At 45.4% G+C, this 1,099,013-nt stretch overlaps 14 protein-coding genes, 2 long non-coding RNA genes, 4 other non-coding genes and 3 pseudogenes across 71 annotated transcripts; 10 read left to right on the forward strand and 13 right to left on the reverse strand.

Moving 5' to 3' along the window:
- Positions 1-2,033: 2,033 nt before the first annotated feature.
- Positions 2,034-58,589, reverse strand: LOC716041 (stimulated by retinoic acid gene 6 protein-like). 2 transcript variants are annotated; one of them, XM_077965684.1, is made up of 18 exons: positions 56,285-58,589; positions 38,578-38,653; positions 36,307-36,407; positions 32,525-32,655; positions 24,470-24,590; positions 22,508-22,553; positions 20,885-21,013; positions 19,963-20,033; positions 18,127-18,238; positions 15,939-16,092; positions 10,173-10,248; positions 7,364-7,445; positions 7,127-7,175; positions 6,540-6,657; positions 5,356-5,475; positions 3,926-4,089; positions 3,047-3,193; positions 2,034-2,419 (listed from the first exon to the last, which is right to left on the reverse strand). In XM_077965684.1, the coding sequence occupies exons 1-18, from the start codon at positions 56,302-56,304 to the stop codon at positions 2,274-2,276; spliced, it is 1,863 nt and encodes a 620-aa protein (XP_077821810.1). In that variant the 5' UTR covers positions 56,305-58,589; the 3' UTR covers positions 2,034-2,273. The 2 variants fall into 2 exon arrangements, with proteins under 2 accessions (XP_077821810.1, XP_077821811.1); XM_077965685.1 differs by lacking the exon at positions 3,926-4,089.
- LOC106993697 (armadillo repeat-containing protein 8 pseudogene) lies at positions 40,702-41,997 on the forward strand (annotated as a pseudogene).
- An 11,407-nt stretch (positions 58,590-69,996) lies between the features above and the next one.
- IGFBPL1 (insulin like growth factor binding protein like 1) lies at positions 69,997-87,406 on the forward strand. The gene is made up of 5 exons (XM_015117410.3): positions 69,997-70,471; positions 79,485-79,594; positions 80,364-80,480; positions 82,187-82,345; positions 84,617-87,406. Exons 1-4 carry the CDS (start codon positions 70,027-70,029, stop codon positions 82,334-82,336), a joined length of 822 nt encoding a protein of 273 aa, XP_014972896.1. The 5' UTR covers positions 69,997-70,026; the 3' UTR covers positions 82,337-82,345; positions 84,617-87,406.
- Positions 85,756-462,992, reverse strand: LOC144334622 (uncharacterized). The gene is made up of 2 exons (XR_013404674.1): positions 462,855-462,992; positions 85,756-85,945 (listed from the first exon to the last, which is right to left on the reverse strand). It is a non-coding gene; the product is annotated as an uncharacterized LOC144334622 (long non-coding RNA).
- On the reverse strand, positions 95,603-102,834 carry ALDH1B1 (aldehyde dehydrogenase 1 family member B1). Of its 4 annotated transcripts, none has more exons than XM_077965692.1 (3): positions 102,540-102,729; positions 99,317-99,405; positions 95,603-98,140 (listed from the first exon to the last, which is right to left on the reverse strand). In XM_077965692.1, the coding sequence occupies exon 3, from the start codon at positions 98,128-98,130 to the stop codon at positions 96,577-96,579; it is 1,554 nt and encodes a 517-aa protein (XP_077821818.1). In that variant the 5' UTR covers positions 98,131-98,140; positions 99,317-99,405; positions 102,540-102,729; the 3' UTR covers positions 95,603-96,576. The 4 variants fall into 4 exon arrangements, with proteins under 4 accessions (XP_077821818.1, XP_077821816.1, XP_001114412.2 ...); XM_077965690.1 differs by lacking the exon at positions 102,540-102,729 and adding an exon at positions 100,955-101,253; XM_001114412.5 differs by lacking the exon at positions 99,317-99,405 and having other exon boundaries at positions 102,540-102,834.
- On the reverse strand, positions 305,249-305,352 carry LOC114672931 (small nucleolar RNA U13). The gene has a single exon (XR_003723456.2). It is a non-coding gene; the product is annotated as a small nucleolar RNA U13 (small nucleolar RNA).
- On the reverse strand, positions 350,660-350,793 carry LOC114672901 (U8 small nucleolar RNA). Its single transcript, XR_003723430.2, has one exon. It is a non-coding gene; the product is annotated as a U8 small nucleolar RNA (small nucleolar RNA).
- Positions 428,661-577,954, forward strand: SHB (SH2 domain containing adaptor protein B). 4 transcript variants are annotated; one of them, XM_077965686.1, is made up of 8 exons: positions 428,661-429,959; positions 482,125-482,245; positions 522,250-522,465; positions 538,413-538,565; positions 540,885-541,056; positions 542,645-542,723; positions 542,892-543,158; positions 543,590-543,762. In XM_077965686.1, exons 1-8 carry the CDS (start codon positions 429,243-429,245, stop codon positions 543,620-543,622), a joined length of 1,758 nt encoding a protein of 585 aa, XP_077821812.1. In that variant the 5' UTR covers positions 428,661-429,242; the 3' UTR covers positions 543,623-543,762. The 4 variants fall into 4 exon arrangements, with proteins under 4 accessions (XP_077821812.1, XP_077821813.1, XP_077821814.1 ...); XM_077965687.1 differs by lacking the exons at positions 542,645-542,723; positions 542,892-543,158; positions 543,590-543,762 and adding exons at positions 548,224-548,343; positions 577,084-577,954; XM_077965688.1 differs by lacking the exon at positions 538,413-538,565.
- LOC144334620 (uncharacterized) lies at positions 544,206-545,458 on the forward strand. The gene is made up of 2 exons (XR_013404672.1): positions 544,206-544,880; positions 545,039-545,458. It is a non-coding gene; the product is annotated as an uncharacterized LOC144334620 (long non-coding RNA).
- LOC114672895 (U7 small nuclear RNA) lies at positions 560,483-560,546 on the forward strand. Its single transcript, XR_003723426.1, has one exon. It is a non-coding gene; the product is annotated as a U7 small nuclear RNA (small nuclear RNA).
- Positions 577,955-593,398: 15,444 nt separating the features above from the next.
- On the forward strand, positions 593,399-611,687 carry SLC25A51 (solute carrier family 25 member 51). Of its 14 annotated transcripts, XM_077965501.1 has the most exons (5): positions 593,399-593,459; positions 593,970-593,996; positions 597,969-598,093; positions 603,510-603,620; positions 607,987-611,687. In XM_077965501.1, the coding sequence occupies exon 5, from the start codon at positions 608,029-608,031 to the stop codon at positions 608,920-608,922; it is 894 nt and encodes a 297-aa protein (XP_077821627.1). In that variant the 5' UTR covers positions 593,399-593,459; positions 593,970-593,996; positions 597,969-598,093; positions 603,510-603,620; positions 607,987-608,028; the 3' UTR covers positions 608,923-611,687. The 14 variants fall into 14 exon arrangements, 13 of the variants coding, with proteins under 13 accessions (XP_077821627.1, XP_077821622.1, XP_077821623.1 ...); XM_077965496.1 differs by having other exon boundaries at positions 593,399-593,996; XM_077965497.1 differs by having other exon boundaries at positions 593,399-593,996; positions 603,579-603,620.
- A 4,102-nt stretch (positions 611,688-615,789) lies between these two features.
- On the reverse strand, positions 615,790-616,644 carry LOC100424201 (bifunctional phosphoribosylaminoimidazole carboxylase/phosphoribosylaminoimidazole succinocarboxamide synthetase pseudogene; annotated as a pseudogene).
- Positions 616,645-632,485: 15,841 nt separating this feature from the next.
- Positions 632,486-698,307, reverse strand: DCAF10 (DDB1 and CUL4 associated factor 10). Of its 2 annotated transcripts, XM_001114606.5 has the most exons (7): positions 697,675-698,307; positions 679,510-679,623; positions 652,374-652,571; positions 639,677-639,879; positions 637,250-637,360; positions 634,425-634,570; positions 632,486-633,482 (listed from the first exon to the last, which is right to left on the reverse strand). In XM_001114606.5, exons 1-7 carry the CDS (start codon positions 698,211-698,213, stop codon positions 633,114-633,116), a joined length of 1,680 nt encoding a protein of 559 aa, XP_001114606.1. In that variant the 5' UTR covers positions 698,214-698,307; the 3' UTR covers positions 632,486-633,113. The 2 variants fall into 2 exon arrangements, with proteins under 2 accessions (XP_001114606.1, XP_014972904.1); XM_015117418.3 differs by lacking the exon at positions 652,374-652,571.
- Positions 698,212-736,901, forward strand: EXOSC3 (exosome component 3). 8 transcript variants are annotated; one of them, XR_013404631.1, is made up of 6 exons: positions 698,212-698,421; positions 715,573-715,722; positions 717,571-717,722; positions 718,830-719,052; positions 734,868-735,239; positions 736,608-736,901. XR_013404631.1 is itself a non-coding variant. In XM_015117402.3 (5 exons), the coding sequence occupies exons 1-4, from the start codon at positions 714,518-714,520 to the stop codon at positions 719,029-719,031; spliced, it is 828 nt and encodes a 275-aa protein (XP_014972888.1). In that variant the 5' UTR covers positions 714,494-714,517; the 3' UTR covers positions 719,032-719,052; positions 734,868-736,078.
- On the reverse strand, positions 715,406-745,316 carry TRMT10B (tRNA methyltransferase 10B). 8 transcript variants are annotated; one of them, XR_001439999.3, is made up of 12 exons: positions 745,268-745,315; positions 736,684-736,898; positions 736,098-736,206; positions 735,034-735,158; positions 732,041-732,193; positions 730,246-730,324; positions 729,511-729,578; positions 723,789-723,912; positions 722,400-722,523; positions 717,298-717,492; positions 715,797-716,118; positions 715,406-715,696 (listed from the first exon to the last, which is right to left on the reverse strand). XR_001439999.3 is itself a non-coding variant. In XM_015117398.3 (10 exons), the coding sequence occupies exons 2-9, from the start codon at positions 736,867-736,869 to the stop codon at positions 722,417-722,419; spliced, it is 951 nt and encodes a 316-aa protein (XP_014972884.3). In that variant the 5' UTR covers positions 736,870-736,898; positions 745,268-745,315; the 3' UTR covers positions 715,406-715,696; positions 722,400-722,416. The 8 variants fall into 8 exon arrangements, 7 of the variants coding, with proteins under 7 accessions (XP_014972884.3, XP_077821636.1, XP_077821638.1 ...); XM_015117398.3 differs by lacking the exons at positions 715,797-716,118; positions 717,298-717,492; XM_077965510.1 differs by lacking the exons at positions 715,797-716,118; positions 717,298-717,492; positions 745,268-745,315 and adding an exon at positions 743,289-743,432.
- Positions 740,855-740,961, reverse strand: LOC144335171 (U6 spliceosomal RNA). The gene has a single exon (XR_013405668.1). It is a non-coding gene; the product is annotated as a U6 spliceosomal RNA (small nuclear RNA).
- A 5,732-nt stretch (positions 745,317-751,048) lies between the features above and the next one.
- Positions 751,049-903,661, reverse strand: FRMPD1 (FERM and PDZ domain containing 1). 3 transcript variants are annotated; one of them, XM_077965680.1, is made up of 16 exons: positions 903,530-903,661; positions 805,977-806,081; positions 791,080-791,237; positions 790,151-790,253; positions 787,252-787,297; positions 779,278-779,385; positions 774,397-774,492; positions 768,682-768,807; positions 767,434-767,553; positions 766,101-766,237; positions 764,944-765,070; positions 764,708-764,803; positions 762,484-762,666; positions 761,002-761,149; positions 757,048-757,854; positions 751,049-753,571 (listed from the first exon to the last, which is right to left on the reverse strand). In XM_077965680.1, the coding sequence occupies exons 2-16, from the start codon at positions 806,075-806,077 to the stop codon at positions 751,191-751,193; spliced, it is 4,737 nt and encodes a 1,578-aa protein (XP_077821806.1). In that variant the 5' UTR covers positions 806,078-806,081; positions 903,530-903,661; the 3' UTR covers positions 751,049-751,190. The 3 variants fall into 3 exon arrangements, with proteins under 3 accessions (XP_077821806.1, XP_002800083.3, XP_028690882.2); XM_002800037.4 differs by lacking the exon at positions 903,530-903,661 and adding an exon at positions 850,908-851,227; XM_028835049.2 differs by lacking the exon at positions 903,530-903,661 and adding an exon at positions 810,785-810,831.
- Positions 903,662-915,708: 12,047 nt separating this feature from the next.
- On the forward strand, positions 915,709-919,912 carry TOMM5 (translocase of outer mitochondrial membrane 5). Its single transcript, XM_015117420.3, has 2 exons — positions 915,709-915,879; positions 919,397-919,912. Exons 1-2 carry the CDS (start codon positions 915,759-915,761, stop codon positions 919,429-919,431), a joined length of 156 nt encoding a protein of 51 aa, XP_014972906.2. The 5' UTR covers positions 915,709-915,758; the 3' UTR covers positions 919,432-919,912.
- Positions 919,913-933,839: 13,927 nt separating this feature from the next.
- FBXO10 (F-box protein 10) lies at positions 933,840-1,000,991 on the forward strand. Of its 3 annotated transcripts, XM_077965682.1 has the most exons (12): positions 933,840-933,940; positions 934,438-934,572; positions 968,509-969,099; positions 972,663-973,496; positions 979,194-979,343; positions 982,288-982,424; positions 986,347-986,417; positions 988,672-988,824; positions 989,806-990,075; positions 993,304-993,617; positions 995,820-996,001; positions 999,173-1,000,991. In XM_077965682.1, the coding sequence occupies exons 3-12, from the start codon at positions 968,515-968,517 to the stop codon at positions 999,345-999,347; spliced, it is 2,871 nt and encodes a 956-aa protein (XP_077821808.1). In that variant the 5' UTR covers positions 933,840-933,940; positions 934,438-934,572; positions 968,509-968,514; the 3' UTR covers positions 999,348-1,000,991. The 3 variants fall into 3 exon arrangements, with proteins under 3 accessions (XP_077821808.1, XP_014972907.2, XP_014972908.2); XM_015117421.3 differs by lacking the exon at positions 934,438-934,572 and having other exon boundaries at positions 933,840-934,258; XM_015117422.3 differs by lacking the exon at positions 934,438-934,572.
- Positions 1,000,992-1,007,774: 6,783 nt separating this feature from the next.
- POLR1E (RNA polymerase I subunit E) lies at positions 1,007,775-1,026,315 on the reverse strand. Its single transcript, XM_015117423.3, has 12 exons — positions 1,026,140-1,026,315; positions 1,025,466-1,025,569; positions 1,024,322-1,024,398; positions 1,022,553-1,022,638; positions 1,018,993-1,019,051; positions 1,018,006-1,018,150; positions 1,016,430-1,016,537; positions 1,015,372-1,015,468; positions 1,013,153-1,013,286; positions 1,010,519-1,010,600; positions 1,009,622-1,009,753; positions 1,007,775-1,008,424 (listed from the first exon to the last, which is right to left on the reverse strand). The coding sequence occupies exons 1-12, from the start codon at positions 1,026,213-1,026,215 to the stop codon at positions 1,008,265-1,008,267; spliced, it is 1,260 nt and encodes a 419-aa protein (XP_014972909.3). The 5' UTR covers positions 1,026,216-1,026,315; the 3' UTR covers positions 1,007,775-1,008,264.
- Positions 1,026,316-1,035,539: 9,224 nt separating this feature from the next.
- ZBTB5 (zinc finger and BTB domain containing 5) lies at positions 1,035,540-1,079,658 on the forward strand. Of its 4 annotated transcripts, none has more exons than XM_077965558.1 (3): positions 1,035,540-1,035,784; positions 1,075,221-1,077,313; positions 1,078,862-1,079,658. In XM_077965558.1, exon 2 carries the CDS (start codon positions 1,075,225-1,075,227, stop codon positions 1,077,256-1,077,258), a length of 2,034 nt encoding a protein of 677 aa, XP_077821684.1. In that variant the 5' UTR covers positions 1,035,540-1,035,784; positions 1,075,221-1,075,224; the 3' UTR covers positions 1,077,259-1,077,313; positions 1,078,862-1,079,658.
- On the reverse strand, positions 1,048,131-1,094,822 carry GRHPR (glyoxylate and hydroxypyruvate reductase). Of its 10 annotated transcripts, XR_013404676.1 has the most exons (12): positions 1,094,687-1,094,822; positions 1,094,064-1,094,156; positions 1,092,593-1,092,723; positions 1,091,576-1,091,648; positions 1,090,916-1,091,032; positions 1,089,042-1,089,130; positions 1,087,773-1,087,877; positions 1,086,966-1,087,101; positions 1,085,490-1,085,620; positions 1,080,186-1,080,325; positions 1,079,885-1,080,003; positions 1,061,939-1,076,424 (listed from the first exon to the last, which is right to left on the reverse strand). XR_013404676.1 is itself a non-coding variant. In XM_077965695.1 (10 exons), the coding sequence occupies exons 2-10, from the start codon at positions 1,093,093-1,093,095 to the stop codon at positions 1,080,860-1,080,862; spliced, it is 1,002 nt and encodes a 333-aa protein (XP_077821821.1). In that variant the 5' UTR covers positions 1,093,096-1,093,101; positions 1,094,687-1,094,822; the 3' UTR covers positions 1,080,672-1,080,859. The 10 variants fall into 10 exon arrangements, 3 of the variants coding, with proteins under 3 accessions (XP_077821821.1, XP_077821820.1, XP_014972910.1); XR_013404679.1 differs by lacking the exons at positions 1,061,939-1,076,424; positions 1,079,885-1,080,003 and adding an exon at positions 1,048,131-1,050,576; XR_013404680.1 differs by lacking the exons at positions 1,079,885-1,080,003; positions 1,094,064-1,094,156 and adding an exon at positions 1,092,998-1,093,101 and having other exon boundaries at positions 1,061,939-1,076,287.
- On the reverse strand, positions 1,082,695-1,084,161 carry LOC106993699 (mitochondrial intermembrane space import and assembly protein 40 pseudogene; annotated as a pseudogene).
- Positions 1,094,823-1,099,013: the final 4,191 nt, after the last annotated feature.

Consider the following 1,099,013-nt stretch of genomic DNA (forward strand, 5'->3'; position numbering starts at 1 on the left):
TTGGGTGTGTAGATTCATGTCTTTCATTTAATTTGGAAAGTTTTCAGCCATGAATTTTTTCAAATATTTTTCTTCTCATTTTTCTCTTTCTTCCCCTAATGGGACTCTTATAATGTGTATGTTGGTTCTTTTGATATGTCTCACAAGTTCCTCAGGTTGTGTTCATGCCTGTGACCTTGAAGGCTACCCAGGGTCTTCAGACACCCTTGGTGTCTTGTCTGAGCCTGCCTGATGGTGGCATGGGAACAGGTAGTCCTGAAGCTCTACTACCTAAGATTGACACTGGGTTCTTTTAAATATTATGCTTCTGTTAATACATTCTGTGTCTACCTCATCTGATCCCTAGAAAGCAATGAGGCCTAGTGGTCCCAAATAAAGCTTCTTCATGTTGAGTGTCTTCATCTAGCATGATCTCCAAACTCCCAGGAAACTTCAAAGCTGGAAGGTATGCCTTGCCTTTTCCCCAACACAAATAAGAATGCCCTATGTCACATCCAGCTCCCATGTCGCTTCCTCTGGAAATTCTTCACTAACTTTTCACAGGCAGAATTAGCAGTTTTCTTTTCCAAGCCTCCATAGAACTTATACAAGCTGATGTTATTACATGCAGTGGGTTGGATCACAGAGCGCTGTTTACATATTAGCCTCCTCAATTCACTGCAAGGTTTCCAGTGGGTATTCACTCACTATTCATTCACACCATGATGCCAGGATTGATTTTGGTAAGTGAATTCATAGTCAAAAGATTTATTCATCTTGATCTCATTATTTTATTGATTCCAAGATCTGATTATGTTATAGGTATGTGGTTGGTGATAGTGAGCAAAACCTGAGAAGGCCTCTTTCTTTATGGAGCTGATATTTTAGTGAGAGGGTGAGCAGATATTAATCAGATCATCACAGAGTGTTATATGACAAATAACAATAGCTAATATCTATTGAGAGTTTAGGATGTGTGAGACACTATCTTAAGAGTGTTTGCCTCTATTAACTCATTTTTTTCCTCAAAACAATTTTAGGTGTTAGGGGGTATTACTGTCTTTTTATAGATAAGAAAAGTGAATAAAGGCAAAGTAATTGGGCTGCTATCACACACCTACAAAGTGGTGGCATGGGAATCCCAACACTTTGAGTCTTGGTTTTCTCAGTTTCTAAAAAGCAGGATGATGAAGCTCGGTTAGAGATTAAACTAAAAAGAGACAATGCTGGCAAACACCTAGCAACAGGACTAGGTTTACATTAGGTGCTTAACAATAACAACTGAATTACAATTGCTCATGAGGGGAATGGGGATTCCCCTTTGCCCTGTTGGTGGGATCCTCATAATAACTGCAGAAGCTTCATAAGGAATTTTGAATGGACAGATTTTGTACAGGTCCTGGGCCAGGTTTTTGTGCTTCAGCATGAAATGTGGTTAAGTACTGGGCTTTGCACAGGACAAATGTCCTAGCGTCCTGGCACAACGTTTGGCCCTTCTTGGGATGGTCCTGGCCAGCCCCTAGAGCTCTGTACCACGACATGTCACATGACTCACCCTCCTCAAACATGCTTGGGGCTTGCTTGCTCACACTTTACTCTTGTGATCCCCCACCTAGAATACCTGCCTACCCTGTCTTTGTATCTTCAGACAGGTGGCTTTTCCAAGTAATCCCACCCTTATTACAGAGAATCTGTGCCTCTGCTTTATGACTAAGGCCCAAGTTAGCTCTGATCCATTCCTCATTCCAGTGGCAATGGGAGAGAAAGCCTGTGTGTGCCTGCTTGTCCAACAACATTGGGGCCAGGATCATGGATTTCCTTCTCTTGCACCCACCATAAAGCCTGGCAAGAAGGAAGCAATGAGGATACTGAAATCCACATTCTGTTCCAGAGAAAAATGGGATCTGATGGTTAAACTCTCCTGATGTACACATTTTACCACCTTCTCCATTGACATAAAATTCTGCTTTGTAGGTAAACTAAGTGCTTTTTAACAGGTAACTCTCCAAGGATGCCTACCCACAACGGATAGTGGAAGTCATTAATGGGCAAAGTTTGTTCAACAGGTTTTTCTTTAGTTTTTTAATCTTTTTTGCCAAGGGAGTGAAATAGTCCTGAGACTTCATTCCTCAGCCCAGGTGGCCATCCCATGAGTGGCCAATATTGTCTGCCATCTGCATGGATGGTGCTGTGCCATCCCATTTCACTGCAGGGGACAGCTTCTGGTTAGATTGAGCCCTCTCTTGGTGGCAGATGTCCTAGCCTGGCTTTGGAGCAGATGATGGGGGCCAGCGTCAGCTCTCCAAGCATGCCATCAGAATTTGGGATTCCTGGGAACTGTGCCCTGATTTTAATTTTCTGTGTATGATGAGTCTTGGGTTGTTGATTAGGGTCTGCAACAGGAACCACCTTGTTCTGGACCTAGCTGAGACACGGGGACCTAGGATAGAATCACAGCAGACAGACTGAAGGAGTGAGGGGTCTCAGGGAGGGGAACTCCCTCTCCAAAGTGTTTGCAAGGGCTGCCTGGAATGTGTAAGATGTGGCAGAAGGAGCTGGACTGGGACTCCTGGGGACATGAGGGAGGTTGAAGGGATGTAAGTTGTCCTTTAGAATTGAGTATCTGCAGTGTTGGGAATAGCAATTAACACAGTCTGAGCCCTAGCGAGGCAGAGAGCCTCAGAGATCTTGTGGTAAGCAACAGGGCAGAATCATCAAAATGTAGCCTCATCTTAGAAGGCATCTGCCATGTAGCCTGGGATATGGGTTGGAGACACAAACAAATGGGATATGGAGGACTCCACTAGCAGAACTAGAGTTCATTTCCAGGAACAAGGCAGGAGGCCACCTAACAGGACAAGGACACAAGGCCTGAGTGGGTCCCATCGTCAGGTTGACTGGGAGCTAAGCCTCCTGGGCTTCCTAGTTCAAGGGCACCCAGGGCATGGAGTATAGAGAAAAGGAGCAGGAAAAATGGAACCTGGGGCACCTCAGGGATCCCGGGGAGCCTTGGGGTATTTACTTCCTGCTGTCTGAATCCAGCATAGGCTCAAACAGGAGCTGTTACCTGCCGATTGATTTAGGCACCAGTATTTGGTGGTCTGCTGCAGTTTCTTCTCCTTGTGATTTGCGATCAGGATGTGGCAAAAGCTGACGAGCACAGGGTTGGTGTGATAATGGTCCACATAGAGCATCCCGATCCACGCACTGAACCCTGAAATCCAGAGGCAGGTCAGTCCAGGCAGTACCTCCTGACGTGGCCCCATTTGTGCTTTTCATGATATAACTATGAGCCAGTTTGCTCTCCATTGGTGCCTGAGTCTTTTCTGAGAATCTAGAAAATGAGGTATAAAGATCTGCAAGACTCTTAGAGATCATATTCCAATCTGCCCATTTTATGGGGAACTCAAAGCTCAAAGGGTTAGGAGCTGCTGTGGCTAATCCCAAGCAAGCATCAGTACATTTATTGAATAGATGAGTGAATGAATGACTAGGCTCAAAATAAAATAAAAACTACTTTTGCTTCATCAGAAATGGCTTTGAATTTGGAGCATTTCAACTGAACAGAACATCTTCTGCACTGTTTCCAACTAACAACACTAATAATTCTGAGACATGTTCTTCCTAAAAATTTTCAGAGCTGTGCATTCATAAATTAACTTCTGAGTGTTCAGACAGAATTTGACTACATTTGACTCCTCCTCCTCTATACCCCAAAGGTCTGCCAAATGGGCAGGAATGTAATAGCCTTGAATTCTCTTTTGACCAGGGTGCTGAATGTGTCTTTACTACTCAGCTGTATAGCCTCCGCTGGAAGATAAACTCTGAGCATAAATGAAAGGCATGAACTCCGGACCTCTGATACTTGTCTTCCCAGGCAGCTGCCACAGAGGTGCAAGACCAGCCCTCTCCAGAGAATGTGACCAGGTGGGTGCTGGTCACTTACCCATGTCTGCTCCCTCATAGCCATTCTGCATGATAGTCCTGTCGATGCGGGCAATCAGCCACGTGCCAAGGAGGCAACTGATGAGCAGCCTGGAAAGGCAGGCACCCAGGCCCAGTAGCACGTTGTAGAAGAAAAGGAAGTAGTTGAAGTTGTGGAACGCTTTCCTGCAAACAGAAGCCAGCCCAAGGCATCCCCTTTCAGTAGAGCAAGGTGGCTGGGCAGGTGGGCTCTGGAGTCCCCCAGACCCAGGATCAAATCCTACAGGTTCAGGCTCAAAGCTTTGTGACCTCGTGTCTCAAAGGGGAGCTGACTTCCCTCACCTCACAGCACTGGCGTGAGGAATGGCTCAGGTACAGTGTGGGGGCCGCTGAGCACATTGAAGGATGAATGTCAGTGGGGACAGTCATTGTTTCATGTGATCCTTGGGGTTTGAGGCTTCCTGCATGGTAAGAAATTTCACGGGGCTGCAGCTGGGTCATTGATTATGGTAGAGGGTGGGGCTTCCCCACTGTCTGTTGCACCAGGGACTTATTCCCAGCTGCAGCTGTTCCAAAGTCTTCCAAAGGAAATTTCCCAAATGACCACTTGATCATGTGGTTTCCTGTTGTCTCTGGAATAAAGCCCAAACTTTGCATGCTGAGTTTTAGCCCCCTCACTGCCCCCCAGGGGTTTTCTGGTCTTGTCACTTTGTGTCCCCTTCCTGTCACTCACTAAGGCCACTGCATGGCAACCGTTTGTGATTCTCAATCTTCTAACACATCCTGCCCTTTTGTGGCTTCCTGCCTTTGTCCTTGTGGTGTTGGCTGCCAGCCACACCCTCTCCTCTTCTCTGCCTGTAGAAATCCTACCGTTCTGCTGACCTCAGCTCCAGAGACCCATCTGCAGTGGTGTTAACCACCCCTGCCTCTCCTCCTCCAGGTTTCTCTTGTATTCCTTTTGCACTCCCTGGCGTCCTCTGTCCTTGTTTATGTGTCTGTTGTCTGTTACAGTGGACTGAGCTTCTCACAGGCAGATTGTGCTGGGATTATTTCTTTACCCTCATGCCCATGTTGTCCCCCCAATGAATGGATGGCTTTGAATGAATGAATTAGAAAGGATTTCCATGTGCCAAGCACTATTGTTCTAAGTTCATATTTTGACACATTTCATCCTCACAACACCTCTTTGAGGTATGCACAATTATTTGTAAATGGGGAAACTGAGGTTCATAGATGTTGAGTAAGATCCCACATGTCACATGGCTCCTAAGGGGTAGAGCCAGGATCTGGACCCCGCCAGTCCAGCTCCAGAGCCCACCACTAACCCACTGTACCTCACCCTCTCAGAGAATGTGGGGCCCACCCAGGAACCTGGCATGGGGGACAGGGAAGAACCCAGAGATGGCTGAAGCCAAAGGCCTACAATTCTCTCATTCCCTCCTTCACCGTCACCTGTTGTTGAGAGCCAGGGGCTTCTGCTTGTCAGCTGTGCCCAGTTTTGGCTGTAGGAAGAAGCTGGCAGCAATCCACATCTGCAGGATCATGAGACCCACGACGATGGATATGGTGAGGCTGAAACACAAGGTGGGGCCATCCTGAGGCAGCCTTTTCCTTTCTGCTAGATCCTTCTCTGATGCCCAGTGAGAGAGACGAGACAGGTTGACCACCCGGCAGAACAATGATAATGTGAATTCCATGCTTTACGCTTACAAGGCATTCCCATGCTCACTATGCAGAGAAAATCGAGGCTCACAAAGGGGAGGTGACCTTCCCAAGACCACATGGTCAGGTCTTCTAGCTCCAGACCACAGACCATTACTCCAGGATTTCACGGATGTCCCTTTCACCAGGGGTGGCAGCTAGGTGAGCAGTTTAACAGGTTGGGAATTAAAAAATGGAATGGGGTTCTTGGAAGTTCCTGAGAATACCACAAGAGAGTGGACAGGACAGGCTCTGCCTCCAACTCACAGGTGGCAAGTATGGAATCAAGAAGCTCAGAGCAGGGAGGGGCCCCAGAGAGCACTGCATGCTGTGTTGACATCCCCTGAGTGGCAATGAAAGGTAGTGGCTAAAAGGAGGCTTTGGTTTCAGATTGCCCAGCTCCCAATCCTGAGTCCTCCCCCTGCTTGGAGGAAATGCTCAGTCTCTCTGTGCCTCTGTTCCCTGGTCTGCAAAATGGAAGGTAACACAAGCACCAAATTCATAGGCTGTTATGAGAAAAGATGCATACTAAATGCTCAATGAAGCCAACATTCACTTTGTCTTCCAGATGTGTAAGCTGAGAGGCAGAGAAGTGGAGTAACTTACCCCAGGTCACACAGCAGATCCAAAAGCTTTGCCAGGATTTCCTGCCTCCTTCCATCATACTGTCTTGCCTCTCATTTTACCTTCCTAAACCTCAATTTTCCCAGCTGGAAAATGGACGTACATGTATTCCCCCAACACACACACACGGTTGTGATGGTGTTACGGAATGGTGTGAGAGGCAGTCTTTTGTGAATGCTGTTTCCTCTCCCCATAAGTTGCTATGATGGGCCATCTCTGGGTCAGAGCCAAGACCATGGGTCCACATAGCAGCTGGTGGGCACACCAGCTCTCAGAACACGGCAATGACAGGATACCCGCCCAGCACTTACATCCCGATGCCCAGCCCTTGCAGCATCTCCAGGCCCTGGTTGTGAACGATGGGCAGCACCAGGCCGTACATGATTGCCATGCCACATAGGCTCTGCACCACGTGAATGATGAGGTAGCCTAGGAATGAAGGGAGCCGGTGGTAACTCAAGGTCCTTTGTGAGCCACCCCCTATACCCCTCCTTGCAGGCCACCCTCTACCCTTCTCCTGCCAGACACCCTGGCACGCTTGTTTATCTGTTTCTTCTGCCTGGCAAGGCCTCACCTTCCTTCCTGTTCACTTCCTACTCTACCTGCTAGGTGCAGTTCAAGTGTCAACTCCCCTAGAAGGCATCTGAGCCCTGCCCTGGGGCTGGATAGTCATTTTCTCCTCTGGGTCACCACCACCCTTAGCATATGTGCTCCCTGGGTTCAGGACGAGTGGTGAGGAGGACCTCGAGACTATGTTTCTCCTTCTGTCCTGAAGGTCCCTCAAGGGCAGAGGCTAGCGCTGCTTCTGACCACCTCTCTCCTCCCCACTCACGGCCAGGACTCCCTAGGTGATGAAGGCATGTGTGTTGAATTGGATGGGTCACATATCGGCACTTACCCCATAGAACATAGGCTATTTGCCAACCAGAGTACCTTGCAATGGCCACCTGAGGTTTCAAAGGAAAAAAGAGGTCTCAGAGCAGGAAGAAAACTTCATTACCTCTGCCACATGTGCCCAGCATCCCTTTCTCATTGGAAGTTCACCCACCAACCCAGTGAGGTGGGTGTCACGCTCACCCTCAGGTTTTGGCATACGGCTTAGTCTCAGATCAGAGAGAGACCTTGGCAGACTCACCACGCTCGCTGAGGAGGCCGGGTTATGGAACTTCAAAGGAAGAAAATGTTTATCTCCTGCCCATAGCCTCTTTATGTGCTTTCTGGAAAAGATGTAGGACATTAAGTAGTGCCCATAACTGATGGTTCTTTGTGCATAATTAGAGTCCCATAGATAGCACAGGAAGGCCTACAGGGCTGATAGTAGGCACCCTAGCCTCCCTGTACTGACTGCAGCTCACCGGGTAGCCCCAAGTTGCCTTAAAAGTCTTGATCTTTAGTCTAGATTATATTTTATAAAAATAATGTATATTTATTGAGTCATAATGGTGACTGAATCTGATAGATGAGATTATGTGTGGCTTGTTTCTTTTTTCTTTCTTTCTTTCTTCTCTTCTTCTTCTTCTTCTTTTTTTTTTTTTTTTTGACAGGGTTTCACTCTGTCACCTAGGCTGGAGTACAGTGGCACCATTTTGGCTCACTGCAACCTCTGCCTCCTGGGCTCAAGCAATCCTCCCACCTCAGCCTCCCAAGTAGTTGGGACTATAGGAACACGCCACCATGCCCAGCTAATTTTTTTTATTTTAACTTTTTGTAGACACAGGGTCTCACTATACTGCCCAGGCTGGTCTCAAACTCCTGGACTCAAGCCATCCCCCTGCCTAGGCCTCTCAATGTGGTAGGATTACAGGTGTGAGCCACCGCACCTGGCCTATTTTTCTTTCTATATTTTCTTATTTTTCTATGATGAATATATATTACCTATGTAGTAAGATTTAAAAACAGTTGAAAACATAACCAGGTGTGGTGGCATGTGCCTGTAGTCCCAGCTACTCAGGAGGCTGAGGCAGGAGAATTACTTAAACCTGGGGGGCAGAGGTTGCAGTGAGCCAAGATCGCGCCACTGCACTCCAGCCTGGGCGACAGACCAAGACTCTGTCAAATAAATAAAGTTGAAAACAGAAAACCAATTTCATTGATTGCCTAACCTTATAACAATGTAAAGGAAAATGACAAAGGGGAAACAACCCCCCACAAGTCACAGCTTCATCTTTCAGTGTTCTAGTCCAGTCCTTGGCCCCGTGCATAAAGGTGAGGTTGATAGCATTATGTTCATAGTCTACACTCATATTTGTGTCCCGGCTTTTTTACTTCACATTCTATCTCCAGCAGTTTTCAGCCTGTTTTGTACTTTTCATGACCACTAAATTGGAAAGACTTGGAACAAATACAGAATGCAAAATCTCAATAATAATTTTTGTATATATTACATGTTGAAATGATAATATTTGAGATATATTGGGTTAAATAAAACATTATTAAGATGAATGTAACCTGTCTATTTTTACTTTTTAAACAGAGGCTACTAGAACTTTCAAAATTGAACATGTGAATTTCATTTTGTTTCTGTTTGGCAGCATGGAGTTGAGTGTGGTACCACCAATACATACAACACACACAGAGCACACACTCATATTTGCATTGTGCATGGAAAATTTCTGAAAGTGTGCACAGAAAACAGTTAACAGTGGTTAGCTTGGGGCAAACAATTCGGGGTTTGAGTAGGAGGAAGACTTACTTTACACTAAACATTTTTTGTAATTTTTTTAAAGCACCTGTATGTAGGCTGGAATAATAAAAACTAAAATGCTGGCACAATGCTACTGCTCTGCAGTTTGTAGTGTGATTCTCATCCTTGGTGTCCTCTGCCCCATGGTTCAGATAAGGAAGCAGGACAGGGATCATCACTCTTGGGTGACAGGTGGGGGCAGGGGCAGCCTGGACGGGAATGCAGGCCTCCTTTCCCTGTGCCCTCGGCTGTACATCCATGTCCCTGCAGCTCCCTTTGCATCATGCTTGTCCCTGGTTGTGCTCAAATGTCTCAGTGAATATCTCCCAGCCACATGCAGACTAATGAGGGAAGGAGCAGACATGCGCCCACATCAGGCAGGGCAGAGGGAATAGCAGTATCCAGACCATCTGTGGGGTCCATTGAGTAGAAAGTAGAGACAGGGAGCAAGGCACGGCTGGTGGAGAGCTGGGACCCTTCCTGCCAGGAGAGTCTTCTTGTGGGTGTCCTCTGCAAGAGACTCACCCTTTGGGCAGGCAGATGAGGAGGATGTAAAGGCAGGGTGCTCTTCAGAGCTGGAAATTGGCCTGGGCTTCCTGTAAGACTGTGTGTGTGTGTGCGTGCGTGTGTGGTGTGCGTGAGAGAGAGAGAGAGAGAGAGAGAGAGAGAGAGAGAGAGAGAGATGACCAGCAGGTACCTAAAACCCAACTGATATCTGCTTGCAAATGCTCACAACATGTTTAAAGCTATTCCCTCTTCCTATACTGCTCTTCTTGAGATTGATGCCCCTTGTCCCCTTGATTCAATATTCATTGATGTTCCCTTGAGCCAGATTCACCTGCTGGGGACCCAGTGTTACTAGCCCTGTAGAGCAAGGCAGGTCTGATACCCAGTAGAGGTGTCTGAGTGTAAAAGAAATAACAAGGTCTCTGGGGTCAGAAAGACTTGATCGTCTGCTAATTGCTTGGGCAAGTTATTTAATTTTGTTGATTTCCAGCTTTCTCAACTGTAAAAATAGGGATGAAAGGACTATCCCTCAGAGTTGTTGTGAAATTCAAGTAAAGACTCTAAGCATAATGTTAGCTCAATGTAGAAGTTCAAATCAATAATGCTTTTCTTCTTCCTACCAAAAAATGTGGTTAGCCCTGGATCTTGCATTCACTTCCTAGGCCCACTGAAGGCACTATTGGAGATTCTGAGGAAAGCTTGTCATACATATTTCCGGTGAAAGACACACAAATGACTCTGAGAGTGCTTTTACCTGTAACAGACCAAAATGTGGAACAGATAGCTCACACACGTGAGAGAGGCAGGCAAAATGGTCGCCACCCAGACTCCTGAAATATGAAAAGTGATATGAGAATCCTTGAAAAATAAACATGAAATAAAAATGCAGAATCCTGCACCAGAAAATTCTAAGCAAATCAAGTAGACTTTAACACATTTCTTGTGTAAGTAAACTTTTACTCATTTTCTGTTTTATTTTAGTTGCACACACCCTTAGTATACTTCCTACATACTCCTCTCATTTTGTACTAGTATTTTCACTCTACAGTGAATAAAGGAAGAGAAGCTGTGGAGTATTTCCCATATATCATACATAGCCTCTGTCCATGAAAAACATATTTGACCTCTAATTGATTGCCACTTTTTTGGGAGGGGTGTTGGTTATACCTCAACCAGGTACAAAGATAGCTGGGATCAAGATGTCTTGGCTATTCACTCACCCACCCTTCAGCAAGTTTTGATATTGACAATCTAATTTGCTTTTAGAGAGACTGTGTAAGTTCATAAAAGAGGGATGTAGAAACAGGGAAGTAGGATGATTTGTTGGTTTAAAAACTTCTGTAGAAGTTGATTATCAATAGGTGCAAAAAAAGTATTTGACAAAATCCAACATCTCTTTACAATTAAAAACATTCAACATCTGGTGTTCTGTTGCACAGTACAGAAACTACAGTTAACAATAATGTGTTGTATATTTCAAAATACGTAGAAGACAGGATTTTGAATGTTCTCACCATAAATAAATGATAAATGTTTGAGGGGATGGGTTTACTGATTTAATCATCAGTCAATGTATATAGGTATCTAAACATCACATTGTGGCTAATAAATATGTACAATTTTTATGTGTCAATTAAAAACAAAGCAAAACAAAAAAAACACTACTCAACTTATTAGGAATACAAAATAACTTCCTTAGCCGATAAAGAGCACTGCTAAAAACCCACAGCTAACATCACACTTAGTGGTAAAAGACTGAATGCTTTCCCCCTAACCTCAAGAACAACAACAACAAAAATATCTACTCTCACCAATTCTAGCCAAAATTGTACTAGAGGTTCAAGCCAGTGCAATTAGGCAAGAAAAAGAAAATAAAATGCATCCAGATTGGAAAGGAAAAAATAAAACTCTATTCACAAATGCATGATCTCATATATAGAAAAACTAGGAAATACATAAAAAAAGCATTAGAACTAATAAATGAGTACAGTAAGGTTTACAGGGCACAAGAGAAATACATAAAAGTCAATTGTATTTCTATACACAAGCAACAAACAATCTGAAAATGAAATAAGAAAATGATTGCATTTACAATAGTATCAAAAATAATAAAATAATATTAAATTTAGCAAAAGAATGTACAACTTGTACACTGAAAACCACAAAAGATTTTGAAAAAATTTAAAGAAGACATAAAATACTGGGAAGACTTCCCACATTCACATATAGGATATTCATTGTTAACATAGCAATACTACCCAAATGGATCTATAGATTCAACTCAATCCTTATCATAATTCAAATGCCATCTTAGCATTAATTGACAAGCTAATCCTAATATTCATATAAAATTGAAGGAACCAAGAACAGGCAATAAAATTCTGAAAAAGAAAAAGAAAATTATAGGACTTTCTGTTTCTAATTTCAAACTTACTACAAAGTTATAGTAATGAAGGCACAATGATACTGACATAAGGACAGACAAATAGATCAATGGAATAGAATTGAGAATCCAAAATAAACCCTCATACTTATGGTCAATTTATTATCAACACAGATGACAAGACAATTCAATGGGGCAAAAAATGAGTTTTTTGACAAATGGTGCTGGAACAACTTGATATTCACATGCAAAACAATGAAATTAGACTCTTACCTCACACCATACATAAAAATGAGCTCAAAATGGATCAAAGGCCTACATGTAAGAGCTAAAACTAAAAAAGTCTTAGAAGAAAATATGAGAAAAATCCCCGTGACCTTGGGCTAGGCAATGGTTTCTTAGATATGACACCGAAAGCACAAGTGATATAAGAAAAAACAGATATGTTTGGCTTCATCAAAATTGGAAACATTTGTGTTTCAAAAGATATCATCAAAAAAAGTGAAAAAGTAACCTACAAAATGGGAGAAAACATTTTCAAATCACGTATCTCATAAGGGATTTGTATACAAACTATATAAGCACACTTACAGCTCAATAAATAAACAGACAAATAATCCAATGTTTACATGATCAAAGAATCTGAACAGACATTTCTCAAAAGAACATACACAAATGGGCAGTACATGTAAAAGTACATGTAAAGATACCAGACACTATTAGCCGCTAAAGAAATGAAAATAAAAACAATAGTGAGATTCCACTGCATCTCCACTAGATGGCTATAAACAAAAAGATGGATAATAATAAGTGTTGACAAGGATGTGGAGAAATTGGAATTTCCACAATGCTAGTGAGACTAAACAGCCATGCAGCTACTTTTGAAAACAGTCTAACAGTTCTCCAAAAGGTTAAACATAGAGTTGTCATATGTTTAACAGGCTATTCCACTCCTAGACATATACCCAAAATATGTAAAAAATATATATATAATGCTTGTACATGAATGTTCCTAGCAGTATTATTTGTAATAGCCAAAAAGTTACAGCAACCCAAATTTTTCTCAACTGATGAATGCATAAATAAAATGTGGTATATTCATAAAATGGAAGAGTAACTGACAATAAAAAGGAATGAAAAATAATTTAAAAATTTAGACACATGCTATGATATGGATGAACCTTGTAAACACTGTGCTATGTGAAAGAAGCCTGTCACAAAGGGTGATGTATTGTAAATAGGAGGAATAAGTTCAAGAGATCTATTGTACAACATGGTGACTGTAGTTCATAATGATATATTCTACAAAAATGATGAATTAATGTTAAGTATTCCATCACAAAAATGGTAACTATTTGAGTTAATGTATTTGTCAATGAGCTAGATTTAACCATTTCAAAATGATATATACTTCAAAACATTATGTTGTACAGAATAAATACATACAATTTTATGTCAGTTTAAAAAATAAATAAATTTGAAAAAGAGATGACATTATCATATTATTCCATTTCTACGATAGATCTGGAATAGGCAAATCCATAAGGATATAAAATAGATTCGTAGTTGTTTAGGACAGGAAAGGTTAGAGGGAAATGGGTCATGATGCTTTGGGGAGGTGACGAAAAATGTTCTAAATGGTTGCACAATCTTGAGAAAATACTAAAAACCATTGAATGGTACACTTAAGTGGATGAATGTATGGAATGTGGATTATGTCTCCATAAAGGTGTTTCAAGGCCAGGTGCAGTAGCTCACATCTGTAATTCTAGCACTCTGGGAGGCCAAAGTGGGAGGACTGCTGGATTGCAGGAGTTTGAGACCAGCCTGGGCAACATAGCAAGACCCTGTCTCTATAAAAAAAAAATCAGCAAATTAACTGGGTGTGGTGGCATGTGCTTGTGGTCCCAGCCACTTGGCAAGCAGAGTGGGAGGATTGCCCGAGTCTGGGAGGTTGAGGCTGCAGTGAGCCATAATCATGAGTCTAAGCCTGAATGACACAGTGATACCCTCTCTGGGGGAAAAAAAAAAAGTTTCTTAAAAAGAAAGAAAATGAAAGCAGATTTCCTTTCCTTTCAAGTTCCAAATGTGTTCTTGTCCTTGTCCCAGGATCACTAGGACTAGGCAATTGCTATATTCCAAATCTTAACCAATCCCAAAACTGCCATAAATCCCACCCCAGAGGATGCAGAGGAAAACGTGTTTGGAGGGGAAGGATGAGACGAGTCTGGCTACAAGAAGGGTGAGTGTAGAGTTGCTCCAGCTAACAGCACGAACACCTTATGCATTTAATTTAATGCCTTTATCTTCCCAGACAAAGGTGAAGTATGGTCAGCTTGAAAGTTTCTCTTGGCAAGTGGGTAGCTATTTTAAAGCTGGAAGAGACCAGGATAAAGAAAAATTTAATGTTTTGATTGTCAAAATGTCTATATGTGTGATAAATACATCAAAACATGAGTGAACATGGTGATATATTCACCATAAAGCACAGAGACCAAGAAAGTGAGGTTTCCTTTAAATTTTTTTCTGAAAACAGAGACGAAAATGTGTATTTCTAAAAGTAAGATTTAGAATGGGTATCACTGAAATTAAAGATTAGAATATACTCTCTCAGTGTTATACTCAGGGAATCATTATGTTGAACATAAATCTCCACTGAAGATGAATAAAATTGTTGAAGGGCAATAGGAAACTATGGTACTGTGGAAGGGGCAGTATCTGTTCAGTGCTCAAGTAAAAGGTAACTTTCCATGACACAAATATGTGATTTCACAGATGAGGAAACTGGGGCCAAGAGAGGGGTCCTGACTTGTCTTATGACACCGAGTGAATGTATCCAGGCATCTTGTCTAGGGTCCTTTCTCATCTAGGAATAATGAACAATTCTCATCCCTCCACAGGCAATAGACATATCACTGGAATATGTCATTTTCAAAGAAAGTTTCCATTTTAAGACAAAATGCCTTTCTTATTGCCTAGGGCAAAGGACCTGAACAGACACTTCTCAAAAGAAGACATACCAATGGCCAACAGGTATATGAAAAAATGTTCATCATCACTAATTATCAGGGAAATACAAATCAAAACCGCGATGAGGTACCATCTTATACTTGTGAGAATGGATACTATCAAAAAGACAAGAGATAAGTGTTGGCAAGGATGTGGAGAAAAAGGAACTCTAGGATACTGTTAGTGTGAATGTAAATTAGTACAACCTTTTGTAAAATAGTATGGAGGTTCCTCAAAAAATTAAAAATACAATTACCATATGATCCATCAATCTCACTACTGGGTATATATCCAAAGGAAATGAAATCAGTATATTGAAGAGATATCTGCACTACCATTTTCATTGCAGCACTGTTCACAATAGCCAACAGATGGAATCAACCTAAGTGACCAACAACAGATGAATGAATAGAGAAAATGTATTATACATTATATACAATGGAATACCACTGAGCCTTTAAAAACAAGGAAATCCTGCCATTTGTGACAACATGGATGAACCTGGAAAACATCACATTAAGTGAAATAAGTCAGGCACAGAAAGACAAACACTGCATGATCTCACTTATGTGTGAAATGTAAAAGAGGTGAACTCATGAAAGCAGAGTAGAATGGTGGTTATCAGGGGCAAGCAGGGGTGTGTGTAGAGGGGTGGGACTGGGGAGATGTGGATCAAAGGATACAAAATTTCAGTTAGACGAGATTAAGTTAGAGATCTATTTTTAAAGTGACTTCCAAGTAAAATTTGAAAGATATAAATACACATTTCACAAAGAAAAGTCATTGTTTGGTGTTCTATTTTTTTCCAAATGGAAAATACAGAAACATTTTAGTACTTGCCATTGGCATTGAGACAAAATGGGCAATTTAAGATGAGAAATTTTTCAGGGCATGTTCATTTCAGCTCCAGCTTCATTAAAGAAAGGACTGTGTCTTGACCCCTTTGTCTTTCTAGTCAATCCAGGGAGGTAAATCAGCTCTAACACATTTTTCTCCAAGTGTGGTCATCTCAGCCAGGTATATCAATGCTAGCAGCCACAAATACTACATGTGTCCACCTGCCATCAGTTACAAGCCCCTCGCTCAGTTTCCCACACAGGTGTGAGAACAGGTGGCTTATGGTTTTACCTTTGGTGACGCTGATCAGCTCTTTCACCTGCAGGATGACTGGGGTCAGGACCCCTGAATGGTTCGTGAAGGTGATGTAGCTCTCCAGCTTGTTTTCAAACACATCCAACTCATCTCTCACATACACAAACACGCAGAACTCGATGACAATGAACTGGGGACACAGAGCAAAGGTTTTCAGGTCTCACATGAGTCCAACTCAGCATGGGAATAACATATGGTTTTCCCCTTGGGGTCAAGGCCAGTGTCTTCCAGCCATTCAAAACTCTACTGAAAATGATTCTAGACACTGGCTGTTCTAAGATGAATGGCATTTTGAGTTCTTGGGAGACAGGAATCACTTCATGGTCTGTTCTTTACCCTCCAGCAAACAAGACAAAGGGCCCACAAGGGCTCAAGAAACTCTACAAACATTCATGGAACCAGTGAAAAAAGAATGACTAACTTTGAGTAAGGTGTGATCTGGGGGACAATTGCAGCCCTATCTCACACTGATCCCCTTCACTTATCTTTGCAGGAGCTACACTGGAGAAATGTACAAATGTTTCTTGTACAAATGTCATGGTTGCCCAACATCTTATCATCCTGTTGTCATGCCATTGTTTTTGTAGTTCCTGCTGCCAGTTCACTCCACAAACCCAATCGTGTTTATCTCTGAAAGTTGAGTTCATACACTATCATGTTCATGCAACTGCTCGATCTTGAATGGTTTGCTAAACTTCCAGAGCATTTCACTTTATCCTTTCTCTCTCTTAAGATGGCAGGTCCCTCATACCATGTCTTATCTCCTTCTCATAGACCATGAGCTTCTCCCAGCCCAGGACTGAGCTGAATCAGCTCTCTGTCCTCTTCCAACTCTTAGTCCAGTGCTTGGCATACAGTAGATATTCCATAAATACTTAAAAAACAATGCAATTCCAAATTTGTTATTCATTGTCACACACAACTGTAGTTGTCCCTTAAAATCCATTCTCCCTTCTTTGGGCACAGAGCTAGACTACATTTCCCAGCCTCCCTTATATTGGGTATGGCTACATGACTAGGTTCTTGCCAATGGAAGAGGAGTGGAAGGAATATATGATACTTCCACACCTAGTCCATTGAAACCCTCCACAAGCACCTCTCCTTGCTTTGCCCCCTTCTGTTGACTATGTGCAGATTGTGATGAGGTCCTCTAGGATGGTGAAGGCACATGATGGAAGAATTCTGGGTTCCTGAATGACCGCACAGAGGACTACAGCTTCCCCTACCTGAACACACAACTCACCACTGTTGTGGAGGTAAAAAATATATACTGTTAAGTCACAGGAATTTAGGAGGTTATCTGGTACTTCAGCATAACCTACCTAATACACTCACCTAAAAACTTAATCACAGGATTTACTTCAATAGGTATTCTCCTACTACATTTAAAATGAACAGGAGACAATTTAGCCTTGCCATTTTTATGCATCCATTTTGACCCTACTTTTGACTTAGCCAGTTTATCTTAGATAACTTTGACCACATAAAATGTTTTGATTCTATGCTTAATAAAACATTGAAGTCAGAATTATGCCAACACTAAAATGTCTTGTTGAGAAAGCAAACTTAAAAAAGAATGCTTAATCTGCTTAAAAATATAGTATAGTAAACCAATTCTAGTTATCTGCTTTTATTTTTTAAATAAAATGAATTCAATTATTAATAAGTTCAATAATTTTAAATTCAATTATTGAAAAAGAATTGAAATTATTTTGATCAGAATCAATTATTTTACATTTAAATGATTTGATTTTTGCTCACAGAAGAATTTATTGATCACAGATTCTACTATTGTTAAGTTTTCTTTAGGGATCACTATTTCTACCAAGTAAACTTTCCTGGCTCAAATTTTGCATATCAAAATATTCTTAAATATCTTCTTCTTCTATCAGGTTTTAGCTGATAATAAATTTCACCATGTGGCATTTTAACCATTATGAGTCTTTTTTTGTGGATTATTTTTACTAGTCATATTCACCATGTGGGTAAAAGTGTCCTTGGAATCAAAATGGTGAGTTTGAAGCACTGTACTTCTTTGATTTACCAAGATTCAATTTTGACCCAGCTCTTTAGGAACATACTGCTTACCTCAAATACTCCATAACCCTAGCCCCAACCCTGCCCCATTTATAAAATATAAAAAGGTTTTCTTAGAGCTCCTTACAAGATACAGGCAGATGAATGCCAACACAATGGTTCCAATCATTCTGCTTGGAAATTGAAAGCAGGGATCCCATTCATATATCCTGGTTTGGAACCAAGACTTTTTTTTCTCTCTGTGGATGAGAAATAAATATCAAGAGATGAGAGGCTGGTAGGAAAACAAATGCCTGATTCATCTGAAAATAACCCCACCTTCTTTTTATCTTAGATTATATTATAGAAAGAGACCACTGTTAGCTTCCATGGTTTTCATTCTCCCCTTATTCTTAAGGACAAAAACTGGATTTTATTTTGGGCAGAAAATCACCAAACTAAAAGGTTAAAGTTCCCAACCTGTCAGCTAAGAGTGACCAGACTAAATCCAGGCCAATGACACGTGACCACAAGTGTGGTGTGGAACTTTGGAGAGGCTGCTCAGATGGAACTAACACAGCTGGGAAAGCTTCTTTGCCTTGCCTTGCCTTGCCTGCTGTCTGAAATGCAGATGTGGTGGCTGGTCCAAGCTGGAGCTCCAGCAGCCACATTGGACCATGAGACAGCATTGAGGATGGAAAGCACATACATGATGCTAGAACAGAAAGACAGGTGATTGGTGAACTGATCCAGGGTCAGGATGGACTGCTCACCTTCAGAGTTATTTTATAAGAGAAAATAATATATCTTTATCTTGGTTGTGCCACTATTATTTTGGGTTTTCTACTACATGTAGCCAAACTGAATTCTAACCAAATTACTAGCTTTGCTACTGTGTGACCATGGACCAGACACGTCCTTTCACTGGGGCATATGCCCACATGCATAGTGAAAGGAGCAGATGTGGTGGTGGCTTATACGATTCTGAGATCTGGTACTTTTGCCTGGCAACATCTATATCCTCGTCTACTGGTAACAGCACCTCAGTTTTGTTTTGTTTGTTTCTTTTGTTTTTGTTTTGATACATGGTTTCACTCTGTTGCCCAAGCTGGAGTGCAGTAGCATGGTCACTGCTTACTGCAGCCTTGACCTCTCAACTCAAGTGATCCTCCCACCTCAGCCTCTCAGGTAGCTAGGACCACAGATGTGTACCACCACACCCGACTAAATTGTTTATTTTTTGTAGAGACGGGGTCTCACCATGTTGCCCAGGCTGGTCTCGAACTCGTGAGCTCAAGTGATTCTCCTGCCTCAGCCTCCCAAAGTACTGGGATTACAGGCATCAGTCGCCATGCCTGGCCTAACACCTCACTTTTAATTTGGGGAGCCACCACTCTCTGACCCTGGGTCTTAGCGGGTAAGTGATGCTGATCCCACTTCCTGGCTCTGGGGGAAGGGGAGGGACATGTGACTCAGGCTTAGCCAATCAGTGTACTCCAATCTCTGCCACAGTAAGTGGTTCTGGAGTGGCATGTGATCCAATTTGATCCAGTGAAACACATTTGTGGGACTTTTGTTTGAATAACTGGAAAGGAGCATTCATCTTTCTTCTGGGCTTAAACCAGGAGGGTATAAATTTAGAGAGTCTGGGCGCCACCATGTGGAGGAATCCCACCTAACTGTGAGGCCCACACATAAAAGCAGAGCTGAGGGGAGATTGAGGGAGAGAGACCTAGTTCTGACGATATCAATTAAGCCTCTGGATCCAGCTTGCCTGAAACTGACTACCTCTAGACATTTTAGTGATGGGAGCCCATTAATTTCCTTTCTTGCTTTAATTGGGTTTGAATTGGGTTTCTGTTTTTAGCAAATGAGAGTCTTGACCACTATAGTGCCTTTCTGGTCATCCCAGGATCTGCTGCATCATCAGGGCTCATCAGAGTGGGTGCAAACTTGCAGGCGAATGAACAGAACTGTGGCTTACTGAGGGCGGGGTGTCCTCAGGAGCTGCTTGACGTGCTCTGCCTGGTGCGTTTCCAGGACAGACTTTTCTTCCTGTAAGACAGCAGACAGGCTTACATTTTGGCTCACAAATTCTTGTTAGGGTTTTGATCTTGTTAAGGGGGGGCAATGGCCACAGAGGGCAGGATTTGGGGTAGGAGTTGCTCTTTTGGATTTAGCCATGCTGTGGTCAAGATAGGTCTTTTCCTCTCCCCTACACCCCACTGTTGAATTTGCCCCGTGTCAAAGAAGCTATGTTTGACAGTGGTTAAGGAAGAGGCTCCACAACTGAACTGTCTAGATTCCACTTCTGGCTCTGCTACAGGTTAGCCATGTGAAAGGAAAATATCTTGGGTCCCCAAAATTACTAAGCTAAAGGGAAAAGTCAAACTGGGAACTGCTTAGGGCAAATCTGCCTTCCACTCTATTCAAAGCCACCCCTCTGCTCACTGAGACAAATGCATATCTGATCAACTCCTTTGGAAAGGCTAATCAGAAACTCAAAAACTCTCATCTTCCTATGACCCGGAAGCCTCTTCCAGTTGTCCCACCTTTCCAGACTGAACCAACGTTCATCTTACATATGTTGATTGATGTCTCATGTCTCCCTAAAATATATAAAACCAAACTGTGCTCTGACCACACTGGGCACATGTTGTCAGGACCTCATGAGGCTCTGTCATGGGCATGTGTCTTCAACTTTGACAAAATAAACTTTCTAAATTAACTTAGACCTGTCTCAGATTTTCAGGGTTCACAGCTGGGTGACCTCAGGCAACTCAACTCACCTGTCTGCATCCAAGTTTCTGAATTCAGAATGTGAGGTGTAGTAACAGTACCTGCCTCTCTGGCTGTTGTAGGGATTAAACACATCAGTACATGCAGTGCTCATACTTAGTACTCACCACCTGGAACTCCCAGCCGAGGTGCACCCTCAGAGCCTTGACAAACATATGCAGGAAGCGGCCCAGCAGGAAGGCGAGGCACAGCAGCGAGGGCCAGTAAAACATGAGAGTCTCATACTTCCCCACAAACTGCAACAGAAGCAGACCACAATGTGGCTCCAGGCAGATGGGGCCAAGCCACCTGCTGAAGCTGCAGGACTCTGCCTGCCCCAGCTTGCTCCAGCAAGGCCCCCTCTCTCAGGCTTGTGAGTCAGTGGCCAATCCCTGACCCCCAAAACCCCCGTTATCAGAATGGGCAGTGAACTTGGAGCACAGCAACCCTGGATTCAAGTCTCGGCACCCCCATTTTATTTTATAAAGCTAGCTTTCCAGTCTGGGTGACAGAGCAAGACCCTGTCTCAAAACAAAACTAGTTTTCAAGGTATTTTTTCCTTATTAGGAAGCTATTAATGAGTACTCCTTTTGGAAAATATATGAGTGAGAGAACCAGAGGTGGGTAGGTAGATGGGAGGAGGAGGCGGAGAGGGAGAGGGAGAGGGACTGAGAGGGAGAAGGAGAAACAAAGAGAGGAAGAAATGGAACGATGGAGGTAGAGAAGAAGAAATAACCCATAATTGCCATAAGGCTGAGAGCAACACAAGCTGAGGGAAAGAGTAACAGTTCTCTCAAGATGGTACTTATTGGATTTCTGTGTTTTTAGTTTTATTTTGATGAAAAAGATGGTTTTCCACTGTCTCAAAACAAGTAATGTTGTGACTTATCTCTTACACTTTACTGGTTGGTTTCATGTTTTTTACATTTCCAGAGTCATATTTCCTCCCATGGGAAACTGGGGTTTGACGTTGTGATGTTAAAGTGCAGGATGGAGATATGCTGAGATGCAGGGCTCATGTCTTCCCTTGATCCTCCTCTCCAACTTATGCTTATGGCTAGATATGACTACTGTCAACACTTCTATGTCTTGCATTTATATATCTATATGTACTAAAAATTGAGGTCATACCAAACATAAAGGTCTGCATATATGCACTCCCGGCCCAGGTGGCTTTCTTGGGCTCCCCACAACCTGCCTGGTAGCCTTTCTAGGTGCACTGTGACATCCCTCTTTCAACTCGCTCCTTTTCCGGGGTCCAGGGCTAAGGAGATGAACCAGTTCCCACCAACTCTGAGGACAATGCATGGCAAAGTTGGAAGGGGCTCATCTGGTCCAAGTCTTCCACTTTATAGAAAAAGAGACTGGAGCTGTAGAGAGTGAAAAGAAATGGACTTTGGAGTCAGCCAGACCTGGCCTCAATACCCAATTCCACTGCTTCCTATGAGTGACTTAATGTACTTGAGCCTCACTTAATATACTAGTTCCTCACCTGTGAACTAGGTTTGATGAACTTCCCACCCTTGCAGGGCTGCTGTGAGGAGTAAAGGAGAACACACCTCTCTGTGAATGCACACCTTGATGAACATGGGGTGCTCTACAAATGGAAGCATCATGAACAACAACAACTACCTTTTTATGCAAATGAGGAAGTGGAGCCCCAGAAGTGACAGAGGCTTGTTCAAGATCACACAGCAAGTTGACCATGGTGATAGGACTGAAAACCCCAAAAAAGGCCAACGGAGACTCACCTGCCCGTGGGGACACTGTGAAACTTGAAGAACGGTGACAGCAAACCTGCAGGAACAGAAACAGAGTTGGGGGTCCTGGGGTTCCCTCCCAGCACAGCCCCAGGAGCAGCCCCTATGAAAATGGCTCAGATCCCACCTACCCACACCTACCTGTCCCCCTTGGGAGAGCTAATGCCCAGGCTTCCATGGACATCTCTCCTGGATGAGCCACCCTGCTTGTGCTAAAGTAGGCGCACACTAAATTCATTCATTCACCTGCCCTCATGGAGGACATAGTCTTAGAATCCATGATCGCAGAGCAGGAGGCCCTTAGAGAGTTTATCCTCCCTTCCCTCATCATTCAGGTGGGACCTGGAAGTCCAGGGTTGGCAAGGGATTTATCCAAAGTCACACACGGGCATGGGCAGACCCAGGTCTCCTGACTCCATGGCCAAGGCTCTTCCTACCTCTATGTGATCTGTTTGTAGACTGCTCCAAAGTCATAAGCCTTGACGCTTTACCCCACCCCCGCCCCCACATACATTCCTGGTTCTGTTCCAGCTTGGGCCGTACTCCCATGATGCCCAAGCTGCTGAGCGATTCCCACTACCCTGTTCTCTCCTGGGCAAATGTCTGTCAGAGGCTGATGAGATGATATTATGCCACATCTAACCCTGGATACCCTCCATTTAAATTTCTATAAGGCAGATCACTTACAAACTTTATGACTGTAGCCACTGGTATGTCAGTTGCTTGTAAGGCCCCTGCCTGTCATCTCTAAGTGGGAGAATCCCAGCCTCATAGAAAAATGCTGGATGGGGGAAAGAGCCCAGCAAAGGAGTTGGGAACAAGGAAATGAGTCTCCACAGCTGGAGAGTAGAATTGTTGGAGGCGTTTTCAGTCAACAACTGTTCTCTGGTGCCAGCTCTGTGCCAAGTCTGGTGCCCGGCACTGAGGGCACAGAGCTCAACATGAAGGTCAAGAAACTTCCATCTGGTGGGAGTGATTGTCCTCGAAGCAGGAGTGTACACTTATCCCTAGACATGACCCACAGAGGGAATGGGGACATACAGACAAAGAGGCCAGAACACCTGGTTCACACAAGTCTGTCTTGTTCTCCAGTGTATTTCCTGGCTCGTAGCAGGGATGTAATGGTTGTTGAATGAATAAGTGGATGGATGAAAGAATGTAGGAGTCTTGTATGGCTGGAGGTGTGTGCTAGACACTGTTGGGGGATGGAGGGAAAAGGAGAGGCCAGACTGTGATGGCCCTGAATGCCCAGCTAAGGCACAGGAACTTCCTCCAAGGCTCCCGAGAGAAGCCATGGCAGCATTGATGAGAAGCCTTGAAAAGGGCTCCTGAGTCTTCCAGTGGGGCCCCCAGCAGCTAACAGAAATGAGTTTTCCTCAGGAATGGAAAACCAAATACCATCGTCTTACTTCTAAGTAGGAGCTAAGCTGTGGGGGTGCGCAAAGGCATACAGAGTGGTATCATGGACTCTGGAGACTCAGAAGCGGGAAGAGTGGGAGCAGGGAGAAGGATAAAAAGCCACAGATCAGGTATAGTGTCCCCTACTAGGCTGACGGGTGCACTAAAATCTCAGACTTCACCATGATACAATTCATCCTCGTAATCAAAAACCACTTGTACCCCAAAAGCTATTGAAATAGAAATAAATAAAATAAAATTATAATTTATTTGGAAAAAAAAAGAAATGAGTTTTCCTAAATCCCTGACTTCTAGAAACATTCTAATCACAAGTAGCCTTGTGTGAAGCAGATAGAATGCCAGCCTGGCCTTCTGAAGCCTCCAATGCAGTCCCCACAATGGGAACTTGGACAAGTCACTCCTGCCCTCCCTGGGCCTCAGTTATGGGCAAAGGTGTCCCCCAAGAGGAGCTCTCAGATTACCTCCAGCCCTGTGCCCAGAGTTCAGTCACACACAAGAAGTCGGGGGAGTGGGGGCAGGCAGAGACCATCTTACCAGATCAGAGAGTAGCAGAAGCCCAGGATGGAGCTGACCAGCTGGAACTCCGACGAGAGGCAGGCAAAGAAGGGGAAGTGGGACAGGCCGACTTCAATGCCTCCAATCAGAAGCTCAAAGGCTGGGAAGACAGGGCCAGAGATGCTGTGAGCTTCTCTTACCACTGGGTTCAGGGGAGTCCCAGGGAAGCTGTGGTACCTCAAGCTGACCCCCAGTCAGGAACGGCCCCAGCTTAGGGCCAACAGGAATGACTTTCATTCGTTCATACAACAGGCCCTTCCTGGTCCCTATTTGGAGCCAGGCACTGGGCTTACTATTGACATGAAGGAAAATTGGTCCCTGTACTTGGTAAGCTCACAGTGTGATAGATGCAGACAGACTACATAAACAAACAGACAAATGAACAATCAAAAATAGTGACTGCAAGTGCACCAGACTCAGAGAGAGGGGCTATGGTATGTGCAAAGCTGCTTGTTAACTACAGCACACTTTACATATAAGGGAACAGTCACGTTAATCCTGCCACTAACTAGCTCTGAGATGGACTAACAGCATCCAGTATAATCTAATCATGCATGATGATTAGATACTTTCAAAGTGTCTACTCTGAGCTGACTCCTGGGCCAGGAACTCGGGACAGGAGGAATGGACAAGGTTCTTGCTTTGAGATGCTGACAGTCCAACAGGGGAGACAGGTGGGAAAGTCAGTGGCATGAAATGACCTCTAAGGTAGGGACATTCAGCCTACTGCGAGGACACAAAAGATGAAGCCACTGACCTCACTTGGGGTATCAGGGAAGGCTTCCTGGAGGCAATGCAACATAAGCAGGAGACTGTACAATGGAGAGAAGTAGGGAAGGAAGGACATCAAAGGATGGGAGATAATTGGCTGGTCGGTACATACGTGAATGTGAGTGCTGGAGGGCTGGCGGGAAAGATCAATACAAAAACAATAATTGCGGTGAGGATAGCAGTTGCAGCAGCAAAACATTCTAATCTCCCTGAATTCTCCCCATAGAATCAGAGCAGCTAGAAAGACAAAACTAAAGACTCACAGACAACATCTGCAACAAATCTAGGCGACAAGACCCATTTGATGTCAATGTCTGAGTAAGAGGAAGTAGAAGAAAGGCAACAGGGGTTCTGAAGGCCCAAGAGCTGAAGAACTCAAAATTTGCAGCAGATACTAACGAGAAAATGCAGCTGAAGGCCACGATTCATAGGTGAGTGTAAGTAGACCTTAGTAGGATCTGAAGATGCTGGAGTTGTCTGAACCCCAGGAAATTCCTATACTAATAACCTAAGGCCCCTCCCAGGACAAAGCCCTTTACTGAGCATAAATTGATGGCAGTGGAATCCAAAATGAGGAGTAGCTGGGAAATAAGGTGTGTGGACAAGGGTGGAAAAGACAGGCAGACTCAGAAAGTATGAGGAGATGGATGGATAGATAGATAGATAGGTATGTAGTAGATAGATGATAGTAGATGGATGGATGATAGATATTAGGTAGATGATAGATAACTAATAATGATAATGAGATAGATAGATACATAGATAGATAGATAAAGACAGAGATATAGTCACATTGTGAAAACAAAAAAGGAAACTCTAAAGCCATAAAACAAGAAATAATGTCTGACCCAGCCTTCCTTTTTGAATTTATAAGAAAACTTATTTCACTTAAAAATGAGGCACAGATGGGTACCTGTAGTCCCAGTTATCGGGGGACTGAGGCAGGAAAATCGCTTGAACCTGGGAGGCAGAGGTTGCAGTGAGCTGAGATCATGCCACTGCGCTCCAGCCTGGGCAACAGAGTAACATTCCATTTCAAAAAAAAAAAAATTCAAAGTTATTATTTAAAAAAAGGATAAGGAGCAGAAAAATATCACGAGATCACAAAACCACTCCAGAAAGAGGCCTGTAAGACAGATGGAAACTGTAATCTAATATTTCAATATAAGCTAAAAAAATTAAGAAAATGATAGCATCTATGAACAAATAATCTATAAATCAGAATTTGAAAAACTAAAAAAGGAAGTGATTAAAGAAAAGAAAGATTTGATGACAAGTTAGATAACTCAGGAAAAAAATTAGAAATACAAGAAAAAAATCATTTTAGAAATGAAGACCAAAGTAAAACAAACAGAAAATTGGTATCCTGAATATATGAAGAGCACATGAAAATAAAACACACACTATATTTACACTTCCCCCTGAAACAAAAACCAGACAAAATATATAAAACAACTGCTTTCAAGACACTGGACTTCAGGCAGCAGAGGACAATGATCACTGAAGGACAGGAAACAAACAAGGTGAGCCCCACAGTTTCCCTACCTTAATGCAGAATGCAGTACAGGCAGGGGAAACCCAGGCAGAGCCCTGCAGTTTGCCTGAGTTGAGGAGACAGAACTGAGACTCTGGGAAGACAAAGACAGCTAGAATTCGCAGGAGATAGTACTGGAGAGGAGGGAGCTGCACAAAGAGAGAGTTCTGGGAGACAGATATCTGTAGATGGTTCCCCTGAGTCTTCAGCTGAGTGCTGACCAGCAGGGTTGTGTAGGAAAGAACCACTTGAAAAGATTAGAGGTAAACATGTCTGCAAGTCACACAGCGCCAGGATAGTGCCTGTTCTCACCAGCCAGACTGAAAAACTTCATGACACCAAAAGCACAAGCAAAATTTGGACTTCCTCAAAATTTAAAACTTTTATGTATTAAAGGACATTATCAAGAAAGTGAAAAGAAAACCTACAGAATAAGAAAGCATTTGCAAATCATATATCAGATAAGGATTTGATATACAGAATATATAAAGAACTACAATTCAACATCAAAAAGATAAACAACTCAGTAAAAAGATGGCCAGGACTTGAATAGACAAGTCCCCAGACAAGATATACAAATGACCAATAAGCACATAAAAAGATGCTCAGCATCACTAGTCATTAGGGAAATGAATCAAGACAATAATGAGATGCTATGCACACCTATTAGGATGGTTATAATCAACACACACACACACACACACAGAGAGAGAGAGAGAAATAAAACAGTAAGTGTTGGCTAGGATGTGGTGAAATTGGAACACTTGCACATTGCCAGCAAAAATATAAAATGGTGCAGCCATGGTGAAAAGCAGTGTGCCAATTCCTCAAAAAGGTAAGCATAGATTTGACTTAGCAAGTGACCCAGCAATTCCATTCTCAGGTATATAACCAAAAGAATTTAAAATGGGGACACAGATACCTGTGTATCAATGTTCACTACAACATTATTAACAATAGCCAAAAGATGAAAACAACCCAAATGCTCATCAACAGATAAATGGATTATTAGCCATAGTATAATGCAGTATATCAGCCGTAAAAAGGAATGAGGTTCTGATCCATGCTACAACATGAATGATTCTTGAAAATATTATGCTAAGTGAAAGAAAGCCAGGCACAAAGTACGAACATTAAAAGAAATGTCTCAAAGAGGCAAATTCACAGAGATAGAAAGTATATTAGAGCTTATCAGGGTGATATGGTTTGGCTGTGTCCCCACCCAAATCTCATCTTGAATTGTAGTTCCCATAGTTCCCATGTGTGGTGGAGGAATCCAGTGGAAGGTAACTGAATCATGGGAGGGCGATTTTCCCCCATACTATTCTCACTACAGTGAGTAAGTTCTCACGAGATCTGACAGTTTTATAAAGGGCCTCCCCCTTTGCTTGGCTCTCATTCTCTCTCCTGCCACCATGTGAAGAAGGACATGTTTGCGGTTTGCTTCGCCTTCTGCCATGATTGTAAGTGTCCTGAGGCTTCCCCAGCCCTGCAGAACTGTGAGTCAATTAAACCTCTTTCCTTTACAAATTACCCAGTCTCAGGTATTTCTTTATAGCAGCATGAGAATGTACTACTACACCAGGGTCTGAGGAGAAGAGGAAAGAGGAGTTATTGCTTAATAATGTTTGGAGTGAGGAAAGGTTTTGAAAATAGATATTTGGAATGGTTGCACAAAATTGTGATTGTAATTAATGCCACTGGGTTGTATACTTAAAAATGATTGAAATGAAAAATTTATGTTATATATATTTTACTACAATTTTTTTAAAGGAACAGAGCATCAATTATGCAACAACTCCAATGCCCTAAAATTGTAGTCCTCAGGAGGGAAAAAGAGAGAAAAAATATTTAAAGAAGGCCGGGCGTGGTGGCTCAAGCCTGTAATCCCAGCACTTTGGGAGGCCGAGACAGGTGGATCACGAGGTCAGGAGATCGAGACCATCCTGGCTAACACAGTGAAACCCCGTCTCTACTAAAAAATACAAAAAACTAGCCGGGCGTGGTGGCGGGCGCCTGTAGTCCCAGCTACTCGGAGGCTGAGGCAGGAGAATGGCGTGAACCTGGGAGGCGGAGCTTGCAGTGAGCTGAGATCCGGCCACTGCACTCCAGCCTGGGCGACAGAGCGAGACTCCGTCTCAAAAAAAAAAAAAAAAAAAAAAGAAATAATGGCCAAAATTTCTCCTCCCTTCCTTTCTTTTCTTTTCTTTCTCTGTCTCTCTTTTTCTTTCTACTTCCTTCCCTCCTTCCTTCCTTCCTTCCCTCTCTCCCTCCCTCCCTCCCTCCTTCCTTCCTTCCTTCCTTCCTTCCTTTCCTCCTTCCTTTTTTTTTTTTTTTTTAGACACAGACTTGCTCTGTCACCCAGGCTGGAGTGCAGTGGTGCACTCTGGGCTCACTGCAACCTCTGCCTCCTGGGTTCAAGTGATTCTCCTGCCTCAGCCTCCCAAGAAGCTGGAACTACAGGTGCATGCCACCACAGCTGGCTAATTTTTTTGTATTTTTAGTAGAGACAGCATTTCACCATGTTGGCCACGCTGGTCTTGAACTCCTAACCTCAAGTGATCCACCCACCTCAGCCTCCCAAAGTGCTGGGATTACAGAAGGAAGGTCACTCAGACTGGCCTTCCTTCCTTCCTACAGGGTCTTGCTCTGTAGCCCAGGCTGGAATGCAGTGGCACAATCATGGCTCACTGCAGCTTTGACAATCCAGGCTCAGGTGCTCCTCCTGCCTCAGCTTTCCAAGTAGCGGGGAATACAGGCATGTGCCACCATGCCCAGCTAATTTTATTTTTATTATTCTAGAGATGAGATCTCACTATGTTGCCCAGGCTGGTCCCAAAACTCTGGGCTCAAGAATCCTCCTGCCTCAGCCTCCCAAAGTGCTGGGATTATAGCCAGGAGCCGCCTCACCATGCCCAAAATTTTTCTAAATTTGAGGAAAATCAAAATGCATAGATCAACAAACCCCAATCATGAGAAACATCAAGAAAATTAGACACATAGTAATATAATTGTTCAAAATCGGTGTTTTTTAGAAAACAAGCTTTCTCACTAATATGAGGAACAAGAGAAGGATGCTTGGTCGGATCACTTGTACTGAGCATTGTATTGGAAATTTCACCCTCTGCAATTAAGAAAAACAATAACAATAAAATAAAAGACCTCTATATTGGAAAAGAATGAATAAAACTACTGCTTTTACTCACAGATAATATGATGTAGTATGTACAAAATACTATACAATCTACAGAAAAAAAGCTACTGGAACTACTAAGTAGGTTTAGCAAGGTTGTAGAATATAAGATCAACATACAAAAATCAATTTCTATATATTAGCAATGAACAATAAAAAATATAAAACAGATATAAATCTGACAGAAGATGTGAAAGATCTATTCACTGAAAACTACAAAACATTGCTGAGAGAAAGTAATGAACTCTAAATAAAAGGCGATATATATTGTGTTTATGGGTCAGAAGACTCATGATTGTTAAAATAAGTTTTCCCAAAATGGATCTAAAGATGTGCAAATGATGTAATCCCAATTTCAGCATTATTTGTATAAATTGACAAATTTATTCTAAAATTCATGTAGAAATGCAAAGAATCTAGAATAGCAAAAACAACTTTGAAATAAAAATGTATCTGAAGAACTAATACCACCTGATTTCAAGACTTATTATAAATCTATAATAATGAAGACAGTATGGTATTGGTGCAAAGATAGACAAATAGATCAATAGGAGAAAATAGAGAGTCTGAGAATAGACCCATACATATGTGACCAATTGCTTTTCAACAAAGGTGCAAAGGCATATCAGTGGACCAAGGACAGACTTTTGTAGCAAATAGTGCTAGAATACTTTTTATTTGGCAATCCAAATGCAAAAAATAAAAACTTCAATCCACACCTCCTCTTATACACTATATGCAAAAAAAAAAAAAAAAAATTAGCTCAAAATGTATTACAGACCTCAAAGCAAAATTTGAGGCTATAAAACTCTGGAAAAAATATGGGAGAATATCTACATGATCTTATGTTAGGAAAAATATTTCTTATATGACACCATAAGCATGAGCCACAAAAGAAAAAAAAAATGAGTCAATTGGATTTCATCAAAAGTAATGTCAGCTCCTCAAAGGAGTTTGTTAGGAGGAAGAAAATTCGAGCCACAGATTGGGAGAAAATATTTGCAATTCATATATGTGTATGATAATGGTCTCATACCCAAAATATATTTTTAAAACTCTCAAAACTCACTAAAAAGAAAGCAAAAAACCCAATTTTTGAAAATAGGCAAATGATTTGAATAGAAGCTTCATCAAAGGAGGTATAGAAATAGCAAACAAGCACATAAAAATATGCTCAACAGCATTAGTTGCTATAAAAATGCAAATTAAAACCACAATAAGAAACCACTATACACTCCTTAGAAAATTTAAAATTTAAAAAATTAAATTTTTTTAATTTAGAAACTAAAATTTAATTTAGACTGTACCAGTGTTGGAGAAACTGGAACTCTCATACTGATGGGGATAATCTAAAGTGGTACAATCACTTTGGAAAGCAGTTTGACAGTTTCTTTAAAAGTATGATCTACTATATGATCTACGTAATTCAGCCTTTAAAAGTATGATCTACTATATGGCCTGTGTAATCCAAACATTCTACTCATAGATATTTACTCAAGGAAAATTGAAGCATGGGTGCATGAAAAGACTTGTACACAAACGTTCACAGCAGTTTTATTTGCAATGGCCAAAAGTGGAAATAAATCAGATATTACTCAAGAAGTGAATGGATAAACAAACTGTAGTCAATTTATACAGTGGAATACTACTCAGCAAGAAAAAAGGATAAACTACTAACACATGTTACATGTGTATGAATCTCAAAATAGCTATGCTGACTGAAAGAAGCCAGACCAAAGAAAAGTACATTCTGTATGATTCCATTTATACAAAATTCTGGAAAATGCAAACTAAGTAGATTAGTGGTTGCTTGTAAATGAGGGCAGTGACATAAGAGGGGACGAAAGGGGAGATTACAAAGGGGAACGAGAAAATCTCTGGGATTCCTTATCCTGATTGTGGTGATGGTTTCATTGATGTAAACATTTGCCAAAACTTCTCAAACTGTGTACTTCTAAGAGGTGTGTAATGACATATTATTTTGGTTTTCATTTGCATTTTCTTAAAGACTAATGACCTGTTAGTAGGCATTTGATCATATAGGCTTGGAGCCCATGAGAGGAAACTGTACTGGACAGAGAGGTTTGAGAATGATTGTATAAAGGAAAAGTGAACTTGTAGCTTAGAGTTACACTCTTTCAGAGGGAGCATGAGGCATGGGGAAAGATGACACCTCAGACTAATGGCCAAAAACATAAGCATTGTTATTTGAGGAGGAATAGGGCTCATCAATATCAAGAAGGCAGCCATGGTTATGACACAGGAGAGCTTTTGGCAGGTAGGTGAGGAAGAACATACTTCCTAAGACTTGATACATCATATCTAAAGGACCTCTGAATGTAACTGGGGGAAAGCCCCACAAAGAAGCTTCGAAGATTTGTGGGCTAGGTGTTGACCTTGGGCAAGTAACAGGCTGGCAAGAACATGACCATTCACAGAGTTTATCCCCTAATCCCAGAGAGCGTGGGCCATGTGGTCTCTGAGAGCAAGAATTTCCATGATGTAGTTTCCAGCAGGTGTGAGGCAGCCCTAGTACCTTGGGCCCACTGCGGGATCTGCAGGGGCTGGTAGCCTTCTGAGAACAAAAACATGACCTTATTAGCTGTGGCCCCAAAGGCGATTCCATAGGACCATCGGTTACTGAAAGTGCCCACGAAGTCCAGAGGCCTGCAAACAATAGAAACAGTTTGTGAGGTCAGAAGGTGGCTCTGAGACATTCCCACAGATCATTGCCAAAGTAGTGATCCCACCCTGAGGAGGGATTATTGAATAGTCAGCTGCTCAATGCAACTGACATTTCATGGGGCCCACTGTGCCAGGCCTAGGGGTAAGCATGAGTTCAGGGTACTGAAGTAAGGAGGACAAAACTCTTCCTCTGGAGGAGCTCCAAGACAAGCAGGAGATACAAGCAAGGACACCAGAAGCCTTGAAAGCAAAATGGGATGAGTTTCATCTATAAGAGACACAGACAGAATGACTCAAGGACCAAAACAAGATGTATGTCTGAGAGATTTGGGGAAGCCTGCCCTCATACAGCCACATTCTATGAGAATTCTTCCTTCTAATATCCCCGATGAGGGTATAGGTATTGTTTGCTATGTCTGTGCTTGAAGAAGTAAATAATAGGCACCCTAAAATATGTCACTCTGGCATATCAGCTATTTTGAGTTAAAGACGTTTAAAAAACAGCAGGTACAAGAAGATCACTTTGACCCTCATGCTATTTCTTAAGAACAGGAGATGAAATTTCTATGCAAAAAATGCTCTCCCTATACAGAAAGAAAATAACATTCTTATCATCAGGGACAGGAAGTTGAGGCCAAGAGAATTTGGTACAGACTTTATTTAAATAACTCTTGTCTTCTAGTCTCCCCGCACAACTTAGTTACTTTTTCACAACTTAACTATCCTTTGTCTAATTCCATGTGTACGTATTCAACTCTAACTGTATGTTTGGGTCTTCACTTCACCATAAGTGCTCCTGTGTCACATAAAACTTACATTAAATAAATGTGTATACTTTTCTCCTATTGTCTTATGTCAATTTAATTATCAGGCCCAGCTGAAAATATTAAGAGAGATAATTTTGCCTCCCCTACATAATCATGCCTTCCTAGCCACAGTTGACTAGACTGTGGGCCTGTCTTTGGATGGACTGATCAGATGTCTGATCTTATATTTTGAATCTGTGACCCTAAGGACATGAACAAGTTAGCTGTTAAAGTACTTGTCTGGAAAGTCATAAAAAGCTGGGATCACAGCCAATGCCAGGGAATAGCCAAGGTTACAGGGAAGCAGAGATTCTAAGTCAGAGGGGAAAATGGCAGAATGATGCTGAGGAGGCACCAGTGACACAGAGGGGCAGAAAGAGAGAGAGAAAAATCAGTCTCCCACAGATTCCCATCTCAAGAGATCCAGTTCCCATGAGGCCTGTTCTATTGGTTTATGTGAGACCTCTAACTTTGTAAAAAAAAAAAAAAAAGAAAAGAAAAAGAAAAAAAGAAATCCTTTGTCACCAGGTACAGTGGCTCACATCTGCAATCCCAGCACTTTGGGAGGCCAAGATAGGCGAATTGCTTGAACCCAGAAGCTTGAGACCAGACTGGGCAACATGAAACAACAAGAAATCCTGTTTCTACAAAACACAAAAATTAGCCGGGTGTTGTGGTGCCCACCTGTAGTCCCAGGTACTCGGGAGGCTAAGCTGGGAGGATGGCCTGGGCCCAAGAGGTTGAGGCTGCAGTGAGCCAAAATTATGTCATTATACTCCAAGCTGGCTGACAGAGCTAGACCCCGTCTCAAAAAAAAAAAACAAATAAATAAATAAAAAATAAAAAACTCCTTTCTCTTCCTTTAATGTAAACAAGCTTGAGTGAATATCTGTTTCTTCTAACCAAGACAGCTTTGTAAAGGTCAGAGGAAACAGTTGCATTTGGGGGAAGAAAAAGGTCTCTTTGAATGAAAAGGGCCATTTAAATGGGCCTTAATGAAAACTCAGGAGGGAAGGGAGAGCCAGGCACTGCAGGCAGGGAGTCCCATTGGCTCACTCACTCACCCTCACCTTTAAGGCTCAGCAGAAGGAGCACACCTTCCAGGAAACCTCCCTGTTCACCCACCGCCAGTGAGGCTACCCCATCTGTGTCCCCTCAGCATTAAGTTCATGTCCCTGTTCAGCATACCTCTGTTACCCAGGCTGGAGTATAATGGTGTAATTTTGGCTCACTGCAGCCTCAACCTCCTGAGCTCAAGCGATCCTCCCACCTTAGCCTCCCAAGTACCTGGGACTACAGGTAGGCGCCACCACACCAGACCCTTTTGAGACAGGGTCTATGTCTGTCATATTATTTCCTCTCTGACTTAGAATTTCTGCTTCCCTGTAACTGTGGCTCTCCACTTGTTTAGTAAACTATAAACCCCTTTGGGGTGGGGACCTAGCACTGGACCTTGGAAAGAGTAGGCGCTTAGTGCAGGTTTGTGGATGTGCATTTTGTTTAATTGAATCAAATTGTAATCAAGATCCCAGCTATAGTACTTAAGAGCTATGTGAGACTCAGTTTCCTCATCTTTAAAACCGAGATAGAATACCCTACTCTGCCCCTATCACAGTCATTGTGGACAGCAAATGACGAACTGCTTTATCATCTGCAGAGTGTCACACACATGTGAGGGGTTATTGCTCAGAGAAGATAGTGGGCCAAAATTATCAGACAAGCAGGGGTTTAGATGGGAAAGCAGCCAGGGAGCAAGTCAATTGTGTCATTATCAATGTAATTCAAAGCAGTTGAATGTAACTGCTATGGACCTCCTACTTTTTATAAAGTCCTGTGCCAGGCCCTACATGTTAAATGCCTAGGGCAGAACTGAAGGTCTTTATCCACCAATTCAGTCTCTTTCTATGCCTCAACCCACGGGTCTCAGACCTGGCAGCTTGGAAAGTGTGGACTGCCCCAATGGGTGGTATCCAGAATGAATCTTTCACCTGCAGCTCAGGTCACCCCTTGCCTCAGTTCTGACATCTGTGCTTTCTCGCTCTTCTCCAGAGCCCTTGGCTGAGACCTCAGCATGTCCACAGCTTGAGCCTACTCAAGTTATAACACTGGAGGGATTCAAAAGAATATAAGGCTGATCTGGGCTAAAGCTCTTGTCACTTGTTAGCTGCGTGGCCGTGGGTAGGTCACTTAACCTCTCTGAGCTTGAGTTTTCTCATTCCTTGCATGAGGATAACAACTTCTACCATGCTAGATTGGCTAGAAGATTTGTTAGAATAATGTAGGCAAAGCAAATGGTTCAGTGCTTGGGTCACAGACGGTGTGCAATAAATGTTAACTGCATGATGATGAAGATGATGACAAGAAGTGATGAAACAGAGACACGAACAATCAGAACTCAAGGAAGAATGTGATATGAGCTGCAGAGACTCAAAATGGCAGAGCTAGAAAAGCTCTGAAAGCTCTCCTGGTGCATGACCCATGGTGCCATCCTAACAAGAAGCTTTGCTGTCTCCAGTCACAGGGAGCTCTCTCCCTCCTGCCTCCTGAGGTAGCCATAGTCTCAAGTGTGGGAAGGTCTTTTCCATAGTAGGCTGAGTCTCTGTGAGATGATTTAAGCATCTTTGAGCAGCCCTGGGTGCTGATAGCTGCAACGGCTTGGAAACTAATTCTGAACTCCGAGAGCTTTGGTTGGGTTGGGGCATGGAGAGGCAGGGCTGTGCACAGTGGGATAGAGGTGGAGGAGAGGTCCTGGTAGCTATCTGACTTCATAATTGGCATTGGCTCCAACCACAGGGTACCCTAAGCTGTAGGGGTTGACTGAACTCACATGATAATGCCAAAGCGGTTCCCCAGCAGGTAAGAGGTATCATCTCTCTGTCTACGATGCTCTCGTCTTTGGAGGAAGGACAAGATCAAAATGATGAAGAGCTGTAAGAAGAGAAGATGAGAGTTAGTGGGCATGTTCATCCTCAGCACGGCCTCTGAGCCCTCCCTGAAAACAAATGTGTGGGTTAGCAGAGTGCATAGAACATTAGTGACACCTCAAACTCCAGAGCCAGTGGGCTGACTGCATGTATCCTTGAGCTACCAGAATGTTCTGTACTGAGTTTTCCTTTTTGTTGCCCTGAACAGATGTAGGTTCAAATCTGGTCTCTCTCACATCCTAGTTGAGAGGGAGATTTAACTTTCCTGTACCTCAGTTTCCTCATCTGTCAAAAGGCAGTAATAACTACCAGGTTGCAAAGCCTTCTTTGCTCCTTTTCTGTGGATTCAGTCATGTTCTCACAAACGTGATGCTCTTTCTCTCTCCTGCCTTTATCAGAAACTTCTTGAGAATTGTCTACACTTGTGTCTCCATTCCCTTACCTCTCACTGGCTCCTCAACCCCGAACCTGGCTTCTACCCTCATCACTCTGCTGAAACAGCTATGGCCAAAGTCATTGATGATCGTTTTGTGGCTTGGTCCCATGTATACTTGAAGTCCAAATCTAGCTTGAACTCTCAGCAGCATTCTACAGTGTTGATCATTCCCTCCTCTTTGAGTACTCTTTTCCCTAGGCCTTCACCAGCCATGCTTTCTTGATTTTTCCCCACTATTTCTCAGCATCCTCTGCTGGATCACTCTTTACCCCAGCCCTCGCTCCAGAGTTCCTTATAGCTCAGTCCAAGGGCTACTCATCTTACCTGATCTTCTCTGGTGATCTCATTTATGTCGCCCAGGCCGGTCTCAAAGTCCTGACCTCAAGTGATCCTCCCACCGTGGCCTCCCAAAGCACTGGGATTACAGGGTGAGCCATTGTGCCTAGCCTCATGTCCTTGTTTTAATGACAATAAATACCCAGAAGACTTAAATTTGAATCTCCAGCACCGACTTTGTCCATGAGCTCCAAAACTATTTAACCAACTACACAGTTGATATTTCTTTTTAATGTATTGAAAGCTTCTCAAAGCTTTTATCAAGAGCTTCAGTATGCGTCTTTTTTTTTGAGACAGGGTCTCACTTTGTCACCCAGGCTGGAGTGCAGTAGCACAATCACGGCTGACTGCAGCCTCAAACTCCCAGGCTCAGCTGATCCTCCCACCTCAGCCTCCTAAGCAGCTGGGACCACAGGCACGTGCCATCACCCACAGCTAATTTTTGTAGAGATGAGGTTTTGCCATGTTGCCCATCCTGTTCTCAAACTCCTAGACACAAGTGATCTGCCTGCCTCGGCCTCCCAAAGTGCTGGGATTACAGGCATGAGCCGCTGTGCCTGACCAAGTATGTCTTATATCTGCCTCAAACCTGGATCTCTTCTAATGTTCCTTAATGAGTAAATGGCAGCTAACATCATCCTTTCAGTTGCGCAAGTTAGAAACCTAAGTCATCCTCAACCTCCCCCTCTCCCTAACCTTCCTATCAAGCCCATTACAATTCCTATTGTTTTCACCTCCTGAACTTCTGGAGTTGACATCATCATCTAGGATGTGATAAAATCACGTCTCACCTGGATCCCCGCAAGTCTCCCAATTGGTCTTCCTGCCTCATCTCTTCCCCACCTCCAACTCGATCTCCACATTGCAACCAGAGAGATCATTTAAAAACATAAATCTGATCACGCCACCTTCATGCTGGAAACACTTCCATTATTTCCTACTGTACTTAGAATGAAGGCAAAACTTAACACAGAGCCCCATAGTGCTCTGCCTGGCCTGCCCCACCCACCTCCCCAGACCTCTCTGCCTCAATTCTTCACCCCAGCCATGGCTGAACTTCTCAGCTCTTCCCACTCTGCCTTCTCCCTCCATCCCCAGAGCCTCTACATGTGCTCTCCCCTTCTGTCTGCGATATCCTTAACTGTATCTTCCAACTGACCTCAGAGCCATCATTACTTCATTGGAAAAGCCTGTTTGACTCTCCTAAAAGTCCAGAGGCCTGATTCTTGGGCCCGCAAAGCCTTCTTCTGCCATATTTTTGGTACACAGTATAAGAAATTTTAGAAGGAAACTCAGCTGATCTCTCTCCTCTGACCTATTCAGGTCTCTTTGGGAGTCTGTGTTTGGCAGCAGCCTAGCTGCCCTTTCCTGTCCTCCTCATTCTTCCCCTGCCTTTACTTACTGATGGGATGAGGGAGTAATGAAGGAAGAGCTCCATGTCCACCGAGCTGGTACAGGTGCCATTTAACTGCCTGGTCCTGCAAAATGGCCAAAAACATCACATACATATCATCAGTCATTGCTGTTGTCATTCATCCTTTAGCCTTGAACATCACTGTCAAGAAGTTTGGCCTAAGACCATCCGCTAAGACCATCTGATCTTTTTAAACTTCACTTTCTCAGAGCCAAGGCTGCTCACCTGTAGTGTGTCTTCCCTAAGTGGAATAATCTTTCGTATTTTTTTTTCTCCAGCTTGATTATTAACCAACTTCTCTGCTAACTGGAACTAAGTCCTTCATTTAGGGGCAGAATTCAGTTCTGTGGGGCTCAAAGCTTATAAAACTTTGGCATGCTTTTAAAGTAATACTATAAAATGTCTTACTTTTTCATATTTTAAGGGAGACATATGACCATGTAAACACCTAATCAGGGTTCTTCCCACTCTCCCAGAGCCTTGGAAGGGTGCTGTGTGAGTGAGGGGCCCTGAGACTAAAGCATCCTTCACAAGAAATTAGCATTGGTCAAGGTCAAGAAACATCAGCTCACACCTGAGCCACTGCTGGGCTGTTGGGCCAGGAGAGAGACTACTGGACTACAGGCTGCAGACTCTGTTCTCTCCAGCCCCCATTATCTGTGGGACAGGACTGTCATTGTCTCATGTCTAAAACATATGGCAGTAGTGTTATGGCTTCTCTTCAAAGAGATGCCTCTTTCTGGGACTCCCACCACACTTTGTTCTTTCTGCTCTGATCTCCACAAAGCCACCACAGCACACTCTATCATATATGTCCACATTTTTGCTCATGCTTTTCCCAGCTCCTACAGCATCCACCAGCCAACTGCTGACCTTCTTTCCCTAGCCAGCACCTACTGTTCCCTCAGACGTCTCAGAGAAGAGGACTCCTCTGGGGATTCCACAAGCATGGCATATTCCCCAGTAAGTCTTTAAAACGCCAGTGCTCCACAGTTATGTCTAACCATGAATCTGAAATATCTGATAAGTTGTGGGGAGGGGGTGGGTGAGACCCAAACTGTCAGGTATGTGACAGAACTGTAAAAGTCAGATTTCTGCTTTTAGGGAGGTAAACAGAGCATATATTCCAGTCTCCCCACCCCATACAAAACCCTCAAAATGACAGGAAATAAATAGAGAAGGAAAGAAGGGAGAAAGAAAGAAGGAAAGAAAGGAACAAAGAAAGAAAGACAGAAAGAGAGAGAGAGAGAGAAAGAAAGAAAGAAAGAAAGAAAGAAAGAAAGAAAGAAAGAAAGAAAGAAAGAAAGAAAGAAAGAAGGAGAAAGGAGGGAGGGAGGGAGGGAGGGAGGAAGGAGAGAGAGAGAAAGAAAGAGAGAGAAAATGCATAACCATACTAGAAAGCAAGAAGGGGCTCTATCAGGGACATGGAAATTACCAGAAGACCCTGAAAGATAGAGAGCAACTGGGACTAGATCAGAGTAAAGGCATCAACCAACATGGCCGCAGACTGTAGGAGCACTCAGGATGTGCTCAATACCCACAGTACAAGAAGTGGAAGCAGAATGGGGCTGGCAACGGACCACAGGAGAAGGAGGAAGAGGAAAAAAAGGAGGATAACAAGAGAAAGGAGGAAAAAGAATTCTGAAACTTTAAGACAGATCTTTTGAAATAATCTAGTCAGAAAAGAAAATGAGAATAAAAATAAAAGAAAATGAGAATAAAAAAGAATGAGAGCAGCCAAGCGGGAAGGCTCAAGATGGTGTGCCTGTTGGAGACCCCAATCTGCATGAGCTTCCTTTTGGACCATGAATGAAAGTTACTGGAATTCTCCAGTCCTGTCACTCCAAAGGAGCTACTGTTTACAGATGCCACAGTGATACTGCACCTCAAGGCACTGCTTAGCAGGTTCCACTATATTCAGGAGTACCTCTGTCGGATCGTCTCACACTGCTGTAAAGGGCCACATCATCAAACAATTTTATTTAGCCATGGTGCAGTTAAGAATATTGCTCACCTACTAAGCTCACTCTTCTACAAAGTTCAAATGCAAGCACTGAAATGTTTCTCAGTTTTACCCTGGTAAATGTTTTGGTTGATGGAGAATTGTTATCACAGATTTTTGTGAAGATGTTACAGAGGGATAAGCATATTGAGATACAGTTTACTTCAGCAAAATGTTTAACGTGTACAGCTGGAGCAATTCAGACAGATAACAACTGTATTAAGGACATTGCCTTATTTGGTTTAAATGTGCAGTAAGAAGAGACTACTAGAGGAGAGAGTTAAAGGAGCTGAGACACTTGCCTATCTGATTGAACCAGATATTGAGGTACAGAGAATCGCTAGCATAACTGATCACCTCATTGCCATGTTTGCTGACTATTTCAAGTATCCCAACTCGTTGAGTGCCATCACTGATATTAAAAGGCTTGATCATGATTTAAAACATGCTCATGAACTCTGCCAGGCTGCATTCAATCTCTACAACTCTCATGGAGCAAATGATGAAGACATTCAGAAGAAAAGTCTTGAGACTGAAAATATGATGGACTGAACTGTGACTGGCTTGTCGGAGTCTAGTGTCAAGGTGCAGTTACCTGCTGTCAGATGTATGCACCATTTATCGAGATCTATGCAACAGCTTCAAAACAGTTTCTAGGATCACGTTCTGTAAAAACCTTTAATGAAGGTTTTACAAAACGTACCAGATGAAATCCTAGTAGTAGCATCTTCCATGGTATGTAATCTTCTTGAATTATCTCCAAGGAAAGAGTCAATTTTAAAATCAGAAGTTGTAAAGCTACTTTGTGGATTAACCCAGAGTGAAAATCCTGCTTTGTGAGTGAGCAGAATTTGGGCTTTAATGAATATGGCATTTCAGGCTGAACAAAAAATAAAAGCAGACATGTTACAAACCTTGAGTACTGAACAGCTATTCTGGTTATTATCAGATTCAGATTTTAATGTGCTGATGAAGACATTGGGACTTCTTAGAAATCTCCTCTTGACCTGGCCTCATATAATAAAATAATGAGTACTCATGGAAAGCAAATTATGCAAGCTGTCATCCTTATTTTAGAAGGGGAACCTAACTTTAAGATCAAAGAGTAGATCTTGTGCATCTTAGCCAACATAGAACATGAGACAACAGCAAAATAATCTATTATGACCAATGATGATATCCTTCAGAAAATCAAATATTACATGGACCATTCACATGTCAAACTGCAGCTTCCAGTGATGTTTTGTATATCAAACCTCTTATGGAATGAAGAGGAAGGTTCACAAGAATGCCAGGATAAATTATGAGACATGGGCATCATAGATATTCTACACAAACTGAGTCGGCCACCAGATTCAGACCTTTGTGACAAGGCAAAAATGGCCCTGCAGCAGTACCTAGCATGATGAGAGTGCCCCTAGGCACCTGTGAGCATCCTACATCCTTGTTTAAGAAAGTACAGAAACTACTTTCATTTGATTCCTTCTATTTGCACAAGTTGCCTTGGACTACAGGGAGCTGTTGTGCAAAAGTAATTTAGTAGGCTTAGATCTCAAATTCACCTTGAGAACAATTTTTTGAAGTAGTAATTTCCTCAGAAGATTACTGTGTTTTGTTTTAGTTTTTTCTTAGCTACATGGACTCTTTATTAGAACAATCAATCATTTTCCTTTGGACCTACAGTCTTTTGCCTATGCTGCAGACATATTCACTTTGTGAGTGAGAATGAATATGTCTGTGTGAACACACAGGTGTGTGTGTGTGTGTGTGTGCGCATGCACGCACATGTACATGGGCCATGTATATGTGTGTATATATTTTATTTTCTTATTTTGTGTGAAAATCTCTTTTCTACAGATTTTGCAGGTTTTAAGCATTGCTTGCTCTATAAAAACCTTACTGAACTATAAAAAGTTTGAATGAAACGTTATTTTAAATACAAAACAATTGTTAAGTGTTCAATAAAGGTTATACTGAATTTTGGTCAGATGAATATTTGTAAGTAAAAAATATATACATTTCTGAACCTGAATAAAAGGAATGAAGAAAGTCTATGAGACTTAAGGGAAATCATTAAGCAAACAAATATCTGTACTATAGAAATGTCAGAGGGATAAGAGATAAACAAAGGCACAGAAAATCTATTTGACAAAATAATAGCTGAAACGTTTACAAGTTTTGGGAGAGACATGGACATTTAGATCCAGGAAGCACAAAGATCCCCAATTAGATTCAACCCGAAAAGATCTTCTCTGAGGCACATTATAATCAAATGGCCAAAAATCAAAGACAAAGAAATAATTCTAAAAGCTGTAAGACAAAAGCATCACGTCACATATAAGGGAATCTCCATTAGACTGCATATTTCTCAGCAGAAACCCTGCAGGTAAGGAAAGAATGGGATGAAATAGTCAAAGTGCTGAAAAACAAAACAAAACAAAACCCCTGTTAACCAAGAACACTATATTTAGCAAAACTATCATCCTTCAGAAATGAAAGAGAAATAAAGACCTTCCCAGATAAGCAAAAACTGGGGGAATTTATTACCACTAGACCAGCCTTACAAGAAATGCTTAAAGGAGTGCTGCAACTGGAAGCTAAAAATCAATAACCAGTAGAGGTATATTTATAATCAAACTGATACTACCCCAGTTGTTATAATGGTGCTATGTAAATCTTTCATTTCTTTAGTATGAAAAGTAAAAGTCAAATGGTCAATAAGAGCTACAATTAGTGGCTAAGGAACATGCAATAAAGATGCAAATTAAGGCAATGAAAATATAAATTGTGGAAGGAGAAAAATAGTATGGAGTATTTTTATGCAACCAAAGTTAAATTATTATCAGCTTAAAGTTGTCTATTATAACTACAAGACTCTGCGTTAGCCTCACAATAACTACGAAAAAAAAAAAAGAAAATTAAAACAGACACACAAACAAGAAAAAGAAAATAAACAAAGCTTAATACCACAGAAAACCACTGAACCAAAGGTAAACAGTAAGAGAGGAAGAAAGGAAAAAAGCATCTACAAAACAGCCAACAAACAATCAAATGGCAGGAGTACATCCTACTTATCAATAATAACTGTGAATATAAATGGATTAAATTATCCAATTTAAAGTAAGCTCTTGAATGGATTTAAAAACAACACTCAACTATATGCTGCCTATAAGAGATGAGCCTCACTGGTAGACAAGCATAGACTGAAAGTAAAGGAATGGAAAAAGATATTTCATGCAAACAGACACCAAAAGTGAGCAAGAGTACGCATACTCCTGATAAAGGATAAAAGAGATAGACATTTTATCAGATAAAATAGACTTTAAGTTAAAAACTATAAAAAGCAACAAGGGAGGTCATTAATGACAAAGGAATCAATTCAACAAGTGGATTAACAACTGTAAATATATATACACTCAACACTGAAGCACCCTAATATATAATGAATATATAATATTATGAATAATATATCATGAAGCACCCTAATATATAAATGCATATTATTAGATCTAAAAGGAGGGATAGATTGTAATACAATAACAGTAGGGTACTTCACCATCCCCCTTTCAACAATGGACAGATCATCTAGACAGAAAATCAAGAAAGAAACATTGGACTTAGGCCAGGCATGGTGGCTTATGCCTATAATCCCAATGCTTTGGTAGTCCAAGGCAGGAGGATCACTTGAGGCCAGGAGTTCAAGATTAGCCTGGGCAACATAGCAAGACCTCTTCTCTATAAAAAATTTTAAAAATTAGCTGATCTCGGTGGCACATGCCTGTAGTTTCAGCTACTCAGAAGCCTGAGGCAGGAGAATCACCTGTGCCCAGGAGTGACCTATGATCACATCACTGCACTCCAGCCTGGACAAGAGAAAGACCCTGCCTCTATAAAACAAAGAAACAATAAAAAACAACAATCAAACAAAAAACAAGAAACATGAAACATCAGACTTAAACTGCACATAGACTAAATGGACTTAACAGACATGTACAGAACATTCCACCCAGCACTGCAGAATACACATTCTTCTCTGGAACATGGAACATTCTCCAGGATAGATCATGTATGTATTAGGTCACAGAATAGGTCTTAACAAATGCAAGATGATTGAAATTATTTCAAGAATTTTCTTATTGACCACAATGATAAAAAAACTAGAAATCAATAACAGAAGGAACACTGCAACAGAAGTACAAATGTATGGAAATTTTAAAACATGCTTCCAAATAACCACTAGGTCAATGAATAAATTAAAGAGGGAATTTTAAAATTTATTGAGGAAAATTAAGAGTGGAAACACATTGTACCAAAACCAATGGTACACAGCAAAAGCAGTTATAAGGGGGAAGTGTATAGCCATAAACATCTACATTAAAAAAGAAGAAAGATTTCTAATAACCTAATGACACACCTCAAGGAACTAGAAAAACAGGAACAAACCAAACCCCAAATTGGTAGAAATAAGAAAGTAATAAAGTTGAGGGCAGAAATAAATGAAACAAGGCCAAGAAAAGCAATTTTTATTTCATTTATTGTTTATTTCTTTTTGTGATGGAGTTTTGCTCTGTCACCCAGACTGGAGTGCAGTGGTGTGATCTCAGCTCACTGCAACCTCTGCCTCCCAGGTTCAAGCGATCCTCATGCCTCAACCTCCTCAGTAGGTGGAATTACAGGCTTCCACCACCATGCCCAGCTAATTTTTGTATTTTTAGTAGAGATTTTTCACCATGTTGCCCAGGCTGGTCTCCAACTCCTGACCTCAGGTGATCCACCTGCCTCAGCTTCCCAACGTGATGGGATTACAGGCATCAGCCACCACACCAGGCCAAAAAAAAAGCAATTTTTAAAAAATTAGCAAAAAAGAGTTCTTTTTTCTGAAAAGATAAACAAGATCAACAAATCTTTAGCTAGACTAACAATAAAGGGAGAAGATGCAAACAAAGTCAGAGATGAAAAAGGATACATTACAACTAACACCACAGAAATACAAAGGATCATAAGAGACTCATGAATAACAACTATATGTAAACAAATTTGAAAACATAAAAGAAAAGGATAAATGCCTAGACACATACAACACCCCAAGGTTAAATTATGAAGAAATACAAAACCTGAATAGAGGAGAAACAAGTGAGAAAATTGAATCAGTAATAAAAAGTCTTTCATCACAAAAAGCCCTTGACCCAATGGCTCTACTGCTAAATTCTATCAGACATTTAAAGAAAAGCTAATATCAATTCTTCTCAAACTATTCCAGAGAACTGAGGAGAGGGGAATAGTTCCAAATGCATTTTACAAGGCCAGCATTACGCTGATTCCAAAACCAGATGAGGGCACATAATAAAACAAAACTACAGGCCAATATCTCTGATAAACATAGATGTAAAAATTCTCAACAAGGTACTGACAAACCAAATTCAACAGCACATTAAAAATATCATTCACTATGATCAAGTGAGAGTCATCCCAGGGATGCAAAGATGGTTCAACAAATGCATTTCAATACATGTGATATGCCACATTAACAGAAAGAAAGACAAAAACCACATGATCACTTCATTAAATGCTGAAAAAGCATTTGACAAAATTCAATATCCCTTCAAAATAAAAACTCTCAACAAATTAGGCATAGAATATATGTACCTCAATCCAATAAAGGCCATGTATGACAAGCCCACAGCTAACATAATACTGAATGGGGGAAAGTTGAAAGATTTTTCTCTAAGATCAGGAATAAGACAAGGATGCCCACTTTCACCACTTCTATTCAACACAGTACTGGAAGTCCTGACCAGAATAATTAAGCAAGAAAAAAAATAAAAGGCATTCATATTAGAAAGGAGGAAGTCAAATTGTTCCTATCTGCAGATGACATAATCTTATATCTAGAAAATCTTAAAGACTTGACAAAAAACTATATTAGAACTAAGAAATGAATTCAATAAAGTGTCAGGAGGCAAAATCAAAATGTAAAAATAAATATCATTGCTATACAAGAAAGAAAGGAAGGGAGGGAGGGAAGGAGGGAGGGAGGGAGGAAGGGAAGAAAGGAAGGAAGAAGGAAGGAAGGAAAGAAGGAAGAAAGGAAGGAAGGAGGGAAGGAAGGAAGGAAAAAAGAAAGAAAGAGAGAGAAAAAACAAAACAAAAAAAACCCTAGGAATAAACTTCACCAGTGAGGTGAAAGATCTCTACACTGGAAACTAAAATATTGATAAAAGAAATTAAAGAGGACACAAATAAATAGAAAGATGTTCTATGTTCATAAATTGAAATAATTAATGTTGTTAAAGTAGCCATAAAATACCCAAAGCAATCTACAGATTTAATGCAATCCCTATCAAAACACCAATAATATTCTTCACAGAAATGTAAAAAACAATTTTAATATGTATATGGAATCACAAAAATCTCCAAATAGCCAAAGCAATCCTGAATAAATCTGGAGGCATCACACAATTTGACTTTAAAATATACTACTAATACAAGGCTGTAGTAACCAAAACAGCATGGTGTTGGCATAAAAACAGGCACGTAGAACAATGGCACAGAACAGACAGCCCAGAAATTAATTAATGAATCTACAAGTAACTGATTTTTCACAAAAGTGCCATGAACACACATTGGGAAAAGGACACTCTCTTCAATAAACGGGGCTGGAAACATTGGATATCCACATGCAGAAAAATGAGAATAGACACCCCCACTACCTCTCACCACATACAAAAATCAAATCAAAATGGATTAAAGACTTAAATGTAAAACCTCAAACTATGAAACTACTAGAACATCAGGGAAATGCTTGATGAAATCAGGCTGGGCAAGGATTTTTAAAATAAACCCTCAAAAGCACAGGCAACAAAAGCAAAAACGAGAAACGGGATTACACCAAACTAAAAAGGTTTTGTGCAGTGAAGGAAATGACTGACAGAGTGACAAGACAACCTACAGAATGGGATAAAAGATTTGCAAACTATCTAACAAGGAGTTAATATCCAGAATATATAAGCAACTTAAACAACTCAACAGCACAACTAGTTATTTAACCCAACTAAAAAATGGGCTAAAGACCTTAATAGGCATTTCTCAAAAGAAGACATGCAAATGGCCAACATGAAAAATTTCAACATCACTAATCATTAGGGAAACGCAAATCAAAACCACAATGAGATACTACCTCACTACGGTTAGAATGGCTATTCAAAAAGACAAAGCAAAACAAGTGGTGGTGAGGATGTGAAGAAAAGGGAACATTTACTTTTGGTGGGGATGTAAATTAGTACAGCCATTATGGAAAACAGTATAGAAGTTCCTCAAAAAAGTTGAAACTAGAACTACCATATAATCCAGCAATCCCCAGTATGAGTATTTATCCAAAGAAAATGTAAATTAGAACACACTTTTGGTGGGGATGTAAATTAGTACAGCCATTATGGAAAATAGTATAGAAGTTCCTCAAAAAAATTGAAACTAGACCTACCATATAAATCCAGCAATCCCCAGTATGGGTATTTATCCAAAGAAAATGAAATCAGTATATCAAAAAGGTATTTGCACTCCCATGTTTACCACAGCACTATTCACAATAGCCAAGGTACAGAATCAACCCATGTGTTCAACAACAAATGAATGGATAAAGAAATTGTGGTACATACACAGTGGAATACTATTTAGCCATAAAAAAGAATGAAATCCTATCATTTGCAGCAACATGCATGAGCCCAGAGGACATTATGTTAAGTGAAATGAGCCAGACACAGAAAGACAAATACCAAATGATCTTACTCACAAGCAGAATCTTTTAAAAAGGTGATACAGAAGTAGAACAGTAGTTACTAGAAACCAGGAGGGAATGGGAGAAGGAAGAATGGGGAGAAGTTGGTGAATGGTTACAAAGTGATAATTAAATAAGATTAATAAATTCTGGTGTTCTATTGCACAGTAGGGTAACTATAGTTAGCAGTAAGGTATTGTATACTACAAAATAGCTGAAGCAGAGGTTTTTAATGTTCTCGACATAAATAAATCATAAATGTATAAGACAATAGGTATACTAACTATCCAGATTTGATCATTGTACAGCATATGCATAAACCAAAACATCAAATTGTGTTCCATAAATATGTAGAATTACAATGTGTCAATTAAATTTTTATTTTAAATGATAAATAAAATGAGGGCCAATCTGAAGAGTGACATACACCTACGTGCTGCTTCTAGAACACAGTTATCTCTATTCCTCCCTCCATTCTCCAACATGTGCCACTGATCATCTGTTGGGGGGGTCTCCCACATCCTTCTGCTTTTTTTGGTCCTAACATGATCACTCTGTAGTAGGAAGTTAAACCTATGATAGTAGCTTTCATTGATTGATGTCACTTTATTGTGTCCCTATGTCCCAGGCACTCTGCTATTTTATATTACCTAACTCAACCTTTACTAGAATCTTATGAGGTAAGTTGTATCAGCCCTTTTTTAAAATGAGGAACTGAAGCCAGGTGAGGTGTGATGATTTACCCAAGAGGAAGCAAGTGTGGGAGTCAGGCTCCCCTTCACCTCCCCGTCCTCTGCCCCAGTCCTTGGCTCACTCAGGTGGTTTCTTGGAGCTCCAGAGTTTCCTGGTTTTCCAGGCTGTGGCCAACTCACCTCTGTCCTCAGAGACCAGTCAAGTGCCTGGCAAGTGGCTCAGGGAATGGTGATTAATTCCATGGGACTCTCTCCCAGGGAACTGAGGCCCAGAGAGGAGCAGAGATCAGAAGCATCAGTTGCCCAGGACTTTTGAGGTACCCGATTGTGCTCATTGAGCAGAGCGCTGACCACCTTGTGGGCACAGAAGAAATGGTTCCCACTTCTCAGTGCAGAGTGGGTTAGGGAAGGAGGAAGGGGTGTGTGCAGAGTGCATGTGAGTGTGCATCCATGTGATGCCTTCCGCAATGCAGCCATGTGTACTTTGGGATGTCTGATTCTGCACCAGCCCTGCCCTACTTTCGTGAATCCCATGAATCCCCTTGTTCATTCCCCAGAATCCTGCCTTGGAGGTCTGAGGTAGATGTAGAGGTGCTGAGGCTGGCTTGTGCCAAATGTGAAGAACCAATTGTCATACTGTAAGGAATTCTGCAAGCCAGTTGTGAAGCACCACCATTGTTTTTAAAAATTAAGTTATATAAACCTATAAGCAAATAAGTTATATTATAAACAAAGATTAAAAAAACTCAAAACTAATCTCTTCAAGCTGGGCACAGTGGTGGGCACTGATAGTCCCAGATACTCAGGAGGCTGAGGCAGGACGACTTCTTGAGCCCAGGAGTTTGACACCAGCCTGGGCAACACAGTGAGACCCTGTCTCTAAACAACAAAACTCATCACTTTCCAATTGTTTTGCTACCTTTTACTATCATCTATGATCTTGGGATATGCTCTTATTACATCTGTATAATGTAAACACTGTTATGATGTGCTGTTGTGCATCGCTTTCCAACTCCATATTCAGTGACATCACCTCGCTTGACATCAGCCACGATGGGAATGTTTATATCATGGCAATAGGCAAACACTACAAATCGGGGCTTGATTTATTGTTTTGTAGATTGCCTGTAAAGTGACAGAGAAAATGTTAATACTGCAGATTTAAAAACATATGTTTGTAGCTATTACAGAGTGCATAGCAGAAATAATTGAGAAAATATTCTTCCAGAATTCAAAAACGTTTACCCCACTCAGCAAAGTAACTCCTGACAATCAGCAAACAAGTCCTGACTTACATCTAGTGTTTGTTCTTTCCCATTTGTCTTACTCATTAATGTAAATAAAAATATCAACCAATAATCATGTTGAAACTATGTTCACTCATCAACTGCAATCATAGCTTGGCTACAGATGAATTCAGCAGAAATTAAGGAAAGCATTCTATGAGAATTAATTGGCTGAATGGAATTTGCAATAAAGATATTGTATATTTTTTATTTGTCAATTATGTAAAATGTATTATATCAGTATAATTTATAATAAGCTTATATATACATATGCATACTTTTTCAAGATCCAGTTATGATACATTTCCCAGTATACCACTGGGCACAAGTGACCTTGGCTCTGGCATTTCCTAAAATAATGAAGAAGTCAGAGTTTCTAGGACCAAGGTCAATATTAACTATGCTTTAGAGGAAAGACAACAAGGTTAAATAAAAGAACTCAGGAGAGAGCCAGTGCCCCACCCTATGCTCTTCTCCCTACGCTCTGCATTGCACAAATCCTTTTTCTCTACTTTGTAAAATGAGGACATTGGACCAGACAAAATTTTTTAACTACAAGTCACAGTTGTATGTGTTACATATATAACACACTACTCATAGTTACAACTATGACCCAGTTGAGATGTGTGTGTGCACACATGCGTGTTTAACAAACTTCTGCGCATGCATGTTTAACGAATTTTCACAAAACAATACCCTTACTATGCTCAGTGCCCTTTGGTAGTCCTAATTTGGTTCAAGTAATTTGTACTCTGTCCCATTCCATTTTGTACAACGCTGGTCATAAACACTGAATTGATTTTACAGCCCACTAATGGGTTGCAACCAAGTGTTTGGAAAAAGAAAACACAAACTTGACTATCAGATGATTGCTAGGGGGCCATCTGTCCATGAAGGCCTCTGATGCATTCTGCAAATATGTGTCTTCACACTGCAGGATCCTAAACACTGCGACCTGCTCAGATGTGTAAACAGCAAATGAGGTCATGTGGAAACTTTAGCTCAGATCTTATTGCCTCTCTGGGCCCTCCTCCTCGCTCCTCCCTGACCCAAAGTCATTCCCTCCTCCCTCCCACTTCTCCTCCCCCAGCCCCACTGAACTTGGCTGAGGGTCCTCTCTAGCACTCCTCAAATCTTCTTCATGCTATTTTTCACGTCTCATCTCTCACTTTCCAGTTATGAACTTTTCAAAAGCTAGAAACACGTTTTATTCAACTGTGAATTCCAACTGTCCCTTACCCAACCCCTACGCTGAGCTTCTAGACTTCAGGTAAGGTACATAATAAATCCAAGTGCGTGCTTGCTGAATGAATAAGTGAGTGAAGGAAAGAAGGAAAGAATGCAGGAAGGGCGGGTGCCAGGGAGACATACACTCTGCACTGTGTGTACTTGGCCTGCATTGGTCTGAGCTGCCTCCTGGCCCCTCATCCACTCCAAGTAGTGGAATCACAGACTAGCATCCACCCATGGGAAGTGTGAATGCCTCTGTACTCTCTGCCACTCTCCCTCCCCACAGGGCAGCCCTGAAGCTCCATTTGGGCACTTTCAAGGGTAGGAACCCTGTACCTCCCAGGCCAACCCTGCCATCTTGCTGAGTCAGCCAGGCTCAGTGGAAAAGTGTGGGCTTTGGAGCCAGGAAGACCATGAGAGTGAGTCCCAGCTCCACCACACGCCAGCTGTGTGACTGTGGGCGAGCCATGCCCTTCTTTGGGTCTTACTCTTCTCGTCCTGAAAATGGATCCAGTGTCCCCTTCCAGGGCTCTGTGTAGATGAGATACAATGAGAATCAAGTGCCTGGACTCGTGCCCAAAGAGTAGTTTTATTCAACTACTCAGAATCAAGACAAGAGAATGGCAGGGGCTTGTGGAGGTTTGAGAACAAACTTCTGTATCAGATCACTTGTACTTATTCTCAGTCTTTTCCCCACTTTTGGACAACTCTGACAAAAGAAAGGTGTTTTTCCTTTCACAGAACTGAAAGGGGACTGTCACTGGTTGCGTTTCTACCTCCTCGGAGCCTGGACCCTGTCTGCTTCTCTGTCCCCGGAGCATCTGGTAAGCAGTGGCAACCTCTCCCATTCCCCACAGGCTCTGCCTTCCATCCCCCAGCCCTAGTCCAGTGCTATGCATGGTTGTGCTCAGCCAGGCTGGCATCCCTGGCCTTCTGCTAGGGCGGAAAGTGCCAAGGACTCCACTACCTTTGGGCCCCTGACCATGCAGTGCATTGCAGTCCCCACCTGGTTAACCAGTAACCAGAATGGCTGCCCACGCCTGGCCCCATGACCAATCTTACCCTTCCCTACTGCAGGAAGACTGACCCAAAGCCCAGCACCTTTGCCCAGCATGGGCCAGGTGCCCTCCTGGGCCACCGACCTCCTTTGAAGCCTTCATGTGAAGAGGCCCAGTCAGGGAAATCCACTTTGAGCCCATCCCAGCTCTGCTGCTAACCACTGTGGCTCCTTAGGCTCAGGGGACCCCTAGGTCTCTGTTTGCTCACTTCTGAATTGAGGGGATAGGATGGACTGCTTGGGACATGGCCCAGTGTCACAGCCACCAGTCCACTGTTTGGAGCTAACTTTTCATAGGTCTGTGTCCCCCACTGAATGGGGAGCTCTTCGAGGGCAGAGGCCCTTCTCATTCAGCTCCCTGTGCCCAGCTCCTGCCCATACCTCTGGCACCACTTAGCATTCACTCATGTTTCCTAAACGAGTGAATGGAAAGCTAACATCCCTCAAGGGTCTACTATGTGCCAAGCTTTGTTTTAAACATTTAGTATGTTTACCACCTTGTTTCATCCTCACAACAGCCCTATGGGAAAGGTACATTATCACTCCATTTCACAGATGAGGAAACTGAGGCACTGAAAGATCCAGAATATTGTCCAACTTACACAGCTAGCAAGTTGGGGAGCCAGGCATTGAATGCTAACAATCTGGATGATCATAAAAGAACTCTCTGACTGCTAAGTTCTGATTTCAATGTAATTTTCAGCTCCTATGGCCAGGGCAGTCTGGGCTCTCTCAAAATCAAAACAAGAGAATGGCAGGGGCTTGTGGAGGTTTGAGAACAAACTTCTGTACCAGATCACTTGTACACCACTTTAAGAATTCCACGGAGAAAGCAGAATTCTTTTCAAAAATGAAATCCAGGCAGGGCATGGTGGCTCAAGCCTATAATCCCAGCACTTTGGGAGGCTGATGGAGGAGGATCGCTTGAGCCCAGGAGTTTGAGACCAACCAGAGAAACATAGGGAGACCCCCCATCTCTACAAAAAATAAAAAGCTTAGCTGGGCTTAGAGGTGCATGTCTATGGTTCCAGCTACTCAGGAGGCTGAGGTGGAGGGCTCACCTGGACCAGGGAGACCAAGGCTGCAGTGAGCTGTGATTGTACCACTGTACTCCAGCCTGGGTGACAGAGTGAGACTCTGTCTCAAACAAAAACACAAAATGAAATTCATGATGAAATAATAGGCTGCCTAGGAGAGGAGGAGGGGATGGGGGAGTATCAATGCAACAAGATTGGCCATGTGTTGACAATTGTTGAAGCTGGCGGTTCATGATACTATTCTCTTTTCTTTTGTATGGGTTTGTATATTTCCATAATAAAAAGCTTAAATTTTTAAAATAAAATAAGAGGAAGTCCATGACTACCATAAACCCACATAAGCCTGCTGACTGTCTTTCTGGTTGTTTCCCAGTTTCTCCTTTTCCCCTGCAGGCCTGCCTCTGACAGCCCCTCAGAGCATCACATGCAGCTCCCTGCCTTTCTCTCTCTCTGTGTTGGCTTGTCTCTGTGTCTGCCACTTTCTATGACCTTCTGAGAATCAGGGAAAAGTTCTGCAATCAAGCCCACACATAAACACCCTGTTTTTATTTCACTTTATCCCGGAGCCTCTCTCTTTCTTCTCTGTGTGTTCAAATCTCTGTTCTCTTTGTCTTTGCTTTGACTTCTCCATTCATTTTGACCTTGCTGTATGTCTAGGAATGGTCAGCTCTGGCTGGTGCCCTGCTTTAGAAAATGTGCATGGGGGTGTTTTCATGCATGTCTGAAAAGTTCAGAGAATGCTACCACCAAAAAACCACCAAAAAACTTGTTGAAGAAGACAAAAACTTTTCTTCTCTACCTCCTTCCTTTCTTAACTGTCTAATAAAGTCATATTCATTTTCATTTCTTTTCACTTAATAAAAGTAACAATAATAATAGCCATTGTGTGTTGAATGTGAGTTGTGTGCTGGGCATTTGGATAAGGTTCTTATAGTTATTGTCTCACTTAACCCTTCACAACCTGTGTAACACGTACTAGTATTCCCGCTTCATGGATGAGAAAACTGAGGCTTTAGAGGTTAACTAAAAGCCCAAAGTCATTTAGCTAGATGCTGGCAGAGCTGGAGTTTGAACCCTTCTTATATTTTCCAAAGAGGAAACATATTCAGGCACTACAATGACATTAAAATATTGATAAAGGTTTCTAGGGTCCTTAGTGGGGACAGCGACACCCCTTCCCCACCCCTCACTGGTAGACCAATCAGAACTACATGCTCAGGCTGGGTCCTGCCCTGTGAGAAGGGCCCTGACCAGCTGAGCCATACCCAGGAAGAGGACCGTGATGGAGAGGGGGCCCTGAGAGGTATGGGGAGAAGCTCTCAGGGGCATGGTGCTGACTTCAAAGGAACGTCAAGGGCCCAAGAGGCATAGCTGGCACCAAAGGGTAGGCCACATTCTCTGGGTCCATCCTGGACTTTCCCTCTAATGCCAGACCACAGGGCCAATTGTCAGCCTCCTGGTTATCTGTCTCTGGATGTCCCATGGGCACCCCAGTCCAACATGTCCCATCTGAACACCCCAGTCCAACATGTCCCATCTGAACACCCCAACTTCCTGCTCCTCCCCTGGCATCCTCATCTCAGGAATGGCACTACCCCAGACCCATTCATCCAAGTCAGGGACCCAAAGTCATCCTCTACTCCTTCCTCTCCAATCCCTGCCAAATCCAGACACATCTCTCCACCCCGAAAGCCACCACCTTCGTCTCGGCCACTGCCCCCTTTGTCTGGACTATCTCAGTAGCCTCCTGCCCAGGCTCCTATCTCCTACCCATTTTCCATCCTGTGACCAGAGGGATCTTCCTAAAAATTGTCCTCTTAGCCTTTCCCTTCTCCCAGCCCAAGGGGCCAGCTGGAGAGAGGGGGAAAAGGAATAATGCTCTCAGACCTTCCAGTTTCAGTCTTTGCCCACCTCTGGCTGCCTCCTGTGCTCCCTGTCCACCAGTCCTACAAGCCGTCCCTCTGGTCTGTTTCCGGCCTCAGGTCTTTTCCATTCACTGCGCTCAGGCTCCCTCCCTCTTCCCGTGGGTGGGATTCTGGGTATCTCCTTTCCCAAGTGACTCTTATTCTTGTTGGTGTTTTCATGGCTCATTTCCCTCTTTGATCCTCCACAGTTCTAAATAGATACTGTGACGCCAGAAGGTGATGGTTGGATTTTTTGTTATATTTTGGAGTAGGCTTTCAGTTCTTGAATCTAAAACATTTGAAGGTTAGAATAAGAATTCTTAATTCCTGCCACCGGGGCAGGACTTTATGGATCTCGAATCCTTTCACATTCTTGTTCTCATATGATCTTCACAAAGCTGTGGTTTAGGTAAGGCAGGGGGTATCACACCTGATTCAGAGATGAGGAAACTCCAGGATTTGAACCCAGGCCCCCTAACAACACATCTGGGCTCTGTCCATTCCACTCTGTCTCTGAACTGAAGATGAAAGGAAATCTATTCACTGACCAAGTAACCTATCTATGTTATTTCCTCCATGCCAGCTTATCTATGAATTAGCTAAAACATGCCTTTCTCCCGGTTTTCATTAATCACCAGCATCACAGAAGGCAGTTGCTAGGAACATGCAGCTATCCAGCACGACTTGTCTCAGATCTGCCTCTTAAAGCTTACCTGGTGTTTTTGGAAAGCATCTTGGAGTGGGGGTACCACGTGCAGCCCTGGTGGGCAACGCGTTGGCAAAGGAGGCTTCTCTCAATTGTTCTTCGGGTTTCTCAGGGCTCTTGGATGTCACTGCTTCTGATGAGCTGATGTTCTGCCCAGTTCTCGTCACAGCACCGAAAAACTCAGAGAAAAGGCAAACTTCTAGCAAATATTTACCTAAGAAATGAAAGCAAGCAGGCAGCCTGCTTCCTCATTCCAGAACACTGCTGACTATTCAGCTCCCCTTCTCATGCTGCAGACGTAGGACTTACACTCCTATTTCCTCTCTCCTGGGCTCTTGCTGGCCCTTTCAAGCTCCTGCTGTGGGCACCATCCCCCTGAGCTGTCGGAGCTTTGCCGAGCAGCCATGGCCCCTTTGGTCAGGTGTAAAAATTATTACAGGCAATAAACTAGGACTCTGCCTTAAGGCAATACACTAGGAACACTGGCTCCTAGATTCTCCTGGAAACAAGGCAGCCCATTTGTGGGGAGAAGAGGCTGGAGACAAGTTCAGAACTGAATTCCAACCACATGGTGGACCCGCTAGCTGTCCACCAGGTGTTCCTGCTCCCTTTCCATAAAGTAAGGATATTTTCATCCCAGGCCATACTCCCCAGCCACCCTGGCATCTAGGGACAGACATGGACTAGGTCTCACCCGTGGAGTGTGAGCCGAAGTGATGTGTGTCACTTCTATGCCAAGATGGCCAAGGAACAAGCGTGTCTTTCCCACCTTCTCCTTCCCCATCTGTTGGTTGGACTCTAAGGCTCTAAAGGATATAGAATCACAGGATGGAAGGCATCTGGGTACATGAATCACCATGCAGACAAAACTGTCTTCTACACAGGCTGTCCTCTCACAGACTAGTGCATGAGCAAGAAGCAAAGTTCTATTGCAATAAGCTGGTGAAGAGTGGGGCTTATTTGTTCTAGCAGCTGGTGTTACCATAGCAGACACAGCACAGAATGTAGAGGACTTGCAAGCACCACATGGTCCATCCTTTATTTTGAGGATAAAGCTTCATTTTGATGTAATTACCTCTATAAATGTCCTATCTCCAAATACAGTTACATTCTAAGGTACTGGGAGTTAGGGCTTCAACACAGGAATTTGGGAGGCAGACACGGTTTGGTCCATAACACCCCAGATCGAATCAGCCATGGTGGAGTGGGAGAGAGTCATGGAGGCAGTGAACAGACACCATAACTGACAAACTCAGGCCATTTGTGTTTGCCAACGCTGACCTCTTCACTCCTGCCTGGAGCGGCTCCTCCCACCTCTACTGATCGGCATCGCTCTTGTTCATTAAGTCCTGCCTGAAGCAGAATCTGCCATGAAGTATCTTCTCATTGCCATGATGCAATCTTCTGTCTGGGCTTGACCTACATCCTTTTATGTCATATGTTTATTTGTTCATTTAACACACACTTATGGAGAAATAGGTGCAGTGGTTCCAAGTGTGGACTTGAGGGCCAACTCCATCATTTCTCAGCTGTGTAACCTCAGGCAAGTTTCATTGTTCACCTCTCTGAGCCTCAGTTTTATCTAAGACAAGCTATACCAACCTTATGGACAGTGGGGCTGAAATGAGCTAGTAGACATAGAATACTTAGCAGGGTGCCTGACAGACAGTAAGCACTCAGTGAACATTAGCTATCATTGGGAGCCGACTATGTGCCAGGTATTGGGCACACAGTCACAAAGTCACAGCCCCCTTCTAGGCCAGAGTGGCTCGGAAGCCACAGCTAGATCTGATTCAGCATGATGTCTGGGATACAGGGGAGGCTCCATACATACTTATTCTCAAAATGAAAATGATGAAAGAAAAACAAAAGAGAAAGAGAAATACAAAGATTGAGTACAACATACCTCTTTTGCTGGATGTCTAAAAGCAAAGAAACACTGTAAATGTATTTCCTCTGAAACCAGGCTGTCTCCTTCACTGAAAGAAGCAGTTCTTGATACATCCCTGTCAGATGGTTCATAGAAAATAATTGCAAAGCTCTTCTCCTTCTAGGTACGCAGAGATGCTATCACTTCCAGGAGTGCCCATCCGCAATGTGCTTCCTGGCTCCATTTCCCAGACTTCAAATGGATATTTTAAATTCTTGGATGATCATGGCAAGTTTCCTCACAATTTTACAATTCCTCTTTTCATACCATTAAGGAAGAATCATTATTGAATTGTCACCAACCGTTCTGGGGACATTGGAAAGGCAGCCACCTTAAAGTGGGGAAAAAAAAGCTAAGACATTGGTTTTAAAATGCTTAAATTCTGGACATTGGTTTTAAAATGCAAAAGTCTGGAATATTTGGTTTATAGTAGTAAAGACTCACTTCTGAGGGGCTGCCATGCTCCAGACTTGGACCCTTTTGAAACCAGCATGATAGATTTCATTTCGCTTCTCTTGGGCTTTCTTATTTTTGCATTGAACTCAAACAGAGAACTTGACATGTATCTCCAGAACATTTCAACATTTGATTTCTCTTCACCATGCTAAGCTACACAAGCCTTTTTGAATATTGTTTTTCCTATCCAATGTATATTAATTTCTTTGGGGGCATTTGAATACTCTCTCTGAGTTCATCTAGGTTACCAATAAAAACACTGAATAGAACAGAGCCCTATAGCACTCCACTACAGACTTTTTTCCAGGAGTTATGCAATGGTGCTGCAGTTGGCAGAGAGTGAGGACTACACCAGACCCAGGTTAGGAAGAGTTACTGTACTGGGGCCCTATATGTAGTAGGGTTCACAGCCTGGGTGATGTCACAGAAGGAAATTCAACAGTGTATCACAAAGGTTGTGCTTGTTTCCTGAGTGTTGTAAGCTTATTACAGGCCAGCTTCTAGTTATTCTCTAGAGACATGGCTTAATTATTAAATTAAGAACTAGCAATAGAAACTAGAAACTAGAAATAGAAACCAAACCAGAAGTAGAAATTAGAAACAAAAGAACTCAGATATCTAGAAGACCTAGTGCAATTTCTTCATTAAGTTGTGAATGGAAAATCAATCTTGGACCCTCACTAAGCTAAAGGGGAAAGTCAAGCTGGGAACTAAGTCAGGCAAACCTACTTCCCATTTTATTTCTAAATAAGATAGCTACAAAGTTTCAATTAAAAAAAAAAAAAGAGCTACATACCTTTCTCATAATTTACCCACAAGGAAATTCTTCATGGGCCTCAAGGTCTTTACCCTAAACAGTTCTGTGGAATTTCACCTTGGTATGTAAATTGATGGCTTATCTTCACACATGCTATACAAAGGACAGACAGAACTCAAAGTTATCCCTTTGTTCACCCGAGACAAATGCACATCTGATTGCTTCCTCTGCCCTATTGTTTATGTAAAAGTGCAGATTCACTGAGCCAGACTATGGGATAAGTGACTATTCCTCTACCTTCCTCTCACACATAAACTGTGTATTTAGGGAAAGGTTAATCAGAGACTCAAAAGAATGCAATCATTTGTCTCTTATCTACCTACGACCTAGAAGCCCCCACTTCGGGTTGTCCCACCACACCAGACAGAACCAATGTACTTCTTACACGTATTGATTGACGTCTCATCTCTCCCTAAAGTGTATAAAAGCAAGCTGTGCCCCGACCACCTTGGGCACATGTCAGTACCTCCTAAGGCTGTGTCACAGGTGTGTCCTTAATCCTGGCAAAATAAACTTTCTAAATTGATTGAAACCTGTCTCCAATATTTTTGTAATATCAATGGCTTTCTGGGACAGATATGAGTTTTGACTTGGGACTACTTTTCTCTCTTTGACAAGGAATGAAACCAACCTATATTCTGATCCTGCTCCTTCCCTGTTCTCTAACAGGTTTGCTTCCCCTCTGCTAGTAGAAGAAAGCCAATCTTTTTAGCTGGGCATTCAATGACCTTTGTAATCTGTCCCCAACTAATCTTTCCAGACCATTCTAGAGAAGACTCAACTCTGGATAAGCCCACAGGAGAGCTGGGACTAACCTCTCAGGCCTACCCACCTCTCCTGTCTTCACTCATTCATTCATATCACAAATATTTACAAAGTACCTACATATCAAGGACTATGCTAGTCTCTGAGGATAAATGCTGTTGGGACACACCTTGTTTCTTCTTCCCAGGGAGGACAAGATCCTGGCTGCAGCACAGTATTCACCCTAGGGAGAGTTTTAGTGTTTTGCAGTTTCACATAGACAGAATGCAGATCACAAAGGAAGAGATTACTGCATCAGAAAGCTGGCTGTGACCAATTACCATGACAGGGCCTGGGAATAGTCAGGAGCAGAAGATCAGATTCTGCAAAAGCCATTTCTAGAGCACCAGGAGTGGGATCCATTTAAACTGAAGGCCAACCATATATAAGAAAGAGCTCGGGGCTGAGATACCCAGAAACTTGGGTGCTGGCCCCGGCCCTGCCCTGAAGAGCTGTGTGACCTTGTGTGAGTCCTTTCCTATCCCGTGCTGCAGGATGGAAAGTGAATATGGCCCCTAAAGACCACTTTTTACCCAACTCAGTGCAGGTGTCATCTCTGAAGCTTTCAATGTCCTCCCTCACCAACCTATTGCTTCAGGCATACCTCTGAACATTCAGTGACTTCTGTATGCATTTCTGTTCTCTCCACCTGACAGATGGCTCCTTATTCCAGCACTGCAGCTTGTAATTATTAGGAAATACATATTGAATTGAGAAATAAGGAACATTGTCATTTCTAGGTCTGTAATTCCCGCATTACCCACAAGGTGGCAATTTCCTACGGGTGGTCCCAGCACAAACCTTACATTTGGATAGAAGCCCCAGGAAAGGCCAGGTGCAGTGGCTCACACCTGTAATCCCAACACTTTGGGAGGCCAAGGTGGGAGGATTGCTTGAGTCTTGAAGTTCAAGACTCCAGTGAGCTATGATTGCACCACTGCATTCCCACCTGTGAGACAGAGGAAAGGAGAACCAGAAGGACTCTCCAAAAGGCTCATCCTCTGGCCCCTGGTGGGTATGTGCTGTCCCCTTCCCCTCCACCTGTGAAGTGTCCATCTGTCAGAAAGCAATACAGGCCTGCTCTACCGTGGCCAAGCCTAGGTTGCACTATTTCCAAGCTTCTCAGCTGGCTGGGAAAGACTGGTGGTCTGGCTCTTACTGACCTCTCAGGCTTCCCCTCCAATGTCTCCACACCCCACACAGCACTGCAGCTGTGCTGAGCTTGCTCCTGCTCTTTACTGTGCTGTTCTCTCTCTGGTCCTCACGCCTTCCCATACACTGTTCCCTCCATGTGGATTCCGCCTCTCTATCATCCTTCCAGGCCAACACCTATGGGCTCTCTGAGATTTAATTTAGGAAGTGCTTTGTCCAGGAGCTCTCCTTGACTCTCTTTTTCCCTGAATACTCTTCAATAGTAACATTCATTGCACTGCAATTGCTTCCCTAACCACCCTACCTGGGCCACCTTCTTGAGCACACAGAGCATGGCTTCCTCAGCTACTCCCCAGTGTCCAACACAGGCTAGGTGTAGAGTGAGCCTTCTGAGAGCTTGCTGGATGAAGAACAAATGAGTCAATGCATCAGCGAATCTACAGATTAGGGATGTGACATGGAAAGATGAACTGAGACTTGTACCCCTCCCCAATACGGGAGAAATTTGAGAATAAGTGGGGGGGAAAGCTATAGCAGATCCTTGAATAAAGCTGTCACATTCAATGTGATTTTTTTTACAACATTGATGAGAAAAAAGGAAACCACCTCCAGCCAGCACCACTGTCTGTGTGAAGTTTGCACATTATCCTGATGTCTGTGTGGGATGCCTGAAGATGTGCACCGGTGAGGGGAACTGGCGTGTCTGCACGGTCCCAGTGTGAGTGACTGTGGGTGTGCGTGAGTGTGCCCTGCGTTGGTCATGGTCTGTTCCTGCCTTGGGCACTGAGTTGCTCAGATACGGTTCAGCCGTTCTACCCTGAGTAAATAATTACCTTGTTCTTATTAACCTTTCTTAAATGTTCACATTCATTTTAATGTTTATGATTAGAAGTCTTTGGGGTTTTTATTTAGAAGTGTGGTAATGTTTTTATAACCAGAAATATGCCATAGGAACTCAACCTCTTGCCTGTATTAACTAGCCTACATAAAATTGGTTTTGTTATACGTTGTCTCACTTAAAGTCAGTTTCCAACAACCTATCCACGGTGTTAAATAAGGACTTGCTGTGTAATTTTTTTGTTGATCTGGATCAGAAAGCAGTCAAATGCTCTTAGCACAATAATGGCACATTATTATTTTGAAAGGAAAAGGGCCAAAGGCATGTAAAAGGGGGCAAGTGCTTTCCTCCTATGAGACTAGGCTGTGCTGCCTTCTAAGAAAGTGAATTCTCCCGTTGGCAAGATGAACTCTTTGTCAATTATTTGTGAGGAAACTGGCAGCAGATATTTTACCCTCCTGGTCAGAAAGGAAGTTCCAGGGGCTTCCACTTTGTGTCACAGAGCTGATGTTGCCATTTTGCTGGTTGCCAAGTGCAACTATTCTATTTAGGAAGTGGGGAAGTAACCACAGGATGTGTGCTCTGTGATCTGAACTTGGGCCCTGAGCGCTGTATGCCCCGACTTTAACTGTGGGCTATGGCGGGTCACTCTCGTAAATGGTCAGAGGTCCCTCTGGGGAGGGGCTTACAGGATGGTTTATAGGATACATTTGTAAAGAGTCCTTCTTTAAGCGGACCCCGCCATCCTTTCAAAGAAGAGGCTCTGGGTTAATACTAGGTCTAAAAATGGGACAAGAAATTCTGGCTCTCCACTGTGGTGATTCAAAACAGGCTCTGGACACCAGGTGTGGAGTTTTCCCTGTTACATGGAGCACACAGCATTTTAGTAGGATGCCCATCTCTTTCAGTCCTAGGGACACTGTGACAACTAGCCAATGCCAAGATTCCTGTGAGTCAAAACACAGTGATGCTCACCATCTTACTGCCAATTACAATGTATGTGCCCTGCTCTGCCCTTGGCAGTTGGATGCTACCACTTGGCCTCTGCTATTCTGGGATCCCATGATTCCCAGTGGATTAAGGAGCCCAGCTCAGTGGTAGCATCTCTTATCTTCACATGTGGCCAAAAGAGGAGAGCCACCACCAAGTCTTCCAGGACAGTAGTGGTCCCCTCATTAATGAATTTCCCAATGTCATAGTGAAGGGAATGTCCTCTGGGCCCCCCTGGAGAATGTAGTGGTTGGTTGGGTAGGTGAGTGTGAGAGTTGTCTATAACAAATCGATTCCAACATCTCCCTAAGCCTTTTTATCCCATCCCCTACAACACACCAAGGATGTTCTGGCATCTCAGTATCTTTAAATACAGGTCACCTTTGAATCCCCGTTCCACTCAAGCAGCTAAGTAAACTGTAAAGCCTTTTCCCCCTGCACAAATTAACACATTGAATCCAGAATCTCTGATCAGTGCACTTGTATCAATAAATTTGACTTGATGCTAAATTCTATTCTGCCTTCCTTGGTCTAATACCCTAAGAATCTATTCATGCATATATTCTCCAGGTTTCTACAATGTCATGTAGCAAAATCTTGCCTCTTTTTTTTTTTGGTATAGAAGCTAAATCTTCCCAGGGCAAATCTTGTATGTGCCCTACTCAACTGCCTAGACTTCTGATGTCAGTTGAGAGTCTAGTGGCCACAAGCCAGAGGAGAAAAGGTATCCCTTGCAAGGCAACTGCCTTGGGTGATCTTAACACAGAGTCCTTAAGCAAGGGAAAGAGAGTCTTCTCAGACATGACAGGCAAGCTGCTTCCATTGGCAAAGGAAGCTCAGAATGACTCAAGGGTTCAGGATTCTCAGCTTCATCTGAGTCCACCCCGATTTCCCCATTCCAAGTCTCAGGTTCTCATTCCCTAACTTTCACATAAGAGACTGGCAAGCCTGTGAATTCAACTTATAATCATGCAACACACACAATTACATTTTTTGTGTCATTTTCAGCAATATTGACCCTGTAGTTGCAAGAAACGTATTCTCATTTATCATTTAAATAAATAATTTGTATTATTTTTGAAGCATATTTGTAGTTAAGCTTTCTAGTTCTCTGATTATGACCCATCTTTGACAGTTATTTCCTGGGACCACTCCTGGTTCTATTAGCTGGATCACTCAGGCCTAGTCAGATGACAAATAGAATTCATTTCCCTTTTTTATCTTTTTCAGGCAAGCAACAGCTCTGTTTCCCAGGCTGGAGTACAGTGGCCTGATCACAGCTCAGTGCAGTCTTGAACTCCAAGGCTCAAGTGATCCACCCACCTCAGCCTCCTGAGTAGCTGGAGGCATGTACCACCATGCCCAGCAAACTTTATAAGTTTTTGCTAGTAGAAAAGAGGTCTCACTGTGTTGCCCAGTCTGTTGAACTCCTGGCACAATCCTTCCAGCTTGGCCTCCCAAGGTGCAGGGATTACAGGCATGAGCCACTGTGCCAAGCCTACAAATGGTATGTGATATAAAGAATTATTGGGCCAGGCATGGCGGCCCATGCCTGTAATCCCAGCACTTTGGGAGGTCGAGGGTGGTGGATCACCTGAGGTCAGGAGTTCGAGACCAGCCTAGCCAACATGGCAAAACTCTGTCTCTACTAAAAATACAAAAATCAGCAGGGCATGATGGCACACACCTATAGTCCCAGCTACTCGAGAGGCTGAGGCAGGAGAATTGCTTGAATCCAGGAGGCAGAGGTTGCAGTGAGCCAAGATAGCACCACTGTACTCCAGCCCGGGTGACAGAGCAAGACTCTGTCTCAAAAAATAATAATTTTAAAAAAAAGAATTATTGGCTGGGCACAGTGGCTCATGCCTGTAATCTGAGCACTTTGGGAGGCTGAGGTGGGCAGATCACTTGAGTTCAGGAGTTCAAGACCAGGCTCGACAACATGGCAAAATCTTGTCTCTACAAAAAAACCCAAAAATTAGCCAGGCATAGTGGCACATGCCTGTAGTCCCAGCTACTGAGGAGGCTGAGGCAGGAGGATAGTTTGAGCACAGGAGGCAGAAGTTGCAATAGGCGAAGATCATGCTGCTGCATTCCAGCCTGGATGACACAGCCAGACCCTGTCTCAAAAAAAAAAAAAAAAAAAAAAAAGAAGAAAGAAGGAAGAAGGAAGAAGAAGAACTATTATTAATTAGGCAACTTGGAGGTAGCAACTGTGAAGCAGCTACCACCATTAGGGCTAGGAGAACAATGGAAATGGTTGGAATGACTAAAACTTAGGTGCATACAGGAGGGGTCCTTGGAGCTCAAACTCAGACCTCTGCAACCACTTGGCTGATGCTAGTGTCACTGAGCTTGGAGAAAGAACCCCAGGGGGCCTGGGGCGGTTCATTCTGGTTGGGCCTGAACTCTAAAATCTCATCAGGACGGTGTGAGCCCCAAATCTCTGCTCAGCTCTCACCTCCCAGCAACTGCCCTCAAGTCTTGCCCTGTACTTGTGCAGTACAGGGTCAGCCAAAGGTCTAAGACTTGTGGGACTCCCTCTCTGTGGCTCCTCATTTTCTGTCCTAGATCCCCAAATCTCTGCCTAAGTCTTGAATTCTGATGTCTACCTCTTCTGTCCAGTGAGACTGCTTGGCCTCCACCTCCCTGCACGGTGGCCTGGAAAGTGTCCCCAGGAAGAAAGTTTGGGTAGATGTGGGGCTCACATTGTGTGCCCCCTGACACTCCCAAGGATCACAGCCCTGTGTTAGAACACTGTCCAGTACCTGTCCATAGCTATTTTCTTTAATTTGTCAAAGTTATATAGTGGTTTACAGCAGGACAGCAAATCCTCTATCATTCTTTTTTGTCTGCTCAGTATCTGAATTCCCATCTTTGCAGAGTTCTACATCTTGCTACACCCCCTTGCACGCAATATTGAAGTGAAATCTGTCTCCCTAAAAATCCCATCTGTCATTTATGGAACTTCCCTCTAGACACCCACCTTGCCTTCTGCTCTGTAATGGCCCACCAGAGGTCTGGAGAAAGGGCTTTCACCTTCCCTTAGCTTGGAGAAAGACTATCTATGATTGCCCTAACTGTTAAAGCTTGAGGTTCAAATCCATGGCCTATTTATGGAGTGGCCTTTGCTCACCTGAGCTCCTGTCCTCTTCCTCTGTGCTGGAAGCTCTCCAAGGACAGAGAACATCTGCCATTTATCTCTACGTTCAAGGGAGGAATAAATGAATGGGACATTCATACCCACTTCAGCAGCTGCTGGGTGGGCATACATCTGCTCTGAATGGGGGATTGACTAGTCTTCCCTGTGTTGTGTTTGTGTTCAGGCTGGAAGCTGAAGAGGAAGAAAATCACACCCATTCTTGTCATCTAATTACTTACCCGGGTGCATGGGATTTCTCCACCTGGCAGACAACAGAGGCACCTCAACCCCCTTCCCGACTGGGAGAATTTGTCCCTACTTTCTCCCATCATCTCAGGGGGCCAACAGGTGTGGCCCACAGTGTTAACTGGTACCCTGGGAACCAGAGAGATGAAAGAGCACAAAAGCCTCTGCTGGGCTATGGGCTTGCGGGCAATTTTAAAAGGAAATAGGCAAGACTGATCACCTTCAAAGCTTGGGAATGTTTTCTCCACCCAGATACAGGAGCTTTGAAGCCACAGGCTCAGTGTTGGAAAATGAGTCTTCTGATTTAATTCCCAAAGAGTTATTATGCATACCTAATACTCTCCCTACCATTTAAAAGGAATGTAGATCATATGTAAATGTGCCTCTGTGAGATTGTGTATCCTAACCTGCATTAAGCACACATTAACTTCATTATAATGACACCGTTCACTTACCGCTCCTTTAATGTCTGCATAAAAAGGAGGCAAATCATTTTTGTACACATTTATTTCTCAATCATGACCATGTTTTGTCCAGTCCAGGTCTCAGGGTCAGGCACTGTACTATGGGAATGGTGGCTCAGTTCGAGGTAATCAAACATCAACTCCCCTGACCCCTAATTCTGACCCCCTCGATGCTCCTTGCCAAGACTCATTCTTAAACTCCTTCTTTGACAAGGACCTCACTATCTCTGGGGCAGCCTAATCTCTCTTTGAACAACTATGAACCATTAGAAAGTTTGAACTTACCAGCAAAGTTGTCCTGAAAAGCAGCATGGAGTTTGCTCATCTCTTTTGTTTGCAAATCCAGCTTTGTTAAGTGTTTCCTTCTCATAGTGAGACCCCACCTCTGAAAAAAAAAAAAAAAATTGTTTAAATTAGCCAGGCATGGTAGTGCTCATCTGTAGTCTAGCCACTCAGGAAGCTGAGCGAGGGAGAATGGTTTGAGGCTCAGGAGTTCGAGGCTGCAGTGAGCTATGATCATGACATTCCACTCCAACCTGGGGAGCAGAATGAGGTATCATTTCTTTAAAAAAAAAAAAAAAGTGTTCCCTTCACATCATTAAATAATCTTAAATTCTTGCATGTTTACACATTCACATATTTACAAGTATGCCATTACATTAGATGTGTACTTTTTAATTTGCTATTTTACTAAACAATGTATTATAAACATGTTTGCATTTCTATTAACCCATATCTTCTTTCTAATTTTTAATGCCTACATAATCCTCTATTGTTAGACGCACCATAATTTATTTAATGATTGCCTCTCAGTGGGCATTAAGGTCGTTTCCGTTTTGTTTTTTTGGTTTTTTTTTTTTGTTTTTTGTTTTTTGTTTTTTTTTTTTTTGCTGTAGTGACCAACTCCAGGATGAAATCTTCACACATAGTGATCTTTTTATTAGGAGAGATTCCTAGAAGAGCACAGAGAGGTCAAGGGGTGAGAGCACTTTAAAAGGCCACTCCTGGTAAAGACAGCAGCCTTCAGGTTGAAAGTCATCGTTGGCCGGGCGCGGTGGCTCAAGCCTGTAATCCCAGCACTTTGGGAGGCCGAGACGGGCGGATCACAATGAAACCCCGTCTCCACTAAAAATACAAAAAAATTAGCCGGGCGTGGTGGCGGCGCCTGTAGTCCCAGCTACTCGGGAGGCTGAGGCAGGAGAATGGCGGGAACCCGGGAGGCGGAGCTTGCAGTGAGCCGAGATCGCGCCACTGCACTCCAGCCTGGGCGACGGAGCGAGACTCCGCCTCAAAAAAAAAAAAAAAAAAAAAAAAGAAAGTCATCGTTAATACATTCTGAGAGCTGCGCTGAGTGCATTAGCAACATTGTTATATTTATTCCTTACCACCACCCCTTCATGGTGCCTGACCACCCCTGCTCTGTGTGGCTGACTGTAAGGTAAGGCCCAGCGTCGACCAGGCAGATGGCCCTCCTCTGACCACCACATAAAGTGGCCTCAGAAGAGGTTCCTTTTTAGGAATAAGAAGACTGCAAACTGGGAAGGAACTAGGCTTGAAAACAAAATGAACTCCACCCAAGAATGCTGTAGCTGGTCTTCCCAGGCTGCAAGAGGCGTTCTCCATCTCTAGGAGTTCAGCAAAGAAAAAACAATAGAGCACAAGACAAATGAGAGGTGGCCAGTAAAGGCAGGAAAAGTCTCCCATAAAACCTGGTCAGCGAGTCCCTCCCTCCATTCAATGCCTTTACCTGGCAACACATCAAATCCCAGCAGCCAAGACTCTCTTAGGTTTCTCATCTGGGTGTCCTGCCGGGACTCAGGCAGGATGGTGTGCACAGAGCCTGGCCCAGAGAAGGCACAACGGCGGTATGAGTAACTGACTACAAGAACCTGCGTCTTTCCAACATGCATTCCCCACTAATCCACAGGTACACTGACCCTTGTGCACAGAGACTTCATCAAAGCATTATTCGTATTAACCGAAGGATGGAAAACAACTGGTTAAGTAACTGCAACTAAACCCTGTGGAAATGCCACTGTATATGAACTCCAAAACATATCACCATATCTCATCATAACAAAGTCACTGTGGACGGAGATGCACCATGACTTTACGTAGCATTAAGAAACACACTCACAGAACCAATGAACTATGCTCCCGTTGATTGTACAAGAAACTCAGTTTCAGAGATGACAAGAGGTGGGGAAACTGGGAAATACTGTTAAGTGGAAAAACCAAGTGCAGACTAATGTATATGGCACGCTACTCCGTGTGTGTGGGAGAGAAACAGCGTGTGTGTGTTTTAAAGGAAAGGGCTTTTATAGGCACATATGCTTTTATAGGCATAGAGAAAATTTCTGCAAAGATACACAAAAACCCAATAGCAAGAGTGGCCTCTGGGAGTCGAGTTGGAGGATGGTGATACAAGGTGGTAGGGAAACCCCTCTTTTCATCCTTAGATGTATATGTAAAATATACATTTTAAAACATATATTCTCTTTATAAAATAAAACTTCTTAAACTACCGAATGCAAAATAAAATTAAATAAAACAGCGCATCCTTCTGGGAGGATTTACGGGCATACTATCTGGAACCAGCCGTGGATCCGGAGACTGTACCGTTATCCAATCCTGACTCTACCACAGCGACCTCGGGCAAGTTCTCCCCCGACTGGGTCTCGGTTTCCTCAAGAGTCCAGTCGGAGGTCAGGGAGCTGCTCTCGGGGCGCCCCTCCAGCTCGGAGCCCCGGGCCGCGGGCACCGCGCGGGTCCCGGGCTGGAGCAGCGGTTTGCGGGCGCCCCGCGGTGCAGGCCCGGCCAATCAGCGGCCGCGGGGCGGGAGCGGTGGCTGCTTGGCGGGCGCCGAGCGGAGCGCGAAGCAGAGGCGCCGCCGCTGTCCCGGAGCAAGCCATGCCGCGCTTGTCGCTGCTCTTGCAGCTGCTGCTTCTGCTGCCGCCGCTGTCCCCAAGCCTCGGGATCCGCGACGCGGGTGGCCGGCGCCCCGAGTGTGGTCTGTGCCGGCCAGAGCGCTGCCCGGCGCCCGCGCCCTGCCCGGCGCCCGGGATCTCGGCGCGCGATGAGTGCGGCTGCTGCTCTCGCTGCCTGGGAGCCGAGGGCGCGAGCTGCGGGGGCCGAGCCGGCGCGCGCTGTGGCCCCGGCCTGGTGTGCGCGAGCCGGGCCGCGGGGGCGGCGCCCGAGGGCACTGGGCTCTGCGTGTGCGCGCAGCGCGGCACCGTCTGCGGCTCTGACGGTCGCTCCTACCCCAGTGTCTGCGCGCTGCGCCTGCGCGCCCGGCACAAGCCCCGCGCGCACCCCGGTCACCTGCACAAGGCACGCGACGGCCCTTGCGAGTTCGGTGAGTCGGGGTCGGGGATCGGGTGGGTAGAGAAGAGGGGATTCCAACCCTCTGGGGTGTGGAGCGAAGGATCCCCCTGCCCAGTGGTGGACGGCTCTGCCTGGGACTCAGTTTCCCTTTAGAAAGCAGTATTTCGTATCTCTCCTCGTGCTCAGAGAGACTGGGACGAGAATCCTTGGAGACGCCACTCACCGTGCTAGTCGAATTTTTGGTGAGCCTGCTAACCCTTTTGGTACGTAAGTACCTGCTGATGCAGTCACTTATTTGTAGGCATGGTATGTTTGCCGGGCAGGAGACTGGGAGTTGAGGAGGGGGATCAGAGTTCCCAGGTATCCAGCGCTAGGTGGATTGTTTGAATGGGGAGGAAGGGAAGTTGAAGATGCGCGAGGAGGATGAGTTCCAGACTGGGGAATCAGGAGTCACCAGGCCATAGCACCAGAGCACCAGGGCCCCAGGTGTGGGATGGGGCTGAGCTGGGATGCTGAGGGCGCTCCACCCAGGAAAAGTAAGACCTCTGGAGACGTAAGATCTGAAAAGATCTTGTGGTGCTATTAGGGGCAGACCCAGGTTTCGAGGGTCTAAAACATATATAATTTGGAGAATCCTGTCTTAAGTAAAGGAATAGAACTGCTAGGGACTTCGAAACTTATTATGAAATGTTAGGGACTTAGAAACTTAAGCTTCATTAACATCAAAGTAAAATAATCTCTGTGTGCTATAGTTGCCCACTCTCTTTATGTACCTTTTGAAAACCAAACAAAAATAAACCAAAACATTAGTACTGCTTTACCGGCTTCCTAAGCATGAGCGTATCCTGCCCATTAGGTACTGGAGAAGTGCCCCTGTGTACTCTGTCTGGAGTGGGCAGTGAAGAGTTTAGGGTGAGTGAGACGGCGACCAGTGAGTCCCAAGGAGCCTAGGTTTCAGCCTGGGGTTCAGGCTTCTAGGAAATAATTCTGGCCTGAGCCCAGAGACCAAGTCCAGACTTTAGGGCCTAAGACAATGTAATGACTTAGCTTCAAGAAAGAAGCTTGGGGTGGGGTTCTTCCCAAGCCTTAAGAAGGATCTAGTAGTCTTTCCCCTCAAGTAGTTCAGGTAGATGTACCCAAGTCCAGGAGACACAATGGGTTGTTGGAGATGGGGCAGGAAGCCTCCTGTCCTGGGAAATGTAAAACCAGTGTGTGGCCAGTTGAGCACAGGAAAGTCACCATTGACTGTTCCTAGCTGAAGCTCCCCATGGAGGACAGAGCTGGCTGGGGGTGCATCTGTGCTGCCGCTGGCTCCCTGAGTGGCTCTGGACAGGCCCCTTCTCCTCTCTGGCCATATCAGCCCTAGTGGAGTCATTGTTGAGGTCCCTCTCACTTGGAACAGTTTGTCTCCGCCATGTGGCACTTAAGCAGTCCTGTCTCTTTCCTTTTGCTAGTTCCTATCACTCGTCTTTATAATCTGCTTTCCTCAGCAGTTAATTCACAGGCAATTCTCTTTGTCTCCAGACAGGTAACACTTTAACTCCATATGCAGGAGACATAAGAAATGCTGACCAGGTCCCTAGACTATAAGTGGTGCTGATGGTCTTAGATAATTTCTCCCCAGAGTGGCATTCTCTTCCTAAGAGAAAGGCACCTTAAAGACATTCAGACCAAATCTGCTGTTATACAGAGAAAGAGACTGAGACCCAGTAAGGTCAGAGCCCTTGTCCAGGGTGACCAGTAAAGGATGACCAGCTCCCTGGTCCCAACACCCTGTCCAGTGCTCTTTCGGCATAGGACTTGATAGTATTAAGTCAGGCAGATGGTGGTTACCATGGTTACCAGAGTGAGGCCAGATGGCAGATGGAAACTCCATACTCCTAATTCACTGAAAATTACCAAATGACAAGTAAATGTGACAGCCCCTCCACTCTGATCTACGGGCTCTGACGCCCACCCCAGGCACAGACCCAGGGAATAAAGATGTTCGTGGGGCCACACGGAAGCAACTCAGAACTGCTTTTCATGATCTCATTAGCGACAGGCGTCAGGCCTCCCCGGGGTTCAGCCCTTCTTCTGCATCAGCCTTTGTGTCATCCACCACAGAACCGGGCACTGTTTGCCTGTCACTGTCTGTCCTGAAGTGCTTGTGTGGCCTCTGCCCTTGTGTCCAGATAAAGCATGAAGGTTTGGACAGGGGATGTTTCCTAGCCCAGGCAGCAGCTCATTCTGTGCTGCCCTAAAGCCATCTTTTATTCAGAAGACACAGCGGGAGCATTTTTTAACAATGCCCCTGGGGACCCCGGTTGAAGGGAAACAGACTGTGAGTCAGAGCAGGGCTGTTCTGCTTCAATATTGGCAAGAAAATCACCCCTCCTGACTCCTTTTGAACCCAAGCACCTAGATTTCATGGAATGAGGCCTCGGGAAGTATTTATTGTGTTGCTGACAGTGTATGAGGGTCCTTATACGTGCCTCTCAGGAGCCTGGGGAAGCAGTTTTCAGGCTTAAATTCTGCCCTTTCCTCCTATGCCCTGAAGCGCCCCAAACTGCCACATAATGAGAGTAATCCTTTGATCCACACACATGTATGGAAGACTCGCATATGAATAATTCTTACTGTTGGAAATTGCTTTTGCATCCATCTTTTTTTTTTTTTTTTTTTTTTTGAGATAGGGTCTCACTGTGTCTCCCAGGCGGAGTACAATGGCTTGATCACAGCTCACTGTGATCCTGGGCTCAAGGAACCCTCCTGCCTCAGCCTTCCAAGTAGCTGGGACTATAGGCACATGCCATCTTGCCCAGCTAATTTTTAGAATTTTTTGTAGAGACAGGATCTTGTTGTGTTGCCCAGGCTATCCTTGAACTCCTGGCCTCAAGCAATCCTCCCACCTCAGTCTCCCAAAGTGCAGAATGAAACTTCCGCCTTCGGCCTGGCACCCAAGGCTTGCAATGGCCTACCCCAAACTACTCTGGGGTGTCCTCTCCTTTCCCAACCATCCTACCAGGCCTCGGCCCCATGGGCCCACTTGCACACCCACCAAAGGGTTCCCACTTCTGAGCCTCAGTTCATGCTGTGCCTCCCCCTTGCCAGCTTTGGGATGCTCTCCCCATCCTTCAAGGCTTCTCTCAGGAGCTATAGCCCAGTGCTAAATAGAGGGACAAGTGACGAACCTTGGGAAAAACAGGAAGGTGGACCCAGATTGAGAAACCCTCAAGATTCAAGGGTGGCGGGTGCACAGCACCTTACTGATCAGGTTGCTAGCAGACTAGCTGTGCGGCGACCCTCTGAAAATAGCCAGGCAGGCCAGGCACGGTGGCACACGCCTGTAATCCCAGCACTTTGGGAGGCCAAGGCGGGTGGATTACAAGGTAGGAGATCGAGACCATCCTGGCTAACACAGTGAAACCCTGTCTGTACTAAAAATACAAAAACAAAATTAGAAGAAGGATGCAAAAACAATTTCCAACAGTAAGAATTATTCATACTTGGGTCTTCAATACATTCTGAATTATTGGTTGAGCTTCTCACTGGTAAGGTGGTATGGCCTTAGTATTATGATGATGATGATTGCTCTCATTACTTTAAAGGCTGGACTGTTCAGCGTGTGTGCCCTATTTGTTAGCATTGGGAAAGGGTTGGGATCCTACAGACGGCAAGACAGCAGGGCATTGAGCCCTGGCAGCTTCAGTGAGCTCCTGAGACCCTGAATCTTAGAAAATACACCTTGGTTGAAATTCCAGCTCCACTTAGAAACCTAGGTCTGTGCTAATATGTGTTACCAGGTAACCAGGAGAGGCAGCAAATGCCACTTCGTGAGAGGGACAAAGAAGGGGGTTTGTGCTCAAAACCCTTTCATGCCGAGGGAGGAGATCTGAGGCGGAGACTGCAGGGAGCAGGATTAAGCTGTTTCTCGTTCCACATCATAACGTGACTATTAGCATAAATTATCAGGGCTGTTCAGTGCATTGATTATTAAAATCTTTGGTTGTGTGCTTTTTAATACAAGCAGATAGGGTCCTGGGGGATGACTTGATATTCTTTCTTTCCCTAGCACCATTAACTTTAAAGAAATCTCAGAGGCATTTGGGAAGATTTTTTCATTCCAGCCATCAATGACCGATATAATTGACGAGGTAGGGGGACAAAGCACCACACGCTATAATAATAATATTGATCCCTTTCGTTTGTACAGATCCACACAGTTAATAACGCAGTCACATCCATTTTCTCCCTTCACCCCAAGGATGGGAGGCTGTGGTCATTATCTTCATTTGCAGATAAAAAGGAAATGATTAACAACTTGCCCTAGCTCAAGTGGTTGGCAGCCAGATCCCTGGGCATTTGAGTCTCCCTCTGGTACTGTTTTTGCTCACCCCACAGTACTGTCTCCTGTGACCATGTGCATCTGGGTGACTGTCTTACCTGCTGGTTAGCCCTTGGATGGTTGGATTTGTGCAATTCTAGGGCTATTGCTGGCACAAGCAGAAGGAAACAAGTATCAACAAGGAAGAGCTCTAGGGGGATGAAGCTTCCACATTCACAGACTGGGCTAGCTAGAAGCCATCCTCCCTCCTGCAAGCCACATCATTCTTGTGAAAGGCAAGCAGAAAGGAAAGCCCTGGTTCCTCCAGCAGTGTGGTGGCTCTGCAACAGTAAGAGTATGTGCTTGGCTCCCCAGAGTGAGGGCTGTAGTCATGGCTCCTGGTGCCTGTCACCTGAGACCAGAGGAGGGTCTCATGCAGGCAAAGAGCTTTAGAGGAGACTGCCTAGGGACAGCACACCGTGCCGAGTCCTCAAGTCCCTCTGCAGAGGTCTTTTACATTTTGTAAAGGGTCTTGCAATTGTTCCTCACAGCAGCCTTTGGGGAGTGGGCTGGGGAGGGAATAGATTCCTGTGCCCATTTTAAAGAAGAAGAAACTGAGGCCAAGACCTGGCAGAGAAAGGATTTGAACCTGGACTCTTCCACCCCTGCCTGCCACGCTGTCCTTCCTGCCTATGGTGGCAGCCATGACATTGAGCGCTCCAGTGCCATGCTGGAGTGAGCCCTTGGGGATAGTAGGAACTAGAAATGTCCTGCTGGTGTCAAGGACACATTGCTCATGTTAGGGGTTATCTTCACAAGAGCTGTTCCCTGGGTGTGATGTTTGGGATGTTTCATTATTGTATAGAAAAGAGCTAACATGGCAGGCCTGTGACCATATCCTCAGAAAGGCTTGCTGGCAAGGTTGGCCCTGGGCTGGTATCTGGGGACTTAGATTACAGGGGGGTTCCACTCTTCTCAGAATTGATGAGAGTGGCTCACTGTGCCTGAACTGTACAAACAATGTGGTTTGTGCGGAACCCCTGCTTTCCTTCTCAGAGTGTGGACTTTAGGTATTCAGTTAGGCAGAGAGTGCCCCTGTGGCCAGCTCCCAGTAAAAACCCTGGGAACCGGGTCCCTCTTGAGCTTCTGTGGTAGACAGCATTTCACATGCTTGTGACGCCATGGGGAGGGCTCTTGGAAGCTTGTGCCTGCTTCCCCCACCCTGACTTTTTCCCTTGACTGATTTTGCCAGATGGGAAAATCCTTTCACTGTAATAGATCACAGCCTGAGCACCACTGGATGCTGAGTCCTGTGAGTCCTCCTAGTCCTCCTAGGAAATCATTGAACTGGAGAGTTGTCTTGGGGATCCCCCAACACAATGCCTAAGCAACTCATCTCTTACTCTGGAACGGAGACCATACAGATAACAAATGTTCCACTTCAGAAACCAGTGTGGGAGTGAATGGAATCATGGTGCTGGGTTTGAGTCCCTGTTTCTCTGGGCACTTTACCTTTCTCAGTCTTGGTTTTCTCATCTGTAAAATGGGGATGGAAGCTGCTACCTCACAGAGCTGGTGTGAGGATTAAAGGGTAGTGTACATGGAAGGGTCCTCTAAGGAAAAGGGAGGATGGTGTTAGCACAGTGGTTCAGAAGAGCTTGAGATCTGGAGCCAGATCACTGGGCTCATAGCCTCCTCACTCTGCACCCTGGGTAACCCAGGGCAGCGCCACCATCTGGCAGCTGGTGAGATTGCTGGAGAGATAAACAGGTTAATACCTGTAGGCAGAAAAGTGCTTAGTACACAGTGAGCGCTGTGCTAGCTGATAGTATAATTACTGTTATTACTGGTACTGTGATAATTATTTATTAAAAAGAGCTACTATGGATAAAAATATTTTAAATTTAAAATCAGATATGTTAAAATTAAAAACAGGGCTGGGAATACAGTGACTCATGCCTGTATTCCCAGAGCTTTGGAAGGCCAAGATGGGAGGATTGTTAGAGGCCAGGAGTTTAAGACCAGCCTGAGCAACATAGCAAGACCCATCTCTACAAAAAAAAAATATTTGTTTCATTAGCTGGGCATGGTAGTGCATGCCTGTATCCCCAGCTACTCAAGAGGCTGAGGCAGGAGGATTGCTTGAGCCCTGGAGTTTGAGACTACAGTGAGCTATGATTGTGCCACTTCATTCCAGTCTGAGTGACAGAATGAGACCCTGCCTCAAAAAAAAAAAAAATTAGAACCGGATTATTATGGCACAAGCAACATGAAATTTTTTGAGGTCACAGAACAACTGTTCTGTATCTTGGCTATAGTGGTAATTACATGACTGTATCCATTTGTCAAAACCTAGAACTGCACACCAGAAAGAACGAATTGTGCTTTATGTAAATGTAAAAATAAATAAATAAATAAATAAATAAATAAATAAATAAATAAATAAAAATTTAAACGTCCCTTTAATGTGCTTTGACCTCCCTTTAAAAGCAGGGCCTCTTTTGTAAAAGAATTGGTATTTTTTGCCACAAAATCAGTTACAAAGTCAGTATTTCCAAGACAGTCTTTCTTAAGTAGTTGTTGAAAGAGAGAGAGAGACTGAAATATGAGGAGAGAGAGGTGAATTGTGATTTACTGGTTTATTCATTTAGGCCTGGAAGGGATTGATGAAATCACATTTAAAATGTATGACTTTACATGAACAAAAGTAAACCACGCTGACTGAGCGTCCCCTTGGTATCCAGGTTCTTCTGACTGTCACCACAGTGAGCCACTGGAGCACCGGTTTGGGATCCCCTGGAGGCGGCATCCCAGCACTTGTGTGGTTGGGGAGGCGCTGGCGGGACAATGTGAATAAATTAGACTGTCTTTGTCATCGCAGATAGGGCTCCTGCCAGAGAGCTCAGTGTTGTGGCTCTCTGTGGCTGTCAGGCAACGTTAGACATCTAGGATCTTGGTTCCAGGGGCTTTGGCTACACTCAGGCACATGGATTGGGCACCAGCCTTCAGAGGGCCCTCAGATGGGCACAGCTGAAGAGTGGGCGGATCAGATAGAAGAGGAGGAAAGCAGCCTGGGATGGGGAGGGCAGTCTGCATTCAACTCCCTGGTGGGCTGCTGGGACAACCAGGGGCTATGGGGCTCCAGAGGGCCGCCCCAGGGTCAACAGGTGGGAGTCACAGGCTTTAGCTCTAGGTGAGGATGTACTTTCTTACCAGTAGAGCCCTCCAAAGACAGAATGGCCTGGCCTGATAGGTGGTGAGTTCTCCATCCCTGGAGGCATGCAAATGGAGGCTGGGTGAGCATGTCATACATGGTCAGACACAGAATCACAGAGAATTAGGATGCTAACGAGCCCCTCTAGTTTGAGACTATGGCTCTAAGGCGATTTTCCAGAGATTTTTTTTGGCACTGGCTTGACAGGGTCTGCTTCCCAGTCTGTCTGGAGGGGCCAAACTAGTCTCCTTTCTGCACCCTGATCCTCCTGTGCATTTGGGTGTGATGCGACCCTGTCTGTCACCTCCTTCCTCCTGCCTCCTGTCTCCTCCCTTTGCCATCCTTTTGTATTACAGCCTTATGCAGGTGCAGGCTTGTGGAGAACAACAGGGCTGTCCTTGAGTCACCAGGCAAAGCCCTAGGAGTTCTAGACTCTGCAGTTTGATGACCTGGAAATGAACATGTTTGTTCCTTGATTTGTCATGTGTTTGTTCATCCAGTCACCTGTTTGCTCCTGGCCCTCACTTGCATATTACGTTAACTTACACTTTTCACCGTCATTCCATGGTTAGATCAGCTCAACTGCCCTAGGAAGCAGGGGTGTGATCCCCACCTTATTGATGACAGCTGTGTGTGAGCATGCTCTGGCCAGGCCTCCACACTGCACCTTGCCCAACACACTGTGGTGCTGGATGCCGGGGTGGCTGAGTTGCTGTCCAGTGCAGGTGACAGCAGGTAGAAACGCCTAGCCTTGATTATTCCAGCCCAGCGTGAGCAGAGCAGATGCCAGACACAGGGAGGAAGGCAGAGTGTGGAGTAGCAGCTTGAAACATCTAACATCGGGTCCTGTCCAGAGAGTCCACACCTCCCCTCTCCTCTCCATCATGTTCTGGCAGTCTAGAACCACATTTGTCTGATTCCCTGATTTGCCCAGGCTTGGGTAGGCTTCTGGGGATGGGGAGGCAGAGGGAGTGGGGGAGCCTGGGGGAGTCTTTACTCTGTGCATGCAAATGGGCATCTTGAATGGACCACAGGGGGTTGAGCTCCAGGGTGTGTGCAGCTGTTCGCCTGGCATTCTTCTTCCTAACGCCCTCCACGCGGAAGGAGAAAGGCCCATCTGTTAGAAGACTCTGCCGTTGGTGGCGTGACACCAGCCCCTCTAGTTGGCTGCCGTGCTTCCTGGTTGAGCTATAGCAGATGGCAGCCGGAGCCTGGAACGGGCCTTGGGAGGGAGCACTGAGGCCCAAGCTCTGCCACAGATGGCGCTGGGGGACTTTGGGAAGTCGCCCTTCCCCCGCTGGACCCCTGTTTCCCCACTGGTAAAACAAAGATGGATCAGGAGATCGGTAGGCAGCTCTCCAGGTCTGAGGAAATCTCTCTTTTAGGATTCCTGCCCAAGTGTGACGTGCCGCTCCCCTCATTTCAGGACATCCCAGCAGGCTCTCGGTGGGCAGGGAAATTCAGAGGTGGATTGCCTGGAACCTGACAGGGTAAAGGTTGCATCCCCTTGTCTCCTCCTCTTAGCTCCTGTGGTCGTCGTTCCTCCCCGAAGTGTTCACAATGTCACTGGGGCGCAGGTGGGCCTGTCCTGTGAAGTGAGGGCTGTGCCTACCCCAGTCATCACGTGGAGAAAGGTATTTCTGTCCAAGAACTCACGCGTCTCGTGTGTGTGTGTGTGTGTGTGTGTGTGTGTGTGTGTGTGTGTGTGTGTATGTATGTGAAAGAGACAGGGAGAAACAGAAAGAAGTGAGTGGTAAAACGTTTTTCTTTTAAATGTGTTTGTATATATGCTTTTATAGGTGGGCCAGAGGATGAAGAAAGGATATCTTCTGTACCACTCCTCTGCCTCGAAACTTCTACCCCAAAGCTGTCCCCTTAGAAAGGGACATTGCAACCCTTCCTGTGCCATTTACACCCTTGGCCACTTAAGGACCCAGAAAGCTCTGCTTTTACCCAGTCTGCGTCAGCTGCAGTGGCCATGTGTGTGTGTATCCTGCTTCACTTCAGGGCTGTGTTTCAGACAGACCTGGCTGATGGCAGAAGACTCAGTCCTATTCCAAAACCAAATCTTCTAAAGACTAGTTTTTGAGAGACCGGCAAGGATCACAGTGTATGTTGTCCCCTTAATGTCAGCAGGCCTGAGACGGGTGTTGAAATTCTGAATCCTTCTGTGGGCTAGTGGTGATGTTTGTGTCTTTGCTGTCTGGCAGAGCGTGCTGTCTATATGTACAAGTAGGTTTAAAACATGACTGATGTCATTTGCATAGGAATGAGCAGTGCTAGGGTTTCAGTCTTTGAGTCAGTGGGAGGAGGAGGAAGGAGGAGGGTGAGGAAGCCTGTGGGATGGTTTTTATCCAGAAATGCTTTTTCTAAGGCCCCTCCTGGCGTTCCTGTCCCCTGTAGGTCATGCAGTCCCCTGAGGGCACCCAAGCACTGGAGGAGCTGCCTGGGGACCATGTCAATATAGCTGTCCAGGTGCGAGGGGGCCCTTCCGACCATGAGGCCACGGCCTGGATTTTGGTGAGTGTTTAGGATTATTGGATACTATTGACTGACCATTAAAAACCATCCTTTATATTTCTACAACGTATTACATGTTTCAAAGCTGTTCTTACCCATTTCTCACTGGCCCCTCCAGTAACTGTGAGGCAGGCAGGGCAGGTTTCAGATCTGCTGGGAACACATGTGATCTGCTGCCAGGGGCAGAGTGATGGCCCCACAGTGATGTCCACGTCCTCACCCCCAGAACCGTATGACATTACATGGCAAGGTGGTGGGAGGGAGGTTGTTGTTGCTAAACCACTGAGATAAGGAGATTTAAGATAAAGAGATTAGCCTGGATTATCCGGGTGGCCCAATTTAAAGGTGGGTCTTTAAGTGTGGAAGAGGGAAACAGAAGAGTCAGAGGCAGATTGAAGTGATTCGATGTGAGGAGGACTTGACCCACCATTTCTAGCTTTGATGATGTTGGAAAGGGCCACAGCCAAGGAGTGCCAGCATCCACTAGGAGCTGGAGAAGGCAAGAAAATGAGTCTCCTGAGAGCCTTCAGAAAGAACGCAGCCCTGCCGGCACCTTGATTTTAGCCCACTGATTTTAGCCCTTTGGGCTTCCGACCTCTAAAACTGTAGATAATAAATGTGTTTGTTTTAAGGCACTCAGCTTGTGGCGATTTGTTACAGCAGCCCAAGGAAACTAGTACACCTGCCTAAAGTCACCCGCTGGTAAAGGAGGAAGGTGGCACATTCAAGTCTTCCTCCAGAGCTCTTTCCTGCCACTCACAGCACTTTTACTAAGATGAAGAATGCCACATGTTTGAAGGAGTGATGGAATGAGGAGATAGGGGTCCATGTTGGGTCAGTCACTGTACCTTTCTGAGCCTCCATTTCCACTATTGTTAAAAGAGGGCTTCAAACTGAATGACCTCTGAGGGCCTTTGTGGCCCTGACAGTCTGTGATTTACCTGTGAGTCTCCTGTAAAAAGAAGACCATAATGCTCACCCTTCCCCCACGACTGGCTTGAGTTTAAAACGAGCTGATGTGCATACCCCAGTGTGTGGTCCGTAGCATGATTTGTAATTGATGGAAGCGGTTGGTTGTAACAAGAGAAAGCAAAAGAGAAGCGAGCTGGTTATGGACCTGGCTGTGAGTATCCTCGGGGTGCTCCCTAAGGACAACCTCCTCATTCCACCCACAGCTCTGGGAGGCTTGGTGACTCTTCTCCACCCAGCTGAGAGATTGGGAATGCAATTGGTTATGTGGTTTTTTTCAAATCAAGCACATTCCCCCATTTTCTTAGGAGAAAAGACAGGGACAAAGAGCTTATCTCTGGTGATATTTTGTAGAGGCTGCCCCTATAGGGAATACTTTGTGGATAATTCTTTGGTCAGTAGATTTTTGTTCTTTTTTTAACTTGAGGTATTTTCCAAATAATCTATACCTTGCACCTTTAATACAAAATGGTATACCATTTACAGGTAGCTCGCAGTACATGGCAGGCATGTGGAGGAATCATTCAGATGACAGCCACAGTAGGGAGCGTGCCTTTCAAGAGGGTCCCTGGGAAGGAAATTTACCTTCATGCTCCTTGGCAGCCAAGGCAAGGGGAGAAGTAGAGCAAGTTTTACCTTATTCTGAAAAGGAGGAGGTGTGCAGACTTATTAAGAACTAAGGAAGTCATTTTGCTGTACCTTATATAACTGTATAAACTTGCTTGTTGTATTTCTAGATCAACCCCCTACGAAAGGAGGATGAGGGTGTGTACCAGTGCCATGCAGCCAACATGGTGGGAGAGGCTGAGTCCCACAGCACGGTGACGGTTCTAGATCTGAGTAAATACAGGAGCTTCCGCTTCCCAGCTCCCGATGACCGCATGTGATGGAGAAATGTACATGTTCTAAGTCATTTTTATTATTTTACACCCAAGTTATGAGATATTTGAAGTGGCTTATAAGACCTGTAATAAAAAGGAAGAAAAATACATAAATGGAGGAAACCAGGGAGAGAGCAAAAGAAGATTAGGAACATACTAAGATGAGCAGTAGAATCTCTGGTATATTCTGCACACAGCTCCCTCTGAGCTTCTTAGCATGCAAAGGCAAGAGCAGTGAACATGATGTGTGTCCATGAGATGAAAAGACCAGTTGTGTTTTGGGGCTGGAGGGAATATTTCCTCTGTATTCTTCTAGAACGAGCACTGAGAGAGGTAGCAGACAGTGTCATTGTGACCGCGTCCATGTGAAAATATTCCGCAAAGAAGATGCCTGAGCTTCCTTTGTGTGTTCCTGGAGCTCTTCCTTGTTCAGGACGCCTGAGCTTCCTTCCTGGGGCTCAGGCCTTGCCTTCCTGTCCTCAACACTATATGCTGCTTCGCAACACATCCCCTTGTGGGTGGGGGCAGAGAGAATCTCCGCATCCCCTTTGTGTGACCCCTCCTAGTCGGTAGTCACACAGCTGATAGCTGGGGTTGCATCTGTTCCCTGCCTACAGGTGAACTGGGAATTCGGGAAAGGAATCACTTTATAAGCCAGCTTTTGCTCCATAAAAATCCCAAAATCTTGCTGGTTCACACCCATAGACGTTGATCACTTGCTCATGTTCCATGTTATAGCTGTGAGCTGGCTGTGGCCCTGCCCCATGTGCCCCCTCATTCAGGACCCAGGTGGAGGAACAGCTCCAGTATGGAACATGTCCGTTCTGTGGCCAAGCTGCACACACCATTGCATTTAAAGTTTCTGCTGGGATGTGATGTGTGCCCCGCCCACTTACAGACCAATCAATAGGTCTGGGATTCCCAGTGGGGACTGTGTGTGGGAGGATGTGCGCTTCACTCGCCAGAGGCAAAAGGGCAAGGATTGCATGATCCCTTTTTTTTTTTTTCTTTTTAAGATGGAGTCTCACTCTGTCACCCAGGCTGGAGTGCAGTGATGCGATCTCAGCTCACAGCAAACTCTGCCTCCTGGGTTCACACCATTCTCCTGCCTCAGCCTCCCGAGTAGCTGGGATTACAGGGGCCCACCACCACGCCCAGCTATTTTTTTTGTATTTTTAGTAGAGATGGGGTTTCACGGTGTTAGCTAGGATGGTCTCCATCTCCTGACCTCATGGTCCGCCCACCTTGGCCTCCCAAAGTGCTGGGATTACAGGTGTGAGCCACTGTGCCTGGCCTGCATGATCCTCTTACAGGAATGGGGGAGCAGTGGTGAACAGGCACCATTACCAAGACTGATCAACAGGTGCTTAATAGAACAGGAAAAATTAGAAACAAGTCTGATAGCGTTTCTCAAAAGCAAGAGGATTTTGCCATGGTTTTAGTTATATTACTCTTTTAGCCACTACTGTTGCACGCCTTCTGTGTGCCAGGCCTTACTTCTGGTCTGTAGAGGATCACAGAAAAACAAAAAGTGGACATCATTATAATACAAGGAATGCGATGTTAAGGGAATGGGAGGAGATGTTAAAGCACAAAAAGCAGCTTAGAACTGGGGAAAATGAAGGAAGAATCATCAAGGAGGTGGCATTAGGGTTGGAGGATGGGTGTACGTGAGTAGTTAAGAGGCCCTAGAAATGGGGAGAAAAATATGAAAATGTAAAACTGTGAAATAGGAATTCAACAAAGAGTTAGGAGATTGGGTCTTAAAATTGTATTCCTGATGATATGTGACTTGTTTTATATAGATATGTTTCCAGTTTTAAATATATATCTCTATAATTTTCAAATACACATATATTTTGAGGCAGAAATGATTCTGGGGTGTGAATACATCAAAAGGATACCATGAAAAATTGTGGAACTTTAAGACCATCACTGCTGCCTGGGTCTTGGGTTCCTTCTGTGACACACAGTATTGCCAGCTCTGGCTTGCGTACCTCCAGGGATACAGAGCTCACTACCACTGATAGCCATCTGTGGATTTTCCAATGGTTGAAAAGGTCTTCTTCTTATTAAGCTGGAGTCTGCCACTCTGAAATGTCCAGCTTTTGGTCTTGAAAGTATTTCTCGGGGCTCCACAGGGCTCTTCACTCTCCATTGGCACCATTTCCTGCTGGGGAGAGATTTGAAGTGAAGGATCATTTCCCCCACCTTCCATGTAACACGTAGTTGATTGTAACAGAGCAGGCTTACTTTCCCTAATTCTTTTTCTCCTTTTCTTCCTAGGGTCTTAGAAACATTGATCATAGGATGATGGAAAAGTCAAATAATGGATCTTTGTGCTTCGTGAAGAGTTGGAAAACCTGTGTTTGTAGATGACCCCTTTTGTATGTTTTTAAAAATTAGATGCAAACTAGATTTGTATGCAGGTGTAGTTTTTAGCAGGGCAAACAGTGAGAAACGGATTTGCATGTGGCTTTTTTTATACTTTTGAAATGAATTGTTCCATGAGAATTCTTTTTTTAATTACTCTTTTCCAGGCAGATCACAGATTGGCACGTTTGCAATTTCTAAAGGGCTCGTGTCAGCTGTGACTCTTTACCTCATTTGTCTATGACCTATTAGTGGTGCTCTGTGACTTAGTGTGCGTTGTAGAAGGAGGGATGAGGGTCGTGGTTGTCCTCTGCCTGACTGTAACTTGCTGTGTGACCTGGACAGGTCCCTTCCCGCCTCTGGGCGCTGGTCCCTTCATCTGTGAGTATGGTGTTTTAACTGGATGTTATCAATGTCCCTTTTAGCCCTGCCATCCTAGAGTAAGATGGCCCTTTGGAAAAATTACAGGAGATGTGGTCTTAGTGTTCTTCTAAAATGGTATTCCCTCAGAAACAAATTCCATTGCTTTACCCCAGGGTGTGGACAGCTGGCTGTAGCTCTCCTATTCCTACCTTTTTCCCTTTTAAGGAGACTTAGTTTTAGGTGGGATGCTTTACCAGACTCAGGAGCACCTTGGCTGGATCTTTGGAGACCAGAGCATCCATTTGTTAGCCTAGCATTCTCTTTTTAAAAAATTGTTTTGAGACAGGGTCATGCTCTATCACCCAGGCTGGAGTGCAGTGGTGTGATCATGGCTCACTGCAACCTCCACCTTCTGGGCTCAAGTGATCCTCCCACCTCAGCCTCCTGAGTAGCTGGGACCACAGGCATGCCCCACCACACCCAGCTATTTTTCTTTTTTTCTTGTAGGGACAGGGTCTCCCTATGTTGCCCAGGCTGGTCTCAAACTCCTGTGCTCAAGTGATCCTCCTGCCTTGGCCTCCCAAAGTGCTGGGATTATAGGCATCAGCCACTATGCCTGGCTTAGCCTAGCATTCTCTAAACAGGTGGTTAGAAGCAGTGGAGACCAGGCTTCTGATGGTCAAATTGTTAAAAAAAAAAAAAAAAAAAAAAAAAAGGAGGGGTTAGCCATTATCTCCAGACTGTGGAATTAGGTTGTAGTCGAATATATTTTACCCATAAACATTTTGACCTCACCCAAGAATAAAGCTCTCTTTTTTTTTCTTTTTGAATGAAAAGAGAAAGGAGAATATTTGCTATCTTGTCTTAAAAAAATAGATCCTTAGGTTATTACAATTTTTAAAATAAGAATTGAGATCCCTTACTATGTACAGTCCTTGAAGTTCGTAAAGCTTGATCCCAACTCTGGGAGAGGGGGCAGGACAGGCGTTAATGTCGCTGCCTTTCGCAGATGGAGAAACCAGGCTCTGAGAGGAAAAGCTACTTGCCCAAGGTCTGAAGGCCTCTGAAAGAGGAGCAGAACTCAGGGCACCTGGCCCTCCTTGGTCACTTTTCTACTCCACGGTGCTGCTACTCAGGGTCATCTCAAAACTATATAAAGGCAGATGTTGCCAATCCACAGGCTTCAGAGACTCTTATCAAGACTCTTCCCAACTTTTAAGGCACCCCTTCATACCGCTCACATCGTGCATTACATTTTGGAGTCCTCGTTCGAGGTGAACTTTCCGCCTGTAAGCCTGCCATTCCATATCTAAAATATTGGGGTGGCATCACCTTCTGTACTATGCAGCAGAAGGAGACTGGCCTGCGATTCTGGAAACATGAGATCCATTTGCATGTTAATCCCTGGCTTGCTGTGTGACCCTGAGCAAGTCTCCTTCACTTTCTGTGCCTCAGTGTCCTTATTTGAGTAAAAGGGGAATAAAACTAGATGAGTGGTTTTCAGACTTTAAAACATTGGAAGTTCTCTTTGAAAACAGAAGATGAGAATTGAAATGGATGGCACTGGAAGCTGCTCTTGTCCACGGGGGTCTGGAGCTGCCAGGAGACCTGCTTACATCCCCTCCTCACTCAGCACCTCCCACCCCTCCCTTCCCCACGCACTGTGACTTACTTCCATGTGGGAGGGCCTGCAGCTAATTACATCGCCCTGTCACTCAGCACCTCCCACCCCTCCCTTCCCCACGCACTGACTTACTTCCATGTGGGAGGGCCTGAAGTTAATTCTTCTGTGTCTTGAGTGGTTGGGAGATGATTTGGTCGGACCCTTAGTGAAATGATGTGAGAAGGAACAGGGATGCTGTGGTTCTGAAGAAGGTAGTAGAACATCCCACACCTGCTAATAAGCACATTTTGCTAACTCAGTTAACTCCTCTCAAATTTGCCTAGTGAAAATTGAAGGGCTGGATGTGGACCCAGAGAGCAGGGTGGACAGAGCCCATGCTGGAAGTACTGAGCATCAAGACTGTATGGGGCTGGCTTTAGCATCATCATTCTGTGCAAAGACAGATAAATAATTAATGTCACACTGTCTGAAATTCTCACCAAAACCAAAAAGGCATATTAACATGATTGTTCCAACCTCATGGTTTTTCAAGTGTGAGAGCCCAGAGACCTCTTCAGAGGCTAAGAGAGCATCTGCTGCCGCAGCTGTTAGCATTTGCAGACATAATCACAATGCCCTCCCCTCCCCGCACCAAACCTGGATTTTTCTACTGTTTTTGTAGATGTCATGATGTAACGACCTCTGCACCCTGAAAATAAATGTTTTTAAGGATGGTCTTTGTGGTGTCTTTGTTGTAGGAATGCTGTATAGGTGGGTGCAGGTCCCACTGGTATTCCTTTATCATCCCTCATGCGTCCTGTCTGCATGCCCACTTCAGCTACTTAGTCTAGACCCTCCTTATCTCTCACGCCTGGGCTATGATCACAGCCCCACCGTTCACCTTGCCCGCAATTTTTAACCAGCCCTAATCATCTTACACTACTGCCCTTGACTGTGTGTGTCCTGCTGTATAACATTCTAGTACTTCATTCACTTGCTGAGATATGTGCTCTGCCCCCTCCCACACACATTAGGTAGCAATTTCCAGGTGCCAGACGGGTACAAGACACTGAAAATCATGGATGGAATCATCTGGATTCCTCCCATATGAAAGTAGGTAGAATCAGGTCCCGAACTCAGACTCCAGTGGAGGCATGGGTGAGATGAGGTCACTATCCCTGGCAGCGTACTATGTCTGCTTTGTGGTTAGAGCAGAGGGAGATCAAGGAAGACTTCCCAGAAGAGGAAGCAGGCATTTGAACTGGCGGGAGTGGGTGTGGGGGATTCCAGGCTAAGGAAACAGCATGCAAAAAGGAGCCAGGGTAGAGAAATGCAGTGTAGTTTGTGAACAGGGAGGAATGGCCAGTTGCTGCTGCTCAGAGCTGTGGTAGTGGGTGGCGGTCATTTTGGGCCACACCTGTAAATGCTGACAGAGGAGGTTGAACTTGTTGCTGTAAGCAGTGGACAGCCTGAATCTCTGTCTTCTGTTGTCCACTGGGCTTGAGGAAGACAATTCCACAGCCCATGTTCAATCCCAAATGTATCTGCTTTCCCCCTTAAATACAAATAAGGCTAGTTTTTAGTTAAGGTGGATTTGTTTTTCTTTCAGGTTTTATGGTGAAATTAATTCCAACATCTTTAAAAACACTGCCCCGCCCTCTCCTCCAGGGATGGATGGTGCAGGAGAAATGAGTAAGAACGGCAGATCCAGCGACACTAAAAGTCTCTGCTCATGAATTTCCTCCTTCCCAGTCTTTACCAGGGCTTCTTGAACATTAAATCAGACAATGATTATTCCATGATATTTTAATTAATTAAGGGAAAGCCAAGTGCTCTGGTGTCTCAGTTTAATGAATTCAGAACGTGGAAGCCCGGCGCCCAGGGCTGAGTTGTACACCTACACTTGCCCACGCTCTGGCTCCCTGGGGCTGACCTCTCTCCTGGAACGTGAACTCCTTTAGAAGCCGGGGCTCCTTTTGAGTTCAGCCTCATTGCATCCAGCAGTGAGAAGTGTGTGGGTCCAAGGAGGCAGACTTGTCTGTGTTGGCTTTCACTGTGGCTGTCTCTTCCTCATGCCTGCATCTCCCCTCCATATTAGGGAACGGTTGATTCTTGAGGGAAGAGGAAAAATCCTGAGTACTAGGGAGTGGGAAAACAGTCTCCCCTCTTTCCTCCATGCATAAATCCACGCATCACACACATTTGCAGAGCTCATCCAGTGCACCAGGCATCGCCAGGTAGCGAAGGGTCTACAACTGCTCACAGACCTCGGAGTCTCAGCTCCGGCACAGAGGCTGCTTGTGGTGCCAGGGGGTGTGCCCCTGTCTCTCTGCGGTTGAAGGTGTAGGCAGCTCTTGCTTGGGTGGAAAGGGGACTAGCTTTAGAGTTGGAAGACCCAGAACCAAGGTCAAGCCCTGTCACAGACTGCAAGGCTGGGTCACTTCCATCAACTCTTACGGCCTCCATTTCCTCTTCAATCCGGGAAGGGGGGCATCCCTGCCCTGGCCTGTTGCTCTGAGAGCCCCATGTGTGAATGGCCACGCACTGTGTGTTCTGCACAGATCTTGGAGGGCTGTGTGCTGGAGGCAGAGGGCTGGGAGAGAAATCAAACATGCTCAGAGTATGTGAGGCACAGTCTAGCAGGACAGAAACATTAGATCCGTTTCAACCAACGAGAGCTGCCTCAGCAGAAGACCAAATGAAGGGTGCCCAGAGACCTCTTCAGAGGCTAAGAGAGCATGTGCTGCCACAGCTGTTAGCACAAAAGGTTAGCTCAAAGGGTGAGATTGCTTAAATGAGAAGTTCAGAGGAACCGTCCTGGAGGGGGTGACCCTTAAGTAGGGCTCCAAGGAAAAGGAACAGCATGAGCACGGCTGGATGGGAGGCAGCAAATGGCCCACGAGAGCATTAAACTCAAAAAGCGTCCTTGTCAGAAGCAGTCTCCTGTTGGCACATCTCCATGGACGTGCCACAGGCGGCAGAACCGGGGCGAGCTACCAGCAAAATCTAGGGTCTTCCACAGTGTTGAACTGTCCTGTCACAGACTATACTTCCTGCCTCCTCTTGCACCTAGGCTGGGTCATGTAGCTGGTGAAATGTGAGTAGAAGTGATGTGTTCCATGCAGAGCCCAGGGCTTTCAAAAAGTCACTGTGCCATTTCTGCACTATCTTCCCCATTTGCCAGCTGACACGGAGGTCTCTGAGGCCCCGGACAGCGTTTTCACCTGGATCCCTAGACCCCTTGGGGTTCTACGGGTAGATTCACAGATTCTGTGAACTCCTTGAGAGCGTGCAAACTGTGTGCATGTGCACGTGTACATCCTTTTCATGGTGAAAAGGTCTATTGCTTTGATTAGCTCTTCAAAGGAATACAAAACATAAAAGTGGTTAAGAACAGGCCAGGCGCAGTGATTCACGCCTGTAATCCCAGCACTCTGACAGGCCAAGGTGGGGGAATCACCTGAGGTCAGGAGTTCGAGACCAGCCTGGCCCACATAGTGAAATACAAAAATTAGTCAGGCATGGTGGTGGGCGACTGTAATCTCAGCTACTCGGGAGGCTGAGGCAGGGACAATTGCTTGAACCCAGGAGGCAGAGGTTGCAGTGAGTCAAGATCGCACCACTGTACTCCAACCTGGGCAACAGAGCAAGGCTCTGTCTCAAAAATAAAAAAGAAAAAAAAGGTTAGGAACCATTGTAGACGGTGGGACTACAAGATGAAAGGAACCTGTGTCCCTGAATCTCCACGTGGAAGGAAAATGCCAATTTGCCAGGTACCTGCATTAGATTGTTACATAAGCAAAACTAAATCGTCATTGTATTGAACCCTCAAATTTGGGGTTTATTCATTGTGGCAACTAACATTATGCTCATACACATGGGAAAAACCTTGGCTGGGACAAATTGCTCTGTCCACATTTCCAGCTAAGTGAGGTGGGATGCACCAGAGGCTCTCAAAGGGCCTCATACCAGGACTTCTTGTTTTCCCTTGAGGGTCTTCCTAACTCCAGGATTAATGTACAGATCACTGGGGCTTGGGAGGATTAAGTGACACTCTCAACCCAGGCTGATCTGGCTTCTGTGCCCAACTCCACCAACTGCTCTTACCAAGGTCTACAAGGAGTCCTGGTGGCTGCCGCCAGGGACACTGCTCAGTGCTCATCCTACTTGACCTCTTGGGAGCCTCAGGCTTTGCTGGAGTCTCCCTCCCCTGGAAAGTATCCGCCTTCCTTGACTTCCTGCCTCCTCTCTCCTGGGTCTTCCTCCTGCTCCTCCTCATTGGCATTCTTAAGGTCAAGTGATTTTGCTCCCCTTACAATCTGTTCTCAACATAGCAGCCCCAGTGATTAGCCCCAAAACAAGTCATGGCATGTCGCTGCTGTGCTCAAAAACCTCTGGTGGCTCCTTTCTCAGAGTAAAGGCCCTCATCAGTCCATCCACACGGTGACCTCCAAACACTAGCCCTCTGCCCCCACTCAGGCTGTGACTTCTCTGTCCTACTTTCCCACCTGGCTTGCTCCATGCCAGTCACCTGGCCTTCTCCTGTGTTCCAGGAGCCTCCAGGCATGCTCCTGTCTCTTTCAGTTCCTTTGTCATCTCTTCGGTGAGACGACCTCTGAGCACCTTACTGAAAATTACAATGTCTACTCCATCCCACCCACTTCCCGATTCCCTTCCCAGCACTATTATTCTCCATCATACTCTTCACCTCCTGACAGACTAACGATTTCACCTATTTTTCATATGGTCTGTCTCTTCTATCAGAAAGGATGTTCAGGATTTTTTTTTTTTTTTTTTTTTTTTTTAGTTTCCTGCTGTATCCTCTGCCCCTAGAATAGTTCCTAGCACATAGTCGACATTCCATAAAATGTGTTAAACAAAGGAATAAATAAGTAAGAGTCCCACTGTGTCCCTAAACGTGTAACCTCCAGGGTGGTTGCAGTGGCTGGCACCACCCCCCACGTGGTGACTGCAGCCAGAAACATGAGGTTACCCAACTTTCTCTCCTCTCTTGTGCCAAGTTGTCCATCCATCATCATGCTCTGAAGCCTGCCTTCTGGTTGTCCAGGCTCTGCCCCCACCCCACACCCTGGTGCGCCAGCATAACTTTGGGCACAAGCAACAATGTCCTGAGAGGTGCCGACTCCAGGTCAACTCCCTCAATCTATCCTCCACATTGATGCAGAGCCAGCTTCAAAAATCTAATGTGATCCTATCACTTTCCTTTAAAAGCCCTCGGGGGCAGCCAGACATGGTGGCTCACACCTGTAATCTCAGCACTTTGGGTGGCTGAGGCAGGAGGATTGCTTGAGGCCAGGAGTTCAAGACTAGCCTGGGCTACATAGCAAGATGTCCCCTATCTCTACAAAATGTTAAAAAAATTAACCCAGCATGGTGGCACACACCTGTAGTCCCAGTTATTTGGGAGGCTCAGGTGGGAGGATGGCTTGAGCCCAGGAGTTTGAAGCTGTAGTGAGCTATGATCAAGCAACTGCGCTCCAGCCTTTGTGGCAGAGGGAGACCCTGTTTAAAAAAACAAAAGCAAAACCAAAAAGCACGCTCCCATTGCTAGACCAAGTGTGAGCTTCTGGAAGGACACACAAGCCCCTTCACAGTCCAGCCCCTGCCTGCCCCCGCCCCCATGATTTTCCTCCTTGCCTCTTTCCTCCTCGTGGGAAAACTTGCCCTTCCTCCAACCCTCCACATTTCTCAGACTCCAGCAGCATCCTTCCCTTATCCCTCTGGTCCCCTGCTAGTCATTTAGCAGGACCCCATGCCCACTCCCACCGGGCCTGTGAGCTGAGCTGGGAGCCCTGCAAAGCAGTGGTGTGCGGCAGAGTCAGAGGACCTGAGCTTAAGCCTGGCTCCACTCACTGCTGAACACCTCCCGGGCTCGATGTCTATCAAGTGCAGAAGAATACTATTGAGTGCCCTGATGGCAGTTATAAAGTGAAACCCCGTCTCTACTAAAATACAAAAATTAGCCGAGTGTGGTGGTGGTGTGTGCTTGTAATCCCAGCTACTCAGGACGCATCCAGGAGGCAGAGGTTGCAGTGAGCCAAGATTGTGCCACTGCACTCCAGCCTGGTAGACAGAGCGAGACTCCATCTCAAAATTAAAAAAAAAAAAAAAAAGAAGCATGAAGGGAGGTGGCTCACCGTGTGTGCTTGATACAGATGCTTGCTTTCCACTCATGATCTCATGGCCTCTGTACTTCTCACTGCACTTTCCACCTGGCTCTGTAATTGTCTCCCCTGCCCAGCTGTGAGCTCCTGCAGGGAAGGGACTGTCTTCTCAATTCTCTTTCCCCCAACAATAGCTGGACCATCGCCCCCGACCCCTTTGTTTTTTCTTAAACCAAAGAGCTACTTGTGTGAATTAATGAACCAGGTGACCACCAGAGGTCAGCCTCACACCCAGAATGCAGCCAACCCAAATGAAAGTTCCTAAATGGCCCCGGGTCTGAAGACAACCCGTGGGACTGAGCAGCAGCTCTGATGCATCCACTGTGCTAGTGGCTGGCTGGGTGTGTAGGGCTTGCTGGGCTTTGCTGTGGGTTCTCCAGGCTTGGAGGGTTGGTTCCATGTGCTTGCCAGTATGCCCTGCTCTCTGGTCCCTCGTGCATGTTCACGGGGAACTGATTCCAGAAGAGTTACTTATTAAACCTCTCCACTTCCATTTCCTCATCTGAAAAATAAGTGGAGAGGTAACTCCACTATTCCACTACCTGCTTTATAGGATGGTTGTGAGGCATAGCATGGCAAGGTGTCTGGCATAGTGTTCACAGAGTAAGATCTTGGTGAGAGTTTGCTGAGTGGATGGAAGCCCCAGAATTGCAACATCTCCCTCCAAGTGTGGGTCTGGTGGGCAGTGTCTGGCCTGAATGAGGACACGCAGTTAAACCTCCCTGCTCACAAGTCTGTGCATTCAGCACAATGGTAAAATGAGTGGAGGGGACTGTGCTTGGTGGCTCATGCCTGTAATCCCAGCACTTTGGGAGATCAAGGTGGGCAGATCATTTGAACCCAGGACTTCAAGACCAGCTTGGGCTATGAGACAAAACCCTGTCTCTTCAAAAAACACACAAATCGGCCAGGCATCATGACGCATGCCTGTAGGCCCAGCTACTCAGGAGGCTAGGTGCGAGGATTGCTTGAACCCAAGAGGTGGCGGCTGCAGTGCGCCATGATCATGCCACTATACTCCAGCCTGGACGACAGAATGAGACCCTATCTCAATCAGTCAATCAATCAATCATTTTTAAAAGAATTTAAAAATGGGTGGAGGAGCCATAATGGCTGAGCTTATTAACAATCTGACCTATGGCTCCTCACAGAATTTCAGGGCTCAAAACAAGAGACCTTGAAGACTGTCTTTTCCAATCCCACTCCATACTGGAACACTGTCTACAGAGCTCCTCTTTGGTTAAGGAGTACTGAAACTTAAATAAGGAATGGATTTGTTAAAATATTGTGATGTTGCACGTTAATCATTAGAGACACCCACCCACCCACTTCCATGTCCCAGTGCGTTTTTGAGAAACTTTCACTGCTGTGCAACAGAGGTGTCAACAGCCTCCAAGAGAAATCTGTAGAAGGTGCGCTATGGGGGAATGTCAGGGTCACCTCAGCTGTAGACAAATGGTGTAGAAAGGAGGTCCTAGGAAGGGAGGTGAGGGAACCAGACAAACCCTGAACCCTCAAGCAGCAGTTTCCAGCCAAACCCAAATTATGGTAATAAACAAAATCTTCATGTTGCCTAGGTAAGACAATAGGATGTTTAAGAGTTGACTGGAGCCAGGCATGGTGGCTCACGCCTGTAATCCCAACACTTTGGGAGCCTGTGGCAGGAGGGTTGCTTGAGACCAGGAGTTTGAGACCAGCCTGGGAAATATGGTGAAACCCCATCTCTACGAAAAATACAAAAAAAAAAAAAAAAATTAGCCAGGCATGGTGGTGCCTGTAGTCCCAGCTACTTGGGAGACACAGATGGGAGGACTGCTTAAGGCCGGGAGGCAGAGATGACTGGGGTGTGTATTTACAGGAATGGGGGGGATCTGAATGTAAGGTGACTTGTAAGCAGCATGGTCTAGAAAGGTGGACCAACAGAGGGAGACTCGGCATTCTGCTTCTATGTTGTGGCCTGGCTGGTTGGATTTGCCTTCACTCCCATCAGTTGGGGAATGAACATAGCAAGACTAACAATGGACATTATGAACTCTGAGGTTTGAAACTCTGGAAAGCCCCAGCATGTCGAGGTGGCCCCCATGCTGGGCTTGGCTGGAAGGGTGGTGTGGTTTGGAAGGGGTGGGGGGCTGTGGAAACAAGTCCAACAAGATGGGCCCACTCTGAGCAGGAACCAGAGTTTTTCTCTATGGGTCTTACAGTTGCACTTTGTCCCCATCCAAGAGAAAACAAAAACAGAAACATTGGGGAGGGGACTTTCGCACCTGACTGGGGGTTGACTAGACCACCTGGGTCCCTTCAATCCCCCACACTCTACAAAATGTTCAGCAGCAGGACAATATGGAGACAAAATGGATTTGTTCACAGAATGTATACTTTTTTTTTTTTATTAAATGAAGTTAATTCACAGCCGGGTGTTGTGGCTCACACCTGTAATCCCAGCACTTTGGGAGGCCAAGGTGGGTGGACCACCTGAGGTCAGGAGTTCAAGATCAGCCTGCTCAAAATGCCGAAACCTCATCTCTACTAAAAATACAAAAATTAGCCAGGTGTGATGGCGTGCACCTATAATCCCAGCTACTCAGGAGGCTGAGACAGGAGAATCGCTTGAACCTGGGAGGCGGAGGTTGCAGTGAGACGAGATCACACCACTGCACTCCAGCCTGGGTGACAGAGTGAGACTCCGTGTCCAAAAAAAAAAAAAAAAAAAAAAGAAATAAAAGAAAAAAATTAATTCATACACCATAATTAAACAATTCCATAGTTTTATAGTATTTTTACCAAATCGTGCAACCACTACTATTGTTCAATTCCAGAACATTTTCAAAACCTCCCAAAAATAAATCCTATGCTCACTAGCAGTTACTCCTCTATCCCCTGGCAACCACTAATCTATGTTCCATCTCTATGGATTTGCCTAGCTGTATATTTCATATAAATGGAATACAATCTGTAGCCTTGTACACCTCTCTGGTTTGTTTCACTGAGAAGGATGTTTTCAGGGTTCACTGATGTCGCAGGGTGTGTCAGTGCTTCATTCCTTTTTATGGCTGAGTAGTCCAAGGAATATTCTATGCAAACATTTTATTAATCCACTCATCAGATAATGGACATTTGGGGTGTTTGGGTTTACTTTACAATTGTAATTATATAAGCATATTCTTTGTCTACTCCTTCCCACAAATTAAGGAAAATCAGTAGCAAAATGAAGGGCAAGCAACTAAAACAGCCAGCAACTGGCACACAGACAAGGAAAAACACCTTTGGTTTTTAGGTTAAGCCAATGAAGAGTGGGGCCGAGATTTGGTATCCACCTAGTTCAAAAGCCCTAACACTTTCCAAGCCTATGTCTGAGTTGAGTCAATCCACTAAACCATCAAGTCAACCCATGGGAAAGTCCCTGGATCAGCAGGAAGAGCTACAAATTACAGATCATTGGTTTTTAATCTGTCTTCCAGAGACGCCTAAGAGTTCATGCAAGCAACTCATGGGCCCCCAAGGGGGCTGTGGCTGGAGGTTGGATAGGTAGAACTCTGAGCCTGGTCCCCATCACTGCTTTAAATAGAACAGCCTTGACTGAATTGCTTTATTTGTGGGGTTTCTTCTAAGAGTTAATTTGGAACAAATAAAGGGTGTTCTTGGCTTTAAAACAGTTTGGCAAGCATTGGTCAAGGTGGTTGTGGAATTGCTGGACTGGGACTGGGCCTCCCTGACAGTTGCTCTTACGAGTTCTTCTGAAGAACTTTGATGGTGACCGTCTTCACCTCTGTGTAGGCCTTAAGCCCATCCTCACCCAGCTCCCTCCCGTTTCCAGATTCCTTAAACCCTCCAAATGGCGTGTGGCAGGTGACGATGTTGTAGGTGTTTACCCACACGGTCCCGGCCTGGAGTGCCTGGGTGAAGTACATGGCCTTGTCCAGGTCCCGGGTGAACACAGCCGCAGCCAGGCCATACCTAGTGTTGTTGGCCCTCTCAATCACCTCCTCAATCTTCTTGAACTTGAACAGGGGCTGCACAGGCCCAAAGATCTCCTCTTTGGCGATCCTCATGTCATCCTGCACGCCACCAAAGACAGTAGGCTTGATGAAGAAACCACGCTCCCCAAAACGCTCTCCACCACAGAGCAGTTTTGCACCCTCCTTCTGGCCAAGTTGGATGTAGCCTAGGACTCGTTCAAACTGCTCCTTGTCCACCTGAGGCCCCTGCTGGGTGTCCAGCTCAAAGGGGTTCCCCACTTTCCTCTGCTTTGCTTTCTCCACGGTTCTCTCGAGAAACTCATTGTAGATGGATTCTTCCACAAAGGTCCGGGAGCCAGCACAGCAGCACTGGCCCATGTTGAAGAACAGGGCTTCGTGGCACTGCTCTACGGCGTGCTCCATGTCAGCATCGGCCAGCACGATGCTGGGGCTCTTGCCGCCCAGCTCCAGGGTGACTCTCTTGAGGTTGGAATCGCCAGCTGCTTTCTGGATCAGGTGGCCTACCTCGGTGGAACCGGTGAAGGCAACTTTGTCAACATCCATGTGCTGCGCGATGGCCGCACCTGCTGTTGGGCCATAGCCCGTGATGATGTTCACCACCCCAGGGGGAAAGCCCGCCTCCTTGATGAGGGAGGCCACATACAGGGCAGAGAGGGGTGTCTGCTCTGCCACCTTCATAACCACAGTGTTGCCTGTGGCAAGCGCCGGGGCGAGTTTCCAACCCTGCATTACCAAGGGAAAGTTCCATGGGATGATCTGGCCACAGACACCAACGGGCTCATGCCGGGTGAAGCAGAAATGCTCACCATCCATGGGGATCGTCTTGCCATGCCACTTGTCAGCCCAGCCGGCAAAGTACCGATACACCTTGATGACCTCATCCAAGTCCAAGGCGTAAGACTCTTGAAAAGGCTTCCCATTGTCCAAGGTCTCCAGTGAGGCCAAGTAGACTCGATCCCGCTCCACTAGGTCTGCCAGGCGGTTCAGCAGCCGGCCCCGCTCAGAGGCATCCATCCGGCGCCATGGGGACCCCAAGCGGAAGGCCTCCCGGGCTGCTTTCACGGCCAGATCCACATCAGCCCGGTCACCTTCAGCCACGTGCCCGATGACCTCCCCGGTGGTAGGGTTGACCGTCGGGAAAGTCTTCTTGCTGACTGCATCTTGCCATTCGTTGTTGATGAACAGCTGGTTGTAGGAGATGCCTGGGTTCAGAATGGGGCTTGGGAGGGCTGCTGCCGAGGAGTACCGGGCAGTCCTGCCCTGCAGGCAAAGCAGCCGGGGTGCCAGGAAGCGCAGCATGCTGACCACTCTGGAGAGGGACAAAAGAAACCAGGGTGAAAAGGTGGGGATAAGGCAGGTGGCAGCACGCAAGGGCCCACCAGCTCAGACATTCCAAGATTCCAGCATTAAGGATTGTCACCTCTAGAAACATAGACTGTAAGAGCTGTGAGGGCCCTGATGAACTCTCTGGGCCAACTCTATCACGTCCTGCCTATCCTCAGCTCACTCCCTCACCTCTGCTGGGTCTCAAAAGCCACTGTCTCAGCAAGATCTTCCCTGACCACCCTTTATAAAACTGCAACTCTTCCCACCCCAACACTCTCTGTCCCCCCTACCCTGCTTTACTGCTTCTCTATCTCACATCCCAAATACTATCTTTACAGGCTTCTATGTCTGTCTGTCTCCCCCCAATAAAATGCAAGCTCCATGAGCACAGGAAGTTATTTTTCTGTTTCATTCATCGCTATGTCCCCGAGCCTAGAGATATGCCTGCTACAGAGCAGTGGCTCAGCACATAGTACTGAATGATACACTGAGGAAACACTGAAATTGCCACAAAGGCTGTCTAAGAATTGACTAAGACTTGAGTAGAAATCAAAGAGACTTGGACACAGTTGTTCTCTGAGAGGGACCTGCTTCACTTCACCTCTGTGCCTCAGTTCCCCCACATGTGAAATGCCTCATGGGGTTATGTTGAATGATGTCTTGCATATAAAAACCCTGGCAAGTTCCACTCAGGACATCAGGACTGGCCGTGCCTCAGAAAGTGACCTAGCCCAGCACCCCCCAACCACAGGTCTCAGCATAGCCTTTTCAGCTTTCCCAGAAGTACAGCAAGTCAGGAGGCAGCTAAGAAGAAAAGCTACAACTCTGAGAAGTGTAGACTTCGTTAAAACAACTACTGTTATAAAACTTAAAACAGCGGATAATACATATTAAATGAAAATTAAACGGAGTGTAACGTTCCCAGATTAGTTGAAGCAGTTATTCTTCAGTCAGAATTTGAATCTCTCTGCCTTTGATATCTCATGAATCTTGCTCCACCCAGCAGTAAAATGGAATTGCACCTGCCTGTCCCTTCACCCCCAGCCTCTCACCCTCCACCCCCGGGCAGGCAGAGGAACAAAAAACTCAATCAGGAAAGCAAGGCTCCATGTAGGTCCCCAGCCCCATAAAAATCAACGTGATAGGCATGGTGGCTTACGCTGGTAATGCTTTGGGAGGCCGAAATGGGAGGATTGCTTGAGGCCAGGAGTTTGAGACCAGCCTGAGCACACAGCAAGAACTCTGTCTCTACAAAAAAATAAAAATAAATTTGCCGAGCATAGTGGTGCATGCCTGTAGTTCTAGCTGCTTGGGAGGCTGAGGTAGGGGGAAACACTTGAGCCCAGGAGGTTGAGTCTGCAGTGAGCCATGATTGTGCCACTGCACTCCAGCCTGGATAACAGAGCAAGACTGTATCTAAAAAAAATAATAATCATCATCAATGCTGACCAAGGAAGTTTCCCTTCCCCTTGGGGGTGTTACAAATAAAGCTCAAAATCCTAAGGAAATTGAACACTCGAACAAAGGATTCTTAGCAAAGCAATTTCACTTCTGCACAGACGGGTGCCTCCTTGGCCATGAGAGCACACCTGAACAAAGGGGCACAAGAGCCTTTATTCCTGATGCAAGTCCTGCCCCTGTACCCTTTCCCCATTGGCTGGGGTCGGGTCGTACAATCTAAACTAATCCCGGTTGGCTAAACATTTGATTTTTTTAGATAGAGTGGGCATGTAAAAGAAAGTGGAGAGAAAGGGAAAGGGGTGTCTGTCATGAGCTAGAAAGTTAGTCCTCTTTCCAAATAAGCAAAGGAATGTGAGCTGGTGCTGATAACGCTTGGTACTGTGGCGTGCCTGGGCATCTAACAAAGGCAAAAAGGAAAAAAATGAAAAAAAAAAAAAAAGGGTGGGGAGCTACTATGAATTAAAGAATAAAAGATTGATAAGATTATTTGAAGAGAAACCTCATCATATCCCACAGGGGGAAGCTGAGTCAGTAGATCTGCCAGGGGTGCCCCAGGGTTCCATTTAGCTCACGACTTTGCCATATGCTGGGACAGAGCGCCCTTGCCAACAACAGGCCTGGCTCTGAGGGTGAGGAGACCAAAAGGAGGTAGGGGAAAGGGGAGTCACCAATCCATGGGGTAAGGATTGGAGGGGTGAAGCAGTCAGGAGAGGTGGTCATAGGCCAAGGCTGGCAAACCTTTGCAGTCACACAAAGGCTGTTCCAACTCTTGGGGCCTATATGGGGTCCCTGCCGGGGCCTCCACTTGCAGATAGGAAGATCACAGCTCAGAGAGCATCATGCTTTACAGTTTGCAGGCCGTCTTCTCAAGGGAAATTTGCCAAGCCTCTCTCAGCCCCTAACTGATCAGGGTCGATGATGACCCCCATTTTGCAAGAAGGCTGGGCACCAGCGAGGTTCAGGGACTCACCGAGGACGCACAGCAAGAAAGTATAGGAGCCTCACTCCAGATTTCCACAGGCCTAACTTTGCACATCCTCCAGAATATGGGCAATTTTTTACAGTTCATTCACTGCGGGAAGGACCGGACCTTCTCTATCCGCGAGGACTGCGGCAGCGCCCATCTCACCCCGTCTGTGGGGGAAAGGGCGCAGCCTCTGGGTTTGTCCAAGCCTCGGGGCTATGGTCAGGAGCCCTCTGTTGGAGTGGGCCGAGTGGGCAGGAGTGTTGAAGTTGAGCTAACGTGGGAAGGTCTGGGGGCGTCTGTGTCCTCGGAGCCCCTGTACCGTCACCTAGAGGCAGGGGCTGGGATTAGGGGGTGTGGAGAGAGTCCTACCATGCAACTGTGTCCGGAATTGGTGGGTTCTTGGTCTCACTGACTTCAAGAATGAAGCCACGGACCCTCGCGGTGTGAGTGTTACAGTTCTTAAAGATGGTGTGTCTGGAGTCTGCTCCTTCAGACTTTCAGATGTGTCTGGATCGTCTTCCTTCTGGTGGGTGGTCTCGCTGTCAGGAGTAAAGCTGCAGACTGTCGTGGTGAGTGTTACAGCTTTTAAAGGCAGCGCGTCTGGAGTTGTTCATTCTTCCTGGTGGGTTCATGGTCTCGCTAGCTTCAGAAGTGAAACTGCAGACCTTTGTGGTGAGTGTTACACCTCATAAAGGCAGCGTGGACCCAAAGACTGAACAGCACCAAGTTTTGTTGCAAAAAGCGAAAGAAAAACGCTTCCACAGAGTGCAAATAAACCTGAGGGTGTTGCTACTCGCTGGCTCTGGCAGCCTGCTTTTATTCCCTTATCTGGCCCCACCCACATCCTGCTGATTGGCCCATTTTACAGAGAGCTGATTGGTCTGTTTTGACAGTGCTGATTGGTGCGTTTACAATCCTTGAGCTAGACACAGAGTCACAAAGTGCTAGTTAGCTAGATACAGAGTTAGCTAGATACAGAGTACCAACTGGTGTATTTACAAACCTTGAGCTAGACACAAAGTGCTGACTGGTGCGTTTACAATCCTTGAGCTAGATACAGAGTCACAGAGTGCTAGTCCTCCCAAGTCTCCATTACGTTAGCTAGATACAGAGTACCAATTGGTGTATTCACAAGCCCTGAGCTACACACAGAGTGCTGATTGGTGCACATATGAAACTCCAGCTAGATATAAAAGTTCTCCAAGTCCCCATCCAATTCAGGAGCCCAGCTGGCTTCACCCAGTGGATCAGGCTGCACCCGGGCTGCAGGCGGAGCTACCCGCCAGTCCCGAGCCGCGCCTGCACTCCTGAGCCCTTGGGCTGTCGATGGGACCCCGCGCCACCGAGCAGGGGGCGGCGCCCGTCGGGGAGGCTCAGGCAGTGCGGGAGCCCACCGTAGGAGAGGGGCTTGGACATGGCGGGTTGCAGGTCCAGAGTCCCGCCCCGCCGGGAGGCAGCTAAGGCCCAGCGAGAATTTGAGTGCGGCGTCGGCCGGCCAGCACTGCTGGGGGACCCGGTGCAACCTCCGCAGCTGCTGGCCCGGGTGCTAAGCCCCTCACTGCCCTGGACCGGCGATGCCAGCCGGCCGCTCCGTGTGCTGGGCCCGCCGAGCCCGCGCCCGCGCCAGCCGGAAAGCAGGGGTTCCCGCCCGCGCTTCTCACTCCACACCTCCCGGCAAGCAGACGAAGGAGGCTCCGGCCTCAGCCAGCCCAGAGAAGGGCTCCCACGGTGCCGTGGCCGGCTGAAGGGCTCCCCAAGCGCCGCCAAAGTGGACGCCGAGGCCGGAGGCCGAGGAGGCGCAGAGAGTGAGGGCTCCTAGCACATTGTCACCTCTCACAACGGCGGAAAGGCCAGCCCCCAGATGGGGACGCCGGGACCCAGAGAGGAAAGCCCCCACGCGGCGCCGGGAGCTGCGGCTTCCCGGGGGAGCCGAGGGAAGACCCGCGTTAGTTACCTGCAGCAGGCTTGGGCTTAGGTTCAGGATCAAGCTCGGCTTCAGGCCCTGGCCCTCCCAGCTCTGTCCAGCGGGCCGCCTAGGGCTGGCCGCAGGTCCCGCCTCCGCGCAGCCTGGGACCCAGAGGCCAGTGAGGCTCCGCCTGCGCCTGGGGCGCTGCCTACGTCCTGCCACCGGCCAAGGCCGCTCCTCCCTCGCCCAGCCCGGTCTTTTTCTCGGTCCCCGCCCCTCTACCCCCGGCAGCCCGCACCGCTTCAGTTCTCCCTCCCTCGCGTCTCCGCATGCCCAGTGTCCACGTTGCTCAGATCTAGGGTCCTAAGGCACTGGTTTGGGAGCAGAAACAGAGATACGCAGAGAGGGACAGGGGCTTCCCCAGGTCACACAGCAAAGTTTTCGGAGACCGAACCCCAACTACACTTTGCCTTTCTCCCCGCTGCAAGACGCTGCTTGACTGCCATCCTTTAGACTCCCCTTAACCTCCTCTCTGCCTCGCCTGTCCCTCATTTTTTTTGTCCGGGATTCACTAATTTCTGTCCTCCACTTTCACTGCCCCTTTCTTCAGTTCCTTTAAGAAGATTTTGTATTTGGGCATTTTTCAAAGTACATTTTTGTTCTAAGGACAAAAAGAATGTATGCACAGTGTAGAAAGCTTGGAAAACACAGGAAAGGATGAAAAAAGAAGAAAAAGATCACCTGTAATCTCTTCACCCACGGTCACCATTATTATGGTTGGGTGTTCGTCCTGCTGGTATTGTTTCCTCTGCATCTTTCAAGAATTATTTTAATAAAAATAAAATCATGTAGCAACCTCTGTTGTGCTGCTGTAAAAAAATTTAAACACTTAGCGGTGTATTTTGAAGTTCTCTCCTAGCACTAATTACAGATGACATTATCCTCTCCAAGGTGGCATAGAATTCTGTTGTAGGGGTAAACTGTTGGATATTTAATTGTCTCCATTTTGTTGCTATAAAGGTTGCCAAGATGGAGCACTGAACACGCATCTCACTCACTCCACCCTCACTGCACCTTCCTTCTGGCTAGGGTGGTCCAAACGCTAACTGCCATGTTTCCCAGCCTCATTTGCAGTTAGAGTTCTGGATGTGGACTAGATGCTGTTAATCAGTAGTACTCTGCCGGATGTGGAAGGCGGGCACGCGTTGGAGGGTATTGTCCTGCCCCTGTAGGGCGGCACTAGCAGGAGAGCAGAGATACGAGACGTTCTGCGGCAGCATTCCTTGTCCCTTCTCCAGCTTCCTGGCTGTGGACTGGCCGCTGTGGCTGTAGTCGCTCCTTGACCTGGCTTCCTGCTCTTTGAATGGAGGCTGCAGGAGATTGTCTGAAGTGGCCTCAGACAGTCACGAGGCTGGTGGGCCATGTCCATATTGTCCTGAGAGTCAGTCCGGGTCTGGCTAAGGCTTGCTTCTGCCTCCCACACTTGCAGCAGCTCTGTGAGCACCCAATTCCCTTTATTAAATCCCTGCCTCTCCATCTATCTAGGGTGTTCACATGCAACTGCTTGCACCTAATTCACTTAGTTCTTTCTTTAAGCTACATCTCTATGGAATCTTTTGCTTCCATATCATCCTTAGGATGTTCATAGCCCTTGCTGCAAAAGTTAGCCCTCCATGAAGGCATTGTGATTGACATATTATCAGCTTGATGTCCATGCTTTCCTCGGGTTTCTCCAGCAACCGCATCAGCCCCTTGCCAAGGCCCTCCTGCCTTCCCCACAGCACGTGAACAGCCTAGTTCCCCTTGGGCACTTGGCATAGCACTCCAGGATTGATTGACTTAATGATTAACTGACCAGTCCTTAAGAGGCCTCATTGATAGAGGGAGTGAGTTTATGGCAAAGTGAATATCAGTCCTCATGTCAGAGTGCATTGGAAACTGTGGCAGATCTGAGAGGCCAGTTGCAGACAGGAAGTGTCCCCCATGGGGCAAGGTTGGAGGCTGTGCCCTTTGAGGAGCAGCTGAAGGATCTGGGATGTTCACCCTTTAGAACTTGAAAGACAAAGCTGTGCCCTCCGATTCTCTGAAGGGCAAAACCAGACAGGATCTGTGAGGTCCTAGAAGGCAGAGCCAGACCAGTGAAGAATACAGAGGAATAACTCCCAGACAAAGCAGAGCTGGCTAAGGCTGGGAGGCCTCCCTTGAAAGGCAGTGGGCCTCTCATCACTGGAGGAGTACAGGGAAGGACAGATAACCATTTGGCAAAATCCTAGTTCAGATAAGAGCTAGACAAGGGGCTCCCAAACTTAGTTGTACATCAGAATTGAGTGAGAAACTTAGTTTTGTAGGTGTTTTGAGTAGGAAGAGATTAATATTAACACAAGTGGCGGGAGGCTGGGAAGTGAAGGGCACTAAGCCACTGTCAAGAAATCTGGAAATGCTAAGATTATAGGGAGGCTACTACCAGTGTTCTCTGCAGCCCATAGCCCTGAACTGAGTCCTCCTTAGGGGGACCTTCAAAGCCTTGGGTAGAAACCCACCTCTGTAGATGCCCACACACCAGCTGCATGCTCTGCTTCCAGGCCAGTGTTATTTGTGTGATTGTGCAAGAGCTTGGCTTCTAGTCTGCACTTGGATACTAATCCCCTAATCCCTTTCCAAAGGGACCTTGGGCAAATCCCTTTTCCTTTTTGGGTCTCAGTTTCTTCAACTATAAGAGTGAGGTGAAGGGGAAGGAAGACAGAGAGGGAAGAGAACTGAGTTTGAGGCAAATACTCAGGGGTTGGTTTTGTTCAACAACATTCAGACTTGCTCATGTTCACAGAGAGTAAGCTTCACTTAGGGGATCACTTAGGAAAAAAGAAAAAGGTATATATTGGTTTGATTTTTAAATGCATCTTTATTTTTAAATTTCCATTTCCTGCAAATGTCTCAGTGTCTTGACCTAGTCTTCCCTCTTCTGTTCAAATACAGTAAATGATTATGCTCAGTGTAGAAGAAACAGTGCAGCTTGCATGTCCTTTTGTTTGGAATCTAGCTGATCTGTTCGTCATTCTCAGAGCTCAATTCTTCTTCAGTAACTTCCTAGACATATAAGGCTCTGCAATGCTGAAGGATAGAAATTGCTTCTCTTCTCCTATCAGCCCAGTGTAAACACATCCCTGGACGACACTGTTGTTGTTGTTGTTGTTTTGTTTTGAGATGGAGTCTTGCTCTGTCACCCAGGCTGGAGTAAAACGGCACCATCTCGGCTCACTGCAGCCTCCGCCTCCCCAATTCAACTGAGTCTCCTGCCTCAGACTCCTGAGTAGCTGGGACTACAGGCACATGCCACCATGCCCAGCTAATTTTTGTATTTTTAGTAGAGACAGGGTTTCACCATGTTGACCCGGCTGGTCTCAAACTCCTGACCTCAAGTGATTCACCCCCTTAGCCTCCCAAAGTGCAGGGATTACAGGCATGAGCTACTGCGCCTGGCCAAGTTTCTCATATGCTTCTGATATATAACCATATTTGGGAAGCACTGGCCTAAGTGGTTTCTGAGGAGTCTATGACTCTGTCATGGTTATTTCCAGAAAGTGACTTCACCTGCAAATGTGTTGCATCTGCAGAGGTGGGTTTCTACCCAAGGCTTTGAAGGCCCCCCTAAGGAGGACTCAGTTCAGGGCTATGGGCTGCAGAGAACACTGGTAGTAGCCTCCCTATAATCTTAGCATTTCCAGATTTCTTGACAGTGGCTTAGTGCCCTTCACTTCCCAGCCTCCCACCACTTGTGTTAATATTAATCTCTTCCTACTCAAAACACCTACAAAACTAAGTTCCTCACTCAATTCTCAATTCTGAGAGATTCTATCCAGCATGCCCACCCTTGACACTTTCTAAGCTGTGACTGGCATCAGAACTCACCAAAGTGGTCCTGTTGCAAGGTATTTACCCCCTCAAAAAAACAAAAAAAAGAACCTTCCACCGTGCTTGACATTTATAGTTTGGAGAGAAGAACGAATTGCAGTAGTTAAAGGTAAAATGCACAAATTATTTTTGCAGAGGGTTGACTATTTTCTAGGAATGTAATGAATTCAGCTTTTTAATTAGCAAAATAGATCCAGGCCCTTTGTAAGGATATTAGACGTGGAGCCTGTGTGGAGTGAAGGGGAAAGGGTGAGATAACACAAGCCACAGTCAGGTCAGTGTCGTCCAGGGATGTGTTTACACTGGGCTGGTGGGAGAAGAGAAGCGATTTCTATCCTTCAGCATTGCAGAGCCTTATATGTCTAGGAAGTTACTGAAGAAGAATTGAGCTCTGAGAATGACGAACAGATCAGCTAGATTCCAAACAAAAGGACATGCAAGCTGCACTGTTTCTTCTACACTGAGCATAATCATTTACTGTATTTGAACAGAAGAGGGAAGACTAGGTCAAGACACTGAGACATTTGCAGGAAATGGAAATTTAAAAATAAAGATGCATTTAAAAATCAAACCAATATATACCTTTTTCTTTTTTCCTAAGTGATCCCCTAAGTGAAGCTTACTCTCTGTGAACATGAGCAAGTCTGAATGTTGTTGAACAAAACCAACCCCTGAGTATTTGCCTCAAACTCAGTTCTCTTCCCTCTCTGTCTTCCTTCCCCTTCACCTCATTCTTATAGTTGAAGAAACTGAGACCCAAAAAGGAAAAGGGATTTGCCCAAGGTCCCTTTGGAAAGGGATTAGGGGATTAGTATCCAAGTGCAGACTAGAAGCCAAGCTCTTGCACAATCACACAAATAACACTGGCCTGGAAGCAGAGCATGCAGCTGGTGTGTGGGCATCTGCAGAGGTGGGTTTCTACTCAGGGCTTTGAAGGTCCCCCTAAGGAGGACTCAGTTCAGGGCTATGGGCTGCAGAGAACACTGGCAGTAGCCTCCCTATAACCTTAGCATTTCCAGATTTCTTAACAATGGCTTAGTGCCCCTCACTTCCCAGCCTCCCACCACTTGTGTTAATATTAATCTCTTCCTACTCAAAACACCTAGAGTGGTTTCCATTTTCCTGACCACACCTTAACTGGCAGCATCATTGAGACTAAGGAAGACCCAACTGAGAGGAGGAGGAGGTTGGGGGCTGGTGGGGCAGGGAGAGAAGACTGTTGCAGTGCTTATGTGTGGCAATGGCACCTGTAAAGCACAGTTAAGAGTTCACCCCAGCAGAGCAAAAGACTCAGCTTTTACTACACTGCCCTGGCTGTGGCTCCCCTCCTCATGTCCAAGGTCAAGGAGAAAAGCCACATGCAAATGAACTAAACAGTAATTGAAGGCAGAGCCACTTGCAGCCTTGGGAGCTCCATCTTGCTGGAGAGATGAGGAGGAGTTTGGGAGGAGTTTGGACAGAGGTCAAGGGAGGAACGTGGGTGGTAAATGGAAGGGATATACCAACACCACCCTGGGGCCTGAGAGAGAGCCTGGGCTTCACCCCTGCCTGTCTCTTCTCCCACTGACAAGGTGACAAGCAGCACAAAATAAATTAATGCTGCCTTAACTGTCCTAGTGAGGAAGAAGCTCCAGACTAGACACCACAAATGGGTAGCCCAAGTCTCAAGCCAGCATATGTGTTCTATTTGACCCCAGCAGAGTTGTGGGTTTTTTTTTTTTCCGTTTTATGCTTTCTAATGCTTAAACATTGAGATATTTTATATTTAAAATGTACATTTCTAGTTTTTCTTGAAACATTGGAAGACTTAGTACCATTAGGCCTACACACGGATATGGAACAGTGTCTCAACTAGAGATGCTCTTAGTAGATGCCCCCTTTAGGCAGGGCTTTCATTTTCCAGTTTGCCACAGGCCTCACCACTCCCTACTGCTTCACCCTATGTACACTGATTGTGGTAGACAGAATAATGGCCCCTAAAGACGCCCATGTCCTAACACCTGGTACCTATGAAGACATTCACTTACATGGCAAAAGCGGATATTGTAGTTAATGATCTGGAGGTGGGAGATTTTCTAGATTGTATAGCTAGGGCCTAATGTAATCACAAGGGTCCTTATCAAAGGGAAGCAGGAGTCAGAGAAAGAAATGTGGGGATGGAAGCAGAGGTCAGGTGATGCCGTCACAAGACAACAAATGCAAGCAGTTGGAAAAGGCAAGGGACTGGCTTCTCCCCCAGTATCTCTAGAAGAAACTCGTCTCTGCCAAAACCTTGATTTTAGCTCAGGGAGACACTTTGAATTTCTGACCTCCACCACACTCGGCTAATCTTAAAATTTTTCTTAGAGATAGGGTCTCACCATATTACCCAGGCTGGTCTCAAACTGCTGGGCTCAATCAATCCTCCTGACTCAGCCTCCCAAAGTGTTGGGATTACAGGTATCCTTCACCATGCCCAGCCTGATACAATTAATAAAGATTAGCACCAAGCTCTGTGGAAACAGAAGAGGGAGCCCTGAGTTCCTCCCCAGACTTCTTGGGAGAAGATGACCTTTCAGCCGAACCTGTATCAGTTAGAGTTAGATTGGATGCATATAATGAAACAGTGGTTCTCAACTATTCCTGTGCATCAGCACCACCTGGAGAGCCTTTGGAAACACCTGAGCAACACTCCACATTGCTAGGAATCCCTGGGTGTTGTTCTGGGTTATCTGGTTTTGTTGTTGTTTCATTTTGTATTTAAGCCCCTCCATTGATTCCATCGTGTAGCCAGTTTTGAGAACTACTGACATCAGAGAAAACCCAAAATAAAAGTGGCTTAAACAAGAGAAGTGTACTTTTCTCTCACTTAAAAGAAGTCTAGAGACAGCTCTCCAGGTCTGGGGTAGGAACTCTGCTCCATCTTCATCCCAGAAGCAAAGGATTCTATTAAAGAGTCTTGAGGGAGAAGGAGGGCAGTTGACACAATGCAGTTTGCAATTTGAAATGATCATTCTGGTTGTAGTGTGTGTCTCCTCCAGTTTCCTAGGAGGAAATAAGATTCCAAGTTATGTTACCAGGAACAGCAAGTGTTGATAATTACTTAAGCTGGAAGCTGCTGGCACAAAGGGGTTCATTATAATGTCTATTTTTGTGCATATTTAAAATTTCTGGTAATAAAAAGTTAAAAAAAAAGATTATGTCACTAAGTCAATATCAGGTGTCCTCTGGACTCAAATGCTGTGTAATGAATCTGTTCTTCTGTGACCTCATGATTGGGTCCGAGGGGTCCACGTCTTTCTCAAAATCCACGGTTAATTATTGAACAGCAATCACCAAACCGAGTACAGTTGGTGCGAAGAGCACTGGCAGGGTGTCAGAGCCTGGGTTCCAGCCTTTCTGTGTGACTTTGAGCCACCACCTCCCTCTGGGCCTCAGTCATCGCCACTGTAAAAAGAGGGGAATAGGAGGAGGAGGACACAAGGGCCTCTAGAAGACTGAAGCCTCAGAAAGTTTTAGTAAAGCTGTTACATAATGTTCATTTGTTCATTGGCAGCAGAGTCCTTGGGCCACAAATGTTGTAGTCTAAATGCATGCTATTTGTTAAACCCAGTCAATTAACTTTCTGGTCCTGTTATGGCTGGTTATGGGCCACTATAAGGCAATGGTTGAAGTACAAAGTATTGGCAGGGACCCTGTGTATCTTCATACGCTTGCTAATGGAGTCAGCCTGAAATGCTGTCCTACCACCAATGACAGCAGTGCAGATCTGCCGAGGAGGGTGCAAAGGCTTTTTGGATCCACAGGGGTGATGCCTAGGTGACCAGAGTATGGGAGCCGCAATGACCACTGATTATCCTTGCTTTCCACTTTGCCTCTCTGTCTCTAGCTAGTTCCTTCTGGTTCAAAGACAGTTTCCCCAGCACAGTCCCTTGTCAGGCCCAGCAGTGTCCACATCAGCAAGCATCTGCCACTCATCATTCCTTCTTTCACTCAGCTTCTGTTATTGCTGACCCGCCTATGCCAGGCCCTACAGTGTGGAGATAAACAAGACATCCATACCTGTCCTCAGGCAACTCACAGACTGGGGAGGCAGACAGACATGGAGACTGGCATGTTTCCCTCACACAGTGTGAGAAAGAGAACCCAGAGAGTGGTGCCAAGAGAGCAGAGAAGAAGGAAATGGGACAAAACAACTAAACAAAGCCTGGGAAGGTCAGGGGAGGATTCCTGGAGGAGGTGATGCTTGACCTGATTCTTGAAAGCTGAATCAAGAGGAGAAACAGCATTTCTGGAAGACAGAGCTGCATGTGCCAAAGGTCAGAAATGAGAGGGAGCCCTGTGGCTTTGGGTGCAGGAAGAAGCTCCTCCTGGCTGGTGCCTGGGCTGTGATGGGATAAGTGGGAGCCAGTGAGAGCCAAGGCTGGAGCCATAGGAGGTGTGAAGTGCCTGAAGTGCCTTGCTAAGGAGTTTGGATGTATCCTGAGGAGGCATAGAAGTGATACAGGATGTTTCTCCGTCACTTTGCCAGCTGGGACCTCCGGTCAGCAATGTCTCCCTTGCCTGGACCTCTCTGGGTCCCAGGCCTGCCACTGGAGGCACCCTACCCACTCGTCCCACATGTGTTATAGCTTGTACCTGTGTTCAGCAGTTCTTGAACTCTTGTCTCACATCCAAGAAGAATGAGGATATGCTAACAATTAAAGGGTGAGGAAGGGCAGAGAACAATAGAACAGCTGTCAGCAGAGAGGGGATGTGGGGATTGGTCCCCCAGCCCTGCAGCTGGGTGGTTTCTCTCCTCAATGTGGCTGGGTCTGGGGCTTTTTATGGACTCAGAATGGGGAATGCATGCCAGTTGGTTTGTGAACATGCAAAAAAGTTTAAAGTGAAGACACCACCCAAAGGTGGGCATGACAGTGTAGAAAACCAATTAGAAAAGGGTAGGCTTGTGTAAAATAGGTGAAGGGTGCGATCAATCAGAGGAAAGTGTGCCAAACGGGAAGACAGGTTCTCACTCCGGTCCAAGGATCTAACTTGTAGCTTGGCTTTTAGGCTTTGAACTGTCTTTGGCTTGGAGATGGGATTTCACCGGGGACCCACTCCTATCTGCCTAGGCATTTGGCTGCCTCCTGTCGCTATCAGAGGGATTTAAGGCATAAGGGTGACTTGGTTAGATGAGAACCACTTGATTTCCTCAGATCCTATGGCAGTGAGTGAGGAGTAAGTTCAGCTCTGAGTAACAGAGACTCATGTAACAATGGCTTACATAAGATGGGAGTTGATTTCTCTAAAAAAGTAAAAGAAAGCCCAGAGGTAAGCAAGTGAGGGAGGTGACTCAATGATGCTCAAGGAGGTGCACCCCTTCCAATTCCCACTGGTCACCCCTAGCAGGGGAAACTGTCTTCATGGTCCCAAATGGCAACTACCACATCTACATTCCAGGGAGCAGGAGGCAGGTGGGAATGGAGAAGACAAAAGGGCAAAGTGTGCATGCCTCTGGCTTTAGAGAAAGGCTCCCCAAAGCTAATCCCCAAACAATACCATTTATATCCCATTGGCCAGAACTTACTTATGTGGTACAACTAGCTGCAAGACATGCTGGGAAGTAGAATCTTTAGGGTGGTCAAAATATTGGGGCTTTCTTTTCTGTGGCTTGGTGAGAAGACAGACACTGGAGGCTAACTAGGAGGTTCTGTCACAGACCCCTCCAACTCTGCTATGAGGAAAAGATTACTGGCTCTGGTTGACAGATAAGGACACTGAGGTTCAGAAAGAGAAAGTTATTCACTGGCAAGTGGTGCATATGCAATTGCAAAAGCTTGGCTTGGAATCTCACACTCATAAAAGCACTAGGCAAGCTAGTGGAGGTGACTGACTTTGCACTGTCTCCCCTCTCCAAATCTGATTCTAAAGGTCCCACCATAGGTGTGCCTCAGTGAGTCATCAAGGAGGAGCAGCTTCCGCCTCCCCGATTCAAGTTAGTCTCTTGCCTCAGACTCCTGAGTAGCTGGGACTACAGGCACATGCCACCATGCCCAGCTAATTTTTAGTAGAGACAGGGTTTCACCATGTTGACCCAGCTGGTCTCAAACTCCTGACCTCAAGTGATTCACCCCCTTAGCCTCCCAAAGTGCAGGGATTACAGGCATGAGCTACTGCGCCTGGCCAAGTTTCTCATACGCTTCTGATATATAACCATATTTGGGAAGCACTGGCCTAAGTGGTTTCTGAGGAGTCTATGACTCTGTCATGGTTATTTCCAGAAAGTGACTTCGCCTGCAAATGTGTTGTGTCTAGATTCTGTCCAGCATGCCCACCCTTGACACTTTCTAAGCTGTGACTGGCATCAGAACTCACCAAAGTGGTCCTGTTGCAAGGTATTTACCCCCCTCAAAAAAAAAAAAAAAAAAAAAAGAACCTTCCACAGTGCTTGACATTTATGGTTTGGAGAGAAGAACGAATGTGCAGTAGCTGAAGGTAAAATGCTCAAATTATTTTTGCAGAGGGTTGACTATTTTCCAGGAATGTGGTGGATTGGAATGCCACGCTCTTAAAAGTACTAGGCAAGCTAGTGGAGGTGACTGACTTTGCACTGTCTTCCCTCTCCAAAACTGATTCTAAAAGTCCCACCATAGGTGTGCCTCAGTGAGTCATCAAGGAAAAGCAGCCCTTTCTTTTTCATTTTTGAGATACAATGTTGCTCTGTCACCCAGGCTGGAGTGAAGTGGCACCATCTCGCTTCACTGTGACCTCCACCTCCTGGGTTCAAGTGTTCTTGCGCCTCAGCCTCCCAAGTAGCTGGGATTACAGATGCATGCGACCATGCCCGGCTAATTTTTGCATTTTTAGTAGAGATGGGGTTTCGTCATGTTGGCCAGGCTGGTCTCAAACTCCTTACCTCAAGTGATCTGCCCGCCTCAGCCTCCCAAAGTGCTGGGATTATAAGCGTGAGTCCCTGCGCCCTGCCTGGGCAGCTTTTTCCTGAGAGGATTCCAGGATGGTTGTTCCCACCCCTGGCCTTACAGAATCAGGAACAGATCAGGGGAAAGGGGGTCCTTAGAATTTCTGGTCCAACAACACCATTGTACAGATGAGGAGACTAAGGCCCAGAGAAGGGAAAGACTTCTGCAGATACCTCAGGGAGTGAGTGGGAAGGTGTGGGTAGGGTCCATAGTGAGAGTCCACATATAATCCAGTCTTAGTTATGGCTCACCGGGTGCTACATGTGGTGTTTGGGCAACCTTTCCAGCTAGACTGAAGCCTCATTAAGGCCTCTGCTACAGGTTGGTAAAAGAAATTGCCCCAGGGTGGAATAACAAAGATGCTTCCCATCGTCCATCTGTTCACATGGATTAAGGGCCATGGAATACTCCTTCCCTGGAACAGAGTGACAACGTCTGTGAGGATGAGGATAGAACCACAAAGGAGAGATGGCACAAGGTGCTGTGGGCAAAGCCCCCAGCTGGGGACCTGGACCCCAGGCTCTCTGACTCACCAGGTGCTCTCTGGGCCCAATTATCCGCATGGTGAAGGGACTGCACTAGATTACAGACTCAAGCCAGGTGCAAGGGAGCTGCTTACTGGACCCCTACCCTCTGGCGGCCCCTGAGGAAGCTCCAAGGGGCCCCGTGGCTCCAGGCTTTCCGAGATCTGCCCCTGGGCTGATGCCTGCACATGTTCATGAGGAAGGGCAAGTAAAGTGATCAGGAGCAGGAGTCAGGGAGTGTAGCCTCCACCACGTCACGAAGAGTCCTTCACAGGAGGATGGCCGGGTCAGGTCTGTCCTCCCAGGCCCAATTTCTTGGGCCAGAAATACCTGTTAGAAGAAGGTAGAGGCAGACACATCAGGGCTTACTGGCTCAGAAATGGCTCCACTCCCAGCTGCACTCCCGTTGAGTGAATCCTGGCAGGCTGGATCCTGCTCTTAAAGGGTGGGAGAAGCTCCTCAAGAAGCCTCTCTCTAGGCTAAGAAGGGCTGGAGCCTGTGCAGGGGCCCCAGCCCAGGCCCAGGGGTGAGATTTGAAATAGTGAGGAATGGAACATCAGCACAAAGCCTGGCTGTAATTCTTTTGTGCCTGCCCTGACCCTAACCCTTGTGATCTGGTTGGCCACAGTGAGTCATGTGGAAGTTTAGGGGGTCCCAGGCCAAGGGCTGTGAGGCCAGAGTGGAGGTGGCACCTAGGGGCTCGGATAGGGGCTGCTTACAAACTGGTAGCTGAGCATTTCATATTAAAGTACCCATGTGGCTGTACTAGGGCTTTTCCATGGAAAACGAGTCCTGTATTATCATTTATGACTGAGCCAGAGGGGTTCATCCCTGTGATGGGAAGAATATGAATTAACAACATTGTGACTCTGTACAGAAGAAGAGCCTGACTCCCAAGGAGGGTCAGGGCCTATCCCAGGCCAGGCAAGGAGACTGGCAGGGCAGGGCAGGGCGGGGTGGAGTAGAACCCCAGGCTGTGCATCTGTGGCCTTTGAGGTGCAATTACCGCCTGCTGGGGACAGATCAATGCCTTTAATAGACATGCGTATTTAGGGAATGAAAGTCTCTTTCAATCTTACAGAGGAGGAGTCATGAGGGAGCTCAGCAACCATCCAGCTGACCAAGGCTGGCATCTCAGATCGCATTCCACCTGTCCCATGATGGGATGAGGAAACTGGTGCACTGAACGGGGTTGTTTATTCACCAAACAATGTTTGCAACCCTGCTTAATCATTATCTTCTTCTTATCACTGTTCTCTCCTTCACAGAGCATGGGGCTCCCTAGTGTGCAGGCTTCAGGCCTTGCAAAACCTGGATCCTCCCTGCTTGTTTTCCCGATTGCTGCTCTTTGGAGGCCCCTGAGTTCCATTCCCAAAGCTCTCCTGAGCAACAAAGCCGTTTCTCCCACCGGCTAAAGACCGTCGCTGGAGAGCACAGGAGAGGGAAAGCAATTATTTTCGAAAACTCAGGGCCACCTCTTCAGGAAGCCCTGGAGTCCACAGTAAACAAAATTCCCCATCTTATCTGTGAGAAACCTGAAGGAGGATTTTAAAATTCTGGTCTGCCTGTCAGAACAGAATACGTGTAAATAGGTAATTTCCTGCAACCGCAAGGCATGCTGGGAGCCAGACACTTACCAAGGTGACATTGTCCCAGGCGCCTGTTCTGTGCTTTGAATGTGGCACTGAACGAAGCCCAAGGGATGCAGACTTCTGATTAGATCCTGTCTCGTGTCTCCCTAAGGTGTGAAATGCTTGGTTTTAGTGCACCTGAAAATGTCACTGCATAAGTGATCTGCTGAATCTTTCTGTTCATAAGAGGGGATATAGCAGGAGGCACTGAAAGATGGTCCAGGTACAGGTGGGGATACTGAGGCGCAAGAGGGAAAAGGACCACTGCACGTCCCACAGGGAGTCAGTCATGAGTCACAGTATGAATAGTTATTGGTGATTTACTATGTCCTAATCACTTTACAGGGATTACCCTATTTAAGGCTCATCACACCTTGTATTGGGTAACCTAACCCTGATTTCTATCTTAGAGGAGGAAATAGAGAGTTAGAGAGGTAGGGGGTGGTGTTTAGTGCTGGCTACACATTTGAATCATCTGGGGGCTTATATTATTAAGTACTGATTCCGGTCTGATTCTTGCAGGTCCACTAAAAACAAAATTAAAGTGAAAAGTCCTGGGGCCTAAGCCCCTTTCCTGAGTCCACGTTGAACTCTCAGGGTGGGCCCTAGCCATGGGTAGAATGTGAGGTGCTCCAGGTGATTCTAATATGTAGCCAGAGCTGAGACGATGGGGTTGCAGAATTTGCTCAAGGTTACGTGGCCGGTGAGTAGTGGACTCTACCCCGGGAGGTCTGACTCCACTAGGCCTCACCTGGGCATACTGGAAATCAGTGTAATTCATTGCCCTGCAAAAAGTACCTGCTCCCCTTAACAATATCATCTTCTGTGAGCCTGAAACCTCTAGTACATGCAGCTCTGGGACCAGAGGTGTGCTTTCTTTCCCGCTGTAAACTCTCCTGATGGTACCAAATGGATATGATGCAGGGTATTCGTTTGTTATTGTTGCTGTAACAATTGCTACATGGGCACCTGCAATCCCAGCTACTTGGGAGGCTGAGGCAGGAGAATCCCTTGAACCTGGGAGGCGGAGGTTGCAGGGAGCCGAGATTGCGCTACTGCACTTCGGCCTGGGCGACAGTGCGAGACTCGGTCTCCAAAAAAAACCAAACCAAACCAAACAAAATTGCTACAAATTTCCAGTTCAAAACACACACATCCAAGGAAAGGTGCAGTGGCTCACACCTGTAATCCCAGCATTTTGGGAGGTGGAGGCAGGTAGATCACTTGAGGCCAGGAGTTCGAGACTGGCCTGGCCAACAGGGTGAAACCCCATCTCTACTAAAAATACAAAAATTAGCTAGGCATGGTGGTGCATGCCTGTAGTCCCAGCTACTCAGGGGGCTGAGTCAGGAGAATCACCTGAACCTGGGAGGCAGAGGTTGCAGTGAGCCAAGATCGAGCCACTGTACTCCAGTCTAGGCAACAGAGTGAGACTCTTGTCTCAAAACCAAAAACCAAAAACCAAAAATACACACACACACACACACACACACACACACATCCAATCTCTTGCAGTTCTGGAAGTCAGAAGTGTGAAATCAGTTTCACTGGGGCCAAAATCAGTTTCACTGAGCCAAATTCAAGGCATCAGCAGGGCCCTGCTCCTTCCTGAGGCTCCAGGGGAGAAGACATTTCCTTGCCTTTCTGAGTTTCTAAAGCTGTTTTTCTTGCATTCTTTATTTCATAGCTCCTTCCCCTCTCTTGTCTTGCTACAGTGTTACATTGTCACCTCCTTCTGTGTCAAATTTCCCCCTGCCTTTCTTTCATAAGGACACTTGTGATTGCATTTAGGACCCATCTGGATAATCCAGAATCATCTCCCCATTTTTAGATCTTAAACTTAATCACATCTGCAAAACCTGTTCTATGTAAGGTACATTCACAGGCTCCAGGGATCAAGACCTGGGTATCTTTGAGAGTCATTATTCAGTCTACTGCACATAGGAAGCAGGGAGATATACCTTCATTCATGTCTCCATTCAGGTTCCACACAACCATCTGTGATCTAGCTGAAGGCCATTGGGCCAAAAACATGTTGATTGATATTAGTTTGGTCTAAATGAAGATTTTTTTTTTTAAAGAATGTTGTAGCCAGCTTCCAAATGGTCTCCAGTGACCGCTGCCTCCTGGTATTCCCATCTGCCCGCATTGTGGGGTTCCCTCCCACAGTGTATCAGGGATGGTCTGTGTGACCAACAGCATATGGTAGATGTAGTGGTGGGTATGTCATATCCAAGATTAGATGGTGAAAGACCGAGGCCCATCTTGGGCTTCTTTCTCTGATCTCTCACTCTGGGAAGCAAGCTGCAGTGTGAGTCTAGAGAGGCCCATCTGGCCAGGAACCGAGGCCTCCTTCCAGGCTGCCAGCACCCCCTTGCGTGCATTTGGAAGTGGGTCCTCCAGACCAGGCAAAGCTTCGGGTGGCTGCAGCCCTGGCTGACAGCTTGACCCAAACCCCACGAGAGACCCTGAGCCAGAACCAGCCAGCTAAGCCACTCCTGGATCCCGATGCTCAGAAATTGTTGCTTAAAGTTGCTAAATTGGAGACAATCTATTAGGCAGCAATAGGCAGCTATTACAAGAGATATTTTCATCTCTATTTTTTCTAGTATTGGTAATTTTTAGTCCCTCCAATGGGGCACTTTGCCAACTTTTGAGTAACTTGGAGCACTTTTTTCCATTTTCCAGAAGTGTGCAGAGATTCATTTTTCTCTTTTATAAATTTTCAGCTACTGATCTTTGCATTCCCATGTTCTAATATGAACCAAGGCAAAAAGAGGATGACTTAGAATGAACTGATGTCTGAAAATGGAGAATTTGCTGGAACAAGTGATGTGGCTTATCACTGGGCTCCATTGACTTTGAGGGTGAGGTGCAGAAGGGACCATGAGGATCCTCTGGGCCAGCAGTGCTCAGAGGGTGGTCAGAGACTGCCTCTCAAAATCATGGGGACTTGAAGCTCATCCTCAGACACGCCCACTTGGAATCCAGAGGGGTGGCTCTGGGAGTCTGCCTCCTTGACAAGGGGCCCCGGGGATTCTCCCCAGTACCCTGAACCTGACCCTGACCCCGACCCCGACCCCGACCCCTGCTGCAGGCCCACTCTCCTCTGTTGTTGAAAGGAAGTCTTATCTGCTCAGGCTGCCATAACAACACACCACACACTAGAGAGCTTAAATAAGAGTCCACAGCTTAAATTTATTTTCTTGCAATTCTGGAGGCTGCAAGTCCAAGATCAAGGTTCAACAGTGTCTGTTTCTGGTGAGGGCTGTCTTCCTCGTTTCCAGGTGACTGCCTTCTCCTCTTCTTGCTGTGTCCTCACAAGGTAGGAGAAGGGGTGGTAGAGAGCAAGAGTGAGAGCGAGAGCAAGTGAGAGAGAGAGAGAGAGAGAGAGAGAGAGAGAGGGAAAGAGAGAAGGCGGGGGAGAAAAGGGAGATGGAGTCGCGATCTCATGCATATGCATGAGATCCTATGGTCTGGCATAGTTTTCACATGAAAAGCAGGATAGTGAAGTGTATTCAAAAGAATATTGAATTTCAAGCTTAAAGACCTAGGGCCTCATCTCACTTTGCCACTTAATCTTTTGTGATCCTAACATTTAAAAACCTAATTTTTCTGAGGCTCAATTTCCTGGTCTGTAAATTAGTAATAATAATACTCAACTCTCAGAGCCATGATAAGGACTAAAAGAACGCGAGCCACGGATGGTGACCAGCACACTCAAGGGCACAGACAGGCTCCCATCTGTACTGGATGAAGACAGAGGAGGAGGGAGGGAGCATCAGTCCCAGCCTGGGAGCAGTGGGAGCAAAGGCCTGGGGTAGGAAGCACATGGTAGGGGCGGGGGACTGGGCAGAAGAAGGCGGCTAGAGCTTAGAGCATGTGAGGGGTCACCAGCTGTGGGCAGGATCTGTAGGGACTTCGAAGGAATAACGGGCTTTGCTGTTTATTTGCATGCCCACTCGGCTCCCACCCAGATCTGTCCCCCAGACCCCCGACCCTGTGCCCAGAGCACTTGTCCTCCCTGCTCTGAGTGGCGCTTGACTGCCCTGGACCCACTTCCTGTCTCTCCTTTTCTCTCCAAGAAAGTGCACCGCTCCCTTGTCTCTTTACCATCTCTTCTTTGCTATATGCTAAGGTTAAGCTGGACCAGAACAATCCAGAGACCAATGAGGACGTGAATGGCCAGCCAGGGAGCCGATATCTGTTAAGGCTTTGTCACCCTGTGGCCTTAGCCATGTTGCTTCTCCTCTCTTGGTGTCAGCTGTTTATTTGCAAAGCCGGGGCTGGACTCGACAAACAGCGCTCAAAGTCCTTTTGTAGTTGAAATATTCCAGAGGATGCTGTCACTTGGAAATACGTTCTCTCAGGTGAGTGAGTAATAAATGCAACTTGAGAGGCAGACAAAAAAGATGCCAGCAATAAGCCCAAGGGGGCGGGTAATGACAAGGTCTCTGGAGGTGAACAAGATGAGGACTTTTGGGCTGGGAAACCTCCAAGGTCCCATCTCTTTGTGAGAGTCTGTGAGTCTGTTACATTTCAAGTCAGCTTCAGAAAGCACTTTCTAACTAGCAAAGTGGTCCCATGATGGAAAGCACCACCTTGGGAGAGAATGAGCTCCCTGTCACCAGGGTGTGCAAACAGAAGCCAGACAAACCATTGGCAAGGACACTGTAGGATGGAGGTTGTAAACTGAAATGTGTTCAAAGGCCAGGAACATATTTTGAGAGAGAGAGAAGAGAGGCCACATTCACATAACTTTGATTACTGTATATTGTTATAATTGTTCAATTTTATTACTAGCTATTGTTATTAATCTTTTACTGTGCCTAACTTATAAATTAAATTTTATTGTAGGTATTTACATATAGGGAAAAACATAAGCTATGTTGAGTTTGGTACTACTGAGGTTTCAGTCATCCACTAGGGGTCTTGGAATGTACTAACACTTTAATCCTACCTGTTCCTAAATAGGGATTATTTTGTAATCTGATAATTATATGTTTATAGTAATTAGCATGTAATTTTATAGCAAATAACGAGTTTATAGTAATTCTCAGATCATTGGGTCTGACAGGCAAATTTCTTTTTAAAGCTTTGTTGGGAACAGGCCCCCCAAAATCTGGCCATAAACTGGCCCCAAAACTGGCCATAAACAAAATCTCTGCAGCACTGTGACTTGTTCATGATGGCCATAACGCCCACGCTGGAAGGTTGTGGGTTTACCAGAATGAGGGCACCTGGCCCGCCCAGGGTGGAAAACCGCTTAAAGGCGTTCTCAAATCACAAATAATAGCATGAGTGATCTGTGCCTTAAGAGCATGTTCCTGCTGCAGATAACTAGCCAGACCCACCCCTTTATTTTGGCCCATCCCTTCATTTCCCATAAGGGATACTTGTCGTTAATCAAATATCTATAGAAACAATGCTAATAACTGGCTTGCTGTTAATAAATACGTGGGTAAATCTGTGTTCGGGGCTTTCAGCTCTGAAGGCTGTGAGACCCCTGATCTCCCACTTCACACCTCTCTATTTCTGTGTGTATGTCTTTAATTCCTCCAGCGCCGCTGGGTTAGGGTCTCCCCGACCGAGCTGGTGTCAGCAAGCTTGATGTTAAATATATTTCAAGTGATCATAATTTATTGAATTTAAAAAGAAAAGAACAATGGGGAGGATAAGGGGGACTACCATAGCTATAAACAGCAGAATATTATTCAGCCTTAACAAAGAAGGCACTCCTGCCATTTGTGACAGCATGGATGGACCTGGGGTACCTTATGCTAAGTGAAATAAGTCAGGGAGATGATTCTTATTTGTGGATGTAAAGAGTAGCCCTCTGCGTGTTTGATATACAAGCCCACTTCATCTGCTTCGGTGGATTCTGCATCATCACGCCATGAGTATGTCAGTGGTCGGATGTCAAGAGCAGATGATGTTGATGACAACTGGGCAGGTAGTATCTCCAGTGTGGAATGCTGAGCAAAGGGATGACTCATGTCCCACGTGGGACAGAGCAGGACAGTACAAGATTTCATCATGCAGTTTAAAACTCATGAATTGTTTATTTTTGGAAGTTTCTATTTAATACTTTCATACTATGGTTGACTGTAGGGTAACTGAAATTGTGAAAAGTGAAAACGTGGATAAGGGGGCACTGTTGTACCAAAGTTTCTTTATCCATCTAGCCATCACACAGAAAGACAGATAAATACTGCATGGTCTCACCCATATGTGGAATCTTAAAAAGGTGAATTCATAGAAACAGAAACTAGAAGGGTGGTTACCAGGGGTGAGGGGTAGGAGAAATGGGGCAATGTTGGCCAAAAGGTACAAACTTGCACATGAAAAAGTTCTGGAGACCTAATGTACAGCATGGGTATTATTAACTATACAGTTAATAATATAGGACTGATCCCTTTGCTCAGTATTCCACACTGTAGATGCTATCTGCCCACAAGTCATCGATATCATCTGCAACTATAGTTAATAACTATATAGTCAACAACTATAGTTCATAATCAGTAATAACTGCTAATTAATAACTAACTATACAGTTAATAAAATTAGCCATCCCTGGCTAATTTTCATCCTTGTTACTGTACAGAATTCCTTGGTGTGACTATACCACAATTAATTCATCCACTCCTGTTGCTGGGCATTTAGGACATGTCCAGTTTCAGTCTGTTACAAATCATGCTGCCATGAACATTGTTGAATGCCTTTTGATGGCTGTGTGTACGCACTTCTGTTGGGTGCATACCTAGGAGTGGAATTGCTGGGTCACTGGGCACACATGTGTTTCACTTATAGTAGAAAATGTCAGTCAGCTTTTTGAAGGGGATGTATCCATTTACACCCTGATAGCTGTGGATGAGTTGGTTGCTCCAAATCTCCCTGTATTTAAATATTAACCACAAATTTTTAAACACCCTTTACAGGCCAAACAAAATACAGATTTTATCTGTAGCTGCCTGTTTTCAATCTCTCGAGTGGAGAGAATTCAAATGGCAGAGCAGCTGAGGATTAGACAAGAGCGTTTCCAACACCTCTTTTTGCTGGAGAGCTCAAAATTGGCTCCAGCAAATGGTTCAAGTCTTTTCCATTCCTCCATTCCCACCCAATACCCGCCCCCGCCAAAGCTTGTAAAACAGGCTTCCCCCTCCCTACTTACCTCCCTAGACCGCTGTGAAGATTGACTAATAAATGTCTGCAAATCAGCCAGTGAAAAGAAACAGGGCTGTAAGTAGACAATAATCATGATATTAATCAGCATCACATCCAAGGGCGTAGCTCCATTAAGCCAGCCCTTGCCCCACCACTGACCCCCCTCCATTCAGCTGCTCACTCCACTATTCTGTAAGCAATTTTCAGGCATCTGCTCTGGGCTGGGCCCTCAGCTATAGGCTGGAGCTATAGCATGTTCCAGGAGGGCCTGGAAGAGTTCCTGGACTCACCCCCCATGGTACAAAGGAGGAAACTGAGACCCAGGAACAGAAAGGAATCTGTCCAGGTCACAGCACCCTTCAGGCACAGCTAGAGGCTGAAGCCCCTAACTCTAGCTCAGGCTCCTTTCTGTACCTGTGAGGCCCCAGACATTCTCAAACGACCCCCCTTTTCCCCTGGCACTGCCTCCATGCCACTCCCTGTGCGCCCCACTCCCTCTAGTCCCCACTAGTTCCTCTCTTTGCAGCTGCCTTGATGAGAAAGGGATTCTCCCAGCCCCTCCCAATTTCCCAGTCCTTTGCCTTCTCCTCAAATCTGTCAGGCTGGCAACGCTCTCTGGGTCTCACCATGCCCACCCTGCCTCTCTGTTTCTGCACTGAGGTCCTCCTGGGTGGAGACTCTTCTGAGGTTCTGGTGTCAGACAGAGCTGGAACTAAATCCTAACCCTGCCTCTCTAACTAGATGTATAACCTTGAGCATGCCAAGGTTAACTTAACCTCTCTGTGCCTCGTTCTTACGTCTGTGAAATGGGGATATCAATGGTACTTATCTCCTAAGGTAGGTATGAAGAATAAATAACATAAAGTGTTTGGAAACCATTAACCTCAAGGCCTGACAGGAGTTTTGACACCCAGAGAGATGAAGGCACCAGTCTGTGGTCACATAACATGTCTGTGGAAGAGGCAGTAACTGATCCAAGTCTCCTGGGTCCCAGCCTAGGCTCCATGCACCACCTTCCAGGGATTTCTGCTGGTTTGTGCAGACCAGTTGGATAGAAGTTTTAAGTCAGGCGGTAATGAGACTAAGCACCAAGAAAGAAGCCCATTTCCAGCCCTGACAAAAGGCTGTTCTCTTTAGTGGGAGCCAACCATATACTAGGTGTACACATGCTTTATAGTCATGAACTCTCGTCTTTGTTACAAAGGAGGCAACCACTTTACAGAAGAGAATATTGAGGCTCAGAGAAGTCCACAAGCCCAGTAAGTAGTGGAGCAGAGTGAGAACACAGGTAGGGCACGTGACTTTGCAAGACGCTAGGCTGCCACCTGCTGTGAGATTAGGTTGCTCACATCTGCATAAACCAGTCCTCAGATAATCGCATGGGTGCTGGAGACTGAAGTGGGTACTGGGACCTCCTTTATTAGAACAGGCAATTGCATCTTGGATAGCCCCTGGGTCCTTACAGAATGACCTTTTCGGAAAACCTCTAGCTTCCCTTCCACACTCTGGCCCCACTACCTTCACCTTTGCCGTTACCTTCACTGTCAGCAGGGGACTTCAGAAAGATGCACTTGCTGTGGTGTTGGTAATCATATTCTTTTCTTCTTCTTTTTTTTTTTTTTTTTTTTTGCGAGGGAGTGGGGAAAATCTTTCCACGTTGCCCAGGCTGGCCTGAAACTCCTGGGCTCAAGCAGTCCTCCTGCCTCAGCCTCCCAAATAGGTGGGAAAATCACATTTCCTGTTGCTGAATCCAGATCCCACTCTGCCTGTTTCCCTCACCGGCTTCTGGGCATTTCCCTTCTTGCTCTTGACCTCAGTTTCCTCATCTGTACACTGACTCAGTGGATCCTTCAAAGTGACCTTGATTCCCAGGCAGCCACTCTTTCCTCACCAACATTTCCACCTACTCCAGGCAGGTGAGACTCAGCTGGAGGCCAGAAGGAAAGCAATGGATTAGAGTCATTCACACCAGGGAGTGAATGGCTGATGGCTCCCTACCACTCGCCTCCTTCCTTATCTTAGCCTTCAAATCAAAAACAAACACACACAAACAAAAACACCAGGGCAGCATCCTGGTGGCATCTTATGTGGACTGAGGAAGAGACGGGAACTAATGAGAAAGACAGGAGAGTGTGGGAACGGAAACCTCCACAGCTTGACGCCAGACCTCAGGCTCAGGAATCAGACAGAGCTGAGCTCAAATCAGTTCTGCCACTGACCAGAACTGTGGCCTTGGCGAGTTCTTCATCTCTCTGAGCCTCAAGTTCCACATCTGTAAAAGAGAATAATAACCGCTGCCTCTGTGAACGACATAACACTCATGCAGTGCCCAGCGCCGAGCTGCGCTCCTGATGGGTGCAAGGAGGTGTGGGGCCTCCTTCCTTCCTTCTTTCCTTTTATCCCACCATAGAATGTAGGCCTCCTCCCACCTCTACCCCAGGATCTGGGTGTGTAGGCCACGAGTAGGGTGGTCTGCCCCCACCATCCAGGATGGGAGTGTGGCAGGTGACCTCCCTCCCAGAAGCCCCTCACCCTACATTCTCTGGCTGGGCGCGGATTTTGGAAGCTGAGGGTTGGCTGTGGGACAGGCCTGGCTCCAGACTCCGGGGTGCCAGCCGGGGTGGCGGCGGGAAGCAGCTTGCCTCGAGGCAAGTTTGGCTCAGCCCACTGCTTTGTTTAGCTTCATGCACTCAACTCCTCGCTTCTATTTGAAAACCTGAGTCTGATGGGATGGCCTGGCAGCTGGCAAGAAATGTGGGGAGCTGCATCTGGTCAGTGGGAGGCCTGACTGCATATATGTGACAGCCTGGCCCTCTCTCTGCCTGGGATGGCATTCATTCATTTGGTCATTCAGCCATCAAATATCTACTAGGGGCCTGCCATCTCCCAGGCTCTGTTATAAATGCTGGGATCCAGCTGCTGGGCAAGACTGACATGGCCCCCACTCTCCAGGATCTGGGTGTGTTGGCTGGGAAAGGGCCATTAGTCAAAGGAAGCACAAGTTAGTGTAAAGTGCTCAGTGCTCTCAGGGGTGGGCATATACTATCATTAAGGTGCGTAATGGGCATTAACCAGATGGAAGGGACAGTGGCTCTGTTCCGGTCAATCCAATCATCCAACAATGACTTACATCCATTCCATGCTGGACCCTGTACTAAGCCCTTGATCAAATTGTCACTCTACTCACCAGAAGCTCCTTGAGGACTGTGTCGAGGCATAATTATTCTCCCCTGGACCTTCCCTGCAAGACCCCAGCTTGATTATGCAGAAGGGATTCAGATACTGGAACTGGAATTAAAAGTCATGCAGAAAAGCAGATAATCCTTCCTGGCTGAATAGAGATTTCATGAAGGATTCCAGATTACCACTGGCATTACTTTGAATGCTGGGGAAGTGACAGACTCAGGATCGAGTCCTGATTCTGCTACTCACAGGCTGTGTGACCTCAGGCAAGCCCTTTCCCTCTCTTGTCTTTAATTTCCCCTCTTGTACAAGAAAGGGTTTGAAGCAGGTCAACTCCAGAGTCCAGGTCACAGAGCTCAGGACAAGGTCTAGTGCAGAACAGGGGCCAGGGAATGCCTGCGTCATTTGTCACAGGGGGGCAGATGCAGCCAGGTTTGGGGATGGGACAAACAGCACTAATTGGTGTCATTAACAGTTTCATCCTACCTGTTCCTAAATCGGGATTATTTTGTAATCTGATGATTATATGTTTATAATAATTAGCATGTAATTTTATAGTAAATAGCGTGTTTATAGTAATTCTCAGATCATTGGGTCTGACAGGCAAATTTCTTTTTAAAGCTTGATGTTAAATATATTTTAAAGAGATCATAATTTATTGATTTTTTTAAAAAAGAACAATGATAATATGGCGTAAGTTCTGGGACACATGAGATAGGATTCTAGATCAAAAAGGAAGCAGAGATTAGCTTCCAAAGAATAAGATGTAGAAAAGGAAATAGCAGCTTCACCATGGAGAAACCTGGCAGACTCCACTTTATCCAATTGATCCAGGTGAGCCTCCCCAGTGATGTCATGTGGCTATCAGGTATCCATTGGTATGATGTAACTAGAGGCCACTTCATCTCTGTTGAGCGTTTTCCTTAAACCTTAACCTGTCTAAGCATGAGAAGAACATTAGACAAACCCAGATTGGGGACATTCTACAGGATCCCCAGCCAGTCCTCCTTAGAACTGTCAAACAGGGAAAGACTGAGAAACTATCCCAGACCAGAAGGGCCCATGGAGACTCATGACAACTAAATACCATATATGCTGGATGGGATACCAGTGCCAAAAGAGGACATTAATGGGAAGACTTTACTTAGTGAAATCTAAGTAAAGTCTAGAGTTTACTTAATAGTAATGTACCAACGTCAAGTGTCTTTGTTTTGATGTATATAGCATGATAATGTATAATGTTAATAATGGAGGAAACTGGATAAGGGGTACATGGGAATTCTTGGTTATATATGCAAATTTCTTGTAAATCTAAAATTATTGCCAATTAAAATGTTTATTTTTTTCAAAAAAAAGAAACAAAAACATTTGGATACTAAAATTATTAAAGTCTTTTGGCAAAAATGGGGGAAGAATGATTAATAAACAAAGTACCTTACTTCTTAGAAAATGCCATAGAAAAACTCATTTCATCCTAGTTGATGGGGTTAAGATTTTTAGTAGTTATAAAATTACTGAGAAAAATGTTTGAAACTAAACCAAAATATGAGGATTTGTGTAAGATGGTGTCTTATAATCTCCATGCTTTGGCTTGGTGCTAAAATCAGAGCTGCAGAAGGTGCAGGAAAACAAGGGTCACTAACTCTGGAAGGGTTCCTAAAAGCTTTTTAGAAGAGGGGGCATTTTGAATAGGGTATTGAAGGATATATAAGAGTTATCAAGCTAACCAGAAAAGATAAGAATAGGAATCTCTGCAATATCTGCCTTCATGGTGTTTTGTTTTTTTTTTCTTATTACTTTCTACAACAGAAATTACACTGTGGTAATGATGGTGTGTATTTGTATGTTTGGTAGGTATCCTAGAACTATCAATCACTGGACCTGCCCACCCACTCTGCCCGCTCTGACTTCTAACGGATGACACTACTCCACATTCAGCCTCTGCTGCCCAGGCCTCCGTGTTCTTGCTCCAGGCTGGCTTTACAGGTATGAGACCTGTGCAGTTGCACAGGGCACTTGGTTTTTATGCTCTACTGTGGCTGTCTTGAAATTCTTAGTAATTTGGCCGGGCATGGTGGCTCACACCTGTAATCCCAGCACTTTGAGAGGCTGAGGTGGGCAGATCACCTGAAGTCAGGAGTTTGAAACCAGCCTGGACAACATGGTGAAACCCCGTCTCTACTAAAAATACAAAAATTAGCCGGGTGTGGTGGCACACACCTGTAGTCCTGGCTACTTGGGAGGCTGAAGCAGGAGAATCACTTGAACCAAGAAGGCGGAGGTTGCAGTGAGCTGAGATCACGCCACTATACTCCAGCCTGGGCAACAGAGTGAGACTTGGCCTCAAAAGAAAGAAAAAAGAAATTCTTAATAATTTTACTCTTCAACTTGGTTTGTAGTGAAGTCTGATAGTACAATGGAGCCTGCACGTGAGCAGAGGAGAAATGCCGGGTAGTAAGGCATGCATGCGTGGGCTCAGGTCTGCAGGGACAGTGGACACTGTGCAGATCAAGCAGTTGGCGTTGCCACCTGATGTGCATACACACTATACCTGGGGCAGTCCAGGGTGTGGTAGGACCCTGAGGGGTGGCCAGACCCAGGACCTGGGCTCATATTGGTGGCAGTGGTGGCAGGAGTCAGGCTCCAGGAGAGAGGAGATGTGGCTACACTGCTAATAAATCACCCTTGATGGCAAGTGAGCCCTTTGCCCTGCAGCAATATCATCAAGCCAGGTACCTCGGAGAGACTGAGCGAGGAGCTGCTTCCTTTCCAAGGGTGACCACCAGCGGGAGAATGCATCACTGAGTGACTAACGTTATTTTCAATTGTGTCCATTGAAAAATGAGATTAAAAGTATAAATTTTGATGATCTAAAAAATGAATTTGTAGAGAAATGAGCCAAAGAAAACTTATAATCAATCAAGATATTATTAAAGTATTATTAGAGGATATAGAAAAGAAGAAATAAGCGACTCTATAGACTCAAAACCTCAAAAACTAACTACTAATATTTGGGTGTATTTCTCCCTAGATTTTGCTATGCATATTTTTACACAATTTGAATAACATATATTCCATCAAGTGAATATACCATATTCACTTTCCTTGACATTTATGTAGTTTCCAATTTTTTATATTAAGACTTTGCTTTACATCCTTGTGCATAATTGTACTTTTAAATAGACTGTTCCATTTCAAAAAAGCATAAAGTTTTTCATGAATTTCAAGTAATTTTTAGGCGCAGAATTTCTGTTCTTTTTTCTCTATGGTCTCCTTAGGTGAGCCATTCACTCATGTGTTTGGTTATTTCAGTACTGACTTCTCCTTAACTTTATAATAATCAAATTTAATAACTTAGATGAAATTGACAAATCCTTTGGAAGATGCAAACTACCAAAGCTTCACTCAGGAAGAAATAGGTAACAACAATAACCCTATATCTATTAAACAAATTGAATTTAAAATTGAAAAGCTTCCAATAAAGGAAACTCCAGATTCAGATGCCTTTACTGGTGAATTCTTTTTTTTTTTTTTTTTTTTTTTTTTTTTTTTTGAGACGGAGTCTCACGCTGTTGCCCAGGCTGGAGTGCAGTGGCGCGATCTCGGCTCACTGCAAGCTCCGCCTCCTGGGTTCACGCCATTCTCCTGCCTCAGCCTCCTGAGTAGCTAGGACTACAGGCGCCCGCCACCGCGCCCGGCTAATTTTTTGTATTTTTAGTAGAGACGGGGTTTCACTGTGGTCTCGATCTCCTGACCTTGTGATCCGCCCGCCTCGGCCTCCCAAAGTGCTGGGATTACAGGCTTGAGCCACCGCGCCCGGCCTTTACTGGTGAATTCTAATACCAAGTCATTCGAGGAAGAAATAATACCAATTCTACACGAACTCTTACAGAAAATAGAAGAGGAGGAAACACTTCTCATTTTATAAGGCTGACATTTCCCTGATACCAAAAGCAGACAAAGACTCTCCAAAAAAGGAGAAAACTACAGTCTAAAATTCTTCATGAATATAGATGCAAAACTCCTCAACAAAATATTATCAAAGCAAATTCAGCTGTACACACAAAGAATAATTCATAATTGCCACATTGGGAAATAAACTAAATGTCTTTCAACTGGTGAATAAATAAGCAAACTATGGTGCATTTATGTGATGCAATACTGCTCAGCAGTAAAAAGGAAGACTCAAAAGGCTTCATACTGTAGTCAGCTATTTATATAACATTCTGGAAAACGCAAAATGATAGGAACAGAAAATAGATGATTGATTGCCAGGATGGGGAGAAGGATGTTGATGGAGGCACAGCATAAGGGAATTTTTTGAGGTGATAGAAGGCTCTGTATCTTGATTGATGTGGTGGTCACACGACTGTGTATGTGTCAAAACTCACAGAACTGTATACCAAAAAGCATGCATTGTATTATATGTAAATTATATGTAAATACAACATGCACATAATACCTCATTTTAGTATATGTAAAGAATGTCTTAATTTAAAAAAGAATTAAAAGACCATCTATGCTTCCATTTATAACGTCCTGGAAAAGACCAAACTAAAGGGACATAAAATAGACCAGGATTGTAGGAGTGGGGGTGGAAAGAGGGGTCTGATTACAAAGAGGCAGGAAGCAGCACTTGGGGTGATGGGAATATGCTATGTCTTGATTATGGTGGTGGTTACAAGGCTATATGTGTTTCATAGACCTGTATACCTCAAGCTGGTGAATTTTAGTGTATGTGAAACCTGAATACACCTAACTTTAAAAAGTCTTATGCCCTGGATCTCCTATGACTGCTTGGTTTATCTATGGCAGCAGTCCTTAAAAGGACATGTGTATACATTTTTCTCAAGGCATTTATTTATGTCAAATTATCATCAAATGCCCTGCCTCCAGATCTCAAGTTTTTTAATCGGTAAAATGGGGATGTGGCCCTTGTTATTGTGTCTCTTAGTGGAGAAGGGCATGTGTATTAGGCTATTCTCTCACTGCTATAAAAAAATACTTGAGACTGGGTACTTTATAAAGAAAAGAAGTTTAATTGGCTCACAGTTCTGCAGGCTGTATGAGCACGGCACCAGCATCGGCTCGGCTTCTGGTGAGGATCTTAGGAAGCTTACAATCATGGCAGAAGGAGAAGCAGAAGCAGGTGTCTCACATGGTGACAACGGGAGCAAGGCTGGGGTAAGTGCCACACACTTAAAAAAACAGATCTTGGCCAGGCACAGTGGCTCATGCCTGTAATCCTAGCACTTTGGATGCAGAGGTGGGTGGATTACTTGAGGTCGGGAGTTTGAGACCAGCCTGGCCAACATGGTGAAAACCTGTCTCTACTAAAAATACAAAAATTAGCCAGGAGTGGTGGCCCTTGCCTGTAATCCCAGCTACTTTGGAGGCTGAGACAGGAGGATCACTTGAACCTGGGAGGTAAAGGTTGTAGTAAGCCGAGATCAAGCCAACGCACTCCAGCCTGGGCAACAGAGCAAGAGTCCGTCTGAAAAACAAAAACAAAAACCAGATCTTAAGAGAACTCATCGTCTCGAGGACAGCACCAAGCCAGGAGGGATCCATTCTCATGACCCAAACACCTCCTACCAGGCCCCACCTCCGACACCGGGGATTACATTTCAACTCAAGATCTGGATGGGGACAAATATCCAAACCACGCCAGCATGGTTTTGAAGTTTGACAATTCTAAATTTAAAATCTGTCTCCACGACTTCCCAGCTGTGTGCCTTGGCACCTTAGTCACCTTACCAGGCTCCAGTTACAGTTATGATAAGCACTTACCTCATAGGAAAACTGTGAGGACCAAATGGCAGAGTGCATAGTCAGGTGCAATGACAGGCACGGAGTAAACCTGCCATAAGTGGCACCAGTGTCTCAAGTCCTGCTAGCCCCAACCCATACAGAACTGTACAGGGAGACACAGTACTCTGGGATGGGCACCTGTGGTGGGCCAAATAATGCACCCCAGACATCCACATCCTTACCCCCAGGACCTGGGAATGTTGCCTTGTGTGGCAAACGAGACTTTGCAGATGGGATTAAGGACTCGAGATGGGGAGATTATCTGGCTTATCCAGGCGGGCCAAATGGAATTACAAGTATCCTTATAAGGGAAAGAGGGAGTTAGGAGAGACAGAGGCAGAGAAGCGGGCGTGCAAACAGAAGCAGAGTTCAGAGTGATGTGGGTCCACCAGCCAGGGAATGCAGGTAGCCTTGCTGGAGAGGCAAGGAGACGGAGCCTCCCCTGGAGCCTCCAGAGGTAACCAGCCCTGGTAATCCATTGACACTTCTGACCTCCACGAAGCCACCGAGTTTGTGGCACTATGTTACAACATCCACAGGAAATCAACACAGCATTTTGGGTGAATGGATCCTATTTCCCAGACCAGTGGGACTTGGTGTGGTACATGAAGGGCATGGCTCTGAATGTGAATTCCATGTTCTTGGAACTGGGCCTGACTGGGGCAATAGAGAATGCAGGGCCCCAGCACAAATGGAAGCTCTGAGCACAGTTGCTCCTGACATGGTCTAAAGTGTGTCGTCCACCTCCTCCCTCCTGGCTCACAGACCCACCCAGTGATCCTGCCTCTGTCCTCTCACCCCCACACCATGAAGCAGCTGCCAGTAGGCTGGACTGCCGTAGGGAAAACTGTTAAGTGTGTGTCCACTCCAGAAGCATGACCCTCCCCGGTTTTCTCAAGGACCATCCTGAAAACTTCACCCTGCGTGTGATGACAAACCAGTATTGAATTTGGAAGCGATTCAGATCCTGCCTTTTTTTGGCTTTGTTTTCTTTTGAAGGTGCTTTCCACCTTTCCACTGATGTCCACTGGAGGGTGCTGTGCACGTGTTTATAGGAGGCTCTGAACACAACTCAGCATCCGCGTGGCATGCAAACACTGAAGTAGAGAAACACGGACAAAGACATATCTACACACATGTGCCTACATTCAGACATATGGATGCACACAGACCCACAAATCATCACACACATAGCACTCACACATATGAGGATAGGTGTGTATATCTATAGACAGTCATGTGTCACTTAACACGGATGCATTCTGAGAAAGGCATCATTGGGCAATTTCCTCTTTGTGTGAACATCATAGAGTGAACTTACACAAACCTAGATGGCAGAGCCTACTACACACTGAGGCTGTACGGAATAGCCTATTGCTCCCAGGCTACAGACCTGTACAGCAGGTACTGCGCTAAACACTGTAGGCAATTGTAACACAATGATAAGTATTGTGTATCTAAGCATAACTAAACATAAAAAAGGTACAGTAAAAATACCATATTATAATTTGACTGGGCCACTGTCACATATGTGGTCCGTCATTGATGGAAATATCATTATGTGATACATGACTATAGAGGTACATACACACCAGCAAGTATGCACGCAAACATCTACTCATGAACACAGTCACAGGGCCAAAAACACACACAGAGGCACACAAAGCACATATCCACATACATGGTAGATATGTTCAGATACACACATACAGGTTTACATAGGTTCATCTATACACACATACACATATACACACACACATATACACACACACACATATACACACACACATATACACACACATATACACACATACATATACACACATACACATATACACACACATATACACACACACATATACACACATACACATATACACACATACACATATACACACACATATACACACACACATATACACACACACATATACACACATACACATATACACACATACACATATACACACACACACATATGCACACAGACCATTAATCCATACATGCATATGAGCCGATTATCACTGGCAGACAAACAGCCACGTGCAGAACGTCATGAATACACATTCTGACATGCAGACTTAAGCATAAAAACATAGACATGCATCTGTAGTGAAACACCAACACGTGTGCACATACATGTACTCCCTAGCCTGGGCCTTCGTTACTTCACTTGTTCAAAAAACGCAATCCCTTGAGGGATGATTAACACTGTAGTGTTTTCTAAGAAAAACAATGGAAATGTCAACTTCGTAGTCCCGATGGAACTGTTTATTTGTTAAATGTTAGTGAAAGGCATTTCTAATAATGCACTGAGTCTTTTAAGAGAAAAATAGTAGCCCTGCTCTGACAAAGCAGAAAACCGAAACCATAGTTTTGCAAACACCTTATTAACATATGGAAGGCTCAGAGCTACTCTAAAAGAGATTCTGTTTTTAAAAAGTGGAAAAATTTCAGATTCAGGTAAAACCAAACAATTATGTGAAGTTGAAGAATCTTTAAGTCCAAACAAGTCCTTCCTTCTCAGAAAGGGTGATGATAAAGAAACATGAGCCTTTGCAAATGATTATCAGATGGCCAGGCCTGGAAATTTGTCTTTGATAAGACAAAGGCATTAAAATAAAGGAAAACATGAAAGGAGAGAGAGAGAAAAGGGCCTATGAAAATAGTTGATCCTATAATAACATTGCAGAGCTGAGAAGTCAGCTGTCAGAAATGCATCCCGCTTGGCAGCCAAGCCCTGCCGTGAAGCGAGAGTGGAGCGTGCTCCAGCAGAGGGTCCAGTGGGGGTGTGAGCAGCTTTGCATGGACACACGCTGTTTACTGCTCTGCCTCTGTTCACAGGATCCTCAGAAGGCAGGGGAGGATGCTCAGGGTCTGGGCAGGACACCCAGGTCCAAGTCCCATTTCTGCCACAGCAGATCCCTGCTCATCCCTGGGTCTCGATCTCCCCAGGTATAGTGAAGAAGTTGCCGTCTCTAATCCTGAAAGTTCCTTCCTCCTCTGACACTATCATTACCAGCTCCCTGCACCTCTGACGCCCCACTGTATCTGGTGACCAGAATCATTGCAAGTGGCTCTGTTTGTGCATTTAACAAAGTGCCGTTCCAGCCCATCAGCTCAATACCAGGGAACAATAGCTCAGAAACAGATAAAAGGCATTCATCAGGCAGCCAGGCCCAATTATCATGTCACACTGAATGAATGTATTTTAAAATCTTTTCTGACAAGAAAATGTTCCATGTAGGTACCTTCAAATTAGCTGGAAGATCCAGAGAATTTGCTATTAGGCCTTCTTTGAAGAACCTTTATTCCCCCCCACTGTTGCAGAGGAATTCCTTGGATATTATTAATTCCTTCCAAGAGTGTGACCTTGTGCCTCCTGCTGGGACTGAAACACTTTTCCTGTCTGCTCAACTCCACGGGAGCCATTGCGGAGATGACACACACATGGCCCAAATGGGAGATCACCTGTCCATCAGTTTCAAGTGTCGGGAGGGCGCTAGTGGAAATTCTATTCAATTTTGCTCCACCAGCATTTGCTGAGCATCTGTGGTGTGTCTGTGAGCCCTGAGATAAGAGCTGAGTCCACCCAGCTCTTGTCCCTGAAGGGAGACTCCACTAAAGGGGACATGCTTACAAACAGATCAGTGTCAGGGGAAGGTCATGTAGCAGAGTGGAAAGCCAGACAGACTTCATTTTGAAGCCTGATGTGGTCACTGGCTGTGTAACTTTGGGCAGGGACTTCACCGCTCTGAGTCTCACTTTCCTCACCTCCAGAATGGGGGAGAGGCACATAACTCTGGGGGTTGTTGTGAGGAGGGACAGTTTCAGGGGAGGCAAGCCATCCCTCCCTTTGACCCACATTGTGGTCAAGGCCTGGCATCCCCACCTTGTCCCTGGCTCCCTGGGCTGAAGGGTTGTTTCTGACCTCTTCTCCACTCACAACACACAGCAGTCTCTGCGGCTTTGTCTTCAGCTTCATGTTGCAGAGGGCTCCATTTGGCTGTGGTCTGGGAGAAGAGATTTCTTTGGCATGGCGAGAAATTGTGTCAAAGGTAGAGCTACCTGGAACTCACGGCTCTGGTGCGGAGATCTGGAAAGGCAACAGCAAGCACTTGGTGGAAAAGAGGTATTAGTACCCTGATTCAGGGTATTAATTTCCAAGTGAGTACAGAACAATTTGCTTGCATCTTCATGTGACTGTGGGTTTGTGCAGGAGCAGTTGCTGACTAAGGGAGATTTCTCATCGACCCACAGAATTCCAAGGCTGGAGGGGGAACTTAGAGGCCAGCTAAGCTCTTGTTTTACAAATGGGGAAACAAGTCCAGAGAGGGGAAGGGTCCGGCTCAGCAGCACACAGTGAGCCATGAAAAAGTTGGGCCTGGATCCCAGATGTCCTGTGCCCTTGGCCTCTGTTCCTCTTTTGATCCTGCTGTGCCACAGATCACCACCTAGAGGCCTGGGATGGGGCTCCTCTTTCCAGCCTTCTTCCTCTACACTGGAGCCTCTGGCTGCTGCCCCCTTGACTCTGGCCTGCCCGAGCCTACAGACTGTTCTCGTTCTCAGCCATGGGGCATCTCAGGTTCTTTAGTGCCGTAGTGTGGAGATCCTGTCTCCACCAGCCCTGGGGACCCCCAGGCCTCAGGAGAAGTCCACACACTCCCACTGGCACCTCTTCAGTGGGATTACTCCCAACTAGTCCAAATCAGGCTTTGTGGATGACAGAACCACAGAGTGAAGATCTGACTCCAAGTTAGCCCTCCATGAAAGGAGGAGCAATTACACCAAGAACAGATAGTGGCTCACGCCTGCCATGCCAGTGCTTTGGGAAGCCAAGGCAGGAGGATGTGTGAGGCCGGGTGTTTGAGACCAGCCTGGGCAATACAGTGAGACTCCATCTCTACAAACAAATTTTTAAAAATTAGCTACTCAGGAGGCTGAGGCGGGAGACTTACGTGAACCCAGGAGGTTGAGGCTGCAGCAAGCAGTGATTGCACCACTGCACTCTGGCCTGAGTGATAAAGCAAGACCCTGCTTCAGAAAAAAAAGCACATCCTCACTGTGGCTCTCCCTCCATCCTGCCTCCCTCCCATGCCCCTCACATCTCTCTCTGGACTGTACTCCCTCAGCTGTGCTGACTCTGCTTTCTGAAGGACACGGTGGGGACACCTCGTGCTACCCCCATCAGAAAGGTTCTCCTGAATCATTCATCTCACACCATTGTACCCCCAGATCACAGAAGTGTCATGATCCAGAGGAGGGCTCAGGGTCTCAGCTAGGCAGATCTGAATGCTGGCCCCACCCCTGGCTGGCTCTGTAGACTGAGGAGGTTGCAGAGGTGGAGACTGGGGGACAGCTTGCTCAGCACCTTTCTGCACTCCTGGTCAGAGAGGCTGGAGAGCTGACCTTGTGTTTTCTGTGTTCTCCCCACTCTCACACAGCTATTAGGGTCCCGGAGGCGTCAAGTAGACACACTCCTATGAGGTCTGCAAAATGCAAGGGAGTCAGGGGTTACCTTCCTTTCTGTCTCCTTGGCTGTTCCCAGCAGTGGGCAAGGCTGAGGTTTTCCTGTGGCAATGACCCAGTGTCTGTTACCCACATCCCTGGGTGCTGGAGCAGTTGCAGTGGCAGAAGCGTCTGAATGTTTCCTCTGCACATCCCTGGTCAGAGTGAAATGAACAAAGTCTTATCTGGAGAAAGTACCAGGCAACATATGCTCAATTAGTAACTAGGAAGATGCAGATATATGTTTTCCTCTTCCTAAGGAACCACGGCTGAACTGACCCTATGTCTAGGGTGACTGCAAAAGTAAACACAAACCACTTATCTCTCTTTTTTTTTTAAGAGACGGAATCTTGCTCTGTTGCCCAGGCTGGAGTGCAGTGACACAATCATAAGCTCACTGCAGCCTTGACCTCCTGGGCTCATGTAATTCTCCTGCCCAGCCTCCCAAGAATCTGAGACTACCAGGGCGTGCCACCATAATTGGTTAATTTTTAAATTTTTTGTAGAGATGGGATCTCACCATGTTGAACTCCTGAGCTCAAGCCATCCTCCTGCCTTGGCCTCCCAAAGTGCTTGGATTGAAGGCGTGTGCCACTGCGCCCAGCCAATGCTTTAAAAATCTTAACTAAACCTGAACCTGCTTCCTCTGAGCCTCGTGCTTCACCCTTTACAAAGTGCTTTCTCACGCATGACCTCATGTGCTCCTCTGCTCAGCTGGGAGGTAGCAAGGGTGGGGAAGGATCACCATTCCCATTTCCAGAAGAAGCAGCATCAAACAGGACCAGTGGAAGGTGCTGGGGTCAAGGTGTCAGACTGAGCTGAGCATCAGCTGCATGAGGACCTGGGAAGGGGTGGTAGCGCCAACAATCCCAGAGCCCAGGTGTGGACTAAAGAGTCATCCAGACTAAGATATTTCTCATGTGCCTTTTACTACTTCTCTGTTTCCATAGAAACCTGGAGACTTGGGGATTGTCTGTGGGGAGGTTCTACCTTCTCTCCCACTTTCATAACCATACAGGGTCTGGGGACCAGCTTCATCTCAACAAGTAAGACGGTGGAACCTTCACTGCCAGTGCTGTCCAGTGAGGCGGGGTGGGTTCTCTGACTGATGGGGCTGTGCCCCCTGCTGGGGCAGCACCTCCAACCCCACTCTGGCCTGCCATGTGCATGGACTTCTATGCACTGGTCATTGCTGGTGTTACCTGAGAGCCTTTGCAAGCATCGTGGAAAAGAGACATACTCAGGAGCATGAGCTCTTTCCTACCCTGTCTCCATCACTTCCCCAGAGAGAAGAAAGGCTGGTTCAGAGTCTGGGCTCTGGCTTAATTCACTGTCCGAAAACAGCCATGCTTTCTGCCAGGCTTGCTTAGGGGCTGGGACATTCACTTGAAAATGGTAGGAAGGAAGACGCCCACACACACATTCCTACTGCATGGATTCAGAGATCCACCAAACATGTCCCAGCCACCCCTCCCTGTGGGGCTCCAAGCTGGGCTCTGGGAATGCCCGGAGAAACCTGATGTCATCCCCTGCTCTCAGGGCCCTAAAGCCCAATCGGGGAGACAGATGCACAGACATTAATATAGTCCACTATGCTAAGTGCTGGCTTCAAAGCATGCTCAAAGAGAAGGCACCAATTCTATCTTCCTAAGCAGAGAAGAGGGGGATCTTAAAGGACAGGCATCAAAGGTTGTGGGGAACAGCATTCCAGCTAGAGGGAACAGCATGAGTGAAAGCCCAGAGGACAGAAAGCACATGCCTGGGAACAACAAGAACTTTGATCTGGGTTCACATGAGTGCGGGAGGAAGAGAGACAAGGCCGCCAAGGCGGGTTGCAGTGAAAGGCCTTGACGACAAGGTAAAGCAGCTTCCTATGACCTTGTAGGAGGGGGAAAGAGCAGAGTTAAAAACCTTCTGATCTCTAGGCAAGCTGTGTGTTGGGAAGGGCACAGATGAGATGAAATCCATCCATCAAACAACCAGTCAGTGAGCAGCAAGTCCAGATGGGGCCTGTGCCAGGGTGGGCCATAGCACAACAAGCGGGAGACCAGGAGAAGTCTCTACAGCAGAAGGAATAGACCAACACCCAGGCTCTGGGCTAGGTGCAGGCTGTTCACAGCTGGATGTCTCCACCTCAGACTGTATCTTTCGAGGCAACACCTTCAGAGGCAGCCCCAGAGGCCCACAGCTGCCAGCTTCCTCCTATCTCTCTTGTAAACACAGATGTTTTATTACCTTGTCAAAGGAATATTCTTACAGCTTGCCTTGGGGAAAACAGAAATTCAACCCCTTCAGCCTCCTGAAAAACTGCCATTGTGGGTTCTCCGACTTGAACACAAAACTGCAGCCTTCTCTTCTTTGAAAGCAGAGGAGGGCCTCCCCACTTAGGCCTCAGTTCCTTCAGATGGGAAAGGTAGGAGTTGGATAAGAAGGCCTCTTCCTTACAGTTTGCCAGGTTATCTCCCCACTGGACTGGGGCCTGAAGGTGAGGGCTGTGTCTCCCAGAGCACCTGCCAAGGTGCAGGTTCTCCAGACCCGTTTGTGAATGAATGAATGAACACATACCTGAGAGTGCTTTTCTGCTGTGTTGTCTTGGGATTGCACAGCAGCCTGTGAGACACAACTCGAGGGCAGGCAATGCCCTCCACCCACTGGAGGGGAAATTTGGTGGCTGCTTCAGGGTTCCAGGCTTTTCTTGCCACCGGGTTTAGGATTGGCCGTGAACTTCCCGTGAGGTATTTCAGATCAGGGACAGAAAGGGCTGGGGCTACTCCCAAAGGACACACATTTCTCAAGGACAGTTGAATCCCTCAGTTACACACGACAGCTTCTGTCTGGTTTGATACCCACTTCCCATCACATTCTAAATAATGATCCAGAAGCCCCTGTTCCTGGGACCCAGTGAAGAATGACTGCTGAGGGCAAAGGGCAGCCTCAACTTAGCCTCTTGATGGCTGCCTCAGAAAGGCAGCTGGTATGTGGTATAAAGAACTGGACACTGGGCTCGGTGGGTATGGATCTATCTGACCCACCCCTGTAACTTTGGGATGCAGGCAAGTTCCTGGACCTCTCTGTGACTCAGTTTCCTCTTCTGTAGGAGAGGAGGAATAATACGGATCCTGGGAACTGTAGGCTCAGAGTGCAGGAAGTGCTTGGTTAAGCTGGGTTCCTGTCCCTGGGTTCCAGCTCTCCCTCCAGCCTCTGAGGGACCTTGGCAGGGTCACTTTCCACCGGAGCATCTGCAGAGCAGACCTCATAATATCCACCTCTTGGAGCTGCAGTGAGGGTTAAATGAGATGATTTACATAAAAAGATTTGTAAACTGAAAAGTTTGTGCAACGCAATGGGCCTAATACTGTATTTTTAAAATATCTTCAAACGAGATGACTACATGTTCTACTAAATCGAAAGTGTGTTGGCCTAGCTGTGGAGGTGATTTGAGTCCAGACCTGTGAGTTAAGTCACTTTCTCTTAGTAGGTCAATGGCTGGAGCGTAGGGCATGTAGTGATAGTGGGAATTTGGGACAGTGGTGATTAGGGTAGTAGGAGCTGATGCTAGAAAAATGGTGAATTAAGACAAACAGTTTTAGGCTTTATCCAGTAGGCAACGTGAAACATGGAAAGTCTTTGAGTGGCAGCAAGAAATGATCAGAGTTGGCAAGTAGAAAGAACATTCTCGTGGCCTGCATGGAGGATGGATTGGGGAGGGTGAAACTGGGGGCAGGGCAACTGATGCACAGTTATCCTGAGGTCCAGGAGGGGGATGGCAAGGCCAAAACAAGGTCTGTGTAACTCCGAGGTCCAGGCCTCACTCATTAATTAAATATAGGATGGGAGACTTTTTACTAAGTGCAAGGTTGAGGATAAGAGTATTAACCTTTTGTAGGAGGGGTTAAGTGTCATGAGCAGGAGACAAGCCTTGGTTGAGCATCGCTTCACCCCGGCCTCCCAGAAGGCCCCTCTCTGGCTTGGTAATGATTTCTTTGAAGTTATCAAACATGAACAGATTTGTACTTTGCTCTACTTGTTTGAGTGAATGTTTTTATTTAGGCCTTTATTTTTAAGGCCACTTTCTTCCATTTAAGGAGGACAATGGCTTCCATCATGGAAGTAGCACTTTTTCCCCATAAGAAATGAAAACCCTGCAGGCCCTGGGTGGATGACTGGGTCTCTTTGGGGGGTGGTTTGAGCAAGTGAGCAGCAGGATAATGTCCGTGGGACCAAGGCTGACCCCAGCCTCACTTTTGTCAATATATTCCCCCTGGTGTCCTCAATCCTGGCTCTCTTGATGACTGGAGTCAATATCTGCTTTAATGTGTTTTGGTCTCATTAACATGGACTGGATTAACCAGCCCACATGGGCTTTTCAATTAGGAAGATAAATTTCTGACAGTGTTTACAAAGGGATTAGATACCTGCTTAGCATGTGACAGGCCTTGCCTTTTCTTCCTCCTTCCTTCTCCCCCTCCCTCCCTCCCTCCATCTCTTCCTCTCTTTTCTCCCTTGCTCTCTCCCTCATTCCCTCCCTCCCTCCCCTTCTTTCTTCCTCTCCCTCTTTCTTCCCTGTGTTCCATGAATGAATGGGCTTACTCTGTTTCCCTTTTAGGGATTGCTATGGTTTGGATCTGTGTCCCCACCAAACCTCATGCTGAATTTTCATCCCCAGTGTTGTAGGTGAGCCTGGTGGGAGGTGATTGGGTCATTACGGTGGATTTCTTGTGATGGCTTTTCTGTCTCTCAGTTCCAAAGGTCATCTCAGAGAAGCAGCAGCAGCAGACAAGCTACGAGGGGCCCCCAAAAGCAGGTCTAGCACCATGCCCTTGGTGTTGTTCTCGTGACAGTGAGTGAGTTCTCCTGAGATATCTGTTCATTTAAAAATGTGTGGCACCTCTACCCCGTCTCTCACTGGCTCCTACTCCCACCATGTGACATGCCTGCTCCCCCTGTGCCTTCTGCCATGATTGTAAGTTTCCTGAGGCCTTCCCTGAAACCGAGCAGATGCCAGCATCCTGCATCCTGTATAGCCTGCAGAACTGTGAGCCAATGAAACCTCTTTTTTTTAATAAAATACCTGGTCTCATGTATTTCTTCATAGCAATGCAAGAATGGCCTAATATGGGGATATTTGGCTAGATGGGCTGGTATGAGTAGACATGTGATTAATATCATTTAACCATCCTAAGTGACATCAGTCCAGCTGCCCAGCTCTACTCCAGCCTTTGCTTGCACACTTCCAGCCCCTGAGGGCTCACTACCTCAGGGGCCAGCCCATGTCACTGACCATAAGAAGGCTCTTCTCTGAGCTGAGCTGAGCTGCCGCCTGTCCCCCAAAAGAGTTCCACCTCATGTGCTAGGCCTACTTTCTGGGACCTCTCAAAGCTTGTCTGCTGCTGTTGCTGCTGCTGCTCTGAGATGACCTTTGGGACTGAGAGACAGAAATCTCATGCCTCCTGGGGGTCTCCCTCTGTGCTGGACAGGGCACCCCTCTCAATGTCTCATCCTTTGCAAGGAGACACCGCTTGCTTCATATGGTCACATGTGTGTATAGTTTCCATCATGCTATGAATAGCCTTTTGTGCTCTCTTTTTTAAATTAAAGAAACACTGTAAACATTATTCCACATGGTATGCCCACTCTTCAAAACACAGCTACTCTTTTAAGCACTTCAGAGTATTCTGTGTGGAGCCTCATGGCTGGCTTCCCCATCTTCCACTGACGGATGCATACCTCACTTTTCAAATGTTTTCACGGCATCTTTGTTGATTTGGCGTTTTCCTCCTATTGAATAATCTCCTCAGGAGAAATTCACATTAGTGAGATGCCTGGATCATTTATCTTGATTTGACTTTTGGTACATATTGTTAGATCGCCTTGCAAAATGTCTGCTCCAAGATAAGTCATACCTCCCTAGCGGAGTGTATCACTTCAACTAGAAACTCATTTTAATATATATATTTTTTATTTTGTGGGAATAAAGCCATCTCGAGGTTGTTTTAATTTGATATCTTTCACTGAGGATTAAAGAAAAGAAAAGCAAAAGGGGGGAAAAGACATTTTTCTTTGTGTTGGATTGTTATTTGTCTTTCTCCAGTGTGAATTGTCTGTTTGAACCCTTTGCTCATTTACATATTGGGGTATTGATGTTTTTCTCACAAATTCCAGTGAGCTCTTGAATTAAACCTTAGCCTGTCCTTGCTTAGACATTTTCTTCCTAGAACTTTCACTTTTATTTTAATCATGTTGCTCTTCCTGTTTTCTGCTTGGGGGAGCCCACCATTTAGGAGACAAGCTTGGGCACTGACCACCCAGCTCCTACAACTTGCACCACTGAGGTCCAAAAGAAGAATATTAATAAAAGCACTGTACTGGATGCTCTGGGTATCTCTCTTCTACTCCTCAAAGTAACCCTGACAGGACCTCGTGCCTATGTTACAGATGTGGAGACAGGCTCAGAGAAGTGACATGTGTGTTGCAGGTCTCACAGCAGGCACACTAGAGGTGGTGCAGGTAAGCATTGTCTCTGGGTTTGTTACCCTTTTCCACAATACCAGCAGCCTGCAGAGGAGTAAGAAAACATCTGCTGCCAACATCTCCAGGTTTGTGACTTCAAACTCCCCTGGCAGAGGAGGGAATTACCATATTTGGGGACAATTTACATCAAATTACCATGCACCAGCCAACAGCTGCCGCCTGGAGCGGGAGGCTGGCTACACAGAGCCATCACATTTATACACATGATAATGAAAACCTGCACACGGGCCTCCACAGTCTCCCATAAATATGGTCATTATGATCTTGTTGGCATTGCTTGTTGAATTCCATCTTGCAAATTGTTTCCTGGTTGCGTAGGGGAGCTGACTTGGGCTCTTCTCAGTCTCCTTTCCTCTAGACATGACAGTGTTTGGGGTTTGCCCACTGTCCTCAGACTGTCCTCTGGCACAACTCTCAGGACAGCCTCCACCCCATGCTACGAGCAGTCAGCAAGTTCCCACTGTGTGCACCATGTGTGGGACTGATCGCAGAGAGCCGCAGAGCTGAGAGGGCTCTCAGGGCAGCCGACAGGCCCACTCCTGCATTTCACAGACTGACAGGATATAGGACAGGAGTGGGGTCAAAGTCCAAGATTAAAAAGGACCCTTTGCATACCCTCCAGGTACTGAACCCTGGAGGGGTAGCACACAAACCTCCCCAGGGCAACCAGGGCTTAGGCAGGCCATGGCTCAAAGTCCCCATTGTAAATAACAGAAATCTTTCTCAGCTAGCTGGAAGACAGGGAGTGGCAGTGAAGGGATTTGTTATAAGGAATCCCATGAAATCCAGAGGCTAAATTGGGCCACATCTCCGGAAGGACTAGAAACAGGAAGTGGAAAGTCAATAGGAAAGCAGGGCACCCTCTCCAGCTCTTGTCTGCTTTTCTCTGCACAGGGACTCCGATCTCCTCTGTCTTTGAATGAACATCCCCTGTTCCTCCCTCTACATGGTAGAACATGGACACCCCAAATGTCATGTTTCTATGTGATAAGTCCAGCCATCCACAGGGTGACTGTCTCTGGCGTCCCAATTCTAAATTACCAGAGAACTGAAGAATGGGCTCTAAAGGGCTCAGCTTGGGTCAGGTGCTTACTTCTGGTGCCATCACCTGTAGCCAAGAGGGTCAGCTCAGTTTCTAACACATGGCAGCTGACAGCCCATCCTTGTGGGCAGGACTGCAAGATTAAAAGGAAAGGGCACGGAGAAGATAACCAAATTGGCTTCCGCCCTACCTTCAGCCTAGTACTTTTTTTTGAGACGTGGTCTCTCTATGTTGCCCAGGCTGGTCTTGAACTCCTGGGCTCAAGGATCCTCCTTCCTTGGCCTCCCAAAGTGCTGGGACTACAGGCATGTATTAGTTCATTCTCATGCTGCTAACAGAGACATACCCAAAACTGGGTAATTTATAAAGGAAAGAGGTTTAATTGACTCACAGTTCAGCATGGCTGGGGAGGCCTCTGGAAACACGTTCATGGCAGAAGGGGAAGCAAACATGTTCTTCTTCACGTGGCAGCAGGGAGGAGAATGAGTGCTGAGTAAAGGGGGGAAAAATCCCTTATAATACCATCAGATCTCTTGAGAACTCACTCACTATCATGAGAACAGCAGCATGGGGGTAACTGCCCCCATGATTCAATTACCTCCCACCAGGTCCTTGCAACAACATGTGGGGATTATGAGAACTACAATTCAAAATGAGATTTGCATGGGGACACAGTCAAACTATATGAAGGCATGAGCCACCACACGTGGCCTAGCATTTTTTTAATAATTAAAAATTTTACTAAGATAACTGTAGAATCACATGTAGTTGTAAGACATAATGCAGAGAGAACTCTTATGCACTTTGCCAAGTTTCCCCTCAATGGTGACATTTTACAAGACCATAGTATAATATCACAATCAGAATATTGATATTGATATAAACCACACATCTTATCCAGATTTCACTAGTTTTACTTATACTCAATTATGTGTGTGTGTTAGGTTTTACACAATCTTATCCCCTGGGTAGATCTTTGTATGGGATACAATCACACCACAGTCAAGATATTGAACAGTTCCAATACCACCAAGATTCCTTGTAGAGCCTTTTGTGGTAAGCTAAATAATGCGACCACCAGTATCCCCCAAGATATACATGTCCTAATCCCTGGAATCTGTGAATGTTATAGGGACTTCGCAGATGTATTTAAGTTAAGGATCTTCAAAGGGGGAGATGATGCTGTTGGATTATCCAGGTAGGCCCTAAAAGTAATCACAGGGGTTCTTGTGAGAAGGAGGCAAGAAGGTCAAAGCAGGAAGTAGGAAATGTGATGATGGATGCAAGAGGCTAAGGTGATGCAAGGAAGAGGTCATAAGTCAAGGACTGCAGGCGGCCTCTTGAAGCTGAAAAAGGCAAAACACCGATTTCCCCCTGGAGTCTTCAGCGGGACTGTGGCCCTGCCAACACCTTGATTTTAGCCCAGCAAAACTAATTTTGGACTTCTGATCTCCAGAACTGAGAGAGAACACATTTGTGTTGCTTTAAGGCACTAAGTTTGTGGTCATTTATTACAGAAGAAATCAGAAATTAATATACCTTTTCATAAATAATTCAGCAAAGTTTCTGGATACAAAATCAATGTATACAAATCTGTAGCTTTTCTATACACCAACAACGATCAAGCTGAGAATCAAATCAAGAACCCAACTCCTTTTACAATAGCTGCAAAAATAAAATAAAATACTTAGGAACATCCCCAACCAAGGAGGTGAAAGACCTCTACAAGAAAAACTACAAAACACTGCTGAAAGAAATCACAGATGAAACAAATGAAAACACATTCCATGCCCATGGATAGGTAGAATCAATATCGTGAAAATGACCATACTGCCGAAAGCAATCTACAAATTCAACACAATTCCCATCAAAATACCACCATCATTCTTCACAGAATTAGAAAAAAAAAATCCTAAAATTCATATGGAACCAAAAAAGAGCCCACATAGCCAAAGCAAGACTAAGCAAAAAAGAACAAATCTGGAAGCATCACATTACCTGATTTCAAACTATACTATAAGGCCATGTTCACCAAAACAGCATGGTACTGGCATAAAAATAGGCACATAGACCAATGGAACAGAATAGAGAACTCAGAAATAAACCCCAATACTTACAGCCAACTGATCTTTGACAAAGCAAACAAAAACATAAAGTGGAGAAAGGACACCCTATTCAATAAATGGTGCTGGGATAATTGGCAGGCCACGTGTTGGAGAATGAAACTGGATCCTCATCTCTCACCTGATACAAAAATCAACTCAAGATGGATCAAGGACTTAAATCAAAGACCTAAAACTATAAAAATTCTAGAAGACAACATTGGAAAAACCCTTCTACACATTGGCTTAGGCAAGGATTTCATGACCAAGAACTCCAAAGCAAATGCAATTAAAAACAAGGGTGAATAGCTGGGACTTCATTAAACTAAAGCACTTTTGTGTGGCAAAGGGAACAGTCAGCAGAGTAAACAGACAACCCACAGAGTGGGAGAAAATCTTCACAATCTATACATCTGACAAAGGACTAATATCCAGGATCTACAACAAACTCTAACAAATTATTAAGAAAAAAACAAATGATCCCATCAAAAAGTGGGCTAAGGACATGAATAGACAATTCTCAAAAGAAGTTATACAAATGGCTGACAAACATAAGAACAAAATGCTCAACATCACTAATGATCAGGGAAATGCAAATCAAAACCACAATATGATACCACCTTATTCCTGCAAGAATGGCCATAATAAAAAAATAATAGATGTTGGTGTGGATGCGGTGGACAGGGAACACTTCTACACTGCTGGTGGGAATGTAAACTAGTACAACCACTATGGAAAACAGTGTGGAGATCCCTTAAAGAACGAAAAGGGGAACCACCATTTGACTTAACAATCCAACTGCTGGGTATCTACTCAGAGGGAAAGAAGTCATTATATGAAAAAGATACTTGCACATGCATGTTTATAGCAGCACAATTCACAATTGCAAAACATAGAACCCACCTAAATGCCCATCAATGAATGAATGGATAAAGAAACTGTGAGAGAGAGAGAGATATATATATATACACACACACACACACACCCCACATACATACACACACACACACACACACGATGGAATATTACTCAGTTATAAAATGGAATAAATTAACAGCATTCACAGCGACCTGGATGAGATTGGAGACTATTATTCTGAGTGAAGTAGCTCAGGAATAGAAAACCAAACATTGTATGTTCTCACTCATATGTGAGAGTTAATCTATGAGGATGCAAAGGCATAAGAAAGACACAGTGGACTTTGGGGACTCAGGGGGAAAGGGTGGGAAGGTGGTGAGGGATAAAAGACCACAAATTTGATGCAGTGTATACTGCTTGGGCGATGGTCCACCAAAATCTCACAAATCACCACCAAAGAACTTACTCATGTAACCAAACACCACCTGTTTCCCAATAACCTATGGAAATAAAAAATTTAATAAAAAAGAAATTAATATACCCTTTTATGACTGTATCCATCCTCCCCAGCAACCACTAATGTGTCTTCAATATCTGAAATTTTACCATTTCAGAAATGTTATATAAATGGAATCATGCATATGTAACCTTTTGGAATTTGCTAAAGAGGGCCAAGAAGGGCCTCTGGAGCTCTAGAGAGAGAGAGATTGGGTTGAAGATGCAGGTTCAGAGGTAATGGTGTCCCACAGCTACAGAAGCCCAGGGGTGGCTGAGATTACCCAGGCAGAGAAGGAGGAGGGACAGCAGATGGAGCTGGCAACACCTTGGGGATGAGTAGAGAAGGAAGATCCTGGGAAGGACACTGAGAAGGATCAGTTGGGAAGGGATGTCATCGCAGGACTGACCGGTAGGGTTCAACACTTAGTGGCCATGACATTTACTAGGGAGGGCAGGGCATTCCTGACAATGCTGCCTTCTATGGGGTACATTCTGTGTGCCTGGCCCTGCTCTGTGCACTGCTCCGTTCTTACCTTGCCACCTGCGAGATAGGTTTTTTGTTTTGTTTTGTTTTTGAGACAGGGTCTCACTCTCTCAGCCAGAATGGAGTATAGTGGCATAATCAAAGCTCACTGCAGCCTTGACCTCCTGGGCCTAACTGATCCTCTTGCCTCAGCCTCCCATGTAGCTGGGACCACAGGAACATGCCGCCATGCTCGGCTAATTTTTTAAATTTTTTTGTAGAGATGAGGTCTCATTATGTTGCCCAGGATGGCCTTGAACTCCTGGGCTCAAGCAATCCTCTCATCTATCGTGGCCTCTCAGGGTGCTGGGATTACAGGTGTGAGTCACTGCATCTGGCTGAAATAGGTATTATTACATCATTTTGGGTGAGAAGACTGGGGCTCTGAGTGGTGAAGGGACCTGCCAAGGACACCTGGTTGGAGTGGCAGAGATGGGAATGGAACCTGGGCTGTCTCTCTGGGCTCTGGTGATTGTGTATTAAACTCTTCTGAGTCAGAGAGAGTAGGGACAAAAGAATAGGATTTGGAATGAATTGGCTTGGACAAGTGCATGGGCTGGGGTGCTGAGGAAGAGGAGGGCGTGGATCTGAGCCACAGCCTGCTGGCATCCGTGGTGAGGACAGCACCAGGGGTGGGAGGAGGGGGAATGTAGCACATTGTTGAAAGAGAAGGAGCCAGTCCAGAGGAAGAGGTTGCAGACTCAGGACAGACAGACAAGAAGACTGGAGAAGTGGGAACCAGAACCCAAGGGGCTGAAGGGCCAGCCCTGCGCCTGGTGAAGGATGCACTTTAACAAGAGGGCCCCTTCTGGGGCTCCCTCCCTTTTCCTAGGTCTCCCCTTAAAGGAGGGGAACTGGCTCCTCCCAAGCCTCCTTTGCCCCTTCTCTGAGCTATCCACACCCACCTTGTCGCCTGGTGAGGAGCAGCAGGGAATTCTAAACAAAGACATCAGGGAACTGGAACAAGAATGGATCATAACCATCCCAGCGCCTGCCAAGTCCCCCCACCCCTCACACACACACCCCTGGGCTCCTGCAAACACTGCCTGGCTCAAGTCCAGCGCGGGGCCTTCTGGTGAGAACCCCTCCCTGGGAGTGCAGCCTTCTGGGCCGCTTTCCTTTCAGTAGGACTGAGCTGTCAGGCGCCTCCCAGAGATTTCAAGACGGTTCCCCTCCCCCAAGGGATGCCTTTGTCTTTGTCTCCATAGAGGAGACAGCAGCAGCGGTTGGGATTTGGAAGAGGGGAAAGAGACAGGGTCCTTGTACCCAGAAAGTCTAATTGGGGTGAAGGGTGGCCAGACACGGATGCTTTTTGTGTGGGTCATGGGAGCTCAGAGGACTGAGAGTTCCCTGCCTTCTGGAAGGTAGTCAGAGAGGACTTCATGGAGGAGATGGCCTTTGGGCTGTCCTGGAAGGACAGTAGGTTAGATGGGCAGACATGAGGAGGAAGAGTGTTTCCAAGTGAAGGGATCACATGACCCAAGGCTCAGAGGTGGGAGAGAACCAGGGGTACTGGAGAACAGGAGGTGGGCCCATGTGAGTGGCCCTGAAGAGTATGGGTGGAGACGCTGGGGAATGAGGCCAGAGAAGTCCCAGGCCAGCCAGATGGCAAAGGGCTTGACTGTCAGCAGAGGAGCATGAGCCTGGTTTCTCAGCCCATGGGGAGCACTGAAAGTTTTGATGAGGATGACAGCCCTGGTCCCTGGGGTGGAGAATAGAACGAGTAGGGTGAGGTGGAAGCAGGGAGAACAATGTGGAGGGGCTATGGCCTGGACAGGGCAGTGGCTGTTGGGGTGGGCAAAGATGCACATGTGAAAAGCACCTTCAACAGAAGGAAGAACTTAGAGAACATGGACTGGGGGAGGGGCGAGAGAGAATGGACCGTCAGGGATGATCCTCAGGCCACACAAGCAGGCCCTTGAAGGTGCAAGTGGGTCAGGTGGAGAGTGTGGTGGGGGCAGGGGTGGTAGTTTCCTGAGCACAAATGTCTGTGTCCCTTTGGGCATCTGTGGCTGGCAAGGGGGCTTTGCTCTGGGTAAGATGCAGGTGGGAGGCTCCAAGCGTGTTGTATGTGGCAGGGCTAGGTGCTGTACCCAGGCAGACCCAGGACCTGTCACAGGAGAGGTGTCTCAGGGAAGAGAGCAGAAGGCACTAGGGGCAGGAGCAAGGGATGACCAGCCACTTGCCCCCACATGAAATGAGTAAAAGGAGAGTTTGGGGGTTTTTTGCACTTAGAGGGGATTCTGAACTGGACCTTCCTTTCCATTATCCCATTATCAGTGAGCACCTCCCACGTACCAGCTAGTGGCAGAACCATGGTGGTTTCCAGCCCCAGACTTCTGTCTCATCTGATGGGGAGAGAATGGGTTCCAATATTAGGCTCACATGCTCAGTGCCATGAGAGAGGGACAGGGTCCTGGCAAGACAGGCGGCCAGGGCCCGCTGACCTCTCAGGCCCAGCAACCACCCTGACTCTGCCTTTATGAAAAGCTTCCATCATCCTTCCCTTCTGCCCAGCCCACTCTCCCTCCTTGCTGCCTGCGCTACAGCTCCCATCTGCAGCCAGAACCCGGGTCGCCTGTAGCCACCTGAATCTGCCTTTCTAGAGCCGCTTCCTCTGTCTCTCCGTCTCCCGTCTCCCCGCTCCCCTTCCCAAATCCAGAGGGACAGGTCAGGGAAGGAGCCCTCAAGGAGGTTTCCTCACAGGGACTTGGGGAAAGGACAATTCCAGGAGACACAGCCTGAGCAAAGGCCTGGAGATGGAAGTCCATTAGTGTAGACTGAGCCCAGGCGGATTTGGGAAGGGGAGCGGGGAGACGGGAGACGGAGAGACAGAGGAAGCGGCTCTAGAAAGGCAGATTCAGGTGGCTACAAGCGACCGGGTTCTGGGTGCGGATGGGAGCTGTAGCGCAGGCAGCAAGGAGGGAGAGTGGGCTGGGCAGAAGGGAAGGATGATAGAAGCTTTTCATAAAGGCAGAGGCAGGGTGGTTGCTGGGCCTGAGAGGTCAGCGGGCCCTGGCCGCCTGTCTCGCCAGGACCTCTCTGTTTCCATTACTGCCTGGGTCCTGACTCCTTTATATTACATTTCTCCATCACCCACTCATAAATCCTCTTCCTGCCTGGGGCTGGGAGCCCTTGAACAGAGAGCAGCTTTGATTTAAAGGCAGGGCTGGCAGTAAAGGGGGAACAAAACTATCCAGAGAAGAGCACAGGCAGCACAGGCTTCCCCGGAGGCGACAGCGTAATTAAAGTGGGGCTGCCTCTCTCTTCCTGAGAGCTTCCTAGAGGATGGACAAGGGGAAGGTTGCCACCTGCTACATCGGTCCACTGGGCCAGCACATTCCCGGCTCCAGGAGGTGGGGGCCAAACTCAGAGCTGCACACACTAGGCTCCAGCTGAGCTCCCTGCTGTAGTCAGCAGACTTCTAAGATTGTCTCCAGTAATCCCCACCTGCTAGTAAGCATGCCTTTGTTATGTTGGGAGTCTGGGGTGGACCTAGTGACTTGTTTCTAATGGATACAGATACATAGCAAATGAGATGGGTGCCACTTCCATGACTGGGCTATTAATACAAAAGACTGTGAATTCTTTCTTGCTAACAGTCTCTCTCTCTCTCCCCCTCCCCCTCCCCTGCCTTTTGCCTTCTTGGTTTGCACACTTTGATCAAGCAAGCTGCCATGTTGGAGAGGCCCACATGACAAGGAAATGAGGGGGGTCTCTGGCCAACAGTTAGAGAGGAACTTAGGCCCTCAGTCCAAAAACACCCAAAGAATTAAATCTTGTCAACAATCGCATGAATAAGATTGGAAGGAGATCCCTCCCCAAGGCGTCATCAGATGAGACCACAGACCCTGGGCTGACACCTCCATTGCAGCCTCACAGAAGAGGCTGCATCTGTCATCGGATGACACAGAAGATACAGCTAAGTCATGCCTGATCCCAGGCCCACAGAGACTGGGAAATAACACATGTGTACTATTTTAAGTTGCCAAATTTTAGGGTAATTTGTTACGCAGCAATAGATAACTCATACACCTGCTGATCTGAGTCAGTCAATTCCTTGCTCTGAATCCCAATGTTCCCATCTGAATAAATGGGCTAACAATACTCAGCCCAAGGGACTGATCAAAGATGAGAACGAAAAGCAGATGGGAAAGAGCTCTGAATGCTGTAAAATGTTGTGTACATGGGTTGCATTTTTGTGAATATAACTGTCTCAGTGAGGGGCTGGGGAGAACATGGTTCTTATCTTAACTTCTCAGCTTATCGGCTGAGAGGCCTTGTGTAAGTCAGTTAACCTCTCAGTCCGCAGCTTCCTCATCCGTAAAAGGGGTTTGTTGGGAAAACGAAAGGAGAATTCAGGTAAATCATGCAGCATGTGCCTGGCATATAGTAGGCACTCAGAAAAAATCATAGCCCTTCTTGATTCATGTTGTTACTGTTGTGGTGATTCTGAATGAGATGAAGGGATGAGGATGGTGAATGCTGGCTCTGCCCACTGCACTGGGGCAAGAGCCTTGGCATCTGCAAGATCTCTTGGCCACCAACCTGATCTCAGCCGAGTGTGCCTCTCTGGGGAAGCTGACAGCGAAGAGCAGATTGATCCTGCCCAAAAATCATCACCCTATGCATGAGCTTGTTAAGGCTGCCGTACTAAGGAGCCACTGGCAGAGAAGCATCTGACATGGAGGACGCAGAAGCAGAGCTGGCCCCATGGCCTGTTCTGCAATGGACTGGCTGCTGTTTATTCTGTGCTTCTGAGACCAGTTTGAGAGTGCTCTGGGGATGCCCTGGAAGTCTTTGATGGGAAAGTCAGGCCTTCTGAGGAGTGACAATGATGTTTTGGAACCAGGTCAGAGAGCATGTGTTCTGAGTTGAGGATGCAGAGTGATGATGGGAGATGAAGGAGAGGAGGGGTCAGAAAGGATATCCTGGGGACAACATACATCTTGGTTAGCCATCACCATTCCTGGCCTCTGTTGGGTGTTGGATTCTGACTGAATGGCCTCTGGACATCCCGTCACCTACTGGTGAAGGCCTCTCTGCCACCCTCCTGGGCCAAAGTCAGCTGGGTAAAGCAGAGCCATTGGCCCTGAGAGGCACAGTGACTTACTTGCGCAGGGCCACTCAGCCAGTTGGTGGAGTAGGAAGCAGAGAGTGTCTGTCCAACCTCAAAGCCCATGAGAAAAATCAGCCTAGAGGAGCTGTGTTTCGAAGGCTGGACTCATTCCTGGTCCTCGAAAAGAAAGGATGAAATTGCAGAATTCAGCACATTTTAATCCTGAAGTTTTTTATTCAAAGGATGACCATCCTACAAGGTAAGAGCCCAAGTGTGTCCTGTTATGAACAATAGCAGAGACAATGACTATAAATAGCTGCCATGAAGGTAAAGAGTTAGGTTCCGACAGAGAGACAATGACATAGGAGACAGAATTGGGGTGGGGGACAGGTATCAGAAAAGGGTCCTCTGAAAAAGCAACGTTTGGGCTGAGACCTAAAGGCTGAGCAAGGATCAACCAGGGGAAGAATAGAAAGAGAGTCACAGGAAGAAGAAACCGTGTATGCAAAGGCCCCGAGGCAGGAAGCTTCGGGGTGTGTACGTGATGGAAAGGAAGCAAGTTTTCCTGGAGCTCTGTGAACAAGAGGACTATAGCTTGAGGCCAGAGGACCTTGAGGCCAGAGGCCAGAGGACCCCTTGATAAGAAGTTTAGATTCGATTCTAAGTGATCCAATTCCCATTGTAAGTGGATTAGACCTCAAGGAGTCTAGGGGTGGAAATAAGGGAGTGATAGATGGATTTGGTTGGAGACATTGCCATGTCCTGATATTAGTTAGAGGAGTAGTGTATCTGGCAGTTGATGAAGAGATGAGTAAGATAAAGGAAACTCATTGGAAAGCACCTAATGCCTTTGGATGGGGTAGCCTCAGTATCCCTGGGCAGCTGGAGAGCTTGCTCCAGGCTTTGAAGGGCTGGACTGTCAGAAGCCATGGTGCTTGTCCATGTGCTCTCCAGAGTTAGTCCTTGCTCTCCAAGGCCATTTGGACATCTGGTCCAGGCCTGAGTCACCTTCTCTGCCAAGTGATCACATTGACAGGCTCTGCGGGCAGGAATCTGCTCTTTGCCTCTGTGGTAGTCAAAAGAATGCCTCGAGAGATATCTATGACCTCATCTTCAGAACTGGTGAATATGTCAGCTTGCATGGCAAAGGGAAATTAACGTTGCAGATGGAATTAAGGTCGCTAATCAGCTGACCTTTAAACAATGGGGTTATCCTGGATTATCTGAGTGGGACCAGTGGAATCACCAGGATCTTTTAGATGTGGGAAAGGGAGGTGGAAGAGGAGGTTAGAGTGATGTGATCCATGGATCTGAGGAGGACCTGATCCATGATTGCTAGCTTTGAAGTTGAAGGAAGAGGCCATGAGCTAAGGAATATAGGTGGCCTCTGGAAGCTGGAAAAGGCAAGATATGGAGTCTCTTCTAGAGCTTCCAGAATGGAGTCTCTTCTAGAGCTTCCAAAAGGGAATGCTGCCATGCCAGCACTTTGACTTGAGCCCACTGAAACTCGTGTTGGATGTCTATCCTATGGAAGTTTAAGATAATACATTTGTGTTGTTTAAGCCACTAACTTCGTGAAAGTTTGTTCTAGCAGCAATAGGAAACTACAACAGTCGCCCTCCCCTAAAAGGGCACCATCTCAGTGTGGGTGGGTGGTTTGTTCTCGAGCCTATAAAGTCACCTTTCCCCCAAACCCAGGCACAGTGGAAAGAGCACTGGACCTGAAGCCTTTGAAGCTGGGCCTCAGTCTCTCCAGCGTTGTCAACTACCTTTGAGACCTTGGGCAGCTCCCTCCCCTTCTCTGGCCTCAGTCTGCAAAGGGGCTAATACCCACCCTGTATGACACCTTGCAGGGGGACAGCACTCTGCAAGCCATAAGGTGGTGCACATGTGGAAAGGATATTCATGATGCAGGGGGGTGACATGCTTTAAATGTTTGTCCCCTCCAAATATTTCATGTTGAAATGTGACCTCCAATGTTGGAGGTGGGACCTGGTAGGGAAGGTGTTTGGGTCACAGGGGTGGATCCCTCATGAATGACTTGGTGATGAGTGAGTTCTCAGTTCTCACTCAGTTTCCTGAGATCTGGTTGTTTAAAAGAGTGTGGCACCTCCCCAGGCTCTCTCTTGCTCGTGCTCCTACCATGTGATATGCCTGCTCCCTGTTTGCCTTCCGTCATAATTGGAAATTTCCCGAGGCTCTCACTACACTTACTGTATAGCCTGCAAAACCATGAGCCAATTAAACCTTTTTTCTTTATAAATTACCCAGTCTCAGGTGTTCTTTTATAGTGGTGCAAAAACAGACTAACACAGGGAAGAAGTTCATAGTGCTCAAAGACGAGATATTTCAATGTAAGAAAAGACACAGGCATGAGGAAAGATAACATAAAGTGGAAAAGCTACAGGGAGATGTGACTGAGGGGCCCCCATTCAAGACTACAGCCAGGCAGCACTGAATGTGTACAGGGGACAGTGAGCCCCAGGACACACAGCTGGTGAAGCTCTGAGGCTGGAAAAGCAGGCAAGAGTCTGGCCTCTCAGGGCCTCAAGTGCCAATATTTTAGTCTGTTTTCATGGTGCCAATAAGGAAAACCTGAGACTGGGTAATTTATAAAGAAAAAGAGGTTTAATGATCTCACAGTTCTGCATGGCTGGGGAGGCCTCACAATCATGGCGGAAGGTGACGGAGGGGCAAAGGCACATCTTAGATAGCGGTAGGCAAGAGAGCGTGTGCAGGGGGGAACTGCCCTTTATAAAACCATCAGAGCTCCTGAGACTCATTCACTATCATGAGAACAGCACAAGAAAACCGTCCCCCATGATTCGGTTACCTCCCACCAGGTCCCTCCCATGACACGTGGGGATTATGGAGCTATAATTCAAAATGAGATTTGGGTGGGGACACAGCCAAACCATATCAGCCAGGCAGAGCCACCCAGCCTTTATCCTGAAGACAGATTCTGGGGAGCCCTAGTGGGGACCCAGTAACTTATTGGAAGGCCATGCCAGGGGGATGGGGCGCGAGGAGCACCTAGGAGACTAATATAAGAATCGTAGCTCGGGGTGGGAGGGCGGGTCCTCAGACAGGTGTAAATCCTCGGTTCACTCACTCAGGACTCTGCCCTTGCCAGCTGGGAGCCCTTGAGCAAATCACTTACTATCTGTAATCTCAGTCTTTCTCCTGTTTGGTGGGGCTTGTTGGTGGTGCTAACTCCATTATAGAGTTGTGGGGCTCACCCCAGAAAACATACCCACCACCCTTGATATGGACCCCCTTGTGCTGCCCAAACCTCCAGGCTCCGTTCTCACTATCCAACGACGTCCATCCCATCCGGTGGACATTTTGGGTCCCTTCACTGCCCTTCCATCCACATCCCGCCCCCTACCCCGCAAAAGCAACTTCTCTTTCCTGTTGACTCTCTATCCTTTCCCAGCAAGGGCTTCTGATGTGTGCTCCGAGCATCCCCACATTCTTCAAAAGACGTGTTTGGAAACAAGAAATTGCTAGAGAGATGATTCAGTCCTTGGCCTCAGCTTGTGTCTGGACATAAGCAGGCCCATCTGTGGAGGCCGCACTGCCAAATTCTGTCACTCTTGCTCCATATGGTCTGTGCCCCCCTCCATCTCCCTCCAAGAAGCTGCAGTCTGTGCCTGTCTCTCACTCCGCTGTGGCTGCTACATGGAAAATTCAGCGAGGGGTGTCTTGGCTCTAGTGAGCGGGCATCTCTGCTCCTCTCCTGCCTTGCCCGGGACCACTATGGGGGCAAACATTGGGGGTTGGGGGGGTTCTGGGCTCCTTTGGAACCTCTTCCTTCTTGTCCACATAGGGCCACAGTGTGAAGTCCTAGAGCTGAGAGGGACAGAGGGAGGCTGTCAGCTCCTGCCTTCGAAGTAGAGGTCTCTCCGGCAGAAAGTAACTTCCTGAAAAGCTGGCTCTGTTGTTCACGGGTCCAGTTCCCTTGTCCTAAACAGTGATGTCAGATAGCCTCTTCAACCACAGCCTTGCTGGCAGGCAGCTGGACTTGGCACTAAAAGACCTGAATTCATATCAAGCTGTGTGACCTTGTGTTATTGGTTAACCTCTCTGAGTCATCTTGTGACCGTTGCGAGTGGTTCTTCCTGCCTTACTCACCTCTTAGGTTGGTTGTTGGGGTCTAATAAGATGCCAATTGTGAAAGAGCTTGGTAAGCAGCAGGGCAGCAGATCTCAAAGTGTGGTCCCTGGGCCATCAGCCAGAGTATTACCTAGGAATTCGGGAAGAATGTAGACCTACTGGTCCTGAAGCTCTGGGGGTGGAGCCCAGCAATGTGGATTTCCACAAGCTTTCTGGTGACTTCGGTGCCCACTGAAGCTTGAGAAGCTCTGGGAAGAGGAGCGTATGGATGAGATCATCCCCATCTCCTCATTGGCTCAGAGAGTCACCTTAAGTGTGCCGGGGTCTGTGCCACTTTTGGCTGTATAAATATTTCATTGCAAACAGTCTAAGGTTTAAAGAGCCGCGTGATTTCATCTGGGCAAATCCATTTCAAAATAAATTCATGGTGTTTATGGGCAGATAGAAAAAGCAACTTCCCAGGGAGATTTAAACCCAGGTTGGCAAACTCAAAGCCTTCGGGAGCTAAACAGGTGATGTGAATGTGGGAAGAAGTTGGGGAAGGACAGGGAGAGGCAGAGTCTGGCAGCACTGCAGAGCTCAGCCCTTACCTAATGGCATTAACAAACAACAAAAACCCGGAGCTGGCCAAACAAAACACATATGTTAGACAGATCTGGTTCAAGGTCTGCCAGTTTTTAACTGGTACAAATGCTGAGGGATGGGGAGGAGAAAAGAGATTTGGTCTCAACAAAGCTATGCATTGGCCGCAGACTTAGTTGCCCTGGAAAATAGTGTTTGGCATGCAGTTACAATTCCCAGGTTTAGCCTGGGCTAACAATGGCATGATTTCATTAATTTGCTTGTTTATTTGTTCCACACAAACTCTTTTCTAGTGCCCATGCTAGGTTCTGTGGCCCCAAAGCTGAATCAGACACTTTCTCTCGAGGGGCTGGACATGTCTGTGGATGCCTCCTGTGCATCGTTTTACAGCATTCCACGGAGTGCTACTTGAGGGGATAATGGGTATTCCATGGGGAAAGTGGTCCAGGGTTAGCTAAGCATGGAAAGCACCTAGTTAAACAAAGTTACTTCACTGCAGGACTTCTCAGAGCCTTTACTATGCTAATGTGTATTACACATTACATGATCTCAAAGTGTCGGGGCCTCTGGGGTTCCTGATGGGCCTGTATGTCCTGACCTGTATTGGGGCTGGTGAGTAGGTGTGGGATCCCCTTGAGGTGTGGCAGGGTCAGGGACCTGCTGCAGTTAAGCTTGGGGGTGTCTTCTTCCCCTGGGACCTTCAGGATCTGCAGTGAGACACTGAGGGGACAGTCCTCACGGGGTGGATTTCACTTTTCGTGGCAGTACGAGAGCTCGAAGGGTTTAATGCAGAGGTCCCCTGGTTCCATTTGCTTTTGAGAAATATGACTGTGCTGGAGACGGGGAGGAGGGATCCACATTGGAGAATGGAGAACTGTCGGTGTCCCGTGCAACAGGAAGGCTGAAACCTACTCCCATGCCAGTTTCTGTTTCTGGATTTTATTACCAAGAAAGGGTGAGAAAGCAATTTCTGTATTCAAACAGGGTTTGATCTCTTTTCTACAGCACATAAGCCACTGATCCACCAAGGAGCTTGAGGAAGCCTCAGACAGAAGGCCATAGTTTCGTTAACTGCTGCTTTTACAACCGAGACTGGCTCTGACTTCTATGAATAAAATTTAGAGGTTCAGGACAGATCTGAAAACCAATCTCTCCCTTTTTCTCTTCTCAACTCTCCCCACTCATTGTCTGAGGCTGGCACGCGTGCTCTTTTCTCTTTCTCTCTCCCCACCCCCTTTCTTGCTATCCTGCTGGCTCTTTCTCCCTCTGCAATCTATGAAGTCAGTCCAGTTTGGGACTCGATCTCTCTTTGTTCTGGAAATCCCCACAGCAAAAGGAGAATGAATTGCCCTTGGTCCGGGATAATCTTTTGCAGAATTAAGATGGAAACACATTCATGAAAAACCACAACACAAAACAAAACAAAACAAAAAATCCCAACTTCCCTGAAAATATAACTCACAGAGATCATGTCCCAGAATAACTTCTTGAACTAATCAAAACTGATTCCAAAATTGTCTCTGAAGTATGCTGCCTGAAGTTCAGTTTCAGATACAGGGGTCTTATGTCTACAGTGGAAAGGGTGAGAAAGTCTCACTTTCTTGATAAATCAAGTCATATTTAAGAAAGGCCTGGGAATGTGAAAGTTTACGTTGGAAGAATCAGAAAAAGCTGGACGCAAGGCAGGGGCAGCGTTTTAAAATGTCTATGTGAATCCCCCACAGCGTGTGCCGCACTATTGGTGTATCCACGCGGAGCTCTCATTCATTTAATCCTCCTCATTACCTATGGTCTGTGGTCCAGGAAAGTCAAGCGCTTTCCCGAGGCCACACAGGCAAGAAAGGACAGCTCTGGAGTGAAATGCTGGTGTACCAGGTTTAGGCCAGTCTGTGCTGTGTCTGGGATGGACCTCAAAGGGTCTGTGCATCTGGAGGATAGCAGGAGAGAGAGGTTTCGATTTGCTGGAGCAGCAGGAGGCGCCTGCTGGCCTGTCTCTGTGACAGAAGGGAACAGGACTCTCCCCACAGACGGGCCTTGGGGATTTCTCCCCCTCACTCTGTCCTCAGTCCCTCCTTTTGCCAGCCCTGGGTCTGTCAGTTTGCAGGGAATACACCAGCCAGCAATCCCAAGTCATGCTCCCAGGCCAGTGAAAACATCACTGGAAATCTCTGTCTGGTCTACAGGACAGGTTCCCCAGACCAGCGGACCCATGGGAATCTGCTTGCGTGGATCTATAATACGCAGTGACAGCCTGCTCGGCCATAAGAGTCAAGGCTCACGTTTCTCAGGTGGCTGGAGGGGGTTCTAATTCATGGGGGACTCTGGCTTCCATCTGGCCAAGACTACAGAGAGCATCTCTTCCCATGCTGATGTGGCTGCCTCTTGCTTTGAGTCTCATCCTATCTTTGGTCTGTGTGCAAAAGGCAGGTTTGAGCCACGGGAGCAGCAAATAGGAAGCCTTTCTCTTCTTTGGAGTTTAAACAATTACTGATCCCACCCAAAAACAGACTTGGAGCTGTCCCTAACCCTCCTACGACAGAGACAAAGGAAATGGATGGCCTTTGTGTACATTAGAACATGGAGTCTAGAACAATGGAGGTCAAGGCCCCACCTTGGCCACAGCTAGGATGTCCTGATCCAAGTAAAACCAGCACCAAACGTGTCCTCATGGCTGGTGGGTGATTGTTTGTTTAAACAGGAGCCATGCTGCTAAAACACCTGCTCACCCAAGCAGTTTCCAAGGTCACAGCTACTATACTTTTGTGATTATTTATCCAATCCAACCTTTCCCAAAGCATCTTTCCCTACAGGATGTTAGTAGGTGTTGTATGGGGAGAAAGGAGGTTTCTACAGTAAAAAAAAAGGTTGGAAGAATAGCTGTATTCAAGACTATTAATTAGGTTTAACTTAAAGGCTTTTCAGAGCCTTTAATATGCCAATATGCTTTATGCATCTCTAATGGGGGAGTAGGCAGTATCCTCCTCCCGCCTCCCACTTCCCCACCCTGACTGTTGACCATAGATCCTTTTTTTCTCCAGAACACCTCAGGGGACAAGGGTTTCATGAAGTACATTGTCGGAAAGTAGTTCTTTTTTTATATCTTTGCTATACCTTTCTCAGGATTGGTACTAACCACAGAATGGGAAAGCAGGACATCAGAGAATGAAGGTGACGGGAACATGGTGGCTGGACACCTCCAGACAGCTGAGAGGTTCCTAATGGCCAGGGAAGGAAGGGAGACACTGGGCCACCCTAAAAGCTATTGTTTTGTGTTTCTTGAGATGTTTTCACCACAGCTCCTTCTTCTGCCCCTAACCTAAGTTGTATATCACTTAATATTGGATTTGGTTGCAAATAGAGACTCCATAATAGTGGCTAAACCAAGATAAAGGTATATTGTTCTCTCACATAAAAGTGTGCAGAGGAGGCAGTTCAAGACAAGTTGGGAAAAGACAGTATCAGGGACTCAGACTCTTTCTGTTTTGTTCTTCTGCCACATGTAGCTTCCATCCCCAAAGCCACTTCACAGTACAGGATGGCTGCTGGTGTTCTAGCCATTGCATCCACATTTCTAGCAGTAAAAGGAGGAGAAGGAAGATAAAAGAGCAATCTCTCCCTTTTATGGGCTTCCAAAAATACTTCTGAGCTCTTCTACTTACATCTCATTGATCAGAACTTGAACACATGACCACACCTATTTGCCAGGGAGGTTGGGAAATGTATTAACTGGGCAGCAATATGACCAGCCCAAGAATGGAGGTTCCAGCTAGAAGGGGAAAATGGATATTGGGAGACAATTGGCACTCTGCTACACATCAAAATTATTTCCATGGCTAAGGAACTTTGGTTTGGGCCCAGAACCAATCTCAGTTCTTCCCCAGGTTGTTTTAATTTGAAGCTGGAGAAGAAGATTCTTTTTCTTCTATAGTTACTAAGCTGAAGAGGGTTTGAAGGGTTTAGAACCATGCTCCTCAGCATGCAGAGAAAGCTTATGTAGATGGAGAGAACAAAGGCAATATTCAGACAGATACAAAGGTGAGAGACTAGGGGAAAGAGAATGAAAGAGGGATTGATTGATTAATTGATTCCCAGTTCCAGTCATTCCTAAGGCCAGGCTCACCCCTGCCCTCTTCTGGTCACATGAGCCAATAAATCCCCTTTTGACCTAACACTATTTCAACTTGGGTTTCCATCACTTTCCATAAAAGAGCCCTGGCTGCCAATATTATCTTTTACTTCTGAGAGCAGGGACCACATGGATCCCTATTTTAGTAAAGAGAGTGTTTTCCTAGAATTAAATTGCAGAGGGAATTTATTACTTGATCTCGGACATGGAATGACATAATTATACTCTTGCATGTCTGCGTAGGTCTTTACAGTTAAATCCATTAGCTCACCTGAGTGTCACAATCTCTCTGAGATGTAAGTTTCTCCCTCCCATTGTATAGACGTGGAACTGAAGCTCAGTGGGATAATCTGGTCTTTCTACATGGCTGCTCGGCAATGACATCACTCATTGTCCCAGCAGCATTTTGTGTGCAACCTCTATAAAGATGAAGGCAGTGTGACTCCATCATAATTTGGAGGAGAATGCATTTTATATGGTGGATGAGCTTAAGAAAGCTTGGTCCAGGTGATTTAATTCAGGGACAGGCCTCAATGTGGAGGATGACCATTAGACCATTAAATATCAATGGTTTGCATCAAGGCTTGGGCAGGTGTGTTTTGCAATTGATCCACAACTCACACCTGGAAGCCTTTACAACAAGATTCTCTAACAAGGGCCTGTTGTGCAGGCCTTCAGTGCGGCCGGTTAAAGGGACAGTCCTCATTGTCAGCACCTGGTTGCAGGAAACGTGTCTCTGGATTGTGAGAATTCCAGAGTTCAGTCTGCATTCTCATCCAGAGAGAAGGGCACTTTCAGCTGAGGTGCCCATCTCTCTCACGGAAGAACTTGGGTCATTTCGGAGCTTGCAGTTCTGCCTTATGTAGCATAAAACAGACAACTTTAGTTTGGCACAGCTTTATAGGATGAGTCACTGACTTTACCAGGGTTCCCCATTCCAAGGAAAAGAAACTGTGTCTTTAGCAAACATTTTTTTAAAAATAATCTATTGCAAGGATAATTGTATTTACAGAATCAAGAGAAAGTTGGAGGAACAGATTTGGAAATGAACAAGAATCAAAGCAGTTGTAGGTCATGAAGCTGGGGTAGAAAATCACATTTCAGCCTGGCCAGGAATGATGGTCCCAACAACGGACACAATAACCACTTCCATGAATGGTTCTGAATGTGTTCCATGTTTACCTCGCCCACTCCTATGAGTCAGACTCCCAGGCAGGGGCTTTACTGGTTTGAGTGCTGTGGCTGCCAGAGCACAGAAAGCTGGAGATCCTCTCCCTTCACCTCTGTGGCAGAGGGGTAGACTTGGGTACCTCCCAAAGCAGTGGACCACTCTGTTTACCAATTACAGCTTTATTCATTTAAAAAGTGGTCCAGGTGGTTCTTAGAAGATGTTGGTTTTAAGATCTGAAAATAAAATGACAGAAGCCACTGTGTTTCCACTTTTGCCCTCTCCTCCCAGTCCCTTAGAGCCAAATTCAGGGGGTTGGCAGGTGTCATGGGTCACCATGCACATTCCCTTGTCCACACTGCCACCATACTTACTTTTCAGGACTGTGCACATCTGATCCTGCCCCTGGCCTTCACACACAGAACAAATGCTGTACCCGGTATTCAAGGCCTTCATTGTCTGACTGCAAACCAGCTTTCCCCTTCTCCCGCACGTCAGCCCTTACCACCTGTTCTCCTACCATGGAACGATTTACATTCTTCAAACACACTCCTTGGAACGTTTGGTTCTAGTCTTCTGTCTCCTCTTCCATCTAGGGAACGCCTGTACCATCCTCCCCGACCACTCCTGCGAGTTTTATTTTGACTCATTTCTTCATTATCTAGAATACTTACTGAGTGATATGGTTTGGATTTGTGTCCCTGCCCAAATCTCATGTCGAATTGTAATCTCCAGTGTTGCAGGAGGGGGTCTGGTGGGAGGTGGTTGGATCAAGGGGGCGAATTTCCCCCCTTATTGTTCTCGTGATAGTGAGTGAGTTCTCACGAGATCTGGTTGTTTAAAAGCGTGTAGCTCCCCCACCCTTCTCTCTCTCGCTTCTGCCCCAGTCATGTAAGACATGCTTGCTTCCTCTTTGCTTACCACCATGATTGTAAGTTTCCTGAGGCCTCCCCAGCCGTGCTTCCTGTACAGCCTGTGGAACTGTGAGTCAATTTAACCTCTTTTCTTTACAAATTACCCAGTCTCAGGTATTTCTTTATAGCAGTGTGAGAACAGACTAATACAGTGAAGTAGGCAGAATGATGGCCCCCAAAAGATGTCTACATTTGAATCCTTGGAACCTGAGAATATGTTACATGGCAAAAAGGGCTTTGCAGATGTTACTAAGGTTAAGGATGTTAAGATTGTAAGATTATCCTGGATTATCCAGGTGTATTCAATCTAATTGCATAAATCACATCAAAGGAGAGAAGCTCCTGGTTGTGATCACAAAAAGAGACGTGATTATAGAAGCAAGTCAGAGAGGTGGCAGAGAAGGACTTGCCCTGCCATTGCCACCGCTGGCGATGGAGGAAGGGGCCATGAGTGAAGGAACAGACAGCCTTGACAAGCTAGAAAAGGCCAGGAAACAGACTCTCCCCTCGAGCCTCCAGAAAGTAACCTGCTGATACCTTGACTTTAGCCTAGTGAGAGACCCATGTCAGACTTCTGACCTGTAGAACTAGAAGGTGATACATCTGTGTTGTTTTAAGCCACTAAGTTTGTGGCAGTTTGTTACAGCAACAATAGAAAATGAATACTCAAGTAACTTGTTTTTTTCAAGGCTATGAAGAGTTATACTTTCTGAGGCTCTGGATATCTGAGAGTGTCTGCCTATTGCTGTGGCCTATGAACAATGAATAATTCAGCTGACTTTATAAAGGGTTATTGGGTCGTATAGTCTTTTAAACTAAAAATCTGCAAATGTTGTTTCATTGTTGTGCTGGTAAGGGCTAACACAGCAGGCCTGAGGCTGTATCCTCAGAAAAACGTGCTGTCAAAGTTGGCCCTTGGCTGGTGTCTGGGGGAACCTGGATTTCGGGAGGGTTCCATCATTCCCAGAATGGATCAGAGCAGCTCACTGTGCCTAAGCTGTACCAACAATATGCTTTATACCAAACACCTGTTTTTCTTCTGGGAGTCTGCAATTTTGGTGTGTGCCAGCCAGAGGGTGCCTTAGCGACAAGCCCCCGGCAAGTACTTCAGGCACTGAATCTCTAGTGAGCATCCTGGTAGACAGCATTTCACACATGTTGCCATTATTCATTTGCTATTGGAATTAAGGGTGCCCTGTGCAACTTCCCTGGGGGAGAGGTCTCTTGGGAGCTTGTGTCTGGTTTCCCCTGGACTTCACCCCATGCACCTTTTTTCCTTTTGTTGATTTTGATTTGTATCTTTTCACTGTACTAAATGTCCTCACAGCTATGTAATAGATGTGCTACTACATGCTGGGCCCTGAGAGTTCTCCTAGCAAGCCATCAAACCTGGAGGTTGTGTTGGAGACTCCTGACACAGATGTGTCATTGTAGCATTTAGTGCCATGGGGGAAAGCTTTGATGCCCGTAACTCCGCCCACCCCTTCATAGAAATCCTTTCTTTTCCTCCTTATCTGGATATTTATAATAATTTTTCTTTAGCCTTGAAATTAAAAAAAAAAATCACCAAAGTCAGTCTAGATGCGCATCTCTTTTCATTACTTTTCCCTGGTAGTCCGTGATCATTTTTAATCTAAACATGCCAGTCTTTAGCTAGGCGAGGTTTTCATCTAGTGTAGCAGGTATCACTGTCAAAATTAAACTTCTTTTTTCTCCTCTAATTTGAAAGAGAAGTGGCACAGAGTCACCTTCATCACTCTTGGAATGTAGGGAAATTCTTTGTGCAAATAGCCTCCTCCCAAAACCACTGAGACACTTACAATGTATCATTGGGTGGGTGGGGCACCAGGCCTTTTATCTGAGGGCAGGGAGGTCACCAGGAATTGGGTACCCACTGGAGCCCCTCCTGACCCTGGATTACCATCCCTGGTTGTTGGTGCTGGTGAACACAGAAAGGACTGGAGTGGAAGGGCATTTGTGTCCAGTGCCAGGCACTAGCCAGAACAGAGCACCCAGTCCCTTCCACGCCTTGGGGTGCTCACCAAGGCGGTCAGTCCCCAGCCCCAGCTATCGCAGCTTGACTCACTGCCCGCAATATTGCACAGTTATTGCGTGGGTCACGGGCGTGGCCGTTCCTGTATTCCAAAGATGACAATTGATAATGCCCTCTGGCCACTGTGTGAATCAAGTGTCCCCTGTGTTTCTGAGATGACCCACCAAAGCCAGCTGCTACAGGTTAGTGCTGCCCTCACCTCACTGTCATAGCCAGGGATCACAATAACATGGCTGGGCAATATGTGAATTAGGGACTAGGAACTGAGCTCCTCATGCTGGTGATGGACTGGCTCATATTAGAGCAGATTCCACTGGGGAAAAAGAGTGCTCTGGAAATTCTGGCACATGATTATTTATTTAATGATTCTTCTTGCATTTCTGTTATCTATTGTTGTATGACAGACCACTCCCACAATTTAGTGGTTTAAAACAACTGTTGGATTCATTATTGATTACAATTTTGTGTATTGGCAATCTGAAATGTTCTCCTGCTGCACTTTTTATCTCTAAACCTAAGTATCTTAAAACAGTTTCAATCAAACATTTATGAGCTGCAATTGTCTGGTGGCTTGATGAGCCGGAGGGTCCAAGGTGGCCTCACTCACATGTCCAGCAGTTGGTGCTGGCTACTGGCCAGTGTCTTGGTTGCCTTCCACATGGCCTCTCATCATCCAGTAGGCTAAACTGAGCTTCTTCACAACATAGTTCTCAGGCTCCAAGAATTAAAGTGGAAGCACAGAAGTCACAAAAGACCACCACTTCTGCATTCAGTTGGTCAAAGCAAATCACAGGCCAGCCCTAATACAAGGAGATAGACTCTGTCTTTTGCTAGGACTGTCAAAATTACATTGTGTGGACACAAGGGGGCATGACCCACTGGAGGTCATTTTTAATAATCTACCAGTTTCCTTCCAGCATTTCTATGATCTATAGAAATTCTATTGGGGTAAAATAGAGACCTAATCTTTTTTCCACCTGTCTGATCTTTTATCTATCATTTAAATCTCCCTTTATTTGTATGCACTGGGTTCTAGAAGAATATATCAAGCATATGTTTTAATATGCTAATTTGATTTTTTACAGTGTCCAATGTAACTTTCACTAACTCTGTTACCTTTTTATTCATCAGTTATGCTTTTAATTTGGAAAAAGGCTTGTATGATTTCAGACCAATTCTTTTCATAGGTGCAATGTTTTCCTGAATGTAACTGAGAATACAACTTAAAGTATTATCAAAATTTCCCCCTATTTCTTGCCATAAGACTAATTGGAGGCAGCCATTTTGTCTCAGTTCCTCAAAGATAGTCTTTCTTTTGAACCATTAAATCTTTTTATATCTGACAATTTTTCTCTATTTGCTCATCCTAACAAATGAGAAAGCTAGGTTTTGTTCAGAATTGGGAGCTGAAATGGGTTTATTTAGAGAATGTGTGACTGTGTGGTTAAGTCTTTCAGTTCCATGTGAACTAAGAAGGAAAACAATGGGGTTTTATGTGTTTTTACCTTTCCAAGATAGAATTTTTATGGAGTTAGACAGAAACAGTCAAAAGGAGCACATGGCCAGAAATCGTTTCTGATTTGTTGCAGCAACCAGAAGTAAATGCAGGCATCTCTAACCTGCACAGCTGCCCTCATTAGAGGCTAGTTGCAGGGGTGTATGATCTTTGCTTGTGGAGACACCTAGACCCAGTGCAGGCCGAGGGGCTGCCGTGGCCCACCACGCAAAGTCCTAGTGCCAGTCAACCTCCAGAGGCTGGAGGAGGATGGAGATTTTAACTCCTCTCCTTCCCTATACTCTTTCTTTCCTCCAGAACTGATCATTTTAAGTTTGAGGAAAGCACTGAGACACTCTTGGGGCCCTCGCTCCTCAGATGAGATTCTTTTTCATTACAATGATATCCACTGCAGTTAGCCTTCCCTCTTGCACAATGTCTCATATAAATGTCTCAAATTTCTGGCAAGTGCCACTCTTTGTTGGTATTCATCCCTGGTACAGACTGTTCCTACTTTATATTCCTTTGGTCAAATTAGTGGGAATTTGGAAGATGAGGGGAGTTAAGATAGTTTAACCTTGGGCTAATGACCATACTGGTCCACAGGAAATAAGGGCTGGATCCCAGACAATGTGGAGGGTTAGAACCATAACTCCTTGTTTCCCGCCCAATAAGAATGGGACTCAAAGGGCCAAACTGTTAATGAAATGTGGACAACAAAAGATCCATTCACTTGTGTGTCTTGACCTGTGCCCTTAATTCCCACAAGTAAAGCCCACAGATGAGCTTATAGTGCAAATTACAAAAAATAAAGAGTAACAACCTTCAATAAGTGAGAATCAGGCAATATAACAAAAAGCAGAATTAGACAAGTACCTCAGATAGTTGAAAATCTGATAGAGATTATAAAATAAATACTTCATAATAATCAAAAACATTTGTAAAGGCCACACACAGTGGCTCACACCTGTAATCCCAGCATTTTGGGAGGCCAAGGCAGGCAGATCACTTGAGGTCAGGAGTTTGAGACTAGCCTGGCCAATATGGTGAAACACCGACTCTATTAAAAATACAAAAATTAGTTGGGCATGGTGGCACTTGCCTGTAATCCTAGCTACTTGGGAGGCTAAGGCACAAGCATCGTTTGAGCCTGGGAGGCAGTGGAGGTTGCAGTGAGCCGAGATCATGCCACTGCGCTCTAGCCTGGGCGACAGAGACTGTCTCAACAAAACAAAACAAAACAACAAAAGTGTAAAGGATACTGAAGACAAGTAAAACAAAACAATATGGGGGAGAAACAGGCAGATTTAGAAAAGAATCAAGTGGAACTTTTAGATGCTAAAATATAATCATTGAAATTAAAAACTCAATGGACAGAGAATTAGACACAACTAAAGAGAATTAGTGAAGAGGAAGATAGCTTTGAGACTACTACCCAGAATGCAGTACTGTGAACTAAAGAGACTGAAAATGTGAAACTGAAGTTGAGAAGATAGAATGAGTAGCTCATTCTAGGAGGATAGCATAAGGATAGGTTTTTGTATGGTTAGAGCTGAAAGGAATTGGGAGAGGCACTATTAGAAGGGAGAATGGCTGAGAATATTTGATAATTGATGAGAGACATGAAATCTCTAATGACTAAGGATATTCCCAAACTGATGAAAAGTAAGAATTTTCAGATTCTATAAGCACAAGTAACAAACAGGATTTTTGTTTTAATCCTAAACATATCAGAGTGAAACTACAGAGGACCAAGACAAAGAGAAGATCTCAAAAGCAAAGCAATGAGACAGACTTATTAGAAATGACAGTGAGGCTGAGCATGGTGGCTCACGCCTGTAATCTCAGGACTTTGGGAAGCTGAGGTGGGAAAATTGCTTGAGGCTAGAAGTTTGAGACCAGCCTGGCCAACATAGCAAGACCCTCTCTCTACATTAGAAAAAAAAAAGATGACTTCTCAACAATAATAGAAACCATAGACAATGAAAAATAGAATTATTTTTAATTTAGCTGTTGCTAGCTTTATTCCCCAGCCTTATAAAAATATAATTGACAAATACAAATTTTATATATTTACAGCATGCAATGTTATATTTTGATATATTTTTACATTGTGAAATGAATAAATCAAGTGAATTAACATACTTATCACCTCATATACAGATTATTTCGTACTACTGTCTTAGCAATTTTCAAGTATATAATACATTATTAGTAAATATAGTTACACTGCTGTAGAATAGACCTCCTGAACTTATTCATCCTAATGGAAATGTTGTGTTTTCATCACCATCTCCTCATTCCCCCACCCCTATCTCTGGCCACTTGTAACCATTATTCTACTCTCTGCTTCTATGAGTTCAACTTGTTTCAGATGCCACATGTAAGTGAGATCATGTGGTATTTGTCTTTCTGTGCCTGGCTTATTTCACTTAACACAAAGCCCACCATGCCCATCCATGTCATCACAAACACAGGATTTCTTTCTTTTTAAGGGCTAAATAGTATTCCATTATATATACCACTTTTTCTTTATCCATTGATGGACACTTAGGTTGATTCCGTATTTTGGCTATTGTGAATAACGCTGCAATGAACATGAAAGTGCAGATGCCTCTTCAGCATACTGATTTCACTTCCTTTGGCTGTATACCCAGAAGTGGGGTTGCTGGGTCATATGGTGGTTCTATTTTTAATTTTTTTAGGAACTTCCATACCATTTTTCTTTTTCTTTTTTTTTTTTTTTTTTTGAGAAAGAGTCTTGCTCTGTTGCCCAGGCTGGAGTGCAGTGGCACAATCTCAGCTCACTGCAAGCTCTGCCTCCCAGGTTCACGCCATTCTCCTGCCTCAGCCTCCCGAGTAGCTGGGACTACAGGCGCCCGCCACCACGCCCGGCTAATTTTTTGCATTTTTAGTAGAGACAGGGTTTCACCGTGTTAGCCAGGATGCCATTTTTCATAATGGCTGTACTAATTTACAATCCTACCAACAGCATACAGATGTCTCCTTTTCTCCATATCCATGCCAACGCTTTTTATTTTTTGTCTTTTGATAAGGCCTTTCTAACTGGAACAAGGTACTATCTCATTGTGGTTTTAATTTTGTAATTTTCATTTCCCTGATGATTAGCAGTAGTGAGCATTTTTTCACATACCTGTTGGCCATTTGTATGTCTTCTTTTGAGAGATGTTTCAGGTCCTCTGTCCATTTTTTAGTTGCATTGTTTTCTTGCTATTGAGTTGTTTCTCTTTCTCTTTAGCGTGTCTACTAGTTTTTTTTCTCAGTGGTTATTACAAGGCTTACATAAAGCTGCTATAGTTATAACAGTTTATTTTAAGTTTATAACAACTTATCTTTGACTTCTCACAAAATCCTTACACTTTTTCTCCTCCCTCCCAAATTTTATGCCATTGATGTCACAATTTACATCTTTTATGTATTGTATGCCCATTAATAAATTATTATAGCTATAGTTATTTTTAATACTTTTGTCTTTTAAATTTTACACTAGAGTTAAAAATTATTTATGCACCTTTATTACAGTATTAGAGTATTCTGAATTTGAGTATATTCTTACCTTTACACTGAGTTTAATAGTTTTATATATGTTCATGTTGTTAGTTAGCATCCTTTTGTTTGAACTTGAATTCTCTTTAGTGCTTACTATAAGGCAGGTCTAGTGGTAATGAACCCCCATAATTTTTGTTTGTTTGGGATAACTGTAGACTGCTATAACCTATGCATTCATTAAAAACAAAAACAAAACTCTAAAACTAATTGGACTATAAGAAGGGTTGAAAAAGTCATTTTCAGACAAATACCAAGAAAGTTTACTATCAGCCGACCCTTTCTGCAAGAATTATGCTAGGATATGTTTTAGGTACAAGAAATTCAAGACCAGGAAGGAGTAGTAGAATGAAAGAAGCTGTGTCAGGAAAGAGATAGTAAATATGTTGTTAATTCTAAACATGCATTGAATGTGTAAAGTACTAATTATTATCTGAAGGACATAAAAATAAGGTGCCTTTAGCAAAAACTTGGAACCAACCAAAATGCCCATCTATAATGGACTGGATAAAGAAAATGTAGCACATATACAGCATGGAAAACTATGCAGTCATAAAAAAGAATGAGTTCAGGTCCTTTGCAGGGACATAGATGAAACTGGAAACCATCATTCTCAGCAAACTAACGCAGGAACAGAAAATCAAACACCGCATGTTCTTCCTCATAAGTGGAAGCTGAACAATGAGAACACATGGACACATGGAGCGGAACATCACACACCGGGGCCTGTCAGGGATGGGGGGTAAGGGGAGGGAGAGCATTAGGATAAATACTTCATGCATGTGGGGCTTAAAACCTAGATGATGGGTTGATGGGTGCAGCAAACCACCATGGCACATGTATACCTATGTAACAAACCTGTACATTCTGCACATGTATCCCAGAACTTAAAGTAAAATAAATAAATAAAATAAAATAAGGTGCCTTTTACTTAAGGCACCTAAAATACCTGACAACAATGAGACAGGAGGAGTGTATCAAAATCCAAGGTGTTCTGACATCCTTGAATTGTTTGGGAAGAAGGTATAGATAGTGATAAACTTGATACTATCCAATATACACATTACAAAATCAAAGATAACCAATACAAATGGAAGAAGTATGTTTTATCTCTTAATGAGAGGAGATGAAACATGTAATAAAAGAAGATTTGATCACACTGACAGAACGCAAAAATAAGGCATGGTGAAAATATAAAGCATTAAATAAGATGATAGAAATAAATGCAAGTATATTGGTAGTAACAATGTAAGTAAATAAACCAAAATTTCTGACGACAGAATACAGGTTCTCAGATTGTCATTTTAATAAAAAGTCCTATGCTGTGTATTCTAGGAAAATATTGACCAAAAGAAAGATGGTCTATTTTCCTTTGGCCTGGGAAAATAGACCAAAGTCTTTGATGACGGAATAGAGATTCTCAGATAGATGTTTTAATTAAAAGTCCTATGCTATGTATTCTAGGAAAATATTGATCAAAAGAAAGGTGGTATAGATATTTAGACAAAATTGATGTTAGTGTCAAATGCATTATTAGGAATAATGGTGGTCATTACATAATGAAAAAAGAAACAATGGATAAGACATACAGAAAGTCTCAAATTATACAGAAACCTAAGGCAGAGACAAGTTGGGTGAATTGAAGAGACAGAAAGATGGCCAGTATTGCTCTAAACTGCCCCATCTGGGGCATCTTCTCTTCTCACCTATACCTCTCTGAGTGTCATCGCTTCCTGTCTTGATCTCAGTAATCACCTACAAGCAAAGGACTTTTTCTAGACTTCAGATATATATGACCAGTTGTTTGCTGACCATTTCCCTCGAGGCCTCCAGGTGCCCCCCATCCAATGTGTGTAACCTCATCGCCACCTCCTCCGCACATCTACTCTTCTTCCTGTGTTCCCCTAATCTGCATGAAGCTGTCAAAATCCATTCATCACCCGAGCTAGAGAACTGGGAGTCTTCATGTGGACCAGAGTCCGATGTTCACAGGTCTTTGCATGGCAAATTGACATGGCAAGCCACGTGGCACTTGGGAAGGGACTTGGGGGACAGGAATCAGCAAAAGGATTTAGATCATATTCTTTTAAATTTTTATAATTACAAATAATTCAAACAGAAAAAGTGTTTATGATAAATGTTGAAAGCCATTTAAGATCCCAGTTCCTCAAAGACAATCACTGTAATAGGGTACGGACAGTTCCTTTCAGACCTTTTAAATGTATAGGCATTTATAGGTATATGTATACTTATGTTTTGATTCTTTTGCACAATTGTGACTATATTACATAAAAAGCCAGTCCTTGCTTTTTTTACTGAATATATTTTTTATTTTCCATATCAATTTTTGACATGTGCATAATACATTTTATGCCTATATCTTAAATCATTTTGCAAATCTATATAATGTTTCAAGTTTTATATATATAAAATGTCTCAAATTATATATATGTATATAAAATATTCAAATTTCCCATTTGTACAAACAGCCGCAGTGAACAAACTTGGACATGTATCTTTGTGCAGTTGAACGAAGAAATCTGCAGAATACATAACTAGAAGTGAAATGCTTGGGTCAGTGGAGATTCACATTTTAATCTTTGATGGATTATGCCAAATTGCCTTTAAAACTTTCTCCCAATTTACCCACTCCCCGACTGGGTATACATTTCCCTACCATCTTACCAACATTAAGCTTTATCAATTTTTAAGTGTTTTGCCGATCTGATAGGTAAAAATATATTTTTGTCATTTTATTTATTTATTTATTGAGATAGAGTCTTGCTCTGTTGCCCAGGCTGGAGTGTAGTGGTGCAATCTTGGCTCATTGCAACCTCCACCTCCTGGGTTCAAGTGATTCTCCTGCCTCAGCCTCCCAAGTAGCTGGGATTAGATTACAGGTGCCCACCACCACGCCTAGCTATTTTTTTTGTATTTTTAGTACAGATGAGGTTTCACCATGTTTGCCAGGCTGGTCTTAAACTGCTGACCTCAAGTGATCCACCTGCCTCGGCCTCCCAAAGTGTTGGGGTTACAGGTGTGAGCTACTGCGCCCAGCTTACTTTTGTCATCTTAATCTCTACTTCTTTGTTTGAGCACTGTCTTTCTTTTAAGTGAATTTCTAGTCCAAGTCTCCTGCACATTTGCTATTAGGTTGTTGTTCTTTTTTATTGAGTCGTAGAAAGTTCTTTATACGTGAACACCATTAACCTTTTGTGTGTAATAAATGTTGAAAATGTTTTCCCTCCATTTGTCATTTGTACTTTAGTTTTATTTATAATGTCTTTTGCCTCACAGACATTTCAAATATTTATGTAGTTAAACCTTGTCATTTATTATTTCCAGATTTATTTTTATTTTACCACCTTGTTTTTTTAACGACCAGTAATGATTTTACTCTCTAGTTAATCATGAGTTACTTGAGGGCATAGGCTGCCTCTCATTCACATCTGTAGATCCTTCTCAAGAAGTCACTCACCCTAGAGCCCTCGCTATGATAAGTGCTCCGTAAATAAGCACATGTTTAAATTTTATTGAATCGACAGACTTCAGTGTGCTGTAAAATAAGCAAACATAGAAAATGTAATTCCAAGATTGAGGCTGAGGGAAAAGCTCCAAGGTGCTTTGGCATACAAAGCAAAATGTGTGGTGAATTAAAACTGTAATTTTAATTGATATATGGAGTAAGATCAGGGTTAAATTCAGCTGGCAATAGAAAATTATTAAAAAGATCACAAGAAATGTGTTCTATATTGGTTTCACTTTAAAAGCTGTTTTTGTCCCTGAATTATCTGCTTTCGGAATCAGAGTTTAATATGGAAGAGTCATAGTTTAATATAAAAATAGTCACAGTTTAATATAGAAAGTCAGAATTTAATATAAAAATAACAAAGTGGGGAGTTCAGATGGTAATCTGGATCTCATGTAAAGCACATGCCCGGTGACTGGGGCCACTTTACCCTGTGTCTACTCTTTGAGGGTGACAGTCTACACTGATTGCAGAACACACGGGTAAGAGGAAAGACAGGCTTTTAAGTACGAGAACTGCACACCTCAAGGTATAAAATGGCGCTGTTGTTTACATTCTTAATGCTGCTCATCGAAACTTGGAAGGCATGTGATGTTGGGGAAATCCCTGGGCCTCATTTTGGCTGTTTTAAAAACAAAGCAGGGTCACTGCATGATCTCAGCAGTTCCTCCCAAAACTGAGGTCCTCGGAGCGTACAAGACCCTTCCTGTAAAATAATTTCAGGGCCCTGCCTCTGTGGAATTCCCCTGTGATTCCATCTGAGGTGTGAAGGCAAACCCATCACAGTTGTTACCAGCTGTTCTGTGAGGCTGCACCAGGAGCCCCCAAGAGCGTCAACACCAATGTCTGTATAAGTTAAATTAAATTCCAGGGTCTGGTGTGAAGCTGGAACAGGCCTTGATGTTTTTATCTGTCTGCTGCTGAATTCCTTTGGGGCCTATCGCCTCAGCTGACAGTGCATGAGGGAAAGGGAATGGAGTGAAAGGGACAGCCTTCTCTCTTTTATTTATGTACCTTAATAATCATTTTATTATATAAATTATACTCTGGTCACTTCCTAAAAGGACTCTAGATAATTCATGAATTCACTTGAATTATGGTACTCTATCCCTGCCCTGTGCCAGACCCAATGCTGGGGGCTTGGGGAAAGAGAAACACATGAAAAAATCTAATACTGTGTCTTACATGGTATTAGAGAGCCTTGGGGTGTACAGGGTTATGGGGACACATGCAAAGAAAAAGCAATTATGATAGTCCAGAGGTGGGCATGGTGGGGAAGAGAGAGGGAAAGAGGATGTCAATTTCTTGAGTACCTTTTCGGAAGGAATATCTCATAATGACCAAGAGCACAGGATTTGGCAACAGGTAAGACTGGGTTCAACTTATTTAAACCTCAGTTTTCTCATCAGCAAAATGGAGTAATAACAGAATTTCCTTTATTGGGTTGCTAGGGAGATTGAGTGAAAAATGCATATAAAGCACTTAGCAGTGCTAAGTGTCCAGCACATGGCAAGCACACCATATGTGTTCCTGCCTTTATTATTATTCTGCTTATCAGTCAGTAAGATGCATTGTACTTGGTTTACAGATGAGGAAACAAAGGCTCAGAGAGCTTATATAATTTGCCTAAGGCCACACAGCTTGGAAATGGCAGAAGCAAAATTCTAATGAACTTCAAAGCCCATTTTCTTTCCACTGCTGTGCTGTGATGCTCCTGAAGGAAGGTTCCCAAAAGACCTGATATTTGAGTTGGGCGTTAAGGAATGAATAGAGGTTGCTTTGTGGGCCTTAGAGAAAATGAAATGCCCTACAACCTTCCAACCTCAAAGAGGTGAATTTGGCCAACCTGAATGAGCTCAGAAGTGGATTCTTCCCTCAGAGACTGCAGAATGGAGTGCAGCCTGGCTGACACCTTGAGTTCAGCAGACCCGAGCAGAGGATACAGTCATCCCATGCTCAGGCTTCTGACCTACAGAACTGAGAACAAGCAAATGGGTATTGTTTTAGGCCGACAAATGTACGGTCATTGGTTATGCAGCAATAGAAAATGAATACAATGATTCAAATATAAATATAAAATGAACATGGGTCAAACACTTCATTTAACTCAGTAAATGAGGAGATCCATCAGCTGGTACAACTCACTCAAAGGAGAATTCACAGAACTGCACATGTAGGCAATCAAGAATGTTGAAATGGATACAAACGTCATCAATATCCCCAGAGCAATAAGCAATTGCATCTCCAGTGGGTAAAATTCATTCCTGCTTCTTTTTTTGTTTTGTTTTGTTTTTTTTTTTTTTTTTTTTTTTTTTGAGACGGAGTCTCACTCTGTTGCCTAGGCTGGAGTGCAGTGGCGCAATCTTGGCTCACTTCAACCTCCACCTCCTGGGTTCAAGTGATTCTCCTGCCTCAGCCTCTCGAGTAGCTGGGAGTGTAGGCCCCTGCCACCATGCCCGGCTAATTATTTTGTATTTTTAGTAGAGACGGAGTTTCACCATATTGGCCAGGTTGGTCTCAAACTCCTGACCTTGTAATCTGCCCGCCTTAGCCTCCCAAAATGCTGGGATTACAGGTGTGAGCCACCACACATGGCCAATTCATGTGTACTTCTATGGACTGGAATTATTTGCATTGCTATCAGTTGTCTACAATGTATAAAATTGTAAGATAGCTTGAAAACAGTGAAAGGAGCAGATAACCTAAAAGGATGCTTTAGAAGAACATCTAGTAATCATGTTTTGCCCATTTTAAAGTCTTTCCCAATTTTTCCTGATGAGTGGCATGGAAATACAGCTTCAAGATAGGCCACGGCCACACACATTCCTCTACAATGTATTGCCTCCACTCAATCCTGCCACAGATAAATTGTGAAGTGACCACAGGCTGGGATTCCATGCGGCCAAGTTTGGCAGGGGCTTAGCCCAGCCTTGACCATTTACAAGCCCTGAAACACCCATTATCTGGCTCATTATTTTCTCTTTTCACAAGATTCCTGTGGGTAAGGCAGAACCAGTAACAATTATCCCCATTATCTTTCCAAGGAAACTGAGGCTCAGAGAGGAGGAGGACATGCTCAGGGTCACTCTGGGAGTCAATGACAGAACTTGGATATGACCTCCCTTTTCATCAGGGCTTACTTTCTTCACTGCCCCCTGCCTCCTTATCCTCTGACTGGTAAATTTCTGTCCCTCAGCCCCTTTCCTCCTGCCTGGTGGACCATCCTTCCTGCAGCCACATTGCAGGGTGGGGAACCTGGGCACTGGCTATGACCTTGCCTGTCCCTTGTTCAGTATGCAGGCAGCAATCCTGCTGTGCAAAGCCAGCCTGATCCAGCACCCCTGCTCCTACCAGACTCTCTCCCATTGTGCACTGAGCACATTCATGCCTGTGTTCCCTTCCCTTGCTCTAGCAGCCCAACAGTCCCCAGAACGATGCCCAGACATGATTTACCCAGACCTGCTGTGCCAGGGCCACCTGCTCTGCCTCCCAGGCTCTCCACCCTGGCCACTCGCCTCTGTTGGTTTCCCATTGGCACGGGGGTGGGAAGTCATCTGTGAGACCAGGCACGCTGATCTGCTGGAGACTCTTCCCAAACTGTCCTCCTGACCCCATGCCAAGCACTGGTGCAGGGCAAGCCATTGGTGCCAGGCTGAGCAGCTGGGCGGCAAACTGGCCACCTGCTCAGCTCACAAAGTATAAAGTTTTTATTTTGTGTTGACTTGTTTTAATTCGTAAACTTTATTTTAATCTTTAATTTAACAGAGATGAGGTCTTGCCATGTTGCCCAGGCTGGTCTCAACCTCCTTTTCTCAAGTGATCTGCCTACCTCAGCCTCCCAAAGTGCTAGGATTACAGGTGTGAGCCACAGCGCCTGGCCTGGATGGACTTTTGAATCCTGAAGCTGAGACTGTCAGAGCTGACAGGTTTTGAAAAGAGCCTTACACTGTTGCCATGGGGTCACAGAAGTCCAGAGAGGAGTAGGGACGTGCTCATTGGCTGGGAGCCTGGTGGTTGGCACTGCACCTGCCAGGTCAGGCGGGGCTTTAGTACTGACCCATCCTTACCATCTGCTCTTTAGAGGCCCCTGTGGGTGCAGATCACAGGGAAATAGGGTGCAGATTGATCAGGACATTTTGATTTGCTAAAGAAACAGAATGGCCAGGGAATCTGAGTGCTGAAATCAAGTGCCAGCTCAGGTGTGTAATGTCAGGGTCTCAGTCTCCCCACACCTCATCCCTTTCCCTGTCCCTGTATCTTAGGCTCCAGTCCTGCACGGGAGACACATGCTATCTCCTAGACACAGGACGCTCTTCAACACCACTAAGCCTTCCACTGTGTGTCTCCTGCTGCCTGTACTGCGCTTTTCCGATGCCTACTTGTTTTACGGTTCTGGCAAAACTCCCACATGGACCTCTGAGCGTTTCCTCCTGGCCACACTCCTGCTGCCGCCAGTGGAACTGACCTGCCTCAGCGGCCCCTCACCCTTCTCGACAGGTTCACAGCACCTGGAATACCTGCTTCCTCCCTTTATTCACGTGTCCCTAGAGTCTTTAGTTTGCAGGCCTCTGGGAGTGGTGGCCAGGCATACCTCCATACCTGCACACCTGGATGAGGTCTGGCACGCACTTAGTCCTGGAATCCAGTTTCAGCTCAGTTGTGTGACATCAGGGTCTTAGTTTCCTCACTCCTTTTGCCTAAATGTGTGTTTGCTACATGTCTGCTGAATGTGGGCTATACTTAGAACACAAAAAGGGAAAATATTTTCAGGGATATTTATGAAGGCTTTAGAAAACATCAAATGTATGCGATTATGGGGAACCATATGGAAATAATATAACCAAACCCTGAGAAATTTACCTTGGTAAAAAATGTCATAATAGAGAAAGGATCTTAAAGGCAATTTAATGAGTTACTGATCTTAACTAAATGGAATGTCTTTTTCACTTATTTTAAAATACATCCTATTTATTAAAATTGTAACAAATTTTAAAAGGCCCAGATGTCTTGAACAATCCTTGAGCATGAATATTTTTGAAATGCATTAAACTTTTTTTTCATCCAATCTGTGGGATGGAAAAAGGACATCTTTTTTTTCCTTTTTTTTTTTTAATAAAGGGAGAAAGGAAAGAAGGAAGGAGAAGAGAAAGAAAGGAAGAGAGAGAAGGAAGGTTGGAGGGAGGGAAGGAAAATGGAGAAGGAAGGAAGAGATGGGAAGGGAAGGAAAGGAAAGGGAGAGAACAAAAGAAGGAAGGGAAAGAGGGAGGAAAAGTTGTCACAATACCGCTTTGGTTTTCTTCACTGTGCTGGTCATACGATGCCATCAGGGTAAATGACGCCACCTCTCTGGGTCTTGGCTCTTTCATCAAAAGCTAGAGTTGGGTGCTGTCGTGAGGGAATGCTGGAAGGGCAGATGATCATTGTATTATTTGTATTTCAATTACCTTGGGCCCAGTCTTTGGCTACTGACATTTGAAGCCAAATCTCTTTTTCATTCCAAGCCTCAGTTTTCCAAATGAGGGAGTTGGACCAGATGAGATGAAGGTCACTTTCTGCTTCCACAATCTGTGAACCAGTCTCTGGCAGGCTGATTGTGAAAAAACAAAAAGTGCTGCAATAAACATATGTATGCATGTGTCTTTATAGTAGAATGATTTATAATCCTGGATAAAGAATATGTGGCACATATATACCATGGAATAATATGCAGCCATAAAAAATGAGTTTGGGTCCTTTGCAGGGACATGGATGAAGCTGGAAACCATCATCCTCACCAACCAGCACAGGAACAGAAAACCAAACACCACATGTTCTCATAAGTGGGAGTTGAACAATGAGAACACATGGATACAGGGAGGGGAACATCACACATCGGGGCCTGTTGAGGGGTAGAGAGCAAGGAGAGGGAGAGCATTAGGACAAATACCTAATGCATATGGGGCTTTAAACCTAGATGACGGGTTGATAGGTGCAGCAAACCACCATGGCACATGTCTAACTATGTAACAAACCTGCACGTTCAGCACACGTATCCCAGAGCTTAAAGTAAAATAAAATTTAAAAAGAAAAAGAAAAAAGATGATATCAGAGCCAGGAAAGTTCCAGTGCCCAGGCTTGAAAGGAGACATCTCCCTCTTTCTCACGGTTTCCCCACTGTGTATAGCCAGACAATTCAGCCAGCTGCTGGGGACCTCCAATGAGTCCCTCCACATTTCGGATCCTTTTGTCCTTTGTGCCTGGAAGTCGTTCAGCTCACCCTGACCTTCTGCCTGTCCCTCATCTGTCAGAGCAGCTGTTGGAAAGTGAAGCAGTTGGATCTAGGCAACAGGGGAAGAGTTGTTTGCTTTAGTGCTGGGGAACGAAGAAACCCACACAGCTCCTTTTGTGGGTTATATTAAAATGCATCTGCAGGGGTTATTATTCCTAATTATAAGTAGCTTAATAATGTCTCTGAAGCCGAGGGTGTATGGAGATGGCCAGGAGCCTTGAATCTGTGTTGTAGCTCAGCTGGAAAAGAGGGAAGGATGCTCTGGCATAAATACATGGATGTTCAAATTGATGGCTCAGGTGTCCAGGGTTTACAGACCCAAGCTTTGGGAATGGTTGTGGGTGGCACCCACTTTCACTGTGTCCATGGCTGAGTCACACCCTTGGCCTGTCCACAGTCAGCTACACCTTCCCTGTCCTGGGCATTCAGTTTTGTGAGGCAGTTTTTTATTTTTATTAAAACATTTTTTATTTTTTTTTGCAACAGAGTCTGTCTCACTGTTGTAATGCTGTCACTCATGCAGTGGCATAATCTCAGCTCACTGCATCCTCCACCTTCCGGGTTCAAGTGATTCTCCTGCCTCAGCCTCCCAAGTAGCTGGGATTACAGGCATGCACCACCACGCCCAGCTATTTTTTGTATTTTTAATAGAGACGGGGTTTTGCCATGTTGGCCAGGCTGGTCTCAAACTCCTGGCCTTCAGTGATCTGCCTGCCTCAGCCTCTCAGAGTGCTGGGATTACAGGTGTGAGCCAGTGCACCGGCCTTGTGAGGCAGTCTAGACAGAGCATGCTGAGTGGCACTGTGACAAGTAGAGGGACATTGAACAAAGCCATGCTAAGGGGAGACATCACAAGACCAGCTCAGTGTGTAAATGCAAACAGGACTCCTGAGGGCTAGGGTGAGTTTTCTATTTGTGTTCAGGAGGTGAGGGGACCAAATGCCTCAGAGGCTGGCGTTTGAGACCCATAACCTCTCCAGTGGCAGATGGGACACTGAGGCTTGAGCTGTGACCTTCCTGAGGTCCCACAGCTGGGCAGAGCAAAATGAGGTAGAAGCCCAGGGTTCGGCCTGACCCATTCGTCTCCCTTTTCCACCATGGGGCCTCCCAGGGTTTCCTCTTCAAGCCTCAAAGCAGGTCAGGGCTGGAAGTAGCACAGAGCTGATGAAGGGGAGGCAGTGCTGTGCTGTCTGCAGAAGTCTAGAACCTTGGGCCATTAAGGAGGTGCTAAGGAATAAAGAGACTCCTTGAGCCAAGAAATGGACCAAGAAGATACTTGCCCTGGGTAGGGGGATGCCCCATATCTAGGGTCAGATGTACATTTGACGTGATTTCTGCAGTTCACTGTTTGGCAAATGCTGACATTAGTGGGGCACACAGGGCCCAACAGAAAACGGAGCCCTGGCCTGGGAGGCAGGGAGCTGAGTGTGTGATGTGGTTCTCTCTCTGCCTTCCAGGCCCTGCTGGTTCAGTGCTGAGCACCTATGATGATGCCAAGTGCTACACAAGTGGCTTTCATCTGCTTCACTCATTCTGTCCTTGTGCTGTGTGCTTCCTGCTCCCTGGTGACCCCAAGACTGACTCGGGATAGAAGTGATAGGGAGGGGACACCTGGAGAAAGCCCCCAAGGTGCTGTGGGCAGAAGCAGGGTCCTTCTTACTCTCTGAGTGTCGGTGTTGACAGTGCTGAGCAAAGTGCAGTGGGTGGTATGAGGCCAGGCTCCCCTTTGTACACCCACCAATAGCATCAGCCGGGAAGTCAACATGCTACCGTGAGAGCTGTTGAGACCAGGATGCAAAGATGCATGAGGAATAGAGTGAGTGCAGGACTGCAAGACGTCAACAGCAGGCAGGAGAGCAGCCCTCCGCCCAGCCCACTCTAAGGGTCCAGCCCTCTGACGGAGCCGCCGGCTGTGACTCTGGCTCTCTCCCGCTGTGGGCCCTCTCCTGAAGCCCCATCCCACAGACAGCTGGGCCACTCCCTTGCTCCCTTCCCAGGGGTGGTCAGCAGCCCAGAGTCCTGCCCAGCACTGCAAAGGAGGAAGAAACCTCAGCAAATGGAAGCCGAGGGGAGCTGCCAGGAGCTGTCCTGAAGGGAACTGAGCAGAGGCTGCTGGCTGAGCCACCCTGGAGGGGGCCGCTGGAGTCCCCCAGAAGCTCAGACTGCTCACAGGAGCCAGGGACTATCATATGTGCCCTGTTGGTGCCGTTGAGCAGAAGAGGGAGACAGGGATGTATCAGAGGGCTCCAGAACCTGCCGTAGGAGCCCAGGCTGGCCATGTGAGGAAAGCTTCTGCTGGGCATGAGTCTCATTTTGAAGCTGGTCTCTGGAATCCAAGCTTCTGGAGTGTCCCATGTACAGGGTCCCCTGAAAAGCCCCAGGGTCCTGGTGGGAGCCTGGCTGCACCCACCATTCTGCTGTATAATTGGGAGCAATGGAGGCAAAGAGGATGCCGTGACTCACCAGGAATCCACAGGGGCAGAGCCGATCGAGGAAACGCCATGGATCCGGAGACTCGGAGAGACCTGTGTCTCTATGTGGTGAGCCAAGGCATGGAGGCCTCAGCTAGGCAAGGGCAGCGCTCAAGCTGGAGCTGGGAGGGAAGGGACACACTGGAGTGACTCAATTCCTTAAAATAAATCTCTCTCCCTCTACACACACACACACACACACACACACACACACACACACAGACTCTGTTTCTCAGGAGAATCCTGACTAACACACATAGTGAAGAGGCAACCAAACGTGGCAGCGTGAAAGCTACTGTGGAATTTTGGAACGAGAGATAGCAGGCAATGACATGCACATTCCCCACCTCCACCCCAGATGCAAAAATCCTGAGCAGCACAGCTCTCCCTGGCTCTCTGGGGGATTGCTTCCAGGACCTGCTCACAAATACCAAAATTCACACACACTCAAGCCCCTGATATCAAAAGGCATGGTATTTGCATATAACATGTGCACATCCTCCCCTATACTTTAAATCTTCTCTAGATTATTTTGAATACCTAACACAATAGAAATGAGATGTAAATAGTTGTTATATGGTATTGTTTAGGGAATTATGACCGTATTTAAAAAGCCTGTATGTGTTCCGTATAGACACAACCATTCTTTGGATTCAGAGGGATGACTGTATTTAGGAAGAGACTGAATTTCTTATCAAAGGCAGGCTAGGGGTGTATCAAGCAGGTTCAATGCAGGGAACACAAATCCCACTGGCCCCTTAGGCGGGAAAGGATTTAACCAGGGCATGGGTGCTTACCCAGTCATGGGGAGGGTTAGAGGACTCGGCTACAGTAAGAACTCTCAGGACTACACAAAACTGACCCATTGGGGTTGCAAATGCCTCTGAGAACCCACTGGGGCTCTGCTTGAATACAAAAGCGAAAACTGCCACTGTTGCAGCTCCTGCTGCAAAAGGCTCTGGGTACCAGGAAGCTGGAAAATGGACAGGGAACCCTGCTGCAGGGAAACTGTGTTTCTGTGGCCTTGCTTGCTGGAAGAACAGAAAGCAGGGGTCAGGAAAGTGGGGCTTCCTCACTTCTGATTTGCAAAACTCATACAAGTGTACCCAGTGGATGGTACTCACTTCCCATCCAGGATTCTCACCACAGGACATCTGGGAAATGTCATCTTAAGCTGCCCAGCCTCTCCAACCAGAAGAAGGGTGGACTGCAGCAAGCCAGTTCACAGGACTGTCCAGGGAACTGGGTTCTGGAGACTGTGGGGGCCTATAGGAGTGCATGCAAACAGGAAAGCGAGGCTCACACAGACAACAGCAATCAGCCACAGGGTGAGCGGCCAGGCCTCAACCACGCCTGCCTTCCTAGGTGCAGGGGATAAAAGAGCACAGCTGCTAGGAGCAAGAAAGGGTTTGTTGCTCTCCATGTGGAAGGTAAAGAGCATTTAGTAGGAGATGGGAATTTCGGTCCAAATGCAGTTGAGATCATATCTTGGCTTTGTTCCCCACAAACGCACAGTTATTTGTATTTCAGCATAAAATTCAAACTCCCAGAACCTGATTAACAAAGGCAGTGCACCACACATTTCCCCAGAGGCCAGCCAGATGGAAAGCCCAACAGAATTCCACTTTGAAGTGTTCTCTGTTATCTGACTCATTTGCAAAAGAAATGAGCTTTATGGGATGTTCGAATGTTTCCAGACATAACCAGTTGCCCCCAAGCGAGAATAAAGTTATAATCTCTCCTTCACCTCGTGCACATGCAGGCGGGCACGGATGTACACAGCACAGTTAGAATCAAAATATGCCTCCCTCGCCAGTCTCCCCAGGGGGCCGGCAGGAGAGGGAATAAAAATAAAAACGCCGCCGTGGATGAAGTGATGACGGATTTGTTTCTCCCCCACTTTGACGGTGGAATCAGAACAACTGTATGGCTAGTCTAACAAATAGCACACTCCTTTGTCATTAGGAAAATGCAAAATAGGTGTCTAGGTATGGTCAGTCATACAGCCTCCAAGGCTCTGTGGTATCAGGAAAAGCGCAGATAGATTTGGGTTCAAATCTCAGCCCTGCTGATTCCCAGCCATATGACCCTAGAAAAGTAGCTTCTGCTCTCTGAGCCTCAGTTTCCTTTTCTGTAAAATAAGCATAAAATAATTGGTCTCACACTGCAGTTATGAGAAGAGCGTGAAAGGGCCTTGGAAAGCACAAAGGGCTGTGCATACCTCGAAATTCCTCCCTCTACACATCTAGTGATCCTGCCACCCCCAGGACACTCCTTTCCCTGAATCCAAGGAGCAATTTCCCACCCCCCGTGCCTTTGATCATGCTGTTCCATCTGCTTAGAAGCCTTCTTCTGCCTATTTCCCCACATCCTTGCCAACATCTGCTGTTATCTTTTTTTTGGTGGCGGTGCTGGAGTGGACATTCCCCATGCCAATTCAGAAGGTGGAAATGGTGTAGAGGCTTGGCTGTGTTCACTTCTCAGTAACTCAGCATCTCAGGGAACCTGGAACATTAGAATCGAAAGGGCCTACAGGGACCATCCAGTCCAACCACTCATTAATGGGATAGGAAAATGGAAGCAGAGAGGGGCCAAGATGTATGTCCACCTATGCCAGGCACATCAGCCAGGTGTGTTGAGGGGCCCTGCAACACCTAGGTCACCTAGGTACCTTATTGGCCAAATTTCTGGGTCTTTTCTGTTTTTCCCCATTGTATTTGTCAGGGTTCCCCAGAGAAACAGAAACAAGGAGAAATATCTAATCTATATCTATCATCTATCGATCTATCTATCATCTATCTATCAATCAATCAATCAATCATATAACTATGTAATGAGAGAGAGAGAAACAGACTGACTGTTATTGTAAGAAATTGGCTCATGGAATTATGGAGACTAGCAAGTCTAAAATCTGCAAAGACGATGTCCTGTCCTATTTTGAAGGTCCTCAGGCAGGAGACTTTTCTCTTACTTGGATCAGCCTTTGTTTCAGGCCTTTGATTCTAGCCTTCAACTGATGGGATGAAGTCCAACCCATCATGGAGGACAATCTGCTTTACTCATTTTACTAAGTTAAATGTTCATCTCATCCAAACCCCACCCCTGACCTAACAGGAACACCCAGAATACTGTAGAACCAACTATCTGGCCCAGCCAAGCTGACACATAAAATTAACCATCATATGAAGCTTGAAATGAAAGTTGAAAACCCTCAGGACTTAAGTAAGCAGGAGTGTGTCTATGAGATGCATATTTAAAACACAAGGAACAGGTACACAAAGGTGATAGGTGTGGTTTGGACATTTTAAAAAATTCAAATGTTTCTAAATGACATTTCCAGTTTTAAATGGCAATTGATAGTACCCTTCTCCACCCCAACCACAAATGTTCACTAATGGAACCACGAAGCCACAGCATTGCTTGCAGGCACACAGATGACTCAGGTGGACAGACAACTTTCTGCTTAAATCTGAGAGGACACGCCACTAATGATAAGACAGGTGAAGAAGATTGAAATACCTTCTGGCGTTCACCTCCTGAAACACAGAATTACTTAAAGCAGATAGGGGGCTCCTGCATACCTCCTCCACCATCTGACCCTGGACAAACCTAGAGTCAAGACCAGTGACGGCACCTTCAGTGTCCACCCTCGGCCCCTAACCACTATCTTCCTACTTAATCCATGCCCAGGATCTCAAAGAAAAGAGCTGTATAAACCTCAGGGGTGTTTAAAACAAGAATGACAGGCCATTCGCACCTGCCAGGTTGAGGGGGAAGCCTGGCAACACTAAGCACGGGGAAGGAGATGACTGGGAGGCAGATTCACTAACAACTAGCCCCAAGGGAGGCCTCCTACTGCATGGAGGGCAGCAGAGACCATCACTTCACCGATCACCAAGAACAGGAGCCCAAGCACTCCTCCCACCGCATCTTGGACTGCAGTATTACCAACACCGGAGTCCGGTGAAACAGAACACACTCACGTGCAACAAGTTTATTACTTACAGGTAGGCAGCAGGGCACAAGAGAAACCTAGGATTCACTGGAAGCTGGTCCCCCAAGGCTCAAGATAACTGCGTGGGGCAGATGGAGTCTTGCCTGAACGTTTCCCACTTTGCATCAAACCTGAGAGGCCCTGAAAGGCAGCCCACTCTGGGTTTTAGACCTTAGGGGCAACAGGACTCACTGGGCAAACTTTGATGGACATCCTGCTTCCAGGGGAGACAGGAACACAGCCTGGACTGTCCCAGGCAGTTCCTTGCTAACTCAAGATGTTACATTTCCTAGAAGGGACAGGAACAAGGCCTAGGCTGCTCCTGGCCTCCTCTCTCTCAGGATATTGCATTCCCAGCACATTCTACAGTTATGCTTGAGAATTACAAGCAAAAAGAGGAAGGAATTGGGTTGGTCCAAGGCTACCCAGAGAACTGTCCTGCAATGACCTCACTTTAACCTTCACACTTCAAAGGATCATGGTAAATTTTGCATCATCTTCCATGGCTTCGCAACCATATTTGACACAATTGAACATTCCCTTTTTCTAAAGACTTTCTTCCCACGGCCTCCAGGAAGCCATGCTCTCCAGTAGCTCCCCACCTTGCTGGATGTCACTTCTCAGTCTTTTCTGGTCCCTCTTCTGTCCTCCACTTGTGACTACAGACATACGTCATTTCATTATGCTTCACTTTATTGCACTTCACAAATATTGCTTTCTTAAAAAAACAAACTGAAGATTTGTGGCAACCCTGTGTCTCGCGAGTCTATTGGCACTATTTTTCAAGCAACACGTGCTCACTTTGTGTCTCCATGGTGCATGATGGCATTTCTAGTAAAATTTCAAATATTTTCATTATTAATATATCTGTAATTGTGATCTGTGATTAGTGATTTTTGATGTTTTATTGTAATTGTTTTGGGACACTACAAACTGCACCTATGTACAACAGCAAACTTAATTGATGGATGTTATGTGTGTATTGACTGTGTGTGACTGTTTTGACTGCTCCACTCACCCTGTCTCTCTCCCTGTCTTCAGGCCTCCCTATTCCCTGAGACACAACCATATTTAATTTAGGTCAATTAATAACCCTACAATGGCCTCTAAATGTTCAAGTGAAAGGAAGAATTGAATGAACATCTCTCTTTTTAAATCAAAAGCTAGCAAAGTGCTACTCCAGTGAACACATGAATAATAAGGGAGTAAAAGAGCCTTATTGCTGATAAGGGGAACGTTTGAGTGGTCTGGATAGAAGGTCAAACCAGCCACAACATTTCCTTAAGCCAAAGCCTAATCCAGGGCAAGGCCTTAACTCTCTTCAACTCTCTGAAGACTGAGAGAGGGGAGAAAATTACAGAAGAAAAATTGTAAGCTAGCAGAAGTTGGTCATAAGGTTGAAGGAAAGAAGTGATCCCCATAACACAAAATGCAAGTTTAAACAGCAAGTGCTGACATGGAAGCTGCAGACAGTTATCCAGAAGGTCTAACTAAGATCATTGATGAAGGTGGCGATGCTTTTCAACAGATTTTCAGTGTAGATGAAACAGCCTTATACTGGAAGAAGATGCCATCTGACACTTTCATAGCCACAGAGGAGAAGTCAATGCCTGGCTTCGAAGCTTCAGAGGACAAGCTGACTCTCTCATTAGAGGCTAATACAGCTGGTTACTTTAAGCTGAAGGCACTGCTCATTTGCCATTCTGAAAATCCTAGGGCCCTTGAGAATCATGCTGAATCTATTCTGTCTGTGCTCTTTAAATGGAAGAACACAGCCTAGGTAACAACATATCTGTTTACAGCATGGTTTACTATTTTAAGTTCACGGTTGAGACCTACTCCTCAAGAAAAGATTCCTTTCAAAATATTACTGCTCCTTGACTCTGCACCTGGTCACCCAAAAGCTCTGATGGAGATATACAAGAAAACAAATGTTGTTTTCATGCCTAACCCAACATCCATTCTGCAGCTCATGGTTCAAGGAGTAATTTTGAATTTCAATTCTTGTTATTTAAGAAATACCTTTCATAAGGCTATAGATGCCATAGATAGTGATTCTTCTGATGGATCTGGGAAATGTGAATTGAAAACCTTCTGAAAAGGATTCATCATCTGGATGCCAATAAGAACACTCATGATTCATGGAAGGAGGTGAAAATATCAACATTAACAAGAGTTTGGAAGAAGTTTATTCCAACCCTCAGGGATGACTTTGAGGAGTTTAAAAATTCAGTGGAGGAAGTAACTATACATGTGGTGGAAATAGAAAGAAAATTACATTAGAAGTGAAGCCTGGAGATATGACTGAACTGTTGTAACCTCAAGATAAAACTTGAGTAGATGATTTGCTTCTTACAGATGAGCAAAGAAAGTGATTTCTTACGATGAAATCTACTCCTGGTGAATATGCTATGAACATTGTTCAAATGACAACAAAGGATTTAGAATAGTACATAAAATTAGTTGATAAAGCTGCAACACGATTTGACAAGATTGACTGAAATTTGGAATGAAGTTAAACTGTGATTAAATGCTATCAGAGGCTGGACACGGTGGCTCACGCCTATAATTCCAGCACTTTGGGAGGCTGAGGCGGGTGGATCACCTGAGGTCAGGAGTTCAAGACGAGTCTGGCCAACATGGCAAAACCCCATCTCTACTAAAAGTACAAAAATTAGCCTGATGTGGTGGTGTGCACCTGTAATCCCAGCTACTCGGGAGGCTGAGACAGGAGAATCGCTTGAATCCAGGAGGCAGAGGTTGCAGTGAGTCAAGATTGTGCCATTGCACTCCAGCCTGAGCGACAGAGTGAGACTCTATCTAAAAATACAAAACAATACAATACAATACAATACAATACAATACAATACAATACAATACAATACAATACAATACTGTCAGCATTGTATGCTATAGGGAAAACTTTTATGGAGGAAAAATTCATTGATGCAGCAAACTTCTCTTTTTTTTTCTGTTTTTTGAGGCAGAGTCTCACTCCGTCACCCACGCTGAAGTGCAGTGGCATGATCTTGGCTCACTGTAACCTCCACGTCCCGGGTTCAAGCGATTCTTCTGCCTCAGCCTCCTGAGTAACTGGAATTACAGGTGCATGCCACAATGCCCAGTTATGTTTTGTACTTTTAGTAGAGACAAGGTTTCACCATGTTGGCCAGGCTGGTCTCGAACTCCTGACCTCAGGTGATCCGCCTGCCTCGGACTTCCAAAGTGTTGGGATTACAGGTGTGAGCCAGCTCATTGTTGTCCAATTTTAAGAAATTGCCATAGCCACCCCAATCTTCAGCGACCACCACCCTCATGAGTCAGCAGCCATCAGTATCAAGGCAGAAGCCTCCACCAGCAAAAAGATTACAACTCATTGAAGGCTCAGATGATCCTTAACATTTTTTAGCAATAAAGCATATCTTAATTAGGGTAAGAACATTTTTTTAGACATACTCTAGTGCACACTTACTAGGCTACAGTATACTGTAAACATAACTTTTATATGTACTGGGAGACCAGAATATTTGTGTGACTCACTTTATTGCAATATTTGCTTTATTCTGCTGGTCTGGAACCAAACCTGCGATGTCTAAGGTCTGTCTGTTTTGGTATATCCCAGGTCTCAGTCCTCAGATGCTTTCTTTTCACTATACACACTTAGATGACCTCCTTAGTCTCATGGCTTTAATTCTATCTAGCTACTAACAATTACCAACTTTACATGACATCCATACCTAAACTTTTTCCTTAGAACCAGGCTTGGATTTTCAACTGCCAACCCAACATCTCTACTTGGATATCTAAGTGTATCCAACTCAGCCTCAGCTCAGGCTGCTGTAACAAAATACCATGGACTGAGTGGTTTAAGTCACTGAAATTTATTTGTCATAGCTCTGGGGGCTGGAATGGTCAGGCTCTGTTGAGGGCTCTCTTCTTGGCTTACAGACTGCCCCCTTCTCATTGTGTCGAAAAGTGGTGGGGAGAAAGAGAAAAAGCTCTCTAGCAGCTCTTTGGAGATGGGCGCTAAAACCATCATGAGGGTTTCACCCTCATAACTTCATCTGAACCTAATTACCTCCTTAAAACCCCACCTCTAAATATCATCACACTGGCAGTTAGGGCTTCAATATATGAAGGGGCTGGGGAGTAGGACACAATTCAGTCCATAGCACTATGAGTTGTCTCAAACTTCTGAGGTCCAAAGCTGACCTCCTGGTCATCCCCTAAACCATGCTACACAGTCCTCCCTCTCTCAGTAAATGACAGCTGCATCTTGGACTCAACCTTGGACCCAACTTGGACTCCTGACAGCAAATCCTCTTGGCTCTTCATTCAATATATATCCAGTCTCTTCTCACCACCTTCATTACTACCACTCAAGTCCAGGCCACTACTTTCTTTTTCTTGGAATATCATCATAGTCTCTAATCTAGTCTTCCCTCTCCTACCCTAGTCTGCCTACAGTCTGTTATCCATAGACACTGAGAGTGAGTCTCTTAAAACATAAGGCAGAGCATTGCATGTTCTTGCTCAAAATCCTCCATGGCTGTCACTTCACTGAGAGTAAACGTCAAGGACTCTATAATCACCAAGAAGGCCCACCATGACTGGCTCCCTGACACCTCTCTGACCTTATCTCCTCTCTCTCTCCCCATCACTCACTCTATTCTGATCACACTGGTGTCTTGGCTATTCTTTCAGGCCTCTAGGCACCCCATGTCAGGGCCTTTGCTCCTGCAGGCCCCCAGATATCCACATGGCCCTTCCCTCAATTCCTTTGGTTTTTCTCAACGTCACTTCTCCATGAGGCCCAGACCACCCCATCTCAGCCCCTTAGCACTCTTTATTTTCCTTACTTGGGCTTATTTTTCTTCACAGCATTTCTCACTTTTGAATATACTATTAATTTATTTATCATGTTTATTGTCTGTCCCCCTCCAACCCCAACCCCACTGACATTGTCAGGAAGAATTTCAACAAGGATTGGAAAACAGGCAAGGTAAAGAAAGACCAAGCAGCAGCCAGGATTGTAGCCACAGTCCCTACCACTGAACCCTAGATGTGCCACCTGCACAGCTGGCATCCGGCCTTGGCTGCTGCTGTTGGCTCTGCTGGCCCTGAAAATTCAGTGTTGCCACAGTATATGGCCAGAAGCGGAATTTTCAAGACTCCTTACTTCTTTATATCAATAGGCCCTGACCAAGGCAGCTGCACTGACAGCTGAGCCTAGGCTCTAGCAACAAGAGAAGTGAGGAAAGCAGGTATTAGATACAATAAATGACCATCAGAAAGGGAATTCAATAATAAGCAGTCAAAAAAGGATAAATGTCTACTATATCGGGGTATATTGGGCCATTAAGGACCCAAAAAGTCCTAAAAAGTAGGCATTGTCATAAGATTACTTCATCATAATGTAATAAAACATAGCTGTCTTGTTAAACAGACAAAGTTCAATAGGCTATAAGTAGAAAATAGGCTTATTGTTTCCCCTGCTCTTCTGCATAGTTTATTACTTCCTCAATCCCTGGACGAAATTTTAGGTGTGTCCCATAACTTTTCCAGTCATCACTGGATAACACAAATAATTCATCAGTCATTTTCAATGTGTGCTAGGAAAAGACATGAAACTTCTAAATATTCCTCACTTATAATTTTTCATATCAATGGAGCAAAAGCCCTATTTAAGCTCACTTGAAAGAGCAGGTGACAAAGAGAAACATAATTTTGTTTTAGAGGGTCATATAGAGCTTTTTAAAAATCAGCTTCGCTGAGAAATAATAATTTACATACAACAAAATTTAGCAATTTTATTTCTACAATCTAGTTTCATTGAATTTTTTTTGAGATAATTGTAAGTTCACATGCAGTTGTCAGAAATATTACAGAGAGATCCTATGTACCCTTAACCAGTTTTCCCCTAGTTATAGCACTAATGATACACTAGTGTAACACTAATGATTGTGATACTATAACGTCATAACCTGGATATTGACATCGATAACACCCCACTGATCTTGTTTCGTTTTCCCTGATACTCACTTGTATGTGTATAGTTAGTTCTATACAATGTCATCACATGTGTACGTTGGTGTATTTATACCACAGTCAAGATACTGAAGAGTTCTATCACTACAAGGACCGCTCATGCTGTCCTTTTATAACTACACCCATATTCCCCCCAGCGTACACACATTGAGTTTTCACAAATGTACACAGTTATATAATCATCTCCACAACTTTAATAAAAACATTTCTAACCCAGAAAGTTCCCTTATACCCTTTGCAATCAGTTTCCTCTCCCTCATTCTGCACCCTAGGCAACCACCGATCTGCCTTCTATAACTGTAGTTTTACCTTTTCTAGAATTTCATGTAAATTTAGTCAACATAATGCTTTTGAGATTTACCCATGTTGTTGCAAATATCAGTAGTTCATTCCTTTTATTGCTGAATAATAAAAAGAATGAATATATTACATCTTACTTATCTCTTCATCAGTTCATAAATGTTTAGCTTGTTTTTAGTTCTTCCTTATTATGAACAAAGCTATAAACATTCAAGTCCTCTCGTGAACATGATTTCATTTCTCTTGGCCCAGTAGTATGACTGCTCTATGGTAAGCATATATTTCAGTGTGGATAGTTTCTAAGGCTATAGCTTCACGTTCACTGATTTCTCCTTCTTCAGAATCTAATCTCATATTACTACCATCTGTGTATATGTGTTTCATTTCAGATATTATGTTTTTCACTTCCAGAAATTCCATTTGGAGTTTAAATTTTACAAACTTCCATTTCACTCCTCATCCTGGTCACATTTTCCTCCACCTTCTTGAAGCTATGAATCATAACAGCTGTTCTAATGTTCTTGTCTTCTAATTCTATAATTTCTATCATTTATTGGTTTGTTTCTACTAATTAGTTTTCCACCTGGTTGTAACCCACATTTTTCTATTTCTGTGCTTGCTGCCAAAGGGAGAGCTTGGGTGCTGGATATTGCAAATTTTACCTTGTTGGTTGCTGAATTTTATTATTTTCCTTTAAATATCATTGGACTTTGTTCTGGAGCATGAATCAATTGTATTCTTTTGAGGCTGCAAGAGCAGCTTTTAGGGTAGGGTTAATTTGGCCTCACTAGTAAGGCAATACCCTTCTGAGAATCCTACTCAGTATCCCGCGTGTTAGGAGGTCTTTCCACTTTAGTTGGGGAGAACATGAATAATTATCAGCTCTGTGTGAGCTTCAGGAACTATTCTGGAGACTCCTTGGCGGGAAACAGACATATTTGTTTAGGATTTTAAAGCACAACATTAAATGCAGAAACTGTAAAGTAAAAGAGTGATACATTTGACAACATAAAAATCTAAAACCTCTTCCTTGGGTTTCCTCTAGAATTCACTTCAATTCAGCTGCTGTTTCTAATTGATTTGAGGCCAGTTGGTAGAGGGAGAGTACCAGTGGGTCCTGAGGAGGCCCAGGGCCTGGGTCTGGGGCCAGCTCTGCCTCTCACAGTGTGACCAGAGAGTAGTCGTCCCCTCCGAATTTCAGTCTTCTGACCTGGAAAACAGAGGACTGGATAAGCCATTCCCAGAAGTACTCCCAGTCCTGATACAGCCCACCCATCAACCAGGTAGTACCCATTTCTTGCTCACCTCTTTGCCTCTGTGATATCCAACTCTCAGGGACTCCATGCCACCCCAAAGCAACCTTCTTAGTCCTATTTCCCTTTTTAAATATAATTTAGTTTTTATTTGATTTATGGACTCAGTCCCAGTCACTAAACTTCATTCAGCTTGGATGGCTTATTGATTTTCAATAACAGTGGAGCAGAAAAATAAAGAGATGACAGCAGTACTTGGCTGCAGACCCAGGGCCGGCCACGGGAGGCAGGAATTAATCATCTTGGGGGTGATCACTCAGGCTGTCCCTGTCAGGGCAGCAACACAGGGAGCTCAGCCAGCCTGGGACAGCACAGCAAGCCATGCAATGATCGTCTGCTTGTGATAACATGAGCTCACCAGACTGTCCCATCTGGGTTCTAATCCCAGCATTACCGAAGGTAAGTATCTGCTCACCTCTAGAGACAAGGAGCTAGAGGGAAGCTCCACCATTTGGATTAACAGGGAGGAAGAGATAGCCATGTATAAAATTGCCAACATTCAGTAAGTAAATGCAAAGATAAACTGGTGATAAAAGACGAAAGGGATGCTGAGGTCCTGGCTATGTATGTTGATTTCAGCATGACTTCTCCTAGCTGCCTGCAGCAGCTAAAAACAGCAAGACTGGTCTGTGACTTCCCTGAAGAAGTGCACCAAGCTTTCTTTGGTTGCTAGACTTTTGCATGTGCTGTTCTCTGGATGATAATCCAGCCCTCTCTTTGCCTGGCCAACTCTTGTTTCTCCTTCAGGTCTCAGCTTACTTGTTGCCTCCTCTGGGAAGCCTTTCCTGATTCCCCCACCCCACACTACCTCTGGTTAGGTACCGTTACCCCGTGCTCTCGCAGGTTCCTATGTTGACCCTGTTATGACATTCATCACACTGCATTACAACAGTTACATCAACAGTGCAATAGCTCATTGTTACAGCAATAACAATGGTCTGTTTCCTTAACTCTAGCCCCTACTTAACTCCCACTGTGCCAGGACAGGGACTGTGCCTACTTTGTTCACTCAGTGTGTGGTATATAAGATATAGTCAACAAATATTTGCTGAATAGATGATAGTTGAAAAGAATGATTTTCAACATTATTCGGTGATTCAAAAAATACTTATGGAGCACCAGTTCCACACCTCCTGTAAGTAGGTATTGAAGTACATTAATTCCCCTTCAAAATCTGCTTGACATCTCCTTAAGTGCATGTGTAATAAAACACCAGAGCAATAAGGTGACCAGCCTAAAGTCACACAGCTGGGATCTAGCCAGGCCAAATTGGAACCTGAGTCTGCAAATTCCTAATCCCAGTTCTGCCTCTTTCCTACCAGTGGAACTTAGTTGGTCTCTTCTATCCCAAAGACCCCACAGTTTTCTTTTCTGCCTGACGAGAGGTCATGCCAGACCAGTTCTTGACCTTTGAGAACTGATGAAAGCAATGAACTCTAACCCCTTTGCGTGTTCTGGGAATGCACATATGCACGGAAACATTTACATATAATTTCATGGGTTCTCAGACCCCATAAAACCCAGCCACAGGTTAAGAGGCTCTAAACTCACCAAAGGCCTTGCCAGCTCTCATAGTCTCTGGATGGTTTATGTTTCACCCAGTGACACCGGTTTTATGAAGTGGCAAAATTTTTTCCACTCATTTTTCAAAGTCTCAGCCTCACCTCCTCTCCCCAGCCCAGTTGGCAGCAGTTTCTCCCTGCAGTGAGACTCTATTAGCCCCCAGACCCCAGAGCCCTGCCAGAATGTGGCTGTCACACTGAGTCCCAGTCTGATTTATTCTCCATGGTGTTTCTCTGGATGAGAAGTTATGCATAACAGCAGAACTCAGCCCCTGATAGAAGAAATGGCCAAGTTCAATCCTTAACAAATAAAACCACTGCCGTTCAGTAATTCCCATGGTTGATGAAAAATGTGATTTCCTTGCTGCAGCAAATGTGGAAGGCGGGAGATGTAAAGATGCTCCCACTTTGGTCTGTGGAAGAAACCGTAACACATAAATCAGTGAGATAGATAACCTTCTCCTCTATTCATTACCTGGGCAGGCCAGAGCTAATGTGTTTGTTTTTAAATCCTCTGTTGTCAGCCACCCTTCCCCCTCAAGGATGCCTGTACTTTTCTCAAACCCACGAGGAGCATTGCAGCAAAGAAATAGAACTTTCAGTTTCTGGAGATTATACTGATTCTCCAGGGTCTTAAAGGTTAGGCTGAGAATTTTATCCTGTGGGTCAGTGAGTTTTATCTAGGGGCTTCTAGGCACAGACCCCTGATGAAGCAGCTGGTGAGGGTGTTAGAACCAGGGTCTCACGCTAGAAAGATCATTCTGGCTCTGGATGGGGGCCCATCAGAGGGGCTAAGAGGGATAGGGGTGCAGAGAGGTAGGGGCTGTGGGAGAAGCCTGATGCAGTCAGGGAAGAGGGTTGAGAAGTCTAGGGAGATGTCTTCTTTTGTTCCTTATTGTTTCCACAATGGGGATGGCAGTGTGCTCACTAAAACTAGATGCAGATAGGACACTGCCCCTCTGTAGGTAGGAGCATCCAAGGAGATGTAGGGGGAAGCAGTTGGGCGGAGCTTCTTGGAAGACACTTTAGAAGAGGCTTCTAAACCAGTGGTGTCTTTTTGCCCTTCTCCAGGTCTTTTTTCTTCCTGTCTAGAATGCAGATGAGATGGCCAGTGCTGCAGCTGCCTTCTTGCAACCACAAGGGAAAGGCTAAGAGACCCAGACACCTCAACTCTGACATGCTTCAGCTACTGAGTCAATGCAAGACACGGCCTGCTTCTAGATCATTATGTGAGAAAAATCCCTGTAGGGCATCAAGTGGAGAAGTTATGTAGGTAGGTGGATGGATACATCTGGCACTCTGGAGAGTCATCACATGGGGTTAATGGAAGACATGAGGGTGGGCAAGATGGTGCAGGGAGTGGATAGAATAGATAGATAGATAGATAGATAGATAGATAGATAGATAGATAGATGATAAATAAATAGATATTGATTGATCAATGATAGATGAATGGATAGAAAGACAAGTGGTAGAGATGAGTGAATAAATGAATAGATAGATAATAAATGAATGGGTGGGTAGATAATAGATAGATATAGATAATACAGATGGATGATAGCTGATATAGATAGATGCTAGATGATGGATGAATGGATAGATTATATAGACAGACAGATAATAGATGGATAGATGATAGATGATATTGATAGATGATAGAATATATTGATAGAAGATAAATGATAGATAAATGACAGACAGAGAAAGATAGAGGATAGATAGAAAAGATGGTCCTGGAGAACACCAAACTTCAAGCAATAGGCTGAGGGCAAGGTGTCTGTAGAGATAAAACAGCCAGAAAAAGAGAGTACACTTGGGTACCGTGGAGTCCCAGGAGCAAGGGAGGATAGTGGTGAGTGGTCAACAGCACACATAACACAGAGGGCCACAGGCTAACACCAGAGAAAAGGACTTAGCAGTGATCCTGACAAGGACTAAAGGGAGAGCCCTGATCATTCCACCATGAAATGTCAATGCTGGTCTGTCCAAGGGCTCTACTGTACCCTCCAGGCCCTCTCTGTGGGGCTGGGGACACAGGCTGGTGGCCACCAGAAGTCCACATAGAGAACAAGAAAATGAAGACAGAATACTTCCTTACCCCACTGCCTTGACCAGGATCTTTTTGAACATGGTTACTGTGATATGCTTCTCCCTTTTCCCAGCTTACGTTCGGATGTGCTTTGTTGACCTTGCTAGATTTGATTCTTCTTTGCTCAGAGGGTGTGTGGCTTGGGTGTTCAACACCAGCTCTGTCCCAGTGCTCTGTGGGGCGTTAGGCAACTGGCTCAGCAAGTTGAAGGCAGAGCTCAGGCCTTCTAATTCCAAATCCTTGAGACCACCAAACCCACGCGTGGAATATTTCCTAGGTCTGGGTTTTAACAAGCACATCGAAATTGGCATGCCGCCGACAGTTTGCTGGCTTGGAGAGGGAACCAGGATATTTTTTTGCAAATTGGGTACTCTATCATGTAGAAAAACTTCTTTTCAGGAGGTAAAACATCTGGAGTTACATAGCATGAAAGGAGACTAAAAGGCCAGGTTACATACTGAACACACAGCTCTCTGGGTTTTAATGATGCTCAAAGATTTGAAATGTTCAGCAAATCTGTTTGTTGCTGCTCTGACTTTCGATGTTTCCCTAGGGATAGGATGCTGTTTTTTTCTGTCTTGTTTAACCCAGTAGGATTCCTGGGGATGGATGCATCTCCTGAAGCTTGAAAAAAACTCTCCAGGAAAGCTCCAGATCTCAGAATTGAAGTCACAAAAAGATGCTTCTAAAAATAGAGAAAGCCTGGCAAAGACAAGGGCCTTGGCCTACTCAACCCAGCCACACAGGCAGCCTTTTTCTTGATACCAAGCCCGAAGTTGTCTGGAAAGAGCAGCCCAGATTGGAGAGTATTTGGGACTTCTGCTCAAGGGCATAACTGCAGTCAGGAAACCTAACAATGAGCAAAAGACTGAAAAAATAACAGAAATATGGTAAAAGGGAATATTGCAAAGCTCTGAATACTTAGGATTTGACCAGAGACTTACAAAGGACTGGTGCCCACTCAGGGAGTCCAACTCCAGTTCCAACTTGCCACTGACTCTCTGGATGTTTAGCAAGTCTCTTTCCCTCTCTGGGCTTCAGTTTTCCCATCTATAAAATAGGGATGGTAAATCCCAAAGCCCTATCTGCTTCCAGAATTGCTGGATGATAATAGATTTGAAAGCTGTACAGATGTGAGACATTGCACATAAAAAATAACCCAATTCTCCAGGGAAGAGTGCCAGCTAAGCCCATCCAGACAGCCCGAGGGGCTCCATGGGCAGCTGTGGAAGAAGGCTCTTCCATGTAGAAACACGTGTGTTCCTCTGGAAATGACCCTCCTTATTGGGCCCATTTAAGTGAGTGTTCACAGTGATTGTGGTGGGTTATTCCTCAGTGTCTGCAGTTCAGCTGGGAATTGGCCTTGTCCCTCATCTAATCACCAAAGGGTTGAGCCTCAGAAGCCTAAAGTAGATACTACCTTTCTTCAGCTCCAGGGGGTACAGCTGATGCTTGTGTTTGGTGTGATTAAATACAACAAAACGAGAAAAGAGACTTGTTGGCAGGCTTGTGTTCAGAGTTACAGAAATTGACTTTGTCTTCAGAGTTTCTCAGTCAAGTCGTCTCAGGAGTTTCTGTGTGCAGGGGACAAACCCATTTCAGGTGTTTAAGAAACATCTTGCCTGATGGGAACTTCTGAACCTTGTATGTGAGTGTATGCACGTGTGTGCATGTGTGTGCATATGTGGGTGTGCATGCATTGCATATCTATATGTTCATGCAGGATGTATGTATATGTGCACGGGCTATGTAGGGGCATAGTGTGCATGTGTGCATATGTGTGCATTTGTGTGTATGCACATGCATGTTTGTGTGTGCATGTGTGTGTCCACATGTGTGTTCTGTGGGCCTGTGTGCAGGCATGTGTGTTTACGTGTGTGCACGCGTATATACTCTCCCTCTCTCCTGAGCAGGGAGGTTTGCTCAGTTGCACTGTGGCCAGAGGGTGATTTAATAAGCCCTGGGTCTCCTTGTCCAACATGATGAGCTATGGAAATGGCAAAAAGCCTTTCCAAACCTGAAAGACAGATGAGTTCATTTTCAGGTTTTGCCATGAATCGGTGGTCCCTGGAATGGCTAATAGCTCAGAGAGGCAGCATTTGAATCCAGCAGAGCCAGAGCAGCTGTGGGATTACTGGCTGAGGTGTGATTTAGGATAGTTATTTAGGAACATCTACCATTTTCCTATAATGCTTGAGAAATTGCCTCTCCTGAGAAGAGAAATTTCAAGAGGGCCTGGAACAGCAATGGGGGAGGGTAGAGAAAATGCAGACTCCTCTAGTCTGAGCAGCACAGCTGCAGGCGTCCAGAAAGCCTGGTGTTCCAGACCCCTCTAGGCAGATTGGCTCCATCGATCGCCTGGCAGCCCTCCCTCTGCTCCCCGATCTGTGCACAGGCTCATCTCCCAGGACCTCCCCCCGGGGCACCCCCCAACATCTATCTGATGAAATTAGTATTTGAAATACAATAAAGTGATTAGTTCACTTGACTGTGACAAACATATTTAATCTTGGCCGATCAATAGTGTCAGAAAACCAGCACCATTAGTTAAATTATCCTCTGGACTCAGAAAAGCAAACAGCGTAATTGAAGAAGGCAAACTCTCAAGGCCTTCATTTCAGCCCAGACACTTCCTACCTTGTGCTTTTGGCAGGCTCCAATTTGAACATTCACCATACCCACTTTCTGTGCAGCCATCACCCCTGGGACCCTCTCTGGGCCTCAGTTTCCCCTCCTGTCAGTATAGTGCAGAGATTAAGAGGAGAGACTCTGGTGTTCAACCAATTCAAATCAGCTTCACTCAGTGGCTGCCTGTGGGCAAGTGACTCAACTTCTCTATGCCTCAGTTTCTTCATCTATAAAATGGGGATATCGATTCTAGTATCTGGTTCCTTGGGAGGTACAGGGAAAGAGGCCTGGCCTGGGTTCTTGTCTGGCCACAGTTTGACCACTTTGACCCCTTCCCTCTCTCAGGCTCCCCATCTATAAATAAGGAAGTGAGATGGAGCATTGTAAAGACTCTTGCAGCCCTGATGTTCCACGAGCCTCTGAGCCAAATGTCCTTGTTGATGTGCAAGAGAGTTACTACAAGTGAGCTGGGGTAGGAAGGCTAAGTGATCTCAATAATCCAATGGAGGTGTCTTTTTTGTTTTGTTTTAAGATAGAATCTTGCTCTGTCACCCAGACTGGAGTGCAGTGGTGAGATCTTGGCTCACCGCAACCTCTACCTCCCAGGCTCAAGCAATTCCCATGCCTCAGCCTCCTAAGTAGCTGGGATTACAGGCATGCACCACCACACCCAGCTAATTTTTGTATTTTTAGTAGAGACAGGGTTTCTCTATGTTGGCCAGGCTGGTCTTGAACTCCTGACCTCAAGTGATCTGCCCACCTTGCCTCCCAAAGTGCTGGGATTACAGGCGTGAGCCACCACCCCCGGCACAGAGGTTGTCTTTGAGGCAATGTAACTGGTGGTTTTGGACTTAGCAGGGTAAGAAGGTAGTGCTAATAACACAGGGAACCATGCCTTCTGGCTATGAAATAAAATCAATTCCACTTCATCTCAGCCCATGAAGCCCCAAAGGCCTTATGTCCACAATGGGTCTGTTGGTGCCAGGGGAAGGAAGTGCTTCCCTCACTTCTTTGTCCAACATTTGCTAGGTGTCATCTCTGTGTCTGACCTTGTACTGAGAGTAGAGACACAGGGAAGGGCCATCTCCAAACTTTGCCCTCCAGGACCTCACAGACTCATGAAAAACCAACTTTAATATGAGGCTGTGTTAGTTTCCTGTACCTGCTGCAACAAATTATCATAAACTTAGTGACCAGAAACAACACAAATGTATTATCTTACAGTTCTGTGGGTCAGAAGTGCAATATGGGTCTCAGTAGGCTAAAGTCAAGGTGTTAGCAGGGCTGTGACCCTTTCTGGAGGCTGTAGGGAGGAATTCATATACTTGCCTTTCCAGCTTCCAGAGGCTGTCCGCATCCCTTGGCTGGTGGCCCCACATCACTCCACTTATGCTTTTATCATCATATCCCCTTCTCTGTCACACTCCTGCCTCCCTTTTATAAGGACCTTTGTGAGTAATTGGGCCCATCCAGATAATCCAGGATAATCATCCCACAATTTTTTGAACTTAATCACATGTGCAGAATCCCTTCTGCCATGTAAGGCAATATATTCCCAGGTTTCTGGGATTAGGACATAGGCATCTTAGGGGAGTGGCATTATTCTACCTACTACAGATACCACATTCCCAAAGCTGGGGGGAAAAATAACAGGCACTCACTTTCCTCAATAAGGTGCCATTGGAAGTGGTCTCTGAAGCATGAGTAGGATTCAGGCTTTTGGAGAAGACAGAACACTCCAGACAACAGGAACAGTAGGAGCAAAGGCCTGGTGGTTCCAGGGGCATATTATGTTTGGAGAACACCATATCCGGAAATAAGCAGCTGAAACAGCAGAGAGGCAGAGGCCAGGACACTGAAGGCCTTGTATGCTATGCTTTGGGGATGGGAAACCACAGAAGGGTTTTGAACGGAGCAGTCAGATCAGACCTGAATTTCACGAAGGTTATTCTGGCTATAAGATAGGGGATTGGTAGGAGAGGGTAAGGTCAGAAACACCAATAAGAAGGCTGCTATCTAGGTCCCGATGAGATGATGATGCCTGAACTAAGTAATTGGCCGGGACAGAATTATCCGAGGCAGGGAGTGTGGTACTCAGGACCTGGGATGGTTGGATATGGGGTGTGAAAGAGAGAAGGCTTGGACTACTTGCGGATCTCTGGCTTGGGTGTGTGGCTGGAGAGCAGAGCCGGAGCCTATAACTGATAGAAGAGTCTTGTCTCTAAGTCCTTTCTTCAGGATGGCCACAGTCTCTGGCGCTGCGAATGTGCCTGCATGCTTCTGTGCTTGCATGCTTGCGTGTTGCTGTCCCCACTGTGACTGTGAGATCCGGCTATCCTGCTCCGGGAATGGCTGCTGTTCCCCTGCAGAGCAGAACACTGATACCCAGGGGCCTCTGTCTGCTGGCACGCTGCCTGGGCTCCAGAGGTATTTCCACATGCTGCAGGCCAGGGCCCACTCCTTCTCCGAGAGGGGCATAATCCGTACTCTCTCCAGGACTGATTGTTGTTTGAGGAAAATCCACCTGCTTCCAATTACTCTGCAGGTCAGGCTGATAAAATGTTGGACTGAAGGTAATTTCCAATGAAGAAAATGTGTTGGCTTGGAGTGTTACTTAAAGAGAACCATCCACTGCACAAACACCTCCTGAGGGGAACTCTGTGGGGAAAGGGGCTTGAGCCCCTAGTCCTGGCTCCGGTTCCCCAGCCTGGGGGACTTGCCAGGGCTCAATTGGAAAAGACTGCAGGCATCACCTGAGCTCCATCCCTCCCTTCCATCCATTCCATTCAACAAGAAACAGAGCACCATGGTGGTCAAGCCATAAGCGTTGGGATCTCATAGCCACAGTTTCTGAATCCCAGTTCTACCAGTGACTGCCCATAAACATTACCCTCGTTGGAGTATCAGAGGAAAGCACTAAACCTGTGCCCTTTTGTACTTAGGACCTCTCCTGGACGTGTCTTACCCTTCAAGTTTCCTCCTTAATAAGAATATATGTGGGGGATGGGGAAAGAGCAATTAACACCTTTCCAGTCCTTGAGTGACCGGCCTGCCCCCTGCCAATTACTGCATCAGGACCCACCTGCTCTTGAAAGGGCTGACCAATTATCAGAAATAAGTGTGAAAGCTAGTCTGCAGCCTGGAGCCTCATTACCTGCCTCTCCATCAGCCTAGAGGGGAGGGGGAGCCCCAGTCTCCACTCCCTGCAGTGGGGGAGAATCAAGGAAAGATGATGTATTTTCTGAGAGTTCTTCCACCTTCAAGAAGGAAGGGGGCTCACTCTGCACTGCTATTATAACGAAGCAGAGGCTTGTGCATTTTTAAAAAATTATATATGCATGTTTCTGGAAAATAATGCATTTAGGTATTTGCCTATATTTCTTCTAACTGTATTTTCCCTCTCAGTTCCAGGTAAGAACCTAGCCTTTTCTCTCCCTTGACTTGGGAGGAGCTGCTTGCAGGCATCAGTTACTTCTTGGCTTTTGCTTTCCAAAAACCTGAGCTGCTTGAGGGTTCTGCGCAAGGGAGGAAGGGAGACAGAACTGGCCTGTGAGAGGGGAGATTAGCCATGGCTGGGAGCAGGACCCACTCCTCGGCAGTCCTCAGAGGGGAGTGGCTGGGTGTCCCCAAGGAGACTGGGTTCTGCCTCCACAGCATCCAGGCTCAGCAAAAATTCCTGGGCACCACAGATGGCACAGAGGCCTCAGGACTGCTGGCAGTGACTACGTGCAGGCCAGGAGGGGCAGCTGCCAGACAGAGGGCTGGGAGCCATTCTCCCCTTTCCCCTGCACCCTGTGGGCCTGGGGAGGTGAGACGCCTCTTTCAGTTTCTGAAATGACTGAGCTTGGGTGTGTACCCCCATCCTGACAGGGGCGGGGGAGGGGATGGAGGCCGTGAGTTTAATTTAGAGAAAATAAAATAACATGATTTGTCTTGCACATTCACGTTTTTAAAAGAAGATATAGGGTGTGAAGGTTAGCAGAAAAATAGGCCATTCCAGGACTCTGGTTTGGGTCACTGGAAGCCCATATGAAAATGACCAGAAAGAAATTCACTAAATGTTAACAGTAGTTTTCCCTGGGTAGAAGAATTATGGGTGATTGACATTCTGTTCTTTTGTCCTCAATATTCTATAAATTTTTTTCTAATAGGACATTTTACTTCAGTAATAAGAAATAACCAGAATTTATGTACACCTCCATCCCATCACCTTCAGTGGCCACTCATTACCTGCAGGCTAAAATGGAAATCCCTTGGCATAGCTTTCAAGGGTTTTCCTGCTCCCTGAATCTATCCTCTGCTTGTGCCGTTGGTCCCTCCCTGTGCTCCGCCTCCCCTCCCCATGCCTGGCCATTCATCCCTCAAGACTCAACTCTGAAACGCCCTCCACCAAAGAAATGTCTCCTCCTTGCCCACTTCCAGTGTGGCCCTTAGTACCCTGTGTTTTAATGTCTGTATCCAGCCACGTCTGTCTCCCCAGCCGGTCTGAGGAGGACAGGGACCAAGTCCAATTCATTTCTCTTCCCAGTGTAGCTCAGTCCTGCGCACACAGTCAGTGCCTACTGAATGTTTGCTGGATGAATTGTAGAGGACCTGGGTTCTTTCCCTCCTCAAGCAGGGTGAAGTGGGCAGTTTCCCCAATACATGCCTGCAGATGGCAAGATTTGAGTGGGGACAGGCCAGGCCAGTCCAGCTCATCTTTGGATATTGTCTTGCCAGACACTGCCTGTGCTTGCTGATGGGCAGATAGGAAGGGGGAGCCCCATGAGTCAGGCTGCGATGGTCTTCAAGCAAGTTATTCATGTTCTTCAGAGATGGCCACTGCCATGCACCAATCCCTTAGCAAGCCATGAAGTTCCAAGGCAAACTTCCCATCCTCAGCTTTGCCTTCCATTTGAACCTTCCCACACCTGGGGTCTTCCACACCAAGGAAGGTGAGGCCGACAGTGAGGAGGGCCCACAATGCATGCCACACAGGCTCACTCAAAACAGCATGGAAAGGAGAGCCTCCCTTGCAGGGCACGCCTCTTCTTAACAGTTGCCCCACTCCTGATAGACGCCTTCTGGACATGGCCTCACTGGGAGACATTCTCCACCGATTTCTCATGTTTCCACACGTCTTATGAGTGGAGGCACTGATAACTTTCTCTCCAGACTGTCTTTTCATGGGTGTTTTTTGTTTGTTTTTTTTTTTGTTTGTTTGTTTTTTGTTTTTTGTTTTACAGGTATTACCTGCCTTTTGCTTTTTTTATTTGATAATATTTTAATGACTACCTCTCTAGGCAATAAATAGATCTCACTTTTTTAAGTTTATTTTTAATTGTGATAAAATACATATAACATCAAATTTACCGTCAAAGTCATCTTCAAAAATATAGTTCAGTGGCATTAAGTACATTTACATTGTTGTGCAGCTATCAACACCATCCATCTCCAGAACTCTTCATCTTGCAAAACTGAAATGGTACCCATTAAATACACTTCCCATTCTACCCTCCCCCTGACCCTGGGCAATCAGCATTCTACTTTCTGTCTCTATGAACTTAACTACTCTAGATATTTGATAGAAGTGAAATCATACAGTACTTGTCCTTTTGTGACTGCCATATTTCACTTAACAGAATGCCTTCAAGGTTCATCCGTGTTGCAGCATGTGTCAGAATTTCCTTCCTTTTTGAAGCTGCAAATGCATCTGCTTAAGACCCTGCTCTCCATTTTTTTACTTATATACCAAAAATGGTATATATAGAATTGCTGGGTCTTGTGGTAAATTTTTTTCATTTTTTGAGGAACCACCATACTGTCTTCCATAGCAGCTGAACCGTTTTACATTCCCACCAACAGTGCACAAGAGTTCCAGTTTTTCTACATCCTTGCCGACACCTGTTATTTTCTGATATTTTTTATAATAATTTTAATGAGTGTGAAGTGGTATCTCATCGTAATGTTGATTTGCATTTCTCTAATGATTAGTGATGCTGAGCGTCTTTTTCGTGTGCTTATTGGACATTTGTATATCTTTTTTTTTTTTTATACTTTAAGTTCTAGGGTACATGTGCATAACGTGCAGGTTTGTTACATATGTATACTTGTGCCATGTTGGTGTGCTGCACCCATCAACTCATCCTTTACATCAGGTATAACTCCCAATGCAATCTCTGCCCCCTCCCCCCGCCCCATAATAGGCCCCGGTGTGTGATGTTCCCCTTCCCGAGTCCAAGTGATCTCATTGTTCAGTTCCCACCTATGAGTGAGAACATGCGGTGTTTGGTTTTCTGTTCTTGCGATAGTTTGCTGAGAATGATGGTTTCCAGCTGCATCCATGTCCCTACAAAGGACACAAACTCATCCTTTTTTATGGCTGCATAGTATTCCATGGTGTATATGTGCCACATTTTCTTAATCCAGTCTGTCACTGATGGACATTTGGGTTGATTCCAAGTCTTTGCTATTGTGAATAGTGCCACAATGAACATACGTGTGCATGTGTCTTTATAGCAGCATGATTTATAATCCTTTGGGCATATACCCAGTAATGGGATGGCTGGGTCATATGGTACTTCTAGTTCTAGATCCCTGAGGAATCGCCATACTGTTTTCCTCATGGGTGTTTGTATAGTGAACAGCCGCCCTGGAAGATAGAGATCATTTTTCCTTCCAAAGCAGAGGGCAGATTTGTTTGCTGTCCTGTATAATAAAAATAATGTCTCACCTTTGAAGCAAAGATAGCTTTGCTTATAGGTCATAATGAAAGATTTGGGTTATTTAAACTTGGAGTTCCTAATTTTGATACACACCCACTATGCATACCACATCCACCAGGCTGCTCACCATCACCCCCACAGGACTTGGGGAGCAAGGAAAACTGATATAAATATGAAGCTCATGCTGCTTGCAATGCCATGGGTAATAAAGTCTTTTGTCTCTGACCCTGGAGTCTCGTGTCTTCTGCTAGCATCCATGAAACTGTGCAGGGAAGCTTGGTAGCTTTCAAGTAGGGAAAAATTAAAGACCCTCCGCAGCTCTTGATGGGAATAAATTCAAAGTAAAGACTGAATTTTATAAAATTAGGTTCCAAGTTTTTTGAAGTTTTATAAAACCAAGAATAGGTGTGCAATTTGTTGAACAGCTACTGGGAGCCAGCCCTTTACATACACAATTTCACTGAATCCTCCCTATAGCCCTGTGATGCATGTGTGATAACCCCATTTTACAGATGAGGAAACTGATGCTCAGCTAGGTGAGGGGACTTGCCCCCGATGAAGTGCATTAGAAGCCCAAGATATTCTCCCTCGGCTGTGGTGCCTCCCTCTCAGAAAATCCCAGCAATGCAGAGAGCTCTGAGCAGGCATGGGAAGCCCAATCTAGGAGACAATGGGTATTTCTATAGCAACCAGCTCCCCAAAAAACCTTCACCAATACAACAAGCCTTAGCCCTAACTCTGAGGCCTCTAGGCTGCATCCTTAGGGGTCATCCTTACAGAAGGATTCTGCTGGCCTGTAGAATTGATTCAGAGAACGTCAGGGGAGATCTCAATCTTGGCAACCATTGGCATTGAAAAGTACTAGAATGCATGTATCCTTTTGAAATGGTTATCCAACCTGTGGCCCCAGGCCGCATGCAGCCCGGGATGGCTTTGAATGTAGCCCAACCCAAATTCGTAAACTTTTTAAAACATTGTAAGAATTTTTTGCGTTTCGTTTTTTTGTTTTTTTTTCTTTTTAGCTCATCAAAGCTATCGTGTTAGTGTATTTTATGTGTTGCCCAAGACAATTCTTCTTCTTCTTCCAATATGGCTCAGGGAAGTCAAAAGATTGGACACCCCTGGGTTAGACATGACCGTAATGCAGTCGAGCAGCAAATATGAATCAAAGACCTAGTATGTGCCAGACATTGTTCTACGTGCTAGGCATACAGCAGTGAAGAGGACAGAAAATGTTTCTGCTCTTGTATTGCTTCATCTTTAAAAGAGGACACAGACAATAAAACGATAAATGCATAATTTAGTAAATGCTAGTGATAAGTGCTACCAGCAAAAACAAACAAAAATTAGCCTGGCATGGTGGCATGTGCCTGTAGTTCCAGTTACTCCAGAGACTGAAAGGTGGGAAGATTGCTTGAGCCTGGGAGGTCCAGGCTATAGTGAGCCATGATCATGCCTCTGCATTCCAGCCTGGGTGACAGAACGAGACCCTCTCTAAAACAAACAAAATAAAAATCACAAAAAACAAACAAGGTGAGGAGAATGAAGAAGGGTAATAGGGGAGGTCAAGGAAGATTTCTCTGAAGAGAAGAGGTTTGAGCTGACATCTGGTGGGCAGAGAGAGGAAGCCAGATACATATGCAGGGGAAGAGCATTCCAGACACAGAGGACAGCAGGTGCAAAGGCCGTGGGGAAGGATACGCTGGCCTGTTCAAGGAACACTGAGCTGGCTGGGTGGCTGGAGGGGAGTAACCAGGGTGAGCCTGTTAGAAGATGAGGTTGGACTGGGGGAGATAACAAGAAGATTCCTCCCACCGAGGCCAGACTGATCTGCATTTCTATCCTAAGACCTGCTACTTTTCACCTGTAAGTTTGGATGGCCTCACTTGCAATGTGTGGCCAGTGACACCTTCCCCAGTGAGATAATGTGTTTGAAACGTGATGTCCTGGGCTTAGTAGTGGCTACCGTAATTTTTATGTTTATTACTGTTTAATCTCAATGTCTTCTCCTCACTCTCCTCCCATTCCTGCACCACTAAAATTGGATGCTGTTGCTGCAGCAACTTTGGGCCTGTGAGCCAGGGTGCCAGTGGGGTGGAGGGTTGAGCCTTTACCAGTAATTACCGCTCCCGGGAAGCCCTCTTGGCTCAGCTCCACGCTCAGCGTGGCGAGGACGACAGCCACTTGTCAGAAGCCTCCCAGAGAGACCACCTGGAAATGAGAGCAGCCCCAACCGGGGAGCCGTGCTGAAGGGGGAAGGGCAGTGCGGGCCCCTTTGTCATTAGGCAGCCAGCACTGGAGGGATCACTCCGGCTTAAATTAAGGATTTAATGAGATGAGGCCAAATTAGATGCAATTAAAAAGACACTTTAGAGCTGGCAGACAACCAAGAGAGGCAGTAATGACTTTTGTAGAAGGGAATCCCACAGGCTGGGGGTGCGGGGCTGAGGAGGGGTTGGTTTTCTACTCCTGGAAACATGCAGGGCTGGGGGATGGGAGGATGAAATAGACTCCCTCATTGTCAAGGCTGATGCCCATGGAGGCATGCACAGCTGCCCAGGCTTTCTGTTTCCAAACTGGGATGTTTGCAGCCCCCAGGCCTTTAGTAACTTCACCAAGCATTGCCTAAAGAGATATTCTTTAATTATTTTAAATCTTGAAACAAAAATGCTGTGCAGGCTCCCAAACACTAGTTCAGGGGGCCCCTGCCGACCTGTGCCCTCGTGCTGATGTGCTGATGCAGTTCTGTGTGGATCTCAAGACAAAGCTTCTCTGGCCCTGCCTGGGGCCTCCATGAGGAATCTGAGTGGACACGCCATTGCCTGGGAAGGAGGCTCACACTGCTTCCCTTGGGTAATTCAGGCCTGGACATGAATTTGCACATCACACTGTCCATGTGAGCCCACTGTAAGGTGACTTGCATGCTGCACTCGATTAACTTTCCAACACAGCTAGGGACCTGCTCGACACCACAGAAGGGCTGGGCCAAAACCAAGGACTGGGGGCAATGCCCTAAGTCTTGATGTTATCATACTGGAAGAACCCTTTAGTGCTTACTGTAAGTGCTAGGCTCCACTAGTCTGACTTTTGTTCACTTAAATGGGCTCCATTTAGCAATGTAGGGTCACACTGTTACCTTGCTTATAATACTAGATAATGCATTTAGGATAAAACTGAATCCTAAAGCTTGGACTTAACAGGCAAAACAAAATGAATTTGACTGTTCAGAAAGTTTGAGTGAAGAGCTGTCAGACACAGGCACTGAGGCATGAGATTTCCTCAAATGACAACCCGGAACATCCTTCCAGCTACATTTGAAAAGTATTTTTTCTGCCAAACAATGAACATTTAAACTAAGAAACCTACTCATCATCTCCCTCCAAATGTAATACTCACCGTTTAAAAAATGAGAGCAAGACTTAGGTATTGTTAATAATTCAACCTGGAAACAAAATAACTGCCTATTGTTCCTCTTGAAGTTTCTAGATCCATTTAACTGGTGAATATTCTGAGATAGTAAGGTAAAGTGCTTTGAAAAGATGTTACCATTTGCCACTACTTTTCAGGGTGGATCAGGATTTTAATAATATAGAAAAACCAAATCAAAAATACTGAAATCAATTGGATATTGATGCTGATACTGAACTGTAACTATTAGTTATGATGTCCAATTTCAAATTATTTGGGTTATTGAAATAGTCTCATTATTCTCATTGGTTGACTTTATAATAAGTAGTGCTTATATATTTGAACTGAAACATAAATTTATAATAATGTCACTCTTGTCAGTTTTATGTAATGGATTTCCACCTATAAATGTGTTTGAATATTACTTATGAAATGGTTGGAAACCGCTGACCTAGTCCAACCCAGTCATGGTACAATCAGGAAACAGACCCCAGAGAGGGATGGGGCCTTGTTCAAGGCCACAGAGAGAGTCAGCGGCAGGATTGGACTTGGAGGCAGGATCCCTGACCTCCACACCAGGGCTAGGGCTGTAAAGAGGCCTTTGGGACTCTGCTGCAACTCTGGCACCTGCCTCTGCCTGGTGCAGCCCTCTTCTCTCTCAGTATGAACCCTGTGCTCTCCCTCCCTCTTCCATCCATCCCTCTCCACACAGTGACCAAGTTCTTTCCTTCAAAATCCCAGGGAAGATCAGAACGTTGGTCTGAACCCCTTCTCCCTGGAGCCACCAAGTCACAAGGAAGAGCCTGATGACCTCCTGTTGGGGGAAGGGATGTCTGAGCCAGAGAAGTGCCAGCCCCCAGCCCCACTTCTGCTCTCGGGTGATAAGTGCTTGAGCACACAGTGGTGTGACACCACACCACGTGCCTGGCTTCCAAGTCCACCTCCTCTCTTACCAAATGTAAAATGGGTTACTTCTATACTGACTGTGGACTAGGGAGGTTGTGAGAATTTAGGGAATCCATCCATGTAAGGCATAAAGTAGTCAATGGCTGTTAGCCATTATGATCTGTTTTATAATAAGGGATTGATGTAAGCCGTGATTTTTAAAAAGGATTTGGCTGCTAAGGAAGTAGGGCAAAAAAATGGCTTAGAAGTTAAATGTAGGGCACTTGCAGTTCTTTCTCTGTTTTGCCTTCAGCCTTATCCACCCTCCTTCCTATGCCCCGTGTGCCAGTGCAGTGGTCTTCTCACTGCCCACAGATTGTGTGCCACTTTCTCAGGCCCCCATGCCTTTGCTCAAGCTGCTCCTTCTGCCTGGAAGACCCCTGCTCTCCTCCTGAGGCCTTGGTGTTATGCCCCCTCTTCCCAGAAGCTGCACAGGATCCCTCAGTAGTGGCAACTCCAGAATTCCCAGAGGAGGGCTTAAGATCAGGGCCATATTGAAAAGAGCAGTGAGCATGGCCCTGGGAGACTTGTCTGGAAGCTGTGTTTGCACAGCTCATTCACTGTGTTTGCTTAGACTGTGTGTTTATTTGGGTTGGCTTTGTAGGACTGATGGAGATCACAGGGAACTCAGGCACCTCGCCGCCACGTTAGAATGAAGCTCTGCTCCTTCTGTGTGCATTCAACGCATGGCTTGTGCCGGTCTTGTGGTAGAGCTGGTGTTTGGTCCCCAGTGCTTCCTCGCCTGCCCTCTGCCCTCTGCTCAGCCTCTGCACCCCCCTCCCCAGCCACGAGGCATGACTAGTTCATAAACCCCCTCAGAACAGTCACCAGCACCCAGATCCTCTGAGCTCATGCACCCAACCACCCAGCTCATTTCACAAGAGGGAAAACTGAGACCAATTAAGATTAAGGCCCTTGCTTCAGCTATAAAATAGGTGCTTGCAAACACCTTATGTCTGGAGCCAGGAGAAGGGATGTGCCATGGGACCAGAAGTCAATAACAGTTGGATTAATAACTCAAGCAGTAGATAGTGAAATAAAACAAAGTCCAGAACCTATTGAACGAATCAATAACACCTGATTGCCTGCTACAAGCTGAAAATACCAGACGCTGATTACCAAACCCTCAAGCCACTAGACAATTATCATTGTATGCAGTGGCTTTCAAACTCTAACATGTATCCGGCACCTGGGGGCTCCAGAAAACCCAGAGTGCTGGGCTTCACCACCAGAGTTTCTGATCAGCACATCTGGAGAGGGGCTCAAGAATCTTCATTTCTAACAATGTCCCAGGTGATGATGATATTGCTGGCCCCGGGGAACACAGTCTGAGAATCACTGATCCAATGTTTTATCTTCTCCAACCCTGAAGACTACTGGGTGGCCCAGGTGGCTGCCACAGTGGGACTTGGGATTTCATCTGGAAACCAGAAGTGTAATGATCTCCCCCCAGCCTCCCATCCCCACTGCCGATGGTCCACTTAAAATAGATCGAACCAGCCTTCCTTTCACCCCAGATCCTGGCCCTTACTGCATGTTATTGAAATGGACCATTTAGCATCTTTCTCCCCCTTGTTTCTCCCTTGGCCTAGGAGTTCCTTCCAGGTGGGGACTGCCTCATTCATCTCAGGATTCCTGCAGCCTGGAATAGGGCCTGAGACTGAGGTCTCATTGGACCTTCCTTGATTGACGTTTGCGGTCACTGAGGCTGGTAGAGGAAAAGGGATGTGCCCACGCTCATGCCGGCAGTTAGTGATGGAGCTGGGCCAGAACTTGTCCCCTCCTCTGAGCCCAATCACCAGGTGCCCCCCAGGTGTGGCTTGTTCTTGGTTATTTCTTCCTTTTCAGGCACTCTGAAAAGAGGTTTCCTAGCCATGCAGCTTCCTATCCACATCTTTTGCTTTTCACTTTTCTCAGCTAGAATGGTCAAAGTAGGCACCCACCCCCCTCCCAGCCCCTCTTCTATCCGCCCCTGCCTTAGGGAGCACAGCCAGACTTTCCCACTCCCGAGGCTTTGTACCTGCTCATTTTTCCTCCCAGGTTGAGCTCAACCATTCTTGACCGTGCAGTTTATTCCACCTTAAAGCCCAGATCGAGTGTCATCTTCCTGCTACCCCTAGACTATCTGATACAGAAGCAGTTCCGCCTTTTCTGGGCACTGTCAGGCTTTTGTCCAAAATGTGTCCCCAGTCCCTAGGACAGGGCCTGATGGAGATGTGGGCTCAGTGATTGTGGTAAAGCTGTGTAAAGGACCCTGGAGATGAAGCGCAACCCCTCATCCCACAGGTAGATGGGAAGAGATGTGCCCACGCTCGTGCAGGTGGTCATCCAGATGCAGAGGGAGCTGCAGGAGTTCAGGCAGCAGTGACAGACAGACCCAGGGAGAAACCTGGGAAGAAGGGAGTTTCAGGGGGTCGGGCTTCCTATTAACCTTATATGATCCAGTGCCTGCCTGTGGTGACACTGGGAAGGTAGGAGGGAACCCACACCTACAGAGGTCACCTTCCCAGGCTCTGGTACCCAACCCACTGATTAGCCATTGTGATAAAGGAGTCCTCTGAATTGGGATGTCCCATCAGACCTGAGTTGTGAAGACTCTGATTATTTCACTCTTCTCTGCTTCCCTAATATAATCTAGACTCTCCAGATTCTCTACCTCCCCACCTTGGCTGAGACCTCTCTCTTCCGGAAGCCCTCGTGGACCTCTGCCTTCACTTCCTGAGCTCTCAACACTTTCTGCCTCAGTTACTAATATAATGAGACAGAAATAATACAAGGTGGTCACAGGAGAATAGAAAATTCCAGGCAGCAGTTTCACACACACACAGACACACACACACACACACCCCCGTTGAAATAGCTGTATAACAAAAATGAAACTGTTGACATAGCTGCAGAAGCTTGGGCCAATAAGACCCTGAAAATCAGGATGTGGCCAAGCTGGCTAACTCAACCCAACGTGGTACTGGATTTGACCTCAGTTTCACCAATGACCTCATTATATGCTCATTAACATAATCACACACCCACCAGTGCCATAACAGTTCCGGAACACCCATATGTAGTATAATAATGGGTGGCACCACATTTCCAAGAAGTCCTCACCTTTTCCCAGAAATCTTCATGGATATTCCACCCCTTGGTTAAAGAAACCCATGAAGTTAGAAACCACAAACCCGTTGTGTGACTCTCTCTTAACACACCCTCACTCCCCATTCTTGAGTGTGTACTTTTGCTTTGCAATAAATCTCTGTACTTTTACTATTTTTGACTGAGCCTTGAATTCCTTCTCTCGACAGTGTCTGGAGGCCAGGGTTGTGAACTAGGGTTCTAGATCAGGCCACACTTCCTTCATCTTTGGGATGAGGCTTTCGGCTTCACCTCCAGAGTCCTTTCCATAGCTTCACCACAATCACTGAGCCCTAATCAGGTCCTGTCCCAGGTGCTGGGGATAGAGAAGGAGTCCCTGTAACAAGGATTCATGTGCAAGTGACTTATCAAGAAGGTGCCTCCCAGAGAAACCAGTAAGGGAGTAGAAGCAGAAGAGGGAGGGAAGGAGCCAAGCAAGGGGGTCCCACAAAGGGTAGCTTCGTGCCGACCCACACAGCACTCTGCAGTGTAAGTTAAGCCTCAGGGTGTCCTGTGCCAAGATCAGGGAGTGAGGCATCACAGCCCCACACCAGCCAGCCGTTAGCTGAGGGGATTTATTTCCCAGGTACTTCAGTCTGTCTGCATTTACTGGAAAAGTTTCCAGTAGCCTGGGCAGGCGGCTGAAGAAGAGTCACAGGTGTGTAGCCCATTGAGAGCAAAACCACACAGCAGGCAGGGGAGTGCACAGAGCCAGCAAAGACACGTGAGGTGTGCTGGGTGGAGCCCCTACAGTGCCCACCTTTGAGACAAGCGCCGTTCCTGTGTTCAAGGAGCTCACAAAGGAGAAATTGGTATGCAAACAGGCTAATTCAGTTTCATCTTCGATCTTGGGTATTACTTATCCTCACCTTTCTGAAGATCACCTTTGCAAGATCACTTGCAAAACAGGGAGTTATAAACTGGAGATTGAAGCATGTTTTGCACTGGCAGGGAGGGAGGGTGGGGCTGAGCTGGCATTATCAAGCCTGATTTGCATCTCGCACTCCCCAACCCAAGTGCAGGCTGCCATGGCAAAGACGGCCGAGATGGTTAAGACACCTCAGGAATCACAGAGCCCTGGCTCCCCACAGACTAATTGTGAGGCCAGGATATCAAAAGGGACTGATTTACCCAGGGATGCGGGCGTGTTTTCCTAATTCTGACAACCTTTCATCCTCCATCGCTGACAGAGACAGAGGCATTAATCGAGGCATTAATCAAGTCATTTCCAGGACAAATCCACACTCCCATCTTCAGTTATCAGGGCCCAGCAGGTGGGGATGGGGGAGGAACAGGGGCTCAGGCCCTGAGAGGGCTGTCTGTGTGTGACAAAACTGAGACTCTGTGAAGAGGGGGCCCTGTGTCTTCCCAGTTGATGTTGGAACGCAAGCCTAATACTTGTAGGAAGTTCAGGTACTGCCAGAGCCAAAAAAAGGGGGTTGTTTCCAAGCCATGGTTTCCAAACTCTGTTCCTCCAAGCCCTCCATTGCAAGAAGGGACCACCAAGGTCACCAGGAGAGAAGGGACAAGAAACTGTCTCCACACTTCAACATATGGCATCCCATGAGAGGCCACTGGAAAAGGCATTTGCAACTGAAGCACCCCAGGTGCACTGACCTGGTGAAGCCACTCCTCTTAGGCTGCAGAGCCTGGGAGGGGCCTGGGAGAGGAGGGACAGGAGGGCTCCAGCAAGCTGAGATGGAGCCTGGCCTGGACCCACAGCTCCAGGTTCCTGGTTTATCCCCATCCCGTTATCCCTACCTCCAACAAAATCTGAAATTCAGTGCATGAGGCCTGAAAGGGACCCGAGAGGTGATTCCGTGCAAATTTCCTCCTTCCATCAGATGCCTGGATGCTCTCACAGCATCAGTGACAAATCCAGCCCTAGCTTGAACACGCCCAGTGATTGCATGCTCACTGCTTCCTGTGTACCTCCCTTCTGTCTTCGCATAGCTCGGTATGAAAGTCTTCCTCCATTGCTGCTGCCAGAACTGCCCATGGCTCAGTTTTCTCACTGTGCCGCTGGGGCTATGTGGAGACGCTGTGTCTCATAGAATAGAGCCCTTTAGGTAGCAACAGCAGTAACTACAACCGTAATAGTACCTTACTCCTTAAAAAGAACTTCTATTTGCCCTCCCACTCAATTTCTACCTTAGGAACCCTTCACAGTAACAGCAAAGATGTTTCACTGCTTTGCTATTCGGAGTGTTCTCACCTTCACTGTGCCTCGTTTCTCACAAGAACACTGTCCAGCGCGCACAGTAAGGATCCTGTCTGTCCATTTGCCAGCAGTGGTCAACAGAAGGGCTGGGATTTGTCAAGATTCAGCACAGATGGACCCCAAAGTTCCCATTTTCCCGAGATGAAGCGTTGGATGCTGCACCCCCATGGCAACGGGGCCCTCGTTCTCTCATCTAGCAGGTGTCCCCAGTGCTTCCCTCAAGGGCCCATCCAACTTTGCAAGCCCCCTAATTGGGGTGACATTGAAACGTGTGTTTGGCTCCTGTAGTTGTGATATTTGATATTTAAATCATCTCAGTCTCACATGGGAGGGTGGGGAGGTGGCTGCACGGCTCTGAGCCCTGGAAGAAACCCTGAGTCTGTGAGTATCCATCCCCTCTCCTCAGTCTGGCTGCCTGCAGTCATGTGGGCCCAAGTGGTTAAATTCCACATAGGGGTCTGACCTTCAGATACAGGGCAGCTCTGGCCTGGCAGAAAGCAGTTGAGTGCCGCTTACTCATAATGCCCCAGCTGATTCATTTTTCATTCACTTGGCCAGTTAGTGGATGAATTAAGTGATGCAGCCAGAATTAGCAGCTACAGGCTTCACTTTGCCAGCATTAACATCTCCAGTTTTGAGCTCCTTTAGATAGACACAGTGAGGGAGAGGAGGAACACTGGGTTGGGACTTAAGGTGAACTGGGTTCAAATCCCAGTTCTGGTACAACAGTTTGGTTGTATTGCTTTGGACAAATCCATTTCCTGTCCTGGGCTTCATTTTGCTGGTCTTTACCATGAAGGGATTTGCATCTGGAGATTTCAAAGGGAGATTTTTTCAGGATGTCACTCTTCACAGTCTTGTTCATGAACCAGTTAGCTAAATGGCAAGGACAGATAAGAGGTTGCAAACTGATGGCCCAAGGGTTGGATCTGTCCCATGGATGTGCTTTATTTAAGAAGCATACTGTTATACAAGGATATATTTTTATTTTGAAAGTGTTGGCCAGGCATGGTGGCTCACATCAGCAATCCTTGCACTTTGGGAGGCCGAGGAGGGTGAATCACTTGAGGTCAGGAGATCGAGACCAGCCTGGCCAACAGGTGAAGCCCCGTCTCTACTAAAATATAAAAATTAGCTGGGCATGGTGGTGGGCACCTGTAATCCTAACTACTTGGGAGGCTGAGGTAGGAGAATTGCTTGAACCCAGGAGGCAGAGGTTGCAGTGAGCTGAAATTGCACTGCTTCACTCCAGTCTGGGTGACAGAGTGAGACTCTGTCTCAAAAAAAAAAAAAAAAAAAGGATGTTTGGATGGGAAATGCACATTCCAGTTTGGCCCAGACCCCAACATCTCTTATTTTCCTACACCTGGCACGTTTTGGTCACTCATGTTACTCTATCTGGCATCTGAAGACATTTGAGTTTGCAACCCCCAGGTCAGTGGAATCACTTTCTATACACAGAATAAGAGTGAAGACAGCAATTCCCACATATGTTTTATGGTTCCATTTTAACTAAACCAGTTTCTATCCACTGAAGTGTTTGGCTTAATGCTAGGGTCTCTACACAATTTCACAACGTCTCAATTTCCTTATTTCTTTTTTTTTTTTTTTTTTTTTTGAGACGGAGTCTCGCTCTGTCGCCCAGGCTGGAGTGCAGTGGCGCGGTCTCGGCTCACTGCAAGCTCCGCCTCCCGGGTTCACGCCATTCTCCTGCCTCAGCCTCCCGAGTAGCTGGGACTACAGGCGCCCACAACCGCGCCCGGCTACTTTTTTGTATTTTTAGTAGAGACGGGGTTTCACCGTGGTCTCGATCTCCTGACCTTGTGATCCGCCCGCCTCGGCCTCCCAAAGTGCTGGGATTACAGGCGTGAGCCACCGCGCCCGGCCTCAATTTCCTTATTTCTATCCACATAGGATTGTGGTGAGATTCAAGTCAGCCATATACAGTGGGGATTACTTTTATTATTCCAAAATCTGCTTGCCAGAGTCATTGCGTTTTAGAGATGAATGCTAAATTCACCTTAGTGGATGATTGCTTTGTTTGGGAAAACATACTAGTAGACCTTTGTTATTTAAAAGCAAGGTCCAGGACTTGGTTTTAAGGAGTGAGAGGCAGTGGTGGAGGTTGTGATAGATGGATAAGAACAGTACTGCTTCAGATAATAAAGTGAGATTAAGCCTTACTTGGGCAGAGAGTTTATGAAGTTAACTGATTCCAGATTTCTTGAGAGCTCAAAAACAAGATTCGGGGGGGCCTTAAGACACAGGAAAAATGACACACGTAAAGGGTCTTGTCCCCAAGCAGGAGTGAACTTGAGCAGCATGGATGAAGGTGACTCCCCAAGAGGGTACAGCTTCTTTGACCACAATATTCATTTTTTTAAACTATAAATGTTAAGTTGACAAATGTCAACATACTAGAAGAGGAGCTGACAAAATATGGCCTGTGAATTCAGCCCACTGCCCATTTTTGTATGGCCTGAAAGCTAAGAATGATTTTTTTATATTTAAGCATTTAAAAAAACTCAAAAGAAGAATATTTTGTAACATGTGAAAATGATGTAAATTCAAATTTCAGTGTCCATAAATAGAGTCTTATTGGAACACAGCCATACTCATTTGTTTATGTTTTGTCTGCAACTGCTTTTGTACCACAACGACAGAGACTGTGTGACTGTATGTGGGACTCCGCAGTGTACAATCACTGCAGTAAGTGGGCATAGATCCCTTGGAGGAGAAATGGGGCAGTCATCACAGGATATACTTGCTGTGGTGTTTTGGGATCCTTTTCCCTAGGGACTAGCCTCCTCCTGGGTCAACAGACTCTGGATATGAAAACTGGCTCATGCCTATAAACCGAGTGGGTAACCATGCCCTCTTACTAGGGGGCCATCCTTAGCCTCCTGCTCCTTTATTCATGTGTTCTTCCTATTGGAGGTGTTAGGCAGCACCCTCGTGGGCTACCCATGTATTTTACTGCTAAGTATACTGTCTCAGTTGGCTTGGGCTGTGTATTCGTCTTCAGAGGAGACAGAACCTACAGGATATATGAAAAAGGATTTATTAGGGAGAATTGGCTCACATGATTACAGAGGTGGGAAAATCCCATGATGGGCCATCAGCAAGCTGGAGAGCCAGAAATGCTGGTAGCATGGCTCAGGACAAGTCTAGAAGCCTCAGAACCAGGGAAGCCCATAGTGCAGCCCCAGTTCGAGGCCAAAGGCCAGAGAGTCCCCTGGAGGACGCTGATGCAAGTCCTGGAGGCTAAAAGCCAAAGAATCTGGAGTCTGATGTCCAGGGACAGGAAAAGGAAAGGTGTCCCACTCCAGAAGGGGGAGAGAGAGAATCCCTCTTCTTCTGTGTGAATGTCCAAGTCAGGCCCCCAGCTGACTAGAGAGTGCCCACCCATATTAAGGGTGGGTCTTCCTCTATCAGTCCACTGCCTCATAATTCGATCTCCTCTGGAAGCACCCTCACAGACACACCCAGAAACAATGCTTCACCAGCATCTGGGTATCCCTCAATCCAGTCAAGTTGACACCTAAAATTAATCATAGGTTGCAATGACAAAATACCATAGGTTGGGTGGCTTAAACAACAGACACTTATTTCTCACAGTTCTGGATGCTGGGAAGTCCAAGGTCAAGGTGCTGGCTGATTCTATTCCTGGAGAAGGCCCTTTTCCTGGCTTGCAAATGGCTGCATTCTTGATGTATCCTTACATGGCAGAAACAGAGTGAGCTCTGGTCTCTTCCTCTTCTTATAAAGGCACCAATCCCATTATGGGTGCTCCATCCTCATGACTTTAAACCTAATGAGCTCTTAGAGGTCTCAGCTCTCAACACCATCACACTGAGGGTTAGGGTTTCAACATAAGAATATGGTGCAGGTTTTGATTTGCATTTCTCTGATGGCCAGTGATGATGAGCATTTTTTCATGTGTCTGTTGGCTGTATGAATGTCTTCTTTTGAGAAATGTCTGTTCATATCCTTTGCCCACTTTTTGATGGGGTTGTTTTTTTCTTGTAAATTTGTTTGAGTTCTTTGTAGGTTCTGGATATTAGCCCTTTGTCAGATGAGTAGATTGCAAAAATGTTCTCCCATTCTGTAGGTTGCCTGTTCACTCTGATGGTAGTTTCTTTTGCTGTGCAGAAGCTCTTTAGTTTAATTAGATCCCATTTGTCAATTTTGGCTTTTGCTGCCATTGCTTTTGGTGTTTTAGACATGAAGTCTTTGCCCATGCCTATGTCCTGAATGGTACTACCTAGGTTTTCTTCTAGGGTTTTTATGGTATTAGGTCTAACATTTAAGTCTCTAATCCATCTTGAATTAATTTTCATATAAGGAGTAAGGAAAGGATCCAGTTTCAGCTTTCTACTTATGGCTAGCCAATTTTCCCAGCACCATTTATTAAATAGGGAATCCTTTCCCCATTTCTTGTTTCTCTCAGGTTTGTCAAAGATCAGATGGCTGTAGATGTGTGGTATTATATCTGAGGACTCTGTTCTGTCCCATTGGTCTATATCTCTGTTTTGGTACTAGTACCATGCTGTTTTGATTACTGTAGCCTTGTAGCATAGTTTGAAGTCAGGTAGCGTGATGCCTCCAGCTTTGTTCTTTTGACTTAGGATTGTCTTGGAGATGTGGGCTCTTTTTTGGTTCCATATGAACTTTAAAGCAGTTTTTTCCAATTCTGTGAAGAAAGTCATTGGTAGCTTGATGGGGATGGCATTGAATCTATAAATAACCTTGCGCAGTATGGCCATTTTCACGATATTGATTCTTTGAGATACCATCTCACACCAGTTAGAATGGCGATCATTAAAAAGTCAGGAAACAACAGGTGCTGGAGAGGATGTGGAGAAATAGGAACACTTTTACACTGTTGGTGGGATTGTAAACTAGTTCAACCATTACGGAAAACAGTATGGCGATTCCTCAAGGATCTAGAACTAGATGTACCATATGACCCAGCCATCCCATTACTGGGTATATACCCAAAGGATTATAAATCATGCTGCTATAAAGACACGTGCACACGTATGTTTACTGCGGCACTATTCACAATAGCAAAGACTTGGAATCAACCCAAATGTCCATCAGTGACAGACTGGATTAAGAAAATGTGGCACATATACACCATGGAATACTATGCAGCCATAAAAAAGGATGAGTTTGTGTCCTTTGTAGGGACATGGATCCAGCTGGAAACCATCATTCTTAGCAAACTATCACAAGAACAGAAAACCAAACACTGCATGTTCTCACTCATAGGTGGGAACTGAACAATGAGATCACTTGGACTCGGGAAGGGGAACATCACACACAGGGGCCTATCATGGGGAGGGGGGAGGGGGGAGGGATTGCATTGGGAGTTATACCTGATGTAAATGACGAGTTGATGGGTGCAGCACACCAACATGGCACAAGTATACATATGTAACAAACCTTCACGTTATGCACATGTACGCTAGAACTTAAAGTATAATAATAATAATAAAGACAGAAAGAAAGAAAGAAGAAAATAGCTGTATTCACACACACACACACACACACATAAAAGAATATGGTGCAGGGAACAGACATCCAGTCCATAATAGGCCCTATGTTCTCTTTCCACCACTACAACTTCCTGTGGTGGGAAGCTCCAGTCTGGCTGGTTGTTACCATATTGCCTGCATCACCACCCCATAAGTGCTACCACCTGGCCTCTCTATTATTTCAAGACCTGTGATGTTTATGGCTGTCTACAAACCCAGCTCTGTGACTGCCTGTCCTCCTGTCAACCCCAGTTGGCAGAGGACAGTCACCACTTAGGGGTGTGGATGCTCCAGTCACCAGAACAAACTTGACGGTTTGGTGAATGTCAAGTCCTTGGGGCATCCCATAGAACATAATTTTCGGGTGGATCTTCTGGCCTCATATAAGAAATCCACTCCAGCATGTTTACCTACCTGAGCCTGTGAGCCCTCCTTCTACCACCTGCCAAGGTAACTCTGGCATCATCACCTTGCTCAGCTTGTCCATCAGCATTGCCAGTCTTCTTCTAATAGCCACCTTACCTGTGAATTTGCCTCTAACCTTGAAGTCCTTGCTGGGGTAAGTCTCAGAGTCCCAAAAAAGTGCCCCCAAGTCAACAAATTCTCTCTTAGTTAGTCATACGTTCCAGCCTCCTGATCAAGCACCCCCAAAATCCAATCCCAGGGTTATTCTTCTGGCTTCTCATGCTACATGCTAGCTAATTCTCGCACCTCCTTTGAGGTGTAATCTCTTTCCTCCCTTATCAGACTCAGCATGTCCCAAGCCAGGTTCTAGGATTTAATCCTGGTTATCAGCCTGGCAAAGGGGGAGCAGCTCCTGAGGACAGGGCTCCTGCTTCCTTGAGGAGAGAGGGGTTAGTAGGGGCAGTGCAAGGTTTCTGCAGTGCCTTCCTACAAGGAGGAAATGCAAGCTTGTACTACAGAAAGGTGGGCCACCTCTGGAAATGCTGGCCGTTCAGGAGGGGTCTACAGACCCTGCAGATTCTTGTAGACATCCCCCAGAGGTCCCCACTCATGTTTCAAGGTTTCATGTTTCCCTAACCAGAACCTGCCTTAGCTTAATAGACCTGTCTTCCCTGGACATTTGAACATCTATGGCCCTCAGCAACTCTATCAAGTTCTGAGTCTGCTTTCATGGCAAAAGTAATGATTTCTTTGTGCTCTACCGAAGTGGCAGCTCAGGCTCTCACACTTTAACTGTTTGTTAAATGCCCTGAATTTCTCATTATCCCTCTGCAGGGTGTCACACCTTGGTCAAACCCGGCCAAATCCACAGTTCTTATTGGCCTTGTTCCCCCTATTCCTTCAAGTATGTGTATTATTGTACCATCAAGGGTGTTATTCTCCACTGGGACATTTTCCCAAGACATCACTTGTGAAATTTTCAGCAGTTGGGCCACCACCTTGTGCCAAGGACTATCAATGTCCCACATTCCACATGTCCCACTTGGGATGGAAGCCTCCTTAACACAGCCAGTCAGTGAGGAAGTGGGGCCCCAAAGCCCATCGTTCTACTGTCTGCTCTCTGACACTCTACTTCTGCTGGGGTGGGTCCTCCAAGATGCAGGCACCAGGATAGGGTCCAACGTGCAATAGATGTATTAGGAGAAACACCTGTAAAGGAGAAAGGGTGCTGGAGTAGGAGCAGGTGGGGAGGACCTTCAGACAATGATGCAGGTCTGACACCTATGGAAGGAGAATGGGAAGGAAAGATTGTCAGGAAGGAAGAGTATCAGATCCCATGCAACTCTAGAAAGGTCTTGGCCAGGGAAAGTTACCAAATACAGGTAGCCTGTTAGAGGAATTGTGTGGTAGGCAGAAAGGGGCCAGCACCAGTATCCCTCTGTGCTGAGTCTTGAGCTGGGAGCAGTCCTGGAAAGCATGGCCTTGGGGTGAATGCTGTGATGAATTCAACTGTCAGTCAACTCCACCCTGTCACAGGCTCTCTTAAAGAGATCAACACACCCACTATAATATCTCCATTGGTTTGTCCCACCTTTTGTGCAATGTCATTAAAATTAATATAGTTTACTGACGGCTAGGCTTGGTGGCTCACGCCTGTAATTCTAGCACTCTGGGAGGCTGAGGTGGGCAGATCACCTGAGGTCAGGAGTTCAACACCAGCTTGGCTAACATAGTGAAACCCCATCTCTACTAAAAATACAAAAATTAGCTGGGCGTGGTGGTGGACACCTGTAATCCTAGCTACTCAGGAGGCGGAGGCACGAGAATCACTTGAACCCAGGAGGTGGAGGTTACAGTGAGCAGAAATCACGCCACTGCACTCTAGCCTGGGGGATAGAGTGAGACCCTGCCTCAAAAAAAAATCTATATATAGATATAGATTTTAGATATATAGATATATATTGATTTTACATATATATAGGGATATATACACACACACACACACTCTCACATATATATATATATATATATATATATATATATATATATATATATATATATGTGTGTGTGTGTGTGAGAGAGAGAGAGAGAACACCAAGCCAGGCAAAGAAAGGCATGGAGTCAGATAGAATCCAATCAGGTGTTATTTTAAATTTTGTTATAAGTGATATCCCTGTCAAAAAGAAAAAAATAGAAAAAAATAGGGAATTCAAGTTGGTATTACACAAGTGATAAGTTAGATGAAACTAGGTACAACACAATTGTTGAGGGGAGGGGTGTCGCAAACTCAAATTAGCTACGTAATTTAGGTCATGGTGTAACTTGAATCTAAGGGGCCTGAATTGAGAGTCCAGCTGCCCTGGGCTTGGAACCCCTTGAAGTCACATTAAAAAGTGCTTGAGAGGAATCACCCAGGATAATTATGGTTTGAGTCTTCAGTGCCAACCACTACCTCTGGCCACCAGTACCTGCAGCCTGTGAGATGGTAATAATAGCATGACTGTAATGACTGACCCAGAACCTCAGCTCACCTGAAATGAGGGTGCTGTAGCTGGGTTGGCAACCTCAGTTTTCTTGGGATGAGAAAGCAGTTCCCTTAGTAAAAAGGTGTCTTTTTAACCCCTGGAAGGTATAAATTAAATACATAAATAATGAAGTCAATTAATAGTAATACATTTGTGTTAAACTTAGGAATGATCTGTATATACTTTGTATTTGTAGGTTTTGTGATGTGTAAGAGAATTTGGCATATCTGAGATTACACTGTAAATGTGTAATTAAGTAACTGATTTTTGACTTGTGATTTTGCATTAAAAGTTGTAAGATAATTTGATGAGTTTAGTAAATAGTATTGAAATGTTTATGAGAATCTGAGATTCATCATATTTATTACTTTAATTTATTAAATTTACAAGACTAATTTTAAGTGTTTGGAAAGGTTTTACTTGTTAGTCAGGCACTAAAGTGCCCCAAACAAAAACAGATGCATCACATTTATATACAAATGCACTTCAAAAGGCTTAAGGGGATTTAATAAAATGAGTTGTAAATGAGACTGTTTCAGGGAATTTGAATTTACAGTTAGGATAATAAAATTTGAAATTAATCTTAAAGGCTTAGGGAAAAATAGGTTCTTATAGTTTGTTACTTTTTTCTGCACGCAAAAAGTAATAATTCTGAAGTCATCAAGAACTTCCCCTGACACTTGCTATATCTAAAAATGAATTCAGAATTGTTCCCTACCCTAGGAGCTAAACGTTGGCTCCTGAATGGCGAACAGCAGTACCACACACACAGGGGTTCAGATGAGTCCCGGGGCACCCGTGCTCCTTCCTGTCCTCCTCTTCACATCTAAATAGCCCCCTGGCACTTACACGTCCTTCACGCCCTTGGGATCTGCCCTCCTGTCTCCCCTGCCCCTTGGGGTAGCATCACCCCTGCCCCAGGTTTCTCATCTGCCTCACAGGGATCTCCCTGACTCTGGTCTTCTCTCCTCTCACCTTTCTTTTCTTCCATTAGAAGAATTGCAAAGACACTGCTGAGTGGAGAAGGAAGCCCAGCCTAACTGACTCTGGCTGTCTTTGTGTATCTGCTGGCCCTGACAGCCCCAGAAGTCTGTAGGTGGTCCACCCAGGTCTGAGTTGCAGGTTTTTGCCTACAATGTTACTGTCTTCCTCACCAGCCCAGCCTGCTTTGTTGTTGTTCTTTGAATCTTTTTAAAAATTTTATTGATGCATAATAGATGTACATAGTCTGGGGGTATGTGTAATAATTTAACACATTTATATAATTTGTAAAGATCAAATCAGTGTATTTGGGATATCCATCACTTAAATATTTGTCTTTCCTTTATGTTAGAAACATTCAAATTATTCTCTTCTAGCTATTCTGAAGTATACAACAGATTATTGTAAACTATAGACACCTTAATGGTCTAACACTAAGCCTTATTTCTTCTATAAAACTACATTTGTATGCATTAATCAACTTCTCTTCATCTCCTCCTCCCCACTACTCTTCTCAACCTCTGGCAACCACCAATTTATTCTCTATCTTAATGAGATTCACTTTTTTAGCTCCCACTTATGGGTGGGAATAGGCGATATTTGTCTTTCTGTACTTGGCTTATTTCACTTAACATAATGACCTCCTGTCCCATTCATGTTACTGCAAATGACAGGATTGCATTCTTTTTTATGGCTGAATAATATTTCATTCTGTATATAAACCACGTTTTTTAATCCATTTATCCATTGATGGGCCCTTAGGTTGACTTCATATTTTGGCTGTGTGAATGGTGCTGCAATAAACATGGAAGTGCAGGTATCTTTTCAATATATTGATTTCCTTTCTTTTGGATATATAGCTTAGATTTTTTTCTAAGGTCCTTAGGTTTTTCTAAGTATATAAGTATATTACATTCCCAACAGTGGGAATGAAAAAAAAGCCATTTTATCTAGGGTGAGATGATATCTCATTGCGGTTTTGATTTGCATTTCTCTGATGACTAGTGATGTTGAGCATTTTTCATGTATCTGTTGGCCATTTGTATGTCTCTTGAGAAATATCTATTCAGATCTTTTATCCATTTTTATAACAGATTATTTGGGTTTTTGCTAATGAGTTTTGTGAGCTCCTTACATATTCTGGTTATTAATCCTTTGTCAGATGAGTAGTTTGCAAATATTTTATCTCATTCTGTGGGTTGTCTCTTCGCTTTGTTGACTGTTTCCTTTGCTGTGCAGAAGATTTTTAGCTTGAGGAAATCTCATTTGTCTAGTTTTGCTTTGGTTAGCTGTGCTGTTGAGGTCTTACAGGAAAAATTTAGCAGAAATGCAGCATTTCTCCAATATTTTCCTCTAGTAGTTTTATAGTTTTATGCGTTATTTTTAAGTATTTAATCCAATTTTTATTTGATTTTTGCGTATGTGAGAGATAGGAGTCTAGTTTCTTTCTTTCTTTCTTTCTTTCTTTCTTTCTTTCTTTCTTTCTTTCTTTCTTTCTTTCTCTTTCTTTCTTTCTTTTTCTTTTTTTTCTCTTGAGATGGGATCTTGTTCTCTCACCCAGGCTGGAGTGCAGTGGCACGCTCATGGCTCATTGCAGCCTCAAACTTCTGGGATCAATTGATCCTCTGACCTCAGCCTCCCAAATAGCTGGGACTACAGGCATGTGCCATTACACCTGGCCAGTTTTTGTATTTTTTTATAGAGTTGAAGTTTTGCCATGTTGCCCAGGCTGGTCTCAAACTCCTGGGCTCAAGATATCTGTCTGCATTGGTCTCCCAAAGTGCAGGTGTGAGCCACTGCGCCCAGACAAGTTTCATTTTTTTTTTTTTTTTTTTTTTTTGAGATGGAGTCTCGCTCTATTGCCCAGGCTGGAGTACAGTGGCATGATCTTGGCTCACTGCAAACTCCACCTCCCGGGTTCACCCCATTCTCCTGCCTCTGCCTCCCGAGTAGCTGGGACTACAGGTGCCTGCCATCACGCCTGGCTAATTTTTTTGTATTTTTAGTAGAGACGGGGTTTCACCCTGTTAGCCAGGATGGTCTCGATCTCCTGACCTCATGATCTGCCCGCCTCAGCCTCCCAAAGTGCTGGGATGACAAGCTTCACTCTTATGCATATAGTTACCCAGTTTTCCCAGCCTCATATATTGAAAAAATATTTATTGCATGTTCTTGACTGAAAATGCATGGATTTATATCTGGGTGCTCTGATCTGTTCCATATATGTATCTATACCTATCTCTATAGCCAGTACCATTCTAATTTGGTTACTATAGATTTGCAGTAAGTTTTTTGTTTGTTTGTTTGTCTTTGAGACAGTTTTGCTCTGTTGCCCAGGCTGGAGTACAGTGGCATGATCTCGGCTCACTGCAACCTGCGCCTCCAGGGTTCAAGCAATTCTCCTGCCTCAGTCTCCCGAGTAGCTGGGATTACAGGCATGCACCACCATGCCAGGCTAAGTTTCATATTTTTAGTAGAGACAGGGTTTCGCCATGTTGGCCAGACTGGTCTTGAACTCCTGACCTCAGGTGATTGGCCCACCTTGGCTTCCCAAAGTGTGGGGATTACAGGCATGAGCCACCCCACCCAGCCTGCAGTAAGTTTTGAAGTCAGGTAGTGTGAGGCCTCCAGCTTTGTTCTTTTTGCTCAGAATTGTTTAGGCTATTCAGGGTCTTTTAAATTTCCATATAGATTTTAGAATTTTTTTCCCTATCTCTGTGAAGAATGTCATTAGTATTTTGATAAGCATTGTATTGAATCTGTAAATTGCTTTGGGTAGTATTGTCATTTTAACAATACAGATTCTTCCAATCCGTGAGCATGGAATAGTTTTCCATTTTTTGGTGTCCTCTTAAATTTCTTTCATCAATGTTTTATAGTTTTCCTTGTATAAATGTTTCAGTTCTTTGGCTAAATTCAGTTCTTTGGCTAAAATATGATTTCTGCATATTTTATATTCTTTGTAGCTATTGTAAATGGATTTCTTGATTTTTCTTAAATTATTCACTGTTTGCATATATAAATGCTACTGACTTTTGTATGCTGATTCTGTAACCTGCAACATTACTGAATTCATTTATCAGTTCTAACGGTTTTTTTGGTGGAGACCTTAGGTTTTTCTAAATAGTTGTCTGAGAGCAAGGCTAATTTGACTTCTTACTTTCCAATTGGGATGCCCTTTACTTCTTTCTCTTGCCTAATTGCTTTAGCCAGGACTTCCAGTATTACATTGAATAAAAGTGGTAAAAAATATAGGCATTTTTGTCTTGTTCCAGATCTTAGAGGAAAGGCCTTCAATTTTTCCCTGTTCAGAACAATGTTAGCTATTGATTTGTTATATATGACCTTTATTATTTTGAGGTATGTTCCTTCCATTCCCAGTTTGATGAAGGTCTTTATCATAAATGGATGTTGAATTTTATCAAATGCCTTTCTGGCATCTATTGAAATAGTCATATGGTTTTCATTCTTAGTTCTTTGTTCTGTGAATGTGATGTATGTTTATTGATTTGTGTATGTTGAACCATCCTTGCATCCCGGGGATAAATCCCCCTTGATCATCGTGAATGATCTCTTTAATGTGTTGTAGAATTTGGTTTCCTAGTATTTTATTGAGAATTTTTGCATCTTGGTTCATCAGAAATATTGGCCTATAGTTTTCTTTTCTTGTTGTATCCTTGCCTGGTTTTGATTTCAGGGTAATACTGGCCTCATAGATAGAATGAGTTTGGAAATATTCCTCCTCTATTTTTTCTGAAGAGTTTGAGTAGAATTGGTATTAATTCTTCAGCTTTGTTGGTTTGTTTTTTAAGAGACAGAGTCTTACTGTGTCATCCAGGCTGGAGCACAATGGTGTAATCTTACCTCACTGAAGCCTTGAACTCCTGGGCTCAAGTGATCCTCCCATCTCAACCTCCTGAGTACCTAGAACTACAGGCATACACCACCACACCCAGCTAATTTAAAAAATTTATTGTAGAGTGTCTGAATGATCTTTCCATTACTGAGAGTGGGGTGTTAAAGTCCCCTACTATTATTGTATTGCAATCTATCTCTTCCTTTAGATTGCTTTTCATATTTGGGATCTCTGGTGTTGATGCCTATGTATTTTAAATTGTTATATCCTTCTGAGAAATTGATCCCTTTATCATTATATAGTGACTTTCTTTGTCCCTTTTTACAATCTTTGACTGACTTGTAGTGTATTTATCTAACTATAGCTATAGCTACTTCTGCTTTTTTTTTTTTTTTTTTTTTTTTTTTTTTGTCTGTTCCAGTTGTATGAACTCTTTTTCTACCCCTTCATTTTCAGCCTATCTTTACAGGTGGGTTTCCTGTAGGCAGCATATAGTTGGATCTCATTTCTTTATCCATTCAGCCACTCTCTGCCTTTTAATTGGAGAATTGAGTTCCTTTATATTTAGTATTATTATTGACAACTAAGGACTTACTACTGTCATTTTGTTGTTTGTTTTCTGATTGTTTTGTAACTCCTCTCTTCCTTTCTTCATTTCTTACTGTCTTACTTTGTGGTTCAGTGATTTTCTCTGGAAGTATGTTCTGGCAGTATATTTTAATTTGTCTTTGTTGGTTTTTTTGGAGACAGAATCTTGCTCTGTCTCCTAGACTGGAGTGCAGTGGTGCAATCTCAGCTCACTGCAACCCCTGCCTCCCAGGTTCAAGTGATTCTCCTGCCTCAGCCTCCCAAGTAGCTGGGATTACAGGTACCCACCACCATGTCTGGCTAATTTTTGTATTTTTAGTAGAGACAGGGTTTTGCCATGTTGGCCAGGCTGATCTCAAACTCCTGAGCTCAGCTGATCTGCCCACCTCAGCCTCCCAAAGTACTGGGATCACAAGTTTGAGCCACCATGCTTGGCCTAATTTGTTGTTTTTTATTTTTAGTGAACTTACTATAGGGTTTTACATTGTGGTTACCATGTGGTTTACAAAAAAAAAAAATCTTATAGATGTAACATTATTTTAAAGAGATGGTATCTTATTTTAGATCACATACAATAGAAACAAAGAAAAAATGAAAATAAAAGTTTACATTGTAACTCCATCCCCTCCACATTTTGACTCTTAGTTATCTCAATTTACATATTTTTATATTACCTGTCTCTTAACAGGTTGTTGTAGCTATTATTGTTTTTGACAGATTTATATTTGGGGTTTCATACTAGAGTTATAAGTACATTTCATACCACAATTACAGTATTATAGTATTCTGCATTTGTCCATGTACTTAATTTTTTACCAGTGGGTTTTATACCCTCAAATATTTTAAATTTTGCTCTGTTTTTGCATATTAGTGGGTTTTCTTTCAGATTGAAGAACTCCCTTTAGAATTTCTTTCTTTTTTCCTTATAGTGGATATTATCTGACAAGCTTTAGCATTTCTTGTAAGATGAACCTGGTGGTGGTGAATTCTCTCAGCTTTTGTTTGTCTGGAAAAGTCTATCTCTCCTTCATTTTTGAAGAATAACTTTGCTTGATACAGTATTTTTTGATGGCAGTTTTTTCCTTTCAGCACTTTAAAAATGTCATGTCACTCCCTCCTGACCTATATGGTTTCCACTGAGAAGTCTCTTGCCAGAAAGACTTTATGTTTTATTTGTTTCTTTTCTCTTGCTGTTTTTAGGATCTTCTCTTTGTCCTTGACATTGGAGAGTTTGATTATTATATGCCTTGGGGTAACGTTGTTTGAGTCAAATCTGTCTGGTGTTCTCTGGCCTTCCTGTACCTGGATGTTTATATCTTTCTCAAGTTTGGGGAAGTTTTCTGTTATTATTTCTTTAAATAAGCTTTCTACCTCTTGCTCTTTCTCAGCTCCATCTTGAACATCAATAATGCTTAGATTTGGTCTTTTGAGGTAATTTTCTGTATCTTGTAAGTGATCTCTATTGCTTTTCATTATTTTTTTCTTCTTTGACTGTGTATTTTCAAATAGACTGTTTTCAAGCTCACTGATTCTTTCCTCTGCTTGATCTATTTTGCTGTTGGGAGCCTCTAATGAATTTTTCAATTCAGCAAATGTATTTCTCAGTTTTAAGATTTCTGTTTGATTCTTTCGTTATTTCAATCTCTTTGTTGACTCTCTCTAATAAACTTCTAAATTGCTTTCCTGCATTATCTTGAAGATCCCTGAGTTTCCCTAAAACTGCTATTTTGAATTGTTGGTCAGAGGGCTCACACATCATTGTCTTGTTGGGGTCCATTACTGATTCCTTGCTTTGTCCATTTGGAGTGTTCATGGTTCTCTGTCTGCTGTTGGTTCTTGTGGATGTGTGTCTATGTCTTTGCATTGAAAATTTAGTTACTCATTTTAATCTCTATATGACTTGTTTTGCTTTTTATTGGATATATTTGCTTAGAGGTTCTTTATTGCTAAATCACTGTCTTGTTTTCGGCTCTAGATGGCATCTTAAGCCCACATTTACTTTGGCTATAGTAAAAGATTGGAGCACTGCCCTTCCTAAATGGAGTATCTCAGCAGTGTGGGAAGCCTGGATAGGGGTTTGTGCCCAGGGGACCTGTGGAATGGACCTCCTACAGCATAGTGCTAATGAACCACCACTCTGATTTAGTGTCTCCTTTGGCAAAGTTACAAAGCAAAATTTCCAGAGATGGGGATGCTTGTCCCACCTCACCACTTTCTCTCTGCCTGTCCTCAGTGATAGTTCTCTCTTTCGTCACTTGTGATGCTTCCCATGGTTTAGGCAGAGGTCTACAGCCAGGGAACCCAAGATGGTGGGGAAGCTGGTTGTCAACCTCAATCTCATTTTTTCTACTGTAGAAATTGTGTGTTGGGGAAAATATTTTCATGCTCTTGGTGCTGGGAAGAATGGGGGAAGGGGTTCACAATTGTGGAAGTCCAGTTCTTCTTACTGTCTGCTTAGAGATTTTTCAATTCTCTGTGGCCCCAGGAACTGTCTCATCTTCATTCTTGAGTTCTGGGATATTACTGGTGATAATCTCGGCACTGTATATTTGTTTTTGGTTTTCTATGGAGGGGGCAGTGAAACCAACTTGCTTCTATGCTGCCATTTTGGAACCAGAAGCCCAGCCTACTCTATTTTTAGTCATTGGCCAGGCTATGTGCATTAGGAAAGGTAAAGCCTCCTCCCTCTGCTTGTTTGCTCTTTCTTTTTCCTCTTTTTTTTTTGTTTTTGTTGTTGTTGTTGTTGTTGTTTTGACAGAGTCTCACTCTGTCACCCAGGCCGGAATGCAGTGATGCAATCTTGGCTCACTGCAATTTCTGCCTCCTGGGTTCAAGTGATTCTTGTGCCTCAGCCTCCTAAGTAGCTAGGAATTACATGTGTGCCATTATGCCCAGTTAATATTTGTATTTTTAGTAGGGACAGGGTTTCACTATGTTGGCCAGGCTGGTCTTGAACTCCTGACCTCAAGTGATACACCCGCCTTGGCCTCCCAAAGTGCTGGGATTACAGGCATGAGCCACCGCGCCCATCCTGCCATCTGTTTCTTTTGCTGCACTTCTGAGTTAGGAATGGAAGCCGTGATGAGGGTGAAGGTGACAGTGGCCACCTTCTCTGAGACTTCCCTTCTGCTGATCACTTTTCTCTAAAGATCTCATCACCCTGACCTAACTCAGTCTCCACCATTTCTGTATGCCAAGGTAAAGATGGGCATTGGCTGAAAGACAAGGAAGCAAGGAAAAGTTCTACATTTTGCAACCAGAGAGCATGGGAGCAAGTGCCCAATTCCAGCTCCACCATGACTTTCTGTGTGAGCCTGAGTAAATCCTTTCCCTCTCTGGGCCTGGTTTCCCCTGGCCCCTTATTAAGTAAAGAAGACCCTTTCATCCAGCAAAGTCACTTCTAGGTCTTTGCCTGAGAAATATGCTCTTATATGTGCCCAGCAGACAAATAAGGCTTGCAGCCTTGCTAGCAACCATAAATGTCAATCTAAAATGTCAATCTATAGAAGAATACGTGAGTAAATTAGAGTACACACAGACTATGTCAGTCAGGGTCTGAGGGAAGGTTTGACTGTGTCCTCACCCAAATCTCATCTTGAATTCCCATGTGTTGTGGGAGGGACCCAGTGGGAAGTAATTGAATTATGGGTGCAGATTTTCCCATGCTGTTCTCATGATAGTGAGTAAATCTCACGAGATCTGATGGTTATTATAAGGGAGAATTTTCCTGCACAAGCTCTCTTTTTGCCTGCTGCCATCCACGTAAGACGTGACTTGCTCCTCCTTGCCTTCCACCATGATTGTGAGGCTTCCCCAGCCACATGGAACTATAAGTCCAATTAAGCCTCTTTCTTTTGTAAATTGCCCAGATTTGGGTATGTCTTTATCAGCAACATGAAAATGAACTAATACAGGGTCCGGTTAAGAAATACAATTAGGCCAGGCGTGGTGGCTCATGCCTGTAATCCCAGCACTTTGGGAGGCTGAGGCGGGTGGATCGCCTGAGGTCAGGTGTTTGAGACCAGCCTAGACAACATGGTGAAACCCCGTCTCTACTAAAAATACAAAAATTCAGCTAGGCACGATGGCAGGCACCTGTAATCCCAGCTACTCTGGAGGCTAAGACAGGAGAATTGCTTGAACCTGAGAGGCAGAGGTTGCAATGAGCAGAGATTGGACCACTACACTCCAGCCTAGGCAACAAGAGTGAAACTTCATCTCAAAAAGAAAGAAAGAAAGAAATACAATTACCACCAGTTATTTTCCTCACAACAGTCTGTTACAAAAATACTCAAACATAGCGGAAAATTTTTAAAGTTATAAAGCAAACATCCATATACCCACCAAAATTAACATTTGGCCTTATTTGCTTTATCATCTATCAATTGATCCATCTGTCTATCCATCTTATTTTTAAATGCATTTTAAAACAAGAAACTAAAAAATATGTTTTGCCCAGAAACACTTCAACATGTATATCATTAACTAGCATTCCATATGCATTTACAGATTTTTTAAGGTAAATTTTTATATTAATCAAATGCACAAATCTTAAGTCTACTATTCAAAGAGTTTTGCTAAATTCATCCACTGATGTAATTCAAACCTTTCATCAAGAGATAGAACATATTCTTCACACCAGGAAGTCCACTCATGCTCTTTCCCATCCAATTCCCATTGCTCCCACCTCCACCTGCAAACACTTTTCTGGTTTTTTGGTTTTTTTGTTTTTGTTTTTGTTTCCACCAGAGCTTAATTGTATCTATTCTAGGACATCATGTGAATTGAGTCATACCATAAAAGGCCTCTTTTAGTGAGTCCAGTGTTTTTAAGATTCATGCATGTGGATGTGTGTATCACTAATTTGTGTCTTCTTTGCACAGTATCCTGTTGTGTGGATATACCACAGTTTGTCCACTCTTCTGTTGATGGACACCTGGGATATTTCAAGCTTTTATCCATTGTGAACAAAGCTGCTGTGGACTTTTGGTTTTTTAACAATTCTTTTTGTGGTCGTATGTTTTTATTTGTCTTGGGAGAATACCTAAGACTGGATTTGGTTAATGTTTACATTTATAAGAAGGATAAAGCACCGCCTACCTTCATGTTCTCTCCCATCCTTTGCCTCAGTGTAGGTGTAAGCCAGCTGGTGCCATCTCCCTCCCTTCATGGTGAATTCTATGTTAGAGTCCTCTTCCTGCTTCATCCTTGTTATTGAGCCTTGCTCAGGACCACTCCAGGCCACCAGGTATGCTTCAGTACTTGTAACTCTTATAGGGCTGGAAGTCTTTATTGCTTTCATTTCAGGAGTCCTGCTTCCTTGCAAATGCTTCTATCTCTCCCTCAGAAACCTCCAGCCTCCCCACATCAGTTGATGGACATTGACCTCTAGGCTGATTCGAAGCTCTGAGTGCGCTCTAATGTTCTACAAGCAGCTCTGACTACCCGTGGTCACCAGCCTGAGTTCCTTCTGGGTCCATTCAGAGTGGCTGGGGAAGGAGCTGTGAGGCAAGGAGCAGACAGCTGGACTCCTGTGACCTGGTCCAAAGATGCAGACTCAGAGCCAACTCCCTGGACCACCAGACTTCAGCACTTCTTATCTCCCTTGGATGTCTGCACTCAGGCCTCACTGCCCACCTGTGGAGAGGCCACCATCTGCAGACTGGAGATGGGGCCTGAGTGGGAACATGAGTGCTCTCCAGCCTCAGTGAAGCTCAGCCTTCACCCAACTGTGTATCATACATAGCACCCAGGTTAAGAATGAGAACAGTGGACACAGACACCCTGGTTCCAGACCTGACTCTGGCCATCTTCACGTGTCTCCTATTGCTTCTGTTGTGATAAATTTCAAATATATTGCAAACTAGAGAGAGAGGAGCTGCTGCTGGCTCTGGCTGCTTTTGTGCACCTGCTGAGTTCCTTCTCACCTTACACAACCTGAGCTTTATGACCTAGAGCAAGGTACTTCCCTCTGAACCTCAGGTTTCTGTCTGTAAAAAGCCATACGAATGGCAGGTAGTGGGGTGTTACAACTGACCTATGAGCTCAGGCAGGCCAGGTGAGCCCAGGTAAATGGAAGCCCCTTCTACCATTTCATCTGGCCCCTCCCTCTTGAATTCATGCCCAGTCATTACCTCCATCACCCTCTTAATCCTCACCACATCCTTGGGAGGGGGTGTGGCCGTACAGGAATTATTAACCCCTTTTACAGATGAGAAAATTGAGGGGTAAAGCAGAAAACTGACCTGTCACATCCCCATGAGGGAGCCTGGGCTTCTGACTCTCTTTGTGCCTGTCCTTCTGTTTAACATGTTAATTTATGGTGATCTCTCACGTGTGGTGAGGAAGAGGGTAGAGCCTCATGGCTAAAAGCCAGTTAGGAACCAGACCACCTGGGTTCCAATCTAAGCTCTGCAGCTACTAGGGCAAGTCACCTAACCTCTTTGTTCCTTGGTTTCTTTCTAAGTAAAATTAGTATTCTGAGAGTACTTATATTGTTAATAATAGTAACATTAGTCTTATTACAATACATTGTGAGAATTAAATGAGTGAACACAGGTAAAACAGAAGGATCTAGAACATAGTAGGTGCTATGATTTAAGTGTGTCCCCCAAAAGTCGTGTGTTGGAAATTTAATCCCCAACCCAACAGTATTGGCAGGTGGGGCCTAATGGGAGGTGCTTAGGCCATGAGGGCTCTGCCCCCATGAATGGATTTTAAAAATCTGCTATAAAGAGGATTGTGGGAGTGAGTCCTCTTTCTTCTGTTCCTCCTCCATGTAAGGACACAGTGCTCCTCCCCTCCAGAGGATGCAGCGTTCGAGGCACCATCTTGGAAGCAGAGGGCTCTCTTGCTGGGAACGTGAGGCTGAATGAGGGATGCAGAAATGCATGAGGCCACTGGGTACCTTCTCTCCAGTGGATGCAGGACTTGAGAGGAGGTGAGTCTGACTGGTCTGGGTGATGCCTGCTTGGAGCTACTTTTGCCAGCAGCCACAGGAATGTGCATTTCCCAAACCCCTTCCCAGCTGCCCTGACCACTGGCAGTTAGCCCGGGGAGCCACATTTTCCCACAGCTCACAGTGCCTCTCCAGCGGCAGCTGCAGAAAGCCCTCTCTTTGTTTAGACTCTGTTTCCGAGGTCAGATCTCCTTAGCCAGCAAGGCTCTTCAGCTAATGATGTCCATGGAGACAGAGGAGGCTGCTACACACAGCTTTGCCCAGGAGTTGCCCCAGGGTGAGACAATTGCCACGGGCAGTTCAGCCTGCAATGGAGCAAGGTTGGTGAGCACATCCCAAGGGGCAGGAGACCTGAAAGTCAGGGTTGAAGGAGTCTTTTCATGAGTATCCTGCAGCCGCCTCCTCCTTGTACTCAAGGAGGGCAGACAGGCCCAGAGACCTCTGTCACCAGGAGTCAGGGCAAAGCCAGGCTTGCAATCCAGGGCTGCTGCCTGCTCCATCCTCCAGACAGTGGACCCCAAACTTAAGCAGGCATCAGGATTACCTGGAGGGCTTGGTTAATCACTGACCAAGGGGCCCCACCTCCAAGTTTTGATTCAGTAAGTCTGGCATAAGGCCTGAGGATTTGCCTTTTAACAAGTTCCCGGTGATGCCTATGCTGCTGGTCCGGGAACCACACTTTGAAAAATCATTATTTTAGGAAGCTGCCTTGTGCCTAGAAAGGTGGAATGGAGCCCAAGAATGAGGTGCTGAGGAGGTAGGAATAGCAACTGCCTTCTGGAAGGAAATGGAGGACAGAGTAAAAATAAACTGGAAGGTTCTAGGATAGGCAGGCTTCAGGGGGAGGCTGGGTGGAGGAGGAAGAGGCGGAGCCTGGGTCCATTCAGACTAGAGTGAGGCCAGGTGCCTGGAAAGCAAAACTTAAGGAGACACTCACTCTTAGGTTTGTACAAGCACAAGGTCAGCAGCTGCAAGAACCTGAGAGGGACTGTCTCTTTAAACATTGTGGGCCGGGCGCAGTGGCTCACGCCTGTAATCCCAGCAGTTTGGGAGGCCGAGGTGGGCGGATCATGAGGCCAGGAGATCGAGACCATCCTGGCTAACATGGTGAAACCCCATCTCTACTAAAAATACAAAAAAGTAGGCAGGGCATGGTGTCGTGTACCTGTAGTCCCAGCTACTTGGGAGGCTGAGGCAGAAGAATGGCATGAACCTGGGAGGCGGAGCTTGCAGTGAGCCGAGATGGTGCCACTGCACTCCAGCCTGGGCGACAGAGCGAGACTCTGTCTCCAAAAAATAAAAATAAAATAAAAAATAAAATAAAATAATAAATAAATAAAAATAAAATAAAATAAACATTGTGCACTAGCACCTGACTTGCTTCATTCCAGTCCCAGCTCTGCCCTTGAGGTCCCCATGTGTCTGTCAGGCTGTCAAGTCAGCAGTGCAGTCAGTGTTTTCATGAGTAGCGACCTTCTGTGGGGGCTCTGCATTCCTGATGGAAAACTCCTCTTGGTTAGAAGCATGGCATTTAAAAGCCTAGGCCAGGAAGAAGGTAGGTGCACATGTGTGAAAGTGAGAGAAAGAGAAGACCTGTAAAGAAGGCAGCCAAAGGGACGCGTGGCAGTGTGTAGACTCCCTTCTAATTGAAGGAGTCTGGATGCCTGAAACAGTGGCATCAACACCACCTGGGGAGCTTTAAAAAATTCCATTGCCTGGCCGGGCGCGGTGGCTCAAGCCTGTAATCCCAGCACTTTGGGAGGCCGAGACGGGTGGATCACAAGGTCAGGAGCTCGAGACCATCCTGGCTAACCCCATAAAACCCTGTCTCTACTAAAAAATACAAAAAACTAGCCGGGCGAGGTGGCGGGCGCCTGCAGTCCCAGCTACTTGGGAGGCTGAGGCAGGAGAATGGCGTAAACCTGGGAGGCGGAGCTTGCAGTGAGCTGAGATCCGGCCACTGCACTCCAGCCTGGGTGACAGAGCGAGACTCCGTCTCAAAAAAAAAAAAAAAAAAAAAATTCCATTGCCCAGGCCACACCCCAGAATCTACATTTTAGCAGGATTGCCAAGTGATGTAGGCACAGGAACATTGGGATCACCTGGAGAGTTTTGTAAAATACTGATGCCTGGGCCATGACCCAGAGATTCTGATATAACTGCTCTGGGTTTGGTGTGTGCTCTGGGGTTTTAAAACTTCCCACGTGTTCTTAGGTGCCACAGAGTCTGAGTACCATTGGTGTAGACAGCTTCAGAGGTCTTTAGAATTGGTGTTGGAGGCAGTGTGACACAGGAGAACTCACACAGGATTTTAGTATTTGGAGTGCAAATTCCAAACTTGACTCTGCCACTAACTAGCTATGTTGGCCTTGGCCAGATCATTTTTCTCTCTCAATTTCCTCAACAGTCAAATGGGAATATTAACAACCTCCCTGGACCAAAAAGTTAATTATGATTAATTATTAGAGTTCAAGGGAGTCTTGGGTAACATTTAGTCATGGATCCTCAATTTTACCCTTGAGAAAGCTTAAGACCTCTCTGGGTTTCAGTTTCGCCACTTGTAAAATTTAGAGATTGGACCACTAAGGGCTGGTTATAGTTTAAATGTGTCTCCCGAAAGCACATGTTGGAAACTTAATCCCCAGTGCAGGGTTGAGAGGAGAGGCCTAGAGAGAGATGATTAGGGCATGAAGGTAAAGCAAATGCATGAATGCCATTATTGTGGGAGTGTGCTCCTTATAAAAGGACAGGTTCACCCCGTCCTCTCTCTCACCTTCACTTTGCCTTCTGCCATGGGAAGACACAGCAAGAAGGCCGTCTCCAAATGTGGCCCCTTGATCTTGGACTTCCTAGCCTCCAGAACCATGAGCCAAAATATCCATCCATTATAACTTACCCAGTCTGTGGTATTATGTCACAGCAGCATAAAACAGAGTAAAAGAGGCCTTTCTCCAATCCACTGTGCATGTTTCTCCCATTGTGCAATGGTTCCTTCTGGCAGCAATTCCTGCCCTATCTTTCTTAATGCAGTGCTTCCTACCTTTCCACTCAAGAGTGGCTCCAGCACCCCTTCCTTCACGGTTCTCTCTCCCTGCACCCTTCATCCTGGCCTAATTAAACTATAGGTTTACATCTCTTATGGGCTCAGAGTTTACATCTTTTAGGGAGCCTTCCCTGACTCTCTCCTCTCAGGCCCAGGTTAGAGGTGCCCTATTCTCCCCAGCCCCTCTAGCTCTTTCTCTCGTCTGATCACCAAACAGATTATAAGAGCCCTGTGGGCACTCTGCATGTCTACGTTGTATCTCCAGTAGGTTTTCACCAATTAAGTGTCTGAAAGTTAAAGGAATAGCATTGGGAGTCTGTAATCAATCTATTTTACAACAAACTGTTGCTCAAAACTTGTAGCCTTTGCCATCTGCATTCAACTTAATGTGTAGAAGGTAACTGAAGCGTGAGGAAGGTCTCATTAATTTCATTAATCGAGGTTCTTCCCTCCTGACACTACCTCAATTATCTAACTGCTGGAGGAACAGTTTTCTGGATGGTGAAAGAGCAAGTGATTTACAGGCCTCGGTGGATCTCAGCCATAGCCTCTGTTTAGAATGCACTTTTCTATCTGCTGGCTGCAGCTGGAAAGATGGCAGGGCCAGAATGGTTATAATCCCACTACAGTAGGAACTGCTTGAGGGCCGGCATTGTGTCTGTTTGGTTCACTGAAGTATTCTTGGCACATGGTAAGCACTCAGTAAATATTAACATCTGCTCAATAAGAAGCCTTTCATACAGACGACAGAAAGAGAGACTTCGGAGGGCTGGGTGGCTCACCCAAGCCCACAAAGCTGAAGCTTCAGAACTGAGAAGTCCCTACTTCCTGTGCAAGGCCCCTTTCTACTGTCCAGGACATGCAGTATCTGACCTGGTGCAGAATTTATGCTCCAAAACGTACCAACATTTTATGTCCCTTTCACTCACACCACATCACTTCAAGGGCTGGAGTGATGGTACTTAATCCTGGTGCCTTGCAGAAGTCTTAGGAACACATTTTCCCACAGCCCAGCATCTTTGGCTTTGGCCCCTGTGGAGCCAATGCGCTGGTGTGATTGAGTATGCCCAGCGACAGTTTGCTGTCTGGTCAGATTCCTAACTGCCCACTTCACTGTAAGCACAAAGCAAAAGGGTCCCCGCACCCCCTGCTCCAGCCCTCAGCTCAGCACCTGGCAGGGACACTTAGTGCTCAAAGAGAAGAGCAAAGAGAGGCTAAACGAAGCACTTCGCACTTTCTTCTAAGTCAGGCAGGGGCAGATGGTGGCTGTGACATGGCAATGGCAGGGGGCTCAGTCAGCGGGAAAACCATCCCCTTCATTATCCTCCAGCAGTAATTGATGGGAAACCACGACACCTGCCCAGAGAAGTCAACGGCCAGCTCCCGATCACATTTCCTAGTTTCTTTTAACACTTGCTGTTAACAGGACAATTGGTGACCTAGAGAGGATTTGGCTTTTAGTCTTAGCTCCACCACTAACTTACCAAGTCCACCTGAGTCAGTCAGTCTGTACCATCCAGGAAAAGCTGCCTTAAAGGAGTGGAAATGAATGATAGCAGTAGCTATTATTTGTGTAGTACTTGATAATTTTTAAGTACTTTCACATACATCATTTCATTTAGTCTTGAGAGCAAGTCTGTGCACCCATTTTGCAGGGGAACAAGTAGAAAAATGGGTTAAAGACTTGCCCATGGTCAGTCACACAAGCATATGAAGCATGACGGGGACTTGAATCCATGTATTCTGACTAAAACTCTCATATTTTTTTCCTTCTTTCTTTTTTATCTTCTTTTTCCTTTGTTCTTCTTCCGTCACCCAGGCTGGAGTGCAGTGGCACAACCACAGCTCACTGCAGCCTCAACCTCCTGGGCTCAATCGATCCTCTCATCTCAGCCTCCCAAGTAGCTGGGACCTCAGGCATATGCCACCATGCCCAGCTAATTTTTGTAATTTTTGTAGAGACGGGGTTTCGACACATTGCCCGGGCTGGTCTCCACCTCCTGGGCTCGAGTGATCTACCTGCCTCAGAGTCCCAAAGTGCTGGGATTACAGGCGTGAGCCACCGTACCTGGCCTCACTTTTTTCTCTTCATTGCCAGTCAACTGACTTGGACAAACATTTTCTGATCATACACTGCAAGCAAAGCACTGTGGGCAAGACAAACATAAAGAGGCCATAGTTCCTGCCCTCTAGAAGCCCAGAGTCCAGTGGCAGGATCAGGCACATACTTTACCAGCAGCCCTGGGGGGAACAGAGGGTGGCCATGGCAGAAGTGTTACAGGACAGGGGTCCTGATCCAGACCCCAGGAGGGGTTCTTGGATCTCCTAGAAGAAAGAATTCAGGGCGAGTCCACAGTGCAAAGTGAAAGCAAGTTTATTAAGAAAGTAAAGGAATAAAAGAACGGCTACTCCATAGAGCACACCCGAGGGCTGCTGATTGCCCATTTTTATGGATATTTCTTGATGATATGCTAAACAAGGGGTGGATTATTCATGCCTTCCCTTCTTAGACCATATAGGTTAACTTACTGAAGTTGCCATGGCATTTGTAAACTATCACGGCGCTGATGGGAGTGTAACAGTGAGGATGACCAAAGGTCACTCTTATCGCCATTTTGGTTTTGGTGGGCTTTGGGTGGCTCCTTTACTGCAACCTGTTTTATCAGCAAGGTCTTTATGACCTGTATTTTGTGCTGACCTCCTGTTTCATCCTGTGATTTAGAATGCCTTAGCCATCTGGGAATGCAGCCCAGTAGGGTTCAGCTTCATCTTACCCAACTCCTGTTTAAGATGGAGTTGCTCTGGTTCACTTGCCTCTGACAGAAAGGGTGGATGGCCCTATCAGGGTGGAGTGGGTATGGCTGCATGAAGGGGGTGATGTGTAACACTCCCTGGAAGGAGGAGTAGGGGCTCAGGAGGAAAGAGAGAGGGTGGAAGAGTCAGAGACATGTCACTGTCAGACACTAGGAGTGTGCAGAGGGGACAGAGGGTTCCCAGTGTCCAAAGATACAGTAGGAGGGGAAGCTGGAAGTTTCTCTGACCCAGAGCAGAAAGAGACCAAAGAGTTCAAATTTCTTTCTGCCTGTGGCTGGGAAATTGAAAGGCTTTAAACACTGTCACCTAGCTCAGATTTACTTTAAAAATTAATTTTAAAATGATGTTCTTGCTATATGTTGTTTACAAACAGAAGCAAAGGAAAAAGTAAAAGTCACCTTTAATCACCTTGCCTGAAGATAACCAATATTTTCTACGAATATTTTTCTAAAATGTCATACAGTTAATACTCCTTTGTAAACTTTTTTCACTCATTATTTTGTGAACATCTTTCATGACATCAAATATCCTTCTTCAACTATGGTTCTAATTTTTGGAGACTCATAGACTCCGCTAAAGATGTGATGAGCATAGACCCTCTCCCAGAAAATGCACATTCCCAAACACACACCCGTCATGTCTGCCAGACAGAAATGCCGGCCCAGGGTTGCCATTTCTTTGGATTTTTCCAGAGAGCTGGAAATCCATTTCTCATGTTAAGTATTCTGATTTTTAAAGGTTGGCAACTAACTCAAAATATTAAAAAATAAAAGCAAAACTAAAACACTGTGGGGACCAAATAAACTTGTCGAAGGTCTCAGTCTCTTCTGGAGAAGCTGGTTTATAATCTCCGGCCAAGGCCAAGGTTGAAGGGATTTAGGGCTTATATAGTCAGATATGTTTCCAACCTCATCTCCCATGCCACACTTTTTCACAGAGCCAAAACATTCTCTACAATTCCCACTCCCACACCTCTGCTCATGCAGATTTCACACATAAAATGCCCCCACTGTCCATATCCCACCCAGTCTTTGCAGGGCTTTACGACTCTGCTCCTTGGACACTTGCCATGCCTCTCTCTGTTCCTAGGCACTTGTCCCCTGCTAGACTGGGAACTCCTAGAAGCAGCACCATTTGATTCATCTCTTTGGACCCACCCTCCCCCATGCAGGGCCCCCAGAGAGGCTGGAGTGGATGCTCAGGAAGCACTGTCAGGGGTGTCAGAGCCATCAGCATTTATCCTGGTGCAAGTGAATTCTTCCCTAAAGCAGATGGATGGATAATCACAGCCTGGCTTTAGCAATCTGCTCTGCATTCACCCCTCAGGGTGTGTGAATTGCTGTGAAGTTCTTATGGGGGAAGGGGAGGAACAGAAAGCGACTCTGAAAGGAAGGTTTAAAAGGAGGAGCAAAGGTAGAAAAGCTTTTGTAAAAATCTGGAGCCCTGCCTTTGAGCCATGGAGAGAAGAAGACAGAACCAGGCAGGTGCACTCAGGAGGCCCAGCCCTGCTCTGCCATGACTCTGGACAGAAGGCTTCCCCTCTCTGAACAGAAGATGCATAACCAGATCACCTCCTAGGGCCTCTCCTTTCCAAAATAATAAGAGTCTGCATGGCAGTCAAGGGGATTTATGGTATCCCTGGTTAACCCAATCCAGAGGCTATAGGCACTGACTTTGGGTGGTCTCTCTCTCTGATGAGGCCTCTAGAAAGGAAAGTGTTTAGCCAGGAACTGTCCCCCAGAGCCCATTAGCACAGCTGCCCCTGCTAACTCTAGAGGTGATTGCTTGGTGAGGTCCTGCAGGCCCCAAAATGTTTCCAGGCCAAGGGAGATCATGCTGCTGGGTAGACTCCAGGACCAGCTCGAAATTCCTCCCGTGGCATCGAGAAGCAGTGCTAAGACAGTTAGTACCTACAGGACCTTGAAGAGGCCACGAAAACTCCCTGAGCCTCAGTTTCTCCATCCACAAGATGTGAATGATAGATCCAATTCTGCTTGACAGTTGAGATGTTGACATTAAAAAGTCCAGCACAGAGCCTGGCACATGGCAGATGCCTAAGAAATGTTAGGCCTCCTTCTCTATTGGGCCTCAACTTGATAGGAACAAGTCAGACTTTGGACACAGCCCCAGGCAGTTCTGCAGATACCAGGAACCCGGCTTTACCTTCAACAGAAAGACCCCAGCCTCGCCCTGATTCAGTCTTAGCGAAAAGCATCCTAGCAGGACAAGTGGGCATAGGATGCTGACTGCACAGAGCAGCATTGAATGACAAAGGGAGATGAGAAGCTGGATCAGGTGTGGAGGACATGGAACCCCTCTCTGGATGTCAGAGATTGTGAGTCAGGGTGACCCCAGCCAAGGAGCTGTCTTAATTGTCTGGACCGAGCCTCAGACCCTGAGCAGGGCCCAGCTGGCACTTTCCAATGGCAAAGACTGGTGACCCCATGAGAAGGGACATGAGACAGAGTGAAGCTAGAACCCCCAGTTCACAAATGAGGAAACTGAGGCCTACAGTGGAGAAGTGAGCGCTCAGAGGCAGGGCTGGCACTCAAGTTTTCTGAGTCCTTCCTGGGCACCCGCTGCCTACCAGTAGAGGAAACCAGGAGGCAGGATAGGATAATGACTTCGGGCACACAGACCCAAGAATTGAGAAAGAAGAAACCATTGCAAATGTCAAGTCAAACATTGCTCCCCCGCCACCAGGCACTATGCTCACCTGTGTCGTGCAATGTCTGCTTCTAAACCAGCCAGGTTAGCATCACTGGCTTCAGTCTTAAAAGTTAATCATTATGGTCCTGCCTACTTTTTTTAAGTTCTGGTTTATGTGTTCAGCATGCATGCCTCATCTCAACCTCTGCTGCTTTCTCCACACATTGCTTGCTTCACTGCTGTACTCTTGAATCCTGCCTCAGTACATGAGACATAAAAGTCTCCATAAATGCATGTTAGTAGAGGGACAAGTTCATTGATTTATGAGCAGGTTCTGCAGCCAGGCCCTTTGCCGGGTGCTGGGGGCACAGAGATACATCTGAGTGGCTCCCTCATCCTGAAAAGCAACCTCTGTGGCTTAGCTGCTGCCACACATGGCTCCCTTGATTAGAAGCTCTCTGAGAGCCGATAGCCTGCATTACTCAGTTCTGTTCCCCATGGCACAGGTCTAGCTCAGAGCAGGGGCTCAGAGGTCATGGGATTAGGGGAACAGAGAAGCAGACGTTTCGACTCCGCCTTTTGACCCCAAGATATTTTTACCTTGATGAAAAGTCAATAAGCTAGAACTGCTACAACCCTTGGATGTCTGTCTCCATCTCTCTCTGTATCTCTCCTTCTCTGTTTCTGTCACTCTCCCTTCCCCCTTCCCTTCCATCTTTCCTCCCTCTTAATGTCTGCCCTAGTTCATAAATTTGCTCCCATTTTTTTCATGGGTTAACTTACAAATAAAGACAAGCTCTTAGTCATTTACCCAACATGTGATCATAATGACTGGTGGCAGTAGTCAGCATAAAATGTTGACAGGGGCTAGAAGTCCACAGGGTGGAAATTTTTATTGACTAAAAATTGACCAAAGCTTCAAATCTTCTTGACACTATGTTGATTGGCTCAATATGACCCAGGAAACTTGGGCTTGGTGGAAATAATGGCCATAAAAGAAAAAAATATATATGACACTCTCATAAGTCAATTTTTAAAAAACAAACTGGTAAACCAAGTCTTCGTGGTGAAACAGTGATTGAAATAATTTTAGTAAGACTTAAATGGGAATGGGGAAACTTGAGAAGAAAACTAAACTGAAAAGTAATCAAATGAGTCAATTAACTTTACGGTGCTTGCTTTAAAAAATAATTTTTCCATAAGAATTCATCAGTGTTGATATAATTCTTATTAAACTGTTGATAGCAGCAGAGTCCAATCCCCAGGCTTGCGTTGCAGTGAGGGAGACACGGATGAGTGGCCTTGTTTTACCTGCCTACCATCTCTTATTACTCACTGTGCACACCCAGATGCCTGTGATGGGCTCCCTGGTTCCTCCTGATTTGTAATCATCATTGTCTTACCAGTGATTTTTGTACTTCCAAACGAGTTGAGTTTTTACACTAATCGCTGCCTCTTTAATCAATTAATGAGACTTAAAAGGTCATCTATCATTGGAAATTGCAACTGGAATCACCAAAGCACTACATTGGCCCACAGATGCTAAAGAATTGCATCCTACATTAATAATTGTACTTTGGCTTTAATGAGATTCTTATTAACATATACATTATTAATTAGACCATTAATGCAGATGTCATTTTGAGTCACACCAGGATTCCCGATGGCTCACGTGGTTATTAAACCTTGCTAATTTGCACAGTGAATTAATATTATATTAAAGGTTCTCTCCACTGTGTATACTAAATTAAAACGCTTACTTTCAACGTCTCACCCACAGCATCCACGCACACTTGTTAGGGAAAGGAGTAAGAGGGAAGGATTTCCATCCTAAGACCTGAGAGCTTTCTATCTTGCAAATAACTTGGTGTCTGCAAGTAGATAGAGAAGGAGAAGCTTAGGGAGTGGAGAAGAGAGAGGAAATCCCTCCCCCACACCCCACACCACAGAAGGGGCCTACTGTTCTTTAATTAGCAAGGTTTCCTAATGCGTCTAAAATAGAATATTTAAACTTTTTTCTCACTATAAAGTATCGTTTATTTATTGTAAATAATTTAGGAAATACACATAAGCAAAAATGAGAACGTTTTCATTACCCATTCTTTCAGCACTCAGTAATTACCACTCTGAATATTCTCGTGTGATATTTTAGTCTACTTTCTCTATACTTAGACATCCTTTTACACGAACAAACCAATACTCTATGTACTGTTTTAGAACGTGTCTTTTTAACTTAATATTTCTTGGATACCTTTCCATATCATTTAATGTTCTTCTAGAGCATCATTAATTATCACATTACACATATCAATCTATGTGATTCTTTCCCATGGCTGTGGGATGGTCAGCTTTGTATGTCACCTTGGCTAGGCTACAGTCCCCTAGTTATTCAGTCAAACACTAATTTAGATATTGACATGAAAGCATTTTGTAGATGTGATTAAGGTCCATAATCAGTTGTCTGTAAGTAAGGGAGATTATCCTGGACAATCTGGGTGGGCCTGACTCAAATCTATTGGAAAGCCTTAAGAGCAAAGCTGAGGCTCCTCTGAAGAAGAAGAAATCCTACCTGTGGACTGCAGCTTCAGATGATGCCCAAGAGTCCCAGCCTGCCTTTCCTGCTGGCTGCCTTACAGATTTTGAACTCTCCTAACCAAACCCCACAACTATATGAGCCAATTCCTTACAAGCAAGCAACAAGCAATAAATGAATATATAACCTGCTGGTTGTGTTTCTCTGGTTGATCCCTGATGAATGCAGGCTGCGTAGGATTTTACTACATGGCCCTACCATAATTTATTGAACCAATCCCCCACTGTTGGACATTGGGCTGGATTATCTTGCTGTCAGCTTGGCCACCTCCTGTTTCAGGCTGGAACAGCACTTCCCAGTATGTTGTTTCCTGTGTGGTTCCAGGATGGGGATTACTGATGGGAGAAACCCATGCAAAATTTGGAAGGAAGAAGGAAAAGGGAAGCCACTGCTGTTGGGAGAGAATGCCAGTCAGGCACAGTGGCAGTGTCACCAGGCATGGCAGCTTCAACGCATGCCACAGCTTTGCTGACCACCCCGTGAACTCTCACCCCGTGGATGCACTTTGGTGGCCAGATGCATGCAGTTCCTCAGACTTTCCCACAAGCTCATCCCCGCCACCTGCACCTGGCTTCAGACAGAAGTGGTTAGCAATGGTTTCTCCAATGCTTCAACATTCCCTTTCTAGAACCTCACTCTCACTACTACTCCCAGATTTGCATAAGCCCTAACTCCTGTGTTAAACCCTTTATTCCCTTAATACTTATAATAGCTCTGTTTTCCTGAATGAGACCACTAGTGGTTCAGGGGAACTGGTCTTTAAGAATGGGAATGTGAAATTCTTTCACTACTATTATAATTAAGGGCATAAATGTCACCATTGCAAAATCATGGTAGTCCATGGCACAAAGTGGCAAAACATTTCCTTAAGTTATTACCTGTAGTCACCTGAAGTCAGGTATGTGGAAAAAAAGTCAGGTGACCCACTAGCAGAACACTGTTCTGTAGCAGAACAGTGGAAATAGTGTGTAAGGACTGTAGGTTAGTTAGCTACTTCTGACTGTGCTGATGAATTTGAAAAAAGAAAATGATGACCCTGGGCTTAAACTGACCAACTCAAGGCCAGGTAGGAAAAGACAAGGCTTTTCCTTGTCTTTTGATGATGACTGCCCTGAAATAATCCTTTGGTTCAAGGTCACAGAGGTCATTGACCTGACCACATCCTCTAAACAGCAGGCCTGATACAACAATGGACTGGCCTTTTAGAGGCTCATTTATGGCACCTGCCAAGTGACAAACCTTTGCAGGGCTGAGGTAATGTCCTGCAGAATGGGGTATATGCTCTAACTCAGTGACCAATGTCTGCTACTGTTTCTCCCACAGCCAGCATTCATGGGTCCAGGAATCAATGGGAGGAAATAGAAGTAGCTCATACCACAACTACCCTTAATGATTCACAAGCAACATTTTCATTTCTATCATTGTGGCTTTGAGCTCCCTGGTGCAGAAATCTTGATTCCCAAAGGAAAACCACATCCATCAGTGGACCCAACCATAGGTCCACTGAACTAGAAGCTCAGACTGCCACCTGGCCGCTCTGGGGCCCCCGTGCCATTTAACCAAGAGGCAAGGAAGGAGGTACTGTGCTCACTGGAGTGATTAGTCCTGATTACCAAAGGGGCAGTAAGCTGCTACTACACGATGAGGACAAAGAGGAGTCTTTCTGGAACCCAGGAGATTTTTCTGGAATGCCTCTTAATACCCCCATGGCTTATGGTAAACATTCATTAAAAATAACAGCATGGTCTAATGCCATAGGCTCTTCAGGAATGCAGATGTGTTTCCCACCAGGCAAGGAACCCTTACCAGCCAAGGTGCTTGCTGAGGGCAAAAAAGATTAAGAATGGAAGTGGAAGGAAGTATAGAAGGAAATTTAAATGTTCCAAAAGCTAAGTATACAGGTTCCCCTGCTTTAATGGAGCCCTCATATTGTGAGATATTCAAAATAGCAAGTTTTCCTAGCTGAGGTTTCACAAATCTTCAAATGACAAAAAGTCAGTTAGGCCACAACTTTCCCAAGCCTTCTGTACTGAGTGAGGAAGTGTCCATCTTTACCCTGTTCAGGGCACATAGCTCTGTCCTCAGAGGTTCAACTGCCAGTTCACACAGCATCAGAAGGCAAATGAGAAAAAGATGCCCCTTTCCCACATGAAGTTTCAAAGAAGCTACATTATTATTATTAATTTTTTGTTTGTTTGCTTTTGAGATAGAGTCTTGCTCTGTCGCCCAGGCTGGAGTGCAGTGGCGTAATCTCGGCTCACTGTAGCCACCGCCTCCTGGGTTCAAGTGGTTCTCCTGCCTCAGCCTCCCAAGTAACTGGGATTACAGGCATATGCCACCACGCCTGGCTGATTTTTGTATTTTTAGTAGAGACGGGGTTTCACCATGTTGGCGAGGCTGGTCTCAAACTCCTAACCTCAGGTAATGCACCTGCCTCGGCCTCCCAGAGTGCTGGGATCACAGGCATGAGCCACCACACCCAGCCCATTATTTTTTTAATAATCATTATTATAACAATCATTTTGTATATATAACACAAAGAAAATTGTAGAACATCAAAGAATACTCGTATATTGAGTATTCTTTGAATACTCATTGAGTATTGAATTGTATACTTAATTGTATACATTGAACTGTATACTTAAAATTTCTGCACTGTATGTACATTAAACCAAAATAAAGGATGTTAAATGAAATAGAAATTTTAAACTCATACTTTCTGTAATTAGAACTAGAATACGATTGTTTTAAAATTGCTAAATATGTTGTACAGCACCCCTTTTGTGCCCCACCTCACATCCTCTGGGCAGCCTTTTCTACTCCAGCTGTTTTTGAGACAACCAGCTGTGTGCAAGTGTAACCTGAGAGCAACTCACTCAGTCGCCCCTGTTCCCTCCTCAACCCTCTTGTTTTTGGCTTCAGGGGCTTTTCTGCTGTGGCCACATAGGGCATTCTGACAAATGTGCAAACTTTGAAGTACAAAGGAGTTAACCTCTCACAGGGCAGCAACCTTCGATCAGAGGGGGATTGGCACAAGTGCAGAAATATACCCTTCTTCTGCCCCATGGCAGATGGTTCTGGAAGGTATTCAGCATGGTTCCTCACAGGGTCCCACCAGATGGAGCGCAGGTGTTCAGGGCGGTGTCCAGCTGCATAGCTTGGATTGATTTTTTTTTTCTTTTTCACTTTTTACAGTTTGTTGGGTGTCAGTTCCCACAAATAAACCACCTACCCACAAACCTTTGTTTTAGCCTCTGCTTTTTAGGGAAATCTAAGCTAAGATGTACATCTTGCTTTCATGAACACAGATTATAATCATTTTAACACTCACTTGCTCCAATATCTCATTTTCCCTAAAACTGGTTGCTAGATTTGACAGATTACAAACCTTAAGTAATTTAAAATACATTTTAATTTCAGGAAGCTATGTTCTCCATTGGCAACCAATATTGGCAAAGTTAAATATGTTCTGAGAGCCACAAAAGTGTTCGGAAATGCCTTTAGTAAATTATTGATGCAACTGTATTGCTAAACATCAATGGGAGAGTTTAGAAAACAATTTAAGGTTTTAGGTCCTCACAAGTTGATGTCCCATCGACAGCATAGCAGTTAATTTCAATTGTAAATTTTCACATACAGTAGTCCAAGTTCATCAAAATGCTTCAAGTTATATGTCATTTAGAAGAATGAAAGGCCATAATATTTTTCAGCATTACAAACCCTTCTCCTAAAAATAATATTCTATTCAAGTTCTATTTAAAAATAATATATACAACTTGATTTTGAAATGTTATATGGGTCATAATCATTCTGATTACAGAATTCACAATTAAAATTGGTCTTCTTACTTTTTTTCTCATATTCTCTTCCTTAAAGAAGTTGGCATCAATGATCTCCAACTTGTTTAACATTAAGAATATATTTTCTTAAATATCATCATTTAATTTTTCTTTAAATAATTTTTAATTCCTCTCATGCTTCCAAATGCATTTTGGTTCCTGTATCTTCTTACTTCTACTACTAATTTTACAGAAAACATGTCAAATTGGAACTAAGAAATGGAATTTAAATGTGGATATTTTTGAGAGTATGTCTCCGGACTGCATTCTACAATCTATATTTTTGTAAACTAGGTCTCTCAATTACAAAAGTTGCTCCTCCTTCAAAAGTAGAAATGAAACAATATGAATCAACACAGTTAGAACAAGACATTATACTTCCATCTGCCAGAAAATTGTCATAAATGTGAATATAACCCATCCTGAAAGTGAAAAAAAAAACACAATATTTTCTAATTTTCAAAACAATGAAATTGCTTGCAAAGCAAATGGTGCCCTAAGACATGACACCCTTATGCAGTGTACAACCTGAACGGCTGCACACGAAAGCCCTGTGGGCAATGTATCTTCTTAGCATTTTATGCTCCCCCACAACCTGGCCCCAGCCTACCTTTCCACTGTCCCACTTCACATGCCCTCTGCTCCAGCTAAATAACCATTTGCTATGCCAGGCCTTGCTTGTGCTGTGCTGTTTGCTTTGGATGCCATTCCTGCCCTTCTGCTACATAGTAACATCTTACCCAGTAAACAGCTCCCTCTCTCAAGCCTCCAGAACACTGTTTGCAAGTCATCTGGGCCCATGCTCCTGACCAGTCTATGAACTCTCCAATACAGGAAATAGATCTACAGATCTATTCTATCCCAACTTTCTGGGAGTCAAGCCTACTTCACAACAGGCTCAGAAAAGTGGGGTGAATTGAAGAATGACTAGGATCCAGGAAACTCTTTGAGGATCATGGCATTTCTTGGTGGTGGCACTGGCTGCTGTTGGTATGATGACAGGGCTGATTCTCTGAGGACCCTTCACAGGGGGCCCCTGTCCTAGGGAGTAGGGAGGCAGGGAACTATGAGGAATAAACTTTCTTCATCAACTTTCCCTGCAGCTGAGATCTTCTGCAGACCCAGGGCCTTTGGCAACTGCCTCAGCAATTTAGCATTTATTGAGCACCTACAGTGTGCTTGGCTCTGAAATAAACCAGGCAGACTCTGCCCCAAGGAATTCACAATCTGATAAGGAAGACACATGTGAATTTGTGATGACAGCCAAGTGTGTTTGTGTCAAGTGCTTTGCTAAAGGGAAAGTGTGTTAGTCTGGGTTCCCGAGAGAAAGAGAGAGAAAGAGAGTGAGAGATACTATAGAGAACTGGCTTATGCAGTTATGGAGGCTCAGAAGTGCCAAGAATGCTATTGACAAGCTAGAGACTCAGGAGAGCCAATGGTGTAAGTTCCAGTCTGCATTTGAGTCTGAAGGCACATGAGAACCAATGTCCCAGCTCAAAGGCAGAGCAAAATAATCCTTTCTTACTCAGTCTTTTATTCTATTCAAGTTTTCAACAGGTTGGGTGAGGCCCCCTCACACTGGCGAGGGCAACCTTCTTTACTCAGTGTACCAGTTTAAATGTTCATCCATCCAGAAACACCTTCACGGACACACCCAGAAATAATGCTTAACCAAATAACTGGCCACTCCATGGCCCAGTCAAGCTGACACATAAAATGAACCATCACAGAAGGACTATTTGATGCAGGCACACATCAGGCAGCTCCTGGAGAAAGAGAGATGAAAGCTGAGATTAAGATTGAGGAAGAGTTCTTCAGAGGAGAAAGTCTAGGGGAGAAATTCCAGGCAGAGGAGACAGCAGGTACAAATGCAAGATGTGGAAGAGCCTGTCCTTTTGGGAGAACTATGAGTTATTTGGTATGAGTAGGGTGATAGATAGGCCCTTGAGACAGGTACAAGTCAAATCATGCCTGGGAGTTTATACTTTATCTTGAAACCAGTAGGGACCCTTTGGAAGCAGGTAAGCAGCAGAGTGACATGGGCAGATTGGAATTTTAGGAAGATCATCTGGGCATGATCCACATGCCCTGAAGGCTGAGCCAAGCAATATGACCCTGAGGATTCACAAAAAGGAAGAGCAGATGATATGGTTTGGGTATTTGTGCCTTCCAAATCTCATGTTGAAACATAATCCCCAGTGCTGGAGGAAGGTCCGGGTGGGAGGTGATTGGATCATAGGGGTGGATCCCTCATGAATGGTTTAATGCCATCCCTTTGGTGATAAATGAAATTTTGTTCTGTTATTTCACACAAGATCTAGTTGTGTAAAAGTCCGAGACTCTCCTGGCCTTGCTCTCTTGCTCCCACTCTCGCCATGTGATATGTCTGCTCCCACTTCACCTTCCTTCATGACTGTAAGCTTCCTGAGGCCCTCCCCAGAAGCTGAGCAGATGTTGGTGTCATGCCGGTACAGCCTGCAGAACCGTGAGCCAAATTAACTTCTTGTCTTTATAAATTACCTATCTTAGGTATTCTTTTCTGGTAATGCAAAAAAACGGCCTAACACAGAGGGCATATGGGTCGCCCAGAGATCTTGTTAAGTCACAGTTTCTGATTCAGTAGGTGTGGAATGGGGCCTCAGATTCTGCACTTCCAACAAACCCCCAGAAGATGCTGATACTGCTGGTCTATGAACCACACTTGGAGGTGCAAGGGATGGAAAGCTATTTGCCAACCAAGTCACTGGGGGCTGTTAATTTTTAGATCACCTCCTATACGTCCAGGCTTTCACTCACACAGGGTTGAAGCCATTTTCACTGGGCCCTGCCTGTCCCACCCCTCTCCCATATACACAGAGGAATCAGAGGGTGCCTACATCCTGAGGTGGGAGCAGAGGGTCACTGGTAGATGGACATTGGGTCACAAGGTCATGTGACTCAGGCTGGTGTACAAGCAGCTCCTGGTCCTGCAATAAGCATTAAAGAGATGCATTCATCACATAGCCCTGGCTTCTGGAGTGCTGTGCTTCGCTCTGTGAGAGAGACTATGGTAAACCATAACACATCAGGAGTGGGTGAACAGAATGGGAGAGGATCCAATTCTGGAAGGACACAATGGCTGAGGGATCTGAGGCACCAACCTGGGGCTCAGTGGATCTGGGTCACCTCCAAGTCTCTGAGGGGTGTCACAGGACAAGGGAAACAGACATGATTTGTGATACCCAGTGGCTGAGCTAAGACAAATCGATGGAATGGAACTGCAGCAAGAGACTTGATCTCTCTTCATTGTAAAAAGCAAATTCCAAGAGACAGAGCTACCCAAATAAAGGATGAGCTACCTTGAATGGTAATGAGCTGCTTGTCACTAGAGATGTGCAAGACTGTTTTAAATCATAAAAGGTTGAGTGGGATGACCTGTGAGTCCTAACACTCTCTTCTCTATTCATCCATCTCAGGAGACTCTAATCATTCCAGTGAGTCCAAACACTCAGCAACGCTGTTGCCTTCAGAGCCAACCCGCCCTCTGTACCAACAGTCAAGTGTTAATCATATTTTTACATTGTCCACTCATAACCTACTACCTATTCCTGGCTGTACCATGCTTCAGAGAAATCCCCACTCTGGGCTAGGAGTCAGGAATCATGTCACCATTTTGCTCTCTGACCTTGGAAATGTTGTGCTTCCTCTCTGAACTTCAGACCTGACATTGAATATCATACCCTGCCTGATCCATCACCAAATATGTCAAGTGAAAGTCCACTCAGTTCACTTAAGTTCTGCTGGTGACCCCAGGGCCTTAAACATAGTCAGTGCTCAATAAATAGTTGATGAATTGGCTTATGCTCAACATAGTGACTGGAACTGTTGAATTGAACTGGACTGAATTGAATTGACAAACATGTATGGTACAGAGCAGCAGAATGTTGGTGCTAGATGAAACTTACAAATCATTTGGCCTCAGCCTCTCTTACCCCCTTTCCTTCCTTCCCTATCCTATCCTCATTTTCCACTGAAGGACAAAGGGGCTGATGATCACTGTTCTCATTCCTCACAGAAAACACTGTCTGAATCATCTCACCTGTACTAAAGAGTTCTAATTTGTTGTGTTTGTACCAGACCTCTTCCCCAAGCCCCAGACCTGTTTGGCCTCTACCCACCAATACACTTATGATTATTCAACATGTACCACACAATCAATATATCTCACTCCCTTTACACCTGCCCCTGCTGAGCTCCCATAGCAGTGTATGGCACCACCATCCCCCAGTATCTTAGTTGAGAAACCTGGGGTCATCCTGGATTTTCCTGATTCTTTCTTAAAAACTAGGCTGACTCCTGGGAGTGGAGAGCAATGAATGATTCCTGAGTTTATTATTTTCCACCAGTAATAAACTCAATTTTACAAGCTTAGAATAATAATTTGAAGAAGACGCAGTGCAGAATTGATCTGAAAGTGCACCTTTCAGCAAAGCACACAAATATTTGCTGAAATAGCCAGATTATAAATTCCACATTCATCATAGTTTCTTCCGGGAGCAGCACCCCCTCCCCATCAGGTTGGCCTTGCTGGCAGCCACCCTGGATCACGCTTTCTTGCCTAGGAGGGGCAGAGTCTACTTGAAGGGCTGTAGGGGAAGTCGCTGAGTGGACTGGAAGTCAGATCTGGCTGCTTCTTTACCCACCTGTGAAAAGCACTCAGGGAGTTGGATCAGAGCATCAGAATGCAGATCCCTGGGCCTCCCTGAATCTGTAGCTGGGACCGTGGAATGTGCATTTTTAAAACTCTTCCCAAGTGATCCTGATACAGTTGGTTTGCAGGCACCATTGTGAATATTACCTAATTAAACCAGCTCAAGAGGTCTTCCAGTTCCTGTGAGGCTGTGGACAGTCACCCCTGCTCCTATCCAATGCTCAGGATGGGAGTTGGCTCTTAAGTGTGACTGGAGCTGCTGCAAACCACAACTATGTGATGTCCCAGCACAACCTCCTTCTCAGGATGGTGCCAGCCATGCCAAGGACCAGGTTAAGGAGTGAACTGGTAGGACCACTGTTTGGGGTATTAATTTATATAGGGCACTAGAATATTTCTGAAAATATAACAAAATGTATTTCCTAAAATACTGCACCAAGATAGAACCATGCATGGCTAGAAAGAATTCTCTGCTAACCTGCTTGGTCTGGTAACAGAATGCTAAATTGCTTTCCAAGTCAGGGCTCCTACTAGCAAGCAACAGAAACAGTCTTCTAGCTGGTAACAAGCAGAAGGCAAATTTAGTGAAAGAACAGTGAGGACCTCACAGAATACATGGGACAGATGCAGAACCAGGATTAGAAAATGGACAGGGGCCAGGACCATGGCCAGAAGCTGCCACAGAGCAGAGTACCAAGAACTCCGCTACTGGCCCCAAGTCCTGCTAGCCACAGCTCACATAGCAAATCTGCTTGCACTGGGCACTGAATCCGCCAGCTTCCCTGCTGCCACCATGACCCTTGGAGGCTGGTGCTGCTGCTGCACCAACATGGAGCCTCTACTGTCTGTGTCACTGGAGCAGATGGAAGTGACTGCTTGTGGCCTCACTGCAGAGAGGCTGGAAAGTGAGTGTCCAGCCTTTTCTGCTTCTACTGTGAGAGTCAGGCTCTGCCAAAGCATAAGCTGGGCACTCAGATGCCAGGATACCTCCCAAAGGACAAACGTCCACTCCAGGGAGACCTGCTTACCTACAGAGCTCTGGTCTTACAGAATGGAATAGTCAAGAATGGGGCCAGAAGTAAATATTTCAGTAGAGTTAAAAGAGGATTAATGTCACCATTAGCTATCCCTTCTCTTTAGATAAATGTCAAGGCTTTCATTTTGAAGCTGAGTCAAGCTGTTAGCCTGCCTGGAGGGACATCTCCATGTCTCAGTTAGAGCCTGGCCATTTCCCAATCACGAGGTCTATCAGGTCAGGCCAGGAAGGAGAGTTAGACCCTGAGATCAGGGGAGTCAAAGCTGATATCCATGGAATGTGTCTTAGTGACCCTCTATAATTGTGGTAACATAGCTTGGGAGTAGAGTAGCCTGCATTCTGGGCAATGCTCATTGCAATGGTATGATCTGTGGGAAGAAACAGAAATGCTCTGAAGTGGAGAAAGGAGGAGAATATAATCACATATGCTTTCATTTGTGCCACATGCTTGCCCACCCCAGGAGGGTCCCCTGGGACTGGGGATGACCCTGTTGCATGGTCCTCTGCCCTCCCCCACCTTATGGACTTTCATTTATCCATGGCTAATCATTCTACAGACAAAATTACCAAGGCCCAGAGAAGGTCCTCTGTCTGCCTGAACACAGAAATTGCAGGAATGCAGGCAGAATCAGGCTGCACCCTTTTCTTAAGATCAAGATCAGCTTGGATTCCAAGGGGCCTATACAGTCAGCTTCTGCTAAAGAACCTAACATGCCAGTGACTCACAGTGAACATTTATTTCTGGCTCACATCTATATCTGCTGTGGTCAGCTTTGGCTCTGACACACACCACCTTCATTTCAAGGCCTAGACTAGATGAAAACACCTTATTTTTGTCCCATGGTAGAAAGGAAAGAGCAGTCATGGAAATGTGTGACGGCTCTTGGAGCTTCTGCTCAGAACTGGCTGTGTGGCCAAACCTGATGTCAATGGGGTGGAGAAATTATACGATCTCCTCACAAGACGGGCAGGAAATAGTGGGAAGCAATAGCACAATCCACCGCAGAGCCGTCCTTGGGAAGCCGCCACAGTGGCCCCTCCAGCGTCTGCTGCTCCTGAGCCACTTGTCCTCCAGGTTCAGCCCCCAGCTGTCCCATGCCTCCTGCTCCTTCCGCTCTTTTCATAGAGTTTGACCCAACAGTCCTAGTCCCATCTTTGAGATGTGGGGACTGAGGCCCATGGAGGAGACACAGGTCACCAAACTCCTCCCTAATGCCCTTCCCCGGGCAAGTGGCTCCATGTCAACCCCCATCTTCTTCCTTGCATCCCCTGAGTCCCTCAGAAATACCTCTCTGTGGACCATCGGCTGCATGCTGGCTATGAAACTATATGCTTCTCACTGAGTCTTCCAACCACTCTGTGTGGTCAGTAATATCGATTATGCCCATTTCACAGATGAGGAAACTGAAGCTTCCAGTGTAAATGACTTGCCCAGGGCCATACACAGAGATGGTGCGAACCAGGCTTGCCCAACTCCAAAACATCCCACCACTGCCCCTCACACTGACTCGAATCCCTTCCTCCCCAGCCCCTGCCTGCATTCATGGCCACCCAAGGTGTCATCCGCGGTCGAGATATCACAGCCACAGGACTGTCTCCCTCCCCACCTGCTCTAACCTTTAATTCAGACCCACCAAGCCAGCCCTTCAGCTCCCATTGCCAGCCGCAGAAATGAGGATAAATGCGGCTGTCAGTGGCTTCCTGCCTCTTTGTTTTTTAATTTACTTAGAGTTGGGCCACAGAGATGGCAGGAGAGGAAGCAGATGGCTCAGCATGACAGATGGGATCCTATCCAGTGACACAAGGACAAGGTGAGGAGAAAGCGTGATCAAAAGAAAGCTCAGCCCCAGTGTGAGGGTGCACTGCTTGAGCTCCCGTGCCAGGATGGCAGCACTGCAGCCGGCCTGCCAGCCTCCGGGGCACAGACTGGCACCTCTCAGGACTGGGGCTCCAGACCTTCAGCCAACAGTAGGGACCCTGAGGCTGGGAGAGTGACTGCAACCTGCCTGGAGTCACCCAGTCAGCCATTCACAGAGCTGGGACTAGAAGCCAGGACTGGGTTTGAAGAGAGCAGCTCCTGTCCCACCTCTGTCCAACCTCCTGAGGAGGATGGCACGTGAGGGAGTCGATACCTCATGGAATTTTACACTTGGGCCTCACCTGGCGCCCCAACCTGGGTATGTCCTGCAGGGAGAATGTCACTGTACACAGGCATGGCTGCACTCGGATGGGAGAGGAGCCGAGAGATGAAAGGCCCTTTTGTTCTTGCGCACACTCGGTAGACCCAGGCAGGCAAAGGTAGGTCCTGCAGAATTCCAGAGCGGGGGCTGGACCAGGCTGCAGAGCCCCAGTGCAAGAAAGTGATAATTTGGAGTTTCCAGGGAGAATCCTAGGAGGAGGTGAGAGGAGGGGGAAGAAAGGGGCTCTGGAGGCTGAGAGGCTGCAATGGCCAAGTGCAAGTTTTACTCTATTTGGGGGAAAGTCTGCTTGTTTTTGTGAAAAGAATGAAAAGGGCTGTATTTTCCACCTCCACAACAGCGTAGGAAAGAAACAGCACTGGTGAGATAAAGAGATGATTCAGAAAGGGAACTCACTCAGAGCCAAAGGTGACCACGGGAAAGTCCTCTGGGGATTTACAGTGATCTTGGGGAACACTGACTTTTCCTTGGAATGAAAATCGGGGGTTTAAGTCCATCTTATCATAAAAGGCTGCATTGGAGATATAGTATCATGAAAGCCATTTTGTAGGAGAGCGAGGAAGGTGGAGATGGCAAAACTGCTACAAGCATCAAGAGGGGAAGGATCTAAGGAAGCGCACTTGAAGGGCATGAGGACCAGGCCCCCATCCCAGCCCTTCCTGTCCATGACCATGTGTGATCCTCATGGTGGCCTTGGAGTGAGGAGACTATTGTCACTCCCAGTTACATATGAGGAAAGGGACTCAGAGAGAAGTGGCCTGCCCAAGGCCACCCAGTGTATAAGAGGAGGATCCAAGATTTGAACCCAACTCTATCCAACCCTAAAAGTTCACTGTTTCTTCTCATGAAACCTGCTTCCACTTAGACATGCTAAGCTTGAAGGCAGGGTAAGGTCTTTGTCCTCACTGACAGTAGCTTTTCTCACCTGCCCCCATGTGAGCCACATAATATACTTGGCATCTCTAGAAATCACAAGGCTAAGCTCCTGGGGGTGAAACAGGTGCCGTACACCCAAAGCAGCAGCCCTAACCCTAAGAACCCAAGAGATAGGAGCATTTCAAGCCGATTTCTGATGGGCCCTGGCTCCCTGTTACAGAGTAGGAGCCCAGGCTCTGCAGTCTGACCCAGGGGGTGCGGAGATGAACAAGGCTGTTCTCCAGGCACCTACAAGGCAGGATCTTCGCAGGAAACATAAGTCCATTCAAAGAAGACACTTGAAAGAAGGGACCACTACAGAGGTGTAAGCAGGATGTTGCGGCACCCAGACACTAGCAACAGTGGGAGCCACTGACACCCCTAGGCCTGAAGGGGCTAAGAGAAGGAATGCTGATTTTTTTTTTTTTTTTTTTGAGACAGAGTCTCACTCTGTTGCCCAGGCTGGAGTGTAGTGGTGCGATCTCAGCTTATTGCAACCTCCAACTCCCGGGTTCAAGCAATTCTCCTGCCTCAGCCTCCCAAGTAGCTGGGATTATAGGCGCCCCGCCACAACTCCTGGCTAATTTTTGTATTTTTAGTAGAGACAGGTTTCACCATGTTGGTCAGGCTGGTCTCGAACGCCTGACCTCGTGATCTGCCTGCCACGGCCTCCCAAAGTGCTGGGATTACAGGCGTGAGCCACCACGCCTGGCCTGGAATGCTGTTCTTAAGAGCCTAGTGAGGCAGGGCCCAGTGGCTCACGCCTGTAATCCCAGCACTTTGGGAGCTTGATGCAGGTGGATCACTTGAGGCCAGGAGTTTGAGATTAGCCTGGCAAAGATGGCAAAACTCGGTCTCTACTGAAAATAGAAAAGTTAGCCAGGCATGGTGTCACACACCTGTAATTCCAGCTACTTAGGAGGCCGAGGCATGAGAATCACTTGAACCTGGGAGGTGAAGGTTGTGGCTGCCTGGCACACCATGGTCACAGAAGGACCCAGACCCTGCCATGGCATGATCCTAAAGCAAGAAGGGAGCAGGGAGGAGCTACCCTGACTGTTCCTTCTCTCCTTCTCTGATCACCCAAGTGCCTCCCATGGGCTGAACCCAAACTAATGCCTGAAGGCAAAGGAGCCTAGATGATACCATCCATGTGGGTTAGCCCCCCAGAGACAGAACAGGGTGGAGAAAGTCGGAGGATGGCCCTGGAAGGGATTACAAATAGAGAAGAACCAGCCCACCCTGAAATGTGGCTATCAGATTTTTCCAATAAGTACCTCCTGATCAGGGCTTGACAAGTCCACTCTTACTTTTAGGTTAGATGTTAGACATGATAACCCTATAATTAGGGACAGGCAGATTTTGCTTACTGCTTCTTCCCTTTCATAAAGTTGTTGCTTTCATGATTGACCCTGAGCCTGAAGGGCCCTCTTGTCTCATATCACAAAGGTGAATATTATGGTTCAAGCTGGAGACGACACCATGTTCCCCATCCCTTCCAGTTCAGGGAGAGTGGTTGAGGGGGCTCCTCCCAGGTAGTAGTGGAGCGTCTATCCTGACACTAGACCCTTTCTTCCAGGCAGGGATAGGCAGTGTTCCTTGAGGACTCAAAATACACAGTTCACATCAAGAACCACCTTCACCGATTTTGATTGTACACCAAAGACATCATGAGTCTCCAATCAAACACAGATCTTTCCCTCCCTCCTGAGCATCTCTCCTCTCCCCTTAGTCCTGCCCTGATCTGGAGCAAGTCTCTAGAATTCAAAATAATTATTGGAGAAACTAATTTGAAACCTCTAAGTCACTCAAAGAGGCACAGATGGTCTGCAAAGCAATTTTCCCAGTGACTTTGGGAGAAGAGGGAGGAATGTGAAGGACAGCCCTGACTGTCACCATCCATGAGACAATGCAGCAGGGATTAGCAAAACCACATTGTTAACATCAGCCAGAGCTTGTTCATACTCAGCACAGATTCAACAAATCCAGTATTATTGCAATTTTGATATCCTATGATTTACATGCTCTATTTTCCTAGTAATAATTCCCAACTTACTTGCTTTCCTTCAAATTCCCCAAATTCTTTACATCCTTTAAGGTCTACCTTAAGAGGCACCACTATCATTCATTCATTCATTCATTTATTCAACTGATGCTTTTGAAACCTGCTTTGTGCCAAGTACTGGAGCTACAACTGTGATAGAGACAGGCTTGGCCCTGGCCCTTGGGGAGGGTTTCTCCATCACACAGTCTCTTTCATCTTTGACCTCTCCCAAAGCACCCCTCCCCGATGGCCCTATCACATTTGACCTTCGATGACGATTGCATAAGTCAGTGTCTAATCCTCCCCACGAGAATGTGTGCTCCTGAAAGACTGAGAGGGCGCCTTTCTCTAAATGGACCAGCATAGCACCAAACACACATTAGATTGGACTCTAGCAACATCTTTCAAACAGATGAAGTCAGTCGTTTAACTTCCGCCTCTTCATCTGTATAATGGGAAACATTATCTCAGGGTTTTCTGAGTCGAATGTTCTGAGTTGATGAATGTGAAAGCACTTTGCAAATTGTACGCCTCTAAGCCCCAGAGGGGAACAAGCCTGTATTTACCACCATGGCCACGCACAGCAGTTAACCAAAAAGAAACTCCATCCAGCTCTTCTGCAGATCCAGGACTGCAGTGTGAATCTCTCCGGAATCCGAGAGACAAAGCAAGTGCTGAAGAACCCCGCCCCAACCCTGCATCCCTCCTTGCAGTTAAAAGGCGGGTCAATTACTACTGGCTCATTTGTAATCATTACAGTTGTGAGATTTTCCTGCTGATTGCTCCAGTTAAGAAGCCCCTCATCCGTGGAAGGGGCTCAGGGCTTGAGAGCTCCTTTTGTCTTGGAGTTCCATCCAGTCCCACTCGCTCTGAAGCTGGGAGAAAGGGTGTCAGGAATGGGGTGCAGGTGCCAGTCTGCCCTCAATATCTATGGAGCCGCAAATGTTTTTCTGGGCTGACTTCTGATGGAGGAGCTCGGGAGATAATCCCATTATAGAAAGGGACCCCTGGACATTTTCATCAAGTTGATGCATATCGTCCATATTTCATCATCACCCAGGCAGGCTTTCTCACTCTTTTGACACGAAAACAGACAGGTGGGGCTGTTTTGATTTGGGCTGCCTGGTTTTTTCCCCCAGGGAAGCCACTTCCTCTGGCTTGCATGATAATTGAATTTCACGGATGGAATCTTACACATACTTCTCAATTAGGGATGTGTACAGGCAGCAAGATTTTTCAGGTGTTGATCTACGATTGTCACTATTTTTTTTTTTTTACCTTTAATCTTCTTAATTTCTGCCAGCTCTAAATCCAGCTTTGCTAAATAGTATTATTCTGACTTAAATGATCTAATCTGTTTGCCGTAAACCGGGTACAGCTGAAAATCATGTATGCAGGAGACTCCCTCATTAATCACAGCTGACAAGAAATCAGAAATCAAGAAGCAAAATAGTCTCCGAAGGCCAAGTGGGGAAAAAGTGGGAAAAGTAGCCAACTGGGTCTGCTGGCCAAGCTAGGAGGGTGGGGGCTAGTCCCAGTTCTGTTTCCGAGGCTCTGGCTAAGTCTGCTTTCTGTGGGCTTCAGTTTCTACTTCCCTTTCTTAAAAAAAGGAAGGAAGGAAGCAGAGATGGGGGGGTGTCAGATTAATTGAGTCCACAGGGATCTTTTCAGCTGCAACATTCTCTAAGCCTATACATGACCCCCCAAAAATGCCACCCAAATGATATCTTGGTATTTAAATGCACAGCTGGGGCTGGGTGCGGAGGCTAAAGTGGGGAGATCGCGTGAGCCCCAGAAGTTGAGGCTGTATCTCACTGCAAAATCACACCACTGCACCCAAGCCTGGACGACAGAGCAAGACCCAGTCTGAAAAAATAAAATAAAATAATAATTGCACAGCTGTTGTTGACTCTTAAGAACACTAAGAGAACCTATAGTCTGAATCACTTTATCACAGCATTTTCTGAAGTGAGGGAGGCAAGATGACCGCAGGTAGTAAAGGAACACGGAATTCAGTCACACAGCAAAGCTGCCCCTCTTTCAAGCCCCGATCTTCTCAGCAGCTCAAGGAGAAGGGCTCTGTTCGCTGCGAGCACATCGTTGATGCCTCTCTCAAGCCAGCTCATCTCCCAGCGTAACAGAGGCAACAGCCCTGGGCACCGCAGTTCCTCTGTCAAGCAGCCGATCCAGTTAGCCACCAATACCTGCTTGGTGGTGGGGCTCTGTGTGGTTTCTTTTTGTCCATATAGGGTAAAGGGTGTTTCCTTTTAAGACATATTTATTAAGGACCTGATTTTAAAGAATATTAAGTTAATGCAGAAGTTATGTGGCTATGGCAAAAAATAATGGTAGTAAGAATGTCTGGTTTCACAGTCTCTGGAAAAATATTTAGTGCCTGGTGGAAGACCAGGCGCTATTCAGGCACCAGGAAGACAGGTGAGTGACATCCTTAGGTCCTTAACCTCCCTCCCAACCCCCTAGTCCTATTTCCTGAGTGTCCAGGCTACCCTCACACCCCCACACCACCCCCAGCCTGCATCCTAGCACTGATCACAGAGCCAGCACACTCACCCCCGTGGGGGCCAGGGTTTCATCACTCTGCAGTAGGTGACCAACTATACTGGTTTGTTTGGCCTTAGGCATTCCTGGGATGAGGGACTTTCCATTTCCAGGCAATCTGGACCATCTAGTTGGTCATCCTCCCAGTGAGCCCACCCACTCCAAAAGTCATGCCTCCCTCCAGCTTCCTCACCCTCACCTCCTGGCTGTAGCTGCAGCTGCGGTGGAACAGCCCCCTCCCCCACACCCGCAACCTGGCACCCTTCCAGATTCTGGTCTCTGCTTAGCACCGCCTGTCACCGTCTTTTATAACCCTCCCCCACTCCACTCAAGAGCTACTTCACACTTCCCCCGCCCTCCCAGAGCCCCCCCTCCATTCGCCACTCTTCTCTCCCGCCACAGATGAGTTTGCTCCACTGAGGATACAGAGCACCCAGGCAGCAGGGCTGAGCAAGCCTCCTCCCTCCCTGCCGACCCCCTCTCACCTCCCCCTGCACCTGGATGCAGGGAGTTCCACCCCCGCCCCCTTACTCTGTTCTCCTTACTCTGTCCTGTATCTGCAGTCACTCCCATCCTACTGGCACCTTCCTGTCAACAACACCCTCTCTATCAAGCTACCCTCTCTCCTGTTGATCCCAATAGCTCTCGAGGGCTGTCTCCACTTCCCTTTCTCCCCTTCCGGTCACTCACTTCCCCATCCCTGCACTTTGGCTTCTGCCTCCTCCAAAGCAGCTCTCTCCAGATCTCTCTGATGCACACTGCTCATTGCCAAATCCAGTGGATACTCAGTGTCCTTTGTTCTGAATGTTTTACAGATACTACCTCACTGGGCCAGGCATGGTGGCTCACACCTGTAATGCCAGGATTTTGGGAGGCTGAGGTGGGCAGATCACCTGAGGTCAGGAGTTCAGACCAGTCTGGCCAACATGGTGAAACGCCATCTCTACTAAAAATACACAAATTAGCTGGTGTGGTGGCGGGCGCCTGTAATCCCAGCTACTCAGGAGGCTGAGGCAGGAGAATCACTTGAACCCCGGAGGTGGCAGTTGCAGTGAACAGAGATCACACCACTGCACTCCAGCCTCAGCAACAGAATGAGACTGTCTCAAAAGAAAAAAAAAGAAAAAAAGTATTACCTAATTGAGCAAGACTATGTGTTAATATGAAATAAAATGATACAGGCCAGGCACAGGGACTCAAGCCTGTAATCCCAGCACTTTAGGAGGCTGAGGTGGGCGGATCACCTGAGGTCAGGAGTTTGAGACCAGCCTGGGCAACATGATGAAACCCCATCTCTACTGAAAATACAAAAATTAGCTGGGCATGGTGGTGTGCACCTGTAACCCCAACTACTCGGGAGGCTGAGGCAGGAGAATCGCTTGAACCCAGGAGGCAGAAGTTGCAGTGAGCTGAGATCATGCCGCTGCACTCCAGTCTGGGAGACAGAGCAAGACTCTGTCTCAAAAAAAAAGAAAGAAAGAAAAGAAAAGAAAATGATACAACAACTTAGCAAGATAGGCATTATTTACCCCCCACCTTTTACAGATGAGGAAACTGAGGAACAGAGAGGTTAAGTATCTTATCTAAAGTCACACAGCTACATGTGATGGAGCAGATGGCTCAGAAATCTGTGCTCCTAACACTCCCCTCTGGCACCTCTCTGCCATCTTCACTTCTGATGTTCATTGCCTTCCTCCTAATTTTTGTGTCCCCAGCACCTGGGATAGGGTCTGGCCCCCAGAGGCTGCTCAACAAGTGTTGTGGACTGAACTCACCGAATGCTTGTGGTGCACTCCTATCCTCAGGGAAGTCATGGTCTAGGGGAGGAAGCAGACAAGTGACTGAACAGCAGCCACCAGTGTGCTCTGCAGGATATTTTCAGAAGCCTCCAGGGACACAAGGAGGAGAAGATGACGAGAGTGATGAAGAATAATAATAGCGCCAGCCACACCAGAGTGGCCACTGTTTGTTGAATTCTAATATGCACCAACGACTATGCTAAAACATTTATGTTATCTCATTGAGACTTCAAAACAATCCTGTGAGGTAGGCATTATTTTTAAGTTCAGTTTAGAGATCAAGAAACCAAAGTTCAGAGAGGTTCGCAGGGAAAGCTAGTGGAAAAGGTGGAGCCTCCGACCTGGGGCGGGGTGTCTGGAAGGTGTTCCAGAGGTGGTGCCTCCCAAGCAGGGTTTTGAAGGACCAGTGGGAACCAGTCAACTGAAGAAGAGCACAGGGGTGCTCCAAGGGAAGGACACAGCAGCTACAAAGGCCCAGAGGCCAAGAGGCTGGGCCCGTCAGGGAACCTCAGACAGCTGAGCTGGCTGGAACTCGAGGATGAAATGGGGACTGGGAGAGCTGAGGCTTTCATGGGAAGCAGGTAGAGAAAAAGGCAGCCTGGCAAGGCCCCCGGGAGGAATTTCAGCTCCATGGAGCAGAGGCTTTCAAATGGTGGTGTGTGTGTCAGAACTGCAAAACTGCAGCCCTGGGCCTCCCTCCCAGGTAATGTGAATCGGTAGATCAAGGACAAAGGTCAAGAATTTTTGGGTTTTTTGGTATATGTCTCATTAAGACTCAACTATACTTAACAGCTTTATGAAATATAATTCACATGAATACACTGTACATATTTAAAGTATACAACTTGATAAGATTTGACATATGTTTACACCCACGAAACCATCACCAAGACCGTGAGCTTCTCCTTCATCCCCAGAGCTTTCCTCTTGTTCTTCGTAATCCCTTCCCACCCCATCCTCACTGGTCGGCTTTCTGTCACTACAGATTAGTTTGCATTTCCTAGAATTTTATACAAGTGAAATCATACAGCATGTATTCTTTTTTTGTCTGGCTTGTTTCACGCAGCATGATTGTTTTAAGATTCATTTTGAGGTAGGCACCACATTTCTATCAATAGTCTGTTCCTTTCTATTGCAGAATAGCATTCCATTGTATGGATGTACTATAATTTATCCATTTACCTGTTGAGTGACAAATAATGCTGCTATGAATATTTGTGTGCAAATCTTTTAATGCATGTATACTTTCATTTGTCTTGGGTAAACACCTCAGAGTAGGATGGCTGGATCATAAAGTGTAAGTTTAACTTTTTGAGAAATGCCAAGTTATTTTCCAATATAATAGTACCATTTTACGTCAGCATCAGCAGTGGATGAGAGCTCCAACTTCTCCACATTCTCAACAACACTTAGTATGGACAGTCTTTTGACATTTAGCCTTTCTGACAAGTGCATAGTGGTATCTTATTGTGGTTTTAAATTTCATTTCCCTGATAACTAATGATAATAAGCATCTTATGTTCTAATTTGCCTTCTTTGAAGCATCTGTTCAACTCTTTTGTCCACTTTTAAGCGGGATTTTTTGTTTTCTTATTAAATTTTGAGATTTCCATATTCTCGATATACATCCTTTATCAGATATATGAATCCCAAATATCGATCCAGACTGTTGCTCAGCTTTTTGCTCTCATAACAATGTCTTTTGAAGAGAAGTTTTTGACTTGATTAAATCCAATTTATCAAAATTTTAATTTAATTTAATTTAATTTTTTTTTGAGATGATGTCTTGTCACCCAGGCTAGAGTGCAGTGGTGCGATCTCAGTTCACTGCAACCTCTGCCTCCTGGATTCAAGTCACTCTCCTTCCTCAGCCTCCCAAGTAGCTGGGATTACAGGGACGTGCCACCACGCCCAGCTAATTTTTGTGTTTTTAGTAGAGACGAGTTTTGCCATGTTGGGCAGGCTGGTCTCAAACTCCTGACCTTAGGTGATCCGCCGGCCTCGGCCTCTCACCGTGCTGGGATTACAGGCATGAGCCACCATACCGGCCTCAAATTTGTTTTTATGGACTGTGCTTCTGGTGACATCGCTAAGAAATCTGTGCCTAATATGAGTTCACAAAGATTTTCTCTTATGCCGCTTTCTAAAAATCTATAGTTTTAGGGGTTACAATTAGGTCTTTGATCCATTTGAGTTAATTTCTGTATATAGTACAAAGTATGGATGTAAGTTATTGGTTTTGTGGTCTTTTTTGCATGTGAATATCTAGTTGTTTCAGCTTTTGTTAAAAAGTTGTCTTTTCTTAGCACCTTTGTAAAAAATCAGTTGTCCATATATGTGTGAGTTTATTTCTGGACTCGTTATTCAGGCTCTCTATTTTCTTTCATTGTTAGCTATATTTATATCAGACAAAATAGATTTCAAGACAAAAACTGTAAGAGGAGACAAAGGTGGTCACTATATAATGATAAAGGGTTCCATTCAGCAGGAGAATATAACAATTTTAAATGTGTAGCACCCAACATGGGAGCACTCAGATATATAAAGCAAACATTATTAGAGCTAAAGAGAGAGCCCAATACAAAAATATCTTGAGACTTCAAAACCCCCCTTTCAGCATTGGACCAATCTTCCAGACAGAAAATTAACAAAGAAATATCGGACTTCATCTGCACCATAGACCAAATGGACCTAACAGATATTTACAGAACATTTCATTCAGGAGAATATAACAATTTTAAATATGTAGCACCCAACATGGGAGCACTCAGATACATAAAGCAAACATTATTAGAGCTAAAGAGGGAGCCCAATACAAAAATATCTTGAGACTTCAAAACCCCACTTTCAGCATTGGACCAATCTTCCAGACAGAAAATTAACAAAGAAATATCGGACTTCATCTGCACCATAGACCAAATGGACCTAACAGATATTTACAGAACATTTCATTCAGGAGAATATAACAATTTTAAATATGTAGCACCCAACATGGGAGCACTCAGATACATAAAGCAAACATTATTAGAGCTAAAGAGGGAGCCCAATACAAAAATATCTTGAGACTTCAAAACCCCACTTTCAGCATTGGACCAATCTTCCAGACAGAAAATCAACAAAGAAATATCGGACTTCATCTGCACCATAGACCAAATGGACCTAATAGATATTTACAGAACATTTCATCCAGTAGCGACAGAATGTACATTCTTTTCCTTAGCACATGGATCATTCTCAAGGATAGATCATATGTTAGATCACAAAACAAGTCATAAAACATTCCAAAAAATTAAAATAATATCAAGCATTTTCTCTGACCACAGTGGAATAAAACTGGAAATAACAAGATTATTTTTGGAAACTATACAAACAATGGAAATTAAACAATATACTCCTGAATGACCAGTGAATGAATTAAGAATAAAATTGAAATTTTTTGGAAACAAATTATAATAGAAACACAACATATCGAAACCTATGGGATACAGCAAAAGCAGTACAAAGACAGAAGTTTATAGCTATAAGTGCCTCAAAAAAATAAGAAAAACTTCAAATAAATAACTTAATGATTCATCTTAAAGAACTATAAAACAAACAACAAATCACACCCAAAATTAGTAGAAGAAAAATAATAATAAAGATCAGAGCTGAAATAAATGAAATTGAAATGAAGAAAACAATACAAAAGATCGATGCAACAAAAAGCTGTTTTTTTGAAAAAATAATTGAACAAACCTGTAACCAGACAAAGAAAAAGAGAGAGAAGACCTAAATAGATAAGATCAGAGATTAAAAACGAGACATTACAACTGATACCATAGAAATTCAAAGGATCGTTAGTGGTTACTATGAGCAACTATGCCCCAATAAATCAGAAGATCTAGAAGAAACAGATAAATTCCTAGACATGCGAAATCTATCAAGATTGAAACATGAAGAAATCCAAAACCTGAACAGCCCAACAAGTAATGAGATTGAAGCTGTAATAAAACATTCCAGCAAAGAAAATTCCAGTACACAATGGCTTGACTACTGACTTCTACCAAACATTTAAAGAAGAACTAATCCTGACCAGGTGTGGTGGCTCATGACTGTAATCCCAGCACTTTGGGAGGCCAAGGCAGGTGGATCACGAGGTCAGGAGATCGAGACCACCCTGGCTAACAGTGAAACTCTGTCTAGTAAAAATACAAAAAATTAGCCGGGCATGGTGGCGGGCGCCTGTAGTCCCAGCTACTCAGGAGGCTCAGGCAGGAGAATGGTGTGAACCTGGGAGGCGGAGTTTGCAGTGAGCAGAGATCATGCCACTGCACTCCAGCCTGGGTGACAGAGTGAGACTCCGTCTCATAAATAAATAAATAAATAAATAAATAAATAAATAAATAAAAGAAGAAGAAGAACTAATCCCAATCCCACTAAAACTATTCCTAAAAACAGAGGAGGGAATACTTCCAAATTCATTCTATGAGGCCAGTATTACCCTGATACCAAAACCAGAAAAAGATACATCAAAATAAGAAAACTATGGGTCAGTATCACTGGTGAATATTGATTCAAAAACCCTCAACAAAATACTAGCAAACCAAATTCAACAACACTTAAAAAGATTGCTCATCGGCCAGGCATGGTGGCTCACACCTGTAATACAGCCCTTTGGGAGGCCGAGGCGGTTGGATAACCTGAGGTCAGGAGTTCGAGACCAGCCTGCCAACATAGTGAAACCCTATCTCTAAAATACAAAAATTAGTTGGGCGAGGTGGCATGCACCTGTAGTCCCAGCTACTTGGGAAGCTGAGGCGGGAGAATTGCTTAAACTCAGGAGGCAGAGGTTGCAGTGAGCCAAGATAGCGCCACTGCACTCCAGCCTGGGCGACAGAGCAAGACTGTCTCAAAAAAAAAAAAAAAAAAAAAATTTTTTTTCCTCAAGACCAAGTGGGATTTATCCCAAGGATGCAAGAATGGTTCAACATATGCAAATCAATTAATGTGATACATCATAACAAAAGAATGAAGGACAAAAACATATAATCATTTCAATTGATACTGGAAAAGCATGTGATAAAATTCAGCATCCTTTCATGATAAAAACCCTAAAACAAAGCTGAGGATAGGAGGAACATACCTCAACATAATAAAAACTGTATATGGGCCTGGCGTGGTGGCTCATGCCTATAATCCCAGCACTTTGGGAGCCGAGGTGGTTGGATAACCTGAGGTTAGGAGTTCGAGACCAGCCTGGCCCATATGATGAAATCCCATCTCTACTAAAAGCACAAAAATTAGCTGGGCATGGTGGCACATACCTGTAATCCCAGCTACTCAGGAGGCTGAGGCAAGAGAATCACTTGAACCTGGGAGGCGGAAGTTGCAGTGAGCTAAGATCATGCCACTGCACTCTAGCCTGGGCGACAGAGCAAGACTCCATCTCAAAAAACAAAAACCTGTATGACAGACCCACAGCTAGTATCATACTGAATGGGGAAAACTGAAAGTCTTTCCTCTAAGATCAGGAACACAAGTATGCCCACTTTCACCACTTTCATTCAACATAGACTAGAAGTCCTAGCTAGAGCAGACAAGAGAAAGAAATAGAGGGCACCCAAATTGGAAAGGAAGAAGTCAAATTATTCTTATTTGTAGCTGTCATAATCTTATATTTGAAAAAACATAAAGATTCTACCAAAAACTATTAGAACTGATAAACAAACTCAGTAAAGTTGTAGGATACAAAATCAACATATAAAAAATCAGTAGCATTTCTATACACCAACAGCAAACAATCAGAAAAAGAAATCAAGGAAGTAATTTTATTTACAACAGCTACAAGTAAAATTAAATACTTAGGAATTAACTTAACCAAAGAAGTGAAAGAACTCTACAATGAAAATTATAAAACATTGATGCAAGAAATTGAAGAAGACAAAAAAAAAGGTAAAGATGTTCCATGTTCATGGATTGGAAGAATATTGCTAAAATGTTCATAATACTCAAAGCAATCTATAGATTTAATGCAATCCCTATCAAAATACCAATAACATTCTTCACAGAAATAGAAAAAAAATCTAAAAATTTATATAGAACCACAAAAGACCTAGAATAGCCAAAGTTATCCTAAGCAAAAAGAACAAAACTGGAGGAATCATATTATCTGATTTTGAATTATACTATAGAGCTATAGTAACCAAAATGTCATGGTACTGGCATAAAACAGACACATAGATGAGTGGAACAGAATAGAAAACCCAGAGATAAATCCGTACAGCTACAGTGAATTCATTTTTGACAAGGTGCTAAGAGCATACATTGGAAAAAGGACAGTCTCTTCAGTAAATGGTGCTGGGAAAATTGGATATCCACGGGCAAAAGAATGAAACTAGAACCCTGTCACTCACCATATACAAAAATCAAGTCAAAATGGATTAAAGACTTAAATCTAAGATCTCAAACTATGAAATGACTACAAGAAAACATTGGGGAAACTCTCCAGGACATTGGATTGGGCAAATATTTCTTGAGTAAGAACCCATAAGCACAGGCAACCAATGCAAAATGGATAAATGGGATCACATTAAGTTAAAAATCTTCTACACAGTGAAAGAAACAATCAACAAAGTGAACAGACAACCCACAAAATTGGAGAAAATATTTGCAAACTACCAATCTGACAAATGATTAATAACCAGATATAAGCCAGGCGCTGTGGCTCATGCCTGTAATCCTAGCACTTTGGGAGGCCGAGGCAGGTAGATCACCAGAGGTCAGGAGTTCCAGACCAGCCTGGCCAACATAGTGAAACCTCATCTCTACTAAACACACAAAAAATTAGCTGGGCATGGTGGCGGGTACCTGTAATTCCAACTACTTGGGAGGCTGAGGCAGGAGAATTGCTTGAACCCATGAGGCAGAGGTTGCAGTGAGCTGAGATTGTGCCATTGCACTCCAGCCTGGGCGACAAGAGTGAAACTCCATCTCAAAAACAAAACAAAACAAAAAAGCCACACACAGAATACATAAGGAGCTCAAATAACTCTATAGGAAAAAAATCTAATAATCTGATTAAAAATGGGCAAAAAACCTGAATAGACATTTCTCAAAAGAAAACATACAAATGGCAAACAGGCATATGTAAAGGTGCTCAGCAGCATTGACCATCAGAGAAATGCAAATCAAAACTACAATGAGATATCATCTCACCCCAGTTAAAATAGTTTATTCAAAAGTTAGGCAGTAACAAATGCTGGTGAGGATATGGAGAAAAAAGGACCCTCATACACTGCTGGTGAGAATGCAAATTAGTACAGCCACCATAGAGAACAGTTTGGCAGTTTCTCAAAAAACCAAAAGTAGAGCTACTATATGATCTAGCAATTACACTGTTGGGTATATACCCAAAAGAAAGGAAATCAGTATGTCCGAGATAGCTGCCCTCCGATATTTGCTACACCACTATTCACAATAGCCAAGATTTGGAAGCAGCCTAACTGTCCGTCAACAGATGATTGGATAAAGAAAATGTGGTGCATATACACAATGAAGTACTATTCAGCCATAAGAAAGAATGAGATCCTCTCGTTTGCAATGGTGAATGGAACTGGAAGTCATTATGTTCAGTGAAATAAGTCAGACGCAGAAAGACAAACTTCTCATGTTCTCACTTATTTGTGGGAGCTAAAAACTAAAATAACTGAACTCATGGAGAGAGAGAGTAGAAGAACGATTACCAGAGGCTGGAAAGGGTAGCAGAGGCAGGGAGGTAGTGGGGATAGATAATGTGTCCAAAAAAAATGGAAAGAATGAATAAAACCTTGTAGTTGCTATCACAACAGGGTGACTATAGTCAAAAATAATTTACCTGTACATTTTAAAATAACTAAAAAATATTGTTTTGTAACACAAAGGATAAATGCTTGAGGAGATGGATACCCCACTTTCCCTGATGTAATTATTACGTATTGCAGGCCTGTAGCAAAATATCTCTTGTAACCTATAAATATATAGACCTACTATGTACTCACAAAAAATTAAAAATGAAAACATTTTAAAAAGAACCTTACAATAGTAAATACTTCCATTTCCCCACTCTCAAAATTTCTCTTGTTATACATTTACTTTTACATGTTATAAATGCCATGTTGCATTGTAATTATTCTCATGTTAACAGTAAATTATCTTTAATGGAATTTCAAATAATATTTTAAAATCTTGTTTACCATGCAGTTACCATTTCTAGTGTTTTTAATTACTTTCCATGAATTCATGATTCCGTCTGGTGTCATTTTCCTTCTGTCTGACCAAGTTCCTTTAGTGTTTCTTATAGTGTGGTGCGCCAACTAAGAATTCCCTCAGTTTTTTATGTATTTTTTTAAGTATTTATTTTGCTCTTGCTTTTGAATGATCTTTTTGCTGAGATGTAAACTCTAGGTTGACAGGCTTTTCTCTCTTTCAGTCCTTCAGAGGTGTTATTCCTGCTATTGTTTTTTCTTGTTGCTTTTCTTTTTCCTTTTTGTTTCTTCTTGTGGCTCCAGTTCCTGCTGCTTTTTAAAGTTTCTGTTTATTTTATTTTATTTTATTTTATTTGAGACTGAGTCTCACTGTGTTGCCCAGACTCGAGTGCAGTGGCTCCATCCTGGCTTACTGCAACCTCAACCTCAACCTCCCAGGTTCAAGTGATGCTCCTACCTCAGCCTCCCAAGTAGCTGGGATTACAGGCGCCCGCCACCACGCCCAGCTAATTTTTGTGTTTAGTAAAGATGGCCAGGCTGGTCTCGAACTCCTGACCTCAGGTGATCCACCTGCCTTGTCCTCCCAAAGTGCTGGGATTACAGGCGTGAGCCACCACACCTGGCCTAAGTTTTTCTTTATCAAAAGGTTTGAGCTCTTAGATGCCTTAATATCATTTTCTTCATGTTTCTTGTATTTGAGGCCCATTGGGCTTCTTCAATCTGTAGCTTTGTATTCATCATTATTTGTAAAACACATTGTATACATGTTCAATCTTTTAAAATGTATTGACACTTGAAAACCAGCACATGGTCTATCCTAGTGAATGTTCCACAGGTTCTTGAAAAAAAAAAAAATCAGTATTCTACAGTTCTTGGTGTCAAAGTGCCTTATAATGTTGTTCAGATCTTTATCCTTACTACTTTTGTTCTGGTAGTTTTATCAATTACTGAGAGCATAAAAACGATAGTTGTAGGGCCAGGTGGTAGCTCACACCTGTAATCCCAGCAGTTAAGAGGCCAAGGTAGGGGGATCACTTGAGCCCAGGTGTTTGAGACCAACCTGGGCAATATAGCGAGACCCCATCTCTACAAAAAATGACAAAATTAGCTGGGCATGGTAGCGTATGCCTGTAGTCCCAGCTACTCAGAAAGCTGAGGCAAGAGGATGGCTTGAGCCCAGGAGTTCCAGGCTACGATGAGTTGTGATTGTGCCACTGCAGTCCAGGCTGGGCAACAGATTAAGACCCTGTCTCAAAAAACAAAAACAAAACTGAAAACTATGGTTGTGGATTTATCTATTTCTCCATGTATTTCTGTCAGTTTTTGCTTCATGTATTTTGAAGTTCTGTTATTACACACATTCGCATTTATTATTATATGTGTTTAAAAAACAATTTATCATTCTTTTATTGTCCTCATGAATTGGACCCACTTTTTGTAATGAAGTGTGTTTATCTCTGATAATACTTCTTGTCTCAAAGTCTATGTTATCATCAGATAATACGGCCATTCCAACTTTCTCATAATTAGTGCTTTTGCCTAATCTCTATCCTTTTACTTTCAACCTATCTATGTCTTTGTGTTTTTAAGTATTTCTTGTATACAGCAGAAAATTAGCTCTTATTCCTTTAACCAGCCTGAGAATTTCTGCCATTTAATTGAAATGGTTAGTTCATTTACATTTAACATGATTTTAATACATTTAACATGACTTTAATGGCCATTTTGCTATTTGCTGTCTATTTGTCCTGTTCTTTTTTTCTGTTTTTCTCGTCATCTTTGTGGTTAATCAATTTTTTTAGTATTCCATTTTAATTGCTTTATTGGATTTTTCCTATTTCCAACATTTTATTTTGAAAAATTTCAAACATGCTAAAAAGTTGAAAAGTTTCACAACTTTTAAAAGTCGTATACCCCATACTTTCTTAATAAACCTGCTTTCACTTAAAAAACAAGTTGTATTCCCCATATACCCACCATTAACATTTTCTACACCTGTAGAAAAGAAAAGTCCTCAATTGCTCAACTCATCTTCTTTATTGGGTGCCTTATATCTTTATTTAAACAGAGTAGAGGCAACTACATTTGAAGAGTTTCATTATAGAAATGTAATTCCTAGAATATGGGAAGTGAAAGTCTCATCTTTACATATTTATCAGGCCTTACAGTGAGAGGAAATAGAATCATCTGGAGTGTGTCCAGAGGGAGTGACCAGGCACATATAGCAAGCAAACAGGACATAAAGAAAGAAACACTTATAAGTCATAGCCTTACAACCCTGTGGTGATGGGGTAGGAGACAGGGGGCAAGCTGTTTGTGAGAGAATCCAGCCATCAGTGTTAAAAGGATGCTCCAGGGAAAAAATGTTAGTTCTTCAGTAAAAGGAAGATATATGCAAGAATTATCTCACTCAACAGATACTTATTGAGCCTTTTAGGTTCAGACATTGGGCTAGGCACTGCAGATACAGTGGTGAACAAAACAGGCAAGGGTTCTTTGTCTTCATGGAGGAGGTTAATATTAAACAATCCCACAGATAAATACATAACCATCAATGGCGATTTATGAGGGAGATTGGCTATGGCAGGAATTGGAGAGCAGGAGTAAATGCTTTGAGACTCAGCAGTGTAGAATCACGGGAAGCACTACTTAAGTGGTCACTTTTATTATTATATTATCATTAATATTATCATTTGTTTCATTATTCATTCATTTCACATTTTCTAAGCACTCACCTTGGGCTGTGCAAGGAGACGAAGCTGCAAGAGATAGAAGACTTGCCCTCCAAGTGGAAGGGCTGTCCAAGGGCTGTGATTAGAAACCAGGAGTCCTTGGAGGCACTGTCGGCCTAGGAAGCGGTAAAGGAAGTCCAGGGGTGGGAGTGGGGACAGGGAGGCGGGGTGCTTCCTGGGACAATGGGAGTGAGTTGGATCTTGAAGGATGAGTGGAAGGAGACTTGAAGGATCGAAAGCAGGTAAACTGTTGGTATCAATTCCCCTCACACTCCCCTTCAGATCTCCGGGAAACCTGACAAATGCGAGATGTCCCCTCATCTCTCTAACCCCTTTCCCCTTCTCCCTCCTCTACCCCTTCCCGCTTGGTGAGGGTTCAGCTCAGCTGGGCCCCTTAGCCAATTAACACTCTTTGCATCTGAAAAGCTCAAATCAGCTCCTCAGAGGTGTTAGAGATCAGAGTAATTAAGGTCTCTTTCTAATGCAAATCTAAACCAGAAATTGGATGTTTGTCTCCTTGGGAAATTAGGGTCCCCAGTTCTACCGGGAGCTAGTGAAACTCAGCAGGGGGAGGTGATGGCTTCAAGAAGCCAATTTATTTGGATGCTCTCCAGAAATATTTGATTCAATTAAATCAAAACTGACTCCACATGGCAGGGAAAGTGATCTTCTTTAAAGCTAAATCGGATCCCAACTCTCCCCCGGTCTCTGATGCACTCTAAATAAAGTCCAAGCCCCTCACCACAGTCCTGAGACCCAGCCTAACCGGCCCCTGCCTTTCCTCCAGCCTCATCTCAGGCCCGTTTATTAAGTGCTTGTCACACTTTGTGATTATTTTATTTACTGATTGCCCTTCCCCACATCATTAAGTAAATACATCCCTGTTGCTGTTCACCCTGGAGCACAATATATAAAGTTGTCCAAGTGAAAAACAGCTCCATTGCAAATCAGCACTTGCAATTTGGAATGTGCCCTAGAGCCATTCAGAAGAGGGCTTGTATTCAAAACCACCTCAACACCATCTTTCCCTTCTCTGCCCTGTGGCACCAGCTGTCACCGACCTCTAGTTCTATCCTGGGTTCCCTCTTCTGGAGGATAACTGCTCACCTCTTTGCCATCCCCCTCAGCTTCCTGAGTACTCTTCCTCTATGGCTACTAAAAACTAGCCAAACATATCCTCACAAACACACCCTCCCAATGCAAAGGAAATTCCTCCAAACATAGAAACAGACAGAGAAATGGCGTGTAACTAAGTCATTTGTTGTTCTTTATCCTGTCTCCCCAGTGGGAATGCATGCTTCGGGAAGGAAGGGACCTGTGTCTATCTTGGTTACCATCCTATCCACAACGCCCAGAGCAGTGCCTGACACTTGATGGATGTTCTAGAAATCTGTTTTAAATACATGGATTTTTCTGAAACTGCCTATGTATAAGCACGGTATTAGCACTACGGGTGCAGAGGAGGACAAACCCAGATTCAGCCTTCAAGTAGCTCATAACCTATTGGGGAGACCCCCCCAGGGCCAACTACTCCTTTGTTCACTAAGCACTTGTGTCCCCGCTACAGTGGAGTCACACCATAAGTTCAAGACATAAGCAAATGCCATTATATGAGTTGGGGGGAAAGAAAAGAAGCAAGAAATGACCATCTTCCCAAGGTAGGCAATTCCACTCAGCAATTACACCCCAAAATGGGCACAAAGTGGGAGACATGAATTGAGGTCTCTCCATACAGAGGGGAAAGGCTGTGCAGACACAAGGGCATGAGGCCACATGCCAGCGTAGGCATGTGGAGAAAAGGAAGGGGAGAAGAGAGTAAGTCACAGTGGTAGTAATAACTAATACCAGCTGCCATTTATTGAGCGGTTACTATGTGCTGGCTGAGTATCATGCTAAATGCTTTATACACATGTACTGTGTGGTTCTCACAACAACCTGGAGTAGAAATACTCCTATTATCAAGAAGTTGATTGTAGCCAGATTATGGAGGGCCTGCAGCATCAAGTCAGAGAGACTCGAGTGTACTGATGGGGTCAGGAGGAACAGGAAGCGTTTCAGTGATGGGGGAGGACATGTTCAGATTTGGTTCTTAGATTTGGGCTGCAGCAGAGGGATCTTAAAGCCCAACCTTCTGCATTAGGTGAATTCACCCTCAAGTCAGTCTAAATCGGTGTCCTCATGGGAGATTCTGATGTCCAGGAAGGCCCAGAGACCAGGGATGGCTTGAGAGGTTGACTAGGCCAGCACACGGTGCAGAAGAGATCAATCCACAGCCCTCTCTCCTGTCCCAGCCTCGTGCACTCAGGCTCTCAGAGGAAGCTGGTGAGGGATCCCCGTCTGAGCCCTTAATATGCAGAGGGAAGACTGAGGCTTGGGAATGAGAAGGGACCCACCTAGGGTCAGTGGATGCATGAGGGAGCAGCGCGTGGAAGAACTCTTCCAGAGTTCTGGTAGCAACTTTCTCCTTTTCTCCTAGTTCATTTTCTCTGACGACTCAGGAATTGCAGATCTGATGTCAATGTCGTCTTCCCCTACTCCTCCTTCTTCTCCCCACCTACCCCAGCAGGACAATCAATGGTGAGAAGACAATGAATACTGAAATCTTTTGTCTCCCAAAAGGTCACAGTGCTGCAGACAGAAGAGCGGTCACCATTTCTCTGGAAGATGCTGTTTGCCTTAATAATGTTAGTCCCTTGGTTATGCTAGTCCCTTTTAACATAAAATAAAAAGAACAAGAACCAAGTTTCTCAGCTCTCAAAGCCTTTTCCCAAGTATCCCCTCATTGTATTCACACAGTAGCACTAAGAATGAGGCAGTACAATACTGGTCCTTCCAGTGCACAAAAAGGAAACTGAAGCATAGAGAAGGGAGGGGCTGTTCAAAATCCTCCCTCATCTCAGCTTTTCATATGCCCAGGACGGTGACCATTATCCCAGACTGCCTCATTGAGTTTCTCAGCTCACTCTGACATAAAACCTAGCAGGGACACGGGTCCAGTCTTTCTGGGCAGCAGTGCTAACAAGATGTTCCAGGAGTTTTTACAGTGCTCATATATTTTAATCTTCTTCTGGAAGTCTAGCCTAATAAAATCATTTGAAAATAAGCAAAAACCAATGCAAAAGGATGCCTTCCCAACCCAGGTACTTATTCTGGGAGAACTGTGAAAAATTGGATGCAACACAAATAGTCAACAATAGGGTGTCTCCATATGATGGGAAATTGAGCAGCCATTAAAAATGGTATTTGTGAATAATTTTCATGACATGGCAGAAATGCCATTAAGAAGTAGAGCTTCAAGCCAGGCGTGGTGGCTCATGCTTGTAATCCTAGCACTTTGGGAGGCCGAGGCAGGCAGATCACAAGGTCAGGAGATCGAGGCCATCCTGGCTAACATGGTGAAACCCCATCTCTACTAAAAATACAAAAAATTAGCCGAGTGTGGTGGCAGACACCTGTAGTCCCAGCTACTCGGGAGGCTGAGGAAGGAGAATGGCGTGAACCTCAGAGGTGGAGCTTGCAGTGAGCCAAGATCACGCCGCTGCACTCCAGCCTGGGCAACAGAGCGAGACTCCGTCTCAAAAAAAAAAAAAAAAAAAAAAAAGTACAGCTTCATTCAAAAGTATAGAATATATGCATGCATAGAAAAAGACATGGAAGGAAAATTACGAAAATGTTAGCAGTGCTTCCTTTGGTTGTTGGGGTAGTAAGCAAGCACATCTTCTCTTTTCTGAACTCTTCATAAGTTTATTTATTCAACAACGGTCTATTACGTCTATTAAGCATTTTCCAAGGCCAGGCCCAGTGCCTGGCCTTGGGAATCTTATGGTGAACAGTAGAGGCCAATTATCTGCCATCTGGAGCCTGTGGCCCAGTAGGGGTGACAGAAAGTAACTAGGCAATCATAGATCAAAGGGATAAAAGCCATGAAGTGGCCAATACAAGGTGGCATGGGGTGACATAGCAAAGATACATATCTCTGCTTTTATAATTGAGGAACGTTAATGTTTAAAAGGCTAACCCACCATAATGAAGATGTTAAAATATTTTAAAGAGCTCTGCAGCAGCAGAGGCGACTGGTGGGGGAAAGGCCTGTGCAGGGAGAAACCCCTGGCCAGCCCCTTCCCTTCTCTGTGTGGTGGAGACCGAGGATAGAGGACTAAGCATCCCTGCTTTTATATTGCAACATCATTTTTGCAAGTGTTCCTCAAGAGACAAGATTCATCCAGCCAGAAAGCAGTGGGATTTGCCTCCTAGCAGGGGCCAAGCTACACCTGACAGTATCCAGCATCATTTTCTGCCACCCAAGGGTACAGAGACAGGCGTCTAGTTAACCCCTGAGATGCTGGACTTCTCAATGCCTGTAACACTCTGGAAAGAGTTTACAAGTGAAGAAGTGCCTCACAGGAGGCAGATGCACACAGCAGCAGGGCCCTGAGGGTCGTCGAGGTATTCACTCTGCCCTATCATCTCATCAGCTACCCATTCATAGATTATCTTGCTTTGGGGTAAGACATTGCCTTGCATCTCTTCCTAGTGGATGAGTCTTCTGGAAAGATAATATTCATTTTACATATGTTTTTGGAGGTTCTTTTAGTCACACATCACTATAACTCTTGCTACTCTCTTTCAAAAGCTTAGGCCAAAATGAAATCATGTCACTCCTGTTTTCCAGCCCCTGTACGTTTACTTACATTGTACCTTCTCTCTGGAGTTCCTTTGCCCATCTCTTTGTGTCCAAATCCTACCACTTGGTCAAGGCCCATTTCAGATGCTCCCTCTTTTCAGGTCCTCCTTCATTTAATCATCAAGCGTTATTGTTGTCAGGCACTGGGTTAGGCACTAAGAATGCATTTACATTAAAGCTGCCCTTGTCCTAAAGTAAATCAGTCTATAGGTGGGAAATATGGGTGATATAGTCTGGATGTGTCTCCTTACCGAAATCTCATGTTAACTTATAGTCCCCTGTGTTGGAGGTGGGGCCTGGTGGGAGGTGATTGGATCGCGGAAATGTATTTCTTATGAATTGTTTAGCACCATCTCCTATGTGCTGTCCTTGTAGTGAGTTCTTGTGAGATCTGGTCGCTTAAAAGTGTGTGGCGCCTCCTCAACTCTGTTGCTTCTGCTTTTGTCATGTGACGTGCCTGCTCCCCCTTTGCCTTCTGACATGTTTGTAAGTTTCCTGAGGTCTTTCCAGGAGCCAAGCAGATGCCAGCATCATGCTTCCTGTACAGCCTGCAGAACCATGAGCTAATTAAACTTCTTTTTTGTTTGTTTGTTCATTTGTTTTGAGGCTGAAGTGCAGGGTGCAATCTTGGCTCACTGCAACCTCCACCTCCTAGGTTCAAGTGATTCTCCTGCCTCAGCCTCCCAAGTAGCTGGGATTACAGGCACCACCACCATGCCTGACTAATGTTTTGTATTTTTAGTAGAGATGGGGGTTTCACCATGTTGACCAGGCTGGTCTCGATCTCCTGACTTCAAGTGATTCACCTGCCTCAGCTTCCCAAAGTGCTAGGATTACAGGCGTGACCCACCATGCCCAGCCTAAACTTCTTTTCTTTATAAATGACTCTGTCTTAGGTGTTTCTTTATAACAATGTGAGAATGGACTGATACAGTGGGCAAAACTAAAAGGAAATGAACCTACTTCATAATACCATGTCATATATGGTAAAAATAGATTTATAGCTATACATACAGATAGATACGTAGATATAGATATACGGCATCCAGACCTCTCAGAAAAGTGGGAATGAGTTACTTCAGGGGAGAGGAGAGTACATTGAGACAATGCCTGAGCTGGGTTTTGACAGATAAGTAGGAATTTCCTAGGCAGACAAAGGAGAGAAGGATGGCGTTTCAGGCAGAGGGCATACCAGGTGCAAAGGCATAGAAATGTGAACCAGCATGATGCATTTGAAGAGCTACAAGTCATTTGGGGCCATTGCTAAGATATAAAGTAAAAAGGGAGATATGGAGGCACCAAGAGAAAAGTAGGAGGGCCAAGGTGGTGGAAGATTTCACCTGGACTTTATGCCTCAAGCCACAGGGGATCAGTGGACCAGTGCTGGAGTTTAAATAGAAGAATGAGGCATCAACTTCTGCCATGTAATAAGCAACCTCAATGTCAGTGGCTTAAAGCAACAATCAGCTTTTATGGCTTATGCATCTGGGGTTGGCTGGGGCTTGGCTGATTTGGGCTGGGCCTTGCTGAAGTGACTTGGCTCTTCTCCATGTATCTCTTATCTTACTCCTGGAACTGCCAGGCCAGCCTGGGCATGTCTTGCTCATGGCAATGATAGAGGTACAAGAGCACAAAAAGAAACATGCAAGGTGTCTTGAGGCCTGGCCTCAGAACTGGCATGTTGTCACTTCCACCTCATTCTGTCCACCAAACAAAGTCACATGGCCCAGTCTAGATTCAAGAGGAGGGGAACCAGTGAGATCTCCTACCAAGTCATGTGATAAAGGGCATGGCTATATGGAGAACTGGAGAGTCAGGTCCATCCATGCATTCTACCACAAACCATGTGATCAGGTCTCTGCATTAGGTCACTAGGTAGCTATGTGGAGGGTGCATTACAGGAGATAAGGCAGTTTCAGAGATTCAGGCAGGAACTGAACAAATGCCCTAAGATCTCACAACCTGCTCTTTCTATCTATTCTATGTACTGGGATTTAGCCAGATTATACAAAATGAAAGCTTATCTTGGCCTTTTGTTCAATTCTAAGAACTCAGCCCGAGCACTTTGGTGCTTGCAGCAGTGCATAAGAAGCCTTTGAAGTAAACAGATATTCAATAAACTAGTGAACAAGAGTTTTCTTTAACTATCTTGGAAAAGACATCTCTGAGACAAAAACAGACCTGAGCTGCAATATTGGATAAGCCCCACTGATCACAAAAAAATCCTAACATAGGTAATTGACTATTGGCAAATGCAATAGAACCAAATAAAGCAGGTAATTAACAATTATTGTACTCGGAGGTAATGGAACTACAAATCCAGGCTGCCTCGGCATTTGTCCTAGGCATCGATAAGAACAAAGTGTTTGTTAGTGGGTGGGTAACCCAGGTGTGAAATTCATTTTATTAGACTAGATCTAAAAATAGACTTGAACCAGAGAGTGGAAAAGAACAGAATTTATCCCCACTTGCTCACTAGGGTACCCAGGGAATAAATTAAAGGTGCTGGGTTTTTTTGTTTGTTTGTTTACAAAGGGGGAATTGTGGTAGATTGCAAAAATGACCACAGTTATTTCCCTTTCTGTGTCTCTGCTACTTTGCAGATGTGACTTTGTAACTCTTCCTATCAAAAGTGGTGTCCTCAGCTCTTGAGTCTGTGACTAGTTTTGGCCAATAGAATGTGGCACAGGTGACATTGTACTAGTTCCAAGTCCAAGCCTCAAGAGGCCTTGCACACTGCCACCTGCTTTCTTGGGACCCTTATCTTCATGATGTGAACAAGCTCAGGCTAAGCTGCCAGTGGATGAGAGTTCATGAGTCAGGCCAGTTGTCCCAGCCAAGACCTTAAACATACACAAGAGCTCAGCCCAAACTAGCAAAACCAAACTGCAGCTGCCCCACAGCTAGCTACAAAAGCAAGAGTAATTCTAGCTGAGTTCAGAAAACTGCCAGCTGAGCCTAGCCTAAACAGCCAACCTACAGAATCTTGAAGCAAATACATGGTTGTTGTTTTAAGCTACTACGTTTTAGAGTGATTTGTTACACAGCAAAAGGTAACTGATATAGGAGTATACTGGATCAGGCCGGGTGCATTGGCTCACACCTATAATCCCAGCATTTTGGGAGGCCAAGGCAGGCAGATCACTTGAGCTGAGGAGTTCAAGACCAGCCTGGGCAACATGACCAAACCTCATCTCTACAAATAATAATAATAATAATAAATACAAAAATTATCCAGGCTTGGTGATGCAGACCTGTGGTCCCAGCTACTTGGGAGGCTGAGGTGGAAGGATGGGTTGTGCCTGGGAGGCAGAGATTGCAGTGAGCAGAGATTGCAACACTGCACTCCAGCCTACGTGACAGTCAGATCTTGTCTCAAAAAAGAGAAAGAAAGAAAGAAAGAAAGAAAGAAAGAAAGAAAGAAAGAAAGAAAGAAAGAAAGAAAGAAAGAAAGAAAGAAAGAAAGAAAAGGCCAGGTGTGGTGGCTCATGCCTATAATCCCAGCACTTTGGAAGGTCAGAGTGGGCAGATCACCTGAGGTTGGGAGTTTGAGACCAGCCTGACCAACATGGAGAAATCTCATCTCTACTAAAAATACAAAATTAGCCAGGTGTGGTGGTGCATGCCTGTAATCCCAGCTACTCGGGAGGCTGAAGCAGGAGAATTGCTTGAACCTGGGAGGCGGAGGTTGCAGTGAGCCAAGATCGTGCCATTGCACTCCAGCCTGGGCAACAAGAGCGAAACTCCATCTCAAAAAAAATAAATAAATAAAATAATAAATAAATAAATAAATGAAAGTTTTCTGGATCCAAACAGAAAGAAATATACCAGATAAAATAATGACAACTGCTACCAATTACTGGGCACCTACTTACTGTATACTGAGAAGCTTGTGTATCTAAAACTGTTAGGTACTTCATTTATACCACATTAATTCATCTTTGAAAACCTTCTAAATAGAGTTATTTTCACCATTTTGCAAATGAGTACATGAGGAAACTGAGGCTAGGGAGACAGTTTAAGTAACTTGCCCAAGGTCACACAGCTACTGTATAGGTTTACAAACATACTCCTAGACAAGTTGGGCCTCTCAGAGGCTGAGAAGCCTGGGCCACTTCCAATTTTTGGGGTGCCTAACATAATAATAAATGAAGATATGAAGAAACAATTACCAGAATTGTGATATACAGTCATGCATCACTTAACTATGGGGATATGTTCAGAGAAATTCATCCTTAGGTGATTTTGTTGTTGTGTGAACATCATAGAGTGTACTTACACAAACTTAGATGGCAGAACTATGTGCCTAAGCTATATGGTATAGCCTATTGCACCTAGGCTACAAATCTGCACAGCATGTGACTGTACTGAACACTGCAGGGAATTGTAACAGAGTGGTAAGTATTTGCATATCTAAACACAGAAAAGGTACAGTAAAAATATGGTATTATAATCTTGTGGAACCATCATCAAGCATGCAGTCCTTCATTGATCAAATGTTGTTATGTGGTGCATGACTGTATTTTAAATCTTTACATTTATCAAATGAGCACTTTCAATACCAAAAAAAAGGCAATGAGGTATCATTGCTAATCACAAGATAATTCCAGTATGTATTTTAAAAGCATATTAATTGGCCGGGCGCGGTGGCTCAAGCCTGTAATCCCAGCACTTTGGGAGGCCGAGACGGGCAGATCACGAGGTCAGGAGATCGAGACCATCCTAGCTAACATGGTGAAACCCTGTCTCTACTAAAAAAAAATACAAAAAACTAGCCGGGTGAGGTGGTGGGTGCCTATAGTCCCAGCTACTCGGGAGGCTGAGGCAGGAGAATGGCGTAAACCCGGGAGGCGGAGCTTGCAGTGAGCTGAGATCCGGCCACTGCACTCCAGCCTGGGCGACAGAGCAAGACTCCGTCTTAAAAAAAAAAAAAAAAAAAAAAAAAAAAAAGCATATTAATTTATAAGGTACTACGAATGGTGTGGTTCAGTAATGGGATGCAAATGTTACTTTGGTGAACATTTCCTACTTTGATCTGGTGAATGTAACTCTTCGATGGGACATCTAACTTCCTTTGGAAGTGTTACAGTTCGGTCTGTTTGACCCCTCAAAATCTCATGTTATAATTTGATCCCTAGTGTTGGAGGTGGGGCCTGGTGGGAGGTGTTTGAGTTATGAGGGCAGATTCCTCATGAATAACTTGGTGCCATCCTCAAGGTAATGAGTGAGTTCTTGCTCTATTAGTTTCCTGGAGAACTGGTTGTTAAAAAGAGCCTGGCACCTCCTGCCCCACCATGTGATCTCTGCCCACACAGGGCACCAGCATCTGCTTCTGGTGACGGCTTCAGGCTGTCTGATGGCAGAAGGTGGAGGGGAGCCTGAGTGTGCAGAGATCACCCGGCTAGAAAGGAAACCAGAGAGAGGGGAGGGAAGCACGATGCTTCTTGTATATCCTGCAGAACCATGAGCCAAATAAACCTCTTTTTAAAATAAATTATCAAGCCTCAGGTATTCCTTTATAGCAACACAAAAATGAGTGAAGACAGGAGATAACATCAAAAGATTAAATATAAGGTCTTTCATGAGGTCAGGCCCAGCCATGGGGCCCACCTGGCCATCGCCTGCCCTCAGCCCAGCCCCTCTAAAAGGCCTATGCATTAGCCAAAGGAATCCATCCTATAGCCTCCAGCAGCCCTCAGCTGAGAAATGAGCTCCCAGAGAGGGTTCTTATGGAAACTGGAGTTTCTGCTCTCATCAGAGAATTGAACCATCTTTGTTTTATATCACAAAATGATTATATTATGGGATATTTCACTCCATTTTGTCCAGGCTTACCCTGAACCAACCAAAGTAGAGATTTACCGAGATTTACCAAGAAGTCAGACAGGCTGGGTAGGGTGGCTCATACCTGTAATCCCAGCACTTTGGGAGGCCGAGGCGGGTGGATCATGAGGTCAGGAGATCGAGATCATCATGGCTAACACAGTGAAACCCCATTTCTACTAAAAATACAAAAAATTAGCTGGGCGTGGTGGCGGGCGCCTGTAGTCCCAGCTGCTCAGAAGGCTGAGTCAGGAGAATGGCGTGAACCCGGGAGGCGGAGCTTGCAGTGAGCCGAGATTGTGCCACTGCACTCCAGCCTGGGCAACAGAGCAAGACTGCCTCAAAAATAAAAAATAAAAAATAAAAAAGAAGAAGAAGTCAGCCAACACTGCCAGTATAGACGTAGAGAAAAGGATAGGAGATGCAGGGCTCTATGTGGTTCAGAGGGTTGAGACGGCATCTCAGAGATTACTCTGTGGCTCGATCTTGGAACATGAATAGGAGTCTGCTGGGTGGAGAAGATCATTACAGGTGGCTGAAATAGCACTGGCAAAGGCATAGGGTTAAGAAAGCACGTGGAGACATGGGAATGGTGCAGAGGCCAGTGTGACTATAGCCAGGGGTGGGTCGGGGAGAGTGGAGGCAGACAGAGCTGGAGGAGAGATTGGGGAAATACTGGAGAGAGTGTTGTACCCGAGAAGGCCTGGCCAGGTCTCCCTCCCTTGAGGGATGCCGCCTTTTGCTGCCAAAGAGTAATCTCAGCCCTAGAGTGCAGCTGTGTGCCCAGAAGAAATCCCTATGGGATGCATTCCATCCACCCCTTGCAGCGGGTCTTTTCAAAATATTTCAGCAGCCCCTTGTTTGCCTATAGCTCTTATGCAAGCTGCTGCAGGCCAGGTGTTCCTTGGAACCTAAATTCTGCATTTCTCATCTGTATCATTTACAAAGCAACCTGGATATCTCCCTGCTTCTAGACAAATCTGAGGTCTTTTACACAGGTCAACCTGTTGAGAAGAGAAAAATGTAATAAGGTCCCGGCCGGGTGCAGTGGCTCACTCCTGTAATCCCAGTACATTGGGAGGCCAAGGCAGGAGGATCACCTGAGGTCAGGAGTTCAAGACCAGCCTGACCAACATGGCAAAACCCTGTCTATACTAAAAATACAAAAATTAGCTGGGCATAGTGGCCATGCTTATAATCCCAGCTACTTGGGAGGCTGAGGCAGGAGAATCGCTTGAACCCAAGAGGCAGAGGTTGCAGTGAGCTGAGATCACTCCACTGCACTCTAGCCTGGATGACAGAGCAAGACCCATCTCAAAAAAAAAAAAAAAAAAAAGAAGAAAGAGAAAGAAAAAGAAAGAAAGAGAGAAAGAAAAGAAAAGAAAAATGTAATGAGGTTTTGAAATAACAAAGTCATAATTCCCTGATAATTTTACAGTCTTGAGAGTAAAGAAAGGCCAAGAAGGTTGGTTTGAAGGCAGAGAACAACTGAGGCGGTCTAGAATCATCACATCTTGGCATCTAGAGCCATCAGGGTTCTCTGAGACCATCTGATCCAAGGATGGCAAATATATGGCACATGTGCCACCCTCCCCACATCTGGTGTCTAGGGCAGACATGGTTAATCTATTGCTACACACTCTTTAGCCAAGCATCTCTTCATTAAGCACAGTTAGCTCATAAGTGAAAGCCAGTTGATCATTCCTGATGGTTTCCATTACTCCCATTTCACAGATGAGAAAATGGAGGCACAGGGAGGTTAAGGGGTTTGCCCAAGGAAACCTTTCAGATCCTCTCCACCATTTCCTCATGGTTTGTGGAAGACAAACACTTTTATGCCTCAACTGTAATCAGGGAATGATTCCAGCACCTGGGATAGGGTTTTAAAAGCAACATAATTTTTTCCATTTCCAGTTCCAGTTGTTATATGACAATGCTTTGAAAGGTATATTTTTATTATCATAATAAAAGAACACATAACGGTTAGTAAGTTGTGCCCACACACTTAATAAAACCCTAAGGACTTTATTCATTCACCCAAGGGCCAGGCAGTGTACTGGGTATTGAGTTTATGAGGACACCAAAGACATCCCAGGGGCCCAGGGAACTAAAATGTCCAAATCTGATATTCTGCTTAGTTGGGAGAGGTGAGAGCTGGCCTCACAAGCAGGCACAGTGCAAATCCCTTCCCAGGGATGAAAAGGACCCAGAGGTTCCACACATGGCACCCCTCACTTGGTCCTCTATACAATCTTTTCCAGAGCCCCTGACAGGCCACTGTTCACACACCTCCAGGGACCATTACTTCCCAAGACTGCCAAGTGTATCTTCAGCTGCTTCTACCCGCTACAAATTCTGCCTTTCGCTAAAAGGGAATGAGCCTCCCTGTAACTTCCACCAAACAGGCCTTGCCTTTGTCCTGTTAGGAACTAGTTTTCTGAGGACCTAAGAGAGAACGTTGTGGGGGAGGGGTGTCTTGTAAGAGAAAGACAAAGCCAAGAGGAAAGGAAAGGCACTAAAACTGTCCTTCCCAATTTATGGAGTGGCGAGACCATTTCCTATCCCCACTCATAATTCTTAAGCATATCAGTGGAACATCATCTTGCCCATTCTGCCCTGGCACATGCTGAGATCCTCGTAAATCCCAGCTCCTGCCGAAGACCCAAAATGCATTGTCTACGGGATCCTGTACAAGAGAGCTGGTTGCTATGGTAACAACTGGAGGTAAATTTCCTAGCACCCCCAACTAAACTATTAATCAGAAAGATGAGGAAAGAGCCAGGGTGGTCAATAAATGAAGGAAGAAATCGGCTCCTACTGGGAAGCACACAGAGCAGGGCCACCCACCCCACCCCCACCCCCACTGAGGCCTCACTCATCCCTCCCTTTGATCTTCCGATGCAGGAAGAGAAGCAGCCAGAGCCTGAGGGGAAAGCTGCCTCCATTCTCCTCTCCAACTCTTTGTTTCTCATCCTGGTGGAGTCAGAGAGGTTCCCAAGTGGAAGCTGCACCTGGCAGTGAGGGCCCCAGTTAGCAGGAACATCAAAGGTAGAAATGCTGGAACCTGAAAAAAAGAATGCTCTGGCCAGCTTGAAAGAAGCGTTCTACTGAAGTGTGGTGATAAGATCCGGATTAGAATCAGCATTGATGGATCATAGAAGGATTAAAGTGACAGGGTCCCAAATCTTAACAAAAAGTTTGCAGATTTGTTTGCTTGGGTTTTTTCCAAGGACTTTATCTTCCTTGCTTTAATGTTTATCCTTGGCTGTCTTAATAAGGAGTGGTATGGAAAACCCTGGTGATGCCTCCTCCAAGTGAACTAGATCCACCATGCAGCCCTCTGCTGCTGTGGGGGGAGGGGGTGGGCAGCTTGCTCTAATTATAGGAAACACTCCTGGGAGAAAACACACCCTTTGCACACAGAATCCTGCAAAGGGAATGTACATTCCTCTCTATTCTTTTGTACAATCTCTCCCAGGTTGCTTTTTAGGTGGCGTTGTGCCTCCCTTGCTCCCCACTTCTCTTGTCCAAGGATGCCATGCTTGGTTAGGCCCACCTTTCTCACAGAAGGAAAAATGGGGGATTGTCAGGAAAAGGTCCTAGGTTAGGCTTTGTGTGAAAGCCCATCACTCGTAGTAACACTGTGACTTTGACCTCAATTGGCCCAGGCTCTTCCTGTTCCTCGAGGACAGGGAAGAAAGTGCACTGGAGAAGATCAGCCCTGGCTTCACTGCAAACTCATCATAGGACCTTGGGCAAAGCCCTTCCTGTGTCTGGGCCTCAGTTTGCCAAACGGTGCAAGAAAGAGCCTCAAAGACTGTAACAGAGGCCAGCTCCAAAGGCCTCTTTGGTACTCTCTGGCTCTAAAATTAAAGTTTCTCAAGTGAGAAAAGAGGAAAGGAAGGAGATGAGAGGATAGAAGGGAGCTTTCCACCCTGTAGGCATGAGGCAGAGGTGGAGAAGCTGAATTAAAGCCATAAAGAGAAAATAGGGCGGCACCGGCCTGTCTCCCCCACCACACACACAAAGGATCCTGCACGCAGGTCCTTAGGAAAAGCCACTGGCTGCATAAGCCGCTTTGGCTGCTGCCGCTGTTAAGGAAGCATCTCCAGAGAACTGTTTCTAGTCTGCCTGAGCAGGGAGAGCCTTGAAGGGCCCTGGAGAAGGGAACGGACTGAGCTGGGGTTTCACAGTGAGCAGGTGGGAGAGGCAGGACTTGCAAGCACCCTGGCCTCCCGCCTGCAGACTTATGCAGTCTCTACTGCCCCATGGCCAAATATTCTTGCACTGTCTTCCTTGGATCTTTCCTGTGATTTGTGCACATACTGCAGTGAAAATGGCAGAGAGAGATCCTGCAGGGATTGGTAATTTTTCACCACGGGTGGCACTGAGACTTCCCTGCTCCCTGGAGGAGGGAAATGAAGAGTTGATTAAGTACTCGAAACATCCCTGCCTGTGTACTATTTAATAAGCGCCTCGCCTGTCTCTCAGCCATAGAGCAGACATTTGGTTCGCTAATCCAATTTGGCAAGCCTCTCCCAGGCTGCGAACGCTAGCTGCTGGGCGCCATTTTGTTTGATGTGTTAGGAATCAACGCAGGCTCCCAGCACTCGCTCGCACTACTGCTTGACTGATTACTAACGAGACCTCTCCCTTGCACAAGTCACCGACAGAGAACCCCTCCATGTTCCAAGAAGCTCTGAGGACCTGGTGATCATCCAGTCATCCCCCTGATTCTCTTAGCAAGGAATCTGAATAAATCAGCAAAAGCAGGTGTGGGACTGCAAAATATTTGCTTCCCCAACTGTGATCCAAGCTATGTTTTCCACTTAGCGGAGGAAATCTGTAAGAAGGACAATATTTTAGCATCTTCCATAAAAACCACAGCAATGGCATTTTCATTTTGATATGTGATATCTCTTATTCAGATGCAGAATTAGTGCTCGGTGCATCTGTTTCTTTCAACCAACAAGAGCTCTGTGAATTAGTAGGGTTTCTCTTTGCCGTGGCCACCAGGAAGCTCCGATATAAATGCTGGTTGATAGTTTGAGATGCAGGCATATTTCTGCCCACTTAGTGAGCTTTCTCACCTCCTTTTTAATAAACATTTTAAAGTATTATATCATATGTGTTCCTTTAAAAAAATGAATGTGAATTTATCATTTTTCACCACAAACTTGCCTTAAGCTGTTGGAAAGTTCCCTTCTTTCCTTTTTATAGAGAACACTCTTGGAAAAGGGAGATAGAGTGAATGTTTATTTTTTGCCTCCATAATATTAGCTCCTCACAAGCGACAACCAGGATCTTCTTATGGGGTCCAGGTACCTCACTCTTAGTCTAATTGTTCTGGGCACTTTTCTACTCTCTGACCCAGGAGAGGTTTGTACTTCTTGGGCCATGGCGATAGGGTTTGAGTGACACCTTAACTTAAGGTGGTTCAATGAGAGCAAAAGTCAGAATTTCTGCTGGAAAATGCTGGGAAAAGATTTCTATCCTTTTCTACAGGGTCTGAACTTAAAAGGACATAGGCTTAGGGACTGCTAAAAGCCATTTTGTGACCAAAAGGGAAAAGCCTGTCTGAGAATGAGTCAACCTTGAGGAGGAGGAACTGAGAGACAGAAACAGAAGTGCATCCTGACATTACTTGAGCACCTATATCAAGCTATTCCTGAAGTTTGACAGTGCAGGGATGTGAGCCAATACACTGACTTTGGGTCTGGTTTCCAGTGACGTACAGCTAAAAGAGTCCTGATAGTTTCTAGAGGTCAGCAAGGGATTCACTGCACCTCTGCCTCCAAGTCATCCTATCCCAAGCCCCCTCCTCAGGAGCCCCTGTGACCAGTCTGGTATCCTCCCCAGGTAGGCAAAGATAGTCATGGTGGCACTAAAAGCCTCTTTAATGTCCTGATACAAGTGGGATCGGTCCTTTTTTTTTTTTTTTTTTTTTTTTTGAGGTGGGGTATCACTGTCACCCAGACTGGAGTGCAGTGGCGCGATCTCCACTCACTGCAACCTTTGCCTGGGTTCAAGCAATTCTCCAGCCTCAGCCTCCCGAGTAGCTGGGACAGGTGCACGCCACCACGCCTGGCTAATTTTTGTATTTTAGTAGAGATGAGCTTTCACTATGTTGGCCAGGCTGGTCTCAAACTTCTGACTTCAGGTGATCCACACACCTCAGCCTCTCAAAGTGCTGGGATTACAGGAGTTAGCCACCGTGCCCAGCCCAGTCTTTTGTTGATGATCTCTAGGCTTATGTCTGCTGATGACTTCCGAGTCTATCTCCAGGTGGGGTCTCTCTACAGTTCCTCACCTGGTGCCTCTTGGCACCTTAGCCTTAGCATCTTCCACCACTGTGAAGGCACCTCTGTCCATGGCATCTCTTCTAACTCCGTTCTGTCACCAACAAATTGATCACCAAGGCCAAGCAGACATCTACCAGATGTCTCTCGAATCCACTTCTGCTTCTAGTTTTCACTATTTCAGCTTCGACTCAGGTCAAACACTGGTCTCCACACGGAAGCCTCTCCTCCAACTTACTCTCCACGCCTCCATCTGACAACTCCTCAAGTGCTGCCCTTACCTCACAGCTTCCCTGCTCATAACCCTCAAGGGCTCCCTCCCACCAAACCCCCCATCTGGAATTCAAGACCCTCATGATCTGACCCCAAACTGTGGAGACTGTAGCAAAAAGCACATCTTTTCCCACAAATAGTTCACTTCTCTTCTGCCATATTTTTGTTTACATGGTTTTAATTCCCTCTGTTTCTACTACTGAACTCCTACACATCTGTCAAAACCCAGCTCCAATGCCCCTCCTCTAAGAAAACTTTCTAATTATCCCCCTTTCACCTTAACAGTGGAATTGTACATTCCCACAGACCTAGAAAAATTACTTTATAAAATCACAGAGGCCCACTCTGACAATTTCAGGACCCAGGACAACTGAAAGAGCTCTTGCAGCCCACAGTGCCTATTCTCTTCTCTTCCACCCTCCCCACAACTCCATCCTGCAATGTGAGGGGTCTTGTGCACACAAGCAAGGACCTTCAAGCCCTCACGTCCAAGCTTCACCCCACACCCCCAACAGCCCCTTGCCAACTGCCCCAGTCACTCTTTGGCCATCCCTTGAGGTTGGGGCACCATGGCATGGGAGAAGAGGCCAACACAGGTCCTGGAAGCAGGCTTGGTCCCTTTGAGCAGTAAATCCCAGGGTTGAGAGTACAGGAGTGAGGTCCAGAGAGTGTGTGGGTGGGCCCTCTCCCCTGTGGGACGGGCAGAGCTGGGCCCTCTACAGTCAAGCTGTCCCATATCAGTGTGCACGTTCATGGGGAGCTCCTGCAAGTCTAACAAGCCCCCAGGGCACGAGGCGACTGCCAGGCAGCAGCCCACGCCAGGAGTAGCAAGGGTCTGAACATGAGACCCGGGTCCAAGGGTGGATGGCGACATCAACCATGTGGGGTCTTCTTTGTTACATAATGGGTAAAATAAACTTGGAGCTGCAATTCTCCAGAATGAAGCTCAAAAATAGTAAGTTCACAGCAAGGGCGTCTTGGTCTCAAAGCTGTGCTGAGCTTTGCTGTTACAACTCGATCTCGCTTATGGATTCTCCAGCAGCCCAGAGAGGCTGTGACTTGGCAGGTTGGTACATACGGGGCCTCCTGCCTCTACTTCCAGGCCCTTTGTCTGCCTGGTGCTGTGAAGACTGACCAGACCCCATGGAGCAAGTATTAGAAAGAAATCAGGCCATTTCCTGGGTACATGACTCTGCCAGTGAAAACGAGCCTCCGTGTCACCCCCATAGAGCCAGGACCACCCACAGTAGAATCGTAAGGATGTCTCCCCAGGGGTCTTTGCTTACCCTGCACCATCTCTCCTGGATCTCATTGTATGTCTGCTTGAGTTGAGGAGTTCCAGACCAGCTTGGGCAACATAGCAAGACTTTGTCTCTACTTAAAAAAAAAAAACAAAAACTTAGACATGGTGGTGTTCATCTATCATGCCAGCTACCAGGAGGCTGAGGCAGCAAGATTACTTGAGCCCAGGAGTTGAGGTTGCAGCGAGCCATGATCATGCCACCACACTCCAGCCTGGGTGACAGAGAAACACCTTGTCTCAAAAGCAATAAGATAATTTTTAAAAAATGTATGCCCTCCCTAACTACTCAACCTCCTTCTCCCTCAGCAATCTCAGACACAGTTGGGCCTCCTCCCAACTATTTGGCCCCCAGGCAAAAAAAAATCTGGCATGAAGTTTGAGAAGTGGAGGAGGGGTAGGAGAAGGCAGAGTTTCCTTCCTTCTTTGTTGTGCCAGGAGTCTTAATCACCCCCTTAAGTTTAAAAATGTATATATATTTTTTTTTTCTTTTTCTTTTTTGCCTTAGAGTCACTGATCATCAGGACTGAAAGTGCCCTAGTACAATTCTCTCACTTTAATGATGGGGAAACTGAGGCCCAGAGAGGGTAGTAGCTTGCCTGAAGTCCCACAGCAAGTTGGTATGGAGCCATGACTAGGACGCAGGTCTCCTCACTCCAGTCCAGTTCTTGTTCTGCCCCACACTGGCTCTTTGCTAAACTCACCCCTTGCCCCATGTGGCATAGAACAGACCTCACCCTCTTACTACCTGGGTGAGTTTACAAAAGCCACTTACTCTATCTGAGATTCAGTTTCCTTACTGCTCAGAGGGGAAGAGCAATTCTTACCTGCTGGAGTCATGCAGGTAGAGGAGCCAGCACAGGGCCCAGAATGTGGGAGGTGGTTGAGCCCAGTGTGGGTCCTTTTATTTGCCCATTATAAGCATGACAAGGAAAGAAATGGTCCTCAGATTAGCTTCCTATGGCTGCTGCAACAGCTTGTCACAGAGTGTGAACAGCCTGGAGTCTGTATGAGTCTGCAGCAACTACAGATTCTTAGCCTCCTCCGAGGAAAGAATTTGTCCAAGGGGCATAAGGCTGAGTGAGAGATGGAGGCAAGTTTTTGAGCAGGAGTGAGTTTATTAAAAAGTTTTAGAGCAGAAGGCCAGGTGTGGTGGCTCACTCCTCTAATCTCAGCACTTTGGGAGGCTGAGATGGGGGGTTCGCTTGAGGCCAGGAGTACCAGTGTGGTCAACATAGCGAGATCTCTTAAAAAACAAACAAAAATGTTTTAGAGCAGGAACAAAAGGAAGTAAAGTACACTTGGAAGAGAACCAATTTGGTGACTTGAGGAATCCAAGTGGGCTGCCTGACCTTTGATCTCTGACCTTGTTTATACGTTGTCATGCTTCCCGGGGGTTGTATCTCTCCTTCCTTCATTTTCCTTGGTGCAGGCCGTCCGCACGCATAGTGGCCTGCCAGCACTTGGGAGGGGCCGTATGCACAGTGTGGTTACTAAAATTGTACGCATGCTCGCTCGAGGTGTTTTTCCCTTACCAGTTGAGAGTTCTCAGAGGAAGGTCCCATGCCAGTTAAACTCTGCCATTTTACCTCTTAGTGTACATGCTTGAGCCACTTGCCGCATCCTTTTTTTTTTTTTTTTTTTTTGAGACGGAGTCTTGCTCCGTTGCCCAGGCTGAGATGCAGTGGCGCGATCTCGGCTCACTGAAACCTCCGCCTCCTGGGTTCAAGCAATTCTCCTGTCTCAGCCTCCTGACTAGCTGTGACTACAGGCGCCTGCCACTACACCCAGCTAATTTTTGTATTTTTAGTAGAGACGGGGGTTTCTCCTTGTTGGACATGCTGGTCTCAAACTCCTGACCTCAGGTGATCCACCTACCTCAGCCTGCCAAAGTGCTGGGATTACAGGCATGAGCACCGCACCTGGCCACTTGCCCGATCTTATTGGGAAGTGACTGATTACCAGCTTCAGGTGTTTTCTATCTATTGGAAGCTTGCCTTTGCCTGGCACCAGCTACAACCAATTATTATTTGAGAGAGACAGTGAAACAACCAGCTGGCCGTCACCTGATCATCACCTGACATTCCTGGTGGGTGTGTGGAGCCTCTCCCGCCCTGCTCATGTCTGCCTAACTACCTATTCTAGCAAGAGGAACTTAAAACAACACAGATTTCTTATCTTACAGCTCTGGAGTCAGATGTCCAAAATGTGTCTCATGGAGCTAAAATATAGGTGTCAGTGTAATGGCCCAAAGGGTTCACCTTGCCCACTGCCTAGACAGAGCCCATTTCTCAAGACAGGGAAATTGCAATAGAGAACAAGTAATTCACGCAGAGCCAGCTGTGCAGGAGACCAGAGTTTTATTATTACTCAAATCAGTCTCCCGAGCATTTGGGGAGCAGAGTTTTTAAGGACAATTTGGTGGGTTGGGGGAGGCCAGTGAGCCAGGAGTGCTGATTGGTCAGAGATGAAATCATAAGGAGTCAAAACTGGCTTCTTGCACTGAGTCAGTTCCCTGGTGGGAGCCACAAGATCAGGTGAACCAGTTTATTGATCTGGGTGGTGCCCCCCTATCCATCAAGTGCAGCATTTGCAAAGTATCTCAAGCACTGACCTTAGGAGCAGTTTAGGGAGGGTCAGAATCTTGCAGCCTCCAGTTGCGTGACTCCTAAACCATAATTTCTAATCTTGTGGCTAACGTTAGTCCTACAAAGGCAGTCTAGTCCCCAGGCAAGAAGAGATGTGCTTTGGGAAAGGGTTGTTGTGGTCTTTGTTTTAAACTATAAACCATAAACTGAGTTTCTCCCAAGGTTAGTTCAGCCTGCGCCCAGGAAAGAACAAGGACAGCTTGGAGGTTAAAAACAAGATGGAGGTGATTAAGTTAGCTCTCTTTCTCTGTCTCCGTCGTAATTTTGCAAAGGCGGTTTCATTAGTAGGCCTGGGTCCCTTTCTGGAGGCTCTAGGGGTGAATCCATTTTCATGCCCTTTCCAGGTCCTAGAACCACCCACACTCCTTGGCTTGGGGTTCTCTCCCATCTTGAAAGCCAGCGGTGGCGGCAAGTCTCCCACACATCACCTCACTCTGACTCTCCTCTTTTACTTATAAGGACGCTTGTGATTCCACTGGGCCCCCCTAGATACTCCAAAATAATCTCTCCTTCTCAAGACCAGAGGATTAGCAACCTTAATTCCATCTGCAGCCTCCATTCTCCTTTGCCGTGGAATGTAACATATTCACAGGTTCTGAGGTTTAGGATGTGGAGAGCTATTATTCTGCCTATCACAGAATAGGCAGAAAAATTATTTTGGGGCTTGGGGCGTCTGAGGAAAATCAAGGCTTCACTTCCAGAAAAATGTACATGAAAAATTGTGGCATATAATCTCAGGGGATTCACTGGCACCCATTCATGGACCCCAGCTACGAACTCTTGAACTAAAAGGATAATGTGGGTCCTCCACCCTGCATGACATTTGTCATAGATTTATTAGTTGTGCACTCCCATGTGTACATATGCACACATGTGTGCATGAATCTACTTGTCGTGTATGCTGACTTATCCAGATACACGCACCTGCATACACATGTACCTGCCACACCATTTTCCTACAGAAATAGCAAGACTTTCTTTGGCTTCTCTTTGTGTGAGATGCAGCCAGGAAGGCACAGAAAAAAAGTCTTCCCCTGCCTTTGCCTTTCCATCCAGCTCATTTCTCCCCGACCCCAAGGCCCGTGGGTCCACGGGCCCTCTGGGCTTGTCCCTCTGCCTGACTGATCTTCATCAGCGGCCCTGGTAGATCTGACATGGTGAGTGCGGACCGGCCCTGGCTGGCAGGTGCCCTGTTGCTTGTTTTGCTGCAGCATGTTTGGCTTGCAGAGCAGCTTGGGGTGCTACTCTGCACTTGCATTTTCAGAGTGGTGTCCTTTTAGGGTTCCTGGCCCTCACACCTGTGAATTCAGAGCCAGAAATGCAGTCAACAGAGGCCAGTCACAAGGAAGACAAAAGGGTTAACTGCATCATGCACCTGCATGGACAAGAACACTCACTTCTAGGGCCACCATCCACCCCCACTCCCCCAGGGCCGCCTGTGCATCTCCAGGACGGCAGGTCCCAGAAAAGAGGAAGTCACAGGGAAAAGAGTGGCCTAGCTCCTACCTCAGCAGGACAGAGACACACCATTGCCCCCAGCCCACCTCCCACAGATGCCCTCCTCTCACCCCCACCATGCCAGGCTCCTCTGAGAGCCCCGCTTCTTCCCCAGCCTGTGGGATAAGCCGTCAGTCACTATTTACCTTGCTTGAGTCCTGCTGCTTGATCAGGTAGCAGACGCTCCAAGTCCCAGGGGCAGAGAGGAGAGAGGGAGGATCACTGTGGTCTAGCCTCAGGTGAAATATTGAAAAACTCTATCATGCTTCTGAGCCTACAAAAGGCAACTTCTTGCTGAAATATCTCCAGTAACTGATTATGTTAAGACAGTGTATCTCTCCTTTCCAGCCTTGAGCCATTCACTCAAAAATCTGCTTTCCTTGATTATATTACCTTTGAAAGGGACAGGGTCTAAGACAGGAGGGAAACTAACTGAGCCACCCAGAGGGGGATCCCTGTAGCTGGTGAAGGGTCTGGTGGGGCCTGCACCTTCCCGGAGAAAAATGCTGCTCTCTGATCTATGAGGAATGCAGTAAGCCCTTCTGGCAGCTCTTCAGAGGACAGTCTACAACCAGTTGGCGACAATGACCTTCCACGCATGCATGGAGGAGGAGCAGTGAGGCAGGTGGCATCTGGTCTCTCTCCCCTCCCCACCTCACTGCTCATGCCAGTTAGCTGTGACAACCACTGGGCTCAAGGATAATGACATGCTCCTGGAGGTGTGGCTTGGGGAGCACTGAGGAGCCACCTAGGACTTCCTACTCTCACTCTCTTCATCCAGGCTATTGCAGCTCTGGCCGGCAGTGACATAAGGGAAATGGGGGCTCCCAGCTCGACATGGAGGCGTGGCAGGGAGGACCTAGATGTTGGGAGAAGGGAAAGGAGGCTGGGAGAAGGTCACTGCCAGAGAGAGAGAGAATAGGAGGAGAGGGCAGTGTAGCGGAGACTACTCGCAGCCAACCTGATCATGATTCCCCTGCTTCCTGGTTTTCCAGGAGTTGACAGTGTGCCCAGGCTCCACTGCAGCCAGCAGCAGCCACAAGATACAGTTAAGGCCAAGGTGATGTAAGCAGAAGCCATTTGAGGGGAGTTTCCAGAGAGCCTTTTTAGTACTGTCTGTCCTTAGACTCTGCTCTGGGCCTCCTGCTTCAGAGGGCCTCACTCGAATGTCTCTCTCTCTCTCTCTGTCACACACACACACACACACACACACACACACACAGCTATGGTTTGAATGTGTTCCCCAAAGCTCATGTATTGGAAACTTAATCCCCAACGCAGTGGTGTTGAGAGATGGGGCCTTTAAGAGGTGATTAGGTCGGAAGGACACTGCCTTCCAGAATGGGCTAATGTCACGGTCTTGAGTTATCAGGAGTGGGTTCCTGATAAGGAAAGGGGTGAGGCACCCCGTCGCCTTTCTCGCACACTCTCACGTCATCCTTCCATGTTAGGATGCACCAAAAATGCCCTCACCGGAGACAGCCCCTCCATCTCAGACTCACTAAGTCTCCAGAACTGTAAGAAACAAATTCTTTTCTTTATCAATCACCCAGTCTCAGGTATTCTGTTATAGAAACACAAAACAGACTAAGATGGCCACACACACACACACACACACACACATAAATATTTCCTAACAAACGCAAAGGTGGTCTCTATCATCTGGGATCAGGTCCTCAACACAGACACAGTGCAATCCATACCCCAAATATTCATTCTTACCAACACCATGCAAGCCCAGGGATACACACATTCACAACTCTTGCCCCGCCCTTGAAACACTCTGAGCCTGGAAATTTTGCGTCTCTGTGCCTGAGGACATTGGAGGTGGTTGCTGCTCAGAAAGCAGGAAGGATTTGAATGGCAGAAGAGCTTAGATACTGGAAAAACACAAGTTGCTTGTTAATTCTTTCCCAGCAGATATCATGGGTTTAACATTCCTACACAACAAAGTAGCATTTCCCAGTTGTCCCAAACATCTATTTTCTTGCTTCTTCTCAAGTTCTAGCCCACTACTCTGAAGGTCCTCACCAATTACAGGGCATTCATAGCAATTGTATCTGGCAGATGAAGAACATGTTGCCATATTCAACAACTCATACTGCTCTGAAATCCGCAATATGTAGGTCTAAGTAGAATTGCATGAAGAATGGTACGAAGTCTTTACACTGGCAATCACATAGATGTTGAATGGTAGAAGGTCAAGTTTTATTTTCACAGAAATGTTTAATAAGATTTATTTAAATGTGTTAAATAAAATTTAGCTTTATTTAAGTAATGTTAATATGCATGAATTAGAATTAGTATTTTACCTTTTTTAAAAAAATTTTTTATGTGAGATGGGTAACGTGCTGACATCGTACCAAGGTTCATGAGGGTAATATCTCACACATGCATGTGAACATGCAATCATCATGCTTGTGAACTACAAAAGAATCTTACCTTTTAATTTGTTAAATTATGACTTCTTTAGGAAAAGACTTCTCTAGAAGATATATACAAAAAATAATTTTAATTATTGAACTTCTTTAGGAAAAAACTTCTCTAGAAGATGTATACAAAAAATAATTTTAATTATTGAATTTCTATGTTCACTTTTTTTTTTTGAGATGGAGTCTCACTCTGTCACCCAGGCTAAAGTGCAGTGGCACAATCTCAGCTCACTGCAACCTCCGCCTCCCAGGTTCAAGCAATTCTCCTACCTCAGTACTCCCGAGTAGCAGGGATTACAAGTGTATGCCACCACACCTGGCTAATTTTTGTATTTTTGATAGAGATGGGGTTTCACCATGTTGATCAGGCTGGTCTTGAACTCCTGACCTCAAGTGATCCACCTGCCTCAGCCTCCCAACGTGCTGAGATTACAGGTGTGAGCTGCCACGCACAGCCATCCATGTTCACTTTAACTGACACTTCTTAATGAAAATAGATTCAAATTTTGTATATTTTGACTACAATTACATTAAAAAAATACTTTAGATCAGGGGTTGGCAACTTTTTCTTAAAGACGCAGACAGTAAATATTTTAGGTTTGTTGACCATACAGTCCCAGTCACAGCTACTCAGCTCTGCCACTGTAACATGAAGACAGCCACGGACAACATGTAAAAGATGGAGCATGATTGTGTTCCTTTAAAATGTTTTAAACAAAAAACAGTTGACTGGACTGCAGGTTATGGTTGACCAATCCTTGCTTTAGACAAACAGTCCCCAACCTTTTTGGCACCCGGGACAGGTTTCCTGAAAGATAATTTTTCCGTAGACCATGGTTGTGGGGGAATCGTTTCAGGATGAAACTGTTCCACCTCATCAGGCATTAGATTCTCATGCAACCTAGATCCCTCGCATGCCCTGTTCAGGATAAGGTTCCCTTGCCTACGAGACTGTAATGCCTCAGCTGATCTGACGAGAGGTGGGGCTCATGCGGTAATGCTTGCTCACCTGCCGCTCACCTCCTGCTATGCGCCCCAGTTCCTAGCAGAGAGCTGGTCTGCACCTTGGGGCTTGGGGACCCCTGCTTTAGAGCATTACTGTCAACAGAAGACAAGTTTGTGAAAATATTGATATTAACATAATTATTGAATTTTGCTCAGATGATAGAAAAATAATGTATGGAATAAATACATCATGACTTTTGAATTATGTATACCTTGGTTTTATTATAATACCTTGGTCTCATTCAGACTTTGCCAGCTCATCAACAGAATCCCAGATATATTCAGTCATAATTAAATTCAATTGTCTTTGGTGCTTCGTGGCTTCCAATCATAGAAAAACTATAGCTCAATTCCACATTGAATTTGGGCGCAAGAGAAAAAAAGTATAGCTTGACATGTTTTTGCCTTTGTCATTTTGAGGGTAGGAAGATAAACATATATTACTTAGTAGCCTGTTGGCTTGAATTATAACTTTTAAATACATAAACATACAGTAGCTAGACCTCCCTTTGTACTCTTTTTTTTTTTTTTTTTTTTTTTTTTTTTATTGAGAGACAGAGTCTCTTTCTGTAGCCCAGGCTGGAGTGCAGTGGTGTGATCTCAGCTTACTACAACCTCCGCCTCCTGGGTTCAAGCGATTCTCCTGCCTCAGCCTCCCGAGTAGCTGGGACTACAGGCATGTGCCACCATGCCCAGCTAATTTTTATATTTTTAGTAGAGACAGGGTTTCACTACGTTCCAGGTTGGTCTCAATCTCCTGACCTCGTGTTCTGCCCGCCTCAGCCTTCCGAAGTGCTGGGATTACAGGCATGAGCCACCGCACCCAGCCTTGTACTCTTATTGTGGGCCCTGCAAAAGGCAGGAGCAGCCTGAGCCCTTTAAGAGGGGACAGACTTGGCTGACTTCCCCTTTTGCCTTCTTCCTGCTGCCTCCTTCCCCTTCCCTGGGACAGAGATGTAACTGTCGGATTTTGGCTGCCCTCTTGTGACCATGAGGAAGAGGCCAAGTAAATGGCAGAAACTTAGGCTTGACCACCCCCGCAAAGTGCACCAAACCCAATTCAGAAACCACCCACCCCTGGACCCTTACCATTTGAGGAAAATGAATCACTATTTGGTTAAGTCATTAACCAAAATTAGGGTTTTCTGTTACAAGCAGCCAAACACAAATTCCAACAAGGGTATGGGGTATGTGACTCTCATCCCACTGCTTTTCTGATGCATCTCTCCCAGCTCCCAACACACTGATACATTCATTCATTCATTCATCCAATAAGCCTCCCCAAGGGTCTATTCTGGTCCAAGGCCTAGGATAGTGCTGGGCCTACCATGAGGAACTGGAAGAAATGTAGGGAGGGATTGTCATAAGGAGCTCACAGCCTCATAACAGAGACAAGATGGAAACGATCATAGATCCTTGCTTTACCTACAGTGTTAATTAGGACACAGGTCCAGATATGTCATCAGGAACCCAGGCTAACAGAGGCTTAAACAAAAGAGGAGATCATACACAAGAGAATACTCTTAATCCATAAAAAAAATTAAATCCTGTCATTTGCAACAACATGGATGGAACTGGAAGTTATTATGTTAAGTGAAATAAGCCAGGTACACGAAGATAAATATTGCATGTTCTCACTCATTTCTGGGAGCTAAAATGTTGAACTTGTGGAGGTAGAGAGTAGAATGATGGTAACTAGAGGCTGGAAAGAGTGGAGAGGAGGATAAAGTGGGGTTGGTTAATGAGTACAAACATATAGTTATGTAGAAGAAATAAGTTTTCGTTTGATAGCACAATAGAATGACTATGGTGAACAGTAATTTATTGCATATTTCAAATCAGCTAGATTTGAAATGTTTCCAACACAAAGAAATGATAAATGTTTGAAGTGATGAATATCTTAAAGACCCTGATTTGATCACTACACGGTGGATGCATGTTTCAAAATATCACATGTACCCCATAAACATATACAATGACTACATATATATAAATAAAAAAGAGAGTTAATTTATCTCAAGTGTAAAAGTCTGGGCTGGTATAGCAGCTGTAGCTCCGAGGTTGTCAGTGGTCCAATTGTAACTACCCAATTGGGTTCACCTTGCCTGCTGCCTAGAGAGAGCTGATTTATCTTTATCAAGTCGGGAACTGCAACAGAGAAAGAGTAATTCACGCAGAGCCAGCTGTGCGGGAGACCAGAGTTTTATTATTACTCAAATCAGTCTCTCCCGAGCATTTGGGGAGCAGAGTTTTTAAGGACAATTTGGTGGGTTGGGGGAAGCCAGTGAGCCGGGAGTGCTGATTGGTCAGAGGTGGAATCATAGTGAGTCAAAGCTGGCTTCTTGCACTGAGTCAGTTCCTGGGCCGGGGCCACAAGATCAAATGAGGCAGTTTATTGATCTGGGTGGTGCCCCCCTATCCATCAAGTGCAGCATTTGCAAAGTGTCTCAAGTACTGACCTTAGCAGCAGTTTAGGGAGGGTCATAATCTTGTAGCCTCCAGTTGCGTGACTCCTAAACCGTAATTTCTAATCTCGTGGCTAATATTAGTCCTACAAAGGCAGTCTAGTCCCCAGGCAAAAAGGAGGTCTGCTTTGGGAAAGGGCTGTTACTGTCTTTGTTTTAAACTATAAACTATAAACTGAGTTTCCCCCAAAGTTAGTTCAGCCTGCGCCCAGGAAAAAACAAGGACAGCTTGGAGATTAGAAGCAAGATGGCATTGGTTAAGTTAGAGCTCTTTCACGGTCTCAGTCATAATTTTGCAAAGGCCGTTTCACAGTCTTCTTCCTTGTTGCTCTTGGTCACACCGGAGTTCTGTGGCCCACCTGGTCCAGGATGCCTCACCATGTGTCCACATTCCAGCCAGTGGGAAGGGGCAGAGGAGAACACGCCCCCTCCCCAAGTTGGACACAGCTTACTCCCACCTCCCACTGGGCACAAGTTAATTACAGAACCGTAAGTAGCTCCAGGGACACGTGGGAAAAGTGGTCTTTCCTCTGCTCAGTCTCGTGCTCAGAAAAATACTTAGGCTTGTAATACTACAGATGAAAGGAAAACCAGCCATTTTTATTACCCTTCCTAAAACTTTCCTGAACCACCAATGTAACGAACTTAGATGTGTAGGCGCCTCACTTCTGGCATCCCATTCCTAACAAGACACTGGTATTTCCTATATTCACCCCCCATGCCCTATTACCAATTAACTGTCTTTTGAAAATTTCATTAACGTTTTATTTCCATGTATTGCACGCACACACACACACACACACGCGTGCGCGCGCGCGCGCGCGTGAAACAAAATATAAAACACTGTTTTTATCACTTAAGTGGAGTTACCTGCTAAGCGATGGGAATGAAACCGCCTTTGCAAAATGACTGAGACAATGAAAGAGATTTAACTTAATTGACTCCACTTGCTTCTAACCTCCAAGCTGTCCTTGTTCATTCCTGGGCGTAGGCTGAATTAACTTTGGGATAAACTTAGTTTATAGTTTAAACAAAGACAGTAACGGTCCTTCCCAAAGCAGACCTTCTTCTTGCCTGGGGACTAGACTGCGTTTGTAGGACTAGCCACAAGATTAGGAATTATGGTTTAGGAGTCATGCAGCTGGAGGTGACAAGATTCTGACCCTCCCTGAACGGCCCCTAAGATCTGTACTTGAGATATTTTGCAGACCCTGCACTTGATGGATCATCTGGCCCCACCCAAATCAGTAAACTGGCTCATCTGATCGTGTGGCCCCCGACCCGGGAACTGACTCAGCACAAGAAGACAGTTTCAACTCCCTGTGATTTCATCTCTGACCAATCAGCACTCCTGGCTCCACTGACCTCCCCCTGCCCACCAAGTTATCCTTAAAAACTCTGCTCCCCAAATGCTCGGGGAGACTGATTTGAGTAATAATAAAACTCTGGTTTCCCACACAGCCTGCTTTGCGTAAATTGCTCTTTCTCTATTGCAATTCCCCTGTCTTGATGAATCGAGTCTGTGTAGGCAGCAGGCAAGGTGAACCCCTTGGGCAGTTACAGGAATTGAGAACGCCAAACTTCAGTGGGAATTGAACACTGGGCCTTCTGCTAGGTTCACTGGCTAGCTCTGAATCTTGGTTCAGGAAACTGGCCTCACAACTCAGGATTCCAATCCATGGCCTTTCAGGTCTTCAGAAGGAGCTAAAGCTGTGTGTTTATTGTTAAGCCTGTGAATCATAAATTTTTGAACCTGAGTGAGTGTTATGATAGACATCTGAGTGAAGCAGTCCATTTTGATGTGGCTGTTTTCATTCAAAGGACATGTTAACATGGTACTTTTAACCCAGGTCATTTGGGGCTATATCAAAATGTAAAAACTGTTTTCTGGGCAAGCCACCTTTAGTACTGCCCTCTTTCCCAGCTTCAATCCACTGCTTGCTCTACTCCCCCCACGCTATTGTCATTCAGCTGCAAAATTTATGGCCTTAGCAAATCGCCCATAATAAATGGGCTCTAGTAAAAGATCTGTAAATCCGCCATTCCTCTCCCAAGGGAAATTTAATAAAAACGAACTCAGATAAAAACACTCATTAAGAATTGCAACAAAGATTGATACAGTGTTTAACTTATAATTAATACATGTCTTTCTCTAGGATATTTGAAAATATTTTATTCTCATGATTTTTGACCAGTATCGAAGTGGTTCCACCAGTTCTCACATTTTAATAATGCCTGTGGTGTGTCTTTTCTTTGTACAAAAAGATTATATTTGAGGTTTCTTTTGGGTTGGTCCTTGGACTGGCAAATTTCCAAATGGCTTTGACTGAGCCATTTGGAAAGGTAATTCTTAGCCATTACCTTTCATTTTCCTTTCACTAGCTGACCTAACATGGGTAGAAATAATGAGGTTTTGTGAGGTTTATTTTTGACAACTTTGGTGGCTTTAAATACGTATCTTTGACCCAATTTTTAAATGGTTGTAGATTTTAAGGTATATTATCTACTAACACATCAAATGGAACCTCTGGGTCTTTAGTTGTCACAAACAGAATCACTTGAGCTGTAAGGAAGAACTTAAACCACTTCCGTTTGGTGTTTTTAACTCTTCATTGACTAATTTCTTTTTTCTTTTTCTTTTCTTTTTTTTTTTTTTTTTTTGAGACAGAGTCTTGCTCTGTTGCCCAGGCTGGAGTGCAGTGGCACCATCTCGACTCACTGCAGCCTCCACCTCCCAGACTCAAGTGATTCTCCTCCCTGAGTATCAAGTGATACTCAGCCTCCCAAGTAGCTGGGATTACAGGCATGTACTACCATGACCTGCTAATTTTTGTATTTTTTTTTTTTTTAGTAGAAGAGGAGTTTTGCCATGTTGGCCAGACTGGTCTCGAATGCCTAGCCTCAGGTGATCCACCTGCTTTGGCCTCCCACAGCGCTGGGATTACAGGCATGAGCCACCACACCCAGCCTCTTTGGCTAATTTCTTTTACAGTTTCTTTCTTTCTTTTTTTTTTTTTTACTAAATGGGGAAAAAGAAGACTGAATAGGTAGCATATAATCTATCCTGCTTCTAATCCATCGCCACAGTTGGCTCAGTTTCCTCATCTATAACAGGGAATAATAATGGTACATAATTCACAGGGTTTGAGCACTCAACTAAGATGCATAAAGTGCATAGCACAGTGCCTCGCACATAATAAATGGTCATTAAATGATAGCTGTTGTTGTATTATTGTTATTCTTTAGCACAACATTAAATCCTAAATATCTTCCTCCAAAAGGGATTAAATTATGATTTAATTTTACGATTTAGTTTTTGAGGACAGGCTCTGAAACTGGCATAATGAAAATGGTGCCTTCACAATGGAGAAAATTGGAGGAGAAGATTAAAATTAAATCAACAATAGTGTGATGGGTTGACATCAGGAATGTAGATGACATTCCTGATAGAGCACATGGAAAGCACCCAGCATCATTTCTGTGTAATTCCTGCCAAACCTCATGTTGAAATTTTATCCCCAACATTGGAGGTGGGTCCTAATGGGAGGTGGTTAGGTCATAGAGGTGGATCCTTCATGAACGGCTTCATGAGGTTCTTGCAATAGTAAGTTTTCACTCTACAGTCCCTACCAGAACTGGTTGTTAAAGAGAGCCTGGCACCTCTCCCCACACTCTCTTGCTTCCTCTCAGGCCATGTGATCTCTGTACACTCAGGCTCCCCTTCTCCTTCTGCCATGAGGGGAAGCAGCTTGAGGCCCTCACCAGAAGCAGATGAGCTTCTTGTAGAGCCTGCACCATGTTTCCTGTACAGCCTGTAGAACCATAAGCCAAATAAATCTCCTTTCTTTGTAAATTATCCAGCCTTGGGTATTCCTTTTACCAATACAAACAAACTAAGACAGCTTCTCTAAGGATAAGTCTATCAAAGCAGCATAAAGAGCCATCCCAAACAGGTATGGCCTTTGTCCTATTGGTTTCTGTGTGGCACCCGTGCTAAGGAAATAAAAATGTCTTGTGTGAACAGGTTTCCAAACTACTGCCAAAAATTTTCCTTTGACCTGTTGCTGTGACAAATTGCATTAATGCACTTATTCATAAAGAGCCACCTTTACATTCCTGTAGTAAAGCTGACTTGGTCATAATGTAGTATTATTTTAATATACTACTGAATTGAATACTAATACTAAAATTTATATGCGATTTATGCCTCTATGTTCTTAAATGTGTAATCATCGTATTGAACAGTCTGAAGTCAGCAGGGTATAAATATAAAATGGTTTTATGGGTGTTTTTTTTTTTTTTGGTCCAATCGCTTATCTTCAAACAAATTCTTCCAAATCTCTTCTTCCTGTCCCATAATGACATTTGAACAAATCATGGATTTCTGGTCACTTTCAATTAATAAAAAGTCCAGGCCAACCTATCACCAGTTTAAAACTTCAGTTACAGCATCAGCAGTACTGTGTCCAAGTGCAAGGATGTCAAGAATGTTTCCTTATCAAACTTCCAGGAAGAATTTAGAGCTCAGACAGAACCCCACAGAAGCTTTTTCACAAACGTGCAGAGGATGCAAATAAGTGCCTTTGCTTGCTCTCCATGGTCAGCATGAGTTTACAGCAGGAATAAGGGCATTCAGAACACCTGGAAGCAGTAGATGTCCTTTGGAAAGAACAAGATGATGGTGGCCTCAGGCAGAGAAGCCTGTCTGCTAAGTACAAAGACCATGTGCACCAGTCTGATAATAGTTAAGGGAAGACATTGGTCTCTAGTTTACCAACCACCTAAGGAGAAAGTGAGTGAAATTATCTGAAATGAACCATGCCGAGGCTGGATCCAAAGCAAGATTCTTCATGAGTCTGGACTTGGAGGTCTCTGTAGTTATTCCTCCATTCTACTGGGGCTACACTCAGCCTGCTCACCCCCATCAAGAGCAGTGTGAAAGGAATGAACTACTGATACACACTGCAACATAGATAATCCTTGAAAATATTATGTGCTGTAAAAAGAGCCAGTCACAAGTGACATTGTACTACATGATTCCATTCTTATAAAAGTCCAGAATGGGGACTCTAGAGAAACAGGAAGTAAATTTCTGCTTGCTTATGGCTGGGGGGCAGTGGTTGAAGGATAGGGGAGTAATAGCTAAGAGGTACAGGGTTTCTTTTTTCGAGATAATGAAAATATTCTAAAATTGACTATGATGATGGTTGCACACATCTGTGAATGTAGTAAAAAACCACTGAATTGTACCTACTGTTAAATGGGTGGATTACATGGTTTGGATATGGTTTGTTTGGCCTCACTAAATCTCATGTTGAAATGTGATCCCCAGTGTTGGAGGTGGGGCCAGGAGGAAGGTGTTTGGCTTGGTGCCATTCTCACAGGAGTGAGTTCTCACTCTTAGTGCCCAAGAAAACTGGTTGTTGAGAAGAGGCTGGCCCCTCCTCCTCTTTCACCATATGAGTCTGCATGCCGGCTTCCCTTCCTCGCCTTCCGCCATGAGTGGAAGCAGCCCGAGTCCCTTGCCAGAAGTAGATGCTGGCACCATACTTCCTATACAATCTGCAGAACCTATGCCAAATAAACCTCTTGTCTCTTTAAATTATCCAGCCTCAGGTATGTCTTTATAGCAACACAAATGGACTAAGACATATGTTATGCAAATTATATCTTAATAAAGCGATTTTTAAGAAAAGAGAGACAGAGAAAGAGATGCAGAGATTCTGCCAACCAACGGCAAAGTGTGCAAGAAAGACAACATGTTAAGGTATGGCAGGCCCATGTCCTGCAGCTCTTTAGGTCTGAGATGTCTGAATTCAAAAGGGCCATCTGATTCATGTGGCAGGCACAGCTGGGAAGGTTTGAATCAATGGGTAATGAGGCAGGAGGCACATGCACATCCTCAGAAGCAAGAGGAAGGGGATGATGAATACTGGGGTACTCAGGCCTGTGAGCAACCCCCACCCACGTCACAGAACTCCTCTTCCTGCTGTCTCCTCTCTGGGAAATACTCATTTGCTTCTGGCCTGGGGACGAGGAAGGGAGACAGGAAGGACTGACTTTCTAGAAAAATGTTTAAAAACCGTATCTGCAGTTGACTCCCTGTGGGCAGCAAAAGGGACTTTTCTTAGAAAAAGACTCTCTGAAGTTGTGCTTTCCTCCAGATTTCTAACATTCAGAGCTGCTTTCCCGCTCTGGCTACTGTGACAGGCCCCTAGCCACAGCAGTTTCTCTGCACGGGGAGTGGGCACCAGAAACCACCAGCACTGGGATTTCTTTCCTTTCTTTGCCCCTGCTTGGAATGGGGACTTCTGAGGGACATGTGCTCCCTGTCCACCCTCACCTTCACCCACGGGGAGGAGGCCTGAGTCCTACTTATGCACAAGCCCCATGAATGTCACCTGAAAGAGAAGAGCACTTAGCCAAGGGAGGAGGAAAGCCACGGCTGGGGTGCAGTGTAAGCAGGATGGTCTGTGAGGTGTCAATGGCCAACAGTGATCTGGATGCTTTAGTCCTCCCTTGGGAGTGACTCGGATGGTCTTTGCATATATTGTCCCATCTACAGGGTTGAGAAAACAGCTCCTTCTGTGCATGTCCCCCCTTTTCTATCACATTCAGCAGAGAGAGGGCCATTCTGGCCCCTGTTGAGAGGCCAGGCTGGCTTTCAGGATGGGGGAGATCCCCAGGGAAGGGTACAGTTACCCATGAACCTTCCACCAGCCTTTTGTTCTGCTCCCCCTCACCAAGTCCCCAGGAAGGACAGGTCCCCTAGGTCTCTCAGGTGTGAGCTACCAAGTCAAGTGCCTGCTTTATCCAGACAGGCAATGCCAGAGAACAGCTGCTTCACCATCTCTGTGTCAACAGCAGTGATGACAGGGATGGACTCTCTGACTCCAGGGGTGCCATCCCTAAAGAACAGGCAGCTACAGCAGCCACCTGGCCACAACAATGGAAAGGAGAGGTGGCTAAGGGTGGGAGAAAGCCTTTGCCATCTTGAGCCATGAGAGCAAAGGGGAAACAGATGGTTCATCCATGAATAACCAGGTCAAAGACCCCACAGCAGCAGACTCTGTGGTCCCTGCTCAAAAGCTAAGAATTCTGTTCCAGCAGCTTCATGCTAGACTTGCCCAGAGTGAGCACATGCCCTGGAAACCCTGTAAAGAGAAGCACCAGATGTCATTATCTAGAAACCTTCATTACATTGTGACCAGGGAAGTCAGACAGACAGACAGACACACACACACGCACACACACACACACACACACGCTGCTCCCCAAGATTGACATCATTTGGTTAGTTTAGTTAGACTCTACTTGGTCCAAAAATAAGTTAAGGAGCCTCCAAACACTGTAGCTATGTGGCTAAAAGCCTGTGCTCTGTTCTCAGGCCATGTCATCTTGTCATGGCACAGAGCTGAGTTTGGCGCCCAGTCCTGTCACACAGCAGCTGTGTAGACTTGGGTCTGTGCTTCACCACACCCAAGCTCCCGCTCCCCTTTGTAGGATGGTTACAGAGATGGGAAACTATGTAAAGCAATTAGCAATAATGGGAGCTGTTTTTGTTTAACAAAATACTTCAGTCGCATTTCCCAATGGGAGGTTATTTGCTGCTCCCGCAGCCCCCAGCTTGGCCCTGGGAGCAGTGAAGGGAGGGAGGGAATTTTTCTGCTGCTGAGAAAATCTCCTCCTTGTCTCCCTTCATTTTCAAGGCTCAAGCCCCTAGCGCCAGTGTCACTTTATGTAACTGGATAGCTCTTGGGAGTGAGAAGCACCCAGTGAAGTGAGGAGCACTCACTTCGGCTTAGTCCATTCTTTCTGTAGCTAATGGTTCCACCGATTGGCCCCTGTAGTCAGGGCGAGGTACTGGTTTTGTTTGGTTAGTGCTTAGCTCTGCTCTGGGATGACAGTCCCATCTCCCTTCTGGCCCAGCACCCATTCATGCCCCCCGTTCCCTGGTTGTTTGGGGCACCCACTTGTCTGGCCCAGCCATCTGGGCATCCCCAGAGCCTGCATTCCTCCTGCACTTCACCTGTTCCTTCACATAGAGTACAGAGGGCCCCTTCTGCACACCCTGAAGGCCTTAGCCATCTGGGAGGGCAGCCCCCACATCCAAGTCTTCCAGGCACACTACACCAAAGTCCTCAGCCACCCTCTCAGCACAGGCTGCCCAGCAAATCCTCAGGCGAAGCAGGCGCTGTTCTCTATGTTCACAGTTGCTATGCGCTGAATTGTGCTGCCTCAAAATTCATATGCTGAAGTCCTAATCCCCAGAATGTGACCGTATTTGGAGACGTGGTCTTTTAAGAGGTGATTAAGGTTGAGTGAGCTCACTGGGATGGGCTCCAATTCAGCCTGACTGGTGTCCTCATAAGAAGAGAAGATTAGGTCCCAAGAAGCGTAGAGCAAAGATGATGCACACACAGAGGGAGAAGGCGGCCACCTAAAAGCCACAGAGAGAGGCTCAGAAGAACCCAATCCTATTGTGACTTGGACCTTGGAATTATAACCTTCAGAAGTGTAAGAAGATTAACTTCTATCCTTTAAGCCACCCAGTCTATGGTATGTGTCATGGCATCTCTAGGAAACGGATACAGCAACCACCCCACACATGCCCCAAACTCCTGGGGATGCCTGTCAGGCTGCCCTAGGGATCTCCCACCACACTGCCATCATCTCAGCCCCTCTTCTTGGGGTCATGCTCCAGATTTCACAGCTCAACCAATACCCACCCAACAAATGGGATCTAAGACTTCCTGCAGCCTCCACAAGTCTCTAGGAAGGATCCTCTGGGGTCCTCGCTTGCCCAGTGGGGAGCACACCCTCCCCTCAGTCCCTGATCCAGATTTCTGTCAAGTACCTTCTCCCTTCCAGTCCTCCGGCTGGAGCTGGGGAGGTTGCTGGAATGAGGAGAAGGTGGAAGGAGCCTGTGCAGCCAGCTCCTAAGAAATCCAGATGTAGGTGCCTGGGCCTCTGATGCTTTTTGGCTTTCTTTACAATGTGGCTGTGATGGTTAATTTTATGTATCAACTTGGCTGGGCTGTGGTGCCCAGATATTTGGCAGAACATTATTCTGGATGTTTCTGTGAAGGTGTTTTTTGGATGAGATTAACATTTAGATCCATGGACTTTGAGTAAAGCGGATTACCCTCTGTAACAGAGATGGGCTTCTTCCAATCTGTCGAAGGCCTGAATAAAGAGAATATAAAAGATAAAATAATAGACTGACCTCCCCTGAGCAAGAAGGAATCCTGCCAGCAAACTGTGTTCGCACTGGAACCACAACTCTTCCCTGAGTCTCAGCCGGCCAGCACACCTTGCAGATTTTGGACTTCCACGCTTCTACAATCCCATGAGCCAATTCCTTGAAACAACTCTCTCCATATACATATACACATATCCTGTTTGTTCTGTTTCTCTGGATAGCTCAAACAGGTCCAGTGGCTTTCTTTAGATCTACTGCTTTGGGTATCAATTACTCGTTCTGAGGCAACTGGAAAAGTCCCACTCACTTCCTGCCACAAGTGAAATTGGATTATAGTTTTCTGGGATCTCATCCTCAGGTTTTTGGTGTAAAGTTATGCTATTTTCAAAAAATACGATCATATGCATTTCGTACTTTTCCCAGAAAGTTATCTATTTCCTAAAGATTTAAAATAATCCACCCATAAAACCACTTCCTTTTCTGAATGCAACTCTTTAATAACTTTCTTGTTTTCTTCAGATCTATTATGATTTGGCTACATTTTGCCAATTTATGTTTTCTTATATAATTCATTTTGACCATTTTTATACATTCTTTTCTCATTAAAAAATTTTATGTCTGTATGCACATTTCTCCTTTCTTATTCTCTATGTTAAATTTTTGATTTTTCTTTTTTTTTTTTTTTACTAAACTTGTTAGAGCTCTTCCTCTCCCTCTTCCCTTCTATTCCTCCAAAAGCCAGTAGCTATGGCCAAGCAAGGTCAGTGCCTGCAGGGGTGAGGGAGAGCCTTGGTAACCAGAAGCAGGCTGTCAGAGCCCAGGTGGAGCACCAAGCGCATTGTGCAGGGGTGCTGCCAGGCATGGAGTGCAGAGCCTGAGTGTGAGAATATTGGTTTAGAGGCGGAGGCATGCAAACAGTGTGAGGCATCAGAGAATAAGAGAAAAACATTCAAGAGGGGATGCCCAGCGTAGGGTGTCAGAATCTAGCAGGACGAAGAAGGCTTCCAGGTGGGAAGGGCAGACTGGTGCTCAGATGTGGTGGGGAGGGCATCTGCACAGGGTAGAAGGTGCACTTGGAGGTTGATTACATGAAGGAGATTGATCAAATAAGTAAATATGCAGTCAGTCTTCTGTATTTGTGGGTTCTGCATCCATGGGTTCAACCAACGGTGGATCAAAAATATTCAGGGAAAAAACAATAAAAAAATAACAATACAGTAATTAAAAATAACAAATTAAAAGACAATATAGTATAATAGGTATTTACATAGCATTTGCATTGTATTCAATATTATAAGTAATCTAGAGATGATTGAAGGCATATGGGAATATGTGCATAGGTTCAATGTAAATACTATACCATATTAGATAAGGAACTTGAACATCCTTGGGGGGTCCTGGAACCAATACCCTACAGATACTGAGGGATGACTGTATTAAGGATAAGGTGAATAATATTTCTCACTTCCAGGGAAGGGAGCTATAACATGTAGAAAATAAGAGAACTAGAATGAATCCAGCCATATTGGACTAGGACTGGGGCTGTTGGTGTGAGCCCATTGATTTCAAAATATGGAGATAGATAGAAATATAGATGCAAATGTATATATATTAAGGGAGATATGTATACACATATCTTCAGAGGAAGAGCATAAAACTACAATGGCGAATCCTGGCAAACAGGAGGCCTATCAATGTCCACTGAAAGGGCCTGGGGTAGTGATACCCCAAAAGCAATGAGCACACCTAGTGTTCAGGTCTTGGCTTCTAAATGCCATTCTCCATTCAAAGGAACAAGAGTTCCCTGGAGAAATGGCTGACTCCAGAGTTTAGAAGGGGAAAGTGCAAGATATGCTGGAATGTACTATCATTCTAGAAAGCAAGGTAGCTTAAAGAATGATAGAAACATGTCAAAATGAATCAGCTTAAAGGCGCTACCAAACACCAAATCAGAGGCAATTTGGGCACTAAGATAAATAGTGATAGTAATAAACCATCACTTATTAAATAAAACAGAAAATCCTGAGACTATCTGACATAAATTAACAAATGAATACATTAAAAGTTTAATGAAGAATGGGACACACTCTCAAAATATCTCCCCACAAACTACTTATTAATTACGTAGAGGAAAAGAGTAAAACTATAATGAAGAACCCTGGCAGATACAAGGTTTATCAACTTAGGTTATTAGCATGAACATTATGAACAATGGGATGAATCGGCATTCTGAGCCACCTGCAAGGTTGCAATGAGAAGGTCACAGAAGCATCACTTCTGTGTTATTCCTACTTCAGACACGTAACTTGAATCTAACTGTAAGGAAATGTCAGACAGGCCCAAATTAAAGGATATTAAACAAAATAAATGGCTCATAATCTTCAAAAGTGTCAATGTCATGAAAGTCAAAGAAAGACTAAGGAAGTGTTCCAAAGTGAAGGAGTCTGCAGAGACAAGAAACTAATCACTAAAGGCAACACATGACTCTAAATGGATTCTTTTTGATGTAAAGAACATTATTGGGATATTTGGCATAAGGAACATTATTGGGACATTTGGCAAAATGCAAATAGAATCTGAGGATTAGATGGTAATAAAGTATTGATGAAAATTTCCTGATTTCGATGGGTATGGAGGACTAGTAGGGAGGGTCTGTTCCTCACAATCCCCTCTGTTCTACCCTGTGCTTCCTCTCTTTTGTTGGGGCAAAGAGAAGGAAGATGGAAAAGGGAAAATGTCTCTTACTTAATTAGGCAAGCTTGTTATTTTTTTCCTAGATAATGATAACTGAGGTGTGTATATATGTGTATGTATGTGTGTGTTTTATATATTTTGATGCTATGTTACTTATAGCATAAAGATTTATAATTGTTATATATTCAAAACAACTGTACCCTTTGTCGAAATAAAAGCTCTTTAAGGCCAGGGTATGGTGTCTCATACCTGCAGTCCCAGAACTTTGGGAGATCAAGGCAGAAAGATTGCTTGAGGCTAGGAGTTGGAGACCAGCCTGAGCAACACAGCAAGACCCTCATCACTTAAAAAAAAAAGAATAAATTTGTTTGAGTTCTTTGTAGGTTCTGAATATTAGCCCTTTGTCAGATGAGTAGATTGCAAAAATTTTCTCCCATTCTGTAGGTTGCCTGTTCACTCTGATGGTAGTTTCTTTTGCTGTGCAAAAGCTCTTTAGTTTAATGAGATCCCATTTGTCAATTTTGGAACAACCCCATCAAAAAGTGGGCAAAGGATATGAACAGACATTTCTCAAAAGAAGACATTCATACAGCCAACAGACACATGAAAAAATGCTCATCATCACTGGCCATCAGAGAAATGCAAATCAAAACCACAATGAGATACCATCTCACACCAGTTAGAATGGCGATCATTAAAAAGTCAGGAAACAACAGGTGCTGGAGAGGATGTGGAGAAATAGGAACACTTTTACACTATTGGTGGGATTGTAAACTAGTTCAACCATTATGGAAAACAGTATGGCGATTCCTCAAGGATCTAGAACTAGATGTACCATATGACCCAGCCATCCCATTACTGGGTATATACCCAAAGGATTATAAATTATGCTGCTATAAAGACACATGCACACATATGTTTATTGCAGCACTATTCACAATAGCAAAGACTTGGAATCAACCCAAATGTCCATCAGTGACAGATTGGATTAAGAAAATGTGGCACATATATACCATGGAATACTATGCAGCCATCAAAAAGGATGAGTTTGTGTCCTTTGTAGGGACATGGATGCAGCTGGAAACCATCATTCTTAGCAAACTATCACAAGAACAGAAAACCAAACACCGCATGTTCTCACTCATAGGTGGGAACTGAACAATGAGATCACTTGGACTCGGGAAGGGGAACATCACACACCGGGGCCTATCATGGGGAGCAGGGAGGGGGGAGGGATTGCATTTGGAGTTATACCTGATGTAAATGACGAGTTGATAGGTGCAGCACACCAACATGGCACAAGTATACATATGTAACAAACCTGCACGTTATGCACATGTACCCTACAACTTAAAGTATAATAATAATAAATAAATTTTTAAAAAAACAACAATAGAAAGTGAAAAATCTAAATATCACACTTTCAACTGCTTAAATAAAAGAAAATATTAAAAAATTGAAAAAAAGAATAAATATATATATAAATAAAACCTCTTTGCTGCATTGAATCTGTTTGGTTTTGAATCCTGCTTAGCCTGAAATTAATATTAGGGCTCCTGCTGTCTTTATGTTTATATGTGCTTGATATAACCTTGCATGTCATTTACTTTCATATATATATTTTTATTGGGGAAAGTATACCATTTTAACCATTTTTAGGACTACGATTCAGTGGCATTAATTACATTCACAGTGTTCTGCAACTATTACAACTATTTTGAAAACTTTTTATTCTCCCAAACAGAAACTCTAACCATTAAGCAATAGCTCCTCATTTCCCCTTTCTCCAGCCTCTGGTCATCTCTAATCTACTTTCTGTCTGTGAATTTGCCTATTCTAGGTACCTCAGTATTTCTCCTTTTGTGTCTGACTTACTTCATTTCACTTAGCCTGTCTTCAAGATTCATCTGTGTTTTAGCATACATCACAACTTCATTCCTTTTTGCGGCTGAATGATATTCTCTAGTACACATATAACACATTTTGTTTACTCACCGACCTGCTGATGAACACCTGGATCACTTCCACCTTTTTTCTATTGTGAATAATGCAGCAATGAACATTGATGTACAAGTATCTGAGTCCCTGCTTTCAATCACTTTGGGTATACACCTAGGAGAGGAATTGCTGGATCCTATTTGCTTTTTGCATTACTGTTTTACTTTATTTTGAAAGCCTCTCTTGTAGGAAGCATACAATTCGAGATTTGTTGTCATAAAATAAAGGAATATAGCCCATTTACACTCATAGTTGAAATAGATTATTAGTATTATATCTATTACCCAAAAATTATTTTAATGCTTTCTTGCTTCTTCCAGTGTTTGCTGTTTGGTATGGTGACCACGTATTCTTGACTTTCTATATATTCCTCTGGGTGTGTGTGTATATATATTGCATATGTTATATAATTATATATTATTATTATTATTATTATTAAGATGGAGTCTCACTCTGTCACCCAGGCTGGAGTGCAGTGGCACGATATTGGCTCACTGCAAGCTCTGCCTCCCAGGTTCACGCCATTCTCCGGACTCACCCTCCCGAGTAGCTGGGACTACAGGCGTCTGCCACCACGCCCGGCTAATTTTTTCTATTCTTCAGTAGAGATGGGGTTTCACCATGTTAGCCAGGATGGTCTCGATCTCATGACCTCGTGATCTGCCTGCCTCGGCCTCCCAAAGTGCTGGATTACAGGTGTGAGCCACCGTGCCCAGCTATATTATATATTGTAATGCATTTATATTATGTGTATTTATATATGGCACATTTTCTGTCTCAAATTCTACAAATAATTACTTTAACTTTTCAAAAGCATTCTTTAACTCACAATTTTTTCTAACTATTAATCAAGAGTACATCAATACTTCCCAAGTTCTCTTTGCTTCTTCTTGAGAATATTTCTAACTTTTCAAATTTTGAGCCACTTTTTAAATTCTTTAGACTTTTCTCTGTTTAGCAGGCATTTATACCCTGTCATTTCATTTCATGGCTTCCCTATTCTTGATTCTTAAATGTGCTTCATCTCTTGACAATTTTAAATACTTCTCAGAGTTCCTTATTTAAAAAGGGCTCAGGGTGGTATATTTCTTAAACCCTTGCATATTTGAAGGTATCTTTCCTGAGACTGCAAACACTGTAAGTACCTTGGTTGGACATCAAATTACTGAATCACAATCTTTTCCTCTATTCTTCTGAAAACTCTGTAGATGTTCTTTATCCAAATTGAGGGCAATAAGAGCTTGAAGCCAGTCTGATCTTCCTTCCTTAGTAGATTTCCTCTTTACTCTGTGTATATACTTATAGGCTTTTAAGAATCCTGATTCTTCAAACATTTTTGTGGGGTGTCTAGGTAGAGGTCCATTTCCAGCCATTTTGTCCTGGGATATATCAATCTCTAGTGAGCTGCACACTCAGGGTGTGCATAGTGGTCCCTTATCTCTTGGATGATGGCTTCTCTCTGGTCTCACCCCTCAGAATCACCAAATTTCCTCTTGGTGCGTCTGTGCTCCCTGGTCTGCATATATATAGACTTTCCTCCTGCCTTTTAATTTCTGTATCTTTTTCTCTGCATTTTTGATGAGATTTCTCGACCTTGACCTCTACAGCACTGATTTAATATTTTACAGTACCAATTCTGTTCTTTAATCTCACCCAGGGATTAGTGGTGGGTTTTCATTCTGTGATTACATTTTTAGTTTCTCTGACAGTGTTTCCTTTTCTTATCAATTCCCTTTTCATTTAATCTTTTTTAAAAAAAATCTCATTCTGTGGCTTTTTAAAGAATGCCTGTCCTTCTCTTTATGGCTCTCTACATTTATTTCATAAGGGTTATGACTTCTGACATGCAGAGTAGGATGTTGAGTATGATTTTCCCTGTAGACCAAGAACTGTTGTTAGCAAGACCCAAAATGAGGCTGAAGGGCTAGGTGCCCAAGTTCTAGCTAAAGGGATGCAGCCTATGTAGAGCCTCTGACTTGATCCTGTAAAGCCACCTCCTTGGGGGCTTTGGGCCATTCTTGGGGTTCCTGGACAGACATCTGGGCCTGCATTTCTGAGAACGCTCCCACAGAGCCATGACAAAGCACCAATTCCCAGCTGTCTCCCTACCCTTGAAGCTGTCAAAGGCAGAGTTTCCAAAGCCCAGGAGGTTTCTTTGGCAGCAAAAAAGCTCCAGGGCTTGACAGAGTCAACATTGTTTCCTGAGGGGAACTCGGTTTTTCACCAGCTTCTAACCAGAGCCAATCCTCCTTCAGTTTTTCCCCGGTCTTCCTCCTTGCCTCAGCCTGGGAACAAAAGCATTTCAACAAACCCGCAGGATCATGCTAATTGGCAAATAACTCAGGCTCTCGTGCCCTGAGGGGGTCATAGGTCTGTTGGGTACTGCCAGGGGAAGAAGAAAACCGAACACCTTAGCAAATGCAACATCTCCTATATTTAATTGTATTTAAATATGTCCCCTCCAGGAGTCTGCAGGCCCTCAGGGGTACAGGAAGTTATGAGCTAAAACAATTTCTCCTAATTGCTGAACCAGACACCCAAACAGAACCCTGGGTTTGAGATTCTCGTACAGAAATCAGCTCATTCTAATTACTGGATCAGCTAAGACTCTACCCTAGACCAGCGTCTCAAAGTGGCTTCCTCAAAGCACTCTTTCTATAAAATGTTAATAGGTGTTTCTGAAAATAGGGTTCCAATTAAAATAAACTTGAGATACTCACAGTAAACAGAGTGTCAGGTTCTTTCCTACAGGACTTCTTGGCATCTGGCATGCTAATTGCCTATTATTCAGTCAATCACTGGGGATACACTGAGTATCTGTTGTGTGCCAAGCATTGTGGAAACAGAGATTCCCACATGGTCCATGTCTGCACGCTTACAGCGAGTTTTATAATACCTTCGTACTCAGTACCTGCAACATCAGATGAAAACTTGTTAGAAATGCGGCTCTTCAGCCTTGCCTCCACACTTACTGAATCAGAATCTGCATTGTAACGTGCTTCCTGTATGATTAAAGTATGAAAAGCCCTGGAATAATGCATTGCTAGGAGAGAAAAGGAAGGAAAAAAGAATGGCCGAACTGGGAAGCCAGGAACTTTGCTATGGGGCCCAGGTAAAACCATGGGCAACCAAACTGGGGAGGGGCACATTGTCCTCACTTCAGCTTAGACAGTGAGGCTCAAGCCAGGAGGACTGAGAAGAATGCAGTTCCATTTTGGCATCAATATCTGTTGAGATAAGGTTCGACTTTGAGGAAAAGAATGTTAGAAATCAATTTTCGGTGCTGCAAAAGAAATAGCACTTGAACATAAATTTAATTTTATCAGCAAGGCAATTTTACTTCTATAAAAGGGTGTAACTCGTGGATGGAGCAATGGCAAGAGCACACCTGAACAAGGGAGGAGAACGGGTTTTTATTCCTGATGAAGGTAGCCCCTACTGCTATGTCGTTCCCCTATTGGCTAGGGTTGGTCCACACAGTCTAAGCTAATTCCGATTGGTTATTTTAAAGAGAGCAGGGGTACAAGTCAGAATGGCGGGATGAGTAGTTTGGCAGGAGGGACGGTTACAGAACAGGTGACTCAGGATGACTCAGGTCAGAGCAGGTGACCAGGGGTGAATCAGGATGGAGCAGGTGATACAGGCTAGAAGGAGGTCATTTACTGAAACTAGGGGCAAGGAGACGAAGAGAACGAGGAAGTTAACTTTTAAATGAAGAAAAAGAACAGGGAAGCTGTGTTAGATACAGTGAACTCCAAGTTTTTCTTCAAGGAATCAGTATGTCAGTATGCTCAGCTCTCTTATTCTTTGTTCTCCATTTTAAAGTTTAACTTCCTGGTTCTCTTCGCCCTCTTGCCCCTAGTTTCAGTGAACAACTTTCCCGCCAGTTCTAATCAGTAGTTCACATCTGTTCCCCTGGTCACCTGCTTTGACCTGAGTCACCCTGGTCCCCTGCTCCGTCCTGACTCATCCTGAGTGACCTGTTCTGTAACCGTCGTTCCCGCCAAACTAATCACCCCACCACTCCAACTCGTACCCCTGCTCTCTTTACAATAGCCAATCAGAATTAGCTTAGACTGTCTGATCCAACCCTAGCCAATAGGGGAACCATGCAGCAGTAGGGGTTAGCCGCATCAGGAATAAAAACCCCTTCCCCTCCCTTGTTCAGGTGTGCTATCGCCATTGCTCCGTCTGCAAGTTGCACCCTTCTATAGAAGTAAAAATTGCCTTGCTGACAAAATTAAATTTATGCTCCAGTGCTATTTCTTTTGCAGCACCAAAAATTTATTTATAACAGCTAAACGTACTGATATATTGGTTCTTTGGAGGGGATCTCAGAACTCGTTGTACTTAACAATTTACAGGCTAAAACATTTGAAGAGGAATCTATTATATCCTACAAGAAAAACCCCAAATAAGAGTCTCTTAAACAAGATAAAATGTTTACTCTTCTCTTACTTTCAAGAAGTCCAGCCATTAGAAGTACTGGGCTGGTATGACATACTGCAAGATCAAGGACCCATGCTCTTTCTATCTCATTACTATACCACGCATAGCTTCCATTTCCAAAGTCAGCTCATGGTCCGAGATGGCTGCCAGACCTCCAGCCATTACAGCTGCACTCCAGCAAGCAGAAAGGGAGAAGCTTGCTTTTTTTTTTTTTGACAGAGTCTCGCTCTGTCACCAGGTTAGAGTGCAGTGGTGCAATCTTGGCTCACTGCAACCTCCACCTCCCGGGTTCAAGCAATTTTCCTGCCTCAGCCTTCCGAGCAGCTGGAACTATAGGTGAGTGCCACCATGCCCAGCTAATTTTTGTATTTTTAGTACAGACGGGGTTTCTCCATGTTGGCCAGGATGGTCTTGATCTCTTGACCTCAAGATCCTCCCGCCTTGGCCTCCCAAAGTGCTAAGCTCACAGGCATGAGCCACTGCACCCAGCCATCTTCCTGCTTTTAAAGGCACTTCCTTAACAATTATACACAATGTCTACTTATATCTCATGTGCTTAAATTTAATCACATAATCACACCTAGCTGCAAGGGAGGCTAGGGAATGTCCTCTTTATTCCAGGTGGCTATACGCTGAGTTAAAAATCAGAAGTCTGCTTCTATAAGCCATAGCATCTCTCAGGACCATGTTTGGGAACACTGAGATATGTAACTGACAACCGAAATGAGTAACTGAGACAAAAGTCTCAATCACTGAGGTTTGTTAAGCCAACTTTAGGGCACATCTAGGAAAAAAACATGAGCCACAGACACATTTGTGACTGCTTTTCCAAAGAGGTTTTCAGGAGGTTTAGGATTTATACATTCCTTGAAGAGGGGGAAGGCATGTAGGGTAGGCAGTAAGGAAAACAGTTACATTCTTGTGAGACTTCAGTTACTGCCCAGTAAATCTACATTTTACATAAGGCAAGGTAAATGTTTAAAGAAAAAAAGGAAGCAAAGGAAGAATCAATTATCCAGTCTGTGGGTAGGTAGAGGAAATGAGTCTTGACTTTGTTCTACACCTGGGAAGATAACTTTGTAATAGACAGTATCAGTGTGGAGTTTTAGAAGCTAGACTTAGACTGTTGACCCAGAGTTACAATTGGCATGTCCTTGTTTATAGAGGCCAGCAAAAAATTTACTTATGAATGATCTGTAGGGGCAACCCTTTGCAGATGCCTGAGGCCTTTAACCCTACTCTGGGGATGCATAAGTTTAGTAATAGTTACTCATTTGGAAGAGGGGGCTGCAAGGACTCAGCCTTCAGGCTTAAGCTTCCCTTTTGCATAAGAAGTTTGAGGAGTTCAGCCAGGCACAGTGGTTTAAGCCTATAATCCCAGCACTTTGGGAGGCTGTGGTCAGTGGATCACTTGAGGTCAAAAGTTTGAGACCAGCCTGGACAACATGGTGAAACCCCATCTCTACTAAAAATATAAAAATTAGCCAGGCACGGTGGCACACACCTGTAAACCCAGCTACTCTGGAAGCTAAGGCTTGAGAATTGCTTGAACCCAGAAGGTGAAGGTTGCAGTGAGCCAAGATCATGCCACCACACTCCAGCCTGGGCAACAGAGTGAGACTCCATATCAGAAAAAAAAAAAAAAAAAGAAGCAGCAGCAGAGGAGGAGGAGGAGGAGGAGGGGGAGGAGGAGGAGGAGGAGGAAGAAGAAGAAGAAGAAGAAGAAGAAGAAGAAGAAGAAGAAGAAGAAGAAGAAGAAGAAGAAGAAGAAGAAGAAGGAGGAGGAGGAGGAGGAGGAGGAGGAGGAGGAGGAGGAGGAGGAGGAGGAGGAGGAGAAGAAGTTGTTGTTTTGTTTGAAGAGTCCTGAGTATTTTTGTTTGTTTGTTTGTTTGTTTTTGAGACTGAGTCTTGTCCTGTCGCCCAGGCTGGAGTACAATGGCACGATCTCAGCTCACAGGAAACCTCCGCCTCCTGGGTTCAAATGATTCTCCTGCCTCAGTCTCCCGAGTAGCTGCAACTACAGACGCCTGCCACCACACCCGGCTAATTTTTGTATTTTTAGTAGCGACAGGGTTTCACCATATTGGCCAGGCTGGTCTCAAACTCCTGAACTTGTGATCCACCTGCCTCAGCCTCCCAAAGTGTTGGGATTACAGGCAAGCGCCACTGCACCTGGCCTGTCACGAGATTTTTTATTTTCCTATGTATAACTTTAGACAAGGAGTCAACTCTGCCATAGATGATATTAGCAGCAGACACAGGGATGAGGCGCCTATTTCATGGGACCAAAGAGTGCAGAAATCAGTGGGGAGCCAGAGCTGGCAAACACAAGAAGACTGTGAGCATATGTGGGACCCTCTCATGGCACAACCTGGAGAGATTTCAAGATGGCTGAAGATCTAGCAGATTTTAGTTATTATTATTAACACAACCTCCTTTCTACCCACAGTGTGTGAGAACCAGGGAGTTCAAGGTTACACTCGTTTCCAGCATCAAAGGGAAAGAGACATATGGCATAGTTCTGTCAGCTCTATTACTTTGGGAGATGGATGGGGTCATCCCATGCAATGGTTCATCATTTCTCAACTTCCAAATAATGAGAATAACATTAAGTTCATGGGGAGAATTTTGTGAATTTAAATTTTGTATTTATATATTTTTCCTTAAAACACTAGTGCTTGCAACTGCTTGCCTACTTTTCAGCAGAGGTTTTTTTTTTTTTTTTTTTTTTTTTTTTTAAGTGAACGAATGGCAAATGGCAAAATAAATATTAATAGGAACAGAATAAAATTGCAAGTTCAACAAGTTTGCAATGAACACCTGGTTGTTACTACATTTTGCACAGGTAGAAGAGAGCCATGTTTGTAAAACTGTTTTTCACTCACATTTGCAAGATGAACTTAGATGTGTTGAGATTTCCTGGTGGACTACAAAAGGTAAAATGATGTCCAGACACTCTGTCCCTGAAAGGAGTGGACCTCCACTGCTCTAGAAAAAGGCTAAAGGCAGGCTCTGAAACTTGGGAGGCCAAATCAAATGGCCCTACCATCTTCCATAGCCCAAGCCATGATGACTCCCACATGCCAGCAGTCACAAGCCCTGTTCAGGCCTCCCAAATGCCTCACTGTGCACCCCCTGCACCCTGAGAGGCTAGAAAACACAAGGCTAAGGATATGGACCCTGGAGCTGGACTGCCTGGTGCAAATCTCATCTTGACTTAGTAGCTGTGTAACCTTGTGCAAGTCTTCTAACTGCTCCATGTCTCAGTTTCTGCATCACTGAAATGGGAGTAATAATAGCGCTTATTGAAGAGGGCTGTGAGTGAATGGACCTGAAGCATATGAGCCATGTGGGTGTCGGCTCCTGTTACTGTCACCGCGGTTACCACCTTGTAGACCAGGCCTCATGGAGGCCATTAGTGTTCTCGCCAGAGCCTTGGCCCAAACCATTGGACAGTGAGTGCCCAAAGCCCCGAGCCCTTCAGTCACCCATCCAAAAACCTCCAGTGACTCCTTGAGAGCCACGGAATTGAGTAGAAACTTCAAATCATCCCATTCAATGCTCTTCACGATATGGAGACTGATAGGTGTTGAAGGAGGGAAGGAGGAAGGGGATAGAATAAACAAATGCAGGGAAGGAAGGAAAAGAGTGACGGGGCACTGCATCATTGCTTCTGCTCATTGGCTACTGTCCTAAATGCATGGTCAAGTTGGAAATCAATTGTTTGGTTAAGCTGGTCATCTTAAGAGAGTCTGTTCCCTCCGTGTTTCAAAACCTAGACTGTAATTGGGTTAACATCAAAAATAACTTATCACTCTAAGATAGGCATTTGGGGATTTTGTCTGTGACTGGCCAGGAGAACGTAGCTTTGTGGATCCCCTGGGTGTGCACAGCCCTTGACTGGTTGCATTATGAACAAGATCAACCTAACAGGACTTAGAGATGGACATCTGCAGAATTCACCTGCACTTTCTCTTCTGGGCAAATCAGAGACACCCAGCAGTACTGGGCCCATCCACCACCACCCCCTGCCCGCCCCGGCCCAGCCCAGTTTCCTGAAGACTGTCCCAGTTGGAGCAGGGAAAGCCCTGCATTGCAGGAAATCCCTGAGTTCCAAACCAGGATGGTTGGTCCCCGCAAGGACCTGGCATCAGTGAATTTACTCTGGCTCTCAGGGACTCCATGTTTGCTCTGAGAAGATACCAAAAGAATCCAAATTCCTCAGAACTGTAGTTCTAACAGAGGTTCACAGATGATGTGTTATCAGAGCTTCCGGGAAGCTGCTGGCTTCTAACTAGGACCTTCAGTGTTGACTGAAGTTTGGGCACATGTGGTCAGCCTGGAGCCTGGGCAGCTTCAACTTTTGCTTCCCCACATTGTCCCCACCCTCATAGGCCTCACCCCAGACCAGCTACATCTGAATCTCTGAGGAAGGCCCCCAGGCAGCAGCGTTGTAAAATCTCACCAGGTGATTCCAACCCACAGCCAAGTTTGTGAGAGCCAGTGATCTGGAATAGGGGCTGCAAACTTTTTCTGTAAAGGACCAGAGAATGACAACTTTTAGCTTCACGGGCCATGTGGCCTCTGTCCTGACTGCTCAACTCTGCCATCATATGGCAAGGGTAGCCACATATAATACACGAACAAATGGGCATGGCTGTGTTCCAGGCAGAGCCAGCCTCATGGGCGTTCAGCCCGTGCAAGCACAGGGCCCACACTTAAAAGGACCCCTGTGCCTAGCTTAGTGCTCTGCTATTGCTGTCTTGACAGTCTTAATAATTTTTGAACAAAGGGTCTCACGTTTTCACATTGCACTGGGCTCCACAAATTCTGTAACCAGTCCTGGTTCCAATAAAACTCAATAAAACAGACTTTAGGTCACATTTTCCCGTGGGCCACAGTTTGCCAACCAATCACCGATCTAGAGCCTTGTACCCAATGTTCAGTCCACTCGGAGTTGGTATGGAGACCAGCGACAGCAGCAGAAGCAGCTGGTGGCTTGTTAGAAACCCTGAGTCTCTGGGCCAAGCATGGTGGCTCACACCTGTAAACACAGCACTTTGGGAGGCCAAGGCGCAAGGATCACTTGAGCTCAGGAGTTCGAGACCAGCCTGGGCAACATAGCAAGATCTTGCCTCTACTAAAAATAAAAGTTAAAAAATTAGCTGAGCATGGTGGTGTGTGCCTATAGTCCCAGCCTGCTCAGGAGGCTGAGGTGGGAGGATCGCTTAAGCCCAGTAGTTCGAGGCTACAGTGAGTCGTGATCATGCCATTACACTTCAGCCTAGATGACAGAGTGAGGCTATGTCTCAAAATAACAAAAAAAAAAATTAATCCCGAGTCTCAGCCCAGACCTGCTAAACCAGAGCCTGCAGTTTAGCAAGATCCCCAGATGATTCCTATGCACAGTAAAGCTTGAGAAGCACTGCCCAAAGAAAGGGGTTTAAAAATGGGGTTGACCACAGAAATGAAGTGGGGGTGTTTTAGGCAGGCATTTTCTTAAAGCTGGCTCCTTGAAGCTCTGTCTGTGTGCACGTGTGTGCACATACTCATGTGTGTACAGGCATGTGGAAATAAACGAAGGTCTTGGTTTGCTTGAAACAGAGCCAAATTAAACAAAAAGCTTTGTCCTCAATATAACCTGCACACCCATTCATCCATTCCTTCATTTACGCACCACACACATTCTCACACACACGCAGCGGTTTACGTTCACACGCAGGCACACGTTCCCAGGCATACCTGCTCACTCACCTGCACACACACATTCACACCACCATTGCTGCCCCCTGCAGGAAGGGCAGAGGAAATGTGGTGAGGTGCTGGCAGGGCCAGCCCTGTTGAGAGGGAAGAGGCATTCCCTGAGGGGATGCCAGCCCCCAGGCCTGGAGGGGAGGGTGCGGGGATCAGCAGTTTAGCATGAGTGGGGCAGAAATACAAGGAGTGGCGGGGGGGGGGGGAGTCAGAAGCAAAGACCAAAGGGACCATAGAGGCAGGAGCAGGGCAGAGACGAGTGAGGGCAGCCCGGAGCCCCAGGAGCACTCTGAAGATCCTCAGGGCTGAACGTGACCCCAAGCCAACCATATCACAGGCTGCCAGAAACTAACACTCTAAGGAATAGTGAGATATGCCCTCCCTTAGTGTCAAAGGGGAGCCTGAGACCGAGAGAGGAGCAGAGACTTGCCAAGGTTACACTGCTGGCAGACCCCAGGCTGAAGATCTGGTTATCAATCAAATCCTGCCTCCTTGCTTGCAAGTTTTCCCATCCTGGCTGGGGTTTCAAGACATTCCCATGGTGAAGGATTTCACAGTTTTGGGGCAGAGGGTGGCAGTGGCTATTCTTTGCAGGGAACAACCTGCTAAGAGCAGAGCATGGCAGCCCTGGAGGGACCCCCAGCTGAAGCTCAATAGGATGCACCCTCTGACCTGCTTCCCTTTGCACAGTGAGGGGAGGGATAGGGAGCTGACATTGTCCCTCCAGTCCCTGTATCCATGGAAGTCTCCCGAGACGGAACAAGCAGCTTTGGGTCCTGTCTGTTGCTGAGTGTGTGTTTGGTCAGGAGAGAGATCCTGGGAGAAAGGAAGCAATTATATTTAGTATTTACTGCCCCATACATGATTCAGTTGAAAAAGAATGTCACCTTTACTGTAAAAATCAATTTTAATAAGAGAAATGCTTCTACACGTGACAAAATTCTCAGCCTCGGGACATACAAGCATTAATTAATAATGCTGCTGCTCCATCTTTTCTGTCACCCCCAACCCCAATTCAACAGGAGGCCATGGGGCCAAAGAACTGTCATGCTGGAAGGGACAGGAACCAGCCCTGGGGGAGGGAGCCCTGTGCTCTGGGAACCGACCACTTCCTAACCTCCTGCACCAGCCAAGGCGCAAACCTGCCGGGAATAGGTTACTCCAAGAGACAAACAGAGTGGACTGTGCCAGGACCCAGGTAAAGTCCTCAATTTCCTGATTCAGCACAGGTATCAGCAAGGAGACCCAACACACCGCTTCTGCCCTCTGGGATTCAGTTTCCCCACCTGTGCAATAATGAGGGAGTTGGCCCTTCCAGCTCTGATGTTCTATAACCCTAGGGGCTAGACCAGGGCTGGCAAACTACAGCCTACAGATCCAACCAGACCCTCAGCTGTTTCTGTATAGCTCCTTGGCTAGGAATTTCACAGATATTTTTAAAGAACTATTTTTTAAAAAAGGAAAGAAAACCACAAGGAAGGCTATGTGACATAGTCTGTATGTGGCCCGCAAGGCCTAAAATACTTACTATTTAGCCTTTTACAGAAAAGGTTTGCCAATGACTTCCCTAGACAATGCTAGATTGGTGGTCCTCTCCATCAGAAGTCATAGAACTCTCTGGAACTCTTTGGGATAAGGAGGATTTATCTGCAGCTGTGCCATAGTTGCTGAATTCTCCCACCTCCACCGTCCTGTAAGCTCCCAGGAGGCTTGTTCATCAATGCCCTCCTACACCCCAGCACACAATAGATCTTCAGTTACTATTTGCTGAATGACCGAATGAACGAAGTCCAGGCTCTTACATCCTCATAGCCTATATGCAGCCCCCCTCAGGCTGAACACTCACTTCGGTGTCATGCAGACTGAAACCATATGCTTATTTTACCCAATTAACCATCACTGAGCACTTTACTAGAACAAGGTTCCATGCTAGGCTGGAGCCCAGGCCTGGCTCTGCCCACCAGGAGCTCACAGTCCAGTAAGAAAGATCAGACACAGACACAAATAACTACAATACAAGATAGGCCACTATTCATACCCTGAAAGGAAGGTAGAGAAAGTGCAATGCACACACAAAAGGAAGCGGCAATTAAATCTAAACACGATTAACAGTCCACTCGATAAATGGGCAAAGGCAGGAAAAGACAATTCACAAAAGGGAATGTACTCCAATAAAACAAATATATGGGAAAGTCTTCAGCCTTACTAGTAACCAGAAAAATGCTAATAAAAATTACAATATATCTTTTTACGATTATTAACATAATAAAAAAAATCCATTTCAAGCCATAATGCCCCGTGCTCTCAATGGCACAATGAAAGGCTGTCTCGCACAATGCTGTCAGGTGGGAGTGGAGGTGAATGACTACTTGAAATCAATTTGGCAATCATATCAAACATCACAAAAATGTTCAAACTTTATGACCCAGTCATCCCCCTTCCAAGAATTTGTCCAAAGAAAATAATTCAAGTTAAGGAGAGGTTTGTATGCTAATACACGATATGACTACAGTAGCAGTTGTTTGGAAGCAGTCTAAAACCTTCCCGTGAAATTATCTTCCCAGGATCCCTTTCCTACATGAGCTACCTGGTCCTTTAAAGACCACCACGTTAGTGGAATCTGACCCTGCCCCCTTGCTCCACAGGAGGAGCCAGCTCCTGAAAAATAGGGTCAGTCTCTATTTGGGAGGCTGTATTGTCACATGTAAAGCTTGGGTGTGGTCAGTGGGTATTTTCTGCCACATGGATAGGAAAAGCAGAGGAAGCCAGTCTGCTGAGGGAGAGGGGAAAGAATGAAGCCAAGGCAGGCACCAGTGCCTCAGGCGTCTGCACCTAGGTTCCAGGTCCCCACGGCCCAACATTTCTAACCTTGGCTTCTGCAAGATGCCCCAGCAGCCTCTGCACAAAGATCCCTTTTTGCCTAAGCTCTTTTAGGTTGAGTTTCTGTCACTTATAACTATTACTAATACACAATGGAACAGTGGATAACCATTAACAATTGTGATGTTATGAAGCAACATAGGAAAAGAATATTTTGACCTAATAAAGGGTGAAAAAGAAAAGCAGGCTGGGGGGCTGGGCACAGTAGCTCTTACTTGTAATACCAGCATTTTGGGAGGCCAAGGCAGGAGGATTGCTTGAGGCCAGGAGTTCAAGACCAGCCTAAGCAATATAGCAAGAATTCCTCTCTACAAAATAATGGGGGGGTGGGGGGCGGGGAGAAAGCTGGGCATGGTAGTATGTGCCTGTAGTCTCAGCTAATAAGGAGGCTGAGGCAGGAGGATCACTTGAGCCCAGGCAATTGGGCTGCAGGGAGCCATAATCCTGCCACTACACTCCAGCATGGCTGTCACAGAGAGATCCCATCTAAATTAAAAAAAAAAAAAAAATTAGATACAACATTACATGTGCACTACATATACCAATGTATGTGCACAGGGAAACTGGAAAGGGATATATTAAAAGTTGTGTCAATGTCAGTGATGTGATACGAGTGATTATTTCCTCTATGCCCTTACTTGCATTGCTTTTCTTAAAATAAAATTCTGATTGAGATGAGCCATAGAACAAAACAACAGTGATGCTAAGTGAACACTGCTTGTTGCCCAGAGAGAGGGTAGATATGGAGCTGGGGAACTCAAAAGAAGGATGTCTTTATTACCTCCAGCTGGAGAGATCGGAAAAAAATGATGAAGGAAGCAGCATTTGAAATGGGGTTTCAGCAACGGGAAGGACTTGAACACAGAGCAAAGTCTGCCAGGCGGGAAAGAAAATCGAGATTGAGAGAAAAGGATAAAAGGGTGTGGAAGAGCACCGCATTTAGGGAAGGAGGAAACATTCCCTGTGGCAAGAGCAGAAGGTACAAAGTGGAGATCAGTAAGAAATCAGGCCACATTCCAGAGGTTTTAAGCTGGCGACCTTCAGGCCACATTGGCCCAGTTCTTTTTTTGCTCACTGGCGCAGTGATGACATATTTCTAAATTAGGTGCTATGCCTCTCATCTCTAACCCTATCCACTCTAAATTTGCCTTTTATGATGACAGCTGGGACACTAATATTCTGCTTGGCCTGCTGACGCTCTTAGCCTCTGCCAACAGGGGGCGCTAGAGAGATATCGCAAGGGGGAGGAGCCAGGGAACCACACAATGAAGGTGGGAGCCCTTCCTGATCTGGCTTTAACTTGTAGGGTTCGAATCGCATACGTCATATGATCCAGCAACCCCACTCCTAGGTACGTCTTTGAGAACCTCTTCCATGAGCCCTGGGAGGCATGACCAAGAATGTTCATAGTAGCGTTTCATGATAGCAAAATACTGGAAGCAAACCAAATGCCTAATACCAAAAGAGTAGATAATATGTGGTGTTTTACACGGTGAGATATTGCACAGCAGGGAAAATGAATGAACTAAACTACAGGCATCAACATGGATGAATTTTAGAAACAACGTTAGGTGAAAAAAAGTAATTTACAGAAGACTGAATACTGTAATATCAAACGGTATGATTGTTTCATAAAGTTGAAATGCAAATGAAAGTAAATAATGTATGGCTTTGGAATATGAATATATGTGCTAAAACTATTTTTTAAAAAAACAGCCAGGAAATAATAAACACCAAAACCTGGATTGAGGTCATTTCTGGGGGAGGCGAGGGGCTAGAATAAGAAAGAGGTACCCAGACACATGCAAGAGTACCAAGAAAGCTCTAGTTCCAAAAGCGGATGGTGAGCTCATGGGTGCTAATTTTACTATCGTGTTTTGCAATGAATATATGCATTACAAATATTGTTCTGTATATATATAAAACATTTCATAATAAACATCTTGAAAAATTCAATCATAAAATAGCTTGTGACCAAGAAATGGTGTTTTCGGGAAGATCCTGTGGGCTCAGCCCACAAATGTATTGGTGGCTAAGGTCTGGGCAAGGATGGAGATGCTGGTTTGGACTCTGGCCAGCACCATGTCCAGGTATCCCACCTGTTTGCTGCATCCCCAGGCATAGCCAACCCTGAGAGGAGTCAGGAGAGCCTTGACCTGGACATCTGGACCAGCTTCCAGTTCCACGTCTAGCTTACCGAGTTACCTTGATCAAGCTCCCTCACCTCAGTTTTCCCATTTGTACAATGGGAGAGTAGGGAACAGGTGATTTCCCAAAGCCTTCATTCTAGTGTTATCGAGTGGCCCAGGTGCCTTGATGGAAAAGGTGAGTTAGGAGCTGATGGTCCTGCTGTCACCAGCTGGGGGACTTTGGGCTCTTTAAGAAGCAACTTAACTTCTCTCTGCTTAGTTTCCTCATTTGTTAAATGGGGATGGACCGGGTCTCTACCTCCTAGGATTATTGTGAGGATGAAATAAAATAATACTTGTAAAGCATCTAGCATAGAATCTGGAAAAGAAAGCCGCCAATAGACAGCAGTCATTGTGTGGAAGACCAGGCAGCCTGAGTGGCCACACCCATGCTGTGCAAGTGCCCTCCCAAGGGCCATGCTCCAGGAGGTGCACCTGGCCCATGTCATGCCAGGCCTTTTCCTGGTATCACCATCACTGGCTCCCTAGTGCTGTCACGATTAGCTCCTTAGTGTGACATTCAGGGCTCCTGCCACCTCTTGCCAGCCTCCCTCCCAGGCCTCCTATAGTGCATCCTTCCTTCCTTCCTAGTGCATCCATTGGTGTCTGAGTCTAATCTGCTGCCCCAGGGTAGATTCCCACTCCACTTCAAACCAAGAGTGTTCACCCCACTCATCAGTAACAGGCCTGAGGCTTGCTCCACAGCTCCTGGGATGCAAGGACCATTGCATGCTTTCCATAATAAAACCAGTTTGCCCAGCCATGTCCATGGTCGACAAACAGTCTCTCCACCTCGCTTACATGTTACAGGAAGCCCCCAGGCTTACACAGTCCAGTTCTCAGGGCTACTGTCCCTTGTGGTCATGGCTACCCCGCTTCTTGCTCAGACCCCTGGGGGCCATCCAAAGGCAAGTCATTGTGCTGGACATCCTACTCCTCCTTCTTCACCATGCAAGGCCATGTGGGTCCCTGCTGAGGCTCCTGGGGCTCCCAGGCTACCATATAGCCCCCGTACCCACCCAAGGAGCCACACTGCTATGAGGCTCAGGCCCCTCCACCCTCTTAGGAGCTTGCCATGCCACCACCTTTCCGAGGCAGGGGATGGGGGAGCAGGACAGGCACTGTACCCTGAGGTTGGACACATGAAGTTCAATCCAGAGCATGGGTCCTCATGCCCCCACCTCACACAACCCAGTGTGATCACCTAGGCTCAAACCCCCCAACTAGAGATGGTCTCAGTTCACCTCTCCCTGGCAAATTCTTCACTCTGGACTTAAGACTCCAGAAAGCCTGTTTCCTTCCCCCAGTGAAAGGTCAAAAACAAAATGAAAAGCCCAAACTTTAGAAACATAGGCAGGTTCCTCCGTAGGCAGGGAGACCTGCAGGCTACAGTGAAGCCTGGGGGAAAAATGCTTTTGTTCCTCCTGGAGGGCCCAAGAGAGTCAACACAACAAAAAACCAATTAATTTTTCAATACTCCTGTTGGTTACATATTCAGTGTTAGCCAGAATCCAATCTAGCCCACTTTAAAAGAATAGTTCTTATCTTCTCCATCCCACAAAACGCAAACTAAAAGGATAGAAGGCTGTGCATAGCAAGTAAGTAATCATCTTTGGGGTGGCAGGAAAATGTCTGCCTCTTCAGCGGGAAAGCTTTGGAGACACATCATGTTTCCCTTTGACCCTGTGGTCCACTGAAGAATGACCCCCAAAATCTCCAGGTCCTAATCCCTAAAACCTGGGAATGTTACCTTATGTGGCGGAAAGGGTCTTGGAAGGCGTGATTAAATTAGGGATCTTGAGATGGGGAGGTTTTCCTGAATTATCTAGGGGGACCCTAATTGCAATCACAAGTGTCCTTATAAGAGGGAGGCAGAGGGAGATTTGCCACCAGTGGAGAAGGCAATGTGACCACGGCAACAGAGACTGGAGCGCTACAGCGGCAGGCCAAGGAATGGAATGCCAGAACCTGGAAGAGGCAAGGACATGGATTCTCCTCTGCAGCATCCCGAAGGAATGTGATTCAGCCCTGTAAGACTCGGTTTGGATTTCTGGCTTCCAAAACTGTAAGAGAATAAATTTCTGTTGCCTTAAGCTATTAGGTTTAAGTTAACTGGTTACAGCAGCCACAGGAAACAAACATAGCCCTGACTGCCAGGAACCTGTGACCAACTGCAACAATCTTCTTGGTCTAAGAGGTCTGAACAATTAGGTTCCTCCTGCTTTATCTGTAGGGTATAAACAATTTGTGTCTAGAAAGAAAGAGGCAAGTGAATGGATAGGTAAACTGAGGCTAGATCATAATAAGGATGGTCTCGAGCTCTTGACCTCATGATCTGCCCACCTCGGCCTCCCAAAGTGCTGGGATTACAGGCGTGAGCCACCGTGCCTGGCCATAAATGATCTTAAGTGACAATCTAAGGACTTTAGCTTTTACTCTGCAGATTGTGGCAAGCCATAGAAGTGGAGGAGGGAAATGGTGTGAACAGATTTCTTTTTAATACACTGCAGCTCTGTAGAGAAAGAATGGGAGGCGGCCAAACTATATGCCAGGACACGGGGAAGAAACTATTGCAATAATGCGAGAAAGAGATGAGGATGGCAGGAGCCTGAGAGGTCAGGTGGGGAGACACCCACAGAGGCCTTTAGGTTCTGGCACAGAATGAAGAAGAGTAGCTTTTATAAGAAGGGGGCAGAGGAGAGCAGGTGATTTTCAAAAAGGACAAGCCAGGTTCCCTTTTATTTGGATGAAATCTAGCCTAAGAAGAGGAAGGCATTTGATCACATGCCTCTGGATATATTTTTAAATGGCAAAAGCCAATCAAATCATTCACTTAAAAAGGAAACACTTTTGAAAATTCCAAGCAGATCAGCCCATCTCTGACTAGTATAGTGATCAATATAAGTCAGTTCACATACTTGCTTTGCGTCATATTTTGCAAAGCATCCAGCCGCATTTCATGTGGGGCTTTGCGTGATCAATGCAAATGACATGGAGATGTGGGACTTTTACAAGGGAGGTGGCCTGCAGAAAGGTACCTTAGGCTGGGAGGCAGGAGCTCCTGGGTTCAGTCCTGACTTTGCCCCTAGCTGTGTGGCCTCAGACAAGCATTGGCCCCTCTCTGGGCCTCAGTTTGTCTCTAGAGCAGCAGTGTTCAAACAGGCGGCAGAGCTCGGGAATTCCTTTTTGTTTGTTTTTTGAGATGGAGTTTCACTCTTGTTTCCCAGGCTGGAGTGCAATGGCGCGATCTCGGCTCACCTCAATCTCTGCCTCCCGGGTCCAAGAGATTCTCCTGCTTCAGCCTCCCGAGTAGCTGGGATTACAGGCATGCACCACCACACTCAGCTAATTTTGTATTTTTAGTAGAGATGGGGTTTCTCCACGTTAGTCAAGCTGGTCTTGAACTCCCGACCTCAGGTGATCTGCCCGCCTCAGCCTCCCAAAGTGCTGGTATTACAAGCGTGAGTCACTGCGCCTGGCCAGAGCTCTGGAATTCTTTTTTTTTTTTTTTTTTTTGAGACAGAGTCTCGCTCTGTCACCCAGGCTGGAGTGCAGTGGCGGGATCTTGGCTGACTGCAAGCTCCGCCTCCCGGGTTCACGCCATTCTCCTGCCTCAGCCTCCCGAGTAGCTAGGACTACAGGTGCCCGCCACTACGCCTGGCTAATTTTTTTGTATTTTTAGTAGAGACAGGATTTCACGGTGTTAGCCAGGATGGTCTCGATCTCCTGATCTTGTGATCCGCCCATCTCAGGCTCCCAAAGTGTTGGGATTACAGGCGTGAGCCACCGTGCCCAGTCCTGGAATTCTTAAGTGCACTGGGGCCATACAGGCCTCAAAGAGGCCAGGTATCCCTCTCCTGCATCTTGCAGGAGGCCTGTTCAAAGGTAAAGGCCATTTGTTTTCTTCCTTTAGCTGACATTTATTGACTACTCACTATCTGCCAAGCACTGTTATAAGACCCTTGCCTGTGGTACTTGTTTTGCCAATGAGGAAACAGAGGCACTAAGAGATGAAATGACTGGTTCAAGGTTGCACAGCTAATACGTGACACAGCTGGGATTCGAACACACACAGTCTGGCTCCAAGGCCTGCAGTTTCAGAAGCTCGCTTCTTGTCTCTGCTTATTCTGTGTCCCCACAGCCTTCCATTTCATCCTCCATTGCACCTGGAGCATGCTGCTGTGGATGTTTGTGTCCCCCACCCCACAGCTTGATATGTTGAAATCCTAACCCCTAAGGTGATGTTACTAGGAGATGGGGACTTTAAGAATTGATTAGAAGGCTGGGCGCTGTGGCTCATGCCTGTAATCCCAGCACTTTGGGAGGCCAAAGTGGGTGGATCACCTGAGGTCAGAAGTTCGAGAGCAGCCTGACCAACATGGAGAAACCCTGTCTCTACTAAAAATACAAAAATTAGCTGGGCGTGGTGGCACACGCCTGTAGTCCCAGCTACTTGGGAGGCTGAGGCAGGAGAATTGCTTGAACCCAGGAGGCGGAGGTGGCAATGAGCCAAGATCACGCCACTGCACTCCAGCCAGGGTGACAGAGTGAGACTCTCAAAAAAAAAAAAAAAGTGATTAGGTGATAGGACAGGGCTCTTGTGAATGGGATTAATGGGATTAGAGCTCTTATAAAAGAGGCCCCAGAGAACTCCTTTGTGCCTTCCACCATGCAAGGACACAGCAAGAAGGTGCCATCTATGAACCAGGAAACAGGCCCTTATCTGACACAGAATCTACCAGCACCTTGATTTTGGACTTCCCAGCCTCCAGCACTGTGAGAAATAAATTTCTATTATTCATAAGCCACCCATTATGGAATTTTTATTATAGCAGCCCAAACAGACTAAGACACATGCTGTCCAGTATAACTCTAGGTTGACCTGTCAGACTCTTCCTGCCACTCTCAGAGCACCTCAAGGATCAGAACTAAGTCCATTTTTATCTCTGTCCACTCTCCCCACCCCCATAGCAAGCCTGACACCTGTCAGCTTAGCTATCAGTGACAATTACTAAGGAATTGTCTGAATGAAGGTTGAAATGAGGATCAGAGCAAAGTCCAGCAATAAAGCACCTCCTCTGCCCACATACTGGGCACCAACTCTGTGCCAGACCATGCGCTGGGCACTGTGGACACAGAGGAATTCGACTGGGCCCCTGACCTCCGGAAGCCCAGCCTGGCCAGGCAGACAGATCTGCGAGCTGATAACAGAAGCCCAGTGTGCCATTGTCTAGCATCACCCAGACAAAGCTCACTTACACTGGGGAAAATCATAACGACATCGCAGGAAACCTGCCTGTGCGTCTGACAGCCAGCCCCTCACCTCACAGACTTGGAGCCCAGCCTGTCCTGGGGGAGGGCAGACAGATGGTGACCCTTGCCGGCCAGCCCCCCACCATCCCCCAGAGAGCTCTTCATTCCCTCATTCAGTCAGACACGCACAGAGCAGCAGGAGGCTGGCTCCGGGGGACACAGATGAGATGAATCAGACACGGTCCACTCCCTCAGGGATGTCACAGGCTAGTGGTCAGGGTGAGCCACAGACACAATAACTGTCTCCCTAACATGCAGGACTCCCTGAGCCACCAGCAAACCACCTCCAGGTGCCAGGTGAAGGGAGGTTGATTCACATATTACAGCTTCCAGACACACATTGAACCAAACCTTGACTTCCAGACACGCATTGAACCAAAGCTTGACTTTACTGTCACACAGCAGTCACTAGCAGAACCGGGACAGAAACTCAAGCATTCTCTCTCTTTATTCCCCATCCTCTGCCCCAGTTTGGAAAGTGGAGATGTTAGAGACTTAATAGGTACCTGTTCTCCCTGGCAGTTGTTGAAATTTGGGTGACAACAGACAAAAGAACTCAATGCTCCCATTTCCTGGGCTCACAACGACAGTGGCCACAATTCTGGTGCAGCTATTGCTCTCACAGCCAGCTTAGCCAAGGGCCTGCTAAATTCCAGACAGAGACACGTGGGTTGACCCCAACCCACACCATCAGCCTGACCCAGTAGGTCAGAATCATGGCTGCCCCCAGAAGGAGCCAGCACTGTCCCCAAACCAACCTCCATTTACAGCCCCTTCATGATGCAGGCAGATGCTGTGATGTGTTGGCAGAGGCCTGGGCACACTGGAGGGTCTATGCTAAGGACAGAAGAGGCCTCCATATCCTGTGCCTGGTAGGAATCTTGAGGTTTACCAGTGCATGGAGGCTTTAAGTGGAGCTTCCTGCTGTGTGCAGTTGTCTAGTGAGCAGGAGCTCAGGAGGACCGAACTTGAAGTAAGATGCTCAGCACCCTGAGCCCCATTTTCCTCATCTGTAAATGGGGATATTGAGAGGAGCCTCGAATAGCCATAAGGACCAAGTGGGATAAAGCACGCAGAACTCTGAGCACAGTGCCAGCCTGTAAGCAGAGCTCAGCAGACCATAGTTGCTGGTAGTAGTAATCACAGCATGAGTTGTAGCAACAGTGGTATCAGAGCTGCTGAGTCACTGGAATGAACAGAGGCTACAGGTTTCAGAAGCGGCCTGCAAGGTCTTCAGACTCCTAGGAGCTACCTCAGGACTCAGAGGCCATGCGTTGGAATCAGACAGGGCTATCCCTAGAAGGGAGCAAAGCATGGGGCAATTCAGTTAACACAGGGCCTCCCTGCAGAGTATACACAAAATGATTATCATAACAACACAGTCAGTGCCAGATGGTGTCCATCTTAGCGTGGTCAGTCAGCAATGCCCTGCAGCACCCCAACACCCCCCAGGCAAAGGGCCTAAGGGGTCTGGGCTTAGGGAAGTGCCAAATACTTTGGCTCATATTCTATTCCCAGTACCTAGCGCAGAGCCAGACACACAGAGGATCCTCGATAATTTTGGTGGGATGAAAAGGACTACTGGGCAGAGTTCTGGCCCCTGTCAAAGGACCTCCCTCTCACTTCTGTTTTATATAATGAGCTTCTATTATATGGAAGATTTTCCTTTGAAGTAAAAGAGTTTTTAAAAAATAAAACTGAGGCTGGGTGCAGTGGCTCACTCCCAGGACTTCGGGAGGCCGAAGCAGGCAGATCACCCGAGGTCAGGAGTGCGAGGCTAGCCTGGCCAACATGCGGAAACCCCGCCTCTATAAAAAAATTCAAAAATGAGCCGAGTGTGATGGCGGGCACCTGTAATCCCAGCTACTGGGGAGGCTGAGGCAGGAGAATCGTTTGAACCTGGGAGGTAGAGGTTGCAGTGAGTCAAGATCATGTCATTATACTCCAGCCTGGGCAGCAAGAGCAAAACTCTGTCTCAAAAACTAGATAAATAAAAATAAAAAATAAAATTGAAATCCAATGACCTAGTTTATGCTCCTCCTTTTATAGAAGGGGAAGCCATGGCACAGAAAGGCATGGGGACCTGCCTGAAGGCACAGAACTTGGCAGTTCCCACAGATTCAGGCTTTCTCCCTCACCTGGTTAGGTCATGTTCCAGGATGCTGAGGCTGTGGGGCGAGCAGCAGGACTGGTCTGGGTGCTGCTAGAGTTACAGACGCTGGGCTCCTGGCGCTAGAAGGAAGGAGAGGTGCAGAGCATCTGACCCCCCCACTGCTGGGAGTGAGACACGACTGCACCATCAGAGGGGCCGCCCAAGATTTATGCACCAGAACGTTCACCATCATGTTATTTATAATGTCGAAAAATTGGAAATGACCTAGAAACAGGTTAATAAATTATGCCAAAACCTTTCAGTGGAATATAAATCAGCTACCAAAATTTATCTCTTTGGAGATTATTAACTGGTGACTTAGAGTCGAGGCTAAACAAGGCTGACACCAATTTTTAAAAATACGTATATATAAAAAAGTGTTAAGAATAGTTTTTGGGGGAGGCTGGAGGGAGTTAATGAGTAATTTTTTTATGGTTTTACATATTGTCTGTTTTTTTCCCAGTTTCCTACAGTAAACATACATTGCTTTTAGAATCAAAAAAGTAAAAAAAAAAAAAAAAAAAATTAAGATTCCCTGCCCAAGGCCAGGTAGGACGCTCTGAGAGGGCCAGCCTCATTCATCCCTTAGTGCAGCAAACTACCACTGTCTTATTTCAGGCCCTTCTGTTTCCAGACACTGGAAATGTCTTAGACATGTGGATCCCTTTTTTTTTCTTTTTTTGAGGGAGAGAGGGTCTCGTTCTGTCACCGAGGCTGGAGTGCAATGACGTGATCACTCCTTACTGCAGCCTCAACCTCCCAAGGCTCAAATGATTCTCCCACCTCAGCCTGCCAAATACTTGGAACTACAGGTGCGCACCACTACACCTGGTTAATTTTTGTATTTTTTTGTAGAGGCTGGGTTTTGCTATGTTGCCCAGGCTGGTCTTGAACTGGGTTCAAGTGATCGGCCTGCCTCAGCCTCCCAAAGTGCTGGAATTACAGGCGTGAGCCACCGCCCTTGGTCTTGGATGCCATCTTTAATCCATTTCATGAGTCAGTTGCCAAATATTAATAATATTAATAGGCTTCTTCTAATTGCTGAGGCAACCATTAAAGATTCTCAAAGTGTCATAATACATATTTTGCATTTTGGGAAACCGTTTATATGTTCAAACTTTAAAACACCAAAAGCGATTATTTTTGTCTTTTGTGCCCTGTAGGTTGCCCTTTGCATTCTAAGAAGGAAACATGCCCACTCTTCTCCCTGCTTAGACTTTAGCAGTTCCTTTTTTCTTCCAGCTAAACTTATCGCTGGTGCTAATGGTCCCTGGTACACTGTGTGACTTGGAACAAGTCACTTGACCTCCCTGGACTTCAGCTACCCCTTTATAAGGGCCTTTCCAGCTTGAGATTCTTACTCTCTCTCAGCTTCAGTTCCCTCGTGGCAGCCAGCTGGCAGTTTTCAGCCTCCAGATGCCTTGGCTGCGCCCTTACATGGTTCCTCTCAAATGTTGGGTCAGTTGATTTCTGCATCCAGAGTTCCAAGAGAAGTCAGAGAAGAAGCGACACCTTTCAGGGGCGGTGCTAAGATAGATTCGGCATCCTAAATGGACAAATCATTCTAATCTAAATCTTTATGGGCTCCCAGTGCCTCATTAAACATCCAAGCCCCTAAGGCTCTGAATCACAGCTCCTCTTCCCTCGCAGCCCTCCAGGAGGAGTTCTGATTACCCCATAAATTACATGTTGTCAGAGAGTATCTGCAGGCCCTTCATCTTGCAACATTTTTACAGGATGTGGATCCTGCCAGGCTCCCACTCCCTCTATCCCCATGGTTACCAGGGAGAGTACCAGTCGAATGTCCTCCTTGGAGCACTAGCTCAATCTCCACTGATGCTTCTCCCCTCTCGGAAATGCATTAAATTCTCCCAAATGGAGAAGTATTCATTCTCAGCTCTTCTACCAAAATGAAGTCCAGGTGGCCTGCAGACCCTGCTGCCTCAGTAAAACTCAGTAAAACCAAACAAACCACTTTCTAGACACTCTCACTCCTCCTGGGTGTTCAAAGGGGCTGGCCCAGGGGCCAGAACCACTACTGGGACCCCAGTCTCAGGGTCAGACCCCAAATAGCCATGGTGACCAGCCAGCCAAGCAGAAAGAATGGCCAGAGAAGCCATAAAAACAAGGTGGAAAGGAAGGGGCCAAAACCCCCTCAGCTCACACCACAGACTCAAAATCTCCATCTCTCAGCCCAGTGGTGGCTGCATTTGATCCCCAGGTCTGGTGTGCCTCCACCTCACCCCTCTGGCCATTTTGATCCATTGCCTACTATCTTGGTTTGGGTTCCCCCAAATGCTGACTATGAGACAAGGATTTAGGTATATTTATTTGGGAGATGACCCCAGAAGACTCCTCTTGGAGAGTGGGATGTGGAGCAGGGAAGTGAGTCAGCCAGCAAAGGGTACAGTGCAAAGCTTTAACCCACTGGGGAACTCTAGGAGCCAGTGCCAAATTCATGCCTCTGAGTGCTCCACACCCCACCTTCCAGAAGCAAGGAGCTGGGGTATGTGCACACAAACCTCAGTCAGTCATTGGCACGAGACTGCTGGGAGGACATATTCTCCAGCACTTGTGACCTGCCATAGACTCTGGCAGGCAGGATAAGTCCTTGGGCAAAGAGATGCAGATGCTGTACTTGGAAATCAGGTATCCATCATGATGCTGGGGATGAAGGATTAGCTGCTACACCTGTTTAGCCACTTAGAAGGCAGCTCACCTCCTCTGGGAAGCTGTTCTGGCTGCACATCCTGTGCAAAGTTAGACAGCTTTACTCCTTGTAACGTCATCTCCTTTAAAGGAGGCAAGAAATGTCAGGATGCTGGGACTCGGGGCAGGGAAGTAAGCTGCCAACACAGCCAGTGATTGCAGAGACAGGCTGCTGTGATGATCTCACTAGGAAGCATAGTGTGACCTGCACCCGGATGCCCCTCCATTCCCCATACTCAGGTGATGCCTTTGTACCCTAGGGAAAACTTAGATAGCCCTGAGCTACATGATCTACATGGGTTCCCAGAGTTCCCCGGTGAGAGGAAACGCCAGTCACCCACGATGGTCACTTGCTGATAACACTCCCTTTATTGGCAGCCTCCCTTCCCTGCTTCACTTTCTCACTCTCCTACATGTGTGTCCTGGAATCACCTTCCAAATAGACTACTTGCACTCAAACCTTTACCTGAGGCCTACTCTGAGAAACCCAACGGTGATAGCAGGCAATGAGCAGAAGTAGACGGACACTGAGATGCTTTTCTGGAGAAATCTCAGTAGTAAGACTGAATAGTATAAAAATGTGAGTTCTTCACAAATTAAATTTTCTGCTCAATACAGTTCCATCAAAATTGTAATGGAAAAACACTTAGAACATCATTTTTAAAAAATAATTTTTAAGTAGTATATTAGCTTCCTACTGCTACTGTAACAAATTGCTACAAATTTAGTGGCTTAAAACAACACAAATTTATTCTCCTATAGTTGTGGGGGATCAGAAGTCCAAGATGAGTCTTAAGGAGCTAAAAGCAAAGCGTTGGCAGGGCTGGTGCCTTCTGGAGGCTCCAAGGGGTAATCTGTTCCCTGTTCTTCTGGCTTTTAGAAGGTGCTCGTACTCCTTGGCTTATGGTCTCAGGACTCCAATCCCTGTTTCTATGGTTTCCTCTCTCTACCACCCCTGGCTCCCTCTTACAAGAAGTCTATTACCCTATGTAATCACATAGGGCCCTTCCCAGATAATTGAAGATAATCTTCCCATCTCAGAATTCTTAAGGATCTTAATCACATCCGCAAAGTCCCTTTTGCCATGTAAAGTAATATATTCATAGGTTCCAGAGATAAGGACCTGGACATCTTTGAGCGGTCATTATTTAGCCCTCCACAGTTAGAGAAGACAAGTAAACGAGCTGAAATTGCAAAGAAATTTTTGAAGAAATAAAGAGTAATGAAGGTAGACTTGCTTACCTGATAAATAAACTCTAGAATCCTAATAATTGAAACTGTACTATTGGTGGAAAAATCAACAATAATAGGATCACAGAAATAGACCCAATGATATGTTAAAGTTGGTTTAAGATAAATGTGGTAGATCAAATAGGTGAAGAAAGGAGGAAGTTGTTACTCAATATACAGTCTAGTTGGTTAAGTTCCTGAGGACAAATAGTTTCCTTACAATTTAAAGCAAAATATAGGTAAAGAGTGTAATGTTTAAGAGTTTAACCAATAAAGGGCTAGAAGGAAATAAAAGTAAAAATATTTACTAGCTTTTGGTATTAAGAAGGATTTCTCTGCCTGTAATCCCAGCGCTTTGGGAGGCCGAGGTGGAAGGACCTCTTGAGACCAGCCTGGGCAACATAGAAAGACCCCATCTCTACCAAAAAAAAGAAGGATTTCTCAGTATAAAATCAATAAAATTCATAACAGAAAAGGTTAATGAATTCAACTACATAAAACTTAAAGTCTCTATGTCAAATGTACCACAATATGATGGTATATTTGATCAAACAGCACATAAAAAGGAGTTTGACATCCTAAGTCATCAAGGAAATGAAAATCATTATTGCAATGAGTTGCCACTACAGTCCACGAGAATGACTAAGATTTTAAAAACTTACAACACCATATGTTGGCAAGATATGGAGAAACTGGAACCTCATACATTGCTGGGGGGAGTGTTAAATGGTACAATCACTTTAGGAAACAGTATGGCAGTTTCTAAAAAAAGTTAAATGTACACTTGCCATATAATCCAGCAAACCATTCTTAGATATTTAGCAAAAAAAAAAAACATATGTCCACAAAAAGACTTGTACAAAAGCATTCATTGGAACATTATTTATAATAGCTAAATACTAGAGACAACCCAAACATCAGCCCACCAGAGAATGAATAAACAAATTGTGCTATGTTCATACAATGGAATATCACTAAGCAATAAAGAAGAGCGTATCAACCATGACAACATGGGTAAATCTCAAAACACATTATGCTGAGTGGAAGAGGCCAGACACAGAAAAGTCCATGCTTTACAATTCCACTTGCATAAAATTCTAGAACAAGCAAGACTGATCTATGGTGATAGAAATCACAACAGTGGTTGCCTCTGGCAGAGCAGTGGGAGGGTGAGGATTGACTGGAAGAGAGCACAGAGAAACTTTCTAGGGTAATAGAAATATTTATATATATGTTCATTTTTTTCTTTCAAAGTAGTGATCGTCCTGAAGAATCAGATAGGAGTACTTAGGGTGTTGCAAGCCCTGATTAGGCAGAGGCATCAGTCACATTTCATGCAACTCTAATCATCATGTTCTATCTGCCTTCCAAAAGGAGGAACAGGTAAGGATTATCCCACCCATCAACAAGTATCATCTATTTTGATAGAAATGTGGGTTACACAGGTATATGCATTTGTCAGAATTCATGAAACTTACATTTAAGCTCTGTGTCAGGATGACCAATCTTTTGACCTCCCTGGGCTACATTGGAAGAAGAATAATTGTCTGGGGCCACACATAAAATACACTATTGTCACAGGATCCTTGAGGTGTCACTTTTCTGGCTGGAAACCTCTGTGGCTGCTGGCACCTTTGCCTGAGTTTTGCTTGGGCCCACTGGACTCGTTCTGCCCACTTGGCCTGGCAGGCTTTGTTCACCTTGCACTACCAGCCTGGATCCCACAACTGCCAAGGGCGAGTCAGGTGCAGAGTGACAAGGGGTATGTGAGAGAGTGAGCGTGAGGTCTGGCTGCAGCAAACAGCCAGGCACAGCAGCTGCAGCAGGGCAGGTAGCTCCAGGCACTGGCATGGGTGCTGGTTCCCTGCAAGGCTGCAGCTGGACGAGGAGTACTGCAAGCAGTTTCCATGGCTGGCACTGGGGAACATGGTGGTGCCTGGAGGCTTGGAGACTCCAAGAACTGTAGAGCCCAGAAAGGGTGTCACAGCCCTGGCTCAGGGAGCTCTTAGGTCTGGGATCCCCAAAGGGCTGAAGCTCTTCTCTCCTTCTCTGTTCTCTCCTTCTCATCTTCTGCAATGTGGCAAGCAAGGGACATGTTTCCGTCCTGTTTGTGTTACAGTTCTTTCAGCCCTGCCATTTGGTAGGTCCCAAATTCTTGTCCTGCATCCAGAAAGAATGAGGTATACAGACAAGTGGAGGGTAGCAAGGTGAAGAAGTGCTTTACTGAGTGACAGAACAGCTCAGAGGAGACCCGCAGTGTGTAGCTGCTGTCTGCAGGCAGGTCATCCCAACAAGTATCCAGCTCTAAGCAGAGAGGAGACCCACAGTGGATTAGCTCCTCTCTGCAGACAGGTCATCTGTGCAGGTCTGGCTGAGTCTGGGGTTTTTATATGCCTCAGAGTGGAGGAAGTATGTGCTGATTGGTCCATGGGCAGCCATGGGCAGACCCAGGAAAGGCACCATAAGTTCTCACTCTGGTTGGCAGATCTGGAAGCCTGACCCCTAGGCCTCAGGCTTTCCCTGGCCCCACCCCTTTTTGCCGAGGAGCCTGTCTGTCTCCTGCTGCCATTAACCTGCCATCCATGGTGCCCACAGTGCCCAGGCTGTTCATGCTGAGGGGTGCCTGCAGACCTGCCCTAGCTGCCCTTATCCCTGCCTTGGCCTCTCTCCCCTGCTCATCTGCATTCAAAGTCTGGAGGGGGATGAAGCAGCAGGGAGCTGGCATGTTAGCACTGTCCTAAGTGTGCACATACCCAGCTGGATCATGACAGCACCCGGGCTCAGCCACAACTTTGCTCCAAAATTGGAGTGGGTGCTGGGAGTGGGGAGAGGCCAGGCAGCAGGAGCAGTGACTTCAGAGCCTACAGGGACGGGGGCTTCCTGGGACCCTAGATTGCAGAGATGCCTGGGTCCACAGCTGTGGCTGGGCAGCTGCAGCTGCCCCAGTAGGGTGGGGCTCCCACCCCTCCTACTTGGAAGTGGGCAGGGCTTCCACCTGTTCCCAGTTCTCACTGGTTCTGTGGAGTGGGCAGCCCTGCCTACGCCTCCCCCACTGCAGCCAGCAACATGGCAGCAGCCGGGCCACCACTGCCATCACCAACACTAACAATAGCTGATGAGCTAAAAACAAACAAAAAAAATCTCATAATGTTTTAAGAAAGTTTACGAATTTGTGTTGGGCTGTATTCAAAGCTGTCCTGAGCTGCATGCAGCCCGTGGGCCACAGGTTGGACAAGCTCAATTGTGCATTTCAGTAATAAAAAGTGACACCAGGTGCATTGGCTCATGCCTGTAATTCCAGCACTTTGGGAGGCCAAGGCGGGCAAATCACTTGAGATCATGAGTTCAGACCAGCCTGGCCAACATGGTGAAACTCCGTCTCTACTAAAAATACAAAAATTAGCCGGGCATGGTGGGGTGTGGTGGGGCTGAGGAAGGAGAATCACTTGAACCCGGGAGGCAGAGGTTGCAGTGAGCTGAGATTGCACCACGGCACTCCGCCTGGGCAACAGAGCGAGACTCTATCGCAAAATTTTAAAAACAGTGAAAGAAACAAAATTAAAGGCAAATAAATTAAAAATAATGTTTGTGAAAATACGACAGTCTTATAACTTTAATATATAAAGGTTACTTGAAAGTGAATAAAATAATTAACATCCAAAAGAAAGAAAAATGAACACGAACAGTCAGTTTCCCCCAAAAGAGATGAATACACACACACACACAGACACACACACACACACAGATACACACAGACATGGAGGTATGAAAAGTAGTAATAAAATAGTAGGAATAGATATTACACATGTATGTGTATATATATATACACACACATATGTGGATACATACATATATATGAAAAGTGATCAAATACATCTGTCTACGAAAATTAGTAATAAAAGAAATAGAAAGTATAATACCAATAAATCTAGATATCAAATTAATTAACAGCAATTGTTTAACAATGGTGAAACTAAATGGCTATCTGGATAAAGAAGGGGACAGTGCTCAGTAACTGCTCACCCAAGGCTTAAGCAAAATCCCTCCTCGGTTCAATCTGTTTTCAAGTCTGCAGCACATAGCAGAAATGACACCATCCAGGTCGGCATTCTGAAACCCAGCCATCACTGTCCGGGTCACCCAGAGCTCCATTTGGAAGCCGAGAGGTGGAGAACCCTGAGCCCTCCACGTTCCCTATGCTGCCCATGAATTTCCATCCTGACTCATACATTCTTTCCCACCTCCCTCATATCTGCAGTCCACATCATTACCTAGAGTCTCACTCATTCAGTTCTCCTATCTGTCCTCACTCTGTATCTCCTAAGTCTTTTCAATCACTCCCTCCTGGGTGTTCTCATGTCAAAGATAGATTTTGACAATCTGATATCAGTCAATAATTTCCCAGAAGGTCATAGGGCCTGAGGAAAGAGGCTTCCCTGATAAGATATCATCTTATTTCCTGTGTATAAGAATGTGCTATCACTAAACGAGCAGAAAAGAAGACAGTTCAGAGAGGTGAAATGCAATTAATAAACAAACATATTAAAATATTCAACCTCACTGGGAATAAGAAAAACACAAATGAAATTAAGGCCTCATTTTTACTTATAAAATAAAAAAAAATTAATTTGCATTTACAATACCTACTCCTGAGAAGAGAATAATAAAATTGGGGGTACTGTGTATTGTATTGCCCTTTGAGAAAGCAGTTTGACAATATGTATTGAGTCATAAATGTTCATACTGTTGACCCAGCAATTCATCTTCTGGAATAGTACACTGAAGAAAAATGTCTAAAAAGAGAAGAAAAAAACTTCACGTACAAAGATATTCACAGTTGTTCAGAAACCATATAAATAACCCACAAGAAGAGAGTTAAGTAAATTAAGGCACATGTAAAAAATGAAACAGTGTGTAGGCATTAAAGTATGACTTAATAGAAATGCAAAAGCAATTTACTGAAAAAATGATCAGCCACCCTCATGATTAAATAAATGCAATTAAAGTGATAGGGACATACCATTTTCCATCCTTCAGATGGACAAAGATTTAAAACCTCATTAACATCCTGTTAGGAAAATCAGGGCATGTTTATTTACTGTTTGTGGGAGTGTAAATATTGTGATTCCTTGTGCATATGTGGGTAGACCATCCAAGCATACAAAAAATATGGGCAGTAATGTAATGAACACCTGTGTATCTCCTACTTAAGCTCCAAAACATTCACATGTATGTGACTTCTTTGAAGAGCAATTTTGCATTGCCTATCACACTTCTAAATGTATACATTCTTTAACTCCAATAATTGCATTCCTAAGAATTTTATGTACAAAAATAGTTCCACCTGTGCACAAAAATAAGTGTATTAAAAGGTATATTGCAGTATTCTTTTTAATGGCAATAGAGTAGAAACAACAGAAAGTCCACATAGTTGTCCTTTGTAGGGACATGGATGCAGCTGGAAACCATCATTCTTAGCAAACTATCACAAGAACAAAACCAAACACCGCATGTTCTCACTCATAGGTGGGAACTGAACAATGAGATCACTTGGACTCGGGAAGGGGAACATCACACACCGGGGCCTATCACGGGGAGGGGGGAGGGGGGAGGGATTGCATTGGGAGTTATACCTGATGTAAATGACGAGTTGATGGGTGCTGACGAGTTGATGGTTGCAGCACACCAACATGGCACAAGTATACATATGTAACAAACCTGCACGTTATGCACATGTACCCTAGAACTCAAAGTATAATAATAAAAAAGAAAGGAAAAAAAAATTCCAAAAAATAAAAATAAAATAAAAAAAAAGAAAGAAAGTCCACATAGTAGAGGGTTGTTGAACAAGCCCTGCTCCATCCCCACAATAGAACAGCATCCCGCTCTTGAAAGGGAGCGAATTCTCTCTATATGCTAATAAGGAAGTATCTCCAAGAAATAGCATTGAGTGAAAAAGCAAGGTGCAGAACAGTATGCGCAGTAGGATCCCACTTGTCTATTTTAAAATATATGCACATATATATTTGTATATGCATTAAAAATTTTGGGAAGAATTCCCAAGAAACTGATGAAAAGCAGTTTCCCTACTGGAAGGCAGACTGAGGGAGGATGGAGAAGACTTTCATTTTCATCTTTTATTCCTTCTGAGCTGTTTGCATTTTGTTTTACCATGTGCATGTGTTGCTTTTGTGATTTAAAAACTAATTTTAAAAGATAAGTATGAATGCTACATTGCAAATGGGAAATGCATATGATACTAAGTGAACAAGATGGACTCTGCTCTGCATGTCATGCAGCTGTATACAGCAGGGTCTTGTGGAGACAAAGGTAATCCTGCTGCCTGTGTCCTTGACTCTGGCCCTGCCATCTACTCCAGAATCCCCTCCCTCTCCCCAAACTTCATCCTCTCCCTTGAGCATTAGCACCTCAGGTGTCTCCTCATTAAATCAAAACCAAAAACAAAAACTCAGCAACCTCTCTGGCTCCAGCACTCCCTGTTCCTTTCACAGCCCCTCCAAGCTGGCTTCCGTCCCATCACCCCCTTGTTCCCAGCTTTTTCCAAGCTCTCAATTACAGTCACTCGATTGTAAAATTACTTTTCCATTACCATATCACTGGAGCTCTCTGCAGAGGATCACTTCCTCATTATCTCCTCTTGAGTCTTGGGTCGCCCTGGACCCTTCCTGACTCTCTCAGCTCCTGGAAGCCTCTTCCTGGCCAGTCTCCTCCCTGAACTCTGGCAGATTAAGCTCTAGCCCTCCTCTCTTATGTCTATATACAGTCTCCCTAGATGATGTCATCTATTTGAGCTGCAGAATCCTCACTTGTATAGTGAAGACACCTGACACCGCCTATGGATGCTGTACTGTTTCTTGACCCAGAATACATTCCTAGGAATGACAACTCACTTCTGCTTTGTGGAATTGCTCATTCTCCATTCCACACGGTCACAGGGGAACTGCCAATCACAATGACCCCATCCTCTAACTTCAGGACTGGGGTACTCTTATTCATTCTTAATCCAGGCCAATCAGAGTTCTCCCAGAACTTTGCTGCTGGCAGAAATTAGCCTCTTTCCCCTGGAGATACTAAGCCTTTCTGGTGGAGAGAACCTACATGCAGAGTGAAGCCAAATACAGCCCAGCAGAACTGAGATGCGGAGAGACAGATAGATGGACAGACAGGCTATAACTGACATCATTGAACGTCACTGAACCCCTAGGTCCAGCCATGCCTAACATCAGAACCAAGCAGCCCCTGGACTTTCCACTTACATGAGCCAATAAATTACCTTTTCACTTGAGACAGTTAAAGTTAGAATTATGACTCATAACTAGAAGAATGCTGGCTAATATACTCCTAAACCACTATCTGAAGCTTCACATTTATAAGCACGACAGTCTGCTGGATATCTCCACTTGCAAGCCACCATGAACCTCAGCCCAACACGCCCAGAGCTGAATCCTTTGTCTTCCCTGCCCCTAGCCACCCAGCTCCTCCACCATGGTCTTTTCCCAGCCTCTCCAGCTACTAGACACACAAGCTAAAACAGAGCCAACAGAAAGCTTGAAATAATAGCTTTTTCTGCCTTGTTTGAGATTTTCCAATTCAATTTTGTAAACATCAAATACTGTATTCAGTTGTATGAGTTCCAGGAAACTAGGTTAAATGGCATCTTTAGAAAAATTGAGGATCGGCTATGCAGGAGCTATGCATCAGTGCCTCACGCAAGTGCTTTCCAAAAGGTTAGACTTCCTCCCGCTTTGCTAGCCCAGAAATCATTGCTGATGAGTCCATGCAGACTGGATTTCACCTTTCCCAAACCTAATACTTTCAGCTAATGGCAGTCCCAACACTGCCATGAGAAGCAACTTGCCAATCACTGCACACCTCCAAGCTCATCACTCCACTCCTCAAGAACTTTCTATGGCTCCCCATCACCAAAAGGCTCCAACCACCCTGGATCATCTACTGCTCCCTGGACATACTGCATGCATTTCTGCCCTGGGATTCCACTCACTCTCTTCCTAGTCATTCTATTTCCACCTCGTCTCTGCTTCCATCCTGCCAAGGCGTGGATCAAATTCGCTCCATCCAGGAAACTGTGGTGCCACCTTCATTCCCAAGTAGGATAAAAATGCCTTCTTCTTCCGATACTCAAAGAACTTATTTGTAACTCTGATACCTCTGAGAACATATTGCCTTTGGTTAGTTTCCATGTGTGGGTTCACACAGCTCATCTCCCCAGCTAGGTTGTCAAGTCTACTTAAAGCCTCGCCTCAAAGCTGGATTGATGTCTTCCTCCTCTGAGCTCCCGTAGCAACGAGGTGCATCTCCCACACTGCCTTTCACAGTGACTATAACTGCCTCTTCCCAAATCTGGCTCTCCTCTTTTTGTGTGGGTGCCAGGCAAACTCATGTGTCTCCATCACAAGACCCCTGACACATTTGCTTGATGCCATCAGGTTCTGTTCCCTTAATCAGATGCCTTTGAGAGCTTGAATCAATTCAGCTCAGCCAGAAAGGAGCAGTGGCTGCCTTATCTAGGGTAAAGGAGGTGAGAAGGCAGAGATTCCTGCCTGGGGACATCCAGAAGTCACCAAAAATTAAGCGTACATTCACAGGGCTAGTCACCCCTTCAACTGCTGATAGCCCCTTCCCTGGGATCTCGATAGCAGGTTTGGACAAGGACATCACATGCAGAAAGCTGCCAAGTCCTCTCCCTTAGAAACTCTTCAGGAGCTGAAAGAAGAATGAGCAGAGACAAGGAGAAACAGCCGAAGGAGAGGAGAAAAATCGAAAGAGCCAGGTGTCAAGGAGGCAAGGAATCCATTTCGAGAAAGAGGGCTGAGAAGGAGCCAGAAGAAACTGGCTTCCCTGACCGAGAGGAAGTCTCAACTAGGCTGATGGGTTAGGGAGGATAGGGGTAAGTCTGGAGCCCGCTGGAATCCTTCAAACCTGCTTGTGTAACTAAGAAGGAAAAAGCCTTTTCTTTCTTTCCACCTCCAGCCCTTTGCTCAGGTGCAGCCTTCTTCTCCTCTAAAACCATTTCCTATCTGAAAAGTCCTCTCTGCCTTTACTGCCCAGCTTGATCTGACCCCTCCACGAAGCTGCCTTCTGGGTGTCCTGCCTTCCGGATTGTGGGAGAGATTCCCAGTCCTTTTAGCTTAAGGCTCTGACTCTTGATGATAAAAGGCATTTCATTCTGCTGCATGTCACACTTATGTGCGGCCTATCCTGCCCTCAAGGCTGTGAAAGCAAGCTGCAAAGAACAGGAGGAGAAGGGTAAGTGACTCCTGCAGACCCACTAAGTGCTGCACCCAGGCTTGGGATGCTTTCCCTTTCTGCTCTGAAAGCCCTGAGGCTCTGAGGATGAGACTCAAAGCAGCCATCAGAGGTGAGATATGTCTTTTCCTTTTAACAATGTATGCATAAAACCCCACACCCATTAGGATGGCTAGTCTCAAAAAGGAGAAAATGACAAGTGTTAGTGAGAATATGGAGGATATATGTACCACTGAGCGGAATGAATGGCACAGCCACTACGGAAAACAGTGCGGTGGTTCCTAAAAAACATTAAACGTAGCATTATAATACCAACTGGGTGTGATGGCTCACGCCTGTAATCCCAACACTTTGGGAGGCCGAGGTGGGCAGATCACCTGAGGTGAGGAGTTTGAGACCAGCCTGGCCAATGTGGTAAAACCCCGTCTCTACTAAAAATACAAACACACACACACACACACACACACACACACACACACACACACACACACACAAAATGAGCCAGTCATGACGGTGCACACTTGTAATCTCAGCTACTTGGGAAGCTGAGGCAGGAGAATCACTTGAACCCGGGAGGCGGAGGTTGCAGTGAGCTCCACTTCTTGGTATATACCCAAAAGAGTTGAAAAAGCAGGGTCTCAAACAGATATTTATGCACCTGTGTTCATAGCAGCATTATTCACAACAGCCAAAAGGGAAGACCACCCAAATGTTCGCCTATGGCTGGATGGATAAGCAGAATGTGGCATACATACACACAGTGAAGTATTATTCCAACTTAAAAGGAAGGAAATCCTGACACCTGCTTCAACACGGATGAATCTTGAGGACACTATGCTAAACAAAAGAGACCAGTCACAAAAAGACAAGTATTGTATGATTCCACTTCTATGAGATACCTAGAGTCGTCAAATTCGTAGAGAAGGAAGGTGGAATGGTGGCCGCCAAAGCACGGGAGGAAAGGGAACGGGGAGTTATTGTTTCGTGGGCACAGACTTTGAGTTGTACAAGACAGGAGAGTTATAAAACTGGATGGTCGTGATAGTTGCACAACAATGGAAATATGTTTAACACCACTGAACTGAACACTTTAAAATGGTTAAGGTGATAAAATTTTGGTCGTGTATTTTACCATAATTTTTTAAAAGCATGCAAAACTTGCATTCCACTCCATAATATATCCATCTGATCTTAGTATTAAAATGATTTATGAATTTTTCTCTCTCGAAATCTTTGGTAACAATTGATGTTACAGGAAGATGCCCTGTGTTTATCCTGTCCTCGGGGAGGGAAGCCAGAATCCCTGTGTCCGCCCTTCCTCTGCCCTCCTCCCCCAGGTCCTCAAGTGCTCTCCTGCCTGCCAAGAGCTTCCTCCTTGCCTTAGGGAGGCAGAACTTTGTTCTGCATTCTTCTATGCTGCTGATGGTGGGAGCAGCCTACTCTGGAGGACCGGAAGCTTTTGAAGAGTATGGCCAGAGAAGGAAAGCTGAGTGAGATGTTAGAATTAGACCAAATGCAGCTTCTTCAGTTGACGAATTCAGTTTCACAGAGCAATCTTTTTTCCTTTGTTAGAGTAGTGGCTGTCTCCTGGCTCCCACAACTGCACAGAACAAAGGAGCTCAATTCAGCTAAGAATCGCGTTTCCATAATTGTGCATTGGAGTGCTGAGGCTACCCTAGGATACGCCTGCGGCTTCCTACCCATCCACTCCCCTGTCTGCAGTCTCAGCTTCTCCTCTCCACACATCACTGAAAGGGGATTCCTAAAACTGGGCCACTTAGCAACTTGATGTCCAACACAGCACTAGGCTCTACAGGTCATAATTGGACAAGTCTGACCCCATTCCTTCCCTGCCTCCTACGGCTCCCCCTGTCTCTAGGTCAAATCTGAAGCTCCATAGCCTTGTTCCCAAGCCTCATCGCCTGCTGCCTTCCCAGTGAGCCAGAAGCTCACAGTTTCCCCCAAGCTTTTGGACACTCTGTTCTCTCCACTTGATTCTAAAACCACTGTCATCCCAGAGCACCATATCTGCTCTCTTTCAGGTCCAAAGAACTTGCTATCGTGTGCTTTGCTCCTCTGTTAAACTGTGGTCACCCTAAGTCTGAGGTTGCTCACAGTTCAGCTCTGGCCGGGTGTGGCATGTAGGAGACATTAACAAGCATTCTAAAGAAATTAACTAGAGAGGGCTCCCTTGAAAGAGGTTCCCAGACTCACTGCGATTTTCTGTCCTCTGCAGACAGTTCCCAGCACTTCATGGTTCAGGCCATGGGTGGGTGCCTGATCCAGCCCAGGCCGGTTTGAGTCCTTCTAGGGATTTCCCCAACAGGACCTGGGGAAAGAGGACCCATCTGTCTCTTGGTGTAAAGCTCTGAGCTGTGGGACAATGGAGAGTGGTCAGCACTGTGTCCTCTAGTGTGGAAAAAGCCATCAGAGGCACAGCTGACACGAAGATAAGCAGAGATGAAAGATGGTCCTGGCTGCATTCAGCTACAGGGACATGATTTGTTGACGTGAGTGAGGCATTTCCATGATTTTGTGACATGGAAAAGCCCAGTGTCTTTTCAATAACTCCCTTTGCCCTTGGCCTAAGCTTATTTGTGTGGGGTTTCTGTGACAGCCAAAAGCATCCTGACCATAAATGACTGAGTGAACCAAGTGTATTCTGACTTTTTATTCTGACTTTTGTCTTTGCTGCAAGGAACCCTGAAGTCAAGCTTGGAAGACTCCCTGTAGGAAGAGGTCCCAAATATACCTTATCATCCACCTGGGGCAACAAGAGGCCTTTGCCATTGCCCCTGTTCCTTCTTCCCTGGACCCAGTCTCAGATGTTTTCCTCCCTCTGCCTTCCATTCTAGAGAACTCCATGAAATTCCAAAGAACCTATCCCGACAGGCAACTGCCAGTCTGTCCTCTTTGGTTCCAGGAGCTCAAGCCCAATGGAGTTTCCTCCCCAAAGGAGTGGCCCAGTCCTATTCCTCACTTGTCCCCTGCCCAGGACTTTTTCCTGGGACCCCGCACAGACAGCCTGGCCAGCAAGGAGGGGTGACTGGAATGGAGGCCAGGGGTGACTGGAATGGCTTGGGTGAGGGGGTAGGGGTGGGGAAGTGTTTCTCTCACTGTACAAGCCAAGAGCTGTTCGGAAGTCGATTTCAAGATCCCATCTCAGTGCTATCTCTCCAGCCCCTCATCCTTAATGAGATGAGACAAGATGAAACAAGATAAGAGAATGGGCAAGAGACAGCCCAGAGCGCACTGGAAAACCCCTGGCTGGTGCAGAAGCCTCAGGCTCCAGTCCCAGCTCTGCCCTGACTGGCGGTACAAACGCATGAAAGCCCCTTCCTGTCTCTGAACCTCTCTTTCTCCAGCTGCAAATTGAGGGGGTTGGATGGCTTCTAAGGGCCCTTTCAACTCTGATAGAGGAGGACTCATCTGTTAGATGGGAAGGGAGAGGGAACAGGGAATTCCCAGGGGCAGGGGGAGAGAGGGCAGCACACACATCAGAGAAGTGCAGCCATGTGGCAGCCTGGGACCCCAATCCAGTCCCATGCACAGCCGGAAACTGATGCTTGCCATCCTGCCTATGGTCCCTCCCTTCAGACAGCAGGGCGATTTGGGGGTCCCCCCAGAGATAAGAACCTTATGGACAAGGTCTGTAACTCCAGTGCCCTGTGGAGGTCCCTGCAGCCTAAAAAGGCATCTCTCTTTGCATCCACCCCACCACCTCTCCTCCTCCCACTTCATCTTGGCCCCCTCTGATGGCAGGGAAAAGAGATCCAGGGGATAAGCCCAAAGAACAGACACCTTTGAGGGAGGTTTCAGGAGAAGAGGGTGACAGGGAAGCCATGGCTGGAAGTCAGGAGACCCTGGCCTACCCTGTGCCCCCTGGTTAGTCCCTTCCCCTCTCCAGGCCCAGGTCTGTCCTTTGCACAATGAGGGGCGGGGCCACTAGGCTGCTGAGAACCCTGCCTTATGGAGCCTTTACCCTGGGAACAATCCTAGGTCCTCAGTCTCCCAGAGATGGTGCAGCTCGATAATCTCATCATCTCACTTACCTGGGGCATTTGATGGTTAGCCTGAGAAGGAGAGAGAGAAACAGTCCCATCCAGGCAAATTATAATCCTCAGCCATCACACGCAGCCAAGGAGCCAAGGACAAGACGTAGGCCACCTCCCAGTGCCAACCCTGCCACCATTCCCACCATCCCCAGTGTACAGCCTGCATCTTTTATGTGTACTGGAAAAGCAGGGCGAGGGGGGTTTGAATAGGAATAATCCTTTCCCTGCCCCAAGGAAGGCATGGCCCAGCCAAGTCACACCTGTGCTGTGGGAAGAGGCTGAGATCTAAGAGTCAGCTGTGCTGCCTCAGGCCCCAGGGAAAGGAGAATGGGAGGAGTCAGGAAGGGGAGGCAGGAGGAAGGGGTTTCTCCTGGCTTCGCTGCACCCAGTGAACCTCCTGGTGGATCCCCTATAAGTAAACACTCCCACATATAAATGTAGGCTCCAGTGCAGCCCAAGGGCAGAGAGAAACGATTTGTGGATTATGCACCTTCACCCTGTAGAGATAGATGAAGAGTTGTTTCTGCCCCAACTAGACCATGTCCGCCAAGGCCAGGGCCCTCTCCTGGGAACTGACCATGTCAAACCACTCAGATTTCAAGACTGTTACCGTAGTTAGTCCACCCTGACTAATACACAATCCCGAATGAGTGACTTGAGTCTGTTTCTTCTTAACTGTGGCTGGGTGCCTGAGGTTCTCCCTGGTAGTTTGAGGATCCCCAGGAAGCACTCCCATCCCTCTGGGGAGCCCCTCCTGTCTACCCTGGCTCTGCATGTCTGAACCCAACTCCATCCTTCTAACCCCCTGCATGTCATCATGTCCTCCCTCCGATTCCACACCTCACCCTCTTTCATAGACCTTCATTTCCCCAAGAACCATTAGCCGCAGCCACATACATCACTGAAGGTCTGAGGTTAACAGCAGGGGATTACTTTACAGAATAAGAAAACCATTTAAAATTAAACATCAGGCATCACTCTTGCTTAAAGCTCATCTGCCAAACTTACCATGGGGAGTCTCTTATTGCTTTGGCTTCTGATAAGATTCCAGCCACTTTGTGTTTATTTATTCATTCAACAATTATTGATTGTGCACCTGCTGTGCTCCAGGCACCCCCTCCTAAGTGCTAGGACATGCAGAAAACAAAGCCATCCCTTCAATCACAAAGCTTACTTTCTATTAGGAACAAAAGACAATAAACTAGCAAATAAACACACAATATACTGTCAGAGTTAAGAAAAAAATTATTCAAAACATGAAAATGATTCAAAACATTGTCTAACAAGCTGCCTAATTGTCTTGTGACTTTCTAGGGCTAGGCTGTCCAATACGGTAGCCATTTGCCACATTGGCCATTTAAGTTTAATTTATTAACTTTATATTAATTGTAAATTGGCCATTTAGGTTTAATTTATTAACTTTATATTCATTACATGAATTAAATATATTTATTATAATAAATAGATATATTTTAGATGGGGTCTCACTCTGTCATCCAGGTTGGAGTGCAGTGGTATGATCTCAGCTCACTGCAACCTCCACCTCTCAGGCTTAGGCAATCCTCCCACTTCAGCCTCCTGAGTAGCTGGGACCACAGGTGCTCGCCACCATGCCCAGCTAATTTTTTGTATTTTTGGTAAAGTTGAGATTTTGCCATGTTGCCCAGGCTGGTCTTGAACACCTGAGCTAAAGCAATCTGCCTGCCTCTGCCTCCCAAAGTCCTGAGATTACAGGCATGGGCTGTACCATACCTGGCTCATAAATTATGTGTTTACATATAATTTATATATGAATATTAAATTATTCATGTTATGTTATCTTAATATTATAGTAAAATACATATAACAATATTTAATAGACATTTACTATATTGATTAAATTTCTTAAAATTTAATTCAAACAACTAAAATTCTGTTTCTCAATCACATCAACCACATGTCAAGAGCTGAACAGCCACTTGGGGGCTAGGACTATCCTATTGGTTGGTGCAGATTTTCTTCATCAGAGAAAGTCCTTTTAGACAGCGCTGTTCTAGGAGAGTCACTTTGGCTTGACTTACTATTTACTATTGATTAGGGCCCAGACTCTAGGAAGTTAAATGTTAACTTCAAGAAGATTAATAAGCTGCAAATGATGTTTGTCCAGCAGAGATGCAAATGGTTTCTATCTGGAAGAAAAGATAACCCCAAAGGTTGCAGTTTTATCGTCCTATAGGACATTAACAAATTTAGTATCTAACTTTGCCATCTTATTCCAGCACTCTCTGTCCATTGATTACATATAGCAGGTTCTCATATCCCCTCTTGAACCAGCTCTGTCATTTTGCTGATTCCTCACTAATGAGTTAAATAAATCACTGACACATCCCGCTAGATGCTTCTATGAAAGTCATGTTTTTGACTCTTTGGAAATTATACTTTGACATCAGGTAATGATCAGTGCTATGAAGACAATTTAAGCAGAGTGAAGAGACAGTGACCGTGTGTGATGTTAGCTAGTTAGGTCAGGGAAGGCCCTTTGGGGGAGGTGACCTTTGAGCAAAGACAGAATGAAACAAAGGAGCAGTCCTCTAGATACCCAGGGGTGCAAGTTCTGGCAGAGAGAGGAGCAGGTGCCAAGGTGCGAAGGCAGTGTGGAAGCTGGATTGCACTTGGTGTTTGAGGCAAGCCGGAAGTGGTGTGGTCCTGGTGGGTGATGAGGTATGGACAGATTTCTTAGGGCCTTGGGATCCAAAGGAAGGACTCTGGATTGCATTTTGGAGGTGCCTAAGGTGGGGTAATAACTACTCCCTCTCATACTCCAGGGGAGAGTTGAGGAACAGCCTTTGTGATCAGTCCTGCTGGGGTTCTCACTGGTGGTGGGGCTGGGGAGGGGCACCCTTCCCAGAGGGGTAAAGCTCCCTTTTACCCCCTTTGCCAGAGGGGTAAAACATGCTAAGTCCCAGAGGCTACATTCACAAGGCCATGTGGATGGGCCCGCAGAGGTGTGTGAGGCGGTAGACCTGGGAGTCACCTCCCCTAACTCTCTCTGCTCTCCCATCCTCTATCTAGAGTTGCCAGGGCCCTTGCCCATGCCATGCCTCATCTAAAGGCTCTCAGAGGAGTTCTCTAAACAAAGAAAACTTTTTCTATACCGATGATGACTTTTGCAGACCTTTCAGAAGGTTCCAAAGCAGCCAGCTTTCAAATGAGCAGTTTTGCTTCTCCTTCCAGATAGGGAAACTGGGTTTTCACTAGATCTGGTAATAGCTCTGGGGCTTCAGAGCACTGGTGAGGTTGCTAGTATGGGTCTAAGGATTTAAGCAGGTAAAGTGAAGGTAGGAGGGGCTAAGAGACGAGTGAAATGGGGTGAAGGTACAAAAAAGACCTAAAGATCTCTACAAGGTGCAGAGGGACCCTGTGGGCTGTGGCAGCTGAGGTTTCAGAGGTGGGGAGGCCCCAGGTGGTGTTGGTTCAGGCACTATGGTACTTGCGCCAAATTCCAGCTCTCCTGACTTGCATGAATTTGGGCAAATTGTGAATCCTCAGTCATGTGTAAGATGAGTAGAAGAATGATGCTCTGCCTGGGTGCAGTGGCTCACACCTGTAATCCTAGCACTTTGGGAGGCTGAGGAGGGCAGGTTACCTGAGCTCAGGAGCTCAAGGCCAGCCTTGGCAACATGGCAAAACCCCATCTCTACTAAAATACAAAAAATTAGCTGGGCATGGTGGCGCACGCCTATAACCCTAGCTACAGGGAAGGCTGAGGCATGAGAATCGCTTGAACCTGGGAGGCAGAGGTTGCAGCGAGCCGAGATTGCGCCACTTCACTCCAGCCTGGGTGACAGAGCGAGGCTCCCTCTGAAGAGCTATTGGGAGCATCAAACAAGATGATGTGTATGGAGAACCTTGAACAGGGCCTGGCGTGAGACAAGTGCTCCATTAACATTAGCTGCTGTGATTGTTATCAAAGGTGATCCTGGACTGTGGGGCTGAAGTGGAGTGTTAAGTCCAGGGGACACTGAGGCCACCTAGGTTGGCGGCGGGATGTAGCTAGAGAGGAAGTGTGTGTTGAGTTGGGGCAGGAGGTGCCTGGGGGCCAACCGTTGGAATGATAATATGCCTGTATGGGAACCCTCCAGGGCCATGTTCCAGGCTCCTAGCCCCTGTCCCCTCCTCCCAAACAGAACCTAGAGTGAGGCTAAGCCGCTAGGCAGCCCTCAATGTCTCCCCACATTACAGAGTCCCAAGCTTTACATATATTATATCATCCTTAACAGCCCCGAAAGACAAGCATACTTCCCCCATTTCCCACCCCGATGCAAGGCCTGGGGTGAGTTGACCAGCCAGGTGTTAGGTGCCCAGCTAGGCAGAGACTTCTTCCTCGGCTTCACTCAAAGCAGTCTCCTATTTATTGGTGTCCATATTGGACTTTCACTGAAAATGTTGCTTGATAAAAGGATGTCACAATTTAAAGAATAAACAAGCAGGGAAAGACTGAAAAAGGCCTAGGTTTGATCATCTTAAGGGACCCTTAAAACTCTGACCTTTCTTGGCCCCTTTGCATGAATACCTTCCAATTATCCCCTTAGCATCAGTAGGACCCAAAAGGTCTTTTCCTCCAAGGTCATTGTCAGGGATGCTCCTTTAGCCTCACACAGATCCATGAATAGGCAGAAATGCCTGGGATTCTAGGGAGACTCTGCTCAAGGGCAGAGGAAGCTTGAGATGGTGCTAGAGAGAAAAGAGAAAAGGACATGATATTGTCCCTTTCTAGATCCTTCTTGTTCATTGCAATTCTGCAGTGGCCTGCATGACACATTTCAATGTACCCCCCGCCCCCAGAGTGATGCACAGAAGGCAATGATCATTGAAGCTTATCTGCTCACCCAGGCAGATCACAGGACAAAGGGCAGGCAGGGGAGAGCCTGTTCTGCTCCACCCCACCTCACCCCTGCCTGGCTCTGGAAGCTGTGTGCCCACTTGCACTGAACACCTGCCACTCCCCTTTCTCCCAGGACATGGAGCCATCTCTACCCTGGGACAACTTCATTCCACTGCTCACTCTGCTTCCTCCCTCGGGAAGGGAATGTCCTTCTGAGTCAGGAACCTCCCAACCTCCACCTCCGAGTATGGAAATGATCTCCCTCCCTAACCTTATGGGAAGTAAGATTTTGGTTACTTTAAAATTTTTCTTTTTTGCACTTTTCTGTGTTGCTTGACTGTGTTTAATTAGTAGGTATTACAAATATAAAGCAATAAAGCTATTAATTTTTTTTTTTGAGACAGAGTCTCACTCTCTAGCCCAGGCTGGAGTACAGTGGTGTGATCTCTGCTCACTGCAAGCGCCGCCTCCCAGGTTCATGCCATTCTTCTGCCTCAGCCTCCCGAGCAGCTGGGACTACAGGTGCCTACCACCACATCCAGCTAATTTTTTGTATTTTTAGTGAAGATGGAGTTTCACCGTGTTAGCCAGGATAGTCTCAATCTCCTGACCTCGTGATCCGCCCATCTTCAGCCTCCCAAAGTGCTGGGATTACAGGTGTGAGCCACCATTCCTGGAAAAGATATTAATTTTTTTTTTTTTTTTGAGGCAGAGTCTTGCTCTATCACCCAGGCTGGAGTGCGGTGGCACGATCTCAGCTCATGGCAACCTCCACCTCCTGAGTGTTCAAGCAATTCTCCTGCCTCAGCCTCCTGAGTAGCTGAGATTACAGGCACCCACCACCATGCCCAGATAATTTTTGTATTTTCAGTAGAGATGGCGTTTCACCATGTTGACCAGGGTGGTCTCAAACTCCTGATCTCAGGTGATCCGCCAATCTTGGCCTCCCAATGTGCTGGGATTACAGGCATGAGCCACCTTGCCCAGCCAAAGCTATTAATGTTATGGAGGTTTTTTAATGGCTAGCTATACTTCAGAGTCCAGAAAGCGTCCTAAGCCCCTGCCAGCAAGGACGCCTATCTCTTCCAAGCCCTCAAAGCTTTTCATTTTCCCTCTCTCATGTCCCTGAGCACCATCCATCTGCAGATATAGGTGCTTTGTCTAGGTCATAGCTCCTTCCTGACCAGAGAGTGTGCTGAGAACCAAAGTGGGGGATTTGTCTCCATTGCCCACACTCCCATAACCACAATCCCATAACCCTTTCAAAAACACTACAACTATAACCACCCACCAATATCATTACCACCTGCTCTGCCCCATTACCACAACCATTACCACCCTCCACCATCACTACACTCATCATCATCAAGGCCACAATCACCATGGTCACCACCATCATCACTACCGTCATTCCCCCTATGATGGGCCAAAAAATTATTCCCTTAAAGATATCCACACTCGAATCCCTAGAATCTGTATATTTGTTACCTTACATGGCAAAAGGGACTTTACAGATATGATTAAGGGTACAGACCTTGAGATGGGGGGATTATCCTGGGTTTCCGGAGTGGGTACAATTTAACCACAAGTCTATGAAAGCAGAAAACCTTCCCTGTCTGTGGTCAAAGACAGAGATGGACAGTGGGGGAAGGGTCAGACAGATATGACATCACTGGCTTTGCAACCTCGCTGGAAGAAGAAGGCCATGGGCCAAAGAATGGGTGTGGCCTCTACAAGTTGGAACACGAAAGGAAGTCGACTCTCCCTAAGAGCCCCCAGAGAGGAAGTAAGCCTGCTGACACCTTGATTTTAGCCTAGTGAACCCTATGTTGGATTTCTGCTCTACAAAACTGTAAGATAATAAATCTGTGTTGTTTTAAGGCACTAAATTTATGATAACTTGTTACAGCAGCAATAAAAAGCTAATACAACTTCCATCAACAATACCATCATCAATACCACCACAACCACAGCTACGCGTCGACACCACCACTACATCCATCACCGCTACCAGCAAAACCTACCATCATCATAAGCAATGATATCACAATCACTGTCGCCATAGCCCCATCAACAGCAACACGTTTACTCCCAAAACATCCATCAGCACTATTCTTATTCCAATCACCATCACAGATAACACTCACCACCACCACTATCTACATCATCAGCTCTGTCACTGATACACCGATCAACAACACCACCACAATCACCACTACCCATCAATACCACCCAACAACAAAAACACTCACCTACCACCACCACCACCCACCATCAATACCACCACCCACTACCACCACTACACACATCACCAACACCCATCAGTACAACCCACCACCAACAAAAGCACCCCCTACCAGCAGCACCAACACAACCTACCTACCACAACCATCACCACCACCAATGCACCCCCTCCACTTCCACCATCACCACGACTGAACATGCACACCATGAATGACTGGTTGGTTACATGAATGAATGAATATGTGTCTGAATGAATAAGTAAAGAAACAAAGAAAAAGACAACCTCAGAGTGTCTATGAAAGAAAGTCCACTCCACCATTTGGTGACTTGTGCTGGGTAATATAGATGGATTTGTTTGTCTGAACTTCATCTTTTGAGCACTCTTTCCTTCTTTTTGACATACCCCCATCTGCTGCCTTCTGCAGCCACTGCCCAGCACCCCCAAAAGCACAGTCATGGAGCAGCCTCCTCTAAGACCATGCCCAAAGGACTGGCCAGCCTTTGAGAGAGAGGAGCTGAAAGTCTGGGTTCCTGGTGATTGAAGCGGTAGTGAGCAGCCAGCTGCGGCTGAGCTAGCTCCTGGGCAATGAAATGGGACAGTCCAAGTGGCCCTGAAACAGCCTAGGTAGGGAAAGAGAAGGGAGAAACTGTACCATCCCACCCCAAATTATGGAGATGTTTCTGGGGACTTGGCTGTTCTCGCTGCCTAAGAAACATGTGCTCTTCCCTCCCTGCCACTCAGCATGCAGCCTGGTGCTCTGGGGTCCATGACTGGGCCAGCAGATCCAAGTTCTACCTTCTAACTCCTGCCCTGATAATGGCTCTCTGAGTCTGTCTCCCTATCTGAGCAATGAGGAACTCAAGAAAGACATGCCTGGTACCCCTCCAGCTCTGACAGTCAGTAATTTCACATTTCTACCAAGAAGATTTCTTAAATCAATAGGTGAAGTTAGTCTCCTCGGGTGGACAATTCCTCTCTGACCGCATCCTTGATGGCTGACATGATCCCAAAGTAGTGGTTAGGGATGAACATCCAAGAAGGGATGGAACCCTTTATCTGTAGGTCCCACGGGCTCAGGCAGTCAGGAATGTTAGAGCTAGGAGAACTTTAGGGACCAGCTGACCCAAGCTCGGGAGTAAAAACCTCCTCAAGACCCCCAGCCAGACAGCACAAGACTCCAGACCAGGGCCAGATGTTCCTGCCCATCTGAGCTCTTTGTGCTGCCTCAGGAAACCCAGTGGACCTCAGCACTGTTCTGAGAGTCCCACCTCATACTCACAGAGCTGCTGCAACCCATGCACTACCTGGAAAGCTGAAGCCCTGGGCTCCAGTGACGAAGCCTCAGGCCACATCATCCTATGGGCCCCACAGAACTTGGAGCCGGCAACAGCTGCACCTGCCTTTGAAGCATTTCCCAGGGGCCCTGAGGAGGAAGGAGGCAGGCAGTTGTAGAGAGGGCTCCATAACTGTAGTCTCCCTCGTCTCTGCTTCCCATGTCTCTCATGCACTGTCTGGTGGTCTCTTTCTGACTCTCTTTTGATCTCTTTGCTGGACTTTGATCATTTTTTATCTCTATCTCTTTCTGGCCCTGTGTCTCTTTCTTTGTCCCTGTCTCATTCTTTGTTTCTCTCTCTCCTCCTTCTCTCCTTTTTTTTCTTTCTCCCCTCCCTCTCTCTCCCCTCCGTCACTCCCTCCATCAGTGATTTTGCTCTCGGAATTTCAAAGATAAGTGCCGATTTCAAGGTCATATTAATCTAGTTCTAGGGAAATCCCTATTCATGAGAGAAAATATCCAGGAATTACAACAGTACTCATAAAACCCCACAGCCTGGTGAAGACGGACGAGCCCAGGGAATGAGAGCCCTGAGTTTCTTTCCCAGCCCTGCCCTGATTTGCTGGGTGGTCTTGGGAAGCCTTCTTGGGGCTTAAGCTTCTGCATCTATAAAATGAGTGGGCTGGAACACATTGATCTCAAGCACCAGCTCCAGCTCTCTAGAACTGGAAGGATCCAGATGCTCAGGCTCCACAGCTCAGCCAGTGGGAATCCTATCTGCGGGCACCATCGACCACTGGCTTTTGGGGATACTTGCTGGGAATATCGCCAAAGCTCCCTGTGCCAGCAGGTGTCTGTGTGCTCAGTGACTAGCATCTTGCACTAATCCTTGCTTCTTCCTGCTCCTTTGTTTAAATGTGGAACATACGTTGGAGTTGGCAGCAGATGAACCCAGCTGCCCTTCAAGAGGATCTATCTATGGTGGGTAGATTAAAGGAGGCCTCTCAAGTAGCCCTGCTGGGCAGGGAGACAAAAGCCAGAAATCCATAAAGAAGCCATTCCCTTAGTCACCAAATGTATACTGAGCAGCACCGATGTGCTGACCACCTGGCTGCATCAGACACTGCCCCTGCCTTTATCATGAGATGAAGAAGAAAGAAAACGATCTTTCTCTGCAGAGTGAATAACATTCTGCGGGAATGCACAAGTAACAGCATTTTTATTTGAATGAAGAGATCAAGAAAAGTTTTTCCAGAAAGTAACAGTTGATCTGAGGCTCAGTGGGTGACAACATAGAATGTCACTGGACACAGAAGAGAGGGGAGGGCACACTCCATGCACAGAGATGGAATCAGCAAAGGAATCGGGGCCCCATCTCTTCAGGAGCAGCTGAGTAGAGCAGTTAGGTTGAGACCAGACTGTAGCGGGGTGTGGGATGCTTGAAAAGGAGGTTAAGGAGATAACCTTGATGCTGGGGCTTTAGAAAGCCACTGAAGGTTTTTCAGCAGGGGAGTGACAAGCTCAGATTTAAGCTTTAGAAAGATCCCTGGGATTGTCAGTGTGGGGCTGAGATGGAATAGGAGAGACAGGAGGCAGAGACTTTCTGCAAGACCAAGAGAACACAGAGGCAGAAGCTATGCCAACAATCAGAATACATTTGTACATCAACACACATACCCTAGGCTATAGGGTAGGGGAAGAAGCCAAGGGGAGTGAGTCAGAGATACGAAATGAGGTCTGAGAAGGAGTTGGCAAAGGAGAAACTCACCTTAGAAGACAAATCTGTCAAGGTAGGAAGAGAGCAAAAAAGGGATGTCTGTAATTGAAAGAGACCGCAAGTGATAAATCGCCACATATCAGAGGTGGCAGGGGCCTTCAAGACTGAGAAATTCTTCATCTCCACTGTGTGGATGGGGAAATCAAGGTCCAAAAACCATAAAGAACTTGCTGGATCCCCTGGCAAAGCCCATGGCAAGCCTAGGCTACAATCAAGAGCTCCCACCTCCACATTCTACAGTTTGCTCCCTCTCCCACATTTTGCCAGGTTCGTGTGTGGCCCCAACTTGCCAGGAAAAAGAACCAGAGTTGTAGGAACCATAGGAAGGTGCCTGGATCCTAGCTCCTCTGACAGCCAAATCTAAAGGCCAGGGATCAGAGGCAGGTGGGCCACGGTCGTATCAGGGACTGTTCCGCCACTCAGAGTCCAGTGAGCACACAGCTAGGACAGGGGCCCTGAGGGTGGAAAGAAAAGAGGGAGAAGGGGGCATTGTGAAATAAAAGTTAGCAGGATCAGGTGACTGATGCTCCAGGGTGAAAGAAAGCAAGAGCCTGGGCATGGACAAGCTCTGGCGATGTGGGACACTTGTGGGATGATATTGTCATTAGTGAACAAGGCCTGGTCGGAGGTGACCCCAAAGTGAGGGCACTAGCAGGATGAAGGGGGCAAAAGACAGAAGGATCTAGCCTGGAGTGAAATTATGAGCTTAGCTTGGACAGGTTGAGTTTGAAATGATAGTGGGGCACCAATGGTGAATATTTTTCAGCACTTACTCTATCGTGTACATTGGACACAGGGTATTTATGATATCTCCTTTAGCCTCACAAGAGCTCCTTTGGAAGACACTATTGTTATCCTTATTGGATAGATGAGGAAACAAAGGAACAGAGCTATAAATAAATGTGTTCAAGGTTCCCAGCTTGTAAATTTCCAAGCCAGGCTGGAAACTCAGGTCTGCCTCACTGTTTTGCCTTCCATCACTAAGGAGCCAAAGAGAGGAGGTCATTGAAGAAGTCAAACCAGGTGAACACTGGAAAGTAGAGAGGAGAGAGAGAAAAGTGAGAGTATGGCAAACCCTGAGCAAGATGAAGAATCCAGTGTGGAGTCAGAGAGGGGCAGACAGAGGTGGAGGGAGAATCAATAGAGTCTTTGTTACAGGAGCCAAAGTTGGAGAAAGTGTTCAAGCCAATGTCGAGGTAAGTCTTGAAGTCAATCCAAAGTGTCTTATGTGGTGAAGATATAGTGACCACCATGAACACAGAAGAACCTTGGGGGATGAGGAATCCCCGTGTTTCAGGTGCCCAGGCTGCCTGGAAGACTTAGAAGGTGCAGTTAGAGTTCAGAAGAGAGTCTCATTGGAGCAGGATTAAAACAACCAATTCTGACCAGGCGCAGTGGCTCATGCCTGTAATCTCAGCACTTTGAGAGGCCAAGGCGGGTGGATCACTTGAGGTCAGGAGTTCAAGATCAGCCTGGCCAACATGGTGAAACCCCATCTCTACAAAAATTAGCCACGCACACCTAATGGGAGCTACTTGGCAGGCTGAGGCACAAGAATTGCTTGAACCCGGGAGGTGGAGGTTGCAGTGAGCTGAGATCACACCACTGCACTCCAGCCTGGGTGACAGAGCAAGACTCCATCTAAAGAGAGAGAGAGAGAGAGGAGAGAGAGAGAGGAAGGAAGGAAGGAAGGAAGGAAGGAAGGAAGGAAGGAAGGAAGGAAGGAAGGAAGGAAGGAAAGAAAGAGAGAGAAAAGAAAGGTCAATCCTGTGAGGACATATCAGCAAACACACCCTGGAAAGAAAAACAGACAAACTGGACTTCAGCAATCTTAAAAATGTTTGTGCTTCAAAGGACACTATTAAGAAAATTAAAAAGCCATCAAATGGGAAAAAAAAAAATGTTTTGCAAATCAGGGCTATAGTGGTTCGTAACATTTAAGAAACTTAGAAACTAAACAATAAAAAACAAATACCCCAGTTACAAAGTGGACAAAGGATGTGAAGAAACAGACATTTCTCCAAAGAAGATATATAAATTGCCAATAAGCACATAAAAATTACTCAATGTTATTAGTCATTAGAAAATTGCAGGTTGGGTACAGTGGCTCACATCTGTAATCCCAGAACTTTGGGAGGCCAAGGCAGGAGGATCTCTTGAGCTCAGGAGTTTGAGACCAGCCTGGGCAGCATAGTGAAACCCTGTCTTTACAAAAATAAAAATAAAAATTTAATTATCCAGGCATGGTGGCACACACCTATAGTCCCAGTTACTTGGGAGGCTGAGGCAGGAGGATTGCTGGAGCCCAGGTGTTTTAGGCTGCAGTTAGCCATGATTGTGCCACTGCACTCCAGCCTGAGTGACAGAGTAAGCCCCTATCTTCAAAAAAAACAAAGAAAAAAAAAACAGAAAAAAAATGCAAATCAAAACCATAATGATATATTACTTCACACCCACTAGGATGGTTATAATCAGAAAGACTATAACAAGTGTTGCTGAGGACACAGAAAAAGTGAAACTCTTATATATTGCTGGTGAAAATGTAAAATAGTGTAGCCACTTTAGAAAACAGTTTGGCAGATCCCCAAAAAGTTAATTATAGAGTTACCATATGACCCAGATTTTTTTTTTTTAAAGACAGAGTCTCACCCTGTTGCCCAGACTGGATTGCAATGGCACTGTCTCAGCTCACCGCACTCTCCGCCTCCTGGGTTCAAATGATTCTCCTGCCTCAGCCTCCCAAGTAGCTAGGATTACAGGCACCTGCCACCACGCCCAGCTAATTTTTGTACTTTCAGTAGAGACAGGGTTTCACCATGTTGGCCAATTGGTCTTCAACTCCTGACCTCATGATCTGCCTGCCTTGGCCTACCAAAGTACTAAGATTACAGGTGTGAGCCACCGTGCCCAATCCTGACCCAGACATTTTATTCCTAGGTGTATACGCAAGAAAAGTGAAAACACATGCTCAAATAAAAACATTTACCCTAATGTTCATAGCAACATTATTAATAACAGCCAAGAAGTAGAAAGAATCTAAATGTATATCAACTGATGAATGGATAAACAAAATATGGTATATCCATACAATGCAATATTATTTGGCCATAAAAAGAAATGAAGCACTAACATATGCTATTTTTACAGACGAACCTTGAAAATATTATGCTACATGAAAGAAACCCAATAAAAAAGGCATCATATTATATAATTCCATTCACATGAAATGTCCAAAATAGGCAAGTCCACAGAGACAGAAATAAAATGGAGACAGCAACTGAATTAGTGGCCAGGCACAGTGGCTCAAGCCTATAATCTCAGTGCTTTGAGAGGCTGAGGCAGGCAGATCATTTGAGGTCAGGAGTTCGAGACCAGTCTGACCAACATGGCAAAACCCCATCTCTACAAAAAATACAAAAATTAGCCGGGCATGGTGGTGTGTGCCTGTAATCCCAGCTACTCGGGAGGCTGAGGCAGGAGAATCGCTTGAACCTAGGAAGTAGAGGTTGCAGTGAGCCGAGATCATACCACTGTAGTCCAGCCTGGGTGACAGAGTGAGACTCTGTCTCAAAAAAAAAAAGAAAAAGAAAAAGAAAAAAGAAGTGAAAGTAATTTGTTGCTAGGGGCTGGAGAGACAGAGGAATGGGTAGTGACTGCTTAAAAGGTATGGTGTTTCCTTTTGAGGCGATGGACATGTTCTGGAATTAAATAGTGGTGATAGTTGCACAGCCCTGTGAGCATATTCAAAACCACTGAATTGTATACTTTATATGGTGAATTTTATGGCATGTCAATTATATCTCAAGAAAAGAGAGACAGAGAGCAGGTAGAAGTTTCCCAAGAAAATCTTGAGTGGTTGTTTAATCCCTCAGGGAACATCAGAGAAGCCATTTAGGCTACCCAAAAGAAAAAAAAAAAACACATTTTATTCGACTGTTAAATTCTTTTGAACTTATTACTCCGAGGGCTAGCTTATGTTGCATTTTTTACTACCTTTTTATAAAGTTATATATTAATAACACCTGGATTTATAGAGAAATACCCGAAAAGCTTGTTATCTGAAATGTAAACAGTGGCTGCCTCTGGGAGATAGTATCTTGTGTGATTTTAAATTTATTCTTTATGCTTTTATGTATCACTTACATTTTCTTTATGCATATTTATCAACTTTATAATCAATAAAATCCATAAAGCTCCTTTTGTTTTTGGGAAAATATATATATATATATTAAATTGGATATGTTGAAAAAATGTTAATAGATAACTTTTAAAATTCTTTCAACTTACATGAAACCAATGTCATTTTGGTAGTTGCTCCCAAGATGGAAAAACTGTCCAATTAGCCAAGTGATCACAATTCAGTTATTTTCTGAACACTGAACAAGGAGCTGTGTGTGAGAGAAGGACGTTTAGGGCATGGTTCCTGCATTCAAGGGTCTTTTGATGTAGTAAAGGACCTCAGATGTGTAAATAAATAACTGAAAGCAAGGCAGAACATGAAAGTCTAGAACAGAGGCACCCGTAAGATGCTGCAGAATCCCTGAGGATGCTATGATTCTCCACTGAAGGATTCAAAATGGCAGGTCCACGGCAGAGCTTGCCTTGAGGCTGAGTCGGATTTCACTGTGTGGATGGCAGGAGGGACAGGCAACAGCCAAGGCCAAAGGTGAAGCATTTTCAAGCCCACCCACACTCCCTGTCCCTGTCCACCTCACACTCCATGCCCTAACTTTCCGGAGCTGCTGATTCTCCTGGGCACAGGCCTGGGTCTTGCACCTTCACCTTGCTGCTCACCTGGAATGTGCATTCCTCCTTCATCACCTAGTTCACTCCTGCTGTTCCCTCCAAGACTGGGGTCCCTGTCACTCTTTCAGGAAGCCTCCTTGACTGAACAGGTGGAGTTCAAAGCCTCCCGCCCAGGTTCTGACAGCATGCTGAGTCTCCAGCACTGGTGCACTTTACCCCCTGCACTTGAGATTATCTGTTTGGGTATTTGTTTCCTCCACCAGATTGTGAACTCCACTGAAGAAAGGCTGGAGCCTGGCACAGAAGTTTGGTGCCCAGTAAGTGCTTAACTAATGGCACATGCACTGTGGCTAGGATGTGCAGAGCAGGAATGGCAGCCACAGCTCTGTCTGGCCGATACATTGCCCTCCTCCCTCCTTCTCCTCCTCCCACCTCCTCCTCCTCCTCCTTCTTCTTCTCCTCCTCCTCCCGCCTCCTCCTCCTCCTTCTTCTTCTCTTCTTCCTTCTTCTCCTCCTCTTTCTCCTCCTTCTTCTTCTCCTCCTCCTCCTTCTCTTCCTCCTCCTACTGTTCTTCTTCTTTGATTTTTTTTAGAGACACTGTATCACTCTCTCACCCAGGCTGGAGTGCAATGATGTGATAATAGCTCACTGCAACCTCCAACTCCTGGGCTCGAGTGACCCTCCTACCTCAGCCTCCTGAGTAGCTAGGACTACAGGCGCATGCCACCACACCTGCCTGGTTTTTTGCATGCCACCACACCTGCCTGGTTTTTTGTTTGTTTGTTTTTGTTTTTGTTTTGGTAGAGGATCTCAGTATGTTGCCCAGGCTGATCTTGAACTCCTGGCCTCAAGCGATCTTTCCACCACAGCCTCCCAAAGTGCTGGGATTATAGATGGGAGCCACTGTGCCTACTCCTTCTCCTCCCTTCTTCTAAGGGTCTATTCTGCCCTCCTCCTGACCACAGAGTCAGGCCAGTAATGCTGGCTGGGTCAGTTACAACTCCCCAGCCCCCAGATTTAGTAACTGGTCCAGGGCTGCATTGACCCAATCCAGGCTAACCAGTGTTCGTCCTCTAGAGCAGCAGGGAGAAAACACTTTCCTTGATGAGGAGTTAGACTGACGAGGGCCACATTCCTACTATGTAAAGAAAACCTGTCTTCAGGAAAGAATGAGGCCATTACACAAGACAAGCAGAAACGGGGAGATGGCAGTTGCTCATGGTTTTGGAGACCCTAGTTTCAGTCTCAGAGGTCTCCAGAGCTGGGGCCTTTCTCCAATTCTGTGTCCTATGCCAGGACCTGTCATTAAATATCCCTGTGAGTATAAGCTACGGAGCTTGGATTTCTGTCACTTATAAAAAGAACATCCCTTTCCAGTGCTGGGGCCCTCGGTACAATGTAAATCTGGAAATGTCAGCTGAGGCCAGGCTGGGGAAGACTCTAAATGCAGTCCTTGGGGATTTAGCGTCTATACTGCAGGTGCAGTTAAAGTCTCATGACAGAACACCAGCAACATGTGACTTTCAAATCAGAGGGGAGGCAAGACTGGAAGCCAGTTGGAAATGCAAAATAAAACCACCTCCATATATCACAGAGGTCAAGGAGAAAGAAGATTGAATAAAACCCTGATTTTGTTATGTAGGAAAGAGCAGCAGGGCTTGTGATGAATGGGGAAGTAAAGGAGAAAGGTGGTCATGTCTAATAAATAGTCATTTCAGAAACACAGCCAACATCTCTGTGTGCAAACATTAGTCACTCATACAAATGGGATCTCAGGGGTTTTATAAACAAGCAAGCTGTTGCCAACACCCAGATCTGGCAGATGATACATCCATCACGTGTAAATACTTCACGTAGCATCGATTACCCTGATCAATTTTAGGCATCTGTCATTTTCCAGACCTGCAACCCAGCACAGGGAAATTACAAAGAAATACAATAGAATGCTCTGATCATTCTACCACTATGGCTCATAGGAAAACAGTGAATAAATCCATGGCAAAACTCAGGGGGTTTTCAAGGCATGAAGAAAAAAATTATTATTGTGTTTTTCCTTAGAATTTTTTCTTAACTAGATCAAGAAACCACTCTTTTCAAAATTCACTAAGAAAACCACCCTCATCTTGGGAGGGAGAAAGATCGATAATGATACATAAGAAATACGAACAAGAAATGCTTGACACTGGGAGCTGCAGTCCTCGACTCTGATACTGCAGTGTGACATGTCCTTAAAGGAAGAGGAAGTAAGACTAAGAAGGTGGAAGGCAGTAAGGAGTTCTATCTTGGTAGGTGATGGGGAGCCATAAGAGTTTTCTTAAGCAGGAAAAAGACATGGTCAGAATGGGTTCAGAAAGGGCCTTTCTAGACAGGCATGGGAGGCACTATGGCCCCTGCATGTGCAGAGAAAGTCAGCAGACTTGTAATTGTCAGTCAAGACAGATGATGGGCTGGGTGCAGTGGCTCATGCCTGTAATCCCAGCACTTTGGGAGGCCGAGGCGGGCGCATCACTTGAGGCCAGAAGGTCAAGACCAGCCTGGCCAACATGGTGAAACCCCATCTTTACTAAAAATACAAAAATTAGCTGGCCATGGTGGCACGTGCCTGTAATCCCAGCTACTCAGGAGGTTGAGGCAGGAGAATCGCTTGAATCCAGGAGGTGGAGGTTGCAGTGAGCGGAGATCGCACCATTGCACTCCAACCTGAGCGACAGAGTGAGACTCTGTCTCAAAAAAAAAAAAAAGAAAGAAAAAGAAAGACGATAGGAGGATGGGAGTCTGGAGTGGGATGTGAATGAGAAGCCATTAGGACTGAAGTGGTGGTGGAGGCCCTGCAGTGAGGCAGGAGAGAAGAACGGGCATCTACCAAGGAGGGACTGCGATGACTGGTCCTTTACTAGGTGCCAGGCACCAGGCACTACTAGTAGCACTTTCTCCACTGGATCTGCTTTAGTCCCTCCAAACAATCCTACAGTATTCCCAAATGCACATATAACAGAAAAGAGCCTCAGAGAAGTTGAGTAGCTTGCTTGAGGCCACACAGGTTTTTTGGACACAAAAGTCTGAGTTCATTTCAGTACAAAACATGACCTCCTGATGGACATGATTTACCCCTTTCAACTTTATCAGGTAGGTGCTGAGGCTCAGAGATTTTTAAATGCACCGACTTTTCCCCAGCTAGTGAGAGCCCCTGTCTCAGTGTGAACTCAAGCTCTCATTCCAGCCTCGCCTCCCCGACCAGCTGATCCTGTTAAATGAACCTTTGTTCCATCACAGTGAGGAGCTCCCATCCGATGCATTGTTAAGCCAGAAAGTCTTATTGGGGATGTCTTAAAAGGAATCTTGGAAGGGCCTGGGGGAGGACATGGGATAGGAGTGGGCTTCTCAGAGCCCAGAATATGCTCTTCCTCCTGTTCAGGAGGAGTCTCCTTGCCTTTGAAAATAATTCCTCCAAAGTCTCCTAACCCCCAATTCTCTATCCAGCATCCCTGGCCTGTCGTGGTAATTTCTAAAGCCGCTGCCTTGAAGGCTCACAAATCCTCCGTTCATGCTCAGACATATAAATTGCATTAGCAGAGAGAAGAACTATGCATCTGGTGGGGTGATGGCTGAAGAGAGAAGGTACTGAGCTCAAGTACACACACGTGAGCATACCCAGGCCTGGCCCTCTCCAGGGGAGCCCAGACGGGAAGGATGGGCCTCTCCAGGCCTCTTCAGGCAGGGATGAAGGAGCCTGTTTCCCTCTTAAGAGCATCCCAGGTATGGGGGAAATGGAGCTCCTGAGGTAGCAAGCACACATGCACACTCCCGGGTCATTGGCGCTGGAATTAAGTTCACTCAGAGGCTGAGCCCAGAGGGTCTGCCGGAGTGCATGGGTTAAACATCTTTTCCTGCAGACAGCCCAAAGACTCCAGATCTTTTCTTCTTTAATGCTTCCAGATAGTCATTAGTATTCCAATAAACAAAATATTTTTCAATCCATGCATATTTATCTTGAATCCTTGCTCTGTTTGGGGTTTTGTGTTAGATTCTGAAAACCCAGACCTGAACTGGAAATAGTCCCTGATCTCAAGTTCTCGATCTAGAGGGAAGGCGGACAGTGCACAGGGTCAAGGGCTTAAGAAAAGGGCTCTTTGGAGACAGACAGGGCTGGGTTCAAATCTCAGTCCCCACGCTCACTGGTTCTGTGGTCTTGGGCAAGTTATTTAAATAAATGAGCCTCTGTTTCTTTACCCATCAGGTAAAATCTATCCAGCAGGGTTGGTATATGGGGGAAGAGGGAGGGAGGCAGGGAGAGACACACAGAGAAAGAAAGAGAAAGACAGAGAACCCAGCAGAGAAAAATATATGAAGGCTTCCTAAGGAGGTAAGTGGGTAGGTTTTTTGTCTTTTGTTTGTTTTTGAGACTGAGTCCTGCTCTGTTGCCCAGGCTGGAGTGCAGTGGCATGATCTTGGCTCATTGCAACCTCCGCCCCCTGGGTTCAAGCGATTCTCATGTCTCAGCCTCCTGAGTAGCTGGGATCACAGGCGCCTGCCACCACGCCTGGCTAATTTTTGTATTTTCAGTAGAGACAGGGTTTGGCCATGTTGGCCAGACTGGTCTTGAACTCCTGACCTCAGATGATCTACCCACCTCAGCCTCCCAAAGTGCTGGGATTACAAGCATGAGCCACCATGCCTGGCCACGGTAGGTTTTTGACATATAAAAAGCCAAGAAAAGTCATTGCTAGGGACTCATGGAGAGGTTGGGGCAAGGGAGAAATCAGTGGAGCACAGGATCTTTAGGGAAGTGAAACTCTTCTGTATGATAGAGTAATGGTGGATACATGTCGTCACGCATTTGTCAGACCCTATAGAGCCAGGCACAGTGGCTCAGACCTGGAATTCCAGCAGTTTAGGAGGCCAAGGTGGGGGGACTGCTTGAAGCCAGGAATTCAAGACCAGCCTCGGTAACATAGCAAGACCCTGTCTCTACAAAAAAAAAAAAAAAAAAAAATTTAATTGGCAAAGTTTGGTGGTGCACACCTGTAGTCCTAGCTACTCAGGAGACTGAGGCAGGAGGATCGCTTGAGTCAAGGGTTCAGACCTGCAGTGAGCTATGATCATGCCACCACACTAGCCTGAGTGACAAAGTGAGACCCTGTCTCAAAACAAACAAACAAAAACCTATAGAATGTATAATACAAACAGTGACTCTTAAGGTAAACTATGAACTTAATAATAATGTACCAACATCGGTTCCTGATTCTAACAAACATAACACATTGGTTAAGATGTAGATAATAGGGGAAGCTGGGATGCGTGAGTTGTATATGTGGGAACTCTCAGCAAAAACAAAGGCAGGTGCCAGTGACATATGGCTGGAGGCTATAGTACCTGGAAAACAGTGAGCCTGGAGAGGTGGGTTGAATATCATGTTAAGGTGTCCATGCTTTATCCTGAAACTATGGAGGAAGGGCAATTATTTCATCAAGGGGCTTAACATGATCAGCCTGCAGTTAGATTGCTACCAGACAGACCTGAAGCTATGACAGAGGCCAGGACAAGAAATTATGGAGATCTGAGTGAAGACAGCAGCAATAGATGGAGAAAAGGGGCCAGATGCCAGAGATATCCTGAGGTTGTCTTGGATGGGACCTGGTGATTGATTGATTGATTGATTGATTGATTGATTGATTGCCATGAGTGGGAGAGGAGAAAGAGTCTAGAGAGTGCCCAGGTTTCTGGTTTCCCAGCTAGGTGGGTGGCAGAGCTCTGGAATGAAGAAGGGGCAGATCTGAAGACATGATAATCCCATCAGCTCCAACACAACTTTGAGAGAACATCATTGCAAATATTGTGCAAAATACTTCCTGGAATTCTTCCAATCTGTCCCTTTCTGGGGGCTCACTACCTACAGACATATGCCCAAGTTTGCATTCTTGGATGCTCAGCCTGTTATTGAGGTCTTTCCAATGCTTGAGCTGAGGGCTCTTTCTCTGTATCTTTGATTACTGGACCTACCTCTGCCCTGGGGGGGCCTCACAGACCTTCTCGCTCTGCCCCAGGGCAGCCCTTTAGAGATCTGCAGACAGTGCTCATGTCTCCTGAGTCTCATTCTTCAGCTGAACAGCCCCAGCCCTTCCCTTGCTCTCACACAAGATAGCTGCACCACCCTAGACATACTCCAGGACACGAAACCTCATGAGTGTCTGATGCAGCCCAGAGTATCTACTTCTAGACATTATTTCACTCTGAATGCCCTCTGGGGTTGTCTTAGTTCTGAGGGCGGCTCTTCATACCTCCTACTCAGCCAGCTGAGCTCTTCTCTCATTTACCTCTGTTGAGCCAGAATTCTGCATCTGGCTTTTCTGCATCAAGAATAGGACTTAGGGCTGTGCACAGTGGCTCACGTCTGTAATCCCAGCACTTTGAGAGGCTGAGGCAGGTGGGTCACCTGAGGTAAGGAACTTGAGACCAGCCTGGCCAACATGGTGAAACCTCATCTCTACTAAAAATACAAAAATTAGCCGGGCATGGTGGCAGGCGCCTGTACTCCCAGCTACTTGGGAGGCTGAGGCAGAAGAATCTCTTGAACTCGGGGGGCGGAGGTTGCAGTGAGCCTAGATCATGCCACTGCACTCCAGCCTGGGCGACAGAGCAAGACTCCATCTCAAAAATAAATAAATAAATAAATCAAATGAAGGGATTCAGCATGACATCAGCAAAATGTCAGAGTAAAGACTTCTGAGAATTGTCTGCTCCATATAAGCAGTGGAAATACTGCCCAAAACTGGCAGAATCAATGTTCTCAGAACTCTGAAAATTAACCACAGGCTTGCAGGAATCCAGGGAGCATTTATTCAGAAAAGCATATGTCCTTTCAAAGATGTAGCCATAAATGTTCATAGCAACATTATTCATAATAGCTCAAAAGTAGAAAAAACCCAAATGCCCAACAACTGGTGAAAGGATAAATAAAATGTGGTAAATCTATACAGTGGAATATTATTCATCCTTCAAAAGGAATGAAGGCCGGGCACGGTGGCTCACACCTGTAATCCCAGCACTTTGCGAGGCTGAGGCAGGCAGATCATTTGAGGTCAGGAGTGAAAAACCAGCCTGGCCAACATGGTAAAACCCCATCTCTACTAAAAATACAAAAAATTAGCCAGGCATGGTGGCAGGTGCCTGTATTCCCAGCTACTTGGGAGGCTGAGGCAGGAGAATCACTTGAACCCGGGAGGCAGAGGTCGCAGTGAGCTGAGATCAAGCCACTACACTCCAGCCTGGGGGCAACAGAGCAAGGCTCCATCTGGAAGGAAGGAAGGAAGGAAGGAAGGAAGGAAGGAAGGAAGGAAGGAAGGAAGGAAGGAAGGAAGGAAGGAAGGAAGGAAGGAAGGAAGGAAAGAAAGAAAGAAAGAAAGAAAGAAAGAAAGAAAGAAAGAAAGAAAGAAAGAAAGAAAGAAAGAAAGAAAAGAAAAAAATGTAGAACTGATCCATGCTACAACATGGATGAAGCTTGCAAACATTATGCTAAGTGGAAGAAGCCAGACACAAAGGACCACATAATGTATGACTTATCTATATATGAAATATATTTTAGATATATGAGATATCTAAAATAGGCAAATCCATAGGGACAAAAATGCATTTGTGATCATCATGGGCTGGGGGAGGGGGAAATGGAAAGTTATGCAAATGGGAATAGTTTTCAGGTGATGGAAATGTTCTGAACCATAGATAATGGTGATGGCTGCACAACTTTGTGAATGTAATAAAAATGACTTGGTCATGTGCAGTGACTCACACCTGTAATGCCAGAACTTTGGGAGGCCGAGTTTGGGAGGCCGAGGTGGGAGGATCACAAGGTCAGGAGATTGACACCATCCTGGCTAACACAGTGAAACCCTGTCTCTACTAAAAATACAAAAAATTAGCCAGGCGTGGTGGCACACGCCTGTAGTCCCAGCTATTTAGGAGGCTGAGGCAGGAGAATTGCTTGAATCCGGGAGGTAGAGGTTGCAGTGAGCTGAGATTGCACCACTGCACTCCAGCCTGGGTGACAGAGTGAGACCCTGTCTCAAAAAACAAACAAGCAAACAATCAAACAACAGAAAACCCCAACAAAACCCAAGAGCCATTCTAAGAGCAATTGGGGTTATTGAAGAGCTTTAAACATGAGAGGTTTTGAACTCCTGGCCTCAAGCAATCTTCCCACTTTAGCCTCCCAAAGTGCTGGGATTACTGGTATGAACCACTATGCCTGACTGCTCTTAGAATGAGTAAGACCCTGGATGACCTAGTTCCTGCCCACCTCTTCTCCTCATCCACATCTGTCTCCCTGTTTTGCGCTGAAGCAAGGCTGGCCTCTGTTCTGTCCCGGTACTTGTTCCCCCTGCCTGAGACCCCCTAGCTTGCAGGGTTGGTCCATTCTCAGATACCAAGTCTAAGCTCACAATTCCCCACAAGCGCTCTCACTCTCCCCAATGTGCCTCCCTCAGTCGCTCTGCCTCACCCGCCTATTAGTCCACACCACGGCACTCCATACTCACCATTTATTATTTGCTTCTCTGTTATCTTTCTTTCCACCCTAGAAGGTAAACCCCATGAGAACAGAGACTTTGCCTATCTTGTTCACTGTTAGCACAGGGTGGACGCTCAATACATGCTTTCTGAATGATGAATAAAGGCAACGTCCTCTCAAATACATGATATTTTTCTGTCCACACTTCATTAGGGGTTTTGGATAGCATACTTGCCTGATAATGGGATATTCAGATCCCCTATTTGGAATGTTTTAGGCCAAGATGAAATAATTACTATCCTACTGGCCACATTAGTAGCTTGAGAGGCACCAGGAGGGACTAGTGCCCAACAGAAGCCTTGCCCTCTTGGCTGAACGACTCATTTTCCCTATTCATGGATGCAGATTAACGTGGGCTGCTGACTGTGTCCCTGCCCGCGGTAGGCTCAAGCCATGCTTTGCTTTGCAAGCTGTTGATGCCAAATGTAATCAGGGAGGAAGGGCTCATCTTGGGTGTTAGGCAGGAGATTCTGCTGGATATTTTCGAGACAGTTTTTTCTTTCTTTCTTTTTTTTTTTTTTTTTTTTTTTGAGACAGAGTCTCATCCTGTTGCCCAGGCTAAAGTGCAGTGGCATGATCTCGGCTCCCTGCAACCTCCACCTTCCAGGTTCAAACAATTCTCCTGCCTCAGCCTCCCAAGTAGCTGGGATTACAGGCACGTGCCACCACGCCTGCTAACTTTTGTATTTTCAGTGGAGACGAGGTTTCACCACGTTGGTCAGGCTGGTCTTTAAAACCTGACCTCAGGTGATCGCCCGCCTTGGTCTCCCAAAGTGTTGAGATTACAGGCGTGAGCCACCATGCCCGGCTGAGACAGTTTTTGCTTAGCCAGTATTGGCCCTTTCCTCAACCCAGACTTCCATACAATTTCTCATGCAAATGTCTTCACTTCTCAGGCACATAGATGATATCTACTTAGATTGTTTCCATTCTTTTCACTAATGCCCACAATACTCCCTTCTGTAAACATCCTTGTGCACACATTTTTGCACTTTTTTTCTTTTATTACTGCTCCCTGTGGAGCAGGGCTAACTCAAAGGCAGTGCACCCAGAGTCAGCACATTTTTGCGTTCTTATCCGTTTACTTCCTCAAATACATTCTTAGAAGTAAAATTATGGGGCTGGGTGCAGGGGTTCATGCCTATAATCCCAGCACTTTGGGAGGCCATAGTGGGAGAATCACTTGAACCCAGGAGTTCAAGACCAGACTGGGCAACATAGTGAGACCTCATGTCTACTTTTAAAAATTACCCAGGCATGGTGGCATGTGCCTGTGATCCCAGCTACTCGGGAGGCTAAGGCAGGAGGATCACCTGAGCCCAGGAGATTGAAGCTGTAGTGAGCCATTATCACACCACAGCATTCCAGCTCCAGGCGACACAGCAAGACCCTGTCTCCAAAAGAAAAAAAAAAGTAAAATTATTGAGTTGAAGAGTATTCGTTACAATTTCAGACATATTACCAAGTTGACCTCCAAAAAGGGTAAATCACTTTATGCTTTATCCAGTAGTATACCAAGTCCTGTTTTTGAAGTCGTGTTCCAAAAACTTTTTATTCCCAAATCCCACCTCACCATATTTCATTTCTCACAGAGAAGATGAAAGTAGACTCCCCGTCTCACTTGAGAAATTTGCTGAAGTGGAAACCCATCCTTTAAGAGAACAGCACTGGTGTTGGCTGGGAAGGGTCCTCACCTCCTGAGGTCGTTCTGGGGCAAACAGAACTGGTATCTCAGACAGACACCCTCCTTCCAGGTGGAAGTGCTCTGAGCCATGGCTGCTGTAAGTGCTTAAGACAGCAGAGAAGTTACCCGCGACATGAGGCAGCCTTGGTGCAATTCCTAAACATTCCTGACACCTCCACAGAGCTGCCTGAAGAGGAACCGTGCCAGCAGAAAACTGTTCTCTCAGTGCCCTTCCCCACCTCCCCATTCCCACACTTTGCTGCTCGAAGTCAGACTCATCTTTAGTCAGAGAAAGGCATTATTCAGCAACAGCATTGTTCTCCATCAAAATGGCAAAGATTTAAAAATGAAAATAGTGGTGGCGGGTGTGCAGTGAGATAGAAGAGCTCCTACATTGTGAGTGGGAATGTGATGGGCCAGTAAATACCCAAGGCCATAGAAATGTTCACACTCTACGACCCGGCAGTTCCACTCCTCAGATTCTGCCCTAAGGGAATACCCAGATGCCATCACAGGTTTTATGTACATGAATGCTCATTTCAGCATTATTCATAGTAGCAACCAATTTGGAAACTACCAAAATATCTGACGATAATGAAGTGATTACACAAACCCAAAGTATTGACTATTAAACAGCCATCAAATATTATATTTTTAAAGAACATGTAATGGCATGGGCAAAGACCCTTGATGTGTGAAATGAAAGACCAAAGTGCGGCCAAATTGTCTATATACAACGACTTCAATGTTGTTAAACATAGATACGAAGCCTGGAAGGACACTCCCTCAAATGTTTACTGTCGTTGCTCTGGATTAAGGATAGTCATAATTATATTCTTCGTCCTTTTTTGTTTTTCTCAAATTTTCTTTTAGGCGCATATATTTTTAACTTGGAAAAACTTATTAAAAATAAAAAGTGCTATCACATCTCAAGGCTCAGCTTAAATTATACTTTTCCCTGGAAACTGTCCCACATGGGTATGATAAGCATTACAAAAATGTGGCCATTAACATGACAAGTTCCTGTAACTGTCAGACCTAGTCCTTGAACCTTGGCCCCCTTGCACTTCTTCTGTGGCATGCACCTCAGCCTGTCTTGCTTGAGTTCCTTAATCAAGTGTCTGCCCCACCAGCTGCCCTTTCTCCAGCCTGTCCTCCAGACGAGGACCAGAGGAGCAGGGACAAGGCTTTTTTTCTGTTTTTCAGGGCTGAATACAGTGAATGTTTATCAAATTTGGTGAATATGATAAATCAGATCGTTCAGAAAATAAGAAATTCTAATTGTATGCAGAAAATCTAAGTCAGTGGAGCTCATATTCCAAGATAAAGGGATGCCAAGATTAGGGGAGCTCACGCCTGTAATCCCAGCACTTAGGGAGGCCAAGGCAGGAGGATCACTTTAGCCCAGGAGTTTGAGGCTGTAGCGAGCTATAATCATGCTGTTGCATTCCAGTCTGGGTGACAGAGCAAGATTCTCTCTCAAAAAAAGTCGGGGGGAGCGGGGAGGGAATGCCAAGATTAAGATCAAGACCTCTGCTTCTGACTACAGCCAAGAGAAAGAGCTCAGCCAGGCCCTCAACATCAGTGCCAGCAACAGTCCCTCTTGCTCACCACATCTTACACACACTTGCTTTCTTGCTTGGTCTCTGGGTCATGGCAATCTCCTTCCAATCTCAGGGCCTTCACACCTGTTCCCTTTGCATGAAAGCTTGGCCCCTTTCTAGCTGGGCATCTACTTATTCTCTTTCAAATTTCAGCTCCATAACGGTCTGGTTAGGTCCCTCCCCATAGCTCTATTCTCTTCCTTGTACCATTACCACAATTGTCATTCTGCATTTGTGTGAACATTTGCTTTATGCCCACCTCTCCCACTTCACTGTAATCCCCATAAAACCAGGTCCGTCTTGTTTATGGCCGGTCCCCGGCACCAGGCGCAGAGCTTGGCATAATTGTGGGCTGAATGAATGAGGTAAGATCAATTACATGGAAAGGACCTGATGTTTAGTAGGTATTTTTCCCCCATTTTCCCGCTTCCTCAGATCTCAGAGCTGATCCAACTCCCTGTGTTGAAGCTGATGATCTGATGGTGGCATCAGACTTTTAGAGCTGACTGAAGCTGGGAGAGGCTACGTCGCAGCGCTTAGCTCAGCTTGCTTTGCTGGGGCTGTTTATGGAGGGAAAGTACAGGATCCATTTGGCTCTAATCAGAGCAGAGGGACTAGGGTCAGGATCAGAGCACAGGGACTAGGAAAGGAATGCTGGGCATAAGATCCAGACCATGTGACTGGGGTGACCTGGGTACAGTCATGGGGAGGCCACACTAGCACAGTCAGGTTTTCACGCTGTAGCCCAGCTGGGGTACACAGCTTTTAGCAGTAGTGTAGGGCCCAAAGCCCAGGCTCCTGACTCCTGGCACAGTGCTCCAAAGAGCCAACACGTGGTGTTGGAAACAATCCCAGGCTGGGCTCTGTTTTCCCACTGCCCAAATCTCTTCCACGGAGCAGGTTTTGGTATGGTAGAAGGGAGTGGATAAAACCTTTTCTGCAACCCTTTATCACCAGTGCAGGAGATCCAGAGCTGCTGGCTTGGGTTCAGCTCAGTGCAATGACAATATTCCTTACATCTTTACACTGCTTTGTTATCTCCAAAGCATTGTCACTTTTGTTTTCCAGCCTCACAGTAATCCTGTGAGTATAGGAAAGCAGCTGATTAACCTCTTATCACGCATGAGAAAACAGAGGCCCAGAGGGGCGTGTCTGCTTGCCCAGACCTTCACAGCTGCTCAGTGGAAGAGCCAAGCCCGGAAGCTAGGCCTCCTGACTCCCAGTCCAGAGTTGGTTCAGTATTTTTCACACACAACCATGACACTCAAATCTGTGTGGTTTCTTGTAGCACTTTCTAGTCGGTGGCATCTCAGCACTGTTGGGGATTTGACAAACAGCCAGGGGAGGAGATGATGGGGTGATGGCTGTGCTGGTGTGGCCTCCCCATGGCTTTGGCTGTGGCTGGGCCCCAGTTTCCACCACCCCAGTCATGTGGTCTGGATCTCGGGGTTGAATGTTTCTGTCCTAGCCTCTCTACTCTGATCCTGACTCTGATTAAAGGCAAAACGGATCCTGTGCTCTCTCCATAAATAGCCCCAGCAAAGCAGGTAAGACAGCTGTGAGAAAGCCTAGGGAGTGTTTTTGATGGAATTGGAACCAGGGGTTACTGGTACTGAAGAGGAAATGCGCTTTCTGGTTAAGAAGACTGTGAAACAAAGAGAAAAAGAATTCAGAACCACCTAGGAGTCTGATATAGGGTTCATTAAGAACCAAGAATGATACTGGGAAAAGCCCAGCTTGGGGGTTGAGTTCTGACCTCCAGTCTGGTTTTCATGCTGTAACCCTAAGGAAGTCATTATGCCTCTTTGGGCCTTTTTTTTTTTTCCTTTTGAGACGAAGTCTCGCTCTGTCACCCAGGCTGGAGTGCAGTGGCACGATCTTGGCTCGCTACAACCTCCACCTTCCAGGTTCAAGACAGTCTCCCTCTCAGCCTTCTGAGTAGCTGGGATTATAGACATGCACCACCACGCCAGGCTAATTTTTGTATTTTTAGTAGAGATGGGGTTTCTCCATGTTGGCCAGGCTGGTCTCAAACTCCTGACCTCAAGTGATCCAGCTGCCTCAGCCTCCCAAAGTACTGGGATTACAGGTGTGAGCCACTGTGCCTGGCCAAAACTGTTGGGGAGGCAGAGAGCTGGTCACCCTCCTGGTGGTGGCCTGTCCCCTGCGCCCATCTTTGGGCTTTAATTTCCTCCTTTGTAAAATCGCAAGGGGAAAGGAAGGAATCAAGATATCAAGTGTCTGGTTTTCCCACTTTGTCCTGACTGACCTGCAAATTCTCACTGTGACAGTGTCCACACATACATTATATGAATGATCACTTCGTAAAAAAAAAAAGTCCAAAGAAAGTAAGTCTTTGTTATATGGGACACCCTAGAATATAGTGCTTACGAGCTCTTTCTCTCTCAGGAGCCAGCCTCCCTGGGTTCAAATCCAAGCTTGCCACTTATTAGCTATGTGACCTTGGGCAAGTTACTAAACCCCTCTGTGTTTCAGTTTCCTCATACTTAATACAAGAATAATATTTGTACCATTGCATAGGGTTGTTATGGATCAAAGGACTTAAGAGAACTATAAAGCACTTAGGATAGAGCCTGACATATGGTAAACACTCATTAAATGTGACTCATCATTACCTAGCAAAAGCTGATACTCTCCATTCCACTTAAATGAAATTGAATGATAACTGAAGATTTCCCTTGGTTAAAATGTTTAAAACTATAATTATTTCAGACATAAATTAAGAACTATAATGATTTTGAATGTAAATCTTTCTAAAACACACTATAAAATGTCTTTTCTTCCTTTCTTTCTTTCTTCCTTTTTTTTGAGACAGAGTCTGGCTCTGCTGCCCAGGCTGGAGTGCAGTGGTGCAGTCTCAGCTCACTGCAACCTGTGCCTCCTGGGTTCAAGCGACCTTCCTACCTCAGCCTCCCAAGTACCTGGGACTGCAGATGAATGCCCAGCTAATTTTTGTGTTTGTTGTTAGAGACGGGGTTTTGCCACGTTGGCCAGTCTGGTCTGGAACTCCTGACCTCAGGTGATCCACCCACCTCAGCCTTCCAAAGTTCTGGGATTACAGGCATGAGCCACCACACTCAGCCTAAACAGCATCTATTAATTATTATACTTTTCCTCCACTCCTGACTTAGGCTCAACAAGAATGGGAGCCCCCCAAAGGCACAGGTCTCTGTTTCTGCTACCTTTCCAGTTGGCAGAAGAGTGCCTGGCACAAAATGAGTACTCAATATGCTTTTGCTTAGGAAATGAAGGCAGGACAGTCACAGGCATTAGGCTCTAGGATGTTTTATAGAGATGAAACTCTTGGAGGTTGATGAGGGATATTGAGCCGTGCCTTTTCACAAATGGACCCAGATAAGGGTCCTTTAGTGCCAGAGTTTTAAAGTTTCCTCACCTCTGTCTTTACTCTTCAGCTACCATTATCACCACAGTTGTCCTCCTAAATCCTGCCTTTGAAATCCTGGGCCTGCTTAGAGCAAGTCCCTTGGGGACCACCACAACCGGACTGCCATGGTGCAGGCAAAGAGAAGCCAGATCATTAGGACAACTGCCCTTGGTGACTGCTTATTCCTTCACACACACTAAGGCATCTACTGTTCATACACAAATGTGTGCGATTGGAATCATTATATTCCCATTTTACAGATTAAAACAAAACAAGGCTTAATGTGGTTAAGTGACTTCCACGCCACCAGTAAGTGGAAAAGCTGAATACTAAAATCACAGCTGGCCTGGCGCAGGCGCTCATGCCTGTAATCCCAACACTTTGGGAGGCTGAGGTGGGCAGATCACTTGAGCTCAGGATTTCAAGACCAGACTGGGCAATATGGCGAAATCCTGTCTCCACAAAAACTACAAAAATTAGCAGGGCATGGTGGCGCACACCTGTAGTTTTACTCACTTGGGAGACTGAATGGGAAGATCCCTCGAGCCCAGGAGGTCGAGGCTACAGTGAGTCATGATCCCGCCACTGCACTCCTGGGTGACAGGGGAGACCCTGTCTCAAAAAAATAAATAAAAAGCACAGCTGGAATAGCTTGTTCAAAACCTAGCCACCAACTGAAATGGCCAGGTGTGAGGACAAAAGGCTGGGCAGTGGTGGGGTGGATAGGAATCAGGAAAATGGAAGATGAGGAGTACCAGGGCAGGCCATTTGGAGGTGGCCTAGAACAATTCCACAGACAGGGCATAGGCACCAACAGCAGCTTTGTATGAGATAACCAACAGGGGGATGAGTCAAGATCACTTAAAGGGGCTGGAATGAGGAGCCTGCCTCCAGAAGCTTCCATCTCCTTTTGGATTCACCATGGTCTAGTAATCCAGCAGCCAAATGTGTTAGAACTGTCTGTAAACAAAGAGTAAAAAGGCTAGGCAGAGCTGGGCATGGTGGCTCACACCTGCAATCCCAGAACTTTGGGAGGCTGAGGCAGGTGGATCACCTGAGGTCAGGAGATCGAAAACAGCCTGGCCAACATGGTGAAACCCTGTCGTTATTAAAAATATAAAAATTAGCTGGGTGTGGAGGCAGGCACCTGTAATCCCAGCTACTCTGGAGGCCAAGGCAGGAGAATTGCTTGAACCCAGGAGTCAGAGGTTGCAGTGAGCCGAGATCATGTCAATGCACTCCAGCCTGGGCGACAAGAGTGAGACTCTGTCAAAAAAAATGCTAGGCAGAGTCTATTTTTTAAGTAAAGTGAACTTCCTAGTTCCTAGTTAAGTTCTTGGTCTTCAGCTTTGTTTTGTTAGGAAAGCTCACATAAGTAGATGGTTGTTTTTATTTTTAAAATGCATTATGGCAATACATAATTATCTCTTGCTTTGATGAAGGCAATTCAGGCCCTCCAGTGCCCGCTGAGCCAAGGATCTTAAACATAAAGAGTAGAAGATCATGCGATTGTAGTGAATATATTCAGTCCGTGAAGGGCTCTCAGGGAGTGGAAGGAAAGGACCTGTTCTCTGTATCTAAGAGGGCAGAGCCAGAACCAGCAGAGGAAAGCTACAGGTAGAAGAAATTTTTTTTTCTTAGTAAAGAACTTCTCAGAAATCAAGCCGTTTAAGATCAACAGGGTTGCCTTGAACAGAAATGATCTCCCTGTCAAAAGAGGCAAGCAAGCAGAGGTCTGATGAGTACTTGGCAGGGAGGTGTAACAGGGGGTCTGGGGCTCAGGGTTGGCCCCATTGACCTCTGATCTGAGTCCCCTCCCATCCCAAAGGGTACTGGTCTGCCTGCAAGTAAGGGTGCCTCCTTGCAGTAGGAATCTGTGCCTGGTGGATTTGCCAAGCATATTCCAGTCCATGAGACCTTTATTAGTGCTCCTGCTTTGGGGTGGATCACTTCATTTCTTCAAAATTAAGATATAATTCACACACCAAAAAATTCACCTTTTAAAGTATACAATTCAGTGGGGTTTAGTATATTCACAAAGCTGTGCAACCATCACAACTATCTCATCCTAGAACATTTTCATCACCCCAAAAAGAAACCCACACCCATTAGCTCTCACTCCTCATTTTTCTCTCCCTCCAGTGCCTGGTAACCACTAACCTGTTTTGTATCTCTATGCATTTTCTAAGACTGTTTCATATTAATGTAATCATACAATGAGTGGTTTTTGTGTCTGGTTTCATTTATAATGTTTTTATGGCTCATCTACATTGTAGTATGTGTCAGCACTGTATTCCTTTTCTTGGCTGAATAACGTTCCAGTGTGTGGGTATACTCCATTTTCTTTATCCACTTATCTATTGATTGACATTTTATTTTGACTTGGCTATCATGAATATTGCTCCTATCAACATTTGTGTACAAGTTTTTGTTTAAACATGTTTTTAATTCTTTTGGGTGTATACTTAGGAGAGGAATTGTTAAGACATAACTCTATGTTTAACTTACTGAGGAACAACCACTGTTTTCCAAGGTGGCTGCACCACTTTACACTCTTACCAGAAATGTATGAGGATTCCAATTTGCCAACACTTGTTATTGTCCATATTTTTATTATAACCATCCTATTGGATATGAAGTGTTATCATTATGGTTTTACATTTGCATTTCCCTGATGGCTAATGATGTTGAGCACCTTTTCATATGTTTATTGATCATCTGTAGATCTTCTTTGGAAAAATATCTGTTCAAATCCTTTGCCAAATTTTTTTTGCAATTATTTATTTATTTAGTCTTTGTGGGGATTTAAAGTTTTTTTGTTTTTTGTTTTTTGTTTGTTTGTTTGTTTGAGACAGAGTCTCACTCTGTTGCCCAGACTGGAGCCCGATGGCCCTATCAGAGCTCACTGCAGCCTTGACCTTCCAGGATCAGGATCCTCCCACTTCAGCCTCCCAAGTAGCTGGGACCACAGGTGAGCACCACCAAGCCCACTTAATTTTTTTTATTATAATTTGTAGAGATGGGGTCTCCCTATGCTGTCCAGGCTGATCTTGAACTCCTAGGCTCTAGCTATCCTCCCACCTCAGCCTCCCAAAGTGCTAGGATTACAGGCATGAGCCACTGAGCCCAGCTTTTCATTTTCTTGATAGTGTCCTTTGAAGCAAAAAGTTTTTTTTTTGTTTTTTTTGTTTTTTTTTTTTTGAGACAGAGTCTCGCTCTGTCGCCCAGGCTGGAGTGCAGTGGCCGGATCTCAGCTCACTGCAAGCTCCGCCTCCCAGGTTTATGCCATTCTCCTGCCTCAGCCTCCCGAGTAGCTGGGACTACAGGCGCCTGCCACCTCGCCCGGCTAGTTTTTGTATTTTTTTTAGTAGAGATGGGGTTTCACCGTGTTAGCCAGGATGGTCTCGATCTCCTGACCTCGTGATCCGCCCATCTCGGCCTCCCAAAGTGCTGGGATTACAGGCTTGAGCCACCGCGCCCGGCGCAAAAAGTTTTTAATTTTGATAGAGTCCAGTTTATCTATTTTTTTCTTTGGTTTGCTTGTGCTTTTGGGGTTGTATCTAAGAAAGCACTGACTAAGAAAGTCCAAGGCCATAAGATTTAAGTTGTATCTAAGAAAGCACTAACTAAGAAAGTCCCAGGCCATAAGCTTTATACCTATATTTTTTTCTAAGAGTCTCATAGTTTCATCTCTTGCCTTTGATACATTTTGAGTTAAGTTTTGTATGTAGCGCAGGGAGAAGTCCAATATATGAAATCAACCTAAATGTTCATCAACAGATGAATAGGTAAAGAAAATGTGGTATATATACGCAATGAGATACTATTAGCCTTTAAAAATAAGAGAACCCTGTCATTTGTGACAACATAGATGAACCTGGAGGACATTATGCTAAGTGAAATAAGCCAGGCACAGATACAAATATCACATGCTCTCATTTATATGTGGAATCTAACAAAGTCAAACAGCTAGTCATGGTGACTCATGCCTGTAATCCGAGCACTTTGGGAGGACAAGGTAGGCAGATTGCTTGAGCCTACAAGTTCAAGAGCAGCCTAGACAACATAGGGAGACCCCATCTCAATTAATTAATTAATTAATTAAAGTAAAATAAAATGACAAAAAACTCAAACTCATAGAAGCAGAGAACAGAATAGTGGCTACCAAGGGCTGGGGATCAGGGGCTGGGGAAGAGATTGAGGAAATATTGGTTAAAGGATCCACACTTTCAGTAGACAGTGAGAATAAGTTCAGAAGATCTATTGTAGAGCATGGTGACTATAGCTAATAACAGTGTATTCTATACTTGAAAATTGCAGACAAGCCAGGTGCAATAGCTCATGCCTGTAATCCCAGCACTTTGGGAGGCCGAGACGGGGGGGTCACGTGAGGTCAGGAGTTTGAGACCAGCCTGGCCAACATGGTGAAACCCCTGTCTCTACTAAAAACACAAAAATTAGCTGGGCGTGGTGGCACACACCTGTAATCCCAACTACTCAGGAGGCTGAGGCAGGAGAATCACTAGAACCTGGGAAGTGAGGTGGAGGTTGCAGTGAGCCAAGATCGCGCCACTGCACTCCAGCCTAGGCAACAAAGCGAGACTCCATCTCAGAAAAAAAAAAAAGAAAGAAAGTAAAAGAAAAAAGAAAAAAAGGAAAATTGCTGACAGACTAGATTTCAAATGTTCTCACCACAAAAATGATAAGTATGTGATATAATAAATATGTTTATTAGATTACTTAGCCATCCCACAATGTACACCTATATCAAAATATGACGTACAACATAAATACAATTTTTTGTTAATTAAAAGTAAATTAATTAATTTTTAAAAATCAATTGATCATAGATGTTTAAGTTTATTTCTGGACTCTCACTTCTAGTCCATTGATCTATATGTCTATCCTTATGCCAGTACCAAACAGTCTTAATTACTGTAGTTTTGTAGTAAGTTTTAAAATTAAGAAATGTGGTTTCTCCAACTTTGTTTTTTTTTTTTTTTTTTTTTTTCAAGATTGTCTTGGCTATTTTGAGCTTCTTGCATTTCCATATGAATTTTGGGATCAGATTGTCATTTTCTCAAAAAAAGCCAGCTGGGATTTTGAGATAAGTTGCATTGAATCTATAGATCACTTTGGGTAGTATTGCCATCTTAGCAATATTAAGTTTTCCAATCCATGAGCATGGGATGTCTTTCCATCTGCTTAGGTTTCTTTGATTTCTTTCAGTGATGTTTTATAGGTTTTAGTGTACTAGTTTTGCACCTTTTTTGTTAAATTTATTTCTAAGTGGTTTGTTCTTTGTGATGTTACCACAGAGGAATATTTTCTTAATTTCAGTTCTGGATTCTCCTTTGCAAGTGTATAAAACTGCAAGTGAATTTTGTATATGGATCTTGTATCCTAAATTTTGCTGAACTCATTTATTATCTCTAAGTTTTTTTAAATGAATTTCTTAAGTTTTTTTATACAGACAGTCCCCAGGTTACAATGGTTCAACTTATGATTTTTTTTGACTTTACTATAGGTTTATCAGGACATAACTCCATCATAAGTCAAGCAGCATATGCATAGTAGTTCATGTCTATTTGCATGCAAAAGAGCTAGTTTCACTTTTATTCCTTTCCAATTTAGATGTATTTTATTTTTTTTTCTTGCCTGGTTTCTCTGGCTAGAACCTCCAGCATAATGTTGAATAAAAGTAGCAAGAGCAGACATTCTTATCATGTTCCTGATGCTAGAAAAAAAGCTTTCAGTCTTTCTCCATTACATATTACATTAGCTGTGGGTTTTTTATACATATACTTTATCAGGTAGAGGAAGTTCCCTTCAATTTCTAGTTTCTTGAGTATTAATCATAAAAGGGTGTTGAATTTTGTCAAATGCTTTTTTGCATCTATTGAAATGATCATATGGTTTTTATACTTTATTCTATTAATATGGTTTATTAAATAAATTGATTTTTCTATGTTGAACCAACCTTGAATTCCTGGAATAAACCTCACTTGATCATGGTGTAATCTTTTTATATGTTGTTGGATTCATTTTTCTAGTATTTTTTGAGAATTTTTGCATCTATATTCATAAGGAATGTTGGTCTGTTGTTTTCTTGTGATGTTTGTCTGACTTGGGTATTATATAAGTTATACAGCTAGTATCATGATAATACTGGCTTCACAGAATGAGTTGAGAAGTGTTCTCAGTTTGAGGAAGAGTCATGTTAGTTCTTTAAACATCTGGAAGAATTTACCAGTGAAATCATCTTTTTTTAATGGGAAGGGTTTTTTTTAATTCACTATCTTTTCTTGTTATACTCTGTTCAAATGTTTTAATTTTTCTTGAGTTAGTTTCAATTGTTTGTATCTTTCTAGGAATTTTTCCATTTCAGGTTATCTAATTTTTTGGCATCAGTTTTTGTTTTTAAATGATCACTCTGGCTGCTATATAAAGAACAGATTACAGCAGGGCAAAAGTAGACATGAAAAGACCTGTCAGGTAGTTATTGCAACGATAGTTGGAACAAGGCCAATGGAAGTATGGATTGAAAGAAGTAGAAAAATTCAGGACACATTTTGGAGGGAGAATCAATAGGTCTTGAGGATGGATGCTGTGATAATGGGGAAAAGCAGGAAATAGAAATAATACCTATACTTTTGTCTTGAGCAACTAAATGTTTGAGCTCTTTGGTGAAAATTGAGAGGACATGAGGATAAATTGGTTTGGGATAGAGAATCAAGGGTTTTCTTTATCCCTGTTAAGTTTGAGATGCCTTTTAGATTTCCAAGTGGAGCTACAAATGTGGAGACACAAGTCTAAGATCAGGGAAAACTATGGGCCAGAGATACAAATTTGGTACTGTTTGGTGGAGAGATGATACTTAAAGCTATGGCTCTGGATAGATTGTGCAGAGAAAAGAAAAAAGGGCCCAGGTCCAAGTGTTGAAGTATTTCAGTACTTTCAAAGCTGAGCAGAGGAGGAGCCAGGACAAAAGGCTGAAATGGACTGGTCATGAGGTAAGAGGAAATTCAAGAATGTGATGTCAGAGTATACAAGAGAAAAAAGAATTTCAGGAAGACGGGGAGTGGTTGTCCATGTCACATTCTTTAGAAAGCCTGAGTGATAGGAGAGCAGAGAAATGTCAGTTGCATCTAAGAAAAGGATAAGCCACTAGATTAGGAAAAAATGCTTTAAAATGTAATCCACAATTGTTGAATTTCAAATCTCCATCAAGTCTGTGTCTCTATGAATTGGAAAGACAAACACAAGGCATTCTCCAGTAGCTCAAAGGAGAACAGAGAACATCAAAGTGACTTGAATGATGAATCCAGATATTAGTAGGAATTCCTAAAAGAAAGAACAGAGCAAATGAAGAAATGATCATCAAAGAAAAGGTAGAAGAAAATGTCCCTGAACTGAATAAACACTGTAGCTTTCAGATGAAAAGGGATTACAGAATACCAGACGACTCATTGAATAAATAAGATGTACTTTTTTATATAAACTGCTGAAATTTTTCTGTCAATGTAAATTGACTAAGTTCCAGCTATTTGTTACACATAAACAGAAGAAAACTTCTATAGGCTAATCAGAGCAGGAGAAAAATAGGTTATCTTTAAATGAAAAAAATCAGATTGCCACAGTTCTCTGAAATAATGAAGTCAAGAAGAAAATAATGTAACATCAAGAGTTTGAAGGGAAAAGATTGTAAACTAAAAATCTATATCCAACCATGTTGTTATTTATATACAAATGCAATGCTCAAGTAACTTTTGGGATATAGGTAAAGCCACATTCTGAGAACAATTTTTGGGTTTAAATATAGGTTTAAATACTTTTTGCTTTTAAATAAGAAAAACATTTTTTAAAACTCAGCATTCAACTAAAAAAGATAGTTAGGGGAAATTAATTCAATCAATCCAATTAGCAGATGGTAAAGGTAAAAGCAGATATTAAGGAATTAAATACCCACACAAACACGCACATACACAGGAAGTAGAATTAGTAAATACCTCCAAGAGCAAATTCCTTGAAAAGATCAGCAATAGAGGAAAGTAACAATGATCTCTAATCAGGAAAAATAGAGAGAAACACAAACAATGATGGAAATGAGAAATGTGATATAATCAGAGATTCTAAGGAAATGCTAAAATTTGAATTAAAAGAAATAATCCTCTAAAAATATAAATTACCAAATTATTCTGAAGAAGATATAGAAAAGATAAATAAAAATAGAAAGGCCCAGAAAACTTATTTCTAAAATAAGCCCTTAAATAGGCACCAGGTCCATATAGTTTTACAGGTGAATTATTTTAAGCCTCACACAATAGATAACTCCTGTGCTATTTAGGTGGTTCCACAGCATAAAAGCTGAAATGCTCCTTAATTTGTTTTACAAATCTAACATGTCATTCATATCAAACCTTATAGCTTTTTATTCACAAAGATATACCAAGCACATTAAAAGCTAAATATTAATATCACATAAATACATTTGCAAAATAGCAAGTCAAATGCTGCAAATCAAATCAATATATATTAAACTATATATTCATATCTAATTCATTAAATATTGCATATATTTATATATGCAATGTATTAAAAGAATAATATATCAGCATTACAAGTCTGATTCAATATTAGAAAATCTGTTGTTATAATTTGTTTTAATAGATTAAGAAAGAAAAATATGATCATCTTGATAAAAACCCAAAAGGAATTTCATAAAAATCCTGAAGATAAAGGATATGTAATTATATCCACATCCATTTAGAAGAAAAATTCTAAGCACAGATCTTAGAAAATCAGAAGAAAGAGGAGAATGAAGTATACTTATCACTTCAGTGTCTAATATTATCTTGAAGGGCCTAGCTAATGCAATCAACAAAAAATAAGAAAAAAAAAAACTAAGAACTTAACCCTACATTATTAATTAAACTTTGGTATAATCATACAATGGAAAACTCTGTCACACATATCAAAGAAGATGTAATGTCATGGAAAAATACAATGTATATAAGAGAGATAGTGATAGATGATACAGATTATAGATACAGGCAACATATTGAGGTATATACAACAAAGTTTTGAGCGGAGAATGTTCTGTTGATGGAGACAGTGGGTCGTCCTGCTCAGCTGGCCTCTCATTCACTATTCACTGGGGTTTCAAGAGATTTCAAATAAGAAGGAAGGGGTTTGCTCAGGAAGAGAAAAATCTGACCTAATTCCTATTCTTAGGATGAAAAAGATACTATAGTCCCCTGGTTAGTGAGGGACCCCCAAGACTTCACAGAGTTGATGGAAAACAAAAGAGTTCTCTTAGGAAACTAATCCCTTAAAATTGTAATCCCTTTATAATTTTATAGTCATTTGAGAGGACCAAGTAATATGGGAAATGAAAATAACACTGCATTAGGTTCCGGTCTAGCTGCACCACCAGCTCCAGTATGTGACCTCAGGAAAGTCTCCTTTTCTTTCTGGGCATCCATTTCTCCATCTGTACAATGAAGGTGCTCATTGTAGACTAGACCACTTCTACAAACCTACCTAGCCTAAGTTCTAAGATCTCACAGGTAAAACAAAAACTCACCTCCATCCCCCCGGGATGGCTCAGGCAATGCTCCGGCTGCAGTCCAGTCCTCCGCTGTTAGATGGTGTTCTGCTTTCCCCTGGCTAAGTCCCCAGGAGCCCAGCATCCATGCCTGTCCCTTCCATCTGCTCTGCTGCTGGACTCTCTAGGATCTTCTTTGGCCCTGCTTCAGGGTTGACAGCAAAGTTATGCTCATAGGCTCCTGTGTTCTCCCAACATGTTGAAACTCAAGCCCATTTGGCAAGAAATTTGGCACCTTGGTGCCAAGGATGGCAGTCTGCCCACAGCCCCACTGCATGCCGGGTTTGGCCTGCAGGTTGGAGCTTGCTTTCCTTCTATCCAGGGCTTGAGTCACACTGGGCGGGGACTACAGGGTCACCGGGCTTTCCATGTGGCCTGGGAGAGTTTCTGGTAAGCTTACGCTAGCTCTTTTGGGCCGTCCTTCTCAAAGGATGAGTGGTAGCCAGTAATAAAGTAGCTCCTTGCCACTGGCAGGAAGCCTCTTTACACCCCAAAAGGGAAAACCTCTGAGTTTTCATGGATTAGGAAAATTCTGCCTCTTGAGACCTTACCTGAGGCCAGGCTAGGCTTGAACTCTTAAGGAACATGGTGGAGGAAATCTTTCTATAGGTCCACAGGAAACGGAGGAGATGTTCCTGCTCGGGCTTCAGGGTCAAGCAGACAAGCCTGGTCCAAATGCTTAGTCCAGTTACCTCCTAACCTCTTTTGTGAATTCGTGTTTTTCTTACATGCTGTGTTATTTCTTTGGTTTAGTTCTTACATGCTATTTTATTCCTATAAAGGAATACCTGAGGCTGCATGATTTACAAAGAAAAGAGGTTTATTTGTCTCACGGTTCTGCAGGCTGTACAAGCATGGCACCAGGATCTGCTCAGCTTCTGGGGAGGCCTCAGGAAGCTTACAATCATGGAGGAAGGTGAAGGAGCAGCAGGCCAATCACATGGCAAGAGCGGAAGCCAGAGAGGGAGGGCACCATGTTCTTTTAAACAACCAGATCTTGCGTGAACAAATAGAGTGAGAATTTACTCATTCCCAAGAGGACAGCACCAAGCTATTCATGAGGGATCCACCCCCATGACCCAAACACCTCCCACTAGGCCCCAGCTCCAACACTGGGGTTCACATTTCAACATGAAATTTGGAGGGGACATACATCCAAACCATATCACATGCTTTGTATGGTGTCTGGTAAACATATAGTACAGTAACGGCTTAATAAATGTGAGTTGACTCTTCCTCCTCCCTAAACCTTCCCCGTCTCAGATGCCCTGACACACACACACACACTCACACACACACACCTTTCCACCTTTCCCAACCAGGGCCCTGGAAGCCCAGATTACGGGGGAATTAGAAAATAGATAAAGGGGCCGGGTATAGTGGCTCACACCTGAAATCCCAGCACTTTGGGAGGCTGAGGTGGGTGGATCACTGGAGGTCAGGAGTTCAAGACCAGCCTGGCAAATATGGTGAAACCCCATCTCTACTAAAAATACAAAAGTTAGCTGGGCATGCTGGCACATGTCTATAATCCCAGCTACTTGGGAGGCTGAGGCAGAAGAACTGCTTGAACCCAGGAGGTGGAGGTTGCAGTGAGCTGAGATCCCACCATTGTACTCCAGCCTGGGCAACAGAGTGAGACTCTGTCTTTAAAAAAAAAAAAAAAAAAAAAAGAGGCCGGGCATGGTAGCTCACGCCTGTAATCCCAGCACTTTGGGAGGCCAAGGTGGGTGGATCAGAAGGTCAAGAAATTGAGACCATCCTGGCCAACATGGTGAAACCCCATCTCTACTAAAAATTCAAAAATTAGCTGGTCATGGTGGCGTGTGCCTGTAGTCCCAGCTACTTGGGAGGCTGAGGCAGGAAAATCACTTGAACCCGGGAGACAGAGGTTGCAGTGAGCCGAGATTGTGCCACTGCACTCCAGCCTGGCAATAGAGCAAGACTCCGTCTCAAAAAAAAAAAAAAAAAGAAAGAAAGAAAGAAAGTAGATAAAGGCACCAATCCACTCCCCACCATTCCCCACTCTCCAAATGTGACTCCTCCCCCCACTTCCAACCACACTGCCAACAGAAGGCCCAGAAGCCCTCTCCCTCCGCACCCCACAACATCACAATTATATTCAACAGTTACTGAGCAGTTCTCCTGTGCCAGGAGCTGTGCTGAATGCCTTTTGTGCAGGATTCCCCAACCCAGGAGCCAGAGCAGGCCACCCTCAGGGGTCCCAGCCAGGCCCTAGTTTTCAAGACAAAACCTTCTGGGACTCCTGCAGCCCCAAAGCCCAACCCTTCAGGCAACACCAGCCCCAAAGATCCAAGCAGGTGGACACGGTGGCTCACACTTGTAATCCCAGCACTTTGGGAGGCCGAGGCAGGAAGATCCTGAGGTCAGGACTTCAAGACCAGCCTGGCTAACATAGTAAAACCCTGTCTCTACTAAAAATACAAAAATTATCTGGGAATGGTGGCAGGCACCTGTAGTAATCCCAGCTACTCGGGAGGCTGGGGCAGGAGGATCGCTTGAACCCAGGAGGCAGGGGTTGCAGTGAGCCAACACTGCACCACCATACTCCAGCCTGGGTGATAGAGTGAGACTCCATTTCAAAAAATTTTCTTAAAAAGATCTCCAAGCATGGCTTCCTGAGGCTGGACATTACTAACAGCTAACCTTCGAAACCCAGCGCTCTCCCACATGCTGCCTTTTTTAATCTTAGGATTGTAATTTCAACTTTTTTTCTGAACTGATATAGCAATGTTCCTTGGAAAAGAAAAAAAATTGAAAATGACATTTACCGAAGTCATTCTTTCAACTTTGCTTTTCAGTTGGGTTTTACTGAGTTTGACAAATTGGAGATACAGGAACAGCTTTCTAGTCCTTTCATAAATATATAGATCTGCAACCCTGAAACTTGAAAGGAAAGGAAATTATCCATTCGAATAGACTAGGTTTGCCCAGCAGCTCCCTTTCCCCTTCCATTCTCTCCCGATACATATTAACAGAATTTCATAAGAAGTCTCCTAGCAGCGTTTCCACTGTAATTAATTGCTTTTCACTCAAAGTGACACATCTAAGAAATGAACTAGCACAAAGAAAGATACATTTAAGAAATTGAGAGCTCAGTTAACTTTGCTACAGATTGCTGTGAAAAGTAGCTCTTCTTTAGAAACAGAGGGACTCTCGAAGATTAAAGAAGTTTGCCTTACTTGGAAAAAGATTACAAGAAATGGAGCAAAACGTTATCAGGTGTTGACTCCAGGTGATGGAGGGTAGATACATAGTTCCTCGCTTCTAATGCTTTTGTGAGCTTTCTACATGTTCAAAAATCAGCATGAGTTATTCTTACAGAGAAAATAAAAATATATACTCGGGGTGATGGCTGCTGAGATTAAGACCCCAATGTCACAAGTCATTTCCCATCTCTCACTTCCCACCTTTTCCTGGTAAAAACATCAGAGGAAAGCGGGGAGAAGGTTGTATCATTGAGAAGGTCTCGTCCTTGAGTGAGCAGATGAGAATTCAAGAGATCGCACAACTTGCCCATGGTCACGAGTCATTGGCAAAGTTATGATTGCTCTCTGTGGTTCTAGGTTATCAGGTTATCTGCCCATAAAATGGTATGATACTTTCCCCATCGCTCAGTTCTAATAAGTAATTAAAAATTGCTCTAAGCCAGTCCGGAAACACAGGCACACCCATTAGAATAGACACTTCCAAGAAAACAGAAAATAACAAGTGTTGGTGAAGATGGGAAGAAATTGGAAGCCTTGTGCTCTGTTGGAGGGAACATATGATTGTATACAACTACTATGGAAAATGGCATGGTGGCTACTCAAAAAATTAAAAATAGAACTAACATATGCTCCAGCAACTTCTCTTCAGGGAATATTTCCAAAAGAATTGAAAGCAAGGGTCTCAAGAGATATTTGCACACACCCATGTTTACTGCAGCATTATTCACGATAGCCAAGAGATGGGAACAACTCAGAGGAATGGATGAAGACAATGCATACCCATATTATCGAATATTATTCACCCTTAAAGAGGAATGCAATTCTGATACATGCTACACATGGATGAACCTTGAGTGCATTACACTAAGAAATAAGCCAGTCACAAAAATACATATACTGCCTGATTCCACGCATATGAGGTATCTAAAGCCATTGAATTCATAGAAACAGAAAGTAGAGTGGTAGTTACCAGGGGCTGGAGGAAGGAGGTGAGAGCAGTTTTTGTTTAATGGGTATGGGTTTCAGTTTTGCAAGACAAAAGCCTTCTGGAGCGCTGCTTCACAACAACGTGAATATATTTAACATGACTGAACGGTACACATAAAAATGTTAAAACAGCCAGGCACGGTTTCTCATACCTATAATCCCAGCACTTTAGGAGGCCAAGACAGGTGGATTGCTTGAGTACAGGTGTTTGAGACCAGTCTGGCCAATATGGCAAAACCCTGTCTCTACCAAAAATACCAAAAAAAAGAAATTAGCTGGGCGTGGTGGCACAGGCCTCTGGTCCCAGCTACTCAGGAGGCTGAGGTGGAGGATTGCTTGAGCCTGGGAGGCAGAGGTCGCAATGAGCTGAGGTCGCTCCACTGCCCTCCAGTCTGAATGACAGAGTGAGACCCCGTATCAAAAAAAAAAAGAAAAAAAAAAAAAAAAAAAAAAAAAGATGAGATGGTACATTTTATGTTATGTGGGGTTTTTAAGCCCACAATTTTATAAAGAAAAAGAATAGGTTGAAGACACAGCAGGCTACTGTCTGTTTCCATGGGCTTAAATGCATTTCTCTAATAACCCTGGCGGTGATCTGATTAGCAGGCAGCCTGTGGTCACCCTCCATAGATCCCATTGGTTCCTTCATGTGACACCCACAGCAGGAACCAGACAGAGGTGTGACCAGAGCCCAAGAACAGGGAGGACCCTGAAACCAAGTTGACTTCCTGTGGATGCCCTTTAACTCCTAAGTGAGCACCCCCAGGGAAAGACAGGGTTGGCCTCAGAGCTCAGCAGGTCTGAGCCTTTTAAGAGAGGAGGAGTTGAGTCCCCTCCGGGAAGAGGAGGGCTGAGCGGCAGAAAGCTAGGAAAAGAGTTACAGTCAGGACCCTGCAGAGTCATAGATCACTTGGGGCCCAAGGATTGATTTCCAAAGCAGAAAGAGGAATCAGAGATCAGCCCTTCCTCCTGCTGGGCTACCTCTCATGTTCAGGTCACTCAGCTTGTCTTCTTGGTTTCACTCTGATTCCTCCAGCCTCTGATACATCCTATTACTTACCTTGGTTCCTACCTCTCGTGTCTCCCTGATCTTACTACCGTTTGCACCTCTGCTCATGAATTTTTTCATTTATTCTTCCACTCATTCTTCTGCTTATTCATTCATCCATTTGACCTATTACAGAGGTTAAGAGCACAGACTCTGCAGCCACACTGCCTGAGTTCAAGTCCCAGCTCTGCCCTTGACCTTGAGCAAGTTACTTCTCTGTGCCTCCATTTCTCCATCCCTAAAATGGAAATTAAAATGATGCTTACCTCAAAGTGTTACTAGAACATTAAAGGACTTAAATGCATGCCTGGCACATAGTCAGCACTCAAAGCATGTTAGCTTTGATCATTCATTCATTCATTCATTCAGTGAGCAAACATTCACAAAATATGCACGTCGGGCATAGGTGAGACTATATTGGGGGCAACAAAGAGAAAGAATTTAGATACAGTCCTTGCCCTTGATTAGCTCCCAATCTAGTGCAGGAAACAGACTTACACACAACTAAACGTAAACCAAAATAGGAACATAAGCAAAACACAGTGGGCAAGAGAGCAGAGAGAAAGGAAGAAATGATTTGTTGGAGAACGTCTTCTCAAAAACGTGGCCTGTAAGCTGGATCTTTAAGTCAGCATAAGATTCAAGAAACTATAAGATATAAGAGGCTGGAGGGAGCCTCTTCCTGGTGGAAGTTGAGCCTGGAAATGTGTACCTACTCGGGAAATGAAGAGAAGTGCTATGCCCCTGGGTTAGTTAGGGTTGCCAGAGAAAATACACGATGCCCAGCTAAGTTTGAATTTCAAATAAACACACAAATTTTCAGTACTAACATGTCCCAAATACACATAAAAAAAATCATTGCTTACCTAAAACTCAAATATAATATAATCGTGCATCCTACATTTTTATTTGCTAACTGTGGCAGCCCTGTGAAAATAAGCCTGCTTTGAAACCTGTGACCCAGGTCACAGTTCTGGGGTCCCCCCTCACCCCATTTCTGGTTTGCTACCTTCATGAGTCATTTGGCATTCTTGACTCTGGGCTTCACAGGGAACTTTATGAACTGTCAGCAAATCATTTGGTGTCACTTTGTTATTAACAGTCACTGTCCCCATCCCCTAGGCAGAGATAAATGGAAAAATCTCACATTTGTTCATCCTATTGAAGGTAGCTGTGTCTTCTGTTTTTATGTTGGCGTCTTTATTTTTCTGAGATCTTATCTCTTTTTTCCCCCCCTTTGACATTCATTAACATCACGATGGGAAGGAATTCATTCCCTTCATGGCTGTCAGGAAGAGGGGCGGGCAGGGGGGATCCAGCAGAATGGAGTGTCTGAAGCCTGTAGCACTGGCTGTGAGGTGCACTGAGAGGACCCGGTCTTCAGGGTGGGCCCAGAGCTGCTACATGCTGGTGGCATTTGAGCCAACTCTTGGGGCGTGTCTAGCTTCCACACAGGCTGGGCCTTCCAGAGGTTACCAGCAGTGAGAGAAGCAGCTGCTAAACCTTCACCTACAGAAGAGTAGCCCAGGCAATCTGCAACCAAGTCAGAGGCTGAGGACATGAAACGCAGTCCTCAGGACCCTCCCCTCATCCATAAAACATGCCATGCAGAGTCATTTCACGCCCCAGCATCCACCCGCTGTTCCAGAAAGGTACACCTATTCATCTTTCTCAAAAATGTTTATGGAGAGGAATTATCAGCAAGAGAAAACAAATCCTCGGGCGAGATAGTGCCCTTTGTGGGATATCTATTTCTGCGGAACCCTGACAGTGGGGATGATGTCTGGCTTGACTGTGGTATGCCTGAGAGCACTGGGTAGAGACAGGCTTTAGAAACATCCCTGGGGCTGGGGGGATTCTGCCACCCTGATGCCTGCCTATATGATGGCTTAGCTGAAAGACAGGTGTTGAAATGAAGTTTCTGAGATTAAAGGCAAGTGGAAGGGGGTGTTCTTTACCTGTTGATACACTCAAAGCTTGCACAGGCTCTCAGGTCAGAAGACATGAGACAAAAACTAATAATGGAAAGAAATGACCCCCCACTTGAACTCAGCTGCCTCGAGCAGAAGGATTTTTCCCATCAGGTGCCACAGACAGGACGGAGGACCTATGAGCTTCTCAAGAGCCTCGAAAAATGTTTCATGGACTACAAAAATTCTCACTGACTCCAAGTCACAAAATGAAAATTCCACAGTCAAAATGTAATGAAACGCCCTGAAATTCTGCGTTACATCAACTCTACACATCGTTATACTTAGTATCTGTAATTTTTTTTTATATTTGAAAACAATTAGCAGATTCTTTCACTTCAAGGAATTCCTAACTATGCATGATGATTTCTAAGAAATCATAGCCATTGAAAATAAAATTAGCAAAATAATCCTCAAAGCAAAATTATTAAAATGCCCCCAAAAACTATTTTAGAGAAAACGAATTGCATTTCCAGTGGGATGTGGGGGCATTTTGGTGTGTGCTATGTCATGGGCCAGTGTATCTAGAAATTAGACTGCTCAGCTTCTACAAAGGTCTTTGAACAAACCTGGTCCCAAGGGACCAGGGCCCCCTCAAAAGTTGTAAAGAGAGCAGGTGTATACAGGCAGAAGTGAGAAAAACACGGTCTTTGCAGCCAACTAACTGTTTTGTTCATGTCACTCAGAGACCATTGACACTGAAAGGAATCCTGGTCATCATGGTGCCCAGTGCAAGGGTGGGGCTGGTCTCTCAGTCTCCGGACATCAAACTTAATTGGTAAGATGAGACACCTGAGACGCAGAGAGGGAGCGGTCACCTAAGGTCACACAGTACAAGCTTCCATCAGGGGCCATAGACACAGGATTAAGTCCTTGCCCAGATTTAGTCCTTGCCACTGTACTATGCCTGGGCTTCCTGCTTCCTTCTCCAGGACACTAAGTCATCCCTCATCCTTAGCAGAATATCTGGGTCACTGGACATTCACTCACTGATTTAATTTTGGACAGTCTAGCTCATATTCTTTTTTTTTTTTTTCTTTATGAGATGGAGTCTCGCTCTGTTGCCCAGGCTGGAGTGCAGTGGCGAGATCTCGGCTCACTGTCAGCTCCACCTCCCGGGTTCACACCATTCTCCTGCCTCAGCCTCCCAAGTAGCTGAGACTACAGGCACCTGCCACCATGCCCGGTTAATTTTTTGTTTTTGTTTTTGTTTTAGTAGAGACGGGGTTTCCCCGTGTTAGCCAGGATGGTCTCGATCTCGTGACTTTGTGATCCACCCGCCTCGGCCTCCCAAAGTGCTGGGATTACAGGCGTGAGCCACCATGCCTGGCCTCTAGCTCATATTCTTAGATGTTTATTGATGTTTGCCATCCATCTGTTCATCCTTGGGCTTTCCTAACCTTGGTCCAGGCACGCTGCTTCCTAGGCCTTCTGGTTGGAGGCTGACCTTATCCTGTGCAAATCACCTAGGCCAAGATCCCCTTTCCAGCCAGGGCTCAACTAGCAGACCAGCCAGCTGGCTGACCCCACAGCCACGGCAACATTTTGGCACCTGGACCATGCCCTTTGTCACCCCCTTGTGGCCGCTGGGAGAGGTACACCGCCTGGGACTCAGGGTCCACCCCATGTGTGCCAAGTGCATTTGAGCCAGCTTGATTATTCTTTCTGGAAAGGCTTCCTTATTCCTGGATGACTGTGACTTGGGCAGCATTACTCTCCTCCACTCCTGCTCTCCCATTTAATTGCCCATGGCAGCCTCAGCCTCCCCATTTGAGTCATCAGTCCACCAACTCCCAAAGATTCTTGAGCACCAGTCAAAGGCTATAAATCTGTGAGGATGCAGTCCATGGCAGGAAGTTACAGCCGGTAAAGGGCAGCTGAAGCACTCACCAAAAATTTAAAAATAATTTGAGGTTCAAATTATACTGTGCCAAGAACTTCAAGAATTAAGAAATGGCCTAATGTAGCTGTGGACGCCCCAAAGAGAAAAGAATCAAATTGGTCTTCGGGAGACAGGAAGTCTTTTGAAAACAGAAGGAAAGGAAGAAGAGAATTCTGGAAGAAAACAAAAGCCATGAGAAGCAATAACTAACAGCCTGGGCAACATGGGGAAACCCCGTCTACACCAAAGATACAAAAAATTAGCCAGACGTGGTGGCGTGCACCTGTGGTCCCAGCTACTTTGGGGGCTGAGGCAGGAGGATGGCTTGAGCCCAGGGAAGTCAAAGCTGCAGTGAGGCAAGATCATGCCACTGCACTGCAGCCTGGGTGAAAAAGTGAGACCCTGTCTCAAAAAATAAAATTAAATTAAAATAAAAAAAAGTAATAACTAAGGTAGAATTATGGTTTAAATAATATTTCCAAGGAAAAAGATAAAATGGAAATGAACAGTTTCTTTTTCTTTTTCTTTCTTTTTTTTGGGGGGGGGGGATGGAGTCTCACTCCTGTTGTACAGGCTGGAGTGCAGTGGTGCGATCTTGGCTCACTACAACCTCCACCTCCCAGGTTGAAGCGATTCTCCTGCCTCAGCCTCCTGAGTAGTTGGGATTACATGCATGCACCATCATGCCCAGCTAGTTTTTGTATTTTCAGTAGAGATGGGCTGGCCAGGCTGGTCTTGAACTCCTGACCTCAGGTGATCTGCCCACCTTGGCCTCCCAAAGTGCTGGGATTACAGGTGTGAGCCACCGCACCCGGCCAAACTCTTTCTTACTATCTTCTCTAGGTGCTCAGATTCCTTCATTAGTTCTTTTTGCAAAGCATGCACCACACTCTGACTCTGCAATGTTTACATGCTATCCCTTCTGCTGTTCATTAAGACCCTCTTGGTTGCAAGTAACAGAAATCTAACTGAAATTAGCCAGGGCAAAAAAGAAATGTATGGATGGAAATAACTGAGAAGGACATGGATAACACTGCATAAGGTAAGCCTTCAAATCCAGGGCTGGCTCAATATGATCAGTGTGCTCTCTCTTTCTCTCCTTTTTCAGCTCTGATTTTTGCTCTGCTTTTCACTCTTTGGGGGTCCATTCTCTCCTACCATATCTGGGCTTCCTCTAAGAGTCAGGGATAATGGCTTCCAAGGTAACCAGTTTCACGTCCTTCCAGCTGTGACCCCAAGAAAGAAATAGCAAGAAATGTCTTCCCCACTTGTCCCCAGGGAAAGCCTTTCCTTGACCAGCACCACTTCTATTCTCTCCCCTGGATCACAGGAGCTAAAAGCTTGGGAATTACATGTCCCAGAATCCCTGTCTTCAGAGTCCTGTATTGAAAAACACCCATGAGAAGCACCTGCCAAGATCTAGAAGGGAGAAAGAAGGCAGAAGCCAGATTTTTGCTCCTCTGGCAATGTCAAACTTTGGGCTTAGGCAGACAGGGCATTTTGCAGCAGTTTCTAGGTACCTTCCTGAAAACCTCAGACCTCAGGATTGGAGGCAGCTGAGATCATCCCTAGTAGTTTTCTGAGTTCCTTCAAATTCTCTATCTATGAAAGCTAGTGATAAAACCAGTGGCCTTCCTTGACCTTGGCTTTTCCAGACTATCTTTTGAGTTTTGTTTGTGCAGATTTTCCAAGCACCTGATTGCCTTCATTAAAACCCTTTCCACGTGGAAGGCCTAGAGTGGTTTCTGTTTGTGATCAATTCCCCCAGTGATTTATGCATGCACTCTTGTGCAGGGGGGGAGGAATGAGGGAAGTCAGGGAGAAAATGCTAGGAGCCAAATCAAGAGCAAATAGTCGAAGAAATGTTCCGGTAGGGGATGAGGTGAGACCATGAAGGGTACTGAGTGCCAGACAGTCAGACTTGATGTGCTGGGGAAAAAGGAAGCCAGGCGAATATGATGGCAAGGGCCACATTTTAGGGCAACCCATGGTGGCATGTACGGAACAGGTTAGGATGAGGGCAACAGAAAGGAGGCCGAAGCGATAGAAGTGCCCTTGAATGGCGAAATGGGAAAGTACAGAAAAGGGTGCATCTGACAGGTGTGTTGGAAGAAAAAGTAGGATATTTTGGCGTATTGTTATTAAGGACTTAATAGTGGCTGCCATTTATGAAGTTATGATTAATTACACATCAGGTGGTCTGCTAGGTTCTTTATTTATATTTGTTATAATCCTGCAAGGCCAAAACCATCTACATTTACAGAAAAGAAAACCAGGTTCTAGGAATATTCATTGATATGCTCAAGGTCAATCAGCCAGGGACATAAGCCAGAACTTGAGCTCTCCTCTGCTGCCCTTCACAGCGTATATTCATCCCACCAAACTGAGCTGCTTTTCTTCCCATTCCGGGCCTTTTAACAACATAAACAGCCATGCTCCATCCTCACTTGGTAAGAGGCAGTGGCAGACAATCAGAAGAGTAGAGCCTCTGTCCCCGTGACATGAAGCTCTAAGACGAAATGACCAGTCAAATCCAAACTGACAGATATTCTGTAAAACAACTGGCCTGGTCTCTTTAAAAAACGTCAGTGTTATAAAAGATCAAAAAACAAAAAAGGCTGAAATGCTATTTGAGATGAAAAGAGACTCAAGAGACTTGACAAGTAAATGCAGTAAGTGATCCTGGATTGAATCCTGAATGAAAAAAAAATACTATAAGAAACATTTTGTAAACAATTGGGAAAATAAACCAGATATCCATTAAATGGTACTGTATTAATGTGAAACTTCCCAAGTGTAATTATTGTATTATGGTTCTGTAGGAAAATGCCCTTGTTCCTTGGAGATAAACTGAAATATTTAGAAGTAAATCAACACAATGTTCCCAAATAATTCTCAGATGGATTAGCAAAATTAGTTAGGTAGCTGGGTAAGATAGGTACACAGAGAGAGAATGCAGATGTGGCAGAATGCTAACAATTAAAGGGTCAAGGGAGGTTACTATACTATGCTTGCAATCTTTCCGTAGTCAAAAATTTTTCAAAATAAAAATTTGAGGGAAAAAACCTTAAATGTATCCATTACCCCACCCCTGCAAAAGAGAGAAAGAAAAAAAAAGGAAGGCCTTTAAGTTGAACATGCCTGAGTTTACAACAAAGCGCCTGCCACTTCCTAGCCGTGGGACCTCTGAGCTCTCAGCTGGAGAAGTGTGCAGTAATGCCAACCCACCATGCTTCTGTGGGGGTGATGTCAGACACAATCGGTGTGAAGCTGGGAGCTCAGCATCTAGCACAGTGTTCTCACTGTTCATATTTGTTTGTTCTCTTCCCTTCCTCCTTCCTAATCCCCATTTCATCTGCAGAATCCATTAAACTGGGCACTGAGGGAGATTAGCTCAGGACAAATAAGAAAAACTATGTACCCTGTAGGGCACACAATGGAGACATGACACCCCTGCAGGGACACTGACTGCAGCCTGCCTGCCTACCTGTGATGCAGGCTGGCCGATCCTCCAAATGTCAGATTTTGGCTGGGGACATCGAACAGCCAAAAGTCAGAAATGCCTCCATCCCAGATTTTGTCACCCACAACTTGCTGGTTCATATCACAGATGAGAACTCAGACACTAACCAGAGTTTCTCAAAGTGGGGTCCTCGGCTCATCGGCAACAGAATCGGCTGTGGCTCATGTAAAAAATACAGATTCCTGAGCCCCACTCAGCTCTGTTGAGTCGGCTTCCCTGGAGTGGCTGTGGGAGTGTCCATGCTAACACTGATGTCTATGTGGTTCCGAGGCACAGTTGAGTCTGAGTGCCCTGACCTGCACTGTGGCTGTGGGAGATGTGCTACCTTATTGCAAAACTGGTCCACTGGAGGAGTGAATTCCTGTGGAGTGCCTAATAATAACATGCAAAGGCTATAACCACCACAAAAATGTCTGTCAATAGGAGCAAACAGAAATACAAATTGACTTGTACATAAAGATAAAACTGAGCCAGGCGCGGTGGCTCACACCTGTCCAGCACTTTGGGAGGCCAAGGCGGGAGGCCTGAGGTCAGGAGTTTAAGACAAGCCTGGCCAACATGGTGAAATCCCATCTCTACTAAAAACACAAAAATTAGTCGGGCGTGGTGGTGGGCACCTGTAATCCCAGCTACTTGGGAGGCTGGGGCAGGAGAATGGCTTGAACCCGGGAGGTAGAGGTTGCAGTGAGCCGAGATCGCGCCATTGCACTCCAGCCTGGGCAACAAGAGTGAAACTCCATCCCAAAAAAAAAAAAAAAAAAAGATAAAAGCAGAAGGCTTAGGAAGAAAGCAGTGCTTCTCTCTGGCCTGTGCCAGCTCCTGACTCAAAGCGTGCAAATGAGACACTGCACAGCCTTGGAGTGAGGAGGCCCATAGTCTAGAGCCCCCAAACAATCATTGTCTGCATCTTAAGACTGAAAGGATCAGAGTGGGCTCAAAGGCCTGGGCAGAAGGAGCCCCTCCACCCACCATGACTCTGGAAAACTGCAAAAACCAACAGTTCTCTCCTTCGGACATTTACAATACGCAGTGATTCTACAGTATGTTGTAAACCCTAAGAGATCCAGAAATCCTAATGATGAGATGCTCACTTAGATTCTGCTCCAGATGTACCAGTGCCTCTCTGCACTGTGCCCAGCAGCCTCAGAGGACTCTCTATGGGGACGGATGCTCTGTCGGATGCCGCTTAGGTGAAGGAAGATGACAGCAGTCATCTGGGTTCCCTGAGGGCCCTGCAAGAGCTTGTTAGTGGATGTTTGGTTTGGAAGGTTACTGAGCTCCTTCCTCTCTCTTCCAGCCAGGAGATCAGACCATTTGGCCAGGAACATTCCCTTCCAACCCTGAGAATCCTCCATGCCAAGCTAGCTCCTGCTCAGGGCAGGCATCTCCCCACAGGGTCTGAGTTATTTTAGGAGACTTGATATCCCGCACTCAGCCCTAGGGAGGGTAAGAAAAGGACAGACAATTGGGCGGTATCCATCCCCATCCTCAGACTGAGAAAGACGACAGACGGCCATTTGCAACTTTAACTCTTTCTTGGCTCTGGCAAAGACCAATGCATCCTACTTAGCAAAGCCTCAGATGGCAGCATGGTAACCATTTCAATTCGAGAAAAAAAAAAAATAACAAAGTGTAGTGGGAGAAAATTATGCATGGAAAGTGACTTTTAAAAATTGCCTTTAAATATTATAGCCAAAGTGAGAGGCTGGAAATTGCATCAGAACATTTTTTTGGTGTGGTTTAACACTGAAGAAATCCACCACTTTCCCAACTGCAGGGCTTCAAGTAATATTTCATCTTTTCAGGAACACCAAAGTTTAGTTTGAAAATGAGGAAAATTGGATTAAATGCTTCAGATTTAGGGTGTTTTCCTGGCACCCTAGCACATGAAGTCACTCACAAGTAAACCCAGGTAACTTTAATCTTAGTGGTTTCAATGTTTAATGCCTTTATGTTCTTTTTTTTCTTTTTCTTTTTTCTTCTCTTTTTTTTTTTTTTTTTTTTTTTTTTGAGACAGGGTCTCACTCTGTCACCCAGGCCAGGCTGGAGTGCAGTGGCACAATCATTGCTCACAGCAGCCTTGATCAATCCTCTCACCTCAGCCTCCCAAGTAGCTGGGACCACAGGCACACGCCACCATGCCTGGCTAATATTTTATTTTGTATTTTTTGTAGAGATGAGGTTTTGTCACGTGGCCCAGGCTGGCGGTCTTGAACTCCTGGACTCAAGCAATCCACCCACCTCGGCCTCCCAAAGTGCTGGGATTATAGGCGTGAGCCACAGCGCCCGGTATGTCTTTTGTTTCCATTGTTACAGTCAGTGTGCGAAGCCCAGGCACGGGAGCTGGGTGGGTCTAACATCTGGACTGCTGTGCACAGAGAGGATGCTCTGCAGGAGGATGTGGGAGGGAGGCAGAGATGGATGCAGCCAGCAGGAGAGTCTGCAATGATTCTGCAAAGATAAAGGTGCCCTTTTGCATGTGGTGGTGTGGTTTAAGGCCAGAGGTAATAACTCAGATTTAAGAACTGTGACTTGGTGGATTTCTACTAGATTCAATCCCACACACAGTCACTGGGGCGGGCTAGCACTTGGCAGGCACTCAGAGAATCCCGGGTGGGCAGAAGTGAATAATGCACAGCCCCTGCTGCCTGCCCTCCAGACCTCTCTCAAGAAGAGGAGGATCACACATCCTGGGTACCTGGTAATCCCAAAGCTAATCCCCCATAGAAGAAAACCTAAAGGTGCTGGTTGGCTCATAGTATTTAAGTCCTCCTCAGTTGCAGAAAAACACTGCTGTGTTCTTGATCACCACTTGCTTCTGAAGCAAATCAAAGCAAGCACAGCCTTCCTGCTTCACTCTGACACCAGCCTCCTCCAGTCTGTCCCAGTTCTGGCCTGACCTGAGGCAGAAGCTCCTAGCAGAAGCTCCAAGCAGAAGCAAGGTCTGACCACCCACCCAGCCCTGCAGATATCCCCATATATTCTCTCTCTGCCAGCGCCCTTAGAACCCGGGGACTCCTTGGCACCTGACTGACCTGTGATGTCCTCCGACCAGGCCTGATTTCTTTTCTCCCCACGTTCACTTCCTCCTTGCCTACAAGCTTCACAGATCCTTCTGCCAGACCTTCAGGCTATCTGACCCAGACCTTTCTGCCCCTACATGCCCCTGTGTACTTCTGACTCTCACTGGCCTAACTTGACCTATTGCCACTAAGCCCCGGGTTCCAGTGGTGGCCTTTGAGACGGCTATCAGTCTGACGTTTGGGACTGAAAAAGCCACTGCACTCAGCGGATTTGCAGGCTTCATAATTTATGCTGCATTTGCCAGATGGCAGGCAGTTTGACCATTAAGATGCATCACTGCAAAGCAATTCAACTCATTTGCTCTCTTAGCACCCACCTGTAGATCAGGGCCCTGCGTACACAGCCCCTTGAGTAAGGTCACCAGAGAAAATACAGAGTATTCAGTTATACTTGGATTTCTGGTAAATAAATAATAATTAGCTATAAGTATGTCCCAACTATCTCATGGATGTCCTTTGTTGTTGTTGTTTTTGAGACAGGGTCTCCCTCTGTCACCCAAGCTGGAGGGCAGTAGCACAATCATGTCTCACTGCAGCCTCAACCTCCCAGGCTCAAGTGATCCTCCCATCTCAGCCTCTTGAATGGCTGGGACTACAGGCTTGCACAACCATGTCCAGCTAATTTTTTTTTTTGAAGGAGTCTTGCTCTGTCATCACCCAGGATGGAGTGCAGTGGTGCAATCTCGGCTCACTGCAACCTCCACCTCTGGGTTCAAGTGATTCTCCTGCCTCAGCCTCCCTAGTAGCTGGGGTTACAGATACCTGTGCCTGGTTAATTTTTGTGTTTTTAGTAAAGATGGGATTTCACCATGTTGGACAGGCTGGTCTTGAACTCCTGACCTCAAGCGATCTGCCTGCTTCAGCTTCCCAAAGTGCTGGGATTACAGGCGTGAGCGCCCAGCATAATTTTGTTTATTTTTTGTAGAGACCAGGTCTTACTATGTTGCCTAGGGTGGTCTCCAGTTCCTGGGCTCAAGCAATCCTCTCTGCCCTGACTTTCCAAAGTGCTAGGCATGAGCCACCATTTTTTTTTTCTTCTAAATATGGCAGCCCTATCCTAAGACACCTCTACTATCCTGAATGGAAAACAATGATCTGCCAGCTTATATTTTACAAACAGGGAAACTAGCCCCAGAGGTCACAGAGGATGTCAGATAAGAATGCAGGAGTCTTCACCCCAGACTGGAACTCTTTGCTTCCACTACACTTAACTTTGCTAAAGGCATATACCCTCTTCTTGCTAGAAGGTGACTGTCAGTTGCCTGGAGGTGATTTCAAAGGGTCACTGAGGTCATAATTTATGACCTCTCTGCTCCACCCCATCCTCACCTCCACCCCCTTTCCTATTGCTGTAAGTATCACAGAGGCTGTCCTGGGTTATGGCCATTCTGGGGCCACATCATTAATGGCCACCTCAGAGAGGAAGTGGACTGTAAGTGGCAGGGCCAGAGACAGCTGTGAGTGAGAGCCCATAATTGGGTAACACAAGGACAAGTGGGATTTGAAACAGGCAAACACCGGGCAAAGCATGTTGGGAGAGGCCCACTTAATTCACAGAGACACTTGGAATTAGCTGTAAATTCTCTGGGAAGAGATCAAGGCAGCGGCATAAACAGCTCAATTAAACTGTCGGCTCAATGCTCAGTGCACAGTAATGGTCAAAACACAGACTTTAATCTAGATATAGAGGATTATTTCTCGACCCATAATGAGATTCCTAAGATTAGTTGTACCTGATGTGGAGAGAACAACAGCTGGCTCAGTGACACTGGGGACAGGCTTGCATGTCAGCAGGACTGGGACTCATGTGGAAGGCGCTAACTGGATGCCACAACCTTCCTGGAGCCCCCTCTGGATGCCAGGAAGGCAGGGATGAGTCATGTTCTGCTTCCTCCATTTAAGAGATCTGAGAACAGAACCCCAGAATGCATGTGCTTCAAAAGCACAGCAAGTCAAAACAGTATGGCTCTGGCATAAAAACAGACACATAGACCAATGGAAAGAATAGAGCCCAGAAATAAACCTGAGTGTATATGGTCAACTAATTTTCGACATGGCCACCAAGAACACACAATGGGGAAAAGACAGTCTTTTCAATAAATGATGTTGGGAAAATTGGATTTTCACATGGAAAATAATAAAATTGGACCCTGACCTTACCCCAGACACAAAAATCGACTCAATATGAATCAAAGACCTAAAGGAAAGACCCAAAGCTACAAAACTCCTAGAAGAAAACACAAAAGAAAAGCTTCTTGACACTGGCCTTGGCAATTATTTTTTTGGGGTATCACACCAAAAGCATAGGCAATGAAAGCAAAAATAAACAAGTGGAACTACATCAAATTAAAAAGCTTCTGCATAACAAAGGAAACAATCAACAAAATGAACTGGCAGCCTACAGATTGAGAAAAAACATTTGCGAACCACATATCTGATAAGGGATTAATATTTAAAAGATGCAAGAAACTCACACAACTCAATAGCAAAAGGGTTTGTTTGCTTGTTTGTTTTTTGAGATGGAGTCTCGCTGGAGTGCAGTGGCATGATCTCAGCTCACTGCAACCTCCACCTCCCGGGTTCAAGCAATTCTCTGCCTCAGCCTCCCGAGTAGCTGGGATTACAGGCGCCCACCATGCCTGGCTACCTTTTTGTATTTTTAGTAGACATGGGGTTTCACTATCTTGGCCAGGTTGGTCTTGAACTCCTGACCTTGTGATCCACCTGCCTCGGCCTCCCAAAGTGCTGGGATCCCAGGCGTGAGCCACCACGCCCAGCTTTTCTTTTAATTATTAAATAACCCAATTTAAAAATGGGCAAAGGGCTGGGCACAGTGGCTCATGCCTGTAATCTCAGCAGTTTGGTAGGCCGAAGCAGGTGGATCACCTGAGGTCAGTCATTCAAAATCAGCCTGGTCAACATGGTGAAACGTCATCTCTACTAAAAATACAAAAATTAGCCAGGTGTGGTAGCGGGTGCCTGTAATCCCAGCTACTTGGAAGGCTGAGGCAGGATAATTGCTTGAACCTGGGAGGCAGAGGTTGCAGTGAGCTGAGATCACACCACCGCACTCCAGCCTGGGTGACAGAACATGACTCCATCTCCCACAAAAATAATAATAATAATAATAAATTAAATTAAATTAAAATGGGCAAAGGACCTAAATGGACATTTCTCCAACAAAGACATAAAAAATGGCCAACATATATAGGAAAGGTGCTCAACATCACTAATCAACAGGGAAATGCAAATTAAAACCACAATGAGATCCCACCTCCCATCTCTTAGGAGGGTTATTATCAAAGAGACAAGAGATAACAAGTGTGGGTGAGGGTGTGGAAAAGCGAAAGGGAACCTCTGCACACTGTTGATGGGAATGTAAATTTAGTGCGGACATTATGGAAAACAGTATGAGGTTCCCCAAAAAATTAAAACTAGAACTGCCATATGACCCAGTAAACTGTCCTCTGGGTATATACCCAAAGAAAATGAAGTCAGCACCTCCTAGAGATGGTGAACTTCCATTGCAGCAGCATTCACAATAGCCAAGATACAGAATTAACCTAACATTCACTCAATGGATGAAAGGGTTAAAAAATTGTGGTGGATACTCCATTTACTCTGATGTGATTACTATACATTGCATGCCTGTATGAAAATCTCACATACCCCACAAATACATATACTTACTATGTACCCATAAAAATTAAAAATATGCTGAGTGCAGTGGCTCATGCCTGTAATCCCAGCACTTTGAGAGGCCAAGGCGGGCAGATCACTTGACCCCAGGAGCTCGAAACTAGCCTTGACACCATGGTAAGACCCTGTCTCTACAAAAAACTTAAAAATTAGCCTGGCATGGTGGCACACAACTGTAGTCCCAGCTACATAGGAAGCTGAGATGAGAAGATCACTTGAGGCTGGGAGGTTGTGGCTGCAGTGAGCCAAGATCATGCCACTGTACTCCAGCCTGGATGACACAGTGAGACCCTGTCTCAAAAATAAATAAATAAATAAAAATTAAAAATAAAAAAATTATGTACACTCAATGGGACACCACCCAGCTTTAGAAAAGGAGATACTGCCATTTGTGATGACATGGATTAATCTGGAAGATGTTCTACTAAATGAAGTAAGTCAGATACAGAAAGACAAATACTCTATGATCTCACCTGTATGTGGAATCTGTTTTTAGAGAAAGTTGAATACATAGAAACAGAGAGGGGGATGGTGGTTACCAGAGGAGGCGAGAGGACAAGATTGGGGAGAATGCGGAGATGTAGGTCAAAGGGTACAGATACGTAGAATAAATAAGTCTAGGACTGTAATGTACAGCATGAGGACACAAGTTAACAATATTGCATTGGATACTGGATATTTGCCAAGAGAGCAGATTTTAGATGCTCTTACCACACACACAGAAAGGTCACTATGTGAGATGATATGTTAACTTGCTTAATTTGACTGCAGAAACTATTTCACTATGTATATGTATATCAAAACATCATGTACATCTTACATATATATATTTTCAAACATAGTAAGTCTGACATGCTCCTACCTCCAGGCCAAGGCTAGCAAGCTGAAGTGGACAGAGATGTCCAGCTGTGACCTTCTGTTCTTCCACTCTCCATGATATCAATCACTTCCATCCACTCATTCATTCAACAAATACTTATCATGTGCCTACAGAGTATGACCAGAGGCACTGTTCTGGACACTGGAGATACACAGTGAACAAAAGGGCAAAGATCTCTTTCCCGCTGTGGGGCAAGACAAAGAATAAACAAGAAATATACGTAAAATATACAGTAGGTAAAATGAGGAAGAGAGTTCTCAGGAAAATAAAACGAGGAAGAGGGATGGCAAGTGTTGAGCGGGGACTGCAGTTCTAGACACTGTGCCCAGGGGAGGCCTCACTGAGCATGTGACATTTAAATAAAGACCTGAAGGAAGTGAAGGGTGAGCCATGGGGATAGCTGGGGAAAAACACTCTTGGCAGAGGAGACAGCAGTGCAAAGGCCTCGAGGCACGAGTGTGCCTAGAGGCTTCAAGGAACAGCAAAGAGGCAGCTGGACTGCAGCAGGAGAGAAAGGATAGTATAACAGGAGGTTAGGAGTTTAAGGGGACCAGTCATACAAGGCCTTATGGGCCACTGTAAGAATTTTGGCATTTCCTATTAGGAAAATGAGGATTCCAGGGGGGATGTGAAGAGAGGAAAGACATAATCACACCCATTTTTAATAGGATCACTGACTGCTGGGGTGAGATGGAGGCAGGGAAGATGGATAAGACACTCCCACAATAATCCAGGCAAGAGATGAAGGAGTCTTGGTCCAGGGTGGTAGAGATGGGGGTGGTGAGTAGTGGCCGGATTCTGCATATACTTTGCCGACGGGCTGGATAAAGTAGGAATGAACTAAGGGGTCATGGATGACAGAGGTTTTGGCTTCAGATCTTTACTGAGCTCTAGTAACTCCCAAATCTATACCTCCAGCTCAGACTTGTGCCCTGACCCTCACAGCTGTTTATACAGGTAGCTAATGCCAAGTCAGCCACCTTCTCCTTCCTGCAGCATCACCTTTCACTGGGAAGTGGTTGGTCACCACTCACTAAGTGGCCCAAAGGCAAAGACTTGAGAGTCAGGCAGAGTCTGTCCTCTAAAATGACTTAACACCCTTTCACTACTTCAACGTTATTTATTCATTCAACAAAAGTACTGAGTGCCTTCTGTGCACTAGCTACTGTTCTATGCACCATTTTCTGGTTCCTTAATGTTCCTTTAACTGCTCTGCCTACTTTCTGTCTCTCCCCAAGAAATACATCTTCCACACTGCTTCCCAAATAATCTTTATAAAATGCAGAAAACATAAGGTAATTAATTTCCTTGCTCAAAGACCTTCAGTGGCTCCCTATTGCCTACAAGATAAAAAATTCTCCTGAGTTTGATATTCAAAACTCTTCCTGATGGGGTACAGCCTACCTTTCTACCCTTACCCACCATTCCGTGCATTCACAGATTCTCAGCTACTCCCACTCCACTTGGAAACTCATTATGGCCCAAGTGGTTTGCCACATGTTCTTGCTTCTATGCCTTTCATGATGTGTGGCTTCTACACCTCTCTCTCTGTGTAGAATTCTCTTGTCTAATTCTACTATATCATAATGCTACTCACTCTTCAAGGCCCAGACCAGATATCACCTCTACTAAGAACCCATTATGATCTACCCCGTCTCATAATTAAAATCTCCCTTCCCCATAGCCCCACAGCTCTTTGTCCCTTGTTCTGTCTTGCACTTCTCTCGTCTTGCCTTGTATAATTATTGGTGACAGACTGTGGTTCAGATGATCTCTGCATCCCCCAGGGCCTGGTACACAGACAGGGGACTGACGTTACCATTCAATGGACAGAACTGAATAATGTTATCTAAAAAAAAGTAGATGAGGCCGGGTGCGGTGGCTCACACATGTAACCCCAGCACTTTGGGAGGCTGATGTGGGAGGCTGACATGGGCAGATCACCAGAGGTCGGAGTTCATGACCAGCCTGATCAATATGGAGAAACCCCATCTCTACTAAAAATACAAAATTAGCCCAGCATGGTGGTGCATGCCTGTAATCCCAGCTACTCAGGAGGCTAAGGCAGGGGAATCGCTTGAATCCAGGAGGTGGAAGTTGTGTTGAGCCGACATCATCCCATTGCACTCTAGCCTGAGCAACAAGAGTGAAACACTGTCTCTAAAGAAAGAAACAAACAAACAAAAAAAAAGGGCTGGGTGCGGTGCCTCACGCCTGTAATCCCAGCACTTTGGGAGGCTGAGGCGGGTGCATCACGAGGTCATGAGATCGAGACGATCCTGGCTAACACAGTGAAACCCGTCTCTGCTAAAAAAAAAAAAAAAAAAAAAAAAAAAAAAAAAAAAAAACAAAAAAATTAGCTGGGCGTGGTGGTGGGAGCCTGTGGTCCCAGCTACTCGGGAGGCTGAGGCAGAATGGCATGAAACCAGGAGGCGGAGCTTGCAGTGAGCTGAGATCACTCCACTGTACTCCAGCCTGGGTGACAGAGCCAGATTCCATCTCAAAAAAAAAAAAAAAAAAAAAAGAAGAAGAAGTAGATGAGTCTGTTGGGTTGGTGGTGGCACTCTTTTTCTGGACCTGTACAAGTGGCACAGCCTTCCTCCAGATACTGGAAAGAGGCGCAGCAAAGGAGACACCATGCCCCTGGCAGCTTGAGGGGCTCTTGTTCTAAAGTGATAGGCTAAGATAGAACAGAAACAGAAATAGGGCCATAACTCAACCTTTCTAATAAGAAAACTAGGATGGGACTGGAGGAGGACATGAAAAGCAAAAATTCCAAAAATGATGGACACAATTTACAGCATCAGACAATGTTGAGTTTGTGATGTCAAGAGACTGGAGACCAATCCTAGCTGTGCCTCTTGATTTAATCTCTTCCCTTCACCGGTCCCAGTCTGCCCTCTCTAAAATGGAGTGGCTGGATCTCTGAAAAGAGAGTCCGTCCATCTCTTCCTTCCTATAGTGCTCTAATACTTCTCCCACAAGTGTTTGCCTTCCTAAACCATTTGGCATAGTCCTTAGGAAGCTTTTTCTATTTCCCTTCAGAATGATTATTTCGGACTCTGAGTCTTGGATAGTTGTCTCTACAAGCTCCTAAAGGAAAACACCCATGTGGTTTTTGCCTGCTTCAGGTAAATACCACCTTAGGCCAGCTACCCCATCTGTAAACTGGGAATAACACCAGATTGCAGGGATGTTGAGGAGGGTTAATTATATACAGAGTGTCTAAGGGTTGAGCAGATACACAAGTGCTCTGGACGTTCTTGGCATAATACTATAGCATTACAATAATTCTGGCTTGCAAATTACACCCCAGCAGAGGTATCACATGGGAAAGTGGATACGACCCTATGGCCTGCTGAAAGTGACATGGAAAAAATAAGTTACGAAATATAACGTCTCTTCCTGAACCTTTGGAAAAGGCAGAGATAACCCTTCCATGTGCAAGGCAAAAGAAGGGAGCAAGCTTCCAGATTCCAGAGAGGACTTTCTTGTCTCAGATGGCCTGGCCTATTGCCAGGATCTGAGCTCAGAAGTAGAAATGGGAAGGAAGGTAGCTGGGGAGGATTTGTGGTTGGATGAAAGGTGGGGCTTAAGACAAGGATGTCCTTGCCTTTCAGGTTTTCTACTGAGGCCTCCTTATATGCAAGATAATTAAGTGCCAATGTGACAGAGGAGCAATTTAAAGGGTAACAGAGATATTTAAGTCTAGGTATATTCAAAATAAACATCCTAGCCAGGTCAACTTCTGGGTCCTCTCTGCGTGCCCCAGACACATCAAACGCGCGTGCGCACACACACACACACACCCCTTAGATTATTTACTGTGAAATGCTAAGTAAATAGATCTCAGGCAATGAAGAGGCTGTGTAGTTGGTGACAGTATCTGTGACTATGAGACATAGTGGGTTTGGAAAATTCAATTGGCCACAGAGGATGACAGTATTGTCTGACCAAGGAGGGAAAGGGCAAATAGCTTGATTCTGGAAGAACAAATTTGAAGTCAATTCCACTTTACTACTGTGTGTGGCTGAGCAGACGGAGGTCAGCTTCAGGATAAGACCTAGTTCAAGTCCTGCTTCTATCACTTCTGCGCTGTGGCCTCAGGCATGAGTCTGGGTGGGTTACAGAGAGGAAGCAGTAACAGCTCTCAGGTCTTCCCTGTCCAAATGTCTCAGACTGAGAGTTTGACCTCCACTTCCAGCGTGGCCAGAACTACAACGTGATCAAAAGAGCCCCCGGCCTTGCTGTCTGCCCTCACAGTTCCTGCTGTTACTACAGGATAGCGGAAAAACAGACTCCCCCAAATCACATCTATAATAGATGGACAGCAAATGCAGATTCTTGATTCGGGCTATTGTTTTAGTAAATCAACATTCTTAGAGAATTTCTCAGCTCTCAGCTGCCCACATCTCAGAGTTAAGTCACATTTTGGGGCTTGCCCAGGCAAATTCAAAGCAGCACCAGGCACTAGTGGCAGCTACTTCATCTTCAGGCAGCATTTCCCTCTCAACAGGGAGCATGCCACCTCCCCCAGGTGCAGATCCCAGGAAAAGTTACACTGAGCAAATTGGGCCACTCCTTGGGCCTATTTCCCCAATTTTGGTTAATAATCAAAGGATGATCTGAAATCGCAAAGAAGAGACTCTTGGAAAAGACATAATTGTGGTGCCACCAGATTTAGGAACTGGCATCCAAGTCCACCTTTGTGACTTTCCCCTGGGCCTCAGTTTCTCCATCTGTAAAATGAGGTCATTTATTTTTTTTGAGACGCAGTCTGGCTCTGTTGCCCAGGCCGGAGTGAAGTGGTGCGATCTCGGCTCACTGCAACCTCTGCCTCAGCCTCCCGAGTAGCTGGGATTACAGGTGCCTGCCACCACACCCGGCTAATTTTTCTATTTTTACAGCGGGGTTTCACCATCTTGGCCAGGCTAGTATTGAACTTCTGACCTCGTGATCCACCCGCCTCAGCCTCCCAAAGTGTTGGGATTATAGGCGTGAGCCACCGCACCCGGCCGAGTTCCTGTACTAAATGGAGCCCTGCCAGCCCCTACAACATAAGGCATTAAACGTTCCCACAACTTGCTCCGCCAGGCTGGCAGTGAACAGGGCTAAAAGCCTCGACTTCCTCAGAGGTGAAAAGGTAAGCAAACATTCCGACCTCCCCTAGACTTGCTCTCGAATTGGTGCTGGGCCCGGCTCCCACCGCCTATCCCGGCCACATCCGTCATCTGGACTGCTAATACACTCATTAGCATAAAGATTCCTCCGAAGACCCGGTGCACGGGGCTGAACCGGAGTCTGTCCCTTTAAGGAAAAGGGGGACAGCCAGTCTGTCCCTAAGGACACTCGGCACTGCATTTCCTCCACACGGGCCACGCTGTAAACTAGAAAGGTTCCGTGTTAATCCACCCCCACTCCTCAACCCCGACAGGGGGATCCTTGGAGTGAACAACGCGCGGGGTCCCGGAGGACTGCGGACACGTTTGGCCTCTGCGCGTAGCAGACTCCGCCAGGCAACCTCTTGCCCGAGGCAGCGGCGAGCAGCAAGCTAGGCGGAGCCGGCTGCGCGGCGGGACCCCGGCGCCCTGGGGCACGACCCTGGTGCTGGCGCCTGGGCGGCCGCGGGAGGTGGCGCGTGCCGGAGCGGAGAGGTGCGCCCACCCCAGGCCCGGGCGCGAGGGAGGCGGGGCTTGGGCCGCGGCCCCGGGCCAGGCTCGCGGGGTGGGCGGTGCTGGGTCTGCGGGGGCGGACGGGGGGCGGGGCGCGCGCGGGCTCCGGGAGGGCGGGACGGCGGCGCGGGGCGGGCTCTGGCGGCCTGAGTGTCACACACGCGGCGGCTCGGGAGGCGGCGGCGGCAGTGGCAGCGACAGGCGCCGCCGGGACGGGCACGGGCGCGCGGGCTCGGGCGGGCGCCGGCTGCCTCCCTCCGTCGCTCGCTGTCTCTCCCGGCCGCATTCTCCTCGGCTGCGCGGCAGAGCTCGCCCCAGCGCTCGCAGGAAGGAAGAAGGGAGCCGAGGACGCCGAGAAGTTCCCGCGGCAGCCGCAGATCCCGGCCAAGGCGGAGGCTGCGGCTCCGACGGGGCAGGAGCGCGCTCCACGGCGGGGGGCTCACGGCCACAGGGTCCGCGGCGGTAGCGCTCGGACCTTCCGCTCTCCCCCGGGCCGTGGGCCGGGACCCCATGAGACGCGCCCACGAGGGGCGCGAGATCCCTAGCTCGGGCGGCGCTAGGCGGAGGGCGGTGCTGCAGCTGCCGGAGCCAGAGAGCTGCCGGCAGGAGGCGGCGGCGGCGAGAACTTGAACTTGGCGTCGCGAGCGGGCGCCCCGGACGCCCCCCGCCGGGGCCGGGGCGCCGAGGGACCTGCGCGGCAGCGCTGCCCCCCGAATGGCCGCGGCGGCGGACCGGGCTCCCACGCCGCGGCCCTAGGCGGCCTCTCGCCATGGCCAAGTGGCTAAACAAGTACTTCAGCTTGGGCAACAGCAAGACCAAGAGCCCACCGCAGCCGCCGCGGCCAGACTACCGCGAGCAGCGGCGCCGGGGCGAGCGGCCCTCGCAGCCCCCCCAGGCCGTGCCGCAGGCCTCCTCCGCCGCTTCGGCGTCCTGCGGTCCGGCCACCGCCTCCTGCTTCTCGGCCTCCTCGGGCTCCCTGCCCGACGACAGCGGCAGCACCAGCGACCTCATCCGCGCCTACCGCGCGCAGAAGGAACGCGACTTCGAGGACCCCTACAACGGGCCTGGCTCGTCGCTGCGCAAACTGCGCGCCATGTGCCGCCTGGACTACTGCGGCGGCGGCGGGGAGCCAGGCGGGGTGCAGCGCGCCTTTTCGGCCTCGTCCGCGTCGGGCGCCGCGGGCTGTTGCTGCGCCTCCTCGGGCGCGGGGGCCGCCGCGTCGTCGTCCTCCTCCTCTGGCTCCCCGCACCTCTACCGCAGCAGCAGCGAGCGGCGGCCCGCCACGCCGGCCGAGGTGCGCTACATCTCCCCCAAGCACCGCCTCATCAAAGTGGAGAGCGCGGCGGGCGGCGGGGCCGGGGACCCCCTGGGGGGCGCCTGCGCGGGCGGCCGCACCTGGAGCCCGACGGCTTGCGGAGGCAAGAAACTGCTCAACAAGTGCGCCGCCTCAGCCGCGGAGGAGAGCGGGGCCGGCAAGAAGGACAAGGTAAGGTGCCCCTTGGCCTCTTTCCGAGGTACCAAAAGAGCCACGGTGCGCACGGGGAAACCAAGGCACCCACCGCTCTGGTGTCGAGTCCCTACTTCAGCTTCGGCCTAGGACCCTGGGTCGGGGCTGGCGTGCTGCTTCCCCGGTTCTGCCCCCTCCCGCTCGCTTTTCCTGGGACCGGCGGCCTCCTGACACCACCGCTTTCGCCGCTGCTCCCAGAACGTCTCCTCTCTGAGCCCACAGCCCGAGCGAGAGCGCCCGGCCCAGCCTTGTCCCAGGAAGACGGACCCAGCCAGCCCTTCCGGCTGCCAAGGAGTAAAGTCAGAGTCAGAGCTGTCAAGGACTTCAAAGAGCTTTGACTCCTGACTCCCCTTACTCCAGCCTCCACCCTCCGCTCACGCTCTAGGTGGGGAACTGAGGTCCAGAGCAAGGAAGGGACTCGCCCAATATTACACAGCATTCTTGGTGGCAGATCTGGACCGGCTGTCTCCAGCGTGTATATGTAAATCCCTCGCGGCTGCCCTGCCCCGCCCCGCCCCGCCCCGCCCCGCCCCGCCCCGCCCCGCCCCGCCCCGCCCCGCCCCGCCCCGCCCCACCCCCAGCTCCAGGTTTCCAAATTCGGGCTGCCTGGTACCGGAGCTGCTCCGGGAACCTCCATGCGTGCTTTTCCGGTTGAAATGCGCTGCCTCCAAGAGCGCTCCTCACCGAACCCGTCAGTTCCTGCCGCTGCGCGCGGGAGGGGGTCAGCCTATCAGGCCCGGCTGGAAGGAGACCCCACCCCTCCTATCCTCACCTGCTTCCTTCCTGACCTCAACCCTACCCCATACGGTACCAGGAACACGGGGGGGGACTTTGTGACAACCCCCTTCCTAACGCATTAGGCCATCTAGTTCCCTCCCTTTGAAGCAGACGAGTTAATTACAGCCAGACTAGGCCCCCTCCTCCTCCTTCACACTCCTGTGAAGCCCTCCCTTCCCCCATAAAATAATACTTGTTCTGTCTACTTCTGGTGGAAGGCAGTGTTTTGATTAAATCTGAGGCCCGGTGGGAGAGCTTCTTCCTTCTCAGCGCCCTGGTCCGTGTCTGTTGTTCTCCCCACCTTCTTCCCCCAAAGATAAACCTTTGCCCAGGCCTGGGCTGGGGGAGACAGATTAAGAGTCTGAGTTCCTTTTAGGACTGGACGTCCAGACAGCAGTGAGGCAGGCTCTTACCTGCCAGCTGGTGCCTGGAAAGGGATCTTATTTGTTTGCCAGGAGAGAGGAGGAAGGGAATGTCCCTCCTCTAGTTTTTCTGCCTGGCCTCCTCTCCCCGAGGTCCCCGGAATATCCCATCCCCTGCTTGATCTGCATGGGCAGTCCGTGGAGGATCCCACCTCTCCCTGGAGGCAGTTTGGGGCACGCCTCGGAAGCTTGGACTCTGGGTTTCCTAAGCACCCAGGATGCCACACCTAGAGATGACAACTAGCTGGGAGCCAGGTGGCCACCCAGGAGCTGCCTTGGGAGAGGGGGTAGATTTCCCTGGGAGCCACCAGGACCCTGGGCTTGTGGTTGATCAGTGAGGGAAACACCAGATAGGCTCCGTGCAGTCTTATGCATGGCCCAGGCTTGGCTTGGTGCAGGCACTGGGGAGGTCTTGAATATAAAAGGCGGCACGATAGGGTCACGCAACTGCACCGGACTTTATGCATCCTCCTTGTTACCCTGCAGCCACACCCCAGGTGGGCAGATCTCCTTTCTGTTTCACTGCTAGTGGTTCAAAACTTCAGTAAATATTTTTTTCCCAATTACAATTAAGACTGTTTCAAACACTGAGAAATGATTTGTTTTATAGCCAGGTTGTCAAGATGTTTAAGACTTGACTTCTTTTCATCACCAGATATTTCTTATGGGTCTTTTCTGTGCCCTCCCCTGCTGGGTGCTGGAGCAGAGACCCTCTGCAGTGAATGCTATGACAGAGGCCATAGTGGCATGATGGTGATGAGTGCTATGATGAGACCTTGTGTTACAGGGTTACAGGAAGGATGAAGGGCACGGGAGAGGTTGGGGGGTGTGGCATCGAGGAGTGCACCTTGGAGGCAGGGCCGTTATTGTGAGGGGGGTGGTGGTCACCATGGTTGGCTGGAGAAGAGCCCTGTGCTTCAGGGAACTGCAGATGAAGTCCCATGTGACTGAAATTGAGAGGTTGAGATAAGTTGGGCAGGGCCTGGATCAGGGAGGACCTTGTAAGCTAAGCACAGAGGGGGCCTGTGAAGGGATTTAGCTGTGAGAGTGTTGTGATCAGATATGATTTTTTAGAAGATCTCTCTGGGCTGCTTTTCACCTACTAGGTTGTGACTGTAAGACCTTTGATCTTTTGAGAAGTTGTCCAGATGTTCTTTCTACCCAGGAGGGAGGAGGCAGCCAGAGAGGGTCAGCAGAACGTTCTAGTGCAGTGATCCTCAAACTTTAGTGTGCCTAGAGGGCTGGTTACAATAGATTGCTGGGGTCCATCCTGCAGCAACTAATTGAGCATGCCTGGTGGGGGACCTGCGTATTTGCATTCCAGCATTTCCCAGGTTGAGGGGAAGTGGCTGAGGGTCCTGGGACCATGCTTTGAAAACCACTCATGCAACAGTGGCTTCTTCTTAACTGTCCGTCTGGGTCTTCTGGTCAGGGCAGCCTTGGAATGCAGAGACACTGGATGCCCTTGTTTCTGCCATCTGTGTGTGGCTACTTCCTGATCCTTGGCCAGCACCCCTCCACCCCCACCCCATCATGCAGTCAGGAAGCAGTTGTTTTCACATTATTTCCAGCCAGACAGCTTTTGGGAGGCCAGGCACACTGTAGATCCAGCCTTCCTTCTGCCCCTCACTCATGGATCCAGGAAGACCCACTTCTGGCTCCTCGTTTAGTCTTTGTCCATTGTTAGAGGTCTCACCCTCTCACCTAAGCTGGAGTGCAGTGGCGCAGCTATGGCTCACTGCAGCCTCAACCTCCCAGGCTCAAACAATCCTCCCACCTTAGCCTCCTGAGTTACTGGGGCCACGTACTGTCACACCTGGCTAATTTTTTTATTTGTAGAGATCAGGTGTCGCTATGTTGCCCAGGCTCCTGGGCTCAAGTGATCCTCCTGCCTTGGCCTCCCAAAGTGCTGGGATTACAAGTGAGAGCCACAGCACCCCACCCACTTTTCCGATTGTAATTATTTGGAAGAAAAACTAGGCTTACTCTAATGGTTTCTCCCCTAACATAGCCCATTTTTCCCAGCATTTACTTTGTGCTCAGAGATGTCTTGGTATAAGTGTGAGGAGGGGAGGTAATGAAGGATGCAGGAGATTTGTCCATATCTCTGGCCTGAGCCCCTGGAGGAGATTGACAGGAATTTCATCCTTTGTTTCCCAGTGTTTTTATCTTGGAGAATTTGGGGAGATCATCACCTAGGAGGTGGCTTTGAGCTGGATCTAGAGTTGGAAGTGGAATCCCAGCGCAGGGGAGAGGGTGACTGCAGGCTGCAGGAGTGCTTATGTGTCAGGGTGTGCATATGTAAGTGTATACGTGTGTGTGAACATAGACGTGTGCATGTACGTGTGTGTATGTGTATAAAATCTCAACATGGGGCCTGTTCTTGGAAAGCAGCATTTTCATGCAGCTGGGCCTTGTTTGGGGAATGAGAGACGACAATGTGAGAGAGGTAGGGGCTTGAAGTTAGACCCCACAGGGGAGACCTTGAAGGTTGTTGAGCCAGGGAAGGGATGTACTCAGAGCCATGGTGAAGGGGCATCCAGGCTATAAACAGCTGCCAAAATCTGGGGATCGAAGTTAGGGCACAGCTGTAGTTCTGGTGAGAGACGGTAAGGGCCTGAGCTCCTGGGAAGAGAAAATGAAACTGGAATAGGTAGACACATTATTCCTTCAAGTTGTGCTTTATAAAAAAAAAAACAATGATTACAAAAGAGGCCAGTTACTTTGGTAGGTCTCCTTTTGTGCAGCCAAACAGGTCTTATCCAGTTATATTTTCTGCTGAAGTCTTGTTTCTTTTATTATAATTAAATAAATGTTGTTTCCACCACAATTAAGTCAGGATGCATCATGACATCAGTTTTCCCGGGTTTTAAATACATACTGATGTGTACCAACACTTTATATTTTGTCAGCATCCAGAGTTGAGTTAAATAACACTTTTTCCATAGTTACAGAATAAATAATATCATGTCTAACTTCTTTTTTTTTTTTTTTTTTTTTTAACATCCAGCAAACAGTTTCTAAACTGCCTGCTAGGCAGGGGGAGTTCAGAGAGAAATAAGTGGTGGCTAACTTTCCAAGAAGGAAGCTTCTCAGTTTGCAGTTGAATACCAGCTTCTCCTGGTCTAGTCAGGGAGACAGATACAACCAGAGAGACAATATCACAACCTGAGGAATGCCAGAAGTGTGTACAGAGGGCTAGGAGGGCCTGAACTTGCCTGGGAAGCCAAAGAGGGCCTTCAGGAGAAGATCGCCCTTGAGCTGAGCGTAGAAGGCTGAGTGGGAATTCCCGAAGCAGGGGAGTGGGGAAGAGGGCTTTTCATGCAAAGGGAATAAAGCAGCCAGTGCCATGGCCTGGAGGCTGGAGAGGATGGCTGGGGGCAGCAGGGCAGGTGTGGCGGGGGACTGCAGAGGGACGTTGGAGCCCACAAAGGGAAGAAAGTCTCATGTGCCTTGCTGCATAGTTGTGAATTATCATTTGTCCTGTTTCACATACAATCATTGATGTAGGGCTTGATTGAAGCCAGGGTCAAACATGAGTTGTCAGTCATTCCCATTTGATGAACAGCCACATTCTCAGTTCTTAAAGTGTCACTGATGGAAAAGGTCAGGGTCGCACTTGGTAGCTGTGGTTTGGCTTGGGACACTTGCCCCTATGAAGTCCCATCCCCTGAAAGTAGTGTGAGAGAAATGCTGCGTATCAAATCCAGTTTTTCCTGGTTGAGTCCCCAGAAGGGAAATGCATTCTCCAGGCTTCATAGTAATCACTTATTCGGTCATTTAATTCTCACCATCCCACTGGGAGAGGCTTGGCTGCTGTATTAGCTGTTGCTACATAACAAATCACCCCAAAACACCTGTGGTTTGATTGTGGGCCATGCAGTCTCTATCGTAGCTCTTCAGCTCTGCCACTGTAGCTTGAAAGCAGCCATGGACGATATGGAAATTAATGGGAACAGCTGTATTCCAATAAAACTTTACAAAAAACAGGCAGCTGACCTGTGCACTGTAGTTACCAACCCCTGCTTTAAACGATAAGCTTTTATTATAGCCACGAGCCTGTATATCTGAGTCATTTTTCTGGTCTCAGTTGGGCTCACTCATGCCTTTGCAGTCAGTGGGGGTGGGGTGGGTATGCAGCCCTGCTGATCCTGGCTAGGCTTTCTTACGTGTTTGGTGGGCTGGTTTAGGATGGCCTTGGGCTGCAACAATTCAGCTCTGTTCTGTGTGGTCTCTCCTCCTCCAGCACATGTTCGTATGACAGCAGCAGGGTTCCAAGAAAAAGCAGGAGCGCATGAGGTCTCTTGAGGTTGGAAACTGGCACGCTGACCCTTCTGTTGACCAAAGCAAATCATAAGGCCAGCCACGATTCAAGGAGAGAGGAGGAGCTGCAGTGTCCCATGGCAAAGGGCAGGGATACAGGCAAGCCATTAATTAGAGCCTTCAATGCCATCATCTACCTTATCCCCATATTCCAGGTAAAGAAACTGAGGCTTAGAGAGGTTGATGACTTGCCTAATGTCACATAGCTACAAAGTGATAGAGCAAGGATCACACCAGTGCAGTCTTGAGTTCAAAACCTATATGCTTCCTCTATTTTCCATGGTTTCAATGGAAATAAGTAGTATAAAGCTTGGATATTTACAGGAATATGTGTTACATGTCTCCTCCTCCTCTTTACTTAATGCTACTTGCAGCCCTCTGCCCTAATTTCTCCGCTTTCAAGCTTGTCTTTGGTGTCCCTAGAAGAGGCCCTAGATCTGGCTTTTCTGTTTCTCTCTCTTCCATCTGCCTCAGAGTTCCAGAAATGAGATGTTAATGCAGCACTTGAGTTATTTTATAGAGAAATTCTGAGCACAGAGTTGGCACATCCCAAGGGACAGCTGCACAAAACGTGAGTCTTGTAACTGTCATGTCTTCTCATTCTAACACCAAGCATTCCTTCCCTTCAAGGATTCGCCAGGCTGTGTGTGCTCTGTTTGGAGAAAGAGACTGGCGGTACACTGGCCCTGATCAACAAGGAACTTAAGTTTCCTTGAAAGAGATCAGGTGACTGTCCTCTCTAATCTGACAATCTCAGAACATGACTGATTACCCCAGGGCTTAACCCCCATGACTTGACCATATCCTCTTTTTGCCCCCAGAGCATTTCTGACCCATAAAAATTAGCTTTAAAAGTCAAATCTGAAACAGCTGTGGTTTCCTCTGATCAGTCAGCAAGGTTGAACTTGCCTGTGGTCAAGCCTTCCCCTGATTAGTTTAGCTTGTGCTAGGAGAGCCCAGAAGTGGTGACCTGTGGGGAACGGGTAGGCCAGCTTGGCCCTAGAAAATAAACTGGGACGTGTGACTTTCCAACAGAGCTGGGATGCTGGCTGGCTGACGGCAACACACCCTGTGGTTTTCTGAAGTTGGTTGATGGTGGCGGTAGGAGTGGTGCTTTTTTCTTTTTTTGAGACAGGATCTCACTCCTGTCCCCCACACTGGAGTGCAGTGGCACAATTACAGCTCACTGCAGCCTCAACTTCCCGGGCTCAGGCGATTCTCCCACCTCAGCCTCTCAAGTAGCTGGGACTACAGGCAGGCACACAGCAGCACACCCAGATAATGTTTTGTTTTGTTTTGTTTTTTAAGTAGAGATGGGGTTTCACGATCTTGCCCAGGCTGATCTCAAACTCCTGGGCTCAAGTGATCCGTCCGCCTTGGCCTCCCAAAATGCTGGGATTACAGGTGTGAGCCACTGTGCCCAGAAGGTGGTGCATTTTCCGCGGGACAAAGGCGGTGGTCGTCTTTGACATCCTAACTTTCATATGGCCTGTGCTGACTGAGGAATTGCTATATTCAGGCCACCATGAGGAGCTGTGTGGATACAGGGATGAACCAGGGCCTGGATAGTGCCCGCCCCTGAAAAGCTTATCTTCTGGTTGAGGACACAGGAACCAAGGTTCAAACTCACATCTGTATGTCAGAATTTATCTGTAAATAAAGTGGTGTGGGTGAGCTAAAAGCCGTCTTGGCACAGAGACTGTTCTGGGCAGGGCCTTGATTTCATGGAGCCACAGGAGAAGCAGCGTGAGGAGGCAGTATTTGAGTAAGAAAAGCACAATCACTTGAATTAAGGGAGCTTTCCACTACAGTAATATTAGCTAATACTTTTATTGTACATGCTCTGAGCTAGGTGCAGTTCTGTGTGCTTTGTATGTAACCTTACTCCTCACTACAGTCCTTTGAGGTAGCTACTACTACTGCTGCTACTATTCTTGTTTTTACGTATGAGGAAACCAAGGCACAGAGAGGTTAAGTCACTTGTCTAAAGTCAGGTCGGCTGGGCGGGGTGGTTCACGCCTGTAATCCCAGCACTTCCTGTAATCCCAGCACTTTGGGAGGCCGAGGTGGATCACCTAAGGTCGAGAGTTGGAGACCAGCCTGGCCAACATGGTGAAACCCCGTCTCTATTAAAAATACAAAAATTAGCTGGGCGTGGTGGTACATGCCTGTAATCCCAGCTACTTGGGAGGCTGAGGTGGGAGAACCGCTTGAATCCGGGAGGCAGAGGTTGTAGTGAGCCGAGATAGGGCCACTGCACTCCAGCCTGGGCGCCAGAGCGAGACTCCATCTAAAAAAACATAATAATAATAATAAAGTCAGACAGCCAGTAAGTGGCAGAGATGAGATGTGAAGCCAGATCCACATCTATTTGTAACCACTCTGCCATACTACTGCACAATCGCATGCCCGAATTTGCTCTATTGTCTCTGCCTTATTTGTGGCTAGACTTACTCTTTGTAAAATATCCCCTCTGTTGGCATGGTAGAAGTGACTGATTTCAACATTTATGTAAGTGTTCCACAGCTTAAAGGGGGCAGTTTCACACCGGTAATTTGTTTGCTTCTCAGAGCCACTCTGTGAGGAACGGGCTGTAATCTCCCTTTTGCAGATGGAGAAACAGAGGCTCACGGGGAGGAGTGCCTTCTGCCCTGCCTCGCAGCAGAGGCAGAGCTGGCGGCCAGTATCTGCTGTGTGTATTGACCTTGTGTTGAGGCCAGTGCCCTTTGTGCCGGCGTGGTGTGGAGGTGGCGTGGCCGAAGCTGGAGTCTACAGGAAGGGTGACAGCCTGATTGATTTCCGCTTCTTCCTGTGTTTTGATTCTGAAACGCTTTGCTGAGACCATTAAGGAGCATTGACAGAGGACCTTGCTTCCACAATGGAATTTTCCTTCTCTTCCTGTTTGGTATTTTCCAGTAATATTTCTATTAATGTTTTACTTTCAACCGCACTAACTTCCTGAGAATTTGAGCTTTCCTAACTCCCGAGGCAGGAAGAACTGAATTTTCCTCTAAATCATTCAGTGCCTTTCCATTTTCTCCAAGGGGAGCTGTCTCTGGATTTCCCATTATGCTGTAAAGGAAGGATCTTGGAGGTGGGTCCAGGGGATGGAGAGAGAATTAGAGCCCCAGGGAGTGACTCAGGCCCAGTTTTTTCCAAGCAGCATATAATACTCCTGGTCAGAAAGGGGCTTCCCAAGGCTAAGGAGGGGAGAGTGACTCGACAGGTGGGTGGGTGGGTGGGGGAAGCAGATCCCCTGGCCCACTGCCGGGCCTTGACTTACAGGCTGGACCCAGAGTTCCCAGTGTGGCTGTGAGAGCCCATGCCAAGTCCTTTCTTCTCATTCACTCATTCATTGTTGAGAGCCTGCTATGTGCTGGGGATTGTTCTGTTTAGGTGCCGGGAATAGAACCATGAACAAAGCAGATAAGAGTCTATGCTCCCCTGAGCTTGCTCTCTCATGACAGGAGTCAGGTAAATATAGTTATGTCAGGGGTAGGGACTGTGAAGAAAGTAAAGAGGAATAAAGAGGCGAGGGCAAGTGTGAATTTGGGGTGGGATGCTTTTTGTATGGGTGCTCAGAGAGGGCCTTGCTAAAGATTGTGATGGCATGAACCACCCTGCTCTCCGAGGAGGGCATTCCAGGCAGAGGGAAGAGGAACAGTGCAGAAGCCTGAGGCAGTAGCATGCCTGGGTGGTTCAGGGAGCAATGCAGAGATGAACGTGACTGAGCGGAGCAGGCAGGAGGAGGTGTGAAGGCAGATGAGGGCTGAGAGGTGTGGGGCAGAGGAAGTCGGGCCTCACAAGCATCGAAGAAGCCTTCCTCGCTAACCCTGGGTGAGATGGGGGCAGCAGAGGGTTCTGAGCAGAGGAGCCAACCACGCAACTGACTTGGGTTTTTAAAGGGTGGCTCTGGAGATTTTAGAGCAGAGGGCACCAGCGGGCAGACCGCTGGAAGCAGGGCTGTGGCAGCAGGTGATGAGAAGAGAGCAGATTCCCGTGTGTGGTGAAATTGGGCCTTGGGATTTCCTGACAGAGATGAGGGAGAAGAGCCAGAATGGCTGCAGGGTTTTGGCCCTGAGCAGCCACCAATGAAGCAGATTTAGCAGCTGAGGCCTAGGGGTCCAGGAGGTGCCTGAGATCCCAGGGAAGAAATGGATGGCCCTCTGTGTGGGCTCTGTGTAGGAGGAAATGGGGAAAACCATCGGGAAGAGGAGGCCTCATGGGAGATGGGTCCAGAGCAAGGTGTGGTTGGGGCATCCGAGACAGATGGGATCCCATCCACAGTGGCTGAGATTGGAAGGGGAACTCTGCTGTGTGCAGTCAGGGGTGGCCAGAGCTTGGGGCATGCCATGGTGTATTTGCCAGGGATAGGGGAAGGTGGCAAGGGGCCGGGCCCCACCTGCCACTGGTCTGAAATTGCCCCAATACTCCTAATTCAAAAGAGGCCACCTGCTGTGTTGCATGGCTGAGCTGGGCACCACAGGAGGGTGGAGACGGTGCAGTGATTAAGTCTCCAGGGACAGGGCTGGAGTAGCCACTGTTTTGCTCAGCAGAGCATTTCATTGCTGGCTGCTTCTGATAGGAAGTGGTCCCTTATATTGTGGGTTCACTGGTACATGGGCTACGGGGAGGATGCAAACAGAACTAGGAGGAATGAGAATTTTCAGGTTTCTCCAGGCTACAGCTAAATTCTAAAAATGAAAATCATCAGAAAGTTCTTAACAGTGAAACTTTACCATTTCGTTGGATGTGCACTGCCAGAAAACCAGACAGCCTGGTAATCCCTCTGGTGCATTCCAAAGCCACACATGTGATTGGGGACTGTGTGGCATTTGCGAAATGGCGCGGTGCCTACCTGCCCTGTGTGGGGCCCCAAGTTGGCTGTGCTCTGAGCCAGTTCCTCAGAAAGGGGCCAGCTTGCATTTTGAGCTATAGTTCCACGTTTATCTTTTGACTAACCTTTTACCCCTTGTAACAAAATTAAGACAAGTTTGGTATAGAAAATAATAAGTAAGCAAAACTCAGAAGCCAATCCTAATTCTATAATTCAAAGAAACCACCATTAACATTTTACTACTTTTTTATCTAGCCATTTTTCAGTGCATATATATATATATGTGTTTATTTTTTCCTCCACAAAAATTAATACCATCTATTTTTTTTAAACTTAAAGACACGGAAAGATGTCTACAATATCTTAAATATTTAACAATGGTAATTTAATAGCTGCATTGTATTCTGTTTACACGTTAGGCTTTTCCTCATTTTCACCAATTTAACAGTGCCATAATGAACATCTTTGTAACTTAATTATTTGCATAGGTCTGTGATTATTTCCTTGGGATTGATTCTGAGAATTGTTGGATAAGACAGCAAAAAGTTTGATACATACTTTCAAATTGTGTTCTAGAAAGACTTTACAAGTTGACACCTGTTCTACCCTTCTCACACAATCCTGGGAATTCTAATGCAAGTTAGTTGCATTTGCAGTTTCCTGGATTCCTTGTGCAAATGTGTGTTGACCATTTGTGTTGCTTTTCTAAAATTGTTTACTTTATCATCTGTTCATTCTTTTCTGCTGCAGGGTTTTCTCTGTTGATTTATAAGAATGCTTTGTGGATTAACAATGGCAGCTCCTTGCCTGCCATTTGGGTTGCAGAATATTTTTTAAAGTTTGTAATTTGCCCTTTGGTTCTATATGTGGCAATTGTTGGTTACAATGAATTGTTTTCTATTTAATCAGTCTCCACATTCATGATTTCTTGAGCATGCTGCTGAGAAAAGTCTTCCCGTTTGGGCACAGTGGCTCATGCCTGTAATCCCAGCACTTTGGGAGACCGAGATGGGTGGATCACATGAGCTTAGGAGTTCGAGACCAGCCTGGGCAGCATGGCAGAAACCCGTCTCTACTCAAAATACAAAAAATTAGCTGGGTGTGGTGACGTGCGCCTGTAGTTCCAGCTTCTTCAGAGGCTGAGGCACGATAATTGCTTGAACCCAGGAGACAGAGGTTGCAGTGAGCTGAAATCGTGCCAGTGTACTCCAGCCTGGAAGACAGAGCAAGACTCTGTCTCAAAAAAACGAAAAGTCTTCCCTACTCTAGTATTTATATTTTCTTCTAATACATTAATGGATTTTCTTTTCTTTTTTCTTTTTTTTTTTACATTAAAATTTCCATCCCCCTAGAGTTTGATTTCATGGTATGAAGTATGGTTGTCATCTTGTTTTCCAAATGGCTAGTGTGTTTCTGGACACCCTGTATTATTTGTTAATGATCTGTCTGTTTTTTCAGGTACCTTTTTAGACTTAAATATTTTGACTCCATCTTGCCCTGACAGTGTTTAGGTCTCATCAGTGATTATGATAAGGACTATGAAGGCCTGTCTTTATAAAATGACACCTTTCTTCAGCAGATACCCATGCGCTTATTACACATTCAACTCCTGACATCTGAGGAAAGTAACTAGGTATTAACTAGGGCTTCATCTTTACCCACCACGGCAGAATGCCAAACCTGCTGTGGTGGGTAGGATGTGGCCAAGACAGCCTTGTCTTGCCTCTGGTGAAGTCTGCGTCCTCCTCTGATACCAGAGGCTGGGCTGTCTAGGTGTATTTGAGGCGATCACTTACGGTGGTCTGCCCTGCCCATGTGGCTTGAACCAAGCGAGTGTTTCAGTTTTCACAGTGATTTTTGTAGAGAGGGGGTGTAGTGTTCAGTCATCCGACCATATTCCAGCACTGCTCTGAGTCCTATGGGACAATCAGAGACGGTTAAGCCTGGGTGCTCTAGCTCAGAGCCCAGGAGTGGGTATTGGAGAGGGAGAAATTCATTGCCAGCGTAGACAGGCAGGTAAATGACTCCCTGAACAAACAAGAGAAGCATTTGGGCTGAGGTGGGTGTGGCTGGTGGGAGAGTTCAGAATGGGTAGGATTTGAAGGTGTGGCCTGTCCACACAATTTTGGTCACTCAAATTTTTTAACACCTGCAAAAAGTCCAGGTGATCATAATTCACCAAGTTCTTCCTCTGCACCCCACCCCTTTCTGTCCCCCATCAACCCAGGTGTCCCGTGTCTTCAATCAGTGAGAGATTTTTTCCAGACCACTCTAGCCTGTTTCTCTTTTTCTGGCTCATGCTGGTGTCAGGAAAATCCATCCTGCAGTGTTTGCTGTGAGGCTGATGACATTAACAAAATTGGTATTAAAGGAACAGATTAAGTCCAGGAGTGTTCATGGGGAATAAATCCAGGAAAAAAATGCAGATTTCTGAACACTGCTGAACACGACTGTGGTTCTAAGAGGCTGAGGGTGTCTGCCTAACTCACCGCACTGTGTGTCACATCACGTCACTGAACCCAGGACCAGCCCTAGCAGCACAGTAAAATTACCTGCACATTATTTTACAAATTTCAGTTCCCTAGGCTCCCATCCCAGATTAATTAATTTCTGGAGATGGGGCCAGGGCATCAGTAGTTTTTGAAGCTCCTAGATGATTGTGATCTGCAGCCAAGGTAGAAAGCGGCTGTCCTTGACCTTTGGTGTCCCAGAGAGCTGAGGATCACCCCATCCAACCCTCTTCCAAGCTGAAAACTTCCAGGGTTGAGATTTATCACCTTTTGTCCAGCCACCTTTGCACAGCTGAGGTTGACTTTTTTTTTTTTTTTTTTTTTTTAATGTTTACTCTAGCTTGTTTAGCACCTGGTATTCACAGGAGTTCTGCTGGCTGAACTTTTTCTTTGTAGATTTGACTACTGTCTTGGTTTAACTCTCTGAGGTCAAGTAGAACCAGTCTAACCTTGCTTCTCATAAGGACCCTCACATGTGCGATTGTATCTTCAAAGGCAGAGAGAAGCTGCAGGCTATAACATTGTTCACAGAGTCAGATTCCCAGCCAGGACCCCAGCTGCTAAGGGCAAGGATGCTTTGATGTCACAACTGTGGGGGTCTTGATGGAGCCCAAGTCTAGGAGCTTCCTGTGGGCAGGAAGTAATAGGCTAGAGCAGGTTCCCAGTGGGTGAGTTGAAGTTGGCACTGAGGTGTTAACTGTGCAGGCAGGTGACTGGATGGGGAACAAGGTCAGATTCCCAGGTGGATTTGGGGAGTCTCAGCAAAGGAACTGTCAGAAGTGGGTTCCAGAGGAGTAGGTGGCAAGTGGAGCAGAGGTTGTCTGGCTGAAAGCAGTGTGATGTCAGGGTTGGGCATTCCCTGTCCTGGTTCTTGGCCGCCTTGTGGGGGCTAGCTGGCAAGGTCATATACCACAGGAGCCCAGGGCTGTTGCTCCAGACACAGCAGAACCCAAGTGTGTCCCACTGTGATCGCGTGAAACACTCACTGGCTTTAGGGTCAGAAGTCCAGAGCTCAAATCCTAGCTCTGGTGCTTGGAAGCTTAGTAACTTGGGACAAGTGATTAAATTCTCTGGGTCTGGAATGCCCCATCCGCTATGTAGGTAAAATAGTAATAGATGGTGTTTCCTGACCATTCACTCTGTCACCATAGGCAACGCTTCCAGTACTTGATCCTTACTGTGGGTCTTTGAGGTAGTGCTATGAGAACCCCCATTTTACAGATGGTAAGGCATTTGGGAGATGAGGTTCTGGGGAAGTACATTGGGTCATTGTGAGGATTAAATAAAATCGTTTGTTGAAATGGCTGAGCATAATGTGTAGCATTTAGGAAGAGCTTTATGAATGTTTTATATTATTTTGGCCTGTGTGTCTTGGGCCTCAGTCCAGTTTGGAACTTCGGGCTTTCTATAGCCACAGTAAAGTCAGTGGGCTTGCCCTTTCTGGACTGATGATGTGGTCCTCAAAAAGTGAACCTGTCCTTATCTTGATGGGTCTGCTTATGGTTAAGCTTTACCTAGGATCACTGCTCTGATCTAAGAGCTTGAGGTACGTTAGCTCACTGATTCCCACAACACCCCATAGGAGGCAAGTTCTATTAAGAGTCCCATTTTAGCTGGGCGCAGTGACTCACATCTGTAATCCCAGCACTTTGGGAGACTGAGGCAGGCAGATCACGAGGTCAGGAGATGTTAGACCAGCCTGGCTAACATGGTGAAACCCCATCTCTACTAAAAATACAAAAAGTTAGCCAGGCGTGGTGGCACATGCCTGTAGTCCCAGCTACTCAGGAGACTGAGTCAGGAGAATTGCTTGAACCCGGAAGGCGGAGGTTGCAGTGAGCTGAGGTCGCGCCATTATACTCCAGCCTGGGCGACAGAGAGTGACTCCATTTCAAAAAAAAAAGAGTCCCATTTTGCAGATGGAGAAACTGAGGCAAATAAGTTTGTATCTTATTTTAGATGACACTGCTAGTAATGGGCAGAGCTGGAGCTGGGGTTCCAGCCAGGCAGTCAGTCTGTGTTACACAGACGCAGGGGACAGTGATGGGGTCAGCTCTGTGTCAGCTGATGGCCATTTAGAAACCGTAGCTCTCTACTGTCGATAAAGTGTCTGGTTTGGGCCAGGTACACTCCATAGGCATTCTCAGGACAGTGCTGCCAAAGGGGCATCAAGGAAGGCTTCATGGAGGAGGTGGCATGGGAGCTGGGCCTTCATGCATAGGGAGGATTTGGATATTTAGAGATTGGTGGATGTGGAGGAGGACTTCCTGAGAGAGGGGCCTTCTGAATGGTCCCTAGTAGATGATGGAGGAGAAGCCAGGTGTGGGAAGGCCTTCAGGGCCAGGCCACAGTTTGGTCTTTAGTCTGTGGGTAATGAAAGGTGGTAGAGGGAGGGAGTGAAAGGGTCAGCTTCATGCTTTAGGGACACTTGTATGTCTGTAGCCTGAGGGGATAGTTTACAAAGGGTGGGTGGGGGGTGGCTCTAAGCTGGCCATGGAGGTGAGGACCTTAGTTAGGAGGACATCAAATGCTTTAGGCAGAGGCACCAAGGGCCTGAAATATTGCAACTGACTGCTTAGGCAGCTCTCAGATGACACTGGGCAATCAAGAGAAATTGACCGAGCGCTTGTCAGGAGGATAGATTTTTCTGTCAATAGCTGAGACATCCTCTGTGGGAGTTTGTGAGTTACTCAGTCCATCAGAGCATTTGTCCACATTCTGTCAGAGCCAGACGGAACATGTGCTGGGGTCACGGAGTCTGGGCCGGGAATGGCCCTGCTGGTCGGAGAGTTGGGCGGAGGAGGCCTCGTACAAGTCAGACTGCTTGTTTCTGTTGAAACACGAAGCAGGAAAGGACAGAGCTACCGAGCAGCACATCCAAAAGGAAAGACATGGGGGCACTAAGGAGATGGGGGAGCAGGCCGTGTGTGTTCTGGGGGTGGACAGAGCTAGTCACCTGCCCTTGAGATGGAGTTCTCCCATCTGATGGCAGCACCTCGTGGAGTTAGAGGCATTCCAGGATGTCCAGGCAAACGATGGCAGTTCGAAAGAAGCCATGTAAAGTTGCTGGCATCGTAGTTGAAGTCTTCAAAAGACAGCAGTGCAAGAGGGGAAAGGGAAAACCAGGGCTCTGAGCCAATGCAGGATGCTGACCTTCAGAGGACGTCCTTCCAGGGAGAAGCTCTTTGAAAAACAGTAAGTGCTCAGGTCCCCAGAGGGAAAGAAACATTAGCCTCGATGAAGATGTTTGCTGGGCTCAATCGAAGAGCCCCTTGAGGATCCCTGGACTATTCCTTATGCCTTCACTGCTCCATCAGAGGGCTACTCTGGCTGGCAGAGCTCGCTTTACAGGCTCAGAAGAAACACTTTGTAAAGATCTAGGAATAACGTTGCCATCAGTCAGCTCCTGCTTGCCGGGCTTCTGTGGGGCTCTGGATCATCTGAAAGCCATCTGTGGTGTGACTGTGAAGTGATGAGATGGTGGGAGTTGGTGTCATCACTTCCTCGTCACCCACAGGACTGCTGAGAATGCTGTCACAGCCTGGATGATATTCCCAGGCCTTGGGCCTGAAGGTTGTCAAAGTGCAGACACTCAACCCAGGCATGCTTTAAGGTCTTGCCTACTTGCCCCTTGTCCCTCTGCCTTGAATTTTTTTTTTAGTCGGAGTCTCACTCTCTCGCCGGGTTGGAGTGCAGTGGCGCGATCTTGGCTCACTGCAACCTCTGACTCCCTGGTTCAGGCAATTCTCCTGCCTCAGCCTCCCGAGTAGCTGGGATTACAGGCATGTACCACCACACCCAGCTAATTTTTTTATTTTTTAGTAGAGACAGGGTTTCACCATATTGGCCAGGATGGTCTCGATCTCCTGACCTCGTGATCCGCCCGCCTCGTCCTCCCAAAGTGCTGGGATTACAGGCATGAGCAACCCCGCCTGGCCTGCCTTGAATTTTTTGTGCAACTTTGACTCAGATTCTTTGTCACCTGCAGACTAGGGTAGAAGTGGGCCTGGTTTTGAAAAGGCAGAGAAACTTTTCTTTATCCAGGCAAACTGTTTGGTTTGAGGAATCCTTACAGATGATTAGACTTGAAGCCTCCAATGGAAGCAGAAATTGTGACAACTCAGAGGGTGCTAAATAAGAAGTTTGGTAGTAAAAGATTGTAGTCAGTGGTTGAGGTGTGAAGGCACGTTCTTTTTTGTGTGTTTTATACTGTTTGGTTTTCTATCTGCCTGGCCTTTTTGGGAATGGTTATCCTAGAAAATATCTTACTCTTTGCTTTTGATGGTTTCTTCTGATTACACCTTTTTCCTACAAATTAGTGGACACTTAAGAGTATTGGATTTCTTAACGTTCGGCGGCTTCTAGTTCCATATATATTCAAGCATTTCTTACTCTGAAAGTAAATTTCAGTTGTATACATTGATTCATTTAGAGAGTCATTTTATGCTTGCACATTTCTGATGGCCGCCTTCATAGTTATGGGGAAGGGACTTTAGATCTGTGAAGAGTACTGAAACAAAACATACATTTTGTTCATACGTTATTGTGTCTTCCCAGACTTTTCTTCAAAAAAAATCCCAAAAAGGGAAATCAGGGCTTCCCTTGCAGAAAGAGGCCTGGCTGCCTTAGAAGATCCATATATTTGAATTTCAAAGGTTTGTTTGAATGTGAAATCTAAGGTAACTTTGCATTCATAGTCTAAATTCAGAGACGAGCAAATTAGATTGTCATTATTAAGTCTATTCCTTAGACTTAATTGGGCCATGGCATTTTCTGTTGCTCAGTTCTTTAGTGGTAGAAGGGAAACTTTCCCATTGCTGAATAAAAGAAAGACGACTTGAGCCCTTTTGCTGAAGGATTGTGCCATTTTCCTGCATTGGTTCTGGGGTTGGATGGTCAAGACTTTAACAGGTAGATTTAAGATTACAGGGTGAGACTTGGGGACCGTAGCAAGCTGTGTTTCAGATCATCATGCATTCAATTTTTAAATGTTGGCTGTGCGCAGTGGTTTACGCTTGTAATCCCAGCAGTTTGGGAGGCCAAGACAGGAGGATCACTTGAGGTCAGGAGTTCGAGACCAACCTGACCAACATGGTGAAACCTCGTCTCTACTAAAAATACAAAAATTAGCTGGGCATCGTGGCAGGCGCCTATAATCTCAGCTACTCAGGAGGCTGAGGCAGGAGAATCGCTTGAACCAGGGAGGCGGAGGTTGCAGTGAGCCGAGATTGCACCACTGTACTCCAGCCTGGGCAACAAGAGTGAGACTGTCTCAGAAAAAAAAAAGGCCCATGGTACCTGCTCAAATACTGGCCTGCCTAGGGGCCTATGAGGGAAGCAGTGTGGGCCAGTGAAGGAGCTCTGCCCAGGGTTATTCTGGGTTCGGGGTCACACTGTGACTGTGGGCAAGTCACTTGACCTCTCTGAGCCTGTTTCCTTTTTGTTTTGTTTTGTTTTTTGTTCGTTTGTTTTTTTGAGACTGAGTCTTGCTCTGTTGCCCAGGCTGGAATGCAGTGGTGTGACAGTTCACTGCAACCTCTGCCTCCTGGGTTCAGGCGATTCTTCTGTCTCAGCCTCCCAAGTAGCTGGGATTACAGGCATGCCTCACCACACCCGGCTAATTTTTGCATTCTTTTAGTAGAGATGGGGTTTTGCCATGTTGGCTAGGCTGGTTTCAAACTCCTGACCTCAGGGGATCTGCCCACCTCAGCCTCCCAAAGTGGTGGGATTACAGGCATGAGCCACCACACCCGTCTGAGCCTATTTTCAATGAGGATGTGGGCTGGGCTCTCACACCTGTAATCCCAGCACTTTGGGTGGCCGAGGCAGGAGGATCGCTTGAGCCCAGCTTGGGCAACATAGGGAGACCTCATCTCTACAAAATAAATTTAAAAATTAGCCAAGTGTAGTGGCATGCATCTGTGGCCTCAGTTAATTGGGAGGCTGAGAGGTAGGAGGATCACTTAAGTCTGGGAGGGTACGGCTGCAGTGAGCCGAGATGGCACCACTGCGCTCCAGTCTAGGTGACAGAGCGAGACTCTGTCTCAAAAATAAGTTAAATAAAACAAAAAGGATGTTCATTCCTGTCTTGAGATCAGCTGAGAAGGTGCCAGTGAATAGACTGTATAAATCAAAGTTGCCCTAAAAATGTTGTAGACTTGGTTTTAGATCAAAAAGTGTGACTGGAAACAGTGAGAGAGCAACGTGGAGAGGCTTAAAAGTTGTTACCCTGGGACCCCAGTGGTGCCCTCCTAGGGAAAAGCACCTAAAACATTTGGCAAAACCCCAAACTGGAAATTACCTGAATATCCAGCCATGGGAAATGGCTGATGTGTGGCCTAAAGTGAGAGGGAATACAGCCAACAAAAGCTGAGTTGAGTAACTCCACTGCAAAATCGTCAAGATAGAGAACGCTCAATGACGTAATACTTTTTGATTTTTTATATGTGTATTTATCATTATTATTTTGAGGCAGGGCCTTGCTGTGTCGCCCAGGCTAGAGTGCAGCAGTGCCATCATAGCTAACAGCAGCCTCCCCCTCCGGGGCTGAAATCATCCTCCAGACTCAGCCTCCCAAGTAGCTGGGACTACAGGCACTCACCACCATGCCCAGCTAATTTTAAAATTTTATGTAGTCAGGGTCTCACTGTGTTGCCCAGGCTGATCTCAAACTCAAGTGATCCTCCCACCTCAGTTCCCAAAGTGCTGGGATTACTGGCATGAGCTGCTGCAACCGGCCAAAAGTAATACTTTTTTAAAGGCAGGATATAAAAAAATGATGAATATTTGTATTCTTTTCCAATTACTGCATTCCCACCTACTTATGTAGAAAAAAGACTGGAAGGAAATCGACCAGAATGTATACACTTTTTATCGCTGGAAGGTTGGAATATTTTACAGTTCTTAAAAACAAGTGCAAATCGTTTAATTACTATTGGAAATTTTTTTTAAGTAGTAACATTGCAAGCACAACGTGGGGAGGGGATGAGAAGGTGAGGTAAGGGAGCGCAGACTCTCCACCTCCCAGCAGAGTTTTTTGCTGGGGCCATCTGAATGAGTTGTTGAACTTCAAAGCTGCTGAGTGTCTCATTGTGTTGGAATGCTGGCAATGAGGATCGCAGGAAGTGGTGACAAGCCCTTTGTTATATAAGCTCACCAGGCTTGCTCATTGGTGCCAGCTTTGGCCCTTAGTGTTCGATCAGGACTTTATCTGTCTGTGTCCGGGGCCACAGCCTTAGCTCGGGCAAGGACCTGTGCGGGAACTGCATAGTCAGGCACAGGAAGCTGCAACTCACACCCTTGTTTGCTTAACACCCACTGGCACATTGGGCTATTCCATGAAAGGAGAAAGGACAAAGTGGAGGGATTTACTGGCGCTATTCCTGACCTGTAAAGATGGGGGATTTTCCCTTGCCTCTTTGGAAGAAATCTGTCTTGCATCCTCCAAAAGCAAGAGCAACCTGCTTTTTGATCTGCTGCTGTTTCTCAGTTCCTGTTAATTCTGTGTTTATAATTGTGGTCCTGCCGAAGACATTAGCCAAGAGGAGTAGGAATGATGCAGTTCCAGAGCCAGATTGCAGTTTTCCCCTCTGTTAACTTCCCTGTTGGAGGCAGGCAGGGCCAGTCCTCGCACAGGACAGGTGCTCAGTGAAGCCTTGCAGTCTCCAGGAGTTTTCTGTACCGAAGGGGAGGTGTGTGTGCACACTTGTGGGTAAGAATATTGGACTGTTGCAACTAGAAAATAGCTCAGCCTTGTGCCTGAAGTGATTAGCTGCTTTCTGTTGAGCACTTACTGTATGCTCTGCTCTGCTCGGTTCTTTAGGTACACCTCTCATTGGAGTTCTCACAGAACTCTCTAAGGAAGATACTATTTTTCATATAAGTAAGCAGACTTGGAGAGGTCAGGGGACATGCCCAAGACCTGCCAGACTTCTCTGTTTTTATTGACAGAGATAAATACCAGGGACTGGGCTCTTGGAGAACATGAACTCATTTTTCACTCACCCCCCACAGCTGGCACTGAACCTGAAACATTGGCCACTCTGGGTGTGTTGAACCTTGAGGTACCATGGCTAGGTGATGTTGGCAAGGCCCCTCCCCTCCCTGGGCCACGGTGTCTGCATTTGTAAAATGGCCAGGTATTCTTTTCTCTCACCAGGCCCCATCTTTTCCAAAAATTTCCCAGGACAGCCCTTAACAGCCCTCTCCAGACCGCAGGTTCCTGTGGAATGTGGTTTGTCTTGTAAGAGGTAGTCATAAGCCACAAGCAACGAAGGGATTTTTACTGTCAGGCCGAGGCCCAAACATTCTATGACTGTTGTCCCCAATTAATGAGACACAAGAAACAAAGTTGTGCAACTTTACAATGAAGCCACATCTCATTGCGATTTCAGTTCCTTCCGTGTTAGAGGCATGCGTCCTGCCCCTGGCAAGCTTGCACGTTTCATTCCTTGATCACCCACCTTTTCACGTAAATTGGTTTGGAAAAGCCGTGGGCAGTTTCTAGAAATTAAATTCACTCCAGAGTATGGAAGTTTGACCACCCAAGATATTCAGAGGAATGTGGTGTCTCCTGAGGGCCCTACTCAGAGAAGGAGGACTGGGTTGGGGCGGAGGTGCGGGGGGGGGGCGGCGGCAGCTTCAAGCATCAATATGTTGCCCTCAGGGCAACTGCTTGTACTTGTTTGCCTGTATTCAATTCTTATGTGTCTAACACAGAGGTCAGCAACTTTTTCTGTAAAGGGCCAAATAGTATTTCAGGTTTTGCCGCAATACGGTTTCTGTTGCCTCTGTTCACTTCTTCAGGGGGCCATAGACAATATATAAATGGACAGGCGTCGCCACGTTCAGCAGTGCTTTGCTTACAGAAGTAAAGCTTTGCCCATCCCTGGCTGAAAACATTAGGCGCCTCTTTTCTTCTTTGTTCCTTTTTTTTTTTTTTTTTTTTTTGGAGACGGAGTCTTGCTCTGTCGCCCAGGCTGGAGTGCAGTGGCCGGATCTCAGCTCACTGCAAGCTCCGCCTCCCAGGTTCACGCCATTCTCCTGCCTCAGCCTCCCGAGTAGCTGGGACCACAGGCGCCCGTCACCTTGCCCGGCTAGTTTTTTGTATTTTTTAGTAGAGATGGGGTTTCACCATGTTAGCCAGGATGGTCTCGATCTCCTGACCTTGTGATCCACCCGTCTCAGCCTCCCAAAGTGCTGGGATTACAGGCTTGAGCCACCGCGCCTGGCCTTTTCTTCTTTTTTCTTATCTCAGCTCACTGCAACTTCCGCCTCCCGGGTTCAAGCAATTCTCCCGCCTCAGCCTCCCGAATAGCTGGGATTACAGGCACACACCATCATGCCTGGCTAATTTTCATATTTTTAGTAGAGATGGGATTTCATCATGTTGGCCAGGCTGGTCTTGAACTCCTGACCTCAGGTAATCTGCCCTCCTTGACATCCCGCAGTGCTAGGATGACAGGCGTGAGCCACCTGTACTTGGCGCCTCTTTTCATAATCATGACCCATGTTGATTTGTCATCGCTGTGTTTTATACATACCCATTTTGACCTCATTGTTTTGACCCCTCCCCCTCTTGATTTCTTTCAGCTGTCTCTGGCCTAAACACGCTAGAAGATCTTTAATCAATTTTTACGTTGCACAGAAGTTGCCCACGTTCTCATGTCAAAAAGCGTATGTCTTTTTAAAATGCGCAATTTTTACTGTATGTGTGTTGTGCTGTGTAGGATCTCTCATTGTATAGTCAGGTTCATTACAAAGTGGTAGGAAATTGATATTAGTCAAATTGTTTATTGTTGTGGCTTTTTTTTTTTTTTTTTTGAGACAGGGTCTTGCTCTGTCGTCCAGGCTGGAGTGCAGTGGCACAATCCCGGCTCACTGCAACCTCTGCCTCCCGGATTCAAGAGATTCTTCTGCCTTAGCCTCCCGAGTAGCTGGGATTACAGCTGTGCATGCTCCACCTATCGGCTAATTTTTGTGGTTTTAGTAGAGACAGGGGTCTCACCATGTTGACCAAGCTGGTCTCGAACTCCTGACCCCAAGTGATCCACCCACCTCAGCCTCCCAAAGAGCTAGGATTACAGGCATGAGCACCTGGCCTGTTGTGGCTTTTACAAATGCTATTAGAAGAAAAGTCCCATACCTGATATCCCATGTTGCTGGAGTCTTGACCCTTTTGATTTGTCCTTCATCTTCTGTCTTCCGAAAATGAGTCTGGACGTGTCATCATTTAGACACTACCCATGGCTTCTATCATGTTCAGACTCATAGCTTGACATTCCAGCTGACCCTTACCTGTTGGAAAGGCTTCTTGTTACTCCATCCCTTCCACGACAGCCAGCTGGGAACCTCTGGCCTTACGCCAGGATGCAAGGCTCACCTGTATGCCTCTGTGTTTTCACGTGTGTGTCACACCTTTATCCTCCTCATCCTCTTAAGTTCAGCTCAGCTGTCCTGCCATTTGGGAGGCTTCCTGACCTCCCACCCCTCCCTCCTTTGTGTACACATGTCCACACCTCTGGCGGGAGCAGTCACACCATGTCATGGCTCCTGGAGAGCCACAGTGAGAGCCCTGCACCTTGTACAGGGCTTGACCCCAGAGTGGATGCAGGAGTGCTTGTCAGATAAGTGATCTCAGAGAGGTTGACTGAAGAGCCAGTATGCTGTAAAACCCCAGTAGTCCCCAAATTGCCAGTAACTCCAACATGAGATAAAACCTCCAAACTCCAGTGCCCTCCAGAGCAGCCAAGACTCTACGTTTTAGGCTTCTAGTGGCCTCATGCAGGCCTGTGCTGCCTGCCTTTTGGTGTGGTGGTGAGGTTTCTGGGTGAGTGTGTTGGTGGGCATTGGGAAGAGCAGCTTTTGTTCTCCTCAGTGGCAGTGGGAGTGATAATTAAAAACAGTTACTGAGCACCTCCTCTATGCAGAGCTTTAAGCTGGGGACTTGTGTGTGATCTGCGAAGGATTCAGGACCTGTGAGACCTTAGGAGTGCTTCACCTCCTTCAGCATCATGCTTGGCACATAGTAGGTACTTAATAAACGTCTTATAGATGAATAAATGAATTAGACTGGAAAGAAACTTTTCTGGAAAGATTTGTTGCAGCCAGATTGAAGGGCTGCAAATACTAAGGAGTTAATTGAGCCTTTGGCCCACAGGCAGTGGGACTCCAGGACAGGTTTGTGCAGGGAGGGACGGCTGCACAACATGTGTCGCACTCACCCCATTATTTGCCCTTTCCGGTGTGACTGAGTTGCCAGATAATGAGGTGTTGGGCTGCACAAAGTGCTTCCTTGTGCTGGAGGGAGGCAGAGCCAGCCTTGAAGCCAGTTGGCCACCGGCCTCCTCCCTGTAATTTATGTGCAGTGGCAGGTTAGAGTGGGCTGCCCGGCAGAACCAGGGCATGCCCGGCTCTCCGGGTCACCGCCTTGGTGTGCTGGCTCCAGCATAGGGGCCATGGCCCTGGCGTGAGGCTTGGCCCTAAGCTTTCTCTGCCGCCAGTGCATTCAGGGAGACTGGTTTCTTTTCTTAATTTTTTTTTTGAGACTGAGTTTCGCTCCTGTTCCCCAGGCTAGAGTGCAATGGCACGATCTCTCCTCACCTCAACCTCCACCTCCCAGTTCAAGCCATTCTCCTGCCTCAGCCTCCCAAGTAGCTGTGATTACAGGCATGCGCCATCACACCCGGCTAGTTTTGTATTTTTGTATTTTCTCCATGTTGGTGAGGCTGGTCTCAAACTCCTGACCTCAGGTGATTCCCCTGCCCCGGCCTCCCAAAGTGCTGCGATTACAGGTGTGAGCCACCGTGCCCAGCCAGGTTGGATGGTTTCTATGGCAGGGGAAAGGGGAGCCCCGCTGACTCTTGATACCTTTCCCCTCCAGCTCCACATTCCCAGACTCAGACACCTTGGGTTTCTCTCCCACCTGAAAGTGGCCATCTTCACAGCGGTACTCCCAGTAATCGCTTTTTCAGGGAGGATGCAACTTACTGCTTTCAGATGGGGAAATGCACAGTTAAGATGTCAGTCTCCAGAATCTAAGTACACAGAGCAGTTATCTTGTTCAAAGGAGGGTGTTGTTTGTCTTTGTTTTGGGTTCAGTTCCCTATATGTTTACTAGGTAATGTCCCCAGGCATAGGCACAGTGGGGAATGCAGGACAGGGCACTGTGGCGAAGGCAGAGAGAAACTGGGGGCAGAGCATTGGACGCAAGGCCTTCCACTGCAAAGCAAGAGAGGGTATTGCAGTGTGTCAGATGGATTGATTCTGGGAGAGTAATCTGGGCAGGCTACTTGGAGGAGGTGGTTTTGGTCTGGCCTTGAACACTGGCTAGGGGAAGAATGAAATGTACTCTAGGCAGAGAACACAGCTTGGCCAAAAGCACAGAGGTTGGCAAGGACAAGTTGGGTCTGGTGAGAAAGGTGGAGGACTGGAGCTCAGAGTGGGAACAGGTGGGGCTGTGGGCGGTCTGGCAGACTGGGGGAGTTGGAGCAGCTCCTAGGGCCTGGCCAGAGACTTAGCTGGGTAGTCATGGGTTTGAGGAGCCTCTGTGACTGCAGGGAGCCCAGGAAAGCCCAGAGCCTGGCCTGGCCCGGGGCGGACATTTGGTGGGGATAGTGGGAATTAACAGGAATTGGACTTCGAGACTGGGCCACGTCGCCCCAGGAAAGCCCAGAGCCTGGCCTGGCCCAGGGCGGACATTTGGTGGGGATAGTGGGAATTAACAGGAATTCGACTTCGAGACTGGGCCACGTCGCCCCAGGAAAGCCCATGCTTGGCCAGGCTGGAATTGGGCCCCCGCTGTTCTGGCTGTGGCTGCTGCTTTCTTGGCCCAGCCTTCCAAGAGCCTGTCACAAGTGATTTCCGAGGGAAGCCAACAGAGGAGCATGGTGGAAATGTCACTCCCTTGGAGGCAGATCCCCTCTTAAACACCCAGCTGAAGGTGGAGGCAAGAGCGCGCTGACCCCCGCACCGGCCACAGCTCGCCTTGAGCTGCCCCTGGAGGCAGAGAGACTGGGGATTTCCCCTTCCCATTTTAGGGTTGGAGAAGTGAACTGCTTGGTCACCCAGCAGTCAGGGAATGCCTGAGCGGGGCTGGGGCCTCCCCACTCTGAACCCAGTGTGTTACACACAACACTGCTCCTCGGTAATTAAAGGGCATGTGTGCAGTTCGGAGGTGAGGTTAGCAATTAAATGATAACCAAAGCTGATGGGTGATTTCTGGATCTACTAATATGTAGTGAGCTCCTTCTATGTCCTGGGCACCATGCTAAACTCTGCTTTGCTTTGTTGCAGCAACACTCGTGGGTATTTTTGTTACCCTGATGAGACGGGCACAGAGGGTTTAAGTAACATGCTTGGTGACCCCGCACGGGACAGATGTGGCAGTCCCATCCTAGGGCCTGCGCTCTAAACCTTGATGCCGCCTCAGCGAAGCCAGACGTCGGCACGTTTCCCCCGTCTGCCCCAGCGCTCCTAGCGTACTTTATAATTAGAACAGACTGCAGCACCAGCTAATGATTTCCTCATGAGATTAATATTCAGAAACTCGGGAGAAAATTGAAGAACAAGAAAGGAAATAGGTAGAGAATGAGGTTGTTTCCACTAAGGCCCAAAGCACTATTTAAAAAGTATGTTTGAGAGCCGACTTCGGCTGCATTTTGGCAATTGGAAGGCTCGCACTGTGAGTACCTCTCCTCTGCCTGTGCTTCGGGCATTGAGTACTGGCCCCTGCCATGACCTGTTTGTGGAGGGCAGTGGATCACATCCCTCCTGTCAGAGCATAAGCCTGAACCACGAACCAGTTTGTCGACTTCTCAAAGCCTCTGGTGGCTTCCCACTGCCTTTCGGAATAATGTTTAGTTGCTTTAACCTGGCATCCAAATCTCCACCCTACCACCACCCCCAATGAGGTTTTCTCCACCTCCCTTTTCTTCCCTGAACTCACCCAAGTTTTACACCTCTACACCTGCCTGTGCCCATTTCTTCTTCCCATCATCTGTCCAGCCTAGCAAATGCAGGTTTGCCTCAGATTCTGCTACTTGGCAAAACTCTGTCCAACGCACACAGATTCTGCTACTTGGCAAAACTCTGTGCGACACAGTCTCCCTCTTGCCCCATACTCATGGGTCATGCCTGGGCCTTGTTTGTGACCACCTGGCCCATCTCATGTCATAGTGGTAAGGTTTTAGGTCTGAGTCCCTTCTCCATACACAGCTCCCGCCTGGCTGGCGGATTCACCAGTGCATGTGCATGGTTATGGGAAGGGAGCTGGGGTAGAACCTTTACTGAGCAAAGGTAAAATGCAGGCTCTTGATTAGGGAAAAGGGCTCTCCGGGTATCAGGCATGAAGGCGAAGGGCTGGTTTCAGCTTGTGTAGAAAGAGAGCAAAGAACTTGGTGGTGGTCACTTTTTGATCCTCTATCCCTGTGCAGAAGAAACTAAGCTGTGGCTTGTTAGCCTGGAGAAGAGGACTTCAGTAAGGACAAATGTCCTCAGACATCCTCTGCGTGGGTCCCACCAGGTGCCCAGTCCTGTGGAAGTTTAAGCGTCCCTGGGGCAGTATCTTCCATCCCAGCCCTGCCACGTGTCCCCAGTGTGACTTCGTTCCCACCATACCCCACCCTGCACCCTCCCTTGCCACTCATCTTCCAGAGTGCACATCATTCCTCTGCTCCAACACTTTCATGCTTCCTCCGTTTATGGCAAAGTCCCAGAGACTTTAGCATCTAGAGCCCTCAAAATCTATCTCCAAACCCCTTTTCTTCATTTGGCTGTATACCTCCCCACAAACTCTGCAACGTCATAAACTGGTCTCTTGACTTCCTCTTTCCTCACTTGCAGCCCCCCACACCATGATGTGCCCTATTGCTGATACCCCTGCCTGAGCCCAGGGGAGACTGCCACCTCCTCCAGGAAGCCCTCCCAGCCACTCCAGCACTAACTGCCTGTCTGCCCGCCCGCCCGTCCACTCACTCGCTGTTGGTGGTATGGCATGCAGTGGCTGGGGACAGGGGTAGCTCTTCACTTGACCAGAGCAGCAGAGCTCTGGCTGACCCTGTGCCCTCTCTGTCCCTCCACTGCACTGCGTGGGTGCTGACACATATCTGGGGATGCCTGCCTTCCCAAGCCCCCCTTTAGGGATAACGGCCGGCATTCATGCGGCAGCTTCCCGCCGTGGTCTCGTTTCCTCCTCACGACAGCCCTCAGCAGCCCATCATCTCTGTCTTACCCTTGAGGCAGCCAAGACTTGCCCAAGGTCACACACGTGGCCAGCCATTGGTGCAGTGGCGGCCACACCCCAGCCTTGCCCCATCGAGTTGTGCCCCCTCTGCTTCTCTGAACCTAGTGTTCAGCTGCCACTGACGGCGAGTTCTGAGCCTGGGAAGGAGTTGCCTTCCTGCAGACAGCAGACAGCGGCTGTGGGGAGAGACCTGCTGACCTGAGGTTGTGAGCTAATTTCTGAGGAGGAAAAACTCCCAGGCTTATCCGCCACAAATAATCACCACAAGAATTAGCCTGCTGTGAACACACCGAGGGCGTGGCTCTAAAACGTGGTCTCAGAACCCAAATCCTGGATTCTGGCTCAAAATAAGACTGGGGCCCAGGGATTAGTGGAGGTCAGGGTATGGGCCACCAGACTCTCGTGGAGAGGCCATTTGATGGGATTCCTCCTCCTCTCCCCTCGAGCTCCGGCTGCAAGTTGCCCCAGAGGCCTGTGGCCTACTGGACCAGCCGCTGCCCTTGCTGAGGCAGGAGGGGATGGTAGGCCTGGCCAGCCTGGCCTGGACTCATGAGAGAGCTGAGCTTCCCTGAGGTACTTCTTACATCAGGGCTGTTTCCGGATGACCCCCTTGCTACATGTTTTACTGCGGTTGTGTGGTCAAGTTAAAGAGGTTGTTCAGGAAGCAGGATTACAACAGGACCTTGTCATGGCTTTGTGACCTCTGCTCTGTAGATGGCGGGGACTGGGCCCACAGGGAGGCGCCAAGGGTAGTAAAATCCAGAATCTTAGAATCCATTCATTCGCATACTCCTTTGCCACAAAATGGGATGGGCATGCTTGGCCCCAGAGCCATGACCCGCTTTGGATCTCGCAAACTTGAAGTCACAGTAGCACATACGGGTTAATGACTGAGCAGTTCCCATGATGCTGTAAAGTCTTGCCCTAGGCTTTCTTTTGTGCTTATCGTTCAAAATGCACTTTTTTGCAAAAGATCCCATTTTATCAGTTTTCTTCTTGTTTAGATGTAATGATAAATCTCAAAAGTGGTTTTTTTTTAGGTTTTTTTTTGTTTGGAGATGACATTGGAGGCTTAAAGGCCTGACAGCAGTATCTGACAGGGCACTTTATCTTAAGGATGCTTTTCACCATCCCAACTATATATTATCCACATTTTTCTAGGGAAGAAAATGTTCTCTGGCCATCCCTTTTGTGTAGTGTAGTGTCCTGGGCTGTCACGCCCGCCCGCCAGCCCCACCTGATAAGCTTCAGGAGTTCAGAAACATGTTTTTCTTCACAGCTGACAGTCTATCTCAAAAAACTTCCATCTCCTCACTTCCTCGGGCTCCCGATCCCACCCGCTCCGTTCCTGCCTTTGTTCTCTTTGGCAGACACTCCCTCTCCAGGGTTCCATCTGCCTTTCCCCACTTCTCCTTGATACCTTTCTGGGGGGTGGCCCCTGCCCACTGTCGCTCCCCAACCCCAGTTTCTCCCTGCCCCACCCCCGTGGCCTCCTGTATGCCCAGGCAGCTCATCGGTTGGCCTGGGAAGCTGGGCTGGCTTGTGACCCGAGTGGGGAGCAGAGTGGGCTGCATTCCTGTGTCCTGGGGAAGGAGGCACTGGGCTGGGGCAAAAGGGAGTCTGGGAGTCAGGCAGACCCACTGCTTTCCTTTGCTGTGTGACCTTGAGCACATTTCTTAACCTCTCTGAGCCAGTTTCCTATTTGTAAAATACATTTTTTCATCTACTCAATACCTTACTGTGTGCCAGGTCCTGCATTAGATTCAGGGACCAAAAAAAGTGAACACAGGCCCTATCCCAGAGTCTCCATTCTGGGGTGGGGGAGTCTTAGTAATCATGGTAAGATGACTCCCTGGGTGTTTGGGAAGGGATAGTGACAGACACAGATGTGTTTTATGAACCGTACAGTGCACAGGTGGAGAGTGTTGGTTCCTGGGGCTCCCAGGTCCATTGCTTTTGTGATAGAATAGGGCCCGCCTTGTGGCACTCCTAAGTCTGGAGGTCCCCCATGCCTAACCTGACCACGCCTGGTGCCTGTGCGCCCCGCCTGTTGTGTGCTGCTGAGCTCTGGCCTGCATAGAATGTCTGGGCTGAGGCACACATGCATGGGGTTTGGGGTGGGGAGGGCAGAGCCAGACAGCCAGACCCAGGCGGTAAAGCAGGGCTAGGGGAAGATTCTGGGTGCTGTTTGGAGTTCTCCAAATAGAGTTTGGCCTGACTTTTAAAAACTCTTAGACAATGTGTCAGGAGTTAGTTAAACCACTTTTAGTCAGTAGGAAGAGAGCCAGATTAAAAAAAAAAATCTTGTTAGAGTGTGACAGAATGTGAAATGTCACTTTTTAGCTCCTCTTCTAGCCCAGCCACCTTGTGTCATGGCTATTTGTGAGCCTGTGGCTGTCTCCCAGTAAGCCTGTGGCTCCTGCTGGAAGGACCACTCCTTCTACTCTGTGTTCCAGAGCCCAGCACAGGACCAGCCCAGGGAGGCTGAATGGGGGAGCAAACAGAACCGCAGGGCTCAGAGGAGAGAGGCTCACTTCTAGCAGAGGTGGGGGGTCTCAGAATGGTACATGGGGGCTGAATCGATGATAATGACACAGTTGAGCCCCTCCCGTTGCCAAGCACTGAGGTGGACTCTGTTACCATCCCCACTTTATAGTGAAGAAACAGGCCCAGAGAAGTTGAGCAAGCTTCTCAAGGTGACATGGTGTGGATTTGAACCCAGATCTCACTCTAGAGCTCATGTTCTCATGTGCCAAGCATTTGAGGTTAGATAGAATTTGAATGTGCAGTGATCAGAGAAGAGAGAAGGAGGGCACAGTATGGGCAAAGACCCACTGGGGAAGCTGGGGGCTGGTGACTCTGCGTGTGACTGGAGCGGGCAGTGGGGGCATGTGTTGGAAACAAGCTCACAGCCCCGTGGACCATGGACCTATGTGGAGGTGAGATAGGAAGTTTCCAAATGACGTGGAGTACTCCAGCAGTTGGTACTTTACACAGACTGCTGACAAGAGCCCTGTATGCCATCTCTTTCTCCAGTTCTCTTATTTGAGCCCGCTGTTGTGTCATAAGGAGGTGGCAGGATTCTTCTCTAGGAGGAGAGGGAGTTGTGTCAGCCTCGTAGGGCCCAAAGCCAGGCTGTCTACAGGGCAATACACAGAACTGCTTTTACCGCAGCTCCTGTGCTGCGTGGTCCTGCACCAGCCCCTTGCTCTCTCTCGGTCTGTTTTGCCATCTCTGCAGGGAGGAGTTTCACAGTAGAGTCACTTCTAAGTCTGTTGAGCATAACATTAAGAGACAGCACCCGACTTTGAATCACAGCTCTGCAACTTACTGCTTTGGTGACCTTGGACATGTTATCCAGCCACCCCATGCCTCGGTTTTTTTCATCTGTAGAATGGGGACAATATGAGAATCAAATCCTTAGGGATGTTGTAATAAAAGAACTGAGCATAGTCCCTGGTAGCTGCTCTCAGTATTTCTTGTATTATCATTGTGCTTGTCCCATCCTTGCTCTCTCAAGTCTCTCACTGTCCCGTGGCTCAATGGAGAGAACAGAGGGTCTGGGGCTCAGAGACTCTCCAGTTACCTCCACCAGCAGAGCTTCTGCTGGGCGGGGGTGCCTGGGTCTGCCCTGTCTGTCGGAGCTCGTTTGCTTTGTAGACGTTGAGATCATCACCGCCAGTGGCCGCCCAGCCTCAGCCAAGCTCTTGCAACATTCCCAAGGGCTCTCGGGGTTCCTTGTGCCCAAGTCCTGCATGGGCAGAGCTCTGGGCAGCAGCACGTTTTGGCAAGTCTTTAGTGGTGTCATTGGTAAAGAGTTTCCTGTGGCTGTGCTTGTTAGGACTGAAGAAATGCAGTTTTTACAGCACTCTTTTGTTCCTCCCAGATGCTAATAAACTGTTAGCAATTTTCGTTAAAAAGTGGCTGTTTTGGAAATTCATTCCCCTGTTAGTTTTAAGTCACTGAGGTCTGGTCTGGAGAGAGGGCAGTGCCCCATACGTTAGAGTGGGTCGAGGCAAGTGTGGCTGGTGTTTCTCTGAGGTCTTCACCTTCTGGGGCAGCAGCGCTTGAACATGAAGGCCCTGGTGTCCCGAGCTCTGGAACAGGAATTCAGGCCTGTCTGTGCCTCGGTGCTGCAGGGAGAAGATCTTGGGCTCAGATTCTTTGCCTCTTGACTCACTGTATGACCTTGAGCGAGTCACTTCCCCTTGCTGGGTTTGGGAAACCACTGGGGATTATGCTGATGTTTTACCTGAGCCTGTTTCTGCTGGAGACCAGTGATTCTCAGTCTTGCATGGATTGTATCCAAGCTCCTAGGGGAGCTTTTAGAAATACTAATCCCAGGCCCCACCTTGGGCCACTTAAAACAGGATTTCTGGGGGCCACACTCAGGCATGGGTGCATTGTTAAAGATCCCCAGGAGCTTTTTCTGATGTGCAGCTATGTTGAGAACCACTGGACTAAACCAGGAGTACTGTGTGACCCTCAGGAACCTAAAATATTTTCTGTATGGTAATTTAAAGAAGAGGGTTGCTGACCTCTCCCTTGACTATCCTCTTGTTGAAGGTAGACACTGACTGAGCTTTGTCCTTCTGTCCCCAATACCTACCCCACCATGGGCATTGCTGAATTTCAGGATGTGATTCTGTGCTTCTCCCACGGCACCCAACCTTTCACATGCCGCTGGGGAAAGAGGTGGAGAACCTCTCCCACTGAGCAGCCTGTGGAAGTGAGAGGGAGGGATGCAGTTTTTTAAGGTTAGACCAGGCCGGGCGCGGTGGCTCAAGCCTGTAATCCCAGCACTTTGGGAGGCCGAGGCGGGCGGATCACAAGGTCAGGAGATCGAGACCACAGTGAAACCCCGTCTCTACTAAAAATACAAAAAATTAGCCGGGCGCGGTGGCGGGCGCCTGTAGTCCCAGCTACTCAGGAGGCTGAGGCAGGAGAATGGCGTGAACCCGGGAGGCGGAGCTTGCAGTGAGCCGAGATCGCGCCACTGCACTCCAGCCTGGGCAACAGCGTGAGACTCCGTCTCAAAAAAAAAAAAAAGGTTAGACCAGTCTCTTCAACACTGACTCCCCTATCCCCAGTCCTATGCTTTAGGGTACCATAAAAATCTCAGGAGGACCATAGAGTTTCTAGTGGCAAAGGATCTCAGTCTAGGTCCTCCTTGCCAGGTGCTCAACCCGCTTCTGCTTGAGGTCGTCTGTGGCAGGGAGCTCACTACCTCCCAAAATACCCTGTTAAACTTTGAATAGCTCTTTGTCTGATCATTCTTCCTAAAATTGAGTTGAAATTTTTTTGAGAACTTCTACTGGTTGGTTCTCATTCTGCCCTCTGATCCCACAGAACATGCCTGCATCCTGTGCTAGGGGTTGACCACTGTCTTGCATGCCCCCAACAGACACCCCTGAATCTTCTCTAGTAGATAACCCTTGGTCCCTTCAGTTATGCCCATGAGACGTGGAGGAGAGTCCCGGCTCTTTATCATTCTGGTGACCGCTCCTTAATTAAAGTACAAGGCCCAGGCTGGATGCGGTGGCTCATGCCTATAATCCCAGCACTTTGGGAGGCCGAGGTGGTTGGATCACCTGAGGCCAGGAGTTCTAGACCAGCCTGACCAACATGGTGAAACCCCATCTCTGCTAAAAATACAAAAAATAGCTGGGCATGGTGGTGCACACCTGTAATCCTAGCTACTCAGGAGGCTGAGGCAGGAGAATTACTTGAACCCGGGAGGCAGAGGTTGCAGTGAGCTGAGATTGCGCCATTGCACTCCAGCTTGGGCGACAGAGTGAGACTGCGTCTCAAAAAAACAAACGGACAAACAGAAAACACAAAGTATAGGGCCCGGAGCTGGACATGGTTCTCCATTGGTCCTCTGGTTTGTGCAGAGTGGAGAGAGACAGTCTCCTCTCTGGTGGTGGATCATAACATCATATCACTGTCCATGCAGCCTGTGGTCAGGTTGGCTGTGGGAAGCTGTGTTAGACCACATGAGCGCTGCATCACTTTCATAAAGTCCCAGGCAGTGGAGGCCTCTGAATTCTTGCATACAGGTGGCAAGTTATTACATTATTTCTTCCTCCTGTCTACCTGCATTTGGTTTTATGTGGGGTGTTAGCACACTTCCCAAAGGGCTTGCCCGCAGGGTAAAAGGTGCACACTGAACTCCCTCACCAGGTAGACGGGAAGTGTCGCCGTGAGAGAGCTTCAGGGGCCCTGGGTTTATGACATCGCTGGGCCAGGAATGAGGTTAATATTTTTAATGGCGAAGGGTGAGCCCCATGATTATCCGAGCTCATTCATCAATGGCAGAACCCGTTTTACCTGTTACGTGCCCTCAGTGTGGGTAATTCATGAATGGGAATCCAGTTTTCTTTTTAAAACCCAAGCCACCTCCCCCTTCTTAAATCCAGGAGGTGGTGCTGGGGAGGGTGTCAGGATTTTACAGCAGATTTTTCCTGGATAGGAAAGGCCGTGGACAGCTTCGAGAGCCCTTCCTGCCTTATTCACCAAGCGTGAGCCAGTCCATAAGACTGAGAGTTATGGAGAGGCTGGGGCTGTGACAGCTCTAGTTGTGGGACCCAGGATAGATGGGAAACTCAGGACCACCTGTTTCATCCTGTTGCCCACTAATCAGAGGATGGGCATGACAAAAATATGGGCGGGGGGAGTGTAATGAGACCACTCAGGTGGACCCTCTCCAAGCCCTTCCGAAATGATTGGTCAACTGAGGCGTTGGATTAATTTTAATTTTTATTTTTTGTAGAGGCAGGGTCTCCCCCAGGCTGGTCTCGAACTTGGGGGCTCAAGTGATCCTCCCAGCTTCTACTGTCATGAGCCACCACAGCAGCTGGGGTATTGGTTTAAATGTCTCCAAGAAGTACATTTTTCTGGGATCTGTGGGTTGGAAGGGTCCCCTCCCCAAATTGGCTGGCCCCAGTCACTGGTGTTATCCCTGAGAAATGGGCATGATGGGGCACCCATAGAGGTGATGGGGTGCTCACTTTTATCTTAGGAAAGCACGGCTTTAAATTATTCCCAGATGCCCCATCGGAGCCAGCACCTGCTCCAATGGGGCATCTGGGCTGTGATTGCAGGCTGACCATGCTGACCCTTAGGGCCGCCGCCTCTCCTTAGATCGTCTAGTCCTCACTGCATCGTGGATGCTTGGTTTTCTAATTCAGCTGATCTCACGCTAACCAGATGAAAACGGAACCACCTCTACCATAAAATTCACTTTTTTTGCTAGTTCTGATGAGAAAAATCAGGTTTTTTTACAGTCATCTTTGAAAATAACAACAGCCAGCATAGTTTAGCACTTAGTACTTAGTGCATGCTGGGCCCAGTACCAGGGCTCACTCTTCCTAGGGAAGCACGTTTCCCTTCTGGCTCTCATTCCCTCCCGTACCTGGCATGGATATGCTTCCATGTGCAGAGGTTTGGTGATGGGGTCCGGGGCCTCTCCATAGGGACAACTTCAGAACAACACTGGTGTTCATACTGTGTAACTTGAAGACAAGGACTCTGCCACACTGCACTGGTTTTGGTATGTGGGGAAGTAGGATCCCCCAGGCAGGAAGGATACGGCTCGTATAGGGTGGAGGGAGAGGAGAGCTGGAAGCCAGGCCTCAAAGGCTGCAGGCGGAAGCACTGCTTCCCCAGGTGTGGCCCGGGCAGGGCAGGTTGCAGGTGTGCCGGAGTCACAGGGCAGCTGAGGAAGGGGAAGGGAGACTTCCAGCACTCAGCTGACTTAAGGGAGTTGTCAGGTGGCCTTTGCTCACGGTTGGCACAGCTGAGCCAAGTTTTCAAAGCTGCTGCTTCTTCCTGTCAAACTTCCCTTCAGAGATCTCTTCCTGCTGCCCAGAAGGAGCCTGGACTTAGAAACTCATACAACAGGCTGTGGGTGGCCCAGGAGGGCCAGAGCTTTGGGGTGATGCTGGCCTGGGTTGAAACCTACACAGCCTTCTGTGCTCTGAGGCCTTGGCAGGGTTCCTAGACACTTCTGAGCTTCGGTTTTCTCATCTGAAAATGAGGTGATGAGGAAGGATGAAGTACGACAGTGAACGTGAAAGCACAGAGCCAAGAGCCTGGCTTGTAGCGAAGGCGCTGTCTAGGCGGTGCCCCCACTGTACGTGTCGTCCCTCAGCCTCCTGCGAGTTCTAGTCCTCTAGAACACTCAGGCTCTTGGAGGGTCTGGTCCGAGGTTCTCGGGCCCTGGCACTGGAGGATCCCAGGCTCTAGGACTCAGTCCCCGTGAGTCCTGCCTGGCCCAGATCTTCACAGGGAAGTGGGTGAAGAGAGAAAGCTGGGTGGTAGGTTGAGGTGTCTTGTAATAGCCAAGTTGTCAACAAGGGGCCTGCCTCCCCATCACTTGATTTACTCAGCAGCAGTGGATCAAAGTTTGCTCTTTTGAAATGGGTAAGTCTGGGATTCAGTTCAAGATACCTTTGCCTCCCTTTCAGGATAGTGTTTCCAGTGGCAGGTGATTTATGACTTTCCATTTGGAAGGGGATTTTACAATGTGCATTAATAAATAAGGGCCATTCTGGGCCCAGTTCACACAGCTGTTGTCAAGTGCTGTGTTGGTGTTTCATGGACCAGCCCCCGTGGTGGTCTCAGATGTGCCCTTAAAGCAGAAGGGACACAGGGTGGGAAGAGGGTCTGAAAAAGTCAGTGCTCTTAAGCAATAACGTGCACACCAGACCATTGACACCTATAGGAAGGCTTGGTTTCTAAAGTAATACTCAGAGGACTGAAACACCCACCTGAGGTAATGCTTCTGCAGAAAGCATGGTGATCTTCAGTGAAATTAGAAAAATGGACGGTTAGGGGACTTCTTATGAAGCTAAACTTAATCACCTTAAAGGACTATCCTTTATTCTCAATTTCCTTTTTATCTTTTTACTGTTAGATTGTTATTGTCTTCACCTTTTTTTTGTTTGTTTTCATTTTTGTTTTTTTGGTACATAGTCTCTCTCTGTCACCAGGCTGGAGTGCAGTGGTGAGATCTGGGCTCACTGCAACCTCTGCCTCCCGGGTTCAAGCGATTCTCCTGCCTCAGTGTCCCAAGTAGCTGGGTTTACAAGCGCATGCCACCACGCCCAGCTAATTTTTGTATTTTTAGTAGAGATGGAGTTTCACCATGGTTGGCCATGATGGTCTCAATCTCGTGACCTCGTGATCTGCCTGCCTTGGCCTCCCAAAGTGCTGGGGTTAAAGGCATGAGCCACCGTGCCCAGCCCTTTCCTTCATAAAATATGGGTGAGGACAGATGGTAGTTGGGTTCTTTTAGTGTTCGTAATGTTGTCTTTCCCCTTCTTTTTTTTTTTTGTATAACTTTTTTGTATAGTGGTCCATGAAATCCAGGATTCTGGCCCTAACAACCCACTCTACCCATTCTACAGATAGGGAAATTGAGGAACTGATAGAATGACTTAGCTAATGGTGCCCTGCTGGCAAGGGGAGGGGATTACAGTCTGGGCCTCAAGCTCCCCATGGAAACTTCTGGATGTTGGTGTTTGGGGAGGGGTCATCAAGATCAGCTACATAATTTACAGGGCCCATCCCACAAAAAATAAGAATGTGAGGCCCCTTATTTAAAAATTATTAAGAATTTCCAAATGGTGATGGCAGGGTGTTAAACCAAGTGCAGAGGCCTTTGTGACTGTACAGGCCACTCACCTGTGAAACTAGCCCTGGAAACTATAAATGTCAGTCCCTGATATACTGGCATTTAAAACTAAGAACCGAATGTTCTTAACCCCAGAAATAAAGTGCATTGGGCCAGGCCTCTTAAAATGCACGTTATGCCGGACTTCAAGCATTTCCTCCGCTCTCTGCAGCCCTCTGTGAGGAAGCATGAGTTAGAGAAGGCCGCAAAGTGGGAGGAATCGCAGCGGTGAGGCCTCTTATAAACCTGGAGGAAGGAGGTGGGCAGCTGGTGTTTATCTGGGCTCATTTTGCTGTGTTGTCTACAGAGTGTGTGCTCTGGGGGCTCAACATCTCTGAGGGGGGAAGTTGTAAACATGGTCCAGGACTAATGGAACTGGGGTCCCCCGCCCCAGGCCAGACCTGTGTGGACTTTGGTGGGCGGGCATTTGCTTTCTGACTGGGAGCAGCAGCTGGTGTGATAGCTGGGTCCAGCCAGATAGCTGGGTCCATTGGCCACAGCTGCTGGTCATGCCCTCACTGGACTTTGTGGTTTAGGGCAGACTGCAGCCCTTTTCCCTTTCCCCACTGGCTATGAGAGTGCACCCCATCCGTCTCGCAGTGATGTGGAGAAAACCAATTGCAGTACGTGCTGTTGTGCTGAAGCACACGGGAGTGTGGGCAGACCTGCTTGTGTACATGCATGCATATGCACATCTAGGTGCAGTGGCAGATGCTGTGCAAATGTGTATGTATTATTTACCAGATACTTAAAACGGTGCTTACCATGCATATTGGTCTGAGCATCTGACAAATACTAAGTCATTTAAATCTCATAGCAGGCTGGGTGTGATGGCTCACACCTGTAATCCCAGCACTTTGGGAAGCCGAGGTGGGCGTATCACTTGAGGTCAGGAGTTTGAGACCAGCCTTGCCAACATGGTGAAACCCGTCTCTACTAAAAATATAAAAATTGGCCGGACGTGGTGGCGCATACCTGTAGTCCCAGCTACTCGGGAGGCAGAGGTGAGAGAATTGCTTGAACCCGGGAGGGGGAGGTTGCAGTGAGCCTAGGTCACACCATTGCACTTCACGCTGGGCAACAGAGTGAGACTGTATCTCAAAAAATCAAATAATAAAATAAAAATAAATTTTAAAAAAATCTCAGAGCAACCCCATGAAGGTAGGTCTTAGTATTATTCTCATTTTATAAATGAGGAAATGGAAGCACAGAGAGATCAAGTATGTCATGTAAGTTGCCCAAGGTCATGCAGTCAGAAAATGGGCAAGCACTTGAGTAAAACCTTGCTTGTCTATACTGTTGCATGAATTGTCTCTTATTGGCACGGACTTCTGGCTTTGCCCTGGAGAGAAATGGCCCCATAGACCCTCCGTAGATTCATTTTCTCATTGACTCCCCTAGCATTTACTCGCATCCCTTTATGCCAGGCTGGAGCTGGGCAGAGTTGATTGGACCACTTGGTGTTGAAAGCTTTGGGCCTGGTGGAGATTTCAAGGCAAAGGCTGTGGTGGAATAGAATCATTTACATGTTTACAAATAGGCATCTGGCTAGGATGCAGTAAGGGGTCCAGGGCCATGAAGGGGAGGCTCCAGGAGCAAGGAGGGTTCCCTGGGCCTGGGAAGCTCAGTGGTCCTGTGTCCACTCGTTCATGCCCTGGCCCTGGAGGGCTTGATCAGAGAGGAGCAGCGGGCAAGGTGCTCCCCTCACCCCACCACTCTGTGGAATGGCAGGTGACCAGGGAGGCAGAGAGCGTGCGTCTGTGTGTGCTGTATTTCCTTCATTTCTTACTGGTCCTTTTTCTATGGCTATAAACACATTTCTTTGATGTTATATTTTAGAAAAATAGAATCCCTTTATAAGTACTGTTTTGAGACCTGATTTTGTCAATTGCTGAGATGCCAAAAAGGATTTTGTTTTAATAAATAGACACCTTAACTTCTTTCACTGGCTGTTAGTATGTTTCCTCAGCTAACTCACTCTGCTCTGGAGCTGGCCTTGCCGGGTTAGAGGTGCCATAGGCCTCTGGCTGGAGTTCCTCTTCCGCAATTCTGGTGTGGCCTGAGCCGTATTTGTTTGCACAAAGGAGGAGATTGGTTTTAGAGGCAGTCAGGAAGGGCATCACTGAAGGTGGCTTGCTTCTTTGTGTGTAGGGTTGTGAGCAAGCCTGGGTTTCCAGCATCCCAGCTGCAGGGTGATGAAATGGGCACACCGTGGTGTTCTGATTTACCACTAGCCAGTCATGAGGGACTATGGCCTGGTCCACATGGACTTGCCCCTGAGGCCTTCATTGGTATCATGGGGTGCATAAGCCCATCCATTATTGGCACAACAGCTCTGGGTCCTCCTTGAAGCTGCCAGGCTGATGTTGCAGGCCTTTGCAGGGTCTAAAGAGGCCCGTAGGGTCCCCATTTGGTTTTGTCCATGAAATTCCTCAGGGAGGTGCCTGCTTAGTCCTGGGATAGGGCCCTAGACCAGGAGAAAATGATACTTGGGCTTTGGGAGGGGAGGCAGGCTGTTCTAGGGAGGGTGGCTTCTGGGGACTCCTATTATTCTGTGCAGTCTCCGATGCATTTGCAAAGCTGTTATTTGCTTCAAACCCTGGGTGGGAGATGGGACATGAGATCCAGGTTAGGAGCCAAGCAGATGGGAGCCCTGCACTGTACCATTGCTTCAGCTGGGTAAACGTACCAGAAGAGACCTCTTGGCTCAGCTCCATCCCTCTCCAGGAGGTGCCCCCTGCCCTGGGCAGCAGTTGCTGTCAAGACCCCACCCTGTCTTTTCTGCCTCCCCAGTCTGGCCTTCTCCAGCTGACTCAGCCACAGCTCTGTGCCCGAGGGCTTTTCGAGAACATAGGAATGGGAATAGGTGCTCTGCCTACACCAGGAGCTCCCAGGAGTTGGTGCCTGACCCCCAGCTCCCTCACTCTTGGTAAGGTAATTCTGAGGGGTGGGTTGTGCATGGTTTCCCAGAGTTTCCTCTATCAGATCAAGCTCCAGTTGCCCAGCGTGGGTAGCTGGCTTAGTAACCCAGCTTTCCTGATACCCTTCTCAGGCCCATTTTCCCTGTCCCCGGTAAGTGTCTCCTCCCAGATCAACCACTTGCATTTGAGTGCCTGCTTCAAGTTCCCCAGACCAAGAGGCATGGCCTGTGGCCTCTAGAGGATAAGAGCAGCATCTTTTCTGTGTTCTCTAGTGCCCTTGCCTCTGCCAGCATAACGTGCCAGGCACTGTGTATCCCTTGGTTCATTGACTCAGCTTCTCCCGCACCGCAGAAGGAAGATGTTTTCCCAGGGGAAGTGAGAGGGCTCAGGCTTAGAGAAGGTAGAGCTCCGTAGCTGATGAGAAACCTGGAAGCGTTGGAGCTCAGGGCCCAGAATCCACCACCGTGGAGGCCCCGCCCTGCCCTGCCCCTGGTTTCAGCCCAGCACACCTTGCTGGGGCCCTGCTGTGCACCAGGTGCTATATTGTAATAAAAAGGAAACAGAGCTCCAGAACCTGCCTTCCCGGTGGAGTGGAAGCAGACAGGCCTACACATAGCTGCAATTCAGGGCAGGGTGGGAAGGGCCCTTCACCCAGGCATTTACTCCCCCTGCCTAGCACATGCCAGCCCTCCTTGGGGAGGTGAACTGAGTAATGCCCATCTCCCCTGGGAACCTGGAAGCAATGCAAGAGCAGGGGGAGGAGGCCATCGCCTGGCACGTGGAGGAACGAGGTGATCGGACTGAACAGCGATGTGCACGATCACAGACCTGCTTGACATCGCGAAGCCCTAGCCACAGTAACTTTCCTGTACATTAGAAAGCTCCGAGTACATGTGAGAAACAGGCCTGTGAGGTGCAGGTATGGTTTCCCAACCTAGATGATGGCACAGGAGAAAGAGTTCATCAAGACTTGGTTGCTGGACGATACAGCATTATTTTTAAAAATGAATCAGCATTTATGGAGCACCTGGTGTTAAGCGGAATATAATTGGAAGCCCTGAGACACGGGGCTGGTAATTGTGGCTGATGGTGCGTATCCTCAATAAAGAGAGAGTGACTCTTGGGGAGAGCAGCTGTTTAGTGCTACTTGTGCCTTAAAGGGGCCTGGCCAAGCCTTTTAGCTCCCCTGTGGGAAATGTGCATGAGTCATCCTAATGGGCCCCATTCGGGGAGAAATGATCCTTCACTTGGTGCAGGTTCCTGCGCCTCTGCAGCTGATCATTAAAACGCACTGTGCTCGCCCGATCTTGTGCTCTTCCAGGTCTGGGCTCTTTCTCCCCTTTAACCTCGGCTTCGAGCACAGGAAGCACACACAAGAGAGAGGGTGCACTTGGTGACTCCCAGGCCTTGGCTGGGACACGGACGCCTGGCTTTGAAAGGTACCACGTTGCACAGGAAAGGCCTTTGGCTCACAGGCGCTGCTGTTTTGCTTTTACATACTTCTCCTGTGAGCACACTGGAAGTTATTCTTACTGTACAGAGCCTTACGTTACCGTGAGAAAGCCTCGCGGGCATTCCTGATCCTTTCTTGGGAAGGGAGTGGGGGACCAACAGGCTGTGCCTATGAGAAGCAGAAAAATGCCTCGAATTACACTGTCTAAAGCGAGTTTGGGAGGCACGCTATAAATACGTAGTTCAACAGGTGACATAGGTCCTCTCATGGTTGGAATTTGGTGGGAGTCTGGTTCTGTCACCCGCTCAGGAGTGTTCTGCTGTGTCACTTGTCTACCTGGAGCCTCTGGTGGCTCCTCATCAACATGGGGAGGGGGATAGTCTGGATTTCTGATGTCCAGATGACCCTGGGCAAGACCCAGACTCTGCAGGCTGCCTGGTGTGTTGAGCTGATGATCACACCTGACATCGAGCACTTGCTGTGTGCCAGCCCTGTTCCGAATACACCATGTACATTAGCTCAGGTAGGCCTTGCCCCATACTCATTCCACAGATGAGGAAGCTGAGGACAGAGAGCTAAATGATTTGTGGAACCATCTGGCACCCATGACTCTGGGCTTAACTAGTGCCTTCCCCTTACCCTTCCAGCCTTCAGCTCTGAAGGAGAAACGAAAAGAAAATCTTGCTCTTATTCTTCGTGACCAGGGCTGGTCTGAGAGCATTTTCTAGACAGTGACCTCAGGCCCCTAGAGGAGCACTCATGCACCCTAGAGCAGGAAGCCTGGGAGGAAGGACTGTCTGGCAACGTGGACAGAGGTTGATGGAGTCTGCAGGAGAGCTGAGCAGAGCCAAATAGGAATTCAGGGGAAAATGAGGGGCAGCTCAGTCAGTGGTTCCACGGGGACCCAGCCTGGCCCAGAGCCCACCTCCCACAGAGAGCTGTCCAGAGCGATGGGTGCTTGGTCCTTGTAAGGGGAGGTAGGGAGGTTCTTCTGTGAGGGAGTTGTGGTGGATATACTCTGAAAATTTTAAAGATGATTTTAAGAGGAAAGTTAGCAGTACAGGCATTGAAGAAATTGTGTGGACCTAGGAGTTCGGAAGCATGGGTTGGGTTGGGTTACCTGTTCCTGGCATTAACCTTACTAAGTTCATCCCCGCTCAGGGCCTTCTGTCCCCAGTGGATAAATGGTTTTCAGAGTGTGCTTGGTGTCCCTTTCTTCAGTGGTGCATGTTGGGATTCTGTGTAAGATTGTCGTTGCAGAAATCATGTACACACAAGAGTTTGAGATCTAGTAGAATAGACCATCCCCCAGGGATCCTTTCAGTAGTGGCTGCAGACCCTTTCCTGGGTGTTTTGTCCTCAGGAGGGATGTGCTGGATTTTCTATCCATAGTCCCTGGCTGAAAGCACTTAAGAAATTCTAGGATTGAGGTATTTCTGAGTTCAAAATAGAACCTCCCACTACTTGAGAGATGCTGAAAAGCCTGACTCTACCACTTGAGGTTCTGGGGTAAACAGAGGGTGGAGCCAGGCTCTGTTCTCAGCAGCCTCCTACCCAGGACCCACAGCTCACTCTGAGGGGGTGAAGCTGGAAGACAGTGGGCTGTGTGTGTATGACGGGGAGAGAGAGAGAGGAGAGAGAGAGACCGAGCAAGCAGGCTTGAGAGGAGCTGACAGAGGCTGGAATTTGGAATGTGTTTTTCCTAACAAGTTGGAGCCTGCAGGTGTCTATGCAAGCAGTTGTGGCCGTGGGAGGGGCAGGACTGGAAAGACCAGTGGTGACCACTTTAACCCCCCACACTCCCAGCCTCCTGACATGTGGGACAGGTCACTGTCAGGTCTGTAAAGGCGTGTTTAGGACAGAACCCTTAGGTCAGTACAAAAACGGATAGTGGCTGCAGGGAGACATGTTTCAGCTCAGTGTAGGGAAGACCACTTTAGTGGTGATGGCTGTCCCAGAGGACTGTGTTGCCACATCATGAGCTCCCTGCCCCTGGAGGTGTGTGGGCGGAGCACTTGGCAGGGGCCTTCACGATGCAAGAGGGGGCTTAGAACTTTGAGGCGAACCAGTCCAAAGTGGAGTGGAAAAGCAACCTCCCCACCGTCTGATTTCCAGCAGTTGCAGCTGAGTGCATGAATGTAGCTAATTAATCTTCCCTAAATTAATTTCCTTACCATGTCAGCAATGATTTATTGGCATGCCTATAAGGAGAGTTGGTCTGTGATGATTGTCAAAGCCGAGGACAGGAAGAGGCGAGCAGTGGGTGCTTGTGTGTGTGCCTGCATGGAGTGTCCCCGTATCTCTGAGTGGTGTAACAACCTGGTGCTGTGGACCCCTCAGGGCCCTGGATGCTGGCCGTAGGCAGGGATCACACTGCTGTCTCCCAGCACACAGGCAGAAGTGCCTTGAGAGTTGCGAGAGCTTCTCCACCATTTTGCCAGGTGCCTCAACTAGGGCATGAACCTTACCTAAAGCATGAAAGGGGGGAAAAAAGAGCATTCACAAATATTTTCCTTTTCGTGGTTGAGAAATAGGACAGCTGTTGCCATGCATAATTGTAGCCATTTTCCCTAGTAATCACTGGGGCCTTGGTGGGGGTTTCTTTTCGTGTCTTTGTCTTGTCTTCCCTACCAGATTTTCATCTTCTCGTGGGAGAGACCCTGCCTCAAGGTACTTTTGCCCCTCACTGTACTTGCCTTCGTCCTGGAGGTGCCACCTGCTGTGTAACAAGGACATGGCCTTTTCTTTGTAAATTACTGACACATCTTGAATCATCTGATTATTTGCTCCTTACAACGTTTATGTGAAGCTGAGAAGGCAAACCACCCTGCTCCACTTCACAGGTGACCTGCCGAAACTCAGAGAAAACAGGTTGCCCGGAGTTACCCAGCAAGGGTGTAGCAGAGCCAGTTCCAGAGTTTCACTCACCTGGACTGTCCCTGCCTGGCCACATCCTTTCTACACTGCCACCTGCCTTTCTCTATATTTACATAGCCTCGGGCAGCTGCTGCTGCCCAGCTGCCACTGGTCAGCCTTGGGGCTTTGGAAATGCTGCCTGCCTCGGCCATGGTAGGGGTTCTGCAAACAGCCACCCACTTAGCAAGTCCTTAAAGCCAGGGTTCTGCTTGGGGCAGCTCAGACCTCTACGTCCAAGTTGAGTCTGGGCTCTGCACTGTGTGTGCACTAGAAAGATACTGAGTGTGGCAACCAGTCAGCTGACCTTCCCCCCAAAACAGAAGCCCATCTTAGAGCCTCTGTTTGGACACCCCAAGCAGCAGGAACTGCCTTTCCCAGGCAGCATGTTCCTTTATTGGCCGTCAGTGTCCTTCCTGAATCACCTGGCTTGTCTCTGTATGGCTTCTGGGTCTGCACAGAACATCTGTCCGCTGTCTCTTCTCTGAGCAGACTCATCATTATTTGAAGCCCTCTCCAGACCCCCAAATCTCTGTTTCTTTAATGTCATCTTTGTTGGCATGGCAACAGAGCCTCCATCCTGTGGACATCAGGCCCACCAGGGCCTGTGTTATGGTGGGGGGTCCCAAAGGAGGACTGGGACTTTAGGCCTCGGAGGGGAGACAGAGGCACTTGTGCTGCTGCTGCCGCCTCACGTCCCCACCTTCAAGGAGCCCTCCTGATCCCCAGAGCTGGGGAGAGGGCCAGGGCTCCTGGCAAGCCAAGACAAAGAGCCCCAGGCCGTCATTCTCTCACAGTGACCCCCACACAGCCAATGACAGGTCTGTGTCAAACACCACACCGCATTTTTAGCCAGGTGAATAATGAAGGTTGAATTACGATGCAGTCAGCACGTCATGTCTGCGCACCTGCTGCCTTGCTAAGGCAAAGGAGAGAGTGTTTTATTTGCACTGTTCCTTACTGTGGCCCTAGGCAGGGGGGCTTGCTTCATGACCTTCCTGTGATGTGCCCAACAACACTCTGTGGGTGTATGTAATGTGATGAGGGGAGGCACAACTTCATCAATGATCACATTCTCTAAGAGATTAGTGGCCCCCAAACTGTTAAGGAAATTAATGTACAGTCTTAAAGGTGAATCATTGAGAAAATGGTCTGGGAACATTGAGAACATTCTCAAGTGCATTCATATGTGGTTTGCTTTGGAGTAGAGCAAAAGTCATGGGCCTGGCAAGAATCAGGGGCCTTGTGGGGTGCTGCCCCCTCACTTTCCGGGAAGAGGAGAGCAGCACAGAGACCCTTCGGCCAGCAAGACACTCTCTCCTTTGCCTTAGCAAGGTAGTGGGTGCGCAGACGTGACGTGCTGACTGCATCGTAATTCAACACTCATTATTCAGCTGGCTAAAAATGTGGTGTGATTTGTGACACAGGCCTGTGCTGTCCCACAGACAGCAGGGCACTTAAGGGTGACCATGGGGCAGTAGGGACAATGTGGGCCACCCAATCCTGGAAGATGGCAGCCTGTCTGCCTCTCTCACCATTCTTTTTTTTTTTTTTTTTTTCTTCTTTTGAGATAGAGTCTTGCTGTGTCACCCAGGCTGGAGTGCAGTGGCATGATCTCAGCTCACTGCAACCTCCACCTCCCGGGTTCAAGCAATTCTTCTGCCTCAGCTTCCCAAGTAGCTGGGACTGCAGGCATGTGCCACCATGCCCAGCTAATTTTTGTATTTGTTAGTAGAGATGGGGTTTCACTATATGTTGGCCAGGCTTGGTCTCGAACTCCTGACCTCAGGTTATCTGCCCACCTCGACCTCCCAGAGTGCTGGGACTACAGGTATGAGCCACCATGCCTGGCCTCATCTTTCTTTCTTTTTTTTTTTTTTTGAGACAGAGTTTCGCTCTTACTGCCCAGGCTCGCCACAACCTCTACCTCCTGGGTTCAAGTGATTCTCCTGCCTCAGCCTCCCAAGTAGCTGGGATTATAGGCATGCACCACCAGGCCCAGCTAATTTTTTTGTATTTTTAGGAGAGACGGGGTTTCTCCATGTTGGTCAGGCTGGTCTTGAACTCCTGACCTCAGGTGATCTGCCTGCCTTGGCCTCCCAAAATGCTGGGATTACAGGTGTGAGCCACCACGCCTGGCCATGCCTCATCATTCTTTTTAGCAGGTTTGAACAATTTCAGCAGAGATTCCCTTTGTATTTCTGCAGTGGCTCCTCTTGGCAGTGCCACCAGCCCTTCCTGGAGCCAGGTGATCTTCCTGGAGTGAGTTTGTTGAGAGTAAAGTGGCCTTGGCCTGAAAGCTGCTGTGGGTTTCAAACAGAGAGCCTTGCCTTGCACACCCTCAGGGCTAGGATCCCTGTTGGGCCACCCCCTCACCCCCTCCCTTTCGGGGTGGTGGCAGGGCAGAAGTCTTTTTTTTCATTTGTTTAAATTTTTATTTCCATAGGTTATTGGGGAACGGATGATGTTTGGTTACATGACTAAGTTCTTTAGTGGTGATTTGTGAGATTTTGGTAGCCCTCTCCCCCTGCACAGGCCGAATTGCTCAATCTGGAGCCAGCCCACATGATTGCAGAGAGGTTGCCATTTCCTCCACGTCTTAGATCCTGGAGATGGCACGTTGGGTCCTCTCTTTCTCCAGTTGACCCCCAGGGAAGAAAGCAAAAGAGCTGCAGTTAGCACAAACTTCTTGCTTCACTTCAGTGAACAGGACTGAGCAATACCTGGGAAAAGTGAAATTCCAGAGTAATATCCGGAGGCTTGCCTCTAGACTGGTGGGGAAGGGTGCTAGCTCTAGCTTATTGTTTCCCAAGCTTTCCTGATAAGGATCACCTGGCTTGCTTGTTAAAATACAGATTATTGGAGCTAGGAATCTGTTTCCTTAACAAGCGTTCCAAGCCATTCCTGTCTTCAGGCAAGTTTGGGAAACTGTCTGTCTACTGTACCAAAAATAGCCTGTGGAAGAGGAGTGCTTTTAAGCAAGGTTAGTTTTGCATATAGTACCTGAATAGGTTCTCCTTGTTTAAAAATGTTTTAACATTACAGAGAAGTAGGTCTCTTTTGACTTCCCCTAAGCACCCCATTCCAAGTCCTTCCCTCCTCCCCAAAGAGGGGTCAGTTTGGAGTGTGCATCTCCCAGACCCTTTCTTTAACTTAATAGAGATACAGGTTTCTGTTTTGTTTTTCATAAGTAGGTATCATGTTGTAGTTATTCTACAGCTTGCTTGCTTTCCATTCAGAGCTATGTCATGGAGTGCTATGCCAGCTCACACAGAGCAACTGCTTTTTTTTTTTTTTTTCAGCCTGCTGCATAATGTTACATCGTATGGAAATAGCACAATGTATTTAGCGGTTCCCCTATTGATGGATGTAGTAGTTTCTGGTCGTTTCTCATTATTACTTCAGGCAGCATCCTTGCCCATGGACCCTTGTGCACATTTGGGAATAAATACTGAGAAGTAAAATTGCTGGGTCAAACTAGGTGCATTTGGGGATTTTAATGGATTCTGCCCAAAGTTACCCTTGTAAGTGTCTCCACCAAAGTATATTTCCCCTGAAAGCATGTGGAGAGGACCTAATTCTGCTCACAAGTGCAGCTGTCCCACAAAAGAAACTAAAACTCTCACCAGTCCATAGGGAAGTGTGACCAAGGGGCAACACCCACCTTCCTCTAGTCCTTTCCTTTGGGGATGAACAGCTGCAGACGACTTCCTATCACAAAGTGAAGTTCCTAAGATAAAAACACAGGGGCCCCAGCAGTGTGTGCGTTCCAGAGAGGAGGCATGGAGAGGCCATCCCCAGGCCACTGCTGGTTTGCTAGGTGACTATGACGACGCCCTGCCCTCTGGGCTGCAGTGGGCCCTGTGGAAAACAAGGGGAGACTAGATCAGGTCTCCAGGAGGACAAACTTATGGAAGCCCTTTAGGGGCTTTGGGCTGACCTGGGGTCTGTAGTTTTGTCTGAAAGCAAGAAAGATGCTTGCCAGGGGTTTCGCACTCTTCCCAAGAGGCCAAGCAAACAAAAGAAGACGTGGCTCACTGGCTAAGCAGTCGCACTCTGCAGCCTTTTTTTCTGCTACTGCTCAGCTCTGCCTCTGTGGCTGCCAGGTCTCTGCCAATCTGAGACTAAAATCAAAGGAAAGCTTCTTGTGGACCCAGGTGGCCTGACCCGCAGAGGAGTCCTGGCTGGCTGCCTTTTGGTTGAATTGTTCAGTTACATATACAGGAGTTGTCCGCTAACTGGGAAGTTTTTAAAGCAAAGCAAAAGCAATCCCATCAGAAATCCAACCCCACATCTGGAGAAAACTCATTCCCTTTCTTTTAGCTCAAAAAAGCAGCACCCTTCACACAAACCTTCTGCCGGGCCATCTGGACTGGTGGTGAGCCCTGGGCAGCGTGGACAGTGGTCATACTGCCCAGTCCTGGTGGCTGGGGCCTGTGGTACTTCACAGGGCACTCTGGTTGACTGCCTGCTCAACTCTCCTAACACCTGGTTGAATTTTTATTCCCAAAACTAGGACATGATTTTGCGAAAGGTCAGACAGTTCAGTGTAGTGTTTGCCAGGTTTCAGGTTGCTCAAACCTCAAATTTCTTTCCCTCCACCAACCTCACTTTGAAGTTCAAAAGCAAATTGATTAAATATACATTTTAGGAACTTTCCGATTTGCTTCTTAAACTAACAGAATTCTAGACTTTTTTTTTTTAATGGAAGGATTTTCAACTGTCAGCAGGTATAACTGGAACCATATGTCAGCAGAGACCAGGGGCTTTTCCTGGTTTTAGGATTTGTACATTCTTATTGAAACGGAAGTAAGTGGAGCAGGCAGCTCCGGCTCCATGACAGCCTGAGCTCAGATCTCATTTTCATTAGAAAATATAGGTAGTACTCGCTGAATCACAGGCCTTCCAGAACTCCTGTCCCAGGGCAAACAAAGATTTGGTTTATATCCTGCAAACCTCTATGTTTGCAAATTACAGAGCACTTCTGAGAGCTGGAAGGGCGATTTCTAGATTACTGTGGAGACTGCAACCCACCTGCCCCTCCCACCCCACCAGCAAATCCCCCCAAATGATTTTGTTTTGCAGAGGAAATATTTTTTCCCTTCCTTATTGCAGAATAGATGGAGCATGTTCATGTTGAAGAGAGACAGTGAGGAAGTCTGGGACAAGAGAAATGAAATTAGATGTCCTCTGCAGCAGCTACATCATTTTCTCCATTTGGATGTCTGGCCCCTTGAACTCTGAGACACAAAACCCTGCACCTGACCAGCATTTGAACCATTCTGTTTGACAGCAGTTTACGTGTATAATTTTCTCTAATGTATTCTGCAAATGGTAGAGTAGAAATAGCAAATGAAAGACATTGCAAGGCCTAGCTCTCTCCCTCCCCTTCTTTCCCTGGCCTGGTGTCATTTGAGCTCAGTGAGTCTCAAGAAAGGCTGCCATTACAATGTCAGTATCTGGAAGCCACCCCCACTGGGTTCCCCCTGGGACTCAGAGACTGAGCCGCAGCCGCGGAGAAAGCGGTGGAGTAGGGGCAGTGGGAGCCATAGATGCTCCAGTGCTGGGCACTCTGGGCTTTGGTCTTCACTGATGACCTTCTCTTGTTTGGGGAGCAGTGACCGCTGTGTGCTAAACCTCCTGTTGGCCTCCAGCCACTTGCCAGGGACATAGCTGCCGCCTGCTGTCCCTTTTCGGGCATCACATTCCTGGCAGCTGGTGGTCACTCGCTCACCCTGCCAGGACGGCTTCCACAAGCTGCCATTTACCAGGCAGACAAAGGGGGATTTTCCCTTCCCCTGAGTTTGCAGGCCCCTCAAATGCCTTACATTCCAGAAGCTGAGAGAGAGAGAGAGAGCAGGCTCCTGTGGTTTCTAATTAAACCCACAATTTAAATAACAATTCATGTAACCCCAAGGGTTGAGAGGAACGCTAACCTACCCCTCCCAAGAGAAGCAGCTGGTGGCACTGGCTGAGGAGCTGAGGGCTTGGCCTTTGCCAGATATGTGACCAAAGAGGGCAAGAGGGAAGTCCCAGGGCAAGTTTGTGATGAAGTGGGGCTAAGTAGGAGGGGCGTGGATTCGGTGGGTTCTGTGCCCCTCCTAAAGGTTAGGAAGTAAAAAGGGAGGAACACTTGCCATGTTTAATTGGAGCCTCCAATCGAGAATTTTTGCTCTTCTCCAGGGAAAACTTGGAACGGTGGTCTCTGAAGTGTTAGAATCCCAGATACTAAGGTTCTCATGGGAGTCCCCCCCACCCCCAGGTGACTCACTCTGTGTCTGTGAGTTGTAGAATTTTTCTCTGGGGAGAAGAGGCAGGGGCTGTGTTCTGGAATACAGACAAGCGGGGAGCTCAGGCAGGGCCCTGGGAGGTGGAAGATCTGGCCAAGCCTCTGCTCACACTGGACCTCAGTTTACCCATGTGTTGTCGAGGGGTCTTTGGGTCTGTTGCTTTCAGTGTCCTTTCTGGGCCTGGCTGTCTGTCGATCCTTGAGCTGCTTTTGTGTTTTTATTTGGCCTGTCTGTGGCCACAGTGATCTTTGTAGTACGTTGATCTCACCAGATTGTTGTCTGATGACCCAAGGCGTGGTTGTGTTCCAGGTCTGGGGAAATGGAACGCCGAGCCAATTATCTCTAGACAAGCTCTTCTGTGCCTCAGCCAGCACCAGGGGCTTGTCAGCATTTCTAGGCTTTCTGTGATCTTGTTTCCAACTTTTCCTCCACTTCCATTGCATTAAACCAAGCAACTCACATTCCCTGAGGATGCCCTCCAGGTTCTCACCTCCATGCTTAGTGCGTTTCAGATGCCCTTCTGTTCTCACCTCACTGTGCCCAGAGCCGGCCAGACATGCACGAGCCCAGAGGGCTCTTCCTCGCAGTGGAACCCTGCCAGTGTGGGTCCCATTCCTTACCCCTGTGAGACGTGGAGCTCCCTGAGTCCGGGCGCCGGCTTTGGTTCCTGCCTCCCCTGCCTCTCCTTGCTCATCTAGCTGAGGCCCAAAGCATAGCTGTGAAGAGATGTGAAACAAAGAAGCCAAAGGTGGACTCACACCTGCCGTCTTCCTCCCTGCAGGTGACCATAGCCGATGACTACTCAGATCCCTTTGATGCCAAGAATGATCTCAAGAGCAAAGCAGGAAAGGGGGAGAGTGCTGGCTACATGGAGCCCTATGAGGCACAGAGGATCATGACAGGTAAGCGGAGCTGAAGCACAGGGGCTCACGGCTGGGGTCAGGGGGTAGAAAGGGAGTGAGGGCACTGCTGGGTGGTCCCCAGCCAGCCTCAGTGGGGGCATGGTGTGTGCTTTCAAGTTGGTAGGTGGGGGCAATGCTGTATTAAATCTTCCTCACAGTTGACCTGCTTATGTTTCACCTATATTAGGAAAAAAACTGGCAGGGCACCATGATAGTCCAAATACAAGGATATCACGTACAGTTAACCAGAGGTAGGTGCCAAGAAGTAAGTGGGGAGAAGAGGGAGAAAAAGTAGTTCTATGAGCAATTTCTGAGTGAAGAAAGGTAGCATTTGAGACATAAAACTTTACTTGGAGCTTCCTAGTAGGCAGGGCAAAAAGGGAAGCAGGCTGGGTCACCTGGCTTTCATTGCTTAGTAGAAGAGAGCTTACCAGATTACTAGTAGAGACAAAATTATTTCTGATCACATACCCAGAAATCTTTGTTTTGGAGCTGGAAGCAGCATAAAGAACCCTGGTCTATATGACAGGGTTACAGTAAGCATGGAGACATTCCCCCAGTGGCTGTTTCTTATTGGCCCTTGATGACAAAACCTTGTCAAAGGTATTATGTGGAGTCAAAAAGAATGTGGCTGGGTACGCAGCATCCTGGGGGCCTATTTTAGCCGGAATAATACAATACTTGGAGCATCTTTAAGGAGTGAAGGGTTATCAGACATCAGTTATCTTGTAGGCAGGATTGGGGGAAGGTCACAAGCAAAAGAGAAACCCCTGTTGTGGCTTCTCCTGGTTCAGGAGGGCAGGCCAGACACTGAAGAGCAGCTGTGTGGGCTGCCCCCGTGACCCCACACAGGCAGGGCCATGAGCAGCGACACATCAGCACATTGTGCTGCAGGGTGCAGGAAGGTGGCTGGGAGCAAGTTTGGGGCTGCCCTGGCTTTGGAGGCCTCTCGAATTGGTACCCTGTATATTCGGGGGCCTGGGGTACAGATACTGTGGCCCTCTTATTGTTTGTCTGGTTTTTGTTTGTTTTTTTGGCATTCCTGTCTTTGAGCACCTTCTCCTGATTCTTTCTTGAATTAGTAGAGACCCCATCTCTACTAAAACTACAAGAAAATTAGCCTGGCATGGTGGCACGTGCCTGTGGTCTCAACTACTTGGGAGGCTGAGGCAGGAGGATTGTGTGAGCCTGGGAGGCGAAGGTTGCAGTGAGCCAAGATTTTGCCACTATACTCCCACCTGGGCAACAGAGGAAGACCCCGTCTCAAAAGAAGCCAAAGTTCCTCAGGTCATTTTTAGCCAGATGAACAACTACTCACCTTTGAGGTCTTCAGCAGCACCCAGTAGGGGACTCCAGCTCCATTCCTAAGGCACCAGGCAGGGGCAAACCCTCCATGAGATCGGGGCTCCCAGCAGATGCCATCTCGCATCCTCCTTCCATTCCCGAGTCTGGACTCCTATAACATCCTGCCTGTGGCTCCATGGGACCTCAGCCCCTGTCCCATGTTCTGTACTCAGAGCAAGCCACTTACTTCTATTGGTGCAACTCCAGGAAAGGAGCCGAACCTCTCAGTTTCCCTCAGCCTCATGATGAAGAGATATAATGAGGCTTAATGGGGGTGTATGTCAAAGTGCCCAGCATGGAGTCTGGTTGGTCTGGACTCATCTAGGCTGGTCTGGACTAAAGCAATCCTCCCACCATGGCCTCCTGAAGTGCTAGGATTGCAGGCATGAGCCACTGCACCGGGCCGACTTTGCCATTTTAATGAGGGCACACCCCACGGGGTTAGGTCCAACGCAGGGCAGTTTGATTGAGGCAGTTTGATTTAGAACCTGTTAAAGACCTTATGCATTCTCTCTCCAAAGAAGCATTCTAGCACATGCTGCTCTGTGTTTGCATCCTAGCTTGGCAGCTATGCCCTAGTTTACCCACAATTCTTGTTTTTTAAGAATATAGGTTATTAAAAGGGGTGTTTTCTGGTTGTAATGATCCTTGCTGAAGCTGCCTTTGACTCAAAATTATTTGTGTGTAATTCTTTGTGGCGTCACCCCAGTGATTGATGGCAGGGCTGAATGTGGGCTAGGATGAGCCATCAGTGCGTAGATGCCCCAGGAAGCTCGCAGAGCTGACGTGAAGCTCTTCGAAGGGGAGATGGTGGGGGAAGAGAGGGTGGTGCTGGTGACGGCAGTGGAGTGGGAGTGGCATGGAAAAAGTTTAACCTTTTAGAGTGATCCTTTTTGGATGATATTACATTTTATGTGTATGTGTGCATGTAACTTGTAGTTATACAGCAGTGTCTTAAGTAAGTAAGCAAAACGCTGACAGGAAGGCTGTGCCCTCTGTGTGCCGCAGGCGGCGTACCTGTGCAGGAGGAGCCCGGGCGGGAGTCAAACAGATCTGGGATGGTCATTTGCCACGTGAATGACCCAGGGACCTCAGTTTTCCCCTGCAAAGCAGTAGCCTCAGAGCAGGCAGTCATTAGTGCTTCTAGCTGCTTTGGGCTGCTAACTGGCCGTGTGACGAGGGGCAGCACGTTGTGTGCCCCCATATTTATGTATGGAATGATGGGCCAGTGATAACAACAACAGGGAGGCAGCTGGTAACAACTCTCGAGTAATTGCTTACAGCACTTGATGTCAGTTCTTAACTGGGTCCTCACCATTCCCCTTTGGAATATAGGCTGCCCCACTTGACCAATGGAGAAACCAAGGCACAGAGAGGTTAAAAACTAGTCCAAGACATCCCAGCTGGTAAGTCAGTTGTGAGGCTGACTTCCTAGCCTGTTTGAACCATCATATGGGTCTTTCTTTCCAGGGCCTCTCCAGCCCTGGTGCACTGCAGTTTGGTTTTCAGATTCCCCAGCACAGCCATCTTTGGCAGTGATTCACTGACGAGTCTTTGTCCTCTGTGTCCCTTGGCTCCATTCAGCAGCTGGTGGGGAGATTGGCCCCGCCTTGTGGGCTACAGCTAGGATGGAAGGCCTGAGGAAGTGTGCCTGTTTCTCCCAGGGGCTCCTCTCACCCCTGCCCTCTGAATGCCTCCGCTTATCCTCTCCACAGGCTCCAGTTTGTGTCACCTGCAGGAAGTATGTTCTGCTTCCAAGATGGATGCTCAGCCCTTCACAAACCTCCGAGCCCAGTTGTCTGGGCCTCACTTGCCATCCCCATCGTCTCTCTCAGCCCAGCAGCATCGCTGGGGGTGTCTTCTTAAACGCTGCAGCTCTGTGGAACCTAGTTGGAGAGCTAGTGACCTGGTCCAAGCTTTCTTTTTTTATAGAGAGGGAAACTGAGGCTCAAAAAAGTTATCCTTTTGAGATTTTTTTTAGAAACCCACTGATTAAATGTGAAGCTGTCTTGTAAACCAGTGAACTGCCTATCCCCAGAGGTATCAAAGCAGAGGCAAGACAACCAGCATTGGGCAGTGACATGAAAGGGAGTTGAGTCTCAGATGGGTGGCTGGCTCAAGCGACTTCTGAGGTCTGCATTAACCCTGAGCTCCCAGGATGCCATGATTCACTGTGACCTGCCTTTCAAGCACAGTACCTGTCATGAGTCACCCAGGACCAGCCCCACAAAGATAGCACCTGAGACCAACTCTGAATAGGAGGGATCTGAGTAGGGCTGGCAGCTTCCTTTCGCAGTGCTGGCCTGGCTAATTGTTCAGTCCTGTTTCCCCTTTTCATCTTCCTTGACTCGTCTCTCAAGAGCAAATTCTGGTCTTGGACTTTTCTATGGCCTGCTGCCCATCTGGGCCTCAGTTTCCTCATGTATAATTTAAAGAGAAAGTACCAGAGTGCTTGCGGGTTTCCTTCATGCCCCAGCATCTCTGTATTTAGAATCCCCAGGCCACGCTTCCTGTTGAACCAGTGATCAGGCTGCTTCACAGCCCCTTCTTTCCCTCTTCCCTGGTCTTGATCCCAGGCTTAAGGTCCCCAGATATATGAAATCCTGCTGATGCAGCACGAAGGCTGCAGGACCCTGATCAGGCCAACTTGGGTGCCTGGATGGGTCAGGGTGCTTAGCCCACTGAGGGCCATGGTGTCATGGTAAAATAGGGCCTGTGATCCTGATGCCCATGTGGAAAACAAATTTTGCATGAGATTGTTATTGGAGGACAGAGGGCCTGTTTGTCCTTCCTGTGGTACGCTGTGCTGTTGAATTCTCTAGTTATTCCCTGTAGGATCGCCTGCCCACCTGGAGGTAGGTTGCACCCTTGCCAGTGCTGGAGCAAGTGGTCCTTGGGTCCTCTGCAGTGCACTCGGTCATCGCAACGGCTCCAGGCCAGGCTGTGTTGGAGACTGGACCGAGTAACCTGGGCAGATACCACCACTGCCCCCCAGGAGCATCCACAAAGCAGATAGGCATGGACCTGGAGTGGTCAGTGAGATGAGCATGTGGCTCTCCAGGAGTTCAGAGGAGGGAACAAGGGCTTCCAATTTGGGTGATCCAAGTAGAGTGGGTTGTGGGAGGTGGTGGTGATGAGCACTGAGTCAGGCATCCCAGGCCAAGGGGAGAGCTTGAGAAAGGCATAGAGGTGGGCCCTTGTTGCTAGAGAGGAATGGTTGGAGATGAGGCTTTTGATAGGATAATGATAGGAAAATCTCATGGGGCAAGAGCATGTAGAGATTGACTGGGATCTGGAAGCCCAAGTTAACCTAAAGGCACAGAGTGTTTTTGTGCCTGAGATCTTCTCTCCACGGGCCTTCAGCCCTAGGAATTCTTAGAGGTACCCAAGGAGTTGTGGTAACATGACAGTCACTAGCTTTTGCAAAGGGCTTCCTTGTGTGCCAGGCACTGCTCCAGGTACTCTCCATGGATTAGCTCACTTAATCCTCGCCTATGAGGTATAAGGATGTTCATCATCCCCATTTGACAGAGGAGAATACCGAGCTTCAGATTAAATAAGCAGCAAAAACAGAATCAAGAAGCACCTTCTGGAGCCCTCGCTTGCAGCTAAAACGCTCTCAGATCTGTCTTGTGTTCTCCACAGGGTCTGAGGAATAATTGGGAAATTTAGTTACTTAGGCCGCCTTTTTAGATGTGACTAACCCTTCCTCTGGCATCCTTTATAAAACTGTTCAAAGTGTCATCTCACAGGATGAATCCTTAAGCATTAATTGAAAGCATTTTCACATAATTTTTAATATGTAAGCAATTACACATTAAAAAGTCCTTAGCATGTTTTTATTATTAAATCAACTTTATAGCCTAATAAGAGGAAATTAAAGTCGTTTCACACAGAGCCCCCCTGCTCTGACGTGGCTGTTTTTCCTTGCTTACAACTAACCTTCTGCCCTTTTTAACTGTGTGCTAGTAAGCACAGTCCAGATGAAACCAGTCACTGATTTTAAAGGCAAGAGGGGATGTTCTTTTGTATATTCTCATCCTCTGGTGTGACCTCTTCTAGTGGCAACATGCTGTCTGGGAGAATCATGGGGTTTATCATGTTAAAGACAATGTTCCAATTGTGGCCTCTGTGTTTCAGGAGAAAGAAGGCAGGAAGTACAGGTTCTGGCCTTGGCTCTGCCCCTGGCTCTGTCCTTGGGCAGGTTGCTTCTCTTCTCTGGGCTTCAGTTCCCTCATCTCTAAAATCAGATTCTGCCTCCTTCACAGAGTGTCAAGAGGATTCTTAGAGGTCATGGATCTGGAATGACTTCATAAACCCTTAGGTTACCCGCCTCTGCGGCCACACTGGGCTTTTCCAGCTGCCCTTGTCCGGCCTCGTTCTAACTGTCCTGAGGGTCCTGCCCCACCCCCAGCCACCTCCACGTGGCTCCAGCCTCAGCCCCTCCCAAAAGCATGCATGCTGCCATCTCTGCTCTCAGGACAGACAGGACACCATTCTGGACAGCCAGCTCTAGAGGCCCTTCCTAGGACTCCTGTTCTCTCATTCTGGAATGAACTCTCCTGGAGACCGGCAAATGCTTCTCAGAAAAAGGAGTCTGTGAGTCTTGCCTGGGTGTCAGAGAAGCCGTCTCTGGCCACCCTGCCCGAGACTTCAGCCTTCCTCTCATGTTTGCCATCAGCCCTGACCCCTGGTTCCAGGCAGCACTGTTCCTCTGACAGCTGGGAAAGCAAAGAGCCTTCTGTCTGGGTCCTGAGTCCAGGCCCTTCCCAGCCCCAGCTCTGCAGTGCCGTGGACTCTGCTCCCAGGATGTCTACACACTTGCCTCCCTGCACAGCTCTGCTCCCCAAAGCCTGTAGCCTGAGCCCCCTCATTTCCTTCTGTCCTGCTGCCTCTCATCCTCTGCAGGCCTCAAGCTCCTCCCTCGCCTGCCCTCCCCACCAAGTCACCACAGGCTTCAGCCTGGCCTGGTGGTCACAGCTCTCCCCCAGCAATCATCTAGGCCCCAGCTGGATGATGGCAGGATGGAACTGTCCTTGAGGAGCAGTGCTTCTCGCCCCATGTAGGCTTCCTGCCCGAGGTCCAGAGAGGGGTGTGCACTAGCCAAGTTCACACAGCAGCAAGCCACGGGGCAAGTCTCCTGATTTCCATCCTGGAGCTCCTGGGCCTTGTTTTGAAATGTTGTGAAATCTGTTGTCACATCCTCCTGCCTGGTAGATAGCAGGCTTGGTCATGGACTGTGCAGAGTTCCCTGGCTGGTCTGTCATTTACCAGAATGACTTACCTATCGGACAGGAAGGAGATCATCAAGTGTAAATAGATTTTGTATTAGTCACCTGATGACTTTCCTATTCTTAAGAAACAACAGGGCTCACACACCCAGCCCAGTGGTGCTCACCCGCAGAGCTGTGGGCAGGGAGGGAAGTGGGAAGCCTGGGTTTCCATGGCGACCTGCGGGCCCACTCTAGGAGCCACTTTCTTTTCTCTCACCCCTGCTCCCCTCTTGTCTTTGACCCCTGACACTGAGCACATTCAGGTTTTCAGGAAAGTTGCAGCAGGCCTGGAACAGGCCAAGGAAAGCAGACAGTCATTGGCAGCACCCTCGCTGTGGGTTGAGGGTCTTTGCCCTCCAGGTGCTCCTGTCACTTGGGGAAGGTGGACAGGGGCCCAGAGAACACTCAATGTCTGTAGCATAAAACAAACTAAGAAAAACTACACTGGAGAGAGAAATCTGGTCTTGGAGAGCACAGAAGGAGGAGTAGTACAGCCTCCGGGACCAAAGTGTGCTGCACAAAGACGGCAGCATCCCAGCAAAGCCACACTTGAGGTCCTGTCTCAAAATGGCCTTCTCAGGGAGGCCTTCTGGCCACTTACCTTACATTTCCACACCTTCCCCACTTCTCTGATGTTGTTCCTTGACACTTGTCGTTATTTAGCTTATTACATACTTTTTTTTAACATTTTCCTTGTTTGTTGTCTGTCCCACCACTGAGATGTGGCCTTCACAAGGGCAGAGACATAGATTTTATTCCCTGTTGGAACCTGAAGTACCTGGTACAAAGTAGGTGGTCAGTAAACACTGGTTGAATGAATGAGTGCATTAATTCACTCCAGAAACCAGGGCTGGTCCACAGAGTGCTGGGTGCCCCTGAGGAGCCCAGGGACCTCCTGTCCTCCTCCAAAGGATGCCAGATCTGGAAAGTCTGAGTTTAGCCACTTGCTAGGTGGGCAGGGAGGAGCTGCCTTGGCCTCAGGGTGGGAGTTGAGTAGGCGTTCTGAACAGTTCTGTTTCTGCAACTGGCAGACTGCGTAGGGATAGCTGATTCTGCCTCTTCTCCTTCCCTCTGGGCCGAGAGCTCTGTGAAGGAAGGGACTGGTCGTCACCCATCTTCATTTCTCTTCTGGGCCCAGTAAATATTCAGCAACTGAATGATTGAGTATAGGAATGCAAGTCTGTATGGAGAAGAAATGAAAGAAAAGGAAACAAACAAACATACTCACTATAAACAGCCTCTCCCGTTCTGCTGAGACTTGCTTGCTTGAAGTCACAGGGTCTGGGTCGGGGGAAAACGCAGTGCATTCATTCATTGCTGGGTGGCTATTTGCGAGCGCCTGCCAAGTGCTGGCACTGTTCTATGCTCCAGGGTCTATCCATGAACAAAACAAAGTTGTTCTCATGGAGTTAACAGTTGAGTGAGGGACCAAGGTGGCATTGCCTACCCATGATTCCCTGAAACTCATTTCCTAGACGCTGCGGCTCCAGGTTATCGAAGGCTGGAATTCAGGGGCTTTCTCAAAGTCAGGAGCTGAGTGGAGACTTGTCCCCAGGGCCAGGGCCACCTTCAGTAGGAAGGACGGTCTCAGTGCTGTCTTCTGGGGATAAGGGGGACAGCTGTGGCCCAGTGGCTGGCAGGTGTGTTCCTCTGTCCTTGGCCCCAGTAGAGGAGGAGCACGGGCCCTGAGGGTTGCCATGGGTTTTTCCCTTGCTGCTGGCACTAAGCCTCATAGGTGTGAGGGCGCAGCAAACAGATTGCAGTCCTGTTGAGCGTTTGGCAGCGAGGGCCCAGGCCCCTCGGAACACAGCCCTAACTCCTTGTCTTTCCTGGCAGCTGTGAGAGAAATGTGCATTTTACCCAAGGTAGAAATATAGAAACAAGAATGTGAAACGGAGGCGTTCACCTCCCCAGGCCTGCCTCAGCCTTGCATTTCAGAATCCCAGAGAGACATTAGAAGATCTTGAAAGTGCAGAAACTGATGGAGATACCTGTCCTGAAATAGGCTCAGGGAGACTCAGGTTAATCCGCAGCAAAGCTCCTGCATCCTACACCCGCCCAGCTCCTTGCATGCTGGACAGAGTGTGGAAACCGTGCGGAAACCCACACTGCAGGGGTGTGGCACGATTAGGAAGTCATTTAGGAAAACAGGCCTGCCCGGGAGTGTGGATGGAATCTTGCAGCGCCTAGCAAGAGGCAGGGAGACAGGTTTTGCAGTTCCGAGGCTATAGCAATCATCTAGGCCAGGCCAGGGGCTGTGGGGTCAGGGTAGGTGTGGTGGACGGGCCCACCAGCCAGTGGGTGCTGTGTGGAAGGGAGAGGAGAGGGTGGGATGACAGCACCAGTGGGGTCCTCCGTTAGTGGGTGGATGGGAAAGTCAGTCACCTGATGGGGCCTGTCCTATCAGAGAAGGGAAGGGAGGTTCCTGGGGAGGAGTCAAGAGTTGAGATGTGGTCACCTTTGAGATGGGAGCAGCCAGCTGGGTGCTTGGGAGAGATTGAATGCATTCATGTGTGACGGAAGGTGCTGGAGTCAGATCAGAGGAGGGCCCCAAACTATTCCAGGGGCCTGGGGGCCACCGTGAGAAGTCCTGGATTGTGTTTCTGGTCTGGGGAGAGGAGTAGTGTGCAGGGAGTGGCCAAGGAGACGGCTGGCCACAGTTCCTGCCTTTCAGAAGCCTGAAGGAGGAGATTCCGTGATTTGCCCCACACCCTATTATTTGACTAATTAATTAGTACTGTCGTCTAAGTAGGACTCAGGCTGCCTTTCTGGAAACTTAGAGATGACAGAAGTCTGTGTTTAAAGGTTACCTTTTATAGATGATACCAGGAATCTCCCTAAGGCTCTGAGAGGAAGCCGGTGAGGTGATTTCCATTTTGCAGATGAGAAAGCCGAGTCGTCGTGGCTAACAGGACTTCTGGCCCCTTCTCCCTGCAGGGGTCACTGCCTGGTGATGCAAGGGAGGGATACTGAGTAACAGCAGGTCTGAGTCCTGCCTCGGTGGCGGCAATGTAGCCGGTGCCTCGGGTTCGGTGATCTTCCCCACCTCTTGGAGAGTCCCGCCTTCTCCCTTTCAGCCAGCTTGGCCCATGTGTGTTCCTGTGGTTAGTGAGGGCTGGCTGTGGTCCTTTTCCAAAACAAGGAGCTGAGCGGAAGGAAAAATAAAGTGCCGCCTCTTCACTCTCCCTTTCAGGGTATAGGCGTGTAATTGTACCTGGCTACCTAAAAAAAAAAAAAAAAGCACCAAACGAGGGGTCATCTCCCAAGCCCAAGCCTCAGCTTTTGGGCCTCTCTGTTCCTACTGCCCCCATCAACCCATTCTGTCCATATGCCGACCCAGCCCTCACCGTGTCCACTGTGATATATCTGCTAGACTGGGAGCCCTTGGAGGGCAGGATGGAAGGACAGGCCGGGGCTGGGGTGTCTTGCGCTCAGACTGTGGGTGCCATGTGTTTGAGGTTTTGGCCTGGAACTTTCTGGTGAAGAATGTCCCCTCATCCAGAACTTGCCGGTTTTGGGGGGAGCGGTGTGTGTACATGGTGAGTAAACGTCCCCCACAAAGCTCTCAGCTCCCAGAACTGGGTCTCATGCCTGCTGGGCTGGCTCACCTCTGCCCTGGCCGATGGGGCAGCAGGTATCCTGTCTCCAGCACCCCAGCTGGTCTCTCACCTGCTGGCCTGTGGCCCTGTTCCCTCCCATCTGCTAAGCCTCAAGTCTCTGTGTGGACACTGGCACATGCACTCATGTGCCCACACCCCCAGCCACACAGCCCTCTGTGAAGCCACCCTCTCTGGCAACTCCTCACCAGGTCGGGGGCCTTCGGAGTCTTTGTGCTGCCCTAGTGGGCCTATCTTGGCCCCTGGGTGCCCCTTCCCCACCCTCTGCCCCTCGGGCTGGGTTCTGGAGTCCTCAACTTCCTGAAGTGAACGGCCTTCATCATACCTGCCTTCAGCTCTAGCCTCTTGCTGCCCAATTCAGAATACCTCTCGCCTGGTCCCCCCACCTTTGCCAGCAGAGCCCTGGGGGGTGGGCTGGGGGGCGGACTGGGGGGCGCCCACCTCCTCAGCAGATCTTTATTCACTCGGTTCCACCGCGGCCCTTCCCTTCCAAGTCCCACGCAGCCCCCAGCAGCTCAGGTTCACCTTCCCCAGAAGCCTCTGCACGCTTTAGGCTCCCTGACCTGCTGCTTTCCCCAGGTGCCTGTGACTCAAGGCAGAACCAGGCCAGTTGGCGTTCAGTTTTCTGCTCAGGTGGTGTTTATTGAAGCCCCGTGCTCTCATGCCCTTCACAGCATCTCTCCTAAACCTCCCTGAGGCCCAGGGAGGGAGCGCCTGGGTTGTTTCCATTTGCCAGTGAGGAAACTGGAGCAGAGGCTTCCACGACGGCTGGGGGCCTGGAGCACTTCTGGGGGCCTGGGAGTTGTGTTCCAAAGTCCAGGAAGGAGCAGGGCAGGTGGTCAATGGGCCAGATGGACCCTGGGCTGAGGGAAGTACATGGTCCTGAGATGTATCCCCCGGGCCAGCTCGTGCCCTCCCCAGTAACAGAGGCAGCGGCCTGGAGCCAGGAGGCCCCAAGCAGTAGCCTCACCACCCCACACAATTGGGAACCAGCAGGTGGGCTTCAGCATCCTGCCTTCCTTGACCTCTTCTAGGATTTGCTTCTGTTTCTGTGCTATGTCCCTTTACCTTATGGAGAACTGCTTCTGCTGAGTGAGTCTTTGCTGGGGGAAGGGTTAGTGCTGAGCCACTGAGTGGCCTGCTTTGGTGGCCACTGAGGGACATAGTAGTACAGTTGGGACAGTGTCAGACCTGGGTAAGATACAGCAGGGGCAACCCGGCCTCATGCTCCTGTCTTGCCCTTCAGGGTGAAGCGCAAGAGGGTCTTTGTGGAGCGTCTGTGGAAGCCCTGCTGTTCTGGGCACTGCAGCGAGCACAGGGGCTGGGAGGTGGAGCCCACCTTGGCCCTCCCCTCAGGAGGGCTGTCCACCGGGGTGTGGCTTATGACTGCTGTCACATGTAGGTGTAGAACCCTGCCCTCGTGGGACTGGGGGCCGCGGGGCAGGTGTGGCCCATTCTGCTTGGTTAGGACTGGGTGGGAAGGGTGGTGGAAGCAGGTGCATCGAGGAGCATAGCCTAGCCCCAGGGTTTAAGGGTGGAGTTGGAAGGAAGTGGAGTCTCTAGCCTAGGACAGAACCCAAGGAGGTCACGTGTTTAGCTGAAGGGGACTCACAATTGTGAAAAGCACCCACCTGGGGCAGGTCCCTAGGCTTTTAGCTCTCCCATCCCTGCCCCGCTGTCACTCTCATCTCCATCTCAGCCCAGGCTGCCATGCAAAGTGAGCTGTCCTCCAGCTGATCCTCAGAGGAAACTAGACAATATTTTTAATTATTGTCTAATTTACACCCAGAAATTAGGAGGAAGGGCTTGGTCCTTATTAATAGTCTCAGCCTGTTTACCCCCAGACTTGAAACTAATTTTCATCTGGACCAAGATTTGTTGTAAATTCCCAAGGCTCCATACTAATAAAAAGTTTCCGGCTGCCTTTTGGGCCCCAGTTCTGTGCCCTGGACCTGGCTCCCAAATTTGCAGAAATGTATGATTTCTTGGGGTGAGACAGGGTGGATCTTAAAACTCACGGTCTCCACCCCAGGGAACTTGATGCAGGGTCCTGTATCTGCAGGAACTGGTACTGCAGTTAAAATTCACAGTCTGGTTTTAGCTCACTTTTTAACTGAACTGTATGTGATGTTGTTGGAAAAGCTTGAACTCGGGTATTAGAACCTTTCCTCTCTCTGGAAATCTTCCTTCATAGAGTGAGAATTTTAGAGCCAAGCTAGGTTGGGGGACTAGACAGATGGTAGTGGGGCTAGGGTGAGGAGGGTGTGGGAGGAGCGTTCTCACAACTGTCCCCTGAATGGTGGCCTGAGCTGAAGTCCTAGCCCAGGGCCCCTAGCAGTCACTAGGGTGCCTTCTTATGTGGTTCACGTGGTTCGGTAGTGCTCTTGCAAAGCAAGGCCTCCTGCCCTGCCTTCTCCTGTAGGAACCCTGTGCAGGTCAGTCATTTGCTCTGCCTCTAGGTCCTCTGCAGGGAGTGATGGCTTTTCCACCTCTCTGTTTAAGCATCTAGGAGGAAAACAACTTTGTTTCAGGTCATTTGTGGCTTTGTGGAAATTTCTAATTAATATTGTCAGATTGTTGGCATTGCTCTTATTTCTTCCAAGACCTTGGCCTTCAGTTATATGTGTGGGGTTATTGCTATCACCATTTATATTTATTTCTCTTTTTGCTGACTACCCATATCTCGTTTCATCCTCAGAACAACCCTGGAGGCAGTCCTTGCTATCCTTTTCTTAAGATAGACAAACTGAAAACCAGAGAATCGAAGTGACCCATCCAGGGTCAGCCGGCAGTAGTGCCAGGGCTTGAGCTAGGGTCTGTTTGCTGTATCATATCAGTCCCCATCCCCTTCCTCTCCCTTCCATTAAAAAGAGTCTGTGTGCAGAGCCGGGTGCTGTGAGGTGGGATCAGGGTGGATGGAAGTCACTCACCACCACTCCTGCCCTCTGGAGCTTATGGGGAAGATGCACATGGCCTTTTCTCTTCTCTCCTCTTCATATCCTTTGGGCTGTTATCTGCAGAGGTCTCAGCGGGTAAGTGTAGGTGAACTGCCAAGCACTCGAGTCATTGTTCTAACGCCATGGTAGATGCTGGGAGAGAGCCTTTCTGCCGGCGAGGATGTGGCCCCCAAGGGAACTAACCCTCACCCTCTGGGGCCAGCCAGTATCCTCCCACTCTAAGAGGCTGCTTGTGCCTCAGTGTCCCTGGCACCTGGTCTCACCATGCAGCGAGGCAGGACCACAGAAGACCTAGCTTGGAGAGTGTCCAACCCAACGCGCCTGGACGTGGCTTCCAGGTCAAAGCGTCCAAAGGGCTTGGCCTGGAGAAGCCGTCCTCGGCTGAAGGACAGAACTGGCCAGGCTCTCCCCAGCCCACAAAAAGCCTTGCATGTCTTCACATTCAGGGGTGAGGAAAGGCATAATTGTGTCTGGAAAGAGCCCTGGGTTTGACACTAGCCATGGAGCTGTAATTATCGTCTTTAATTACACGATGGTGCCTTTGCCAGGAAGATGTGCTTGACGATTATCTCCTCTCCTGACAAGGGTGGTTCCGTCTCCCTTTGTAAGTACTGATGTAAACACACAGGCTCACTTGAGATTTTGGGATTACCAAAGAGCCATTCAGAGTTGCCTACCTAAGGACCCCTGCCTTTCAGAGGAGAAAGGGGCAAGCCAGGTATCAGCCATGCAAGTGCTTTCTTGCCTGCTGCTGAAAAAGAATGTCCATATACCTCTGAGTTGACTTGATCTCTGAAATGGAAAAAAAAGAACACACTTTTCCCTGATGCTTAAAATAAAGAAAAAAGGAAGAGCAAAAAGCCATGTAACAGTAACCCCTGCGTTTACATACCAAGCACATCCCTGCTCATTTGATTCTCACACCACCCTGGCGAGGCAGGCAGGACACGTGGTGCTACCTCTGTTGTATAGATGGTGAGATGAGGTCTCAGAGAGGCTAAGGGACTTTCCCAAAGTCACACAGGAAACCAGGACTAAAGCACCCTGCCAGCACCCTGACTATAAGCCAGGCTTTGGCACCTGCAGGGCAGTATTTTGGTTCATTTTGTGAGATCCCTCAACCCCAACTCACTCTGGGGCTCCTATGTGGCAAATAAAGCCCCTCAGCCTTGAGGGGCTTCTGAGGGCCAAGTGTCATGCCCTTTATAGGACTGAATTGAGGGGCAGCCCCCAAAGACTTAGGAGGCCAAATGACAGTGCATTCCCCAATGGACTATACAAGTTAGCCCAGTGTTGCAGACAGAATCAGCCCACCCGGCCTCGGAACAGCGCCACCGGGCAATCAGCACACAGTGCAGAGGATGGGAGGCTCGGTAGAATGCCCCCCGCCCCCGGGCTCTGCTCACCACACTGGGTCAAGGTGAAGGGCAGGCTGCCCTGAAGATCCATGAGTGCAGGGCCTTCCAGGGTCAGTTGGTACCGTGGTCAAAATGGGGAAACAAGGGCAAGGTGGTGGGCAGTGGTGAAAATGCAGATTCCTAGGCCCCATCCTGTAGAGGCTCTCACTGAAGCCCAGGAACCTGCACTGCAGTACATGGCTCCATGGCTCTAGGACAGATGGTCCCATGGTTAGAGAGTCCCTGCTTTAGCAAAGGGCTCAGGCCTGGGGTCTCCTTCAGTTCTTCAAGCTGTGGCCTGGCCTGGCCTGGTCTGCCAGCAGCAGCAGTGCTTCCTGACTTCTCCCTCCCTCTCTCTTCTCTCTCCACTGCCTGTGGGAGGGATGGACATCCATTCTGTTGTCTCCTTGAAGCTACCTGTGCAAGTCCTGAGGGCCCAGCCCTGGGCCTATGGAAAGCAGTGGAAACCACTCACTCAGGTGTGGCGCCCCAGCCTCGTGGCTCTTCTTGTCAGCCTTCACAACGCTGTGATTCTTACGGGAATCTTGTAAATCTCTGAATGGCCAATAGAACAGGGCGGGGGTAGAGGGCGTGGGGTGGCTAGTGGAAAGAGTCATGAGCTGGAGGCTGCAGAAATGAATCCCAGCTCCTCTGACACCTGGTTTGAGCTCGGACAGGGCATTGCCTCTGTTTCTCCATCTCTGAAGTCAAGGCTTCAACCAGATCCTGAGGTGACTTTAGTGCTAACCTGCCCTGGTAGTGGCGACGGTCACACAAAGACACGCTGGATGCACACAGGGACACAATCTCCCAGAACACAGAAGCCCCCCAGGTGCTGCTGGTGGTTGGGCTGCTGCCTCGGCTGCCTTTGTTTGTCCCCAGTCTCCATCAGACCTCCACTCAGGATGTGGCGCCTGGTGTCAGCAGCTTCCACTCAGCACTCCGGAAACCTGTGTGTGAGCTAAAGTCACACTAGCCTCCCTAGGGCGTGTCTTTCCACAGAAGCCTACTTCCGAATTGGACCTAATTGTTGCATATATACCTTTAAATAATTTTTTTCAGTGTATTTTAAACAGCTGTCATTTTTGCACATGCATCATTGGAATATAGTGGAGCAGCCATTTGAGCTCCTGGTCACCCCGAGTCTGCAGCAGGCTCTCTCCTTGCAGGAGGAACACCTCAGGGAGGAGAGAAGCTAGGAGGTTTGAGAACAGCGTGAGATCAGCTCGCCTGCTGGGCTCAGCGCTTCCCAGATCCCTCCTCACTGTCCCCTGATGAGTTTCCCAGGCCTGGCTGGATCATGTTACTTTCCTGCTCAGAGATCTCCACTGGGTTCCACAGATCTGAGCCCAGACTTTCCAGGCCTTCTTCAAACCCCACACCCTAGAGGGTTCCCAGGGCCTGGCAGTGCCCCAGCACCCACTTGTTTCATGTGTAAACACTCACTGTCCTCTTCACTGAGGGACTCCCCAGGGCTCTGTGATCCCACAGGGAATTCCTCCCTCTTGTTCTGCCCTGCTGTTGAGTTCCTCCAGCAGCCTGGGCAGGGCCTGAGTGACTCACAGTGGGTTCCCCAGAGCCCAGCACAGAGCTTGACTCTTGGGAAGAGCTGGTTGAAACTGGATGAAAAATGGGCCTTTCCTATGCTCCCATTTCATCCTTGCCTTTGAAGTCAGTTTAATGGCTGCAAATATATTAACCATTGGACTGTTGAATTTCCTGTTTGTCCCTGAAAAATAAGCATTCAAAATAGGATTTCGAGGACAGGCGGGGCAGCTCACACCTGTAATCCTAGCACTTTGGGAGGCCAAGGAGGGTGCATAGCTTGAGCTCAGGAGTTTGAGGCCAACCTAGGCAACATGGCGAAACCCCGTCTCTACTAAAAATACAAAAATTAGCTGGGTGTGGTGGCATGTGCCTGTAGTCTCAGCTATTCAGGAGGCTGAGGCAGGAGGATTGCTTGAGCTCAGGAGGTAGAGGTTGCAGTGAGCTGAGACCGTGCCACAGCACTCCAGCCTGGGTGACAGAGCCAGACCCTGTCTTTAAATAAATAAACAAAATAGGATTTTGAGACCACTGGAACATGTGCTTTCTTGGATTTGAAAACAGGCAATGCAGAGACCATGTATCTGTCCCTGAGGGTGGTGGGAGAGGTTGTGAGTCTCTGGGGCGCCGGCGGTTTTGGGAAGTTTGCCGTTTATGGAGCCCTTGGTGGTCAGGAATCCCAGGCCAGCAGGATAGCGGTCCAGCTCAGTACTGTGTTGGGGCCCTGGCCCTAGTGCTTCCCTCCCTCCTCCCTCTGAGCTGCCTGCTCCCGGCCACTGGTGCCTTGGAATTATAACTCAGAGCTCAGAGCAACAGGAATGCTGTAAATCTCCATCGCGCTCCCCTTTACAAGCAGGCAGTTGGGCACGGCGGCACTTTACAAGAGAAAGCAGCTCCACCACAGCAGAATGCAGTGAGTGCCTGTCACACAGGCTGTCTTGCCTCTGCCTCTGCTTGCTCTGTTGGACACAGTGGGTACCACAAGCCAGGAAGAAGCGTCACTCTTGTTTATCCCCATCCCATCCCAGAGCCCTCTGCCCCTTAGCATGGTCTCCTCCTGGGCCTCAGGCCCCCAGGGCCTTATTGTCCTTTCTCCCACTTGCCGTTGTCACACAGTGACAAGCTGCTGTCACCCTGGACAGCTGTTGTTTGACAAGCTGGCCATCTCCCCCGGGGTGAGGGAGCAGAGTGCCTTGGCCTCCGTGTCTCTGTGATGTGAGAGGTACAGGGCTCCAGTCCTGAGGAGGGTGGAGCTGGACAGCCCAGAAGGCCAACCACAAAGATAAGATAACTTGGAGTACAGTCCTTTAGGAGTTTTGCCCACTCTGCAGTCATTTTGCACCCTCCTGTGCCAGCTCCTACACTGGGCGTCCAGAGATGGACATAAATGAGACCCAGGCCCCAGTGGATGTGGACTCAGGTCTGACATGTCTTGGGCTTTACTGATGAGCAAGCCGGGGGGAAGGGGCTGTCTAGGCAGCAGCCCGAGCTCAGACCTTGAGGAGAGGACTGGTGGCTCTGGGGACCCACCGGTGGTTTCGTAGGTGCTGAACTGACACCTGAGTTGGGTCCTGAGGTTAACTCAGAGGTGGGTGCCATGTAGAGAAGAGGGAAGGGATGGCTTGCAAATGGAGATACAGCCTGTGGCCGGCATAGCTGCAGCTTCAAGAACTTACAGAGGGGAGACATGTGGCTGCCAAGATGTTCGATGACCAGTTTATAAAGGGCTTTCCGAGCCCCCTAAGAGGCTTGGACTGTATCCTCAGGACTATCTGGAGTTGTTGAACCTTCAGCTGCTCCCACCCACCTCCTGCCTGTCAGCTTACCATTTCCCTGACTCAGACTATTGAGCTCATTGAAATCCTACTGACACCAAGCGGACACACAGGTTTATCGCATAGAGCCTCTGCTCTCAAACCTGGGTCAAGTTGGAAAATTAGTCCAGGATAAGAAGGTAGATGTGGAGAGTCACAGGGCGGTTAGAGCCAGCACTGGCAATGTCTTTAGGCCTTGGGTAATTAATTGACATATGAATCAGACAGATAATTAGCACTACATTGGGGTGCCAAAGGGACAGAATTCTTCTCCAGGTTGGTTAAGGGACTACCGTAGAAGGAGGGGAGATCTAGGCCCAACCTTGAATGCCTTTGGGTGTTGAATGAGGAGCTGAAAGGAAGGCCATTGCTGGGTAGGTGGGGACCAGCAGGCTCCAACCTTGGCCCAGAGCCAGCACATCAGTGGACACTCTGTGTCTGTCCAATATTAGGAGATGGGGAGCCGGCTGGTGCTATAGAGATAAGGGCTTTAGACTCTCACCTAAGTGTTCATTGACTTACTAAATATTTTTAAAGAACTGCTGCTTTATTTAGGCTCTAGGCTCCTGTGTACATGATCACAGAATTCTGCACACGTACAGGCCTCAGACCTGAGTTAAGGACCCTCCACCCGAGGGCTGGACAGGCTGCAAGGCTGTCCCCTCTGTGTGCTATTTCTCCCTGTTGAGCAGGCTGCAACCATGAGTACCAGCTAAGCTCAGACTTGATGATCCAGGTGAGAAGCAGAAAAGTTCATCCTGGGTGTGAGGGAAGAGGAGGGGCTCAGATGCTCCTGAAAATGGAGTCGCTTCATGCAGCCTGTGGACAGATGGCACGGCGGCTTCCTCAGGAGGCTGTCCTGTGTCCACTCCCACCTGCAGACCCTGGCTGACTGCAGGCACACAAAATGGCTGCAGTCATTTCGGCTTGGACATTATTCAAAACCGCCATTTCATGTCGTCCACCACATAGAAAAATCTCCACAAAGCACTCTGGTACATTTCATTTTAAACAGTGGGAGCTTCCTGGTGAACCCTGTAAGAGGAATTAGTTGCAAATTAAACCCCCAGGAAGCAGAATGACTTGACCTATTGTATGGAATTGTTGGGTGTAAGCCAATCGGATGTTGAAAGACACCTGCCTAAGATGGTGATTTGGGTCTCAGAGCAATTGATCTTAAACCCCTCTGGCAGATGTAAGGGAGTGCCATCAAAGTGTCCTCAGAACAGTGACCTCTGCAGAGTAGATGAGAATGACGGGAATCAGCCAGCGTGGAACGAGGCCCCTGCAGGTACTGGGGGCTTTCTGGATAAGTTTGTCCTCCTTGTTTTGAGCACCCTTCATCTCATTGCTCCCTCTCCCCTAATACTCCTTCTGCTATTAATATACATGACATTGACAGTGAGGAAGGCAAGCTAGGAAGGCGGCTTCCCACCAGTGGAGGAGGAATGAGAGTAAAATGACCTTTGGGGTGATGCGAGACTCAGCAGGGCCTCTGAGGTCCTGTGCTCCCCAGGCTTGGAGCACTCTGTGACCCAGGCTGGCCTGTGCAGGAGCATTTTTCCAGACTGACAGTGGCCAGCCCCTCTACCAGAGCTGGGAAAAGCAGGGCCTTCTCCCCACCAGCCGTGGGCAGGTGGCTGGAATATCAGGCCCAGAGACCAGCAGGTATACACAGCAGAGGAGGGCTCGCACTACGAGGAGTTTAAAGATTCCTTGGGAGGGTGGGGCAGGACTTCCCCAGGGAAGTGGCCGCCTCTTTGTCTCACCAGGACAAGGATGAGCGGGATGAGCTGGAGCCTCAGCGGTCATGTGGCCTGTGGCTGGTGCCTTCCTCCGTCAGGGGACGTGAGTGAAATCTGAAGTGCGTGTCTGTGTGGTGGCAGCTGTAATGTGACAGCTGCCGCCTGCCCGCCCTTCCCCCAGCCTGTTCTCGAGTGAGGAAGCTTGTCTGGCAGCGCCAACTCAGCTGTCATCCCACATCAGTTTTTGTAGGTTCCCAGCTAGTGGAAAAGTGCCAAACACAAGCAGATGATACACTTAATGAAACACTCAGGAAGAACGCTTCAGTTCCAGATATTAAGGGTTTGTGTGTCATGTTTCTGAGCCCTGGAATCAGATCATGCCTTCTCAGCCTTGTCACAGAGTACAGGGCTCTTCCTTTTAGGAGTGAATATGAGAAATATTTCATGGTGAAGTAGAAGTTTCTGCTATTGAAGGGCAGCATACGTGACTGATATTACGAAAGAAAAATGAAATGAGACGTCTTCTCCATGTGGACATAAACCTGTTGACTGGTGAGTCACTTATACCAGATGTCAGCTAGAAGGAAGGTTGTGTGTGTGTGCACTCTATGTATATTCCTCATATGTAACATTTGCATGGAGTTTTATGGTTACAGGACTCTTTCATATACCCTTTATTTTATTTTAAACAGCCCCATGAAGTTGATATTAATATTCTCCCCACTCCACAACAGAGGTTGCCAAGTCTCTACTGGGGCAAATCACTTCCCAGAGGGCATAGGCTGGCGGTCAGCACAGCCAGGGTTTGAACTAAGTCTCCTAAGTCCAGTTCTAAAATGAACTTACTGGTATTTGGAATTGCCAGTGTATTTCATATGTGGAATCAAAGGGGAAGTAATCAGTCATTTGAGTTATATTTGCATTTATTCTAACCTGATCAAGTTTGAATGAGGGATGGGACAGAAGAGAATAATATTTATATGCACGATGCTCTTCATTGGTTACTCTTTGATATCTACTGATGTCATTTGGCTTTTGAGGAGCTGGAAGCACAGGGAAGCTGGAGTATTTGCCGAGGTCATGCGGCTTGGAGTGGCCAGCTGAGAGTCCATTCCAGATCTCATGGTCACTTTCTACTGTCTCACATTGCAGCGTTGCTATAACCATATGTAAATATAAAGTAACAAAGGGATAATATGACAAAGGGTGATTCCGTAAATAAATGAACCACTGAGGCCGATCAGCTGCCTATGGTTCCATCATTTTGCAGACAAGGAAGCTGCAAAGGAGAGGGGGTGCTGTCTGGGGTCTCTCAGCAGCAGCTGGGGCCAGGCTCCTGACCCAGCCATGTTCCACCCATTGCCCTCCTAGGTCTCAGCTTCAGGTTAGTCTTCACAGTCTAAGTTTTTTTTAGGTCTTCGAGCCAATAGACAGGAATGCTCTTGGAGTTGATCTCAGTTCTGTATCGTCAGCTTCCTAGTTAGAAGAGAACCTTAAAATTCCAAAGTTCAGGCAACTCCTCCCTACCAAGTGAGACTGTAAGCTCAGGCTTATATCAAAAATTCTGTATTTCTCAACGATGAAGTCCACATTTGCACTCCCAGTTATTTTTAGGTGGAAACTTTATATTTTCTGTTTCGTATCACATTGGCTTCCCTGCGTAACTGAGCTTATATTTTCTGTCTCGCAATAGTGTTGGAGAAGCCTTATTTTTAGCTCGGTTCGTTTTTCTTCCTGTGACTTCCTTTTTCTTGTTTAACACACACACACACACACACACACACACACACACACACACACACACATATATTCAAGTAGGCATCCGTTCCCATCGTACTCTCCCTGCCAGTTCTCATTCACTTGGTCACAAGACTTCATCCAAAAGGCAAGTGTTAAGCCTCATCTCATTCCAGGAAGAAAGGAAGAAGAAGAGCCTTCAGCAAATCTCAAGAATCTACTTGTAACATGGGCTGCTGCTTGTCATTTTATTAAAATCTCTTCACCTGTCACTCACCTCGCCTGCCACCAACTCCTGGCTGAGACACTCTCGTGTGCACACCTGATAAGAAATGCTTTGGATCCCCCTTGCAGAGAAAACCTATTGACTACAGTTGGGGGGATGTTCTCAGGGGCTTGGGTCTTAGGCTCCTAGAGGGCCTAGAGTGTGAGACTGTGTGTGTGTGTGTGTGTGTGTGTGTGTGTGCGTGCGCGCATGCATATGTGTATGTATATGGTGCTCACCAGACCCTGTTTCCATGCCTGCCACCTGTAGCCTTTGATTCTGGTGGCAGGCACCCCCGGAGGGCACTTGCCTGTGGGCCTGTGGTTGATGATCCTTGTTGGTGCTGTCTAGTTCATTTACACCATGCTGTATGGTGGCAGGCCAGAAGTGAGAATCCAGTCTAAAATGTTAGGAAACAGGCCAGGGGAACATGGCTTACACAGCCCCCTGTGTGGGATAAAGTACGGGGCAGACCCCAGGCCCCTGCTCACCCCAACTCTTCCTCAGAAACCTTCAGTGGCTCCCTGTTGCCCCTCCACTGAAGTGTGAGCCTCTTTAACCTAGTGGTACTTGAGCAGGTGACACACTTAACTAGCCCCAAAGAAGACCACGTTTTTAGGCCGTGAGCTTCTCTAAAGCTGGACCAGGTTTTTGTTTTTTATTTTTATTTTTTTGAGATGGAGTTTCGTTCTTGTTGCCCAGGCTGGAATGCAATGGCGCGATCTCAGCTCACTGCAACCTCCGCCTCCTGGGTTCAGGCGATTCTCCTGACTAGCTGGGACTACAGGTGACCACCACCACGCCCGGCTAATTTTTGTATTTTTAATAAAGACGGGGTTTCACCATGTTGGCCAGGTTGGTCTCGAACTCCTGACCTCAGGTGATCCTCCCACCTCAGCCTCCCAAAGTGCTGGGATTACAGGTGTGAGCCACTGTGCCGGGCTGGACCAAGTTTTTATTGTTAAGTGTTTACCCATAAAACAGCAACACAGGTGCTCACGAGGGGAGGAGTGGAAGAATGAACTAGTGAAGTGATGCGTCGTATCTGAACCTCCTCCTTCACCTACTCTAGCCATGTGTCTCCCGAAGCATGTTTCTAGTTGGGAGCCTGGGACCCTCTGTTAATCTGTGGGAAGGAACCTGTTGTGGTGCTGCCTGTAACCCCTTCAGATCCCTCAGTGAGGCATAGCCTCTTCTGACAGGGTGTCTGACCTCCTTCACTCCCAAGCACACCTCCTTCCACGGAGCGCAGCCTGAGGGTTATCATCCATCTCAGTTTGGTTTTTGGTTCAGAGCTTTGCTGATGAAAATTGGGTGATGGGCATCACTTTGCCGTGTGACTTAGAGGGTATCAAGCTTCCAGAAGAGTGGGGCTCTCTGCAGTGAAACCATGGGTCCCAAAAAGTCATTAGGCCTGTCCTTGTAGCTGTGTTTTTAAGGAAAGCTTTCATCATTTCCTGTGCTGAGACCATAACTACGGTTCTTTAATGTGTCTTTAAAAATCGAGTACCTCTGTGGATGACCAGGGTCATGTTTGGGGCCATGTTATAATTAAAATGTACATCTTGGAATTGAAAACCGAAACAAAATTTGTTCCAAACTTAATTTCCTAAACTTCAAAATGTATAAACATTACATGAAGTGAAAATTGTTTAGAAATACTCATGAATGCAGAAGACCGTTTCACCGGAATATTAAGTAGAAGTTGATGGAATTCCATGACAGTGTCCCCGAACGCATGGAGCCCTGAGGAGAGCGTGCACAGACTCTGATCAAAAAAGTGGAGGTGGGAAATTCTAGCTCTGCCATACCAGCTCAGGTATCTGCCCTCTCAGTCTCAGCCTCAGTTTCCCCATCTGTCCTAGGGGTTAGTGTAGAACTCCTGGCACTGTGCCTCATTCCACATAGGCCCTCAACAAGTGCTGTCACAGATATTGATAATATCAAACAGCAGAGTCTTCATATGCCACATTTGCAACTTCCTTTTAAAATTTTAATTATTACATTAAGTAAATGTGCTCTGAGTAAGAAGATTCAGCATACAGGCTTATAGGAGGTAAAAAGTGAAATCTCCCTCCACAGACAAGGATTGTTAATAATTTGTTATGTTTTCCTATAGCCCTTTTCCATTTGCTTACAAAAATACACATCTGTGCATATCTGCAAACACAGTTTTCTACATAAATGCTATGTATGTTTGGTAGAAACATTGTTCTATGTCACAGATCTTGTCTGAGGCCATTTGTTCTATTGAACAATTCTGTGTGACTGTAGCATGATGTGTTCAGTTGTTTTCTTATTTATAGACTTGTAGGTTATTCCTAGTTTCTGGTCCCTTCATTCTGGGCTCCCTTCATTCTGTAGCAAACATTTGTGAGCAGTTATTTCTGCCTGTGGGTCTGGATATTTCCGTAGAGTAGGTTTCTAAAAGTGGAACTTTAGGCCACAGGATATTTAATTTTTGTTAAATCTACCAATTTTACCTCTGAAGAGGGCATTTCCAGTTTATACTCCTCCAACAGTCTATGAGTACGATTCCCTTCTTAGAATACACAAATGTTTTTTTAAAACATTTGTTTTCTGTGCTAAATTCTGAATTTGCAAAAGCCTGTTTGTTTATGTTACTCCTTCACCAGTATTTACTGAGCATCTGTGGAACTGGGTTCTGCTCTGGGAATCGCGCGAATGTGTTAAGTGGATTCGACTGGAACTTGACCCCCAGAGGTGGGGTGGGGTGGGAGCTGAGCACACAAAGGGCTAGAAAATGGTAGAAACCTCAAGGCTCCCAGGGTGGGGAAGAGACGACAGTGAGAATATCGGATTCATCTCTGAGCCCCCATACCACCTCAAGCACCCTTGACAGTTTAGAGTACCTGGTGCTCTAAACTGAACAGAGGCTGAGACTTGAAGCTGGGGCAGCAGCATGTCAGGCAGGGCACCTGGAGCGGACTCCGTTAGAACAGACCACCAGGGGAGATGAGGCCGTCTCCAGTCTCGTGTTCTGGAAGTTGATGACATCTTTCACACAGTCTGGAACCTCTTCAGGACGCCTTTTCAGGGACCTGAGCAGGGACTGTTCTTGTTTCTTCCAGCACAAAAATGTTTATTATCCAGATGTTTCCTTCCACATAATTCTTGGGATGGTTGTGTGGATGGTGTCATCTGTAATAGCTATTGACAGGAAAGAGCCGCCTGAAAGTAATTTCAAACAGTGGCAGCTTTCAGGTTCCTGGCTCTTGTGCATGACATCGCACACACACCTTTTCCTTCCCCACTCCTCTTTAAAACAAAAGCGAAAACAACGACGACGACAACAAAAAACACTGTAGTAGGGTTTTATGTACTGTAGAAATACACCAAGAAATACAAGAAGTGACGTCAGAGTTGGAAAGGCCATTAGGGTAGGAAGTGGAGACAAGGAATTGTGCCGACTGCTCACTCTGTGACTTTGGCAAGGCCCTTCGATTTTGAGTTTCCTGTTTCCCCGCTTAAATGGAGTTGCCAGCTCTGTCTGCAATCAGGTGATTACACGAACCAAATAATCCAAAGGGTTTTGCGGACCATGAAGTGCTATATGGAAGGAGGGAGTCTTGCTGTTAGTCCTTTTTGTTCAATTTTGGTTGGCCCCTGGCAGGCAATCGCTTCTGGGCCAGGTGGGGAGCCCCACTGAGATCCTTGGGCTCATGGCGGCTTTGCTACTGTCAAGTCTCCTGAGTGTAGAATTGCAGATACTCTTAGGGAACTGCTGTTTGGCTGCATGCCTCATTCTTTGGGGTCAGGAGAAGTGGCAGACGGATCCCCCTGTAATGTGATAAAGATAATTCCTCATGGGCTTGACTCTGAATTGATCCAGTCTTTGCAGGAACTTTGTTTCCTAAGAAGAGACACAGACAAGCAGCTAGTCTGAGGACCACGTTCTGGGTGTGTGGGGAAAGGGCTCTCCATAGAGGCATGTGTTAGGGTTCTCCAGAGAAACAGAGCCAATAAAATGTGTGTGAGAGAGTGTGTGTGTGTGTGTGTGTGTGTGTGTGTATGTACATGTGCAAAGAGATTTATTACTTAAAAAAATGGATCATGTGATTATGAAAACTGGCAAGTCCCAAAATTTGTTGGTAAGTTAGTAAGCTGGAGACCCAGGAGAGCCAGTGGTTTAGTACCAGTCCAAGAGTAAAGGCCTGGGAACCCGGAGAGTCAATGGTGTAGTTCAAGTCTGAAGGCAGGAAAAAGGCTAATGCCCCATCTCAAAGACAGTCAGGCAGGAGAGTTCTCTCTGACTCAGGGGAAAGTCAGCCGTTTTGTTCTATGCAGGCCTTCAACTGATTGGATGAGGCCCACCCACAACAAGAGGTGTGCAATCTATACTGTTCATTGTACCAATTTAAATGTTGATGTCATCCAGAAACACTCAGAATAATATTTGACCAAATATCTGGGCACCCCATAGACCAACCAAGTTGATGCATAAAAAGAACCATCCCAGGCAGGAAAGCACAGCTTTGTGTATGGGAGAGAAGCTTCTCGGTGGGCAGGGTTCTTGTTGCATGTGGTGGTTAGATTTTGGAGGCGTTTGCTGGAAGGTGGTCAGGATGCCGGGTCAACGTCCAACATGCTGGTAGGATGGGTGCTTTCGACAGGTCCCCTTCCACCTTAACTTGTTGGAGCCACAGCATTAGCTAGTTACAAGAACAAGAAGAAGCCTGTGTGAATATCCACTCTTTGTAGAAGCAGACTGAGAAACTCTGGAGTCAGAAAGGCCTCTGAGATCATCTGGTTCAACCCCTCTCACCTCACCTGCGAGGAACATTAGCCCTGATGGATCAGGCAGCTGGCCAAGGTCACACAGCCGGTGAGCGGGGAGCCAGGCTGGTCCCAGGCTGGCAGCCTCCTCATTGTTATCCAGAAGGCAAAGGTTGTCTCTCAGTCCCTGGGGGGATTAGTGCCTCTCTTGAAGCAGTTCCAAAGTGAAGAAGGGTGGGCAGAGCACGTGCCAAGATCTCAGCAAGTTGCTTCCGCCAGGGCAGCTGTACTGGGCACTGAGCACATTGTCAACAGCACCCCTCAGCTTGAGGCCGTGACCCTGTGATGAGCCCCAGGTATACAGGTGGGGTTTGGCCACTTTGGCTGGGAAGGCTGGCATGTGGTGAGGGGTACCTCAGCCCAGGTGACCAGGGCCCCTAGGGTATATATGTAGAGGGGAAGGTCTTCCCCAGCAGAGGACCGTGGCTCTGCTCTAGGCAACTGGCACCCTGCCTCCACTGCCAGTTTGTAACCACTAAGCACCAGCCAGACTGGCACCAGCAGCCTGTGTTGGTCACCCCTCTGACGCATCTAGAATGTGCTGAATACCTCCTTGGTGGGCCACTCTCTTCCTCGTGATACCCACCTCAGGCTTTCCTCCCAGGCCCCCCGACCATGATGAATCCTGTGGGGAGCTGCGTGTGATCAGATCAACCTCAAGGCTAGAGGGCGGGGAGCCTGAGATTACTCCAGTGACCCTGACTGATGACCAGCTGACAGCCAGAGAGAGAAAGCGACTTGCCTGGTGTCACTCAGCCTGGTGGGATCAGGACAGAGCTGGAGCTGGGACTGGGCTCTTCCAGCGCCTGCCTCTCTTGCTGACCTGAATGTGACCGTGTTCTTTTGTCCCTAGGGGAGTGGAGGGAACACCGACTTGGGCCGGAAAGGCAGGGTAGATGGCTGCACAGTTAAGGACATGGACTTCGGAGCCAGGCCGCCTCCATCCCTTCCTTGATTGCCCTGTGGCCGTCCATAAAATGCCAGTGTCTGAGGGGTACCACCTCATGGGGTTGTCTTGAGAGTTAAACGAGAAGCTGGATGGCATGCACTTAGCGCAGACCCCAGCATGCAGTGTTCCTAGAATGGTGATTACTGCACTGTTGACAGTTGAGTTTTTGAGACCTTGGCCCCACCACTGAGCTTGTCTGAGCTGTGGACTTGGCAGCAGTCAGGCGGGGAAGGGCCTGGTTGCACCACAGCCCCTCTGAGGCTCGCTCTGTGAGGTTCTGTGAGAACTGCAGGTGAAGCCACTTGGTGAGCAGGGAAGCCCCCACAGGGTAAGGGGTGTAGCCGTGACTGGTCTGGCGTGAAAGCCTGTCCCCTGTGGCTTTACCTCATTAGAGTGTGGCCCCAGGCCTCTCTGGAGGTGGAGACCTCACCGTGCTCAGCAGACTGGAAGATCGCGTGTGTGGGGCGCTGGCCCTTCGTGCAACTGTGGTCTGTCGATACTCAGAAGGCACAAGCTCAGATGCACATCTGTCTGTGTGTGCCGCTGCCCTGTGAAGTCCTGCTGAGCCCTGGCTCTGTCTGCAGCACAGGGACCCCGGGGATGCCCGCCCTGTCACAGTTGGCCTGAGGATGCTGGTGCCTCCCATGCTAGCCCAGCCCCTGCTCCTCATCCCGGTGGATGTGCCAGCATTTCCACATCTGGGGGCTGTTCACAGGAGTGTGTTTTGCTTTCTGGAGCCCTCGGCATCTTCTGCCCACTTCTTGAAAGGGTGGAGCCCTAGTTGTTTGGAAGGCCCAACCTTCAGATTATCAGTATCTAGTTACCACACCCCCGTTTCCTGCCAGCTTCTTAAAGGATTTTGTGTATGTGAAGCACAAACCCGATGAAGGCTCCTGGTCTACCTTTCCCAGTTTCCTGCCTTTAGAGTCTGCACCCCTAGTCCTGGCATCCCAGATCCTCCATAGTCTGGCCCCACCTTCTGTGGGGGCCATTCCCTGTTTCCTTCTACCTCATGAGCATTAGGCTTAGGACAACAGGAACCCTGATTTTCACCTCAACATCCCCCAGCTTACCTCTCTCCCAGACTTGGTTTATGCTTGTCCTGCTGCAGTTCCCCTTTCTCCTGATGGCCTCATCTTCCTCCTCGCCTGGAGAGCCTTCTACACCTGGGCCCACCCCTTACTGTTTGTGACACCAGGCAGGTCAGTCAGTATCCCTGGCCCTCAAGGTGTCTCCTTGCATCAGGACTTGAGATTCTGTGAAATGCCACCTCCACCCTGAAGTTTTACTGAATCCTAGGGCTGGATTTCCTTTCTGCCTCCACCGAGCTGCTGGTACATGCACCACTCTAGGGCCCTGGGAGGCAGGCAGAACTAGGCTTGTCCTGGCTTAGCCTCTGCTCCTGTCTGAACCTCAGTTTCTGAATGATAAAATGCAGTATAACTCTTGCCTGTCTGTTTTGAGGATGAGGAGTAATTTACTCCCAGTGCCCGGGACACAGGACAGTGCCTGGCACAGGCAGGCACTCACTCATCACTACTGTCCAACTCAGTGCTTACAGACGGTGGTGTCCCGTTTCTCCTGCTAAGCCATGAGTTCCCTAGGAGGCAGGAGTCTTATCTAATGCATCTAGTGCTCAGCATCTGGTCTCGGGTCCAACGTGGCATATAGCAGGGGCTCAGTGGGTATTTGAGGAAGAAAAGCAGGCATCCCACTTGCCTATGAAGTTGGATCTTGCAGTCAACGAGGATTTAGCAGTCTCCTAAGCAGACGTGGCTCCTTTAAAGGGAGGCCCATTCGCCCCCTGCTTTTGGCTCCCAGAGCAGCAAGCTCGCCTCAATGAGTCTCCACAGGGGATGGCGCCAGAACCTGGGCCTGCAGCGGCTCAGAGGCCTCCGCACGCAAAGGCAGTCACTGGAAGATGCAGAGTGACGGCAGGGCTGAAGGATACTGGATCATTGCAGAGCTGCACGGTGAGGTCCACGTGGCCTTTTTATTCACAATGAAAGCAGTTGGTCGTCATCAGGTTTGCAGGCTTTGTCTCTCTTCTAGTACTTCAGGCCAGAGGGGCTCAAGAGAAGACCCTGTCCCTGTACAGATGACCAAGGGAAGGGAGCAAACCCAGGCACCCTGACTCCAGACTTGGGCCTTTCCCTTGCCCTCGGGCTGAGCATAAAAGATCAGGCAGTACAGGTTCAACCAGGCAGCCACAGGCCCTGCTCTGCTTCCGAGGTGACCATTGTTCTTGTCCCACAGCCCTGCTTCCGCAGAGCCCGCCCTCTGTTGCTTGGGTGTTTCTGTGCACGCCTGGAAAAGAGATGACAGAAGAACTCCAATTAGTCAGTCTCCTGGCTCCTAGACAGCTCCGGAAACTAGACTAGATAGAGGAGGAGGAGGTGGGGCCTCCTGCCGTGTGACGGTTGGGGTGGCTCCAGCTCTGTCTCTGAGCTGCCCTGCCCTGCTCTGCCCTTGCCATCCTGCAGCATCCACCCCAGAGGCCCCCTGCTGTTCCGTGCCACTTGCCCTCAGCCTCTGAGGGACCCCTGAATTCAGACGCTAAAAGCACCCTGGTTGGGGGGAGGATTCTTCTCCAGCAGATGTTTGAATGGTTTAGATGGGGGGGAAGTCGTCTCCCTTTTGATGTGGCACCTGGAACTTGGCTGGTTTTGCCGCGTGTCTAATTAGGAAGAGCCGCCTGCCACTCCTGCGGAGCTCATCACTCACTCCGCGGAGCTCATCACTCACCCCGTGGTGCCCGGTATGCTTTTAACACCTCAGAGACCTGACTGCAATAGATGCCCTGGCCCCCAGAAGACCAAAACCAAGACTGACTGATTAAAAAAAAAAAAAAATGCCAGAAAGCATCTGGAAAAGGCCAGGAGAGCCCTGGTCCAGGAGTTAAGGAGCCTGGGGCCTAGTCCCTGTGACTTTCTTCCCTTCCCCTGGCCTCAGTTTCCCCATCTCTAAAATGGGGTGACTAGACATACATGAGACCTTCCCTGTGTGTTTTGTGTTATGTAAAAGAGCTGACCTAGAACTTGGCTCCTATGTGGGAGTGTCAGATTATCAAAGCGGCACTGGCCTCGGGAGTTGTGGACCCAGAAATGGGAACAGGCTTAAAGGTTGTTATTGGGACCCTCCCATTCCCAGTGCATTGTTGGCCTGTGAGGCTCCAGTCAGCAGGCCTTCTGTGGCTCTGCGGGCAAAGACAGCCTCGGAGGAGGAAGAGTCTGGGAGATGGGACTCCAAGGAAGTGCCCAGGAGTGGTCATTGAAGTGACAATATTCACAAAACACCTTCTTTGCACCAGGCAGTGTTCTAAACACCTGACGTATATGGATTCATTTAATCCTCGTAACATCCTTCCTCCAGTGGGTGCCGTTGTCTCCCCTCTAGAGATGAGGAAACTGAGGTAACTTGCCCCAGGTCACCTGTTGGAGCCAGGATTCAGGCTAAGCAGTCTAGTGGGATCGGTGTTTTCAGTACACAGTGCTGCTGTGGCTGTTGGTTCACTGGACCCAGGGCTTTGCCTCCCTCCAGGTAGTTGGCGAGGAGCAGCCCTGGCAAGTGGTAAGTGCATCATTCTAGTAATGCAGCCCTTCCTGACATCGCTGGGGCCCTGAGCCTAATCTACCTGCAACGCTGGCGTCTCGGGCACAGATCCCCGGTGGCTGCAAAGCCATGTGAGAGAGATCAGATGGCATGCCCACCACTGGCAGAATAGAGATTTCCTGGGCCGAGAGGTAGTGGCAGGGCCTGGGAATGGAGAGCCATACAACTCTACCTAGCTCTGCCACCCTATGATTAGGGAGTGGTATGGATTCCCAGACAAGCCCATCTGGGAAAATTAAAGGTGAAGGGCCTACAGGCCAGCGTCTATCATTTCCAGCGAGGCTCCTGCACGTCTGTGCCAGCCTGTGTCCTGCCCAGCTCCTCCCTGCCCAGAGGTACCTGGGCATCACTCCTTAACCACTCCTGGGGGTGCTGCCATGCAGTACTTTTAAGGCCATCCATAAACCCCCTTCCATCTGCCTCCAGCATCATCTGTCACTGGGCACCTGTCAGTCCCCAGCCCTCCCGAGCAACCTCATGTATACCTTAAGCTTCTGATTCCCTAGACCTCTGCCTTGGTTCTTCCTCTGGTACCCATTTTCTCCGCCACATCACTGTGCTATGACCTCCTGTCTAAGTTCTTTAAGGCTCTCCCAGGTTCCCCCAATGGAAACCTGTCTCTTAGTTATCAGATCGTGGTATCAAGTCTGCTCCCATTAAGGAGGCTGAGTGTCTATCCCTGTTGGGAGCTCTGCCCTCTGCTACCAAGGGCTTCATGAAGGCCAGGACTGCATCTCATTCCTCTTCGTCTCTTCTCCTATTGGGCATTCAGTAGATACTTGGTTGGTTGCGAGGACAGGTGGATGCCAGCACTGCTGGAAAAGATGGGGACTGGGCACCAGAGAGGCTGCTGATTTCCTTGCCCTCAGGTTTCCAGAGAGCAAACCCAAGCCTTTTTTCCTCTGTTCCTGAAGAGAAGGTAAAGAGGTAAAGAACAGGTTTCTTCTGATGTTTACCATAGGGCCTGTTACGTATCATTTCATTAGATGCTTATCCTTTTTTTTTTTTTTTTTTTTTGAGACAGAGTTTCGCTCTTGTTGCCCAGGCTGGAGTGCAATAGCGTGATCTTGGCTCACCTCAATCTCCACCTACCAGGTTCAAGCGATTCTTCTGCCTTGGCCTCCCGACTAGCTAGGACTACAGGTGTGTGCCACCATACCTGGCTAATTTTTTTTTTCTATTTTTAGTAGAGACAGGGTTTCACCGTGTTAACTGGGATGGTTTCAATCTCCTGAATTCATGATCTGCCCACCTCAGCCTCCCAAAGTGGTGGGATTACAGGCATGAGTCACCACGCCCAGCCTGCTTATCCATTTTTTTTTGAGACGGAGTTTTGCTCTTTTGCCCAGGCTGGAGTAAAGTGGCGCAGTCTCAGCTCACTGCAACCTCTGCCCCCTGGGTACAAGCGATTCTCCTGCCTCAGCCTTCCCAGTAGCTGGGATTATAGGTGCCTACCACCACACTCAGCTAATTTTTGTATTTTTAGTAGAGACGGGGTTTAACCATGTTGGCCAGGCTGGTCTCGAACTCCTGTCCTCAGGTGATCCACCCCGCCCCGCCCCGGCCTCCCAAAGTGCTAGGATTACAGGCGTGAGCCACCACGTCTGGCCCATCCTCTTTCAAAATAGAGATTTTGAGACTCTCCATAATAAAATGTTTAGGCATACTTCATTTTATTGTGCATCATTTCATTGTGGTTTGCAGGTATTGCATTTTTTTACAAAATGAAAGTTTGTGGCAGCCTTCTGTCTAGTAAGTCTGTCAGCATCATTTTTCCAACAGCATGCGCTCACTTTGTGTCTCTGTGTCACATTTTGGTAATTCTCATATTTCAAACCTTCTTTATTATTATAGCTGTTACAGTGGCCTGTGATCAGTGATCTTTGATGTTACTATTGTCATTGTTTTGGGGCACCACAAACTGCACCCACATAAGACGGCGAACTTAATAAATGTTATGTGTGTTCTGACTGCTCCACTGACTGGCCATTCCTCCATCTCTTTCCCTCTCCTTGGGCCTTTCTATCCTGTAAAACACAACAATATTGAAATTAGGCCTATTAATAATTCAACAATGGCCTCTACATGTTCAAAGGAAAGGAAGAGTCACACATCTCTCACTTTAAACCAAAACCTTAGAAATAGGCCTACAGGGGAAGGCATGTCAAAAACCGAAATTGGCCAAAAGGTAGGCCTCTTGCACCGAATAGTTACCCAGGTTGTGGATGCAAAGGGAAAGTTGTTAGAGAAAATTAAAAGTGTCACTCCTGCGAATACACAATCGAAAAGAAAGCAAAACAGCCTTATTGCCGTTATGGAGAGAGTTTGGTCTGGATAGAAGCTCAAACCAGCCACAAATTCCCTTAAAGCCTAATCTGGAGCAAGGCCCTAACTCTTCAATTCTGTGAAGGCTGAAAGAGTGGAGGAAGCTTCAGAAAAGCTAACAGAGGTTGATTCCTGAGGTTTAAGGAAAGGAGCCATCTCCATAACATGGAAGTGTATGGTGAAGGAGCAAGTGCTGATGTAGAAGCTGCAGCAAGTTATCCAGAAGATCTTGCTAAGATCATTGATGAAGGCGGCTACGCAAAACAACAGATTTTCAATGTAGACAAAGCAGCCTTCTACTGGAAGAAGATGCCATCTAGGACTTTCAGAGCAAAAGAGGAGAAGTCAATGCCTGCCTTCAAAGCTTCAGAGGACAAGCTGCCTCTTGTTAGGGACTCATGCAGCTGGTGATTGTAAGTTGAAGTCAATGCTCATTTGCCATTCTGAAAAATCCTAGAGCCCTTAAGAATTATACTAAATCTACCCTGCTCGTGTGCTGTGAATGGAACAACGAAGCCTGGATGGCAGTTTCTCTGTTTACAGCATGGTTTATTGAATATTTTAAGCCCACTTTTGAGACCAACTATTCAGGAAAAAAAGATTCCTTTAAAAATATTACTGCTCATTGACACTGTTCCTGGTCACCCAAGAGCTCTACTGGTGATGTACAAGGAGATGAATGTTGTTTTCATGCCTGCTAACAACATCCATTCTACGGCCCATGGATCAAGAAGTAATCTCAACTTTGAAGTCTTGTTATTTAACAAATACGTCTCATAAGGCTATAGCTGCCAGAGATAGTGATTCCTCTGATGAACCTGGGCAAAGTGAATTGAAAACCTTCTGGGGAAGATTTACTGTTCTAGAAGCCATTAAGCACATTTGTGATTCATGAAAGGAGGTCAAAATAGCCACATTAATAGGAGTTTGGAAGAAGAGTCCAATCCTCACAGATGACTTTGAGGCCTTCAGGACTTCAGTGGAGGAAGTAACTGCAAATATGATGAAAATAACAAGAGAACTAGCATTAGAAGTGGAGTCTGAAGATGTGACTGAATTGTGGGACTCTTATAATCAAACTTGAACAAATAAAGAGTTGCTTCTTATGGATAAGCAAAGATAGTTTTTTTGAGATAGAATCTATTCTTGGTGAAGATGCTGGGAACATTGTTAAAATGACAACATAGGATTTAGAATAGTACATAAACTTAGTTGATAAAGCAGCAGCAGAGTTTGAAACATTGACTCCAATTCTGAAAGTTCTGCTGTTTGTAAAATGTTATAAAACAGCATTTCGCTACAGAGAAATCTTTCGTGAAAGGAAGAGTCAATCTGTGTGGCAAATTTTATTGTCTCATTTTAAGAAATGTCCCCAGTTGTGGGGAGGGGCATGAAAAAAGGAATTTCCACAGCCACCTCGGCCTTCAGGAACTACCACCCTGATCAGTCGGCAACCATCAACATCAAAGCAAGACCCTCCACCAGCAAAAAGATGACTCCCTGAAGGCCCAGATGATTGTAAGCAGTTTTTGACAATAAAATATTTTTTTAATTAAGGTACTATATATTTTTAAGGCAGTGGTATTGCACATTTAATATACTACAGTATAATATAAATATAACTTTTGTATGCATTGGAAAACCAAAAACTTTTACAGGTGCCTACCACCATGCCCGGCTAATTTTTGTATTATTAGTAGAGATGGGGTTTCATCATGTTGGCCAGACTGGTCTCGGACACTTAACCTCAAGCGATCTGCCCACCTTGGCCTCCCAAAGTGCTGGGGTTACAGGCATGAACCACTGCACCCAACTTTGGTGGGTTTTTTTTTTTTTTTTTTTTTTTTCAGGGAGGCACAAAGTTGGTGAATACTGGAGCAAAGTATAGCTCGTTGCTTGCGGACTGGACAATCTTTTAAACCCCTATCACATCCTCTCAGGATTATCGTCTGCTCTCTTTCCCCAGCCCTTAACCTTCTCCACATTCCCATGGGCAGACCCCACCATAGCCACAGTCTGTGGGCAGCACACCCGCCTAGCTCTCCTAGTGAACAGGCCCAGGCAAATTCTTAGGGTCCCTTTCAGTTCTAACATTCTCTGATTCTAAAGAAAGTGCTTTATTCTTCCGTTCTTTCTATGTATGTAGTTCTACTTGCAAACCTTTCTGCTACAGAAGTCAACAGAAACCCCCACCCTGTTAATGTTTCTGCTCTCTGCCTAAGAGGCATGAAATTACAGCCTGCCACCTAATATTAAAGGTCATTTTGCATGAATGTGTAGATGGTGATGTCCAGATAACTTGTGACTTAAAACATATGGTCACAGACTCCCCTGTGAGATCGGTCTCTGGACCCTCATGGATTGGCCCAGCTAGTAAGGAGGACGGGCCTGGTAGTTAGGCAGGAGACAGCAACATCTGGCAAGCTGGCCTGGCACAAGGGCCTTTGATGTCCTGGGGCTGTTGGTGAACCTCTCCCAGGAGAGAAGATGCTCCCAAATGGGCATTTTCTCAGGGAAAGGCAGCTGCTTCCTAAACACACACAGCTCCTGGAAGCCCAACCTGCTTAAAATCATATTTACTCTCATGGGGCTTAAAATCCTATTTACTTTCATGTGCTCCTCATCTTAATCACATTTTTTCTGCTCTAGTGTCTTTATTCATTATTTAAAACAACTTTCAAAAATAATTATGCGATAATCCCTTCTCCTCTACACAGTAGCTGTTTACCTTCCTGTATTGGGTTTTACAGCTCTTGGTGTTGTGGATGTCTGTACTTACAACGTTGCTGTCATCACGGTGTAGATATTATAGGCCAAATGTGTGATGTCGGTATTTACCAATGCCCAGGCAAGGAGCAGAATTCCCTGTGGGGCCCTGCTCACATTGAGACTTGTTTAAAAAGCCAGCGTTATGCTTTGCCCTCCACACATAAACAATCTTGCATTTTACTTTTTAGCTTAGCATAATTTCATGCACGGTTTTCCATGTCACTACATAATCTTCAGATTTATCATTTTAATGGCTGCTTAATATTCCATCCAGTTAACAGGCCATAATTTACTTAACTGTTCCCTATTGTCTGGGCCTTAATGAAAATTTGAATTCGCCATGTAATATGGGGGGGAGGCTTGTTTTAATGATTACCATTTTAACATCCCCTGCCCTAACTGCATGCCATTACTAGCCCAGCTTTGGTAAGGTGCAGATGCTTCTGGAACAATAAATCCTGCATGAGAGTGTATGTACAAGCCCTCTGATTTAATAGCTAATCTGTTCACTGCACATGTTTCCCTTTAAGGCTGGTGTTTATGTAGAATATCCATCTCTTCTGCATATTGTGTAACACTAAACTGTATGCATTTGGCATATTGTCCCAGATCCTTTATCACTGCTGTCAGGGACTTTCATAAAGTATCTGGAATTTGGGGGTAAACAGTGGTTTCTGGCTGCCAGTTCTCTTTCATTTATCCCACCACATTCACTGAGTATCTCTTTGGCGTGAGAGTGAGCAAAAGCACTCACGATTATCAGGGCCCAACGGGAAGTACATCTGTGAATTGTTTGTGGTTCCTTTAGATTAAATGGTGAATTGCATGAAAAGTGCTTCATCAATTGTGTACATAGGAGTGGTTGCTGGTCTTGCTTTTGTGAAGGAGGGTGAAGAGGAAGGTGGTTTTCCCAGGTCAGTGCCTTCTCAGCTGCCGTATCCTCAGCCCCCAGAATTCTGCAGACAGGAGGCTAGACTTCACTCCTAGGAACTGAGGAAGACGAATCCAGGTGATGAGGACCCTACAAAGCAATAAGTAGCAGATTAGATAGTTTGGTAGATTTAGTGATTAATGAAGTTGTCCACCGTGCTTAACAGTTGGTCTTCACCTTAAAGTGACAAAGTCCTACCACTCTATAGCTTTTCCCTTCTCTTTTCCTGTTCCTCCCTCTGTAAAAAAAAAAAAAAGGAAGCATCATCCTCAAAATTAATAAATGATCCCAGTTTACTCATGGGACCCAACAAAAGCTATGTTTACCAAAGTATGGGACACCTTCTCATAGATGTGATATTAGGTGTCCTGAGAACTACATAGTGAGAAGATTTTTCCCTTTTTTTTCTTTCTCTTTCTGGAGAGAGAACATTATTCATATTTGCCAGAGAAAGTGTCTGTTTGCTGATTGCATTTCCCAGTGGCTCTCCAACACTTGCAAATCTCCCCTCTCAGCAGAGAAAGCAAGCCCCACGCTCAACTTCCCGGCAGGCATTGTTGGTTCTCATTCATTCTGCTTAGTATCTATTTTTGGCAAAGAATGATGGCTTATGGGATGGTGATCCAAATTCTCCTTTTTAAATGAGTTATTTTATCTAAAAAGTGAGGCAAGATAAATAAAAATGGTAAGTAACCACCCAACTGGTAGGCAGAAATGGCCCAAGTCGTGAAGTCACATGACTCAATAAAGTTTAGGAAATACTAGCATAAAGCTAATTCATGTAAATACTAACAATCACAGGCACAGCATCCTTAGCTTCTGTTTCATCAGGGCGTGTGTCCACATGAGCCGACCTGGATCATAAAGCCCAGCCTGAAAGCAGCTCTCTTTCTCAGAAGGGCTGATGTCATTTGTGTGTGTTTTATCAGCTGCTCTTCAAGGAGCATAACTCCCGTGTCTTCTGCCATATCTTTATGCCATCAGAATTCTGATTTTGGGAAGGCCTCAAGAGAGCATTGAAATAGCTCACTTATAGTCCTCACCCTGTTTGCATCAAGCCTCACGTCTACTCCCTCACCTCCTTGGACCTGGTGCTCTAGCCAACATGGACAGTGAATATACATAATGATAGAATATTAGCCTGAAAAAGGAAAGTCATACACATGCTACAACATTATAAAACTGAATGATTCCACGTTGTTCAGGATGTGCCTAGACTGATCAGATTCATAGAGACAGAAAGTAGAAGGGTAATTGTGGAGGCTGGGGAGGGATAATGGGGAGTTAGTGTTTAATGGGTACAGGGTTTCAGTTTGGGAAGATGAAAACGTTCTAGAGATGGATGGTGCCAAAGGTTACCAACAGTGTGAATGTACCTAATGCCACTGAATTGTACATTAATAATGGCTAAAATGGTCTTGTTGGCTGGGTGTGGTGGCTCACACCTGTAATCCCAGCACTTTGGGAGGTGGAGGTAGGCAGATCACATGAGGTCAGGAGTTCGAGGCCAGCCTGGCCAACATGGCAAAACCCCGTCTCCACTAAAAATACAAAAATTAGCCAGGTGTGGTGGTGCACATTTGTGTTCCTAGCTATTTGGGAGGCTAAGACACAAGAATCGTGTAAACCCGGGAGGCAGAGTTTGCAGTGAGCTGAGATTGTACCACTGCACTTCAGCCTGGGTAACAGAGTGAGACTCCATCTAAAATAATAAAATAAAATAAAGTGCTCAATGTTGTTATATGTATTTTACCACAATAAAAAATGAAGTAGGCAGCAAGCACCTTCTTTCCAGCCTCATTGCATTGGCTTGTCCTGGTCCTACCACCAGGAAGCTGCCCCTCTCCTGTTTTCAGTTGTCAGAGCTGACGGTTCAAATGCCATCTCCCTTCCCTCCTGCCCTGCCACTCCCAGGTCCTGCACTGAGTCCCCGTTGCTGCCAAGCATGATGGCAATTTAGGCACATGTTGTGGGAACAGTGGGGTTCCTGAAACCAACCTCCATGGTAAACCTTCCCCACATTCCCCGCTCAGGCCATGCACATAGTATCCATGATCAAAGAGCAGGTCAAATTTCCCTGTTTGACCGGGAAGTGCCTGATGTTAGCATCCTAGCATCCATCCTGCCAGCTACCACTGGCCTCCCAGGACTGAGCAGCAGACAAAATGAACACCTCCTGTCTGGGACCTCATCTAGACAGGCAGTCACCCCTCAGCCCACACCAGTGCCAGGCCTTAGCATCTTCTCTAGAAGATTAAGAGCTTTCTTTCTTTATTCAGAAGTGAAGCTGGACACCCTCTCAAATCCCTAAATGAATTCAGTCTGTTTAGAAGATGTTCTAAGGGAGGTAGAAATAAAGGGAAGGGGTCACTCAGCCTTTGCAGGAGAGAAAAGTGGCCTCTGGTCTCCTTGGGGAGGCTCTTGCTGGTTCTTTTAAATGAATGTGTGAGCAGGTGGAAACTGGGAGCTTGTGGGAACTGCATGGCCTAGTCTTTTCCTTGTACAGATGACGACTGAAAGTCCAAAGAGGGCAAGGAACTGCCCTAGAGGGAAAGACCCCAGCCTGCCTATGAAGCAAGGAGTCAGAAGCTCTGCGTGTTCTGGGTGGACATCAGGACACACCTGGAGCATCATGTTCACATCTGGGCTCTGCCTCTTAAGACTGAGATTCATGAGTGGATGGAGGCAGGGCTGTCATTCGGTCTGCCAGCCTGTGAGCCTTGTGAGCAAGCCTGGCCCAGGAAGAGCAGAGACACAGCATTGAGGGGTGGTGGGGTAGGTAAAACCCAGACAGAGGTCTGTCTCTCTGTCACCCTCACCACCCCACTGGCAGCTCTGAGTTTGTGGTGTTTCTGGGTGCGAATCCAGGTGAGGAAGTGCATACCACACTTCCATTTAATCTCTGCTTCCTTCCTTTTTGCCTGCAGAATTTCAGAGGCAGGAAAGCGTCCGGTCCCAACATAAAGGTATCCAGTTATATGACACCCCTTACGAACCTGAAGGCCAAAGTATTGACTCGGACTCGGAGAGCACAGTCAGCCCCCGACTGCGGGAGAGCAAGCTGCCCCAGGATGATGACAGGCCCGCCGATGAGTACGACCAACCTTGGGAGTGGAACCGAGTCACCATCCCAGCCCTGGCAGGTAAGGAGCCCTGACGCTGCTCAGGAGGCAGCTGCTGAGCCGTGCTCAGCACTCACCTTGGTCCCCACCTGTGCTCAGGACAAACTCCAGGACTGTTTAATAATCTAATTGGGTGGTGTTTTTTCTCAGTACCCTCAAAGATGTAGGCTGCAGAGGAAAGGGAGAGGTGAGGGAAGGGAAACCAGGCCAAGGAGAAATTCTGGGCCTGGCTTCCAGGGTCTCAGTGTTCCAGCCTCTGCACTTTTCAGAGACGGCTCAGATGCTGTCATTGTCTGGCTCTGTCATGGTGCTATTTATTGATAATGCCGTAGCTCACTGAAACCAAGAGTTTAGTTTTCAGTTTTTTTGTTTTTTGAGACGGAGTTTCGCTCTCGTTGCCCAGGCTGGAGCACAATGGCACGATCTCGTTTCACCGCAACCTCCACCTCCCAGGTTCAAGTGATTCTCCTGCCTCAGCCTCTCAAGTAGCTGGGATTATGGGTGCCTGCCACATTGCCCAGCTAATTTTTTGTATTTTTAGTAGAGACAGGGTTTCACTATGTTGGCCAGGCTGGTCTGAAACTCCTGACCTCAGGTGATCCGCCCACCTCGGCCTCCCAAAGTGCTGGGATTACAGGTGTGAACCATTGCGCCTGGCCTGATTGCAGTTTTCAGAAGGAACTGTCTTAGAAAGTAAGAGGAAACCAGTGTGCACAGCAGCTTCTGTTGAACCTGAGCCGGCCCGGCGAGCCCACCCAGTGCTGCGAGCTGAGCTAGGCCTGCAGGGTTCACAGGGCTGCTGTGTCTTCTATCTCAGCTTCAGCGTGCACCTGCTCACAGAGCACAGGTGATGGGCAGAGCTCAGCCCCTCCCAGATGACCTTCCTCTGGCCAAGAGCCCTTTGAGTGACTTGGGTGTCCCCTTCCTCCCTACTCAGAGTCTGGTTTTTCTAGAATCTGGGTATCTGTCACATTTCTAGAACTCCTCTCCCACAGCCCTTTTGAAAAGTGATCTTGGGCATGTGCATCATAAATCATAAACCTAAGCCCACACCTTTTTATTCTAATCCCACTCCTCAAAATCTATGCCAAAGTTATGATAAAAAAAATTCAGAAGGCTGCGCGCAGTGGCTCACGCCTGTAATCCTGGCACTTTGGGAGGCCGAGGCGGGTGAATCACCTGAGGTTGGGAGTTCAAGACCAGCCTGACCAACATGCAGAAAACCCGTCTCTACTAAAAATACAAAATTAGCTGGATGTGGTGGCACATACCTGTAATCTCAGCTACTCAGGAGGCTGAGGCGGGAGAATCGCTTGAACCTGGGAGGCAGAGGTTGCGGTGAGCCAAGATTGCACCATCGCACTCCAGCCTGGGCAACAAGCGCAAAAGATAAAAAACAAAAAAAATTCAGAAAAGGCATTGTTTATAATCACGGAAAATTGAGAGCAACCCAAGTGTCCGGCAATGGGGGCTGGATTTCTGTGCGTCTGTGTGGTGGAATATTGGAATATTGTGCAATCTCTAAAAGGTGATGTTTAGCAAGAGTTCATAACAACCTAGAGAAATGCTTATGTCTGTTGTTAAGAGATGAAAAGCCAGATGCCAAACAATGTTTAGGTGTCTGAGAGTTTAGGCATGTAAAAAGAGAGACAGTGAGTGACATTTAATTCCTACCACACTGACAGTCATAAAGGGAAACTTTTTATTTTTAATTTGTTTAAAATTTATTTTGCCTTAAATCTCCCCTTTTTTCATATATAACTAGACCCTTTCTCCCTTTCTAACCCCAAACAGTGAGGCCTCTACCCTACCCTTATCCCAGGCCCCTTAATTGCTGTTCTAGCCATTCCAACATAGATTACTCACAGTTCCTTGAATATAGCATGCACTGAGCAAATCCCTTTTTTCTAGCTAAAATGCCCTTCCCTGCCTGTCTTATCTGGAGCAATCCTATGCCTCCTTTGAGGTCCAGCTTAAACATTATCATCTCTCCAAGCCCTCCCTGGTACACAGCCATGCACCCCACAGGCTTCCTGCTGCCCCTATGGGTCTATCGAGTTTCCTGCATACATCACTGGGGGAACATTTCTCACACTACATCAGGGTTAGTTCTGTTTTGGTCTCGCCTGCCAGGCTGTGAGGTCCTCAAGAACAACCTGTCCCATCACCTTTCTGGAGCCCCAGCTCCTGACTGAGAGCCAAAGATAAGAGTCATCCTGTGACTGGGGGTCCTTAGTTGCCCCAGGCCTCTCCTGTGCATTTTACAGCCTCCTCTAGTCCCTTGAACCAAAGGAATCCAAGGCCTGTGCCCTGGGAATGGCTGATCAGGGGCTGTGCTTCTCTGGGCATGGGAGGAACTGGGGCCATCCAAGAGCTTACTCTTTGCAAACACGAGTTTGATTAAAGGGCTAAAAAGGCTCATGTGGCAACTTTCCCAGACACCCAGGGCCCACATTATAATGTAGCACCACAGGCAGGTGTGGGGTCTCACCCTCCCCTGGACTGACCACCTGTGGGCCTCTCAGGGGCTGCCCTTGCCTCTGACAGTCTAGTCTAGCCTGGCATCTTGATACTAAAAGTGTAGTCCCTGAACCAGCAGCATTGGCCTCACCGGAGCTGGTTAGAAATGCAGGGTCTCAAGTCCCATCCCAGGCCTACGAGTCAGAATCTGTTATAACAAGATCCCAGGTGATTTGAGAAAGTGAAAAGCAGTTCCCCTATTGGACATCATCTTTGAAAACTCTCAGGCCAGAACTTGCCCACTTCTGCCCAAAAGTGGTTTTAGAACTCCTGTACATTTAGTTGTTCACAAAGGATCATAAGGTCTCAGATGGAACTGTCTCAGAATGAGTTTCTGAGCCCACAAGCATCCGTTTTTGGCCTGGGTTTTGTGGCAGAGTTGCCATCACAGGTGTCACGGTCAGTCTGAGTTATTGGGCTATTGATAGAAGATAGACACAGAATCACATCCAGGTCTGTCTCATCCGGTCACTGGCCTCTGTGGGTCCTGCTCCAGGGAGGGTGCTGGCTGTGCGTTTCCCAAGCAGCTTTTGGCTCAGTTCTGCCTCCTGGGGCATAGAAGAAGGAGACCATCTCACTCAGGGGCTGGAGGGGTCCTATGGGCACCAGCCTTCTCTCCCCATGTCTGTGGACAGAGTCCATTGGGTGCTTCATTGGCAGGTGAGAAGCATCCTCACTGTTTCCTGTCGCTGGAGGGAAAGTGGAGAGGTGGGTGGGCCATCTCTCAGGTGGCAAGGACGAATTGAAGTAGCTCGGTTAGATTGCTGATGTGTTGCCACAGCCCCATGGGTAAGACCAGACGTGCAGCTACCCGGGAATGACAGCAAGGACCCCCACCTGAGTCAGTGTTGTGTGTGCCTGTGAGAGTGTGCATCCACCCGCATGTGTGTGCATGTGTGTGCAAGTGTATGCACTCACACTTCAGTAAGTCGTTGGTGTGGTCAGTGAGTAAGGCAGCTTAGCTGGGCCCCATCCATAGCATAGTACCTGTCGGAAATGCCCTGTGCAGTTTTTTCTTGGCTTTTGGGAGCTCTCTGCACTGAGTCTTTGGAGCCTGGGATGCAGGATCTGTAGCTGGAGGAAGAGCTGTATGGGATGGAATTGGCTAGCCAAAATCATTACCCTCTCCTTTCACCCCTTATATTCGCTGATTGTGCAGATTTGGCCTGGGTTAAACTTGGGCTGGGAATGGGGTCAGTGCTTTCAAATTTCCAAAGGGTGGAGAGTATGGGGGACCCTTAAGGGACAGACCTAGGCCTGCCAAGTGGGAGTCACAGGGATTTAGGGCCCAGGTGAAGGGTAAGAATTTTGGTTAGACCTGAATGTGTGTAATGAGCTTCCCATCACTGGGGGTTTGCAAGCAGAAGCTTGAGCAAGGCAGGGCTGTGACAGAGGGTGTGTCCTGGGAGGTCAGTCTGCAACCAGCTCTGGGGACGCATCCAGGCTTCATTCCATCAGAACCCCAGCATGCTGATCAGAGAGGGGGAGAGGGGAAGATGGCTGGATTATCTCCATCCATCTATGAAGCAAAAGTTCCTTGCAGCTTTCAAAGCACTGTCCCGAACTGCATTCATGAAAAGAGGCGCCTCTCAGACACTGCCTCAGCATTCTCCACCGGAGCGCCCTTCTTGGGCAGTGTTTCTGGAAGTCAGCGCCTTCCTTCCCATCTCATCAGGCTGGAGCTGCCACCACGGAAGGCTCAGTTATCACTTCACAGCTGACACGAAAACAGCTCTTAGAGTGTGTGAGGTGGCCCCAACTTCTTAGGAATGAAAGTTTCCCCTTCTCTGAGAATGGCCGACATGGAATTTTATTAAGGATTCGGAGACTTGTTGGTGAGAAATACTTGGAGCTGTCCAAAGAGCAAACCCTGGGTGTTCGATACCTGCTCTTCTCCAGGAAGCTGACTGGCCTCACCAGACCTCCACTCCCACTTGTGGGATCCCAATCCCCAGGACAGTGCCCAGTCAGGTTCCACCACTAGCTACTGGCTGCAGGGAGTGGACTGCAGCTCTGCCTCCACAGAGAAGTGGTGTGGCTTCCATCAGGCTGTCAGCCCCCTTCCCACCCGGCAGAGACCCCTGCCTTCCAGAGCAGGCTAGACTCTGTTCCTGGCCCACTTCGAATCATCCCAGGAGTCTTTACAGCAACCAACAAATTGCAAGGCTGGCAGGTGGGTCTAGAAATGGCCTTCTTGCTCTGTCCCCAACCCACCCCCGCCAGATACAACTCGGGCCCACACGAGGCCTATGTGACATCCCCTGCCCAATGTTGGGAAAGGGACAAGGAGCCTTGGATGATGTCATGATGTTTGGGGGTGGTACAGGTTGGTGTGGCAGGTCTACCTGGTTGTCGGCCTTTGTGGCACAGATTGCAGGATGGACAAATGGAACCCGAGCAGAAAGTGGCCACGTAGGGAGGGGCCCACAGGCAGGGACCAAGGAGCTGGGGCGGATAGCCTGTAGAAGCAAACTCCGGTGGAGGTGGCATGGATTTGGTGTCCTCACACCTCTGAAGGACCAGTGTGAGGACTGGGAATGAACGTGTCCTGGGAGTCTCAGTTTCCCCACCTGGGAAGTGAGACCAGTAGTTCCCACTTCAGAAGGGTCTTCCTGAGACTTGATGGGTATCACATCAGGAAAGTACTGGCATCGTTGCTAGCACTTAGCACTTTCTGTGTGCATTGTCTCATTCAGTCCTCACAATCACTCTCTGGGAGGTTAGTTTCCTCCTTCTACAGATAAGGAAGCTAAGGTCCCATGAGAAGAAATAACTTGGCCGGGGGCCCAGCCCATGGCTGGTCAGCAGCAGAGCTGAACTTTGAACCTGTCAGCTCCAACTCCAGAGCCTCTGCCCTAACCCAGTCAAATGTCTGGCCTCCCTGGTACTACCCAAGGTGCTGCAGGAAATGTGATTGGAGCTCTCATCCTCCCACAGCCCTCAAGAAGTATCGCATGCCCTTCATCTCACTTGCACTAATTTCTGCCACATCTACACCAGGATATGTTACTCGGTGGTGGCTTCCCACCTGAAATGGTTCCAGCCAGGGTTTCTGTAAGGGACTGGATTCTGGAGGTTCATGCCTTCATTGTAGGGGAGCCAGCGCCATCCCATGGGTTGGTCATGTCCTGCCACCACTCAGCACAGAGAGCTGAGTCCCACATACCATAGAGTCCCACTCTCCCTGTCCTTCTGGGGAAACTAAGGCTCAGAGTGGAGAAGGGAACAGCTGGAGACCTCATGGCAGAGCCAGTCAGGCCATACACAGAGGAATGACCAGCATTTCCTTTTAACCCAGTGGGTAAACGGCTATGTCTGTCATAATTTGCTCTTGTGTCTGAGAAGTAAGTAACTGCAGCTCTTGAGCTTGATGGAGGAGCCAGATGACAGGAGGGTGTGCGAAGGGCACCCCCCAGACCTTCTTGAGAAACTAAGTCATCTCATTTCGACTCACCCTCTGAAGCTTTGTCTCCATGAAAGTTACTCTTCAGGCAGTGTCCTGGGCTCAGTCAGGTCTGCCTTCCAGCAAAGATAAAAGACACATGACTCAAATCGTGCTCAGCATACTTATTTTGGGTACTTATCTGTCTTCCCTACTAGCTCCTTGGCAGATTTTAGAAGTTTAGGTCATGTTGGGACCCACGGGGCAATGGGAGGAGTCATACAGCCCCAAGTTCACATGCCAGCTCCACCCATCACTGCTTCAGGACCCGAGACGGACTTTTCAGTCTCCTTGAGCCTTAGTTTACTTATCTGTAAAATGGGGATGGTCACAACTTCTCACATTGGATCTCTGTGATGATTAAATAAAAACAAAAGATCTGAACGAAAAGACAAGGTAAGCCCTAAACGATCATGCATGTAAGAATTGGTTTTGGTATTCAGAGAGGGCTTGCTATATTACATAAAATTCAATTTAACATAGAAATCATGCTGCATAAAGAAGTACTTAGTGGCCACAGAGGACCTGTTGCCAAAGCTCATTCCCAGTAATGCTTGGCAGTGGGAAGCAGGGATGGTGTGGAAAGCGACACTTCTTCAGGAAACCCCATATCTCAATCCAGCAACAGTTCTAATGAGTCCCGTGGTTCTTCCATTCTTTACTCAGTCCCTCTGAGGATTAGGCCGCTGGCCCGCCTGGGTGGGAGAGGGTCCCCGGGGCCTTTCTCCGATCCACACCTTCCCTCTTCTAGGTCTGACATGTCTGTGGATTTCTTTTTTGCCTGGAGCAGTGAGTCTTAAACTTGCAGGCTTCAGAATCACCTGGAGGAAGTGTTATACAGATTGCTGGGGTTCCACCCCCAGGGTTCCTGATTCAGTAGATCCGGGGTGAGGCATGGGAATTTGCATTTCCAACAAGTTCCCAGGTGATGCTGATGCTGCCATCTGGGGACTCCACTTTGAGAACATAGAGTATATAGAGTACATGCTTTGTATTAGGTGTGGAGTTGGGGTAGAGTTAGGGAGGGGAGATCACCTCCTCCAGGAAGCCTTCCCTGGCACAACCAGTTCCTTCCCCTCTGTGCTCCTACTACACCCCGTACTGGAGTACACTGGTTTATTCTGAAATAGCTAGATACACACTAGACACTGTCAGCCTGTGGGGTGCCTACACTGTGGTGTCACCCCTTAGGCAGCCTCCCTCTTGAGTTTTGACACCTTCAAAGCCTCATCAAGTGAGGCTAAAGGGAAAGTAAGGCCCCAGGTATGTCTATTTCCTAAACACCTGTGAATCATCTCAGAGCCAGCTCAACTAGCTAATTTAAAATAATCCCATTAAGGTAAGGAAGGATGGGGAGGAACCAGGGACAGGAAATTAACATTTATTGAGCAATAATTGTAATTCCAGCGTGGGTTAACCCTACAGAGCCTTGCAAGGTAGGGGTCACTTCATTGTCGTCACTCAAATGACGGTACTGAAGCTCAGAGAGTGTGAGCAGCTTGTCCACAGTCACACAGCTGTGAACTTGGGCCAGTCTGACTGCAGAGAACTTGTTCCACTGCTGTGTTGATATCCTGTGTGTGGCTGGGGTCAGGCTGGACATTCCCTTGCACACCAGTACAAGGCAGAAGCAGTTGCACCCATACCGTGTTGCCCTCGTGACTTGTCACCGTCCCCCACAAACACAGTCACTCTGAAGCTGGTTTAACGCCACCATTGTGTGTGTAGGACACTGCTCCACACCTGCTATTCCCACCAAGCTATGTGACTCATCTTCATGTGCTCAGAATAAACAGGGCCCCGGCATCTGCAGAGGATCCCTTGGAGAATCTTAAACCTGGCCGCCACCACCTGTCCTAGCCAGGAAAATGCTGTCTCTTCCAAATTGGCTCCCCTTAGGCTCCCATGATGCTTCCTGTCTCCTGTATAGCTTCCCAGAATGCCTTGAGCCTGTGAGGAAATTAACAATTGTGTTTGTACCAAATGCTTTTTGCTATGTAATGAGTAACAGTTGTAATTAATGTTTAACACGTGTGAACAGCAGGTCTGCCCAGGAAAGGGGGGTTTCAGTGAGAGAACTGGGATCACTTGCTTCCTTTGGCTAATGTGTTACTGAGGGACAGGTTTTTCCAGTTGGTTTTTCTATTTGACGTATGAATAAATTCATTTAGTAATCTAAAAAAAAAGGAGAGAAGAAAAACATCAATGTTTAATAGCTTTGTTTCGTCTGCTAATTACAATGATAGAAATATTCCTCCCAGTGCCTTTGTCTCCTCAGTGGAAAAAAAACAAAGAGTTGACAGAATACCTTTGCTCTTCTGTTTAGCAGCTCAGAGATCTTCATGTGGATGTGATTTTTAAATTCCCTGAGGTCGGAGACCCTGCCTGTCTTGTTCACACCTGTGATCTGTGCCTGGCCCACAGTGAGCCCTCAGATATTTGAGTAAATCAGGCCGGATGCAGTGGCTCATGCCTGTAATCCCACCACTTTGGGAGGCTGAGGCAGGTGGGATCACCTGAGATCAGGAGTTCAAGACCAGCCTGGCCAATATGGTGAAACCCTGTCTCCACTTAAATCCAGGTCTCTACTTGAATCCAGGCCTCGTGAATCCCGGAGGCCCCTAACAAGTTCAGCATAAACCCTGTGTGTAGTGCAATACAGTCTCAAAAACAACCACGGTAACCACAGTGATACAACTATAAGTACTCACTGTGGCCCCAACTCTCAGTGCATAGTACCACCCCCACTGTACAGATGAGGAAACAGAGACAACTTGGCCCAGGTCATCCTGCCAGCAAGTGACAGCACAGGACTTTAAATCCAGATACCCCGGCCCCAAAATACAAAATTAGCCAGACATGGTGGCAGGTGCCTATAATCCCAGCTACTTGGGAGGCTGAGGCAGGAGAATCACTTGAACCCTGGAGGTGGAGGTTGCAGTGAGTCAAGATCGTGCCACTCACTCCAGCCAGGGCAACAGAGCGAGACTCTGTCTCCAAAAAAAAAAAAAAAAAAGATATTTGAGTAAATCGGGTCTCGGGAAAACCAACCCCGTGTTCTCTTAGGAGCGGTAGAATACCAATAAATCTCATGGCCTGCCCACACACAGACAGTGTGTTTTCATGTCTTTCTTGCATGCTGTATACCTGTCTCCTCGCTATGTGAGGCAGTGGGAAGGCATTTCTGAGTAGCCATTGACTGCTGTGGCTGCTACCTCTGGCCTCAACTCCCAGGGAGAAGTGGACAGCATGTCCCTGCCTGTCTGAGGATTGGCTGTGAATCCAGATGCCACATTGTGGACCTGGAGACTGGTGTGCTGGTTGGGTGCAGGCAACCCTGGCAAGCCATGTTTGTGGCCAGTACTTGGCCTGTCGCCCGACCACCACTCCCCATCTGTCCTGGCCTCCCTCACAGCCATCCACAATGGGCAGCAGAGAAACATGCACAGTGGGGCTGGGGCTTTGGGTCTTACAGACAGGGAGACTCATTCCTACAAATGCCCAGCCTGCTCCTTGCAGGTCTTTCAGCTCGTGGATGGGGAAAAAGTCACTTTCCCAGGCTCTAGGATTCTATATAAGTGTCTGTGGGTGTCTGCAGGTGAAAGTGTCAGGAGACATACTGTATCAGACGTGTGTAGGTTCCAGGTATGTTTGACAGATGGGCCTGGCCCAGAACTCAGGAAGGAACTCAGGCGCCGGGGCGAGGGGTATCTGGATTTAAAGTCCTGTGCTATCACTTGCTGGCGGGATGACCTGGGCCAAGTTGTCTCTGTTTCCTCATCTGTACAGTGGGGGTGGTACTATGCACTGAGAGTTGGGGCCACAGTGAGTACTCATAGTTGTATCACTGTGCTTACTGTGGTTGTTTTTGAGACTGTATTGCACTGCACACAGAGTTTGTGCTAAACTTGTTAGGGGCCTCTAGGATTCAGGAGACCTGGACTCAAGTCCAAGTTCACGTCTAGCTGTTGACTCTGGGTGAGTCAGTCCTTTTTCCAGCCCTCCATTTCCCATCTGCATAATGAGTTATGACAATAAATATGGCTTGCTTTGGCAGCCGTAGAGGCCTCTGCATTCGGGTTATTTCATCATCTTCATTGGGCTTTATCTTTAGATTTCCTGTAGCCAAGCAGCAGATCTTAGGGTGGGGTCCTTGCTCCCAGTAATAGCATTCATTTTTCTTCTGGGGATGTCACAAATAAGAGGACAAAGGCACGCCCCTTCTGCCAGGCCCGCTGTCCCCATCCCAGGCTTGGACATGTGTGTACGGCATTCCTGGAACCCAGGCAGCGTCCTGGCACCTGCCTCACAGCCTTCCCGCTTGCCTGCTTTGTGGTGAGTTGCTGGCTGCCTCCCTTCACAATGAGGACCTCTGTTCTCAAGCACCTCCCATCTTGAGTGGCAGCACAATGCCCTGAGGCCTGTGTGTGTCTTCCAGGCGAACACAGAGGCCTCTTGTTGGTGATCCTGGAAATACAAATCAAACATTTGCTGAGCCACTTGTCCTGCAGGTATCTGGAAGGAACCTACACTCACTGGGCAGGTGGGGTAAGTGGGTGAGCGAAACTCCCTCTTGAACTGGAGGGAAGAAGGGGCCTCACCTCTCTGGGCCTCGGTTGTGTCATCTATAAAATGGGAGTTCTCATACTTGTTTAGGAATTCTAATACTTGTTTTGCTGTGTGTTGGTGAGGGTCAGATGAGATGATACAGTACATTGTTTGGAAAGCTGAAACAGCAGAGGCCCACTGTCATGCAAACAGAGTTTCAGTCATCTACAGGTGTTAGTGCATTGTTGTGAAAGTTGATGGCATTTTCAGACTCCGGGGGTCATGTAGTCCATCCCACCTCCCATACCAATGCATAATCTCCCCTCCTTGCCCCTTTCTGGGGTTGCACAGCTCCCTGGTCAGCAGCCCCTCCACCCCAAGCTCTCCCCACTCTCACACACCTTTCCGCCTCACCAGCACCCTGGAGTCCCAGCCTAGCTGTCGGTGCTATGCAGGAACCCCTGCCGGGGACTGTGTGCAAGGCCCTGGGCACCTTGACTCTGCCTCTGTACTTTGTTTTTATAGAGTACTGGAACATTTGTGAACCAACACCAGGGCCAGAACAGCCTTCAAGCCCCTCCTGTCAGCCACATATAGTTTACAAATGTGGCCCATGTGCATTCCAGCTCATCCGCAGAGGGGCTAAGAAGCCTGTGGCAGTTGAGAGCTCCTTGCAAGTCAGTCTACACACAGTGCCTTGTTTTTCATCGTTCCAACCTTTATTGCCTCTGCTTAAAGGAAACTTCATCTTATACTGGAGAACTGAGAGGGTCATAGACTTCAGGCCAGAAAGAAGCAGCCAGACAGTCAGAACTTGGAGAACCATACCAGTCTCCTGGGTCCTGTTGCTCCATTCCAGTTCTCTTTGAATGACCCCCTATCCCCGGGAGTCACTGCCCACCCCCTTGGTCAGTGGTGAGGACAAGAGGATGTGTGGCAGACTGTCAACTCTTCTCTCACTGCACCTCCGCCGGGAAAGGCACTCCTGGGTGGCGGAGGCTGCCCAGGGCTGCAGTCCCAAAGCAGAGGGCTCAAGGGCTAGCGCTGGGACCCACTGCCTGTCATAGCAACCTGTTCCTATTGCCCTGGGCAAGTTACCTGACCATACCAGGCCTCACTTGTTAAAACATGGGCAATAATAGCACTGACTTCATAGGTTTGCCACAATGACTAGAGAAGAACACGGACTTTAATTCCTCCATGGTGCCTGCCCATGAGCAGGAATCACTAAATAAAGAGTAAGCTAGGCCAGGCGTGGTGGCTCCTTCCTGTAATCCCAGTGTTTGGGGAGACTGAGGTAGGAGGATCACTTGAGGCCAGGAGTTCAAGACCAGCCTGGGTAAGATAGTGAGATGCCACCTCTACAAACTTAAAAAAAAAAAAAAACTTAGCCCAGCATGGTAGCATGCACCTGTAGTCCCAACTGCTTGGGAGGCTGAGCAGAAGGATGGCTTGAGCCCAGGAGTTCAAGGTTACATTGAGCTATGATCATGCCACTGCACTCCAGCCTGAGTGACAGAGCGAGACCCTGGCTCTTAAAAAAAAAAAAAAAAAAAAAAAGATGAAGCCATTTTTCAAAATTGTTCCCAAAGTCACTTGAGGAGTGAGTCCAGCTCCTGAGTTTCCTTTGTTGGCTGATGAATAGAAGATAATCCTGTTGAGCAGGGTGCAGGTTCATTCCTTCAACAGATGTTGAGCATCCACTGTACATCAGGCACTGTTTTAGGTATTGGGATTTTAGCCTTGAACAAAACAGAATGAAATGCCCTGTCCTCCTAGAGCTTCTGACTCCAGAATTTCAGCAGGAGCCATAGAAAAAGAGGTGGTTTCTGATACAGGCATTGTTTCAGAGCATAGATGTGGCCGTGGGTCGGGGTTACCTGCTTATAGGGGGCCTGCCTGGACCTTGGTACGTCATCTATTACCTTCACGGTACAGGTATTGTCAGCCCTGGTTTGCTGATGAGGCAGCTAAGGCTCAAAGAAGTTTAAGAAACATGCCCCAAGTCACTCAGTAATGACAGAGACAGGATTCAAACCCAGGTCCTCCTGATTCCTAAGCTGTGAGTCAAGACACTGCAGCTCCTCCATTCCCTGGGTGGGTTTCAGCCATGGGCCATTCATTGGAGCTGGCTGCAGGTCAGCCATGGGGAGACTCCAAGGAGACTGAGGCACAAGGCCCCATCTCTGCGAAGTGTCCAGTTGTGAGAAGACACCTACATGCCTCAGTGTTACAGAGGCCAGTGCCAGGACAGTGGTGCAGACTTCGGCACTCAGAGGAGGAGAAAGGAATTCTACCTGGGGGTCTAGAGCAAAACCTACCTCAGGAGGTAATGTTGGAGCTGAGCTCTGAAGAATAGCTGGGATTTTTGCAGAGAAATAGTGAAGTAAAGGGATTCTAGAGGGTAGACTTAGCCAAAGCAAAGCCCTGAAGACAAAAAAGCAGATGATAGATCTGGGGACTGCCTGTCCTTTGTGACTGGAGCCTAAGGGTGGGTGTGGAACCCACAGGGGTTTTGTAGGGGAAGATGCATCATTACATCAAATTCAGAGGAACTTGAGCACCAGAATGAATTTGCCCTTTGCCCTGGGGCACTGGGGAGCCAGGGAGGGTTTGCAAGCCCAGGAGAGCTATGCTTTAGAGATCCATCGGCTTTTTGGAGTTTGCTCTCTGGCCAGCTCTGAACAGTGGACAGGACAGTGAAAAGAGATCCACCCCGAAGGAACACATTTATCTCATCCAAGCACCTTCTCCACATGAAACTTCTGTGAGTTAGGGGCAGACAAGAGACTGGAGAGGGCAAAGGAAAGTAAATCCCAGGCGCAGCACCCACAGCACCCAGGCTGACTGGGAAGGGTGGTGTGGATGCCCCCTGAACTACAGGAGATATACTGAGGGCTGGGAGCCACCGAGAGGGAGACGATGGTTCTCTGCAGGTGGGATCAGGGTAAGCTTTGTGGAGGAGGTGCCATTTGTGCCAGACCTTTTCTAGACATCATTCAGATGGAGCAGAAGGGCAGTAATTCTAGGCCTAGAAGTAGGAAGTGCACAGCAGGGAGGCTAGATGAGGCCCAGCTCCTGCCAGACCAGCAGCCCTCAGGTATTCTTGTGGGGAAGGAAGATCCAAAGGTGGGAGGAGCCTGACCCTGCAGGCCTGCAGTCCTGGGCTCGACCCTCACCCTGCTATTTGGCCTTGAGACCCTGGAGGAGTTCCTCCTACCCTTCCTCTGAACCTCTGTTCCTCCCCTCTTACCCATGTGGCAGGGCCAGTAGGAGGGATAGAACTAAGCTAGGTGTCTTGGATCCTGTCTTCTGTTGTTAGCAGTGACCACACTTCAGGACTGATTGGTATAAAATCTGTAATACAAGCAAAAAGGGGACCAATCCAGATGGGAGGGCCAGGAAAGCTTCCTAGAAGCGGGGCACTTGAGCTGAGTCTCAAGGAATGAGTCCTGTCACCATGGCAGAACTTTTGGGAAGATATTGACCAGGCTCTCTCTCCCATCAGCCATGAGGATCTGGTCTCCATCATCGAAACCAAAGTCAGAAGCTTCAACCTGAGCCTCAACCTGCCCAGCTCTAAATCTCACTTTCCTCCTTCAGATTCCGACTTCCATTTTTAATTGCCCATAGGTGAAATTAATTAGGTTCTGTCATTCTAATGACTCACGGGGGTAGCATATTTTTTTCTCTAAATGCAGATATTCTTTTGAGGGATTGTGTCTTTATCTTTTGCAAAAAAAATTACTAAATTAAAAGAATTGCCATGTTAAATTGCAGATTAAGGAGAAACTTAATTAGAAGGAATGAGAGCAGTTGTGTTTGCAGCTTTTGTTCTTAACGTTTTTTTTTCTTAGGCTGCCGAATCACTGCACTTGGAGTTCGTATATTTGTATTTTAGGTGAAATGATTTGCCTAATTAAGCCTGTCACTCATCACCACCTGTTCTCTCTAAGATATATGGCTATATTATTAAGCTTGCCAGCAAATGTATAAATTATTTCAGTGGGGAATTACAGTGTTGACTAGGATGTTACTAGTTTTTAATCCAATTTATCTGGTATGAAAACCAATTTTTTTCCCAATAAAGCAAAACAGCAGCTCATTACGTTTCTTCATTTAATCACTTATTGAGCATCTGTTATGTTGCCAGTAACTGGGCTAGGCATGGGGGAAGGGGCACATGGTACAGCCCCACCCTCAGGGGGCTCACCGGGAGCCAGGAAGGACACGCAATTAGGGTGCTAAGATCAAGGTGAGTCTTGGGAGAGGTGAGGTCCAGGAAGTCTTCCTGAAATAGGTGACCTCTGGAGGGTAAGTGGAATGAGTCAGGTGAAGAGGTTGGTTGACCTGAGACTGGACAAGCAGCCGGGTCCTAGAGAACCTTTGGGGTTGTGCCGAAGAGCTTGGGCTCGCTCCACAATCACGTTCTGTGCTCCATGCCTCTGTATCAGGACATCGATTGTAGAGAATTATATTGGCAGAAATCCCCCAATCCCGATTTTAGCCGGTGGAGCCCCAGGATGTCAGGAGTGAAAGTGACTTATAATTCATCTGGTCCCTCGGTCTCCTGAGCCTGTGGCAAAACTAAGCCTAGAACCTCACTTGCCGCTTAGTCCCCTTCCTATGGCAGGCCACTCCGCTGCCCTTTGACACTGGCAGCCCCATGGGCCAGGATGCCTGCTGAGTTGTATCCTCTCTATTCCTAACAACCAGAAAATTAGCAGCAGGGAGGTATCGTGGAGAAGTACAGGCTGGTCCCATGCTCCCTGACCATATCCCCTTCTGTGCCCATCCCAGCGGGGAATATCACCCTCCCCCAAGCCAGAAATCTGGGCATCACACGGCAGTCATCCCAGGCTCACTCCCACAAGTAGTCAAGCTCCTACATCCCTGCCGTCATTGAGGGGGTCAGCCTCCATCACCTTTCCCTGACTGTTCTTCCCGTCTTCAGGATTGACCCCAAACCCACCCTCCACCAGCACTCAGAGAGGTCTCTAAAGCCCATTCTCTGATTATCCCCATCCATAGTCCAAGCTCTTTAGAAAGGGTCTCCAGGATGACGTGGCCCCAATGGGATGTCTATCCATCCCCAGTCCTCTCCCCTGCCCAAGGTCACCCATGGAGGGCTCTGCAAAGTAGGGGCTCGGGTAAGAACCTGCTTCACCTCTTTCCTTCTCCCAACCTCCTGTCCAAGACCATATGTCCCATGATTTGTTGCCATGAGGGTGCTCTCATTCAGCCGGAACCCCAGTGGGAGATCCAGGCTACTGGAAGTCCAGGGAGGGGTAGATGCCAGTAGTATGTGTGTGCTAGGGCCCCAGCTCCAGGTTTTAGCCCACCACCACAAAAGCCCCCTTATCAGCTGATGGGAAAGGGCCTTCTCACTCTCCAGCCCCAGGACCTGTCCCCTGGGAAGGCCTTGAGGTCATTCCTGTCTGTGTGTGGTTGGATACAGGACGGAACTGCGGCCAGAAGGAAGGTCAGGAACCCCTAGCAAGTCCTCGCTCTGCCGGCTCTCCACGCCACCCACCCTGGCATCACGGAGTTGTAGGTGTCTCTAAGGCGTGGCCTCCATGCTGCTTTCCTGGAGTCTTAATTAGGGCCTTTGGTGAGTCTTCCTCTCATGGGTAAGGCCAGCCCATCCTTCTAGTGCTTAGGTAAACAGCCTGTGGTCACCTGTAGTCCTCCTCCTCTCACACTGCACTTTGCATGCACAGGCAAGTCCTGTCATCTCTGCCTGCAGAATGTGGCCAGATCTGACCACTGGCGGGCACTGCCTCACTGCCCTCCTGTGTGCTCTCTGTCCCTCTAATTAGCCAACTGTACTTTTTAGAGCAGTTTTAGGTTCACAGCAAAATCAGACAGAGTCCAGAGTGTTCCCACATACCCCTTGCCTCCTTGTCTTTTGAGCACAGCAATCATGTAAGGAAGCGCCCGGTCAGAACGGCTCTCCACGTCTCTCAGAACAAAGCCAGAGTCCTTCCTAAGACCGGGAAGCCCGGCTTCCTTCCCAACTCCCTTCCAGACACTCTGGGTCATTTTGTGTCTCACTCTAGGCACAGTCCCACTCCAGGGCCCTTCACTTGCTCTTCCTTCTGCCTGGAGTGTCCTTCCTACAGATGTTTCTCCCTCGCTTCAGGTATTTATTCAGATGTCACCTTTGGAGAGGGCTTTCCTGCCCTGCTGTATTTTTCTCAGTGGCACTTGTCACCAGCCGTTGATATGCAGATTGATTTATTGCTTGTCTCTCCTCACGAGGCCCCTGCGCTCCATAAGGCAGGGATCCTTGTCTCTTGCGCCTACCGCTATTTTCTCGGGCTTGAACTGTGCCTAGTACATGTGGATGAGTGGTTAGGAGCGTCATCGCAGGTGGACTACCTGCCGGTGTCACTGCTGGGTAGCAGGCTGACCACACGCTCGGCACAGTCCTGAAAGTGGGTGGGTCCGGTGTCTCTGGAGCCTTCTGTTGGCAAGAGCCTCCCTTCCCACTGTTTTCCAAAATGGTTAATGGAGAAAGAGTGTCTTAGAGGGACAGAAATGCCCCATAGTCCCTGATAGGGAAGATGGTTCAGTAGCTGAGATGTAGAACAGGTTCATCACACTCCTCGCTTTCAGCAGACAGCACGTTTCCCCGCTGGCGCTGAGGTTTCTCCAGGTCCTCCTGTGAGCATGGGGGTTGATTGCCGTGTGTCTGGCCGGGCTTGGAGGTTAGCTTGCCACAATCATGCTTGCTAATTAGAGGAGAGGTTTATGCCTTTGTGTGGCACAGCCAGGGACATGTTTGTGGGCCTGCAGCTGGCCTCAGCTTCAGGAACCTTCTTCTGCAGGCTCTGGCCTCGTTTCTTAGGCACCCTCTGTGTGTCAGGTCCTGGAGTATCCTCCCTTCTGACCTTCACAGCAGCCTGGTGGGACAAGAAACAGGGACTCGAAGAGGTTCAGTAGCGTAGCCAAGGCTTGCAGCTAATCACTGACAGGCTTAGGAGAGGAACTCAGGTTGGTTCAGTTGCTTCTATGAGGTGCCTAGTACTGTGTGTGCATTGAGCAGACACGCTAAGTGTGATTTATAATAACAGACTGCGTTCCAGGCACACTACTAAGATTTATAGGTGTGTCACCGGCTTTAATCCCCATGGGATGGGTGCTGTCATTATCCCTGTTTTTCAGAGAAGGAAACAGGCCCATCTGGATAACTGGCAAGGTGGACTACTGGTCTCCAGGAACCCTCTGGCAACTCTAGTTTTAGCTCAGTGCTTTCTGTTCTTTGTGGTGTCTCCAGGGTCTTCCTCAAGGAGCATCCTCCCCCAGCCTCTGGGAGTGAACGATGCTCCCACAGGCCCAGGGCGGGGAGAAGAGCATGTGAATGGCCCTTCCTGTGCTTTAGGCACTGCTTCAGCCTCACCTGGGCGCTGGATCCTGGACCCATGCAGGGGATCTGAATACAGGGGATGTAGTATGACCCCCAAGTGGCACTCTGTAGGAGTATCCCAGGGAAAGGGACAGATGTGGCCAGTATGGCCTGAGGTGGGATGAGAGGAGGAGAGGAGCCACTTGGAGGCAGATTTTTGGCCCAATACAAGAAACAGCCTTTTCCCCTGAGAACTGTCCTGAGGACAGAGCTCCCCCAAGGCAGTGCCATGCCCCACTGCTGGAGGCCACAGAGAGGCTCCTGTGGAGGTAAGGCTGAGCTCAGTGGCCTCCGGAGGCTCAACCAGCCCCTCACATGCCCCATTGGGCTGTGACCACGTGGGTGTCCTGTCTTAGGAAGCCAAAATCTTTTGTGCCATGTTATTTCTTTGCTTGAAACCCTTCCTCCTGCAAGTCGTAAAGTGCCAAATAGAGCAACTGAACGTTACCCTTCTGTGCATCACAGTAGCTCCCTGGGCTGAGCTCTGCTAACCCTGCACTTTCTCTCTCTCCCTCCCCACAGCACAGTTTAATGGCAACGAGAAGCGGCAGTCATCCCCCTCGCCTTCGCGGGACCGGCGGCGCCAGCTTCGTGCCCCTGGAGGGGGCTTTAAGCCTATCAAACATGGGAGCCCCGAGTTCTGCGGGATCCTAGGAGAAAGGGTGGATCCTGCTGTTCCCCTGGAGAAGCAAATGTAAGTTCTGAGGGAGCAAAGCCCCACCTCACCTCCCAGTTCACCTAGTTTTTGCCCTCTCTTTCATGTCATCTTCTTTTAAAAATCCATAGATTGGGCCAGGTGTGGTGGCTCACACCTGTAATCCCAGCACTTTGGGAGGCCGAGGTGGGTGGATCACTTGCCTCGGAGTTCAAGACCAGCCTGGCCAACATAGTGAGACCCTGTCTCTACAAGAAAAAAGAAAAAAAAAATACAAAAATTAGCCAGGTATGATGGCATACACCTATAGTTCCAGCTACTTGGGAGGCTGAGGCAGGAGATTCAGTTGAGGCCAGGAGGTTGAGGCTGTGGTGAGCTGTGATCACACTACTGCAATCGAGCCTGGGCCACAGAGCGAGACCCTGTCTCAAAAAAAAAAAAAATTCCCAAACTGAGACATGCTAGAACTCCAGGGGCCTTCTAGTCTGCCCCTACCTCCCCCTCCGTGTACACATGGGCAGGCTGAGGCTCTTGGAAGGTCGAGGCTCCCACCCAGCCAGTGGTAGGCCCAGGATTAGAACACATACCTCCTGGCTTCTAGCCCTGAACTTACGCTGTCCACACTATGTGGCTACCCTTACCTTCAATGGCAGGAGGGACAGCAAAAAAGAGTCTACAGGGTGCACTCCTCCTTTTCACATCCTAGTTTCTCATTTCATCATGCAGCAAATAAATTCTTGGAAAAACGAAATATAAACTAAATCCTTTCCCCTAAGTGTAAAACTGCGTGTAAATTAGATTTGTTTTCTAGCTACAGTCGTGTTCTTGCTCCATGTCTGCTTGATACTGTTAGAGTTGGGCAAGGCCTTTCCACTCCTGATGCAGGTTTTCTCAGCCCCTTTGCCCAGAGGTTTCTCACCTCCAGTCAGTGGCCAAGTCCCATCCATGCTGCCCCCAAGGTCCGACATCCCTTTCTGTCCTTGCTGCCCCCAGCACTGTGCAGGGGGCAAAGCCCTTTATTGCCCCTCCCCTTGGCCATGGTTATCATCTCGTTGCTCTGCCAAATCATCCCTGGGTGCAGGTTCCTGCTCTGTTCTGAAACCTTCAGTGGCTCCACGTTACCCCCAGGATAAATGAATAGCCTGCCATTCATTCTGTGAATTGTCCCCAAACTATGTTTTCAGTTTCTAACCGTGCCTCATACCTGGATTAGAATGAGCTTCTCCAGGAACTTGACAAAGCAGGTGCAGGACTTGCGCTGGTGTCCTCAGGTGTCTTGTCTGCTTAAACAAGAAAATGTACAGTAAAGGGTTGTTAGCCCATTGCCTAGATGAGAACATCAGAACCCAGAGTGGTGCAGAGCCTTGGCAAGGACTCATGGCTCAGAGTGCCCCCAACCTCGTGACCCAGTCCCTACCCTCTCCCCTCCTCTGTCCTCCACTTACTCTTTGCTCTTCCCACCCTTTGAGTAGGCACACATAAGGCCACAAGAGTCACTGACACCATGCACAGTTCGTGAGCCCTCCCTGGTGTGTGTCATGTACTGTGTTTGTCTTGGCCCGGGGATTCTGGTCTTGGCATGGCCAGCAGGGCATCCCCTCACAGGAAATTCTCACTCGGTGAGCAGGATGCAGGGTTTTCCGAATGACGTCATATGCCGCCCTTTTAAGCAAGTGCTGTCACCTCTGGAGGCTTCTGCTACCTTTGTGAGTGCTCCACTCCTGCGGTACAGGGCGCATGGGCGGGGGGTGGGGGCTGGGGGTGCTCCTAGCCAGTGCTGTGAATCATGTCTCACAGCTGTGCAGATCATCTGGCAGGTTTTGCTTATTTCTGATCAAACTGTGTACTTTTAATCAACAAACTGTGACCCACAGATGTTCGGCGTGCGTCCTGACCAGCCGTGGCCAGGTCTGCCTGGGTCAGTCTGGGCCCAGCCTGCCCTCTCCCATCCCCGGACTCAGCCTTCATCGCAAGACGGGGGGAGTTGGGCTGCCTTTCCTTTCCCATTCCCGCTTCATGAGGCCCCCAGCCAAGTCCAGCGTCATGACTGGCTTTTCCTCCCCCATCGTCTCATCTCTCCACGATTAACTCCCCAAGATGAGTCAGAAGTCCTGACTCATCACCCAAGGGGTGTGCTTAAGGTAAAATCCCACTTTGGATAGAGCCTGATGACCCCACTAAAGAGGATCACCTCGTCCCCCGCTGGACTGATGCTGCTCTAGAGTTCAGGAGGCGCCTTCGGGTCTGAACCTCTCCTCCACCCTAGCACAGAGGGAGGTAGGAGGGGAGACCGAGGCACTGGGGGTATGCCCCGGGTCACACGGGGTGGCCGTGGATGGGCAGGCACACATCTGCCTAGGTGCCCATACCACCTGCCTCGCCTCCTGGGACAGCAGAAAGGCTGCTCCAGTGCTCAGGGTCTGTCCCCACTGCCTCCTGGAGGCAGCCCCACACACACCCCTCTTCCTTCCTCCATCATTACCATCAGTGTATAAACATGTCCCAGTAACAAACTTTGCCAACATAAGTTAAAAAAAAAAAAAAAAAACCTTGACCCAACATTCCTCTCTAGGTACTGCACCTGCTGAGAACAGAAACTCCATGAGGGCAGGAACTTGTCTAAGTCACCACTGCATCCCCTGTGCCCAGAACAGTGCCCAGCACATAACAGGTGTTGAATAAATAGCTGTTGCATGAATGAACAGTATCCAAAGAGCTGCCAGCACTTCTCCCCTCTCTGTCACCTCCCCTTCTCTCTCACCCACCACAACCAGCCTGGGTCCCCAGATGACCCCCTCTGTCCTCCATGGCAGTCACCACAGTTGACCACTCTCCTTCTGGGCCTCTGGGCCTGGTGCTCCTCCTGCCTCCGTGGCCACTCTTCCATCTCCTCTGCTGGCTCCTTGCCTCTTCTTGACCTGAAGGTCCGACTTTGCAGGGCTCAGTCTCCAACTACGTGCTCTCCCTGGGTTGTCTCTCCCAGGATCCTGGTGGTGACTCACAGATGCATAGCACCAGCCCACACCTCTCCCAGAGCTCCTGACTCCTATGTCCAGTTGCTTCCTGGCATCTCCATTTGGCTGACAAGTGGGCATCTCAAACTTAACATGTTCAAAACTGGCTTCTGATCTTCTCCTCAAAACTTGCTCCTCCCCCAGCTTCCACACCTCCATAAACACATCTAACTAGGTGTCACATCTAACTAGGTGTGGCTCAAGCCACAAACCCGGCATCATCGTAATTCCTTTTTTTGCCGGACACCAGCATCTGTTGCTTTACCAAATTCTGCCAGTGTTCCCTCCAAAGGACGACCAGAATCCATCATTCCTCCACCTCCGCAGCCACCTGCCATGTGAACTACTGCACTAGCATCCTGACTTGTCTTCTCTGACCCCTCCTCAGGCCAAGCTGACTGACCGTCTGTAAGATTTCCCAGGGCAAACATCTCTTAAGACTCTTACTGCTGAGGATGAAATCAAACTTCTCCTCTTGGGCACAAGAACTGGGCCCACCTCCTGCCCGCTGCTCACAGTGCCTGGGCTGTTCTTGCCGCCTTTCTGCTCTGTGAGCACCAAGCGCATTCCTACCTCAGGACTTTTGCACTTGCTGCCTTTTTTGCAGAGAAGATGTTTTCTTTAGCTCTTCACAATTGGCTCCTTCTCATGTTCTCAGGCCACATGTCATCTCCTCAGGGGCCTCCCCTGTCTGTTCATTTCTAAGCAGGCATCTCACCCAACCCCAGTCACTGCCTTATCGTAACCCGAGGATGCCTGCATAGCCCTCGTCACTATCTGGAATTGTTTCCTGTATCTCTCTGTTGACTCTCTCTCTCCCTCCGTCAGCCCCGTGAGATCAAGGATATGGTGAGTAGTGAGTAAATACTGGATGAGCTCATGGGTATTGGCTGGGGTGAGGGACGAAAGTTGAGTCTCCCTAATCCCCCTGGTTCTGACCTGACTGGCCAACCCCATGAGGTCCAGCCCATCCCTGAGATGACCTCCTGCCTGGATTCTCTCTCCAGGTGAAGCAAGGCCTACGTGGGCCCAACAGTTGGCCATAGCCCCCCACAGGATCGCCCAGCCCAGCCTGACTCCTAGTCTCCAGCCTCCTGCTGACAGGCTGGCCAGTGCCGGCCTGGCCTCCAGATCCAGCACCCTCTGCTCCTTCTCTCCTTTGTTCTTCAGCCCCTTGTCCCCTGCCCTTGCCTCTGTGTGGAGCGGTTGGGGAAGGGACTGGTAGCTTATCGTGTTAACCACCTGGATTCCCCTTAACAAGAATCCAGAGGCCATGCCCCCGCTCAGAGCAGGGCTTGCTCCTGAGCTCAGGGAGGGTGGACGGCAGGCAGCACCTCCCCAGGGAACACTTCTAGGCCTTTCCCTGAGGACGGCTCAGCTTCAAATGGCTGGGACTTGTTTTTCTAATAAAACGTTTTTGTCCATTCACTGAGGGTGTGTTACACAGTGAAATCTCCCAGAGGACAGCCTTCCCAAACCTGTTAACTCCTACTTCTGAAGTCAGTGCTGTTTGTGTTCCTCCTGATTACAGCCATGTAGCCTTTCTAAAGCATAACATGGGCCTTCATGTCTCAGGAAATGTTTTACTTGTAGTGTTTTAATTGTGGCAACCCATGCATCCCCCAACTTCACATTCCTCTTTACATATTTCTCTGTACCTTTAGAAAGAATGGGGTCTATGGTCTGCATGCTCTTCCTGCCTTCTCCCCTAGAAGGTCTCCCCTCTGGATGTCCAGCTTGGTGGCCACCGCCTGGACCATCCACCGCTTGGCCACATTCCCACTGGACAAGGACACTCACATTTACTCTCCAGTCCTTGACTTTAAAGTTGATTTTTTCTCTTAGGGTTTTAATTTTGCTGTGGCCACTGCTACTAACTGTTGAGCTCTGCCTTGTGAGTGGGGGGAATTGCACGGGGATGGGCGGTGTGGGTTTTTCTCTGAGGAGAATGTCAGTGCTGGAACTCTCAGGGGCACGGTTTGCAGGACACTCTGAGACAGGCACCGGGAGGCAGCATCCCCACTTGCACCTGGAAATGTAAAATGCAGCCTCTGGATGGGCAGGGGCCTGCAACCATTGTAGATGGGGATGTCACCACGTGGTCTGTGAGGGCAGTCTCTTTCTACTAATGCTGCAGCTGCCGTCGGTTAAGACTCGCCCCACATCAGGCTCTACGTTAGCCCTTCCTGTGGGGCCACTTGTTACATTCTCACAACCCAAGAGAGGTTGGCATGATCCTCCCGTAATAGAAGCCACCTGGTCAGCGGCTTGCCTGGCCAGTGGGCAGCAGAGCCACCATTTGGAGCAGCATCCTTGTCTCTGTGGACAAAGCACACTCCAGCCATGGTAATGCTCAGTGCCTCTGCCTCTCGTGGCTGAGTCTCACCCCCTCCACTGCCCCACAGAGACCATCATGTAAACAGGAATGTATTTTGAGTGTGTCCACTCATGGGCAATGAAGATCTTTATTCTTGCCCTGCAGTTTTACTGTCAGCTCTTCCAGTTGTGAAAATCAGTGAGCCAGGCATGGTGGTGCGTGCCTATAGTCCCACTACTTGGGAGGCCGAAGCAGGGGGATCCTTTGAGCTCAGGAGTTTAAGGCTGCAGTGAGCCATGATCACACCACTGCACTTCAGTCAGGGCAACAGAGTGAAAACCTGTCTCTAAAAACCAAAAAAAAAAAAAAAAAAGACACACACACAAAAAGAAAATCAGGCCAGATGTAATGACTCACTCCTGTAATCCTGGCACTTTGGGAGGTGAGGTGGGAGGGTCACTTGAGCTCAGGAATTCGAGATTAGCCTGGGCAACATAGTGAGACCCTGTCTCTAGAAAAGATTTTAAAATAGCCAGGTGTGGTGGCACGCACCTGTAATCCCAGCTACTCTGGAGGCTGAGGCGGGAGGATTGCTTGAGCCCTGGAGTTTGAGGCAGCAGTGAACTGTGATCGCACCACGGCACTCCAGCCTGGGTGACAGGATGAGACCCTGTCTCCAAAAAAAAGAAAGAAAATTATTGTGCCCATTTCCTCCTCTGATGGGAGATGGGGGATGAGTCGGGCCCTCTGCATGGCACTCCTCTCCTCAGATTCTGCCGCCTGCCCTCCTCTGGCATGTTGGGTGTCTGGGAGCAGTAATGCTGGGATTCCCACATGCTCAAGTGGCGCTAGAGCCATCTGGCAGGAGCACGGACAACTACCTCACTGCCCACCATCCGTGTCGCTGCACACATCCCTGAGTCAGAGCGTGGCCCTCCCGTCAGCACCCTCTGATGGTTTCCCTGTTGCTCAAACAGAGAAAAGCCCCTGCTGCAGCCCCATTTCCAGACCTCTTGCCCACCCCTTCCCCTTGCTGCCTCTGTCTGTCCATGCTGGCCCCTGGCTGTTTCCAGAGCACTCTAGGCAGTTTTCTGCCTTGGCCTTCGCTGCTGATTTGTCTACCAAGAAAGCTCCTCTCTGGCTTCCCTCCTCCCCTCCTGCAGGTCTACACGGAAATGTCACTTTTTTTCTTCTTTTTTTTCTTTTCTTTTTTTTTTTTTTTTTTTTTTTTTGAGACAGAGTCTTGCTCTGTCTTCCAGGCTGGAGTGCATTAGTGTGATCTAAACTCACCGCAACCTCTGCCTCCCAGGTTCAAGTGATTCTCCAGGCTCAGCCTCCTAAGTAAGGGGGATTACAGGTGCCCACCACCACGCCCGGCTAATTTATGTATTTTCAGTAGAGATGGGGTTTCGCCATGTTAGCCAGGCTGGTTTTGAACTCCTGACCTCAGGTGATCCACCCGCCTCGGCCTCCCAAAGTGCTGAGATTACAGGCATGAGCCACTGCACCTTGAAAAGGCTTCCCTGGCCACCCTGCCTGAAATAGTCCCCCACTAGCCCCCAGCCACATGACCCTATGCCACTTCATCTCCATGGTGCCTGTCCTCACACTGTGTGCTCTGTGATGACTTGAGTGTCTGTGGCCTGACTCCCTGCACCAGAGCGTAAGCTTCCCGTGAAAAGAGACTGGGTTTTGTTTGCTGTGCTCTCCCCAGGACCCGGCAGCAGCAGGCGGGCAGTGGATACCCACGGAATGAACCAGTGCATGCCTGCTTGTGTAGGGAGGCTCCCTGCGGGTGCTGAGCCTCCCAAGGCAGGTTAGGGCCATGGGAATCCCATCGTGCTGGGCTCTTACTGCTCTCTGCCCTCTCCACAGATGGTATCATGGAGCCATCAGCAGAGGAGACGCTGAGAACCTGCTTCGACTCTGCAAGGAGTGTAGCTACCTTGTCCGGAACAGCCAGACCAGCAAGCATGACTACTCCCTCTCCCTGAGGTGAGTGCCGCCCCGAGCACCCCCAGCCCTCCTCGGCAGCCTCCGCGAGCACGGCTGGTCACTGTGCCTGTGGTGGAAAGACCCGCCAGTGTCCCCTGGGAAACTTGCCAGCACACGTTATTTCAAGCCTGGGTTTTTCGATTTGATCCTATTCTCCTGGGATACAGAGGAGTTTTTATGTTTGCCGTTGCTGCCCTCCCAGAAGACGAGGGGCCTTTTCCTAGGATTTTATATTAACTATCCGAGAATAGCTTTCACATCTGCTGTGAGGCGGGGTGGTACGAAGCTCCTAGCATGCCTCATCCCTCTCTCAGAGCCCACGACGGTCCTTTCATTTTTTTGAGGAACATATTGTCCCCAGTTTGCAGATGAGTAAACAGGCTCACAGAGGGGGGTGTGACTGGCCCAAGTGGCTGGGCCAAGACTTGTGACCAGCCCGTAACTCTCTGCCACTGTGAGCATGACCCTTTCCTAGTGCTCTGGCTTGCAGTTTGGGTGGGCCTGAGTTTGGGTTCGCGCAAAGTCTAGGAGGAGCGCCGGGAAGAGCTGGTATTACTGCCTGTGGCAGCTTTGGAAACTCTCAGATCTTTCTGACCTGTGAGGCTTTTCTGTCAGGATGGGCAGGTCCAGAAATAAGAAAAGGGTGTTTTAGTTGGGTGCTGTTGCTGGATGGGACCCAAAATAATGTCTAAACCCATTTTGCAGAAAAACTGAGGCCCAGAGAAAGGACAGATTTGCCAAGGACACATAGAGAGCTGGTGACATAATTGGGGTGTAAACCCAGGCTCTTCAGCCAGCACAGACCCACAGACCCCCCAGAAGCAGTGAAGCCCTCTGCCTGGCATCCTCTCTGTCCCACTTACCACTGTTAGAGGCCATGGGAGGGAGAGCAGGCCTGCGGGGACACGGCTGTCAGGAGAGCCCACACACATGCCGGCCATGTAGACAGAGGCTTCAGTAAAACCAAGGAAGGTGAAACTGGCCTGTGTTCTCTGCTGATGACTGACTCTTCCCCCCGCATTTTCTGGGCTTTGCCCTGAAAGGGACAATGACAAACTGCAGAGTCAGGAGGGTGGCAGGCACGGGCAGAGGCGGGCAGGGCATGGCACACAGGCTTTGGGAGTCCACCTAGAGAAGAGAGAGCATGTGGACACGGGGTGGGGACCATGCGTCTCTCTAGGACTGTCAGGGCAGAGGGAACCAATGAGCAGATTAGGGACTTCTGGGCAGATGATGGATAGACAGATTCCAGCTCTGCAAGAGGAAGAACTTCCTAACAGCCAGAGCAGATCAAGAATTAGAGCTACCCAAGCGGCCTCGAGGTAGTGAGCCTGTCATCACTGGGGGAAGAAGACCAAAGGCTGGACCACCGCCTAAACAGAGAGGATGCAGAGGGAACTTCTAGCCAGTGGGTAGGGCACTCCAGACAAACAAGAGAGAGGTACTTTGCTCTTCTCCAGGCTGCTGGTGCCTGCGTAATTCATTGTCTGCCATCAGACCTGGTGACTGAAAGAATCGGATCGGTTATGGCAGCCAAGGAAAGTTCAATGTGCTAAACTGCCTCTGGGGCTAGGCAGGACTGGCTAAAACCAGAGGGGCGGAATTGGACTGAGGAGAGGGCAGCGGCAGGGGGGTGTGCATGTCACCAGGCGTGCTGATGGCGCCATCGAGGTGAGTGGCACTCTTCTGGGCTGTGAGAGGTAAAGGAAGCAGGTGGCATCAGCGACAGGACTCAGTGTCACCAGCCTTCCCTGCATACTGGGCTTCCTCAGTGCTCCAGGGACCCTCTGGGGCACTGGTCATTTGGAGTTGTTACTCTGTCTCCCTCCCCATCTGTCTCTGAGTTCCTCAGTGAATCTCATTCCTCCTGGAATCCCCGTGGCTGGGGGCCTGGCTTGGAGGGGACTCCACGAAAGGAGCAGGGAGGACTGGACAGAGCACTCCATGCCAAGCCTGTCCATTCATCCTGGAGGGCCAGAGCCCCGTCAGCTGCTCCAGCTTCATGTTCATCCAGGCAGAGGTGGGGAAGTGCTGAGACCCTGAACTGAGGGCCTGCCTGGCTGGCACTGGGGCCCTGTGGTGACTCCAGTGCAGACCTGCCTTCAAGGGAACAGCAGCCTATTGAGTACCCAGGATGTGCCAGGGCTGAGGTCCCAACCAGGGAGCACACAAGGAACCTAGACCCAGTGGCAGAAGTAATAGCACCAGCTGTCTCCTGCGGAATTCTCAATCCCCTATGCAGTGCACCCTCAGTTATAAAAGCAGGCCCAGATGCCAGCTCACGGTGGGGCTCAGAGGGCCAGGAGCATCATTTCCCCTCCTCGCTGGGGTGTGCCATTCCCTAGACGTAGGACTGCCCTTGACGACACGTTGATTCTACCCTCACAGCGTAGGCATGTAGTCCCGAGGGCCCGGTGCGTTTGGTGGGGAAGGCAGGGGACGGGCCTCATGCCTGGCTTCCTGCACTCACTGGCCTTATGGCCTTGGCCATCTGTGCACTGGGTATGGCAATGAGCTGCTGACAGACAGCGTCCCCAGCCCAGCCAGCGCCGTGTCAGTGTTATCTAGTGTGATTCCCATTACCCTGCCCCTGTTTTCTGGGGTCAGCCCTGCAGTTTGATTGAAGTCCATTTTTAACAGCCACAGGAAGGACCCATTGTCCAGAATTCTGGATAGGAGTCCTGTCCTGCCACTTACTGCTCCCTGTGTGACCCTGGGGTAAGTTTCTTGCCCTACATCTGTCCAGTGGGGAGTTGGGCTTTGATGGGCTCTAAGGCCACCTCCACCAATGACATCGGGGGTTCTCTAACTCTCCCCATGTCCCCATCTGTGGGCTGGACCACCTGCACCTCCCAGGTGAGGGGAGGAGGTGGAGGGAGACTGGGAAGGCAGCCCAGCAGCCTCTACCATCAGACTCTGTGTTTGCCTTCCTGCACCCATCCCGTGGACCTGATGATCAGGAACTGTCATTTGGGTGACTGATCTGCACCCAAAGGAGCTAGAGGTGGGAGTCTAGTTTTGCATGCAGATCCAGAGGCATTAGATCACCACCTCCAAAGACCAGGGGTGTTCTCACCTGCCCAGCTTTCCCCTGAAGAATGCCAGAACTGGGGAGGTGGGCTGGGCTAGGCCTCCTATGGCCGAGCCAGGTAACCCACTCAGGGGAGATGAACTTGCTTCCCAGAGGAGCCCCAGCTCCCGATGACCAGTCCCACTGCTGGCTGGGGAGCAACGCCCTGGAAAGAATCACCTCAACCACAAGGGGAGCTGTCCTGGTACTGCATGTCCTGGCTGCCTGGAGCAAGCACCATCGTTGTCAGCCACCAAGTGAGGGGCCTGTTCTCTCAGATACTCACGGCCTGCCTGGCAGGGGTGGGTGGGGAATGGCATTCCTGACACTGTCAGGAGCTTGGTGCAAATTGACATTGGAATTCCAGCTATGCTGGTTATCCACCTCTGGCCATTTTCATGTGAGCTTGTCCTGCCCTGAGGGTGTTCTAGGGTGAAGAAAGCATCTGGGGGAGTTCAGCCTCAGAGGACACCCCGTCCACCCTTCCCTCAGCAGGTATTTTTCAGAACCCTCTGTACCAGCCACTGGGCTGGGCATCAGAGAGAGTCCAGAGGTGAGAACAGTCAGGCCCAGCCTCCAGGGGCTCAGCCTGGCCAGGCCAACCTGTGTCATGTTGTACACAGGTCTGCACAGGGGATCTTGGGAGCCCAGAGCTCGGTGTGGGTGGGCGGTCCCTGCCACAGAGAGTCAGGAGAAGCTGCAGGGAGAAGCCTGCACGTGAGCCTTCAAGGGAAGCCAGGTGTTCCCCAGACAGGGATGGCTAGCAGGGCAGCTCAGGTAGAGGGGACAGCCCAGGCAGAGACGTGGAGGTGCAGGAGAGCCTTGGCGGGTCTCAGGGGCTCCCAGAAGAGTTGAGAGGCAGTTCTCAGTGATAGGGCCACTGATGTGCAGGGTGCACTCACCGGGGTCCTGCTGCGAGGCATATTCTTCCTCATCTTAGGCTGGGAGAAGCTGAATGCCTGCCAGGGTCCACAGCAGAGCCAAGACTGGAGTGGAGGCCATGGGGCTCCCATGCATGTCCTCCCATCTCCTCCCCAGCATTCCTTACACCCAGTCGAAAGGTCTTCCAGTGTCAAACCTGGAAGTGTTTGAGGCCCATTAACTCCAATCCCTTTGCTTCCTGGGTGGGGAAACTGACCCCCGGAAGGGATTCGGGATTGATGTAAGGCTGCCTGGCTGGCAGCTGACCACTGACCACAGAGATGGAGACAGCTTCCCACTGTGGTGACCAGACAGGTCCCTGGACCAGCCCAAGCTGCCACCTGTCTGCATCCCACCCCCCAACTTTCTGCACTTGCAGTAACCCACGGTGGTGCCAGCACACACCTCATCCCATCTCGGAGCCCCCTCCATGGCAGGGGGCCCCCACCTGTGAATCGTCTTCAACGATTCTGCCTGATTACTCTTGAACAGTTTCCTTACCCCTTCCTGCCTGCAGAACTCTCCCCCTTGGCTGCCCGCCAACTCATTGACCTGGCGCCCACCACTGGCCCCTGGGTACTCTCACTCCATCCTCAGGGAGCAAAGGGTTGAGCTGAGAAATTGGCAAGAAAATGTCAAACTCTTAACACAGTTTCCTGTCTCTGGAAAGGCTGGCAGTGGAGGAAAGGGATGAAAAGCCTTGAAAAAAATCTCATTAAAAGGCTCTTCAGGCACTTTGGCCTGCGAATGAGTCATCCCGAGTTCTACTTTGGTGAGTTTTTGCAAAGGAATGTGGACAAGATGAAGGAAGGACTTCAGAGACTGGGGGGCTTGTAGCTGGGGGCAGGCAGCAGGGAGGCAGGGTGAGTGCTGTGGCCTCCAGTTCTGCTGGGCAGGCTCTGCCCTCATGGAGCAGGGATCCTGTGTGACCCATGGGAAAGGGGCACTGAGTGGCATCTCTGAGGCCTCTGCAGGCAGCAGCTTTAACAAGGACCCAGCCCCTGCTCGGTTGAGGTGGTGAGAGTCCCAAAGCCAGTGGGGGTAATGGCCGCATACGGTCCTCACAGAGGGACCTTTGGCTTTCTAATCCCTGAAGGCAGATTGCCTGGCCTCTTGCAAACGTGATCTAAGGAGGCGCCTCTGGGGTCTGGCCTGTTTCCATCATGCTGTGGCACTTGGTTGTTCACAGCCTCCCCGACCCAGCCCGTGAGCTCTGCCCTGTCCAGTGTCAGTTATTGAATGAGCTGCAGCCCTGCAGGAGCTCACAGCCTGACGAGGAAGGGAAGACACTTAAGCCTATAACCCACGGAGAATGTGTTCAGGGCTGCCCAAAGTAGAAAGTACTCTTTCTGTGAGAGGTTCCAGGCTATGAAAGAGGGAAGGAACCAGGAAGGGGAATGTGAAGGATGAGCAGGTCTTGGACCCATGGACAGGGGAGAAGAGGCAGGCTGCAGAGAGAATGGGCCCAGAGACAGGGCAGTGCGGAGCTTGCATAAGAACAACAAATGACACATTCATCTGAGCCCAAGTGAGGTGTAGCCCTGATCACCAGGTGGAGGGGTTGGAGCTTCACTTGTGAGGCAGCAGGGAGTCCTGAAGGTTTGAAGCAGGATGCAATGCTATTGTCAGGGCTGTATTCTAGAACCATGAGTGAACTAGGGGGCCCGTGAGTACTGGTGAGGAGGGACACAGCTTCTGCCTCCGCATCCCCTCAATGATCCCCCCGTTCCCCGCCATGTCCCTACACATGCCACGTGAACTGGCACAGACCGGGAGCTGGGGAGGGGCCTGTTATAGGAGTCCAGAAGGTGAACAGCACGTGAGCAGGCCTCCCAGGAGACCGAGGCAGCCCTTTTCAAGACGGAGAGGGAAAACACAGGCTCTGCAGTCAGATAACTGAATCCAAGTCCCGCTTCCATCTCTTTGCCCGCACCCGATGCTAGGCAAGGTACTGCACCTTCCTGAGCATCACAGGATGCTTGCCTCAGCAAGAAGTAAGGCTTGGCAGGTAAGCTCTACACACAGATGGTACTCAGTATATACCAGTCTCTGCTTCTCCCAGCTTTTCCAGAGCCTTCAGAAATCACCATGGAAGCAGCAGAATGGACAGAGCCCTGGGTGAGTCCAGGCTGTCCCTGCTGTACTGGGTGACTTGGGCAAGTGTCTTCTCCACTTGCATCGAAAAAATGAGGGTCTGGGGTCTGATTAATAAACTTGCTTCCAGTTTAAGGGTTCCGTGACTAGACCACTTTCCTCTCAGTCCAAGGATGGCAGGAACGTCCCATCTCCTCCGAGGAGGGGAGGAGGAGCAGGACATTATCAAGAACATGCCTCCTGTCCTTCAGATTGCTTGATGACATCTATTTGTATCCGGCTTAGAGCAGCCGGGTTTGTGTTGACTGCTGGGTACTTAGTCTTCAGCCAGCAAATGCCTCCTGCAGCTCCAGAGGAGGTTGGGTGGGTGTAATAGGGCCAAGAAGAGCTGAGGGGCACTGGGAGGCGCATGGCAGTTAGGGTTGTTTTTCTCTTGTCTGTCCCTTCATTGATTAATATAGCGAAGGGGAGAGTTTTCAAACAGTAGGCATGTCTGGGTCCAGGCAGGCAAGTGATTAATCTTAGTTTGTTGCTGCTGACAGCTAGGAGCAAGAAATAATAAAGGTTTGAGGGGGCGGTGGGAGTGGGGATATAAGGAAAGCCTGCTCTCTGCTCATCTATCAGCAGGGAGCAAGTCTCCACTTCCTTCTGCCATCCAAGCATCCCCTTGTTGGGTTAACATTTGAGACTCCAGACACTTAGCTCCATGGTGGTTGCCTGCTCCCATGTGTGAACCACCAGGGCAGTCCCTGCAAAGCCACAGTGGGAACTCCCTGGCCATTACTGAGTTCCCTGCACAGCTCCAGAATACCTGGACTTAGTCGGTCTCTGTATTCCCCAGCCAGGCCCCTGCAGGGGTGATGAAGCCTTTTAAGAGCAGACTTCAGGGAAGGCAGGTGTGTGCAGCTCAGGTGCAGTACTGCTTGCCCTGGGACCCCCACACTGCTCAGCTGTGGTTGCAGGGGCCCTGAGCTCCTGGCCATGTGCCCCACGGCTCCTCCAACAGAGGGAGCTCTGCACAGCGGTAAAGACAATGGCTCTGGATCTTGGTTTAGGCTCTTGAAACCCAGCTCTGCCACATACTAACAGGGTAGTGTTGGGCAAAGGGACTGAACATCTCTGAGCCTCGGTTTTCTCATCTATAAAATGGGTTTCACAGGTGTATTAATGAAGAGACAATATATGTGAAGTGCTTAGCATATGCCCCAGCATATAGTGAGTACTCTATCAGTGGTAGCTCAAGTATCTTTATTATAGACCTCAGAAAGCCACAGGTTGTTGGGGAAAGAGCTCAGTGTGGCCTAGTGCATTGCAAATTGTCTGGGTTCAACCTGGAAGTCTCCATCTTTGCCCACATCCACTCTCCTTTACGATGATGGGTTCTAGATTTTATGTGGCTACAGCTGGAAAGCATGCTAAAGAATCTCGCAGAGCTGGAGTCCAATCCAGGCGCCCCTCATCCTGGATAACCTCTCTTGAACCTCTCACCTCTCTTGCACTCTGTATGTTGTCCTTTGGTGTGACTTTGGATGAGTGAGTAAACTTCTCTGACCTCCGGGTTGCTCATCAGGAGCTGGAGATGATGACCACTCAACAGGTGGTCCTTTTGCATCACCATGCTGCTGCGCCTCCAGCTCTCCTGCCCATCTTCCAAACTTACGGTCTGGCCTCCTCATCTCATAGGGAAGCATGTTAGCAGCTAGTCAAGGTAGCAGCTCCAGGAGTACCCTGGGCAGAAATCTTGGGGTTTAGGGAACAGAAAGAGACTTTTTCGATTTTCTGGTCCAATATCTTAAACAGGTAGAGATACTGAGGCCCAGAGACAGGAAGAAGCTTGCCTGCCTCTGGCTTTCCCAGCAGGCCCTATTTGCTAGCAGCATTTGAGCCAGCCTGAGTCAGGGCAGCAGGGGTGATGGGGGAAGAGGGGGTGTGTCTCTTTGCTTTTACCACATGGAGGATTTCATGTCCTTTCAGCGCTGATGGAGGAAAAATGAACTTTCTGCTCAATTAGCGTGCTTCGTGTTTTCTCCTTCTAAAAGGTTTAAAGGAAATGCCACAATTAGAAGCCGCTGCTGTAGGCAAAACAGAGACTCCCCAAACGCTCTTTGCGAGGACTAAATGAGAACAGTGAACTTTAGAATGTGCAGATGCCTTGCAGGATAAGAGAGTGCACTGTCGAGAGGACACTGTGAGGAATATTAGATGACATTTCCCTTTATTCAGAAATTACTGAGAACATGTGCCCTGCTGGTGGTAAAACATTGCCAAGGATGCCACCCTCAACATTAGACTGGCGCTTCTCCTGGACTCCAAGCCTGGTGCTTTGGTGATTCTGGTGCAGTGAGGATGGGGAGTGTAGGACCAACCCTGGGCTTATGCCTGGGAGACCTGGGTTCAAATCCTAGCTCTGCCTCTGACAAGTTACAGGATCCCAGACTAGTCACCATGATTTGCACCCTTCTTTCTGAAGGGTTCAGACAGACCCTAGTTTGAGTTCTGCCTATTCTCTGAGCCCTCTGTTTACTCTCTAGCACAGCAGGTGTAAATCCTGCCACGCCACGTGCTCTGGGCTGCTGTAACGTGTGAGTGAGGTGATACAGGTCAGCATGCCCAGCATAGGGCCTGATATTTGGGAATAGCCAGCTTTCACACTGTGATAGTATGTTCGAGAAGAGTAGCAACCATTGCTATCATTTTTACAGATAAAGAAACTTGCCAGGCATAGTGGCTCACGCCTGTAATCCCAGCACTTTGGGAGGCCGAGGCAGGCGGATCACAAGGTCAGGAAATGGAGACCATCCTGGCTAACACGGTGAAACCCTGTGTCTACTAAAAATACAAAAAAATTAGCCGGGCGTGGTGGCGGGCGCCTGTAGTCCCAGCTACTCCGGAGGCTGAGGCAGGAGAGTGGCATGAACCTGGGAGGCGGAGTTTGCAGTGAGCTGAGATCGCGCCACTGCACTCCAGCCTGGGCGACAGAGCGAGACTCCATCCCCCCCCCCAAAAAAAGAGAGACTGTTGTTCACATTACGTCACAGTTAATGCGTTAAAGAGATGAGATTGCAACACAGCTCAAGGCCTCTTTCTACCTTGTGAGGTCTCTCGGAGTAGAAACACCCCCATTCCTCTCTGGCAGGCACTGAGAAGTCCAGCCAATGGCCAACCCCGTCTCTGAACCTAAGCTGGATTTTCTGACAGCACCTGTGACCGTGAGCCCCGTGCCCAACATTTCTCAGACACCTTTCCACAGGCAGTGGTGACATAGAGAAAGCCCAGAGACCTGAAACCAGAGGGGCTGGTTCTGTCTGGCTATAAGCAAACAGTGTCAGCATCCATAACCCAACTGGAGGAGTCTAGTTTCTTCTCTGGGTCCAGCCCTCAAGCAGCTGTGAAGAAAGCACAACTCATTGCTCCTACTTTACAGAAGAGGAAACAGAGGCTCAAAGGGGCTTAGAAACCTAAGGCCATGTTGTCAGGGAGGGGCAGAGGCTGACCCTGCCCAGCTCCTGGACCACTGTTCTTTCTTGACCCTTCTCAGCCAGTTGCTCCAGCTAAGCTTAGAAGTTCTCCGTTTGTACCCAGGTGCTAGGCTGATGATGCTGAGACTATCTGGTAGCAAAGTAGGAGACCAAGGCCAATTCAGAGGGGCCGGTGGCAGGCGGCCTACATAGCTGGCGAGAGAGAAGTTTAGGGAGCCCTATCTAGCCCTGGGTGTGTGACAGATCAGGAGCGAAGGACTAGGGCAGTGGGAGTAGAAAGGAGAGGCGTACAAAGGTAGAATTGATGAGAGGGAGAAGGAGTGAGGAGTCAAGGACCACATCCAGATTTCGGAGCAGCTGGGTGGATGGTGGCATTCCCGGCTGCAATGTAGACCTGGAAAAAACCCAGGAAAACAGACTCCCCGCAGCTCAGCTTCCCCCTTCCCACTGCCGCCTAAAACCCAGAGGCAAGAGGTGCCTGCACTCATTCTGCCTCACTCTGCCACTGCCAGTTCACGGCCCAGTGCACCACCCCCCAACCTGGCAGTGCCAGACGTGCCCGTCAACAGGCTGGGGTTCCCCCTCTGAGCCAGGGATGCAGCATTGCCCTTTGTTTTACCGGAGCTCCTTGGTCTTCTCCAGCATCTGAGCAGCCCCGATTACATTTCCAGCCGGTTTTTAATTGTCTCATATCAGCCCACATAAATCTGCCTGTGCAGCTCCGCCACCGGGGAAGCATTCCAACTGCCCGTCCATCTCCAGGAAACCTCTCGTGCCCCGGGACAGTTGCCTTCTGAGGCACTGGGTGGTCTCTCCAAATGAGAAAAACATTTCTTTCCAATCACATTTCTAACATCTTGTTAATTTGAATTATTTAATAATATTTTTGCAAAAGCCATCTGGGAATGAGTTGGTTGGCGACTTGGGAGAAGGCATACAGGGTGCTGCAGGGAAGGCCACGAGGACAGCTGCAGATGTCACATCTGCCATCAGTGAAAGGGTGGCTGCATGGAGAGAAGGGCTGTGACCAGGAGCCCAGGGATCATAGCCTGAATCCCACCATTACCACCAGCCAGGAGGTCACCAGTAAGTCACTTCCCGTCTCAGCCTCCAGCCCTGAGGCCCAGATTTGCAATGGCAGTGGAGGCTCTCGTAAACTCTGAGAGGCTGCACAGATGCAGGTGGGGTTGTTTGCAGAGCCTTTGTGCTGTAGGGGCTTATTTTACTGATAGCTGAGTAAGTGATGCAAAGGCTCCGCGGGAAACATGATTGGCCCTTACCTAGAGGCATTTGGTGGGGCTTGATGCCACTAACTTCACACGGTAAAATCCCAGTGTTAAGGCAGGGCCTGACTGTTCCCCAGACCTTTGGGCAGTCAGAGCCCAAAGGGAGTTGAATCATCCAGGTCAAGACCCTGGCATTCAGGTGGGGTCAACTGAGGCACAGGGAGGGAAGAGGACCTTGCTGAGGTCCTGTGGAAGGCTGCTGGTAGAGCCCCTAGATGTCCCAGCTCCCACACCAGGGTTATCACTCTTTGGAGCCCCATAAGCACTGTATTTTCTTCTCTCATTTTCTCCACAGACATTGTCAGTACTTGAGGCAGATTTATAAAATCAGATGTCAAATTTTATAGCCCTCGTCTTCGCTCCTGCAGTTCAAATGTTAGGGCTATAAAATGAGGTTTTGTTGTGTGTGCAGCACGCTGGCACGCACGCGCCCTTGCCCTCTGCTGGAGCAGAGGCCGTTCCATCCACGGGCCTGTGTCTTGCGCCTGCCCTTCTCTAGGAAGCTCCGCTCTGAGCAGCCTCCATCCTCCTTCCAGCACAAGTGTTTTCTGCCACTTTTAATAATGCTTTGCTTTTTTTTTCTCTCTTTATCTTTTTAAAGATTATTTCACCCAAGAGGAATATCAGAAACAATTGGGTTTGGCAAAGCCAGCTTATTACAAATGCTTTAATTAAAACCATTTTTTAATTTTAATTTTATTTTATTTTTGCCATTTCCTTTGGAAAATCCACATTCTGCTTATGGCCTCAGGCAGCTTGGCGATCACCCTGCCACGTTTTAAGCACAGGCTTTCAGGGCAGGGCTTATAGACAAGCCAGCAGCAGGGTTTTCACCACTGAGCTCTTATCGTGCCCTGGGCTGTCAGCTGGGTGAGGAGACAAAGACACATCAGACTCTAAGCTCACAGTCTAGACAAGGAGACAGGACGGTAGGGAAGTACTGTGATGGACAGAGGTGTGGCAGAGGACAGAGTGAGGGAGGAAGAAAGTAAGCCTGACTAGGGGCATCTTGGAAGTCTTCCTGGAGGAGGGGCCAGTTGAGGAGGACTTCAGATGATAAGATTTTTGAGAAGAAAAAACTGGGGAAGTTATGGGGAAGCAACAGCGAAGTACAAGGACGTTTAGGTTGGAGATTAGAGGAAAGGCCTATACAGTGTCCTTCCTCCCTAAGGTCCCAGCTTGGCTAGGGTGGCCGGCTGTTCAGTTTTCCCTTGGAAGTGATAGAGCCTCTCTCTCTTTTGTAAAATGTCACCCAGTTTTTGTTTCTAGGTTTAAAACTGAGGTGCATAAAATGTTATAGCTCTTCTAGAATTTGTCCAGCAGGTTTTCCAGTTTTTACTAGAAAACGCCCAGGAAGAAATCTAGGTACATAAACCCTGGGACCTTGCTTTCTAAATTTGCCGTCTAACATCTGATTTTTACCCTCAGGGTTGTAGTGTGAAATGATTTGTCATCTGCTAGGAACCTTTCTTGGCTGAGGGTTCCTTTGGGAATGTGTCTTTCGATCTCAACACCCCAGAGGGCCTGGCACAGGATAGGTACTTAGGAAACATTTAGAGATGGTATTCAGGAGAAAAATAATCACAACATTCAAAATGAGCCATGATTGTAATAAAATCAGTTTACAAAGTTCAGCCCAGTCAGTGACCGTATGTCACATGCTTGTACGCATGTATGTGGGAAAAATATAGAAAGGCACTATGCCGAATTGTGATTAACCACTATCTGCGGTGATGAAATGGCAGGTTTTTACCTTCTTTTGGTTTATTTTGGATTTGTGTTTTCTGGATTTTCCATAGTGAATCTCTTTTATAATGGTGTTTTGTTTTGTTTTTTGAGACAGAGCCCCGCTCTGTCACCCAGGCTGGAGTGCAATGGCATGATCTTGGCTCACTGCAACCTCCGCCTCCCAAGTTCAAGCAATTCTCCTGCCTCAGCCTCCAGAGCAGCTGGGATCACAGGTGTGCACCACCATGCCCAGCTAATTTTTGTTTTTTGTTTTTAGTAGTAGAGATGGGGTTTCACCATGTTGGTCAGGCTGGTCTTGAACTCCTGACCTCAGCTGATCTGCCTGCCTTGGCTTCCTAAAGTCACCTGACCTATAATAGAGGATTTTTTTTTTTTTTTTTTTTTTTTTTTTAATGAGGCAGAGCAGGAAGTTCATTGGCTGTGGAGTTAGGAAACCCGTTTTCTGGTTCCAGCTCTGTCTTGAACTTTTCTTTGTGACTTCTCTGTGCCTCAGTTACTTGGGGGTACTTTAACTGGCTCAGTAGAGAAAGAGCATAGAGTATTGTGGCTCAGAAGGTAGACCACCTGGAGCCAGAATCCCTCCCTGGTTCAGATCTCCATTCTGCATCTTACTAGCTGTGTGGCCTCCATTTCTACATCTGTACAATGGGGAGAGTAATAGTTCCTACATCTCAGGATCGTTGTGAGGCATAAATGCAATCGTGGTGCAGGACCACGATTTTGTACACCCTGAAGCCCTAGTCAACTCTCTCTGGCTCCCCACAGCAACCTCACTTTATGCTCAAGGAGACAGGCTTAGAGAGATGAGGGGCTCACCTGTGGCTCCACCAGCCCTCCACATCCCAGCCCTCCATCCCTTCAACAATCCCCCATGCCCTCCCAGTCTGCCAGAGAACAAGCTGTGTGCCCATCATTTCCTCCTGGCACTAAAGGCGTATGCCCCACCGAGGCTGAACACAACCTCGCAGGGAGAAACGCATTTGCACGGTGCTGGGCAGGCTTTTCTTAGCTCCTGGTATAGCTGGTGTTAGGAATTGACTTGAACAGGCGTCCGCAGAGTGTTCTCAGAGGCAGGAAGAATGATGCCAGTAACAGTGATTAGAAACTCGAGGCAGTGTAGGATTCTGATACATCAATGGTAAGATGACTGAGGCAGCAAACGCAGGAGATGGTGTGACCTGGACACCCACATTTCAGACTCACAGTCTCCAAATATTCGCATAACCCCATGTTGAGTTCAGATTTTCAGGCTAGGAAAATGCATTTTCCTGCTCTGAATTATTCCAACCCTAACCAAAATAGTCATCTCTGAAGAAGCTAGGGTTGCCTGTTTTACTTCTGTGGGAGCTGTGCTTTCAGGAAGCAGTCAGTTCCTAGAGTAAGTAACTTTGTGGAACTCAATTACTTGCAGACGTGCTGGGGGGGAAAAAACAGCAATAATTAATGTGGTCAAACCCAAGCCAAATAATAAAATGAAAGCTTTGTTGTCTGTCAAGGCAGAAATCAATTTCATTACGGAGCAAAGAACTGGAGATTTAATTTTGAGAAAATTCTCCACCTTGAGAAAAGAGATTGTCAAGAAGCTGCCAGAATGAATGTCCAACATGAGAAGATTTGCCCCCCAGAACCCAGACGACGAAGAACTGACAGTGACCTTTCAAAGTTCCATTTCCAAACCTTCCAAGTGTGGCCAAAGCCAGTGGCTTTTGCTTCTTAAAATTCTTGGGCCCAACTGGACACAGTGGCTCATGCCTGTAATCCTAGCACTTTGGGAGGCCAAGGCAGGAGGATTGCTTGAGCCTAGGAGTTCAAGACCAGCCTGGGCAACATAGTGAGATGCGGTCTCTATTAAAAAAAAAATTAAAGTTAATTAGCTGGGCATGGTGGCTCACACCTGTAATCCTAAGCTACTCAGGAGGCTGAGGCAGGAGGATCACTTAAGCCCAGGAGTTAAAGGTTACAGTGAGCTATGAATGTACCACTGCACTCCAACCTGGGCAACAAAGCAAGACCCCCCCCATCCCTTCCCACCACAGAAAAGCTCTCGGCCCCTGCCCCTTTTGGGGTGGTCAAGAGACGAGTGTTGCTATACCTGATGATACTTTCATGTCAATAAGACCCTGTCTCTTGGGACTTTGGAGGGGCTGGAAGAGGGGGGTACTCAGGAGGTCAGCAGACCCCAAAAAGGAGTTCAGCTAAAGCTCAGGAGTGTCCGTGTTAATGACGGAGTTGTGTCCAGCCAGCAGGGCTGATAGCCAAGCTGGACAGACCCCACAGGACCCTGTTCAGTTGCTAGCTCCCACTGTGTGACAGATGGTGACTGCCTGGGGAATGGGCAGCAGAAGCGACCAGGATGGGAAAGAGCAGGAAATTCTGCCCCAGGGGGACAGCTGGAAAAGAGCAGCCCAGGTCTTCCTGTCTGAGGGACCTTCGCAGGGCAGAAGCAGTGGACTTGGCCTGCAGGAGCTAGAGCTCGGAGCTGGGCTGACCTCAGCAAGCTGTAGTTAGTCACATTTCAGCTCAGGACATGGAAGAACTTAACGATGGGCAAAGCTGTCTGTTTGGAAGGGGTTGTCTTGGTGGGGAGTGAGCTCTCTGGTGGTGGTGGTAAGTAGCAAAGCTGGACAGTAAATATTGTGGATATTACAGAGGAGTTTCCATCATCAGATGGAGCTAGAATGATGGTTCTCAAACTTGCATATGCATCAGAATTTCTTAGAGGGCGGTTTAAAACAGATTTTGGTTGCAAAGAGACCCAGGGGGCCACAGGCTTAACAAGTAAGTCTCTGGGTACTGGTGGACATTCTAGGACACACTTGAATCAACTCTATTTTTTAAGAACCTCCACTCCTCTTCCAGCGCTGGGGCTCTGGGGTGTTTGTAATGAAGGCGAGTCCTTTTGTTTAATATCCTTCCTTCCCATGTGGTGTGAGCATCTCCTATGTGCCAAGCTTCAAAGGTTGTCTCTTCATCATGTAGATGGGGGAACCAAGGCCTGAGAAGGCAGAAGCCAGGACCCCAGCACCCAGTTCTGAGCTCTTTACTTAGCTTTCAGTGGACTTCAGGGAACATTGTATACTATTCTCCATTTCACAGATGAAGAAACTGAGGCCTGGATTCCCAAGAACTATTGGGAGTTTTTCCACCAGGAACCACAGTCATTCATATGATTTGCAAAAGGTCCTTGGCAGGGTTTCTGGGTGGTTCCCAGCCAACCAGATGCCTTTGAAATTGGGGAAGAAAAACCACCCTTGGGTTAGAGGCAGTGGCCTTTGAGCAGCAGATCTGTCTTAATTTGCAGTTTTAAAAGGCCCCTCTGGATTTTTTTTTTCTTTTCAAATAAAGTTTATTGTGTATAATGAAGATATACACCATGATGTTATAGAATACATATAGATAGTAAGAAGGTTACTATAAGCTGGATGCAGTATCTCCTGCCAATAATCCCAGCGCTTTGGGAGGCCAAGGCAGGAGAATTGCTTGAGCCTGGGAGTTCAAGACTAGCCTGGGCAGCATAGTGAGACCTCATTCCTATAAAAAGTTTTAAAAATTAGCCAGGCATGGTGGCACACCGCTGTTGTCCTAGCTACTTGGGTGGCTGAGGCAGGAGGATTGCATGAGCCTAGGCATTTGGGGTTACAAAGTGAGTTATGATTTCACCACTGCTCTCCAGCCTGGGCAACAGAGCAAAACAAAAAAGGTTCCTATAGTGAAGCAAATTAACATATCCCCGACCTTACATAGTTAACTTTTTGTGTGTGTGTGTGACTACAGCAGCTAACATCTACTCATCTAGCATGAATCCCATATGAAGTACAATTTGTTTATTACCTGTGGTCCTCCTGTTGTGCATCAGCTCCCTAGACTTGTTCATCCTGCTTGTCTGCTCCTTTGTACCCTCTGACCTACATCTCCCCATCTCCTCCCCACCCTGCCCCAAGGGCCCACTGTTTTTTTCTCTATCTCTACATATTTGTATTTGTTTTAGATTCCATGTGTAAATGAGATAGATCATACAATATTTTTCTTTTTTTTCTTTTTTTTTCTTTTTTTTTTTTTTGAGATGGAGCTTCGCTCTTGTTGCCCAGGCTGGAGTGCAGTGGCGCGATCTCGGCTCACTGTCACCTCTGCCTCCTGGGTTCAAGCGATTCTCCAGCCTCAGCCTCCTGAGTATCTGGGATTACAGGCATCCACCACCATGCCTGGCTAATGTTTGTATTTTTAGCAGAGACAGGGTTTCACCGTGTTGGCCAGGCTGGTCTCCAACTCCTGACTTCAGGTTATTTCACCTTGGCCTCCCAAAGTGCTGGGATTACAGATGTGAGCCACCACACCCGGCCATATACAGTATTTTTCTTTCTGTATCTGGCTTTTTTCACTGCCCCTAGTGTCCTCCAGGCCTGTTCCTGTCTGGTGAATGACAAGATCTTTTTTAGGACCAAATAGTATTCTATCATACATACACCACAGTTTCTTTATCCATTCACCCTTGACAGACCTTCAGTTGTTTTCATATGCTGACTACTGTGAATGGCACTGCAGTGAACATGGAGTGCAGATGTCTTTACAAGATGGTGATTTTATTTCCTTTGGGTATATGCCCAGAAAAGGGATCACTAGGTCATAATGTAGTTCTACTTCTAATTTCCTTACAAAGCTCCTTACTGTTTTCCATAATGGCTGTACCAGTCTACATTCCCACCAACAGTGTATAAGAGTTTCCTTTTTTCTGCATCCTAGCCAACATTTGTTATCTTTTGACTTTCTGATGATAGCCATTCTACTGGGTATGAAGTGATACCTCATAGTGGTTTTGACTTGCATGTCCCTGATGATTGCTGATGTTGAACACCTTTTCATATACCTGTCAGACATTTTTTTAATGTCTTCTTTGGAGAAATGTCTGTTTGGGTCTTTTGCCCATTTTGTAATCAGGTTATTTGTTTTTCCACTATGGAGTTGTGTGAGTCCTTTATAAATTTTGGATGTTAACCCTTTATCAGATATATGGTTTGCAAATATTTTTTCCCAATCTGTAGGCTGCCGTTTCATCTTATTGTTTCTTTTACTGTGCAGGAGCTTGGATATAGTCCCATGTATTTATTTTGAGCTTTTGATATGATATCCAAAAAAATCATTGCCAAGGCCAGTGTCCAGGAGCTTTTCCCCTAAGCTCTGAGAGTTTTATAGTTTCTGTTTTTGTATTTAGGTCTTTTATCCATTTTGAGTTGATTTTTGTATATAATAGAAGATATAGGTCCAGTTTCATTATTTTGCATATGGAAATCTATTTTATTAGCATCATTTATTGAAGGGATTATCTTTTCTCCATTGTGTCTTCTTGGTTCCCTCATCAAAAATTAGTTGACCCATATGTGTTTGGATTTGTTTCTGGGATCTCTGTTCTCTTGCACTGGTCTCTGTGTCTGTTTTTATGCCAGTACCATACTGTTTTGATTACTATAGCTTTGTAATATAATTTCAAATCAGGAAGTGCGATGCCTCTAACTTTTTCTTCTTCAGCATTGGTTTGGTTACTCAGGGTCTTTTATGGTTCCACATGAATTTTAGGATTGTTTTCTTCTTTTGCTGTGAAGAATGACCTTGGGGTTTTGATAAGGATTGTTGAGTTTCTCATCTTTACTTTTTTTCTTAAATAAAACTGTAAGTTGGATCAGGTGCTTTGTGGATAGTGAGTCCGCTTCATTGCTGTGCTGGTGAACACCCTTGGTCAGTTGGTGAGGAGGCCCCCACCAGGGTGGTCCAGGAAGACTGGTGAGGGTGAGCACCGTGCTTTAGCAAGAGCCAGGGTCCATGGGGTGACTCGGGATGAGAAATGAGGAGCGGGGGGCATTGCTGCTTCCTTCCTCTCCCTGCATGCCCCCTCCCCCTGCCTCATCTCCCACCCCAGTACCCCATTACTGCAGATTCAGTCTGCTGGTCTTGCCAGAGAATCCTCCACAATAGAGGCATGGGGCAGGGGGCTTTATTGTAGAAAGAGAGTAAACCTCTGCCCTTCTCTGAGCCTCAGTGTCATCTGTAAAATGATGGCAGGGAACCATATGATCTCAAATTATCTGGTTGGTGTCTTGTCTCCCTCAGAAATGTTGCATACAGAGCAATGCACACAGTAGACACTTAATAAATGCCACTGACCATCTATGACCAGTTTCCTGTTTAGTTCCTTTTCTGAAAGGATCTCACTTTGTCACCCAGGCTGGACTGCAGTGGCGTGAACACAACTCACTACAGCCTCAACCTGCCAGGCTCAAGCAATCCTCCCACCTCAGCCTCCCAAGTAGCTGGGACTACAAGCGTGCGCCACCATGCCCAGCTAATTTTTAAATTTTCTACAGAGACGGAGTCTCACGATGTTGCCCAGGCTGGTCTCTCAAACTCAAGGGCTCAAGAGATTCTCCCACCTTGGCCTCCCAAAGTGCTGGGAGGAGCGCGTGAGTCACCACGCTCAGCTTCCTTTTCTATTTTCATATGGATCCTGTGTGCAACATGTGCCTTAGAGAGTGTGGTGAAAGAACACTTGATGTTTCAGGAAATCGATCTGTGGGCAGTAAATGCCTTGCCCCGTGTCACCCAGCCACAGAGCTGTGCCAGAACCCAGGTATCCCACCCCAGCCAGGCGGGCTGCCCAACTGGAGGAGATGCTCCAGCAGCCACATCCATGGCTTCTGGGCTGCCAGTGCAGCCACGAATGACAGAGCAGACAGACAGGGAGCCTAGCTCGGTGCTCAGCCCAGACAGCACAGAGCCAGCCAGATGCACCAGACACACCAGACAGGCAGCCACTGGTGCAGTGGCTCCTGCCCAGCAGGTGAGAACAGGACCCACGCCAGGACCCTGAGTCCTGCATTGGCATCAGTGTTTTCTGAAAGGCACTATTCTTCATTTAAAAATTTAAAAATGCATTAAGCTAGAATCTAGTGCCAGCCCCCTGTTTCAAGTCATACTTATCTGAGGGGCCTGCCAAAGAGTGCAGATTTATACCCAGGCTCCAACGACATCCTGCACACTCGGTAGCACCTCCGCACCTGGAGAGCCTCGCTTCCCCACTGTCCAGACCTCAGACTACCCTTATGGGTGAACAGTGAAAGCTCTACTTCCCAGATCAGGGACCTGAAGCTCAGACCAGGCACAGCTCAGGGCAGGGACTCAGACACAGATCTGGGTGGCCCTGAGCCTGGGCTGCGTCCAGCACCATCCTCAAGCACCCCAAGGCCTACCCCCCTCCCCGGCCCTGCCTGAGTCAATCCCAGGGTGCTGGCCCCCCTTGTCCTATAAAAGCTTCCCCTGAGGCTGCCTTGGCCCAGCCTCTGCATGGTCCTGCTCTGGAGACTCCTCAGATGCAGTACATCCCCCACCATGTGCTGCTCAGGTGGGACTGGGGGGTCCTGTCCTTGGAAACAGCCTGGAGCCCTCTGGAACCAAGCCGTTTGGCAGATTCCGCTCTGTGTCTTAAACCCTTACATAAAGGGGCCAGGCGAGCCAGGATTCGTCAGACGTTCACACTTCATGTGGAGGTTCTCATCTGCCCCTCACCACAGCCGTGAGGGTGGACTCTGGTTATTCGCATGTTGTGGATGAAGAATTTGAGGCACTGGCCGTCTAGTGAGTGGTATGGCTTTAGCCTAGGCACTGTTGGAAGCTAGGGTACATTATTCTTTGTCGTGGGGGCTGTCCGTGCATTGTAGGATATTTAGCAGCATCCCTGGCCTCCTCTTACAAGATGCTAGTAGCACCCATGTGTCAAGACATTGCTGAATATTCCCCAGGGAAGAGGGAGTGCAAAATTGCCCCAAGTAGGAGCCACTGCTTTAAGGAGCCTAAGGGCTCAGACAGCCTTGTCCTCAGTAGGAAGAGATCACCCTTGGCCTGGATTCTGTCCATCCTGTTGGCACAGGCATGAGAAGCCTGCTTTTGTCATTTTGCTGTCCCCAAGCCCAGGATCCACTGTGGCCAGCGCACGCACCTGTCTCCCTCCATGAGGGGAGCCATTCTGCCCTGCGTTGTTCCTCCTGCTGGGCTGCTCCCACCCACCCTGGCATGTCCATCACTGGCTTGAGAACTCGGCACTGAAAGGACCCCCTCCAGCTTTTCCAGAGGGAGACGTTGAGTCCCAGGGAGAGGGGACTTGCCCAGCCAGTGATATCAGTGGTATCAGAGTTTGAACTTCCCCCTTTGGGGGACGCTTAGGGCTGAAGAGTGGAGAAAAATAATTTCCAACACACATAGGCCTTCGTGTTCCTAGAAAAGTCCTCAATTAAAGGTTAAAAAAAAAGAGAGAGAAAGATAAAGAGCCCTAGACCCTGTTTCCCCTTCCTGAAGCTTTGGCAGCATTTCACCATCCCCTCCGCTTCTGCGTCCAGCCCTCCTTGAAATTTCCATGTGCACTTGGCTGAGGCTGGTGGGAACCCTGAGGGGGGCACTACAAAAGGCATCCAGCGGGATCCCCGCACCAAGTGTCATTGCCTTCCCACTTACACACCCCTGGTAATGGGAGGCTCACTCCCTCAGCCTGAGCCCTCATTTAAAAACCTCTTGTCTGATGATGTGTTGGTTTTCTCCTGAGAAAATTGACCAAAATGGATTCATTTTGACATACCTACTGCTTTGTGTGCTAAAACGAGCCTTATGCCTCTACATGTTCGCCAGGAGAGGCATCTGCCAGGTCTCCTGCCTAGAGATGGCTTTCTGTCATGATTTACTGAAGGCCTTCACCCTGGGCCGCCAACTTAGAGCTTGAGAAATGCCTGGGCGTCTCGGGAAGGCTAATCGCTGCTGATGCGTGTATTGAAAGTCTAATTATTTGGTTGTAAATCACGTCATTTCACTCAGCAGCATTTACATCGAGACGTTTGTTCACAATAACTTGGCGTGTGTGTCTTTGGCTTGTCACTGTGAAGGCTGCTTTGGAAACTGTGGGCGGGATGCAGGTGTTGGCCGTGTGGGCCTCCTAAGCTCCTTTATCCCAGCTCCCTTGACTCTTAGAACATCTCAGCTAGAAGGAGCCTCCATGCCCCCTGCCCCACGCCTCACACAGTTGGAGAACCCAGTCACACAGTGACATGCACTCACATCCTGGTCCCCTGGCTCAGGAAGCCCTGATAGCCTTGCACGGTGACTGGGCAAGTTGCTTCTCCCTCAGGCCCTTGTTCTTCTCATCTGTGCAGTGGGTATCTTGCCTATAATGCCAGCCCTCCCAGCTTCCTTGGGAGGCCACACGTTCGTCCAGTCATGGACTAAGGGAGCATTTAAGGTCTTCTCAGCCATGCCAGAGGCAGGCCAGGACCTGTGTGAGTGGGCTCTGCCTGGGCTCTGGGTAATTGGACCACAGAGGTGGACTGTTGAAATACTTGCTGCTGTGAAGCCACATCTCTCACAGTGTTGGGGCGGTGTCTGAAGGGAGGTACCCCAGGTCCAGGCTACAGCTCTCCACGCATCTGGGATTCTTGGCTTTCCGCTAAGATAGCAGGGGCCTCTCTTTGCTGAATGCTGCACTGAAACAGTGGCCTATTTTTCTTCAGAGAGATTTCCACCCCCTCTTTGTCTGCCACACATTGAGGGAGAACGGGGTCATGCGTCTGCCTGGCAGGCAGGCACCCACTCCGGCTCTGTGAAGATTCAATGGACTTGTGTTCAGTCTCACTTCTCGCCTCAGTGGCTGCATACTCCCAGGTCAGTCACTTGAGCCCTCTGACTCTGTTTCCCCACCTGCAGTCTGTAGGCCCATCTCTTGATGTTGCTGTGAGGAGGTCCATAGAGCACTTGGCAGCACATCCCCAGGTGGTAAGATGGGTAATGCCGTGCTTCTCGAATCTTCCAGCACTATGTTGCTGGAGTGGCTGTGTCCTGCTCGCGGGGGTGAGGGGGAGAGTGTCTTTAGAGGCATAGACCTAGCAAAATGTCACACTCCCCTGGAGGTCAAAGAGGCGGCGGGAGGAGAGCAAAAGCTGTGTCATAAAGGCACTGCTTTCGAGAGGCAGAATCGCCATCCTCGGGTGGGGTTATGGCAGGAACTGCCCATTTTGCAGGCTTGGTAGGTGACCACGGAGGTAGCTTGCTATGGTCACCCTCCAGGCTGGTTCTGTCACCCACATCACAGCAGGTTAGCATTAGAGCTGGGCCTGACTCCCTTGGATTCGGCACAAACTTCCCCGTTTGCTTCTACCCCGTCGGAAGCAAGTACATGTCTGTGGGGGTGGAAGGGCCCTCCCCGATGTCAGGCATGGAGGCGGCGCTCCCAGGGCTCAGAGTGTGAGCACTTGTTGCCCTGCTCACCAAGGCCAGGGGACCTGCGACACCTCCCTCCCCTGGGAATTATCTGGCAGCTGATGGTTGAGTGCACTTTAAATGCACAAGCTCATTCTGCCTCCCCTTCCACCGACCTGGCCCAGGAATCTTTGCACAGCGTAACATTTAAATGTTTAAAATGGCCCAACAGCATGGTGCCACATTCTTTGGGATAATAGAAAATAAAGTCATAAGAAAGAGTGGTGGGTAAAAAAATACCAAAATAGCCCAACAAGAAGAAAAGACACAGCCACTTAGAGCCCGAGTAGGGAGGGGCAGGGCCAGCGCTCACCTTACGCCTTCAAGAAGACCACGATTTTGCAAGGGAACTTGTCTCACATTCATGTTTTATTTAGGCCTGGGCAGGGGGCACTGGGCGGCTGAGTGGCCTCAGGAATAAGTCTTTTCCAAATCTTAAGGGAAAAGGGCTCTGGCACGTTCTTCCCTGTGGCCTCCCTGGGGGAGACTTTCTGATATGAAAAGCACATGCCTGTGTACTCACCTCGCAGGGATGACCCTCCGGAAGCTCCCTAGTCCTTCCCATTTTGCCAGTTGTCACTGGCTCATCCTGGAACTGTTGTTGGCTGGATAAAGTATCCACTGTGTCCAGCCTCAGAGTGTGCAGCTTCTCCCTTTGCTGGGCCGCAGTCGGGGACAAGGTCGACCAGCCACCAGCCTGCCCTGAGGAGCTTATGTCTGGAGGGGAGGACGCATGGGGCCTCACTGCCCCGGCTCTGGGCAGACCCGGATGGATGGATGGATGGATGGATGGGTGACGGGCACAGTGCCTCGGCTGTGTGCCCAGAGGCCAGAGGGGGCTACGGCTCAGCCGGCTGAGAAACATCACAGTGGGCTTGCAGGATTCTCAGCCTCCAGTTCTCACCAAGCTGCGGGGAAGCCAGATCTTGGGGCAGAAAGAGGCCAGCGGGTGGCTGAGCAGAGGAAGATGCGGCTGTGGTGGGAACTTCTGGGCCCTGAATGCCAGGCTTTGGAGTTCAGCAAACATAGGTTCAAATCCTAGCCCTACCATGTCCCATGAGACACAACCTTCCTGAGCCTCAGTTTCCCCATCTGTAAATAGTGATCATTCTAACAACTTAGCAGCTTTGCTCTGCAGTTTAAATGAGAGAATATGTGGCAACAGCTCAGCTCAGAGCCCAGTACCCAGTAGGGGCTCTTGAAGTACTGGATGTCATTACATCCGTTTTGGCCATGGGGAGCCTTGGATGGTTTTGACCTGAGGGCTAATGTTCTGAGGACATCTGGGTCAGGACAGCAGCTCCCTACACACCTTTCAAGCTAAGGTAAACCAGAAATCCCCTCTGTGTCTGGAGTCCTGTAACTGGGTCCCACGTGTTAGTCCCAAAGGCCAATTTCCATCCTTCTCCCGCATAAATATTATATGCAAGTATTTTTAAGTCATTTCATCATGAAAAGAAGCGGTTTAACATAACTATTACTCAGGATTCTTCATGAAATATGCATCAAGCAATTAGGTCTAAAAGCGAGAGGTGAGGCCTCGTACCCTGCTCAGCGGCCGGCAGCTGCAGGCTGAGTAATGTTTTATTAAAGCCCGTGATTGCGCTGCGAGGTGGGGCCTGTTATTAGCCCTACGTGCCCGGCACGTTTGATAATCCTGATGATGAGGAGGTGCTTTTTGTGATGATAATGAGCCATCTGAACGCCTGTGACAGCTCCAGCACCCCGGCCTCTGCCAGCCTTACAAGACTCATTAGACAGGTCACCCACCAGAGACACCTCTCATTGTGACTTTGCCCTCGCAAGATGTCCTGTCAAAGGAGACGGGGCTGATGCAGGAGCTTGGCAGGCACAGCAGACTGTTGAAGCTCCCCGGGGGCAGTGTCCTCCCTGAACCGCGATGGTGCTGAAGTGCGGAAGTCCACGCTGCCTTGAAGAAAGGTGGGAGGAGGTGTGGCCCAGAGCCCGGCTTACCTGGCTCGGGATGCAGGACCAGGGCTTTGGGCTCACCTGCAGCCTGCCTTGCTGTGCACCTTGGGCCAGGGTAGTATACTGTCTGGCTTCAGTTTCCTCCACAGTACCCCAGGGGAGTGAGAGGTGACCCCCAGACTGCTTGCAGCTCAGAATACATGCTGTCTGCAGCAGCCACGCATCCCTGGGCATACTCCTTGCCTGATGTACCCCTCTGTTCTCCACAGAAATGCTCATGCTTCCTTTGCTCATGCTCGCCTCTCCTTTTGTGTGAAGGTGGGAGTCAGCGAAGCCACTCCTGGCAGCTGCTTTTAAATCTTCAACTGTTAGGTGACATCTCCCTCATGGGGACCTTAACCAATGAGAATGTATTGTCACAGCATGTCTCCTGGCTGTGTGTGGACAAGGCGTCACCTGACCCTTGCATTGGTCGAGGATTGGCAGATAGTCTCGGGACCTCAGACCCCTGGGGGGCGGTCCTGGGGGCTCCACCAATCAGAACATGTCATTCCCAATCCTCGGCACAGCCCCTTGCGTGGGTGCCACACATTGTCTTTTACTCCCAGCCCCTCTGCTGTCTCTGACCTGCTGTCAGCCCTGCACCATGGGCGCTGTGGAAGCGGAAGATCAGCGTGGAGGGGATGTTTGCTCAGGGTCTGACGCCTCTCACCCACCCCCCTGCCTGGCTTCACGTGGAGCACTGAGGGTTACATGAGGCCCTCTCTTAGGTCTGGGGAGTGCTGAGGTCAGGAGCACTGACTCTGGACATTGGCTGCTGATGATCACTGTGTGATCTTGGGCCGGACACCTCCCCTGTCTGCTCCTCGGTGCTTAAACACATAGAGCCTGGCCTATAGGAAGGATTGTCCCTGAAGGCAATCCTGGCCGATGCCCCAGCGAAAGCAGGACTGGGGATGAGGGCAGCGGTGGAGGGAATGTGTCAGGCTGCTTGCAGACCCCTTCCTGCAGGAAGCCCTCAGCAGGTAGGCAGCAGATTATGTTTTGCACATATGGAATCCAGGACCTAGGGCTGGAAGCACCCCCCGGGGTCATCTAGTCAGCCTCCCTGTGGATGCAGTGGGAGAAGGGACAGAGCCCAGCAAGGCACAAGGACAGCCTGAGGGCTAGGGAACCCACGGGGTGCAGTGCTTGAGCCCGGGAGGGTCAGCATGTGAGCGTGCCTTTCTCCCTCTGCCTGAGAATGGTCAGGCCTCAGACTGGGGGTTCATGGAGCCCAAGTGCTGGTCCCAGCTCTGCCTTGGTCTCTGAGCTTCGGGACCAGCCTGCCCCATTGGCACAGCCTGGCTCAAGGTGGTAAACTTGTGGGTGCTTACACAAGCGAAATAGGAGTGTGTTGGGGGGGGATAAACAGCAGGCTCAGACAGGCAGGAGGGACTTCCAGGGGACGTCTAGACTCTTCTCAGCCTGGCAGCTGCCCCAACTCGCTATCTGTCAGCAGCCAAGGTACAGAGGACATCGTACCTTGGCCATTCTAAGCCCCTATCCTGTGAACAGAGGAGCTTAGCGTCTGCTTCAGACTGTGAGAGCCATTGCCGCCGTCACTGTCCACATCCCTTGCCCGATGCTGTAGAACAAATTAGTGTGAAATGTCACTTTCATCCATGTGAGTTACTCTCCTAACTTTGAAAATGAAACTGGCTCGCTCCCCTACAGCTTCATACCTGCACACTGGCAGACTCTTCCCGCCAGCGGCCGTGACCGTCTGCCTGACACCTCCTCCACTCTGTCCCCCAGGCATAGATCTGTGAGAATCACAAAGCCTGCTGGTCCAGCACCCCAAAAACATAAGGCCACTCAGTGCATGCACGTAGAGGGGAATGATGTGCCCAGGGTCACACCCTCCTCCCTGCTGAGTGTCCCTGGCACCTGCAGCCCCTTCTTACCAGCCCTGCTCTCTCGCCCGCCCACACCCGTTCTCCAGGCGAAGCTGGGCATGTGGCTCTGAGAGCTCAGCTTTTTAACTCTTCTGCTGTTTTCTCAGCCACGCAGTTTCAGTGTGTTATTTAAGCAATCACAGCCCTTTCCAAGCTGGCACAGATCTGTGGTCTCTTCGGCGTGGCGGGTAGGTGAGTCTTCACTGGAATGGAGTTTTACATTCTTCTTGTCATATACACGCCGTTTCCTTTCTGCAGCCTAAGCAAGTGCGCCGCCTGCTTCTCAGACGTGTCTAGGCAATTCTCCAATGAAATGACCCTTCACTGAGGAGCAGAACTTGCCACAGGCTCTGTAATTAGAACATTGCCAGCCTTAAAAAAATCTTGATTTAAATTTCAGTTCTCTACAGGAATTATTCTCTCTTGAAATGTAATTGCTCTCCCAACGATTTCTGTTAAGCTGAGGGTGACATCTCTCAATACATTATTATAAGCAGACATATTGCTTAGTGCTCGCACTTCATTAAGCATTTGTTCTGCCCATTTGAAAATGGTCCTGGAGCCCAAGTTAAGGTGTCAATAGAGCGGGCACTCGTTAGCTTGGGAAGCCCAGTCCTGACTGGAAGAGATGTGTTCAAGCCCTGAGAGGCCTTGTGGGAGCGACAGTGGCGAGGGGCGGAGCTGGAGTGGAAAGGCTGCAAACCTTCAAGTCTGCTTGGAGCTCAGGTTGGGGGAGTCTTCTAGAGGCCGTGGAGATGGGGGCAGGTGATTTGTCAGAAGCTCCAGCTTTCTACCTAAGGGACAGACACCCGATAAAGTGAACTGTGCTTTGGAAAATCTAAAGCATCCACAGGTGTGGTGGCAGGATCATAGTGGAATCATAAAAGGTGTGGAACTGAGTAGGCAGGAAGACGGCAGCCTGGACCGAGGCAGGCTGGTGGAGGGGTGAGGGGTCCAGTGTGGCTGCAGCCCCAGCGAGAGCTGGGAGAGGTCTGCTGGGGCCAGGCAAATGCTGGTGGGAGGACCATGGCCTTGGCTCTGTGTGAGCAGATGCAGGTGGGCTCCAAGGGCTTTGAGCACACAGGCTCTGCTCTGATCTCTGAGGAACCCACCCCACTGCTTTTCCTTGAGCAGACTTCAGGAGGTTCCTCTCAGGCAAGTCTGAAGCCAAGCATGGTGGACATAGACTGGGCTCTGCTCCGTGGCATGCTCAGAGGAGCTGGGATGGTGGCTAAGTACCTGCAGTTCAGGAAGGCACGCGTGTCCTCAGTGCCACCAGATGAAGGAAGGAGCTCTGCCTGTGGGAGCCTGGAAGACCACCCAGCAGAGACAACACAGGCTGGACCTTGGGAGAGACAGGGTTTATGAAGAAGGGAAGGATGCAGAGGGCAGGTAGTACAGACTTTCTGCCCACATTGCATTGGCTAAGCCAAGTCACATGGGTAACTGCCTGCAAGGGAGGCTGGGAAATGTAGTCCCTGGCTGGGTGGCCCCTTCCCAGTGACAGTTTTCTACTACTGAAAGGGAAGGACAGATCACTTGCCATCTCTGCCACACAATTTCCTCCTCTGGAAACTGGGGGTGATGACCCTTGCCCTACCCACTTGTCATGGCATTGGGGATATGAACACACTTTGCACCTGTCAGGCAAGGCTTAAACAGGGATATGCACTAGTAGTATAAAGAGGGACTAAGTTTTGTTTTGTTTTTCTGAAGAAGCCCCTAGAATCATTCAGTGTTGGAATGCTCTCCTGTAGCCTGGCAGCAGAACCAGCCGTGCTGCTGGTTCTGGGTCAGATGCTGGAATTGGGGGTGCACTTGGGTGCAGCTGCATTTCATCTGGTCCTGGGCCTTGGCCCTGGCATGGAGAGGTGCAACTCCCAGCCACTTCATGGCTGGGATCCCTTCTGTCCCAGACAGCTGAGGAGTCCCTTGGCCTTAGCCTGAGTGTCAGAGGGGTAGTTCTGATAACCTCTGTGTTTTGTTCACAGGAGCAACCAGGGTTTTATGCACATGAAACTGGCCAAAACCAAAGAGAAATACATTCTGGGTCAGAACAGCCCTCCATTCGACAGTGTCCCGGAAGTCATCCACTACTACACCACCAGAAAGCTACCCATCAAAGGGGCCGAGCACTTGTCCCTCCTCTACCCCGTGGCTGTGAGGACCCTGTGAGCGGACCAGACCTGCCCTGCTCTGTGACAGAGCCTGAGACTTGGAGGTGCCGGAGGCCCCCCACCAACCAGCCCGGCCACTGTTGCTGGCTGTGTCATTTGTGTTGTGTGTATGGTACTAGCACACCACTGCATGTCTCTAGAATGCTGTTGCCACTTACGGGGGCTGGAGAAGGCCTGGATAAAGACAGAGGGGCGGCCAACACACCACCCCAGCCCCCACCCCCACCCTCTCCTTGAGTTTCTGTGAATTAAAATATTTGCAAATCCAAAGAGATGCCTTCCAGGATGAACAAAGGCAGACCAGCTCCGAGGGGTGGGGGCAGGGCGGGGCGGGAGCTCCCTGGCTGACATCTCTTTGTTCTCCAGCCGTCTCGAATTCACACCTGTGTATGGGGCAAAGTTTTCCCACAGGGGCCCCCAACGGATGCTGGGAGCCAAATGCTGGTGCTTTGAGAGTCCCGGAGGCACTGGCGTTCCGCCCCGCTGGTGTGTGTGTGTGTGTCTGTGTGAGTGTGTGCGTGAGTACAGATGTGAGAATGTGGTCACACACAGATGGGTAAGCCCGCTGATCTACTTGTAGTCACTCAGTGTAATCGTTAGGCGATCTTCAAGGAATCATTGTGCAGTCAAAAAGAGGATTCAATTATTTATGAATAGGGTATGTAAATAAAATAGTCATTTAATATATAGCCTTATCCTTTTTTGATATACTGCAGAGGGTCTCTGAGGGGTCAGTGCTTGTCTACTGGTTTCACTCCCAGAGAAAGGTGTGTCTCCTCTGGGCTTCCTGCTGTGGCAGGCCCCAGGGAGGGGAGGGAGGCCGAGGCCTCAGCTCCAGTCCTCAGCAGCTCTGGACACCAGAGCCATCTGCTCTGGCAACTGGGCTGAGGCAGTCGGTAGCACTCTGGGAGTCAACCCAGAGCTCAGGGTTCAGGCTTCAGCAGTGGACAGTCAGGAGCCTCCAGTGTTGATCAAACAACCGGTCTTTCCCTCCTGCAGTGGGATGTCTGTGTTGACACGCCCCCAACCCCCGGACACAGCACCCAGCTGGCTACAAAGGGCTCTGTCCCCACTGTCTGTCAGTGCCACCTGGGAGGTATTTAACATGTAGGGAAAGGGAGACAGAGAAGGAACGTCATTTGCCCAAAGCCACACAGCTCACTAGCGGCAGAGCGGTTCTGCAGCCGGTGCTCTTTCGTTGGTTCTGCATGGCCTTGCTGTCACTCTGCCCATGGAGGAGGCAGAATCCTGACCCCCCAGGGACATTGAGCCCTCAGTGGTCCACACTGCTTCCACACACAAACACACACACACCCTCTCTTGCTGGCCGCAGCAGGGTCCTCCCACACAGGCCAGGCAGCCCCGATGAGGCTACGTGCTTCTCAGCTCTCCTGCTTTTTCCACCCAGCCAGCAGCATGAAGCCCTCTCCTGAATGAGATACCACGGTTCCAGAGCCTTCGCCAGGCACCAGCTGGTCTGAACGAACTGGAAGTTTGACGACTGTCATCCCTGGCCCACCTGGGCAGAGCACAAGGGGCTGAGTTTGAACGTCATCAGCAGGTTCCGACATCAGCACTGCTCATGTCTTTAGAGACTGTTTGGAGGTGATTCCAGCTCACTTTTGAGATGCAGAGACACAGGAGGACTCGCCAAGGCCACGTGTTGAGCTGGGACAGAGCCCTGCCCCTTTAGGTAGCTGCACAGACTTCAGCGGTTTGTGCAAAGCCCTGCCCTTGGCGACCCGTCTTTAGGGACCAGCCGCCTCTTGGGTCGTCCTCCCGGGTCCTGTCTGGCAGTCCATGTGGCCCAGCCCTCATGGAGACCATGCTGGCTGTGGCCTGGGTCTAGTCTCCTAAAGAAGCCAATCCTTTCCTTGCGTGTTTGGCATTTCCTAGAGCATCCCTCAATGAGGGAGGATGGCGGGAATGCCCTGGAAGGATTCATGCTTTCCTTTTGGGGAGTGGGAGGGTAGGTGGGAAATGACAAGATGAGTGAGGAGTTGGCACTTGTCCAAACAGAGGAGCCTGGACCCCAAGGCTTATCCTCAGAGGAGGTCCATGAGAGGCTGAGGAAGTGGGGGGACAACCCTCCGGCAGGGCAGGAGGGTGAGACCTCTCACCCTGGCAAGTTCAGGTCCGGCCACTTCCTGAGGCTGCTGGGTGGGGCCGCACCTCATGGTCCTTCTCTGTGGACAGTCTTCCCGGGCAGATCGCTCCTCAGGAAAGGCTCTGGGAGGCTCTCAGTGGAAGCTGGCAGCTGTACCCTCTGGCCCTGACTTGGCCTCTTAGGGTATTCCTGGGACCCTCCCTCTGTCCCCGGCCTTCATCTTCCTGAAGTTTCCCTGGGAGGCCCAACCTTCTGAGCCCCTCAGGGACAGAGGCCAGCAGAGGAGCCAGCTTACAGGATGGGAGCTGCTGAAAAGAATTTTTTTCCCTTAATTTTATGAACCTCTCCCTCTTCTTCCTCTAATTGTGACCGTTTCCTCTGTCAGCCTGTATTCATGTTTTCTTGGACATCTAACAATTGAAACAGCTTTTCCCTTTCAGAAACACTCACATTCAGGTTACTGGCGTTGGTTTGGTTTTTGTTTTGGGTTTTTTTTTTTTTTTTTTTTCATCTGCTGCCAATTAATGGGGGAAAAAATTGAGCTGGATTTCTTTGAGAGAAAAGAAAAGCTCCTGCCACACAACGTCGCGCCCTCGGCATTTTGTCTGAGAACCTCCAGCACTAGCGGCTGTTTCTGTATCTCCCTTCTTTGCTGGCTTTATTATTGACCATAATGCCTGACCACTTGAGTAGCTCTGTCCTTGAGCGCTGAGGAGTCAAGGGCCCTTCTGGCAGTCCCCCAAACAGGATGGCGCCCGCAGAAAGAAAGGAGGCTTTGTAGGGGAAGAGGGCCCCACTGCCTGCCAGTCCTGTCCTGAAGTCAGAAGAATGGCCCAGGCTGACACGCTCTCCTTAAGAGAGGCTCACAGCGCAGCCCTTCGCAGGAAAGGGGTGCAAAGGCTCCACGCCTCAGGAGGCAGGCCCTGTCCTCACAGGGCGGCTGTGGGCCGGGGCGCCTCTGTGGCCTGAGTGTGAGCAGGAGGGAAACCTGAAGCAGCTTCCCACAAGGCGTCCAGTCCACAGGGTGGAGCCCGCAGGCTCGCTCTGCCCATTTCCAGAACCAGCGGCCCCCTTTGTAAGATTTTGAACATGAAGTTCCAGTAGCTCCCCAGACGCTCTCTCAGAAGTGGTGATGTCATTGACCAAGGGCCTGGCAAGGACCAGCAGCCAGGGTCACCATTTGCTCTTGCAGCCCTCGGGACAGTGCAGGTAGAAGCCCTGCCAGCAGAGTAGGCTGGCATTTGGTGTTGGCTCACAGACACCTGTGAAGGGTCCTGGCTGAATCAGGCAGCTGTCCAGCCAACTCTCTCTCCACCCTTCTGGAATTGGTGAACAGCAAAGACCAAATTCGGCAAGCTGTCCGGAGGGAGTGCAGGGCCCACAGTCTTAGATGTGGGCGCACCTCCCAGAACCCCACAGGGACCTGTTCACAGGCGCCCTCAGGACACAGGTGCCCCTCAGCCTTTCCACCTCCCTCCTTAGGGCTGTTTGCGTCCCCGCCAGGAGGCTCAAACCAGCCACCTACTTCTGAAGTCTCTTGTAACATTCCAATTCTATGTGACACACTGTATAATGATGAATATTTAATGTGAAGCTCTTAATATACTACAAGTGTCTTGTTTACCATTGGTCTTTTTTTTTCTCTCTCTTTGAGATAGGGTCTTGCTATGTTTCCCAGGCTGGGATGCAGTGGCACAATCTCCACTCACTGCAACTTTTGCCTTCCAGGTTCTAGTGATCCTCCTACCTCAACCTCCCACATAGCTGAGACTACAGGCATGCACCACCACGCCCAGCTAATTTTTCCATTTTTATTAGAGGTGGGGTTGTGCCATGTTGACCAGCCTACTGGTCTCAAACTCCTGGGCTTAAGGGATCCTCCCACCTTGGCCTCCCAAAGTGCTGGGATTACAGGTGTTTGCCTGGCCACACAATGTCATTTAAATGCACCTCCTTAGGCATGCATGATTTTTGTTTGTTTGTTTGTTTTTAATGCAGCCATGTGCCCCAGGAATCTAGCTGAGCTCTTGCCATCAGCTTCCAAAGGTGGATGGTTAAAGGTAAAAGCAACCTTTCTGCTTCCTAATTATGAGGAAGAAAGAGGCCTGATGAGCTCAATGGAAATAAATGAATTTGTTCAGCAGACATTCCTTGAGTACCTACTGGTCCTCAGGTCTAGTGGATATAGGGGTGAATGGGACTCAGCCCCTGCTCTCAAGAAGTTTCCAGTGTGTAAAAACAGCCCAAGGAGCTGTGGGATCCCAGATGAGAGAGGCTTCAATCTGTCTGCAGCAGTCGGGGAAAAGTTGGGCCTTGGGAGATGGTAGGAGTTCAGCAGGGAACCTGGTGGGGTGCATGGTCTGTGCAGAGGTAACAGGGTGGTAGAATCATCAGGGTGAGTGCATCAGAGCCTGATGTGGCGCAGCCGGCCTTGAGGGGAGGTGGCCAGACTCCTGGGACTCCAGAGGCCTCATCCCGCAGAGGCAAATGAACAGGGCAGGGCAGGGAGGATCTCCCTAAAGACGGGGAGATGCTGGCCACCTGTTTCCTAGAGGAGCCGAATTCTTAAGGAGAGAAGGGCAGGACATGAGTCTTGGCACAAAGTCTGCCATTGTTTGCCTGCCACCATCGCCATGATGCCACCATGATGACAGCATTAGGCAGCCCAGGTCCACCGGGAAGGTCTGCGCCCAAGCCCCTCCTCACCTACACCTGAGGGGGCACAGCCTTCCCCAGCATGTTGGGGACCTGCTCTGGAGTGATTCCCCGCCCCGCCCCCGCCGTCCCCACAGGAACTTACCTGCCACTCTCCTCCTTCCTTTCCTTCTCCTTTTCAAGAATGTGACTGTCTGTCTCCCCTGCTGCCCCCCTTCCTCCCCAACTCCCCAGGACTCTTGGGCTTTGGTTCACCTCTTCTCCCTCTCTCCCCCACCTCCCCAACACATCCCAGTGTCCCCGAATCCACACCTCTGACTGTGAGACTCCCTCAGAACATTGACACCAACACCCCCATGTCCCAACATATGCACGCACACACACATGCCTGGGGAACACCTGTGCTCGGGGAGGGCAAAGCCCTGGCACATGGTCCTGGTGACAGAAAACATTCATGAGCTTGGTCAGGACCAAGCGGTCACAGGCAGTGCCAGTGCTCGGCCACCAGGAATTTCCTGAAGGGAGGGAGGAAAGGTCACCTCTAGACTGTGTTATGCGTGGTGGTGGGTGGTGGTGGTGATGGGTATTTCTCTTTCAGTTCAATTTAACACACGTTGAGCATGAAACAGACGGGACAAGCTGGTGACCAGGAGCAGGAGACTGAGCACAGGAAACCCCTTCCTCATCAGAGTCCACAGGAAGCGGTGGGCCGTCAGATGCCTTCATCCCTGCACAGAGAGCCAGCAGGGTGGGCCAGAAATAGAGGCCTAGACAGGGACAGAGGCACGCTCAAGGCCACACAGCAAGTCCCTCTCCATATGCCTTGGGGTGCTTGAGAGCGACCAGCTCCAAGGGTCATCTCAGCCAGTGCAGCTCTGAGAAGACTAGGGTAAGGCTGGGGGATTCTTCTCAGACAGAGTTAATGAGCCATTTCTTTCCTCATTGGCTCCCCGGGTGGCAGCATCCCAGGCCTGTAGTGACTGGTGTCATCTCTGGCTTGGGAGACAGTTTCCAAAGCCTGATCATACCAGGATGGCAGGAAGTCACCAGTGTGGCTCTAGTGCCCTCGTGTGGTTTTCTTTAGTATTGCAGCAAGTCCCAGGGAGTGGAAATGCCGCCTCCAAGTCACCATGTTGGTTACAGAAGGAGAAACTGAGGCCCAGAGAAGGAAGAAGCAGGCATGTAAACAGATAAATGGCAGGCAGTGCAGAGTGATGAATGATGGGTGCTCCAGCAGAAGGGACAGTAGAAGTGGCATCTGAGCAAGGCCTCCTCACCTGCAGGAAGCAGGGACATCCTAGGCAGAGGAAACAACTTCAGCAAGAGCTGGGAGGCTCCCTCTGACTCCCGATCCGGGCTTTTCCCACTACAGTCTACTCTAAAGCCGCGTCCATTCATGCCCACTGGGAAGGGAGGTCAGGCCAAATCAGAAAGGCTCAGTACAGAACAATTTTATGCAATATTATTTCAAAGTTACTGACTTCCAATTATAAAATTAACATGTACTTTGTGGTCTGGCACAGTGGTTCACACATGTAATCCCAGCACTTTGGGAGGCCAAGGCAGGTGGATCACTTGAGGTCAGGAGTTCGAGACCAGCCTGGCCAACATGGCAAAACCCTGTCTCTACTAAAATTACAAAAATTAGCTGGCCATGGTGGCTGGTGCCCATAATCCCAGCTACTCAGGAAGCTGAGGCCAGAGAATCGCTTGACCCCAGGAGGCAGAGGTTGCAGTGAGCCAAGATTGCACCACTGCACTCCAGCCTGGGCAACAGAGCAAGACTCCATCTCAAAAAAAAGAAAAAATACAGTTTGTGCTTGTGGCCGGGCACGGTGGCTCATACCTGTAATCCCAACTCTTTGGGAGGCTGAGGCAGGCGGATCACTTAAGGCCAGGAGTTCAAGACCAGCCTGGCCAACATGGCAAAACCCCATCTCTACTAAAAGTACAAAAATCAGCTGGGTGTGGTGACAGGCACCTGTAGTCCCAGTTACTTGGGAGCCTGAGGTAGGAGAATCGCTTGAACCCGGGAGGCAGAGGAGCCAAGATTAGGCCACTGCACTCCAGCCTGGGTGACAGAGCAAGACTCTGTCTCAAAAAAAAAAAAAAAAAAGTATTAGTAATGGAAATTTGTATTTCAGGAAAATATAAAGAAGAAAATAAAAATTACCCGAAACTCAAAGAACAGTACATTCACGTTCTGAAGTATCGCCTCAGTCTTTTTTTCTATGCACGTATATAATTATTTTAAATAAAAGCGGGCTCAAGCCATGTTTACATAGTTCTATAGCCTCCATCTTCCGCTTAACATAGTATCATGTCCCTTTTTTTTTCTGTTATTAAATCTCCTACAATATGATCTTTTTTTTATAGCTGTATGGTATTTTCTACCTTAATTTTTTTTTTTTTTTTTTTTTTTTTTTTTTTTTTTTAGAAAGTTTCACTCTTATTGCCCAGGCCGGAGTGCAATGGCATGATCTCAGCTCACTGCAACCTCTGCCTCCTGGGTTCAAGTGATTCTCCTGTCCCAGCTTCCCAAGTAGCTGGGATTACCAGCGCCCACCACCATGCCCAGCTAATTTTTGTATTTTTAGTAGAGATGGGATTTCACCATGTTGGCCAGGCTGGTCTGGAACTCCTGACCTCAAATGATCCACCGGCCTCGGCCTCCCAAAATGCTGGGATTACAGGCGTGAGCCACCGCACCCGGCCTCTACCTTAATTTAACTTATTCCAATTTTTGTATAACCAGCTCTGCAGGGAATTGTTCAGAAATCTTTGTTTCTGGGTTTTTGTAAGGAGAAATTCATAGATGGGGCATTATGAGGTCAAAGGCTAGGTACATGTTCAAGACTTCCCGTCCTCCAGAGATGCATCAGTTCCTCTTCTGCTGCTATGTCCGGGAGTGCCCCCACAGAAAAGCTGTTCTGTTACCTTTAGAGACTTTTAGCGGTCGGGCGCGGTGGCTCAAGCCTGTAATCCCAGCACTTTGGGAGGCCGAGACCGGCGGATCACGAGGTCAGGAGATCGAGACCATCCTGGCTAACCCAGTGAAACCCCGTCTCTACTAAAAAATACAAAAAACTAGCTGGGCGAGGCGGCGGGCACCTGTAGTCCCAGCTACTCGGGAGGCTGAGGCAGGAGAATGGTGTGAACCCGGGAGGCGGAGCTTACAGTGAGCTGAGATCCGGCCACTGCACTCCAGCCTGGGCGACAGACCGAGACTCCGTCTCAAAAAAAAAAAAAAAAAAAAAAAAAAAAAGACTTTTAGCAACTTGGACCTTGCCTAAAACATGAGGCACACTATAAGTAGTTTTTCATCAGGGACAGCATGAGTTCAGGCTACCCATGGGGTTGGACAGGAGACGGGGCTCTGCATGTAGGGTGAGTAGTTGTCCCTCTAAGAGAAGCTTTTCAGGGTACAGGACTCTGAGGGCTAACACCAGGATGGTCCCAGCAAGCTGGAACAGTTGTCCTGTTACCCCAGGGGCAAGTCCCTTACCTCCCATTCAGTAGACCCTCCCTCTGCCCCTGTGAGAGAACCAGGGTCTGGGGCTGGAGCTGGGGCTGGGGAAACCCAGAGAAGCTCAGAAGGACCCCTGCCCTCCTCAGGTCCAGGACGTGGGTAAGCAGAGAAACAGCCATCACCCAGGGGGAACCCAGTCTAATTCTATCCCTTTCCAGCTGTGCAACCTGGGTAAACTGCAAAAGCTTCCACTTCCTCTGCTGCAAAGTAACACAAAACCAGCAGCCTCACGGGGTTGCTGCAAAGATTACACACAGTGTTGAATGACTGCCCTTAGCAAGGCTTAGCGTTGTCAACCTTCAGAGGTCAGCTAGGATGAGAACAAGGTGTGATGGCAGAGGCCAGTGTAGCCACAGGATTTCAAAGCAAAGAGGGACTAGGGCGCCAGAAAGGCTTCCTGTGGGAGGTGAGAAGTGGAGTCTATTTTATAAATAAAAAATGCTCCAGCCCCACTGGACATCTCCTGAAGTTAGGACCACAGCTCTTAAGATCCTCTTCCTCTCCAGCTGGACGTCCCAGAGCAGTGCTCACAGAGTTCCCTCCATCCCCTCACTCAGCATCCTCTAACATTCCATCTTTCTCTGTTATTTACATTAATTCTAACACACTATAATTATTATCTAAATAATAAGCATCTGTTGGCCAGGAGCGGTGGCTCATACCTGTAATCCCAACACTTTGGGAGGCCGAGGCGGGTGGATCACATGAGGTCAGGAGTTTGAGACCAGCCTGGCCAACATGGCGAAACCCCATTTCTACTAAAAATAGAAAAATTAGCCAGGCGTGGTGGCAGATGCCTGTAATCCCAGCTACTTGGGAGGCTGAGGCAGGAGCATTGCTTGAACCTGGGAGATGGAGGTTGTGGTAAGTCGAGATGGGGCCATTGCACTCCAACCCGGGCAATAAGAGCAAAACTCCGTCTCAAAAAAAAAAAAATAGCCAGGCGTGGTGGCATGCACCTGTAATCCCAGCTACTTGGGAGGCTGAGGCAGAAGAATTGCTTAAACCTGGGAGGCAGAGATTGCAGTAAGCCGACATGGCACCACTGCACCCCAGCCTCAGCAACAGAAAAAAAAAAAAAAAAAAAAGCATTTGTTGTGTTTACTATTTAAATAATTACGTTTATTATGTCAATATTAAATCTATTGTCTTTATTGTTTAAATGTTAAATCTGTGCAGCAGCTTTATTCTTTAAATATTAAACAGGTATTGTATTCATTATCTATTGCCTGTCTCCACCCACTAGAACGGAACCAGAATGCAGACTCCACACAAGCAGGGATCTAGGACAGTTTCTGGCATACAGTAGGTGCTCAATAAGTATTTGTTAGCTGAAGTAACAGTGATAAAAGATCCTATCTGTGGCGGGTTTACTCTATGTGTGCCTCACATTGTGCTTGCATTGGTCTCCCACAATGGGAGCCCTGCTATGCAGATGAGAAACTGAAGTTCAGGCCTGGTATGGTGACTCGTGTCTGTAATCCAAGTACTTTAGGAGGCCAAGGAGGGAGGAGCACTTGAGTTCAGGAGTTCAAGACCAGCCTGGGCAACATGGAGAAAACCCATCTCTACAAAAAAAATACAAAAATTAGCCAGGTGTCGTACTGCACACCTGTAGTCCCAGCCTCTTGGGAGGCTAAGGTGGGAAGATCACTTGAGCCCATGAGGTGGAGACTGCAGTGAACTGAGATCTTGCCACTGCACTTCAGCCTGGGCAACACAGGAGGCCCTGTCTCAAAATAAACAAACGGGCCGGGCATGGTGGCTCACATCTGTAATCCCAGCATTTTGGGAGGCCGAGGCGGGTGGATCACTTGAGGTCAGGAGTTCGAGACCAGCCTGGCCAATGTGGTGAAACCCCCCCCCCTACTAAAAATACAAAAATTAGCCAGGCGTGGTTGCAGGTGCCTGTAGTCCCAGCTACCTGGGAGACTCAGGCAGGAGAAGTGCTCGAACCCAGGAGGTGGAGGTTGCAGTGGGCAGAGATTTTGCCACTGCACTCCAGCCTGGGCAACTGAGCGAGACTCTGTCTCAAAAAAAAAAAATAAAAGAAGTAAAATATAATAAATAAAAGAAGTAAACAAAAGAATAAAATAAAAATAAAAAATAAAAGAAGTAAACAAAAGTATCAGAAAAGTACAAAGAAACTGAGGTTCAGAAAGGTGAAGCGATGCTAGGAAACAGAAGTTGGATTTAGTGGTGGAGGCTCAGAGGGAGGTCACGCCTGGAGGTGAATGGGATCTAGAGAGAAATTCCATGGTCCCTTCTGCCCCAAGAACAAGAGACAAGGGTGGCATTTTGAGTCCTTGAACACCACTGCTCCTCCATACCTGAAGGAGAATGAGCTTCCATCACACTGGATGTGCCGTCATGGAGAACCTCCCTCAGGGTCTTGGAACATGGTCACCAGGAAGGACCCTCTTCCTGTAGATGGAGATATTGAGGCTGGTGGGGGGCTCCCCAGTAACATCACTAGGAAGTGGTGGATCAAGGATGCAAACCCAAGTATTCTGACCTTGCAGCATACTACATCGAGTTCAGGGTTTCCCAGCTTGCCTGACCTAAGGTTTACACAGGTTCTTATAAAAATACAAATTCCTAGGACCTCTGCTTGGAGATTTTTACTCAGGAGGTCTTGGGTCAGCCCTGGAAGCCGATATTTTTCACAAACTCCCCAGGGGTGTCTTATGATGAGGGAGCTCAGGAGATACTCCCCTGGGGTCAAGGCCAGGCTCCCCACCACCCTGCAGCTCACCATCCACCTGGGCCTTTGAACAAGTGCCAGGAAAGAGGAAAGCATCAACCATCACACTGCGCATCTGTGGCTAGCTCCATCCCCCAAAACAATAGGAGTGGCAGAGTCCCAGCCTCATCTCTTACTAGGTACGTAACTCAGATAGGTCATGGGACTTCTTTGAGGACACAAAGTATGTGAAAATCAGAGGAAATGACATATTGTGTGACTGCTTGGGAAACCCACACAGTATTGTGCAACTGCTTCTTGTTACATTGACTTGGCCCTTGGTAGGTAAAAATGTGTTTGTATTTCACAAGTATGTGTCACTCAGACAACAAGGAAGGTGTCCCTGATCTTACCCAGAGGTCACCAACCTTTCCGAGCTCTGAGATCTGTCAGGGGGCATAAACTTTGCCTGTTGGTGTGCTGGGAGAAAAAGCTGGGGTACAGAAATGATGTCAGGGAGAAAGCCACCTGGTGTCTTCCTCCTTATACACTTTTTCTCCTCCCATGCGTTTTCTGGAACCTACCTTGTTTGAATCCTAGTTTTCCTTTACGGATCACCTTTTCCAAGTAGCCTTCCCTTATTGCAGCTGGTACAACTTCCCTGTCCTATTAACACTCATAGCACTTGGTACCTGCGGATCTCAAGAATGCTGATCATTTTTCCTTAGGACTGGTTCCCCTCTGGGCTGCAGGCTCATTCATTTACACATTCCTGAGCCCTGCAGGACCCTGTGTTTCAAACCACAGGTCACTATTATGGGTCAGGATGTCAATTTAAAGCTATAATTTCCCGAAGTTGCCTGAGAAGAATCAGCTGGGGCTAGTGTTAAATATGCACAGGCCAACTGGCCTCTCTCCTGGGGATTCTGATTTAGACTGTCTTGGAACTGATTTTATATATATATATATCTCATATGTATATATCTATATATGTCTATATTATATATACATATCATGTATCATATATCATGTGTATATATTGTGTGTATGATACGTGTATCACGTGTATATGATACATGTATATGTGTGTGTGATACATGTATCATGTGTGATGCATGTATCGTGTGTGTGATACATGTATCATCTATGTGTATATATGATTATATATATGTGTTGGGTTTTTTTGAGACAGGGTCTGTCTCCCAGGCTGGAGTGCAGTGGTATGATCACAGCTCACTGCAGCCTCAACCTCCAGACTTAAGCAATCCTCCCACCTCAGCCTCCCAGGTAGCTAGGACTACAGATGTGTGCCACCACGCCTGGCTAATTATGTTATTGTTTATAGACAGGGTCTCACTGTGTTGCCCACACTGATCTCAAACTCAAATGATCCTCCTGCCTCAGCCTCCCAAAGTTCTGGGATTACAGGCATGAGACACTATGCCCAGCCTGGTGATCTATTTTTTAACCAGACTTCTAGGACCTAGGATCTAGGTCAACGCTTTTCGATCTGTAATGTGCACACAGCACACCTGGTGAACTTGTTAAATACCAATCCTGGTTTCCTGGGGACAGAATTCTGCATTCCTAACAAACTTCTGGGTGACTCAATGCTGGTGCTGTAAGCATAGGGCCCATAGGTAGTTTGCCCAAATTCAAGAGATTCTTATCTTCAGGCACATTAGGGAAGCAAGTATTGAGTGCTATTGTTCTCAACCTCAGCACACCCAGGAAGCTTTTATACTAAGGTTCAAGTCCCACTGCAAACCAATTAAATCAGAACCTCTGGGGCAGAGGAGTGGGGCGGGGATGGGGGGTGTTGTTTTGTTGTCAAAGCTTCCCAGATGATTCTAATGTGAAGCAGGGCTAAGAATCACTGAATCACTGGGTCCCCACCAGTATTAAAATAAATGAATGAATAAATTGAAGAGAACAAACCATCTCACAGGCTTGCAGGGTAAACCCTGGGTCTCCATTGTACGTTATAAATACAGATGCACGTGAGTTGCTGGATCAGAGCAGGTTTGGACATGAGTGAAGCAGAAAGGGAGAAGGTCCTAGCGTTCACAGACCAGCCATGGGGACAAACCGCAAGGACATGGGGTGGGGGCCAGGGAGGGTGGGGCTGACAGCACCGAGGGGCTCTGCAGCAGGAGGCAGTGAGGTCAGATGGGGCAGCAGTGACCAGAAGCCTCTGAACTGAGCCATGCAGGAGGAGCAGGACATTGTCATGAAGCAAGCAAGACCTTTTAGGCACAGAGGACAAAAAATACGCAAGCATGGGGCGGGGGGCGTGAAAAGAATGCAGCAAGTTCAGGGAAGGGAACACCAAGTGGCTGACTGGCCCTTGGCCATTTGGTACTGGGGGTGTGAAGGGGAGTGGCAGAGATAGGCAGGGGCCTGATTGCAGAGGCCTAGGAAATGTGAGCTGAAGAGAAAGGAAGGTCAATGACCCCTTGTTAGGGAATGACCTCAGGTGATCTTGTCTGGGCAGAGCCACTCAGTTTCTGAGACTCCACTGACAGCTTGCATAAGGCTGTTTTCATGCACCATGAAGAGCCCATGAAGTCTGAGGGCACCAGACAACTTTTTAGAAAGCATTTTGAGAGAAGGAGTGGAGGGTGATTAAGCAAAGATCCACCAGCAACCTTCCTATGGCCCCTTCCCCCAAGAACCCAGGCCCTCCCTTCCAACAGCTCTGCTCTCCACCCGCATTTCATTTCAGCAAACATCTCCTAGGCACCCTTTTTGCCAAGCACTGAGTGGGAGAGCCAGGAAAAATCCAGACAGCTCTGCCCTCATGAGCTGGAGGTGGGAAAGATCATATTTTCATGAGTGACTACAACATAGGACAGGACATCAGAAGCGCCCCAAACTTTGAGCCATGGGAAGGCAGGGGAAAGAACAGTCAATTTTGCCTGAGATGATCAGGGAAGGCTGCTAGGAGGGAAAGGCGGCAAAAGGACCTTGAAGGGCTGTTTGGTGAAGGGCTAACACGTATCAATGGTGAAAGGGGGAAACAGGCTTAAGGAACACAGGTTTTGCAAAACACTGAGACTGCATATGGCAAAAGCACAGAATATAGTTGGGGTTGAGGTAGACAGACTGGCAAAAGGGCCAGGACAGGACAGCCCCGTGCACCAAGTTAAGGAGTTTGGATTTACTGGGGGAAGCAAGAGGGAACCACTGGAGATTTTTAAGCTGGAGGATGACATGATCACAACTGGGTTAGAGGATATCTGGCAGCTGACCTAGTGGCTGGAGGTATGGAATGCAGCAATGGGTGGATAAGGACAGAAATGAAGGACTAACTTTAAGATGGATCCGGAATCCAAAAATAGAGGGTTTTCATCCCCAACATTCATATGCCCAAGAAGAGCCAATGAAGGGCCTGGGGGTTTCTGACAAGGAACAGAGAGCTGGAGGCGCAGAGGCCTGTGCTGTGACTGCAGCATAAAAGAAGCAGACTGGCTCAGCTCCAGACCTGAGCTTTCCCGTTAGCCCGGGATTTTCTGAGTCTGGTGTGCCCCAATTGTGTGTTTCAGTCTTTTCCTTCTTGTTCAGGTTTTACCACAGGAGAATAACCTCTCCATTCTAATCTGAAATTAATTATTTATGCTTATGAACACGCTGGATGCCTGCCTGGTTTATTTATTTTTCGAATAATACATCTGAATAGGCATTCACACAAGACAGGGCAAACATAATTTTGAGGCAAAGGCCCTTTCCAACTGTTGCCCGATTAATTGTTCTAAGCCATTGTGTAGCCTTATCCTTATCCTGTGGAGTCCAAAATTTATCCCTCGCATACTAATTAGATGGCAGGTGCCTGTGTCTGACAGTCAAGATTCGCACTATCTAGCCCCACCACCTGACCCTTACAGTCTTATCTCCCGCTGCTATGAGTTTCTCCACTGGGCCAAACTCCACCCATCCACCCTCCAAGGCCCAGTTCAAACGTCTACTCTGTGAAGCCATCTCTGGATCTCCCTCGAGGGGGGAGGCCCCCCATGCTTCTGAATTTCCACTCTTTTGTTTTTGTAGCCTTCATCAGACGCTAAGCTCCCCAGGACCTTGCACGCAGTAGGTTCCTCAATGGAGCGTTTGCTGGAATAGGGGAGCCTGGTCTCCAGCTTCCCGAGAGGCAGCTAAGCACGGCAGCCAAAGCGGAGCTGGGCAAAGACCAGACCCGCTTTTGGAGTGTCTACAAAGTGCTCTCGGGGGAAGGGGGCACGCGGCGAACGTCGCCCACCCGGAGCCGATCCCCCCAAGAACGCTTCACTGGGGTGGGGTTACTGCTTGGGCTGTCCCCAAGCACAGTGCACACACTTCACACATCCACAAGCCTCCTGAAACGCCTCTCCCCTCAGACCGACCCTTCCGTTTCCTTCAACGCCTCCCATCTATTGTGTGCGTTCCAGTTTCCAACTCAGAGTCAGAACCCTCATTTCCAGAGTCTCCTACAACAGCCCGGGGACGCACACAAGGCACGGGTTACTTTTCAGACGGGGATTTGGGGCTCAGGGTCCAGCGACTCGTCCAAGGTCACTCTCAAGAAGTATGAGGGCTATGACTTTGACCCAGGCCTTCTAACTCCCCGGGCAGCGCTCCTTCCAAGCCCCCCGCAAGCGGTCTGAGCTTCGAAGGAAAAAGAGTTAAAACGTTTAAAAGTGATTCGTATGTTCCAAAGCACGCACAAAGTGTGTTCTTCTGTGAACTGCGGAATGGGTCGCTGATAAAAGATCCCTCTGAAGGTTTGAAGATACCCAACAAGGCTCCACAGAGGGCACTTTGGAGTCTTCCGCGAAGGCGCTAGCCCCCTAAAACCGACAATGCCCCTAAAACCGACAATGCCCAGACGCCCCCTGCAGGCAGCGCGCTAGAGAACGCGCGTTGGCTGTTTCTGGCACGCTGAGGCCACCGTATGGCATTAAGGGTGAAGCATCGAGGCTAGCAGAGCCCGCAACCTGACAGGTGTACTGGCGTGGCCCTCTACCTGCCCCGCCGCGGCGGCCTGCGGCCAGGAAAAGCAGGCTGGCGACATCTGGCGGGCCGCGGGCCGCGGGCCGAGGGAGAGGAGGCGGGGCGGCGTCTCCCTCACGTGACCCCAACGGCGCCTGGCGCGTAGCTCTGCGCCCCAGCCCCTGGGTCGGTCACGGTCTGCGCCTGCGCGGGCGCCGGCTCGCTATCGGTCCGCGGGACGCGGGTGGCGATGGGTGAGTGCGGGGCGGGCGTGGGGAAGCACCGGGTTCCCGTAGCAAGAGGTTGGAGGGAGGGGAAATGCGCCGAAGGCCCCGTTGGGGTAGCCTGCCGCCCTGGGGGCCCATCCCCGTCTTCTGCGCGCTCCAGCTGCGCTGGCTCGGCCCCTGCGGGCCCCACCCAGGCGGCGCGCACTGAATCAGTTCTGAGCCTCCTCGGCTCCCGGCTCCCCCGCTTGCCCCGGGTGTTTGTCCGGCTGCTGGGCGACCTTTCCCGCGAAGGCGTTGTCCCTTCATTCGGGCGCGCCCGGGGCTGGGGAGTCACCTCCCTAGTGCACAGGAACCGCAGGGGTGGGGAGGAGCCAGGCGCTACCTGCACCCGGGGGAAAGCGGGGCTGGCACCGCGCAAGGGCCCTTGCCTCCCGGGAGACTGGGATTTCTGCCTCACCTCGGGACCCCTGGCTGTGGAGTGTCAGAGACGGAAGAGGACTTAGTGATCTTGTCCAACCCCCTCCCCGCTTTTCACAGGTTGGGGAAATGGACGCCTGGAGAACGGTAAGTTCAGCTACATAACCTGGCAGTGCTTGTTCTGCGACACCATGTTGCATCGCGTTGTAGGAAGCTCACTTGTACAAGGATTTTCGGGGACGATGGTGGTGGTGGTGTTAGTCTCCATCCATTATTTAGTGTTCAGTTTAGCTAGATGGAGTATGTCAGCACCTCAACTTTCTGCATAACCTTTGTTTTGCACCTCACAGCTCTACCTAGCTGATCTTAATTCCCACCTTCTGTTTCTCTCTACTTGTAATCTGTGAAACAGAAGCCCTTGAAATGTGTAGTGACCTTGCCATTTTGAGCTTCCTCTGCCTGTGCTTTGAAAGGATTCCGTAGGATCAAAAGATGCTTGGACTCTTGAGGTCCCATAGTGGTTCAGAGCACAGGTTACCGCTTTGGAACTGGGGTCACCCTTAGCGTATCTCAGGGGAAAATAAGCTAGGAGTTGATTTGTCTGATCTCTCATTTGGTAAAGGAAAGCAAACTCAGATTAGTGGATTTTAAAATCAGATATTGCTTTGTCTTTGTATTGGCAAGATAGTGTCATAACTAGGGCTAGACCCAGGCTGATCTTGTTCTGAATGCTGACTCAGACCTGCTGACTAGTGGAAATTCACATCCTTTGAGAATTGGAGTCACCCTCTCCCCAGTTTTTGCAGAGACCTTTGTATTTGAATCATATCTGGATCATGCTGATCCATGTAGGCTGTACATTACAGTAAGGTTTTAGACTTTACACTGTTTTCTTAGTCACAGGAGCTTGACACTTGTAGTTGCTTGAAAGTCAAGTTCATTAACTGCTCCCTTATGATGAGATAGTTTTACGTAGCACACAAGCGTAAAGTTATGGTAAATAAATTTTGCAATAAATTGCAAAGAATTATCCACATTAATGAATAAAAGTATAAAGATCAATTTAGCAAAGAAATTTAACTATGTTCACAGTATAGGTAAACATGCAAAATTCTAAACTGTACTACCAAATAATGCTGTGCACATTATCCTTCTATTGCTAAATTAAGAACCTGTTCACACTATCCTGGTGTGTAGGATTAAACTAGAGAAAAAGCTTTAAATCTGTGAAGTCCGAGAGGGTTTCATAACATTTTTTTCCCCATCTAGGCCTGTTTTTTAAATCTGAGAATCTTAATGTACAGTAATGTTCTTAAAATAGTTTGATATGGTGGTCAATAAATGGTTAACTTCTGTTAGCTGTAATTTTCCGCTTGTTTAATAACAGTCCCCATTCTCAGAGTCATAAATAAACTAACCTTTATTTGCAAAATTTCAGAAAGTAATACAAGTAACATTCCAGTAAAAGTGAACATGGACAAGATTTTTATTGTTGTTCATATACACAAATAACTTGGCTTGTCCTGTCAAGGAGCATATGTAAACAGCTTGTAGGTGGTGACTTTAGAATGTAAAATATTTCGTGTGCTCAGTATGTAAAAATAAAATGGTTTTGACATTCATAAATTGTCACAATATCATGTAATCATGTACATTAATCTAAATATTCTTGTTGATTTAACATTGTTTAATTCTGAAACTGAAGAAGTGCAAAGCATTACATGGGTATCAGGCATTTCTAGACTAAGTGTTAGGACTTCAAATATTGATTAATCTTAGCTTGTAAGTGTACTACTAAGAGTTTTTAACTCATGCCTATCAGCTGAAACAGTAAAAAGTAAGGATGTAGTAGACTAGTAATTATCAAACTCAATACCCGGACAAACTTCAGTGTCTAGAACGTATCTTGAAGTTAATCCTATTAAGCCCCAAAACTGCGTATATTAAGAAAGGGAGAGGAGAGAGGGAACAGATGATGTTCTGGAACCTTTTTATTTTCCTTTTAATCCTACTTTTACTGTGAATAACAGCACTAAACTGACTAACTGAAGACTTATAAGCAAGTAGAGTTAAGACGAAATGCCAGCTCTCTTAAGTAGTAGTAAAAGTTTTGCTCAAAGGAAAGTACATAGCCTTAAACAGTCAAGTTATGAAACAAAGGATAGAAATAGTTGTCTCACTTAAGAATTACAAGAAAAAAAGCTGGGCACGGTGGCTCACGCCTGTAATCCCAGCACTTTGGGAGGCCAAGGCAGTTTGGATCACTTGAGCTCAGGAGTTCAAGACCAGTCTGGCCAACATAGTGAAACCCCGTCACCACTAAAAATACAGAAATTAGCCAAGTGCAGTGGCACGCCTGTAATCCCAGCTACTCGGGAGGCTGAGGCAGGAGAATCACTTGAACCCGGGAGGCAGAGGTTGCAGTGAATCAGGATCGTGCCACTGCACTCCAGCCTGGGTGACATAATGAGACTCAGTCTCAACAAACAAACAAACAAACAGTACAAGAAAATAAACCCAGACCAAGTAGGAGAAAGATAATAAAGAGGAAAAGCAATTAAAAAATGTTTAAACTGCTGGGTGCGGTGGCTCACACCTGTAACCCCAGCACTTTGGGAGTCCGAGGCAGGTGGATCACCTGAGGTCAGGGGTTCGAGACCAGCCTGACCAGTGTAGTGAAACCCTGTCTCTACTCAAAATAGAAAAATTACCGACGCGTGGTGGTGTGCACCCATAGTCCTAGCTACTTGAGGGGCTGAGACTGGAGAATCGCTTGAACCCGGGAGGCAGAGGTTGCGGTGAGCCGAGATTGCGCCACTGCACTCCAGCCTGGGCAACAGAGTGAGACTCTGTCTCAAAAAAAAAAAAATTTTTTTTAAACTAGGTGGGCACGGTGGCTGATGCCTATAGTCCCCTTTGGGAGGCCAAGGCCAGCAGATGGCGTGAGCCCAAGGAGTTTGAGACCAGCCTGGGCAACGTGGCGAAACCCTGTCTCCACAGAACGTACAAAAATTAGCTGGGCTTGGTGGTGTGGGCCTGTGGTCCCAGGTACTCAGATGGCTGAGGAGGGAGGATTGCTTGAGCCCAGGAGGTCAAGGCTGCAGTGAGCACACAGAGCTGTGAGGTAGCCACTGCACTTCAGCTCAGGCGACAGAGCGAAACTCTGTCTCAAAAAAAAAAAAAGAAAAGAAAAGAAAACAAAACTGAGAAATAGTAAAATTGGTAATTCACAAGCTGCTTCTTTGCTAGGAGTGGGAAGGTTATCAATTAGATAAACTGATAACTCTGCTCAAGAAAAAAGGGAACATATGTACACAGGTTAGAAATAATTTTTTAAAACAGCAAGTGTTGGATGGGTGCAGTGGCTTGTAAATCTCAGCATTTTGGGAGGCCAAGGCAGGAGGATCACTTGAGCCCAGGAGTTCAAGACCAGCCTAGGCAACATAGCGAGACCTCCTCTCTACTAAAAATTATTTTTAAAAGTTAGCCAAGCATGGTGGCATGCGCCTGTGGTCCCGGCTACTCAGGAGACTGAGGCCCCGAGGGTCCAGGCTGCAGTGAGCCATGATCGTACCACCGTACTCCAGTCTGGGTGACAGAACAAGACCTTGTTATTTTCTTTTTCTTTTTTTCTTTTTGGATGGAGTCTCGCTCTGTCGCCCAGGCTGGAGTGCAGTGGCGCAATCTTGGCTCCCTGCAACCTCCGCCTCCGGGGTTCAAGCGATTCTCCTGCCTCAGCCTCCCAAGTAGCTGGGACTACAGGTGCGTGCCACCACGCCTGGCGAATTTTTTGTATTTTTAGTAGAGATGTCGTTTCACCATGTTAGCCAGGATGGTCTCAATCTCCTGACCTCATTCATGATCCACCTGCCTCGGCCTCCCAAAGTGGTGGGATTACGGGTGTGAGCCACCACATGTGGCCAGGACCCTGTCTTTAAAAATAAAAATAGGCTGGGAGCAGTGGCTCATGCCTGTAATCCCAACACTTTGGGAGGCCAAGGCGGGTGAAACACTTGAGCCCAAGAGTTTGAGACCACTGTGGACAACATAGTGAGACCCTGTCTCTACAAAAAAAAAAAAAGGCTATATGAATTAAACCAGAATTTTTTTTTTTTAAAGGAAATCCAGTTATCAAAATTGACTCAAGAAGAGAGAACCTAACAGAACAATAACAATGGAAGAAATTGGGAACATTATCACAAAGCTGTCATCCTGCCAAACTCCAGGCTCAGGTGATGTCACAGGTGAATTCTTTTAAACTTCAAGGAACAGATCATTTTGATAAGGTTTAAATTGTTCTACAGTATGATGGAGGGGTCGGGGAATCACATACTCTTCTTACAAAGCCAGTGGAACATTGATACTGGCACTTAATGTGAAGATAGCATTAAAACTGGAAACTTATCTGAGTGCTAAGGCTTATGCCCATAATCCCAACACCTTGGGAGGCTGAGACAGAAGGATTGCTTGAGCCAAGGAGCTTCAGACCAGCCTGGGCAACACAGAGTGACCCTGTCTCTACAAAAAAGTGAAAAATTAGCCAGGCATGGTGATGCACATGTGTGGTCCCAGCTGGGAGAATTGCTTGAATCTGGGAGCTTGAGGCTGCAGTGAGCCATGATTGTACCACTGCACCCCAGCCTGGGTGACAGAGGAAGACCCTGTCTTGTAAAAGAAGAAAAAAAAAATAACAACATGATCTGTTATGAACAATAATATGAAATTTTAAAATATTACCAAATGGAAGTTAGCAGTATGATAAAAGAATATTTCACCACAGCCAAGTAGCATTTATCTACATATTACAAGGGTGAGTAATCACCAAGAAATACACTAACATAATACACCAAATGAATAAGTCAGAAAAGACTAATAAATTAGCTTGCCTTTGTTGAGTACCTACTGTACACTAGACTGTTCTCCCGGGCACTTTACATGTTATTAGCTCAGTTAATTGAGCTAGTCTATGAGGTAGTTAACAGCCGTGTTTTATAAAGAGAGTAAGCTATAGAGTGACTTGTCAAAGGTCACACAGTACGTGTGTGGTGGAGCTAGGATTTAAACCCAGGTAATTAGTAGGTTCCGGAGGCTGTACTCTTAAATATTGCACTGGCTCTATCTCCAGTGTTTGTATGATCATCTCAGGAGCTTCCTAAAAGCATTTGACCAAAGTTTAAGATAGACTTTTGAGTTATTGGTGGTAGGAAGGTGTGGAGGTGATTGAACTTCAGTACAACAATAATAAATGTATATTTCCTTCCCACGTTTGAAAATTCTCTCAGTTTGACTTCTCAGTTGACTAGAAAAATGGAATCCTTTTTTATTTTATTTATTTATTTATTTTTGAGACGGAGTCTCGCTGTGTTGCCCAGACTGGAGTGCAGTGGTGCAATCTTGGCTCACTGCACCTTGCCTCCTGGGTTCAGGCAGTTCTCTTGCCTCAGCCTCCTGAGTAGCTGAGATTACAGATGCCTGGCTAAATTTTGTATTTTTAGTACAGATAGCGTTTCTCCATGTTGGCCAGGCTGGTCTCGAACTTCTGACCTCAAGTGATCTGCCTGCTTCGGCCTCCCAAAGTGCTGGGATTACAGGTGTAAACTACCGCGTCTGGCCTGGAATCCATTTTTAATGGGAAGCACAATTTCATAGTTAATAGTTAGGGGCAGAAGCTGAAGTTATAATTGCAGCTCTGCTAATTCTTAGAATGAATATAGATTGAAGTCTTGGGGTTTTTGGCATAATTTGTGAGATGAAATTATGTGATAGCAGTAGGAAGGCCTCTTTCACTTCACGTTTACAGTACAGTCCTACAGATGGGCGGGGGTGGATGATAAACAGGGAGGAGGGATACTTGAGTGAAAATAAATCTTATATAACTCAGCTGATCAGTGAACGTTTTTGTGTCTTGATGATTTGTTTCCCTGTGTAAACTTGAAAACTGCTAGGACCTGGATTATGAACACTGAGATGACAAGAACTTCCTGTTTAAAACCAAAAGCCAACTAATGATAACCCCTAGGGAGTTCCCACAAGTGTCAAGAAAAATATAAGAACTATGATTATATATATATGTAATTGTATGGGGATTATAATGATTATAATTTATTATAATCCTTTATTATAATTTAACTTTGTTCGGGAAGTATTTGTCCAATAAGAAGAAAGAATTACACATAAAAGAGAAGGCAAAATTTTTTGCAAGTGATCTTTTACGTTGTGGAAACTGAAACAAATTCACCAAAAAACTGAGACATAGTAAGAATTCAGTAAGTTAGCTGGTTCTAACCTTAATACCCAAGAATTGTTAGTTTTTTTCTTATGCAAACAAAAACTGATTAGAAAATTGATGGAAATAAATAGCCTATGAATAATAATAATCAGGCAGGGCAAAGTGGCTCATGTCAGTAATCCCTCTTTGGGAGACTGAGGCAGCAGGATCGCTTGAGCCCAGAAGTTGAAGACCAACCTGGGCAACATAGTGAAATCCCATCTCAAAAAGAAAAAAATTAAAAAATTTAAAACAAAATGTAATAGTAACCAAAAAGGTAAAATACATTGATGTAAGAAATAAGATCTATGTGAAGAAAATCTTAATGCTTTAAGGTTTGCAAAAAGTTGTAAGTAAATAGGAAGATACCAAGTTCTTGCAAAGTTAACATTCAATTTTGAAAAGATGATCAGTATTTAAAATTAAAATAGACTTGCCATGTCGTGTCTTGTCATTCCCTCCAGACAGCTAGTCAATGACCTCCTGCTGTACGTGGCCTTGATACCTTCTGTGATTGTACTTATCTCCCTATAGTGTCCAGACTGGTCTTGAACTCCTGACTTCAAGTGATCCGCCCACCTCGGCCTCCCAAAGTACTGGGATTACAGGCATGAGCCACTGTGCCCGGCTACCTGGCCTATTTTTACTATATATGCATCATTTTGTGGATACATCTTCCGCCATAGAACACCAACAGGATTTTGGGAAAGAGTACACGGAAGTTTACCTGAGAAAAGTGAGAGGACCAGAAAAACTGTAATAATTCTCTTTGGAGGGGAAGCCCTACTAGGTGATGAACTGTATTCTGATGCTGCAATAGGTTAAAACAGGTTAGGACTAGAGAAGAAGTACTAGGCTCTTTGTGGAAAAGAATGGAGTGCAGAAATAAACGTGAATGCCCATGGGTATTTAGATTATGCTGCGACTACTGGAAACAAAGTTCATCAGTGATGTTGGCAGTCTCTTGTCTTTGCCTCACTTCTTATACTGATACGCCAGAGAGATTACAGTGTATGTGATAAATGAAACCATAAAAATTATGGAAGGGCCTGTAATCTGAGCACTTTGGGAGGCTGAGGCTGGCAGGTCACTTGAGGCCAGGAGTTTGAGACCAGCCTGGCCAATGTGGCAAAACCTTGTCTCTACTAAAAATATAAAAATTAGCAGGGCATGGTGGCACACACCTATCATCCCAGCTACTTGGGAGGCTGAGGCAGAAGAATCACTTGAACCAGAAAGGCAGAGGTTGCAGTGAGCCGAGATCATACCACTGCACTGCATCCTAGATGATAGAGTGAGACTCTCTCAAAAAAAAAAAAAGGTTGTGGAAGGAAGCCTGGATTACTTGTTTATAGTTTTGGAGTAATGAAGACCTTCTGAGGAGAACAGGAAATCTAGAAGTTGAGATATTTAATATCCAAATTAAGAACTTTAGTGTATAAAAATGATATAGACATGGAAAAATTATTTGCCATAATTTGACTAATATAACTAGATTCATTTTCTTCATATCCAAAAGGTATTTTACAAATCAGTAAGACAACCAAAGCGCCAGCAGAAAAATGGGCAACATATATGAAAAATATAGAGTAAAGAAGTGGTCAGTAGAAATGAAAGATGCTGAATCATATTCAAAATTTTAAATGGCAGGCAAGGTGGCTCACTCCTTGTAATCCCAGCACCTTGGGAAGCTGAGGCATGAGGATCACTTGAGGCTAGAGGTTGGAGACCAGGCTGGCTAACGTAAGACCTCTTCTCTACAAAAAAAAAAGTAAAAAAAAAAAAAAAAAAAAAAAAGGTGGAATGTGGTGCTGTGTGCCTGTAGTTCCAGCTACTCAGGAGGCTGAGGCAGGAGGGTCATTTGAACCTAGGAGTTCAAGGTTATGGTAAACCATGATTGTTCTACTGCATCCTGGCCTGGGCAACAGAATGAGACATTGTCTCAAAAAAAAAAAAGTTTTTAATGGCAAAATAATTCACATGGTTTAGGTACAAGGTTGCCCATTGCTGCGTTGTTTAAAGGCAAAATAGAAAAAAATAATACCCAAAGGAATAGTTCTACTATAAGGACACATGCACATCCATGTTCACTGCAGCACTATTCACAGTAGCAAAGACATGGAATCAACCTAAATGCCCATCAGTAGTATAAGGATAAAGAAAACGTGGTATACATACACCATGGAATACTATGCAGCCATAAAAAGAACAAGATCGTGTCCTTTGCCAGAACGTGGATGGAGCTGGAAGCCATTATTCTTAGCAAACTAACTCAGGAACAGAAAACCAAATACCACACGTTCTCACTTATAAGTGGAAGCTAAATGATGTGAACTCACGGACACATAGAGGGGAACAACGCACACTGGGGCCTATAGGAGGGTGAAGGGTGGGAGGAGGGAGAAGATCAGGAAAAATAACTAATGGGTACTAGGCTTAATACCTGGGTGACAAAATAAACTGTACAACAAACCCCATGGCACAAGTTTATCTACATAACAAACTTTCACATGTACCTCTGAACTTAAAATAAAAAATTTTTTAAAAGGCCAGGCCAGTGGCTCATGCCTGTAATCCCAGCACTTTGGGAGGCCGAGGCGGATGGATCGCTTGAGGCCAGGAGTTCCAAAACCAGACTGGCCAACATGTTGATACCCTGTCTTTACTAAAAATACAAAAATTAGCCAGGCATGGTGGCAGGCGCCTGTAATCCCAGCTACTCGGGAGGCTGAGGCAAGAGAATCACTTGAACCCAGGAGATGGAGGTTGTGATGAGCCGAGATCGTGCCACTGCATTCCAGCCTGGGCAGGAAAGCAAGACTCTGCCTCAAAAAAAAAAAAAAAAAAAAATTAAAAAAAGAAAAGGTGGGTGGGGGCAGGTTTAATTAGACCTTTCCTCTAGATACTTCTGGAAGGTCTTGGAATTAAAAACATACAGCTTTTATAAACCCACTCACACACTTGGCAAGCTGAATTGTCCACAGACTTTTCCAAACCTTAATAATATAAAATAAAACCATAAAAAATAATAATAAAAAAAAGCAACCATAAATAGGAGATAGAATAAATTGTATGCAGTGCAGTCATTTCAGAGTACGGTGCAACCATTCTAAACCCTGAGGTATCTCTGTGCTGATGTTAGATTCCAAAATGCATTGTTACACACCTCACTTTTTTCGCCTTGGTAGTGTGTGTGTTTCTTTTGAAAATGATGAGTAGGTTGGAAGAGGGCAGGGAATAGGGGTGGGTGAAGGTGAACAGAGTCCAGCTGATTGCTGCAGAGTCCCTGGCATTAGTTCAGGTGAGATGAGACCCGAGTAGGCCAGTGAGCCTGGAGGAGAGGCTTTCTGTGTGTTTAATTGATTTCCAGCTTTTTTTCTCTATTCATTTAGGTAATACACATTTCTTTTGTGAATTTTTATTTAAATTGTTGTTGTTGTTGTTACTGGATCTACAAACAGCCCAACTCCAAGGAATCTGGCGTCTCTCAATGGAGCATACAGGTGACTTCATAATCTAACTGCACTAGTAACTGGCAAAATTGGAAGTAATTTCTCTCTGTTTAAATGGCAGTGAAACAAATTTTCAGAGCAGGTTTCTTCAACTGAACAAAATATTTTGAACCTTAGAGGTGGTATGGCTCTCCTGATCAGGGAGGGACTGTGAAAGGTTTGAGCTCTGACACTGCCCAGCTCTCTGGATACAACCAAGTGACTTTCTTTGAGTGGGGAGAAGTTTCCTGACTCCTCATATTACCTTCCTTAGGGTAGACTTTGGGCCTGCAGTGATATTAGTCCTAACTTGCTCTTAGTTAAGAAGAGTTCATCTTTAGAAACATGACAGCAAAGCAACTCAAACTCCAAAGAGGCATTAGGCCATAGATTGTACAGATACCTACATTTTCTTTATAATAGTCTATATGCTTAGAAAAGGACATACAGATCTTAGTGTAACATACTTAAATAAAATAGTTTCTTTCATCTGCTTCACAAGAGAAAGCAAAATATTTTGGCCGGGCACAGTGACTTACGCCTATAATCCCAGCACCTTGAGAGGCTGAGGCAGTTGAATCACTTAAGCCCAGAAGCTTGAGACCAGCCTGGGCAACATGGTGAAACCCCATCTCTACAAAAAATACAAAAATTGGGCCGGACGCTGTGGCCCACACCTGTAATCCTAGCACTTTGGGAGGCCAAGGCAGGCGAATCACCTGAGGTAAGGAGTTCGAGACCAGCCTGGCCAACACGGCAAAACTCCGTCTCTACTGAAAATACAAAAACTAGCCGGGCATGGGTGGTGTGCACCTGTAATCCCAGCTATTCAGGAGGCTGAGGCAGTAAAATCGCTTGAACCCAGGAGGCAGAGGTTGCATTGAGCCAAGACTGTGCTACTATACTGCAGCCTGGGCGACAGAGTGAGACTCCATCTCAAAAAAAAAAAAATTAACCAGGTGTAGTGGCACGTGCCTGTAGTCCCAGGTAGTCAGAGGGCTGAGATGGGAGGATTGCTTGACCCCAGGAGGTTGAGGCTGCAGGTGAGCCAAGATTGTACCACTGCATTCCAGCCTGGGCTGAACAAAGTGAGACACTGTCTCAAAAAAAAGAAAAAAAAAATTATATATATATATAATGTAGTATTATATATATATAATGTAGTATTGTTCAGAGGGTCTTGGGATTTTCCTGAGGGTCCTAACCTGCTTCTCTGTCCTCATCAGCTACCCATCCTTCTCCACCTACGTTGTGCCCCTGCAGGCACACACAGGTAACCTCCAAGAATGCAGTGCCGGTGCTCCTTTAGCCCAACACCTATGCCTTAGCCTGTGCTGCTCCACTGGCTAAAATGTGCTTCACCCTTACATGCATAGTGACACTTATTCAGCTTTCAGAGTCGAGCCCAGGGGTCATGTTCTGCCTGTCATTCTCTCCAGACAGCTGATGAATGACCTCCTGCTCTACGGGGCCTTGATACCTTACATGATTTCATTTATCTCCCTGTTGTCTAATTATTTGCATGTTTTATCTCCCCTGACATAGGTACCTGACATAACTATTTAATTTTTACTTTCCATCTAAATACCACTAAAAATTCAAAATTAATCCTACACTGAACCTTAAACACTTCTTTATTTTTAATAACTATATGTCTCATCCTGTGGATACATCTTCACTTACACATTATGTCCTTTACTGTTGAGCATTTGTGTTCAGTATTTGCTGTTAAAAGCCTGGCTGTGACTATCTTATGGCTGAATCTTTGTGTACATGTTGTGTGAATTGTTTTCTTAATCTGCTGTCTTAGAAGGAAAATTATGGTTGTGTATGTGTTCCATATTCGTTACACATCGGTGGCTCCGGCAGATACATGCCCCTTAGGAACTAATGCTTTCTGATTCTTTCTGTGCCTCAGCTCTGTGCTTTTTACTTTGAGAGTGATCATGGTTTTCCTTAACATCTTTTGTCCTGAATGTTGAGCAGTTCACCACAGCATGTGTGTAGTATGAGGAGGAAAAAAAACATAAGGAACTTGGCAATTTTTTGTTCCAAGTGAAAGACCTAGACAGTTTTTTGTTGTTTTTATTATTTCCCATTGCAACCCTTAAATATGGTTTGGATTGCTTCCACCTCGTGGCTGTTGTGAATAGTACTTCTGTGAATGTGGGTGTGCAACGTCTTTGAGGCTGCGCTTTCAATTATTTTGGTTATATCCCCAGAAGTAGGATAGTAGGATTGTTGGATCGTATGTTCTTTTTTTTTTTTTTTTTTTTTTTTTTTGTTAGCAGGGTATTACTCTTTCACCCAGGCTGGAACACAGTGACATGAACACAGCTCACTGTAGCCTCAACTTCCTGGGCTCAAGAGGTCCTTCTGCCTCCACCTTCCCAGTAGCTGGGACTGCAGGTGCACGCCACCATGCCCTGCGAATTTATTTTGATTTTTGTAGAGGCAGAGTCTCACCATGTTGCCTAGGCTGGGCACAAATTTGTGGCCTCATGCAATCCTCCCGCCTTGGTCTTCCAAAGTGCTGGGATGACAGGTGTGAGCCACTGCGCCTGACTACTATTTTTAATTTTTAAATTACTGTTATTTTTAAAAACAAGAGTCTTGCTCTGTTGCCCAGGCTAGAGTGCAGTGGTGCAATCATGGCTCACTGCAGCCTTGACCTCCCTGGCTCAACTGATCCTCCCACCTCAGCATCCCACATAGCTGGGGCTACAGGCATGTGCTACCATGCCCAGCTAATTTTTAACTTTTTTGTAGGCATGGGATCTCTCTATGTTGCCCACGCTGATCTCAAGCTCATGATTCAAGCAATCCTCCCGCCCCAGCCTCCCAAAGTGCTGGGATTACAGGCATGAGCCACCATGCCTGGCCAGTCTCTTACTGTTAAGGAATTAAAATCCAGTTAAAAAATATTTAGCCTCATATATATATTTCTAATATATAGAAGTTTGTATATATTTCTATTATATCTAAGATATAATACAATTGTCATGTTATCCCCCAAATAAAGGTGATCTCCAAGATCAGCACTGGAAGGTCGGAATTGTTCGGTATGACCCAACTATTTGGATCTGGATTTTTTCAGGGAGGAGGAATCAGATTTAGATGACTGGCAAGGAAAGATCGTACATTTTACAGAAGGAGGTGTTTTATAGGGGTGGAACTTTGGCTTAGTTCCTGTCATTTTCAGCAGTATCTAGTATAGCTTCCTCTTATCTCAGGGCAGCCTCACAAAGTCATTGCCATCTGTGACATGGTAGCAGAGATATGAGCCCTGGAGTCAGTCAGACTTCATTTCAGAATGCTGACCCCACCAGTTACTAGCTGTGCCTTGAACAGAACAAAAGAGAATACTGGTTTTGTTCATTTGTAAAACTGGAAAAATAATACTTTATGGAGTTGCTTTGAGAATTCATATATGAAAATAGAGTGCATGGTACATACCTGCAGGCCCTCCTTGCACCCATCATCCCACACCTCCACCTTGCAAGGTGCATGTTCAGTGTCCCTTACCTGTGTTCCCGCAATGGTTGGTTATCATAGAAGCTGTCACATTGGTGTACTTGTCCACGTTGGCACATTCTATTAGTTTGTGAGTTCCTTATCTTTGAATCTCTAGCAACTTAGCAGAGGACCTAGCTCATAGTAGGTACCAAAGAAGTGTAAATATTAATAGAATGAATGCATGTCTTGCTGTTTTACTTCTCATGGGAGGAATGTGTGCCTATTTCAGCAGGACGATAGATACCGTTATATAGTGTAGTCAGTAATTACGAACTAGTCTAGTGGCTCTGAAAATTATTGCTGTTAGGACTCCTTTATACTCTTAAAAATTATTGTGGGCCCCAAACAGCCTTTGTTTATGTGGACTGATATTCAGGGTCTTTAGGAATTTAAAATTAAAATATGAATTTTGAGGTAATGATAAACATGTTAATCATTTGAGGTAATGATTACATGTTAACACATTTTCATGAAAAATAACATTCATGCCTCCCATTTTTTTCTAATGATTTTACAGTCATTAGAAAATATTTTACAGTTTTCTAAGCCTCTTGCATGTCTAATTTAAAAGACAGATGGAGTTTACTGTTTACTGCAGTCTGTTGTGATAAGTCGTTTTGATTAAAGTATATGCAAAAAATCGAGCCTCACATAGATATGTAGTTTGAAAAAGGAAAACCTCCTGGACTCCCAAAAGGATCTCAGGGACTTCCAGGGGTCTTCTGAGAACGCTTGAAGAATCCCTGATCTAGTCTGAAAAGGAAAGTGTGGTGTCCAGATATTAGAGGATGGATTAGGGAGAAATCCCATGTGTTTAGCTCTCTATAAAACGGGTTTACCCGTTGTCATTTATTATTTGTAGGTTAAAAAAAGTCCTTCATGAAAAAGAAAGATCTTAAGCAACATGATGGATTCAGAAGCTCATGAAAAGAGGCCACCAATACTAACATCTTCAAAACAAGATATATCACCTCATATTACAAATGTTGGTGAGATGAAGCATTACTTGTGTGGCTGCTGTGCAGCCTTCAACAATGTCGCTATCACATTTCCCATTCAGAAGGTCCTCTTTCGACAACAGCTGTATGGCATCAAAACACGGGATGCAATACTTCAGTTGAGAAGGGATGGATTTCGAAATTTGTATCGTGGAATCCTTCCCCCATTGATGCAGAAGACAACTACACTTGCACTTATGTTTGGTCTCTATGAAGATTTATCCTGCCTTCTCCACAAGCATGTCAGTGCTCCAGAGTTTGCAACCTGTGGCGTGGCGGCAGTGCTTGCAGGGACCACAGAAGCAATTTTCACTCCACTGGAAAGAGTTCAGACATTGCTTCAAGACCACAAGCATCATGACAAATTTACCAACACTTATCAGGCTTTCAAGGCACTGAAATGTCATGGAATTGGAGAGTATTATCGGGGCTTGGTGCCCATTCTTTTCCGGAATGGACTCAGCAATGTCTTGTTTTTTGGCCTTCGAGGTCCCATTAAGGAGCATCTGCCTACCGCGACGACTCACAGTGCTCATTTGGTCAATGATTTTATCTGTGGAGGTCTATTGGGTGCCATGTTGGGATTCTTGTTTTTTCCAATTAATGTTGTAAAAACTCGCATACAGTCTCAGATTGGTGGGGAATTTCAGTCTTTCCCCAAGGTTTTCCAAAAAATCTGGCTGGAACGGGACAGAAAACTGATCAATCTTTTCAGAGGTGCCCATCTGAATTACCATCGGTCCCTTATTTCTTGGGGCATAATCAATGCAACTTATGAGTTCTTGTTAAAGGTTATATGAAAAATACCATCAGTTAAGTGCCATTTATCAACTGAATAGACCTTCTAAGAAGAATGCAGTTTGACCTCTTTCTTAATTGGCCGAATACAAGTTGGTGTCATGACTCCAGGGCACAGTGAGTTATGGGCAAAGCTATTTTCCTTCAGCATCAACAAAACAGAATAAAAGGTTCCAGTAGGAAAATACAAAGTTTTTTGTTTTGTTTTGTCTTCTGTTTTGTTTTTGTTTTTTGTTTTTTTTGTTTTTTTTTTTTTTTTTTTTATCATTACCTAAGAGCTTTAGGCTAATTGCCTGGAAAATAGCTTTCCATCTGATGGCCTTTGACAGGGAACCTAATCCCCAAGATAGGATTCTTTTTCTCAAACCGGTCTTGAAGTCTCCTGCATTGAAACATAAGTGGCTGTGACTGGCCAGAGAGAAGGTCCTCAGGGGCCAGGGGCTCCTCAAGCTTCCTTTGTTACTCCATTGCTTGCTTCTCTGCCCTCAGGAGCAGCTGCAGAGGACTTTCTTCATTAGGCTCAAGCATATGACAAAGGGGCAGAACAGAGAAGACAAACAGCTTATTAGGTATAGCCTTTTCATGATAAATTGCTTGTATTATTTTTGAAACTAAGCACCTGTTGGATAGTCATTGTACTGTCTCTGTTTAGATATGGTAGATCAAGGAGCTATGAAAGTTCCCGTTTTGCTTTCTAGGTTTGGAAGTTTTCTGTTTGATTCTGACTGTGACCTTCAACCCTTCCAAAATGTCCTTATAATTTCACTTATTTCATTGCCAAAAGATGGAGGGACTTAAATTTTGTTATAGGTGTTCCATCCTGTTAACAAGTTTTCATTTTGTGTATAGATCAAATTCTGTTTAGCTTGGTTCCTTTCAGTTACTGGTGCCATCTCAGCAAAGGTCTGTGGTTATTTTTCCCCTTGAGTAGCAGTTGGTCATATTCAAACATCCTGTTCTCTTAAAACTCTCCTTTTAAAAAGTAAACGCTTCCATAACATTTTGTTTTGGAAGTCTATTAATGGAATCCCACTTACTTCCCCCTAGTTTCTAAATGTTACAGAGGGGGGAAAAGACTCAGGATAGTTTTAACCACCGCCCCCCCCCCCCCCCCGAGTGTTCGCTGTCTTTTATTTTACTCTTGGAAATAGAGACTCCATTAGGGTTTTGACACTTTGGGAACCCCGTTTTACCATTGTGTCAGTAAAACAGTAAGATAATTTGAGAGCATACAATCTAAATAAAGACATTTGAAGGGTTAGTTTGAATTCTAAAAGTAGGTAATAGCCAAATAGCATTCTCATCCCTTAACAGACGAAAACTTTGTCAAAGGAATTAGAAAATGTGAAAATATTTTTTCCAGATGAAACTCATATGCCACTTACAATTGACTAATGAAATACAAGAGACAGACTGAAAAAGTGGATTATGAATCTTAAAACCCTTTCTGTAAATATTATGTAGCTAAAGATTGATTTCCAGCTTCTGACATGACGGTAGGTTTCTTGTTAACCAGTTTTTCTTCTTTCTGGGTAATTGCATGTGAATATATGCACATACTGACCAAAATAAAATCGGGGCTGCAACTTGGTAGTTTACTGAAAGTTCCTGGGCAAATAGTCCATAAAAGCTGTTTACCTCTAAATGCACTATGGCTGGTTAAATACAGTGAACATCCTTCTTCCAGCTGTAAAGGATGAAGTGTATTAAGCATTGGCCAGGCAGTAATAAAGGTAAATAGCTCTACAGCAGCTCTGTCTGACAATGTTGTGCTGGATATTGCAGTTTGTTTTCAAGGTGCAGATGTAAGGATTTAAAAAAAATAATAATTTGGCACCAAATAAATATGAGTAGCGTCCTTTGGCCTATTAAATAGAGTCAGGATTTGAAGGGAATTGAGTTTGAGAAATGAATAAATAAAGGCACCTTGGTGCCTGACCCCCTCGTTCATGTGTGTGACTCTGTCAGTAGGTGTGTCCAGCTCCTCAGCCCAGGGCAGGTGGGTTAGCCTGGGAATAGACACCATTGGGCCTTTGGTTTTGTTGGGCTTCCTTTTGACTTTACACTCCATACAGGTGGTAGAAATCTGAGTTCTAAAGCACTTTTGTGAAATACAAGCAAAGTGAGAATTCTAAGGAAAATGCTTTGGTTTCTGCTGTCTCAAATAAGTGGCGTTTAAAAACAATTATTAATAAATATTTTTAATGGTTTTAACTCAGTTTTTTTTTTTTTTTTTTTTAATTTCTTTGTCACTCTTTACAGCTTTTGAAGACCAAACTGCAAATACATTACCAGGGATGGTTTTGTGTTGTCCTATAGGCTTCTTAAATTTGACAAAAAATTTAGCAGAACTTGTAACCAACAGCTTTGAACTTGAAGTCAAAATGTATTGTTAATAAGAGATTCTAACTATTGCTTTTACCTTCAGTGTGAACTAGTGTGGTAACAAGTTTGAAAAGGCAGGCCAGGCGTGGTGGCCCATGCCTGTAATCCCAGCACTTTGGGAGGCCAAGGCGGGTGGATCACTTGAGGTCAGGAGTTTGAGAACAGCCTGGTCAACACGGCGAAACCCCATCTCTACTAAAAATACAAAAAATTAGCCGGGTATGGTGGCACACGCCTGTGATCCCAGCTACTCGGGAGGCTGAGGCAGGAGAATCGCTTGAACCTGGGAGGTGGAGGTTGCAGTGAGCTGAGATTGCACCACTGCACTCCAGCCTGGACGACAGAGCAAGACTCTGTCTCAAAAAAAAAAAAAAAAAAGAAATTGAAAAGACAAACATGATTGAATATCTGAAAAGCTTTAAAAGTGGCCTTTCTGTTACGTATGTGGCACAAATGGCTCATGAGTACAGGACACTTATGGTCTTGTGTTCTATACTTCATGTGTGATGCCACCAGAAATGTTATGGATTCTGTATTGAACACACTGAGAGTGGTATGAGCCCTCAGGACTGCACCACAGAGTAAACACAACCTTGATATGGTGACGAATATGTGTGTCTTTCTTGTTTCATTTGTGCTTGGGGACAAAATCGATGTCTTTGTCTAAATAGTCGATATTCATCTTAACATGGTTGGCTGTATAATCACCGGCTATATTGTGAACTGTGCAATAAAACAGAATCGTGTGTATATAATTACCTTTGGATACCTGAAATTCCCAAGCTTGGTTACAATGTAATGCTCAGTATAAGGCTGTGCAAACATGTAAGGGAATAATGGTGGTCGATGGGATGTATGAAATGGGATCTAGAGGGCTTCGAGTGAAGCCAATCATGTTGAACTAACACTGTTTCAGTGTAGATGAAGTAGAGTGAGGCGTATGCAGTCATAAAATGAAGGGTGGGCAGGAGTTTACATTTGAAGAAAGGGTAAGCACTCAGACTTGGTTTCTTTTAAATTAAAATATTTGTTTTATCATGTGCAAATGCATATCAAAAACTTGAACAGGTATTCTCTTGAAATTTGAGGAGTTTTAGTTTTTAATGCTGTCTTTGCTTAATATTAAATATGTGTTGTGTGGGAGTCTCTAAATGTTTCCTCTTGAAGGTTCATTACTGAAAGTGGTTAAGCGCACAATGCTATTTTTGATAGTTTGAGTTTTATGACCATATGAGTTTAAATGAAATATGTTAAATGTTTCAGAGTTAACAATTTTTTTTTTGATAATTTGGAATAAAGTTTGTTTTTGTTTTAAACAAACAAAGTTTGTTTCACTCTTTTTGGTCTTCTCTTATGGTTGAGTAGTTCCTTAATACTAGCACGTTCCTTTTTTGTGGTATTAATAGATTAACCTGTTAGTCTTTTTATTGAGAAAACAGCACACTACCTTGGCTTTTAGCAACTTAACCTGGGAATGTGGCAGGTAAAACATTCCTTTGTCTATCCATCTTATTTGGTCAAGAGGGTTTCATGTAAGTTTTTTTCCAGGTAGTTTAACTGCAAAGCTTTTTTTTTTTTTTGACAGGGTTTCTGTTGCCCAGGCTGGAGTGTAGTTGCACGATCATGGCTCACTGTAGCCTTGACTTCCTGGGCTCAAGCGATCCTTCCGCCTCAGCATCCTGAGTAGCTGGGACTACAGGCACATGCCACCAAACCCAGCTAATTTTTGTAGAGATGGGGTTTCACCATGTTGCCCAGGCTGGTCTTGAACTCCTGGGCTCAAGCAGTCCGCCCACCTTGGCCTCCCAAAGGTCTGAGATTACAGGCGTGAGCCACCGTACCCGGCCACACGTTTTATTTCTTAACGGTCTTCCTCATATAATAAACTTCCCTACTGAGTTTAAACTTTCTTGGTTTAGCTTCTCAGTACTTTCTGTTGTAATAGAGTACCCTCATGTAATGTTTACTCCCAAGTTAAATAGTCTGGATGTTTGTCCTTTTCAGTTTTTTGTTTGTTTGTTTGTTTTTTTGGTTTTTTTAAATACCTTCTTTTGCTTTCAGAGCTGGTTAGGAGAGTGTGAAGCTTTAGCCACATTGTGAATTTGCTTGTTAAGTTTTAGGTTGTTTCCTGGCTTTAGAGATCGTTGGGATTGCCTGATAAGGACAGCAAGGTAAAGGAGCAGTCGCTTCTAAAAGTCCTGTTTTGGATGGAAATCCATCATAAAGAGAAAGTGCAATATCCTGAACTTGTAAATTTAGATTTGATAAAAAGGGTGTTTAATCATCATATCATCTGGTGAAATCTGTTAACCCACCTGTAGCAGCCTCTGTAGAGTTCTAGCAGCCACTGTAGAGTTCTAGACCTCCAGAGTGAGGAGTAGGTGTGACCAGGAACGGCCCTGGGGGATCTCTGCTTAGCTACAGAGCTCTCCCAATCCCCAAGAGACTGGCCTCCATCTTAAATCTTTTTATTTATTTATTTATTTACTTATTTATTTAGAGATGGGGTTTCACTCTTGTTGACCAGGCTGGAGTGCAATGGTGTGATCTTGGCTCACTGCAACCTCCGACCCCTGGGTTCAAGCGATTCTCCTGCCTCAGCCTCCTGAGTAGCTGGGATTTCAGGCATGCGCCACCACGCCTGGCTAATTTTATATTTTTAGTAGAGACTGGGTTTCTCCATGTTGGTCAGGCTGGTCTCGAACTCCTGACCTCAGGTGATCTGCCTGCCTTGACCTCCCAAAGTGCTGGGATTACAGGCATGAGCCACCGCGCCTGGCTACCTTAAATCTATCTGACGTTCCCAACTAGGAAATTTTTTCTCCAAATGATTGTATCTGATTTTAAAGTAGAAATTGAAGGTAAAATAGGATTTATCTCAGTTCTTATCTCCCTTCAATCTATTCTTCATATTGTCAATTTTTTTTTTTTTTTTAAAAGATGGTCTCTGTCGCCCAGGCTGGAGTGCAGTGGCAAAATCTCGGCTCACTGCAACCTCCACCTCCTGTGTTCAAGCAGTTCTCCTGCCTCAGCCTCCTGAGTAGCTGGGATTGCAGGCATCCGCCACCACACCCGGCTAAATTTTTATTTTTTCAGGAGACAGGGTTTTGCGCCGGGCTGGTCTCACACTCCTGACCTCAAGTGATCCACCTGCCGTGGCCTCCCAAAGTGCTGGGATTACAGGCATGAGCCACCATGCCCGGCCGTCAGTAATTTTTTAAAATGTCACTTCAATAAGTGCCTTTCCTCTGTCATAAAGACCAGACACCTTGCTGTGGCCTACAGGAGACAGGATGATCCAGCCCTTGCCTCCCTTGCTCTCATCTCTAGCTAAAACTGCACTGCTGTCTCTGCACTCCAGCCACTGGCACTTCCTGATTACTTGGGGCATGCTGTACTCATCTTGCTCCCAGCTTCTGCCCATGTAGGTGCCCTCTGCCCTCAGCACTACCTTTCTCTACTTGGTTTATAGACTGCTGTCCTTCAGATCTCGCTTGAAATGTCACTTCCTTGGGGAAGCTGGCTTACACTCTCAGGACTCGGTTAGGTTCCCCTGTCAGACTCCTCCTATGTCACCATGTTTCTATTTTTCACAGCACTTACCTGTTTTAATTACATCGTGAATAGTTTTTGTTTGGATCTTGGGGAGCATGTATTCACTAGTACATTTTATTTGTGTTCTCTAATTTAAAATTTTTTCATCTTGCTTGATTTTTCTGCAGCTAAATTAGAAATTTGTAGTTTTCCCCCTAAAAAATGCAATGATGTTCTTTCTGTGATTTTCTGGTCACCTTTCTTCCAAGAAATCCATGTGCTCAAAGTGCTTGCTTGCAGTTTGCCCCATAATAAGTCATTGTTTAATCCAAAGATCTGAGCAGCAAACTGAGCTGATCCTTCTGGAGAAAGTATGGTTGAACAGCCGAGACCACTGGGTAGTTGAAGAGGAAACCACATATCCTGAACTCCTCAGTCTGGTGTGAGGGGAGGACAGCAGATAACTGAATGTGCAGTGTTCCCAAACATCACTGATCCCAAACCATTGCTTCTGCCTGCCACTGCCACAAATACAGTACGACTGCCACCCCTTCATACTCAGCTTTAATCCTCAGAGTTTCATCTGGTCCTTTATGTGCAGATGTTACTCGAAGTCCACATGGAATGCCAAAATTTCCACAGGCCTTGATTTTTTTCATGGTGACTAAGGTCAGAAGTAGAACCCATCAGTACTATAACACTGCACTGACTTTCTGATTTCAAAAGCAACTGTAATCTCTACAACCCATGCAGAGTTTTTCTGTACCATTTGGAACCCTTCAGGAGTTACACTGAAGCCTTGATACGACTGTTTATCTTTTGGCCAGAAGTGGTGGCTCATGCCTGTAATCCCAGCACTTTGGGAGGCTAAGGCAGGAGGATTGCTTGAGCCTGGGCAACATGGCAAGACTCCGTCTCTATTTTTTTTAATAACATTTTTAAAAGGATGATTAAAAGACTGTCTTTCTGTATTGGCTTTGATCTCCTGATGGTCACTGTCTCTAGGAATCATTATCAATAACATCAGTGAGAACAATTTCTTTGCTGGTCACATCAACACCAAATTCATTCTTCATATCAACCAGTGTACAGTTCTAGGGGGCAACCAGGATGTCTCCAGTATTTCAAAACAACCTATGTGGCATGACTCAGGATACCCACTTCAGTTTTATACCAAGTGCAGCAAAGCCAAATTTTGCTGCAGTTAGCTGTTCCCTAGACCACTGTGGGTCATGATTGGCATCATCCTTGAAAAACATCTCCATTTTAGGTGGGTAAAACTCATAGCCTTTCTTGGCACCAGGATTTCTTTTGAGTAAAGAACCAGTTGCTATTCTTCCGCAAACCATTCAGTTGGAATTATTTCACACTGGGGCACAATGAAAGCTGTCTTCTCACATTTTCTGGTAAAAGCAGTTTTAATACCTGCTTCCTGTAACAACAGAAAAATGCAACTGGTAATTTTATTTGAGGTTGCAACTTTTCCTTCCAGGTGATTCTGACTGCATTTCCTGCTGTCATCTGGCCCTTAGACTGCAGGAGGACTTTTCCTGGCCTATTTAACAAACAATTCATAGACCTCTTTTGTTTTACCTTCACACAGTTTTTTAGCAATGTTCAGTACCTCAGCCATCACCGTTATCCTGAGTGGGATGAGAGTTGCACCCATGCTGAGAGGCAGAAATCTCTGTTGTGAATATTTGATACCTGTTGCTTTATTTATTTATTTATTGACACAGATTCTCACTGTCACCTAGGCTGGAGTGCATTGGTGCAGTCTTGGCCCACTGCAGCCTCAGCCTCCCAGGCTCAAGCGATCCTCCCATCTCTTGCCAGTACCTGGGACCACAGGTTTGTGCCACCACACCCAGCTAAATTTTGTAATTTTTTGTAGAGACAGGGTTTCACCATGTTGCCTAGGCTGGTCTCAAACTTCTCAGCTCAAGTGATCCGCCCACCTCACCCTCCCAAAGTGCTGGGATTATAGGTGTGAGCCACCGTGCCTGGCTCTGTTGCCTCTTTAAAAAGCTAGTCCTGGCAGGGCACAGTGGCTCACGCCTGCAATCTCAGCATTTTGGGTGGCCAAGACAGGAGGATCTCTTGAACCCAGGAGTTTGAGGGTTCAAGTCCAGCCTGGGCAATGTAGTAAGACCTTGTCTCAAAAAAAAAAAAAAAAAATCAAGAATGATGGGACACATGGATATTCAGTATCACAGCATTCTGGAATATCCTATGAAATGACCAAATAAAGGTCAGCTTTCATTTGTTAATGGGTCATGGAGGTCATCTAAGGAAAAGGTACTTTTTACAATACATCTCAAAGTACTGAATTGTTTTAGCTTGGGCTTCTATAACAAAGTACCATAGACTGGATGACTTAAATCAGGGTTCCCCAACCCCCTGGGCCATGGACAGGTACACATCTGTTCAGAGACAGGCCACACAGCAGGAGGTGAGCAGTGGGTGAGCGAGCAGCCTGAGCTCTGCCTCCTGACAGATCAGTGGCAGCATTAGATTCTCATTGGAATGCAAACCCTATTGTGAACTGTAAGCAAGAGATCTAGATTGTGTACTCCTTATGAAAATCTAATGCCTGATGATCTGAGGTGGAACAGTTTCATCCCAAAACCATTGCCTCGCTCCACCTATCTGTGGAAATACTGTCTTCCATAAAACCAGCCCCTGGTGCCAAAAAGGTTGGGGACCACTGGCTTAAACAACATTTATTTTTCACAGTTCTGGAGGTTGGGAAGTCCAAGATAAGGAGCCAGCAGATTTGGTTCCTGGTGAGGGCCCTCTCTCTGGTTTGCAGAGGGCTGTCTTCTTGCTATCTCCTCACATAACAGAGAGAAAGTTCTATAAATTAGTTATCTTTATAAGATTACTAATCCCATCATGGGGCACCTCTCTCATGACCTCTTTAACCCTAATTACCACCCACAGGCCTCACTTCCATACACTATCACATTGGAAGTTAGGGCTTAAATATATGAGTTCAGTCTACAACATAAGCTGCATGATTGATGAGACTGTTCTTTATTCTCCTTTAGTTTCCAAACACTGCCAGCGATCCCTGACTCAGAAATGTCTAGCCAATTTGAGCTAAAACACTTGTGCATGAGTCAGGATTCAGAGGTACAGGCACTCCATTTTTCTTATCCCTCCTGTCACTGTTTCTGAATTGTGGAACTCAGTTGAATGAAATGGACTAGGAAAAGCAAGAAGAAAGTATTGTTTAGAATAGTTTGTCGTGGGCCCCTGCTTTGTTACTGTTAGAAGCACCTTTAAGGCAGTGACTGTTTACACTATTTTAGGGCAGCTCGCCTCTATAGCTGCTCTGCCTTTCATCAACAGAAACAAACTCAGTTCAGGTACTCTTTATTAAGCAATTCCTTCCTTCTGATGTACACTAAAAAATGCATTTAGTTACACTGAGAAGCTCTCTATTTGTTTCAGATAATATGAAGAAAAACTATTTCTCTTTCAAGGGTCATCATATCTATAATAGGTGGTTTATAGTAAGTACCTTTCTCGTTTCCTTGGGCAAAAGAAGCTTCAGAATTTTTCTTAACCCTCTCAGTTTTCTGGGGAAAGTGGCTAAACAAATTTCCAGCTTTTCTCGGGCTTCCCCTCCTCACTAAATAACAATGATAGAGTTCTGAGATGGACCAAGAGTAGGAAAAAGTGGGTACAGTTGGAAACTGAGGATCTTTCATTTGTAATCTGTGTGTAAAATATGGAAGTAAAGAGTAAAAAAAATTAGGAGATGAGGGCCTCAGTTTGAAGATACAGTTGATTTGGTTTTTGGTAGAGATGGGGTCTTGCTATGTTGCCTAGGGTGGTCTCAAACTCCTGGCCTCAAGTGATCCTCCCGCCTCAGCCTCCCAAAGTGCTGGGATTATAGGCCTGAGCCACCATGCCCAACCAGCAACAGGTTTTATATACCTTGAGAAAGTTAAAGGGGAGTCCAAGAAGATTAAAGTTTTGCTGTTGCTATCTAGAGCTCTTGAAAGCTTCTGCCACTTGTGATCAAAGAACAGGAATGCATGTTGTTTGTGTCTGGGAGCAATACCACACCTATTTGAGTCTATTTCAACTCAAACTAGAGGAAAGCAGAATCCCCAAATTTCAATTTGTGCCTTTTACAGTTTTTTCCTCATTTATTTAGCGAATTTGTATTACACCTACTCAGTATTGTAAAACTGCCATTTCAGGACAAATCATTTTTAGTTAAGAGGTTCTAAAATTATGGAAAATAAAGAGCATTGGCTGCCCCAGACAAGTTCCAAAGTAAAAATTAAATATCCCTTGATTGCTCCATTACCTCCCAGGCTGGATTAGGTCCCTTCTGTGCCAAGTGATAACTGTTTCTTGCCTGTCTCTAACTGCATGTTTGTACTGTATCTCCCAGGACAGTGTGATCTCCTTGAGGGCAGGGTCTGTTTTTCAGATTTCTGTATCCACAGATTAGAGGTTCTCATAATAAATGTATTTAATGAAGTAATGAATCTGATCTCTGATATTTTCTTTATCAATTATTCTCCTTGTTTCAGAAACACTTTTAATTTCTTAAGAATTTCTTTTAGAAATCATCAAGAGGAATACATAATGGATAATTTCACTTATATGGAGTTCTAGAAGAGGAAAATCTATAGCAGGAAAAAAAAAGAACAGTGGTTCCCTCTGGGAGGATAGGGGCAGAAGTTCACCTGGAGGAGGCAGGAGAGAACTTGCTGGGATGGTGCTCGTGGTCTATATGTTGACAGGAGTTTGGATTACACAGGTGTATACATTTATATAAATTTAAGTAATGTGGAGTTAATCTGTGTACTTCATTGTATGTAAATTTTATAACAACAAAAAAACAAATTTTAAACTCTAGTCAATGATGTGCATGTGAGGACTTTTAGAAGGATGAGTACAGGTGTCAGCAATCTAAAATGCATCAAAAAATAAGATGGATTAGGCTGGGCGCAGTGGCTCGTGCCTGTAAATCCCAGCACTTGGAGGCCGAGACAGGTGGATCACCTGAGGTCAGGAATTCGAAACCAGGCTGGTCAACATGGTGAAACCCCATCTCTACTAAAAATACAAAAATTAGCCAGGCATGATGGTGGGTGCCTATAATCGCAGCTACTTGGGAGGCTGAATCAGGAGAATCACTTGAACCTGGGAGACAGAGGTTGCAGTGAGCCAAGATTGCACCACTGCACTCCAGCCTGAGTGACAGAGAGAGACTCCGTCTCAAAAAAAAAAAAAAAAAAAATTAAGATGGACTGATGGATCTAGTTAGTTAAGGGATAAAATAAGTAAAATATTAATGGTAAAACCTTGGTAAACAATGTTCACTGTAAAATTCTTTTAACTTTGCTATTTGGATATTTTCATAATAAAATGTTGCGAAAAAGCATTAGGGGATTTATCATTATTGCTGAATACTTGAGAAACTCAGTTTAACTCTTTTAGTATGCTATTCTTAGATTGCTATGAAGTTATAAGATACCACTGAAATACTTGCAGGAAGGGAATATAAGCCTGTGGCCTAGCAATTTACTTGTCTTCCCCACTAATGATAATAATACAGCAGTTCCCTCCCACTCAGGTCTGGACTATCCCCCCCCCCCCCCCCCCCCCCCGCCGATTATGACAGGGCTGGTGGCTAAAACAGAGGCTAATCTTTCAAACATTCTTTCCTGCTGGGCGTGGTGGCTCCCGCCTGTAATCCCAGCACTTTGGGAGGCTGAGGCAGCTGGTGAGGTCAGGAGAGTGAAACCATCCTGGGTAACATGGTGAAATCCCGCCTCTACTAAAAATACAAAAAAATTAGCTGGGCGAGGTGGTGGGCGCCTGTAGTCCCAGCTACTCAGGAGGCTGAGGCAGGAGAATGGCGTGAACCCGGGAGGCGGAGCTTGCGGTGAGCCGAGATAGCGCCACTGCACTCCAGCCTAGGTGACAGAGTGAGACTAGGTCCCCAAAAAAAAAAAATCTTTCCTAAGACTGTCCAGCGATAAGGGTAAGTCTACCCACCTCCTGACTAGCAGGGACCAGGCTGACCAGGAAAATTATGATTTTCCTGCAATACACTGCAACTTTCAATAAATGCCAGGAAATCTTTCTTTTAAGTACATACATTTATTAAGTACACAAGAAAAAAACCATTTAGGTAATAACTACTTAAGAATAAATGCAATGTGTCCAGAACAAATCTGATGCTCTGTATTTTAACTTTTAAAAAAATCACAGTTAAACTTGTATCCTTCATTTTACCCCAACAAAAACTAACTTTTTTATAGAGAAGGACTTTAACAAGTAATGTCAACAAGGCATTCTAAAATACTCATAATTTAAACAGCTTGCAAGGAGACAACTATTTTTTTTTTGAGACAGGGTCTTGCTCTGTCGCCCAGGCTGTAGTGCAGTGGCGTGATCTCAGCTTACTGTAACCTCTACCTCCCAGGTTCAAGTGATTCTCCTACCTCAGCCTCCTGAGTAGCTGTGACTACAGGCATGTACCACCACGCCCGGCTAATTTTTTGTATTTTTAGTAGAGACAGGGTTTTGCCCTGTTGGCCAGGCTAGTCTCGAACTCCTGACCTCAGGTGATCTGCCTGCCTCAGCCTCCCAAAGTACTGGGATTATAGGTGTGAGCTACTGCACCCGGCTCCTTGGAAACAACTACTTAAAAAAACAAAACAAAACTTTTTTTTAAGGCTAAAAAGTGTTTTGAGTTGTGTATGCCCTGCTTAAAGTTTCAGTTGTTCCTTTTCTGGATTTATTGCTATTGTTAGCAACAGTTGCAGCTATTTACAGTTCATACCAGGGAGTGTTAATTTCTGTAGCTGCTCTCTCATTTTGAGTTAAAAGATAAACTACACAGTACCAGGTCTGTTCCTGAGAAGGTAAGAAATCTTAGCTTAGTTAACTGCCCAGTAATGTAAATATCATGTTTTTGTTTTGTTTTGTTTTTTGAGATGGAGTTTCGCTCTTGTTGCCCAGGCTGGAGTGCAATGGCGCGATCTCGGCTCTCTGCAACTTCCACCCCTCAGGTTCAAACAATTCTGCCTCAGCCTCCCGAGTAGCTGGGATTACAGGCATGCGCCACTACACCCGGCTAATTTTTGTACTTTTAGCAGAGATGGGGTTTCAACATTTTGACCAGGCTGGTCTCGAACTCCTGACCTCAGTTGATCCGCCTGCCTTGGCCTCTCAAAGTGCTAGGATTACAGGCATGAGCCACTGCACCTGGCCAATATCATGTTTTAATCAGGGAACTCTTAGCTCCAGTTCAAGAAGTGTAAACCTGATAATGTACTGACAATGATGTAGCTGAAGGGACATACTGTTGTTCTTCTATACTGGCCTCAAAAAGGTAAGAGGTTCTCTAAATGGACTTCTGTTATCTACACAGAGATCCATGGCATCTGTCATCCATGGAAGCTCTAAACCTTAACTGCATTTTCTATATCAGTGGTTCTCACATTGTGGTCCCTAAGATCTATAGCATCAGTGGAGGACTAATTAGAAATGCAAAACTAGGGTTCCCACTCCAGACCTACAGAATCAGAAACTCTGGATGTGGACCCAGCAATCTGTATTTTAACACATTTTCCAGGTGATTCTAATGCACGATAAAATTTGAGGACCACTTTTTTTGTTCTCTGCCAAAAGGGAGGAGCCTGGAGGAGAACTCAGTGGACAGGCCCAGTGGTTGTTGTACAAAAATTGGACTTTCCCAAGAGGGGATGAAATGCCATGAGGTAGGAGATAGCATGAAGTCTCTCCAAAGAATGAGAATGACACTCCCTGACTAGAACAAAGTCAGAGCTAATTTAATGCGGTATTACAGCAGATGCTTCTAACACTTGGTGAGAGGACAATGATAAAGCTCCCAAGAGTGCCTGCCCGTTGTCTTGAGTTCTCCTGTAGGGTGGGGGAGTCAGGGATAAGAACCTGATTCTAAGGCCTAAGATGGCAGTCTATTTCTGCCCAGCATACTCACTGGGACACACTGCCAAATAGAGATGATGCATAGTTTCCTTATCCTAGACACCAGATCACCACTGATGACTGATAACATCTCTGTTAATACATCTACCTTTACCCCATCAGGAACCAGGCAATCCTATAATTATCCCATTATTGTGGGAAAAAAAAAAATATGTGATTGAAGCCACACAGATCAAGAGAGAAACTTCTAAGATTATGGCTCTGGAAGCCATAAACCTTAAGTTTTAAGCTTGCTTATCTTTGTCCTTTAATAATATTGTGGATGTTTTTTTCCGCCTGGTATGTAGTTTTTGCAATGCAGCAACCAACTGTACATAATGTTCCATAAATGTACATTGTCATGATTTAAATACCTGTTTCAAGTTGATATCCTAAATAGTTATTAGCTTTTATTTAGTTAGTTAGTTTTGAGACAGGGTCTCACTCTGTCACCCAGGCTGGAGTACAGTGGCATGATCAAGGCTCACTGCTGCCTCAACCTCTTGGGCTCAGGTGATCCGCCCACCTCACTGCCCGCCCCTCCCCCAACCTTCCCCAATAGCTGGAACTACAGGCTCGTGCCACCATGCCCAGCTAATTTTTTGTATTTTTTGTAGAGATGGGGTTTCACCACGTTGCCCAGGCTGTTCTCAAACTCCTGGGCCCAAGCAGTCTGCCCGCCTTGGCCTCCTAAAGTGCTAGGATTACAGGCATGAGCCACTGCGTCCAGCATTATTTGTTTTAAAAGTAGCATATGACAGCTACAAACCACAACAGCTAAGCCCTAGTAGATGAAGGTCTGGGGAATAAATGTACTTATGTGTTACAAGACAACTCTGAAAATGTTACTGGCCCTATACATGTAAGCAGCAGCTTTTCAACTTTTTCACAATGATATTAGAATAATTTTACCTAATTACAGAATACAGCTGCAATACATTTCTCTTACAGTATGACACCTGTATTCACAATGTTCTACATAGTTTGTAAGCAGGAAACATTTTCTCACTGAATTATCAAAGCTGTATAGCAACTGAAGTTAGGCTATGAAGTCAGACAGAACCAGGTAGGAGTCTGACTCTGAAACTTACTAGGTATATGACTTTAGGTAAACTAAGCCTCAGTTTCTTCCTCTGTAAAATGGGAATAACTGTACCCACTTCATAAGAATGCCTTAAGGATTAAATAGTGCCTGTGAAGCACTAAGGCTAGTACCCAACACTAGCACACAGTAAGCAAACAGAACAATAGCCCCTAAAGATGTCTATATCCTTAATACTCAGAACTTGTATGTAATGTTAAGGGCAAGTGTTAGTTAAGGTTGTAAATGGAATTAAGTTTGCTAATCAGCTGGCCTTAAAATGGAGAGATTATCCTGCATTATGCAGTGGGCCCAATGTAATCACAAAGGTCAGTGTAAGTGAAAGAGGGAGGCTAGAGAATAAATGTCAGTGTCAGAGAAAGAGATCAGAATATGCTATGTTTGGCTAGGCACGGTGGCTCACACCTATAATCCCAGCACTTTGGGAGGCTGAGGCAGGAGGATCACTTGAGCCCAGGAGTTTGTGCCCAGTCTGGGCAACATAGTGAGACCCTGTCTCTACAAGAATAAAAAAAATTAAGTAAATTTTTTTAAAAAAAATAATATGCTTTTCTGCTGGCTTTGAAGGAAGAAGGGGCAATGAACCAAGGAATGCAGGTGGCCTCTAGATGCTGGAAAAGGCAAGGAAATGAATTCTCCCCTTAAGCTCCCAGAGGAAACACAGCCCCACCAACACCTTGATTTCAGCCCAGTGAGATCCATTTCTGACCTCCAGAACTGTAACATAAATTTTTGTTGTTTTAAATAACTGAGTTTGGTAATTTGTTACAGCTGCAATAGAAAACAGATATATATTGTTGATTCATTATTATTAATGCATGCCAAATAATTATTTCCCTTTCAATTAAAAATATATTTCTAAATAGCCCAAAATATGTCAGTCATAAAGATAACAAAATGGTGATAATTAGTGCTATAGTTAGTTAAATCAGTTTATCTGAATGATTAATTTCACAAAATAATTTGAGTTCAAAGGGATTCACTCTTTTTTTAATCTCCAATGATTTACCAAAAAGAGTGTCCCAGATATGATTATAATATTCTGGTGAATGAAAATAATCTGGCAAAATTAACCATCAATCACACTGTTAAGTAATACAACAAGAAAATGAAATTCTCGGGAACACTGTGAAAAATAGCATGTTCTAAGTTTATATAAGATTCAGTCACTGTAAACAGCTTGACAAAAGTAAAAATCTAAGAATGATGCTTCCTATTGATAAGAATACAATTTTCACTGAATAAAGAACTAATTTTTAAAACTCTACAAAACATATTCATACCAAATAAACTTGTAAATGGCTAGAACATTAGTGAACATATGTGACAAATGCAATCTTAGTAAATGTGTTTTTAGTGTAAAATGCCAATTCTACATTTTAGATAGTAGCCTTCCCAAGATGAAATGTCTGTATACCAGCTGAGGCACAGTTTATCCCTGGAAGTACAGGAAGAAATTTAGAACTTTAATTTTTAAAAACCATATCCTTTTAAACTTTCAATTTTCCTCTGTGTATGTTTTAAAATGTACTTAACAGATCAGTACAATAGTATACCCATCATTTATAGATAATCAGAATTTGGATCTTAAGTATTTTCTGATGGAAAGTGCATGATTGAAAAAGTCCGGGATATCACTAACAAGAATTACCAAGCCACTTCCTTTGTCATAGCCTTGTACTTGATTTTGGTCTAAAAATGCACATATAGGGAGTTCAAACAAAAAAATCTCCAGCAATTACTAAATCAAGTTTGCCGTCAACCTTTTAAACAGGTTAGCCACACACAAAGTGTGTCAAATGTTTCAAAGTAGCATTTATTTTTTAAAAAGCATGTTATGAGGTAGACTTATATCACATATTCACTGCATGTATAATATAAAGGTTTTTTTAAATTAAAACCTTATATTTTTATGTAGGTACGTATATAGATAAAATAAACTCATCTATAACTCTACATTCATCCATTTGAAAGACTCAAAACAATTCAATTAAAAAGGTAAAAATGATAGTTTTAGAAAGCTTTTGTAATTCTGAAATGAAGAACATTTGATCTGTCCAAAAATTTGTGGGAGCGAGGTGGTTTTAATTTTAGAAGTTATTTTACTAAATTATACATTTTATAGCTAATTCTCAATGAATGTGAATATCTTTATTAGAAGGTAAGTGAAAGATACTATAATTCTTTTATTATTTTGTACCCATCATGTCAAAATGATTACATCTAAGTAGGACCAGCTACATAACTTGTGAGCACAGTACAAAATAAAAATGCAGTGCCTTTGTTCAAAAAGTTGAGAATTTCAAGATGGCTATAGCAGACCATTAAAGTAAGCATGAGGCCTTTCAACTTTTTTTTTTTTTTTTTTTTTCCAGACAATCTCAGTCTCACTCTGTTGCCCAGGCTGGAGCGCAGTGATGTGCTCTCAGCTTACTGCAGTCTCAACTTCCTGGGCTCAGGTGATCCTCCCACCTCAGTTTCCCAAGTAGCTGGGAGTATAGGTGCATGCCACCATGCCTGGCTAATTGTGTGTTCATTTTTTGTAGAAATGGGGTCTCATTATATTCCCCAGGCTGGTCTCAAACTCCCGGGCTCAAGCGATCTTCCTGCCTCGGCTTCCCAAAGTGCTGGGATTACAGGCGTGAGCCACTGCACCCGGCCTACATGGAACCTTTCTAAGTATGGGGCACTATGTAACTGCACATGTGCAACCCCTTTAAAGCCAGCCCTGAACAGAAGTCTCTTTCAGCTACAGCTATGGAATACCAAGACGATAGTTATCTTTGTCCCTTGAGTTCCCAGTACTAAACTAGGCATATAATAGCTATTCAAATGTTTGTGGAATGAAAAACTGAGTCTTAACTTGCAGTTTGCCACGTCAATGAGAAATGTTTGGTTGCTTATGGTTAGAACAAATCTTACCCTGATGAATATAGTCTGTTAATTATAATAATAAATGATGGATTCATCTATTACTGAATAATCTGCACACTGCATTCTGCTGGCTTCATGAGAGCTTGAAGCCACATATGGTGAAGGTTCATTTGATTAATTCAACAAATATTTATTGAATAACTACTATGTGTCAAGTCCTGTACCAGGCACTGAGAATACAAGAATAAATAAAACAGTCTGCCCTCAAGGAGCTTACAGTCTAGCATAGGAACTTAAAACACCTCAGAACCTACTGAGAAAACTCTGGTTATCTAGTATATTATCTAGAATACTCCAAATTTCCTAAAAATGTGAATCTAAAATTTATCAGAAAACACAGTTGGGCAATTGAAGATGCAGTGAAATTTAAAAGAAAATTCAAATATTCACCCTTTAATGTAAAAACCATGAAATCTAAATGAGGGAGAAACTTAAGAAAGCTGAAAATTCTACCTATTTTAAAGACTTTGGACCAGATTTAAACTTCAAAAATTATTTTATTATCTCTGGGTGACATTTTCATTTATAATGGCATTTATATACACATACATATAGGAGGTGTATGTGAGATATATTCCTTGGGGCTTTTGATAAAACCCATATCTTTATCCCTAGTTCATTTACAACTAAAGAGAGCAGCATAATGGTAACTTTGAGATTTTCCTTTTGATAGTAATTTCCATTAACATTTGGGAGAAATTCTTAGGACATGATTTAGAATCATTTCTAGAATATAAATTTCAGTATAATCTTATTCTATAATGAGATAAAACTGTGTCTTTGTAACAATATTTGATAATTTAAGCCTATGTTTTTATGGTTATTGAAAAAGTTTAATGGCATCCAAAATACTCTTTTGTCTATCTGAATTTTTTTTCCTGTACTCTTCTTCTTTTTTCTTAAAAGCATGATAGACGCCTCTGCAAATACAGAGCCTTTGTTGTTGCTTTGCTGTACTTTGGTACATTGCTGTTTATTCCTTAATCTAGCAGCATCCTTAGTTTGTAGTATATCTTACTTAGTTGCAACTAAAAAAAATTGGTGGCCTGGGCTTTAACTGGGAGTTTCTATTATCTAGAAGGTTACTGGGAACCTTTCAGAAAAGTGGAAAGCAACCAAAAGAGCTGTCTCAAAGACTGTGCCCCCCAGAGTTTTTCCAGCTCTTACTGTGGACACTCTGGACAGGCACAGTTATCTCAAGTCCAAGCTCATAACAGCATATTAGAAGAAAGTGGGGAGCCTGTTAGAGGCAGGCATATTGATAGTGTGGGAGGAGACATAGCAAATTACTTAGCAGATATTTAAAAAATTTTTAAATCCAACAGCAGTCTGAGGCAAATGATTCTGTATACCTCAGGGCTGAGAGAATCACTTTATAGCATATTTGTTATAGCCCTTTACATTTTACGAAGTGTTTTACATACATCAGAGCTGGATACTTATAATAATACATTATGAATATAACTTCAACTTTTCATTATGAAAATGTGAATTATACTGAGCATGATGTTTAAGAAGAAGGCAGGAAGGTATACTAACATACCTAAAATACTCACATCAAAAATAATTACAAGTTTTTAATTTTGGCACTTAAGAGATATACATTAGCTATCCAAAAATTAATATGTACGGTTTCCTTCAAGACCAACACGGGGTATCACTGAGTGAATTTTCACAGCACTCAGTGACTGCTGGTCATTAAATGGGGATGATTGTCATCAGTATAAGTGTCACACTATTTGTCCTGCTAAATACAAGTTTAACAGATACTTATGGATGCCAGTACCACATATTCTGACAAATAAGGGAAACACTAGGCTTTTAAAAGATTCTCAGAGTGTTTTCCCTATATTGCACTTTCTAGATAACACAATTTTAACAATGATATAATGTGATCTTGGTTCTAGACACAGGAGTGGGGAACACATGAATTACCTTTTTCTTGTTCCTTTTCTTAAAATTTTTAGTATAGTCTCAGGAATATAGCAAGGAGAAATAACAAAATGTACATGTGCTTTGGGCCTCTGAGGAAAAAAGACCACCCACACACATTTTTAAAAGACTAAAATCGATGTCTCTTCTGCTTTAGCCATTTCATTTTCACAACTGAAAATAAGGAACTACTATATATTTGATGTCCCTAACTCATTAAACATAGCATTGCCATAAATGCACTGTTCTGCAGAAAACTTTTTAAAACAGGAGCACAATTTGTACTACATTTACTAACAATTATACTACATTACCAATTATAAATTATGAATAAAACTGAATAAAATTCAGAGTAAAAAACATCAGATTAGATTTTACACTCAAGTGAAATGGGGCTTTGAAATGTTAAGTAATTTCCTCCAATACTATAGCATTCCTGATGCCGTTTAATTCCTTGATTAATATTCCTTGATAACTTTTTGATCGTCCCCATACCTCAGGGAGGACAAAGGTTCTTTTGAGTTTGCTGGCTGTTAATTTTTAATTCTCATCTGTGTGGCTCTGTTTTTTTCACAAGGCCGTTTATCCTTCTTTTTTTTTTTTCTATTTTACAGCTGCTTATTCTGCTTGAAGTTTTTTAGTTAGGAATGGCCAGAATGTGTGCCCTGAGTTTATGATAGTCTCATGGAAACTGTTAATCTTACAGTTTTTTTTTACATGATACAAATGGTAAGCTAGCTCTATAATTTAAAAAAAAAAAAAAAAAAAACTTCCAGAAGATACTAAACAAATAACAGGCAGGCTTACCGTACTTTACAAATTAAAGAGCACAATGGTAAAGCAGTAAGCACAGGCTTTGGAAAAAGAAACAAACCTGGGTTTGAATCCCAGTGCTGCCTCTCACTGCCTACTCCATGACTTAAGGCAAGTCATTTAATCTTTCTGACCCACTATTCCCTCCAAAGTAAACTGGGGCTCATTCTACCTACCCTGCAAGTTTTTGTGAGGGTTAGTAGTGAAGTCTGTACATTATTTGACACATGACAGGTACTCTCTATAGTAGTTAAAGAATCATTGGCTGAATTTTGAGTTGGGCAACTTTGCTGGTCTAGCATCTGATATGGAACTCTTTCCAGAGTTGATACAATTTCTGAAATTTCTTTTGAATATCAATATGACCACTGTACTTGGTAGGTTATTTTTAAATAATAACATAGTTTGGGTGTTTTCACCTCCAAAACTAATTTTATTTTATCTATTTTTTTTTTTTTTTTGAGGCAGAGTCTTGCTCTGTTGACCCGGCTAGAGTGCAGTGGTGCCATCTCGGCTCACTGCAACCTCTGCCTCCCAGGTTCATGCGATTCTCCTGCCTCAGCCTCCTGAGTAGCTGGGATTACAGGCGCCCGCCACCACGCTTGGCTATGATTTTTGTATTTTTGGTAGAGACAGGGTTTCACCATGTTGGCCAGGCTGTTCTCAAACTCCTGACCTCAAGTGATCCACCCACCCCAGCCTCCCAAAGTGCTGGGATTACAGGCATGAGCCACCATGCCCAGCCTATTTTTATTTTTTGAGACAGGGTCTGGGCCCAGGGTGGAGTGCAATAGTGCAATCTGGGCTCACTGCAGCTTCCGCCTCCCAGGCTCAAACCATCCTCCCACCTCAGCCTCCTGAGTAGCTGGGACTATAGGCGTTTACCAACATGCCCATCTAATTTTTGTATTTTTGGTAGAGACGGGGTTTTGCCATGTTGCCCAGACTGGTCTGGAACTCCTGGACTCAAGCGATCCTCCCACCTTGGCCTCCCAAAGTGCTGGGATTACAGACATGAGCCACCGTGCCCATCCCTATTTTCTTTAAAAAATGTGTTTTTTACAAAATGTATGGCAAGTCTATGTATTTACTGTGCCTTTGTGGTAACTTTCTCAATGATAAAAAATTTCCGATTTTGTTAACATCCATGGTAAAATGATCTAATTTCAAAAATTTGTTTTAGAGCCAAGATCCTTTTAACCTCTATAAATGTGTGTGAATAGTTAGTTGGTAGGTCCTACAAAGAAATGTCATTTTTATTCATGTATTTTGGGTTGTTTAAACATTTATGTAAGATTTAAAATACTTTTCTTCTTATGGCTAGAAGTCTCAGCTTCTACTCCCATGCCTGCCTTTTTAAAATCTATTGGCCAGTTTAAGGGTATTAACAATAATACAACTTAAAGACAAAATGTCCATAAGTCATTGTTTCTAACAGACAGCATAACACAGTAGAAATTGCCCTGAGCAAGGAATTAGAAGACTGGAATTCAAGTCCCAACTCTGCCACTAACTTTGTGGGATGACCTTAAGCAAGTCACGTCACTTCTCTCATTTGTCAATTAATGCAAATGATTCCATTCTAAGTTATTTTCCACCTCTAAAATTACTTTCATTTACTGTTATTGTTTATTAAATAATGAAAACAGTTTCTGGGAATTGTCTTAAGCACCAAATGGGTGGAGAATAATTTTTTTTTTTTTTTTGAGACGAGTCTCACTCTGTTGCCCAGGCTGGAGTGCGGTGGCGCAATCTCGGCTCACTGCAACCTCCACCTCCCAGGTTCAAGCGATTCTCTTGCCTCAGCCTCCTCGGTAGCTGGGATTATAGGTGTATGCCGCCACGCCCGGCTAATTTTTGTATTTTCAGTAGAGATGGGGTTTCACCATGTTGGTCAGGCTGGTCTCGAACTCCTGACCTCGTGATCTACCTGCCTCGGCTTCCCAAAGTGCTGGGATTACAGGCATGAGCCACCGTGCCTGGCCAGGTAGAGAAGAATTTACTGCTAATTAAGGTTATGTTTTTCAACCTGCAATCCAGAGACCCTCAGAATAAAGATTACTTGAGGTTCCTATGAAAAACGTAAATTCCTGTCTTCCCCCTGGCTGAATCAGAATCTCATAAGGTGAGGCTCAGGTTTCTGCATTTTTCACAAGCTCTGTAATGGGTACAATACACCCTAATGTTTGAGAACCAGTGGCCTAGAGAGAATGCAACCTAAGAGGGCAAGGCTAGTGCATAGCTTAAATTGCTCCAGCCTTTGGTAATCCCTTCTAAACACAGTGCCACCCATGTGGAGGAGACTGCAAGAAAGCTGTTATTCAAAGAAGAACAGTCAGCCTTGTGCTTGAGTCCTGCTTTATACTTATGTGTTTCATAAGAAAACACAAGGCAAGTCTTCATATCAGCACTTAGTCTTGATATCCAAGTCACCGACTACCATACTTATGGTAACAGTTTGAAGAGGACTGCAACTCTCCCCTCACTAATGGTGACAGAGTTGGCTTGTGACACCTGGCTCAGGGAAGAAAAATGAGTAAACCCCTACCTCTACTCTTAATTCCTCTTCTACCCCAATACTGTTAACACATCATCCTGTGTGATTCAAATAATCTGGCAGATGAAATACAGAAAATCTAAGTCACATTGTTCTTATCACTCTATGACCAAATATTGTACTAATCTAATTTTAAAAATCCTTTTCTGTGCAACAGAAATAACTAAAGCCCATTCTGTCTCCTTTCCTTTCTAATGCTGTTGATAGGAACAAAATATCAAGTAAGGATACATGCTAGAGATGTTAAATTCATACAAGTAAAGTAAATTACAAAGAGAGGTGGTAATATTTGCTTCTAGAATTTCACAATAAAATCCCTCTCGCCATGAAAATCTTTTTATAATTTTAACAGGAAACTTAAAAGACATTTTGTTGCAAGATTATCTTAACAATTATAAGAATAATGCCATTATCTGTGCTCAATATGGATAAACATAACAGCAACTTTAAAAGACCAAGTATACTCATAAGTGAAGATGAAATTTCTTTTTCAACAACCAATATGCCAATATCCAGTTTCTAGGTTTTATTCAATTCTAATGTCATGGGTTTCTCCTACTCCAATCAAAACTCCTGCCAAATTCCACAAAATTGACACCAAAATCAACACAAAGAAAGAGAGGGACAGGGAGAGGAAAAGAGAGAAATAGTGAGGAAGAAAGGAACTTGACAAGAGCTACCATGCAAAATGACCAGAAGAACTGGAGTTCAGTGGCACAGATCAGCAGGAGCAGAGGAATGCTGTAAAAGATGATGCTGCATAGAGTCTAACTTGGAGATGCCTGTATGATGCTGGATGACCAAGTACTAAGGTCACAAGTGTGTTCATGGACCCATAAGAACCAGGATCTTGACCCAAACTTATCTTCTAAAAAGAAAATACTTCATCTAAATTGAAGTAATTCCTAAGTCAAACGCCAGAAGAGTTCCTTATTTGATGTAAGTTGTGCCTAAAACTTTGGCTGATACAAAGAAACCCGTCCACTAAGGCACCCTGAGGCAATCTGACAATGTGTTGGAGAGAACTTTGTTGTCAGTACCACATCATTATGAGAGTACAGAGAACGGATCACCCGCAAGGGACTGGCTTCTTTGGGCAAGCAGTCAACAAGTTCACTGCACTGTTTGTCAAATCCCAACAAACGAATCCCATAGCCATGTGGGGAAGAAATCATTCGCCCATCGGGGCTGAAGCAAAGTTCTTTGATGTAACCCCTGCCTACATTGGCTTCTTCAATGTAATGAGTCAGTCGTAGAGAACAGCGAGGTGAGACAGGTCGCACTGGAGCTCCTTCTTGGAATTCATAGACACAAGTACACTAGGGGGAGAGAAGGGAGACAAACCAAGGTTACAGAGCCCAAATAGTTCTACAGATATTCCTTATTTTTAAAAAGCTCAACAGATTGCCAAAGCCACAGAATTGTTACAAGAAATCACTCAGAATAATGCTATCCCCCTCCCAACTAACAAAACTTGTAGGCCCCGTACTTTATTATCTTCATAAGCTAAGGTTATTCTGTGTTATGATGCTTTAAAGCCTTTTGTTCCCTGAGGCTGCCTGTGACTTCTGTAGTAATACATTCTCTTTTCTAAGGGCAACAACAATGTTGATATTTTAAAAATTCCTGGAGTACATCCAAGCCCTAGAGTATCTTACCTCTTCCCCTACACAATTCAAAGGCTCTTCTCTTCTCTCCTTTCAGTTGTGGCCTCTAGGACCAGTGAGATCCTTGGAAGACTCTTGCTTTCCAGAGTGATGAGAATCATAAAGTCATTTAACACCTTTCCCCCTAGTCATCAGTATAGTCCCTTCCTTTCCCAGAGTTTCCCCTGGTTTTTAAAAAAAGAAAATTATGATACTCAATTGGCTTAGTAAAATCTCACATTTAGCCAGCTTAGCTGAAACATTTCAGACCTATGTTTATTATACAAGGGTTTTTTTTTTTTTTTTTTTTTGCCGGGGGGTGAGATGAAGGAGGCAAGATTTAAGAAGCTGGGCAAAATCTGAGCTGATGCTGGCCTTTAAAGTACGTCCCACCTTGTTCAACTCCAGCAGGAGAGGAATAAGAAGAGTTTGGAAGGGATAATGATACCATATGAAGCAAGAGAGGACAGAAACAGGAGAGTCGAGAAGCAGGATCTCTAGCAGTATGCCCTTGAAGGCAGAGACTGCAGTCAGTGATCGGCCTAAGGTCTGCACACACGGCAATGGCAATTTGTCCAATGAGCCCTGTTGAAGGTGGAGTGCTGCTGCCTGTACCTCCTCATCATCACTGTTGCTTGAGCACCGAAGAAGAGTGGCCCAGCCTTTTGGGTGCAGCTGTAAGGATGTGATGCAGTTTCCGTGGTCACTCTCACCAAGAACTTCAGGGGTTACGACTTCAAGACTATTTCGTGGTGAAACTCCTGAGATACAAGAAAAGGAGGATGTGGAATTTGTATTATCAAAAAACTAAGGCAGTTCATCAAAGCTTTTATTTCTGGCAGCCACCTCCCATGCCATCATTCCTTAGTCTGCCCCTTATGCTACCATATGTTAAAGAGCATGGTACTCCCCAGTGTATGGTGTGTGAGTTTTGGCAGGGTGAAGGTGTGGGGAAATGGTATAAATAGAACGAAAGAATCCAAGTTCCCACAGCAGTAATCATCGCCGACCTAAGGCTAAGGCATAGAAGCTGACTAGGGGTTCTTACATCTCAGAAAGCTCTTTATTTAAGTAAGAACCAAAGTTATGTGACATGAAAGGACTCTAGAAAGGTAAAAGGTAACAATTCTCATCTTATTGGACCTGGTGCTTTCTGGTCCAGAGAAGGAAATACCTGGAAGCCACGAGAATTGCCTTTAAGCAAATAAAAAGATCAGGAATTATGCCCCCGCAACAACAACACTATAAACAAAACAAATTTTGGAGGTGAGGAAGGACACCTCACATAAAGGCATGTCAAAACAAGGGATGGGAGACATTGCCAATCATACATCTTCCTGGTGATTCTACTATGCCTCATCATTTCCTTCTGCCTAACTCCCAGTGAAAATGACTGCTGGAGTAAGGCACTGTTACTAATGGGAGTGTGTTATGTCCCTCAGGTGCATGAAAAACCACTTTCATAGACACTGTAAGGAAGCAACTTAGAAACTTAATAGCAAGAGAAATATTTCAACACTTCTCTGACTGCAGAAGGAGTTACTTTGAAGGTAATGAGCTCCCTCTGTCAGATCCTTTGTGAATTGCTTGTCAAGCAGATGTGTTAACTTCTTTTTAAAGATTCCCTTTAGATTACTACATCATTAACAGAAACCTGTGAAGCTCTCAATTACACTGCTATAACAAAACTCTACTGAAATGACTATTTCACATGTGATTGAACTTTAACAATTTTAGAGAAAAACGCTTAAGAATTAATTTGGAAAACCTATAATAAAAGCAGAAAAAAATGCATTCTAAGTAGGTGGTTTGCTAACTGTGCCCCTTGGGGTTCCTCAGGAGCTGGCAAAAGTGGGAAACCACGTGTGAGCTAAGGTGGAGATGGGGTGAGGAAGACTGGAGGGTCAAGAGCCTCCCTAATTTTTCTTGAACCAGAGCTACTTTGATTTTATTTGTGCTACATCTCTAAGAATCCACAGCAGATTTCATGTCAAAAATAGAGTTCTAATGCTGAAATGTATTTGAAAGCCTCTGCTCTATACAGCTGTTATATCTGCCAAAGGATGGTGTTAACATACTCTGACATCTGAAGATGCAGGATTTCCAACATTTAGAGCAACTTCACCTATAAGCCCCACCTTCTCCCATGTTTTCCCTCTCTTTCCACCCTCTCATTTTCCTCTTCTTTCCAGCCTTCTCATATATCATCTCTTCCCTCATTCTCAACTCTCTGTGGCATAGAACTGCTGTATATTTGTGTTTGTGTGTTTACCACTGGTCAATAACAAGCAAGCATGTTAACTATTCTTTTCTTCTTAAATTAAGTTTCTTTTTCTTGTGGATGGTGTAGTCAATCAATAAAGATTTTTCTCAATGATTATTAGAAGCCTTGACTTGTTTCCCATAGCACAAGGAGAAGGAGAACAGGAAGAATCTGCAAAAGATGTTTGTGTTACAAATCAAAGGAAAAATGTTATACTTCTGGGCATAAATCTTTACATTTAAGATGAGGAGCCTTTAACCTTAAAGTGAAATATCACAGACTTCAATATCCAGAGGCAAGTGGATAGGCCATAGGTTAGGTTAGAAAGAGCTCTTAAACCATTCTACTGACATAAGTAGCCATGCAAGATAACCAGCATCTTCCAGGCAAAGCTACCTAGTGAAAACACAAATTAGAAGCCTGAGATTCAGTCTCTGCCCAAAATACCAAGGTAGAGAAATCTCTATTTCCAAAAGTGACTCAAAATGACAAAAAACAAAAAAAAGCCATATCTGGCTCTTAATACTCAGTTCACAAAGAGAAGACCAAACAATAAATAATGTAAGAGCTTAGATGTGGATTAGTATGAAGAGGAATAGTATGTGGAATTTGTATAGGTAGAAACCATTTCAATTGGGGGGTGGAAGGTATAGGGCACAGCACCTAGTTCTGCCAGAATGGCTAGGAAAAAACCGGGAAATACAGAGTGGAGCCAGATGGTATCTTTATCCTACAAACCCTTTGAAGCTGTCAGGCATTGCACAGACAAAGAAATGGCAGAGCAAAAAGTCTGAGGGTAGCCAGGTGACTTTCACAATTACCTGAAAATTCATGCCTTACATTTATACAGAACTTTCACATGCATAATCTCATTTAATTTTCACAACAATCTTGATTGAAATCTACATTTCTGAACTACTTGCTCTCCAAACTAGACCAAACTAAGTCCAGCTAATAAAACCAAAACTCATATTCCATTAAGATTTAACTCAAGATATTCAACCCCAGAGACTCTCGGTTAGCTTTTTGAAGATGATGACTGAGGGATAAATCACCTCATCTCCATTGCTTTTATTTTTATGGATCAAAACCATAAAGTTGATTTTAATCAATCAATAATTAATCAGATTGGCAGAATCTGTTGTTACAAGATTATAAAATCCAACTTTTAACCTACCTTCTCTTTGAGAGGCTCGTGACATGTGTTTCTCAGAAGAATTAGAATCACTATGATGACAAGGTGAGCCAGAAACTCTAGGACCAGATGAACTTGATGAAGTGGTCAAATCTTAAAAATATAAAAAATTCTGACAATAAACCTAGCATAACTCTTGGTAGTGGCTTTTCACTTTTTAATTATTCTGCTCGAACCATAGTTTTAACATTTTAAAAAAATGGTCATATATAACTGGCCTATAAGACTGAGGAAGGCAAGACAGCTCTTTGAAGTGTTCTAAGATCTAGTCCCTTTCTGAATCTTTTATATCAAAGACTTGACTATGTGAAATAAAAATGAAAAACAAAATAATCATAGGAGCATCTTTGGATCCTCATCATTTCTGTACTAAAATGAAACCCAAAAATTCAATGAAAATGAAAACTAAGCTCTTAAGCCTATTGTTTTTATGTTAAAATAGGGTCCAAACATCAGGCCCATTACCAGAAACATGAAGAGATTCTTCTTTAAAGTATACCAAAAACTTCCATTATCATTATTGAAATTATGTGAATAGTCTTTTTTTTTTTTTTTTTTGAGACAAGGATCTTGCTATGTTGCCCAGGCTGGACTCCTAATTCCTGGGTTCAAGTGATCCTGCCACCTCAGGCTCAGCATCCTGAGTAGCTGGGCCTACAGGCATGCACTACTGTGCCAAGTTTATGTGAATACTCTGAAATGTGACACAAAGTTTACATTGAAAAAAATAAAATGAGGATCAGGTAGTGGAGTCTGATATATTACTCCAAATAGCAATGTCTATTTCATCATCACATTTTGATAGTGGTCCCACACCTATGTTAAGAATTCTTACTAGTCTAATATCCTGTGATGTTATTATCAGAATTACCGTTAGAAAACTGAAAACTTTGTTGGTTTTTGAGTTGAAATAGGCCAACTAGACATTCAAAATCACTATTTCTCACTAAGTTAGAGTTGCTTATCATGTTTAACTTAAAAGGCAAATTTGAATCTAAAAGGATTATACTCGTATATTTATGAAATCCCTTGTTTGCAAGTAAGTTGGTAAAACTTAAATTTCTAGTTTTAGCAATTACACCAGGCACTGTAGTACAATGATGTCTGTACTTTCCCAAAGGAATCTTCGGAAGTGGTCCTGTGCACATGGAGAAAGATTCCTTTTTTTTTTTTTTTTCATTTTCTTTTCTTTTTCTTTTTTTTCTTTTTTTTTCTTTTTTTTTCTTTTTTTTTTTTTTTGGACACAGGGTCTCTCTCTGTTGCCCAGGCTGGAGTGCAGTGGGGCACAATCATGGCTCACTGCTGCCTCAACCTGCCAGGCTCAGGTGATCCTCCTGCCCCAGCTTCCCCAGTAGATGGGACTACAGATGCATGCTAGCATATCTGGCTAATTTTTGTATTTTTCGTACAGACAGGGTTTCACCATGTTGTGCAGGCTGGTCACAAACTCCCAGGCTCAAGCGATCCGCCCACCTCAGTCTCCCAAAGTGCTAGGATTACAAGCGTGAGCCACTGCGCCTGGCTAAATTTTTAAGTTATTTGTAGAGATGAGGTCTCCCTATGTTGCCCAGGCTACTCTTGAACTCCTGGGCTCAAGCGATCCTCCCACCTTGGCCTCCCAAAGTCATGGGATTACAGGTGTGAGCCCCTGTACCTGGTCCCAACCATTCGAAGCTGCCTTTTAATAGCAATTTATTCGCATTCTATGTTCCAAATGCTTACGTCTTTTTTCCCCTGGATTTTGTTTATAATGTAAATTATATAAATTTGTTCATAATGTAAACCACTCACCTCTTTCCCAAAGGTAGATGAAATATAGTCTTTTTTAAATCACATAATGTTGATAAAATACAATACTTAAGTTTTTCTGAACCCTAAATTCACTTAAGTCTAACAAAATCAGCAATGGGAGAAGAGACAGAGTTTTAGCAAGAGAGTGTTTAGAGAGTAATGAGATAAGATGGCACCAACTATCTGTGTCTGGACATCTATAAGTCTAGGACACAGATAGACTTAAAACTAAAACTCTGTATTGACCATAACTTAATAAAAGCTCTGCTTGATTCCAGAAGGACTTAAGACCTTGTGCCATCACTAATTTTTGAGATAGTGATGATTTAAAATTACTGATGAAAAGATCCTGTGGCTAGCACAAAGCTAAAAGAAAATACGTTAGGGTTGGCAGTTATTCCTCCTAGTCCATTTGTGATTCAGAGGTACATATGAATGATATGTCAGAGATACATACAAATCATTACACTTGCTTGGATAAAAACCCATCACTGAGCTTTCTAAAGAATGCCTTTTGTCTTCCCCTTTCCTGCTATCATTCTCAGAAAAGAAACATATATTATCTCTCTGTTTGAGATTCTTGAGAAAAATCTTTTTGACTAAAAAAGAAAAGCTTACCTGAACTTGAAGTAGTTCTTCTTGCTCTTAAAATGGGATAGCTGCCTACTTCTAAAGACTTAGTTAAGTCAAGATCATGCAAAATTAAGAGATATCCAGAGGACGTTGAAATCAACATTTTGGAACAATCTGGTGTTAACCTCATTCGCATAAGAAAACGTGTGTGAAAGAATTTCTTATGTGGACACCCATCTTCTGTATACCTACAGGAAAAACCAAGCCAACAAAATCTAGAGTTATCATAAATATAACGGTTCAGTAATAATCATATTTTTGCCCTTCAAAATAAAATTTAGGGAGGATGACGTGAGCTTGGTCAGTGGGCTCAAAGTTACAATTAGGAGGAATAAGTTCTAGGGTATTATATTTCACAGTAGGGTGATGATGGTTAGTAGTAAGATATAGTATATTATAAAATAGCTAGAAGAGTGACTGTTACATGTCCTTACTGCAAAGGAATGATAAGTGCATGCTAATACTGATTTGCTCATTATACAACATACATGTATCAAGACATCAAATTGTACCCTATAAATGCATACAGTTACAATGTGTCAATTAAAAAATATTTGAGGCCAGGCATGGTGGCTCATGCCTGTAACCCCAGCACTTTGGGAGGCCAAGGCAGGAGGATTGCTTGAGCCTAGGAGTTCAAGACCATCCTGGGCAAGATGGTGACCCCATCTCTACAAAAATTTAAAAAATTAAAATAAATTAGCTGAGTGTGGTGGTGTGCACTCACAGTTCCAACTACTCAGGAGGCTGAGGTGGGAGGATCACTTGAGCCTAGGAGTTTGAGGCTGCAGTGAGCTATGATCACACCACTGCACTCCAGCCTGGGTGACAGACAGATAGACGCTATCTCTATTCAAAAAAAAAAAAAAAGGAAACTTCAAAAATGAGATGTCTTTCCAATAAATTTTATTTTATGTTAATAATTATTATTTAAAATAATATATGTTGTTTTAATCAATTGTAGGCTAATAATATTGTAATGATCATTAAATCCAGAAGAAATGTAACACTAATAGCCCTGTGGTCACAGAAAACAATTTTAAAAATTAATGTCAGTTTACATGCATATTTTTGATACCAATAAGAATGATCAGTAGGCTGGGGGTGGTGACTCACGCCTGTAATCCCAACACTTTGGGAGGCTGAGGCGGGAGGACAGATGGAGCCCAGGAGTTCAAGACCAACCTGGGCAACATAGCAAGACCCTGTCTCTACAAAAAATTAAAAATTAGCTGGAGACTGAGGTGGGAGGATGGTTTGAGCCTGGAATGTGGAGGGTGCAGTGAGCTATGATTGCGCCACTGCACACCAGCCTGAGCATATAACAGGATATAATTCTATGAGAAAATATAGTGAAAATGAGTACCAGAAGAAAAAGTTGTAAAACTTCCGGCTGTTAAAAAAATAGAATTTACAGTCAATGTATCTTTAGATTTACACACATGCTTAATAATGTTTTTGCTCATTATTCCTTCATTCATCTCCAACATTCCTTTTTGATCCTTTCTTTCTGAAGTGCATTCCTCAGAATTTTTTTTTTTGTTTTGAGATGGAGTTTTGCTCTTGCTGCTCAGGCTGGAGTGCAATGGTACTGTCTCGGCTCACTGCAACCTCTGCCTGCTGGGTTCAAGTGATTCTCCTGCCTCAGCCTCCCAAGTAGCTGGGATTACAGGCACATGCCACCACACCCATGCCTGGGATTACAGGCATGAACCACTGCACCCGGCCAGAATTTTTTAAAGTTAGACTTTGTTGAGGTAAATTCTCTCATTTTTTATTGTTCTGAAAATCTTTTTTATTTTATTTTTTTTGAGACAGAGTTTTACTCTTGTTGCCCAGGCTGAAGTGCAATGGCACAATCTTGGCTCACTGCGACCTCCGCCTCCCGGGTTTAAGCGATTCTCCTGCCTCAGCCTTTAAAAAAAGATAAATTTTTTTAATGGTGTACATGATGTTTGAAATATGTATATATTGTGGAATGGCTAAATCAAGCTAATTTGTATATATATATATATCCTCACATACCTAGCATTTATGATGATAACACTTAAAATCTACTTTTAACAAATTTCAATTATATATAATAACAGTAAATTGTTATTAACAGTGGTCATGTTGTACAATATAAATCTCCCGAGTAGCTGGGATTACAGGCATCTGCCACCACATCCAGCTAATTTTTCATATTTTTAGTAGAGACAGGGTTTCACCATGTTAGCCAGGGTGGTCTCAAACTACTGACCTCTGGTGATCCACTGCCTTGGCCTCCCAAAGTGCTGGGATTACAGGCGTGAGCACCATGCCCGGCCTGTTCTGAAAATCTTTATTTCACTCTTTTTTAAGAGACTGGGTCTTCCTCTGTTGCCCAGGCTGGGGTGCAGTGGCACAATCATAGCTCACTATAACCTCAAATTCCCAGGCTCAAGGGATCTTCCCACTTCAGCCTTCCACGTAGCTGGAACTACAGGTGTGCACCACCACTCCTGACTCATTTTTAAATTTTCTGAAGAGATGGGGTCTTGCTATGTTGCCCAGGCTAGTCTTGAATTCCTGGTCTCAAGTGATCCTCCCACTTGAGAGCCACTATGCCCAGCTCAACTCATCTTATTGAATAAAGGTTTAGCTGAGCATATAATTTTAGGTCGTTGTTGCTTTCTGAATATTTAGGATAATTTTCCACAGAGTTCTATCTTCCATTGTTACTATTTGTGAGTCTGCTATTAGTCTGACTGTTACTTTGAGTAATTTATCTTTTTTCCCCCTCTGGTTAATCTTCTCTCTGTCTTTAGACATATTTGCATATGTCTAAATTACATATGAAATTTACATACACTGCAATTTCACCAGTATATGTAAATTTTGATCTTTTTTTATTTATCTTTATTGGGATTTGTTTGACTTTCCAAGTCTTAAGATTCATATTATTCATATATTCTGAAAGTTTCTCAGGCATTATTCCAATATTGTCTATCGCTGATTTTCTCTATTCTTTTGGAGCTCCAAATATATGTATGAAACATTCAGGTTTGACTCTCCTTTTCTTATAACTTGCTCCTTTATATTTTCTATCTTTTCATTTCCATATGTTATATTCTGGGTAACTTTTCAATATCTATTTTCTCATATATATATGTTTTCTCATATATATATATATATTTTCTCATATATATATATATGTCTTTTTTTTTTTTTGAGACAGAGTCTCACTCTGTCGCCCAATGCAGTGGCATGATCTTGGCTCACTGCAACCTCCACCTCCCAGGTTCAAGCGATTCTCCCACCTCAGCCTCCCAAGTAACTGGGATTACAAGCACCTGCCACCACGCCCAGCTAATTTTTGTGTTTTTAGTAAAGACGGGGTTTTACCATGTTGGCCAGGCTGATCTCAAACTCCTGACCTCAAGTGATCCACCTGCCTCGGCTTCCCAAAGTGCTGGGATTACAGGCATGAGCCACCGTGCCCAGGCAGTTTATGCCCTTTATTTTAAAATTTTCTTGTTGGCTAGGTGCAGTGGCTCATGCCTGTAATCCCAGCACTTTCGGAGGCCAAGGTGGGAGGATCACTCGAGCCAGGAGTTAGAGACCAGCATGGGCAACATAATGAGACGCTGTCTCTACGAAAAAATGTAAAAGTAGCCAGGCAGAGTATCGCACACCTGGGGTCCCAGGTACTTGAGAGGCTGAGGTAGGAGGATGGCTTGAGCCCAGGAGGTCAAGGTGGTAGTAAACTATGATTGTGCCACTGTATTCCAGCCTGTTGCCCAGGCTGGAGTGCAGTGGCACAATCTCGGTTCACTGCAGCCTCCTCTTCCCAGGTTCAAGCAATGCTCCTGCCTTAGCCTCCCGAGTAGCTGGGATTACAGGTGTGCGGCACCACACCCGGCTAATCTTTGTATTTTTAGTACAGACAGGGTTTCACCATGTTGGCCAGGCTGCTCTCAAACTCCTGACCTCAAGTGATGCACCTGCCTTGGCCTCCCAAAATGCTGGAATTATAGGTGTGAGGCACCGTGCCAGGCCTAAAAAGATAAATTTTTTTAATGGTGTACATGATGTTTGAAATATGTATATATTGTGGAATGGCTAAATCAAGCTAATTTATATATATATATATATATATATATATCTCCTCACATACTTAGCATTTATGATAACACTTAAAATCTACTTTTAACAAATTTCAATTATATATAATAACAACAGTAAATTGTCATTAACAGTGGTCGTGATATTGTACAATATAAATCTCTTGAACTTATTCCTCCTAATTGAAATGTTGTATTTTCAAAATTTCCCTCCACTGTACTTCACCTACCTGTCCCAGTCCCTGGTAACCACCATTCTACTATCTGCTTCTATGAGTTTTTGACTTTTTTATATTCTACATGTAAGTGATATTTGTCTTTCTGAGCCTGGCTTATTTTGCTTAATATAATGTCCTCCAGGCTCATTCATGTTGTTGCAAATGACAATTTTTCCTTCTTTTTTAAGGCTGAATAGCATTTTGCTGTGTATATTACAACATTTTAAATCCATTCATTCATTGATGGACGTTTAGGTTAACTCCATATCTTGGCTACTGTGAATAGTGCTGCAGTGAACATGGGAATGCAGATATCTTTTCGACATAGTAATTTAATTTCCTTTGGATATATACCTAGTAGAAGGATTGTTGGATTTATATGGCAGTTCTATTTTTAAGTTTTTGAGGAACCTCCCTACTCTCTTCCATAATTTATATCTAATGACCTTTGTTAATTCTTACTAATTCTGGTAATTTATCTGAGAAATTTCTAAGATTTTCTATATAGATCAAGGATTAGAAAACTTTGGCCTATGGGCCAAATTTGGCCCACTTACTGGTTTTATTTATTTTATGTTTTAAAGACAGGGTGTCCATCTGTTGCCCAGGCTAGAGTGCAGTGGTGCAATCATGGCTCACTGCAACATTGAACTCCAGGGCTCAGGAGTCCTCCTGTCTCGCCCTCCTGAGTACCTGGGACTACAGGTGCACACAGCCACATCTGGCTAATGTTTTAAGTTTTTTGTTGTTGTTGAGACGGGGTCTTGCACTGTTGCCCAGGCTGGAATGCAGTGGTGCGATCTCAGCTCACTGCAACCTCTGCCTCTCAGGTTCAAGCAATTCTGCCTTAGCCTCCCGAGTAGCTGGGATTACGGGCACCCGCCACCACACCCAGCTAATTTTTTTTTGTATTTTTAGTAGAGATGGGGGTTTCACTATGTTGATCAGGCTGGTCTTGAACTCCTGACCTTGTGATCTGCCTGCCTCAGCCTCCCAAAGTGCTGGGATTACAGGCGTGAGCCACCGTACCTGGCCATGTTTTAAAATTTTTTTGGAGATGAGGTCTCACTACATTGCCTAGGCTGGTCTCAAACTCCTGGGCTTACACAATCCTCCCACCTTGGCCTCCCAAAGTGATGAGATTATAGGCATGAACCACTGTGCCTGACCACTGCCTGGTTTTATAAAGTTTTTATGAACGCAGCCACATGTATTCATTTATGTACATCTATGATGGCTCAGAGACTGTGTATCATACAAAGCCTAAAATATGTACTACCTGGTCCTTTACAGAAATAGTTTGCCAACCCCTGATATATCATCTGTGAATAATATTGTTTTCTTCTTTCTAATCCATATATAATTGTTTTCTTCCTTCTTTTATTGCACCAACTAGTACCCTCCCCCACTTCACCCACCCCATGACACTGATGAACAGTAGTGGTAACAGTGAGCAAGTTCTTCTTCCAGATTTTAGGGAGAAAACTTCTTAAGGTTCACCATTTTAAAATGTGCTGTAATTTTTTAGTATATACGTTTGGTAAATTTCCTTCTATCTCTAGTTAATTAATGATTCAGGAGTTTCATTGAGGTATAACTTACATGCCATAAAACTCACTCATTTTAGGTGTAAATTAAGTATTTATTTATTTTTATTTATTATTTATTTATTTATTTATTTTTGAGACGGAGTCTCACTCTGTCGCCCAGGCTGGAGTGTAGTGGTGCAATCTTGGCTCACTGGAACCTCTGCCTTCCAGATCAAGCAATTCTCCTGCCTTAGCCTCCCGAGTAGCTGGGATTACAGGCGCCCACCACCATGCCCTGCTAATTTTTGTATTTTTAGTAGAGACGGGGTTTCACCATGTTGGCCAGGCCGGTCTCAAACTCTTGACCTCAGGTGATCCACCCATCTCGGCCTCCCAAAGTGCTGGGATTACAGGCGTAAGCCACCATGCCAGGCCACAATTAAGTAATTTTTTAGTAAATTTACAGGGATGTGCAATCATCAACACAATCCAGTTTCAGAACATTTTCATCACCTTAAGAGATTCCTCCTGCCCATTAGCAATCATGTTCCCACTCTAGCTCTGGGCAACCACTAATCAACTTTCTATCTCTATAGATTTACCTGTTCTGGATATTTCATATAAATAGAATCGTACAGTAAGTAGTCTTTTGCAAATTGGCTTTTTTCACCCAGCATACTTTTTTGAGGTTCATCCATGTCGTAGCATGTATCAATTCTTTGTTTTCATTGCCAAATAGTATTCTGTTGCATACATATACCACATTTTGTTTATCTATTTACCACTTGCTGGATATTTGGATTGGTTCCATTTTTTGCTTATTATGAGTGCTACTATAAACATTCATGTATAAGTCTTTGTGTGGCCATATATGTTCATTTCTCTTGAGTAGATATCTAGGAGTGGAATTGGTGGATCATATGGTAACTCCATGTTTAACATTTTATGAAACTGCTGAATTGTTTTCTAAAGTGGCTATTCTATTTTACATTCCCACCAGCAATGTGGGTTTCAGCAATGAGGGTTCCAGTTTCCCCACATTCTTGCCAATACTTGTTATTAATTAATAATATGGAGTTTTCCAATCCACGAACATGGACTATCTCCCCATTTATTTACAACTTCTTATATTCCCTTCAGCAATGTTTTATAGTTTTCAGTGTGCAAATCTCATACCTCTTTTGTTAAATTTATTCCTATGTATTTTACCCTTTTTGATGCTATTGCGAATGAAATTATTTTCTTCATTCAATTTTGGATTGTTCATTGCTTATAAGTAGAAATACAATTGATTGTATATCCTGTGAATTTACTAAACTTGTTTATTAGGTCTAGTGGATTTCTTGGTAGATTCCTTACTATTTTCTATATACAGAAACATACCTCCTGCATATGAAGACAGTTTTACTTCTTCCTTTTCAATATGAATGCCTTTTCTTCTTTTTTTTTTTTTCCACCTGATTGCACTTCCAGTGCAATGTTGTACCTCCAGTATAATTTCAAATAAAAGTGGTGAGAGCCTTGCTTCCAATCTTAGGGGGAATGCATTCAGTCTTTCAATGTTAAGCAAGATTCTTAGCTGTTGAATACATTCCCTTTTATGCCTAGTTTTATCACAAGGAGATTTTGTCAAGTGCTTTTCTGTCTTGATGATCATATGGGTTTTGAACTTGATTAGTATGATGTATTACATTAACTGATTTTGGGAGTTAAACCAACCCTGTATTCCTGGGATAAATTCCACTTGGTGATGACATAAAAATGTTTATATATATTGTTAGATTTGCTAATATTTTGTTGAGGATTTTCCATGAGTTTTTTTTTTTTTAAGGAATATTTGTGGCTTCTATTCTTTTTTTTTTTTTTTTTTTTTGAGACGGAGTTTCGCTCTTGTCCCCCAGGCTGGAGTGCAATGGTGTGATCTTGGCTCACTGCAACTTCCACCTTCTGGGTTCACGGGATTCTCCTGCCTCAGCCTCCCGAGTAGCTGGGATTACAGGCATGCACCACCACGCCCGGCTAATTTTTGTATTTTTAGTAGAGATGGGGTTTCACCATGTTGGCCAGGCTGGTCTTGAACTCCTGACCTCAAGTGATCAGCCTGCCTTGGTCTCTCAAAATGCTAGGATTACAAGCATAAGCCACGACACCCAGCCCTGTAGTTTCTATTCGTATGGTATCTGTCTGGTTTTAGTATCAGAATAATACTAGACTCAAAGAATGAGTTGGAAAGTATCCTGTCTCCTCTATATTCTGGAAGAGTTTGTGAAGGATTGTTATTATTTACTATGTAAATATTTGGTAGAATTAATCAGTGAAGCCATTTGATTCTGGGCTTTTCACTGTGGGAGTATTTTTAAATTACCAATTCAGGCCAGTCACAGTGGCTCACACCTGTAGTCTCAGCACTTTGGGAGGCCAAGGCGGGCAGATCACTGAGGTCAGGAGTTTGAGACCAGCCTGACCAACATGGTGAAACCCTGTCTCTAACTTTTGTAAAAATACAAAAGTTAGCCGGGGTGGTGGCGGACGCCTGTAATCCCAGCTACTTAGGAGGCTGAGGCAGGAGGATCACTTGAACCCGGGAAGCAGAGGTTGCAATGATTCCATCTTAAAAAAATAAAAAAAAATTACCAATTTGATTTCTTTACTTGCTGTAGGTCTATAAGTCTATAGATTTTCTATTTATCTTAAGTCAGTTTCAGTAATTTGTGACTACCTAGGTGTCTACCTGTTCATCTATGTTGCCGAATTTGTTGCTATAAAGTTGCTCATAGTACTCCTTATTAATCCTTTTAATTTTTGTAAGGTTGGTTATGATGTCTCCTCTCTTGTTTTTAATTATGACTGAATGTTGAATTTTATTCCTCATTTGAAACAATCATACAAATTTACCCATTTTATCTGTTAATGGGGATAATTATATTAATACAGTTTCTATTGATAAACCATCTTTTCATTCCTTGAGTAAGCCCGACTTGGTCATGATATTTTCTATAATGTAGGGTTCAATTTCCTTGCATTTAGAATATTTGTATTTACATTCATAATGCAGATTTGCCTTTCTTTTTTTAAAATATTATCTTTGTTAAGTTCAAGTATCATGGTCATACTAGTTTTATACATGATGTAAGAATTCCCTTTTTCAATAATCTGATCAGTTTAATAAAATTAGAATGTTCTCTTATTTGCAGTATTTGGTAGAAGTCACCTGTAAAATGTACAGAACTGCTCTTTTATTAGTACTGTAGGTAGGTTTTAATTCGTTTTTTCCATTTCTTTAATGGCTGTGGCAGAGGTGATATTCAGAATATTTAAATAACAAGCACTGCACAAACACTTGCCAGTCAGAATAGATGCAGATGGCTGTGCTGGAACAGGGTCCTGGAATCGCCATATTGTGTAACGGGGGCTTTTGCTACTGAATCATGGGAAGGTTTTGAGGGAGGTATTTCTAGAAGAGGGGCCTGGGTAGTCAGAGGGTGTCAGAGGGTAACTCAGGGCACTGCCTATTTACGAATTAGTATGGAAGAAGTTCAATCTTTTCACAGTGCTTCAGCTGAACCAGTACATATTGGCTAAATATTAGTCCTAGTAATAGGTGTATTTCAGGTTTTCTATTTCTTCCTTTGCCAGTTTTGCTAAGGTGTATTTTTTAGTAAACTGCCTATTTCATCAAAGTTTTCAAGTATATAGGGAATAAAGCTCATCTATCGTCTTATTCTATACTGTTGTCTCCTTTTTTGTTGCTGATATTAGTTATTTTTGTCTTTTTTTTCTTGATGAATCTTGCCAGAGAATTGCCTATTCAATTAGCTTTTTTAAAAGAGCAGGCTTTTAAAAATCCTCTATTATATTTTCATTTTTAATATCATCAGTTTTGTGCTTTTACACTTATCATTTCCATACATCTACTTTCATTGGGTTTATCCTTTTACTTTTTTCCAGTTTTTTGAGGAAGATGCTTAGTTCATCAGTTTTCAACCTATCTTCAGTATGATTTCTTCTTTGATTCATAAATTATTTAAAAGCGAGTTTATAAGTCTCTAAACATGAGACTTTTTAATTAATAACTAAATGATACTAAGAACAGGGAAAATGGTTTGTATAATAATAGTTCTTTGGTACCAGCTGAAACCTACTTTGTAGTTCAGTACATGCTCAATTTTTGTACCTGTTCTAAGTGTGCTTCAGAGGATATTTTTACTAGTTGTTGGGAGCGGAATTCTAAATATGTGTAATACATCAAGCTTATTAATAATATTTAAATCTTCCACAGCCTTATCCATTTTTCTTTGTTTGTTGTTGTTGCTGTTTAGACGGAATCTCACTCTGTCACCCAGGCTGCCTCACTGCAACCTCTGCCTCCCAGGTTCAAGCGATTCTCCTGCCTCAGTCTCCCAAGTAGCTGGGATTACAGGCGTGTGCCACTAGGCCCTGCTAATTTTTGTGTTTTTTTGTTGTTGTTGTTGTTGTTGTTGTTGTTATTGTTTTGAGACGGAGTCTCATTCTGTGGCCCAGGCTGGAGTACAGTGGTGCAATCTCAGCTCACTGCAACCTCCACCTCTTGGGTTCAAGTGATTCTCCTGCCTCAGCTTCCCAAGTAGCTGGGATTACAGGCGCCAGCCACCACGCCTGGCTTTTTTTGTATGTTTAGTAGAGATGGGGTTTTGCCATGCTGGCCAGGCTAGTCTTGAACTCCTGACCTCAGGTGATCCACCCACCTTGGCCTTCCGAAGTGCTGGGATTACAGGTGTGAACCACCACACCTGGCCTAAATTTTGTATTCTTAGTAGAGACAGAGTTTCACCATGTTGGCCAGGCTGGTCTCCTGACCTCACGTCATCTGCCCACCTCAGCCTCCCAAAGTGCTGGGATTACAGGCGTGAGCCACCACACCTGGCCCATTTTTGTCTATCTTATCTATTAGTAAATGAGAGAATGCTGTTAATATTTTCCACTGAGATGGAGATTTCTCACTTCTTTCTTGTAATTCTCTCCACTTTTGCTTTTTATATTTTTATGCTATGTTTTTAGGTGCATATAAGCTTTTATATTTTAGTGAAATTAATCTTTTGTTATAGTACCTTTTTATCAATAATGCTTTTTGCCTTAAACTTTATTTTGTCTGCTATTAATGTAGCTACAACTGTTTTGTCTTTGATGTGTAATTCTGTTTGTTTTTTCTCATCCTTTTACTTTCAACTTTTCTGGGTTTGTATGTTTTAACTGTGTCCCTTACAAAGAAAATACAGCTCTGTTTTATTTTTAATCTAATCTAACACTGTCTATTTTTAACTGGACAGTTTAGTCCATATACGTTTATCACAATTATTAATATTTGGATTGAAGCTTAGGTTATCTGCCTACCAGTTTTATGCTTTGTGAAATAACAAAAAATATTTTTCCTGAAATTAAGGAAATTTATTTTATAAGCCAGTTTTCATCATGAACTATACAACTTGGTCTCCTTCCTGTATAATTTTCTCCAACATTTTTAGTTGCAGTATACGACAGTTTTGTGCTTCTTAACTTATCTTTTCTTTTAAATAATTCTCTTTTTTCCTTCCCTTCTCTGCTTCTATGGGATTCATCATGTTTTATTAGTTTTTTACCCTCTACTAATTTGGAAGTTATCATTTATATTTCTATTCAAATTTTATTTCTAAATTTTAGTAAACAAATTCATTTAGTAGGTATGCTTGTCTTTGTCTAAAGATAACCAATAGTTTTGTCTTCCACTCAAAAGTATGGGTAGCTACAAGTCTCTAAGAATAGCCCCTCTCTTTTTACATATGACCTCTAAAAAGAATATTCCAAACATGATGGCCACACACAGTGGCTCATGCCTGTAATCCTTGTACTTTGGGAGCTGAGGCAGGAGGATCACTAGAGCCCAGGAGTTCAAGACCAGCCTGGGCAGCACAGGGAGACCCCGTCTCTACAAAAATTAAAAAATTAGGTGGGCATGGTGGCACATGCCTATAGTCCAAGCTACTCAGGAGTCTGAGGCAGGAGGATCACTTAAGCCTAGGAGATCCAGGCTGCAGTGAGCTGTGACTGCACCACTGCACTACAGCCTGGGTGACAATGCGAGACCCTGTCTCAGAACAACAACAAAAACAAATACACATAGAAATGATCATGGTGTGTTTACTGTATTATCATTTCACCATGGCTAGCAAAACAGGCATGTTTCAATTATTTTTCAAACTTCAACTCTGTAAGTATCAATTTCTTTAAAAGGAGACATTTTGTTGGAATGTTTCACAACAGAGGCATAACTGGCATTTTAGGTGGGACAACTAGTCCACTCTGCACACTGACCTGTGTACTGCAGGATGTTTAGAAACTCTGGTCCTTGCCGACTAAATGCTAGTAGATAGCTGTCTTTCCCCGTAGTGACAACCAAAACTGCCCCACGCTTTATTTCTAAACACTCCCTTTGAGATCAGTACCACTCCAAATGAGAACTACTCTTTTAATGCATGAAAACAAAAGAACAAAAATTGCAAAATAAATATATGTAGAATTGAAGGAAGAAAAAGTGAGAAACAGTTTAGTTTCGCAGGAGAAATAACAAAAATATTTTTCCTTAAATTCAGGAAACTCTTTTTATAAGACAGTTTTCATCACTAACTATACTACTTGGTCTCCTTCCTGTATCATTTTCTCCTAAAATTTTCAGTTGCAATATATGAGTAGGTACAATTAACGATATCATCACTTTTTGGTTGTTTTTCCTAAAGCCAGTTTCTTTCTTGAGGCTAGGACAGAACACTGAATTTGTTCATCATCTTTAAAAAAATGTTTTTGTTCATAATCCTAACATGGTCTCCTATTCACAAACCTGTTAGTGTCCCAAATAATGACATTTCCATCAAATCCTGATGTTACTAAGAGTCTTGTATTAGTATCATATTCGATGTTCTTCACCCAGCTAGTGTGACCATGTAAAGTGCATACTTTGGTGTTCAGTTTTCTCAGATCCCATAGTGCTATTGTAGTGTCATCAGAGCAGGTAGCAAACAGCCGGTTATCAAGAAATCTATAAAAGCAGAAAAACAAAACCCTGGTTCATTTAGTCTCTTTTTAAAGGAAAATTGATTTCAGAAACAGTCACTATATTACCTAGTCAAGAAAGAAAGAAAAAAAGGACTACACACTCACTATATAAACCCAATGACTCTGATATACTATAAAAAGTATACTTTGCATAATCACAGAGCCAGGATACTATGATTTAATGACAGTCACATTGCAATTGGATCCATTTGCTTTAAATTACTGATTTTTATTTGAAATTGGAAATAGGGGTAAGTGTTTGGAAAACAGTGACAGAAGGGAAAAAAAGAACTTCAGAATCTCTATAGGAAACAAAAATGATGAGAGAGAATTTAATAGGAGATAGAGAAAGTTTTGAAGACTTGATTGCCGAGAGGGACACATTACACATAATCAAAATCATGAGAAATATTTGCTCTGCTATAAGTAACATCTTTTTCTATTTAAAACACATTTACACACAAAAATTGATGTAAAAATTGCCATTTTTAAAAATCTTTTAACTCAAAGGTATTTCCCACATAATCTTTTAGCAACATTTTATTAGGACCAGTCAAGATTACAAAATAAGACTTAAAATACTATATAATTCAGACTTTTTATTATTTTACACTAACTTCTCAATCCTTAGTGAGAATATATTTAATACAAATGCTTAAAAAATAAACTACTATTCACACTTGAATTTTTGTTTAACATTAGGATGCCTTCTGTAATACATGCTGTTACCCTAATCTCTTACCAAAGAAATGAATTCTGATGCTTCTTCCAAGATAAATTTACATATAATTGTCAGAAATCAACCTCAATATCCACAAATACCATAACGACTTTCCTAAAATTGATCATGGTTTTCAAATACCAGGCGTTTACACAGGTTGTTTCTGCTACCTGAAACAACCTTCCTCCTGCCCCTGGATGTGGCTAATTCTTGCTTTCTTTTTAATACCATCATGTGTCGCTTAATGATGGAATACATTCTGAGAAATGTGTCCTTAGGTGATTTTGTTGTTGTGTGAACATCATAGAATGAACTTACACAAACCTAGATGGTACGCACTGAGGTTATATGGTATATATGGTATGTAGCCTATCACTCATAGGCTACAAATGTGCACAGCATGTTACCGTACTAAATACTGTAGGCAACTGTAACACAATTGTAAGTATTTGTATATTGAAAGATAGAAAAAAATACAGTAAAAGTACTGTATAAAAGATTTAAAATGTTACACCTGTATAGGGCACTTACCATGAATGGAGCTTGCAGGAGCAGGAGTTGCTCTGGGTGGGTCAGTGAGTGAGGGGTGAGTCAGTGTGAAGGCCTAGGGCATTGCTGTCCATTACTGTAGACATTATAAACACTGTACACTTAGGCTACACTAAATTAATTTAAAACTTTTTCTTCAGTAATAAATTAACCTTAGATTACTATAACTTTTTTTACTTAATGAATTTTTAATTTTTTAAACTTTTGACTCTTTTGTAATAACAGCTTAAACACAAACACATTGTACAACTGTACAAAACTATGTTCTTTCTTTATATCCTTATTTTATAAACTTTTTTCTATTAAAATGTTTACTTTTTAAACTTTTTTGTTAAAAACAAAGACACACATTAGCCTAGTCCTACACAGGGTAAAAATCATCAGTATCACTGTCTTCCACCTCCACATCTTGTCCCACTGGGCAATAACAGGAACAGAGCTGTCATCTCCTGATAACAATGGCTTCTTCTGGAGTACCTCCTGAAGAACCTCCCTAAGGCTGTTTTACAGTTTACTTTTTTTTTTTTTAAGTAGGAGTACATTCTAAAATAACAATAAAAAGTATAACACAGTAAGTATTAGGCAATAGGAATTTTTCAGCTCCATTATAATCTTCTGGAACCACTGTTGTACATGATGTCACTCACTGAAACGTTGTTATGTGGCATATAACTGTATTCAGCTGTTATCCCCTCCAGGAAGCCTTTCCTGTTTAACCAGCCTGGTAGACCTACCAATTCTCTGAGCTCCCAAAGCATTCTGGGAGCTTCTATCATAATACTTAATATTATACTGTTGGTGAAACCCCGTCTCTACTAAAAATACAAAAAATTAGCCGGGCGTCGTGGTGAGCACCTGTAATCCCAGCCACTGGAAGGCTGAGGCAGGAGAATGGCGTGAACCCAGGAGGCAGAGCTTGCAGTGAGCCCAGATGGCACCACTGCACTCCTGCCTGGGCAACAGGGCGAGACTCCGTCTCAAAAAAAAAAAAAAGGCCGGGCGCGGTGGCTCAAGCCTGTAATCCCAGCACTTTGGGAGACCGAGGCGGGTGGATCACGAGGTCAGGAGATCGAGATCATCCTGGCTAACATGGTGAAACCCCGTCTCTACTAAAAATAGAAAAAACTAGCCGGGTGTGGTAGCGGGCGCCTGTAGTCCCAGCTACTCGGAGGCTGAGGCGGGAGAATGGCGTGAATCCGGGAGGCGGAGCTTGCAGTGAGCCGAGATCCCGCCACTGCACTCCAGCCTGGGAGACACAGTGAGACTCCGTCTCAAAAAAAAAAAAATTATACTGTAAGGAACAACTTTACTATAAACTCCTTGAAGGCAGAAGGAACCTGTCTGCCTCGGGTCATGGTTAGATCTGCAGTATACAATACACATAGTGCCAGACACATACGCACTCAACAAATACTTATAAAATAAACAAAAGAGGAGTTCACTGCCTAGCAGAAAAGACAATGTAACTACATAATTACACAAAATAATTGTGTGGAATAAGCAAAGAGGGTGGTTGGGAAGGACTTCATGATGTTATCATTTGAACTGAATAAAAGACGAGCAGGAACTACCTAAGTGGCCGGGGGTAAGCAAAGGTACACAGGCATGTGAGCGGATGGTGCCCTCTGAGAAGCGGTGTTAGGAATGCTGTGTATGGGAAAGTAGAGATGACTAGGGATTACATTATGGATTTATTCTATGGTGATTCCCAGTAACTATTTTTTAATTATAAAAATACATTTCTTGGCCAGGCGTGGTTGCTCATGCCTATAATTCCACTTTGGAAGGCCAAGATGGATGGATCGCTTGAGCTCAGGAGTTTGAGACCAGCCTGGGCAACATGACGAAACCCCATCTCTTATTTTAAAAATAACAATAACAAAAAACATTTCTATTGAAAATATTTTTAATGAAAAAAAATCCATCACCAAAAATAACCACTTTATTGATGTTTAGCTTAATTTCTATGTTTTAAACCTAATATTATCTCAAAAACATATTGCCATGTTATTAAAGATTTATTGACAAAATCATTTTTAATGGCTGAATAGTGTTCACTGTATGAAGAAACCGAAATCTTTTTTCTTTAAAAAAATTTTTTTTTTTGGAGACAGAGTCACGCTCTATCCCCCAGGTGCTCACTGCAACCTCTACCTCCTGGATTCAAGTGATTCTCATGCCTCAGCTTCCAGAGTAGCTGGGATTACAGGAACCTGCCACGACGCCCCGTTAATTTTTGTATTTTTAGTAGAGACGGGTTTCGTCAGGTTGGCCAGGCTGGTCACGAATTCCTGACCTCAGGTGATCTGCCTGACCTCAGGTGATCTGCCTGCCTCAGCCTCCCAAAGTGCTGGGATTACAGGCATGAGCCACCGTGCCCGGCTTCTTTTTAAAATGAATATGCAATTTTTGGATGTTTGGATTGCTTACAATTTTTTACTACTAAAAAACACTAAGATGAGCATACTTACAGCCAAATATTAATCACATCCCTATTTATTTCTCTAAGTATATTCCCAGAAAAACATATTGCTAAGTAAAATGGGATTTTTTTTAATGTAAGTTTTTTTAATATAGCCAAATTGTCCTCCAGAAAAACATACCAATATAGAGATCCATCAGCAGTTAGGAGAGTGTCCATTTTCCCAAATCCTTGCCACATAGGTCTTTAAAAAAACTTTCTCCTAAGTGCTAGGAAAAAATATCACTTGTTTTAAGTTGAAACTTTTATTTTTAGTAAAGTTGAAACTTTTTCACATTTATTAGAAAGATATATTTCTTTGCTGTTCATGTTCCTTGCTGATTTTACAACTGCAGTATTAATTACTGTGTTGTAAAAAAAATCTTTAAAGATAATATATCAGTTTTTCAAATACTATGCATTGTATATATTTTCCACATATTTCTTTTTTTTTTTTTTTTTGAGACGGAGTCTCCCTCTGTCCCCCAGGTTGGAGTGCAGTGGCACGATCTCGGCTCACTGCAAGCTCCACCTCCCGGGTTCACGCCATTCTCCTGCCTCAGCCTCCTGAGTAGGTGGGACTACAGGCGTCCGCCACCGTGCCCGGCTAATTTTTTGTATTTTTAGTAGAGATGGGGTTTCATTGTGGTCTCGATCTCCTGACCTTGTGATCCGCCCGCCTCGGCCTCCCAAAGTGCTGGGATTACAGGCGTGAGCCACCGCGCCCAGCCTACATATTTCTTTTATATGGTTTATATTTTCTTACCATATCAAAATTTTAATTTTTTTTTCTTGAGACAAGGTCTTGCTCTGTTGCCCAGGCTGGAGTGCAGTGATGATTATGGCTCACCGCAGCCTTGACCTCCCAGGCTCAAGCAACCCTCCTTGTCTCAGTCTCCTGAGTAGCTGGGACTATGGGCACACGCCACCATGCCCAGCTAATCAAAATTTTAATTCTTATATTGTCAAGTCCATTTTTCCTTTATAGGTTTACCTTTACTGATAATGTGTTGTTGTTGTTGTTGTTGTTGTTGTTGTTGTTGTTGTTTTGAGACTGAGTTTAGCTGCTGTTGCCCAGGCTGGAGTGCAATGGCGTGATCTCAGCTCACTGCAACCTCCGGCTCGTGGGTTCCAGCGATTCTCCTGCTTGAGCCTCCTGAGTAGCTGAGATTACAGGCACCCGCCACCACACCCAGGTAATCCTTTTTTGGGGGGCGGAGTCTCACTCTTGTCTCCCAGGCTGGAGTGCGGTGGCGCGATCTGGGCTCACTGCAACCTCCACCTTCCGGGTTCATGCCATTCTTCTGCTTCAGCCTCCCGAGTAGCTGAGATTACAGGCACCCGCCATCACGCCCAGCTAATTTTTGTATTTTCAGTAGAGACGGGGTTTCACCATTTTGGCCAGGCTGGTCTCAAACTCCTGGCATCAAATGATCTGCCTGCCTCAGCCTCCCGAAGTGCTGGGATTACAGGAGTGAGCCACCACGCCCGGTTCCTGCTAATTTTCTTTACATTTTTAGTAGAGACAGGGTTTCAACATGTTGGCCAAGCTGGTTTTGAACTCTTGACCTCAACTGATCTGCCCCTTCGACCTCCCAAAGTGCTAGGATTACAGGTGTGAGCCACTGTGCCCAGCCCTGATGATGCTTTCTAAAGTAAAACTAGTTAAATGACTTCCATACTTGACAGAAATTACGTGACTGAGACTGGGCACAGTGGCTCACACCCATAATCCCAGCACTTTGGGAGGCCAAGGCCAGCTGATCACTTGAATTCAAGAGTTTTGAGACCAGCCTGAGCAACATGGTGAGAACTCGTCTCTACGAAAAATACAAAAATTAGCCAGGTGTGGTGGCACGTGCCTATAGTCCCATCTGCTCAGGAGGCTGAGGCAAGAGAATCGCTTGAGCCAGGGAGGCAGAGGTTGCAGTGAGTCGAGATAGCACCACTGCACTCCAGCCTGGGCGACATGAGTGAAACCCTGTCTCAAAAAAAAAAAAAAAAAAAAAAAAAAAAAAAAAAAAAAAAATTACATGATTGAGAAAAATACATGCAAAAAATATTTTCTAAAAGACTACTGGAAAGTTAAAGTTTTAAAATAAATTGAGCATATTCATACTTTTGAAAAGTTTTTTAAAAATAACAAAGATATTTTATTCAGTCTACAGAAAATACTTAATGCACTGATGGATTTAAAACCCCAATGGGGTTATATTGCTGCAGGCCACAGTGGTCTGAGAGTCTTAAGGAAGAGAGATTATTAGAATGAGAGTTTCAGAAAGGTCTCTGAACTGGCTAGATTTCCAGACTGTTGGACTTTCATAAAAAATAAAAAGGGGGATTAGCTTTTTAATTTTTGTTAATAAGGTCATTTAAAAAACGATAATTGTTGCATGAAAGGATATTTTAATACCAAAAGTATAGAAAAATATAAAGTTGGAATAAAAGCAAATAATTTTGAAATGAATAAGTTTAATGAGAAATTTAATACTTTGACTTTAATTGGCTCATTTTCACCTCAAAATATTACTTGTTAAAAACTTTGATATTGGAAGTTGCTGTTTAGTAAAATATAAATTTAAAAAAAGATGGCTGGGCACAGTGGCTCACGCCTGTAATTCCAGCACTTTGGGAGGCCAACAAGAGTGGATCTCCTGAGCTCAAGTTTGAGACTAGACTGGGCAACATGATGTAACCCGTCTCTACTAAAAATACAAAAACTAGCCAGGTGTGATGATGCATGCCTGTAATATCAGCTACTCGGGAGGCTGACGCAGGAGAATCACTTGAGCTGGCGGGGCGGAGGCTGCAGTGAGCCGAGATGGTGCCACTGCACTCCAGCCTGGGCAGCAAAGCAAACAAAAAAAAACTTTGGTATTGGAAAATCACTGATAAAGAGAAAAAGAAATGTAGAATATTAAGAATGTACACTAGGAAATAAATTAAAGCACCCAGAACAATTTTTATCCCAAAATCAACAGATGCAGAGAATGTAGCGTTAGACAAATCCTTGGATATGTGGGCCTCGTCCTCTCAAAATAAAACTTAGTCTAGCTTAATAAGTTAATAATTGTAAAATATTTATAACTCCACAGACCCCAATAAATAGGAGACAACCCTTCAAACACACTGAAATCTATGTCTCTGAATCACAGAACTCCAAATGTCCCCATCAAACCCCAACATACATGACTGTAACAGCTATGGGTAAGATGATATCTGGACAAATTCAAGGTCTTCATTGTCAGAGGATATGGTAAAGGATAAAAGAAACTGAAAGTGAATTATATTAAAACACGTACCAACATTTCATTGTATAAATGAAAGTGTTGTTGAGTCTATATCTTAAAAAAAATTAAACAAAAACTCATGAAAATAAACATTTTCCTGTTTATTTAACTACAGATGATCCCCGACTTATAATTGTTCAACTAACAATTTTTTGACTTTATGATGTTTATCTGGGTATTAAATGCATTTTGACTTCCAATATTTTCAACTTACAATGGGTTTATTGGGAGATAATCCCATCAGAAGTTGAAGAGCATCTGCATATGCAAATTCTCAGAACAAGAATAAATTAAATGTTTGGCATTTTTTACATAATCTCCCCAATGAAATTATGATAGCAAAATATGACATCTTTACTTCATATTTGAATTTGTAGTATAATCAAAAAGAGGGTCATTTCAGCTCACGCCTGTAGTCCCAACACTGGGAGGGTGAGCCAGGTGGATTGCTTGAGGTCAGGAGTTCAAGACCAGCCCCGGCAGCATAGAGAAACCCTGTCTCTACAAAAGATTAGCCAAGCCTGTAGTCCCAGCTATTGAGAGGCTGAGGCAGGAGAACTGCTTGAGCCCCGGAGGCGGAAGTTGCACTGAGCCATGATCGTGCCACTGCACACCAGCCTAGCCTGGGTAACAGAGCAAGACCCTGTCTCAAAACAAAACAAAACAAAACAAAACCCAAAACAGAGAGTCATTTCTATATAAACATTCAAGGGCCTCATCAATTTTGCCAAGAGCCTTTTTCCTTAGTCCTGTGAGATATTCACATAATGCTTTGAGGTCTCTATCATGTCATAATTGATGTCATTTTCTTTTATCTAATTGATCACTACTCTAACTCTATGATATCATTATCTGCCAGTGATTTTATATTACTTGACCAGTTCTCTAACATAATTTTCAGGGTTTTGCAAAATTCTATATCCTTTGTAAGATAAGAAATTTCATGTTCCCACTGATGCAGCACTACATTTGCATGATATAGTTTGACATTTAACAATAAGCAGCAAACCAACAAAGACAGTGGGAGGGAGAAATAGATCCTGGGATATATTTAAATGGGTATTAATTTTTTTTTTTTTTTGAGACGGAGTCTCGCTCTTGTTACCCAGGCTGGCGTGCAATGGCGTGATCTCGGCTCACTGCAGCCTCCACCTCCTGGGTTCAAGCGATTTTCCTGCCTCAGCCTCCCGAGTAGCTGGGATTACAGGTGTCTGCCACCACGCCCTGCTAATTTTTGTATTTTTAGTAGAGATGGGCTTTCAACATGTTGGCCAGGATGGTCTCGAACTCCTGACTTTAGGTGATCTGCCCACCTTGGCCTCCCAAAGTGCTGGGATTGCAGACGTGAGCTACCGTGCCCAGCCTAAATGGGTACTAATTATTATTATTTTTTTTCATATGGAGTTTTGCTCTTGTTGCCCAAGCTGGAGTGCAATGGCACGATCTCGGCTCACTGCAATCTCCACCTCCCGGGTTCAAGTGATTCTCCTTCCTCAGCCTCCCCAGTAGCTGAGATTACAGGTGCCCGCCACCATGCCCAGCTAAATGGGTACTAATTTTTTTAAATGTAATATCACTAAATAAATATTCTTATGATAACCTCGGGGCTTCTCCCTGCAACTTCATAATGTGGGGGGGACCTATATCTTTTTTTTGAGATGGAGTCTCGCTCTGTCACCCAGGCTGGAGTGCAGCGGCATGATGTCGGGTCACTGCAACCTCCGCCTCCCGGGTTCAAGCAATTATCTGCATCAGGCTCCTGAGTAGCTGGGATTACAGGCGCCCACCACCAGACCAGGCTAATGATTATTAAATGAGCTCTGAATCCACATACAGATCCCTCAGGAATGAGAAGTAAGCCTGTATAATGGTGTAAGTATTTAAATTACAGACTTTTCCCACTACTTTCCCAAAATATGAACAGAAAATATTCTCCATAACTATCAATGTTTTTATTTTTTTATTTTACAAGATAATAAGCAAACTACAAAACTAAGAAATGAACTAGAAGATATTACCAAGTATGTACAAAATGAGTAGAACCAAACCAGAAAATGCATGCCCATATCTCTGAACAATACAGTGAGGTGATCTAATGGAACTGAGTATGAATTCCAGCTCTACCACTTACTACATCTAAGAACTTGGGCAAATCTCTTTATTTGAGTTATAGTTTCTTTATTCCTTAAATAGCTACAATATGTGTCTCACAGAGGGATACTGTAAGGATTAAGTAATATATAAAAAGTGCCTCACAGAAGGTTTGGCACATAGAAAGCATTCAAACAATAGAAGTTAGTATTATTAATAAATAATGCAGGCTGGGCACGGTGGCTCACGCCTGTAATCCCAGCACTTTGGAAGGCCAAGGAGGGCGGATCACGAGCTCAGGAGATCGAGACCATCCTGGCTAACATGGTGAAACCCCGTCTCTACTAAAAATACAAAAAATTAGCTGGGTGTGGTGGCGGGCACTTGTAGTCCCAGCTACTCCGGAGGCTGACGCAGGAGAATGGCATGAACCCGGGAGGTGGAGATTGCAGTGAGCCGAGATCGCGCCACTGCACTCCAGCCTGAGCGACTGAGCCAGACTCCGTCTCAAAAATAAATAAATAAATAAATAAATAAATAAACAAACAAATAATGCACACTTAAGCTCATGCACCAAAGACTCTTCAGATTCTCACTCAAAACTCTTTTTTTTTTTTTTTTCCTGAGACAGAGTCTGGCTCTATTGCCCAGGCTGGAGTGCAGTGTCGCAATCTCGGCTCACTGCAACATCTGCCTCCTGGGTTCAAGCAAGTTTCCTGCCTCCCGAGTAGCTGGGACTACAGGCATGTGCCACCACGCCCGGCTAATTTTTGTATTTTTAGTAGAGACCGGGTTTCACCATGTTAGCCAGGCTGGTCTGGAACTGCTGACCTCAGGCAATCTGCCCACCTCGACCTCCCAAAATGCTGGGATTATAGGCGTGAGCCACTGCACCCAGCCAAAACTCTTAAGTTATGTATACTTCTAAACGAGCTTCAAAATCGATTTCTCTAATCAACAGATCAGAAGAAGCAGATTCAAATTTGTAGGTATGAGTTGCTATGGCAGGCACACTGGCAGCAGCAAATGAAGGCTAACATTGATAAAGAATACATTCTAATAGCGGATTAGTCAAAGGTCATTTTGAGTAAAGGCAAACAACTTTGCACAAGTCTTATCTTTCTAAGAAATTTTTAAATTATAAAATATTAGCAACATAGAGAAAACTATGAAAAATGTAACAAACATCTGGGATACCACTCAGCTTTATCAATTTTAACATTTTATCTTTCACATATTTTTGAACATTACAAACACAGTTGAAGTGCCTTGTGTATCCTTCCCCAATCCCTTCCCTTCTCTTCCTCCCCAGGGGGAACCACTATCCAAAATTTGTTGTTATTCTATATAAATTTTTAATACCATGAATTCATATGTATATAACCACAAACACTTTATAGTATTGTTTTGCATTCAGTTTTTTCTCTGTAAATGTTGAATAAGCACCCACCATATGCTAGGCACAATTCTAGATGCTGGAATAGAGCACAGAACAAATACATGCCCTCACCAAGCTTATGTTTGTAATGTTTTCAAATTTTATGTAAATGGTATCACACTATAAAGCTCATTCTACATTTTTTTCTTTTCTACTTCAACTTTAAATTTCTGAGATGTGTAGCAGATGCTGATGCTTTTAGTTAATTTATCTTAACTGATGTATAGTATTTCATTGTATAAATACACCAGAATTTATCTATTAATTTCCTCTTGATAGACATTCCAGTTGTTTCCAACTTCTATCACAAACAATGCTATAATGAATCTTCTTTATATACCTCCATGTCCACATTTGCATTAATTTCTTTCTTCTTCTTCTTTATTCTTTTTTTAAGAGACAGGGTCTTGCTCTGTCACCCAGACTGGAATGCAGTGGTGCAATCATGGCTCCCTAAAACCTCGAACTCCTGGGCTGAAGCAATCCTCCTAAGCTTTCCAAGTAGTTGGGACTATAGGCACATGCAACCACACCTGGCTAATTTTAAAATTTTTTGTAGAGACGGAGTCTCACTATGTTGCCCAGGCTGGTCTTGAACTCCTGCCCTCCAGTGATTCTCCCACCTCAGCCTCCCAAAATGCTCGGATTATAGGTATGAGCCACCATGCCCAGCCTGCATTAATTATTTAAAAAAACATTAATCTTCAACTTTACCATATATGGCTAAACTGCCCTTCAAAATAATGTTACAAATTTATACTTCATCAGTAATATCTAAGAGTGCCTATTTCTCAACATTTTGCTGCCAAGAGAAATACCAAGTATTTTTCTGCCAATTCTTGGTATTTATTGTTATTTTTATTTGCACATCCATAATAAATAAGCTTGAACATCTTTCTGTAGTTATTGTTCATTATAGTTTTTTACTTTTTGTTTTTTTTGAGATGGAGTTTTGCTCTTGTTGCCTAGGGTGCAGTGCAATGGCGCTGCCTCGGCTCACTGTAACCTCCGCCTCCCGGGTTCAAGCAATTCTCCTGTCTCAGCCTCCTGAGTAGCTGGGACTACAGGCATGCGCCACCATGCCTGGCTAATTTTTGTATTTTTAGTAGAGACGGGGTTTCTCCATGTTGGTCAGGCTGATCTCGAACTCCCAACCTCAGGTGAACCGCCCACCTTGGCCTCCCAAAGTGCTGGGATTACAGGCGTGAACCACCGTGCCCGGCCTGTTCATTGTAGTTTATCTTACGTGATTCTCTGCCGCTTTTGCTAAAATATAATAAATATTATTATCTTATATACTAATACTTTTCTGGTTATGTACATTGAAAGTACCTTCTCCCACCAATTATAGCCTATCTTCTCACATTGTTATGATGCATTTGGTTACAATGAAGTTTAAAATTTTTATGCAGTTGAACTGATCAATCCTTAATGATTTATGCTTTTTGTATCTAAAAAACATCTTTTCTTACACTTAGATCACAAGTATAATCTATACTTTCTCCTAAAACTTTAAAGGTTTGGTTTTATAATTAGATCTTTAATATAACTGGAAGTTATTTTCACTTATGGTGTGAAGTAGAGATCTAATTTTATTCTATTTTTTCATATATATAGCCAAACCTCTCTTTTCCATTTCCCCCCCCACACTGATTCATAATGCCCCTGCTATCATATACAACATTTTTATAGATACATAGGTCTGTTTCTGGGATACTCCACTATCACTTAATCTACTCCTGTTTTAAGACTACATACTATAGGCATGCACCACCATGCCTGGCTCTTGCTGTTCTATATAAGTTTTTAAATCAGTTTTTTTTTTTTTTTTTTTTTTTTTTTTGAGACGGAGTCTCGCTCTGTCGCCCAGGCTGGAGTGCAGTGGCGCGATCTCGGCTCACTGCAAGCTCCGCCTCCTGGGTTCACACCATTCTCCTGCCTCAGCCTCCGGAGTAGCTGGGACCACAGGCGCAACCACCACGCCCGACTAATTTTTTGTATTTTTAATACAGATGGGGTTTCACCATGTTAGCCAGGATGGTCTCGATCTCCTGACCTCGTGATCCGCCCGCCTTGGCCTCCCAAAGTGCTGGGATTACAGGCGTGAGCCACCATGCCTGGCTAAAATCAAATTTTATGAAAAACTCTGTTGGTATTTTAACTAAAACTACACTGAATTTATAGAATAATTTGGGGAGAATCAACTTCTTTATGATACTGACTTTTTGCCTCCAGAGAAGATTTGAATTTGTTTGGTTTCCTTTTTTTTTTTTTTCTTTTTTTCTGAGAGGGGGCCTTGCTATTTTGCTCAGGCTGGCCATGAACTCCTGGGCTGAGCCTTGGCCTCCCAAGTATCTGGGACTACAGGTGTGTGCTACTGTACCTGGCAGACTTACATTTGCTTTTACAGGTACATGACAGCACTTCCAACCTGAATCCAATTGAAAATTGTTGGCTGGAGATTTTGAACTATACAGTAGTGTGAATTTGGGTCCCACACATGCATGAGTGCTGGATTGTGGTTAGATATTCAGAGGAGGGCCAGGCACAGTGGCTCATGCCTGTAATTCCAGCACTTAGGGAGTCTGAGGTGGGAGGATCACTTGAGGTCAGCAGTGTCAGGCCAGCCTGGGCAACATAGCAAGACCCTGTCTCTACAAAAAGAAAAGGTATTGTGGTATTTGGGTGTATGTTTTATTTGCATAAATGATAATGACAGTGTATTACATATTCTGCTTCTTACTATTTCTTCTCTCTAAAAAACTACTAGGTTCTGAAATCTCATACATGTGGCACAGGCATATCTAATCTGGGTTCCCGTTGCCTGGCATCATGTGCCACATTTCACCTGTGCATTCTCTCATTGATGGTGGACACTCAGCTGGCTCCAGTGCTCTCCCACATACATACACCACACCAAACAACCTCAAACCTGTGGGCTCTTGTGGATCCTGTGAGAGTGTCTCTGGACTGTATATTCAGTAGCATAACTGCTGGGTCATAGCGTTAGTAGCCCCAGATCCTTCCAGAAAGGCGATAGCATCCACACCCCATCAGCCATCATGATACAGAACCCATCCATGCCAACATTTGGCTTATCCAGCTTTTAAATTTTTGCAGTCCAGTAGATGTAAAGTGGCATTTTGTTCTAATTCTCATTTGTGTGATTACTAATAACTTTAAGCTTCTCTTTACATGCATAATAGCTGTAGGGGTTTCCTTTTTATCAATTGTTCGTCCATATCCTTTGCCCATTTTTCTACTGGGGTTGCCCTCCTGACTTTTATTTGCAGGAATCCCTTGTATATTCTGGGTATTAGTCTCTTGTCAGCTTTTAACATTGAAATACCTTTTCTCATTTGTTCAGCTATGCATTAACTCTGTTCATATTGCCTTTTTTTTTTTTTAAGAAATATTCCACTTTTTAAAACTTTTTTCTTTCTCTTTTTTTTAAGACGAAGTCTTGCTCTGTCACTCAGGCTGGTGTGCAGTGACACGATCTCAGCTCACTATAGCCACCACCTTCTGGGTTCCAGCGATTTTCCTGCCTCAGCTTCCGGGTAGCTGGGACTATAGGCACTCACCACCAAGTCCGGCTTTTTTTTTTTTTTTTTTTTTTGTATTTTTGTAGACATGGGGTTTCACTATGTTGGCCAGGCTGGTCTCAAACTCCTGACTTCAGGTGATCCACCTGCCTCTGCCTCCCAAAGTGCTAGGATTATAGGCATGAGCCACTGTGCCCAGCCACTTTTTAAAATTTTTAAGTTCAGGGGTACATGTGTAGGTTTGTTATATAGCTAAACTTGTGTCATAGAGGTTTGCTGTACAGATTATTTTGTCACTCAGGTATTAAGCCTATAGTACTCTAGTTATTTTACCTGATCCTCTCCCTCCTCCCACCCTCCACTCTCTGGAAGGCCCCAGTGTCTGTTGTTCCCCTCTATGTGTCCATGTTTTCTCATCATCTACCTCCTACTTCTAAGTAAGAACATGCAGTATTTGGTTGTCTGTTCCTGCATTAGTTTGCTAAAGATAATGGCCTCCAGCTTTACCCATGTTCCTGCAAAGGACATTATCTCATTCTTTTTTACAGCTGCTTAGTATTCCATGGTGTATATGTACCACATTTTCTTTATTCAGTTTGCCATTGATGGGCATTTAGGTGGATTCCATGTCTTTGCTATTATGAATAGTGCTGCAATGAACATATGCATGCATGTGTCTTTATTCCTTTGGGTATATACCCAGTAATGGGACTGCTGGGTCGAATGGTAGTTGTTTTTAGGTCTTTGAGGAACCAACACACTATTTTCCACAATGGTTGAACTAATTTACACTCTCACCAATGGTGTATAAGTGTTCCTTTTTCTCCATAAGCTCGCCAACATCTGTGTGTGTGTGTGTTTGTTTTTTGTTTTTTTTTTTGACTTTTTAATAACAGCCATTTGTTCAGGATATTTTTAAATCTTCTACTGTCTAATTTTTATCTGCTTGATTTATCAGTTTTGGACAGAACTGTATTAAAATATCTCACTATAATTGTAGACTTCTAATTCTTTATAATTATATTTTTGCTTTGGGTATTTTAAGGCTATATTTAAGATGCATTCAAGTTCATAATTATTTTATCTTCTTGGTAGACTTTTCCTTTTATTAATGTGTACTGTTTCATTTTATCTTTATTAAAGGCCTTGGTCTTTCATCTGTCTGATATTGACAATTTCTCTGTTTTCTTTTCCCATTTCTCAGTGGTTTTATTTTTGGTATTGCTAAACATCTATTGACACATCAACAGATAAATCATTTAGTTTTTTATTCAAATTGTTGACTCAATAAAGAAAATTAATCTATTTATATTACTTTGAATTACTCATATATTTGAAACTTTTTCTACTTCTCGTTTTCTGTATTCTATTTATCATCCCTTTTCTTTAGTTAATTTTTTTTTACTTTTTTAAACTCTCCTGTCTTTTACTGAACTGATTTAAGTTTCCAGTATTCTCTTTTGCCCTTCTGCAGCTTTGAGAGCGATAATGGTTTGTATTTCCATTATTTTAGTTAAATCTTTTCAGTTTTTTCATCGCATATATTTAATTATACAGTTTTCTAGAAGAGTCTGAATTACTTACTATTTTTATCTTCCTCTCGAACATGAAGAGGGCCTTAACATATTATACCTTTCCACTTAACAAAACTCTCCTATGCATACAACCTATTTGTAGTTACTGTCTAGAACCACACTGTCCAATTTGGTAATGTAGCCATTACCTGCATCTGCTTTTGAGTCCTTGATAGGCAAGCAGTCTGAATTAAGATGTGCTCTAATGACTGGGTGCGGTGCCTGACGCCTATAATCCCAGCACTTTGGGAGGCTGAGGCAGGTGGATCATTTGAGGTCATGAGTTCAACACCAGCCTGGTCAACATGGAAAAACCCCATCTCTACTAAAAATATGAAAATTAGCTGAGTGTGGTGGCACATGCCTGTAATCCCAGCTACTCGGGAGGCTGAGGCAAGTGTATCATTTGAGGTCAGGAATTCGAGACCAGCCTGGCCAACGTGGTGAAACCCCCTCTCTACTAAAAATACAAAAATCAGCTGAGTGTGGTGGCACATGCCTGTAATCCCAGCTACCCGGGAGGCTGAGACATGAGAATTGCTTCAGTGCAGGAGACAGAGGTTGCAGTGAGTCGAGATCATGCCACTGCACTCTAGCCTGGGCAACATAGCGAGACTCTGTCTCAAAAAAAAAAAAAAAAGAAAGAAAGAAAAATGTGCTGTAAGTATAAAATACAAACTGGATTTTGGATTTTGAAGACTTAGCATGAAAAAAGTGAAAGTAAAATAGCTCAATAATTTTTATATTGATTACATGTTGAAATGATAGTATTTTGGACATACTGGGTTAAATAAATTATTAAAAATTAATTTCACCTCTTTTTTCTTTTCTAATGTGACTACCATAAAATTAAAAATTACATATGTGACTAGCATTACATTTTTATTGGATAGTGCTAATCTAGAGTTTTAGTTTTTATTTTGTTTTACATGTACCCCCCCAAAAAAAAAACCTCATAAATTCTTTTCTTTATGTTAATAACAGTTAACATTTTACCTAATAAAAATTCTTTAGTCTGGATTAACAGTTTCCCTGGACATAACATGGTATTGAACATTATTTTGCCTTCATACTGAAGATATTAATATTACTCCATTTCCTCCTGATATCAACTATTGCTAATGAGAAACCTGTTTCTGTAACTATTTTACTTCTGTGGGTAATCTGGCTTCTAACTTTGGTGGCTTCTAAGATTTTCTCTTAATTTTTGGTATTCTAGAGTTTCACCACAACCTGTCTAGATTGGATTTATGTTTATTTAAACTGCTTACACTATAAAGTTCGCTTTTGATTTGATGTCTCAGGCCCTTCAGTGCTAAAAATTCTCAGCCATTGTTATCTTCAAAAATTAGTTTTCTACCAATATTTTTCGATAACTCTATATACACTGTAATCTCTCAATTAATCCTGTCTTTCAACTACTTTTTCATATTCTAACTTTTTTTATGTGTTCTGTGTGAATTTTTAGTGCTATATTCTAACTCATTAATTAATTTATCAGTGGTGTAAAAGGTAAAGTTCATCCCATCTATTGAGTTTTTTATATACCAGCTACATAATTTCTTTTTCTTTCTTTTTATAAAGATAAGAGTCTTGCTCTGTCTCACCTAGGCTGACAGCAGTGGTGCAATCATAGCTCACTGCAGCCTTGAACTCCTGGGCTTAAGTGATCCTCCTGCCTCAGTCTCTCAAGCTGCTGGGATTACAGGTGCAAGACACCAAGCCCAGCTTGAATTTTTTATTTTTTTTAAATTTTATTTTTCCATAAGTTATTGGAATACAGGTGGTGTTTCGTTACATGAGTAAGTTCTTTTTTTTTTTTTTAATTATTATACTTTAAGTTCTAGGGTACATGTGCATAACGTGCAGGTTTGTTACATATGTATACTTGTGCCATGTTGGCGTGCTGCACCCATCAACTTGTCAGCACCCATCAACTCGTCATTTACATCAGGTATAACTCCCAGTACAATCCCTCCCCCCTCCCCCATCCCCGTGATAGGCCCCAGTGTGTGATGTTCCCCTTCCTGAGTCCAAGTGATCTCATTGTTCAGTTCCCACCTATGAGTGAGAACATGCGGTGTTTGGTTTTCTGTTCTTGCGATAGTTTGCTGAGAATGATGGTTTCCAGCTGCATCCATGTCCCTACAAAGGACACAAACTCATCCTTTTTTATGGCTGCATAGTATTCCATGGTGTATATGTGCCACATTTTCTTAATCCAGTCTGTCACTGATGGACATTTGGGTTGATTCCAAGTCTTTGCTATTGTGAATAGTGCCGCAATAAACATACGTGTGCATGTGTCTTTATAGCAGCATGATGTATAATCCTTTGGGTATATACCCAGTAATGGGATGGCTGGGTCATACGGTTCTTCTAGTTCTAGATCCTTGAGGAATCGCCACACTGTCTTCCACAATGGTTGAACTACTTTACAATCCCACCAACAGTGTAAAAGTGTTCCTATTTCTCCACATCCTCTCCAGCACCTGTTGTTTCCTGACTTTTTAATGATTGCCATTCTAACTGGTGTGAGATAGTATCTCATTGTGGTTTTGATTTGCATTTCTCTGATGACCAGTGATGATGAGCATTTTTTCATGTGTCTGTTGGCTGTATGAATGTCTTCTTTTGAGAAATGTCTGTTCATATCCTTTGCCCACTTTTTGATGGGGTTGTTTGTTTTTTTCTTGCAAATTTGAGTTCTTTGTAGGTTCTGGATATTAGCCCTTTGTCTGATGAGTAGATTGCAAAAATTTTCTCCCATTCTGTAGGTTGCCTGTTCACTCTGATGGTAGTTTCTTTTGCTGTGCAGAAGCTCTTTAGTTTAATTAGATCCCATTTGTCAATTTTGGCTTTTGTTGCCATTCCTTTTGGTGTTTTAGACATGAAGTCTTTGCCCATGCCTATATCCTGAATGGTATTACCTAGGTTTTCTTCTAGGGTTTTTATGGTATTAGGTGTAACATTTAAGTCTCTAATCCATCTTGAATTAATTTTCATATAAGGAGTAAGGAAAGGATCCAGTTTCAGCTTTCTACTTATGGCTAGCCAATTTTCCCAGCACCATTTATTAAATAGGGAATCCTTTCCCCATTTCTTGTTTTTCTGAGGTTTATCAAAGATCAGATGGCTGTAGATGTGTGGTATTATTTCTGAGGGCTCTGTTCTGTTCCATTGGTCTATATCTCTGTTTTGGTACCAGTACCATGCTGTTTTGGTTACTGTAGCCTTGTAGTATAGTTTGAAGTCAGGTAGCGTGATGCCTCCAGCTTTGTTCTTTTGACTTAGGATTGTCTTGGAAATGCGGGTTCTTTTTTGGTTCCATATGAACTTTAAAGCAGTTTTTTCCAATTCTGTGAAGAAACTCATTGGTAGCTTGATGGGGATGGCACTGAATCTGTAAATTACCTTGGGCAGTATGGCCATTTTCACGATATTGATTCTTCCTATCCATGAGCATGGTATGTTCTTCCATTTGTTTGTGTCCTCTTTTATTTCACTGAGCAGTGGTTTGTAGTTCTCCTTGAAGAGGTCCTTTACATCCCTTGTAAGTTGGATTCCTAGGTATTTTATTCTCTTTGAAGCAATTGTGAATGGAAGTTCATTCCTGATTTGGCTCTCTGTCTGTTACTGGTATATAAGAATGCTTGTGATTTTTGCACATTAATTTTGTATCCTGAGACTTTGCTGAAGTTTCTTATCAGCTTAAGGAGATTTTGGGCTGAGACAATGGGATTTTCTAAATATACAATCATGTCATCTGCAAACAGGGACAATTTGACTTCTTCTTTCCCTAACTGAATACCCTTGATTTCTTTCTCTTGCCTGATTGCCCTAGCCAGAACTTCCAACACTATGTTGAATAGGAGTGGTGAGAGAGGGCATCCCTGTCTTGTGCCAGTTTTCAAAGGGAATTTTTCCAGTTTTTGCCCATTCAGTATGATATTGGCTGTGGGTTTGTCATAAATAGCTCTTATTATTTTGAGATACGTTCCATTAATACCAAATTTATTGAGCGTTTGTAGCATGAAGGCTTTTCTGCATCTATTGAGATAATCATGTGGTTTTTGTCTTTGGTTCTGTTTATATGCTGGATTATGTTTATTGATTTGCGTATGTTGAACCAGCCTTGCATCCCAGGGGTGAAGCCCACATGATCATGGTGGATAAGCTTTTTGATGTGCTGCTGGATCCGGTTTGCCAGTATTTTATTGAGGATTTTTGCATCGATGTTCATCAGGGATATTGGTCTAAAATTCTCTTTTTTGTTGTGTCTCTGCCAGGCTTTGGTATCAGGATGATGTTGGCCTCATAAAACGAGTTAGGGAGGATTCCCTCTTTTTCTATTGATTGGAATAGTTTCAGAAGGAATGGTACCAGCTCCTCCTTGTACCTCTGGTAGAATTCAGCTGTGAATCCATCTGGTCCTGGACTTTTTTTGGTTGGTAGGCTATTAATTATTGCCTCAATTTCAGAGCCTGCTATTGGCCTATTCAGGGATTCAGCTTCTTCCTGGTTTAGTCTTGGGAGAGTGTAAGTGTCCAGGAAATTATCCATTTCTTCTAGATTTTCTAGTTTATTTGCGTAGAGGTGTTTATAGTATTCTCTGATGGTAGTTTGTATTTCTGTGAGGTCGGTGGTGATATCCCCTTTATCATTTTTTATTGTGTCTATTTGATTCTTCTCTCTTTTCTTCTTTATTAGTCTTGCTAGCGGTCTATCAATTTTGATCTTTTCAAAAAACCAACTCCTGGATTCATTGATTTTTTGGAGGGTTTTTTGTGTCTCTATCTCCTTCAGTTCTGCTCTGATCTTAGTTATTTCTTGCCTTCTGCTAGCTTTTGAATGTGTTTGCTCTTGCTTCTCTAGTTCTTTTAATTGTGATGTTAGAGTGTCAATTTTAGATCTTTCCAGCTTTCTCTTGTGGGCATTTAGTGCTATAAATTTCCCTCTACACACTGCTTTAAATGTGTCCCACAGATTCTGGTATGTTGTATCTTTGTTCTCACTGGTTTCAAAGAACATCTTTATTTCTGCCTTCATTTCGTTATGTACCCAGTAGTCATTCAGGAGCAGGTTATTCAGTTTCCATGTAGTTGAGCGGTTTTGATTGAGTTTCTTAGTCCTGAGTTCTAGTTTGATTGCACTGTGGTCTGAGAGACAGTTTGTTATAATTTCTGTTCTTGTACAGTTGCTGAGGAGTGCTTTACTTCCAATTATGTGGTCAATTTTGGAATAAGTGTGATGTGGTGCTGAGAAGAATGTATATTCTCTTGATTTGGGGTGGAGAGTTCTGTAGATGTCTATTAGGTCTGCTTGCTGCAGAGATGAGTTCAATTCCTGGATATCCTTGTTAACTTTCTGTCTCGTTGATCTGTCTAATGTTGACAGTGGGGTGTTGAAGTCTCCCATTATTATTGTATGGGAGTCTAAGTCTCTTTGTAAGTCTCTAAGGACTTGCTTTATGAATCTGGGTGCTCCTGTATTGGGTGCATATATATTTAGGATAGTTAGCTCTTCCTGTTGAATTGATCCCTTTACCATTATGTAATGGCCTTCTTTGTCTCTTCTGATCTTTGATGGTTTAAAGTCTGTTTTATCAGAGACTAGGATTGCAACCCCTGCTTTCTTTTTTCTCCATTTGCTTGGTAGATCTTCCTCCATCCCTTTATTTTGAGCCTATGTATGTCTCTGCATGTGAGATGGATCTCCTGAATACAGCAGACTGATGGGTTTGACGCTTTATCCAGTTTGCCTGTCTGTGTCTTTTAATTGGAGCATTTAGTCCATTTACATTTAAGGTTAACATTGTTATGTGTGAACTTGATCCTGCCATTATAATATTAACTGGTTATTTTGCTCATTAGTTGATGCAGTTTCTTCCTAGCCTCGATGGTCTTTACATTTTGGCATGTTTTTGCAATGGCTGGTACTGGTTGTTCCTTTCCATGTTTAGTGCTTCCTTCAGGGTCTCTTGTAAGGCAGGCCTGGTGGTGACAAAATCTCTAAACATTTGCTTATCTGTAAAGGATTTTATTTCTCCTTCACTTATGAAACTTAGTTTGGCTGGATATGAAATTCTGGGTTTAAAATTCTTTTCTTTAAGAATGTTGAATATTGGCCCCCACTCTCTTCTGGCTTGTAGAGTTTCTGCCGAGAGATCTGCTGTTAGTCTGATGGGCTTTCCTTTGTGGGTAACCCGACCTTTCTCTCTGGCTGCCCTTGAGATTTTTTCCTTCATTTCAACTTTGGTGAATCTGGCAATTATGTGTCTTGGAGTTGCTCTTCTTGAGGAGTATCTCTGTGGCGTTCTCTGTATTTCCTGAATTTGAATGTTGGCCTGCCCTACTAGGTTGGGGAAGTTCTCCTGGATGATATCCTGAAGAGTGTTTTCCAACTGGGTTCCATTTTCCCCCTCACTTTCAGGCACCCCAATCAGACGTAGATTTGGCCTTTTTACATAATCCCATACTTCTTGCAGGCTTTGTTCATTTCTTTTTCTTTTTTCTTTAGATTTCTCTTCTCGCTTCATTTCATTCATTTGATCCTCAATCGCTGATACTCTTTCTTCCAGTTGATCGAGTTGGTTACTGAAGCTTGTGCATTTGTCACGTATTTCTTGTGTCATGGTTTTCATCTCTGTCAGTTCGTTTATGGCCTTCTCTGCATTAATTATTCTGGTTATCAATTCTTCCACTCTTTTTTCAAGATTTTTAGTTTCTCTGCACTGGGTACGTAATTCCTCCTTTAGCTCTGAGAAGTTTGATGGACTGAAGCCTTCTTCTCTCATCTCGTCAAAGTCATTCTCCATCCAGCTTTGATTCGTTGCTGGCGATGAGCTGCGTTCCTTTGGAGGGGGAGATGAGCTCTTATTTTTTGAATTTACAGCTTTTCTGCCCTGCTTTTTCCCCATCTTTGTGGTTTTATCTGCCACTGGTCTTTGATGATGGTGACGTACTGATGGGGTTTTGGTGTGGGTGTCCTTCCTGTTTGTTAGTTTTCCTTCTAACAGTCAGGACCCTCAGCTGTAGGTCTGTTGGAGATTGCTTGAGGTCCACTCCAGACCCTGTTTGCCTGGGTGTCAGCAGCAGAGGCTGCAGAAGATAGAATACTGCTGAACAGCGAGTGTACCTGTCTGATTCTTGCTTTGGAAGCTTCCTCTCAGGGGTGTACTCCACTGTGTAAGGTGTGGGGTGTCGGTCTGCCCCTAGTGGAGGATGTCTCCCAGTTAGGCTACTCAGGGGTCAGGGACTCACTTGAGCAGGCAGTCTGTCCGTTCTCAGATCTCAACCTCCGTGTTGGGAGATCCGCTGCTCTCTTCAAAGCTGTCAGACAGAGTCGTTTGCATCTGCAGAGGTTTCTGCTGCTTTTTGTTGTTGTTGTTGTTGTTTAGCTGTGCCCTGTCCCCAGAGGTGGAGTCTACAGAGACTGGCAGGCCTCCTTGAGCTGCTGTGAGCTCCACCCAGTTCAATCTTCCCAGGGCTTTGTTTACCTACTTAAGCCTCAGCAATGGTGGGCGCCCCTCCCCCAGCCTGGCTGCTGCCTTGCATTTAGATCACAGACTGCTGTGCTAGCAATGAGGAAGGCTCCGTGGGCGTGGGACCCTCCTGGCCAGGTGTGGGATATAATCTCCTGGTGTGCCTGTTTGCTTAAAGCACAGTATTGGGGTGGGAGTTACCCAATTTTCCAGGTGTTGTGTGTCTGAGTTCCCCTGGCTAAGAAAAGGGATTCCCTTCCCCCTTGCGCTTCCCAGGTGAGGCGATGCCTCACCCTGCTTCACCTCTCACTGGTCGGGCTGCAACAGCTGACCAGCACCGATTGTCCGGCACTCCCTAGTGAGATGATCCCAGTACCTCAGTTGAAAATGCAGAAATCACCTGTCTTCTGTGTCGCTCGCGCTGGGAGCTGGAGACTGGAGCTGTTCCTATTCGGCCATCTTGCTCCGCCCCGCCATGAGTAAGTTCTTTAGTGGGGATCTGTGAGACCCTGGTGCAACCATCACCCAAGCAGTATACACTGCGCCATATTTGTTGTCTTTTATCACTTGCCCAACCCCCCACTCTTCCCCTCAAGTCCCCAAAGTCTATTGTATCATTCTTATGCCTTTATGTCCTCATAGCTTAGGTTCCACTTATCAGTGGAAACCTGTGATGTTTGGTTTTCCATTTCTGAGTTACTTCACTTAAAATAATAGTCTCCAGTCTCATCCAGGTCATTGCAAATGCTGTTAACTCATTCCTTTTTATGGCTGAGTAGTATTCCAACGTGTATATATATACCACAGTTTCTTTATCCACTCATTGATTAACGGGCATTTGGGTTGGTTCCATGATTTTGCTATTGTGACTTGTGCTGCTATAAACATGTGTGTATAAGGAACTTTTTCAAATAATGACTTCTTTTCCTCTGGGTAGATACCCAGGAGTGAAATTGCTGGATCAAATGGTAGTTATACTTTTAGTTCTTTAAGGAATCTCCCCACTGTTTTCCATAGTGGCTGTACTAGTTTACATTCCCACCAGCATTGTAGAAGTGTTCCCTGATCACTGCATCCCCACCAACATCTACTGTTTTTTGATTCTTTGATTATGGCCATTCTCACAGGAGTAAGGTGGTATCGCATTGTGGTTTTGATTTGCATATCCCTGATCATTAGTGATGTTGAACATTTTTTCCTATGTTTGTTGGCCATATGAAGAATTCTTCTTCTAAGAATTGTCTATTCATTTCCTTAGCCCACTTTTTGATGGGATTGTTTTTTTTCTTACTCATTTGAGTTTGTTGTAGATTCTGGATATTAGTCCTTTGTCAGATGTATAGATTGTGAAGATTTTCTCCCACCCTTGTCTGTTTACTTTGCCGACTGTTCCTTTCACCATGCAAAAGCTCTTTAGTTTAATTAGGTCCCAGTTATTTATCTTTATTTTTATTGCAATTGCTTTTGGGGTTTTGGTCATGAAATCCTTGCCTAAGCCAATGTCTAGAAGGGGTTTTTCAATGTTATCTTCTAGAATTTTTATAGTTTCAGGTCTTAGGTTTAAGTCCTTAATCCATCTTGAGTTGATTTTTGTATAAAGTGAGAGATGAGAATCCAGTTACATTCTCCTACTTGTGGCTAGCCAGTTATCCCAGCACCATTTGTTGAAAAGGGTGTCCTTTCCCCACTTTATGTTTTTGTTTGCTTTGTCGAAGATCAGTTGGCTGTAAATATTTGGGTTTATTTCTGGGCAGCCTGACATTTTTAATTTCTAAGAGTTCTAGCTAGTTCTTTACTACATTGACTTTTTCTTGTTCAATCTCTTTTATTTGTTTCAGTCTTTAAGCTCTCTTTAATTGGAAAGTATCTCTTAATTTATTTCTCTAAGCATCCTAAAAAGGCTTAAAAGTTTCTCCCAATCATTGGAATACCATGCAGCTGTTAAAAATAATAAGGTAGTCCCATGGGTATTAATATCAAATGATCTCTAAACATGTTATTAAGTGAAAAAGGCAAGGTAAATAATAGCATGTGTAAATGCTACCATTTATATAAAAATGTACATATGTGTGAATGTGTGTGTGTGTATATATATGTTTGTATATGCAACAATTATCTAGAAAAGACAGCAAGAAATGGGTAACAGTGGTTGCCTCTGGGGAGGGAAACTGGGTGGCTAGGTGAAAGAGGTGGAGATAGACTTACTTTTCACTGTTTACCCTTTTTGTACCTTTGAATTTTGTACTACATGCATCTATTACCTAGTCAAAAATAAATACATAACATAATTTATTTTTAAAAATAAAGTCTTTGTTGAACTGCTCCATAAAATTAATTTCATCCAGAGAAATTAATGTTTTTGGTGGTTGATTTTGTTATGATGTTAACATTATATGTCTTTATAAATTTTAGAATTTGAGTTATAGGTTTCTTTTGAGTAGAAAAGGTTTTTAATTTCTCTCTCCTCCTATTTAATGGTTTCAGAGTTTCTCCCACTTGGCCATCTGGGCCCCCAGTTCACAACTAGGCCTTATAATGACATTTCGGGGCTCCAGTTTAATAGATATTGGAAATATCATACATACACATTCAGTTACTGATTCAGCAAGTGGCTTCATTCGGTAGCTATTGATGAGGCTGTGTCTTTATCAGCTGAAACCTATAGTCTCTGGTAGTGAATAGCTTTTTTCTCTTTTCAGCCTCTCATAAATAAGACGTATATTTTAACCAAACCCGGGCTTCATGTAGTGATTCTGGCTCTGGTTCCTGCCTCGCATGAAACAGTTAAGCACTTTTTAATCCTTTTACCTGACAGGAGCAAAACTACTAGATTTCAGTGCTAGACCGAAAGCCAGCTGTGGTTTCAGCCCTATTTAAAACTTGGTGTCCGTGTTTCATTTCTGGCCCACAAAGATGTTTATGTTGTTCAGAATCTGGCTATATTTTTTGTGCTATTTAACTTATTGTTCTATGTGTTTGGAGCATAGGAGTTACATCACAACACCCAGTATGTTACTTTGGCTAGTAATTTCCATATTTCTTTTTTGAGAAAATTAAAAGTAATAATTATAAAAGTAATATCTCATTACATAGAAAAAATAGAAAATTACTCATATTCCATCCGTTCTAATACTGTTAGAATTTTAAAATATTTCCTTTTAATCTTTTTCTCCTGTATCATCTCCTATTTGTATAATTTGTATAACAATTTTAAACTGTGTCATGCCAAGCATTTGTCTGTGTTGCTACGTAGTCTCTATGACCATCATTTTAATAACTGAATACTAATCACCAAACTACTCAATTATAATTCACTTCCCACATTATTAAAAATTAAGGAGCTTCCAATGATGCTACAAAGAAATTGTCTATGCATGTACTTTTTCCTCTTAACAGTCTGTATTTGGAGGGTGGAGGGTTGGAAGTGAGAGCTGCTAAGCAATGGGACTGCCATCATTCTGCAAAGATGATTAGCACAAAGGCATTACAGGACTAGCATAATACATGGCTGAGGTTCATAATGATGACCCTAATATATGAAAAGGTAAAATTATATAGAAGTTAAAAATGTATTTCAGAAACATTCCAAACCAACATAGCTAGGAGTAAGTTTTGTAATTAAAGGATTAGTTTTACAAGGGATTAGATTCACAGTTCACAATGTGGATCATCTAACACTGCTGGATAAGGCATCACGTCTTCACTAACTTCCAAAACAGAACATTTTGGGCCACACTGATAAAGTTCACTTTTTCACTATAATACTAACCTGATATTATTTACACAGTCTTCATGAGCTTCAGAAAGTGTTTTTATGTGCTTTGAAGATATAGGGTCAAAAAGCAGAACTTCAGTTTGTTCACAAGCAACTGTCAGCACTGACCTGAAAGTAAATGACACATTTATCTTGTTTAGTTTTCTAGCATTCACTGGTTATTGATGTTCACTCATTTATAACGACACAAGCTATAGGTAAATGACTTTTTTTTTTTTGCCCATGTTAGCAAATGTTTAAAAGATTGATACTGTCTGTGGTTGGCAATAGTAGTAGGAAATGGTACTCTCATACATTATGGTGGAGTGTAATCTGGTACAGCTTATGTTTGGACAGCACCTCTAAAGTATCAGAATTTAAAATGGGCATATGTTTTGACTCAGCAATTTTTTCTGGTAATTTAATCTAGAGAACTAATCACTTACAAATACCAAGAGACATATAAAGATATGCTTCATTGTAAAAAGGAGAAATTTCAAGTATCTTCAATGTACATGACAGAGGGAATGACTGATTATACAAGCCATGGTACACAATACTTTGAAATACTGTAGAGAAGTTAAAAAGAAAGGGGTGGCTTTATATGAATATGAAAGAACTCAAAAACATATTTTTAAATAAAAAAGGTGGTTGCCAAAAAATGTGCATTGATGAGACAACTTAGGGGAAAAATCATATACAACCAAATTATATATTTCTTCATCACTATCAATAAAATGCACTGGAAAATAGTTGGCATATAACCTATCAGACCAGTTAAACATAGTGAAATTTATCGGTCTTTTCATTCATGGTTTTTTAGGTTTGTCTCTTGTTTCAGGCCTTCCCCACTGCAAAGTTATATTTTTATAAAACTTGTATAAACCTCATTTTGATTTGTGAAAGTCTATTGTATTTTATTTATTTTGATTAAGTATTAGTGTTTTGTGGGTGCTGCTCTTTCAGATTCATTTCATTTCTAGCAAATGAAATCCTGAGTATTTTATACAACTAAGATGAATGTACATAAGATAGAATTTTAAATAGCCAAAAACTTTTCTATTAGGAACAAACTTTTTAGGTAAAGTGGGAGATTAAAAAACAACTGTTAAACTGAAATCTTGGCTGGGTGCAGTGGCTCACGCCTGTAATCCCAGCACTTTGGGAGGCCGAGGTGGGCAGATCACAAGGTCAAGAGTTCGAGACCAGCCTGGCCAACACAGTGAAACCCTGTCGCTACTAAAAATTCAAAAAAAGTTAGTCGGGCGTGGTGGTGGGTGCCTGTAGTCCCAGCTACTTGGGAGGCTGAGGCAGGAGAATCACTTGAACCCAGGAGGTGGAGATTGCAGTGAGCCAAGATCATGCTACTGCGCTCCAGCCTAAGTGACAGAGTAAGACTCTGTCTCAAAAAAACAAAAACGTTGAAATCTTTTCTCTATTTAGTAATCATGGACTTGTCTGCATAAACCCTTTTTTAAGACATTTGAACTTCAAAGTTTAATAATATCTGAAATTTTTTATGCTAGTCATTGGGAGTAAAAATATTCAAATTAATATTTGTAATTTTTGAAGACATATAAATAGCTATTTCTTTTTGTAAGTCAGAAGAACCCTGAAATGAAATTTTTCCCTTTTGTGCATAGTAGTGAATCAATGATTCTGGGAGACTTTTTTTTTTTTTTTTTGGTGGAGATGGGATCGCACTACCGTTGCTCAGGCTGGTCTCAAATTCCTGGCCTCTAGTGATCCTCCCACATCAGCCTCCCAAAACTCTGGGATTACAGGCGTGAGCCACCAGTCCCAGACTCTGGGAGATTCTTTTTTTCTGAGACGAAGTCTTGCTCTGTCACCCAGGCTGAAGTGCAGTGGCACGATATCAGTTCACTGCAACCTCTGCCTCCCTGGTTCAAGCGATTCTCCTACCTCAGCCTCCTGAGTAACTGGGATTACAGGCACCGCCACCATACCCAACTAATTTTTGTATTTTTAATGGAGACAGGGTTTCACCATGTTGCCCTGGCTGGTCTCAAACCTCAAGTGATCCTCCTGCCTCAGCCTTCCAAAGTGCTGGGATTATAGACGTGAGCCACCACACAAAGCCAACCTCTGGGAGATTCTTAATCTTGAACATTGTATAAAAGGGATCTATAAAATTGTTAGTTATTGTTTTGCTTGAATCAAACTATAGTATATTTTTGTACATGGTATGATATGTATCTTTTAAAAGATATGTATTTGTTGGCCGGGCACGGTGGCTCAAGCCTGTAATCCCAGCACTTTGGGAGGCCGAGACGGGCGGATCACGAGTTCAGGAGATCGAGACCATCCTGGCTAACACGGTGAAACCCCGTCTCTACTAAAATACAAAAAAAATTAGCCGGGCGAGGTGGCGGGCGCCTGTACTCCCAGCTACTCGGGAGGCTGAGGCAGGAGAATGGCGTGAACCCGGGAGGCGGGGCTTGCAGTGAGCTGAGATCCGGCCATTGCACTCCAGCCTGGGCAACAGAGCTAGACTCTGTCTCAAAAAAAAAAAAAAAAAAAAAAAGATATGTATTTGTTTAAAAGATACATACTGCTTTGTTTATTGCTGGTATACAATTTGTCCCAATATCAAGGCTGATCTTATTTACATTGGTTTGTAATGCCATCTTTACTACATACAAGTTTTGTTCTTGGACTCCATATTGGTATTCTATGCAACACCACACTATCTTAATTTCTACAAGGTTTATGGTATATTTGTTATGTAGCAAAGCAAGACTCCCTCATTTGCTTTACAAACACTTTTTCTTGGCTAATGCTATGCTTTCTCTTCAAGTAAATTTTATATATACCATGTCAAGTTCTGCTAAAATGTTTTGTTGAAATTTTATTGAAATGCACTGACTTTATAGATTACTTGGGTAGAATTTATATGATACAAGTTTGATTTACCTTATACAGCAGTATGCACATTTTCCCACACATTAAAGATTTTCTTAGAGTATCTGAGCAAATCTTGGACCTTTGACCATCCTTATACGCTTAGAATCAATGTATCAATTTCTGTATATACACACACACACACACACACACAGACACACACACCAGGTGCAGATGTTAATTGAGATTATATTAAATCTATTAATACCAAAAAGTTGTGTTGTTTTTTTTTGAGACGGAGTTTTGCTCTTGTTGCCCAAGCTGCAGTGCAGTGGCATGATCTCAGCTCACTGCAGCCTCTGCCTCCTGGGTTCAAGCCATTCTCCTGCCTCAGCCTCCCAAGTAGCTGGGATTACAGGCGTGTGCCACCATGCCCAGCTAATTTTTTGTATTTTTAGTAGAAATGGGGTTTCACCATGTTAGCCAGGCTGGTCTCGAACTCCTTACCTCAGGTGATCCACCCACCTCGGCCTCCCAAAGTGCTGGGATTACAGGCGTGAGCCACCGCGCCTGGCCCAAAAAGTTGTAATGTAACTGCTATCTTGACAATATGGAATCTTCCAACCATGAACTTAATATATCTCCATTTATTTAAATCTTCTGTAATTCTCTCAATAAAATTGTATAGTTTCCTCCATATAGCCCATGCCTACCTTCTGTTGAACTTATTTCTGGGAACTTGATTTTTTTAAAATATATTTGAATAAATGTTCTTTTAAACTTTTTGCTGATGCTGGACACAGTGGCTTATTCTTGTTATCCCAGAATTTTGGGAGACCAAGGAGGAAAGATTACTTGAGCTCAGGAGTTTGAGACCAGCCTGTGCAACACAGTGAGACCTCGTCTCTACAAAAAATTTAAAAATTAGCCAGGCATGGTGGTGCACACCTGTAGTCCCAGCTATTTGGGTGGCTGAGGTGGGAGGATCAGCTGAGTCAGGGAGGTTGAGGATGTAGTGAGCTATGATCATGCCACTGCACCCCTGCCTGGCTGACCAAGACCCTGTCTCAAAAAAAAATTTTTTTTGACTTTGCTTATTGCTGGTATACAGAAATGTAACTGATTTTTTAATACTGATTATTTATCCATCAGTCATACTATTCTATTATTTGGGGGTTTTGATTGATAATACCATCTAAAAATAATTGCTTTGTTCTTCGTTTTTTTTGTTTGTTTGTTTGTTTGTTTGTTTGGAGACGGCGTTCCACGCTTGTTGCCCAGGCTGGAGTGCAGTGGCGTGATCTCAGCGCACTGCAACCTCTGCCTCCCAGGTTCAAGTGATTCTCCTGCCACAGCCTCCTGAGTAGCTGGGACTACAGGCGTGTGCCACGATGCCCAGCTAATTTTTGTATTATTAGTAGAGACAGGTTTCACCATGTTGGCCAGGCTGGTCTCGAACTGCTGACCTCAGGTGATCCACCCGCCTCGGCCTCCCAAAGTGCTGGGATTACAGGCATAAGCCACCATGCCCAGCCTGTTCTTCTTTTTAAAAACCTGTTTCCTTCTCTTTTTCCTTGTTATACTGACTAGGACTTTCAGAACAATGTTGAATAGAAATGTTAATAGCAGGCATTCATCTTTTTCGTGATCTTTAAGAATATATTCAACATTTCATCATTAAGTACAATGTTTGCTGTAGGGTTTTTGGGCAGATTCCTACTATTAGATTAAGGAAAGGTCTGTTTCAATTTTGCTAAGCTTTCTTTTCATGAATATATGTCAAACTGTATAAGAGATTTTTCAGCATTTATTGAGATATTCCTATATTTTTCCTTTCATATATTAATGTAGTTGTTTACATTACTTTACTTTCTAATTTCAAATCAGTCTTTTATTTTTACCTCATTGCTAGATTCAGTTGACTAATACTTTGTTTATGATTTTTCTATCTTTATTCTTCAGTGAAATTGTATGGTAATTTTGCTTTCTTGTGCTATTCATGTCAGATTTTGGTATAACGTGTATGCTAACATCACAGAATGAGTTAAGACTGGCCCTTGTTATTTTATACACTGGAATAGTTTACGTAAATTGGGATTATTTATTTCTTGTAAATTTGGTAGTACTAGTCTGTAAAGCCATATAGACCTAACTACTGATGCAGTATTATTGGTTACGGTACTACTTGGGCTTTCTAATCTTTTACTAATGTCAGTTTTGGTAATTTCTACTTTTCTAGGAATTAGCCTATTTCATTGAACTTTAGAATTTTATTGGCATGAGGTTGTTCACAATATCTTGTTTCTATTTTTAAACTTTAATGGCCAGACACAGGGGCTCTCACCTATAATTCCAGCACTTTGGGTGGCTGAGGCAGGAGGATCACTTGAGCCCAGGAGTTTGAGACCAGCCTGGCAACACTGCAAGACCCTGTCTCTTAAAAAAAAAAAAACTGAAGGCTGGGCACGGTGGCTCACGCCTGTAACCCCAACACTTTGGGAGGCCGAGGCAGGCGGATCACAAGGTCAGGAGTTTGAGACCAGGCTGGTCAACATGGTGAAACCCCATATCTACTAAAAATACAAAACAAACAAACAAAAAAAAGCTGGTGTGGTGGCACACACCTGTAAGTCCAGCTACTTGGGAGGCTGAGGCAGGAGAATCGCTTGAACCTGGGAGGCGGAGGTTGCAGTAACCTGAGATCGTGCCATTGCACTTCAGCCTGGGTGACAGAGTGAGCCTCTGTCTCAAAAAAAAAAAAAAAAAAGAAAAAGAAAAAAGAAAAAAAGATAGTGACAAACAGTTTCAAAGTGGTTCAATTGCACTCTGATCTCTATTCCTTCTTTTTACCTTCTTTGGGTATAATCTGTTGTTCTGTTTCAGCGTTCTTGAGATGGATGCTTACTTAGCTTATTGACTTTCAGCCTTTCTTCTTTTCTAATATCTGCATTTAGGGATCTAAGATTTTCCTCTATACATGGCTTTAGCTGCAATTGCATAAATTTTGATAGTGTTTTCGTCATTCAGTTTCAACTATTTTATAATTTATACTGTGATTTCTTCTTTGACTCACAAGTTATTTAAAAGAGCATTTCCAAAAATAAAGAGATTTTCTAGTTATTTATTTCCTGAATTTTCACTGAAAAACAAATTGCTCAATCTCAATGCTTGGAAATTGTATGAATTTGCTTTCTGTGCGGTCTGATATTAACACAGCACACCAACTTTCATTTAGCTAATGCTAGCAATGGTATGCCTTGACATCGTTTTACTTTAAAACTTTGTGTATCCTTACATTTCAGGTATGTCTTTTGTAAGCAGTTTTCAAAAATCTGATCTGACAATCATTGTCTCAAATTACATTTAATGTAACTACTAGCAATCTTTGAGTTGAAATCTGTCACCTTACAATTTACTTTCCATTTGTCCTGTCTGTTCTATATCCCTTTTCAGTTGCTTTAAACATTTTTTTGGCCAGGCACATTGGCCCATACCTGTAATCCTAGTGTTTTAGGAGTCCAAGGCGGGAGGACAGCTTGTGGTCATGAGTTGGAGATCAGCCTGCACAACACATGGAGACCCTATCTCTATAAAAAAATAAAATGGCCAGGCATAGTGGCTTATGGCTGCAGTCCTAGCTACCCAGGAGACGGCGGGAGGATTGCTTGAGCCCAGGAGTTGGAGGTTGCCGTGAGCTGTGACAGCACCAATGAACTCCAGCCTGGGCAACAGTGCAATATCCCATCTCTAAGAATATATATTTGCTATTGATATCTCCCCATACACTATGTAGTATGTTAAATATATTCTTTTACTATTCTTTTAGTGAATATCTAAAGAGCTAACGTCATGCATCAACTTTTTAAAGTGAAGTACAAAATTATTACTTCCTGGATGATGCAAGAACCTTAGCTCAGTTCACCTTCCTTTAACCCTTCCTAATATTTAATTTTTTAGGTATAATTATATATAAATTTAATACTCTACTAAAAGTTCTCATTGTTTTATACCATTCCCAGCCTGGACAACAAACTGAGACCCCTTGTCTCTACAAAAAATAAAAAAATTAACCAGGCATGCAGGCGTGTGCCTGTGGTCCCAGCTACACAAATGGCAGAAGCAAGAGGATTACTTGAGCCCGGGAAGTCAAGGCTGCAGTGAGCAGTGTTCATTCCACTGCACTCCAGCTTGGATGACAGAGAAAGACTCTGTCTAAAAAAAAGAAAAAAAAAGTTAACATTCATTTTGATTTACAAGCATATTTACTTTTTGTTCTTTTCATTATTTCCTGTACCTCTGGTCTTCCACCTTTTTCCTTCCTCCTAAAGAATAATTTTGTTATCTGTTTCTGTGTAGACCTGACAGTGGCAAATTATCTCAATATTTGTCTGGAAATATCTTTGTCTCTTGACTTCCATTGTTCTGCAGTGAAATTAACTGTCTTTTTGAGCCTCCTTTGAAAGTAATCCATCTCTTTCCTCTAGCTGCTTTTAAGATTGTCTTTGTGCATGTATATGTATTATTTTGGTTTTAACAGCTTTACGCTTGTAGCTAAGTGTAGCTTTATCTTTCTTTCTTTTTTTTTTTTTTTTTTGTTTTCGAAGCAGTTGGGAGGGATTTTTGTTTTTGTTTTTAAAGCAGTTGGAAGGTTTTTTTGTTTTTGAAGCAGTTGTTTCAGAAGGTTTGGAGTGTGGTGGCGCTGGAAAGAAGTGGTGCAATCCCAGCTCACTGCAGCCTCAACCTCCCAGATTCAAATGATCCTCCTTCAGCCTCCTGAGTAGCTGGAACCACAGGCGCATGCCACCACACCCGGCTAATTTTTTTGTTTGTATTTTTTTGTAGAGTCAGGGTTTTCCTATGTTGGCCGGGCTGGTCTCAAACTCCCAAGCTCAAGAGATCCAACCACCTCAGCCTCCGCAAGTGCTGGGATTACAGGGGTGCACCACCATGCCTGGCCTACTTTTTTTGTCTTTCTCTTGCTTGAGATATATAGCCCTTCTTTAATCTACAGTGTGTTTTGTTAATTTTTAAAACTTATCCATTATCTGTTCAAATATTGATTTATCTCCATTCTCTTTAATATCTTTCTAAACTCCATTTATAAGATCTTTTCCCTGTATTTTACGACATGTCTCAGTCTGTGTCCCATTTTGGTAAATCTAAGCTTTATTCTGTATATTTTTTTCTCATCTATTCTCAAGTTCACAAATCCTTCAGCTGTGTCCAGTTTGCTGTTAAATCATCCAGAGTTTTTATCAGTTACTGTACTTTTTAGTTCTAGGGTTTTCTTTTTATAGCTTCTAGTTCTCTGCTAAATTTCTCCATCTAATAATTGTCCCACCTGAGTAGCTGGGACAAAGGGGCACGTCACCACAACCAGCTAATTTTTGTACTTTTTTTGAACATATTAAATAGTTTTAATGTCAGATCTCCTGTGGGTCTATTTCTATTGTTTGCTGATTTTCTTGGCTTTTCAGACAACGAATCTCCTTGTATGAGTGCTCGTCACTGTATACAAAAATTACAGGGATAATTTAAAGCACTGAATGATATATTATCTTTTTTTAAAATTTCTTTAGAGACAGGGTCTTGCTCTGTCACCCAGGCTGAAGTACAGTGGTGTGATTATAGCTCACTGTAACCTCAAACACCTGGGCTTAAACAATCCTCCCACCTCTGCCTCCAGAGTAGCTAGGATGGCCGGCGCACACCATATTGCCCAGCTAATTTTTAAATTTTTTGCAGAGATGGGATCTCTGGCTGTGTTGCTTAGACTGGTCTTCAACTCCTGGCCTCAATCAATCTTCCCTCCTCAGCCTCCCAAAGAACTCGGATTAAAGGTGTAAGACAGGGCACTCAGCTGCATATTTTCTTCTTGCATAGAAGATTCCTATTTAATTGTGGCAAGTAAGCTAGAGTACAGGTGCCGGCAATCTGAGGTCTTCTTAATCTACCTAGGGAATGAGATGATTCGAAGCTGACCTTTAGTCCCTATGAGTACCGTCTATTCTTGATTCACCTTTAGTCCTAGGGTATATTGGGTGGGGGGAGAGGAGTTTCAATGCCAAACCTAAATTGCGATTCTTGTAATCTCATCTATCCCACCCATAAATCCATTTGAAATACCATTCAGAGGCCAGGCGCAGTGGCTCACGCCTATAATCCCAGCACTTTGGGAGGCCGAGGCGGGCGGATCACCTGAGGTCGGGAGGTCGAGACCAGCCTGACCAACATGGAGAAAGCCCGTCTCTACTAAAAATACAAAAATCAGCCGGGCGTGGTGGCGGGCGCCTGTAATCCCAGCTAATCCGGAGGCTGAGGCAGGAGAATCGCTTGAACCCGGAAGGTGGAGGTTGCCATGAGCCGAGATCGCGCCACTGCCCTCCAGCCTGGGCAACAAGACTGAAACTCCGTCTCAAAAAAAAAAAAGAAAGAAAGAAAAAAGAAAAAGAAAAAAGAAATACCATTCAGCCTCATTGCTGCTGCTGCTTTTGAGATTGACAGATGCCTCTCAGAAAAGTGAGCTCAAATGCTGGGCTCACATCACTGGCTTTCCTATTTTGTAGAACTTGACCCTGCAATATCTTCATTGCCCTGATAATGCTCTAATCCCCTCAAACATAAGCTTTCTATATCTTACATTAAATATTTAATATTTCCTCTAGCTTTTCTGATTATTCTCAGTTGGAAGTTTGGTCCAAACCATCTACCTCTTGCATATAAAATTGTCCCCCCAACTTTTTGTTTTTTTAAGACGGAGTTTTGCTCTTGTTGCCCAGTCTGGAGTATAGTGTTGCAATCTCGGCTCACTGCAACCTCCGCCTCCCGGGTTCAAGCAGTTCTCCTGCCTCAGCCTCCCGAGTGGCTGGGATTACAGACGTTTGCCACCACGCCCAGCTAATTTTTTTGTATTTTTAGTAGAGACGGAGTTTCACCATGTTGGCCAGGCTGGTCTCAAACTCCTGACTTCAGGTGATCCAGCCGCCTCGGCCTCCCAAAGTGCTGGGATTACAGGCATGAGTCACCGTGCCTGGCCACCCCGCCCCCAACTACCCTTTTTTTTTTTTTTTTTTTTTTTTTGAGACAGTTTCGCTCTTGTCGCCCAAGCTGGAAGTGAAGTGGGGCAATCTCGGCTCACTGCAACCTCCGCCTCCTGCATTCAAGCGATTCTGCTGCCTCAGCCTCCCGAGTAGCTGGGATTATAGGCGCCTACCACCACGCCTGACTAATTTTTGTATTTTTAGTAGAGTCAGGGCTTCGCCATTGTAGCCAGGCTGGTCTGGAACTCCTGACCTAAGGTGATCCACCTGCCACGGCCTCCCAAAGTGCTAGGATTACAGGTGTGAGTCACAGTGGCGATCTATGTCCCCATTTTTATTCTGAATATTGTCTGTGCATTTTCTCAGTATCATGAATGTTTTTCATTTTTATAAGTGTTTTCAAAGACAAAACTTTGTCCCTATTCAGTATTTCTATTGGTTTTTAAAATTTCACTAATTTCTATTTTTTTTTTTTACTGTATTTCCTTCTGCTCTCTTTAGATTGATTTTCCTATTATTTGCAGATAACTTTGCTATTCTCTTTCTTGAGATGAATACTCTTAGCTCATTAATTTTTCTTATCTTCCTTTCAGTTTATTAAAGACTATAATTTTCCTACTAAGTACAGCTTTGCTTGTATCCCACAAGTTTTGAGACATATGATTTCATTATCATTTCGTTCTGAACATTTCTAGTTTCCATTATAATTTCCCCTTTGACCCATGAATTTATCAAATTTTTTGAAAATGTATGAGACTTTTCTAGTTTTTTTTGTGTGTGTTTTTTTGTTTTTTTTTTGAGACAGAGTCTCAATTTGTCACCCAGGCTGGAATGCAGTGGCAACCTCAGACTCCCAAGCTTGAGCAGTCCTGCCTCAGCTTCCTGGGTAGCTAGGACTACAAGCACATGCCACCACACCAGGCTAATTTTTAAACTTTTGTAGAGACAGTCTCTCTTCCTTGCCCAGCCTGGTCTTGAACTCCTGGCAGATCCTCCCACCTCAGTCTTCCAAAGTGCTGGGCTTACAAGTGGGAGCCACTGTGCCAGGCCTCTGGTTATCTTTTTAATTATACTTGTCTCTTGACTAACAAAAATATATTATAATATATTTTTATATAATATATATTATATATTATATTTTATATAATATATATTAATATATATTTTTAAATATATATTATATTTAATATAATATATTATAATATATTTAATATAATATATTATATGCTTTATATAATATATATAATATTTTTCTTGAGACAGGATCTCATTCTGTCGCCCAGGCTGGAGTACAGTGGCATGATTTTGGCTCACTGCAAATCATGGCTCACTGCAACCTCTGCTTCCGGGGTTCAAGTTATCCTCCCACCTCAGCCTCCCAAGTAGCTGAGACTATAGGCATGAGCCACCACAAATGGCTAATTTTTGTATTTTTTGTAGGGATGGTCTTGAACTCGCGGGCTCAAGTGATCCACCTGCCCCAGCCTCCCAAAGTGCTGGTAACACTGGTATGAACCACCATGCCAGCTAGTTATCTTTTTATTTACTTCTAGTGATCACATTGTAGTGAGAAACTGTATTCAGTATGATACTAATCTTTTGAAACTTGTGGTCTCATATGTGAAAATTTTATAAATGTTCCTTTTGTGTTTGAAAAAAATAAGGATGAAGCAGCTGTTATGTACAGTGAAGTGTGATATTCAAAAAGGTTAAAAATTCAGGCCAGGCACAGTGGTTCACACTTATAATCCCAGCTCTTTGGGAGGCTGAGGCGGGTGGGTCACCTGAGGTCAGGAGTTCAAGACCGGCCTGACCAACATGGTGAAACCCCATCTCTACTAAAAATACAAAATTAGCCAAGCGTGGTGGTGCATGCCTGTAATCCCGGCTACTTGGGAGGCTGAGGCAGGAGAATTGCTTGAACCCGAGAGCTGGAGGTTGCAGGGAGCCAAGATTGCACCATTGTACTCCAGCCTGGACGACAAGAGTGAAACTCTGTCTCAAAAAAAAAAAAAGAAAATTCGATGGTAATATAAATTAACATGAATAAAATTTAAAAACATTTTCTAAATAAATTAACCTATATAGATTATTAAAATGCTCACCAAGTGATAACCATTGTAGCTCAAATTGTTCATTAAATAATTCTAGTAATTTTCAATCATTTATTAATTTTTCAAATTGTAGGCATAATCTTTTATTTGACACAGATACCCTTGTCTGAACCATATTGACATAGGAAACTAGATAAAGCCCTTCTAAGAATATCCACGTTAAATTTATAGTCATTAAGTAACTTGTAGTCATGATAACATTTTAAAAAATCACTCTTTTTAAAAATTTTTTGTAGAGATAAGGTCTCCCTATGTTGCCCCAGCTGGTCTCGAACTTGAGCTAAAGCAGTCCTCCACCTTCAACCTCCCAAAGTGCTAGGATTACAGGCGTGAGCGGCCACACCTGGCCTAAAAAAAAGAAATCACTCTTAACATCAACAGAATTATTTATGGGAGCTGAATCCTCTTTTTGGCTTTTGCTGAAGTAACAATAAGTATATTTAAAAATGTTTTTAGCCCTTCAAATGCTTGCTGTTAGTTTCATGTATTCAATATTTGTTTAAATGTATTAATAACTAAGTCACAAAAATAATTTATTGATATACTTAATTATATTAAACCTAATCCCTCAGTCCAGGTGAGAGGTAATGTAACATGGCAGTTAAGAGCATACACCAGGGTATAGAACCTTCATTTAATAAACTTTCTGCTTCTTAATTCCCCCAACTAAATTTGTCTGGTAGAGAGAAAAAGATGCACTTTGGTAGTCATTTTCATTTATAACATGAGTGTCATTAATGCCTACTGTAGGCAGGTATTCATTGGGTGTTGGCACACTTATCCTATCTAAATAATAGGGAAATTAAACAAGAATGATTAAACTAAGGATGTGCATCCCAGAAGTTATTCATCCATAAACCATCCCCATAGGCCTCGATCATCTGCTGTAGATTCTATCCTGCCATGGGAGTGTATACCGTGCCAAGAGAATTAATATATTTTGATGATAACTGCAGTAGTACAATACTATTACTCTCATTTGACTGCTCTCTTCTTTCTGGATCTCCCAAGGCTGCAGTTCCCAAAGGGGCCATGTGAGAGTGACATGAGAAAAGTAGGCAACCCTACTCTTAGGAAAGCCAGATGGTCACTGGGCCTATGGATTTTTTTGTGTGTGTTGGAGGGTGCCAGGCATGGGTCAGGAATAATTAGAATGGGTGCTGCCCTGTAGTTCTCCAGTAAGATGTTTGTTGACAGCCTCTTGCTGTCCCAGTTCTTAACTCTTTAGTTGCTATATAATTGGTTACTAAAGGAAGTCCCAAGGAAGGCAATGAAGCATTAAGATGACACTTAACAGGCTTGGGGCAGTAACTATTCGACCACTATGGATATATCAATATTTTAACAACCGTTATAGCTGAACCAGTATCAGCTGAATAGCAGGCCTGAATGTAGTCTATAAATGCCATTAAGAGTAAGATTTTAAGAGGTACTGTTCTTTTATTTATTTATTTATTTATTTATTTATTTTATTTTATTTTTTGCAAGACAGGGTCTCTGTTGCCCAGGCTGGAGTGCAGAGGCACAATCCTGGCTCACTGCAGCCTCTACCTTCCGAGCTCAAATGATCCTCCTGCCTCAGCCACCTGAGTAGCTGGGACAAAGGGGCACGTCACCACAACCAGCTAATTTTTGTACTTTTTGTACAGACAGGGTCTCCCTATGTTGCCCAGGCTGGTCTCAAACTCCTGGGCTCAAGCAATCTGCCTTGGCCTCCCAAAATGCTGGGATTATAGGCATGAGCCACTGCGCCAAGCTACTCTTTGTCTTTTATTGGAATATTTAGTACCTTATAGTTATTGTAACTAGTAATGTTTGGATTTATTTTCAGCTATTCTTTGTGCTTTTTATTTATTATACCTTGTCTTTTTTTATTTTCCTTTCTTGCCTTCCTTTGGAATTTTTTTTCTCATTCCGTACTTTTTCTTGTACTAGTCTGGAAATTATAATCTTTCTTGTCTTTTGGTTCCTTGAAAATTTTAAATACCTATTAAAGCCTAAAGTTAACATATATAATTATCCCCCCAAAAACATAAAAACTTAGAATATCACCTCATCCTTTATTTTTATTTTACTTTGAGACAGAGTCTCGCTCTGTCACCCAGGCTGGCGTGCGGTGATGTGATCTCCACTCACTGCAACCTCTGCCTCCCAGGTTCAAGCAATTCTCCTGCCTCAGCCTCCCAAGTAGCTGAGTTTACAGGCGCATGCCACCACGCCTGGCTAATTTTTTTGTGTTTTTAGTAGAGACAGGGTTTCACCAGGTTGGCCAGGCTGGTCTCACACTCCTGACCTCAAGTGATCGCCCACCTCGGTCTCCCAAAGTACTAGGATTACAGGCATAAGCCACCACACCCGGCCTCACTTCATAATTTATATGCTATTATTGTCTTCTATTTTTGTTCCATCTCTGTTAATCCCAAAAGACATTATCAGATTAACATGTGCATACATATTTAACACTTTTTGTTCTTCATTCCTGCTAGCTTCTCAGACCTTCCGTTTGAAAACAATTTCCTTCTCTCTGAACTTAGAATTCCTTTATTGAAGGTCTGCTGGCAAACTTACTCAGCTTTGCTTGTCTGAATATGTATTTATTTCATCTTTGTTCTTGGCAAGGACAAAGAACCTGTGTTTGCTGGGTATAAATCTAGACTGAGGTTTTTTTCCTGGCATATTGAAAATAATTACCACTGTCTCTAGATTTATATTATGGTTGATGACTAATTGGCTATCACTCTCATAGTTACTCCTTTGAGGCCTTTTTCTCTCTTTTTTTTTTTTCTAGACGGAGTTTTGCTCTTGTTTCCCAGGCTGGAGTGCACTGGCGCGATCTCGGCTCACCGCAACCTCCACCTCCCAGGTTCAAGCGATTCTCCTGCCTCAGCCTCCTGAGTAGCTGGGATTACAGGCATGCACCACCATGCCCAGCTAGTTTTGTATTTTTAGTAGAGACAGGGTTTCTCCATGTTGGTCAGGCTGGTCTCGAACTCCTGACCTCAGGTGATCCGCCCACCTTGGCCTCCCAAAGTGCTGGGATTATAGGTGTGAGCCACCGCACCCTGCCCCTTTTTTCTCTATCTTTTAAGATTTTATATTTATTGTCCCACAGTTTCACTACAATAGGTCTAGAAAGAATTCTTGCTTGGGTTTGTTGGGCTTCTTAAATCATGGCTTGGTGCCGTTCTTCAATTCTGGAAAGTTCTCAGCTATTATGTCTTCAAATAGTCTCCCTTATACCATATGATACGCTTATATGGTATAAGCATTCCATATAGTTTGCCAGAGTTCCTGAAGAAAGTGGGACTATTTTCTTTAGGAACTCTGGCTAACTATATGGTATGCTTTTTCTCTCTATGCTCTATGTTACTAAATCTTTTCATATTTTCAATGTCTGTGTTTTCCAGGTCTGTATTCTAGTTAGTTTCTTTGCTTCTATTTTCCAATATGTGAATTATCTCTACAGCTGTGCCTAATGTGTTCTCATGGAGGACAGCTTGACAGGGTCTGACATACTATAATTTATTAACATTATCAATTTTACTTTTTCAAAATGTCATTTTAGAAGGTGATACACTTATTTTGACAATGTTTCTATCACTTAAAACATTTTTTGAATTCTTTAGAAAATACCTTCTAGTCCTTTTATCTTTTTTATTGCCAAATTCCTTATATTCTGGTCTCTATTAAATTCATAATTTTAATTTTTACATTCTGTGTCACCCCCTCCTTCTCTGTATTGAGAAGTCCTTGTAGGTAACAGTGGTTAAGCTACCCGGTAAGCTGATTTAACTCTTATTTAACTGAAGGATATGATAAATTATCTCCTTTAACACAGATATGTCATCTATCTGTAAAATTACTTTCAGTCCTGCACAAATGTAGGGCATACTAGATGAAGTAAGAAGACTGAAAAATTAAAACACTGAAGTATTTCCACTCATCACCCTGATAAAGATGAAAAAGAACGGCAGTATGCAGTGTTGCCAAGGGTATGAGGAGACAGGCACTTCCATATGTGTCTAGAATGTAGGAATCAGAATATAGTAATGAGAATTAGTATGATCTTTGCAGAGGGCAATTTAACAATAGGTATAAAAATCTTCATAACAATAACTCATTCTAGGGATTTATCCTAAAGATATAAATACAAAATATTTGTTCAAAGAGGTTTTATTTAAACTAATGAAAAATGTTAAATGTTGTAGGAATATATTTATTAACATAAGCAGTTCACAATATACTGTAAGGAAAAAAGCAAGCTACAAAACACTGATTCCATGTTTATATTAAAATAAACATACACAAAGTAAAAATTTCCTTAAATATCCATTTAATCTCTGGGATCATAAGCGATGTTTAGGGTATTTTTTGCTCATTTATTGTCTAGGTTTTACACAATGAGCATATATGTTAATTGTGTAATTTAAAATTATTGAATTAAGTGCAAGAGTTCCTAACCACCTTTTACAAAACTGTTATGAGAAAATGCATTCTAGATTCAAACAAAAACTTTAAGCAATATATCCCTTATTCTTACAGCTCTAAAATCTGTTCTTCTCATTATACTCCCACCTAAAATCCCATATCCAAAAAGTAGAAATAGCTACCTCTGAATTCCTGAAAGTATCGGTAGGAGGCTGGGAGGAAAGGGGCCGGGATATGAAGAGAGAAATTCAATATTTGAGAACAGACTGTTAGTGTTTTGAGGGAAACTTTAGGAATAGGGCTTGGCTGAAGGAAGGAGGCTGCGAGGTTCCATGAATAAGTTTCAGCAAAATAGTTTCTCCTCTCACCAGTTTTCCACCTTATTCAGGTGTGCATCCACTACTACATGCTCCAACCAATTGCTGTTGAGACCCCCGAGATCCCAGCACCACATGTGATTAGGAAGCACTTGCATCACTGAAATGGAAGAGAGTCTACTTGTGCACAGTAATTCCTGCTTCTATTCCTCTGCTCCTTCCTTAGCAACTTTAGGTCTGTCTTCAGTAAACATTTTTTGCTTTGTAAACCTATTCTTTTAACCTTCTGTAACATGACATGCTGCCCTTCTACGACCTTTGACATACCAATCATCTCCATTTGAAATATTTCTATCCCTTTACCAACCCTATCTTGACTAATTTATTTCCTACTCATTTTTTTGATTTTGATTTAGGTGTCACTTCCTCAGGGAATCCGTGAACACAGAGTCCTTAACAGGTTCCTTCAAGACTTTATCTCAATTAACAAATATATTTTATGCATTATTTGGTAAGGCTGTCTACTATCTAGTTGAACCATTAAGTCCCAGGCTCAATGAAAACAGTGCCATTAGCTGGTTTTGCTCAGCACGGTTACTCCCGCATTTGGAACACAGCAAGTGCTCAACAAATACACGCCGAATGAGAGAATGAATGAATGAACACCTGGGTAAACAACCAGCAACCGAGAGGCTTTGATGGGATAAGAATTACATTAACTATGTCACCTCATGGTGGAACTGTGCAAATTTTTTCTTTTGATGGCGGACTTGTGTACTGACAAGAAAGTTTTAAATAGATACGATTTTGGAAACTTCCTGTTAAACCAAAGCCATACAATAAATATTTAATCAGCCAAGAAAAAGGCTGTAGTCTAGCCTGGAGACTTCACAAATGACCCAAATCATGAGAGCCACGTCTCTACAGTGTCTTAGTACTGTATCTTCCTTGAGCAAACGACGCACTTGTCCCATCATGGCAAGTTCAGCTACAGAGTGCAAGGAATCTACAGCCTTCCTACCCCGACACAGGTTTAGGTGGGAAAACGCGAGCCTAGGATGGGGAGAACGTGGACATTTATTCAAAATGTATTTACTGAGCACCTACTGTGTCCCAGAATGCCCTAGTTGTGGGTTGGCTCTGACAGGTCCGCTGTGTGGCTTCGGGCATTTCTCCTTCACGGAGCCCACGTCCTGAAGGCGAGCAAGTGGGGCCCCGCCTTCCTGCCTCAAAAAGCTGGGCTGGGGGTTCCAGGGGGCGAGAATGCGCTTCAGAAAGTGCCAGGAGGCACGAAGGCCAGCGGCTCCAAACGGCCTTGCTAACCTCGGCCCGGGCCGGGGGAGCGAGCCCAGGACTGCCGTCCGCTGGCAGCTGAGCCGGGCGGAGGCGGGCGCCCGCCCTCCGAGGGGCCGCGCTTACCCGTCGGGCGAGTACTCCAGGTTGAAGACGGCGCCGTGGGTGCGGGTGCTGAGGTACACCGAGTCCGCGGGATGGATGGAACCGTAGAGGCTAGTCATGGTGCGAAAATTGTCCCGCGCCGGGTCCACGAACAGCCCGCGGCCCAGGCTGCGCTCTTTCAGCCACCCGAACAGCCTGGCGCCAGGGCCGCCCAGGCCCGCGCAGAGGCCGTGTCGGCCCCGGCTCTCGGCCTTGCAGTCTGGCCCGGGCCGCCGGCGCGGAGGGGAGGGAGGTGACGGCTCTCCCTGGGCGGAGGCAGCCGAGGACTCCGGAGCTCCGGGCAGCCCGAGCTCTCCGGAGCGCGGGGCCGGGGACAGCGATGGGGCGCCGGGGCGGCGAGGGCTCCGGGCGGGTGGAGGGGGATGGGTCGCATCAGCCCCGGGATGTAGCGGCGAGGGCGGCCTAGTGGCTGCTGCCTGCCCCTCGTGGGGCGCCGGCTCCTCAGCCCCGGCTTCGGCCGATCCGTCCCCTCCAGGGCTATGAGGCCCGAAGGGAAACATGACCAACGCCCCCGCCCCCCGCTCCGGGCCACTGCCCCGCCGGCCGACACCTCAGTGCCCCCGTTCAGCTGCCACTTCCGGCGTGCAGCGGCCTAACGTCACCGGCTGGAAACCCGCGCCGCCCCCCCACCCCCCGGCCACCGTCCGCCGGGGACCGGGAAAGCTGAGACACCGCCGGGCTTGGGGCGCCGCAGCCCCGGGAATGGAGGTAGGGAGCGAGCAGTTGCCTGTGTGAGTGACTGAGGATGCCGGGGGCTGGGCTATATGGGGCGTTAGCATCTGGGCACCTGAACTGGGTGGCAGAGAGTCGGTCTGTAGTTGTCAGTGAGTGGTGGCCGCGAGCCTGGAAATGAGTGACCTGACCAGTCAGTCCTGTGAGGCTGAGTATGTACTGGTGTCTCCACTTTACACTGGGATCAGCGAGGGATTAAAAATTAGTGCATTATGTGCAGGCCACACAGAATAGGTGGCATGCCATTCTTTTTTTTTTTTTTTTGAGATGGAATCTTGCTGTGTCGCCCAGGCTGGAGTGCAGTGGCGTGATCTGGCTTCACTGCAACCTCCGTCTCCTGGGTTCAGGCAGTTCTCTGCCTCAGCCTCCCGAGTAGCTGGGATTACAGGCGCGGGCCACCACACCCAGCTAATTTTTTTTTTTTTTTTTTTTTTTTTTTTTTTTTTGTACTTTTAGTAGAGACGAGGTTTCACCATCTTGGCCTGGCTGGTCTTGAACTCCTGACCTCGTGATCCACCCGCCTCAGCCTCCCCAAGTGCTAGGATTACAGGCATGAGCCACTGCACCTGGCCAGTGTGCCCAACTCTTAAAGGCACAAGTTCAGGGTGACCACAGGCAACTTCTTCCAAAACCTATTTGTCACAAGACAGAGAGACTCAGAGGAAACAGGTTTGGATGTGCTACCCAAGGAATGGCTGAGATAGCCAGTCTGTGTATCTGGGCTTAAATGAAAGATGGCAAATAGGTGATGGTTACTTTTATGGATCAACTTTACTGGGCTAAGTGATGCCCAGATAGCTTGGAAAAACATTATTTCTGTGTGTGCCTGTGAGGGCATTTCCAGGACAGATTAGCATTTGAATCAATAGAAGATCTGCCCTCACCAATGTGGACAGGCATCATCCTATTCATTAAAGACTGAAAAGGAACAAAAAGGCAGAAGAAGGGTGATTTTACTTTCTCTTCTTAAGTTGGGACATATCCATCTTCTGCCCTTAGACATCAGAACTCTTGGTGCTCCTGGTTTTGGACTTGGGGACTCATCGTCAGTTTTCGGGCCTTCAGTCTTGGACTGGGAGTTTTATACCATTAGCTCCTCTGATTCTCACACCTTCAGACTCGGACTGAATTACACCACCATATTTCCTGGTTCTCCAGCTTGCAGACCGAAGGTCATGGGACTCTGCTACAACGATATGAACCAATTCCCATACTAAATGTTCTCTTGTATGTATATCTCCTATTGCTTCCACTTCTCTGGAAAACCCCTGGATGGGTCCTATCTACTGTAGCAGCCTACTTGCCTGGCGTTCACTCTCTTCATATGTATGCCAGCACGTGTGTCCTACTGAACCCATCCTAGAAGGCCTAGGCTGTCGAATTTTGTAGCTGTTACCTAGCTTTCCTTGCCTACTAGCCAGAGTAGGACAACTATTTGAGTAACCACTCTATAGATTAGCCACTGGTCCAGGAGGCTGCCAGACCAAAAGTCTTTGCCGATACAGACTCATGCTTTTGGGAATTTGAATTGGGAAATCAGAAGTGAGGCAGTTGGCCATGATGGTTGGGACTGAAAAGTCATAAGGCAGAGTGAGGCCACTGGAGTCCTGAGCAAACCAAAGGAATAAGAGAAATCATGAGAAAGCAGCAGCCATGAGAGAGAACAGACTCGGGGTAGAGGGTGAGGAAGAAAGTTGATGGCAGGAGGAGATACAGATACATAAAAAGAGACAGACTCAGAACAGGCTAGACTTGTTCTTGGCAGAGTCCCCTAGGGTCTTCCTGCAGAGTCCTTGAGGTACCAGAATGATGGCTCAGTTTCAGTTTCAGTTTCCTGTGGGATGATCACTTGATTTCACAATACCTGAACCAGGACTCATGCACTGACAAGAAGAATCAAGGGCCAGGCACAGTAGCTCACACCTGTAATCTCAGTGCTTTGGGAGGCCAAGGTAGGAGGATCTTTTTTTTTTTTCCCAGGGTCTCACTCTGTTGACCATTGTAGAGTGTAGTAATACAGTCGTGGCTCACTGCAGCCTCAACCTCCCAAGCTCAAGCGGCAGGAAGATCCTTTGAGGGCAAGGAGTTTGAGACCAGCCTGGGCAACATCATGAAACTCTGTCTGTCTATGAAAAATAACAAAATCATTCCATTGTGGTGATGCATGCTTGTAGTCCTAGTTGCTCGTAAGGCTGAGCCAGGAGGATCCCTTGAGCCCAGGAGTTCAAGGTTAAACGAGCTATGATCACCCCACTGCACTTCAGCCTGAGCAACAGAGTGAGACCCCATTTCAAAAAAAAAAGAATCGGAATGACAACCAGGAAAACAAATGTGTCCTTTCAACCAGGGAGCCTTCTGTAGCCCAAAGAAAACAATGTACTCAAGGAGTGGTAAGTGATCCTATCATATAAGCTTATTGAAAAATAAAAAGCAAACATTCATATAATGTTTAGTATGTGCCTAATATTATGCTGAGTAAAGAGATCCTATCATATTAACTTATTGAAAAATAATAAGCAAACATTCATATAATGTTTAGTATGTGCCTAATACTATGCTAAGCTGGTTCATGTATATTAACTCAAAACTCAAGATATGTTGGTACGATTATTATCCTCATTTAGAGATGAGAAAACACAGACACAAAAAAGTCAGCCTGAGAGTGATAAAGCCAGTAGTCAAATCCAGGCAATCTAGGTCCAGGTTCCATGCTCATAACCAGGTGCTATACACACATTTGTAGACTGGCTTGGATCTACAGCGATCACTGTGCATACAAGCTCCTTGCCAAGGACGGCAACTCAATAGTATTAAAAAAAAAAAATTCAAGCCAATCTACAAATATCAGCTCTAGCTCCCCTTTTCTTCTGAACACTTTTAAATTCTGAACCTTTGAATAACTGTAATCCCATAAAAAAGAACAACTTCTATTTGTTGAGTAAGTGCTTCACCAGGCTTATTGGTAGGAACTTTGCAAGCATTGTCTCTAAATCTCCCTTTACTGGGGGCAGCCATAACTTGGCTACTATGAGGAAATGCAAGCTCAGTATTGCCACAGCTACAGATTTTTCAAAAAATGCCACATGTGGAAGTTCAAAATGAGGCCTGCTGTAGGCTCAATGATGCCACAGGAAATAGGACATAGGATGATATACCTAACACAGCAAGGAGATGCCTTGTGTGGCCATGAGTAGATCTTTGAGAAAAGACAGAGTCACTCTGTTTTACAGGCGTGAGCCACTGTGCCTGGCCTCATATTCTCTTTATTTAAGAAGATACTTGAGGTTATGGACCTCTAGCAAAATGGACAGGCAAAGCAAGAAAGTGGAATAAAAGTGATCTAAGTGGATCTAAGAAGGAGAGCAGTGCAGGAAGGTACAAAAGACAGGTGTACAAAAAGGGAGGGAAATATGACACATGCTGCAACATGTATGAACCTTGAGAACATTATGCCACGTGAAATCAGCCAGTCACAAAAGGACATATATACTGCATGGTTCCACTTCTATGCAGTACCTAGAGTTGTCAAATTCACAGAGACAGAAAGAAGAATGGTGGATGCCGGGAACTAGGGTGAGGTGGGGATGGGGAATTATTGTTTCATGGGTACAGAATTTCAGTTTTGCAAGATGAGAAGAGTTCTGGAGATGGATGGTGGTGATGGTTGCACAACAGTATGAATGTACTTAACACTATGTATGTACTGAATGTACAAGTAAAAATGGTTAAGATAAATGTTGTTAGGCATATTTTACCACAATTAACAAAAAGACAGCTGTGCAGCAGGCCTGAAGAGCAGCGCCCCCAAAGTGGGAGGAGCACAGAGTGGGAAGTCTCCAGAGGAAAAATGGAAATGGAAGTTTGGAATCTATTAAGGTGAGGCAAAAGACTCCGATGCCAGAGTAGTAGAAAAAATTAACAAAGTATATAGAATAACAAGCAACGAACTGAAATAAGGCAATCACCAACTCCATGAAAAATAAAGGATTGTGTAAAATGTACAATCTGTCAAGGCAGATAACAATATTTGCACTGGTAATATTGTAAAAAATGGCTTCTGATTTAACCAGAAATTATGCTGTAACTATGCCATGTGTTAGCAAAGCGTAGAAAGGGAAGGATGAAGAGTGTGGAAATAGGAAGAGCCAAAACCACATCTACCTTGTCAGGAAGTCAACACATTCTCTTAAAATTAAGAAATCAAGCAGTATCAGTGTATTATATTTAAACACTGAGGTAAAATATCAGATAAGGCTGGGCGCGGTGGCTCAAGCCTGTAATCCCAGCACTTTGGGAGGCCAAGACGGGCGGATCACGAGGTCAGGAGATGGGGACCATCCTGGCTAACCCGATGAAACCTCGTCTCTACTAAAAAAATACAAAAAAAAACTAGCCGGGCGAGGTGGCGGCGCCTGTAGTCCCAGCTACTCCGGAGGCTGAGGCAGGAGAATGGCGTGAACCCGGGAGGCGGAGCTTGCAGTGAGCTGAGATCCGGCCACTGCACTCCAGCCTGGGCGACACAGCGAGACTCCGTCTCAAAAAAAAAAAAAAAAAAAAAAAAAATCGGATAAAATTGCTGTAGATGAAGGTAGTTGTCTTTTCGGATGGGAACTGGAGGGTGGCAATGGGTAGGAATTTTCTCGTCTTCTCAGACTGAAACTTCGTATCCTTAGGCATGAAGTCCCGTTTCCACCCCCCATTCCCCACCCCCAAGCACCTGGCATCCACTGCTGTTTTTCAGAAGCCTTGTAGACTCAAAATTACCTGCACTATTTAGGTGAAAACTAAAAGTGGATATTTTCAAAGGTGTAAGTCATGTTACTGTTTTTCCTCAAGTATACTGTTTTCAGCCTAGAGCAAAAGTAAACTTTTAAGTGGTCTCTGCAGGGATATGTGACATTAAATGTTCATAAAGCTGGAGAAACACCTAGCAAGTTTAAGTTAGTGGAGCTTTTCCTGGTACAGAAACTCCTTCACAGAGTTCACACAATGCCTTTGATATACTGGTTTCTAGGTTCTCGGGATCTGAGTGTGTACGTGCATTTGCACAAATTTGGTTGTTTCAATCTGGTGTGTTTGATGCTATGATAAATTATGGACAGTGAGCTATGGAAACACAGATGAGGGACAGTTCAACAGAGGGTCAGAAGATACTCCTTGGAGGAGCTGGTGATCAAGCCAGTTTTTAAGGAGAGGTTAAGCAGAGGGAGGGAGACTGGATTGTTAAGCAGGGTGCATACAAGGCATGAAGAATGGCACAGATCAGGGCATGTTTGGTAAATTTACAAGGGATTTGGTGTTGCTCAAGAAATGGAAGTCAGGGAGAAACAGAATGAGGTGCAAGGTGAGCAGAGGAGAGGGTCACAGAGTCTTAGTTTTTTCCCTGTAGGTGATATGATGCTCTTGGAGGGCGTTCAGGCAGGAGAAAGGCATGGTTGAAGCTGTGTTTGTTGTTTATTTTGCAACAAGTTTTTCCATACATTTGCCCCATCAGGCTGAATTGTCATCAAGAAGGTATCTATTTTAACTGTCTCCATATTATGTTTTTAGTTATGAAAAATTTTCAAACAAAATTAGAGAGAAGAGTATTAAAAACATAACTATATGCCCATCATCCAGATTCCATTATTAGGATTTTGCCACATTCAATTCATCTCTTTCTCTCTCTCTCCCCTTTTTCTGTGAAAATAATTCTTTATTATGGTAAAATATATATAAACATAAAATTTACCATTTTAATCATTTTAAGGTATACAGTTCAGTGATATTAGGTACATTCACATTGTTGTGCATCCATCACCACCATCCATATCCAGAACGTTTTCGTCTTCCCAAACTGAAACTCTGTACCCATGAAACAATAACTCCCATTGCCCCGTCTCTCCAGCCTCTGGCAACTAAATAGCAACTTTGTGTCTCTATGGTTTGAAGGCATTTCATATAAATGGAATAATACAATATGTGGCCTTTTACTTAGCATATTTTTAGATCAATTTTACATTGTAGTACATATTAGCATTTAGTTCCTTTTAGGTTTAAATAATATTCTGTTGTATGATATACCATGCTTTGTTTATTCACTTATCAGTTGCTGGACATTTGCATTATTTATACTTTTGGCTATTAATCATTATGCTATGAACATTCATGTCTAAGGTTTTGTGGAAACATAAGCTTTCAGTTTTCTTGGGTATATCCTAGAAGTGGAATTGTCTGCCTGCCTTTCTTTCTTTCTCCCTCCCCTCCGCTCCCCTCCCCTTCTGCCCTCCCCTCCCCTCCCCTCTCTTCCCCTCCCTTCCCCTCCCTTCCCCTCTCTTCCCTTCTCTTTTCAGAGATGGGGTCTCTGTTACTCAGGTTGGTCTCAAACTCCTGGGCTCAAGTGATCATCCTGCCCAGCCTTCTACAGTGCTGGGATTACAGGCATGAGCCACCAGGCCCCTGGCTGGAATTGCCATGTTATATGGTAACTTTATGTTTGCATTTTTTATACTTTTGGCTATTAGGAAGTGAGCTATGGGAAGGGAAGGGAAGGGAAAAAGAAAGAAAGGTAGGCAGACAATTCCACTTCTAGGATATACCCAAGAAAACTGAAAGCTTATGTTTACACAAAAATTTAGACATGAATGTTCATAGCATAATGATTAATAGCCAGAAGTATAAATAATGCAAACTTTATGTTTAAGAAGCTGCAAAACTGTTTTTCAGTTTTCAAAGTGGCTGTACCATTTTACAATTCTACCAGCAAGATGAGTGTTCTGAAATTTCTATATCCACAACAATACTGGTTATAATCTGTCTTTTTTATTGTAGCCATCCTAGTGGAGGTGAAGTGATATCTCATTGTAATTTAATTTGAATTTCCCAGATGACTAATGAGACTGAGTATCTTTGCATATGCTTATTGGTTGTTCATATATCTTCTTTGAATAAATGTCTATTTGGATCCTTGGCCCACCTTTAAATTGGGTCATCTATCTTTTTATTATTGAGTTGTAAAGTTCTTTATATATTCTAGATACATGTCCCTTATCAGACATATAATTTTAAAATCTTTTCTCCTGAATAGTGAGTTATCTGTTCTAATTTTGATAAAGTCAGATTTTTCTATTTTTTCCTGAATGTGATTTTGGTGGTATAACATCTAAGAAGCCACTGTCAAATCCAAGGTCACAAAGATTTGCCTCTGTATTTTCTTCTAAGAGTTTTATAATTTTAGTTCTGAGATTTAGGCCTTTCAATCATTTAATGTTTGTATATAGTTTAAGATAGGGGTCCAACTTCATTCTTTTGCATGTGTATATCCAGTTGTGCCTACACCATTTATTGAAAACATTGTTCTTTCCCCATTGAATTGTCTTGGCACCTCTCTCAAAAATCAGCTAATCATAAGCATGAAGGGTTTTTTAAAAATATTTTTTCCCATCTCTCAACTTTTAGCTGAAGATGATGGGTTATTTCTGTATCTCAATTCCATTTCATTAATCTGTGTCTATCCTTACACCTATACAACATTGTCTTGATTACTGTAGCCTTGTAGCAAGTTTTGCAATCAGAAATATAAGTTCTTTTGTTCTGACAAAAGAAGAACTTTGTTCTTCTTCAAGATTGTTTTGGCTATTCTGAGTCTGTTGAATTTCCATACAAACTTTAGGAGCAATTTGTCATTTTTTGCAAGGAAGGCAGTTGGAATTCTGAGAAAAATTGGATTGAATCTGTATTTCAATTTTGGGAATAGTGTTATCTTAGCAATATTTTTTAAAATTATTATTTTTTGTGGAGATGTAGTCTCACTTTGTTGCCTAGGGTGGTCAGGAACTCCTGGGCTCAAACAGTCATCCTGCCATGACCTCCCATTAATAATATGAAATCATCTGAACCATGAAAACGGGGTGGGGTGCCTTTTCAATTATTTAGATCTTTGTTAATTTCTTTTAACAATACTTTGTAGTTTTCAGAGTTTAAGTTTCTGACCAGGCACAATGGCTCACGCCTGTAATCCCAACACTTTGGGAGGCTGAATGTGAGGATTGCTTGAGCCCAAAAGTTCAAAATCAGGCTGAGCAACGTAGTGAGACCTCCATCTCTACAAAACTAAAAAAAAAAAAAAAAAGTTTGACATTTCTTTTGTTGAATTAATTCCCAAATATTTTCTTTTCTTTGATGCTATATAGTGGAATTATTTTTAAAGTTTTATTTTGGGGTTGTTCATTTCAAGGGTACAGAAATATAATTAATTTTTGTATATCCTGCAAGCTTGCTGAACTTGTTAGTGTTAGTTCCAATGTTTGCGTGTGGGGGGGGTTGGAGGGGTGGGTGTCTTAGGATTTTCTATATACCAGATCACATCACGTGCAAATATAGATGGTTTTAATTTTTCTTTTCCTATCTAGATATCTTTATTGCTTTTACTTACCAAATTACCCTGGACAGAACCCCCAGTATAATGTTGAATGGAAATGGCAAGACCAGACTTCCTTGTCTTATTCCCGATCTTAAGTGCAAAGCTTTCAGTCTTTCACTATTAAGTGTTATCTGTGGGTTTTTCATAGACGTCTTTTATCGAATGGAGGAGGTTCCTTTCTAATCCTAGTTATTGAGGTTTGGTTTTGTTTTTGTTTTTAAATCATGACAGGGTGTTAGACTTTCTCAAATGCTTTTTCTGCATCCTTTGAGATGCCATAATACATTAATTGATTTCAGATGTTAAGGGACCTTGCATACTTGGGATTAATTCTACTTGGTCACAGTATACAGTCCTTTCTATATGTTGCTGGATTCAGTTTGCTAGTGTTTTATTGAAGATTTCTGTGTCTGTATTCATAAAGGATATTGATCTGTAGTTTCCTTTTCCTATGATGTCTTTAGTTTTGATATCAGGGTAATACTGGCCTCATCAAGTGAATTGGGATATGTTCCCCCCTCTTCTGTTTTTTTGTAAGAGTTTGTGATAACTGGTATTGATTCTTATTTAAATGTTCGGTATAATTCACCAGCGAAGCCATCTGGGAATGGGCAGACTCTACCTTATTGCTATTACTGATGAGTTTGATATTACCACCTGATCTGGTTTGGTTGTGACCCCACATAAATCTCATCTTGAATTTTAACTCCCACAATTCCCATCTGTCATGGGAGGAACCTGGTAGGAGGTGATTGAATTATGGGGTAGATCTTTCCTGTGCTGTTCTCAGAACGCTGAATAAGTCTCACAAGATCGGATGGTTTTAAAAACAGGAGTCTCCCTGCACAAGCTCTCTTTGCCTGCCACCATAAGATGTGACTTGCTCTTCCTTGCCTTCTGCCATGATTGTGAGGCCTCCCCTGCCATGTGGAACTGTAAGCCCATTAAACCTCTTTTTCTTCCCAGTCTTGGATATGTCTTTATTAACAGCATGAAAATGGACTAATACACAACCTCATGAGATCTTGTGCCAGTTATCAATGTATTGTCTCTCAGGTCCAAATTCATCCTTCACTGCCTGCTCTGAGAAAATGGATCTGAGCCTTACATTTTTTTTTCCTTTATTCTCTTTTGTGATTATATGCTTTATAGGTAGAAGGCCCTGAAGAGCCATTTCAGGAGGAATGGGTTTTGCTTCCTGGCCTCATTGTGCTCACTGGCACACTTCTGCAGCACAGCACCTTCTCCAGCATCTGTTCCTGCTTTGATTGGTGGCCACAAACACTTGGCAGCCAGCAATATTCCTTAGCACCCTATTGGGCAGTTTTATAGCAGAGGCTTCCAGGAGACTCCTCCCCATGAATACGTTTCCTCAGCAACCTAAAAGTGCCAGAAAATTCTAGAGGGTGGATTTATGGGAAGTTCCACTGGCAGATTCCCAATGACTTCTTGCCATTTAATGAGCCATAGCTGTACTCTCTTCAAAAGGGTCTCAATCAGCCCTGGCTGGAGGCGAGAGGCTCCTCCTTGGGAACTCTATCACAGCATTAGAGTAGCAGCTGTTCCTTATGTCTGCTATTGCCATACTCTTTAAAGCTCTCTAGTTCTTATTAGCCAGTGCTTCTTTATTCCAATACCCTGTTATAGCTAATAATTCCTCATATATTAAACTGTCTCTATTCAAATGAGCATGGTTTGTCTCCTGATGAGACTTTGACTGATAAAGATATATCAAGCTTTTCCATGGATCCATCTATGCCTGGTCCTTGTATATAGAAGGCATTCAATGAATATAGTCCCTTAATAACATCATGACACACAGTTTTCTTATGTAGTTGTCACAATTTCAGGCCCTTTCAGCCTTATATTTATTGAGGAGTTACTGTCTGTGCTCAGGAATCTTACTGTGTGGCAGGAGATAAGAGGAAAGAATCAGTAGCTAGAAGAATACAACAGCTAAAGTGGCCTTGGTGAATAGTCCAGAATGATAAAAAAAAAAAAAAAAAAAAAAACTTAGAGCATTAAAAAAAATTGCATGAGATGACACTGCAGAGATAAGCTAGAATCAGATGATGACAGGCCTTGACTTCTATTGGGAAAGGCAGTCTGCTGTGGCCTTGAGCATCTCTGCATGTGCTTGCTAAGTATACCAAACACAAGGCCTAACTTTCCTCTAATACTGAACCATTTCTAGCTAGTCACATTGGCATTTAAGTAGGTTAAGATGACCACAGCATAACTACCATGCAACAGCTCACTCCCTCAGGGAAGGAGGCTGGTTTGTTTGCCACTTGCTACAAAAGATGCTAGGCCCTTGGCCCTGGATCCCTCAGTTGTGGTGCAAATTGCTACATGTGCAACCACTGTCTGGGCCCATTGCATTTACTCCATAGGACTTGAGGACAGGCCAACCAGTGCTATACCATGCTGATACTTCCACTGTATGCTGTATTGAATAATAAATTTCTTCATCTGATCCACCAAATTTAATCTACATTGTTACCAATGGAGTTGTGGCAGGTGAACCTGCTTTCTTGCTTAGTCATCTCCTTTGGAGTCTTGCTATTTCTTGCTATTCTCTAGGAGGTTGGGGCTCTTCTCTAACAAAGGGTGCCATGACACAGGCAAACACACACTACAAAATGAAAATAAACATGAACTAGAAAGATGTTTCCTTACTTGAGAAATGCAGATAAATGTCAAAGCTATTGGAAACCAGAAAACCAAGTAATTTTGAGTATTTAAAATCAGTCCTGTATTGTGATACACCAAGACCAAACTTGAATGTTATTCCACATAGGAATCTAACCAACAGAATGTAGTTCAGATTTGGGGAATGATGGTGAGGAAACTATATTTTATGGAATTGCTAACACATTTAAAACTGTAGTTGGTAAGAAAAAGTGTGTTCTGGGCTGGGAGTGGCAGCTCACGCCTGTAATCCCAGCACTTTCGGAGGCCGAGGTGGGCAGATCACCTGAGGTCAGGAGTTCAAGACCAGGCTGACCAATGCGGCAAAACCCCATCTCTACTAAAAATACAAAAATTTAGCCAGGTGTGGTGGTGCATGCCTGTAGTCCCAACTACTTGGGAGGCTGAGGCAGGAGAATTGCTTGAACCCGGGAGGTGGAGGTTTTCTGTGAGCCAAGATCGCATCACTGCACTCCAGCCTGAGCAACAGACCAAGACTCCATCTCAAAAAAAAACAAAAGTGTTCTTTTACTTTTTACAATAAATTCTGTTTGAGAAGTTATGATCCTTGTGTAAAAACATCTGTAGCAAGTAGTCTCTCATTTGTGCAGTGATAACTGTGGGCATTTATGTTTTTAGATTAAATCCTGTATTTGAGTAAAGATGTTAACAATACTTTCATGGACTTTTATGGTTAATTTCAGTATGTAAATTAGCATGTAGTTCATTTATAATTTTAGAAACTAGTAAACTAAAAAAAAATTTCACTCAAATTATCACTTCCTTTGTAACACCTATCCTGACCCCTGCCTTCCTTCCTTGTAGAGATAACTATTTCATCCTCTGTACCCTCAGGGCTGACACTCTATTCAGGTTGTTGCATCCACCTTAACACTTGCTATCTTCATGTGGAGACAGTGAACTCCCCCAAGGGCAGGGACCAGGACTCAGCCGCCTCCCCAGCTCAATTCCTGACTGAAAGCAAATGCTCAACTAGTGTTGTTGGTTAAAAGGAACACATGCCCAACCTCACTAGTCTGTAAAGAAAAGCAACCATGAGATGCCACCTTTCCAACTTCTAAACTAACAAAGATTAGTTATAAAGAGGAAGTTCTAGGAGGAGTCCAGAAAGCTACATTCTGGTCCAACCTTTCCAAAGGTCAATTTGGCAATTTCCCCAAGTGTCATACTAATGTTATGTAACCCCAAATTCAGGCTCATGTACCTGATGCAAAGCTGAAGCCAAACACTAAGACACAGGTGCTTGGAGATAGAGAAAGGATTGTTCAATTGGGCCAAGGCAAGAAGGCAGAAGAGAAAGATCTCTCAACTGTAGCTTAACAAAGAGATGACAGCAGGCGTTTTTATGGGGTAGGGTGTAAAGGAGGGAGAGTTGCCAGGAAGATAGGGGAAAAGTCTGTGCCTCTACAGTCTCAGATAAAACTTTGAGCAACCAGACTTATAGGTGCCAGCAGCTGGTCGAAAAGTCCTTAATGGCATTCATTCCTTCTGCAAAATATTTTCATGATCCTGAAAGTTATCTCTCCTGCTAGACAAAGAAACAGGACATCAGCAGTTTATAATTATATTGTGGGAACAAGAGATATTGGGCAAAACGCGAGCGCTTACTATGTGCATGCAAGCAAGGGCCTGATCAGAATTTTCACTATGGCCGGGTGCAGTGGCTCACGTCTGGATTTCCAGCACTTTGGGAGGCCGAGGCCCGCAGATCATTTTGAGGTCAGGAGTTGAAGACCAGTCTGGCCAACATGGGGAAACCCCGACTCTACTAAAAATACAAAAATTAGCCAGTCGTGGTGGTGCATGCCTGTAATCCTAGCTACTTGGGAGGTTGAGCCAAGAGAATCACTTGAACTTGGAAGGTGGAGATTGCAGTAAGCCGAGATCATACCACTGCACTCCATTCTGGGCGGCAGAGTGAGACTTGGCCTCAAAAAACAAAGCAAAACAGAAAAAAAAAAAACAAAAACCAACAACAACAACAACAAAAACACCAAACGGAATTTTCAATACCTCAGTTACTAAAAATGCCAGAGAAAAATGCCAGAGTACTTAAATCTCAAGGAGCCTGGTTACACTCCGAATGGGGAGACGTAGGCCAGAGGCACTGGAAAGGTGAGCAGTGCTTTGGCTGGAAACCCTCGGCCTCTGACAGAGAACTGGCATAATCTACCTCGCGATCTGCAAGGAAACACACGGGCCGGCAGAGGGCAAATCGCGCACGCCGCCTGCACCGGGCTCCGGCCTCCTCCGCATTCCACAGTTGTTGCACTTTTCCCACTTTTATAACCGAGAGAGGAAGTACGCGCTGCTCGAAAACGCGAAACGCGCATGGGACCCTAGGACCGACTCGCGCGCCCTCGACGGCTTGAAACCGGGTTCCAGACACTCGTTCGCGCCCTAGGGCTCCCGTCGCCCAGGTCCGGGTGCTCACTCTCTCCAGGGCGCAAGACCGCGAGGTAGCGAAGCACCTACTTGGCTGCGCGCGACGTGGCGGGGATGCTGCAGGCGGCCCCACCCGCTCTGGGCGTGTCAGGGTAGGCGGTGTTCAGGAGTAGAGCCCCGCCCAGCCACCGCCTTCGGGTCCTGAGAAGACTCTCCTCCCGGCCTCCCTGTTTCAGCTGTTGACCTGCGAGAGAGTTACACCGCTCGCCACGTGCGGTCCCCTCAGGGTAGTGGGCCTCATAGGGCTCCGCCGCCAGATCTGGGCCAAGTTTCTTCCAGAGACTTCACTACCGACATGGGGTGTATGAAGGACGGTCCAGAGAACATTTCCCGACCTGCCTGTTTGCCTGACCTGAATGTGAGGTCCTTGAGCGCCCTTGAGCCGTGGCCTTGGGCCTGCCAAGATTGAGGCAGGCGTGGTCACCGAATACTTCTGGAGTGGGCACAATTTACACTGTCCCTGCCACAGGAGCTTCCACTTTTGCCAGGGAAACTAACCTGGAGGTGGGAGCTCCACCTTTTATTATATTGTTGGCCTTTTATTATACCCATGGGAAAATAGTTTATATTTATAAATATAAAATATTATATTTTATATAATATATATTTTATATAATATTTTACATTATATATAAAATATATAGCTATAAAAATATTTATATAGCTATTATATAGCTATATAAAATAGCTTATATTGTTTATATATATTGTTGGCCTTTTATTATACCCAGGGGAAAATAGTTTGCCAAATTTGGAGGGTGTGTTAAAAATGATCTGTCTTAATCATCCTGAAAAATCTAAAAATTTGGCTGGGCATGGTTGCTGATGCCTGTAATCCCAGTACTTTGGGAGGCCAAAGTGGGCCGATCACTTGAGGTCAGGCGTTCAAGACCAGCCTGGCCAGCATGGTGAAGCGCTGTCTCTACTAAAAATACAAAAATTAGCCAGGTGTGGTGGTGCACTCCTGTAATCCTAGCTACTCGGGAGCCTGAGGTAGGAGAATCGCTTGAACCTGGGAGGCAGAGGTTGCAGTCAGCTGAGATGGTGCCACTGCAGTCCAGCCTGGGTGACAGAGCAAGACTCTGTCTAAAAAAATATATTTATATATTATATATATTTATATGTTATATATTTATATGTTATATATTTCATATATTTTTTATATATATAACATTGGAAGCAGGTGCCTCAAAGAGGTGAGCAGCAGAAAGGGAGGGCAGTTAAAGGCCATCAGTCAGTCATGGCCTCCCAGACCCTGGGAACTCTACCACTGCTGGAGAATCTGATCAAGCACTAATTGAAGGTTCCAGTTGACAGAGGAAACGGTGATTTCAAATAAGAACCTCAAAAGTCAGATGATTGGAAGCTCTATGGATTTGGAATTCAACTGCTTCTCACCTGGGCAACTAAGTGTGCTCCAGGGAAATTTGAGTTACTTATATTCCAGGCCATGCAGGACTATCGCAAGCATGTGAAATATGTATATTTGCAGGAGGAAAAAGTCTAGGGAGAAATACACACCAAAGGAATACATTCGTTCATTCATCAGGCATTACCTATTTCATGCCACACCTTGGGCTCTAAAGAATCAGAACTACCACGTAGCAAGGGAGAAAAACGGGTAAGAATAAAACATCATTTATTTCCTTATTTTATTTTTGTCTGTGTTTTCTAAATGTGACTAGATCTCTAACAACCAAGAAGGTTTTATTTATTTTGAAAAAATATACTTTCCCTGTTAAAAGGTGAGCCACTCTTCTGAGGGCAGAGTCGGAAAGAAGGGTCCAGAAGCCCACCTAGCGTCCGATTTCCTTTTGTTTGTTTTTTTTGTTTTTTTTTTTTTTGTTTGTTTAACAGAGTCTCGCTCTGTCTTCCATACTGGAGTGCAGTGGCGCCATCTCGGCTCACTGCAACCTCCGCCTCCTAGGTTCAAGTGATCTCCTGCCTCAGCCTCCCGAGTAGCTGGGATTACAGGTGCATGCCATCACGCCCGACTAATTTTTGTATTTTTAGTAGAGACAGGGTTTCACCATGGTGGCCAGGCTGGTCTTGAACTCCTGACCTCAAATGATCCACCCGCCTTGGCCTCCCAAACTGCTGGGATTACAGGCGTGAGCCACTGCACCCGGCCCCAGCGTCCAGTTTTCAAAGCCCCTCTGCTCAGCTTCCAGAGATCCCAGGAAACTCTAAGTGGGAGCATCTCGTATCCCCACGATGCGACCGGTCACAAAACACGGGACCCGAGACACTGAAAGTGGAGGCTTCTTGATGGATCAAGCTGCGCAGTTCTCATACCGACCCGCGGCCAGGCTGTAAGACAGGTGGTCGGCTACAGACACAATCACAGCCACCTTGGACAAGGACCCGTGAGCTGACAGCCATTAAGCTGCTTATAAACTGGTCCAAATCTAACGGACCGCTACTGCCGGAAACGGAAAGTCCTCAAGGGCGGGTGTTGGAAGCAGAGCGGAAGCGGAAGGAGAGTACCGGAAACGGTGTTTGGTGGCGCACGCGATGGCCGAACCTGTGTCTGTTGCGGCTGAATATCTCGCGGGCAGCAGGGCGCGCGCTGCACGCACAGTACTAGGTCAGGTGGTGCTGCCGGGTGAGGAGCTGCTCCTGCCGGAACAGGAGGACGCGGAAGGCCCTGGCGGTGCTGGGGAGCGACCGTTGAGCCTGAATGCTGGAGCGCGCTCGCGGGTGCGCGTTGTATGCGGCCCGGGCTTGCGGCGCTGTGGGGACCGCCTGCTGGTCACCAAGTGCGGCCGCCTCCGTCACAAGGAGCCCGGCAGTGGCAGCGGCGGCGGTGTTTACTGGGTGGACTCTCAGCAGAAGCGGGTGAGCTGGGACTGCGGAGGGGTGGTGCGGCCGTGAGAGTGATAGCCCTGGTTTGAGAAGACCTCCCAAAAGAAAAAGGGATGAGATCCTGAGGCCCTCTTGTTCAGGCAAACCTAGAGCCACCGTAGTCTTGTGCCCACTTCTGCATGTCCTTTAGAGGGACCGTGAACAATAGGAACATAGCCTGAGAAGGGCGACCAGGAGAGAAAAACGTTTGGAGACCGTGAGTCATGATTATAAAGTCTTCAAAACTCCAAACGTCAGGGAGCAGCAGGCTTGCCCATTCAAGTCTCAGAGGGCAAGACCAGGCTCAATGAGTGGATGTCATAGGGAGTTAATTTCTCCTAGAACAGGTAAGAAAATTTTTATACAGAAAAATTTTTCTGTATAATTTTTCTGTATAATTTTCTTTCATACGGAAAAAAATTGTCTAACTATGGAATGGGCTTCCTTGGTTGTAAGGATTCCTTTGCCACTGAACTTATGCCACAAAGCTAGGAACTTACTGGTTGGGGTGCTGAAGAGATAATGGGGTTTGGACTCAATTAACAGACTACCAGAAGCTGCACACCTGACACTTTATGATGTGATTTTCTTTTACCGAAAGTGGCATATGATCAGATTTCTTTCTCTTTAATGACAATAAAGTAACCACGAAGGACGTGCTGAAGGTATCTTCCAATGGTATCTTCTCATTTATGGCTGTTTTCTCATTCTATTTCCTTTTGTAGTATGTTCCAGTGAAAGGAGACCATGTGATTGGCATAGTGACAGCTAAATCTGGAGATATATTCAAAGTTGATGTTGGAGGGAGTGAGCCAGCTTCTTTGTCTTACTTGTCATTTGAAGGTGCAACTAAAAGAAACAGACCAAATGTGCAGGTAATTATGGGAGCCTTTGGCTTCAAAGTAAGAAACATCCCTTCTCTAGAACACTCAGATATCCAGAAGGCTACCTGAATTGTCTCCGAAGTATGACCTAGATCTTTGAGCATGTATATAATTGCCCCAGGCTCCAAGAGTTTCTTCAGATGCTGCAGGATCAGAGCCACATAATTTTTTTTTTTTTTTTAACATTTACAATTTATTTTACATTGGCTACATTTGTTCTTGGGATGTTTCATTTCTACTGAGTTGAAAGGTTGTATCTGTCATCACCATTATTTGTTATGTCCATATCCTCGGGACAAGGATGTCTGCTGTAGGCTTAGAGGAGTGACAGGTGGTGCAAATTGACATTATCAGCTATCCATCCATCCTGGCTGTAGGTCCTAGAAGCTGATAGAGGAGTAATACTGTTACCTTGGGTTTTCAGGTTGGGCTTTTCAGGTAGCATAGCCACACGCTTCTTGTCTATCCAGCCCGAAATCTAGTGATGTCTTTGCCTCTTCACATTTACTTCTCATGCAGATTTATTTGCTTAATCTTATTTGATTCTGTCTCTGATTTTTGGCATGTCTATCCCTTTATCTCCACTTTGCAAGTTCAGGCTTTAGCTCCGTCTTGACTGGTCTCAGTCACTTCTTCATTAATCCTTGCCTCCACGCTTTTACCTCACCATCCAGGGTTTTGAGAGCTGACATCCTAACACAGTTACTTTCTCGAAAAGGAAAAACGAGATTCTCCAAAATCCACAGAATTCCTTGGCATTACACTCCAGGTGTCTTTCCTCATCCCTAATTATATCCTTCATACAGCCATACTCTAATCACACCAAACGCCATTAGACTCAATTTCCTGCCCTTATTCCTTTACACATGCTGTTCCCTCTGTCTTGATTGCACTATCCCTTCGCAGCCTGTGGAACACATTCTCATCCTTTGAGACCTAGGCTAAACACGACCGCCTTTGTAAAGCCATCCCCAGTTGTGACTTTTCTCATATTTTTGCTCTAGCACTTAATGGATTTAGCCTCGACTGAGGTTTGTTTATATGTACCTCCCCACTGCCCTCCAAGACCAAATGCTTCTGAAAAGCAGAGAATGTTTTGTTCCTCTCTAGTTTACATAGTCACCAACAAACAGTGGGTACTTAATATGTTTTGAGTGAACAGAATTGAGTTCACTCTCCATTTCCTCAGTTTCATCCCTTTAAGGTTTAGCTCTATGAGGTTTTTAAGTAAATCTTGCAGGGAGAAGTGTCAGTGAATTATTGTTTTGTTTTGCTTTGAATAATTTGCATGCCGGAGTTCCTCTCTGTAAATTGTAATTCTCTAGGGTAGTGCCACCTAACATAACTTTCTACAGTGATGCTGTTTTGTATCTGCACTGATTAGTATGGTAGCAGTTGAGCACTTGAAATGTGGCTAATGCAACTCAGGAAATTAATTTTAAATATCTAATTTTAATTTAAATAGCTGTTGAGCACTTGAAATGTGGCTAATGCAACTCAGGAAATTAATTTTAAATATCTAATTTTAATTAATTTAAATATAAGTTTAAACAATTGGCTACCTACCATATTGGACAGTGCAATCCTAGAGGTGTTCTCTGGCCTTGAGATGGGCTCCTTGTCTGTGATTTCCTGGTTGGTGAAAGGGAATGATACATGTGTTCCTTTTTTTCCCCAAGACTCAACTTCAAAGTGACTGTGGGAATCCTGTAGTACAGTCAGTCCCTTAGCCACAGAACTGTAGGTGGCTGGCATTGATGCCTGTGAGAAAGAACCAATAGCAGCACCTGTAGAGTAGTTTGCTGAGAGGAAATGAACTGGTTTTTAATATCATTGTAGGTTGGAGATCTCATCTATGGCCAATTTGTGGTTGCTAATAAAGACATGGAACCAGAGATGGTCTGTATTGACAGCTGTGGACGAGCCAATGGAATGGGTGTCATTGGACAGGATGGTCTGCTTTTTAAAGTGACTCTGGGCTTAATTAGAAAGTAAGTCCTGATGTCTGCTGCCTTGCCTGCCTTCTTTTATAATTACACATTCTTGGAAAGTTGGTTAATCTTCAAGATTCAGATTATTTGTAACATTTAAATTTCTCCTCAAAGTTAAAAATCAATATCCATTTTAACACATTTGGAAACTCATGAATTTAATCCTATCTTCTTGGAAACGTATCAAATTCAGATGTGTTTGGCTGTGTAGTTTCTGGTGGGCTAATACTTCATGCTTTAAGCTCTTACTCTGTATTCATGTCTTCCCTCCCAGGCCTGTTCCTTAGTTGACTCAGCCCAAATGTGAAAACTGGCCTTTCCCCTGTTCTGAGTCACTTGAATACAGATGCAGTCTGCAGTTGTACAGAATTATCAAATTTTTCTAATTATGGGGGTCACACGCAGCTTAGATTGTGATGTTCAAGGTTATATAGCCATTCACAGAAGGCTTCTGACACTTGGTCCTGGTAAGTTTAACAGTTCCCACTGAGGCAGATTCTCTTTTTGGTGTTTACAAATTTACCCACCCAAAGCTGTGCCATATTTAGGGGCTTTACTCCTAGAGCCCGTGAAGTTCAGAGCTATCTTGTATGCCTCTCCTTGCTCCGTATCCTAAAGATCTGGAGAATTAAGTTTGGACATCAGAGAAGCATGTTATTAACCAAGAAACATGTTATTAACCAAGCACCACCCTTATGGTTTGAAAGAGCCAATGTTCCTCTCCAAGTACTGTATTTAATGCAAGAGAATAATATGGTCAGGAAAGTAAGTTTAAAGTGTCTTTTAGCACTGTAGGTAACAAAAAAAGTTATGATTCTCAGTCTAGAATTAAAGTGCTCTAACAATCTAGTGGAATGACTTTTACATTTTTTGCAAAGTTGGTAACCTAGGGAGTTTGACTTCTTCGTAAGGGATAGCCCACCTCTGTGATCTCTAATATACCTTTGAACATTATAAAGTTTCTTGGAAGGAGGCAGCAAATGTCATCATGTGCCTTGTTCTTGTTGAACAACTACAGAGAACTCAGAAAAGGAATCACATTCTAAAGGAGACTCTGGACACCTTCGCCGCTTTATTAAATTTCATTTCCTTTTCTCTTCCCACCAGGCTATTAGCTCCAGACTGTGAAATCATACAGGAAGTGGGAAAACTCTATCCACTGGAGATAGTATTTGGAATGAATGGAAGAATATGGGTTAAGGCAAAAACCATCCAGCAGACTTTAATTTTGGCAAACATTTTAGAAGCTTGTGAACACATGACGTCAGATCAAAGAAAACAGATCTTCTCCAGATTGGCAGAAAGTTGATATAGGTGGACTTTTTTACAGGTCAGTTGATGCAAAAAACTATGGGTTTCCTGGGGAATACTTTTTTCACGTGAACCTCTCCCCATTTAAATACTCAGAAGATAAGGTGTGAATGTATATTATCAGAGTCCTAAAATATTTTTATAAGTAAGTTACTGGTTTTCACCCACGCTTTAGAGAGAAAATCATTGCAAAATCATATTTTCTGTTTCTGTACAATAAAGTTTACTAAAAAACAGTATTATGGTATATTTGGAGTTAACTCCCTTAGTATTGCTACAGCTTCCATAATTAACTGGAAGTCAGCAGTAAAATAATTTTCTGATTATAATAGTAAGCCAGGTTCACCAGAGGAAGTGCAGACTACATGAAAAGTATAAAGCAGCAAAACGTCACCTGTAGTCCCATTATTCAGGGGGTGAGTATATAACAATGAAATACTGTGTGTTTTCCATTTACCAAGTATTGTGTTTTGCATGGATTAACTCCTTTATTCTTACTAACTGCAGAAGACACTTATCCTCATAATTGAAACGGAGGTACAGAATTTAACTTGGCCTACATTCTCTGTATGTTCATCAAATTGAAATTATAGCTTATATGCTACTTTGTAATATACTTTTGTCTACTTCAAATAGCATGATACATTTCACAACTTCCATTAAAAATTCATTAGTCACATATTTCATGTTATAGGATATTTTTGATGTAGTATATTTGATATATTTTGATATAGTTTATTATTATATAAATAATGAGGATTTCTGAATCCAAATCTGGCCAAGTCTTATTTTGCTAAAATCATTTCCTAGGAGCTCAGCATAGAAAACTCTTCTATGCTATTTAGTATATTAACCAAAACCTTTAAAGGTAAAAAGACTGCCAGGCGATCCACATCAGTGATTCTTGGTTTCTAGACCTCTTTGAGAATATGTGAGATATAGATCTGCTGAAGCCTATCCATAGAAAGTCCTTTTTGGATGAAAGAGATTATAGAACTCATTGTTTATATGTTGATAAAGACCAAGGAGCTTTATGTGTTCCTAATGATGTTTTCTGAGGACTGGGCGGTTTTTTTACTTCAATAGATTTTAGGGCTACAAGTGGTTTTGGGTTACGTGGATGAATTGTATAGTGGTGAAGTCTGAGGTGTACCAGTCACCTGAGTACTATATATTGTACCCAATATGTCGTTTTTTTATCCTTCCCCTTCCCCCTTCTGGGTCTCCAGTGTCTTATACCACTCTGTGTGCTTACCTGTAGCTTAGCTCCCACTTACAAGTGAGAACATTTGGTATTTGGTTTTCCATTCTTGAGTTACTTCACTAAGAATAGCTTCTAATACTATCCAAGTTGCTGCAAAAGACACTTGGTTCTTTTTTATAGCTGAGTAATATTCCATAGGATATATATATACACCACATTTTATCCATTCATTGGCTGATGGGTACTTAGGTTGGTCGCGTATCTTTTATGATGAACTATCTGGCCGGTTTTTAAATAATAGAAAGATACTGGTGTAATTTATTAGGTGATCACAGTTCCTTAGGAATTAAATTGTGAAGGGGAGGGGACAGAGCAGAGAAGTAATCTTTTGGTTCTTTTGAGTTATTGAATACATTTCCTGAATTTGCTAGCTGCTTAACTAGCAAGTTAACTAACCCAAACTGTCAGAGTAACTGAAGCAAGTATGTCCAACTGGGACATAAGGAACATGAGATTTGTGTAATAAGCAGGTTATCTAACATGCTCATGTGTCAAAATGTAATACTTTCTAGCCGTTTTCAAGACAGACTTTTTTTTTTTTTTTTTTTTTTTTTGAGGCGGAGTCTCGCTCTGTCGCCCAGGCTGGAATGCAGTGGCGCGATCTCGGCTCACTGCAAGCTCCGCCTCCCGGGTTCCCGCCATTCTCCTGCCTCAGCCTCCCGAGTAGCTGGGACTACAGGCGCCGCCACCACGCCCGGCTAATTTTTTTGTATTTTTAGTGGAGACGGGGTTTCATTGTGTTAGCCAGGATGGTCTCGATCTCCTGACCTCGTGATCCGCCCGTCTCGGCCTCCCAAAGTGCTGGGATTACAGGCTTGAGCCACCGCGCCCGGCCTAAGACAGACTTTTATCAATACTGTGTTTGCTTTACAATTTAATCTGTTACAAATACATATGAAGAATCTAGTTGGTACCAGGCTCAGAGAGGATAGAAAGATAGGTACACAGATCTGTCCTGTTAGGATCCTGCCATTAGGAAGAGAAGTCCTCCATGTGCATACTCCACAGGGTAAGAGCCATAGGAGGGAACAAAATGCTATGGGGACTCAGTAGGGATAGGTCAGAACAGGCTGGATCCTGCAAAGCTTATTACAGAGCTGGGAGACGATAAACATGATCAGACAAGGCTGGAGAAAGTCATCCAATTTTATGATGCCAGTTTAGTGAATATTAAACTCTTGATATAACCATTTAAACAATTTCAAGAGGTCTCTCACAAATAGATATACAACAGTTCAATTAGCACATCCAAAGCCATGTGGTTTTGGGGCTAATTCCTTGTTACATAAATTTCTTTTTTTTCTTGAGACAGTCTTGCTCTGTCGCCCAGGCTGGAGTGCAGTGGCACGATCTCGGCTCACTGCAACTTCCACCTCACAGGTTCAAGTGATTGTCCTGCCTCAGCCTCCTGAGTAGCTGAGACTACAGGCACGCGCCACCGCGCCTAGCTAATTTTTGCATTTTTAGTAGAGACAGGGTGGTTTCACCATATTGGCCAGGCTGGTCTGGAACTCCTGACCTTGTCTGCCCGCCTCAGCCTCCCAAAGTGCTGGGATTACAGGCATGAGCCACTGCGCCCACCACATTAACTTTTTATTACTTATCTGGGCACTTCCTGTGAGCCAGGCACTATGGGAAATTAAAAAGCATTCAGTGTGGTCCCGGACATTAGCTTACTGTGAAGCTCTGAGAATATGTCATGCAAAGGCAATTATGTGCCACTGACACCCTCTGCCCTGCTCTTTGGTCAAGGTTAACTCCAGCACCTCACTCCTGCAGCTGCAATTTTTTTTTTTTTTTTTTTTTTGAGATGGAGTCTTGCTGTGTCACTCTTGTCACCCAGGCTGGAATGCAGTGGCAAAATCTCGGCTCACTGCAACCTCCACCTCCCGAGTTCAAGTGATTCTCCCACCTCAGCCTCCCAAGTAGCTGGGACTACAGGTGCATGCCATCACACCTGGCTAATTTTTGTATTTCCAGTAGGGACAGGTTTCACCATGTTGGCCATGCTGGTCTTGAACTCCTGACCTCAGGTGATCTGCCCGCCTCGGTCTACCAAAGTGTTGGGATTAAGGCGTGAGCCACCACGCCTGGCCACGCACCTGCAATCTTAGGCCCATCATTCCACTGAGTTCCGAAGAATATAGCCTTTTCCTGAAGTAACTCCTTTCTTCAATGCTTCAGGCCAGTTGCGAGTCTCTAAGTAAGTCGACAGGATATCAAACACTGTTAGAGAGTAAACAGAAAACACAGTGACCACACAGAGGAAAAAAAGAATGAGTAAATGAAATGAAAAGGATGTTCTGTAATATTTCATTGAACCTATTCTGCACCATATGTGGTACTAAGGTCCTGCGGGGAGAGAGGCAAGGACACAAGCTCTGCTTACTCTCAAGGACCTCAACCTACTCTGAAAGATACAGGCCTGTAGGGAGTAACAGAAAGGAACACAGTAAAATGGGAACACAGAAGGGCCCTGCCATGGCCTGGGATGGGGAAGGAAGCCAAGATGTTCCTGAACTGAACCCTGAAGATCAAACAGGAATTCAGTGGTCAGTGAGAGGTTAAAAGCAGGGCATTCTAGGTCAAGGGGACAATTTCTTTCTTTTCTTCGTCTCCTTCTCCTCCTCCTCGTCCTCCTCCTTCTTACTCTCTCTCCCCCCACCCCCTGCTTCCCTCTCTCTCTCTCTCTCTCTCTTTTTTTGAGGCGGAGTTGTGCTCTTGCTCAGGCTAGAGTGCAATGGCACGATCTCAGCTCACCACAACCTCTGCCTCCCAAGTTCAAGCACTTCTCCTGCCTCAGCCTCCCAAGTAGCTGAGATTACAGGCATGTGCCATTACACCTGGCTAATTTTGTATTTTTAGTAGAGACGGGGTTTCTCCACGTTGGTCAGGCTGGTCTCGACCTCCCAACCTCAGGTGATCCACCTGCCTCAGCCTCCCAAAGTGCTGGAATTACAGGCATCAGCCACCGCACCCAGCTTTTTTTGTTTTTGAGACAGAGTATCACTCTGTCACCCAGGCTGGAGTGCAGTGGTGTGATCTCAGCTCCCTGTAACCTCCACCTCCCAGGTTCAAGCGGTTCTCATGCCTCAGCCTCCAGAGTAGCTGGGATTACAGGCACGCGCCACCATGCCTGACTAATTTTTGTATTTTAGTAGAGATGGGATTTCACCATGTTGGCCAGGCTGGTTTCAAACTCCTAACCTCAGGTGATCCGCCCACCTCAGCCTCCCAAAGTGCTAGGATTAAAGGCGTGAGCCACTGCGCCTGGCCAAGGGGACAATTTCAACTATCTTTAACATAGTTGGTGACAAGGAAGAAAACAAAGAATGCCTCTTGGTGGCCAGAATATGTGTCACGAAGTGCATGCAATAAAGTCCAAGCACATTAGTTAGTCACAAGAGACTGACTCAAAGGCCACTTAAACACAGTGCAAAGCAGCAGCACTAGAACTCACACACGCTGGATGGGGGCCGTGTAAGAAGTACCTTGATTGATGGCCAGGATCTCTGAATGATAGTTTTTCCCATTCTGGTTTCTGACCATGTATTCCTGGATTGGCAAGCGTGCGGTCTTGACAGAGTACTCCCAGGCCTTTTGAAATGTCACCTTCTGTAAATACAGTTAAATCTTTTTCTTATAAAAATTATCCATGAGTATATTCCCAATGTAATACAGCTTTAAAATTAAGTACGCTATTGTGGAATGGAAGAAACTGCAGATAATGAGTTAACTGTCTCAAGAGATTATGTGACAATATCTTACTTTTGGGGGGTCACTTATCCACAGTCCTCCACTCACTACCACTTAGAACCAAGAGGGAAATAAGCAAAAGAGGCACATCTGCAGCTACAGTAGACATCAAAAGGCCCAAGAAGTCGAATCAATCAGAGCCCATTCTGAGCCCTAACTCAGTAAGACCCAATTCTGGATATCTGGAACTTCCAGCTCACTGCCAAAAGACAGCATCAAGAGAAAAGGTAGACAAGATTCAAGACGGGTGCACCACTGCAACAAGTGGCATTAAGGTGTGAGAACAGACAGCCCAATTAAAAGAAAGGGGCCAGGTGCAGTGGCTCACACAACACTTTGAGGCCAAGGCCAGAGGACTGCTTGAGCCCAGGAGTTCAAGACCAGCTTGGGCAACAGAGGGAGACCCTGTCTCTACAAAAAAAAAAAAGAAAAATTAACAGGGTGTGCTGGTGTGTGCCTGTAGTCCCAGCTACTCTGGAGGCTGAAGTTGGACAATCACTTGAGCCTGGGACATATGTCAAGGCTGCAATGAGCTGTGATTGCACCACTGCACTCCAGCCTGGGTGACAGAGGAGACCCTGTCTCAAAAATAAAAGGAAGGGCTCTGAAAACTGCAAAAAGGAGTCACAAGAAGTCCATCAACTTGAGGCCATTTAGTGGCGGAATACAGAAACTGATGTCCCTTTATAACATGTTCCTCAGTCATGAAGTCCCTCAGACTGAGTCTTGACTCAGTCAAATTACATTGCTGCCTTATAAGAAGCACAGGAAAGATTTTCCACCTAAGATTTCAGGATTAAAGAGAAAGGTTCAGATTACTGGGATAATTAACATGCCGAGGCTTGGAAGGGGTCTCAATAGTGAACTATCTTACTCTAACCACCCATCCAATGTCTGTCTATTCTCTATGACTTCTCCTCCAAGAGGCCATATGGCCACTCAATGAACAGCTCTTGTGACAGGGAGTTCATGAATCCTGGGACAACCCACCCAACTTTGATAGTACCAGCTGATAAAAAATTCTTACTGATCTTGAGCCAAATTCTCTGTTTTCTCTGAGACTTCCACTCCTTCATCCTAGGTCTGTTCCCCCAAGGTCAGACTATGCAAGTAAGATGGCCATTCAGAAACCTGAAGGCAGTGATCATGCCCCTAGGAATCCTCTGGTCTCCAGATTGTAGCCTCAGTTCTGTCAACTCTTCTTTGACTATGACTTAGTTTCAAGTCCCTTCATCATTCAGGGCAAGTTCTTCTGAACTTGTTCTAAGCTAGTCAATATCATTTTGTTTACAGTCCCATAACTGACTGGCCATCATGAGTGTGGTCTAACCAGGTGGAATAGAGTGAAGTGGACCTAATACCTTTTTGATGCTGACACCTGCTTCTCACTCACATGAAACAAAATTTTAAGAGAGAACTTCCAAAAATGTTTTAAGAGATGCAACTCTGATAAGACAAGGGCTTAACTGAAAGGATAAAACTCCTTTGCATATATGAGCTATGATACATTTTATAAAAAGTCATTCCTTTATAATCACTTTGAACTAGAGTACAGAATTCAAAATTAGTAGGATATTTGGGTGTTGCCCTAGAAGAGCTTACAATTTAGTTTATGTTCTTTGCACAATGATTCATAATAAAATGAATCTCCTTGAAGAAATATTGTTCTTAGCTTATTTCTGTGAAGAAGCCAAACTCCAATAACAACCAAAAAGTTCTAAACATCTCACGAATCTTCCAGTTATTTTTCAGTTTACAGGTGGACAGATAACACAACGTATTAAAACTGCACATCTATAAGTCATGCACTTCTCACTGACCCTCTGAACTTAACTGCCTCAAAAAAGGGACTGTTGGCCAGGCACTGTGGCTCATGCCTGCAATCTCAGCACTTTGGGAGGTTGAGGCAGGTGGGTAACTTGAGTCCAGGAGTTCGACACCAGCATGGGCCATATGGTGAAACCCCAACTCAACAAAAAATTAGCTGGGCTTGGTAGCACCCACCTGTGGTCCCAGCTACTTAGGAAGCTGAGGTAGGGGGATCAATTGAGCCTTCGAGGTTGAGGCTGGAGTGAGCTGTGATTGTGCCACTGCACTCCAGCCTAGGCAGCAGAGCAAGGCCCTGTCTCAAAAAAAGAAGGGGGGGCTGTCACCCTGCTGCAGGTAAGACTAATAAACTTTTAATTAATTATTATTTTTTAGAGACAGGGTCTCACTGTGTTGCATCACCCAGGCTGGAGTGCAGTGGTATGACCACAGTTCTCTGCATCCTCTAACTCCTGGGTTCAAGTAGTCCTCCAGCCCTCCAAAACTTTTTTTTTTGTGTGAGACAGAGTCTTGCTCTGTCACCGGGCTGGAGTGCAGTGACGCAATTTCGGCTCACTGCAACCTCCGCCTCCCCGGTTCAAGAGATTCTCCTGCCTCAGCCTCCTGAGTAGCTGGGATTACAGGCACACACCACCATGCCTGGCTAATTTTTATATTTTTAGTAGAGACAGGGTTTCACCATGTTGGCCAGGATGGTCTCGATCTCTTGACCTTGTGATCTGCCCAACTTGGCCTCCCAAAGGGCTGGGATTACAGGCGTGAGCCACCACGCCCGGCCCAAACTTTTTACTTTGAAATATTTAAAACCTAAGAAAAGTTCAAAACAATAATACAATCAATATTCATTCCTATAATCTAGACTCACCAGTTGTTAATATTTTGCATTTTTTCTCTCTGTATATAAATACGTATTTTGGGCTGGACAAGGTGGTTCATGCCTGCAATCCCAGTGTTTTGGGAGGCTGAGGCAGAAGGATTGCTTGCAGCCTGGAGTTCAAGACCAGCCTGAGCAACATCAAGAGACTTCGTCTCTAACAACAACAACAAAAAATAGCTGGCCATGGTAGCACGCGCCTAGGTACTCAGGAGGCTGAGATGGGAGGACTGCTTGAGACCAGAAGTTCGAGGTTGCAGTGAGCTATGATCACACCACCTCACTCAGCCTGGATGACAGAGCAAGACCTTGTCTCAATAAAAAACAATTTGCCGAACCATCTGAAAGTAAGCTGCAGACATCACAATACTTCTTCACTAAATACTTAAGCATGCATCTAAGAACAATGACATTCTCCTACCTTACCACAATACCATTTTCACTTCAAAGAAACTTTTTAATAAATCTGTAATTTCACTTAATACACAATCTATATTAAAATCTGCTCAACTCTCCCCAAACTGTCTTTTATAAAGCTTTCCTCTCAATACAGAATTCAAACGGGCTCACATGCTGCATTTGGCTATTACGGCTTTTTAACCGTTTTTTCTTTTCCTAATTGTTTTGTAGAGATAGGTTCTCACTATGTTGCCCAGGCTGGTCCCAAACTCCTGGCCTCAAATGATCCTCCTGCCTTGGCCTCCCTAACTACTGGCATTATAGACATGAGCCACTGTGCCTGGACGAACCTCTTTTAATCTAAAACAGCCTCCTGCCTCAGTTAAGTCCAGTCCAATTGTTTTGCAGAATGTCCCACATTCTGATTTGTCTGTTTCCTCATGATTAAATTCAGCTTAACCATTTTCTGGGCCAGGTGAGAGGGTTCACACCTATAATCCCAGCACTCTGGGAGGCTGAGATGGGAGATTGCTTAAGTCCAAGAGTTCGAGGCTGGACACAGTGAGACCTGTCTCTACAAAAAAATTTAAAAACGAGGTTGGACACAGTGGCTCACACCTGTATCCCAGCAATTTGGGAGGCTGAGGCAGGAGGATTGCTTGAGTCCAGGAGTTTGAGACCAGTCTGGGCAATGAAGTGAGACCCTGTCTCTACAAAAAAATTCAAAAACGAGGCCAGGTACAGTGACTCATGTAATCCCAGCACTGTGGGAGGCTGAGGTGAGTAGATTGCTTGAGTCCAGGAGTTCAAGACCAGCCTGGGAAACATGGCGAGACTCTTGTCTCTACAAAAAATATAAGAATTAGCTGGGCATGGTGGCACATACCTGTAGTCTCAGCTACCCAGGAGGCTGAGGCAGGTGGTCTGAATGAGCCCAGGAGATTGAGGCTGCAGTGAGCCATGATCACACCACTGCACTCCAGCCTGGGCAACAGAGTGAGACCATGTCTCAAAAAAAGAAATTAATAACTAACTAGGTGTGGTGGCATGGGCCTGTAGTCCTAGCTACTCAGGAGGCTGAGGTGGTGGGAGGATTGCCTGAGCCCAGGAATTTGAGGTGAGGCTGCAGTGAGCCATTATCACTCCACTGCACTCTAGCCTGGGCAACAGAGCAAGGCCCTGCTTCAAAAGGAAAAAAGAAAAAACATTTTCTGGCAAGAATACTTCACCTCAGGAGGCAGAGATTGTACCTCTATGGGTGATACTAAGTTTGATCAAGTTTGGATAAGATGGTGACCACCAGAATGCTTTATTGTAATGGTAAATCTTTGCCTTTGTTATCTGTAGGGTGATACTTTGAGACCATGTAAATAGCCAGTTCCTCCACAACCTTTCTTTCAATTGTCTGAGTCAATGATTATATTAGGAGTGACAAAATGATGATTTTCTAATTCTATTATGCATTTCTTATTAGCTGGCATTCTTCTGTAAGCAGCCCCTGCTCATTTTTTAGATGATCACTATGGAGTCATGGAACACTAATGTTTTTAAAATAAATTTAATTAAATTAACCTATCATCTGTGTTAAATATATGTACATCTCATACATACAGGAACAAATAGCACACATCTACATATATGTAAAATATACCCACACATATTTTGTGATCATATAATGTCTCAAGAAGGATACACAAGAAAACTTGACATTGGTTGCCTCAGAGGAAGGGAATTGGAAGACAAAGGTAGGAAAAAGACTTATTTTTCACTCTACTCTTTTATATTTATATATCAATCTTTATTATTTAACTTATTATCTATGTAATATGTTAATTAGTAAATATAAACAAGCTTATCTTGACAAATAGCTATATAAAAGAAACATATTTCAAAATTCCAGTGACAACCCAATTATTCCTCTAAAACTCCAACCAAAAAGAATGTGGATAATTCTAGGAGTTTGAAGTTTTGGGATAGAAGACTATTTCAGCAGAGAGGTCAACGTGAGAAGGAGCAAACTACTCTCTCAAAGAACAAACAGCCAGTAAGAATGTTGAGTGGATGCTTACTTGTCAAGATGAGAGTTTTCCTTGCAGAACTGGAGAAGCTCAACAATGGCTATTTATGTAATTACCAAATAGTGCCCAGTCCAGTTCCCAACTCTTGATTTTGCTGACATTGCTCATGAGGAGAGAGGGAACTTCACCGGCTAGAGGGCCAACCTCATGGGGATGGCTTTCTTCCTGTTCCCTCTGAGTTCTTAGATCCTCTAGATGAGATTATGACAGAGCACATGCCTCTAAAAGTAAGCACTGCTTTTTAAAACACAGATGTTGGGGCTGAAATGTAATACTTACCTTCTGAATGCTTTCATCCACAAGCCCACCGAGGATGTAAACTTTGTTTAGATCAACATCTTCAAGAGCTAATGAAAAAATTAAGGCCAATGAGATCAAATCTGTTTTATAATTTGTAAATCCAAAGAAAGCAAAATGAAAGAATTATTAACAATAAAAGTAGAAATTCAATAGAAAACAAAAAGAAACTTGCTCAATAAAACCAAAAGCTAATTTTCTAAAATGGCCAATAAAACAGACAAACTGTTGGCATAGCTAATCATGAAAAAGGCAAGCAGACCCAAATCAACATTAGATTCAGAAAGGAAACAAAATTAAAACTACAGAAGAATGTGAAATAATTATATGAGAATACTATGATCAACTGAATACCAATATATTTAAAAATTACGTGAAATGAATGATTTTCTAGGAAAAAATAGATCTAATGTTGATCCAAGAAGGGCTAGTGGGACAGCTGACCAAGGATACTGGGAAAGACTGGCAGGCAGTACACAAGGCCCGGATGAGCATGGAAACCCTAAGTCTGTGAGCTGTGAGCCACACAGTAAGACATATCGAAGCATCCAGCAAGGCACCTGCCCATAAGAGGAGCGCAGCTCATGTACATTACTTTTTTTTGTGGGGGGAAGGGGTGTCCTTCTTGAGGGGCTTTAATACATTCTGCCACAGGGAATAATGAAACACAGTGTTAGGAACAATGGGCTATACGAATCCATGCATTCAACTACATACCATGTTCTGAGTCAGGAGTCAGGTACACAAGGGTTTCCAGAGGAAATAAACTAAAGCAGTCTTCTTCTTTTATATCTAGCTGAAAATGCAAACAGTCCAATGTTAAAACAGCTCACGGCCAGGTGGGGTGGCTCACGCCCATAATCCCAACACTTTGGGAGGCTGAGGCGGGAGGATCACTTGAGCTCAGAAGTTCAAGACCAGCCTGGGCAACATGGTGAAACCCAGTCTCTACTAAAAATACAAAACAATTAGCCAGGCATGGTGGCATGTGCCTGTAGTCCCAGTTATAATACTTAGGAGTCTGAGATGCGAGGATGGCTTGAGCCCAGGAGGCGGAGGTTGCAGAGAGCCAAGATCATGCCACTGCACTCTAGCCTGGCTAAAAAAAAAAAAAAAAAAGCTCAAAGTTCAACAGCTAGTTACTGGGCTTTGAGTTTCTATCAGGCATAGCTCTAGGTTTATCAAGGAACTGCATGTGTGACAGACTGACAGCTGCTTCTCAGAAAGTACTTAGGAGGGAAAGTAGACACAGATATTCAAACCTATTTGAAATGAGACAGCGACATGGGGTTCTGACAGAGGTACGGGGAGCATGTTCCAGGACTACCGATGAGGGAGTAACAACATCAGGATGACCTTCTGGGGAAGGAAATGCTGGAACTGGGTTTCTGAAAGGAGATTAAAAAAAAAAAAAAAACAAAAAACACCACAGGGTCTGGCTCTGTCACCCAGGCTGGAGTGCCATGGCACATCTAGGCTCACTGCAACCTCTGCCTCTCAGGTTCAAGTGATCCTCCAGCCTCAGCCCCCTGAGTAGCTGGGACTACAGGCACGCACCACTGTACCCAGCTAATGTTTGTATTTTTAGTAGAGGTGGGGTTTTGCCATATTGCCTAGGCTAGTCTCGAACTCGTGAGCTCAAACAATCCACCTGCCTCAGCCTCCCAAAGTGCTAGGATTACAGGTGTGAGCCACCATGCCTGGCCTCAAAAGAGATAATACTGACATACACAAAAGGAGAAGAACTCAAAACTGAGGGAATCACCTAAGAAAGGCAATAAGACAGGAAAGTAAGGGAACTATGTGGACCTGTAAAAGGAACTGTTTGGCTTCTGTAAAATAATCATTTAAAAAAGTACATAGAAGAAAACTGGAACTAGCTGCACTGCAAGAGAGACTGTGAAGACAGTAACAGCAAAACAGCTGGCTGTGCAGCCCTGTGCAATGCACCCTTCACATTCATCTTCCGTGGACCTTCCTGGGGAAGGCCACAACTGCTGTCTCAGCTACACAATGCAAACACACTGGGCATTTTCAGTGACATTTCTGAGAAACTCATCTGGATTCTTGCATGTATATGTATCACTAAATGTATGAGATCCTAAAGAGAGGTGAAAAGTACCTTAGTACTCCCTAAAACTTATCTTAAATTTGCATTACTTCTAAAAGGATTCCTTCTCTTCCCCCAAAACTCATGTTTCCCAGTTCACCATTAATGAGAACAAGAAAGGAGTCATGGCATTTCCCAAAAATATTCCTGGAGTATACAGTCTAGCATAAAATATACAGGATACAAAATATAGTCCTAGACTCTGGTAACAGTACTTTGCCAATGCAGTAGGAGGATGAGAAAAAATTTTAAATGTAAGACCTAATGAGAGGTTCTGAACTTTTTAGACTTCAATACTGAAAATATAACATTATATATATGAAAAAGTAAATTTTAAAAAATGCTATTACCCACAAAAACTTTTCAGATGACAATTCAAATAATATGCAAAAAGAGACTTACCAGGTAACTAGAAAATCCATCATTCATCCTCACACACTCTTCATAAAGGGGACTGTCTATTGTGAATCCAGTGAGGCAGATCCAAAATGGCCTGTCAGCTTTTTTGTTTGAACCATACAACCTTCGAATCTGTCCAGCCAGTCTACTTAATTCCTTCAAAGAAGTAAGAACAACTCAGGGCGAAAACATGGCAACTCACTCTAAATTAGCTATCAAGAAATGGCTACAATCAGTTCACTGAACGCTACTCCAGAAAACCCCATGAACTAGGAGTACATGTGTGCGTGTGTTATACCTTGTGGTATCGCACCTTACAGACAAAAGATAATGATACGAGTCCGGAAACAGTGAGGTAGTGGAAAACTGAGAATTTGCCCTCCTGCTGGCCCTGCTGTTAAATGTTTATTTATTTATTTTTTTTTGAGATGGAGTCTCGCTCTGTCGCCCAGACTGGAGTGCAGTGGCGCGATCTCGGCTCACTGCAAGCTCCGCCTCCCGGGTTCACGCCATTCTCCTGCCTCAGCCTCCGGAGTAGCTGGGACTACAGGCGCCCGCCACCACGCCCGGCTGATTTCTTTTTGTATTTTTAGTAGAGACGGGGTTTCACCGTGTTAGCCAGGATGGTCTCGATCTCCTGACCTCGTGATCCGCCCGCCTCGGCCTCCCAAAGTGCTGGGATTACAGGCTTGAGCCACCGCGCCCAGCCTAAATGTTTAATATATGAAATTCTTATTTTAGCTTTTATCTAAAATCTTATGTAATACTATTTAAGTTATTAAAGAGGTTTGATTAATATACAGAAATGTTTATAGAACATCAGATAAATTTGGTACCTTCTTCCTAACTTCAGGAGATGCAATAGGGTTGGAAGTTTTAACTTTTTACCCTGAATCACAGACAATGCTCTTACATAAAAGCAGTTTCACAATTTAGCTTGATTTGTTGGATAGGAAAAAAAGACTCTGGGTTTGATTTAATCTGCTATCTTAATTAAACAGTATGGATTTTTTTTTGAGACAGGGTCTGGCTCTGTTACCCAGGCTGGAGTGCAGTGGTACAATCATAGCTCACTGCAGTCTCAAATTCCTGGGCTCAAGTGATCCTCCTACCTCAGCCTCCTGACTAGCTGGGACTACAGGTACAGGCCACCATACCTGGTTAATTTTTAATTTTTTAGAGACAGGTTCTTGCTGTATTGCCTAGGCTAATCTCAAACTCCTGGCCTCAAGTGATCCTCTTGCCTTAGCCTCCCAAGATGCTGGGATTATAGGCAGGAACTCTTGGCCTCAAGTGGTCCTCTTGCCTCAGCCTCCCAAGATGCTGGGATTATAGGCAGGAGCCACTGTGCCCAGCCTAATAGTAGGGAATTCTTGGTTAACATTTTTAGAGGGCTAGAGTTAGAAGTTTCAGGTAAGAACCTCAGATCTGCAGTTTTCCTAACTTATCTGAAAAATATGCAAACACTAGCACATACAATAGATGTCTGAAAAGAGAGTTTAAAATTTACATACTGTGATATAAGGCCTAAAATTAAGGCCCAATATTATGTGCTGCCTTGACATCTGTCAGAACTGGGAATACTTCAAATAGCCTAATAGTAAGCTCCCCTCCCAACTCTGCTCCCGTAAATAAGGTCTCCTAGCTTTAAAAAAAAAATCCTTTTTATCAAGGGTCCAAGGCATAGTCTCTGTTTATCCCTAAGGAGTGAGTTTTAGTTCCCTGCCAGCCCATGGAATTCTCCAAACAAGCCAATCACATCCTCCTATAGTAACCAGGGGGCACCTCACCCCCTAGATACTACAAAGCCCACCTCACACAGCCCCTTGTTGTTCATTCTGTTCTTGATTACAATCCCCACTTGGCCCTGTATGGTATACAGTATCTTTCTCCCCGGGCTGTAAGTATATGAGACTCAGGAACTGCTGTGAATCGCATCTGTCCAGTGTCAGGTGTCATGCATTCTGCCATTCTCAGAACTCTAGTATGGGAATCCTTCCCTCATCAATGGGGTGAATGAGCATCAGTTAAAACGCATACATTGAGGCTGGGCATGGTGGCTCATGCCTGTAATCCCAGCACTTTGTGAGGCAGAAGCAGGCAGATCACCTGAGGTCAGGAGTTTGAGACCACCCTGGCCAACATGGCAAAACCCCATCTCTACTAAAAATACAAAAAAGTTAGCCACGCACAGTGGCTCACAAGGTCAGGAGATTGAGACCATCCTGGCTAACATGGTGAAACCCCATCTCTACCAAAAATACAAAAAATTAGCCAGGTGTGGTGGCAGGCACCTGTAGTCCCAGCTACTTGGGAGGCTGAGGCACAAGAATGGCGTGAACCCAGGAGGCGGAGCTTGCAGTGAGCCAACATTGCATCACTGCACTCCAGTCCAGGCCACAGAGTGAGACTCCGTCTCAATAAAAAAGAAAAAAAAATTAGTCGGGTACGGTGGTGGGTGCCTATAATCCCAGCTGCTCAGAAGGCTGAGGCAGAAGAATCGCTTGAACCCGGGAGGCAGAGGTTACAGTGAGCTGAGATTGTGCCATTGCACTCCAGCCTGGGTGACAAGAGCAAGACTCCATCTCAAAAAAACAAAAACAAAAAAAACACACACGTTGCAAAAAGTTCTTCCACCAGCTAATCTTCCCACAACGTGCTACCAAGCAAATACTCCTCTTCCCAAAGATTCAGTGTCTGGCAAACTGAACCTGAAAGGTTCCATCCAGACCGAGGACATCATGAACAAAGAGGCAAAGATGTTGGGCTTGAAACAAAAGACAAGGTAAAAATTTGCAAACTAAACCAAACTACATATATTCTCTTCCAGATTCTTTACAACAGCCACCTTGGAACTGAGTAATCCAGTATAGGAAATCAAACACTTTCCTAGTTTACTAAGGAATCCCAGAAGCTGGAGTTGGCCATATTCTTCATGAAAGCTGCACCCTTCTGGGCCTCCCTCATGCGAGCAGGAATTCCAGTGGATGTTCTACCTTCTTTGACATGTGGTGGGTCATACTCAAATCGATACACAGTCTTGGTCCTGAGTGTTTGGCTTCCAAAAGTTTCTCTTTGGTTAGAGCTCTCAGGAAACGTTTGCTGTGCTGGGGGCAGATGCCTAAAGCAGAAAGATCAGAAAGAAATAAAAGTGGAAAACCAGAGGAATAATACTATATAAGAAACAAATCTCCCTAGCCAGGTGAGTTTTGTTTTTGTTTTTGTTTTTGTTTTTGCATATAAAGAGAAACTTGATAGCGGTATAAGGTATTCGTTCATTAGGAGATTTACACATAGCAGAGCGGGGAGGAGTATGGGCTCTGGAGCACACAGCAGGGTTTAAATCCAAATTCAGTTTGTTCACTGATTAGCTAAATTATCTTGGGCGTAATTATGTTACTTAATTTCTCGAAGCCTCAGTCTCTTCACCTACAAAATGGGAATGATAATAATAGCTCCTCTCCACTGAGGTAATCCACGTAAAATTCTTAGAACTGAACCTAGCACAGAGTACTGAATAAATGATACTGTTGCTGGTATCATTCCATCTATTCTGAGCTTATAAACACATACGCTAATCAGACAGTTTATATTTGAAACGCAACCTTAAATTTTGCTTCTTTTTTTTTGAGACGCAGTCTCACTCTGTTGCCCAGGCTGGAGTGCAGTGGCTCAATCTCGGCTCACTGCAACCTCCACCTCCCGGGTTCGAGATTCTCTTGCCTCAGCCTCCCAAGTAGCTGGGACTACAGGTGCCCGCCACCACACCTGGCTAATTTTTTGTATTTTTAGGAGAGATGGGGTTTCACCATGTTAGCCAGGACGGTCGTGATCCACCCACCTTGGCCTCCCAGAGTGCTGGGATTACAGGCATGAGCCACCGCGCCCAGCCGCAAATTTTGCTTTCTTTGATGTTTTGATTCCCAAGAAAATAGGACAGTGGGTCCCACATCCCAGATGCCTCTTTTTACTTAAACAAAATTCCTACTCTCCTTGGAACATGCAGACACGTTTGCTAAAAAATAAATATGATTATACCAGCAGTCTCATTTATTGTCACCTGGATTTTCTGCACGATTGGCTTTTCTTCGTTCTTTTTCTTGCTTTCTTTTGCTCTTCTTTGCTGCAACTATCTTTTCCCAGTGTCTCTGTTTTCTCTGGACATTTTTCTTATATTATCCAGAAAACAAAATTGTTTGAGAACGTCATAAGCACCAAAAAAGGAAAATGAACATTAGAAACATTTACTTATTTTTTCTCATTTATATATAAAGTTTGGCGAGAAAAAGGAAATTACTCATAAAAACAAACCTAGATTGGATCGTGTTTAGAGAAAACAGAGCCCCAGAAAAAGAGATGTGACCTGGTCAAGGTCACAGAAAATTCATTAGTGACAGGGCCTGGAGTTTAGATTTCCTGACCTTTCAGAGGTGTATCAAAAATTCCTTTTGAACTTTATTTACTTTTCCTATGACTCAAATGAAACTAAAACTTTAAACCAGTTAGCAGAAAATTAATTCATCACTTAGAATACACAAAACTCATTCCCAGTTTCTCTTTTCACTACCAGTATCCATCCTTAAAACAGGGGTGTCTGAGACATTCCATCATTCAAGGCCGATGGCCAGGCAATTCACTACACTCACCGAGCACCATGCTGTACTGCCTGTGGCCAGGGTCTCTCCCTCCTGGCACTCGCCTTCCGCATCAATCTGCAGAAGCTGGAAGCCTTCAGGAAGTCCATCTTCACCTGTCTCCTCTAGGATGCCTTCTTCCCCCTGCAGCACAGGTGATTCTACTTTCTGAGTACTCCCTTCCAATCTCCAGTCCATGTGCTTAGTCCTCTGTTCTTTCAACCAGACTGGAAAAAGGCACAATTATGTAAGCTATTACATTATTTCACTAACATAGGTATCTCCCTACATCCAAATAACAAAGTGTTATTGTGTTACCAAAAGATCAGAAGTGTGTAAAATACTGAACCAGATTTACTGGACTGAGAAAAACTTGTGTCTTCCAGAGAAATGATTCAGCAGAGAAACAGTTCAGTAGTAAGGAAGCCAAATACACTTTTTTTTTTTTTTTTTTTTTGAGACAGAGTTTCACTCTTGTTACTCAGGCTAGAGTGCAATGGCGTGATCTCAGCTCACTGCAAACTCTGCCACCTGAGTGCAAGTGATTCTCTTGCCTCAGCCTCCTGAGTAGCTGGGATTACAGGCGTCTGCCACCAAGTCCAGCTAATTTTTGTATTTTTAGTAGAGACGGGGTTTCACCATGTTGGCCAGGCTGGTCTCAGACTCCTGACCTCAAGTGATTCACCCACCTCAGCCTCCCAAAGTGTGGGGACTACAGGCATGAGCCACTGTGCCCGGCCCCAGATGCACTTCTTAGAGGACATGCACAACACCTGACATCTCCAAGCAATCAATGATTATCTACTGCTGCAGTGACACAGATAACCAAGTTATTTATTGTGTACTTTAAAATGCATTATATGATTTGAGAGTAGGACAGAGATTGCAAAAGCCACGTCACCTCCCCCATTATGTTTCAACCAGTTTATTTTCAAAATCCTTCCTTTAGCAAATATTTATTGAACACCTATTATAAATAGGGTACTATACTAGAGACATTCTGGGAGGATGAACCAAAATACACAGTAGAGTGACATGAAACCAAGAATTCTTTTAGGTAGTTGGTATGTATCAGACTTAGTTTTTTTAAACTATGTATTCCCTCCAACTCAGCTGAGTACCACCTGCAGTAGAAAGCCACAGTCACCAATGAAAATGTTTAATATCCCTCAGAAGTGCTGAGGTTGAAAACTATGGACAAGCACTGTTACAGAACACTTAACAAATGATGTCATAATTTCAAAGTGGAGTTCAAAATCTAAGAACGATATGAGTGAGAAATGCTTTAGTCGGCCGGGCGCGGTGGCTCACGCCTGTAATCCCAGCACTTTGGAAGGCCGAGGCAGGTGGATCACCTGAAGTCGGGAGTTCGAGACCAACCTGACCAACATGGAGAAACCCTGTCTTTACTAAAAATACAAAATTGGCCGGGCGTGGTGGCACATGCCTACAATCCCAGCTACTAGGGAGGCTGAGGCAGGAGAATCCCTTGAACCTGGGAGGCGGAGGTTGCGGTGAGCTGAGATCATGCCATCGCACTCCAGCCTGGGCAACAAAAGTGAAACTCCGTCTCAAAAAAAAAAAAAAAAAAAGAAAAGAAAGAAATGCTTTAGTAAATGGTCAAGTGTCATAGACCAAGAATGATGTGACCATTACCTATGGCTGGTCCTCTGAGTGTAGTCACACAACCACTATTTTATGAAAAATACATCTTAAAAAGTGTAAGTCTATGCAGTATGATTCATGTACATGGTAAAAAGACCTATTTATAATGAAAAGTAATAATCCACACTCCTATCCCTTCCACCTCTAGTGGCAACCCTTGTTAACCAGTTGTTTTTCGTTCTTTTGGTACTTAACTCCTTAACCTGAACTCATATGCTTATATCATTATTTCATGATTCATCAGCTTTGAATGTATTGACTCGCTATGAAACCTAAGAATTCAAATCGCTTAAATCAGTCCCTACTATTATTATTACTATTTTTGAGACAAGGTCTCACTGTTACCCGAGCTTGAGTGCAGTGGCACAATCATGGTTCACTACAGCCTCAACCTGCCGGGCTCAAGCAATCCTCCCGCCTCAGCCTCCCATGTAGCTAGGACTACAGGCATGCATCACAATGCTTGGCTAATTTTTAAATTTTCTGCAGAGATGGGGGTCTCCCTATGTTGCCCAGGCTGGTCTCCAACTCCTGAGCTCCCACCTCGGCCTCGCAAAGTGTTGGAATTACAGGTGTGAGCCACTGCTCCCAATCAACCCCTATTATTTTTATTTATTTTGAGACAGAGTCTCACTCTGTCGCCCAGACTGGAGTGCAGTGTTGCGATCTCAGCTCACTGCAACCTCCGCCTCCCAGCTTCAAGCAATTCTCCTGCTTCAGCCTCCCCAGTAGCTGGGACTACCAGGCCCGGCTAATTTTTGTATTTTTAGTAGAGATGGGGTTTCACCATGTTGGTTAGGCTGGTCTCGAAGTCCTGACCTCAGGTGATCCGCCCACCTCGGCCTCCCAAAGTTTTGGGATTACAAGTGTGAGCCACCGCACCTGGCCTATTATTTTTAATTCTTCATTAGTTACCTTGATTTTGAAATTTTTTTGAGATCAGGTTACCTTGATCTTTACATTTCTCTGGCAAAGATTTTAAGAGTACAGTTTAATGAATTTGTGTGTGTGGTAAAATATATTAACTCAACGAGCTTTAACAAATGTATAAGGCCTGTGTTACTGACAATCCTGTCAAGATATGGAACATTTCCATCACCCCGGAAAGTTTTTGTTGTTTGTTTTTGAGACGAAATCTCACTCTGTTGCCTAGGCTGGAGTGCAGTGGCATAATCTCGGCTCACTGGAACCTCCACATCCTGGGTTCAAGCGATTCTCCCACCTCAGCCTCTTGAGTTGCTGGGACTACAGGCGCGCACAACCTTGCCCAGCTAATTTTTGTATATTTGGTAGAAATGAAGTTTCACCATGTTGGCCAGGCTGGTCTCGAATTCCTGACCTCAAGTGATCCACCACATTGGCCTCCCAAAGTGCTGGGATTACAGGCGTGAGCCACCGCGCCTGGCCTCACTTCAGAAAGTTTAACTTTCTTTTCCACTTTCCAAATCAGTCTTCATCCCATTCCCACAACTTGCCAACGGCAACCACTGTTGTTTGCTATAACCATGAATTATCTGTATCTATTATACAACTTCATATAAATAGATGCAAACATTATGTGCTCTTTAGCACTTGACTTTTTTACCCTTAAAATATTTGAGATTTACACATGTATGTATCAGTAGTTGCTTTTTTATTGCTGAATAGCATTCCACTGTATGACTATATCACAATTTATTCTGTTGATGGGCATGTGAGATTTTTTCCAGCTTGGGGAATAAATCTGCTATGAACATTTTCATAGATGTGTTTTTGTGGACATATGTTTTCACATCCATTGACTAAGTTTTAAGAGTAGAATTGCTAGGTCATAGGATAGGTGTGTATTTAACTCATAAGAAACAACCATCCATTTCCCAAAGTATTATACCATTTTACACTGCCTGTCAGCAATGTATGAGCATTCCAAATGTTCCACAGCATCACCATCTGGGGACCCCTACGCAGATTTCTGGAGCTCCTTTGCTACACAGCTCCCTCCTTGCCAGTACCCTGCTGTATGCAGCCATCTCAGCAGCCCTAAATTCAACTGTTTCCTCCACTCAATGACACCGATGCACTCTGTATGGGCTCCATGTCACTATATACCCTCAGGTAGAAAGCCAGGGTGACTGTGGGGCTTCGCTTGTGTGATTCTTCTCCCTCAAGGATTACAGTCTTGTCCTGACTACTGCCCAATACCTGAAAACAATTTCTTCATATCCTTTGTCCGGTTTTATAGTTTATTGTAGGAAGGTAAGTCCAATACCCATTCCTTCTGTCATAACAATTACCAGAAGTCTTTAATACTTTTAAGAATATTTTTAAACTTCTGTTTCTTGTTCAAGACATAGTATTTCTGACTCCCCAATATCTTTAGGCTGTGAACATAAACACCCTTATATTTCTATCTCTGTTCCTCCTTTAATTTTCCAACTGAGCCTTTAATTTTTTTTTTTTTTTTGACTTTTTAAAGAAGTAAGCCTTTATTTCCTTGTTTTGCAAATAAAGCTGGCTAAGTTGGTTGCTTTTTGGTGATAAAAATATGGAACGCTTCACGAATTTGCGTGTCATCCTTGCGCAGGGGCCATGCTAATCTTCTCTGTATCGTTCCAATTTTAGTATATGTGCTGCCGAAGCGAGCACTGAGCCTTTAATTTTATATGGTCAAGGTAGGTTTTACATTTTGCCCTGACAAAACAATTAAGTGCTTTGTCTATCCCTGTGGTATTTTCTAAAATTTGTAAACCAAATTTGTAAACTATTTTTTGAGATAGGGTCTCAACTCTGTTGCCCAGGCTGGGGTGCAGTGGTGCAATCACAGCTCACTGCAGCCTTGACCTCCCATGCTCGGGTCATCCTCCCACCTCATGAGTAGCTGGGACTACAGGTATGCACCACCATACCCAGCTAATTTTTGTATTTTTAGTGGAGACAGGGTTTCACCATGTTATCCAAACTGGTCTGGAATTCCTGGGCTCAAGCAATCCACCTGCGTCAGCTTCCCAAAATGCTGGGATTACAGGTGTGAGCCACTGCACCTGGCTGTAAACTGCATTTATATTATTATAACTCCATAAATATCATTCACTGTAGAGATGGCTAGTGTCCTAGAATTATATTTTCTTTTCCATTTTGACTCCTGTGTTTGGAAAACATTTCTAGTGTTGAGTTCACATTGCCTTTTTTCTTGTACTCCATCAAATGCTCAAAATTGGGCCAAATTGTAGTTGTTTTCAGTTCAGACACACTTAAATAGGTTTAAGTGGAAAAATAGCATTCTTAGAATTCAGACACACTTCCTAGCTTGCCACTTGTGAATGATGGGACAATATCTAGAAGATTTAAGTCTCTGCCATAGAGTCTCTCACGAAATGGGATAAAACCACCTCACAGGATTGTTGCAAGAATTAGATACCTTTCACTTACTGATATAAAACAAGTACTCACGAAATACTTGCTGTTGTTAACTACTATTCACAACCCCTTCAGTGTTGTTCTTACAGTTGTTCTTAAAAGGTAAATCTTCTGAGTAGTTTTGGTTATTTGTGACATATCATGTGAACATGTGACCACCAGATACATTCCTGAAGATGACCAAGTAAATTACCTTCCAGATTTTCAAAATTATAGATTTGAAATTTGTGTCCATTTGTCTGCCTAGGCTAAAGTTTATTTCTGTTTAGAAATCCTTTAAAACCCAGTACAAATTAATTTTTAAACATATTTACAACAGACTCTATCACAAAGAATTAGTGGCATGTATAAAATTTCATAATGTATGTCATATTTCCAGAGAAATGAGGAAAATGCCAAGCTGGCTGGGCGCAGAAGCTCATGCCTGTAATCACAGCACTTTGGAAGGCTAAGGAGGGAGGATCAATTGAGCCTCGGGGTTCAAGACCAGCCTGGGGAACAAAGTGAGACCCCATCTCCATAAAAAATAATTAGATGGGCATGGTGATGCACACCTGTAGTCCCAGCTATTGGGAGGCTGAAGCCAGAAGATCGCTTGAGCCCGGGAGATCGAGGCTGCAGCGGGCTACAATGAAGTGCCATTGCACTTCAGCCTGGGCAACAGAGCAAACCATGTTTCAAAAACAAAACAAAAAATCCAAGCTATTCTTAAACATTTCAGAAGCACTCCACATGAATGAACAGTGAAGTTGACTTTTTATTTATAGATATATATATATATATATATATTTTTTTTTTTAAGATATAGGTCTTGCTATGTTGCCCAGGCCAGTATTGAACTCCTAGCCTCAGGCCATCCTCACACCTCAGCTTCCCAGTCACTGGGTAGAGGTGTGAGCCACTGTGCTGGCGCATATATATATATATATATATATATATATATATATATGTGTGTATATATATATATATATTTTTTTTTTTTTTTTTTTTGAGATAGTCTTGCTCTGTCACCCAGGCTGGAGTGCAGTGACATCATCTCGACTCCTTGCAACCTCTACCACTCAGGTTCAAGTGACTCTCATGTCTCAGCCTCCCGAGTACCTGGGACTACAGGCGTGAACCACCACACCAGGCTAATTTTTTGGTATTTTTAGTAAAGACCAGGTTTTGCCAAGTTGGCCAGGCTGGTCTCGAACTCCTGATCTCAAGTGACCCGCCCACCTCAGCCTCCCAAAGTGCTGGGATTACAGGAGTGAGCCACTGCACCCAGCCCATAAACATGTATTTTTAACAAAAGATATCTAGACCCCTGTTATGACAGTTTTTTAGATGACTGAACAGACTTTGTTATGCCAACCATCAGTCACCTGCATTTTTCTGCATATAGGCATTCAGAAAAGAACAAATGAAAAGATAAAGATAAAACTAATCCTTAACTGACAACTTCATTTTATTAGGGTGAGAAAACCAACACCAATTTGTTAAATAAATGCTAATTTGTTAATAGCCATGTGATCTCTTCCTCCTTTAAACTTCAAAGCATTTTGTATTTTTACCTGTGTTGACCATTCATTAGTTCATAAACATTCCACTGAGCTCCTCCTGTTGGGGAATGACTGGGAGGCTCTCTGGAGCTCTCTCTGGAGGTAGTCTCGCTGAGGAGAAAAGAGATCGAGGATAGGAGATCCTAGGAGCTACAGACTTCCACTGTTGTTCTTAAAAACTGGAAAGTCTGTGCTGGTATTTTCTCTCCTATCAAACTGAATTCCTTTGTAGGAGGGCTTATACCTACATTTACCTAAACACTGAAGAGTTCACAGTATAGTTCCTTGAAAACAGCAGTGTTTATTTTTTGTTGAATTGAACTGAAATTTACCGCCACCACTCCCACTCCCTTCCTTTCTTTTCCCCTCGTTTTACCTCAATGCTTCTCCAAATCTCTGTAGTCCCTGAGAATGTTTCTTAGACCAGGAACTTGGGATGCAATAATCTTGAAAATCAAATAAAAACAACTCCAACCACCACCAGAAGAGTAATAAAACAAGCTAACACTCCTGAAGGCAGAGCCCACCTCTTTTGTATCTTTGTATATCTGTTAACTGGCATAAGGCCTGGAACAGAATGGAAGCTCAGTAAATACTGATTAGGTGATTGCCACCTAGGGATCCTCAGAAAGCAAAGGTGAAGTTGGACATCACAGAAGCAGAGATCTGCTCAATCTGTGTGGGGCATTATCTACGCCCAGATTTAGTTTTTTTTTTTTTGTTTTTTTGGGTTTTTTTTTGACATAGGAATTACCATTTTAACCATTTGTAAATGTGCAGCTAAAAACACACTAAGAGCATCCACATTGTGTGCCACCATCACTACCGTCCATCTCCAGAGCTTGTTCATTTTCCTAAAGTGAAACTCTGTGATCTTTATGTAACTGTCCATTACCCAATCCTGGCAGCACCTTTACATTTCCTATCTGCATGAATCTGACTGCTGCTCTGGTTTGAATGTTTGTCCCCCTCTCACATTCAGCTTGAAATTTAATTGCCATTGTTAACAGTATTAAGAAGTGAGATTTCATTTATTTCCCGTTTCTTCATTCAAAATCTTTTCTGAGCCTCCATTGTGGGTCCAGTGCTCAAAACTGGGACTATTCCTTACTTTCATTCAACAAAGTTACTAAGCACCTGACAGAACAGTACATCCTGGGTACTTGGGGATGACATTCGTTCAGCTTTCATGGGGCTCCAACTATCTGACCCAGCCTTGCATGACAGCTGCCTGTTTCCCCACTAGATTATAAAGCCAGGGAACAATTCACCTGTACACACTTAGTGCTGAGCCTGTGAGCATCCTAAGTGTTTGATAATCACGCTCTTCTGCTTAGAACCCTGCAGTACTCTCCATTTCACTTAAGGTAAGTAGCCCAAATCCATACAATGACCTATGCAGATCATTAAGGTCCACCTTCCAGTTTCCCCTGCACTCTCTGGTTTGCTGTTCCTCAAACATACCCTTCAGGGCCTTTGCGTTCGCCGTTCTCTTTACCCTCAATGCTCTTCCCTCAGACACTTACAGACTACCTTCCTCCCCTCATTCAGATTTGTACTATCCAACATAACTTATTTTATTTATTTTTTGTCGGAACCTCCTCCATCCCTACAAGTGTTGTTTGCTTATAGACGCTCATTAAATACTTGCTGAGTTCATAAATACTCCACTCCGCACCCTCACCCTAGGTTGGCAGAGGCCTCAGACCTTTGCTAGCCCAAGTCCCACCTGATAGGCACCTACGCTGCCGCTAAATGATGGCACATCGACTCCAGCCCGAGAGCACCCCGCCTGCGGGTGCCTCCCAGCCCACAAGCTGCGGCGCGTGCGAGTAGAGGCAGGAAGGGAAAGCCCAGGAAGGTAGTGTACCACAGGCCACATGACTGCTAAACGCTGCTTTCCTAGCGTCCGCCCTGCCGCGAGGGAGGCAGCTGTCCCAGGCTGACCCCCGCAGCCCCCAGTCAGCCCCCTAAACCAGCAGACGGCTTACCTGATCCCGTCACCCCAGGAAGCAGCGGCGGCGGCGCCTTCGGATTTCGCCTCCGGCTTCGCTTCCGCTTCCTAACCCCGCTCGGAATGGCATCCTGGGAATTGTAGTTTTTCATCTGCCGGCCGCGCGTGGGGCCGGGCCGGCGCGGAGGCTGTGGCTTCTGCTCCCAGCCCGGGCTCTGGGGAGCTGCGTCCAGCCGTGGGGCCGGGCCGGGGCGGAGGCTGCGGCTTCTACTCCCAGCCTTGACGCTGGGGAGATGCGTCCCGCCGTGGGGGTTGCCCGCCTTCTCTGAGGCCCGGTTTCCCCGTCTGTTAGACGGCTATCACACCACCAACCCCTTGCCAACTTCACAGGGCTCCTGCAGGTGACCAGGTGCTATGTTGGTTGTCAAGGGCTGGACATTATGGATATTGCGAAACTGGGGTGTGTGAAACAAAAAGAAAAACAAAATTCTAAGCCCCGCAGCCGACTGAATGGACCTCCCTCTCGGCCAAGGGGATTCCAAAGAAACATTAAAAACTAGTTAAGGCCATATTGGGAAGCGGGAGCGGAGCGGGGCCGTTGGGCATGTCTGATATTATATCCCGTCCCTTTCGGAGTTTAGACCCAACTGGAACTGGCAGAACAGAATCTTTGTAGCAATAAGATACCAAATTCCAACCTGACATCACATGACAGAAAAAGAAACCAAAAACTTTTACCCCAAAATATGTTTCATTGCCTTAATTTGAAATGGCCCTGCAAAGCTGTTTTGTGTTGGGGGTGCGGGAGGGATTTGCACCTGTAAAAATATCTCTATTACCATAACTAGATCTTTCCCCTCCCAGGTCCTCCCAATTCTGAAGAGATTAACTGAGTCTAGCACCTTTTTTCCCCTTCGTTAACAGGTGAAACCAAATTTGGATCGCCTATCATTCCACAGCCTTGCCCTTCCCCAGGCTTTGCCATAGCCAGCAGAGCCCTCGAGCTGACACAGCCCTTTGCTGAGCACACAACCTCCCTCTCCACTGCCCCAGCGCACAAGAGAGATGTCAGGATGATTCCAGCCCCTGGGCACTCTTCTTCCTCCATCAAAGACACGAATCGGCTTGCCCAAGACTTGGCCTCCTTATCAGCCACTCTTCCTTCACTCCTGCAGTCCTAGGGGTCTCACCCATTCAGAGACACTCCAACCTGAATGAGCCCGAACTCCTGTTCAAGAAACTACAGCCTGGTTGGATTCCTCCTTGGCCCAACTTTCCCTCTCTGGACTTTTCTTTCCAGGGCTCCTCCAGCACCTACCACCCATCCCCAATCCATGCTCCAATCCATCCTTTATCAGCTTCCAGGGCGATTTCTTTCTTTTCTTTTCTTTTTTCTTTCTTTTTTTTTTTTTTTTTTACAAATTTTTCTTTTTCTTTTTTATTGTTATTTTTATTTTTTTTTAAATAGAGATGGGGTTTCACCATGTTGCCCAGGCTGGTCTTGAACTCCTGGGCTCAAGCGATCTGCTCGCCTCGGCCTCTCAAATTGCTGGGATTACAGGTGTGAGCCACTGTGCCTGGCTGCGATTTTTAAATACTAACACTAAACACTCATTCCCGACCCCCTCCCCCACCCCCATATGGCTTTTTCTAAAGCCCAGCTTTAACATCTCTGCTCTGCTCAGAGACGGCCCTGGCTTCCCACTGTCTGCTGAAATGCCCCAGTGGGGCTTGCACAGTGGCTTAAATGATCTTCAATGACGCCTTCAGGTTTTAGCTCACACTACACCTACCAGTCCCTGCACCTCACACTGAGCCATGCTGAACGCTTTCCCCCACTCCCTGCCACCACTCTTGTGTCCTTTACCTCTGAATAAGCTCACGGCCACTTTCCAGTGGGAGGAAAAGACCTTCTAGCTGGTCTCATTGCTTTCCCCAAACCCCACTCCATGCGTTTGCCATATGATTATGTGTCTCTCCTGATGTAAAATCTAACCCCCTTCCCGAGGTCTTGTATTACACAACCCAGCTCCTGCATGCCCCTCCCAGCTTCATCTCCTATCACTCTTCCTCCAGCTTGCTATGTTCCAGTTGTACTGATCCTGAAATGCTTCAAACGCCCTGTGAGCCTTGCAAATACTGTTCCCTTTCCTCTCACTTTTCCATGGCTGGCTTCTTATGCTTTAGGCCCCAGCTTCAGCATTCCCTCTTCAGAAAGGCCTTTCCTGACGACCACTCTGGCAAGATTGGTTCATTGTATCCCTGTCTTGGCATCTTTTTTTTGTTTTCTTTGTTACCTCTCAGTCAGTAATGGATTTTTTTTTTCTGTGTCTTTTCTACAATTATAAGTTCCTCGAGGAGACTATGTCTGCCGTGTTCATGGTTGTATTCCCAGCGCCACTACATAGTAAATATTTGTCGACAGAGTAAATGAATGATTTTTCTCTACGTTCTTGACATATCCAAATTCTATCTGTCAAATCCAGGACCTGACACACAGTACTCAATAAATACCTCTTGACATGCTAGTTTTAATTAATGCTGCCTTCTGCAGGAAGCCTTCCCTGATTACTACTCTGCCCCTTACCCAAAATGACTTCTCTCTCATTAGACCCCTCACAGCACTTTATCTGTTCTCTCTGGAGGCCTTGAGTGAACCGTGCCTTATGTTGTAAGCCTCTATCTCCACGTATCACCTAATCTCTATCAGGAGCTTTTCAAAATATAATAAGATTCTTCCCCAATTAGTTACATTCATAATGCTGCATCAGGCATCACCTGGCATGGGCATCCCATGAATGTTTGTTGAAAGAAATGAATCAGCCAATGTGATGGTGGGTGGGAAAAAGAAGGAAAGGTGTAAATGTCCCATCATTTCTTAGTCACTAAACAATTGACTCTTGCATTTCAGGGTAGCAAGTCCCCGTTCTGCCTATCTCATGTTGGAGGCTGCGTGACTCTAAAGAAAGTGCTAAACAGTGCAATTTCCCCTGCTTCTTTAGCTTTTCAACAAACAGTGAAGGGTTTCCCAGCAATTCTGGAACTTAGTTCTCCTCATGGGAACTGTAGAGAAAAATAGCAGCTCCATACAGTAGCAACTCAAGACAGTTAATGAATTTGAGGGGAGGAGAAGCAAAGAAAAAGGAAACAAACACTTATTGAGTGCTGAGCTGGAAGCTTCAGTCTTCTTTCTGCCTTCCATGATTATGTATTCTTCACAATAATGCTGAATATATGTTATTCAACAATCTCTAGGGTGTTGGCCATATTAGAAAAATGCATTCAAGGTATCTAAATAAGGCATCTGCCACATCGTAGGCCCTCATTAAATGAAAAGTATTATTTCCTTTATCCAGATGGGGAAACAGGCCCAGAGAAACACCTAATAACACAGGCCAAACCCAGGATTCAAATCCTCATTGAGGCCAGGTGCGGTGGCTCGCCCCTGTAATCCTAGCACTTTGAGAGGCCAAGGTGGGCAGATCACCTGGGTGCAGGGGTTTGAGATCAGCCTAGGTAACATGGTGAAACCCCTCTCTACTAAAAAAATACAAAAATTAGCTGGGCATGGCAGCAGATGCCTGTAATCCCAGCTACTCAGGAGGCTGAGGCAGGAGAATCACTTGAACCTGGGAGGCAGAGGTTGCAGTGAGCCAAGATCACTCCATCCTGGGCAACAAGAGTGAAACTCCATCTAAAAAAAAAAAAAATTATTGTTGAGTGAAGTCCCGAGCTCCTCCCCTAAACTTGTGAACACATAGGTTGTGTTCACATAAATGAGTGATTTACCTCTTCAATGATTTCTGCTGGCAAAAGTTTCAAGTCCAGCCGGGCGCGGTGGCTCACGCCTGTAATCCCAGCACTTTGGGAGGCCGAGGCGGGCGGATCACAAGGTCAGGAGATCGAGACCACGGTGAAACCCAGTCTCTACTAAAAATACAAAAAATTAGCCGGGCGCGGTTGTGGGCGCCTGTAGTCCCAGCTACTCGGGAGGCTGAGGCAGGAGAATGGCGTGAACCCAGGAGGCGGAGCTTGCAGTGAGCCGAGATCGCGCCACTGCACTCCAGCCTGGGCGACAGAGCGAGACTCCGTCTCAGAAAAAAAAAAAAAAAAAAGTTTCAAGTCCTGTTTAACATTAGGCAATTTTTATTATTTTGGTGTCCTGTAGTTCCTGTTTTTCATTGCCATGAAACTGCTTCCAATCTGTGTTCAAGAGCCTCATTTAAATTGTATTCAAAGTATTCTAAGAAACAGGCCTCTAAGAAAATATGTCTTTTCCTGGCACAAGTACTGGTTAACTGGTTTCTAGTTATTAATAACAAGTCCTTGGTAACAGGAGATGGGAAGGATGCCTTTTCACGTCTTCTCTCAGGTATTGTTTTCCTTCTGATTGGAGAGAGCTGAGGTGTGTGACTTAACACTCTCCTCTCTGTTCCTGCTTTTGCTGGATGGATAAGAGGAGCCCTAGGGAAAAGCCACGGGGGCAGCACTGAGCCCACAACTGGTCAGGAGCACCAGAGGGACAAGGGACTCCTTTAATGAACTCTAAGAGCCTAAGGTGAGTGACTAAACCACCTTTGGCCTGGACAGAGAAGCCAGGCAAAGAGGCATCCCAAGGGAGGCTTAAAATCAGTTTCCCTGGGGTCTAAAAACAAAATGCAGGGTATGGTTTCAGACTAGAATAGACATCCATAAGAGCTGACAGTTATAACTAGCATTTATCACTTACTAGATTGAGTACTTGCTGGATTTCTATCCCATAAAATGGGCACTATTAGTATCCCAATTTGCAGAAAAGAAAACCAAAGCACTGAGAGGTGAAGTGGCTTGTCTAAGGTCCACTGGGATGAACTGGGATAAACTGGCTCAACTGGGGTAAGAAAGGTATCCAATATATTTCTTTTGCTTTAATATTCTTAAAAAGGCAAATCTAATTCAAGGCTTTAATGTTCAACTTTTTATTTTTATTTATTATTATTAATTTTTTTTGAGATGGACTCTCGCTCTGTCACCCAGGCTGGAGTGCAGTGGCACGATCTTGGCTCACTGCAAGCTCCGCCTCCCGGCTTCAAACGATTCTCCTGCCTCAGCCTCCTGAGTAGCTGGGATTACAGGTGCATGCCACCACACCCGGCTAATTTTTTGTATTTTTAGTAGAGACGGGGTTTCACCATGTTAGCCAGGATGGTCTCCATCTCCTGACCTCGTGATCCGCCTGCCTTAGCCTCCCAAAGTGCTGGGATTACAGGTGTGAGCCACCGCTCCTGGTCAATGTTCGACTTTTTATATATTTAAAACATGAATAAGGTGCAAGATTCAGGGATGCAATCAATTTCAGATAAAGCACATGTGTGGCCTTGCAAGTAAAGAACTTCCTGCCACCTAGTGGCAATCTATGCTTGCTGCAGCGGGGCAGCCAAGAATCCCAGGCCTCCTGGTGCAGGCGCTGCAAACAACTTGTGAAGGTCGAATCTATTAAATATCACCGGTATTCACTCCTATTTGCAAAGGTTATTGCCAAATAAGTGTGATATGAGAAGTCAAGACTGTTTTTCAGTGACCCCCACCTTTCTCCCTCACCCCTGCCTTCTTGAGTATTCCTTTTGCTTCTACACTCCTTGGGTATGCTCCTTTTACGATAAACGCTTTGCTAATAGTGATCTAAATAATCTGTGCCCTTGAGAGTCTATAAGCATCCTGACCAGGGGTAGAGACTTGTCTTACTCATCTGTAAATCCCAAGGCCTGGCACAAAGGCAGTACCCAGTGAATGTTTGTTGAATGAATATAAGTGAATGCTTTTGACTCAAACTCTATGATTCAGGCCAAGATTAAGCAGCAGTTTATTTGAATACTCTATATAGTAAACATTTGAAGAGGGTGGATGGGAAAGTGGAAGGGGCTTCTCAGGGAAGTGTCCAAGGCAAGAAAGGGCAGGAGGCCCTTGGGCCATTGACCTGCTTACAGGGCCGTGGATGCCCGGAACTTCTGGGTCAAACAGAACACGGCGGCTGTGAGGGCCGTGCACTGACGGGCCAGGAGTTTCACACTCAGGTCATGGTAGCCCCTCTCGCAGGTCGATTTAGCAGCCTCTACAAACTGATGGTAGGTGTACACCACATCCCTCAGGTTCCCCGCTGCCTCCCTGTGCCGGGTGGAGCAGCGGCTACAGTCCGTGAACTGAAAGCACAGGCCAGCCAGTTGGACCAGGTGCTGGAAGGTGTCACGCACGGCCCCCTGCATCTCTTCGGGGGACTGGTCCATTCTGATCACATGCTGACAGCTCGACAGGAGCTTCTGGGAGCCCATGCAGAGGCGGCTCCGGCTTTCGGTAAAGTGCCAGGTGCACTTCTCTGGGGGATGTTTGTTTCCAATCCCCCAGGAAGTTTCTAAAATGTCTTGTAGCTCCAGCAAGCTCTCCATGAGCTGGATGAAGCCCTCAGGGGTGCTGGCGGGGGTGGCTTTCAGCTGTCTCAGTGCCCTGGAGCAGTACTCTGGCCAGATGTGGCTTTTCCTCGACAGGGGTGCAGTGCTGCAGCTGTGGGTTCGGGCAGGCCTCCAGGGCAGAACCACCGGGCTTCCCGCAGAGGGTGGTGAAGTGAGGGGGGCCGTGGGGTGTGCTTCCAAGTCCCGGTCTTCCTCCTCTGTCTCAGGCTGCGGGCCACGGAAGCATGTGGCATAGGAGAACTGACAGCTGCACTGCTCCATCCCTATCCTGGGAGCCACCATCTCATTCATGCCTGCAAAACCCAAAGATGTAGCCATCCTGAGACTGGCAGAGACTTCAGGACGGCTTTCTGGGGCAAAGCACAGAAAAGACTTCTCAGCAGGAAGGCAGATGCTAGAGCTGTCACTTTTGCCTTCTGAGAGTAAGCAATGGTTTGAAGTTTCTAAGTGAGGATCCTCTTGTGGACGTGGTAGTGGCTTTGGCAGGGAAGGCCCAGGATTAAAACAGACCCACTCAGGGCTGTCCCTATGGGCTGTATCTTCCCCTGTCACATGGTTAGGTGTCTCTGCCTTGATCCCCTCTGGAGGGAGGGCTGATGAAATTGTCTGCTTCCCAAGAAAGAAATCAGGGTCTAAATCCAACTCTACGAATAGTTTTTGTTCTTGAGCCTGGCAGGCTTGCCCTGGGGGTTCTCTGCTCTGTCCTTGAGGGTCTCGAGGGGCATGTGGTGGGATCTGCTCAGTCCCTGTTACAGGAGCATCTAAAGAAAGGGAGGTTACTATTTTACCAGCTGGAGAATTAATATCAAGAGTCTGTGAAACATTATCTGACACATCACCCAGGGAGTCACCTGAATCCTTCCTAGATTCCTCCTGAAATATCTTGGTGCCATTTTTGTTTGTAACTTCTCTGTCTCTTTCCAAAGATAGTTGTCCTTGTTGCTCTTCCTTTGTAGGGATAGAAGCTATCTTCTCTCCTGGATTTATTCCACATTCATCACTTCTAGGCTCATCTCCAGGAGACAACAAAGGCTCTGTGTATTTGGGGGCAGTTTCTTGTATATGATTTGTACAAAAAGATTCCAATCCCATTTCCAACTGGACATGGGGCTCCAACTGGAGCTCTAGTGTGTCTCCTTGAGAGACATTATGTAGCCCTGGGTTGCTGGCCAGGCAGACTCTGTCTGGGTTAGGGTCGCCACTGGAGAGGGAGAAGGAGCTGTCCCCATGCTCTATGGTGGGTTCTTTGGGGGCAGTGCCATCCAGGTCTTGAGATAGAGGTAAGATTTGGGAAGGCCTTGCCTGAGCAGTATCTGGGCCAGATGAACCTGGATTAGAACTGTGAGGAGTGCTTGCTGAGGAGCTGGCAACAGGGACAACACCAGAATTCTCTTTATTGTTGGGGTCAATCCGGAAGCGAATGGCAGAAATAGAAGACACTCGAGAGTCGATGACTGATTTGGTTTCCATGGTCTCGGGCTCCATCTCCATGACCCTGGAGGCTGGGTTTGTGCTCTTGGTCTCCCTCAGGGGAGCTAGCAGCCCCAGGGCCTTTGTCTCCAGAAGGCCAGGCTCGCCCTGCATGTCCTGCAGAGAGGACACAGTTGGGGAGGGTGCACCAAGGGCCAGGTAGGGCTCCCTGTCATAGTAGCACACGTCGTCTACACTCTCCAGGGAGGCTGATGGCACCAGGGGAAATGAGACCTGAGAGGTGTAGTCGGTCTGTAGGAAAGACCTTCTTTTCCTCAGGGTCTTGGCATACTTCTTGACTCCTCCCCTCCTGCTTGGCTCTCTTCCATCTGGCCCACAAGGCAGGCTGCTCTCAGGGCCACAAGTGCTGGCCTTATTCCGCAAGCTTGTGGCACTGGGTTCTGCAGCAGAAACATCTCTGGGCCCTGGGAGTCAGGAAAGACAAAATATATTAAAAAGCAGAAAACCAAAGAGGTTTATAGAGCTTGGGGCTCAGGCCTTGGGCTTGCCTGGGTTCAAATTCTGGCCAGGCTGTGTAACCTTGAGCAAGTTCAATCCTGATCTCCTCAACTTCCTCATCTGAAAGATGGGTATAATAATTGTGACAGACATTGTTTTATTTTTTTGAGACAGAGACTCGTTCTGTCACCCAGGCTGGAGTGCAATGGCACGAGCTCAGCTCACTGTAACCTCCGCCTCCCAGGTTCAAGCAATTTTCCCGCCGCATCCCCCTGAGTAGCTGAGAGTACAGGCATCTGCCACCACGCCAGGCTAATTTTTGTATTTTTAGTAGAGATGGGGTTTCACCATGTTGGTCGGGGTGGTCTCAAACTCCTGACCTCAAAGGATCCGCCTGCTTAGGCCTGGGATTACAGGTGTGAGCCACCGCGCCTGGCTGACACTTTTTTTTTTTTTTTGAGACAGGGTCTCACTCTGTCCCCTAGGCTGTAGTGCGGTGGTGCGATCACAGCTCACGGCAGCCTTGAACTCCTGAGTTCAAGCAATCCTCCCACCTCAGCCTCCCAAGGTGCTTGGATTATAGGATTGAGCCACCGCACCCAGCTGTGATAGACATTTTTAAATTTTTGGCTCCCTAAGATCCATTTAATTGTCTTTTGGTCACAGCACCTCAACTTCGATTTAGGGAATGACATCTCCCCAGTGGTTAGAACCTGCTGGAAGTGTTCATGAAGATGCTCTGTCCACGCCAGCCAAGTCACTCAGCCAATCAGCTACAAATTCCCCACAAGTCCAAACTCAAAGACATTGATTAAAAAAAAAAAAAAAAAAAGCAGTGCCGTTCTTTCCAGCCACAATATCTTGATAATACAGGTAGGGAATCCTGTTACTAGACTCTTAGCCTGGTTGCTGTCTATTTCTGAATCCACAGTTCTTTAGGTTTGCCAGCAATTCTATAAACAATCTTACTTCCTAACACTTTTTCTTTGTGCTGATGTTAACCCAAGTCTTTTAGTGCCAATAGTGCCAATCAGTGCTGCCGTGCAGGTTAAATTAATTAGCGCATTTTTATAAAGCACCCAGCACAAGGCCTCTGCCTCATTAGGTATTCACTAAAAGGAAGCTATTCTTGTTATTGCCATTTCATGTCTGAATGCAAAGGGGCCACGACTCTGTCACAGGCATCGAGTTTTGTGCGTCCCAGGATGGATCTTTCTGGGAGGAGAGGCACTATTGTGAAGAACCCTTGGGAATCAGCCAGAAGGAATTAGGATCAGAGCCTAGCACTTGAGAATCAGATAGCTTGTGTAGTCAGACCAGTCATTTCTAACCTGGCTGCAGGCTATTAGAAACCCTATCAAGTCCTATGCTGCTCCCCAGAATCTCTGAGGCTAGGGCCTAGGAATCTATAACGTCTGGGTTGTTGTCGTTGTTTTTATTTATTTATTTATTTTTTGAGACAGAGTTTTGCTCTGTTGGCCAGGCTAGAGTTCAGTGGCGCGATCTTGGCTCATTGCAACCTCCACCTCCCGGGTTCAAGCAATTTTCTGACCTCAGCCTCCCAAGTAGCTGGGATTACAGGCATGCACCACCACACCCAGCTAATTTTTGTATTTTTTGTAGAGACAGGTTTCATCATGTTGGCCAGGCTAGTTTCAAACTCCCAAACTCAGGTGATCTGCCTGCCTCGGACTCCCAAAGTGCTGGGATTACAGGCATGAGCCACCGCACCAGCTGAATCTATGATTTTCAAACAAGGTCCCTCAGGTGATTCTGATGCCCAGCCACGTTTGACTGCCCTAGGCTACTGACAGCCACTGACCAAGGAGTTTCTAAGTCCCAAAGACAGAGAAGCTCCAGTAGTGAGTCAGGGGCCAGATCAGAACCTAGGCTGAGGAATCCTAGTTCTGGCTCTCTTCTCAGCAACACACTGGCTCCCTATAAAAAAAACAACAACAGTGTCCGGTATGAACCCGGTATGTCCCTGACTAGACTCCCATAAAAGGGCCCTGACTGATGGTTTCTGCCACACTTCCATCCTGCCCCCAGCACAACGGCTGGCCCTGCAGGGCAAGGCTGGGGGCACGGAAAGTGGTTGTCTGGGTTCTTTGGGGAGCAGTAAGCAGTCTGGCCATGGTTTCTCCTTTCCTTAGGGGCATAGTCAGTAGAACTCAGTGTAGATGGTGGAGACTTCATTCATTCATTTAGCAACAATTGCTAGACACTGTGTGCTGGAGACACAGTGAGAAACACACAGTTCTAACGCTCAAAGGAGTTCTCGGTCTAGTGATGGAGAGAAACATCAACACAGAATCATACAAGTAAATATGTAATTTACATGCTGTGCTAGGTGCCAGGCAGGGAGAGCCTCAGGTGCTGCAAGAACATGTGACAGGGATGGGGAGACCTGCCCTGGGCTGGGAAACCTGGGAAATGTTCTCTGAGGAAGTGAATTCCAACTGGAATCTGATAGATGGATGGCACCAGCAGCCACGATCAGGGGAGGGGTGTTTTGGGCAGAAAGAGCATGTGCAAAGGCTGGAGGAGGGAAAAAACAGGCACTTGTAGAAAGTGGCAAGGAGGGTTGTATGGCAGGAATGCAGGAGGAGGGAGAGACACAGGCAGAGGCCATGTCACAAAGGGCCTCAAAGGGCCTGACAGGGCTCCCAGAGGAGCTGGCCTTTCTCTCCAGAACAGTAGGAGAGCACAGGAGGGCAGGGAATAGAGGATCAGAGAGCAGCAGGAAAGCACTGAGACAGGAACAAGGGCTGCAGCTCTCCCAGCTCCTGGCAGGTCACCTTCAACATCCACGTGCTCTTTTCCAGTATGTTTCCTTCAGAATGCAGTGTGTGTGTGTGTGTGTGTGTGTGTGTGTGTCCTGCCCGGATCTCAGTTCTGCTTGGGAAGTCATCCTACACGGAAAGACCCTCCACACTCGCGGTGGAGGAATGTATGAGGAACCTGATTGAAACACAGCCACCAGATCCCCCACCTTCTGATGTCAGGGTCCCTTGGACCCCAGACGGCCTGTCTGTCTGGTTCTTCTTGCTTCACGGCCTCCTTTAATGCAGCCTCAGGATCAGTGATGACATAGCCACTTCGCTCTGCCCGGCACTCCTGCCAAGCCCTTTTCTTTTGTGTAAATTCTGTCCCTCCCACAAGGCCCAGCCCATTTGCCCCCTCTTCTGGGAGGCCTTCCCTGATTCCCACTGTTGGACGAATCCCTTCCATCTCTGCTTGCCACAGTTCTCTGAACCTCCCTTGCAGCCCTGCCACGATGCCTAAAATTTCATCCACAGAATCTGTATCTACCTCCTCAGAAGTGGACAGGGACCCTGTTTCACTCATGTGTCTTCCTCTCAAGCTTGGCCCCGGGCCTTGGCCCCCAGGAGGCACTCAGGAGCTGCCTGCTGTGTCTGCAGACCTGCAAGGGAGGGCTCACCTGAGGGGGGGCCTGGGGGAGTGAGCTTATCAGCCGCATCATAGTATTCCTCATCTGAGCTGCCATCCTCAAAGGCCAGTGGTGGGTGCAGGGCCAGGGATTCCAGCATGGAACTAGGCTGGGCCTCAGTCCAGCCCTGCTGACCCCAGGCTGGTGGGGCTCCCCCTTGCCGGGAAGCTGTGCTGTCGGAACTGTCACTCAGGTAGCTGGCCGGGGAGACACTGGAGCACAGGCTATAGTAGTCGGCGCGGCTGCCTTCATACAGCCTGGGGTCCAGCCTGACTGTGCTCAGTTCTGGTGCCCAGCCAAATGTCTCCAAAGCGGCACTCTCGGAAAACTCTGTCTTCTGGCACTGGGGGTTGGCTCTCTGGGCCAGGTCCAGGAGACAGAGGAAGCCACTGGTTTCAATCCCGCTTCTCTCCTCCTGGCTGTCAGAGTCAATGCTCTCTGGGAGGCTTGGCGAGCCGAAGTGGAAGAAAGCGGACCTGATGGAGGAGCAGGTATCTAAGTCATCCTCTTCCAGAGCGTCCATGGATTCGCTCGAGCCGCTGGTCCTGTAGCCGCGGCTCTCAGTGTTGGCTGAGTCGGACGCCTCAGACTCGGCACTGTCTGTGGTGCTGCTGGCCCCGCAGGTGCTGGGGCCCCTCCTAGCCACCTCAGGTGTGGGGCTGTTCCCAGGAGGCTGCTCCTCCTTTATGAGTGATCTGCAGGGTGCCAGCTTCACCAGGCGCCTGTCAGAGAGAGGTTCGAGTACGCAGTCCACCTCAGAGGACTCCTCTGAGTCACTGCAGGCCCTGGATTCATAGCCTGCAACACAAGGTACACCAACAGTTACACAACAGAACTCTCCCGCCTGTGTGTCCTTCTAGCCCCCCCGACCCCCACACAAACCTGCCAGATGAGAAAACTGAGGGCCAGAGGGTGGCTGGCCTAAGACCGTGCTATACTGACCAACACGGGATCTGAGGGACTCCACCTTCCATGTTCTCCCCACAGTATCAGACCGCCTGTCCCACATCTCTCTGAGCTAAAGGAGGCTGGATTAACTCCATCCCCACCTCCAAGAAGAACTGTCTGTTCATGGAAATGTGGTATTTACTTTGATTCCTCTTTGCAGGGGCAGCACTGCCCAGGTTTGCTAAGCCCCTCCCCAGACCTCAGTTCTGTCCTGTCTGGGCATCAAAGTCAGATGGGGAATCATATTTTTAAAATACAACAGATCCTTGGCCCTACCCCTGATGTACTGAGTCAAATCTCTAGAAGTGGGGCCTGAGAATCTATATTTTTAGCAATTTTATGGGGAGTATGAGGCTGCTAGGCTGGCACCATTCTAAAGCCTGGCCTTCTGGATCCATGGGTGCTACGGGCTTTGTAGGACACTGAAAACTTATCCAGCTGCAGGTTCTCAGGAAGGATTAATGGTAGGAGGGTGGGGAGCACTGAGGCCAGGTTGCAATCTCTTTATTCCTGTAAGCCTCCAGAATGATCTTTCTCAAACTTCTCTCTGACCTCATCACACCCTGCTTACACCTTCTGATGGCTGCCCTGCCCATGGGGAAGAGCCTGACCGCCCCCACAACAGTTACAGACTCTCACAATATGGCCTTGTTACCCTTCTCACAGGATGGCCGTGGCGCCTCATGCACAGTCTAGTCCTCCCTTCCCTCAAAGGATGGCCCTAAGGCCTCCTCTGCAGGCTCTTCCCCCTCTCCCGGGATGGCCTTGAACCCTCCTCCATAGTCTAGTCCCCCCGACAGGATGGTCTTGATGCCTCCCCTTCAGTCTAGTGTCTCCCTCACAGAACGGCCCTGAGGTCTCCTCTGCAGTCTAGCTGCCCTTCTCATGGTGGGGCTCCTATCTCTTTTCACCATCTCCCTTTTCCCCTCTGGCAATGTGGTCCAGCCCCTCCTCAGGCACCCAGTCCCCCACAGCAGCCTTCCCTGCCATGTTCCAGCCACCCATAGGGAGAGCTTCTTTCAGGTCATGGCCTTTTCCTCAGGTCATTCCTCCAGGGTCCCTCGGCCTTGAATGATCTGTCTTCCTTTCTGTGCCTGGTTAACTCCAGCATGTTCTTCAAGATCTACTTCTAATACCTCTTCCTCTAGAGGACTTTCTCTGACAGGCAGCAGCAGTCACCCCCCAGCCCCTCCACAACAGCCCTGTTCCCACTCTGTGTTGTCTCCCTGAGCAGACTCTGAGGAGTCACCCTTTGTTCATAAATACATTGTGTAACAACAAAGGTAACAGGCCGGTGTGGTGGCTCACGCCTGTAATCTCAGCACTTTGGGAGGCCGAGGTGGGCAGATCATTTGAGGTCAGGAGTTTGAGACCAGCCTGACCTGCATGGTGAAACCCCATCTCTAGTAACGTACAAAAATTAGCCGGGCATGGTGGCATGTGCCTGTAATCTCAGCTACTCGGGAGGCTGAGGCAGGAGAATCACTTGAACCCAGGAGGCGGAGGCTGCAGTGAGCCAAGATTGCTCCACTGCACTCCAGCCTGAGTGACAGAGCGAGACTGCCTCTTAAAAAATAAAAATAAAAATAAAAACGAAGGTAACAGATACTCCAAACTCATCACTTTCTGTTTTACTTACTGTATTAATACCTATTCTCTTGAGCTGATTTCTACTTTATCCATATAGAGGAAACACTGCAATGGTGTGCTACTGACCACCTCTTCCCATCTCCACATTCAGTGACATCATGTGGTGGTAGCCTGAAATTAGCCACGGTGAGAGTGTTGACACCATGGAATTGGGCAATTCCTTCAAATTGTTTTTTGTCCCCCTGCAGGGAGTTGTTAAACATTTATCAGCATAGCCCTGGGGACATGCTGCATCAATGATGCTGAAGCAAAAGCCTGGCAGAAACTGGGAGCTGGCCTGGGGGAAACTGTCTTACCTGCCTTGCAGAGATGTTCTTTTATACTTCAAGAGATTGCAAAAGAGTGCATAGGTATGGAAGAGAAGCCAGGTCATCTACTTCCTGAACAAATAAGTGACATCGCTTTTTGATGAGAAATAATGATAATCTATTTTTTTTTTTTTTTTGAGAGATGGAGTTTTGCTCTTGTTGCCCAGACTGGAGTGCAATGTCACGATCTCAGCTCACTGCAACCTCCACCTCCTGGGTTCAAGTGATTCTCTTGCCTCAGCCTCCCAAGTAGCTGGGATTACAGGCGTGTGCCACCATGCCCAGCTAATTTTGTGTTGTTTTTTTTTGTTTTGTTTTTTTTTTTGAGACGGAGTCTCGCTCTGTCGCCCAGGCTGGAGTGCAGTGGCCGGATCTCAGCTCACTGCAAGCTCCGCCTCCCGGGTTTACGCCATTCTCCTGCCTCAGCCTCCCGAGTAGCTGGGACTACAGGCGCCCGCCACCTCGCCCGGCTAGTTTTTTGTATTTTTTTTAGTAGAGACGAGGTTTCACCGTGTTAACCAGGATGGTCTCGATCTTCTGACCTCGTGATCCACCCGTCTCGGCCTCCCAAAGTGCTGGGATTACAGGCTTGAGCCACCGCACCCGGCCAATTTTGTGTTTTTAGTAGAGATGGGGTTTCACCATGTTGGCCAGACTGGTCCCAAACTCCTGGCCTCAGGTGATCCACCCGCCTCAGCTTCACAAAGTGCTGGGATTACAGGTGTGAGCCACTGCGCCTGGCTGAGAAATAATGATAAAATGCAGTGGATCTGAGACGATCTTAGGAAATACTGCAGGGAACTAGAGCTCTTCCACAGCATTCCTTGGTTTCAGGAAAATTTCAGATACAAAGAAAGCTTCTTTGTTTAGTATTTATGAAAGATCAATTGTTTACTAGGAAATAAACAGAGAAATAGCTCTCATCCACTTGAGCTGAAGCCTCGGCTCAATTCAATTCACCACCTCCCTTCAGGCTGCCCTTACCTACAAGGCCAGTGAAAGGGGCCTGTCCTTACTGGGGCAAGACTCAGCGCCTCACCTTCTTCTGTGGATACACGGTGCGCTTGTTGTTTGTTTCCAGGCCAGAGGAAAATGGAGGTAACTGGGTCAACCAACAGCCTGTAGTACCCAGCAATCAGGCAGGCTAGGTCTTTTGCACTGTTGGATTCCAGCAGCAAAGTCAGCACCTTGGAAAGCAAATAGAAATCTCATGTTTATCAAGGACCAAGGGACAGTCTGAAGACTGACAACAAAGCCATGTGGGACCAACGAGAGATTCCAAGTAAATCCGGCCATGGTCCACCGATAGATCTCCTGGTGCCCCATATCCTCACCTGCAAGGCTTTAAATGAGGATCTGCATGTACTCATACACGGACACCATTGCACATGCATGCACGCACGCACACACTCACACACACACACAGTGGGCCCTTCCCACCCAATCTGTACAGTGTCTTCTGGCTCCTCATCCTCTACCCCAGTGTCATATCCAAACTGCCCTATCCCACCCTGTTCATTCCTGCAAGAGGGACCTTGCAAGACTAAACTTAGAAAAGAAAAAGGAGCAAGAACATGTGGAGAATGAGGGAGAGGGTGATAAGAAGAATAAAGCACCACTCTGGAGTATGTTGGGATTAAATCAAAGGAGGGCAGAATAAAAGTAAGACCTTCGAGAGAGGCTCAAGAGGTATCCTGCACTAGTGACCTTTTTTTTTTTTTTTTAGACAGAGCTTCGCTCTTGTTGCCTAGGCTGGAGTGCAGTGGTGCAATCTTTTGCTCACTGCAACCTCTGCCTCCTGGGTTTAAGTGATTCTCCTGCCTCAGGCTCCCAAGTAGCTGGGATTACAAGCGTGAGCCACCACACCTGGCCCACTATTTACCCATTTTAATGCCCACCACTCAAAGCTTTTGGGCAGCAATCTGATCCCATGCATGTGATAAAATCCTCTAGTGGGCTGGGCGCGGTGGCTCACGCCTGTAATCCCAGCACTTTGGGAGGCCGAGGCAGGTGGATCACGAGGTCAGGAGATCAAGACCATCCTGGCTAACACAGTGAAACCCCGTCTCTACTAAAAAATGCAAAAAATTAGCCAGGCGTGGTGGTGGATGCCTGTAGTCCCAGCTAATTGGGAGGCTGAGGCAGGAGAATGATGTGAACCCAGGAGGCGAAGCTTGCAGTGTGCCGAGATGGCGCCACTGCACTCCAGTCTGAGCGACAAAGCGAGACTCTGTCTCAAAAAAAAAAAAAAATCCTCTGGTGTTCTCCATCTACGTCTCTAACCCCTACAGGAAAGCACATGGTCCATCTCAGTTTGTATAAAAAAACCTTTTAGGACTTCTTCAGGAAAATGTACCATTTACCACTTTCCCTTTGATAGAACAGGACGGACAATTCGTCCTCTTAAGCAGATATTGGACATTAGACTTTATTATTATTTAAAATTCATATAAACTAGCCTGGCCCCCATTTGGCCCCAGATTCCAGCAGTTGAATTCAGAATCTCTCCCCGTTGTGTTACCTTGACGTCCTGAAGATACACTTTGACCACGCTCACTTTCTCAGACTCTTCTGTTAGCTCTACACGGCTAATGTTTGCAAACTCTGCCAATGTGGACATGATGTTGAGTTTGCTATTGATAATTTGGCTAATCCCATACTTGGCTCCAACTAGAAGGGCAATGTAGGATTCTCTATCCTGTAACTGCAGAGGGTGGAAGGGGAATTAGTTTCCATTCACAAGCTAGTGGAAATACATTTCACATGTAAGCAATAATACCTCTCGCTGCAAACTCCTTGATTCCTGCTTTAGGTCCTAACCACCAATCCTCCAGACTATTGCCTGATGGAGCCCCATCAAGAGCTAAATCAAAGTGTAAATTTATCTCCCCAAACTCTTTCCAACACAGCCCTGAGCCACAGCCATAAACACATCTGTATTTTCACAGCTATGTACCTATCTTCCTGCTCTATGAATCCCTTCCCTGCCATCCTTTCCCATTTAAATCCTGATCCTTCTTTAAAAGCTTACATCAAAACCTACTGCTTGGCCGGGCGCGGTGGCTCAAGCCTGTAATCCCAGCACTTTGGGAGGCCGAGACGGGCGGATCACGAGGTCAGGAGATTGAGACCATCCTGGCTAACACCGTGAAACCCCGTCTCTACTAAAAATACAAAAAACTAGCCGGGCGTGGTGGCGGGCGCCTGTAGTCCCAGCTACTCCGGAGGCTGAGGCAGGAGAATGGCGTAAACCCGGGAGGCGGAGCTTGCAGTGAGCTGAGATCCGGCCACTGCACTCCAGCCCGGGCTACAGAGCAAGACTCCGTCTCAAAAAAAAAAAAAAAAAAAAAAACCTACTGCCTATGGAAAGCATCTGCCTGATGTCAGCCTCCTTAAGCCAGAAATATCCCTTTCCTCTCTGTTGTTCCTGTGCCACTTCCTCTTACTTCTCTGCTAGCACTGAACACTTATGACTTCTTATTTTAATTATTTGTATTAAGTCTCATTTTCCATGTTAAGTTTCTCAATAACAGAGTCTGTATTTATCTCTATTTGTAACCCGCAGTGCCCGGCAAGCACCCTGAACCGGTTCCATGTCGCTGGTTGCTTCTCCCACTACCAGTTCTTTCCTTAGACAAGAAAGGTAAAGCGAGATTGGGGACTGGAACTGGACAGCTGGGAGAGGGCAGAATTAGTCCTTGGAAAAATTGGGAAGTTTTTCTTGTACCTTCAAAACTGTCCTTTCTGTGATCTAGTCTCTTTTCCACCTTTTGGGTCTTCTACTTAAACAAAGAATCCATCTGCGTCTCCCCTTCCCCTAACTAGCTGATGCTCTTCCTTTCTTTCAAAACACTGATTCTCTTCTTCCATCCACGTTGTTAGGTTAGCAATCTGATTACATTGGCCCATCACTGTAAATGACTGAGACGCACACCAAATCTTTTGAAAGGACTTTGGTTAATATTTTTTTTAAACGCCACTCTAATTGGTAAGTTGGTTTTGTGCGGCAGGGTCCTGGGGCTGACAGTGCTGGAGGAAAGCTCTCTGAAACCACACTCCCGAGACACTGACTGCCGAGAAGCACATGCTCTAGGCCTAGGCTGAGAAAAGAAGCAGCAGGAGAATGGGAAGAGAGCCCAGGGCTTTTCTGCTTCTCTTCTTCCTTCTCAGGCCCACCCCTCATTCCTCCCTTCTTCTGAACAATCACTGACTCAGCTTGGCAGTCAAACACTCTTATTTTTCTTTCATGATTTCCAGTTTTCCTCTTCACCTTCGTATACCCAAAGCTCCAGCGTGAACTGCTTACCATCCCCTTCTGACCCAGAAGGCCTTTTCCTCTCTACTGAAGTCTGGCCAAATTCAGCCTTCCTCTTGCCTCTTTCCTTAACCCCTTCTCCTTCCTATACTCTACTGAAGCAAGTAGTGCTACCTTCTGTCTCCAAACTCCACAGCAATAGGCCGGAACCTGTCTCATGGCTTTGCTTCATTTTGTTGGGTAGCTTGTTTCATCCTTCAAGGATGGAAATCACCTCTTATTCAGCCCTGCTTCCCCTAGCATCTATCACAGGGGTAGCACCAAGCAAGGGCGTGATAAATATTTTCCAGTGGTATACTATTTAGTTTCCCAAACAAATTCTAGTACATGACAGAGTCCTCAGGAATTTTAGGCTAAAATATACATTGATTTTCAGAGGATCTCTAAGGTCCCTTATGTGAGTAGCATTTCACAGTTCTTTAATACATACCATTAAAGTAGCATTAAAGATTCTTCCACCATATGTCTTGAGTTCTCCGAGGATCTGTAGATAATTTAAACGTAGCTGGGCAGCAGAAATAAGTTGCTTAAATAGAAAACAAAAACAAAAACAAAAACTTGAAGTCAGAGTTATTCATTGGTCTAAAATCCAGGCGATGCTGAAAATGCTTTCCCTAAGGTTTCACAGCAGACTGCTGGGTGGGTCGGCGGAGGCACCTTCATTACCTTCTGTCGGGGTTCCAGCAAATTCTGGTTCCTCTTCATGTGGAAGCTAATGGCTTTCTTGATGTCTTTGCCTTTCATGTTTCGGAGTAAAGTTGGAGATATAAAGTTCTCTATTCCCCAGTCTTTCCTGCCATGAGACATTGGAGACAAGGAGGCCCATTTCTACAGGGTACTTGGCTCTAATGAAGAGCATAATTACATTTGATTCAGTACTTAGTATTCCCATAATACAGCAATTATGAGCCACTTTCTCCTCCTCTCTTTTTCTCTCTCACACACACATACACACACTCTCCACAAAAATCCCTACAGGCACTCAGGAATTAAACCCCACTGATCATTCTGGGAGCTCATCACTCTTGACATGGTGTGACATTCTATCAATCAGAGCAGGGGTTCTGAATCTTTTTCACTACAAAATACGTGGCAAATAATGACAGCATATGTACAAGACACTCTCATGGGGCAACGCATAGCTCCTGTGAATCCCTCAGGCCAAGCTTCAGCATGGTGCCAGCCTAGCAGCCTCAGAATCCCCCAGAAACTTGCTAAAACTACCGAAGCTCAGGCCCTGCTGCTAGAGATTGGACTCAGTACATCAGGGACAGGGCCAAGGATCTGCTGTATTTTTTAAAATATGATTCCCCATCTGATTCTGATGCTCAGGCAGGACAGAGCTGAGATCTGGGGAGGGGCTTAGCAAACCTGAGTGATGCTGTCCAGAACAATTCTAAGCTAGGAATCAGAAGGTGCTGAAATTGTAGGACTTGAAACTGCCCTAGTGGAGACATAATGCAATAGGAACTGGTTCATATCCATGGGAAAAATTAATTTCCAAGGCATTCCCACCCCTAGAAGAGCTTAACACTGATGCTGGCAACTGATTTCCCAAAACATCTTCCCGGGAACTGGGAATTTACAAGGGGATCCTGTGTCGTTCCATCTGGAGTTGGCTTCTGTCCCAGAGAGAGCAGCCAGGTTCAGACATCTGGGGGAGCCAGGTCGGATTAGAAAGGGTGCAGAGGGAAATGGATGAAAAGACAACAGACAGATACATGGGTAGGTGGGTGACTATCAGCTTTCTGTGGCATCTGGCCCTCCTGGCCAGGGGCCAGCAAGTTATAAATGCAATGCAGCTGCCATCCCCTGCCACTCACTCTATATACTTTAAAGAGATCTTCTGTGGCTGGGCACAGGCGTAGATCCGCTCCTGGATGTGCAGAGCCGCGAGTCGGAGTGCAGAGCTACATTTCATTTCTACAGCAAAGCGCTCCTGGAGCACATCACTGCAGCTCTAGAAGAGATTAAATAGAGCAGATGGGAAACAAAAGCAGACGTATTGTGTACCCTCGTTTTCTCAGGTGAAAGGCAGCAGGACCAGGAGCTCCGCTTTGAGAGCTGGCTCTCACAGTTCTTTGCTGTGTGACCTTGGTTAAGTTGCCAAGACTCTCTGAGCATTTGATGTCTGGTAAATGAGGATAGTAAAATCTACCTTACGTGGTTTCTGTGAGACTTAAATTAGATAACGTATATGAAAGCAGGTACAAGGCACACAGTGTTATACAAATACAAAATATTGATGGCATTGTTATTGCTATTATTATTATTATTTTCTGCCACCATTTCTGTAAGACTTGGGGCAGTCCAATCCACCTAGTCTGAGTTATCTCATCTGTAAAATACTGATATCTGCCAAATGATTCTTTTTCTTTTTTCTTTTTTGGAGACAGAATCTCGCTCTGTCACCCAGGCTGGAGTGCAATGGCATGATCTTGGCTCACTGCAACCACCACCTCCCAGGTTCAAGTGATTCTCCCACCGCAGCCTCTCAAGCACCTGGAACTATAGGTGTGCGCCACCATGCCTGGCTAATTTTTTGTATTATCAGTAGAGATGGGGTTTCACTGTTTGGTGAGGCTGTTCTCAAACTCCTGACCTCAAGTGGTCCACCTGCCTTGGCCTCCTAAAGTGCTGACATTACAGGCATGAGCCACCGCACCTGGCTCCAAATGATTATTTTTCATCAGAATAAAAATGACATAATAACTCTCATCTAAGGAGGTAGAATAGGAGGAGCACCAGGCCCCAGATCAAGAACTAGGTTTTGGCTCTGCCACTAAGTGGGTGACCCAGACAAATCACATGACCTTCCCAAGACCAGTGTCATCATTCTAAAATGAGGTTTTGAAGCACTAAGGCCCCTTTTAGCAATAAAAACTGTAATTCTAAAGATCCTAAAATGGTATTACAAAATGTATCATCTACATTGGGGACTGAGCCTGAATTTCATTCTGATATTACACATCTGCTAAAACAGCAACTTAGTGATGGAAAAGGCAATTCTGAGCGATGATCAGGCCCATTCTCCTTCAGATAAAGATAATCCCTACCAGGGAGTTGTTTAATGGCCTCGAGCTCACGTTCAAAATCACCCAGTGCGCCATCTCTGAGAACAACCACTGTTATTTTAGGAAGCACAGACCCAGTCACCTGCAGATAGAGGTATTCAAAGGCCACGGGGTCTTCTTTCAGGAGGTCCAGGGGGTCCTTGGGAACAAAACAGACCCTGAAGAGGCAGCGGTAGTCATGTGACTCCTCCCTTTCTACCACCTGCGATGGGTAAGGGAGAGATTATTAATCTCCTAACTGCCTTTGTCCTTGCAGTCATTCCACAAAACTACTCTATAAAACACAGACAGTGAAAGACAGTCCCCAGAGATTTCAATTCTAGTGCTTCCCAAGACAGCCATAGACTTTTGCTCCTAATTTGACTTTCTTTTTCATGGGTACAAAAGGTAAAAGGTTCAAAAGGGCAGCATTTCCCACTCACCCATCTTCCAGTTTCCTTTTCCAGAGGAAACTCCTGCTTTCAGTTTCTTGTGTGCCCCTTCCAGAGACAGTTTATGTATATTTTTACTTCAGTATAAGTCTATTCTTTTATCTTCCACAAATAATAATATAGTATATATACCATTCTACGACTTACATTATTTCACTTAAACTATCTTAGGAATTTAATTTGATTTTCTTTCCCAATGCAAATGGAATAGAAGTAATTAAAAAGTCTACAAGCAGTAAACTTTCTAATCGGTGAGTGCATTGGGTAAGAATTCATCTGCAAAGAGGAATGTTCAGGGTGGCTTTTATGAGGTTATGTCTTACTCATTTCCAACTGTTAAAATCCTCCTCATCTTTGTAACAGACTCAGAAAGATTTGTTGAACTAACCTGTGTTTAGCTTTAAAAAGTTGGTACAACATATTATTGAATGGTTGGGAGATTGAGTGGTATAGACTGTTTGGCTATGTTTACTCTATTTTGCCATCAGGAACCATATCAGGGGGTAAGTCCCACAAGAAGGGCTTAGACACAGCCACAAATGCTTCCCTAATGGCTCAAAGGCAGCAAGTGCAAGGGAAGATCATCAGAGCTAGAAGCAAAAGATCAGGGTTCTATCAGCTATGTTACCTTGAGAAAATCACCTTCCCTCTCTAAGCCTTTGTCTCCACATCTGCAAAATGGAGAGGACCTTAAATCTGTGTCCTGCCTACCTCATACTAGCAGATGAAAATCAGGCTTGTCCCATAACCCCCAGGCTGAGTGAGCTCTGTGCCTTCTGGGGCAAGAGAAAGTGCATCAAACCTGCAGATGTGCTGAGCCCTGTCCCCAGAGGTTCTGGTTGAGGCGTGCAGCCAGCCCAGCCCATGCCTCCCAGGAACAGGCGGTCAGTCCTCCCTACCTGCTGGATGAGTTCCTCTTCGTGTAGCAGGTGCAGCCGGGAGATGCTGTACTGCTCTTCCAGGGCCAGTGCAAAGTACTCGATACTTCGGATGGACAGCTTCTCCTTCACAGTGAGGATGATGTCCTAGCAGGCACAGAGAGGTGGAGGGGTTACTCAGGGAACAGGGAGGACTTCCCTAGCCTTCCTGCCATTCCTTAGTGCAGCTAGGGAGAGAAAAGCCTGCACTGACAGGCCCAATGCTGACTTAGGCAGGGCTCTGGTCCCCCTCATCAGGCCCCTTACAGCCCTGCAGCCACAGCTCCCCTCTCCTCAAGCTCCATCACCATCCATACAGCCACCCTGTCTTGCTTTACTTGGAAGGCTGAGTCTATCCAGTGGAGGCTTCTGCCTCTCTCCTATGTCTCTAGACTTATTCTCCCTCTGGAGTTCCCAGTCTCTCTTTTTATTTTTTTATTTTTTTGAGAGAGTCTTCAGGCTGTCACCCAAGCTGGAGTGCAGAGGCATGATCTTGGCTCACTACCACCCTTGCCTCCTGGGTTCAAGCAATTCGCCTGCTTCAGCCTCTCGAGTAGCTGGGATTACAGGCACATGCCACCATAACCGGCTCATTTTTGTATTTGTATTTTTAATAGAGACAGGGTTTTGGCATGTTGGCCAGGCTGGTCTTGAACTCCTGACCTCAAGTGATCTGCCTGCCTCAGCCTCCAAAAGAGCTGGAATTACAGGCGTGCACCACCACACCCAACTAATTTTTTTGTATTTTTAGTAGAGACAGGGTTTTGCCACATTGGCCAGGCTCCCAGTCTGTATCTTTGACTGCTTACTAGACAAAATCCCACCACACACTCACTATGCAACTGAGGGAAACAACTTTTTTTTTTTTTTGAGACGGAATCTCACTCTGTTGCCCAGGCTGGCGTGCAATGGCGCAATCTTGGCTCACTGCAACTGCCACCTCCTGGGTTCAAGCGATTCTCGTGCCTCAGCCACCCAAGTAGCTGGGATTACAGGCGTGTGCCACCATGCCCAGCTAATTTTTTGTATTTTTTGTAGAGATGCAGTTTCACCATGTTGACCAGACTGGTCTCAAACTCCCGACCTCAGGTGATCTGCCAGTCTCAGCCTCCCAAAGTGCTGGGATTACAGGCATGAGCCACCACATTCGGCCACAACTGAGGGACACTTCTGAACCTCAGTCGCTTCCTCTCCAAATAGAGGACAATAATGCCTACTTCCGACTTCCGAGAGTGGCTGACAGGACGGAATGGTCGTGAATGCTGCGCTGAGGCATTCTGGTTGCCACGCCACTCTTCTTGCTCACTAGAGAAGCCCTCTGTGACCACAAGGTCTTTGCTGCCTCGAAGCATTCACACACGCTGTTCCCTCTGCCCAGTATACTTTCCCCATTACTCTTTCCAGGTCTGTTTCTTTCTCTTCCTTCGAGTTTCAGCTCAAATGTCGCCTCTTAGAGAGGCCTTCTCTGGCCAGCATACATAAATGTAATCATCCCTATTATTCTCTGTCCCAGTGTCCTGTTTATTTCCCTCACCATTATTTAATATTATTTTCTTCAATTAACAGCCATTGTAAAGTTAAGTGAATGGGTTCTAGACCTCCACTCCCAATTCCTAGCTGTAATTGCTTCTTCTCTCTATGCCTCAGTGTTTTCACCTGTAGAATGGGAATAATATTAACACCTATCTCATAGGGTTGTTGTGTACATTGAATTGATTTCCCCTTAGAAGGCACTTAGGACAGCACCTAGCAGATGATATGTATTCAACGCATGCCAACTGCTAATCTCTGTTTTCTTGCTTATTGTCTTTCACTTCACTAGATGGTAAACTCTCTGAGGATGTGGGCCTTGCCTGTGCTGTGCTCCATTATGCAGTATATCCCATGCTTGGCACATAGTAGATGCACACAAACTTTCACTTGGTGAGTAAACAACAATCACAAATGTCCTGCCAGAACCTCAAATGTAGTAAGTCTCACACCATGAGGTGCTACTCCCTCCTCATGACTCCTGATTCGGAACCCTCTCTCCACTCGTTCCTCACCCCCATAACTACCCAGTGACTAGTCTCAAAGGGTCCATTTGCTTCTGCAGCTCCACACCATTAATTCAGTGCTGCCTGTGTGCCTGGCATTGTGCTGGCTCCAGTGGAAAGCCTGTCTCTTGACTCTGTCCCTTCTCCATTCTCCCATGTCTACCTTGGCTTGCGCTCATGCATTTCTCCTGGCTTTGTACAGGGATGTCCTGTGAACCCTCCTGCCACCCTTGCATGTAGAGCAAACGTTGGTAAATGTAACCTGTGGAGCAAATCCAGCCCACTGCCTGTTTTTGTAATTAAGGTCTTATGGGAATATAGCCATGCGCATTTGCTACAATGGCAGAGTTGAATAACTATGACAGAGACCCTGTGGCTTGCAAAACCTAAAATATTCACTATCTGGCCCTTTACAGAAGGTTTGCTGACTCTTGATCTAGAGGAATTTGTCTAAGCCTTGTACTGGGCATGCTCTCCCTTGCTCAAGAACATTCAGTGGCTCTTGATGGCTCACTGGCCAAAATCCAAACTCCTTAGTTTAATATCCAAGACTCTCAAGGTATCAGTTGTCAACCCACTTCTCCCACTTTATCTTCGGCTGCTTATCCCAATGCGCTCTACCCACAGGAGCCACGCACTTGTCAAACCTGCCCATTTCTGGATCTTTGTTGGTGCTGTTCCTCATGCCTGGATGTTGCCTTCACACATCACTCCTGGCCCACTCCAGTCAAAAGCCAATCTATCTCTCTACATCTGCCATGCAGGCTACCACTCCATTCCCCCAGAGGCCTTTACTTGCCACCCAGCTGGAAGCTTGCTCTCCCCTGAGCCTGCACCACATGGCTTCTGTCCTGCTTTCACGGTCTTAAGCACACTGTACCTCATTTCACTGGGATTTGTCCCCAAGTCTCATCTCCTCACCCTACCCCCACCCCAAGACTTCAGGCTTCCTAAGAGTATAACCCTGGGTAATTTATTTATTTATTTGTTTATTTTATTTATTTTTTTGAGATGCAGTTTCGCTCTCATCGCCCAGGCTGTAGTGCAGCAGCACAGGTTCAAGCAATTCTCCTGCCTCAGCCTCCCAAGTAGCTGGGACTACAGGTTTGCACCCACCACGCCTGGCTAGTTTTTGTATTATCGGTAGAGATGGGGTTTCACCATGTTGGCCAGGATGGTCTCAAACTCCTGACCTCAGGTGATCTGCCCACCTTGGCTTCCCAAAGTGCTGGGATTACGGGCATGAGCCACTGCACCTGGCCCCTGGGTAATCTGTTGCCAAGTTGTTGGTGATACAGAAATGCCTGGCACATAAAAAGTGTTAATAAGTTTTTACTGAGTCAAATGACATATTCTTTTTCTTGATTTAGAGAAAAAGGATTTTCTTTTTTTTTTTTTTTTTTGAGACGGAATCTCGCTGTGTCACCCAGGCTGGAGTGCAGTGGCGCGATCTCGGCTCACTGCAAGCTCCGCCTCCCGGGTTTACGCCATTCTCCTGCCTCAGCCTCCGAGTAGCTGGGACTACAGGCACCCGCCACCACGCCCGGCTAGTTTTTTGTATTTTTAGTAGAGACGGGGTTTCACCATGTTAGCCAGGATGGTCTCGATCTCCTGACTTCGTGATCCACCCGCCTCGGCCTCCCAAAGTACTGGGATTACAGGCTTGAGCCACCGCGCCCGGCCTAGAGAAAAAGGATTTTCTAATACAAGAACTTTTCTTCCCTTAGTAAGGGAAAGGGGAAGATAAGTCACTGATGAGCTGACAGTAATTTTTCCTTTTTTCACTCATAAGATTTATTTTTATCCACCTCTCTCTGTGTGGATAAAGGCTTTGCTTTAAAAAATTTGGCTACTACAGATAAATAAGATTAACCAGTATTATACTGGCTAAGTCCTTGTTCATTTCCCCAACTCTCTATCATCTTAAGTTTAATTCCCCTGTAACGTGAGCCTTTATTGTAAATTACCTCAAAGTCCTTTTGGCCACCAAAGGGGGACTTGCTTTAAAAAAATCAACCCTTCTATTCCAATCCACTTTGATCAAAGATGATGAAAGTAGAACTCTTGTCTAATCCATTTGCAGAGCTTCCCTTTTCTGCAGAATGGCAGAGTGACAAGATCCAGCACAGGGTTCAAAAACAGAACAAGTTTGAAGCCAGTTATGAGCTAGCTGACCTTGACAATTTTTGGACCTCTTGGGCCTGTTTTCTCACCTGCAAAGTGGGGATAACACTAGTTACTTCACAAGGTTGCTAGGGCATTAAATGAGAGCGTACACAAGAAAGTGCCCAGGAAGAGTGCCTGGCATGTAGTAAACACTTAAAATCTATTCCTCCCTTGCCTTCCTCCTCTGGACTTGGAGTTCCCCAGGTTCAGAAAGCCCTTCTCCAGCTTCTTCTAAGTCACATTTAGGAAGAAATAGAACAGAGCATTTGGAGCAGCTGTAAGAATTGCCAAATGAAGGTGCCAGAGAGAAACACTAGATGTGTGCATGCAGGTGTATGTACATTGTACATATGTGTGCATGCATATGCGTGTGTGAATGTACTGTGCAGATGTATGTGTGTGCATGTGTCTTGGCTACTGTTTGTCACCTATAGATGCATGGCCCTCCTGAACCTGCTCTCCCGCTTGTACCAGAAGAGCTGGGCTCAATGTTTCCTCTTACATGGTTTTTAATGTTTGAACAACTTTGCTTCTTCACTGCAGCCTCACTCTAACACTATTTACTCCCTTGTTTAAGAACTGTTAGCACCATACATTATTATCTATGGATAAAACTCAAGCTCTGTTGTTGCCTGGCATTTGAGGCCCTCCACAGCCACTCCTTCCACAAGAAAACAGCCTGTGCCCCAGTCCTGCTGAATGGTTTGCTATCTCCTGGGCAATTCCCATTTTTCTGGCTGTGTTAGTTCACGTGACTCTCTGATTGACACGTACCCTACCCTCAACTGCCCTGTCCCTACCAGCCCTTGTTGAAATCTCAGTTGTCCTCCAAAGCTCAGCACAGGTCCAGCTTCTTTTCCAAGCCTTGTCTGATGTCCGGACAGGCTGGAACAGATGGTACTCTTCCCCTTGCACGTGGCCTTTATTTCATCCTGCCTTGGACAACTGAGCATTCCCTGAATGTCCACCCTCCCTCAACTAGACTGCAAGCTCCTGAAGACAGAGACCACCTTTGACTAAGCTCAGCAACCCCTCTCAGACCATCTCATATGGGGAAACTTGTGAAGTATAAGTTCAATTGATTTTAACAAAGAACAGAATAGGTAGCGCCTGGGCCTTTCCTGACATCTCACCTGGGTTTTTGGCTGCTCTAGTGTTTGGGGTAGCAGGTAGAGTCACAGACAAATGGCAGGGAAGTCTGGGGGTTATGGGTGAAGGCTTAGGAGTTCTAATCTGACCTTTGGGCAAGTCACTTCATCTCTGTAAGTCCTGATTCCCACCCCCTAACCCCCACTCAGTTAAGATGGTGGTAAAAATACCATCTTTCTGGGTGGTTGTGCAACTAAATGAGATAACATGGTACTTGGCTTATTATTACAGGGTCTCAGACCATGGTGTTTGTGAGATCACCAAGACAGATGCGGGGCAAGATGCCTGAGGGTCCTAGCAGCCAGACATTCTCTTGGGAAAAGAAGTTCAAGTTTATTCTTAATACCTTCACGGTTGTGTTTGCCTCAAACTTGAAAGCTTTGGTCTGTCCATTCTCCAAGTATAGCTTGAGCACGTTGGGCATGCACAGCAGAGAATTACCCTGGAAAACACAAGAGAATTGTTGTATCCCTGTCTTTTTTTATTCCTTGTGGAGACAGGGTCTGATCTGTCACCCAGGCTGGAGTGCAGTGGTGTGATCTTGGCTCACTCCAACTTCCACCTCCCGGGTTCAAGCAAATCTCCTGTCTCAGCCTCCCGAGTAGCTGAGACTACAGGTGCACACCACCATGCCCAGCTAATTTTTGTTTTTTTTGGTTTTTTTTTGTTTTTTAGTAGAGATGGGATTTCACCATGTTGGCCAGGCTGGTCTTGAACTCCTGACCTCAGGTGATCCACCTGCCTCAGCCTCCCAAAGTGCTGGGATTACAGGCCTAAGCCACTGTGCCAGCCTAATTTTTGTATTTTTAGTAGAGACAGGGTTTCTCCATGTTGGCCAGCTGGTCTTGAACTCCTGGCCTCAAGTGATCTGCCTGACTTGGCCTTCCAAAACACTGGGATTACAGGCTTGAGCCACCGTGCCTGGCCTGTTGTATCCCAGTCACAGCTTTCCTGCCCCTGGGTATGACAAATCCTTGACTGTCTGGACCTGCCTGGTTTCGAGAGTAGGATCCTCCCTAACCTCCTCACCATGTCAGAGGTTCCTTCTTGGCACTTGGGAATTTCTCCAATGCACAGGTATGCTTTGTCAAGGGATACCCATGAGGACTGTTAGATATGACAAATGGTGGAGAAGAGTGAGCCCTTCCACGAGCATACTGATAGCACTGTGCGAGCCTGTGCAATGTCTCATGACCATCAGTTCGCATTTTACTGCTGGCTGTACCCTTATGGGATCCAAATTGGCAAGCCAGATGACCAACATGTACACTGTTCAACATGGGCCTTTCAGAGATTCTTAGACTCTACTTTATAGGATTGGGGTGGGAGGGGGAGGGTAGGAAAGCCTCTCCTACCCTCATTTTATTGCTGCATTCCCTGTAATGAAATATCACCAAAGGGCGGAGGGATGCTCTCCACTACATTCACCCCAATTATCACCCTTGATGCATGAGGTCCCCTAAGGGGCTCTGCCACTCTCGTAGGGCTGTTTGGGGAAAAGGCACAGGACTGGTCTGTGTATGGTGGCCCCATGCCAGCTAGAACTCCTGGGATGGAGCAGGAGAGGGTTTTGGAGAATCTCCCAGTTCTCCTAAGAAGTGAATTCGGAGTGTTTGGTTGCAAATACAAAGGGCCCTTGGGGCTGGTGTCCTCCAGAAGCACAGAGAGATTTTAGAGTTCCCAAGATCTGAGCTAGAATTGCCCCCCTGTACTCATCTCTATAAAGAGTTTGGGTATAAAGCCCACATATGGTGAAACTTCATCTCTACTAAAAATACAAAAATTAGCTGGACGTGGTGGCAGGCGCCCGTAGTCCCAGCTACTCTGGAGGCTGAGGCAGAAGAATTGCTTGAACCCGGAAGGCGGAGGTTGCAGTGAGCCAAGATCACACCACTGCACTCCAGCCTGAGCGACAAGAGCAAAACTCCATCTTAAACAAACAAACAAACAAATAAACTGCCAGTTTTTTCAGATGAGACTATTGAATCTTCTAAATATAAAGGTGCTTATATCTTCTTTTTTTTTTTTTTTTTTTTTTTTTGAGACGGAGTCTCGCTCTGTCGCCCAGGCTGGAGTGCAGTGGCCGGATCTCAGCTCACTGCAAGCTCCGCCTCCCAGGTTTACGCCATTCTCCTGCCTCAGCCTCCCGAGTAGCTGGGACTACAGGCGCCCACCACCGCGCCCGGCTAGTTTTTTGTATTTTTTAGTAGAGACGGGGTTTCATCGTGTTAGCCAGGATGGTCTCGATCTCCTGACCTCGTGATCCGCCCGTCTCGGCCTCCCAAAGTGCTGGGATTACAGGCTTGAGCCACCGCGCCCGGCCGGGTGCTTATATCTTCTAAGCAAGATTCACAGTCATCACTTTTTTTTTTTTTTTGGTGACAGAGTCTCACCCTGTTGCCCAGGCTGGAGTACAGTGGCACCATCTCGGTTCACCGCAACCTCTGTCTCCCAGGTCTATAACTTTTTAAAAAAAAAAAACACAGTATTTTTACGGAAGAAAAAGGAAGATGTTCATATTCCAGTGCCATTTCACACTACATCAGGATGAGGGATTTCAGACCGCTTACTCTGCTGCCATCTTACTTCTCTGGCTTGGAGTTTTTAGAAATCTGAATTTTGGGGTGTCCCAGGTGGGAAATTTTTTCCTTAGTACTTTCTTTGTGATTTAAAAGGTTTACAAAGAATGTATTCATAGCAACATTACATAACTACCACCACTTACTTTTCCCTAAGGCGTCTTCCAATTTTTATCTATATCTGTAAATAGTTTTTAGAGAGCTGCAATAATTTAATATGCATGATTCTATGTTCATTTTCTACCCAATGTGCATTTCATATACAATTTTTAGGTGGGTTTAATGTTCATAATTTTAATGCCTTTATAATATTCTATTGAGTTGAAATATCATAACTGATTTCACAATTCCTCTGCCCTAGACAACTGAGCATGTTTTTCCATTTTGGGAGCTATTTAAAATGTTGATACTACAGATATCTTTAAATATATGGATTTTCACATTTAAATTATTGTATAGACTAATAGGAATGCAATCTCTGGGTCACTTTTATGGCAGTCATTAAATTTTGTTTTTCCACTCAAAAACGTTTAAGCCAATTTATAAAGCCATCAGTAGTGCATGACTATAATTACTTTCTCAGCACTGGGGCTTACATTTTTTCTCTGTGCTCGTTTGCTAAGTATAAAGTTTTACTTTTTAACATTTTTCCTTTGTATTTGTTTAACTGTGAGCAAGTCAAACATATTTCAAATGTTGGTTTACTATCTCAGATCCTTCTTAACACAGTGATTGTGTATCTACGGCAGTCTTATCATGTTCCAAGGGGAAAAGTTTAACAGCCAATTTTATCATCTTTTAAACACTTGAAAGGATGAATAGACAGGTTACAGGGATGAACTCTTACTTGTTTTGCTATCTCTGCCTTGTGTGGCTGATGCAGAGACTCCCAAAGATTCCCTGAGGTGCCCCAACCTTCCAAGTCTTCCCAGAGACAACTTTTTAGAACGCTGTTCCTTTAAACTCCCCAACCCCACCAAAACTCTGAGCCAGTTTTGTAGCCAGTTCAGGTGAAAGTTGTCCTTATCTGGTCCCCTCAGCATAGACAGCAGTGAATGGGAGGTCATGGCCATTTTAACAAATCAACCAGGTGACCCTGTCCACACCTGTAGTGCCTTTATTCTCTGCCTGTCCTGCTAACTGGTTCTCACCCTTACTACTCATCACTGTGCATGACTCTTGAGATGAAGAGTCATGTGTTGAATTGAAACTTAATTTTTTTTTTTTTCTTTTTTTGAGATGGAGTCTGGCTGTGTCACCCAGGCTGGAGTGCAGTGGTGCGATCTCAGCTCACTGCAAGCTCTGCCTCCCAGGTTCACGCCATTCTCCTGCCTCAGCCTCCCGAGTAGCTGGGACTACAGGCACCTGCCACCACGCCCGGCTAATTTTTTTTGTATTTTTTAGTAAAGACAGGGTTTCACCATGTTAGCCAGGATGGTCTTGATCTCTTGACCTCGTGATCCGCCTGCTTCGGCCTCCCAAAGTGCTGGGATTACAGGCGTGAGCCACCATGCCTGGCAGAATCTAAACTTAATTTTCTAAAGAGACTCAATCCAATTTCACAAACATGACTCAAATATTGCCAACTGACAGGTGATTTCTGAGTCATGCATTAGGCCTCCCACTGGCCCCTTCCTGAACAAGTCCACCTTTCTCACTCAAGTCTATCTGAAGGTATGCCCTATTAAGTAGCAGGGCAGGTAGAAAATAAGTGCTCTGTAGATGTGGACCAGGTCGCCTGGATCCTTTGTTAAAATGGTCATAGCCCCCACCCCCTCTAACTCCCCCGGCCTTTGCTGGTCTCTATGGTGAGAAGACAAGATAAGGACAAGTTTTGACTTTAAAGTTTCAAAGTCTAATATTAAGAAATTCAGAATGGCAATAGTTATAGACTACTGGGGGGAAAATGTACAAATTATGAATAAATGCGCCTTTTATCCAGCACTCCACATTAAAATCAAACTCTAGCCAACATTTTCCCTTTACAAATTTGTCTTCTGAACCCCCAATCCTGGGTCTCTCCATATCAAAAAGGACTAGACGTCACAGTGAAAAACCAAAGAATCAAAGTCACATGGACCTGGGCTCCTGCATTTTCCCGCCATGTGATCTTAGAGTTAAGTCTCTTAATCTCTCTAGGCCTCTGCTTCCTCTTTTGTTAAAACATCTCCCTTGCAGGGTATTGTGATGACTAAGGACTGTGTACACATAAAGTTTAGGTCACATAATAAAGGTTCAACAGATGATGGGCTCTTAAAAATAAAAAGCAATCCCATCACCACTGGCACGATTATCAATAGATCACCTTCAGAGGGGATAATACATTTGAAGATGCACAATGAGAAATTAACTATTGGAATCTGTTGAAATTTCTTTGGCAGAAGAATGGAGTCACAGAACAATAGAGGGCCAAACCCAGTGCTCTTCTTCCCAGTCCCCACCCATGGCCCAGAGCTCCCACCAGCTCTCCCAGTCCAGGGTCTGCAGGTGTCTGACTGGGAAGGTGCACAAAGCCTCTTGCAAATGCACTGCACTTCCTCTGCATCCTCTCTGTGCTGTGGAATTCCAGAGGTTCAGGGAGTTATGTGCCAGAAGGCAGCTCGCCAGCTTCATAAGGAGTAATTTCAATCACTTGACTAGTGACACACCTGGCTGTGTCCACTGATGAGCACTTCTTCAGCAAAGTGCACCTTCACAGGGTTGGTCTTCAGCCTGGCTCTCTTCTCCTCGGTCAGGAAGGACGATTTAGGGACTCCCTGAAAAACATTAACATGATACATTTTGGAACAGTGCTTTCATAAAAGCCAGGTATATCTATCTTCTCATTTCTTAAAAACAGAAACTTTGATAGCTGTTGCAGATTCAATTTAAACCCACAGGAAAGGAGGATATCCCATTATAGGTATTTTCATAAAATCTAGGGATCCCAAGCCAGATAATGTTCTCATGTATCTGAGAATAGTTAGACATTCAGCATGGTAGCAAAATAGCTGTGATATGATGAAGACAAAGAGTTCTGGCCTGTGAACGGGACGATCTCAATTCCTACTCATGTTTTACTGCTCAATAGTTGTGAGAACTATCTCAAACTCAAATTCTTATGAAAGAAAACCAGGTAGGTGTGTAAAGCACAACAAAATAACTCTGTGTGACTTTGGTCCAGTCCTTGCCCCTCTCTGGCCTTCAGAGTCTTCCCATCTGTATAATATAGGAGTTAGTTGGGGTTCCCTGAAACTCTGACCCTTATGACTTACTCTTGGCCCCATTTTGCTCTTATCTTTTGTCAGGTACCCTCTTTTCCCAAAGAAGTGAAGGGAGTCATCACAGGTTGGTATGAGTATATGGTGAAATGTTTGGACTAGAATGTATCAGGCCAAATTGTGACACTTGCTGAATAGCATCTTACATGATCTTCTAGACCAACAGGCTGTGACCTTCCTGGATGAAATCCTGATACACTATTTTCCAGCCTAACATCCTATGTTCCCTTGGTGTGGACAGTCCTTTAGGCCAGCCTCTAGAATGTTTCCATGTGTAAGAGTACGAAGATGAAACTCTGGGCCACATTCTGTGAAGGTGGGAGAAGAGATACATAACAACAATCAGGGAAACTCTTAGAAACAATGTTCGTAGACTCAAATACCAACAGACCAAATCCATGAAGTACATGAAGTGAACAAGTAGCCCTGAAATTTTAATGCAAAAAGGTAAATGTGATTCTCACGGATAATGGCAGGACAGGATTCATGACTATGACTCAACATCTCAAATATATAATTTGCTTTAAAAAAATTAGTAGAAAAGCAGGGAAGAAATAATGTTTGCAGAGAAGAAGCACACCTGTAGAAATTAGAGAAGGGATAGAAGGAATAAGAGAAAGAAAAGCTACAACCCAAAATTAGTGATAAGACTATCAGATTGCTTTGAATGAACTCAAGACTCCCATACCACTTGAATCTAATGGGCTTGTGGACCTACAACATGTAACAGCTCGTATCATCCATGGAACAGAGAATGGAAGAAATGTTAGGAGACTAAAGATGATCAAATATCAAGTTTTCCAGAAAATGAATATGGAGGATTTAGGAAAACACATATTGGTAAGTTTGTCGTTAATTCTTGGCAAAATCAGGCCAGGTGCGGTGGCTCCTGCCTGTAATCCCAACATTTTGGGAGGCTGAGGCAGGCAGATCACCTGAGGCCAGGAGTTTGAGACTAGCCTGGCCAACATGGCGAAACCCCGTCTCTACTAAAAATACAAAAATTAGCCGAGCATGGTGGCACATGCCTTTAGTTCTAGCTACTCGGGGGGCTGAGGCAGGAGAATTGCTTGAATCCAGGAGGTGGAGGTTGCAGTGAGCCAAGATTGCACCACTGCACTCCAGCCTGGATGACAGAGCAAGACTATATCTCAAAAAAAAAAAAAAAAAAAAAAAAAAATATATATATATATATATATATATATATTCTTGGCAAAATCCAAGATAAGAGATGGAGTTACCAAGAACAAGTCAGAGCCAACCAAGTTCATTTTTCCTTTGAAGATAGAAGTCCATATTGGTAGACCAGGGTTCTGTAGATATAGCAGTATTCCTTCATTCTTGCAAAGCATTTGATAAGGTCTCCTATAATCCCCCTGTGGAAAAGGCCAGATGCAGTGCCATTAGGTGGATTCATAAACTAGTTGACATATACTCAAAATAGTTCTGATTTCTAACTAAGTAACTTAGTCTCAATCCTCAACAGTGATGTTTAGCAATGCCTTGGTTGAAGCCAGAGAGAGTGAACTTGCCAAACCTGTGAAGGACAGAGCTGCAAGGTGTCATCAGATATCAGGCAGCAAGAATTTTGGGGGCAAGATCAAGGAACTGGGAATCTATAAGAGGGTGCATGGGAAACTTAAGGACCAGAGATAGCTATGGGTCAAAGGCCAGGAAATCACTAAAAACAAATATAAGAGGGTATAAGGAGCTGGACTGTCAAGAGCTGCAGGGAATAAGATAAAGTGAGTGGTCAACAGGTACAATCACCACCATCCCAAAGACTCAAAGGAATAAGAAATCAGGGGCAGAACAGAGGAGAGATGCAGAGAGAAAAGGAATCTGTGCCGGGCGCGGTGGCTCAAGCCTGTAATCCCAGCACTTTGGGAGGCCGAGACGGGCGGATCACGAGGTCAGGAGATCGAGACCATCCTGGCTAATATGGTGAAACCCCGTCTCTACTAAAAATACAAAAAACTAGCCGGGCGAGGTGGTGGGCGCCTGTAGTCCCAGCTACTCGGGAGGCTGAGGCAGGAGAATGGCGTAAACCCGGGAGGCGGAGCTTGCAGTGAGCTGAGATCCGGCCACTGCACTCCAGCCTGGGCGACAAAGCGAGACTCCGTCTCAAAAAAAAAAAAAAAAAAAAAAAAGGAATCTGCAGGAACACTGTTGTCTCTCACCTTTGGGAGATAAATCCTGGAAGAATTGGGCCCAGAACTGGATCATGCTCAAGAAAATCAACTGGCAGGAAACTGAAGGAACTGGAGTGGACTTAGGCAGAGGAGGTTCCCTGACAGGAAGTCACTGGAGAATGACTACAGCTCTCAACTGTACAAATAAACCTTTCAGCCCCACAGTTCCCTGACTGTAAAATCTCAGCATGCCAGAACACTGGGCAAAAGCAACATGACAGGGATTAATGTGAAGTGTGGCATTGAGCATCCAAAAATCAATTGCACAGAATTCAATTCAATTGCACAAGCATGGAATTGAAGGGACGTGGCTTGGAAGCTATTCCTTTGAAAACAAGCTCAGGATTTAGTTGGTCACCAGTTTCACCCAAGCCGACAGTGTGATTGAGCCTGCGAAAATGTTAACCCAATTTTGGGCTTTACTAGCATTCCTGGTGCATGTCCACTCCCCATGGTACTCAGCATTGGTGGAACTGTGTTCCTTTCTGGGTGCCACTATTTGGGAGGGTCACTATGAAATTGGACTCTGTCCAGAAAGCTCTCAGAGAAGTGAGAATTCAGAAAAACGTATCTATGAGGAATGGTCAATGGAACAGCTGTTTAGCCTAGAGGTCACTCTTCCAAATCTTTGCCATTTCATACAAAGTGGACTTGCTTGGGACTAGTTGGTGGGAGTCATAGGGAAGAAGGGCCATTCTTACATTTGGAACCACCCAACCATGAAACTGGCTGCTTTGAGAGAAAAAAACATGCTGACATGAAAATGCCCAACACACAGGCCCCACTGTGGCTCCTGTACTTTTATACCTGAATATATTGGCATCTAGAACATATAAATCACCTACTTACATCCACTTCAGCCATCTAATATTTTAAAGAGACAATTCAAAGAATATGAGTTACTCATTATTCTAGAACTTCTAAGTTCTCCCTGGATTCTAAATTAATTCATCAGAAAGCAGCAGACCTCAGCTGATAAAATCTCTTTGTGCATGTTTTTTTGCTGAACTAAGAGTTAATGTTTAAAAGGGCACTGAAAGGGACATGTTGGAAAACATTCCTATATCTTTTGGCAGTACCCTCTGTCCTGGGCTACACGCTGTCACTCATGAAGGCAGCAGGGATTACAAAGATACAATAGCATAACACTAAGGAATGTGGGTTCTGGAGTCTATCTGGAAAACAACACAACTTCACTGATTTCTGCATGTGAGACTGTGGGCGTGTGAGGCCCATGGCATCCTCATCTGTAAAGGGGGGATAATGAGTGTATCTTCCTCGTAGCATTTCCTTTTGGTGCAAATTAAATAAGACATTAAATACTGGCATTAATATTATTACAAATAATTAATGTATTATAGACAATGAATATAGACAATACAGATCTACAAATTTAAATCAGAACCTTTTTCATAAAATTCTGTGTTCTAGAGAAGCAGTAATTAATGTTGCAACTGTGGATTTTAACATTCCTAATCAGTTTCAAGTAATTTGAGGACTCTAAGAATCGACCACAACAACGAGGCTCCTTGCTAAAGCAAGATATATATGATCATTTTGCAATGTTTTTAAAATTCTTCGGGGCCAGGCGCATTGGCTCACACCCGTAATCCCAGCACTTTGGGAGGCTGAGGCAGACGGACCTCTTGAGGTCAGGGGTTCGAGACCAGCCTGGCCAATATGGTGAAACCTCGCCTCTACCAAAAATATAAAAATTAGCTGGGCATGGTGGTGCATGCCTGTAATGCCAGCTACTCAGGAGGCTGAGGTGGGAGAATCGCTTGAACCCAGGAGGCGGAGGTTGCAGTGAGCCAAGATCATGCCACTGCACTCCAGCCTGGGTGACAGAGCAAGACTTCATCTCAAAAATAAATAAAATAAGATAAAATTAAATTAAATTAAATTAAATTAAATTCTTCGGAGCAGTTCTGGTGAGAGGCCCAGGAGCAGGCTAGCCAATATTTAGGGCATTTCTCAGAGGTACTGATGGCCACAGACTGGGCTAATGGCAATTCTCCCTGAGAGACCTCCAGAGCACAGTATTTACGTTCCTCTCTTCCTGGAAATCTTGTAGGAATCTCAGGAGTGGTACTGGACACATACCAATTTTCACCTTCCCATACTTTTTATTATTTAAAGGATTCACCTCTATGCTGTTTCCCTCGCTCCCTGCATTAAGTATTTTCTTTTGCTCATTTCTTGGAAACAGATCAGGAAAAAACCTGCCTGATTAAGATTAAAATACTCTCCAATGAGAGATAACCAGCTAAATAAAAAGGACATCCTAACACCTGCACTATCATTTAAACTGATTAGATTTCCCTGTTTCCATATTGGTTTCATATTATTTAACAGACAAATTATGTTAAGAATAGAAGAACTTCCATTTATCGATACATAAAATACTTGGTCTGACATATGGCAAACATCTTCATTCTAATTAGGTGGGTTTTTTCCTACTCTATTTCCAAGAAATAAAAACAAAAGATAACACTTGTCAAATACAGAGAGGAGACAACAATTTCTCTGCTTTCTAGTGTTATGGAGTGTTTGGACCACAGAAGGTTTATATTTTCATGTAATCAAATCACCTTTGTTCCACTGTGCTTCCTTCCATGCCCTAAATGTGTAGGCAACCTTTCTACAGCCTGTGACCAGACAGACATCCATCCATATTGTTTGCATTTTTAGAGCTGAGACCAGATTTTTTCCAAATACTTAAACAAATGTCCAAGTTTGATTTCTTGAATAATTGCCTTTTCTCCCACAGATTTGGAATGCTATGTTTTTCACAAACTATACACATACACACACACATACACACATATAGTTTTATATATATATATATATAGTCTCTCTCTCTCTCTATATATATATATGGTCTCTCTCTCTCTATATATATATATATGGTCTCTCTCTCTCTCTATATATATATATATATATATGATCTCTCTCTCTCTTTCTCTCTCTCTCTCTCTCTCTCTCTCTCTCTATATATATATATATATATAGTCTCTGTCACCCAGGCTGGAGTGCAGGGGTGCGATCTCAGCTCACTGCAGCCCCGACTTCCTGGGCTCAAGTAATTCTCTCACCTAAGCCCCTGCCAGTTATAATCATTTTGTTTTTGTTTTTGTGTTTGTAGAGACGGGATTTTGCCATGTTGCCCAGGCTGGTCTTGAACGCCTCAGCTCAAGCTATCCACCATCCTCAGCCTCCCAAAATACTGGGATTACAGGCATGAGCCACTGCACCCGGCCTCACATACTATGTTCTTATACTAGCATCTACTCTTGAACTTTTTATCTGATTACATTGACATGTTCAACATTTCACCAGTATAATACTGTTTTAATAATTGTAGCTTTGTTCGTTTTTAAATCTGCCTGTCAAGGCCATCCTCATTATCCTTTTTAAAAAAGGTTTTCTTGATAAGTCTCACTTTGATAAACTTTGTTAAATCCAAATGAAAGTCCCGTAAGAGTTTGCTTGAATTTGTATTAAGTATATAAATATAATAACTGATATATTAATAATACTTAGTCTTCCCATCAAGGAACATAGTATGTATCTCCTTTTATGTTAATTTTTTTGTATATGTCAGAAATATTCTAGTTTCCTCCACATGAGGCTCACCTATCTCTTTCCCTTAAAGTTTTTGCATTTTATATAACCTTTGTCCTTAAAGAAATAGCTCTTAGACTTAACAACATTACAATCTTTCTGTTTTCCAGAGGATCATTTATATTTTAATTTTTATTACTTTATTCTGTTTTGTGTTTGTTTTATTAATCTTTTCTTCTAGCTTCTTGCACTGAATATTTAATTGATTTACTTCTGTATTAAATGATAAAACCACTCAAGGCTATGAATTTTACTCTGAGTATAGCTTCAACTGCACAAAATTAGTTTTAAGAAGTACAGTTCTGGCCGGGCATGGTGGCTCACACCTGTAAACCCAGCACTTTGGGAAGCTGAGGCAGGTGGATCACCTGAGGTCAGGAGTTCAAGACCAGCCTGGCCAACATGGCGAAACCCGTCTCTACCAAAAATACAAAAATTAGCCCGACGTGGTGGCAGGTGCTTGTAATCCCAGCTACTTGGGAGGCTGAGGCAGGAGAATCACTTGAACCCGGGAGGTGGCGGTTGCAGTGAGCTGATATCATGACATTGTACTCCAGCCTAAGTGACGGGAGCGAGAGTCCATCTCAAGAAAAAATAAAAGAAGTACAGTTTTAATTTTCAATTATTTTCTAAATAGTCTATAATGACAATTTTGCTCTTTCTATTTGACTCCATCTTTACTTAGGAAATTACATTTTTATTTCCAAATGGCTGAATGGTTTTTAATTAAATTTTTAATAGTTATTAGCTTCTATTTTATTATATTCAGAAAAAGGGACCTGCACAGTTTTTCATTTGGGGAATTTATTGAGTTTTCTTGGTAGCTTGGTATGTGGTCAATTAAATTAGGTTATTAAATGCATTATTAAAATTCCCTATGCCCCTCTTTTTTTATTTTGGTCTATTTGTGGCCAAGGCTAAGAAGTACATATTAAAGTTTCTCACAATAAAAATTTTCTATCAACTTTTGAAAAACTATCTCCTTAGTAGTTTTTCCTTTGAAAATTTGATTATATACTTTCCCTAAATAATACATGAGGAGCTTCTTGGCCTGTGGTGGTTTAGGATCATCTATGCCACACCTTGCTGTGTGGTGAAACTCGGAGCTGATAAAACACTTTCATATCCAACATCTCATTTGGTCCTCCTAACAACCCATTAGACAGACAAGGCAGTTATTGTCATGACCACTATTTTACAAAAGTGAAACTGAGACTAAACGATTTTCCCAAAGTCATGCCACTCAAACCTGTCTTAAAAGTCCAGTTTGGTGCACTTACCATCATCCTACTGTGTATAGTCATAGATCTATCTCCTCAGCTGGGCCAGACATTCTGGAGGCCTGCACCATATCTGTTTCCTCCACAGTACTTCCATGGAGGAGGTCTTCAGATAACATGGACTGACTGGCCACCCACTGCCGGGCAGCTGTCACCCTCCACCCTCTGTCTTCCCTGCTTACTTTATGAGGGATATCCTCTGGGGGAACAGGGTCTTAGGGCCAAGAATGGTGAAACTAACACACAGGACATAGAAAGAGATTTACCGATGTGCAGCGAACAACTGTGATTGAAAGAGACTCTTCCGCTTCCCTGAAAAAAGAAAGAATAAAGAAAAAAATTTAGTCATTCTGTGTGATGGATGCACGTGCATGCACACATATGTGAGCGTGTGTGTTAGGGTCAAAAAGACTGGCAGAATGAGTATAAAGCAGCTTCCTTTGCCTTAGCTTTTTTGGCTCAGCAAAACCGAGAAAGATATTGGGAAATGCAGCAACCTACAAAGGAACTTAAGCTGACCCAGAGAGCTCCTCCTACCTGGAGGGAATCTTCATATGGCCACCTCCACCATCTAGTCTATATCTACAGCCACAACATTAATTAAGGCACTTAGCCTTAATTTAGTCCCATACAATGAAGAACTCATCTAGTGACTACTAGTTATATTTATGTCCCCCAATTTTTTTTTTTTTTTTTTTTTGGAGACAGAGTATTGCCCTATTGCCCAGGCTGGAATGCAATGGCACAATCTTGGCTCACTGCAACCCCTGCCTTCCCGGTTCAAACAATTCTCCTGCCTCAGCCTCCCAAGTAGCTGGGACTACAGGTGCCCGCCACCATACCCAGCTAATTTTTGTATTTTTAGTAGAGATGGGATTTCATCATGTTGGTCAGGCTGGTCTCAGACTCCTGACCTCATGATCTGCCTGCCTCGGCCTCCCAAAGTGCTGTGATTACAAGTGTGAGCCACTGCTCCTGACCCTAAAATATTTTTAAGAGAAAATATGGCAATAACACAGACAACTTAGGTTGCTATTTCAGAAAACTCATGCTAAGCATTTCACTAAATGGAATGAATGTCTGTGGATAACATTTATCAGATAAAAGCCAAAGGGTTTATGGTGTTTGGGCACACAGAGTGTAATGAGCCCAATCATATAATCAAGATAGTGAACATCTCTGTCTTGCATTATCTCTTAGATTTCAAAAGTGATCAAATCAAGCAGATAACTGCCGAACCTCTACTTTATATTAGCAGGCAGAACAGAGAAAATCGATTCATATTTTCCTTTCTCTTTGCCACTGCTATTATGGAGAAGCAGTTTGCAAAATAATTTCATTTGACTTCTTGTAATATGAACATTTAGGCCAATTGCTGCTGGTATGTTATTTCCTCAAATGGATAAACTCAACCCAAGATGTCTAAGTGTCTGGGGACTTCCTCTTTTCCATTTTAAATGAGAACAGGACTTTTCTGAGATAAATCACAATAAACCAAAGTGCAAAGGCTCTAAAAGGACATATCGGCCTCGCAGCTATTTGGAGAAATCTGAGATGTTTTCTTGGCATTGTTGTATCATTTTGTTTTGCTTTGTGTTTTACCTTTACACGTGACACTGAATAATACATGCTGTTTTTAGACACTGGGAGCTAAGCTAAAAAAAAATGAAGGCATCCTGGGATTCTCACATGCAAAACACAGCAGAGGTCACAAATGCACAGCACACCTCAAGTCACGCACCCCTGCTCAGAAGCCTTCAACTGCTCGCCCTTCCAGGGGGAGAATCACACTGAAACGTGCTGTGCTGGCATTCAAGACCCTCCATCACCTGGACTTCACTTCCTAGAATGTTTCTTCAGGCAAACTGAACTGCTCAGCAGCCCCTACTTCCCACCCTGTTGCTTCTGCTTACCCCTTTGCCTGAATCACCGTTCATCTCCATCTTTTGGACCAAATTTTACCCAGCATTAAAGACACAACTGAAATATTTCTGCGCCCTTCTCTGTTTTGTCAACTTACAACTTCTGCCCAAGTTGGAGGACTCTCCAGCATTTACAGTGTATTTCCTCGGCTTTTCTTTTTCTTTTTTTCTTTTCTTTTTTTTTTTTTTTGAGATGGAGTCTTGCTCTGTCGCCCAGGCTGGAGTGCAGTGGTACGATCGTGGCTCATTGCAACCTCTGCCTCCCGGGTTCAAGCGATTCTCCTACCTCAGCCAACCAAGTAGCTGGGATGGGGAGACCACTTGAGCCCAAGAGTTCAAGACCAGCCTGGGCAACATAGCAAGACCCTATCTCAAAAAAAGGGAAAAAAAAAAACAAATTAATACCATCCCAAAGCCAGATCAGCCATTCATAAAAAAGCACAAACTGAATTGTATATATATCTTCAAGTTAGCTTTCACCTACCTCTGCTTCTCATCTCTCTTTATATTAGTCATTAGAACAATGTTGAATGAAAAATTTTAAATCCAAAGCTTGCATGTGTCCTTAAAATGTCTGCTTGTCCTCTTTACTCCTATTAATGGCACTCCTCCATCTTAAAGTCTAGGTTGCCAATTCCCAGCGCTAACCATATTCACTCATTTAACTGAGCACCCACTGAGCCCTGGTCTCAGGAAACCATTGTCTAGGTAGAAAGTGAGGCATTTCCATAAGTCACAATGACACCAGGCAGAAGGTTTGGAGGTGCTGCATCAATGAAACTACATATATGCCAACCAAGATGCACCTGCAATTATATTTAAGAAGAGATATCAAGAGGGATAAAGAAGAACAGATTTGGTATCAATTTAGTTCAATCTTTGGCATATGTTACAATGTGTCTATAAATCTTTAGAGGGTAGGGCCTATGGGTTATTTATGATCATTGCATTCCCTGCAGTGCTTAGCACGGTGTCTTGGGCATGGCAGGGCTTTGACAAATACAGCACTCTGTGCCCCCCAAGCTCTTTTGTAGCCAAGTGAGAGAGACTGGACTACAACAGCCACTAACAAGAAGGCGTTTTAATAGATAAAAATAGCCGTTCTAAAACAAGGCTGTTTTTGCTGCTTTAAAGGATACTTAGCCTTATTAAAATCAGGGGATCAATTATGCCATTCCTGTTGCCCATCTTTGTTCTTTGATAATCTGTGCAATTCTGTATATGATGGAAGACCATTTAGTACCTGAGAATATCAACTGCTCGTTCCCAGGAAAGGTCTTCAGCAGGCTCATTGTTCATTTGGAGGATCTGATCACCAGGGAAAAGCTTGCCATGTGCAGAGCCTCCTGTTGGACAGAAAATAAGTAATTGGTGCTCACGCCGGGAGGACCCAGACTCCATGTGTAATAGCAGCACAGCTAAATGGCAGCCTGATCCAGTCCCCAGGGGCACTAGCTCACTACCCCACCTTCAGTCAGGCTTGGGCTCATGTGGATCTTAATCTTCCTGTTTATAAACCATGGATAAGATACCTATTATCTATCACCAACTTCCGGGGATGTTAGAAGACTGTCCTGAGAAAGAAAACTAGCCAGAACCTTCTAAATCAACAGAGTTGGCCAGTAAATCCACTCCATTCATCTCTAAAAAGCTCTGGTGTGTATGTGTGTGTAAATAGAAATTAATACATTTTAATGAATCCCAGATTAACACACCTCAAGTATGAAGACAAGCACTGGACTTTCCCCACCTGCTCCTCTCCTCCCTGGTACAGCCTATATTTCACAAGGTTCAAGTGAAAACAAATCAATAGTTTCTATTACTGTCTGACCAGAAAGTATCCCCAGCTAGGAGCAGGTGGGGTTCAAAGAGGAGGGCTAGCTTAGCCAAATACTTTCACTGCCCCTGAGACCAGCCAGGGAGCCATGGGTGGGCAAAGCCCTAGCCAAGGCCAGCGGGAGCCTGGGGTTTCGAGCGGCAAGTGCGCTTGAGGCTGCTCCCTCCCAGCATCAAAGTAAGGTGCAAAGCCCAAGACAGAATTAGGTGTGCCTTTTCTAACTTCCCAGGGTAGGATTTTCTGCATTTTGTTGTAGGATAGAGAGATCAGGGAGATTTGGGGCTATTTCCCCTTAAGAAACCAAACTTCTTTCTCATTTCCCAGTCATCCCCTACCTGCTGTGACAGCCACCACTGTAAGGGGAAGGCTCTCAGAAATGTGAAATCCGTAGTCCTGGAGGAGGGTGTCTTTGTCTATCTTTACTGTGTGCCGCACAGGGATGAGGGTCTGAGTTGGGTTCCTGGCGGGCCCATCAGCTGCAGCAACTTTAGCCCTGGAAGAGAATGACTATGTAAAAAACAGAAAGAGAAGACTCTGGCTGTTGGTCATGGACTGGGTCAGCCCTAAGCATCATGGAGAAAGATGCAAGCTGAGCAGAAACCATCTCTCCTCTTGAGATAAATAAGACACAAATGCCACTAGCAGAACTTAGGACTGTCCTCTAAAAGAGAAGTCATACAGACAGGCATTCTTAATGAGCTAATGTTAAATATCTAGAAAGCACCCATGAAGTGCTATGGACACACACAGAAGGGGGAGAGCAGTTTCAACTTTGTAGGGCAGGGAATAGGGAATCAGGGACACATTTGGTACTCAGAAGAAGAGGTGGCATTTGAGCTGCACTCTGAGACATGTCTAGGGTATGCCTATATAGCCCAGATCCTGGCACACAGAAGATATTCAATAACTGCTGCTGAGTGAATCGACGGATGGATGGATGGATGGATGGATGGATGGATGGATGGATGGACTGACAGAAGGACAGGCAGACGGGCATCCCAGGCAGGATGTACTGCTGGAGTCAGAGGTACAGGAGAGGAAAAACATGGACAGTGAACAGAAACAAGGAGTTGTCAGGTTCAGATGTTTGATGATGGATAATTTTATAGCAAGATTTTGTCTTTGGTGATTTTTTTCTTTGTTTCTTTATGATGAATTTCGCTTCCCTGTAAGCTTTGTAACTGCAAGGATTCCAATATAAAATCTCGGATAGCAAGGACTCCCTCTATATCAATCTTTAAAACATGTATGTTCTTTAAAAGCAGGAAAGTTATATTTTCTATCTCTCAAATATTTTTAGGGAGTGACAAAGCAAGTCACAAGTTATTCTTCATTTGTCTGTGGTAAATGATTTTTCCCTCTAACAGTCAGTGGTTCTTTCTGAGGAAGATCAGATAGTGATGGGATGAGGTGTTTATTGTCATTATAAACAACAGAAATGTGAAGGAGTAACAGCTGTCTTGGGGCTCTGCAGTCAAGGTCTATCATTTATTCTCATCCATTTACCAAACACTGTCAGGAACCCTGCCTAATGCAATAGGCCCTCACTTATCTGAAAATCATCTCTCTCTTTTATAATGATCTCCAGTTTCAGCAAGGATCCGGAAATATGAAAAACTGTCTCACAGAGCCAAAATGTAAGTGACAAGCACAAGTCCAAAGTCTTGGGTACACTATCCACCAAGGACCCCCCCAGGCCCTGACTTAGAGCAAATTTAGGCTGCGTATGAAGAGATGACCCAGCCCACACAACCTAGAAGCAGACAGAGCCATTCTTGGAGGCCAGCATCAGGTAATACTGAGCTGGAGCAGCAGAGAGACCTAACGAGAGGGAAGAAACAGAAAACTGAAAATTCACACTGAATAAAGCCCATAGCTCTTCCTGATTTTTTTTTCATTCTTTCTTTTTCTTTTTTTCTTTTTTATTTTTTTGAGACAGGGTTTTACTCTGTCACTCAAGCTAGAGTGCAGTGGCATGATCTCAGCTCACTGAAGCCCCCCACTCCTGAGTTCAAGTGGTTCTCATGCCTCAGCCTCCCAAGTAGCTGGGACTACAGGCTCGTGCTACCACACTCAGTTAATTTTTTGTATTTTTAGTAGAGACGGGGTTTCACCATGTCGTCCAGGCTGGTCTCAATCTTCTGAGCTCAAGTGATCTGCCCCTCGTCCTCCCAAAGTGCTGGAATTACAGGCATGAGCCACCACACCCAGCCTATACCTGATTTTTAAAAAACTTTTAAAGCTATAAAAAGGTTTTTCTAAATGCAATAAACAATACTCTACACTAAAAGTCACAAATCAACATTTGACATTACAGGTGCAGTGCCTCATGCCTGTAATCCCAGCACTTTGGGAGGCTGAGGCTAGCTAATCACTTGAGTCCGGGAGTTCAAGACCAGCCTGGGCAACATGGCAAAACCCTGTCTCTACTAAAAATACAAAAAAATAGCTGGACGTGGTGGTGTACACCTGTGGTCCTAGCTACTCAGGAGGCTGAGGTTGCAGTGAGCTGAGATCACACCACTGCTCTCCAGCCTGGGTGACAGAGTGAGACTATCTCAAAAACAAACAAACAAACAATTTGGTGTTAAATTTTTTTAACATCAGGATAAGGATACCCTGGACTTACTTCTATTTAATGTAGCAGGTTAAATGCTAATAATAGTTATCAGGGAAGGAAAAATGAAAAAAGAAATAATGAGCATAGGAATGGAAAAGTACCACCTTATTTTTTGTTTTGTAGCAGATGACATTCACACAGAAAATGATGAACAAAGAAAATTTCTAGTGCCAAAAGATAAGTTTAGTGGAGATGCAGGATAGAAACACAAAACACAGCCACAAAAAGCATTAAACAATTCATTAAAAACACATTAGCTAAATGTACATTTGTTGTTAGGCATTCTTAATGAGTGAATGCTAAATATCTAGAAAATGCCAAGAAAGAATTCAAGTAACAAAACTAGTGAGGTGTACTAATGTAATGCAGGGGAAGAAGGATTTATTTAAAGTAAATAATATAACTTTCCTTAAAGCAATAAAGGAAGACACAATAATTGGGTTAAAGTTATGCTGGGTTCCTGGATGGAAACACTAAGTATCAAAAAAAGAAAAAAAAAAGTTCTAAATTAAATAGAGATTTAATGTAATATCAATAAAAAATTCTTCCAGATTAAAAAACAACTTGACAAATTGATGGTAATCACAGCAATAACAACAATAATAATAACATTTATGAATACTAACTATATTTTAGGGAGTGATTTACCATATATATATATATCTCACTCAACCCTCAAAATAAACTTGTGAGGTGGGTACAATTATTATTCCTGTTTTATAGTTAAAAAGACTAAATCTTGCTCTGAGAGATTTTAACTTGCTTAAAGACACACAGCTGGGAAGCAGGTGTCAAATTGGGGTTACTTTCTTCAATAGGCACACTAGCGCAACTTCTAGAGCAGTGCGGTCCAAATGAAATACACACACCACACACGTAAATTTAAGTTTTCTAATAGCTACACAAAAACAGGAAAAAAAATAAGTGAAATAAATTTTAATAACATATATTTTATTTAACTCAATATATCCAAAATAGTATCATCATTTCAACTTGTAATTAATACACAAAATTATTGATGATTTTGCATTCTTTCATATTAAGTCTTTGAAATCCAGTGTCTATTTCACACTTACAGCACATATCAATTTGAACTCTAAATTTCTATCAGAAATACTTAGATTTCAGAAAAGTTACAGTTGAAAAGTAAGCACTCCTTTCAGACAAAGGCAATAATCGAAACTGCATGGTGTGGCTTTCACCAATGAAACTGAATAGAAATTCTAGAAAGTCCTTTAAGTGTCTGGAAGTTTCCTAAAAGACTAAACATGGTGTACAACACAATCCAGCAATTCCACTCCTGGGTATGTACCGGAGAGAAATGAAAATACATGTCCACACAAAAACTTGCACATGAATATTTATAGTAGCATTTTCTATAAATATCCAAAAGTGAAAACAACTCAAATATCCATCAACTAATAACATGGATAAATAAAATACAGTATTCCACAACAGAATATTTGGCAATGAAAAGGAATGAAACATGGATGAATCTGGCTAAGTGAAAGCCAGTCACAAATGACCACATATTGTATGAGTCCATTAATGTGAAATATCTAGAATAGACTAATCTATAGAGACAGAAGGTAGATTAGTGGTTGTCCAAGGCTTCAGGGAGGGAGGTTTGGGAGGTTTGGGAGTCACTGCTAATAGGTATGGGTTTCTTTTGTGGGGGATGAAAACCTTCCAAAATGGACTCGTGACAGTTGCAGATCTCTGTGAATACACTAAGAACCATTGAACTGTACACTTCACATGGGTGAATTGTATGGTATCTAAATTATCTATCAATAAAGCAGTTGAAAATAAGTAAATAAAAAAATCCTGAAGTGGGGAAAGCTTATAATACAAATATATGAAGAATGGGCATAAATACATATAGTAGATACCCACATTTCACATGCTCAAAGCAAGTGAATTGACAACTCTCACATGAAGAAAGCAAGCTGGAAATTGACACAGAAAATGTACGACCTTATTAAAGAAGCACACCCGAAAGGGCTATGGAGTACTATTATGTGTCATACCAAATATGAATAAAAATAATAAGGCCCAACACGTACTAGTCCTGAGATTAAAGCATGACAATACAAACTGGCAATTCAATCTCTCTAGGAAATCATTGGTGAAACTGTAACATTAATTTAAATTTTAAATTTGATCTTCTGTTTCCATGTTGACTGGTATTCCTTGAAGTGATGACCACAAAGGAAAAAATATCATATTGTTTATCCTGGACCATGAGTTCCTAGAAGACAAGGGTGGCACCCATTCATCTCCGTGTCTCCCATGCCTAGTAAAGTTCTAGAACAGAGTATGAGCTCAATAAACCCTGGCTCTTGAGTATTGAAAAATATCAATCTCAGCTTTATTTAGAATAGTGGGAAAACTCAAAACAACCTGACAGGGAATAGATAAACCAAACACAACAAAGAATGACCTCGAAGACCCTACATCAAAAAGTATTATGGGCCTATAAGCTTCAGACATACAAAGAAACACAAGCTAGAAAATACCCTTCCATAGCACTGTGTAAGCTATTGTTTACCTTTCCTAAGTGAGAGCTGGAATTATTCTCCTCCCAATAATTCCCCACCACCCACAGAACAAAAGCCAAACTCCTCAACCTTGCCCTCATGGACCTGTGTCCTGAGGCTTCAGTCCCTAGCCAGCATCCACCCACCACTCCCCTTCCCAGGCCTTCACTCCAGACTGATCTTACCTACTACACCAGTTTTACCCCTGGGCCTCAGCTCACACAACTACCTCTGCAGAAAGTGTGAGGCCAAGTCAAGGTCCAGCTCAAAGGTCACATCTTTTTTATCTGATTTCCTAGCCAGATGTAAATTCTCTCATCTTGGAGCTCTGACCCTCTCTTATGGCCCCGAGTACCCCAACCTTTATTTAAAGTTATCTGACTCCATATAGTGTTACTCTTAACAGACTATTTATTCCTTGGAAACAGGAATCACATTTTATCCACCTCTGCATTTCTCACATTGTCAAGTGAAGATCTTTGCTCACAGGAAGCAACAGTGCTTATTGGGCAAATAAATGAGCAAAATACTGTACACATCTAATATGGTGCTATATATAATATAGTTGCTATATTAGTTGTACCTCTAATATAATTAGCAAAAGGTGAAGATGCATATACAACAAGTAATAAACAGCAATTTGAATATAAGTAACAGAGATGAAAGTTTGTCATTTTTCTTTTGTTTGCTCAACCCTATGACTATTGCCCTAATCAGAACTTATCTTCTCCAGGTCTCAGAGCTCAGTAAATGGTATCATAGGGATAATGACAATTGCTCAAGCCAGAATCCCAGAGTCATCCTTGACTTTCCCTGACTCTCATCCTTCAAATCACTCACAACATGAGAAGATCTCAAAAAGGGTCAATTTCTTTCCGTCTCCACAGTCACCATTCTGTTTCGGGCCCCCCATCACCAGCCCTACTGACAGGTTTCTACTAGGCTACTAACTGTTCTCCCCACTTTCCATTCTTGTCTCTCCTGAATGATTCTCCATCTAGCCGCCAGACTGATTTTATAAACACAATTCTGTTCCTGTGTCTCCCCTGACTGAACGGCCTAATCCAAAATCCTGAATATGGCTTAATATAGCTCCTGCCCATCACTCCAGCCTCCAGGACCAAGCCATTCATTCTCTTTGATATTTTTGTTCCAGCCAAACTAGTCTCCTCTAAGTTCCTCAAACACATTGGCCTTTGGACAAGCTCTTCCCTCTGTCTAGAATAACTCACCTGCCTCCAAAACACACACACATACACACGTGCGTGCGCGCGCACGCACACACACACACACACAACTTCCCCAACATATCCAATCATGCTCTCTACCTGCAAAACTCCTATTCAGTCTTCGGATTTTGGCGGAAACATCTCCTTCTACTAAATGCACCTACAGACCAGTGCAAAGTCTCTTGTCCTCTCTGGACTAGTTTGTGCAGCAAGAACCACATATTTCTTGTCCCATGTGCTGAACTCAGTACCAGTCATAGAGTAGGGCTTAATAATTGTTTGGAGAACAAAACAAAGAACAAACCTTACTACAGGGTTTCAACAGAATCCATTTTGATGCTTTTCAAATGGGCAGGCTCCGTTATCTTCCATTTGGAAGACTGCGGTCCTCCACAATGGTGGACAAATGACATTGCACTGTATTGACTAATCCCTGGACAGTGGCAGTGGCTTTGGCCCAAAGTCTGGATTTGACATTTTCCCCAAAGGCCATGTTCTAGCTTTTGTTTGGAAAGGGATTAACCTAAGTACATGACCAAACTGTGGCCTCTCCTCATAGAGAACATTTAATATTGACAGTAAGCTAAAGGAAATGATCTCTGTAACAAAATTTCCTCCTCTGAAGCATCTTATAAATATCAAACTAAGCACTGATCTCAAAACATATTTCTGCTGCCTTTGTAATCGCTTCAAACCATAAACGTGAGGTCATTTCTGTGATCTTACACTGGAAGAACAGAAGCCCTACAGTTACACTAATGAAATTCCTGCCAGATAACTGGATCTCCCCTAAGGTAGAACCAGAACAAACACGTTACATTTATCATGAAAACAGTCTCATGTAGATGAATTCTACTTTTCATAGCTCATAAGTTTATATTGAGCTGCTTAATAACACTGAAAAGGAAAGCTACCAGATGGATACTGATTGCACTTCAAATATTCTCTGGCTTTCTATCTGCTCTCTGATATGTCGGAAAATATATTCTACCTCTATCCTGTAACAACAAAGAATTCACCTCCGAGTTCCAGCAGGATGTGGAGAAACAATTTTGAATCTATGTTTAAACACTTTATTATGTTCAGCTTGAGTGATTTTAAAAGCTAAATCTGGTATAAACTGGATTTCATAATGTAAAGACTATTCAGAGAAAGCAGAAATAGAGGCAGCAGTCTGTACCAGAAGGAAATGTAGCATGTAATCACAATCATAGGAATGCGCTTGTGGTTGTAACAATTTCTAGGGGGCCATTCATGGTGGAGATTGTGAGGGTAGTGCTCCTACAGTTGAAAGGAGAAATTCTTCCATTATTACTTTAAAAACAGGATTCAGGAAATAATGGCAGATGTAGTCCAGGAGCCTTCCAGACTATCCTCAAATCTTTCTACTTTTGCCTATGGGTCAAGACACAACAAAAAAAAAATTGGTGCCTGAAAGGGTCTTTCTACACCATTAAAAGTATTAGAGGCCGGGCGCGGTGGCTCAAGCCTGTAATCCCAGCACTTTGGGAGGCCGAGACGGGAGGATCACGAGGTCAGGAGATCGAGACCATCCTGGCTAACACGGTGAAACCCCGTCTCTACTAAAAACTACAAAAAACTAGCCGGGCGTGGTGGCGGGCGCCTGTAGTCCCAGCTACTCGGGAGGCTGAGGCAGGAGAATGGCGTAAACCCAGGAGGCGGAGCTTGCAGTGAGCTGAGATCCAGCCACTGCACTCCAGCCTGGGCGACAGAGCCAGACTCCATCTCAAAAAAAAAAAAAAAAAAAAAAGTATTAGAAAGGTCAATAGTATTAGAAAGGTTTTAACAAAACCATTTTTAAAATTAATACATAGACTACTTATAGTTGTAATAACCAAGTAAGTTTGGAAAGTGTGTAAAACCAGCAGCAAGGGCTTCTGAAACTAACATGCCAACATGTGTGTATGTGTGTGTGTGTGTATGCACATATGTGTGCATTGTGTGCCTGTGTGCACACATGCGTGGTTGTGCACACATGTATGCATGTATGTGCCTTGTGTCATTGTGTGTGTAGATATGCATGTATGTTCATTAGTATTAATATTCAAGATAAGTTCAAAGAAATCATCTTTTCAAGCCCTGAGGATACAACCAAGCAGTGAAGAAAGCACAAAGTTGCATTAAGTTCTTTATGCTTCTTTAGATCTTGCTCTATAAAACTAACATTTCTAGATTAAGCATAAGAGAATTTAGTAAATCTTCGTGGGGTGCGGTGGCTCACGCCTGTAATCCTAGCACTTTGGAAGTCTGAGGTAGGCAGATCACTTCAGATCAGGAGTTCAAGACCAGCCTGGGCAACATGGTGAAACCCTGTCTCTTCCAAAAATACAAAAATTAGCTGGGTGTGGTGGTGCATGCCTGTAATCCCAGCTACTCGGGAGGCTGAGGCACGAGAATCACTTGAACCCAGGAGGTGCCAGTTGCAGTGAGCCAAGATCACAATACTGTACTCCAGCCTGGGCAACAGAGCAAGACCCTATCTCAAAAAAAAGAAAGAAAGAAAGAAAGAAAGAAAGAAAGAAAGAAAGAAAGAAAGAAAGAAAGAAAGAAAGAAAGAGAAAAAAAGAGACAATGAATTCAGTAAATCTCATGCTTATTTGTTTTAATAGTATAATAAAATGATTCTAAAGTTCATATGACAGAATAGATGGGTAAGAGTAAAAGCATTGAAAATGAAGAGTAATAAAAGCTTAGTTTAATAGGCAATGAGGCTGGTCACGGTGGCTCACGCCTGTAATCTCAGCATTTTGGGAGGCTGAGGCCAGTGGATCACTTGAAGTCAGGAGTTCGAGACCAGCCTGGCCAACATGATGAAACACTGCCTCTACTAAAAATACAAAAATTAGGCTGGGCATGGTGGCTCACGCGTATAATCCTAGCACTTTGGAAGGTCAAGGTGGGCGGATCACCTGAGGTCAGGAGTATGAGACTAGTCTGACCAACATGGAGAAACCTTGTCTCTACTAAAAATACAAAAATTAGCCGGGCATGGTGTTACATGCCTGTAACTCCAGCTACTCGGGAGGCTGAGGCAGGAGAATCACTTGAACCCAGGAGGCAGAGGTCGCGGTGAGCCAAGGTCATGCTGTTGCACCCTAGCCTGGGCAACAAGAGCGAAACCCATCTCAAAAATAAATAAATAAATAAATACAAAAATTAGCCGGGTGTGGTGGTGCATGCCTGTAATCCCAGCTACGCGGGTGGCTGAAGCAGAATTGCTTGAACCCAGGAGGTGCAGGTTGCAGTGAGCCAAGATCGCACCACTGCACTCCAGACTGGGCTACAGAGGGAAACTATATCTCAAAAAAATAAAAGGATAATGAGATGCATAATACTATTATAATGTAAGTAATTTTAATACAGCTGTGTAAAAGTAGGCAGTTAGATCAATGAAACAGAATAGCCAGCCCACAAACAGGTCCAATCTCCCACTCACAGATGCCAGAACTTCACATACAATAAAGGAGGGGTCAGTAAAGAATGAATCAAGAAGGCAAAGATCACTCACAGTTAATGGTGATATGAATGACTACTTACTATTTTGGAAAAAAACCCAGTTAGATCATCATCTCCTAGCATATACTAAAATAAACTCCAACTTAAATAATTAAACATAAACATTTTAAGCTGTTAAATTGAATTGAAAATTAAACTTTTATTGGATGAAGATTTTTGTAAGCTTAGAAGCAATGAAAGAAATTGTGAAGGAAAAGAATCCCATTTAACTATGTAAAAATGGAAACTTCTGGAAAGAAAAACTTGGTATTATTATTATTATTAGTTTTGAGACGGAGTCTCACTTTGTTGCCCAGGCTGGAGTGCAGTGGCTCACACAACCTCCGCCTCCTGGGTTCAAGAGATTTTCCTGCCTCCGCCTTCTGAGTAGCTGGGACTACAGATGCGCGCCACCATGCGTGGCTAATTTTTGTATTTTTAGTAGAGATGGGGTTTCACTATGTTGGCCAGGCTGGTCTCGAACTCCTGACCTTGTGATCCGCCCACCTCGGCCTCCCAAAGTGCTGGGATTACAGGCTTGAGACACGACGCCCAGCCGAAAAATTGGTATTATTAAGTGGAAAAATATATTATCATCAAGTCTTTGTCATTTTATCACTTCTGTAGTCACACAAAGCTAATAAGAAGACAACAATTTGATTGAAAGCAAATAGTTAAAAATTAGTTTATGATGTAATGTCACTGTGTTGCAGCTTTTATTAAGCAGTTTGCATTGCATGGTTTACATAGAAATTCAAAACACGTCACAGAGACCGTTTGGGAGGTTAGCTATTTTTAAAAGAACACTGATACTGTAAATGTTATTTTCCTGTTGGAAAACGAAATCGAGTGGTAACAGAGAAGTCATCCTTATCATATCTGCACAATTTCCCATTCCTATAATTATAGGTCTCACCAGTTCACTCCTACCCAAGCATGGACACTCATTTAAACTAAGGGCTACCAACTGAATTTGACTAACGAATGTAGCAATAACCACCTACTGAAAATTAATCTAAAATGTAAGAAATCACAGGAACTTTGAAAGTTGACACCACTCCTCTGTAAAATACCTGTTTAAGTCTCTATAAAGCTCTAACATTACCCTGTGTGTATAAAAGTTATCAATTTGTTTAGTAATGCCTGGCAATGGAAATGGTTATTTTTCACTAATTTACTCCTAGACAACTCACTTAGGGCCACAGATAAAGTTTAAATTTTATGGGAAAAAATGCCAATGACAAGTAAAGCAAGTATAACTGGCTGAAATGACTGAGTTTTTAAAAGTCAGAAAAAAACAGAATTGCTAAAATATGCATGTAAAATTATGTGACTACAGATGCATATCTGTGTTTCTTCTTTCTGCACTATGGAAGTCATTTCAATACACTTCCTTGATTTCTTGCCCCAGCTACCAGGAAATTCAGGGCTAATGTTAGTATTCAAATGCTAAATCCTTAAGTCTGATTGGTTTGCAATCTCTTTCTAACATTTCTTATTTTAATTTTCCCATGTTTTAAAACTGTAATCATTAAAAATTCCTTTTGGAAGAAGGAGGGATGGGCATTTAAAATATATTTCAATGAATAATACAGTCCCCTACTATGAAAGCCCTTAATCAGTAAAAATTTATTGAATGTCTGTTACATACTATGGACTCTGTCAGGGCTGAGGATACTTTGTGAAACAAAACAGTCAGGGTCCCTGGTCTCATACATGACAGGAAGGTTGGGGGAGAAAAGCCATATGATGGCGGAGGTGATAATGAACAGGTAAATAAATATATACATAATTATAAAGTGTGATGAGCAGGTAAGTACCCTGGAGGAAACAAGCAAGAGAATGGACTCCCTGTGCCTTGGGTGGTCAGGAAAGGCCTCTTAAAGAAGGTGATGTTTAAATTTAACCTGATGAAGAAGGACCTGCCATAAAAAGGGGAAGTAAAAGAACTTTCCAGGCCAACTGAACAGCAAGTACAAAATCCCTGAGATAGGAAAGACCTCGATGAGTTCTAGATACTTTTAAAAAAGCAAAACAATGGAGAATGGTGGGCAAGGAAGGAAGCGGAGCAAGGTGAGGCTGGGGACAGACTGTGAAGAGACTTGTAGGTTATGGCAAAATGGTAGGTGAGCCACTGAATGGTTCGGGGTGGGGTAGGGTGGGGTAGAGCTGGGAGCTAGCATGGGACAGGAACATTTTACATTTTGAAAAGTCCACTATAGCTGCAGACTAGAGAATCAGCTGGAACAGGGAAAAAGCAAGTGAGTGATCCTTGCAGGGCTCCCAGGGACAGAGAGGTGGACAGTTCTGAAGGCAAACTGACAGGAGCTGCTGATGGGGTGGGTGCAGGGGATTCAAGGAGTCAGGATGATGCTCAGGTTTCTTGACTAGGCAACAAGGTGGTAGGTGGTACCATTTAGTCTATCCCTAGGAAATGAAATTATTTACCCCACACTCAGCTTTTTCAGTTATTGATCATTTTCTAGTAATCTAAGGACACCAAGGATTAGAGATGAGAAGAAATTCATACAAGGCTACAAATGATTTATCCTAGAAACATGGAAATTATGTCTTCCATGGGCACTGACAGGAAACTTTCTCTCTTTGTTTTTCTCTTTCTCAAGCACTTGGAAAGCAAAACTCCCTAGACACAAGGGAAGATGTTTAATATCATTAACCACCAGGGAAATGCAGACAAAACCCCAATGGGACACCACTCACACCCACTAGGATGGCTACAATAAAAGAGATAACAGCAAGTGTTGGCAAAGATGTAGAGGCACTGGAACTCTCATATACTGCTGGTGGAAATGTAGAATTGTATGGCCACTCTGGGAAACAGTCTGGCAGTTCCTCAAAAGACTAAACACATAGTTGTTATGTGGCCCAACTATTCCACTTCTAAGTATATACTCAGGAGAACTGAAAATATATGTTCAAACAAAAACTTTTACACAAATGTTCATGGCAGCATTATTCATAATTGTCCAAAAGTGGAAACAACTCAAATGCTCATATCACATACATGTCTATCTATCTATCTATCTATCTATCTATCTATCTATCTATCCTTATTTGGCTTTATATATCAACCCAAATGTTTATGTTAAATCAACTGATAAAATGAACAAAGAAAATATTCCATAATGGAATATTATTTGACAATAAAACAGAATGAAATACCAATTCACACTATGACATGTCATACTGATCCATGTCAGTATGATAAGCAAAATAAGATAAGCAAAAGAAGAACACATTATGCTAAGTAAAATAATATTTTATGCTAAGCGAAAGAAGCAAGTCACAAAAGAACACATACTGTATAATTCCATTTATGTGAAATATCCAAGATAGGCAAATCTATAGAGATAGAAAGTAGCATGGTGGCACGTGCCTGCAGTACCAGCTACGTGGGAGGCTGAGACATGAGAATTGCTTGAACCTGGAAGGCAGAGGCTGTAGTGAGCTGAGATTGCACCACTGCACTCCACCCTGGGCAACAGAGTGAGACTGTCTCAAAAAAGAATAAAAGAAAGTAAATTAGTGGTTACCTGGGACTGGCCGAGGGGAGAATAGGAAGTGACTGCTAAGGGGCACAGGGTTTCTTTTTATAGTATTGAAAATGTCCTAAAATTAGATAGGGGTGATGATTGTCACCTTTCATTTACAGTCTGTGAGAAGGCAAGATGTTAAGAGAGTTCCAAGGTCAAATATCTAGGCAACGTCAAGTTAAACAGGTCTCTTTTTCTGCAGGACTTCTCAGAGCCTTTAATCTGTATTATGTGCATAATGTATATAATAAATCACCAAGTCAGGGGAGGCAGAAGTAGGATATAAGATGCATCATTTCTCAAACATATATGGCCACAGAATCTCTTCTAATGGAGCAGCATCACACAGCACTAGGTTTTGCAGACCCCACTGTGGGAAACAATGTGCTTAGCAGCTTTTCCATTCATTCATCAAGCACTACCTGACCACCTACAACACTCATGCAAGACAATCACTTTTGGGCTATAGAGATGAGGCCAGTCCTTCCCTGACCTCACAGAAGGCAGGTCTAGAAAGGAAATGAATGGGCTCCAATAAGTTGAAGGCACCAGGGGGAGCACAATGCCAATGCTACAAATAAAATACTATGGGGTCCCATGGAGAAATTCATCCTGACTCTAGACTGAGGAACACTTCATGGAAGACCCAGCACTTCAGCCAGGCCTTCAGCTGTGGGGGGTTCTGGCCACATGGAGATGGGAGGAAGGGATCTGGCCCAGGAGCCCAGGTCCAAGGGGTGAAAGAGAAGACAGGGTGCTTGTAGTAGAACAATAAATGTTCCCTTTAGCTGGAGCACACTGTGAAGGAAGCAGAAGACAAATAGCTGGAAAGGATTGCGGCTTCAAATGTCAGACCAAAAGTGTTTAAGCTTCCTCCTATAATAAATGGGGACCCATCCAAGCTTTCTGAGCATGGGGTAAGAGTGGTCCTAAACAAGTCACTCTTTGAGCCTGAGGTGTTTCATCTGTAAAATGGAGCTAATTCTACCAGCCCCATTTTATCTGACCTCGGTGAGTGAGGATCACAGAACTTGGCCACAAGGCAGTGGAGCCCTGAGCAAAGTTTATTACTCAGCAGCAGAACAGCTGTTTCCAGTTCCTTTGGAAGAATGTGTGTCTCAGAAACACCTGACACGTGATATTTCATCTCTGTGGCAGAGCCAGATGGGAAATCCAAGCAAAAATGAATGCTTGGAAACAGAACATATCTGAAAGTTCTCCTGTAGCAGACAAATCAGATCTGTATTTGATTTCATTTTATTTTCTTTAGAATGACATAGGGACTGCAAGGAAGAAACAGCCACTGGAAATGAAGACACGGAAAGAATATAAACAGCAGATTGCCTGACTTTCATGTCAAGTACGAAGACAAGAGGTGTGTGTGTGTGTGTGTGTGTGTGTGAGACAGAGAGATCAAAAGAGTGTATGTGTGAGTGTGTGCTCCAGAGAGTGTATATGCATGTGTGTACGAGTATGTATGAGTGTATTTCTGTGTGTATGTCTGTGTATGAGTATGTTTGTAAATGTTGTAAATGTGTATGAGAGTTGCAGTAAGTATGTCTGTGTGTGTGTAGGTACATGTTCGGGGTAGGGTACAGGGAAAAGCAATCCAGCAAAATTGCTGACTTATTTACACTGCTCCCACCATATGGTGTAAGAACAAAGCAAGCCGGAGACAGTGATCCCAAGGTGCGGCCAGGACCGGCACAAGCTCCTCCCCCTGAGACTCCAAACCTTTATAGATAGAAATCTCTGCAAACCCAGGAGCCTTACCGGGCCGAGCTGTCCCGGGAGCGCCGAAGCCATCTTGCCACCATTTGTTCTATTCTATGTGCTTTCCGTGTCTGGAATAAACTGGTCTCCAGCTCTTCCATTTACCTAAAAGGAAGAAGAGTGTTCTTAAGGTGCTAACCAAAATATTATAAAGAGAATTTTGATAAATCAGGATGATGCTTCCTTTATTTGCCCATTGTAAGACACACTGATAAAATAACTAGCGTTCTCCTTTTGTCTAAAATCAACATAAACAGGTGCTCAGTGTCCACAGAGTGAACAACTTGAGCAACCCCCAATCTTGCAGCAAACAGACTGGGTTTGTGTCTTAAACAGTTAAACATAAGGATGAGAGAGTAAAATAGATAACATTTCTCAAACTTTGTGACTGTGACCCATAGGAAGAAATATGCCTTACCATGTGACACTGTCCTTCCCTCTCCCAACTATGTGTGCAACCCTGGACAATGCGGTTCAGTTTTGCCTGCATCAGGAACCCCATGGACATGGAAGCATTATTCATCACGTTGTGCAGATTCCTCTGAGCGCTGCTGCTTTTGTTCAATCTTTTATATTTAATTTTTGAATAAGTATTTCACTTACATAATTCAACACTAGCTTATAAAAAAGATATACAGTTACTGTATTGTGTGCTGAAAAATTTAAGAGGGTAGATCTCAAGTTAAGTGTTCTTATCACAATAAAAAATATATAGACAGTGAAAAGTCTGTCTTATACCCTTCCTTGCTCCCACCCACCCAGTTCCCATGCCCATACGTAATCACTGCTCTTGTTCTCCATTTGTCCTTCCAGAGTTTTTCTTTCTTTCTTTTTTTTTTTTTTTTTGAGATGGAGTCTCGCTCTGTCACCCAGGCTGGAGTGCAGTGGCACAGTCTTGGCTCACAGCAACCTCCACCTCCTGGATTCAAGTTATTCTCCTGCCTCAGCCTCCCAAGTAGCTGGGACTACAGGCACATGCCTCTGCACCTGGCTAATTTTTGTATTTTTAGTAGAGATGGGGTTTCACGATGTTGGCCAGGCTAGTCTTGAACTTCTGACCTGAAGTGATCTGCCCTCCTCGGTCTCCCAAAGTGCTGGGATTACAGGCATGAGCCACCGCATCCAGCCTGTCTTATTCTTTTAAACAAATTATCTTGGAACACTTTTAGATGTATAAAAAGGTTACAAAGATAATACAGGGTTCCCATATCCCTTCATTCAGCTTTCCCTAATATTAACATCTTACATAATTATTGTACCTTTGTAAAAATTAAGAAATTAACATTCGGACAATATTATTAACTGAACTACAGGCTACGTTCAAATTTTACCAGTTTTTCACTAATGTGCTTTTTCTGTACCATGATCCAATCTAGGACACCATGTTGTATTTACCCAGCTTTGCTAATTTTCCCCCAGTGCCATTTCATCTGCTCTAGAGCAGCAGTCTCCAACCTTTTTGGCACCAGGGATTAGTTTTGCAGAAGACAATTTTTTCCCCAGACAGTGGGGGGATGGGATGAAACTGACATCATCCCAGATTATCAGGCATCAGATTCTCATAAGGAGCGTGCAACCTAGATCCTTCCCATGTGCATTTCACAATAGGGTTCGGGCTCCTATGAGAATCGAATGAGCTGCTGATCTGACAGAAGGCAGAGCTCAGGCGGTAATGCTCACTCCTGCTGTGGGTCCTGGTTCCTAACAGGCTGCGGACCAGTACTGGTCCACGGCCCGGGGGTTGGAGAACCCTGCTCTAGAGCATAAAAAGGTAAGATTCCTACATCTTTTTAAGGTACCAGTATAACATTGATACAAATTCTGACAAAAACAATATAATAATATAAAAATACAATCTCCCGGCCGGGCGCGGTGGCTCACGCCTGTAATCCCAGCACTTTGGGAGGCCGAGGTGGGCGGATCACAAGGTCAGGAGATCGAGACCATGGTGAAACCCCGTCTCTACTAAAAATAGAAAAAATTAGCCGGGCGCAGGGGCGGGCGCCTGTAGTCCCAGCTACTCGGGAGGCTGAGGCAGGAGAATGGCGTGAACCCGGGAGGCGGAGCTTGCAGTGAGCCGAGATTGCGCCACTGCACTCCAGCCTGGGCGACAGAGCGAGACTCCGTCTCAAAAAAAAAAAAAAAAAAAAAAAAATACAATCTCCCTTATGAAAATAAAAGTAAATACACCACATAAAATATTAGCACAGAGAACCCAACAGCAATCAACAGAGGAATCATGGGATCTATACCAGGGATACAAGGAAAGAGAACTAACGAGGTTATAAGAATGAAAACACCCTAACTGATCACTTTGAAAACCTGGAGACACACTTTTCAGGCATATGGAAGCCAAATACAAATTAGTGGGTAAAAAGGCTAACATGAACATAGGCTGTAACCAAAAACAAATTCCATTTAGATCAATGATAGTCAGTCTAGCTTTACTCTACAATGGGGACATGAGACCCGAACACTGTCTTCAGTTCTAGGCATCTCACTTTTTAAAAAATATAAAAAGAATAACAGAAAGTAGATTTCTGATTAAACACTGTGAATTGAGACAAGGTCTTAATTTCTTCTTCCTAAATCCTATAAATCACAGTAAAGAAATAAAAAACATGTAAACCGATAGGATAATGAATACAGAAGAGAAGACAACAATAGATGACAGATGTCGATAATGTTTGGAAGAGAGGCATCTGAAATAGAAGGAGTAAGTAAAACTCTTCGGTTTTCAAAACAAAGAAAACAGAAAGCTATGTTCCCTCAGAGGGGGATTCTGATGAAAAATGAGCTGGTGGCTGGGCATGGTGGCTCAGGCCTATAATCCCAGCACTTCGGGAGGCTGAGGGGGAAGATTGCTTGAGTCCAGAAGTTCAAGACCAGCCTGGGTGACATGATGAAACCCCATCTCTACCAAAAATACAAAAATTAGCCAGGCATGGTGGCGCACACCTGTAGTCCTAGCTACTTGGGAGACTGAGGTGGAACGATTGTTTGAGTCTGGGAGGTGGAGGTTGCAGTAAGCTGAGATCATACCTCTGCACTCCAGCCTGGGCAACAGAGTGAGACCCTATCTCAAGAAAGAGAAAAGGGAAGGGAAGGGAAGGAAAGGAAAAGGGAGGAGAGGGGAGGGGAGGGGAGGGGAGGGGAGGGAAGGGAAGGGGAGGTGGGGAAGAAGTGCTGATTTGCCCAGTGGCTCAGGAGTTAGGGGCAGTAAGTACAGGAGAAAGCAAGGATGAGCATAAGGCTGAAAATATGGAAATACCCACCTAGACAACTATCTCTTTCCCATCCTGCTGAAGACAAGAGGCTTATTTTTTGGAGAAAATGAACAAGAGAAGCTTGGGGAGACTAGGCACAATAGACGGTATAGGAATGAAAATAGAAGAAGTAAGTAAAACTATTCTAACTGAATGACAAGACCTCTAGCCCCTTCCTGTGCCCAGTTCTCTGAATACTGTCAGCGAGTACTTTATATCCTGCTATGGTTTGAATGTGTCCCTGAAGTTTATGTGTTGAAAACTTAATTTCCATTGCAACAGGGTCATGAAGGCTGTGTCCTCATGAATGGATTAATGCCATTACTGTGGGAGTGAGTTCCTGATAAAAGGATAACTTTGGCCTCTTTCCACGCTCTCTTGTGTGCTCTTTTGCCCTTCCACCTTCTTCCATGGGATGATACAGTAAGAAGGCCCTTACCAGATGCCAGCACCTCAATATTAGACTTTCCAGCCTCCAGAACTGTCAGAAATAAATTTATTTTCTTTATAAATTACCCAGTCCGTGATATTATATAGCAACACAAAACAGACTAAGACATGTCCCAAGCAAAAGATTAAAGAATCCTTCTCTGGAGGACTGAATAGCACCAGAGAAAAGACCTTCAGATACTGACATTTTCAAGATCCCTGAAGGGAAAAGGTAACTTGCTGCCAGATCATCTTGCATTGAAATGTATTAATCAGTGAGCCAGACCCATCATACAAAGTTTCCAATTATTTGTTTTACTGCTTTACTCTTACTTATGAATAAACATTTAAGGAAAGCATGCATTATAAAAAACAGACCAAATCAAACAGAAAAATTCAGAAGAAACAGAGACAATGTAGAAAACAGATGGAAAAAAATCAATCTATAACTTAAATCTTCAAAAAGATAAAGTATTATATTCATGAAACAAGAAGACGATTTTTTTAAAATAAACTATCAGAGAATAAGAATGAACACTTGGAAATTAAAAATAAGACAGCTAGAATAAAACATTCAATTATTAATAAAAACAGAAAAATATAGTCAATGAAAGACTGCAGGAAGAGAAACCAAAGCCAAAGACAGAGAAAACATAAAAGACAATAAATGTATAGTATCTGTCCAGGAAGTGTAATATTCATCTAATAAAGTTCCAGAAGTAGAAAATAAAGGAAATGGAGGTAAGGAAACTGCCAAATAATTTGATAAAAATTTCTCGAAGAACTTAAATTTTCAGATTAAGAATATATACTAATTGCCCACCCTAGAGAATGAAAAAAGACCCACATCAAGTAACAACATTGTAAAATTTCAGAAACTAGAAACAGAAAATATCTTCTAAACTTCCAGAGAGAGAAAAAAAAAGATCACATACAAACAATTGAAATTAAAAATGGCACTAAACTTCTCAGTAATAACAATGGAAGCTGGGAGCCATTGGAGTTCTCACATTTTTGAGGGAAAAGCATTCTCAATCTAGAATTCGATACCCTGTCAAACTACCAATCAAGTACAAAAGACATTTTTAGATGTTCAGGTCTCTAAAATTTTACCTTTCATACATCCTTTCTCAGGACGCTGACACAGGATGTGCTTCTGTAAAACAAGGAAGTAAGGAAAAAAGAAATGAGATCCAGGATATTAGGGATGGAACATAGATAAGAGGCAAAAGAAGCATCCCGGATGACCGTGAAGGGATGCATTGAGGTAACACCTGTATAAAAGACCCAGAGAGCAACTATTGAGATGCGTGAAGACAGAGGTCTTAGGGAAAATAAATAGAAATGGATAAGTTGTCTGATGTGTTTGTGTAGAAAATTTCACTGAGAGGCTGTTGGGGCGTATGGGAGAATTAGCAATAAGCACATGAAAAACTAAGCCAATCAAAAACAGAGGGAATTATGAAATCCAAGGAAAATAAAAAGTTGTATAAGAAAATAAAATTATAGTTCACTGCTTGGCTCAGCAATTAACAATATTTACATTGTCATGATAATGTAAACACTGAAAAATGGTTTCTCAAGAACAGTGATGTAATGACACTGGAATGATATGGTGAAGGGAAGCACGTGTAGTAGCCTAAGAGCTAAATCCTCATTTATCATAATAATTAGATAATGTCCAAAATTAATAAATTGGAAAATAAGAATGCAAGATATTTCTTAGAAATATGCAGGAAAATACCAGAGGAAATGACTAGAAGAGTTGAAAGAGTTTCTAAGAACAGAAATTAAAGGATGAGGAGGAGTGGGGCAGGAAATGCTGATTTCTATTATAAACCCTTAATACTATTTTATTAAATGATTTTTAATAATTTTTAACTTAGTTTTAAAAACTGAAGTAATATATACTTCTGGTAATATACACAGAAAAATATAATGAAAATAAAATCACTTACAATTAGCTACAATCACTACCTCCCAATTAGTAAGTTAATTTTTCATTTTTCATGCTTACACATGTATATATGTTTCTTAATTAAAATGATATATTATACCTTCCCACTTATGATTTCATAAACATCATTCCATGTTAATATTTAAGCATTTACACCATCATTTAAAATGGTTATATGGTATTATTTTCTCTGACCATATCATAATTTATTTAATAAATCTATCATTGGACATTTATGTTGTTTCCAATTTTTCACTATTATGAAAGCTTTACAATAAAAATCCTTATTCATGGCAAATGGCTACTACTTCCCAGATATTTTTGGGGGGATAAATTCCTAGAAGTGAAATTACTGGACATAAACATATGTTCACTTTTAAGAATTTGGATGTATATTGTTGAATTGCCTCCAAGAAGTTACCAATTTGCACTCCTGCCAGGACAGACCTTTTGAATACTATCCCTTAAAAAAATTTTGCCAGTAGGATGGAAATTATTTACTTAAATATTTATATTTTGAAAACATAGAAGACAAAAGTAAATTACCCTCTATATTCTTATAAAAACTAGACATTGTCATTTTTTAAAATATTTGCTAATGAGATTGAAAGTAACGTTCAATTATTGGTTTAAATATATATTTATATATAATTAAATATATATTTGTATATAGGAAATGTATATACTTATATATATGTTTCCCATATAAAAATATATTTCCTGTATATATAGGAAAATATTTTAAAAATTAAGTATCACACATAAATCCATCACATTGAAAATTATACAAAATAAGCATCCTACTTCAAGTATCCAACCCATTCCCCTAGAGGTTAACACAGTTAACAATTTGGTATGTATTCATACTATCTTTGTCCTGAATTAATAGAGACCTATATCATGTATATTAACACATCTTTTCTACAAAAATAGAGTATTATACTCAGTAGTCTGTACTTTGTATTTTTTAACTTGCAAATATATCCTGTATATCTTTCCAGATCAGAACTATGTACAGCTGTGATTGGAAGTTATTTGATTACTAGCACAGCTCAACATTTTTCATGTGCTCCTGACCATTTGTGTTCATTTCTTATTGCTTTACTGTTTCTGATTTTTCCTTATTTTTCTGCTGGAATGTTTGCCTTCTTGTAGCCAATTTGTAAAAGCTCTTTCGTATAATAAGGATTATTTAATGTTCCTTTGCCAAGGATACAAAATAACATCATATTTCTTTGAGACTTACCATGGAGGATCAAGAATGTAGGTTATAGTGTCCTGACAAAACAGAGACTAAACACAGAAGACAGAAGAATAAATGTCTAGCAAAACCCATGGGATATTGTTTTCAAATATCAACTGCCCCAGTCAGGGCCCCTCTAGGATCAAGTCCATTGGAAATTCTGGGATATTGATATTAACTTGGTCTGTCTTACGTCTGAGCATCACGCTTTCCTATGGGGTCTAGGAAAGGAGATTTAAAAGCAAGTCATATGAAAACACATTGAAAAATCAAAGAATGTTTATTAAATAAAAACTTGGAGGTGGCCCACATGATCATGGTTCACAAAGAGCCCAAGGGCCACCATGTGGAAGACACATATTCTACATGATTCTGGAATTTAGAGACAGGATTAATGGGGAAATGCCACAGTGCGGGGGACTCCAGCTCAGACTAAGGCAAGAAATTCATGTTCCTGGTAGATCCAAGCATGGAATGAGTGTCCTCAAGAATTGTTAAGATCTCGGACACTGAAGGTATTCCAGGGGAGGCTGCATAAACTGCATGAATATAGCAGAAGGGACACAAGGATGGCATAGAGGGACATATCCATGGAATACATGGAGCAGATGACTCCTACAGTTCCTTCCATTCATGCAATCTGAGGTCTCCACTAGATCTAAGAGCCAGGCAAGATGGTCTCTGTTGCAGTCTGTCTCAAAATTCAAAGCCCCGCATTACCCAGAGTAGTTGGAAATACTGAAGTAAGCACAGCACTGGAAGAAGCGCGATGTCTGACCTCTACATTCTTATAGTTTCCACATGATTGCAGAGTTGTCAGGGATCTCAAACATATCCATCAGACTGAAGGCCATCGAGCCTTTCCATTCCTTTTGAAGGTCTTCAAACTACAGTGGTTACTTTTTAAGTAACTGCTGCCAAATACAATTTAGCTAATTGGTTTCTATAAACATACATGGTTCTAATTAAGAGAATTAATTTGTGTTATATATCTGGACTGTGGGTAGGCAGGTACCTTCATCCAGGGATCCCCAAAGACTAAACAAATGCCTACATCAACCAAGCCATTAAAAGTGCTCCATGACTCAGCAAGGTCTGAGCAGGAGAGTTTAAAGTCAAGAGAATGACCTGCTAATGGTTTTAATGTTAGCCTGTGGATTGCTGGGCTAATGGAAGGAAGTAAATGTCCATATCATCCAAAACGTTTGAATCTTCTCTACAGTCCCACTGCCAAGAAGTTATCTGGCCTCTTATGTTCTGTCATTCCCTGTTGAACCCATCTTATTGTTAGAAAGTTTCTTTACATAAAGCTGAATTCCATTCATCTACAGCTTTAGTCTTCCACACCAGTGCTGCCCTCTGGCCACTCCTACCACCACTGCCCCAAATAAATCAGCTCCCTTTCTGGATTTGAACATAGAAATCTTTCAGCCTTTCAGTCTCCTTTGTCCCAAATTAAACATCCTCAGCTCCTTCAACAGTTCCTTGTAATACAAGATCTTTTTAGAGCACACATCAACTTGGAAAAATACCTTAAAAGGCATGAACCATCAAACTGAACACAATTCTGGTTGCCTGGAACAATGTGAATATAAAAAGGCAAACTCTCTCAAAATATTTTGTAAATGGAGAAGAAGACTAAATATGTCAAGGTGATAGCTATTTTAAATGCAAACAGACAATTAAAAGGGATACAAAAAGGTGATAATAAAAGACTTCAGGAAACTAGCACAAGCTATTGAGAAATGAAAACATCAGTGGAGGCAGCAAAAGATAAAAGAGAAACTGAAGTGCCCAAAATCACTTGCACTAAATTGAAATTGTAAATAAAACTAGATAGCACTTCAAGAAAAACTGTCAGGCATAGAACCAGATTGAGGATTTCAACTTACAAATAATAGGACCAGCAGAGAACATGGAAAAGGAACACACAAAATTGTAATCAAAGAAATAATGAAAGGCAAATTTATTAAGCTGAAAAATAGGTTTCAAAAATAAAGAGCACAAAATACAACTCTCAGATATGCCTCAAGGAAGACTCTTCACATATCAACTCAAATTTTTAAACTGCAAAGATTAAAGAATCATCCTTAAAACCTGTGTTTAAAAAGGAAAAGAGAATGATCATTTGAAAAAGATTATGTTCATATATTTTGCAGCATATTATTCAGGTATTGACTCAAGTTCATTATCTTTCTCTCTGGGAGATGTAAAAGTTTTATAAGTGCTACTTGAGACACTGTTCTTGAAAGACATCTCGGCTGGGCACGGTGGCTCATGCCTATAATCCAAGCACTTTGAGAGGCTGAGCAGGGAGGACTGTTTCAGCCGAGGAGTTTGAGACCAGCCTGGGCAACATAGTGAAATCCTGTCTGTACTGAAAATAAAAAAAGTTAGCTGAACGTGGTGGTGCACACCTGTAATCCCAGCTAATCGGGAGACTGAGGTAGGAGAATCACCTGGGCCCAGGAGGTTGAGGCTGCAGTGAGCCATGATCGTGCCACTGCACTCCAGCTTGGGTGACAGAGTAAGACCCTGTTTCTAAATAAATAAATAAATAAATAAATAAATAAATAAATAAATACTGGGGAATCATGCTTGACTCTTTTCCTGTTTTGTGTTCCACATGGATTCAGTCACCAAATTCTGTTGATCTTGGTCCCAATTGTCTTAATCTGTCACCTCCTCTCCTTTCTCAGTGCTACTGCCTGAGTTCAAACTTTCATTCTATCTGAAGTACTACAATAACCCCCAGCCAGTCTCCTTACTCTTCATCAATCTGTCCTCCATGTGACTGCCAGAGTGATATAAAATGTAAGTCTAATCACATCACTTTTATTTTCAAAATCCTCCAGTGGTTCCTCTTCATCTTTAGGATAAAGTCTGAGCTCAAGAATTATAGTAATATCAATAGCACGACTATGCCAACAACATTACCACTTACTATGTGCCAGGCACTAGGCTAAGCAATGTACACAGGTTATCTTATTTAATGCCTTTAATAATTCTCATTTACAAAAAAAGGAAACTGAGGCATGAAGAAGTTAAGTAACCTGGCTAAGAGCACACAGCAAAGAAGTGGCAGAACTGGAATTAAAAATCAGATTAGCTTGCTTGTCTCTGAAGCTGGACTCAGCCATTCCATCCCACTGCCTCCCCCCTGGCCTTGGGATGGCAGCCAAAGCCCTTTGTGATCTGGCCCTGCCTACCTGACAACTTCATCTCCCTCACACAACACTCTGCAGAACTGTATTACCTGTTGTTCCCCCGAAAGGCCTTGGTTTCTCATGCCCTTATGTCTCTGCAGATACTGTTCCTTTGCCTAGTCCATATCCCCTGCCTGCACACCCATCAAATTCCTATTCGCACTTCAATGAACAGGCACAGTAGTGGACTGGATTAGCACAGAACACTCCCCTCTCCAGCTTGTTTTCTCATCTGTAAAAACAATGATAATGATCCCTGCCCAGCTATCCATCAGGGTTGGTGTAAGGCTTACATTGCATTATGCTGTGACAATGCTTTGAAAACTATAAAGTTCTATGGAAATGTGCCCAAGAAACATCTCTTTTTCTGAGGTAGTGTGAGCTCAGTTGTGTGACCAAATTTGTGTGTGGCAAAAGTTTGAAGTAGAAGAAGTCGATTTCTGCCACAAAAAGGAATGAGGTCCTGATGCATGGTACAGCATGGATAAACCTTGAAAGCATTATGCTAAGTGAAAGAAGCCAGACACAAAAGGCTACATGATTTCATATAAATGTCAGACTCCATTTATATGAAATGTCCAGAACAGGCAAATGTATAGAGATAGATAGAAAATTGATTAGTGGTTGTGAAGGCAGTGAAGAAGGGAAATGAGAACTGACTGCTAATGGGTAACAGATGTCTTTTTAAGGTGACAAAAATGTCCTAGAATTAGACAGTGGTGATAGCTGCACAATTTTGTGAATATTCTAAAAACCAATAATTGTATAATTTAAAGGGTCAATTTGATGGTATGTGAATTGTATCTTAATTTTAAAAAGAAAAGAAAAAAACGCTTATTTCTGGTGCCCAGCTTCACCCTTCTGTCCTCCTTTCCTTGCCAGTAAGTAATAACCCCAACTCTGTAAGGAATCTGTTTTTCTCACTTTTCCCCCATTTCATCTTAATAAAACCCTATAAGCATTAGAAGCACCTGGAAGACTGGTTAAAGCATAGATGTCTGAGCCACAGAGTTTCTGGTTCCGGAGGGCTAGGGTAGGGCCCAAGAATTTGCATTTCTAACGTCCCTCCAGATAAAACCTAGGGAATGCTGAAAAGAGCACTGAACTAGACATCAGGACACCTGGTTTCCTTCCTGGCTTTGCCATTAATTAAGCCTAGAATTGCACAAGTTGCCAAGCCTCTGGTTATCCCTTTATCTCAACATTGCATTTCTCTAAGTATCTGCCGATTGTAAAATTGTATTATGTTGTCACTGAAGTCTTCCAAGGATCCCCATCCTTAAAATCCAACATCTTCCTAGATGTCCAACTCCGTCTCCCACCACTGCCCCCAAAAGACTGCTCTCTTGGCCAATTTGGGGAAGGAAGGAAACTAACACTTTCACCTGTAGATGTCACTCCTCATGACAACCCCACATAGTAGGAATCCATAACTCCATTTGGAAGACAAGAGATTGAGGCTTGGAGAGGTTAAAAAACTTCCTCAAAGTGGCCTAGGGGAACCCAAGGCCCATCCTTCTCCCATCATGTAATTCTCTGTTTCGAAGCTTCTCTGTCTCTCAAAAAAAGCCCCTAGGTAGCCCCTCTTGAGTCTTTGTTCTGATCTCTCCCACTTTCCAGGACTTATTCAAATCCTATGTAACTGTCAACAGTTAGCTCAAACCCACCACATTTAGGACGGGTTCCTGGCCACCCACCTACCATGTTTCACCAGGTTACCCAATCACAGAGCTGCTGTGTGTAGTCTTGCTCTTCCAACAGCCTGTAACCATCTCCTTTATGCTCTTGTCTTGTGTTTTCTTTTTTTTTTTTTTTTTTTTTTTGAGACGGAGTCTCGTCGCCCGGGCTGGAGTGCAGTGGCCAGATCTCAGCTCACTGCAAGCTCCGCCTCCCGGGTTTACGCCATTCTCCTGCCTCAGCCTCCCGAATAGCTGGGACTACAGGCGCCCGCCACCTCGCCCGGCTAGTTTTTTTTTGTATTTTTTTAGTAGAGACGGGGTTTCACCGTGTTAGCCAGGATGGTCTCCATCTCCTGACCTCGTGATCCGCCCGCCTCGGCCTCCCAAAGTGCTGGGATTACAGGCTTGAGCCACCGCGCCTGGCCTGTCTTGTGTTTTCTAACTTCATATGGATTCAGGTCTTGTTTTCTGTCCCTCAGATTGTAAACTCCTTGAGGGTAAGGGAGAAAAGTACCCTGCTTCTTTACAGTCCCTGCAGAGCCTAGCAGAATGCCTTCAGCTCAATCAAGATTTGTTGAATTAATAACAGCAGGTTACAGATGTCTGAAATGCTATGCTAAGACGAGAACCCCAGAACAATAAGCAGCTATAACTACTGAACCTTCTAAGCCCAAAGAAAAGCTATTGGCAGATATTTTAGGGAAGTTCACATTACATTTCTAATGTCAATCATTTGATGTTGCCTTGGTTCATTACCATGATCATAGCTTAGTGAGAGATAATGGGCTCACACAGCTCCATGAATTTCTTAAAAAGAACTCAGATTACGATGATGCTTCATCAGAAAAATGACATTCTTAGAAAGCAAGGAAGGGGGACTTATCTATTAGACCACATGATTATTCCTCAAAGTGCAGTTACAACCAGGACCCCAGGAAGGAGTTTCAAACCTCTCTTCCCTACTCAGGGATCTCAGCCAAGTTTTTCACAGTATCACAGGCACTGATAGTTTAACCTCACAAGTCATTTCACCTGTGGCCATAAGAAGCCGAGGTAAAGCCAATTGTTTCTTTTCTTTTCTTTCTTTTCTTTTCTTTTTTTTTTTTTTTTTTTTTTTTTTTTTTTTGAGACAAAGTCTGGCTTTGTCTCCCAGGCTGGAGTGCAGTGTCCCCATCTTGGCTCACTGAAGCCTCTGCCTCTTGGGTTCAAGTGATTCTCTCACCTCAGCCTCCAGAGTAGCTGGGATTACAGGCACATGCTACCACACTCGGCTAGTTTTCTTGTATTTTTAGTAGAGACAGAGGTCTTGTTATATTGCCCCAGCTGGTCTCAAATTCCTGGCCTCCAGTGATCCACCTGCCTTGGCTTCCCAAAGTGCTGGGATTACAGGCATGAGCCACCGTGCCCAGCCCAAACTGTTTATTTTCATTTCTTATTTTGGGATGGCACTACATATCATTCTTGTTCCTCCTCCATCTTCCCTTCCCTCCTTTAAGCCTCTCTCTTCAACAGGAACCCCTCCCCTCTTTTTATTATAGAAAAGGGCATTGAATACCTGTAAGGGGGTTTATCATGGACCAGAGAAAAAACAAGGCTCACAGCTGGTTCTCTAGGTTTTCTGAGCCCTTCAATCATGTCAAGAAGTTCTGGCTGCCTGCATCCTCTGCCATCTCACCTTGCCTTGCACACCAGATGAAAAGGAGATGCAGGAGGTGGGAAAGCACCCGGACTCCTATCACCCAGGGCGGCATTCCCCAAATGACAATTGACCTCAAACTGCCCTCCTGGCTTTTGCCATGTTAGCAAACTGCCAGAACACCACACCTGCAAAACACGGTCTGCGTAAAACAGATTCTAGAATACAGTGCCTCCCATTTTAGCTTCATCCTAGACAATAGTACTCATTCAACCACAGGTTTGATGATGCTGCATATGTTTTTTTCTTGGTGCACATTAAAATAAATATATAGCAATTTAAACAAAAAGCACTCATTCACATATCCACTAAAACAGTCTTGAGTGTCGTGTGGTACAAAGACAAGCCTTTGGGAACACTAGTTCAGGGCATCGTCACGCCCCTCAGATTTCCCATCTGCCTAACAGGATTAGACGTCTCTTAGAAAGGGCTTAGCCTCTTATCTAGCTCAGTACAGATGGCCTCTGCATGGCCCTTTGAGAGCTACAGGGTGGCAACAGGAACAGACAGCTCTAATGGGGATCCAGGCTGTGCCTTTCTCTTGCTAGGGATCTGAGAGGATGGGGACCCCAGACCACTCCTAGTAGAAGACTGGAAGTTGGTCACACAAGTCATCCACTTTGCCGGATGAACAGTATCCCTAGAAAGGATGTGGGAAAGGGCTGAAACGAACACCAATGCCAACATTGGTGTTGCTGATGTGACCTGCAAGGCCTCACCTCACCATGTTTGTCTTACTGCTTACCCTCAAGCAGCCTCAGTGATGGGCGGCAAATAACATTGCTGAGGCAGCTGCGGCTGCTGAACCCCTTGCCTCCACCCTGGTGCAGGGAAAGAGCACTGTGCAGGAGACAGGAGACCAGCAACCAGCTTCCTGCTCTACTCCCAGCTCGACACGCGACTCAAGTCACATCCCTCCCCTCTGTGGCTGTTTTCCTACCTGTAAAGGTAAGAGTTGCACATGGATAAAATTTGAAAATACTGTGCTTCATGAAAGGAGCCAGTCACAAAAGACCACATATTCTATGATCCCATTCATATGAAAGCCCAGTAGGGAACTCTGTAGAGACAGAAAAGAGATTAGCGGTTGCTTAGGGCTGGGGAAAACAGGGCGTGGAGGAGTGATAGTGAAAGAGTAAAAGGTTTCTTTTAGAGGTGATGAAAATGTCCTTAAGTTGACCATGCTGATGTTAGTACATATCTGTGACTATACCAAAACCTCTGAATTGTATGCTTTGAATGAGTAAATTTCATGGTATATGAATTAGACCTCAATAAAGGTGTTTTATAAAAACAAATGCCATAAAAGGAGAAAAAGAAAAGTGATGGGGTTAGAAACATGACCTCAAAGCTCTTTCAAACCAGAAGTTTCTGACTCTCTTTAAACAAACTACAGTTCCCCAAATGCTTCTGGCCACCAGACTTCTCATCCGTTTTGGGCAGACTGCTGCTCTCTCAAAAGATGTTTGTCACCCAACAAACATCTGGCCCTATGCCAGTGTCTGTGGGGAGCGGGAAGATGCATCGGCCGCAGTGTCTGCCCGCCAGGAGCTCTAACACACGGTAGATGGCAAGACCATGAGAGAGGGCTGCATGGAGGGGAGGGGCTCAGAAGAAGGGGGATCACCTCTAGGTCAGGGGAGCACCAAGACTGGAGGCTTCTCCTTGCCAGAAGCACCTGTGCTGGGCCCTAAAAGGCTGATGAGGACCGTGGGGCCTGAGTAGCCTACTTGGAAAAGCTAAGGGCCCAGGCTGAGTGCAATCTACCTGGGGCTATTCTGGGCCCTGCCCTGACTTGGGAGGCTCACACAGAACATTAGGTTCCTGGAAAGTGCTTTGATGGCAGAAGTGCAGCTGACTCTGCAGTGACTGCAGGTCTTGCGATACCTTCACTTCCTTCATTTATTCTATAGATATTTATTCAGTATCCTCTATGTGCCTGGCACTGTTCTAGGTCTTGGGAGTCATTAGGAACAAAAAAGATGAGAGTCACTACCCTCCTGGAGCTTACATTCTAATACAGGTTCTCATTAGACAAGAAACAATGAACAAAAAGGAAATTAATTAAGACTGTCAGAAAGTGGTAAGTACGCCGGGTGCGGTGGCTTGTGCCTGTAATCACATCACTTTGGGAGGCCGAGGTGGGTGGATCACTTGAGGTCAGGAGTTCGAGACCAGCTTGGCCAACATGGTGAAACCGCGTCTCTACTAAAAATACAAAAATTAGCCAGATGTGATGGCACATGCCTGTAATCCCAGCTACTTGGGAGGTTGAGGAAGACAATCACTTGAACCTGGAGGTGGAGGTTGCAGTGAGCCGAGAATGCACCACTGCACTCCAGCCCGGGCAACAGATTGAGACTCCATCTAAAAAAAAAAAGAAAGTGGTAAGCACTAGAGGGGAAAAGAGATAGAATTAGCATCAATGCCTTGAAGCTAGAGGTCAGGGGTAGGCGGAATTTTATTCACTCTGAGATCACCCGCCATATCTCCAGGGAGCTCTAGGGTTCTGCCCTTTCTTTCCAATTCTCTGAGTCAAATCTCTAGCCAAGGGCTTAGCCATGACACATCTGGACAAATGTCACCATGGGTCCTGTTTCCATTTCTTCCTCTCTGAATCAATGCTAATATCCACAGATTCAAGAAACACTCAATGATCATCAACAATGTGCCAAGTACAGGGGCTGTGGGGGACACTGAGATAAGCAGGCACAATTCTCACCCTCGAGGAGTCTGCAGTTCACCGGGGAAGTCAGACACACACACCTAACCAGAATTCAAAGCAAAAGAAAGGAAGTGATCTGCTAGCAACATGAGCAAAGGCTGCAAAGTTTTTGAACCATTATCTATAGTTTTCAAAGCACTCTCACGGGCAGATGATCTTGTTTGGTGGTCACATCATGGTATTCCTCCTTCGAAGCTTTCACAGTGCACTACTGGATTCACAGTTCTTCCCCAGTGACCTTTCATGTCAGCAGCACAGGCCTTGTCATGCCCTGGTTCCAACCCTGACTCTCACTAACCTTGTGCTAACCTTGCATCCTTGGACAAGTTACCTTAGCCTCCCTGAGCCTGTACTGTCATCTGTGAAATGGGGCTGACTTCACCTGCCCCACAGTAAATTAGATAATATATGTGAAGCTCTACCAGAATGCACGGCACAAAGGAAGTCCTCAATGACAGCAGCTATGATGTTATTCTTCATTTCAGAAGGCTATCCTCTTGAAGCTTAACTATTTCATCTGTCTTTTTTGTCTTCCTAACTCAATTCCTAAACTGCATTTCTCTCCAATTGCCCTCAGTCCTAACCACCGGGTAATGAGTTACTGAATGAATGAATCAACCAACCAACCAACTGGAAATTGGAATATGGGAGAGAGAAAAGGCATGGACAACTCTCAGGTTTCTGGTTTGGATGACTGGGGATGGTGGTCCCTTTCACCAGGAAAGAAAACACTAGGAGAAGGGTGGGTTTGAGGAGTAAGATGAAGAGTTTGGTTGGGAAATGCTGAATTTGCAGTACTGAAGGACAGTCATCATGTCCAGTAGATAGTTTGAGCTAAAAATAATAATCTGACAGTCATCAGGTTGTAACCATGAGAATGAATAATTATCCTAAGAGATGCTGCATATCAAAACTGGGGCCTTTTACATAAGACCAATGCCCAGGTTCCACCCACCTACCCCCAGATGCTGATTCAGCTCAACTGGGGTGGGGCCTGGGCAGGGTTTGTTACAGGAGCCCTTGGTAATCGTAATGTACAGCTAGCGTTGAGAACCATTAGGGTAGGATAAGCAGAGCTGAGGAAGGAATGACGGTGACACCATTATTTTAGGGGCTGCAGAACCAAGGAAGTCATGGAAGGAAACTGAGAATGAATGATTACAGAGGCCTGATAAAAATCAAAGAAGCCTGGGGAGAAAAAAGGTTCAGAAGACTATGTAGGCAGTTTGGTGGCGCCTCAATAAGTTACACGTAGAATAACCTTGACCTAGCAATTCCACTTCTTGGTATCTACCCAAAAGAATTGAAAACAGATGCTCAAACAAAAACTTGTACACTAATGTTCATAGCAGCACTATTCACAATAGCCAAAAGGTGGAAACAAACCAAACATCCATCAACAGATGAATGGATAAACTCCTTGTGATATATCCATACAATTGAATGTTATTGTATTGTATGGAATTTACGCAGCCATAAAGTGCTGCATATGGAATTTATGCAGCCATAAAGTGCAATGAAATACTGATACATGCTACGACATGGACGAACCTCAAAAACATCTATGTTGAGTGACAGAAGCCAGACACAAAAGGTCACATGTTATATGATTCCATTTAGATGAAATATCAAGAATAGACAAGTCTGTATAAAGACAGAAAGCAGATTCGTGGTTGCCAGGGATTGGAGGAGAAGGAAATGGAGAATAACTGATGAATGGATTTGGGACTACTTTTTGGGGTGATGAAAAATTTCAGAACCAGGTAGTGGTAATAGTTGTATAACATTGTGAATGTACTTTATGCTGCTGATCTGTACCCTTTCACATGGTTTTAAATTGGTAAATTTAATGTTATATGTATTTTACCACAAAAAAGTACATAACCAAGCATGTCAAATACAGCCAAGACAGCCAAAAGATCCATCGGAAAAGGGTCCACAGACTTGGCAATTAGGACCTTCAGATAACACATTCTCCTTGATGCCTCCTGTTACTGTACAGCCGCACAAAGTAGCTGGGAGCCGGGCTAGAAGCCTCCTAGGGCCTTTCCAGCTCAGAGGTTATAAAATCTGGTGGTCTTTAGTGTTCCTTTGCCATAGTTCTTTTCCTCTCCATAGGCTTTTTCATTATTACAAATGCCCTGAATCTGTTAAAATTCTCTCGACAACCATCTGGGCATAATTCAACAAAATTGTAGAATGTGAATTCAAAGTCTAGATTTGTTTTTTTAATACTATCAAATGATTCATCTAATGTCATTACACACCAACTAATTTTTAACAGCCTCTGGGTATGTTTGATACCACACACACCAAAAACAAAACCCACAGCAACTACAGTACTTGGGAAATTCAGACTAAGGACTCCCAGAGTTCTAGCCCATATGAAGCTGCTTGCCACACTGGTGGGCTGAGATTTGACTCCACATTTCTGTGTCTGGGGAAGGAAGGCAGGATTATAAACCTATCACACTAATAAACAGTAACCACCACCACCACAGCACAAGCAACCAAGAATGGCTTGCAGGGCTGGGCCCAAGACATGCCTCGCAGAACTCTTGCCCATTACTACGACATCAAGACTGTCTTGACTTTGAGGTTCCTTCCCTGAAAGTCCTCACCCTTTTCATAGACCTACTGCTGGCCATGGGTTTGCAGGCCCCTAGACTCTGCATTTTTCAATTCCAGTCCCTGGACTCTAGACTCCACTTTACAGGTCTGCAGCCATCTCAAATCAAGGGATTTGGTCCAAAAGTAAATGCAATTCGTTCCATTAGATCCTCTTTCCACTGGGATCTGTGCTGGGTGTGGTAGAGGAGATCGAGATTAAGCAGACACAGCCCTTGCCCTTGGGGTGTTCATCGTGTTATAGAGAAGACAAGCCACCTAGAAAACTCCTAACCAATATAAGGCAGAGAGTGAGCCCCATAAGAATGGGCTGTCTAAAATGCTGTAGGGAGTCTAGGAAGAGCTCCTGCCAACAGCAGGGCAGTGTGTGTCTTGCTCATCTCTGCACGGGGCTCAGGAACGGCTGATTGCTGTCAGGCGGCCAAGAACGCCAGGTGCCGCCTGCCAATCAGGACCCTATGCAAGGGTTCAGGCCAACGGGCCACTCTGGCTGTCTTAATTAAGCCCTAATTAAGCATTCTACCCGGAAACCTCTTCTCCCTCCTGTAGAGCTGCCCAGTTTACAGCAAACAATTCAGGGAGCCCGGTCAGCTGTTAGGAGGTGGCAGCCAGTAGGAGCGGCACCAACAGCTGTGAATGAATGCCGACTCGATTCAGAGATCGCCGAAAACCGCAGGACCCAGGAACTCAGAAATTCAGCCCTAATTAAGCACTCTGCCCTCTGTCTCTAACCTCAGTAGAGAAAAGTGTCCAGTTTGGGTCACCCCACTTTAAAAGTATATAGAGATGATCAGGGCTGGGAGTTCTGCCTAAGGAAAAACAGGAAAACACTATGCAGTAAGATGCTCCCCAAGACACGAGCTCTAGGAATGAAAAGCAGAACAACTGGCCACAGAAGCATGTTTAGGTAAGTTACAGCATGTCTTCTTCCTTGAATTTCCAAAAAAGGAGAACCAGAAACCATGTAACGTTCCAGAAAAAGCCTTTGATTTAATGTAGAGTATAAACCATAGGCCATAAAGCCATATTTATGCTCTGGGTACAACTGTAAAAGTGATGCGGGGCACAGACAGGCAAGAACACAAAACAACAAGCTTGATCTGATGGATGCTAGGTTTAGGCTGCCAATTCTTTTTGTTTCTACTTTAATTCCCATTGTTACTGTTTGTGCAGCAATGATACCTCGTTTAAGGATCAGAGAGATGATCTCTCAGAAGAGAATCAAAGCTTTATGGGTTGAAGCAAAGGTTCCCCAGGGAGTGGCAACAGGACAGACCAACACACACCAGTTCGAGCAGCAGCAGGTGCACGCCTCATTTTGCCCTGGCACTGCACCCTGTGTGGCTCTCAGCAAGTCTCTTCTTCTAATACCTCCATTTCCACCTCTAGATCTAGAAGTATTCTAAGGCCCCTGCCACCTCCAAATTCATGATTCTGACTGGTGGAGAGGTCAGATCAGAGATCTAATCTATTCTCTCATGTGCAGGCACTGACCAGCCCATGCTGGGTCACACCTGTGGCACCTACATCATGAGCACCATTAAACACCCTACTCTCCCCACTTCCCAAGCCCAGAATCCAGGCACCCACCTGAGAGTCTGTGTACCCTCCCCCATATCCAACCACTTTCCAACTCCTGTAAATGTGACCTCCTTAACATCTCTCAAGTTTCCACTTCTTTCCATCCCCACCACCATCACACACACATTCAGGCCGGCATGCCTTTTTTTTTTTTTCTTTTTTTTTTTGGACAGTCTCACTCTGTCACCTAGGCTGGAGTGCAGTGGCACGATCTCACCTCTCTGCAACCTCCATCTCCCAGTTTCAACTGATTCTTGTGCCTCAGCCACCCGAGCAGCTGGATTACAGGTGTGTGCCACTCCCCCGATTCATTTTTATATTTTTAGTGGAGATGGAGTTTCACCATGTTGGCCAAACTGGTCTCAAACTCCTGACTTAGAGTGATCCACTTGCCTCAGCCTCCCAAAGTGCTCAGATTATAGGCGTGAGCCACTATGCTTCACCATGATCTCTTTCTTATGTGGATCATTGTAGCACCTGGTCTCCCTGCCTTCAGTCTTGCTCTTCTTCCAGTCTATTCCACACACCACAGAGTAACCTTTCTCAAAGAGGAAAGTCTGACCTTGTCACTTTCCTGTATATAACTCTATAATGTCACCCCATAACTTTTAGGATCATTTTTTAGGGCCCATGATGTGAATTCTAAAGCCAGATCTCTTGGGCTCTGATATGGTTTGGTTTGGCTGGGTCCTCATTTAAATCTCAACTTGAATTGTATCTCCCAGAATTCCCACATGTTCTGGGAGGGACCCAGGGAGAGGTAATTGAATCATAGGGGCCAGTCTTTCCTGTGCTATTTTCATGATAGTGAATAAGTCTCACAAGATCTGATGGGTTTATCAGGGGTTTCCACTTTTGCTTCTTCCTCATTTGCTCTTGCCACCACGATGTAAGAAGTGCCTTTCGCCTCCTACCGTGATTCTGAGGCCTCACTAGCCATGTGGCACTGTAAGTCCAATTAAACCTCTTTTTCTTCCCAGTCTCAGGTATGTCTTTATCAGCAGCATGAAAACAGACTAATACAGTAAATTGGTACCAGTAGAGTGGGGTGTTGCTGAAAAGATACCCCAAAATGTGGAAGCGACTTTAGAACTGGGTAACAGGCAGAGGTTGAAATAGTTTGGAGGGCTCAGAAGAAGGCAGGAAAATGTGGGACAGTCTGGAACCTCCTAGAGACTTGTTGAATGGCTTTAACAAAAATGTTGATAGCAATATAAACAATAAGGTACAGGCTGAGGTGTTCTCAGATGGAGATGAGGAACTTATTGGGAACTGGAACAAAGGTGACTCTTGTTATGTTTTAGCAAAGAGACTGGCAGCATTTTGCCCCTGCCCTAGAGATTTGTGGAACTCTGAACTTGAGAGGGATGATTTAGGGTATCTGGCAGAAGAAATTTTTAAGCAGCAAAGCATTCAAAATGTGACTTGGGTACTGTTAAAGGCATTCCATTTTAAAAGGGAAACAGAGCACAAAAGTTCAGAAAATGTGCAGCCTGATGATGCAATAGAAAAGAAAAACCCATTTTCTGGAAGAAATTCAAGCCAACTTCAGAAATCTGTGTAGGTAGCAACCAGCCTAATGTTAATCCCCAAGACAACAGGAAAAATGTCTCCAGGCCATGTCAGAGACCTTCATGGCAGCACCTTCCATCACAGGCACAGAGGCTCAAGAGGAAAAAGTGGTTTCATGGGTTGGGCACAAGGTCCATGTGCTGTGTACAGCCTAGGGACTTGGTGTCCTGTGTCCCAGCTGCTCCAGCCATGGCTGGAAGGGTCCAATGTACAGCTTGGGCTGTGGCTTCAGAGGGTGGAAACCCCAAACCTTGCCAGCTTCCACATGGTGTTGAGACTGCAGGTGCACAGAAGTCAAGAATTGAGGTTTGGGAACCTTTACCTAGATTTCAGAAGATGTATGGAAATGCCTGGATGCCCAGGCAAAAGTTTGCTGCAGGGGTGGGGCCCTCATGGTGAACTTCTGCCAGGGCAGTGTGGAAGGAAAATGTGGGGTGGGAGCCTCCACACAGAGTCCCTACTGGGGCACTGCCTACTGGAGCTATGAGAAGAGGGCCACCATCCTCCAGACCCCAGAATGGTAGATCCACCAACAGCTTGCACCAGGAGCCTGGAAAAGCCACAGACACCCAATGCCAGCCCATGAAAGCAGCCAGGAGGGAGGCTACAAGCCACAGGGGCGGAGCTGCCCAAGACCATGGGAACCCACCTCTTGCATCAGTTTGACCTGCATGTGAGACCTGGAGTCAAAGGTGATCATTTTGGAGCTTTATAATTTGACTGCTCCGCTGGATTTCAGACTTGCATGGGACCTGTAACCCCTTTGTTTTAGCTAATTTCTCCCATTTGGAATGGCTGTATTTACCCAATACATGTACCCCCATTGTATCTAGGAAGTAACTAGCTTGCTTTTGATTTTACAGGCTCATAGGCAGAAGGGACTTGCCTTGTCTCAGATGAGACTTTGGACTGTGGACCTTTGGGTTAATGTTGAAATGAATTAAGACTTTGGGGAACTGTTGGGAAGGCATGATGGTTTTGAAATGTGAGGATATGAGATTTGGAGGGGCCAAGGGCAGAATGATATGGTTTGGCTGTGTCCCCACTCAAATCTCAACTTGAATTTTATCTCCCAGAATTCCCACATGTTCTGGGAAGGACCTAGGGGGAGGTAATTGAATCATGGGGGCTGGTCTTTCCCATGCTAGGCTCATGATAGGGAATAAGTCTCATGAGATCTGATGGGTTTACTGGGGGCTTCCGCTTCTGCATCCTCCTTATTTTCTCTTGCCTCTCGCCTCCTGCCATGATTCTGAGGCCTCCCCAGCCTGTGGAACTATAAGTCCAATTAAACTTCTTTTTCTTCCCAGTCTCAGGTATGTCTTTATCAGCAGGGTGAAAACAGACGAATACAGGCTCATATCTCAGCCATGCCACTTGCTAGATCTGTGACTATGGGCAGGTTACTTCACAATTTTGTGCTTTGGTTTTCCCACTTATAAGATGCAATAACAACAGTACCTGCCTCATAAGGTTGTTGTGAGAATTAATGAGGTAATGCAAGTAAACAGCTTAGAACAGTACCAGGCATTTGATAAGCCCTTCGTAAGTGGTAGCTGCTGTTATAATTTACAGGACTTCAAGGACCTACCTGTGCAGGCCCCAGGAGAGAGGGGACTCTCTAGCCTCTTCACTTTCCTCTGTCTTACTGCTCTCCACTTCCCAAGAGGTTCCAGACCTAGTGAATCTCTTCCTTTTTTGTTCATGGCACGGAGCCTTTGCATGTGCTGTTTCATTGCCAGGTACACCCTTCCTGCTGCTGGCTTCCCTAGCTGACTTTTTAAACAGGTTTATTGAGATATGATTCACATAGCATACAATTCAATTTAAAATACACAATTCAATTTAAAGTACACAAGTCAATGGTTTTTAGTATATTTATGGAGCTGTGCAACCATCACCACAATCCATTTTGAAGCATTTTCATCACTCCAAAAAGAAACCTCATACTCATTAGCAGTCCATTTCCCCCCAGTTGTCTCCCTGCAAGCCTAGGCTAACTAACCTACCCCAATTGTTTTGTTTTTTTGTTTTGTTTTGTTTTTTGTTGTTGTTTTGAGATGGAGTCTTGCTCTGTCACCCAGGCTGGAGTGCAGTGGCACAATCTTGGATCATTACAACCTCTGCCTCCCAGGTTCAAGCGAGGCTCCTGCCTCAGCCTCCCAAGTAGCTGGGATTACAGGTGCCTGCCACCACGCCCGGCTAACTTTTGTATTTTCAGTAGAGATGGGGTTTCATCATGTTGGCCAGGATGGTCTCAAACTCCTGACCTCAGGTGATCCACCCACCTCAGCCTCCCAAATTGCTGGGATTACAGGAGTGAGCCACTGTGCCAGCCCCCAGTTAGTTTTCAGGTCTCAGTTTTATACCCCACTTGTGAAGTTTTCTCTGACCTCTACTCTGGGTCAGTGCTTTCACAGTACCTAGTATCTTCCCTCTCTCAGACTATATTTGACTATTTACTTGTATATATCCCCTGCTAGAATATAAGTTCCACATTGAGCAGGGCCGTGGTTGTCTGATTCACCATGATTTTTCAGTGCCTAATAGATGTTCACTAAATACTGGCTGAATGACTAAAATCAATGGGGCGAAAAAGCCAAAGCCAAGGCCCTATAAAGACAGCCCTACTGAAAAAATCAACAGTAACAGAGCCTTCTCTATACTACAAATACTAGAAGTCACAACATATTTAAAAATTCATGACATTCAAGTTTCCTACAACTCTTCCCATTACAGCCACCGCTGAAATAAGGCACATCCTTGCAAAATGAGTTTGATTTAGGCACTTTAACAAAGTAAGTTCTTGAGTGAGAGGGAAAACAGCTCTGGAGGCTGAGTAGGAAAAGGCAAGAAAGAGCCTTTAGGTGTTCAATAGCCTTTAAGTGTTCAATACTTGTAGATTTTATGTGATCTAGCATTACCAGATCATTACTGGATAAAATGAATACGAATACATTTTGTTTAAAAGAAAATGTTCATAAGAAAAGAAGGAAGGAAGAAGTTAGTTCTGGAAGTTTCCTATAAACCCATTCTGTTAAGCAATTCTTATTTTCCTGCAGATTCCCCATTTTAACGTTACAGCTGCATTCCCCAGACAATAAACTATGTCCTGGATGCTTATTTCAAAATCCAGTGATCACCAGAAGAAAGGCAATTACCTCCCAATTAAACATTAAGACAATTTTTCAATCTATCCACAAATTGCTGCAAAACAGTTACAAAATAAAAACAACGAAAGTCTCCTTCTCACGCACTTCAATCTACTTCATAGGCTGATGGCAGATTAACTTTACTGAAAGCACAGCTTGGTCATACCTCCCCCTTATTCAAAACCCTTCAATGGCTCCCCATTGCCTTCAGGATAAAGAACAAACTCCTAAGTGAGTATTTGAAGATCCTTCTCCTTCTGACACTGACCTACTTACATGGCCTCATTTCTTTCTAATAATCTTCACATAACCCCCATCCTAACAAATTGCACTGAGCCTCCCGCCATGCTTTGATCTTTTTGCACCTTTGCCTAGAATGTTATTTACCCACACCCAAACTCTCAATGTCAAATTCCACCTCCTTTTAAGCTTCGTCTAAATGCTGCTGATTTCATGAAGTCCTCCCTGATGTCCCCCTCCCTCACACATGCTCTCTACCATCTCTAGGCTTCCGTAGCCCTTTTACTAAAGATGATTCTCCTGTATTTATCACTGGCTAGCTTGGATTACAGTTACTTTTGAACATGTTGTCTACCTCCTGATAAATTCGAATACATCTCCCCCAGCACTTAACATGTGCCATGCAAATACAAGGTACAAAATATCTGCAGAATGAATGAATAAAATAACAAATAAATGATAGAAAACCCAGGATAATTACAGTTAGACACAGTCTAATTTATCAGTGTACTTAGAGAAGTAGCAAGTTTTAAACACAGAAAACATACCTCAGTGGTTGAGACATTTTTTTCTATCTGTAAACCTGTTTTTGTTGAAATTCCCTATTTATTTTCTTTTTTTTTTTTTTAAGATGATGTTTTGCTCTTGTTGCCCAGGCTGGAGTGCAATGGCGTGATCTCGGCTCACCGCAACATCTGCCTTCCGCGTTCAAGCGATTCTCCTGCCTCAGCCTCCCAAGTAGCTGGGATTACAGGCATACGCCACCACGCCCGGCTAATTTTGTATTTTTAGTAGAGTTGGGGTTTCTCCATGTTGGTCAGGCTGGTCTCGAACTCCCAAACCCAGGTGTTCCACCTGCCTCGGCCTCTCAAAGTGCTGGGACTACAGGAGTGAGCCACTGCGCGCCCAGCCTATTTACTTCCATTTTTGGCCCACCTATCTTTCAATCCTGCTAGGTGTGTGTGTATAGTAGTAATGCAGAGAAGCAGAGTAGAGAAAGGGGATCATAATTCAAAGCTGGCAGCAGCAAAAGAGAAACTCTCTCTTCGGTAAAGAAAACTCAGAATCCACAAAAGAGACAAAGTGAGTCACTGCCCTGGGTGTCAAACACATGGAGAGGATGACTTAAGCCATGGCAGGCAGTGATTCTGTAACTTCACTGCCTATCAGATCACCTGGAGGACTTGTTAAAACACAGGTTGCTGGGCCCCACCCCCAGAGTTTCTCTAGGTCTGGAGTGGGGCTAAGAGTTCACATTTCTCACAAGCTCTCGACAGGTGGAGACCACACTTGAAGAATTCTCAATGCAGAGCATCAAAGGAATCAAGCGAGTCAAGGTCAAGGGATCAGCTGTGGCATAGGCATTTCTAAAACTGGAAGATTCGTTTTAATTAAATTAAGACATACGGAAAAGTTAAATTAGGTAGTAATTTTTTTTCCCCTCTTCTCACTCACTTGTAATTCAGAGGCTAAATTCTACAGAGCTGACCAGAGAGGCATGGACAAGGAAGTTAGGGGACCTGGATCCAAGTCCTGATTCGGTCACTAGTTAGCTGTGTAACCAAAGATCGCTCATTACCCTCTCAGGACATCACCGCACCCATCTGAAACAGATTTATTCAATGTGAAAGTCTCTAGTCTGGGGTCTCACATCCTATGATCCCCCAATTTTGAAAACCTGTTGGCAAGTTAGTTCCAAAAGTATTTAATGATTATCCTATTTATATATATAATGGTTAAGGATGCTGCCTTTTGAAAACACAAAACAAATGTGAGAAATAATTACCGGTTAAATTTGAGAAGAACCCATAATAAATAAATTGCAATTATGAAGACTGAAAGAATCTTACTCAAACAGGTTTCATAAAGGGTAAGTGCTAAAGAACAAATATACCATGGAAATAGATTTTTTTAAGATATGGAGAAGATATCACAATTGAAAAGAACCAAAACAATTCCCTTTCCAAGAACAGTCTAGAGAAAGCAGCACACATTACAGAATGAGCAAACACCAACTTACCAGTGGCACAGAGCTGAAGGGACTCTTCCACGGAAAGAAATCCACACCTCTTCCCCCTGCTGGTACCTCCCCTCCATCCCAGGACACTGCTCCCGGGCCTCCCAGCACACAGCTATTTTTAAAGATAAAAGGCCACATTCCCAACATTGCGGCCACAAGAATGTGAATATCAAATGACCTTCCCATAGCTCATCGATAAACCCAAGTAAAACTGACTGCCAGGCCATGTGGGCAAAGTTGGGTGGTATCTCTGTGGCACAGGCCCCCTCCTCACAGGACCGTGACCCTCCTCATCTGCGGATACTGGGCAGCTGCGGCTATGCCTCTCAACAAGTCTGGCTTCTCCTTTCAGCACGACAGGCACAGAAGTCCTGCAGATGCCATTCTCATCCTCAAGACCTCAACCACTTGAGCCAGTTGAGAGAGGAAACCCTAGAGGTCCTTGATTGGCAAACTGGCTTCCTCTGTGCCAAGGGCAACACAGAAGATGACACGCAAGGTCTCAGGATGCATCCATTTTATAGTTGCAGAGTTTATTCTGTGCCACATAATTCTTGGTCTCCTGCTAGTTCTTCCCAGTCGTGTTCAGTTAAATTTAATAGCAATGGCATTAGCTCACTAAGCCTCACAGCAACCCAGGGAGGTAGGTCACCCCCAAGCACATTATCCCCCCTTAACAGATGGGGAAATGACGCCACAGGAAGATTAAATAACCTGCCCAGGCTCACACAGCCTGCCACAGGTGGAGCACAGGATGATCTCAGCCCCCGTGCCAGCTCATGGACAAAGAATACTCTGGATAAAGCCCTTTGCAATTTTAGGATCCCATGCAGTGTGGGTGGTGTGCATTACAGAGGTTGAAAAAGAAATAAGCACAGGGATAACCTTCTTTTTTTCTTCTTCTTTTTTTGAGACAGAGTCTCCCTCTGTCACCCAGGTTGAAGTGCGGTGGCGCGATCTCGTCTCATTGCAACCTCTACCTCTGCCTCCTGGGTTCAAGTAATTCTTGTTCCTCAGCCTCCCAAGCAGCTGAGATTACAGGTGTGTGCCACCACACCTGGCTAAGTTTTTTTTTTTTTTTTTTTAATTTTTAGTAGAGATGGGGTCTCACCATGTTGGCCAGGTTGGTCCTGAACTCTTGACCTCAAGCAATCTGCCTGCTTCAGCCTCCCAAAGTGCTGCGATTACAGGAGTGAGCCATCATGGCCAGCCCAGGGGTAACCTTAAAACTGCTTCAGGCTAGGCACAGTGGCTCACGTCTGTAATCCCAGCACTTTGGGAGGCTGAGGTGGGCAGATCGCTAGAGGTCAGGAGTTCTAGACCAGCCTGGCCAACATGGTGAGACCCTGTCTCTACTAAAAATACAAGAAAGCAGCTGGGCTTGATGGTGCACACCTGTGGTCCCAGCTACTTGGGAAGCTGAGGTTGCAGGATCGCTTGAGCTCAGGGGAGTGACAGTTGCTTACTTGCCAAGTGATCTTGGCTTACTAGCCAAGATCAGGCCACTGCACTCCAGTCTGGGTGACACAGCAAGACCCTGTCGCAAAAAAACAAAACAAAAACAAAACAAAACAAAACAAAACAAAACAAAAAAACCATGCTCCAATTGTCTCTCTTTTCCTATGTCTCCCCAAAATACCATAAGAGAGGAGTACTGTTTAATACACAGCTATGAACTGAAAGATGGTATGGGCACTGATGCAAGGTAAGGACAGAACCGACTGGGAGGCAGCAAAGGGCCTTAGTGAAGAAGGATCAAAGGAGAGGGGAGGCCAAGTAGGGTTCTATCAGTGACTCTGTACCTCAGAAGGCTAAGCACAAACTGGTGACTGCCAGCCTGAAATTATGCCCATTTCATTCCTTTATGCATTGAGCACTTGCACATCTCTTCAGTCAAGAAGCTTGAAAAGTCATCAAGGAGTGCACATAAATCACTAAAATACAAGTAAAAAAGAGTAAGGACCAGTGCAGAGAGGCTAGTAGAATGGGAGTTTGATGGTAGGCGATCCCCTCCAGCTGTGGATAAAGTAGAGTGAGCTATCAGAGAAGGCTTTGTGCAGGAGGTGAGCAGAGCATGAAGGACAGGAAAGTAAGACCTGCAGGGGTAGGGAGAAAGGCAATGGGGGCAGCACCTGGGGAAGGGCATAAAGTGCACAGAAGGAAGATGGCACTGGGCTACCCTGAAGACCAAAGGTTCAGCTTAGGATGAAGACGATGAGGCATAAAAGGTATGTGAAGTAGGGCGGAGGTATCGGGGTACAAGTGGCAGGTGGAAGAAGCCAGATCACCAAAGGCCCTAAGTGTGGGACTAAGGACATTTACATTTCGCTCCTAGCCGCAGTAGTCAGCACTGTGCCTTGCTCACAGTAGACACTCAATAAGTGTTAGTGGGGCAAAATGCAGGAAGGCAATTTCATTTCTGAGTAATGCAGAACAACTGTGAAGAAGATGCCCAAAAAATGCCCCCATTTTCTTTTACCAATTGATATCTAGTCAGGAGAACTCCTACTACCTACCTAAAATTTGCTATGTTCTGCCCCACACGGAGACCGGGGAATACTTGCCATCAGCTTCTCACCCAAGAACACTGTGAAAATTAACGATGAGGTAATGTCTGAAACGCTCAGAGCTCTTTGGAGATGTGTGGCAAAAGGCATCACTATCTTTAATATTTAAAGAGATTCTACCCAGCTCTGATCTCTTTTTCTGCAGACTAATGTTACGTCCACAGGATAAGGTGATGCCAGATTGGCCCCTAAATAAACCTCTCCAACAGACGGTGCCAACACAGGTGCATACTCCTGAGCCCCTCACATGTGGCTGATGGGGTCCGGAACCATAAGGCAGGAGTGGTTTCTGACCACCCCAACGTTGCCAAAGAATTCAGGAGCAAAGTGCATTAGGTAGAAAGTGATCTTCTGTGGGACCCCACTTTTAAGCATGAGAAAGCCCAGTGAAGACTTCAAGGGGAATCATTTTAGCAAAACCCACATCCTAAGCCAGTTAACATTTTTAGGTCTAACACAGTGCCCAAGAAAGGAAGAAATAAGAATAGCTCCCTGGGCTCAATTACAAATGGAGTGGAAAAAATAATTTCAAAAGTTCAAGGGGAAAAAAAATCAATCTATTTCCTTCTCCCAAAGCTTTCACTTCTATAAATATACTCACACAAATGGACCTAAGACCACTCTTCCTTCTGAAAACACTACCTGTCTGGAATTTGCAAGATAAATGATGTGCCCATTTAGTTTTCCACCTAGTGATGCTCAAACAATGCTCTCCAAAAGCTTCTCTCTTTTTCTTAATTGACACTTGCTTCCCCTCTCTTATAAACGTAATACATGTGGCTGGTAGAAAATTTTGAAAGTTTTCTTTTTTAGAGAGAAGATAATAAAAATTGTCCACTAAAAGCTATAAGTTGCTAATTACCCTTCTAGTCTTTTTGTGTGAAAAGACACATTTTCAACATAATTGGGAACTTACCATATATGCTGGTTTCTAAACTGAAAAACACACTGTAAACACTTCCCTGTGTCTTTATTATTCTACAACATTATTTTTTATTTGCCATAGATAAGAGTGCCATTTTTAAAGCTGAGCCCCTACTGCTAGATATTTGGTTTATTTTCGATGTCTGCATTACAAATACGTTGAGATAAACATCTCTGATAGTACATCTGTAATTATTCTCGTAGGATAAATTCCTAGGAATGGCACTGCTGGGTGAAAGACTATACAAGTTTTTAATGATTTTGATATAGCCAAATGGCCCCCCACAAGGCTATCCCAATTATGCTCTCTCAGTCAGTAGAAAATTACTTCCCCCAATTACTCAGTCACCCCTAACTTATTAGATTTATAAGGGGGCTTCTGTTTGCAGTTCTTTTCCTTGCTTTCATTGCTGATTTTATTTGTAGTTCTTTGATTATTCCAGAGTCAGGTTTTTCCCCGAATGTTTCATGTCTGTAGTATATCTTAGAGAATATTTTTATTGTGTGCTTCTATTCATCAAAAAGTCGATGTCCTTGGATGAAGCTGGAAGCCATCCTCCAGAAAACTAACACAGGAAAAGAAAACCAAACACCGCACGTTCTCACTCATAAGTGGGAGTTAAACAATGAGAACACATGGACACAGGGAGGAGAACAACACACACTGGGGCCTGTGGGGGGTGGGGTGAGGGGAGGGAGAGCATCGGGACAAATAGCTAATGCATGTGGGGCTTACAACCTAGGTAATGGGTGGATAAGTGCAGCGAACCACTATGGCACACGTATACCTATGTAACAAACTCGCACATTCTCCACATGTATCCCGGAACTTAAAGTAAAAGTAAATAAATAAATAAAAGTCAATGTCCTACACTCCCTCCAGAGGGTATCTCCCCCACCCCACCACCAAGAGCAGCCCAGTGGTCTCCCTGCTCTGAATCTGTCACCCACATTTTCATCTCAGTGCCTTCCACTCCTCTCCCAGGAAACATTTCACAGTTCCAGCAGGTGAGTCAGACACAGAACTTAATAACCAGTCATTTATTCAGTTATTCATTTATTCAGGTGATATCTCTTGGGCGTCTGTCATGCTCCAGGTACCAAACTAAAACAGAAGTACAGTCAGCCCTTCCTATCTGTGGCTTCCACATCCATGGATTCAACCAACCTTGAACGGAAAATATTTGGGGAAAAGATGTATGGTTGTGCCTCTACTGAACATGTACAGACTTTTTCTTGTCATTATTCCCTAAAAAATGCAGTATAACAACTATTTACATAGCATTTACACTCTATTAAGTATTATAAGTAACCTGCAGATAATTTGAAGTATACAAGAGGATATGCATAGGTTATATGCAAACATCACACTATTTTATATAAAGGACTTGAGCATCCATGGATTTTGTTATCTGCAGTGGGGTCCTGGAACCAATCGCCTGTGGGATTCTGAAGGATGACTGTATAAACAAAACACTATGAGAAGCCAGGAGAGGCAAAGTCATGAGGTCAAAACAGCAGAACAACACCAGAATTGAAAAATAACTAGGAGTTTTACTGGTAGATGGAGTGGGGCAGTGGAGAGGCTAAGCAAAGGAAATAGCACAAGCAAAAATCCAGGCCTGCTAGAGCCTTGTGCATTGAATAAATGTTTTCATTATTAAGGCACGAGAACAACGAGTTGAGGATGAGACTGGAAAGTTAGCTCAAGCCGAATACCCATGCTAAGTTCACCTGCTGATCGGCCCCCTCCCCCTGCATCTCCACTCTGGCATGCAATCCCCACCTGGTGCATCTCCAATGCAGACTCCTCCAAAAGACTTCCTGGAGAATCATCTTCAGCATCCATCTATCCAGATCTCTCAGCCTGGGGCAGAAATCCTGGCACTCACACCAATTTACTCAGCAATCCCCAATGAACAGATCATTCTGTTCACTGACTCTTGGGTATCAGATTTATTGGTCCAGCTAGAAAAGAAATTTCTGGCTAATGATGTCTCTCATACCCCTAGGCTGTCAACACTAGGCTAAACTTCTAAGGGGCAATCAATAAAAGCCTATGGAATCTAAACAAATTAAATTGGGCAGACTAAATACAAAAGAGGGATGAGTGTGCACAGGTTGTACGCATCTAACTGTCACCCAGACAGCTAGGAAAATTGAAACTGTCTTTGAAAATCAGCTTCTGAACACAATCATGGCAAAAGATAGATTAATTCTCTTTACACATGTGATTCTGCATCTTCCCAGACATTTCTCAGGCACACAAACAGTACTTGTTAAACTGAGCTGCGTGTCCCCAAGAGCTTCTGTACATAAAGGTCAATCTATTCTGAAGACTTGGATACTTTTTTTTTCTTTCCAGGAAGGCAGGAGACTAAGAGAGGAAAGAAAGTCCCTCACATAGGTCATCTCTGCTGGGATTTTCCATACTGATAATTCCAATTCAAAGCAAAAAATCCTAGTGCCACCTGGGAGGCCCTGGTCTCCATCATTCATGTTTTTATGCAGTGACAAACATTTCTAGACAGCTCCTCCCTGAGGGCAATGGGCCCATACATTGATCAAGTGGCTAGGCTCTCCCTGTTCCGGTTCGGATCCCTCAGTCCTCTATTCATCCCCTACCATAGCATTCATGATGCTGACTTCTTATTTGTCCCCACACTAGGTTGTGAGCTTTATAAGGCCAAGGACTGTAACTCCATCTGTATTTGCTCTGGGGCCTAGAACATCACTTTCCAAATAATGAATGGCCATGGTTTGAATATATCCCCCAAAGTTCATGTGCTGAAACTGTGATCCCCAAAATGGCAGTGATGGGAGGTGGGGCCTAATAGGGGATGTTTGGAACATGGGAGCACCACCCTCATGAACAGACTAATGCTGTTACTGCGGGAGTGGATTTATTATTGTGGGATTGCGTTCACTCCTCTTGCCCGCTCTTTGCCCTTCTGCCATGGAATGACACAGCAAGAAGGCTCATGAAAGATACGGGCCTCTTGATTTGGACTTCTCTGCCTCCAGAACCACAACCAATAAATCTTTATTTATTATAAATGCCCAGTCTGTGGTATTCTGTTATAGCAAAATGGAAGTGAGGGCAATCTGGCTGTGACATCTGTCACCCCACTAGTCACCAGGGTTGATTCGGCTGATCTGGCTGGCTAGGCAGATGTCCCCTTCCTCCCTCACCATTCCATGTGCATCCCTCCCAAAGCTGCGTGCTTGGGCAAAGAGGACGACCATCCCTGATAGAGGAGGACTGGTCTTCAGTCAAGGGTATACCAGTAGCTGTGCTCCCCTGCTAGAACCTCCAAACAAGCTGTTATAGCAACACAAAACAGTCTAAGACATGGATTATCTATCTATGTTGTGAAATTAAATGTAGTGTCGAAGCTGTAGAGGACCTTGGATATAACCTAGTCCACAGATAGGAAACTGAGGCCCAGACAAGGGGAAGCAACCTTCAAATTCACACAGAGAGGTGGTGGTAGTTTGCAGGTGGAAGAGAATAAGAAACAAAGATGTCAGGAATGCTGTAAGCTTGAGGAATTAGGACACTGGGGGGCTTTATGAAATTTGGAAAGGATGATAACTTGAGGCAAAATTAAACTTTGTTCCAGACAGCCTCTAACACATAGAACCAGTTTTATGTCTCTTCTCCATGACAGCCCTTCAGATAATATAAAAAGAATATTAACATTTATTGAATATTTACCGTGTGTAAGTGGAAAACAGGGACCATTATATATTCCCTGTATCTTCTTTTCTGTAAGTTTAACATGCACAGATAATCAATTAAGAAAGCAAGTAAACAACGGGCCTCAGATCATGCAGCTGGTAAACTCAGGCCTGATGGAGTCACCTGGGTGCTTCCCCCTGCACCCTCCTGCCTCTGTGGCTCTAGTACTAAGACTACAAAGCACCAAGAAGAGCCAGCTGGCCCGAGTAAGCAAGTTCCCAGGTCAGTTTGGCCATGTCCCAGAACAACAGGCAGCAGTTCCAGGGGCTGGACATTAGGTCCACAGCCTCCCCATCGTTTCAAAGTGCAGAGAGGGGGCACCACCCCTCTGAGTCTCTGCTAGCACTTGGCTGATACAGCAAACCAACTCCAGGAGAGAATATAAGATGGAGAAACACAGAGGCCCACATATGCTCTTGACTTAGCCAGGACACTACTGATGACTGTAGAGACCAATGAAGACACCTGGGAGCCAGATGCAGCTAAGGAAGTTGTCATAGTCATGCATTCATTCATTTTATCAGTCAACACTGTACCCCTCAAGCCTCATTCGGGCTCTGTATTGAATGAGCAGCAAGGCTCAGTCCCTGCCCAGGAAGCTCACAGTCAAGTGCGGAAAGTTACACAGCAACACCCCATGAGCACACAGTCTGGGGAGTATTGCCTTGCAGAAATGAGGGGGCAGGAGGGAAGGCTCCCTCAGTCTGGAAAAGATATCCCAGACAAAGTGTTATATTTTGGTGTGGCGATATTTTGAAGTGGCTACACCAAACAAGCCTTGTCAAAATGGAAAATCACTGTTCTTTAAACCCAGCAAGAGAAATGAGAAGTGGAGATCTCTAAGCAGTGCAGTCTGAATATCTTCCTTACTAGATGGTCCTTAAGGTCCCTGTCACACCTGAGCTTCTTCCAGTGCAGCTCCATTGGATGATGACCAGGAAGGGGGCCACCTGAGGTCAACTTTGGATATACTGTTCTATCCATCTTTCTCTTCTTTATCTCTTAGTCACCCATTAGGGCTCGGTTCAAATGCCAGTCCCTCCCAGAAGCCCTCCTAGATCTCCCTGCAAGGCATGGCCAGCCCTTGCTAGGTTCCCAAGGGTCTCTGCAAAGCGCAGTACCCTGCCCAGCACTGACTTACTTCCAGCCGCAGGTGGGGCAGGGGCTGTCTGATTCATCTCTCTCCTCCCTCCCCACCTCTCCTCCCCAGCCCCCAGCCCCACACAGGCCTTTCTTAGCAAAGCACATTGAAATGAGTGGAGCATCTAGGAGGATGCCATCAGACAGGAATCCTGGGGGCAGCAATGAGCAGAGAGTCTGGAGCTGCTCAGTATCCAGACCCTGCCAGGCCACTACCCTCCCCCTGCTTTCCCTCAGCTCCACTACCAGCTTCACCAGACCCAGCTCTTCTGCTTGCCCCTCGGCACTTTTTTTTTTCCCCAGTGCTTGAAAAGTCAACTGCAAAGAAAGCAGCACACTCCCTTTGTGGAGAAAAGCACGTTTTAGTGGGAGTTGCATTTGGAGAGCCCAGAAACCAGCAGCAGATTGGACATCACACTTAAAGGACCATGGAACTTCTGAAACAGGCTAGTTGTAGGGCAAGAAGATGATACTACTACGCTCTTACAGCGTTGCTAAGGAGCATTTCCTGATTTTTTACAGAGTATTTGGGCACTGAGAATATAAATAGTTTCCCTCAAATTCAGTGACCCAATCTCAGTCTAAATTAGGGGGAAAATGTGTCCCTTCTTTGTCCAGAGCACATTCACTGTGGGATCTTCCCTAAGTCTAAGAACCAGCAATGAATATTTTAATAGCCACAGCTTCTCCTTCCCACTGACAAAGCCTCCACTGACTAGCCACAGCATGCTGGTAGAAATGAGGGTATGCACCAGGAAGACCTGAGCTTTCTCCTAGGCAGCCTAATCCCTGAGGGCCCCACCCACATCTGTGCAAGAAGAGTGACTGGAAAAGCCCTGGCACCCTTCAGAGCAGCAGCCAGGATGCTGAAGGAAGGAGGAGACAGAAGACATGTGGCCTGAGGATCTGAGGCCAGTGACCCTGGAGAACTGGGTTCAAATACAATAGAAACAAAAGGGAGTTACAAAAGTAGAGGCAGTAGAGAGCCCACGGTTGAATGGCGGCCACCCTAAAAAGATATCCAAGTCTTGGCTGGATGTAGTAGCTCACACCTGTAATCCCAGCACTTTGGGAGGCTGGCGCAGGAGGATTGCTTAAGCTCAGGAGTTCCAGATCAGTCTGAGAAACATAGCAAGGCCTCATCTCTACTAAAAATAAAATTTAAAAATTAGCCAGTTGGTGTGCGCCTATAGTCCCAGCAATTGAGAAGGCTGAGGTGAGAGGATCACTTGAGCCCAGGAGATCAGCACTGCAGTGAGCTTGATCATGCCACTGAACTCCAGCCTGGGTGACAGAGCGAGCTCCAGTCTCAAAAAAAAAAAAAAATTCCAAGTCCCAATCCCAGGAACCTATAAATGTGATCTTATTTGAAAAAAGGATTTTTACACCTGTAATTAAATTAATGGTCTTTAGATGAGGTGCTTATCCTTGGATTATCCAGGTGGACCCTAAATCTCGACAAGTGTCCTTATAAGAGTGAAACAAGGATTTGAAACAGACAGGAGGAGACAATGTGACCAGGGAGGCAGAGACTGGAGTGAGGCAGCCACAAGAAATGCCAGTGGCCACCAGAAGCTGGAAGTGACAAAGGAAGGATTCCCCTTAGAGACTCCAGTGGGAGAGCAGCACTACCAACATCTCGATTTTGTACTTCTGGCCTCCAGAACTGTTAAAGGACACAGTTCTGCTGTTTCAAGCCAAGATTGTGATGATTTGTTACAGCATCCACAGGAAAAACTACAGCACCTAAGAAGTAGTCAGACAGATGAGGGATCTGAGTCCCAGAGAGGGGGCTAACTCACCTGGGGCCACCCCACGTCAACCACTGGGCCAGGACACTCGGGGCTCTCTGACACCAAAGAGCATGCAGTTCCCTAGTGGCCCAGTGCAGAGCCCAGTGGGAGGACCTAACCGGGCGCTAACTGGCCTCAGGCTATGCTAACGCAAATACAGACTCTGAAGTGAGGCTGCAGTGGGCTTGCTCCTCTCTGGGAGGATCAGACCCTCACCTGCACAGCTGTGTCCCATTCTTAGCTTTTCAGGGGGCCAGACAAAGTGGGTATTCTGCCTGAAGAAGTGAAGATGTGGGCGCCTGATCCCTGTCTCTGAAGGTCCGAGTGGCCTAACTAGCTGTCATAGGGAGGAAGAAATGGATTTTTTGTGTGGGGCTTCAAAGAGCAGGATCCGGGCCAATGGGGCAAACATTGCCCAGAGGAAGATTTTTGGCTTGAAATAATGAAGAACTTTGTAATAACCAGAGCCAACGGAGGATGGAATAGGAGGGTGGTGGGCGTTGGCAGGTCCAAGCAGAGGGAGGCTGGGTATGCTAGGGGAATTCCTGTACCACACAAAGGCTGTACTTGATCATCTCCGGAGCTGGCGGTCTTGTTTGAGGGTCTATGACTGGTAGCTAAAATATCTGGAAACATATATGTGAATCTAGGTTTTCAGCACATAAACAAGGCACACTCTCACTAAGACACTTATTACACAGCTTTTGCAAAGAGCTAAGTACTGAAAATAACCAGGAATGAGCTTGAGAAAGAGACCATCTATTCTTCTATCTCCTATACACAAAACGTCCCTCACCCCAGGGGGTAAGAAAGAGGCGAAGTATGTATCTCCACACAGACATCATCTTCTAACCAGACCAGGAACTAACAGCACATTCACAGGTACCAGGGGAGCCCTGGACAGTCTGGACTGGTGTCTTTTTCCAGGGAAAGCCAGAGAGAACAGAGACTGCAGCTACCAAATAAATTATTTTTATAAGAACAAATACATGCCATCCTCATTTTTAATAATTGCTTTTCCTTTTGCATCCTTCTGAATTCTACATCGGAGCAAAGAAAACAACAAAGCAGTAACTCAGAAGCTTCACATGTGAATGGCCACAAGTCAGCATCAGACAGGGGTTTCAATTGGCAGGGGAGGTGGGATTGTTATCGTTGGTTTTAATACAAACTGTAGCCTACACCCTATATTCTAGACACTCAGAGAACAGGAAGCACAGCTTTTCTCAGCTGCCTGCACATCTGTCTTCTCTTAAGTCAAAAGTCTCAAAGAATGATGCACTGTTGCATCCAGATGAATTCCTCTGAAGCTCTTTCCATTCAGGATTTTGAAATTTTGCCATATCACCCTTTTACTGAAGCAGCTGAGGTTCTCAGATCATTCCTTGAAAGAGGTCAAAAGAACTTTTAAATTTACCATCTTATCTTTTCCAACTTGTAATTAGTGGTTTCTTTCTTTTTCTTTTTCACCAAAACAACTAACATTAAGGGCACATATCATTTAGCAGCCAGCTTGAGAAATGATTGGTGGCCTGAACTACTTTTAACTGCTGGCAAAAAGGTCTCTAAACATCAGGTGAGTTCCTGAAAACACTGTGTCACTTAATGAAAATAATGGCTTTTGTCCTCATATCAATCTGCCAAGCACCAAGTCTGGCTTCCCACTGTCCTTCAGGCAGATAGTTAACTTAAAAAAAAAAAAAAGCCTCAGATTTGCAAACCTGCATAATGTAATCTGTAGTTATCAAAACAAATTTAAGCCACTGTTAGTACTGCTTCCATGAACATATATTAAGTTTAGTGTATATCTCAGGATACAGTAAAGTACAACTACAATCACTGTGGATAAATCAAAATTTTATACATTGAATGGTATTAAGTGCATAGGTATATTTGGTGTTTGAAAGCTTTCTATATTGATCTTTTTTACAGTTAAAGAATGCTTTTGTAATATAAACAATGATTGTCAAAACCTTCAAGGTTCAAATTTTACATAGTATATTCCTTTAAAATAGGCACACTGAAAGACTAAATTTGAAACTCAGATTCATCTTGGAGGTTGCATCAACCCATCATCAAACGAAGGATCTACATCTTGAGGGATCAGAACGCCACGAGTGAGTTCAGCTGAGAACCATATGCAACCCCTAAGCATCAGCCTCATGCTTCTGGCTTGACTCAAATCATTTCAGATCTCGGGAAAATCACAGGCTTTTGTCAATCCAGTACAGACCTGCATTAGGGCTAGGCTCTGTGAAAAGGGCTGTGGGCTATAAAGAAGAAGGACATTGTACCGGCCCTCCCAAGGGCTTTCTGTGAGCTGTGGCCACATACACAAGTAACCGCACACAAAATCCTTCAAGGCTGACAGCAATGACTTCTCCATGAGAGGTACCAAGTATCAGGGGATAGTGAAATCCCTGGGATGAGGGGATCTGGAAGACAGCTTCCTAGGGGTGGTAGGATTTGAGCTTAGCCTTCAGGCATAGGCAGGACCACCAAGGCTAAAGCACACGCTAGACAGAGGGGCTAGACGGGGGAGCAAAGGCCTAGAGACCTGAGGCCAGGGGTATTAAGAGTGGGGGAGCTGGGCACGGGGGCTTATGCCTGTAATCCCAGCACTTTGGGAGGCTGAGGTAGGCAGATCACAAGGTCAGGAGTTCGAGACCAGCCTGGTTAATATGGTGAAACCCTGTCTCTATGGAAAAATACAAAAATTAGCCAGGCATGGTGGCAGGTGCCTGTAATCCCAGCTACTGAGGAGGTTGAGGCAGGAGAATTGCTTGAACCCGGGAGGCGGAGCTTGCAGTGAGCCAAGATCACACCACTGCACTCCAGCCTGGGTTACAGAGCAAGACTCTGTCTCAAAAAAACAAACAAACAAACAAAAAAGAAAAGAAAAGAAAAAAAAAGAGTGGGGACAAGGTGCAGAGGAGGGGGTGTGAGAGAAAGGATGGAGGTAGCCCACCATGCCTGCTGGGCTGAGGACTCGGGACTTCAGTATCCATACAGGGAAGACCCACTGAAAGGCTCTGAGGAGGAGCATGATGAGATCAGAGCCACACTTTACAGTATACAGCACCGAAGCCAGATGCTCAGAGAGAATGGAAAGATGGGGGCATATTTGAGAGAGATTTTGGAAGTAAAAATAACAGGGCTTGGTCGCTGTTACTTTACAGGGCAACGTCACTTGGTTCTTACTGAGTAGATTTCAGTAAGGAGGGAACAAGGGAGATGGCACAGATGATTAGCCTCCCCTGCTGTAGTTTCCAGCTTGGGAGGAGGAGGGGATGATGGCTGAATGGTACCCCACAGCAAGCGGGCAGAGCCAGTACTTTCGTACCAGGGCTGGTGGCACCAGGGGCTCAGCTCCACTCCTGCTTTCCCTTTATGCATCAATGAGCACCTCTGGGGTCAGGGAAGGAGGGAGGGAAAGAGATCCTAAAGAAGGATCTACTGTGCAATGTCCCCAAAGCAGCAGCAGCAGCAGCAGCAGCAGCAGCAGCAGCAGCAGCAGCAGCAGCAGCAGCAGCAGCAGCTCACCACACTATTCGGCCTGATCCTGCAAGTGAAAGTGCCGTGGGTGGTCATTTCTTCAAAATTCCTAAAATATATAACTCTGTATTGAAGGGGCAGAGAGCCTGCTCAGGAATCTCCCTGATAACTGTGAGGATAATACCTGCACACACAGCCTGTCTAGTTGTACATGCACCAAGCCCCTTCAGGCCTCCAGGCCTTAGCATTTGCTGTTCCTTCTGCCTGGAACAGTTTCTTCCTTCTCTCACCCTCAATTGAATTTTATTTGGTGCTTACTATATAACTGGCACTATTCTAAGTACTTTACATGTATCGACTCATTCAGTCCTCCAACAACCCTCTCAAGGAGGTACTGTTATTATCCCTAGTTTACAGATGAAAAAACTGAAGTTCAGTTTAAAGATTAAATAACCTGATAGTGTAACACATTTAGTTAGCCAAGGGGCAAGTATTCAATTCCAGGTGGTGTGGCCCCAGAGTCTGCATTCTCATACACAGAACTACCCTACCCTACCTCTTACAGATGCAGAGCTGCACTGACCCTCACCCAGCTCCAGGCAAGACTGGCTCCCTCTCTCCTGCGGCTCTCACTGGCTCAGATAGGCCTGCCCTGACCATCCTCCAATGGAGTCCCACTCCTACTACTTTCTCTCACATTTCCCCGCTTATTTCCTTCCCAGCCTTTGGCACACCCTGTAATTACCTTATTTATGTAATGACTTGTTCATTATTTTCTCCAACTAGAATATAAACTCCAGGAAGGCAGAGACCTTGCCTTTTGTTTCAATGTATTCTCGAGGTACCTAGAACAATTTTCTGGCAGACAGCAGGTGTTCTATGAATAACCATTGATTGAAAAAAAATGAAGGACAGTACCATAGATGCTACATGGTACTACACAGGGTCATAAGGTATTGCAATGTTATTCTTCACCTTCCTGTCCTCTTTTTTTTTTTTTTTTTTTTTTTTTAGAGATGGAGTCTCACTCTTCTGCCCAGGCTGGAGTGCAGTGGCATGATCATAGCTCACTGCAGTCTGAGTGAGGCTCAAGTGATCCTCCCACCTCAGCACCTCAGCCTCCCAAATAGCTGGGACCACAGGTGCACACCCACTACACCCAGCTAATTTGTAAATTTTTTGTAGAGATGGGGGTCTCACTATGCTGCCCAGGTTGTGTCCTATTCTTTGAAACCATTGCAAATCTAAGACAGAAGGGAGCCATTACCCCGCTCCCAGCTATATGGACAAAGCTGATATATTTAGAGCTGTGTCTGACTGTCAAATCTGCACCCCCCACCCAACCAACCTGGGTTCTTGAGCACATAGTGATAAGCTTGTGTGAGGCAGGGATTGAGACTTCTGATTAGCCTTCTGTGACCTCCCACCACCTAACAGTATTTACAGGGCATTGCCTGTTGTTGATGTTAGTATCTGATCTGAACACCCTCCAAATAACAAAAAGCCCCTGCCCCTTGAATCAGGAGGCACCTCGAGTACACATCACATTGTCACAAGAACTCTCTGCTGGTGGTGAGGTTCAAAACCAATGCACATGCTTCAACAAAAAGCACTATTTACTCCAATGGTGGCTTCAAACACTTATTCAGCTTGCCTATGAACCCTCTGATAAAAAGAATTTACTTTTATCCAACACCTATCACATGGAAACACCCTGTTAGACACTTTTACACATGATCTCATTTAATCTTGTGAGTTTGGAATTATTATTATTCCCCTTTCACAAATAAAAAAAGTGAGGCTCAGAGGTCCAATACTCCACAGCCAGCAAGGATTCCAGCCCAGGTTCAGAGTCTCCAGAGCCTCTTCCTGCTGCCCTTTCTCTGAAGTGCTCTGCCTTCTCTGTGCTTCCACCTGGCTCACTGTTCTCATCTGTCTCATGCTTTCCCAGCTCTCACCAGTTCCTTGCTCGTACCAGCTCCTTGACCTACACATGGCCTTTCTATTCCTCACCACCTGTTGAAATCCTCTTCTTCCACCTTCCACTGTAAAGCCTTCTCCAATATCTCCAGTTGGAATTCGCCCTCCTTAGTGTTCACAGGGATCCCAGGCGATAAAGCCCAGAATGAAGATCCTGTGGCACAAGCCTCTTTATTCCTCACCAGAACCTGAGCTCCTTGAGGGTAGGGCCTGTTGGTAATTTTCATGTTTGTGCCTCCCGAATGAGTAGTGAGAAAGTGCTTGCTGAACCAATAGAGAATGAAGAGGGAAAAGACTGGTGGCATTTGAATGCATCAGAGAGATAAAAGGCTCTGGACAAATTAGCTTCGAGGATGGGGTCTCATTCAGGAAAGGCAAACAAGTACCACAACTCTGCTCTGGTCACCAGGCACACCTTCACCAGCTCTCCGATTTCATAATGCTTGAAACTTAAAACCAGGATGTCGAGGAAGGACATAAAATCATAAAATCACTTCTGCGAGAATTCTTTCATGGTAACGCGTTTCACCCACACACTGGCAACACACTAATTGCAGCACAAGGGGAACAAGATATCGGGCAAAAGAATAAAGTTCTCCTTCTAGCATCACACAGTTAACTACCTCGTGCTTGTTTTGCTGTGGCTGTGCCAGAATGCGTCGGTCCTGGAAAATATGAACTTGGCTCCTTAACCGTATGCACACTCAACACCGACCAAAGGATGCCCGAAATTGTCTCGATTTGAAATCATCTCAACCATCATCTTAAACTAGAAATAAGTAGATGCTGGCCTCTAAGTCAGGACCCCTAGAACAGTGCATTTTTCCCCCCAAACAACCATTCTGAGGTTTTTACAAAAATAACCGACTCACAAACAGAAACGCTTCCTGATCTATAAGTCACTTTGAAAACAAATCATTATGTTGTTGAATATTTCATGATGGTCCAAAGCACTAAAGAAGGCGAGCTGAGCGTTCACCAATCCTCCCCATGCCTATTTTGGGACTTCCAAAGCAAACTGCAAATGCCTCCTTTATTTTCTAAACGCTCATTTGCAAGTGCTAGATGGATTCTTGGTGAAATATTGCCTCCACCCAAACTGACTAAATGCAGAGAACCGGAGGTTCCGCTTCTCCAGAGTTTACAGCTGAAAGATACAGTGAACATCTAGTGAACACGACTTCCACCCTATTTCATAGGTGGCAAAAGCAGGGGGCACTTGCCCAAGGTCACACAGACGGTGGGTGGATGGCAGAGGAGCCACCAGAAGCCAGAGTCTTGACTCCTAACCCTCGGAGTATCCCCTGCTCCCCGAGGCTGACTCAACGCCCCTCCTAAATCTCAGCCAAAGCTGCTGCAAGTTAGCGACGCGACCCCAAAGACTCACTTCCGTGGGTCATTCCTCTCCACCTGCCATGAGTTCTGGAGCTGAGACACTCAGGGATGCCCCTCTACTCAAAAAATAACAACACAGGCACTGGCACTGCAGCTGATCGTCCCTAGCGAACCCCTTCTGGTTCAGGTGTGGCCATCGAGGACGGGCAGGGAGGGTTGGTCTGAGGTCACTCAGAAAGTTGGCACTGGCCGCGGCCGCACCTGAACCCAGGTCTCTCCCCCTCCAGCGTTGCCGCTCTTTCCACTCACTACACCATGCAGATCTCGGAAACTTAAACACACATCGCTACTGTGCAAGCAGTTCACGGTGGCAGCTCCTTAGCTAGCCTACGGACGCGCCCCCGAGCCGGGCTTAGGGACACGAGGACCGGAGGCGGGCGCGGGTCACCCGGGACTGGTGGTGCAGGCGGAGGGCGGCGCGGAGGAAGCCTAGGCGCAGGCCCGGGGTGTGGGGACAGGCAGTCTCCCCAAAACTTTGCGGTGCCGGGACCCCTCCCTTACCTGCAGAGGAGGTGCCGCCCGCGCGGACAAGGACCTAGCGGGCTGACGCTCTCGAAGAGGGGCGGCCCCGCCCAGCGGCGGGCACGGTCGCGGCCAAGGCTCGGGCAGCAGCGCTGCTCGGGCTCGGCTCGGGCTCCGCCTCCCGCGCCGCGGCTGCAGCCGGAGGGGGTGGCCAGGCCGGGCCGCGCCCGCGCCCGCGCCGTCTGGCGGCGGCAGGTGCTGAGGCTGCAGCTGCGCGGCCGCCAGCTGCCGGCGCCGCGACCCCAGCCCCGGGGGAGGAGCCCCGCGCACAGCCTCCGCGGGCTCCCAGGTCCCGGCCCGCCGCAGTGGGCGGTCCCGCTCCCACCCGGGCCCTGCCTCCGCCGCCTGCCTCAGCTCACCGCCGGGGCACGCAGCGTCCGCTGAGTACCCAGGGGGAGACTGAGGCTGGAAGAGGAAAGGGACTCCCCAAGGTCACCCAGACCCGTGGGGTTGGGCCAGAACTGGAACCCCGAAGAGTTCCCAAAACGACCCTCTTCTCACGCCTCGCTTCCGCCAGGAAGAGCCCCAGCTATGGGGAACCCTGAGGGACGGAGATGACTCTGACTCGCCCCCTGACCCCCATGCCCTGCAGGTGTTCGGCTGAAGAGAGAGGGAAAGCGTGGGCCCACGTTAGGCACTGTGGACCACCGCCGCTGCCTCTCTAAACTCCTTCCGCGCTGGGAAACCGTTCTCCCAGCTTTCCTCGGCCCTCTCCAGTCACTCTCTCGGTCTCCTTGAGGGTTCCTCAAACCAGAAGCTCTAAAATGCTGGAACGCCCTGGGACTCTGCACTCAGCCCTTTTCTGACCCCCTGAGCCATCTCGTCCACTCCCCTGGTTCTGGTCCTACCCTACCACCTCTCTGACCATTATACCCAAATGCGTGTGTCTATGCACGAACTATTTTCTGTGCTGAACTCTACTGAACACCTACTAGGTCCATATCCTGCATTAGACACTGGAGATACAATACACCTTTAATAAAGCAGTCCCTGTCCTCACAGAATGTACAGTCTAGGACTATTAAAATACAGTCCAGTTCCTGTAACAATAGCCAGATCCCATAGGGCCAAGGGCACCACATAGGCCTGCACTGACAGAGTGAAGGCCTCCTGGAGGGGACATGCTCTAAATGGAAACCTGAAAGGCCAGTGGAATTGGGCAATGAAAGGGAGGAGTGTGGAGAGAGCCTTTCAGGTTGAGACCACAGGAACAAAGACCCCAAGATGAGAGAGATCCCACAGAGGGAGTGGCAGGAGTTGAGACATAAAGCAGGGGAGTGAGCAGGGGCCAATTCCTGGTCAAGGAGTTTGCACCGTGTTCTCAGTGCACTGGCAGGTTCATGGAGCAATTCTAAGTAGGGATGAGGCACCACCAGATTGGGATGTTAAATCATTCTGGGGATGGTGCACAGGCAGATGTTAACAAGTGCATCCTTCATCCAAGGGCAGTAGGGGGAGACTAGCAGCACTTTGGAGCCAAAGTCTGGATGAAGGCAGGTGCTCCTCCTCTGTGACCTTCATTTCCAAATCCAGGAGTCCATCCAGAAACTCCTGAGTGGCTCCATCGCTGAAAGACCTCCTACGTGACTGCACGCAAAGCTCCCTTTTCTCTCAGTGCCCCAGCCCTCTGCCACCCAGATCCACGGGCTGAGTGAGCCTTTTGCTTTCCTCAGGGGTCTTTGCACTAGATGTAGTATACAAAGTTCTGCCCCAGGAGACAGAAGAGCCGTGAGGGTGGAAGAATCTGAAGCCATAGTGGGAATAAAGAAAACTTTTTAAAAATCAAGTATTCTGTCTCTCTGAATTATTTCTTACAATTGCATGTGAATCTACAATTTTCTCAAAATAAAGTTTAATTTTAAAAATTAGTTTGTAGATAAATATTAATCATCAAATTACTCTCTCCAAGGCAGTTAAACACCAAAAAGCATAGCACTTGTCAGAAAGTAAGATAAGAACTATTCTCCTGTCCAGTGAGCACAAATGTTCCCCATGGAATTTTGCCCTGTCCCCCTCCATTTCCTAGCTACCTGTGTCAGTGTCAGCCTCTCTAGGTGCTGGACCCAGGCCCTGACCCCGCTCTCCTCAGATTCTCATTCTGGTCCCTCTTGCCCCTCAGCCTCTTTTGCCATTGCCCTCATGCCCCTCCTTGGCCTCTTTTCTCCCTTCACTCTCACAGAGCAATTCTATCAGCTGTATGGTTTCAGCCAAACCTTCTGTCTTCCAAACCCAGAGACACAACTGCCTGCTGGACATCGCCTAAATGTCCCTCAGGTGCCCCAGTCTCAACAGAGCCAAAACCAAATCCACATCTTTCCCCCAAATTACCCCTTCTGCATTGCTTCTCTATCTCAACTGGTAGCAGCACTTCCTTCCTCTGGGCACCTAAACTAGAAACCAAAGGGACAGTCTAGACTCTTCCCTCTTCCTGGCCTTCATACTCTACTGGCCACTAAGTCCAATCAGCTCTGTCTCCTTAACTTCTCTTACACATGTCTCCTCCCCCTCATCCTGCTGCCCTTGCCTTCGTTGGAGCCTCACCATTTCTTGCCAAGGCTGTAGTAACCGCCTCCAGTCTTTCCTATTTTCATCCTCCACATACTGCCAGTGATCTTTTTCAACCACAGACCTGACCAGTGACTCTCCTGCTGAAGACACCTCCATTGTTCCTTCTTGATCATGCAGCAAAGTCTTAACTCCTTAGCATCACATGAGTCCACAGTGATCCTATTACCCCTGTGGCCCCATCTCTACCTCCCCCCACACCTGCACACCGAACACCTTATGTTCCTAGGGTACCTTAGGTAATAAGAGGCACATAACATAGTGTTAAAAAAAATGTAGTCTTGAGTCAAACTGCCTAGGTTCAAATCCCAGTGCTGCTGCTTTTTAACCTATGTAATTTTGGAAAAGTTCCATTACCTCTCAGTTCTCGGTTTTTTCCCTCTGCAAAGGGAGCATAATAACAATGCCTAAAACCTAGGAGTGTTCTAAAAAATAAGAGTTCCTGGAGATGAAACAGCATTCATTACTTGCTACCCAGCACTATTAAGAATGCATCTAATCATTGTATGCAGTAAGGATTACTCTACTTATTTTACAGAGAAAGAAACTGAGGCTCCAAGAAGTAAAGTTGCTTGGCCAAGATTCCACAGCTTTAAAATAGCTGCACTGGGCTTCATGTGAAATTCTAAATCCTATACTGCTAAATACTTTACATAAGCTATTATTGCCCTCTGGGAGGCTTCCTTGTTTTTCTAGCCTTTAACCCAACCTGCTGGACAAACTTTTCTTCTTCCTTTAAATCCTGGTCAAAAATATCTTGTCCTCCATGAACTCTTCTCAGTCCTTGCTTTGAGCCTCTGCTATACTTATGTACAGCATACAGCAAATTAAGCACCCAGCACACCCATTACAATGATTTGTTTACATGTCTGTCTTCTTGAGACCTTCTTGAGAAAGACAATGTCTTATTTATTTTTGCCTTCCCGTAATTCCATAAATATTTATTGAATGAATGAATAAATCAACAAATAAAATATATATGTTTCTCAAGTTTTACCCTAACAGCTGTCATTTGGATATAGATTACTTTTAATCTCTGTTTTTGTCACTCTGAAGAGTCATGTTTGGTGAGGGGATAGCATCAAATGATCTAATATTAATATAGAACAAGATATAGCAAGAATGAAATTTCTCATATTGCTATGTGGTTGTGCCTTGTCCCTCTCTGATGTCTCTCTTTTTTTAGTGACACTATGTCATAGCCCATAATGACAAGCTATGTTGCATCCTAATGAGACTTCCTGACTCAAACATCTGAGATTCGAATTTATTTCCCATAAGTACCATTTCAGCTAAAAGTTTGCTTTCTCTATGGCAACGATTATGACATTTGTCATCTGCTAAGTGCCCATACCTTCCCCTTACCTGTATTAATCTCCTTTGCCCTCAAATACTTCTGAGACCTGACTTAATAGTTGGCTTTTCTATACAACTTCCTTCTTAGAATGCCTAACTCTTCCTGACTTCATGTCTATTGTTCCCAAAATAGAATCATTTACTGCTTCAAATTTCAGCTTTACTGTCTGCAGTGACTTAAGACAAGTTTCTGTTCTTCTTCAGAATGATCAAATTCCATATGGTTTAAAAAAAAAAAACAAAACCCTGACCCTGTCATTTTCTATGGAGTAGTGTTTTTAAATGTTAAGTGTTTTAGATGTTAGAAATATTTATTTTGTTTACCAGAACACAAGTAAATTGGCAATTTTAATGCTTCCAGATCAAATTGATGAGAAGCAGTATGGGTGAAAGAAAGAACACCGTATGGGAAGCAGAGGGGAAAAGAGCTATAGGAGTGCTCTGCCACTGCACCCGAGTCCTCTCACTCTTCAAGTCTCAGCAGAATGGAGGAATGGGACCAGAATGACCTTCCAGGTCTCTTTCAGATCAAAAACGACATGATTCCTTAATGGGCCTCTAAGTGGTTATTCATTCATTCAGTCAACATTGTTGAGTGCCTACTACAGACTTAAGACTTCTGAAGTGAATCCACAGTGGATAGGGGATGAAATGGTTTGGTGAAGAGAGTGTTATTACACCACATAAACTGATTGTATGTTCTTAATATTCAAGGTCTTATGCAGAAATATAATGAGACAGTTACATCAAGGCTTGGGTGAGCCACGACTCAGGGACTATAGGAGTACTAGGGTTATTAAAAACAGCCCTATCTGATATCTATGCCAGTACTTCTGCTGAGCTACTTGTAGAAAAGCAGTGCCCTAGAGTTCTGGACCCTAGCTCTGTCCCTGTCTTGCTATGTAGCTATGAGAAAGTCGCATCACCTCTCTGAGCTATACTTTACTCCTCTATAAGAAGTGGCAATTATACCTGATGACAACCAATGTACCCTGAGCTCTAAACCAAATGATTCTTTGAGATTAAGGAAGCTGAAGTGTTAACAGTCACGAAGAGAGGTACTGCTCTTGGCAAAAGAAATTGGGTGATTATCATGAGGATTATATTACCTCTTAAGGACAATTAGATTGTTGCTCTACAGAGAGAAAATTTGACATAAAAACAATATGTTCTTACTCCCAAGATTCGAGGACACCAAAGCAGACATTCACTGCTCACTTCTTAAAAACGAATTGTCCAATTCACTGCATAATACTAAGAATAGGGAGTTGAGCTAGCAAGTTCATTATCTGTGTACTGGTGAAGAGAGATAAGTCTCCCAACACCCTCCAAAACTTGCTTGACTGCTTATCACAGTCATTCTCCCAAAAATGATCTATTTTTACCTTTTTTTAAATGGTAGGGCAGGAGGATGGAAAACACATCTCATTTCTGGATTGCTTCCTTAGCTCTCATCTAAGCCTCGTCTGCTTATATTTCTTTTCCTGTTCCTAATTGCATTCTCTGCTCCTTGATAAAACTGGTATTCGAATCTATTGCTAATGTAATGGACATGACAACTCAGTTAGAAACAGAGGATGGCAATAAGATATTTGTATAGAATTGGGAATGATTATCACAAGTTTTAAAAAATATTCAAGCTCTTTATGTCTCTTGTCAGATGAATTTTTATCTCATTCCTCAAGTGATAAATCTTTCAGTGTTTTGAGAGACAGTTTGAAAAGATAGGACTAGGTTCAGCATCCATTACTCTTGCCTTTTTATCTCTTTTTAAAATTCTCTCTCTCTCTCTCTTTTTTTTTTTTTTTCCTGCTGGCTCAGCTCCTGGGAGATCAGCTCCCCAGAAGAAGGCACGTCTTGAGGTTGTGGTCAGCGTCGAGTGTGGCCCTACCCTGGTCTTGACAACTACATCTGGCCACTTCCCAAAGGCTTCATTCTGCTTTGCATCTGCTGGGTGACTGCAAGTCCCCAGTGCCACTGTGCTCCCCACAGCCCCCAGGGGCAGATGCCACCCTCTCTAACACTATTCTTTTCACCTCTTTACTTTTGCATAGCACTTTTCAGTTTGCAAAACACCAAACACAGCAATCATCTCATTTGATTCTCTCAACAGCTCCTTGAGTTATGCAAGACACACATGACAATCCCCACTTTACAGATGAAACTGAGGCAAGCTCAGAGAATTCAAGTGACTGGTATGAAGTCACAGAGTTGGCAAATGGGATTCAGATTCAGGTTTATCTGGGAAACAGAGCTCTACTGTTGGGGAGGAAAGATGGCTGCAATAGAACTGTGTTATAGAGAAACTTCCTAAATCACCTTAGCATGCCTACCCAGGGGGCTTCTCTGAAGATGGGGGGCCTGCCTCCTGAGCCCCTCTCTCACCCAGCTCCCTGCTGAGGGGACCCAAATTGTGAGCCATCCAGTGAATGGGGCATAGGACACTGTTGCCTATAGCCAGAGCCCAAAGGAGATTCCACACACACAATCCTAGTGCAGGACTGGCAAAGGGCAGTGTCGCTGCCACACTGTCCACAATTGCAAGAAGGACAAAGGCCCAGGAGCTGGGAAGTAGTCGGCCTCGCTAGTGAGTCTGCAGTAAAGGCTTTCAATCCTGGGCTACCTGAGGGGCCCAGCTGACCCCAGCTGAGCAGGGCCCCTCGACAGGTGAGGAAGAACTGTCCCTGCCCGCTTCCTGCACATAGCTCTGCGGGAAGACCCCTGACTCTGTCAACACCTGCCGCTATAGAACGGAATGTCACGGGTGGGCCAAACTATCCCCTGAGGGTCACGCCTAGCCCGCACAGCATCTTTATGTGGGTTGGAAAAAAGCTTCCCCCCTCAGATACCTTTGTGAAAATGAGAAAATATGCTTCCTTCTTCGGGCTGATGTAGCTCCACACCAGGGTACACAGTTCAGCAAGTGGATGTTAGACCCTGTTAATCCTCTCCACCAGATGCCCTTGCAATAAACAAACTACACAATGGCACACAGCAGCCCAACCCCACCCTACTAATTCTGGGAGTGTCCAAAGATCCTAAAAGCCTCTTCCACCTCACCTCAGCCTGGTGGACCCAGCCAGGTAGCTTTGTTCACCACCAGGCCACTGGAGAAGCATCCTTCTTTCCTTTCATGATCGCTGAACTATGGTACCCAAGAAGCCACAAAAGCCCAACCTGCCCAGGCATTGATGGAAGTAGCCAAAGCAGATCAGAGATTATTTAAGGGGAGTCAATAGCTTGAAGGAGCACAATCAAGACGAATAACTAAAAGAGATGAATCACATTGAGATCAATTTAATAGAAGAAAAACTAACTTTTTAGAATCAAAAATGTAAGGAGATTCAAGTAGAGGTTAGAAAGAAATGATCAAAATGAGGAAAAATGGTTTTTGAAAGTTAGACACACAATCTTTTAAATTTTCAATTGTGGAAATGAAAAATGTAATGAACACCACTGAAAACTGATTTAATGATGATTACCAAGCCAAAAATAAAAAGAAATAGAAATTATGAGTCAGAGGATTTTCAAACATTGATGAAATATCTAGAAGATATGCAAATAATAGTACCAAATGGAGCAGAAGAAAAATAACAAAGGAACAAAGCAAAAAATAACAGAAAAAAAGACTAAGCCCATAGTCTTGAATTATCAGATCAAATTTATGCACTTGAATTACCTATACATTAAATGTATGGACTTGAGTTATCAGGTAAAAAAGACTCTAATTTCTACACTGTATTAATTTTAAAACACACACCTAGAACTTCCAGTCCCAGGCATTTCACTGAAAGGGGTAAAATGTCAGGAGCAGTAGACTGGAGTAAGATATTTATGTATGGTTTAATACCTGAGCAACAACTTTAAAAACTACACAGAGAGATACACTCAAAATTACTTTAGATAAATCAAAGTAGCATTCTTAAAAAAGCCCAAGTAGCCCACAGGGAGACAGGAAAAAGAAAAACGAGGAGTGAGAAATGGGGAACAAACAGATGGGAGAGAAGACTTCCAAGAGTTTCCCCTGTGCAGAAAGAAAACAAATAACATAGCAGAGTTAAGTTCTAACATTTTAATAACTATATTAAGTGTAAATAATCTAAATACACCAATCAAAAGACAAAGATTGGCAGAATGGATATTTAAAAATATATCCTGGTGACATTTCTGAACTCCAAGAATAAGGAGTAAATGTCATGAGCTTCCAGGCAATGTGAATAGCTTACCGAAGGAGGAAAAAGAGCCCTCTGGAATTATGGATCCCACAAATAGTCCTTGCCACATTTTATTGAGACCTAATATTTGTTAGGCACTGTTCTAAGCAGTTTATCTCTTTTTAATAACCCTATGGGTTATATATTAATACCCCCACTTTATAAATGAGAAAACCAAGGCTAAATGCTCCCCTGGTCACTCAACTAGTAAGAGCTTGGATTCAAATCCAAGAAATCTAGTGAAAGAAACATTTAAATAAGTCCAAGTCAGCTACCTGAAGGGGAGAAGGATGATAGAGCTTCCAGGCAGAGAGAACAGCCTATGGGAAGGCTCTAAGGATGGAAAGGAACACCTATTAGATGCTATGTATTTTTAATATACTAACACAAAAACTCCAACAAGCAAGTATCATGTGTCTTTTTTGCAGATGAAGATACTCTGCATGGTTAAGTAACCTGCTCAAGATCATCCAGATAGCTGGTGTTGGTGATGGAGTCAGAATTTAAATCTGGTTCTGCTACCCTCCTCTGTTCTGTCAACAGGTGAAAACAGCTTTTGGAGCATATTTCCTGTGGTGATTGTCTTTCTCACCCCAATAGTTTTGCTGTAGTGATCCAGAAATTTAAAATTTAAAGAGCAAAGGACCTGTCCTACCTTTCTAGGTTATTTTGGTCAAGCCTGCTCTGGGTCCGAGAGATCTTCACCTATAAAACATAGAATTGGACTATGTCAGTGTTTTTCCAACTTTGGTAGAAAAGAGACCAGTAGAATCCTTTATTTAACTCAAATCCTACTAAACAGAAGCCTCTTGTAGAGGACAGGTATAAGCAGAGTAAACCTGAATGAAAGTAACTGGGGGATGTCGGGGAGGCACTAGACTAATCTGGACCCCCTCCAGCTAACACATTCCCTAAATTCTGGAAACAGTGCATGGACAGTCTCCAGACACAGGGGAAAATCTTGGAAGGTTTCTCTCCTATCTTAGGTGTAGGATAGGGAGAGGGAGGGATGATCTAGATTTTCTTAAAAACAAGGCTTTATTCATGTTTTGTTACTATGTACCATGTACTGCAACACTGTGTTTCAGCCTATTCTTTGAATCAGGGGGGGATGTCCTGGAAAGGATCTGGGCTGTGGAGTCAGATGTAGCTTGAATGCCAGCTCTTGTTAGCTTTATGACCTTGGACAACTAATGTAACCTCTTGGTTTTCTCATCCTAACACACAGATAATACTGACCTTGAAGGGTGTTGTGATAATTAAATTAACCAGTAAGGATAAAGCACCTAGCACAGGATCTGGGGTGTTGCAGGCATTCAATAAATGGCAGCTATTGTTATACATTTTGAAACTCCCAGCTCTTGACAGTTTAAGTCTGCCTTTTCTTTTGCAATTGGTGGAGTTTGGGTCTTTCTTTCATCCTTTTTTCCTTTCATTTTGTTTTATGCAAACTGACTGGTATTAAGAGACATGATACTTCTTGCAAAGGAAATTTCCATAAAAATCACATGGTCTGTAATCTCAGCACTTTGGAAGGCTGTGGTGGCAGATCACGTCAGCTCAGGAGTCCAAGATCAGTCTGGGTAACATGGCAAAACCCAGTCTCTACCAAAAATACAAAAACAAGCTAGGCCTGGTAGTGCGTTCCTGTAGTCCCAGTTACTCGGGTGGCTGAGGTGAGAGGATGGCTTGAGCCCAGGAGGACAAGGCTGCAGTGAGCCCAGATTTTACTGGGCTCCATTGCACTCCACCCGGGGTAACAGAGCAAGACCCTGTCTCTAAATAAATAAGTAAATAAATAAATAACATGGTGACTTATGAAAAACCATGTACTTATTAATGCCACTGAAGACATTATGTATTATTATCATAATCTGGATCCCGATTAATGACCAGTACACATGCTGGTTAACCTGAAACCAAAGAGCAAATACTCACAAAATAATTCATTGTTAAAACATATTTTTTTTTCCAAAATAAAGGATGATTTTATGAGTCTACTATTGACAAAGATAACCTTACTTCACAGACTTCCTGTCTTAAAATAAGTAATGTCTTGTGCATCATTATGTAGTTGAAGGCAAATCCTGAACTTCCAAAGCCTAGGAGGCCTAAGAGTACGCTTTACTGAAGGCTAAAATCATGGCAGATTTCCTATAATGGATCATGAATTCCTGCCACCTCCCATGAAGCCTAATGGGAGAACATTTCAGAGCGTATGGTACTTTGTCAACTGATACTAATGTGTCCATTAGTGCAGCTCCAGAGGGAATTTCAGTCTGTGCCTAGAGAATGGTCACTTGGGGAAAAGAAACAGCTACTTATAACCCCTTCTTCTCCCATAACTCTGTCCTCGGTTCAGCCACCCCTCCTCCTTCAGCCCTACCAGGAAGAGGCATAGAATAGGGGTATGCCATTAATGGTATTTGTGTTACCTACACTGAACCATAATCCCTTAACACGCACCACCTTGATGTCCTTTGGAGCCCTTATGCAGACAATATCTCATTTGACCTTCATAATACTCCTAAGTGAAGCATCGTTATCCAATTTCACAGTTGAGGAAAACAGGAACACACAGCAGTTAGACCATTTGCTTGAGGCCAGAGGTAAGTGACAGAGCTATGCTTGGCCCCAGTGCTGTGCCCCAAACTCATGCTGGCTGTATAGAGGCATCTACTTGGCCTGAATGGGTTCTATGAATTGTTTTGCAAGGTGTGGCCCAAATTAAGTATATGCAATTCTATTCACTCATTCAAGTAAAATTGACTGGGAGCTTATGGGCAAGGCACTGTGCTAAGTGAGGTGGGATAGTGTCCTGGGAAGTGCATGGACCCTGGAGTCATCCAGCCCATGGATGTATGGACATCCTGGCGTTAGTAAGTGCTCATAAAATGCTAGTTACTTTTACTGAGAGGTGTTATGGAGGATACAGAGATGAATCAGACATGGTCCTGACCTTCAAAAAGCTCTACTAGGAGACATAATGTATGTCTTCAAATAACTGTGATAGGAGGAGAATGTGCTTTTTATCATGAGAGGTACAGAAAACTTCTAGGGCCAAACTATGGGTTGAGGTGTCCTGCAGAGCCACAGCAAATTCCCAGGGTTACAATGGGATATTTAATTTTTCAAGGGAAACATGGCGACACCCAGAATCTACCGGACATGTGCAAACTGCTGGCTCCAGGCAGTTCTCAGATCATGTTACATTCCTATGACATCATATCTTTGCAAAGCTGAGTTTTCATTAGTCGCTGTAATAAAAAAAAAGTCGCTGTAAAAAAAAACCCAATAAAAAGTTGGGTTTTTTTTGCACAAAACCCAACATGGAACAGGAAATGCGTCCAACCTGATGCAAGGTTTGAGAAGTTGTACAGCATCCAACAGGCACACACATCCCTTTAGTAACTTATTGTGGTTATTTTAAAATTAAATAAAAATATAATATTTAAAATGTATGTGCACTTTCTTTCAAACAACTACTGAATTATTAGGACTTCAATGCTTATTAAGTTGTTTGGATCTAACTACTTAATATATGGAACTGTTACACATTTATTTTTACCTGGGGGTGCTATGAAAAATTACTGTGGGCACCATGAAACGAGAAAGCTGGGGAACCTCTGCTCTCAGGGCTTTCATAGCAGGAAGTCACTTTGAGAGGGGAGAGCTGGAACTGTGAAGATCAGGATAGACTCTGAGGAGGAAGTACAGCCAACATTGGAAGCAGGTACTTTACCAAAGTAGGGGTGCTAGAACACATTATAACTGTTTGAAATGGCTCTCCCCTGGGAGCACCCAAGATCTTACTAAGTGGGGAACTTGCAGAATTTTTAGTAAGTCCATCAGTTGAAAAGGCCTTATTTTCTTATCAATTTTGAAGAGTAAAGGATTTAGAAAATAACTCCCATGAGGTTGCAAGCAGGAGACATCCTTGACTTTTTGCACCATGGTCCCAAGATAAGACCCCCTCTCTTTGTGATGATACACAAACAAAAGTTGTTTAAGACATCAAAGATTTATTAAATGGAATCAGTTCCTGAAAGTCTGTGGGCAGAGTTTTATAATCAGGTGGGCAGCCACCTCCCTGACATTATCAGGCTGCTCTCCGGGCCACAGAGACATGGACTGCTCATAACACAAGTCCTTTCATTAAAAACCATAAACCAGGCCAGACGCAGTGGCTCACACCTGTATTCCCAGCACTTTGGGAGGCCGAAGCAGGCAGATCACTTGAGATCAGGAGTTCAAGACCAGCCTGGCCAACATGGTGAAACCTGTCTCTACTAAAAATACAAAAATTATCCAGGCGTGGTAGCAGGCACCTGTTATCCCATCTACTTGGGAAGCTGAGGCAAAAGAATCGCTTGAACCTGGGAGGCAGAGGTTGCACTGTGCGCCGAGATCACACCAATGCACTCCAGGCTGGATGACAGAGCAAGACTCTGTCTCCAAAAAAAAAAAAAGAAAGAAAGAGAAAGAAAAGCATACACCATTTTCCTTTGAAATCAGAATTAAAATCCCACAGTTGTTGTGGGTTATTCAAAAGGTAACACCCAATGATCTCTTTTCTCTCTTGGCACACCTTTTTCACTCACTATCAGCACAACCATTTGTCCTTGTGTAGCATTTTACACTTCTCAATGCACCTTCTCACCTAGCATGCCCTTCTACCCTCACAATCATTCTGAAAGGCAGAGAGGACAGATGATACAGATCCTGTCTTACAGATGAGCAATGCTGGGCCTGGAGAGATTAAGTGATGGCCCTGCAACTTTTCTAGTCTAAGTTTATGCTAAGTGAAAGAAGCCAGACTCAAAAACTACATTCTCTATGATTCCATTTATTTAACAAAGGCAAAACAATAGGGACAGAAAACAGATTGGTGCTTGCTTGCCAGGGTATAGGGGTTAGCAGAAGGGTTGACCACGAAGAAGCAAGGGGGAATTTTGGGGACTGATGGAACTATTCTGTATCTCTATGGTGGTGGTGGTTACATAACTGTGTATGTTTATCAAAACTCACAGAACTGTGTACTAAAAAGGGTGAATTTTATTAAATGCAGTTTCGATTTCTAAAATTGAGAAAACATCAAACCAGTTCAAAAAAGGGGGAGTCAGAATGTCTAATGAGGAATTAAATTGAATGCCAACTTCTGGGCAATACTAATCTCCACCTCCGTTTCTGCTAGAAAATATCGACTAAATTCTATGTTGAACATTAACGGTATATAAAATGGCTCTCTTTAGAGGGGACTTACAAAGAAATTTTGAGTGCTTTCTTCAAGGTTAGTGCAAGCTTAAAAGAGAGGCTACCCATAGGGGACAGCCAATACATGGACAATGCAGTTCATTTTCAATGCAAATTAAAATGAATTCTCATTTCTCCACTGTCATAATGGCAATTTCAATGGTATCTGAAGAGTGAGAATGAGTCAAAAGACAATGGATCAATGTCTTCAAAATTCTGAGGGAACTGTTTTCCACCTAAAATTTCATAGCCAGCCAAACAATTGGTCAAGTGGAGGACATAATAAAGATATTTTCATACTTTAAAAATCTCCAGAACAATAAGAACACATGCACACAGAGAGGGGAACAACACACACCACGGCCTGTTGGGGGGGTTGGGGGTGAGGGGAGGGAACTTAGAGGGTGGGTCAATAGGTGCAGCAAACCACCATGGCACATGTATACCTATGTAACACACCTGCATGTTCTGCACATGGATCTCTTTTTTTAAAACAAAAAGAAGAAAAAAAAAGTCTCCAAAATTTTACCTTCCACATATCTTGTCTTAGGAAACAACTGCAAGAGCTTCTGTAAAAAATTGAGAGTAAACCAAGAAGGAAAAAAGACATGGGTTTCAGAAAACAGAAGTGCAAAATAGAGGAGAGTTGGAGGGAAGTGGGAAGCAGCAGGACAAGAGCTGTGCATTGCAGCAGGGCTGCAAAACAACCATTCCAGATTAGCACAGGAAGGACAAGGACTATGAGAAGGAAGTTTGCAGGGCGGGGGGCGTGGAAAGAACCACTGGTGTGTTTAAGCAGAAATCCAAATGTTGATAGGTACATCATATACATTTTGGGACACTTTGGGAAAACTAGTAATAAATACAGAGAAAATTAAACAAATGAGAAAAACACGCTAGAGAAGTTACACCAAGAAAAGCTAAGGATTGTAAAAGAAAAGCTAAAGGTTGTATAAGACATGTACTTCTTGGCATAGCAGTGAAGGAAATGTGCAAAGTCATAATAAGTAAACACTGGCTATCAACTGAACAACAACAACAACAAAAGCAGTTAAATCTGGGGATTGATGAAGGTGGGAACTGGGGAGACAGTATAAGAACTAAGAGCTCATCCTACCATAGTAGGAAATACCTTTCTATTATTTCTACAGGTAATGTTTAAAATTGATAAATTAATATATAATAGTATAAGCATATGATTTAGAAATGTGGAGGCAAATAAAATAGAAAAGAGAATAATTGAGTGTGGTTCCCTCTGGGGAGAAGAACAAGGTGTTAGAGAGAGATGGGGCAGAAGACTGCCATTTCTTTTTAAATACTGTTGTTAAACACCTCTATTATGGTGGGAACATTTATACTACAGAAATGTGTAAAAACTCCAACTCAGGGCTTCTTCTTTTATTTATTTCTTTATTTAGAGACAGGGTCTCACTCTGTCACTCAGGCTAGAGTACAGTGATGTGATTATGACTCACTGCAGCCTCAACCTCCCAAGCTCAAGTGATCCTTCCACCTCAGTCTCCCAAGCAGCTGCGACTACAGGTGCATGCCACCATGCCCAACTAATTTATTTGTTTGTTTGGTTGTAGAGACGGGGTCCTGCTATGTTACCCAGGCTGGTCTTGAACTCCTGGACTCAAGCAATCCTCTTGCCTTGGCCTCCCACAGTGCTGGGAATACAGGCGTGAGCCACTGCACCAGGCTGCCTTTTTTCTTTCCCAGAGACCTAGTTTACAGCACATCACTGGTTCTCACTGGTTTCTTTTATAGAAGTATTACTTGGATACAAAGAAAACTATTTTAAAAATAGGATAGGCTGGGGCGGTGGCTTACGCCTGTAATCCCAGCACTTTGGGAGGCTGAGACAGGCAGATCACGAGGTCAGGAGATCGAGACCATCCTGGCTAACATGGTGAAACCCCGTCTCTACTAAAAATTAAAAAAAATTAAAAATTAGCCAGGCATGGTGGCAGGCGCCTGTAGTCCCAGCTACTCGGGAGGCTGAGGCAGGAGAATGGTGTGAACCCAGGAGGCCGAGCTTGCAGTAAGCCAAGATCGCGCCACTGAACTCCAGCCTGGGCGACGAGCGAGACTCCGTCTCAAGAATAAATAAATAAATAAATAAATAAATAAATAAATATAAAAATAGGATGGTATTGCCCAGTTGTTATGAAGGCTTAAGAAAAAGAACTTTCTCATACATTGAAAGTGAAAGTGAAAGTTGTTACACATTTCTGGAAAGAAATTTAACTATATGCATTAGAAGCATTTTAAAAATAGGCCAGGAGCAGTGGCTCACACTTGCAATCCCAGCACTTTGGAAGACCGAAGCGGGCAGATCACTTGAGGTCAAGAGTTCGAGACCAGCCTGGCCAACATGGTAAAACCACCATCTCTACTAAAAATACAAAAATTAGCCAGGCATGGTGGCAGGTGTCTGTAATCCCAGCTACTTGGGAGGCTGAGGCAGGAGAATTGCTTGAATCCGGGAGCAGAGGTTGCAGTGAGCCAAGATCATGATCATGCCACTGCACTCCTGCCTGGGAGACAGAGTGAGACTCCATCTAAGAAAAAAAGAAAAGAAAAGAAAAAAAATATATATATATATAGAAAGAAATATATGTATATATTTTTATATATAAAAGAAAATACATATACATTACACATCAGAAATTTATCTTCAGGAAATTTGTGGGGATTTTTTTAACCTGTCTAGCATCCTTCCCTTTGAGAACTCATCCCTTTCTTACTCAGTACTAATCTTGCTTATCTATGTGATTTTAGGGTAGCTGACCCCACCCACAAGGTGCACTAAGGACTCAGTCTTGGCTAATTATAGTACTCCAGCCCTGGCTATAATGATTGGTTCAAGGATGGCGTGTGACCCAGGCTGGGCCAATCAGTGTTTCCTTGAGACTTTTGCAGGAGCTGTCACAAAAAGTGTTTTTTCTCCAGAATGGTGAGTTATGAAGACTACATAAGCTTGCAGCTGCCAGTGGCGACCTTTACCACTTTGTGGAGAGAGAGCCTGCCTGCGAATAAAACCTACACAGAAGAGAGGAAAACTGAGATAGAGAAGGAGAAAGCTACAGCACTTGATGGCATTGCTTGAGCACTTGAATCCAGCCATCTCTGAAGCCAGTGTATTCCTGAATTTATCAGGTATTACCACAGTAAATTCCATTTCTGTTTAAAATAGTTTAACTTGGTTTTCTGATAATGAACAGCCTAAAGAGCTCTAATACAGAAAACACCATGAATAGGTCCAGTGATTTGTTAACACGAATGTTCATCAACATATTGAACAGAATATTAGGAAATTGAATACAGGTTCAACAATAGGATACTGTTAAATTATGGTACATCCATTAAGTGGCACAATAAATGCCTTATTGTAGAAGAATAACTAATGACATGGAAAAATGTTCCCAATATATTTTTTACTAAAAAAAGTAGGTTTAAATAGATGTGTTAAATAATCCCATTATTGTACATACTGTTTAGCCCATCCATGTACATAAAGACATTAGATACTGGCATGACCAGTAATTTTTCTTATTTTTATGACCAGTATATGTATTGTAATGAACATGTATTACTTCTGTTGTCAGGAAAAAAATCATTAAAATTATTATCTTAACTTTTACTCAAGTTAGTATAAAGAAACACGGAGGCCAGGCACAGTGGCTCATGTCTATAATCCCACTACTTTAGAGAGGTCGAGGTAGGAGGATCACTTGAGGCCAGGAATTTGAGACCAGCCTGGGTGACATAGCAAGACCCTATTTCTGCAAATAATTTAAATATTAACTGGGTCTGGTGGCATGCACCTGCAGTCCCAGCTGCTCAGGAGGCTAAGGCAGGAGGATTGCTTGAGCCCAGGAGGTCGAGGCTGCAGTGAGCTATGATCATGCCACTGCACTCTAGTCTGGGTGACAGAGCAAGGCCTTGTCTCTGAAAAAAGAAAAAGAAGAAAGAAATATGGAATGGGGGCGGAGCAAGATGGCCGAATAGGAACAGCTCCAGTCTCCAACTCCCAGCGCGAGCGACACAGAAGACCGGTGATTTCTGCATTTTCAACTGAGGTACTGGGTTCATCTCACTGGGGAGTGCCGGACGATCAGTGCTGGTCAGCTGCTGCAGCCCGACCAGCGAGAGCTGAAGCAGGGCGAGGCATTGCCTCACCTGGGAAGCGCAAGGGGGAAGGGAATCCCTTTTCCTAGCCAGGGGAACTGAGACACACAACACCTGGAAAATCGGGTAACTCCCACCCCAATACTGCGCTTTAAGCAAACAGGCACACCAGGAGATCATATCCCACACCTGGCCAGGAGGGTCCCACACCCACGGAGCCTCCCTCATTGCTAGCACAGCAGTCTGTGATCTACCGGCAAGGCAGCAGCGAGGCTGGGGAAGGGGCGCCCGCCATTGCTGAGGCTTAAGTAGGTAAACAAAGCTGCTGGGAAGCTCGAACTGGGTGGAGCTCACAGCAGCTCAAGGAAACCTGCCTGTCTCTGTAGACTCCACCTCTGGGGACAGGGCAATAACAAACACAGCCGAAACCTCTGCAGACGCAAACGACTCTGTCTGACAGCTTTGAAGAGAGCAGTGGATCTCCCAACACGGAGGTTGAGATCTGAGAAGGGACAGACTCCCTGCTCAAGTGGGTCCCTGACCCCTGAGTAGCCTGACTGGGAGACATCCCCCACTAGGGGCAGTCTGACACCCCACACCTCACAGGGTGGAGTACACCCCTGAGAGGAAGCTTCCAAAGCAAGAATCAGACAGGTACACTCGCTGTTCAGAAATATTCTATCTTCTGCAGCCTCTGCTGCTGATACCCAGGCAAACAGGGTCTGGAGTGGACCTCAAGCAATCTCCAACAGACCTACAGCTGAGGGTCCTGACTGTTAGAAGGAAAACTATCAAACAGGAAGGACACCTACACCAAAACCCCATCAGTACATCACCATCATCAAAGACCAGAGGCAGATAAAACCACAAAGATGGGGAAAAAGCAGGGCAGAAAAGCTGGAAATTCAAAAAATAAGAGCGCATCTCCCCCGGCAAAGGAGCGCAGCTCATCGCCAGCAACGGATCAAAGCTGGACGGAGAATGACTTTGACGAGATGAGAGAAGAAGGCTTCAGTCCATCAAATTTCTCAGAGCTAAAGGAGGAATTACGTACCCAGCGCAAAGAAACTAAAAATCTTGAAAAAAAAGTGGAAGAATTGATGGCTAGAGTAATTAATGCAGAGAAGGTCATAAACGAAAGAGATGAAAACCATGACACGAGAAATACGTGACAAATGCACAAGCTTCAGTAACCGACTCGATCAACTGGAAGAAAGAGTATCTGCGATTGAGGATCAAATGAATGAAATGAAGCGAGAAGAGAAACCAAAAGAAAAAAGAAGAAAAAGAAATGAACAAAGCCTGCAAGAAGTATGGGATTATGTAAAAAGACCAAATCTACGTCTGATTGGGGTGCCTGAAAGTGAGGGGGAAAATGGAACCAAGTTGGAAAACACTCTTCAGGATATCATCCAGGAGAACTTCCCCAACCTAGCAGGGCAGGCCAACATTCAAATCCAGGAAATACAGAGAACGCCACAAAGATACTCCTCGAGAAGAGCAACTCCAAGACACATAATTGCCAGATTCACCAAAGTTGAAATGAAGGAAAAAATCTTAAGGGCAGCCGGAGAGAAAGGTCGGGTTACCCACAAAGGGAAGCCCATCAGACTAACAGCAGATCTCTCGGCAGAAACTCTCCAAGCCAGAAGAGAGTGGGGGCCAATATTCAACATTCTTAAAGAAAAGAATTTTAAACCCAGAATTTCATATCCAGCCAAACTAAGTTTCATAAGTGAAGGAGAAATAAAATCCTTTACAGATAAGCAAATGTTTAGAGATTTTGTCACCACCAGGCCTGCCTTACAAGAGACCCTGAAGGAAGCACTAAACATGGAAAGGAACAACCAGTACCAGCCATTGCAAAAACATGCCAAAATGTAAAGACCAGCCAAACTAAGTTTCATAAGTGAAGGAGAAATAAAATCTTTTACAGATAAGCAAATGCTTAGAGATTTTGTCACCACTAGGCCTGCCTTACAAGAGACCCTGAAGGAAGCACTAAACATGGAAAGGAACAACCGGTACCAGCCATTGCAAAAACATGCCAAAATGTAAAGACCATCGAGGCTAGGAAGAAACTGCATCAACTAACGAGCAAAATAACCAGTTAATATCATAATGGCAGGATCAAGTTCACACATAACAATCTTAACCTTAAATGTAAATGGACTAAATGCTCCAATTAAAAGACATAGACTGGCAAACTGGATAAAGAGTCAAGACCCATCAGTCTGCTGTATTCAGGAGACCCATCTCACACGCAGAGACATACATAGGCTCAAAATAAAGGGATGGAGGAAGATTTACCAAGCAAATGGAGAACAAAAAAAAGCAGGGGTTGCAATACTAGTCTCTGATAAAACAGACTTTAAACCATCAAAGATCAAAAGAGACAAAGAAGGCCATTACATAATGGTAAAGGGATCAATTCAACAGGAAGAGCTAACTATCCTAAATATATATGCACCCAATACAGGAGCACCCAGATTCATAAAGCAAGTCCTTAGAGACTTACAAAGAGACTTAGACTCCCATACAATAATAATGGGAGCCTTCAACACTCCACTGTCAACATTAGACAGATCAACGAGACAGAAAGTTAACAAGGATATCCAGGAATTGAACTCATCTCTGCAGCAAGCAGACCTAATAGACATCTATAGAACTCTCCACCCCAAATCAACAGAATATACATTCTTCTCAGCACCACATCGTACTTACTCCAAAATCGACCACGTAATTGGAAGTAAAGCACTCCTCAGCAAATGTACAAGAACAGAAATTATAACAAACTGTCTCTCAGACCACAGTGCAATCAAACTAGAACTCAGGACTAAGAAACTCAATCCAAACCGCTCAACTACATGGAAACTGAACAACCTGCTCCTGAATGACTACTGGGTACATAACGAAATGAAGGCAGAAATAAAGATGTTCTTTGAAACCAATGAGAACAAAGATACAACATACCAGAATCTCTGGGACACATTTAAAGCAGTGTGTAGAGGGAAATTTATAGTACTAAATGCCCACAAGAGAAAGCTGGAAAGATCTAAAATTGACACTCTAACATCGCAATTAAAAGAACTAGAGAAGCAAGAGCAAACACATTCGAAAGCTAGCAGAAGGCTAGAAATAACTAAGATCAGAGCAGAACTGAAGGAGATAGAGACACAAAAAACTCTCCAAAAAATCAATGAATCCAGGAGTTGGTTTTTTGAAAAGATCAACAAAATTGACAGACCACTAGCAAGACTAATAAAGAAGAAAAGAGAGAAGAATCAAATTGACGCAATTAAAAATGATAAAGGGGATATCACCACCGACCCCACAGAAATACAAACTACCATCAGAGAATACTATAAACACCTATGCAAATAAACTGGAAAATCTAGAAGAAATGGATAATTTCCTGGACACTTTCACTCTTCCAAGACTAAAACAGGAAGAAGTTGAATCCCTGAATAGACCAATAGCAGGCTCTGAAATTGAGGCAATAATTAATAGCCTACCAACCAAAAAAAGTCCAGGACCAGATGGATTCACAGCTGAATTCTACCAGAGGTACAAGGAGGAGTTGGTACCATTCCTTCTGAAACTATTCCAATCAATAGAAAAAGAGGGAATCCTCCCTAACTCATTTTATGAGGCCAACATCATCCTGATACCAAAGCCTGGCAGAGACACAACAAAAAAAGAGAATTTTAGACCAATATCCCTGATGAACATCGATGCAAAAATCCTCAATAAAATACTGGCAAACCGGATTCAGCAACACATCAAAAAGCTTATCCACCATGATCAAGTGGGCTTCATCCCTGGGATGCAAGGCTGGTTCAACATTCGCAAATCAATAAACATAATCCAGCATATAAACAGAACCAAAGACAAGAACCACATGATTATCTCAATAGATGCAAAAAAGGCTTTTGACAAAATTCAACAGCCCTTCATGCTAAAAACGCTCAATAAATTCGGTATTGATGGAACGTACCTCAAAATAATAAGAGCTATTTATGACAAACCCACAGCCAATATCATACTGAATGGGCAAAAACTGGAAAAATTCCCTTTGAAAACTGGCACAAGACAGGGATGCCCTCTCTCACCACTCCTATTCAACATAGTGTTGGAAGTTCTGGCTAGGGCAATTAGGCAAGAGAAAGAAATCAAGGGTATTCAGTTAGGAAAAGAAGAAGTCAAACTGTCCCTGTTTGCAGATGACATGATTGTATATTTAGAAAACCCCATTGTCTCAGCCCAAAATCTCCTTAAGCTGATAAGCAACTTCAGCAAAGTCTCAGGATACAAAATTAATGTGCAAAAATCACAAGCATTCTTATACACCAGTAACAGACAGAGAGCCAAATCAGGAATGAACTTCCATTCACAATTGCTTCAAAGAGAATAAAATACCTAGGAATCCAACTTACAAGGGATGTAAAGGACCTCTTCAAGGAGAACTACAAACCACTGCTCAGTGAAATAAAAGAGGACACAAACAAATGGAAGAACATACCATGCTCAGGGATAGGAAGAATCAATATCGTGAAAATGGCCATACTGCCCAAGGTAATTTATAGATTCAATGCCATCCCCATCAAGCTACCAATGAGTTTCTTCACAGAATTGGAAAAAACTGCTTTAAAGTTCATATGGAACCAAAAAAGAGCCCGCATCTCCAAGACAATCCTAAGTCAAAAGAACAAAGCTGGAGGCATCACGCTACCTGACTTCAAACTATACTACAAGGCTACAGTAACCAAAACAGCATGGTACTGGTACCAAAACAGAGATATAGACCAATGGAACAGAACAGAGTCCTCAGAAATAATACCACACATCTACAGCCATCTGATCTTTGACAAACCTGAGAGAAACAAGAAATGGGGAAAGGATTCCCTATTTAATAAATGGTGCTGGGAAAATTGGCTAGCCATAAGTAGAAAGCTGAAACTGGATCCTTTCCTTACTCCTTATACGAAAATTAATTCAAGATGGATTAGAGACTTAAATGTTAGACCTAATACCATAAAAATCCTAGAGGAAAACCTAGGTAGTACCATTCAGGACATAGGCATGGGCAAAGACTTCATGTCTAAAACACCAAAAGCAACGGCAGCAAAAGCCAAAATTGACAAATGGGATCTCATTAAACTAAAGAGCTTCTGCACAGCAAAAGAAACTACCATCAGAGTGAACAGGCAACCTACAGAATGGGAGAAAATTTTTGCAATCTACTCATCTGACAAAGGGCTAATATCCAGAACCTACAAAGAACTCAAACAAACTTACAAGAAAAAAACAAACAACCCCATCAAAAAGTGAGCAAAGGATATGAACAGACATTTCTCAAAAGAAGACATTCATACAGCCAACAGACACATGAAAAAATGCTCATCATCACTGGCCATCAGAGAAATGCAAATCAAAACCACAATGAGATACCATCTCACACCAGTTAGAATGGCGATCATTAAAAAGTCAGGAAACAACAGGTGCTGGAGAGGATGTGGAGAAATAGGAACACTTTTACACTGTTGGTGGGATTGTAAACTAGTTCAACCATTATGGAAAACAGTATGGCGATTCCTCAAGGATCTAGAACTAGATGTACCATATGACCCAGCCATCCCATTACTGGGTATATACCCAAAGGATTATAAATTATGCTGCTATAAAGACACATGCACTCGTATGTTTATTGCAGCACTATTCACAATAGCAAAGGCTTGGAATCAACCCAAATGTCCATCAGTGACAGATTGGATTAAGAAAATGTGGCACATATACACCATGGAATACTATGCAGCCATCAAAAAGGATGAGTTTGTGTCCTTTGTAGGGACATGGATGCAGCTGGAAACCATCATTCTTAGCAATCTATCACAAGAACAGAAAACCAAACACCGCATGTTCTCACTCATAGGTGGGAACTGAACAATGAGATCACTTGGACACAGGAAGGGGAACATCACACACAGGGGCCTGTCATGGGGAGGGGGGAGGGGGGAGGGATTGCATTGGGAGTTATACCTGATGTAAATGACGAGTTGATGGGTGCAGCACACCAACATGGCACAAGTATACATATGTAACAAACCTGCACGTTATGCACATGTACCCTACAACTTAAAGTATAATAATAATAAATTAATTAAAAAAAAAAGAAATATGGAATTTGTGAATGTGTTATTCTAAACTGTATTGTTCAGTGACTCCAATATCAAGGCGCACATTGGAAACGCTTTAGAGTTTACTGCTAAGAAAATTATTTGTCTCTTTCAACAAACCTCCATGCTTCCCTTAATCAGTTAATAAAAGCTATTTAACTCATCACACATTTCTTTTCGCCCAGGCTGCCAAGAAAATCAGAGTTACTTTCAATGCTAAGCGATGGCAAGTGGTTTGCTGATAACGACAAATCCCATAGCTTCACAGCCTAACCTGCTGGTTTCCAGATCTGTATTTACATACCATTTACCCATTGTAGGGATACTCTAAGTGCTTTTTTGCTTTTTTATTATTTTTTAGCTTGTTATTTTGTTTTTAACTTTCTTGCTTTTAACCATTTTTTCAACATCGAAGTGCTTTTTAACATGCTGTTCTTCCCTTCCTTTTCCATTCAGTGATCTCTTCTTCTTCAAGACCCAGGTGACATCACCTCATCTGTGAAGTGCAGACAGACTTAATTTTTCCCTTCTTCTGTAGGACTTTCTATTTACCTCTATTATAGCATTACAGCACTTAGCACATTACATTATAATTGTTGACTTTTGTGTCACTAGAATGTGAGCTCCTTGAGGTCACGGTATGAGTCTAAGGCCTTTTCTAACCACGACACTGTCCAGAACATTAATCATTGCCCGGAAAAAGTCAAGTTATCTAAAGGAAGCTATTCATCCCTACACTGAATAACAGGAGACACCAAAATCATGGGAGCTCTACAAAGAACCAACTAAATACCTTCTGGCTGAGTTTGTCAGAATGCCTAAACCGGGATGCACACTGTCCATGGTGAACTCTAATTCCAGACACAGGGATCACAAGAAAGTTTTAGACTTCTGAAAAAGCTATGCATGAAATCTGGCCTCAAGCAATCTCACCACCTCAGCACATTGGGAGGCCGAGGTGGGTGGATCACTAGAGGTCAGGAGTTCAAGACCAGCCTGATCAACATGGTGGAACTCCGTCTCTACTAAAAATACAAAAAATAGCCAGGACTGGTGGCCCACGCCTGTAATCTCAGCTACTCTGGAGCCTGAGGCAGGAGAATCACTTGAACCAGGAGGTAGAGGTTACAGTGAGCTGAGATTAGGCCACTGTACTCCAACTTGGGTGATGGAGCGAAACCCTGTCTCAAATAAAGAAACCCTGTCTCAAAATAAAATAAAATAGAAAAGAAAAGAAAAAGAAAAAAGAAGGAAAGCCTGACATAGAATAGCTTCTACGGAACATCAACAGTGCCAACATTTCATTGGACCTAAGGCACCATCAATTGTAAGACATATTCCAATCTCAGAAGTTAAAAAGGTGTGCTTCTTAGAGAGTCAATAAGGTATGGCAAGTGCTACGGACCGAATGATGGTGTCCCCCCAAAATTCATACGTTGAAATCTAAACTCCAATGTGATGGGGATTTAGAAGGTGGGGCCTTTGACAGGTGATTAGTGAATGAGGGTGAAGCCCTCACAAATAGGCTTAGTGTCCTTATGAAGGGGCTGAGGAGACTGGAATTATCACCTTCCACTCCATGAGGATACAGCAAGATGTCAGCAGTCTGCAACACAGAAAAAAGTCCTCACCAGAACCCAACCATGATGACACCCTGATATTGAACTTCCAGCTTCCCGAGCTGTCAGGAATATATTTCCATTGTTGATAAGCCACTCAGTCTGCAATGTTTTGTTATAGCAGCCCCAAAAAACTAAGACAGTAAGTTGCTTAATGCATGCCTCCAAGAGAAGCCAGGAGGAAGGCAGGGCAGGCTGGGGAACTCTAAATACTCTAAACACTCTAAACTCTGAAAAGGTTATACAGGCCCACCAGGTCCGCATTCCTGCCCAGAGAATTTCAACATTTTTTCAAAAGCACTGAACTATAAACTAAATATAAAGAGGTCCAATAAAGTTCTGATATTTCCTATGAGGATTACTTTAATGTTTTTAGGAAAGCATCAGGTATCAAATGTTTTCCAGACAAAATGATGTTGGTGGGTGGCCCTGCACTGCTAGTGCCCTGAGCATGCAATTGGTGTGCCTACAATAGGTCATCTAGTACTGGAGGAAGGGAAGGATGGGGACTGCAGCTCAGTCCACTCCATATAGAGCAGCCCCCACTCCACTCCATGACCAAGCAGCTGTGAATGAGTGGCCTCCAGCACCAACATCTGCCTCAATTGCCTACATCTGCTTTGTGTGGGCTTCAATTACTTCATTTATAGAAATGTAGACTGACTAGTCCAGTGGGTCTCAAACTTGAGTGTTCATTAGAATTCTCAGCAGGGTTTGTTAAAAGTCAGATTGCTGGGCCCTACCCCAGAGTTTCTGATGTAGTAGAATTTCTTTTTCTTGGAGATGGAGTCTTGCTCTATTGCCCAGGCTGGAGTGCAATGGCACAACCTCGGCTCACTGCAACCTCCGCCTCCCAGGTTCAAGCAATTCTCCTGCCTCAGCCTCCGAGTAGCTGGGACCACAGGCATGTGCCACCACACCTGGCTAACTTTTGTATTTTTAGTAGAGACAGGGTTTCACCATATTGGCCAGGTTGGTCTTGAATTGCTGATCTCAGCTGATCCATCTGCCTTGGCCTCCCAAAGTGCTGGGATTACAGGTGTGAGCCACCACGCCCGGCCTGATATAGTAGAATTTCTAACAAGTTCCTAGATAAAGCTGATGTTGCTGGTTCAGGGACCACACACTTAGAATCACTGACCTGATCTCCATTATTTATCTTATCGGGAAGACGCTGGAGCACCAGGAAGGGAAGGAGCTTGCGAAAGATCACACACTAAGATTTTGGTAAAGTCAAGCCTAAATCCTTTCTCCTCATTGTGCTACATCAAGTGGCCATCCCTCAGGTAGGTAGGTTCCCTTAGCTGCCAACCAAGAGGGGCATGGTTAGGGGCTGATAAGCACTTTACATCCACAAAATTTGTTTTATATTTAAATTTTAAATATAGTTGCTAATAATCAAATGAGACTCCTGGGAACATCAGGCTTATTAAGAAAACAAATCCATCCCATCAAAACTATTATTTCTTTTTGCTTTTAAAACTTGACTTCTCTTTCCTCCTCCTCCTCCTTTCTTTTTCTCTGTTTTTCTTTTTTCTCTCTGTCTACATTCTTCAGAGCAATTTGCAGTAAGATTTCCCCAAAGACTAATATGTTTACAAGTTCTCTTTTGTCCTGAGTCCAAGTGTTTCCTTCACATTTTCCAGTAAAACTCCATCCTGCTATTGCCTCATCCATTATCACAGGAGCAGAAGAAAGACACCTAGGGCTGGAAGTATTGGGGCACACAGCCTTGCAACATTACGCACTACAGAAAGCCTTCTGCAGAAATCCAAATTCACAGCAATTAGGTGAAAAGACATACCCAAGCAAAGGCTTGTTAGTCTGAAAATTAATTTTACCATTTAACACAGATTTTCTTAAGTGTCTATTATGTGCAAAACAGCATGCCTCGCTAGTAACTGGGGTCTGCCAGTACCAGGTTTTCCTTTTTGTCTGAGCCTTATTCTGCTTTTAAGCGTGCCAGTATAAGTCACGGTCCTATTCCTGAGCATCTAATACATGTCCTATGCATTGTTTAGGAGCTCAATAAATGTCTGTTAAATTGAGTTGAATTTAAGCCTGGGTGGGCCCTGCTAATTCTTAAGGACCTCCCATTTTCCCCATTACTTGGTAGCCTGAACAGGCTATATATTTTCCCAGCCAAAGTCTGGCAACTTTATCACAGTACCTAAGTAAGAATCCTCCACCACCAAGCATCCCAAAACTAAAGAGATTAAGTGCAACCCACTTGGGAGAAGGCATAATAAAATAAAATTGAGCTGTTTAAAATGAAAACTATAGCCTGGGCAACAAAGTGAGACCTTGTTGCTACAAAAAAAATTAAAAACTAGCTGGGCATGGTGTGGCATGGGCCTATAGCCCAGCTACTCGGCAGGCTGAGGCAGGAGGATCCCTTGAACCCAGTAGTTGGAGGTTACAGTGAGCTGATTGTACCACTACACTCTAGCCTGGGTGACACAGTAGAGAGCCTGTCTCAAAAATAAATAAAATAAAACAATACAATAATCCCAACAATGACTGGAGATGAAAGGAGAGGACTCTAACTCTTAAGACTTACTTGCACAGTGATGCAGGAAGGTGCCAGAGATATAAAGAGCAACAAATACAATTTTGTCAGGAGAGCTATTATTTCAGAAATTGAAGAAGGTAGAGGATTAAAAAGTAAACATGAAACTTATGGGGAAAGCAAAGAGGTGTCCTGGGGATTTAACATGGCCCTTGAACCAGGAAGGAGGAAGATGAGGGAAATTCTGCAACTTGGGAAATTGAGGTAAGAGGCTAAAGTTGGAAGGCACAGGACTTTAAACTGGAGCTGAAAGAGTGGAGCATGAAAAGATTATGCTTCTGCAGGACCATAGGAGCCTAAAGAAATGGCTCTGGGGAAATGCAGGAAAACCTGAGTCAGCAAAGATCGCCTCGGAGGTGGAGTAACTGGCAATGACTACAAAAGCCCAATTATGTGTGGAGCTCAGTTACATTAAAGGGAATGAAGACACACTTATGATCACCTGCAAAGCAGGTGTACTCTAAACCAGGGCTGCTCCAACTTCAAAGTGCACACAAATCCCCTAGGGGCCTGCTAAAAAAGAGATTTCAGGGCCCCACACCCCAAAGATTCTGATTAAGTAGGTATGTGGTAAAGCCCATAATTTATTTATTTATTTTCTCTCTCTCTCTCTCTTTTGAGACAGGGCTCGCTCTGTTGCCCAGGCTGGAATGCAGTGGCCCGATCACAGCTCAATGCAACCTCTATCACCTAGGCTCAGGTGATCCTCTCACCTCAGCATCCCAAGTAGCTACGACTACAGGTGAATGCTACCACCTCCAGCTTTCTTCCCCACCCCCCCCACCAGATACCGGGTCTGTCTATGTTGCTCAGGCTGGTCTCAAACTCCTAAGCTCAAGTGATCTGCCTTCTTGGCCTCCCAAAGTGCCGAGTCCTTCATTTAATTTTTTTTTTTTTTTTTTTTTTTGAGACTGAGTCTCTGTAGTCCAGGCTGGAGTGCAGTGGTACAATCTCAGCTCACTGCAACCTCTGCTTCCCAGGTTAAAGCGATTCTCATACCTCAGCCTCCCAAGTAGCTGGGACTACAGGCTTGTGCCACCACACCTGGCTAATTTTTGTATTTTTAGTTTTAGTTTTTTTGAGACAGAGTCTCGCTGTGTCGCCTAGGCTGGAGTGCAGTGGCACAATCTCGGCTCACTGCAACCTCCACCTCTGGGGTTCAAGCAATTCTCCCTGCCTCAGCCTCTCGAGTAGCTGGGATTACAGGCACCTGCCACCATGCCTGGCTAATTTTTGTTTTTTTTTAGTTGAGACGGGGTTTCACCATGTTGGCCACGCTGGTCTTGAACTCCTAACCTCAGGTGATCCACCTGCCTCGGGCTCCTAAAGTGCTGGGATTACAGGCATGAGTCACTGTGCCCGGCCATTTTTGTATTTTTAATGCAAAAATACATGTTGCATGTATTTCAGGGTTTCACCATGTTGGCCAGGTTAGTATCGTGGCCTCTCAAAGTGCTGGGATTACAGGTGTGAGCCACCGCTCCTGCCCTCATTTACATTTTTAACAAGCTTACTGGTAATACAGCTGCTGCTGATCTGCAGACCCCTCTTTGAGAGGCGCTGCGGACAGCCACCCAGGTGGGAAGGAGTGCCCTGGGCCTGGAGGGGCAAAGCTGTGGACACGAGGAGGGCTCCTCTTTGGAAGAGATGCACCACTCCAACCCCTGAAATAGCTGCAGGGTGAGAACTGCATCCTGCCCCACACACACCCCAGTTCTCTCTTCTCCATGCTCTTCACCTGTAGTTTCCTTCAGCTCCTTACCTATTTTCTCCAGGTCCTTTGGCTTTGGAAGCAATTTAAAGCAATTATGTCAACAAGACCCTGGGACAGGTCCATGACCAGATGACCCTCTAAGCACTTAGGAAATGTCCAGGGTCCCAGAGTCATTTAGATGGCTTCATTTATTTGTGCTGATGTCTGGGACCAGCAAATGGGGAACACTCCTGCGCGTCCACCTGTGCTTGAGGAAGTGAGCAGTACGGAAGACTTCCCTCAGATGACTTCCTGGCAGGGAGCTCTCTGCCTGCATTTCATCTAATGCACTTCAGAAAATCAAGGACCTGAATTCTGAGGCAAAATCATCAGTATTAGAGATGGAACAACCCTAATATCTCATTTAGGGCCTATCCCTGAGGATCAGACCAAGAAAAGCAATTATAGTGCAAGAACTGAGTCTTTTCATGCATGGGATTTAGCGATTTCAAACAGCTTTGAAGAGTTTTTCATCTTTCAAACTGCTGCCTCCTCCAAATCACAGTGTGTGCAGCTGTTGAAAGCTGTGAAAGGAAACTAGTGCATTCAGATGAGAAATCCCGTGTTCAGACTTGGGATACTTAGTCAAAGCTACTAATGATGTCTCACTCCAAGAATATCTGAAGAAATTTTTCTTTGATGAAAGAAGTTAAATATTTCTCTACTACTTTAACCCTGAGTGGTCTTCATTTTTTTCTGACATATTGTTAGAGGGTATAGTATGTTAAGGGAGGTAAAAAGTCTCACAGTAAGAAAACTGATTGAAAGACATCATGCCTGGATTATGAGAGAAAGGGTGTATGTGTTCAGAATTCATTTCAAGTTAATTCAATGCCATAGCCATTGATTGAACAGCCCTCTGGGTAGGCACTGTGCTGATAGGGTGGAAAGTACCAAAGCAAAAAGTGGAATGATCCCAGATGAGGATAATCCCTCACATCCTTTCAGTGACTTACACCAAAAATTAATTTTAAAAAGTTTTACTCCTGTATCTCATTTTCTTTTCATAATAATCATAGAGAGTAGGCATAGCAGGAATTAATATAATGAATCTACAGATAAACTGAGATTCTAAAATTAAATTATGTCCCCTCACCCTTCATTATTTAGATTTTATTACTAGCTTTTATTTTCAAGAGTGTGAACTGGAATCAGGTTTTGAGGGAAACCCCTTTGTTTGAAATCCTTAGGATTTAAGAAGCTCCAAGACATGAAATATAAAAGCAAAAATATGGCAGAATGTAGCACCTTAGGTTGGTTAGTCTCCATTTGCTCCCCCTTCCCCTCTCCCTCATGTATATTTCTGCCCATTGTCTCCTGTCTCCTGCTCTGTGTCCTGAGAGGCCCACCTCTGTAACTGCATTATGCAGTCACACTTCAGGTGAGTCTGACCAATGAAAGGAGCCAGCAGGAGAATAAAGGGCAGTAACTAAGAGACATAGGGCTAGTTCTTTTCCCACTCCCTTATTTGTCCTTCCTAGACTATAGCACCTGCTGGGTGGCTCTTGCTCTATGGCTCCAGCTCTCACTAGAAACTGATACTACTCCTTCCTTGCCTTTTCCCTTAAGGAGGTTAACAGCTTCCTACTCTTGGTTCCCTTGACCTGGTCCACACCTCTGCAAGCAGTGCCTTCATTACCATCTCTTGAATCACCTCAGCTAGATCCTGTCTTCCTGCTGGGGCCCCAAACCATACGCACCTCTCCCACATCACCCTAATCTGCAAAAATAAATCTAATACCACAAGGAACGTAGTGAGCCTAAAATGTCCACAGTCATAAATTCATTGATTTTTTTCCCTTTTAATAATTAATGTTTGTTTCTCCAGTGCTTATCTGTCAGAATCCTACCTTGGTTCCTTGTTTATCCCTGGCCTGAACTTTTACGATGGTCTTAGTAGACGCCCGTCTCTAAAGCCTCCTACCTTCAATCAATTCTGTCTATAGCCTGCTACAGCATTAAGCTTCTTGGTGCACAATTTTAATCATATCATTTCTGCAATGGCTCTCGAATGAATAAGGGATAGGGTTCAAACTCCTTGGCCCGGCATGCAGGGCTGTCACTGGTGTGTCCAGCCATATCTGTGACTCCCCTCTGTCTTCTGTGCTCTCTAGTCCCCAGCCCCTTGCCAAAATGTATAATCTTCATTTTTGTTCACAGTTTCCTTAGCCTAGAAGGGCCTTTACTTTGAAACTCTTCACAGACTTCAAGGTTCAGCATTAAGGCTGCCCCTTGCCTGAAGAATGTCTGTTTCCTTAAAGAGATAAACAACTGCTTTTTCTTCTACACTCCCATGAGTCTTTTGTGTTTCTTTGTTATGGCACTTAAGACGTTGAACTTCTCAACACATACAGTTATCTTTGTCCATCTTCTTTCATATCCCATTCCAGGCACCTTTCCCAACCAGAGGCTGTCTCATTCATGGTGGTACCCATAACAATAAGAACAGGACACAGCACACAGTGGTCTCAGCACACATACCTCCACGAATGACTGCATCAATGAATGCAACATCCCCTCATCACCCAACACAGTGTCTACCATGTGGTCAGACTTTAAAATATTCCAATGATCTACTGAACAGCAGGTTAATCTATACTAAATGTCATATGTGAGATCTGCATATCAGCCTATTTTGTATAATATATATTCATATGAATATATATTATTTTATCATATGTCATTTTTTAAAAGATCACTCTTTGGAGAAAGTATTACCACATACATAAGCATCTCTTTTTTTTTTTTTCTTTTTTAACTAAATGTGCTAAAGCTGAACAAGGGCCTAGATGAGGTTTCTGAAGGGCAATTGGCTGCTTGCAGCTTTGAAATATCCTACTTCTTTCTCATTTCCTATCAGTCAGTCCCATCCTCTCCTTGCATCCAATTTTGTTTAATGAGACTACTGCAATGTATTTATTTTGGGGTGATTGAATTTAGAAAGACATTCATCTAACACGCAATTGCTGCCACAAGCTGAATGGCTGAATCATAACAGAGATGATGGCATTAATCCGAGGACAGCTGTTTCTTATCATTTCTAACACAAAAAAAGCTCAGGCCAGGCTGGAGTTTCTGCCTCAGTTGCAAGGTGGGACTGATAGGATCTGGAGCAGAAATGCTTCCGGACAGGTGGCAGCAGACAGGGAAAAAGAAGAAATGCCCTGTGAGGGACTAAACGTTCGGTTTTTAGAACTTTGTCTCTCTGATGTGTGAAGGTTGCTTCTGACCCTCTGGGATGCTCAAGAAATTCCAGTTCTAATGAGATAATCTGATAAGGACAGCAGAAGTATCTGTATGTGTAATTAGCATTTTAAGAGTTTACACTTCTGTTGGTAATTCTTTGCAGCTATTAAAGCAAAATGATAACAATGCTGGCTTACATTTGCACAGCATCTTATAGTTAACAACATGCATTCGATTCACTGTCTCAGGCAAGATAAGCAGCCGCCACCCATGTGCCCAGAACTCAGGGGCATACCCAATATGGCGCCCAGGGAGCTGGGCAGCTCCTTCTAAGGAAATCTCCTGTGGCATTTGCCTGCTTCAGATACCCATAATCCACTATGAAAGCATTACTCCTTTAAACTCAGGCACTTTTAGTGTTAAAGCAAAAACGTCCCCGGAAGCAAGCATATAGCCAACTCTGCAACTGATTTACACCTGAGTATGAATGCATTCTCAGCAGAACAACTGGCTGAGGTTTTGAGCAGTTGTGTCAAACTGACTTCCTCTTATGTGGTACTATTGTGAGCTCTCGCTTGAGGACCCCTCGACCTGAGCAAAAGTATCCTGTTCAGGAGATTTCTCCCCAGGCCCTACAAATCCCAGCAGCCCTCACCCAGCTTCTCATCTGCTGGAGCCTATTCACTCCCTCGTAAATGCATCTAAGGTGCTTCCCACACTGGCTCTCCCCTACTGGGGCCCATATCTGCTCCCTGAAGCATTCTTTGCCTGAACAAATTCTGGGAGTGTTGGCCAATCCTGAAGCAGCTGCTACTCCTTGCTCCGCAGCCAAAGCATTAGCCAGCCCTGCTCTTTTCCTGTAAATTTCCAGGGCGGGAGTCAGACCCAGTCCCCTGGGGCCCCAACTGCAGGAGACACAGCTCAAGCTGTGAGTGGTCCCGCTGAAGTGAGGTGAGATAGGCACCCACACACCCCTTCCTTATCCCCTGGGCCCACGAGCGGCACTTAGCACACCATGCTCTTATCAGAGCATCATAGGGGAGTAGAAGGTGCAGTGGCATTGCCGAGAACAAAAAATAATGAGCAGTTTCACCACTGACAAGGCATACAACTTGAGGCAGGTGCCTTCATTACCAAGGCTCATTTTCTTCATCTATAAAATGGGAATAAATAGCATATTCTTCACAGGGCTGCTGTGAGAATTAAATAACATGCACCGTAAATCACTTAGTCCAGCACCGTGCATAGAGAAGGCCCTAAGTAAATGGTTGCTACTGATCATCATGATTTTTTTTTTTAAAAAAAACTATTTGGGGTAATGTTCAAGGGCTTAGCATAGTAGACAGCTGTTATATGATATCCAAACAAATCCTCTTCAGAAGCCTCCAGTCATTCTATCCTTCGACCCTTGGTGAGGATGACGGTGCAAGAGTCATGTAACCACTTTCTGCTAAATCCTGTTTTAACCACTCTGGGTGGTCGGTCCCATTACTTTGGGTATCTGATAGCTGTGTCTGAATTCTCTGTGGAAATTCCTAGTCTAAAATCCTGTTACAATTCACTCCTTTATTCAGTGAACAATTAATGAAGGTCCACCCTAACGCAGGCCTTTCCTGTCCCCTGCCTCCTTTATCCTCCTCACTTACTCATTCTTTGCCTTCCTGATATGAAATATTGTGATGAAGAATCAGTCAGTCACTCCTTCTCTCTTTATCCCTTCTTCCCTCTCCACCAATTTCTGGCTATCATTTTGGATACATGTGAGAAAATCTTTTTATTTTCTAAACAAAAATAGGTAACATGCAAACTGAAAAGAATTAAATTAAAACTACAATAAATAATGAAAATATTGGATGTCAAGTTATCTTATGAGCCTAGCACTTTTCTTTAACAGAAAGCATTGAAGGCTGACTCTTGGGAATTAGGTTCTTCAAAATGCTATTGCAAATACACACCACTAAAATATTACAGTAAAGAAGGTGCTTTATCATCTCTTCCTAGTACACAGTGCCTGGAATAGTAGGAAACAAGATGAAAATAAACAAGGGCCAGAAGATATTTCATTATTGTTTAAAAAAAAACTGTGCCATACTTTCTATAGCATATAAATACAGACGCATGAAAAGGATACAATAAAAACAGGAGTTGAAACGAAGACCCAGTGCTCTAAGACTGCTCCACCAGACAGCTGGGACATCAAACAGGATTTCAGAAATATCATATAACAGCTGTCTACTATGCTAAGCCCTTGAACATTACCCCAAATAGTTTTTTTAAAAAAAAAATCATGATGATCAATAGCAACCATTTACTTAGGGCCTTCTCTATGCACGGTGCTGGACTAAGTGATTTATGGTGCATGTCATTTAATTCTCACAGCAGCCCTGTGAAGAATATGCTATTTATTCCCATTTTATAGATGAGGAAAATGAGCCTTGGTAATGAAGGCACCTGCCTCAAGTTGTATGCCTTGTCAGTGGCGAAACTGCTCATTATTTTTGGTTCTCAGCAATCCCAAGCCACTGCTCCTTCTACTCCCCTATGATGCTCTGACCTGGAGGCAGATAAACACGAGTGTTCCACTTCTAATTTTGCCTATTTGTGTAGAAATGAAGGGCAAAATGGAATTCTAGCCTCATCTGGAAGTCTTTGGTTTTTGTGTTTTTAAGAGCTACCTTGACTTAAGCGGGCCTTGGACTGTTCTTTGTGTTAGTGAAACTTCTAGCGATCACAGTGACCCTCTGTTACAGGGTAAGGATGGAATGCAGCTGCCAACTGCCTCCCAGTAATCTCCTATTGAGGAATGTATCACAGCACCAACTCCAGGATGTGGGGGAGGACGGGGACAAATGAATCTGAGAATACAGGGGTTTTTTTTCCCATCTACTCACTGTCAATTGGCACCTATGAAAAGCAGTATGCAGCTAGTAAGCACCTTCACTATATCAAGCGAACCCACCAAGACTACATGGCAGGTCCCAAGTAATATATGACTAAACCTTTTTAGGTTTAATTTCTTTTTTTGTTTTGTTTTGTTTTGCTTTTTCTGAGATGGGAGTATCACTCTGTCGCCCAGGCTGGAGTTCAGTGGCACAATCTCAGCTCACTGCAACTTCCAACTCCCGGGTTCAACTGATTCTTCTGCCTCAGCCTCCCAAGTAGCTGGGATTATAGGTGCCTGCCACCACACCTTTCTAATTTTTATACTTTTAGTAGAGATAGGGTTTTGCTCTGTTGGCCAGGCTGGTCTCAAACTCCTGACCTCAGGTGATCTACCCACCTTGGCCTCCCAAAGTGCTGGGATTTCAGGCATGAGCCACTGCACCAACCTTGATTCAATTTCCCTGCAGCTTTTGCCCTCCTCCATTTCTGCATGAATACAGCTCACTTTTTCTCCCTCTGACCTTCTTTACCTTTCTCCCACAAACATTTGTTGAGCATTTGCTATGTGCCAACCCCTGAACTAGGTACAAGGAAATAACAAAGATCTCTGACCTCAAGGATTTTCCAGTTATAGTCCTGGGTTGTGAATATCACAATGGGGGACAGGTACTGGAGGCACGCATGTCACAGAGGAGATGTCAGGAAAGGTTTACATGGAAAAAAAAATGGAAACGTTCCCAAGTCTTCCCTGTTTGGAAAACATTTTATCCCTGCTGCAACCTAAATTCTATTCCACTTTAGAGCTCTGTCATAGAACCCTATGGCATGTTGGCTTACATTAGTCACTTGGGGCTGGGTTTATCTCCTCCATTCCATTCAGTATAATTCACTCCTCATAAATCCTGTGCTAGGCTGTGCTGTGGGAGAGGAAAATGATAAAGTCAATCCCAGGACTGGCTCAGCAGGGAGCTCACAGGAGGAAAGCTATGCAACAGAAGGATAAACCAAGTGCAACAGAGGATGACATGGACACAGATTTGCCTCCTCCCACTAAAGGAGGCAAATGCCATGGAGTGCTTTAGGGAAGAAGTGGCATTTGAGAGGAGCTTTGAAAGGTGAGCAAGATTTCTCTAGTCAGAGACCGAAAGACAGACGATGCTTTGTAGCAGATTCAGAGAAGGCAAGAAGAAGGGGAAAGAAAGAGACAGGGTGTTTGAAGGAACTGCAGTAAACCAGTGAGGCTGGCATATAGGGTATATGGTCAGGGAGAGGTGTATGATTGGAAGAAAAAAACCTGGAAACGTTAATTTGGACCAATCTGTGGGGGCTTTCAATACTTGTAAGGTATTGATACTTAATATGTAGGCTATTTCCCACTCAAAAATGCTTCCCATTTGGGGAAGTGGCAGTGGAGATGCTGGTGAGAAGTAGCAGCGGAGATGGAGAAGTGCCACTCTTGGGTCAGGGACTGAGTGTCACCTATTCATGTGTCCCCTGTAATAGCCAGCACTGCTCCCCCCTGTTCCATACGTATTTGTGAGACTGAACTGTATTAAAGATTCGATTTGAAAGTATGAATTTATGTCTTGCAGATGTCTTGTCCTTTTTGTTTTAATCCTGTCATAAAAGTCATTCAGTTCCAAGTCACACTACGTCCCTGCCGAAGGCTATCATTATCTGGCAGTTATGTGGCACCTCAGAGCAGTTGCACCTCATTTGCAGTCCTTAATTACCTCATGCACCATTTTAATTGGTCTGTGATTGTCTGTGTGGACAGACTTCGTATCCTTTCTGGAGTCAGCTGGGGCTGCCCCACCCTTTCCTACAAGCTCAGTCATCTGAACATCACTAACTGAGAAGACTCAGGAAGCCTGCTGATCTCCGAAGCATGCAAAGAATGGGCCCTCATGGGGAGTTCTAAAGACCAGAGGGCTGCTGGGACCCACCAAAGGGCAGCTGTCCAGTGAAGTCAAGAGTCACTTTAGGCAGGCCTTGTTAGGAAAGTAGGGAGGAAAGTACAACAGGGGCAAACTGTAGGGACCCCCCAGAGTGTGACACAAGAATTCCAGATGAGGTTTGATAATTACATCAGTAGGGATCTTTAAAAATGCTTAAGATGACCCATTTAGAAAGCAATCCACCGCAAGAGATGGCTTAGAATTATGGAATTAATGAGGACACAGTGTCTCCCGAATCCAGTCAAGTGGTCAGATTGGATTGGGATCATGATCTCGATTTAATCAAAAGATAATAATGGCTAATTTTACTGAGCATTTACTATGTGCCGGATACTTTTCTAAGCACTGGATCTACATTAGCATATTTAATCCTCACAATAATTCTATAAAGTGAATGCTATCATTTCTCCATTTTACAAGTGAGGAAACAGGCACAGAGCCAGCAAGACTTATCCTAAGTCACACAGTGGGCAAGTGGTAGAGTCTGAATTTGAAACCAGGCAGTCTGGCTCTGGCATGTGCTGAATGCAACACTCTCCCACCTTTCTGAGGTCAGAGTGTCTCTTGTTCTCATCACTCCGGCCAGCAGAACTGGAGGACAGAAGAGGCCTGAATTGTAACATCTCATTCTGAGATATGAAAGTTTGTCGTCACGGCATAAAGGGAAAAGCTTAGTTCTGCAGCCAGACAGAACTTCTTAGAAACACATTTCCATCATATTAGTGATCTTGGGCAACTTACTTAGCCTCTAAAGGTTACAGTTTCTTGGGCGTAGGATAGAGATTAAGAGCAAAATCACATACCTAGGCCTGAGCCTGGCATAGAGTGGGTGCTCAATAATGACTCTTATCGTGGTCTGTGTGCAGTCTGCAGAAAGCAAGCAATGCATAAGAATGGGTCCTTCTACATCCAGCAGTGTTTAGAGGAAAAGACTTCTGAGTCTAAGAGGGATCGTTCAACCCTATGTTTCCTGTAGCTTGGTGGTAATATCCCCCAGGAACATCAGCCCCCTTTATTCTAACTCTAGGATAACTGTTGTGCCTTCCAGTCTATGGTTCGGTCTTTGTTCCTGCCAACTCTGCCCTGAGGGGTCTGTCTAATCCTGCTGTTCTATCTCCTAGAGATACAGAGGGACCAGACCCATCTACAGTACTGCGAATCAAGCCCTACTTCTGATACTAGAATTTTCAATCATGGTTTCATTCTAAACCTCAACATCTGACTTCTGTGCTTGACCTTCAAGTGGGTAAATCTAACAATAGTATTATCTGTTATTTCTTCTCAGTGCAGGTGAAATTTATAAGAAAACTCTGTTCTTTTTCATGGTGCAATAGCAGGATGCAATAGAAAGTGGCCTGTCTCTCTGAGCTCTGTCTCTACCTCTTATGTGTGACCATGAGCAACTCCAATCCCTGCCCTTTCCCTCAAGAGTTCTTAGGATGATGGAATAAAAGAACAGACGTGGGCCGGGTGCGGTGGCTTACACCTATAATCCCAGCACTTTGGGAGGCCAAGGTGGGTGGATCACTTGAGGTCAGGAGTTTGAGACCAGCCTGGCCAACATGGTGAAACTCTGTCTTTACTAAAAATACAAAAATTAGCCGGGTGTGGTGGTGCACACCTGAAATGCCAGCTACTCAGGAGGGTGAGGCAGGAGAATAGCTAGAACTCAGAGGCGGAGGTTGCAGCGAGCCAAGATTGCACCACTGCACTCCAGCCTGGGCAACAGAGTAAGACTCTGTCAAAAAAAAAAAAAAAAAAGAGAGACGAGCACAGTGGCTCACGCCTGTAATCCCAGCACTTTGGGAGGCCAAGGCCGATGGATCACTTGAGGTCAGGAGTTCGAGACCAGCCTGACCAACATGGTGAAACCCTGTCTCTACTAAAAATACACACAAAAAACTAGCTAGGCATGATGGTGGGTGCCTGTAATCTCAGCTACTTGGGAGGCTCAGGCACAAGAATCACTTGAACCTGGGAGATGGAGCTTGCAGTGAGCCAAGATCGCGCCATTGCACTCCAGCCTGGGCGACAGAGGGAGACTCTGTCTCAAAAAAAAAAAAAAAAAAAAAACCCAGAACAGATGTGTTCATGTGTTTTGATGACAAAGAAACACATGAATGGAATGGAAGGAGGGAGTTATTATCACTGAGGTTTTACCTAGTTTGGGAAATCCTGGAAATGTTAAATAAGATTGCTTTAAGCCATCTGGGGCTTGGGGTACCCTAGAATCTTGAGGCTGTAAAGTGTTGTCAGTACTAAGGGCAACAGTGAGTGATCCTGAAAGAATTAGAAATGAGATTGTCCTCTGAGAATTAAAGTAGGACATCAACACATAATGCATTAGAGATTTGCTAAGTCACCTTAAAGAAACAGAATGGTCCTCAGACCAGGAAAGCTTGATGAAATCTCATTGAAAATAGTAATACAGATAAAGAATAAAAGCTCAATCAGAAGGGAGGTTGATGAGCTAAGAAAACGCTAGAAACCGGTGCAGTGGCTCACGCCTGTAATCCCAGCACTTTGGAAGGCCGAGGTGGGTAGATCACCTGAGCTCAGGAGTTCAAGACCAGCCTGGGCAACACAACTAAACCCCATCTCTACCAAAAAATACAAAAAAATTAGCCAGGCATGTGGTCCCAGCTACTCAGGAGGCTGAGATGGGAGGATCACTTGAGCCTGGGAAGCCGAGGTTGCAGAGAGCCGAGATCACGCCACTGCACTACAACCTGGGTGACAGAGTGAGACCCCTGTGTCACCAAGAAAGGAAGAAAGAAAGAAAGAGAGAGAGAAAGAAAGAAAAGAAAGAAAAGAAAAGACTAGAAAAGGTAGCAACCCTGCAAGGTCAGACAAGCAAGTCTTGGCAATGTTCACCTAATACCATCCAGGGCAGAGGGGCTCTGGTTAAGAAGGAGATTTGGGTAATTCTAATGACAAGTATCTCCCTATTATAGAGGTCTAGGCCAGATGCCTCTAAACATTCTTTTAATTTTTTTCCCCTTATTTTAATTCCAAACTTATCAAGCAATCTAATTATAGTTTAGCTTCTCATGTAGATCCACCTACAAGAAATAAATTCATTAGCCATTGGACTTAGGCATCCCTTGGCAATTGTATTTCTTACCATGAGTTAATAAACTGACACCTGATTATAATATGACTTCTCATGTGGCCTACTTAATTGGCTAGAATGCTCTAGTCATAGGCCTTGAACATTTGAAACCTTCAGCAATTCTAGTTTTCCTTGTAAATTAATAAGCTAGCGTCCTGGTTATGTACAGTAGCCTTGTGAGCCTAGACACCCTTGAGTGCTGACAAATTAGACTTCTTAACCTCAGGGGCAAAGGGCCAGAACCTGGACCCTGCCAGCTCATTAAGGTAATGCCCCACCGTGAAGGTTGTTTGGGAAACGTTTCAGCTGGCCTTTCCCTGGAGTCATTCAGTCAATTTCATTGCCCACACCATTCCTTTTGAAACACTACAGAAGGAACTGACTCCCCCGTGCAATGCAGGGATTCCCTCTATGGCAAAGCCTACCAACAGATGAATACGAATAAGCCCATATTCTTCATCCTGCCTGTCTCATTGGGGTCCCAGCCTGCCTTCCCCATGTTATTTCCCAATTCTTCTCTATATGCACTCTGAATTCCAGACTTGGTGTCTTTGCCTGTGTTGTCTATTTCTGCCTAGAATAATCTTTTTCCCTCTACCCCTTAGTCCCGTATGCCAAATCCCATCTTTGATTCAAGACTTGGGCTAGGTGTCTACTCTTCCACAACCACTTCCATGATTGCTACCCCATCTCTGAAGTCCCATAGATCATTCCTGTTCACTTGCATTTTCTACCTATGTTAGAGTGATGCCATAAAAGGTCTCTAAGAATCTCAGAAATAAAGTCCCCTCTCTGCTGACAGCATTTTTCCCTTGTAAGAAAATCTTCCTGGGAAGTCAGATTCATTCAGTCTTTCATGTATTTATTCAGTCATTTGACAGATATTTCCTGAGTGCCTCTATGTGCCAAGCGGTAGGAGGCAAGGGTGGATAAGATGGACAGGGCTTGTGTCCTCATTGCAGTTTCCAGTCTAGTGAGAGATGACATACACTAAATAAATAAACAGTTAATAAATTATGGCTGTAATAAGTGCCATGAAGCAGTACATGGTACACAGTTCTCTGAGAGTACAGAAGAGGCTTTCCAGAAAAGTTATCTTTAAGTTAAACCTGCAGGTACATAGGAGCCAAGAGAAGAGAAGGTGCTTGAAACAGTGTGAGTTGAATGATCTCAGTGGCCAGCGTCACTGAGCTGTGGCAGCCTGATGTTTTCAGTCCCTGGTTGACTACCCTGTCTTCAGATAATGCTAGGAACAAATTTAAAAACATTTTTCCTCTGCCCCTCTGTTTTCTAGCTCCAAGCAGACTATCCCCTTTACACAAACAGCCAGCAAAGTATCACATGATTTGTTGTATTTCAGCTCTCTTAGTTATAATTACATTCCTATCAGCCAATTGATTTTGTTGGTTTGTTTCACATTAACTTTTCCTAATTTCATTCTCAAAGGGTAACATTAACTTCATGCTTTAGGGAATCTTATTGTCAATCTCATCTACCACCTGTAAGGTACAAAAATCTTTGTTTTGTTATCTGTTGCATCTGCAGTGCTATGATGCCTGTCACATACATAGTAGGTGCTCAGTATATATTCACCAAGTGAATGGATGGATGGATAGATGAATTTTATCTTCCCTCTTACACCAGGAGCACACTACTTGCCTAGTTCACAGTTGGGCTCCTCTAGCACTTAGGACAATGTCCTGCACATGGTAGGTAATCAATCAATAAGTTATTTGAAAATGAAAAATCGCCGGGCGCAGTGGCTCAAGCCTGTAATCCCAGCACTTTGGGAGGCCGAGACGGGCGGATCACGAGGTCAGGAGATCGAGACCATCCTGGCTGACACGGTGAAACCCCGTCTCTACTAAAAAATACAAAAAAAACTTAGCCGGGCGCGGTGGCGGGCGCCTGTAGTCCCAGCTACTCGGGAGGCTGAGGCAGGAGAATGGCATAAACCCCAGAGGCGGAGCTTGCAGTGAGCTGAGATCCGGCCACTGCACTCCAGCCTGGGCGACAGAGCGAGACTCCGTCTCAAAAAAAAAAAAAAAAAAAAAAAGAAAATGAAAAATCACCTTGCCTTTGCTTGAACGTTTTCATGACTGGAAAGAACTTCTTGCTTTTTCAGGCAGTTGGTGCTAGTTGAACTGCTCTAGCTATTAAAGTTCCTCCCATTCTCAGGTTAACATCTACCTCCCTACTGGTCCTAGTTCTGTCCTCTGGACCCATGAAGGACAACTCCTCATCCTCTGCCCCGTAGCAGTCCTTCTGATATTGGGAAGAGTGACCAGGTTCTCGTAGTCACTTAAAAACAGGACATCTCTCCAGTGTGAACTCAAATCCTTTAAAATACTTTGAAGTAGGCTGGGCACAGTGGCTCACGCCTATAATCCCAACACTTTGGGAGGCCAAGGCACACGAATCACCTGAGGTCAGTTCGAGACCAGCCTGGCCAATGCAGTGAAACTCCGTCTCTACTAAAAATACAAACATTATCCCAGCTACTTGGGAGGCTGAGGCAGGGGAATCGCTTGAACCCGGGAGGCAGAGGTTGCAGTGAGCTGAGATCGTGCTACTGCACTCCAGCCTGGCAACAGAGCAAGACTAAGTCTCAAAAAAAAAAAAAAAAAAAAAAAGGAAAAAAATTAGCTGGGCATGGGGGCACATGCCTGTAATCTCAGCTACTCAGGAGGCTGAGGCAGGAGAATTGCTGGAACCCGGGAAGCAGAGGTTGCAATGAGCTGAGATCATGTCACCGCACTCCAGCCTGGGCAATAGAGCAAGACTCTGTCTCAAAAAAACAAAACAAAACAAAAAAAAACTTTGAAGTACTCCTAGCATACTTCAAAGGAGGACACAGCCCTCATAGGTTTGTGGGTGTTCTGAACTCTCACAGAGAGCCACTGGGCAAGCAGGTTCTCTCTCCAGGTCAGGAACCCAGACCGGAAACAGTGCTAGCAATAATGAATGTTTACTTCACAATTAATAATGGTTTACTGGTCAATCCACATCACACCCCTGGGATATAGGTCAGGGTTTCTAGGCCTATAAATGGTCGAGGAAATGAAGCAGAAGATAAGGGCTTAAGTGTATTTTGCATACGTGCTGGGGCCTGAGTGGAGGAGAGAACCACTGAGCTGAGGGCTCAGGAAATCAAGAGCCTATATCCAGGCTGATCCATTGGGAATCGCCACTGGCCTCTCTCCTAGGCTGAGAGAATCACTGTAGGTCCAATGTCACTATAACCAGATCTGTGAAATGCTGCACGTTCTAAGATAAGGAGTAAAGGGAAAAAAGAAAACAGAAGATAGACATTGAAGGCTTACTGTGTGCCAAGCTCTGCAGTAAGCTCTGTGTACTAACATATGTCAAAAATGTTTCCAAATACAGCACCTTAAACATAACAGACCCAAAGCTATGCATACAGGTTTAATATTATTTGAAATAAAGGGTGTATTACCTGGAGGCTCAAATATCTTTTTGTTACACATAGCTTTTATTGTAGTGGGATTTGCTCCAAATCCTCTTAGAACCAATACACTTGGGCAAAAAAAGAGTCTACCAAATAAAATAAGTGCACATCTTTGATTTCATCAATTTCATTGTATCGTAAATGCACAAGACATTTTTAGTGATTCCCTTTGAAAATCAGAATCCTTTCAAAATCATTTTATAATTTGAAGAAATCCCTTCTTTATATTAGATCTTCAAGAGTAAGGCTTCCTGCAAGCAATGATTCTTAACCTGTTGGGAAATTTTGAGTCCTTTGAGAATCTGGTGACAGCCCCGCGGGCTGTCCCCAGAAGAACATGTAGATTTGCATAAGCACAAAAAAACTGCTTATACAATTTCAGGGTCTGTGAACTCAAGGTTAAGGACCTCTAACCTCTCACATACATTGCTGATGAGAATATAAATTTTTACAAAAATCAAGAAGGGAAATTTGGCAATAGCTATCAAAATTACAAGTGCTAGATCGGAGGGCATTTGTTCATCAATAGGGGACTGGTTAAATAAATTTTAGTTAAATAAATTTTAGAATGTCTATACACAGAATACAATGTATCTTTGTTTTAAAAAAAGAATGTGAGGGTGGGCGGAGGTGGCTCATGCCTGTAATCCCAGCACTTCAGGAAGCTGAGGAGGGCAGATCACCTGAGGTCGGGAGTTCGAGACCAGTCTGACCAACATGGAGAAACCCCATCTCTGCTCAAAAAAAATACAAAATTAGCCAGGTGTGATGGCGCATGCCTGTAATCCCAGCTACTCAGGAGGCTGAGGCAGGAGGATCTCTTGAATCCAGGAGGCGGAGGTTGCAGTGAGCCAAGATCACACCATTGCACTCCAGCCTGGGCAACAAGAGAGAAACACTGTCTCAAAAAAAAAAAAAAGAATATGAAAGTTATTAATGTACTGATATAACACAATCTCTAACATATATGATATGATAAATGAAAAAAGAGAGATATAGGACAGCGTAAACAGTATACCATTTTTTGTTGTTGTTGTTGTTTTGACACAGTAAAACTCCATCTCTAAAAAAATAAAATAAAATAAAGTCAAGCAAGTCCTAAGCCTCACTTTCCTCATTTATTCAGTTATTCAACAAATGGAGTGTCTCTTATGTGCTAGACACTGTTCTGGCCACTAAAGATACCGCAGTAAAAAAAAAAAAAAAAAGAGACAAAAATATCTGCCCTTGCTTGAGGGATGGATATCCCAATGACTCTGATTTGATCATTATACACTGTATGCTTGCATCAAAATATCACATGTACCCCGTAACTATGTACAACTATTATGTATCCATAATGATTTAAAACTCAAAAAAAATCTCCACATTCATGGAGCTGACATTCTGTTGTGAGGAGAGAGACAACAAATTAAGAAAACTATGTAGTATGTTCAATGGTGGCAAGTGCTGGGAAGAAACTAAAGTTGGGAAGAAACATGAGGACTCCTGGCCGGGGGGAGTTGTAAACTAAATGGGGCTTCAGGGCAGGCCTTTCTGGGAAAGTGACATTGGACCTGAAAGTGAGGCAGCTCCAAACCCTGTGGATAGGGTGGTGGGGAAAGCAGTCCAGGCAGAGGGAAGAATCAGGGCCAAGACTCTGAGGCCCTGAGTGGGCTTGGCTTTCCTGAGGAAGAGCAAGGAGGCTGGAGCCCAGGAAGCTAGTGAGGAAGGCTGGGGGAAGGACAGCCAGAGAGAGAAGACACGGGCCCCTGTGGAGCCTCTGCAGCCACTGTAAGGGCTTTGATTTCCACTCTGAGTCAGATGGGAAGCCGCTGAAAGGTTTTGAACTTGCATTTTAACAGGAGCACTTTAGCTACCGTGATGAGAACAGACTTGAAGGGGGTGAGGGTGGAAGGTTACTGCAATCATCCGGGTGAAAGGGGATGGTGGTTTGAAGCAGGGATGTAACAGTGGAGGAGTGAGAAGTACTCTGATTCCGGATATGCTTTATGAAGGTGCAGCAACAGGATTTGCTGACCAGATTGGATGTAGGTGTGACAGCAAGAGAGGAGTCAAAGATGACTCCAAGGTTTTGGGCCTCAGCAACCTGAAGGCTGGAGTTGCCACTACCTGGGATGAGGAAAACTGAAGGGGAGGAAGTTTCTTGGGGGCAGAGGAACGAGAAGGAAATATTAGGAGCCAAGTTTTAGACGTTTTAAACTTGAGATGCCTTTTTTTCTTTTTTTCTTTTTTTTTTTTTTTTTTTGACGGAGTTTCGCTCTTGTTGCCCAGGCTGGAGTGCAATGGCATGATCTCAGCTCACCACAAATTGCGCCCACGGGTTCAAGCGATTCTCCTGCCTCAGCCTCCCCAGTAGCTGGGATTACAGGCATACGCCACCATGCCTGGCTAATTTTTTGTATTTTTAGTAGAGATGGGGTTTCTCCACGTTGGTCAGGCTGGTCTCAAACTCCCGACCTCAGGTGATCTGCCCGCCTCAGCCTCCCATAGTGCTGGGATTACAGGCGTGAGCCACCGCGCCTGGCCTGAGATGCCTATTAAACATCCAAACAGAGATGTTGAGTGGACAGTTGGATGTTTGGTCAGGAATTCTGGAGCATGGTTGGACTGTAATAATATTCATCTGTAAAACTGGGATAATATAATAACACCTACATAATAATACTTATTATTGGGAGGATTAAACAAGACAATCCATGTAAAACTTTCAGTGTACACAGGGCCTAGCACACAATATGCCCCCAATACATTTCAGCTATTATTCTTATTGAAATTTAAATACTGTCAGTATTTTTATCATTACTATGAAGTTATGAATATGGTTGCTTTTAAGATTAATAAGTTGTTTCTGTGTCAATTCCCAGGAATGATTTGCAAAAGAAAACTAAGTCTTGCCAGGCACAGTGGCAAGTGCCTATAGTTCCAGCTACTTGAGAGGCTGAGATAGGAGGATCACTTGAACCCAGGAGTCCAAGTCCAGCCTGGGCAACATAGTGAGACCAACTACCCTCCTCCCATCTCAGGAAGGAAGAAATATAGTGGAAGAAAAGAAGGGAGGAAGGAAGGAAGGAAGGAAGAAAGGAAGGAAGGAAGGAAGGAAGGAAGGAAGGAAGGAAGGAAGGAAGGAAGGAAGGAAGGGAGGGAAGGAAAGAAAGAAAAAAGAGAGAGAAAGAACAAAGAGAGAAAGAGAAAGAAAGGAAGAAATGAAGAAAGGAAAGAGAAAGAAAGAGAAAGAAAGAAAAGAAAGAGAGAAAGAAAAAGAAAGGAAGAAGGAAAGAAAGGAAAGAAAGAAAGAAAGAAAAGAAAAAAGAAAGGAAGGAAGGAAGAAAGGAAAAGAAAGAAAGAGGAGAAAGAAAGAAAGTAGGCAGTGCCTTTGGAATTGGTCTCTAGGCCCCAGAGTTTAAAACTCTGAAGAGTTGGACATTCATCCTAGTCCTTATAAGTTATGCCATGTTTCTTAAATAATCAGTATGTTACTTCATCAACCCAGAATTTATGTCAAGCTTTGAAAAGGGTTTGACATGGAGGATGAGGCAGTTTATCAGGAGAAATTGAATACCAGCAAGGACCCTGTGGGAAAGACATTCCCAGCCTGTTCATGTAGCCTTGGTGACACAGGGTTTAAACGGAATGAAGCATGAGAACTGACTACCCCATCTCGCCTTCAATAGCTGTAGATGTTATCTCTGGCCACAAGTTTATCTGGCTCCTTTTAAAATTGATTCACAAAAGCCACGACCCATGTCTTCCTGAAATAGCAAGCTTCTCAGAGGAACTTCCCTTGAAGAAGCACACCCTCGCTATCGTCTATTAATTTATTCAGTGTTCTTTAGCTGTTTTATGTCGGGGAAGTAGAAACGAGAGCTGGTATGGTTTTATTACACATTTCTAGATCTTTGAAGCAGCGAGCTTCTAACATCAAAACCTAAACAATGAGGTTTCTCATTATTTTCACTTCTCTTTGAATTTTGACTATAAATCCTTGACTCTGTAATTCTCCTTAATATCTATGACAGGCTTGATGCTCAATAACTACCTATTAAGAACCCTCCTAATCTCCATTTATATGCAAAGGAAAGAGATGTTGAAGTGGTTCAAACAGTTCAAAAATGCTTGTGTAACAAATAGATGACGAAGGTCACATATAATCCCAGATCTTGTTTGATGAATTTAGCAATGGCAACACAACCACACGGATACAGATGGACGTACCGGTGACAGAGAGAAGGAACAGTAACACGAAGGAGGCGCTTTTTCCCCGAATCCTTATTTTTCTTCCGTCTTTAAATGAGGCCATGTAAACTGAACTGACTGCCGCTAATGAGGAGGTCATTGCTCAATTAAACCTCATGAAACACCACTTTCATTTCTTTCCCCTGATTCTTTTGTTTCTAATGATTTTTTTCTTTTTTTTTTTTTTTTAGATGGAGTCTTACTTTGTCACCCAGGCAGGAGTGCAATGGTGCGATCCCGGCTCCCTGCAACCTCCGGCTCCCTGCAACCTCCGCCTCCCGGGTTCAAGTGATTCTCCTGCCTCAGCCTCCCGAGCAGCTGGGATTACGGCACGCGCCACCACGCTTGGCTAATTTTTGTATTTATAATAGAGACGAGATTTCACCATGTTGGCCAGGCTGGTCTCGAACTCCTGACCTCAATGATCCACCTGCCTCGGCCTCCCAAAGTGCTGGGATTATAGGCATCAGCCACTGTGCCGAACCATGTTTCTAATGATTTCTATATTCACGGTTACTATGCTTCAAGCAGTGGCTTCATGTGAAAAAATAAAAATAAAACAAAACCCTTCTCCCTTCTCCCAGGAGTCAAAGACTAACCCCTCAGGGTCTCATAGCCCAGAAGGACATGTGAGGGGCCAAGGGCTCCCTTACGTCTCTGGTTCCGTGTGGACACCCCTACTCCAGCCTCTCTCTGGCTGTGTGTCCCAGAACCCTGGGTGGAGGAGAGCTAAACAATCCAAGAACTGATCATTCTGAACTGAGCCAGTCAAGCTGATCTGTGGCAAGAACTTAATAAATTCCTATCTTGTATCTGTTTTTCTGTTTTAAAGGGAATCATTTTTGTTTTCTATTAATTTTAAAGTAAATTTTAGTTTTATATTTCCAGCAAAGCTAAGAGGGAAAAGGAAAGTTTTATGCATATTCAGCATCGTCGTGACAGAAGAAAATGCTATTTAGCAAGCGGTGCTTTATACACCAACCTCCCTTTGGCTTTAAAATTTGAACTCAGGGCCACCAGAAAAATACAGGTGTCTTTTTTCCCATGGGCAGTGTGGCCATAAAGTTTGTCATCCAACCCAGAATACTGCTGAGAGTGAAACAAAGCAATACAAAGAATGCCACCAGTACAACAAGCAAATCAGACATCACTTTCATCACCAAATAAGTCCCTAGTCTACAACAATTTTTTCATTGCTCAAGAGGCTTGATCCAATAGACGGTTCCATGGCTAGCACACAGAATAAATGCCCTCTTCCACCGGGATAAATATGCCCTACTGTTTTAAGAATACAACAGCAGGTTTCTTTCCTTCTCCTTTCTCTTATCCAACCATCTCTACTGCCATTTTAATTACAGAGTCCTGTCGCAGATTCTGTCTAACCAGACCTGCCATAACCTTAGCCCCTACATCCTTGCTCCAAAAAGTTCATCCAGGGGTCTAAAGATTATGCAACCCATCTCCTGAATTCAGTTAGTGGGCAGTGAGCTGAACATTTAAAATTCCATAAGGCTGAGCGTAGCAGTTCATGCCTGCAATCCCAGCTATGTGGGAGGCTGAGGTGGAAGGATCATTTGAGCCCAGGAGTTCAAGACAGGCCTGGGCAACAAAGTGAGACCCTGCTTCTACATAAAATTTAACAACTAGCTAGGCATGCACCTGTAGTCCCAGCTACTCAGGAGGCTGAGGTGGGAGGATCCCTTCAGCCCAAGAATTTGAGGTTGTGGTGAGCTATGATCATGCCACTGCACTTCAGCCTGGGTAACAGAGTAAGACCTTGTCTCATTAAGTAAGTAAGTAAGTAAATAAATAAATAAATAAAATTCCACCAGAGTGACAATACAATTTAGAATTAGTCTTATCTGCTATATAAACCAGGACAGAGGTGTAAGGCAATTTCCAAAGTCCTATCAGATAGGTGGCCTTTCTCGCCATTAGCAGGGGGCTCCTCTAAGGCACAGAATATGCACAATCTAATTCTATCTTCACGGTGGCTAGTGCCCAGAGCAGGGGCTGGTGTAGAGTGAGTTCTCAGTATGTGCTATGGAATGACCAGGCTGCTTTCTCATCTCCATCACCTCTGGGTTTTTGAGTGCCCATGCTTTTCCTCCCCCTTTCAATGCAGTGAAGGAGAGTCCTGCCATGATCTGTCAGCTGGCTGGGGTGGGCTTTGTTCAGCCCTCAGGCACTGGCTAGCATTCTGCATCTCCCAAGGATTGTGCTGAGCCAAAGAGAGCCTCCCACAGACTCCAGGTACCAGGTTTGGGCACAGGCTGAGTCTGCTGGGTTCCATTCAGTTCAGGAACATCCAACAAAGTCCATTACCTTCCCAGCCCCAGGCTGGGTACTGGAAGCACAGCCTGAAAGTCATATACAACATTGAAAGGTTATATATGCACTGAAGCACGGTGACTAACAGCAACAACTCCACAGTCGGTTTGTATTCCAGCTCCACAATGTACTATCTGATTATCCCTGGGTGAATATTTAACCTCTCTATGCCTGACTTTTCCATTTGTAAAGTGGAAATAATAGAGCCTGCCTCAGAGGGTTGATGTGAGAATTACACACAATGATTTAGAACCATGCTTGGCACAGCAGAGATGCTCAATAATGCTAACTATTACTATTTTGGGGTTTTGGCTCCTCTTCCTGCGGCCCTAATGCTTGGCCCACTTCCCTTCATTCTCCCTGGTTCTGGCTGGTTCCCCCATTTTTCAGGAGGGTCTTTTCTTTGCTCCTGGCAATGCTGAGGACCAAGGACACACATCTTCACGCTAACATTTGGCTGGTGCCTTGTTCATCAGGATTTAAATCTGAAACCTTTATGAGGTTAAGCAATTATCTACCATCCCTGAACACAAGTGAATCATTACATAACTATTTTTCTAAGAAGGAAAGAAAACTTGGTCCACACAGAAGGAGGACCAGATTTGGAAGGAGTTGCTTTGAGCCAGAAGCCCCTGTTTCTAAGCATACCTTGTGACTACATATTTCCAGTTCTTTCAGGGACAAAAGTGGGCGTTTCCACCCACCTCTCAGAAATTCTGATACCAGTGAACAAAAAGAATCTTCTCAGGATTTTTAACAATCAGGCTGTTATTTCTTCTCTACCCACCCTAAGTTCTCTACCAGGTACTAGATCATCTTAACTAGTAATGATTGGTTATATTTATTCAATTAGGCAAATGGACACTTTTCTTTGTGCTTCCCAAGAAATCTTTAATATAATCACCAAAGCCACTATTACCTAGTCAAGAAAGGTAAACTTTGAAATAAACTGGATATTTTTCACTTGGATTAAGAAAATTCTGAATTTTTATAATTTTATAGTTCATAGCCTCAAACTCCAAATAATTTTAATTCACACACTTAACAGCTGCATTCAAAAACACTGCATTGCTGCCATGCTTGCCCTAGCCAAGTTCCAGGTGGTACCCTTTGTATCATCTCCAACACTTAAATTATAGATAATTTCAGTGAAAAGCAAATAATCAAAACTATTAGGCCAGGCGCAGTGGCTCACTCCTGTAACCCCAGCACTTTGGGAGGCCAAGGTGGGCAGATCACCTGAGGTCAGGAGTTCAAGACCAACCTGGCCAAAATGGAGAAAACCTGTCTCTACTAAAAATACAAAAAATTAGCCGGGCGTGGTGGCACGCACCTGTAAGCCCAGCTACATGGGAGGCTGAGGAAGGAGAATCATTTGAACCCAGGAGGCAGAGGTTGCAGTGAGCTGAGATCACGCCATTGTACCCCTGCCTGGATGACAAGAGCAAAACTCCGTCTCAAAAACAAAACAAAACAAAAAACTTATTAGCCAATAAATATAAAAACCTCCCGAAATGTGATCATTCTATTAAGTATAAATCACCACTGCTCTGCCACCCACCTCCCCTACTCCAGTCCTTAGGAATGTTTCCTTCTGATGGATCTGGATTAAATCCTTAAGACACAACAGTTGAACTATTGTGTCCCAGAAGTCTCTACTTCCAGGATGACTTAAACACATCTCTGACCTAGCTCGTTTTTTTTTTGGTTTTGTTTGTTTTTTCGCTAACGATGTCTGCTGACCTGAACCAATGGTCAGTTGCCACATGCTCCTAACACACACTTACCTCCTTCCTTCCACCAGTGTCCACAGTCTTCACACTGATCACCAAATCCCAGCATCAATCCTGGAAGAGACTGTAGAGACCGGCCAATCCAAGCCCTCATTTTACAGATATGGACTCTGGAGCAACTAAGAGATAGACACTTGGCCAGGGTCATGCAGCTCATTAATGCAAGAGCTGGGACTAGAATTGCTTAACTGGAGATTCATCTCCCTGTGGTGTCATTCTTCTTCCAACTGGTTCTTTTGCCCTCTGCCCTAGTTGGCTTTCCTGCACTCACACACAGTCCACGCCCTCCTGGGATTTGGCAGCAGCCTGTGAGGCTCACCTGGAGTGAACTAACCCAGCTCAGCTGGCCTGGGACTCTACCTGCAGAGGAACAAGGATCACGTGGCTCTCCCGGAAACATAAATATTGTGTGGGGATGCACAGGATGTTCAAGTATATCCATCACCACAGGTCTGCCAAGTCTGCCATGCTGGGAAGCAAACAGAGCTTACAAGTCATTTCTAATATCTGAGACTGTTAAGTTCTTTCTTCCTATAATTTCAGGTTACCCTGCAATAAGAGCTTTGGTAGTGTCCCCTAAAATAAACTTGTTTACAATAAACATTTACCTAGGAGATAACCAAACAGCTGTCATTTGCTAGGCACTGTGTTAGCATCAGAGATACAAAAATGAGAAGACGTGATTCCCACCCTTATTTTGGTGGAAGAGAAAGATGCATAGACAATGGTAAGATGTTATGCTAAGTGTTTTGACGCTTGGACAAGAGTAGGCACAGGTCTCACAGACATGCAGAAGCAGCAGCTGAGCCAGCACAGGAGGGCTAGTGGAATTTTTTTCATGACCTTTTTATTTAGAATAATTTAAGATTTATAGCAAAGTTGCAAAGATAATGCAGAGAATTCCATATACTTCTCACCCTGGTCTCCCCAGTATTAACATCCTATATTACAGTGGTACCATTGTTACAACTAAGGAACCAGCACTGGCATGTAACCATTAACTAAACTAGTAAAGACTTTTTGGAAAAGGTGATATCTAAGGTGATTTCTTTCATTTATTTATTTATTTATTTATTTATTTATTTATTTATTTTCGAGACAGAGTTTCACTCTTGTTGCCTAGACTGGAAGGCAGTGACTCAATCTTGGCTCACTGCAACTTCTGCCTCCAGGGTTCAAGCAATTCTCCTGCCTCAGCCTCCCAGTAGCTGGAATTACAGGCTTCTGCTATGACTCCCGGCTATTTTTTTCTATTTCTACTAGGGGCAGGGTTTCACCATGTTGGCCAGGCTGGTCTCGAACTCCTGACCTCAGGTGATCCACCCGCCTCGGCCTCCCAAAGTGCTGGGATCACAGGTGTGAGCCACCACACCTGGCCAGGAAAAGGAATTTTAATCAGAAAGAATTCATGTACAAAGACCTATCTTCCTCAACAACATCATCCCTTTTTACTCTCTTCCTCAACCTGTTGACTCTTCTTCACTCTTCTTCTATTCTTCTCTTTTCCCACTCAATCTCCCACCTCTATCTCCACATCTGCTGGATGTTCCCTGAACTCACCAAACTCTTTGCTTTGGGTCTTTGCACTATAAAATGTATATTTAGGAAGATCATTCAGGCTGCAGGGTAGAAAATGCACTAGCGAGGATAAGACAGAATAAAGAAGACCAATTAATGGGTGGCCTGAGCAAAAGTGGTAGTAGTGGGAACAGAAAGAATATAATGACTTTTAGAGATATTAAGGAGATAGAATCAATGAAACTTAGTGGTTAATTCAAGGTAGGGCCTATGGGTGGGGCAAGAGTCAAGTCGACTCCCAGATTTCTGGCTTTAACAACCAGAGGGAATGGATGGTAGTGCCAGTCATTGGGCTAGACAGCACAAGAGTTAAGATGGATTAGAAGAGTGCTATGGTTTGAATATGTCACCAAAAATTCTTGTGTTGAAAATTTAATCCCCAATGCAACAGTATTAGGAGGTGGAATCTAATGGGAGATTTAGGTCATGAGGGCTCCACTCTCTCGAATGGATTAATGCTCTTATGAAAGGGCTTTCAGGAATGGGCATTCTCTTCCCCTCCCACCTTTTGCGATGTGAGGATACAGCAAGAAGGCCATCACCGGACCAGATGCCACCACCTTGATCCTGAACTTCCCAGTCTCTATAACTGAAAGAAAATAAACTTCTGTTCTTCATAAATTACCCAGTCTCAGATATTCTGTAACAGCAGCCCCAAATGCATTAAGACAGATGGGAAGAGGATTGGTTCTGCCTTGAACAGGTGAAGTGTGTACCCACGGGACATCCGAGAAGACAGTGAAGTTAGGAGGTTGGTTGGATATACAACTCTGTGTTTCTGGAGAGAAGTGAGCTGGAGACATATGTGGTAAATCATTAGCCTAAATACGGCATTTGAGGCCAGGCGAGATTACACATGAGTACAGAAGAGAAGGGGATCCAGGAGAGGTCCTTAAAGAATGTTGCCATTTAAGTGTGACCCAAGGAAGAGTGTGGAAGGAGGCTATGGAGCATCTAGAGAGGTGAAAAGAAAGCTAGAAGAATGTGGTATCCCTGACGCTAAGAGGGGAGGCCTTTCCTCAAAAGGCCACATGGCCAATAGTGTCAAATGCTGCAGAGGGTTTGAGGCCCACAAGAATCTCCTGGATTTGGGAATAAGGACTTCTTTCAAAGGAGGAGTTTCAGAGAACAGATGGGGCCAGAAGCCCAACCTGTCCTTAGGCTGCAGAATAAATAGGAGGTGGCTGGGCATAGTGGCTCACGTCTGTAATCCTAGCACTTTGGGAGGCCGAGGTGGGTGGATTACTTGAGGTCAGGAGTTTGAGACCAGCCTGGTCAACATGACGAAACCCCATCTCTACTAAAAAAAAAAAAAAAAAAGGCCGGGCGCGGTGGCTCAAGCCTATAATCCCAGCACTTTGGGAGGCCGAGACGGGCGGATCATGAGGTCAGGAGATCGAGACCATCCTGGCTAATACGGTGAAACCCCGTCTCTACTAAAAAATACAAAAAACTAGCCGGGCGAAGTGGCGGGTGCCTGTAGTCCCAGCTACTCGGGAGGCTGAGGCAGGAGAATGGCGTGAACCCGAGAGGAGGAGCTTGCAGTGAGCTGAGATCCGGCCACTGCACTCCAGCCTGGGTGACAGAGCAAGACTCCGTCTCAAAAAAAAAAAAAAATTAACCAGGCATGGTGGCATGCACCTGTAGTCCTAGCTACTTAGGAGACTGAAGCAAGAGAATCACCTGAACCCAAGAGGTGGAGGCTGCAGTGAGCCAAGATCGTGCTACTGCACTCCAGCCTGGACAACAGAGTCTCCATCTCAATGAAAAAAAAAGAATAAATAGGAGGTGAGGAAAAGAGGACTGTGGGTGCTCTGCAACTTTTTAAAGAAGATTTACTGTGAATCAGAGGCCAGAGATAATTTAAATGGGACTGGCAAATGATAGTAGATACTGGGAGTTTTTTGGTTTGGGTTTGACAGGGTCTTGCTTTGTCACTCAGGCTGGCATGTGGTGGCATGATCATGGCTCACTGCAGCCTGCATCTCCCAGGCTCACATGATCCTCCCACCGCAGCCTCTGGAACAGCTGGAACCACAGGTGTGTGCCACCACCATGACCAACTAATCTTTTTATTTTTGGGTAGAGATGGCGTCTCACTTTGTTGCTCAGGCTGGTCTCAAACTCCTGAGCTCAAGTGATCCTCCCGCCTCAGCCTCCCAAAGTGCTGGGATTACGAGCATGAGCAACCATGCCCGGCCTTTTAGATACTGTTGTGGTAAATAAATAAATAAATAAATAAATAAATAAATAAATAAAATAAAAATAAAAAACACCTTCTCCATTTAGAGTATGCTTAATTCATAATTTTTCTATTGAAAAATTATGTCTTATGGTTAGTAGTAGCTACTACCATTTATAAAGTGTCCACCATAAGCCAGGCACATTATGTACATAGTGTCCACCATAAGCCAGGCACATATTGTTTTATTTCACTCTTTAAACAACACTTTGAAGTAGCTACTATATCCTTCTGTTACAGTTGAAGAAACTAGAGCCCAGAAAAGTTAAGCATATGGCACAAGGTCTCAAAACAACCTCAGAGGAGCTGGAACTTAAACCTAACCTTCACTCCAAAGCCCATGCTTTTTCTACTGCAACTGTATTACCTCTCCTAAATACTTCCTACAGCTGGCCTTCATTTCACAGTGCAAAACACAAGCACTAAGCAGGGGCCAGGAATTTCACCCACCACTGTGAGAGACCTGAGGGAAGAGATGGATAACCCAGACACACACTTCTTGTTCAAGGACAATCTCTGAGTAAGGAATAAACAGTCTCTGGCTTTGAATCCCAGAGCTCCTTGCAGGGGACTCAATATGTCCCTTTGGGGGTTTTTTTTTGGGAGGGTGGGGGGAGGCTTGCGCATGTACATGAGAGGAGGTAGAGCCAGAGAGCTCAGAGTAAATCAATCATTGTTAACTAGAAAAGTGGAGCTGTGAGTATGGGAAAATTGCAAAATTTTATGAGAATTTTGCAAAAATTGTTTTTCACCTGGAGAAAACAAGTGTCAAGGAAGACCCAAGCTGCCATGAGGAAGAATGATAAGCCTTGCATTTGAAACTCTGGAGGACATAACTGGGGCCAGTGGGGACGTGGTATGGAAAGGCAGGTTTGACTCTAATAAGAAGAGTTGCCCATCTAATAAGAAGAGTTGCCCATCTAATAAGAAGAGTTGCCCATCTAAGGGTGGACAGAACTGCACCACAAAGTGGTGTTTCGTGTGACTAGAGATAGTCAAATCGAAGCAGGGGTGTGGAAGTTAGGGGCCAAGCATTAAAGAAGGCTTGGATGGCATTTTAGACTATCCTGGATCTGAGATTTTGAGAGGCCCTCTGAAGAAAATGGTTAAGACAAGGTTTCACATACAAAGGCCTGGCCTTTATTCTCCCCAAATGAATTCTAAATATTATGTAATGGGGAGATTGGCATGTTCCTTTATTCGCAATCTGTACAAACAATGTATAGCAATTTAACTTTGCTAAGAAAGAAAGAATGTCTTCCTACCTTTAGGAAGCTCTGTGTCTTTTCTAAGATGAGACGAGTGGTTATCTACTGGTATTTTTAGCCAGTAGATAACCCTGTCATCCTGATAATGTCAGGGACAGAGTGTGGACAATGGATACTGGTAGCCTTACCCTTGTTTCTCATGGAGATTAGAAATAAGGAGTTCATTTCCTACTTTCTCAAAGGGCTCTTGACAGGGGGTTACAGCAAGCCTAACAGAATAAGAGGAAGATCTATAAGCACTAAATCAATAAACGATCCTTTTCTTCTGTCTCTTTCTTTCACTGGATAAATATTAATTGAGTACCCTCTATATTACAGGCACTGCATTTTTATGGAAAGGCAAGGAACTATACCCAGCTGTATAAGCACATTTTCATAACATATGCATGTATCTTTTGTGTAATAGGGATGGGATGGAAATGATGGCAAAATCAGCTCTAACTTCTGCAGGGAGATGGCTATAAATTAGTATGTGCTCTAAATGATGTCAATGCAAACTAAGCCCTCAGTACATTTTACTTTTCCTGCTGCAAAATAACTTCTAGCACAAGAAAGCAAACCTCTTCTAAAAACAAAATCTTCCATTCCCTTGTTTGTAGTTCTAAAGGCCTGGAGACCTGACATCTACACCCTTGGTCCAGAAAAAAGAGGGTCACCAGGAAACACTGAGAACTCTGAATTTAAGGTAGTAATTCTAATGATCAGGGAAATTTTTAAGTTTGCACAAAATTAGTGCTACAAGGATGTTCACTGAAGTATTATTTATACAGAAACTATGGAAGCAACTGAATACCCAAAGGAAGAGATTTAGTAAATAAATTATGGTAAATCCATATACTGGAATGCCATACAGCCATCATTAATGATGTTCAGAGGAATATTTAAAGATATAGGAAAATAGTCAATATCACTTAATGAAAAATGCAAGTAAAAATAGCATATACTAAATGTTCTATTTTTGTAAAAATACATAGATACAAATGGGTATGGAGATTTTATATATATATATATATATATATATATATATATATATATATATGCCTGCACACACACACACACACACACACACACACACACACACACACACAAGAAAGAGCAAGAGCTATACATGTATATGATAGAAGAAAGGCCAAAAGAATTACCACCAATGTGAGTGGCTGTAGTATCATGGGGAATTACTTTTTTTTCTTTAATTCTGTATTGTCTAAATTTTATTATAGTAAACGCATTTTTTTTGTAAAAAAAAAAAAAAAAGCAAGTTATTTGAAGTTTGATAAGGGTTTATATAATTATATTGCTATAAATAAATACAAGCAAATACATTTTAAAGTTCATTCTATAACTCTGCCTATGACAGACTAAAATTATTTAATTGATTTTTATTTAGTCAAACAAAAACAATCTGTTCTAAAAGAGTGAGAAATAAGTAACTATATAAAAATAATATGTAGGGTCAGGTATGGAGGCTCACGCCTGTAATCCCAGCACTTTGGAAGGCCAAGGTAGGTGGATCACTTGAGGTCAGGTGTTCGAGACCAGCCTGGCCAACATGGTGAAACCCCATCTCTCCTAAAAATACAAAAATTAGCAAGGCGTGGTGGTGCACACTTGTAATCCCAGCTACTCAGGAGGCTAAGGCAGGATAATTGCTTGAACTCAGAAGGCAGAGGTTGCAGTGAGCCAAGATTATGACACTGCACTCCAACCTGGGCAACAGAACAAGACTCTGTCTCAAAATAATAATAATAGTACTAGTAGGATTTGGGGGAAATTTCTTTTGGGGACAATTTCCTTTCAATCTAATATACAAAGCCACCAATTTTTAAATTCTAAACACTAGTAGATATGAAATGCATTCATTCACTCATTCACTTGGGGGTACTTACTGAGTTTCTACCATGTAAATATCTGTATTTATCCTCGGTTGCTTGGAGGATGACAGAATGAGCAATGACATGTTCCCTGTACTTGAGGTACTTACAGTCTACATGGCAAGAGATCAAATATTCATGAATTATCCAGACAACAAAGCGCTAAAGGTTAGAACTGAGAACGGGGTGTCATAGAAAGCAAATGCCAGTGAGGTGAAGGTTATCAATATTCTACCTCTCCTTTAAGGTTCAAAGGGCCCCTCTTCCTGAAGAGGCATCTGTCTCTTAGTGAGCAGTAATTTCTAGAAGTAAGTTATCTTCTCTGCTAGGTGAGGACTCTGGTTAGCATCTATCACAAAACAACCCTTACTGAGAGCCCAGGGTCCTTTCTTTGTCCTGACCCTTATTTCATTCATCTTGGGTCCAGAGTGAACTTTAAAGTCAAGTTTATTTTAGGAATTCCAGGCCATGTTCACCTCCTGAAGGAATGAGGAAGGAGAGGTGTGGGGCTGGATAATAACACAGTCCAGATTAACAACTGGTGATGGGTGAGGTAATGTGGAAAGAAGGGCTGCCTTTAGTCTCTTGATGAGTAACAGCCACCTCTTATCCTGTCCCTCCCAAGCCCGGGTTTAACAACACTCCATTCTTTTCATCGTTACCTCTGAGGGGAGGATTGTCAATGAGAATATTCACAGTTAAAGTATCGAAACCAACAAGGTGCAATGGGGAAAGGTGCTAAACTGGGAGCCCAGAGACCTATCCTAGTCCAAGCCAGTTCTAACTAGCATCCCTTTGGGTCTCAGTTTCCCCATTTGCCAAATGAAGGGGTTGAATTGTTCAATACTCAAAGCCTATATAGCTCCCTATAAATTAGGAATCACAAGCTTCCTGTGATTTTATGTTGGATTTATTCCCCAATCATGAGTCATCAGTCAATCTCTGACTTTGCAAATACAAATTCCTCACCAATGATGGAAATTAAAGCACTTAATTCTCTTATGAGTAGGTTGCACACTCTGAATGGTGTGTACTGTACTGTCTGGGAAGTTGAGGCAAAGGAAATGGCTCTTTAATCCCTCCTGGGATCTAAATGGAAAACAAGACAGGCTGTGACATCAGCTCCCATTTCCTCTGCGATCAGACTAAATAATACAAATATCAATATTAAATTATGCGTGCATACTTTTTATTTTTGCCTTCCATGGCAAATCACAGTGAATCCTTTGCTCTTAGCTTTTAGTTCAAGGTTATGTAGGAAGAACAGGAAAAATGAACACAGAATTACAGCATATTTAGAGCTGCGGGCAACTTTAAAGATTAGTCCCAACCTCTCATCATCCCATCATTGAGGAAAAATGAGGGGTCCAAGATGTGAAATAGCTCCATCCAATGTTGACTTCCTGAAGCATATTTTCTCAATTTGCCTCACCTAAACCCACTGTCATTGGACAATACCACCACCTACATGCCAAATACATAAGCACTTTTTTAAAAAGCCAAAAAAGAGAAGCGAATCTCTTTTCATGAGTTTCCTTCATTACAACTAGATGAACCATGCAAGCGGAAAACTGAATTCACCAGGAGGAATGTATCTGAGACAGGAATGGGTCATCCTCTTAGACTGTATCCAACACCAATTCTTCACTCCAAGATCTAGCTACTCCGTATTTCTATCCCCTACCTACTTCTGTCTCTACAGGTATGCAAGCACCAGACCTAAGGAAATTGTTATGAAAATAATATTGCCCTTTAACAGGCTAGCCATTTGCTACCATATCACCTACCGGGTGTAAAGGTGCTGCTTTAGCTGGGCATGGTGGCGGTTGCCTGTACCCCAGCTACTTGGGAGGCTGAGGCAAGAGGATCCCTCGAGCCCAGGAGTTTGAGACTAGCCTGGGCAATATAGCAAGACCCTGCCTCAAAAAATTAATTTAAGAAAGTACTGCTTTAATTTAGGAAATAAAATTCAAATGCTTAAAATCTGTTCTTTTCACCAAGAAGCATGATTTCTGCTAATTTACCCCATCTTTCATTTCCTGTGAAAGTTACTCAAAAGCATCTCTGCAGAGAAAATAAATTAATTGATAGTTTCATATGTAAGCTATTTTTCTAAACTTGGTCAGCATTAGGGGTTGAAGTTACTGGAACCACGTAACAAGATCTCATCCCTTCCCAATCACTTTGCCTCACTATTCGGATGGATGAGATATGCCTTATTGTTACATCCATCCTATTGTGGAACACACACTCTTATTTTTTAACAGATGAAGTTTTGCTCTGCCACCCAGGTTGGAGTGCAGTGCTGTGATCATAGCACACGGCAGCCTCACACTCCTGGGCTCAAGCAGTCCTCCTCCTGCCTTAGCTTCCTCAGTAGTTGGGACTACAGGCATGTGTCACTACCCCTGGTTATTTTTTTCTATTTTGTTAGAAATAGAAATATTTCTGACCACATTCGATGACATTTTCATAGTCAAGCGCTCCATACCAGAAAGTTCAAGATGACAATAAAATTCAAGATGCATAGGTTGTTTTAAAAAATGCATAGACTGTTAGAACTGGAAGAAACTTTCAAAAGCGTCTCAGTATATGCCTTCCCTTTCCAACTAAAGAAATGGAAGAACTGGGTGCGGTGGTTCATGCTTCGGTCAGGAGACTGAGGCAAGAGGATTACTTGAGCCCAGGAGTTTGAGACCAGCCTGGACAACACAGCAAGACCCTATTTCTAACAAAATAGAAAAAAATAAGCAGGTGTAGTGGCACATGCCTATAGTCCCAACCACTCAGGAAGCTAAGGCAGGAGGAGGACTGCTTGAGCCCAGCAGTGTGAGGCTGCCATGAGCTATGATCACACCACTGCACTCCAACCTGGGTGGCAGAGCAAAACTTCATCTCTTAAAAAATAAAAAAGAAAACTAGCCAGGCCTGGTGGCACACACCTGTAGTCCCAGCTACTCGGAAGACTGAGGCAGGAGAATCATTTGAACCTGGGAGGCAGAGGTTGCAGTGAGCCAAGATCGTGCCACTGCACTCCAGCCTGGGCGACAGAGCAAGACTCAGTCTAAAATAAATAAATAAATAAGAAGAAAGAAATGGAGTTGCTGTGAAATCAGATACTCATCCCTCATCACACCGCTAGTTGGCAGCAGTGCCAGATCTAGTGTCCATGTCTCCAGTGTTCATGTTCTTTCCACAGTCCTTGCTGCTTTCAGCATCACTGTAGGCTTTCTAAACACTCACGAAGGGTTGGCTGGAGGCTATTCCTTGGGAGTCAGCCACTCCCATTCCAGAGCTGCCTCTGCTATTCCACTGCATGAATTACTGATGCAAAAGGTTGCTAAAGCTGGAATAAGCAAATGAGTTTCCTTTCTTGCCCCAGTGTCTTACATTCTGTCAACCAGAAAGGTGACTGTGCTTATAGTTTTTAGTTGCTCTCATAGTAAATAATTGTCCTGATTTATCCAAAGTCCATTGCTGCTATGCAATATGCAATCAAGAAGGAACATTCTGGTTTTGAATTATGTGAGCAATTCAGTCATCTGGGCTTGTGTGTAAGAAGTAGATATGGCTAGTTGGCTTGTGTAACTTGGGGCAGCAGCCTACTCACTCGGTTTGGATGCTTCTGTGACAGGAAATCTGGTTGCATCAAACTCCTAACTCCAGCGATGTCCATTCATGTGGGCACTGTTAAAGACTAACAGATGAGCAGTAGGGTGCAGGGGAAAGATAATTCAACTTGACATGATAATTTTCTGCATTAGAACCCTGTCCTGTGCATCACCAGCAGAATGACTTCAGACTTTAGTGCACTTTAGACTTCAGCTGCGATGTTCCAGATCAAGGGGCTCACACCAAAGCTGGACTTGGTTTCTGAGCCTCCTTCTACTCTTCTGTAAAATGCTGATCAGATTTGAACTTGCTTTATACATATTGTGTTACTTGGCTAACAGTATTTTAAAGACCTCTGTGCTTCAATAATCTGTAAAAAGGCCAGGTGCAGTGGCTCATGCCTGTAATCACCGCACTTTTGGAGGCCGAGGTGGGCAGATCACCTGAGGTCAGGAGTTTAAGACCAGCCTGGCCAACATGGTGAATCCCCGTCTCTACAAAAACTACAAAATTTAGCCAGGCATGGTGGTGCGCACCTGTAATCCCAGCTACTCAGGAGGCTGAGGCAGGAGAATCACTTGAACCTGGGAAGCAGAGGTTGCAGTGAGCTGAAATCGCGCCACTGTACTCTGGCCTGGGCGGCAGAGCGAGACTCTGTATCCAAAAAAAAAAAAAAAAAGTTTCATCTTTGTCTCTTTAACTTATGTAAAATTTCAAACACAGTCAAGAAAGACTAGAATAATTAACTAATATGAAGTCACCAGTTTTTAATATTTTGCTGACATCATTTATCTCTCTCAATACTTTTTCCCCTCTGAGGTATTTTTAAGCACATTTGGGGGCCGGGCGCGGTAGCTCACGCCTGTAATCCCAGCACTTTGGGAGGCGGGGGCGAGAGGATCGCTTGGATCCTGGAACCCAGGAGTTCCAGATCAGTCTCAACAACAACAATTAGCAATAAAAAATAAATAAAAATCAAAGCACATTTGAGCAAATTGTTTTAAAGATCTCTGTGCTTCAATTTTCTAATCTAGGAAATGACGATTATAATATCGAATTCACAGGTGACAATTATACTGAATATTCAATAAATGTTAGTTATCACTGTTTACAGTGGTACCTTATGTGCACAGCCCCCTCCAGGGCGTAAAAGCACTTTGCAGCGCAGCGCTCCAGGTTCAAGACAGATGTTATTGTTGTTGTTGTTATTATTATTATTATTATTATTATTATTATTATTATTTTGAGACGGAGTCTCGCTCTGTCGCCCAGGCTGGAGTGCAGTGGCGCGATCTCGGCTCACTGCAACCTCCGCCTCCTGGGTTCAAGCGATTTTCCTGCCTCAGCCTCCCGAGTAGCTGGGATTATAGGCACGCGCCACCGAGTCGGGCTGATTTTTGTATAAGATAGATGTTATTAAAGACAGCGTGGAGAAACCCAAGTCTGCGTTGCTGAGATTGCTGCCGCCCGCCTCAGACCGCACTTCAGATCCGCTGGGTCAGGACGTGGAATGTCCCTTGCAGGTATCCATCGTCCAGTGTGGCAAGGGGGGGGGCGGGAACAGGAAGTGGGGATAGGCCCAGTTCCGGGCGCGAGGCGGCCACTGGGAAGAGGAGAGCGCGGCATCTGGAAACTGCATAGTCAGAGCCGCGATGTTCCGGATTGAGGGCCTCGCGCCGAAGCTGGACCCGGAGGAGATGAAACGGAAGATGCGCGAGGATGTGATCTCCTCCATACGGAACTTTCTCATCTACGTGGCCCTGCTGCGAGTCAGTGAGTGTCTCCCGGGCTGTGACTGTGAGACTAGCGGGGAGCTCACCGGCGGGCACCCCTTAACTCTAATCCTACAGGCCATCGGGGCCCTTGAACTGAGCTGAACGGTAGCGGGGAGCAAGGAGGGTACGCGTTGAGGGCGACGGGCATATGCGCGGTTTGAGGTCTGCGGGTCAGGGTCGGGGCACTGAAGTGCACGTGGTGGCCCGGCGCGCGTGGTTAATCATCCTGGTTCTCCCAGCTTTAAGAATGTTTGAGCTGCCAGGCGCGTTGGCTTACGCCTGTAATGCTACCCAGCACTTTGTGAGGCCGAGGCGGGCGGATCATTTGGGGTCAGGAGTTCGTGGTGGCGGGCTTCTGTAATCCCAGCTCCTCGGGAGACTAAGGTGGGAGGATTGCTTGAACCCAGGAGGCGGAGGTTGCAGTGAGCCGAGATCGCGACACTGCACTCCAGCTTGGGTGACAGAACAAGACCCCATCTCAAAAAAAAAGAATGTTTGAGCTGAAAGAGCTTAAGTAATGATCCCTAGAGGAACTCCCTCGTTTTGCAGACAGAGAAACGGAACCAGAGTAGGGAAGGTCACTCAGCGATTCAGTGAATGATCTTGACCTAAAATCCAGAACTCTTAACTCAATACCAGGTTCCTTCCCTCTCTTTTCTTTTCTTTTCTTTTCTTTTCTTTTCTTTTCTTTTCTTTTCTTTTCTTTTCTTTCTTTCTTTCTTTCTTTCTTTTCCTTCCTTCCTTCCTTCCTTCCTCCCTCCCTCCCTCCCTCCCTTCCTTCCCTCCCTCCCTTCCTTCCTCTTTCCTTCTCGAGACAGTCTCGCCTGTTGAGTTCAAGTCATTCTACTACCTCAACCTCCCGAGTAGCTGAGATTATAGGCGTGTGCCACCACGCCCGGCTAATATTTTTATTTTTAGTAGAGATGGGTGTTTCACCATGTTGGCCAGGCTGGTCTCGAACTCTTGACCTCAGGTGATCCGCCTGCCTGGGCCTCCCAAAGTGCTGGGATTACAGGCGTGAACCAGCGGCCAGGTTCCTTCCCATTCAAAAGTGCTGACCTTTGAAATCCAAAAAGTTTTGCTTCATCTCTGTTTCTTTGTATAGAGGGTGAAGTAAATGATTACTTTTTTGGAAGAAATGGGAAAAAAGAATATGAATCTATAGGATTAATGCAAATATTTGAGGGTTTTTTTTTTTCTATATTTTACAATTGACAGGAAGTTACTCCCATTATATAGTCTTGACAGTGGACCTTTGAGGGAGGCAGGGCCTAAGATTCTTCATATCATTTTACATATGAAAACTTGATTTTCAGAGGGGACTTAGCAAGGAAGGACGGTATCAGAGTTATAGGAACACTGAACATAAGAACTGGAAGCAGCTTTATGATCAGTTCTCGAATGCCCTGCCTTCTCATTCTCAATTCAGTATGCTTTCCATTGTTCCTTGCAGTATATTATTGGCCAGCCAGTCTGGATGGAGTGGCAGGGATGGTTCAAATAAATGAAGGCCATACCAAGGTCATCCTATTGAAGGCTCATGTTCGGCCTAGGCTGAGATCTCCCTTATTGTGTGTCTCTTTCACTGTCTGTGGTATTACTCTGCTTTCACAGGAGATCAAGTCTTGGGGAACAGAAACACCCATGTCATCCTACTTCAACAGCTTCTTGCAACTCCCAAATTTACTTATTTCCTGCCTCCTGCCTTTTTCATTGATCTAGCTGCCAGTAAAATATTTGCTGCTTCTCAGTGATCTTTGTATTTGATATGAATTGTTTATTTTCACTTTTAAGTTGAAATATAATTTGTACATTATAAAATATACCCATTTAAAGTGTACAATTTAGTGGTTTTTAGCAAAGTCAGTTGTGCAGCCATCACAATTTGACAATATTTTCTTTCCCCCTAGAAGAAACACCATATGCATTCATTGTTACCCCATTTTCCCTTTTCTACAGCCTTTCACAGCTACTAATCTACTTTTTCTCTATGGATTTGTCTATTCTGGATTTTTTTTTTTTTTTTGAGACAGGGTCTTGCTCTGTTGCCCAAGCTAGAGGGCAGAGGTGGAGGCTGCGGTGATTGTGACTCACAGCAACCTCGACCTCCTGGGCTCAAGTGATCCAACTACTTTCAGCCTCCTGAGTAACTAAAACTGCAGGCACACGCCAGCACGCCCTGCTAATTTTTGTAGACACGAGGTTTCATTTTGTTGCCCAGGTCGGTCTCGAACTACTGGGCTCTATCAATCCTTCTCATTTCTACCTTCCAGTGTGTTGGGATTACAGGTGTGGGCCACCACACCTGGCCCTGGATATTTCATTTAAATGAAATTGTCAAATGCATGGCCTTTTGTGTCTGGCTTATTTCACTTAGCATAAGGTTTTCAAGATTCATCCATGTTGTAGCATGTGTCAGAACTTCATTTTGATGGCTAAATAAGTTTCCATTGGAAGGATATATCACATTTTGCTTATCCATTGATTATTTCACGGATTTTTTTCTGTCGTTAAGAATTAGTAGAAAAGGTTGGATATACTGCTGACTTTATCAGCTTCTGACAGATCTCAGTGTCTTCAGTTTAATATTAACAAATTGAGCTGAGTGCAGCGGCTCAATGCCTGTAATTTCAGCACTTTGCGGGGCTGAGGAGGGCAGGTTGCTTGAGCTCAGGAGTTCAAGACCAGCCTTGGCAACATGGCGACCCCGTCTTTTAAAAAAATACAAAAATTAGCCAGGCATGGTGGCATGTGCCTATAGTCCCAACTACTCGGGGGACTGAAAAAAAAAATAATAACAAAGTGTTCTATTTGTATGAGTATTGAGAAAGAAGGTGATTTGAGTAACTTTTTTTTGGTCACAACACTTTTACACCGAACAGTAATATCACTTCTTTAGATCTATATGTTGACACTTACTTTTCTAGACATTTCTATGTACATGATCTTATTAGACCCTCTTAATGACTGAGGTAGGACTGTATCAGATGTAATCAGAGTATGTAAGTGATACAGAGCTAATCAGTAAGAGACCCAAAACATATTTTCCTCCTTTTTTCTCTAGCAGTGTCCAGCTCTTCTGGTTCTCTAGTCCAGTGTTTTCCCATAACTTCTGCCTTTCAAATGAGTTTTTAAAGGTGAAAAATACCCATTTGTTTCCTCTAGAGTTCCTTTTACAGTTAAAATAAATCGCCAGAGTAAAGGATTGTCATTTAAAAGAGAATTGGATTTATACTTTATCGTCCTAAGGGGCAACCTATCTGGAGAAAAGGTTTTACATAGTATAAGAATGAAATTTACAGTAATAGATGAATGACAGTAGAATGGGCTGCTTTGGAAGGCAATGAGTCCCTTTTGCTGGGTTGTACAGGCAGATGCTTGACCATCACTTGGAGTTATTTTCAAAAACATTTTGAATAAACCTATAAGGTTTCCTTCCCCAGTCTTATAATTCTATAATGTAGCCTATGGACTAATAGATTTGAAAACTAATTTTAGATTTATTTTTCTTTCAGCTCCATTTATCTTAAAGAAATTGGACAGCATATGAAGACTGGACATCTCATATGAATGCACGATATGAAGAGCCTGGTTACAGTTTCGACTCCTCTCTGCAAGTGAATAGGCCCAGAAAGGTGTAAGAGACTCTTTGAATGGACATAAAGTTCTGCTTGTTAAGAACAAGTTTGGCTCTGGTAACTGACGTTCAAAGCTAAAATTTAAAACTATTTGGGAAGTATGAAACGATGTCTCATGATCTGGTGTACCCTTATCCCTGTGACATTTCGCCTCTGACAATACTGGTATAATTGTAAATAATGTCAAACTCCATTTTCTAGCAAGTATTGAGGGAGCTGTGTCTGAAATGGCACTGTCTTGTCAGTCATTTCTGTTTACCTTTTCTGCCCAGAGTATATTTGTGAAGAGTCTCTTAATAGTTATGTTTCGTGGAAATCAACACATAACCACAACGACTTTTAAGCACAGGATCATTAGTCTATGTTTTTAATAAACATATCGATTAAGAAAAATTGGGTTTCTATTTTTCTTATCCTACTTTTTGCTGCAATCACTAGTGAGACTATTATAATATTGAGATTATTGCAAGCTTCAGTAAGTTCGTCTTATTTTGGACTAGAGAATTTGCCAATCCTGATGAAGCGTCATTGTGTTTTATTGCCAGGCAGTCTTAATGAAAGGTAGCATTACTGCTTGATGCTGAGTATATGAAATATTAGTACCACCAAAGGAAAAAAGTACTATATTTTTAAGCCAAATAGTTCTCCAAGTTTGTTGTGTCGGTGGGGGGATAGTCCTTAACCTTCTCCCCAGGAGCAACTACATACACCTCTTTTTAGCTGATTTTATTGGTATTTACCTTTTTGTCTCTAAATAATGTGATGGTCGTGATTGGGATTTAGGTGTCTTTCCTCTCTTTAGCTCCATCACTCACATATCTTGTCATCTCTTCCTTTCAAAGGATAACTGTGGGGAAAAGAAAGAGAGATCAGACTGTTACCGTGTCTATATAGAAAGAAGTAGACATAAGAGACTCCATTTTGTTCTGTATTTGAGATGCTGTTAATCTGTGACCCTACCCCCAACCTTGTCCTTGCAAGAGACATGTGCTGTGGTGACTCAAGGTTTAAAGGATTTTGGGCTGTGCAGGGTGTGCTTTGTTAAAAAGGTGCCTGAAGGCAGCTTGCTGGTTAAAAGTCATCACCATTCTCTTAATCTCAAGTACCCAGGGACACGTACACTGCCAAAGGAAGGTCTCAGGGACCTCTGCCTAGGAAAGCTAGGCATTGTCCAAGGTTTCTCCCCATGTGATAGTCTGAAATATGGCCTCCTGGGAAGGGAAAGACCTGATTGTCCCCCAGCCTGACACCTGTGAAGGGTCTGTGCTGAGGAGGACTAGTGTAAGAGGAAAGAAGGCCTCTTGGCAGTTGAGATAGAGAAAAGCATCTGTCTCCTGCAGGTCCCTGGGCAATGGAACATCTCAGTGTATGTTCTGTTTACTGAGAAAGGAGAAAACCGCCCTAGGGCGAAAGGTGGGACTTGCTAGTGCAATGCTGCTCTTTGTGCACTAAAAAGATTTATGGAGATGTTGCCATATGCATATCAAGTCACAGCACTTTTCCTTAAACTTCAGTCACAGAGATCTTTTTTCATATGTCTTACTGCTGACTTTCTCCCTACGATGATCCTATTATCCTGCCACTTCCCTTTTTCTAAGATGGTAAAGATAATGATCAATAAATACTGAGGGAACTCAGACCGGGCAGGCATGGGTCCTCTGTATGCTAAAGGCGGGTCCCCTGGGCCCACTTTTTCTTTCTCTATACTTTGTCTCTGTGTCTCATTTCTCAAGTCTCTCGTTCCACCTAAGGAGAAACGCCCACAGGTGTGGAGGGGCAGGCCACCCCTTCAGATAACATAGTGTGATTTGAGTAGGTCAGTATCATTAGGAATGATTCTGAGTATAGTGCCTGGTTTTCTTTTGCTGTATATCCTTTTGTTTTTTTTCTAGGCTTGGTTTTTCTATGGAATCTCCACTAAATCAACTAAACTTTTTGCCATTTATCTAAATCATTCACAGCAATCAGCTTTATTAGGTACTCTGTTTCATTTTCCTGAGTAAGCCTTTCCTGGAGTCTTCTGACCTGCCCCTGACTGGACTGATAGCCTTCTATGCCTGATGTGTGGCTGTATTCTGGGAACTCCCTTCACTATTGTCCGGGAATTCTTTTTCTTCTCTTTTATTGTATCTCATGTTTTCTGTTACCTAGTGTCTTGGTTTACTCCATTGTTTGATGGAGCATTTTTTTCTCTAGCAGTGTCTTCCTGAGAAAGGTGACATAGGAGGTGAATGACCTTGCTGGTCTAAAAATGTCTCTATTTTTTTTTTTGACACAGAGTCTTGATCTGTCAACTAGGCTGGAGTACAGTGGCGTGATCTTGGCTCACTGCAACCTCCACCTCCCAGGTCAGTTCAAGCGATTTTCCTGCCTCAGCCTCCCAAGTATCTGGGATTACAGGCACGTGCCACCACACCTGGCTAATTTTTGTATTTTTAGTAGAGACAGGGTTTTACCATGTTGGCTAGGCTAGTCTCGAATTCCTGACCTCAGGTAATCTGCCCACCTCAGCCTCCCAAAGTGCTGGGATTACAGGTTTGAGCCACCATGCCTGGCCTTAAAAATGTCTTTATTCTATAGTTTGCTGAATATAGGGTTCTAGATGAGCAATCATTTTCCTTGAGAATTTTAAAGCAAAACGTCTAGCTTTCAGTGTTACTGCTGAGAAATCTGAAATCATTCTGATTCCTGATTTTTTTGTGGGACTAAATTTTTCGTCCTGAGAAACAAGGATCTTTTTTCCTAGTATGCTTGTGTTCCATGATGACATCGCTTAGTGTGTGTTTATTTTAATTCACTGTGGTGGGCACTTGGTGAACCTATTTAAACTTGAGACTTGTATCTTTTAGTTCTCAAATTTTGTAGGTTTTAAAATAATTTTATTATTTTTTATGGGTACGTAAGTATATATTTATGGGGTGCATGAGATATTTTGATACAGGCATACAATGCGTAATAATCACATCAGGATAAAGGGATTATCTGTCACCTCATTTATAATTTCTTTGTATTACAAACATTTCAGTTAAACTTTTAGATATTTTTAGATGTACAGTAATTATTGACTGTAATCACCCATTATGCTATCAAATACTAGAACTTATTCATTACATCTAACTATATTTTTGCACCCATTAGCCATCCGTGTTCCTCCTCTAACCTTTCCCAGTCTCTAGTAACCGTCATTCTACTCTATCTCCATGAGTTGAGTACCTCCCACCAATGAATGCTTGTAGGTTTTTATTGATTTCCTCTCCTTCTTTTTCCTTCTGCTCTCTTTTTAGAATGATAGTACTTTTAATGTTTTCTTTTTCCTTTATAGTCTATTTTATCTATAATTACTTTTCTTTTTTTGTTGTTTGTTTCATATTAGATGCTTCCGTTGGTTGTCTGCTCACATTAAAAAATTGGGAACCAACATGGATTAAAGGCTCGGAGTAGAGCTTGTTGATGTTGAACTTTGCCAAAGGGCCATCTATTGGGCCATTTTTGTTGAGAAAACTTTTTGTGTCTGTATCTTTAGTTATTCCCTATTGAGCTGGTCATTCCTCAGAGAACAAAGACTCTTCCAATCTCCCAAGTGCTGAATGAGGCCGTGCCAATGTTCTGGGATTCAAAGGAATGGGGCTGTGGTGAGGCTCAGGAGAGAGAGGTGTGCGTATGTGTTTCAGTATCCAGTATGCATTTGCTCACTGTGTCTCTCTTTTGAGTATAATAACTCTGCGCAAACTACTTGGCATCCTGTAATCTAGAGACCTTCTATTTTACCCTTTTCAGAAAATAAACTTTTTATTTTTTGGAGACAGTTTTGCTCCAGGCTGGAGTGCAGTGCATGATCTCGGCTCACTGCAACCTCTGCCTCCCTGACTCAAATGATTCTTGTGCCTTAGCCACCTGAGTAGCTGGGATTACAGGCGCATACCACCATGCCTGGCTAATTTTTGTATTTTTAATAGAGACCATGTTTCATCATGTTGGCCAGGCTGGTCTCGAACTGCTGGCCTTAGGTGATCTGCCCATCTCAGCTTCCGAAAGTGCTGGGATTACAGGCGTGAGCCACTGCCTGGCCAAAAAAAAAACTTGTAATTTTGAGAGGGCACTGTGTAATGGAGGCTGTTTAGCTGCATAGAGTTGCAGAGAGCATCTGATTACTTAAACCTTGCACCAAGTCTTATTTTAATGTGTACCCTTCTACCCCTTATTTCTAGAGGCACCTGAAGTCACCAGTTTCTGAGCCTTTTAGGGATTCCATGATATAAATTAGGTTGTGAGTTTTTTGTTGTTTGCGGGTTCCTGTGGGTTTTTTTTTTCTTTTCCTACTGCTGGCTCAGAATTCAGTTTTTCAGTCTACTACATTACTTACTGTTGATCTACCTGTTTTCCAGCTTCTAACATTTTATTCCTGTTTCCTCTTTTCTTCCATCCTTTTAGGTTTATATCTTAAGACAAAACTTTTACTGTCATTTAATGGGATTTTGGGGAGGGAGTGGAGGTAGATACATGTGCTTAATCTACCATCTTTACCTGGAAAGCACGTATTTTAATTCTGTGGTTCTGCATTTATTTCTTAAATTAAGAAGGTGTAGTGTGTGGCACTGTGGTCATATGAATACTGGCTCTAAAGACAGGCAGATTTGATTTTGAGTGTTGGCTCCAATACTTACGAGATGGGTGATTTTCAGCAAGTGAGCCTCTCTGAATCTCATTTTCTTTATTTTTATTTTTTTTTGAGACAGAGTCTCGCTTTGTCACCCAGGCTGGAGTGCAGTGGCACCATCTCGGCTCACTGCAAGCTCCGCCTCCTGCGTCACGCCATTCTCAGCCTCTGAGTAGCTGGGACTACAGGAACGCACCACCACGCCCGGCTAATTTTTTGTATTTTTAGTAGAGACGGGGTTTCACCGTGTTAGCCAGGATGGTCTCTATCTCCTGACCTCGTGATCCGCCCACCTCGGCCTCCCAAAGTGCTGGGATTACAGGCGTGAGCCACCGCGCCCGGCTGAATCTCATTTTCTTTAACGATAAAAGTAGGATAATAGAAATCTCTACTTCAAAGTGTCATAAGGATTAAGTGAAAAAAATGCGAGTAGAGCAGTTGGCACAATTGCTTGACATTGGTAAATGTTATTAATGGCTAGTCTTTGGTATAAGGCATTTAGAAGTGATTTGTGCTGGCATTCATGGCATAGATAGATCTCATTGCTGTTTACAGATGCTCTGAGATAGCATACTCATCCTCTAATTGTGTACAAACTTCAAACTTACCAAACACTTAAGTTCATTATCTAAAAATAGCCTTAACCAATCAATATTAAAGCCATTTTACAAATGGAGAGGTTGAGACTGGAAGTTTCAGTGGCCAATGAGTAACAGCTGGCCAAGGCTTAGGGGACTTTTTTTTTTTTTTTTCATTAAAAAAAATTATTTCTAGTCAGTCTGTGCTTATCCAGGGGACTTTTAATGTTTGTTTATTCCTTGTACCCCATCCTTACGTGCTTTTCTTGGAGGAAAATAGTGTAATTGTTACCCTGGATTCCAGTGTATGTTCAGGCTGGAGTAAGAGAAGATGTGATGGTTGAGATTTTATGGCCAACTTTTTAACATTTAGGCCATCAGCTCCACAGTGGGGTTCAATACTTGGAATAAACAGTTCTGAAATACTATAGTAAGAAACAGTTGGAGAGATATATACAGTTTGTTTGAATATGTAATGTGAAATAAGAAAGAACCATAGCAAATCTGAATTTGGTAAACTCTTGAAAGGGTTGCATTGAAAGAAATGGGGATAGTGAAAAATGTTTATTCTCCACAAACAGGTTACCAGCTTAGTAGGAATGTTGCTCCTAAATTAAGGTAGTGTTCTTCCTGCTGTCAATGCAACATTAAAAAAAACCAAAAACTGCTTTATCATTGCTCTTTATAGTTCTTCTGTGAAGTAAGTTAGCATTACAATTAACAATGTGTTCAGCAGTTCACAGGCTGGAAAATTTGGGCCTACATTTGGAATGAAGAACAAGTACAGGAATCAGGACTTCTTTTTCTCTTCCCCCTCTTTGCTTGAGCTAAGCTTGTCTCTTACAAGATCCAGGCACCAGTCTTTTTACTCTATTTTGCTTTTATAGCTTGATCGTGTCATAAATTCTGTATGTAGCTGTCGTCAAGCCGCTAAAGCAGGGGTTGGCAAGCTTTCTGTTAGGGTCAAATGGTAAATATTTTAGGCTTTGCGGGCTCTTATGATCTCTTTTTTTTTTTTTTTTTTTTTTGAGACGCAGTCTCGCTCTGTTGCCCAGACTGGAGTGCAGTGGCGCGATCTCGGCTCACTGCAAGCTCCGCCTCCCGGGTTCACGCCATTCTCCTGCCTCAGCCTCCCGAGTAGTTGGGACTACAGGCGCCTGCCACCGCGCCCGGCTAGTTTTTTGTATTTTTTAGTAGAGACGGGGTTTCACCGGGTTAGCCAGGATGGTCTCGATCTCCTGACCTTGTGATCCACCCGTCTCGGCCTCCCAAAGTGCTGGGATTACAGGCTTGAGCCACCGCGCCCGGCCTCTTATGATCTCTTAACTCTGCCAACTGCGGTTGGTAGTATGAAAGCAGCCACGGACAATATGTAAATGAGTGGGTGTGGCTGTGTCCCAGTAAAACTTGATTTACAGAAAAGATGGCTGACCAGATTTGTCCTACAGGACATCTAAAGTAAAGAGCACAATTTGGCTAAGTGTGAAATGGTCACCAAATCACTGTTTTATTACTTTAAAGATTTCATTCTATCATAGATCAAAGCGCTGAGATTACAAATTCATTCATCAGTGTTATTGAGTTCCTGCTATGTGCCAGGCACTGTGCTAAGAGTTGAGGATATGGATGGGCAGGGGGACTGCCTTTTTGAGGTCTATAATATGCCATAAGATGCCATGTGAGTAAATATCTCAAAGACCTGAAAACCTTGCTGGAGGCTCAGAGAGAATTTCCCTGAACACATGACATGTAAAGGAACCTGAAGGGTTAAGTTCAGGTTATCTAGGGGGAATAGGTAAAGGGAGAGTCAGGCAAAGATCATGTTGATCAAGGTGGGGAGTTCAGAATTGTCCACTTAAAACAATATTGGATGCAATATGGGTACTGTATTAGAAGGAGAGGTCAGAGGGGTAAATGAGCAGCTCAGCGTTTATTTAGATATGTGTAGTGAGGAAAGAAAGGCATCAAAGAAGACTCCCTGATTTCTGGTTTAAGCAGCGGGGTTGATGGTGCCATTTGCTGAAGTAAGGAACAAGTTTCAAGGGGAAAATAATGGGTTCAATTTTGAGCCTGGGAGGCAGTAGGGAGGACTTCCTTAGGAAGAGACACCTAAAGTAAGGTTTGGGTGAATAGGAATTGGCCAGATAGAGTGGGGAGTCTTTGAAAAAGTGTTAAAGCAGATGTATTTGAGGAAGAAAGACCAGTGTGACTGAAGTGTGTTGTGCACAGTGCAAGAAAGCCTCAGTCCTTCCAGAAACTCCTGTTATTTATTGTGTTTTCATACTTGAGTCTTAAGAGATTCCATTCTGACATCTGCTGGCTATTTTATATACTGCAGTTCCAAATTCCACTACACAAGAACAACCTTTAATAACGTATTTCTTGAAATTTGTCATAATAAATTTGAGATAAAACACAAGACCTTTTCCTTACTCCATGTTATGGACATTACCCAGGAGACAGTGAACAGTTGTTACTTACATGCTACTTGTGTGCGCTCAGTATTACAGATATGCATATGTGGTGCCAGTTGCCTACTTTAGTATAAGTACACAAAACATAGAAATCACATATATAAAAGTTGAATGTACTTGTTACTGAGATGTAAAACATTACAAAATCATTTATGCACTTTGTCTTTTAAACATATGAAATATTTTCAGAGTTAGGAAATGTGTTCTTAAATTGTTTCTTTCCTTCAGAAATACAACATAGCTGGTTTTAGTCCAACAGTCATTATAAGGCTAAAAAGATCTACTTTAAGCATGTCTAATAGTTTTTCATCTTTTTCTCAGTCACGTTAGTAATAGAGTTGACCCTCGAACGACACAGATTTGAAGTGCACAGGTCCACTTACATGCAGATTTTTTTCAATAAATACATTGAAAAATTGGAGATTTGCAATAATTTGAAAAAAAAAGCACACATATGTAGCCTAGAAATATTGAAAAAAATTAAGAAAAAGTATGCCATGAATGCATAAAAATATGTAGATCATAGTCTATTACTGCCATAAAATGCATACATCTATTATAAAAAGTGAAGATTTATCAAAACTTATGTACACAAACAGACCATATATAGCATGATTTGAGTTCAAGAGAAAGATGCAGTATTAAATTATAACTGCATAAAATTTTGTTTTGTAATAGTGTACTACAGTAAATCCATAGCCACCTCTTGTTGCCACTGCAGGGAGCTCAAGTGTTGTAGGTGTCCACTTAAAATGCCATGTGACGCTCATCTCTGCATGAGCAGTTCCTCTCTCCAGTATATTGTGAATCAAAGTAAAAGTGATCCCTCTCTGTTCTTGCGTATTTTTTGTGTTTAATGCCATACCATAAAACCTTGAATAACTCCATGAGATCCGTACAGAGTGCCACTAGTGATGCTGGAAGTGCTCCCAGGAAGCAGAGAAAAGTCATTACATTACAGGAAAAAGTTGAATTCTTGATATGTACTATAGATGGAGGTCTGTAGCAGTAGTTGCTCCGATTTCAGACAAGACTAATCTTGTAAACAGACAACCTAAACTTACAATCTAAATAAATACAGTATAGTACTGTCAGTGCTTTTTCTCTTTGTAATTTTAACATTTTCTCTAGCTTACTGTGTTGTAAGAATACAGTATATAATAGATAGTGATACAAAATATGTGTTAATCTATTTTTTATGTTATTGGTAAGGTTTCTGTAAGTTTTCGGGGAGTCAAAGTTACATGCAGATTTGTGACTGTGCAGGTGTCGGGGCCCCTAACTCCCACGTTTGTTCAAGTGCAGTGTATTTTCATTTCCACTTAAGTCTACAGAGGCCAAAAATGCAAAAAAGAAAGAAACTATTAGATAAACAGATGTACAAAGATACTACTGCAATTGAAACTAAACGTTCCACAGGCAGCTGCCTCACCATACAGTCACTTGAAATGTTCACTAATCGGATTACATATCCAAGTATAAATTCGGTGAACAAAATGATTTAGGGACATCAATATGTAACGTAGAAATTGTGGGTTGTTGACAAGTAGAGATCTGTCTACATGAAAAGAACACTAGAATTAGGATTTCAAAGTCCTAGATTATAGTTTCAGCTCTGCTATTTTTTATGTGACTGTGTGAGTCAGATTTTTTAGTTGCAAACACCAAAAAAATTTTGACAGAAAAAGAAAAGTATTTTATTAAAAGGATAATAGGGAGTTCAGCATCACCAGGAGGCCTAAAGAATGAGGCTTGGAGAGTAGGCAACTGGAACATCACCCTTTGTTCCTTGGTCATACTCCACAGAGCTAGGGCAGTGAGGACACCATTTCTGCTGAACATTAGGTGCCACCGCTTACTTTGCCAAAGCCACATGCACAGAACCCTGGATCATGGCCACCAGTGTTGCTCTAAGAACTTGCCGCACTTGCCATGGTCCCAGAGAAAATTGTTCCAGAGACTTTACTGTGTCTCTAGTTGCTAATTCAAAATCGAGAGTAATTTGTAGCATTATAGGATCACAAGGAGAAGCAGATAAAACATGCGGAATTTCCACTTCTATAGTGAAAGGCATGTTCTGCTTCCCAGCAAACTCATAAACAAGGAATTCCCAAGTGTAGGAAGGGACCTCAGATCCTGGGCAGCCAAAAAGCATGGCATGTCCACTATGTTGACCATGGACACCACTCTGTGTGAGCCTACTTTTTCTGGAAAGCAGAGTAATTAAAGCTCCCATGGTTGAGGAGATTGTGTGTGTTCACTTACTCATTTGCCAGTAAACACCAACCAGGTGCCAGGGATGAGTAAGTTTCCTCTTGAGTTTAATGGTAGGACAGAGGCATGCAGAAATGAGATGAGGGCAGAAAGAAGAGAAGGCTCAACTGTAGTTTATGAATGATGTTCTTATATTTAAGTAGTTATATTTTTGGCCAGGCGCGTTGGCTTACACCTGTAATCCCAGCACTTTGGGAGGCCAAGGCAGGTGTATCACCTGAGGTCAGGAGTTTGAGACCAGCCTAACCAATATGGTGAAACCCTGTCTCTACTAAAAATGCAAAAGCCCGTAGTCCCAGCTACTCGGGAGGCTGAGACAGAAGAATCGCTTGAACCCAGGAGGCGGAGGTTGCCGTGAGCTGAGATCAAGCCACTGCTCTCCAGCCTGGGCAACAGAGTGAGACTCCGTCTCATTTAAAAAAAAAAAAAAAAAAAAAAAAAAGGCCGGGCGCAGTGGCTTATGCCTGTAATCCCAGCACTTTGGGAGGCCGAGGCGAGTGGATCACGAGGTCAGGAGATTGAGACCATCCTGGCTAACATGGTGAAACCCCATCTCTACTAAAAAATTACAAAAAATTAGCCGGGCATGGTGGGGGGTGCCTGTAGTCCCAGCTACTCGGGAGGCTGAGGCAGGAGAGTGGTGTGAACTTGGGAGGCAGAACTTGCAGTGAGCCACGATCAATGCCACTGCACCTCCAGTCTGGGTGGCAGAGTGAGACTCCATCTAAAAAAAAAAATCCCTGGCCAGGTGTGGTGACTCACACCTATAATCCCAGAGCTTTGGGAGGCTGAGGCAAGCGAATCACCTGAGGTCAGGAGTTCAAGACCAGCCTGGCCAACATGGTGAAACCCCGTCTCTACTAAAAATACAAAAATTAGCTGGGCCTAGTGGCTGGTGCCTGTAATACCAGCTACTTGGGAGGCTAAAGCAGGAGAATCGCTTGAACCTGGGAGGCGGAGGTTGCGGTGAGCCAGGATTGCGCCATTGCACTCCAGTCTGGGGGACAAGAGCGAAACCCCATCTCAAAACAAACAAAAAAAATTCCCATGTGGCATGTGATGCTTGCACCACTAATAAGGAGGACATATTGCTCTTGTAGGACGCTGCTGTAGCACTTTGAAAGTCAGCTGTTTTATAGAAACACCAAAATGATAATGTTATCTGGCACAAATCCAGAAACTCAAGCTTTTGATTGTTTATTGACCATCATATCAGAACTGCCAGTTTCATGAAGTAGGATACTTTTCAAAGGATTAAATATGGCATAGCTATTCCAGTCAGCAAGGTAAATCATCAGGCTCATTGCAGTGTGAGACTACCCCTGTGGTCTTTCTACTCTACCTAGCTACTGCACAACTTTGTGTCTTAAAATAAATTGTTGGCTTTAGGTTTTAGTGTTTTGTTTTCCCATTTATAAAAGAGAACACTACATGGTAACTTAGACCTCACCTAGAATCATACCACATTCATCATATGGTAATAATAGATGGAATACATTTTTATGGAATATATTCTATAGAACCAGGGACTGAAAAAGGTCAGTAGGATCACGGGGTCAGTTATTTCAGTCCACAATTTGGTGTAATAATTTCTTTTTCATAGTATTCTTGGTAAATTATGTTTCTGTAGCTGATATTCTCTTGTAAATTCCAGAGGTCTATATCCAACTGCTTTTTTTTTTTTTTCCCCCCCAAGAGACAGGGTCTTGCTTTGTTGCCCAGGTTGGTCTCAAACTCCTGAGTTCAAGTGATCCTCCTGCCTCCTGCCTCAGCCTCCTGAGTAGCTGGGATTACCTGTGAACTGCTTTTTTTTTTTTTTTTTTTTTTTTTTTTGAGACGGAGTCTCACTCTGTCGCCCAGGCTGGAATACAGTGGTGCACAATCTTGGCTCACTGCAACCACCAACTCCCAGGTTTAAGCGATTCTCCTGCCTCAGCCTCCTGAGTAGCTGGGATTATAGGCACACGCCACCACACCCAGCTAATTTTTGTGTTTTTAGTAGAGACAGGGTTTGACCATGTTGGTCAGGCTGGTCGCAAACTCCTGATGTCATGATTCATCCGCCTCAACCTCCCAAAGTGCTTGGATTACAGGTGTGAGCCACCATGTCCGGCCGTGAGCTGCTTTTTAAATCACTCCACTTGGATGACACACAGGCATCTCAAAATTATTTTTAATTGATAATTATATATATTTATGGGGTGCATGTGATATTTGACTCATGCATACAATGTGTAATGATCAAATCAGGGTATTTAGGATATCCATCTCAAAAATGTATCATTTATTTGTATTGGAAACATTTAAATCTTTTAGCTATTTTGAAATATACAATAAATTATTGTTAACTATAGTCACAGTCACTCTACTGTGCTATCGAATGCTAAAATTTATTCCTTCTTTCCACTTCTGTACCCATTAACCAACCTCTCTCTATCCCCTTCCCCTCCCAGCCTCTCTGGTAACTGTCATTCTACTTGCCAACTCCATGAGATCAACTTTTTAGCTCCCACGTATGAGTGACAACATTCAATATTTGTCTTTCTATGCATGGCTTATTTCACTTTACATAATGACGTCTAGTTCCATCTGTGTTGCTGCAAATGACAGGCTGAATAGTATTCTGTTGTGTATATATGCCACATTCTTTTTATCCATTCATCTGTTGATGAATACTTAGGTTGCTTCCATATCTTGGCTATTGTGAATAGTGCTACAATAAACACGGGGATCCAGGCATACCTTTGATATGCTGATTTACATTCTGGATAAATATCCAGCAGTGGGACTGCTGGATCATATGACAGTTCTAGTTTTAGTTTTTTGAGAAACCTCCATACATTTTTCTATAATGGCTGTATAATTCAGTGTATGAGAGTTCCCTTTTCTCCATGTCCTCACCAGCATTTGTTATTTTTTTTGTCTTTTTGTTAATAGCCATTCTAACTGACAGTGTCAAATTTAACAAGTTCAAATGGGAGTTCTTGATCTGCCCCCACTTCCAAATATGTTCCCCTTACAATAGTTCCCATTTCAATAAATATCACCTCCATGGGCCCAGTAAGTAGGTTAAGCTACCAATCTCTGCTTCCACTCTTAACTCCTGTCTTCACATAGTAGCTGACATACTGTTTTAAAAGGTATCAAATCCTCCACCCCTTCAGTGGCTTCCTGTTACATACAATTTTAAAATCCTTATCATGGCCTACTAAGTGCTGCATGATCTGGCCCCTGCCTACCTTTCTGATCTCACTTCTCCCCGTTAAAAAGCTTCAGAGAAGCTAGACGTTTTCCATTTCCACAAAGAGCAATCTTTTCTCCTTCAGCCCAATCCACTTGGCCCAAGAGCTTTCACAGGGCTTACCCTGCCCCGCTTCCATTTGGCTCTTTATCTTACTCTGAGAGGTCTTCCTTGACTACCCTTCCTTGGTCCCTAATTTATTTAGTTTTATTTTTGAAACAAGAGGCTCACCCTGTCACCCAGGCTGGAGTGCAGTGGCATGATCATGGCTCACTGTTAACCTCGAACTCCTGGGCTCGAGCGATCTTTCCTCCAGCCTTGGCCTCCAAAAGCGCTGGGATTACAGGCATGAACCACCACACCTGGCCCCTATTTATAAATTACAGTTCCTTCCGTACATTTTCTACAATTTTAAAGACATATTGGTTTAAATGACGCTTGATTACTGTCTACTTTCTCCACTACAGAATTAACTTAAGGAGAATAGGAACCATACCTGCTTTGTTCAGTTTTGTGCTCGTAATAGTAACGGCACCAGCAGCAACAAACATACAGCATTTACTTTGTGGCAGGCATTATGCTAAGCGCCATACATACAACTAATTTAATATGTACTCCTAGTATATTGTCTGGACGTAGCCAATGGTCAGGTTGTTCAATGAATGAACCCAGCCCCTACATGCTCACCTACAGGGAGCCTAGCACCCCTGGAAACTGCTCCTTATACTGTTAGATAACTGGTGCTCGCAGGAATCTTATTTACACCGTATTGGCCTTAGCATGTCTCCCTGCAGTTTCCACCCACTGGTTCTATTTCTGCCCCTTCTGGGGCCACGCAACACGAGCCTGAATCGTCCTTCCGCAAGCTCGCCTTTGCAGTACCCGAAGACCCACGCGCCCCCTCCTGGTCTCCATTCCTCCCACCTCCCGGTGCCCCTCCGGCAGATACAGCTTTTCTGCGCGGTGGTCGGGAAGCCCAGCCCCGGCTAGCCAGCTGCTCCCGGCATCCTTCGCCGCCTTGCGCGTCACGTGACGGCCGCGGCCCCACACGATCCCCAGGCAGCTGTCCGCCCCCGGGCGGGGCTGGCCGCACGCCGCAGTCCTACCGGCTGCTGCGGCTCCGGGGCGGGTGGCGGGTGGCTTCCAGGGCACGGGCGGCCGCGGCCCGGACTCCGTGGTGGGCGAGCGCCCTGCGAGGTAAGCGGCCGGTGCGCAGAGGCTGCGGGCGAACTTGGGCGTCGGGGGAGGGGACCCGGGGCGCTTCCCCAGGCGACCGACCCAGGAAACGCCGTTCGGTCCTGGCCGAGACTGAGCGTCTGGTCGGGCTTCGGGCATCAGGGGTCTGGCAGAAACGTGAGGGGTGCCCTCAGGCCGCCCGCGGCTCCGCGCTCTCCCGGCACCCGGAGGCTCAGGCACCCAGACGGAGAGCTGTGCCTTGGTTTCCCCTCCCGTAAAACTACCGGACGCCGAGGATGTATCTCAGCGGTGCCTCCAGCCCTGAGATTTTTCGAGTGTGTAAGTGAAGTCGAAGAAGAAACTGACTCTTGGGATGGGGAAGACCCTTCACCTAGGAACGCAGGGGCAAATATGGGTCTGGGCATCCACTGTGTGTTTTATGCAAATCGCAAGCCTCTCAGAGACGGTTTCTTCATTTTTAAACAAAAGTGATAACGCCTGTCCTGCCTCGCTCTTAGGACTGCAGTGAAGAACAGAGGGGAAAGTCATTTGAGGAGCCAGAACTCGAGTCAGCTGTGGGTTCAGATCCCAGTTCTGCCACTTATTGGCTTTGTGACCTTGAGCCAGATTGATTCCTCATCTGTTAAAAGGAGGTAATAAGCTCATAGGTTGCTGGGAGGATTAATTGTAAAGGGTTTAGCACACAGTGTCTAGCACAAAAGCCTCAGTAGATAATGCTGTTAATATAAGCATTATTAGTAAGCTAGAGATTGCCCCACGTAAGGGTTTTTTTGGTTTTTGTTTTGTTTTGTTTTAGGCAGAATAATCACTTTTGTTTCTATATTTTTAGTCCTGAAAACTGCCGTTTTGGTTTTAAGACCTCTTCCCTTTTTCTCATTCTGGGCCCCCTTTGCCTTCTCTTTTACAATTGGCATATGAACCTGTTGTTCCTACTATATGAGTCAGGCTGGATGGGAACGTCAATTTACTTGAGCAGATGGGTATCAGATTCCCTCTGAGGGGAGAGAAAAGTGCCAGGCATGTGTTGCCACCAAAAAAAACCAGAGTACAGTGATTGACTGTCAGAGCTGGAGGATGCCTGGGAAACCATCTAATCCAGCTGTCTCCTTTGCAAATGGAGAGACTGGACCCAGAAGGACGACAGGACTTTGATTTTGCTCAGGACCCAACAGAGTGTTGGCAATGGGTAGTGGAGAGGACGGACCTTTTACCAGGCGCTGTGCTTTCCCTCAGTTCTAATCTCATTCTGCGTTTATTCAGCAGCTATATGGAACCCCTACTGTGTCTTGTACACCTACTAGGATCTGGACATAGAGCAGTGAACAAGACACACATGGTCCCTGTCCTCACGGGGCTTTTTCTAGAGCTAGCTGTGTTAGTTTGAGGTTATATAATGTTTTTTATATATATATATCCATCTCCCTGCCCGTTCTCATTACATTTTAAAATAACAATAAGCTGCAGCTCGCAGTGAGCTTACCTCATAGCAGCTGGCCTCCAGGGATAGGAGCACACAGAGACCTGAATTATTTCAGGATCCCTCACACCAGTTCCAGAGCCCTTGTTGGAGCCTGGTGAGATTTGAGAGACTGGAGAAAAAGCTGCTCTGTCAGGGCTTTTAAGAAAGGATTTCCTTCTGCCCTGGAGCACTTGGATTTCTTTGTATTTCTGGTTTCAGGCCTCTTATTGTTTTTAGATTTCTGAAAAGAGCCGACTTCACCGTAGTGCCTTCATTTTGGTTGCCGTGGTTATCAGGGGAATTGTATTTTTGTGATCGCACAAGTAGCTGTTAAGCAATAAATGGTCAAGCAGTCACCAGTTCACCATGAGTTTCCGTTCTCTGGTTTGTTTCAGTTGCAGTGCAGTTACACTATTCCTTCCTTCCCTCCCTCCTTTTTTCCTTCAATAAACTTGCATTGGTGGCCGTGCCAAGCGGAGTGGGAGTGAGTAGAAATAGATAAAAACATACGTAGACTTTGGCCTTAGGGACCTCAGATTCTTTGGCAGGGATAAAACTGAGGGCAGATTAGTGGGGGCTCTAATGATGTAGATAGGGAGTCAGCAAGAGCTCTCAGAGATGGGAGGGATGGTGTCCTGGGCAACCAAGAAGACATCACTTGCTTTTCACAGGATGATGTGAAATAAACAAATTCCTTTTACCTGCTTCAGTCAGGAAATAGATGGAACAAGCTTTGTTCTTTCAGTTTGCCTTAATGAATGAACCTATTCTTGAGTTACCTGTCCTGGCTTTTGTTTGAAATGTCTGCTAGTTTCTCTCATTACCCTCTTTCTGTTAGTTTAGCGATTATTAGTTTCCCAGTCGTCTAAAATGTTTGATATTGTATACGTAAAGGAATGTATACAAAGAGACATTTGATTAAGATTTTTGTCTATTTCAGTTTAGATGTTTAACATATATGTCTCATTTCACAAGTTGGGTTTAAATTCACTCATATATTTCCTTATTTTTTCTAAGTAGACTCCCAAGTCCTCTGTAATGCCCTTATTAGTGAGAATTCCAGTGTCTCCTTCTCCAAGCTCTCTGGGGCTTATACATTCCAAAGAGGTCAGTCTTACTGTCACTCTCCAGAGGGGAGAGAACTGCATTGTCTGAGGAGTCCACACACATTGTCATTCCTGACACCGCTATATGGCATCACTGTTGAGCTGTCCTACACAGTCCACGAATGTGTGATCACTGCTGTCCAACGCCCTTATTGGACTAAATCTCTGCTAGCATGATTCCATGCTTGGTTTCCAAGGTTAGAGCTTGTTTTATTTATGCTTGCGTGCTCAGCCATTCTCCCCAAAGCACCTCACTCTGGGCTTTTTGTTGAGCTTTTCACCAGGCTGGGTTCCCCTGCTCTCCTGGAGAGTTCTCTTTTAGGGCATTTGGGGCCCTTCCTGCTAGCAGCCTTGGTCATGGTCATCTAGACCACCCAAGAGATGTCTCTGTTTTCCAACTTCTTATCAGAGTTTGCGGACTTAATCCCTTCTCTTCCTAACCTTAACCCAAATCCCTTTGGCAAATTGGTTCCGCATACTCTCCCGGGTTCTGCCTACCAAGGATTCTCAGGAATGACAGCCTTCAACAAGGTATCTACCCCAGGACTTTGGGTGCCTACTCACCCTACTTTTCCATATGTAAAGTGGGGTCCTCAGGTCACCCTGAGCAACATAGATTTAGGCATTCTGGAAAATTTACTTGGCGTGTACCCCGTTAGGGATTTTGCAGGCAAGTTTTTAATTTAAAAATAAAGGATTTTAGTTTTATCAATTTTTCTAAGAAACAATAATCAGTATATTTATTTCATTTATTTGTCTTAAACTTTTTGAATGTGAAATACAGCAAATATGCATTAAAAAACCACAAATATATAGTTTAGCAAATAACTATAAAGGAAATACGCATGTAATCACCAGCATGTCAAGAGCCAGAACATTGCCAGTACTCAGTGCCTGCTTCCAAATCATAATTTCCTCCCCCAGAAGAAATCATCTTGACTTTTGTGATAATCATTTTTTTTTTGCTTTTCTTTGTAATTATATCACCTATGTATATATCCCTAAACAATATAGTTTAAGTTTTTTAACATCACACATATAGAATCATACTGTTTGCATTTTGTGTTTTGCTGCTTTTGCTCAACTTGTTTGTGAGATGCATCCATGTGGCAACCTCACTTATTTTCATTGCTAACAGTGTTTCATGGTATGACTGTGCCACAATAGATGTATTCATCCTGTGGTTAATGGATACTTGAGTTACTTATAGTTTCTGACTGCCAAGTACATCCTTAGATATTTTCTGTTGTATTTGAACAAGTTTCTTTAGGTTATATATGTTAGAGTAGAATTGCTTTACTAGATAGTGTCAGACAGTTTACTTTCCCACCAGGAGTATATGAGAGTTCCAGTTGCTTCATATCCTGGCAAATAGTTGGTTTTATTGGTTTTAATGTTTTAACTATTTTCATGTGTGTATCATGATTTTCTTGTGGTTTTAACTTGCTCTCATTGCTTACTCTTGAGGTTGAGCACTTTTTTCTTTTTTTTTTTGGAAACAGGGTCTTGCTTTGTCACCCAGGCTGGAGTGCAGTGGCATAATCATGGCTTACTGTAACCTCAACCTCCTAGGCTCAAGCGATCTCTCCCACGTCAGCCCCCTGAGCAGCTGGGACAGCTGGATAATTATTTTAATTTTTTTTTTTTTGTAGAGACCAGGTCTTGCCATGTTTCCCAGGCTGGTCTCAAACTCCTGGACTCAAACTGGTCTTCCACATCAGCCTCCCCAAGTGCTGAGATTATAGGTGTGAGCTATGCCCAGCCCTTGAGTAGTTTTTTGTTGGTTAATTGGATTGCCTCTTTTGTGAACTGTCTATTGTCTCTTGCCATTTTTAAATTTTTTAGCCGGGCGCGGTGGCTCAAGCCTGTAATCCCAGCACTTTGGGAGGCCGAGACGGGCGGATCACGAGGTCAGGAGATCAAGACCATCCTGGCTAACACGGTGAAACCCCGTCTCTACTAAAAAATACAAAAAACTAGCCGGGCGAGGTGGCGGGCGCTTGTAGTCCCAGCTACTCCGGAGGCTGAGGCAGGAGAATGGCGTAAACCCGGGAGGCGGAGCTTGCAGTGAGCTGAGGTCTGGCCACTGCACTCCAGCCTGGGTGACAGAGCGAGACTCCGTCTCAAAAAAAAAAAAAAAAAAATTTTAAATTGATTTTTCAATAAGGAAATATATAAAGGAAATATATTTCCTTTATTTTTTTTTTCAATAAAGGAAATATATATCCTTTATATATTTTGGTTAGTGGCCCCCCTGTCCGTTGTACATTTTAAAAGTATCTTCTTATACTGTATGGCTCTCTTTTCACCTCTGAAATGGTGATATCTTAGATCCCATTCTGTAGAAGCAGGGCATTATTAAAATAGGGATTCTCGTTCAAGTGGGACTGTGGGAGAAGCGCTCAGGAAGAGGAGTATGAGGAAAGCTGGATTGGGGGAGGAGAGGCACAGCCTGGTGAGGGGGCAGTTGCAGTTCTCTGGAGAAAGGGACATCTGTGAGTTGTTCTCAGGTGATACCACATCTGAGTGACAGGTGTGCTAGCCAGTAAAGAGGATCTGGGTGGAACCAGTAGTATTCTCCACAGTCCACTTCTTGCACCATACAGATAGGTTTGCTTCTTTTTTTTTTTTTTTTTTTTTTTTTTTGAGACGGAGTCTCGCTCTGTCGCCCAGGCTGGAGTGCAGTGGCGCGATCTCGGCTCACTGCAAGCTCCGCCTCCCGGGTTCACGCCATTCTCCTGCCTCAGCCTCCCGAGTAGCTGCGACTACAGGCGCCCACAACCGCGCCCGGCTAATTTTTTGTATTTTTAGTAGAGACGGGGTTTCACCGTGGTCTCGATCTCCTGACCTTGTGATCCGCCCGCCTCGGCCTCCCAAAGTGCTGGGATTACAGGCGTGAGCCACCGCGCCCGGCCTAGGTTTGCTTCTTATATTAAGTTCACTCTATCCAGGTACAGCTTCTCCAGGATTTAGGTTAATCACAAATCCTGGGAAAACTTATAAGAGGAAGGTAAGTGAGACAAATTACAACCGTTGGTCCAGAAATCTAACACATGCCCATATCATCCTCTTCCACCATCCATTTTAGTTTCCCCTCCTTTGAGCCTTGAATGTATGATAGAACTTGGTGATGAAGCCACCTGGGCTTGGAGGTGTGAAGTGTATTTTCTTTGCAATCTTATTTTTGACCACAGATTCAATGTCTTTAATGGTTCCAGGGTGATTTTGTTTTTATATTTCTTAACTAAGTAATATTTTCCTGGGAGTTTATCCCTTCATATTTATTTACATAAAGTTGTTTATAATATTTTCTTTTTTCGAGACGGAGTCTCGCCCTGTCGCCAAGCTGGAGTACAGTGGCGCGATCTCAGCTCACTGCAACCTCCGCCTTCCGGGTTCAAGCAATTCTCCTGCCTCAGCCTCCTGAGTAGCTGGGATTACAGGCACGCACCACCACACCCAGCTAATTTTTTGTATTTTTAGTAGAGACGGGGTTTTACCACATTGGCCTGGATGGTCTTGATCTCTTGACCTTGTGATTTGCCCACCTCGGCCTCCCAAAGTGCTGGGATTACAGGTGTGAGCCACTGCACCCGGCCGTTTATAATATTTTCTTATCCTTTGGTGTACAACATCTGTAGGGATATCCCCTCTTCCATTCTGATTTCATTTTAATGCTTTTTTTTTTTTTTTCCCCTTCTTCGTTGGTTTTAGTAGAGGTTCTTTTCAGAGAACCTGCTTTGATCATCAGTGATAGTCTTCATAATAAATTTGTTTTCTGTTTCCTAAGTTCTGCTCTGTTCTTTATTTTTCTCTTCTATTTTCCTTGGATATATTTTGTTCTTTTTCTGACTTCTTGAAATTGATGTTTAGTTTCATTAATTTTGATCTTTTTGATTCTTTCTATTTAAGGTTATACATTTTTTTCCAAATTCTGTTTCAGCAGGAGTTCACAAGTTTTGATATATGGTATCTTTGTTGTTTATTTCTTTTCTTCTTTTTTTCTGAGACAGACTTTCACTCTTGTTGCCCAGGCTGGAGGGCAGTGGCACAGTCTCGGCTCACTGCAACCTCTGCCTCCTGGGTTCAAGTGATTCTCCTGCCTCCTCAGCCTCCAAAGTAGCTGGGATTACAGGCATGCGCCACCATGCCCAGCTAAGGTATTTTTGTATTTTAGTAGAGACAAGGTTTTACCATGCAACAGGTTTTTACCATGCAACAGGTTTTTACCATGTTGCTCAGGCTGGTCTCGAACTCCTGACCTCAGGTGATCCACCCGCCTTGGCCTCCCAAAGTGCTGGGATTACAGGCATGAGCCTTCTTAGTTGTTTATTTCTAAAAATATTCTAATTTCCATTGTAATTCTTTCTTTAACCAATAGGTATTATATTCGAGAAATGTGTTTTGTAATTTCCAAACATACGAACATTTTCTAATTATCCTTTATTAATCAACTGTGGTCAGTGAGCTTGTTCTGTTTTTTGTTTGTTTTTGAGACAGCCTCACTGTCTCCCACATTGGAGTACAGTGGTGTGATCATAGCTAACTGCAGCCTTGAACTCCTGGCGCAAGCAATCCTCCTGCCTCAGCCTCCCCAAGTAGCTGGGAGGACTACAGGTGTGAGCCACTGTGCTCGATGCTGTATAATTTTAATCCTTTGAAATTTCTTGATACTTCTGTTAGGGCTGTGTTTATGGTCAGTTTTTATAAATGTTCCATGTGTATTTGAAAGTAATGTGTATTCTACAGTTACTGGATTCAATGTCCAATGAACTGCCATTAGATCAAGTTTATTAATGGTGTTCAAATCTTCTTTATCCTTACTGAGTGATTTTTTTTTCCTATGTATTATAGAGAGATGTGTTTAAATATCTAACTATAATTATGAATTTGTCTACTTCATCTTTTAATTATTTATTTATTTATTTATTTTTGCTTTATATCTGTAAGGCCATATTATCAGGTACATACAAACATAAAGTTGTTTTATCTTCTTGGTGAATTAATTTACTTTTTATCATTATGAAGCTGCCTTTTTTGTTTCTAATACTTTTTTTTTGCCTTATACTTTATCTGACAGTATAGCTATACCATCTTTTTAAAAATCTACACAAGGTATATTTTTTCCATTACTTTTATCTTTTCTGTAACTGTGTTTTAGGTAAGTCTCTTATAATTGGGTTTTGGTTTTTTAAACCCTGGGAAAACTTAAAAGGAAGTTTTTGGGTTTTGGTTTTTTAAACCTTGGGAAAACTTATAAGGAAAATTTATAAGGGAAAACCCTGACTTTCTTTGTCTTTTAGTTAGAACATTTAGTCCATTTTCGTTAATAGCACCACTGATGTATTTTTGTTTAGGTCTGCCTTATTTTATGCTTTCAATCTGTTTGTCCTGACAGTTCTCCATTTCATTATAGCTGTCTTCCCTTCTTTGGGGCTATTTTTCATCATTCACCTTTTTTTTTCCTACTAATGTGGATGTGATACACGTTTTCTTAATGATTATGCTTGAAATTTCAATTTGACCAAAGTTGATAGATTTCGGTTATAAGTGGTGAATATCCTTACTTTTTTGGACAGATAGGACAGCAACCTTAGACCACATGAACTGCATTTATCCTTTTTCCACCTTAGGGTAGATGAGATGTAAATACAATGTATCAACCTTGATTAGAGTCTTACTAGCCTACAGAGAGAAAAAGGAAGTGAGTAAAGAATTCACCTGAGAATCAACAAAGTAAATTGGGCGGGGGGGGGGGGGGGGGGGGGGGGCGGGGGGGGGCGGGCAGGGGTGTGCCAGTGGCTCACACCTGTAATCCCAGCACTTTAGGAGGCTCAGGTGCGCGGATCGCCTGAGGTTGGGAGTTCGAGACCAGCCTGGCCAGCATGGTGAAACCCCGTCTCTACTAAAAATACAAAAATTAGCGGGGCGTGGTAGCAGGCGGCTGTAATTCCAGCTACCCGAGAAGCTGAGGCAGGAGAATCACGTGAATCCTGGAGGCGAAGGTTGCAGTGAGCCGAGATCGGACCATTGTACTCCAGCCTGGGCAACAGAGCAAGACTCCATCTCAATAATAATAATAATAATTTACTTGAGAAAACTGTGTATTTGTCAGGATTTGTTTGCTTGTAGGTGATCAGCTTAAACTATCTGAACTTGAAAAAGATTATCAGCTGGCTTTAAAAAGAAAATGTTTCTGTGTCCCTGGCCCTTTCATCTCTTGCAGTCTCTCACCTTGATTGTCTGAGTCTGGCTTCATTCCTCACATGGACTCCTTCAAGTTGCCCCATTCCTTGCAAGGGGATGGGGGATTCTTACTGTCTTCTTTGGGTTAAGTATCCATCCTGTGAGGCAGAGGACTGCACCACTCTCACTGGCAGCCCCAGCAGGACTAAATAGAGTGGAAGCAGGGTTTCCCTGATGATGCAGAAGAGGGAAGATGCTGGGCAGACATAGCTAAGGCCAGGTACAGTGGCTTGTGCCTGGAATTGCAGCACTTTGGGAGGCCGAGGCAGGTGGATCACCTGAGGTCAGGAGTTCAAGACCAGCCTGGCCAACATGGTGAAACCCTGTCTCTACTAAAAAATACAAAAATTAGCTAGGTGTGGTGCCTCCTAGTTCCTTTCTTGGAGTACTGGGGTTCCTAACTTGTGAAGTGATGATATACGAACTTCTAGCCTCACCATCACATATATATAAACTCATAGATCATGAAATAAGAATGAATTTGATCCTGCAGTTGTTATGCACTAAAATATCACTACACAATAAATGTTTACTCATAGGAATTGAGGATAAACATACTACATTTTGGTTGTTATAACTGCTCATTAAGATGATGTGTAAGGCTGGGCATCGTGGTTCACGCCTATAATCCCAGCACTTTGGGAGGCTGAGGCAGGAGGATCACTTGAGCCCAGGAGTTTGAGACCAGCCTAGGCAACATAGTGAGTGACACCTCATCTCTACAAAAAAAAAAAAAAAAAAAATTAGCTAGGTGTGGTAGCGGCTGCCCATAGTCCCAACTACTCAGGAGTCTGAGGCTGGAGAATCACTTGAGCCTGGGAGATTGAGGCTGTAGTAAGCCAAGATCACATCACTGCACTCCAATCTGGATGACAGAGCAAGACCTTGTCTCAAAAACAAAACAAAACAAAAAAGACATATAAAAAACACCTGGCATTTAGTAAGCCCTCAAAACACCCTTGCCTGCCCCTTCAAGGACATGCAATAAATTTATGTGAGAATCAGTACTAAAACCCAGATCTGGGGACCCCCCCTACAACTCCCCTTCTGTCTCCTAGGTAAACCAAAATGAACAGGCAGTGCATTGAAAGGAGAGAGGGTCCTTATGGCTCCAAGCCCACTCAGAAAGCACTATCAGAACACAGCTTTCTGGTTTATGTCATCAAATTTCAAAGCTGAAAATAAGAAACAGATGGTTATTTCTCAAGCTAAAGAGAGCTATGGTTTGAAGAAATGATGACAAGCCCAGCTGAAGTTTTTCTCATCTTCAAACTTAGGTTTTGTCTCATTTTCTTTTTTTTTTTTTTGAGACGGAGTCTCGCTGTGTCTCCCAGGCTGGAGTGCAGTGGCGTGATCTCAGCTCACTGCAAGCTCCCCCTCCCGGGTTCACGCCATTCTCCCGCCTCAGCCTCCCAAGTAGCTGAGACTACAGGCGCCCGCCACCACGCCCGACTAGTTTTTTGTATTTTTAGTAGAGACGGGGTTTCACCATGTTAGCCAGGATAGTCTCGATCTCCTGACCTCGTGATCCACCCTCCTCGGCCTCCCAAAGTGCTGGGATTACAGGCTTGAGCCACCGCTCCCGGCCTTGTCTCATTTTCAATGGTGTGTGTAGGTGTGTGTACAGGGCTCTTTGGGGTTATAATATTTTACTATTACTTTAAAACAGTTTACTCCACAAACTAAGGACATTTACTTTGATTTGAAGAAAGATTTTAAATCATTAATCCATTACAGTTGCTCAGTTAATGCAGTTTGTAGTTATTTACACTGGTGCTTGTGTGCTTCATAATGTTGGAAGAGAAATTTTTTCGTTTCCTGTCAATACTAAATAGAGTTCTGAGCAGCCCTTGATTTATTTTTTTTCCACTTTTTTTTTTTTGAGACAGAGTCTCGCTTTGTTGTCCAAGCTGGAGTGCAGTGGCATGATCTCAGCTTACCGCAACCACCGCTTCCCAGGTTCAAGCGATTCTCCTGCCTCAGCCTCACAAGTAGCTGGGATTACAGGTGCCCACCACTATGCCCGGCTAATCTTACCTTTTTATTAGAAACTAAATTCCAACACTTTGATACTAATATGGCCCTCCGTGGGTAGAAAGTGTGTTTCCCTTGTTAAACAAACGCGGGACATGAAACAAGAGTTAAGTCACCTGCCCTCAAGATTAGTCTGCAAGGGAGAGGCAGACCCCAAACTAGAGTGTGAATGAAGCCTGTTGGGTCCCTTTCGTCTGAGTCATTTCCGCATGCATAGGGCCTTTTGTGCTGGGACTTAAGGCAGCTCCCCATGGTCCCCCAAATTAACTAGAAACTGTTTACCTTTGGCTAAGGGTGTTCCATGTGAACTGATACAACTGGCCTTTCTCACTGATCCCTTCAGACTCCTGGAGCTGCAGCCAGACTGAACCTCCCAACATGTCCTAAGCCCAGCTGAAGGTTTTCTACCATGGGGGCTTTTGCTGATGCTGTTTCCTCTGCTACAGACCCCTTTCTTCTCCTCTGAATGTCCCAGGCCTATGCAAATTTCAGAGTCCAGTTCAGATACCAGCTCCTCCATGAAGCTTGGCTTAGTGGTTAAAAACAGAGTCTTTGGGGTCAGGCTGGGCTTCAGCGGCTCTGTACCTCTCTAACAAGTGATTGGGGCAAGTCATTTGTCACGTTAAGTTCTCTTGGGCTTAGTTTCTTGAACTGAAAAATGAAGACAATATTAATTTCAGTCATTGCTTCTCAAATTTAGGGTGCACATAGGTTCCCTGGTGATGTTGTTAAAATGCCAAATCTGATCCAGGAAGTACAGGGTGGTGCCCAATGCCTGCCACTTCTAACAAACTCCTAGGTCCTGGGAGCACATTTTGAGTTGTAAGGCTTGAAGAGTTCTTCAGGGAATAAGATGAAATAATGCATGAAAAGCATTCAACATTGTGCCCCTCAAATAGCAGTACTTAGTAAAAGGTATCTGCTGCTGTTTTTGTTGTCTTCCATTATTATTGATTTCCCTAGCTGGAGGTCACATTTTTATTCTTTAAACAAGGACTTTCCCTTTTTTATGGCACTGTATTAGTCTGTGCTCATGCTGCTGTGAAGAAATATCTGAGACTAATTTATAAAGAAAAGACGTTTAATTGACTCACAGTTCAACGTGGCTGGGGAGGCCTTAGGAAACTTACAATCATGGTGGAAGGCACCTCTTCACAGGGTGGCAGGAGAGAATGAGTGCAAGAAGGGGAAATTCCAGAGACTTGTAAAAGCATCAGATCTCATGGGACTCACTATCACGGGAACAGCATGGGGGAAACCACCCCCCAGGATCCAGTTACTTCTACCTGGTCCCTCCCCTGACACATGGGGGTTGTGGGAATTATAATTCAAGATGATGTTCTGGGCAGGGACACAACCATATCATTCTGCCCCTGGCCCCTCCCAAATTTCATGTCTTCATATTTCAAAACACAATCATGCCTTTCCAACAGTCCCCACAAAGTCTTAACTCATTCCAGCATTAACCCAAAAGTCCAGGTCCAAAGTCTCATCCGAGACAAGGCCTATCCCTTCTGTCTATGAGCCTGTAAAATCAAAAGCTAGTTACTTCCTAAATACAGTGGAGGTACAGGCATTGGGTAAATACACCCATTCCAAATGGGAGAAGTTGGCCAAAGGGGCTACAGGCCCTATGCAAGTCCAAAATCCAATAGGTTAGTTATTAAACCTCAGCGCTCCAAAATGATCTCCTTTGACTGCATGTCTCCCATCCAGTTTATGCTGATGCAAGAGATGGGCTCCCAGCCTTGGGCAGCTCCAGCCCTGTGGCTTTGCAGGGTACAGCCCACCTCCTGGCTGCTTTCACAGGCTGGTGTTGAGTGTCTGCAGCTTTTGCAGGCACATGATTCAAGCTCTCGGTGGATCTGCCATTGTGGGGTCTGGAGGATGGTGGCCTTCTTCTCACAGCTCCACTGGGCAGTGCCCCAGTGGAGACTCTGTGTGGGGGCCCCGACCCCACATTTCCCTTCTATATTGCCCAAGCAGAGGTTCTCCATGAGGGCTCTGCCCCTGGAGCAAACTTCTTCCTGGACATCCAGGTGTTTCTAGACATGCTCTAAAATCTAAGTGGAAGTTTCTATACCTCAATTCTTGACTTCTGTGCATCCACAGGCTCAACACCACGTGGAAGCCACCAAGGAGCAGGGCTTGCACTCTCTGAAGCAATAGCCTGAGCTATACCTTGGCCCCTTTTAGCCACGGCTGCAGCTGAAGCAGCTGGGATGCAAGGCACCATGTCCCAAGGCTGCACAGAGCAGGGGGTCTCTATGCCTGGCCCAGGCCCATGAAACCATTTTTCCCTCCTAGGCCTCAGGCCTGTGATGGGAGGGGCTGCCTTGAAGGTCTCTGACATACCCTGCAGACATTTTTTATCTTGGTGATTAACATTCCTCGTTACTTGTGCAAATTTATGTGTTGGGCTTGAATTTCTGCCCAGAAAATGGGGTTTTCTTTTCTGTCACATCCAATAGGCCAGTCATTAAACCTTAAAGTTCCAAAATGATCTCCTGCAAATTTTCCAAACTTTTATGCTCTGCTTTGTCTTGAATGCTTTGCCATTTAGAAGTTTCTTCTGCCAGATACACTAAATCATCTCTCTCAAGTTCAAAGTTCCACAGCTCTCTAGGGGAGGGACAAAATGCTGCAAGTCTGTTTGCATAGCAAGAGTTACCTTTACTCCAGTTCCCAAAAAGTTCCTTATCTCCATCTGAGACCACCTCAGCCTGGACTTCATTGTCCATATCACTATCAGCATTTTGATCAAAGCCATTCAACAAGTCCCTAAGCAGTTCCAAACTTTCCACATCTTCTTGTCTTCTGAGCCCTCTAAGTCTCTAGAAGTTTCAGAATTTCCCACATTTTCCTATCTTCTTCTGAGCCCTCCAAACCATTCCAGCCTCTGCCTGTTACCCAGCTCCAAAATCGCTTCCACATTTTCAGGTATCTTTACAGCAGCTCCCCACTCTCTGTGGTACCAATTTACTGTATTAGTCTGTTTTCATGCTGCTATAAAGAAATACCCACAACTAGGTAATTTATACAGAAAAGAGGTTTAATTGACTCACAGTTCCACATGGCTGGGGAGGCCTCAGAAAACTTACAATCATGGCAGAAGACATGGCAGGATTGTGAATGAGTGCAAGCAGGGGAAATGCCAGATGCTTATAAAACCATCAGATCTCGTGAGACTCACTCACTATCACGAGAACAGCCTGGGGGAACCACCTTCATGATCCGATTACCTCTACTTGGTCACATCCCTGACACATGGGGATTTTGGGGAGTATCATTCTGGATGAGATTTTGGGTGGGGACACAGCCAAACCATATCAGGTACTAAGCATTTTTCCCCTTGAATTGTGGGGTTTCTTTGGTTTTCTTTTTGTCTTTCGGGTGTTTTTTGGTAGACATATCTTTGTTTTGCCAGACTTGAGAGCAGGGTCTTTATCTGATTCCCACTGACTCACAAGGTGCTAGCCACTTGGTCTTACACACAGCAAGTGTTGAATACATACGTGGGTTCTTATTCTTTTTTTATTCCACGGGGATCTGTGTGGCAGCAGGGAATCTATAGCTAATGATTTGAGTAGTCTCAGCTCTGCTAATATACCAGATAATGATGAGGGTGATTATTTATTCAGTAAATGATTGTAGAGCACCTGCTATGGGCCAGGCGTAGTTCTGAGCATAGTACGAAGCAGTGATACAAAGTTTCTGCCCTTCAGGAGCTTACATTTTATTCAGGGGAGACAGACAATAAATGAAGAAAAGCATTTAATTCCACAGTGAATTTCCTCCTAGAGGTGCCCAGGCTCTGTCACCTGGCGCCCTGGGTCCACAGGTGTGTTTCCTTTTTCCCATGGTTCATCCCTGTGGAATAACTCAGCACTTCCTGTGTCCCCTCTGCCCCCTCACAGATCCACTCACATAAAAGCATTCGTGAGCAACGGAGACATTATTAGAGAGCTTGTGGGGAGCCAAAACAAGGGCTTCACTTTATACTCAACTGTTAGTACCAAAGAGTTCCCCTGTTGCCACTTCCTCCCACCACACAGTTCCCAAGTGCAGCTCCCTGAGGGATGTTTTTATTCCTGACCCCAGCCTGCCTGCCCGTCTTGGTGCCTGGTGAATGGCACATGGAGCCCACCCTTCCCGGAAGCAGTGGGAGTCCAGATAGCAAATGAACAAAGCAGCAGCCTTCCTTCCAGTGCCCCACAGGTGCAGAGCTCTGGACAGTGCTATGAGGGAGGTTGTTCCCACTTTCCCCTTTACAGATGTGTTTCCATTTCATCCCTTTAGATGTTAGACTGGCTGAGGGCTTGTTCATCAGACCACTTCTCTCTCTCAACTCCTTCACTAGTGATCTCAGTCCATGCCATGGCTTTAAATGTCATTCAGGTCTCTATTCAAACGTCACTTCCTCAGAGACCTTCCTTGACAACGCTGTCTGAAATAGCACATGCGTGCATATATACCCCTTAACCTGCTTTATTTCTCTTTGTAGCATTTAATATCTTTTTCGTTTATTGTCTGTCTCTGAAGGTAGGGACTTTCTCTCATTTACTGTTTTTCAGTTCTTGGAACAATGCCTGGCACATAGTAGGCAATCAACGAATGTTTGTTGAATAAATGATTTTTTTTCTCTGGAAATTCTCAAAGTCTTCATGAGGTGTATCAGGCCAGCCATTGTCAGCCTCAGTTTAGAGGCAAGGAAATAGGTTCAGAAAGGTTCAAGGACATGCTGAAGTCACAGGGCGAGGCAGCAGCAAGAGCCTGCTTGTTGACAGCCGAGTCTTATGGGACTTGCCTCCTGAGAGGGTGGCCTCTGCCTCTCCCGCTGAGGCTGGGACACCAGGTGGCCCAGAGGCATGTGGATACCTCCAGTGGGAGGTTAGGAGAGTGCTACACAGAAACTCTGAGTTCGAACACTCTTGGGACCATAAAAAATGGAACCAGGCTGGGCATGGTAACTCACGCTTGTAATCACAGTATTTTGAGAGGTTAAGGTGGGAGGATCACTTGTGGCCAGGAGTTCGAGGCTGCAGTGAGCTATGCTCATGCCACTGTACTCCAGCCTGGGCAACACAGAGAGACCTCATTTCTTAAAAAAAAAAAAAAAAAAAGATTTTTTAAATCAAAAAATGGAACCACTTGGGGCCTACTTCAGACCGTGCTCCCTCCATCCCAGACAGGCTCCCATCATTGTTTTTCCAGTTCTTCACAGGCATCATGCTCCAGGTGCACAGGCTCTGGGGACATTTGTTACTTTTAATTCCACATGCAGAGGCCCCAGTGGTAAAAAGGAAGGGCAAAACTTGAATGCATTAAAAAAAAAAAAGTGTCACCTTGTTCTAAGAAATCCCTGTTGCTTCATGGATATCCATGGATTAGTGTAAAGATACAGTAAATAAAGCCAAATGGAATGACAGGGAATGTGCTTGTGTGCTCGGAGTCCAGAGGGAGCAATTGTTGGCTTCATTGTAGATTCAGAGCCCTGGAGTTGGGCACACAGGCAAGTCTGGGGGAAAGCAAGTGCTGAAGGGTAGACAGTAACCTGCTAGGAAATCCCCCTTCCCCTGAGAGGCCAGTGACTAAACCATGTACTTCCTACTATAGGTGGGCTTCTTGGAACCCCAAGAAAATGGAAGCTCCAGTAGTTTCTACCTCAGGTGGCTTGGCCCAAAATCCCCCAGACACCCTCACGTTATCCTAAGGGAAAGAAATTATAATTAATATTTGCAAAATTGTGAGTTCCTGCCCTCACTGTTCCACCTAAATACCTCTCCTGGATGGATCTCCTTAAAGTATAGCTCTGGTCAGGCCACTTCCCTTCTGAGGAATCTATAATAGACAAGTACAAGCTTCTTAGTCTGGCATTCAAGGCCTTTCCCATCGTGCAACTTGTGTAAGAGGGTAGAGCACCAGTGGCTCCAAGGGGTCAGAACTGATACCACCCGGGGGAGAGTAGTGCAGTCAATCTCAAGGTGCCCAAGGGCTTTATAATAATGCCCTTTAGAGTTTCACATGCTCTTTCAGCCAGAAATGGCTGGGCTCTGCTATGATAACAAACAATCTGCAAGTTCTTAGTACCTTAACCCAAACAAAGGTGTATTTTTCATGCATGGTGTATGTCCATCTTGGCTTGGTCAGTGTCTCTGCTTACTCTAATCATGTAAGGATCCAGGTTCCTAGAGTAACTGTCATCTCAAATGTTGCCAGTTGCTGTGCCACAGAGAAAAGCAAGCTCTGAATGATCTTGCATAGGCAATGAAGTGCTCTAGTTGAGAAGTAATGCACATCTCTTCTACTCAAAACCCATTGGCTAGTACTAGCCTTGTGGCCCCATCTGACCTCAGGAGGGATCAGATATACAATCTTGTCATGTGCCCAGAAGGAAGGAAAACTGGAAGTAGTTGATGAAGAGCATTGATTCACAATACAATGTGCGTTGGATTTTTTAATCATCACAGCAAGGCTTTGGGGTGCTATCAAGGACCCCAATTTATATGTGAGGAACCTGAGGCCAGAGAGGTTAAGTGACTCATTCAAGGTCACCTGCAACTGGACCCCAGGTCTTCTGGCTTTGAAATGATTGGTCTTTCCATGATACAGAGAGAGCCGCGTCACTGAAAGGGTTGAAGCTGAGGAAGAAGGATGCTGCATCAAAGTGTGGGTGGGGCCCTTTATCACAATCACCAGGGAGCTTGTTAAAAATGCACATAATTGGTTCCACTCCAGAGATTCTGATTCTGGAGGTCTGAAATGGAGCTAGGAATAGGCCCCAGGTGATTCTTAGGTGATGGTTGAAGAGCCACAATTAAAGAATCTCTGCTATGGGAGATCCTACTAAGTCTGGCTTAAAGAGTTTCTTTTTTCGGCCAGGTGTCGTGGCTCACGCCTGTAATCCCAGCATTCTGGGAGGCCGAGGCAGGTGGATCACCTGAGGTCAGGAGTTGAAGAGCAGCCTAGCCATGGTGAAACCCCGTCTCTACTAAAAATACAAAAAATTAGCCAGGCGTGGTGATGCGCACCTGTAATCCCAGCTACTCAGGAGGCTGAGGCAGGAGAATTGCTTGAACCCAGGAGGCGGAGGTTGCAGTGAGCCGAGATCATGCCATTGCACTCAAGCCTGGGCAACAAGAGCGAAACTCCATCTTAAAAAAAAGAATTCTTTTTTCTTGATCTCTATAAGCTGCAATAGTGCTTAATTCTTTCTGTCTCACATTGTTATCAGCTGTGACAGCAAAGGTTGCTATCACCTAATGGGCAATACATTAATTATTCACCTAAAATTTGAGGTGGGGGCACGATGGGGGCTCCTTTCTGCTTATTCATTTACTTAAAAACACTGTTATTAAGCATGTACTTTGTGCTGCATATTGGATGGTATGTGGGATTCTTGCTATATTCTCTATAACTGAATTGTGATAGCCTAGGGTATTCCTTATTGATGAGCTACTATGGGAAACGTGGCAAACCCATCTGGAACAGAAATTGTCAGTGCTGGGTACTATGGGATGTCACATGGGGCACATGATGCATTGACTGGGTTGAACACTTATAGAGTAAAGTAAACCAGGCTCAAGTTGACAGGGAAGCAGAGATGCATTTATGAGGGTTGGTGGTTGCGATTTGGGTCTCTCTTATAATCCCTCCTGAGACTTAGAATACTGACCATTAGCAATAAATTCCAGGAGAACCCTACTGGAAAGTCCTGCAAAAAGACCATATGGAAGCCTCTCACCTGGAAGGCTGTGTAGGTTAGGTTCCTTTAGTGTTAGCTGATTTCACTCTTGAACACCTGTCAGAGTTGCCGCTTGTAGAAGGAAAGAACATCATGGATAAAGCATCTCAGAAAGTGCACAGTGTGGTGCTCCCTGAAAGAAGAGTATAGGTTATACTCAGAGGAGCCGAGAAATCAAAAGCAGACTGGGGATTATGAGAACACAGAGCCTAACAAGTAGGTCAGAGCTCTTAGCAGTGATTAAAGATACTCCTTTCAGATGCAGCAGTTGGTCCTGGTTAAGATGAGATCGCCCACTGGGAGGAAATGTTTGGGTAGTTTGATGGTTAGCATACTTTCATATGGAAGGTTATGAAAATGGGGATAATGATGTCCTTTTGGTGGTTTTAAATTGAAGTGGCTAAATAATAAGGAAAGAAGAAATGAAACCAGGACAGCTAGAAAAGTGTTATAGATGAGCCCGTCTTTATAGGGAGATAGATAAGAAATGTAGAAAGATAAATGTAAATGGTGTGGGGACATAGTATATGTAAGCTGTTATGTGGGAGGGAGATTATCTGAGCTAGCTAGAAATGGATTTTGTGAACAGTCAAGGCCAGCTAGATGAAATGTAATATGTGAAGTAATTGAATTCAGAGAACCATGCATAGGTCACCAAAACTTTATGGAAAGACAGCAAAATAACATTTTAAAATTACTTCTCAAGTGAGGCAAGCCAAGAACATGGTTGGAGGAGAGGGCCTAACTGAGGTTGAGCTGCATCTACCCCACTCAGGGGTCCTGGCAGAGCTCCTTCCTTATGAGAATGACTTTGTGAGGAGAAAAGCAACATTCAAATTAAGTAATTAGAGGCAGAGCCATCCAAGGCCTCCGAAGGGGTAAAGAGGTCTGGGGTAAGGTTCAGAAGGGATGTAGAGTGCAAGGATATGAAGTTGTGAAGGAAAGAGTGAGTTATGTGAGAGTTCAATATAAAAGGGTTCATTTGAGCTGCCAGAGGTACTGCTCTCTTGTGATGATGGTCAGATCAGTTGTAGGTAATCATAAATCATCACTTACTGGCATCATTGCCTGAAAGAACCCATAGCCTGGGGAAAAAATCAGAATCCTACTCTCATAGTGCATGGACACGTAGACCCAGTATTGGAATAATCTAGGCACCCCGTAGCTAAGAATGCTCTCCTTATCTTTTCTGTTGCCCTGAGTAGTTGTAATAGAGAAAGGAGTCAACACCAGGTATTGAGTCTTCAGAAAGAAAAATACCCAGTCCCTATCGTAAACAATCCAGTGGAGGACGCAGAAGGCTTAGAAACAATGACCAAGCCAGTAGAAAAAGCATCTCTAATACCCCCGTTGTGGTTTTGACATATTCCATTAAAGAATACAGAACAGGCCGGGTGTGGTGGCTCACACCTGTAATCCCAGCACTTTGGGAGGCCGAGATGGACGGATCACCTGAGGTCAGGAGCTCAAGACCAGCCTGGCCAACATGGTGAAACCCCCATCTCTACTAAAAATACAAAAATTAGCCAGGCGTGGTGGCACATGCCTGTAAAAACAAACAAACAAAACAAAAATATCTTCAACCGACTTATTTTTTGACAATACAAAAGCAATTCAACAGAGAAAGGATAACCTTTTTAACAAATGGTCCTGGGACAGTTGGATAGCCATAGGCTAAAAAGAAAAACTTCAACATAAACTTTACACTTCAATAAGAAATTAACTCAAGATGGACACAGGCTTAAGTATAAAGTGTAAACTATAAAACTTTTATAAAAAAAGACAGGAAAAAATCTTTTATTTTTTTTGAGATGGAGTCTCGCTCTGTCGCCCAGGCTGGAGTGCAGTGGTGCGATCTCGGCTCACTGAAAGCTCCACCTCCTGGGTTCACGCCATTATCCTGCCTCAGCCTCCTGAGTAGCTGGGACTACAGGTGCCTACCACCACAACTGGCTAATTTTTTGTATTTTTAATAGAGACGGGGTTTCATCGTGTTAGCCAGGATGGTCTCAATCTCCTGACTTCGTGATCCGCCCACCTCGGCCTCCCAAAGTGCTGGGATTACAGGTGTGAGCCACTGCGCCTGGCCAGGAAAAAAATCTTTAAGATCCAAAGCTAGGTAACAAGTTCTTAGACTTGACACCAAAAGCATAATTTATAAAAGGAAAAAAAGGTAAAACATGTGGTGATACTGTGGTGCTGGCGTAAGGATTGACAAATAGATCAATGAAACAATAAATAGTCCAGAAATAATCCCACACTACCATTGTTTGATTTTTTTTTTTAAAAGGCACCAAAGCAACCCAATAAGGAAAGGAGACTGTTTTCAACAAATGGTGCTAGAATAACTTGATATCCACATAGAAAAAGAAGGAACCTCAACCACTACCTCATACCATGACAAAAATTAATTCATGATGGATCATAGAACAGTATGTAAAAGTCAAAACCACAAAGCTTTTAGACAAGAGAGTATATCCATGACTTAGAAATTAACAAAGCTTTCTCAGAGCGAAGAAAATAATCATAAAAGGAAAGAAATGGTAAGTTAGACTTCATTAAAATTAAAAACTTCTCACCAAAAGATTCCATTAAGACAATGAAAAGGCAAACCACAGATTGGAAGAAAATATTCAAAGAACATATATCTGGCAAAGGACGTATAAAGAAGTCCTATAATTAAATATAAAAAAAAAATTAAAAATAGACAAAAGGACCGGGCTCAGTGGCTCACACCTGTAATCCCAGCACTTTCGGAGGCCAAGGTGGGAGGATCACCTGAGGTCAGGAGTTTGAGACCAGCCTGGCCAACATGATGAAACCCCATCTCTCTACTAAAAATACAAAAATTAGCCAGGCATGGTGGTGGGCACCTGTAATCCCAATTACTTGGGAGGCTGAGGCAGGAGAATCACTTGAACCTGGGAGGCAGAGGTTGGAGGTTGCGGTGAGCCCAGATCGCACCACTGTACTGTAGCCGGGGTGACAAGAGCGAAACTCCGTCTGAAAAAAAAAATAGACAAAACATTTGAACAAGTACTTCAAAAAGGAGATATATGAGTGGCCAATAATCACATGCAAAATATCTCAACATCGTGTGTTATGAAGAAAACGCAAATTAAAATCAAAATGATATACCATTACATACCCACCAGAATGATAAAATTTTAAAAACCAGCAACAGCTGGGCATGTTGGTTTGCTCCTATAATCCCAGCACTTTGGGATGCCGAGGCAGCAGGATCACTTGAGCCTGGGAATTCGAGGTTGCAGTGAACTATGATCACAACACAGCACTCCAGCCTGGGTGACAAAGTGAGACCCTGCAAAAAACAAACAAAAAACACCACAACAAATGTGGAGCAACTGTGCTGCTTATTCTTTCTTGGTAGGAGTGTAAAATAGTATAGCCTCTCTGGGAAAAGAACCTAGGAATTCCACTCCTAAGTACTGACTCAAGAAAAATTAAAACATGTCCACAAAAACACTTGCATAAGAATATTCACAGCAGCATTATCCATAATAACCCCAAACTGAAAGTAATTCAGGTTTCCATCAAGGAGAATTAATTTTTTAAAAACTGTTGTATATTAACACTTAATACAATGAAATACTACTGAGCAGTTAAAAAGTGAACTACATGCAGTGAAATGAGTGAATCTCAAAATATTATGCTGAACGAAAGGAGCCTTACACAGAAGAATACATACTGCATGATCCCATTTATATGCAATTCTAGAACAGACAAAACTAATCTGTAGTAGAAAATCATGATAATGGGAATTTGAGGAGATAAGAGAAAAAAAAACAGTGGTTGCCTCTTGGGGTTGGGGTTGGAACTTGACAGAAGAGTCATGAGAGAACTTTCTAGGGTATTCCATTTCTTGATAGGGAGTTGTATTGCACATACGAATGCATTTGTCAGTTCTGCAAATACACACTATGGTACATCCATAGCACGGAATAGTCCTCAGCATCATAAACTTTTGATGCACACCTCAAGTAGGATGAGCCTCCACTGAATTACACTGAATGAAGAAAAGCCAGTCTCAATAGGTGACACACTGTATAATTCCACTTATATAACATTTTTGAAATGATACAATTTTAGAACTGGAGGACAGATTAATGGTTGCCATTAATTAATTCTGTTAGGGACAGAAGAGAGGAGGCAGGATGGAGATGTGTATAGTTACAAAAGGGCAACACAAGGGATCCATATGGTGTTGGAACCATTCACCATCTTTACTGGTAGTAGATACACAAAGTTACACAGGTGATAAACTTGTATAGAACTTAATACACATGCACAAGTGAGTACAAGTAAAACTGGAGAAATCTAAATTAGATGTTGGACTATATCAATGTCACTATGCTAGTGTGATATTATACTATAGATTTGCAAAAGGTTACCATTGGGGTAAACCAAGCAAAGAATGCAAAGGATCTCTATTGTTTCTTATAACTGCATGTGAATCTACAATTTTCTCAATGAACATTTTTTAAAGACAGCTTCTTAAAGAAGCTGTTATGCTATCTTGACATACCACATAGCAAGGAAGCTATCAAAGGGTACAGGGGTTGTGCCAGAAGGACTGAGGAACCAATGTGGGGCCAAAGATAGCTTTGTTTGAATTTTAATAAAAGTAGGTATTTCAAAGACTTGAAACTCATAAAGTACGTTTTAGTCCATGACTTCATAATAATAGTTTAAAAATATACACTTGGCCAGGCGCAGTGGCTCACTCCTGTAATCCCAGCACTTTGGGAGGCTGAGGCAGGTGGATCATGAGGTCAAGAGATTGAGACCATCCTGGCCAACATGATGAAACCCTGTCTCTACCAAAAATACAAAAATTAGCTGGGCATGGTGCCCCGTGCCTGTAGTCCCAGCTACTCGGGAGGCTGAGTGAGGAGAATCGCTTGAACCCAGGAGGCAGAGGTTGCAGTGAGTCAAGATTGTACCACTGTACTCCAGCCTGGTGACAGAGCAAGAATCCATCTCCAAAAAAAAAAAAAAAAATATATATATATATATATATATATATATGTATATAACCTGAATTCCTGAATTGTTCACTGCTGGTCTGAATATGTCCCCCCAAAATTGATGTGTTGGAAACCTAATCCCCAATGCAACAGTGTTGGGAGGTAAAAGGTCATAAGGGCTCTTCCTCATGAATGGAAGGGTTTGTGGGGATGCATTCTCCATTCTTCTGCAGTGTGCAGACACAGATTTTTATCCCTCTTGCTTTTCTACCTTCCACCATCTAAGAACAGAGCGAGGACGTCCTCACCAGGTGCCAGCACCTTGATCTTGGACTTCCTAGGCACCAGAACTGTGAGAAATAAATGTCTGTTTTGTTTTGTTTTGTTTTTTTCTTTTTTTGAGACGGAGTCTTGCTGTGTCATCCAGGCTGGAGTGCAGTGGCGTGATCTCGGCTCACTGCCGGCTCTGCCTCCTGGGTTCACACCATTCTCCTGCCTCAGCCTCCTGAGTAGCTGGGACTACAGGCGCCCGCCACCACGCCTGGCTATTTTTTTTTTTTGTATTTTTAGTAGAGATGGCCTTTCACCGTGTTAGCCAGGATGGTCTCAATCTCCTGACCTCGTGATCCACCTGCCTCAGCCTCCCAAAGTGCTGGGATCACAGGTGTGAGCCACCGCGCCCGACCATAAATGTCTGTTCTTTATAGATGAGTCAGATTCAAGAATTCTGACACAGTTGCACTAAACAGACTAAGACATAAATTGGTACTGGAGGAGTGGGGTGTTGCTATAACAAACACCTAAAAATGTAGAAGCAACTTGGAAACAGATAATGGGTAGAGGCTGGAACAGTTTTGAAGCAAATGCTGGAAAATACTTCATTGACATGAACGCCACATTAAGGGTGGTTCTGGCCAGAGCCTGGGAAAAGAAGGGATATAGGGGAAGCCTCATTCTTCTTACAGATTACTCGAGTGGTTGCAACAGTGAAGACTAGTCTGATGAGGTCTCAGACAGAAATGAGGAATAAGGTACTGGAAACTGGAAGAAAGGTTATCTTTCTTATAAGGTGGCAAAGAATTTGGCTGAATCAATGTCTGTCCTAGGACCCTATAGAAGGAGAAAAGAGAGAAAGCTAGGAAAGCTAGGTGATTTGGCAGAAGAAATCTCTAAGCAGCAAAACATTCACAATGTTGCGAGACTGCTTCTAACTGCTTATAGTAAAATGGGAGAAAAAAGGATTTAAAGACAATTTATAATTAAAAGGGAAGCAGAACACAAAGATTTGAAAAACTCTCAGTCTGGTTATGTAAAGAATTTTTTAAATGGTTTAGAAGAGAAAACCAAGGGTGTGGCCAAGTGACCATTTGATTTTCAAGGCTGCTTCTGCCGTCACAGGCCTTGAATGCTAATGCTATGAGGGCAAACCAGCTTAAAGGGACAGGCCCAAGGTACTCTTGGAACCTTGGAGCTCATTGCTTAGGGATGTTTCAGGCCTCTGTTCCCTGGTCACCCCACTGGTGGCTCAAGCAGGCCCAGGTGTGGCTGGGCTACAGATCCCAGGGCACAAGCAGTCTACCTTGGTGCTATCCCCGTGGGGCTAACTGTAGACTTGCCGAGTGCAAGAGCTGTGGAGTCATGTGTGCCTCTACCTAGATTTCAAAGGATGCTGCAGGGAGCCCCTATTTGGGCTCCAAGTAGAGTGACCTAGTGGAGTCTTGGAAGCAGGGCCACTAGCACATAGCACCAGCCTGGGAAAGCCACAGGTATTAACTGCAAACCTTCAGAACTGTGTGGGCTATGTCTAGCAATGCTGTGGAGGCAGGGCGTTCCAGGGCCTTGGAGACCCAGCCCCCAACCCATTGTGTCCAGAAGGTTGGACATGGAGTCAAAGAAGATTATTCTCCAGCCTTAAGATTTAGTGTTGTTTGCCCTGTTTTGGACTTACTTCAGACCAGTGACTTTTTTCTTCTTGTCTGTTTCTCTCTTGCAGTGGGAATGTCTATCCTGTGCTATCCCACCATTGTATTTTGGAAGCACATAGCTTGTTTGATTTTACAGGCTCACAGCTGGAGGGGAATTTGCCTTAGGATGAATCATGCCTTGACTGTCATCCGTATCTGGTTTAGATGAGACTGTGGACTTAGACTTTAAAATTGATGCTGGAACAAGTTAAGACTTTTTGGGGCTATTGGGATGGATGCACTTTGCATGTGAGAAGGACATGAATTTTGAGAGCCAATCACTTTCAGAGAACAACAGGGAACCCATTCATTATCTTGAAAACTGAGAAATAGGCTGGGTGCAGTACCTCATGCCTGTAATCGCAGCACTTTGGGAGGCTGAGGTAGGTGGATCACTTGAGGCCAGGAATTCAAGACCAACCTGGCCAACATGGGTAAACCCCATCTCTACAAAAACTACAAAAATTAGCTGGGCATGGTGGTGGGCGCCTGTAGTCCCAGCAACTTGGGAGGCTGAGGCAGAGAATCGCTTGAACCTGGAAGGCTGAGATCATTGAACCTTCCGTGAACCTGGAAGCCAAGATCACGCCACTGCACTCCAGCTTGGGCAGCACAGCAAGACTCTGTCTCAAAAAAAAAAAAAGAGGCTGGGCACGGTGGCTTATGCCTGTAATCCCAGCACTTTAGGAGGCTGAGCTGGGCCAATCACTTGAGGTCAGGAGTTTGAGACCAGCCTGGCCAACACAATGAAACCCCGTCTCTACTAAAAATACAAAAATTACCCATGCATTGTGGCAGGTGCCTGTAATACCAGCTACTCAGGAGGCTGAGGTGGGACAATCACTTGAACTTGGGAGGTGGAGGTTGCAGTGAGCCAAGATCATGCCTCTGCACTCCAGCCTGGGCAACAGAGTGAGACTCTGTCTCAAAAAAAAAAAAAAAAAACACCAAAAAACGGAAACAAAACAAAAGAAGAAAACTGAGAAATAAAAGGAAAGCATCAAGCTGGCTCTTCCTGTATGTACTGTGCCACTGGATAACCAAATAGTGGATGAATAGAATTACAAAATCTCCTTATAAAATTATTTCAGCTAATCAAAGCCAAATGAGTTTTGATGGGGCTTGGTTTTTGTTTTGTTCTGTATTGTTTTTGGTGTTCTTTGGTAAATTAAGAGCATTAACATTTCGTTACCACCAATGAATTGCTGGATAGAGGCATTGAGCACCACTGGCTACTAACATCAAAAAAGAGACAACCAGAAATGTGGCTCCTAATAAAAAGGTGCAATGCCACTTGTAGTGTTGCTAAAGGGGTTGAGCCTGAGTTTGAGCAAGCCTCTGGATCCAGCTGCCAGCATGCAGGAAGTGCAGGTGACAGGAACAAGTGAACTCTCCTTCAAGTAATGCGTACTGTCAGCAAAATTCAGACCATGAGAAACTCTGGTCAGATGAGTCAGGGTTTTCAACAAATAAATTGTAAAGAAAAGATAGAGGGGAACCGGCAGATGAAATGAGAATCAAAAGACCTATCAAAGCCACAAACTTGGCCGGGCGCGGTGGCTCACGCCTGTAATCCCAGCACTTTGGGAGGCTGAGGCAGGCGGATTACGAGGTCAGGAGCTCGAGACCATCCTGGCTAACACAGTGAAACCGCGTCTCTACTAAAAATGTGAAAAAATTAGCCGGGCGTGGTGTTGGGCGCCTGTAGTCCCAGCTACTCGGGAGGCTGAGGCAGGACAATGGCATGAACCTGGGAGGCAGAGCTTGCAGTGAGCCAAGATCCCGCCACTGCACTCCAGCCTGGGCGACAAAGCAAGACTCCTTCTCAAAAAAAAAGAAAAAAAAAGAAAAAGCCACAAACTTAAGGACAAAACTAAAAACTCTGGCCTCTAAGGATGCATAATGAGGTGATAAAACCATAAAGAAATGCTCAGATGTGAATTCTACACAAATCAAGACTGAACTTACTTTTTGAGGAAGGGTTGGAATGGGGGACACAGAGAGGCTTTTAGGGCGCTGGCAACATTTTGTGTTTGATCCAGGTGGTGGTGAACAGGATACTTGCCTTGTAAAATGATTCCCTGAACTACACATTTGCTTTGTGTGATCTGTGTTTTGTTTCACGTTTAAAATGTTGGCTAGAGCTGTTCTCCGGGTGCTATAGGAGCCCAGGGAGTCACTTAATTTCTGAGGGGAGAGGATAAGGAAAGGTCCTCTGAAAGGTATTATTGGGAAGGCGAGGGTAGGTTGGGAGCAGTGTCAGAGATGAGGCTAGAGAAAGACAAGCTCACAACTGATCTTCTGTACTAGGCTTGACCCAGGACTCCATGGGGAACCACTGAGGAATTTTAAGCCAACAAGTGACAAGATCAGATTTGTATTTTAGAAAGATCCCCGGGCGCGGTGGCTTACACCTGTAACGCCAGCACTTTGGGAGACTGAGGCGGGCGGATCATGAGGTCAGGAGATCAAGACCATCCTGGCTAATGCGGTGAAACCCCATTTCTACTAAAAATACAAAAAATGAGCCGGGCATGGTGGCACATGCCTGTAGTCCCAGCTACCCAGGAGGCCGAGGCAGGAGAATCGCTTGAACCCAGGAGGCAGAAGTTTCAGTGAGCCAAGATGGCACCACTGCACTCCAGCCTGGGCAACAGAGGGAGACTCTGTCTCAAAAAAAAAAAAAAAGAAGAAGAATCTGTCATAGTAATCCAAACCAAAGAAGTAATGCAGGGACAGGGAGGTTAGTGAAGAAAGTATTGATAGGAGAGATTGCTTAAGGAGGCAAAAACACAGGACTTCAGAGAATATTGCGTAGAGAGGGAGGGAAGGAGGCAGAAAAGAAATCAAGGAGGTTTCTCTAGTTCTGTCTTGGGCAGCTAGGTGGAAAATGATGGTGTTATTATTAACCCAGGAATACAGTACAGGTGGTGGAGCAGGGATTGGGAGAGATGATAATATATACTATTTTAAAAATGGAGATGATGTTTACATGCAATGATATGCACAGAGCTGAAGCATACAATCCAGTGAGCTTTCTATTTTTTATTTTTTATTTTTTGAGATGGAGTCTCGCTCTGTCACCCAGGCTGGAGTGCAGTGGCACAGTCTTGGCTCACTGCAACCTCTGCCTCCCAGGTTCAAGTGATTCTCCTGCCTCAGCCTACCAAGTAGCTGGGATTACAGGCACGCACCATCACGCCTGGATAATTTTTGTGTTTTTAGTAGAAACGGGGTATCACCATGTTGGCCAGGCTGGTCTCAAATTCATGACCTCAGGTGATCCACCCGCCTTGGCCTCCGAAAGTGCTAGGATTACAGGCATGAGCCACCGCACCCAACCTCCAGTGAGGGTTTTTTGATGTATGCACCCATATAACTAACACACCAGTCAAGATATAAAACATTTCCTTCACCCTAAAGTTCCCTTGTAACCCCTTCCAGTTAATCTCCACCTTGCTGGCAAGCACTGTTTTGTTGTGTTTGTTTTTTGAGACAGGGTTTTGCTGTCGCCCAGGCTGGAGTGCAGTGACACCATCAGCTTATTGTAACCTCAAACTCCTAGACTCAAGGGATTCTCCCACCTCAGCCTCCTGAGTAGCTGGGACTACAGGTGCACACCACCATGCCTGGCAAAACTTTTTTAACTTTTTTGTAGAGACAGAGTCTTGCTATGTTGTCCAGGCTGATCTCAAACCGGACTCAAGCTGTCCTCCCACCTCAGCTTCCCAAAGTGCTGGCATTACAGGGGTGAGCCACTGTGCCTGGCCTAAGCGCTATTTTGATTTTTATGACCAAGGCTAGTTTTGTCTTTTTTGTTTGTTTTGTTTTGTTTTTTGAGATAAGTGACTTGCTCTGTCACCCAAGCTTAAGTGCAGTGGCTCAATCCTGTTTCACTGCAGCCTTGATTTCCTGGGCTTAAGTGATCCTCCCACCTCAACCACCCTAGTAGCTGGAACTACAGGTGTGCGTCACCACACTCAGCTAATTTTTTGTTTTTTGTTTTGTTTTGTTTTTAGAGATGGGGTCTCAGCATGTTACCTAAGCTGGTCTCAAACTCCCAAACTCAAGTAGTCCACCTACCTGGACCTCCCAAAGTGCTGGGATTACAGGCATCTGCCACTGCGCCCAGCCCCAGCATATTATTTTTGAGGTTCATACATGTCCTTGTCTACATCAATGGTTTATCCCTTTTTATTGCTGAATAGTACTCGGTCATACAAATACACCAGAACTTGTTTATCCACACTTCTGTTGATGGACATTTGGGTTGTTTCCAGTTTGTTTGTTTTACTATTATGAATACAGCTGCTGTAAACATTCTTGTCTAAGTCTTTGTAAACACCTATTTCCATTTATCTTGTATAAATAACTAGGAGTGGAATTCCTGGGTCATAGGATAGGCCTGTATTTAACTGTAGAAGAAACTGAAACACTTTTCTAAAGTGATTCTAAGGCCAGACGTGGTGGCTCACACCTGTAATCCCAGCACTTTGGGAGGCCAAGGCAGGCGGATCACTTGAGGTCAGAAGTTTGAGACCCGCCTGGCCAATATGGTGAAACCCTGTCTCTACTAAAAATACAAAAATTAGCCAGGCATGGTGGCACGCACCTGTAGTCCCAGCTACTTGGGAGGCTGAGGCACGAGAATTGCTTGAACCTGGGAGGCAGAGGCTGCAGTGAGCAAAGAGCATGGCCACTGCATCCAAAAAAAAAGGAAAAGACATCTCTAGGAGTTACTCCATGATTTCTCAACCTATTAGTGAAGGTCTTTTGCCAACTTTGTTTTGTTTTGTCTTTCACTATGTCTTCTCCCCTCTTATTAAACTGTCAGCAACTTGAGCACAGAGACCATGTCTTAATCCCGATTTATTAATATTTTCTCTTAGGATCTGTTACATAATAAGGCTTAATAGATGTCTATCGGATGAGTGAACGAACAAAATTAAACACAGAAGTTAAGTGGAAAATTAGAATAATTTTCATAGCAGGTGATCCCTACTACATCCGATGAAGTCTTGCCTTGAACATGTGCAGCCCAGCCTTCAGCCTAGGAACTGCCCCTCCTCCCCCACCCCCTCTGTGCTATTCAGTCTATTCTGGTACCTCGCCTCACAAATGCAAGCCTCTTCAGCAGCACAGAACTCAAATCTGCCTTCCTGGTGGGACTGCCACTCTGCTTGGGCTCCATCTCTTTACACCATAGTAAGAAAGTGCCTCAGAATGAACGCCAGGATGTTCTTGGCACTCACCTCCTATGTTTCCTTTCTTTCAAAACTCAGTCTTTTTTTTTTTGAGATGGAGTTTCGCTCTTGTCCAGGCTGGAGTGCGATGGTGTGATCTCAGCTCACTGCAACCTCCGCCTCCCGGGTTCAAGCGATTCTCCTGCCTCAACCTCCTAAGTAGCTGGGATTATAAGTGTGCACCACCACACCCGGCTAATTTTGTATTTTTAGCAGAGACAGGGTTTCACCATGTTGGTGAGGCTGTTCTTGAACTCCTGACCTCAAGTGGTCCACATACCTCGGCCTCCCAAAGTGCTGAGATTACAGATGTGAGCCCCCGCACTCAGCCAAAAGTCACAGTCTTGAGCAGCTTACTGCTCAGTGCCTGAAAACACATATTCACTTGCCTCATATATTTTGTCCAGCTTTATAGTTGTTTATGGCAGGAAGGGAATATCCAGTTTCAGTTATTCTGTCATGGCCTGAAGTGGAAGTGAGGGTTCCATTTTGGACATGATGTTCAGTTTTTGGTATCTATGGAACATCCAGGTAGAAATGTCCAAAAGAGAATTGGATATTCACGTGTGGAGCTTGAAAGATGATTGGGGCTAGACATTTGGATTTTGTAGTCATGCATTTCCAGTGGTAGTTGAAGCCAAGGGAATGGACGTGAATTGCTCAGCTACAAAGTGGATAGAGAATGAGTAGAAGAACAATTTTCTCTTAAAAAGCCTGAACGGCCAGGCATGAGGCTCATGTCTGTAATCCCAGCACTTTGGGAGGCCAAGATGGGCTAGATCACAAGGTTAGGAGTTCGACACCAGCCTGACCAACATGGTGAAACCCCATCTTTACTAAAAATACAAAAAAATTAGCCGGGCATGGTGGTGCACACCTGTAACCCCAGCAACAGCTACTCAGGAGGCTGAGGCAGGAGAATCACTTGAACCTGGAAGGCAGAGGTTGCAGTGAGCCGAGATCGCGCCACTGCACTCCGGCCTGGGTGATATAGCGAGACTCTGTCTCCAAAAAAAAAAAAAAAAAAAAAAGCCCAAGAATGTATAACTAAAGAAATAAATGAAGAACAGGAAACATCAGTGTCATAGAAGCTGCCATAAATAAACTGGTGTCCATCTTGGGGAGTGGCAGATGCCAACTTTTCTCTCTTAGTAAAGTCTCACTGGTGATCATTAGAGAAGAACCTACTCACCTGGGCTCCAGTATGAATCTGCAGAATTAAAGCCACGCCTGTCTTGAGGAAGCTCAGCATTTCTTCCAGACATAATCATACATTTGTGCTCCTAGCCTTCTTGGGGCTTAGATAACTGACAAGTATGATTAGCATTTTCATAAAATTGAGAGGATACCCAAGGCCCTAGAGAGGTCAACAATTTGATGAAGGTCAGTTGTTTCTAGTCCTACTTTATTTATTTATTTATTTATTTATCTATCTATGAAATGGAGTCTCACTCTGTCACCCAGGCTGGAGTGTAGTGAGGCAGTCTTGGCTCACTGCAACCTCTGCCTCCTAGGTCCAAACGATTCTCCTGCCTCAGCCTCCCAAGTAGCTGGGATTACAGGTGGCCACCACCACGCCCGGCTAATTTTTGTTTTGTTTTGTTTTGAGACAGAGTCCTGCTGTGTCGCCCGGGCTGGAGTGTAGTGGCACGATCTTCACTCACTGCAACCTCCACCTCCCGGGTTCAGGCAATTCTCCTGTCTCAGCCTCATGAGTTGTTGGGACTATAGGCACACGCCCCGAAGCCTGGCTAATTTTTTTGTATTTTTAGTAGAGGCAGGGTTTCACTATTTTGGCCAGGCTGGTCTCGAACTCCTGACCTCAGGTGATCCACCTGCCTTGGCATCCCAAAGTGCTGGGATTACAGGCACGAGCCACTGCACCCAGCCAAATTTTTGTGTTTTTTAGTAGAGACGAGTTTTCACCACGTTGGCCAGGCTGGTCTGGAACTCCTGACCTCAGGTAATCCACCCACCTTGGCCTCCCAAAGTGCTGGGATTATAGGCGTGAGCCACCATGTCCGGCCATTTTTCTAGTTTCTACTTTCTAGTTGTCTAGGGACTTGGGTTTCAGACTTGGAAGTTGCTCTAGGTCATCTACTCGGTCCCCTTGTTTTTTAAGTGGGAAAATTGACACTCATAAATGAGAGACCTTGAACTAGGTATAAAAACAAGTAAATGAAGCCAGCTTACATTATCAGGGATATCTGATGGCATTCAAAGGGCAAGGATAAAGCTGGGCTTTGAGAATAGACTAGAGCCATGACCTGCAGTGCTATAGAAAACTGGACGCCCCTTGCTTCTGCCCTTTTCTCTGCTTTTTTCTGTGTCTCTAATTTATTCTTCTCTCAATGTAGATCAGCTTCTTCTGTCTTTTCTCTTCCTATGCCCAGCCTGGGGAAAATGATCACCAGAGGCTATTCCTGAGTTTATAGCTTAGGAAAGAGGCCACTCATTCCCCACCATTCAGGAATGAGGCCAGCCTGATTCTAGAATTGCAACTCCTGTTCTCCTGGGAAAGGTCTCGATGGCCCCTTTAGAACCATCCAGAGTCCAATCAGTAGCAGTCAAGGGGTCGGGGATCCTTTGTTCTACACACACATCTGCTGGGAGCCTTACCTCTATAATCATGTGATTTAAATCACTGGTAGGGGAGAAGAAGATTTTCCAGAAAAAGCAATAGGCAGCCAGCCCATAGGGGTTCAGAATAACCAATTAACTGCTCAGGATAACCAATGGCAGAGCCAGGACCAAAACCCACAGCATCTGATTCAGCAGTAGTCTTTCCTGGGGCTGCCCCACATGGGGAAACAGTAATTACTTGATCTGGGAATGAGCAGAGACAGACAGATGGACAGTCACTGCCTCAGTTCTTTCCTAATAGTATGAAGAGATAGAGGTCTCTTCCCTGAGAGTGTAGGGGATCCAGAGCTCTAGGAGCCTAACAGCCAAAGGTGTGTTCCCTCTTAGGAGTCCAGACTCTTCTAGTTGCAAGTCATAGAAACCCAAATCAAACCAGCTTGAGCAAAAGGGGGATTTAGTAGAAAGCCATTAGGATATCCTACAAAATTGAAGGAAGAACTGTAGATTCTAAGACATCTTTAAGAATCTGGAATCGGTGCTATCAGGACACACACACGCATGTGCTCACCTTGTTTTCTTCTTCTTTTTAAAGTGTCATATTTCTGTTTGGCTTTTATACCACAAAGTTTTTTCCACACGGTGGTGAACCTGGCAGTTCTGGAGTCATAGCCTTATAACATCTGACCATAGAGAAAAGAGAGTCTTCCTTGCTAATTCTTGGTAGAAAAATCTAGAGTAGGATTCACATTGAAAGGATGGGTCCTCTGACTGGCTGGGCCTTGTTTATTTGCTCACCCTTGGGCTCAAGAGATGGCAGGGGGTATTTTAAGAAAGGTACTGGAGGCCGGGTGCGGTGCCTCACACTTGTAATCCCAGCATTTTGGGAGGCCAAGCCGGGCAGATCACCTGAGGTTGGGAGTTTGAGACCAGCCTGACCAACATGGAGAAACCCGGTCTCTACTAAAATTACAAAATTAGCCAGGTGTGGTAGTGCATGCCTGTAACCCCAGCTACTTGGGAGGCTGAGGCAGGAGAATCGCTTGAATCTGGGAGGTGGAGGTTGTGGTGAGACCGAGATCGTGCCACTACACTCCAGCCTGGGCAACAAGAGTGAAACTCCATCTTAAAAAAAAAAAATTTAAAAGGGGGACTGGTAAGTAGGGTAGACAGAGATCTCTTTTGTTTTGTGTCTGTCTCCTAGGTGACCATGGAGGCTGGTGGCCTGCCCTTGGAGCTGTGGCGCATGATCTTAGCCTACTTGCACCTTCCCGACCTGGGCCGCTGCAGCCTGGTATGCAGGGCCTGGTATGAACTGATCCTCAGTCTCGACAGCACCCGCTGGCGGCAGCTATGTCTGGGTTGCACCGAGTGCCGCCATCCCAATTGGCCCAACCAGCCAGATGTGGAGCCTGAGTCTTGGAGAGAAGCCTTCAAGCAGCATTACCTTGCCTCCAAGACATGGACCAAGAATGCCTTGGACTTGGAGTCTTCCGTCTGCTTTTCTCTGTTCCGCCGGAGGAGGGAACGACGTACCCTGAGTGTTGGGCCAGGCCATGAGTTTGACAGCCTGGGCAGTGCCTTGGCCATGGCCAGCCTGTATGACCGAATTGTGCTCTTCCCAGGTGTGTACGAAGAGCAAGGTGAAATCATCCTGAAGGTGCCCGTGGAGATTGTAGGGCAGGGGAAGTTGGGTGAAGTGGCCCTGCTGGCCAGCATTGATCAGCACTGCTCAACCACACGCCTGTGCAACCTCGTCTTCATGCCAGCCTGGTTCTCACCCATCATGTATAAGGTGGGTGTCCACATCAATAGACAGCCTTTCTAGTCCTGACCCCAGGGGCTTGGCCTCTTTTCTGGGTTTTTAATCCCTTTTTTGGTTGGAATTGAAAGTTAGGAGTTATTATTATACTCCTACTCCTCTGAGTGCTGAACCAGTTGAGAAACAGGCACAGTGATCAGTAGAGCTCAGAATTCTGCTTTATTCCTGGTAAAGCTGTATTTAAAAATGGCTTGGGCTTGGAACCAAAATTCTTTTGCACCTCTTCCCTTTCCAACTGGACCAACTGGAGCCACCAGTGGAGCAGCTAGGCGGGAAAGCCGGGTTCTGGGAGCATGCCACTTAGTGACAGGAAGCAGAGAGCACATTAGCTGCTCATGGAGGCAGGCCCGAGCGAGAGCCACAGAGGAAAAAGGCTATACAGGACTAGTCACCTTCAGCACATGAACCCCACACCCTGTATGGGATCAAGGGAGGGCAGGCTTTTACCATGATTTGCTAATTCTCAAGGGCGATGGTGAGAAGGTCAGGAAATATTTGTCCAACACATTCCTTCTGTGAACGCAGAGCCAGAAGATGGTTCAAAGTAAAGCAGGTATCCAGGTGTTGGTAGTTCCTGGCAGAACAGTCTATAGCTTATACATTGCCTAGAAACTTGGATTATGTAGGCAGTCAATTACATCGCTTTCCTGCCTGCTCATAAAAAATAAAAGATTTTTGGCCGGGCGCAGTGGCTCACACCTGTAATCTCAGCACTTTGGGAGGCCAAGGCAGGTGGATCACCTGAGGTCAGGAGTTTGAGACCAACATGGTGAAACCCCGTCTCTACTAAAAATACAAAATTAGCAGGGCATGGTGGCAGCAGGAGAGTGACGCAGGAGAATCGCTTGAACCTGGGAGGCGGAGGTTGCAGTGAGCTGAGATCCTGCCATCACGCTCCAGCCTGGGGAACAAGAGTGAGACTTCGTCTCAAAAAAAAAAAACGGCCAGGCGCGGTAGCTCAAGCCTGTAATCCCAGCACTTTGGGAGGCCGAGATGGGCGGATCACGAGGTCAGGAGATGGAGACCATCCTGGCTAACACGGTGAAACCCGTCTCTACTAAAAATACAAAAAAACAATTAGCCTGGTGTGGTGGCGGGCGCCTGTAGTCCCAGCTACTCTGGAGGTTGAGGCAGGAGAATGGTGTGAACCCGGGAGGCAGAGCTTGCAGTGAGCTGAGTCACTGGCCACTGCACTCCAGCCTGGGTGACAGAGCAAGACTCTGTCTCAAAAAAAAAAACAAAACTATATATATGTATATATATATGTGTGTGTGTATATATATATAAAAGATTTTTTTAAGTATATTGTCATTATTACCAATAACAATTGTCTCTCATGTTTGTAATGATCCTTATACCACTGGTCATTTATAACAGACATATGTCATATGCATGCCATATGCCTTATAGCCATTATCTCATGGGTTCCTCTCCACATGTCTATGAGATAGGTAATGTCATCTGATTTTATAGATGAGGAAACGGAGGCTCAGCAAATTGTCATATCAAGGTCTCAGACTTAGTAAGATCCAAAGCCTATTCATAATCTAAGTGACTTTCCATCTGTCACCTCATTGGACCCCCACAGCAAACGTGTGTAGATGAAGTAGATGTGGTATCCCTATCTTGCAAATGAGGGCTACTGAAGCTCAGAGATGGTAAGTAACTTTCTCAAGTGGGTAATTAGGGAAGTTAGATCCCAAATTCAGGCCTTCTCATCTAAATGCTTATAAAATTACATCATGCTATGTTACCTAAAAGCTTAAAAGCCTATGTTTTAGCCCTAGAGTATTTCAGAAGAACTGATGAACTTCCCGGTGCTGCTCTGCAGGCCCAGAAGGAGAGTTTGTTTCTGGAAAGAAACAATGTTCCAGACCCTTCACATTTTGTAATGCATTTATTCTTAGAGTAATATTTTGATTTCAGCCTCTACTTCTCCCTCAGAAGTACAACCATAGATCCTCAAGGGATGAGGCCTGGCATTAGACTTGTTCGTAGCCTGCCCTCTGGCTTAGTGCTTAGCATATAACATACGTTAGTTAGTAGTCAGTCCGTGATTGTTTTTCAACTAAAGCAGGCACGGGGGCCTGGGATGGTCTTGCCTGAAAAATGCAAAGGCCAAGGCGATTTCACAGCAGTTTTCAGTGACTTCCAAGGAAAACCTTAGCAGTGGCTCTGCATCTCCAGAGAGCTGGCTTTTATCTTTAGAGAGAAAATGGATTTAAATAGCAAGGAAAAATTAGGTTAGCCATAAGGAAGAACTTAGAGAAGTTAAGGGGGCTTAAATTCTGGGACAATCTATCAAAGATCACTGCTAGAGAATTTTAAAAATTGTTCAAGGGGTAAGTACGTCTGGATTATTAAATAGAATCATGAGATAGTCCCTCATTTGATGGTTCAAATACATCTGATGAAATACGTGTGAAATCCAGAAACAGGTCTTTTTCAGGAATAGTGAATGGGCCTCAGTAAGACTGCTTCTCAGTCGGGCCCAGAGAGCCAAGGGGGCCAAATGAATTAGGCAGGAGAGTTCAGCACTGCCCCATCTCCACCCCAGACTCTTGAGGACACTCTGCTCCTTGTGTCCGTGACCCCAGATGATAATAACTGACTTTGACTGAGTGCCAAGTTTGTGCCTAGCATGGTGCTTTGTGAACTAGTGAGCCCCATGCTGCAGACAAGGAAACTGAGGCTTAAAGAGGTGAAGTCATTTGTCCAAGATAACACTTGCAGTCAACCCCCAGAGCCCATGCTTTTTTTTTTTTTTTTTTTTTTGACACTGAGTCTCGCTCTGTCGCCCAGGCTGGAGTGCACTGGCGCGATCTCGACTCACTGCAACCTCTGCCTCCCAGGCTCAAGCTATTCTCATGCCTCAGCCTTCCAAGTAGCTAGGACTATAGGCGCATGCCACCACGCCCGGCTAATTTTTGTATTTTTAGTGGAAATGAGGTTTCACCATGTTGACCAGGCTGGTCTCGAACTCCTGACCTCAAGTGATCTGCCCATCTTGGCCTTCCAACGTGCTGGAACTACAGGCATGAGCCACCACACCTGGCAGAGCCCATGCTTTAAACTACTGTTCAATGCTTCCTGGCAATGGCAGTATACTTTGTCCCCTCTCTTTAGAGACATATTTTGCTGTGCACCACATGCATCAGTTGCCACACAGAACTCTTTGCCAGCACATGTGGCCAGGCCTCTCTCACTGCCTGTCCCAGCCCTGGTGCATGGCTTGAGACTTGAGGTTTTAGGAGGAGTCATGATGCAGTGTGAACTTCTCTGCCATCATCTACTTGTCTCCCTTCCTTTGAGATTAGAAGGATGGAGGTGCAGGCAGCTCCAGTTTCCCTCCCTCTCCGATGCAGAGCAGCTCCCCAGTTTGTTTTGGGGACAGCTGACGTCCAGACCCCAGTGGGGAGGGGAAGATGATCAGCAGAACAAATGGCCTTTCCATGTTCTACCCTCCTTAAAGGGCAGCTAGAGTCCAAAACAAATCTCATCCCTCTTACAGCCATTTTCTTCTTTTCATTCCCCAGACAACATCAGGTCATGTCCAATTTGACAACTGCAACTTTGAGAATGGGCACATCCAGGTCCACGGTCCGGGTACTTGCCAAGTGAAGTTCTGTACCTTCAAAAACACTCATATCTTCTTGCACAACGTGCCCCTGTGTGTCCTGGAAAACTGTGAATTTGTGGGCAGCGAAAACAACTCTGTGACTGTTGAGGGTCACCCATCTGCAGATAAGAACTGGGCCTACAAGTATCTACTAGGGCTTATCAAGTCCTCACCCACTTTTCTCCCCACAGAGGACTCTGACTTTTTAATGTCCCTGGACCTAGAGAGCCGGGACCAGGCCTGGAGCCCAAAGACCTGTGACATTGTTATCGAGGGCAGCCAGAGCCCTACCAGCCCAGCCTCTAGCTCCCCAAAGCCAGGCTCCAAGGCTGGCTCACAGGAGGCAGAAGTGGGTAGTGATGGTGAAAGGGTGGCCCAGACCCCAGACAGCAGCGATGGAGGCCTGAGTCCCAGCGGTGAGGATGAAGATGAGGACCAGCTGATGTATAGACTATCCTATCAAGTGCAGGGCCCACGCCCTGTATTGGGGGGCTCATTTCTGGGCCCACCTCTACCAGGAGCATCCATTCAGCTGCCCAGCTGCCTAGTGCTGAACTCACTGCAGCAGGAGCTGCAGAAGGACAAGGAGGCCATGGCACTGGCCAACTCTGTGCAGGGCTGCCTCATCCGCAAGTGCCTCTTCCGCGATGGGAAGGGAGGCGTCTTCGTCTGCTCCCACGGCAGAGCCAAGATGGAAGGAAACATCTTCCGGAACCTGACTTACGCAGTGCGGTGTATACATAATAGCAAGGTGCTGTCATGACTTTAGATTGGTCAGGGGGCTCCTGGGACTATATGTAGGAAGGGTTTGATGGGGCTATTTTGCATTTTAAAAATAATTTTCTTTAAACTTATTCACACACACTTGACGTCATGTCCGTCATCTGATTTGGAAAGGGCAGAAACAATTTTTCTCATTTCACAGAAAGAGAGGCCCAGAGAGAGAACGTGGTTTACTCAGGGTTACATAGCAAGTTAGGCAGAATTGAGACTAGAAATGCGGGTCTCCTGCCTCTTTTCACTAAGTCACACATCTCACCCATGTCGGAGTAGGAGAAACAAAGTCTTTGGCCTGAATAAGAGAAAATTCAGGGAGATATGATTACTGCCTTCACTCCAAACTGGAGTAGGGTTGTTGAGAAGGCTTCCCAGAAGAGGAAATGTGTGTGCTGGGTACAATGAGTACAAGGTCCAGAGAAAATTGGACATGTGATGAGAAGGGGTGGAGAGTGAGGGTGTCCCAGCAGCAGGAACATCCTGTGCCAGGGCCTGGGTGTGAGGTTGAATTCAACCATGCAGTGGGGATAGGTTGAAGGATGAAGCTGGGGGTGAGTAAAAACTACCTTACCCAGGCCTGGAATCCCCCTTAAGACATTTGGACCTTATGCTAAGAACAGTCCTAGCCACTGCTGCAATCGGCACCTTGTATGTGCTGGGACTTAGGGCACCACAGGACCATCTGCAAATCCTGTAAATGGCTGATGACAGGAAGGCCTTCTGAAGGGAAAGACAACCCATGCAGAAGAAAGCATGGCATAGCACCTAGGTTCGAGTCTCACTTCTCCACTAACTCGCTGTAAACATGACCTTCACTTCTGTAAAATGGAAATAAGCATCCCTATTTTTCTCCTCTCACTGGCTGTTGGAGGTCCCATGCCGGAAGTACTCAAACTAAAGAACATTGTACAAAGGTCACTCATGAGTGTTGCAGGCTTCTAAAATGGTTCATAGCAATTGCATTTTAATTAATTTAAATTTAATTGTGTTTTCCCCAGCCCACTTCCAAAGAGGATTTCAGGTGATGTTACTCTGAAAGCATAATGCAAGACTACTGTACACAGAATAAAAGAAAATGGCCAAATAAAAAGGGAAAGGTGATAGCTTTGCTTTCGTGAGTACCATGATGAAAGGATCTGGTTGAAGCCCTCAAGGAAGGCATTCTTCCTTGCATAGTTATTGAGAATAAGGCTTTCTAGTTAAATTCTGGCTCTGCCCCTTAAGTCCTGTGGACTAATGTTACTACCTTTCTCCAGGACGTGATGAGGATTAGCTAAGGTCACAAATGTGAAGTGCTTAGCAGTGTGCCTGTTATATAGCAAGTGCATGATAAATGTTTTAATTGACTTATTTTTTTAAGATTACTGCAGTCCAGTTTGAGAGGCCCTATGATAGAGGTAAACCATGGGTGGCATAAAAGCCCAGAAAAGTGGGTACCTGACCCAGCCTCGAGGAACCACAGATGGTTTCTTGGAGGAATGGTGCCTGGACTGAGCTGCCCAAAAGAAGAATAAGAGTTGGCAGGGGCCGGGCGCGGTGGCTCACGCCTGTAATCCCAGCACTTTGGGAGGCCAAGACGGCCAGATCACGAGGTCAGGAGATCGAGACCATCCTGGCTAACATGGTGAAACCCCGTCTCTACTAAAAATGCAAAAATATTAGCCAGGCGTGGTGGCGGGCACCTGTAGTCCCAGCTACTCCGGAGGCTGAGGCAGGAGAATGGCGTAAACCCGGGAGGCGGAGCTTGCAGTGAGCCAAGATCATGCTACTGCACTCCAGCCTGAGTGACAGAGCGAGACTCTGTCTCAAAAAAAAAAAAAAGTTGGCAAGGTGAAGATGCGAGGCAAAGGAGGTGCGTGTGAAGGCCCAGAAGTGAGGGGAGACGCACCCTTTCACCCTTTCAAGCAAGGCCTTGATCCTTGCTCCTCCGCAGAAGGCTGTCACCTCTCCCTGTCCTCTAGAACATCCCAGGAGGGTAAAGGCTGGCAGGAGGAGCCTGATTGCTTGAGGCTCCAACAGGAAAGGTGTTAGCCGGGTGCTATGACTCAAGCCTGTAATCCTAGCACTTTGGGAGGCCGGGGCGGGCGGATTGCCTGAGCTTAGGAGTTTGAGACCAGCCTGGGCAATACGGTAAAACCCCATCTCTACTAAAATACAAAAAAAAAAAAAAAAAACAAATAGCTGGGCACGGCAGTGGACATCTGTAGTCCCAGCTACTCCGGAGGCTGAGGCAGGAGAATTGCTTGAACCTGGGAGGTGGAGGTTGCAGTGAAAGCCAAGGTCGCGCCATTGCACTCCAACCTGAGTGACAAAGCAAGACTCTGTCTCCAAAAAAAAAAAAAAGAAAAGTGTCACTGACTGTGATTTTCTTCTTTATGTGTCATAAATTTTAGTTGGAAGTCAGATAGCTCGTGTAGGACAGTGGCGACTGAGGTCAGTAATACTTTGTTTGGAAATGGGCACACCTCTTCTTTTGCCTGGGTTTTCGGGGGTCTATCTAGTTAGGAGCTGAGCCCGTTTGAATTATGGTGGTGATAGGATTATCCTCGGCTTCCTGTAGGCTTCAGCTGCCTCCAGCATTACCTCGTGCTAGTTTTCTCCACTTCAGGTCATCCTTTGCACCCGCTCCTCAGAGGTGATCTCTCGCTGCTCTCGCCCTCCCCCAGCAGTAGACTGCCATTATTTATCACCCTGCATGATGGCAGGGTTTCCCTCTTGTCCTGGGTCATCCTTAGTCTAGGTAGGTGCTGTGACTGTGGTCTTGAGAGCAGGACTTTTTCAGTGACCCTGGCTCCTCCCCAGCACTAGGGGACCTCTGATGATCTGGCCTAAGTCGCTTTCCTCCCGACATCCCCAGAGATAGAGTTTTTCCCCCTGTTTCTCGATGCGAAAGGTTTGTTCTGTAAGAAAATTAGGGGGAAAGAACACATGGGGGGCTTAATGGCTCTCTCACTTTCGTCCCCAGCCTGCATCAGGAGGGTGCTGTCTCCAGTCTCTCATCTGCCCCCGGTTTTCTCCATGAGCACCTAGTGAAGGCCACAGAAAAGTGAACAGGTGCAGCTACTCCGAGAGTTTCTGCACTCACACTAGTTCACAACTGACCTTTAACAGTGTTAGCTGAGTTCTCCTCACTGGCTTGTGTGACACATGCAGCCCTGCATTCAGCAGGGAAGTGCTCAGGCCTCGTCTCCTTGGAGGCGCCTGTCTTTTTGCAGCATTCAGGCTAGCTAGTTGTCCAGCAGCCTCAGCTCTGATGGGTTCCAAAAAAGCTATGTTTGTGTATATCATCTTCTTTCTACTTTCTCCATCCTAAGCAGAAGCTGAAACCTTACAATTTATACTCTTGTTCTACTTTAGTCTTCACAGAATTTTATCTTAATGCAACATATTATTAGTAGCACACAATTTATAATAATGTATTTTATTATTAATCTGTAATTGTTTAAGACAACATAGATAGATGTATTCCAGATTTTTTATATATTATCATGCTTTGGTATCCGTAGGGGCTTGGTTCCAGGATACTAAAATCCACAGATGCTCAAATCCCTTATATAAAATGGTGTAGTATTGCACATAACCTGCACACATCCTCCCACAGTTCAGTCATCTCTAGATTACTTATAATACCCAATACGATGCAAATGCTATGTAAATAGATCTTCTACTGGGTTTTTTTTTGTTTGTTGGTAGGTTGGTTTTTTTTGTTGTTTTATTTTTTTTAATTGAGACGGAGTCTCCACTGTGTAGAGTGCAGTGGTGCGATCTCAGCTCACTGCAGCCTCCGCCTCCCGGGTTCAAGCGATTCTCCTGCCCCAGCCTCCCAAGTAGCTGGAACTACAGGCATGAGCCACCATGCCCAGCTAATTTTTTGTATTTTTAGCAGAGATGGGGTTTCGCCATGTTGGCCAGGCTGGTGTCAAACAACTGACCCCAGGTGATCCGCCCACCTCAGCCTCCCAAAGTGCTGGGATTACAGGCATGAGCCACCGCATCCGGCCTATACTGTTTGTTTGTTTGTTTTTTTTTAATTCAGTTTTATTTTATTTTTGAGAAGGGTCTCACTCTGTTGCCCAGACTGGAATACAGCGGCCCAATCTCAGCTCATTGCAACCTCTGCCTCCTTGATTGAAGCGATTCTCCTGCCTTAGCCTCCTGAGTAGCTGGGACTACAGGCGTCTGCCACCACGCCTGGCTAATTTTTGTATTTTTAGTAGAAACGAGGTTTCACCATGTTGGCCAGGCTGGTCTCAAACTCCTGACCTCAAGTGATCTGCCCACCTCGCCCTCCCAAAGTGCTGAGATTACAGACATGAGCTATCACACCTGGCCTGTTTTTTAATAAATTTTATTATTTATTATTTTTAATAATGTATATTCAATCCGCAGTTGGTTGAATCCATGGATGTGGAATCCACAGATATTGGGAGCCAACTGTGCTTATTAAATATAAAAAGAAAATGTCTGGGAGGCTGAGGCAGGAGAATGGCGTAAACCCGGGAGGCGGAGCTTGCGGTGAGCTGAGATCTGGCCACTGCACTCTAGCCTGGGCGACAGAGCGAGACTCTGTCTCAAAAAAAAAAAAAAAAAGAAAATGTCATTGGAAATATATCCCTTTATTAGCAGGTTGCTGGGTTATGGTACCTTGTTTGAAGGAGGCTTTGTTATACCAATATTTCTAATCATCTCTTGGTTTGGCGTCTCAGTAGTTTTCCACCCGAGGGTGATGCACCATGAAAGATTTAGGATGTGGAAGAACAGGTCTTTGTTTTATAAAGTGGAAGGGAAGGTGGGAGCAGAGAACCTGTGTGGTACCTTACTGTCCATGCCGTCTCAGACAGGTGGATTTTAGTGGAGGTGCATTGGAAGTGGTGGACCTGGAACTTTTTTTCATTAAAAGTAGCTGCACCCTTGACCCCTAGGGAAATCTTCATGCAACCTTAGTGCATGTAGAGTTTGAAGACCACTCAATCCCATCTTCCCCTAAGCGTCCTTTCTATCCCATCATCCCATTGTGCTGCTTGCAGGTTCTGAATACGGAGCACAGGGCCATGCTTCGGTCCAGGTTTTAGTTAAAGGACCAGTGTGGGCCAGGTGTGGTGGCTCATGCCTGTAATGCCAGCAGTTTGGGAGGCCACGGTGGGAGGATCGCTTGAGCCCAAGAGTTCCAGACCAGTCTGGGCAACATAGGGAGATTCCATCTCTACAAAAAATAGAAAAATTAAAAACAAAATTACTACAGCCCACATCCATAGTAAAAATAAAAATAAACAAAAATCCAAAAATTAGCCTGTAATCCCAGCTATTTGGGAGGCTGAGGTGGGGAGGATCACTTGAGCCTGGGAGGTGGAGGTTGCAGTGAGCCAAGATTGTGCCACTGTACTCCAGCCTGGGCAACAGAGCAAGACCCTGTCTTTAAAAAAAAAAAAAAAAAAAACCAATGTGAAGACTGTTAAGGAGCCTGCAGGGCAAAGCCAGGCAGGGCCTGGAGATGGCTGTGTCCTGGGAGCACACAACGGGAGCATGGCTGTGCCAGCATTGAGGTGTTTCTCTCGCCTATGGGGTAAATGGCATGGATGAGGTGGTGAGGAAAAGACTCAGGTGTTCCTCCAGTGGTTTCTAAGAAAATATTTGTAACAGGAAAATAAATGGCTTTCTCTTTTCTTCTTAGATCATCATGCTCAGGAACGACATTTACCGCTGCCGAGCGTCAGGCATCTTTCTTCGCTTGGAGGGCGGTGGCTTGATTGCCGGCAACAACATTTACCACAATGCAGAGGCTGGTGTAGACATCCGGAAAAAGTCCAACCCACTCATACTGGTACTTTGTGTTCGTTCCCTATTCAGGGTGACTCTTGGTTTTCAGAAACCTTTTGTGAGGATATTTAAATACACGTGGCCCTCTTGTATTTATATGCTTCCTGTTTGCAGGTGGCTCCTGCTCTGTGTGTCCTTGTGTATTAGCAGTGACTTTGGACAAGTCATTTTCTGGTCATCTCCCCATTAATAAGGAGGAGGACCAGAAAGACAGGAAAACCTCACAGGGCCCTCAGCCCTTGTATGCTGTGGTTGGCTTTGAGTTTGATAAGGATAAAGAGAATGATGTCTGCCCTAAAGACACTTGGATCCAAAAACAAACAACAGCAGCGAACCCCACCAAGTTAGTTTATTCATTTGTATAAAAGCACATTTCGGATATTTAGTTCTGAAGATTATTTGTTTCATGGTTATTGTGAGGCCATATTGAGTTCGATTTTCTACCAGTGTGAAAACCACTTAAAATCCTAGAGTATGTGGCCAATGACATGAGAGCAGCTTCTTTTCTGCTCTGGCTCTTCCTGAGAGGCAGGTTTGGGGTTTGGGGGTTTTTTGTTTTGTTTTTACACAGATTTATGGGGTATGGGAGAAATTTTGTTACATGTGTACTGAGAGACAGATTTCCCAGAAGTTGGGAAATGTAACAGAATTTTTTTGTTTGTTTGTTTGTTTTTTGAGACGGAGTCTCGCTGTGTTGCCCAGGCTGGAGTGCAGTGGCGCAATCTCGGCTCACTGCAAGCTCCGCCTCCCAGGTTCACGCCATTCTCCTGCCTCAGCCTCCAGAGTAGCTGGGACTGCAGGCGCCCGCCACTATGCCCGGCTAATTTTTTTGTATTTTCAGTAGAGACGGAGTCTCACTGTGTTAGCCAGGATGGTCTCGATCTCCTGACCTCGTGATCCGCCCGCCTCGGCCTCCCAAAGTGCTGGGATTACAGGCATGAGCCACCGCACCCGGCCTGTAACAGACTTTTTATGGGCTTGAAAAAATAATAGCCACCATTAATGCATAATGCTTATTATATGCCAGATACTTTTTTAAGCACTTTGTAGATATTTACTTATCATTTAATGCTTACAGAACCCCGTGAAGAATTATTATTACCCCTATTTTGTAGTAAAGATATAGAGCACAAAGAGGAAGAGGATCCTGCCCAAAGTCCTACACCTAGTGACAGAGCTGGGATTTGAATCCAGGCAGTCTGACTCAAGGGTGATGTCTGAACCCATTATATCTTGACTGCCTATAAAGATACAGAGAGAAGGCTGGGCACAGTGGCTCATGCCTGTAATCTCAGCACTATGGGAGGTCAAGGCAGGAAGATCCCTTGAGTCCAGGAGTTTGAGACCAGCCTGGGCAACATAGCAAGACCCTGTCTCTACAAAAAATTTTAAAAATTAGCCAGGCATGGTAACTCACACCTGTAGTCCCAGATACTTGGGAGGCAGAGGTGGGAGGTGGGAGGATCGCCTGAGTCTGGCACGTCGTGGCTGCCATGACTGTGGCATGGTAGTGAGCCATGATTGTGCCACTGCACTCCAGCCTCGGCAACAGAGCGAGACCCTGTCTCAAAAAAAGAAAAAGAAAATACACCCAGCTAGCCAGTGTCTCCTGCCCACCCCTTCCCCTCACTGTGTTTCTGCCACGCAGCTAGTGGTAGATGCATGGCCTTGGCTTAGGAAATTATTGCCCCTCTGGCTAGAGAGATGAGAGGGGTTTGCCCTTCTGAGGATAGAGGGACAGCAGGTGGAGGGGGGAAGGGAGTGGTACATTTTAGTCCTGGTGTTGTAAAAGGGTACGGGGATGGAAACACCACTGTGCACTCCTTTCGGAGCTCTTCAGCCCTGTGCGGGACTTCCCTTAGGCAGTGGTTACCCTGGTGAGCCTACCAAATCCTTCAGGAAAAATCCAGAAAGAGTAAGAATAAGGAGAGTTTGCACACGAAACACTTTAAAACCAACTAGAACTTTATTTCTATGAAATCGTTTTGGAAGAGATACAGCTAACTTCCCAATTTGCAAAGTATAGAATTGGCCTTCCGCTATAAATTAACAATTAGAGTGAGACAATAGTATTATTCTAATCTAAAAATATTAAGTCACTGTGCAAAAGCAACTAACTGGAATGGGAAAGAGAAAAACTAGGCTTCAGATCTGGCTCTTCCACAAATGTACTTACTATATAATCCTGCACCTGTTTTCCCATTCACACAAAGAGATATCAGAAATGAATATCTTGCTGGGTGTGGTGGCTCACACCTGTAATCCCAGCACTTTGGGAGGTCAAGATGGGAGGATCACTGGAGGCCAGGAGTTCAAGACCAGCCTAGGCAACAAAGCAAAAACCCTGTCTCTACCAAAAAAAAACAAAAAAAAACAGAAAGATATCTGTTGGCATCCTGTAGCTCATACACCTTCTAAGACCTTATGCCCCATGGGACAGCTTGGCACCCCAGTGTCTGCATCTCCCGCTGACCCTTCCTAAATGAGAAAGGACTAGAAGTCAAATGACTCTGACCCCTCTGTGGATGTGGCCCCTTTAGGACTGCACTTGGCCAACATTTGGTTGCCCTGGGGTGCTGCCCTTCCCCAAGAGATGGCCTGGAAGTTATGGCCTGGCCAAATGATTGTGTGTTTGGGGGACTCATTAGAGGCTCTGAAACTTTCAGTAGCCTGCCTTGCAGGTGAAGACCAAGAGCCCTCCTAAGAGGCTGGGCAGCGAAGACTCCAATCTTCATAGTCTCCCTTACAGGTTTTGATGTGTGTACTGGTGCAGGAAGGGCATGGTGGCAGCACGACCCGTTCCCTTTGTCATGGGCTAGGGATCTTACAGTGACGTCATTTTTTCCACTGTGTTCATCCCGCCATGGAGATGTGGGCGGCAGTTGGGCACTCTGCTTCTCACCGGCATGTCTGATCTGGCTTCTGTGGTGTCTCATTTTCACTTGCAGTGTAACCAGATCCACCATGGCCTTCGCTCTGGCATTGTCGTCCTTGGCAATGGGAAAGGCATCATCCGGAACAATCAAATCTTTTCCAATAAGGAGGCTGGCATTTACATCCTGTACCACGGAAACCCCATCGTGAGGTGTGTGCTGCTGTTTCCCTCCTTCGTCTTTGTTAACCTCCTCCCTGTCTCTCCTCCATTTGAAAACACTCTTTACAGAAACAACTGTACAGATGCAAGCACAGAAGCGACTTCACTCATCATCCCACGCCAGTAACACAGCTGCTTTTGTGTTTATGTGCCCTTCCAGTTAACTCTGTGTAGGCGTTCTATTTGGCAGTCACTACTGAGCACTTTCAACATGGGCAGAGTCTGCTCCCTGGGAGCTTACTCTAGCCTGGAGAAATGGGCACAGAAGTACCCCAAGGCAGGGATGGAACATAGATTTCAGCTCACCTAACAATTTCAGTTAGTTGCTAGTGGTGACTGGAGGAGCTGTGTCAACATCCTGGTGCTGGCCCTGGCCTCAGCACGAAAGCATGTATGGTCAGGGACTGATATAAGTGATAGGTGGGAGGCGGCAGTGGCAGTCCTGGGACCCTGTCTGCCGTCGCAGCTCTAGTATGGGGCAGACTGTGATAAATGCTGTCAGAGTGGTACCAGAAGGAGAGACTCATTCTGACTAGGAGGATGTGGGAAGGCCTTATTTAGGAGGTAGCATCAGAGTCAGACTTTGGAATATGGGTAAGACTTGACTCATGCAGATGGGGGCAGGGAGGGGTCGGTGGATGTTCCTAGTAACGGGAACAGCATGAGCAAAGGCAGCAGGGCACAGCAGATTCAGGGGTTAGCAAACTGTTCATGGTGGCTTGAGAAAAAATCTGACATGGTGTGACAGTGCTATAGAATATTTTAAATTGGGATGGTCCCAGAATATCTTGGGCCCTGTGGTCACCACAGCATGACCCTCGATGTCCTTGTGGCAGACCATCTGTGCCACACAGCAGAGTGGAAAGGAATGATGGAAAGAAAGGCTTGGGCCAGATGAGGAAGGCCTTACGTAGACCAGGCTGAGGCTGGGGAGCCTGTTCTGTCTACACAGCAGGGACTCATTAAAGGCTCTGAGCAGAAGGCTCACACAGTTATGTCTGTGCTTTAGGAGAATAGCTGGCATTAATGGGCAGCAAGTATATTCAGAGCGCTTTCCTCCCCTGCATTATTCCGTAGGTACTTCGTTTCCATGTTGTTGCATGCATGGCCTTTCTATTCATCACCTTGGAAAGTTTCACCATATTCCAGTATTTTGATATGCCATAATTTTTGAACCAGACCTAATTGCTGGTTCAAAAATTATGGAATTTAATCCTGTTTTTCACTGTTACAGACAGCTTACTAAAAACAATTAGTGGTCATAGAGCTCGTTCCCTTCTGCATTATTGCCTGAACAGAAGAGTATTTGTATGTATGTGTGCCGTTCACTGAACACACATTCCAGCCACCCTGTATAAGGGGGCAGTGATACACAACATGTATAAGAACAGTCCCTGCCCCGTGGATTGACAGTCTCATGCTGGAGACGGACACACACTCACACAGCCATGATAGAAGACTCACCAAAATGAGCACTTTACTAGGCATTCGTGCAGACTGCCTGAAGAGCTCAGCCGTGATCTCAGCTGAGCATGTCAGGGAGCTGACATTTGAGTTGTGCTTCAAAGATAAATAGGATTTTATGGCCAGGGGAAAGGCATTCTGGGCCAGAGGCAGTGAAATTCAGGGTATGTCTGAGAAAATGGTGAGAAATGTGGTGTGTCCGGGCACGAGATGCCAGAGGGATAGTGCAAAGGCAGGCTGCTGCTGGACGGCAGAGAACCTTGAATGCCAAGCGTGACAGGCAGAATAATGGCCCCAAGGATGTCCATGTCTTAGTCCCTGAGCCCTGTGCATATATTGCCTTACAAGGCAGAAGGAACTTTGCAGATTTGATTGAGTGAAGGACCTTGGAGAAAGATGAAGGGAGGTTATTTTGGATGATACAGGTGGGCCCAGTGTAACCACAGGCCCTTATGAGAAGGAAGCAGGGGAATCAGGTTAAGAGAGCAGGGGCCGGGCGCGGTGGCTCACGCCTGTAATCCCAGCACTTTGGGAGGCCAAGGCGGGCGGATCACTTGAGGTCAGGAGTTCGAGACCAGCCTGGCCAACACGGTGAAACCCCATCTCTACTAAAAATACAAAAATTAGCCAGGCGTGGTGGCAGGTGCCTGTAATCCCAGCTACTCGGAAGGCTGAGGCAGGAGAATCGTTTGAACCCGGGAGGTGGAGGTTGCAGTGAGCTGAGATCGTGCCACTGCACTCCAGCCTGGGTGACAAGAGCAAGACTCCATCTCAAAAAAATAAAATAAAATAAAATAAAGTAAAATAAATAAGAGAGCAGGAGATGTGAGGACAGAAGCAGAGGTCAGAGTGATGAGGCCACAGCCCAAGAAGTGCAGGCGGCCTCTAGGAGCTGGGAGGGATGAGGAATGGATTCTCCCTGGAGCCTCCAGATAGAACACAGGTCTGCTGACACTTTGATTTTAGCCCTGAGAAACCCATTTTCAACTTCTGATCTCCTGAACTGAAAGACAGAAATTTGTATTGTTTTAAGCCACCAAATTTGTGGTAATTTGTTATAGTAACAATAGGAAACTAATACACCAACCTGAAAAGTCTGGGCTTTACCTTGGAGATGCTGGGGAACCATTAAAGAGTTTTGGGTGAGGAACATCATAATCAGATCAGTGTTGGGTTTATAAAACATAGTCATCTTGAGAGAATAAGTTGTGCTTTTTTCCTTTGTTTCTTTGCAATGAGAGATAAGAGTCTGGAGCAGGATACAGAATGAAGTTTAAGATCCCTGAAATGGCCTGGATGAGACAAACCATAGCATATATTTTTGCAACAGAAAGTTACATAACCTATTATGTTTCTCTTTTTTCCTTGGATGCAGAGAAGCACAGGACTCAAATTGTGCTCATCTGCAGTTAATATCCCATCTCGGGCTCTTAGTATGCTGATCTGTCTGCTTCTTCTAAATGTTTTCTCATCCCTCCTGTATCTTTATTCTGCTTGCCCCATGTACACACATACACATTTCTCCAAGTGGCCACGGATCCTTTCTGGAGGTGAGATTTATAGTAAAAATACGCCAGGGCTCAGTTACTCACGCTGGTAGTCCCAGCTACTTGGGAGGCTGAGGTGGGAGGATCACTTGAGTGCAAGAGGTCGAGGCTAGCCTGAGCAACATAGCGAGAACCCATGTCTTAAAAAAAAAATTGTAAACATTTTCTGGCTCAAACATTTGAGGGTTGGATAAAATACATATAAGGCCAGGCGCGGAGGCTCATGCCTATAATCACAGAACTTTAAGAGGCTGAGGCGGACGGATCACTTGAGGCCAGGAGTTCGAGACCAGCCTGGGCAACATAACAAAACCCCATCTCTACAAAAAATACAAAAAATTAGCTGGATGTAGTGTTGCACACGTGTAATCCAGGCTGAGGCATGAACATCTCTTGAACCCAGGAGGTGGAGGTTGCAGTGAGCTGAGATTGTGCCACTGCACTCCAGCGTGGGTAACAGAGCAAGACCTCAAAAACAAAACAAAACAAAAAATATGTGTGTGTATATATATATATATATATATATATGCATGGGTATATATGTAGATGACAGTCAGGTGAGGCTACAGTGAACTGGATATCATTGTGCGTGTATAGCATAGTTGGGGGTTTAGTTTTTGGTCAAGCTGTCCCAGTGACAACTAAACATTTTATATGCCTGGATTATAAAGGGACTTTGGGAAATGCTTTTATGCCGCTGTGGACTTGAGCCATAGGGAGGCTCAAGTGATCCTCCACCGCAACCTCCCAAGAAGCTGGGGCTACAGGTGCACACCACCACACCTGGCTAATTTTTTGGATTTTTTGTAGAGACAGGGTTTCCACGAAAGAAGGCGGTCTCCTGGAAGCATGACATTGATGCCCTGGGCTCACCTCTTTGTTTTGTTCTCCTTCCACTTTAGCGGGAACCACATCTTCAAGGGCCGTGCTGCCGGCATAGCAGTGAATGAGAACGGCAAAGGCCTCATCACAGGTATGGATGGAACTGCCTGGCACCTGGCAGCCAGGCCAAGGTCCCCTGGCATCACCTCCCAGCTTCAGGACCTCACACTGTTCCTTTACCCCCACAGACGACGGCCTCTTTCTCTGACTGTGGGCTGGAGCTCAGGGACGCCAGCTGCATGGTGGCCGTGCTTCTTACAGGAGGGCCTAGCACAGAGTGGGTGTCTGTTCCTTCCAGGCCCAGAGTCGACAGGCCATCACCAGGTGCCTCACAGATGTTTCAGAAGCACCAATGCCCAGCCACCTATCCGAATCCCTCCTCAGTCTTTGTTCGGACCTCTGCCTGCTCTGGAAACCTCCACCCGGCTAACCCTTGCTTATACTTTGGGACTTAACTTAATTGTCACTTCCTCAGGGAAACCTTCCCTGACTTCCCCATCGTACACAGATACACTCACTATACCCAGGATGCCTCCTCTCTAGGGCCTTTGACTTAATTTCTTAGTGGTTTGTGGTGTCCGTCTCCTCTGTTATAAAGCGGTGAATTCCACAAGGCGAGGGTCAAGTCTGTCTGGTACATCAGTGTAGCCTCAGCACAGAGCAGAGCTAGGCCTGGGGTATGAAAGGGATTCCACAAATGCTAGTCCAGGGAATCCCGTTGACTGTACTTACCAGACATAGATTGAGCACGTGTTGCATACAGGCCGTATTCCAGAAGCTACAGGTGCAGCAGTGAACAAGGCTCTCAGCCACTGACATTTTAGGAGAGGAAGCAAATAAATAAATCAAAGCCTACATATATGAGCAGAAAATATCCTATCTGAGGGTGACAAGTGCTCTATGGATAATTAAGGCAATAGAGGGACTGGGTGGGCATTTGGGATTTTGTGGTCAGGGCAGCCCTCTGAAAAGATGACAAGGAAGCCAGATCCCGAGTGGGAGTGGCGGGAGGAGCTGGGAAAGAACCTTCCGTGTAGGACCGCCTGTGAGAACAGACTTAGCATGGCCGAGTGGACATCACTTGTGGGACTGGAGTGTGGTGCGCAAGGGGCCTGCAGTGGGGTCATGGAGACAGGAAGAGGCCAGTCACACAGGCTCCTGAGCCATTGCACCTCAGTCCCAAGAGGCTGCGTCTTCCCTGCCAGTGTTGGAGCAGCAGTGTCATGGATTACCCTTCTGACCCATGACTCTTTCACCTACCCCTGAGAGATGGTGGCTCCCAGGAGGAGGAGGGGATGGGTGTGGTCAGAGCTGAGGCTGAGAAGGACAGGTGAGGCTAGCGCCTTCTCACAGGCTTGTGGGTAGATGGCCACATTCTGCCTCTGAGGGTTCTAAAGCCAGTTTATTCTTTTTTTTTTTTTTGAGACAGAGTTCCATTCACTCTTGCTGCCCAGGCTGGAGTGCACTGGCGCAGTCTCGGCTCACTGCAACCTCTCTACCTCCCGGGTTCAAGTGATTCTCCTGCCTCAGCCTCCCGAGTAGCTGGGATTACAGGCATGTGCCACCACGCCCAATTTTGTATTTTTAGTAGAGACAGGGTTTCTCCATGTTGGTCAGGTTGGTCTCGAACTTCTGACCTCAGGTGATCCGCCCACTTCAGCCTCCCAAAGTGCTGGGGTTACAGATGTCCAGCCTATTCTTTGTTTCGTTTCCTTTTTGTTTGGTTGGTTGGTTTTTTGGATACCAGTGTCACTCACCAAAGCTAGTTTATTCATTTTTTTTGAGGCAGGGTCTCCGTCTGTCATCCAGGCTGTAGTGCAGTGGTGCGATCATAGCTCACTGCAGCCCTGACCTCCAGGGTTCAAGTGATCCTCCCACCCCAGCCTCCCAAGAAGCTGGGACTACAGGTGCACACCACCACACCTGGCTAATTTTTTTGTAGAGACAGGGTTTCACCATTTTGCCCAGGATTGTCTGGAACTCCTGGGCTCAAATGATCTACCCGCCTTGGCCTCCCAAAGTGCTGGGATTACAGGCATGAGCCACCGTGCCCGGCCAAAACTAGTTCATTTTTAATCATCAGTCCTCAAGGCCATTGGGTGAAGTAGGTGCCGGGGAGATAGGAGTGCACAAGATAGACACAAGCCTTGCCCTTGGGGAAGGGAGTCAGCAGATAAGTCCCTGAAACGTCAGACAGCAGACAAGATTTACAGTGCTAATTGCTGGCAGGGTAAGGCCAGGGCCTCCTCGTCTGGAGTGGCCTTGATCGAAACTGTTCAAGTCCTATTTGCCAGCACTGGAGCTGGCCCTTGGGTACTAACCTTCTTTTCTGCTTCTCTCCATAGAAAATGTCATCCGTGAGAATCAGTGGGGAGGTGTGGACATCCGCCGTGGAGGGATCCCGGTTCTGAGGAGTAACCTCATCTGCTTTGGCTATTCAGATGGCGTGGTTGTGGGAGACGAAGGCAAAGGCCTCATAGAAGGAAATACCATCTACGGTGAGGAGCTTGTTCCCAACCGGGCCAGGGAGGCAGGAAACCCAGTTTCCATCTCCAGTTTGTGGGTCCTGAGAAGGTCACTGCCTTTCCCCGTGCCTCAAAGACCTCATCTGAACAGGCATTCTCAGACCACAGTCACCCAGGCCCTCTCAGAACAAAGAGCCTCTTATAAATCATGTTGTAGTCCAGATTGACCCCGGGGGTTAGCAAAGCAGAAGGCTTTATCCCCTTTTAAAATAGCAAAAGACAGGAGTTGTGTCATGTCTTAAGAACAGGACCATTTCAGCCCTGGCTCATGTGCATCTAACTCCTCTCATCCTTTCTTTTGATCCAGAGAACTGAAAATATAATGGGAAAACAAGATAATCACAGGAAGAAAACTATTCTCACTCAGTGACTTTGGGCAGAGCCTTCATCTGTCTGGACTGTAGCTCTAATAATACAGTGATGATAATAAAGGTGACTCAGGCCCACCTCTCTGCTCGGCCCTTTCTATGCACAATCACATTTAATCCTCATGATTGCCTTCTGAAGGAGGCACAGTTGTTAACCCCATTTGAAAGATGAGAAAACTGAGGGACAGAGAAAGGTTTGGTAACTTGCTCAGGGTCTCACAGCTGGCAAGTGGTAGGGCTGGGATTCCAACTGAGGCTGCCTCCTATGCAGGGAAGGATTGGTGCCCCCTTGGCACTGTCACTGTGGGTTCATGTGCTTCTGATGTGGACATGTGGCCCTGACAGTCCTCAGAGCGCTTTCACACTGTGTGGAACGAGCCAAGCTTGTGAGGTTCACCTGATCCTGACGACCTCTCTTGTGTGAAGGTGAAGTCTGCAGCTAGAGCTATCAAGTGGCTTGTCCGAGGTCATTAGCAAGTCAGGGACTCTCTCCCAGGCCAGTGGCTTTTGCTTCCCCTCTCAGGGAGACTCAGGTGCCGCTTCACCTGAGTTCAGTGTCGGTGACCAGCTCCTCTCACTGTTCCAGCTAACAAGGGCTGTGGTGTGTGGATGATGTCGTCCAGCCTCCCCCACGTCACCAGCAACCACGTCAGCTACAATGGCCTGTATGGAGTGGCAGTGTTTAGCCAGAAGGATGGCTCCAGCGAGTTACCTCGAGGCCATAGGGCTCAAGAGAACTTCAGCGAGGATGGGGACGCCATCCTCTGGGAGACAGAGCTGGAGAAGGAGGACGACCCACTGCGCCGGCCCATCACCATAGCTCTTGTTGAGTCTAACAGTATTAATCACAATGGAGGTGAGTGTACCCCCTCAGCCCCTGCTCAAGAACCTTTCATGGCTCCCCACTGTTTTTTTTTTCTCCAATTTAAAACTCTTAATTTAATTTTAATTTAAAACTTTTAATTTAATGTTAATTTAAAAGTAAACTTTAATGTCAAAAATGCAAACTTGGGGAGGGCAGAAAGATCACACACAAGGTCGCCACTTCACACTTGGAGGGTTGCACAGCGGCCAGGGAGAGGCGCTCCTCACTTCTCAGACAGTGTGGGGGCCAGGCAGAGGCGCTCCTCACTTCTCAGACAGTGTGGGGGCCAGGCAGAGGCGCTCCTCACTTCCCAGACAGTGGGGTGGCTGAGCAGAGGCGCTCCTCACTTCCCAGACAGTGTGGGGGCCAGGCAGAGGCGCTCCTCACTTCCCAGACAGTGTGGGGGCCAGGCAGAGGCGCTCCTCACTTCCCGGACAGTGGGGTGGCTGAGCAGAGGCGCTCCTCACTTCCCGGACAGTGGGGTGGCTGAGCAGAGGCGCTCCTTAATTTTTAGACGGTGCAGCCACCAGGCAGGGCCTTCTGCAGACTGATCCCAACTTGCCCTCAGGCCTCATCAGCCACTTCCAGCCTGATCCCCAATCCCTCTGCATTTATTCACTAAACTTGAATCCATCTTCCTGCCTCCTAACCTGCTGACCTCACTCATGCCGTTTCTCCCATCCACATGTCCCAAACTAACGTGAACTTCAAAACCTGCTGTGAATGTATCCCTTCATTCCTTCCTCCTTTGAACCAGGCCCTCCCCAGCCCCACTGGCATTTGTTATGGGGCCTCATGGCTGTATTTATTTCTGTGGCTGTTCCATCAACACTGATAGGCCATGAACTTGAGACAAAGAACTGAAGTCCACCCAGCTCAGTGCCCCTGTCCCTGCAGTACCAAATCCCACCTCTGGCACATACACTTTTAATCAATGCTAGGATACATTTCTCACAATTTAACACCTCTCCTGAGATGCATATCATGGTTGAATTGGCAATGAGTTTTCTTTCCTAGGCAGAAAATAAAAATGTTTTAAATCTATGTTATCCTAAACCTGATGAAAAATGGAGGCCAGGTGCCAGGGATCACGCCTGTAATCCCAGGACTTTGGGAGGCCAAGACGTGGGGATTGCTTGAGGCCAGGTGTTGAAGACCCGCCTGGGCAACATAACAAGACCTGGTTTCTTTAAAAAAAAAAAAAAAAAAAAGAAGAAGAAAAAGAAAAATTAGCTGGATCTGGTGGCATGTGCCTGTGGTCCCAGCTACTCAGGAGGCAGGAGGATCACTTGAGCCCAGGAGCTCAAGGCTGCAGTGAGGTATGACTGCACCACTGCACTTTAGCCTGGCAACAGGAGTGAGATCCTGTCTTTAAAGAAAAAAAAAAAAGATGTTAGAAGATGTTTGATATTTCTTGAATTAAAAAAAATTACTGTGTAGTTCATCTAACTCCAGGGCTCCCAAAGCTAGCTGATTATCAAAATCACTGTGGGGTGGGGGTTGGAGGGTAGGATGGATGGGTGGGTCAGGAAATGGAGGAAGGCTTATTAAGAACAGATTCCTGGGCCACGTGCAGAGCTCACACCTGTAACCCTAACACTTTGAGAGGCCAAGGCAAGAGGATCGCTTGAGTTCAGGAGTTCAAGACCAGCCTAGGCAACACAGAGATCCCCATCTCTACTGAGATAAAAAATTTTTTCAAATTAGCTGGGCGTGGTGGTACATACCCGTAGTTCCAGCTACTAGGGAGGCTGAGGTGGGAGGATGCTTGAGCTCAGGACTCAGAGTTTGAAGTTGCAGTGAGCTATGATGGTGCCACTGCACTACTGCCTGGGCAATAAAGCAAGACCCTGTCACAAAAATAACAAAACAAAACAAGATTCCTGGGCCTGGTAAGCACTTGCCTGTGGTAGTGGTAGAGGACAGGGAGATGGATAACCAGCAGCCCTAACCCAATTATTCGGAAAATGAGTTCTGTCCCCTCCCAGGTCAGTTTCCTCCATGTGGCCATGCTGTCTGTCCAGTACGACAGGCAAAGCCGGCTACATTCACAAATACTTATTTTTGTTGTTCTCAACCAAGCCAGGAGAAGCAACAGGCTGGTGCCACGAAGAGATTTGAGCTTGCAGGCTCGTGGCTGCACACTGCTGCAGGGCCCCAGTCATCGTCCTGCACACAACCTCCCCCAACACTGCCCCAATAGGGGCTAGGGCAGTGGTGGGCAGAGGGACCTACTGCAGAGCCCTCCCCTCCTCACCCCCAGATCTGGCTGCCCTACTGTCTTTTCCTGGCAAGCCATGGGGCTCTAATCCTGCTGACTTGGGGCTTTTCTCTTTTTTTTTTTTTTGAGACGGAGTCTCGCTCTGTCGCCCAGGCTGGAGTGCAGTGGCGCGATCTCGGCTCACTGCAAGCTCCGCCTCCCGGGTTCACGCCATTCTCCTGCCTCAGCCTCCCGAGTAGCTGGGACTACAGGCGCCCACCACCGCGCCCGGCTAATTTTTTGTATTTTTAGTAGAGACGGGGTTTCACCGTGGTCTCGATCTCCTGACCTTGTGATCCGCCTGCCTCGGCCTCCCAAAGTGCTGGGATCACAGGCGTGAGCCACCGCGCCCGGCCTGGGGCTTTTCTCTTAATGTACCTAGTGTCTCTGAGTACACACAACCCCAAGCATCAGTTTCCCTTTCCCAAATTTCTAACACATTTTTGACACATATTTCTTCGCTTAGTAAGTTTTCTACTCCAAAATTACAGAATTTTCATTAAGAAGAAAATTTCCCCAAACAGTAGGGAGGCAGATTCCAGCTTAGTGTAGGAAGGAGAGCAAAGCAAAACCTTCTAACGAGTAGATCTGCCTTTCCAGAGGGGGAGTGGGCACCCCGTCAGGGAGGTGGAAGTGGCAGTAGGATGGCGGTGGTGCTGGAGGCATTCAAGCACATGGTGGGAGCTCAGGCCAGAGGAGCCTTCTCACATCATGTTTCCCTGGCTACACTGAATAAGGACTTCATGCAGAAGAACCAGAGTTTTGTTGATGCACCTGGATTTCCTCCTGTTTCATCAGCTTGGAAGATGCAAACTCAAGGGGTGGTTCTGAGTGTTGCTACCTCTTCTTCTCCACTCTGTTCTCCTGGAGTGCACAATTCAGGGAAGGCTTTTCCTGACTGCTGGTGTCAGGGCTGACCCTGGGACCCCCCCTGTGCTTTCCAACCCCTCCACCCATAGCCTCAGGACTCTATGTCCAGAGCAGCGAGGCACTGCATGTCATCACCAATGTGATCCACGCGAATGGGGACAGAGGCATTACTGTGGCCCAGAGCAGCCAACCCACCCGAGTGGCCAACAACAGCATCTCCTGCAACCGGCAAAGTGGGGTCAAGGTTGAGGCCCAGTGCAAAGTGGAGCTCCGGGGCAATGGTATCTATGACAACAGAGGCCATGGCATTATCACCAAGGGCGACAGCACCATCGTCATTGAAAACGATATCATTGGCAATCGGGGCAGCGGGCTGCAGCTGCTGCCTAGGTCCGACACTAAAGTGAGTATGTGTGCGTGTGTGTGACATGTGGTGCCCACACAGGGCACAACCCTGGGACAGTCCTCGTGGCCTCTGCTGAGAACAGAACCGTAATCACTCAGCACTACAAGGGACAGTATCCCTCCTGCCAGGACTCAGCCTGGGAAATGTGGGTGGGACTTCCCACAGGAGGGGACAGAGAAACCGAGTCCTGAAGGATGAACAAGGGCTCACCAGCAGGAAGCCAGGGATGGGGTGTCACCTTGTCATGGCGTTGGGAGCCTCCTGAGGTATCTTCATGGTCTCCAGGTCAAGGTCAGACTATTTCAGCTCTCTTTCCTCAACAGAATCTTGCACAGTGCCTGGTGTACAGTAGATGCTTAATGAGGAGAGAGATCCTGCCTTGGGGACTTTGCACACACTCTTCCCTATATACCCCACATATCCCCTGCCCCCCTTGCACTACAGTCCTGCAGCTTAGCTGTGTCTGTTCAGGAAGAATACCTAAGCCCCCACCTACCACCCGAGGCTGTTTGAGGTACCCCTTGTCTGGTGCTTTTGCCCACCCCTACCTCACATATCACTCTCCACCGTGCTCGGTCCTCACAGCACTCTCCGCCGTGCTCGGTCCTCACAGCACTCTCTGCCGTGCTGGGTCCTCACAGCACTCTCCACCGTGCTCAGTCCTCACAGCACTCTCCGCCGTGCTCGGTCCTCACAGCACTCTCCACTGTGCTCGGTCCTCACAGAGCGCTCTCCACAGTGCTTGGTATCTCTTCCTTTACCTATTTGTCTCCCCGCCAGACTGAGCTCTGAGCACCTTTCTATGCAGAGCCCTGTTTCATTGTGGAGCCAAACAGACCTTGTCCCTGCCCTTGTGGAATTATGATCCCAAAGGCTCTATTTTTATTTTTAGTTTAACAGTTTTGGGGGTACAGGTGGTTTTTGGTTATATGGGTAAGTTCTTTAGTAGTGAATTCTGAGATTTTGGTGCCCCTGTCACTCAAGCAGTGTACACTGTACCCCATATATAGTCTTTTATCCCTCACCCTGCTCCCACCCTTCCCCCCGAGTCACCAAAGTCCATTATATCTTTCTTATGCCTTTTCATCCTCATAGTGTAGCTCCCACTTATAAGTAGTAAGCAAGTAAGGACATAGGATATTTGGTTTTCCATTCCTGAGTTACTTCTCTTAGAATAAAGGCCTCCAAGTCCATCCAAGTTGCTGCAAAGGTCGTTATTTCATTCTGTTTTATGGCTGAGTAGTATTCTGTGGTGTGTGTGTATATATATATATACACATATATATACCACATTTCTTTTTTTTGTTTTTGGAGATGGAGTTTCACTCTTCTTGCCCAGGCTGGAGTGCAATGGCATGATCTCGGCTCACTGCAACCTCCACCTCCTGGGTTCAAGCCATTCTCCTGCCTCAGCCTCCCAAGTAGCTGGGATTACAGTCATGTGCCGCCATGCCCAGCTGATTTTGTATTTTTAGTAGAGACAGGGTTTCACCATGTTGGTCAAGCTGGTCTCAAACTCCTGACCTCAGGTGATCCACCTGCCTTGGCCTCCCAAAGTGCTGGGATTACAGGCACGAGCTGCTGTACCCAGCCTGTACCACATTTCTTTATCTACTCTTTGGCTGATGGGCAGTTAGGTTGAATGCATATTTTTGCAATTGTAAATTGTCCTGCTATCAACGTGCGTGTGCATATGACTTTTTCATATAATGACTTTTTTTTTCCTTTAGGTAGACATCCAGTAGTGGGATTGCTGGGTTGCCTAAAGCCTTTTTACAGTTCTGCAGCTTCATAGGTTAGTGACTTTAGGCAGGGAGTGAAGAATTCTGGGGCTTTGCCTCTGAGCACCGCGGGAGCAGAGGAAGGGAGAGAGGGACACACTTTTGTCTCAGCTGGGTTGTCAGTGGCCCTGACTTCTGACACTAGGTCTCCTCTCTGCAGGCCTTTGCATATTGTTTCTCCTTCTGCAGCAGCTCTCCCTGTTCTGCATCTCATAAATGCCTACAACTTACCTATCACCTCTTCCAGGAAGCCTTCCCTGGCTCCCCCAGACTGTTCTTGGTGCCCTTCTTTGAGCTCATAGGCTCTTCATTGACCTGCCTAGCATGTTCCTGCCCCTCGGTTTTAGAACTGATCATTCACTTGCCTGCTCAGTCTATGAGTCCCTGAGGTGTGACAATCTTTGGCTGCCTCTCCCAGGTAATAAAGAACCGGATCCACTCATTCCGGGCCTATGGCATTGCAGTGCGGGGCCGTGCCAAGGCCCTGGTGCAGGAAAACATCATCTTCCAGGGCAAAACAAATAAGACCATCTTTCAGCAGATCTCAAACAACCGAGAATGTGTCATGCAAAACAACAAGTTCCTGGTCTTCAAGAAAAAGTGAGTGCCTGGGGTTGCCTGAACCAGTCCTCTAGAGCCACAGTAAGCTCCCCGAAGAAGCCAGGCCCACACCCGGGGATTATGGTTGCCCGGGCTCCCTGCAACACTGCCAGCTGTCGACTCCAGTCAGAAAAAGGCCTGTGCCTGGCTCTGTGTCAGGCCGGGGCTGAGGATTCGCCGGGAGGGAACAAGCTTTTTAAGAGTCAGGGGTACGTGGTTTCAAATCTCAGCTCTGCAGGTTACTGGCTGTGTGACCTTGGGCAACTTACTTCACATCTCTGAACCTTAGTAAAATCCATTTAATAAGATCACGCGACCTGTCTGAATCTCTGAGGGGTTGTAAAAATGTTAGTTGCTGCTGCTGCTGTCCTTTAGTCGCTCTGCCTCAGTGTATCACAATTGCTGCCACCCATCTTCCCCAGACCTCTCTGTCCTTTCATGTTCCCCATTTCAGCGACATCACCATCCAGTGTTCTCACAACAAAACTTCTGCTCCCTTTTTCTCCCTAATCTGAAGATGTCCAGTCACTCACCAGGTCTTGTTGATTCTGCTTCTAAAATGTTCCCTTTTCCGGCACCTCCTCTTCCCCAACTGCTGCCACCCTACTTCAGGTCTCAGCACCGCTTACCCTAACCTGTACCGCCTATATTACTGCAGTGCACAGCTGTTCCAGCTGCCTCTGCACGGGCTGTGTTCTGATTGGTCCGTGCTTTTGCTTTCCCATTCTGGTTGTAAAATCACACTGATATTTGCTGTAGTTGGTATCACTCCTGCACTGCCAATGTCACCTATCCCCCCGCAGCAGCCTCCTGCCAGTCTCCCTGCCCATGACTACCCCCTGCTCCACTCTGGAAGTTGTCCCATGTATCCCGCCAGTTTAATCTTTCTAAGTGAGAGCTCCGGTCACATCGCATCCATGGTTAAAAACCTCTCATGGATCTTCATGTTCTGTAGTAATGATCTCCATACTTTTTGTATTACACACACACTCAGGAAAAAATATTCTTTGAAGAAACCCCCTGATGTAGGTATACCTATTTATTTATTTATTTACTTATTTATTTATTTGGAGACCAAGTCTCGCTGTGTTGCCCAGGCTGTAGTGCAGTGGTGCAATCTCGGCTGACTGCAACCTCTTCCTCCCAGGTTCAAGCAATCCTCCTGCCTCAGCCTCCTGAGCAGCTGGGATTACAGGTGCCCACCATGACTCCTGGCTGATTTTTGTGTTTTTAGTAGAGATGGGGTTTCACCATGTTGGTCAAGCTGGTTTCGAACTCCTGACCTCAGGTAATCCACCTGCCTTGGCCTCCCAAAGTACTGAGATTACAGGTGTGAGCCACCGTGCCTCACTGGTATACCTATTTATAACTTCTATGTGTTTATTCTAGCAGTATATTATTTACATTATAAACTATCTCCAAAATATAAAATGTTAAAGTATAAAGTTAAAAAAAATATCAAAATTCTAGTATTTTCTTCCCACATCCCAGCAGATTATATTGTGGACTCCCTGGGATCCACCTCCTCCTCCCCTTTGGAGACCCCAGGGTACAGGGTATAGCCCGGACTTTGCCAGAGGCAGCGCTGGTATTGTGCACTGTGTACCCTGAGGTCCTAATTGTCTTTTCCAGCCTCTCATTTCATCTCCTTTTCAGTACTGATCCCCTGCTGCCAAACTCAAATATACACAGTCCTCCCAACATGCTTAGGCCTTTTTACTCACATGCTAGTAACCAACCTCTGATTCCGTCCACAACTTTCTAATCCTTTCACTGTAACATCATTATCATAAAAATACATATAAGACAACGTGTTGCCTTAAGCAAATGGAGATTTAGCGTGTAAAGTTGGTTCCTTGTAACTCAAGCATTAGAAAACTGTGACCACAGCTTCACTATCATTTTATTTTTCCCGGCCCTCCATACTCTCTACAAGAGTTTGGGTGACTGGAAACCCACTAAATTCTATCCTCCATAGATTTACATTTTCCCAGATGTCATATAAAAGAAATCGTGGCCGGGTGCAGTGGCTCATGCCTGTAATCCCAGCACTTTGGGAGGCCGAGGCGGGTGGATCACCTGAGGTCGGTTATTTCAAGACCAGCCTGGCCAACATGGTGAAACCCCGTCTCTACTAAAAATACAAAAATTAGCTGGGTGTGACAGCACGCAACGGTGGTCCCAGCTACTTGGGAGGCTGAGCCAGGAGGATCACTTGAACCTGGGAGGAAGAGGTTGCAATGAGCCCAGATCACACCACTACACTCCAGCGTGGGTAACAGAGCGAGACTCCGTCTCAAAAAAAAAATAAAAATAAAACCCAGAAATCCTGCAGTATGTAGTCTTTTGAGTCTGGCTTCTTTCACTTAGCCTAACATGCTGGAGATTCATTCATGGTGTTGCATGTAAGGCATTCATTCCTTTCGATTGCTGAGTAGTCTTCCCCTGTATGGGTGTACTGCACAGTTTATTCACTCATCAGCTGAAGGGTATTTAGGTAGTTTCCAGTTTTTGGTGATTATGAATAAAGCTTCTATAAACATTTGTGGTCATACAGCTGAAAAGAAATGAAAGAGGAAAAGTTGGGCACTGTTGCACACACTTGTAATCCCAGCTACTTGGGAGGCTGAGGCAGGAGGATCACTTGAGCCCAGAAGTTTAAGACCAGCTTGGGCAACATAATGAGACCCTGTCTCACAACACCCACCCTATGATCTTATCCAGATTCTTATTTAAAGAGGGGAAATCGGCTGGGTGCAGTGGCTCAAGCCTATAATCCCAGCACTTTGGGAGGCTGAGGTGGGAGGATCACTTGAGCCCAGGAGGTTGAGGCTACAGTGAGCCATGCTTGTGCCACTGCACCCCAGCCTGGGCAACAGAGTGAGACTGTGTCTCAAAAAAAAAGTGGGAAAATTTAGGCCTGTAGGGGGACCTTGTCCAAGGCTACATGCAGAGTTGAAGGCAGAGCTGGACGTGGAATGCAGGGCTTTTGCCCCTTAGTTTCTTATCCTCCCACCTCTTTGGGCTAACACTAAACTGGAAGATAAAACCTACATCCAGATTTAAACACCTGGATCCACCAATCTGGAACCAAAGTTAAGATTGTGCAGGGCATTCAGCCAGCACTGCAGACCCCTCAGAAGTTCACTGACTTTTGTTTTGCACCTCCAGGTCTGATACGTGGCGCCTGGTGAACCCGCCAGCACGGCCCCACCTCGAAACCTCTCTGAGACGCCCCTCGGCAGCCCACAATGGGCAGAAGGTGACAGCCATGGCAACAAGGATCACGGCCCGGGTGGAAGGTGGTTACCACAGCAACCGCAGTGTCTTCTGCACCATCCTGTGAGGACCCAGACCTGCTTCAGGGCCAAGCCTGGATGGGTGCTTAGAGGAGCTGAGGTGGAAATAGTGCCTGAGAAGACTCCACCCCTCCCCTCCCCCCCCACCAACAAATGGGTCCCAGGCCTTCAAAACACAGTACCTCCAGAACACTTCAGCTCCACAGCCCGTAACAAGGAGGAAGTGGGAAATGGTTTTCAAGAAGGGATAGAAGTTGGTGGGTTTCCAGTCACTCAACGTCTGTAAAGATTGTGAAGAGCTGGGGAAGCTCAAATGCTGAAGCTTTTGGTCAGGATTTTCTTTGAGTTCTAAGGAACCGTGTTTTACACACACCAAACCCAGACTCTTCTCAGGAAAGAACAGATTTACTTCTGATGGTGGGAAGTGATTCTAGTGAGGTGGAGAGAGACAACTGCCCCAGAATTTTCCCCTTTGCTGGACCTGTCTCCCTCTCAATCTCTCCAACGACCCTACCACACCCTCCCAGTTGTCTCTGGAGGCTGGAGAAGTTGAGTTTGGTTGACTTGAGGACTTGGACATGGACCTGGGAGGGAGGGAGGACGTGGGAGCAACAGGAGGCCGCACGGAAAGGCTGCCCAGGGATGAGAGAGGGACACACTGAAACAGGTGGGGCTCCAGCGTGCAGGCAGGTGCTCGGCTGGGTGGACAGGGATGCACAAGGCTCTACTCCATCCCCAAAGGCTCCCAAATGCAGGAGGTTTCAAACCCCACGTCAGCGCGCCCACACCAGCCACCCTTCTTGGCACCAGGCTGTCCAGATGGGGGAACCTGGGCCTCTCGTTTGCATCTGTGTTCTCATGGATGAGCGCTGGCCTTTACTGACCCTCCCGAGCCTCCCGACTCTGTGCCTTGGCTCATGCTTTTTCCTCCTCCTGGCATGCCCTTCTCCCCCATCTCCGTGTCCTCCTTTCCTCAAGGTTTAGCCAAGACACTGCCACCTCCACATAGCTCTCCTCGCCCTCTTTCCCCCTCTGGGCCTCAGTAGCCTTCTCTGCTCCCTCTCAGGGTACTGAGCACTTTCTGCCTTGTCCTTGAGCTATCTGGGTCCATAGCCTGACCCCCCACTCACCTGTGTGCTCCCTTAGGTAGGGCCACATCTGACTCCGTGTCCCCAGATCTCAGCTCTGGGGCTGGGGTGGGATGAGTGGCCTGAGTGAGGAGAGGAAGGCCAGCTCCCAGAGGACTTTACTGAACCGTACTGTGAATATGTCCAAGTCCCAAAGCCAGGCGAGCTCAGACCCCACTGCTTGAGGAAGGGGGCTGGATGCAGGGCCAGCTCAGCCTGAACAATCCCCTCCCACTCGGCCTTTCCTGTGGGGCCTTCACCAGCCTGCTGGGGTCACTGTCGTGCACATGGCTGCATGGCTGGTTCTATTGGCCCTAGGTGCTGCTCTGTTGGGTGGGATGGGAGAGGGGAGAGGGAGCCAGGAGCACTGGGTTCTCCCTGAGAACACTGGGCACAAGAGTGCTGGCCTCTTCTATCCCTGGCGCTTCCTTTGCACTTGTTTGGTGGCCCCAATGTGAGTCGCTGTAGAAAATGCTGCCTTTACTATTTTCTAAGAAATGATTTTTCTGTGAACCAACAGTAACAAAAACCTCAGTAACCAAAATAAAGTTCTATATTTTAAAAGAGGCACTTTGGGAAGCCTTTCCTTGGTCTGGGCATACCCTGGGGCTCCCAGACGGCCAGGTCCAGCACTGTTTCCTCTGGAGGAGACAGGAGAGTCCTGGGGCTATGTTGTTGGGTCCGCTGGTTCCTGTGACAGTTCCTGTGACAGCTCCTGATAGAGAGCTGGGGGGCTCGATCGGGCTATAATTCCACTCCTGCCTGCTTGCCCAGTGGGCTCTGTGAAGACAACAGAAACAGGCTGTCCCCGTGGATCACTGGACCGTCAGCTTAGGGACCTCAGACCCGGGAGCACACTTCTCCAACTTCACTTAGAATTTTTGCTATATCCATATGTCACCTGAGAAGTTAGTACTTTTTCCTTTAAATCTACTTAATTTTTAGAACTTTTAAATATGCAGAAAAATTGAGCAGATCGATGGTTACGACAGAGTTCCCATACTACCCTTGCCACCCCCAGGTTTCCATGTTATTAACATCTTATGCTATCAGTGTACATTTGTAAAAATTCATAAACTAGTACTGGTACATTACTAACTAAAGTCCATGGTTTATTCAGATTTCTTTCTTTTTGAAATGGGATCTCACTCTGTTGCCCAGGCTGGAGTGCAGTGGCGTGATCATGGTTCACCGCAGCCTTGACCTCCCCAGGCTCACTCAGGTGATCCTCCCACCTCAGCCTCCTGAGTAGCTGGGACTACAGGCATGCGCCACCACACCTGGCTAATTTTTGTATTTTTTTGTAGAGATGGGGTTTTGCCATGTTGCCCAGCCCAGTCTCAAATTCCTGGGCTCAAGTGATCCGCCTGCCTTAATGCCCCAAAGTGCTGGGATTACAAGCATGAGCCACTGTGCCTGGCCTTAGATTTCTTTAGTTTGTTACCTAATGTCCTTTTTCCATTCCAGGATCCCATTCTACAACATGTCTTTTTTTCACACACTGAAAAGACTTTTTATATAAATAAACGTTAAACTATTAAAATGAAAATATTCTCTTGTTTTGGTAGTTACTAATATTTGCTGCCCCTCAGGGAGAGTAACATGCCCTATCATGTTGCCATGTAACCTGATTTGCCCAGTGAATGTGGGCAGAAGTGGTTAACGGTCACTTCCAGGCAGAAGTTTAAGGGCCATCAGAACTTGCCCCGATCGCGTGTCCCTCTGCCGTTAGACCGCCACGTGTCAGACACGGCAGCCTGAGTCCCGGGCTGAAGCTAACCCAGAGCAGGGCCCCAGCTGCCTGCTGGCTGACAGACATGTGCAAATGAACTTCTCTTGAAACCAGACATTTGAGGGTCATTTGTCACTGCAACTTAGCCTAACCAGCAGAACACGAGTACTTTGCTACATTCCTGAGCCACCTACAATCATCTTAAGTTCTGTCAATAATATATTAAACATTGACTTGGCGAGGTCATTGTCCCCATTTTGGAGGCTGGGAGTGCTGATGCTCCTGAGACCTGGTAGGGGCAAGTTCCCTATCAGATGTTAAGAGCTTGCAGGGGAGAGGTGTGGGGAGGGCTATCACCTGGGGCATAGGTGGCAAGGAAGGGAACAGCTGGGACACAATTTCCCTCCAGGTCATTTGGAGGCAGAAGTGGGAAGAACAACACCCACCTTGGCTCTTGTGCATTTGGGGAAGAATCGGGGAGTGAGAGTGCTTTGCACAACAGGTCAGACCTGCCCAAGAAAACCCAGCCCATCTGTTTACTTGAGCCAAAGTCTCTCTCCCTGGCTAAATTCTACCCCTCCTTCAGAAGCTCCTTAGTCACTACTTCTGTGGAACACCTTCCCCGGTCTCTGCAAGTATCAGTTCAGTGCTCCTTCTCCATGCTCCTGTGCCCACTCAGCCACACACCACCTGCAGATGGCACAGAATCCTCTGTATTTTCAGTCTGTTGGTTTAGGGCAGGGATTTTGCCCATCTTGTTCACTGCTGATTCTCTATGCCCAGCACAAAGCTCACTAAGTGTTGGATGGATGGGTGGACAGACAAGCAGACAAATGAGGAAACAAACCCAACCTCATTCCTAGAATCTCTACCTCCTGGGGCCCCCAAAGGACATCTCTTCACTCTGTTCTGTGACAACTCTTCAGATATTTGCAGGCAGCACCCTCATCCCCCTGGGGTCTGCTGCCCTCCTGGGTTCCTCTCATATGTGCCAGTTTGCAGGGTGTCTCTTCACCACTCTGGTCATTTCTCGAGACTCATTCCAGTGGCCTGGGTAGGTCTTGGAAAGCCCAAAGAGGCAAAATGGAGGAGTCCTGTCCTGCGTCTTAGGAGGAATGGCCCAGCTCCATGGGCAGCACTCATGGATCTAAAGAGAATTCTCTAAGGTACTGTGTTTCCTTGGAATCATTTGCTTTCAGTCTACAGTAGCAGCTTATACTGTGTCCTCCCTGGACTTACCTGTTGGTCAGTCAGGCCCCAACATTGATGTCTGCTGATGGGAATGTACAAGCACAGCAAACACCAGTATGATTTCATCATCTAAGCCTCCTGGTTTTGGTGAGGCCACTGCCCTGGTGTCCAAAGGAGGTCCTAAGTACAGCACATGGTGGACGTGGTATGGCCAGACCAGGCAAGAGCCGGAGTTGGGCCTTGGAACAGCACATGAGCCTATACTGTCAACAGCACCCCTGGGCTCCCCTTCTTCAATCTCCCTTCCAACAACACAGAGAAAGCTCTCTCCAAATGCTTCCTCATGGTGGGCTCACTGGGGCATGCTGGGCTTATTCCTACCCTGATCAGCCTCCTGACACAGGCATGCTCGCCCCATTGGGACCTTCTCACTACCCTCCAGACCTCTGCAGGGTGCCCTTCATGGAGCTCCTGAGCCTATCAGCTGTGGTTAGTGTGCTTTTAAAATGAAGTCAAAGCTAGCACGGCCTCCTGGTGCAGCCTGAGCTACCCATCGTGGAGCTGTCACCTCTACTCTGAGCCCAGTTGTTGCCTGAGTGCAGCTGAAGATCCCATCTGTCTGGCAGTCAGGATTGCATTTCACTTCCTGCTTTGGGCCCATCATTCATGTCATCTGCTATTCTCCACTAAAAGGCCAGAGCTCCTTGGATAAAAGACTGATTCAAAGCTGGGCATGGTGGTACATGCCTATAGTCCTAGCTACTCAGGAGGCTGAGGCAGGAGGATGGCTTGAGCCCAGGAGTGCAGTGAGCTGACTGCACCACTGCTCTCCAGCCTGACTGACAGAGCAAGACCCCGTCTCTAAAAATCAAAACCAAAACAAAAGACTGACTCCAGGGCTGCAGCAGGGAAAGTACAAGGTAGGCCTGGAATATCTTATGTCAGAAAGGAAGCACCCTTAAAATGATGGGATCCAGGAGGTTTCCTGAAGGAACTCAAGATTGGCCAAATACGTACAATCCGGGCATCACAAGGAATCACAGTAACAGACTTGACTCCACACAGAACACAAGACTCTTGAGTCTATGCCGATAACCAAATGAACACAAAACTTCTAAGGGTGAGAAACAAGCTCTGCCTTATAAGAGCATGCCAATAATTAGAATAATTTACAAAATCACCATTTTGCAACCATTTTGCAACCATCTTGGGAATGCATTCTGCAAGAATCATCCATTGAGGCTGAAACTAGTAGGTGAAAGTTTGATGAGGAACAGGATACTTAGTTTCAAAGTATCCCTCCACAAATTACTTATGAACTAAAAAGGAAAAACAGTAACTTCACAAAGGGGAAAACACCTTAACTAATACAAGTTAACAGCAGCAAGGAAAGCACAGCCCCACATCCTGGGCCCCTAATGTGATGCACTTGGGTGAAGCATCACTTCTGTGCTATCCTGCCAAAAATGGAAATCCTGATCCGATCACAGGGAAGCCCCAAATGTCAACTGACAGACAACCTACAGAATAACACCTCACTCTCCAAAATGTCAAAGCCAAGAAAATCCAATACAAATCTGAACTGTTTCAGATTGAGCAAGACCAAAGAGGCATGGTGATTGGTGAAATTTGAACATGAACTGTGGGCTAAGTCATAGTATTGTATTAGTGTCTTATTCCCTGCATCTGGTAGACCGTGGTTATGGAAGAGAAAGTCCTGATTCTCAGGATGTATACACTGAAAAGTACTTATGGGTAAAAGGGTAGGATGTTTTCCTCAAATAGTTCAAAGAGAAATCTCAAAATATCTAAAGCAAATAGTAAATGGGACAAAGTATTACTAGTTGGAGAATCTGGGTAAAGGATATACAAGAGTTCTTGCAAGTTTTCTGTGTAACTGTACCAAAATACTTTCTGAAAAGAGAAGACACTTGAAAGAATGTTATGTAATTCACTATTTCCAGGTTAGGGTCTCCTGCAAATGTGGTAACTATGCCTTCTTGACCCCATCCCAATTAACAGTGTCCAACAGGTCAGGGCAGCAAGCAGAGACTTCCCTCCAAGGAACAGACTTCATTCTGTTAATCGAACCCTGCAAGTTAAGACTATCCCACAAATTACAAATCTTCAGGGCACCAGCATCTGGCTCACAGTCCCCCTTTCTTCAAGGAGGCCATCAGGAGACATTCTGGCAAATAGCTTGGTGAGATCAAGGTATCTTCTGGGAAGCTATTAGTAAACAAATGGGCTTCTACAGCCAGAAGAAACCCTAGTACAATTCCATTATTCTGCAAGTGTTTTCTACCTAATAACCCTGCCAAGGAAAGTCTGACTCATTCTGCAGACACTGACCACTTTTATGTCAGGTATTGTGCTAGGTAGAGCCCTCTTCTGAGCCTTTCCTAAGGATTCACAATGTCCTAATATACAGAAATTTGCTTTTTAGCCCTGGGAATGTGTCCCCGACATTTAGCAAGATACACCTGTTGACAAACATGACAAGTATTTGCCCGCCGAGTCTTTCCCTATCCATACCACCAGTCATTACCACCTGCTTCTCCACTAGGTCAGAGGTTGTTCAGAGGGTCCCAGTCACATGCTCTGTCCAGTCATTTCCAGAAATTCAGCCTCAAAGTGTCAAACCCATCTGAATTTTAAAATTAATCACAACCTGAGGATGTATTAGAAGTCCTTTTCTGAGATTATTTTTTCCAAGGAAGAGTCACATACTTGATTTTCACAACGGCTTAAAGAAAAACAAGAGGTAAGTAGATTCCCTGCCCACACCTCTGCTGGAGGAAGACAAAGTATGCTGCAAGTGCCTCCTACCCAGGGCCAGAGGCAGTTGGGGACAAAGCAGAGGAGCACAGCTCCGAGGGCATCCCAGAGCACAAAGAAAAAAAGGTGCACCTGCCCCAAAACTCAGCCAAGACTCCTTTCCACCGTGACTCCCAAATGGAGGGCCCCAGGTGCTGTGTAAACTTCTCCTCTCAGAGGAGCTGAGCTCTGTCTCCCTTCCTTCACTGACCCGGCCTCTCAGGCGCTGAGTATCACAGATCTCAACTGCTCCCACTTGAAGCAGGACCCTGGAGATCTGAGACTGGGCTCAGGCCACGTACCTAAGCCTTCCTGTGTCACACTCCGGTCCTTATAGCACCCCTCTGGACACAGCTTCTCCATCTCCTCAGTGGCACATACAATTGGTTGGCAGTTATAACCCATTCATGTCCTTCCAGAATGCCTCCTGTAACTAGAGGCTGGCGAGCTGAAACCCATTTCAAAGACTCCCTTGCTGCTAGGATTCTACATGCAAATCAGGCTCCTACATATGCGCACCAGAAGGAAGCAAGGTGGAGGCCAGCTGCTTGACCTTTTGGCTGTCTCTGGGGACAAGGTGGTAGAAATACAGGACCTTTGAAAGTATAGGTAGGCTGGGTGCGGTGGCTCAGGCCCGTAATCACAGCATGTTGGGAGGCCAAGGTGGGTGGATCATGAGGTCAGGAGTTCAAGACCAGCCTGGCCAACATGGTGAAACCCCATCTCTATTAAAAATACAAAAAAATTAGCTGGGCATGGTGGCACATGCCTGTAATCCTAGCTACTCGGGAGGCTGAGGTAGGAGAACTGCTTGAACTGGGACCCGGAGAGCAGAGGTAGCAGTGAGTGAGATCGTGCCACTGCACTCTAGCCTGGGCTCCAGAGCGAGACTGTTTCAAAAACATAAAAAGAAAAAGAATGCATGGGTAGCTGAAATCAGCAGCCCTGTGGTGAATCTTCAGCTTCGTGAATTCCAGGAGCAGTTATGGGGCAGAAGTGGCTTCTGAGTCCCCGAAGGCAGCCCCAGCCGTGTGTTCTTGAATTCAGCAGTCCCGACGGCAACCTTCCAATTCCCAGTCTTCTGGCCCTTCTCACGATTCTACAGCACCTTATCCGTACATTAAAATCCTTTCTTCTTAAGATACCGAGAGCAACTGATTTTCTGAACTTAACACTGATTGATTCATTCTCTTCAAAGTGTGGCCTTCAGAGCTGACCCCTGCCTTCTATGTGGCCTCAGCCAGGCAGAGAAATTGGGTCACCACTTCCTCTGACTTGGCTCCACCCCATTACAACAGGCTGTATCCTACTGGCCTGTGGCAGCTCCCCATCACACTGGTGACCCAGTTACCTTCTGATAAAGCCTGAAGTGTCATTTCCCAGGCGTGCTGAGCCAGATCCTCCTTCCTTACCACGTGCTCCACTGACCCTTCCAGACCTACGAACACCACTTCACATTTCTCTTTGGAAACCTTCATCCATTAGGTTTGACTCAACCTGGTGAGATCTTTCCCCCAAGCCCCATCCTCCCAAATCCCCACACAGGTGAACCAACATGAGAAACATCTGCCATTTATAATCACAGCAGTAATGCCAAAGGAGAGAGATGAAGTCCAACCTGGCCATCACTTTATATTTCTGCATAAGACAAACACAATTGAGATGCTCGCTTCTGGCTTCATACCTGTGCCAAAGCAAGGCTTTTTTCCTTATTTTACCTTTTTGAGACAAGGTCTCACTCTGTGACCCAGGCTGGAGTGTGGCCACGCAATCATAGCTCACTGCAACCTTGATTTCCCAAGCTCAAGTAATCATCCTGCCTCAGCCTCCCGAGTAGCTGGGATTACAGGCACATACCACCAGGCCTGACATTCCCCCACCCCCACCCCCCACAGATGGGGTCTCCCTATGTTGCCCAGACTGGTTTCAAACTCCTGAGCTCAAGTGATCTTCCCGCCTCGGCCTCCCAAAGTGCTGGGATTTCAGGTGTGAGCCACCATCCCTGCACCTTTCCTTTTTAAAACATAAAAATGGAAATGAATAGGACCAGCCAGTGGCTATGATGCAGCCAAAATGCCGTGTCTGGAAAGTATGCATCTAGGTAATCTTCCTCCGCTTTGCCAGGCGGTCTGAGGTCTGGGCTGGAGGCAGTGGGAGGGACAGGGTGCCCAGTTTGTGATCTTCTTCACTGCCGGCGGCCACAGACACCCTTCTTTTGGAGATCTTCAGCCTCATGGCTTTGGCTATCTCCATCATCCTAAGGAAGACACAAACAGAACAACTGGAGAGACCCCTCAATGTGACTGTTCAGGGGGCTTTGGCAAAAGGTAGCACACATTCATGCTCCAGGCCATAAAGACAGAATCCCAAAGGTTGCCAGCAGGCACAAAGCCCCTGGCAGAGAGGCAGGCAAGGTCCCCTCACCCACTGGGAACCATTAGCCAATTTCATTTTAATGTGCTGCCCTTCAAAAAGATCCATATGGGTGATGAAAAACCAGGGTATCCAGAGCCCTGTGAGCAAGTTTTTTTTTTACCTCCCATAACCAAACTTTTAGCAACCAGGATTGAGCACTTGGTAGAATCTGACAGGTTCCAAGTACCTGTTATCTTTTTTCAGCCTCACTGCCTGTGGGTACAGTTTGTGGACAGCCCTCAGAACAGTCCCTCCATGGACTGCTACAGAGTCCAGACAGAGGTGTGTTCACAGGCTCTCCTAGACACCCTCTGGGTTCCCGGATGTCAGATGCCCCTAAATCACTGACAAAGATCAGCTGACCCCATGGTTCCTGGGCAGCTCTGCCCCTACTGTCTGAATCTCCTCTACGAGGCCAGCCGGAGCCGAAAAGGTCACCTCCACCACCAGCTCTCCCAGTCTGGTCAGAGAAGTGCAAACATGACATCCCTGCCAAACGGAGGTTCCACCTGGCCTTGAACACGTCCCCTGGCAAACCCTTCCATCTGATTGTGAGGAAGCTCTTCTTACTAAGCTCAAATTGGGTTGTCCTACAACTTCCACCCTGGGCTGCACCCCTCAGACCCATACAGAATCCCGCTCCCCTGTGACAGCAATTCAGAGAATGGAGGCTGCCTGGTTATTCAGGAACAGAATGTTATGGAAAGGCTCAGGTCTCAAGGCCAACTACTCCCCTCTTGGTTGTGTAACCTTGAGAAAGTCATGTACTTTTCTGAGCCTGATTTTTCAATTGTTTTCTAGGGAAATCAGTGAGATAATGACATAATTTAAGACCGTGCCTAGCACAGAGAAGGCACTCAGTAATGTCTAGTTACTCATTCAGTCAATGATTCATTCACTGAAAATAGTCCTCTAGTTCCAAGTTGTTCCCACATTTAAACATCCTCAGTTCCCTTGGTGGTGCCTCATGCTTTCCAGTGGTACCAGAAATAAGACATCAAGGCACCCTGCAGGGAGCTCTTTATTCTGTTGTGCTCACCTTTTCTCATTGAGCTTCAAGTCCCCCTGTAACATTGTCAGGTCAATTTGGAAGTCACGTATGTGCAAGGCAAGTATGATCACATATGCAGTAATCTTCGCCTTCATAGAATCCGAAATTAAGTTCCGTAATCTAGAAAATCAGTGGCAATAAAGGAGAAACAAAATTAAACTCTCAATTTCTCCAAAAGCAAAATAAGAACATTCAACCCTATTCTCATATGCACTGAATGTCTTCCCAATTTCAGGAAAGGAAAAGGAATGTGGGTGACTTCTTTGCCCTTCCAAGGTTCCTGGGCCTCACGCACAGTGGAGCAGTGGGCCAGTCCATGTTTCCCTCTGAGGCAGACAGAGAAGGCTGGGCCTACACTCTCCCTGGACACCGCTAGCGCTGAGTCTGTCCCCGCCTGCTCAGCAGGGCTGCTGGGAAAACAATCATCCCGAAATCAGCTGTGCTGATTCTTCCAAGCACACTCTAGAGCAGAAAACATACTCCAGGCAAATGGCAGGAAGGAAGCCCGGGGCAACGCTTGCGGGTCTTTCCTGAGTCACCGAGTTGGGCTGCCCTTTTCTGCAACACTGCCTTTCCGCAAACACCAGCTCTGTGGGACATCAGGAAGGGCTCTTCAAAAGTATGTGAAGTAAAACAAGTCTTTATTGGAGGACTTCCCAGAGCTTCTAAGATTCCCCAAAAGTAATACTTTTCCAAAAAGGACAGAGTATGTCATATTTAGCGTTTGCTAAACTTACTGGGGCCCCAGGAGCCTTCCAAATGGCAGCAGTCTCTTCAGCACTGCATCTCTGTGGACGTGGAATTGAGTCCAAGCCCCTGCTGCTCACTCCCAACCCTCACTCACTTTCTCCTGCACAGGAAAAATCCCAGAAACCACCCCCTGACCTGCCATTGTTGTACGTCAAACAGGTAAAGTGCTTCAGCAGTTTGGTGTTGATGATGTGGGGAACTCCAGGTCCCAGGGCACCTACAACACAAAGTTGAGTTTGATCATTTTCTCTCAAAACCCTCAGGCCACACCTCCACCATGAGTTGAGAGAAAAGCCAGGAGCTGGGCCACTGTAATGACCAGAACCAGGTGGTAAGAGAAGCAGGGCCCACAAAGCAGAACGGCCACATCGAAATGAAAACATGCTTGGTGTGCTTCAGCCTGCAGCTTGCCCTGCACAAGAGATGCTGGTGATGGGGCAGTGACAAGAAAACACAGCCGGAGGCCTAAGGACGTAGATTTAACATGACCTTAGAAAACAAAAATTGTGCTGAAAGCTCAGGGAGAGACAGGGAAAGCTGGAATTGGAATGTGAAAATAAGAACTAAGTGACCAGATGCAGTGGCTCACACCTGTAATCCCAACACTTTGGGAGACCGAGGCAGGCAGAACACCTGAGGTCAGGAGTTCAAGACCAGCCTGGCCAACACAGTGAAACCCCACCTCCACTAAAAATACAAAAATTAGCTGAGTATGGTGTAATCCCAGCTACTCAGGAGGCTGAGGCAGAACAACAGCTTGAACCTGGGAGGCAGAGGTTGCAGTGAGACGAGATTGCGCCACTGCACTCTAGCCTGGGCGATAGAGTGAGACTCCATCTCAAAACAAAACAAAACGAAACAAAACAAAAAAAAACTGGCTGGGCATGGTGGCTCACGCCTGTAATCCCAGCACTTTGGGAGGCCAAGGCGGGCAGATCATGAGGTTAGGAGTTCAAGACCAGCCTGACCAACATGGTGAAACCCTGTCTCTACTAAAAACACAAAAATTAGCCAGGTGTGGTGGCGGGCACCTATAACCCCAGCTACTTGGGAGGCTGAGGCAGGAGAATCCCTTGAACCCAGGAGGTGGAGGATGCAGGGAGCCAAGATCGAGCCACTGTATTCCAGCCTGGGTGACAGAGCGAGACGCCATCTAAAAAAAAAAAAGAACTAAGCAAATACAAGCTGAGTGCGGTAGCTCACACCTGTAATCCCAGCCAGCACTGTGGGAGCCCAAGGAGGGTGGATCACCTGAGGTCAGGAGTTCAAGACCAGCCTGGCCAACATGGAAAAACCCCGTCTCTACTAAAAACACAAAAATTAGCTGGGCATGGTGACGCCCGCCTGTAATCCCAGCTACTCAGGAGGCTGAGGCAGAACTGCTTGAACCCAGGAGATGGAGGTTGTACTGAGTCAAGATCATAGGTCTGCACCCCAGCCTGGGTGACAGAGCGAGATCCTGTCTCAAAAAAAAAAAAAAGCATGACTAAGCAAATACAGTCATGTCCCACATTACGTTCTTTTGGTGAATGACAGGCCACATATGTGACAATGGTCCTGTAAGATTTTGTTTGACACAGGGTCTTGCTGTCACTGAGGCAGTGGTGCATTCATAGCTCACTGTAACCTTGAACTCCTAGGCTCAAACACTCCTCCTGCCTCAGCCTCCCAAATAGCTGGGAGTACAGGCGTGCATCACCCCAGCTAATATTTTTATTTTTTTGTAGAGACAGTGTCTTGGTATGTTGCCCAGGCTGGTCTCAAACTCCTGCCCTGAAGTGATCCTCTCACCTTGGCCTCTCAAAGTGCTGAGATATAGGCATGAGCCAACATGCCCAGCCGGTCCCAAAAGATTATAATATCATAGTTTTACTATTCCTTTTCTGTTTAGATACATTTAGATACACAAATGCCATTGTGTTACAATTGCCTATAATATTCAGCATAGTAACATGCTGTATAGGTTTGCAGCCTAGGAACAGCAGCTTATAGCATATAGCCTAGGTGTGTAGTAGGCTATACCATCTAGGTTTATGCAAATATACTCTGTGATGTTTGTACAATGACAAAATTGCCTAAGGATACATTTCTCAGAACATATCCCCATCATTAAGTGACACATGACTATACTAAAAAATAGGAGTATAGACTATTGGATGCCCAATCACAGTAACAACTAAATATGCCTTGTGCCTAAAACCACAGACATCTCCTGGGTTTCCAACTCTGGGTAGGTATGAGGGTGTGACCCACAAAGCGTCCTGGCTACAGGTGACACTGGGTTACCATCAGATTGACGCTCTCCTGTTAGAAATAAGCTGACACAACACAAACCTGCCACAAGCTTTCAAGATACATATGTGTAACTCATAAGCGCTCTCTCCACACACACACACACACACACACACACACACACACACGGCTGATGTTTGTTCTAACAGTCCCTTAAAATTTTCATTTTATTTGACCTGGATATTCTACCTTGCCTAATGCAGAATAGAAGTAGCAAATGTTAGCTCTGGAAGGACCCTGAACTCTCATATAATCCAACGTGGCCCCAATTTTCAGATGAGAAAAGGGAGATCCAGAGAGAAAAAGGGGACTGGCAAGTCCCCTCGACATGTCAGCAGTACCAGCAGGAATCTCACAGTTGACAATAAAGACTTGGACAGACACATTGATTTTCTTCTCTCATTAGAACTGATCTAAGAATTATAGACAAATAACAGACTGGAAACAATTAGAATTAAATGTTTACCATAGACTTACTTTTCCGCTTAACTACCCTCTGAGCTCGAAATTTGATGAGGGTATCCAGAAACCATATGCATCGGGCCTGGCGGTCTCGGCTCTCCACGTCTGATGGCAAAGACTTCAATGCTTCTATCACAAAGGTGCAATGGCTAAAACAAGGAAAAGAAAGAGAGGCTTGTGTCAGGGTAAGATGGGCTCTGTCAGGAACTATTTCCCTCTCACAACAAGAGCAGCAGGCGCCTCTCACCCCTGACACACTCAACAGCTAATGAAAGCCTGGGCAACAAGGCAAGACCCCATCTCTACAAAAACTTAACCAGCATGGTGGCACACTCCTGTGGTCCCAGCTACTCGGGAGCCTGAGGCAGGAGGATCACCTGAGCCCAGGAGGTCAAGGCTCCAGTGAGCTGTCTGCGCCACTGTACTCCAGCCTAGGTGACAGAGCGAGACCCTATCTCAGAAACAAAAAAACAAATGAACAAAAGCAGCTGATGAAGGCCAGTACACTCAACACTCCTTGTAACAGGAGGAACATGGTTTAGTGCAGGGATCAATACAGGGCTAGACAGTAAATATTTTAGGCTTTGGAGGCCATACAACCTCTGTTGCAACTACCTGACTCTGCCATTGCAGTGCAAAAGCAGCCACAGATATTACTTAAGTAAATGAACAGGGCTGTGATCCAATAAAACTTTATTTATACTTTACTTACTCACAGGCAGCAGGCCAGACTTGGCATGTGGGCCGTAGTTTGCTGACCTGTTTTTATAGTCAGGAGCATACACTCTGTAGTCAGCCTGCCTGGGTTTCAATCCTTTCTCTGCCATTTAATGTCTTAGGCAAGTTTCTTTTTTTTTTTTTGAGACTAAGTCTCACTCTGTTACCCAGGCTGGAATGCAATGGCACAATCTTGGCTCACCGCAACCTCCATTTCCTGGGTTCAAGCAATTCTCCTGCCTCAGCCTCCCGAGTAGCTGGGATTACAGGCATGTGCCACCATGCCTAGCTAATTTTGTATTTTTAGTAGAGATGGGGTTTCTCCACATCGGTCAGGTTGGTCTTCAACTCCCGACCTCAGGTGATCCGCCTGCCTCGGTCTCCCAAAGTGCTGGGATTACAGGCGTAAGCCACCACGCCCAGCCAGGCAAGTTTCTTGACATCTGGTACCCTAGTTTCTCCATCTATAAATTGGGGCCAATGATAGTACAGGTACTTTTCTCCTAAGGATTTTTTCTAGATTAAGAGATGATGCCAGTAAAGCTCTTAGAACAGTGCTTGGCAATAATGTTAAGGCTCAGTCAATGCTCACTATTATTTTCAGGCACTGTTCTGCTAGCAAGACCCTGGACTCACAGAGATAAAAAGGCTCTTCAAGATCATCTCATAGCTGCCTCATTTTACAGACAGAAAAACTGAGGTTTCAAGAAGGGAAGATTAGGACAGAGCTCGGGGACTCAGTTTTCAGACTCCCTGCTCAGAGTTCGTTCCTGCACCGGCCCGAGTCACAATCACATTAAGACAACTATGAACTAGTAATGAGCTCTTTTTTGGAAATATCTTTGAAGAGAAAAGAAAAAAAAAAGTAGTAATAATAGTAATTCCAAGGCACTGGAAAGGTGCTAGAGTTCAATGACAAGCAAAATTTAAAAACAAAAATTGGAGGAACAAACCTCAGATTGACAACTCTTCATCAAAATCAAATTATTAAAAGAAAAAACTCAAAAGCAAAAAAAAATCTCACCATCATCCTAAAAGAAGCTGTTTTAATGGGAAAGAGGAGGGAGAAGGAAATAATCTCTGATTTAAAATATACAATATTTTAAATACATAAATTGAATGTTAGAAAAGCTCGCCTACCATATCATCACAGAGAAACCATCACTTTGGACAGCACCCATTCCCAGGCCAGCATTTGGGCCCTGTCAGTGACAATCAGCATCAGCATGACACTGGGTGACACAGGCCAGCTCTGGTTCCCAGCCCCGGAGTAGAAGGCCTCACCACCCTTTGCCCTGCCGCAGGTCCCATGCACTCAGAGACCAACCATCTCCCCTGAATGTGACCCACAGCTCCTGGAAGCCCAAACATTCAAGAAAACACTGGCTCACTAATGTTCAATTGCTGAACAGACATACCTCCTCACTGACTGACACCCAAAGGACCTGCACAGTGTCTGACTACTGTTGTGTCCCAACAGCACTCCCCAGAATCCCCATCTGCTTAAGTAAGGGTACCTGTTCTCCTCAATCATCTTCAGTATTTCTTCTGATGTGACGTTCCTGAAAGCTTCAGATGGGCTCTGAAGAGCTTCATACTCAGCAGGGGAAAGAACTAGTTACAGGTCAAGAATATAATCCAACCAAAATAGAAACATCCAACTAGCTAGATCATCTCATAGCAGCGTCATGTCACAGACAGGTAAACTGAGGCTCAGAGAGCCGAAGATCACACAGGGCAGATCACATAGGGGCAGAGCTTGGTGACTCAGTTCTCAGACTCCCAGCCCAGAGCCCATTCCCTGCCCAGGCTTTTCTGCCTTTTCTCATCACAAAGTCACTGCAGACATTTTCCTTCTAACTGGACTCATTGAGTGGTGACATTCTAAGTTCCAACCCTTCCTTTTACAAAAAAGGAAGGGTTGCCCTAGACTTTGGGCATTTGACTGGTTCAAAAGTCTTATTTTGACTATCCATGGAGAGTGACCCCAAAGGTCTGAGCTGTGGGCATTTGGCATTTTGCTGAGGAATGGATTTGAATCCCAGGGGCTGGTCCCTCAGCTAGTGAGGAAGCCAAGTTAACCTCCTGGCAAGAGCACTGAGCAACTGCAAAGGTTTGGATGGAGCTCTTGTGAATGTCACAGAACACAGACACCCTCAGAAAACCTGACTATGGGCCGGGTGCGGTGGCTCACGCCTGTAATCCCAGCACTTTGGGAGGCCGAGACGGGCGGATCACGAGGTCAGGAGATCGAGACCATCCTGGCTAACACGGTGAAACCCCGTCTCTACTAAAAAGAAGTACAAAAAACTAGCCGGGCGAGGTGGCGGGTGCCTGTAGTCCCAGCTACTCGGGAGGCTGAGGCGGGAGGCTGAGGCGGGAGAATGGTGTAAACCCGGGAGGCGGAGCTTGCAGTGAGCGGAGATCCGGCCACTGCACTCCAGCCTGGGCGACAGAGCGAGACTCCGTCTCAAAAAAAAAAAAAAAAAAAAAAAAAAGAAAACCTGACTATGCACTCACATGCAAACATCTCCACCTGTGAAATAACGCAGCTTTTCTACTGCAAGAAGGATACGATCTTCAAATTTATACACGTCTTCGGGCTTGGTTGCATCATCATAGCAGGGAGGAAGGTAGAGGGAGTCATCTTGCAAGTCATTGTGGATAGCATCACTGACCAGAGCTTTTCAATAAAGAAACAATCCACGTATCACCCTCTTTGTTTCCAGTTCCCCAACATTCTTTTCAGTCTGTACACTTGAGACCACCAACAGTCCAGAAACCCCAAGTGTTCTGCCAAAGTGCTTCTGCCAAAGTGACTTGGCCTCTCCATCAGGCTGACTGCTTCAAGACTGCCATGTTCACTCATGAACAAACACGAGCTAGGCACTGGAGAAGGTGGAGGTGGCAAGATTCCCCTCAGGTAACTTAAAATAGAGTTGGGACAGACAGCTGTGCTAATACAGAAACATTTGTAATACAAAATGAGAGAAACTAAAAGTGAGGGACGTCCAAAATAGCCTTTAATGGCTTAACTTCTAGAAAAATTTGCCACACATTGTAGGTGGAACAAAACTTTCAGAATATAACGCTGTAACTGTCCTACAAGAATAACTATGAGGCCAGGTGTGGTGGCTCACACCTGTAACCCCAACATCTTGGGAGGCGAAGGTGGGAGGATGGCTTGAGCCCAGGAGTTTGAGACCAGCCCAGGCAACATGGCAAGATCCCGGTCTCTCCAAAAAACTAAAACTAAAAAAATTAGCTGAGTGTGGTGGCACACATGTGTGGTCCCAGCCACTTGGGAGGCTGAAGTAGGAGGATCACTTGAGCCCAGGAGGTTATGGCTGCAGTGAGCCATGTCTGCACCATTGCACTCCAGTCTGGGTGATAGAGCAAGACCCCTTCTCCAATAAATAAATAAATAAATTTGTGAAAGTGTTGAAATCTATATAATCATAGGGTATGGATTTTCCAAAAATTACTAGAATTCCATTCTTAATAGAAAAACTGCTCTGCCCAGGGCACAGTGGTGTGTGCCTATAATCCTAGCTACCTGGGAGGCTGAGGAGGGAGGACTGCTTAAAGCCAAGAGTTCAAGATCAGCCTGGGCAACACAGCAAGACCTCATCTCCAAAACTGGTAAAAAGCAAAGCTGCTCTTACACAAACTTGCTTTTATGTTCAATTTGAACAATAAATACATTTTAAAATAATACAATTAAATACTCCAGGGGCTGAATACCGGAAACAGAGCCACCGATCCCAAAGTGAAATGCCACCTCTGGAGGCTCACTTCCATCAACACATCAGCCTTTTTGACCAAAGCTTCCCTGCAACTCACAAGGAGAGACCTGAGGCCTTCTCCCTCCTCTGTGCCCTGTAGGCTGTAACCCCAGCGCCATGACCTCGGCAGGCACGTATCCATTCCATGTCTGTCCCTGTACTTGACTGTGAGATCACTAGAAGACAAGGCCATGTCGGATGTTTCTTACTACTTTCAGAGCCTGTCCCTGAGAAGGCCTTCAGCAAGAGGCAGAAAGGAATCCAGCCCTAGATCCCAGCATTCCATCTGTGGATAGGTAAAAGATCTCAAGAGAAGAGAAAGCTGTCATTATGGGCAGACTCTTACGCCAAGTTCCAACTTCTTACCAGTCACACCCTTCGTATCAATGATAGTCTCTGCAGCTTTAGCCACCGCCTGATTCAAAGATTCATTGCCAACTCTGTTCATTCTCCTGGCATTCAGAGCTCGCTTCTGTTTGGTGGTACCAAAGGCTTCAATACAAGAATCCATCTGTGTAAGAGATAAACCTGGTTACTGGGAACAGGGCAGGTAGGCGCTGCCCCTCCTAGCTGTGTCACTATGGGGACACTCTCAGCATCCCAGAGCTATCACTACCTCACCTGTGAATAAGACTGAATCGCACCTATTTACCTCACAGGACTGCTGTAAGCACCAAATGATATTAACAGATTGGCCAATCAGTAGCATCTCCATCAGTAAGATAAAAAGACTTGACTAGGATTAGGGCTGGGAAATCTGTAGCACACAGCTTACCATTCTCCCATTCTATACCCATAACAGACAGGGATAATAGATTTACCATTCTCCCATCCTATACCCGTAACAGACAGGGCTAATAGATCACTGACTCTTTCCCCTGAGCCAAAAGGTAGCCTCACATCCCTTCTCAATACAGTGCTCCACATAGCACCAGAGACTCAATCAATTTGCCATCTTGGGGTGAGATGACCTTTGTAGGGACCTTCTACATTGAAAATCCTCAAGTTTACTTTGTTTTAACATGAATATTTTCAGGCTACAACCAATATATTCTAAAACTTGGACTAAATCCTAAAAACAAGCATTATGCTACACTTGTATCAGCCCAGAGAACCGACTCCAAACATTGGCACAGAGCTGTGTTCAGCTGCCCGAGATGGCAGCAGGATTGTTCTCTGTGGGACCAAGGAGGCTTCTGCAGGCACAAACTAACTGTCCAGAGAAACAGACTGAATGAGTTGGGAGCAGCCAGGGAGACCCTTGTGTTCAACAAGCTCATTTCACTGATGGAGAAACCCAAGGTGTAGAAGGAACTTGCTTAAGGTCCCACAACTTAATTCTATCACACTCACCTTTTCTCTGTAAGTTTTGGTCTGACTGTCTAGTGCCAGTTCACTCTCAACTGATACATCTATCAAAACACACAAAAACAGAGAGAAAGAAAAGTCAATTGGGAGGCCTACAAATAGTAATAAATATTCATTTGTCTAAGAATAATAGATTTCTTTACTATAGGACTTCCCTGAGCCTAACATGAGTGTACACTGTGAATATTTAATATGTAGCTTTAGTACACAGTTAAAAAAACTTGGAGAATAAATTAGAGAGCTAAATCAAGGGGTCATCTGGCCCAACCCCTTCATTTTAGAAATTAAAAAACAGAAGGCCCACAGATGAAACGACTTGCCCCAGGTCAGTTCACCAGGTAGAGACAGGATTAGAAAACAATCCTTGGCTCTTTCCAGGAAATAATTTTGCTTTCTTGGTGAAAGACCTAAAAGCAGGCATAAACATGAGGTATGTGCTACTTATACGATGCTCTCTAATCATCTACAAAGTACTCAAATAAGGGGCAGTATAACCTACTAGACAACAGCACAGGCTCTGGAATACAAGCTCCGCCATGCCTGACAACAGCACAAGCTCTGGAGTGGCCTTGCCTGTTATCTCAGACATCACCCCTGATAAGGTGTGTGCAAGGAAAGTGCTTGGAACAGTGACTAGCAAACAGTAAGGACTTAAATGTTATCTCTGTGTGTGTGCTAGCTAGAATAAACTCATATTTACTAATTTCTTACATATAAAAACAAAAATGTGTTTAATCAACATGTTAAATTACAATTTTCCTTGCCTCCTTGGATTTTACAAGAACAGTTGGAGGATGACTTAAATATAGTTATATATGTTTGCAAAGCAGGGGGACACCTAGGAAATTCACAGATGGGTGTCAGGACTTAAGAGTCCTTTAAAATTACGTGTAGGGCCAGGCACGGTGGCTCAAGCCTGCAATCCCAGCACTTTGGGAGGCCGAGACGGGCAGATCACGAGGTCAGGAGATCGAGACCATCCTGGCTAACACGGTGAAACCCCATCTCTACTAAAAAATACAAAAAACTAGCCGGGCGAGGGGGCGGGCGCCTGTAGTCCCAGCTACTCAGGAGGCTGAGGCAGGAGAATGGCGTAAACCCAGAAGGTGGAGCTTGCAGTGAGCTGAGATCCGGCCACTGCACTCCAGCCTGGGCGACAGAGCAAGACTCCGTCTCAAAAAAAAAAAAATTATGTGTAAAATTTGGCCGGGCACGGTGGCTCACACCTGTAATCCCAGCACTTTGGGAGGCCAAGGTGGGTGAATCACTTGAGGCCAGGAGTTTGAGACCAGCCTGGCCAACGTTGTGAAACCCCATCTGTACTAAAAATACAAAAATTAGCCAAGTGTGGTAGCACACACCTATAACCCCAGCTACTCAAGAGGCTGAGGCAGGATAATCGCTTGAACCCGGGAGGCAGAGTCTTCCATAAGCCCAGATTGCACCACTGCACTCCAGCCTGGGTGACAAAGTGAGACTGGGTCTCAAAAAAAAAAAAAAAAAAAATTATATATGAAATTCCATATTAAAAAAAAAAACCCATGTATTTGTGTATTACATATGTTTCTCAGAAGTAGGTCCAGGTCCTTATCAGAATCTCAAAAGGGATGGAAGAACTGCTTTGAGGGAATACAGCTGGAATTAATGCCCCTGAGGTATCAGGCAGATTCACAATGCTCCCAGTGATTCTTTCTTGTCTACTACCCTATCCTGCCAAGGTTCTCAGTATTTAAGGGCATCACTAAGATTCAAGTTCTGAGATTTAAGGAACAGAAGCCCCTTGAACAGAAGCCCCTTGGAAGATCTCACTCTAGCCCTGAGCATTTGAAGATGACAAAGCAGAGAAGTAATGTAAATTCTTCCACTGGATTAGGGGAAAAAAATAGATCTTCCCCAAATTAGTGCAGAGACTTGTCCTCAACATGAAAGTTACTATACAACTTAATAAGCAATTTCCTTTGTCTACCAGAAATTCTAAAACCTCTTTACCCCAACTATAACGGTTAAGAATTAAGAAAGATCCCTTTCAGCCAGAACCACCATCTTGCAGTAATTCATCAAAATGACGAACAGAAAGGGAAAGAGGAGAGGAACCCGATATATGTTCTCTAGGCCTTTTAGAAAACATGGAGTTGTTCCTTTGGCCACGTATATGTGAATCTATAAGAAAGGTGATACTGTAGATGTCAAGGGAATGGGTACTGTTCAAAAAGGAATGCCCCACAAGTGTGACCATGGCAAAACTGGAAGAGTCTACAATGTTCCCCAGCACACTGCTGGCATTGTTGTAAACAAACAAGTTAAGGGCAAGATTCTTGCCAAGAGAATTAATGTGCAGCACATTAAGCACTCTAAGAGCCGAGAAAGCTTCCTGAAACACGTGAAGAAAGATGATTAGAAAAAGAAAGAAGCCAAAGAGAAAGGTACCTGGGTTCAACTGAAGCACCAGCCTGCTCCACCCAGAGAAGCACACTTTGTGAGAACCAATGGGAAGGAGCCTGAGCTGCTGGAACCTATCCCCTATGAATTCATGGCATAATAGGTGTTTAAAAAATAAAAGACCTCTGGACTGTAAAAATGTTTCTCTTTATTGAGCGGAAGTGTGGTGTCCTCTCCCCCAAATATTTAAAGCAAATTTTAATTATGTCCTAGTTCATTATATAATGTCTTTACTATTCAAATTTAATGTACCTCTTGCTGAAAGATGTGAGGTAGCTTATTGCGCAACAAATTGTTTGTGCAACAAATTCGATTGTTTAGAAAATAGCCAGGTATTACGTATGAAATATTTGTACTGGTTTGAAGATAGACCCTCGAAATCATCAAGGAAGAAATAAAATAATTTACAAAAATAAAAAATAAAAAGAATTAAGGCAGTTCTTTGAGGCAAAAGATTTTATATCAGACATGTCCTCTAATATTCTGCTCTGATCACTGCTCAGCTTGCTTTTATGAACCTCTGATCTCAAGTCTCTAAACACTATGGGGACAGGATCTGTGTCTGTCTTGCTTACTGCCACATCCACAGCCCCAGCTTGGTGCCTGGTACATTAGGTTATCAATAAGTGTGTGCTGAATAAAAACTCTAGGCTGGGCGCAGTGGCTCACGCCTGTAATCCCAGCACTTTGGGAGGCCAAGGCTGATGGATCACCTGAGGTCAAGAGTCTGAGACCAGCCTGGCCAACATGGTGAAACCCCGTCTCTACTAAAAATACAAAAATTAGCCAGGTGTGGTGATGTGCGCCTGTGATCTCAGCTACTCAGGAGGCTGAGGCAGAAGAACTGCTTGAATCCGGGAGGTGGAGGTTGTAGTGAGCCGAGATTGCACCACTGCACTCTAGCCTGGGTGACAGAGTGGGACTCCATCTCAAAAAAAAAAAAGTATACATATATAAAACCATTTTCTCAACACAGACAAAGCAGAAAAAACAGAATAAATAAAAGTAACTACAAAATGTGTTTTGTAAATCTAAAACTCAAGCCAACTCATCCAGCAAACCCAAACTATGCATTGTTTCTGACAGCTTTCATGACTGGGACCTACCTGAAAACAGTGGCTGCATGTTGAATAATTCAGCATCGTATACTTCCATTTGGCCAGAGGTCTTGTTCAAAATTCCCACAAAATGCCTGAATAAAGAAGGAATAATACAAGTAATAACGGATTATTCAAAAGTATTATTTGTACAGCTTCCTTTTTTTTTTTTTTTTTGAGACAGAGTCTTGCTGTCGCCCAGGTTGGAGTGGAGTGATCCTGGCTCACAGCAACCTCACAACACCTCCCGGGTTCAAGCAATTCTCCTGTCTCAGCCTGTCGGGTAGCCGGGATTACAGGCACATGCCACCATGCCTGGCTAATTTTTGTATTTTTAATAGAGATGGGGTTTCACCACGTTGGCCAGGCTGGTCTAACTCCTGACCTCAGGTGACCTGCCCCTATCAGCCTCCCAAAGTGCTGGGATTACAGGTGTGAGCCACCGTGCCTGGCCCTTTTTCCTGTTTAAAAGTTCTCAACCTTGCCGGGCGCGTTGGCTTAAGCCTGTAATCCCAGCACTTTGGGAGGCCGAGACGGGCGGATCACAAGGTCAGGAGATCGAGACCATCCTGGCTAACACGGTGAAACCCCATCTCTACTAAAAAATACAAAAAACTAGCCAGGCAAGGGGGTGGGCGCCTGTAGTCCCAGCTACTCAGGAGGCTGAGGCAGGAGAATGGCATAAACCCCAGAGGCGGAGCTTGCAGTGAGCTGAGATCCGGCCACTGCACTCCAGCCTGGGCGACAGAGCAAGACTCAGTCTCAAAAAAATAAAAAAGTAAATAAAATAAAAGTTCTCAACCTTCTCTCTGCCCACACACCTGAGAAATGCATCACCTACTCATGGGTAACAATAATCTCCCTCTACCCCTACCCCACAGCAATTCTCTGTATAGAGAGGGAAAAGGAAAGGATGGATGGGATGGGAGGATATGAGGTGGTTCTGGAAAACAAAGAAAAAAGCTACCAGGTGATTCTGGTAGTTGATCACATTTGGGCTCGCTGCTGTACTGTAATGGAAAACTCTTTTGGGGTGTAGGAATCTAGAATTACACTAGAATTTATGGCACAACAGTTTTATGGAGGCAAAATCAAGTAAACGGGAAGGAGACCAGTTGGAACTAGGGCATCGTTGAGAGGGGAGAGTGCAGGGTTAGTAGTTCTCAGCACCTATACAGCAATCTGACCTCTATTGGAGTATGGTCCAGTAAGGCTCAGAAAGGGCCTGGTTTGTAGTTCATTGTTGGGTACCATCACAGGGCCCTGTCTGCATCATGCCAGCCCCCGAGAGTGATATAGTTGAGGTTGGACAATCTTCATTGTACAGACTAGGGGTCAGTGATGGGCAGAGTTACCCAGCCACTCAGTCAAACAGCAGCACAGAGGGATGGGAATCCCAGGCTTCTCTTTCCCAGCCCAGAGCCTTCAACACTACCAAGTTCTTTACCTGTCGTTAGTTCCCAGGTAAACTTCACACAAGCTTTGACCTACTAGTCACACATTCCAAATTAATGGAGAGAGCTGCCTTTTGGAATAAGACAGCTATAAACAAACAAGGTTACAAATGAGGTTTTTAGGAAATTCAAGTTATCTTTCCTTTCCAGCAATGTCTACAGGTGAGGGGAAGGGCTCTATGTCTAATAGGAACACAGGAATCACCTAGTAAACCGCTCTAGATGGCTCCTACTGCCCTTAAAACAGACAGGAAACAGCAGTGCCAGTGCTGCCACCACTCCCAACCCCATCACCCTTCCCGCTGTCCCTTCCCCTGCCATTACCTGCACAAAGTGTTGCATTTGAGGGCTCCAGTACCAAAATTGTTTCCCACATAGGAAAGTCTATCTGTTTCAGCTGCCTAAAATGCAGAGAGGAGAAACTCCATTTACAACCAATGTTGAAAGGTATTAAGTATCATCTCTCTTTTCTACATTTGCTGAGGCTTTTGAATCCAGACTCACAATGGATTAGAACTAGTTCATCTCTGGCAGATGATCCAGCTCCACTCTCTCTAAGGGAATATGGGGTGTCCCTGCGGGGGAAGCAAGACAGCTTTTGGAAGAGAAGCCTCAGATGGTGCTAGCTTCTAAATGGTATGAAAAGCTCTTGGGGGAATTCTATCACAAGACTTGAGAGAGAGGCCCTGGGCTTCTAGCACTTATAGGCATGCAACAAAGTGATTCTGTAAGCAATCTCTCTTTGGCCCATCTCTCCCATGACTGTTCTTTGTATACTCTCAGGACCATGGCTGATTGACTCCCCAATCATAAGCAAGCTTTCCTGCTTCTCTGCATTTGTCCTCGCTATCCTTTTCACTTAGAACACCAAACCTTGACTGCCAAACCCTCGTTCCAGCCTTCAAGGCTCAGCTCCAACATGACCTCCCTAAGGAAGGCATTCTGGCAGAGACCTCTCCTCCCACTGAGCTCACTCTGCCCTGTAATCTTCCGCACGTGGCCTCAGAGCTTTGTGTAAAAGTGTCCCTCACAGCCAGTTCTCATCTCTCTAGAGCAGAGGTTCTCAATCCAGGGAAATCCACTCTGGTGCTACTGGCATCCAGTGAGTAGAGACTAGGGATGCTGCCCCCACAGCAAAGAATTATTGGCCCCAAAAGTCAATAGTCCTGAGGTTAAGAAACCCTGTTCTAGAGTATGAACTCCGAGTGGGGCTAGGCCTGATTTGGCTGTTTTCCTAGAAGCTTGCAGCACAGGGATACAGAGGAGGTTCCATAAATGCTTGTTGAAAGAATAAATGAATGAAAGATGGAGCCTGTCCCCACATCCCAAGTTGCTGGGCATCAGAGTTCTTCAAAGGTCCATTTGCTACTACTCTCCTGTTTCTCCCCTCACTCCCTCCCACACCACCCACTCCCAGGCGCCTTCTGAGCCCTGCAGAGTGGAGACAGCTGGCAACTGCTTCACTTACCAGGATCCGTTGATTCCTCTTCCTGGGGTTGGTGGAATCTTTGTTCTCATACAAGGTAAAGCGCATGTTGCCCGGACTCTGTAGCTTCCCGTTGGAGAACTGGACTGTAAGAGTGCAGCCCAAGAATCAGGTGAGAGCAGAAGGCCACACAATGTACGGTGGGACTAGACTGTCACTGGGAGGGAGTGAGTGTCAGAATGGGGATGGCAAGGAAGCTCGGGTCCTGACCCAAAGGGAACTAGAGGAGATCCGGGGCCAGCTGAGAAGAGGGGTTAGGGAGGTGGGAGAACCCTGGGGAGGGGCTGTGACAGGGGGGAATGTCTCGCGGAAGGAGGCTGACAGCAGACGCCTGGTCCACACCTAAAGTGACAGAAGGAACCCCTGCCCAGTGAAGAGAGGGAAACGGGGGAGGTGGGAGACCTGGTGGGTGAGGGGACAGCAGGGTCCTGGACACAGCCCTGGGGAGCGGGTGAGTGGGATGTCCCAATCCGGCTGGGCGGTAGTGACAGAAAGACGGACAGGGCAGCCCCGACCGAGCCCAGGAGAGTGGTGGAGACTACAGGCGTCCTGGCCCCGCTGGGGAGAAGCCTAACGGAGTGCGAGGGGACAGCTGAGATACCGAGACGGAAGGGGGGAGGGTTAGAGGAGCACTGCTCCAGCTCTGCAGTCTTTACCCAGTACAGCTCTCTGGCTCCCGTCGGGCGCCCCACAATACTGCCACCTCGCACTCGGCAACACCTCCGCCGCCATCTCGCCTGTCTGTCCGCCAAGTACAGCAGTTAAGACAGCAGTAGCCACAAACCCTCTTTTAAACACGCGGGAGCCTAGGCCGCGCGGCAGGCCGGAAAAGGCGTGGCCCCAGCCGGGCACCGCCCACAGTGCGCGAGCCGCGTGTCCCCGCCCCCCGCGCGGAGAGGCGCGGTCTCCGCCCACAAGGTGCCACATATTCGCGCGACTGGCCGAGGCGCAGCACGTGATTAGCTCAGCGCTCGCTTGCACTCTGGGTGTTGTAGGTCCAGAGCTTGAGGCGTCCTACGGCTTCAGCCTAAGCTTGCTGTGAGCCTTCTTCCGGCTCAGCACAGTCTAGAGAGAGTGTCGTCTCTCTCCTACCGTGACAAACACGTCTTCCCAAGACCTGAAAGACCAAGTTCAAATTTAGAATTCTCTAACAGGAACTCCTTGAGCCCCAACTAAATGTGGCCGCTGGCAAAAAGCCGCCCCTCTCTAGGACCTCCCACCCACCCACGTGGACATCCAGTTCTAGGTACAAGCTTTGTCCACAGTCCGACAAACAGCGCCCCGCAATGCGCTGTGGCGTGCACACATGTGGCCCGATCAACCCTGAGGTGATGGAACAGAAGCCCAACCAACCCCAGAGCCTTTGGGCAGGAGATTCTGGACTGAAATAGAAGAGGGAGTCCGAGCTGATAGACATGTCCCTTTTTCACTGCGGATTCAACCATTCTTCTGCACGGGGAGTTTTCAGAGCAGAAAAAAGACAAAAGCAGGACCTTTAAGCATGGACCCTGGCCGAGGCCCCCTTTGCCCAAAGATGCGTGCTATTGAAGGGCAAGAACTCAGGCTGACTCCCCTCTGTCTTCCAAATCACCTTCTTTCAGAACTCTTTTCCTTCCACACATCCTCACACCCACCTCCAACACCCAGAATCCTAGGAATAATCTTAAAGCCTGCAACTTGTCACTCTTTTCTAATTACCCAGTCTCAAACTTAAAGAAACACTGCAAGAACTTTTTTTGCCCTGAACCATTTAGAGTAAGCTGTCAACCTGATACCCTTTCACCCCTGAAGACTATAGTATTTCCTACAGACAAGGACGTTCCCTAAATAACAACACAGCCATCAGCAAATTGCCAGGCGCAGAGGCAGAGGCAGTTCTATCCCTTGATTCTAGGAATTTGAGACCAGGCTGGGCAACATAACAAGACCCTGTCTCTACAAAAAAATAATCATTAGTCACGTGTGGTGGCACACGCCTGTCGTCCCAGCTACTCAGGAGGCTGAGGTGGGAGGATTGCTTGAGCTTAGGAGGCAAAGGCTGCAGTGAGCTGTGATGGTGCCATTGCACTGTAGCCTGGGCGACCAAAAAAAAAAAAAAAAAAATTTAAACAGAAAAGAATCAGGAAATTAACACTGGTACATTACTACCATGTAATCCTCACATCCCATTTAAGTTTACCATTGTCCCAGCGTTTGTTGTTTGTTTGTTTTTTGAGATAGGGTCTCAGTCTGTCACCCAGGCTGGAGTGCAGTGTTGCAAACAGGGCTCACTGCAGCCTTGACCTTCCGGGCGCAAGTGATCCTCTCACCACAACCTCCGAGCTAACATACAGGTGTATGCCACCACAGCCAGCTTTTTTTTTTTTTCTTAATTAAAAAAATTTTTTTGTAGAGACTAGGTCTCACTATGTTGCCAGGGCTGGTCTCAGACTCCTGGGCTCAAGTGATCCTCCCACCTTGGCCTCCCAAAGTTCTGGGATTACAGGTGTGAGCCATTGCAGCTGGCCCAATCATGTTTTTATAGCAAAAATGTCCTGTCAAGAATCATGTGTTGCATTTAGCTCTCAGAGCCCTTCCTCCCTTGGAAGGCTACCTTGCTTGGCCCCACTTCATGATTTTGGATTGAATTGTTCAGGGAAGGAAAAGGGAAGAAGAAGAAAGAAGAAATAAGGATGAAGAGCTTAATTGTGTGATTGTCTCCCCCATTGATCATTTTTCTCACTAAACTTATTTGGGGTTAACAATAAACACTTTGGGGGTTAATAAACAAATTTATGTTTGTTTTGATCACTGCTTTATCTCCAACTCCCGAACATAGTAGACCCTCAATAAATATGGAATGAATTAATGAATGACACGGCAAAGAATGGGCCTGAATTATCACTAATCTTGGAAGCCTAGCACAGGGACTGGAACTCAAACATGTTTGGTAATGTTGGTTGAAATCAACTAGCATAGGGTTTACACATAACAGACTCTATAAATGTTTTTTGGTTGAATTAAAATGTGAACAGTTAAATCAAAGTTAAAGGTGACCAAGATAACAGTGGCTATGATGAGCCAAGTGTAATTCTTAAGAGAAGTATCTTGGTCCCTTGTGATATAGGAACACATTGTATGGCCTTGTTACTCAAAGTGTGGTCCATGGAAACAGCAGCCTTGACATCACCTGGGAACTTGTTAGAAATGTAGGATCTCCAACCCTATCAAATTTTCTGAATGAGGATCTGCAGGTGATTCATGCGCACTTGAAGTTTAGGAAGCACAGTTGTACCAGACTGATTTCCTTTTAAGGCACATCTTTGCCAGTCAAATAAATGTGGGGAAAAGAAAGAGATCAGCCTGTTACTGTGTCTATATAGAAAGAAGTAGACGTAAGAGACTCCATTTTGTTCTGTATTTGAGATGCTGTTAATCTGTGACCCTACCCCCAACCTTGTCCTTGCAAGAGACATGTGCTGTGGTAACTCAAGGTTTAATGGATTTTGGGCGTGCAGGGTGTGACTTTGTTCCTAGAAAAGCTAGGTATTGTCCAAGGTTTATCCCCATGTGATAGGATGAAACAATGTTGCTAAAAGGTTTATCTCAAGGCACAGGATTTTCCTTTAAACTTATTCATGTCACAGATCCTTGTTCTTATGTCTTACTGCTAATTTCCTCCCTAAAAATGATCCTATTGTCCTGCCACTCCCTTATCTTTAAGATGGTAAAGATAATTATCTATAAATACTAAGGGAACTCAGAGGCCGGTGCCGGCGTGGGTCCTCTGTAAGCTGAGCGCCGGTCCCCTGGGCCCCCGCTTTTCTTTCTCTATACTTTGTCTCTGTGTCTTATTTCTTTTCTCAAGTCTCTCGTTCCACCTAATGAGAAACACCCACAGGTGTGGAGGGGCAGGCCACCCCTTCAATAAATTCTGTGAAAGTCCCCTGGATTGACTGTTTTGTAGCAAGGAGAAAAGGTGAAGAGTACAATACACCCACTGAAGCAAAAACTCCTAGAATTACCACAGGCAAGAATTCCAAATGACAGATATTCTATCCATGGAAGCAAAGTGTTGATGGTCGGGTAGGTGGGAAGGGGATCATACTATACCCCTGTGTTGTTTAATTATTTAACAGTTATTCAAAAGACACACCTATCACACCATGTACATATACATACGTGCCTGTATAACTGGGATGGGGCAGGATGGAGGGAGCCCTTCTTAGGCATTAACCAAAATGCAAAAACCTATAGTGGCCTCTTTTATTTATTTTATTTATTTATTTATTTATTTTTTGAGATAGAGTCTCATTCTTGTCGCCCAGGCTGGAGTGCAGTGGCGTGATCTGGGCTCACTGCAACCTCCGCCTCCCGGATTCAAGCAATTCTCCTGCTTCAGCCTCCTGAGTAGCCGGGATTACAGGCACCCACCACCACGCCTGGTTAGTTTTTATAGTTTTGGTAGAGACAGGGTTTCACCATGTTGGCCAGGCTGGTCTCGAACTCCTGACCTCAAGTGATCCACCCGCCTCAGCCTCCCAAAGTGCTGGGATTACAGGCGTGAACCACTGCGCCCGGCCAAGTGGCCTCTTTTATATTCAAATCGTGGATAATCACAGGCAGAATTTAACACATAATATTTTTTTGGAAATTTAGTTTGGAAATAATTCAGAGACACCTGGAGTTCTCTTTTAGTATCATTTTTCAGAGAAGGAAAATGGTTTTCCAGAGGGGGAAAGGAGAGGGAGAAAAGCAAAGTCCTCCTTTCCTTTCCTGGGGTAATATCTCCATCTGCTGGTGTTTCAGAATAACACTAACAAAGACCTGAAAAGGCTAGTCAGATTCCATAAAGCGACTCACCCTGTACTCTGGTCACCCAGGCTGGAGTGTAGCGGCGCGATCTCAGTTCACTGCAACCTCTGCCTCCCGGTTTCAAGCAATTCTCCTGCCTCAGCCTCCCGAGCAGCTGGAATTACAGGCGTGTGCCACCACGCCCAGCTAATTTTTCTATTTTTAGTTGAGACGGGGTTTCAACATGTGGATCAGGCTGGTCTCAAACTCCTGACCTCATGATCCGCCAGTCTCAGCCTCCTAAAGTGCTGGGATTACAGGCGTGAGCCATTTTTGTGTCCTGTTCTATGAATTCTCTATTTGTATCCTTTGCTTACTTTTACAGTTGGTTGTTGGTCTTACTGAGATACAGGAACTCTTTATATATTAAGGAACCTAGCCTTTTAAATCTATGTTATGGCCGGGCACATTGGCTCATGCTTGTAATCCCAGCATTTTGGGAGGCTGAGGCAGGAGGATTGCTTGAGGCCAGGAATTTGAGACCATCCTGGGCAACACAGTGAGACCCCATCTCTACAAAAAATAAAAACTTGCCAGGCATGATGGCACATGCCTGTAATCCCAGCTACTAGGGAGGCTGAGGCAGGAGGATTGCTTGAGCCCAGAAGGTCGAGGCTGTGGTGAGTCTATCATGCCACTGTACTCCAGCTTGGGTGACAGAGTGAGACTGTCTCTAAAAAAAATTTTTTTAAGTCTATGTTATATGTTGCAAATAGTTTTCTCTGTTCTTTGTCTTTCAATTATGGAATTTTTTGCACAATTGAAAAATGTAAATTATTGTTTAGCTTCGTTTATCAGACTTTTTCTCTCAGGCTTTGTATTTTGTTTAAAAACGTCTGCTTTACTCCAAGATTATAAAATACATTGTTTGGCCAGGTGCAGTGGCTCACATCTGTAATCACAGCACTTCGGGAGGCCAAGGTGAGCAGACCACCTGAGGTCAGGAGTTCAAGACCAGCCTAGTCAACATAGCGAAACCCCACCTCTACCAAAAAATACAAAAATTATCTGGACATGGTGGCGTGACCCTGAGTTCCAGCTCCTTGGGAGACTGAGGCAGGAAAATTCCTTGAACCTGGGAGGTGGAGGTTGCAATAAGCTGAGATCATGCCACTGCACTCCAGCCTGGGCGACAGAGCAAGACTCTATCTTTAAAAAAAAAAAAAATTGTTCCAGGTTTTCTTCTTTTGCTATTATGGGTTAGTTTAAAAAATATCGTATTTGATTAAATTGATATTAAATTTGTTGTAAAAAGTCAGGTGTTACCACTTGAGGGTAGTTGTCCATGTTCTCTGGCATTTTGAAGAATTGGACAAAGCACACAAACAAAGCAAGGCAGTGAAAGCAGACATTTATTTATTTATTTATTTGTTTATTTATTTATTTATTTATTGAGACGGAGTTTCGCTCTTGTTGCCCAGGCTGGAGTGCAATGGCATGATTTCGGCTCACCACAGACTCCACCCCCTGGGTTCAAGCAATTCTCCTGCCTCAGCCTCCCGAGTAGCTGTGATCACAGGCATGTGCCACCACACCTGGCTCATTTTTTATTTTTATTTTTGTTCTTTATCTTTTTTGAGATGGAGTCTCGCACTGTTGCCCAGGCTGGAGTGCAGTGGCGTGATCTTGGCTCACTGCAAGCTTTGCCTCCAGGGTGAACGCCATTCTCCTGCTTCAGTCTCCTGAGTAGCTGGGATTGCAGGCGCTCGCCACCTCGCCCGGCTAATTTTTCTCCTTTTGGTAGAGAAGGGGTTTCACCATGTTGGCCGGGCTGGTTTCAAATCCCTGACCTCAGGGGATCCGACTGCCTCGGTCTCCCAAAGTGCTGGGATTACAGGCACAAGCCACTGCACCCGGCCGGTATTTTCATATTTCAACTGTCAGGCAGAAAACGGAGGGCTTACAACTGCCGCGGAGCAATTGCCACGCAGAAAAAGGTAGGGGTGAAAAGGAAGTAGCCTCTGATAACCAGTCAGCAGCAGTGGGTCTGAAGGTCACTGCCTCCAGATCCTGTTCCCCTGCCTCACAGGTAGATATCCAACTTACTTTTTCCATGACTGTCTTGCTTATTCTTTCAATATTATCTCCCCTTATGAATCTTAGAATTTAGTTGTCTAATTTCAAGAAGTATCTTATTGATACCTTTTTGGGGAAATATATAGATTACCTTAGGAATAATTTTGTCAGTGATTTGAAAATCTAAGCAACCTGAAATTCCAGGTTTTCCTAAATACTACTAAAGTAACAACACCTGTTGTAGGAACTAAATTGCTACAGCTGTCTGTAAAACTAAAAATTAAGGAGGCCCTCTTTTTTTTTTTAAACGGAGTCTCTCTCTCTCGCCCAGGTTGGAGTGAAGTGGCGCAATCTCGGCTCACTGCAACCTCTGCCTCCCGGGTTCAAGCAATTCTCCTGCCTCAGCCTCCTGAAAAGCTGGGATTACAGGCATGCGCCACCAAGCCCAGCTAATTTTTTGTATTTTTAGTAGAGACGAGGTTTCGCCATATTGGCCAGGCTGGTCTCAAACTCCTTACCTCAGGCAATCCACCGGCCTCAACCTCCCAAAATGCTGGAATTGCAGGCGTGAGCCACCATGCCCGGCCTAAGGAGGCCCTCTTAAAACGTCTCACCACCACCTCCACTCCTTCCCTGAATGACATTATGAACATTTGATAGTATCCTTTCACACTCAGCCAGCCATACATTCATAAACTTTTATGTGTACCTCCGCATGCAGGTACCTGTATGTATGTATGTATGTATGTAAGTGTGTGTGTATATATGTATTTATTTTTCTGAGATGGAGTCTTGCTCTGTCCTCCAGGCTGGAGTGCAATGGCGAGATCTCGGCTCACTGCAACCTCTTTCTCTCTGGTTCAAGTGATTCTCCTGCCTCAGCCTCACGAGTAGCTGGGATTACAGGCGCCCGCCACCATGCCCAGCTAATTTTTGTATTTTGTTAGTAGAGATAGGGTTTCGCCATGTTGGACAGGCTGGCCTCGAACTCCTGACCTCATGATCCACCCTCCTCGGCCTCCCAAAGTGTTAGGATTACAGGTGTGAGCCACCGCGCCTGGCCGCAGGATTTTATTACTTTCGTTTTGCATCTATGGGAGCCTTAGTCATGAAGGAGTCACGATACTTACCAAATTTTTGTAATCTTTAGTTGCACATTTAGGTTTGTTCTCCACTCCCCCTCTCCCCCCACCCCCGCCCCTTGTACTAACAAAGCTGTGGTAAAGAGCCTTGGGTTTATTATTCCACATCTTTGTATTTGGGTAGCATATATTTCTAGAAAGGAATTGCCAGCTAGAAGGGAACAAACGCATGTTTTAAATTTTGATAGATACTACGAAGTGATAGTCAAACAGGGCATCAGTGATACTCCCGACCGCAATATAGCAGGTGTCCACTTCCACACACTCCTAAGTTCTGAATATACAATTTTAAAAAGTTTTGTGAGCCTGTAAATCTGAGTAATCTAGGTCATGGCATTTACCTTTGAGAGCCACATACGCAAAAGAATCTCTCCTATTGCCTGGCTTACTGTCATCATTCCATATTTTCTTTATTTTACCAATGAATCTGGCAGTAAAATATGTGTGATGGCTATAGAGTGTCAGCGAATCTTAAGGAAAAGAATTAAACATCAGACTCCACCGAGGCCTTCAAGAAATCCATGCAAACAGGTTGCTTTTTGATATCAACACATCCGACCGGTAACTGAAGGGATGCAATCAGCTGTAGGGGTATCCGGTGTGTTCAATTCTGTAAAGCGGAGAGTTCCTCCCCCTGCCTCTCGCAACGAAATCTCACTCTGTGGCCTAGGCTGGAGTGCAGCGGCGCGATCTCGGCTTACTGCAACCTCCGCCTCCCGGGTTCAAGTGATTCTCCTGCCTCAGCCTCCCGAGTAGCTGGCTGGGATTACAGGCGCCCGCCACCTAATTCTTGCATTTTTAGTAGAGACGGGGTTTCACCATATTGGCCAGGCTGGTCTCAAACTCCTGACCTCAGGCCATCTGCCCGCCTCAGCCTTCCCAATTGCTGCGATTATAGGCGTGAGCCATCGCGCCTGGCCAGGAGTTCCATTTTTATGGGAGCTCCTCCAAGACCCTTAACCCCCACCCCCAGAACACAGCCATGTTCGCGAGCCTGCCTTTGTCTCCAGAGCCAAGCAGCGCTCCCAGACAAGCTGCACAGGAGAAGGGAGCTTTTTTCTGCCGTCCTCACCCGAAGAAAGGGGGCTTCTTCCCTGGCCCCTGTGCCCGATGCTGAGGGCTCGGGTTCTCTCTCCCAGTGTGCACCTAGAAACCCGAGCGTCGCCGCGGCGCTCGGACTTTTCAGATCGCGTCTCATACAAGTACGCGACCCTTCCACGTTTGGGACATGAATGGGAGAGCTTAGCGCTTCCTATTTTGTTTTTTGGGGTGCGGGTGATTATGAATCTGGGCACGGAGACGACAGGCTTATATGACCTGCGGCCCAGTGCGGGGCCAGGCGCCAGGCTCCTGTGGCGCCACCGTTTCCAGACGCGCAGCCACCCGGCTGGACGAGGGGCGGGGTCCGACCTTTTTTGTTCGCCGTTTTTACCCTGGACTTCGGCTTAGTTCAACCTAAAGAGCCTCTTGGAATCTTATCTTTCCCAACATCCATGAAGTGGGAACTCAAATCTCCAACCCCGTACTTGTGTGTGTTCAGCGAAGGGAATTGACCCCGGGAGAAGAGCCCTGGGTCACTAAAGGGCCGGGCACCACGTGGGTGGAAAAATCCTTCAGGACCAGCCAATGGCGGTAAGGCTGCCCTGAGGGCCCGCCTCTCGGGCGCCCTCAGACTTCACGCAGTCGTTGTTATGATTGGCGGAATTAGGCGGAAAGCCCGCTTGCCTAAACCACAGAGGGTTTTGATTGGTTGCAGCGAACAGCTGCATTTCTATAGTCCAAACCTGGAGCGGTTTAGTGATAAATCCCGCCCTAAAAGGCATTTGTTAACCGTTGTACGTGTTGTAAGGCAAAGGGTGATTGGTCAGAGAGCTCACGGAATCAATCGGTAGTAAACACAACCAGACTCCAGGGACCGTGGATTGGTCAGTTTTTCTGGGGGCCAAAGAAATTCCTCCGGGTTCCGCGCGCCGGCTGGCTGCACTCCTACCCCGGCCCCGCCCTCCCCGTTGCTGATTGGTTGTAACCCCACCGGGGGAGGAGGAAAAGGGCGGAGTAGGCGCTCTTGCATTACGTCACTTCCGTTTATCCTCAGGCGCCGCCGCGGTGTTCTCGGAGTGCCGCGGCGAACTGGCTGAAGGAGCTAGGGTACTAGAGGCGGGGTGGGAGGGGGGCGGGCGGAAGGGGGAGGAAGTCCCATAACGGAGACGCAGGTCTGGACGTTCCCACCTCCTCTGACACTGCCGAGTCCGATCGGAGAGGGGTCACCGCCTCCTTCAGCGAGGAGGAGGGGGGCGGAGCCCGGCTCAGGTGAGGAGACCCCGTCAGGGAGTGTCGTGATGGCGGGCGCGCTCACGTGGGGAAGGTTGAGCACCAGGGGCGCGCCAAGGCGTCGCGGAGCTCGCAGACGTGTACTGGTGCCCCCAGCCTACCCTGACTGTGTTCCTGAGGGGGCATTGTTACCGTCAGAGCGAAGGGGCCAGGCGCGTTCTTCTGCGCAGGCGTCCCCGGTGTCCCGACGCCAGGCTGTCTGCAGGCTGGGGCGGGAGCTGGTACCCCTGCGGATCTCTGGCTGGCTACGTAGGTTCCCGAATGGGGTGGGAAAGGCCTCAGGCCCAACGGCCTGGTGGAATGAAGAGAGGATCTGCTGCCTTGCGGGATGGGGTCGGACGGCTCCCTTGCCCCCATCCTGGGTCTTCTTGAGCGACGAGGTTTGATTTCACCAGAGCAAGGCCATAGGCAAACTGCCATCGGGAGCCGGCGGCCGATCCTGGAGGGGTGGAGCCAGTGTTTTGGAATGCACCAACTTGTTAAGAGAGGACTGAAGTGTTTAATAGGCATTTATTGAATGCCCACTACTCCCAGGCTTCGTGCGAGGAGCTGTGGGGGATGCGGTGGTTAGACACTGCTGTCCCATGTTCTCCTGTTTGGAGGACAGATTTGTATGTCAATAATAAAAGGCAGTGAATTAAGGGGAGTTGAAGGTTAGTTTTTTCCTTTAAAAACGGCCATTTTTTAATTAAGTCAGCATTCTGGCATAGTGAAGGGTACTATGGAAACTAATTTTCTGAACAGAAGACAAATCCTAAATAATTTGGAGGAAAAAATTTAGGTGAAAGCACAGTAAAGTCTTGATTCCTAAGTAGTAGTCTCTGACTCTAGTTAACTTGAATAGAAGAAACTCTTCACCTTCAAAAATTGAAGCAAAAAATATTCCAAAGCATATTCTCTTATTTTTCACTTGTATTAAGTAGAAGACGTTACAGGCTTTTCTTTAGAAGTTGAAGAGAATGCTGTGCCTTAGTCATTATTGGTAATTTGTTGTGCTAGTATGGGCTGTTGTGCCTTAGATGTAAAAGGCTGGGTAGAACTTGCTTTTCATTTGCCTAAACTCTTGTGATATCTGTGGTGACGGTGGTTGGCAGTAAGCTAATAGTTCAGAGGGAAAAGACCAGACGGGAAGAAGAGAAGGATTTTAGAGAAAAGCCCCTAAGCCAAAGGAAACCGTTCACTGTTCCTTTTAACCCTTCTGGAAATCTCATCAAATTTGGGAAGATTGACCTGGCCACCACAGCCAGCTTGGTGACCTTACAGGTAAGACTGCCTGGGTGGGGACCTGTTCTGGGCCCTTGGGTTTTGCTGAATAAGCAGACTCTTTTTTTGAGGAGTCCTGAAGTCAACCTGTTTACTAGAGATTTGCACCTTTCCCTAAAAGTTGTGTCAAAACTTTTAGTTAGCTGAAGATGCTGGATTTTGGTTAATTGATATGTCTGTAGCAAAATTCTGAAAATGGTAAGATTTGGAGGAAAGGCATCTTACAAGCTTAAGAGTGAACGCTCTCAAAAGAGACTCACAAGACTGTCCCCAAAGTGGAAGTAATAAAAAATCACTAGGATATCAAATAGTAGTTAAAGAACTCAGCATGAATTATATCAAATTGGAGACTTAAAAAAATCTTGTGTTCAGTGAATTTGACAAAACCTGGTGTAGTGCTGACAGAGAATTTTGAATCTGGCTCACATTCGTTTTGGAAATGGAAAAAAGAACCCAAGGTATTGATTCTATGTTAGGTTTCAACTTTTTTTTTTTTTTTTTTTTTTTTGAGAAGGAGTCTCGCTCTGTCGCCCAGGCTGGAGTGCTATGGCCGGATCTCGGCTCACTGCAAGCTCCGCCTCCCGGGTTCACGCCATTCTCCTGCCTCAGCCTCCCGAGTAGCTGGGACTACCGACGCCCGCCACCTCGCCCAGCTAGTTTTTTGTATTTTTTAGTAGAGAGGGGGTTTCACCGTGTTAGCCAGGATGGTCTCGATCTCCTGACCTCGATCCGCCCGTCTCGGCCTCCCAAAGTGCTGGGATTACAGGCTTGAGCCACCGCGCCCGGCCTCAACTTTTTTTTTCATGTGAATTAATTTTAAATACTTTCCCTCTGTCAGTTTTAAGGATGTGATTTTTCTTTTACTGTATGTAATATTTCTCAAATATGGATGTTGTCTAGTAGAGCCAGTTTTGTTAGCGTAGCGGGTGGGATGGAATGTAGCACTACACTGCCTTTTGTCTAAGTGTGAAGTGAACTTCTCATCTTCTAAAAGACTAGCTGTTTCTGAGTGAACTATTGTTCTTTACATATGTTTTCATCATTTTCACCACTGAATAGTGGCTTTTAATTTCAAGATCCAGTTTTGGAGGTGCCTTTCATTTTATTAGTTATACATATATTTCCTAAAAGCTTTGATTTATCTTGACATCCCAAACAGATTAGGAACTGTGTTGGACTACTTATTATAATAGATATTCTTACTCTCCAAGATTATTTTATTGGTGATGTTGGATTTTTCTTAACCACTTTGCCAACAGGAGTGATGCGCCACCCACCACCCTCCACCCACTCGGACCACTTGTGTTACAGCTTGTACCCGCATTTAGTGGTTCCCAAACCCTTGTCCCTTGTTCAAGAAGAATGAGGTTACTCTGACAATTCGAAGGGTGAGGAGGGCAGAGAAGAATTTTATTGAGTGCCTCAGAGAAGAGGACATTCAGGGGTGGTCCCCCACCCCTGCAGTCAGGTGGCTTCTTTCCCAGTGTGGCTGGTTCTGGGGCTTCTTAGGGACTCAGAATGGGGAGTGTGTGCTGATCGGTTTCTGAGTATGCAAAAAGGTTAAAGGGAAGGCCGGGTATGGTGGCTCACGCCTGTAATTGCTGCAGTTGTGGAGGCTGAGGTGGGCAGATTGCCTGAGGTCAGGAGTTCGAGGCCAATCTGGCCAACATGATGAAACCCTGTCTCTACTAAAAATACAAAAATGAGCCCAGCATGGTGAAGTGCGCCTGTAATCCCAGCTACTCGGGAGGCTGAGGCAGAAGAATCGATTGAGCCTGGGAGGCAGAGGTTGCATTGAGCTGAGAGCCTGCCACTGCACTCCAGTCTTGCAGACAGAGTGAGACCCTGTCTCAAAAAAAAAAAACAAGGTTAAAGCAAAGACACCACTCAAAGGTGGGTACGACAGTGTAGAAAACCAATTAGGAAAGGGGTAGGTATATGTAAAATAGGTGAAAGTTGGGGATCAATCAGAAGAAAGCACATCAAACGGGAAGACAGGTTCTCAATCTGGTCCATGGATTTGACTTGTAGCTTGGCTTTCAGGCTTTAAACTGTCTTTGGCTTGGAGGTAGGGTTTCCCTGGGGATGTGCCCCTATCTGCCTAGGCATTTGTCTGTCTCCTGCCTCTATCATTAGTAGTCATTGGCAGTCGGTTTTCCTTCTTCCTTGAAGACAGGATACCGTAACTAAGCATTATGCCATAGCTCAATTGGCAGTTTTTTTCCTAGTGTTACATGAAATAATGCGTTTTATAATCACAGACATCTTAGATTTTTTTTTTTTTTTTTTTTTTTTTTGAGACGGAGTCTAGCTCGCCCAGGCTGGAGTGCAGTGGCCAGATCTCAGCTCACTGCAAGCTCCGCCTCCCGGGTTCACGCCATTCTCCTGCCTCAGCCTCCCGAGTAGCTGGAACTACAAGCGCCTGCCACCTCGCCTGGCTAGTTTTTTGTATTTTTTAGTAGAGACGTGGTTTCACTGGGTTAGCCAGGATGGTCTCGATCTCCTGACCTCGTGATCCGCCCGTCTCGGCCTCCCAAAGTGCTGGGATTACAGGCTTGAGCCACCGTGCCCGGCCGTACAGACATCTTAGATTTAATAAAATTTAGTAAAATTAATAGACTTTTAGCCCAGGTGGCACACACCTGTAGTCCCAACTACTTGGGAGCCTGAGGCAGGAGGATCACTTGAGTTCAAACCAGCCCAGGCAACATAGTAAAATCCTGGCTCCCTGCCCCCCATAAAGAGTCTTTTGTACCCAACTAATTCATTATAATTGTAACCAGTGAATTTTCCTATTTTCCTAACTTGCTTTCCTGCTCTGGAAAATGTTTGTCACTGAAAAGAAGCCTATCGAGAGTGATATTTTTCCTTATATAAATGGAAATTAACAAATAAAATGTTCATTTTACAGATTTTAAAGGATGACTAAGTGATAGGTCTACTCTTTGGAAATTATACTTGGTCATCTGTTACTTTGTATGATAACAGGTTTACAAATGCCTTTATTCCTAATTTATTTTTTTTTGAGACAGCGTCTCACTCTGTCACCTAGGCTTGAGTGCAGTGGTGCAATCTGATTTCAGCTCGATGCAACTTCCGCCTCCTCGTTTCAAATGATTCTTGTGTCTCAGCCCCCCGAGTAGCTGGGACTATAGCTCGTGGCACCATGCCCCACTAATTTTTGTATTTTTTGATGGACACAGGGTTTCACCATGTTGGCCAGGCTGGTCTTGAACTCCTGACCTCAAGTGATCCACCTGCCTCAGCCTCCCAAAGTGAGTGATTGCGGGCATGAGAGCCACTGCACCTGGCTGATTGCCAATTTCTTAAGTTTAAAATGCTTAAGGTGAGTTGCTCCCCTTTTTTTCTATGCTTGATATTGTTGACATGGTATAATTAATTTTTCAGTACATCTTAATTAGTCAATTATAATGTAAAATCCACTCAACCATCTTCCTCTAAAAATGCAAGGCTTTCACCTTTATAGTCGTTATGTTTTAGTCTTTTTTGCAAAGAGAATTTGAGGAAGAAAGACCGGGAAAAGAAAATCCAGTGTTTGGGCATTCGGTTGTGGGAGGAGCCCAGAAATGCTACAAAAATCTAAACACGTTTAAGTTACTTACATTGTACTTATTTTGAATAGATGATCAAAAGCAATTCTGCAGGTCAAGTATAGGTCACTTGCTGAGCATTATTGATTTGATAAATGATTGAGAAGTGAAGGCATATACTGCTTTGAAAGTAAACTAGGTGTAAGAAATGGATTAAGTCCATTTTCATCTTCTCTTTTGGAAAGGCACCATAATAATAGTGCTCCAATGCTTTGTCATAGTTTTCATCTTGATAAAAGTTTAGTTTTTTTTTTTTCTTTCTACTTTGTTCTGTTTTGCTTTTGAGATAGGGTCTTGCTCTGTCACCCAGGCTGGAGTGCAGTGGGATGGTCATAACTCACTGCAGCCCCAATCTCTTGGGCTCAAGCAACCCTCTCACACCCAGCCTCCCAAGTAGCTGGAACTACAGGCATGCACCACCACGCCCAGCTAATTTTTGTAGTTTTTGTAGAGGTGGGGGTCTCCCTATGTTTCCCAGGCTGGTCTTAGACTCCTGGACTCAAACATTTCTCCCACCTTGGCCTCTCAGCATGTTGAGATTATAGACGTGAGCCACCATGCCCTGCACCCAGCTAATTAAAAAGTAATTTTGTAAAGAAGAGGTTTCACTGTGTTGACCAAGCAGGTCTCAAATACCTGGCTTCAAGTGAGCCTCCCGCCTCAGCCTCCCAAAGTACTGGGATTACAGGTGTGAGACCCTGCATCTGGCCTAATTTTTTTGGGAGGGGGGAGTGTTCGCTTTTGTTGCCTAGGCTGGAGTGCAATGGCGCGATCTTGGCTCACTGCAGCCTCCCCCTCCCGGGTTCAAGCTATTCTCCTGCCTCAGCCTCCCAAATAGCTGAGATTACAGGCATGCGGCACCATGCCCGGCTATTTTTTTATTTTTAGTAGAGACAGGGTTTCTCCATGTTGGTCAGGCAGGTTTCGAACTTCTGACGTCAGGTGATCTGCCCACCTCAGCCTCCCGAAGTGCTTGGATTACAGGTGTGAGCCACCGTGCCTAGCCAGACTATTTTTTTTCATTAAGAAATAAGTTTCTTGGCCAGGCCCAGCACTTTGGGAGGCTGAGGTAGGTGGATCACAAGGTCAGTAGCTTGAGACCAGCCTGGCCAATATGGTGAAGCCCTATCTCTATAAAAATAAAAAAAAATTAGCTGGGCATGGTAGTGCACGCCTGTAAGCCCAGCTACTCGGGAGGCTGAGGCAGGAGAATTGCTTGAACTGGAGGTTGCAGTGAGCTGAGATTGTGCCACTGCACTCCAGCCTGGGTGACAGAGTGAGACTCCACCTGAAAAAAAAAGGAATAAGTTTCTTTATCTGTCAGGGGCAAAAGACAATGAAAGACATGTTTAAAAATTGTTTGTGCTACACATCAATTGGGATTGGAAAGAAAAGAACAATTTTTTTTTTTGAGATGGAATTTTGCTCTTGTTGCCCAGGCTGGAGTACAGTGGTGCGATCTTGGCTCACTGCAACCTCTGCCTCCCAGGTTCAAGCGATTCTCCTCCTGCCTCAGCCTCCCGAGTAGTTGGGATTACAGGCATGTGCCACCACGCCCCACTAATTTTTTGTATTTTTAGTAGAGACGGGTGTTCTCCATGTTGGTCAGGCTGATGTCAAACTCCTGACCTCAGGTGATCCACCTACCTCAGCCTCCCAAAGTGCTGGGATTACAGGTGTGAGCCACTGTGCCCTGCCAAGAAAACATTTTTTAAAATTGTTTAAAGATTTTGGGGGGCAACTGGGATGGGTGGCAGACAGCATTTTCTAGGGTGTCAAGACATTCAGATTTCTTAAACATATTAAAATACATGTCTCAGATTTACAGGCAGCTAAAAGAAGCCACTAATAGTTGGTTTTTATGGACTTTTAGATGCGTTTGTGAAACTTTTATGATATTTAAAGTGTTAACTGGCTAAAGATGTTCTTTGATGTAGCTATTAAAGTGGCAAGCTAGTTATTTAAAATTTTAGGAAAATGTAGCACAAGAGAAAAGGAAACTTCTAGACAGGTACAGTGCAAGTATAAAATTCTAGCAGGATGGGCCAGGCCCAGTGGCTCATGCCTGTAATCCCAGCACTTTGGGCGGCTGAGGCAGGCAGATCACAAGGTCAGGAGTTCAAGACCAGCCTGACCAACATGGTGAAACCCTGTCTCTACTAAAAATACAAAAAAAAAAAAAAAAAAGAAAAATAACCGGGCATGGGTGTGTGCGTCTGTAGTCCCAGCTACTCGGGAGGCTGAGGCAGGAGAATCACTTGAACCCGGGAGTCAGAGGTTGCAATGAGCCGAGATCATGCCACTGCACTCCAGCCTGGTGACAGCAATACTCCGTCTTAAAAAAAAAAAAAATTCTAGCAGGATGAGGCAGTTACATTTGCCATAAATTATTTTGAAGTTTCAATGTAGTGCTTTCAGACTCTATCATGTAAGTGACTTCCTGTGGCATGTCAGTCTTTAAGGCAGCACTCTGCTAGTGGGTCACTTCATTGGTCTGTTCTTGTGTTGCTATAAAGAAATACTGGGTAGCTTATAAAGAAAAGAGGCTTAATGGCTCACAGTTCTACAGGCTGTACAAGCATGGTGCCAGTACCTGCTTGACTTTTGGGGAGGCCTCAGGAAACTTTTACTCATGGCAGAAGGTAAAGTGGGAGCAGGCGTGTGACAAAGAAGTGTGGCACCTTCCTACCCTCTCACTGCAGCTTGCTCCAGAGCACTGAGACAGTGAAAGAGATCTAACCTAACCAACTCCATCTTGGTTCTAACTCCAAACTGTCCTTGTTCATTTCTGGGCATAGGCTGAACTAACTTTGGGAGGAACTTAGGTTATAGTTTATAGTTTTTGAAAACAAAGACAATAACAGTCCTTTCCCAAAACCTCCTACTTGCCTGGGGAGGACTGCCTTTGTAGGACTAACAGTAGCCACAAGATTAGAAATTATGGCTCATGCCTGTAATCCGAACACTTTGGGAGGCCAAGATGGGTGGATCACCTGAGGCCAGGAGTTGGAGACCAGCCTGACCAACATGGTGAAACCCTGTCTCTACTAAAAATACAAAAAATTAGCCGGTCTTGGTGGTGTATGCCTATAGTCCCTGCTACTCAGGAGGCTGAGGCAGGAGTATCGCTTGAACCCGGAAGGCGGAGGTTGCAGTGAGCCAAGATCCTGCCATTGCAATCCAGCCTGGGCAACAAGAGTGAAACTCCATCTCAAAAAAAAAAAAAAAAAAAAAAAGAAAAGAAATTATGGTTTAGGAGTCACGCAGCTGGAGGCTACCAGATTCTGACCCTCCCTAAACTGCTCCTAAGATCAATGCTTGAGATATCTTGCAGACCCCAGCATTTGATGAATCAACTGGCACCACCCAGATCAATAAACTGGCTCATCTAATCTTGTGGCCCCCACCCAGGAACTGACTCAGCAGAAGAAGACTCCTTTTGATGTCATCTCTGACCTGACCAGTCAGCACTCCCAGCTCACTGGCTTCCCCCCAACCCACCAAGTTGTCCTTAAAAAACGCTGATCCCCAAATGCTCAGGGAGACTGATTTGAGTAATAAATAAAACTCTGGTCTCTTGCACAGCCGGCTTTGCGTGAATTACTCTTTCTCTATTGCAGTTCCCCTGTCTTGATAAATCACCTCTGTCTAGGCAGGGGGCAAGGTGAACCCATTGGGCAGTTACAGTGGGAGAAGATAAAGCTCGTCCTGCTTCCTCCTAGTCTTCCAGACTGAGGTCTCTTGACATTGGGGTCTGTGGTCTGTGATGGTAGCATGTGGTATTAGCAATGAGAGGATTTAAGTAAAAGAATGGGAGAAGAAAAACCCTTCCTGCCACCTCTTCAGAGCACTTGCTCTCATTTTCATTCCCTTCACTGTCATTTTATACACATCTTTTCACCCGCACCTCCAGCCCTTAACCCTGACCCTGCCTTTCAGCTCCATCCCTTTACTCCCTCCAGTTCCCTAGTCCTTATTCCTAGCCCTTGTTCATGCTCACAACGACATTCTTTTTATTTTTTTATTTTTTATTTTAATAGAGATGGGAACTTGCTATATTGGACAGGGCATTCTCGAACTCCTGGCCTCAGTCCTCCCACTTTGGCCTCCCAAAGTGCTGGCATTACAGGCGTGAGCCACTGTGCCCAGCCTCAGCTACATCTGTTCCCTCCCCTGAGTGTCCTCTCATCAGTCACTGAGCCCATGTCTTATTGGAGGTTGTTCTCATTACAGCAAAGTGAGATTTTGTACCTGGACATGGGTTCATACAGCTTCTTCTTCAGTTATTGAACTAGTTGGGTAATGTTGGTCCTAGAAATGAGTAGACAGTCACTGCTTGGGAGTCATGCATAAGAGATAATATTTGTAAAGTACCTATAGAACCTGACTTTTGGTAGGTATTCAACCTTCTCATCTTCCCCCTGCATCACCCAGCTAATAGAAACAGTAGTAAGTGATGGTGCAGTGTTAATTAACAAGGCACTGGTGCTTTGGCAGTTTGCCACCACAGTAACAGGTTTAAAGGATACTCTGTGAGTGATCCCAGGAGGCTACGTTATTGCCAGGGAAAGGCTGGGCACTTTATTCCACAAATTTGAGTAACTCAACATATGTGTAAGTTGAAGGCTGCCTTTGCACTAAAGTTTCATTTATCTTATATATATGTGTGTATATATACACACATATATATAAACACACACACACATATATTATTATTATTATTATTTTTAGAGAGGGTCTCACTCTGTTGCCCAAGGTGGAGTGCAGTGGCATGATCTCAGGTCATAAGCCTCTGCCTCCTGGGTTCAAGCGATTCTCCTGCCTCCGTCACCCAGAGTAGCTGGGATTCCAGGTGTACGCCACCACACTCAGCTAATTTTTGTGTTTTTTAGTAGAGATGGGGTTTTGCCATGTTGCCTGCCCAGGCTGGTCTGGAACTCCTGAATTCAAGTGATCCACCCACCTCGGCCTCCCAAAGTGCTGGGATTACAAGCACAAGCCACTGCACTGGGCCTATCCTATATTTTTGAAGAATGAGAGTCTGCGTACATGAGTTTCTTCATAAATGTAAAACTTACTTAAGTGGTAGTCAGACTTTTGCCCTTAGAATTCCATTACACATGTAAAAATTATTGATGACTCCAAAGAGCTTTTTTGCAAGTTATAGTTTTCAATATTTAACATATTGGAAATTAAAGTTGAGAAAAAAATTAAGTACTGCATTTATTTGTTAAAAAAGTATATGTGAACATAAAAACATTTTTATAAAAAAGCGGTTTTAAAAAAGTAGTGAAGAGAGTGACTTTTCTTTAAGTAAACTTTATTTTTTCTAATAGATTTAGATTTACAGAAAATTGCAGATAGTAGAATTTCCATATACCTACACCTTGTTTCACCATTAACATCTTAACATTAGTATGGTATGTTATAATTAATGAACCACTATTATTGTAACATTATTACATAATAACTTTATTAACTAAGGTTTATTCTTTATTCAGATTTTGTTAGTTTTAATGTTCTTTTTCTATTCCAAGATCCCATCCAGGATACTGTAACCACCCAGTAGGTTCACCTTGCCCACTGCCTAGAGAGAACCGATTTATCAAGATGGGAATTGCAGTAGAGAAAGAGTAATTCACGTAAAGCTGGCTGTGTGGGAGGACTGGAGTTTTATTATTTGTCAAATTAGCCTCCCCCAAAACTCAGGGATCAGAGTTTTTTGTTTGAGGGGTTTTTTTTTTTTTGAGACTTTTTTTTTTCTTTTTTTTGAGACAGGGTCTTGCTCTGTCACCCAGACTAGAGTACAGTGGTGCGATCTCGGCTCACTGCAACCTCTGCCTCCCGGGTTCAAGTGATTCTTCTGCCTCAGCCTCCCGAGTGGCTGGGATTACAGGCGCCTGGCTAATTTTTGTATTTTTGGTAGAGACGGAGTTTCACCATCTTGGCCAGGCTGGTCTCAAACTCCTGACCTCGTGATCCATCCACCTCAGCCTCCCAAAGTGCTAGGATTACAGACATGAGGCATCGCGCCCAGCCGGGGATCAGAGTTTTTAAAGGTAATTTGGTGGGTAGGGGGCTAGTGAGTCAGGAGTGCTGATTGGTTGGCTTGGCGATGAACTCATAGTGTGTCCAGAATTTATTCCTTTCGGTGGGTTCTTGGTCTCGCTGACTTTAAGAATGAAGCCGTGGACCTTTGCGGTGAGTGTTACAGCTCTTAAAGATAGTGTGTCCAGAGTTTGTTCCTTCAAATGTTCAAATGTGTCTGGAGTTTCTTCCTTCTGATGGGTTGGTGATCTCGCTGACTTCAGGAATGAAGCTGGAGACCGTCATTGTGAGTGTTACAGCTCTTAAAGGTGGCACATCCAGAGTTGTTTGTTCCTCCTGGTGGGTTCATGGTCTTGCTGACTTCAGGAATGAAGCTGCAGACCCTCGTGGTGAGTGTTACAGCTCATAAAGGTAGTGCGGACCCAAAGAGTGAGTGGCAGCAAGATTTATTGTGAAGAGTGAAAGACCAAAGCTTCCACAGTGTGGAAGGGGACCCGAGTGGGTTGCTGCTGCTGACTCAGGTGGCCGGCTTTTGTTCCCTTATTTGGCCCCACCCACGTCCTGCTGATTGGTCCGTTTTACAGAGTGCTGATTGGTGCATTTACAGTCCTTTAGCTAGACACAGAGTGCTGATTGGTGCGTTTTTACAGAGTGCTGGTTGGTGTGTTTACAATCCTTTAGCTAGACACAGAGTGCGGATTGGTGCATTTTTACAGGGTGCTGATTGGTGCATTTACAATCCTCTAGCTAGACAGAAACGTTCTCTAAGTCCCTACCCGACCTGGAAGCCCAGCTGGCTTCACCTCTCAATAGGGAGTCAAAGCTGTTCTCTTATGCTGAGTCAGTTCCTGAGTCAGTTCCTGGGTGGGGGCCACAGAACTGGTTGGCAGGTCCAGGTGGGGCTGTTCTGTTGTTAGAAATGTAAAAATCTGAAAAGACATCTTAAAAGGTCAATCTTAGGTTCACAGTAGTGGTGTTATCTTCAAGAGTAATTGGGGAAATTGCAGCTCTTTTTTTGTTGTTGTTGTTGTTGAGACTGAGTCTTGCTCTGTCACCAGGCTGGCAGTGGCATGATCTCAGCTCACTGCAACCTCCACCTCCCGGGTTCAAGCGATTCTCCTGCCTCAGCCTCCCAAATAGCTGGGATTACAGGCACACGACACCATGCCCAGCTAATTTTTATTTGTATTTTAGTAGAGATAGGGTTTCACCATGTTGGCCAGGATGGTCTCTATCTTGACCTTGTAATCCAACCGCCTTGGCCTCCCAAAGTGCTGGGATTACAGGTGTGAGCCACCGCGCCTGGCCTGGGGAAATTGCAACTCTTATGACCTCTGAAATAATAGCTGTTAATATTGTTATAAATAAAGTTTCGGTGCCACAAAAGAAATAGCACTCGAACATAAAATTTTCTTTTTAATTCTCAGCAAGGCAAGTTACTTCAGTAGAAGGGTGCACCCTTACAGATGGAGCAATGGTGAGCACACATTTGAACAAGGGAGGGGAAGGGTTCTTATCCCTGACACGCATGGCCCCCGCTGCTGTGTCATTCCCCTATTGGCTAGGGTTAGACCGCACAGGCTAAACTAATTCCAATTGGCTAATTTAAAGAGAGTGTTGGGGTGAGTGGTTTGGCGGGGAAAATGGTCATGACAGAGGAAGTCATCAGAATGAGTCAGGGTGGAGCAGGTAATCAAAATGAGTTGGGTGGAGTAGGTAATTGGGATGAGGGTGGAACAGGTAAAGGGAATGAGTCAGGGTGGAGTAGGTACGAAAAAGGTTGCTTTACGAGGAAGTTTACAAGTAGAAGGCAAATAATTGAACATACTGACATACTGATTCTTTGAAAAGAAATTTGGAATTTATATCTAACAATCCCTCCTTTTGCATTTCCTTACAGTTCTTTTTAAATTTTTTAACGTGTCTTGGCTTAATTGTTTTGCTTGATTTTCCAAAAGAAGATGCTTCTCTGGATAAGGTGGAAGATAGTTAAGGGAGGTTTTACTAAATGCCGTTTTTATGAGCCTCTGCACCAACCCACAGATGCATGGTATGACGCAGCACCCAACCAGAATAAGTACACCCATTACAACTGTGAGGGAAGTATGAATTGAGACTATTATTCCTTTCTATTTACTGAACCACTTTTCTGGCCATCCTGTAAAGGGGTCATTTACCCCTGAGTTGTTGGCTAACTCATTGGACAGAGCAGTCAGACCTTGCAGTGCCTTTGTTGTACTTCCATCGGGGTGGTGGTATTTGGGATGAAGGTACAACATTGAGTTTTAATCATAATGCAAACTCCTCCTCTTTCTGCTAATATCATGTCTAAGGCTATCCTATTTTCTCAAGTCATCTGGCTAGTAGCCCCTAATTGCTCAGCTATTCCTTTAACAGCATCTCTAGTGTAGTTAATAAATCGCTGTTGGTTGTAGTAGGTGTAGTTTATTCAGTCTTCATTTTGATTAATTGTCATCTACCAAAATACTGACTCAAATCCTGCAGCTATTTGATTTCAGGCATTAAATTGATGTGATATTCCCTGTGGGACTCTAATTGTGTCTAAATAGACGTGAGAGTCAAAAGACCCGTAAGGGGCTTCTCTCGCTTTACAAAGATCTTATTTTTCCTTCCTCTGGTTGATGAAATGCCAGGGTGAGATAGCCAATTGGACTAAAGCACAAGTGCCACTCCAGTTATTTGGCAGAGTGTCCAGTAAAGGTCCACCACAATACCACCGAACATCCGCTTGGGGATGAACAAGACCTGACTGATTGATAAGTTCTTGAAAACTCTTAAGCTCACTGGATCCCTTTGGGTCTCCAAGGAATGCCAAGTTTCCTCCCTGTTGTGAGAGACGCAAGGTGAACTTAGTATTGGGAGGTGGAAGCTGGATGGCCCTTGGAGGCAGACTGGCAGGGTGTCGGACTTCGGGATATAGCAGAGAGAGAGCTTGGCACAACTTACTACTCCAGGCTATAGAATCCTGGAAAAGAGCTGCTATGCAGCCCACACCTGGTTGACTGGAGGACCACTTTAGTGGAAAGGGGATAATCTGGGTCTCTGGCCTGCTGTGCACACAGCATAACAATTGTTTTTGTTTAATGTGCAGACAGAATATTTGATGTGTTCCATCCAGTATTATGCATCTTGGTATCCTGTCTTAATTGCCAAGGTTTAAGTCTAGCTTCTACGATGCTCTAGTAAAATGAATGTATGGTTTTAGGAAATTACAAAAACCGGTTGGGGCAGTCCATCTTTGCTCTTTAGTGGTCTACAGAATGTTGGATCAACTATAGCATAAAAGCTCAGCCAGCATTGCAGGGCAAGACTCCTGGTTGACACTGGGGTCTTTATCAAAATTTCTCCGGATTAAATGGTCCCAGTTTACTAAGGCCCAGTCTAAGGAGAGTCAGGAGGGACAGAGGTACTTTTCTGAAGTAGAGAGCTGTCGACTTGGCAAGTCCCCCACAGGGTATATAACAAGGCAAGCATCAAATGCAACAGTTTGAAGGGAAATTGACTTGGTTATAACTAGATGGTCAGCAATAGAGTGAGGAAAGAAGGAAGAGTAATAGAATACATGAAAGACAGTTAAATTTTTCTTAGCCTTAGTTTGGAAGGGTTTTCCCCTGGGACCATGGCCCAACACTCTGGGGAGGGTGGCGCTTTCCTGACTCGGGTGTGATGAGTCCATCCCATTTCCACTGTATGAATAGCAGTCTCGGTGGTTAGCAGCACAAAGTAGGGTCCTTCCCAGGCTAGTTCCAGTTTTCCTCCTTTTCACCCTTTGATGAGAACATGATCCTCAGGCTGGTGCTGGTTTACCAGAAGTTCTAGGGGTGATACCTGTGCAAAAAGACTTTTAGTTTTGAGGGAAAGGAAAGTTGAAGATAAACTAAGTATATAATTCTAAGAAATTGATCTTTTGTTTTAAATGTGGGGACGTCAGCAGTGGACTTTATAGTCCTTGGTGCCTTCTGAGAAATTTCCTTTAGCACCTATTTTTATTAGTTTTTAGACCAAAGAAAGCCAAACACCATTTTATATTTGACAATGCTTCCTGTATGATTTTTATACCAAATAAGCTAAATTTCACCTTTATATTAGTGTGTTAAACTCAATTAATGTTAAACTCAATTTTAATAAAATCTTGTAGACATATTTATCCAATTTTAACATCTGACCACAAGGTAAGATTTTTATAGACTGTTTTTAACCTTTTATAATTTTTGTTAAAGAGGAGGTTCGTGCTTTAAGAAAAACCCATTGTGCTTTTATTTTAATGCCCAGTTCACAGAAAAACTGGATGATACCCTTTTAACTTTAGCCAGTATGTTTACACACACAATTTCCTTTACGATTAACATTTTAAAAGTTGCCTAAACCTTCAAAACAAAAAAATTTTTTTAACCTTTTAGTATAGGTAAAAATTTACATACTTATGCCTTCTTATAATCCCTTTACCAAAAGTATATTTTACTTTCCTTATACACCTTGCACATAAACTGTTTCTTCAATAGTTTTACATTCAGGAGGCCTAATTACTTTTAAATTATACAACGTTTCTTGCTTAAATTCCCTTTTATAACACTTTTTTTTTCACGCCTTTCATAGACAATTCTTCGACATGCCTCAGCTTTCTGACTTGTTGCAAACATCCCTTTCTTTAGACAACCAGTTAATTTATTTTAGGACAAGAATTTATCATATAACATTCTTTTTACATAAATTCTCCCCCCATGCTTTTTTTCCCCAAAGATGTTAACCATTCTTTTCCAAAGTGAACTTCCTTCATGTCTGTGGACTAGACTGCCTAAGACCACAAGATTAGAAGTTAGGATAATACATGTTACACTGTTAACTTTTAGCAAACTTTACTTTTGTTGAAAACCGTGTAAGTTTGGGATTTCAGTTATCCTTTGCTATTAATAAGACCTTGTTTAGACCTAATTAACTTAGAATTGGTATAGATGGTTCCTTCCTGGTTCTGTAAGCAACTTTAAGGCTTGGCTGAGTGCAAACAGTTCACATGTTTGAGCAGACCAATTACTAAGTAATTTTCCTAACTCTGCTTCTGCAAGAGTTTCCCTGTCAATTACTAAATACCCATTGTGTCTTTTTCCCCTCAGTCACCTAGGAGGAACCATCTAGCCTCCTGTCCTGAAGGGAGATCCTCTTAGGTCTGGTCAGACCTTCATACGGTAATTAATTAAGATTTAGATCCCCTGTTAGGAAACCTGCTGGCTTAAGGGAATTATCAATGGTTATTGTTAAATCATCTTTTTCTAACAGCTTTTTCTAATAGCCCCATACTTTAAGATTTTTGAGTTAGTAAGCTACCTTTCTCTCTTTTTTTTTTTTTTTTTTTGGACTTAAGATAGTTATGAACTGGTGAGGTGTGTTCACAGTGAGGTTTCCTCTAAAAGCTATTTTTCTACTTCTGCTAGCAAAGCAGTTGCCGCTACAGATTAAATGCATTTGGGCCATCTGAGGGTTACTGGGTCAAGGATTTTTTGATAGGAAGGCTTCGGGTTGTCAGTGGCCTCAGTGCTTTCAGGCTACGCCCTTGTTTACACTGACAACAAGGTGGTATTGAAGTGTTACAGGGTCACCAAGAAAACCTTCAATTATCAATTACAGGTTTTAAATTTACCCTGGCTTTTAAAGGAATAGGGTATGCTGTTTTCTCTTTACTACTCTCTTGGTCCGCAGTCCAGTGCTCTAACCCTGAGCTATACCCCCTCCTGTCTCTTTACTACTCTCTCTTTTTCTTTTTCTCTTTGACTTTCTGTCTCTCTCTTTTTCTCTCTTTGACTCCCTCTTTGTCTCTCTGTCTCTCCCTCTCTCTGTCTCTCTCTCTCTGTCTCTCTCTCTCTTTCCCCTCCCTCTCTTTCCTCTCTGCTGTTCTTTCCCTGCTTCTGCCAGCTGCTTATGCTGCTGTTCTCCCCTCTCCTTCCCCTTCCCCTAGAGGGACCGGCAGGAGTGGAGCTACTCTTTCTTCCCCTGAGCAGAAAGGAAAGGGGAGTTCTGAGTATTTTTCTTACTACCAGAGGTTTTTGTGAGGTTCAACCCCCGCCATGGGGATTTCTCACCTCTTTGTGAGGTTCAGCCCCCCTTCATGGGGATTTCTCACCTCTTTCTGAGGTTCAACCACCCACCGTGGGGATTTCTCACTGTTTTTTTTTTTGTTTGTTTTTTAATGGAGTCTCGCGCTCTGTCCCCCAGGCTGGAGTGCAGTTGTGCAATCTCAGCTCACTGCAAGCTCCGTCTCCCGGGTTCATACCATTCTCCTGCCTCAGCCTCCTGAGTAGCTGGGACTACAGGTGCCCACTACCATGTCCAGCTAATTTTTTGTATTTTTAATAGAGATGGGGTTTCACCGTGTTAGCCAGGATGGCCTTGATCTTCTGACCTCGTGATCTGCCCGCTTTGGCCTCCCAAAGTGCTGGGATTACAGGTGTGAGCCACTGCACCCGGCCAAACTCTCACCTCTTTTTGAGGTTTAACCCCCCCCAATGGGGATTTCTCACCTCTTTATAACTTCCAAGACCGACTAAGGAATACTTCACTGCCCCCCGCGGCTTTCTTTCCCTAGTCCCGACTAAGGAATGCTTTACCGCCTCTGCGGTTTCTCTTTACTTGGTATGTCCTAACCGAGGAATGCTTTACCATCTGTGGCTTTTTCCTTAGTCCCGACCACCAAGGAAATACTTCACTGGCTCCTGTGGTTTCTCCTTACTTGGTCTGTCTACAGAGTGTTTGCCACAGTATGTGAGGATCCTTTACACTAGGTTGCTGGCCAGTTTTTTTTTTTTTTCCGTGTTGCTGAGAGCTCGGGTTATTCTTTGCACTGGGTGGGTCTTGATTTCTCACCCCTGAGGCTGCCACAAAGGGGCGGGGTGCGCCTCCTCAGGAGAGAGAACCAGAGACCGCCCCCAGAGGGGAATGTAATCACGGGCGAGCCCCCAAATTGTTATAAAGTTTCGGTGCTGCAAAAGAAATAGCACTCGAATATAAAATTTTCTTTTTAATTCTCAGCAAGGCAAGTTACTTCAGTAGAAGGGTATACCCTTACAGATGGAGCAATAGTGAGCGCACACTTGGACAAGGGAGGGGAAGGATTCTTATCCCTGACCCACGTGGACCCTGCTGCTGTGTCGTTCCCCTATTGGCTAGGGTTAGACCGCACAGGCTAAACTAATTCCAGTTGGCTAGTTTAAAGAGAGTGTTGGGTTTGGCGGGAAAAATGGTTATGACAGAGCAGATAATCAGAATGAGTCAGGGTGGAGCAGGTAATTGAAAAAGGTTGCTTTACGAGGAAGTTAAGTTTAAAAGTAGAAGGCAAAGAATTGAACATACTGAAATACTGATTCTTTGAAAAGAAATTTAGAACTTATATCTAACAATATTTAGAATTCCAGCTGCTCTCATCCTAACTTGGTGGCTGGTGGCCTTTCATTTGTTTTACTGGAAGAGCCTAGCTTTGGGGAAGGACTGTTATTTAAACTATAAACTAAATTCCATCCCAAGGCTAGTTCAGCCTACACCCAGGAATGGACAGTGGTTTGGGGGTTAGAAGCAAGATGGAGTTAGTTACGTTTGATATCTTTTACTATCATAATTTCTTTAGTTACAATTTTACAAAGGTGGTTTCAATAACACATCATATTTAGTCATCATGTCTCCTTAGGTTATTCTTGGCTGTGAAAATTGCTTATACTGTAAACCAAAAAGTATTTGAGACAAGTTTCAATCAATTTAGAAAGTTTATTTTGCCAAGGTTAAGGATGTACCCGTGACACAGCCTCAGGAGGTCCTGATGACATGTGCCTAAGGTGGTTGGGGTACAGCTTGCTTTTATACATTTTAGGGAGACATAATACACCTCTGTATGTATACATGTACGATTTACATTGGTTCAGTATGAAAGGGCGGGACAACTCAAAGGTAGGGGGTGTTCCAAGTCATAGGTAGATTTAAACATGTCCTGATTGGCAGTTGGCTGGAACAGTTGTTATCTGCAGAAAAGAATGTCTGGGCTATGCTGAGGGGTTGCAGACATCTAAGTTTTATCATGCACATGAAGCCTCCTAGTAGCAGGATTTAGAGAGAATAGACTGTAAATTTTTTTTTTTTTTTTTTTTTTAAATCAGACTTAAGGTCTGTGTTCATGTTACTGCTGGAAGGGTATAATGAGGCATGTCCAGCCCCTACTTCCCATCATGGCCTGAACCAATCTTTTTTTTCTTTTTTGAGATGGAGTCTCTGTCTGTCGCCCAGGCTGGAGTGCAGTGGTGCGATCTTGACTCACTGCAAGCTCCACCTCCCAGGTTCACGCCATTCTCCTGCCTCAGCCTCCCAAGTAGCTGGAACTACAGGCACCCGCCACCACACCTGGCTAATTTTTTGTATTTTTAGTAGAGATGGGGTTTCACCGTGTTAGTCAGGATGGTCTCGATCTCCTGACCTCGTGATCCGCCTGCCTTGGCCTCCCAAAGTGCTGGGATTACAGGCGTAAGCCACCACACCTGGCCTCAACCAATCTTTCAGGTTAAATTTTAGGATGCCCTGGCTGAGGAGGGAGTCCATTCACATGGTTGCAGGGGTCCTTTTAACTTTATTTTTGGTTTACCATGCTTTCCTTGTTTTCAATAACTTTGATAGAGTACCAGTCAGGTATTGTAAATAGGGAAAAACTCTCTTTAAACCATGATTTTCCCCTGTTCTTACACCACAACAATCATTAGCACAGAAGAAGACTTCTATGGCCTAATGTGGGTTTTTTCCCCCCACACAAGGGGCGTGGACAACAACTTGGTATCCTCCAATTCAGTTCCAAATATAGGAAACAGGAAACTTACCTTGACCCCTTCACGGGCCTTGTGACCTGGGTGCCTCACTTACTTGGCTCACAACTCTCAACCCCTCATGGGAAGGGGAGCATGCAGGTGAGTGGGTGCCGGAGCCAGAGCAAGCGCTTTTGGACACCGTCAGGGGCAAAACTTCACGTGGCCCTGCGGCAGTGTCTAGGTGGCTACACACAACCCCTGAAGCCCCAGAGGGTGTGTGTTACAGTGTGTTCTTTTAGCTTTGCCATCCACAGATGGCTTAAGTGTTAACAGCTCAGTGTAGGGTCAGTGTGACAGCCTTTTGCACCCATGCCGAAGTCCTTGTCTGGCATCCACGAGGAATGAGGTCGCACAAATTGAAGGGTGGTGAATGGGGCACCAAATTTACAAAACAAGCCTGGAGTATCTTGTGGCACAAGAAAGTAAGTGCTTAAAAACAACAAAATAACATGAAAATGGGAGTATGAGAAAGGGATGCAGGCTCCAACAGGAGAAAGACTTCCCAATGGCCAAAGCTGGAACAATGTGAGCAAATAAATAAATCAGTATTTAAAAATACTGACGTAAGTGACTAAGTAAATAGACAAAGGAGTCAAATCTGCCATAAGAACAGCTAGACTCCAGGGGATTTTATTGCCCTACTCCTAGAATCAGCCATTTCTTCAAGGAGCCCTGCCTCTTTTTATTGAAAAATAGAATTTAAAACCAAGGTCTGCACACTAGGAATGCTCAGAGTGGCATTATTATACTTTTTGTTTGTTTGTTTTTAAGAGATAGGGTCAGGCATGGTGGCTTACGCCTGTAATTCCAGCACTTTTGGAGGCCTAGGCAGGCAGATCACCTGAGGTCAGGAGTTCGAGACCAGCCTGGCCAACATGGTGAAACCCTGCCTCTATTAAAAATAGAAAAATTAGGCCAGGTGCAGTGGCTCATGCTTATAATCCCAGCACTTTGGGAGACTAAGGCAGCCGGATCATCTGAAGTCAGGAGTTCGAGACCAGCCCGGCCCACTTGGCAAAACCCCATCTCTACTGAAAATACAAAAATTAGCCGGGCATGGTGGCATGCGCCTATAATCCCAACTACTTGGGAGGTTGAGGCAGGAGAATCACTTGAACCCGGGAGGTGGAGGTTGCAGTGAGCTGAGACCTCACCATTGCACTCCATCCTGGGCAAAAAGAGCAAAACTCTTATCTCAGATAAGTAAATAAATAATAAAAATTAGTTGGGCATGGTGGCACACATCTGTAATCCCAGCTACTCGGGAGGCTGAGGCAGGAGAATTACCTGAACCTGGGAGGCAGAGGTTGTAGTGAGCTGAGATCGTGCCACCACACTCCAGCCTGGGTGACAGAGTGAGACTCTGTCTCAAAAAAAAAAAAAAAAAAAAAGACAGGGTCTCACTCTATCACCAAGGCTGGAGTACAGTGGCATGATCATGGCTTGCTGCAGCCTCGAACTCCTAGGCTCAATCTATCGCCCCCCTCTGCTTCCTGAGTAGCTGGAACTACAAGTGTGCACCACTACACCCAGCTAAGCTAATACTTGGTTTTTGTATGTATATATGTATGTATATAGGTATGTATGTATGTATGAGACAGGCTCTGACTGTTGCCCAGGCTGGAGTATAGTGGTTCAGTCATAGCTCACAGCAGCCTTAAACTCCTGGGCTCAAGTGGTCCTCCCTGGCCTCAGCCTCCTGAGTAGCCAAGACTACAGGCACTCACCACCACGCCCAGCTATTTTTTTTTTTTTTTTTAAGAGACAGGGTCTTGCGATACTGCCCTGGCTGGAGTGTAGTGGCAGGATCACAGCTCATTGCAGCCTCAGCCTCAGCCTCTTGGGCTGAAGCCATCCTCCTACCTCAGCCTCTCAAGTAGCTGGGACTGCAGGTGCACGCCACCATGCCTGGTTTTTTTGGTTTTTTTTTTTTTTTTTTTTTTTTTTTGTAGAGGCAAGGTCTTGCTATTTTGTCCAGGCTGGTCGCCACCTCTTGGCTTGAAGTGATCCTTCTTCCTTGGCCTCCCAAAGTATTGGGATTACAGGCATGAGCCACATACTTATAAAAAAATTTTGTAGAGACAGTGTCTCATTGTGTTACCCAGGTTTGTCTCTAATTCCTGACTTCAAGTGATCCTTCTGCCTTGGGCCCCCAAAGTGCTGGGATTATAGGCTGAGAAGCAGGGGCTGGCATGCCCATGCCCTGTTTTACATTTTCTGTAGATCTCTTTAATATGTAGTTTAATAGAAGACAGTTGGATTCTATTAAATGCTTCTGCGTTCAATTTGCTGTGATATACTACTTTGATTAAAATATACCAAAAAACTCCAGCATCACACAAATACGTAGTTGGAAAGGGAGGATTATTTCAGTAGCTTTTTCAGATAATTTTGGATATTCTTACTCTGATACCGTACCAAAACTCCACAAGTGGTATTTTCTTAAGTGATTAATACATTGTGGAATCTGAAATTATGTCAATGAACTTTTCATATTCTGTTGCATTAAAATACATTAGCTTTTGTTTTGTACCTTGAATGAATTTTTACCTATACGTTATTTTATAGCATTGTTACATGGCTATATGGTCATTTGGAAAATACTGATTTCAGAGTTATGCAGATCTTCCAAATGTGGAGACATTTATTATACAATGTAAAAAAATCACATTTCATTAATATCACCAATGATCTGTCAGAATAATTTGAGCATGTGGGAAGCTGTCAAGCTCACAGTGACAGATACAAGTTTTCCAAAATACTAATTTTCACCTGAATTCTCAAACTTTTTTATTGGCAGTAAGTACTAAGTTATTTTATTTAAAATGACAGGCTCATTTCATTCATTTTTTCATTCATTTTCAAGAAAATGGCAAATACTTCTAAATAACCATAATTTGTCATTCGTTCTTTCAAGTAAAAATAGTGTCCCATGAGAAAAGCAATTAGTTGAGCTCCCACTTCAAAAACTGCACAAGTACTTTTCCTTGAGGCAACTTGTATTTCAGAATACAGGAGGAAAACTTCAGGTATACTTCCGATTTTATCACACATGTTGAAAACAGGTGCTCAAGAGTCGAGACTTAATAACAAATGTAGGGAAGGGGAAGCTGGGTCTCCCTTGGAGTGAGCATTGGGGTAGTAGTAGCTGTGTTCAGCATAGATGTTTGGCATTCTGACTTGATTGTTCCTGCTGCCTAGCTTAATTTCTTCCCAGCTCAATCTCACGTATCCAGCCTTCCCATCAATTCCATGATCAAACTAATAGCCTTTCAGTAAATTACTTTTATGTTTAACTAGGATCAGTTTTTTTTCTGCAACCAATAACTCTGGCTGATACGCTGCTTAAACTTTTTTTTTTTTGAGATGGAGTCTCGCTCTGTCACCCAGGCTGGAGTGCAGTGGCTTGATCTCAGCTCACTGCAAGCTCCGCCTCCCGGATTCACGCCATTCTCCTGCCTCAGCCTCCCGAGTAGCTGGGACCACAGGCGCCTGCCACCATGTCCGGCTAATTTTTTGTATTTTTAGTAGAGACAGGGCCTCACCGTGTTAGCCAGGATGGTCTCGATCTCCTGACCTTGTGATCCGCCTGCCTCGGCCTCCCAAAGTGCTGGGATTACAGGCGTTAGCCACCGCGCCTGGCCGCCAAAATACTTTTTAAGGAAGTAATCTGAAAAGTGATGATAGTCTGTAGTTCAAAATTATGTGCCTCACGGTTATCCTTTCTGATGACTTGTAATTATTAACATCAGTTATGAGCAGTCACTATCCAATACCTACCTTTCTAGCCTATTTTCCAGCCAAACCAAATACATTGTTTTACCCACCTCAACCCCTTCTCCACCTTTACCTCTGTCTAGAATGTACTTTCCCTCTCAGTTTGTCCAAATCCAACTAAGACCTAGCTCTGTTGTCAATGCCACCATGAAGCTAGAAATAACCGTTGCCTTCTCCAAACCATTGAGAGGTTCCTTCACCTCTTATGTGGCACTTAGTGCTTTCTACTTTGTAATATCATTATTCATGTATATCTTATTTCACTAAACATCTGTGACAGTACTGTCCCATACAAATCTATGCTCCACAGCACTTAACCTTGAACAAGTAAGCACTTTAAAACATTAGATGATGCTGGCATGGTGGCTCACACTTGTAATCTCAGCACTTTGGGAGGCCAAGGCAGGAGGAATGCCTGAGCACAGGAGTTCGAGACCAGCTAGAGCAACATAGTGAGACCCTTCTCTACAAATAATAAAAATTTAGCTGGGCATGGTGACATGTGCCTGTAGTACCAGTATTTGGGAGGCTGAGGTGGGAGAGTCACTTGAGCTAGGGAAGTGGAGGCTACAGTGAGCTGTGATTGCACTGCCACACTCCAGCCTGGGTGGCAAAGCAAGACCCTGTCTCAAAAACAAAACAAAAAACATATTACATGGATGGACTTGTATACAAAAAATACACAAGTACCTTTATGGGCTGTTGAAGTCCCCTGAGCTGTATATCCCCTCTACTACCTAGCTCCAAGCTGCTGGGCCTCTTTTCCCCCTTAGTGGGTCAGCTGTCTCTTTTTGCAGCTATCAACTTAACCTCATTTAAGCAGCCACCCCTTGCCCTCATTCTGGAGTTGCTGCTTCAGTTAGTTAGGGAACTAGAAAAACTTGAATTTTGTTTCAAACAAAAGACTGTGTGAGGGCTTGAGGGACTTTCCTGTGAGGAAATCTTTAATCCATAGTCTTTGATCTTTATTTTGGATATTCTGAGACTTTTTCTTTCTGGTTTTTGGCTGATTTAGAGATAGTTGTGATTCTCAGAAAAGTGATTGTTCGGTAATATGTTACAGTTCATCCATATATAGCAAAAGTTTATTCAGCAAATAATTTACTGAGTATTTTATGTCAGGCACTTAGAGAGAGAGAAAATACAGTTCCTGCCCTCAAGGTGTTTTAGTAGAAAAAGCATTTGAGTTCGTACTGGGAATGTAAGTACGGTACTAATACCTTTTCTTATTCAAACTGAGTTATAGAGTTCTAGGTCAATTCATCCCTAGGGATTTTGGCCTGGAAAAGTGGCAATGTGGGGAGAATTGGAGAGTTAGGTGGATGGTAAGGGCTTCCAGCATTAGCTCGCCTTCCTCAGTCATGCTTATCTTTAGTCCCTAGTGGAATTTTCCTGTTTTATAGAACTAATCTGTTCAGTTTCTGAGCCAACCCTGACAGAGCAGAACCAGAGATACTATGACATTAGTCATGCTGACATGTCTGGTTTCTTGGGGTTAACCGAGGCATCATTGTCCCCACCTAGTTCCAGCTTTCCTTTTCTCCCACTTTGCTGGTCAAATAAGAACAATGGATGTATGTTCCAGTATCCTACTCTGTCTGACTTGGAGCCGTGTCAAAATTCCTAGCCTGAGCCAGATGGGTGACTCATGCCTGTAATCCCAGCACTTCAGGAGGCTGAGGCAGGTGGATTGCTTGAGCCCAGGAGTTTGAAACCAGCCTGGGCAACATGGCAAAACTCCATATCTACAAAAAATACAAAAGTTAGCCAGGCATGGTGACACGCACTTGCAGTCCCAGCTACCCAGGAGGCTGAGGTGGGAGGATCACCTTGAGCCTGGGAGGTCAAGGCTGCAGTGAACCGTGATCAGGCCACTGTACTCCAGCCTGGGTGAGAGAGTGAGATCCTGTCTCCAAAAAAAAAATTCCTAGCCTGCACTTTGGGAGCCTGTGGTGGGAGGATTGCTTGAGCCCTAGAGTTCAAGAGCAGCCTGGGCATATTGAGACCTCATCTGTATTTTAAAACAAAACAAAACAAAACAAAACAAAAAAAACATCCTAGCTTTCTTGAGTGGGTCCTTGCTTTGTTTTGCTCTCTGACATTTGTTTTTATCTATATCATCTCTACAAGTGGAGGAAATGTTCTGTCTAGTTATTTTTCTGCTGATGAAATGGGAGAGTTCCCTGACTCCCCTCGCAGGATGCGTGACAAGGGTGTGGCTCGTCTGTTTGGCTACTGCCACTGCTAAAACCCCTTACAGGAGGAGCACAGAGACAGGCAGGGGCAGGAACTGGGGCAAGCTGTTTTAGGGTCTGGCCCCACAGTGGCGTCTAGGGGTGGGTGCCTGTAGCTCCCGAAGCCCCACTGGGCATGCTAAAAGTGTTCTTTTAGCTCTGCTGTCTGCAGATGGGTTAAGTGTTAACCAGCTCAGTTCCTTCTTGGTATTTGGGTTCTTGTCCGGAATCCAGGAGGAATCAGGTCACACACAGACTTGAAGGATTAAGTGTTAACCAGCCCAGTGCCTTCTTGGTATTTGGGTTCTTGTCCGGAATCCAGGAGGAATCAGGCCACACACGGACTTGAAGGATGGTGTATGTGGGGATTTTATTGGATGATGGAGGTGGCCCTCAGTGGGATGGATGGGGAGCTGGAAAGGGGATGGAGTGGGAAGATGATCTTCCCCTGGAGTTCAGCTGTCCTGCGGCTGATCTCCTCTCTGACCATCCCCAGCTGAATGGCTCTTGACATTCAGATGCTCCTTCTCTTCTCTCCTTCTCTGCCAAGCTGTTCTTTTGCTCCTCTGCACTTCTGTCTGTCTGCTCATCTGCCTGTGGAACCTGGGGTTTGGGGTTTATATGCATACAGGATAGCATGGCGTGGCAGGCCAAAAGGCAACATTTGGGCACAAAAACAGAATGCCTGTTCTCATTTAGGGCCACAGGTTTCCAGGCTTGAGGGTGGGGCCTTAGCTGGGGTACTGCCCGCTTCCCAGTATTTCCCTGTCTCTTGTCCGTATTACTAGGGTTTTTGTTTTTGCTCAGCCCACACAGAAGTAGGATCTGCTAGGGTTTTATCTAGATTGGGCTCCTGAATGTTAAGGATTCCTTAGAATGTTAATTTGCTTTCTGCAGGTGACAAGTGTGGATCCTGCCTGGCAGACAAGCAGCAAATTACTTGATATGGTAGTAGATGATGTTTGAGTATGGGTGCAGTTTTTGTTATGAATAGTATAGTATTGAGAAGCATGTGGGTATATCAGTGTATGAATTAAATAGTTTAAAACGTGCTGGCTTGTTCTCCGAAGACACAAAGGAACTTTTTTCTTAGCCTAAGTAAAGCATTATTAGAAAAGTAAATCTATTGAGAAAAGTCAACTTTTGATTATTGATGTTAATGTAATGGACAGTAATATGAGTGTGTTTTCTTAATTATATTTAGTTTTGAAATTCCTAAATATTTGTTCCTGCAGATAACAAATACTGAACTATACACTTGCTTTGGGTCAGACACAGTTATACATCAGTGAATTGCTTGCCACACTCTCCTCTCCATACTCTCCTCATATATTGACTCATATTGTCACATTTTGGAGCCTTTTAAAGAGACCTGAAGCCTTTTTCCTTGGTTAGAAGGCTTCAGACAGGCAGCGTTGGGTAAGACTCTTACTTACTCAGCCTGAGCTCTGTTAAGGCTTTTAGACTGGCCCTCTGACTTTGCTAGAGTTACTTGAGAGTTCTGAGTAACAATGATCTTGATTCATGATTCCCTTCCATTAGAGTAAATAACAAATTTTATACCCCCCAAATGAACTGAATTTTAAAAATAATCCCTCTAGATGCAAAAATATTCTAAAGATTTTGAGATAGCTGTATTATATGGGTTTTCCTGGGAGATGTAATTTGAACTTCATGTTTGACTGTGTGGCAGAGATCCAACATAAACCAGGTTAAGTTAAAGGGGAATTCATTGGCTCTTGAAACAAGTTCTAGGGTGGTGCTAACTTTAGTCATGCCTGGATTCCAGAGTCTTGATATCTTCTGAACACTATTTTTGGTATCAATTTCTTCTGTGTTGGCTTCATTCTCAAACAGGCAAAAATGGTCATTCTCAGTGCTGGATTTATATCTCCCTCACAGTTTGTTATCTGGGTGAAAATAGTCTCTTTCTTGATAGTACCAGCAGAAGTCCACAGGCAGACTCCATTGGCAGAACTTGGGTCACATACCCATGTCTGAAACAATCACTAATCAAGGAGAGTGGGTACTAAGTTGGCTGGGTCTCCCTGGATCCTCCATCTCCTGGTAAACTAAGGGGTTTGCGGCAGTTCGATCTGTACCACATGGACTCATGGACTAAGAATGGATGGGAAGTGGTTTCCTCCAAAGACACAGATGGACCCCTCCTCCCGGAAAAGGTGGAGATAGTATTTGAATGTTGATTTGTGGGGAAATGGTAAAAAATTTCATACGTTACAGTTACTTAGTGCTGTGTAACAGATCTCCCGAAAACTTCATGGTGCTCACACCTGTAATCCCAATGCTTTGGAAGGCTGAGGCGGAAGGATCCCTTGAGCACAGGAGTTCGAGACCAGCCTGGTCAACATAGGGAGACCCCATCTCTTAAAAAAAAAAAAAAAAAAGCTGTGTGTGGTGGTCCGTGCCTGTAGTTCCAGCTAACGGGAGGCTGAGGTGGGAGGATTGCTTGAGCCCAGGAGTTCAAGGCTGTAGTGAGCTATAACTGTGCCACTGCACTCCAGCCTGGATGACAGAGCAAGACTCTGTCACTATTTAAAGAGAGAGAGACACAGACAGACATGTGGCATCTTAGAATCCAATGAAGGAATAGAGATTTCTTGTTCACCTAATGGTTATGGGACAGGGGTAGGGGATTGAGAGTGTAACATATATGATGTAAATATACAAGAATATTCCTTACTAATAGACAGTAGCATCTGTTTATCCATATGGTTACATGTTGCTTTATTCTTTAGTATCACCAAGTGTGTGTAGCAGATACTGTGTGGCTCTGACCAGATGCCCTTGATCCCTATTATGGGTTCTGTGCACCCATTCTCTAGCTATTGTGTGCTTAACAGCTTCCATCTGTGACTCTTGAGGACTGCCTTTGGGTGACTGGCATCACTTTGTGCATGGGCCCAGAGAACCAGAAGTGCCTGGCAGTTTACATTGCCCTAGGGAGGCTTTTAGTCATTGACTGAGTGACTGCAGGGCTATGAAAGACCAGCACCTTTGCCTTGAGGTGGCTCAAACTCAGAGGCATTGTTTATACTCCATAGCACACCTGCTAGATCACAATAAGGCTGGGATTTTGCCCCATATCATACCTTTGCTTGGCTGCTGCTTCCTTCTCCTGCTCCTTCCTTCTCCTGCTCCTTACTCCCATTTCTCCTGGGAACAACTTCTTGATAAATCACTTGCACTTGAATCTTTCTCTTATGGTTTGCTTCTGGGGAACCCTAATTAAAACAGTATGAGTCTAAGCCTCCTTTGTATTCATAGTCTTTGGAATCACTTTTGAGCTTTATATTAATAGTGATATACACTGCTATTTCCAACTAATTCTTGGAATATTGACTTTTGGGTTTTGGGGATGGCCAAAACATATATCAAAAATAATGCTAGTATGTCAGCTGCATTTGGTTTAACTCATGACCCCATTTTTACTGTGAGTTGTGCTTCTGTTTCTAGATATTAAATAGCTTATCTTAAAATTCAGTCAGTGCAATTGAAACTGCCTTTGCAAAATCATAACTGAGAAAATTATGACAGCGAAAGATATCAGGCCTAACCGACCCCATCTTGCTTCTAACCTCTAAACTGTCCTTGTTCATTCCTGTGCATAGGCCAAACTAGCCTTGGGAAGGAATTTTGTTTACAATTTAAAGCTAAACTGTTCTTGTAAAACAAATGAAAGGCCACCAGACACCAAGTTAGAATGAGAGGGGCTGGAATTCTAAATATTACCAGCCATCATTAGGTAGGTCATAAGAGTTGCAACTTCCCCAATTACTCTTGAAGATAACATCACTATTCTGAACCTCAGATCGGCCTTTTGAGATGTCTTTTCAGGTTTTTGCATTTCTGACAACTGGATGGCCCCACCTGGACCTGCCAACCAGTTCTGTATCCCCCACTGAGGAACTGACCCAGCATAAGAGAACAGCTTCAACTCCCTAGATTTCATCCCTAACCCAACCGATCAGCACTCCGACTCACTGGCCCCCACCCACCAAATTATCCTTAAAAACTCTGATCCCCGAGTTTTCGGGAAGACTGATTGAGTAATAGTAAAACTCCGGTCCTCCCACACAGCTGGTTCTGTGTGAATTCCCCTTTCTCTATTGCAGTTCCGCTGTCTTGATAAATCGGCTCTGTGTAGGCAGGGGCATGGTGAACCTATTGAGCAGTTACACAACCACAGCAATAGGTTGCCCTTCACTGTGCATGAATCATTCTTCCTGATCCATTCAGAAAGATTGGTATTTACTGTGTTAATAATTGCATTACCTGGTTTGTGATACAATAACTATTTATATCATTATTGTATCATAGGAAGCTTTCTGTCCCTTAAATAATATAAGAATTATCCTCTCCATAACATTTGATAGATATTTCCTACAAAACTATTTAGTACTGATGCCTTTTAGGGGGTGATAAGGACAGTTTTTTCTAATTGTATGTATGTGGTTATAGTCTATTCAGGCTTTCTTTTTACATTTATTATCTTACCAAAAGTATATGTAAATTTGCTAAGTGCATGTCTTTTTTTTTTTTTCTTGAGACGGTCTCACTCTGTCGCCAGGCTGGAGTGCAGTGGCACTACCTTGGCTCAGTGCAGTCTCCATCTCCCAGGTTCAAGCGATTCTTGTGCCTCAGCCTCCCAAATATCTGGGATTACGGGCCTGTGCCACCACACCCAACTAATTTTTTTATTTTTGGTAGAGACAGGGTTTCGCCATGTTGGTCAGGCTGGTCTCAAACTCCTGGCCTCAAGTGTTCCACCCACCTTGGCCTCCCAAAATGCTGGGATTGTAGTCATGAGCCACTGTGCCTAGCCAGTGAACATCATTTAATGAATCAGTAGTTCTACAAGATTTAAGACAAACACCAGGCCTTACCTTCCCTGCTTTCCATTTTCTTTTCTTTTTAAATTTTTTTTGGTGATAGGGTCTCACTCTGTCACCCAAAGTAGAGTGCAAGTAGTATGATCTCAGCTCACTGCACCCTCCACCCCTGCGGGCTTAAGCTATCCTCCCACCTCAGTCTCCTGAGTAGCTGGGACTATAGGTGTGCATCACTACGCCCGGCTATTTTTTTGTGTTTTTGGTAGAGATGGGGGTCTCACCATGTTGCCCAGGTTCCTGTTTTCCATTTTCTCTTCTCCAAGACTACCACTTTCAACTCTTAGCTAATTCTTTTGGTAATTACATACATAAAATAATATGCTTGGAGCTAATTTTTTTTTTTTTTTTTGGAGATGGAGTTTTGCTTTGTTGCCTAGGCTGGAGTGCGGTGGTGTGATCTCGGCTCACTGCAACCTCCGCCTCCCAGGTTCAAGCAATTCTCCTGCCTCAACCTCCCGAGTAGCTGGGATTACAGGTGTGTGCCACCACACCCAGTTAATTTTTGTATTTTTAGTAGAGACAGGGTTTCACCATGTTGGCCAGGCTGGTCTTGAACTCTTGACCTCAGGTGATCTGCCTGCCTTGGCCTCCCAAAGTGCTGGGATTATAAGCGTGAGCCACCATGCCTGGCAGGAACTAATTCTTAATTTCAGTTTAGGCATTATCTATTGACATCTTCCTTGATTAAAGGTAAGACTGTTACTCTTTATGAATTTGTTAATTTCTCCTTGTAAATTCTACCAGTTTTGCTCAATGCATATTACTCATTCTTCTATCTTCTGAATATAATTAAAATTTTTGTTAGATCAGCAGTTTACGAAGTACAGTCCAGTGATCTATATGGGCCCCCCAGACTTTTTCAAGGGGTCTGTGAGGTCAGAACTTTTTATGATACAAAGACTTATTTGCTTTTTTTTTGGAGCAGTTTCCTTGTCTGGGGTAGATACCTGGGGTTTGTTGTCTCAGGTCAAGAAAATTTGGGACACAGACACACACGAGGAGTTTAGGAGTGGAGGTTCAATAGGCCAAAGAAAGAAACAAAGAGAAAGGAAAACAGCTCTCTCTCTAGTGAGACAGAAGGGCTTCTGTAAGGAATTGACCAGCCGGTGGCAGAATTTGCCAGATTTTATAGGCAGGCTTGAGTAGGTGGTATCTGATTTACGTAGGGCCCACAGATTGGTTTGATCACGTGTGACGTTTACATAGCACATGGGGAAGGCTGGCCATTCTATCCTAATCTTATTATGCAAATGGACTTTCTCCTTGGCCTGCCCCATTGTCTGCTCCTTACTGTACACATTGCTGAAAAAGAGAAGGGAAGATGAAGCCACCGTTTTGAACGTGATTGGCACAACTGCTGGCATCTATGTCTGCAGCTTGATTTTACAGGTTGCTCTTTGTTAGAAAGAAAAATGACTTGGGGCTGCTTTTCATTAAAAGGAAAACCTTACTGAGGGCTTCTTTACCCTCACTGTCTGCCTAATTTCTCTTTAATTCCTATGTCATTTTTTACTCATTCTTTTTTTTTTTTTTTGAGAGTCTCATATTATCACCCAGACTAGAGTGCAGTGGGTACAGTCTTGGCTCACTGCAACCTCCACCTCCTGGGTTCAAGCAATTCTCATATGTCTCGCCTCCCGAGTAGCTGAGACTACAGGCATGTGCCACTATGCCTGACTAATTTCTACATTTTTAGTAGAGGCAGGGTTTCACCATGTTGGTCAAGCTGGTCTCAAACTCCTGGCCTCTGCCCATCTGGACCTCCAAAAGAGCTGGGATTACAGGCATGAGCTACTGCGCTGGCCCTTTTTTTTACTCATTCATGAATGTGGAATGGAGTTCCAGAGGCCATGCAATGTGTGATATCACAAACCTGAATGCAGAAGCAAATATGAGAATCCAGTTGTCTTCTCTTAATGCCAAAATATAAAACAATACCCCTTTTATGTTTTTGGAAAAGTTATTTATTTTTAAAATAACCTTTTTTTTATATAGAGATGGAATCTCACTATGTTGCCCAGGCTGGTCTTGAACTCCTGGGCTCAACTGATCCTTCCACCTCAACCTCCCAGGGCGCTTGCTGGTTTTACAGGTGTGAGCCACCGTGCCCGGCCCAGTTATTAAAATGGTATGTTAACATGTAATTGTTTATCATTTGTTTATTTTTATTCTTTTTTTGAGATGGAGCCTCGCTCTGTCACCAGGCTGGAGTGCAGTGGCGTGATCTTGGCTCACTGCACTCTCTGCCTCCCAGGTTCAAGCGATTCCCCTGCCTCAGCCTCCCGAGTAGCTGGGACTACAGGCATGGGCCACCATGCCCAGCTAATTTTTGTATTTTTAGTAGAGTCGGGGTTTCACCATGTTAGCCAGGATGGTCTCGCTCTCTTGACCTCATGATTTGCCCGCCTTGGCCTTCCAAAGTGCTGGGATTGCAGGCGTGAGCCACCGTGCCTGGCTGTAATTGTTTATTATTATTTTTAAATAAGTTGACAAATAGTTTAAAATTTTCTGTTTTAATTTCTTTAGAGTTCCTTTTTTTAAGAAAATTTACCCTACTTCTTTAGCAGTCCATGGCAGAGTAATCAGGACTTAATAAATTGGTACTTGAAGATGTTACAGTGTAACACCAACTCATCTGTCCTTCTGTTGTTTGGTTCTTTCTTTCATTTCTAGGAAGATCACCTCTTACTCAGTAAAACTATATATTTCCAAAGTCACCTGGATTAATATGTAGAGGGGCCCTGTTTGTCAGAGGGATGCTATGGTGGACATCTGTCATTTGCAGCTCCCCAGAATCTTTGAACACCCCTTCCCCCTTCACTTTTGGATAGCCTGCAAATTGTGAGTCCCACTTTCCCAAGGTGGAATCATACTTATGGTACAGACATTAGCCTCTGTATTGCCTGAAGATGGTCTGCCAACAAGGTATAACAGGAAGTTCCAAGCATCCCTGAAGTGTTTTGAGAGGAGCGTGGAGAACTTGAGTTGGTCTCAGGGCCTATGATGGGGGATCTAGTGTAGAGCTGAGGATCTCTAGGCTGATGGGAAGTTAAAAGATTGTATGTACTGTTTGCCTATATTCCAGTATTATTTAAACCTTTTATCTTTGTTGGGGTTGTGTTTAGCTACCTTAGCAGCCTCTTTTCAAAGGTCCCCTGGCTCTTGGAAAATTTCCTCAAAATGGTGTTTCTGGGACCACAATTTTTAAAATTTGATGATTTATTTATTTTAGAGATGAGGTCTTGCCATGTTGCCTAGGCTGGTCTCGAACTCCTGGGCTCAGGTAATCTTCCTACCTTGGCCTTCCAAAGTACTGGGAATTACAGATGTGAGCCACCATGCCCAGTCCCATAATTTTTAAGTAACCTCTTTTTCTCATATAAGCTCTGTTGCTTATTTATAAAAGAGAGAGAGAGAGAGAGAGAGAGAGAGAGAGAGAGAAGCATTGAACAGAATATTACTGTCCTTTTAAATCAGTATGCCTGGTTGAAATACTATTTATTTGCAAAGTCAGTCTTTTATGGCCCTCCTCATCCATTAAGTCAGGAAAATAATTCCCACCTGCCACTGTTGTTTTGAAGATTAGAAATAATGTAAATTAAAAGTACTTAGAATAGTGACTGTCAGGCTCTCAGTAGTTACTGTTATACCTGTAATCCCAGGCTGGCAGGAGGATTGCTTGATGCCAGGAGTTCAAGGCTGCAGTGAGCTATGATCATGCCATTGTACTCTAGCCTGGGCAACAGGGTGAAACCCTGTCTCAAAGAAAAAAGCACATTAAAAAATATATATTTTATTACCACTACCATTACCTCTGTTACTATCACCAGTGAGACTTACTACAATGCTGGGTGATATGGTTTGGCTCCTGTCCCAACCCAAATCTCATCTCAAATTGTAATCCCCACGTGGAGGGAAGGAGGCGATTGGATCCTGGGGGTGGTTTCCCCCATGCTGTTATCATGACAGTGAGTTCTCACAACGTCTGATGGTTTTATAAATGACAGTTTCTCCTTCACACACACTCTTCTTCTGCCACCATGTGAAGAAGGTCCTTGCTTTCCCTTCGCCTTCTACCATGATTGTAAGTTTCCTGAGGCCACCTCAGCCATGCAGAACTGTGAGTCAATTAAACCTCTTTCCTTTATAAATTACCCAGTCTTGGGTATTTCTTTATAGCAGTGTGAAAACAGACTAATACACTGGGTCTGTTCCCCACTGTAGGAGAGAAAGCAATAACGCTGAGTGTCTGGTGTTCCTTGGTTTTGCCTGTTGGGCCCAAGCTTCCATGGTCGCTAAGAGCAACTCTGAGGCTTGTACAACTTCCCACCACAACTCCCTGTTTAATTTATTTTATTCCTCAAACCAGAATGTTTCTTCCCCATTACTGCTACAGAATAATCACCCCTCTGGAACTTGGCACTTATTCATATATGAGTATACTTTCTAAGGCAGAGCTATAGACTTATGAGCAGTAATTGCATTTCGTTTAATCTCCCCAAAGCCTTGAGCTCTGTGGGCCCTGAGTGAGTTGGGTGGGGACCTGGGATGTGTGTGCTGCTGCCTGCCACTGCTGGCTCTCTGCTTTCTGCAGGAAAGCTTGGTAAAGCAAGAAGGGATGTGGCAGTGGCTGCATCTTTGGAGATCTCATCTCTCACACATGATAGCAAAGAGCAGACACCTCAGTGGGAAAGTGTGCATCTCAGTGATCTATTTTGTTGTTGGAAATTAATCAGAGGTCAACAAACATAGGAGGCAAAACAATATGGCCAACACGTGGCTGCTGCTTTGAGGCATTTTGCTTTTCCGATAGTTAACTTTCCAAGTATAGCTGAATAGCATAATAGTCTCAGTCGCCGCAGTAGACCATTGGGTTTTGTGGACTTAGTTTGCCATTTCAGTTATTTCCCACGATCCTGACCAACTTTGGCCTGTAAGACTGTACGGCTGGGGCATCAGAGCAAGTGGTTGGGCCTGGGGAGCCGCTTGGCACCCATGCTGCCTTCTTATGAAATGCCATGATGGTATTTGTGAATTTTGGAGATTTGCAAAGATCTCAGGTATATCCCTTTAGAATGCCACGGATCTACCTTTTTTAAAAAAATTTTATAAATATGATTATACATTTTTATGTATTTATTTGAGACAGAGACTTGCTCTGTCGCCCAGGTTGCAGTGCAGCGATCTTCGCTGTCTGTAACCTCTGCCCCCTGGGCTGAAGCAATCCTCCCGCCTTAGCCTCCCAAGTACGCTGGGACTACATGGCGGGCACTTGCCACCATGGCCGGCTACTTTTTGTATTTTTAGTTGAGATGGGGTTTTGCCATGTTGCCCAGGGTGGTCTCGAACTCCTGAGCTCAAGCAATCCACCCACCTCGGCCTCCCAAAGGGTTAGGATTACAGGCATGAGCTACCACACCCAGCCTATAGTTCCATAAGTCTTATAGGTGAAAAGAAGCAACAACAGAACAGCAGTCCCCTGTCCCATCCTTTTTCCCCATCAATTACCCACTTCTCAGAGGCAACCACTTTCAGTTATTTCAGCTATTTCTTCCACTATTGACTTCCTTTTTGTTTGTTTGTTTGTTTTTTAAGACAGGGTCTCACTCTGTCTCCCAGATTAGAGTGCAGTGACGTGATCTCTGCTCACTGCAACCTCTGACTCCCGGGCTCAAGTGATCCACCTCAGCCTCCCAAATAGCTGGGACTGCAGGCACACACCACCATACCCGGCTAATTGTTTTTGTATTTTTAGTAAGAGATGGGGTTTCGCCGTGTTGCTCAGGCTGGTCTCGAACTCCTGGGGGCTCAAGGGACCCACCTACCTCGGCTTCCCAAAGCGCTGGGATTACAGGCATGAGCCACCATGCTCAACCAACTTCTCTACTGCTAAATAACATGCCAAATTACTATTTTTTGAGATAACCTATTTCAGACTGTATTTCTAGATTAATAAGGAAAGCGAAGATTTAACTTTATTATACCTCATCTCCTCTACCCCCTCCCCCCATGCAAAGTTGCTTTCTCTCATCTTCCCAGTATCTCACATTTGGTTAGTGTACTTATTTTATGACTGTGTAAATACTGTCTACAAATGCATTACATATTGTGTCCTACAAGTAAACAACCTTGTTTTTTTCTTGGAGTTAATCGTTGATCCATTTAAAATTTTCTTGTCTTTTTTAATGACCCATCTTCACACTTTGATAGAACTGGTAAATTCTAAGCACTCCCAATCACATCAGGTTATCTATCCATTCCTTTTTTTTCCACCCCCCTTGGAGACCCACTCCTTGGAGTCCTTCCTGCTCCAGTCTGACTGCTTTTGCTCTCCAGGCCTGCTGCCTAGTTGTCATCTGGGGCTTCATCATTATCCTTGGGATTCCCTTTGCCTGTCTTCTCTAGTGAGTCTCCTGTTTCCTGCAATCTTAGTCGCTTCCTGAGAAAGGGTAAACCTTTGGGTTCTTATCTGAAAATGCCTTAGTTTATCCTAATTGATTAATAGTTTGGCTGAGTGTGGAATTCTAAGTTGGAAATTTTTTTTTTTTTTGGATAATTTTGAAGGAACTGTCATCTTCTAGCTTGCAGGGCTGCTATGGCAAAGACAAACGCCCATTTTATTCCTGATACCAGCCTAGTGTGGGGATTTGTATTTTCATATTGTTGAGTACTTGTTGGGCCTTATTAGTCTTAATAAGAAAATTTATTCAGTTCTCAAAATTTAAAAAAATACCATTTCTTGGCTGGGCGCAGTGGCTCCTGCCTGTAATCCCAGCACTTTGGGAGGCCAAGACGGGCGGATCACCAGAGGTCAGGAGTTCAAGACCAGCCTGACCAAGATGGTAAAACCCCTGTCTCTACTAAAAATACAAAAATTAGCCGGGCGTGGTGGCATGCACCTATAATCCCAGCTAGTGAGGAGGCTGAGGCAGGAGAATCACTTGAACCGGGGAGGCAGAGGTCAGTGAGCCGACATCACGCCATTGTACTCTAGCCTGGGGGAACAGAGCGAAACTCTGTCTCAAAACAAAACAAAAAAACCATTTCTTACATCATTTTCACCCTCTGTATTCTTACTTTTCTCTTTCTGTAGTCAAGATATTGGACCTGATTAATTCCTTCTCTTTTTCTTACTCATTCACTTATTTTTATTTTCTGAGACAGGGCCTTGCTCTGTTGCTTAGGCTAGAGTGCAGTGGCCCAGTCACAGTTCACAGAAGCCTTGACTTCCCAGGCTCAAGTGATCCTCCCACCTCAGCCTCCCAAGTAGCTGGGACCACAGGTGCGCACCACCATACTCAGCTAATTTTTTTTTGAGACAGGTTTCACTCTCACCCAGGTTGGAGTGCAGCGGTGCGATCTCTGCTCACTGCAACCTCTGCCTCCCAGGCTCAAGTGATCCTCCCCCTTCAGCCTCTTGAGTAGCTGGGACCAGAGGCACACACCACCATGCGCAGCTAATTTTTTGTATTTTTGGTAGAGACAGAGTTTCACCTTCTTGCCCAGGCTGGTCTCAAACTCCTAAGCTCAGGCAGTCCTCCCACCACAGCCTCCAAAAGTGCTATAGGATTACAGGCATGAGCCACCGCATCTGGCCTAGGGTTGTTTTGTTTTTGTTTTTTCTATTGGATAGATTTTCAGCCAGGCCTCCTGCCTTAGCCACACCTTCATTCCATTTCCCCTGGCAAGGGCAACCAGTTCCTTGGCCTTTGGGAATGAGATTTATATGTTAGGTTGTTTTATCCACTGCCAGTTTAGGATTTTCACTTTTGGGGTGTGCTGAGTCAGTTAGCACTGATTTACCTGCTCCCCAGCTTCCAAAATGCTATTGAAGCTCTTCTCATTCTCGTTTTTCTTGTGGGTGTATACCTTTAAAACAACAACGAAACCAAAAAACTTCAGTGTTTTTTTTTTTTCTTTCTTTCTTTGAGATGAAGTCTGGCTCTGTCGCCCAGGCTGGGAGTGCAGTGGCATGATCTCAGCTCACTGCAACCTCCGCCTTCCGGGTTCAAGCAATTCTCCTGCCTCAGCCTCCCGAGTACCTGGGATTACAAGTACACACTGCCATGCCTGGCTAATTTTTTTGTATTTTTAGTAGAGACGGAGTTTCACTATGTTGGTCAGGCTCGTCTTGGACTCCTGACCTCAGGTGATCTGCCCGTCTCAGCCTCCCAAAGTGCTGAGATTACAGGTGTGACCCACCACGCCTGGCTTAGTGTCATTTTAGTGGGGTTTCAAGAATGAACAGGGGGCAAATGCATGTGTGCAATCTGCTACCCTCTATAACTGGAAATCTTCCACACTAATATTAATTTGCCCTTTTCACTTATTTAAGGTTCCTAAGATTTTGGAATTTCTTTGCATTCATTCCTCATCGTTAGGGAATGCAAAACTCTAACAAACTTCTGTGGGATAGATATCCATCACTCACACACTGGTCTTTACTAACTTAGCCCCTTAGTGTTATACATGGCTCATATGAAGAGTAAAGGGAAGCCTGTCAGTAGCTGGGCCCACATGTGTGCATGCCTCCTGGGCTGATGGCTGAATTGGCATTTGCTCCTTATATGACAAGCTCTTAGTGTATGTGCCCATTATCAGAGAGATCACAGGCTTCAAAGGTCCAAGCTTGGCCATCCATTCCACTCTTTTCATCATACCCTTTGTGTTCTGACTTTGAAGCTTTTCTAGGTCTTAACATTTTCTTTGTTTTCCTGTAGAATCATGGATTTTCCTGGTCACTTTGAACAAATCTTCCAGCAGCTGAACTACCAGAGACTTCATGGCCAGCTCTGTGATTGTGTCATTGTGGTAGGGAATAGACACTTTAAAGCCCACCGCTCCGTGCTGGCGGCATGCAGCACGCATTTCCGAGCCCTGTTCTCAGTGGCAGAAGGAGATCAGACCATGAACATGATCCAGCTGGATAGCGAGGTGGTGACAGCAGAGGCCTTTGCTGCACTGATTGACATGATGTATACCTCCACCCTCATGCTGGGGGAGAGCAATGTTATGGATGTCTTATTGGCAGCCTCTCACCTGCATTTGAACTCTGTTGTTAAGGCATGTAAACATTACTTAACGACAAGGACGCTGCCCATGTCTCCCCCCAGTGAGCGCGTTCAGGAGCAGAGTGCCCGCATGCAGCGCTCCTTTATGCTACAGCAGCTGGGACTAAGTATTGTGAGCTCAGCCCTCAATTCTAGCCAGAATGGCGAGGAGCAGCCAGCCCCCATGAGCTCTTCCATGCGCAATAACCTGGATCAGCGCACGCCCTTCCCCATGAGACGCCTTCATAAGCGCAAGCAGTCTGCAGAAGAGCGGGCCAGGCAGCGCCTCCGACCCTCCATGGATGAGTCTGCCATTTCAGATGTTACACCGGAGAATGGGCCTTCGGGGGTTCATTCTCGGGAGGAGTTCTTTTCACCAGATTCTCTGAAAATTGTGGATAATCCTAAAGCTGATGGAATGACTGATAACCAGGAAGACAGTGCGATCATGTTTGATCAGTCTTTTGGCACTCAAGAAGATGCCCAGGTGCCCAGCCAGTCTGATAACAGTGCTGGCAACATGGCACAGTTGTCCATGGCCTCTCGGGCAACTCAGGTTGAGACTAGTTTTGATCAGGAAGCTGCAACTGAGAAAAGTAGTTTTCAGTGTGAAAATCCTGAGGTTGGCCTTGGTGAGAAGGAGCACATGAGAGTGGTGGTTAAATCTGAGCCCCTGAGCTCGCCTGAGCCTCAGGATGAAGTGAGCGATGTGACCTCACAAGCAGAAGGCAGCGAGTCTGTAGAAGTGGAAGGAGTTGTGGTCAGTGCCGAGAAGATAGACCTCAGCCCTGAAAGCAGTGATCGGAGTTTTTCAGACCCCCAGTCTAGCACAGACAGGGTAGGTGATATCCACATTTTGGAGGTCACAAATAACCTAGAGCATAAGTCCACTTTTAGTATTTCAAATTTTCTTAACAAGAGCAGAGGAAATAACTTTACTGCAAATCAGAACAATGATGATAATATCCCAAACACCACTAGTGACTGCAGGCTGGAGAGTGAGGCCCCCTATTTGTTGAGTCCAGAGGCTGGGCCTGCAGGTGGGCCCTCCTCTGCCCCTGGCTCCCATGTAGAGAACCCATTTAGTGAACCTGCAGACTCCCACTTTGTCAGACCTATGCAGGAGGTGATGGGCCTGCCGTGTGTGCAGACTTCAGGCTACCAAGGAGGAGAACAGTTTGGGATGGACTTTTCCAGGTCTGGTTTGGGCCTCCACTCCTCCTTCTCCAGGGTAATGATAGGTTCCCCAAGGGGAGGAGCCAGTAACTTTCCATACTATCGCCGCATAGCTCCCAAAATGCCAGTTGTAACTTCTGTCAGGAGCTCACAGATCCCAGAAAACTCTACCAGTTCCCAGCTAATGATGAATGGAGCTACATCCTCATTTGAAAATGGCCATCCTTCCCAGCCTGGCCCTCCACAATTGACCAGAGCATCTGCAGATGTTCTGTCAAAGTGCAAGAAGGCCTTATCAGAGCACAATGTTTTGGTTGTAGAGGGAGCTCGCAAGTATGCCTGCAAAATCTGCTGCAAAACTTTTCTGACTTTGACAGATTGCAAGAAACACATCCGTGTTCATACAGGTGAAAAGCCCTACGCCTGCCTGAAGTGTGGCAAGAGGTTTAGTCAGTCCAGCCACCTGTATAAGCACTCAAAGACTACCTGCCTGCGCTGGCAGAGCAGCAATCTTCCCAGCACTTTGCTCTAGCTGTTTGTCCTTTCAAGACAACGCTGAGGCCAGTTGTCGGACTGAATTTCTTTTGGTAAGCAGTTAATGCCTTTGGGTTCGAGGCTTCTAGCTGCCCAGTGGCTCTTAAACAGTTTAGCAACTAATAACCAGAGAACTAACATGTAGTAGTTGTGCTGCTGCATTTCTGAATCAAGTGCACGTCTTGGGAAAGGGATGCAATCCCTGAAACCAGGTTCTTCCTTAGGGTTGAGTAATGCAGTCAGAAAGTAGTTTGTAATTGATGTTGAGAGTGGCACATTTAAAAATTTTAAAGTTGAAGTGCAAAAAAAATTTTCTAGCAATTTTTGTAAAACTGTGTAGCATTTAAATTTCCTATACCTTCTGATGGGAATATTATATCCCTGTACAGTGATGCAAAATGCACTTATGTGTAACCAGTGGTGATTTGGTGCCTGTCTTAAAGGAAGGCCTTTGAGGACACGCCTGTCTGCCACAAATGCTTTAAAGTGTATCCTGAGCTAGTCCTAGGCCTCAGAAAGTACTGTATTTTTTATTTTTACCTGATTTGCAGTCACACACACTGCACTTTGGTGCTGACACTGGGTCCAGAGTGAGCATTCTCTTGGACTATTAGGTGTATATACTTTTGAATACATCACTGTTGGATAGATGTTTTAACAGTTTTTTCTGGTTTAAAAACCAAATTGTAAATGGAGTATGTACTTGTAGAGAGTGACAAGGTATTGTTTCCGTATGTGCTGTTTGAGCAGTATTTTAACCAACTTGTATTACAGATGTTACAGTTCTATGTTAGGAAGTCAGAAAAGAGCTTGTGTTTGTCTTTGTTCTGATGACGTGGAGTCGTTTTGTGGGGTCTTCCATGGCACCTTTACCCATTGCTCCATCCAGATGCTGAGGGCCAGTCTAAGCTGACACATCCTACCCCAGGACAAGCCTGTTCTCCATTTCTTCACTCTTCCCTCCCCATATAGCAGCTCTCCCAGGTTTACTGTTTTCGATGACAAATTAACCAAAAATGCCCCCACACGGGTTTTATTACTGTTACATACTATACTTTAACAGTACAGACCCTAATTTTATTATTTGTTGCTTCCCCAATCTGATACCAAATGTTTAAAATTGTTTGAAATCCAAACATGGTAGTGCATGGGTAAATATTTTCTAGCCTGTTTAAGAGTTGACAGCCCATAGCATAGAAGTAATCAAGTAGCATCTGAGACTGTTGGAGGCACTCGGGTCACTGCCCAGGTCCTCTCTGGGCCCTGCAGCCTCACTTCCCCAGCCTCACCTTGCTGTCCTCTGGCACTGTGCCATCGGGGCTGTTAGTGGCACCTGTGTGAGGCCAGGTGTGCGTCCAGGGGAACAGCACAGGTTAATGCATCTCCCTAGGACTCATGAAGTCAGTTTAATTTATGCACGAACATGAGTTTATGTTTTATATGCTTTCTTAGAGATACCAAACCATCATGCATAATTCAGATAAATTATTCAGTTTTTGTGTTTAGAAAGCTAAGTCTGTGTAGCTGGAAACAAAAATAAGCGTGTTTTCTCTCCTGTTAGAGTATGCAGTTACACATCTGTGGATAATTTCATGTTCCAGCAGGGCTTGGCATCTCCCATGGACTGATTCCCAGGAAGAAAAGCCCAAAGGGAAACCCGCGATTCCTTTCGAGTAGACGTGGGAAAGAGCCCGTTGGAGGATATGGGGTCCTGTGAAATTCAGTTGTGTGTGTGGCTCCTTGTTAGCAGTCATGTTGACATAGTATTAGGAGGCTCCCCCATCCACCCTTTACGTGATGTAGGGACCAGTGTCTTGTGAGATTAACCTTGGGACACAGTGGGTTAGCCTGGAGAAAACAAGAGGCCCCACCTGGACCCAGGGAGAGGAGCCAGTGACACAGGGAGAGCGGTGCAGCCCTCTTTCCCTTCCCTGTGGAGGTGGTGGTGCCAGGAGCCTGCCCGCTCACCTCTGCTGAAGCATAAGTGGACTTTGCTTTTGGGGCTTCTCTCTGATACATGCTGGAGCCCTGCCTCTCCACTGCTAGATGGAACCTGGAATCTCTCATCTACCTCTTAGTCGGTCAGTTTCTACGTGTGAGAAGCAAGCTTGTGGGCCAGTGTCCTTGTACATGCTGTAGCACTTAAAAAATAATTCCAGGGTTCCCTGGAAAGCCAGTCCCAGGGTTCCTATGATCTGTAGTTTCTACCTGGATTATAACTGGTATTGGGTACCTGAATTTTGATTGGTTAGCCTTAATTATAGTCTGGCGTGATCATGTAGAATCTTTTCTGGTGATCAGATCATAGAGTTCTATCAAGGCATCCATGTCAGTGGTGCTATGCTGGTTACAACTTGAGATTTTGAAATAAAAAATTTGTCATATTCATGCCTCTAAATATGTGTTATTTTTCTTTAGGTTATTAAGGTTGAAACAAAAGAGGGTAATATCTTTTTGCCACCCCTTGACTAGTACTTTGTTTTAAACCAAACCTAGTAAGTTAACTGGTCATTCCCCTCAAATCATTCCCTTCTGCCTTCCCCCGCCTTCCTTTTCTGTCTTTGAGCTATGCACATGCATGAGATTTTGCTTTCAGTCTACCCAGTTGCTCTCCAAGGGCCTACCTAATCTTGTGCTGCTCCCTGGACCTGCCTCTCAAGTTGGAAACTCCATCTGCCAGTACTGGAAGCTGATTCCTTGAGCACAGAGCAGGGCTTTGGCAATGGCAGTGCTGTGGCCTGACCTTGGAGAGGAGTGGGTAAGGTGGTGATTTAAAAAAAAAAGCCATCCACCTGGGGGCAGGGAGGGGCTGGGGGGACAGGGTGGGCAAAGGGAACCATGTGTAGGTGCTGAAACTGATTTTAAAATTAAATCCACCTACCGCTAATTGTTCTTGACCAAAATAAGAGTGTTAAACGTCCTTACCTAGTTCTCATTTCTTCCAGTTAACTCCTTTTCTGGAAGGGCTCTTTAATTTTCCTGATGGTCTAGGTATCAGATTCAAGTGCCATGGTCACAACTGGGTTCTGCTTGTCCCGTCCTTGGTGAGAGACAAGTGAAGGAATCTGGGCAGAGAAGATGAGGCGTAAGGTGGTTTGGACAGGTTCCAATAAGGAAAATGCCCAGGGCTGAGGGCTGGGGTGGGAAGCAGAGCCAGGCAGATCATTAGATGCTGTGACTTTCAAACAGATGCTCTTTATATTTTTAAAATTTTTTTAGAAACAGGTCCTTGCTACATTGCCCAGGCTAAGTGTAGTGGCGATTTAAAGAGTGATCATAGCACACTGCAGCCTTGAACTGGCCTCAAGATCCTTCCCACTCAGCTTGCTGAGTTGCTGGGACTATAGAGGTGCATCACCATGCCCAGCCATACACACTTGTTAGCTTCCCCATTTACAGGCCAAGACGGTCTCTCAGATAATTATTTAATGATAGAATTACACACTTTTGGCTCAAGTGTGTCCAGCCACCAATGTGACAAGTACATCTATCAGAATCACTCTTTCCTCAGAGAATAAGACTTTCCCTTGGCTCTGCCTGTGGATCCAAATCAAGCCTGGGTACGGTTTGCCTCCCGGCCCTCCATCTCTACTGTGTGGCTACAGCATGAGTTCACTGGGCATCGGCTCCCCTCTCAGGCCAGCCAACAGGTTGTTAGCTGCCAACATGGACATGGTGTTGCGAGTTCTGTGGGTGGCACTGCCAATGTGGGGCAGGATCACTGGAAAGAAGAGAGAGAGAGGAAGATAAGAAGGGTGGTTCAGCAGCCTTCAACTGGGCTGTTTTCATGGCTTGGGTTTGCCAGTAAGAAGAATAGAGACTACCTCATGGTTCCATGCCTTGCCTTTTCTCCCTTGGTCACTAAGCATGACACTCCCCCAGAGCTGAGGTTCAGACTAATAGAGTGAAGGGCCTCCAGGCTACTAAAACCCAGTCACAATGTGATGAAATACTTGTATTCTAGGGCTAGGTGCAGTGGCTCATGCCTGTAATTCCAGCACTTTGGGAAGCCAAGGCAGGCAGATCACTTGAGCTCAGGAGTTCAACCAGCCTGGGCAACATGGCGAAGCCCCATTTCTACAAAAAATACAAATATTTAGCCAGGTGTAGTGGCCCACACCTATAGACCCAGCTGCTTGGGAGGCTGAGGCAGGAGGATTGTTTGAGCCTTGGAAGCAAAAGTTGCAGTAAGCTGAGATCGTACCATTGCACTCTAGCCTGGATGACAGAGGGATACTCTGTCTCAAAACAAAAAAAGGTGAACCTGGGTGCCAATTTGTGCACCTGTACCATGTGCACCTGAAAATGATGCCACATGACCACAAGGTTTCTGAATATAACTCCAAAATGAAATGCTGAACAGCACAGTTATCTCTGTGCCACCCCAGAGCAAGTGAAGTTACTTGCCTCCAAAGAACTGTCAGCCGGGTGCAGTGGCATATTCCTGTAGTCCCAACTACTCCAGAGGCTGAGGTGCAAGGGTCACTTGAGCCCAAGAGTTTGAGGCCAGCCTGGGCCACACAGCGATACGCCATCTTTTACCAAATAAACCCCACAAAACTGCTTTTGGGTTTTTTCCAGGTAGAAATCATGTTTCCTTTTAATTGAGTACATTTTCTTCTTTAAATTCATCATCATTGTAATGGGGTCTTTGTTGCCCAGGCGAGTCTTGAACTCCTGGCTTCAACTGATTCTGTCTCGGCCTCCCAAAGGGCTGGGATTACAGGTGTGAGCCACCACGCCCAGCCATAATTGAGTACTTAATTCACAGTTTCCTCTCCTCTCTGGTAATTAGATCCCCACCTCTCAAGAACATTGCATCTGATCAAACTGAGAGCCAGCATGAACACAGACCCCAAACCAGAGCTTTCAGAATAACAAAGAATAGCAAAAACCAGCCTTTCCCTACACTTAGGAAGGGACCGTGAATGACAGGGTCCAAATTTTCACCATCCAAATAGAAAACCGGGAGCTCAATGCCAACATGGAAACCAAAATATGTCAGGAATGAAGTATAGTAACCCATATACATACTCAAGGTCAGGATGGGTTTGGAGAAATTTGCATCTGACCATTTGGCCTCTTCTAGTAGAGAAGAATTTTTGAGACAGAGTCTTGCTTTGTTGCCCAGGCTGGAGTGTCATGGCACAATCAGCTTACTACAGCCTCAACCTCCTAGGCTCAAGCGATTCTCCCACCTCAGCCTCCTGAGCAGCTAGAACTAGAGGTGCATACCACCACACATGGCTAATTTTTAATTTTTTATAGGGATGGGGTCTCACTATGTTGCCCAGGCTAGATTCGAACTCTTGGTCTCAAGTGATCCTCCTGCCTTGGCCTCCTAAAGTGCTGGGATTACAGGCATGAGCCACCCTAACCAGCCCCATCCCAACATTTTAGACATACAATGAATCAGAATAAATCTGCTCACTCATAAGAAACATTCCCAGATAATGGTTTTTGGTTGCTGAGATTGAGTAGCACATTATTTCAAAGTGGCAAAATTAAGGGCCATCTAGGAGAATTCAAAAGTGGTGGCTACATTTGCCGACAGGTTTACACAGGACACATATAAACAACCCCCATTTTGTTCAGTGTATATGTCAAGAGGCCAAGCCCCCTGATCATCAAAATACATTATTTTGTACGTTACAGTTTACAGGACAACAGAGGAAAAAACACTTTGTTGGGGTGACTAAATGGCATTTTGCGAAAGGTCCGTGTCACTCTGAAGGGGTGGAAGGACTGAGTCCTATGGCCTTCATTAACTTGACCCCTCCTCTTTGGTTGCAGTGGCCTCAGTGGGAGCTGCTGCTTCTACATGTTCTGCGGGCTTTTCCTCTACCTCTTCCTCACCTTCTTGGGGACAAAGATCTGGGTATTTCTGCATGCATTCCTGCATGGCCCCACAACTGGTCTACACAGCCTGACCCCTTGACATTCTCCATACTATAGTGGGAGCAGGAAAAGTCCAGTTTGAATTGTTTCCCACAGGGGCCGCTGGCTGTTCCCCCAAGGCACAGGCAGTTCCAGTTAATGTCTCCATTTAGCAGCCTCAATCCGTGCTCCCCTCATAGGGATCACGGGGGTCATCAGCTGCGTTGCTTGGAGCTGCAAGGTCTTTTTTCATCACAAATATGATTGGATCCTTCCCTTCCTGCCGGCAGTAGGACATGGCTGCAGCCCAGTGCTTAGATTTTGCAGAAACAGCAGTGGCGACTGCAGCTTCATGCCCTGACCGCCCTCTCCTCAGACCAAGAACTGTCTTCTGAAGCAGTCCAGGGGCCCTGAGCTGAATTCCAGGACCTGGGGTAGGGGTGGGAAGGCAGCTTTCCTGGCTGTGGGCGACAGCCCTGACATCACACCCAGTGCTCCTTGCAGGCTGGGGTGGGGGGAGGGACAGGAGCATTTCCAAGGGCTGCGATAATGGGAGCATTCACTGGGGAAAGCAGCTAAAGACCTTTTGTTTAGGTGTCCATTCCAGAATGCAAATTAAAGACAGAGACTGGCCCAGACAACCTAAGGCCCTGATCACTCTGTTAGTCTGGAGGCATAAACGCCACCAGCTACCTGAGCAGATCTTAATATAAAAGAATCATTACGCATAAAGTTGTTAACTCACTAACTGAGCAGGTGACAAAAATCCAAACCACAAAGTGTGGTCCCAGGACCAGCAGCCTGAGTGGCATCTGGGAGCAGTGAGGAGCACCCTCTCTCAGACCCCACCCCAGACCTGCTGAAATAGAAACCCTCGGGATGGGGCTAGCAACCTGTGTGTGATCAGTCACTCCGCCAGGTGATTCTGACGAACATAAAAGTGTGAGAATTGGCCGGGAGCTGCCGGGCGCTCATGCCTGTAATCCCAGCACTTCGGGAGGCCAAGGCAGGTGAATCAGCTGATGTCAGGAGTTTGAGACCAGCCTGGCCAACATGGACAAACCCCATCTCTAATACAAAAATTGGCTGGGCCTGGTGGTGCACGCCTGTAATCCCAGCTACTTGGGAAGCTGAGGTAGGAGAATTGCTTGAACCCAGGAGGCGGGGGTTGCAGTGAGTTCAGATGGCACCACTGCACTCCAGCCTGGGCGACAGAGCGAGACTCTGTCTCAAAAAAAAAACCAAAAAAAAAAGTATGAGAACCATTGCACTATGGTAGCACAGAGGTAGCAACTGCCGGAGGCACTTCTGGTGGTGCAACTCAGACTTCTGTGGCAGGGGCACTGACTGGCTGTTGCTTTTATCTCTGAGCGGGGCTCAGTGCGGCTGGTTCACCAAGTGTTGGAAAAACTGCAAACTGGATTCCCCAGCCACTATGGGGAGCAAACTGGTACTGTGAGGTTAAGAAGTGCTGCTGCCACTCCCCCAAAGACAGGAAGGGAGGGCAGGAGGAAGCAGGCCCTCCCACACCCACACCCAGAGGGCCTCCAGTGCAGCTGGCACAGCAGAAATGGGGTGTGCAGAGGCCTGGCCCCAGCCCCACAAAGCAGAAGAGAGAAGGGGGCTTTGTTGTGAAACAACAGCTTGAAAAACTGGCCGAGTTATAAATATTGGCATTGTCATTACACTTTTAATTTTTCACACCTAAACTGGTAATAGCAATTTAGAGTAACAGGTTTTACACGAGTCACTGTGGTATAACACATGTAGACATGTAGTCAGCCCACTTTGTTGTTTTTGAAATGGAGTCTCACTCTGTTGCCCAGGCTGGAGTGCAGTGGCACAATCTCGGCTCACTGCAACCTCCACCTCCCAGGTTCAAGCGATTCTTCTGCTTCAGCCTCCCAAACAGCTGGGACTACAGGCACACACTACCATACCCGGCTAATTTTTGTATTTTTAGTAGAGATGGGGTTTCACTATATTGGCCAGGCTGGTCTTGAACTCCTGACCTCATGATCCGCCCACTTCAGCCTCCCAAAGTGCTGAGATTACAGGTGTGAGCCACCACACCCGGCCCACTCTTTTTTTTTTTTTTTTTTCCCTAAAACAAATCCTCTCACACCTACACTCTGTTCCTTTAGGGACAGAGACCCAGCAGAACATGCTCAAGAGGACGGCTCCTGTCATACACCCATGTCACTAACAGTGTAAACATTTAAAGTCCCTGGTGTGTCCCTTTGGGTTCAGCACTTGCTCACACTAGCTCCACACCCGGCCCCTCAGGACCCCCTCGAAAACACTGGTCCTGCAGGGCAGCAGGGAGTTTGCGTCAGAAAATGCAGTTCTTACCACAGTTCTTCAGGGTCAGAAGAGGGTGGTTTGTAGGCAGTGGTTCTGGGGTCGTCACATCCAGTCCAGCAGCTGCGATCTGACCACTGGCCAAGGCCTGGTACAGGTCGTCCTGGTTTACAACGTCGCCCCTGGGAATGACAGTGGTGACGTGGGTACCATGAAGATCCCTCCGCCCAGGCCACCTTTGAGGCAGAACCACCTACAGAATGAATTTTTCCACTCACCTGACACTTGGCACTGACTTTTAAAGCACTAAGTCTTAGGTATACTTACAGTATGTCTATCAGTCTTATATACTCAGAGAACTCCAGCCCTGCCTCCTCCTAGCTGTGTGACCTTGGGCAAGTTTCTCAAATTCTCCGTGCCTCGAATTATCTGTGTCTCAAATTATCTGCTCTGTGACATAAGGAGAATACCACCTAACTCCCAGGCATGTTGGGAGGATTAAAGCTTTCTTACATGCTCTACTGCATGAACAGGGCCCAGAAGGGCATCTGTTAGGCCCCATCCAAGTGTTTCTGATCCGGTTGGCCCCCAGACCCCCACTGAGAAGCACCACAGTGTGCTATCAGGCACCTGCCTAAACCAGAGCAGAGGAATGAGCACACCCCTAACCACATCCATCAAAGGCAGCGGCCACTGAAGTCAAGAACTGATCTTCTAGAGACTGTATATTGTGCACTAAGTAATACAGGGTCCTGGGCTGTCCTGGGTACACGCAGGCACCCGGTACACGGCAGCTATGACTGGTGCCAGCCAGCAGTGCGAGTCCTGTGGTCCTGCATGTTTCACTCTTCCATTCCCAGGTTACCTGTTTTGTGGCTAAACATTGGTAATTACAGGTACCTTTGGGGTGGATAAGTCCTCAGGGTGACCTCACCCAATCCCCCTTCCCCTAAACTTACGTAAACAGGCTCAAGGGGGACCAGCTAGGAAGGCCTTGGAGTGGCAGAGAAGGAAGGTCTGACCCCCATACATGCTCAATGGCCTGACGGCAGCCCTCGGGACAGTGTGAGGAACTACAACCACGTGAGTTTTAGGGTCTGTCTGCCCAGGGGGGTAAGATTCAAAATATCACTGAACCACAGCCAGCCAAAGCCAGGCTCAGCAGTGTGGGAGGCGGCCTCCAGAGGGCCCTTCAGATCCTGAAGTCCAGCCCTTTGTGGTTGAGGACAATGGGCCTGCCAAGGCTCCCTGGGAACACTCCCTGAAGCCACCCTGCTGTGTGCCAGGCCCTGCCAGGCAGGGGCCACTGCTGAGAAGCAGGCAGGCTAGGCCCACTCCGACGGCTCTTCTTCCCTGTGTGGAGCTCTCATGTATTCCCACGAATTTCTGAGTGGGTTGGTTGGTTTATGGAAACCAGCAAGCTCAGCCTGGGGTCTTATCAACAACCCACGGGGAAGAAAATCTCCAGATGGCAGCAGTGGGGACGGCTCCTCTCCAGGCTTGCTGGGTAAGGTGGCCCTAGGATACCTGCTGATGTTGACGAACACAGCTGTTTCCTTCATCTTCTGGAAGAAGTCCTTGTTGCAGAGTCCCTTGGTTGCAGGCGTTAAGGAGCAGGCCACAACGATGAAATCAGACTGGGCAGCCAGCTCAGGGGTAGACACTGAGGGAGGGCAGGACTCCATCAGGCACTGAGTCCCAGGCTAGGGACAACCAGATGGTGGGAAACCAGCCCCTTGCTCCCGACTCCCATAACAGAGACTCCCAAGATGCTTCCTGAAGGCCGAGTCTCTACCTGGACAACTCTCATGAGTGTACAAAGTCAAATCACACACAGTGGGACCTGGACCACTCTGGCTTTAATCACCTTCAGGGCCCAAAGTGTCCAGGGGCGTGGGGAATGCTTGAGATCCAGCCTGCCTTCTGCTCACCAGGCTGTGGACCCGCCAGGGGCTGGATCCGCCTGGACTAAAGCGCACAGAGGCTAGGGCAGTGCTTGCCAGTTGATGAAGGAAAAGCGAGTGCAAGTGCCCAGCCCTTCCTCACACCCATCACCATCCCCGCTGCTCCGCCCACAACGGGGATGGCAACACAGGACGCTGAAAGACGGGAGCCCTGGACTGCTCTGCTGGCACGGAGAGGACCTGGGTAAGTCCCTGTGCCCCTTGAGTGGGCCTGTGTCCAGGGGCAGGGAGATTAAACATCTACCAGACACAGCAGCCCCTGGACATGACTGGAGCTCCTGCCCTCTGCCTGAAAATGCCACCATTGAGAGAAAATACTGCCTCTCAACTGGGCACAGATAGGCTCCTGTGGAAATCAAGCTTCACTTACCAAACTCTGCCTGGAATTCCGCTGCTTCCTCAGGCCTGGGCTGGCGCCCTGTGTATAGAAATCTCTGGACACCAAATGGTTTCAGACGCCGAGCAATGGCCTGGCCTAGAGCAAGGAGAGTCCGCGTCTCGTTCCCAGTCCCGCAGAGGGCAGGGGCACCACCCAGCAGCTCCGGGACAGCGGCCCTCAGGGCAGACCCTTTCATCAGCACAGCCCCAGAGCTGCCTGCTCCTGTCTCCCCCAAAGTGGGTGGGGGGCTGGCTGCCCCGCCGTAACCAGCCCCCGGCCAGCCCGCACTGCCCCAGGGATCTGGAGACAGCACCTCAGCTCCCCTGAGGCTGTCACTGGCTGATGCTGTCCTCACATGGTCCAAGCCATCTGGAAAGCCACTCAGGTTTTTCCTAACCTCTGAGAACTGGAGAGAGTTTTCACAAAGGAGACGCCTGGTCAAGCAGTCCCCTCCTTCATCCTGGACCCTCTGCTTCTGTGAATGCCGTCTCAGACTCCATTTGACTTTTGGTGGCACTGCCAAACTGCCAGCTCACCCCAGACCGACACTTTTCATGTACGCTGCTGCTGAGGCAGATTTGTGCAGTTGGATTTTCAGGCTCAGAACGTGCCCCAAAGCTGTTGGGTTCCTCCAAGCAACTGTCTAGTGGGAGGCAGGGCTGTTTGCTGGTTAGACAGTTTCTCCACACTCTCCACCCTCACCCGCACCCCTGCACCAGGCAGGATGACAGAGAATCCCGATAGCTAGCTGCTTGGCTAGGCCCAAGCGCTTCTGCCAGGCTTCTCCAAATAACGGCCACTGGAAGAAAAGTGGCTCTGCCTCATCTGCAGAACTGCAGATCAACTCTGCCCACCGAGCCCTCTGGCCCGAGTTAGGGCTTCGTGAGTCACAAACCTTCCAGAACCAAAGCTGGAGTAAGTGTCGGGGGAATGGGCTCTCTCACAGTAACCACTCCTAAGGGCCCCAACACAGCATTTGTAGTCTTCATCTGTTCTTTACGGAGCTGGAATCATGAAGCCCCCTGACCCTCAGGCAACTTGCTTTTATCACCTAGTGAGTTCTTAAGGAACTCCTGCTTTGGTTTATTTATGTATTTGCCTGTGTTTTACAAAACTGTAACCCTCACTAGAGATACCTCTACTGCAGGCAAAGTGCCCTGACAGCATGTGGGTCTTCTCAGCCTTCAGAAACGTGGTGCCAGGGATGCAAACCACAGCTGTGAGAGCCGGGGCGGGCAAGTGGGCAGGTGGGGGCCTCACCTATGCGCCCCAGCCCGACGATGCCGACAGTGCTCTGCGTGAGTCCATAGCCACACAGCCAGAGGGGCTTCCACGAGGTCCAGCCACCACTAGGGGAGAGAGAGTGGCAGGTGAGAAGCCCAGCCTTGGGCCAAGATGAGGGGCCGCTGAGAACCCAGCACCTCTGACTGTGGTCCAAGGTACAAACCCATCCTCCAGGTCAGGGACTGAGAGTGGGATGAGGCACCGCCCCTCAGCGCTGCAGACAAGCAGCAGCAACGACTCCTCCTTTAAAGCCACTAGGGACACAGAACTTGAGGGTGGGAAGGGGCCTTACTGGCTCTCATCCTGTTTTGCAGATGGGAAAACAAACCAGACAGGGTGACCTACCTGAGGTCACACAACCGGAGAGAGCTGAGAGCAACAGGCTGCAAACTCAGGATTTACGATTCCAAAACAAGTTCTCTTGGCACTTTAGGGCAGCAACAAAGAGTACAGCCACAGGGCCCACGCTGCTGCCCTGGGCAAGAGACGGAGCCTGCCCTGAGCCACCTCCCATAGACATGCTGACTCCCCAGACAGGACAGAGAGCAGGACTCAGCACTGTCTACTCTGCTCCACGCCCCGTGCTGGGGCCCACGCTGCTGGTCACACACTGTGACAGCCTGCGTTTGCACACCTCCCACCGTGACTCAGGCCAGTCCCTCCATCTGCACATGGAATGCTTCCCCCAGCTTTTTTTTTTTGAGAAAGGGTCTTGCTCTGTCACTCACCCAGGTTGGAGTACAGTGATATGATCCCAGTTCACTGCAGCCTCTGCCTCCCGGGTTCAAGCAACCCTCCCTCCTCAGCCTCCCGAGTGAGTAGTTGGGACTACAGCGTGTAACACCACACCTGCCTAATTTTTGTATTTTTCGTAGAGACAGGGTTTTGCCATGTTGCCCAGGCTGTTCTCTAACTCTTGAGGCTCAAGCAATCTGCCCGCCTCGGCCTCCCAAAGTGCTGGGATTACAGGTGTGAGCCACCGTACCCGGCCCACTCTAACTCTTGATATACAGGCCGAAATCCCTGATCTGAAACCTTCAGGCTAGATTTTAAAATTGGCCTTTAAAATGGCAGCATGGCGCAGGTGGTAGATTCCACACATCACCCTCTGCAGTGTCTGGGCAGCACCCTGTTTTAAACGGTGTTATGTCTGCAGCAAAACTTAGGAAAGTCACATTAAGTGGGAGAAATAAAAGCCTTAAATAGTCTCCTGTTAGTATGAAAGAACTTTCAGCTGTCCAACGTTTTTAGATTTTTGGCATCTAAGGGACCGTGGACCTGCAGCCTTCAGGACTCAAGCAGACGCCCACCTGCTACTTATTCTGTGAAGCCCTCCCTGATCCACACTCTCCCGGCTAGCCCTCACCCACCAGCAGAACTTGTTTGTCCTCCCTCATCCTCTTCTCTCACCACTTCCCTTCCTGCCTTTATTGCAGCTCTGCCTCGTGCTTTAATTATTTTAGCTGAGTCCTCACTCAATGGGGCACACCTGGGGTCAGGGACTGAGCAGAGCCAATGTTTCTGCCAGGCGTTCACTTTTTTTTTTTTTTTTTGAGACGGAGTCTCACACCGTCACCCAGGCTGGAGTGCAATGGCGTGATCTCAGCTCACTGCAACCTCTGTCTCCTGGGTTCACATGATTCTCCTGCCTCAGCCTCCCAAGTAGCTGGGATTACAGGGGCCCGCCACCACACCTGGCTAATTTTTTTTTGTATTTTTACTAGAGACGGGGTTTCACTGTGTTGGCCAGACTGGTCTCGAATTCCTAACCTCATGATCCGCCCACCTCAGCCTCCCAAAGTGCTAGAATTACAGGCGTAAGCCACCGCACCTGGCCTGCGTTCACTCACTTCTTCACTTCCTCGATGGCCTCCGGCAACCGGCGGCAGGTGGTAAGTAGCAGGGAGACTGCAAGTTCCGCGGTGGCATCTGTCAGGACATCTGGGGTGTAGCCAACTCGGATCCCACTACGAATCAAACATGTGGTGGTAACATCAGCCTCAACCACCTTTACTGATGTCTACTGCTGGGATATTTCCATGGAGTTACTTTGTTCCCTCTTTGATCTGCCTGCCAGGAAGCTCAGAACTATAAATGAGCACTCAAAAACGGTCAGTCCTCATTCCTATTTAGATTGTCTCCCACTTTGGAAGGATATGAAGATGGAAGATTAGGGTTCAAGGACTGAACAAGTAACTTAACCTTTCTGAATTTCCTCATCTGAAAGAGAAAGAATACCTGCCTTCGCTACTTCAAGGTATTGTTGTGGGGATCAAAAAAGATAATGAATGTGAAAGGGTGCCACCTACACAGAAGTTACCCACTGTTTCTGACCGCTGGGGTTTATTGTAACTGACCTGTGCACATGTGGACAGATTCTATCATCAGCCACCCACATTCTCCCTGAACGGCCGAGGGATATGAAGTAAAAACAAATCAACAGCTCCTCTTTCTTTCTCTCATACCCACCCCTCTCGCTAGGCCCCCTCCAGATCCCAAGCTACAGTTACCGCTTCTTGATTTCATCCAAAGCCAAGTGGTCCACGCCCACGGACAGGGTGCTGATAACTTTGAGATTGGCCCCTGTTGTGCAGAAAGTGCTTTGTTAGTATCTTTCCTCGAGGAACTCAAAGCCACAGCACTGGGGACTATCATGGGGACACCGCTTATTATTGTTTTCTTAGAATAAGAGGCTGACATCTCTGTTTTTCACTTAAAACTCTGAATAATCCCCTTTGACAGCCTCAGACACTGCATCTCAGGGAGGTGAAGTGGCCTGGCTCAGTCACAGGCAGAGCTGGGTTCACCTCAGGGCCTCTGCCACCAAGGCCCCGCTCTTCCCCACTGGCTGTCCACCCAGTGAGGCCTCGGGTCTCCTTCAGCCATGCTGGGGCCTCCCCCATGGACACCTCTGAGAGTGCCAAGGTGGTGGCTGGGACGCGACCCTCTCTACCCCCTCCTGCAAGCAGGACACCAGAAAGCTTCCAGGCCAAGGCCAGGGCACGGGGTGACTCAGCACTGACTCACAAGGGTCCCTTCCCATCTGGCAGCCCAAGTCTGAACCTTTTCTCAAAACTGTCACAACAGCCTCGCAGGGGGAGGCTGATCCTTCCGCGGGCTGAGAGCCATGGCTGCGGCTGCGGGAGGACATCCCGCTGGAGCTCGGCGCTGAGCTGGGTCCTCCCTCACACGACGCACAGGCCCAGAATGGCCAGGGTCTTGCCGGAGGTCACAGAGCAAGGTTGTGGCAGGGCTGGAGAACCCAGGGCCTTGGATGCTCTTCCCCACACCCACAGTCTCCACACCACGGTCTTTGCCTTCCCAGGGCCCCCCGCCAAGGGGTTCACAGCAGGAGGGAGGGGCAGGGCCTGTGCCAGAGCAAGCTATCTGCCCGCTTAGGCCTGGTATCGCAGGAACCGCCCTCAGAACCCAGACAGCACTGCAGAGCAGCCCAGGAGCCAGCGGCGCAGGCTGAGGGGCCCACAGGGCCAAGCCACCCTCGAGTCCCCTGCCCACCCAGCGCGCACCTGCGGCATCCAGGATCCTCTTGTCCACACGGTCAGAGAGGAGGCAGAGCAGGCCGTGGGCCCCCGCCACACCTCGCTCCAGCTCCTTGACGGGGATGGGCTCATCCGAGTCCCACTGCTCCACCTCACAGCTGCGGGGAAAGGGAGGCCCTCAGGAGAAGCAGGAGCCGCACACCTGTCCCCACCCCTCCCAGCTGGGAACCCTGGCCTCTGATGGCCCTGGCCTCAGGCTGCCCGGGGCTGGCTGAGGGGAGGCAGGGTCAGGCAGGGGTGGCCTCAGAACTGTCCCGAGAGAACAGGTGACAGGTGAAGGGCTAAAGGGCCCCCGAGCAGAGCCTAAGCTGCAAGGGGAAGGCATGGGGACAGCTCTCAGGTCAGCACAGAGAAGAGCTTTCCCACACTCACAAGGGCTGGGCGGCCAAGCAGGCAGCCAACTGCAGGGAAGGCCCGTGAGGGGCAGGGTGTGCCTCAGGTGGGGGCCTGGATTCAATGGCCTGTTGCATCTCTTCCTGTCCGTGGAGTCCATGAAATAGAAAACTCTCATAGTTGGACTGGGCCAGGACAGATAAGGTCAAGGCCACCCAACGCTTCCACGGCAGCTCACGGGAACCGGATATTTGTCCCAGTGGTGCACCATGGAATTCAGTACAGCCAGCACGTGTGGAGCCTCTATGCGGCAGGACACAGGATAGCTACTCGCACCTCCTGACCGAGCCCGGGCCACGGACCACTTCATCCACCTCCCCATGAGCAGGATACAGTGTGAGCTACTGTTACCACGAGCGCGGCTGCTGCCTTCCGCCTTCTGCTCTACAAAGTGGGTCCTTGGCAAAGGTTTTGTTGCAGTGAACAAAATGTGAAAATCTCATCTGCCCCTAGAACTGCCTGCTGAGGCGGGGTTGCATCCTCTTCCTATCTAACATTGGAAACACAAATCTGATCAAATGCAGTGATCAGACAGCAGTCAGATGCAGAACTCCCAGGAGTTCCTCCACTTGGGAGCTGCGTGGCTTTGGGAAGGAACTTAACCCTAAGACCAGCCTCCAGTTTTTAATTAGTTTTTAACAGTGCTGCCAGGATTAAAAGTTTATGTATATGAAGCACCTGGTAAGGTTGGCCCACAAAAAGGGTTCCATTTAGCAAGGGTGGGCCAGGTGCAGTGATTCATGCCTGTAATCCCAGAACTTTGGGAGGCTGAGGTGGGAGGATCCCTTCGTACAGGAGTTGAAAACCAGCCTGGGCAACACAGTGAGACCCTCGTCTCTGCTTAGCCAGGCATGGTGGTGCATGCCTGTAGTAGTCCCAGCTACTTGGAAGGCTGAGGTGGAAGTATCGCTTGAGTCCAGGAGGTTGAGGCTGCAGTGAGGTATAATTGCGCCACTGCACTCTAGCCTGGATGAGAGTGAGACCCTGTCTTAAAAATAAATAAATTAATTAAAAGGGTCCTCAGGCCGGTCATGGTGACTCACACCTGTAATTCCAAACTTTGGGAAGCTGAGGCAGGAGGATCGCTTGAGCCCAGGAATTTGAGACCATCCGGAGCAACAGAGTGAGACCCCCATCTCTACAAAAAAATCAGAAAATTAGCCGGTGGTGATTGTTTGCACCTGTAGTCCCAGCTGCACGGGAGGCTCAGGTGGGAGAACTAATTGGGCCCAAGAAGTCGAGGCTGCAGTGAGCCACGAGCGATCAAGCCATTGCACTCCAGCCGGTGCAGCAGAGTGACTCTGTCTCAAAAAAATAAATAAATAAAGATAAGTAAATATAAAGAAAAAGAGTCATCAAAGGCTCCTGCCAAACGTCCGAGGGGCCAGGTCAGTGACCGCCACATCCCTGACCCCACGTGCCCTGCGGGAGCGTGGAGAATTAGCCTGGACCTTGCCTCAGGGGCAATCTCCCCCTCTCCAAAGCCGGAACTGCAGGTCCCAGCGTCGTCTTAAGAGTCCTGGAGAGAACTGGGCCCCAGAGAACTTTCTCCGAGCCTCCCCAAAACTCCAAGCCCGCCCCAGCCAGCCACAAGGCCCAAACGCCCCGCCCGGCTCTCCGGTCCCCGGGAGCGCCCCGCCCCTCCCCCACGGGGCCCGGGGCTCTTACTCTGCCGCCCGGGCGAGCGCGGCCCTGCCCTCGGGGGGTATCCTGCGGGTGACGAACACCTTCATGAGTAGCACCGGTCTCATCCGCCGTGCAGCCGCCGACTCAGACCTGGCAGGACGGAATCTGACCCCGGAATGGACCTGGGCCGGGGCTGGGCCAGGCTGGAGTGGGCGGGAGAAACGCCGCGCGACGTGCGCAGGGGGGTGTGGCTTCGCCTGCGGGAGTGCGCGGTTGCGGCTGGGCTGTGACTGCGCGTGCTCGGGGAGTGAGCCACAGTGACCCTACACGGTGTCCTTGTGTGGGGGGGAGCGGGGGGTGTGCGCCTCGTGCCACTGGGGAATCAGGGCCCCGGGGGAGAGGGAGCAGTATCTTCTCCAAGGCCTCATGGGACCCCTAGTTTCTGTACACGCTCAGTATCCTGTTTCCACAGGCTCAGGCCTTAAGAGACTGAAAGCCCCTACTTTTTCTGTGTCTTGGGTTGGCCCAGGGTGGAAACCCAGGTTCCAGGCTGTGAGGAAGTCCAGGACACACAGAGAGGTCATGTGTAGGTGTTCAGGCCAACAGCACAGCCGGGGGCCCAGCTGACAGCCAGCTCAATGACCAGAGGTATGAGTGAGGAAGCCTTCCGATGACTCCAGGCCAACTCCTATGTGACTACAGCTACAAACGCACGAAAGAGCCTTTAGGATAATCACTGGCTGAGCCCAGAGCCCAGTCAACCCCGGAACCATAAAAGATGATAATGCACTGACTGCTGTTGCTCTCAGTCGTTCAATTTTGGAGTAATTCTTTATGCAGCAATAAATAACTGATACACTATGTGTGCGAAACCCAGAAGCCGTAAGAATACAACTAATTCTCCATTAAAAAATTAACCGTACCATCCTGAATGCATCTAATCTTGGAAACTAAGCCTGGTTAGGGCTTGTATGGGAGACTGCCTGGAAATACCAGGTGCTACAGGCTTATGTTTATCTAAAAAAAAAAAGTAATAACAACAAAATCATAAGACAACAAACCGGGAAAAATACCATATATTTGCAACTCATTTTATAGACAAGGGGTTAATTTCCTTATTGTACAAATAGTTCCTAAGACAAAGATGCCCAGCTTATCTGAATATGCAAAGGATACCAATGGACAGTTTACAGAAAAGGAAATGGCTTTTAAATGTATAGCCAGGCACGATGGCTCATGCCTGTAATGCCAACACTTTAGGAGGCCGAGGCAGGCAGATCACTTGAGGTCAGGAGTTTGAGACCAGCCTGGCCAACATGGTGAAACTCTGTCTATACTGAAAATACAAAAATTAGGCGGGCGTGGTGGTACATGCCTGTAATTCCAGCTACTCAGGAGGCTGAGGCAGGAAAATTCCTCGAGTCCAGGAGATGGAGGTTGCACTGAACCGAGATCCCACCACTGCACACTCCAGCCTGGGTGACAGAGCGAGACTCTGTCTAAAAAAAAAAAAAAAAAAAAAAGTGAAAAGTGCTCAACTTGACTCAAAAAAGAACTGCATATTAAAATTACAGCAAGATACCAATGTAAAAAATAATACATTGGGGAAACAGGTGCTTTCATACGTTGCTGGTAGGAGTATAAATCAAGCAACTTCAATAAAGAACGTTTGGCAGTAGCTATCAAAATTTAGACTGCACATCTTTTTTGACCCAGAAATTTTGCTTTTAGGAATTTACCTTACAGACGTATTCACACATGTGCAAAATGCTGTCTGCCAAAGGCTCTTCATTGTGGCATTGTTGGAATAGTAAAATATGGGAAACAACCTAAAGGTCCATTCATAGGGGACTGTTCATTACATATGCTTCATTCCTACAGTGAAATATTCTGCATCAATCAAAAGAGTGAGGCAGCCCTGTGCGTACCAGTGTGGAATGATCTCCAAGATGTACTGTCCAGTGAGAAAACAGGGTGATGCAAAGTGCATATGTTACCATTTATAGGAGAAAGTATATGCCTTTTTTTTTTTTTTTTTTTTTTTTTTTTGAGACAGGGTCTCAGTCTATCTAGGCTGGAGTGCGGTGGTGCGAACTTGGCTCACTGCAACCTCCACCTCCTGGGCTCCAGTGATCCTCCCACCTCAGCCTCCTGAGCAGCTGGGACCACAGGCACGCGCCACCACACCCAGCTAATTTTTTGTATTTTTCGCACAGACAGGGTTTCACTATGTTGACTAGGCTGGTCTCGAACTCCTGGACTCAAAGCAATCCACTTCCAAAGTTCTGGGATTACAGGCGTGAGCCACGACACCTGATCACCCATTCCTGTGTGTTAAATATCCCTGGAAAGATGTACAAGAAACATCTTTCTTGTTTCTTTGGGAACAGGCCGGGCACAGTGGCTCATGGTTTGTAATTCCAGCACTTTGGGAGGCTGAGTCAGGAGCATTGCTCAAGCCCAGGAGTTTGAGACAAGCCTGGGCAACATAGTGAGACCCTGTCTCTAAAAAAAAAAAAAAAATTGTTTTTAATTACCCAGGCGTAGTGGTGTGCACCTGTAGTCCCTGTTACTTGGGAAACTGAAGTAGGAAGATTGCTTGAGCCTGGGAAGCTGGGGCTGCAGTGAACTGTGATCGTGCCACTGCACTCCAGCCTGGGCAACAGAGTGAGACCCTGTCTCTAACAAAAAAAAAAAAAAAAAAAGGAAAAAAGAAATAAAAAGAAAGAAGAAAGAAGAAACTGGGGACAGTGGCTGTCTCTGGGGAGAAGAACTGGTGAAGGGGGACAGAGTAAGAGACACAATTTTCACCCTTTGGGAGTGAATTTATTGTGCATTTATTATCTATTCTCAAAATAAAGAAAACATTCATTTAAAAATAGCACTTGGCCAGGCACAGTGGCTCATACCTGTAATCCCAGCACTTTGGGAGGCTGAGGCGGGTGGATCACCTGAGCTTAGGAGTTCGATACCAGCCTGGCCAACATGGTGAAACCCCATCTGTATTAAAAACACAAAAAAATTAGCCGGGCGCGTGGCAGGTACCTGTAATCCAAACTACTCAGGAGGCTGAGGCAGGAGAATCGCTTGAACCCAGGAGGTGGAAGTTGCAGTGAGCCAAGATCACACCACTTCACTCCAGCCTGGGTGACAGAGTGAGACTCCATCTCAAAAACAACAACAACAACAACAAACCTCTGTCTCAAAAATAAATAAATGAAATGAAATGAAATAAATAAATAAAAATAGCACTTGGCCAGATGTGGTGACTGATTCCTGTGATCCCAGCACTTTGGGAGGCTAAGGCAGGAGGACTAATTGAGGTCAGGAGTTCAAGACTAGCATGGACAATATAGGGAGGCCCCCCCACACCCCTGTCCCTACAGAAAAATCTAAAAATTGGCTGGTTGTGGTGGCTGAGTCCCAGGAGGCTGAGGCAGGAGGATCACTTCAGCCCAGAAGTCGAAGGTTACAATAAGCTATGATTGCACCACTGCACTCCAGCCTGGGCAACAGAGTGAGACTCTATCTCAATAATAATAATAATAATGGTCTCCAAAACACTTCCTGCTGTCATTTTGAGTCCTTGCACACTAAATATCAACTCCCCTGCCTTAGCTGTGGCCTTGCCCCTTCATTGCTCAGGTGTCTCCCAGGCTGCATTTCTACACTGATGCCTCTGGAGTGAGCAGCTCCAGCCCCCTCCACCAGCCTCAGCGCCATAAGCCGCCTCTCTCCTGCCTCCTCCACCTGAGCATCCCCAGGCATCTGGAACTCAACACCTGCCAACCCAATTCATCCACCTTCTCCCCAGTACCCTACCTGACACCTGCGCCCCTCCCGCATATCCATCAAAGAGACAGCCACCCCAAGCCAATACCTAGAAGTCACCCCTCACTCGTACATTTCACCCCTCCCACTCCCACAGGCTTGCATGGTGGTTGAGAGCTTGGGTCTGGAGCCAGGATGCTGGGTGTGAATCCAAGCTCGGCCTTTGGTAATAGTGTGACTTAAGCAAATGACTTCATCGCTCTTGCCTTCAGCTTCCTGTTTGTAGACTGGGGAGAGCGACATACGCACCCTACTGATGGTGAAACATGGAAACGTTAGTGAGTGACCATGTCCAGTGCTCAGGGAAGTGTCTGGAACTTACTAAGAGCTCCCAAAATGCCAGCTACTTATTATGATGACTGGTTTTACCCAATGAAGCCCAGGTCAGGCCTCCTCTGCTTAGCAGATCCCTCTTCCTGTGCCCTCAGCTGGTTCCGTTCCTACCACCCAGTAGCACTTATTGAGCCCCAGCTGTGTGCATTGCTTTGGGGGAGGGGACCCACTAACCTTCCACGTCCCCTCCTGGCCCTGGTGGACA

The sequence above is a fragment of the Macaca mulatta genome, chromosome 15 (genome assembly GCF_049350105.2).
Source record: "Macaca mulatta isolate MMU2019108-1 chromosome 15, T2T-MMU8v2.0, whole genome shotgun sequence".
Taxonomy (NCBI): Eukaryota; Metazoa; Chordata; class Mammalia; order Primates; family Cercopithecidae; genus Macaca; species Macaca mulatta.

Excerpts from the sequence above, each read along its gene's own strand:
- SLC25A51 (XM_077965496.1), top strand. The coding sequence starts at position 608,029 with ATGATGGATTCAGAAGCTCATGAAAAGAGGCCACCAATACTAACATCT.
- FRMPD1 (XM_077965680.1), bottom strand. The coding sequence starts at position 806,077 with ATGGAAGAGCTGGAGACCAGTTTATTCCAGACACGGAAAGCACATAGA. Across the intron at positions 768,808-774,396 it reads AGGCAAACACAACCGTGAAG|GACATCATCCTCACTGTGAA; the intron begins GTATTAAGAATA and ends TGTGCCTGCTAG. Across the intron at positions 753,572-757,047 it reads TCCCCCAGGCCCCCCCTCAG|GGCCCAGAGATGTTTCTGCT; the intron begins GTGAGCCCTCCC and ends CCTGACTCCCAG.
- ZBTB5 (XM_077965558.1), top strand. The coding sequence starts at position 1,075,225 with ATGGATTTTCCTGGTCACTTTGAACAAATCTTCCAGCAGCTGAACTAC.
- IGFBPL1 (XM_015117410.3), top strand. The coding sequence starts at position 70,027 with ATGCCGCGCTTGTCGCTGCTCTTGCAGCTGCTGCTTCTGCTGCCGCCG. Across the intron at positions 79,595-80,363 it reads CAGTCATCACGTGGAGAAAG|GTCATGCAGTCCCCTGAGGG; the intron begins GTATTTCTGTCC and ends TGTCCCCTGTAG. Across the intron at positions 80,481-82,186 it reads AGGCCACGGCCTGGATTTTG|ATCAACCCCCTACGAAAGGA; the intron begins GTGAGTGTTTAG and ends TTGTATTTCTAG.
- TRMT10B (XM_077965510.1), bottom strand. Across the intron at positions 732,194-735,033 it reads CCCACCACATGTCAAAGAAG|GAATTAAGTAGACTGGCTGG; the intron begins GTAGAACATCCA and ends ACTTCTTTGAAG. Across the intron at positions 729,579-730,245 it reads GACTCCTGACTCAGAACATG|CTCTTGAAGATGTTGATCTA; the intron begins GTATGTAGTTGA and ends TTTTTTCATTAG.
- EXOSC3 (XM_015117402.3), top strand. The coding sequence starts at position 714,518 with ATGGCCGAACCTGTGTCTGTTGCGGCTGAATATCTCGCGGGCAGCAGG. Across the intron at positions 714,842-715,572 it reads TGGACTCTCAGCAGAAGCGG|TATGTTCCAGTGAAAGGAGA; the intron begins GTGAGCTGGGAC and ends TTCCTTTTGTAG. Across the intron at positions 715,723-717,570 it reads GAAACAGACCAAATGTGCAG|GTTGGAGATCTCATCTATGG; the intron begins GTAATTATGGGA and ends ATATCATTGTAG.
- SHB (XM_077965686.1), top strand. The coding sequence starts at position 429,243 with ATGGCCAAGTGGCTAAACAAGTACTTCAGCTTGGGCAACAGCAAGACC. Across the intron at positions 429,960-482,124 it reads GGGCCGGCAAGAAGGACAAG|GTGACCATAGCCGATGACTA; the intron begins GTAAGGTGCCCC and ends TCCTCCCTGCAG. Across the intron at positions 541,057-542,644 it reads GTTCCCCTGGAGAAGCAAAT|GATGCAGGGTTTTCCGAATG; the intron begins GTAAGTTCTGAG and ends CTCGGTGAGCAG.
- DCAF10 (XM_001114606.5), bottom strand. The coding sequence starts at position 698,213 with ATGTTTCCCTTCGGGCCTCATAGCCCTGGAGGGGACGGATCGGCCGAA. Across the intron at positions 652,572-679,509 it reads GACTGTGTAAATAATATCAG|ATTTCTTGATAACCGGCTGT; the intron begins GTTAGTATTATA and ends CTGCTTTTATAG. Across the intron at positions 634,571-637,249 it reads ACGAGCCTCTCAAAGAGAAG|GAGTTTCACCACGAAATAGT; the intron begins GTAGGTTAAAAG and ends CTTGTATCTCAG.
- GRHPR (XM_077965694.1), bottom strand. The coding sequence starts at position 1,094,769 with ATGAGACCGGTGCTACTCATGAAGGTGTTCGTCACCCGCAGGATACCC. Across the intron at positions 1,094,157-1,094,686 it reads GCGCTCGCCCGGGCGGCAGA|AGATGGGGGTCTCACTCTGT; the intron begins GTAAGAGCCCCG and ends ATTTTTTTGTAG. Across the intron at positions 1,080,982-1,085,489 it reads TCTGACCCTGAAGAACTGTG|TGATCCTGCCCCACATTGGC; the intron begins GTAAGAACTGCA and ends TCTTCTTTCCAG.
- ALDH1B1 (XM_077965690.1), bottom strand. Across the intron at positions 98,141-99,316 it reads CCTCCCAAAGCATTACCAGC|AGTGGTCAGCATGCTGCGCT; the intron begins GTAAGCCACCAT and ends GTCCCTCTCCAG.
- POLR1E (XM_015117423.3), bottom strand. The coding sequence starts at position 1,026,215 with ATGGCGGCGGAGGTGTTGCCGAGTGCGAGGTGGCAGTATTGTGGGGCG. Across the intron at positions 1,024,399-1,025,465 it reads AGAGGAATCAACGGATCCTG|GCAGCTGAAACAGATAGACT; the intron begins GTAAGTGAAGCA and ends TCTGCATTTTAG. Across the intron at positions 1,013,287-1,015,371 it reads AAGATGATTGAGGAGAACAG|CCATTGCACCTTTGTGATAG; the intron begins GTACCCTTACTT and ends TCCTTGTTTTAG.
- LOC716041 (XM_077965684.1), bottom strand. The coding sequence starts at position 56,304 with ATGCTTTCCAAAAACACCAG. Across the intron at positions 5,476-6,539 it reads CAAGGGCTGGGCATCGGGAT|CCTCACCATATCCATCGTCG; the intron begins GTAAGTGCTGGG and ends CTTGTGTTTCAG. Across the intron at positions 2,420-3,046 it reads GTGCCTAAATCAATCGGCAG|GTCCCCGTGTCTCAGCTAGG; the intron begins GTAACAGCTCCT and ends ATTCTATCCTAG.
- FBXO10 (XM_015117421.3), top strand. The coding sequence starts at position 968,515 with ATGGAGGCTGGTGGCCTGCCCTTGGAGCTGTGGCGCATGATCTTAGCC. Across the intron at positions 988,825-989,805 it reads AGAAGGAAATACCATCTACG|CTAACAAGGGCTGTGGTGTG; the intron begins GTGAGGAGCTTG and ends TCACTGTTCCAG. Across the intron at positions 993,618-995,819 it reads TGCCTAGGTCCGACACTAAA|GTAATAAAGAACCGGATCCA; the intron begins GTGAGTATGTGT and ends TGCCTCTCCCAG.
- TOMM5 (XM_015117420.3), top strand. The coding sequence starts at position 915,759 with ATGTTCCGGATTGAGGGCCTCGCGCCGAAGCTGGACCCGGAGGAGATG. Across the intron at positions 915,880-919,396 it reads CGTGGCCCTGCTGCGAGTCA|CTCCATTTATCTTAAAGAAA; the intron begins GTGAGTGTCTCC and ends TTTTTCTTTCAG.